Source organism: Camelus dromedarius, chromosome 19, assembly GCF_036321535.1.
Source record: "Camelus dromedarius isolate mCamDro1 chromosome 19, mCamDro1.pat, whole genome shotgun sequence".
In the NCBI taxonomy this organism is placed as follows: domain Eukaryota; kingdom Metazoa; phylum Chordata; class Mammalia; order Artiodactyla; family Camelidae; genus Camelus; species Camelus dromedarius.
The window spans coordinates 10,209,583-11,363,015 of record NC_087454.1 but is presented as its reverse complement, the minus strand read 5'-3'; the positions used below and the strand labels follow the sequence as shown (position 1 = coordinate 11,363,015).

Genomic DNA, 1,153,433 nt, shown 5'->3' with positions numbered 1-1,153,433 from the left:
AGATGCCAAAATGAAATAAAAGCAGGAATCCTAGTTGATACATCCCTGAAATTGGCTTTTATCCTAAGGGTGTTGGCTCCGTTTTGGTGAACTTTAATCTCTGTTTTGATCAACACTGAGAGCACGCAGGAGGGGATGAAGTCTAGCGTCTACTCAAGCTGGAGTGTTATAGGGAGCCGCTACGTAAAGTTCAGCTCCCAAAAGGATGAGTCTTAAGAGCACGAACAAATCAAATCACAGTGCACAAAGGGAAAGCAAGCACTCTCTTACAGTGTTGCTGGGAGCATAAAATTGTAGTGTAACAACTTTGGAAGATGGTCTGGCTGTTTCTTATAAAACTAAGCATAATCCTATCCTAGAACCCAGCAATTTCTACCCCTGAGGTCTTTACCCAAGAGAAATGAAAACATATGTCCAAAAATTGACTTGTATGGAAATGTTCATAGAAGCTTTGTTTACAACAGCCCCAAACTGGAAACAGTACAAGTGTTCATCGACCCAAGAATGGATAAACAAATTGTGGTATATGTATACAATAGAATACTAGCTAACAATAAAAGGAACAAACTAATGGTACATTTAACACCACCAATAAATCTCGAAAACATTATGTTACGTGAAAGAAGCCTCACACAAAGGAGCACAGTTGGTCCTATTTATATGAAATTCTAGAACAAGCTAAACTTACCTGAGGAGGGAAACATCTGAACAACTGATACCGCTAGGGTTGGAGATAGAGCTGAAAAAGGGCATGAGAAAATTTTCTGGTGCTGCGTTAATGTTCTATATCTTGATAGGATTAAAACTTATAAACAGCAAAATTTAAATTTGTGCATTTCATTTCCTTTAAATTTTATTCTCCAAAAAGGAAGAACTCTAAACAAATATTGACTTAATTAATGATTCATAATACGCTGAAGTGCTTAGGGGCAACATATACTTTCAGATACATAAAAAACACGATGGAGTGATGTATAGATAAAGGGGTGAATATCACATAGCTAGATATGTAATAAAACAAATATAGAGAAATGAAACTTCTTAGAACAAAATCATGGAAGGAGAAAAGAGTATGGAAATGTGACTGTCTTGACTTTAACAGTAAATGGAAAGCAAAAAATAATTCATATTATCCCAAAGGAAGAATTTAATTTAAATGGTCCTAGGTCGTTAGTGCCCATAAGGCATCTGGAAGAAACAACTGCAAGAAGAATGCTGGTTCAACCCAGGGCTGAAGGATCACTTAGATAAAGTTTTAAGGATATTGAGCCCCATAAACAAAAATCTCTCAGAATGTAAGGAAACAATAGTTCATGAGTGAGAATCAGCAGAAAAAACCAGATCACAGAAACAGGGTATTTGAATTATTACACAGAAAATATTTGATGTTAAATATATTTAAAGAAGTATGAGAGGCTTGCAATTATGAGTGAAGAACAAGAAGCTAAAAGCTTTTATCAAGTAAGTTAGATAAAAAGGCATCTAGAAATAAAAAGGATAATAGAATTTTAAAACTCAATGGATGGAGTGATGAGTAGATTAGACCAAGTTGAGGGGAGTATTTGTTACTTAGAAGACATGCAAACTTCAGCTCAGAGAGACTAAGAGATAGATAATACGTAAAGAGGTCAAGAGGTGAGGAAGATAAAGAGAGAAGGTCCAACATACATCAAATTAGAGTTTTGGAACTGGGCAGAGAGAGACTGGGAGGAGGAAATAGTTTAAGATACATGCTGAGAACTGAGAATTATTAAAAGATATCAATCCTTTGACTCAGGATTCCAAAAAAAATTACAAGTAGGATAAATAAAAAGAAACCTAACCCTCAGCATATCAAAGTAAAGTTGCAGAAAGCCAAAAGAAAAGAACTTTTTAAAGCATTCAAAGAGAAAAGGATGGATTGCCATAGAGGAGTGGCAATTAGACTTATAGGTGACTTTTCCCCAGCAACCTTAGAAGTCAGAAGACAATGGAAAACTATCCTGAATGTTTCTAGAACACAACTGTAAGCCCAGAACAAAATACATTATGAAACTATATTTCAGGAATGAGTGTGAAATAAGTACATTTTCAGATGTGTCACTTCTGCTCACATTTTCACTGACCAAATCAGTTTGACAATTATGCCTAATACAAAGGTTGTGAGTATCCAAAAGTTGAGGAGAACCAGAAATCTTCTTTTTTTTTTTTTTTTTGTGGGTTAAGTTTGAGAACCAGAAATCTTATTGAGCATTAGTTATTCTACTAGTTAGGAAGATGTACATGGGTGGTAAAAACAGTAAAAAGAAAGGCAAATTAGGAACACAAAATTCAAGAGAATGGCTACCTTTGGGAGAAGAAAAAGGGACATGACTGAGGAAGAGCATACAGGGGGCTTCAAAATAATTTATTGATAATATTCTCTCTCCTAACCTGGGCGATGGGTGTATTTGGTGTTTTTTTTATCACTATTAACATAGAATTTATATATTGTATATGAATATATATACAATGTACATATACAATATATAAATTCCATTAATAATAAATATTTAAACTATATATAATAAATATATAAATGCCTAAATATACATAATTTGATTCTTAGCATATACATACATACATATATATCCACACAGATGTATATATACATATATATATATACACACATATATATGTATATATGTGTGTATATATATATTGCTGTTTGATAATAAAAACAACCACAGATCACTCTAGCTACTTTGTGGTGAATATGAATGGACAAAAAGGGTCAAGGTGGAAGCAGGGGAACCAGCTAGGAGGCTACTGTGGTAAACCAAGTGAGGCATCATAAGATTTTCACCAAGAGTAACAGCAATGCGATCAGGGAAAGTGGTTAAATTCGTGATATATTTTGGAGCGGGAGCCAATGAGAAATTTGATATGGGTCGAAGAAAAGACAGAAAACAAGAATGGCTGCTAATATTTTAGTCTATGTGATTGGGTGGATAGAGACGTCATTAACCAAGAAGAGGAAGATTAGGAAACGAAAAATTGATGGGGACAGATGGAAATTCTCTTACTGACCATTTTAGTTTTGATACCTATTAGATATTAAAAGTGAAGACATGAAGTGGACAGTACGAGAGTCTGGAGGAGAGGTCAGGACTTGTGATGTAAATTAGGGAGTCTGAGCATACAGGTGACATCATTCATCATTTTTAACATTAAAATATATGAAATGTTTAAATGTGTATAATGGCTAGCTAATTACATAAATAGCAGTATTCATAATGGAATATCATATAGCCACTAAACATGAATGTAGATTCACATACACTGATACTAAAGATGTTTGGGATGTATTGTTAAGTTTAAGAAGCAAACGGGATGTGTATCATATGATTTGTGTAAAAACCAATTGTGTAAACTTGTGCATGGACGGAAAATTTCTGGAAGGTGCATAAGCAGGTGTCAACAGTGGTTACATGTCTGGAGGTGGGGTGGAGAAAAGGTATGGGGAGGGTGGATTTTGCTTATTTTTTTATTATTTAAATTTTCACTTTGAACATATATTGTGTAAATAAAAATCAAGTAAATATCTAGGTTGTGGCGGTATTATTTTCCTAAAAGGGGCTTCCAGTTATGACAGAAAGAGAATAAAACTAGGAAAGTGAAAACCTGGTTTTTTAACTGACTATGTGTGATGTGGGACCAGTCATCTCTTCTAAGTAGCCTTTAATTTTCTCATCAGTAAATCATCATCATTAAGCAAAGAGCTCTCTGCATTCAAAGTCCCATCTAAGTTGATTTTGTGTTATGCTATATTCAATTCAGGCTTAATTATTTACACCACAGACCAACACATGAATTCAAATATGCTGCTTTACATCAATCTGATCCAATCTATCCAAATCTATTCAGTTCATCCAATCTTAATCAATCCATTCAAAATATTTAATGCAACAGTGCAGCTACATCTATGTCCCAGGCACTGGGTAAGTGACAAGGCAGTAAAAGGCTGCACTAATCTTCACAACGAGTCCCTGGTCTGGCCGACGAGACAGCCAGGTAAACATCTATAACACCCTCTGTGATAGCAGAGACGTACAGAAGTTCTAGAGGTAAAACAGGGGAAGCAGTGATGCACTCTGTCTGGGAAGATGGGGGGAGGTTCCTTTGGTAGACTGTATCACAGTCTGCCCTTCCTGGGAGAAAATTCTACTTTCCCAACCCACTGAAATCATGCTTGGGCAAGAGACTTGCTTCTGACAATGAAGTATAAGAAGTGATGTGCATCACGTTCATGCAAAAATTTAAGAGGAGTTTGCACTTTACTGCATGCCTTTCCCTCTGTCACCAGCCACACTCCAGATAGTCTCTCCTAGGGTATCCTGGGTCCCGGAGTGAAGATGACACGAAACAGCACGACAGCCAAACACAACAGACTTGGAGCTCAAGCGAGATTCAGACTTTGTTATCACATGCCACTGAGATTTGGGGATCTATTCAGACTTCATACCTCCAAGGGCTAATCACTGATGCTGGGCTGAGTCTTCCACACAAAGAAATTCAAGGCAATAATCTACTACACTGTCAGGGGTCAGGGGCACCAAAACCATATCATTCACGAGCAAGGCAACCCAGGATAGGTCCTCGGAAGGACAGCACGTTACCTTGATGTGGTTCACCTGTGTTCCAGGGACGAACACACTTCTCTCTCAGCGAGTGATGAGAACACAATTTCTGTCATACTATCCTTATAAGTTAGTTTCCACTCTTGCAAAACTAAACTTAGGCATAAATTAGACAAGTTAGAAACAAAGCCCGTCTCTGACTTCAAGGTGGCTCCTTCCTGAAAGGGGCAAATCAAACCCTCATCTTTATACAGAGAGACCCAAAAAGCTCTAAGTAAAGGCAGCTTCTTTACGTAGTAAGTGTGGAAAGGTCTGTTCCTTGGTCCAGATTTACAAAGACAACACTCACGTCTAATAGCAGGTAGATGATGTGGAAGTGGGAAGGTAACTTGGGAACAGAGAAGTGAGCTAAGATATCAGGCTTTGGGGCTCTTGGAACACTTTCGGCAACATCATTTTGATGACAACCCAAAGCATTTCATTAGGAATTTCATGACTTTTTCTTTTTTTCCCCTTACCTCTCCTGTTTGTTCATGAAGCTGAATATTTTTTTTTCCAGGTAGAAAAACAAGATCATTCTAAATACTGGCATATTTTTTAAAAAGATACAGTGCTTTAAATTCACAACCATGATTAATCTTTGTGGGTCTTGAGAACTGCTTGTTAGTCCTACCGTGTGTCTCGTAATTCTCCCACTCTCCTAGACTTTTATCTTAGACTTTCACCTCCCTGCTCAAAACACATCCTTTTGATTCTCCTGCTGCTTAAATTCTGGGAGCATGGAAGACCAGAAATAAACAAGCAAGCAAATACACTTTTCAGATAGGTGGTAAAAGTAATGACAAAGAATAAAGAAGGAAGAGGGATAGAGTGTGATGGATAGAGGTAGGAAACAGGGTGGGGTTTTTGATTGGCTAGGCTGGGAAGCTTCTCTGATAAGATGACATTTAAACAGAGAACAAGAGTATGTAAACTTGTACATGTTCTGGCTGCTCCCTGCTACCTCCCTGACCTCATCTCCTACCACTCTCTCCCTTACTTTCTCCACTCTAGCTGCACTTTCTTCCTCTCTCTTCCTTAGACGCACCAAGCACACTCTGGCCCCAGGGCCTTTGCACTTGCAGTTCCCTGTGCCTGGAAGGATCTTCCTACATAGCTTACTCCCTTACGTCTTTTTGTTTCCTATTTAAATGTCATCTTATCGAGAGAAACTAAGATGCCACTCCCCCCTTCCCACCTCAATCACTCTCAATCCCTTTTCCTTTTTTCACCTCCTGGAACAGTATGTTCACTTGTTTGTTTATTTTTGTTCTTCTATGCTTCCAGAATGGAAGTTCCATGAGTATCAAAACTGTATGTTTTTCTACTCCTGTGCTCCCAGTGCCTAAAACAGTGAGTAGCACATATTAAACACTTAATAAATATTTTTCAGATGAATAATTAAGAAAAACAATGATGCAGTTTGGTGCAGCCACTGTGGAAAACAGTATGGAGATTCCTCAAAAGACTAGGAATAGACTTACAATATGACCCAGGAATCCCACTCCTGGGCATATATCCAGAAGGAACTCTACTTCAAAATGACACCTGCACCCCAATGTTCATAGCAGTTACTTACAATAGCCAAGACATGGAAACAGCCTAAATGTCCATCAACAGAGGACTGGATAAGGAAGATGTGGTATATTTATACAATGGAATACTATTCAGCCATAAAAACTGACAACATAGCACCATTTGCAGCAACATGGATGTTCCTGGAGAATGTCATTCTAAGTGAAGTAAGCCAGAAGAGAAAGAAAAATACCATATGAGGTCGCTCATATGTGGAATCCAAAAAAAAAAAAAAAAAAAACCAAAACAAAACCATAAATACAAAACAGAAATAGACTCATAGACATAGAATACAAACTTGTGGTTGCCGGGGGTTGCAGGGTGGGAAAGGATAGACTGGGATTTCAAAATGTAGAATAGATAAACAAGATTGTACCGTGTTGCACAGGGAAATACATACAGGATCTTGTGGTGGCTCACAGCGAAAGAGAATGTGTCAATGAATGCATGTATGCTCATGTATAACTGAAAAATTGTGCTCTACACTGGAATTTGACACAACATTGTAAAATGACTATAACTCGATAAAAAATGTTAAACTTTTTAAAAAAAAAGAAAAACAATGAAAATATCTAGCCTTTATTGAGTGCCCACACTTTACACTCTTGAACTTTCTGAGGCATCAGCCCCCTCTTACAGAGAAGGAAATAGAGACTTCGAGAGGCTGTGTAACTTGCCTAAGGTCACTCAGCTGGCAGGTGGTGGAGCCCAGTCTCAGTCCCAGATCCGTCTACCTCCAAGTCTGAGCTCCGTGCCTTCATGCGCTAATGACCTTGTCCTGCCATGATTTTGGCAAACTCCCTAGTGAGCAATCTATTAATGCACTCTTAAATTAGAAACTAAAAGTAAGGAAGGATTAATAATTAAAGGTTACCATAAAGAAGAACTAGACAGATCTAGAAGATTATGAGCTCTAAATGGAATGAAAAATAGATTTGGGAATTCTATTGATTTTCAGGCTACCATATTGGACTTAGAACCAGGCGGATGACATTTTTATACTAAATATCAGTGACCTGATATAAAGCCAAAGGCCCCAGAATAACTCAGTGCCCTTGACCCGTCTTAGAGACAAACAAACAAGCAAACCTCTGAGCAGGTTTCTTCCTTCCCTCTTTCCTTCCTCCCTTCTTTCTTTTTCTTTCTTTCTCTTCCTTTCTACTGGAGTACAATTGACAAATAGGTCAAACATGGTTTGACCAGAATTTGACCCTAACAAATTAAGTTGGCAGAAAGGACCGTGGGATGCTGTATGCATCTTCTAAAATTGCCTCTGCTCTAAGCTATCTGGTGGTGTCACTGGAAAGTTCAGAGAGTTCTGCGTCACTCGGAGCAGATTCTGTTTCCCTGGAACGAGGGCACCATTGGCTCTGTCTTCTACAAACAGCAACATTTCTTATTAATAGAGCTCTTTCTCCACAGGGCCATGGATTATTGATGGATCTCACTGTTAGGCAAGGACCCTGTTGCCCCAGACAAATGTGACACAGCTTTTCAGCCTCACTCCAGCAGGCACAGATGTCCCCTCCGGTGGTCTACGTACATACTTGCCCAAGGCAACATGAGGGTGGCGGTCATTCAAGCTACCTCTCTGAGGAAGAGCGTCTTTTCCCTGGCTGAGTGACTAGAGAAAGGGGAGGGGAGGGACATTGGCCACTGCTGTCATCACTCCAGACAGACATCATAACTAGGTTTCTCTCAAGTTGACCAGCAAGCTCTCTCTGGACCCAGAATCTTAATTATAACCTATTTGCACCAAAATACCTTCTCATCAAGCTCTTTCTCATGTCTTTCTTCTCTTAGTGTAGGCATTTTAATACACATAAAAGTGCACTGAAGCATGCAGAGTGCTAGAAGATTTATTGTAAGATCAAGCAGTTACCAAAGGAATGCTTTTTAATTATTTTTCCTATCTTTGCTTCATACATGCTTTAAGAGCCGCCCTGTTAGGAGCACAGAAGGAGGGACTTGAACTAAAATCACAGGGTTATTATAACTGGAAGAAAGGAACTCCTGAGCTTCCTTGGGCTAAACTCTTTAAAGATAAAGAAACTGAAGACAAAGAAGTAAAGGGACTTGCCCAACACATGATGGTGACCACTGGTGGGGCATGGATTGAACTTGCAGCCCTTGACCTCCCAGTCCAGTGCTCTTCCAATTGTCCTGGCTACCGGCTTCCCCTGGTTGTAGGCTCCAGCCCTTTTAGATATTAGGATGAAAAAAGGCATTAAAGGTAAATGAATTTATTGAAAAAACTTTACTAATACAGCAATTTTAAAGGTGGCGCCAAATAGTTCTCATTCCTCCCATCAAGAGGTGAGGTCTAAGTCCTCCGCCACTGAGTCTAGGTTGGCCTTAGTGACTCACTTGGAATCCACAGACTGTGGCACAAGTGATGCTACATAACTTCTCAGGCTTGGCCAGGAGAGGTCACGCAGCTCCTCCCTTGTTCACTGGAGTTCTGAGCTGTTGTCTAGGAAGTCAGGCAGCCTTGGGACTGCCATACATCTACCGTCTTTGAAGCGATCCTCCAGAGCCCAGCTGTCTGGACCACCATGCATTCCAGCCACCTTGGCCATTCTAACCATGTTTGCTGAGTCTAGAACAGACAATATACAGCAGAGAAGGGCTGTCCCCACTGTGCCCTTTCTGAATTTCAGACCCACAGGACAGCAAATATGAAAAATTACTGCTTTTGATTTTACACCCCTAGGTTTGGGGGTGGTCTGTTATACCACAATGGACACTGGAACAGTTAAATACTTTGATACCTCTCTGTGTTCAAATGTATGATTCTTCACACTATGGTACACTTTATTTAAATTTTCCCACCCTTAAAGAATACTTTGCATCATTCTTTGATGCATTTGCATGGTCCCATAGTCCTTTAATAGCTTTTATGCTTAGATTCATGTCTGCGTTAACTGACATCTCCTCTGTGTCTAAAGAATCTATAAACATATACTAGGTATATCTAATTCGACATAAACAAAATCATGAAAATGATTAAAATTTTATGGTTACCACTGCAAATAATTCCCCTGGAATAATTAAAAGAAAGATAACTGATTTATAAAACAGTGAAAATTTTAATTTTAAGAAACTGGTTCCCACCATTCTAGTTACTCCTGGTTGATTCTATCAGAGGTTTTAAAAAAGTCACTTATTCAACGAGCTCATAAAAATTAATAACGTCCAGGGAATGTTAACTGCCATCCATTGACTATCACATAGAAGCAAAACTCCAGAAAAATGTAGTATATTTAATATGTCTTATACATAGGAAATGCCCAGTAATGCTCAATAGAGATTAAATTTTAGTGTTGATACCATTGTAACAAGAAAGGAAAATGGAACACTGTTAGAACAACAACAAAAAAAGAGTAAGAATGACTCTGGAAATGAAAAATAATTGTATCTTTCATGCTTATATGCATCTTTTGTTTTTAAATTATAACTTGTAGAATCCACTGGCTGTATCTCTCGTCCGCCCCAGGACTATGAAATGCTGAGCTGATGATGTTTGGAATTGCAGGACCTCAAATATGACACCAATTCATCGTTTAGAGTTACAGAGCTTCCACCCTTCCAGCACAACCTATTTCTATCAGGATCCAAACTGTTATCTAATTAGCAATAGCTAGAAAGAGTTTTCCCTTTGTAACGTGGAGATGTATGTGTGTGTTCAACTGTTCTTCCTGGCAGATTATAATCAGTGCGGGTTTTTACAGAATACATTCAGATATGGCAAATGATCTGATTGAGCAGACAATCAAAATGAGTAAATCCAGCTTGGATGAACCCTGCTTGTTGATTTTCCCCTTATCCTAAGAACCTGGACTTAATTAACTATATAAAAAGTTCGTTCCCGTTTATTCCAAGCATAGTGGCTATGGATTTCTATACAATCAAGAGATTTACCTTCAATATTGGTTGATACCATCCTTTGGAATTATACTCTTAATAGCATACTAGCAACACAATGATAGTTTGACAAATTTGCTCAAATTTCCTAGGTTAATATAGAAGAGAACAATACTGGCCAACCCCAAAGAGAACCAGGGCATTACTCAGGACCTCTGTAATTTTGGAGGATTTCTTGAGTGGGAATGAATGAATAACAATTGCCAAGCCAGACCCTCTTATCTGTGCCTAGCAGTGTGGCATCCCCAAAAGTTTTCCTTTCGTTTTTCAGAGGTCCTCAAGCCCTTATTACATATATATATTTTTAATCTCCTCAAACTAAGATTATATTGTTTCTCTTCATCACTCAGAATCCATCATGGTAAGAAAATCTGGTAACCTCACAGAACTTAAAATTATCTTAAAAGAATTAACCCTGAGGTGTGGCAATCACATTGATTACAGAAGCTTAGCATCAACTCCAGCAGGCAAGTGAAACCAACTAGTTTCCAATACAAAATGAGATTTGTCACCAGCTTGCAGCATTTACCTTTGTGTATACAGCGGGGATGCCAGTTAACATTTTATCCAATTGAGAGGGTATTATGTAAACTCGGTAAAGCTGCTGCTGCAGAGAATCTGCATTTGAAAGGGGAGAAATCTCCTGTTTCGGACAATTAAGTGCCCTGTGGTTCTCTTTGGCATTTCTTTGTGCAAGCCTCTTCAGTGTCTCCTCCTTTCAGAAATGCGAGGGTTGCTTCATGGAGCACAGGTTGTATGAACGCGGAGATGAATTTTTTTTTGATAGATTTCAGGGCTAATTTTGCAAAGGCATTGTTATAATGGTTCTCTTCCCTCCCCACATCAGCGTGCTGAAATGTCTCATTCTGTGAGGACTGGGAGACAACCACTGTGCCAAAAGTGGCAGCTGGGAAAGATTTAAAAAAAAACATACAGATAAAGGAAGCCAGGGCTGAAAGGTAAGAAAGACAGCTGGGAGATTTAAGGGATGTGGCTTCTAAGCAGCTGAAAGAGACAGCAGACCCGAGAGAGAATGTTTGCAAGATAAGAGGCTTTGTGCAATCTGAAGAAATATGCCAAAGATGATAAGAAATGCAGCTGTTGTGGAAGTGTGAATTAATCAAGATTCCTGGTATGCCCAGGACATAAAGCCATTCCACATGCGTGCTTTAAGGGGCAAGTATGATGACTTCTTTTACCAGTCAGTCTCACTCCTCAGATTCTCTGCAAGTGAGGACCCTGTGCCTTCCTCTCACTCAGCCGTCCCCAAGCTGCTAGGGCTCCTGTTTCCGGCATTTTTCTTCTCCAGGTTTGCCTCGTCTCCTTAAGTTCCTCTTAGTTGTCACTGGGGCAGTCAAGCTATTAATGGCAGATGACTTGAACTATCAGACTTGAACACCTTTAATAGCTATGTTCTATATTTAAATCCAATGTTGTTATTATTAAAATTGGCAATGTTTATTAAAAGTCTATAATTATCCGACATTCTTTGACAAATATGCTTATTTAATTTTACAGCTGTTTATAATAATAAATCACAGTATAATACCCTTCCCCCCAAAGCACAGGTGGCTGGAGATCGGGATGACCACATAGCCATTCTAATCCTTAGTCCTATGACTAAACAAATGTTGACGAAAGAAATTAAATTAAGAAAATGAGCACTGAGGCATTTGTGCTATGCTGTCTTTATATATATCTTTATACTTTTAAAGGGTTTTAATCATACAAATAACTTGCTTCAGGGTCCTTGGATTTGGTTTTGACCCCAGAGTCCATAGAACTGAAGGCATGTGTATTAAACATCCCTTAAGAGTTCCTGAGACAATTCCTAGTGACACAGAAAGAGATTTCAAATAATCTAGTGGTAGTCTTTGGCATCATCCAGACTTGGGTTTCAGCTCACAGCTCTATCAGCTTCAGTTATGATTTTAGGCAAATTACATTAACCTCTATGTCAAATGAAGATAATAATGCCAAGCCTAGAGTGAGGCTGTGAAGACTGAAGATAATGTATACAGACAGTCGCCAAGATATGGGAGCAACCTAAGTGTCCATCAACAGGTGAATGGATAAAGATGATGTGGTATACATACACAACAGAATATTACTCAGCCATAAAAAAGAATGAAATCTTGCCATCTGCAGCAACATGGATGGACTTGGAGGGTATTATCTAAGTGAAATAAGTCAGATAGAGAAAAACAAATACTGTATAATGTACTTATATGTGGAATCGAAAAAATACAACAAAATAGTGAATATAACATAAAAGAAGCAGGCTCACAGAACAAACTAGCAGTTAGTGGGGAGAGGGAAGTGGGGAGGGGCTAGGGGAGTACGAGGTACAAACTACTAGGTATAAAATAAGCTACAAGGATATATTGTACAACATGGGAAATACAGCCAATATTTGGTAATAATTATAAAAGGCATATAATCTTTAAAAATTGTGAATTATTATACTGGACACCTGTAACCTATATAATATTGTACAGTAACCATACTTCAATTTTTAAAAAGGAAAAAAGAGAAAAAAGATAATGTATGCACTGCCTGGCATAAGTGGATGCCCAGTAAATGGTAGCCAAAAATCTGGACGTTTAAAGTAAAAATGTGAATGATGGTAATAAAAAGTGTTCAGTTTGATGTTGACTATTACCAGTATTCGTTTTCTGATAAAGATCTATGACACAGAATGACTCTTTGAAAGTGACAGCCAGAGCTGCAGGGAAAGCACCAAACAAAGACTCTGTGAGGTAAGATTTTGTACTTAAAATCCCCCATTGATTCATCCTGGGACTTCAGACACTTGCTTCAACTTCCCATTTGGCCAGTCACACAGCCCCCGTGTATTATCTTTCCATCAGACACTGGTTTATGCCAAGCATGTTGCTGAACATGGTCGCTGATGAGCACATGGAGTGTTTTTATTTTATTTACTTATTTTTCTAATTGAGGTATAGTTGATTTACATATTATATGTTTCATGTATACAACACAGTGATCCATGATTTTTAAAGATCATTCTCCATTTATAGTTATTATAAAATATTGGCTGTGTTCCCTGGGCTGTGCAAGATACCCTTGCAGCTTATGTATTTTATATACAGTAGTTTCATACCTCTTAAACCCCTCCTCCAATGTTGTCCTTCCCCCATTGCCTCTCCTCACTGGTAACCACTAGTTTGTTCTCTATATGGAGTGTTTTAAAAATATTATTGATGAGGTAGGCATCATGTGGAAAATTGGCATTAGGTATATTTTTTTAAATATGGTTCCCACTGATAAGCAGGTACAGAAAGAACAATTAGATGTCAGGCCAAAGGTTTAAAAAAAAAGAGTGGATTCAACTGTAATTGGGAATGAAGCAAGTTTGCTCAGGGCAACACTTCCTCAGCCCCCTGGAATCTTCTACCCCCACTCTTCCCAGGAATTCATACCTATATGCAGGAATTTTACCTCCACTAACTCAGTGGTCACATGCTTGTGTGTCATAGGATATGGAGGACCAGGAACCAGTGGCTCTGTCTAAGGAACCCAGGGAAAGTGCTTAGGGTTCACTAGAAACAACAGAGTCAGGAAGCAGCTGGGTGAGGTGGTGGGCACCCAGGATGTGGTTTCAGGCCACCCGACCTTGACATCCTGGTTCTGCACCATGCTGACTTGATGACTTGGGGCAGGTTACTCATCGCCCATTGGGGATACCATTTCCTACCTTATGTTTAATGAGGAGTAAATACAAGTACCTGGTACACAGCATGTGTTTAGTGGTGCAGGCCTCTTCCTTGTATCCCTTTGCTAACTTCCTGTTGTCTCTCCGAAGGTCCACCAAGAGAAGTGACCAGCATCGAGACAGAAGCAGCATAGCATGTGCAAATACCGATGCTAAGGGCCCACCTTTCTCAGCCACAAATGACCTTGTCACATGCTGGAGGAAAGTATGCTGGTTAGCAAGGTAAATACCTTTTCTTTAATATTCCTCACTCTTTCTTCTGATGCTCTTGTCTGCTTAAAATGGAAGGTGACAATAGATAATAGAATGCCACTGTTCCCTATCCCTAGACTCCAGAGCCACGATGAAGCTCTACCAAATCCTACTAGAGGCACCATAATTGTCTGTTTCTGAAAGTTTCCAGTTACAAAGAATATACTCCTTTTTTTAAAAATGTGTAAATCTATGCAAGCACAGTTCAAAAATTCAGCTGTTGCCCTAATTGTTTTTTTTTTATTTAACTAGAAAATTAGGTATCTCATTAGTGTCCTTTATTTTATTTTGGAGGGGGGGGTAATAATTAGGTTTATTTATTTTGAATGGAGGTACCGGGGATCGAAACCAGGACATCAGGCGTGCTAGGCATGTGCTCTACCCCTGAGCTTAGTAAGTGTCCTTTAAATGATCCCCCGCTCCTCGTCCTCAGATGAAGTCTCCTGCCACCCTGCAAGCCACCTCTCCCTCTCTTCCTTACGTAGCTCCCTTCGTGGCAAACCCTCAACTCACATGATCTGGTCCATGCAACTCCCACTCCTTCATCTCCCTGCCTTTCACCGATGTTCATGGGATGCTTTAGACCTCAGTGCTTTTTTCACTTCTTCATTATTTTCTTCTACTTCTTTTTCACATCACTATGTTCTCAAATTTCAAAACGTACATAAGCAAATGTAGAATGGAAGTGCATACATGCTCTAAGACTCTCCAAAGGCACCTTCTCCATCTCTACCTCACAGAGGCACCCACAGCACTGGTGGCACAGCAAAGAGTCAGCGTTTTCAGAAAGTCAACAAGTTCATACCTGGCTGGGACTGTCAGATGAACACAGTTTAAAAATAGAGCTAAAACCCAACTTCTCTACTTGGCAAAATTATGTTTTTGTATTTAGTGCTCATTTTGGAAGTCAGCCTGAGATACTTGCCCTCTTATGAACACATTATCTGAGCTATTAAATGAAATGAAATAATGATTGCTACTCACCCCCTGTTACGATATAATCAGAATTACCTCTAATAGGGGAAAACTGGAAAACATGGCACATTCTCCAACTCACTTAAAATACATTAATAGCTTAGTGGTAGCATCTTGGATTTAAAAAAGCAATGGCATTCATCGTCCAGGAGACAAGTGAGTGGAGAGAAGGGCGCTTTATAGACTCTCTCTGAAGAAGTTGGTCAAGAATGACTAAACACTGTACAGTTTTCAAGACAGAACTAATTTATGAGAGCAAAGCTAAAAATCCTTTTCCTTATCAAAATTTTTTAAAGTTCAGGGAGGGTATAGCTTAGTGGTAGAGTGCATGCTTAACATGCACGAGGTCCTGGGTTCAATCCCCAGTACCTCCATTCAAAAAAAAACCAAACAAATAAATAAATAAACTTAATTACCTCTCACCCTCCCAAAAACATAAAATAAAAATTTTAAAGTGCTTATCCATGTATTACCTGATTCCTTTCTCATTTTGATTTATGATCAGGATTTCAAAGCCTGGAATGTAAATGACTTAGCTAAAAATCATTATTGAACTTCTAAAATTCCACTCAGAACAACTACCCAAAATGAAACCTCTTCTATATGAAGTACTTGAGCAAAACCAAGTTAGAATTTCCATGGAAACAGTCTGGAACTCTTGAAGGAGAAGCGAGGACACAAGTATGAAAATGCATGAATTTATTTTTTGGTTCCTCTTCACCACTGCCCCTCCAAACCTTAGGCTGTCATCTTAATGAACACTTTCAAGCCTCAGAGGGAATTAAGAAGAACAATATTTGATGGGAGTGAGGAAAGAGCTAAATATATTTCCCCTGTGAGAGAAATATATTCCATCATCTTCTCATCTCCCCTTCCTTCTGCTATCTGGGCAATCTTTCCATCTTTCACTGTTACTTCTGTGCCACTCTGGCTGTACAGCTAGTTTAGCTGTGACTTGGGACAGAATAAAGATAACATCGTGAGATAATTTTGTCCTCTTTTGGAAGGGTCCTTTCATACAAGACAACTGAGGTCAGTTTTCAAATTAATATTCTGTATTTTCCCACCATGTAATTTTCATTTGCCAATAGTTCAGAATTCCTAAAATGCTCTTGGATCAGGTAACTCATTTGATCAGTACAATCTGAAAGGGAAACAGTGCCATTAGGTTGGGTTCTATCAACTCCCACGTTACCAGTTTAGAGGGCTTACCCTGCTGGTAAGTAAAGAAACCAGGACTCTGGCCAGCTCTTTGCATCTCAGACCATTGCTTTCTCCAACTCTACCAATACGACTAGCCTCGTGACCAGTGTAGACACAGTATCATGGCTACTCTCTCCTCTTTAGTAGGTATTAAGAACTTTTATTTATTTACTTTTAGAAATACAGTTTTAGTTTTATAAAGTAAAAATCTTGCTCTAACTGCTCATATTGATATTGGTATAAGATCAGCAAATACCTCCAAGAAAGGCATAGTCAGGGTTAGGTGGACTTTTGGCTTCCCTGAGGATGGCTATTTTTGACAAGCTTTTCCCAGAACCGTCTGACCTATTTTTAATCGATAAATCAAATAATGTTTCATTTTAAAGCTCAGCAATCAATATATGACTTATGGAGGACAAAAGTGACCTTTCATAAATCCGAAACATTGAATGTAGAACACGTCTTCCGGAATAAAATAATCATTGCTGCAATGACTGAATTAAGTAGCTTAGAAATTATTTTACTGATCCAAGATAAAACCTCGGGGCACAATAATATCTCTCCCTAGGGATAAGGTGGTATCTATTTATCTTTGGAAAATTAAAGGCAGTTAAAGTTGGAGAATGTGATGGCTCTAAATAGGATGATAGCTGTCATAAGGTAGAAAATGTGATGCAATCTGTTATAACTTTCTGCTACTTGTAATTTTTAAAAACTCTTGGAATTCAGTAGAAGAAATTATACCGTGGGTTTGGGCAATATTAAGACCAAAGGAGCAACAGACAACACATTCCATAATTAATTTACCATATACACTTTGACAATCAATATGACATATTCATTTGATGTTCTAATACACACCTTATTAGATATTGCCACATAATCATGGACCGAAATTTAAAAATGGAAACATACTAATAGGTGATTTCCTCTTTGGTTAGATTTTGCTATACAGCATTATAACTACTAGCAGGAATCATTTATCTAGAGTTTACTATACACTTGACTCTGTGCCAAGTAGTTGGTATACTTTATTTTATTTACCATTTAAATAACTAGGATAAGATTAGATATTACCGTCCCAATATTATAGGTGAGAAATCAATAAAAACCTCACCCTAAAAGTGGATTACAAAAAGCAATGTGTCCCATGCATATAGCTAGAACACGGTAGAGGTTAGCACCAAACCTCAGTTTACCTGTTAAGTTTACCTGTGAGGTTTGCCAAACCTCAGTTTCACTGTGTTACTCCAGCTTCCAACCGACTGTGCCCCTCTACAGCCCACTTCTTCCAAGCCATCTTCTGGTAACCAGTTATCCATGAATAGTCCTTTAAGGCTCACTGTTGGAGGAAGACCTCTATCATTCACTAAGCATAAGGCAGATACTGAGTTAATGAAATTTACTTAAAAGGTATAAAAACGGGGCATCTGGGGAGCTTTCTGCTCACTGAAAATGTTACCTATAAATTATGGCCATTAATTCTGGTTAAAGGGAAAACTCATTCCACCTTTATGATAAAACCAGAAACAAGCAGTGCAACAGAAGTTTTTAAAAATTATATTTAATACAAGTGAATAGATTAGAAGATTTGAAATGTTATAAAGCAATATACACAATGAATAAATAATTTGCACAGGAGAGTCATGTCTACATTACATAATACTGTCTAGTATGGGAATACTTAAATCCAGTGATAATGGAGAAAGTCCATAAAAATGCTAACCTGTCTTCCCTTGTATGAAATTGTTCAAGTATAAAAATCCAATACAGTGTAAAATAGTATTCAATTTAGTTTTAGAATAAAAATTGCAAGTATTGCAGTTTCAGAAGAAAAATGTAAAGCAGCATTTAGAAAACTACATAAACTACGTAAGAAGGGTGTTAAACTAATGAAGTACCCATAAATGAGAATTACACGAGCAAAAATCAGAGAAGGAAGCGTGAAACTAGCAATAGATCCTGTTTAAAAAAACCTAAAGCCTAAAATAAACTAAAATGTGTTAATGTAAGAGTACTCTCTTATACAGTGCACATATGAATTTAAATAAATCCAAGTCAACATCTTTAGTTGAATAGGTTAATATTTAATATGCTACATCTAGACCTACTAAATAATTTATGCCATGAGATGAATACATAATTTTACAGTGTCACATCTAAAGTTCCTTTCTTTAGAGTGCAGCATAGTAAAACTTAAAAATAAATATCTTAAATAGCATTACTATTAAGGCACAGTATAAACCACATTATCATTAACCTTTGAAGAATTGTAATCTCAGTAACCTTGTTGTCTCTTGTACTGTATTCACTAATAAATAGTCTTAAATATGACTCTGAAATAGATACTAAAAAGTGTAAAATTATTTAAAAAGGGAACAAAAAATAAATGTCCTTAAGACAGTTCTTAAGGGTTTAGAGTCTGCAAACTTTGCCTGCCTTTAATCATAAGCCACGAGTCGACACAATAAATAGAAAGAGAAGGCTGTTGTAGGAAAAGCCTGATCCTATTTCAGAATCAGAATTGCTGACACCAGCAGATACAAGTTTCCCAAAATTGAAACAGGATGGGGAGAGGGATTAGAATGTGACAAGCTCATCACACAAGCACAAGTGATGTGTTCTTTCCAGAACTGTGTGTGTTATTGATTGTCTGTACAGCTGTTGCACCCATTCATTTCCACATCACTTGTTTCACAGTCCCACTCATCCACTGCGTAGATGAGAAAATAGCTTTGGTGCCTGTCCACTGTTTCACCCACTGCCACGCTCCTAGATTGATTGTTCGATGCCCATTTTTCAAAGAGTAAGAACACTACCTTCTTACCTCAAAAAGTTCTCCAGGCCATAGTGACTGCGAAAAATGACAATCAGTGCTTTCACCATTTTTTTTTTTTAAATCTGCTTTTAAATGTAATTCAAGCTACATATTGCTCACTCTGTATTCCCTGGTTCAACTGGATTCAAATAGCATTTTCTAACTTGTAAAAGGCAGTTTGCTTCCCTGATACTATAAAAAGAGCAAAAATAAAAATCCCATTTATAAAAGTGAAGTTCCATTGTTACTCCTGCCGGCATTTCGTAGCGGCCTTTCATTTACTCAGGCTCTTTGGGTTTGATTTCCGAAACTGCGCCCACTCCCCCTCACTCTCATCTCTTTCACATCTAGAACCCTACCGGAGTATTAAAAATAATAATTCTGCTTCACAATAGCATAGCTTTTTTTTTTTTTTTAAAGCTGTTAAGTCAACGTTAACGCTCTGATTAGCTACTGAAAATTGGGGAATCGGGAGGGAAAAGAGAGAAACAATTCGACTTTGATCGGAGGGCTGGCCTATTGCATCCGGTCCGTCTGCAGCTGCTGGGGCTGGTACTGGCCGAAGGCGGCGGCCGCGGCGGCGGCGGCGGCGGCGGCGGCCGCGGTCCCAGGCGCGGCGGCGGTGATTGGCTGCTGCACGGCGTAGCCGTAGCCCCCGGCGGTGACGTAGCCCGCGGCGGCGGGGGAGGCGGCGTACGGGTACTGCTCGTAGGCGGCGGCCGCGGCGGCGGCGGCCGCGGCGGCCGAGTACTGTGCGTACGCGGCGCCGGTGTAGTCGATGTAAGGTGTGGTGGAGGCGGCGGCCGCCGTGGGCTGCACGTGTGGGATGACCACCCCCGGCTGCACGAAAGCCTGCGGATAGACATAGTGGGCAGGTATCCTGTTGAGAAACGGAAAACAGAGTCAGGCAGGAGTCGCCTCCTGTCTGGAGCGTGGCTCGTTCAGAGATAAGACAGACTCAAATTTAGTGGTTATTATGAGCATAGGGTTGCCACAATATCTCCTTGCCAGCGATCTGTGCAAGTCCTCTGGCGGTAGCCCAAACCATGGAGTGCCCCGGAAGGAGTTCAACAATGAAAATGGGATGCCCTCCCTGCCAGAATTTGTTATTTAGGATCTTTTTAGAACCAATAAATATCATCGAGAAGAAGTTTGGAAAGCTAAATCAAAGTTCATGAGGGCCTCGCACACAAGAGGTATTTAATAAATGCTTAATTGACGAAGACTTCAACAAATTTTGTAATCGGTTCGTCCACCAAAAATGGTTTAGCAAATAGAAGAATTCTTCGCCGTGAATAAAGGACTCAGAAGGGAAGCCGTTATCGTTTAATTCCGTAAGGGTGTTGGCCAGTTTCTGAAAACTAAATTTCAAGAAAATCCCTGTTTATTATCATGGCAACCCTACTTGAAATTGCTATGCAGACTCAGCACACATTAATCTCTCTGCAACCTCAGTCACCCTTATTAAAAATAATAATAAAAAAGAAGCAGGCGACAAAATAAAAAAAGGAGTTTAAAAGTTCACAAGTGTGGTAAACACAGCAGAATCACACTTCTCAAACGAACTGTAGTGCAGCTCACTCTATCACAAGAGGCTGTTGTGGGAAGCTACAGAAATGCTATTAACATTCATGGCAGTGATTCCCAAAGAGATGTGCAGCACGCTTGTCTTTCTTTCTTTCTTTCTCTCCATTAAATTCATAAGGACACAAGGGTCAATCAAACCTGTTTGACTATCAGGCAACCGAAGGTCAGCCAGCTTGTTTATCTCTATGCAAGACAGACAGAAGGGGTTTTGGGGAAATGATGAGGTTGAGGGAAAAGGCAGGGATAGGGAAACACAACTAAATATTTCTAAAATTAATATCAACTCAAAAGGATTACATAATAATAAGGTTAAGGAAACATTTTTTTGTGTGTATCTACTAAACTCTTGTTTTATCCTCTAACTCAACAGAAATAGATTTATTAAGCGTATCTGTTTTAAATCTTCCCTACTGGTAGATGTTTTATACAAATCAATTCTATTACTAGGTATTCTCCTACAAAAGTTCTAGAAAGTGAAACAAAATCGAGGACCTTTCAAAATTATACATTCAGAGGTCACATACAAGACACATTCCAATGACCTTACTTAAAAGTTAATTTTGTTAAAAAAATAAATCACAAGAGGTATTAAAAAAAAACATGCATCTCTATCCTCACTCTTGCGATTCATAGCTGCCCACTTAAAATGCTACCATTAATACCTGACTTATTTTCATCCTTCTTTAGAATAATCTCCATCAAAACCGCCTATATTTCTAAAAATATGACACTATGATGCTATCTGGTTATTACCAAAGGCAACTTACAAGAAGTACAAGCACAAGGAACAATCTTGCAAATTTTAAAACCTCAAAACAGAAAACTTCAAGTCTAGATTTCAAAACCATAAATTTTGCTTCGCCTTTCCCGAGTTTTACTGAAATCACTCATTAATGAACATCCATGGAAAAGATGAATTTATCACAGAGGGTAGTGAACTTTGACCCCAATGATAAAAATACACTCAATTTTACTAGACTTGTAGATCTTTCCCAGTGCCAGGAGAAACGACGTCATCAAGTGTTTCTGAGGACACTTAGAGATGTTCTTGACTGCTTGTCAGAAACCAGACGCGTGGTCATGCACACACTCAGAACTTCTCAGCGGGTCAGGTGACTGGCTCACTCACAGCGACAGGTGTGGCTTTATGAAACACTGTCCCTGGAGGCCTCCGTGTCCACGATGTGCAGACACGGCTGAGAGAGCCTACAGTCATGCCAGTTTGCATGTGGTGACGGACAGCAGGGGCTGCAGCCGGGCTATTTTTGATCCTGTCATGCGACAAGGGTTTCCAGCGGGTAAAATGTCTTTATAAGGCCAAAGTAAAACATCTATCAGCTGCAAAGGCCAGCCAGTATGAATCTCACTGATACTGAAACATTAACCCCTGAACTCCCGAAGCTCCAAGGACAATATGATGGCTGCTAGGCTTGTATCTTTGAATAAAGGTGGTAACTGAAAATAAGTTTAGCCCACAAAAAGGCAGGATAAAACTGTGTGTGTGTGTGTGTGTGTGTTTGAAGAATGCTTTAAATGATAGCTAAGCAGGGCTGCCTGCAGGACTCTTGCCCCTGTATTTTTTTTTTTTACATTAATAGTTTTCATTTGATAATGCCAGCCAATCAGAGTATAAAGTTCCTTGGAATATCAGAAACCTACATGAAGTCTGGCAAGAGTTAGGATGACATCTGGAAGGCAAATGAAACCCTAGAGTATTTTAAGGCTCAGAGAAAGGACGACCCAGGAGCCCATGGAAAGACGAAAATATCTCAGTCCAGGAAGGGAGGCAGTATTGGACTTAAGGGTGAGGTGGCACTGCGGAAGCAATTCCTGTATTAGGAGTTCCTTTAATAGTCTCCAGAGCCCATTACAGCAATTTGGGAATCTCCCTCCTACTAGACAGATACCAGCATCCTTCCCCTCACTGAATCACAGACTGTACATCCTAGCAGTAATAAAAACACAAGAGCAAAACAGACACCTTGGGCAATTTTCAAAGAAAATTTGCTACGTTTTCCTTTTCTTCCTACCTCTTCAAGGCCCTTCTGATGTCTCTCTATGACTTTTGACATCCTTAAGGGTTTCCTCTTCCAACCTATCACAGAAATGCTGACAAGTCTTCATCTCATTCACTGGTACAAAGTAATCTAAGTCCCTAACCTTGTACCAAACTAAGTGCACCATTTCTTAAACTTTGGCCTGCCAGGCCTTTTACACTTCTGGCTCCAAAAGACTTTTTTCCCCAGTATTTCTTCCCACCTTTCCTTGAACCTGGGTCAGCCGGACCACTGTTGACTGGACACGCCACACGTTCCTAGAGCCTCACCTTGGCTGGTGACACCCCTCCGCCAGAGCTGCCAATCCTCACTCTGTCTCTACCTGGTGAAGTCCCAGTCCCATCCAGCCTAGCTCTACCGCTACGTGTAAAGCTTCGGGAATTTGCTTCACCTTGTAGTCTCACATATTTCTCATAACTGAAATGAACGTAATATTTCTCACCCTGAATTATTGTGTATTAAATAGAATTATCTGTGTGAAGAGCCTACGATAAGGAACATACTCACTGCAAAAGTTCCCTATCCTCCCTCATGACCTTTAAAATCTAGGTCAGCTTCTACCTCCTTCATGAAGACTTCCTGGATCCCACCCACCTGATGTCACTCTGCCTCATCTGAAGCCACATGGACAGCTTTCTCGATGCTTCTCAGTTTTCTTATGAGATTACAGGAGAGAGTGGAGTGGTGTCTCTTTGGCTACAGCTTGACACAGAGGAAAGAACATGGCTTTTGAGGTCAGGCAAACCATGATTCCCAGCCTAGAACCAGACTCTATCACGTAGTAGCCCCTGTGGAAAGTTAATTAACCTCCCTGAATCTCAGTTTTTTCATCCGTGGAAAAGACACTAACAGTGCCTTCATCAAATAATTATTGATAATGAAATTATATAATTTATGTAAATCGTTTATCAGTACTAGGCATGTTGCAGGTGTCGAATTCCTGTTAGTTATGGTCCCTCCTGCCCTCCTTGGTGGACAGTATAATACCTAGAATGTGTTAACACAACCAGCATAAAACTTAGCACTTAAAGGAGTACTGAGTAAATGTTTAAGTGTATTTCAACCTGATCTGAACTAGCCTGGAATTCACCTACAGATCCAAAGTTTCTCCTCCCCAAGGTTTTGATAAGAAAATGCTTCTTTCAAATATAAAATATTTATAAGCTACTGTTTAGCAAATCCACACATTTCTATACATCTGCCCACTGTGTTACATCAGAAATTCCTTCAGGCTAAAATTTTCTCTTTAAAGGTTCAAAGTAATCTGGGGGCCATTTAAGGACTATATATAAAAAAAAAAGTTTAGTTCCTAGAATTTCAAACAAGTCAAGTAAGATTAAAAATTCTCAAGCTTCTTTCCAGGCCTAAAATAGAACATTTGGCATTCAGATAGAATTTAGGATGACCAGGTGTGATTTGTTAGGTACAGACTCTGGGAGTTGGAGCTGTGTTAAGAACCCCTTAAAAAAGAAAGAGAAGGCTTGCTTAGTCTATCTGGAGTGCTGTCTATTTCTAATGAGAATCTCAAGTTCAGACAATTTATGCAAACAGTAATAATCACCATCCTTTATAAAGACAGCTCATATGGGAAGGGATGAAAAACCAATAGTTCCTACTAAAAACATGCTTGATTTGAAATTCCTACATGACACATTTTATTCTGGTTGTTATTACCCTTGTGCTACTTTCTTTCTCAAGAAGCTATCAGACTACCACAACCAGTCCACAGTTTTATGTCTAGCTCTCAGGACACTCCATAAAAAGTCTGGTTTCTCCACGCACTGAGTCTTTTCTCCACACACTGAGTCTTTTCTCCTCTGTGCTCATGCTCTCATCCTGTACCCTTCAGACATGTTCCTTCTTCCTAGTACCTGTTCAGGACATACCCAGTGGTCCAAGTCTAGCTCCAGTCATCACGAAGCCTTGTCCAACTCCTCCAACTCTCTGATTTTCTTGCTATTCTGAATTCCTTTTGTACTTAATACCGAGTAATTTAGCAATGAACAGTTCCCAATTGGTTGGTGTTAGTCTTGCTTCCTAAACTCAAGTGCCATCTCCTTATTTTGTACTCCTGACTAGCACGGAGAAAAATAAACATGCTAAGACCAGTTGATGGATTTAGTTGTCTAACAACCGTTTGGAGATTATTAATGTGAGATCATGCCTAAGTTCACCATCACTCCTTAAGATGTCTGTTCCCCTCCCCAATCCTACCTTAAATGTAGTCTAGACCAAGGAGAGGGGATCCACAGAAGTATGTGGACCCACCAACCCACCATTGTCAGTAGCCAGAACGGTTTGAATGGGGCATTAATAAAAAGGAAATATGAAGGCCCTTTGTCATCTATTGGATAGAAGACTCTAATATGGTTTAAAAAAAAGTAAGAGTTGGTAGTAAGAGTGAAGTACCGATCTATTAAAGGGACGGTTATAAAGAAGGGATTCATGGAAAATATAACTTGACTCTTCCCAGTCAAATTATTATTACTTTCTTGGATCTAGTCTTGGAGACACATAAGGTAGACAGAGTCCAACCTTCCAGGTCACACATGTAGATGTTTAGGTGCTGAGCTAGACAAGAAATGACTGCTGAGGATGAAACACTTCCGAACAGTTAGAATATTTAAGAAGGGAGTGTAAATCTCCGGCATGAGAGTTACAGCCATGCTGATCAGGTAGAATACAGATGAAACAGACCCTAGGTGTTCAGAATAAACTGAAGCGGTTGGGGCTCTCCCATCCATATCACGTCTGAATGGAAGGGAAATGAGGGAGCTTGGATTAGGAGAGCTGGTAATCAAAAACCTCACAGAACACAAATCGACACCAGCCATTTACCTGAGTCAGGTCTGAACGGTGAAAGTTAGTGCTACTCTACTGAAAACGCTGGCTACTGTTAGTGAAATCTAATGAGAGTCGTTGATCCTTTAAATGAGAAGGTCTAAAAGTGGATACACATTGCCAAAGAAAGAACCCCATTCCCAGAAAAACTCCCCAGGAAAACAGAAACTTAGGACATGCAAGCAATGAATCTGTATTCTTACAGAGGGAAATCACACCATTTAGCACTCACTACAAAAATACGGTTAAATGGAAGTCACAGGCTACAGCTTCAAAGCAAGGAAAATAAAAGGCCCTTTGCTTCCCATGGCAAAGTCAAAAGTCAACACCCATCAACACCACCACCAAAACCCAAAACACAAAGAGCCCCTTCCCCGAGGAAAAGAAAACACTTTCACTACAGCTCTTTTCAATTAAGTAAAAAAGCACACAGTTTAGCTATCAACACCACTTCATTACTGTAATAAATAAAATAAAGCACACGGAGGTCTATTGACTATTGTGAAAAATAAAACAACACCACCAACATCCATGCATCGTTAATCACCATCTGAGCTTGTGTGTCTGAGTCTACTGGTTACAGAGTTTAACTCCAAACAGAACTATTCCACCTCTTATCATGGTATCCTTCTGATCAGTTAGCTTAACTGTATACGAGCCCTGTCAGGTTAGAAAGAGATAAATACAATTGAGTCAAGTTGAACAGCAGTCACGGTGTCGGGACACAATCGTCTTGTACACAAGTCATACCTGGTATTTTGTTTTGTTTTGTTAATCATAAGCTCAAAAATGTGTCTGTTTGGAGGCTGCATACTTGGTCAGATAACTTGACTCATCTAAAAACATTTATGTTATCGGCATTAAAAATACACAAACATATGTAAATATGTATAACCAGGAACATTCTGTGACATGATGGCCTTGACTGGATATAATGAAGAGGCAAGTTAACAAGTGGTAGACATATTGAATCAGAGGAGGGTCTGATTAATTGACTTACCCAAAAGGTCTCTGTATAAGGGCTGGATGAAGCTGTTGAACACCAAAGGCAAAACCTAACAATAAAACATATCATATTTTCTGCTTGTGCACGATTAGGCATTTATTACTGCTACATATAAAATACACCTTTTCACTTAGAAAAAGTAATTATTCTTTTAATACTTTAGAGAAAATACAATAAATATGTTTTTAAAAGCCATTTTACTAATGTTATCGTTGATCTAAATGAGAATTTTAATAAATATTATAAATATACTTTTAAAAGTCATTTTACTAACATTATCATTGATCTAAACAAAAATTTTAACAGGCTACAAGTGGAAACTAAAAATGATCTGCAAAGTTTAGTTGACAGACACAGAATAAGACCTTAGAAAATTAGACCTGTGAGAAGTTCTTGTGGAAAGAAAGCAAGAATAATAGGGCTTGATAATGAAGTTACATGTCACAAATAGTCCTACAACTCTGAATCATTATTTTAAAAAAGTCTTTTTCTTAATTTGGAAAATTCTGGAATGCTCTGGACAATGCTTTGGAAGATTATGGATTTTATAGATTATAGTATTAAAGTTCACAAAAACAAACTCTTCTTTCTTTTCTGGATAGTGTACACACACACACACCGTATTAGACAAATACGTTTTTTAATGCTCATGGATATTTGCATATGTACTCCCTTTAGTGACAACCTAGTTTCCCAGTAAATCTATTTGGATGGAAGTGTCCACCTCTTTCCAAAATCTCAGGTGGAAAGACTTAAGAGTGAAGAGCATACAACTTAAAGTTGCGTGCTGAAGCAAAAGATTTTATTTGTTCTATAGTCAACTCACAATTATATGTGCTAATACAATAGGCAGTGTTGTAAAATAATCCCAAAGGTCACGATTTCACATAGACAAAATTCTGCTCCTTTTTGGTGACTAATAGCTATGTGACTTTGGAGTAAACCATTTCTCATGTCTTAAGCATCAGTTTCTTCATCTGTAACAGACGGGCCCTAGAGTACCTGAAATCTCTCCATTTCTTTCATCGCTAATATTCTGTAATTTTATATTACATTTACCATCCAGACACCACCCCCACCCTGTGCTTCTCTCTTCGGTCAGTGTTCAAGCTGGATTGCCTGCTCGGAACACAGGGCAGCTGGTGGCAAAAGGAGAGAAAACACTAGGCAGGTAAGTATAACCAGCTGGAGTTGACAAATTTGGTCTGTATCATCCACGTGTGGATGATCTACAAGTGGCTACAAAGCGGAAAATGGGGACAGAGGACTATGGCTGTATACAGGAAACAGAGGAGTCAAACTCAAGTCTGAGTGTGCACAAACTGTCCCTCAGATCTGTTTTTTGCCCATAGGTACATTTCAAGTCCACAAAGGAGTGTGTACAGCTCTCATCTATCTTTATTGCCTTGGTAGAATAACCAGCCATGGTTTGACTTCACTAAACACACCTACAGATTCTCAGGGAACCAGTGTCTTCTGAATCAGGGATTCATTCTATTCAGAAGTGGGGGTCTCTAGTGGAGGAAGGAGGGACTCAAGCAACATTTCTCACCTGGTTGCATGATCCTTGGTTTTGCTCCCAAGTATGCCAGATTCACGTTGGCCTTCCTGCCATCAATGATGGGGTTGGGATCCTTGCAGGCTCTTTCAGCAGCAGCCCGGTCAGCCATGGTGACCTTAGCAACACACACACATAGACATACACACAAAGCTCTAAATCAGCCCCTGAAGGAAACTGAGAATCACTGGAAGAAGTCATTCGTGTTAATGAAACTGAAGGGGTTCTTAAACTTTTTTTTCTTTCTTTCTTTCTTTCTTTTTTTTTTTTTTTTCTTTTTTGGCAGGAACTTACTCCTTGATCCAAAGGAATAAGAAGAAAACAGAAACGAGGAAAGAAAGAAATACCACCCCCACCCCCCTAAGTCCTAAGGGTGCTGGTAGGGCCTAGCAGAGCTCTGGAAGCCTGAATTTCGTCTTAGAACTCCTCTAGGTCCCCCCTCCCCCGACCATTCCCCAGGTCCCTACCCGGCTTGAGAGGCACTGTTTGCTCTAAAGAAAGACCAGCTTCACATCCGCCCGGTGTTCCCAACCCCATAAACACTCCCCAACGACAATAGCTATTGTCCTACGCTACCCGCTCCTCGGCAGCTGAATTTGCACGCTTAAATCTCCAGGAAGCTTACTATGCTCTCTTTCAGTTCGGCAAAGAGCCAAAGGATCATCTTTGCAATTAAAAAAGGGGGGGGGGTGACATAAGAAGAAGAGCCCCAGACCTCCTGGGGTGTCCCCTCCCTGCCCCAGCCGGAACGCCGGGAAGACACGCATTTTTACAAAGCAACAGCGCTCTCAACCACCGGCCTCTACCCTGGGAGTGCAATTCCAAGGGTCTGCGGCCCCTCTTTTCTAGTCCCCCGCACCCCCAAATCCAGCAAGTCTTTACAGTGCTCTCCCTCCACCCCTGCTCCGCCTTTCCCCCGGCACCGCAGCGCTCTCGGTCCGCTCGGAACCCCGCGAGGCAGGCGCCGGCGCGCGCAAACTTTCAGTTCAGCTGGGAGCAAAGGGGCAACACTGCTCTCGCCCGCGGGGTTCCTCGCTCGGTCCTGCTGAGCCCCTCACTCCAAACTCCGACCCTCGGCCAAGCGCCACTCTGTCTCTCCCCGCCCCTGCGGTCCTCGGTTTCCCCGCCGGGCTCTTTGTCACCCACCCCTCCCCCCCCGCATCCACGCAACTTACAAATCCATAGCCCCGGGACTTGCCCGTCTGCCGGTCGGTGATGACCACCGCCTCCTCGATCTCGCCGAAGACCTCGAAGTACTTGCGCAGGCTGGCGTCGGTGGTGTGGTAGGGCAGCCCCCCGACGAAGATCTTGGTGTACGTCGTGTCCTTCTGGGTCGTGTGCATCTTCGCGCCCGCCCCGCGGCTCGGGCTCCGGCTGCGGCTGCGGCTGCGGCTCGGGCAGCGGCTGCGCCTCCTCCTCCGGCTTCGCGTCTCCCGCACCCTTTCGGGGCCGCCGCGGGCCAAGGGCGAGCTCGGGGGCGAGGGCGGCGGCGCGGCGGGGGCGAGCGGCTGGGGGCGGCCGAGGGCGCGGGGCGCTCGGCTGCCGAAGTCGCCGGCAGCCTCGGAGACTTGACTTCGCTCTCTCCTCCCGCCCCCCCTGCCGGTCACGGTACAAATTCTCCGGATCGTCTGGGTTAGGCTCCGGTTCTGTAGGATGTGCAAACGGTTTCCACTCACCCGGCGGGGAGGCCAAAAATGAAAACAGAGGGTGGTCCACAAGCGAAGAACGGGGTGCGTTTAGAGGTAGATTTTCCTTCCTTACGATTTAGGTAGGTGTCTCGGGTCGGCGGTGAGAGCGTCCGGGCGCGGAGGTGGGCGGGCGGGGGGCGCGGCGGCCGGGCCCGGCGTGGAGGACTCCGCGCGGCTTCGGCTCGGGTTCTGTCGCTCCCGCCGCGGAAGCTGGAAGACAAGTGGCGAGGACGGCTCGCCACCTCTCTGCTCCCTTCCCCCGCGGGCCGGGGGTCGGCGCCCGGCTGGGGAGGGGGCGGGCCGGACGCCTGCGATTGGCCGCGGCCGCACCTGGGGCGCCGGGCGCCGCCGCCCCCCAGCTGTTGGAAACAGCTGCTTCTCTCCCCGCGCGGCGCGGCGCTGGGCGGCCGGCTCGGACTCTGGAGCCGGCGCTGGGGTAGGGCTGGGGCTGGCTGCAGGCGGCCTGGCCCTCGGCGTCGCCTGCCCTAACCCGTCAAAGTCCAAGGGACTCAGTGTGCGGCCCCAGCCGGGGCCTGGGGCGCGGGGACTGCGCCCGAGGAGGGAGCTGCGTCGCTTTCCAAAACGGCGACGCGAGCTCTTTGCGCTCCGCCACAGTGACAAGGCCGGCGACCCGGTCTGAAGAGCTGGGGGCCCGGAGGCCTGGGGGCGGTTCGCTAGCAAGCCAGTTGCCTCCGGGGCGCGGAGGACCGACGAGCTCGGCCAATGGTACCAGCGTGGGATACTCCCCGGTCCCGAGAGGGAGGGCCGCCAACCTTCCTTGACCCCAAAGAGCCAGTGCTGGGGACAACCAGCGCGGGAGAGCCAGGAGGAAGGAAAAAAAAAAAAAAAAAAAAAAAAGGTCTGACCCTCGGGTGTGCTGGGGAGAACCATTAGCTTTCATTGCTCAACGCCCAGCCAAGCTAAGCAATCGTAGACACCTGTCAGGCACCGCCTTCTATTTCAGAGGACCATAAATTAGTACTTGACCTCACAGTTACCAAATTTGTGTTTCCACCCTAACTTACTCCTCCCGAACTATTTGGAAAAATTGGTAGAGATTTCTCATCATAAATCCTCTTGTTTTTTCTCCCTAGGCAAAGAATTAATCTATCTCCTGTTTGAATTGCAGGAACGTTAGGGACTCGACCTCAACTGTTTTATCAGGAATAATTGTAAAAGGTGTAATTTTGGAAATCGACTTGTTACATAACCACTGGTTTTGACCAGCAAACCTTTAAAGCATTTGTAGAAACTGCAGACTCTAGTGCCGCCCATATATATTTATTTTTATATATCAGCTTTTTGCAACTTCTTTTTATCAAGAGTACATTCAATTAGGCTGTAAAATCATGGTCATATTTGAGGTTTGGATGAAGATATTTAATGTGAACAGAATGCTTCACCCACCACTGTTGGCACACAATTTGCTTTTAAGTCATTTCCACCCGGCCTGTCCGCTGAAGTCCACAGAATAATTGCCCCAGGCCACATTTATTCCCTTTAAAGCAGTTCAGTATGTTAACCTATTAGAGGGGCACATACTTCTGTTCCTCTTTCCAGGGCACCTTTGCAGTCAGCCCGAAAGGATGAGATATATTGCATTTGCAAAAGTTAATGGGAATGCAAATATTCTTGTACAAAATGTTAAATTCAGTTTTTCCTCCTGCTGACTTCTGCATGAGGTTGGCCTTTTGAGGTCATCAGTTTCTTTAAGTTTGAACTCCCAGTGGCAGATGTGGAGAAATAAGAAATCTAAACTTTTTTTGGAAAATACTTTTAAAATCCAATTGAAAAAAACTATTTTGCAGACCTATGAGAGCCAGAAAGTGAAGCTGTAAACAACACCCTCTCCTCATTGCTTAAGTATAAGTACAGGTTTAAGAGGAACTCTGTGTACTGGTCCTATGAAAGATGATTTTTAAAAATTAGAAAAACAAAGCAGGCCCTGAAACAGAGGAGGCGTGTTCTTTAATATTCAACATCCATTTTGCAGTGTCACTTAAGAATCACTGTACTGAGATGAGGCTCAGGAAAAACCTCTTTGTGAGGGGAAGCCACTTACAGAGAAGCCTTAAAGAGCAGAGTGACTTTGGCTGTCTCCCTTCTCTTCCTGCTTGGACAGGGAGCCCATCCAGAGGGGACGTGATAACATCAGGGAAGGAGGGTGTCAGCAGCTCAGATGCTCACTAGGTAAAGTGGTGAGATCTACAGGGGAATTCTGATCCTAGTTTGGGATACCTGTGTCGTAGAACTTGGCTTCTGGAAATAAGAGGCTTCCCTACCATAGTCCCAGAGAAAATAATGCAGCCACCCTTCCCCCACCCCCTGTAACCCCTACCTGGTGTGCTTTATTCTTTCAATCCAATAATAATTTGATAGCTTTGAGTCTTCCTTCATTTTGTACTAAATGGTGCCTGGATATGCCTGATTTTGAATTCCAGGGTAATGAAAGCATTCCTAATAATCTGGTGGTGTGTGAAAACAGAGTTTAAGAGGAATGGAGATACCTTGTTTTCCAAATCAATTTAAATAGAAGCGGTAATACATACCCAGTTCTGGGTGACAAACCATCGAGCGCCCCCCACAGGCAGGCACTGTGCTAGGGTGAGGCGTTACTGACACCGGGTTTGTTTTACATCTGCACCAAGGTGAGCGCAGTGACAACAGCCAGACCCATTCTTGGTGAATTTATGAACCTGAGCCATCAGACCGTGTAGCCTCGGGGGCATAAAATCTTTCTGAATTCAAAGTTTCAAGGTTATTAAGTACCAAATATTTCTGCATAATTACCCGCTACAAATTCAGGTTTGGAAAACAACCTTCGGGTAATCCTTCTGCTTTCTCCGCTGCTTTTGGCAGAGAAGAACACTTGTATATTCACAGAGCTGGTGCAAGATGATGTGTGCTTCTTGGGAAAGAAAGAGCCATAAAATACTTTAAAAGTTATAAATAGGTTCCAAGCTTGTCATAACCAAATTCCTACATACGGGCGGCCTGGAATCCTGGGTTCCTACTCCATGGCAAGATCGATATTACTTTATTACTTACAATCAATTATTGTCCACTTTGTCCAAAATCTTTATCAGCCTATTAAAGGCCAAAACCAAATGTACAAGTTTCACATTCATTTATTTAATTTCTTCCCCCCATCGCCACCCTCTTCCTCTTAAATTAATCACGGAAATCAACTCTAGGCCCAAGGCTTATCAAGGATGTTGAGAAAAGATATATCAGGAAGGGAGGACAGTACCACCCCGATTCCAGAGGTGCCTGCTCTGCTCCAGAGATAGTGTGGCTCTGGACAGTAAGTCCCCTCCAGGTAGGGTTGGCCTCTTAGATGTTGCGGGATGTCCTGCAGGTCCATTAAGTCCTCCTCAGGGTTCTACACATATGAACACTGAAGAAATATTTACTGAAGAAAAAAGAGAATTGCTCACTTAAAGATGTCTACTTGTAAGCTTGATGAGAGAAAATACATTTTTAGAACTAACCCCTTGTAAAGTATTTATTTATTTATTTATTTTTTTTAATTTGGAAAACAAAAGTATGGCTTCCATGAAGTCTTTTGTTTTGGTTGTTTGGAAACATTTGCTTTCTCGTGAGAGTCTGTGTGAGCATTCTGATATAAAACCAACAGGTTTTCTGCCCTTTGGAGAAGTCCCATGATCAGATGTATTTCTGTTTCTCTGGGTGGGTTGGTAATTTTCTCCTAGTAACAGATAACAAATGTGTGTAATAGGTTATGCTGCTATTTTAGTGTGCAGAAGAGTTGGCAGTCAGAAAGCTAGTCAGTTCAGCTCAGATCCACCTCTGGCAGAATTCTATTCATGCTGCATTAAACTACATCTAAGCTGGTAAGTAAAACGAAATGGAAATTTGTAACTGTTATTTAATCATGAAAATCATAATGCCTCTTTTACATCAAACATCCAGAAAATAGCAGAATAGGGTCACTTTGGAGGATGAGGGGAGTGAAACGGAAAGAGAGGGAGGGACAAGAAAGCTCACTGCCAACCTCGCCCTTCTGACAGTTTCCGTTCTGCCCTGTAGAAGTGGCTTAAGGGTACTCATACTTTAAATTCTGTTATATAAATCTGAAGGGGAAGGAAGAGAATGCAAATATTTTCAACCCACTATGTGTTTCTTTGCATTTTGAATTCAGGGTGTACTTTGGTTTCAAGTCTTTAAACAGTGAGCCTTGGTGCTGCCAAGTTATTTTAAGGAGCTGATGGTCTCTCCAAATGTATTGAATGACTTTCTCCTGATGACAGATTCATTCTAATGATGTTGCTGGGAGGCAGAGGACACAGTGTGGTGGAAATAACCCTGGATCCCAAGACAGGAGACCGAGGGCCCGGTCCAAGCAGTCTTAACCAGCTCCAAAGCCTTGTTTCATTTACTCCATTAAAAAGTACGAGTGGGGTTAGAAGAACTTAGGACTGTCCTCTCTGAACAGGCCCACCATAGCCTGGAGGATGCTGGTCTGACCCTTTATTGACAGATGGTTAGAAGTCACCATGGATTTCTGAGACAGCCCAATGTTGGCACTCAAGTGTTATTTAGTTACTTTTTTAATGTAAGCTACTTGAGATTATTTCGTAAGATTGATATTTTCTCTACTAACAAAGGAAAGGCATCTTTATGACAGAAAATTAGGACAAAGCATAAAGACGTACAAAGAAGAAAATCAAGATTACCCACAGTTCTACTCAGAATAACGTAATATTTTTGAGTATCTAATATTGAGTGTTTCTTGCGCATAAATATTCACTTGTAAGTGTACAAACGAGTCATCCTCTGCACTGTTTTACTATCAGCTTTTTTCACCTAGTGAATATTTTTTCCTTGTCATTAGTTGCTACAGTTCATTTTCAATGCCTAAAGAGCATTTTGTCATGTCAGTGCCCCCAGATTGATTTAAGCAATCCTCTTTTGTTGGGCTTTTTTATTGTTTCCAATTATTCCCTATTATGAACAACTCTGAAATTAATTAATTAATTAATTAAATCCTTATAGATAAATCTTGTTACATATTCTTGATTACTTCCGAAGGCTGGTTCCATAAGGGACTTTGCTTTGTCCATGGCTGAACCCCCTGACTCCTAGAACAAGACTAAAGAAGTGCTTAAATATTTGTTGAATGAATGAATAAATTCTTACGATTTATTAGGTTGAAGGCTATGCCCGTATTTAGATCTTTTGATATATATTGCCAAGTTGCCCTTCAAAAAGTAGTAGAGATTTTACTTCTACCAGGAACATATTAATGTCAGGTTTCCAGAATCCTCATTGACATTGCTGTATAAGATGGAATAATTTTGTTCGCAAGTAAGAAAAATCTTAACTCACGTTGACTCAAGTAATAAAAAAGGAACTTTTTGTCCCTATAGTTGAGAAGTCCAGAGGCAGGGCAGGCTTCAGGTGTGCTTTGACCCCAAGGATCATGTTGTCACCAAGACTGTGACAGCACTGACTAAGAAACTCCTGCCTTCGCCCTCCTCTGCTGGTTGGCTTTGCTTTTTAGCCGATGCTTTCAAGGTAGCAAGTTCACTGCCAGCAGCCACCAGGGCCATGAGCCTCCTTGGTCACATGAAGGGGAAAACAGGACTTCTTTTTGCCCGATTATCAGACCAAAGTCCAATCTTCCTTTCGGTTGTGTCATCTTAGATTGCAAGCTCGCCTTTGAACCAATCTTAGAGGCCAAGGAATGTGATTTGCTGATTTTCTTGGGTTAGGGTTCCATTCTGTTTTCCCATCATGGGGCACACCCCTAAGGCACAAGGATAGATGACATTGATTTGCTCAGACCCATGATGGCCCAGAACTAAGGAGCCCTGCTGAACCCCATGGTTGTGAGATTCTGGGTTCTTTTGGGAAGAAGAAATAATAGAGTAAATGCTTTGGAAACAATAGCAACACTGAATATTAGCATTTAATTTTGAAAATATATGCATTTTCTGAGATAAAAATATTTTCTTGTCACTTAATTTTTTTCTATGTGTCTGTAGACCATTTGTTTTTGAGAACTATCTTTTTTTTTTAAATAGGGTTTTTGTCTTTTTTCCTTCAATTTTTAAGAACACAAAGAGCTGTTCTGACAGACCCATTCCATGTAATTCAGATCGTCCAGTCCAATCCCTCATTCTGGAGTTAAGGCAGCTGAGGTCTAGAAGGAAATGGCTTCCAAAAGTTCACATATTTAGCAAAGGACTCAATGGGGATTCAGATGAACTCTATTTTACCTTTGAGAAAAATTTGTCAAATTAAGAAATAACTTAGGTATACTCAGTTGCTCAAATCTAAACATACACATTATGTACCACATGTAACCATGACCTAGATCAAGATGCAGAACATTTTTATCAACTCAAGAGTTTCCCATCCCTTTCCCAATCAGTGACCACCCCCTTACACACACACACACACAATAATAACTACAATTCTTACTTCTATTACTAAGGTTTAGCTTTGCTTATTCTGGAATTTCACAAAAATGAAAATATAGGGTATTTATTTAGTCTTTTGTGATTGACTTCTTTTACTCAATTCACAGTCACATTTGGAGATGTTAACACTTCTTTCTCAGTAATTAAAGGAAGCAAGATTAAGCTTGCAAGAACTTAGAAGTGGAAAGTTAGCATGATGAGCTACAGCCTCCACAGCTCCAGAGGGTCTCAGGGTACATCAAATCCTCATCTTCACCTTCTACACTGGTCTAGATTCCACTCAGTCCCAGCTATCATGCTGCCATCTTGGTGGTTTGCTTAGAGCTCTCCAGAGAAATAGAACCAATAGGATACGTAAAAAATTATATACATATGGAGAGAGAGAAAGAGAGATTGACATTTAAGGAACTGGCTGGTGCAAGTTTGAAATCTGTAGGGCAGGCCAGCAGGCTGGAAACTCAGGCAGGACTTCTGGCTTACCGTGTTGAAGCAGAATTCCTTCTTCTCCAGGAAACCTCGGGTTTTGCTCTTAAAACTTTTCAACTGATTGGAGGAGGTCCTCTCATATTATTGAGAATAATCTCCTTTACTTAAAGTCAACTGATTGTAAATGTTTAAGCACATCAACAAAATATCTTCACAGCAACATTGAGACCATTGAGCTTAGACAAGTTGACACATAAAATTAACCATCACAATGTATGATCAAAGCCTTCACCCCTAGGGGTTGAGCCCCCATCACCATGCCCCTCTCATGATGTGGCTGCTGCACTTGTCCATCTGTTGTCAAAATAGGGCAGGGGAGAATCAAGAGGAATCCAGATGGATCACGCGAGTACAAAACTTACTGCCTCTGTATTACAAAGCAGCTTTTTTCCCCTCCTGATGGCTGTGGTCAGTTACCCATGTCAGGAGGGTTACTCCTCTTCTTGTCTGCTCGTCCCTGGACATAAGGAGTCTGAAGTGCCCAGGTGGCAGCTGTGGCTTGTATAGTTCTATGTGACTTGTATAGTTCTATGTGACCTGTATTTCCTGGCTTAGGAGTTGTTTTTTTGGAAGCAGGACCTCTGTACTCACAGAGCTGAGAGTTACAGGGGCAGGAAGCACAGACTTGCCAGAGAGTCTCTGGGGGGTGATGGTAAGCAGGGCTACTCTTTTTTTTTTTTTTTAATATTGTTGTTGTACAATGTTATGTTAGTTTCTGGTGTACAGCATAGTGATTCAGTTATACATTTATGTATTTTTCATTATAGGTTATTACAAGCTATTGAATATAGTTCCCTGTGCTATACAGTAGGTCCTTGTTGCTTATCTACTTTGTATATAGTAGTTTGTATCAGCTAATCCCAAACTCTTCATTTATCCTTCCCCTACTTTTCCCTTTGGTAACCGTAAGTTTGTTTTCTATCTTTCTGGCTCGTGTGGGGTGATACCTCATTGTAGTTTTGATTTGCAATTAATTGATAATTATCTGATAATTATCAATATTGACCATCTGTGTTTCTTCATTGGAGAAATGTCTGTTTAGGTCTTTGCTCACTTTTTGATTGGGTTGATTTTTGTTGTTGTTATTGAGTTGTATGTGCTGTTTGTATATTCTGGAATTTAAACCCTTGTCAGTCACATCATTTGCAAATATTTTTTTTCCAGTGTGTAGGTTATCTTTTTGTTTTGTTTATGGTTTCCTTTGCTGTGCAAAAGCATGTAAGTTTAATTAGGTCCTACTTGTTTATTTTTGCATTTATTTCTATTGCTTTGGTAAACTGCCCTAGGAAAACATTGCTAAGATTTATGTCAGAAAATGTTTTGCCTATGTTCTCTTCTAAGGTGTTTATGGTGTCCTGTCTTATGTTTGCATCTTCAAGCCATTTTGAGTTTATTTTTGTGTATGGTGTGAGGGCGTGTTCTAACTTCATTGATTTACACGCAGCTGTCCAGCTTTCCCAGCATCACTTGCTGAAGAGACTGTCTTTTCTCTATTGTATATACTTGCTTCCTTTGTGGAAGATCAATTGACCACAGATGTGTAGGAAGAAATATCTTCTTCATGCTAAATTTTTGCCTTAGCCAAAAGACAAAACAATGATCAATTTTAATGATCAGATTTTGAAATACAGAAGCAATAAAAAAAAAGTCAGGGGTCCCTCAAAGTCAGCTTCCACATCTGCATCCTTATCCATCAATTTCTGGGCAACTTGTATAAAATTGTTTAAACTATCTCAGTGTTTAGCCTAGAACATATTTGTATTAATGACAGTGCTCAAAAGCAGTGTAAATGAACTAAAATCAACATAAAGAGATAAAATTACAATACAAATATGTCTTTCAAGAGATCCGTTAGCTTAAAGTGTAAATCTTCACTGCCTCAGAATTCTTTCTCCTTTCTTCATAGATACGTAGATTTGTTTTCTGCAAATGTGGCTCTTGACCTCTAAGCACAGAAGTTTTATGCTCTCTGTTATAAGAACTTGCAACCTTTGCTTCGGTGGACATATGTGAGTTTTTAATAAGAACATGGGAAGGAGGAACCAGAAGGGTTGAGCAAAGCCACACACATCCTCCTGTTCTGTCTACACGGGACAGGGAAGGGACAGGAAAGTGGGGATATATCTGTTTCTAGACATGTGTTTTTGTTTTTGTTTTTGTTTTTGTTTTTCCAGAGGAACACAGTGCTTTACAATGGCTTGGCTTTCTCTTTCTAGGTGAAACTTTCTGGGCCTGGAAACATCATTTCAGATGTTTTCTCTGACATCTGAATATTGATCTTTCCTCATCCAGCAATATTTCTGCATAATCACTGGTCTAAGTCCTCGTTGTGAGAGGCAACTCCAGACATTTGGAGCCTAGAAGGGAGAAATGGAAGAGACGGCGTAGCAACCAGGAGATGGAGTGCAGGAGTGTCAATTAAGGAAGGCATGAAGTCTGTCTATATGCTCGTACCAGGCTCTGCCCCAGAGACCAGTGCCAGTGAACTTGCTAAAAAACACAGCGAAGAGTCAAACACAATGAGGATTTCTGTCACATTCCGGCAGTGATTCTGAGGGGATCTTGTGCAAATAAACCTTTCTGTACTATGTTTTAAATCACAAACAGTGAAAATAAAGATAAAAATTAATATGTATGTGTATATGTATAATTATGGTTAAGATATCTCTGTTTACAAAGCAAAGCAATTCATCTAATTATACCCACAAGAACAAATGGAACAGCCCAAACAATTTATAAAAATAATTTATTTTGGCTTATCTATTCTGTTTCTATTTATATCACCCTGCATGAAAGTACTCAGCCCCATTTGTATATGGAACTATGTCATTTTCAACTTGTACTGATAATCTATCTCAATATAGGATATCACAATTAAAGCAGTTTTCTTTGAACTTAAAAGGACAATTCAAAAGATAAGTCATTGATGTAAAAGTTCCTTAAGGAACTCACTGCACAGTTGGTTATTTTTCGAATCCTAGGAAGATGTTTATAAAATATTTTCCCTCATAGTTTTAAAAACAGATTTTTTTTCTAATCATATTTTTCTTCCAGTTTCAACCTACCTTTTCTTTTTCTTGCATACTTATGGGTGAAAAGCTGTCACTATTTTTTTCTTAGAAAAAAAGAGCAACAAGTAACTTTACATGAAAAAAGCAAACCAACTTTTTATTAGGATGCCTTGTACTTTATAATAAATATAGTACTATGTATCACAATAAATTAGCCTAGATCCAAATAGTGTGTGTGTATATATATATACACACATATATATATACATATATATAGGCATTAAATATTTACCTTTTCTTGAAAATATGCTTCTTAATGTGTGTGTGTGTATATATATATACACACACATATACATATATTTTTTTCCCCTGTTATATTAGGTGTCATTACCTTAGCCATGTTGGTAAGTTTGGGAAGAATAAAATATTTATGATAGGCAAATATTGCAGGGTTGGAGATTTTTTTTTTTAATGTTAGAAAACCAAAATCCACCTCTGTTTTCCTGAAACTATCCTGGATACTCTCTATCACAAAGCTCTCTAAATACCAAAATACATTAGTTAAAGATTTCCAGAATTCTCTTCAAATCCTTGATCCATAGACAAGATAGGTTAAAAAGATGAATTGCTCTATTTTATTTCTTACTGGTGTAAGGCAGAGAAGAACTTTTCTGAAAAGTGATTGGTGTGTATGATGTAAAGCCGGATCCTAAATTCTCTGCCACTTTTTTATTAATATTAATTAGGCTATCCCTGAGAAAGCCCACAAGTTGGTCTTACTAGACAAAGACTTCAAATCAGGAATTATAAATACATATAAAGAACTAAAAGAAGTCATACCTTAAAAAATAATAAAGGAAAATGCTAGAATGATGTGTCACCAAATAGAGATTATCAATAAAAAGATAGAAATTATTAAAAAGCATCAATTAGAAATCCTGGGTTTGAAAAGTACAGCTGAAATGAAAATTTTTCTAGGGCTCAACAGCAGATCTGAGCTGTCAGAAGAAAGAATCAGTGAACTTGGGGACAGAATTGAGATTATCCAGTCTGGGAAACTGAGAAAGAATAGTGAAATGAGAAAAATGAACATAGACTCAGAGACCTGTGGACATCACAAGTGTATAAATAAATTTGTAATGGGAGTCCCAGAAGGAAGAGAGAAAGAAAAGAACAGAAAGAATATTTAAAAAAAATAATGGTTGAAACTTCCCAAATTTGATGAAAAATATTAATCTACACATCACAGTAGCTCAGTAAAGTCCAAGTAGGAAAACTCAATGAGACCCACACCTACACACATTTTATAGTCAAATTGTCAAAAGCCAAAACCAATTGCAGTACAGAACAAATACAATACAAAATCAATTGTGTCTCTGTGCACTTGCAATGAACAATCCAAAAATAAAATTAAGAAAACAGTTCCATTTTTAGTAGTATCAAAAATAAAATACTCATGAATACATTTAACAAAACAAAAGCAAGAGTTGTAAATTGAAAACTACAAAGCATCATTGAAGGAAATTAGAGGAGATTTACTAAATGGGAAGACATCCTATGTTCATGAATTAGAAGACTTAACATTAAAATTGCAACTTTTCAAACCAATCTTAAAGATTCAATGCATCACTTTCAAAATCCCAGATACTTTTCTTTGCAGAAATTGGCAAACTGATTCTAAAATTCACATAGAATTACAAAAGACTCAGAATAGCCAAAACAATCTTGAAAAAGAAAACAAATTATGAGGGCTCAGAATTCCTGATTTCAAAACTTAGGACAATACTGTAGTAATCAAGACAGGGTGGTGCTGGCATAAAGTGAGATATATAGATCCATAGAATAAAAAAACCGGAGTCCAGAAGTAAGACCATACATTTATAGTCAACTGATTTTTGACAAGTGTGCCAAAAAATTTTGTGGGAAACTAAATGGGAAAAGAAATCTTTTCAACAAAAGTGCTGAGAAAGTTATATATCCACATGCAAAAACAAAAGTTGGATTTTAATCTCATACATATGCAAAAATTAATTGAAATTTGATCAGAGCCCTAAGTATAGAGGTAAAAATATGAAACTCTTAGAAGAAAACTAGAAGTAAATCTTCATAATCTTGCATTAGGCTGTAGTAGATCAATCTCAGTCCACAAACTCTGGTGTACAAGAAATGTAACTTAAAGTAGAGCATACATGTTAAGGTCACAGATGGTGCTGCCAGACTGCCTGGGTTCCAGCCCTACCTCTGTGTCTTACTGGCTGAGATTAAAACATTTGTTAATAATTCTTAAATATTACCCTGCTACAAAGAAGATCCAAAATACAAATGCCAAAAATATTTTGAGCATTGGTAGCATTACTGGGATAAGTGAATAGCTTATTAAGGTGATTACTGTGTTTATTTATTATCACATGTAACTTCTAGTATGTTTGTAAAAATAGTCTCTTTACTTTCTGGCCATAGTTTTATGTAGAATCACAGACTTTTAGAGATGGAGTGGAATTTACAAACGTTATTATAAAGGTGAAACATCTGACACTGGTGTGATGTGACCTGACATCTTTTTAAAGATCACTCTGGAGGGTGTAGCATGATAAGTATAAAAGCAGGGAGGCTATTAGGAGGTGATCGTAATTATCAAGGTGAGAGATGAAGGGATGATGGTGGTGGCAGGAGAAGTGGGGGGAAATGGTGAAATTCCAGAGAAAGACTGAAAATTGAACCAATGAGATTTCCTAAAGATTGACCATGAGAGGCAGCAGGAAAAAGGACTTATGGGTGATAGCAAAGATTTTACCCTAAGCACATGCCGTGGAAAGTCCTGACCTTCAGGTTGGGGGTATTTTAAGGAGCTGTGCATTGAAAGCTCTAAGGACTGATTGTGATTACCTTGAAGTGTCATTTAAATAATACATTAACGTACATCTATGGACACAAATTAGAGCATGACCTACTGCTTCTTTGGGGAAATGAAAGACAACCAAAGACTGTCGTGTACTCTGAGTAGATCTTTATGGAGATATTTTATTTTATTCTACCTGTCAGGATAAAGAGTGCAGCAGACAGCTTTCCAGCTTACCAAATGTTACCAAGCCCTGAATGCTTCAGCCCCGACGCAATTATATCCTTTTTATTTATTGATAAACACCATATGCCTGTCATGTCAGAGATCAGAGAATGTCAAGGAGTCATTCATTAGACTTTACTACAAAGCCGCCCTCATTATTCTCCACTTCGTCCATTCTTGCTAAGCCTTCCCGTCTAAGGAACTCTGTCTCTAGGGAACTCACAACAGGGTATTCAACTCACAGCGTGTTTTGATAGTTGAGCCAATGGTGGTGTCACTAATCTGCAACTCCGTTCTTTCAATTACTTGCCCTGATGTAGAGGAGCCATGATTCAGGCGATTTAATATGAGAGAGAAAGAAAGAGAGGATAATAAAAATTATTTATAATTAATTTGGAAATATACAAATTGCCCTTGAAACACGTCACTCTTCTTAGTTATAGTTTACGCAGACTAAATTTAAAGTTGATTAGCATCCTCTGAGCTTACATGAGCTAGAGAGGAGGAAGTCCTGTTTAGTATGACAGATGGCAGGGTGATACTGTTTTGGGATTAAAAAGAAAATACATCGTAGCATTTCCATTAAAAAGGGGCTCTCTGCTTTTGGAATAAACTTACAGGAATGCATGAGATGATAATGGTGGTGATAATCATAAGAAAAATAGAACAATAATAATAACTAATAACATACTGAGCTTTTAATACGTGCCACATACTGCTCTAGGCACTCCACTTCTATTAATCCTCTTAATCCTCATATGAGGTCTGTATTATTATTAATCATATTTTATATATAAGGAAATTTATGTTCAGAGAACATAAGTAACTTGCTCATGGTCATATGGCCAATATGTAGCAGAGCAGGGATTTGAATCCAGATGGTCTGATTTCACATTTTTTACTTCTATATGATATTAGATCATATGCAAATATCAACAGCAAAGGCTCTACAGGAATAGTTCCAACATTCAGGATTAAGGGGTACCCTTGAGGGTGGGAGGGAAACAATGTGAACTACTAGTAGAAAATTATGGACTACACAAAGAAATAAACCACTCTGAGCATGAGTCAGCAGATAAAAGTAGTACACCAGGTATTAGACATGAGGTAACTGGGAAAATGCTGTAAGTATATTTCAAATTATTACAGAGACCAAAAAAAAAAAAAAAAAAAAAAAAAGAACAAAGACTGTATTGCAAGATAGGATACTGTGAGTTAAAAGAGTGGATATATAAAAGAACCAAATAGAACTTAGGAAATGAAAAAAATTAAATAAAAACTCAATAGATAAATAAACAAGAGATCTGATACAGATGAGTGGAGAAGTAATGTTCCAGTGGATAGAGCTGAGGAATTTATCCAAAGAAAACAAGATAGGGGAGGAGGGAGGAATTATTATAAAGAGATAGAAAATGAGAGGTTAAGAAACATAGAAGACTAGTTCAGAGGGCCCAACATATGCCTAACAGGGGTTCCAAACTGAAGAAACAATATTTAAAGAGATAATAGACGGCTGTTTTCTCAAATCAAAGCAAAACATGCACATGCAAACCAAATTATGAACAGAATAAATAAAAATAAATCCACACCTAAACACATTGGAGTAAAACCACAGCTCTCCAAAGAAAAATAGAAAAGTTTGAAAATGGACAGATAAAAAAGATATGTAATGAAATGTTATAGTGGGACTCCCTCTGTCTCAATTTCTACATAGACTACTTAAGATCAATAACAAAATAATAAGGATCAAATACTGTCTCCCTATGCAGGAAGTGGGAAGGGAGTAGTGAGTAAAACTATTGATTTTCCCTCTTCATCTTGATGTCGGCCATTTAGAAACACTTCCTCTGTAGCCTAGAATGTTGATTTTTTTGCAGATCTCAATGTGTGTTTGCAATGAATATGTGTTGTCTTTTTGATGAATTCAGTGATTTTTTTTGTGGACGTATTTCTAATAAGTAGGAATGCATTTACCTAGGAGTCATAAGGTATACATACGTTCAGATTTAGTGGGAACTGCCAAGGAGTTTTCCAAAGTGGCTGCATCAATTAACACTCCTACCAACAATGAATGAGAGTTCCAGTAGCTCCACATCCTTAGCAACACTGTTATAATTAGTCCTTTAAAAATATTATCCGTATTGGTAGGTGGAGAGTGGTAGCTCTTTATGGCATTTTCTGCTTACTAATGAGGTTAGTCTTTAAAAAATTTATTTACTGGCCACTGGATATTGTCTTTTGCAAAATCTTCTGTCCACTTTTACCTTATTTTTTATTGGGTTAACTTTTTCTTACTGATGCATAGGAGTACATATCGATTACATATTGGTGCATAATAAATTTCCCCAAAACTTACTAGCTTAAAACAACATTTATTTTCTCAGTTTATGTGGATCAAGAATCTGGGTGCCATTTAGTTGGGTGCCTCTAGTGAATGATCTTCCACAAGGTTGTAGTAGAGCTGTTGGCCAGGGCTGGTTGGCCAGGGCTGCAATCATCTCAAAACTCAATTTATGTTGGAAAGTCTGCTTTCAAGCTCGCTCATGTGACTGTCGGCAGATTTCAGTTCTTCATGGGTGTTGGACTGATAGCTTTGGTGTCTCACCACATCACATGAGCTTCTCTATAGGATTGCTTGTAATATGGCAGCTGGCTTCTCTTAGAGTGAGTGAACAAACAAATGAGAGAGAGAAAACCTCAATGGAAGCCATTCTTTGTATAACCTAATTGCAGAAATGACATCCATTACTTCTGTTTTCTATTTGTCAGGAGTGAGCAGTAAGACTAGCCACTGTCAAGGACAAGGGATCACCCAAGGCTATACATACAAGAAGTCAGGGATTACTGGGAGCCATCTTGGAAATTGCCGACCTCTGGTAGCCAGTGGGTTGTTCTCTAGATCTGTGAGTCTGTTTCCTTTTTGTTATAGTCACTAGTTTGTTTTGTTTTTTTTTTTTAATTTCCACATATAAGTGATATCATACAGTATTTGTCTTTCTCTGAGTTACTTAACTTAGCATAATACCCTCCAAGTTCATTCATGTTGTTGCAAATGGCAAAACTTTATTCTTTTTAATGGTTGAGTAGTATTCTATCGTGTGTGTGTGTGTGTGTGTGTGTGTGTGTGTGTGTGTGTGTGTGTGTGTACACCACATCTTCTTTATCCATTTCATCTGTTGATGAACACTTAGATTGCTTCCACATCTTGGCTATTGTAAATAATGCTGCTATGAACATTGGGGTACATTTACCTTTTTGAATTAGTGTTTTTTGTTTTTTTTTTCAGACATGTACCCAGGAGTGGAATTGCTGGATCATATAGTTTTTTGAGAAACCTCATACTGTTTTGTACAGTGGCTGCACCAATTTACACTCCCACCAGCAGTGTACGAGGGTTCCTTTTTTAGAGAAAGGTTTTTTTGTTTGTTGTTTTTGTTTTGTTTTTTAAAGTATCATGGGTGAGTATTGAATGTTACTAAATTTTATCAAAAATTTTTTCTGCATCTATCAAGATTATATAATTTTAATCATTTTCTTTCTGTTAATGTGAATTATATTGATGGATTTTCAAGTTTTAAACAATCTTGCATTTTTAGAATAGAAATTTGTTGTTTAATTTCCAAATATTTGAGAATTTTTAAATTATATTTTTATTATTAATTCCTAGTTTAATTCTACTTTGGTCAGAAAACATATCCTGAATAATTAAAATCTCTGAGTTTTGTTGAGATCTGCTTTGTGGACCAGCATATGGCTAATTTTCATAGATGTTCCTTATACATTTGCACATGTGTTCTGTTGTTGGGTGTAGTGTCCTATATATACCAAATAATTCAAGTGTGTTAACTATGTTGTTCAGCTTTTTTTTATAGCCTTACCAATATTTTTCCTGCTTGATCTTTTATTTACTGAGGGAGATGGGTACATTCTTTCATTATGATTGTGAATTTGTCTATTTTTCCTTTATTTCAGTCAAACTTTTCTTTATATATTCTGGTACCATGTTATTAAGTGCATAGAAATTTACAACTGTTATATATCTTTGTCCCTTTTATTCCAATTAATATTTCTTACCCTAAAGACTACTTTGCCAGCTATTAATATAACTATATCATCTTTTTATTTTTATTTATACAGTATCTTTTTCCCCCATCTTTTACACTCAACTTTTCTTTGTTCTTATATTTAGAGTGTTTCTCTTATAAGTAGGTTATAGTTAGAGTTCACTTATTTTAGTCCAGTTTTAAAGCATTTTTGAGTAACTAGTCTGTTTACATTTAATGTGATCACAAATATAGATTATTTGGGTTTATAGTTACCATTTTATTATTTGTTTTCAATTTGTCCTATATCTTTTTCATGGTCCCTATTCTCTCCTTTCTTTTATTCTCCTGAACTATGTCCCACCACCCATTTATATATGAGCATACCTTGGAGATATTGCAGGTTTGATTCCAGGTCACTGCAACAAGGCAAATATTGCGATAGTTTGGTTTCCCAGTGCATGTAAAAGTTATATTACACTATGCTGTAGTATTAAGTATGCATTTGCTTTATGTCTAAAAAACAATGTACATCTCTTAATTTAAAAATATTTTATTGCTAAAAAATGTTAACCATCATCTGACAATGCAGAGTTGCCACAAAACTTCAACTTGTAAAAAATGCAGTATCTGCAAAGCACAATAAAGTAAAGAAAAATAAAATGATGTATGCCTACACTACTAATATAAAGTAGTATTTTTACATTGTCTAGTATTTATAGGCAATAATAGGACTTTAAAGCACTTTAACTCCATTTATCCCTTCTGCCTTTTGAGTTATTATTGTCATATGTTTTAATTTTGCATATATTTGAGCCCTATAAAACCTTATTACTGTTGTTTTGGACAGTCAATATTCACATAGATTTCCCAACTTTTGTTTGTGCTTCATTTCTACCCACATTTATGTTATCCATATGGGATCATTTTCCTTCCACCTGAAGAATTTTCTTCTGTATTTCTCTGATTAAGGGCTTACTGGTAACAAATTCTCTCCATTTGCATTTACCTGTTAAAGTCTTTATTTTGGCTTTTAATTTTGAAAAAATTTTTTTCAGATGTGAAACTTTGTGTTGGCAGTTATTTTTTCATTATTTGAAAAATGTCATTCTATTGTCTTCAGGTTTCCAACATTTCTGATGTTTCTCAATATTCTTTTTGAGGTTAATATTTTTCTTTTCTCTCTGAGAACAAACAGAGAATATGAGCAAAAAAATCTGTTTGAAGACATAAGATAGTTACTAAGGCATTAAGGAATTATGGGGACAAATCTGGGGGAGGGGAAGGAAGCTTAGAGAGCTAGGCTCAGTATTTGTGACTGCTTTATCTTGGATGCAGCTGTTAGTTTCAGAAAAGGCAGCTGAGAATCTAAAACCTCTCCATTGACACATAAATCTGGGAGGACAAAAAATAAGATGGCTTGTCAAGGGTGGGGAATAACCTGGGAACCCTCACCTAGGTTTTGAATAATCTCAATCTTTGATTGAATCAATGTGATTGCGGATTGCAAATGCCTTAGCCTAGCCTGTTAGAAGCAAATATAAGTCTCTGGAGGAAAATAACATTGTCTAAAACCTCAAATCGTCTTTTACCATCTTTCACATGTCATGTCCACAATCAATAAAAATTAACCAGTCACATGAGGATACAACAGAACATGGAAAAACCATAAGAGAGATCATTAAAAATAGAAACAAATCTATAGAAAATGGAATAGATGAGGTTCAGAATATTTAGAAAATTTTAAAAATTCAGATGAGAATTTTGAAAGATGAATGGAAAACATAAAAAGAACCAAATGATAATTTTAGAAGTAAAAAAAAATAATAGCTGAAGTTAAGAACTCAGTGGATGAGTTTATTAGCAGATTAGAGTCAGATAAAAAGAGAATTAATATATGGAAGATAAATCACATGAAAATATCCCTTCTGAATCCCAGAGCAACAGCAATAACAAAAAATGGAAAACACCAGTAAGAACATAAGAGACAGGGTACATAGGGAAAACATCATCACATATAATTTGTGTTCTTGTAGAAGAGGAGAGAGATAATGGGGCAAAAGAAATATATGAAAAGACAATGGCTGAGAATTTTTAAAAATAACCCCAAAACAACCACCCTGAAAGACATCCAGCCACAGATTTAAGAAAACACTAAAAACCTCATGAGAAATAATATAAAGAAAATCATGTCTAAGCACAACACAGTAAAAACTGCTAAAAAACAAGAAGAGAGGGAAAAAAAAAACTTGCAAGCAGCCAGATGGGAAACAGTAAGAGTAACAGTTGATTTTTCAACAAAGCAATGGAAGCCAGGAGTCAGTAGGATGATATCTTCAAAGTTCTCAAATAAAATAACCAAACACTGGTTTTGGCTGGACTCACCCAGACCTCTGGAGCTGACTGGGGGTGGCTTTGCTCCGTTTGTCTCTCATCCTTCTCCTGGGATTGAGAATGATCTTCTTATGGTAATAGCAGGGATGCAGGAGAGCAAGCAGGTATCTGAAGGCACCCTTTAAGCTTCTGCTCATGCCATGTATGTTAGATACCATTGACCAAAACAAGTCATATGACTAAACTCTCAATCAAAGAACAAGGAAGTATGTTCTACCGCTTCATAGGAAAGGGTGTAAAGACATGTGGAAAAGTACATGGTTATAAGAAACATAAAGAATTGGAGCCATACCAATTGCAACACACCGCAGGTAATTAGTGAAAAAGAACCATACAGATTAATGTTTGTAGCCTGTTTCTCTCAGCAGAAATGAATCAGGAATACCTACCTAAGTAATTCTAGCTGTTAGTCTGGCCAGATCTCAAGAGATTTGGTAAGGGGTGTAAAAAACATTCACTCTCGCAGCTTCTACTTTCAGAAAACAGACGCTTCATACCACAGGTGCTTGAACTAAACTCTAAGAGCAATTCCTTTTGCAGGACAGGAGGTAAACTAAATGAAGGGGAAAAATGTGTTTACTCTTTAAAACATGGGAGTGATAGTCAATTGGGATGAAGAAAAAAAGTAGATATGGATTTGAGTAACATCTTTGTTACCCAAACTAGGAAAAAACACTATGTAGAACTAATAGAGAAGATTAAAAAAAAAAAAATATATATATATATATACACACACAGGTTATCCCTTCCCAGGCTTAGTAGTGCCACATTGGACCTATAGTCCAAAAAGAATATGGCAGAGAAGCATACAAATGTTTCAAGTTTCCACATAAGACATTGAGGCTATTTCCCCGCTTCTATCCAAGAAGAAGGAAACCCAGCAGATGCTGGAACACATGGGCTTGAGTCACTCGCACTAGTGTACGGAGGGACAGAGGAGGGGAAAATGGCCACAGCAAAAAGCAATTAGCCAAAGTCGTCCTTGGATTTGCTGGGCATTAGAGGCAGTGAGAGGTAAAGCAGTGCTTGTTAAACCAGCCCATGATGTGCCCTGAGCAGTGGCAACACATACTTTCTGAGAGGTTATGCTTGGCTGCCCCAAGTGTAAACTTCCTTTGAGATTTGGGTTCCCTTTAAAAATTCATGTAAATTTTGTTTTCGCCTTTTCCCTCTTTTCTGCAAAAAAAAAAAAAAAAAAGTTTGTATTTTAATAAAACATCATTTTAACTTATTTATCCTAAGGTAATATTTAAGATTTAAAAGAACTGGCATAGTTATGCAATGGCTTTGGGTATTTCCTGGCACATGAAATTACAGCCCCCGGATTAGGTAGTTCTGTTGGAGAACCTCAGGTTACAGGGTTGGCGTGAGGGTCAGGAGGGCTGGGTTTTACTCTTGTCTCTGTTCCCAGTTCACACTAGTGTTGGAGAAGTTATTTAAACCGCCTCAACCTCAGTGTTCTTGCCTGTAGGAGGTTGGCTGGACCATCTCCATGGTTCCTTCTGGTTCTGAGCCTCTTTGGAGCTCTTCCAGGTCCTTAGCTAATTAAGTTCAACTTTGGCATTTGCCTGTGAGCGGACATTCTCGTGGGCTCCTCTACCATCACTCAGGCATGTCTGGGGCTCATTTTAATCATCCGTCCTAGAGGATGAGAGCCAACGTTCCTTTACAAGCCGATCACACAGACTGGTAGAGTCCACTTTACATACAACCAGGCATGGTTTCTCACTGTAAGATAGTACACAGTCACTGCGTAAAGAGGTATGCGTCCTAAACAAACTAGACACAACGCCAATAGAAGTTTTTTCTTTCATATACCAAATTGAGATACTTTGCATGGAGGAGATTGATAGACTTTGGCCTAATAACAGATGCAGGGTTAGTTTGGTGGGGGTTTTTTTTTGTTTGTTTTTTGTTTCTGATTCCATCAGCTTTGAAACTGAGAATGGAAATGAGACACCTGCATTAATAAAACAACAAGGTGGCGTTTGGACGCTTAAACTAAACAAAAGAAATTGGACCTGGGAGTGAATTACTTATTTATGGCCTCTCCTGTCAAGCTACCTAAAGTGGCTTGTGAGGCCTGGAATGCTCTCTTTATTAGTCCTTAAGGCAAGTGGGAAGGACTCTGTGATGGTTTGGGGTTTAGGTCAACGGTGAGCTGGTTGTGGGAGGATCATTTGGTCCAAAGCTTCTTTATAAGGAAATGTACTCCCTCTCTCTTTTCTTTTTTAGTGTTTTATTTGGGGGGGGTGCGGAATTAGATTTGTTTATTTATTTACCTACTTACTAACTAAAGTGGAGGTACTGGGGATTGAACCCAGGACCCTGTGCATGCTAAGTACACACTACCACTGAGCTCTACCCTCCCCCTTCTCCCTCGTTTCTTGAAGGCATTCCGAAGGCACTCATGATAGGGAGATATGCTCAGGTACTTCACTGTATACCCAGGAGCCAATGACAAAGCCTTTATTACAACATCATTGCAAGTTGAATCCCTGCAGAGAGAGAAAGGTCCGCCCCGTCCCTCCTCTGTTCCTTTCCCAGCAGGTGCTGTTTCTGAGCGTCCTCCCCCTTTAAACTTCCTCCAAGCAAATGTCCATCTCAGAGTCTGTTTCCTGGGGGACTTGATGTAAGCCCCGGGGGGGTTGCTATTTATTTCCCCAGAAAAGCAGATAATAGAATCAGGAATTCCTCACTCTTCATCCCAGCCTCTACCTATCAGGTAGCTTTGCGGTCACACACTGATCTCAGAAGCTTACATCGGGCTGAATCCAAAAACATAATTCTGCCCAGGCAGCATATGAAGTTGAGTCCCCCTTTCTAGGGTTCCTGTTCAATTTCTTCATCTTCTCAAATAACCTTTATTTGAGAAGGAAAATGCTGGAGCCAAGTCTCTTTTTAAATGCTTCCCTTCAGTCTCTCTCCTGCCCAAAGCCTTTCACTCCTTGCTCTTCCTCTGCCTGCCCTTCGAGGTCCTCCAGAGCTGGATCTCATAAGCCTCTTGGTAAGGACTTGGCTCACAGCTGACAAGCTGCCCCAGGGTCCCATCGAGCGCTACACCTTTCGGAGCCCTTGCTCTTGTTCTTCTACATGTGTGGAATGAAGTCCCTTTGCCCTAAAGCAGAAAGATCTAAAAGCATTTCCAAAGAGGTAATGAAGTTTAGCTTCAGGGTGCCTCACTTGCGCTGGTCCTTTCTAAGACCCTGGGAGGAACCCCAGCAATGTATTCCCATGGTCATTGCAAAATCAGTAGAAATAAAGATAATCTAACTTCCGTTGACAAGACAACACCCCTAGTGTTGGGTGGTGATGGGAGCCCGTGAGCATTTGGGGGATCCAACTTAGAGGAAGTTGAGTTGGAAAAACATTTAGTTTGGATTTAGTAGAATACATTTATGTGGTAGGCAGTCACTTGCGTATATGGCTAGGTTATTGCCAGCCATGCTGATGTAGGAATGGCTCCTAGAAACCCCTCCTATTGGCTAACTCTGCTAACACCATGGGCAAGGCCAGGGGATCAGTTAGGGTATGTATGTCTCCTTGAGTACCTGGCACCAGAAATACATGGATGGTGGAAGAGAAACAATCAAATGCACAGAGCAGGAAGGTGGTGTGTGGAAAATTCTTCCAATCACCGATTGTAGAAAAATGTCCGCCAAGTATTCTGTTCTCGTGGATGCCTAGTCAAAACAGAAGCTCTCTCTAGAACATTGTTACCTATACAATTATATGTGAACTGTAGTTTCTTCCTATTTTTCATTTTCTTCCTATTTTACAGCCATCACATGAAATAAAATTTATCCGAATTGCTGTGTTTATAAGACTGAAGCCTGTAGCAGTAACACACAAAAAACGTATATCTGGCTGTGAAGTTACATGTTTTATGCATCCCAGCCATCGATCATAAAAAGCAAATTTAAATTAACTCTGCTAGAGGAAGGACTGTGTTATCTTTGTACTTTTGCTTTGTAGAACCTGTTACAAAACCGACATCATACAAAGAGGCGATCAGAGTATGCAGTCAGTGGGGTGGGGCAGGTGGAGAATTAAGAGGTTCAAACTGTCAGGTATAAAACAAGCTACAAGGTTGTATTGTACAACATGGGGAATATAGCTAATATTTTATAATAACTATAAATGGAGTATAACCTTTAAAAATTGTGAATCACTATATTGTATACCTGTAACATACAATATTGTACATCAACTATGCTTCAATTTTAAAAATATGATATTGTAAAATAAATAAAGTTAAAAAAAGAAAAAAGAGAATATAGCTAGAAAGTATAGAAAGAAATATTATAGACATGTCAGGCAATCAAATAAGAAAATATGTTATTTTGGGGGTTTTTGTCTGCTTAAGTTTTACATTAGTAGTTCTTCCTTATACCTGATTTTATATTCATAAGTTTTTATTATGTTTTTAAAACAGGGCCTAAAAATTATGTATAAGCTTCAACCCTCCCCTGATCCCCACCCCCTGCGCCACATTAAAACCTGAATCTCCTGGGAAAAACAAAACATAATTTATTATCTCAATAAATTTTCCCAACACAAAAATAAGAATTCTTATTACTTGAGTGCTCGCTGTGGGTCTGACAGTATTTTAGGCACTTTACAGAATTCCGTTGTTTAATCCTTAAGACAACCCTAGGGGCTGATACGGTTCTCATTTCAAAGGCCACATGGGTCAGACTAGTTCTGTCTCACCCTGCCGCCTGTGCTCCACCCAGTGTGCTTTGCTTCTGTCGCCCTCTGTGTTACGTGGTATATAGCACTTGACTACATTTTTCTTGTGTTGTCTGTCTGCTGTTCTGTCTTTGTGGTCCTTGATTCCAGCTCTAAGTTCCTTGGAGATAAAGAATAGAACCCAAATTTCTTCCATATCACCCTCAACCCATCACAGAGAGTTGGGGTGGAATCTTTTTAATTCTTGACAGTTGAAATGGATTAGAAGTCACGTCTGTCTGGAAAATGCCCCAAGACAAGTACAGAATCATCTCAGGAATAAATAAATCTTTTTCTTTTTTTTTTTTTTACTTCAATACAGTAGTCTATCTCATGGCACTGGTGGAGGAAATAACTGATTTTCAATTAAAAATGTAAAAAGGAGCAAATGCGCCGTTTGAAGCTACAGGTAGGCTTTGGGGTTTGTTCTGAGCCACCACTGCTGGCTGGTGAGTACTTGTGTGAAATGCTAGTTACCATAGCAACCAGCACAGCAAGATTAACACCCCCCCACCTTTGGTTTATGAATCCGAATCAATAAATGTTTATAAATAACTCCCCAGTTGGCCAAAAGAAGTAAAAGCACAAGCCAGAACAATCCTTCTGTCCTGTGAATGTGAGTCATAAATATGTTGGCCATATCCTGGGGACAGAAAAAGGCTATCCGCAATATAAACAATTGGCCACATCATTTTCTTTGCAAGAGTGCTTAGGAAAAACCCGCTGAGTGAAAATCTATCTCACATGCTTAGTGACAACAGGAATAAAGGGGCACAGAGGCAAAACTGCAGAAATCACAGGTGCTGGGTCTGAAAGAGAACATTGTTGTAATTGGACCTGAATGATTACACCACTGTTCAAATGGAATAGGTAGAGACATTATCCTGCGTTTGTGGATAATATGTTCTCTGTGAAATGCAAGCAGAATCACACAAAAGTGGAATTCAGTATGAAGAGTCCCAGTGAAGTCGAATCAGGCCAGCAACTATTGTAAGAATTCTTTCTATAGCATTCCAAACAGATGGTCAAACAGCCTCTCCTGGGATATTTTTAGGAAAAGGGAAAGCCATTTTCCTCTAATCTCTAGCTCGTAGCTGTTAAATTTAGTTCCTGAGCCAAAATCGCCTCCCACTCTCATCTCTTAACATCTATCCATTGGTCTTGGTTTGTTCTTTGGCACAACAGAAACCTGATCCATCTGGTTCCCTGTCGGTGACAGCCCTTCAAACCTCTGAAGGGAGCCACTGAGTTTTTCTTTAACCTTCTCTTTTTTACTGGTGTGTTCCAACCTCTCCCCTCTCCAGATTTCTTTCCTCCGAATGCTCTTCACTTGCCAGTGTTCCTCATAATATGTGGGCTCTCAGAACGACCTGTACAAATCCCCACATGTGGGTTAAGATTTCAATGAAACTACTTCTTATGCTTTATCTAAGGCTAAGTTTATATTCAAGTGTGTGCGCGCGCGCATGCGTGCTTAACAGCCACACGGCACCGTGAGCACATGTTAAGCTTCTGTAGGCTAGAACCCACAGGGCACCCCATCTCAGAATAGGACTGAATTATCTAAATATTTCTCCCAGGAAGAACCAATAAGGGCTGGGATTCCTTGGCAAACCACTAGCCTGAGAAGCAAAAAGGAACAGTCCTTCTGACAGTTTGGCAAATATTTTAGCTGGCTGACATAAAGTGGAGAAGGAGTAATTGTCCACAAGATGTGGTTCTCTAAGACCCTCCTCACTCGTCGAAGTGTCACCTTGGCTGGAGTTTCACCATTTGGAAATGCTTAACATCTTCTGGCTGTTTTTCCCCCAAAGACATGTTAATCACTAACAATTTAGTGTGGATGAGATGATGCCCTGTCTTTCAGAAACAGGGCAGGGGGGCGGTTGGGAAGTACTAAGTTGGTGGGTTTGGAAGGAGGGTAGAGGTGTTAAATAGGGGAAGATATTTAAGAAGAAATAGGATGTGCTGGAGCCCTGCAGTTTTGCTTGGGGCCAGCCCTGCTCCACGGTTAATGCTCTCTGTGGTGGGGGAGGTGGCACACATTCAAATGTCCATCAGGGAAAGAAACAGGGGTGGAAGGCAGACTACAGTGCCAGCATCACAACGAGTGGACCCAAGACACCAGGCAATGGTTGGAACACGGCACCTGTGGGTTCCACTAAAGGGATGACCGTGGCTTACCTCCAGCCACATATTGCCAAGGAGGAATGCAGCCCTGTATTGGCAGATCTTTCAAATTGTCAGCAATCTGGAGGTTTATGTCAGCTCTTCTAGTTTGGGAATATTGACAAATACTCTGAGAGTCCAACGCTTGTGAAATCTAAAAAAGACAAATTCACAGAAACAGAGGGTAGAGTGGTGGTCACCAGGAGTTGAGGAGTAGGGGATGGGGAGACATCGCTCCAAGGGTGTAAACTTGGTGTTATAAGGTTAACAAGTTTGGGGGTCTAGTGGAAAGCTTGGTGATTGTAGATAATAATTCTGTATCGTATCCTTGAATGTTGCTGAGAGAGGACATCCTGAATGTTCTCAGCACAAAACAGAAATGTAACTGCACGAAGGGATGGAGGTGGTAACTAATACTATTATGGTAATCATCTTGCAACTGATAAGTGTATCAGATCAACACGGCGTATACCTTAAACTTACACAATATTATGTGTCAGTTATATCTCAATAAAGCTGGGAACATTTTTTTGAACAAAACCAAAAAAAAAAAAAAAACCCGCAAATATCTCTGCTATCAGATATGGCCAAGGCTACCAATTTATGGGCTCTAATATTAGAGACTATAGCTATACAATCTACAGCTACATTCATGTCAGTGAAGCAAGCAGCGGACTCCAAAAATAGCAGCTTAAACAAGATACAAGTTTCTGCCTTACTGCTCCTTAAACCTGAGAGGGGAGAGAAGTTGACTTGGAGATCTTGAAGTGTGTTTCCTTGAGTTGAAGGGAAAAATAGTGGATGATGCCTGGTGATTCATATTTGAACAATCTAAGGGCAGGAAGCTGTGACCATCTGCCTAGAGTGGCAGAGCAGAGAGAAAGAGAATTACACAGGAAGTAAACAGCACTTTGCAATTCTCTGTGTGTGCCTGTATGTTACCAAGTGTGTCTGAAAAAGTTATGGAAACTGTCTGAGGCAGAACTAGGTCAGAGCAGGTTTGGACAGGTAGTGGGGATGGGGGAAAAACACTTATGTCTTTAGTTCATTCAATAAAGCAGTTACACACTCACACACATCTACACACACACACAGAAGCACAGATGTATGTGGTTTTTCTTTTCTGAAACTTCTTTATAAAATTAAAATGTCTTGGAGATTTTTTTCTGGATCAGTATCAGCCTTATTCTTTTTCCTATCTGCATATTCAATTGTATGGATTGTATCTGGATTGTATGGATTTCTCTTATCTGCATATTCAATTGTGTCCGTTGCTCCTGACTTTGCCTACACACAAATACATCAGTGCGGTCACTAAAGTGGAATTGCTGTTACTCTGTGCACTTTGTATTTTGAAAGATGTTACCAAATTGCCCTCCAGATGGGTAATATAAATATACATGCCTGCCAGCAATGCATGCTGCAGAGTGTTGTCAGTGGGCCGGCAGGCATCACCAAGGAGCTTGTTAGAAATGCAAATTCTCAGGCCCCACCCCAGACTTTACCCTTCAGAATCTGCAAATTAAACATATCTCCAGGTGGTTCCTATGCATGTAAGATCTAAGAAGTCCTGTCGCCTCCTCATTGACAGCTGTCAATCTGACTGTCTCTTTAGGGTTTTATTTTGTATTTCCTTTAGTGTAAGGTTGACAATCTTTTTATGTATTTAAGAGCCACTTGTAAGTCTTTATATAGTAAGGAAATGATCTCCATGTCTGTGATACGGGTTGCAGTTCTTTTTCTGTTCGATGGTTGTCTCGGATTTTTGTTTTTACTTTGTTGTGCAGAATTTGTAGTTTTCACATAGTTAAATGTATCTTTTTTGTAGTTTTTGTGTTCTGAGTCATAGAAAGTTCTTACCACTGCATAATTACTTAAAATTATTTTGTTTTCTTTAATACTCTATGGTTTTATTGTTTACATTTAAATACATTTTCTATCTGGACTTTATTTTGGTTCAAGGACTGTGATATGGATTTATTTAACTTTTTCCAGGTAGCTATCTACCTTCTTGTTCTCATACTATATATTGAATAATTCAGAATTTCCCCATTTATTTGAAATATCGCCTTAACATATACTAAATTTCCCTATGTGAACTCTATCAGTTACTTATTGTTTCATGCCACCTTTTTTTTTTTAGAAATATAGTTGATTTACAATATTGTGTATGTTGCCTTTTGATTAACCAAGATTTTCTACTGAACTGGTGAATATGTTCTCCCCGTGCTTTGGTTCTGTCTTCCAGCACTATCTTCCAGATGATGACTGAAAAGATCAAAATGTATTTATTGCCTCGTATTCAATTCCATCAGCATTAATTCATCTGACGAGGAAATACAACATAAAGGCTTACCCAGATTTACAGGTGCATTTTTTTCTTTTTGTTTCATTTCATTTTGTTTTAAATAATGCATTTAAACAAAGAAGTAACTGATAGGGATAAGAAATTCTAGAATAGATCAGATTTTTAGAATTTATCATTTTAGACTGCAGAAGCAATGGCTACTGTGCTTTCCAAGTCTTAGTTCTAAATGAGGAAACTAGACTTAAAGTCTCCTCTGCTCCCCAATTTTCTTAAGTTTTCAGAGCTGTTCATTGACCATCTAGCATTTTTTTCTGTTGCTGTCTTATCATCTTTATTGCCTTCTTACCTCTGATTCATTCATTTTTTTTCCCTTGAATCAAAATTAAAAATACTTAAAATAAGTTTCTTGACACATTCTTTTTAGCATCTCTCCCTTTAAAGACATTTGTGCAGCAACCCTGATAACAAAACTATGAATTGGACCTCAAATATATCACTTAAAAATAGGAATATTGGTTTTGACTGCATGGTTTGATCATATTCTCTTTAATTATGAAAGAGTTTTTCCTCTGATGATATGGGATGAGGACACATTATGACCAGAACAAGTCTGGTTCCTTGTTGGTCTCAAGGTGGTCCTACGAACACACTCGTGCAAGTGTCAGCAGATGACTTTGTGTGAAATGTAGGTAGTTTTCCACTAAGAAATGAAATTCTGGGAATTAAACTGACAATTCCTTCTTAAGAGCACCACAGATTTTAGTCACATATTAGTTTGGAAGAAGAAACACCATTAAACTCAATAATAAGAGGGATTTGCTAAATTTCCTGTTCCCTAATCACGATAATTTTCCTCTTACCCATTTTGGAGCAATTTTAAATGCCCTCCTTTTGTAAGACTCGCTTGAATTTTGCAAGCCTGCAATTTGAGGACAGTTGGTTGTTACAGATACTGTTAGCAACAAGCACATAGTAGCATAATGTACAGTGAATTGAAATCCATTTTCCTCTTTAAGAGCTCTGTGTGGTAATATTGTCACAGATCGTTGAGTAAAATCCATGAAAGGCTTATACCATATGGCTCTCATGGTCATCCCTGCTGGCTTAGTCTGGAAATACATAGCCTGAGACCAGGGTCAGCGCCTTAAAATTGAGCCCAAGAAATAGAAGGTGGGAAGGGGCACTGGGGAGAGTGAAACAGAGAGAAGGAAAAGCCAGTTCAAGAAAGCATGACTGAGTTGGTTACTCCTGTCATCAGTGGTGATCTTGCCCACTGTGGCCCCTCTGAGAAACCTTCTAGAATGTTCTTTGGGATCTTCCAAAGAAAAGGAGCAGCAGTATTTATTCCTTGACCCAACTTTTTGTTCTCAAGGATTATTCTGAAAGTGCTGACTCCTTCCCATCCCAGAGCTGTACAGTATGTGGCAGATTTTTTGGCTGAGTGGTCTCTACAGACATCCCAGGTGGAGAGCTCTGGGCAGTCAGCAAGAGAAGGGCCACCCTGCTGAGGCTCCCCCGGAGGGCACCCAGCCGCCTTGGCAATAGGCAGAACAAAAGGAGGTGCTGAGAGGGTGCAAAATGGGCATTAAGATACCCCCCTCAACATCTGCACACCAGGAAACCTATTTCTAAATGTAATCAATTTCCTGACTTTATCACCTGCTTTATCACTAGCTTTATCACATGCTCCTGGCATTGAATTTTGGGAGGAATGCAAATGACATTCTAACACCAGCAAGATGGTGAGTGACAGCACTGCTCCTTGTGGCTTCCATCCACAGCTCTCAGTGACCTGGGGCAGCATTTGCAGAATCCCACAGGGAACAGCCCACCCCCACCCCCACCCTGAAACCTACCACCACCTTAGCCACTCCTTGGGCTTTGGTAACAGCACAGACCATTTCTACCTACTCACGCCTGCCAGGCCTCACTGCCACCAAAAGTAATCACGGCATGGGGAAATGAGCTCTGGGGTTTTGTGGTTACCTGCCAGTGCCGGGAACGTGGCTAACACCACAGTGGGAATCTGCACAGTCACCCAGATTCAGCAAACTCATGCCAAAACAACACATGTGTCACAAAGCTATTCTTATAGTCATCCGGTACATATTAGTCCAGCCTTTGCTAGATGATTGGCAGCATTTCACAAAACTTTCTCCAGCGGCTTCAGATCATTTCCGAAATAGAGTAGAAATGATATCCTTATGTACAAATAGGTACACACAAATATAAACACATCTATGCCAAAAGCAGTCATGGTGCAAAGACTGTGACAACTGCCTCCCAAAATCCTCTTGGGTTGCCTGTGAAGATCCAAGTCAATGGGATATTTGATGAGGGAAAAAAAAGGATCTGTGACCTTTTAGGAAGAGGTAAATTTTACTTTTCGGGGAGAATGGAAAGCAGGACCCAGACTGATTCTGATCCTCAGAGAAACGGCGGTGAGCAGTCAGGTGTGGCCAGGCACACTTGCTCAGCAGTGGGGTGCGTGGGATGTGATTCTGACTGGGCTGCCCAGCTCACTTTTCAGCCCAGGCTCTCTGCTCTTCTCTGTTCTGTGTAGCTGACAATCTCCACCTCTCAGTCTTCACAACTTGTTTGAAAGCATTTAGGAACACTGATGATATGCCAAGCACTAATTTAAGAATTTCACAAACAAGCACTCACTTAACTCTCATAAAAATAGCATGACGTCCATAATATTATCGCCCCTATTTTCTAGACGAGGGAACTGAGGCAGGAGGGGCTATGGAGCTGAATGCAACAAGTGAGGGCCGAGCTGGGACACAGTCTGTGCTCTCAACCCCCGGCTGCTCTCAGTGCTGTGTCCTTTTTTGTCTGCAGCTGAAGATGGATTCACTACTTCTCTCCTTTCCCTGATTTCCCCACGGTGTTTGATTCTAGCTCAACCTGGATGATTCTCTAATTGTTTTGCATTTTGGCCTTGTTTCCTCAACTGGATGGTGAGACAGCCATAGGGTAAAGGCAGACGCTTTGCAGGTCACTGTAACTGTCAAACAGAATCCGAAGGGTATGAACCCTCGGGGTCTCCAGGTAGTCATTCAGAGCTCATTAACTCCACTTAGAATCTTAGCCAGCTGAGGCGTCCCACCTCATGTAGAGAACAGACGATAAGCCGGAAATCAGAAGTGGGGAGGTTGTAAGAGGCAAACACACCAACGGCAGGGGGCGCAATGGAGAGTGACCAACAGTGCGGTGGCGAAAGACAGGCAGAAACGGCCGTGTTGCTGCATCAGAAATGTCACCTTGTCCCGCAAGGAAAACTTAAATGACAGTCTATCTCTTTTTAGGGGATTAAAGGAGATCCACCCTATCACGAGGCAGTCACGATACAGTAATAAATAGGCTAGGGAAATTTACTGCCTTTTACAGAAAGGCGGGTGTTTAATAACTAAGCATAAGAGTACGGTTTCAGGGGGATGGTGCGGCTTGGTGGCAGAGCGCATGCGCGTGGTCTTGGGTTCAGTCCCCAGTACCTCCATTTAAAAACCCCTGCAATTTCTCTACTCTGTTGAGAAGCAAGGTTAAAGCATAAAAGCCATACATGCTATAAGCCAGGCATTAATTGTGTTATTCCCAATCCTCCCTACAGCCCTTGGAGGTGGGTACTATTATTCCTAATTTTATGGTAAGAGAATAAAGTGCAAAGGCATCAAGTCATTTATTTGCTCAAGGTCACAGCCCCAGTAAGTTGCGGACACACGAATCTAGCGCACGTCTGATCAAGTTCAAACCCTCGCTAGCGGCTGCGCTGTAGAGTAGAAAGCGGGTGGGTAAACGACAGGCAGAGAGATGGTCGGATAAAATGATCCAGGGAAAGGCTGTGAAGGATGGTGACCAAGGGCTGTTCTTTTAGCGGAGGGAGCTGAGATTCCTTGATGGAGAGTAACACTAGACTTTATATGTCCTGCTTCTCTATTTTTTTTTTAGGGAAATTGAGAAGGCGAGAGATGATCCAGGTGTCAAAAATTCAGCAGGAGTAGGTGTACTGTGAAGAGCTGTTTGGTGCTCTCTACAGGGTTGGGAGCTCTCGCCGCTGCTCTGTGTGGAAACCTAACCGAGGCTGAGCTTAGAAATGCAGCCAGGGAGTGTCCCGGTAGCCGGAGAGGTGGGGGTGGTGGTGGGTGTTTAAAGAAGAGCCCAGAGAAGAGAGAGGGGATTTTGCATTCAGCCTTGGCTGAGAAACCAAACAAGTATTTGGAAGCAAACATGTATGACAACGAATTCACTCAGCTGCTTGATCTTTCTGGTCCATTTCAGCTGGGCCGCCGGGCAAAGCACTAAGAGGTGAGCTCTCCGGGTGCTGGAAAACGGGGATTAGAACAGCTTCAGCTCCTTAGAAATGAACATAACCAATCTCTGACTCCAAGTCTTTAGAATACAAAATCCCGCCCTTAGAAAATAAGCAGCCATTGATAAACTCGCGGTAAATCTTGTCAAGCTGGCAAGAAACACAAGGGCTCCCTGGCTGGGGGTGGGGGAGGCAATGGCTGAGTGTGTTTGGACCATATTCCTCCTTTCAAAGGCCCCTCAGCCAGCTGGAGGCTTTACAAGGGCCCCCACTCGGGCCAGCCAGCAGGGAGTTAAAGTAATCTAATTTTAATTATGTGACAAAGGCAGGAAGAATCATTTAAAGGTCTGTCAGAGGGAAAAATGGCTCCAGTCTGCCAGGACTCCTTAGATGGGATAAAGAAACCCATGCGCGAAATGCTGGGGTTTGGGGCTTAAAAAATAAAACTCACGTAGTAAGCAGATTGCACACTATTGAAACAGAAACGGGCAGTGAGGGGACATCCACAGCTCCATCAAATAAAGACAAAGGCGACTAAGAGGCAGCCGGCTGCATGATGGTAATTCTAAATGGTTATTGGGGTGAAATCGTCTTAAAAATCAGGTGAATATCCTCCCCTTTCTCTAAAGCCAAAGGAGAGGGCCTTTCTGTGGATAGTAGCAAAAATAAATGGTTCAAAAAGCGCGTTCAGTACATTACCCAATAGGGGCTTCCAAAACATTGTCTCATCAGGTCTTTAAGGAAAGTTCTTAGTATTAAGTTAAAAGGGTTGATTTTGAGATCTCATCTGTTTTAATGTACCCCTGGCTATTGTTTATGTAACAGTGAAAAGAAACGTCCTTTTGACTGGATGCTATATTCTGTAGCACTACTTTGAAATCCTGAGAGCCTAGAGCCCAGAGGTCAATTTTTCTTTGAAGCACCCAGCCTTGACAAAAAGACCCTGGAAAATTGGAGGCAGCCTAGTGCTGTGGAAAGTCTTCAGCATCTATTGAATAAATGAGAAGGCAGTGTTGAAATCATTAAGCAGATTAAGACTTGTGGCTTCATCCAAAGTATTGCCATGTCTTTCTCCAAGTCAGCACAGAATTCTGCCCAGGAACGACTCCAGAAGTGCAGTAAGGTTTACTGAGAAGTTGGTCACAAAAGGCACTAGTCTGGAAATCAGTGGGGACCTCAGAGATACAAAATTATCTTTCCTCTCCACATTCATATCTCATCTGTCTTTGCAGCTCCCATCAAGTGGGAAGGTAACCTTTCTGAGTTGATTTCTAAAGAAGTATCATAGTCTTTCCTCCCTGTGCACACTTTTCCAGTAAGAAGAATAGTAGAATCACTTCCCCATTTTCCCCAGGGACTGTGTGAGTCAGGGTAAGGCTAGGTGATGCTTCAGTAGCAAAGTTCAAATTCTCAGTAGTTTTATGTAACAAAAAATGTGTTGTTGCTTGTCACAGGCTGAGACACCCAGCTTTTCTTATGTCTACTTTTGAAAACTGGTCTTTTCCTCTTCCTGAGGCCTGGAGGTCTATCCTGAAACCAGTTCTGTTGGGTTCCAGCAAAAGCAGATTCCATCTTTTTTGAGTCAACCTAAGTCCCAGACAACTTCTTTAATGCGACTTTCCCCTCCCCATTTGGCTTGGATCTCTGAAAATTCACAGCTCTTGGATTCCCAGTCTCTGTTCTTCATCTGCTATCTGAGACTCACTAATTCTGTGGTAGAACCCTCTGATATCCACTTTGTACTGTCTGCCCAGTCTGCTTCCTGTCTCTGCCAACTCCATACCCCCTCATAGCTAGGTACATCCCTCCAGGGCCTTTTCTCACCCTACAAATGGGCAGAAACTAGCTCTCCTTTTAGGTCTCAGTCCTTCCTGGTCAGCCTTGTGCTGCTGTAGTTAAGACAGAGAATCACAGTCATCCCTGGAGGTAGGCCAGACTTCTTCGTACCTGTCTTTTCTTCTTACCACTTTCTTCATTCAAATCACAGTTTTAGAATTCTAGAGCAGGAAGGGGACTTCGAGTCAAACTAGAACACCCTCCCCTCACCAGAGTTTTACAGACAAGTAAATCTGTGTCCCTTCGCCACATTTCCACATCAGTGCCCATTTGAATTCTGGAAACAAGATTTCTCTTCCTATTGGTAAAATGACTTTCCCATGCTTCCACTCAAAACATTCTTTCTCTAAAAACAAAAAGACGATGGCAAACAACAACAACTAGTTTTACATCCCAGAAATTGGCTAGTGGGTAAAACTGGGTGGGGTGCGGTAGAAATAAGTCCCTGTGTTCCTCCTATAGTAAGAGAAAAATAAACCTATTTCCAAATTATTTGAACATAGTCATGTATTTGTATGCTCTTTGTGATTTCCACTGAGCAGCACTGACAGCTTAATAATGGCAAAACAACATAACCGTTTTCCTGTGACACTATTAGAAAGAGGGAGCGTGTTTCAGAGACAAGGATAATACAAGTGTGGGACTGTGTCTTCCAGAGCCTCATCTAGCTGTTGTAGCAATCTCAGCAAGCAGCACGTACTTGCATCCAGATTAACGGAGGTGCGTGATGGGCAAGATGGCGTCAGCGGGAGTGGGGAGAAAGGGGGTGCCAGGCCCACAACGGGGTCCTTGCCTTGAACCTTGATTTTCTAGCTCTGGAGGCCAGAGATGAACTCAATGTGTAATCAACAGGCAGGGGGTATTCTTTCGTTGATGGAGAAAAGAGTTTATTTAATTTAGCTTTTAAAATGATGATTTAAAATAGACTTATACTCTTGTCATTAACCTGTCACAGAGTCCAGGGTCTTCACTCTGCTTAAAACCTGTGTTATCTTCTCCAAGTCTCAACCCCTTGAGCAGTGTGCTGTATACAATGGGTACTCCATAAATGCAATTTTAATTACGGATGTGTATACCCAACACACTCATATCCTCTGTCACTCTTGAGACTGTCTCAATTTATTAACTTTGCACCACATGAATTGAGTGACTATTACATGTGTAGCCCTGTGTCAGGCCTTGAAGACACAAAGTCATACACACATCCTAGATCTCAAGGGTACCAATAAATAAATCTATAATCATTTTAAAATGTATTAAGTGGAGTGGTTGGTACCTCTTAAAACGTTCTGTTTCAAATTCAGAGAGAAAATAATTATACCATTCACTAAGAGTCTTTATCAGTAAACTTTTTTTTCCTTAAACGTTTTATTCTTTATTCCGGGCTTTAACTTGAGGGAGTCAAAATAATTTCCCTTAAGACAGCCTCCTCCATCGTGCCCCACGCTGGCCCCTTTTGTTATTTTTAAGCTATAGACGCAAAGAAGCACATCCATGTAGAGCTGGAAGGAAGGTTGGCTCCATATCCCTTTCCAATCTTCTCTTTGAAATGTGTGTCATGTTACTCTCCATTCTGTTATATATATTGCACAGCCATTCAAGTTCTGAACATGAGGAAGGTCACTGGCATAAACAGGGAACGTGCTCCCAAAACTTTTGGAAGTGAGGGAGCTCATGCTTTGAGTACCGGTCACCATCGCTAAGATGGAGATTTACTGTTCCCCTTGTTCCTTAGTCACTGCCGATGCAAAAGGTGAGGGAGGAAGCTGGAAGAGGACTCTAAGAAGTGAATTCCTTTGCCAAGTTATGTCCTAAAACCGGTTTGGTGTTTCCAAGGTTCAGGTCCTTGGAAATAGCTTGGAAAAAAGTTCTGAATAAGTAAATTTGTGTAATGCCCTCGGTGGTACTCAGGCCCATCTCCCAGTATGATTGACTGACTTTAGGAGAGAAGAAAAACCTAATCCAAGGTGTTCTTCACCCATATTGAGGTCTTTGACTATGTCTTAAGAGGCCTGGCATGTGGTCAGTTTGGCTAAATAAAGTTAAGGTATGTATTTATTTCACCTATATTTGTAACTACCGTATGTTTTAGAAAACTAATTAATTTTTCTTACTCCAGAATATATCTTACATTTAATGTATGAATGATAGGAATAACTTTCTAAACATTGGAGCCTGTACATAGGAAAATTCACAATGGAAAAGTGTAGCATATTTGACCACGTAATTAGAAAGAGCATTCATTTATTTATTTTTTTTCAACACATATTTAAAGAACTCCCATTTTGTGACCGGCTCCGTGCTCAGGGCTCAAGGCCCTGCTAAATAAGCTTGATCATTATGTCTCTGTATGTTGAAAAATAAAATAAAAACACAACACAAATATAGTAGGAAAAATACTCTTATGAAAATGACAAATTGCTCTTACATTTACTATGTAACATTTAGTAGAATATAATTTGTGACACTGATACTATGCCAGGCTACGTTATTAAAACATGAAAAAGCTGACAAGATAATAAATTAATGGGTTAAAAATCTAAATTGAAATAGGAACCAAGCACTTAAAACACTTGTGCCCTGAGGGCATTTGCTGAGCCAGGTAAATGCAGGCTTTCGTTTTGACACTTTTCTGATGCTAAGGGGACAGATGCCAAAGGCAGGATTCCCCTAAGGTAGGGAGACTCCTAGGAGCTTCTCATTCTGTTCTGGCTAAATTTCCTGCCCCCCCCCCCACCCCCGGATTCATATGCTGAAACCCTAGCCCCCAGCATGGTTCTCCACCTCCCTCACACTCTATTCATTCCTTGTCTCTTTTGCAAATTCCTCCTCTTCTCCTCAAAGCCTTAATGTTAGGGTTCATCGGGGGAACACTTGGATCCTCTCTTCTTGTTTTTATGTACATACACCTCCTTGGTAATCTCATCGAGACTGTTAACTTTAAATGCCATCCATATCCTGAGAACTCCTAAATTTACGTTGCTAGCCTGGACTTCTCTCCCAATGTCAAGATCCAACTACGTGGTTGACAAGGCTACTTGGCTGTCTAGTACAAACCTCAAACTCAGCATGTACCAAAATGAATGTGGGATTTTAAACGCTCATTAGCCATTCTTCCAACCACACATGCAAAAAAAAATTTGGAGATAGTTTAACTTTCCCCCACCCCAACATTTAATCCATCAGAAAATCCTGTGGTCTCAGCCTTCAGAACATGTCCAGAATCTAAACTCTTCTCACCATCTCCACTGTTATCACCCTTCCCTGAACCATCACCACCTCACACCTGGATTATTTTAATAGTCTTCCCTGTTTCCATGCTTGCTGTCTTATGGTCTACTCCCAACATAGCTGCCAGAGTGGTCCCTTTAAGGTACAAGTCAGATCATTTCAGGCCTCTGCTCAAAACCCTCAGTGCCTCCCCATTTTACCCAGAGAATCCCAAATCGATCAATAGTCTACTGAACCCTACATGGTCTAGCCCTTTAACTCTCTTGACCACCTCACCTACTGATCCTCCCATTGCTACTCCAGTTCAGCCGCACTGGCCAGTTTACCCTTATTCTTGCTCTTCCCTATTCCAGATATCCACACGGCTAATGACCCTTATCTATTTTAACTCTTTTCTTAGCTGTTATCTTTTCAACAAGCCCTGTTCTTATCATCTTATTCATTCCACTGCACCTTCCCTACCTATCCCTGGACCTCCCCTCCTCCACCCTCAGCTCCATTTTTCTTTATTCCGTAGCTCTTTTCATCTTCTAACACACTGAGTAAGACTTATCAACTATGTTTAGTTATTCTTTTCTGTCTCTCCCTGCTAAAATTTATGCTCCAGGAGGTAAGCATCCTGGTTTGTTTTGTTGATGTGGAACTGTGCCTGGCACACTGTAAGTGCTCAATAAATATTTGCTAAGAGAACGAATGAATGAAATATGTAAATTTCTACAAAAATCAAATCCATTAATATTTTAAAATGGCAGTACATTATGACCAAGTTATGTTTGTCCTAGGAATACAAGGTAATTTAACATTAGCAAAGTCAACTGCAGTAATCCACCACATTAAATTCTTACAAAAGATTCGTCGTATTTTCTTGATGGGGTAAAAAAACCCCACAGGTTTGATAAAATTCTGCATCCACTCATCATAATAATATAAAAGATATTTTTAGAAAATTATGAATAGAAAGAGACTTTCTTACATTCATCTGAGTATCTAAAAAAAATCTTAAAAAAAAAAGGAAACTTTCTCTTTGTTTAGGATCAAAGAGATCCACTATCACTACTTATATTTACCAGAGATTCAAGTCAGAATTAGACAAAAATAAATAAAGATATTAAGATTGAAAAATAAGAAATAAACTGTCATTATTTGTAAATGATATGACAGTGTCTGCATAAAATACAAAAGAATACACAGATAAAGTATTAGAGTTAATAAAAGAGCTTATCAAGGTTGCTGGATACAAAATCAACATGAAGCATTTACTTGTATTTTGTGTGCTGGCTACAAATAACCAGAAAGTGAGGTAAGAAAAAGAATACTTTTATCATGAACACTAAGCACACCTGGGACTAAATCTAACAACTGCTGTGCAAGAGATTTTTATGGAGAAAGTAATAAAACTACTTTATTGAGCATTAAGGAGATTAAATAAATGGAGAGCTATACCATGTTTATGAATTAGAAGATTTAGTATTACATAAACATGCCAGTTGTCCCTGAATTGAACTATAGTTCTTCCAATTCTAATGAAAATTGAAGCTGATACTTTATTGAAATTGATTCACTGCTTCTCAAGTGTATGGAAATGCAAATGATGAAAAAAGACCAAAACACTCTTGAAAAACACAAGGGGTGAATTTGTCCTCCCATATGGTAGAAAGGTGCAATGATCAGGTGGAGTGGTATTGATGCAGGAATGGTAAACAGACTGATGGAACAGAGACCCAAGAAACAGAGATATACTCATACAGATACTTGATATGTGACCCAGGTGGTTTTGTATATCAGAGGAGGAAATGGACCTTTCAAATGGTAATGCAGGAATGAGTAGGTATCTATATAGAAAAGTGAAAGTGGATCCCTGCCTCACATCATGCATAAAAACCAACTCCAGGTACAGAAGAGACCTAAATGTGAAAGGCAAAATTATAAAGCATGAAGAAGACAGGAGGATATCGATGATTCAAGAGTAATGAAGAATTTCTTAATCATTAAGGAAAAGGTTGATAAATTTAACTTTAATAAAATAAAGAATCCTGTTAATCAGAAGATATAAATTGAAAAGGGGGAAAAAATACCCAAAGAGAATAGAAAAAAACAAAAGCATAACTGCAACATGTATTACCAAAAAATCTAGTATCTTTAATATATTAAAAATTCCTACAAATCAATAAGGAAAGGACTGAGAACTCACAGAAAAAAATGAGGAAAATGTCCACGTAATCAGGCACCTCACAAGAAAAGGAAATTAAAAGCCAATAGACAAATGAGAAGCTGCCCAATCTAATTGGTGGTCAGCTAAACATACTTTAAAGCCACAAATAGAATCTACATTTTGAGTATTTCCTAGGAAATTTTTTATTCATTCTGAAGTTTCAGAACTATCTTGTAGCCATGAATTATTAAAATCAATGTTGCATATATGTTTTTTCCTTCTTTGGGTGAGTTACTTATCAGAAATAAGAACTGCATCAAAAGGATATCAAAGAAGAACTAAATAAATGGAGATATATTCCATGTTCATGAATAGGAAGACTCAATATATCAAGACATCAGTTCTTCCCAACTTGATCTATTGATTCAAAGCAACCCTAGGTAAAATCCCATTAAGTTATTTTGTGAATATCAACAAACTGACTCTAAAGTTTATGGGGACTCTGTTCTGATTTTTCCCATAATGTCTTAAAAAAATAAATAAAGTTTATGGGGAGAGGCAACAGACTCAGAATAGGCAGCACAGTATTTAAGGGCAAGAATAAAGTTGGAGGACTGACACTACCTGACTTCAAGATTACTGTCAAGCTACAGTAATCAAGACAGTGTGTGGAATCTAAAAAAAAAACAAAAAAAAAAAACCAAAAATACAAAACAGAAACAGACTCATAGACACAGAATACAAATTTGTGGTTGCCAGGGGGACAGGGGGTGGGAAGGGACTGGGATTTCTAAATGTAGAATAGATAAACAAGATTGTACTGTATAGCACAGGGAAATATATACAGGATCTTGTGGTGGCTCACAGCGAAAGAGAATGTGACAGTGAATGTATGTATGTTCATATATAACTGAAAAATTGTGCTCTACACTGGAATTTGACACAACATTGTAAAATGACTATAACTCAGTAAAAAAAATGTTTATATAAAAAAAAGACGGTGTGGTATTGGAGAAACAACAGGTAAATAGATCAATGGGACAGAATGGAGCCCAGAAATACACACCCATATATATAGTCAATTGATCTTTGACAAAGGAGCAAAAGACAATGTAATGGAGCAAAGGTAATCCTTGTAGCAAACAGTGCTGGAACTACTGTTCATCCACATCCAAAAAAATGAATCTAGACAAAAGCCTAATACCCTTCACAAAAATTAACTCAAAATAAATTGCAGATCTAAATGCAAAACACAAAACTGTAAAACTCCTAGAGGATAACATAGTAGGAAATTTGGATGACTTTGGGTTTGGCAATGACGTCTTAGATACAACAACAAAGACATGATCCATGAAAGAAAGAATTGATAAGCTAGATTTCATTAATATTAAACATTTCTTCTCTCAAAAGACATTGTCAAGAGAATGAAAAGACAGACTGGGAGAAAATATTTGCAAAAGACATTTTTGATAAACAACTATTATCCAAAATATACAAAGAACATTTAAAACTCAACAATTAAAAAAAAAAACACCTGATTTAAAAATAAGCCAAGACCCTAACAGACATCTCACCAAAAAAGATAATACAGATGGCAAATAAGCATATGAAAAGATGCTCCACATCATGTATCATCTGGGAAATGCAAATTAAAACAAAGAGTTACCACTACACACCTATTAGAATGGCCCAAATCCAGAACGCTGACAACACCAAATGCTGACAAGTTTGTAGAGCAATGGGGGGTGGGGATGTCTCATTTATTGCTGGTGGAACTGCAAAATGGTACAGCCACTTGGGAAGACAGTTTGACAGTTTCTTTCAAAACTAAACATACTCTTAACCTTGCAGTCCAGCAATCACACTCCTTGGTATTTACCCAAGAGTTTAGACTTATGTTCCCGTAAAAACCTATGCACAGATGTTTATAGCAGCTTTATTCACAATTGCCAAAAGTTGGAAGCAACCAAGATGTCCTTCATAGGTGAATGGGTAAATAAATTGTGGCACGTCAAAACAATGGAATTTAATTCAGCACTTAAAAGAAGGAGCTATCAAGCCATGAAAAGACATGGAGGAAAATTAAATGCATATTGCTAAGTGAAAGAAGCCAATCTGAAAAGGCTACATACTGTAGGGTTCCAAGTATATGATATTCTGAAAAAAGCAAAACTATGGAGACAGTAAAAACATCAGTGGTTGCCAGGGGTTAGCGGGCAGGAAGGGATGCCGAGGTAGAGCACAGAGGATTTCTGGGGCAGTAAAACTACTCTATATGATACTATAGTGGTGGAAACATGTGATTACACGTTTGCCCAAACCCATAGAATGCACAATACCAGTTGTGCACAGTGATGTAAACTGTAGACTTTGCGTAATGATGTGCCAGCATACGTTCATCTATTGCAACAAATGTACCGCTCTCTCTTGGGGATGTTGATATGGGGGAGGCTGTGCAAGCATAGGGGCAGGAGATATATGTGAATCTCTGTATCTTCTGCTCAGTGTTGCTATGACCCTAAAAGTGCTCTAAAAATAAAGTTTTTTTTTTAAAAAAGGGATACTGCTCAGCCATAAAAATAATAAAATAATGCCTTTGGCAGCAACATGGATGGACCTGGAGAATGTCATTCTAAGTAAGTCAGAAAGAGAAATAAAAATACCAAATGATACCACTTATTTGTGGAAACTAAAAAAAAAAAAAAAAAAAAAAAAGACAAACGAATTTGTTTACAAAACAAAAACAGACTCACCGACATACAAAACAAACTTATGGTTACCATGGGGGAAGGGGGGTGGGAAGGGATGAATTGGGAGTTTGAGATTTGCAGATACTAAATAATATATATATAATAGATAAACAACAAGTTTATACTGTGTAACACAAGGAACTATATTCAGTATCTTGTAGCAACTTATGGTGAAAAACAATATGAAAACGAATATATGAATGTTCCTATATGACTGAAACATTGTGCTGTACACCAGAAATTGACACAACATTGTAAACTGACTATACTTCAATAAAAACATATATATATAAAAGGTACATGAACTTTTAAAATACATCTTGATTCATATCCCCACATACTAGGTAAAGAGAACTATATCACAGAGACCTGACTTTCGAATGTTAGAAGGCAGTGCTGAGATGGTGGAGCATGGAGAGAGGTAACAGGGGAACGCGGAGCTAGAGGGACTGAATGATGGACCCAGGAGCATAATGTTAAGCTGGATGTGAGAGCATTTTGTGCTCTTGGGAAGAATAATGGTCCTTCTCCCTGCTGGTCCTTTGCCTCTGCTCTGGCTTGTTCCTCCTCAGACCTCTCAGATCTACATTCCGAAAGATGACTACACAAAAGGGAACTATTCCAAGAGACTTTAAACACAATAATTTAACTGTACACCCCCAGTGGGATATACTTTTAGGATAAATACAATGGGAAAAAAATCTAAACACTGATTACAGTATTCATATTGTCAGTAAGTGGTGGCATTATTTCTCTAAGACTGCTGTGAGTATACTGTTAGATAAAGCAAATGAGTGATGGTGTGATATTCTAATTCTGTCACTTTTAGTGTCTCTGACAACTAGTTTGATTGGTGCGGGAAAAAGGATATATTTAAGATAGAAAAATTTAAATAAACTCTTTACTCCTAAATTTGAATTGGAAGTATCAGTATGTTCCCATGATGTATTTTATCTTTTAAAAATTAAAAAAACTTTTTCAGAAACAAGAGGACACTAATGAACTCATCTGCAAAACAGAAACATACTCTCAGACATAATAAACAATCTATGGTTACTGGGGCTAGGGGGTAGGAAGGGATAAATTTGGGAGTTTGAGATTTGCAAATGTTAGCCATTATATATAAAAATAGATAAAAAAACAAGTTTCTTCTGTATAGCCCAGGGAACTATATTCAATATCTTATAATCATCTTTAATGAAAAAGAATGTGAAAATGAATATATGTATGTATATGCATGACTGGGACATCGTGCTGCACACCAGAAACTGACACATTGTAACTGACTATACTTCAATTAAAAAACAAAATCTTTTTCTAAGAAAGTTTTCCAGTTCTGTCTACAGAAATAGCCAAGAAAATAACGATGAACTTCATAGTAATGTATATACCGAGTGGCCAGACTATGATCTTGCAATTCCATTTCCCACTGTAAGGAAAGAGCTCCTTGGAGACATGACTGATTCCAGGTCTGGGTCAGGAAATGAACAGGAAAAACCTGGAACATATTTTCAGATCAGAAATCAAGGAAGAAAGGAAGATGGTAAAGATATCTTACTAAGGCATGTCAAAGGCCCTCGGGGCCAAACTGAAGAGGCTCTCCCTGGCTAAAGATTGAGCAATTTTAATATTATTAAGGATAATTGCAATGGATTGAAACACATAAAATATGTTAAAAGCTACAAGTTCATAATAGTACAAAAAGCAAAAAAATCAGCTCAGGCTAATTACCAGTAGATCGCCTTTGGAGAATGCTGGCGAGCCAACATGTCAATTTGAAGCCAATAAACAAAAGGAAATAATTAAGCATTTACCCTGATGTTGCTATTTGAACTGTACTGGATAACAAAACAGTAGGTGAGAGAAAGTTTCTTTTTATAGAATTATTCCTGCTAATAAATGAACAAGGATTGATAGACTATTATCACTTTACATCTCTTAATGAATTAATGGAGCTACGTATTAATCATCAGTGGCTGCCCACATCACCCAAAGAAACAACTAAATATTATATTTATTCACATGGAAGATCACACCACCCTTATAAAGCAGGCTTAAAAAATTCATCCTGAATCTTGTCAAGCCTATGGATCCAACTAGCCATTTACAGGAAGTCACAAAAGAGAAAGAAACATGTTAAAATGCCACGAAGATACAATGAGCAAATCTGAACAGGGACACAAATCACCGGGCTTTTCCCACAAGAACAATAACACATTCAAGGAAATAAAATAATGGAAGAGGACCAACAGATCACAAGAGACAGACAAGTGACATAGTAACCACCGCCTTCAATGGCCTTTATTTGGATCTTGATTCCAATAAACAACTTGTAAAAATTAACAGAAACAGACTCCCAGACATAGAAAACAAACTTACGGTTACCAGTGGGGGAAAAGGGCGGGGAGGAATAAATTAGGAGTTTGGGATTTGCAGATATTAAGTACTATATACAAAATATATAAACAACAAGGTCCTACTGTTTAGTAAAGGGAACTATATTCAATATCTTATAATGATAAAGAATATGAAAAAGAATATATATGTATAACTGAATCATTATGCTGTACACCAGAAACTAACACAATACTGTAAATCAACTATACTTCAATTTAAAAAACCCAAAATGCACACATTGATATACATAGATATAGATATCTATCTATGTATTTTTTAATACTTCACTTACTGTCAGTTTTATTCTTTTAGTACTTTATTAGGACATGCCTTCTGGGCTCCGATCCTATCACACATTAATATATTTATGAAATAATTGGAAATGTGAGTATTGGATACTAAATAGTTGATGGTATTAAGGAATTACTGTTAATTTATTGGGATTTATGCGATGTTTATGGTTATTTTTGAAGAATCCTGATCTTTTAGAAATACATACTAAACATTTTATGGATGAAATTAAAAAAGAAAGAAATCAGAAATAATAGAGAACTCACTGCAGATGTGAGAGATACAGTGAGTCTCAGGAAAGTGTCCTTCTCTCCCCGCCCCACCCCCCAGAAGCCAGCATTTCCTCTATCGGTTCCTGGAGGAACCAGCAGAGCCTACTTTTTGGGAAGGTGGAGCTTCCGCTACAGACGGAGAGGAAGCTGGATGGGGGAAGGTTCCATGTTGTTTCAGTCTTGTCCCTAAACACTTGGCTCGGACACTGTGCCCCTTGCATCAGTCAGCTTATGTTGTCGTAACAAAATACCATACACTGGATAGTTTAAACAACAAAAATTAATTTTGTCCCTGTTCCATAGGCTGGGAAGTTCAAGATCAAGGTATTGGCTGATTCAGCTTGCAGACAGCCACCTTTTGGATGTGTCCTCGTGTGGTATGGGGGGTGGGGAGAGAGAGAGATGGAGAGAGACTGAGAGAGCTCTTCCTCTTCTTACAAGGCCACAGGTCTACTGCATTAGGGCCCTACCCTCATGAACCCAGTTAACCTTAATTACTTCTTAAAAGCCCCATCTCAAAATAGTCACATTGGTGGGGGGGGTGTGTGTGTTAAGGCTTCAACATACGGATATGGGGAGGTAGAAGTCAGTCCATACCACCCCCACGCAGGGCTCTCCTGCTTAGTGCTGGGTCCAAGCCAGACCTCTGTCTTGGTAGCCAAGTACCTGAAAGGATCCAGCTACATGAATATTTGCTGGGCTTCATGACAGCCCATATGGCTTTGCAATGTCTGCCAGGGCTGAATTAATTAGATCAAATCCAAGAAGAGAGCCCAATAGGATATTGCTTTTTGCTAGTCCTTTCCCTCGTATGAACAAATACTGAATGTAATTAATCATGTGACAGAAATGGGGAAGATTGGGGTTTTTTTTTCTTTTGTTTTCATTTAGCTTAATTTTGTGAGAGCTTTTCTGCAAGGACCATACCCAAACATGCGAATCACCTGCTTTTTTAATGTAAGCATAATGAACAGGAAACAAATCTAATGAAACAACAGATTCTACCAGGAAGACTTCAATATTAGGAGCAGTTGAAAGGCAGGGAGGAACAAGAAAGACAAAAGAAATAAAGAGAAAAAGAACAATAACAAAAGAGAAGGCCCAGGGCAAGTCTGGAGGTAGACGGAAGGAGAGAAGGAGGCGGAGGAGAAGAGCTCCCTGGAGGAAGGGCAGACAGTATTCAAGACAAGAACCAACAGTCCAGAAGGGGGTGGAATTGTTCAGGAGCCCCTGCGGTTGGTTTTTCTTAAAATAAATAGCTCTTGCTTGTTTCTCTCTGAGGTTGATTTGGGCTGAAAGCATAAAAGATTAAGTCATAATCTTTTCTAATTGTAAGGTTAATTAAATATTATTCACGCACAGTTCTTCTTTAGCCTAAAATCATGGGATAATTCTGTTCTAAATGGAAAAGCTCGAAGCCCCAAGTGAATGGAATTCATTTTGGCATTTTGGAATAATGTCAACACAACTGTAGAATGAAATCAAATCGAGGACAAAATGTCTTTATCCCTCAACGTGCACTTTTTAATTAGTAGGGGAGACATCATTGGTTGCCTTCCCAGTAGCCACTCTCCCTTTTTCTTTGCTAGTGGAAGAGTGGTTTTATTTAAATGACAAGATGTCCCACTCCAAGGAACAAATAACCATCAGCTAAACCATTTTGGCAATCCCCCACATCCTTGGTAGTGGCAGGACTAGCGGGGAGCTGATATAAGGGAATATTAGCTTGCGGGGTGATGGGAAATATTTTCTACCTGGTAAAGGAGAGCAGTCCTTCCTGCTCTGGGCGCTGTCGCGTGAGAAAGAGCTGCTAGAGCCAGACTGTGAGCAGGCGTAGCAGGTCATGGTTATCACAGAGATGCTGCTCTGAAGCCCCAGTGTTGTTGAACCTCAGAACAAACTCTGAAACTCCCTACCTCTAGACTGCCTGCAATGAGGGACAATTCAATGTCTTTTCTTTTTTTTTAATTGAAGTGTAGTCAGTTACAATGTGTCAATTTCTGGTGTACAGCATAATGTTTTAGTCATACATATACATACATAGATTCATTTTCATATTCTTTTTCATCATAGGGTTATTATGAGATATTGAATAGAGTTCCCTGTGCTGCACAGTATAAACTTGTGTTTATCTATTTTATATATAGTAGTTAGTATCTGCAAATCTCGAACTCCCAATTTATCCCTTCCCACCCCCTTTCCCCTGGTAACCATAAGTTTGTTTTCTATGTCTGTGAGTCTGTTTCTGTTTTGTCAATAAGTTCATTTGTGTCTTTTTTTTTTTTTTAGATTTTTTTTTCAATTCAATGTCTTATCACTCGAATTCCAAACTCACCTGCTAATCTGTCACTTACAACTTAGCACCCTTAACTAGGAACATTAAGTACAAACAAAGCTAAACAATATTAGTGGGATTTGGCTCAACTCTGAGGTACAAACTCCAAACTAGCAGCGGTTCAAAGGAGATAGATATTTACTTCCCTTTCAAATAAGAATCTGGAAGCAAACAGTCCATGATGCCATATAATATCCTATGGCATTGGAAACTCAGGGTCCTCCGAGCTTAAGGATCAGCAATCCATGACCTCCTTTTCCAAGGTCACCTTACAGTCCATGTTGGTTGCTCCAGTTCCGGCCACCAAGTCTGTTTTTCAACCAATGGGAAGGAATAAATGGGGAGAAAGGGGGACAGACATATGGCTTATGTTCAAGACCTCAAGAAATAAAGGTAGTAACTCCAATAACCACCTACGTAAAGGCTTCTGTGTAACGCAGGAGATTCTCCCTTAAGCATCCACAGTGCGGTGCTTTTGGAGGGTGTTGACAGAGCAAGTGCCTGGCTGGCAGGGCTGGTGTCAGCCCAGCCCCCTCACTTCTCACTCCACCTGGGAGAGGGGAGCAGGAAGCCCTGGGAAGGAGGGGACTTCAGAGCCAGAGATAGAGTTTCTATCAGTGTTAGCAGACCTCGTTTTCCCTCCTGGTGAGTGTGAACTGAGAAATGTAGGCTACACAAACGGGCATCTGAGTTCTCCATCATTGAGCCAGGCTGGCAGGGGTGTGGACAGCGGCAGTGGGAGACATAAGCCAATTCTCCAGTGCCCAGAGCTCACCCCACTCCCAAAATTAACCCCTACCCCTGGGAGGCTTCCCCTGCAGAGAGGAGACAGCTAAGGAGCAGGAGCTCGGGACCAAGCTCTCAGGAGAATTATAGTTCAACTCACGGGAGAACAAATGAGTCTGAGCAGATAAAGACAGATTCGGGTTTGAAGCTGGCCCTTTGACTCCCTGGTTCTGGGTCAAGTGACTTAACCTCGCTCAACTTCAGATCCCACCCATACCAAACAGGTGTCCCCACAGTACCTGTCTGCGTGGGTGGAGTTTTCCACTGCTCTCTGTTTTCCCTCCTCCTCATCCTTGATCGTCCCCAGTCTAAGTGCTGGATGGGTCCAGAGTTAAAGGAGGAAAAATGCTGAGGTGTGTGAATAACTGGACAGGCCTGGAGTGTTACTGCCTGACACTGACTATAATACTCCATATTTTAAAGTTTTAATGTTCTCATTTATAAAATTGGGATGATAACAGCACACAGCATTGTTTCGGGTATTAAAGAAGGTCATCTGTGTAAAGTGCTTGGCACATGATGACTTGGCAAGAGTTCCACTTTGTTCCAATCATACTCTGACCTCATTCCCTTTTCTGGGTCATCCAAGTCTCTCTTCTTGGTCCGCCTCCGCTCCCCCAGCACAACGAGTGTAGGAGGGTGTTGAGGAAGACACCACATCCACGTTAGCCTTCCTTTCAGTGGCATCCCTTGTCTCTCTGTTGTTCTGACATGAACTGTAAGTCATTGTAGGTTGGCCGGCCTCAGCCGGGGAGAGCGCACACCTGACGCGGCGAGTCTGTCTGCCCTGTGTGCCCAGCTCCCCATCAAGGTGAGAGGTCTGTCCTGAGCAGAATATTGCTCTTTCAAAAGCTCTGACTTGGTGAGTGTTCCAGGGCTCCTTGCTCTCACCATCCATGTTTATTTTTGTGTTCACTCCATGTACTCCCTGTTCTCTGGAGAACATTTAGAAGGAGGAAGCAGTGTTTGTGTCCAAGCCCCAGCATAGATCAAAGGGCTCTGCTCCGTGAAGTGAGAGGCTGGCTAACCCTATCCACGGCTGACTTGGGCCCTAAGAGTGACGGGAAAGAGAATCACCTAGCAATCAGAAAGAGTGCCATGTAAACACTCAGGCACCAATATCCTCACCCAAGAAACCGCTCTGAACGTCGGGTGCCTCACACCTGCTGCAGCGGGCTCAGGGACCAGCCAGACTCTAGGCCCAGCCAGAAGGATGTGATAGTACTGTTCTTTTTTTCCTGCTCATTAATATCCAGTTCTCCTGAGGCGACACTTCTCCTAGTGCAGGAAGGAGGCAAACACGTCTTTGGCCTCCTCTGGATCTTGATGATAAGCTTAGTTTTATAACAGAAGATCCCCAACTCATTCCAATGGTCTATCCATGTCATAAATGGCGGCAGGAATCTACAGGGTTGAACCTATGGTCAGACGTGGGTGAACCCGGGATACACTGTGGCATTGGGGGCATCTGGATGGCCAAGAATCCTGCCCTTTCCAGGGTAGCTGAAGGCATGGCAGTGACCAACTGCCTCTGCAAATTCTAGTCGCGCTTCCTGAGAATTTGCACAGGTGCTGTGAGCAGCAACTCCACCCGGACTGTCTTTTGCTGAAAACTGTATATTACGAGTCTAGCAGAGGGCTCAACCACCCAGGCTCAGGGCCAAGGACGGTCCTATTTCTGTTGAGAAGAGACAGGAATGCTTTCCATTTAATCCCATCTCAGATAACATTCAGATTCTTTAACCCATAAAAATAAATTCAATTCTTTGAGGTCTAATGTGTGTTTGGATCTTTATATATAGACAATGGGGGCTATATTTCATTATTGGCTTTAACAGAAGAAGCAGGGACTGAGTGTCTGTAAGATGAAGCCTGTAAAGCCATTTTAAAGCCTATAATTGTCTTGATAATTGGGGAAAATGCAGTAGAATTCAATAACATATGGTAGATTTTTTTTTTTTTTAAATTCTGAAGACAATATTTGGATTGATAGTTAGAAATACTGTTCAAGCAGGCTTAACTTTATTTTCTCAATTAGCAAAAAGAAAACCATTTCTGATTGCTTTAGATCCAGACCGGGGATGAATAGCCATTTCTGCCACAGAATGATATTGAATTTCTCTGAAAGGGCATCGTAGGGACAGTAACTGTGGCAAAGCCGACAGCTTATGAATTTGCTCAGAGCGCCACCTAGTGAAGAGAGAAGTGTTACCGCTGCAGAAACGTCAGGGAGCGATAATGTAATGAGTTTCAATTTCTTGTTAAGAGAAATAACATGAAAACCCTTTTTAATCTCCAGTTTTGAAATGGTTTTTCTTATCCATGCTGGGGCTGGACCTATCTTGCCTCAGTAAATACAGCATAGTCAACGCAACCAACTTTTCTTAGGCAAGTTGGAATCTGATCATGCTTTAAGGTCATCCTTTTGAAATGATGCCACTGGTTGATCAAATTATAGGTTATAGTTAACTAAGTGGCATATATATGTGTGTGTATGTGCACATATATGTATATACATATGTGTATACACATATGCACACATGCGCACGCGCACACAAACACACACAAACACCACTCCCTTATAAAACATTCAGAATGTGCTTTGCTACACAGACCGCCCAGCTGTGAGCTCCTTGAGGGCTGGGGCCATTGCACATGGTCCTTTGCAGCTGGAGTGCCCAGCCTTGTAATCCTGTGACTGTGGATTGAAAGCAGTGGTTCTCAACCTTGGCTGTGCTTTGGAATCCTCAGGGGATGCTCTCAAAAACCCCGATGTCAGGTCTTACCCCAGAGACTCTGATTTAATTGGTGTGTGGAGTGGGCTGAGGACTGGGAATTTTAAAAGCTCCCCAGATGATTCTAATGTGCCATCAGTGTGGGGAACAACTGATTTCAGGAATAAATTCTCCTCCCAAGTGCAGAAATGGCAGCATCAGTCCTCTGAGATAGCAAAGGGCAGCAAGAAGTAAGAGGGTAACACAAAGGCACCTCCTGGGGATTTGCCTGGAACCACATGGCAACAACTTGGTTACCTGGTTTTACCTACTGAGCTATCTAGGGCGAGAATAGAGCATTATGGGGATTTTCCTGGCCTGCTAGTTGAAATGAGTGAAAGGAAGAGTTTGAGGACATTAGGAACGTTCCAGAAATAAACTTCACCTCTGCCACTGGTTTACAAACTATCACAAAACACAAACACTTCACAAAAAGGGAGATAAATTAAGAATATATGGAACGTGTTTAACTTCAATAGTAATTATATGAGTGCAAATGAACATTTCTTCCCTCTTAATTATAATAAAAGTTATTTTAATGATACTCAGTGTTAGGGAGAGAGTGAAACAGATCTTCAGTTGACTAAATTAATTTTGTAAAATCAATTGAGCAGCTTGGATCAAGGATGATAAAAATGCTTACCATTTGACCACCTAATTTCCCTTCTGAGAATCTAAGGAAACAGTTTACAATATGGGAAAATCTACATGGACAAAGATATTCATTATGGTTATCCCTAATAGTGCAATATCAGAAATTGCCATATATATATATCTCCACTGGGTGGAATATTATGCAGCCATTATAAAATGGATAGAAATGAAAATGTTTCAGTTAAAAACCGTTATGCTCTAAAGCTAAGTAAATCATGATATGCTATTCGTAAACTGTGATTTCAGCGGAGTTTTTTAAAAAGTCAGCTGGGACATTTTCAATTCCAAAAAAATTCTTCCCCAGGAAGGACCGCTATTCTGACACACCAAATATTTGCTGTCTCTATTGACTGGCCTGTGATGGTGCAATTTGGGCTTCAGGACTTTGATCTAAACGGTCTGTGCTTTGAGATAGCTGTTAGTCCTTTTCATCAGAGGTTACTATGGGTACAGACTCTTTTTAAAAAGCTATCTTGTACCTTCTTAGGAGAGCCAGAGATTAATAAAAGGGGAGGAACCCAAATCCAATGGAAATTCTCTTTTTGTACAGGGGAGAGGAGACAGAAGCCCATTCCATTCATCTTTTAGGGGACCTATTCCTTCAGACTAGATTTATAAATGCTCTTAAATTAAAGGGGCTTACCAATCACCTTAAAAAAGCAGTTTGGGGGCATAGTACATTACCAGCTGACCAGAGTCTCCAACCTGAGCAGTGGTAAAAATAACCAAGTAGGAAAGAGGATGAACAAGAAAGAGGATTGCTACAAAGTGAATAAGAATCATCTCGCAAATCCACGTGACATTTTCGGAATTTACATGGATATTGGTGCTTTGGAGGAGAATCAGTTACGTATGCAAAGGAGAGCTGTTGCTCAACACGGAGGCCACAGTTCATTTTTCTGCTGATGACCCCAGCCGGTGCTCTGAGGTTGTACGTCCAGCAGAAAGTGCCACAGTCAATCCACCACCAATCAGTGAGACATGTGGAGCTCAGTGCAGGTTTGGTTGCGGTGGAGTACCCGTACCCTCTTATCCACTTATTATGGAAAGTTATTAACCTCTTATTTAAGACGTGATTTAGTCCAAGTTATTTACTATATCGTGGTCCGAAGGCTAAAGTAAAAAGCAGGCTCTGATAGGATGCCTTTCTCTCTTTTGTTTTCTTCTTCAAGGAAAAAAAGGAATTTTGTTGTCTCTCCTAACTGAAAATTCCAAAGGTATACTGTTTCAGGTATAACTTGACACAGGGGTTCAAAGGGTGCTCATAAATATCAGTCTTTGTCCCCATCTTTTGACTTTCATCTCCTCTTTGTTGAACCAGGATTCCTTTCCATCAGAGAGGATGGAAACCCTACTAACCAGATAAGTAGCAACCCTCAGAGTGAGGTGAAAAATGGTGGCTATTTGGACCTTAGGACGCTATCTATCTATCTTTCTGTTTATCTATCTATCATTGTGGTAAAAGAAACAACAAAATTTACCGTGTAACCATTTTTAAGTGTACAGTGGTATTAAGTATATTCACACTGTTGTGATCTTTAGAACTTTCATCTTGCAAAACTGAAGCTCTGTCTATGCCCATCGAACAAGCACTCCCATTTCTCCCTCCCCACAGCTCTTGGCAACCATCATTCTGCTTTCCGTTTCTGTGAGTGTGACTACTTTAGGTGCCTCAACTAAGTGGAATCAGACAATATTTGTCTTTCTGTGACTGCTTTAGACAATGTCCTCAAGGTTGATCCTTGTTGCATCATGTGTCAGAATTTCCTTTTTTAAGACTCATAAGTCTCTGTATTTTTTGATTATTTGCTTCCTTTAGCCTATGAGTTTGTTCATTGCCTAAAAGCCTTGCACGTTCACAGCATAAAGCCCAACCACTGAGCAGTAACACTTGAGCTTTTCCAGCAGCCTCTCCCTCCCGTCCACATCTCTGGCTCAGGCACACCAAACATTTCCGTGTGCTGCCACGAGGCCACATTCCTTCACACTTGCAGTCTTTGCAGACACAAGTCTCTCCCTGGAGAGATTCTCCTATTTCATTGGGTAGACTCCCACTCAACAGTCAAGATTCTGCTTAAATGTCAGTGTCTCCATGAAACCATCACAGGATCCTGCAGAATTATAGTTTCTCTCTCCTCTGTGCTCTGATTTGGAATGCAGCACATTGCGTTTTGATCATCTGTTTGCATATTTAGTGCATCGTGAGCCTCTTAAATAAAGCTAAATTTTCTTCTGTTTAATCCCTTGCTCTCTGTATCCCTAAGACCTAGCACAAAAGACATGCTAGATTAACACTCACTGAATGAAAGGCTAGAAAGTTAAGGACAAACTACATAGGCAAAGAGTTGGTTGACTTTTTCTTTAAAGCATAAAAGTACTTGAAATGAAAAAGTAGGTTTAACCACCATCTAAAGAGGAATTCTATCTGTTAGCTAGATCTGGAAACTGTTTGCAAGGCTGGACACAATGGAAAACATACAGATTTCCATAAAGAATTTCCTTAGACCACTGTACTCTCTACACAGGAAGTAATATCACAGTCTCCATTCCTTACCCCAATATCCCCCAAAGAGCTTAGCATTTAAAACCTGATTGGCACAAAAGAGAATTTGGGAGTGGTCTCTCTCTGCTAAGCAATAAAATTATTTCACCTGACAAGAAAAAAAAACAAAACAGAAAAATAGCTTAATAACACCCATCACATTTGAAATATAGGACACATTGTAATTTGGAGGATAGAGACTTAATGTTCTTCCTGTTTTATTAAGATTAATGCAAGTATCTTAGGGCTTAAAGACACTTAAGTGGCCACAGGAGAAATTTAATGTGGTTCACAAAAATAAATTACAGTCATCTCTTCTCAGGTTTCTAAAATGTTGGCTAGGCTGAGGAAATCCTAAATTTATAGATGATTCTAAGGGTAAAGATGTTTTCCTGTCACTGGCTGGTATTTTATAAAACATGTCATTGTGTTCAGCCTTGTAGAATTTATGCCATTAGGAGTTGTACATTCAGATAAAAGCTGGTGAAGGAAAGGGGATTGTTGGCAGGGCATGTATCGGTAAATGATTTACAAAAGCACGTGAATCGGTTTGTTCTGAGTTTCACTCTCCCTTTCAATAAAACCTTGACCGAGGGCTTGGAGATCTGACTGTGCTTACACTTCAGAAGGTCAAAGTACCCTAAGTCACGAACAGAAATATTCTGGGATCCAAACACTAATCCCATGTAGAGTAATCATTCACGTAAGCATTCATTCAACAAGTTTTCACTCAAGTTCAGCCACTTATCAGACATTCTTGTTGGCTTGGAGGATACAGCAGTAAATAAAACAGACACAAGTCTCTGCCCACATGGATCCTACACTTGAGTTGGGGAGATTAGGTCAAAAAAACCCCCACAAAAACCCCAAATATGTATGTTATGTGTTGTGTGTGTAAATCACTCTGGAGAACAATAAACCTGGCAGCAGGCTGGGGAACCATGGGAGTTTTCAACCAGGTGGTCAGGGGAGAGCTTATTGGTGGAAGAGTGACCAATCAGGTGTCTGGGGGAGGAGCCTCCCAGGCAGCGGGAACAAGAGGTACGGAGGCTCTGCAGTGGGATCTGCTGCGCCCGAGGAGCAGCGAGGAGCTAGTGTGGCTGGAGCCCAGTGAATGAGGAGGGCAGTGTTAGAAGAGGAGATCCAAAAGAACAGCAATGGGGGTGGGGGGGAGCTGGTCTTGTAAACAACCGTCATTATTTTGGCTTGTACTCTGTGTGAGATCAGTCTGTGTAATGCTGATTAGAAGAGCGACACGAACTCTTCTGTATTTTAACAGGGTCAGTCTGGCCTCTGTCTTCACAATAGGCTGAAGGGAGGCAGGGCAGAAGCAGGGAGATGAATTAAGAGGATTGGAGGGTTATGGCAACAATCCAGGAGAGACACATGTTGACCTCTATTAACTATCCTTTAGCGCCACCTGCTGGACACTGGCCAAAGCAAATAACAGAAGGCGGAACCCTTTAAGGAAAGTCCTTGTGATTAAAAAAATTCCACAGCAGGTGGAAAATAAAAAAGTCCTTAGTGTACTGTGATTAATTAGATAGTCACTTTGCAATTTCATCAGAAGTAATTAATCAATTTCACTAAGCTTGGTTTCTGAAATATCTAGAATATCTAGGAAAAAAAATAGAAGAACAAAAGAGGTTGTATAAAGGGGGAAGCAGAATTTGGGGAAGACTGAAAAATAGGTACTCAATGGGATAAAAAAGAAGGAATGGAAATGAGATAGAAGAATTGTGTAATTATCCTGTACTTTGTCTTTTGGGGGATATAGTATCCATTTAAAATATAATTTAAATATTAAAAAAATTTTTTGATGTGTACATGTGTTTCTCCTTCCCCCATAGGTTTAAGTTTTCTGCAGTCAAGTCTCTCATCTTACACGTTACTCGTAACACTGTGTCTAGGGCAGGGCCTGAGGAGGAGTAAATTATTAATATTCACCAAAGATTTGAGTAAGAAGAAGCAATCAAATGTAAAGCTGGTTTAAACAGACTCACAGAAAGAGAACAGACTAGTGGTTGCCAGTGGGGACAGGGAAGTGGGGAGGGGCAAGGTAGGGAGTGGGGAATTAAGATACAAACTACTATGCATAAAATAGATATGCATATATTGTACAGCACAGGGAAATATGGCCTTTATTTTGTAGTAACTTTAAATGGAGTATGATCTATAAAAATACTGAATCACTATGTTGTATACCTGAAACTAATATTGTATTGTCGATCAACTATACTTCGATTAAAAAGAGTAAAGATGGTTATACAGCAATGTGAATATACGTACTACCAAACTGTACACTTAAAATGTTAAGATGGTACATTTTATCTTACATGTTTTTTTAACCCACAACTAAAACTTTTCCAAAAATTTTACAATGGCGAATGAATTGTCCTTGTGGTGATGGAAATATCCTAGATCTTGACTGAACTGATGTGAATATCCTGGTTGTGATACTGTAGTACAGTTTTGCAAGATGTTACCAAGGGGGAACGCTGGGTAAAGGGCACATAGGACCTCTCTGTATTATTTCTTACAACTACAAATAAAAAGTTTAATTACAAAGAGTATATAATAAATATGACTTGGTATTGAAAACAAACTGCTCAAAGACCAAAGCATGAAGAAATTAGACATTGGTAGAATTGAAAAGATGGTCTAAAGTTCTGGTGTAGCTTTTTCAAATTCAACCGAGTTGAAAGCTAACTATTTGAACCCCTTGGTGATGAATAGTTGGCAGGAGCAGTATCAGAAGACAATCAGAACCAAATCTAGTGGCTTGGGAGACGATGGGCTTCATAATTTCAGGTTTCTGGTAGAAAATCTTAAAATAGCTTTCTTATGTGAAATAGTCATAATAAAGAAAACCATGTAACAGTATGAAAAATTCAACATACGCTATTAGCCAAATGAATCCAGCATCACGTTAAAATAATAACACCTTGTGACTGCCGTTTACATTGTCACTTGCCTGTCCAGCACCCATCTGCCCTTCTCTCTTCTGAATGGAACCTAACTTTATTCAGGTATCAACCACTTTCCAACTTCTCTCCAGGAAAGCAATCCCATTACCAACTTCAAGGGGGGATTTGATTGTTCTAAAGGTGACTCCCATTCCCTCAACAGCGGCTGGCCCAGGGATTGGCATGGACATGATCCAGGCATATGGAATGCCAAGGGACACTTTCAGGGTTCTTTAGGAAGTTTCCTCCTTGCTTTTATGGGACAGCTTCCTGAAATGACTCTCTTGTGCCAAAGGTAAGTGAGGAAGCATGTAGTCCCAAATGCTACTGAAAAACATTCCATGACCTCAGGGAGTACCTGCTTTAGAATCATTCTGATGTTGTGGGTAGAAGAATAAGAGACAGAAAAACCTGGATCCAGGATGACTGCTGAGCACTGGACCCACACACCATGGACTTGTCTTGCCTTTTCTGTTCTGATTATATACATCAATACATTTTTAATTGTTTAAATTGGTACAAGTTGGACTAAATTGGTGCAAGTTGGACTTCTTATTATTTTTAAGTGAAAGCATCGTAAAAGATAAAGTGACTTGGTTGAGGGTTTATTTTAGGAGTGACAGTGTTGGCAAAGATGCTGGTATAATTCATCCCCTCAGTAGGTCAGAGGAGAAAAACAACATGACCATTCTGAAATATATATATGCTATAATTATATATAGAGAAGAAGCATTTGGAAAAGTTCAAAATACATTTTGGGTTAGAGATTCTGAGAATAGTAAATGCTTGCAAGCCCTCTCAGAGGACAGAGGTATTTGGGGAACGCAGGGGTCTGAATATGACCATCTCTTTCCCTTTACTCCCAACTCCAATCTAGATGGGCCTCCTGAACCAGACAATTGCTGGGCTCTACTGGAAGCTGGATGAAAGCAAGGTTTTAGGTTTAGCTGGACTGCTGCAGAGAGAACCAGAGGGACAGTAGGGCTTTCTGTCCCAAGGGTAGGATGATTGCCTGGAGACCAGTCTCAGGGAGCTCAGGGTTGACAATGGTGGATCGTGGGAAGAATGTAGCTTTCAGAGACAAAGGGAGTCCTGGTGAAAATCACCATCCTCCCTGAGAAAACGTGCCTCGTTCCTGGGCTGCCATGGTGCTCAGAAGGTGAAAGGGTGAGCTAACCCACCCTGCCCATAAGGCTGGAAAGTGCCCTGAGACCAGCGTCAGGGCACCTTCTCCGTGCACGACAGTGGGGGTGGCAGCTGGACTTCAACATGTGAAGCTCCCTGGAATGGGGACTGGCTTACCTCCCGCCTCCTGTGACTGCTGCTCTTGAGAGTATTTAAGCACCCGGGTGCTCTGATCAGACATCCAGCAACAACAAATCCCATCTAAGGAAAATCAAAGACAGGATGACAAGCTATAACAAATAAAAGACAAGCCCAAGGAAAAGAAGCTGCTGGAGAAGATGGACAATAATTCAATGAGGGGGGAAAAAAGGCCAAATACAGGGGAGTCATGGGCAGCACAGAAAGCATTTATGATGCTAGAAAACATAGTTTACCAATTAAGCAATTCCCAGGACATAGAAGTTTACTCTCAAGAGCCAATTTAGTAGCCTTGGGAAAGCAAGTCTAAGAAACAGCTCAGCGACCAGAGGGAAAAAACGTGTTTCAGTGGTGAGGATCAGACACTTGGAGAAGAGGCTTAAATGCCTGATTCTTCACTAGGGCTCCAGGAAGACAGGAAATTTTTAAAAAAATAATAAGAGAAAATTTCTGTAAGTTGAATAGATATTGGTGGCCTGCAGATTGAAAGGGGGGTACACATTTTCAGACTGCATGTCTGAGGAAGGAGACACATCAAGGAGAATCCCCATGAAATTCCCGGATTCAAAAAAGAAAGAGAAAGTCATAGAGCTGTCAGATCAAAAGAACGAATCACTTCCCAAAGACGAAGAATCACTGGGCTTCTCATATGGAACACTAGAAGCTGGAACACAGGAGACTCAAATCTACAGACTCTGGGAGAGAAAGCCACAGTTCTACACCCAGCCAAAGCGTCCCCTCTCACGTGGTGAATGAATCTGAGAGTACGTAGGAATTCAGAGAGTGTGTTACTTAAGTGTCCCCAAATGAGGGGTTCTTCTCGAGCACTCTAACCAGAACACAAACCCGAGCGGACTTCAAGACAGGGCAAGGGGAAGGCGGCAGGAAACAGGGATGAGCTTTGCAACTGGAGATATTTACAACTGTACTGTACCCACATTCACTTCCCTAAATGAATAAAAGTAGACTTTCAGGGGAATCTGTACATAAGTGCAAACGTGGACTCTCAGAACAAAAGAGCATGTTCTATGGCTGATTTAAGAGATGTTTTGTGCTGGTCTCAGGCCATCAGTAGTGATGCCATTGGCCAGGAACACCTGAGGACACTCACTTGGGCACCAGCCAATCCCTACAGACGTTTCCCCTTTTGGAACCAATGTTCTGGCTGGACTGGCCCTTGTGGTTCTTGTTCTGACTGTAAGATGCACCTCAGCAATAAGCATCAGGGAACGCTGGAAGAGCAGGGTTTATTACTCGCAAATCCTAACGGGTACACAGCACCCCTGGGGCGGAGCAGCAAGGTCGTGGGTCAAGAGAGAGCACATGAGCTCGGGGTCTGTTTTTTGGGGGTTGAGTGGAGGGTGTCTAGGATTTCACTGCTTTGCTCTTTGTTGAATTTAAAATATAAGAGCAAGAATTAAAGCAGGGGAAGGGAAAAAACAAGAGGTCACAGGGTCAGTGATCTAAGTTAACCAGAGATCTTTAAAAGAAAGGAAACTTGGGAGGAGGGCAGCCTGGCTCTTTATCTATGTCGCTGACAATCTGTCTGTTCGAAATGGATGTCTTTGAAGGAGATGCCTTGGCAATCAAAAGCTTAATGTCAGGCACTTGCAACACAATTTTAAAAAGCCGTCAGGTGCTTACAGGACACCATATTAACCAGAAGTACTAGATTGTCTCAGAAAACCTGGGAATTGGAGTGAGGTGGTAGTGACTCAAATCATTTCAAAGCTTTCAATTTAAGACCAAGGGAAGGGAAAAAAAAACACAAACAGAAGAATATCGCATGATCTCATTGATGCGATGTCGGGGGTGGGGAGAAGAGTTCGGGAAGCAGCCCCTCTCTGGGAGGGCGTGAGCAGCCTGGTTGCTGGGAAGTTGAGGGGGCGGGCACTGTGAGGGTTCCCCTCCGAGCATGTCCTCACGCTGGCCTCGGGAAGTGCTGTCTAGACAGGCCCTGAAATGCTCCTTGATCTTGTGAAACTGGAGGCTTTCATTAGACTAAGTGATGTGAAATTGTCAATGACTGCACCGTCTTTAACCTACTGTTTCTGTATTATAGCGAGTGTTCTGTACAATTTTGTCCAAGCCAAGACTCCAAGGCTGTCTGCCAAGAACATCCCTCTGCTCCTTTGCTGTGCAGTAGGTGGTGCTGGAAACATTAGTCCTTCTAGCAACTGACTGGCAGGCCAACAATTGTTCATCTTGGGCTGAGGATTTAAGGCCAAATGAATCTCTTGACCTCAGCTGCAGCTGATAATTACTCGTTTGTTTTTTCTGGTATGGATTTCTCGCATTCAGGCTGCACAGATTTTAACAAGTCTGGGAGGACAAAGGAATAAACAGTCCCTCCTTGGAGAATTAAATAAATGGTTCCAAGTATTCTGGGCTAATGGAACAATTGCTTGTTGTCACAATGTTCCTGTGGCAATGGCACTGTCCTGCACTGTCAACTTCTCTGCAATTGTAGACACAAGACCCAAAATGAAAATTTCTATGTTATAGAACTTATGAGACAAAATTGAAGACTAGTTTAATAAGCTGGCATGTTGGTGTTGACTGTGGGATTGTTTACAACAACTTATTGATAAACTGAAAATAATCAAAACCACCAAAAGACATTGCTTACATAGATAACAGCATCTTTCAACTTTTTAAAAATTACAAACCCCTTAAGCAGTTTTAAAAATACTTTCAGCAATTTTGAATGGCATGTGAGAAAAAAAAACACCCTGATTTTAAATTTAAAACATTAAAAATTTTTTGGTCAATATATTAAAAATTATGTCAGAAAATTTATTAAAAATACAACAGATAAATCATGTGTGGGAGATTATTAGTTAATAAAAAAGGCAATTAGGCAGGGAGTCTTGAGAAACAGTGCTTACATACCCTAAATATTGTTTTAACTTAAAACAGTTACATATACCTTCATTTGAAAATACTTTGATGTAACACCAAGGCACGGTCGGGATTCCTACAAAAGCCCCATCTATCATGCAGTGTCTACAACTGCAATTTTAATGTCCTTGAATTGGAGGGTGAAATTTGTACATTTTTAAGAAACCATATGAGTCTAGAACCTTCGAAGTTTTTTATACACTGTTGCCTATCTCTTTATAGATGACATTTTTTTAAAAAGCTATTCAAAATTAAATGTAATAGCTGGTTATTGGGCTGCACCCCGCAGGCCTGCAAGCCTTGTAGTTGCCCAGACTCTAGACGGAAGAAAGAGCCTTCAAACAGCAACAGAGACATCGTCGGGTTTGGGAAAAACAGGGGAAACTTACGAGTCTGAAGCAAAAGGTCCCGGAGCGACACCCCGCCAGGTACAGCAGACGGCAGGCAGGACACGGCAGCAGTCTCCGCTACTCAGGGAAGAAGGAGGCTGCCGATTACACGGGGAGCTGACGTCAGGTTGGCCCATCAGTTACCAGGGAAACCAGCAGAGGGGCTGGGGGGCAAGCACTAGGCGGTTACTGATTAAGCTCTTTACCTAAGAGGACTGTATAGTTGTGTCAGTGAAGCAGGGACTGGCCGAACAGGGGATGGACAGAGAACAAGAGAACAGCCATCTTGAATGGCCTGACCAGACACCAGTACGAAGGGCGTTAATAGTTGTAGACGGGATATAACTGACTCTTGGGAAATGTTCATCTTGACCCTTGGTGGGCAGGGGTACTTGGACCTGCTGGAACGTGGCCTTCTAGTCACGAATGGGCAGCTTACTGTGGGCACGGCTCTGTAGGCTTACAGAATGAGTGAACGTAAGCCTGAGTGTGCATGAGAACCACCTGGAGGGCTCGTTAAACCCAGACTGCCCCACCACATGATTTTATACAGAAGGTCTAGGGCAGGGCTGAGGACCTGGGTTTGTTACAAGGTCCCATGTGACACTGATACTTCTGGTTGGCGGGTGGGGGTCGGGGGTTGCGGGAGGTGGAGCAGGGCACATGCTGAGAACCAGCACAGGCCAATCCCACAAGGTGGGTTAAGTGATAACCCTCTGTACAGTCTTTCTCCCATTTAATAAACGAGCACTGCTATTTACATTAAGGAGGAAAAAGCATAAATTGTCATATACATTTTTAAGCAATATGTTTGGTTCAGGGATTGAATTGCATTACATGGAGAGGAAATGTATGTATTAATCACTAGAAATGACTAGGAATTGAATTACTGCTTTTACGACTTTGATGTTCAGAATGATTTCATCTGGTGCTTAAAACAGCTGATCGCATTATTTTGCTGACAGTAACTTCTTGTTTCCAAATGACGAAAGAAAAGGTTCCAGACCCTTAACTGCACTTTTCTGTCAATAACACTTTGCCAGTGCAGGTAGCCTTTACCCCTGATTGGTGAGAAGCCATCTCAGATATAAGGTATAATTGTCACTTTGTTTTTTCTTTAGCACATGGACTTTTGAAGCACACTTGAGATCTCAGTGTGCTGAATAGAAACCATGATGGCAGGAATGCAATTCCTGAACAGGAGAAGAGTCTGGAGGTGGATTTGCAAGACTGGTTATTTGTGCTCTGAGAGGCAGTGACCAGAAAGGAGGACAATGAAAACAAGATCACCTAGGCAAGTAAGCATGGCGGCTGCCTGCCTGCCGAGGTGTCTGGACTGTTGTTAAAGGGGGAACGTTCAAGTTATTTTACTTGCCAATTTATAAAAAACAGAAATGGAAACGTGTTACAACTGTCTTTAAGGAACAGAATCCCTAGAAACATAACAGGGAAGCTAAAAAATGTTACATCATTAAGAATGATATTGTGGGAGTAGATTTATTTACCTGAAAAGATACTGTACATTTGAATAAAGACAAGCAAGTTACAAAACAGCTTATGTTGTAGAAGAAAAGAGGAGAAAAATGTCAAGGCACCTAAAGCAAAATGTTTCTAGCAGGATTCTTGGTGGGAGAGGAAAATGTTGGACTCTTGGTATTTTTTGATTATATTTTTCAGTGCATATTTCCTATTACATATTATTAATGGAATTAAAAAAAAACAAAGGCAGGTATTATTTTTAAGAAGCAAATAGAAGTGACACAGAGAGACCATAATGGTCATCTCCCACACTTTATTTCAAAATAATGCCATTTATTGATCTTCTGAGACATAAATTTCACCATCCTACAAGAAGGCGCTGCATATACATGTTATATGTGGGTGCAAAAGTGATCTCTCAACTGACACGCCATAGCATTATACATCTTCAAAATGCAGTATTTACTGTATAATTACGCCTTCAAAGACTAACTATTTATTGATAATAAAATAAACAGAAGTAGACACAGTCATAAATTGCTGGTCGTCACTATAGCAACACTGATAAATTCTATTTTTGTCTTTGTGTTTGCAAAATTACTTTTGCTAACATAAGACTCTTACATTGTGTGTATTTGAAATATCTGCAAACTATTTTAAAATACACCTTTTAAATATTCCTTTGAACAATTACAAATCACCCATAAGTTTTTTCCCCCTTCAATTAAAATGATTATAAAGACACTTAATCTCGTCTTCCTGACTCATAACTTCCTGATGGTGGTGGTTTAGTTTTAATTGAAATACCCTGGTGATTGTTCAAAACTTTAAGAATGAGAAAAACAATTCTGTTATTTCAGTAGATAAAATAAACATTTTCTCTCTTTCCATCCTGTTAAAATGGATGGTCCTGCTAAGAAGATACGTGGCTTCTCATTTAGGGTGTGTCACTATTTGGCATGTTTATATATAGGAAGAGCCTTTCAAGCCAGGTATATGTGAGAATGCTCACATCTATATTATACATATATTTAACTCAATAAACGTGTCTTCTAAGCCTCTATAAAGAGCATAGGCAAGAGCGTAAGTTTCCAAGAAAAAGTATTATTTGGGTACTTGGCAAATTTGAGGATCAATTTACCTGACAACAATGACTATAAATTTGCACTGAATGTATTTTTTGGTCATTTAAATTTTATTATTTGCAGAGATCTGAATGATACTCCAGCTCTTCCTAACTGTCCCAGTACAATCATTTCGTACCAGTAAATCATCAGTTACTCTAATATTTTACAAGACTGGCCACAAGATCAACTCCATAGAAAAACCTATGGGCAGATGAAAACGATCATGTGACCCACAGAGGATTTTATATAAATAATATGCTATAAAGATTCTGGCGTATTCTAGTTTACACAGTGCTTTTAAACACATTATGTCATTGGGTACAATGCCGTGAGACTGGCGATCCAAAATTAACATATAAGGCAATGGAGGCCCAGGGAGCCTACAGGACTTTCCAAGGTACCGCTGTATGATGTAGACTTTGATTCTTAAAGGTTTTGGTTCTGGAATGAGTTTTGAAAGAACTCTACTACTGCCGTCATACCTCACTGGCTGCAGGAGTCCTCAGTCCTACAGGCTACAGAATACACGAGGCATTTATTTGCAGCATCACAAAGGGAACATATAACGTGTTTAGGAGGTGCCCAGCGGTCTTCAGCTCCCATCAGCCCTGCCCCTAGCCACTGGTTCCCAGAGAAACAAGCCATCTCTTGGGGCTGTCCTGCTTCTCAAGGATGGCTGGATATATAGATTCATCCACTGAAGAAATATTTACATGGCATGTATTGTGTGCCATTCACTTTCCAAGGTACAAAAATGCAACCACAGTCAAGACAGACCCATCCTCTGCCCTGTTCAAACTGACATATCGGGTGGTGAAGATAGAAATGCATCAGATGATTCCTACAGAGTGTGGTAAGTGCGACACTGAGTAATCCGGGCTGCCAAAAGCCAACTATGAGAGAGGGGCCCCTACCCAGACCAGGGGGTTTGAAGGAAGTGGTGTCTGAGTGGGGACATGAAAAACAAGAAGCCAAGTTAAATCAAGCAGTGAGAAGGGAGAAGGGAAGCAGGGAACAGCATGTGCAAAGACCCAGAGGCTAGGGAGAGTGTGCTGAGTTTGAGGACCTGGAAGTTCAGTGGGAGCAAACTATGAAAGTTGAGAGCCCTACCAGTGACAAAAAGAAGTCTGGACTCTATCTTGACCATAAAAGGGAGCCAACAAAGGGTTTTAAGCAGAAGGTTATTGAGTAAATATTGAGAAGACGGTTGTAGTAATCCAGCTGAATGATGGTCAGGTGGTCTGATGTAGGTAATACAGGAAATACTAGGGAAAGGATGAAAAGGGGTATGAGATATTTATAGAATGTCGACTCCTAAGACCTGATAATTGATTGGATGTGGGTGTAAGGGAGGGAGAAGAACCACAGTATGAGTCCAATAAGATGAGGGCCAGGAAAGTCCCCAGCCACTAGCATCATAGCCTCCTCTCAGCTTACCCGCTCCCTCCCCGGGCCTCCTCCCACCGCAGCCCCAATTAAAGTTCTTCTTTTCTCATGTGAAGAAAATTCCACACCTCACTTAATTCTGAGAAGTGGGTATTGCTTCCCTAAGCTATATGGGTAAGACTGTAATACAACCAACTTTAGGCTATTGCTTTAATCACAACACAAAGGGAATTAAAAAAAAAAAAAACAAACAAACCCACACATACAGCACAAGAAGCATACAGACCATTAAAATAAAACAAGTCCATACAATTTGTCTTAAAGGACCCTCGGATGGCAGGAACAAAAAAAGGATTTCATTTGGCACAAACACAAGCTGAAAGGTGCTCACAAATTGAAGACATTATCACAATGTTTGAGGCCACACTGAAGGAGAGTGACAACTTTATAATGGGGAGGCTAGTCATATCTTCTTTTTTTTAAAAAAACTGCACAGCCATTGAGTTTACTCAGCTAAGTGCCAGCGCACGGAGCTCACACAGTCATTTCTAAGTCCACCGCACATCCCAGTGGGCGAGGGGTGAGGCATTCAAAGAAAACATGAGACAGACTAAGAATGTCACACCTGGGGAGAACTGGGTGCCTTTTCACAAAATTCACATAAAATGTCTCATTAGAATCCATCGTCTGCTTGGTTGTAGGACATGTCTGACTCCACCACCCCAATACCTTCATAACCATACATTCTGTCATTTGAGGCTGTGTCACTTTTACTCTTTTTCCTTTTCAACAGCTTTCCTTCCTGCAGGTGGGACGGTTCAAACACAGTAGAGCTCTCAGTTTCAAGTCTTTTGGCCAATGGAACCTCCGTCTCACCCGGTTCAGCTGCATCTGAATGATGGGCTGGGGGCCGACTTCCGTCACCCCATAGCGTTTTTCTTATTTCTTCTTCTTTAGTCTGAAAAGCAGTATTAAAGAGTGAAAAAGAGTCCAAGTAACTTCCTCCAGGTTCTCATGAATACTGCCTCTAATGAACATTCCTGGCTTCTCTAGTTATTCAGTCATTTAACAAACAGATGTTGGGGAATTACTGTTGAAAGAGACAGACATCCTCCCCCACGCCCACCAGAGCTACGTCCTCGTCCTTGCCCTCCCAGAGGCCAAGCAGAGAGATGGAGGTAGAGGCTGTCAGAACAAAGCTGTGAAGGCTGGTTCCTGGAATGGCTGGCGAGGGTTACTATGGGGACCATGTGCGTGAATGCTGCAAAAGTTGTCTGAGCGTTTGCGCAGCCTGCCCTCAGCTCCCACCCTCCACCCAGGGACCTCTTGCCATCTCTGGCCCCATAGAAGTTTCTCTTTTTTCATGGGAAAAAAACTCCCTACTTAATTCTCAGAATTGGATATTGCTTCCCTAGGCTACACAGAAGAAACTGTAATTCCACCAACTTCAAGATAGTTGCTTCATTTCTTCCCCCACACAAAGAAAACTTAGAGAAATTAAACATACAGCATTGGCAGCATATAGATCACTAAAATAACTGTGACAAATCCATGCATTCTGCCTGAAAGCTGCCGACTGCAGAGGCCGGAGCACATGAGCTCATCTCCCGGGCAGCGCGCCTCACGCGAGGGCTGGTACCTTCCTGCGCTCCTCCACCGCCTGCATCTGCTCGTCTATGTCCTTCATTGAGAAATCTTTTACTTCATTTTTGAGCTTAAGTTTTTTCAGCCTGGCTGGTGGCTTTCTCAACGGCTTCTCAGTCCTGTTCACCTGGAGGAAGACACTTTTTTAAATGGAGAAACAAATGTATTCACTGGCAGAGGAGAAAGAAGAGAGAGAATAAATATTGCTTAAGATGTTAGTCCTGATAAACAATGAGTTTCTTCTGTCTAGCACAGGGAACAATATTCAATATCTTGTAGTAACCTATAATGGAAAAGAATGTATGTATGTATGTGTATGACTGAAACATTAGGCTGTACACCAGAAACTGACACAACATTGTAAACTGACTGTACTTCAATAAAATTAAAAAATGAATAAATAAATACATAAATATAGTCCTCATCTCCCCACCCACCTCAAAAACAGTAAATGAGATGTTGAGGTTGATATGATTGTAAATGTCACCTATGTCACTCCAAGTTAAAAAAAAAGATGTTAGTCCTAAAAATCTAAACAGATTTTTGGGCAGACTTTAAAACCATGGTGTGACCACTGTTCAACGACCAAACTCATTCCTAAAGAGTTAATTCCTGGTAACAACAGAACTCATTCCTAAAGAAAAAAATATCTATTGGATGTCTAGGTAAAAAGAGGCTGTTATCAAAAAACATGAAAAAAATACAGAGATGGAGGAGAGCTCATAAGAAGGAAAAATAAAAAACATGGAGAATGAATATAAGATGGGAAAAGGTGGTGAATGAATGATGAATTTGTAGTTCAAGGTAAAAAGTTAAACCTCATGATCTTATAATAGTCCACAAGCTACAAATGATTTTCATTTGGGATCAAGACTAGTTTTAGGGCTTTTGATCTCGTGGAGGAGAGAATTAACTGATGTGGCCTGGAACCAAACTTGCAGTATCTTCGATGAGGTACTCCTGTACTGTTCTAGGTAACTTCTCTAAAGACTTTTACAGACAAAGGAGGAACTGACATTCATTGTAATCTCTAAAAGACCGTTTCTTCAGATTGCAATGCAGTAGTTACTGAGAAAATAAATCACACAAAGAAAGACAGTCCAGCTTTGCAGAAAAGGGCACCAGATCTGAACTCACGCAGCCCTGGGTTTGAATCCTGGCTCAGTCACGGTGTGGCCTTGCATGAATTCTTAAACTCTGTAAGCCTCTCTTCCTCATTTGTCAAATAGGTTTAATAGCATTTATTTCACAGGATTTAAAGAAAAAAAGGAAAGTATACAGTAGCCACTCGGGAAACGGTAATTCCTTTTCATCCAGTGAAAGCAGTGACTTTTTTCAGTGATAGTGCACAGAATCATAACCAAATACAGTATTTGTCACGAAGGGGAGAAATGAGCCTCAGAATCACGGGGCCAGCAGGCAGGAGCGCTGGCCTTTATTTAATCCCGGGCCTTCCACAAATACCCGCTGTGTGACCTGACACAAAGCACTTCTCTTTGGGCTCATTTTTCTCAAAATTATACCATCACCACTGCTTTGCAATTTGCTGAGGACGACGAAGCTTCCCTCCAGCTTTAAAATCTATGATTCTTAGAAAACCTCTTAAAGGGAAAACATTTATTAAAGTTTGGGCTCAGTTACAGCCTTCAGACAGTTTTATGTGGTGAGAAGTTGTTCGCTACAGGAAAACTGGGAGATGTTTGTCAAAGCAAGTCCATCCTCCCCCATCATTCTATTATTTTTATGACAATTGGCTCTTAGGCTTTTGCTGGCAAGAGCCTCCTGTTAACAAGAGGGACGCACTTGCTACGGCTCAACTAGAGAGACTGTGAAATTAGTGCGAAACATGAAACAAGTTTTTTTTAGGGAAATTCACTCCTAGAAGCTAAAAGAGAACGGAATAGTTGTCTAAGATCCAGACAAGAAAGGCTCTACCAGGCTTACCTAGGAGTCTGAACCTTCACTAAAATGATGAGATTAACAGCTCCAAGAGAACTTGGGATTTCCGGTTTGCGTGGACGCTTCCTATGGCTTTACCCCCAAAACGATGCCTAAGAAGTCATGTACTTCCTCCCCTGGCAGAAGTTAATCCTGCATGTGCAGCCCTTGTCCTTTGTCAAGTTTGACATTTTAAGGAAAAGTATTGGAAAACCTGGGGAACAATATCTGTATTCTTTACCACTGGATTTTATAAAGTCAGGATTTATCAACTGTTGGCACTTAAAAATGATAGCAATGATCACATTATGTGCAGAGAGGTGCTACCCATAGAAACTCTAAAAAAAATAACAAAAAACCTTAAAACCTATGGAAGTTACTAGTTCAATTATTTTCTTTAAGAACACGATCAGAGGATGCCATGCCCAAAGACGCTGCGATAAGATTGGGGTCTTGTTTCTAGCCAAACTAACTTGTATACTACATTAGTTCTTTTTTTTTTTTTTTTAACTGAAGTATGGTCAGTTACAGTGTGTCAGTTTCTGGTGTACAGCACAGTGTCCCAGTCATACATATACATACATATATTCGTTTTCATATTCTTTTTCATTAAAGGTTATTATAAGATATTGAATATAGTTCCCTGTGCTATACAGAAGAAATTTTTTAATCTATTTTTATATATAGTAGTAAATATTTGCAAATCTCAAACTCCCAAATTTATCCCTCCCACCCGCTTTCCGCCTGGTAACCATAAGATTACATTCATTTTTGCATCCACTGTGTATTCCTCAGAGCTTTCCTCGTTAACCCACAGATAAACCTACCTTGGCTGTGCTCTCTTAATGGGAGTCTTGTGCATAGAATAAGCCAAAGTTTCTCACAAGAGGTCTCATTCCTGCTCTGTCACTGCTAGAGTTCCTAAGACGGTCACTCTGAGTGTTAACTGCCTTTATTCAGTTTTCACCCAGCCAATGTCTTCCTCCTTAAAAAACTCCCGTGAGGTTCAACAAATAATGTTAGAGGCTCTGATTCAATGTGAACAAACTCCCTAACTACATTAAAGGTTATCAAGTACAGAAGTCGCCTGGAGAAGGGAATAAACTTGGACCAGAGGCAGGAGGCATCGACAGAGAATTGAGAATCTTGTGGAGGGAGACCCAGGACAGGAGAAATGAGTCTGGGATAAATGACACCTAAAGTGGATAACACCTATGTGGATAAGTGAGAGCCAGTCCCATCTCTTTAAAGAGATGTGTACCAATCCATACACATAATTACGTGTATATGAAACCAACATATGTAACACAGCCACTGGAGTCTCATTACAATGTTTTCAAATATATTCGAAGATTCACTTAGTCTGATAATATATTTTTTACATATCATGATTCTTTCTGAGTGAGCATAACACCTATTAACATGAAGATGCTTTCAGGTAGGTTATCCAGAGTGGCTCTGGAATTGCTGTCATCTTTGTCAAATAACAGATAATGAAAAAATTAAGGGAAAAAAATGGTATTTTAAATTTACCACAATAAAAAAAAAAAAGAAAAAAGACCACGGTGGGGGTGGTGCTGAGGACACAGAAACTGCCGTGGATTTCTAGGAAGAGACTGGCTCACACGGGACCCTCCCCCTTTTCATCATCTTTTATTAGTTTCACTCCAAATGATAACTAAATTAAAGAAGACAACCTGGCTACAAAGGGGAAAGATCTAGGTCTAAAATTCCCTTGTATTTCAGTATACTGTTGGTCTACATTAGAAGCCTTGTTTTTAAAGTATTCTCACATTTATTGTTCTGTTTTTTCCCATCATAGTTTAAGTTTTTTTTTTGAGCAATGAAGAAATGGTCTTCCCATGTCCGACCGGACTCATCACATCATGGTACCTGCTGACATTAACATCTCTTTTTTGACCATTTCCCTTTTGTTTCTTTTGGCTCTTTGTTTCTTAGTCAAAAGTATTCACTGTCTCATAGTATTTCCATTCTTTATATGGTTCCCCTCTCAGTCCTTAAATATTCATTCTCATCTTTTCACATTGGCCTCAGAACTTTCTTTCAAATATTCAAGACACCTGGTGTCCAGCACACACGTTCACAGCTACACCTAGACTGAATGAGACTTCACATGTGATGCTGAGCAGGTATGTCTCGTCTTCATTTCCGTATGCTTCCTGGGTGTAACCTCAGCTCTCTACTGAAAATATGGGATATTTTCAGGGGTATTTTCGGACCCTATTTTGGGGGAGATTTCAGTTTCAAAAGTGTTATCCCTTCCCAGCTTTGTAATGAATCTGGGGGCTTGGTGGACATTTTTATTGAAATTTCATGGCAGTGGTTCTCACAGCCTAGGCTGCCCACAGGAATCACCTGGGAGCTTTCAGAAGCACCACATTCTGGGCCCACCTCCAGCCACTAGTGCCAGGTGAGGCGTGGGCACCAGGAGTTTTGAAAGCTTCCTGGGTGAGGCAAATGTGCAGGTTAAGGACCACTGCACTGGGCAATCCAATGCACAGCTGTGCGTTGTGGCTCAGGTCTGTTGCAAGTCTGGCTTATGTTGGACATCCTGGCCCAATTCCAAAAAAAAAAAAGAAAGAAAGAAAAGAAAAAAGAATTGTGTTATTCTTGCCTACCTCTGCAGTCCTGTCGCATTTAAATACTTTCGAGAACAGTTCAACTATGCTTCTGACAACCATTCCGTCTCTACATAATGCGGACACAGCCTTCATCTTTGGCTCTCTTAAGGATGTTACTGAGAGTCAAGCCCGTAGTTCTCATTTTTTAATAGATAAGTTCCTTTCACGATGTAGCTTATATTAATTAACCTTGCTGGTGCCCTTGTGAGATCTGAGTCTGAACTCATTCATCTCTGGCGTCTGAATTACTGAAAAAAAAATTTTAATGCTACTCCCTCTGGTGTGAGCATCAAAGTTCCATAGCATCTCCCTGAAGAAGGCCTTGCTTAGATCCGGAACGATTTCACAATCTGTCCTCCTCCAGATGGCTCTCCTGTCTTTTCTTTTTGACACACTTTTTCTTTTCTGACCCCTTGAGATTCACCTACAGCAAGAAAAAAAAAATCTCTCTCGCCCTTTCCATATTAAAGAGGCACCCTTCTTTTAGCGCTTGGAAGTAAGATAAGGTGCTCTGAACCGCCTTTTATTGTGATGGCTACCCTTGGGCAAATGCAGGTTGTCATCCTGCTGGCATCATCTGTTCCATTATAAGGTCCATTTTTAGCCTCCCCTTGTCCCCCACTTCCTTTTATTATTGGCAGCCTGGTAATATTATAAGCCTTATATAATAAGGCTTAACAATCTCCTTCTTTTTGCCAAATACTTTCTGCAGGACTTATTTTTCCTCAAAAGAAAATACCACTTTGGCTTTTATTCATGAGTTCTCAATATGTCCTACACACAGCGAAGGAAATTACCTTTATTCAAACACTAAGTTACTGGGGCTGGGTGGCAAACTTGATTTAAATAACGAATCCTTTTATACACAATTGATTGTTTTCCCTACAAAACTGGGGACTGGCTGCCACGGAGGCACCTTTGATATAATTTCTGGTCTCTATTGCCACCATTTCTTTCTTTCTTTTCTTTCCCATTCATTTTCCCTTAGCCTTCGTTTCAGTTCTTTTTTTTTTTTCTTAATTAAAAAGAATCTTTTTGTAGGGGGATGTAATTAGTTTATTTAGTTATTTATTAAATGGCGATACTGGGGATTGAACCCAGGACCTCATACATGCAAAGCACATGCTCTACCACTGAGCTATACTCTCCCCTCCTTGGTTATTTCTTCTTTTCAACTTCGTTCCTCTGTCTCTACTTTAGGACAACTGGTACTGCCGGGGAGCATTGGCTTAAAACAAACAAACAAACAAACAAAAAACAAAATGATGACAAACCCCCTGTCCTCTTCACAGGTTCACACAGAATTTATTTAAAAATTAAAACCTCAAGACTTTGGCCACAACCAGCTAAAATCAAACTAAAAATATTGCTCACACGACAGAAAAACAATGACAGATTAGTCAAGATGAATCAGTGAAGAAAAATAAGAGTCTAATAATTTCTATAATTGCATTTATCTCCTCATGGTGGACCTCGGGGTGTGTATATACATGTATAAGCATATCCGTTTTAGCTTTGGCATTTAGACCTATTTTCTTATTGGATAACTCAGAGGTCAGTTTTATATTCACATGCCTAGTACATAGGCAATTGTTTAATAAAAATTGCTGAAAGAAGGAAGGCCTTTTATTCCATGGGGATTTTTATGTCTCAGATTTAGTAAAACCCAAGATATATTTTATTGCATTCATTAATCATTAATGACCAGGCAATTCCTGAATCTGTAAGAGAAGGATGGTGTGCAGAGGGGCGGGGGAGTTTATGGGAGAAAACACTGGCTTAGATAAAGGCTGTGCTCTGTATTGTGACTCTCAGATGCATACTGCTGGAAAAAATAACTTGTGATCAGTCATACTCTATTGCTATTTTAACTATAAGCTAGTGTTAATCACAGGATTACTTGCCATGATGTCATATGATTCTCCATTTCTCAATACTTTGCTGTGGCTTTGTATTATTCCTTGAACAATTAATTCCTCCAGGATGTCTGATGACTTTTGTCGCTCTCCATTCTCTAAGGGTTGGGGTTTATGGATTAATCCATTGATCACTGGGTCTTCCAAAGGAAAAGAAGAAAAAAAGGAAGTGAAATTTAAGCGTGAAGATGTTATCAATCAAATGCTAAATACATGCCTTATCAATCATGCTCATTAATTAATTCTTAGTCTCAACACTCGCACCTAAATGTCTGTTTCTATTACAAGTCTTTATAATCCTTTGAAGTTCGAATCCTTTATGTTCTTACAGAGGATACACATCAACACAATACACTGTTTACTTAGCAGGTCAAATAGTAACACAACAAGAAGTCTTTCATATGCTGTTATGTACTACTCTTTTGTTGTAACAACACTTGTACACTTGGGTACAATTACATGGGTTCCATGGAAGAATTATGAAGCTAAACCACAGCTATGAATGAGATAGTCTTTCAGTGACTCTGATGAGTTGCAGTTTGGTTTCTATGCTTTGTATACAAAGGATAAACAGCGTGATGTTGCCAAGAGACTTCCAGTTCTGCAACCCTGAGTTTACAATTACGCCATCTGCTAAATCTATGTCAGTAAAAGTATGCCTTTTTGAAAAGACTCTTTGAACCAAATCCGAATTTGAGTCGTGATAGCTAAATTTTTGTTAGTGATTCTAAAAATGGCACTGAAACAGTTTATAGGGGAGCTTTTGTAAACGGCGCTAATGAGAGAGACCACCCCCGTTACAAATCACACAGTTACATAAATAAGCAAACAAGTGTCCATTTTTCACAACCTCATAAAATACAGGTGTAATGAGGAATCCTCAGAAATGAGCTCTCTTCTATTTTGTAATCATCTGGAAGTCCTGAGAGTAAGAAATCCATTCCATCTGGTGGATGGAGTCTTTTTATGAAAATTTCTAACCTCGCTGGTTCACAAAGACAGTTTTCATGAATTTGTAGCGGGAAGATAGGAAACGCACACACACACAAACCAGATATCTCTCACTTTAGAACATTAACCTTCCTGGCATGAGAGACTTCTCGGGGGGGAAGGTATAGCTCAAAGAGGTAGAGCGCATGCTTAGCAGGCACAGTCCTAGGTTCAATCCCCAGAACCTCCATTAAAATAAACAAACCAACCTAATTATCTCCCCTAAAGGGAAAAAAGTGGTAATAAAAATTAAAATAATTTTTAAAAGCTACTAGTAAAAAGAAAATAAGTATAAAAAGTGAAGTCATACCAAAAAATGGGTAGATTCACCTTTAACCTTGGTGTAGGGAAAGGCTTTCTAGCTATGTCTCAAAATCCAGATTCAAAAGAAAGAAAAGATTGATAAATTTTACTCCATTAAAAAAAAAAAACTTTAGAAAGGCAAAAAAACCCCAAAAAACTAAAAACCCAAACCCACAATAAAAGTCAAAAATACATATCAGATACCTCCTGATTTGATGTACTAAACAGGATGCAATATCATTTTTAGTATTCTGGGTAAAAATGCATAACCTGAACTTAATCACAAGGAAATATCAGATAAACCCAAACTGAGGAACATTCTACAAAATAAATGGCCTGTATCTCCAAATATATCAAGGTTTTAAAAGACAAAAGTCAAAGGATTGTTCCAGATTAAAAGAAACTAAAGCCACTTGCCAAGTATATTACACACGTGAACTTGCATTTGATCTTGAACCAGGAATGTATTTATAAAGGACATTTGTGAGATGACTGACATTGGAATAGGAAAGAGAACAGTACTGCATCCGTGGTAACTGCCTGATTTTTGATCAGTGGTAATTGTCGGATTTTGAGCCATTATGCTGTCCTTGTTTTTAGGAAATGCACACTGATATGTTTAGGAGTAAAGCATCATTATGTCTGTGACTTACTCTCAGAAAAAATACAGTTGTGTATGGGAGAAGTGGGGGAGAGGGGAGGGTGAAGGAGGAGGAGATGATGAGAACGCCAGTGTGGTCCAATGTTCACACTTGGGGAATCCGGGTGGAAGAATACAGGCATTCTTTGCTCTGGGTGGCTTTTCTTATCTGAAACCATTCAAAATCAGAACTTTTGTTTAAATAAAAGGAAATACTTGGGAAATGTTAGTGTGAAACGTGAAATGAGTAACAAACTCTATAGCTCTGAAGAGCAATGATACAGAGAGAAAACAGAGAGGAAACTGGGCAGAGAACAAACAGAAACTGCAGGGCATTAGTTCCTATTTATTCAATGCTAAGATGATTCCTGAAAATGTATTTGCACTACACTATGAAAACACCTGCTTCGATAGTTCAGTCCCTCCCCAGCTGGTTTCTCTTAGCTCCATCCTGCTGATCTGGGGCCCTCCCTCCCCACAGTGCTTCCAATAGCATACAGATGGCAGGACTGCCTCTCTGAGGGCGTGCAGGTCCCTGTCCGCCTGACAATCGGTAGTCTGTTAACACATGGACGTTGAGCACTCGTGTTGCAGTCCAGGAGGGCTCTTCATTAACAGAAGTATCAGAGGAAAAGACATGCGTGCTGGCCCAACCCGGGGAGGGGGGAGAGGGAGGAGCCGTCCCTGCACTGCATCCCTGAGCTCCTCCCTCATCCTCAGAGGTCATGTCTACACCCTATCAGAAGCAAGAGATGAGGGCAAATATGAAATTCGTGATGGGTCTAGAGAAGAGTGTGCTTAGGGACGTAAGTCAGACAGAGAAGGACAAATACTGTATGATATCACTTATATGTGGAATCTGAAAAACAACACGAATGTATACGCAAAGCAGAAGCAGGCTCACAGATATAGAAGACACAAGCGTGGTCACCGAAGGGGAGAGGGAAGGGTTGAGGGGCAAGATAGGGGCAGGTGTTTAAGAGCTACAAACTACTGTGTATAAAACAGATAAGCAATGAGGATGTCCTACACAGCACAGGGAATTACAGCCATTACCTTGTAATAGCTTGTAATGGAGTATAATCTGTAAAAATACTGAATCTGTACACTGTGTCCCTGAAACTAATATAATGTTGTAAATCAATTATTCTTCAACTAAAAAAATAAAATGGGCAATAAAAAAAGAACTTTGTGATAACCCAAGTTGCCATGGAAGTCCAAGAAAAAGAATCTCACCTATTAAGCCACCTGTTTTCCAACTCTAAGTTACACCTAAGGAAGAAACTATGATGAGGAATGAAATGAAAGCTTTCTCCCCAGATAGAATAGAGTACTTTTCCTTGAAGTCTGTTAAGTTCAATTTGTTTCAAACGCTGAGGAAATGCAAACAAGGGCTCTTAACAGCAGAAGGGTAACTCAGGTAAAGTGAACACACACCACGGGGAAAACCACAAATAGCTTCTAAAGAACACACCAGGACATAATTACGTCTTCCATGTTTTTGAAAGATATTTTTATTATATATTTGCTGATAAGTTTGAATGGGGAGAGACAGGAGAAACTGTTTGATGTAGGTTTTATTTTTACTTTTCGAAATGCAGAAATTTCCCTTGGAAAGATGTTAATGTGGTGAAATTTAGAGGAATTTAACTAAAGCCTCCTATCCCCAAGGCCTAGCCCAACCACCGATAAGGGCTCTTAGTTTTTTTTTAAAAAAAAGAGATGGCTTTAATTATTTCATTGACAAGAAGATTAATGGTTAGTATTATTTATTCACATAATGAAGGTCTGTGGCTAAATCCTAACGTCTCAGAGAGGGGGACCCCACCATTTAAAGCATCGCCTGACACAAAGCTGTGAAAGGAGTCACCAAACACATTATAAAATATATTTGAGAAATAGTATTTTATAGAGATCAGCGTGAATGAGGGCCATTACCTGAATTTAGTCTTTTGTTTCTTTCACTAGGAGATGGGGAACTTTCTGGAATGGTTCCAGGTAAGCTTCCCAGTTGGGCCTGCTTCTCCAGGCCTTCTGGGATTCCCACAGAGTCCCTGGGCAGTGCAGCTTCAGCCTGGGGCCTGCAGTTCTCCCAGGAATGAGCCCCACGGGCATCAGCCTGTGGAAAGGGAAAGGCTTTGTGAGAGTCAAGATTTCTTGGAAACTGAGTGTTGCAAGGTCCGCTTTGTGACTGTTTAGCCGACTAGTGTCTGTGGCAGGCTTGAAGAGTACCCAGCAGCCTGTGGATGTGACTTTGCATGGCAAAAGGGACTTTGCAGATGTGCTTAAATTAAAGACCGTGTGATGGCAAGATATCCCCCGTTATTCAGGTGGGCTCCAAATGCAAGCACAGGTGTCCTTACAAGAGGGAGGTAGAGGGAGACTGACTACAGAGAAGGAGATGGCGGTGTGATGACCGAGGCAGGGACACATCTGAAGATGCTGCAGTGCCAACGATGAAGATGCAGGAAGGACCACCAGCCAAGGAATGAAAGGAATGCAGCCTTAGCAGCTGGAAAAGGATCCTCTCCTCAGAGCCTCTGAAAGGAAGCAGCCCTGCAAACATCTTGACTTTCGCCCAGTGGAACCAATTTTAGACTTCTGACTTCCAGAACTATGAGAGAATAAAATTGTGTCATTTTAAGCCACTAAACTTATGTTTATTTGTTATAGCAACAGTAGAAAACTGACCTAGTGACTCATATGAACCCACCAGGCACAGATGACTATGCTGAGCTTTCTGAAGGGCACCAAGGTGCAGAAGTTCAACCATCAAATATGAAAAGTAAAAGGACCGCTGTGTATTAAGGTTTTTTGAATGAAACCACCTTGACTGTTTTTGCAGATGAAGTAATTAATATGGACTCATACAAATAATTAAATAAAACAGAAAAAATTTGTAATGATCAGTTTCATGGGTCAGCTGAGCTCGGTTATCATAGCCAGTTATTCAATCAAACACTAATTTAGGCTTTGCTGTGATGGTTTTTGGTAGGTGTGCTTAACATCTACCATTAGTTGATTTTAAGTAAAGGAAACGATCCTCAGTGATCTGGGTGGGCCTCATCCAATCAGTTGAAAGTCTTAGAGCAGAACTGAGGTTTCCCTGAGGGAGAAGGAATTCTGTGGATGCAGTTTAAGCTCCAGCCCATCCTTTCTGACCACCCATTCTATTGTATGGATTTTGGACTTGCTTTGCCAGCCCCCAGAATTGTATAAGCCAATTCCTTGTAAAACTTGTAAAACATCTATATATCTATCCACTCACCATCCATCCATCCATCCTTCATACTGGTTCTTGGATCCTTTGGTAAAACCCTGACTGACACAGAAACACAGTAGAAAATAAGAAATACCATTCCCTGGACAGAAGCACTACTAACATCTTAGCATATAACTTCCCAGATGTGTTTGATCATGTAAATATAATCTTTAAAAATAAACTGGAATTGGCCAGTAAGCATATAGAAAGATGTTCAGTATCATTTTTCACTAGAGAGATGCAAACCAAAACCACAGTGAGATATCACTTCACACCCCCTAGGAGGACCATCATGAAAAAGACTCATAATGAGAAGTGCTGTCAAGGACGTGGAGAATTTGGAACTCTCATACGATGCCGTGGGAACATACAGTGGTGCAGCCACTTTGGAAAACGGTTTGAGAGTTCCTCAAAAATTTCCCCTTAACATAGAGTCACCACATGACTCAGAAATTCTACTCCTAGGCATATATCTAAGCAAAATGAAAAATGTATGTTCATACAAAAGCTTGCACACAAATGCTCATCATTATTATTCATAGTATCTACAAAGTGGAAACAACCCAAATGTCCAGCAATTGATGACTAGATGAATTAAATGTGGCCTATCCACACAAAGGAATATTATCTGGCAATAAAAAGAAATGGAGTACTGATACACACTACAGTACGGATGACAGCTGACAGCACCAAGCTAAGTAAAAGCCAGTCACAAAGATTCATTCCATTTGTATCACATGTTTGAAAGAGGCAGATTAATAGAAACAGAAGGTAGATTTAGTGATTGCTTGGGAAATGTGTGTTGCCTACCAATGGAGAGTGGCTTCTTTGAGGAGGGGACAAAAGTGTACCCAAATTAGTTTGTAGTGATGGGTAAATTGTATATGTGAATTACATTTCAATAAAACTGGTTAAGACATAAAAATATATATTAAGTGATATTGTATTTCTATAACCTGTTTTTTCTATTAACGATGCATCAGAGACATTTACCTATGTCAATAAATATAGGTCTACCTCATTCTGTTTAATGGTGAGAGTGGTTGTTCATTAGATGATTGCATGGTAGGCCAACTATACCACAATTTATTTAATCAGTTCCTACAAAAGGACGTCTAGGTTGCTCCGAAGTTTTCAATACAATAAACAGTATTGGCATAACGTCTGTGCTGTAAATTATGACTCTAGGAACTAAACGGAAAATATTCCCTTTAGGAAAACTGAATACAAAAGTGGGACATTAGCATGAAACTCTTGGTACTTTCACAATAAAAGTCATACCAATTAAAAAGATCTAAGCACCTCTGACCACTTTCTGGAAGCACATCGAAGTGCTCTGCAGTCCCTCAGAGGCAGAGTAGAAATCTCCTTAACTAGGCTGTGGTGGCCCCATCACCCTCCGGCTCCCATAATTCAATTAGCAACTCTCACATGTTCAGGGAGACTCACATTCCTTATCACCCTGTTTACAGCACATGATTGCTCTGGCTAAACCAACATCAGTCCATTGTGTTGAGGGTTAATTAGTTCTGTAGCTCGGAACCTCACAGGAAAATATGAAAAACCAACCAATTGAACAGACAAACAAGTTAGCAAACAAAAATGCAATGGATCTGAAATATAAATCAGCACAAGAAGAAAGCCTTGGAACAACAACATGCTTTATATATGCAGTTATTACATATATGCTTTATACATGCTTTATGTATGTAGTTTATATGTAATAAAAGGAGGCCCTGTATGATATAATATGATTATTATTATATGACAACATAGCATGTAATATATGTAATGGCTCTTTTCCTGGGTCAGCTTACTACTGGGGGGCTGCATGGCAGTAGCTGTGTCTATGAAGAAAGAGATGGAGAAAGAAAGAGAAAAGCAAGTACTTGCTCTCACATTTTCCCCTGGTGCTGCTTCATATTTCAGATTGGTTGAGGTTTTGTTTGTTTACTTGTTTGTTCAGTTCATATATTTGTCCTCTGTGTATATATGTGTGTGTGTGTGTATATATATATATATATATATATATATATCTTTCATATAACAAAGCAGCTCCTTTGTTAAATGAGATAGAAATATGTATATTTCAGATGCTTATCTTTTAGGGGTTCACAGTTCACACTTTACTGAAGGTAAAGATTATGTTGGGCACTCTTGCCCCCCTTTCTAAGTGAACTGTTAAAAACCAGTGTCTGCAGTGATGGTAAGACAGATATTTTCACGAGTGCATTTTGTTTTGCAGATCTGTCATTTTTTGAACCTAGCAGAACATTGAGTTACACGCAGGGATTAATTTTGCCATTTAAGATTTCCCACTGGAGATCCTGAGACATGGAACTGATTTAATGACAACAACAAAAACAAACAAACAAATGCTCACATTGGGACTGAGAGCAAATCTGAAGGTTTTCAGGCTAAAAGGTGGCTTTTCACAAAGATATTCTGATAGCTACAAGTCAGAATAAATTTAAATGTCCCAGTTCTGAACAATCTCCCAATTGTTTCACCAAAGCAACTAAACCAGGCTTGAGCAAGAATCTTTCCCATCTGTGCTTATTTAGACAGTCTGCCTTCAAGCTCTGCCAGTGACCGAAACTCAAACTGTAACCGATGAAACACACTCTTCCGGCATAAAAGAACGTATACCAGCCCTCAGTCTCTGGAGCAGAAATGTAAGGTTTTTCTCTTCTGCAAACTAATAATGTCTTTCAAATACCTTATCAATGTGCAACACATTCTGGAAAATTTAACACCCAATTTCATAATCTAGACTTGAGAATAGACATAGTTCAAAGACGAGAGATATTTACAAGTTAATTAGATCTATGCCCCTCGGGGGTACAGCATAAACAGTTTTTTTGGTCTATCTATGCATGCAGAGTTTGTATTTTCACACCAATAAGAAGTCTAACTGCGATGGTACAGGGGGAGGGGTCGGGGAGGTGGGTGGAAGGTTTCATTTTTTTCCTTGAGATGAAGTTGTAGCAGAAATACAGATTCAATATTTCTACATTTTCTATCAACTTAATTTGACGCTTCATTGTTTTGGAGATAAATATTTTATGAATTTTAGACAGAATTAAAAAGCCGTGAGTTCTAAAGTAAAGCTATGCATGGGAATTATCAGCATTCCAAAAAAAGTATTACTTTTAGCTATAGAAAGGTTTTTGTTTGCTTGGTTGGTTTTTGGTCTGACAGTATCATACGTTATGTTCTAAAGCGTTGAGAAAACAAACTTGCCAAACAGCTTGGAGAGAGGAGTCATTTGTCAAGGCTCCCTGGAGCTAAAACTTTATTATATCAAATTATTGGCAGATATGCACTTTAGAAATATATTTGTCCGTAGACAAACAGGAAGAATTTTCAAATTTTGATTTTTTTCTAGTTTACTTCTAATAAATGTAATAATAAATAGCAACCCTCCAAAAAGCAATCAGAAATATGACCTTTTAAAAAGCTGGACTTTAAAAAGTAAGTTAGTCCCTTTTACTGATGATAACAATTTTCATGTCAAAGTTTAGAGGAAAACTGTGAAGGATACTTAGAGATCTATTCCAGTCTCATCTCTCCTCTTTTAGATTAAGCAAGGGACTTCAAGTTAATTGTATAGAACAGAATTTCTCCAACTAAAAAAGTTTCCCATGCTTTTCTTATTAAGCGTTATTTTACTACTGTGTCTTCTTGCCACTTTAGTCTAAGGTAAAGTGAAGAGAAAGTCTGGAGGCAGATCTCAGGAAATTTGATTCAGCATATTTTAAAGTTGTTCTGCAAAGAAACATAAGTATTTCATGCCAGCAAACATGCCTGCATTCATTTTATTTTAAAGACACAGCCGAACTACCGAACTCTCAGCCCCATGCATTGATGAAGGTAGCAAAAAGTCCTGTTCTGGTAGCTCGGGTGTTTAACAATCACATTTTCCCTAGATCAGATTCCACAGTCAAATGCTTGGGGAGGGGAAAGAGAGGTATATAGGTGAGTCAACTCTGAGTCTACTTTCACATTATTTTAAGATTGAATTTTGTCCTTGCCGACTGTCATTAGTCTAGTTATGCCACCAGGAGACAAGAAGACGCTAAGGGAGCAGAAGAACGGAGAGGGACATGCCGTCATCCCAGAAACATCTGTTAATGCCTGCTCTGCACCAAGCTCTGTATCAAGCACTCGAGATACAAAGACGAGGAACAGTTCTTTTCCTCAACAATAGCTTGGGATGGAGGCAAGCATGGAAACAGATAAATACAACAAAATGTTTTGAACGGTGATGAGAGAAGGTATAAGGTCCACTCTGCCAGCATGGTGGCAGAGGTGGGGGGTTTCGGGAAGAGCGGTCTTGAGTCATCTTGAAACTTGGGGGCGTATTTGCATGTAGTCCAGGAAGACACAGAAGGAAAGGTCTGCAGGAAAGAGAACAGCAGGTTCAAAGGCACAGAGATAGAAACAGACTGGGGCTGGAGAACACGTGGTGAGGTTTGACTAGACTCTGAGGGTCAGGAGAGATGAAACTGGAAAATTTGACAGACATCAGCTGGAGGATGGCTAGTGAGGCTAAGAACTGAGGATTTTATCTCACAGAAATAATTTTAATAATAGTGATTGTAACAACTAACCTTAAGTGCTTATTCTGTGCCAAGCATTGTTATGAGCACTTAATGTGAACTGAATTCATTCAAGTCTCACAGTAACTCCGCAGAATAACTATCACCACCCTCATTTTACAGGTAAGGAAACCAGGGCACAGAGAGCTCCCATAACTTGACCACAGCCACACAACTAACAAGTGGTGAATCCAAAAATCAAACCTGGGTAGTCACACTCTTGACCATTGGTTGGTGTGCCTCCCTTATGGGTTGGGGACTTTTTTTTACTTTTATCAGAGAACTGACAGGTTCAGATCTGATGTTAGAACGATCACGCTGCAGGTCATGTGGAAGTCTGGGGCTGGAAGGAGGTGGAGGCTGGTAGTGGAGGAGGTATCTAGGGGGGACTGGTTAGGAGTCTTGGACAAAAATCCAAGCAAGGGGCAGTGACTATCTGGATTAATGCCTTAATCTCTCTTTGGAAAAATAGAAAACAGAGCACCCCTACATGTTATTCCACAGCAATGATGCATAATAACAAAGATGACCAAACGGCTCCCAAGAAGCCCATAAATCATGAGGGATAAAGAGCTTTAAACAAACATTGACCACATGATAAGGGAACATCACAGCGTGGTGCTTGAGCTCAGCGCTGAAGGATAAGTAGGAGTTCATCAGGCGGACCAGGAATGGGCCTAGGGAGGGCATTCCAGGAAGAGGGAATGGCCTGGGGAAAGGCCCGGAGTGTGATGAAGCCTGGAAGAGCCGAGTACTGCAAGTTCGTGGTTTGGCAGCCCCGAGAGTCCACGAATGAGAGCAACTGGTGAGGGGAGGATAACATTAGAGGGACTGGTGGCTCCAAATGTAAAGACTTTAGCACACTACAGGGAATTTTTTTCTTAGGACGCTAGGTGGCAGTGTGGCGGTAGACTGGTTAGGATGGTGATGCGGGAGGCAGAAAGACCCAGTGAAGGGTAATAGGGTCCTAAATGCAGACAGTGGCAGTTGGGATGGAAAGTAGAAAGCAGTGTTGAGATGTAGGGCATCTGGGCCCAGGCGTCCCCCCCGAGCACCAGCTACTAAGCCTGAGTCTCAGCCCCTACTGGCCTCTGGTTTGTTTCTGATGTACTCCCAGAGCCCCTTAGATGCGCCTCACACACTGCAGGTGCTGTAACTGGCACCGAAAAGTGTCTTACCCTGCTGAGAGGAAGTGCGTGCTCTCTCAACTCTAATTCCAAAATGTCCTTTAGGAAGGGTGACCATAAATCCTGGTTCACTGCAGACAGTATGGGCTTAGATTCAGCAAATTTATAGTCGTCTCTTTCACTCTTTAGAGTACCCTGCTTTTTATCTGGAGAAAGCTCTAATTCGAAGAGATACATGCACCCCAATGTTCATAGCAGCACTATTTACAATAGGCAAGACATGGAAGCAACCTAAATGTCCTTTGACAGATGATTGGATAAAGAAGATGTGATACACACACACACACAGAACACACGCAATGGAAAACTACTCAGCCATAAAAAGAATGAAATAATGCCATTTGCAGCAACATGCATGGACCTAGAGATTATCATACTAAGTAAAGTAAGTTAGAGAAAGACAAATATCATATGATATCATTTATATGAGGAATCTTAAAAAATGACACAAGTGAACTTATTTACAAAACAGAAATGGGCTCACAGATATGGAAAACAAATTTATGGTAACCAAAGGGGGAATGTAGGGGGAGAGATAAATTAGGAGTTTGGGATAAGCAGATACAAACTACTATATATAATAGATAAACAACAAGGTCCTACTGTATAGCTCAGGGAATTACATTTAATATCTTATAATAACCCATTATGAAAAAGAGTACATATATGTATAACTGAATCACTATGCTGTACACTAGAAACTAACAACACTGTAAATCAACTATACTTCAATAAAATTTTTTTGAAGACTAATAATGAGTATCCCGCTTTTTTTTAAACTTTTTTTTTTATTGAGTTATAGCCATTTTACAATGTTGTGTCAGAGTATCCTGCTTTTGATGATAAATTACATGGTAACATTATCTTTGACTAACCCTTCTCCAAGAGACCCTTGTGGATTCCTAGTTCTGTCTGTGGAATCTCGATGGTGGTGAGGATGTAAAGAAATGATTTCTACCTCCACCCTCATCCCTCCATGCTCCATCCTAGAAAAAAATGCCCCTTTGTCTCTCCAGAAGAATTACTTGAGATGCCACCTTGAGCAAGAGTGGGAAGAATACTGGAATGAGACTTGAAAATTAGGTTCTATCTCCAGCTCTGCTCCCAAACAAGCTGTGCAGCCTCGGGCAAGTCGGATCTTGGGCCTCTCTGGGCCTCAGGATCCTCTTGTGAGAAGCGAGAGGACTCAGCCAGACGGCTGCTAAGTTCTCTTACAGCGCTAAATAATTCCCAAAGGGCCCGCTTTTAGGAAGCAAATAATAGATGGCCTCTCCCAGGAACCTTGAGCTTCCTCTGAAAATCACTAGTCACCCTGCTCGGGCAGAACGCACCGCTCATCCCATTATTCCTGCCTGGGCCCTGGGGTGTGACCACTTTCGCGGACTCTTGAATCACAAAAGCTAGCCCCGTAGCAGCACGAGTCCGGGTTAAGACCGCAGTTAAACGCTGGCTGAGTTAAGTCGCTCCCTCCCCGCCCACCCAACTGCCCACTCGCCAGGCGGGCTGTGAGCCCCAGCCGAACCTGCTCCAGCCAACTACAGCGCCCCCAAGCTTGGGAATCGTCAGGCCTCCGGGGCGCAAGGCCCTACACGCGTTAGTTTTCTTGTTTGTTTTTACCTTGAATCCCTCTTCCCAGCCCTTCTTGGGCGTGGGCACGCGTCTCGTCTCTTCCGCGGGCTGGGAAGGCCCGCAGCCCATGATGTGCGGCACGCGCGGAGCCTCCGGCGGGGCTGCCCCTGCGCCCGCGCCCCTGCGCCCCGCGCCTGCAGCCTCTCCCACCGCCCGCGCTTGAGGGCTCGGCAGGATGCACCCGATGCCTGGGCAGTTGCCAGGAACTGTTGCCACAATAAACCACATCACGCGCACCTGGGATCTGGGCGGCGAGGGGACTTTTGTAACCGGAAACTGGAAGATCAGAGGCGTTTGAGTCCCAACTGGGATGTCAGTCGCAGCCTTCTCTACAGCGGAGTGAGGGGCAAGCCCGCTGCCTGGCCAAGTTCGTTTTAAAAGTACCCTAGGTGTCAGCACTCTGCGGGGACCTCTTTTTTTCCCCCCTTTCTAAGGCACCGTGGGACACGCTCCCATCCCCACTGCCTGGGCCGCGCGCACTCAGCTGCTGTCTTTCGTGCTGCAGACCCCGTGGGGGTAGAAGGCGACTGCGTGGAAGGCGACAGAAGAGCCCAATGGGCGGGAGCAGCACGCGAGGACAGGTGGGCAGTGGAGGCGACCCGATGGCACCAGACGGCAGGGGCGCAGGACGACCTTGGGGAGGACGGTTACGCAAACAGAAACCCACTCAGTGAAGAAAACCAGACTTTTAGGATCATAAACAGCTCAGATGCCGCGAAATGGGTGATGCAAATCATTTTTATGGAAGATGCGTTTTGCGATGTTACCTTGTAAGGGAAGAGGGTGGAGGGGTATGTGTATTTCTCTCAGAGAACTAAAACGGTGTCATCCATCAAAAAAGGCACCAGGCGGACTGCCCAAATGTGCAACAAGTTGTTCTTTCTTCGATTTTTCTCTTTTTATCTGATTTTCAATTAATTCTTATTTTCCAGAATAATATATTTTTTAAAAGAGCTGAAAGGGACTTAGACGTCATCTCTCAGTCCCTTGTTTTACAGGCTGCACACTTAGGCTCAGAGAGGTTGAGCGATTAGATGGGAGGTGGGGGGGGGTGCGGGACCAGCCAATGAGGGATCTGGGATAACGAACCAGGTGGCCTGACTCAGTTCCACGCATCCAAAACACCAGGAAAATACTAGTAAGGATTCTCCGAAATGTAGTAAAAGCGCTGGCTCCTGCTAAGGAAATGGTCAGCTCTGTTACAGGAAGCTGATTATTTTGCTTTATAGAATTTAACCTCGTTTCACTCTCCTTTCTGTTGTCATGATGCTATCTGTCAATTTTCCTTTGACTAAAATTGAAGAAGACGGAAGATAGGATGAAACTCATGTCAAAGCATTATGATTATTGAGCAACAAGCAATAAAAATTTGTGAATGAAGAGCTGAAACAAGGCTAAAATGGTGTTTTGGGGCACATCTCTGAAAATATGAATTCATGGGTGTAATAAGTCACATGAAATGTTCCAACTGGAAACTGGAAAATTCTCAACTAGGAGAACTCAACACAGAGGATGCCTATAAAATGTTCCTGAGAACGTCTAGTGAAAGTTTGTAGGATGACCCGTAAGAGTAAAATACTGCTGACCATTTTTCCCACTAAGGCAGTTGGTGTACAGAGGTATGCTAGGACATCAGTGTGAATGAACGATACCCAGATGTGCTATGCAGGTATCTTTTGAAGCATCCTATGATTTACAGGGCAAAGTTGTGAAAGCGCCCTTTTTTCAGGGATGGGCTGAAGCCTGCTCATACTGTCTCACGAGAGCCAGTTCTCAGGAATATTTGGACCTAGTTGTTCAACACAACCATTATTAAAAAATTAAACTATATAAACTCACAATTAACTTAGTTATATTAAAAGCAAAGGTAATAAACACAACTTATTAGTTCCTAATTATTGTATTACAACTTACTGTTATTATGTTTTGAGTTTGTTTACATCTATTGTATCTGTATGGTGTGCTCCTGTGTCTCTTCGCAACTCCACCTTTAGTGACATCACACTGATAGTTGGAAATCAGCCAAGATAGGAATATGCACCCCACGAAATCTGATAAATGCTACACATCAGGGCTTTCTCCTCACCCCCACCCCCAGCCTCAGAGAACGCACCAGTATCCTATCTTTTCCCTCGTATTCCATAATGCTAAAGAATGGCACTGCCCTGTTCACTCTCCCCTGATCTCTCCCTGGAGTGAAGTGGCCTCTGTCACCCCTAGCCCGAGCCACAGGATGTGTGCTTGTAAGCTTCCTTTCACTGGAGCTGGGGCGCTACACTGAGGCTCTAAGTTCTGCACCCTTAACTCTCCTGCTCTGGTCCTGGATAACCCGTTTCCACCTTGATGACTGCTAGAGCGAAAAATCCTTTCATTCTCACGAGAGTAGGGCCATCACTTGCTCACTTGAAAGTCTGACTTTTCTCTTCAGTTCTGAATAATCTCCAGAAGGTCAACTCTCTGCTTCTCTCCAGAATCTATTTCATCCCGAGGTTTGTCTTGAGCTTTTTCCTCTGGAGCAATGAGGCCATTTAAGGACTGGTGCCCCTCAAACTTTACAGAGATCTTGTTAAAATGCAGATTATGATTCAATAGATTTGGGGTGGGGCCCCAAATCCCACATTTCTGAAAAGCTCCCGGAGGTTCTGTCACTGTTGGAAGAGGATCACACTGGAAGGGTCTAGAATGCATCAGAGTATCAAATCATTACTTCCGAAAAGAGACAGGAGAAAGGAAAATGGAAGGAAGGAGAAAGAATCGAGGAGGAAAGTGACAGGGAAGAATAAAATGAAGTCCATTAGACAATCAAGCAGAGAGGAAAAGAAACACTGGCTTCGTTTTATCACGGTACTCTCGATCTATGGAAGCACCTTTACTACGCAAAGTTAGAGCTAGGAGCCCAAATGCCTCGCCAGCTTCTTATCCTGGTAGAGAAGGGATCTTTGTGAGTTAGCAGGTCAGAGTGAAGAAGGGAAAAAAATCCTTACTAGCCATCACCCATTCTCTGGAGTTAGTTTTTCTTCTTCTGTCTATTCTGAGAAAAAGCTGATCCTCCAGGGATGGTAGGAAAACCCGAGAGCAGAGGCGTCCCCCCCCCGCACTGGGAACATCAGTGTATCAGGGCAGGGAGTCCGTACCGCGCTGCCCAGGGGTTTCAGATTTCACATGGAAAACTCTCCAATTTCAATTCAGACTCCAGGCTTTTCTAAGAGGTGGGACATCAGAGAAATCAGTTCTGATCCCACCACGAAATCCAGAGTTTACCAGCATTCCTCCTCTGGGTACAAAAATTATGTGCTGATCTGCAGTCTCAAATGTGTCCCAGCTGACTTGCTATTACAGTAACAGCTGACATTTTTGAGTGCTTGCTGAGGATTAGATAAATGAAGGAAGCTGATGGCTATGTTGGTATTTGTATTTTATCAGCCAACTGGCTTAAAGCAAGGATAGGAAAACCATGGCCCACTGGCCAAACCCAGGCCACTGCCTGTCTTTATCTGATGCATGAACTAAGAATGGATTTTAAATGGTTGAAAAGTAATAGAAAAAAAAAAAAGAACATTAATTAGTGACTCATGAAAATTACATGGCATCCAAGTTTCAGTGTCCATAATAAATAAAGTTTTATTGGAACACAGACACTCCCCTTGGTTCACTCATTATCTCTGGTTGTTTTTGTGCTGCAATGGCAGAGTTGAGTGGCTGTGACAGAGACCATATGGCCTGCAAAGCTGAAAATATTTATTATCTGGCCTTTTCCAGAAAATGTTTGCTGCTCTCAGATTTAAAATGATAAAGTAATTCCCACAAGGGTATGAAATAATTCTGTGGAACCCAAATGGCCTGGAAGAGTTTGTACAGCTTCCAGAAGGGCAAAAAACTCCCAGGAAATAATGACAACCCATAACTAACAACCCCCAGGTCCCAGGCCCATAAAACATTTTGTCAAGCAGCTTCATTCAGCTGCTAAAACCCTCCCTGCTTAGATAGAGTGCCCTGTTCAACAGGATGGCTCTGGGGTCGGGAATAAAACTTCCCTGTGTTCTCTGCTGTTTTGCATCCTGAGACGTAGCTTCTGCAAGAAGAAAATAGAGCACCAGATTGTAAGAAATGGGGTGGTATTTCGAGTGTCATCCTGAGTTTAAAGAACTGCTTTAAAAACCCCATAGCGTCCTGGTTCTCCATGTCCCTTTGTCAGACACTTCAACCCAAACATTGTATTTCTGGAAAACAGTCCTCCCCTTCACGCACACACCGTGTGGCTCAGATGTGAGCAGCCTCTGAAGTTTCTATCTCAGGAATCCGCTGGGGGCAGGTTGCCTGAGTAACAGGACCAAGCACATTTAGAAAACTCACAAATCTGTCTGGGAACAGTTGTGTGATAAAGAAAACTACTATTCGTCAAGGAAAGTTGTACCCGAATAATATTTAAAAAAAATACACAACAACACATTTGCATCATCGAGATTTTTGCAAATTCACGTGCGAAAGCTTGCAATGGCACCAGTGATGAATTAATGGCGGGGCCGTAAAACTGCAGCGCGCCAGTATATTTCAGGCCTCCCTCTCAGGAACTTGATATGACAGATTCTCGCAGAGAACACTCAGAAATAAATAAATAAGTCGGCAAACAGGGGAGCAATTGTTTGCCAAACTTTGGCATGAAGCCACCAATCTTGATGTTGGCTCCTGCAACCCAAACTGGGTAAATACAGACAGAAAACGCCAGTCTCAGAGGGAGAGCTCAGAGACGGGCAGCTTCGCAGGAAATGGAGCCGTAATAATCCCCCAGCAACATAAGCCTTCTATTTACATCTATGCTTCGGAACCAGTTCTGAACCGCAGTTAGGTGTTAAGGTGGGTCTGATCTTGAGCCAAGAACTTCGCAAGGATGTGTAAACGGGACACCAGTCCTGGCTGAATGGCAGTTGGAAAGGCAAGCTCGCTTTTTAGAAAGCTGCAACAGCTCTTAAGGTTGCACATGGCAATTTTCACACACCGATATTCTCACAATTAAAGAAAAGTAATATTGCAGCGATTCTCACTGCTTCCAATTTTGGCAGTACGTGGGCACGAAGCACTGAGACTTTTCGAATGAGTGGTGTGATTTTTTTCCAGGCTGGCCTTGAACATATTGTTTGACGCTCCAGGGGAGTTCGACTGCTTGCAGAACTGAAAGACGAGGCGAAGAACAAAGCTCTCTAAGAGACTTGAATGCTTGCTCCGCTGGAATGTGGTGGAAAGAATGCTGGGCCAGCTGGCTTGAGAGTGGACTGGCCTCCAGAAGTTACTTAACCTCTGCAGGCCAGCTCCTTGCTCTCCTAATAAAAGGACTTGACTAGGAGATGCTGAATATTTTAAGCCCCTGGAGCATCCAAAGTGAGGTAATGTAGCGTCTGTTTCAAACTAACCTGTGGCTTGTCATAAATGCAAATTCCCAGTGACCTGAACAAATGTACTGGATCAAAATCTCAGAGATTGGTGCCCCAGAATCTGCATTTTTAAGAAGCATCTGGAGTTATTCATATGCACAGGAATGCATGTCACATTGCAGAGAGCACAGGGGAGAAGAATCTGGGCTTCGGAGAAGACTGACCTGGTTTCCCCTTTGACCTGGGGAAATGATTTCTCCTTCCTAAGTCTCAGTGTACTCATCTTTAAAATGGGAGATAGCAATAATACCTACCTCCTAGGGTTATCGGGAGGATTAAAAAGAAAAAAATAAATATATAGGCATGGCAAATGCTTCACTCACCCAGTGATTATACAATTCATGGCACTTAAGATGATTAAGACTATATTTTGACATTTAGAGTTCACCTATTTTTGTTCATTAAGGAGATAAAATTCTAAATTCTGAGAGGCCATAACTTTATCAAATGAACATCACTGCAAATGAAAAAAACAATTGTTGCTGGATAATCTGGCTTTTGAAGGAGATTAGCTTTTTTGTTTGGTTTGGTTTGGTTTTAACCACAAACTTGATTGTATCTCAGTTTTGGACCCACAAGGACAGTTCAACTGCCCTCTAGCCTGATGCATCAGGTCCCAAAGTGCTAGGAAGATTGAAAAAAAAAAAAGAGTGCAAGTATCTCTTGTCATTTACCAACCGAACGCAAGCATTGCCCTTTTCACAGAGGAGGTTGCCAATTTTCTTTCTTCTGGAGAAGCCCCCTTCTGAGCGGGTGGGGTTCACGCAAGCCCCATGATTCCCTGCTTCGCCCTCTTTCCCTCGGTCTTGTCTTTGATCAGAGGCTACAATTACAGCAGCTCCAGCGAGCTGCCTGCTCTCCCTTCCTGAACAAGCTGCAGTGAGGGCCTGATAGTCAAAATTACATGGAGGGAAATTATAGCTCTTCTCCCCTAGAAAGTCTGTTGAGTCTCGCCAGGAGAATCATCACAGCGAAGCTGCTACCGATTTCTCTCCCTGTGAAGACTGAAACTCAGGTACCAATATTGCTGTTGGGGGTTATGGATGGGGGAAGGAGAGAGAGAGAGAGAGAGGGAGAGGGAAAGAGGGGGAGAGAGATTGTTCGTTAAGGGGAGCGGCTAGGACAACTTTCCCAAAGAAAGAAGTGTGTGAGTATTGAGAAGGATCTTGACTGGCTTCCACTGGGGAAGAGGAACTTGATTCCTCTACTCCTGAATGGGCTTCATCCACACACTAGGGGGCGCCAGTGCCACTGCTTGCAGAAATGGCTCCTTTCCATTGAATTCTCCAAACACCGACTGGACACCTACTAAGTATCAGGCGCTCTGCTAAGCCCACAGTGGGCCTATGACAACACCTGCTTCAGCCATACCTTTCAGCCGAGGGCTGGCGGGTGGAATTCTTTTAGGGACAACCCTTAAAAGAGTAGAGGGGGTCAGGGAGATGCTGTGGACCTAAAATGAAAAAAATGTCATTCATTCTTAAAAAAAAAAAAAGGCCTGTGTTTAAAATGCCAGCTCGAGTCATAACGCAAAACTCCAGCTCAGTTTTGTAAGCGGTCCTGAGTGGCAGCTGATGGTTAATTTGTGTATGTGTTTAGGTACATGCCACCTCACTTTCTGGTGCTAGTATTAAGCAACTGTGTAGGTTTAAAAAGGCTGTGCTGTTTCACTCTCCGTGGAGGTTACATTGGATGATCTGCAGGATCCATGATTGAGGCTGTGTCTTTCCAGAAGCTCCTTTTGCTCATTCTTTCTCGGGGAAGTGTCCCAGACCTAACTCACCTCAGTTTTTCTCATGAATCCTTCATCACCTTCCTAGACTGCTACTCAGGCATCCCAGGTGACCCCATTCCTACGGGCTCCTGTGGCATCTCCAATTGTCTGATGTATTGAATGTTACTTTATAGCCAAACATTATTTGTTACTTTCACCTAATCAAGCCAATTTTCTTATCATCCACACACATTCATATAACCTGCCATATGTTCAATGTGTTTGCTTACTTATTCATTCAACCAATATTCATTGAGCTCCTACTATGCACAAGGCACTGTCCCAGGTGCTGAGGGTACAGGAGAAACCAAAACGAAGTCCCTGCTTTCATGTAGCTTATAGTTTGGAGGGGCAACGGAATAAACAAAAGAGTAGACATATACCCTGGGAGGTGGTGGAAGGTGCTGTGCAGGAAAATAAAGCTCAGAAAAGGACAGAAGTAACTGAAGGGCTCGTGTAATTTTAGATTAGGGGGTCAAGAGAGGTGGAGGGGAAATGACCCCTGTGGATGGAGGGATGTGGGGTGGTCTAAGCAGAGAGAATGGTCAGTAAGATTGCCTTACAGCAGAGCTTGCTCAGAATATGCAAGGGAGAGCCTGGAGTCCAGTGTGGCTGCCCAGGATTTAGGAGAATATAGGGATCAGGTCAGAGAGGCAGCTAATGTTAGCATCATTGCTCGTAGGACCTGGTGAAACCACAGGAGGAGTACCAACTAGTTCCTGTTCTTGGGGAGGTCGTGCACACATTGTAAAAGGTGCCTGAGAGTCAGAAGGGGGTTCATTTATCAACCTATGGGCCCAGGATATGGTTACAGCCAATGGTCCTCAGTCCGCCTCACCTCCCCGAATCCTCCTGTTTCTTCCTCCCTTAGCAGAGTTTCTCTAGCACTCAGTAGAGGAGCATACTATATTTCATGACAAAACCACCGTGTTTTCTTGAAACATATTTTACTTTATAAGCGGGAGGTGTTAGTATCGATGGGGAACCCGAGATGGTACCCAGACAGCAATGTGCCCCAGAAGCACGGCAGTAGGTAATAGTCTCCTCCCCGACAGGGTTTATCACTAACAGCTCCATCCATGTCTTTCAGGGCAGTATCCGAAGAATTGAAACAAGTAATTGAAGAGCTGTCCATAGTGGGCAAGCCTTTTAACTTTCCTGCTGAGTTTATTCTTATTCCTCTTCCAGAGTTAATCCCAACAGACTATTAATTAGACTGATTATTTACCAGCTAAGTGCTGAAAGGGCGACAGTGATAGATCTTGGCAGTGATATCAGCAGTGATGCTCACCTAGCAGGGAGAATCTTGGTTTCAAAGGACACTGCACAATGCAGTAAAATTGTACTTTTGTTCAGAGCAGGTGTGATGTCCCTTCAAACTGCTGGAGAGAAATAGTCAGCTTGTTATCCTCTTAAACATTTAGCTTGGGTTGAATTAAATTTAGCAACCATTTAAAAATTCTTTTATTTCCCATTCTGTTAGGGGAAAAAAGCAAAGAATTCTTCAAAGTTGCCACAAGAGGAAAAAGGAGGCATCTCCCTGTCCTCTTCCCTCAATCTGTTATATATTTCAAAAAACAGAAAAATTATCTCAATGGCATGATAATTATATGTCCTGACAGCTCCAAGAAATTTAGTAAAATGATGTCCCCAACCTTTTTCCCTTTTCCCTGATGTAACATGATGCAGATAGACTTTCAGTTGAGATCGAGTAATAAGGACCAAAGTTACTCTCCCACTAGAAACAATGAAAAACAAAATATGTGAAGCAGGGCATCAGGCAGTGGAGGACAGTGGTCCCTGAGAGACGGAGACCAAACAGAGTGAGCCTACAATTACCTTTAGCTAAGTGCCTGGAGAAGGATTCCAGATGAATGATGGTGCGGGGAAGGAGAACCCCAAGAGGGAGTGCAGTCCTCGAACTGAGAAGATGCTGAGAGTTCAGGGAGAGAAAAGGTGGCTAGAGTTTGTGGGGCAAAGTACCTGAGCAGAGACAGACAGAACTCTGGACTCTGCACAGGGTCCCCTTGAGTACTCAGCAGGGTTCTGATCTGCACAGGCATACGGGAAAACTGCCCAAGGCTGGGAAAGAACCGCCCAAACAGATCACAGGGAATGGGGCTCAGAGTACTCACAGTGCCTGTTCTCACCAGTCAGACTAGAAAACCCCAGGAGGCATAGGTTAGAGTACTCAGAAGGTCCTTAGTGCTAGGGAAAAATTAGCCCTTCACTAAGCATCACTATGGTTGCCCCATCAAAGCAATGTCTGAAACTGTGTCCAAGTAATGGAATTGCATCCCAGAGTTCAGGAATATTTACAGAAACGTAAAACTATCCAGGACCCAACAAGGTAAAATCGATCACGTCAGACATCTAATAAAAAATGGACCAGACATGCAAAGAAACAGGAAAATACGATCCACAATTAGGAGAAAAATAAGCCAATCAAAACAGACCCAAAACTAACACAGATGCTGGAATTAGCAGACAAAGGCATTACAACTTATTATTACTCTAGTCTGTATGTTCAGAGCTGGAGGAAAGATTGATCATGTGAAACAGAGACAGGAAAGACCCAAACTGAACTTTTACAGGTGAAAAATGCAACGTCAGAGATTTTAAAAAATATAATGAATGGGATTAATGACAGTCTTAATCCACTCAGGATGCTAGAATGAAGTACCATAGACTGGGTAATAAGTTTATTTCTCCTAGTTCTGGAGGCTAGAAGTCTGAGATCAAGGTGCCAGCATGGTTGGATTCTGAGGAGAGCCCTCTCCTGGTTGCAGACTTCTCACTGTATTCTCACATGGTGGAAAGAGGATGGAGAGCTCTCTGCAGTCTCTCTTATAAGGACACTAATCCTATTCATTAGCTCCATCCTCATGACCCAATCACCTGCCAAGGCTCTAGCTCCTAATGCCATCACACTGGGGGTTAAGATTTCAACATATGAATTTTGGAGGTTGACACAAACATTTAGCCCATTGCAATGACCAGTTATCGGACACTGCAGAAGAAAAAATTAGTGAACTTGAAGACACGGCAATAGAAACTATTCCAAAAGAAACACAGAGAAAAAACACTAAAAGCAAAAAATGAACAGAGTGTCAGTGAACTGAGGGCCAACCTCACACAGCCTAGAATACCTCTAATTGGAGTTCCCAAAAAAGAGGAGAGAAAAGAGGGTGGTGGGATAGGCAAAAGTTTTGAAAAAAATAATGACCCTAAATTCCAAATTTGATGAAAACTATAAACCCACAGATCCAAGATGCTCAAGGAATCTGCAGCACAAGAACATAAAGAAAACAACATCAAAGGACATCATAAGCAGCCAATCAAAACCAGCGATGACGAGAACATCATAATAGCAGATGAAGAAACCCTGCTATGTGCAGAGGAACTGCAGAATGTGAAGCATCTTAAAATACCGGAAAAAAGTGGCAACTTATAACTTTATATCCTACGAACTAATCTTTCAAAAACAAAGACAAAACAAACTTTTCCAGATGCACCAAAGTTAAAAGAACTTATCACCAGCAGACTCATATTAGAAATGGAAAAGGAAGTCCTACAGGCAGAAGAATAATGGTACCAGACAGAACTAGGGATGTATATACAAAGGAGTGAGAGCACTGGAAATGGTAACTATATGCATAGAGAGAAAGGAATGTTTCCCACCATGTAAATCTCTTTAAAAGACAATTGATTGCTTAAACAAAAATAATAACAGAGCAGGTGAAAGTATGTGAGTAACACATATGTAAAAGTACAGTATATGACAGCAGTAATAATACAAAGGCCAGGAGGCAAGAAATGGAAATGTACTGTAAATATAGTTCCTTAATCATCAGGGAAATGCAAATCAAGACTACAGTAAGATATTACCCCACACCTGTCAGAATGGCTATCATCAAAAAGAACAAAAATAACAATGTTGGTGAAGATGTGGAGAATAGGGAACCCTCCTACACTGCTGGTGAGAATGTACATTGGTGCAGCCACTATGGAAAACAGTATGGAGTTTCCTCAGAAAACTAAAACTAGAGCTACCATTTGATCCAGCAATACCACTCCTGGGTATGTATCCGAAAAAAACAAAAACACTAATTCAAAAAGATACGTGCACCCCAGTGTTCACAGTAGTGCCTTTTACAATTGTCAAGATATGGAAACAACCTCAGTGTCCAACAAACGAATGGATAAAGAAGATGTGGTATAAATGCACAACGGAATACTACTCAGGCATGAAAAAGAATGAAATCTTGCCATTTGCAACAACATAGATGGACTTGGAGGGCATTGCGCTAAATGAAATAAGTCAGACAGGGAAAGACAAATACTGTATGTTATCACTTATATGTAGAATCTAAAAAATACAACAAACTAGTGAATATAACAAAGAAGAAGCAGACTCACAGATCTAGAGAACAAACTAGTGGTTACCAGTGAGGAGAGGGAAGGGGGAGGGGGAATGTAAAGGTAGGGGAGTTAAAGGTACAAACTATTAGATATAAAATAAGCTACAAGGATATATTGTACAACACAGGGAATATAGCCAATATTTTATAATAACTACAAATAGGGTATAGCCTTTCAAAATTGTGAATCACTATATTGTACACCTATAACTTATATAATATTGTACAGAAACTATACTGTAGTGGGAAAAAAACCCAATAACATGATCTCTGGATAAACTCAAAATATTTGGAAACTAAAAAACATTTTTCTATACAATCCATGAGTCAAAAAAGCCATCGCATAACTGAAGGGATCCTGACATCTGGTTTCTTTTCCCAGTTCTTTGGGAAATTAAAACACCAGTGAATATCATGGTAGTATTTCAGGGGAGTTATAAGTAATAGTAATTACTTATAACAGTAATTGGGGAGTGTTTCATTTTTCTACAATTTCGTAACAAATCCTTACAAATTTAGTAACTTAAAAAACAACATACATTTATTATCTTATGGTTTTCATGGATCAGGAGTCCAGACATGGCTTAGCTGAGTCTTCTGTTGAGGATCTCACAAGCTGTAATAAAGGTGCTGGCTGGGGTCTCATCTGGGACTCAGGATCCTTTTCCAAGCTCATGTGGTTATTGGCAGAATTCATTTCCTTGCAGCTGTGGAACTCATTGAGGCTTGCTTCTCCAAGGCTAACAGGAGAGGCTCTCTGCTGATTTTTTTCTTTTAAATCTCTGATCTCTAGATCCGCCTTTAAAAGGATCACCTGATTTGGTCAGGCCCACCCTGGATAATCTCCTTTTGATTAACTCAAAATCAACTAATGTGGAACCTTAACTATATCTGCAAATGCCTTCACCTTTGTCATATAATGTAACCTAACCATGACTGTGACGTGACACCCCATCATCATCCCAGGGTCCCCCCACATTCAAGGAGATGCGATTATACATGGGGCATACACTAGGATCCTGGCATATTTGGGGTCATCTTAGAGTTCTGTATGCCCCAGGCAGACAGGAGGAAATGAGCATAGGAAAAGATGATTTGTGAATTATTTGCTATTCATAATCTCTTCTCTAAGTGAGTAAACATTGCTCCTGGATGCAAACATTTAGCTTTGATTGGCTTTGTGTTATTTTTTCCCTCAAGATCATTCATAAGATTTTGAATAACCTTAAGAATAATTATAGTAATGATAACAGCTACTGTTTCTTGAGTGCCTAAATTGTGCCTGGTATTTTGCACAGTATTGTACAGATAATATCACATTAGAGCTCCCCAACCAGTGTGTGAGGTGGGTATTATTGAGCCCCTCTTGCAGATGATGGGAAAATCCTGAGACTTAGAAATTTTAAGTAGCTTGCCTAATGTAACACAGCCAGTAAGGAAGGAGTCAAGATTCAGAACCAGGGCTGTTTGATTCTAAATCCAGCGCTACAGAAAAAAAAAGAAGGGAATGCAGATAAAACTGTGTTTCCACTGCTAGTTCTGCTTTGTGAATAGTCAGTCATTTCTTCTTGAATTGTTTCCATTAATGATAAATGCAGCCATCCTTAGCTTTGGGGAAACGCTCTATCTGTTGGAAAGAACATTCAGCAAAGACTACTACTATATATATATTTCAACTCTGCCAAAGTATGTTTCATCAGTTAAAAACATCACTCCCCAGATCCACCTTTCCCCTACTTCACCTCAAAGTCTACAAGGATGTACAACTGTGACTAGCTGAATTGTCTCTCATGGGTAAGGTTCTGCTTTAGAGAGTGAAAAATGTGTTCGGAAACTTGAAAACACATATACAACTGGTGCTCCCATAGAATGCAATGATTATATGTAATTATTATACATAACTTTGCATGTCTGATTGTTGGTGGTGCTTCTTATTTTATACATTTGAAAATAATTTCGCTGTCTGAACATCTAAGTCCCATGGGAAAGCTAGCTCCTACTGGACTGAATATTGTTCTCTCAAATGGGGGTTCCCAATCATGTGTCTGAAACCAAATGGCTAGTTAATCTGGTGGTCCCCCTCCTCCCCCCGGGACAATGCCTCGAGAGGGCACAAACGTCTTCCGGGGGAGATACAGCAATAGTCCTTAAGGAAAAAAATGCATGTGGAGTGGACACAGAAGCTTTCATGAAGCAAATGCTGTCACGCCTTTTGTCTCTAGTTTCACACGGAGAGAGGCTAATACCATGATCTCCAGGGGGAAATCTGGGAACCTCTGCTTAAACAGCATCTTCAAACGTGCAGGGCTAAGTAATTAACATCGCCACCAGGGGGCAATAATACCACAGCAATGCTGGAATAGTAATAAGCTTGCCTTTATTGTGTCCAAATCATCTACGAAGATAATCTTAGGTGAACGGATTTTGTGCTACTCATGGTCTACAATGCAATTAAGAACCAATGCACTAATTACATTTCTCTTTTAAAGTAACAGTAATAATCAGCCTATGCAGCTGGGCAGTCCCGTTGGGCAGACCCTGTGGGGTAAACTGTTATTCCCCTCTGCTATCTTCCCCCATAGAAAGAAATCTTAGCCTTAAAAGGGATTATGATGGGAATCCTAGGATGGGGGGTGGGGTGGGCGTGGACAGGAGCACGAAAGCTCCCAGAAAAGGAAACTGAAGCCCAGAGACATGAAAAGTGGGTCCTCCAGCATCATCCTCCCAGAAACAGGACTCGGAGCCCAGAGATCTCAAGTACCATCAGGGAATCCCACAAGACTGTGCAGCCTTCTCAGTGAGGAAAGGGGCACCATCTCCTTCGTGTACCCTCAACATTTAACAGGCTGAGTTCCTAATATGTGCAAGGCACTGGGATATACTGGAGGGAATAACAACAACAACAACAGTAATAGTACAGACATGATCCCTGCCCCCCAGGGATTCAGGGTCCGGTGGGAATACAGATGATGAGTTAATGATCAGGCAAATATTTAATCACAAACTGTATTTAATGATATAAGGGAAAGTACGAGTTAGTATGAGGACGTATAATGGGTTGGGGGTGGGGGTTAGAAACTGACACTTAACCTGAGGCTTGAGGGAAGAGACAAAGAAAAAAACCTGGGGAAGAGTATTCCAGACTGACAGCAAGGTACACTGGACTAGAGAGAGAGGCTGGAGAAACGCAGGTGAATGCAAAGTGCCCTCTAGGCCATGTCAAGGGTTTGGGGTTTCATCCTCTGTGCAATAATAGTAAGTGTTGAAGGGTTTTGTGCAGAGGATTGACATGGATCCAATTACATTTTTGTGAGATCAGTCTGGTTTCTATTTGGAGAAAAAATGGAAAGGGAACTAGAGTCAAAGCAGGGAGAACCATGAGGCAGCTCTTAGAATTGCCAGGAGATAAACAATGGACGCTTAGTGATGAAGACAGAGACGTGTAAGCAGAGTCCCCATGTAATTTAAGTGAGACTAGATAAGACCTGCTGTTGTCTTGGACGTTAGGGTTAAGGGGGAATGAGGCATCAAGGATGACCCCCTCCCCACGCCCCACCCCTCCAGATATTGGGAACATGACAGGGGATGGGGGATGTTTACTGAATTGGGGATGGCAGGAAGAAAAACAGAGATCAAGCATTTGGTTTTAGACCTGACAGCCTGGGAGGTCAGGAAGACATCCTCAGAAGGAAGGTGGAGTCTAGAGATTCACTTTGGGGGGATCATCAGCATAAACCCTGAGAGCAGGTGAGATTGCCTAGGAAAACGGTAGGAAGAAAAGAGGAACAAAAAATGACCCCAGGAGGACATGAGGCAGGAGATGGTTTCATGCAAAAGAAACTCTGAAGGAGCTGCCAGGTCTATTTAAGAAAAAACCAGGAGAATGTGGTACCATGGAAGCAAGAAAAGAGGATCTTTCAAGAAGGCAGGAGTAATCCACTGTGTCAAATGCTTCCAAATGATTACTATGAGAGATAATCCTGAAAGGAGAGTTGGATTATGGAATAATCCATATGGAAAGCAATATGGAAGCCATTGGTTACCTTTTAGAGCACACTTGCATTTGAGTCGTGGAAACGGAAGCCAGATTAGAGGGTTTGAAGAGGAAATGGGTGTGCAATATTCACAACCAATCAGGGAGGGATAAAGGAGGAGTTTGGGATTAGCAGATACAAACTACTATATATAAAATAGATAAACAACAAGGTCCTACTGTAGAGCACAGGGAACTATATTCAATGTCTTATAATAACCTATAATGAAAAGAATACATATATGTGTAACGGAATCACCATGCTGTACACAAGAAACTAGCACCATGTTGAAAATCAACCATACTTCAATTACAAAATAAATTTTAAAAATTCAAACGTGGTTTAAGGGATTTAAGTGTGAAAGGAGAAACAAACTTTTAGAAGAAAATGTGGAAGAATATTTTCATGATTTTAGAAGAAGAAACAATTTTTTGAGCAATACTCAAAAAGGATAAATCATAAAAAGGCAGGACTGATAATTTTGACTATTTTGATATTAAGTTAATATTAAAAACTTCTGTTTCATAAAAAATGTTAAAAAAAAAGTTGCATGCCTGTGAACCTCCTATTTCACATCTAGAAATATAGAGAAAATCTTGCCCAAATGCCCAGAGATGAGCATAAGAATGTTCTTAGTGATGTCATTTATAATAGCAAAAACCTAGAAACAGCTCAGATGACCACTTTCAAAAGAATTGACATATAAATGGTGGTATATTTATTGAATGGAACGTTACACAACATACAATGAAAGTGACTGAACTCCGTGGGTGTTTCTCACACACATAACATTGAGCAAAAAATTTGATGTGCAGAAGATTATGTAGTGTGTCCAGTTACACAAAGTTCAAGAGTATCACTTAGAAATACGAATATGAATATCCAAAGAAAAGGTAAAGGAATTGGAAGTGTTTGCCCTTGGTCAGCCGACTTGGGCATAGAGAACAGGGCAGACTACATTTTTCAATATATTTGGTAGTAACAGTTGAATTTTTAAAACTATGTACATGTATTATTTCCATGAAAAATGTAAAAAAATCTTTTGAAGTGAGGAAACGGAGACTACAATGGGCAGCTCTGAACAGCTTTGGTTCTGAGTAGAAATAGAAGAGGGTAGTTAGCTGTCACGGGAGATGGAATCAAGGAACAGTTGTTTGTTTTGGCTACTTTTTTTCAGATCAAACTTATTTGATATCAGGTGAAGAAGCCATTCAAGTAGGAGAGGTCAAGGATGCAGATGAGTGGGGAGATAACCCAGAGTACCATCCTGAAAAGGCATGAGGAGGTAGGGACCAAATCCCTTTGATGAGATGGTAGATGCTTTGTACGTGATAACAGGAAGGATGCAGGAGAGGACTGACACAGACACGGGTAGGTTGGTGGGGGGGTGCTGGGTAGAGGGGATATGAGAAACTTCCTATTGGATGGGCTCACTTTTCTCTTTTTGGGGAAAAGAGATCATTGAGAAGGGGTCACTGGCTCAAAAAGAATTGTTAGGGAGGGGGAACAAGAATTTTGAGAGTGAGGACATTACAAAACTGTCATTGTAGAGCTGGGCCGTGTCAGGTGTCCACTTGAAGCTGGGAATCTTGAGTTTATGGTGATATCAATTCACTCATTTGTGCAACCCCTTTAGCCAGAACTTTCAAACTCAGGGAGTATGTACCCCTCCCCCCGAGACAGCCATGTGCCACCGTGGCTACTCAAGGCCATAGGATAAACATGGCACAACTATTGGAAGGTCAATTTACATGACAATAATTTAATGCATTTTTATTTAAAACCCAAGAACACCTATAAAATGGATTAGAACACAAAGTTTGCAAACAGATTTTTATAGTAAATCAGAGTTATTTTAAATGGGATATGATTACAAGAAGTTGCTCTAGGCTCTCCCTCAAATTCCTGGGTAAGTGAGGTGCTTGCTCCCCTTTGCAGATAGGGGTGCCTGTGTGAAAAAGTTTGGGAACTACTGACTTAGGCTGTAGTGGGTGTGGAGATTAGGAACGGTTATTTTTGAACTCCAAAGCATGTGATTCTTCTACCTTCCCACCTACATCTATAGATTGCTCTTCGACTGTTTATTTCTGTGTTAGAATGTTCTGTTAAACTGTGTCCCAAGTGATGCATACAGTAATCCCGTATTTCTTTTATTTAACAGACAATTGTGTATGTGGTTCTGGAATGCTGGCTATAAATAGAATTTTATTAAAACCTGTGGCAATCTCTGCCTGCCATTTGGTGGGTGGACCACTCAGCTGTTCGGGGCCTCTTGGTAAAATTCAGAGCTGTACAAACTGGGCTCAACATTGTACTAATTCTGGACTCTGTTCAGGGAAATACGTTCGCATCTACAGCATCCTCACTGTTTGACAGATGAGTAGAAGGAGTCACAGAGGTGTTGCTTGCTTGAAATCCTAAAACTCACAAGCAGAAGCTGCTAGTTTCCTATTCTGTCAGAGTAAACGGTGCTACTATTTTTGGTTTGGTGTTCTTTTCCATTTCTGGTTATCGTGATCAGAGAGAGACAAATTCTACTTTGTTTCTAAGATACTCTCTGATCTCTTTCAGGCAACTCACAGGCCATGTATTGTCACTGAAACTCTCACACAGTAAGGTCCCTGGGGGGTGGTGGCAGGTAAGGGATTATGTGATAAAGCCCATGTAACAAAATACATAGAAAATATTACCTCAAACTCTGTGCCAGGAATTACAATGAAGTCTGTGGACTTCGCCCTTCTTTAAAAACTTGTCAAAACCTGTTATCTCCTTAATGTTACGCCCTTTGCAAAGAGCCAGAGGTGAGTAAGTCTCACTGGTAATGAGTAGCATTTATTGGAAAAGCATGTAAAGAGTGTTTGAAGGGGTAAAAATTATTTTAAGCATCTAGGAAAACCCAAAATTCTATCTATATGCTAAAAAGGCTAATATGATAATGGAGTCTAATAATATAGTTGTAATCAGATTAGGGAGAAATTTGCTACTGACAGGAGATGCGAGACTGGGAGCCAGTGCCTTTGTCATCCTAGGAAGGGGCTTGGTTTTATGGGTACAAGAGAGATGCACCCATTCCCTGCAGTGACTGAGAAGCTAGAAAAAAAAAAAGCAAATTAGGAGATTGTTATAGATAGAGCCAGAATTTTCCATCGTTTATTACAACAATGGGGCAGTGGAGGGGTTTGCTTTACAATGCAGGGCATCTGGATAGAAAGTTACCAAACTCCATCCAGACATGGATCTGCCTCTTTGTGGCAGGTGGACTCTAAGATGCACCCCTCCCTCAATTCCTACCTTCTAATAGACATGCTTTTGTGTAATATTCTCTCCTTGAGTGAGGGCTAGCCTAGTAATTTGCTCTAATCAACACAATCCATCAAAATGATGGGTGTCGCTTCTGGATTAAACTATGTAAGACTGTAACTTCCAGGTTGTAGCAGACCGTCTCCATCGCTGGCTATGATGAAGCAAGCAGCTGTGTTGGAGAAGCTCACGTGGCCTCAGGAACTCAAGACAGCCTTTGGCCAACAGTCGGCAAGGAACTGAGGCCCTCAGGCCAACAGCCTGCAAGGAAATACATCCTGCCAAGAACCCCAGGAGCTTGGAAGTGGATCCTTCCCCAGTCAAGTCTTAAAATCAGACCCCACCACTGGCCAACACCCTGAATGCCGCTCTGTGAAAGACTCTGAAGCAGACAACCTGATTAAACCACGCTCAATCCTGACTCACAACAGTGAAACAAGAAATGTTTGCTGTTTAAGTTGGGGACAAAAAATACCAACTTACAAGTGCATGGATCCATCATGCTCTCTCATACTCGCCTCCTTTGGCCAGCTGTCCCTTCTGCCAGGAATTTCCTTCCTCTCCCAACCCTTCCATCTGGAAGATTCCAATTCTTCTTGCAGTGGTCAGCCATGATCCATCTTCCCTGAAACTTTCTCGAATAGTCAGGCTTTTCCCCTCTGTGCCTTTTTGGCACCTTGTTCTCCTTCTTGTCACACATGCTGCATTGTCATTGATCCAATAGGGTCTGACTGTTCACTAGACTGTGAGATCCTTGAGGGCAGTGGCTGAACATCTCCATCTATTTCTCCAGCATCTACCGGAGTGTCTACCTACTGTTGTCAGTATTACCATTTGCCAGTTGGATAAACAGTGTCCAGAAGGAAAATACGCAGACCATGCCTCTGTGAACATGCCAGGGGCCCCAAACTCACAGCAGTCATACCTCATTGTCATAGATATTTAAATAAATAAATATTTCCCAGTTTGTGCGGCCGGCCCACCAGTTTTGAAACCACACTCATTGTGGTTCACTGCCTTAGCATTCCAGCATAGTCAAAAGACCTGAGATACACTCAGATAATTTGCTGCCAGGAAATTTTACTTCAATAACAGAATGAGCCCTGGATGTCTGAGATACCGCCCAGCATTCCAGCCCTTTCCAGACTATCCCTCCACTTTGCAGCCGTTCCTGCTGTCCCACTTTCACATCACTCCTCCGACCATCATTTTTTGTTTCTCTGTTGCCCAACCCTCTCCAGCCACGGCCTCCACACTAGGCTCTGTGTAGGATCATTGGTAGGGCATCTAGATGGTAGAGGCAGCCTCCTTACCCTCCCTGGTATGTCAGTGAAATTGCAATCTGTGGCTACCTCATGTTCAATATTTCTTGCAACACTTCTGTCTAATAATAATAAGAGCTTTATGCTGGCTCTTGCTTTGCTTGGCCATACCAGCCAGTTGCAAAGCCTCACGGTGGTGCACTGGGAGATATCTTTACAGCTTGGTGGATAAGAGCATGGGCTCCAGTTAGACTATCTTGATTCAAAGTAACTGCTTCCGGTGGGAGGGTATAGCTCAAGTGGTAGAACACATGTTTAGCATACTAAAGGTCCTGGGTTCAATCGCCAGTATCTCCTCTAAAAATAAGTAAGTAAAACTAATTACCTCCCCACCAAAAAATAAATAAAACAAATGCCCAGCGGGGTTTCGTTAAATAAAAAAAAAGGAACAAGAGGAACACTTCCATTCACAACCTGTCAACCCTTGGGCAAGCTACTTCTCTGTGTTTAAGTTTCTTTATCGGTAAAATGTGGTATTAAGAACACTTACCACATAGAATTGTTTCAAGAGGATTAAGTGTATTGATATGTCTCTGAAGCTCTTGAAATAGTCCCTGGCACCAGATAACTGCTTGCTCTTGCGGAAGATTCCAAAGTTTGCCAAATAATAAGAAATGTGTGAAAATGCTAAGTTCTGGCCAGTTCTAGAGAAACACCACGTAGGAAACATTCAATATTGTGCCATTGGGCAAGTCCAGGGTATGTTAAAGGATGCAGTTTGTTCAGCCTATCTCTTATTTTCTTGCTTTTTCTACTTGGTTAACAAGGCGATGCCCTTCCTTCAGACATCTCTGTATCCTGGCACCCTCATCCCAAGAATCTTGGCCACCATTCCTTCCAACTATAAGAAAGGACAAGTGTTACCTCCATTTTTCCAGCTGTGAAAACTAAGGCACTAAAAGATGTAATATGACCTGATGAATACACTTTGGCCTACACTAACCTAAAATCCTTTTAGGTCCAAGGTTTCCTGTCAAAGCTTCATTAATGATGGTCGTCCACATTCATTTCTCCTTTTTTATAAAGCTTACAACGTGCTCATTGCTCAACTAGGCATGATTTTGTTGCTCTCTGCTTCATACATAACTAGTTTTGTTTCATAAAGGAACCTGAACACTTACTAAGGCTGGGAACTCTATCTTGCACATTTGTGTTATTATTCATTCCTCAAGGGAAACACTTCATACTGAGTTCTGAGAAATGGATTGTGAGAGAGGGCAATGGTGGTGGTGGGGGGATCCAGCCATTTGACAGTCTCTAGAAAAGGAGGGAGTGCCTATGTGTCAGTAGGGAGGTGGCTTTTCCTAAGATGCATTATCGACTAGACATATGCAGATTCAACATCTCTGGATCCCCGGGGAAATTTCAGCACAGGAATTAGTAATGATTCCACCAAGAATACACAGAGCTCCCTCCAGACCAGGCAGGTTTGTCTTTTGATTAGTCAGTCCTGGTCCTCATAATTATTGCTGATCTGAGGCCAACAGGAATCTGCTTTTTCCCTCCTTCTAAATTTTTGGTGTTCCATGCTAAAAAAACTACTTTGTTGTTCTAGATCATCCTGGCTCAGTAAAAGTTAAGCTAAATCTTAAAAAAGTTTGCACTCACATTTGGAAACTGTAATATTGACCTAATGAGCATCCCATGCAACTGGTTTGGAATGCTTGTAAGTAACGATCAGCTGATTTTTTTTCTGACTTGTGATTGGTCCACCAACAGGCATCCTTACCTACTCATGCCCACCGATTCCTACTTATCTTTATTCTCATGGACGATACTCTGTTTATTCGACTAATTATAGTGACTCTTGGTTGACCCTACCTTGGCCTTTACTTCATCTGACAGCTTCTGCTTATTTTGCAACATAAATCCAGATTTATTTCTAAACTTCCTTTCTCACACGGGTCACAATGAACTTAATAAAGCCCATGGTACATTCATGCTCAACTTCCTTTTTTCATAACTCATCTTCCTTGTTGACCCTCCCTTTAACTTTCTCTTCCCATGTGTCACAGTGTTTACAACAGATGATCTCCATACTTAACAACCTCTGATCTTTAAGCTGACCTGAAGTCCTGGGGTGTAGGGGACAAGAGTGAAATTTCAAGTGTCTGATGATGGTTTTAGATGATGGCTCCACTGCTACATGTCTTTGGTCAAGTGATTGATCTCCTTTAAGCCTCAGTTATAAAAAGATAGTAATAGTTCCTTTATAAGGTCATTGTGAGCATTAAAAGATTTAAACATTTCTGATCTTTAGCACAATGCCTGGGACATAGTAAGTGTTCAGAAAGTGTAGTTACCCATCTTTCTTCTTATCATCGGTAGCTCTATCCTCTGTAACTAAGGACTCCAACTTCTCCCCCAACAAGGTGGCCTGATATCTCACCAAGTTAGCATAGTGCCAGAATAAATGTAATGCTAATTAAAGACTCCTGGATTAATTGCTGGTAATGTTTGGGTCATAAATGACATTTGTCTACATTTATGTCAAAGGGAGGGATTATAATTGCCTTACCATGCCCCATGTCCACCTCCCCAGGATGCTCTGAACTTGATTGTTAACTCTGAGAGCAAATTCTTGACCTTGACTTCGTATCAACTTCTCTTTGCAATCAATCTTTGGCTCCTGCAGTCTCAGGCAATTCTAGACTTCCTCTTCCCAGATGCTACAACTCTGGAAATCCTCCTAGGGTTGTTCAGACATCAATACCCTGCCCCCACCTCCTTCAGGAAATATGGCCTCACTGCTGTGGCAGAGTCCACTATCTGTCCCCCAAATCCTACCTGTCCAGGGAGCCCACCAAGATTTATCAGAAAAGGCAGAGTTCCTCATTATTGTTCAGGAACTTAATGTCTTAATCCTTAAATATTTAATGAATGAACGATGTCTTATAGCTTCCAACAATCAACGGGCAGTTCAAGCATGGGGGTAGGGATATTAAAATATTAAGTGTTACATCCTATGGTAAACCTGGAGCAGAAACCCTCTGGACAAGGCATTATCTTACTTACAACTGGACCACCTCTCCTTCTGTAGTTACAAGCCACTTCTTCAAGCTCTTTTTTCTGGAATTTTTTTTTTTTTTGACCACTATTTCATTTATACCTTGGGTTCAGTACTCACTTGAAGTCTCTAACCTAGAGACCTAGACAGTCTTACTGTTCTGTCCTAATTTTTTTTTTTTTGGTTACTATCTGCTTTATTGAAATGTAATTCACATACCATTGGTTCCCACTTCTAAAGTAGATAATTCAGTAGTTTTAGCATATGCACAAAGTTGTGCATCAATCACTACTATCTAATTCCAGGACATTCTCATCATCCCCAAAGAAATCCATAACCATTTATCAGTCATTCCCCATTCCTCCTGCTCCAGACCCTGGCAACCACTAATCTACTTTGTCTCCATGGATTTGCCTTTTCTGGACATTTCCTATAAATGGGATCACATAATATACAGTTTTTTTGTGTCTGGCTTATTTCACTTAGCATAATGTTTTCAAAGTTCATCCATGTTGTAGGATTTATTAGAATTATTTAGATTTATTAGAATTTCATCCTTTTTATGGTGAAGTAATATTTTATTTTATGGATATGCCATGTTTTATTTATCCACTCATTAACTGATGTATGTTTGGATTGTCTCCACTTTTTGGATATTATGAATAATGCTGCTATGAACATTTGTGTACAAGGTTTTGTATACATCTTGGGACTTCCTAAGAATATATTTTTAACTTTTTTTTATGAGAAATTACGAACATATACATAAGTTGAGGAATAGTCTATCCATCACCTAGCGTCAGGAACAATGATTAATTCATGTCCGACCTTGTCTCATCTATACTCCCCGCCCTCTTCCCCCTGTTTCTGGGTTATTTTGTGACAGATTTCTGACAGCATTATGTTTCATGCATAAATATTTCAGGAATTAGTTATACTTTTAAAAGATAACTTTATTGAGATAAAATTAATATGCCATAAAATTAACCTGTTTAAAGTGTATTTTAGTCATTGCCTAATTCCAATGATAAGAATTTTTTCAAGTGCTTGTTGGACATGTGTACATCTTCTTTGGAGAAATGTCTAATTTAAGTCTTCTGATGCCTATTTTTAAATTGGGTCATTCATCTTTTCATTATTAAAAGTTGTTACATGTCCTTTATGTGTTCTAGATTGTTACAAGCCCCTTATCAGATTTTAAATTATTTTCTTCCATTCTGTGGGTTGTCTTCTCACTTCCTTGATGGCATCTTTTAAAATACGAAAGTTTTTAATTTTAGTGAAATCCAATTCATCTATTTTTATCTTGTTACTTGTGCTCTTAATATATCATATCTAAGAAGATGTTGTCTAACCCAAGGCCACAAAGACTTACTCCTAGATTTTCTTCAGAGTATTTTATAATTTTAACTCTTATGCTTAGGTTTATGGTTCATTTTCAGTTAACTTTCACGTATGATGAAAGTGGTCCGACTTGATTTTTTGCACATGGGTATCCAATTGTCCTACCACCATTGTTGAGAGGACTATTCTTTACCATTGAAAGGTCTTGAGACCCTTGTCTGAAATTAGTTTCTCATAAATGTAAGTTTATTTCTGGATTTGCAGTTCTATTCTATACATCTATATGTCTGTTCTTATGCCAACACCTAATTCTTGATTACTGTATCTTTGAATAAGTTTTGAAATGGGGAAGGTGTGAGTTTTTCAACCTTGGTTTTTTTATTTTTTTTCAAAGATTGTTTTGGCCATCTGGACCCCTTGAATTTCTGTATGAATTTTAGTTTGTCCATTTCTGCAAAGAAACCAGCTGGGATTTTGATAAGAATTATGTTGATTCTATAGGTCAATTTGGGAAGTATTGCCATTCTAAAAATAGTCTTCTTATCCATAAACATAGGACTTTCCCCCATTTAATTCTCTCATTTCTTTCAACAATGTTTTGTAGTTTTCAGCATACAAATTTTGCCCTTTTTTGCTAAACTTATTCCTAAGTATTTTATTCTTTTTGATGCAATTGTGAATGGAATTCTTTTCTTCATTTTATTTTCAAATTGTTCATTGTTATTTTACAGTAATACAATTGATTTTTATATGTTGATTTATATTTTGCATTCTTACTGAATTCATTTATTGTGTTGGTTTTAATCTTATCACTTTAATCTTAGACTTTATCTTGGAGTTGATCATTTTGCACAAGTCTTTTTCAAGATCTGTCTGGGAGAACCTTGTCAATCCATTCATATGTTATATGTATTTTTTAAATGATGTATAATTTATATACAACACAAACATTAACCTTAAGTGTACAGCTTGATGAATTTTTACGTAAATATGCACCAATGCAATCACTACCCAGATCAAGATATAAAAAACATTTCCATCATCTCAGTGAGTTTCTTCACGAGTGCTCCTTTACAGTTAACAATCTACTCTCCACCAAATAATTCTTCTGAGTTCCATCAACTTAAATGAGTTTTTCCTGTTTTGAACTCCATATAAATGGAATCATTCAGTTTGACTCCTTTGATCTGTCTTTATTAACTCAACAAAATATTTCTGAGAAGCATGCACCAGTAGTTCATCTTTTTTTTTTTTTTTTTGGCTGAGAACTATCCTATGTTATGAAACTACCACAGTTTATGTATTCTCTTGTGTATGGATATCTGGGTTCTTTTCAGTTTTGGGGCTGTATGATTAAAGCAACTATGAACATTCTTGTACAAGACTTTTTATGTTGCCCACTTATCTATCTTAGATACAAATATATTGCTAGGTCATGTTTACCTTTACTAGAAAGTGCCAGTTTTCAAATTTGTTGTTATCATACCTGTCTGTCATTGATGTCACTAATGTATAAGAGTTTCAGTTACTCTACATCCCTGTTAACACTTGATATTGTTAGTCTTTTTTACTTTTAGCCATTCTGATGGGTATTTAGTAGTATCTAATTTTAGTTTTAATTGGCCTTTTCTGGATGCTTAATGATAGTTCCACTATTTTTCATGTGTCTATTGTCCATATAGACAACTCTTTTTGTTAGCTACCTATTGAAGTCTTTTATATATTTTAAATTGATTTAAAAGAATTCTATAAATATCCTGGATCTGAAATATGTCCAAAATAAATGAAAATAAATGAAAACCATAGTTCTGGTCTTCCCAATGCAGAAAAGTATGGTGGCCTTGATCTTTCCTATATACAAATTGAGACTGAAATTCTTGTATGATAAATACCAATGGGCCATTGCCTTTCTTTGAAGCCAAACCTGTATCACTGGTGCATGAAGGGAAGCATATTTTCACCACAGTTCTTTCTTTCCAAATTTAAAAACTCTCAGAAAAAATATCATTTCTTCCAGTGTATTTCTTCTTCTAGATCAATGGAAAAAGAAAAGAAAAAGCAACTTTCTAATGAAAAATGATTTCTGAGTGGAAATGCAGAGAATCTCATGTTCTCTATGAGTAGTTGCGGTTAATGAAATAATTAGTACTAGTTAGAATTTTCCAGAAAGTACGAGTAGAGAGTCCAAAAAGGACTCTACTCTGTATAGACTAAATTTATAAAACCTAGATTTTTGTGTGTGTGTATATATATATACACACAATATATATACCATGTAGGTCATATAGTATTATCAATATAGAGACTGGATTTGTCCTTCAAATAAGATTTTACACGTGATTATAATGGCTGATAAAATATCACTGGCATAGTGAAATAATGTTTTTCCACTAGGCTAAGTTAAACTCTTCATTTCCTAACACTGATCTAAGCTACTTTAATATGCAAAGTCAAATGTTAATAATGACAATAATCATCGTAACAATGATAGACACTTATTGAACATTTATTGAACACTTATGATGGGTCAATATATGTCTTATGGATATTTTTTCACATTGTGTGGCTTACTTTTCATTTTATTAATGATGTTTCATAATTTCAGAATGCTTCCTAATTTTCTCTTTGACTGCTTCTTGGACTTGTGGGTTAAGTGTGAGATTTGGTTTCTAGGTATTTGAGAATTTGCAAGCTGTCTTTCCATTATTGATTTCTAATTTAATTCCACTGCCAAAAATATACTTTGGATAATTTGAATCTTTTAAAATTTATTGTGAATTGTTTTACCATCCAGAATATGATCTGTCTTGGTAAATATTCCATGTGCACTTTAAAAGAATTACATTCCACTGTTATTGAGTGGAGTTTTCTAGGCCAAGTTGGTTGATGGTGTTGTTCAAGTCATCTTTGTCCTTACTGACTTTCTCTCTAGTTGTTCCATCAATGATTGAGAGGGTGGTTGAAATCTCTGACTGTAACTGTATATTTTTGGCAATGGAATTAAATTACGCATTAATGAGATACAGGACTTCACGTAAGTTCTTGGATACGGCAGATCTAAGGTTTGGTTAATTCAGTGGTTAAATTATGTCATTCAGGCTCAGATTCTTTCTACTTTTCTGCTCTGTCTTCCTCAGAGTGTTAACCTTGTCTTTGGCTAGCTTCTTCTGGGTCAATAGACAGTTGCTTCTGTTCTAGACACTACTACAAAAATGGGCAGAAGAGGAACTGTTTCTTCCCTATTTAATGAAACATTTTCCAGAGTTCCCCCCACCCCACCAGCAGATTTATCCCATTATCTCAGCCAGAATTAAGTAACATGTACACCTTAAACAATCACTGGGGAGAGGGAATGGACCACCATGATTGTATGAGGCTCCTAGAGATTTATCTGTGGGTTACAAAGAAGAGTAATGGACACCAGATAAAAGTAAGTGTCCTCATAAGCAAAACAAAAGACAGCCTACAGAATAGGAGAAAATATTTGCATATAATGCAATTGACAAGAGCTTAATTTCCAGAATATATAAACAGCTCATCCAATTTAATAACAAAACAAACAACCCAATCCAAAAATGGGCAGAAGACCTAAACAAGCAATTCTCCAATGAAGACAAAAAAATGGCCAATAGGCAGGCACATGAAAAAATTTTCAATAATGCTCATTATCAGAGAAATGCAAATCAAAACTACAATGAGATATCACCTCACATCAGTCAGAATGGCCATAATTCAAAAGTCCACAAATGACAAATGCTGGAGAGGGTGTGGAGAAAAGGGAACCCTCCTACACTGTTGGTGGGAATGTAGTTGGTACAGCAAATATGGAAAATAATACGGAAATTCCTCAAAAAACTAAAAATAGACTTACCACATGATCCAGCAATTCCACTCTTGGGGGCATATATCCAGAAGGAACTATAATTCAAAAATACACATGCACCCCAATGTTCATAGCAGCACTATTTACAATAGCCAAGACATGGAGGCTACCTAAATGTCCATTGACAGATGACTAGATAAATAAGCTGTGGCATATTTATATCATGGAATACTTCTCCATACAAAAAGAATAAAATAATGCCATTTGCAGCAATGTGGATGGACCCAGACATTGTCATTCTAAGTGAAGCAAGCCAGAAAGAGAAAGAAAAATACCATATTTTACTTATATATGGAATCTAAAAAAAAAAAGACACAAATAAACTTATTTACAAAATAAAAACAGACTCATAGACATAGAAAACAAACTTATGGTTACCCGGGGATAAATTGGGAGTTCGAGATTTGCAGATACTAACTACTGTATATAAAATAGATAAACAACAAGTTTGTTCTGTATAGCACAGGGAACTATATTCAATATCTTGTAGTAACCTATAATGAAAAAGGATATGAAAAAGAATGTATGTATGTATATGTATGACTGAAACATTATGCTGTACACCAGAAATTGATACAACATTGTAAACTGAATATACATCAGTAAAAAAAATGTAAAGGTCCTGCCAATAAGGGAGAATTTAGGATGGAACCAGCAATGTCTGCTATAATACACTTCCATAGTGATTTATTCTTTAATCTTTTTTTGGAAGGGGGAGGTAATTGAGTTTTTATTTTTCTCTTCTGTAAGATGGCGATAATAGTAGGGTCACTGTCAAGGACAAATGTATGTAGAGCCCCTGCCTGTCACAGTGCCTGGTGTGCAGTGTGTATTTAATCAGTGGAAGCAGCTACTGTTATCACAGAAGTGCGTACAACTGAAGTCGCCACTTCCTGGTCTTGATTAGTTGGGTAAATAAGTCTTCCTTCTTTTTCGGCTTCCTCATACTCTGTTGGGTGAATCTGCCCAGGGGACAGAATTACCTAGAATGCCTCCATCAATACTTTGCCATTTTCAGATTAAGATCAGGCTTTATCATTTTGCTTTGTAGAACTTGTGAACATAGAAAAATTCCTTGCCATTTAAATGAAATCAGTAGTACCTATATTTAAAACTTCATGTCATGGGTTGAAAGTATTAGAAGTGACAGCTAGGGTCAGAGTGAGGTTTTGGTGATATCTTAATGGTGCACTAAGACAACTCCAAAATGTTTGCTTTATCTCCATCCTCAAGCCATCAGAGTGAGCACTGGAAGGATTTTTGTTAATAATACATGGGACACCCTATCAGACTGACAGCAGTGACTAGCTGTCTGAAAGTCTTTCTGGGACAAGGCAGATATAAACAAACCAACCCATAAAAACTGTCACCAGGGAGACTTTCTCCTTGGGAATATGATTTCAGGTGGAAAATTCCTATGCGTCAGTTTAATAAACTATTTTTAAGTTTGCTCCTGTGGCAGAAGGGCCATTTTTGTGTTAGCCCAACATCCAAATGGCCTGTGCTAAACGTGGACCTCCTAAAAGAAGAAGATATTTGCATCATTTCACATAACATCCAGATGAGGCACTAAGAGATGTCCTAATAATGGGGGCCGGGACGATTTTAGCTTCCCTTTGTTTGTTTTTCCATTTAAATGTGATAGGATCACACTGTGAGACAGCAAGACATCTGACAGATGATAGCCACACACATACTACATGAATTGAAATCTCAAAAACCTTCCACACGAAGACGAATGACCAGACTGTAGTCTGCTTCAGCTGCAGAGAGTAAGGCTGCAATCCGGGCGGTGGCGGTGCTTTTCTTCTCGTTCTAAAGCTGCTTGATACGTGTAAATATAATATCTTCACAATTTTAATGCAGTTAAATGCCCTCACCCATAAGGCAAATATAAATGCTGTAAAGTGGTATATCTGCTTGAATCTCATGAAACCATTGCAAATCAAGGTGACATGAATGGTTCAGAAATAAATGTAAAATGAAAAGCTTCGTGTCTGAGCAAATAATGCCATATATTGAAGCTCATGTGAATATACTTTAAGACCTATATTTTTGTGTTATGCTTTCTTCTCACAGAACTGCTCTTCAAGGTCCATCTTCAGTGGCTGTCTAAACGTCATGTGTCTGAGTTGGAGGTTTGGTGCTACTGAAATGTGACCGTAATATGGTCTTTGTTATTAAAGGGACTCTCTGGGGCATATTCATTTCTCTCAGGAACTGATGTTTACTTTGAGTAGGGACTGTGGAGGAGCTGTGATCATCATTCAGAAGACAAAACAAGTGAAGGAACAAAATAGAACAAGGCAGTAGTTGCTCAGGGTATGCTGAGGCCAGGTGTCTACAAATGGAATTAAGAGAAGAAATGATTTTGGACCAGATTGGGATAATTTAGGACTTAGAGCCAAATCCATTCCTCTCAAATTTAATCCTCTGCACAAGACAAATAACGACAGCCTATATTTTCACTTGTCCCATGGCTACCCAAACACAGTGGAATCACACAAGTGACCCCTGGTGACTTCCTTAAAGCCACAAGAGGATGAATGGCGCTTAAGCCTAGCCGAGGCCCTTGGCAACTTGTAATTTACAGAATGCAATACATGACTTCCTAAACTGCCAGGTGAAGACGTAGCAGGTGAAGGCCTGTAAGGTAGTGGGAAGTGCACAGACTTCAGAGTTACAGACCTGGCCCAAAGCCTCTGGTGCTGTTGAGCAGCCATTTGCTGTCTCCCAGGTCCAGTTAAGAGTTCCTCATATGCAAAACAGCAGTGGAGGAACTAACCTCCAAGGGCTGCTGGGATGATGGAGTGGGATCATTTATGGGAAGTGTTTTGTACACAGTAAACAGCTGTTGATGCTATTACAGTAACCCAGTGGTGTTGACATCATGGGATTTACTATCTCAGTCATCCTTCCTAAAATGTTCACCGGCAACTGGGGGAGTAGGTGCAGGTCCCTCAGGTCTTGGCCCCCAGCACCCCCCCTCATCACCTGAAAATGCTGCTTATCCTGGGCCCAGCTCTCTGCTGCTGCTTTTGATGATATCAGGCGACTCTGGCCTCCAGGGAGAAGGCGTTGCTTCCCCTGGTCGACCTTATCGTCTGCTTGGGGTAGGTCCTTTCTCTTAATCCCCATTGCAGGGAAGACAGCAGCTGTGCTTTAATGAGAGTTTGCTGGAAGTTCAGAAGTAATAGATGGGAAACACAATTCAGAAAGAAATTTACTGACACAGCACAGGCTCTGAGCCGTCCTCCAGGTTGGCTTGGCCAGGTCCCCACAAGAAGAGCTCCAAACTGCTCCGTATCTCAGATTGGGTCCTAAGCCACTCCAGGCATGGGAGAGGAGAGGGTATTTCTTCTCAGCCAGCTTAAGATCTGCCTCTGACTTCTCCATTCCTGCCCCAAACGGAACTCTTCCTAAAGTGACTCTTATAGGAAGAAACCCATTCCCTCTGGAAGAACGTGCTCTGCCCAGAGCACTATATGGCACCAATAGTAACTGGGTGGGGAGGGGAGCCTCAGCTTGGGTGTGCCATGGAGACCCAGGACTTGGGACCCTCCCTGACAGCCCTCTTCCAGGTTTTCTGGAGAGTCGCAGAGACTCACTGAGCCACCGGGATTGGCAAGCAGATGCGGCTGGGCAACTGGAACCCATGTCTGGGTCCTGGGATGCAATTCCAAGATCCACCCATTGGCAGCAATGAGATTGTGGCTAGTCTTCTCTTTCACAACTGCCTCGGGAACTGGGCCCAGTGGAGGCAGGCAGTGCATGAGTGGACAGCAGTTAAAGGAACTAGAGAAGGAGAAATAGAGGAAACAAAGTGGGGCCAAAAAGACGGGCACGTCTCCTTAGATTTCCCTACCTATCTACCTACCTACCTATGTATATACATACTGAACAGTGCAGTCAGTTGAATATATGTATTGATTATATACAAACTGGATATTTCTGTTAGAGTTCTCCACAGAAACAGAGCCAACAAAATATAGATAGGTAGGTAGGTAGATACATAGAGGAGGCTTATTATAGAAATTGGCTGACATGGTTTAAGAGGCCAAGGAGTCCCATGATCTGCTGTCTGCCAGCTGGAGAACCAGGAAAACCACTGTTATAATTCAGTCTGAGAGTCTGAAGGCCTGGGAGTCAGAAGGACTATGGTCTAAGTCCCAGTATGAGTTTGAACACATGTGAACTAAGAACACCAGTGTCTGAGAGCTGGAGAACAGCTTGAGCAGGGAGAATGAATTCATCCTTTCTACACTTTGTGTTCTATCCAGGCCCCCAGTGGGTGATGCCCATCTGCACTGAGGTTGATCTTCTTTTCTCAGTCTACTGACCCAACTGCTGATCTCTTCCAGAGACACTCCCAGAAATAATGTTTTAGCAGCTATTTGGGCATTCCTTAGCCTAGTCAAGTCAACACATAAAATTAACCGTCACATGTGATGTCACTCTTGTGGGTATGGTACATTTGCTTTAGTCTGTCTCTCTGTCTCTCTCCCTATCTCTGTTTCTTTTTCTCTTGCTAGATTTGAAGAAGTAGGTTGCCATGAATCCTACAATTTCAAGGGAATACATTTTTCCAACAACATGAGGGAGCTTGGAAACAGGTCCTCCCTGACTCAGGTCTCCAGATGAGACTCAGCCCTGGCCAACACCTTGACTGAAACCTTGCAGTGGACCCAGCTAAGCCGTCCCTGGACTCCTGACCCAAAGAAACCTTGAAATTCTTATAAGCAATTTAATTTGTGGTAATTTGTTATACACCATAGGAAATGATTCAGTTGATATTTCTACAGAGTACCTTTTCCTATCCTTTAATTTCAACCTTTCTGGAGCCTTATGTTTTAAATGCATTTCTTATAAACAGCACATAAATAGAAAACAATCAACCATCACAGTATTAAATTGAGTATGAGTGTGTGTGTGTGTACGTTGTACGTTCAATTGCACTCTTTAAATCTCTGGGTTTTACTCCATGCACCAGTATTTATTTTTAAAATTTCCAACACCATTTTCTTCCTTCCTTCTACTTGTCTCCCAACCTCTCCTTTAAAAAGAGCCAAGATATGAAACAATGATTTTTATTATTTGTTTTCTTCTAATTTGTTTTCTTATTAACAATTTTTAATACACAAAGTGGCTGAGCCTTGTATTTGATATTTACTTGCTTTTTACTTATGCAGCCTCTGAACAACTTTCTCTCAGTCTGTGACCTTCCACAGAAAAATGTCCCCACCATTGTTCTAAGTAAACACTGGAGCATAACGCCAGATAACACTGCCTGACTGTGGAATGCTGGATAGCAACCTTTGCAGCTCAGCCAGCCTGGCAGGGAAAACACTTAAGAGGGCTCTTTGTATTGGAGGAAAGCAGCAGGATAGAACTAAGGGCAAAAGAGGTAACACAAGCCAAAGCTTGCTGTCATCTGTGGGACTGATTCCTGCAGGTTTAATATAGCTCAAGTTAATAGCACACATGTGGTTGTGAAGTCAAGCATCACTAGAACTGACTATTAAGACTGGCAATGGGGACTTGCAGGCGAAACGCTTGGAACAAATGTATGTTTTTTCTCCAAGACAGGCTGGGAGAAGCCCCGTCAAGATACTACAGTTCTGATGTGTGCCTAAAACTATGAAAGCAAGGAGAACCAAAAACAGAATGAGAACGATTCAAAGCCCGGCTGTGTGTTTGCCACCTTAGCTATCCTTGGCAAGGTCATGGGGGTGATTTCAGACCTTGGGTCAGTCTGGTGAGATTTACTGGGACTGACCAAATGTTCAGCACATCACATAGACATAATCCCAACTTCCAACCAAGTAAAAATAGGACCAGTCCTATCAGAGGTGTATTACGAGGCAGTACGTTGTACCCATGAAGACTCTACTTCACTCCAGATTTCTAAGGCTAATTTACAAGGGATTTCTGACTCCAAAGCTCAAAAATCACAATACATCTTTAGAGTCCTGCTTGCATCCGATTGCATGCATGGGGACACTAGCTTGTGACAGCATCTGGTGAATGTGACCTCCTCAGCGCTATCATTCCCCTCTCCATTAAACAATGTATTCAGATTCTTAGAAACCTGAAACTATAAATGTTCCTTCATTCTTTTCTGGGGGGGTGGGGGAGGGATTCTGAATTTTGGTATTTACATTATAGCTAATATTAATTGAGATCTAATATATGGAAGGCAATATATTAAGCACTTTGCATGATCTGGTTAATCCCCTCAAATTCTGTAACTCAACATAACTTTTTTGAAATAAAGTAGTATTTTGAAACCATATATGGAAAATTGACCTACAATAACCAACACGAAGGCCTATTCCAATAAAATGACTGGATCCTAAAGAAAAGGAAAAAATTCTGTTGGGCATCTAGCCAAAAAGAACACACAATTTACACAGGAAAAAAAAATGGATTATTATCAGACTTTCTAATAACAACAGATGAAAATAAATTACAAAGAAAGAAGAACGTGAAGTAAGGATTGTATATCCAGCAAAACTGACTCTCGGGCATAACTAGGACATGCTAGTAAACATGCAGGGATGCAGGGAACATTGTATTAGCTCCTCCTGAAGCATCTACTGAAGAATGATCCTCAGACAACCAGGATAACTAGAGACACGCTGACATAAGAACAGTTGGTGAACCTTAAGCGTACTGTTACTTTTACAACTAAAAGGGCTCAAAAGGAAAAGGATATAGTACGTAATGGATATGTGCCCTGACAATGTAGATACTGGATGACAGATAAAAATGGGAGTGTGAAAACTTTTTAAAATGTTTTCAGTGACTACACCGATGGTGGCCAGATTAGCTTGCTTTTTGGAGACTGTTGTGAATGCTTTGCGGTTTAAACAAATAATTATGGTATATTTTAAATCTATTGTCCCCAGTATCCTTTGGAATCAGGATTCTTAGGGTGGGAGAAAGGAAATAAAAATGGAATATAGAAAAGTGCAAGTAAAAACTCTCTAATCTTGAATTACATAAAATGTATAAACATGAATTCATTAGGTATTTTACCTCATATGTATTTTTTCTCACTCTGTACACTAAAAATACCTTAAAAACAATGACCAACACTGTAGAAATATGTACCCCTAGCATCTACATGATGGAATTGAAACACCACTTGGTTTCCCACTGGATGATACCAAGGATTCTTGGGAAATGGCTAATTCTAGATTAGGAGGGGGAAATACACAAAAAGCTCCTGGACTATCCTGCCATCTCAGGCAAGGAAAATAAATAAAAGGCGTACATGTAGGGGAGGAAGAAATAAAACTACCTCCCTTCAGAGACAATATGATTATCTACATAGAAAATACCAAGGAGTTTACAAAACAAGCTCCTAAAACTAATAGGTCAATTTAGCAAGATTGTAGGATTCAAGGTCACCATACAAAAGTCATTTCTAGATACTAGCAATAAACAATTGGAAATTATAGTTTTTAAACAAAGTGCCATTTGTAATAGCTCCCAAAATCAAGTATTTAGGTCTCAATATGACAAAAGACTTATAGGCTTTCTATGCTAAAAGGCACAAAACATCATTTAAAGAAGTCAAAGATGCAAAGAAACGGACAAGTTTTCCTAAGGTCTTGGGAGACTCAGTATAGTTAAGATGTCAACACCTCTCAAATTAACCTACAGATTCAATGGGATTTTAATTAAAAATCTCGGCAGAATTTTTTGTAGAAATAGACAAGATGATTCTAAAATTCGCATGGAACATCAAAGGAATTACAATAACCAAAAGAATTTCATAAAAGAATAATCAGAGAACTCACATTACAGGATTTGATGACTTACAGTTATCAAGGGTCGTGTGATTCTTGCATAAGGAGACACACACAGAAAATAAATCTAGAAACAGACCCAAACAAATATGGTCAATTTATTTTTTGACAAAGGAACAAAGGTATTTCAATGGAAAAATATAGTCTTTTCAACAAATGATCCTGAAGTAATTGGACATCTATATGCCTCACATCATATACAAAATTAACTTAAAATAGACTTTATACTTAAGTCCAAAATTTTTAAAATTACAAAACTTAAGAAAAGAGGAGAAAAATCTTTATAATCTTATTTAGGTTAGGCAGAGTTCTTTCATATCACATCAAAACCATGATCCATAAAAGAAAAAATGATAAAGTAGACATCACCAAAATTTAAAAATGAGAACATTTTACTCCCAGAAAGACAATGTTAATAAGAGAATGAAAACAAGCCATAGAGAGGGATAAAAATATTTGCAAATTTCATATGCATCAAAGGACTTGTATCCAAATATACAAAGAACTCTTAAGACTCGATAATAATCCAACTTAAAAATAGGGTATGAATAGACACTTGTCTAAGATATGGGGATGTCAAATAAGCACATAAAAATATATTCAACACCATTACTCATTAAGGAAATGCAAATTAAAACAACAATGATATACTACTGTGGGTCTGTTAGAATGACTAAAATAAAAATGAAAATATAAAACTCACCCTTCCAAGTGATGACAAGGAAGCAAGGCAACTAGAACTTTTCACGCATTGCTGGTGGTAACGTGAAATGGTGCGGTCGTTCTAGGAAAGAGTAACAGTTTCTTACCAAGAAAAACATACCTTTACTTTCTGATCCAAAAATCCCATTTTTAAGTATTTAACCTAGACAAATGAAAACTTCACACAAACCTGTACATAATGTTTTATGAAAACATTCTTCATAGTCACGCAAACCAGGAAACAACCCACATAGCCTTCAGTTGGGTAAGTGGATTAACAAAACTGTGGTGGTCCAGTCAGTGGAATCCTATTTAGCAATAAATAGATACTGTAAAGGAGCAGGACCCTATGGGGACTTCCCAGCACAGACCCCTCCCCCATATCCTCTGTTGTAGCTCATCTCTGAAGGACCCAGATAATAGTGCCTTATGCCTATTTCTTGAGTTTTTCAGATGCTAAAAATTACCAGCAAATGGAATAAATTAACTACCTGATGGTCACGACCTCAGACCTTCTGGTATCTAAGGATTGATTACTATCAACCAATCAGAGAATTGTGCAGAGCTGACTGCCAACTCTAGGATGCCCTGCCCTCACTTGGCCTCAAAAAGGCTCAGCTGAGTCCTTCCTGGTCGTTGGGGGTTGTGAGCCAGAGCTGCTGGTTCTCCTTGCCTGCCCAGCAACAAACCTTTGTCCGCTCCAGACAGCACCATTTTGGTATTAGTTGGCCTCACTGTGCATTGAGCTGTCGCCCGGAAAACTGTGTCACAGCTCAGTTGTGACATCAACCTGGATCCTAAGGAGAAACCAAGCAACACTCGGAAAGTTGAAGAACTCAGATTTACTACGCTAACCGACCCAGACTAATAAACACTTCAAACTCTAGACCCCGTCTGTGGGTTTACACAGGCCTTTTATAGGCTGCCACTTTTACACTTTGCAACATCATATGCAAATAAAGTACAACAGAAGTTGACCAACTGGGAACAAGCTTTGTAGAAATAGACCAATCAGGAGTAAGCCCCATGCAAATGAAGTACTACAAATGGACCAATCAGAAGTTAGGGAAGTGGACCAATCAGAAGTAAGAGTAATAACCAATCAGGAGTGAGAGTAATAACCAATCAGAAGTGAGCTCAGGGAACCAATAGAATTCTAGGTGTAAGTTAGCCGCTTTAGAGGCAAAAAGTGAGATAAAACCTCTGGGCCAGAGAACCGGCTGTTGCTGGGAGGAGAGCAGCGGCCCTGCGTTGGGGTCCTGCCGGTCTTTTTATGGGGCTTCTCACCTCAATGCAAATTAACTTGCATTCAGTAACAATTTTGGCAAAGCCCGTGGGGGAGAAGTCGGCGCCCGTGGCCTGTCGACCCCAGCGGCCTCCCTGGGTCCCAGCCGCTGCCGGAGCACACTTCGCTCTGGGGAACCAGGAGGGAGTCTCCCTGACAGACACCGGCCGCCCTTGCACAAGGCTGTTTGGAGTTCAGAAACTTCCAGAGCTACGGTCCGCAGTCGGTGTCGCCTAGGGGTGAGTCGCTCCAGCTTCCACAGGCTGGGAATTCTCTCCACTCCATCTGGGCTCATTCCCACTGGGACATGAGCTGCTCTGGGCTCGTCACGAGCCCCTCTGGGTCTGTTTCCTTTCAAGAGCTGGGCCAGTCCATTTGGAGGCCTCCTTCTGGGAGTGGAAGTGGACATTTTAGATGATCTCTGGGTTTTTTTTGTGACTGTAGCTAATTTGTTGTTTGTGTTTTTGTGTGTGTAGTTTTGGGGTGAGCCACTGCTGCTTGCACAGGTTGGGAAAATTCTCCCTGCTTCACCTGGGCTCATTCCTTTCTGGGAAGTGAGCCATTCTGGGCTCATTGGAAGCCACTCAGGGTCCATTCTCTTTTGGGAGCCCTGCCACTTTGGGAGTGGAAGTGGAATTTGGGGGCTATATCTCATCTGACCTTTTGTTGGTGAGACCATATTTGTTATTTGTATGTGTGTGTATCAATACTTGCATTGGCCGGTTGAGAAGTTTTCGGTGAGCAAAGGGCTGGCATGTGATACACCAGGATATCCTTTCCTGTTGTGTTGGTTGGGTTTTTCCCTTTCTAGCCCTGGTCTTTCATTCAGCTTCATCTCTGGGGCATTGATTGGGGTTCACCCCTTGTGGACTGCTGGAGCGTTGGTTGGGAGTCTCCTTTTCTGGGGCTAGGGACCTGTGATCCTGAGACCATTTTGCATTGCATTGGTTTGCTTGATATTTGACAACACCAGTTGTGAATAATTATTTTGGATATTCAGAGCTCTACTCCATCTTATAGCCCCCTGGTGTATTTCTGCGAAACTGGGAGACCGTTAGCTATGCTCCCATGAATGAAAGAAAATAATCAGCTTTTATCTTGGTGGTGTATGTGAGTGTTGTCAGTGTCTTGGTACCTGAGGCCAAATCCTGTTTGCTCTTCCTGGTTTTGCTGAAAATAAGGCATGTGAATGTGAGCAAATTATATGTATAATATATAAATTAAGATGGTGGGGTTTTGTAAAAGCAGTTAAAGGAGAAGTTTGCATTTTTCTTCCTGTGCATTTGAGACGTACATGGGCTACCTGAGCTCTCAAGGGAAAACAGTTTTTTTTAAACTCATGCAGAAAAACTGCGAGATCCCTGGTTCTTTCTTTATGTAAAAATTAACTTGTGAATGAGCTCTGTTGACTTAAAAGTAAAAGTAAAAAATTTGCTTACAAATGAAATACTTCTAAGTATTAAAAAAAGTTAGAACAAATTTCAGGTTTACACGATCTAGGAGATAGTCAATATTGAATTAATATTTGATATTAAAGCTAGCTTAAGCTTGTTGGTATAATCAACACAGAAGTGTCTTTTTTTGTACCTAGGTTTACTGAAGGTCAATAAGTTCATTTCTGTTGCAGAATTTGTCAGCAGAAAGAAAAAGATTAACTTGGAATGATGAAATTCTCATAGTTAAATTAAATGCAAATGAGATAAGAGCTTTGGGGTGAACTCTTTAGAAATAATTAGGTTTTAGGAATGTCTACTTAAAATGATCTCTCCAGATATTTGGGAACCTGAAATTTTAGAGTTGTGCTAATTTAAGTTAAATGATGGAAGTATATTGAATAGTTGAATAGGTAGGTCATTCTGAAACAAAATAAGGTACTGAAACATTCACTAGAAATGAAGATCTTTTCAAGAGTTGAGGATTCTAATTCAAATATGTAATTAAAGCTACTAAAAGTAATGAGGGAAACATTTCAGCATACAGTAGGAAAGTAGGATATATGTTTTGAGTAAAGAAGGGTATGAGGAATGGAATTGCGTTTTGTGAAGGAAAAGGAGACTAATTTGGTCCTAGAGCTGGTGGTTTCTGGATGGGGAAAAAAATAAGGGCCAAACTAATGTGGATACAGAAAGTTGTGGAAAGTTTGTAGAAAGGGAGCCCCCAAAGAGGAGTTTGTGCATCGTTGGACTGAGATGAGTAAGCCTAATTAGGTAAATGGATCTTGTTATTAAAAGTAGGCTGGTGCCAGGCTAGATTTGGTTCTTTTCTGTTAAGAGAACAGGTTTACTTGAAATGCTTCTGATAACAAATTGTGTGAAACTTTGATCTTTTTGGCAAACTTCCTATCAAATTCTAATTAAACTTCTTCTGACTTCAGCTGACTTTGGGATGCTTCAGAGGGTCCCTGAGACTTCTCAGAAAAATGTTGAACTAGGATTGGTTGGCATGTTGAATTGCATGGGAAGCATTGTCAAATGAGTGATAAGCCCCCTCAGATTATATCGTATGGATAGATGCTATTAATATAGATATTCTAGAAATGACATAGATTCTGAGATTTGACTGTCTCCTGGTATAATGCTGTCAGTCGTGATCCTGGTTGTTACCTTGGGATGTTGTATGTCACAGCAACTTGATCAAACTTCTTTGTCAAAAACCTGGTAATCAGATCCTTTACCTTGCCTTTTGGGGGTTTTTTGTCATTCATAGATAGTTAACCTGATGCTTTGCAAAACTGCTTCATCTTCAAGAAGGTTCATAAAAAGGACTTTTTGACAAGCACAGGTTTCTTTTAAATTATACCGCCGATCTGGGTATAATACTTTAAAAGCCTAATAAACTGATTTCATAAAACTATTCGTAAAAAGGATTGAATGAACTTATGAATATGGTCACAACTTTTTCGTTTTGACTGAAATATTACTGGCTTTTAATCAATGTTTTCTAATTGAACCATTTACCAAATATTTGTCTCCCTATCAATATTGGCCCCAATATTTAGGATAGAAAGAGAATTCTCCAATGGAGTTGTCGCAGAGTATGACTGCTCATGATGTATGACAGTGCTTGCTTCATGTCTATTGCTAAAAGCATGCGTACTATGCTTATGTAACAACTGGTTGTAACTGATAAAATAGATGCTCTATAAAGTGTGTCCCCATTGGCATATCTCTGATCCTGTTCATGTCTGATTCGTTTTCCCCCAACATGGATAACTAGACAAGTATAAAGAAGGCCTAGCACCACGGGACATGATCTGAACCTGGGGCAGGAGCTAGCACCCCAGCATCGAGGGACAGATATTTTGATCATCAGTGCTTTCTTCTGAAGGATTTTCGGTCAGGAGGGGAGTTGATGGAATGGACCTGCATGTATTGAGGTGTGGGGAGGTCATTCTGGCTTGTACATGGTTCAGCTGGGACTTTGCCGACCAGGGCGGCCTGTTCTGTGGTGTTTGGGACACACATTGTGCATATGCTTTGCCTTGAGGAGGGGAATGCATTTGACAGTCTGGAGTGGTTGTGGTTTAGACATCCAGGGTAGAGCTGGGTGACCGTTGTGGACGTGATTTCAGGCACGTTCCTGTGTTGTTGAGAATGTGAATTTTCTGAGCTTTATCACATTCAGGACACTAGCAGCCATTCTCAAAGCAGTGTCTGCTGGCAGATGGCAGCTTCAACCTTATGCCCTCCAGGTCTCCTCTTGTAACCATTAAATTTTTAGACAATAAAATTGCTTTAGATCAGATGTTAGCAGAAAAAAGGAGACATGTAGTGACCAATAATTCTTATTATATATATGCTAATACCACATCAAAAGTTAAAATCTACTCAGATAAAAGTAGACAGCTGGCTACCTGGCTACCAGTCTCCCCCAAAGTGCCAGGTCCAGGCTGGTTTTCAGGCTTATTCTCCTGAATTCTTCAGGGAATGTGATCGTTATCATACAAGACTCAGATCCAGAACTTAGAACTCGGAAATTTTTCCAACTCGTCCATTCCCCAAATTGAGGTAAGGGTATGCCCCATTTCAGCAAGAAGTAGCCAGAAGTGGCTGTCACCTCATTCCTTGAAATATTCGGGGAAGGATAAGACAGGATTGGACATTAAAACCAAGTTCCTCCACCGAGTTTATGATCAACTTCTCTATCCAAAATATGATTCCTCTTCTTGTCCAACGCCTGTTCTCCTCAAAATTGAGGAGTATCAAAGAAAAGGGGGGAACTGTAACTGAACAGGACCCTGTGGGGCTTTCCTGGGAAAGACCGCGCCCCCATATCCTCTGCTGCAGCTCCTCTCTGAAGGACCCAGATCATAATATCTTACGCATATTCCTTGAGTTTTTCAGATGCTAAAAACCACCACCAAATGGGAGAAATTAACTACTTGATGATTATGAGCACGTAGCCCCCAGACCTTCCGATGCCCAAGAATTGATCACCATCAACCAATCAGAGAATTGTGCACAGCTGATCACAGGCCCTGGGCTGCCCAGCCCCTTAGCTGGTCTTTAAAAAGGCTCAGTTGAAACCCTTGGGGAGTTTGGGGTTTTTTGGGCATGAGCCACTCTTTCTCTGAGCCACGGTTCTCTTTGCTTGGCCCTGGAATAAACCTTTCTCTGCTCCAAACTCCGGAGTTCCGGAACTGTTTGGCCTCACTGTGTCAGGCACATGAACATGCATTTGCTAACAATACCAAGTATGTAGATGAATCTCAAGTGCATTATGCTGAGTAAAAGAAGCCAGTCTCAGGGCTGCAGGCCATGCTGTTCCATTTATATTACATTCTGGGAAAGGCAAAATTCTAGAGATAGAGATGAGATGAGTGGTTGTCAGGGGCAGAGGAAGATTTGACCAAGCATAGCATGAAGGAATTTGAGGGGAGGGTGGGGAGTGGAAGTACTCTGTATTCTGATTATGGTGGTGGTTATATAAATACATGTGTGTTATAACTCAATGAACTGTATAACCAAAAAGTTAATTTTACAGTATATAAATATTGAAAAGATAGACAAGACTACACTTGGATCAGAAAGAATCTGAAGAAGGTGATTGCTATAAAATTTAAGATAGTGGTTGCTTTTTGGGGGGGAGGGAACATGGAGGAAATTTTAGAATGGCTGGCAAATTTTTTTCTTTACCTTAAAATTATTTCTTATAAGGCTATACACACGTGTAATTTTCTGTATCTATATTTTATTTAACAATAAAAGGATATGTAGCTATTGTATCAACAAAATTCCAACAAAAATTCCAGAATGGTTTTATATGTCAAGGAAGAGAAGTTCTAAGGTATTGAAAATTCTGTCGCTTAAGCTGGACAAGTGAGCATTCATATTATGAGTACCGTTTAAATGCTACACACCTTATTAGTATAGTTTATTCTTTGCACGGATGTTTTATACACTCTTTTGTGTGTGTGATTTATTTCATAATAAAATCTTTTAACTGAACATTAACTCAGAGCATTTTCAAACATGCCAAGTGACGACACACTGTTTATTAAACTGACGTTTCCCTACCTACCTAATCTATGCCCAGCAAGGGCAGGATCTTTTGAGGAGACAAGAAAAGTACAAGCTACCGCTTGAATATTTTACATGGAGATTGTCTTCATGTTTTATTCCTGTCAAAAGACAAACAGAATTAAAAGTAAGAAAAACAACAAAGCTTATGTCCTGCTTCAAAGAATTGGAATCTTATTCAGGAGGTGAGAACACAAATGAAAGAGCCTTGGGGAGCTGTTAGACTGAACTTCTAGACCTCTTGCCATGAGCGTGCAAGTGAGCATTCGGTGTGTCAAGGACGTGCACTTCGGGGAAGGGCTGATGCACGCAGTTGCACCCCAGCCTGCATAGGTATTCGTCCCGGCCACGCTTAGGTTCAAGTTTATTAGACTTTTAAGTCCACCTCTTCCAGGAGAACGTATAAACACTGAACAACATATTTTAAGCTGAGATTCAACAGGAACATAAGCTACCGTAAACAGAAATGTATTTTACAGGCAGCTTTCCAGGGTGGCACCTATTCTAAACAGCAAATACACCTACTTATGTATTTAGCATAAAGAAGCTGAAGGAAGTCAGACTCCAATTTTTCTGTTTTCTTATAATTCATGACATTTTACTACAGTTCATCTGCCTTCTGACTTTTCCCCATAACCTCCAGTACCTTAACATTCTTCCCTTTTGCCCTCTTTTTAGAACTGGGACAGCCTAACATTATTAGCTTACTGTTGATTTAGAAGATTCACTGGATGGCCGTTTTCAGGAACTCTTTTGGGGAGCAGTAGAAATGAGGCCCAGTGGGATTTTGGCATCATCTTCTGAGCCTTAAAGATTATATAACTTAATGTCTGAATTGGACAGTTTTGAAAAGCCGGGCCACTGGTATTTACTCGAGGTTAATGTAAACTAGGGCTGTCCTAGACAAACAGGGACACAGGTCACCCTGGGTGTAACCAAGTGGTAATATACAGAGGAGACAACCAGAAGGGCGCTGGTAACTGACATGGTGATGGATGAGGCACTGTGGCCGTCTGGCCAGGTAAAGAGATGGAGGTAAAGGTGTGAGGACCACCTGGTCTGGCTTCATGCCTTGGGTGAGTAATCAAATTGGACAACCTCTGTGAGCCTGTACAGATTCCTGTCATGGATGGAAAAGCATAGAGCTGTCAAGGTTGTGTGTGTTGAATGTGAGAATCCGTGTTTCGTGGTGTGAGAGTGTGTATGTGTGAAGGAGAGTGTCTGGCAGAAGTAACTCTTTCTGCTCACTTTCTGGATCCTGCTCTATTTTTATGGGGATACTGATTTTTTTAAAAATAGAGTTGGCCCACTGCTCGCCTTTCTTGAGTAGCCATAAAATCTGCTATGATTTCTAGGGGGTTCAACATGACTTTTTCTTCCCGAGTCGTGACAGTTTATGAAGTTACACCCAGGGTCATGAGCACACATGTGGAGGTGCTGGTTGGATGAGATCTTGGCATGAATGCACAGAGAGATCAGAGGGGAACAGGGGGCTTTGGAAGGCACTGAGAGAATACATGCATGATATACAGTGAAACAGAGCAGAAAGTCCCCAGAAACTATCCTACCTAAATACGCATCAGCCCTGCCCTCGCCTCTTTCCCAGCACACCTTTGCTCACGGGTCTCCAATATACACAAACCTAACGTTCTTTCATCCATTAAAAACACGTACGCATCAGGGCCCTACATTCTAGATGCGGGGGACAGAGTGGTGAGTAAGACAGGCAGGCTCCATGCCTTCTCTGCAGTGAGGATGATGATAAACCAACACAAAGATCTGAGATAATGTCAAAGAACAAGGTGTGTCATGTAACCATAAAAGCTTAATGAACAGTAGTAGCTGAATGTTTACTCTGCCTCAGACATTGACCTACATCCTTTACATGTGTTAATTCACTTAATCCCACCAACACTTTTATGCTGCTACTGGCATTATCATCCCCATTTTATAGATGAGGAAACTGAGGCACAGAAAGACATATTACATCACTTCCCAAGGTCACCCTGCCGGTAAGGAGTAAAACTGGAATTTAAACACAGACTACCTAATTCTTCAGCCCACATTCTTAGCTACTATGTCACGTGACTCTTGCACTGCTGGGAGGACCCCAGGTGAGTGAAAAGGTAGAAAGTGCCAAGGGGGACCTAAGTCTAGCTGAGATGAGGAACCTGCATTAAATACAGTAATCAAGGAAGACTTCTCTGAGGAGGGGGCATTTAAGTTGAAACCTAAATAATGAGAAGTACTGTCAGTTACGTGAAAAACTGAGGGTAGAATTTTTTAGGCAGAGAAATCAGCTAGTATAAGGATCCAAAGGCAGAAATAAGCTTGAATTGTTTGAAGGACAAGGCGTGGGCAGTGGAATGATCATGATCTTTGTGAAAAAGGAATCCAAATTTAAAGCAAAAAATCTGGCTTACTACTGCAATCTCAGTTCCTTCATTTATAAAATGGAAATGATGAGTCAACCTTGCTCGTTACAGAATTAAAGGAGATCCGTGGTAGCCAGTATTATAATCACTTACTAATAACACGTTCACAGTAAATATAGCCTGGCTGGCTTGCCTTTTCCCATAAGAATATGTCTCTGTTGCTAGTTAAAGCTTAACTGAGCAGGTACTGTGTACCTAGCACATGGATTTTTTTTTTTAAATTGAGGTATAGTTGATTTACAATGTTGTGGTAGTTTCTGGTGTATAGCATGGTGATTCAATTATACATATATATTATTTTTCATTATAGGTTATTACAAGCTACTGGATATAGTTCTCTGTACACACATGAATTTTAAAGTCATCACGTCTATCTTGTAAGGTACCTGTTACCCTCATTTTGTAGTTAAGAAAACGGAGTTTCTCAGAGGTTAGATAATATTTCCAAAGACAGATATCCAATGCATGGCATAAGACTGCAGTTCTAACCCAGTTTTGTCTTGCTTTAAAGCACAAGGGTTTCTTTTCTACCTCGCTCCTTTGTAAATCGCAAACTCATCTGTAGCAGGCTGGGAACAGGGTCCTGTCTGGATTATAGCATTGCCTCAGATACATACAGACACTGTGATAAATCTTTTCTCGCTGGGGGTTATGATGAAGATGTTGATAATACTGGAGTGATGATGCAGTAAAACAAAGTGAGTTGGTGAAATGGATTGCTTCGGCCACGTTCCTGCCCTTAGAGGTCGAAATGCTCCTGACAAAAGCATGCTCTTCTGCAGCTCTTAAGCTGTGCGGGCTTGGCCTGAGAGAATCAAGAATAAAGCTGATTGCAAACTTGGTGCCTAACAGAGAAAATAAAGACATCATTTACTGACTGATTTGGACTAAGAAAAGATGTATTTACTTGCAGTTTATTATGTTGAATGTGACAGGCATACATTTGGGCTTTTTATTGAATGATGACTTACTACATACAGGAATTGGTGCAATTTGTAATGCAGATTATGTTTTTAAACAAAAAAGGGTGCAAATACACTGATGACTGTCACATGACTTGCTCTGCACTTCTCAGAAAGTGGCTTGAGCGTGGGCGGAACGACAAATATACCCTAGATGCACAAATGTAATTTCCAAAGAAGACGATTCTGGGCAGCTTCCAATTCAGTCGGGCAGATTTAGACAGAAGAATCCGTGGCTAAGAAAAGCGAAGGATCTTAAAATAGCCGGAATTGGAGTAGGATCATTTGAATCACTCTCATTAACTGCTGAGATGCCTCCAGACAGAGCAGGATGAGCCACAACCAAAGTCGGGGTGTGGGATGGGGGAGTAGGTGTCCCATCTTTGTAAGCTGTCATGAGTTACACTCCTGCGAATCCTGTTTTTCCTCCTAATAATGGGAGGTGGGGGCAGGAGAGACGAGGAAGAGATCTCCATTCCACGTGGAAAGCGGCAGAGAGAGAGCCCGGTCCACGGCTTATTTTTTCAGTAATGAGTTTTGTGACCTCATCGGCTTCTAGGCATTGGGCCAAACCTTGTCTTGTGATACATTCGTGCAATTCCTCGAGGTTGCAGACTTGGGTTTTCCACTTGGAGCGCCTTTGTGAAATTTCCCTGTGGGCAGGATTCAGCCTATTTTCCCCGAAAATCAGCCCCCATATTCATAACTGCACGGACCATCCCAGTTTCTTTTAGATGAAGGCAAAATTGATTCATTGCTTTTCTTCATCTGTCTATTGGGCTTTACAACTGATTTCATCCAGGACCCAGCCATTAAGAAAGCACGTTCATTCATGTTAATAACGCCCATTTAAGCTGCTGGTGAGTAGTATCAGAGGGAATGTATGACGGAAGGTGCAACCCCTGCAAAGATGTGAAAATAAGTGGAAACATTTTTACTTCAAGACTTTCATGTGTCTCCAGGGAGGGCAGTGCAGGGCAGGATATTTTCAAATCGTGGGTCACGGTTTTCTCATTTAAAATGAAAGCTTTTTTTCCATGTAGCAGAGACATGGCGTGTACAACGGGACACGTCAGATTGCTTTCTTCTTGCAAAATCTTGGCACTTCACAGTGAATTCCGCTGTGGAGACTTTGACTCCTCTCTCCCTCACTTGGTAACTTACCAAAGGCAGTTTCCATCCTGACGATGACATGATGGGTGAGCCCTGCAGCTCACTCAGGCTGGAAAGCCCTATGTCCCCACCCCCCCCACCGTTCCCCCCACCTCCGTCTACATTTCAAAGAAAAGCTCAGCTTGCCAGCTCTTGTCAAAAGGTACCACAGACAGCGGTTCAGTTTAAGGCCTGGCTGCTGCTTTGGAGGCTGGAACAATTCGGGTCTACGGTACAAATCCTTGCTCCCAACAAATGCCTGCGATTGAGGCTGACAGAGGGGGTGTACGCCTTGTTTTTCTAGGTGGTGAGGCCTCGGGTATTTAATTCTGGGCAGCCCATCAGGGACTTCCTTGCCTTGCCTTCTGCAGGTGTGCTTTTTTTCTCCTCTGATTACCCAAAGGGGGCCTGCAATTGTGCGAATGATCTGGGTGATGAGATGGTGAGAGAGCCCTGCCAGAGGACTCGGCTCCTCAGAGAAGCCAGGCCACGTGAGCACAATGCCTGGCTTAGTCTTAAAACCAGCTGTTATTTTGACACAGAGATAGTTTGAGCAATGGCCTTTGGTCTTATTTCATTCGGTTCAAATTCATGGTGGAACATGATGGAGGAAAAGGGGACCCATGATAACCATCCCCCCTCTTCCTCCCCCAACTTACCTGCCCTGACCACCCCACAACCTCACCACACCCCCCAGATACCTCCAGGGTAAACCTTAGGGGCTGACTGGGTGCAGGGCAGTGGTGAGGAGAGGGAAGAGGAGGTACCTTCTTGACCCCTTCTAGAAGTAAAGAAGTGGCAGTAAGGACAGGTTCCTTTCTCCTCCAGCACTAGTGCCAATTTGGATGAATTCTTGGAGAACCTGTATTAGTTTGCTTGGGCTGCATAACAAAGCACCACAAAGTGGATGCCTTAAACAGCAGAAACTGTTGTCTCACCGTTCTGGAGGCTGGATGTCCACGATGAGCTGCCAGTAGTGTCGGTTCCTTGTGAGGGCTTGAGGGAAACTCTTGTTCCAGGCCCCTCTCCTAGCTTTTCATGGCTAACTGGCCATCTTTGGCATTCCTTGGCTTCCAAAAGCATCAGCGCAATCTCTGCCTTCATCTTCATGTGGCATTCTCCCTATGTGCGTGTGTCTGTGTCCAAATTTCCTATTTTCAATAAGGCTACCAGCCATAAGAGCCCACCCAGATGACTTCATTTTAACATGATTACATCTGTAAAGACCCTCTTTCCAAATAAGATCAGGGGTTAAGACACCAACATATCCTTTTTGGGGAGGGACATATTTCAACCCATAACAGAACCCATGTTTAATTTCTTTTCTAATTCCACTTCCTGTACACGTGCAGCCTCTAGCACGTTGGTCATGCTCTCTTCAAATTTGCTGCTGTCCCTGAAGGACGCCTTGGGCATTCTTTGACCTTGATATTACACAGAAGAGGGAGAAGTTTTCCTTTCCCGTGGCTTTGAGTTTCCCATGCTTGTCCATGAAGAGAAGAGCCAGTCTGTGACTATTTACTTGATGTTATACTTGAGGACCAGGACTCTTAAGGAAAGGAGAGAGTTATTCAGCAAGTGCTTGCTGTGGGGGCCCATAGTGGCCGGCTGGCCCTGAAGACCAGGCCCTCCGCTCCTGCACAGACAGAAGCAAGTTGTACTGGCAGCCGCCTCCTCTCCCCACATCTGCCAGACACAGCTGTGAGCCCCTGTCCACCTGCACATGAGGAGGATGGGGGCGTCAGCCAGCCAATCAGTGTCTGCACCAGGATCAGAGCTCATTTTCCGTGTCTTAGGTTAACAGGTGGTACTCTTATTTGTGACCTGCTAGCCTCTGGACCTGGCCAGCCTGCCTTCAGGTTGAGAGGATGCTCTGGACCGGCTCACATCTATCTGGATCACCAAGGCCCACCTGACCCTTGATATGTATTTTTTTTTATCAGTAATTTGATTCCTCACCTGGCCCAACCTGGCACATGGGCTTGGCATCCAGTTCCCACCTGAATTCAGAACCCCCTTCCCCACCCCAGAGCCGTTCTAGATCTGCACGTAAATTGGGGTCCTCACAACAGCCTTACTGACAATTCCTGTTTTACAAATGAAGGGACAAAGATGAGTTTTAGTGAAGGTGCAGAGTTAGTGGTGGACACACTTGAGATGCAAAGGTAGGATTTCTGATTCCGAATCCAGTGTTCTTTCTGATATCCCAGGAGTAATGGCCCTGACACTCAGGAAGCAAAATTGACTGATGGTGGCAACTGCTGTGCTCCCAATCCACCTCTGTGCCCACGTCCAGGCCACGCTTCCCCTGGGTCTGCTCCAGGCAGCAACCTGGCTCTACAGAATCCTGGCGTGACCTACTGCTGTGAGATTGCCATCCTCCCACTGGGGAGTTCAGCTTAAGGACTGCATAGCTGCCAGACCAAGATTTTCTTAGCAGCGTGCTGCAGTCTGAGGTTCTCCCTAGCCAACCCTCCTTTCTTCCCTTCTTTCACAGAGGTCAGCCCTGCATCGTGTTCCAAAGACTGGCTTCATCTCCGCCGGCTCTCTCTTCTTTTTCTCTCACAGACTGTAAGCCCCATAAATCTCTTGCGCGTCTCATTCTGTCTTGTTATCTACTCCTCAGAGGACCTGAACGATCATGCCAGGCTTCCCTGCTCTGCCTGGGAAGTGATGAGCTCGAATGTCAATTCATTATCTGTGGAGTATCTTCCAGGGACTCAATGTTTTCAACACTTGGCTGGGGCTAGGGAAGGAGGAATTAAAAATGGCAAAGAAGGACAGAAATGAGGAGGGACACAGAACAATCAAGATGCCATGAGACTCCTGCACATGAAACATCAGGGAGATGTAAGACAGCTCTCTTGTTGAGTGCCAGCTTACATGTGAAGGATGTGACTATTGTAGGCATCAAAGGAGACAAATACTAAGAGACCTGGGGTCTTCAAGAAAGATAAGTCATCAAGGAAGAGGGATGATGCTGGAAACTGGGCTTTGAAGGATAGGTGGGGTCTTTATAACTAACAGGTAGACGGGGTGGCATTCCAGGAGAGGGAAACACTGCAGGTAAAATGCAGTGTTTTTACCTGCAGTGTTCCTGGGAGACAGGAGCTGCGTGAACCTGGGTATTCTTTGGGTTAAGGTTTTAATATTTATAAAACATTTTAAACAGTCCTGGGAAAGAGTAAGTACCATTTAAGGGTTTTTAAAATAGATTGGTGAAGATGAGTCTGTATTCAGGGAGGCAGCGGGAAGGAGTTTGCGGCAAAAAATACAACGTCTCATAGCAGGAAATGAGAGTCATTTGTTCAGTGAGGAGAAATAGCATGATTAGAGATTACTTTGGGGAATTGTGTGTGTGTGTGTGGCAGTGACAGAGGCAGACATTGGAAATGGGAACCTGGGACCGAAAAGGACACACCTCAACAATTATTGATTCTGTTCTGAGAGTATATGTACATGCATATGGGGAATGAAGGAAAGAGGAAAATCAAACATGATTCCAACCTTTACGGTACGAGTAATGGAAAGAGTGTTGGCATCTTTAATAAAGACAGAAAAGGTAGCAGCTGAAGTGTGTTTAGGGAAAAAAGTTACAATTTTTGGAAAGGATTGGGTGGGGGCCAGGAGGTCTAAAGTGAAAGCATCTAGTGAGTAATTGAAGATGTGGAACTGGAGACCCAAGGAGGTTTCAGATCCAGATTTTGGATTCGTTGGCATTAGCTGTTGAGATAAACCAAGAGGTGAAGGCCTCATGACTGAACCGCACAAGGGCGTTGCCCTGCTGGCTGGTGGGAGTTCCTCAGAGCTCGCCCTAGTTCAAGGTCTCAGGAAGGCAGAGCAGCTCAGTGGCTCCTAAGCTAGTGGTCCACGTGATAACTTCTTCAGTGTGTAAAGCAGCCAGGGAGCTCTGGAAACAACTGACAGTTTATTGAACTTTCAGAAGCTTTCTGTCTTTATTTCCCAATTTTCTTTCTCAGTCAGGGCTATATATGGAAAGTCTCCTCAAAGGAAGCTGTATTATTTAATTCATTCATATCTAGCCACACCACGGCCTGGATTGGTCTGTTATTTTAGCTCACAGTCATTTGGAAAAAAAGCAAAAAATATTTTAAACATAATGACTAATCTGGCTTCCTGTCCTATATCTCCCAGTTTCAAATCAGAAGTTTTCAAACTTCTTTTGACTGTGACGTTGAGAAATGTATTTTACATCACAGGACACATATACCTAAAACTGAAAATTACTGCATGCAAGGCATTTCATTCTTTTCCTTTCCCTTCTATTCCGTTCCAGTCTGTTTTATTTGAAAGAGTGCTCTTTGCTGCTACGGCCATGGGTGGGCCATTACCTGTAGTTTGAAAAACACTGCTCAGCCTCTAGGAGCATCCGCTGCAGGCAGAGCTCAGGTAAGCCAGCAGAGGCTTGGTGCAAGGTCAAGGCAAACTTGTGGCTCAGCTGACTTTCACCTTGAGTCCTGTTCTAGCAGTTGGGCTCTTTGTTTCTTGTACTCTTAATTCCAATCCTGGATCACTGGGGCTCTAGGCCAATTCCGTCTTTTGTATTTTATTCTTCCTACACTGAAGTCTTGCTTCTGAACTCCTAGCCACATGGCTGTGCTCTCACTGCGTGCGCTCAGACTTCCCCAGCTCTGACTTCAATTGTCCAGCAGCTGTGGTAGCACCCAGCAAAGTGGCCTTCATCGGCCATTCAGTAAATACAGGCGTGGTAATGGTTTGCGGCTGACTACTGAGTCAAAGGGGTGCTAATTTTTGCCCCCTTGGACTTCCTGCTAAGCCCGTGAAAGCCCTGTCAGGAGTGTCTCAGTGCCCTCCATAACCCACCTTGAGTTAAGTGAGCACCAGATCAGCTTCTGAGGGAAGAAATAGGTTGGAGTTGGAAGCCAATCTAAATGGTGGCTCTAGCAGAGAGGCCTTGGGTGATGGGAGAGCACAGAGCATCTGAGATGGGAAGCTGATGGGGGTGGGCAGTGGAGAAAGACTGGTTCCAAAGGGGCTTCGGAGAGGAAGGGGGACAGTATAATGAGTCCCACAGACCTGGCACTTACTGAGTCCTGGCTCTCCCCTCCAGCTTGATGTCTCACACTTTCTACACCTGTACACTTGGAATCATATTACCACCTAATAAACAAGGCTGTTGCAGGGATAGATGAGAGAGCAGTTAATACAGTCAGCAATGATTATTTAGCAGTTTTGCTTGCAGCTAAGTTTGAGAACAGTTTGAGAGCAGAGTTCTTAGACTTGGCTATGGCCAGCCTGAGGCAGATTCTGGTGTCCTCTTTTCTTCTTTTTTAGTATTCCCTCCCTTCCCACCTCCTACTCCCCTAAAAAGGAATCTGTGTAAATTATTCCTGCGAAGGTAGCTGGATGACAACTTGGAGAGCTTCCCCATCCTATGGATGGTGACATTTTAAGAGAAGAGTAAGACTAAAGGTCTTAACCAACATAATTGAACCCGTTGCTACTAAATGAATTTCAGGCATTATGATGAAAGTGAAGAGTGTTATTTTGGCTGGGAAGGTCTCAGTGGTATCTCTCAAAACATTGTAATTGGGATGGAATTCAGGTTTAGAAGTTGGCACCACAACTCATGGCTTCTATTTATACATCTAGCCTTGACCCTAATATTACATAAAACAAACAAAATATTTTTTCAGCTTTGCTCAAAGATTAGGATTTTTCATATTCTTAGTAAAAATCCATTAAAGCCAATCATTGGTCCCCCATGAAACACTGGTACATCATCATATAATTTAATTTAACTAATTCTAATTATTCATTTACTTGCCTCCAAAGAATTCTATCTCCTACCTTGAAAGCTAACTCTTAAAATAACATTTTTCAAGCAAGGTAAAGTACTATATGTGGAAAATCTGGGTAAGGCATGTGTAATTAAAAATGGATTGGGTACTCTTATATCGCACTCTTTTGTTTACACCTCTCCCAGGATGGTGTATATGTGTGTATTTGGGTGTGATGTGTGTGCATATATATATGTGTGTATCTATACATATATATATAAAATCTGTATATGTTTATAATATTCAGACATATGCTTATAAATATTCATAAGGCAGTTCATACATAACTGAATAATTTAAGTTCCTTAGCATCACCTGATCTGTTTATAGAATTCCCGTTCTGTCCCAGTTGAGCTTCATTTCATAAAGCACCTCTCAAACACCCTCTCTCAGCTAGCATCCTGAACAAGCCTAACGCGGCTGATAAAGTTGACAGAACTGTGTTCCTTTCCTATTGTTTTGTAATAATTGCCCCAAAAGTTGGTGGCTTGAAACTATGCAAATTTATTATCTTACAATTCTGGTGGTCAAAAGTCTTAAAATCAAAGTATCAGTTACCTTCTGGAAGCTTTAGGGAAGATTGTTTCCTTGATTTTTCCAGCTGCTAGCAGCTGCCTGCATTCCTTGGTCCATGTCTTCTTCCTCCATCTTCAAAACCAGCAATAGAGCAACTTCAAATCTCCCTCTGGCTTTGCTTCCATCATCACATCTCCTCTGACTTTGACCTTCCTGCCTCTCTGATAAGGATTCCTGTGATTACACTGGGCCCACTTGGAGAATCCGGGGTAATCGCTTCATCTCAAGTCCTGAAATTAATCACTTTTGCAGAATCCCTTTTGCCATATAAGAGAGTAGGTGCCGAGGATTAGGACGTGGACGTTTTTGGAGGACCCTTGTTCACTCTGCCACAAGAACAAAAGAAAAAAAGTGTAATGTGATAATTTTATGTCTGTCAAACTCATCTTGCAAATGGAGGGAGTGGAGTTGGTGCAGTATGACACGTACGCTTGCTCTAACTCTCTAGTTGTTGTGCTTTCGATGATTTTACTGTTTGAAACACCGAATATATACAGGACTCCAAAGAAATGAATACAGGCCTCCAAAGTTGTGAAGTCTTCACAACAGAACAGGAAAATCTAAAAATACTTCAAAATTATTAATAGCTTACTTCTTAATTTTTCAAAGTGTTAGACCTTACATAGTTAGGATAAAAAAAGTTGCCATCTTGATATTCTCCCTATTTAAAGAAACCACTAAAGTCAATGTATTTGAAATCACTCATTCTTTATTAAATCATTGATTTAACCAGCCAGTGTTTACTGAGCACCTGTAACATATCAGGCACTGCACTGAGCACTGAGGCCTAACGTTGACCAAGATTGACATGGTCTTTGCCCTCATAAGCATACAACCTAGTGGAGGATAGGAAAAGTAGGGAAGTGATTGCAATACTGTATAGTAAGTGTGTGATAGGAATGTTTTTCACTATTGTCCAGTTACACCCAAGTTTTAGTGCAGAAACTTATCTACCATCTCATCTCTAGGCGTCAGGGCCCCAACACTCTCTGTTGGGAGAAGAATTTATGAGTATCAAAAGGTCTTAAAAAATGGAAGGGAGCAGTAACTACCCATGCATTTCAAATGGAAAGCAACAAACAATTGAATTATTATCATGGAAGCCGCCAAGGACAAGATGAATAGCTGACGGGACTTTGCCATTTATAGAGTGCCGTATGCCCTAGAATGGTCTGCGAACACTGATTCAGCTTCAACAGGAATCCCTCGCGCTGTTCCCTATGTAGGCCGAGTTGGAAGGCCTACAGTATATGATTTAAAGACCCAGCTGTTCCCTGTGGTTAGCAATTTTTCTGATGCTGACCCCGCTTCTCTGCCTTTGTCCTGCCCCATCAGACCTCTCATTCCCAGCCCTGACCTCTTCTAAGGTCATGCCCATCCCCCACCCCATCACACACCCACTCCTCAGCCCAAAGGACCTTCTGTTTACATGTAGTGATAGAGAGGCATTACTCCGTTTTTCTTTTATCCTCTCTCTACTTCTATTTGTATGGCCTGAACTCTGTCCTCTGATTCCCTCAGGACTTCTCTTCAGATATTCAAAAGCCTGTTTAGAGGTTTGAAAAAACAAGAAATACTGAACATTGACTGTTTCCTGCTTTTTCAATGCCTGCTTTAACTATCCTACTTTTCCTCCAGGCAAAGTAAATGCCTCTGATAAACAGAAAAAGTCACGCAAGCACAAGGATGCTGGGAAAAGAAGAGCACAAAGACAGATATTTTGAGACATTACCATGCAATTAGTGTTATGACAGGGACAGGGGAAGTGCAAGATGCTGACAGGTGGGTTACACAGGGCCCATGAGAATGTTAAGAGAGTTGGACTTCATTACAGAGCTAATAGTGGTCTTAAGCAGGGGGATGTCATGATTATATTTCAGTTTGAGGACACCGGTTTGGCTGCAGTTTGGAGAATGGATTATGGAGAAGAGACCGAGCATGGGGAGGAGAGTTAAAACATAAATGTAGACTCAAAGTAAGAATTGATGGTGGAGTACACTAGGATAATACAGTGGGGTTAAAGGGCTTGGATGATTTTGTGCGATATTTAGGAAGTTTAGCTGGTAAAACAGTGACTGACTGAATGTGGGGGATTGAGGAAGAAGAGGAGTCAAGGATGACTCCCAGGATTCTGATGTGAACACTTGGACTTTCCATTCCTGTGAGATTAGGAACATGGGAGGATGAGACAGGGAGCCAATACAATGAGTTCAGCTTGGGGCGTGTTAAGTTTGGGTACTCAAGTGGAGAAATTACATAGGCAGTTGAATATAGGGTCTGGGGCTAAAGAGTGAAGTCTGGGCTGGAAATAGAGATTTGAAATTCATCAGGGTAGACATAATAATGGAAACAAAAGGAATGATTGGGAATGTCTGGAAGAATTTTTTTGAAAATGAGGGAACAAATTGAAGTCAATTTCTTTAATATAGAATAGTTTTGATTCCTCATTTCTTTTAGTTTTAGTCTTAGTAAGTTAATATTCATCAAGGAATTTGTCTATTTTATCTAGGCTGTCAAATATTGGTAGTCATAGGATTCTCTTATTACCCTTTTAATGGCTGTGAGGTCTGTAGTACGGTTCCCTCTTCTATTCTTGATATTTGTAATCTGGAGCTCTAGACAAGGCAATAAGATGAGTAAAAGAAATAAAGGAATTTAGATGGGAATTTCTTTATTTAAAATAAAGAAATAAAGGATTTAAGTAAAGGAATTTATACAAATGGTGTAGAAAAGAAGGAGTACCTAAAGGCACAACAAAACTTGAGTGCAATGGATATATTCACCATCTTAATTGTAGTGATGGTTTTATGGGTTTCTGTGTCAAAACGTATCAACTTGTAAGTTCAGTTTCTTGTATGATGATTTTTATCTTAAAAATAAAAGAAAAAAGGCATACAGATTGCAAATGAAGAAGTAAAATGGTCTTTACTTGCACATAACTTGGTGAAAGAAAGAAAAAGAAAGAAAAATGGGAGAGAGGGAAGAACTGAGTTGAAAGGCCTACAATATATCATTTAAAGACTCAGTATAAATTTCAGTGATTAAGACAATGTGACAGTGGTGTTAGGACACACAAATGAAGTGGTGGAATACAATGGGGTCTAGTCGTCATGTCACATATATATGGTCAGTTGATTTTCAACAAATGTGTCAAGAAAATGCAATCAGGAAACTAAAAGTGTTTTTTAACAAAATCGTTATGGAACAATTGAACAAGTGCATGAGGAAAATCAACTTTGAACCCTACCTTATGCCTCATAAAACTAAATTCAGAATGAATCATAGGCCTATACCTAAAAGCTAAAACTATAAACGTTCTAGATGAAAACATAGAAGAGTATCTTTGTGACCTTGCGGTAAGCAAGTATTTCTTAGAAGGGACATAAAAGTACTAAAACTATCAGGAAAAATCCCACAAATTTTATTTCATGAAAAAAATTTAAAGTCATTGTTAAGAAAATATTCCCAGTGTTGACAGTATGACAAATGTAAGTATCCAGAGTATGTAGATCAAGACCAAGGTTGAATTACTGGTGTTTCAGTAAGAGGCTGCTACATTTAGATGGAAGTAGGTGCAGTCCTCTGGTACCCTGAGCCAGCCCTAGGGCCCCCGGGTAGAGGCTTTCCCAAAGGTATCTCAGAACATGATTCACTCTCCTGGTTCCTAAAGTCTTACCACAGAATTTTTGCAAGTCAACTTGTAACACTATATTTTCATGCAATATCTAGCTTAGCTAAACCCTCTGAATTTTGCAACTACAGGAAACCCTGAAGAATTTGGAAAGCTGCGTCAAAAGATTTCTGAAAATCCTGTATGTGGTTGGGTAATCAGGGCTGTGGTCATTTTAATTCAATGAAGGATAAATATAGAAAGTTATCAGAAAGTCTAAGACTCTCAGGAGGGAACATTTAAACAGTTTTTCTTCTCAGGGAGTCACACATCAGAGAATTGGTTGGTGGGCTCAGTCAGAAGGTTTATTCAAGTGTTTGAATTTCTTTGAGTCAACAGTATTCTGAGGACAATTGTTAAAGCCATATTTGCATATTGTAGAGATTTTGAGGCTTCAAATAATCAAAGGGAAAAAAATTTCTTATAATTCCACCTTCAGGTGTTCTTATTCCTATCATCATAGTTTAGATCATTTCGTATCTTGCTCTCTTTCTCCTAACATTTGATTGTAAACATTTCTCTACATTTAAAATTATCTGCAAACAATTTTTCCTTAACTATTTCCAGATAAATGGTAGATATTCAAATTGTTTCAAATTTTTCTTTCTTTCTTTTTTCTTCCTTATTTTTATTGAAGTATAGTCAATTATAATGTGTTAATTTCTGGTGTACAGCATAATATCCCAGTGGTGCATATGTATACATATATTCATTTTCATATTTTTCATTAAGGTTATCACAGTATATTGAATATAGTTCCCTGTGCTATACAGAAAAAAATTGTTTTTTATATATTGTGGTTAATATTTGCAAATCTCAAAATCCCAAATTTATCCCTTCCCATCCCTTTTCCCCCTGGTAACCATAAGATTGTTTACTATGTCTGCGAGTCTGTTTCTGTTTTGTAGATGAGTATATTAGTGTCCTCTTTTTTCTTTTGTTTTTTTTTTTTTTGAGATTCCACACATAAATGATATATGGTATTTTTCTTTCTCTTTTTGGCTTACTTCATTTAGAATCAGAATCTCCAAGTCCATCCATGTTGCCACAAATGGCATTATTTTATTCATTTTTATTGCTGAGTAGTATTCCATTGTATAAATATACCACCAGTCATCTGTCAATGGACATTTAGGTTGCTTCCATATCTTGGCTATTGTATAAATGCTGCTATGAATATTGGGGTGCATGTATCTTTTCTATTTAGAGTTCCCTCCAGATATATGCCCAGGAGTGGGATTGCTGGATCATGTGGTAAGTCTATTTTTAGTTTTTTGAGGAATCTCCATACTGTTTTCCATAATGGCTGCACCAAACTACATTCCCACCAACAGTGTAGGAGGGTTCCCTTTTCTCCACACCCTGTCTAGCATTATTGTTTGTGGACTTTTTAATGATGGCCATCCTGACTGGTGTGAGGTGATACCTCATTGGAGTTTTGATTTGCATTTCTCTGATAATTAGTGATACTGAGCATTTTATCACATGCCTATTGGCCATTTGTATGTCTTCATTGGAGAATTGTTTGTTTAGGTCTTCTGCCCATTTTTGGATTGGGTTGTTTGTATTTTTGTTATCAAGTTGTATGTCCAATTTTTCTTTCTTTATGCAATGAAGAATAATGTTGTAATGAACATCTCTATGCATTACTTTTTTTTTGTTATGCCCACAGTATTTTTACTGTGGTTATCCAAGTGTTTGCTGATTATTTTCAAAATCTATTTCAGAATATATTCTTAGAATTCTACCCAGAATTCTGTAATACCATGTCAATGGATATGAAAAATATTAAGGATCTTGATGTTCCATCAGACTGATTTCCAAAATCTTTGTACCCTTTTCTGAGTGCCCTAAAGGTGCCTTTTCTACCACGTCTTTAAGAGCATTGAATGTTCTCAGCTTAGAACCTATGCCAATGAAATCAGTGAAAAACACACTCTTTGAATCTACTTTAGAAATGAGTAACTTTAGTTAATTTTAATTTTAATCACCCATTTCCAAACTTGGAATATATTTATATATTTTATATATATAAAAAAGCTCTTTCCTCTAGTGTTGTTGTCCACTCTGGTCATCTTTCCTATTCTTTCCTACTATCCCTCCACTTTCCTCCTCCGAATTATGAGGCTTGGTTAAGATTCACTCAGAATGTCCACTAGATGTTGGTGTGGCTGCTGGGTAGGGATGTAGGGGAAGGAGGATCCAAGGTTCTATTCGTCAGAAACTTGTAGAAGGCTGGTATGAAACATTCTTATAGCGAGGACTGAATACTACCAATTTTCTCAGATCATCAGAATAGGGGTACAGTAACATGCGAAAAGTAACATGGGAGTCGTGGAGAGATAAGGAGAGAGACAGAGTCGCAGAGACAGAAAGAGTGGGAAGTCATGAAAAAGACACAGTCACAGAGACAGTCAGACACAATGAGAGATGAAAGAAAGATTGTATCTATGTGTCTCAGTATTTGTGTGTGAGTAAGAGAGAGAGAGAGAGACAGACAGACACTAATGTGAAATGGGATTTAACTTTATGCAGCACTGATGTCCCAAAATACACCTTTACCTGCAAGGCTTCTGCAGGTTCATTTCAGCACTTGGAAAGGCTGGCTTGATTTGCATGGTCTCTCAGAGCTTCCTGGGGTCCCTGGCCTTGAGTCTGTGCCCTTGTGGGTGATGCCTCCAGGCAGAGAGCTGTTTCTGGTGGCAGTAGAGGACATGAAGCATCCAACTATTGAGCTGATGATTCCATTAGATGGTTCTAGAATAAAAGTAAGTAACCAGCAAAACAGAATTCAAAGCAAGGGAGCAAAATCCACAGGTAAAACATTAAAGACCATATTTACTTTTTTTTTAAGCTCACTAGAAAGCCTAAGGGAATCCTAGAAAACAAGGGCTAGTGAGGAATTAGGCTCTTTCAGACAATAGGAGAGACATCAGAAAGCTTGAGGGCTGTTCTTCTACAGAGTGTCTCCCTAAGGCCTCCATGGAAGACGTCCTACTTGCCAGCCTCTTCAGATTGCAAGAAAAGACATGTGCTATTTAAAAAAAAAAAAAAAGAAAAGTACCCCTAAAGAAGAAAGTGACTTCAGATATTGCCTCTGAGCACGTGGGCTGCTGCTTCTGGAAGAGCAGGTGGGCAGCAGACACTGCAAGGTGCGGACGGTCCATTCTCAAGGGAAACACTGGAAAATGTGGCAGTGGTTTTGGAGTAGAGAGAGAAAGCAAGCTCTTCTGTGATGTTATCATCAGTTATTCACAGTTGGCTCTGTCTGTCTTGTTTCTGTATAGGACTGGGAGCCAAAGGTCCCCATGTACAGCTGAAGGAAGGGAGGTGAGCTTGGGAATTGCCCTAAATTCCTCCAACTTCCTACCTAGCCCCATAGGAATAAATGATGCAAGGAACAATACAGCCTTTGATTGTTGATGTTAAATGAAGGTAGCTGAGCTCGGCTGAAGGCTGGCCTGCCCAGGGCTTCCAAACAGGAGCTCCTGCAAGACTGAGCCTGTGACTGTTTCCTCGGCATCACAGGTTTGCCCCAATCCTTTTATCACCGTTGAGATTTCCCGGCTTTGGGGTGTGCTGTCTCTGCCTTGTTCAGCAGGTGGAGCTCTGTAACTGTGCAGGGAATGACACGTCTAGGCCCAGCGATTTTTCTTTTTTGATTCAAAAGAGATCAGACTTTTTTGGAGAGCGCAGAACGCCGCAGACTCTGGTGATACCTTTGTTCTTGTGGGGTTTTCTTAAAAGAAAGTGATTCTTGACACCTTGCTTCCGAGAGAATGCAGCACTAGAAATTGTTCCTGGTAAGCGTTTTCCCTTTTACTATGAGTGGTATTCTTTGCAATTATTCCAGGTCAATTAAGTTTGGTTTGGGGGATTGGATTTATTAGTGCTATTAGCACTCTTGGCACCGGTAATGATTGCAATTTGCCAAGTGAACGTTGGGGAACTTACTGTTTCGCTTAGAACCACGAGAACCTCTCTCTCTCCAGTTGTTCATTAAGCCTTGAGGTCCTAGTTCTACTAAAATCTGAGGATTTTTTTTACCTATTTACACATGTTTACTTTCCCAAAGCCATGTAAAAAAATTATTTGGCTTCCTTCAGAAGACAGAGTTTCCCCAAACACAGCATATTTATCATAAACTCTGACAAAAGTGCTTATGGTTAGATAAATATGTCAGTAATAAGTGTGTTAAGGAGAAATTATACATCTGTGTTGTCTTCTCCTTTGCTCCTGCTTCTAATGCTGGAAATTCTATACGCAATACTGAAATACACAAGACTTTGCCTTGACACCATTCTATGACAGTTTAAGCTTAATTGACATTCATTAGTGAGTGAATAGGAGGGTAGATGGATGGGTAGATGGAAAGAGGGATACCTTCAAGATACCTTGAAGCCTGGATGATCCTTGCTGAAATTTGTCCACAGTACAGGACTGGTATAGTTGCTTTAGAGAAGTATACAGTGATTATTTTTATGGCGCTTACTAAGAAAAGTTAGCCAAAATAAATGTTCCACGTTCATCCGTAACTGTGGCATATTTTGCCACTAAAGTTTGCAGACTTCTGAAATCATCAGAAATAAGAGACAAACAGTACAATAGTATTTTTATTTTCTCTAGCACAGCAGAAATAAGGGAAATTTTTAGATCTGGTATAAACTGATTTTTATGAATTTGAGACTTACTTGTGTAATATTTGCCAAGAGTTGTGTAAGACAAGAATGATTAAACGTGGTATTTGTTCAGTGTGACAAACATTGATTAAGAACCTACCATGTGCCAGGAAGTGTATTAGGCACTGGGGACTCAAGAGTGAACACGTCCATCACTGCCTCTGAGGACCACAGCCTACGGGGGAGGTGCCATGTGAACAGATGACATTGGTACATTATGATAAAATGATACTGTTACCACAAGCGATATGGGAGGAGGGTTACACTGTGATATTCTTCAAAACAGGTAGTACCTTATTCGTCTTTATTTCTTAGTATCTAGAGAGCCTCTGGAAGACTGTAGGGGTTTAAATGTATTACTGAGTGAATGAAACCTGGAGGTTGAACAGAAATTTCTTGATGGAGATAGTGTCTGGAAGATCAGTGGCAATAAGGAAATGAGCGATGATGGCTGATACTTGCTGAAAGCTTACCGTATGCACTGTTTAAAATACTCATTGGTGTCATCTTCACAAAAACCCTCTGAGATAGATACTGTGATTATCCCTATTGTACTGAGGGTAAAATAAACACACAAAGAGAGGTTAAACATTTGCTCAAGATCACCCACTAGTAAGTGTTAGAACCAAGATTCAAACCCAGCATCCCTCCAGAAAAACACGGAGGGGCATTCCAGACACGAGGAACGGTAAGAACAAAGACAGCAGTGGAAATCAGTGTTTGCAGAGATCTGCTAAGGAGGTTGGATTTGCTGCTGTAGGGGATCAAAAGAAAAATCACTGAATTGTTTAATCAGAGAACTGACATGGTTAGATTTGTGTTTTCATTAAGGCATTCCAGTCGCTGGGTGGAAGCTGGTGGTAAACCTTGGGGGTGAGATTGAAGGGGTACTGCAGGATGAAGAAGAGTTCATCATGGGAAAGCTATGAGGAGAAAGAAGTGTGTAAGGCCCTGGGCAGAGCATGTGTAAAGGCTGTGTGATAAGAGAGTAGCACTGGAGGGTAACTAAAGTACTTCACTTTGGCTGGAACATAAATTGCCAGGGTATTAAGAGACAAGGGCAATAAAAGAAGATGTTAAAGATGTAAATGGGAACCAAATTGAGGAGCTTGAACTTATTTCTTAAAAAAAATAAAAGTAAAACCACTGAAGACTTTTTAAGGCAAGATGGTTAAATGTATATTTTAGAAAGACCTGTCCTTTAGGTTAGAAAAGAATTTGGAAACCTACAAGACTAAGAGCAAGAGACGATGGGGCACCAGAGCCTGAGAGAGACTGAGGAGATGGAATTGACAAGATTCAGTGACTGATTGATGAATCGATCATTAAGTGGCGAGGGAAAGTAAGAGGGAGAGTTGCTTTGGGTCCTGGTTTGCCCAGAACAGTCCTGGTTGTGCCAGAGTAATTACTATGAGCACCTCCTTTCACTCCCATGAATGCAGTACTTCGAATCATAAATTTTATGGTTCCTCTAGTGAAAATGGAAAGATGTCTCACAGGGTTTTGGTTTGAGCCACAGAACGGATGCCATTCACAGAGACAGGATGAAGGAGGAAGAGCAGTTACCAGGATGAGTTGGTGGGGTAACTTCTGGACATGTTGAGTCTAAGTGCCCAGGGTTAGAGGACCATGGGAGTCTTGACCATCCTGTGACACATCAGGGCGAGAGCTGGAGCTTTAGGAATCATTTGCATGAAAGGAATGATGTCAGATCCAGTGAATACAGCTGCTGACGCAGATGAAGGTGATGCTCTGACACATTTTTGTCTTTAGGACCAGATGGTTGGTAAAATTTTGGAAAAAAGGAAATAATCAAATATTTTTTTGTGGGCCTTCCATTGAGTGGTTGGATGTTTCCAGCACAGGGCTGGTTAAGTGGGAGGATTCTATGTAGGGCCATCTAGTAATTGGTGTAACTGGGATGGATTCTAATGACCCAGGGCAGAAGGTCACGCTACTTATGGAAGTGTATGAGAGTTGGTTCTTGTCACGAGGGACCTTATTGTCAAGGCAGTGAGATGCAGCCATCTCTACAGCTAACTATTGTCTAACTATTGTGTTAGTGACACAGAAGAAACAATTAAAATGAATTTATTTTTAAAGTGATACATTTATATATTCTAAGTTGGCAGTGCAAACTAAGAGCATTTTAGAATTTCCAAGCAGAGAGGGAACACTGTGGGCTGGAAAAGTGGCAACCATTTGCTACCTTGGCATTACATTTTCCCGAGATGTTTTCGGGAACAGGAGAAGAAGGACCCCAGTGAGCGGTTCTGTAGGAGTTTCTGCCAGCCCCTAAACACTGCTGTGCACTGCCTTGCCTGATGGCTGGACAGCCCAGCATTAGTATCATTTCTCCAATGGAGAGACCACGTGGAAAGCCTCAGGGTGGGGTCCTGGGCCTCGGCGTTCAGGAACGGGCATCCCAAGCTTGGCACACCCAGCAGGTAAAGGAGCAGAGCGAGCGGACTGAAAGTGAGTCTGGTGTGGCCGAGAAACATTAAGGAGACTGGAAGTCCTTGAGGGTCCACGGGGAGCAAGAGTGGAGGGCAGGTTTAGTGAGAGCCTCTTCTCGTTCCTGGAGCGCCCTTCTGCCTGTCCTGGCAAGCCCCTGCTTCTCTTTAAGGCCCGGTCCCAATGTCATCACCTCCGTGGGGGTTTCAGTGGCTCCTCGGGGCAACCAGGCCGTCCTCTCTGCGTGCTTCCAGGCGTCTGTTTTCCTCTTACCGCAGCCTCGATCATACTGCTCTGAACATGTTTGCCAGGCTGATTCCTCCATTAGGCTGAGTTATTTGAGGACATAAACCATGTCTTTTTTTCCCCTACGTCCCCAGGCCTCTAGGATAGTACTCAGCCTACAGAAGGAAGTCGGTGAATGTTAGCAGATTAAAGATTTAAATGACAGATATGGTCGGACTTAGTTCTCCTACCAAATAGGTTTGCTGACTGTCCTGGGACAAACTTCCCCCTTCTCTGTCTCTGCACATCAACCTTCCCTTCAGAGCAACTCTGAACCTCCTCTCTTACCCTCTACATCTTGTGTGGTTTCCTAGGTACTTCCCACAGCCCATAGCTTCTGTGCAGCCTTCCCTGATGTGCACTGTATGCCTTTGCATTCAATCTTTGAATCCTCTGAATTCAAAGACTCTTACTCTCCTAGACCTGAATCCCCCATTTTATAATAAGGAAATGGAAAACAGCCAGCGTGGTGGCTTCACCCTGAAGTTAAGCAGCCCACATTCTGTAAAGCGAGAGCCCTGCTCCGTGAAGTTCCTTTCCATTGTCCAGGCAAAGAGGGGCATAGCTGAACAACCCAAGGGAACCAACACAGGGGTCTTCTCTGTGCCATGGCAGCCCCCTGCTCCCTAGGCTCTGGTTGTGTTCCTACATGATTATGTGTCAGAACTCTTCCAGCCCAGCCCTGCCACTGCCTTTTCTATCTGTGACCCGCCTTCTGACTGCAGTGGGTAAGCCCCTGGCTAAGGGAAATAAACTGACATCTTTTTTCTAGATCTCACTAACCTTTTTGCCTAGACTTCTAAGCACAGCCAACTGTTAAAGAAATTCCTCTATATTAACAAGTTCTTAGCAGGGCACTGTATCAGGTAAATGCAAATAAAAGTGCCTGGACAAATCGTTGAAACACGTCTGTGTCTCCGAGTGGCTGTCTTACCTGTAGTTAAACTAAAACGAAGGATCATTGCTTTTCTCCCCACCAGAGAGCTTTCACCAGTTTCAAAGTGGGCCAGTAACTCCCCGAACAGAAGAAGCAGCAAACTATATTTAAAGCAGTGCCTGCCTGTTTCTGTTTTAGCCATTTTGGCACACCACTTGAAAAATGAAATCTTTTGGCCCAAACTCAGTTAAATCTCAGATGCCGTTACTGTGCCAAGATCATTCCAGTTTAGCATCACCTTACATTATTTAAAGCTGTGACTGGGGAAGCATCCATGGGGGCCGTTCCGAATAGAATTGGCTCGAAAGTTTGGATCTTGTTTGTTTTTTGTGTTTGCTTGCAAAGGGTGGGGGGGGTTGGATATCAAAAATATATGGCAGATGGGTTTGGGAGACAAAGGAAACTCATTGGTTTATCCATTCAACAAACATCTTTTTAAGCACATTGTGCCAGATACTACACTAGGTGCTAGAAATAAAGTGATAAATGAGATCCAGTCTCTGCCCTTGAGAGGCTCATGGAGATTCAAATATTTATAACCACACCAGGAGTCCTGAAAATATAAAGTGCTAAGTGCTTTTGGTGGGGGTACCAAGAATGTAGCACTCACACTTTTAGAGGAGGCTTTATTTGTGCTGGAACTTGAAAGACAAGGGAAGTTTGCCTGGGGAGAAGGGCATTCTAGGCAGAGGAAAGAACTGGTGAGAAGACAGAGGGGCAGGTTCTAGAAGCAAGAAGTAGTTGCAGGAAATAGAATGTTAGAGAGGTGTGAGGGACACACAGGAGGCAGATTCATAAGGGTCTGATTAACCATAGCAAGGACTTGAGATTGATTCTGTGAGCACACGGAGTTATTAGTTACGTTTAACAGGCAAGAGAGTCAGCAATGTTTGGGAAGGAAATGTCAGTAAACTCCATCATAGGCAGAGATTCACCACTGTGATCACGTTCCGTGTTTTAGAAAGAGAACGCTGACTGCAGTGTGGAAGATACTTGGCACGTGGGGACCACGGGCGAGCTTAGGGGACTAGAGATGAGCGGTGATGAAAGTCTGAACTACTGCACTTGGCACTGGCAAGGAGAGAAGAGACCAAATTAAGAGATATTTTGATGGTGAAATGAACGGGATTCAGTCTGGTTAAGTTTCATCATGACATTGATGGAGGAATCACGCCAGACTCTGGCCACTTAGATGGCTGTGAGCTGCCAGTGTCGGAATAGGATTCCAGGGGAGCTGGTTGGTCAGGCGCAGGGAAAGGACAGTGAGTGAGGGCAAGATGATGAGTCTGGCTGTGAATGTGTCAAGTCTGACGCATCTGCAGGGCACCTTGGGCAGTGGTTCACCATACGTGACGCCCAGCCTGCCCCAGACCTGAGGAATCAGAATGTCTGGCAAACAAGCAAGGCTTTAAAATAACTTGTTGGGTGATTTTGAGAAGATCCTCGCCCCACTGGCCTTGTTTCTGTTCCAGAAACTCCCAAGAGCCCTTCCTTGTCTTTACAAGCCTGTTGCCACTGATCTTCCAAATCTTCCCACTTAAAGACTCTTCTGTGTTATCAAGGTCTCAGCTTAAAATTCTCTCTTCAGGGAGACCTTCTCTGTCTACATAATCTAATGTAAAGGACCCCTCCCTCCTCGGGTCACTACATGCAACCCTTTTGGTTGTCATCAGAGAACTTCTGTTATCAAAAAGTATGTTGTTTATAATTTGGAGTGTTTTCAGGAGGCTGTACCCCACCGACCATGTCCAATCCATGAAAACACGAGTGCTGCTTTTATAGCTCTAGTGCTTAGAATGCTCACAGCACATAGTAGTAGGTAGGCAGTAAACACTTGCTGAAGGATCTAATAGGGGAGGTAAGGAGAGGGGGAGGGAAGGGGGAGGAAGAGGGCATCACAGGAGCCCAGAACATTGGCTCTACTCAGGACACAGGAACCAGGGATCTTCTGAAAGAAGTGAGGTCAGGCTGAGTCTTGAAAAATGAAGAGGTTCCAACTAGGCTGGGAGAATGGACTATTACATCAGCTGGAGTGGACGGAGATGGGGCGGAGAGATGTCCTAGGCAGAGGCTAGACTCTTCTGTAGCAGACCATGGAGCATCCCTTAGTGGCTGAAATGTGATGTCCCAGGCCTTCATTCTAGCAAGTCTGTTGACTGCGTCCTGTTTCTGTGACCTTTGTGGAATTGACCTGACACACCTCTGTGTCACCTCTTTCTCAGCCTGGCTTCTTCTATTAAATTCCTATCAACTGCAAGCATGCAATTAGAAGAGGTAGTTTGAAAACAAGAAATGGAAAGGTCCTTCAAAAAGTACCCTATTTCGGGGGTCGATACCTCCAGGAGCCTGTCTCTACTAAGAGAACTGGGCTCTGAGTGCTCCGTGTGGTCTGCCTGCTGTTCGGCTGAGCCCCTGCCGTGTGCTGTTTGGGCAAGATGTTGGCAAGAAGAATGCTGAGTGATTGCTGTTTCTCTGGGCCCCTCCAGAAACTGACCTGCTTCTTCACGAAGACCGTCACATATGCTGCATTCAAAGGACTTATTTCTTCTGGATTTCTTTAACTGGTCTTTAGTGCTTGCCTGTGAGGCTTTCCCTGTGTGCTTCCTTTCCCTCTCATCATCCCCCTTTTCTGTCCCCTTTCCTTTAACTCCACATCAGAAATAAAAACCTCACAGATTTAGAATCGTTTAGTTTCGACGTGAGGATTAAACAGGCAGAGTCAGGCTCATTCTTAACTCAGTGTTTCCCCAAACTCCAGCTTGTCGACTCCGTGTCACCCTGGTGGCCTTTTCCATGGGCATGTGATGTCAGCACCATCGCTATTTTTCTTTCAGTAGACTTCCTTTTTACTTTCTGGGTACTCATCTTAAGCATTGTAAAATCATGAGTAAGATGTTACATTTAGAAATTGTCCAAAGGCACATTAAAATAATCAACTATTAAAAGGAAAAATATCTGGGCTTCTCAATAAAATTGGGGGAAAAAATCTATTCTTTACCAACTAAATTCACCATAGGAAGGTTCTGGAACTTGGGAAACACTGGCCCAAGGCCAAGACCTGAGCAGTTTACATCTGCAATGGCTGACCTCATTGCTGCTGAGGATGCTGACCCAACCGTGGGGTTTTATGTGGCTTCTTCAGGCACGTTTGCTTCTTTTTAATTGGGATCCAGGGTTACTGAATTCTGAAGAGTGTTTTGCAGGCTGATCAATGAGTTAATATTCATAATCATGCTTCGCAAATCAAGAGAGTCAAAGGCGTGCTAAATACCATGACTTTGAAAACACTTTATAAGCAGCAGTTACCCTTTATGTCTAAAAGAAGAAAAGTTCTCTTTCAGGCCTCCAGAACTCTGGCCCTCCCACAGCGCCGTATCACCCTTCCCTTCTCCTGCTGAATGTTTTATAGTCTCCCCAGTTTTGAGGCTTTTGTCCCTGGTCTTTCTAGTTTTTCCTTTGGGGATTCACAGTGCAGCTCTTACCAGTCAAGTTTGTCATCATGCGTTGGCTCTGAAGATATTCCTGCGTGTTTTGTAACCCTTTGTGTATATCCACTTACTGAGTTTTGGAAGGCAATGAGGTGTTCCATACCAATGAGTCTTCAGATAATTAAAGCTTATCCTCTGTACGCTCCCAAATATTTTTTAAAATCTCAACCGTTTTGATAGAAATCTTTCTAAGTATATTACACACTTGGTTGCCTTCTTATATCAACATCATATAATTTCACCCTGGAAGACAGAAATATGTGTATAATAGAAGCAGCATCTCAAATCAGCCTGTGTTTGTTTATGTTTGTGGTTTTCTCTTTGACCCAATAGTGATACCATCACATGCTAATTAGGTTGATTTTTTGGGGGGGTTTGTTTTATTCTGACTTCTAGGTCCTGTCTTCAAGGAGCTCACAATTCTATGGGGGAAGTAGAGATGTGAATATGCCAAAGACATAATTAGTGATCAATAGTGTGAGAATCTAAGAACATATACAGTCAAGGACAAGTCATAGTCTTGTTGGGTCAGAGAGGATGCATGGGAGAAATAACAAAAAAAATGCCTGAATTTTAAATGATGAAAAGTCTGTCTGGAGGACCAGCTAGGTGAATGTATTCTGAGGGAGAGAAGAGAAAAGAAAACACGGAAGCTTGAATAAGTGACTTGTCCGCTGATAAAATCTGCAGAGCTGTGAATGTAAAGATGGCTGTGTTTGCCAAGTCAATTTTCAATTTTCCTTTGATTGCAATAAGGAGCCCTGAAGATTTGTAAAGAGTAAAGTGACACGAGAAGATCTCAGTTTTAGGAATTCCACTCTGGAGTGTTCTTGCATTCAACAGCTAATTACTAAGTATCCGCTCTGAACAGAAATGGACCTGTTCATGTACCTTAGACAAGTGACCACCGTGGGCGAACTCCTTGCTCTCATGGAGGTAGAGTTGGGAGTGAAATGGGAGTTAAGCCCATTAGGAGATAAACTAAATTTGTCCAAGAGATAAGTTTTGAGAGAGTTTTGCACTGATTGAACTGATAGGAATTGATGTAAATGTAGGAAATGACTCTAGGAATGTTCCCAGGATTCAGGCTAGGGTGTAGATTGATGGCGGTGGGCATTCACTGAGACAGACCAGCAGTTCTTTGTGGGAAGAGACTGTCTCATCTGTCTTTGGGAGTGTTCCCTGGCCCTGCTGACTTAATAATCTCCCTCCACTCTGAGCCACATAATCATCTTCTTTTTCATGCTGTCTCTATATCTAGTACATCCTTCTAGTTTTACTTCTGTTGTTAAACTATAAGTTACATATTCGCTTGTCTTTCTTTCCTACCATTCCCTGAGATCTCATTTATCTCTGCAAGCCCAGGACCAAGCACTTAGACACTTGGTACTTCAAGAAACCTTAGTTGAATTATCAGTAGTGAATGAAAGGTGCTTAGCGGGAGGGCAAGGTTTTTTGATTGGGGGTTGGGGTGGGTTAAGAAGTAATTGACCAAGATGACTGGTTAAACTTTGAACATGTTGAATTGGAAGAGAACATGTAAGGAGAAAGAACAGAGCGTTAGATATGGATTTCAGATGCACCAGCACGTATTAAGATATGAGTGTGAATGATATTCATTGGGCAGAGGCTTCCCAAGCATTTTGTTCTTAGAGTAAAAAAGACTCAGAATTTTAAAAAGAGGGGGCTATTGGAAGACCATGAGGTAATCCCAAAGCAAAAGGAGATCAAGGGGAGGGAATAAAAAATGAGTTTCCAGAGTAGTAGAATTAAAACAAGAAGAGAGGAGTGTCATTTAATTCACAAAATAGAATTTCAAGGAGGTATCTCCTAAGAATACAATGTGTCCATCTTCTTTGGCAATCACCTAGGCTAGGATGGTTTCAGTGTAATGGTGGGGCCAACAGTCAGACTTGCATCAGGATGGTGCAAAAATGCAACTGTTCAAGGCAGTCTGTTCTTCCAAGGAGCCTCAAGAGGGGAAGGGGTAGAAAAGGGTAATTACTGAGGTTGATGGGATCTATCCCAGAAGCCAGGGAGAAGTTTCCTAAATTGTGAAGGATTTAATATATTTTGTACCGAAGGGACATGGAAGAGGAGATAGCTGATGGAGCAAGGTCCCTCAGAAGACAAGGTGGAGGCGTTGACTTTGAACATGAGGGAGATGCCTATTCTTCTAGGATGGGAGGGAAAGACACAGAATGGATGCTTGTAGGCAAGGAGCTAGGAGGTTGAGAGAATGCATAGTAGATGGCCTGAATGTTCTGTTTGTAGTAAAAATGCAGGGATGTAAAAATGAAGAAGGGAACAGAAGGACGAGGTCTGGGGTCTCAGGGAAGGTCTTGAAGGCTTGGGATCACATTTTGAGGAATGGAAGACGCTAACTGGCCTTGGGCATGTGGAGAAATTCCTGAGAAGGTATTGCCCCGCCCATCTTCCCAGCCTGACTTCCACCGTTTATTCTAAGTCTCTGAATCTCTTACTGTACCGATTCCAACGAACCCTCTGATCTCGCCTTGCAACCTGCTAGGAGGAGCGATTTATCTTTCCCCTGCGCTTTCGAGTGGGAAGGAACAGCTTCCAGCAGACTGCAGCTAAAAACACTGCCCCTTGGAAACAAAAGACGCTTTCTTTTCTGCCCCTGCCTGCTGTTCCCTTTGCAGGATCTGGCCAATGAGGATTTGAGTGTTACTTTCATGCACATCAAAATTGTCCCGAGACTTGATTTTTAAAACGTCCTCTCACTTTTCCTTCCGTCCCCGACTGCGTGTGTGGGCTGCATCGGGTTCTTTACTCTATGGTTAAAGGGCCTGAGAGGCTGGGCTTTTACTGTCCTGGGGTCAGCTTTTTGTAGTTATGCTGACTCTTCCCTCTCTCCTTTTGTCACCTATTGTCAGTCTCCCTGCCTGTGATCGCCCTCATGTATACTAGGTTCCTAAGACTGTCATAACAAAGCACCACAAATCGGATGCTTTAAAACAACAAAACTCTATTCTCTTGCATTCCAGTGGCTAGAAGTCGAAAATCAAGGTGTCAGCAGGGCCACACTCTGTCTAAAGCCCAGGGAAGAATTCTCTCCTGCTTCTTTCTAGCTTCTGGTGGCTGTTGGCAGTCCTTGGCAGTCCTTGGCTTGACACTGCATCACTTGAATCTCTGCTCTGTCTTCATATGGTCATCTCTCCTCTGTGTGTGTGTGTCTGTCTGTCTGTATCTGGGTCTTGTAAGGACACCAGTCATTGGATTTAGGGCCCGTCCTAATTCAGTAAAACCTTGGCTTAACAAATTACATCTGTAACAACCCCTACTTCCAAATAAAGTCATATTCTGAGGTTTTGGATGGACATACATTTCCGGGGGACCCAGTACAGCCTCCTTCTAACTTCCTATTGTTAATGTGCTCTGAGCTGGGATATTTGTAGAGCCAAGCACAGCCTCTTCTTCCCCGGAGTCTGGAGTCAGCCTGCCTCCCGCATCCTCAAGCTGGCTCTAGCCCCCAGTTTTTTTAGGAAATGTTACTGTCTCTGCTGTTAAAGGTCTAGGAGGAAAGCCTAGCCATGTCTGCTGTCCTCCACATGAGGCTCACACAGAGGTGGAAGAGCAGGTGGGGACTCCTGACCTGTGGCCATGGGGCCTCTAGATGGGGGTCACAAGTAATAATTCCTAGTGCCTAGCATTTTTTTTTCTGGACTCTTTGTATCAAATGAAAGCTACCCATCAAACCAAGACCTCAAACATCTCTTAAAATGAAATATTAAAACTCGTGCTATGTTGGATTTCAGAGTCTGTGTGCTTGCTGATAAGTGTACTTGATTTCCATAGATCAGATGATTCTTTTTATTATTTTTCCCCCTTTTCACCATGCTGAGTGGAGTCATTTGCTGGTAATTTAGCCATCAGGTATAATTTTTGCCCCTTCCTGATTTTCATTTTTAATTTGCAGACTCCCACTTGACCTACTTATTAGGGAGTTAAGGCTTGAAAGCTGCAGATCTCTGGTGCCTTCCTCACCCTGCACAAAGACACATGGGAAGGGGCATGCCTTCTTCCCACTGAGTTCAGAGGAGTGTCCCTAAGGGAGCAGCAGGTGGAGATGCTCCCCTCTGCCTTCCTCTGGGACCCTGTTCTCCACAATGTGACGCTGGCCTAAATGTGTATTACCAACGTCTTGACTTATTCAGTGTGTACCTCAGAAATTTTTCAGTTACCTCTTGTTCTGATGTTGAGGGAAGCATTCTTAACAGGCAGGGTAGCCATTGCTTGAATCTTTAGTATTTTCTCCAAGGTGACTCCCCCCACCACTCCATCTTCAGATAAACCCCCTCCCCATCTTCAATCAAGAACATACGGGAGTAAACATGAGCTGAATCAAGAGACTTAAAACAGATGCTGGGCAGAAAAGTACAAATTAGGAGTATTTACAGGATGACAGAAAGGGAGCTGGGAGGGAAATGTATAGAGGAGTAAACAGGGGGGTTTGTCCAACCAAAGAATTACCTCTCCACGTTTTATTTTCAATTATCAGCTTTTAGTCAGTCCTTGATTTCTTATACTTCCACAAATTCTTTTTTTTTTTTAACTTCCACGAATTCTTACACAGTGTTTCTGTTTTTCTTACTATTGATTCTCACTTTTCATCCACCTTGGCTATCTTTTTTTTTTTTTTTGCACCCTGTTGGAATAGTTATGACTGGGTAGCTTGAAATGATTTTGGTCAGGCATTAATTTCTCTCTGAGCACTTTCTATTTCCTCCGTGGCTTTCTCTTCAACAGCTTTATCCTGTTTCATTTCCCTGGGCACTTTCCCCCTTCTTCCAAAATTAGCTCTACTAAAATTTAATGTCTTTAGTTTCCCCTTCTGCTGTGGCTTCAATTCTCCCTGGTCTAAACACAACTATTATTAGCCAATCCTTTTGCTCGTGGGCAAGTCTGTCGCTCCAGCCTCCCACACTTTCATGATGCCCTTGGTCCTGGATCCAGACAAACACTGCTGATCTCGCTCCACCTTGTGCCCGTGGTTGGCATGAAGCCCCGCCCTGTGCGAGGGACACACCTATGGTGTAAGTTTCCTCTGCTCGCAGGGCGTCCTAGTTTGTCACCGAGCCCGGGGGTGTCCAGCTGACTGCTCCTTCCTCTGATACTATGAGCACTGCCTAAACTGCTATGACGGTACATCCCATGGTTTAAACGCGAATTCCCTTTGGACTGTTAAAAGGGAACGCACTGAAGAAAACCACAGCCTGATTTTTTTCTTTTTTCCCCTAATGTGCTGCATTTTCTGACACTGCCGAAACATTCACGTGGAATGTGCAGGCTTTCGCTCTCAGCTTTCCACTTTCAAGATGTTCAGTCTGGGCTTGCTCTCCGCCGTGTTTAGGGTATTTTATTCAGCATTCAACTTGAAAGCTTAATTTGATGGACATGACTGAAAGATGGAGGCAAAAATTGTTGCTGTTTATGCTCCCAGCCTTCTGGAATAGTGGAAAAATACTCACCTCTCCTGAACATTTGCTCCGCTGTTGTTGCCAAATTATCTAACAGCCAGTCACTCTCCAATGTGACAGCATGGTATTTATTTTTAAAAAATTATGCATTGTGGTGTCTGTTTCTGACTATGACAGGTTCCTTATAATAATAATGGTAAAGCCTTTGCCATTCCATAGTGCCTTTTAATTCAAGAATCTTCCAGTGCTTTGGGCCCTCAGCGCCTCTGTGGAATTTCATAGCCAAGGAGGCAGGGACAGAGATTAAGTTACAAGAAAGGCAGAGCTGTGTGTTGGGTTCTCAGCAGCCTGGGTCTCAACCAATTGGAAGGTCTTTTGTCTCCAATTTAGGGACCCATTTTTCCTTCTCTCTTCCCAGCCCCACACTCACCATCCCCTCCTACTTTCTCTGTAGTGGTGAGCTGCTTCTCAACTCCCTCTCTTTCTCTTTGCATTTCCCCCACCATTCACAGACCCTCGAAGGTGGGCCCAGGAACGAGCAAAGTGCCTTCCACTCCCAAGGCACCGTGACAGCGGAAGTCCCACTTTTCTCTTTTGCAATTTCTTGACCTCACTGGGATTTTTATGGTGTGAAACGGTAACAGGTTAGTATGAGAACTGGATGGAAAGATAGTCTTTCTTCTCTAAAGGGAAGGAAGACAAACACTTGTCTGTGGACCCTTCTTATCTGATGGTCCTCTTCCATAGCCCCAGCTGATACCTAGAAAAGTGTCAGTAGATCCAGTAATTTATTTGCTTGTTTATAAATAAGTGGAAAATATATTGATTCAGTTCCTTCCCGCAGATATCCATTTTGACAAGGGGATGTGCTGGAGGGGTTGGTCTGAGGCACAAAGATGAGACTAGGACACGTTGGCTGCCCCCAAGGAGCTCTGTCTAACTCAGGAAGGGGGGGATTGACATGAGTGTAGACACTTCTAGGAGGAACACAGACCTTGTGAAGAGAAATGCAAAGCTCAGCTGCTACTGAAAGTGTGTGTGTGTGGGGGGGGCATGTGTAACTGAGGGACCCAGGAGAAAGTTTTGTTAAAGAGATGAGATTTGAGGTGGATTTTAGGGGACGAGAAGGATGTTAAAAGACTGAGACCGGAAAAAGAACAGCATAAAGATAGAACAGAAAGCCAGCGCCTTTGGCTCAAGTGCAGAGTGTAAGTAAGGAGATTGGTGGGACCATGGGAGTGCGAACAGCTCGACCATTGGCTGGAATTTTCTATGGGCAGGTCTCGGTTATGGATGAAAATTTCTGCATCAGTCTAAAGATGAAAGGCAGCCTCTGAACAGGGAGGGGCTGAGCAGAGCCATCCTTAGGAAAATCACTCAGGCAATATAGTGTGTAGAAAAAACAAAGGTAAAGAGACCTGTAAATGGAGAAAGTGGGGAATAATTGTACAGATGAAACGACATTGCATCCTTGGGCTCAGGAGGCCCAATAATTTATTCCCAAAGCCCTAAATTCACTTACTTCCTGCTATCTATGCAACCAAATCAGAAGCATCCATTGTGTTACTGTGAAAAACTCAGCAGTAACATCCCTGACTTCCAGCAAGGCGTTCGTACCACTGTGGGATAGATACAAAGGAGTTCTCAGCCAGAGCGTGTTGTAAGGGTATTTCCCACGTTACTAAATTAACATTAATCTCCTTTTCCCTTGTGTAGACTTAGCTCCGTGGGTTCTAAATCCATTTCCAAGAAAAGCGTCCTTACTAAGATATTAAAGCTTGCACTTTAAAAAGTGAGAAGAGAAAAGAGAAAGAATGAGAAATGACCTAACAGCCACACCTGGGCAGTGCCTCCAAACACACATCTGTAAGCACCGAGAAACAGGCCTTTTGAGCTGAGAGCATGTATTTCATTGCCTATTGGCAGTGATCCTGTTCTGTCAGAACGGCCACTCGAAATTGTTGGAGCGTTGTCTGTTGAAGGAAGGAGTGGAGCTTGCCCGCTGGTTATTGCAAAGGGAGGCCAGGGTCACACCCCTTTAACACTTTGCATGCTCAGGCAAGGATGCTGGAAGATGGACTTTCTCTGCTAAGGAACCCAGACCTTGAGCCTGCATTTTCCTGTTGGGACCCTGTCATTTAGTAACATTTCTCTTTTTGATTGTTATTGTTGAGTTAATCTTGGCAGTCGAATAGCTAACGAATGCCCCAATTGATGCCTGAATGCCGTTTGGATTATAATAACGGGTACCGAGATGTGTAGCTTCATTCCGTTTAGACTTGTAAGAAAATCTGTGTCTCTTCTTTGAGGTTCAGTGATTGTAACTTTGTATGTATGCATAGCATGTGGTGTGTGTGTGTGTGTGTGTGTGTACACAGAAATTTCTTATCTGCTTTCATAGCACTTGGCCAACCAACAAACCAAACTACTTACTCAAATAGCAGCAAACTAAGCAGGGTAACTGGCCAGAAGTGATTGTTTTCTAGGTTGGGGCATCGTGTTGAGTGAAACCTTCTCTGGGGTTTGGTGAAAGTTTATTTTTCAATTGGATCTATACCAAAAGCCTCAGATGCGTAAAGTTCTTATAACTCCGTCTTTTTAGAAAATCAAAAGCCATGTATCACCCCTCATTTATTCCAACCAGCATGCAGTCACTGTGATTTTGTGACTCTCATGTGAGCCAGGGAGAAAATTATGACCAAATATCAGTCAACGAAATTCATCTTGAAATGTCATTTTAAAAAACTACGTATTTGTCAGTATCTGACGTGACAGAGATGGCTAGAAGCAGTTATTCTGTTGGTCGGGAGTAACTGAGAGATCGTGCTGTGTTTTAATAGCCATTGAGCTACCACTAATGGTTTGGCCTGTCAGTATCACTTCAAGATCTGTTTGTTAGCATCTTCACAGTTGCTCTAAGGAGAAATAAAGTTCATTGGTCTCATATTAGTGGGCAACTGCATAGATGTTTATCATTTGAGCATTTAAATAGAGTGATGAGGTTTTAGACCTTAATAGTATTGATTCACTACTTCAGAAAACAGAATTATTTGGAGTACACCAGAAGCTGAACAACAGTTTTGTAACCCTTGTCATGAAAAGGCTACATCCAAATACCTTAACAGCATATTCGTCCATTGAGTACTTAATGGTTGAACTGTGATTTGAAGACCAAACAGGAGTTAACCAGGCAAGAGGGGAGAAAGATAACTCAAGTTAGAGGAAGCAATACGTGCAAAGTCCCTGTGGTGGGCAGGAGCACAAGTAGTATAGGAAGGAAGGAGGGCTGGTGGGGCTGGAACAGGGTCAGGAGTCAGAGAGGCTGTAGGGCCTGATGAGGGTGGGACCAGGGCAGGAACAGTCTGCGTGTCGCTCCATTAACCTTGTTAAGGAACTTTGTCAAAACAGTGGTGAGCCTTTAAATACTTTAAGGAAAGGGGTGATGAAAAAATTTTGAGTTTTTAAAAGATCATTCTGACCATGATTTGAAAAAAAAAAAAAGCTGATTGAGTGACATGGTTCTACCATCGAGCCATGGGGTACAAAACTATCAACCCAGGGTGTGGCAGGTGGGCTTTAGAACCTCCTTGGGAGTTCTGGATATTCTCAGAGATTCAGTTGCGTGGAAAAAGGCTGGGGTCAAGATGAGGAAGCCACAAAGGGGAGGGTCCTAGGCTCAACAAGCAATGGATTTGGAGCTAGAAACATGTGGGTAAATCAACACAACTGCAGATTCAGGGAGGACCCAGAGAGTGGTCCCGTCAACCAAACCAGGAGGAGAAATCCCTAAAGACTGGATAATTCCCCCAAGGAGATGTCTTGAAGCTGGGAGGGTTGACAAGCTCACGTGTTTTGTGCCATTAGCATAAATGCAGACTACAGAGCAAGATGAGACGACTAATAGAAAGTAAAGTGTGTGGTATGTAAATTCAAAACCGATACATAACCAGTTGAGTCAACAGTGTGAAATGACTCACTTAAGGTGCCTTCAAAACTGACTAATCTTATACAATCTGACTTCCTTGGAGATGTCAGCTTCCCTTGATTTCGGGAACTGCACGTTTGGAAACAACTGCTGATCTTGGTAATGACTACTCCCTACGGCTCTGAAGGAAGTGAGCTTTGTAAGATGACATGTTTGACTCAGTTCGAAAACAAGAGAATTGCAATGAGAGCATTAAAATAAATGCATGGTATGTAAGTGTGTTAATTGATTACACGTATTAATGTAACTGGATAGCTCAGAAACTTGCACTGGCCTGAGCAATGTCTTCTCCCCTTAACACAAGCGCTCCAGGAAGCCAGATCATCGTAGGGGGAACTGGGGAGTTTGGCATGAGAATTGCATTGGAATGTTTAAAGGCACAGAGTCTGATAGCTGGATACATCCCTTGCTAGGATGGGGACATAACTCCCAACAGCCTGAGAGCACCTTCTCCCCTAAGTGGTGCTTGGACAGGCATCGCCAAGGTTACCTCTACAATTTTCCCTCCTCTTTGCATCACAGTCTTTTCACTTTATGCCATTGATTTCTCATCTGCCTACACAGATGAAGACCCACTGGTCAGAGCTTGCTGTTTCTTTATATCAAGAGCTTCCTACCAAGCTTAAAATAAGTGCAAATTCTGATGCTTTTTATAATATAAGCACCAAACTCAAGCCCCCTTCAGCCTTCATTATAGCAAGTCTTGTTATTGAGAAGTCAGCCAGTTGGAAATTCATGGCACCGCAGCCTCTGATGAATGAACATCATCATTTCCACTTACCCTATCACAAATGTGTCCTTCTCCAAAGGTGAGTAATTCCAGTTTTCACGCCTCGGCTGCTGAGTCTGCAGACTTGCTCCCCTAATCACACACATGCAGGGTAAACATGGAGGCAACGTCAGGAAAGTGGGGAGCCTAGGGAATTGTTAGTGCTCCTTCCTTTGTTTCACTCCTCTTCTCATAGTTCCCTTCCTGCCACTCCAAACCCAGCTTCCACACCCCTCTACCCCAGCACATATGCATAAATTCCCACTGAGGAAGAAAAACAAACCCTGGGGAACGGGGTGAGATCACAGACTGGGCAGATAAAAGAGACTTGACCGGATTTCACCCACTGAGTCATCCATGTTCACCCATGACGAGCACTTCACATGGTTGTTGGTCCAAAGCATCTCCCTGCTGCTTCACCTTTGCCAGCCTCTTAGTCCTCTTGTTGCCTAACTCATGGCATCCACTGGCACCTCAGTTGTTCGTCCCTTTCTTCCCTGTGTGGAGATGAAGGTGCGCGTGCGTGTGTGTATGTGTGTGTGTGTTGAGAGGTTAAATTGGATTACAATGAACTGGAATGAAATAAAAGCCAGGGAGAAAGCTCTCTACCCACCTCTGCACCAACAGCCCCCTGAAAAGAAGACAGAATTGATGGGAAGCCCAGGTGGAACCCCACAGTCCAATCCGTTTGACCTTCATGTTCTTTTTCCATCTACACCTTCCACCTACATGACTTCACCCCTTGAAAAAGGAACTAAGGGTGAGAGGCCATCAGTGTGGGCCTGTCCACTCTGCTTCTTACTCCAGCAGCTGAAGAGACAGCAGCTCAGCTCTGGGCTCAAGACGTGCATTAAAGCACCACATCGCATCACCTGAACCCAGGCCCTGCCTTTTGCTTGTCTGTTGAAATAGTAGATGGCATCATGACCTGGGCCCTCCCTGGGCCACGGAGGTGGAGAAAAGAGAGAAGATTCAGCAGGGACCCTTTGGCTGAATTACACTGGTTTCAGATAAAGACACGTTTCCATTGGAGCAAGTCAATAGTGGATATTTATTGAACAAAGGCAGCCCACGATGGTAAGCTAGACACTTGATAAATAAAGATGATCAATCAAGTTGCTTGGAGGTATGTTTTCTTTTTTTAATTTATTTTTTCTTCCAGTTTTATTAAAATATAATTGACATACAGCACTGTGTGAGTTCATGGCGTGCAGCATGGTGATTTGACTGGGGTAGTTTTCTGTTGCACCTCTGGTTATGCTGAAGATCCTCAAGTATCCTTTGTGACATGGACCTTGGCCTCCCTTCCAGGACTTCGTACAGGAACATTCTGGCAGCATGTCAGTTCTCAGATATAATTGCCGACTAAAAGTAGAAAGAGGAAAAAAATTCCTGCTTTAGAAGAATGACAGGTTGACAGGTGGAAGGTGGGGTAATCGGAAAAGGAATTATCTGCTTCAGTGATACTTAGTCCACAGTCGTGGTCCCATTAACACTACAGGCAGGGCCGAGATGGAGTTTCCATTAGCACGCCATTCGAGTTCTCTCTGTTTCCTCTGTTCTCCAATACTGATCCGTTCCCTTAAAAAGTGTCCTCAGGCTGAAATTTTCCCAGTTTGACACCAATCCAAAGGTAAATTGCCTGCAGAGTTTGAGACAAATTGTGACTATGTTCATGTCTGCTTCACAAAGTGTACAACTCCCCCAGTCAATTTTCATTTTTAAGGGTTTTCTCTACAGCTCGCTTAGAGTCACTGACAGTGATTTAATAACAGACTTCGCCTGCTACCTTGCCAAAGGAGGAGTCTCTTTTACATTTTTGCTTATTTAAAAAAGGAAGAGTAAATATCATGGCATGATTGTGCCAAGTTAAGTCACATAAATAAAGTATAATTATTAGCAAAATGTATTAACTGGAACTACGTATCATGCTAGATAAATAGATCTAGACAGAAATAAAAATAGACATAGTCATGTTAGTTTAATGTTTATATCCAGACAGATCTATCCATTTCTTCGTCAGTGATGAATCTAATTTTAAGTTTGACAAAGAGATCAAAGTTTTGCTGATGGACCTTTATATATTCTTTCTTGCCCCTTGTAGATTTAAATGACCTGTATTCTTCTTTGGAGGAACATGGACTTGACCTTTAGACTGCAGGAATTGCCCAGCCTTCCTGGTTGGAGAAGGTTCCAAGCCACATGGCTTGGGCTGAAAGCAAGGATGTCTGTAACCTGGCAGTCTTGTTACCTTAAAGATGTCTCTTAAGGTCATCCCAACTTCAAACCCATCATGTCTCAGGGTGGTGGGATCCCAGTGGGCTAGAATGCCAGTGTGTAGAGCCAGGCCGAGGATGGTAGCAAAACTGACTGGAATATGGGAGCTAGTGAACAGGTCAGAGTGCCTGAGATTCTATGTGGAGTTTCACTGAAGCTTCCCAGTGGCCAGAGATGCTTCTTTGAATGATTCCAGATCACGGCGCACACCTTAGCTGCACTAACCTTGCATGGGGTTGCTTTGCCAGGATGGAAATGTTATATTGTTATTACGTCTTCATTTTCCTGAAGAACAGAAAGGCACTTTGGACTAGAGCTTGTAGGCAGAGGGCCCTTTTCTTTCTTTTCAAGAACGCGTAACTCAAATTTATAAGAAAGAAATGAGCTACTTAGTCTTCATGACTTGCCCCGTTCTAATTTACGCATCCTCTTCTTCATTTTCTTGTATATAGAAAGAGAAGGACTGTGAGAAGGCAGGATTTTTTAAAAAGATGTGTCTGTTTTCATCGGATTTGATGAATGTTATTTTATCAAACATTAGAAATGTGTTAAGGGGAAATATTTGTTTACACCTTAAGCGGCATAAAAAGCCATATTGCTTCAGTCTTGTTAAGTCAATTACTCTCTGGGCTTTCAGGAGTTGGCAAGCCATCTCCATGCCCTCAGAAAGCGCTGAAGTTGCAGAATTATTATATAAAACCTATATGATTCTTCCCCTCCGAAAAAACAAACATAATCCCTTCTGAAACCCAGATTGGACCATTTCAATAGCAAACACGCTCATTTATTATTTCTGGCACTCCTGGGTGTGAGGGACTTCTTGGGCCATTCAGTCAGGCCCGGCTTTCATTATGAAATCCATCCCTTCGATAAAGGAAAATAAACAGACTTGGTACCTTAGGCTAACGTGGTTTCTGAGTTTTGGAGGGCAGCAGATTGTTTACTTTTTTTTCCAAGCTGATAAGTTTCCAAGGCAAAATGATTTATCTCTGTCCAGTTCTTCTTGGGATATTCACTGGGCAGAAAGTGGATTAAAGGAGAGGCAGAGAAAGGGCTGAAAGAAAAAGGGGAGGAACTCTAAGGGGAAGACTGAATCTACGATGGCCTAACCCGATTACTGTGTATCCTCTAAAGGGAGCAAAAATCAAATTAAATCAGAGCAAAAGAAAGTGAAAGGAGAAGGAAATTGCAGTATTTTGGTCTATGGGAGATTGCATTGTAGGGTTAATAGAATTTAGATGGCAACATCATTTTTAAAACCAGATTGGCTTATGCCTGTAATTCCTGAATGTACTGTTCACAGGCGAGGTTTGTGTATGTCTTTTCTCTGACATGACACAAGAAAAAAAATGTTCACAAATGATAATTGCCTAGTGCCAGCAGTCACATAATTTCCTTTCAAAAGAGAGCAGGGAAAAGAGCTGTTGCCAAGGCAAGCTTGGAGGCTGTGAGGCCCCAGAGTTCTCCATTATCTGGGGTCCCACCCACAGCCTGTCACTTCCCTTCAAGGTGTCTGTTTGGCCCCTAGGGAAGTCCCGCTCTGAGCCTGACTTGGAGGAACTGCCCAGCTGGGATCCACCTAAGTCAACATGCATCCTCCATTCACCACGAGTGACCCTGTGGGCTTGAGAGGCCCGTCGCTCTCTGGAGGAGATGCCAGGTAGCGTGCCCAGGAATTCTCATCCTCCAGAGGCAGGACACAGATCGATGCGTGAGCCACTCAGGAACAGTCCAAGATGAATGTGAATAAATACCAAATGGGTATATAGACCAGCTGTTCTCAAGGTGGTCATGATCATGGAGAGAAAGGAGTGGAGGCAGGGCTGCCATTGCTATAGCACCAGATTTTACCACCTGCCTTATCATAATAACAGGCAGTGTTTATATAGTTTATTTTTTAAATTTATTTTTAGCTTTTTAATTTTTTCTTAGAAGTATACTCTTTTTTGCCATTTTTTTCTGTTTGTTTTTTTTTTTTAATGAAGGTGCTGGGGATTGAACCCAGGACCTCTTGCATGCTAAGCATGTGCTCTACCACTGAGCTAGCCCTTCCCACCCTGTTTATACAGTTTACATAGTGCTGAGGCGTGAGGCGGGGTTGAACACTTTACATGCCTCACAGCTATCCTGTGGGTGGTCAAGTGCAGGGAATGAAGAGTACTCTCTCTTAGGAGAGGTTATCCATACGATGCATTTAGTTAGCACCTGGTGCCAACCTGAGCTGTCATTTGCATCGTCTTCCCCAGTTGACAGATGGGGCAACCAAAGCTGAGTGAACGGTGGTGAGTAAGAGGCAGTTACTGGTTAAGACCTGAATTCTAACGCTGGTCTGACTCCAAAGGCCATTCTCTTCACTTTGATGTCTTACTGCTCTACACTGAGTGGGCAGGTGTGTGATCTCCACCAGTAACTTTGAACCACGGCTCCATTAAATGCCGCCGGGAGAACTGTAGGAGGAAGTTTTAAGAGAAGGTTCTGCAGAGGAAGAGAGGCTTCAGAAAATGGTTAGGGTTGAGTAAGCAAAGAGGAAGCTTTAGACACTGGAGAGGGGCTGGGAGACGGCGGGGGGAGGCAGTCCAGCAGGCACTTACGGTTAACTGGAAAATAGGACATTAGGGAAATTAGGCTGATACTCCAATCTCGCTGTCCACATGCTGCCAGGCGTGTGCCACAAAGCTTCCTCCCCTGACACCCAGTTCCCACTGAGGTCTTCTCGCCTTTTCACAAGGCAGTTCTGTCAGTCACAAAACCCCAGTGGATCATGCGACCTTGACCCGGTTCTGCCCACTGGAGCAGTGTTCTCTACAGGAGAAACATTGCCAGGGACGGGGAACTCACTCCTTCTCAAGGGAGCCCAGTTCTTTGATGGATAGTTTTCATTCCTAGAGAGCACTTTCTTTTGTAATCTCTGCTTCGTGAGCCCCTTAGGTAATTAAAGACCACTATCCCGTATTGAGTTTCTTCTTCTCCAGGCCAAGCAAACCCAGGTTCCCCATATTTAAACCTATCTCCATGCCTTTGCTTCGATGCACCAACTTCCAGTTTGTAACCTCCTGGACATGATGTGGTTTTGGGGAGCAGGGAGTGAGTTCACACTAGCACATCTCCCTACATACAGCACTGCTTTACAAAGGGAGAAAGGATTTGAGTGCAAATGGAAACTATATTACCTGCATGTGGGCACAAGTAGACAAAGTGAATCTGTAGTCAAAAGAAGCATTGCCTGTCACACGAGGGCTTCCAGAAGTCATACTGCAGCTTTAATAACCTCAGAAGTATATTTGCTAAAATCGTACAAAATCGCACCACTGGAAAGTTACATTATGTAAATTTCTATTCTACTTATTACATTTCATAGACTTTTAATAATACATTTTTAATTGTAGTATTTGTTTCAGGCAGCACCGGCCATCTTCAGAGGGTCAGGCCTTAGAGATACGTGACTCCCTCTGCTGACCTAAACATAATGGGAATTTTCCACAGCCAGTTTGTGGCTGAATTAGACCCATATTAGGAGTAAGTGACTATAACAGGAACCAGAAGGCCAAGTTTCAGACACCCAAATCTGTGCTCAAGGTCTCTCCTAGCCCCAGCACCACCCTTGTTCCATCCTCAAAGTTACTTTGTGCTCCAAGTTGGCTGCTGGAATGCCTGCCATCACAATTACGTTCCATGAAAGCAGTGGGAAGAAGCAGAACAGCAATAATGGACACACTTCTCCTCTTTTAAGGAAGCTTCCCAGACTTTCTACACAGTGCTCACTTATATCTCATTGGCCAAAACCATGTCACAGCTAGATCCTTGGCAATATTTAGCTGCAAGGAAGGCTTAAAAATCTTGTCTTTATTCCAAGCAACAATACAGCCAGCTTAGAAAATAGTGGATTCTATTACCAAGGAAAATGAGGAGAATGGACATTGGAAAACAGCTAGAGTTTTCTCCTCAACCAGGGTTATATACATGAGAGCACCTGCTCCCCTGCATTCTCACTGTAACTAAGTGTTGCCATTTCTTTCCATCTTTGCCAGTTGACATGATCTAAATGGTGTTTCTATTTATATTGCTCTGATAATTGAAAAGGGTGAACATGTATGCATGTTTATTAACTACTTGTTAGTCTCTGATTAAGTTGCTATTTATATTCATAGTTTACTTTTGATTCTTTTCATTTTTTTCTCATTGATTATTGAGTCCTTTACTTATTAGGGATATAAACCATATACCTTGCAAACATTTCCCCCAGTTTTTCATGTTTTTAAAATTTCACCTATGTTTTTAAAAAAATATTTTATGTCCCACCACCCATCAGGTTGGATATTATTGAAAAAAAAAAAACCCAGAAAATAACAAGTGTTGGCAAAGGTGTGAAAAATTTGGAATCCTTGTGGACAGTTGGTAGGAATGGAAAATGATGCAGTGCTATGGAAACAGAGCAGTTCCTCAGAAAATTACAAATAGAATGACCATATGATTCAGCAACTCCACTTGATGTATACCCCCAAAGAATTGAAAGCAAGGTCTGGAAGAGATACATGAACATTCATGTCCACTGCAGCATTATTCACAATAGCCAAAATGTGGGACTAACCCAAGTGCCCATCAGCAGATGAAATGGATAGACAAAATGTAGTACATGTGTACAATTGAATATTATTCAGCCTTTAAAAAGGAAGGAAAATCTAACACTTGCTACAGTGTGGATAAACCTTGAGCACATTGTGCCAAGTAAGATAAGCCAGTCACAAAAGGACTAATACTATGTGATTCTACTTATATGAGGCACCTAGTTTGTCACATTTACAGAGACAGAACACAGAGTGGTGGGGCTGGGAGGAGGGGGCGGCGGGAGTTGTTTAATGGGTACAGAGTTTAAGTTTTGTCAGATGGAAAGAGCTCAGGAGATTGGTTGTCAAACAATGTGAACATACTTAACACTGCCACACTGCACACTTAAAAATGGTTAAGATGGTAAATTTTATGATATGTGTATTTACAACAATTAAAAATTTTTATTTCATTAGATTTAACATCCTATTCCTTTACAGTTTTTGTCTTTAGCATCATGCTTGGGAAGTCTTTTCTTACCTCTACATGATACAAATACTTACCCGTTCTTTTTTGTGATTGCATGTGGGGGACTCAGGTGCAGCTGACTCCTTTCATAAGTTATTATCAGTGGTTGATCCTTCTTAGGCTCCTCTCATTGATTTTATTCCCTTTAATCCCCACTTCCTATTCTAACCCCATCCTTCATAAAGCCATTCGAAGGTGTTAAATATGTATCTTTTTCATTTGCATGCATTTTTGCTAAATCTGTATTGTATAATGTTCAGACATTATAATTGACATTAATGACATTGTGTTATATATCTCATTACTCTTCTGACTTGTTTCACTGCATTTTTAAGATCCATCTTTGATGTTCTGTGTGCATTTGGTCCATTGCTTCTAATTTCTGCTCAGCCCTCCTTGGTGTGCATCTGACATTTCACCAATCCATTCTCCCTACACTGGACACTCCAATTGCCTCCAGCTTTCCGTCACAAACAATACTGCATCCACTTATGGGTCCATGTGGGATGGATTTCGTTGCATCAAAACGAAGGACTTCTGTGCAACAAAGGCCAACATTAATGAAATGAATAGATGACAAAGAGGAAAGTGGTATTTGCAGTGTGTAAATTAACAAGGGATTCATATCTAGAATATACAAGCAACCTTCTCAAATCAAGAAAATACGGGAACCCCAATAGAAATTGGGCAAAGGGTATAAGCCGGCATGTTATCAAAATGGGAACCCCCAAAACTAAAAAGTATTTGAAGAGATGTTCAAATTCATTAATAAGCCGTTAAATGCATTTTAAAATAAACGTCTGTCTTATTAGAATGGCAAAACCCAGAAAATAGATGGCATCAGGTACAGGGGTGGCTTTGCAGCCCTGGAACCCCTGCACTGCCGGTGGGAGAGTACACTGTGGTCAGATTAAGTCCACACATACTCCTGACCCTGAAATTCCACTCTTCTATCGGCACTTTTATAGTTTGGGGTTTTATTTATTTTTAGCACATAAATATTTAATCCATCTGGGATTTATTTTGTTGTGGAGGATGAGTATTGAGCAATATTTATTTTCCCCAAATGTTTGGCCAGTTGACTTAACACTTTTGGATAACACTACCTTTTCTTCCACTGTCACTCTATCAGTTACTAACTTCTTATAGATTCCCGGGTCTGTTTCGAGGTGTTAGGTTTCTAAACAGTGTATCTGGGGGCTGCCAAGCAGTGACCCATTTGGAGAACGTTTAATCCCTCCTGTGCTTTGTGCTTTGATGTCAAGAGCCATGTACTAACTACAGATCCAAAGGAAACACAGTCACAGAAACCAAGGGCTGTTTTTTCCCTGATATTTGTAAATTGCTTTTGGATGGAGCTTTGGTTTCTGGCGGTTATTCTTAAATGAGCCCCTTCTCACATCCCTTCTTTACTTCCTAGTCTCCCAACCTTGTGGTGGCATCTTCTTACTTCCATTTCTTTGACTCAAAAAGTTAGATTTGAACTCCCTCTCTCTCTCTCTCTTTCTCATTGAATGCCCAAATAATCCTTTTTCAAAAAGAAAGTTTAAAGTCTTGAACAGAGTTTGGAAACCAGAAAACCTCTCTGGAGATTAGCAATTTAGCAACTTGAAGATTTCACTCAGCCCAAATTAAAAAAAAAAAAAACCTCCAGAATTGAAGTGCCTCCTTGGTTCGTACCGGCAGGGCTGGTGGCACTCGTGTGAGTTCCGTCTGTATTCCCAGGCTCGGTCCAGTTACCAGAAAGAAGATGTGTGACCACAGAGGGTTAACAGCCCGAGGAGCAACCCAGACACCTGAAAACCATCCTCACATCAGGGACATAAGTCACATTCCAAGGCTGCAGGAAAGTGTGTTCTGCTTGAAGAGTGTCAGTCACTTTAGTTTTTAAAGACCCAGACAGCACTAAAAGGCTGTCAATCATTTCCTACGAAAGCAGACAAGAAACTTTTAACATCTGAATTGCCAATATTTTCCACAGTAAAGGAAGTAGAAAAACTTTTTAAATGTAAAAACAATGATTATTTCCCAGACCAAAAGGCCCAGGTCCCTTCCATGAGATATTTGGACTGGCATGACCTGTCAGATTAAAGAGCAGTAATAATGAGATCTGTTACAGCATAAAGAAAAAGATTGGGTCTGAATTCCCTTGGCTGGAAGACTAGATGCATGGGGCTACTTAAATTTGATTAAAATTCAATAAAACTTTCGTTTTAGTCACACTAGACACAGGTCAAGTGCTCAACCACCGCATGTGGCAAAGTGGCTGCTGTACTGAGTAGCGCACAAGCACAACATTGCCATTGTCACAGTAAGTTCCACTGGACACCGCTGATTAGACCCTTGCTACGCAGAGTATGGCCCTGGGCCAGCAGTACTGTTGTCACCTGGGAGCATGGTGGGCTTCATGGGCCTGTGGCCTGTGCAGTGGCCCAGGGCCTCATGCTTAGATGAAGGACTCTGCACGTGGTTTAATACTTTGCTGTCACCATCTTGAAATCGTTCACTTTTGAACAGGAGGTGCTGTATTTTCATTGGCATTGAGCCTCACAAACCATGTGGCCAATCCCGCTTTGGGAGCTTGTTAACAAATGCAGGACTTCATGGCCCACCCCCCACCTGCCCGAATGTTAACAAGACCCTCCCAGCTGACTCTTACAGACATTAAATTTGGAGAAATAGGATCTAGAAGAGTAATTCTCAAACATTTAAAAATGTATGAAACTCTTTCTTTAAACTGATTAAAATAACATTTGCACAGATTCAAATATATAAACTAAAGTAATTATGCCCATCAGGCAATTGATACAGTCATTGTTCAGCTGTAAATAATGGGTCATTTGGGGATCCCTGGGATGTTATGGAAGAGCTTGAACATTTTTAATCTAGAACCCCCTGGTTGGAGTTTACAGTGTTGAGACAACCCCAATCCTATACCCAAGAACTGACAAGCTCCAGGTAAGCCAACTTTCTTGGAGTAAGACAATTCGGCAGTGAGGTATCACCTCATACTGGTCAGAATGGCCATCATTAAAAAGTCTACAAATGATAAGTGTTGGACAGGGTGTGGAGAAAAGGGAACCCCCTTACACTGTTGGTGGAAATGTAATTTGGTGCAGCCACTATGGAAAACAGTATGGAGATTCCTTAAAATGCTAAAAATAGAGTTACCATAGGATCCAGCAATCCCACTCATGGACATGTATCTGGAGAAAACTCCAATTCAAAAAGATACACGCATCCCAATGCTCATAGCAGCACTATTTACAATAGCCAAAAGGCATGAAAGCAACCTAAATGTCCATTGACGGATGACTGGATAAATAAGTTGTGAGATATATATAATTATTATTCCATTATATATACATATATTATATGTATATAATGGAATACTACTCAGTCATAAAAAAGAATGAAATAATGTCATTTGCAGCAACGTGGATGGACCTAGAGATTATACCAAGTGAAGTAACTCAAAGACAAATACCAAGTGATATCACTTGTATGTGGAATCTAAAAAAATGACAAAATGAACTTACTTATAAAACAGAAACAGACTTATAAACAGAAAACAAATCTGTTTATTAAAGGCATGGGGTGAAGGATAAATTAGGAATTTGAGATTAGCAGATACAAACTACACAGAATAGATTAATAACAAGGTCTTACTGTACAGCACAGGGAAATATATTCAATAGCTTGTAATAACCTACAATGGAAAAGAGTATACATATGTATAACTAAATCACTATACTGTACACCAGAAACTACACAACACTGTAAATCAATTATACTTCAATAAAAAAAAAAAAAGAAAATTGGAACCATAGTAACCACGGTCTTGTGCAACCTTTGTACGTGATATCAGCCAGCCCACATCAGTGCGTATTAGAGCGCTCCCTCCCACTTTGTGTTGGGCACTTCACCACATCATTCATTTAAACTTCACAGCATTGTTAGGGAGGCGCTGGTGTTAACTGCATCTTACACACGAGTAAGTGAGTCTTAGACTGGTTAAGAAACTCACCCAAGCAGAACCCAGGTTCAGAATTGCGAATAGGACAGAATGAGTGAAACGCTCTCCTGGGGTACAAAATTTAAAAGAGGGGGGGGTGGCTAAAACTCAGTAATCGAGGTAAATAGTATTTAAATTCAATTTTTTTTTTAAAAAGTCTGAATTAATGCAAAAATATCCCTAATGAACAGATGATCATAATTTTAAATTGACAGACTGTGAGTGGTTGGCTTTATGACCCTGCACTATTGTGTAACAGGATCCGTCATTTCCAGTCAACTCCTGGGTCCCAGGGCTGCAGGACCGTGAGTCCCCACTGGGTTGATGGCCAAGGGTGATGGACAGTGGTGCCCAAACAGACTGGACAGCACAGACTTTCCATATAGTCTTGATTTGATTGTAGAGGTTTTATTAACTTTTCCCCTTGTGTTTAAACTAGGGGAGTGTGTTTTGATGAGTATATGCAGAGGTCACAGTTTTTCCTTTTGCCTCAGTCTGCAATGTGGCTTGCCTCTGGCTGAGCTTTGTCAGATTTCAGAGCCTAGCTTGCAAGTCTACTTCTTCCTACCCCCATCGCTCTGAATCTTGGCTGCACATTAAAATCACCCAAGAAAACATCCTCATGCCTGGACCCATCCCCAGAGTCCCCTTCAATTTGTCTGAATGGGGCTTGGCATTGGGTTTGTGGCAAAACTCTCCAGTTCATGCTAATGTGTGGCCAAGGTTGACAATGGTTTTGCTTCACCTCACTGCCTCCCTTGAAGGATGGCTGGAGCCTAGCACACAGAATGAAACTCTCTGAGCTTTCTGTAGGGTGAGGCCAGCTGGAAAACACAGCCTCTTTCAGACTGGAATAGGAATCATAGAATTTTAGATCTAGGTGGTGCTTTGGGAATCATAGACTATAGAGCCAAAGGGATCTCTCATTCGATTGCCTATTTTACTGAGAAAAAAACTGAGGCTTATCACATACATGTGGAGTCTTTAAAAAATAAAAAGCTTGATCTCATAGGTATAGAAAATAGATTGGTGGTTTCCAGAGGTGGGGTTTAGGGGTTTTGCAAAATGGGTGAAGGTGGTCAAAAGGTACAAACTTCTAGTTACAACCTAAGTCACAAGGATGTAATGTATAGTACGGTGACTGTAGTGAACAGTACCACGTTATATACATTTGAAAGTTGCCAAGAGAGTAAATCTTAAAAGTTCTCATCATGAGAAAAAACGTAATTCTGCACGGTGAGGGATGTTAACTAGACCTACGGTGGTGACCACTTTGCGGTAAAAACAAATAGCGAATCTATGTTGTACACTTGAAACTAGTATGTATAATGTTATGTGTCAATTATGTGTCAATTTTTATAAGAAGAAAACAAGCTTAGAGAGGTGAACTCGACTTGGTAATGAGGGGCAGGGAGACAGGAATAAAGGGCTTCTGGAACTCAGCCCAAGCTCTTTCCAAAGCTCCCATCAGAGAAGATTCTTCACACTCACCAAAAAAAAAAAAAATTTAAAGTACCCTCCAAATCAATAGCTTTCTCCCAAATCATAAAAATTATAGTAAAACTTATCTCTTTAATTCAGTGTCTTAAAACATTTTTCAGAACAACTCTGATTAATCTGAACCCCAATTCATAAGGGGACACCGTGCAGGCCAAATACTTTGATCTGTACAGTGTTTTAAAAAGTTGACCCAGCGTTTAAACATGAAGCGACGTCACATAAAATTTCAGATACTGTGCTTCTCGAGCTGGCTTGGAATATTTGGCCCATGAGTCTGCATTCCTGACGGTAGCAACTGGCCAGGGCTGAGTCACTGCTGCCCGTGGTAGGAAGCGGCCACCTCTTCCAGCCGCCTTCATGACTCTAGGCTGGCTAAAAGTCACTGCCAAATGTAAGACGAGAGCTGACATCCCTGAAACGCCAGGATCCCCCACCCTGTCTGTTTCAGGCATTTGCCTTAACCATTTGGCCGGGGTAGTGTTTTGAGTTAGCAGCTCCTGATCACGTGGCCACAGGCTTATCATCCCCCCGACATCGGGGCAGAAAGAACAATTTTGGGGCTTCCTTCTTACTGAAAGAGCTGCCCAGGCTGGGTGGGGAGGCGGTTTTCCTCAGCGGAGACCTACGAGGGATCCTCTTCCGAGAGCCCGGGAGAGCTGGATTGGCTGCTCTTGGGCTTAGCTGTCAATTATCCCAGCACCACCGACTGTTAGATATTTTCATTAGAAATCACCGCTCTACGTCGTCAGGGTGTTTCTTCCTGCTGGCTTGCTTTTCTCCCATCCCGTCTCCCATCCCGGGATGCCCTCCCTCTTTCCATCTAAAGTCTACTCGTTCTGGTCCATGGCTCTGGTCCATGGAGCTCTCTCCCTTCTCAGAAACTCCTAGGGCACCACGTCAAGAGAGAAACCATGTGCTCTTTTGATTTCCCCGGGCCGGAGGATAAGCTCCTTAAGGTTGCCTGCTTGTAATTCCCTTGAATCCTTCCTAAAACCCAGGACGGTGCTGGACAAACAGGATCTTCACAACAGACCCCTATGCTTGTTAACTCAGAAGAATCCCCTCTGCCTCCCTCCGTCAGAGCAGGCGATGCAGCTCCCACTTTCGGGCACTAGAGGCCGCTCGGCTACACACATCCTGCCCTGCCCAGGTTCCGTACCGCGCGCAGATTACCCAGCGCCTCTGGAAGTAGGGCAGGCTCATTTATTTCCTCTCCAACACAGCCTCGGGCCATCAGAGCCTCTGATGTCAGGGTCCCTGCCGTGCACGCTGCAGAATGAAAACACTGCAAATACGAAAGGTCACTGCACCCGCTCTGCACATTGACTCTTCACCTGAAATCTCTACTTCACTAGCAGCGTCCCAGCTCAGGCTCTGAATATTTTGCCTGACTCAGTGTTCCAGCAGGAGGGAGAAGAAATCTGTGACGAGTGCGCATGTGTGTGTGTGTATCTACAGATTATCGCGTCAGGTCCGTGGTCCAGCGTTGTGTTAAGGTAGGTTTCCATCCACCCTCCTCTCCCCGGATTCCCAGGAAGTTTCTGACCAGGGTATGGATGCTTGGACTCTGTTTTGCTTTGGCAACGATTGTTCTCTGTGAATAACAAGAATGACCTTTTAAAACAGGCCCTATCAAATTGCTCAGCCTTGAAGCAAAGGCAACAGTCAGGTTTTATTTGAGAGATTTGATGAGACCAAAGCAACAATATGAAGGGAACACAGTAGGTCTGAAAATGGGACAGATGCCACAGAGGGTGGGAGGGGAGGAAGTGTAGGTACCTAAGGTGACATTAACCATGCATGCCCAACTGCCTGGCATGGTGTCACATTAGCATTGCGGACCACCGTGCTGACACCGGTTGAGTCAATGATTGTAGAGGCTTGGCAGGTAATAAATTCACCACAGAGATTCAAACAGATGTCCAGACGCTGGGAAGAAAGCTTGAAATAGGGAAGGTCTGGACCCCAAAGCCCTAAGCTCAAGCTTTCTGGGCTAGGATAACATGTTTCAAGGCCATCTCATTGTTAGCTTCTAAATAGCATTCAGACCTACTGGCAAACTTAAGACCAAATTGTGTATCTATTTCATCTATCAAAAGGATGTACTTATTAGTAGTAGAGCATCTCTGAAGCTAGACTCTCTAAGCAGGAATCACAGTTCTGATATTTATTGCCTCAATTTTCTCATCTGTAAAATGGGACTAATAGTAATATCTTCCTCATTGGGTTACCCTGAGGATTAAATGAGTTAATATATGTAAAGTTCTTTAGAATTGTGCTTGGCACATAGTAAGCACATATGGAAATATAAGCTTTTTAAAAACAGTTATCTATTTTGCACAAAGTACACAATAAAGCCCCTCTTTTACAGGCTTGGCTGTGTTTGGAATGAAGAATGCCAAAAAAACTTCTCCAATTTCTTACCTAAGCAGTGATGATGTCACTTTCAGTTCAACAAGTCTCTCCTTTCCTACACAGTCAAGTTTATAATTTTCTTAAGGGTATTAATTTTCTTTTCATCTCCCCTCCCTTTAAATAGAAGATCTAAAAAAACTTGGATAAGAGCAAAACCAAGAACTGGTTCTTCAAAAAGATCAACAAAATTGGCAAACCTTTAGCTAGATTGACTAAGGGGAGAAAAAGAGAGAGGACTCAGATAACTACAGAAATGGAAGAGGGGTCATGACTACCAATTTTACAGAAATAAAAAGGATTGTAAGAGAGTACTGTGACCATTTGTATGCTGAGAAATTGAATAACCTAGGTGAAATGGACAAATTCCTAGAAAGACAACCTATCAAGACTCAATCATGAAGGAACAGAAAATCTGAACAGACCTGTAACAAGTAAGGAGATTTAATCAGTAGTCAAAAGCCTCCCAATACAGAAAAGCCCGGGACCAGATGGCTCCTTTGGCAAATTCTACCAAACATTTAAAGAAGAATTACATCAATCCTCCTCAGACTCTTCCAAAAATTGGGGAGGAGGGAACACTCCCAAGCACATTTTAGGAGGGCAGCATTACCCTAATACTAGAGCCAGACAAAGACACTACAAGAAAAGCAAACTACAGATCCTGATGAATATTGATGAGAAAAACTCTTAATACTAAGAAACAGAATTCAACAGCAGACAATACTGTCAAGGAGTCAGTACCACCCAAAGTGGTTTACAGGTTCGGTGCAATCCCTATCAAAACCCCAATGACTTTTTTTGTGTGTGTGTGAAGAAATAGAAAAATCTATTCTAAAATACAAATGGAATCTCAAGGGACCCTAAATAACTAAATAATCTTGAAAAAGGAAAATGTTGAAGACCTCACATTTCCTGCTTCCAAAATTACTACAAAGCCAAGGTAATCAAAGCAGTGTTATACTGTCATAAAGACAGACATGCAGACTAGTGAAGTAGAATAAACTCTCATATACATGGACAAATGTTTTTTGTCAAATGTCAAGACCATTCATTGGGCAAAGGGCAGTCTTTTCCAAAAAAAATGGTGCTGGGAAAACTGGATATCCACGTGCTAAAAAATGAAACCAGATCCTTATCTTATACCATACACAAAAAGTAATTCAAAATAGATCAAAGATCTAAGCATAAGAGCTAAAACTCTAAAGCTCTTAGAAGATAATATAGGGAAAAATCTTTACAACATTGGATATAGCAATGATTTTTTGGGGATATGATACCAAAAGCTCAGGCAACAACAACAAAAAATAGATAAACTGCACCAAAATTAAAAACTCTGCATCAAAGGGTACAACCCACTGAATGAAAAGGAAATCCACAGAATGGGAGAAAATATTTGCAAATCACATATCTGGTACAGGTTTAGTATCCGGAATATATAAAGAACCCCTACAACTCAATGGCAACCCCAAGCCCAATTTAAAAATGGGCAAAGGACTTGATCAGACATTTCTCCAGAGAAGATATGTGGCCAAAAAGCACATGGGGAGATGCTTAACATCACTAATCATTAGGGAACTGCAAATCAAAACTACGATGAGATACCACCTCCCACCCATTAGGATGGCTACTATAAAATACAAAACACAACAGAAAATAACAAGTGTTGGCAAGATTGTGGAGGAATTGGAACCCTTATGCACTATTAGCAAGACTGTAAAATGATGCAGCTACTATGGAAAACAGTATAGCAATTGCTCAAAAAGTTAACAGTTGAATTATCATATGACCCCATAATTACATTTCTGGATATGTATACCCAATAGAATTGAAAGCAGTGTTTTAAAGAGATATTTGCACACACATGTTCATAGCAGCATTACTCGTAATAACCAACAGGTGGAAGCAATCCAAGTATCCATAGATGGATGAGTGGATAAGCAAAATGTGGTGTACACATACAATGGAATACTATTCAGCCTTTAAAAAGAAGGATATGGTAACACATGGATGAATCTTGAGAACATCATGCTAAGTGAAGTAAACCAGTCACAAAAGGACTGTGCCTTAGTCACATTCATAGCAAAAGAAAGCAGAATGGTGGTTACCAGGGGTTGGAGGCAGGGAAGAACAGGAAGTTATTGTTTCCATTCCAGGCAGAGAGTTTCCATTTTGCAAACTGAGAAGCCCTGGAGATGGATGGTGGTGATGATTCCACAACAGTGAATGTACTTAATGCCACTAAACAGAGCACTTAAAAATGGTTCAGATGGTAAAAATGTATGTGATACGTATTTTGCCACAATGGAATAACCTGGATAAGAACACATTCAACTATTCATCCATTCAACAACTATTTCCTGCAGACCTGCAATGTGCCAGCCTCTGTTTCAGGTGCTGAGAGGCAGCAGGGAGACAAATACATGGTCCTTCCCTAATAAGGGTTCCATTCTAGTGGAGGAGGGGAGGCAGAGGCAGTAAACAAGAAAACCAAGAAGCAAACAAGGTAGTTGAGATACCAGTGAGTGCTAAGGGAAATTAACAGGGGGATAGGATGGCGAATGACTTAGAGGTTTGCGTATGATGGGCTGATCAAGCAAAACACATCTGAAAAATGACATGTGAGCCACATTCTAAAAGAGGAAAAGAACTAGACATACAAAGAGCCATCGTAGGGATAAGATTAGCAACTGCCAAGGTCCCTAGGTAGCAAAGAGCTTGGGGAATCAGAGAACGAAAGAAGACCTGGAGCTGGAGCAGGAAGAATGAGGGAAGAAGGGGGCAGGATGAGTTTGGAGCGCTGGGCGATGGCCACATCATGTGAAGCTTCGTTCATGGGATTAAAGAGTGTTGATTTTATTCTGAAGAGATGCTATAGATCAGATCTAAAATGAGTAGGGACCTGATCCAATTTTTGTTTGAAAATGTGGGAGAAAGAGGGAAAGCAAGATGGAAGCAGCAGAGATGGAGTGAATTGGATGGATTTTAGAGCTTTTTGAGTTAGAACAGAGGACTGCTGATAGTCTGACAGGGGAGGCTGAGGGAAAGGGAGACATGAATCATTATTTCTAGTTGTTTGGGACATGAGTGGATGATGTTGGCATTTACGAAGACGCAGACCGGGTTAGGAGAAGAGTTTGGTTTTGCACATGTTACATGTAATATGAATATCAAATATCCAAGTGGAGATGTCAGATAGGCGTTTGTATATACAAGTTTGGAGTCCAGGAGCATGGCCAGGCCTGGGGACGCAAACCTGGGAGTCATAAGTGTACAGCTATCTAGAGCCAAAAGCCTGATTGATACTATCCTAGGGAGAGAGTGTGTTCTGGACATTTCACATGGCTGTTTGCCTGGAACGGGGCGTATGATTGAGCCCATTAGTAAGGAAGTCTCACAACACTTTCCCACTGGAAGCAGTTTCTCTCTTCTGAATCAGATGGGCATAACCAGGTTCTACAACACACTGAGGAAGAGGGAGAGCTGGGGTGGGGCGGTCTCTCTCTCTTTTTTTTTTTTTTCCATCCCTTCTTCCAAGATTTTATTCATTGAGCAAGTTCTCAGTGAATGCCAAACACACATTAATCGAACTGCTTTCCTAGCTCCCACTCTGAGTGAAGCACTCTGGTTAGCAATTGTGGGAGGCAGATGAGAGAAATAAAAATGTGATTCTCCCTGTAAGAAGCTGAACTACTCAGAAGGAAAGGAAGTTCGTTGAAAGAGTGAAATCATCGCAGGTAAGGCGTTACACGTGTTCAATTCAGGAAAGAGAAACCACTAATTTTATCGGGGAAAAAGATGGATGAGATGAACGAGATGCATAAAAAAATTGTGGAAGGTTTCGAGAGTTCACTCTCAGTGGCCCTTGGGACGGACTCCTTTAGCATTACAGAACTGACCACCGGTGAACTAGGCACCAGTGGATCTGTGCGGTCCAAGAGCTCACTCTGACAACTGCTGTACAGGAATCAGGAAGCTAGAATCTGGATGTGGCCAGGACTCGGCTATTATGGAGATTGTCTCTTGATTCTCGTAAAACTGGAGAATGGGATCTGGAACACAGACCAGCCATGCCTCACCCCATCCCACTCCGCCTGCATGTACACACAGCTCTCTCAGTACCCAGGAGAACAGACATGGAATATCGCTGTGCAGATATTTTGCGTCCTCACAGCCCTTTCTGCCACTTGAAAACAGCCAAAGGTAAAGGAATATGGTCCCTACCACACCGTAGCCTTTCAAATCTAGTAAAAGTTCACCTACTTGTCAGAACCAGTTTCTCGTCCTGAATCTTAAATACAAAGGCGTCTGAGAAATGTAGTTTTCAGCTTCCTTGCCTCTGAGGTTCAGGGAGGTACCCTAGCAGTGCGCCTCTAGTGGGGACGGTTTTACCGTGAGGCATTTGACAATGTCAGAGACCTCGTTGGTTGTCACAACTGAAGGGTGGGTGCTACTAGCATTGGTGGGTAGAGGCCAGGGAATGTGGCTAAACATCCAACAACACACAAGACAGTGCCCCCACGACGAAGAATTTTCCGGCTCCAAATGTCAATCGTGCTGAGGTTATAGAAATCTTGTTATAAAAAGAGGGTGAAATAGAAATTGACTAAACCCACCCATTGTCTTCAACAACGGTGAAGGACCCAGACTTGTTATACAAATAATTAGTCTCAAAGTGATTTTTATTTTTATGTGTGTATTTATTTATTTAAAGAATGTCAATTAGGCAGGAGCTGGAGTGGTTCCAGAATTTTTCACGAATGACATGTGGCTGGAATTGCATTCTGAGGAGGGCGAAGGATTGTATGTTCTGAGACAGGTAAGAAGGGAGGGAAATGAGGCTTGAAGTCAGGAATGAAGCGGCATGTTTATCAGATAAAAGGAAGATCAGCCTGATGACAGTGGGAAACTGAAGTTATGAAGTTTCAAAATAGGTGTTTAAGCAGGTGGTGTCAGATTGTGAAGTTTTGAGCATCTGGCTGAGAAGTTTGGACTGTAGCATGGTGGGGGCGGAAAGCCTTAGGAATCAGGCAAAATTCTCTTTGAGTCTGACTTCTCCACATCCTTTAGTGAGACCCTGGAAACGCTTCTTAAATTTTCCACAGCTGGTGGTACTATTACAGCTGTCTCTGGTTTTTGTAAGATCAGGATAGTACACGGCCCTATTCCTATTTTGACAGTAAGGACCTGCTGGAGATGTGTATGTTCCCCAGTTCAAGAAGAAACCAGACAATTCTACAGCCTACAAAGCCAGCCTCTCAGTGCAACCACAGGGCTGGGATAGCTAGCCTGTTAGTTGAAATCCAGGCAAGATAGTAAATGGAATCATGTTGTATATATTTTTAAAAATAATATGTCAGTTCCTTTAAATTGTTAACTAGAATCTGAGACCAAATTTGTACCTGGTACCAGAGTATGGACTTAACAGTTTGGTGTTTAGTGAGAGCAGCTTCTACAAAAGATCCCAAGAGACTTACAGAAAAAGGGGCAAAGCCCTAATGATAAGAAAATACAACCCATGTTTCTAATGGTTTATACAACAATTGATTTATACTCCATTTCCCTATTTTTGATACTTAGAAAGTGCAGATTTAACAAAAGGTAACCATATCTTCTCTATGTACAATGCCAGTTATAATTATGCCAACAACAAAAGTGTCAGTTCACCAGAAATCCTGGTGTTTAGAGTTAGGGCTAGGGTTAGAGTATTTTTATTAATTCATTAAACACACTAAGATCATCTGTGTACATAGGGTCAGACAAGTATTATATGCTAGTTGAGATTCAATGTACAAGTATGATGCAATGTTCCGGACTATATTCTTGCTATCCATGTGCAAAGTGATGCAGTGATGAGATAATTATGTCAGTCCAATTCAAAGCTCCCAACACCTGTGTCAACTTACTCATTTATTTTATTTGTGGAGACATGGCTTGACTCTGATAGCAAGCTCACTTTTTCCAAATGTGGTCAGATAGAAAATTCACAATTTTACCCATTTTAAAGTGTAAATTCAGTGACATTTAGTACACTCACAATGCTGTGCAAACATCACCACTATCAACTTCCAGAACATTTGTATCACCCGCCCCCAACCCCCCATATTCATTAATCAGTCATTTTCTGTTCCCTCCTACCCTCCAGCCCTGGGCAACCACTAATCTGCTTTCTGTCTCTGAATTTGCCTCTTCTGTACATTTCATATAAGTGGAATTAGAGAATACGTGGACTTTAGGGTCTGGCTTTTTCACTTAGCATATTTTCAAGGATCATCCGTGAAGTAGCTTGTGTCTGTATTCATTTCTTTGTATGGCTGAGTGAATTCCATCGTATGGCTAGACCACATTTTGTTTATTAACTCTTGGATTGATGGACATTTGGGTTGTGTCCACTGTGGGCCTATTGTAAATAGCATTGCTTAGAACATTGATGTACAGCATTCAAGTTTTTGTTTAAACAACTACTTTTAATTTGGAGGGGTGGGTACATACCTAGGAGTGTGGTTGCTGGGTCATAGCGTTGTTCTATGTTGAACTTACTGAAGAACCACCAAATTTTCCTTCCGCAGCAGCTGTACCATTTTATCTTCCCACCAGCAAGGAAGCAAGGGTTCCAAATTCTCACGAACGGTTGTTCTTTTCCTTTTTGGGTTTTTTTTTTGTTTTTGTGTTTTGGTTATAGCCATCTTAGTGAGGGTGAAGTGGTATTTCTTGTGGCTTTGATTTGCATTTCCCTAACGCCTAATGGCTTTGAACATCTTTTCACGTGCTTGTTGGCCTTTGGTCTGTCTTTTTTAGAGAAATGTCCGTTCAAGTCCTTTGCTCATTTTTTGAGTTGTTTTTTGTTGCCTTGTAAGAGTTCCTTCTCTCTTCTGAATACTAGACTCTTAACAGATATATGATTTGCAAATATTTTTCTCCCATTCTGTGGGTTGCCTCCTTACTCTCCCAGGGGTAACCTTTTATGCACAAAAGGTTTTCATTTCAACAACATTTTCCTTTTGTTGCTTGTGCTTGTTAAGAAAACACTGCCAAATCCAAGGTCATTAAAATTTATCCCTCTGTTTTCTTTTAAAAGTTTTATAGTTTTAGCTCTCATATTTCGGTCTTTGACCCATTGTGAGTCACATTGTCTTTTCTTCTTTTTTTTTTTTTTTATTGAAGTATAGTCAGTTTACAGTGTTGTGTCAATTTCTAGTGTACACCATAATGTTTCAGTCATACATATATTCATTTTCATGTTCTTTTTCACTATCGGTTGCTACAAGATATTGAATAAAATAGATAAACAACAAGTTTCACACTGTCTTTTGAACCACCTTGCCTTCTGTAAAACTTTAATTCACATGTTGCCCTACCAACCTCTATCTCCCAACCTCCTCAAATGAGTGTTGCCTGCTCAAAACCTTCCTACGATGATCTACTTAGGTCTTCTTTCTCTGTACAGAGCCCCGTTTCTCCAGACATATCTCTGTAAAAGGGCCCCCACCAAAATCTTCTTTCATCAATCCCCTTCAAATATGTAGCTTTTTACTGCTGGCCATGGAAAGGCACTGAATTAGCTGATAGGTTCTTAGAATTCAGAATTGCTGATCAATGGAAGGTTTTGCCCTTTCCAAGATCTATTACACTTTACTAGTGGACATTTTTTAAGAGACTTTATTTCTTAGAGCAGTGTTAGCTTCGCAGCAAAACTGAGAGGAAGGTATGGAGATTTCTTGTCTACTCCCTGCTCCACACATGCGTAGCCTCGTCCCTCATCAGCATGCATCCCCACGCCAGAGTGATGCATTTGTTGCAATTGATGAACACATGTATTAACACATAAAAATCATGCACAGTCCATCGTTTGCAGTAGAGTTCATGCTTGGCGTTGTAGATTCTGTGTTTGGACAAACATATAATGACACATAGCCACCATTATAGTATCAGGCAGAGTGGTTTCACTGCCCTGAAAACCCTCCATGGTCTACCTGTTCATCCCTTCCTCCCACTCTGGCCCCTGGAAACCACTGATCTTTTTTATTACCTCCAGAGTTTTGCCTTTTCCAGAAGGTCATATACAGAGAATCATACAGCATGTAGCCTATGGGTGGACTTCCAAAATGATTGACTTATTTCAAACACCAAACCCACAAAGTCTTTGAGGAGAGGGATTGTCATTTGTCTTCTCATGTGCCCAGGAAGCATTCGATAAATATGTGTGGAATGTGTGAGTGAATTCCTAGTAATGACATTTCAATATCTTAGCAATCAGAAATAGGCAATGCCTCTGGAAAGAAGGGCCCTCTCCCAAGCCTTGGTTTATTGTGGTCACCTCATGGAAATGAATGGTGCGAAGAGTCTGGAATCACTTTTGAGGACTGGGGTGACACTTCTCCAACAAAGTCTTGGACCATCCATGGGTCTAAGACACAATGACTCTTGTGGAGACAAGGGCACAAATAGTGACTGCAGCTGCAAATTAGTAACTGTGGTTTATTTATAGCATTTCTACATGATTTCCTGTGATCTTGTTTATTTATCCTTAGCTTATCTGGGTGGGTGAGGAACGAGAGAATAAAGGACTGTTTTAACCTTCACAGGAAAATGAACAATTCTTTCCAAGCACTTCAAAATTTTTCCTGTCCCATAATGATAAGATACATATACCATTCTTTTCTCTCAAAGAATTGCCTGTTTTCCTTCAGAAAATTGGTTTGCCAATTGTATACTCAGGATTAGGGTCGATTTATGTTTTATCTTAGAGTTGTTTGTTATCAGACTCTTGGAAGAGCTAAACATGTCTTTGGTTAGTCAAAGACATTTTGCTTTGGTGATGTAAACACAGCAAATTAGAAAAAGCCTTTAATGTTGAAATTATGGGGAGATCAAATATTTAATGTTCAACAGTCAAACAGCAAAGCAATTAATTTACCAGGGATTTTTATACAGGATAACTAACCTCCAAGAGCCATCATTTATGACTAAAAAAAAGCCTATTATTTCAGATGTCGGTCAGCCCAGCCAACAAGCTAATTACTGGATCGTGTGTGTGTGTGTGTGTGTGTGTGTGTGTAAAATTGCCAACCATTTTCCCCTGCAGAATTGAACATTGCAGAAAACCAATTACACTATTGGAAAAAAAAATTTTTAATTTTTTTGCTTATACTTGAGCAAATTTTTCTGACTTCTCCTTCGCTGGCTTCTGTGCATGTGTTTTGTTTGTTGATTTTGGAGAGGGTAAGAGGTGGGAGGACAGGGCCTGTGTCACCCTAGTTCATCTGTAAAGGAAAAGGGGGTTGTGGGTGGCTTTGGAGGGAGGGTGGGGCAAAGCCGAACTGCTGAGCAAATAAGGAAGAAATAAAGCCTTCCTGCTTCCTGTCGGCAGTAAAAGATTAATACAATGTTGAAAAGGTGAAAAATGATTATTCTCATCTTACATTTCCTTAGTCCCACTGTAAAATCTGTATGGACCGATAATCTCCAGAGGTTTTGCCCAGCAGGGGAGTGAAGCTTTGGGGCAGCAGGGTGAGGGGATGGAAGTTGCAGACAGTCATTTAATTGGGTGGTTAGGAGGTCGGCCCTTCTCTGTGCCCCTGACCTGTTCGTCTTCCTGTGCACACACATGTTTTTCTTCCTATATCCCTTCTTCCTCCTCCTTCTCTCAGCCTCTTCTTCTTCTGCATTATCTCATTTCCTTGGAAAATAGGTCCTTGAAGCATGTTTCTATTTTTGCATTTATTAATCAAAGTTGTATTGTTTTTTTCCTCCAAAATTTAAAGCAGAGTAAATATCTTCTATATCTTTCACCCTGGTCTCTCTCCCCATGCCCACCTCACCCCCAATAGGTAGATTATTGGGTGCTTCCTTTATTTGTAGCTTTGTACACTAATTTAGTGATTCTTAACAGGAAAAAAAAAATTCCCTAACCCTGTCCAAGAAATACTGGTGGAGAAAAGGAAAATGTGTGAGAAGTGTTACATTGGAATACCTCTCTTTGCTGTTTAATTTATTTGTTTATTCCCCGCCTTTATGCCAGAAATTAAGGCTCGCTCACAAAAATAGAAATAATTGGGGAAGATAAACTAAATTAAAAGCAGGTCAGGCATTGAGTACAAGGAAAAATAAAGATGGAAAGTTAAATAGAACCAGGAACAACTCATGTTTTAAACTTGCACAGATTGGCTCCTCTGCTCATTTTGGCTGACCGGATTTATTCAAAGAGATTGTTTTAGCAAAGTCTTTTTTGTGGAGGTAGTGGGGGAAGTCTTTGGAGAAAAGATTGTCTGGATTTCTCTCTGGTTTTCTGTTTAGTTGTATCACAGAAGTGAAAGAAGCGGTTATCTCTGCTGGGAGAAGGCTCATCAAACACAAAGTGAAGAATTAGGGGCAGATATGGGGTCAGAATCGGGAGAAGATGAAGAGCTCGCTGTCTTCTGATGTCCAGATAGAGTTTGCATGACTCGTTCGGTTCTAGGAGACTGTTCAGCACGTGCATTCATTTAGTCACTTATTTTTTTCATTTATCTCTATCTGGATTTCTTAACCTCAGCACTCAAGGCATTTTAGCTGAATGATTCTTTGCTGTAAGGGAATGCCTTGTGCTTTGTAGGATGTTCAGCAGCATCCCTGGCCTCTGTGGACTAGATGCCATAGCTCCCCCGAGGTGTGATGAGTAAAAATGTCTCTGGAAGTCGCCCAAAGTACCCCGGGTGGCAAAATCGCCCCTTGTTGAGAACTACTGACCTAAATGTATTCAAACATTCGTACCAGGCATCCTTGGAATTGGAGAGATGTGTTCTTCCCTCAGGGAGCTTGAAGTCTTTATCTGCGAAATGAAATGCATGAATTTGGACACTGAGTGAGCGAAGGAAAGAAAGAATTCAGTTGCTGCGAAGATCAAGTGAGAAGACTCACAAAAAGTGTTCAGGGCAGCCTTAGCACGTGATAATGTTCCATAAGTTTACCATTAAAATGTTAATTTTTATTATTACCATGGTTATTACCAGCACTTATTTAAAACATTATGGTTTTCAACATTATTTTTTTTAATCGAGGTACTGGCGATTGAACCCAGGACCTCGTGCATGCTAAGCATGCACTCTACCACTAAGCTATACCCAGCCCCCTTTTCAATGTTATTTTTAACCACTCTCTCTCTTTCTTCATCATAACTGAAAGGGTCGTTGTTTGTTTTGCTCCTATTGTATAGATGAAGAAAGGGAGGCTCAGAGAAGAGATGTAGCCCATTGATAGCTGGGTAAATAGTAGGTTCAAAACTCGGTCTAGTCAAATCCAACTTTTCTCACCTTCTCTATATTGTCTGCTGAAAAGAGAAGAACCAGCAGAACAGAGCCACAGAGTGGCACATCCACAGTGGGTGTGACTGGGACCAACTATGGACACCTGTCTCTTTCTTTCCAGACACAACTACTCCTAGACCACTACGTTATACTGTTAGAAAACCAAAACCAAAACCCAACTCGACACATTTGTGTTTTTTTCTGAAACAATCTAGTACTCACATAAGCCTGTGGATCCAATTCCAACCTCTGTTCAAAGAAGCTTCATTAGCAGAGATGCTGTGTTTTAAAATCCATCTTCCCTTTGTGTGCATGTAATAGGGGCAATTCAGAGCCAAGAGTTTCCTATCCTGCGTCACAAGCACTCAACCTTTTCCAAGAAAACTTTTGGCTTACTACAACTACGTCACTACATTTCTAAGATCCTCCATTCAAGGTATTGCCAAGTTTGCTTATGCTGGTTTCTGCATGAGAGAGAGATTTACTGGGCATACTGCTTGTATGCCCCTGTGACGACTTGTTCCCACGCAGTACAGCTTCCACCAAATGCAGTTGTAATGTGAGACTGCCAAAGCTGAATTCTCAACATTGAGAATTACCAAGGATGGCCAACAAAGAAGCAAGCGATTCTACTAGAAGGTTGAGGAATAGAAATTACGAAGTAAAGGACTCCTCCTTGTTCCATGAAGATGTGGCAGAGTTAGATTTGTTCTGAATGTCAAATTCGGATTTGGGAAAATATTGACCTTTACTATCAGAGAATCAACAGTCATTTCCCTGAGACAGTTAGCGGCTCTCCCCTGCCCTCCCCTTACTTTATTACCACCACTCCGCCTTGCTCCACCTACACATACAGACCGAGAAAACATTTACAGCCTGTGAATAGTTCAACAGTGTGGTTTTAAAAGATACATCGAATTTATTCTAGATGTTGTCCTTCTGATGTGGATAATGTTACATGATGGAATAAAGACCTCTAAAGAACTATTCTTATTAATACATTGGCAGATAAAATGTAAGAATAAGACACCACTCCTGTTCTCAGAAAGGGAATCATATTATAATGATAAGATTTCTCCTAGGAGAAGGACCTCTTCTACCTAGAAGAAAAACATTTTTTTTTCCTGTTTAAAAAATTAAGTGAAGGACTAGAAAGGAAAATTAAAATGAAAGAGAATCAAATAAACTAACATATCACTTGAAGCCTTTAATTTAGAAAACCTGGGAGATATTCCTTGCTAACTTAAAATTCACTGGATAATAGAACACTGCACATTAATTACAAATTTGTGTCATACTGTACACTCTACATGCACATGGATTGTGTGTCTAGCAATCATCTACTTGGTGCTTCTGAGCACAATCCTAAATCTGTTTGCATCCTGTTCAAGAAGTTTCAAAAAAAATTTTTTTTTCATTGTTCCTGGTCTCCAAGTGGTAGAAGGGGGTATGACAGGTCCAGGATTTGCTGATCCTCTATCACCATGCGAAAGCTTAAGCATTTGCACATATGGAAGCAAGAAGTCACTGAAGGTTTCTAGACAAAAAAAAATGCTTTCTGCTCGTGACACTGCTCACATGTTATTATAACTTGGGCTGCCTAGAAAAAGCTGCATCTTAATGATCTATCCCCATGAACATTCAGATGAATTGGACAAACTTTCAAAAAAGGCAAAACTGTATCTGAACCATTTCAATCACAACCAAGGGCCCCATCGCGTGTTTTAGGGTCTGCTTGTTATAATTTTAAAAGCACTAGAAAGAAATGTTGGGTGAGTCACTAAATCTGTCTGAATTTCAAATTTCTTGCCTGTAAATGGGAGTGGTGCTAATACCCATTGTTTATTGAATACTGGCCACATTCCAGGCTCTCTGTTCTGTGCTTTATGTTCATTTTCTCACTTAATCCTTTCAGCAACCCTTTAACGTAGGTTTTACTTTTATCCCATTTCCCGGATGCAAAACTGAGGTTTGGAAGTGAAACAGACTGTTGAAGATCACATGATTAATGAACGTCCTAGTAAGAATTCAAGACCAGGTACCACTCGTTCCAGAGTGTGAATCCTTAACCATATTCAATAAAGTTAAATAACCCTTAACATATCCAACAGAGTGTCTGGCAAAGATGGCAGTAAACCATGGCTGTGGATTTAAAGATAAAATCTGCCCTTAGGTATCTTTGCTTATGACAGAAGTTCTCAACTTTGTTGTATATCCAAATCACAAGGGCTATCTTAAAACAAACCCTTTGCTCGTATTTCATTCCATACAAACTGAAGCAGATTCTTTGGGGCGGAGACCTAGGCATGGGTTTTACTTGGTGTTTTTAAAGCTTTTGGGGTTCTGATTCCCAGTAAGATGGAGAAGCACATGCCACCCCATCTCTCCCACTGAATGCAATTATAAAACTTGAACAGATTGCATGGAGCAGCTATTTGAGGGCTCTGAAAAGTAAAAAGTAATAAGAAAAAAGAAGCAGGTGGATTGGGGGAGAACATCAGAATTCTCAGTCCCACTAAACCATCAATGAGTTTATCTTTTTTTTTTTTTTTTTTTTGGCTTGAACTCAAGGCATCCTGAAACCCAGAAGTGACCACTGGCACAGAGAGAAAGATCACTCTTTAGTTCCAGCACAAGAAGAAGAAAAGTGGTCAGATTCTGTTTTTATAGTTTTTTTCTCTTGCTCCCCTAGTCCCAGTGGCCAATAGGCATGTAGAAGTCTGAGACGAGAGGAACTGTGGTCCCAGGAGGTTGAGGGGAACCCTGCTACTTACTTCAGTCTCTCTGTCCTCTCACTTCTTGGCTCTGGGTACAGGCATATTGAATTCCATGGCAAAGTGAACAAATAAAGCCCCAGAAGATCAAAAAGAGGAGCCTCTAGGGCCTGGACTATATTGTGGAGATGGCAGAGAGGGACAAACTCGAGGAAGCAACCCACACAAGTGTTTGTGGACTTCGAGTCCCATGAACTGTTCACATATAGGTTTGATCCTAACCAGCACCTCATAGGCTTTGAGAGCTGACCTGTGGGGTGGATTCCTGCCTGGGGCCTAGAATGGCCACTGGAGGGTGCAAATGCAGGACTGATCTCAACAGCAGTGCAAGACTTTGAGAATGAAATAGACATCGAAACTCCTGAAGGCTGTCCAGGACGTGTGGCCTGAATCCAACCAGCTTGTTTGGCTGGTAAAATAAATACTTCAATTTTCTCCACAGATTTAAATAAGACCCTGAGTCTCATAACATAATAAAAAATGTCCAGGATGAAACCCCAGAGTACTCAGCATATGAAGAAACAGGAAAATCTCAACTTGTATGGAAAAAGGCAATCGACAAATGTCAACACCAAGATGATATAGATATTGGAATTATTTGACAAAGACCTGAAAGCAGCTATTACAAATAGGCTCCAAGAATAAAGAATAAATCCTCTTGAAATGGCTGGAAGGGTAGAATGATAGATTTCTTATTAAATAAATAGAAATTATAAAGAGGAACCAAATAAAAAATTTTAGACTGAAAAAATAGAATAACCAAAATAAAAGCTCGTTAGAGGAGTTCAAAAGCAGAATGAAAATGACAAAGGACAGAGTCAGGAAATTAAAGATCAATGGAAATTATTCAATCTGAACAGCTGAGTTAAAAAAAATTGAAAAAAACACAAACAGAGCCTTAGGGACCTATATGACAATACCAAAATGTCTAATATTCATGTTGTTGGAGTCCCAGAAGAAGAGGAGAAAGTGAAGAGTACAAAAAAAAAATACTTGAAGAAACAATTGCCGAAAATCTCCTGAATTTTGTGAAAGACATCAACCTACAGATTCAAGAAGCTCAGAGAACTCCAAAGGGGTGGGGGGACCCCCAGAGAAATTCGTGCCAAGACACATGATAATCAGACTGCTAAAAACTAAAGTATTAAAAGCAGCCCAAGGAATGTTTCAATTGACTGGACCTCTCATAAGAAACCACGAAAGCAGAAGGAAGTGGCATGACATTTTTAAAATGACTGTGAATTTCTCATCAAAAACCATGGAGGCCAGAAGGAAGCACGGCACAATATTTTTTTTAAGTGCTGAAAGAAAAGAACTATTGATGCAGAATTCTATGAGAAAAAAAAAAAAATCTTGAGGAATGAAGGAAAACTTAAAGTAGCCTCAGAAGGAAAACAAAGAAAATTCTTAACCAGCAGTCCTACTGGGAAAAAAAAACACACACACACACACAAAACAAAATAAACTCCTTTTTAAAAGTTCAGACAGAGATTTGTAAAATTTCAGATGCAAATTTGTAATATGAAAAATGAAGGAAGAACCATAGAAACGTTAGCTATATAGGGAAATGTAGTAGATTACTCTCCTTTCATTCTTTAAAATACGTGGAATGATTGAAAGCAAAAATTGTAACAGTGTCTGGGTTTTCAAAATATAGATAGAATACATATGACAGCTGCAACATAGAGAAGCAAAGGAATCTAAACGGCGGTAAAGCTTCTACATTTCACTTCAAGTGGTAAAATTTCGACCCTACATAGACTATAAAAAGTTAAGTATGTTTATTGTCAGCTCTAGAGAAACTGCTGGGAGAGAAAAACAAAAACAAAAAACCAAAAATCTATGCTGAAAGATATAGCCAAAAGCACAATAGAAAATTTTTAATGGAATACTAAAAAAAATTCAAATAATCCCAGAGAAGGCAGGGATGGGGAATTAGAGGGATGAAAAGAGAGGCATAAAAGAGAAAACAAACAGTAATATGTAGACTTAAATTTAAACCCAACAATAGTTACCTTAAATAAAAATAAAGTAAGCACCCCAATGAAAAGACTGAGATTGTTAGATTAAAAACAAAAAATCCACGACCCATCTGTATGCAGTCTACAAGAAGCTCACTTTGAATACAGTGAGAAAGGTAGGTTTAAAGTAAAGGATGAGAAAAGATAAATTAGGCAAAAGCTTATCAAAAGAAAGCTAAGTAGCTATATTAATAATCAGACAAAGTAGACTTCAGAGAAAAGAAAACTGTTAAGGATAAAAAGGAACTTAAAAAAAAATTTTTTTTTTTAAAAGGAGCTTTAGGTAATGATGGAAGGATCCATTCACCAAGAAGACATCGTAGTCCTGAATGTGTATGCACCTTACAACAGGTTGCAAAATACACAGAGCAAAACCTGGCAGTCCTGACAGGAGAAACAGATACATCCACAGTCACAGTTGGGGATTTCAATGTACTCGTCAGTAATTGATAAAGCCAGTAGAGGAAAAAAAAAAATTAGCAAGGGGAAGTTGGAGAAAACTCAACAGATTAATATTAAAATGAGGAATGGAGGAAGAAAGACATTTGGAAAACAGCAAACAAATATCACCTACCTCACAGTTTGTCTTATACACGTACCTCAGTTATAAAAGTGAAAATCCATGTCTTGCTTTCACAAGAGAACCTTTTACACAAACCGCAAGCGTCCCTCTAAAAGCATTTCCATTTGTTTCTCCAAAATTCGATTGACCTTAGGCAAGTCCTTTCTCCCTTCTGGGCCTCCTTTTCCTCGTCTGCAAAGTGAGGGGGTGGGGGCTGCCCCCATTCACCCCACCCTCCCTCCCACATGGTTAGACCTAATCCAAGGCTTCTTCCAGCTCTGTGATTTTCCCTGTGTTTTTATTTCCTGTGACTTTTTTTTCTCCTAGGCTGGTGTTTTCAAATCATGCTGTACTGATGGAGCCAAAATATCTTTCCATCTCCCTATTGTTTAAATTGCAAAGAAAGTATTAAAGATAAGACAGGGTGGGGACCTGACTCACTGTCACTCAACCAAAAGGCTGTGGTCTGGAAATCTCCCCTCAGACACAAACATTTTGAAACAAAGGTGGAAACCAATATGGAAAAAACAAAAGTAGAACAAGTTCCAGCCAAACATACTGCTTTATTTTCTGCTGAAATCTTTTTTTCCCCCTGTCATGCAGAAACAGCTTAGGTAATATTTCACGAAATATTACTTATGTGTAATGAGAAACATGGTTCTATTGCATTTGGAAAGTTACGTGTTCCAAACAAAACCTGACAAACAGTTCCAAGTTTGATAATATGAGAAGAAACCGAATGAATTAAAAGGTAAACCACGTTTTTCTCAGCTTCCTGATGGGTTGTGTCCAAACAGCTTGAACAATTGCAAAATATTATTCAGGTAATTTCCAGGCATTCTGCTTTTATCATTTGCATCTGAGCAAAGCTTAGTGAACATGTACTATACTGTTTTAGCTCTAGACCCTTTCCTTGGAAGGCACAGAGATGTGACAGACAGGGTCTCTATTTTCTTACTGGGAGAACTTCTTACTGGATAATGAATTCCAGGAGGGCAGAAAGTACATACATTTTATCACTGTAACCAATTCCTGGCACAGTCCTACAAATGGGATGCTCCTTACTTAGTAGGTGATACCAGAATTTGATTACAGAGCTAATCTTGTTTAACTCCTTACTGAGAGGATGCATTTCTAGACACAAATGGATTATGTGTATATATACATACACAAATATGTAAAATGTAGCAAACACACACAGTTTATTTGTTATATGTACATATGTAACAAACAACAAATAGACTTTTTAGTTGGTTTTTACCCAGAGAGACCCACCCCCCACAAAACAACAGGATTGATGACTTTTTTCATTCTCATTGGCTGTTTGTCTGAGTCTAGTGTTTCTAAAACCAATCACACAGAGATCTTAAAATGCAGAGTCCGTTTCAGCAAGTCTGGGGCAAGACCTGGGATTTGCATTTCTTACAAACTTCCACCGACTGTGGTCCCTGGGACCCACCTCAAGTGGGGAGACAGAGCGTGCAGTGCCGAATATGAGTGGTGTGAAGGTCCGTGGTGGGGGGCAGTTATAATGACTGCCTCGTGTGGCCGTAATTGGGCACTAAACACAGAATTTTTACGGGGCAATGACTGTAGAGATTATTTGAGAGAGATGGACCCTTAGATACAAAAAGATTAAAAGTGACCTTCCTCAAGCCCTGCATCCAGCTGTGGTTGTGTTCCCACTGGGGCTGGGCCTTGGAACTCCTGATTTTAAACCTCCTGCTCCTTCCACAAGTTAATGTGTCTTAATTTTGTTTAAAAAAAAAAAAGAATTTTAAGAACAGTCACTTAGGTATCTATGGGAGGAAGAGCCTTTCCAGCTGAGATCAGGGATGTGGCTAAGCTGGTAGCCTGTGTATGAATGAGTCTTGGGTCTTGTGTAGCAGAGCTGAACTCCTTTCTTTCTCTGGATCACTGCCCAGGTGGCCTATGTCTAGTTCCTGCAATAGGAGAAGGAAGGAGGGGAATCTGGGGAACAGAAGAAGCACAGTGCTCAGAGCATCCCAGAAGATAACCTCTGATTCGGGATAGTGTCTCACCCCAGCAGCCCGGCTGGTGGCTGTGAGTGTTTGCAGGGCAGGCTAGTTCATGTCCGTGCTGCTGGGCCCTGAGACTGAATTTTTAGGCTCACTTGGACAGTCTGACTTCTCTACCTCTGAATTGGAAAATGTCTGATGGCTTGTCCTGATTTCACAACACTAGGAAAGGCTACTTCCTACATAACACCTAAGAGACTCTTCTTAGCTGGCTTTGTCTTGATCAGACTGGCCCACGTGGGGGAAAGTGAACATGTATGTAGGAGAGAGGGCAGCCATTGAAAATGTAAATAAAATCCACAGTTTCTAAGTTGCCTGGAAGTCCCCAGCATTTTTCATTGTGCATTCCTTTGGAGATTGTCTCCAAGGGGAAACTCTCTTGCTAACCAAGTCCAAGGGCACCTGCAGAATCTTAAGTCTGTCTGCAACATGTCCATCGTAATCAGATGATGAGCTGGGTGTGCTGGCTCCTTGGAGTGGGGGTGGGGGAGCATTGCATAGACAAGAAACACCAGTCACAGTGAGTGCTTTACGGTGAAGGGAGCTGCTGGTCTGGCATCATTGCTAAATGCTGGAGAGTCTCAGGAGTCTCAGAGTGCCGGGAGTCTTCTTACAGTGAGAATCACAGGCCTTCTTATAATAGAAAGCTTATAATAAATTAGGATCAACACGGTCAGGCCACCCCCTTCTGAGAAACCGAGTTCTTTTCCGGGGACTTTCTCTCTTTAAACTCTCTCCACCTTCCCACACTTCACTACCTTGAACTTTTCAATGGAGAGACAAAACAAACGCAGCAAGATAAGCAGGAATCTTCCGGGTACAGTGGAAATCACAGAGGAGTAGATACAGTGTCGGAGTTTTGACTACATCAGTCATCAGCTATGTGACCTTTAGCAAGTTGCTTAACTTCTCTTACATTCCAATTTCTGGTTATAAAATAAAGACATTAGACTGGATGATTTCATAATAGTTTTTTTAGCCCCAAATATTTAGGCTTCTACACCTTCATTTCTTTCTAGAGCTCATAAACCATCCACAGGACTCTGATTTATTGAGACAAAAACTCATTTCTGAGACCAGTGTCCTATTTAGTTTGACATTAGAATTCACTTTAAAAAAAACAAGATTACCTGGGTGATTGAAACACATGTTAAATCCCTGCCAAAGTCAAGGGGAGATCATCGCTCAGCCCATTATTAATTTTAGACTAATCAGCTTGGCAGTTTGTGGTTGATAGCCCATTTCCATGTCATTTTCCAGTCTCTAAAGCAGGCTTCTCCTTTCCGTGTCTTGAGATTCATCTGAGACCACTTTGATACTCTCCGGTGAATCTTTAGTCAGTACCCACCCCTCTGATCCCTACCCCAGCTGAGGAGATTCTGACATAGAAACACAAAACCCCACCAGTTAATAACGAAACACTGAGTCTCACAGGAAGTAGATCTTGCTTTGTTTTAATAAAAACAGTCTTCGAGCACATACACATGCACCAACCACACATGGAAAAAATGTGTCATTTGTACCTTTGCCTGGAGGAAAATGTTGATATTGTACCATAGTTAATAGAAGTGAAATCAACATTAAATCTCTAAATGACTTTTCTCTGCAAGTGGGAGAGGCACAGAGTTTCGTGCTCAGAGGAGGAAGGCAGAAGAAAGCTGATCTGAAGTGACTTGGCATTTTGATTCACCAAGAACTGGAGTGCTGGGAGTCGGGTCTTAGGAAATGGAAGGGCGGGATCCCAACTGCCTGAAAGCGATTACAAGAGAGATAATGGACAATTACATCAGAGCTAACTCAGACCTGCCACGAGGCTTAGTCGCTCTTCATTAATAATTGCAAGTCTGGCAAAAAATTAAATAGATGAGTGAGAGGCCTTGACTAAGCACACACACACTTCAGCGCACACGCTGCCAAACAAGTTTGCATGTGGCATGTTGTAACTTTACTACTCAGAATCATAAAAGAGCTGGGCAGGATTCCCAGAACATTGCTAACTTTTCTTTCTTCTGTGGTCCACATATTATAATTGTATGATTTTTTTTTTTCCAAAGCCTTTTTCAACTCTAGAGATAGAATACGCAGTGCACATGTTACCCAAGTTTAGACCTGGCTGTCGCCTGCTGAGTTCTGCCCCGGCATTGAGCTCCTCTGGGGACAGTGGAGGCGACCGGCCTCCGCCAGAGAGGAAATGATCCTAGCACAGTGACTTGAATCAGGCCTCTTGGTGAGAGATTGATGAGCTAAAGGCTTCTTCCACCCAGCCCCCCTCACTCTTGGCAGGTGATCTCAGCAGGTTGTAAGATGTCAGACAACTCAGCTTTCTTTCTCTTCACCCACAAAGTTCTGGAAATCATCCATCCTTACCTCCCTTCCTCCAGCTCAGAGAAAAAAGCATCCTTCTTCTCCTCCAGGCCACACCCATTATTTCTGTCCCTGATATGACCATGCAGAGTGTGGGTTCATGTACAGAATTATGCACCTTTCTCCATGGCTCTCTCCTCTCCACACTCTGGTCCACAAATACCCCTTTACCCAGCTCTTCAGGTCAAAGAAATGGGATATTATCTGAGTTGTGGCAGCCTGCACCTCAGATCCCACCTTCCCATCTCTGTGTTTGAGGTGCTCCAGAGGTCAAAGCCATGGAAAAGAAAAAAAAAAGAAAGAAACCTGGGAAATTCATTCCCTTACAGTTCACTTCTCCAAGTTTCAACTTCGCCCACAATCTGCCTGCATGGACCTAATTTTCAGAGTCCTTTTAGCATCTTTTAGCAAAGTTTCATCTTCAACTGAGGCAGGTCATTTTTCTTATTTTACCTCCTGTGGGGGTCTCTTCTTGTACCTTTTAAGCAAGTCCCCCCTTTTTCTAAAGCATCCTTCCCTCCATCCTGACCCCCTACCACAGTTCCATCCTGCTGTCCCCTTCTTTTTTCTTTTTATCTCTCCAGACTCCTTGAAAATGTACTTTCCCATGTGAACATAGACTCCTTTTCTGCCAGAGCAGGGCAAGCCCACCACAGCTGAAAACTCTGGACAGAATACAAAATGTAACTACCTGTGATCTCTGGAAACGAACCCAAAGCAGGCTGGTTGGAGAAAGAAGTGGAAACTTGCAGTGACCAGCTAGGGAATAAATCCCCCAGGTCTTTTTTCCCCTTTTCTCCCAGCTTTGCCCTGAGGGCAACCCCAAGCACAGAACTGGGAGGAGGTCCCAGTGGCAGGTACCTACCAGTGAGCTAATATTCCCAGCATTATGGACTGAGAGCTGGAAAAGGGGGTTTTCTGGGCAGAGAGTGTGGGGAAGACAAATTCTTCCACAATTCTGTTTATGAACCTACACTAGAGCACGTGTGGATCAGACCCAAACCAACAGAGCCAAGGCTTTGCGAACTGAACTGATATTTAAACCACAGCCCAACTTGCATTCATCCCTAAGTGGCACACACCAGGGACAGATTCAAAGCAGCACACGGAAGGCTTCAAAGCTGAACTGAGATTAGAACCACTGCCCACAAAGGGCAAAACCGAACTTTCAGTCTGAATCTAACTAGGTTGATTGCCTGATAAACAAACAAACAAAAATCAACACTTTTCAGAGAATTATAACAATAACCTGACAGAATATTCATGGTGGCCAGGACACCAAAGCAAAGTTGCTCAGACATACATAGAGCACGTAGAGCTGGAAAAATGTGACCAGTTGTCAGGGAAAAAAGAGAAGCAACATAGGTCAACCCTGAGATGATCTGGACATTAACATTTTCAGGCAGAGATTTTTAAGCAGCTTTTATAACTGTGACCCATGAAATAAATACAAAAATACTTGCAATGAACAGAAAGAAAGTAGCTCTCAGCAGAGAAATAGAAACTATAAAAAGGAACTAATTCTGTAGAATTGAAAAATAAAATACCTAATTTTTTTAATGTATTGAATAAGCCCAAGATCAGAAGAGAGAGAATAGGAAAAAAAGTGAGTGAATTGGAAGATAGATCAATAAAAATGATCCAATCTGAAGAACAGAGAGAAAAAATAAATAAAAAGAGAGCCTCAGGGACCTTTAGAGCAACATCAAAAGGTCTAACATCTATATAATGGGAATTCCAGAAGGAGAAGGAAAAGAAAATGAGAGCTGAAAATGTCCAAAATTGGAAACGGACATAAACTTATAGTTTAAAGCAGCTCAGCAAACTCCAAGTATGGTAAACACAAAATCAACCACACCTGACACATCATAGTCAAACTACTGAAAACCAAAGATGAAAAAAAAAATCTTGAAAGCTGTTAGGGAAAAATGACACGTTGCACACAGGGGAGCAATGGTCTGAAGGACTATGAGCTTCTCAGAAACCACAGAGGCCAGAAGAAAGTGGATTCACATCTTAAAAGTGCTGAAAGTCCAAGAATGAGATGAGGCTTATATCTGAGAGAGACTGGGGTGTAGGCTGATCACTAAATATGGGTGCAGGTCCAGGAAATGGGACAGAAATCTGGAGAATAGTACTGGGTGGGGCTCAGAAACCAGATGAGGCCTGGTTGACAATCAAGGCTTGATTGGCAACCTGAATATCAGATACACACACACACACACACACACACGCATGTGTACACCCAGGGTCAGAGAGACCATCAGTAACCTGGGGGTAGAGGTCACACAGATGCAGCTGCAGGGGAGGGGGGTTCTTGGGGCTTGCAGACCTGGCTAGACATTTAACTCTTTTTCATGCATGTCCAAAATGTCTCACCTTTGTCCATTCCGTTCCTTGTCTTGATCTCCAACTTTCTCAACTCAGTATGACTAACTTGTTCTTGATGAGTTAGCTCACATGCTGGAGCTCATTCTACTGGAGACCTACTGTATACCAGGAGGTGAAGTTCTCCATAAAAACTTCTCAGATCTTCCTACTGAGAGCAGTTGCACCCTCCTCTGAATTTCCATATTAACTCACGGTACTCACTTGACACTTTGAGACTTAGCCACATGTGCGTACACTGTATATGACTTGTTTGTTACTTGGCACTCTCTTTGTGTTACCAACATGGTCTATCATAGTAACTCAGAAGTACTCATTGTTTAGTACTTTTAATGAAAAAGGTGAGCGAATACCTTTTTCTCCCCCTAAACCAATGAAAATGCTACCAGTCATTAAGAGTAGCATAACTTGCTTATATTTTTTAAAAAATGCTTGATAAAACAATTGTCTTTGAATTGCAAATGATACAAAAATGAGAAGACAAAAGGAACACTGGTATTTCTGAGAATTACTTCTCGTAATTCTTTGGCCTTGACCCATCCTGAGAAGAACCACAGAATGCAGATAGTGCTGGAAGGGAAACTTAAAAATGAAAGAACAAACCCTTATTTTACAAAGTAGAAAACTGAGAGGTTCAGAGGCTGCTCCAAATCCCACACTAATTGAACCAGACTAGAATCCAGGTGTTTTTGGCTCTCCATCTGAGGTTCATGCTTCCTCTAAGCCTAAGGTATAGGCTTACTGAAAGAATGGAAGACCAGAGATTGATTAACATCACTGAAGAGGTTGGTCTTCTCCTCCTATGAGATTAAGGGGCTACTGTCAAGGTTATCCTAAGGTTCAGCTATCCTTCCTGAGTGTCTGACGCTGAATAACAACAGCCACTCCTGCCCCGCCAGCTACTCACTCTTTATAACCCCATCACTTGAAGTACCCGCGAGTTCAGAGGAAGTCAGTTATGAACCGAGGGGGAAAGCATGGTTGGAAAGAAAAGTTCGGCATCTGCTGATCTCAGTTCCTTCAAAACCTGAGTTGCGGATGCTGCAAACCCCTTCTGGCCTTTGGTGCCTCAGTGTTTCTCTTTGTGAAAGGATAATGAAGTTGCTAGTAACTCTGAAATCAGAAATGGAATGCATATCAACTGGCCACCAAGTAAAACAGATTTCAGGTACAAATAGAAACAAAACGCTGGGGAAATGGAAAGAATTTTAAGAATAAAAGAAAAGAAAAAAAAAAAAACCTGAGAAGATAATCCTTTTAAGAAGCTGATTTTTTCTTTTTCCTTAGTCATTCCCAAAGTAAGAGGGCTAAGGTAATACTGCCAATGCTTAACTCCAAAATAGATAAAAGGTTAAAAAGGAAAAAAAAAAAAAAAGGAAGAAGAAGAAGAAGGCTGCTCTGTTGAGGAAAAAAGTCCTGAAATAACCTATCACTGGTGTTCAGAAGTCACAAGGTCATCATTCATCTTTATAAAAAGAGACACTGAACAAAGACAAATAAGGCAAGGCGTTTGCTTTTACATAACGCCAGGGCAGGTAAAAGACATAGCTGTCATTCCGCAGGCCTTGAGCATGACAGAGAAACCGAAAGCTTTAGGAAATATCCTATGAAATGCTATACTTCTGGTTTCAACAAATGCTTGGAGACACCATGAAAGTCCTTTTGATATGGACAGAAAATTTTGTTCGCCACTTCTTTTAAATTCTCTAAAAAAAAAAATGTTTCTTTTCCTCCAAAATCCTGCAGTCTCCTCTCTGTCTTGCCCTAAGATCAGTCAGGGTCAAACAGCCCACAACTTTAGAAGCTTACATATAATTTTACTACCTTTGACCTTCATACTTATTAACTTCAACACAGAACAATGCATTACTCTTACAGCAGTCAACATGACTGATTCTGTAAGCTCCCCATGTGGTTCTTGAATGTAATTGCCTTTGGAGTGTTCTTCTAAATCAATCGATGCACGCACGTAACCACACATATTTACAAAATGAGGAATGGAAAGAAAAATTAATGTGTTTGTCCAGTAAAATCTTGACATAAATATACCCCTAATTGCAGAAGTAAGTGTATAGGAGACCAATGCATAGACTAACCTGTAGCAAGAATAAAATTTCTTCAAAATCTGTTTATCAATTATGTAAATTTGAAATTGTACATCATGATATATACAAGCTTCTTTTAATATTAAACTAATATCTTCCTCCAAAATTTCCTAGTTGAATGACATCCATCAGTATAGTAAAACAGAAAGAAAGCCCACAGCGCTTTTGATTCAGTCTTCTGGCTATTTTCAGGCCAAATTTTTTTTGTTTGTTTGGTTTGTTTTCTCTTTTGAATTATTCACATCTCCCTGTCCAGTCATGCCCTGCACTTTGCAAAAATATAATGCTAGGAAATCTTATAATTTTTTATTAACTTGCAGATTTTTCTGGGGCAGGAATACCATTTAAATGTTCCCTAAGGAGAAACCAAATAAAAGGGGAATTTTCCTCTGAGTTTTCAATTGTAGCTTATAGTGAATGGGAAAATCAGTTCTCACTTAGATCTACATGGCTATTTGTGAGCAGAAAATAGTTTTAATTATTCTGCCTATTGCAACCAAGATTTTCTGGGACAATCCCAACTTCATTCTTTTCAATAAATGTGAATTTCCATTACACTTGCAGGAAATTGTCCAGCACACATACTCACAAAGGTGATTAAAGTCCATTGTAGAAAGCTGTTCACTGCACCCTTACGGGTAATGGTAAAACAAGTGGGAACAAGTTAAATGACCTTCAGGAGGGGATTCGTTTAAGAAATTTCCCTACATTCAAATAATATAACACCAGGCAGAATCAGGTAGACCTTCAGGTACTGGTCTAGAAAAATATTCAAGATACATTGTTGGTTGAAAAATAGCAGGTTACAGAACAGATATTTGGTATATTCCCATTTCTGTCACACTTTGAAAAAGTCTACCATGTATGTTTGTAAAGGGTTAGAAGATTTCTGGCAGGATATACCAGAAACAAACAAACCCAAAAGTGGCCTCTGTGGTTGGGATGAAGAGTTAAGGAACAATGGAGGCTTTTATCTGTTGCTCATATTTCTTGACTCCCAGTATTTCTGTCACCTTCTGTGAATTAAACTCTCCCTGGTTCCTCCAGTTCTTACCACTTTCCACCATGTTTGAGACCCTTTCTTGTCATAACTCGTACAGTACTGGCCATGAGATGAGCTTGCATGAGACTGGCATGAGATGGAAGGGAAAAAAAAAAAGAAGGTAGATGTCACTTAGCTACGGGGTTGACTGCTGAGGGCTCCAGCCAATGGGCCAGTGGGTAACATCTGGAGGGATGAGGTATTCCAGTCACCAGCAATGTCAAGAGAGTCCTGATTAGAAGTGGGAATGGGAGCTGCCAGGTGGAGGTGATACCAGAAGTCAAGGCCATGAGAGCATCATGATTCCAAATGATCCAGCTTCTTCCTTGGACTTGGTTTGTCGTGGACGTTACTAGTTGCAATGTTATACAATATCTATTCTCCTCTTCTTCCTTGTAACAGAACCCAAATTTCATCTGGGGATACAAAGTACCCAGTTAAAAATAGTCACTTCCACAGACTCTCTTAATATGACAGGTGACCAAGTTACTCAGAATTGGCCAACAGGTTGAAAGCAAAAGTCTTCTGGGTGACACTTTCTAAAAATTATTTGTTTCTTGATCAAGTAAAGACAAACGCAAGTGACTTATGCCTTTAGCCTTTCATCTTTCAACCTGCCTGGAAATAGACTTGAGGTCCGGGGCTGGAAAAGCCATCTTGTAATCACAAAGATGTAAGTCAAACAATTGGGATAGTAGAGCAGGTCACCCCTGATGACCAAGGGCACTTTCAGAGGTCCTAGGCTGGACTCATGGTCCCTCTGGAGTTCCAGTCATGAAAGAAAAATGGCCCTCAGTTTGTCTAAGCTGCAGTTACCAGGTGTCTGTGGTCGAAGTTAATCCTAACCAATTTTGGATTCTTCAACAAAGGTTCAGGATAGAGGGAACAAAGGGCTGTTAAGGTTCTGGAGGGGTCAGGAGAGCTCTGGACAAGTTGGCTGTGATTCTGCTGAGTGGGGGAGTCTGGAAAATGGACCAGGAAGCTCCAGGAGAAGCCAGGCAAGGACCAGGGAAGACATAGGGAGGCTGCGTATTGGCACGTGCTCAGGTGCCCAGGATGCACCTGAAAACCATCGGTCTGTTTGTAGCACAGGGTTCTATGGGAAACAAAGGTAGAGTGGCTTCTGGCTGGGGGATCAGAAGGAGCTGGAAGAGAGTTTCACACTCTTCCCAAGGATCAGCTGCTTTCTGGTCCTTAGCCTACAGAATCCATCCAGACCATGGTGAAATCTCTGCACCTTATCCTTCATTTCTCTGCCAGGACTCTAATGGAGCTTCAGGTACCGTTGCATCCAGCTGTCCGTGGGTGTTGTTAGCTGTTTGACTTAGCAGAGCCCACACCCTGGTGTTGGGAGTGGAGGGGAGGTAGGGGAGAGCTTTCTCCAGTGACCGCCCTCCTAGAACAGCCCACCATCTCCTGTTCACTTCTACTACTTTTACTTTTACTAACTGAAAAAAAAAAAAAAAAAAACCCCACAGTCCAGGAAAGGTGAGTAAAAAGGATAAATAAATAAGTGTCAACTGGAAGAGTTTCTTTTTAAATTTTTTAAAAAACTTACTCGGAAGAAGGCATTATCTGTTAGTAAGTAGTGTAAGTAATTATCTTTAGCGTGGAACTGGTATATTTTAGGCAATCCCACTGAAATGGTGTAAACAACATTTCCTGTGTCAAAAGCAGAGATCCAAGTCTGTTTTAGAATGGTCCTAATCTCCATCTATTATAATTTCCACCAATAACTTGTCTTTTTATATATGCTGGCATCTGTGTGAAAGACAGCATCCCACATTGACCAAGACTCCATCTGGTGACAGGCGGGGGAGCAGGAACGTAGACTGTCACTTTATGCAGATGGATTTCTATTAATACAAACAAGTGACCCTAAAAGAGAAACTGGCTAGCTCCAGCAGAACTTTAAGAAGATTGTTCTGAATTTCCTGAAAGCAGGTTATTTCTAAATACATGATGTTGCCTTTTAAACGCAGATCAGGCATTTTGTCCTTCTCAGGGCTGGTTTTCCAAAGTGGGCTTGCTGTGGAAGGAAGGGACTGCAGTGAGAGAGAGAGGTCTCTTGTGAGAAGAGCTGCAAGTTTTCCTATCACCGTTGCAGGACTCAGCTGGTATGAATCCCAGGAAGGGCAAGGCATGGGGGTGAGGAGGATGGAGGGAAAAGGAACTGATTTCATGCATCATGGCTATTGGCCGCTCCCCCTTTTTCCTCCCTCACCAGGAGAATAGATAGATCTAAAATTCCTCCCATGCATTCATCAGGTAAATTTACATTCTGTACTTACACGAGCAAACCTTTACCGAGGGAGTTTGCTTTCAAGGATTGCTCTAGAGGCTTTCACTGGCTGCTCCCTCTTCCTCTGTGAGCCACCTCTGGCCACCCAAGGCAGGAAGGGCACCCTCTGGGCCATGGAGGAGCTTAGCAGAGTAACAGCTCCTAGTTGTGAACCACCCAATGGCCCATCCAGGGAGACTGAGTGATGCTATATCCATCCGTGCAACAAAATACGACAACATGATTAAAAATGACGTTTTGGAATAGTTCTCTACAAACTACAGTTATTTTAGTACCATTTCAGGGCTTTTGCTCCACTATTACATACTTAGTGTATTTCTTTAAATTGACTTAGTGTTTAGAACATATGTTCCCTCCTATCCTGATCCTAAGCAGTTATATCTGTGACATGAGTTTGACGTGCTAACTGTATTTTTCAGTACACAATAACATAAACAGATACATATTAAAATTAAAACAATGTTCAACTAAGTATTAGCTAAAATTGTCCTGAGTAACCCAGGTGGTATTCATCCCAACTTTTGGAGAAACCCCGCTTTGCAAGAAAATTTGATGTCCCTGGGTGAAATGCTATGATGTTACCTGAAAAAGAGCAAACACAGAATGCACTGTTTGATCAAAATCTTGTGGAAACTGTGTGTGTATGAAAAAGGTACATATATTCCCTAATGTGTGACTAGTGGTTTGCTCCATTAATATGTAATATGGTCCCAGATTGAGTTACGTATTTTTTTTCACATGTGCCACCTTTATTTAAAAGTGGAAATTAACTCATTTGTAGAATTTTAATAATGGCTTTATTGAGATATACCAGAAAATTCACTCAAAGTAAAAATTCAGTGTTTTTTTTAGTGTATTCACAAAGTTGTATACCATCAACAATATCTAATATTAGAACATTTTATCACCCCAAAAAGAAACTCTGGACCCATCAGCAGTTATTACCCCGCTGTCCTCTACATCCAGCCACTGGTAATCACTGACCTACTTTCTGTCTCTGGATTTGCCTATTCTGGAAATTACATATGAGTGGAATCACACAGTACATGGCATTTCGCGATTGGCGTCTTTCATTTAACATAATGTTTACCAGGTTCATCGATGTTGTAGCATGTTTTAGTATCTCAATCCTCTTTATTGTAGAATAGCATTCCACTGCTTGGATATACCATATTTTTATTTTTCTATTCATTAGTTGATAGACATTTTTGCTATTTCTACATTTTGGTTATTGTAAATAATTCTGCTATGAACATTTGTGTACAAGTTTTATGTGGACATATGCTTTCCATTTTCTTCGGCTCATACCGAAGAGTAGAATTGCTGAGTTATATGACTCTATGTTAAACAGTTTAAGGAACCACCAAACTGTTTTCCAAAGTGGCTATAGCATTTTATAATCCGAGAAACAATGTAGTAGGAGTCCAATTTCTCTGCATCCTTGCCAACATCGTTACTGTCTGTCATTTTGATTTTAGTCATCCTAGAGGATGGGAAATGGCATATTATTACGGGTTTGATTTACATTTTCCAGATAACTGAGGATGTCGAGTACCTTTTCATGTGTTTATTAGCCATTTGTGTATCTTCTTAGGGTAAATTTCTATTCGGATCTTTTGCCTATTTTTCAGTTGGATTAATTGTCTTTTTATTATTGAGTTGTAGGAGTTCTTTATATGATCAAGTCCCGTATCAGATACATCATTGCAAATATTTTCTCCCATTCTATGAGCTGTCTTTTCATTTTCTTGATAGTGTCCTTTGAAGCACAAAGTTTTAAATTTTGTTACATCCAATTATGGTTGTTTGTGGTTTTGGTGTCATATCTAAAAATGCATTTCTTAATCTAGGGTCGCAAAGATTACGCCTATATGTTCTTCAAGGAGTTTAATAGTTTTAGCTCTTATATTTAGGTCTATGATCCATTTTGAGTTATTTTTTGGATATTACTTGAGGGGAAGGGGTCCAATTTCATTCTTTTTCATGGCTATCCAGGTGCCCAACACCATTTGTTGAGAAGACTGTTCTCTCCCCATTGAATGGTCTTGGCACCCTTGACAAAAACTGGTTAATCCTAAGTGTAAAGATTTAATTCTGGACTCTTAATTCTATTCTATTGATCTATATGTCCAACCTTATGCCAGTACCTCATTGTCTGGTTATTGTTGCTTTGTAGTAAATTTTGAAATTGGGAAGTATGAGTCCTTTAACTTTGCTCTCCTTCCTCAAGATTGTTTTGGCTATACTGGGTTCCCTGAATTTCCTTATGAATTTTAGAATTGGCTTATCAGTTTCTGCCCAACAAAAGGCAGTCAGGATTCTGATTTAGATCACATTGAATCTATAGATCATTTGGGGGAGTATTACCACCTTAACAATACTAAGTTTTCTGATCCATGAACATGGGATGTTTTTCCATTTAGTTATGTCTCCTTTCATTTCTTTCAATGTTGCTCTGTAGTTGTCCGTACATAAGTCTTCCACTTCTTTTGCTAAGTTTATTCCTAAGTGTTTTATCCTTTTTGGTGCTATTGTAAATGGATTCAAACTGAGTTTTACTTTTTTCTTTACCCTTTTCTAAAATTTAAAACTATTTACAATAATACTCTTTATTATTGTTAAAGATACTCTTGTAGTCAGAAAGAATATGAAAAACAACAATTTCAACCTTAGGAAAACTTGGGAATTCTAGACATGGATTTTCAGAGATTTTTTTTTTTTTGATGTGTGAATTTGTGTTGTAATTTGATTCAAATAATTCCTGTAGCCTCTAATGGAGCTTGAGAAGTTGGCTTTGTTCTTAACTGCATGTTTAGCCTGTTTTAAAGATGCAACATACAAATTTATTACTTGCAATATAACAGATATTAGGCATTTTTGTTTCATGAAAATGGAAGATGTTTTGTTCACAGTAAGATCAATAAACTCTCCCTTTATAACCTTGAGTCTATAAAGCAAATCAAAATAAAGCACTTTATGGTCTTATAGAGTAGAGAGGGAAGGGCAAGGGGGGTCTCAGTGAGAGGGGAAAAATGCCTCTTTGCTTTGTTCAAATTTGGTCAGCTGGCCTGACAGAGAGATTAGCTAAATCAGCTGCTAGGGCCTGACCTCACTCCAGGCCGTAACTTGCCTTTCCCTTGCAGGTTTATTGTAATTCTAGTTTTAAGTCAGATCCATCAGTTGAATCACTGGGCCCCTTGGAGATCTCTACTGAAGCCTCAGCCAAAGGCTTCAGTTTATGGCTTAAACCCTGTCCTTCATAGCTTTATTTGTTTGTTTGTTTAACTGTTGGTATTAAGTCAAACAGAACTTGCTCACATTGGTGATAGAGCCCGTCTGTCATTAGCCCTTAGCTGCTTTAGTGAAGATAGGACTTGTTTGGTTGTTGCGGCTACTCCAGAGAGTCAGGTCACTCATAACATATCTAAAAGAGCTCCCTGATCATAGAGCTAGTCTCCTGGGGAAGGCTAATACGTCCACATCTAAAATCATGGTTCCCGGCAAGAAGAATTCTAGGGCCAGAGTATCCCACAAGGAGAACAAGAGTTCAGCTTCAGTGGTCACTCAGATAAGCCCTTGTAAAAATGTTGCTTTTATAATCTAGGACCATCAGCCCTCACCTGAAAAAAAGTATGCACTAAAACTCAAAATGCTGTATAGATATGCTTTTCTGGCATCATCCATGCTTCCCAATAAGACCATGTCATGGATGGAGAAAGAAGTATATGAGAACTCACACCCAGAAAGCACTCATCAATATGAACAGTCCACAGATTTTATTTTAGAAACAGAGAAACAATAGAGGACAGTTCTGGATACCATTAGAAGCCTTTTAACAACTCCCAGCCTTTAAAGCAAAAACTGGGTAAAAGTTGAATCCTTTCTCCAAAAACCTAGGTGTCTAAAGTCTTATGTACTGACATAGCTGCCCCCTTCTCTCATTATGAAAAGCGTCAAGAAGCCAGTTAGGCGTGTGGTCAGGCCCCAGAGTGTTTTGTACCCCTCTTCACAAAAGACCCATAACCTTCTTCCCCAACAAGAACCTGACCAGGACTCTGCAGCCCTTTGGGGACTGAGGCTCTGTACACATCCAAATAATGCTTAGTTCACTTCCCAAGAGAGGATGTTGAGTCAAGGAAGCCAAGTCAAGGTCAAGATCTTCTCCATGTCTTCCGGAGGTTGAGCAAAAATGCTCTCATACTGTTTGAAAGCAAATGGAATAAAAGGGTCAAGACTTTAACTGAGATTCTCTGCATGCGGTAGAATCTTGCGTGATAACATTTTCATCAGTAGAAACTCTCAGGGAAATTGCTCTGCTTATCTCTCCCCAGGAAGCTTAACCCTAACCTTCAGCCAGTCTCTTTCTCAGCAGTCCCAGAGCAGTATCCTGCCCCAGATCTGTGTGACTTCTCTGCAAGACCACCCCCCTGCCGATGGCCTGAGAGGCCCAAGTCCTTCCCTTTACTGCTGTGCTTGGCCCTGAGAAGTCAGGCCTGGCCAGCCACAGGTCAGCAACTAAGCTTCCATTTAAGGGCAAGTCCTCAAAGAGAGAGATGGCCCTTCTTTCTGACACCCAGAATGCCTCACAAAGCATCTTCTGGTGACAATTCATCTTTTCCTTGAAAGTGGGAGAGCAGAGGCAAACCTTCTGACTTTATCATGTTTCTTTTAGACATTAATAGCACCCATTTACAGATTGCCCCCATGTTCTAGAAAATCCTTCCTTAAGTGAATCTTCGCCTCCTCCGTGTATCCTCCTCAAGCATCAAGGCAGAGGAATTTTAGAGGCAGCCAAGGAGGCTCTGGCTACGCTGACTTTTGCTGTCATTAGAGAGTCAGCTTGTGGAGTATCAGAATGGGATTCATTTTGTTCAGAGAGCAGAAACATACTCCTCCTGATTCTGGTCCAGCCTCCTGATGTGACCAGCCCACTCCATCATAGGTATCAGTCCTACCTACTATCGGGCCCACAGACTCCTTTAATGAGTGAAATCACTCTGACGGTTTTCAGCATACATTAGCTTGCTGAACCCCTGTTGGAAAATTGAATGACAGGTTTGGCAATGATTCTTTAAAATTTTACTACAGAAAATAAGACAAGTGGATTTATCCCTATCGGTCATTTCCCCAGGGATGTCTGCACGGATCAGTAAGGACTAAATGAACGTCACAATGACTCACTGATGGCATATTGGGTGAGTTTGTTATGAACTTGGCTTATATTTCTAATCAAGGGTGAATATTATTGACTATTATATAATCTTCACCTTTCAGTTTTTCCCAGATATTTTAAACTGGATTGAAAGACATTTGTTCCCCCCTTAAATTTATTCTGACTATAGTGGCAGGTGCTTATTAATCATTAAAAGTGCTAATTGAGTGAATAAAAGATGAATGAATGAATCTATGAAGCAAAAACGCTAAGTAAAATGAATAGTTTTAATTTATAGCTATAATATTGCTACAAATATACCAAAAAATCAAATATATTATATATTGGCAGCTGTAAAAGATAACAAGGACAAATGAAAATACTGATTTTGTTATGTAATCAAATTAAAGGAATTTTTCATCTTGTTATGTCTAACTCTTACTGCAACAAAACAACACTAAAAGTGAATGAATCTGCTGATACACAACACTGGAGATGTAGGATTATGAGATAAGAAAGCTAATAATATCACATGAGATGATCAAACAATTTAAAGCATGATTTTCAGATATCTACCTCCATCAACCTGACCGAAAGTTATAGGTAAGCTGAGACTGATCTTGACTGTCCTCTTTGGTTAAGCAGAACATCATATATTTTGGTTTAATAAAGAGTTTTAACAAGGAAGAGGAAAAATGGCAAGGTTAAAAAGAAAAACATCCTTTTACAAAACTGGATTATACAGATCTTGAAAGTCTGGCATTTCACTGTCAGGAGTGGATATGGAAGAGTAGCAGCCTCTGGTGTGACTCTGTAAAAAAGGGTCACTAAGTATTTCCAAAAAACCTCTAGAGTCTTCTTCATGGATTCTTTCCTGCAACTTTAAATCTCCCACAATCTCTTAACATTTTGTGGATCCCAGTTTTGACTCTGGGGAAAAATATCTGTTTTAAGCATCTGCTCCAATGTCTAAAGCTGAGAAATTTCCCAGGAGTATAGTGAGAACTGCTTTAGTTCCATCTTAATGCGATAGTCCCCAAGTCTTGGTGGCTTTGGCAGTTTTGTTGAGTGCTCTCACAATGATCTCTCTCACCCTCTTTATTATTGCTTTTGCTTTTACTGGAACTTTATTGAGATAACTGTAGGTTTGCATGCAGCGTAAGACAGGATAGAGTTTTATTGTGACTTTGCCCAGTTTCCCCCCAGTGGTAACATTTTGTAAAAGTGAAGTGTAATATCACAACGAGGATGTTGAAATTGACACATTCCACTGATCGTATTCAGATTTTGTGTTGTGTGTGTATGTGTGTTTATTAGTTCCATACTATTTTATTGATAACCTCTACTTTTTGCCAAATTATTTGCCCTAATTTTCTCCTCAGATGTTCTTCATTCAGGATATTTTCAAAGTGAAATCCACCCCACGTTGAACCTGGAATGTTCCACATCTGCCCCAAATTAGAGGCTCATTGGTTTACTATTCATCTTTTCAATGGTCTACATCAACTTTCTTCTCAACATTACAAAAGACAAATTTTCTTGGATTTAGATGAACATGAGTCATCTTTGGGTTAATCTGTTCCATCTGGGTATAGATTCCAGATTTTTCATGGTTTATTTGTTCATTCAAAAAATATTTACTGGTTGCTTACTGAGTCCTTAAAGTAGTATCCTAGGAGCTTGGTGTACAGTGGGAGACAACAAACATGATCTCTGCTCCCTGAGGGCTTATCATCTACTAGACAGCCAGGGATTGTGCCAACAAAAAACTGCCGGAATCTGTAGGTAGAGATTAGCTGAAGGGGGGTGGCCATGCTTTTAAAAAGTTCAATGAGTTTTCTCACTTGCCTCAACAAACAAATGACCTCCATCTACCCAAAGAAATAGGAGAATATGTTACAAGTAGGACTCAATGAGAAATATTGTAATAATATCCAGCTTTTGTCCTTCAAAGGGATTATGCAGCCAAGTGTTAAGCGATCCAAGCTATTATTCTAAGAGAAGATTTTCCGAATTCTTTATTTTTTGTCCTTTAGTGTGACACTGGCCAAGCTGAAGGACCTAGTTCAGAGATTTCTTGTTGTAGAAAAGATACCACTTCCATCCTCTTCAGCTGGGCCAGAAGCTTTATGGTAGGATGATTCGACAGGAGCCTTGTGGGAAAAACCAGAAAGGAACAAAGAGAAAGAGCTGAATTTTTACCACACGTCCAAATCATAGTGTGAGCGAAATTTGCTATTAGGCCACCGCACATTTACTAAACAAATTTATAATCACTGTAGATCTTAGTCTCCAATGTTCAAATAGACAACATCCTTAGCTTCAAGGTTGACTTATTCAGAATCTCAGAATATACTTTGCAACTAACCTTTAGGGTCCACCCTTCTAAAATTCATTTCTTCTACTCAGACTATGCTCAAGTTATTTTGTGGTTGAAACTGCCAGGTTAGTCCACCTGCTCTTTTCCAGTCCAAAACTTGAATTCATTCTCTGGGCAAGGGTTTTTAGCCAAATTCTTGTTCAAGTGCATGCATTGATTCAAAGTTCTTTTTTGAATAAAAATCTGGCTTTGCACAGAGACCCTGTTATCAACTGTGTGCACCAATAGGGTAGCCCTCCCATCTGGGCTAGCATACAAGTCGGGATACTAAATTTGCACAGCAGAATGTTGGCTTTGCCACCTGCACACCTGTTATCTAAAGCATATGGCTCTCTCTTTAATCAACAACAAAACCACAGGCTCTTCAGGCACTCCTAGGAGATTTCAGTCCTGCCTCTGATCCAGCCCTTGGCAAAAGCTTGCTTGAAACATCTGATATTTGAAGGAGAGGCTTTAAGACATGCTAACTACACACTCCTTTAGATACCTAAGTTAAAACATTTCCCTCTTAAGTGTAAATATTTCAAAAACAATGTATCTGGACGCTCTCTGTAAGCCTCCCACAGGAGCTCTCTCTCTAAGATGGATTATAATGGAGGTAAATACATATTGACTTGTAGTTTATTTTGGCATCATTTGCAACTTTATATCTGATGAGCATGTTTGAAAACAAAAGATGAGGGTGCAGAAAGCTGGAGGGGCCTATGTCCCTCACATATTTCTGGAGTTACCATATAGTCCTCACCTGCTTATTTCTGAAACTACTTTTATGATGGGAAATAAAGTTCTAAATTATTCAAACCACTGTCATTTTGAAATTTTTCTGTCAAATGCAGTGAGATAAAATCCTGACCAATAGCAATCCTAACAATCGTCTTGCTCATTACTTCATTTAAAAAATCATTTTTATCACCTAAAATATACTAGGTTAAGTATAGATAAAGAAACAGATAAAATACAGTCCTGCACTGAAAGGACAAGGAATCAATAAAAATATATTGAAAACCACATATATAATTTTAAACTTTTTACTGGTCATATTTAACAAAAAGCAAAAGTAACAGGTAAAATAGATTTTAATGATTTTCCTTACTTAACCTAATACATCACAAATAGTATCATTAACATTAAATCAATATAAAAATGTAGTAATGATATTGACCCCTTAACAGAGGCAGGCTTTGCAAAAATGGGAGCACCATTTTGTAGGTTGCCTTTTCATTGTGTTGATGATTTTCTTGGCTTTGTAGATGCTTTTTAATTTGATGTAGTCCCACTTGTCTATTTTTGCTTTTGTTGCCTGTGCTTTTCGTGTCATAGTTAAGAAATAATTGCCAAGATCAATGTCAAAAAACTTTCCCTCTGTTCTCTTCTAGGAAGTTTTAGGTCCCATGTTTAAGTCTTTAATCCATTTTGAGTTGATTTTGTGTATGGTATAAGATAAGGATCCAATTTCATTCATTTGCATGTGGATCCAGTTTTCCCAACACCATTTGTTGAAGAGACTGTCTTCTCATTGTGTATTTTTGGCAGCTTTGTCAAAGATCAGTTGTGTATGAATTTATTTCTAGGCTCTCTATTGTGTTCCATTGGTCTATATATCTGTCTTAATGACAGTACCATATTGTTTTAATTATTGTAGCTTTGTAATATATTTTGAAATCAGGACGTGTAATGCGTCCAGCTTTATTCTTCTTTCTCATGATTGCTTTGGTTACGTGGACTCTTTTGTGGTCCAATTTTAGGGTTATTTTTTCTATTTCTTTAAAAAAAAATACCATAGGAATTTTGATAAGGATAGCATTGAATCTGTAGTTTGCTTTAGGTAGTATGAACATTTTAACCATATTTAGTCTTCCAATCTATGAACATACGATGTCTTTCCATTTATTTGTGTCTTCTTTAATTACTTTCACCCCTGTGCACTGTTAGTGGGAATGGAAAATAGTGCAGCCATTATGGAAAATAGAATGGAGGGTCTTCAAAAAATAAAAAGTTGAATTAACGTATGGTCCAGCAATCTCACTTCTGGATATATATCCAAAAGAATCAAAATCAGAATTTCAAAGAGTTCATTGCAGCAATATTCATAATAGCCAGGGTTTGGAAACAGTGTAAATGTACATCAATAAATGAATAGATAAAGAAAATGTTACACACAAAGATATATTATTTAGACTTTAAGAAAAAGGAATCCTGCCATGTGTGACAGAAGGAATGAATCTGGAGGATATTATGCTAAATGAAACCAGTGAGTCAAAGGACAAATATTACATTATTCCACTTATGTGAGGTACCTAAAATAATCAAACTGATAGAGGCAAATAGTTGAATGTTGGTTGCTAGGGGCTGAGGGGAGAGGGAAATGAGTTGTTCAACAGTTAAAATTTCAGTTTTGCAAGATGATAACTTTCTAGAGATCTGCTGAACAATGAAGTGCCTATAGTTAACAATACTGCATTGTATACTTCATCTGTTAAAGGGGTAGATCTCATGTTAAGTAGTCTTACCAACATTTTTAAAAATGAAAAAAATAGTATTGAGGGATTTTATGTCTATTTTTCATACTAGGCCTTCAAAATCCAGTGTATATTTTAATTTACAGCACATCTCAATTTTGACTAATGTATTTAAAGTGCTCGGGAACACATGTGGTTAATGGCTTTCATATTGGACAGCACATATCTGAGTATATGTGTGTGTGTGCATACGTCTGTGTACATGTATGCTTGTACACACATAATCCAATGTGTAAACAGATAATAATACCCTGGGGTAAATGCTTCAGCAGACACATTTACCAGATGATTTGTGTTGCAAAAATGAAACATCTAACTCTGTCTGGAAGCAAAGAGGAATGGAGAGTTCATGAGGACCATAAAAAAAAAGATTAGATCGCTGACAGGTAAATGAAAAGAAGAATACAGTCAAGAGAAATACAGCCAGTTTTGAGAATTATAATTTTTATTATTTGAGAAATATAAAATCAAGACAAAAAATGGATAAAACATGACTACACAGTAAAATGAATGATTATAAAGTGAATTCTAATCCAGCTATCACCCAGGTCAAGAAATAGAATATTGTCATAGCTCAGAAACCTGCCACATACCTTTTTCTGGTCATACTTTGTCTCTCATCCCAGAAGTAGCAATTATCCTAATCTTAAGGTAGTCATTTTCTTGCTTTTCTTTATAATTTTACTATCTATCTATCTGTCTGAATAATGTAATTTATATTTACTTGTTGTTGAACTTTTATAAACAGAGTAAGAATATAACAGAACTTTTATAAACAGAAAATGTATGATCCCTTCGTGTTTTGCTTCTTTCATTCAACATTGTGTTTTTAAGATTTGTACATATTACAGTGTGTAGCCTCAGCTTATTCCTTTTCACTTGTGTGTAGTATTTTATTGTATGAATACACTGTAGTTTAGCCATTCTACTTTTGATGGACATTTGAGTTGGTTTAGGTTTAGAACAATATGAACAATGGATCTGCAAATGATATTACATATATATTCTATGGCACAGGTTTCAAAAATTTTTTTAGGGTGTTAAAATTATTAAAATTTTTTTAAGTAACTAAAGCTCTATATATCTTGTGATGATTTTCAGTCTACTCTATCTGACATGATATAGTTAATGTTTGTAACACCCTTCTTTTGGTTAATGCTTGTGTAATACCTTTTCCATATTTTTATTCTTTTTTCTACCTTTATATTTTGTATGTTTCTCATATAAATATTATAGCCTTGGATTTTGTTTTTCATCCTGACAAGTTTTAGTGCATTAATTGATGCATTTAGTCCATTTACATTTAATGTAATCACTCATATAGATCAGGTCTGATTAAATCAGGTCTGAGTCTAAATCTGTCATCTTACTATGTTCTTTCTCGCCTATTTTATGTTTTATTTTCTCTCTCCTTGCTTACTTTTGGACTGATGGGCTCTTTTATTATCCCATGTTCCTCTCTACTATTAGTTTCTAGTATTTTAATGGTTTTCCTAGAAATTATATGAAGAACCTATAATATATCAAATTCAAATATTAATTAATACAATTCACTATCCTCTAAGGAGTACAAGAATCTTGTAACACTTTAGTTTTATTTATCCCCCTCCCAATATATGTGTTATTTTTGTTGTAAATATTAATTATATACTTACATGTATAAGTGAAACTTTTACAAAACAAAATTCGCACCTACCTTTTTAGATCAGCACCTGCCTTCAGAGCTGAAGTGTCTTTGCTTCTTAGGCTTACCTTTCTCTGTCTTTGAGTTCTTGCCTTCTGGACTTGGTCTGAAGCTTTCTCAATCTCTTGTTAGATCTTCACTATCTTTAAGTATTTCCTAAATCGATAAATTAAATCCAATTAGGAGGCCATCAAATTGGTCTAAATTAAAGATGATCATGTAGAATGGGGTGACAAGGAAATATTTTAAAAAGATTACTGAATGACTGGTTTGGGGTCCCAGTTTCATGTGAAGGTTAGTGTTCCTTCTATAATGATCTATACCTTACATACTTTAAAGACTTTAATGCCAGGAAAAAAATGTCTTCCCATCCTACTTTCTGTGGTTTTTTCCCTCAAGTTAAAAAATAAATAATTACAATTCTGTGAGTAGCTAGGAGCACAATTTAATGCTCAATAGTCCTAACTTGGCTTCTGTGTCTTACTTAGCTACTTTGTATTTCAAAATGGCTTTTTTATGTTTAAAGTTTCTCAGTTACTTTTTTTTTTTAACATTTTTTATTGATTTATAATCATTTTACAATGTTGTATCAAATTCCAGTGTTCAGCACAATTTTTCAGTTATTCATGGACGTATACACACTCATTGTCACATTTTTTTCTCTGTGAGTTACCATAACATTTTGTGTATATTTCCCTGTGCTATACAGTGTAGTCTATTCTACAATTTTGAAATCCCAGTCTATCCCTTCCCACCCTCCACCCCTCTGGTAACCACAAGTCTGTATTCTCTGTCTGTGAGTCTATTTCTGTCCTTTATTTACGCTTTGTTTTTGTTTGTTTGTTTTTGTTTTTGTTTTTTAGATTCCACATATGAGCGATCTCATATGGTATTTTTCTTTCTCTTTCTGGCTTACTTCACTTAGAATGACATTCTCCAGGAGCATCCATGTTGCTGCAAATGGCATTATGTTGTCGGTTTTTATGGCTGAGTAGTATTCCATTGTATAAATATACCACCTCTTCTTTATCCAGTCACCTGTTGATGGACATTTAGGCTGTTTCCATGTTTTGGCTATTGTAAATAGTGCTGCTATGAACATTGGGGTGCAGGTGTCATCCTGAAGTAGATTTCCTTCTGGATACAAGCCCAGGAGTGGGATTCCTGGGTCATATGGTAAGTCTATTCCTAGTCTTTTGAGGAATCTCCACACTGTTTTCCATAGTGGCTGCACCAAACTGCATTCCCACCAGCAGTGTAGGAGGGTTCCCCTTTCTCCACAGCCTCTCCAGCATTTGTCATTTGTGGATTTTTGAATGACGGCCATTCTGACTGGTGTGAGGTGATACCTCATTGTAGTTTTGATTTGCATTTCTCTGATAATTAGTGATATGGAGCATTTTTTCATGTGCTTTTTGATCATTTGTATGTCTTCCTTGGAGAATTGCTTGTTTAGGTCTTCTGCCCGTTTTTGGATTGGGTTGTTTATTTTTTTCTTATTGAGTCGTATGAGCTGCTTATATATTCTGGAGATCAAGCCTTTGTCGGTTTCACTTGCAAAAATTTTCTCCCATTCCGTAGGTTTTCTTCTTGTTTTATTTCTGGTTTCCTTTGCTGTGCAGAAGCTTGTAAGTTTCATTAGGTCCCATTTGTTTATTCTTGCTTTTATTTCTTCTAGGAGAAAATTTTTTAAATCTGTGTCAGGTAATGTTTTGCCTATGTTTTCCTCTAGGAGGTTTATTGTATCTTGTCTTATGTTTAAGTCTTTAATCCATTTTGAGTTGATTTTTGTATATGGTGTAAGGGAGTGTTCTAGCTTCATTGTTTTACATGCTGCTGTCCAGTTTTCCCAACACCATTTGCTGAAGAGGCTGTCTTTATTCCATTGTATATTCTTGCCTCCTTTGTCAAAGATGAGTTGACCAAAAGTTTGTGGGTTCATTTCTGGGCTCTCTATTCTGTTCCATTGGTCTATATGTCTGTTTTGGTACCAATACCATGCTGTCTTGATGACTGTAGCTCTATAGTATTGTCTGAAGTCTGGGAGAGTTATTCCTCCAGCCTCTTTCTTTCTCTTCAGTAATGCTTTGGCAATTCTAGGTCTTTGATGGTTCCATATGAATTTTATTATGATTTTTTCTAGTTCTGTGAAATATGTCCTGGGTAATTGGATAGGGATTGCATTAAATCTGTAGATTGCCTTGGGCAGTGTGACCATTTTAACAATATTGATTCTTCCAATCCAAGAGCATGGAATATCTTTCCATTTTTTAAAGTCTTCTTTAATTTCCTTCATCAATGGTTTATAGTTTTCTGTGTATAATTCTTTCACCTCCTTGGTTAGATTTATTCCCAGATATTTTATTACTTTGGGTGCTATTTTAAAGGGGATTGTTTCTTTACTTTCTTCTTCTGTTGATTTATCGTTAGTGTAAAGAAATGCAACTGATTTTTGAACGTTAATTTTGTAACCTGCTACCTTGCTGAATTCTTCAATCAGCTCTAGTAGCTTTTGTGTGGACCTTTTAGGGTTTTCTACATATAGTAGCATGTCATCAGCATATAATGACACTTTTACCTCTTCTTTTCCAATTTGGATCCCTTTTATTTCTTTCTCTTGCCTGACTGCTGTGGCTAGGACTTCCAGGACTATGTTGAATAGGAGTGGTGATAGTGGCCATCCTTGTCTTGTCCCAGATTTTAGTGGGAAGCTTTTGAGTTTTTCATCATTGAGTACTATGCAGGCTGTAGGTTTGTCATATATAGCTTTTATTATGTTGAGATATGTTCCCTCTATACCCACTTTGGCGAGAGTTTTTATCATAAATGGGTGTTGAATTTTATCAAATGCTTTTCCTGCATCGATTGAGATGATCATGTGGTTTTTGTCCTTTCTCTTGTTGATGTGATGTATTACACTGATTGATTTGCGTATGTTGAACCAGCCTTGTGTCCCTGGGATGAACCCCACTTGGTCATGATGTATAATCTTTTTTATGTGTTGTTGGATTCTATTTGCTAAAATTTTGGTGAGGATTTTGGCGTCTACGTTCATCAGTGATATTGGCCTATAATTCTCTTTTTTTGTAGTGTCTTTGCCTGGTTTTGGTATCAGGGTGATGGTGGCTTCATAGAATGAGTTTGGGAGTATTCTCTCCTTTTCAATCGTCTGGAAGAGTTTGAGAAGGACTGGTATGAGTTCTTCTTTGTATGTTTGGTAGAATTCCCCGGTGAAGCCGTCCGGTCCTGGACTTTTATTTGTAGGGAGGTTTTTAATTGCTGTTTCTACTTCCTTTCTAGTGATCGGATTGTTCAAGTGTTCAGATTCTTCTTGATTCAGTTTTGGTGGACAGTATGTTTCCAGAAACTTGTCCATCTCCTCTAGGTTATCCAGTTTGGTTCCATATAGTTTTTCATAATATTCTCGTATGATATTCTGTATTTCTATTTTGTTTGTTGTAATTTCTCCATTTTCCTTTCTTATTTTGCTAATTTGTGCTCTCTCTTTTTTCTTCTTTGTGAGTTTGGCCAGAGGTTTGTCGATTTTATTTACTTTTTCAAAAAACCAGCTTTTGGTTTGGTTGATTTTTTCTATGGTCTTGTTAATCTCTATTGTATTTAATTCCTCTCTGATCTTTATTATTTCCTTCCTTCTGCTGCTTTTTGGGGCTTTTTGTTCTTCTTTTTCTAATTCATTCAGGTGGTGGGTTAAATTGTTTATTTGAGATTGTTCTTCTTTTTTGAGGAAGGCCTGTATCACTATAAACTTCCCTCTTAGCACTGCTTTTGCTGTGTCCCATAGGTTTTGAGTGGTTGTGCTTTCATTATCATTTGTCTCAAGGTATTTTTTAATTTCAGCTTTGATTTCCTCATTGATCCATTGTTTTTTCAATAACATATTGTTTAATCTCCATGCTTTCCTTTTTTTCTCCTTTGTTTCTCTGTTGTTGATTTCCAGTTCCATGGCATTGTGGTCAGTAAAGATGCTTGAGATAATTTCTATCTTCTTAAAATTGTTGAGGTTTCTTTTGTGCCCAAGTACATGATCGATCCTGGAAAATGTTCCATGTGCACTTGAAAAGAATGTATATCCTATTTTTTGGGGGTGTAATGCTCTGAAAATATCCACCAAATCTAGTTTTTCTATTGTAGTATTTACTTTCTCTGTTGCCTTGTTTATTTTCTGTCTGGAAGATCTGTCTAGTGATGTTAATGCGGTGTTAAAATCTCCAACTATGATTGTATTCCCATCAATATCCCCCTTTATCTCTGTTAGTAATTCTTGTATGTACTTAGGTGCTCCTATATTGGGTGCATATATATTAACGAGTGTAATATCCTCATCTTGTATCACTCCTTTAATCATTATAAAATGTCCTTCTTTATCTTTCTTTATGGCCTTTGTTTTAAAGTCTATTTTGTCTGAAATCAGTACTGCAACACCTGCTTTTTTGGCTTTTCCATTTGCATGGAATATCCTTTTCCATCCTTTCACTCTCAATCTATATGTGTCCTTCTCCCTAAAGTGGGTCTCTTGTATGCAGCATATTGAAGGTTCTTGCTTTATTATCCAGTCTGCCACTCTGTGTCTTTTGACTGGAGCATTTAGTCCATTAACATTTACAGTAATTAATGATAGATGTGTGTTTATTGCCATTTTGAACTTATCTTTGCAGTTGAATTGGTATATCCTCTTTGTTCCTTTCTTCTTCCTTTTGTGGTTTGGTAATTTTCCTTTGTATTATCATGGATTTTATTTAATTTTTGTGACTCCTTTGTAAATTTTTGGCTTGTGGTTACCCTTTTTTGTAAATCTGTCAACCCATTACTATAACTGTTTTTATTAAACTGATAGTAACATGATCTCAAACCCATCCTACTGTTAAAAAAATTTAAAAAAGAAAGAAAAAAATATTCTATATTTCCCTGCCTCCCTCTCCCACTCTCAGTGATTTGTATGTCTTCTTTTATAATTTCATGTTTACTTTATTTGTAATTCATGAGTTATCACCTTTCCAGTTGTGTGTTTCTCATTTCTGTAGCATCCTGCTGCTTTTCTATTTAGAATAGCCCTTTCAATATTTCTTTTAGCATGGGTTTAGTGTTGCTAAACTCCTGCAGCTTTTTTTTTTTTGTCTGTGAAACTCTTTATTTCTCCTTCTATCCTCAAGGATAGCCTTGCTGGATAAAGGATCCTAGGCTGCATCTTTTTTTCATTCAGAGCTTTGAATATATCTTGCCACTCCCTTCTGGCCTGTAGTGTTTGTGTAGAGAAATCAGCTGAGAGCCTTATGGGGGTTCCCTTGTAACTTACTCTTTGCTTTTCTCTTGCTGCCTTTAGAATCATTTCTTTATCCTTGACTCTGGCCATCTTGATTATGATATGTCTTGGTGTGGGTCTATTTGGGTTCTTCCTGTTTGGGACCCTCTGAGCTTCCTGTACTTGGATATCTGATTCCTTCTTTAAGTTTGGGAAGTTTTCAGTCATGATTTCTTCAAAAACCTTTTCAATCCCCTTTGATCTTTCGTCTCCTTCTGGGACCCCTATTATGCGAAGATTGGGACGCTTTATATTATCCCATAGGTCCCTTATGCTATTTTCATTATTTTTTATTTGCTTCTCTTATAGTTCTTCTGAATGGGTGCTTTCTATTGCCCTGACTTCTAGATCACTAATTCGTTCCTCTGCATTATCTAGTCGGCTTTGCACAGCTATTAGATCATTCCTCATCTCTGTCAATGAGTTTACCCATTCTACTTGGCTCTTCTTTATAGCTTCAATTTCATTTTTGACATATTTTTTATCTCTAAACACTCTTTTAATTCCTTCAGCAGTTCGATCACTCCTTTTTTGAAATCTTGATCTAGTAGGCTATCGATGTCTATTTCGTTGATCTTTCTTTCAGGGGATTTCTCTTGTTCTTTTAATTGGGAAAGGTTTTTCTGCTTCTTCATCTTGCTCATACCTCTTTGGCACTGTGGTTTATGGAGTATCAATTGTTTATTTTGGTCCTTAAGGATTTTATCTATCTGATGCCTATTTAGGAATAGAACTTAGGAAAAAAAGAAAAAAAAAATAAGAGAGAGAGAGAGAAAGAATTTTAAAAGAAGGGAGAAAGAGGGTTTGAAAACAGTGTATAATGAATAATAGAAGAGTGAGTTGAAGCAGAGTATTAATCGGGTTGAGACGTCCTTTTAAAACCTTTACAAAAAAAGGGGGGGGATAAATAGATGTATTTGAAACCTGTGTCTAATAAATAGCAGGACATCAAAACCCAAGAGAAATAGAAATGAATTAAGAAGTAAAGATTAAGAGTAATAGAAAATAGAACAGGTAAAAACAGATTTAAAAAAAAAGGGGGGGGGGTTGTCGGTGTTCTCCTGGAGTCTGTGTGCTTTTAATGTGAAGTCTTTCTGTCTTCGTCCTGTTTTGGAAGCTCAGCTTGCTGTTTTCAGAGGCCCTCCGTTGGCGCCCTCTTCTGTGCTGCTCCCAGCACCTGTCGGCAAGCAGATCGCGCCTCCTCCTAACACTGGGTCAGGTGCAGCTCTCTGCTGTGGGCGGGCGGGTCGTTGCCCCTCCGGATGCCGCAGTCAGATGTTGCAGACTGGCCAGGTAGGAGGGCGGGTCGTGCCCCCTCCCAGCACCTCGGCCAGGGGCTGTGTTCCTGCCCAAAAGGTGGGGGGGGGGCGCTCTCCCTCTACCTGCACCGCCGGTAGTTCCGCTCTCTGTGCGGCTGCGCGCTCCGCCCTGGTCGGCGCTCCATAGGTGGGCTGGGGGAAGACCGAGGGACAGCCCTGTCCCTGCTCCGAGCCAAAACCCAGCTCCTTGTTTGTCTTTGTGGAGTAAGTTCTCTGAGGGACCAGGATGGAGGATCCTATCTGCCCTGGGCTGCAGGCCAGTCTCAGTCTGGCCTTTGAGGCTGCTAAGCCCTTCAGTGCGGATGCAGGTTTCGCCCCCGCCCCCGCCTGAGTGCTCAGCGCGGAGGATATGGCGGCAGTGCCTGAGCCCCGCCTCTCTTCCACCGAAAACTTTCCGCGGGTTTTCAGAGATGGGGGTGTGCACCCTTCCCCCGAGAGCACATCAACCTTGCTGTTTTATGGAGGGGCCAGGTTGTTCTGCCCTGTGCACCCACAGCCACGGCGCGCAGCCCCTTGCGTTCCCCCGGGGCTGCCTCCATGCAGCCACTTCCGTCCTCCGCCCGGCTTGTGCAGCCTGGCCCTGCCCGCCACTGCCGGCTGCGTCTCAGGCTGGGTGTCGGGGGAACGCTCTGTGCCCGTTTAACTTAGTTCTGTCAGTCAAGGGCTGCTCTGTACAGATCCGAGCCTCGGAGGCTCCCCCTCCGTCCCGCTGGCCTCTCAGTTGGAGAGGGGAGACCCAGAGAGCGAGCGCCAGTCCTCCTTTGCCGCTCCCTCCCCACGGGACCCGTCCCGCGCTGCTTTGCCTTTTGTTCTTTCTTTTTTCCTTTTCTCCTACCAGATTTTTGGCGTCTTTATCTTTTGAAGAGGGCGATGTTCTGTCGGAGTTCCACAGGTGCTCTGGTTGGCTGAGTGGGTCTGTAGATGTGGGTCTTGGTGTATTTGTGGGAGAGGGTGACCTGCGAGCGTCCTTCTACCCCGCCATCTTCTCCGTCTTCCTCAATTACTTTTGAAAATAGGAAAGAATAATAAATAGCAAATAAATTTTAAAGTAGATTGGTTGATAGACTTAAGCTACTAGTTTCAAGGGCAGTCTACCCAGGCAATATCAATAAAAGCAAAAATAAACAAATGAGACCTAATTAAACTTACAAGCTTTTGCACAGCAAAGGAAGCCATAAGCAAAACAAAAAGACAGCCTACAGAATGGGAGAAAATATTTGCAAATGATGCGACTGACAAGGGCTTAATTTCCAGAATATGCAAACAGCTCATACAACTTAATAACAAAACAAAACAAAACAAAACAAAACAAAACAAAAAAACAAAAAAAAAACACAGTCCATAAATGGGCAGAAGACCTGAACAAGCAATTCTCCAGTGAAGACATATGAATGACCAATAGGCACATGAAAAAGTGCTCAATATCACTAATTATGAGAGAAACGCAAATCAGAACTACAATGAGGTATCTCCTCAAACCAGTCAGAATGGCCATCATTCAAAAGTCCACAGACAAAAACTGCTGGAGAGGGTGTGGAGAAACTACATTCCCACCTTTTATACTGCTGGTAGGAATGTAGTTTGGTGCAACCATTATGGAAAACAGTATGGAGATTCCTCAAAAAACTAAAAATAGATTTACCATATGATCCAGCAATCCAATGCCTGGGTATATATCCAGAGGGAACTCTAATTTGAAAAGATATATACACCTCAATGTTTATAGCAGCACTATATATAGGAGCCAAAACATGGAAAAAACCTAAATGTCCATCAACAGATAACTAGATAAAGAAGCTGTGGTATATTTATACTATGGAATACTACTCAGCCATAAAAAATAATAAAATATTGCCATTTGCATCAACATGGATGGATCTGGAGATCATCATTTTAAATGACATAAGCCAGAAAGAGAAAGAAAAATAGCATGTGATATCACTTATGTATGGAATCTAAAAAAAAAAAAAAAAGACACAGATGAACTTATTTACAAAGCAGAAACAGACTCACAGACATAGAAAGCAAACTCATAGTTAGCAGGGAGGTAAGGGGGTGGGAAGGGATAAAATGGGAGTTTGAGATTTGCAGATACTAACTACTATATATAAAATAAAAAGTTTATACTGTATAGCACAGGGAACTATTCAATATCTTGTAGTAACCTATAATAAGAAAGAGTGTGAAAAAATATATATATGTATTTTATGCTGTACACTGGAAATTGATACAACATTATAAACTGACTGTAATTCAATTAAAAAAAAGATACTAGTTTCAGATATTTCTGTTATTGAGAGTTGTAACTTAGGAGCCCATTCAAACTATCAATCTATATTATATTATTATGTTATGTTAATATAGTTGCATGAATTTGGGAAAATAATGATGCAATTTTTAACTTAACGTTTATGCTCAGCTCCACTATTCTCTGCCTGTGAGTTCTGCCCGCCTGAGAAGATAAGCACTTCAACCTCTTCTGTTTCTTTTTATATATACCTCAGTATTTTCAAGTAATAGGCTTATACTACTATTTTATGGTTTTAAAATTTTAACTACTATTTCACGTCTTTCTTTTATGAGGATAAAAGTTTAGCTCTCTTGTACTCTCTTTTATACATGCACACATACATAATTTCTCTTCCTTCATGTTCCCAACAGTAGTTATTATGATTATGTTAAAATTGTTCAAACTGAGAAACAAAATGTGGTATAAATATATTTACTTTCTTACACAAATTTGGGTTTTTTTTTCCTGGGGTTTATAATTGCCTTGGTGTTTTCACATGCTTTTCTGTATACCATGATTTTTTTTTTCTCAAAGCATTCCTATATAGATGTAAAATAAATCATCTTAGTATGAGCAAACCATAGGGAATTGTATCCATTCTATTTTTTTCTTGTCAGTATCTCTCCTGGAATTCTCTAGCCTTCTGACTTCATCTGAACTCTTGAGCCCCTGGGCCTGATATGTAGCTTTCATCCTGGACCTTCTCTTTATCACAGCACTAAAAAGTCCCTGTGATCCTGGATCTACTGTCTTCCTCTTTAATGGTTTACCCTCTTGCTTGGATGAGCACATCTTCCTGTTGCTTCATGAGAAAGGATAAGTTGAGATTTTTGAGAACTTGAATGTCCCAAAATGCTTTTATTTTCTTCTAATACTTGATTAATAATAATTTTGTTGTATAGGATTCTAGGCTGGATTAATTTCTCCACAGCATTTTCAAAAGACCACTTTGTTGTTTTACAGCTACCTGTTTTGCGGTTCAAAGCCCCAGCTCCATATGGTAACTAATCATTGGTCTTTGGTTTTCTTTTTCCCCTAGCTGTATTTGTGCTTCCTCTTTATTCCAGGTTCTGAAATTTCACAATTATGAGTTGATGTGAGTTTTTTCTTCATTCAGTTTAGCCCTCAGTGGACTCCTTAAATCTCTTTAAATTTTCTTGTACAATTTATTTGATAATAACTCCCTTTCATTTTTGTATTTTTCTCTCCCACTAGAACTGTTATTAATCTATTTGGGTCTCAGATTTTCTTTTCTCTTCTATTTTTCCACATCCATGTCTTTTTTTGTACTTTCTGAGTGATTTCCTCAAATTTACCTTTGAGTCTTCTATTGAATATTTTATCCCTATATTGCATGCTATAGTTTTCAAAAAATCATATTTATTCAATTCCACAAACATTTGTGGAGTATTTGTTATATGTCAGTTACTATATTGGGAATGGTTTGTTGGGGGGTGGAAACAAATATAAAAATATCTCTCAATTCAAAAAACATATAATATATAAGTATATACACCAGTATCTATAAAATAAAAGCTACATTAATTTGAGTCCACAAATCTGAAAGTAGAGAAGGAAGAAACACCATTGGTATTATTCTCATTTTCAAACCAGAAGTTCAGCTAATGAAATTATCAACAAGTTGATTAAAAGATATTACTAATGATCACATTAAGAAAGCTGACAAATTCTCAATTTTGATTGACACCACTCAAGGTAAAACTTTGATTGACATTAATTCAGTCATTCTAATACATGTCTCAGAGACCATGATAGATAAAATGAGCATAAAGTTAAATTCTGGAGAAAATATATTCCATCCTGTTACAGAATATTTTGAAATCAAATAATAGAGCTCTTTAAAAAGTATGTAGGATGTTCAAGTACTGGCACACCCTACGTGAAGAGATCACTCAATTGGTTTCTGCCCTGGTTAAAAAAAGAATCTTCTAACCAAGGTCACATATGGGATTATTAACGAGTCTTAAATCTAGCAATAGAATGGATAATGGGATGGCAAGCAGGGATATTTCACAGTTTTGACTTAAAATGTCTGAGCAGCACTTATGATAGAGCAACATAAGAGAATTGCTATTTGACACAAACAGCAGGGGACTCCGATCCACTTTCCCAGCGTTATGGAAGCAAGACAGAATTCTAGAAAAGGAAGTTGGAGACAGGGCTGTATTGCTGTGAGAGAACCCACTCAAGTAAACAGTGACTTTTCTTTCCCCCACTCCCAGGTTTATTGAGATATAATTTACATATAACATTGTGTAAGTTTAAGGTGTACAACATGTTGATTTAATATACTCATATATTGCAAAATGATTACCACCGTAGCTAACACTTCCATGTCACATAATTACCATTTCTTTTTTTGTGGTGAGAACATTTACAATCTCCTCTCTTAGCCACTTTCAAGTATATAATACAGTTCTGTTAACTATAATCACCATGCTGTGCATTAGATCCCCAGAACTTATTCATCTTATAACTGCAAGTTTGTACTCTGACCAATGTCTTCCCCTTTCCCCCACCCACCCAGACCCTGGTAACCAACATTCTAATCTCTGGTTCTGTGAGTTTGTCTCTTAAATTCCATATATAAGTGATATTATATGGCATTTTTCTTTCATTGCCTGACTTATTTCACTTAGCATAATGCCCTGAAGGTCCATTCATGTCACGAACAGCAAAATTTCCTTCCTTCTTATGGCTGAATAATATTCCATTTTATATACAAATGCCACAATGAACATAGGAGCACAGATAATGTCTTCAGTATCTTATGGTTATTTCCTTTGAATATATACCTGTAAGTTGATTGCTGGATCATACAGTAGTTCCATTTTTAACTTTTTGGGGACTCTTAATACTGATTTCTATAGTTACTGTACCAATTTACATTCCCACCAATAGTGCACATTTCTCCACATCCACTGACACTTACCTCTTGTGTTATTGATGGTAGTCATTCTAATAGGTATGAGGTGATATCTCAGTGTGGTTTTGATTTGCATTTCCGTCATGATTAGTCATGTTGAACACCTCTTCAAATATTAACCATCTGTATGTCTTCTTTGGAAAAATGTCTGTTCAGTTTCTCTGTCCAGTTTAAATCAGTGTTTTTTGTTTGTTTGTTTGTTTGCTATTTAGTTGTATGAGTTCGTTATATAATTTGGATATTAACCCCTTATCAGGCATATGATTTGCAGAAATTTTTTTCTATTCTGTAGATTGCCATTTGATTTTGTTGATTGTTTCTTTTGCTGTGCAGAAGCTTTTTAGTTTGATATAGTCCCATTTAAGTTTTGTTTTTGCTGTTTGTGCTTTTGGTGTCATATCCAGAAAATAATTGCCAAGACCAAGATCAAAGAGCTTTCTTCCAATATTTTCTTTTAGAAATTTTACAGTTTTAGTTCTTATTTTTAAGTCTTTCCAATGTGTGTGTGTTTTTCCACATCACCAGGCAATTCTCTGACACCAGCTGGGTGTCCTACAATTCAGCTCAGTTCAATTCTGACACTGTCTACCTGGAGAAAGTATCAGATCTCACAGGGAAAGGGCTCAGTCCTACAAGACTGCCCTGCTTCCCACTTAGATGCCAGTTGCAAGTCCGTGTTGTCACCTGAGCTTCTGACCAACTGGCTACATGTCAGAGGTTCCAACAACCCCTTCCTGGGTGTGATTAATTTGCTAGAGTTGCTCTCAGAACTCAGAGAAATATTTTACTTACTAGATTTCCAGTTTATTATATAAGGATATAACTCATTTACAGCCAGGTGGAAGAGGGCAAAGTCTGGGAAGGGGCTCAGAGCTTCCAGGCCCTCTCACAGTGTGTCACACTCCAAGCACCTCCATGTGTTCACCAACACGGAAGCTCTCTAAACCCCATCCTTTGGGAGTTTTAAGGAGGCTTCATTACTTAGGTATGATTGATTAAATCATTGGCCATTGTCCGCCTCCCCGAGGTCTGGGGGTGGGACTGAAAGTTCCAAACATCTAACCATTTGGCTGGTTCCCTAGGAAACCAGCCCCATCCTAGGTTACCTCGGGCTTTTCAGGAGTCACCAAATTAACAAACAAAAGACACTTTTATGACTCCCATCACTTAAGAAATTCCAAGGGTTTTAGAAACTCTGTGCCAGGAACAGGGCGAAGACCAAATATATATAGTTCCTATTATAATTCATAATATCACAGTCTTTAATCCATATTGAGTTAATCTTTGTGAGTTGTGTAGGCTCAAGGTCTAATTTCATTCTTCTGTATGTGGTTTTCCAGTTCTCCCAACACCATTTATTGAGGAGTCTGTCCCTCCCTCAATGAGTATTCTTGGCTCCCAAAGAGCAGCTTTTCATGCCTCAGGGTCCAGAAGGGAAAGCCAGCTGAAATTAGTGGATGGGATATTGTTTTGTCTGCAGATATAAAAGATGCTCCGCCAGGGAGGTGCTGGCATTTGATGTTATTAAAGAAAGCCTAACTGTTCTGTGACTGCTCTTCTTACTTGGATTCCTCAAATTCTAGGACCCCTCCTCACTGAGCCGAAGTCTTGGGAGTAGCTCTGAGTAAGTGGCTTAGCAGTAGCTTTTGTTAAGCTTGTGTGGTCATGATCTCTAGCACTGTGCCTGCATTATCCAAGTTCTGTCAAGGAGTAAACCTGCAGCAAGGCTGTGGACAGCAAAATGAAGGATGTTCCTACATGCCCAGGATACATGGGTCGTAACAACCATTTCATTGGCTTAACTGATACAGTCCTTTATAAGGCTGATTCAGTCAGCTGTGTGGCAATTGGCTGGTTGTGTACCATTAAAAAAAATGAGCGATTCATGTGCTTAATAGATTTCTTCCTTCAGAACATTATCTTTGTATCTTAAGAGCCTAACACAGTGTCTGGCACAGCATGGCTGCTCCATGAATATTTATGGAATGAATGAGCTCTAAGAAGTCTTAGACAAAGCAGCTTAGTTCCATTCTCACTACCTGCTGTGCTAAAAATCTCCTTGGCTGATTCCATATGACACTTAGGAGATCTTTCTTGTTTTTTTATATTACATTTCATCAGTTCCTATTAGATTCAAAGAAAAGAAGTTGAAATAGTTCTTTAGCAAATATTTATGGAAACCTACCATGTTCAAGGCACTGCTGGAAAAATAAAAGTCTAAGGCAATCTTTTCCTTACAGTGACTTATACAGCTTCAGAGATAAAGTAAGTACACACAAATACAATCTTAGAATTATAGACTGCTAACTAATGTATGTATCCACATGCAGTTGTATTCCCAAATTTATATATATAATACGAAATAAATCTTTCTTTTGTTTAATGCTTCTTATTGTTTGCTGTTGAGATTTAAATGACTCTAAGCCCTCCCTGGCTATAAGTGACAGTCTTTCCCTCACAATTTTCCTTACTAAGTGCTTCCTCAAAAGCTCTGGAGCTGCTGTGCTGGGTAATTTCCATTTGCCCCTCCTCCAGTTATTCTCTTCTGTCTCCCTGCTCTGAGCCCCCAGAAGCTGACCTCTCCCTTCCCCACCTACTGGATCACTCAGGCTCCACAGTCCATTGGCTTTGGGTTGGGTTGGGCCAACGGGCTGCGGAGAGAAAGAATGGGGTACCTACTCACCCCTCTCCCTCCCTGCCTGGGAGCTGTCAGGACAGCAGCTGCATCTCTCTGGATCACAGATCCTTTCTTGAAACTCAGTACTCCAGTTCACACAAGGCTGTCTCTGGTAACACTATTCATCCTTTGCCTCTATGACGGTTAATTTTATGTCACCTGACGGGGCCATGGGGTGCCCAAATATCTGGTTAAACATTTTCTGAGTGTGTCTGTAAGGAGGTTTCAGGAGGAGATTAACCTTTGAATCAGTAGACTGAGTGAAAGAGATTGCCCCCTCTCCCCTGTGTGGCCGGGCCTCATCCAACCCGTTGAAGGCCTGAATAAAATAAAAGTCTGTGTAAGAGAATTATTTCTCTCTCTGACTGTCTTCGGACTCAGACTTAGACTAGAACTTACACCATAGGCTCTCCTGCTTCTCAGGCTTTTAGATCTGGTCTAGGACTCGAACTGATAACCCTGTGTCTCCAGCTTGCCAAGGGCAGATGGTCGAACTTCTTAGCCTCCATATTGTGTGAGCTAAGCCTTTATGATGCATACATGCAAACATGCATGCATACATACATATCCTACTGGTTCCGTTTCTCTGGCTAATTTTTCCTTCTGACTAATTCACCCCTTTGGACCTAGAGATGGTAACAGCTTCCCAGTGTTGTCAGCCTTTGGGTGCTGCAACATGGCTTTTTGGTTCCTTTAGCAGTGCCCATACCTCTGTAAATAGTCCCTTCAAAAAAGTTTCTCAAAATCCCAGTTGCCTGTGCATCTGTTTCCTGCCAGAAGCCAGACTGACAGATGCTTATAATTATCTTCTCATTTACCCTACCAACTGGGAGGATCCTGGAGTTCAGACTCCTTGAGCTCAGAGATACCTTGAGTCCTGCTCCAAAACTGCTGGCCTCCAGACACTCCCAGCCACTCATCTAGGTTTGTTCAGCAGTGACCATCTCCCTCCCTGAAGTGAAGTCTGTGTGTCACCTAGAAAATGAAGAATTTGGATAGTTCATCTAATACAATGAAATTCTCCAATATGGAAGTGCTGGAGAAGCATCTGATGTGTAAAGATTTTATTTTATTTAAATACAGAATGATATAAAAAAAAGAATAAAAAATAAAAACAAATAAAAATAAAACTTAAAAAAAATAGAATGATAACAGGTTACTCATACTGAGGACTGCCTATCCTGTCTTACGACTTAATCTTTTGTGAAAATAAGATGGTAAGAAGAAAGACCATAAGAAGTAGCTGAAATAATCCTTTTTTTTTTTTAACTGTGTCTTAGGTACATTATGGATCAGACAGACTTTGGTTCACTGGTTTTATATTCCAGCCATTTTTAATAGCATTATTTATTGAAGACATGTATTTTCTTCCAAACAACTGACTTTCACAGTTTTGTTATGAGATTTCTCTGGCATCACAATGATTGGTTTATATATCCAGAGTAGTATACTTGTCATAGCAAAATCTTTATCTTATCAATTTATCTCCCAAACTATAACCGTGCTAGTACATAAGGCACTCTAAGTGTTTATTAAATGAATGAAAGAATGACTGCATGACAGTGAACCTTGAAATGTAACTTATTTGTAGATTGAGAACTACTGAAGCTTGAGTGGCGCAGAGTAATGGGGTAGATTCCTCTCTCCTTACTATGAAAGGTCCTGCCTCTCACCTCTTTCCAGGTTCTTTCCTACCTATTGTATGTTGCATTCCTTTGAAATTGATTAGCAGCCCATGAAGTTACCCAAAATTTCTGTGGTGAGCTGTTCTTTCCCTTCCTGTAGCTGGAAAAACTGCCTTTTACCAGTATATAAGTAAAAGTTTGCAGTTCTCATTTCCTCACCTATGAGCATATGATTCACAACGTATCCCCTCTATTCTTCAAATTTCAAACTAAGTTTTCACAGGAGAATTAACAGTTTATGTACCACAGAGAAATCTCTTTCTTTCTCATTGTGATTATTTATTGTATAGAAGCAAATTGATGACTCGGTGATGAACCTAAGAATTTTAAGCCCCTGAGCAAACTTTCAGTCCTGAGTGAGCGGCTTTCCCTGGAAGGTATAGAAAACCAGATAAGGTGAAATCATGGATTCCCTGAAAAGTCTTAAGTCCAGTGACTAAAAAGCCTGGAATGCTCTTCATGGCTATCCAGGCGTTGCTAGTGTGGCAGGCAGAAAATGGCCCCCAATGAGGTCCATGTCTTAATCCTTGAACCTGTGAATATTACTTTATTTGGCAAAAGGGACTTTGCAGATCTGATTAAGCAAAGGTTCTTGAGATGGGAGGCTATTCTGGATTATCTAGGTGAACCTGATAGAATCAGAGAAGTCCTTGTGAGAAGGAAGCAGGAGGATCAAAGGAATAAATGGGACTTAAGCCCCTTTTCAGACTTCTGACTTTGAGAAATGGAAGAGAATAAATCTGCGTTGTTTTAAGCAATGAAATTTGTGGGAATTTGTTACAGCGGTGGTAGGTAACTAATACAACTAGTAAATAGTAAATAGCAGCTTTCTAATAGCTGCTTGAATATCATTTTAGAATGAGATAAGCATTGGTATGAAAAAAAAATGAACCATATTATTCCTGGCATTTTATAGAGGAAGGAGAGGAAGCTGCTTTACCAAATGATTTTTTTCAAAATAGGGTTGGGTGATGGGGGCAATGTTTATGCAGGATAGACAAGAGGTCTCTTGCAATTCTGAAAACACTGACTTGAGGAAAAGAAGTAGATTCCATACAGATTGCTCCTTTTTTAGAGACAAGAGGGTTAAGAGGCAGACATGATCTCCTAACCAGCTGTATTATAAACAAAGCTCTACCCTTGAGCTCTTTGACCACTTTTATAGAGCATAAGTGGCTTACAGTCCTGTCTTAATCACCTGCTCTTTTTAATGGAAAAATCCCATCTCAGTACCTGGTTGTTAGTAGGGTCCCATGCCTGGAGAAGACAAGGGATAACCATCTATTATAATTTTTGGTTGGTCAACTGGAAATTTCTCAGCCTCTGGCCATCCAGGCTTTGTAAACTGAGATGATGATCTTAGCTACACTACAAATGCCTTCAAAAGAATAAAGAATACACTCAGATCAAGGACAGCTTCTTTTACAGATAACCTCTTACAGCAGACAATGCTAGCTATTGGTTTTAAACTTGCCAACAAGATTTCTTCTCTTATCCTCTTCTTCTCAGAGCCTGCCTCCTAAGCACAGGTGTAGGGGTGTGAACCAAGCTTAACTAACAGGGGTCCCTCCCTGGGACTGATATATAGACACTGGAATTGCTGATAGTGACAATAATGATCCGGAGCTATCTTCCCACCATGTTGGTTGAGACTGTTCTTAGCTGACTCCAAACAGAGACGGGTATACATGAAAGAAAAACAGAGCAGAACAACACTGTGACCTACGGCACTGAGTCCCAGGTGTTAATCTCTACATTCCTGTCCTACAGATTTCTCTTCAACCTTGTGAGCTCCACATTCTTTTCAGCTGCATAAGCCAATTCATTGCCTTTTTGCTTCAGTTAGTTTGAATTGTGTTTCTGATTCTTTTGACAACTAAATGAGCACTTCTGGTTATATTAGAAAATACGTCAGTGTATAAAGGTTAAATTCTATTTCAGTGAATTCCAGAGAATCTATTTTATCATTGGAGCACATACTTTACATAATTCCAAATCTTTTAAAATTTATTAAGACTTGTGTAATGGCCCAGGATATGGTGCATCGTGATTAATGCTCCAAGCGCACTTGAAACGAATGTGGATTCTGCTGGTGTTGCAGGATGGCTTATTCTGTAAACATCAGTTAGGTCAAACTGGTTAAGAGTGTTGTTTAAGTCTTCTAAACTCTTTAGAGATCTTCTGCCTGTTTGCCCTGTCAGTTATTAAGAAGTGGTGTTAGAATCCCTGAATATAATTGTGGATTTGCCTATTTCTTCTTATAATTCTATCAGTTTTCACTTTGTATGTTTTCCACTGTTATGAAGTGGATACACATTTAAGATTCTTACGTCTTTCTCTATGAAATTTTCCCTTTGTTATTATGAAATGTTCCCTTTTCTCTTCATAGTATTCCTTGTTCTAAAGTCTGCCGTGTTGTATATTAATATAGCCTATCAATGCAATTTTCTTTTAATTAAATTTGGATGGTCTATCTGTTCCATACTTTTACTTTTAACCTGTGTGCATCATTACGCTTAAAATGAGCTTCTTATACATAGCATATAGTTAGGTCTTGCTTTGTGATCCAGTCTGACAGTCTCTGCCTTTTCATTGGAGTATATCAAACATTTAAATTTAATGTAATATCGTATCTTACTGGATTTGAATATATCACCTTGTTATTTAGTTTCTATTTGTCCTGTATGTTCCAAGTTGCCTTTTTCTTTTCCTGCCTTCTTTTGTATTAACTGAGTATTAGTCAGGATTCCATCTTCATTATTGCTGTCCTCCTTTGTTTTACTTTTTAGTGTTTGCCCCTAGGTTTTAATACACATCTTTAACTTATCACTGTCTATTTTCAAGTACTATGTTATCACTTCGTGTATAATGCAACAGCCTCACAACAGTATATTTCCATTTCCACCCTCCTTTCCTTTAGACCACTGTTGTCATACAATTGACTTCTAGATGTTTATCAACCACAAAATATCTTTTACTTATTAATTTTGCATTAAACACTTATCTTTTAAAGGCACTTTAAAATAATAAAACATTGTCTTTTAAAATTACCCACATAGTTTTCATTTCTCACACTTTTTATTCCTTCATTTTTACATAAAAATTCAAATTTTCATCTAATATTAATTTCTTTCCACCTAGAGAAATTTCTTTCAACTTCTAGTAGTGCAGTACTACTGGCAAAAGGTTTTTCAGCTTCTATTTTTCTTAAAGGTCTTTGTTTGCCTTCATTTTTGAGAGATATTCTTCTGAGTATAGAATTCTAGGTTGACAGAATTTTTTTTTTAATGTCTTGCTCCACTGTTGTCTACAGTTGCTTTTTTCTGACAAAGTCTACTGTCATCCTTATTTTATTCTTCTGCACATATTGTGTCTTTTTTTCCCTCCATGCTGCTTTTAGAGTTTTCTCTTTACCATTGGTTTTAAGCAACCTGCTTATAATGTGCTTATAAACACCTGGTGGTGTTTCCTTCATCTTTCTTCTGCTTGCATTCATTGACCCTCTTGAACCTGTAAGTTTATACTTTTCATCACGTTTGGGAAAAAAAATCTCGCCAACATTTCTTCAAACATTCTCCTATTCCTTCTTTCTCACTTCCTCTGGGACACTGATTACACAAATATCAAACTTCTTGATATCTTCCCACAGATTACTGAGGCTATGTTCATTTTTTTCAGTTCTTAAAAATATATGTGTTTTATTTCAGGAGTTTCCATTGCTGTGTTTCCAAGTTTACCACACTGTCCAATCTGCTGTTAATTCTATTCACTATAATTTTCATTTCAATTATAGAGTTTTTCATTTCTGGAAGTTTCATTTAGTTCTTTTTTAATCTTTCCTTTCTATACTCGTCATGTTCATGTTTTTCACAATATCCTTGACCATGTTTATAAGATTTATAATAGCTGTTTTAAGGTCCTTGTCTGCTAATTCCAGCATCCCTGCTATTTCTGAGTTTGTTTCTATTGATTGATATTTTCTTCTTATGATGGGTCCTATTTCCCTGGCTGCTTTGCATGCCTGTTAGTATTTTTATTGGATACTAAACATTGTGAACTTTGCATTGTTGGGTGCTAGATTGTGTTGTATTCATTTAATGTGGGACATTGTTCTGCCTGCTGTTAAGTAACTGCAGACCAGTTTGATGCTTTCATGGCTTGCTTTTGATAAGCCTCAGAAGACTTTAGACTAGGACTAATTTATCCCCATTGCTAAGGAGAGCCCTTTCTGAACTCTGTACCTAATGCCCATTTATTACAAACTCTTTCCCTTCTAATAGATGGGAATGTGATTTTTTTTTTGCAGTCCTAATATAGGTTTGGGGATTTTTCAGCCTATCTTCTGATGGTTTTTTACCAAAATTTTTCTGCCAGAAAAAAATTGGGAGGACCTCTCTGCACATCTCTGGAGCAACTTCATCTCTGACTTTCTTAGCAAGACTGCTGGGTTGTATTCAGGTTTCCCCATCCTGTACTATGGTCTAGAAACTGCCTCCAGGTAAAAAAAACTACAGCAATCACAGGACTCACTCATCTGTTTCCTGCTCTAGAATTCATTGACTGGCATTCCCTGTTGTCCAATGTCTGAAAACAATTATTTCATATAATTTATCTGGTTTTCTAGTTGTAACAGCAAGACAGCAAATTCTGTACCAGTTAATCCTTCACAAGCAGAAGCAGTTTTTCCACTATGTTTTGGTTGTGCTGTTTATTTAATTTTGCTAGTATGGTGATGGTTTTTCTTTTGTGCGGTACATCCATTACAGTCAGATATGCAATGAAACTGCCCTCTAATTGCTCTGATCTCAAGGGCTGAAGAGCAGTGGAAGAGAGGGATGATTAGAGGCTAAGCTTTAGCTCAGTTTGGATGAATCATTCCATTGCATCAGTCTGAACTGTCTCTTTTAAGTAGCTCAATTTTTGTTTGGATGAGAAAGTAGTGTCCAGTCTTTCCGAGTTCCTGCATTCCTTATGGTAACCAACATGTAGTAGTTTGCCCCCAAAGTGCTCCAGTTTTAGTACTAGAAGTCCTGCATCCTGGGAAACCTCTCAGTTCCAGGGAAATTGAAACAGCTGGTCACTACCTCCCTCCTGCTTCTCCCCAAGATGGTATCTGAATGTTGCAGCAGTGGTGTGTTTTTCCTGTCCCTGTGGTTGCAGAGGAAATATTGCACATGGATCAAGTGAGCAGTGGATCCTTACCGGCCACTAGCCAGAACTAGTGAACAGAGATTCAACTGGTCCCATTCCTGACTATTCTGCTGGGGCTGCAGCATCGTGTCTAGGGCAGTGGCTAATCTAGTCTTGATGAGTTGGCTCTACTTGAGTTCTCACTGGCCCAAGGAACCCATGTGTTCTGTTTGGATGCGCATCCTTCTCCCAGCCTGAACCATCTGCCACACAGCCTCAAGTGTAGGACCACTGCATGAAGGCCCACACTGCCAAGCTCCCCAGATAGCACGCGTAGCTACCTTTGGCATTTCTCCATAAGGCATGCTGGGAATTCGTTATTTTATCCCCAACCTAGGAGTCCCTGTGGAGCTAACAAAAGGCCCTTTTTTCTACCTAAACACATGATGCCACTGAGTTTAGCTTGATGTGGTCACCCTCAGCTTGCTCTGGGGACAGGCAGTGGATAATCCCCCTCCACGGTCTCAAAAGGGAAGTGGGTCAAGCTGATCTGTCATCAGCATTTTTCTTAATCTATCTAACGTATCTTCCCAACCTGAAACTTGACCGTGGGAAGAGCTGGTCAGGATGCATGTCTGACCATTGGGTTTCTTCTACCCCTGGCTCCTTATTCTCTCATCATTCTGGCGGAGCTGAGAGACGTGGGATTTTGACTTTCACTTCCTGTTTATCATATACTTCTACTAAAGGCCTCAAGTAGAAACTAAAAGTGACCCACCAGGCATAATTCTTACAATATAAAAGGTTGGAGATTTTTTTTTTAATTGTAATGCATTTCCCTACCAATATAGCCTAGCTTTCTCGATTTACATCTCAGAAGTTTAATATTAACTCTTTCTTCTTATACTTAGCTGTAACATTTAAATTCTTCCCTTACTCTCTCCATGCCCAGCCAAAGGCAGATTCAAGAGAAAAGTCCTTTTGTATTTTACAATTACTTATGATTTTCAAAACGTTACCTTTAACCTTCTTTAGTTTTAAATGTATTTCTTGAGGAGAGTATTCTTTTGGATTTTCTTTTTGAAATTTCTGTCTTCCTATGAGTTTTGTCCTTTATATGTGGGCATAATTGATATCCTTGTCTTACTTCTTTTATTAATATTAAGCTTTCTGTGTTTTAGGGCTCCTTGCTATAGTCACCTTAAAAATGTTTTTATTATTATGGATATATTATTGGTTGTGATTTGAAAAGTATACATCATACTCTTAAAACTGATAGTACAGTGTTTCCCAAGGTTTCATGACGTGTAAGGGTTTTGTTTTATAAATAAGAATTCTCTCATTAAATAAGTTTGGGAAATTCAGGATAATATAAAGTTTAAAAATGCTCCTTATTGTAGTTCTTATAACTTATAGTATGTTCATGAATTTTAGGCTCCAAATGTAGAATACAGGATACGCCAAATTTATTTGACCACAGAATCTCTTTTTAAACAAACCTTTAGTGAATCAATTGTTCTATAAAAACTGCTTGAGAAATGCTATGCTAGTGATTTCCTAATATTTAAGAAATTTTGTTCCTACATTTATGTAAATATTAATAAGTTGAAAGTATCTCTTGTTGTCTCTGCTAATTTATCACTGTTTCTCCCCAGGTCCACTTTCCATCCTTCTCTGATCTGCTCAAAGGTTCAGAGGCTGTCCTCTGTGGACTTCAAGTGGGTTCCCTTATCCTCAGGCTCTCAGTTGGGTTCAGCCAATGGGAGGCTCTGGCAGCGATGGGAGGCTGTGAGGAAAGAGCTACTTTCCTGGTTCCCTTCCTGCCAGACCAGGGGTTGGCAGTACTGTGCCCTTCTCTTGAAGGCAGCAGCTCCTGATGGGAAGCCAATCCTACAATTACTGCTACAGCTCTAGCCCTCCCTACCTCTTCCAGCTTAGGTGTTGGTCCAGGCTACTGGACTGACAGAACAGCTGTAGGCTGTTACCAACCCCAGGGTGTTCCACCATTTCTTGCTGGTTCCACATAACCCTGTATAAGGTTATGATCAATCATTTCTTCATTAAACACTCCTTGATTTGAGTGAGTTATCTGTTTCCTGTCAATTCCCTGTTGAAATTAACTCATACTTTCTCATCCCCTCCCCTCTTCCAACCACAATTTTTGTTAGTTCGTATGGAATTTTAGATAGGATTTCATAGTTTTCAATTATTATTATTATCATTTATATTAAGCTGAGATTTTTGTCTGTAGGAAATATTGATACTTGCATTTCATTTCTTCAGTCATACTTATTAATATTATTTAGAATAACTTTTGTTCAAATGGTTTGAAGGCTCATTTTTAGTGCTTCTATACTGGGTCTACTCTGTTCTTGAATACTTCGGTTAATCACTCAGTTACCTAGAGTAGTTGTCAAAAAGAATATATGAGTTGTATATTTTAAAAGTCATTGCATAGCTTAAAATATCATTCTGTTCCCTTCTCAGAACAATACTTTGGCTTGGTATAAAATTCATGAATCACCATTCCTTCAAATCCTCAACATGTTTTTTTCCAATATCTACTATATTTTAAGATAGCGGGGAAGTAGTCTGGGGACAACCTAATTTTTCTTTGAGGCCCAGTATGACCACCCTCTTTCCCATTGCTGCCATCCAAAATTTCAGGGAAGAGTTCTTGTATTTCAGAGAACCCTTCTTCCTTGCCCGTCTCTCTCCACCTCCCCCCAGACACACACACACACACACACACACACACACACACACACACACACACACACACACACACACACACACACACACACACACACTTACTTTAAGACCGTGAAAATATTCTGCTCTTCAAATTTCCCTATGAGATTTATCATTCAGTAATGTTTCTTGCCCGATTCCTTCTTTACCATGATGTTTGCAAAATGACGATTTTCCAACTTTTACTTGGTCTCTGGCATTCAGCTGTAAGCAAGAGCCTTCTCTTCTCCCTGAACTATTTATGTATCTATTTGTTATCAGTATGGATGCATGATTTCCTATTTTTTCCATGGTTTACATTTCATTACTCTTTTTAATTATGTTCATGTTCAGATGTTCCCAGATCTGTCCAGTGGGAGCCCTTTCAATCTGAGACACCCTCTCTTGACATTTAATTGCTTATTTCCAACAAAATTAAGATGCAGGGAATAAGATTACTAAGCTCAAATCACCAGCCTGTCCTGGAAGCTACCATCCTTTCTTCACTGTATATTTCCCCATAGCCAGAATGGACATTAGACAGCAGTCTACTGAGTTCATCCTGTATTTCTTCAAGTCTTTTCTGATGAGGTATTCTTTTGGATACTGATCGCTACAAGCTTCTGTATATACTCACGTGTGTCTAAATTAGAGAAATCTGTAGATATGACTTTTTTTTGTTAGATCACCATAAAGCAAGATCTGACATTTTGAACATAAGTTCAAATGTGCTTATGCAAAAATCCGTCTAAAAATACAAACCTTATGGTTGCACAGTCTAATGCTGTGTGTGTGTATGTGTATGTGTGTGTATGTGTGTGTGTCTGCGAATGCATGGGCATGTCCACTATGGTTGGAAACCACTCAGGGAACAAGCTGTCCCTATTAAAAAAACACAGTGAAAGTAGCATTTGGGTGCAACTGGTTATCAAAACCAGACTAAACTTGATGCTTGCAAGTGGTTGTTGCTGGGATCAGTGAAGTCCAGCTGAACACAGACAAGGGAAGAAGCTGGAATGAATTAGAACTGAAGCCAAGTCCAGGGTAGAGGCTAGATGTCAGGTACAAAACAGAAGGATCTGGTCTTCAGGTCAGGGAGAACCAGAGGTGGAAGCAGCCCAGTACCCTGGATAGCTCCCTGAGCAAAGCGGCTTTGCTAGGCAAATTGGGGCTTTTCTTCAGATTCTTTGCTCCGTCTGGAATTCTCAGGTACTTAAAAGCTCTTATCCTCTTTGTCTTCCCCTTCTCCCTCTAACCAGTCTCGTGACCATTTCTTGTGACGGCTGATTTTTTTGTGTCAACTTGACTGGGCCATGGAACACCCAGATAATTGGTCAAACATTATTCTGGGTGTTTCTGTGAGGATGTTTCTGGATGAAATTTCCATTTGGATCAGTAGTCTGAGTAAAGCAGATTGCCCTTCCTGGTTGGGGGAGAGGCTCATCCAGTCAGTAGGGAGCCTGATAGAACCAGAAGGCAGAACAAGAGGGAACTCTTCTCAACCAAATGCCTTCAGCAAGGCATCAGTTTTTTGTTTTTTTTTTCCCCTGCCTTCAGACATGAACTGAAACATCATCTCTTCTTGGATCTGAAGCCTACCAGCTTTGGGGCTAGAATTCACACCATCAGCTCTCCTGGGTCTCCAGCTTGTTGACAGCAGATCTTGCGACTTCTCTGCCTCTATGATTGCATGAGGCAATTCCTTATAATAGATAGCTAGACAGAGAGATAGATAGATAGATAGGCAGACAGGCAGATATCCTATTGGTTCTATTTCTCTGGAGAACTCAATTTCAATCCTCTTAAGAGCTTTTGCAATTTTTACATGGAGAGAGAGGGTCTCTCATGGAATATTCATATCTTTAGAGGGATCTTCAAAACCTAGAATCAGGACCCTGGGACATAGCATCAAACAAACAAACAAGGAGAATTAACGGCGTTTCCCTCCTTACCTCCATGTGAGTATTTGCAGCTGAATATCGTCTCTCGGGACATCTTCCTGCATGCATGAGAAGCATGTGAGTGCCTGAAAGGACCATGAGCTACAGCCCACAAGCTTTGACCCTCTCCTGCCATTCAGCCTGTGACACACAGCAGGCAGCCTGAGCCGGCACCCAGAGTTCCACGGCTCTCCCTTCCCAGGGAGGCTGCCACATGTCACCAAGAGCTGCAGTTGGCTCTCACACATTTTGCATAATCAGTTTCTATTCTGTCGTGTTCTCTCACACATGGTGCTTGGAGACTTCTGGAAAATAGAGAACATTTTTCAGTTCAGATGAGTAGCATAATTTTACGTTGTGTTCAGACTGTTTGGTAAATGAAGTCAATTACTCATAAATCTGTCAGATGAAGAGAAAGACACAGAGATGAGTGGAACCGGTTTTGAGATAAAGAGACCACCCCTTTGTCTTCCTCCCCCAGAGACGAGCAGTGATCCCCACCATGGCCCTGGGAGTTGATGTTTGCTTTCAGGTTTCTGACTTAAAGAATCTGCTGCATGGGTTTCTGCAAGAGCTTTTAAATATTTCTCTCCTTTTAATACATTCCACAGACTACAAGCCTCTCCCTGATCAAACTTCTGAAAGCATCATTTACTGCTTAGCTCAGAGACCCAGTTTTATCACTGACTAGCTACCCAGTCTATTACCATCTCGCCTTCTCTGAGTCTCACTTCTCTGAAAAGTAACAATAGGATCATAATGTTGTCACTTCCTTGAAGGATTATTAGGAGGATTCGCTGAAAGATTGTATGTGAAGGGCTTTCTAAATGATCAAGTCCTAGCAGGTGCTCATTATTTCTCAAAATCTTTCTATGGCTTCTCATTACCTAAAGTTCAAACTCTACGCTGGCACTTAAACAACTTCAAGACCCAAATCCACCCACACACACTTTTGTTGTTTTGACTTTCTTTTTTTTTTTAATTGATGTATAGTTGATTTACAGTGTTGTATTAGTTTCTGGTGTGCAGCACAGTGACTTAGTTACAAATATATATATTCTTTTTCATTGTAGGTTATTACATGCTGTTGAATACGTTCCCTGTGCTGTACAGTAGGACCTTGTTGTTTATTCTGTACATAATAGTTTGTATCTGCTAATCCCAAACTCCTAACTTATGTTTTGACTTTCTATTACTACCAGATATGAACCTCATTTTCCAGCTGGACTTGTGTCTCCACAGTCTTATTTGGTGTGGCTGGTGGAGAATAATAAAGTCTCAGAGAAAGTCAAGACATTGAGGAAACATGGCAGGAGCACCAGATGAGTTGGCTCCACTTAGATTTCAATAAACAGTTTAGACACAGATTTTTTTTTTCTCACCTGACTCACAGTGGTAGAGTGCACCAGCTCAGCACCCTCATCTTGGTAAAAATGACCATGGCATGACTTCCAGCTATTACTGTTTTCCAACTATGTGACCTTAGGACACTCACTCTAACCTCCTACGATTTCCTTTCTTTCCCTGTTAAAACTTTGAATGTTACCAGATTGTTGGGAGGAGTTGATGAGGCAATGCATGTTAAAAATAAAGAAAGTTGAAGGAAAACGTTAAAGTATTATACAAATGTTGGTTTGCCCTGAATGGATCATCATGAGGACTAGAGAATTCTTCGTGCTTGACAGACACCTGCAGCACAGTTCTTTTGATCAACAAATCCTTGTGTAATCCCTAGGGTAGATGATTCTGTTATTCCCTCGATAGATCTGTCCTCAGATGTCATAAGCAGGACCATTCTAAGGGCAGAGGAGAAGTCGTTCAACAATCAAAGAACACTAATTTCCCCTAAATTTGGAGAGCAGATATTGTCCATGCAGGTGACTGCCTTGCCTCCAAGTGCTCACAGGTGCTTCGAACCTCTTTCCATCTTCAGCCGGCTTTGGATCATCCAGAGACTGTTCACTCTGGTGCTTTGTTTTTTTCCCTCTTCCTGCCATTCCCTATGCATTAGCATACCTCCCCATGGGAGGACCAGGAAAGAGGACAGTGATTAATTCAAATGAGTCAATAAGAGTACTTTTTGACAACCTAAGCTGCTGAAAGAGCAGGTCAGAGAAGGTGTGGTCTGTGAGCACTCTGTGAATTTCAGTCATCTCTCACCATCCTTCCGCCTTCAACACAACTGTGAGTGACTAGACACGGACTGTGTCAGGGCCCCTCTTGTATACAAATTCAGCTTCTTTGGCAAAGAGCCACAAAGTGCAAGGGACCCCCCACCCTTTTACAAGTAATGAAATGTTGCTCATCTACTTAGAACTGCTCTTTTGTACCTTATGAACATCAGTCCAGGGAACAGGAGCCACCCAGAATGTGGCTGTTCTGGGGCGATTGTCTTCATAACAGAAGCAAGCAGATCCCAAGAGAAAGGGCAAGTACCTTTCAGCCCAAACCAGACAGAGGTCGTGTCTTCTTCACCTGACTTGCATTCAGTACGCACACTTCCAAGGTGCATTTGCTCCCCTGAAAACGAGCCGCCCAAACATCTGCGGGGAGACAAAGGGAAACAGGGGGATGGAACCCAGAAATGAATATTTGAGCAGAAACGTGGGAAGAAGAACACTGCAACTTGCAAACGGCCTTCTGTAGCGCACGCCATGAATAACACAATGTAAATTTATACATACTTACACCACATAGTCTCTAACTATATAAATCCTCAATACTCAGACTTGTGCGGTAGGTGTAAGAGAACAGTCCATATGTTTATTCATGTTCTTTGGAGCTCTAGGGAGCTCGATGATTTTACACACACACACACACACACACACACACACATACACTATAACTGAAGGTGATTCTAAATGTTTAAATCAAATTAATGCCTGACAACAAAACTCTTACTTTAGAAGTTGTCCTCTTTTTCAACGATATTCACAGCCACAGAGAATTTTAATTTTATTTAACTGAGCATTCACCTAGTTGCCTTATGGATATCCAAACATCAGTAAATAGTTTCTGATGTACACATAAAGATTGTGTGGAGTAAGTTTTTAGTAATGGAAAAGACAATTTCAATGATTTTCCCCTAAGCTTTCCCATTGCATGAAGGAAAGCAGGATTGAAATACAAGATTTTGTCATTTCTCCTTGACGTTCCTTAGCTGATGAGGGACACTGTGATATCTGGGTAGCAGGGGAAATCACTGAAACCAGAGTCAGAATAGATGGGTTCTGCTCTGGGCTTTGCCATTTGCTGGCGGATCTCCTTGGACAAGTCCCTTCATCTCCTGGAGACTCATACCCTTGGGAAGATAGTAACATCTGCTCTGAGCACCTCAAAAAATGGCGAGAATCAATGATACAGTCGATGTGAAGGTCTTGGCAGCCGTAATGTTTTTACACGTACTGTCAAGTCATTGTTATGGGTTCTTTCATAATCTGCTGCTAAGCAAACAAAATGCATTCAGTTTCTTTAACAGCTTTCTTAGGAGAAATCTACAGCTGAGTTGCTGTTGACACTCTTTGTTTCAGAAGAATGCCATCCACAATGGTCAGGGAAGCACATCCCAGCACCAACTGCCAGCTTGCTTTGGCACACGCATGTGTGTGGGCAGGGATTGTCAATGTGTCTTGGACTTTGCCCAATACCCAGTGGGCACTCATTATATACAGAGTAACAGTAAGTATTCTAGTGGAAAATGGCTGTCTGACACAAATAAGACAGCAATTTCCCCACATGTCGCTACGTAAAGGTATAGCAGATGTAAAAGTGAGCAGCGCCTCTATGTCCTGGCAGGCACCAAAGAATCACAATAAAGCAGAATTACACTCATCTTAGCCAAAGTAACAACTGCTACACAATGAAGAGTAGAAACTTCATCTCTGCTTCGCTTTACACTGACAGTGACTGGAACCCTCTTCAGATGATGCCTCATCTCTATTTCTGTATAACTCATTTCTCCCACTTGGTGTTTGAGATTACGTTAGTGATACATTGTCTAGGGGTTGGAGAGGAGAAACTCTCTCTTCTGCTACCTCCGCGCATCCTTAAAGGTATGGGAAAGGGCTACACATCGCAGAGATGCCCTTAGACTCCATGTAACAGCCAGGACATCAACTGAGGATCATGTAGAATAATTGAGTGATGCTCTGTCCATCTGGACGCCATGGTCCACCACCACTGTCACCACCAACGCCGCCACTGTGAGTAATGGAGCAGTAAGAGGCACAGCAGAATCACCCAGCCCCAAGCTCAGTGAGATCAGTGAGGCCTCCTTTTGAGGAATAAGAGTTTGGCATGTGTAGAAAACAAGAGCCACACCAACAGAACATACAGGAACACCATTTTAGAGCAAAGCCCCACCCAGCCTCATCCCTAGGAGTGAAGGAAGGACCACATGTGAAAGAACAAAGATATTTTTAAAGTTCTCTTTCTCATACTTCTTGTTTTACTCCACCCACAGTGTTCTGGGGGTTAAACAGTGAAGTTGAGAATTCCCAATCTGGAGTAACATTTTTAATTTTGGGATCGTAGATCTCTTTGCTAATCTGATGAAATCTATGGATTCCCTTTTTTAGAAAAACACATGTGACACAAAATTACAAATACCATTTTGGAAGACTGATCACTGCTTGTAACCCTGTTTAAGAGTTTAGCTCTGAGAAGTCAAGGGAAAGACAGCAAGGAGTGATGATTTATTAGGTTTATTTTTTCTATAGGGCCAAAGTGGAGAAGGAGAGTGTATTAGTTTTCTATGGCGGCTATAACAAATTATCACAAACTCGGTACCTTAAAACAACACAAATTCATTGGCTTACAATTCTGGAGATCAGAAGCCTAAAATTGTTCATCAGGGCTATGTTCCTTCAGAAGGCTGTAAGGGAGGATCTGTTTCCTTGACTATGCCAGCTTTTAGAGGCTGCTCAAAGTCCTTGATTCAGAGCCCCGCTCAGTTCCCCCTCTGCTTTCATCATGATATCTCCTTCCTTGATTCAGACCCCCCTCCACTCCCTCTTATAAGGGCCCTGGGATTGCAGCAAACCCACCTGGATAATCCATGATAATCTTCTCATCTCAGGATCCTTAACTGAATCACATCTGCGAAATCCCTTTTGCCAGGTAAGGTAGCACATTCACAGGTCCTGGGATTTAGCAGGTAGACATCTTTGGGGGCCATTATTCAAACTACCACATGGTTCTTCAAAGGTTTTCCTTTGCAGAGGACTGCCTGATAAAGTTGACAGGGGTTCAGCGCAGAAGAGCTAGCCAGAAATTGAAAATAGGCATTTAATTATCATGTTCTCCAAGTTTCTATCCTCATGGGAGTTACCGAATGAGACCCACATCTGGGCAGTGGGAAGAAATTATGGCACTGCAGTGCCTGAGAATGCACGATTCCCTTTTCATCCCTGGCTCCAGAAGAAGACACTTGGTCTCACCATGTCTTGAATGGGACCATACAAACTAGATTATTGATAACTTTAGATGGCTCTAGCACAAAAAGAAAAGGGAGAGCCAAGGGGCTGCTCAAGCTAATTGAGATTGTACACTTAGTCAAAATAAGTTACACCACTCCTCTCAATTTTCTGGATCTTTGAAAGTCATTTTTCCTTAAATTTTCAAAATACCTAGATAATCTCCTTAGCTATCCCCTTCACTTTGTCTGGATAGATAGGATAATGTACAAGCCAGCATCTGAATGTAGAGAAAAAGAAATGAACATGGGCCATAATATGTTAGGACTTTACAATTACCTGAAGGAAATTTGCAGATTTCATATAACACTAAGAGTGCTATTCTTAGCAAAATTCACACTTGGTATGCTCAATTTCAATATGAACTCAATATTTGAGGGAAAAGGAATTAAATCAGCATTTGGGTGGTTGTTTTCTTTTCTGATCTACACCAGACTGGTATGTCTGGATCCTGTGATCAAGATAGAATGTCATTATCCTGGTTTTTGTCTGTGACCTGTCAGAGCGGACGATTGGGTTTGAACCGAAAGGCAGCACATATGCTTCTGAAATGCTTAATTGTAGCAACACAGAAACACTGAATAAGCTTCGTGTGGGAAATGTTGTCAGTTCTCTTCCTAAGCCCTTCAGTGTTAAAACTGGGCAAAAAATAGATGGTCGAGCAAAGGCTGTTGTTTCCCTGATGTTCTCAGAAGCCAGTTCCCAGTTCTTGGCTTAGTCTTACTGCTGAGTTTGAACTGAGACTGGTGAGCAGATGAATGCCATACAGTCTCCCACAATGGAAATCGAATGTAGGCTTTGCATCTTTCTAGAGCATTGCACTAAAGTGCTGTTGAGCTGGCTCTTTTGCTTTAAATGGAAAACCCTCCAGGGAAGTTTTGTGTACTCTAAACATGATCTCTGTCAGATCAGATAATAGGATCTGTGTGAATGTAATACAAAAGAGAGAGAGAGAGAGAAAGAGGGGGGTGCATGGTAATGCAGATTAGAAATTATTCGGCTGAGAATTTCATTTACTGAAGCACGTAATATAAAAATGCCACTCTTTCAACTGCCGTTTTATTGTGATTTCTCAAAGCTTTGGGGAAGATTATTTTTAAAACAAAACCAGTTTAACTCTCAAGAAGTCAGGTTGATAAGCAAAACTTAAAATGTGCTTCCCACAAATACTCATCTACACTATGTATATTTTTTAACTGCACATGTTTTGCAGATAGCACTTGAAATAAACAATAGTGCATATGAGTATCACTGATTTCACTTGGATAATCAAGGAGTAATTGATTTGAAAGGGGGTCTTTTTAAAAAAAAAAGAGATATAGAAAATATTTATATATTCTAACTTAATGATTCAAAAGAGACAATGCATAGAATGAGGATGCTAGTTTTAGAACTATGGTAACTAAAAGAGACAGTGTCATGAAATTCCATACATGCCAAGAATGTTCATCTTGACATATCTAAACATGTTAAGAATGTTAGTTCTTGTCATATTCCTTCTTGTATTAGTCAGGGTTCTCCAGAGAAACAGACCACTAGGAGACAAGTAGATAGAGGACAGATGATAGATAGGTAAGTAGGTAGGTAGGTACGTAGGTAGATAGATAGATAGATAGATAGATAGATAGATAGATAGACAGACAGACAGACAGACAGACAGACAGATAGATAGAAAGATTTATTATAAAGAACTGGCTCACACAATTATGGAGTCTGACAAATCCCAAGATCTGCAATCAGTAAGCTGAAGACCCAGGAAAGCCAACATTGTAGTTCCAGTTTGAGTCTGAAGGCAGGAAAAAAAAAACCTCAAAGGCAGTCAGGCAGAAGGAATTCCCTCTTACCACAAGGAAGGTCAGCCTTTTGTTCTCTTCAGGCCTTCAACTAATTGGATGAGGCCCACCCACATTAGGGAGGGCAATCTGCTTTACTCAATCTACTAATTCAAATGTTAATGTCATCCAGAAATTTGCTATCCATACAATGGAATATTATTCAGCAATAAAAAAGAATGAAGTACTGATACATGCGACAACATGGATGAACCTTGGAAACACTATGCTGAGTGAAAGAAGCCATTCACAGTATTATTTGATTCCATTTGTATGAAATGTCCAGAGGAAGCAAATCTATAGAGACAGAAAGTAGATTAGTGGTTCCTTAAGGCTGAAGTGAGGGTGTGGGATGGGAGGATGGGGGAATGATATCTAAAGTGCAGGGGATTTCTTTTAGAGGTGAACAATATAGTCTAAAAAAATGGTAGTGATGGTTGCATATATCCATGAATATACTGAAACCCAGTGAATTATACTTGGATATGTGCTATGCTAGAAATAAGCACAGGATGCTCTGGGAGCTGATGAGAAAGTTAGGGAAAGCTTTGTGGAGGAGGTGATACTTGAGCTGGATCCTAAAATGTAGGTAGAAAATTGGCCTGTTGGAGAGAGAGGGAGAAGAGGGAATGTAAAAAAGACAAAAGAAGGAGGGTATTAACACCAGAGGGGATCACATGAGCAAAGATGGGAGAAAGTAGTAGTAATGGAAGTTTACTCTTCTGAACATGACAGTGGTGGGACTGGAGAGTTTGGGAAAGGCTGGAATAAGAATGTGATGTAATGTATATGGACCTCGGACTCTAGGTTAGGTGCATCCTGGGACACCACAAACACTATTGCGTGTTTGATCCTTAGGTAGCATCTGTATGTGCTTTAACCAAAAACATATGCTATCATAGCAGCAACGCCTGTAGAAGACTGTTGAACTTACCAGGTCAAGAAATACAGCACAGAGCACTAATTGGCTACATTAAATCTGAAGAGGTGTAGCCACTATATCCCATATATACCTTAAATTCACGAACAAGCCATCCTCTTCCACCACTCCTTTCCAGAAGCCCTCTTCCTGTTTCTCCTCCTGTCCTTCTTATCTCACCTGGAAGCCCCAAGTCAAAAAGATAGGAGTCAATTTAGGGGGGGAAAGTGTTAAGATATATAGCATAATATGGCTGGCACAGACAAAAAGTTGCATGTTTATTAAAACATGCAAAGGTGTCCCCATTAAGTCTAGAGGAGAACCTGGCCAATAAAAAACAATTTTTTCAAGCAAGAACAGTGTTGAAGGGCATACAGAAAAGAGTGCAATAATAATAAGAGTGGATGCATTTGTAGATATTACAAGACATAATTATGCTGCTGCTATGGCTGTGCAGTAATTATTGCTGACCTGCTTTACATTTTTAAAGTCCTTTAAATGTGCTTCCAAAAAACAGTATTTTAAAATAAGTTTAAAACACATAAGAGCTGAAAATATTGCTTTCAGTTATGGCGTTTATTAGAATAATTAAAGCTAACTGCAGCAACAGACAAATTCCTGTCTCTCAGAGATTGAGTACAATAAAGGCTTGTTTCTTTCTTACATAAAATGTGATATAATTTCCTCTTGAAGCTCTGTCATCTGGAGTGTGTGTTGTCCAATGGGAGAGAGGGATAGAAGAGACATTGAGCTGTTAACAGCCTGAGCCCAGAAGTTTCATCTATCACTTTCATTCCCAGTCTGTTGGTCAGAACCAGTCATGAGGCTCCAATCTAACTCAAAGGAGGTTGGGAATACAGGGCAGTGCAGGGAGTATTTAGTGAGCACTAATTGTTCCTGTTACATATGTGTATTAAAAGACAGGAGGCTAAAGGCTGGAAGACCTCAGACTTGGGTTGGCAGCAAGCAATAACATTGGGGGAGCAGGGCACACATGAGATGGGTGAATTGGGGGTGACAAAAGGAAGACAGGAAAGAAGAAAAGCCAAGACAACTAGCTGACAATTTTAGCTCTAAACATTCATCTTAGGAATTATCCAAGACATTGAATTTCTCCTTCCTCCCCTTGGCCATCCCTTCAAGTGTACCAGGGAGTGGGCTGAGTAAGACAAAGAGAGAAAAGTGTGAAAGGATAGAGATATTTTCTGTTTGTCAAAGGCCCAGTAGAGGACATAGAAACGTTTAAAGAAATGAGGGTGTAATTTGCTTACCCACATTGCTCCTGTTTTTCACTCTTGCAAATAACAGTAAGTAAATGCATTCTGTTCAGGTATGTGCGCGTCCTTTTTGTCCCACAATTCACTGTGATTGCCCAGCAGAGAGGGGTTATCTACATAGACTCATTTTGTAGAAGTGTTAGATGACCGTGGTGACCACAGTGACATTTAATATCACTATAAGATGACTATGTTGAGGAAACTGGACCACCTCATCTTCCTGCCAGACTCCCCCAGGTCATCTCACCACCAGGTTCCTCCTTTTCTATTCAGAAAGCACAATATGTCCAAACCAGTGGTGATAACCACATTGGAAAGCCAGGCTGAGAGAGAGGAAAAGGGAACATGCAATCACGGCCAATTCTGCTGCTTTCAGAGCACAGGTTGCCTCTGATAATTCAGCAAAATGGTCCTCAGGCCATCATCTCTGCCCAGCCAGCTTAATGAGTAGGCAACAGTTTGTTTCCTATGGCTTCAATAAGACCCAAGTGAACCAATGGGTTTATCTTCCTGATCATAAACCAAGAGTTACAACAGGTGGTGGTAACGTACTTTTCCTCAAGCTTAACTGAAAATTTAGTTTCCTTTGAAAACTTTTACACACTCTGGCAATGGGCATGGAGTCATTAGCTAGAATTCAGAACAGTTCTCTGCCCAGTGGATTATAGGAGAGACTGTCAAGAGTGACAAATGGATACATGGCCTGATGGACCCTTTTTGCAACTGGGACGCATACTTCCTAAACCCTGATTTAAAGGAAACAGCTCCCTGTTTCTGGGCCTGCAGTTACCTGTTTCCCCCCCATAAGGCTGTGTGTGTCTCAGGAAAAAAGATGCCTTATGCAGTTTTGCATCTGCAGGATCTGCCACTGTCAGAAGCACAGCTGAAGGCCGGCAGACAGAGAAGGTTATACTTCTGATCCTGGGCTTTCAGATGCATAGTTAATTTTATTAAGTGCATGAATGATGTCAGAGATCAGAAGTCTAAGGCGTAGTCCCTGTGAATAAAGAATGAGAAGGAATCAGCCAGGCCAAGAGCAGGAGTACTCCTGGCAGAGGGGACAGCAAGAGTAAAGGCTCTGAACCAAGAAAGAGCGTATTAGAAGAACACACACACACACACAAAAAGGAAGCCATTGTGGTTAGAGTATAGTGAGCGGGAGAGAGAGGAATTAGATGAGTTGAAGAAGTAGACGGAGCCAGATCATTCTTACCCATCATCTCTTCTTGGAAGCCGCCATCTCAAATACCACGATCATTACCAGCTCAGTTCAGTGACCATTTCTGGAGCTTCCGTAGTAACCTGAGTTTGCATCTCTCACTACTCTTTTGTCATCTTATGACTATCTTTTTATGTGTTGGTTATCCTCTAGACAGTGAACTTTCTGGGAAAAAAAAAAAAAAGAATCCATTCATTTTTTTTTTAATCTCCAGCAGGCATGCCAACAGGTATAGGTGATTGATAAATATTTTTGGTACAAATGGATAAAAAAAACGGTGATGTTGCAGGTCTCCCTGTGATAGTGGCTGGAACTAGCATGATGATAATGGAGTTAGGGAGCAAAGCAGGAGTCTTAGAGACAGCTCATCTCCAAAAACACTTCAAGTTTTACCAGCGTGATTTGACCTCCTTTCAAGAAGTCCTTCCCTCCTCCCACCCATCCCTCCTTCAGATTCTTTCTAAGGATGACCCACTTCTCACTAAGATTTCTTCCAGATAACAGGTTGTTGAGTGCCTTCATTAAAGAAAAAGGTTTCCCCTTCAATGAAAATGACTGGAAACAGTGAAAAGGCACAGTTTGAAGTTGAAGGCCCCCTGCCAATACAATGACCCAGTTAGGAACCAAAACAAAGAACAGATAAGCCAGGGGAATAAAAGTCTCCCCACACCCCCTTCCATCTTTTACTCACTGTCATGATTTCTATAAAGTTTTCAACTTAAGGAGCTAATTTAACTCCCTAGAATTAGAAAATTCCAGCCCTTACTTCAAAAGTTCTTCCCAAAGAAGCAGAGGTAATTGTATACCCCTAATGATAGGAGGGGGTCAGTTTCTGTTCTCACCTCTCAGAGGCACATTTCCCTCCATTATTTCTCATTCTCCTCCCCTTCCCCTCCCCCATACATCTTGGAAAATTCACCTTCGTCTTGCTGCTCTCAAAAATGAGAACAGCTCAGCAACAACTTTCCACTTACTAATATTGGGAAGGTACAACAGAGTGTTGGTCTGATGGGGAAAGAAGAGTATATTCTTTAGGGACGTGGTTTTAAAATAGTTCTACTGAATTATCCCCTAGTGGCAAAGGAGAGTGAAGGAATACATCTTAGGCTGTGGGGTCAGAGCTTGAAAGAGGCACAGGCAAGTGTGAAAATTCGTTGTGTCTCGTTTTACCTTTAAAATTGCTGCAAAATTTGTATCACACACACACACACACACACACACACACTCCTCCATGTTTGTACTAAAATTAAAATAGTCTGTCTACCAAACCTTTGAGTAAAATTGACAAGGCGAGCACCGTGAAGTTTATCCTGTGCCTTCGGGTACTAGTATCTCCCCAGATCATTATTACCCCTGAGAGAATGAATACCTCAATTTTAAAGACCTGTTCCTAGAACATCCATTCTTGAGAATTCCAGACAGCCATGTGTAGGGGCTGCAGCTACCCGTCATCCGTGGAAGAGCAGATCCCCAGTCACCTGTGTTTTAACCCAATCTCAATTGAGCATCTTTAGAAGTCTGTTAGGAAAGATGCTGGAGATAGGAACAGAAAGAATTTATCATTATGCCACTTTTTATCGCCATTGATGGTTAAGCAAAAATTTACAGAGGTCTGATGGCTTACTCCCTTGTGACCCCTTGGTAGGTAAGACACAAGGGCAGAGCATTTGAAAAGGTTGCAGAGGCTGCTCACGGCAGCTTTTAGTTCACGAGGCTTCGGTTTATTGTGGGTCTCCCTCATTTCCTCTATCCTGCTGCCTGATTTATTTTCTCCTTCTTGCCCTCAGGACTCCAGAGTGGGACGTGACTAGTTTATTCTTACCTCACTTTGGTTATTCCTACCTCAGTTTTGTTCCTCTCAATTTCTGGGTGTGACAGATCATAAGATAACTGAAGCTTTGGATATTCTTTTTTCCAAATAAAATGTGATTTTGCTTTCCTGTTACTCTAGGAAATTATCATTTTCATTGCAAAAAAAATATTATTCAACAAATATTTTTGCTGTCTTGTCAATGCGTTAAGGAAACAAAAACCTTATGGCACAGTAGGAGTGCACACTATAGAAGAGTACTGTATAATTTCTATATTTCTTTGCTTTGATTTTCCTTCTAAGATTTCTCGTGAAGATCTTCCAACCTGTTGACACTCAGCCCCAAGTTAAACGCCCACAGAGTTCTGGAAAGCGAAGATCTCTGTTTCTCTCTCTCTCTCTCTTTCTCTCTCTCTCTGTCTCTCTGTCTCTGTCTCTGTCTCTGTCTCTGTCTCTGTCTCTCTCTCTCTCTCTCTCTCTCTTTCTGTGTGTGTGCACACAAATGCACACACCCAATTGGTTCTGTGTCTCTGGAGAGCTCTAATACACCACATTTAGGACAAATGGACATCCCTCAATGAAGAGAGGCTTCATTATATCTGAGGAAGCATAGTTGATGAAAGCAGTCCTTGACTGGCCTCTTGCCTCTGAATTCCTCTGTGTCCCATAGCCACACCGCTCCGCTCCAGGACCTCGCACTTCAGACTCCGCCCTATCTCCACTCCCCAAGAAAAATCACTGCTTGAGTAGAGACTTGAATTTTCTGATTAATAGCCTAGTCTCAAGCATCACATCACCTTTGCTTCATTCGACTTGCCTCTTCTCCGATGCTCGCTCCTGTTGTGGTGAACCGGCCAGCACCGTACTTTTGCCAGGGCTGTGACTCTTTGCTTCTTCTTTTTCCCTCTATAACCATGGCCATGAACCCCCTCTCAGAAGCTGTAAACCTATTCCTTTTCATCACCTGCTTCCATGTCAGCTACTAGTCTACTCTGCCCTGCTTGTTCACGTTGCCTGCTCTGAACTTTCCACACTGAGTGGCCAATTATTGGGACGCTCTGCCACCTCTTTTTGGACTCCCCATTCCCAATTACTTGCCTTGACGGTGAGCCTCAACTTCCAGCCCCGCTCCCTGCCTCCACTTGGAGATCCAGTGCTCATTCCCACTCATCCCTACCAGCTCCGTCACCAAGTTTGTAAGGGACATGTCCCACTCCTAATACGACCAGCCTGTTAGTCAATTTCTTAAGACATACCCTAGTCAGAAAAAGTAAAATTATCCTAGTCAACGCAAGGTTTTATAGCATCAGAGAGCTCAGAAATAACCTTACAAGATGGCTTAGTTCAAACTTCTAAACTCCCGCAGTGCTCACTCTTACCTCTCTGTATTCAGTTTTTGTGTCTACATTCGCTCTTTTTTAGAGTCTAGTGACTATAAGTTCCAAGAGAACGGGGGCTCCATCTTAAGTATCTTCTATCCAGAAGGGCGCCTTGAACGTCCTACCTCTGATGAACGAGCTGGATGAACAGTCTAAAGTCCAAGGTCACACAGCTGGTGGTGACCAGAACTCAGGTTTTCCGATTCCTCGGGTTTTCTGAATTACAAAAGGAAAAATAGGCTTTAAAATTGTTCTATGTATTTTATTATAACTTCTCTCAAAGCATATTCATGGGTTTTGCAGATAACTTCTCCTTTACCATTCACATTCCAGTGGGGAGAAATTGTTATTTAAAAAAAACGAAAACCACTTCCTGAAGGACTCACTGAGGTAAAGAACACTGAAGTCCTCTCATCACATAGCTGCATTCAGTTTTCTACACTCCTCTCATTTGCTTTTCAGACCCACAGTTAAATTTCCCTGTTCCCACTCCAAGGCAAAGAAAATGCTGCTAGCTTTGTCAACAGCAAATAAAACATGGGTAACTACTTTGCAGTCAGTTCGTGTATTCATCTTTCAGCATCTATTATGAATCTATTATGAATCAAGCTATACTTGGCATATCTGTGAAAGAGCGTGTGAAGCTTTCTTGCAGAACAAAAAACAATAACACTCATATTCATGGATTGTGATATTCTGGGAGAGCCATATGTGACTAGTGTGTCTTCAAAATATTTTATTCTGTTGGTACATAAAAGGTTTGAAAATGTTGTTTTCTCGGCCTCTGATGTTCAGGGAGGCTAAAGAGCTGGCAGCCTGGATCTTTTTTTCTTATTCACATGCGAAAGTTGTATCAGAAACCCTTCTGACATAACAAGTTAATCAAGTCTTCAAGAGCAAAAATGGGTGCCCTGCTTTTATAGGGCCACAAAAGCCATTGGTCTTTAAATAGTGAGTGACTGGATGTTCATAAATTATACACCAAACAGGGCTTTGCCAGTGCCCAGTTAGTGAATGTTTTTTGTTTGTTTGATTTTATCGAAGTATAGTTAATTTACAATGTTATATTAGTTTTAGGTGTACAACATAGTGGTTCAATATTTTTTATAGATTATACTCAATTTAAAGATATTATAAAATACTGGCTACATTCCCTGTGCTGTATATTACATCCTTGTATCTTATTTATTTCATGCCTAGTAGTTTGTACCTCTAATCCTCTACCTTACCCCTACCCATCCCTGCTCCCCATGAGTGTTTACAAATTAGTAAACACTTATTTGTTCTCTGTTATTTATGAGTCCATTTCTGTTTTGTTATATTGATTCATTTGTTTTATTTTTTAGGTTCTACATATAAGTGAAAACATACAGTATTTGTCTTTGTTTGTCTGACTTACTTCACTAAGTATGATGCCCTCCAGTTCCATTGATATTGTTGCAAATGGCAAGATTTCATTCTTTTTTATGGCTGAGTAATATTCCATCGTATATATACCACATCTTCTTTATCCATCAGTTAGTGAGTATTTTTAATGATACCATTGAATTGAATGGGACTTTCCTGCCTCTGAACTGGGGCTGGCATATCAACATAAGGACATGTTGAGTCACAGAAAGAAAGAAGATTTGTAGTTATATTTTATTTATTAATACCTCATCTGGTTACAGAACGGATTTAAGGCAGCTTACATAGAGACTTCTGGTATAAGAAGAAAAACAAAACAAGAAATAAGTGAGGAAAGTGAAGCCAAAGGAAAATGAGGGCAGTATATAAGGTTTCTATGAAATTTAAGATGCAAAGACTTAAGTCAATGCTAGAATTTTCCACCTAAGAAATATGCATAGGTATGTCTTACTTTGGGAGAACCAATCATACACAAATCCACACTTTTAAGCCATAGAATTTATGAGGCTAATTTTCACATTTCAAAAGTATTTTTCATTTTACAAAACAATTCACCACTATATTCCTTTAAATAGTGAGGATTTTGCATTTAAAATACATTCATGTTGCGTTAGACAAAACTTTAGTTTATCTATATATGGCATTTTAAATTCTTACTGCTAAGACAGGCATAAATAAATCATATTTATTGCATAGGATTTGACTGTATAACAAGTGTTGTAGGGTATGGTACTGACAACTACCTTGGAAATATTTAATCAAAAACATAAATGAGAAGGCGTGAAACCAGCTGGAGCGCAGCAAAGACATAGACCTCTCCAATTAGGTAAGGATTCCACATACCTGATTAACTTTAAAGGTATCAGCTGCTTTGCTAGGGAGGGAATCACACATCTGTAAGTTCGTATTCTACCTTCTTCCCCTCATCCTCTAAAAACTTCTTAGTGTGATGTTTGCTAGATCATAACCTTAATAACAGGCCTATTTCATCTGTTAGCACCTAGGTCAGTGCCTCAAATATAATAGGCACCCAAAATATTTCTTATATGTTGCACGAAGACTAGAGGGGGAAAAATTCCTCATTGATTTCTGAATCTAGAGTTCTTGCAAGTCTCAGAGTAAGAGTCAGGTTCTTTCACATATTTTAACCCAGCAGTAAATTCATTTCAGGGTCCCACTCAAATGCTGCAAGACTGAGACCCTAGGCAGCTCAGCGGTGACTTACAAGGGCAGGGGTACATAGACAGGGCAGGGAGATGGGCCAAGAGGAAGAGGCAGGTGCTGGGTGAGAAAGAGGAGACAAAATTGGTCCTGAAGTCAAAAAGATATGAGGGTCAGAGACCCACAATAAACCATAGTTACCACCATGGAGGGTCTCAAGGCAAAAGGGGGGAGCTGCCCTCTGACCTTTCCGTATTTATATCTCAAGAAGTAATACTCCGTGGGGTTTTCTTTTTCCCTTCAAGTCTGCCTTTTACATTCCTTCTAGTCGTAAATGTCAGAGTTGTTGCCAAAGAGTGATGAAGCAACCCCTCACTCGGAAGTTCCCGGGATAGCACTGGGTATTAAAGCCTCCAAAGGGCAGTCCTGATATATATTCTTTTGCTGTTATTTTCCACCATCTGATTTGCCAGTCATTTCTTTGGCTCTGTGGCTCTGTGTGTGTGTATGAGCATATATGTGCGTGTGTGTGTGTGTGTGTGTAAGGGAAATATAACCTAGTATTTCAACTAAAAGAAAACTTCCTTTTTTGAGTTTTTACAATGTCAAAATAAATTCTGAATTTAAGAGTCAGATCTTTAAGACTGCTCTGGGCTATTCTTCAAAGGTAGTTCTGATATATTGAAAATGCAGTCAAGTTAGAAGGAAAATACTGAAGTTTTGCTTTTAAAATAACCATTGTGATATTGATCCTCCTCTTAGTTTTCCCATAAAATCATTGAACAGCTGAATTTAAGAAAGAAGAATCTATGCCTTTAAATTTTGTTCTGCTTAAAATTTGTGGGGTTTTTTGTGATTTATTTTTGCATTTATTGTTGGATAATGATGTACTACAGAAATATATAAAACACAAGCTGTCTCTTATTTTGTTTGGTGCTGAAATGCTCAATTAAAAACAGGTTATGTTCCATGCCCTTAGCATCCTGAGCTGATATTGTATTGTTCAGAGTAGTACATGTCACCCTAAATAATTTCACATGCATCTGTTTTATTAGTAGGTGCTAATGAAACATGCATTTTGCACAGTGACTTCACATAAGATCATTTTGCAGTTTCCTGTATTATTTATGTAACACTTTGGGATCTGTGGGTCACAAATCCTACTATAAACTTGTCCTCTTAAAATTGTTAATGGAAAGTGAAGTCCTTCTCTAATAGTGTTTTTCCAGACATGCTTGAAAAGACATTCCAGTGAAAATTTTAAAGCAAACAAAAAAATATATTACTGTGTTACTATTTCCCAGATTTAAAAGGCACCACACATGCTCATTTTTAGAGAGTAATGCCCCCTTTTAATTGGAGGTCCACACACTCCCCACTGGAAATCTATCTTGTCCTATTCTTTTTTTTTTAATTGAAGTACAGTCGGTTACAGTGTGTCAATTTCTGGTGTACAGCACAATATCCCAGTCATGCACATATATACATATATTCTTTTTCATAATTTTTTGTCTTGTCCTATTCTTGAGGCCAGAATAGCCATGCAGATTATAGTCAACATGAAGATGGCTGCTGTGAGTTTCTCTGATGGCTGAGACCTCTGACCTTGCCTGAATACTCTGCATGACCCAGTACACACTCATCCAGTCTGGTCAGCACAGGGCTGCTTCCTCTGTTCCTGTGCCTCTTTGCCAAGTACATCTCACAACCTCAAATCTGTTGCCTATAAGTGTTTCAGAAATGGCCACCATCCTTTCTTTCTCCAATTTTTCACGCAGTGTTAGATGACCATCGTGGGCCATCATCATTCAAGGACATCACTCCATAGTGATTTCTGCATAGTTTTGTAACTTTAGGTAAAGCCCTCAGCCACTCTGGATCTTGCTTTCTTTTCTGAAAAGAAAATAGATGAGCGTTTCTTAGAACACTACGGTCCATAAAATGAAAAAAAAACAATTCTCAGTGATAGAACCTTGTGCCTCTCTTGATCCCTCATGCATATTAGTATATGAAAGGTCCTGAGAAGTCAGACAGCAGAGAAACTGGTTTGGCTTTGCTTCACTCGATGTCCCACAAATTACTTGCTCTCAGAACCTTCCTCCTGGTAATAACTTGCCATGATTCAGAACTGGCAGGAAAACAGGTTGAGAAGATTACACGAGACAATCTTTAAAAGACTGTTCTAAGTGTAATGGACACTCTGTGATTCCCCCCGTCAGTCCACTCTTTCTCGCATGAGGGATTTGAATGCTTAGATCTCAGCTCAGTTAAACTACGTCAATGACTCTATATAACCAATTGTAAAATAAATAAATAAGTAAGTTTTACAAAATGGCTTGAGCTTGAGTCTGGGAGTTGGATCTGCCCACCAGTCATATAGTTCACGGCATTTCACACGCACCCCAGAGTACAGTGTGCTAAATCCTTCAAAGAGTGACTAATACTCCACTGTGATAGGACAGACGCTTGGGGTTTTAGCCAAATCTTGTAAATTTAGCAAAGAATATCAGAGCAACTCCTTCTGCTACCCGAAATGTCAGGGACTCTTACATTTTCATGAAGAACATGCAGGTCTTGGTTTTTAAAGGTCTTACATGAGCACGTTCATTGAAAATCAGAAGGTTTGTCTACACGGAGAAGATGAATGCTATAGTTAGATGTGTGTGAAAAATGGACCCGGAAGTTCCAGCCGGCATTTGATATTCCTGGGGTGTTGATGACATCAAGTCTTGGCACTCTGAGACCTCGGCACATTTCTGGACCAAAAAGACCATTTTTGCCCACAACCAATTTTTAAATACAATATATCACATATTTTCTTGTTCTACTCTCTGGAATTGAGCTAAGGAGACTATGAGCTAGTTAAGACCCCAAAAATCACATTGAGTATGAAGATTAGCCTTTGTGTTTTGCCCCATATACTTCACCAGCATAATCCAATTACCTCCTCTCCTAAGTGATCACTCCCTACTCCAGGGTCTAACCTCTCTGGCTCTCGCCCTAGTTTTATCCCAGCACTGAAGTCCATAAGACAGTCTGTAGAGGGCAGACTTAGTTTTGAGATGGCCATTTGCCCAGTACCTTATATTTATGTGATTGCTTGATGCCCTGATTCACCTAGTTCCTGCTTATTTGCTGAGGTTTATCATCTTGTCTTTCTTTTGATTTCTGACTTTTTTGTGCTCCTGACAGCTCTGTTTTTGGTTTTGTTTTTTTTTTTCTTTTCCCCAGAGTGATGGCCTCTATGTTAACTTTTCCACTATTGTTTCTACCTCGCCTTGGTTCACCTAGACCTGATTTCCCATCCTGAATCCAACTACAGTCACAGCACAAAACCACATTAACAGGTCCATTTAGGTGTGCTAGGCATAGAGGAATAACAAAGAATGTGAGGGCACACAAAGAAACTAAGCATGTAGCAGCTGGGCTGAGTCATTTTGCGATTAAATGGCCACATTTGAGTAACACTTGTATCAAGCCACTCAGATACAGTTTCATGGACTTGACTTCTCCAGCCACCATGGATTGCTCAACTCAAATCTCATCTTCAAGAAGTTTTCCCTGATTGCTTGCGCCCAAAGAGCAATTTTCTGAATTTATATAGCTCCAATTTATATAGCTCCAATTGTCTTGTACCAAGTGCCAGAAATTTACCATTGTCTGGCATTGAATTCCCTGATTATCTCATTGGCTCTATTTTTACACAGGGATAATCTGCCTAACTAGATGAGGACTGCATCTAACAAAGTTTTGTTCTCTCCTACAATATATAGGAACATAAATTAACAAGGAGATAGTCTCATAGATTCCATCAATTAGACAATGTTTTATGGGGCAGTGAGTTATCCATTTGAGTGAGCTGGAAATTGTGATGAGCATGGCCATCGAGTGGAATTGATAGAAAGAAAAGAAGACACTTGGAGGCAGGTGAAGAGGATAAACAAGGAACTTGCCTTTCTGAAAGTCTGGCTTAAACTGAACACTACTATTTCCTTTGTCCCACAAGGTTTTCAGAATTACTTTCTTCTTTACTTAATTACCTACACTAGACAAACTAGACAAGATTCTTCAAACAAGTCCTAATGCCCCCAAAAAACAATCACAACAAAGATTCCAGGAATTAAGATCTAGAACCCCTCCTTATAAGCCTTTTTACACCTCTGTCAGCTCATAATAATGCTCAACTAAAATGAGAAAAACACTGCCAAACAATTCCATCCTCCTTCCCTAACTCAACCCAAGCCTCAGCAGTCTTTGGGAAACTGAGACTCGTGTTCCAAAGAGCATGGCGCCTTACTTGGAAAAGATGTAAAGTCAAAGGCACACCTCTCATTATCACAAACAGTAATTGTGGTTCTCTTTTGCAATAATGTATGCTTGGGGGTGATTAGCTTGCCTTCTTTACATATTCATGGCATTTTGTTAATTTATTATATACAGCTGTGTCTTTACCAGTGTAAAAGTTCATTTTCAGAAGGATAAGCAGTGGTTTCTGGATGGTAATATTTGAATAACCCCAGTAAATGATTCAGCAAATTGTTTGCTTTTTGAAGATGTACATGTAAAGATGGGAGAGGGTTTTCTTTCCAAAATAATTATAGTGGTGCCCAAAATACTCCTAAACACCTAAGCCCAGCCTCCACTTTGGGAATCTGACTGTAGGCTAATAAAGAACTCATCGTCTCACTTTTAGACTCATAGTTGTAAGTCTAATTGCAAATGAATAGTTGCAAATGTCCAACTCCTCAGAGGCTGAGACAATTTCCTTTCATCTGTAATTACAAACAAGGGCAAATGAATGTCCATCTAGTATGATTTTAAGACAGAGTCCAAAAAAAGAATTGGTAGCATGGTGAGCTCTATATTGAAAACCTATCAGGAAGGTAGACCTACAAGTGGGGAGACCCATAAGGTTTTACAGTTACCTACAGCTGCAGAAATTATACAAATCGGGACAAGAGGAAGCCAGGATGGGAAGAAACACTTATTAACGATAGATCTGCTATTTGTGTTCTCCTATCTATCTCAGCATGAAACAGTCCCCTGGAGTTGGAAGACCTCTGTTGGATGCCTGCCTCTGCCTTAGGCTTGCTGAATGGAAATTTTACATCATCTCTGAGTCCCACGTCCTCTTCTGAAAAGTGGGGATATGAGTGTGTTCACTGTCCACTGGAAAGAGTAGCATGAAGTTCACACATGATAATCTTGGAACTAGCTGGGTGTTCATAAGAGCTCTCTGTCTTCCACCGGCGAGTCAAGTCCAGGGGCGACTTCCTCAAAGGCTCCCTCCCTCTGTCCACAGAGGTTGTTGTAGACTTTTGTCCCTCCCTCCGTTCTATGAGCTGTGTGTCACCCAACCCCAGTTACAGACTTTGCTTCCGGTAAGTTCTTGCTGCTCCTCTTCCTCTCCTGTCAACACAATCTTTTCCAGAGTACTTTCGAACTTCCCAAGATGGCCTTCACCCAAAATGAAGTATGTTCAGTCATGAATAGTGTTCAGCCTTTTCTCGATCCATTTCTAGCAGCCCAAACTAGACTAGTTCAACATGTGCTTGACCCCTTCTCCTAAAACTGTGCCTGAGCCGAAGCCTCAGGCTTTGGCTTGCCTGGAAGGCACCTAAGTCAAGAGGGTGTGTTGGCGGGGCTATACTCTGTAGACTTCTTTTCTGATGTAAAGTAGCCACTGCAAGGGTCGTTTTAGTGAATTATCCATCTGGTCTTTAAATTCCCTTTACAGCTTGTCCAGTAGTAGTATATTTACTGGACACTCTGAGGCAACCCATTCCATCTTTGGGTAGCTCTGATGGTTGAACTGGAATCTGTCCCTGTTACTCTTCTCAGTGTGGTCCAAGTGCTACTTATCGAGGTATATAGAAGTTAAAATAGCCTTCCCTGTAATCGTTTTATATAGAAAGAAACAGAAAGAAAAAGACAGAATTTTTGGCCAGGAAAATATAATAATACATATTATATATATTTCTTTCTGTTTTTTTTTTTATTATTCCATACAGATCTCTTGCCCAGTTCTTCACTGCCCTGTTTTGTTCTCTCTAAACACCTCCAGTTCTTCTAGCTAGTTTGTAGTTTTAACTAACAATAATGACTAGCACTAATATTCAGCTAATAATTTGCCAACCCCTTGATGAGGTTACTTTGACTGATTTTATGACTTTCTTTTTGAATTAATTTATTTTTATCATAGGGTAGTTGATTTACAATGTTGTGTTAGTTTCAAGTGTACAGCAAAATGATTCAATAAAACATACATGTGTATATATAAACATATTCTTTTCCAGATTCTTTTCCGTTATAGGTTATTACAAGATATTGAATATAGTTCCCTGTGCTATACAGTAGTCCTTGTTTTTTATCTATTTTATGTGTAGTAGTGTGGATATGTTAATTCCAAACTCCTTATTTATCCTCCCCCTGACCTCATTCCCCTTTGGTAACTATAGTTTGTTTTCTAGGTCTGTGAGTTTATTTTCCAGTTTGTAAATAAATTCATTTGTATCATTTTTTTAGATTCCACATATAAGTGATATCATAGGGTATTTGGCTTTTTCTATCTTACTTACTTTACTTAATATGACCATCTCTAACTCTATCCATGTTGCTGCAAATAGCATTATTTGTCCTTTTTATGGCTGAGTAATATTCCATTGTATGCATCTACCACATTTTCTTTATCCATTTATCTGTCAGTGGACATTCAGTTTGCTTCCATGTCTTGGCTATGGTAAATAGTGCTGCTCTGAACGCTGGGGTGCATGTATCTTTTCAAATTAGAGTTTTCTCCAAATAAATGCCCAGGAATGGGATTGTTAGATCATATATTAACTCTATTTTTAGTTTTTTTAGAAACCTCCATACTATTCTCCATAGTGGCTGCAGTAACTTACATTCCCATCAACAGAGTAGGAGGGTTCCTTTTTCTGATTTTGTGACTTTCTTAATGAAGTTCCAAATATAGACTAAGAATGAAGGTCCAAGGTCTAGCTGACTTCCTTATCTGCAAGTCTGACATATTGTCAGTGAAAGAAAAGAGTTTTGTTTGATAGGATTTGTTCTTAGTGCATCAGTGCTAGTTCCTGGTGATCACTGCTTCTTGCAAATAATCCATTCTAACATCTTACCCAGAATTCACTTTCATTCTCTTTCTGGAAATCAGAATGATGTCTCAGTTTTTGAGCCTTCCTTGTTCTCTATAACTCCTCATAGATTAATAACAATGATTCAGCAATCTCTTTAACGATGTTTCTCATTTTTGTCTTTTCATAAGAGATGGAGGGAAGGAAAACCATTTAGGTAGAAGAATAAAGGCATCTACCTGGGTGTGTCTGGAGTGGACACTCCTTTCTGTGCAAACCTGCTATTTCTGAGGTCCCAGAAATCTTTTTAGAGGGAGGCTGATGAGTTGAGACAGCAGTCTTTACTATGTCAAAAATCCAGAATCCACAAATTCTTTGTTCATGCATGATCCAAAAGAGTAAAAATTATTCCCTCGTAGACCGGGTTCAGAGCACGCGTAGAGGAGAAACAACATGAGCACTATCAGGAGGGACAGGCAAGTAAGTAAGGAATGAAATGAATGAAAATTAGATCCTATGGTTTAAAACTTCCCAATACATCATCCCTAGTAAAAAGGGAGACCTGTGTTTGTCTCTGTATTTCTCCACTTCAATTGGGCAGCATCAGTGGTCTCTCTTCTCTAGGGGAGAAGACAAGCGTCTGCTGGTCTGGGTTAAGACACATTAATGGGGGAGCATGTGGCCATTTACACAGGGCTTGTTCCCACATTGCACCGAGGTTCACAAATTAATGAAAAGGAAATGTGCTACATAAATGTGGAAACATATTAAGCGTGAGATCATCACTCCTAGTGATCTTTATTTTACAAGAATCGAAATTAAAGAAACAACCCCACTTCCATCTGTACACACCAAAAAAATCATCCTTCTAGCAGCTGATCATACTTTGGAGGACAAACAGCAGCAATTTTTAACGGCGAGGTGGTAAGGACAGAGTCTGTTCGCAAAGAATTTTATTGAGATGGTATTGGAACAAAGTGCTATTCATTTAAGTACCGCATTGCTTTTTCCTTCGCTCTTTCAACAGGTTAGTAATTACAGAAGTAGTAATTAGCCTTGACAGAGAGTACACAAAACGACAAATGAAGCGTGTGTTCCGCGGAGGGGTTCTGCGATGCCAGGCTTATTCTTTTCCGTCGAAGCTAATTATCCTTATTATCCAGCATGACTCCTTTTTTCCTGAATTATGAGTGGAAAAGTGCTGAATAGAAATTTCTTTTTTTCCCAAAGTGCCCTAAACTGTGGAGGGAAATGAAAATCACAAACAATGGAAAGCTTGTTCTATCATCTCTAGAGGGATTCTGGAGGAAATTCCTTTTTCGTGCATAATAGAAACATAAAGTGCTTCCCTGCAAATGGTCTGGGCTGGTTTTGTTTTGCCACGTGGATGATGGGAGGGAAAGTGCTAGACTCAGCCCCAGTCTCGAGTAAAGCAGCAGGAAGAAAGATGGAGAGTCTTGAATCCTTGAGCAAGGCCAGTAAAGGATAGGGTGGGAAGCTGTGTTTAGACATTGGGGTACGACAAATTCGAGGTAACCTATACGACAATTAAGTACCCACCAGCCCAAACTCTCAGGGTGAGGCAAGGTATCTGGGATCCTGCCTGGCCCAAATGCTACCTGTGAACTGATCTGGGAAGAGAGACTTCAGCGTTAAACCCAGGTCCTGTGCAATCCTTGATCGCTCTCTGTTCCCCACTCTTGTGCCCCTCCCCATTATAGTGATGCATATGAGCAAAATTCCACAGATGGTGCATGCTTTTATGAGCTCAGTCCTGAAATTTGGTTTGAAATTTCCCCAGTGTCCTCTGAGCTTCTGTCTTTGCAACAGATGCACTTAAATGTTAGCAATTTATTTGCGGCCTGTGTTACAACCAGAGCTAAAGAGGGGAGAGAAAGGACTGTCATACCATGATCACAACTGCTGCAGGAGTGAGGGGGACAGAGCTCGGTCTCTGCGGGCACAGCCGGCGAGCCACAGCAAAATCAGTTCCGTCCTCCCCTCCAATTCAAGTCTGTTCTGTGAATAAGACGTTAAATCCAATTATTCTCGGGGAAGTTCTTGGCTTTCTTTAGCCTCTCCTGCTTAGTAATCCCACATGACAGCATCTCATTTTCGGCTGTTACCACTTAAGCAGGCCTCTCGACTTCGGAGGGACAGGATGTAGAAATTCATGAGTCCGGGGAGAGGCAGATTCTTTTTAAGGACACCGGAGCTCTGTAAGGTGACACCATCTAAGAATACAGGGTTGGTCCCAGAGTAACGTGTGAGTCAACCCTTTTGTTTAGTGTGTCAACAGTTATATGCTCATTTAGCTGTACTAAAATATTCTTGAACAGAAAGTTATGGGCTTTCTGTGTGGGTTGAGAAATGTTAGTCCAGAGAAGCAGGCAATTAACAAAAGCACAATGTTATCTTCCTCTAAAGCAGCCATCACACGTGAGATCCAGAGATGATATGTGATTTCTCAGCTAGGGGCATGTGCTAATAAAAATTAATGAAGGCTGGTACCATGTCCTGGAGAAGCCGCTTCAATCGTCTAACTAGGATAAAAATCCCGCATAGGCTTGTGGTATTATTAAGTAGGTCAGCTATGCCACTGGCCAAACTGTCCAGATGCCATCCTCCATTCAGTGGTACTGGGGAATTATTCTACCCCATGGTTCACAACCTTTCATCCTTCATACAAACCTAATGTTGTCACCTTCTTAACAGTTTTAGTTCACTTTTTCCACAAGACTCTTCATAGCAAAATGGAGATATTCCAACATCATTAAGTCTAAGTTTTCGATTTTCATTATTCCTAATTAATTTGGTTGAACTGGAAGTTCCTTTAACAGCCGGCGCTGCAATTTTTGACCTTGCCGTTTGCTTTCTGGATGATCTAAGCAAATAACTTAAATCTAATCCTCAACTCCCTCACCCATAAAATGGGAATCTAATAGAATTATTGCAAATTTCCTTAAGCCACGGCACTAGAACATGACAAATAGCCCTCCGGAAAGAGACTGGTGTCAGTTTCTATGTACACACAAACTGGGTCATGCTGCCTGCCTGATGTGTTTGGTCTCTCATGGTCTGGTTGATGAGTACAGTTTTAGAGAAATCAATCAATCCATCAATCTGGTGAAATCACTTGAAGAGATTAAGTTAGGTAATTTATGAAAAACTTAGCACTATTCCTGGCATTCTGTAAGCTCATAATAAGTCTTTGTTGTTATTTATTAAAGAACAATAACAACTGTTACTATTTTATATGCACTAGGGTCATTTAAAGCATGACCACATGCATTACATAATAATGCCAGTACCGTAGTCCCGTATTATACGAAGACAATAATGCATCCAGTTACAGTCATCATTTGTGAAATGTTAAGCGGAGAGTATCGATATGAAATAGGCTCCAGATGGAGGATGATTTTTCTAAAATTCCGATCAGATCATATCACTCATGCTTAAACCCTTCAATGGTCCCCATTGCTCTTAATATGAAGCCCAAATCACACGAGACTTTGCGAGGCTCTACGTGACGGATCGTGTCTTGCCCACTTTCCGTGTTGCTTCCTCACCAACATCTAAGCACAGGCTCCCCTCTGCCGGGAATATTCTTCCTCCCCCCAGCCAGTCCCATAGCTACCACCTACACACCCTTCAGGATCCCACTTCCATAGGACTCCCTCCTGGAAGTCCTCCCAGATTCAGCACGCCTCAGTTGGGGGCCCACCTGGTCTGATCCCACAGCGTTGTGGAGGGTTTGGGGTTTTTTTTTCTATCAAAGATTTCTTTCTCTTTTCTTCTCCTTCCCTAGCTTGGGGGGCTCTGTGGGGGATTGCAAGTGCTGAGTTCACCACTGTTGCTCTGGGCATTCATGTACTCATGATTCATTTACGTAACAAATTTTATTGAGTCTCTGAACAGGCAATGCTCAATCTTCCATCCTCCGTAATGTGAGTTGCATGGCTCAAATAGATTAGTGATTTAAAATTAGATTTAGCCTAAAACACATACATACCATACTACTCAGACGGGCTTATTCTATTACCGTATGTCATTAGGAAATTCTAGGTGGAGGTCAAGTTTTGGGACATCTGCCAATAAGTTTATACAAATCAGTTTTTTAACTATTAACCACAAAGATGTCTTTGTGGGTAGAGCTAATGAGAGACAATCCGGTGAGAGGGGGGAGGAGACTTAACCTAATGCTACATTTGCGTAGCAAGCACACTCATTTATTCATTTGGGGTGGTCTGGGGGGAGAACGGAGCCCCTCCCATGGATCAGTCCACATGCCCCTACCAAGCCGAGCTTCTGCCGTGGTCCCCTCTGCCCTGGTGAAGCCTGTGGCTGGCTTGGAGGTTTGGTAGCATTGGCTTTCAGGTTCCACGCTGGCCTCCCCAACTTCCCACCTGCACTTCTCAATGAGGTGTGGGAAGCCAGCTTCCTGGAAATTCCAGAACACAGGGACAGAGAGAGCTGGACCTCCATACATATTTTGCAAGGCTGTTCATCCTCAGAAGGCATTCTAGGCTGTCAGGCAATCCTGACAGATGGAGCAAGTCCCTAGTAAACTTCAGCACCTGAAATGCAGATTTCTGATTAAGGGAATACGGCCTTGTGTTACTTGTAGACAGTTATGAGCTATAATCATGTTTAAATCTCCCTGCAAACTGTATCTGTTATGCCAGAACCACTCTGCTTAGGTTTACAGCCTGCTCAGAGCAGTAACTCCTCAGGGTATTAGATTTTTAAACAGCTGAAAGGTAGTGCTCAGGGATTTACATCCATGGAAATTTATACACTTTGTTAAGTGTATTCCTCAGCCATAAAAATGAGAGGAGCTAATTTTGTTTATGCTCTCAGTTTATTGTTTGCTTGGCTAAAAGTCAGGTTGCCAGCAACCAAGAGGATAAAACATGAGTCAATGGCTGAGAAAACTTTAAAAGGTTTAGATACAGCTGCTTTTAGCTTTCCGAATCGCTGGTGCCCACTTAAAATAACAGATGCACTAAGATTTCCCTGGCGTTACACAAACGCCAAGGGCAGTGGAAAGCTGAACTTCTCATACTTCTTAACAGTTTTTGTTCAGTATGACCCTACCCTGCAAAACCTAAGATCTGCTGGTGGCTTTTTACTATAATAGTTTTACTACTGTGGTCGAAGCTGGCATGAAATCAGTGACTGGAAGAAGCAGGCACTGCTTTTCTAAGAATACAAGACGCCTGCTAATTTCTCCAGTAGGACAGATTAATTACAGTAATGCGTCAACATAATTATGATAAGGATAGGAATGAAATGAATGTATAGGAATAAAATGCACTTGCCTCTGTGCTGTTGAATTCTGCCCTAGGGAGAAAGAGGTCTGTTGTCTGTGTTTTCTAATTTTTCATTTCCAATCTGTCGGAAGCAATGATCCTAGTGCTGCCGTTAAAATGCTATTCACCTTCAGACAGACAAGCACAAAAGCCATGGATGTCCCAGAATACTTCCATCAAGGAGCACCCATGCTGGCAAGAAAGGTCAAGTGATAGCGTTGAGGTCATTAGCAGAGTTTCAAGACAAGCTTCTCCAGATCTTCTCTGTTATCTTACTCTTCCTCCACGGGCCCCATCAATGGCCAGTCCTGGACTTCAAGAGTGTCATCCCTGGACTGTAAAGCTGGCTGTTTCTAGGGAGTACCACAGGGTGCCCTTTCACTTGCCAAGCATTGCAAGAAAGGCAAGCAGAGGTCTGCATGCCGGAGGGGTACACCAGTCATCTGGGTGACTTGAGTCAAGTGACTCCAGCTCTCTGGGGAGTCACTGCAGACCAGGAATGGACCAGTGGTATGCACTACCTACCTTGGACCTTCTTCCTTACCTCCTTATATAAAGAGATGTTTTACATTCCTTTAATTCTCTTCCTGACAGTGTTGCTCTTTGTTCTGCTTTCCTCTTCCCTTTTTAAAATTTGAATCTTAACTTTATCATGATAAGAATCCTCCATATGAGATCTACCCTCTTAACAGGTTTTCCAGTGTACAAAACTGAATTGTTGACTATAGGCACCATGGTATACAGCAGCTCTCCAGGACTCAGTGATCCCACGTGACAGAAATGTCACACCAATTGATTGTCTCTTCCCTACTTCCTACTCCCCCTTTCACCCGGCAACCACCCTTCTGCTCTCTGTTCCTCCAAGTCTGTCTGTTTTATGTACCTCATGTAAGTGGAATTGAGCAGTATTTGTCCTTCTATGACTGGCTTTCCTCTTTCTTTTGACTCAACAGTAACCTTAAGACCACGGATAGTAGCAGACAATTAAGTTAACTCAAAAGTACAAGAAGCACTTGAACAGCAAATTGGCATGGGGAGTTGGGTTTGACATTGCACTCTGGGGACACACATCACCACCCCGAAGCCACGATGCCAGTGAGCACCCTGGTTCTCGCTGACCCGTGATCCTGCCATGACTGAAGATGCTTTGGACCTTAAAACCAAGGCTGTCTATGGAATTATTAAAAAATTCTGAGACTTTTTTTTACAGGACTGAGATTCTATTCTTTATTCTCCAAATTGCTCGGTTTTATTAAGTATAGAATAGGTCTGTGGTTGGATCAGCACAGAATTCCTGGTTCCGTTACACTCTACTTCCATTACATAGGAGTTTCATTATTTACCTGCATATTCTGGGGGAAAAAAGGATTTATTTTTGTTTGTTTTGTTTTAATTGAAGTTTCATATTTATTTTAAGATTTTGAGATCAAATAACATGAATTTGCATAAGATTTTTGATTTTGTTCTATAACTATGTTTTCCTGTGGAAATTTTTTTTTTCTAAGTGACATGGCCAGGAACTTCAGTTGCTTATGTTGTTGGCCTGTGTAGTGTGGCATGAGAGTCGATGAGGGGGTCATTTTGACTTCTACTTTATGTACATCTCAGTAAATTCATGATGAGTAAACTGTAAGTTAAGTTATAAACGTTTTAAAGTACAATATCCTAAAATGTGAAAAATTGATTTACAAAAACATACATTACAAAAATCAAATCAAGTCAAATCTTTTTTTTAATAGCACCATAGATTTATTAACTTAAAAAAAACCACTACATTTTTAAGAATTGAGGTATAATGGACATATATTAGTTTCAGGTGTACAACATAATGGTTCAATATTTGTATATATTGCAAAATGATCACAATGAGTCTAGTTAACATCTGTCACCATACATAGTGACAAAAATATTTTTGTCCATCTGATGAGGACTTTTAAGATCTACTCTCTTAGCAACTTGCAAATATGCAATACACTATTATTAACCATAATCACCATGCTGCACATTACAGCCTCATGACTTATTTTATAACTGGAACTTTGTACCTTTTGACCCCCTTCACTCATCCCACCCAAAGTATCTTTTAAAAGTGTACTTTTTCTAGAGTCTGAGTAAAATGTTTGCTATTACAAAATAATTCCAACTGAATAAATAGATTAAGTAAATGGGATACTGTTTATCTTATAACACTAGCAACATAGTACTTAGGCGTATTTTAAGCACTGAGTAAAATAATCTTCTGGTGTCTCATCATCACAGAAAATCAGCTGAGTCCCTGAGGGAAAGGTTATTATAATTTCCTCCCCCATGTAGTGAATCCTTGGACATTAGCCTGGAAGGCATCTCTAAAGGTACTTAGCACTAATTAGCACTTTCTATAAAGATCCTCATTTGTGGAATTACTTACAGGGAGTCAGGCATCTCTTAAAAGGGTGCTTAGTCTTCTTTAGTAGCTCATAGAGAAATTTTGGCAGCCTTTTAAAGATAAGTTCCATTAAAAAAAGAAAAACAAGAGTGGAGACATTGACAAAGATTTCTGAGAAATAAGTGTACATTCCAGAGAATTCACTGTGTAGGTTTGTTAATAGCAGTGGCAAGAGAACTGTACCCAGATCCAAAGACCTATACTCTGGTCTTTGTCCCACCAGGAACTAGTTGTGACACGTGGGCCCAGTCTTAGTTTTTTGAACCTCATTTTCTTTACCCGTAAAACGGGGTGACATCTTCCTTCCATCATGGGGTTATTGTGAGGATAAAATGAAATGACTAACATGAAGCGCTTTCCACGAAGCGTGGAATCACTGAGTAAATGCAACATCTTATGACAGAAATGATCCTGCAATATCTGAGATCACTGAAAAATAAATATTTGATTATTTGTAAAAATAATATGTCTAAAAGGCCAGGCAATAAATTCTGTGGCTGTACGTATTCTTTTTAAAATACAGATTCTCTATTTGTCATTTTTTTTTGATAGTTGGGCACCTCTCCAATTCCTTCATGACCTCCTGAAGAAAAATGTTCGGTGTTTCTGAGGTTAATTTTAGTCAATTCCTTAAATCATATAAGCCTAAAAATTGAAATACAGTCTTTTTCTAGAAATTCAGCTTAATGAGACACTTTCCAATCCTAGAACAGTTTTCTAGTCTTGACTTTTCTTCCTTTTAAAATTCTTTTCAAATTACATAAGCAACATATGATTATTTTAGAGATTTGAAAAATAGAGAAAAGCAGAGAAAAAGAAAATAAAATTACCCATAATCTCATCATGTCTTTAAAAAGTTACCTAAACCAACAAGTAAAAGACCCCTCTTCTTGCCACCAGCCCCAATTCCAGAGACAGTCACTGTTTTCCCCAGGAGTGTGTGTGTCTTTTCATACTTACCCAAACATTGCCAACCCCTCAACAGAACATGCATATATGGACAACAATAATTAAATCCAATTGCTTGAGAGTCTTCCAACTTTCTATCATATAAAACCATAGCTTTACACATATTTTTTCAATTTTGTCCATCTGAAGCTATATTTTAGTTAACAGCTTATTAACTTGATTTACAACTTTTATGTGTCTCCACAGATGGTAAATGGCCTCCATTTGTGCTCTGGCCCCAGGCTCCACAAATGTTCAGGGCAGGGCTGCACCAGGGAGCCTGTTACAGCATGCGTTTCCTAGTCCCCTGGCTCCAACTAGCCCTGCAGAACCCCTGCCCCCCCCCACCCACCATCTTGCACCCCATGATAACCCCCAATCCAGGTCCTTCTTGGAAATAGCTGATGTGAGGGAGGGGAGAGGCAGTAAGTGGAAGATCCAAGGGAAGTAGAGCAAAGGGGAGAAAGTGAAAAAGAGGGAAAGGGATCCAGTAGCCCATTTTAACCCTGTCCTAATAATTATGACACCATATTATAAGAGCTTTTCTATGGGGGAGGGTATAGCTTAGTGGTAGAGTGCATGCCTGGCATGCATGAGGTCCTGGGTTCAAGTCCCTGTACCCCCATTACAAAAATAAATAAGTGAATAAACCCTAACATTACCTCCTCCCATTAAAAGAAAATAAAACCCCCCAAAAAAATTTTGAATGAGCTTTTCTACTTATCCATTACTGCACGAGACTGTGAGTTTTTGAGGCTGTCAGCTCGGTCACGGTCCAAGTACAGAATGGACACTCCAACAATAGTTGCTGAAGGAACCAAATGGGTGACTGAACAAACAAATGAGAGTCTTGAAACCCTGAAGTAAAAAGTGCAGAATTACTTATGGATCTCATACACTGACAATGCTGAAAGCAGACCTCTAAAACATGACGAGTGAGATGCCTTTGGCCACCTCATTTCAGATGCATATCTTCCAGTACGATTGTGAAAATATCAGTATCCTTAGCCTATAATCAAATGATGCTTTCACCCTAAATAGGAGGACCAACAGGGAGAGCTCTAGTGGAAGTCATAACTGCTTTTTAAAATTAATACATCCATGTGTATAGCTGAGATAAAACCTAGTTTTTGGGGTGGGGGGACACTGTGACTCTATTATCAAATTCACTGTTTGCTTTTGAGTTTGATGACATATCAGCTAGAATTGTGATTTTTGACGCTGTGAAGTAATAATGCAGTAAGGAATCAAAAGATAGCAAGTTTAAGGTAAAGAAGGGTCTGGTGACGCATTTTTAAAGGCAGGTAAAACAAATTGTGTCAGCCAAAGTCAGAGTAAAGTTGCTAGTGTTGATAGAATGGCAGCGAAAATCTAGGAAAGCTTTCTGCTGGCCAAAACAGAAAGACCATTTTTATCTCTACAGTCAATGTTGACACAACATAGAGGAATCAAAACAAAAACATGAGCATCTCTGAAATACATGGGTTAATTTCTCATCTTGTCTCATCTTGGTTTGCTAACCACAGTATCAGCCATGCTGTTGGGCTTGGATTTCCATACCTACAATCCAGTAATTCTAAATCTAAGGAATTTATTGCAAAGAAATAATCAGCAAGATGCACAGATATTTATATACAAAGATGTTCATCACAGCATTGTTTATATTTAGTGAGATACTCGAGCAGTGTGTCTGTAGGACAAAACATTGTACAACCATTAAACATCACAGCGTAGAAGGACATAAAATCATGTGGAGAAAGTAATCACAGTATATTTCACAGCATATTGTTAAGTGAAAAAAATAGCTTGTAAAATAGTATACAGTATGATTCTGCTGTGGTTTTAAAATGCCTACATATGCACAGAGAAATGACTAGAACTGACTTACAGCAACATTTTACAGTATTTTTTACCAGGTGACATTAGGAGTGATTCTTACTTTTGTCTTTGTGCCTTTCTCTATTTTATTAATTTCCTACAATGCATTTGCAATCAAAAAAATTGCTTATGTGGGGGAGGGTCTAGCTCAGTGGTCGAGCACATGTTCAGCATGCATGAGGCCCAGGGTTCCATCCCCAGTACCTCCATTAAAATAAATAAGTAAATAAATAAAAACCTAATTACCTCCTCCTTAAAACAAAGCAAAACAAACAATAAATAAAATTCTTCTAAACAATAAAAAATTGTCCATAAAGGGATTATCTATACCAGCATTTTAATTGAAAACATTGAAAACTGCCACATTCTGCATTCAACTGCCAGGTTGCAAAGTTCACCACCAATGTCCTCTTACCTACTTTGTATTATTTAGATATCTGCCTTACTCAGTGGATTGCATACTCAGTTGATGACTAAGTCTGTGTCTAGTTCATTTTCCTATTCCTAACAGGAAATAAATAAAAACCCATGAAGCAATGTTAGATAGTCTCAAAGATCCAGGCAAAATTAACCCAGAGAAATTCTGAATTCCATGCCACCACTGAACACGCCCCTCCATCTTCTTACCTGGTGTGGGGCACAAAGCAGTCACGTAGGTTAAAACATTATAATAAGTACAACATGATGGGTTCTAGCTGTATCTGCCTCATTTCCATACAATTTCATAAGCATTTTACTATTCGCTGTAGTCTATCACTCAGGTTTAAATAAATAGTTGATTACAAATGGCATTGGTGGTCATTTCAACAGAACACGGAGAGTGAGTCCCTTGTTCAGAACGTAATCTTCATCATGACATTATTTCAAAGAGAACATCAAATCATTTTTATCTTTTTTTTTCCAGGAAAGTTTGTCACACAGTGAGTGAGACAATTGCTCTCAGATGGGGATTCCCGTATTCTTCACTAGGGGTGGGGGGGGGGAAGCTCACCTCTCCACCTGAGTCCTTAAGATGCCAATGACATACACCTTAGGTGATTATGAGACCCAGTTGGAGTCATGGTGACCACTGGCGTTCCCTGGAGTGTCTGCTGCAGCCTTAGACACCTGTGCACGTAGCCCTCTGGCAGGTAATTAGGGACAATACAACTAGTTTAGATTTGGGGATTTTTGTGGTTCCAGCACGCCCAGCCAGTCAATATGCCTTAATCATTAGATGCTGACTGTGAACATGAGGCAGCCAGCCTCAGTGACTCATCGGCGTCACAGAAGGGGCAGTCTGTTGTGACTCGGGATGGGCAAAAGAGATAAAGGAATTAAGAAGCGTCTTATGCCTAAAGGTGCAGAAGATGCCAGGGTGAGTGATGAGAGCTCAGTGGTGAGGTCGAGAGCAGATGCAAACTGGTAAGGAGTTTTGTGCGGTGTGTGGAAGGCTCCTTGTTAGCGTGGTCTGCGTGGCTAAGTTAGCCCTCGGCATATGCTGCTTAGCGTTGTAATTATTTTTCATTTATAGATGCCTTCTCCTTCCATCTTTGCTCTCTGCTGTAGAAGGGTAGGGGCCCCATTGCTCATGTCGGGGTCTCCAGCATCTAACACCCGGCCTCAGGGAGAAGCACCACTCAGTCAAGATGGCAGGTGACAGTTGTGTCTTGGTCATTGTGGTGATGCTCCCAGCAAAATCTGCTCTGCTGACCAAATAAAGGTAGAACTTTTAGAGGTGCTGTCAAGCTTGATTGCCCAGCGAAACTTCTTTGGCCTGCTAATCACTGAAAAACAGGCTCTCTCGCTCATATGAGATTTCCCCTCCTTCCTGTTCTCAGCTAGAAATACCATGAGAACAGACTGTCTCACAGTGTTTTCAGATTTCCACTTCTAGTCCCTGCCAAAAGCAGGAAGTGCAGAAGTGGGCGATAATTCTTTTTTTCTTTTTAGAACACTTTATTAAAGAGTTTTGGTTGTTACTTGTTTTTTCCCCCTGAACCTCATTAGAATTAATTTGAGCAATACTTTGAATTTACATAATGATTCTCTTACACGCAAAAAGTTTTATTTATCAGTGCCATTTCTCAGTAAGGTAAGGTAGAAAGAGGTACTGAGGCACAGAATAGTAGATCTTGAGGTCACCTTGGGGATTTTCGACTCCAGATTTTTTTTTTTTTTTAGACTGATGAGAAAATTGAGACCCAGAGTTATCACCTGGGGTATTTCTTGCTCTTTGCTGGCACCTACCACGTTGTTCTCATACAGTCATCCCTCTCTCCTCCCCGCCGTGGGGTAACACGGCTTCTCATTTTTCACACTAACACCACCCTGACCTCCCACCACCGCCCTCCCATCTATCCTGCCCTCTCTGCTGCCCTCCTCCTTACCCTTAAGTCAACCCTTTCACCTGGGGACAATCAAAAGCAGATAACCATCATTAACAGAGTCAAGAACCACTGTGTCTGAATGTATATTGTTAAAAATGAAGAGAGGAAGGAAGACAAGGAAAACAGGAAGGAAGGAAGGAAGGGAAAAAAAAAAGGAGTCAAATATGAGAGAGGGCGAGCAGCACAGGGAAGGAAGCACTGTCTCATCAGGGGCCAAGGAAATCATTTCTCTCCGACATGCCTGGTCTCTCCTCTCCACACCCTGTGGCATCTCAACTCCCCTGCCGGGAATGTTGCTTGGTGCAGGGGTGCCGTTGGGTCCTACTTCCTGGAGGTAATGACTCTACCTGACCCTGCTCTAATACTATCCCCAGGTCTGAGGAGTCTGTTGAAGCCTAAAGTGAGTCCTCAAATGAGAGCTGGAGAGGAAGACAGAAGTAGGTCCAGTAGGTGCTGTGGACTGAACTGTGTCCCCTGCAAAATCCATACATTGAAGCCCTCTCCCTGATGGGACAGGATTTGGAAAGAGGGTTTTAAAGGGGTAATTAAGGTTAAATGAGGGCATAGGGGTGGGGCCCTAGTCCAACAGGACTGGTGAACTTGTAGAAAAGGACCAGATTCTCTCCCTCTCCCACTTATTCCCCCTCTCCCCCTCCCCACCTCTCTCCCCGTCCCCCTCTCTCTCCCCCTATCCTGCCTCCCCCTGGGAATTCACAGAAGAAAGGACACGTGAGAACACAATGAGAAGGGGCCCATCTACAAGCCAGGAAGGCAGTTCTCACGAGGAATCAAGTTGTCCAGCACCTTGATCTTGGACTTCCCAGCTTCCAGAACTATGAGAAATCGATCTCTGTTGTTCGAACCACCCAGCTGTAGTATTTGTTATGGCAGTCCCAACAGATGGATTCATGGATTATTGATAAAAGCCATATTCTGAATTTTTCCCATGAGACGCTATGGTCTCACGGCTATCCATCTGTCCCACACCCCCTGGTCATACCTTGTGGGTACAGTGCTTTTGCATCACTAGTTTGCATCTCACGTAACAGACCTAAATTGAATTGTCATAGGACCAACACGAGGTGCCAGCATAGTACAAGGTCACAGAAAGGCAGGTGATCATTCATCAGTAATTCTTAGGTCTGTGTTTGCTTCCCCAGACAAAGCTAGATTTACTGTGATGCTCACAAAGCTTTCGCCTCGGGGTACCGCACTTGCATGGGCCCCTTCCTAAGCCCCGAGCCTGATTCTGTATCTCTATATCTTGTTCATTTAAATTAGAGCCCCCTCCCAAATCCTATGTGCCTCATACCCCCCTGACTCCCTGCTGCCTCCAACAAGTATCTATTTTGCAGGCTTTCTGCAGGGCACTGTGTGTAGCAACCAAGACGAGGTCATCATAGCACAAGTGAATGAGTTTCAGAATAAACGCATTAATTTAGGTTAAAAAAAATAATCAAAATATGTAATAGCAGAGACAGGAGAAGAGGAGGAGTTTATGTCCACTTCAAAAGGACTTCATAGATGCAATCTGGATCTAGTTTGCCCCTTCCTGGCCCCCAAATCCCTGACGATGCACACTTTTCAACTGGAGAAAAACATATGTTTGGAGAGCCTGCTGGGCTCCAGGTAAAGAACTCAATATTTTGCACGTGAATCTCAATCATTTTTTGCAACATTCATGTGGCCTAAGCATTATTACCTCCATCTAGAGGGAACCTTGAAGTTCAGAGAAATTCAACAGCCTGCCCCAGGGTGGAGCTCTCTTTATATCCAGGTCCACCTGACGCTAAAGCTTCCAAAGATTCCAGTTTGCCAAACCTTCTACAGAGACACCCCTCCTCTCCACCTGCCACCCAGCCAAGGCTGGGCTGAGAGTAAGGGAGAGGATGATGGAGAAATAGTGGGGCCAGGGATGTTGAAGCCTTCCGAATGATCGCTGCACAGTTCTCCAAGTGGCGTTCTTTTCCCATTGCTTTTACTCACGAAGGGCCCAACTTCCTAGTGCCGTGGGTAGTGGCAGCAGATCAGCAGAGGCGTCGGGCATCGCCAGGAACTTTGAGTGCCGAGTGCAGGGCTTTTTCTACCCTCCACAGGACGTTGAGCGCTGTACACTTTAGAATTTTAAATCCCCCAACCCCCCTGGCCATTGATTCAGACTTTGGACATCGAATTCTATGAGAAAAGGAAATCATTCAAATTTTGAAAATATTGGCACTGAATTAATTATCCTTGACTATAAAAGTTTCACCCTTCGTGGCCCTTATGTAAGCTCCTTTGTGGAGGTTTCCCTGTGCAGGCAAAAAAAAAAAAAGTGTCAAATGGTGATAAACTACCCTCTCCTTTGGCTAGGAGTGTCACAAGAAGTACTAGTATGCCATGTAGTTTTTCTCCTTTTATCTTCTTAAAAGACCAACCAGAAATCCAATGTGAAAAAAGCTAATGTGATACTAAGTTTGCAAATTTAAACGAAGAGTTCTGCCATCAAGACATGTAAAAGTTTCCATAGCAACATTAGCTCTCATCTTTAGGAGTTTTGGTTCTATTAAAGCCATTAAAGTCTTACTTTTGTATATACAAGGGTACGTACAACGTGGTCGGATTTCAGGTTGAGGTTTCTTTTCCATATTTTAATTATAAATGATTCCGGGTATGACTTTGCATGTCTGTTTCATGAGTGGACCTTTTGTAAACGGATGGTATTAAGCAGCAAGTTGATTTCTTTTGTTCTTCCCCCAATTTTTTCCTCTTTTATGTTTTATTCCCTCAATACCATGGATGCTGAAAGGAGGAAAGATAACAGAGCCAGACTACTATTGACTACCTAAGGGGCCCACCTTGCTGTAATCATGGTACCTCCTCTACGTGTAACGCAAAACCAACTTCCTTAAGGAGGCGAGATGGGGAAGGGCAGGGGTTAAGTATCCATTCTCCCCGATTCCCACAGACCAACCTACTCACATAAGCTGCCCCCCACGGTGGGTTTCCTTATCACTTAAAGCTCAAAAGGAAACTGGCTTTGCCAGTGGCCACAGAGTCAGCTGGCTCCAAGAGGGCGAAAAATAAATGTCTCCCGGAACTACGTCTGAGCAGAGACTCTACTAAAATCCTACGTCAGCTGAAAAGGGTAGTTGTACTCAAAATTTCATGAGCTATCCGTAGGAAGTCACACATGTAATGAACATTTCCTTGGGGGAAAAAAAAACCCTAATAATTGTAGATTCTTGCTTGCAACGTGGATGCTGTTGCAAAAATGAGTGAGGCAGATGGGGATGGCAAAGATGCCGGAAGATTCCCGTGAGCTCTCCTAATAGGAAACAGCGTTGGACAGTTGGGGACATCTGGAGTGAACATGGGGGAGGGAAAGCAAACATTTCTTCAATGCACTTTTCATCTGAAATAGTATCACGGTGTCAGAGACATGCAGAAACCCTGAATGAAACAGACAAATGGATGTGGCAGAAGGCTTAAAGTGAAACCAGCCTGCAATGATCGGGGCTATTTTTAGTTTTCTAATGAAGAAAGCAGCTGTATTCAGGAAGGCTGTCACTGGCTGCTTGTGAGACCAATTCGTTCTGTTTCGGGGTTCCAGCATTTATCACCAGCGAACCTCCCCTGGGATTCTCAGAAAGGAGCCCCCAACAGTATCGTAGATGTGGGGTTTTTAAAGGAATTTGGAGACGATTCTTAAGAATTTTAGTTTATAGATCTACTAGAACCAGAGGGTAATAAACGAAATAATAACCTATTTCTATGCTTTCCTGGTACAAACCTGGTCCCTTTCAGATCATCTGCAAACCCTTAAGGAGTGAAGGACAAAATTTCAGCTTCCTCTTTCAGTGACTTAAGTGGCTAGTCTCTGTCTCTTTCATTCTCTTTGGCTAGAGCTGCTAAACAAGAGGATAGAAGACAATAGACATTTTCCAGACACTGAAAGGCAAGCACTGAAGCTGACCCACTTTTAGAGACAAGAGCCAGTGAGAAAGCGATTTACTGCTGTCTGAAAGAGGCATTGAAGAGGTTGAGGTATCATAAGTGAGAAGGTTGTTATCTGAGCTCCTGACAAAGCCTGTTTTCAGCACCAATCCTGTATCCTCTCTGGAGGCCACAGCATCCTCTGTACTCAGTTCTCCCTACATGATGACATTTACGCATCGACTATGCACAGGATTTCATCCAACAAGCCGGACCCCCACATGACCTTCACTGAAACTGCTCTTATTTGACAGTAGAGCATGTCTTCTTATTTCTAAATATTTAGCTTGCCGGCACAAATTGCCCATTAGGTTAGCAAGAACTTGTGAAAATGCAATAGCCCTGCAAAGGTGGGTTATAAACCATATGCACAGAGCTAAACCCTTCTCTGTCTCAGAGAAATGGGGGGCAGGATGGTAACCAGGGAGTGGACAGAGATCCTCCCGCGAGCGGCTGTAAGGTGGGGGCTGGGCGGAGACCATAGTTCCTCATCCTGTGTACCCAGTGGCAGGACGTTCCTAATGCAGAGGTTCCTGGATTCAGCCCACGAGAAACCAACCGTGGTCACTCGGACCCGGGTGGGGCTTTCGGAATCATCAGCACATACCCCCAAGCTCAACCCTGACAGAAATGAGTTTGAAAAAAATCTCTTCCACGTTGAAAAAGGAAAAGGGGGGGGGGTTGAGGATATGAACAAATAAATTAGAAAACAAAATCACCAGTAAACACCAAACAGCAATAGCCAATGCTGGCCTTCCACCATTTGTAAAACAAGACAGAAGACTCCATGACACTGACGTTTCCTTCCAGTTCTCAAATTTGGGCACAAGAGATGCTGGAGCCCCCTAAAGTTTCATTTTAATGTGGAAGTGTTATGACTTTGTGGAAATTCTTCCTCTAGCCCAGTGGCTCTCAGCCTTGGCTACACATTAGAATCAGCTGGGGAGCATTTAAAAATTATTAATGCCCAGGGTCCACCCCAGGCCAGTCAATTCAGAAAAGCGGTGGTACCCAAGCCTCTATGTTTTTATAGCCTCCTTCACCTGCCCAACTTAAGTTCCTTGTTTCTTCCTCGTGGATGCTCTGAACAGTTCCTCAGGCCTCTCAGCTGTAGGCCCATTTAGGGTCTAGCCCTACACTGTCCATTACATAGTCACTTAGCCACATGTGACCAGTGAACCCAGGAAATGTGGTTTGTCCAAACTGAAATGCTTGATTGTAAACTACACACTGGGTTTCTAAGACTTAGTGTAAAGAATGTTAAAATATCTTATTAAAATAATTTGTATTGATTACACATTGAAATGAAAACAGATATGTTGAATTGAATAAAGTATATTATTCAAGTTATTTTTACCTATTTCTTTTTACATTAATATAGCTACTAGGAAATTAAAATCATTTGTGGATCTCACCTTTATTTCCACTGGACAGCACTGTGCGAGACATATTTTAAGCTACTGTTAATCTTTCCTCTCTAACATTCTCTTCCCCACCTTGGAGAGTCCTAACTCTTTTCAGTTTTTCTCCTAAATTATTTTTCCTATAAGAAGAGCTTTTTTTTTGCTCTTCCCTGAACCTCTTTCACAGTCAAGTTTAGAGTACATGATACATTTGGACTTAGAATTTGCTAAACTCATGTCTAGTATAGGGAGCTGTTGGGAGGATGTTTAGAAAAGGAGTATTAGAAAGTATTTCTAAGGCAAAAGCATCTCCTTCGATTCCATTAGATCATTACAAATACTCCTTTGGGTTAAGGCGCTGGTTCCCCAAAGCCTTCTCCAAGTGCTTCTCTAGAGATTTAGCCCACTAACACTCATCACATTTGCGAAGAGTGGCATACCGAAGGCAAGAGACACAGAACAGGGAACCTTTCCCATAAGTGTGCAGATCAGAAAGGGCCTGTCTGGGCTGACAGCAGTGGGGGTGAACAAGGCTAAAACTGGTTGGAGTCCTCACCAATAGGCAGGAAGCTCACAAGGATCTGGAATTCTTGCAGGAAGCCAGAGAAAATAGATAAGTGCTCAAGGAGGATTTTGTCCACTGAGCAATTATGCCAAAGGATTGGCCCACACTTCAAATAAAAAAAAAATTTAATTCAGTCTTTAGAAACAGGTATAATAGAAGGCGATTATTCATTTTACCGAAGAAGTCCTCCTTTTAGATAAAGATTGGCTGTCTTTTGCCTTTAAATAGCAACTCCCCTAGGTATAGTTTTGAAAGGATTCTGTTGACAAAAATTCTACTTAACCACATCACAGCATAGAAGGAAGCACTTTGAATCCCAGAGAGGGTCAGCAAATTGTGGAAAAGTAATGAAAGGATTGCTCTGTGAGTCGTTTTCTTCCCTCTGCACTAGTCTGCATGCATCTGCGGACCACTCGGAGAGCACCTGGCCCTTGGTGGTCTCAACATCCACCTTGCAGGTCACTTCTTCCCTCCGCCCTGGGCACTTGGCAGGGCTTTGTTTCTTTCTTTCTTTTTTTAAACTGAAGTAGAGTTGATTTACAATACTGTGTTAGTTTCAGGTGTACAGCAAAGTGATTTAGTTATACATGCATATATGTATATATCTATATTCTTTTTAAATTCTTTTCCATTATAGGTTATTACAGGGATTGAATATAGTTCCCTGTGCTATACGATTTGTTTTCTACATCTGTGAGTCTGTTTCCATTTTGTAAATAAGTTCATTTGTACTACTTTTTAGATCTAACATATAAGTGATATTATATAATATTTGTCTTTCTCTGTCTGACTTAACTTCACCTAGTATGATAATCTCTAGGTCCATCCGTGTTGCTGCAAATGGCATTATTTCATTCTTTTCATGGCTGAGTAATATTCCATTGTGTGTGTGTGTGTGTGTGTGTGTGTGTGTGTGTGTATCCAGTCATCAGTTTTGGGGCACTTAGTTTGCTTCCATGTCTTGGCTACTGTAAATACTGCTGCTGTGAACATTAGGGTGCATGTGTCTTTTCAAATTAGACCTTTTGTCTTTTCCAGATACATGCCCAGGAATGGGATTGCTGGATCATATGGTACTTTTAGTTTTTTAAGGAACTTCCATACTGTTTCCCATGGTTTTGTTTGTTTCTGACATCCTCTCCCACTGCCCAAGGCACTTAGATACAAGTGCCACCCTGAGGGTCATCTTCCCAGTGAGAGCCAGTGGCAGGGTTCCCAAGGACTGGCTCTGTTTCTCAAACAAGTCATCGTGGAAAATGCGGAGCAGCCTAGGATGAAATGACGTGGTGGGAACAGGCCCTCAGCAAAGTTAGGGTGATTCCAACCCACTGCTTCTAAGCTCTTCCCGTACCCAGGAGAAGCTCTCATTGTTGGTGAGCACTCCCTCCCTAATGTGCTGTCCCCTCTTCTGCTTCCTAACCTGGCTCTCTGGGTGTGCCCCTCAACTTGAGGTGCCCCCACTCATTTCACACTTAGCATCTGAAACCCCTCATTCTCACTTAACACTTTATATTCCCTTTGGTACCCCTTCTAAGGTGTGGACTTTCTGTTACCCTACCCAGCACACTGCTGGGGGACAGTGGCACTCTGGCCTCTTGTACATGCATGCTGTCATTCCTCTATAGATAAATCAACCTCCTATTGCTAAACAGTGATGCTTAGACACCCACAAGCTCAGGTCCCAGGGAAATGGAGAACTTGCCAGTCCCAGCCTGGAGTTCAGCTGCACCTTCCTGCCCCGATAAACTACTCTATCTGATGTGTGGTTCTACGTTTGCACCCGTCGCACTGAACTGGGAGTCCTACTACAAGCCTATCTCCCCACCTACTCCTTGAGGGAAGAGAGTGTGTCTCATTTCTCTCCTTGTCTATAAGTCTAAGATAGTGCTAGTCACATATTAATCTATACATGTTTGGCAAATGGGTGAAGGAATTAAGTATGTTAATCAGTTCTGCTCTGCAAATGGAAGAGGTATCTTTTTCAGTCCAAAATCAGAAAATCTAGTTCGTGAACCATTAGGGACACAGATATCTGAAGCAGAAGTGACCAGTTTCTTAGGCTGGTCTTCATGAAAAGGACACAGAAGGCAAAAAGGCCTAGCAGCTGGCCAGTGAGTATTTTCAACACATAGTGTGGAGCAGGAAGCAGCAATAGGACAGAGCTGAGAGACTGACACACCCCTGCACTGGGCGCCTGGGGACGTGAAAGGGAGGTGTGGGTAGGACAGCACGTGGCCCAAGGAAAGAAAGACTTGTTAGGGTCACAGGGAGGGCCTTGGACACACGATGCCCCAGATGTCAGAATTATGGCAGAGCCCTGGGGAAATGGGGCAGGATGGAGGGTAGCGCCAAGACCAAAGACCAGGGAGAAGGAGCCGAAGGAGACAGAATCCTCTGGTCCAGCCCACTTCCTGTCTTGTCAACTTGTGGGAGACATGAGACATGCGGTTGGTTCTTCACATTGGCTGGAGTTCCTGGGTCACTGACCAGAGACTGACTGGGCATTTTGAAGTGGGCCAGGGAGTCACTGACTCGTCCTGAGCCACTCTGTCCTTTGTTAACCCCCCATGAAGTTGTTTCCCAGTACCAGTGCTTCCCAGGGTGGGGCCCCACATGCAGCATCAGCATCACCTCACCCGGGAACTGGTTGGATGTGCAAGCTCTTGGGTCCACCTAGACCTCCTGATCAGAAACTCTGGGGAGACCTAGCAGTCTGCTTTTTAACCAACACTCCAGGGGATTCTGATACGGTTAGACTCGAGAAATACCGTCCTCAGAGATCCTAACTGAATTGCGCCGAACGCTTAGTCCCCACATAAACCTAATTCATAGCCACGGTTTATGGCTTCTATGTGTTTTTGTGCCTTGAAGCCGGTTTCTTCCTCTGACTGGGCTTGTGACCTCTTCTACAAAACAGGGATACATCCATCTTATTTATCTCAATGCAAAGGACTGAATGAGATGATTTCTTGAGGTCCCTTTCAGCTTGAGAGAAAATGAGTCCTTGAAACAGAAAAAAATGAATAAATAAAAGAAAGGAGAGAAAAAGAAAGGACCAGAAGAGGCCGGTGTGATGAAGCGGCAGCTAGCTAACACTCCAAAAGACAAAGTAAGGCTTCTCGAGGTGGCCGTGGAATATTTTTAGCAGAATCAAATATGCGGGGCAAGCAGCACTCAGTATCTCTCCATCGGTGACTGAAACAAGCTTTCTTAAGATCTCATAGGAAGATGTAAATGGATTTTGATGAAAGGACCATTTCAAAACACTTTTGTATCAGAATAAAAGACTATAGCTGTCCGCAGTTTCCATGATGAAAGTTATGTTAAGGGCCAGATCAGCACTTGACAAAGTGGACCAGAATGGGACAGGCTTGGGTCCTTGGTGGGAAAACTTTAGTTTTCTTCTTTGCTCTTCCCCCCTCCTCTACCTACTAAATAGGGGAAGATTCTGGGAATCTTTCTCCTGTTTCCAGATATACCAGGGACAAAGTGGGACTAGGCAGACAGGAAAGCCTGGGGTAGGAGGTTAAGGGCATAACTGGAAATCAAAACCTAAGCAATAGATTGTTTAATGACCCAAGAAGCAGAGTCCTGGCTGGGAGCCAGGGCTGCCCCGAGAAGTCACTAGGTGATGCCAGGAACAGAGCAGGTGTCCAAGTTTCTGTCTTCAGAATGGGGCAAATCTAGTCAAGCAGTTGATTGTGTGGGTGGACCTTCAGGAAGCAGATGGTGCCAGATGGGGACAAAAACTAGAGTGGCTGGAAAAGGACTCACTTGGAAAACTGAGTGCAGGTCAAAGCTAGGGAGGGAAGGCAGGGAGCCAGGGTTCAGTGCCAGAGAAGAAATGTCAGTCGTCAGGCCCATACACATAGATCATAACAGGAATGGTGCCCCCTTGAGTTGTGCAGTGCTCAAACTGAACAACAGTGCATGGCAGCACTGCACGACAGCTGTGATAGCAGAAGATATGACTAGGGGTGGCCCCCTATTTCTTCCAAATAATATCTTTTTTCCAGGGATTGATATAAAAAGCCTTTCATATTAAAGATACCACACAAAGGGCATGAATTTAATCTATCTTCTAATTCCCCTCTCCTTCCTGCTTTTTTTCCCTTACCTTCTTATTTACTGGTTCCTTAGGTCCTCAAAGACAGCCTAGGTAGCTGGGATCAGAAAAAAGGGGCAAGCATTAGCAAGCATCATTTGAGATTTAATTAGATAACCCTTTAAAAAATATGTTAACTTTGAATCAATTTGGCACAAAATTTCAAGTCGAGAGCTCAAATCTTTTCTACCTGGTAATTTGATTATTTTGAGCTAAAAAAAGAAAAGCAGATGACTAGATCATTATGTTTTTGCAAACTTCTTTTCAAAGAGGTTATGCAAGAACCCCAAAGCGTGTCCCAAATAAAATCCTGGAGATACATAAAATCTATATTTTTATGGTGCTAGTTACTAGTGAGCGCTGAGAGAATAAAGTCATTTCAGGAAAGAGAGAAACAGGAGCCAAAGGGTGGCTGGGAATTTGTCTTGGCATGAGATGGCCAAGATACAAAGAAAGAGAAAAATATACCTGGCATCTTGGCCACCGTCCCTCCTTAGAACAGAACTTCATTTCATGGAAGACATAATTATCTCCTAACGTCTCCAGTGCTGGCTGCCGAGCTAATTCTACAGAGACAGGCTATTTCAATGTTCTAGGAATGCCTGCTGCTAGTGTCTTCAGATGACATGCAAGGCCTCCCAGAGATTGTACAGAGCGGGCACTGCCGTATTTGTCACACCTAAAAGTAGTTACCTTTTACATTTCCGTAATTCTGTGGAGACGGTATACATTTGCGTGTTACCCTTATGATTATGTCAGGGTTAAGAGAGAACTCAGGCTGACGTCTGATATAAGGAACAATTTAGAAAATTCTTCTGGTGAGCATCCCACTGTTTGGACCTAGTGCACAGGGCCTTTAGGTACAGGAGGTATTGGGTGCAAATAGCTGTGTTTAGAAGGCACCATGGAGCTGCAGATGTATAAACTCCTGTCCATGGGAGCAGCTCTGATTTCCCACATCAGTCAAGGCTCCATCTCATTTTCCAATTGCCCCGGTGCATGGGAGACCCAGAAAAGATCATCCACGTGTTCTTAAAACAACTTACATTTCTACGAGGTCCTGTGAATGGGACCAATGATTCTTTACGGACAACCATGGCAAGAGCGAACTTCCCACACTGTCATCAACTAATGTCTTGTTGAGAAAGAAAATTTGAATAACCTGGGGGTTATGCCTTGCTGACAATTCTGAAGATACATAAGGAATATAGACTTCTCAACTCTGTTGTGAATGCTTCCTGAACTCAGTAACCTACCCTCCCCTACTCAGACATGGGAGTATGATTTTTGTGGTCCAGGTGTCAGGCGTCGAGAACCCCAGGAGAGGCCTCCATGTTTTAGAAGGAACCTTGTCGGGGAGGCGGGGCAAGGATATTCTGGGGGCGGGGAGAGGAATGCAGTGGATGTCCTCAGAAGAAAAGGAGGAACGTGCAGTTAGTTTCTGGGGAATCCCCAAGAAACTGATACAGGAATAAACTATAAAGAAGCTCCTTGCTCATGGCCGTTTCCTCTTTCTGACAAAATGAATCAATGCTTCTATTTTTTTTCCCACTGAGTTTCAAAGCATCCTCCACAGATCCGCATTAGCAGAGGCATTAGACGCATCCTCATCTGAGAAGCACTTTAATTACAGTGAAGCTCAGAGCTCGTCCTCCTCTAATCAGAGACTGTGTCTGAGTATAGAAAGCCAGGGAGAGACTCAGCCTTTCTTGGATGAGGATTTCGGGAGGCCTAAAAATAGACCCACAGTCACCAGGCCAGCACTGTCCTGCCACTTCCGGTGGGGCGGGGGTGGGGGTGGCAAGAGGGTGGACAGTGTAGGGGGAAATGGGCGTCCCTCCTCTTCTCCAACCCCCTTGGGCACGACCCCCACCCCTCTGCATCACCTCATTTAGAGTAGCAGACAACAGTATGTGCCTGGTTGCAACTGCTTAAACTCAGCCCTACTCCTTCTGGCCCTGAACTCCAGCCAGGTCACTTAACCAGCCCTCATCTGTGAAATGGGGATAATGACCATGCTTCCTGCAAGAACTAATTGAGTTAATACATGTGCGGTGCTCAGAACACTGCGTGGCAAGGAACAAAGGCTCAACAAATGTTGATAGTTACTCTATGATTATAATTTTACATTTTTCTCAGCATGGCTGAGTCCTTTAGTGATGACCATTTTTTTTTTTTGGTAGGAAGCGACTTTGCTAGTAGTAGGGAACCCTCACAGATCACCAGTTTGGCATTATATATACATTCTCTCCAAAAGAAAAAAATGGGAGGCTTGAAAAATAGATGTTTTCCTAGGACAAGGGTTGGCAAACTTATTCTGTAAAAGGACAGACGGTCAACATTTTAGACTCTGCCGGCCCTGTGGTCTCTGTCCCAGGTACTAAGCTCTGCTGTTGTAGGGCAAAAGCAGCTGCAGACAATGTGTGAAAAGGTGAGCACGAATGTGTTCCAATAAAACTTCATTTACAAAAGCAAGCAGCGGGCCAGATTTGGCCCACAGCTGGAGCTCATTAACCCTTGTCCCATGGAGGCTATAAACTCCAGGAGGGAGGGACCAAACCATTGATGTTCACCTTGACATCCTGCTGCTCAGCACCCTGCCGTGTACACACTTGCTGCTCACATTCTGATGATTTCTGAGTGAATGAATAAAACTCCAGAAAGAAGGGGTTTTCATTCCTCTAAATGCTGGACTCGGGCTCACCTATTCAGACTGTGAAGTGCACAAAGTTCTGCCAATAGACATGACAGAGAGTTTCTAGGAACGATGCCTTGTGTCCATCTAAGGAGTTCAGGCTCTTTGGCACATAAGTGTTATGTCCCTCTCCATCCCCACTACCTCCACCAGAAAAACAGATGGTGACAGGGACTGCAACAATCCATAGTGCTGCATTCACAAAACCTTGTCTGATTGTCCATCATGGACTCAGGTGTGTCAAACATGGTCAGGCATCTCCTATCGCTGGGCAACCCCAAGTCTGAGGAGCATGAAACCTGAAACTTCTGCACACCACCCCCCTGCCCAGCTCTCAGGAGAGACAATTCAGTTTTGAGTTGCCTCTCGGGTCAGAGAGGCTCAGGGATCCCCTGAGCTCAAACACGTGACTTCCTCTCTTTATGCTTTGGGTTCCTTGTCTGCAAAACGGAAGCAGCAATAGTCCTGACTTCCATGGCTGATGTAAAGATGAAGCAGGAGGTTGCTCAGCATGTTGCCTATTTAACAAGCACTCAGCAAAAATTAGCTTGATGATTCCTGGACCAGCACCTAGATCCTGATGAAGTCATTGCTGAGGACCACCTTGCCCTGGTTCTGAGTGGACAGCTGATGCCTGGGAGGGAAGGGGCCTGAGAGGCAGGGCTCCTCACTCCCCTCCCACCTTTACTGAACTTCCTTCTCTTCCCCTTCTCCGACCTGGTGGTTTCCACATCTGCCGGGGGTGGTGGTGTTCTTAATACTTTGTGAACCGGGGCATCATCTGGAAGTTAGAAAATATACCCCCAAGGGTTTAAACAAGAGAGCAGAGGCACATGCTGAGGCTTCCTGGAACAGGCAATTCAGACTGTGGGAATCTGGGGCTGGCTTTTCACAATGAGCTGGATTATGAGAGGCGAGTGTTCTATTCCTAGCTAACAAGGAGCAGATTCAGAGGCATGAAGCCAGTGAGAGGTCCTCACTGTGCCTCGGCCTCCCTACTGGAGAGCAAGAAGTAATCATTTAGGATTGTCTCCAGTATAATTAAAGTGAGGGTTAAAGCACTTTGCAAAAATAAAACATGATCGATGTAGGGTGGCATCATTCAACAGTAATGATTATACAGATACAGGATAACGGTATCTGCTACTATAGGTCTAAAATAGTTTTAGGAACAGCTCTGCCTGGAGGCTAAATGACCTCAAAGCACCTTCTAACTGATTCTCTGTGACTTCAGTACAATCTCATCAATTTCATAATCATGGGGCAGAAGCCCATCTCAATTAGAGTCGGACTTCATTGCAATCAGTCCATCAAATCCAGCTCTTTCAGAAATTAAAAGGTGGGCCTAAAATAACCCAATGTTCCTATGAGATGTTTGCTTAGAAACAGATAAAAATTACATGCAATTGCTTGTATCTGAATAGGTGTTTCTAGAGAGTTCCAGGGTGCTCAAAAACTGTTTATTCTCTTAATTAATGTAAACTTTAATCTGCAGTCTCTGACCCCCACCTGGTCTTGGGGGTGTGGTTGTTTTTAGCTGGGTGGAAAAAGAATAACATAAAGGAATTCTTTAATAGATTTGGCAAATGTAAACATCAGGCCGATCTCAATCACCACAATTTCAGATTTACGAACTCTGATTTCTTAAGGGTTGCAGGCCCCCAAACTGCAATTAAAATCCACAGGAATGCTGAGGACTAAGTTTATGGCCTTTCAGGAGGGAGGGTGGGTAAGTACTTGGGAACCTGTCACTTGTCACTTCTGCACCCTGACCACAGGGCAGTTGGCAGCTGGGCTGTGTAGAAATGTCTGCCATCTCTGACCGACTGGCTAGGAGAAAAAAACAGGCAAGTTTGCCTGGCTTCCTAGCCTGTGTGTGGGTCCAGGTTCATAAGGACTTCAGTCGAGGTCAGACCTTCCCTTTCTGGGTTGAAAGCCAGGGCCCGTGAGCAAGAGCACGTAGTCTGTTGGGTCAGGTGGGGTTGCCCCTCAGGGACTCCCGTGTTGACTGGACTGGGGTTCACAGGGAGCAAGGGCAAGTTCAGGGCAGAGGTGCAGTTCCACCCAGCAACTCCAACTGCCCCAGGGATGTGTGCCGGGGAAGAAGGGGCACTGAGGGGGTGGACCACTGTGCGCTACCAAGAAGTTCAGCCAAGAATCAGAATAGGATAGTTATCTGTCCAGTGACAGCAGAGATGACCCAGACTCTACTAGCAATTTGCTTACTATCACCATCCTGTGTCCCCAGCAGCAAGCCCAGGGCCTGCCACACAGTAGGTCCTCAGCAAAGTGAGTGAATGAATGAATGAATGAATATTTGTTTCTTGAATGAATGGAAGTTTCCAGACCACACAAGGCCATGTGTTGGCAAGCCTGGGGCAAAGTGCATTTACAAGGGAGGTAGCAGAGGGACTTAGTGTGTGTCCTTTTTAGAACTGCTTGCTTAGGAGCCCAGGTTCCAAATGTCCAGTGTCCACCCCTTGTTCAAAGGAGAGCCCACCACGTTGCCTCTTCTGAGACACAACCCTGTGATCATTATTGAGGGTCACTCATCTTGCGAGCAGAAATGATCCTTTTTTTAAAGATGACGATACACTGGGGGCAGTTCACTTTGGCTGTAAGTCTTCTGCTTTTCAGGATTAGCCAAATACTAGCGTGCATCCAGTAGATGGCACTTTGACAATGAAGGTCCCCAAACTCCTTGAGGAGTTTGATGATAGCTTTTTAAATTCATCTCAACTTTTAAACTAAGAAGAATCAAGCCGTAATCCATAATTGTGGTTGTAGATGGTCAGTGTTTGGCTATAAATAACACCATCATTCTCCAAAGGCCCCTAATTTCAGCCTGAGATTCAGGCAGAGGAAAAATTTCCTATGAAAAATCTATGGAAGGCAAATTCATTCCAAGCCCCCCCTGAAGAATCCTGAAAGAAATAAGGTCATGGGGCCTTCCCTGGTGCTACGATGTTTATGTTCAGTGATTTCTTTCTCTCCTACTAAATATACCATCTGGAAGCAAGCTTACCATCTGGAGGACTCTAAGTGGGTTCCAGATGGATCTCCCTTTGATCCAATTGATATGGACAGGAGGACACCAAGAACAAGCTCTACCCCACATTCAGAGGTGGCGGCTAGAATATAAATATTTCAGAACATGAGCTAAAAGCAAGCCCTGTACTGACAGGTTAGGAGCAGGCTCTGCAAGAAGAAAGCCACCTGCAGAGAAGGGCCAGGTGGGAGAAGGAGAATCTGAGGGCACCCAGAGGACTTGCAACATAAGAAGTCACCAGAACTGCCAGGACTGTGTCATCATTTCAGGTTTTACTGTGGTTTCACAAAAAGGCCACAGTCTAGTTCCATCATCTGGCACAGTTGAGAGGAATGGGAGCAAAAAGGTAAAGGTTACCCCAACTTTTTCACCCCAGGGCTGTGCCAAGCTGCTACGTGCACAACACTACGGAGCAGAGGCGAGAAAGTCAAGTGCAAGGCGCCCGGTGCTTATTCCCAGCAACCCAGCAGCCCCGGAGCCAAGATTTGAGGATTGGATGGGGTTATCAGGATCAGAAGGGAAAAAAAGGCTTGGGCAGTGTGAGTGACAGCTCTGTCCTCACACGTTTATAACCATGCTTAACTCCTGGGTTTGTTGTGCAAAACAAAAACACCTGGTACAATGCCTGGCACTTAGTAGATGTTCAATAAATTGTAGAGTTGATTTTCATTTTTTTAATGTTAAATAATGCCTTCCAGTCACAGTTTATAAAGGACCTGATAACACTCATATATTTAAGTCTCACAATAACACTGTGAGACAGGAGGGAACTTTTAATCCTGTGTTGCTCATGAGGAAAATGGTGCTCAGAGAGGTTTTTTAAAATAATTTTTTTAAATAACCTAGTACTTTTCTTAATTGCCTGACAGAGCTCTTCATTGCTGCTTTTCCCATACATTCTGTTTCTTTGTTTTTAATTGAAGTATAGTTGGTTTGCAGTGCTGTGTTAATTTCTGGTGTACAGCAAAGTGATTCAGAATACATATGTATACATTCCTTTTCATATTCTTTTTCATTATAAGCTATTACTAGGTATTGAATACAGCTCCCTGTGCTATACAGTAGGACCTTGTTGTTAATCTATTTTATATATAGTAGTCAGTATCTGCAAATCTCAAACTCCCAATTTATCCCTCCCCACCCCACTTTCTTCCCAAACCATAAGTTTGTTTTCTGTCTGTGAGTCTGTCTCTCTTTTGTAAATAAGTTCATTTCCCATACATTACTTTTTTACATATACATATGTATTCTTTTTCAGATTCTTTTTGACTATAGCTTATTACAAGATACTGACTGTAGTTCCCTGTGTTATACAGTAGGTCCTTGTTGTTTGTCTATTTTACATACAGTAGTGTGTATATGTTAATCCCAAACTCATAATTTATCCCTCCCCCCTGACCTCATTCCCCTTTGGTAACCATAGTTTGTTTTCTATGTCTGTGAGTCTATTTCTGGTTTGTAAATAGGTTCATTTGTGTTTGCTTTTTTTTTTAAGTTTCCACATATAAGAGAATTTTAACCAATTGTCCAAAGTCACATGTGGGATAAATGGGGACCTTGAACTTGAAGGTGACGTTGGATTCTAACTTCAGATGGTCTTTCCTCTGTGCCGGTTGCATAATCTTTTGCAGAACTTCAGTGCTTTTCATTCCTTTTCTTTTTCCCCCCTGATTTTACTATAGTTCTGCATCCAAGAGCCTAGAAAGGTGATGAAAACATGGAGCCTTTGCAGTCTTTTTTTAAGTGTGCCTCATTTCAAATTGCTCCCAATAGTTGTATATCACATTGAGTAAACATTTCTGATAATTTGGAGAGAAGGTGATCTGTGTGTGAGTGGATATGTTTGTACTCTGGGCTAAAACAGTGGAAGTAGCAGGAGGCACATAACTCGGATAGTATTAAAGAAGAGAACCATCACTATAATTCTGTGCTACACATAAAGCAGACTATACTGTACATACTGTAAATTGCATATGAAATAAAATACTTACAGCATTTAGTATAGATAGATAATGGTGATACATAATCCAAATTAGAAAGTGATAAAAAAAAATTTCCTGGAAAAAAAAAGGTATCTTTTTCATGTTTCATGATTATCCAGCGTTAGGGTATCTAGTCCTAATTTATTCCTGTACTTTCACCAAAGGCTTCTGGAAATTCTCCTCATAAGGCTCTATTTATGGAGAGCTAAAAAAAAATTTTGAAAAGCGAACCCTTTTCAAGGGAGAATTTTCTACGTGGTGGGTCATAGTCTAATTTTTGCCCCAACGATGGCTTTTTTCCAGGCCTGTTTAGTTCTTGGAATAAACCTGGGTGCCTCAGCCACAGACATTGATTCTGTCTAATAAAACATGGTGGAATTTGCATAACATATTTGAATACCCAGGAGGTTTTCATTTATTTCTATTTATTTATTTAATCCTATTTTTGCCAAAAAAAAAAAAAAAAGTAATGAAAACCCGAAGATAGCCCCAGAGAAGCCTGTGCTGGAATCATTTTGTCTAGTGGTCTTTGGTATGTGTGCCGAGGAACAAATGTGCCCAGGCCTTCTTGGCATGTGACGCACCACGAGCTCTTTTGCAAAGTTGATAGACTCAGGGATCTGTGGTTCCTGGTGGGAAAAATATGATTTGGCTCTCATAGCTTTTCCTTCCCTGGCAGTAGTGGTTTCATTAATGATGTTGGAAAACTAAGCTAAACACAGACACTCTTGCAGTAGGAGGTAGGAGCAGCATTAAGGCCCAACCTAGAGTTTCGGGCCCTGGGCCAGTAGGAATTCAAGAGAAAAATGGTACCATCTGCCCTGTTTCTTCAGGAATTGCTGCAGCCAGGCCACTAACCGTAGGGTACTGGTGCTTCCCCTTCTCTCATGTGTTAAGATTGGTTACCAGCTCTTCTCCACCTTTGGTCCTGTCACAACATATTGCAAACAATATTGTTAAGGACCCTGGGAAGCATGGATGCAGTCTATAACCAGAGGTGTTTGTTCAAAGACCTCCATGCTCTCTCTCCCTGTTCACAATGGCTAAGAATATCAGTTTTCTCTGTGCTTCTCAACTCATTCATGGTACACTTGGAATCAACTTCATATTTGGGTCCCAGGGAGGAAGGAAGAGAGAACAGCAGAATATGTTAATTTCTATCTAAAATGCAAGTAGGTATTGGGAACACTACCAATACATCTCCCACCACAATACCGCCCTTAACAGTTTTTAGTGACTCGTTTCAACTTAAAATATAGTACTCATCTATGGTTGAAGTTAGAGAGAGGAGACACGAAACTACCACTGACTACCCAGTCGGTGGAAATTTCCATCAGTAATCAAGACATTCTCAAATCTGGTCTTCAACTTTGCAGATCTGGACATTTGATTTTTTTCCAGTGTATCCAGATTCAGGAGGTCTGGTTCTCATTAACTAACCTCATAAGAGCCTGATGCATAAACTGTAAGATCAATTTAAAAGTTTGTAATAGAGGCTGCTTCTTTCTTATGGCTAAAAATTTAAAGTTTATCATCTAGATCGTATCCTTTGCAATATGAGAAAAGTCCATTTGGAACCAGAAAGTTGTTTGGGAAGCACAGAACCAAAACAAAACGGGCAACTGGATATCCTTTAGAGAACTTTACTTAGGACATGAGAAAGCCTGGTGAATGAACCATCCTTGCCTTACCCTAGAGTTCCCTTCTTTAGGGATCACGATGCCCAAGAATCCCAGATACAGTGGCTCAGGCCTCGGATAATACTAGATAAAAACAATTCTTACCCTCTAACTTTCCCTTTTAGAGACCCTAAGCAAGCCACCCTCTATGGTATAATACAACTGATCAGCTTGGTAAAATCATATTCTACTCATAAGTCCCTAAAATGATAACCAAGTTGTTTCAAATGGTCTTGATGGGTTTTTAGATCTTCCTTCCTAAGTGACTCCCATGGTTGGTCCCAGTTACATATGCATTCTTAGTGTTGTTAAGCTGATATTGTCAAGTTCGGGGGGCACCTTACTTCACCAGCATCCTCTGATTATAATAAGTGGTGAGAAAAGATAATAAGATCCATGTTCAGCTTAACATTTGTAGGTCATCCTTTTCTAATAAAAATTGCAGAAGTTAAAAAAAATTGGCTACAACTATAGCTCCTTAATTCAGCTTAACTGGGGAAAAGACTAATTTGAATTAGCAGAAATCTTAATCACAGCTTTTGTTTTTTAAAGCTCTGATTTAATGAAAAGTTCTCTGAATGGAAATGAGATCTTGATTTGATTTCCTGCCTCCATTCAGGTTGGCCAAGCTCATTAACCTCTCCAGGTCTCAGTTTCCTCATCTGTAAAATAAGAGTATTGAAGCCAACTTGCATCTGGGGACCCTTCCAGTCCAGCATTTTCTTTCTTTAATGTGCCTATCTGTAGCCTCAAGCAAAAGAATTGCCATTTGCAAGCAAGTAAGAGTAGCTGGCAATAGTTAGTTGGTCCTGCCCCAGTGAAACACAATTTTCAATCCCTGAAGCTCCCAGAAACTTAATGATAACAATAACAATAATAAGCATTAAATTCCCAAGTTAGTTCTGTGTTTACCTTCAAGAATATACAGCATCTCCCAATGGGCTCAAATGAATGCAAAATACTCAAACAGCTTTACTTAGCACATACTGTTTACTTGGGTTTGGGAGGTAAAGGGGAGTTACTAAGATAAAAACCAGTGTGGTCCCTGCCTTTAGAGCTCAAACCCAGCAGGGGATACAGCACATGCACATCTGCCCTGTAATACGGTACCAAGCAGAGTATCATATGTGAAGCCTACTGAGAAAACACAAAGGATGGAGCAATTAATTCTGTCTGAAAAGGAAAGAAGGGGAGAAGGCTTCCTGGAGGAGGTGACATCTGAACCAGGCCCTGAAGGATGAAGTAGAGAAAGACGATAGGGCTGGAGTGTGAGGCAGAGTAGTCTGGAAAGCAGGGGATTGGAAGGATGGGGAGTCAGGAAGGGGAAGAATTGCCACAAGATGTGTCTGGAAAATGTGAATAAGGTGAGTGGGCTTTGAATGATACATAAAAGCATTTGGGCTCCATCTTTTACCAGAAGAGTTCCATGATCAGATTTATTTGGGAAGGTCAAAATGTTGTGGGGAGAGGTTTTGAACAGGGAAAATCTGGAGGCCTGAAGAATAGCCTGGAGATAATTATAACAGGCCAGGTAGCAAGTGATGAGGGTCTGTGTTAGGATGGCACCAGGTGATGAGGGTCTGTGTTAGGATGGTACCAGGTGATGAGGGTCTGTGTTAGGATGGTACCAGGAGGGGTGCATCTAAGAGACATTACAGAAGAAGAAGAGCCCATACGAATTTGGCAGCTAATTAGATGTTGGAGGTGACAGAGAGGGGGGATATGAAAAAAAGATTCAGATTTTGGTTAGACTGGTGGGTCCCAAGGGACACTGGTTTCTTTTATGCTTATAGACACTGATAACCTGTGCTATACAGAAAAGTAATGCTCAGGAAAGATGAGTGAACATCAGAAAGGCCCAGTAAATAAAACCCACAAACAAAACGATTCTTCATGTCTATAGACTTTGTAAGGCAGAGAGAAATTAATGACATGAGAACATTTAAATGATCCAAAGAAACTATGAGCTTTTAAGAAAAAATAGTTTTGAGAGAGTTTGTAGTTATTGTTTATTTAGGGTTTTGCTTGCCTTGTGTATCTTTTTCTTTTGTTTTTTGTTTGTTTGTTAAGTTTAATATTTTGGGCAAGCTTGTTTGTTTGCAAAAAAAAATTATTAACCTTAAAATGGAAATGATGCAATAATAACACAACAGAGTTTGAGTTTGATCTCTGAATTAGCATTCCAGCTGTGAAAGCATTTCTCCACCACACTATTCATAGCATCAGGTACAAGGCATGTGCTTTCAGGCCTCTGATGTCTTCTGTTTAGCAAATCTTCAGGACTGAGTTTTCCCGTAAGTAGGAGACAGAGCATATCCTTGATCATAAAATGAGATGGGGAAGCAACCAAAGCTGACAAGCCAGCTAATACACCACAACAGAAAATCACTGCCCCCCGGAAAATCACTGCAGGGCAAGTGCATTGTAGCATATGTTAAAATATTTTGCATTCTTATAACCAAACAAGATGCAAAATAGATTATTTTTAAATTAATTTTTAGGGAGGAGGGTATAGCTCAGTGGTAGAGTGTATGCCTAACATGCATGAGGTCCTGAGTTCAATTCCCAGTACCTCTATTAAATACATCAATAAACCTAATTACCCCCTCTGCCATAAAAAATCCACAAAATTAATTTTGCCAATGAAATGTAATAAATCCTTGAATAAGGGGTTGTTCTAATACTTTTTATCATCCTGCCAAATCCTCACAACAATAAAGATTATTGACCCTATTTAACAGGTGAGAAAACTGAGATTTAAAGAAGATAAATATTTTGCCCATGTAGTTAGTAAGTAGAAAGACTGGGATTGGAGCCAGGCAATTTAATCCTAGGATTTATGACCTTAACCTCTCTGCTATGTTACCCCCAATTTAATAAGCGAAATAAATAATGATATGCTCATATGACCAAATATTTTGCAATATTTGCAACTAATAAACAACTAAAAGTAAGAACTGCTGCTGACATGGGGAAATATATAACATTATTTTGTTGGTAAATAAGCTTATGAAAGTAAGGATAGTATAGCGTAATTCTATGAAAAGCTATTTTACATATATTAAATACATACACATTATAGGCATAGAAATAATATACATCTATAATTTAACAGTGATTATCACTGGGTAGTGGAATTTTTGATGATTTTTATATTCTCCTTAAGAATTTTCTATATTTTTCAGATTTTCTAAAATAAACTTAGAAAGTACTTGAACTTTCAGTTTCCAGTCCATTCTCTTAAAGAGCTTGGAAGTTGTCACTTCCATCCTCACAATAAGCAAAAAGCTGAACAAACTAAAATTCAGTGACTCTTCTTAGATCCATCGGAGACTAGAGGTCACAGAGGAAACTGCTGCCTCAAAGTGGAGAGACAGATAGGCAGATACAGCAAATCACAGTTTATGTGGAACAGAAGCCCATGCCTGGAGCCAGTGTCCGTAGGAGCACTTAAAACTGTAATTGGTAAAGTACCAGAGGCTCAGTGTGTTCTAGATCAAGAGTTTAAAAATTTCTAGGAGCCTAGGCTTAGGGGTTCCCTGCACTTTTCTGAGTTTTACCTCCAGGGGTCCTACTACGTTCTCACTGTAAAAATGGGAGAAAAATCCCCCCCTCCACCCCGCTTCTAGCAGGGGTAGGGGGAAAAGTAAACATACTGAAATATGCCCAGAGTATTCTGTTTCCTCAGTAAAGCCTGCTCTCAAGGGAAACTGTTTAACCAAGTGTAACTGACTGGGGATTTACCAGAGCACAACCAAGCCGGGGAAGGGAAATACCCAACTCCAGCCTCCTCAGCCTTTGACGTGGGGGAAGGGAAATACCCGACTCCAGCTCTGAAAGCCCGAGACCTAATGACAGAGCCGTAGGACACGTTCCCTCCCCACGCACCTCACTGCCCCATCAGCCAGGGCTCCTGTACAGTCACCAGGGATTACAGTGAAGAGAACTGCAAACCTCACACGCTATTTAAGTAAAACCCAAAGACACCAAGGGAGACAAAAATAAGGGCATCAGAGGAAACTTCAGCCTCTGACACCACAACTATAAAAAAAAAAAAAAGAGAAAACACACCCTAACTCCCAGCCAGATAAACATAAAACCTCATATTAAAGTCCACCTACTGCCATTCTTTTTACTCCATACATCATGCCTAGCTTTCAGCAAAAAAGTACAAGGCAGAATAAGAGTCAAAAATAAAACCATGTTCTGAAGGGATAAAGCAAACATCAGAACCAGACTCAGATACGACAGAGATTTGAGAATGGTCAGACCAGGAATTTTAAAATAACTTTGATTAATGTGCTGAGGGTTCTAATGAAAAAAATAGATCACATGCAAGACCAGATAGGTAATGTAAGCAGAGAGATCAAAACTCTAAGAAAGAGCCCAAAGGAAATGCTAGAAATTTAAAATACCGTAACCAAAATGAAGACTGTCTTTGATGAGCTCATCAGTAAACTAGACGTGGCCGTGGAAAGAATCAGTGAGCTTGAAGACATGTCAGTAAAAACTTCCAAAGCCATGTCTTCATTTTACAGACAGACCTGTAGCTAGCTTGGCTGGTTTAAGAAGGAGAGATTCAAACCACCACCCACAGTCCTTACATAGAACAGGAGAAAGAGTACAGAGGAAAAGAAGCGGTTTCATATCTATAACAAGTGCTGTGAGTTGAATTGTGTCCCCAGAAAAAGATATGTTCAAGTCCTACCCATCCCCCCAATACCTGTGACTGTGACTTTATTTGGGAAGATGGTCTTTGCAGATGCAATCAGATTTAGATGAGGCCACACCGGATTAAGGTGGGCACTAACTCCAACGACTGGGGTCCGTTTAAGGAGAGGGATTTGGAGACACACAGATGCACCCAGAGGGAAGAAGGCCATCTGGCAACAAGGACAGACACTGGGGTGATGCAGCTACAAGCCAGGGAAGGCTGAGGATGGCCGGCAACCAGCAGAAGCTGGGAGACACAGGAAGGATTCTCCCCAGAGCCTTCAGAAGGAGCACGGCCCTGCTAACATCTTGATGTCAGATGAACAGACTTCAAAAACTGTGGAAAGAATAAATTTCTGTCTTAAGAAAAAAAAAGTCATATTTGCTTTATAGTTTTTTTAAGAGCCCCTTTCCTGACCCCCAAGTGGTCTTGCAGTGGAAGCCAGGATGCTCTGGACTTCTGGGTCCTCTCCTCTGGTTTAAATTAACTTGGAGCCTGTTTTATCAGTACTGAATTGTGCTTTTCATCCCCTTAATATGCTGTCACCTGACCCAGTGTCAGTTCACTCCAAATATATGTTTAATTTTCAGATAAATGCTTAGCCACTGTGATGTTTAGAAATTCAAATGAAAATATGAAAATGGTTGAGTATTCAATTCTCTCTATGCTTCTAGAACCACTAATTTTTCATCTGTACCACTAATTTTGTTTTATTTTAATTTTTCACCCACCTAATTCCTACCTGTATCAAAGTCCCAGCAGGAAACAAAGGACACACTATTAACAGGGTAATTTGGGGGAGGTGTGAGCAGGGCATGTAAGAAGAACCAGGGATTGAGCAGGACCCTGGGATAAGTGATCTCAGAGCCATCACTACCCCTGAGACCCAAGGTACAGATGACATGTAAGTGGAAAAATATATCTTAAAACAAATATTCGGATTCTACTGTGTGGTAGATTGCAGGTGCTAGATGCAGGAAATAGAGTAATACACACCCTCTTCCCTCCTCAGGGGACTTTACAAGCAGGTGGGAGACAGAAACACTCAACAAATGACTCCCCAAATAAATATCAAAGACAGTGGTTAAATTCCACAAAGAAAAAGAAGAGGAGGCTATGAGAGATTTCAGCAGAGGGCTGGGACCAGGTACCTCCTGTCAGGGAAGTCTTTCCTGGGAAAGTGATGTTAGAGCTAAGATTTGCAGATGCAGAGGAGTTTCTAGCTGCAGGACCGGGCAGGGAGGAGCGTGTGAGATGGTGGGAACAGTGCAGGCAGAGACCTTGACCTTGGAAAGGATGTGGTGCATTAAAGTCTCCAAGAGAAGCCCAATATGGTTGAAGCTCACTCCCACGACGGAGAGGGAGGGACCTGGGGCTGGAAAATGGGGAGGGACCAAATCAAGCCAGGTCTCCAAGGCTGGGTTGGGATTTGGATCCCATACGAAGAGAGAAAAGTCACAGAAGGATTGCATACAGAGACGCCAGGATTTGTCTTCGTTTCAAAAAGATTCTTGAAGACAAGGGCTATATTTTTGCTCATTTTCTAATCATGCATGGTAACCTTACACATAGTCTGTGCTTACCCTATTTGTTGAACTGCATTTCAGTTCTGGAAGAAAGGTGTTTTAGAAATTGTGTTTAGGTAGTGGAAACTAATGGAGGGGGTGTGCAATTAAACTGGGGATGAAGCAACGGTTGCTTTCCTTCCAGAAATCTGTTTTCTCTGATTACCATATGCCAGGGTCACATAAAATGAAAAAGATGCAATTGCTTAAAAGAACATAAAATCAGCATAAGGAAAATGTTATTTCTCATGTATTACTGGTTAAAACCATCCGCTATGAAATCAGACTGCCTGAATTTGAGTTCCAGTTTAATTACTACTTACGAGCTGTGGGTCCTTGGGTAAGTTACTTACCTCCTCTGTGCCTCAGTTTTCTTATCTGTAAAAGGGGATTATAATAGCACTTGTTTCATCTCTTTGTTGTGAAGACTAAGTGGGAATCCATGAGATGTATGTCAGAGATTGCCAGGCACAGAGTTAAGTGCTTAATAATGTCACCTACTATTAATTGCATACAAATTCCCTGACATGTATAAAAAGTGGCTTTCCTCAACTGTAAAATGATTTGCTCTTTAAAATGTTCCCAGTCCTTGATTCATCACAGTGGCTGTTGTTTATGTGTTCATAATAATATATATAATGGCAATCCGACTTTTACAGAAATGTTTACCACATCAGGTTTTGCTGGGCTTACTACACCAAGTAATAAGATCTCTCCCCAGTATTGAATTGTTTTCTTCTGATACATTCTAGATAATGCACTTTAAGAAATGTTTAAAGCTAACAACGTATAAACTCATGGCACTTAATTTTCCTGGATTTCCAGATCATTAGAGACGTTACTGAACGTATCTGGGGTCTCCATGCAGGCATGGTCTTTTTCTCCCCTCCTCTTGCTCATCTCTCAACTTGCAGAGCTGTACATTTTAATATTTTTTCTTCTCCACTCTCCCCCTCCATATATTTCTAAGTGAAAATATGCACCTCAGTGCACAAACATCACACAAATTGATTATTGAAGCTTATGAAGGTTAAAAGCGATCCCTGAGCTCAGTAGACAAGATACTCATTCTCTCTCTCCTGGCTGCAAAACAGGTCTCCTGATCTGTCAGTTTCATAAATCATTCTCCAACCAGTCCATGGCAGATAAGCAATCAAAGAACAAGTTAGCACTGAGCCGGTTACAGATTAGAAATCAGGTGACAGCCAGCCCCATTGTTTCTTCTAGAATGTACCCCAAATGGGTACACTGCTGTGCATGGGTAAGCACGCCCATACTTGTTGACAGAATTATTTTTAGAAAGTAAAGCTTTCCCATTTATAAAACCCAGGGAGAGGCAGCACGATGTGTAGGTGGCAGTTCTCAGCACTGGCTTCCGATCAGAATTACCTGTAGAGCTTTTCAAAATCTGCAGATACCATGTCCTCGCTTTGGACCAATGGTTCTCAGCCTGGGCTGCACATGTGAATTCGCCTGGGGAGTTTTTGAAAACTAGGATGCCAGCCAGGCAGCCCCACCCCAGACCAACTGCATCAGAATCTCTAGGGGCAGGACCTAGAGAGAGAGATTGCCTAATCAGCTCTCCAGGCGAATCTAATATATAGCCAGGCCCAAGAACCGTGGCTCTGAATGGACTGAGTTCACTTACTCATTTAACAAAAAAATTGCTGGTCACTACTATATGCCAGGCCTGGCTGGCAACATTGCATTTAAGGAAATAAAACACTCCCTGCTCTCCTGGATTTAGAAATCTGAGTCAAAATCTTCAGGGGTGGGGCCTAGGCATCTGAAAGTTTTAAAAGCTGATCAACCAAGATTGAGAATCAGGGAGTTAGTAGAAAGGGCAGAGAGTCTGATAGCCATGTTTGAATCTTGGTTCCTCTGCTTACTGGCTGTTTGATCTGGGGTAAGTAAGTTATGTAACTGTTCTAAGCCTCTGCTTCCTTATCTTAAAAATGATGAAAAGCAAATCTTCCACTCTAGGGCTGTTATGAGTTTTAAATGGAAAAACAAACCGATAGAAATCTTGGTACAGTGGCTGGGACCTACTAGGCATCCAATAAATGTGAGTTTTCTTTTTTCCTCCTCCCTTTCATTTCTCCCGTTGTCCTAAAAGTAATATATGTGCTAAGTACGTGTGATGTACAATTGAAATATAAGACACTGGCCCCGGCTTTCCAGGAGTTATGGTGTAATAAACAATTAAAGAGCAGCCACATCGTACCTAAGCTATTCCTAGGTGTGTGCTATCAGCCACTTTTATTGCTGCAGGGTTTCTGAATGGAGAGAAATAATCACTGAGAATCAGGAGCCAGAGGTTTCCTAAAGAGGAAGAATTTAAGAGGGGGCTTGATGGTGAGTAGGTTTTGCTAGCAGAGGAGGAGAAGGAGGACACTGCAGGCTGAAGAAACTGCACAGCTAAGGTAACTTTGAAATTATACCTAAAGGTAGCTCATGTTTAAAGATGACATTTATCTTTTAAACATTGACATGTGTCTATGCATGTCATTGATCAAGAAAGTGGAGTTCACCTTTTTATCAGTGTGTGTGTGTGTGTGTAATAAAGTATGAATTCTATGTGTTTAAGAACATGTATGAGGTTTATGTTCTTAATGAGAAATGCATTTGTTTTATCTGCATATTCCTGACTCCGTTATTTAGGAAAATGTTGCATGCATCTATCTGTCTTTCCTTGCATTCTCCTCGGGGGTACCAGCAAGCCGGCTTAGAAATAACTCACTGGCCTCATAAATAACAATGAATTTTCTGAGCACGAAGAACAAAGAACTGAATCAAGATGACATCATCCTCCTTAGAGTGAATTTTCATTCAGGTTAACATTTAAGTCCGGCTGGAGGCTTGTCCAGAATGGTTAGTCCCTGACCAATTGTAAACGGCCAAGAAAGCGGATTTGCTTAAAAGCAAGCCGGTCTGGAGAGCGAGTGGGCACCTGGCCGTAGCTGCCTCCCGCAGGGCAGCCCGGCATTCTGTTCCAGCCCCGCGCTGCAAGGCCTGGGCCTTCACGCAGGCTCTGTGGACTGTGACTGACAGCGTATCCCTCCTCTGCTGGGATTACTGGGAATGACCTACTTTGAAAATGGTGTGAACTCGGCCGAGCGCCAAGGAGTTGGGGGTGCAAACAGGCCTGCCTGGAGAGCTTCCGGCAGAAAAGAGCAAGCTCTCTCTCTGGGGCCCCTCCAGAAGCCGGGTGTATGATTTTGTTTGGGGCGGGGGGGAGGTTGCTCCCCCCCCCCTTTTATTCCCAGGGCCCTGGCTGTTACAATTCATCTTTCTGCTTTCAGAGTGCCAGCTGTTGATTGGCTGGGCCGGCTGTTACATCAGAGAAAGGCAGCCAATCAGAGCAGGACTCTGCCTGTCGCCCTGCTGCAAACAGCTGAAGTTGTAATAAACAGGAACTCGAGGTTCAGCCCGGCACTGCTCTTTACAGGGCAAAGCCGGGGGGAACACGAGAACTCAGGGCTGAATCACAGATCAGGGACCTCCTGAGGCCTGCACCCTGGCCCCCACGTGGAGCGTTGGCTAAGCTTCCCTTCCACCCAGGTTCATTTTTCTCTGAGTATCTGACTTTTAAAACCAACATGAAGTCTCTGGGGCGTGGGTAAGAGAGGAACTAGAGGAAAAGGGACAGGAATGTTGAGGACTACATGACTCCACCACTTTAAAGGATGACTCTAGATAATCTCTTTTTTCTCTACCTTCAGAACTGCCTGCTTAAAAAAAAGGAGGCCAGCTTTGAATCTAGGGAAATTATCTGCACTTGTAACTCAGCTTAAAAATGAGTTTTTTTTTTTTAATTTTCCAAAGCAGCTGCCCTAAATTCAGAATAAGTAAATTCCAAATGTTTACCATCTGATAAGACTCTTCTTAAGATGAAATATTTGTTTATACACATATGAAGAGAATGGGAACTGGGTTATCAATTTCTCTCTCAGGTTACTTACAGCATGATGATTTCTCTCTGTTGAATCAGCTTGGGCTGTTATCAAATATAAAGGAAGAGAGAAATTTTACTTTAAGTCTTATATTTGAACCTAAATGGAATATTCAGTATTTATCTGAAAACATCATTTAAAATTATATGCCTATAACAGTTCTGACCTCCTGCTTAGAGTGCTTCTCTCCTTGTTTATTTGAATCTTTTTTAAGCTGTAAAGATATTTTCTTTCCATGCTTTTCTACCCTGAAATCCTCTCAACTGCCAAGGACTCCTGTGAAATCCACCACCTTCAGTTTCACCCCAACATTCCAGTCTTTTTCAGACTTTGGTTTTTGGAATATAATCAGTGGAGGACTAGAAAGATTTTCCTGAAATAAAGACCTAGTAAAATGTTAAATATGGAATGATCAAAATGCATGCATGATCCTTTACATAAATTCACAGTTGGTAGCACTTTGGTAAATGTTGGCAAAAATACACCATAAGGGTTTTGAAATAGGGAAAGATGAGCAAATTTTTGACCTATCCTGAATGTACAGGATCTCTTCCATGCAGTATAGACTCTGTATTGTTGGTCCTGCCCTTCTCCCACTGTTCAGTGGATAAATTGCATGCAGGAAATGAGAGGAAAAAGGGGGAAAGTGATAGAATTAGAATATGAGTTTGACACACAACAGTTGCTGGCTGTGCTCATGACCCAGGACAGTCCAGATCTTTACCTCATTTCTGACAAACCATCATCTCTTACTTCAGTCTAACTCTTTGGGGCCTTCTCTCTGACAGATGTAGGAATCGAAGCTCCAGTGGAGCTGACAGTTTTATACCAGCAGGCTCAGTCACACAAGCCTCACCCTGCAGTGGGTTTTAATTTTAAAAACTGAATGAAGGTTGTTGAGGCCAAGACTTCATGGCCACTGGGCAAAAAAGACCCAGACTCGAGGTGGGACAACAGGTTGAGGGGGTGGGATCAAATCCTGGGCTGAGAATAGCCTTTTGGATTCTGGAGCCAAATGCCGAGAAAGAAAAGAATCTGCAATAGAAGACAGAGTTAGGAGGCCATGTGTCTGTCTGTATCCTAATGTGGAGAGCAGTCATAATGATGGACATAGGGCTCTGTAGGCAGCTTAACCAGGTGGGATGGAGAAGGCTAATGAGGTGGAGTAAATATGTTCATTTTTTTCCCAAAAGAATTTTAAGTGACTTCTGTTTTAATTTTACAGTCCGAATAAAATGTTGCAGGCTTTCTAGTATTATCTCTCACCATTAACTAATATTCATTAACGTATTAAGCACCTGGGTGCACGTGGTGTTGTGTGATGTGTCCCTCCAAAGAGTCTGGCAGCCCTGAAGGAATTTGCAGAAGTAAACAAAAAGAGAAAGTGGTTCACTGTAATGCCACATCTTCCTCCTCCTTTCCCCTGTGAAGTTTTGTAAATGTTTCTATTTAGAACAGCTATTTTAGCTTTCACTAGAGGAGCTACAGGAATAACGAATACAAAGAGGAAGAGAAGAAGGGTAAAGAAGGGGTGAAGGGTTGGACCCCAGGACAAGCCATGGGATGCTTGAGCACCTCATGCTGGGTACCCATCCTATGTGCCTGATGTGGGGACTACCCACCTACTGCTGAATATTCCTTAGCTTCTGTTTTCCTTCTGTCCTGAAGTTTTGCAAAATTTTGAGGAAAGATGGTGGGGCTGGAGGTTTGCAAATGACCTGATTCAGTCCCTTCTGGGGTCTGGCCTGCTCAGTAGCACTACCCCTCCTCTCGATCCTACACATCACCTACTTAAAGAACCACATTGAATTAAGTGTAGTAAAAGGAAATACTGTAAGGGTTATGAAAGAAAAAATTTGTCACTAAAGATAATGATTGCACAAGAGCAGGACTTGGGAGGGAACATCACATGAGCTCCAGGGGAAGGCTTCAATTCAGATGAAATACCATGATTAGGAAGAAACTGATTCTAACTTACTATCCGGGGTGCAAATTTGGTGAAACCCTTCAAAGAAATAGGCGAACAGACAGGAAGCGTGTTTGGGGAAACGACTATGATTGGATTTTGCTTTATCATCTTCTATATAAGGAAGTTCATTAGTAAGCAGACAATGTCAGTGTTGTCAAATTTTCCTTAGGGGTGCACAAGATCAATATCTCTTGATATCTAGCTCCCAGGAATATGCATAAGGGCAGGTACGAATCTATACCCAATGCATAGAAATAGGAAACACACAATGGTGTGAGGATTCATTCACAAAGAGAAGCAGGTATTGGGGTACAAATATCAATTCATACTTCGTAGGGACTTCATGTTTGCTGGCCACAGAGCTCTAGTTTAGCAAGGAATTCTCTTTAGTTCCATGACTGTCAGTGGGGAGAACGGGTCTATGGGTTGCAAATGTCTAAACTGCATCCTTCTGGGAAGGATGTTCATTTCATCTAGGAGAGAGTGAAAAATAAGCGAAAGCCTGGTCACCAGGTATCAGAGCTGCAGGAAAGGAATGTATTTCTTTCGATTCTGTGCTGAATTCTTCTGGCTCCCTGCATCCAGATGAAATCAACAACGCACCACTCACATAGAACTTAGCATCTAAAAAAAGCTCGCATTGTGTTTTAAGCCTTTTATTACCAAATAATAGAAGTCATGTGGTTAAAGTCTGTTCCGGCAGTTTTCTCTGAAACATCTGTATGGTTTTATGGGGTAGGATGGGTGAATGTATATTCCATGTGGATCTTTGTCGATTGAAAATGCAGTTCAATACTTAGGGCTCGTGCCCCCAGCCCCTCAATCATATATATATGCTTTCCTCCTTGCAAGCACTCCAGAAATGTTTTTTAAGAAATAAGGAATACCTTTTATGTTCACATTCAATGTCATTATTATTATTATTTGCTGTGTCTGAACAGTGTGACTCACACCCACTAAAAGCTCCACGAAGAACAGAGGAGGAAGACTAAGAAGCAAATTCCATTCAGTAAATCACTACTGCATACTAACTGTGTTTGGCACTCTGAGGACAGAATCCCTAAAGAGTGTGCAACCTCGCAGACTACGCAGGGCAGATATACAAATAACTATAAATCGGGGCAGAGTAGGGTAAGTGCCTTACCAAAGTTGGTAAAACAAAAACCTGGAGAAGTGGGTGGGTCACCATTTGAAAAGGCTCAGCAGAGCTTTCTTAGGGAAGACGGTAAAGGGGGAACAGGGTATGTAAGCCGGGTGCTTCCAGGCCCTCTGGAAAATCCAGGGCCTCCCCACCGTGTGCCCATTGTCTGCTCCACTCATGGTTTACCATTTGTTCATTCCCTCCACTGAAACCCCACGTCTTTTCTTGATTTCCACTAAAACTCACTAACACAAAGCCTTTCTGAGATGCAGTTGTTCCTGAAGGTGTTGGAGAGATGGGTTGCAGCCCAGTAATGTACACAATCTTAAAACTGAACATTAGGCATCCCTGGTTTTAAAAATCTTTTGGGAGCCCCTCCTTGTTCATTCATTTTCCTGTTTGCTGCCTGTCTTTGGGGAACCGGGGTTGGGGGGACTATGCCCCGCCTCCAGGTCCAAATTGCATTCATTTTCTTAAACGCAGAATTTCCTCCTATATTGTAGCCTGCACTCTTCCTCTATACTGGGCACTGGTGCCAACTCTTCCCAACCAATGACTCATCGATGTCTTATTTTCTTAAAGAACATTTTGCCCCCACAAAGATAAGTTCAGGCTGATATCACTTTATTTTTAACACGTGACGATGACCGTTTTGCAAGGCAGTGCTGGATGATAAGAATATTTTCGTAGGGTCATGGATTAGAAGACCTAGAAGAATTCTTAGAGCTTCTCCAAATACCTGTCTCTTGTTTTACGAATGAGAAACCTGAGGCTCAGCCGTGCTCAAGCACATGGACTTCGTGGTGGAGGGCTCTGCCCACCTAGGGCTTTTTCCACTGATGGAGAGGACTTCCGGATGAAGGCAGAAGACTGGAAAACAAGGCATTTATTGTAGCAGGTGTGATTAGGAATGAAGTCTGCGGGCAAAGGGACTCCCTTCTCACTAGATGTTCATAGTAAAAGGATTTTTTTTTTTATTACCTTGGAAGTGACCTCATAAGCCACCGAGACACCACACCAGACAATAGAACAATCTAGACTTTTCAAATAACAGTATTTCAGTCTCTTCCAGTTTTGTTGCCTTAAAGTTTAAACAGTGTCAATTCAAATTTCATCTCCGGATCAGGGCTGACTAGACTCTACAAGGTAACAGTCAATCTTAGGAAATGCATATCAGGGTCTCCTGGCAGAAGAGGGGGGTCCTTTGGACTATTGCTCGACCCCTTCAGGCACATGGTAAAACTGGGCTGCTCCACATACTGGGGACCACAAAGATGCAGCTAGTTCAGTCTGGCTTTCTGAGGTGCTGGCACCTACCCCCAAGAGCATGTGACCCTTGGTAGAAATCTTCAGCAATCATGGCCTCTTTGTCTCAAACCTCGGCCCATGAGGCCTTTGAGAGATTTAGATAATCTAGTGAATACAAAGGATTTTGGGACCAGGCACTGTTTCCCAGGAGCAGAGTGTCAAGGTTACTGCAGGTCTGGAAGAGAACTCCAGCCTTGGGCCCAGTGCCCCACACAGACTGGGTAACAGTGACAGCTGGGAGGGGGTGGTGGCAGAGGGAAGGCGGGGAGGAGAGAAGCCCAGGCAGTTCTGGCTTCACCCCGAGTCCTGCCATTGACAAAGACATGATCCACTGGAGTGACCTACCCAGTGCCGAGCTTTTACAATTATTTTTATTTTGAGAGAACCGTAGATTCACATGCAGTCATAAGAAATAATCCAGAGGCCCCACGTACTCTTTACCCAGTTCACTCCTATAGCAACATCTTGCAAAACAGGAGCACCCTGTTCCAACCAGGATATTAGCATTGCTTCCATCAAGGTACAGAGTATTCCTGCCACCACAAGGGTCTCTCATGTCGGCCTTTATAGCCACATCAGCCTCTCTCCTACCTCCATCCCCTCCTTGACCCTAGCAACCACTAGCCAGTTCTCCATTTCTATAATTTTTGTTATTTTAATTCTGTTATACAAATGGCATCTCTCAGTGCACAACCTTTTGGAATTGGCTCTTTTGACTCAGCATAACTCTCAGGACACTCATCCAGGTCGTGGCTCACATCAATAGTTTGTTCTTACTGTCGCCGAATAGTATTCCATCCTTTGGATGTACTGTGGTTTGTTTAACATTCACTCATTCAAAGGACTTTCAAGGTGTTTCCAGTTTTTGGCTATTGCACATAAAATTATTACAAACATTTATGGACAGGTTTTGGTGTGAACATAAGTCTTCCTTTCTCTGGGGTGAACACTCCAGAGGCCAACATCTGGCTCATATGGTAGTTGCACATTTATTTTTTAAAGCAACTACAAACTGTTTTCCAGAGAGGCTGTGCGGTTTGGGGTTACCAAATGTAGGAGTGATCCAGTTTCTCTACATCTTCACCGGCACTTGGTAGTGGTCACTGTTTTTTATTTTAGTCATTCCGATAGGTGCACAGTAATATCTCATGTTTTTAATTTGCATCCTCCTAACGGCTAATGATGTTGAACATATTTTCATATGCTTATTTGCCACCTGTATGTCCTCTTTGGTGAAATGTCTCTTCATGCCTTTTGCCCATTTTCTAATTGGTATTTTAACTGCTGGTTTTTCCAAGTTCTTTGTCTATTCTTTGTATATCCTCTGATAGATATCTGGTTTGCAAATATTTACTCAGAGTCATGTCTTTGTATCCTCCTAACAGGGTCTTTCACAGAGCAAAATTTTTCAATTTTGATGACATCTAATTTTCTTATTTCCTCTACACATATTTAGAACCAGACATTGGTATAATTTTTGCTTCTCCAATGAAGCATAATTCAGAAAGCTCAAGAGGAGATGGAAAATCTACTATGTTTATCCATATTTTTGCTCACTGGCCCTTTCTTTCTCCCTGATGTTTAGAGAACTTCCTTTACTCGTTCTTTAAGATTGGTCTGCTGGTGACAAATTCTCTTAGTTCTCCTTCATCTGAGAGTATCTTGATTTCACCTTCATGCTTCCCCTGGATGCTTCCCCTGAATATAGTGTTCTGGGTAGATAACTTTTTTTAGACCCTCTTCTCTTCCTTCTGTTCACACCAAGCCTGGACACTCATCCAACCCTTGGCTCCTCACTCTCCTTATGCCCCACATCTGATATATCCCTCCATCCTTCAGTCCACTTCCATTGTGCATTACTCAGCTCAAGCTGCCATGATAAAGCACCACAGACTGGGTGGCTTAACAACAGAAATTTATTTTCTCACAGTTCTGAAGGCCACAAGGCTAAAATCAAGGTGTCAGCATGGTCAGTTTCTGGTGAGGACTTTCTTCCAGGCTTGTAGAGGACTGCCTTCTTAATTTGTCCTTACATGATGGAGAGAGAATGCAAGCCTTCTGGTGTCTCTTTTATAAGGGCACTAATGCCATCGTGGGGGGGCCCACCCTCATGACCTCATCTAAACCTAATTATCTCCCAAAGTCCCCATCTCCAGACCCCATCACATTGGGCCTTAGGGGCAGAGGGGCACGCAACTCAGTCCACAGCATTTTTTTCTGAAATTCTTTTGCCTTTTCCATCTCTCCTGCCATTTCTTTCCTACCTGGATTATTTCAGTAGTTCCCCTGCTGGCCTCTTTGCCTGCATTCTCCCACTCAAAGCTACTTCCCATATTGTAGCTAGACTGATGTATCTGAGGCAGATCTCATAACTCCCTTACAAAAAAATACTTCAGTCGTTTCTAGTAGACTTTCTGTGGAGTCGACACACCTTAACATTGCATGGAAATCTCTCCATGTTTGGGTTCCTGCTTCTGTCTCTGACCCATCTCTCCTCCCACCCCCTGTAATCACTGATACCTCCACCCGTGATAGCTCCATGGTACAGTACTTAGAGTGTGCTAAACATACCCTGCTTTTTAAGCCTTCCTCATTCTCAGGTATTATGGTGTATATACATAACGTATCGCAGTCTACTGGTGTCGTCATTTCATGTCATCACGTCACCTCCTCTAACAAGCCTTTTATGACCCTTAGGCTGTGCTTTTCCTATAGAGTTCACTATAGAGCATTTGCCCACTGTGTTATAGTTGTTTTTTTTCACTTGTCTGTCTCCCCGACTTGGCTACATGCTCCCTGAGAGCAGTAGCTAGCCCTGACTCCTCACTGGCTTCCAAGTGCAGTGCTGAACACAGGTAGATGTTTCATGTTTGCTTCTTAGGTGAAGGCAATTTGGTACCACTTCTGTTTTTCATTGGTGAAAAAAGTAACAAAGAGCACATAAGCCATCATTCCAACAAAGCGAAGCTAGCAAGAAGCCTAGAAAGCAAAGAATGTCACTAGCAATGAGTCAGTGGTCAGAGTTTCCAGGTCTAGTGCTGACACTCTGGGAAAAGGTGACCTTCATCAAATTATTTCATGTCTTTAGCCCTTCATCTGTAAAATGAAGGGGTTGGACTCAGTCGCCTCTTAAGATTCCTTCTAATGCTAAAGTTTTATAATTTCATGTAAGGAGGCCATAAATATTTGGCTGGAATTGCTCAGAAATCACCAGCTTGGGATATTTCTTACTCTACCAGAAAAGAACCGGGGGATAGCCTGGGTTTATAAAGAATCCAGGCAATCAGGATTTCTCTTTACTGCCCATCCATTTCTTTATTAATTCAACAATTATTGAGCACTTAATGTGTACCAAGCATATAATGCTTTTCAGTTTAGACATTTCATAAGTGCTGATAAACAGTAAGTAAAAAGGATGAAATTCTCTGTGAGGGCAATTTGACATATAATTTTCCAAAGTTCAGACAGAAATGCAGTGACTTCACAGGGGAAATCTCTATAGAAAGCACTGAAAACTGCTCTGTTCAATTGCATTTAGAAGCTGTTATGTAACTGTTACACTGAACAAGCATGACTCATAGGATGTAATCAATCATAAAACAACACTTCAAATTTATTCCACAGAGTTAGCACTTTCTCCCTTCTTGGGTGAAATATAGAGTGAATTTTTATTCTTCTAGTCACTTCCAGGTAATATATCCTTTGGTCAGTCATGACTGTGTCTGGGTTCATGTCACAGTAAAAACGTTGGTATCTCTGGCCCCCAGCTCGGCCTCCTACAAAACGCTGAGTTAGAAGAGCAACCTGTGTTCACGTCCCTTTCCGCATCCCTGCCCCTTGCAGCTTTCTAAAGGTGATTTCACACTTGCCCCAGTTTGGAATCCTGGGAGGAAGACAAGGAGAGGGCAGCCGGAAAGTGCTTACTTGTCTGCTAGTCTTGTGAAGGTCTAGTATCTGAGTTCTGTGACCTTGACAGGGAGTCACAGTTGCCTCCCTTGCTGGCGTTGTATGAGGTTTTTGGAGATGCTCCAGGCCGGGGCTCCTCTCACCTGCATTTCCCTGCAGACGGAGGGGCACATCTTCCTATGGCTGAGCACGTGCTCTTCCCAGGGACCCCGAGAAGCTGAGTACCAACTCCAGCTTTTTTATTCATCTGGCTACCCATCCAGATGACCCTCTTGGAAAGGACACAAGATACCCCCATACTTGCTTTCTCCTGGGGGTAGCCCACATCGGATCCAAGGGAACCACTCGCATTGTCTTTGCCCCCAAAGATCTAGAAAGCTGGGGGAAACACCAGGCACACGGACTACTTGGTACAAAACCACCCTCACCTCGAATCTCTAGTTCTCATTTTTAATGTACTTTTTATTTGTGCGAGGGGTTGAAAAGGGGTTGTCATCAGAATTTGACCAGCTGCATTGCAAGTTTTGCAAAGTGGAAGTCTGATGCCTCACTTGCTGTTGTGGTATCAACACCTGAGTGCTTTCAGTGAAACGTCCGTTCTCTCCTAGTTCCCTATGCCTTGTGATGCTAGAGTGACCAACTTCTAATCCCATCTTTGGTCTGTACTTACCACGTCACCCTGACAAGTAGCCTTTTCCTCCCCTAACTTCATCATCAAAGGGAAAGCTAATGTCAAGTCTTTGGGTATTTAAAGTGCTTAATTTCATAATCTGGAGTTTGGCTATTACATTCGTCTCCTAGGGCAGCCACAACAAAATGCCACAAACCGGGTGGTTTCAACAACAGAAATGTATATCTCACATATCTCACCGTCCTGGAGGCTAGAAGTCTGACATCAGAGTGTCAGGAGAGCCACATACCCCCAAAGACTCTCGGACAGTATCTGCTCTAAGGCCCCTTCTGATGGTTACTGGCGGTCTTTGGCTTGTAGCTACATCACTCCAACTTCTGCCTCTGTCTTCACATGACGATCTTCCTGGACGTCTGTGTCTCTGCAGGACCTTCTTATAAGGGCACCCGTCACCGGATTTAGGGCCCAGTCTAATCCAGTATGACTTCTTAACCTGATTACATCCGCAAAGACCCTGTTTCCAAGTAAGGTCATGTTCACAGGTTCTGAGTGACCAGGGGTTTAGTTGGGGAGAGCAGAAGTGACACTGCAGTCCAGTGCAGGTACTGTAATGTTTCCTCTAGAAAGGTTCAATACCAGCGCACGTATGACGTTGCATTTTGTTTTTCCTCCAGATAACGTTTTTAAAACTAGAGGGATTACATCCATTTTGGAAAAGGCCTATGGAAATGGGTACCTCTGGGTTTCACCGGAGTACACTGCATGGCAGTAGTCAGATTCATAGAGGAATATGACAAAGGAAGCAAGCAAACAGCTTAATGAGCATGGGTACGTGGCGTATGAGAGAATCAAAGCAAGCTAATAATAGCTACCCTAGAGATGAGCTAGTGGATGCTTTTTCCACAGCTGAATCCTCAGAGGGATGATGTAGTATTTGTTGATTTTGCCATGTGACTTGTGAAAACAAAAGCAATACAAAGAAGACAAATGGCATTGTCATTTTGAGTGCTTTGACTGTCACCACACACACTAAAGTTATAATAGCACCCGTCTGACGTGTCGTTCTGCATACTTACCAATTTTTAAGCCTCTGCAACATTTTAAGAAATTTTTCCTGAGGGTCGTCTTCCCCCACTCCCCACCCCTCCTCCCCCACCTCCGTACCAGGTTTCCCTTTTCCTGTAAGTTTGAAGGGTTGGTTGGAACCTTGTTCAAAATCATGCATAACAGCAGGCATAACGCTGAAAACGACTGAAGGAGAACTGGCGTGACGTCCATCAAAACTGGGTTCTTTCCACCAACAGCAAATGCAGTTTCGTCATGATTTATCAACGAAGTCTATCCTGAGAAAATCTGGACCGTCAGAAAGGTGCGATGAATCGTTCGTACTTACGTTCTATTTCCTATCCATTTACTCATCCTAGTCTTAAGTAGCTTCTTCCTAGGACCTTTGCTTTTGCTCGGCCCAGAGTGCCTTTCGGAAAGTCACAGATTTATCCATCTCTGCTCATGTAATGAGACTGCCATGCCACTTTAGAAACTTGGAGTGACTTCATCAAATAGCATGTATTCCTTATTCAAGATGAGCCGAGGCGTTTCTGACGATGACTTTCACTGCCGTTCTGCGTGGAGTTTCTCTTCTGACCGGGCAGATGCCGCCACATGCCTGCCTCTGTAGATGCAGATGGAGTCCGTGCATACTTTTCCATTCTTTCGGCGCCAACGATTTATGTCAAACTTAAATCTTCCTCTGGATAATTGTTTTCTTTGTGTCTTACTGTGTTACCGCTTCTTTCCTGCAATTTGTACATTCTTTTGTAAGACATGTGGATTCTTGTGAAAGTGTTATGGATGTAAATAATGCAAACAACACCCACACCATTACTTCGAGACTGTGGGTGCTGCCACACTTTCTTTTTGTTTTCTTTCTTCTTTTTCATCTTCTTTTTAGAAGAAGTCACCAAAGAACAGTTCTTAGGAATAGAAATGATGCAACCGCCTTAAAGATACAGTCAGCGCTCTGTTTTACTAATTAATGGAGAGTCGTGCTGATCTAAAAATTGGCCTCTATAACTGACGGCCAACCTGATTGCTTTGAACTTGATGTCATTTTGTGCTGGTTTAAAACACAGCAGCAGGTCTGACACCCTTTGTATAGTGTTCCACCATGAATTGAGCATGGCAGGAGGTATACTGCCATCAGTCGAAGTGACGTGGTTGTATAGTAACCAGAGAAATGATTGAGCGTCTCTAGGGATTGGTCTGTTTTTATAAAATAAGTCAGGCCACAAAGAAGATTTTTCTCCACCTTGGAAAAAGGACTAAAAAATACACATTATGCAAAAACCTGAGCTTGTTTGTACTCAGTCGTCTTCTAGGGCTCGCAGGGTATCTTTTACCTAAAGGGTAAAAGTGTTTGGAATCCCAAGGTCTACACAGAAGCAGGGCCATGAGGTCCCAGAGTCACCGATGTTAGAGACGGGACTGTGGCCTGCTTCCCGTTGTCTCCGCTGGCCTCCTTCTCTTTCATAGGAGATTTGTGTGCAAGGGAGGCTGGGACCACATCAGCACAGGCCACGGGAAGGAAGAAGAAGCCAAGATCCAGCGGGACAGAGGGAACAGAGCCTGTCTTCAGAAGCTGGCCCACCCCAGGAGGCAGCGAGGCAGACCAGTGTGCAGTGGTCAGAGGGCGTGACAAGCTCGGACTGGGCCAGGCTATTTGGATATATGAGTGTGTCCTTTCTGCCAGCAGAACACAGTGCTGGAAGAAGTCCAGGTGACAATACTCAGAATCAGGCACAGTTCCAGGTGATCGGTCCAGTCACTGCAGGTCCCCCAGGCGGTAGCTGAGAAGGGCGTAGGAAATCACATCTTGCTTCCCAGAGGAAGGGGCAGAGCAAGAATTTGGCAGAACTGAGGACCAAAGCCAAGGAATCTGGGATCCAGGGCTAGGAGCCAACCCCTGCAGAGAACTGACATGCTTAACAGAGAAACTGAGGCCAAAGGGAGTCGCAAGGCTTTGGCCAAAGGGTAAGAGAACTCTGAAACTCAGTGTCTACACGAAGAACCAGATTTCCAGGTCTCTAGGCAACCAAACCAGTTTTGTCTATTAATAGGTCTAAAGCTGATGACACTGATCAGGACTGGCTCAGACTGGTTGGGGGCAACTAAGAGCTTCTGGAACTTTAATGTGCAAAAGAATTACCTGGGGATCTTGTTAAAATAAAGATTCTGATTGGGTAAATCTGAGTTGGGGCCAATCTGAATTTCTAACAAGATCCCAAGTGATTGATGCTGCCGGTTATCTAGAATAGTAAAACTCAGAAAATCCACACTTGCTGTCATTCCTTCCCGCCCCCCCGCCGCCACTGCTCTCCACCCAATTCACCTGCCCAATCAGCTGTCCCTCCTCCTAGTCATGTCTGACCATCTTCTTTTCCCTTTTTCTCTTTCCCAACTTCCCAACCCCTTTTACCTGCTGCATTTCTCTGTCAAGACCAACAGAAAAAGAGCCTTTGTTTAGATGCTAGAAGGGGCAAGATAGCAAAAGCTAGAAACAGTTTCCCCATTGTTAGCACACAACTAAACCCTTTTAGGTGTGATGGATACAATTTTAGGTGTGATGGATACAATTTTAGGTGTGATGAATACAATTAGTCTAGCTTAATCTCTTTGTCAGTTACTGTCTCATGAAGAGCCTAATGAACATGTGACCTCTTACCTTTCCCTCCTGATATAACCTAACAGTTAAGATATATCTTCTGAGTGCTGGCTTCGGCAGCACATATTCTAAGGTTGGAACAGTACAGAGAAGATGATCGTGGCCCCTGTGCAAAAATGACATGCAAATTTCTGAAACATTTCATATTTTTAAAAAGACATTAAAATAGACGTAGATTAATGGAGAAATATACTGTGTTTAGGGTAGAGAGGAACCAATATAGCAAAAGTTTTAATTCTACTGAAATTAATCTATAAAAAGAATGCAAATCCAATAAAAATCTCAACAGAGTTCTAGTAAAACCTGATTCTAAAATTCAAATAAAAGAGCAAATGGCCAAGAATAGCTAAGAAAACTTTGAAGATAATGTAGAGGGTGTGGGAGAAAGAAAGAGTAGAGTGTGGGAGGAGGGTTCTCACTCTAGAAAAGCTCCAGGCTTAATATATAGTCAGAGTTATTAAAATGGCATAACAATAGATACTCTATGTAATGTGATCGTAAGTGATTTTGAGTTTCTTTTTATACTCCAAATATATACTAGTTTTGTCATGAAAAATAAGGCTAAAAAAATAAATGCTTTGGGGGAAAAAATCTTCTAAAAGATAAAAAATCAGAATGGTATCACATATTTATTTGATGTCGCACCCTCCCCCGGCAAATATATCTGTAAATGGTACACGTTAAATTTGTTTCTGCTTCTAGCACTAAGGGGCCACTAGTTCCTGGCTCAAACTAAAAAATAATCATATAATGTAGAGCTAGTTACTGAAACTCTCCCAGACATTCTACATATCCTTTTCCAATATATGAAATGGTAAAATTAATAGCTTCCCATATAAAACTAATAGCTTTACCTCGGAGGACTTGTTGCTGGAATTGTACAAGATAATATGCAAAAACACTTAACAAAATACCAAACATGATACAAATGCAAACTGTTATTACTAGTTAAGTATTTGAAATTGAGCAGTTGTAGATTTTCGAATTTTGCACTACCCCGTGTTGGTTTGGCTGGACTCTTTGAGGCCATTTGTATTCAGTGGTTAAGGGAGTTGGGAAAATATAGTTTAAATCTCACCTCTTCTCCCCACAGCCCGTCTCATTTCACAACTGTTTTTCATTCATTCAATGACTGTATTTCTTGAGCACCAGTATGCACGAGGGCCTGGAGTTACAATGGGCCTGGAGACACTGCCCTTGCATGCATGAAGCTCATGGATTAGGAGTGTACTTGTAGACAGGAATATAGGCAACTTTGAAATAAAGTGATGAGGGGGAGGGTATATAGCTCAGTGGTAGGGTGCATGCTTAGCATGCACGAAGTCCTGGGTTCAATTTCCAGTACCTCCGTTAAAAAAATAAAAATATAAACCTATTTACCCCCCTAAAAATTAAAAAAAATTTTTTTAAATGCAAAAAAAAAGTGACTACTGCTGTGATGTGGTAAGTCCAGGGTGCCACAGAGCGGGTCACCCCCCAAGCTTGGATGGTCACAGAAAAGTTCTTCAACCATGTAATGACGAAGATGATGAAATGTTCAGATGATGTAAAGGGTGGAGGAGAAGAGTGGAGGATGCTTGCAGACAGGGAGAGGGGGCTGCTGCAGGTTGCAGACAAGAGGGCAGAAAGCTTGCACTGCCCCAGGGGCAAGAATACCAATGGGACTACTTTGGGGTTTTTAAAAAAGCACCCAGATCATTTTTTGATTGATTTCAGTACTTCATAAAGTTGCCCAGACCAGGCTCAGCGTAGGCTCAGCAAGACGCATATTGTAATACATTTTAGGATGACCCCCTCCTCCCCAAAGCCTCCTGACCACTCTCCTACTGGCCTTTCCCCTCACTTTTCCTGACCTTTTCCTTTTGAAGATAGCACTCTGAAGGGGTGGAAAGGGGCTTTTCTCTCCTGAAGCAGCAGCATTATTAACAGAGAAGGAAAAGTCTCCCATGAGCTATAGCAAAATCCTGCAGATTGGTTTATGAATCACTGTAGCTTAGGCTAAAGCAACCTAATTTCCCGAAAGCCACACCATGGCTTTAGGCTTTCAGAGGGACATAAAGCTTGTATGATATTTACTCTTGGTTAAAATTAAATGGAAATTGAAAAAAAAAAAACCTGAAGAGGAATTCTCCTGGGAGATCATATTATTAAAGAAAAAAATTAAAGACTATAAAGCAATGTGGATGAAATATATATATTGCATGAAAGGAGGTCTGACAATATATACATCAAGGTGTTAAATTGATAACTATCTCTGAGTAATTGGGTTTCATGTGATTTTTTATACCCTTTTTATTGTGAAATATAACATACATCAGGGAAGGTGCATGATATATAAAAGTATAATTTAATACATTTTTATTAAGTGAGCACCACATAGCCACTACTCAAATCAAGAAACAGAATATGGTCCAGAAAGCCTCCATCCATCCCTTCCCACTCATAACCCACCCACCCACCCTCTCCCCACTGCCCTTGCTTTTATGATAACCTTTTTTTTCTTTTCTTTAGTTTTACCACCTAATTATATATTGATACTTACACATACTTATCTTTTCCTATTTTTTGAACTTTAAGAAAATGGGAACATACGATTTTTTGTTTCTGGCTTCTATCTTTTCATATTAGGTTTCTCAATTTCATCCATGCTGAGGGTACTGTGATTCATTCATTTTCGATGCTGTATGGTATTCCAAGATTGGATAAAGCACACTTTATTTATCTACTCTACTGCTGATGGACAGTTTGGCTGGTTTTCCGCTTGAGGCTATGATGGATAGAGTTGTTTTCTTTCGGTGCTTACCTGCACATATCTTTATTGTGGAAATCTGGGTCACCAGATATGCAAATCTTTAATAGATAATGCCAAAGAGTGAACCAAGCACAGCCGTAGCAATTGCTGTTCTCTGTAGCAGTGCAGAAGAGTTCCCATTACCCTGCACTGAAGTTCTGTCTAGTTTTTCCTTTAGCTTAGTGATCAAGTTAATTAGGCAAAATGTTTTTTCTAATATTTCCTAAAATTTTTAAACTTTTAAATTGAAGTAAATCGTTCTTACAGAAAAAAACACACACCGGTGTATAGCTTAATGGATTATTACAAAGTGAACCCACACCATACCCACCACCCAGGTCAAGAAATAGAATTTTCTCGTGACCTGGAAGCCATCTTCATGCCCCCTTCCAGCACAATCTTTTCTCTCCTCTTCAAAGGTAAACTATGTATATAGTTCTAACACAACAGACTAGTCTTACATGGTTTTGAAATTTATACAAATGGAATACAGGATACGTTATTTTCTGTGTAGCCTCTTTTATTTTCCAACATTGTGAGATTCATCCATTGTTATGTGGAGTAGTAATTCGTTCATTTTTTTCTTTTCTTTTCTTCCCACAAGGAAGAAATATTGACCTAAGAGAGCTGACCTACTCAATACGTTTTCAGCTCATGAACTGTATTGACCAATGCCACATGTGGATTGGAACACTTTACAGCGTTTGTATTTTGGTTCCACACAAATAATAAGCTTTTGAGCTAGAGATGCTGTAGGGAGAGAGAGTATGGTCCCCCAGCTGCCCTCTGATTTCTGTAATAATGCCTCCACCTGGAATCGTCTCCCAGTGATAATGGATGTTTTCTTTCCCTTTTTCTCCACCTGAAATGCAAAACAGTATTACATCCCCAGGCTGCACACTTTTATGTAAAACAGAGCTGTCATAGGATTTTACTGGAAAGTTGATTTATTTCTGAGGATCATGGGAGTCCAAGGATAAAACTGGCATCTGGCCACAGGGAGAGCCCTTGACCTAGAAGCAGAGAGAGCTTCAAAGCTGTGTTGGTACATAATGGAACAGGGCACTTTTAACATGAATCGTAGCCTCGAAACTTTCCAGGGGGGAGAAAAATCCTAAAACTATTCTCCAAAAGGAAAGGTAAACTCAATAGCTTATATTTTTTTTACTCTTTCAGATAAGCAATGCTAAATCCTTCTACACAAAACAGTTGCTTAAATCCAGATTTTAGGGTTTTCTTCTAAGAACAAAGTATCAACTGAGCTTGAACCCTTAAAGCAGTATCTTGATATCAATCTATATTTTTTAAAGCAGCCAAACAGGCTTTCAGATGAGAACTTTCTGAAAGGTTGTGTGTGAATGTGTATAAAATGTAATTTTTCTTCTTTTTTTTTTTCCTTTAGGCCTTGAGATGTAATTATTAAAGCTTCAAATGTCCCTAGTGATATTAGCTAGATAATCAAATTTGGATCACAGGAATGAAATAACCTAAAGTGTGCCTTCATTACTGGCTCTCCTCAAAATAATTCACTTAAGATAACTCTACCTTCCCCCACCCACAAATTCATAACTAGACAATGGAGGTAACCAGGAAAATTAGCAAGAGCAGTCAAAATGGTCAAATTCATTCTCAAAACAAAGAATGCCATGTTTAAACATGACAGGGAAAAATTTCGCCACCACAAAAATAGAATAAAACCTTGCTGGAATCAAACAAAAACCAACAAATCAAAATGCTGAATAGAATTGCAAAATTTAGGAGACCTTATTGCTAAAGTAGCTGCGGAGAAGCTTACTGATTAACTTTCTTTAAAAAATAGGGAAGAATACCATTTCTTAAATAGCTGAGAATAGTTTTTATTTGTAAACATACGTACCCATTGGAGAAATTATCGATGGATGTTATAAGTCATTTGAACCAGAATATGACTAGTCTTGTAGAAGCTTTAAGCAAAATCAAGATTTCATCAAATTGAGCAGTGCTTAAGTGTTTTTGTATCCTTTCTTTTACTAAGAAGATAAAAAATCCCTTCTTGTTCCCACCCACCCACCGAGGCTAGGAGAAACTCTTAGACCAGGAAGGTTCAGGGTGGGAAGTTACTGTATAAGATTCCCCATTCTCTTTTGCCAATGCTGTTTAATCCCTGTGTACCAGCCTTCCCTGCTATTTCACGAAAAGAGGATCCCAGCTGTGCCAAATTGTGTGATAGCTACATAATCTAGACACAATCCCCAGGGGTTTAGAACAAAAATTAACAAATATATTTAAGCTTGAAACCTTAGCTATGAAGAATATCTCTTAGTTTCCCAAATATTCATAGACCAGTCTGAGATTCCATCGTCATGCTTTATAAGAACCCAAGAATGAAGATTCCTATGAGAGAGGTCTTCTAGAATCAGGTTTTGCTCTTCACAGAGATGTCCACTTTCTGTGGGTGTTGAAGTACAACTAACACTGGGCTGAGAAATAGACGTCTTGTGTTCCAGTACTGAATTTGCCACCAACTAGTTGTATAAAACCTGCCAATTTCCTGCAACTCTTTGGCGGAGATCCCTGTGTATAAAATGAAAAAAAATTGAACTAGATTCTCTAAGGATCCTTCCAGGTCTCGTAATTGTGCAAGTTATATTTCTAGACCGAGATTAAGTAATAGATCTTCCTCTCCGCGTTATTCCACATCCACCTGGACTCATCAACACGTTTTCTTTCTTGCCAATGCTCTGAGAAACAGGTTTGGGACTGGGACCCTAACTCACTTCTTGGTTCCCAGCTCAGGTCACTTCTCAGATGCCAAGTGAGCTGAATATGCTTTTAGCAAGATTATCTCCTTAGGTTCCTTTAGAGCAATCCACGGTCACATTGGGTCCTTCTTCTGGCACTGGAATTCTCATGATGCTCTATGGGAACATTATATCAAAACGGAAAGTGTGAGAAAGGCGAGGTATGAGAAAGAACTCCAGGCTGCCATATATGTTTGTGATGCCCCCTGGAAGGCTGAGAATCCACAAATAAAAGGATCGCACTCTTTTCATTTCAACACCTTTAAACCTTTGAGAATTATCTAATGGATCGTGTCAAAGTTTAATAATTGTAACTAGAGCCCGGTGGATGATTTGAAATAGTATGTTTTAGAGCACCATCAATGAGACCTGACACGTGAGAGAATTTTCCTGCACTAAGAACCACGGCGGATGCCACATCGAGGAGCTGCAAACTGGGAGCAAATCCACTCCATCCTACTAGGAGCCCTTCCTGTTTTGTCAGCCAGCATGGTTTCCTAAATCTCAGATTGCAGCCGAACTGTTCTGCAATTCTATGGCTCGCTATTTCGGGAGCCTAACACAGCAGGACAAATGTGCACAAGTCCACACAGTATGACAGAAGAATTAAAAATGTATTTACCATCTGTTGGTAGTTTCCTTGCGGGCTCTTTTCTTTTCCTCTCCTGGAGCCACGAATAAGGTCTTCTTACTTCCTCCCATCCTCAGAGAGCAGAGTTCTCTCTTCAGATCTTTGGAAAGCAGGGCTTCCCCCGCCCCCAGCCTCCTTTAAATTTCCCAGGTTGTTGAACTCTGGAAGTATTTCAGCTTCTAGGATCGCTTCCCTTACATATAAAGTAGAGCGAGCCTGCGACGAGGTGGTCGTGTTTTATACCTTTTGTGGTGGCCAGGTTACTTTCAGATCCTACGCCTGAGTTCTGGTCACAGTGGCTTCTGGGAAGCTCAAGGATGGAACAAGGGACGTCAAATACAGGTCAACTGAGAGGGATTGAAATCCTTCAATTAGGCTTGGGAACTGTGGCCCTTTACAAGCTACGTAGCCCTTACTGTGATGGGGTGTGCCAGATGCAAGTCAAAATTTCTAACAGGAATCAGTCCTCCGAATGTGGCTGAGACCGTGGACTTCAGGTGAGAGTCATTTCCAGCCATGTAGCAATGTGGATAAAAATCATAAGCTGGAGTATAGTTTTGTTAGTTGGGAAACCAGTTAGGTTGACTGGAAGCTGTTTGGTATATGTAGGAATATTCAATTCTTAATAAGAATCAGTAGGCTTAATTTCCGGGATATATGTATTATTCATTCAAAAATAAAAACCTAGTAAGTAGAGAGGAGCATTAAAATAAAAATAAAATAAAATATTACAATGCAGTGTTATGACTACAACTGGCCTGTATCATTCAGGTAATGACTTGTTAAAAACTCTCAGGCTGTGTGGGTGGATAATTTCACCTTGAAACCAGTGCTGGATGACCCTGGACTTTAGGCAGGTCCTTTAAATTCCGAGCCTCAGTTTAAACATCTAAGAAATGGGAAACATGGTGATATCTCCCAGGATTGTCATGGGGATTAGATGAAATGACATTTGCAAAACTCTTGCCATGTTGCCTGGCATAGCATAAGAGCTTAATCTCAACGATAGCTTTAAAAAATTATGATTACTGGAAGTTATAGCTGTGCCATTTTCTGTTTTTCTCAAAACTTGCTGTCAGATTCGTGCATGCTCTTCAATTGTGGTTTTGATTTTTTTTTTTTTTTGCTTTTCACAAATCTGAGCCTGAATGTAAAATCCAGCTCATTCTGACTCAGCCTTACTAGTTATACCAGGTATAACTAAGTCAAAAATCAAGTCAATAGAATATATACCATAGTGTGGAAAAGATGCATTGATTTTGGATTAGCTTATGAGGTAACTGTTGTATGGGGGGCTTCAGGCTTTGCACATAGTAGGTCCTGAAAAATATGACTGATTTGTTAATTCATTTAATGGTTGATGAATCTTAGTGGGTGCCTATCATGTGCCAAAGACAGTTCTGGGTGTTTGGGGTTTATCAGTGAATAAGACAGGAAAAATCTCTGCTCTCCTGATGATAAACAAACAGAAAGGAAGTGACTCAGAATGTTCTAAGGTAATACATTTATGGAGCAGGGTTGGGGGATCAGGAAAGTCAGGGTATATAATTTTAAGTAGGCTGCTCACAGCAGGCTTCACTGGGAGATTGTTTTGTTGTTGTTTTTTGTTTCTGCTTTGTTTTTTAAGGAAAAAAAGGCTAAACAAGGTGACTGAGTGAGCCATGTGGATATTCAGGGGAAAGCATTCCAAACAGAGGGACCAGCAAGTAGAAGGGCCCTGAGGCAAGGGAGCACCTGGCTTGTTTCAGGAACAGCAAAGAGGACAGGGAGGCTGGAGCCGTGGGAGTGAGGAGGAGGAGGGAGACAGGACATGGCATCTGAAAGGCGGAACACATCCTGATTGAGTGGGGCCTCGTAAGCCACAGGAGGATTTTGACTTTGCCTCCAAGTGGGACAGAGACAAGAGATGCTTCTGAGCAGGGTTGCGGGTGTCACCTGATGCAGATGCTCTACTAAGCGGGAGCTGAATACTGGAAGCAGAGAGATGATTTAGGGGTTCCTGCAATAATCCTGACGAAGGATGGTGGGTGGTAGTGGTGGTTTAGCTCCAGTGGGAGCAGCCCCAGAGGTGAGCAATGGTCAGATTCAGCATATATTTTGAAGGCAGAACCAATTGAATTTGGGGGGCAGATGGGATGCCGGTGTGAAAGAAAAAGAGGAGTCAAGGTGCTTTTTGGCCGGAACATTTCGAAGGATGGAGCCGCCATCTCCTGAGACGTGTGAACGAGAGCTGGATGAGACATCTCATGGGGACTCTGAGAGAACAGGTACCTCGGGATCTCCTTCTAGCTCCTGGGGAAAACCTCAAACCAAACGAGCTTCCCAGTTGTGCTTGGAAAGATGAGACTCACAAAGGCTGAGGTTTTCACAAGCACTTTTTTTTTTTTAACATTTTTTATTGATTTATAATCATTTTACAATGTTGTGTCAAATTCCAGTGTTCAGCACAATTTTTCAGTTATTCATGGACATATACACACTCATTGTCACATTTTTTTCTCTGTGAGTTATCATAACATTTTGTGTATATTTCCCTGTGCTATATACAGTGTAGTCTATTCTACAATTTTGAAATCCCAGTCTATCCCTTCCCACCCTCCACCCCTCTGGTAACCACAAGTCTGTATTCTCTGTCTGTGAGTCTATTTCTGTCCTTTATTTACGCTTTGTTTTTGTTTGTTTGTTTTTGTTTTTGTTTTTTAGATTCCACATATGAGCGATCTCATATGGTATTTTTCTTTCTCTTTCTGGCTTACTTCACTTAGAATGACATTCTCCAGGAGCATCCATGTTGCTGCAAATGGCATTATGTTGTCAGTTTTTATGGCTGAGTAGTATTCCATTGTATAAATATACCACCTCTTCTTTATCCAGTCACCTGTTGATGGACATTTAGGCTGTTTCCATGTTTTGGCTATTGTAAATAGTGCTGCTATGAACATTGGGGTGCAGGTGTCATCCTGAAGTAGATTTCCTTCTGGATACAAGCCCAGGAGTGGGATTCCTGGGTCATATGGTAAGTCTATTCCTAGTCTTTTGAGGAATCTCCACACTGTTTTCCATAGTGGCTGCACCAAACTGCATTCCCACCAGCAGTGTAGGAGGGTTCCCCTTTCTCCACAGCCTCTCCAGCATTTGTCATTTGTGGATTTTTGAATGACGGCCATTCTGACTGGTGTGAGGTGATACCTCATTGTAGTTTTGATTTGCATTTCTCTGATAATTAGTGATATGGAGCATTTTTTCATGTGCTTTTTGATCATTTGTATGTCTTCCTTGGAGAATTGCTTGTTTAGGTCTTCTGCCCGTTTTTGGATTGGGTTGTTTATTTTTTTCTTATTGAGTCGTATGAGCTGCTTATATATTCTGGAGATCAAGCCTTTGTCGGTTTCACTTGCAAAAATTTTCTCCCATTCCGTAGGTTTTCTTCTTGTTTTATTTCTGGTTTCCTTTGCTGTGCAGAATCACAAGCACTTTTATAATACTCAGATGAACAGTTAAGAAAAAAGCAGCAGCTTTTTGGTTATATTTCCTCCTCAGTGCCAAACAATGAATTTCGTTTTGTAGTCTTTTCCTCCACCCACTCCACACCCTGAAATGCCACTCTGGAAAAGGGGAGCTGCTGGTGCATGCTGGCACCAGTAGAGGGAGCTGAAGAGGCCTCCGGAAGACCTTTGAGCAGAGGTCCAGCGCAGGCCCTCCCCGAGACCTCAGGCAACCTCTGTGCTTCCGGCCAGAAGCCAGATGTTTCTGCGAGATTGGGGAGGTGGTTCTAGAACAATCTTAACCACTGTTGTATTCCATTGGACCTTTTATTTATTGGTATTGTCATGAGTAAAAGAACATGCATCCAGAAAGGATTACCTATGTGTACATACAGAGGAAAGAGAGAGGGTCATACGTGTAAATAGAAAGAAAGGAGAATGCGACAGATCTGTCACCAGGGGTCTCATAAAGAGGGTGTATGAGTGTCCTGGGCTGCTGTAACAAAGCACCACAAACTGGGTGGCTTAAAACAAGGGAAATGTATTCTCTCCCAGTTCTGGAGGCTAGCAGTCCAAAATGAAGGTGCCAGCAGGGCCTTGCTCCCCACGAGGCTCTAGGGAATAGTCCTTCCTTGCCTTTTCTGTTTTATTTATTTATTTTCTTTATCGAAGTATAGTTGATTTACAATGTTGTGTTAGTTTCTGGTGTACAGCGTAGTGAGTCAGTTATACCTATATACATATATTCTTTTTCATCATAGGTTATTACAAGATATTGAATGTAATTCCCTGTGCTATACAGTAGGACCTTGTTGTTTACCTATTTTGTGTATAGTAGTTTGTATCTGCTAATCCCAAACTCCCAATATATCCCTCCCCCACCCCTTTCCCCTTTGGTAACCGTAAGTTTGTTTTCTACGCCTGTGAGTCTATTTAGTCTGTTTCTGTTTTATAACCAGGTTCATTTGTATCACTGTTTAGATTCCACATATAAATGATATCATATGATATTTGTCTTCCCCTGTCTGACTTACTTCACTTGGTATGATCATCTCTAGGTCCATCCATGTTGCTGCAAATGGCATTATTTTATTATTTATTATGGCTGAGTAGCATTCCGGTGCATATGTATACCACATCCTCTTTATCCAGTTATTTGTTGATGGCCATTTAGGTTCTTCCTTGCCTCTTCTAGCTCCTGGTGGTTCTGACCATTCTTGGCTTTCCTTGGCTTATGGCAGCATAACTCCCATCTCTGCCTCTGTCTTCACATGGCCTTCTTCCCGTTCCCCATGTCTCCTGAGTCTCCTCTTATGAGAACCTCAGGCATATTGGACTTAAGGTCTACCCTTATCCAGTAAGGCCTCATCTTAACTAATTACATCTGCAAAGACCCTATTTCCAAATAGTCATACTCACTTTACTGGGGATTAAGACTTCAATGTATCTTTCAGGGGAAAACCATTCAACCCACAACAGAGGGTAATAGGAACTTACATGGAGGACTGACCAGTGCAGGGAGCTACATAAATGCAGCAATAAAAAGGGAAAACAGTTACATGGGAAATGGTATGTGGAGATCAAACGGGTTTGGGAGTAACAGGAAATATTAGATAAGAGACGCTCTCCTTTAGAATACTCTTTCCATCTGTGCTTACGGCCCTGGTATTTTTTTTTTTTTCTGTCAGAGTTTAAAAAAATATATTGTATAAATAAAAAGAATAAGAAAATAGCATTTCTCTGACTCACACATTGGGCAGAGCCACAAACTCTTGTGCTAATCAGGAAAGACTTCACAGAAGTGTTGGTGCTTGAGCTGATCTCCAAGGAGGAGGATTGAATCGCCACGCAAAGAGCTTCCCGTGTAGACAGAAAGTACCCGCGAAAGCACCCTGTTATTTCAGGGATCCGCCCCTTCCCACCTTAAATAGGGTGAAAAGTCTCGAAAAGCAAGGCCCAGACCGTCTACTTAATCTGTATTACTCAGAAACAGTACTAAACAAATGAAAGGGGCAAAAATGTTTCTGGTTTTAATAAGTGCACAAGCAAGCACCCAGGACGGTGGGAGAACACGAGGAGCGTCTATACGGAGGAGTTCACTCTTGGACACATTTGCCAAAGCACAAATATGGAAACCCCCATCCTCAGCCAGATCTGGAGAAATCAAAAGGCTGATGTGGTATAAATTCCTCTGCCCTGATTGCATAAGGAGATCTGCCAACATTTTTTTCTCTGATATATTCCTTTCTGCACAGAGAGCTGAACTGGGTTCTTAAAAACCTGATCGTGAACTGAGATAGGCAATTCTGAATCACCACCAGGATCTAGGAAAATTAATTCCTCACTGATCTTCCCAGATAAGCACCCAAGCTTGCTGCCGCTGAGATCTGCATCGGGATCTGGTGAGGTTTCTGTCACAGAGCAGCTCCCCATTTTTGGCATAAGAATGTACAGGATGCCAGTAAAGTTCACACTGGGTCATCGAAGTCTCTTTAAATGCACGATGATTCATTGCTGGGGGTGGGGGAGAGAGGAGAGCGAGGGGGAAGGAAGTGCTGAGCAGAGAGGCGGAGCGAAGTCATTATGAAATTGACTGCAGAAGCAGCTGGCGCTGGAGTGATGGGGGTCACATGTTCTTACTATTGGTATTTCGGCTACAACTTTGAGACCAGAGGTAGGGGGAGGGTTCAGGACACCTCACCTTGTGTAACTCGATTGGCTCGATTGGCTTTCAGAGGAGGTGCATCTGAGCCTGGTATATTAGAATTACAATGGAGTGTTAATTTCTCTTTTGATCTGACAAAGAGGAAAAGCTCTCCCATGACAGGACGGTTAGCAGGATAAAAATCTGGCTGTAGTGGTGTGAGTGAACAATTTGTCTTCTTCTACTTGATTTACTCGCATCCTAGCTGACAGGGTCTTCCATTCTGTGCATTCATTTTGTACTTAAAAAGGGATTGTTTGTAATTTACAGTTTAGGTCGGAGTGCTATTATTCTGCTCTGTCAGAAAGCCTCTGTGGCAGGAGCTATCGTTTCATGTCTGTGCCACAGCACAAAGCAAATCCGGACCTTCAGTCATCAGTCTTGAGAGCTCCCCAAAGTCTCCCAGCACTTAAACTTTGCAGAGACCTGACAGACAGGGGTTCTCTAAACATCAAACTGTCTGACAACCCCCGCTGAAATCCTGACACGGACAGTTTCCTCTAGCTATTTATGTCAAAAAGCAAAGTTTTCCAATGCATTTTCTCTGACTCTTTCCCTTTGGGGTAAACTTGGTAAATTCCTCATAAAATAATTGTCTTCAAATCTGACCCTCTTTTAGATTAGCTTTTTCTAACCGATACTGACTCAAGAAAAATAAAGTAACCCTTGAGAGAGCTTATAGCTATGTATTTTAATGTCGTGAAGTTAGAATAACAAAGAACTTCGCTTCTTCCTTCCGTAACAATTTGATGTTTATTTTTTTTAGCCTGTGATTGCCCCCTGATCTTAGTTTGAAGGCACCCTAAGCTTTAACCAGTACAACCCCACGTCCGCCAGTATCTTAGTGTACACAATGGTGGCTTTGATTTTAATTTGGAAAATGTGTTTCTTTTGAGGAAACAAAATGCCAAGTTGTTAATGAAATGCTTTTAATAGATTTCCAAATGCTCCCAGCCAAATACCAGGCAAAGTTCAACTCACTCATTCTAAGCCTTAAAATGTTCATTTTCTTTTCATGTAAGAAGAGCTATGTTCTATAGATGATTAAGACCATAAATAAATTCCGTTATTTCATACGTCATTGCATTACGTTCAATCTTGGTCATAGTTACATTGATGAAAATATATCTAGGTTTTGCTTGCAAAATAAACCATATAATAGTGGTTAAAAACATCTCATTTCCTTTTGACGTGTCCTACTGTACTAAGTATATTAGAAAGTTTTTTTTTTAAAAAAGGTTTCCTTTTGGTGGCCTTGATTTATTTTCTAGTTAAGCAGCAATTGTATACTTTTCATTATCCATGCCCAAAGCCATATGTCATTAAAAGGTATCACCCCCAACCATTCAGCCATAAACCACAAAACCAGCTATAATTCCAGAATGCTTGTGCTTTTAAAAATAGAATGTAAGTCTTCCATCAGCCTCCCAGGGTAGCAGAGTACCTGAGGAACCCCAGCCACTCAAAGACTGAGTCTAACAGATTTTTAGTCTAACAGATAATCCCAACAAATTTTTGTTTTGCTGGCACATACCAGATCTACTAGTGAGATTATGCCTTTACCAATAGGTTACTCTCAGGGATCATTTTGACCAGGGATAAGGTCCATGTTACACACTGCAAGGGGGAAACTTCAGGAAGGTAGAAAAGTAACTGATTATCTACTACACTGCTGCAGAGAGCCCCGCCAGGATTCTAAGATCTCCAGCTGTGGGTTCTTAGAACTAATTCCTGCCCCTCCTGGGCCCCCTTATCCAGGGCTGTCCATTAGAAATATAATGGACACATGCCATTTTAAATTTTATAGTAGCCACACTAAGAAATACAAAGAAACAGGTATATTAATTTTAACAATGTATTTTATTTAACCTAATATATGCAGAATAGTTTCAACATTTAATCAATATAAAAATTACTGATATATATGTATAGATATGTGCATATGTGTACATATATGTGTGTGTGTATGTTCTTTAAAATCCCAAGTATATTTTACACTTAAAACACATCTCAAAAAAAACAAACCACATCTCAAGAGCTTAACAGTCATACTGGACAGTGCAGACCTCTACTAAAGCACTTGTGTTTGTTGTTAATTGTAGACAGAATTCTATTTAAAATTGCCTAGTGTGTGTACTGTAAAGTCATAAACTGTTGGCGGATGTTTAAATACAATGATCTGAATTTAATTCTTGACTATTGGTGATGTCATTATCATTACCCAGAAGCCTATGCTGCTACAGTTTGGTGGAGGGTCAAGAAAGATGATTCAAGGGCATGTCTTTTAAGAGTCTCTGTGCCATGAAAAGAGCCCAGTGACTTCAGTTTGGGTGTGGCCAGCTGACCTCAGAGTCCATTGTGTGACTGGTTTTCACTTTTGTTTTTAGTTTGTTTTACTTTTCTGGTTTCTCCAGCTCTATTTGGGAGTGTAATCTAAGGAAAGTATATTGCTTTTGGAAGCACACTGTGATTTGCTCAGATTTTTAAATGACATGTGTGGAATAGCACCCTTCTTATAATACTGTGGTTAAAGGTCTGTCAGTGTTTCCATTAAAAATTGAACTTTCGGGGATTTATTACAAAGCCATAACAAATGGCTCCAGGTCAAAATTTGGTAAATCTTTCTTTCGTGTAGGAAGAAATTCTTTTTAACCATTTTTTAAGAAGATATAAATAAATGTTTACCACTTAAATTTACTTGTGATTTTTTGGGGGTTGGGGAAGGCATTTAGATAAAATACATGTTGTATCTGTACATTTTGTTTTACAGATTTGAAATATTAATATTAGCTTGTAAATAAATTTTGCTGAAGAGTTATACAATTATCCTCCCACCTCCCAAATTCTCAGTGATTCTAGTATTTGATTCTCATATTTGGAAGTCTGATTAGTACCATGATTCTGAGAGGTGCTGAATCTATCAACTAAGAATCTTTAAGTTTCATCATGGGAAAAATGGACAATTTTCAAAAGATAAGATTTGTTTTGCTGTGAATTCCTTGTAAACATAATTGTCTTACTCATTTTTATATTCCCAGGGCCTAGTTTTTGTTGCTGCACAATGATAAACACATTTAAAAAGTAGCTTGAGAATGAAGACCATCTCTATTCCTCAGTCTCTTATTTAAATACTCACTTATTAAATATTCACTAATAATTTGGAAAAACCTTTACAACAGTAAAGAACGTGCTGCCAATCTTAAACCTCTGTGATTTCCCTCATTTCTGATCATCTTCATGGATTACTGTTACAACGGAGTGACCCAGTGCTATGAAGGCACGAGCCAGTTTGAAAACTTTTTTGAGGCTGAGCTTGAATGCCATGTCTTAACCACCTCACAGGAGCATTTGAAGATGCAATATGGAAGGGCTGTATGAAAAGTTACATAGATATAATTGAAACCTAAATCATCCCCACTGCAAACATGAACGATAAACCCCCCCAAATTCCTGTGAAAGTGAACTTGGTGAGAAATACATCTCCTTTCACCAACATATATGACTCCAAATGAAACAAACTTCTCTGATGTAGTGTTGGGTTAACTGACCCCAAAGTTTTTAGAGAAACAGGGGTGACTCTTAGAGGTTGCCTCACTCTGCATTGTGCTGTCTTTATTTTGAACTGGAGAAAAGTGAGGGCATCTTTTTCCAAATATGGCTGCTTAGGTCCACTTTCTTTTAAGAATTCAAGCTGATTCGCTAACTAAGAATATGTATAGTCTATTTCATTTCCAATCAGTTCAATCATCTAGTTTTTACCAGCTGGTAAGCTGTCTGTGTTCGCCTGTTTTTCTTTTGTACTCTATATGAGGCTACTTCCAATGAAGACATCTACTGCAACGAAAAATCCCTTCCGTTGTGGAGGGCCTACACGCTTGCTTTATTAAGCACTCTTGTGCTCCCTCTGCTGCCGTGAAGAAAACCTTCATGTTCAAGACCCTGGCACATTCCTTACCGAGTGTTCTCTTGGCAATGATGATGCAGATTTGTGCATAAATCAGGGCCCTTCTGGAATGCCGTACTGTTGGACTAAAGCATAAAATGTAGTCATTTTTCATTAAAAAGTGCAAAAAGGGGAAGGGAATTAAAAAAGAATAAATAGAAGAATTAAGTTCTGCATCTGTGGCCAAATTCATCTAGACAGAGCCCTGTAGTACAGACAGTGTGCTTCACACGACAATGCGCTCAGGAATCACTGGGGGGCTGATAAAAGACACATTCTGATTCAATAGGTCTGGGGTGGAACTCTCTCACACTGAATGTCTAGAAAGCTTCCAGATGCTGCTGGTGCCGCTCTGAAGACTATGCTTTCAGAAGCAAGATGTGATATGTAAATATATGACATAAAAGATATTTGATAGGTCATTTTAAACCTTCAAAAGTAGATATTACCAAAACAGTGAAATAGACACAAGAGATGAAAATGATTCTCTGTGATGTTTAAGCAATGCAGAACGTAGATTGGCAGGAACGTTCCATAGGCCTCATTTCTCAGTTTCCTTTAATTTCAATGTTTGACTTATACTTGTACGAATATAGTATCAGATTTATGAACAGGACTATCGTACTACAGATTTGCTTACTGGCTTCTTGAAAGCCCCGTTCTTCTTTCATTGAGTTTTTATTTGCATGAGAAAGTATTGTTTTTTTACAGAATCAGCGCCAGTTATTTGTGATTGTACATTTAATATTTTGCCATCTGAAAAGAAAACATTTTGGTACTAAAGGTAATGAAAACTGTATCGTGGGTATGATGTTTATGTTGGACCTTGCAGGAAGAAATAGTTACAGATTTTAATGGCAGTTTATGGCTTTAATCTTAATGGCTAAGTAAGTAAATGACGCAGTTCTTATTAATTGTTCTTACTGTTTGGGTAATAAACATATTTAGTTTCCTTGAGGGAGCATTTAAATTAATTGACTAACTCTAATCTGAATTATGTGTTTTAATTTGTCTAAGGTTGTTAAAATAAATTAACTGCTTGTGTCAGTGTAATAATTAAAATATTAGCTCCTTTTAATTTTTTTTTACCCGAAATTCTCTAAATGTAAGATGTCTAAAAATAGAGTGGAGGTGCGTTGGACAGTCTGCAGATTAGGAGTTGGAACGAAAACATCTAAGTTAAGCCAAAAACATGGCAACCAATATTTTCTGTTATAAAAATATTTTAGATGAATTTATTTTTTTATGAAAGCTGTCTGAAACTGAAATGAAGAGCAGAAGTTCTCTGTTTATTCACAGGCCAGTAATAATAATACCTGCCTCACAAAGCATACGTCTTCTCCGTGCAGAGCCAACAGTTTCTGCTCCTTTCAGAAACCGGCTCTGCCAAGTCGGAGGAAGAGATATTACCCGGCTATGTTCTGAGATATTAACCTTCACCTTGATAATGCTTGTCAAGGAACACAAAACCAGGCAGAGCCTTTTCAGGAAACTGATTTTAACTGTCCACTAGAGGCTGTAATGAGACCAACAATGTCACTTTAGACCAACCCGGGGTTTAAGCCGTAACCATCATTGATTTTTAAATGAAAAAAAAAAAAAAAGTTGTAGAAACGAGTAAACAGTAGTAGTAGTTCTTTAAAAATAGCAATGTATATGTGCATGGTATTTCAAAATGTGAGAAAAAGTTATTTCCGGGGCTCTACACCTTCCTAGTTATAGGATGCTTATTTTTATTTCTGCAGGACCTTGGCTGTACGATACAGTTGTTAAAAGAGCCGACACATTTCTCTTAGTAATTCTGTATTCTGCCTCAGTTGGTGACTAACCATTAGGTCATAAGTAAATTCAAGCCAAAAGGTTTCTCACATACAGCTTACATTCAATAGCAGAGGCTTCCAGAGAGAAACTTATGTGGAGGGATCATGTTTCTAGACACTTGGTTCTAAGCACCTGAAAGAGGTCAAATGCTGCCCCGACACCTACCGGTCTTCCAGAATGATCTGCAGCCCGGAGAACGCCGCACTGAGCTCCCTTTAGCATGGATGTGCCTTCTCTTCCTCCAGGTGCCACACCTGTTGGCCAGGTACCACCCATTCAAAATTCCTTCCCTTCCAGCTAACGCCTGGCGGTGGTACCTGCGGAGGGGCCGGGTGGAGAGGCGTGGAGAACCGCACTTAAAAATTGAGTCCGGAGTAAGTTCTTCAGAGCGGATTCACCAGAACTGCCATTTGATGCTCGGTTTGCTTTCTCTATCTCCTACACTGGTTACCTCATTTCCGATTAAAATAATGATCCCGAATTAGCGGCGAGAGGAGAGCGCGGGTCGTCTACCCAGGCTAGAGCTGGGTAGTTCCACACCCAGGTCCCAAGATTTCCGGACCTGCAGAAAGAGAAAGGAGTCCAGGGAGGTCAACCAGCTTTCACAGACAGGAAAGGTGAGGGTGCACGTGCAGATGGGGCGGGGGGAACCCTGAAAACTTTCCTGAGTTGCACGCAAAGATAATTCTCGCGGCTTGGTGGTCTGGGTTCCGGAACGCCGAGGCTAAACCGGTTTGAGGGTTAACGTGCGTGAAGATCGGAGTCAGCCCTCTTAGACGCTTCTCGGCGCGCCCGGGACGAAGGGCACGTCGGGATCAGAATTGGCCCACCTCCTCTCTTCCTTGGGGTATTTCGTGGGCTCCGACTTGCAGATCGACACCCCTCGGAGACCCTCCAGGGTGCCTGAGTCGCAACCGCTGTCGCTATGCCCCTCCAACTAGATGCAGGGACCCGGGGAGGCGCGCGAGGACCGACCGGTCACCGCTAAAATTACCTCATCGTTTCAGCTCCCCGCCCCTTTCCCAAACCTGGAAGAACTGTCCCCTCCGGCCTGGGTCTCCCCTCACGCCCCGCGCTCCCCGGATCCCGAGCGGGTGTGAGGAGAACGCGCCCGCTTCCCCAGAGGCCGTGGAGCCGGGGCAGCGCGCACCGAAGGGTTAAGGGCGCGGGCCGGCCGCCGTGCCGTGCGCTCGCGGTGCTCGGAGCGGCTCGCCCCGCCGCCCGCCGGAGGGTGTCCGCCCCCACCCCCCCGAAGTCGGATCCTTGAGCTGCGGCGGCGGCAGCCAACTGCTCCATATTTGGCTTCTATTACACATTTACATACTGGAGCGAGCGAGCGAGCGCGAGAGAGCGCGAGGGAGGGCGGGCGGAGGGAGGAGGGAGGGGAGTGGGGGGAGGAGGAGGAGGAGGAGGAGAGAGCAGAGTATACCGCAGACATCATTTCTACTACAGTGGCGGAGCCGTACAGGACCTGTTTCACTGCAGGGGGATCCAAAACAAGCCCTGTGGAGCAGCAGCCAGAGCTACAGCAGCCGCAAGACAGTTTCTCTCCCTCTGCCCCCCCTTCCCCACGCAACCCCAGATCCATTTACACTTTACAGTAAGTGGCTATTTTTTTTCTCCTCTGATTCTTTCTCTCCCCCCTCCCCCCACCCCCTTCTCCCCTGATTTAGATTAAGGTCCCCCCTACCCCCGCCCCCGCTCTCCCGAGAGAGGCAAAAGCAACAACCAGCAAACAAACCCCAAACCCCAATCGGCTGCACGGAAAACAGCTGGAAGAGGAACGAAGGAAATCGACGCGTCGTGTTGTGGGGTGTGTGTGTGTGTGTGTGTGTGTGTGTGTGTGTCTGTACATACAACCGTCTCCGGCTCCAGCCTCCAGGGCCGACATCCCCGCTCTGGGCGCAGGGACGACCGGCAGGGGGTCTACCGAGGCCGGTGGGGGCCCGCCGGGCGAGGGGGCGCGCCCGGGCTGGGGGAGCGGGCAGGCGGGGAGAGCGGCGGCGGCGCCCCGCTCCGGCCGCGAGTGTCCTCCTCCCTCGAGGTGGCGTAGGGGAAGGCGGCGGCTGGGGGTCTCGCTGCCCCCTCCTCTCGTCACCCCCTCCCAACCCCTCTCCCAGAAGAGGGCGGCGAGAGCGAGTGGATCTGGAGGAGGGCTGGGCTTCCCCGCGGGGGTCCTCAGGGTCTCGGAGCCCAGGGGCGCAGGTCTCCTGGCGGAGGCCGGCCTGGATGGGCGAGTGGCTGCGGACCGGGAGGAATCTGCGCCGGCGCCCGGGCCGGGACTTTGCGCGCGCGGCCAGGCGTCAGGCGGTGGGAGCGTCGGGGGCGCCGAGGGGTGGGCGCTGGGGGGAGCCGGCGTGCGGGGCCAGGAGCGCGGCCGGAGTGGCGGTGGCGGCCCTAACTGCTGCCGCCGCCGCGGCCGCCGCCGCCACCACCGCCGCCCTGTTGGTACGGCCGCTTCCTGATCATGTGCAGCCGCCGCCGCCCGGAGCCGGGAGCCCGCGAGCGCCCCAGCCCGGGCCGGCGCCCCCGCCAGTTCCCGGGGCTGGAGCCGAGGAGCCGCGGCAGGCGCTGCCCTGCCCGCGCCGGGAGTGAACGGCTGCGCGGCTGATCAGAGGGTGAATGAAGCCAGGAGGAGGGGAAGGGGGAGGCGGCGGCGGAGGAGGCGCTGCGGGGACTGGGATGCCCCCTGGAGCCCCGCTGCTCGTTCACTCTGGGCCGGGCCGGAGACTCCGCCACTCCTGCGGCCGCTGCCGCCTCCTACGTGGTTCCAGCGCTGCACGCAGACCGGTCCCACAGCGGGCAGGGAAGGGGGCCGGCCGGGCGGAGCGAGAGGTGAGGCGGTGGCGGAGCGCGGCGTGAGTGTGAGTGAGTGCGTGCGTGTGTGTGTGTGTGTGTGTTTGTGCGCGCGCGGGGGGAGGGGGCTGCCTGAGCCGTCGCGGTGGCGAGGGGGCCCCCTCTGTGGCCACTTGGCTGACTCTGCAGCACCCCGACCCCTCCTCGGCCCCCAGCCTTCAGGCCGCCTTCCTAAACTCCTTGCCTGGTGCTTTCATTTCATTTCCGACCACGTAGCGGGCTGACTGGAAGCGATGAAACAATTCAGGTTTTCTAGGGAGATTGAGCAAGAACCTTGGTGGGGGGTGGAAGTAGGGTGGTGTTGGAGATGCTGCCAGAAAACAAAACAAAAAAAAATCAGTTTCTAAGAACTGTGGGGTTCGGTTCAATCCCGTGGCTGCTCTGTTTTGTTTTCTTTCTTAGTATATAATCCTACAGATAAGAGAGTAATATAAATACTTCGGAAGATTGGGAAATTGCTGAAGAGTAGTAAGGGCAAAAAAAAAAAAAAAAAAGCCAGTCGGAAGCTGGTTATATAATGCGAGATGTGGCTAACGAGAACGGCAAGCTATTTTTATTTTGTTTACCGTATGCTGTGCAGTAGGGACTCCTCCAAACTGGTTCTGTCCCCGAAGAGATTCTTAGCTTCCCTGTGAGATCCACAGGATACAATTAGCAAAATTAGAAGACCCTAATACACCCACAGAATAAAAACTAATGGTTTAGAGTGGCATACTCCGTGCACATCCTGTGGTCCATGCACGGGAATGTGTGTATGCAAATAAGTTCTCCTTTGGCAATCTGGTAATCACATCTCAGTGACATTTGTGTTTTATAATGCAGGCTGTTCTTAATATTTAAACATCATCGTTACATATCGCACACAGCAGTGGGTAGTTACTTGATGGTTATTTTTAGGCATAGCTTGTTACTTTTTCGACAGTGTTATTAGTTAAGCCATTTCTGTTTGGGTTTCTGAAGAACCTTGCAGTTCCTAGAAGCCTCTGTGTTGAGCCCACCGTGTGGTTTATTTGGTTGGTGAAGGTAGTTTGATGCTTGATCTTTTTTTTGGAATGAAGCATTTGCCGGAGGAAACTACCAGAGAGAAGGATGAGAAAATTCTGCACATGAACTCCTGGAAAGGGATTGCACCATAACGGCTAATGCTCCGGCATTTAATCTCCTCTGACTGCCCTCTAACTGTGCCTGCATCAGTCAATATTTTAGCAGCTCCCCAGATAAATGGGCTCGAATGCCACCTTCTACATAAAGCAGAGGTTGCAGGATTCCCCTGAACCTTGGGCCTGCCTGCCTTTCTCATCTTGTGGATACCTGTCAGCGGGTGTAGGTTTTCCGTGCACTTACTCAGGCCCTGATCACTCATGTAATTAGATCAGGCTGCCATGGCAACAGACAATGTTCCTCCGTCCATTCAGGTGGGTTTGTCTTGTGCCTGGACTACTCCCAAGTGTTTCAGTGCACAGTATTTGTGCTGCCCCAGCCAGATGAGAGGCTTTACTATTTCCATTGCATCTTCTTTCTGTCATTTTTTGGACGGGAGGCTTCTAGCTACTCAACTTTTTCATAAAGGAGACCAACAAGCTGTTCTTACTGGGTGCAGTATGTAAATGCGTCTCCCCAGACAGTGAAAGGAGCCTGACAATCCTGCTGGTGTTTATTGTGAACAGATCAACAAGTATTTGGTACTTGTTAGAAGCCTTTCAGAGCTGACTAAGGCAACATTTCTTTTGCAGTCTGTCTGGTGTCTTTGACCTTGCAGGCACTTAACCCTTGCAAGTGTGAAAGAACTCATCCTTTAGAACCAGTTGCCAGTAGTCCAGACTGGTTTTCTGAAGGACTTATTCAGCAGAAGTCATTTATTTGGGAAGAATATCCTCGCAGTCACATTTGAAAACTTTACAGCCATAACGTAATAACAAAAAAATGTGACTGACAGCAGGCAGCCATTCTGAATGTATTCATTTTTAACTTGGATTTCTTGGCAATGATCCTTACCTGTGTGGTAGTAAGTTAAAAGGTTTTTGTCTCAGGTAAGAAATGATACAGGCCTATAGCTGGTAGACTGATAATGTATGGTGCTTTTGCACAGTAAACAACTTGTGTTCTATTTGGGGATATAATTTACTGAGCATTTAATAATTTAGAGAATTCAGCTCTTTGCATTAGGAGGCCACCTAAGCCTGCTAAAGAAAGAAAAACAATACTGTTGGGGAAAAGAAAAAGTTAAGAAGAGTAGCTTTGGTTGCTGCAGCTCTGTGTTGTCAGGCAATCCAAATAAAGGGGAGTATTTTAATAACTGATATTTGAAAGAAAAAATAATTAAGACTAATAATGTCTTGCTGTAGTTGTGACGCTGTCAGTGGGTTTACAGTTTTACAGCCCCATAGCTAAATTGGTAAATCCTTGTTTTATTTCTCCGGGGTAGGATTGAGAGAGCTACTCAGCGCTCCTCACAGGGGGTTTATGACTTTCTGCTGTTTGGTGAGTTTATGCAGTTGGTAACTTGATTGTGGCCTGCTCAGATCAAGCATTGCTGTGTTTAAAATGAGCTGTTATTTCTAGGAGGTAAATAGATGGGGGAGGCAAGGCTATAAAATATAGCACGGAAGTTTAAGTTTTATACAACACCTTGGAGGTCCTGGATTATAGTTTACAACGTACTGAAACTCACTTTACTTGCAGCCAGACGTGAACGTGTATTTTTGAGTGTACAAATAAATTCATGCTGAAGTGAGTATGAAAAATGTACTTGATTGGAAACTGTGAAAGTCAGTACTTTCCCTTCTGGATTTCGTTTTAAGAGGGTTTGGTAAACTAGAGGTGGTACTCTATCAGAAATGTTATAACCAGCTTCAGGGCCTCTGAATTGTCTTTTACTTTTGGAGAGAGATTCACGAGCAACTCTTTAGCCATCAGATTATACGTGAAATGTCTGTAGCTGGCCTTAACTTTTCAACATACCTAACTCAGTTGTCTGGGAGTCCCCGGAGAGGTCAGCCTTAAGAGAGCATTAAAATATTAATAAGCGTGTTACTGTGACTCCTGGTTTTGTTGTCATTACAGAGTTTAAGGATTCTCATTCCTTTTGTTTAATGTGCCTTGATTTTTTTTCCATTCGGAAATGTCAAGTGGATTTTCTGTTTGCACCGACCATGAACGACAGGTTTTGATGACTAATGCATTGTAACACCAGCTTATTTTGTCTCCTATTAGAAGTTAGTCAATAAACATGTTTTTACTAAAAGCCTGAAATTCAGTAAAAGTAGGAGTGAATGTTAATTCCTTAAACTACAGTTGTCTGCAAGTAACACACAGTCTGGACTCTGAAAAGCTTAAGTACTTTCATATATAAGATGACATAGTGCAGCAAGACAGAATATTATTTTTATGGGGGAAATAGATGATTTGATTTCCATTGCTTTTATATTTTTTGATATGTGCAGCTTAATTGCTTCAAAGAACAGAGTTCTGGTTATACTTCTGCGGTTATCAGAAGCAGGCTCTCCTTATTTTGTGAAAAGCATTGAAAATAATAAATCATAGAAATCCCAATAGTGATAATAATTTATGTTCTAGGGCATTACACACAAGACTGCCTTTTTTTGGAGAATGAATTTTGTAGTTCTCAACTATGCCGTTCAAATTTTAGTTTCATTTAATTGCATTTAATAAAATACTCATTCAAAATTTCTTTTAAGAGATGGTATAATAAGTATATTTAGTGTTCATTTTAGAGAATATTTTAAAATGTTGACTGAAAGTTGTAATTGGATTAAGGTTTTAAAAATACATAAATGCTTAAAATTACAGGAGTAAACAAAAGGTTTAGTTAAATAATCTTTATATGTGGAAAGTTTTTAGAAATCTTTTTCTTATTTCGTAATTTATTTTTTTATCTTTGTCAGTGTAGTGATATATTTCATAATCCTTATAAATCTGAACTTTTCAGGCTGGTTTTTAGATACATATTTGTGCTATATATTACCATCTCAAATGTGCTCAAACATGTTTAGAACTATTAAAGGCAAAAAAGCAACAAGCATTATATTGTCATTGACATATCTGATGTGAGCAGAAATGTTTCATTGATTTTTTTTTTTTATAACTTTTAATGCATCCCATTTGTGGAGTAATGAAAATGTGATGGTAATGGCTGTAACATAAACAAAAATTGTATCCCAAACATGAAAATTACCTTTCAGAAAATTCACTGTAGTGTTATCAGAATTTGAGACTTAAGGGGGCAGAGGTTCCCCTGATTATGGTATTTTGATTCAGGCTAAGAGGAACTCTCCTTCCCCCTCTGTAGGAGCTCTGTAACTGACACATTTTGAATGAGTTATTTAACAGAAGTTTCTAGTGTTAATTGTCATAGCTGCTAACCTGTAAACATTGATGTTTCTAACATTCAAAGAAAACCTTTTTCTGGTGCTGTGTATGGCAGATTTTCCATACCCTTAGCTTTGCCTACTCTCCTTAAAATATTTATATTATCTCTTGTATTTGTATTATTTACATAATATCTCCCTTTTACTGCCTGTCACATCAGTGTTATTTAGGCCACAATAGTGGAATTCTTACTAACCGTCCACTATTAATAGTATTGTGTTATGCTGCACTGCAGTGCTTTTTAAATATGAAGTATTTCATTTTTAGCGAGAGTATATCGTATAAAACAGTCCATGGGCTATTTTCTTGTATATTGCTTGTATGTTTTTGCAAGGAATCCACTCTGTCTCGCTTTTATTCTTGTGTCTCCTCCCTCTGATGGAACACAGCAAGTTACATTAACTCTTTTCATTACTCTGGCATAGGGACACAAATACTTTTGAAATAACTAAGGCATACCGATGCGAGAGTAAATTAATATTTTACAGCATTTGCATCATGTTTGACTGTTCTCTGCACTCCAGCAGAATAGCAGGAGACTGTAATTTGGACTCCATAAAACCTTATCTGCCAGGTGATACGTAAATAGGATTGTGTGTGCCCACGTCAGTAGACAAGCCAGCACTCTCTCAACTGTTAGCTCATGGAGCAAGCGCTCTGCAAATCCACGGTACCTGCCCCTTGTTTGAAAATGATGATCAAGTATGTTGAGGCTTCATTTGAGATGGGACTAGATAAAATCAAGCTTCCCGACCCCCCTTAAAACAAGTACTGTGTAAGAGTAAATAGAATTTTATGAGCTTCTGTTTAACTTGGCCACCATTTGTATTTGTAACTCAACAAGCTTCTTAGTGGAGGGATCGTGTCTTCTAAGGACTTCAAAGACGTGATAGTCAAGAACAGCTTCCTTCTTTCTCTGCCCTTAAAGATTACATGTGGGGAAGCTAAGGTCTAGAAAATGTCTTTCTTTCTTTATCTGTAATTTTTCCCTTGGATAAACAAACTAGTTGATTCCTGTAACCCATATCCTTTAAAATAGCAGAGTACAAGCATATTAACTAACGCAAGAAAAGGGTCACTAAGCTGAATGGGAAAAAAGCATGTTTCAAAGTAAGTACGGTATGATTCTGTAGACACGAAAATGTCCAGAGCAGTATATACCGTCCCGGAAATCTTCCTTTGCGTATCAGTCCCAAGCGTGCAATTGATGCTTAAATAAATACTTGGTGAATGGATTGGTTAGAAGTAAGAATACTTTGGCTACTATTCATTACTTTGAAAAGTGTTGGAAAGCAAGCGAAATTATTTTCCTTTCCAGCTGGGCTGTGCTCTTAAAAATAGTGTGTATGGATGAAAATAATCCTGAGTACTGAGATGTGTTGCCATGCACCCAAGGATAATTGGCTCACTTACCTGTTTACAGATTATTCACATTGGAGATCATATTCATAGCTCCAGAATAGTTTCTTTCTGACACCCAGTATAATCCTGGGCCTTCTCCTTCCTACTGCTACCTGGCGTGGGCTTAGGAAACCCAAACTAAATTTAAAACCAGCCTAAACAAATATGCAGATCAGCTCCAGTAATCAAAGACTGAAAATCAGCCCAGCAATGACTAGCTTGGGGATTATTTTATACTCACTGTGCTACTGATTCTATTTAACGTGGACAGTTGGGAACTGCCAGTATTTAAAAATAATATTTTACTAGATAGGACTGGAAACTCCATTAGCAGATCAAGTCCTCAACTTCTTCCATTTCTATGCATAGGTCTTTACCTCACAAAAACTACTACAAGCACCAAGCTCCCTGATGGAAAGGTATATGGAAGATTCATTCATTCTCTTTCATTCATCCATTCACACTTTCACTCATTCATCATACAGTGGGTAGTTTTTACTGAACCACACGCAAGGGCTTGTGGCAGGATGAAAATCAAGTAGACCTCCATTCAATAATTAAACCATTTAAAGTTTACTGGAAAGTCTAGTGAGTATATGCATACTTAAAATTTTTTTCTGTATTCAACACTTTTTAATATCCCATTAGACTGGTATGCTAATAACTGCTCTGTTTCATGATCGTGCCTCAGGTTGCATGTTGATAGTAATATATGCCTCATGAAAATTAGACTTTGGCTCAATTACTGTTCAATCCATGCCCATTTTCACCTGATAGTCCAGCATGTGTTTATAAGGTGATTGGTTAGCATCATTAGAGAAGAGAACCACAGTAGCTCAAATGGGGAGACCAAGCTCTTAATCTGATTGAAGGGATGACCTCTTTGTGGGCTGGCCTCCCTCCGAGCCCTGTTGAAATAAAACCAGACCTGCCTTTTGAGCTGGCTGGTCGCTGTGCAATTCTCATAAAACAGAACGCAAGATTTGACGTTCTTAAAGTTTAGCTTTCAGTGCATGGACGTGTTCGGGGGGCATGATTTTTAAAAGCCATTTGTTCTGTTTTTCATTTTGGATTTCCTCTCCTGCACCCGCTGGACCATTGCAGGAAGCTCGAGCAGCCCGTCAGCAGGGTGGTCCCTTCAAGCTGCAGACTGGTCTGTGATCTCTGGCCGGCAGTCTCCTCCTCCGCGGCCGCTGCAGAGAAGTGCGTTGCACATCAGGTGAGAGTTTTGCGCTGCTCTCTCGTTTGCATCTGAGGATAGGGTCTGACCTGGGAAATCGCCTATACTGGCCATACTTCAGCACTTTATAGACTGTTTAACTGTCTTTGCAAACTCTATTGTGTGGGAAATTGAGAAATTGCCCAGAGAGTTGTTTTTTTTTTTAAACCTCGGGTTAAAGTATCTCTCTTCTTGGTTTATTTGGTTTATGAAGTAGTCTCCGTTTGACTTCGTGATGGTTGATTATGTTGGGCTCCAGCTTGATTGTTTTGTCACCTTTACTTTAAGCCAGAGAGAACGTTTTGCTGCCAAATGGTTATCTTAAGTCACGTTTTCCACGTTTTACGTTATTGTTGTAGCGTGACCCTTGTGAAGGGACACTGGCTTGTTTGTTCGGTAGCAACCAGCATTTGTTGGATCTTGAATTTCTCTGTGTGTCTGTTTGGATTTTACAACTTCCTGATTTCTTGGTGTACAGTAAATTTTTCTGACCCGGAGAGTCATGCAGACACAGGGTGTATGCAGGGTGGATGACTCATGGTTCTCTATTGACGGGAAGGCAAGAGGATACTGCCTACATGGAACCAGGAGGGAATGAAAGTTAGTTGGAAGTTGGGGCAGTCGGGGCTTGGGAACACTGGTATTCATTCGCAACTGAAGGAGATTGAGAAATAGATCCCCTCTTTCTATTTGCCTTGGGAGTTGTCCTGCTCCAGGCTGTGGAAATAGACTAGTTCAGAGGTTCTCAAGCCTGGCTGGGCACCAGAATCACCCGGAGAGGTTAAAAAAAAAAAAAAAATAGAACTGGGACTCCACCCTAGTTGTACTGAATCAAAATGAACCTTATTGTTCTCTTGGAATCATGCTGGTATTCCACGGGTTTGGAAACGGCGGGATCCGGTGGTCTCCATGTTGCTCTTCCCGAGTCATTTCTCTTTCCGTACTTGATGAGATGTATAGTCTACTTTCACCTAATCTCACCTACAAAAATCTGGATTTTCAGTTGATTTTTAAGAGGTGAATACTTGTTTTATCAAAATGTTAATTTTAAAACTGATTCATGAGGTTTCTTTAAATAAAGAGACCCCTCTCTGCACCTAAGATCCAGTTTTTAAGTTCCACCTGAATTCCATGGTATGTAAGTTAAGGGCGTGGCTCTCCGGGACCAGCCCATCTGGATTTAAAATCTGCAGCTGCCACTGTGACCTTGGGCAGTCCTGTAAGCTGTCTCTGCCTCCGTTTCTTCAAATGAAGATGGAGATAACATTAGAACTTTCTCTAGAGCTGCTATGAGGATGGAATGTCATAATATTTTGTACACTGGGCATAACAGCGCCTGGTATATGGTTTATGGTCCATGAACATAGGCTATTGCTGTGATCTTGTAACCGATCTCAACAGGGTGATGGTAATGTTCTTGTTTGGTGATGGTTGCTCCTTAACCATATGTGACTAAGAATAAGTAAATATCCCTGTACCTTGGTCTTTGGACCAACACTGTAGACATTTGCAGCTCTGCAGAGCCAATGAGCTTTTTATTTATTTTTCTGAATTTTGTGTTATTCTACCTCTCTTACCGACACAGGATGCACATACGTTGTTTTAATATCGTTGTAGGATGAACTGACAAGTTGCAAGCATAAATGAAGTTACTTGTGTTCTGAGTAAAAACACACACACACACACACCCCTGAATGGCTGAAACACTATGCCTCAGAAAGGGTGGTCAGTCAAGTTTTTTTTTGGGGGGGGCGGCAAGGCAGCAGAGGGAGGAAGTTGCCACCCACATTATATCCTTGTGAAATATAGAACTGGGTACCTTACATTTTATGGGCCGTGGGTTAGGGAGGTGTTCTTTAAAAGGAAATAGAATAACTCCAGAGCTATGAGCAGAGGTAAGCCTTGTTAAGGTCTACAAGTGTCAGCTCAATCAAAAGGGGTGCAATGTCTCACTACTAACTTCTCTTAGGGGTAATTACTCATTTTAGGCAGAGAATCGTCACATTTAAGTCTTGGGAGAAGTAGTTTAATTGCACATGTGGTTAGTACACACGCAATTTTTTCTTTAACCTATGGGGTTTAAAGAGAGTCATATGTTAAGACAGGAATATCTCAAGAATTTTATTGTGTAAAACACAGGCAGCAGAAAGTCCTGTCTCTTGTTCAATATGTGTAGCTTACCGAGAAGAGATCCAGGTTTTATAGCGTATTAAGCAAGTCTAAATGTCTTATGAATACTTGTATTACTGACAAAGTAGTGCAGAGTCACCCTGAGTTTTAAGCAGCTGACATTTTCTATGATTGCATTTATAGGAGGCTCATAAGCATTATCTAAACATTTTGCATAAATAATGGCCTTTTTACAGCCCTCACGATTGATGGCTAAATGTGGGCAGGGAAACGGTATCATTCATGTTGTACTCTGTTATAGTCATTAAGGTTTCTTTAAAAAAATAAAACCTAGATTACAGTTCTTTCTGGTTCTAGTTATTTTATAAACACAGTATAGCTCTAGCAAGTTACGACCTACTGTGTTCACAGGCACTATCTATATAAAGAAACGATCCGTTCATTTATTCGCTGTGTGTTTCTTATACTACCACACAGAGGGAGTAAGAGCTGCCAGAAGGAGGTTCTAGTCTTCGTGGTCAAGTAGGGGGAAGAAGAAATGCTCTGAAGTAACTAATGCAAAGCAGAATGGGGTGGGTCGTGCTTACTGGGGTAGGTTCTAACGCAGAAGGAATCCAGAAGAATGATGCTGAGTAGGATGATGAGGGAGGACTGAGGAGGAGGGGCCATTTGAGTTGAACTCTGAAGGCTGGTTAGTGTTTCTGGGGGAAGGGATGCCTAGACTGGGAGGATGCCCATTTCAGTGGCTGGGACATAACGAGCAAGTGCATACTGTGTAACTGATGAGGCCGTTCTGGTTGAAGCCCAGGTTCTGGGGGACGTCTGAGTTGCTGGAGTTCGGCAGACAGTAGAGAGTGTGAGAGTAAGATTGCTGAGAGGTCCGGTCTGGAGATAAATTCGGAGGAGCCGTTGACGTAGAATTGATCTTGGAGACTGGGCTTTGGGTTCTTGTGCCTGGCAGAAAGTTTGACAGGCAGGAGGGGATGAGTATATTTCACGATGACGGCGGGGGTGGAACGTGTAGAGAGAAGGTAAGAGGCAGTGGAGGCAGTAGAGGTGGAACATTTTTGTGGCGCAGGCTTTTTGTGTTTCCTGTTTAAGACCTGGGATGATGTATGAGTAGATAATTGGGTTGGGAAAGCGGGGGTCCTTCCTAGACGGTCAGGCACCTTGGAAACTCAGGGCTGAACTTGAGCTCAATGAAATCTTGTTGAAACCTTTATTCTCCAAGACCTTAAAAAAAATAGAAACTTGAGCTAATTTTAGCTAAATCTGATGCATGCGTATGAAAATGAATGCTGCTTTTGAAATTCAGTGCATGCCGTATCTCTTTTCATTTAAACAAATGATCCCTCTATTTTCCTCTAAACAATTTTATTAAGAAGATTTTCAGCGAAGCTCTGTACATATTAACAACAATTCCAGCATTGCCTTTGATCTTTTCCACCGTGGATTTATTCATCTCCTGTGATAGACGTAAATCACATTGTGCCACCTACTTGACTCTCAAGCAATTGTTCATTTGTGGCAATTCATTTACTGTGCTTTGATAAATCGCATTAATATGGGTGTGTTTCATAACTTTATTGTAGACTCTTATATGTGGTGTGTGTGTGTGCGTGTGTGTATGTACGTGTACATATGTATCCAGCTACCAGCTACAGCTTTCTGGACAGTTTGGCTTCTTATTTATACTTTATAGAAAACACAGAATTGGTGAGCCTTGGCTCTGGGAGAGAAAGATCCTAAGACTACATGGCTCAAAGTGAAGGGGAAGGCTGGAAATTATTTGGTTATATGTTATTGGGGAGTCTGTCTTAATATAATTAGAGAAAATTTGAGGATTATTTAAGGGTTTTTTTTGTTTGTTTTTCCTTTTAACCTGAGTTATTCTAATGGGCCGTCTGTATTTCCCTAAATGGTCCAGAATGAGGCTGCGACTCACTACCTTTCAGAAAAGACAAGCAGGTTAGGACAGGCGTGATGAGGATGGAGAAAACTGCCTGCCCTCAACTCCAGGGGGCAGGTCCTACTGCCTGCAGACATTTAATGCACATCTGCTGTGTGAGAAGCATTAGGCCAGCTTGGCCCTAAAGGAAATAAGGAGCTGATTCACAGTTCACACTTTCTGTGTATTAACTCTGTTAATCCTCAATGTAGTCCTTTGCATGTGGGCACTGCTATTACCCCCATTTCACAGATGAGGAAACTGAGGCACAGGGCAGGTAAGTAACTTGCCCAAGGGTGTTAAGTGGTAGAATCCTGTTGGAACGCCAGCCTGTGCTCTTAGCTGCCACGCACCGTCTCTCAAGCCCTCATCCCTGCCTCTAAGAAGCTTAGGGTCCAGAAGGCAAGGCGTGCCCAGGAGTAGCCTTAAAAGACCCACACAGAGCTACAGCACTTCTCAGAGGTCAGGACCAGGGGAGGTTCGCCGGCGACGAGCCTGCCTTTCCGATTCTGGCTGTCTTTGCGGAGTTTTCTCCCTTTCACTCTGCCTCAGACCTCCCTGAGATTCCTATGCACTCTCAATAATTATTAATTGAAGAAAATGATGACAGGGGCATATGCTTATCTGTGTTTCAGGGGATTGGCTTAAGTTGGGCTCCAAATGTTTGGCATCAAGAGTCCCAACGAGGTGATGAACTTTTGACTCTTCAAAGGGCTTCACTGGGTCAGCGCTCAGCTTTCAAGATTTGGCCGATAGGAACTATTTATCTGTGCAGTTTGCTGGGTGGTGGGGTGGTGCTGAATCCAACTCTAAGGACAAAACGTGCGTTGGAAGGAGGTCTCGCGTCTGGCAGGGCGACCATCTGGAGGCTCAGAGCACGTATTCCTCTCCCGTCCCTGCCCCTCCCAGTCTCATTCTCTCGCCTTCACTGGACCAGTGGATGCATCTTAACCGACTCGTGTCAAAAGGATAGAGATGAAAGATCATTTTCCCTTCACCTGCCTAGGGAAAACTGAGAGTCTGTCTTTCTTAGGTTGAAGGAAAATTACCTTAGGTTTTGTAATGTCTGGAAATATCGAATCACTCTGATGTACAGGTGGATTGAGCAGAGTGTTGTAAGTCAATTATACTTCAATTAAAAGAAAAAAGCTAAAATCACGAAGGATGTTTTTTAAAAAAAAATATCTTCGGCAGCAAGTCTTGCTTGATAGACACAGAGCAGGAGGACTGGGGATTTACTACGCCTGCACTAGCCTGGCAGCCCTAGCCTCCGTCCCAGCTGTAATCATATGTGATGCATTTTTATTTACAGATTAGGAGGCTCTGACTCTGACATATGACTAACCGGGAAGCTCCTCCCTTACAACAGTTGTATGTCATCTGCTTCAGAGAACTAATTGCTTGGCAATTCCCCTTTGGTGATTCCCTCCTATTTTCTGATGAGTTACTTAACAGCGATGGGCTTGTTGAACGGAGCGTTGAGTTTAATGTGTGCTTCAGAAACTCCACTGTAGGCCTGGGGGATATGTTTTTCGAATTCTGTTTAGCTTTACTGAAGGAACACTGAAACCATTATATGGCCTGTTAATATTTCACTCAATACGAGGTTAAACGCTGAGCAGTGTGCGATTTTCCAAAAAAAATCAAAACCTGGCTGCTTTTTTTTTTTTTCTTCAGTGTGCCTCTATGCCTTCGAAAATTATGAAAAAGAAATTTAATATTTCTACAACATTAAATGGTTTGTTTTTCAAAATAAGATGTTGAATGGAGTAGCTTTCTGGGGACACTGAAGCAGGAATGTGGGTGGTGGAAAGCTTTTGTTCTGATACTTGAGAGACCGAATTTCTTTTAACAGCCCTGCTGCATGGGGACCTGGGCCTCCCACTCTACCTTGCTGGGCCTCAGTTTCCCCATTTACAATAAAGAAGGTGGGTGAAAGAAATGATCACTCGGGCCCCTTACACGGCACAGTTCCACGAATAGATTTTATTGTAATTTCTTCCTCTCGGCTCCCCCCCTCCCTCCCCCCGGGGACCTTTGCTCTGTCAAACATCATATGCTGTTGTTTGACTTAGTTCAGTTTTGTATTTGATTAGAATTTACATTTTTAGCTATTATTGTGTCATTATTTATAAAGTAAGTCATTTGTGGTGCCTAAAATCATTTATCACCCCATCTCTATTGGTTTCACGCCTGACTACTTCCTCTGCTCCGTCTTCCTTTTCTTGCTACCATGCCCCAAACAACATCCATTTCTGGACTGACTGCGTTGTAACTGGAAGGAATCTTTCTGCTAATTATGGACTGAGTTTTTTGCAAGGACAGTGCAGAAGCTGTTCTTCTCTGCAGTAGTATCAAGGGTCACATTCTGCTTTTAATTTGCGAGTAGCAGTCCTTTGGATGCCATTTGGTTTTACCTGCACGTGCAGATTTGAGTCTTGAGGGGTAATTCCTTTTTTTTTGTTTTTTTCTGCATCAACTTTCCCAAGTGGTGTGCGTAGCATTACCTTGTCTTACGGGTTCATTTGTAAGCAGTTCATACTGATGTCTCATGATTCATTGAATAGTGCTTTTCAGCAGCTAGTGCAAATGGAAGAGGTGACATCTAAGAGTGTTTTGTTTTGTTGTTTTGGTTGTTTGATAGACAAAGAGGATGGGAAGAGGTAGCATGTTAGGGGAGTTTAAAGTGAGGGCTTTGAACACAGGAAAACTGGGATTTAAATTCTGGCTCTGGCTCCTGAGTTGTATGCCCTAGGCCACATTTAAATCTGTGGTTCTCAGTTTTCTCATCTGTAAAATGGGGATGGTGACAACATCTATCTCATAGGACTGTTGGAAGGATCAAATGAGCATTCACGGGGAGAGTATAGCTCAGTGGTAGAATGTGTGCTTAGCATGTACCAGATCCTGGGTTCAATCCCCAGTACCTCCATTAAACCAATAAATGAATAAATAAACCTAATTACCCCCCCCAAAAAAACCCCACAAAATGAGCAGTCACTATATATTGCATGTGGTAGAATATCAATATACAATCAAAAAAGAAAGGGGAAAGTATAGGATTTAAGGGTGGGAAAAAAACAAGAGCAAAGGCAAGAGCTGAGTTTTGGGGGGTATTTAAGGTAGGAGGAGCCCTTTAGAACCCCTCCTGGGCAGGTTTGAATCCCAAATTGAAACGTGGGACGGCCTGGGCAGTCTCTGCTGATCTGGGTGTGATGTTCTCCTGGAGAGGTCGATCTGCCGCACAGAAGAGGGTGTTCGCTTCTGCCTGCTGGATAGAAATATTACATCTTTTGCCTACACTTGCCAACAATGAGAGAAAACCAATAACAGCAAAAGTTCCCTTTGATTCCACCATCCTGGTCCATAAATCACATTCACTGTTAGGTGTCGTCTCCTAGTTCTTGACAATTTTATGTGTCTTTTTTCACTTGTGCTTTTTCCATTTAGTATAAACATTCTCATTTGCAACCTAGACTGTACGGTTATCATTTGCAAGGATTATATAATATTCCACCAAGTTGTGTTATCTTAATTTAAGTTTTGTAGTATTTGTGGACATTTGCATTGTTTCTCCGTGAATACCTTTGTACGCTGAAGTATTTTCCTAAGATACAGTCACATCAGAAGGCTCATTCCTCTGACAGCAGGGCCTTGCTCTGAACTGCTTTCTCAAAGACAACATTTACATTGTTACTGATCTATGACAGTGTCTTGCTTCAACTGGATTAATTGTGGGACTCACTCTGTTTTGGCTAATAGACTCCTTGGTTTTAAAATTTGCATGCCTTTGATCTCTCTCCAACATAGAACATTTCCGTATGTGTTTATTTACTAACTTTCCTTTACACAGTCAGCAAATGGGGAGTCTTGACATTCTTCAGTCTGTGGCCGTGAGCTCTGTGTGTTCTAGGTAGTGATCCTTTCTCGGGTTGTATGTGCTGCAGCTGTTTCCCCAGTCCGATTTGCTTTCATTTGGATTCTATGACTTTTTGTTGCATGAAAAGTTCAAGTTTTTGTGTGAGATCCCTCTTTTCTTCTGTGATTGGATCCAGGGCCAACCTGGAAGGAAGAAGTGAGATCACTGCAGCTCGGGGTCTGCACCAGGCCAGCCAGCGGCTCGGCTGGGCTGGGCTGGGCTGGGCTCATTCTCCTGCTGGCCTGCCCGTCCCCCCATCCCCCCGCCGTGGTATCCGTTCCCTGTTGAAACCCTAGCGCTTTTCTATTGCCAGGGGCCACTTTTTCTACTTCCTTTCCCACCTGCTGCTCACTCCTTGACCTTGATTCACTCTGGGCCAGTTTCCTAGGTGTTGCATCTCCTTCGCCCACCTCTGGGGTTCTCCGCCCTGTGTTACTGACCCCCGTTTTGCTCAGGGAGCCCAGCTCTGGGAACCATGCTGGAGGCCTGGCATCCTCCCTCGAGTGGGCCTGGAGAGATCAGTCAGGAGTCTCAGGCCTGGAAAAGTCCAGCCCTTCTCCCAGGGTCCTGGGCTGGGTTCTTCATGCCTTCCGCTCACTTCATCCAGTCCAGGGGGCTTTGTGGGTTTGATTTTCATACAGGTTGGGCTAGAAAGGCCCACTGCTGCCCAGCTTCCCTGGCTGTTGTAGCTCTTCCCTGGGGAGAGCTCTTCGGGCAGGAGGGCGGGAGCAGTGTCCTGGGTGTGGAGCTTTGGGGGAGTCTGATGATCTCAAGGTCTGAACTGGAGTGAGTGGCTCAGCTGGGCTGGGGTGGTTTGGGATGGCCTGTAGCTCCTAAATGATCTTTCTAGATGTGCTCTTGCTCTGGCCCAGCCCATGTTCCTCTCTGAAGCCAAAGTGAACATCTCTTCCTCTTAGACATATGTTTGCATCTATGTTTTCCTTCACTGCTCCCTGATTTTTCCTGAAGTCCAGACTTCTTAACCTGGCCCAGCAGGTTTGGGAGGCCTTGCTTATCTCTCCGGCCCTGTCACTCATCTTTTGCCCCTTATTCACTTCAGTCACTTAGCATTTCCTCCTTGTTCTTTCTTATGTTCCAGCTTTTAGTCATGCTGTTCCCTGTCCTTGACATCCAACTAACTGCCTCTATCTGTCCGGTTAACTTTGCCCTATTCTTAGCATCTTAGCTCAGAGTCCTTTCCTTGGGGTGCCCTAGGACCAGTTATGTGCTGTTCTCCTTCTGTAATACTTTGTGTCCCCCTTTCCCTGCTCAGGGAGAGTGGGGACCCCCCCCCCCATTCTTGGCATTTGGCATCCAGTAGGCTGCAGTAAACACAAGCATTTCCCTTACAATGTGGATTTTTTATGATACAAGTTGGATGTGATTCCGTCTATTCATACAAACCATGACTTACAGGATTGTGGTCTGGAGCCAGCCTGGGGCCTAGTGGACCACCATGGTGGGAAAAGCTGTGGCATCTGTTGGTTTGAGTAGTTTTGGGCATCCAGCAATGGGTGATAAAGGTGACAATAGTGTGTAAGAAGGCTGTGCTCAGGAGAAAGAAAGGAGGAAGAAAGGCCCAGTGATGAATTTTCCCGCACAAAAGCTCTACGGAATAGAATGCTGGCTTTGGTGATATTTAAATTTTATAGTACTGCACTTAGGACCACACCAAACACTATTATTATTGAAATTCAGTGCAGGGAAAAAAATGCTTTGGTTTTGAATCCGAAACTGTCTGTCTTTGTAATGAAAAAAACTCCTGTTGGATTTTGATTCCGTGAGAGGCTTCTTTGAAATGCTGCTGTCAGGTGGGATGAGAGAGTGAATTTGAGATTCACCTCCTCAACACCTCTGCCTCTATCAGTCTCCGTGCTGCGCTCCTGCGGCCCCGCCCTCCAGCTCAGGTGGAAGTTCCTGGATGGTTTTCCCAAGGAGGTCATTCTGTCTGGAAGGGAGTAGTTCTGGAGTCTTAAGCAAGAGTGGTCAAGTTGAGGTAAAATACCCTATGGGCGGGGGTGCCCTGAACCCCTCCTCTGTGTAACCCACTGGTGAAGAAAGAATGAGAGTGATGAGGGGAGACCAGGGCATCTGTGCCCCTCTGAGTTGGCACCTCCCCTCCCTTGCAGATGACTTCATCTCGAAGTTGCCCTGTTGGTGGTCGGTGAGGATACCTTTTCCAAGGAGAGGGTGTCCATTTGTGATCATCGGTGTGAGGGCTGTGTGCTTCTGATAGAGGTTCTGACAGGTTTGGAGAACAGGGTCTGACATTGGAAACTGAGGCCTTTGTCCACAGCAGCGTCCCCGTCAGGGCTGCCCCAAAGCCCTTTCCACCCTACTCTCTTCTGGCAAATTCCAGGTGAGGGCAGAAAGGACTCTGGATAAATTTGGTTTTGACCACTCTTTCCGTTTTCAAGACTCCATTTCCAGTTCACCTCTGGAGCTGCCTCGATGTCTCCGGAAAACAATTTCCTTAAAAAAAAAAAAAATTTTTTTTAAACTTTTCCATTTGAAATGTGCAGGGTCTTCAAAGACTTCGCTGGGATGAAAGTCCTATGTTTTCCTGTTTCTCTTGTAGGGCTAGTCAAAACTACCCTTTTCTCTTGGCGGTATTTTGCAGTCTGAGCCTCTGATTTAGTAAATACAGCCTTGAGAACCACAGTCATCTAGACCATGTGCAGTGGCTGGTGTGTCGTGGGTCTGCCTCAGCTGATAATAGCACAGCACGGGAGTCAGGGTGCCTCGGATGAACTGTTGCCCTGGGAAATCATAATGAATCCTTAAGCCAAGAGGATCCTCTGCATTTTCTAGAGGAGGAAACAAAACCTGAGAGGTTGACTGATTTACTAGGTTCTGGGGCTGGTGCTGTCACGGCAACCTTCCTACTTACATGAAGTTTCGACACGCTTCTCCATCATCTTGTGGAGCCAGGATACCCTAGGCCTCATGTGGTTGTGTCTCTGAATTTGTAGACTGAAAAGACAGAACTTTGCTTCATTGATGTGGCTCCAGAGAGCAGTTTTGAGGTGGAGCTGGAAAGATGGAGAAAGGCCACAGTACAGCCCTTTGAATGTACACAGTCCCCAGGTACCCCTTGACCCATTTCATCGTAAATTTCCCCTTAGGTGTTTTTGTAGTGCCTAAGCTTGAACTTGATGATAGATAGGTGGAGAATATTTTTTTCTTTTGCAGCCGCTGCACCTCAAAGTTGAGCTTCTCAAGCTGTGTTTCCTTTAATGTCAGCGAGGTCAAAAACATCAGGAAATCGAATTGATCTTGTCTCTGGAATCTTGAAATCTGATGCCATCTTCTCTGGGAAGCTCTTTCCTATGTGGATGGGAAGGCGTTACAGTCAGATCATTTCCATATTGGGAGGTCCCTCCTGTCTTTCTGCGGAAGACAGAAGAGGGCAGAGGAAGCTCATGCGACCACCTGGGAGTCAGATTTATGCCTCTTGATCTGGAGAGAACCAGTGCCCAGTGCAGGACACTAAGCCACTTCCATGGCGAGTGGCTACTGTCCTATGACATCTAGCTGTTAATCTTTTAGTGAAAATCACCATCCATCTCTTGAAGCCAGAAGCGTGTGTAAAATAAGTGTTATGAAGCCTTTTCCTTCTTTGCAGAAGTCAGTTTGGTGGCTGATGATCATGCTGTTGGCTTCAGAAAAAAGTGGAGTCTGATTCACTTTGAGACTTACACAGAAGCTAGACTTTACATGTGGAATCCTCACTGGTGATCTGCCAGTGAGACAATGGCCGTCTCTCTCTTTCAGGCGTCCTCCCCTCCATCTCTTGACAGCTTTTTCCTAGGAGTCAAGGCCCTAGAGCCTGGCGGGGGAGTTTTGCTTGGTGATGGAATAGCTAAGAATGTTTCTCTCTAACAGGTCACACAGAGTGCTGGTGGACACCTCTTCTTGCCCCACGATCTTCGTTGGAAGTCCACGGGACTTGGTGTCTGTGCCCTTCAAAGTATATATGAACTCGCCCGGAGGCGTAATGCGTCACCATTTTATTCTGGGCCACCCTAAAGGATGACACCCAGCTTCAGAGACCTCTTGGACATCAGCCCCAAGATCCAGTGCTTTAGCTCCCCATTGTCTGAAATCCGTTTCCAACCGAGTTTGAGCTGCCTCGGGCTTAGTCATTCAGTGGCCAGGACCATGCTGAAAGTTCTGCTGATCAGCTTGTAGCCACACACCGTTTGTCACTTTCAGAGCAGCAACTCCCTCTCCAGCTCTTGAGTTTTCACCCAGATATGCTAGGAAACAGGCACCAACCTATTCTTTCCATGTTGGCATTTGCCCACGAGCGTAGTCCTGGGATGACCTGGAGCAGAGGCAGTGGAGGATAAATTCATCTTGCACAGACTTGTTCCTGCTAGTTCTAGCCTGTCTCTCGCCACAGATCTAGCTTTTAAATCCTCAAGTGATTGGTTTTGTGTAGGAATGTGTGGATTGCCGGATTGGAATCATTTTCTCCCTGGATTTCTAGTGTTTACATAAGCAGATGTATTTTTAAAAGTTCTACCATTGATGTAAAGAGCAGGGCTTATTTTTAAAAGTTATAGGTGCTTAGAGATGGTGCAGAATAAAAATGTAAGTTTTTTTTTTTTTATCACAAGTTGCAACACAACTGCAAGGTCTGTATTAATGTTTTGCCAGGAAAGGGTCAAAATGGAAAATTTGCAACAAAGACAAACCAGAATAGAACCAGTGCAAACAGAAACTGACAAACATATGCCCCTCGTTGGGAGTTCAGCCCCTGGAATGTTATGTAGGACAAAAGGAATGGAAGAGATATTTCAGTAACATTTTGTTCTGTGTCAAAAACCTTCTGAAATATAAATCTGCTGTGTATTGGAGAATGGATACAGCAATTGATTCAAGTTGAATAGCTTTCATTTAACTAGACTGCCCCACAGAAAACGGTGCTTGTTCCGACGACCATATTTTTGCTTTTCTTGACTTAAAGAAAATTGAATTCATGTTTACATATTTTATGAGATTGTTTTATGGACAAAGACACAGGTCAGATCCCATCCCGGCACAGTGGCTATTGTTATAGCAAAAAGAAACATTTCTAAATGAAATAAAAACGATTTCTAAGCCATGGCCTGTGGCCACTGGTAATAATACTACATTGGTATTAGGAATCCACTTGCAACTATCAATAATTCAACCGTAGATGTGCTTTTTTTTTAAATTCTGGTTTTTTGTTTTGTTTTTTTAAATACTAGTCTCTCGCCAGCACACATATCCATGCATATACTTCACCGATTTGCATAGTAGAGAATGAAGACCGTGAATATGTACCATAGAAGTCAACTTTATTTTGGACTGTCTGGAACCTTTTTTTTTTTCCTCCACATGGTGGCTCCCTGGATTGCTTCCAATTATTGAAATTTTGTAATTGCCCACAACTCTATTATATGTGTCCTAAGGGCCTTGTCGCATCAACCAGCCCGACCAAAAGCTAGGAGCCCGTGCTAGTGGTTTAAGACGCTGAACTTAAGAATTAAGAGCCCCCTGCAAAGGGCATTCTGTCTTTAGTCTCCATTTCTACACTTTGCAGGGAGAAATTAGGTGCTTGTTGTTTTGTTTTTTCAGTTCCCAGATCATTCTGGCATTGATCCTGGACTCATTTGCAAATGTGATCTTTAGCAATAACTATTATACTCCTGAAAGATTTTGGCTCTCTCTGACCTATGGGTCAGTAGATCCTGAGGTTTTCCGGGTACATCAAAGACCTAAATACAGAATGTCTTAACATTTTAGGGGCATTGATCAAAAGAAAGCTTCTGCAGGAAAAAAGATCTTTCAAAGAAGGTTTTAATCCTGTTTTGCCTCCAAGGTTCTTAACTGGATGCCTTGTGTTTTATTTCCTTTCTGTATTTATACTAAATTTGCTACTTGGGTTTATTATTTTTCTATTTGAAACAGCTTTTGAAAAATAACACAGCTCTTAAAAATAGAAAACAGATCCACCCTGCTCCATTCTTACCTTGACTGTCTTTGCTGTCTTACTCCTAGATCATTGCTTCTCTTTCTCTTTCTCTTCTGGGACTTTCTCTTGCTCAGCAGTTCTAGTGTGTGATTCTGAATTCTATGGTTTGAGTTTCCTGACCAACTTCTCCTTGCATCTGAGTCCATTTCCTGTGCTTAAAGCTTTGGCATTCCATTCTCTGATCCCAGTCAAAACTGAAACTTCTAGTGCTAATAAGATTAGTCCTTGCAACACTATTAATTCTTTCCCCTCCATTTCTTACTCCATTGTTACTTCTCAAAGACGGTAATTTATTTTGTCATTAAGAACGTCATTAGAGATGGTAACTAGACTTATTGTGGTGATCCTTTCGTAGTGTATACAAATATTGAACCATGATGTTGTACACCTGAAACTAATGTAATGTTATATGTCAGTGACACCTCAATTAAAAAAAAAAGAGAACTTCATTTTGGTGTCACTTCCTTAAAACCTCCTGGATTTTTCTGTTTTACTGATACACTCCACAGCTTCAGACTGCTGCAGCCATCAGCAGGTCTTAGACAAATTAGTTGTCCCTACACATGGTTTACAATATTACACTCGCTGTTTAAAAATAATTAAGCTTCTCTCGGTGTTCTTTGCTGTGGGTCAGGAACTTTTCTTGCTTTGCCATCCAACACAGAAGTTAATCACAAACGGGTCCTCTGAACCAAATAATTAAAAATAGAGCAAAGTTTCTGAACCAGGCGGTTGGCAGAAAAGTCTGTACTTCCATCTGTGCACGGTTAGGAAAATATTTCATGATATTGAAATAGCATCAGCCTTGCTCTCTTTTGTGTCTGAGAGTGTGTGTGTGTGACTGTGTGTCATTCAGTGCTCTGAAGGTTTCATTGACTGTTAGCTAATTTCACATATATATAAAAAGTCACTGGTGAGGAAACAGGAAAGCAAATCCAGGTATTCTACGCATAAATTCTTTGTTTGCTGGTTTCTGTGAAGGGGGAATGGTCTTGTTCTTGCTTGTCTCTTTAATGAAAGTTTTCCCTTAGCATGTGCCTCAGAAAAGTAAAGAGCATTACATTTTGACTTGGAAATCTTTATGTCTTTTTGATTCTCTAGAAATTACCTTTGCTCATAACTTTAGGAGCTGTTCTTATGTAGGTGAGATGCTGATGGATCTATTTCAGTGTGGAATGTGGGCGATTATGAGTTTCTGCTCTCTGGAAGGAGTTTTATGCTTGGAATATAAGTCAAACCCATAAACACTTTATGACAGAGGTACAGACATACGAGTGACTGATTTTGAGAGAGATTTGATTCTTCACCTCGGATTTCCCTTTGTTCTCACCAGTAATCAGTAACTCATCAAATATGTTCACTTTTGGCCAGCTCTGAACCTATGCTATAACTTTAAAAAAATGTATTTTTTATTTGTAAGGTTCTAATTGCTATATAAAATAAAGATTATTTCCCTCTGGTATTTTTCTAATGTAACTCTCTATGCCTGGAACACTCTTCATTTTTAGGTTGGTTTTCTTTCTCCCAGGAGAGCTATTGTGTTAAATAATAACTAATGCTCAATAAATACACTAAAGGGAGGTTAGGAATTATTAAAAGAAAAAAAAGGAAATGTCTAATTTTATTTCTTTGGCTTCAAAACATAAATATTTCTGAGTCACCAGTTTCTTTATGCTTCTAGAAACTTAGAACCTAGGCATCTTCTTAATACTATGATGACAGAATAATTAAATACTGAAATCAAGACTGTGGATTGACCAAGCTCACATTAATTGAAGTTAAAAAAGGGAGAATTTCTTCAATAAGCTTCATTATTAATGTAGCAGCTAATTCTTGAGTTTAGCTATGAAGATCAACTAAAGTCAGGGATAGTTTGATCGTTTAGGCAGTTTGTCATTTATGAAATTTTAAATTTAATAGTTTGCTCACTGAGGCAGTTTGTCATTCATGAAACTCAAAATTTAATAGTTTGAGCATTTGGGCAGTTTGTCATTTATGATATTTAAGGGACCGTATACATCTTTTTTGTCCAACCTCCTCATTTGACATTCAACTTAATTTTGTTCATTTCTTGTAAACCTACTATGTGCAAGGCACATGCCACGGAGGGGACCAATAAAGCTGAATAAATTGTGGCCTGTGGCTTTAGACAAATTAATCTTTGATTTCCTTTTCAGTATCACTTGAGAGGACAGCTTTTAAAATGATCTACATGGATTTTGTTAATTATTATTCTTTGTCAGTGTAAGACACTTAGCAGGATTTAACATGTTTTGTGCACTCTGAGTATTCATAAAAGTGAATGGTAGATGTCTTTTAATTTTAAAGTTAATGCTGGATTGATCTTCTCTTATACGAGACAGCTAACATTGCTACTATTAATTAAACTCCCCGGAAAGGTTACCTGGATAGATACTCAGGTACATCACACTTTTCTTGTAGGACTGTTAAATTTGTTTCTTTCATTCATGTAAGCTTCTTCTAGACAACAACATACAGAATTTCACTTAAAAAAACAGTATTTGATTGTTGATATCTTTATTCGGTAAATTACTTGGTTGACAAATATTTATTTACCAGATTCAGGATGGAAAACACGAGAAACAGTGTACCCACTCAAGAAAAGTCATTGTGCCAAGAACCTATCCTTTTAATAATAGTAACGGCTAGCTGGCATATGGAAGATTTAGGATGTATCAGTCACTGTGCTGATCACTTAATCCTCACAGTAAACCTAGTTGGTAGTTATTATCTCCACTTTACAGATAAGATAACCAGGTTAGTAGCTTGCCCAAGGTCACACAGCTAGTAAGTGGCAGGACGGGTTCAGCTCATACCATTTTAACTTTCGACTCTGTGCTCTTAACTAATTGTACTTTAATTTCTTACCACCCATGTCATCGTGAGACCAGCAAAGTGGTTTTCGTAAATGTTGAGTATATACAAAAGCATAATCACAAAACTCAGGTAAACCACAAAGAATAGGGATTCAGTGAGCACTCAAGTCATCCTCCACCCGGATTTCCTTATTACCACAAGTCTGATGTCCTCCCACATGGGGCCCTCCCCCATCACATCACCTTTCTTCCCACCTCAGAAGTAGCCACTAAATAAAAATGATGTTTTAAAATATGTTTAACCAAAGTGCAGAAAAATGCATCCCAGCCAGATGATTCTTTTGTTTTCCTTCCTTTTTTCTCATCTCTCTTCCCTGCTCTGTCCTCTCTCTTCTTCCTCCTTTTTCTCACCCTCGCGGAGCACAAAGAGGAACTGAGTCAGACCTGCGTGAAAAGGTCGGGGAGCGTGGTCTCTGCTGTGATGTCCAGGCCTCCGTGCCATGACTCGTGTTGGGAATTTTTGGTGAGAGGACAGTTTTTTCCATGTGCTTAAGTGACACAGCTCCTCCCCAGCAAGGCGTGCTGGGGACAGACTGTAACAGACAGTCCATCCGAGGCGGGGATTTAATTTGACTGTGCTGACACTTCTCTAAAAAGTTTGTCGGGTTATAAGTCACAAATATCAGCTCTATAGACATGTGGTTTCTTAATAGTGTGACTCTTAAAATAGCAATACATTTTTGGTAACCAGTGTGAGGGCACTTCATAACACAATCCAAAGCCATTGAGTGGAACATGTTAAGATAATAGAACCTTGTTGTCCCTTAATGCCTTAATGCTGTCTTTCAGCAAGTAGTAATCCTGGGTGCAGTCTGTGAAAATCAAAATGGATTCTGGCCTGGTGGGAATAATGTAATTCTTTCATCATTTGGAAAATACATTTTAATAAATTTTTAAAAATGTAAGCAAAGCAGGCTTTTGGTTTTGGTTTGCAGGTCGTACTCTGTGGCATAAAAATTTTTCCAGGGATTGCACAATTCTGAAAGAGAAGGTGGCAGTTTAACACGGTCTTAGCCATGAAGCACTTAGAGCCAGGTTACTTTTAAGTTCCTCCCATGTAACTACAAAAACATGTAATGAATTTGAAAGGTTGAAAAAGAATCACATCTAGCTCAGCATAAAAGTGCTTAAAAAGGCATATGTATGTCTGTATGTAGTCATTTGCACATACGCATTTACATATGTATGGTATTAATATTTTTCTAGAATTGCATGTGTTTGTATATTGGATATAGTGCACACCCGTTACAACACTAGTGTTAGGGGACCCTTTTATGAACCAACTATATGATTGGGAGCTTTATCAAATGTGATTTTTCAAAGGTCATGATTTTGGCCTGTAATAAAAAGCAGTATAGTATTGAGGTTAAAGTGTGACTGTATCTGTCTGTCTGTCTGCCTCTTCTCTCTCTTACATTTTTGCTTGGGGAAAAATCTTTGTTCAAAAATACCAATATGCCTATTAATAAGCTCCGAATATGAAAAAAAGAGCTGCATGTGACACTTGGTTGTAGCTTTGTACATTGTCTCAAAAAACATGCTGTAAAAATATGGAAACTAGAAAAATCTTGGCAAATGTAGCTTAAGAGTGTAGCTGATTTAAAAGCTGCATTTGAGAATCCTAAGTACTGTTCTGTGACAGCTATTCCTATAGGAATTGGCACAGTGAAGAAAATTTACAGTTTAATATTTTAGAGCAAATAATTGCTTAGGATGCTTTAAATAGCACAGGAAATGTGTAGAGTGTTTACTTGGCATTTGTTATATTGAACACTAATACTGAAACAAGTTCTTTGACCACAGAGAATGCCAGTGTAGGTGGAGTTGGGGTAGATGGGAGAAAGAGACAAAAAAAAAAAAAAAAAAAGAAAGAAAGAGAAAAAAAACCAGCCAGCATGGTTAGATAAAAATTAAATGGCAAATGAGCTTTTTCATGGTAGAGAGATAGCAGGGAAAAAAAAAGGCCCGTTTGTTAGATCAAGTAGTCTTCGAGTGTGGTAGCAGAAAGCAAAGTAAAACAACTCCTTGGGATTTGGTTTCTCCTGTTTTTGCTTTTGTTTTGCTTAACTGAACTACAGTCAGTTACAATGTGTCAGTTTCTGGTGTACAGCATAAAGTCCCAGGCATGCATATGCATACATATATTCGTTTTCATATTCTTTTCATTAAAGGTTATTACAAGATACTGAATATAGTTCCCTGTGCTATGCAGAAGAAACTTTTTTTTTTTTTTAGTTTATCTGTCTCCTGGTTTTTAGGCCCAGAATTATGGTGAAGGCTCTCTTCAAAGCCTTCCAGCCCTGGGCTACTCTGGTTTAATTTTTAAGGTCCTGAAAGCAAGAAGAGTGACCTCCCTTTTTAGAAAACAGAAAGAAAAAAAAAAATCCCTCTGGTTATCTGTTTAATCTGCCCATGCTCGTGAAGGTTTTTTCTGACAGCTCTGGCGCCCTCATTTCTCCGTGCAGCTCAGTACTAGCCATGTTTTTCCTCCTGAATGCATCCGGCGCTCCCAGAGGCGCCTCTTCAGCCTTTCCAGGCACTGTGCACACGGGGTTTGTCTTAGGATGGGGTCTAGTGCGGTTTGGTGCTGCACAAAATGCAGAGCATTTATTTTTGCACTAACTGCTCACCATGCATTGTGATTCAGCTGTGTCTGATAGGAAAAAAAAATAGGGTCTACTTTAAAAAGCTAAACCCTCTCATTCAGATATATTGGAGTCACTTCTACAGTGTCTTAAACGTTTTTTTGTTTTTTTTTAATTTTTATTTTATTTTTCTTTTTATTTCTTTTTATTTATTTATTTTTTTGGAGGAGGAGGTAATTAGCTTATTTATTTGTTTTTTTTGGAGGGGGAGGTAATTAGCTTATTTATTTGTTTATTATTCAAACCCCAGTACCTTGTGCTTGCTAAGCACATGCTCTACTGCTGAGCTATACCCACCCCCTGCTTAAAGGGGATTTTAAATGCATATATTAAAAATGAACTGATATGTGTGATAGGTCCAAGAATGGGAAGTTGTGCAGTGCTAATGAAATTTGTTAAAAGCTTCTTCCTTCTATCTTGTCAACGCGAGCGGCTTTGAAATACACAAACAACAATCAAGAGTCAAAACTTCACCGTGCACTGTGGTCCCAGCACCCAGAACGCTGGCGTGGAGATGCTGTATTTATGACTTTTCCACTGACTTGAGAGTTGACCTTGAATAACTCACGTTTAACTTCTCTGTGCTTCAATTAGCTTTTGAAAGATACGTGTGGTTGTGGATAGCCAGTGGGAAGGCAATAACTGAAGCTCACAACAAAAGGAGAACTTGGAGGAAAATTTTATTAGAAAAGAGCAGTGGGCTTGAATGCAAGCCTGATGCAGGGTACTGTTAACAAGCCTTGGTACACATGGCTCCTAAGAAAGGTAGGGGGTTTTCTTCTAATACTCTTCCTATATTTTGTGGAGTTAAAAAATATATATTTATTGTTTTACCTTTCAACTCTAGAAAGCTTTGTGTTCATACATCTTTTTCTATAAGTTCCACCTTATATAAAGGGTTTTTTTCCTTTAGAATATAATTTAAATGGTAATCAAGCAGTAACAAATTTCATTTAATATGTAAAAATATTTAATTTAATTTTTTAATTTTAATTTTTTATTGAAGTGTAGTTGGTTTACAATGTTAGTTTCAAGTGTATAGCAAAGTGATTCAGTTATACATATACATACATATCTATATATTCTCTTTTCAGATTCTTTTCCATTATATGTTATTATAAGAAATTGAATATAGTTCTCTGTGCTGTACAGTAGGTCCTGATTTTGTTTTTTAAAGGAAATTCCACATGATTATTTATTTTAAAAAGTTTATTTCTTTTTAGTCCGTTGCTACCCTTGAGATGGTCTCAATGGTTTTTCATTCATTTGAGGAGTAAGGAAGAATTGTACTCAAGATTTAATGTGCCAGAAACGCTAGTAAGCACAAAAAGCACTTAAGTACTCATGTGATTTATGTTCAGCGGGCCTGTTTCCCCTTCCTAGTGTGTCAGGAGTCAGTTGGAGGACCAGAATCCATAGGAGAAAATAAAATATAACCACTGTGATTGATAATCAGAGGAGAGGTTTTTAGGCAGTGGTACCCAGAGCTGTGCATCACTGTGGGATCTCAGTAAACTAATTGCTGATAGCACATGCTCCCCCCGCCTCCCAGGAAATCCGAGACCTCCACGAGGCATAGAAAGCTAGATTGCAAAACGGCGCTAAACCACATGGCCCTATTCAAGCCCTTGCAGTTACTGTCTCATGTCACTTACACTGTTGTGAAAAGGACACAGGTACTACAAGTTGAGATGCCTACAATTTGAAGGAAGGATTATGAGCTTTTGATGTTACTGAGAGCCTTACTCTGGAGTCTCAGGTGGCGTTCTGGGGTATGAAAATATAAGCCAGCCGCTCCAAGGTTAGAGAAAACATTTCAAAGAAAGCCAGGGAAAAAGCCTGTAGATTTCGCACCCTAGCCATGACTCACTTTCTCTTTGCTCTCTCTGTCCGGCTGTTACTCATTTTACTGCGAGCCCCACAGGAAGGCTCCTGGTGATGTTTTTTTCCCTTTGGCTGCTGTGCAAAAAATATAAATACACATCTTGGGAGAATAAGGGTGAGAGAGAGAAAAGACAGAGGTCACCATTTTTAATCCTGGTTCTGCTGATAACAAACTCCGTGACCAGATACTCTGTACAGCAAGGGAGGCTGTTTTTAAAATCCATCCTAGGGTGCCAGATGGCAGCCATCGCCCTGTAGAAGGGCTTGTCTCACATGTCCGCTGTGTTTGGACCGCTGAGGTACCATTTGGATCAGCTCTCCTAGGCTTTTGGAAGTACCCTGGAGGTGTGACGGCAGCCTTAAGAATCCTTAGTATTAGGACTGAATTATCAGAAGGAGGACAGGCAGGAAGAAAGGCTGGGGGTCGGGGACAGGGGGTGCCAGGCTATTCTGAGTCTGCTGTTTAAACTTGAATAGTTATGCCATATGTTCAGTTAGAGTTGTGTATCCCAGAATTTTGATAGCTCCTGTGTTTTGAATACCAGCCCTGCCATTTACTAGCTTGGCCAAGTCACCTCAGTTTCTTCATCTGAAAAGTGTGGATTATAATCAGCGTGAGAATTAAATAAATCAGCGTATGTAAGACACCTACAAGAGCGCTTGGCACCTAGTAAATGCCATTTATGCTTTACTTACTCTTTTCATGTTACTGTTCTCCTTTGGGATTTTCAAATTTCTTTGTATAGTATTTAGGGCAATGTTCCAGGCATCTGGGAGGAGGGGTTGTTGAGCCCTAGGGTGGCAGAGTATGCGGACATGATCTGTTGTCTCCCCTTGGTCTCAGACTTTGCCTGTATGTATCTTGTTTATTTCTGACCACCAGGTTTTGCTCAGATTCATCCCTCACCACTCTGCCTTCACCCAGCCACATTCTGCCCCGTCGTGAATGTCTGGCATGAGCCTCCCTTTCTCCAGGATGGGAAGGTTTCCCCAGCCGTTTCAGCCCAAACCGGCCTCCTTCCGCACTTGCCTCAGTTCCTGGGTACTTGTCTGCACGACTCATGTCGTTATTGCTTCATTTTGTAACTTAGATGTCTTGCTTCCCAGTCAGCCTCCATGTGACTGGAGGCTCTCGCCGCCTCTCGGCGTCCGGGGTAGTGAGGCAGGAAGAGCAAGGGTCAGGGAGGAAAGGACCCTGCTTCTCTCTCTCTCTCTCTCTCTCTCTCTCACTCTCTCGTAAACTCAGTGTGCTCAGGGCATTTGATCTCTCGAATCCTCAGAGCCTCTCAGGCAAAATGAGTGTCTAGACTAAGTGACCTCTGAATTTTCGCCTGCAGCTTCATAATTTCAGAGCAGTACAGGTGGGAATAAATAGATGTGGAAGGAGTGCACGAGTGTCCAGTGTCCAGGTGCCCAGGGTGGCTTGAGTTATTTTTGTACCCAGTAGTGTCTCTGCTGGGTGAACGGAGGAATTGGTCTGTGTGATGAATTTTTTCACTTTCATTGGACAGAAATGTTGTTAATTTTGACCCTTTCACGGTCGGCATTTGTGTCCACATCTGAGTCTATATTAATAATTGGCCAATGACAAAGATTTTTGCTGCTAAAAAGTAATACAAAGTATTTCACAGACAGAGTGTTCAGGGTACATTAGAAAGGAAAAGAGTACATAAGAGAGCACTTTAGATTTAGAAGTCCCTCTTTGCATGCATTCTATTTTATATATTATAATGTATAATTATATTTGTGTAATAACAATATACAAGCTCTCATCGTGTATTCATTTAATAATTTATTGCTCATTTCGAAGTTTTTCTGTAAGTACTTAAGGGATTTAAGACTGTGTCTCTTTTTTATTGAAGTATAGTTGATGCACAGTATTATTTAAGTTACAGGTATTATTTAAGTTACAGGTATAGTGATTTCACAATTTTTAAAGATTGTACTCATAGGTGTTATAAAATATTGGCTGTGTCCCCCATGTTGCATAATATATCCTTGTAGCTTATTTTGTACATAATAATTTGCACCTCTTCATCCCCTACCTCTATGCTATCCCTGCCCCTTCCCTCTCCCACTGGTAACCACTAGTTTGTTCTCTGCACATCTGCCTCTTTGAAACTATACCTTTTTTAAAAAGTTTATAATTTGGGCTTATTTTCTCATTTATATTAGACGTTTTATCTGTACCCAGTTTGCTAAGCATTTATTACTGTTTTGGGTATGTTAGGAGAATTGATATGTGTGGTGGCTGAAATTTTCAGCATCGAGGCTCACATTGGAATTATTTAAGAACTTCCTTTATTCCTCTTCCTTAATATCTTCATCTGGATCCAAAATTGATTGCTTCTTTATCATATTAAGGAATCTGTTTACTTTGTGATTTTACTAAGATTTGAAAAGTTTAAACTATGACGAAAAATTTTTGAGCTTACCGATTTTAAGTTACTAGTGGAAGGAAGAGATAGAAAAAGTTGGAATAGAATTTGGCCAGTTATTTATGGCTGTAGCCATCTTTGTACACGAGAGAAATGACTTCATCATTGAGGAGGCTTTTTGGTGTAAACCACTGTTTTTTCAAACTTATTACTCTCTGGAAAAAAGAACTTGTGAAATCTTATTTGTCATACTAGTTCAGATCAAGGAGGGAGTCTGTTGACTATCTAATTAGGCTTCCTATGGCTTGAACTCTTGGGAGATCCACCTGGAATAGGACCCTGTTGAGAAATTATTCTGTGTCGTACATAATCGCGTTCAGGAGGCCTTAGTAATTTCCATTTAAAAATGGTAATTGGCATCATCCTTAAAGATGAGTTCTGTGAACTTAGATGTTTTCTGATTCAGCTTAGCCATGACACTGAGATTTATATTAAAGTCTCTTTTAATATTACTGGGACCCTCCCGCCCAGTTTTTTATAGTTCACTGAATGTAAGAAGCTCCATCCTTGTATTCCATCTGAATCCAGTGCTAGGCTTCCATGTTATAACTAAAAGGAAAATGCAGGTGTTGGAGGGGGGGAGGGTAACCTAAGAGAACACGGGGTCACCAGGGTAGAGAAATGCAAATATTTACCAGTCATTCCTGCCCATGTGCACTTGTTTCTTGTGTCCTTGGATCTGAATTGATCCAAAAGGTCTGCATTTATGGAGTCCTTCCTCTTAGAAATGCTTTGGCTTCACTTTGATGCTTTTTCCTCTGTTTTTAAAAATGGTGTAGAAACATGCTGGGATGAGTGTTTGAAGATGACTCCCTCCCTTATCTGGGCATAAATATTGTTGGAGGAGAGAGGTGGGAGCAGGTACTAGACAGATATGTACTCTGAGTGCAAGTGATAATGGACTTCACTGACTCGAGAAAGGAGGGGAAAAGAGTTTCAAACGCTTTTTCACAGGATATTTCAGGCAGGGTATTTTTCTGAACTTGATTTCTGATTTGAAAACTGGCCTGAGCTGTTTTTTATTTCATCCGAACACATTTACCGTGAATCAAGGGGCAGAGTGTTTCTTAAGCCTCCGTATCTTTAGGCTGTGAGTCATTTCCATGTTGTTGAGACATTTTCTAGCTTTTATTGCCGTGTGTAGTTCATGCTTTTCTCTGGATGTTTTGACTCCTTAAGAAACTCGCAATAACACATTAACAATCACACTCCTCTGGAAGGAAAACACGCAGTAGCGGAGTAATAAATAGTTCTGGAAACCTGAGTAAACAGAAGCGTCTGCTTCCCTGTTTAAGAAGGCTCTGGAGAAGGAGTCCAGCGTCCAGCAGATGCACACAGGATATACCATTTAAAGCAAAAAGACATGAATGTGTTTTTCATCGCAATTATCCAAGCGATTGTGGTGTAAAAACCATATAGCCACTTTCATTCTTGAAAACTTAATAAGTAAATTGTTTTCAGCCTTCTGCCCTTCTTTGCCTCGAATGCACCATAATGTGTTAACAAGTTTGACTTATTAAAATGAGTTGTATTTATTTGGGAGCTCAGGGTCGGCCTGGACTTCTCCACTTCCTGTCTTTCTCTGGTGAAACTGGGACTGGTACCCGGGCCCGGAGTTTGGTGGGAAAGACTTGAATCAGCACAGCCTTAAGACAGAGTGCATGTGCAACCCTGGTCTGTCCCACTGAGTCTTGACGGAATTTTTTAATCAGGCAAGGTGGTAAATTGTCAGGTTGGGGGCTATTTCCATCCACCCTTGTCCTGAGGTTGCTTGTTTTGGGTTGTGGTGGATGGAGTAAAAGCGTAATCTCCCAGTGATGAACGCTTGATTTGGTTAGAGACCATTGTCAAGGGAGATGTTAACAGCTCCTTCATGATCATACACGCTTGGAAGAAAACTGATGCCCACAGAAGCTGAACGCCTGGGGACTTTGAATTTCCTATTCATCAAAAAGACACCTTCAAGATCTTGCTCAGATTTCATGAATTTTCTCTAGATTCCTACTGAGAAATTGGGGCGAAGTAATATTTTTTTTCTTCCTTGCCTGTTTCAGTGTCTCAGGAACCGTGCCCAAATGTAGCCTGTCTAGTCGAAAGGCAGTGCCGTCCACTTTGTGCTGAGGACAATGAAGTTCTTCCCTCACCTGGGTGGAGGAGCTGATTTGGCTAAACTTCCAGTCTGAGGCGTGTGAGTCAGACAGAGGCAAAGATTTAAATGTTATTAACATGAGAAAAATCTTTTGAACATGAAGTCATCACGGTTGAGGTTGCTTTGAACATTCCTCATGGTCTCTTTTACGATTTGTACCAGAATCAACACGCTTTAGTTTTATGCTAAAAAAACACAGTGGAGTAAAAATGGGCATGAATTTGAAATTACACGGTAGCCAGAAACGTTCATATTATAGAAATGTTATCCTGTGATAAACATTTAGTGACGCTCCTTGGCTCACAGGCTACTTTTTCATGGCTTTGGGGTTCAGGAATTTTGAAAGTCAGATTCTTTGTAAGTTAAATTTCCTTCTAAGCAAGGAAGTACACTGTATTATTAATTTTTAAAAACTATATACTTAGGCGTTGAAATTGTGTAATTATCTTAATGCTTCTAGAGCCTCTTTTCTGACTAAACATTGGAACTTGTGTTGTTGAATGCAGGGAATTTGTCCAGAAAAGCTTAAGGAAATTTAGCCTACACAGGGAAATTTGCTAGATTTATAAATAAAAGGTTTAACTAAAGGGCTGATGCAAAACACAGTTTTATTTTATCCATAAAAGATTGCCCATTCATTTTATCTCTTAGTCCTTCTTTTAGGATTAAGTAATAATTGTAGCTCATTTTTTGTAGTTGATTTATAGCAGTAAGTTTTGTGCAAGCTGACTGTGTGTAATTGAACTCATTTTATGTGCATAAAGATAGACTGCGTTTTTTTTTTAAAGGATCACTTAAAGTATCTTTTTTATAAAGTTGAAAATGTCCCCAGAGATGGCCCACCTGAGATTGTAAAGTAGAAAAGAAAGATAATACAGTGTGGGAAGGAAAAAAAAAAGATGATACAGTATGCCACTCTGTCTCTTGAAGGAATGACCTCCTCTATTGGAAAATAACTAAAGAATTCAAAGTTTAGAATTTTTCGTTGAAATAGTTTGTAAATCATGGCACTGACTTTTAATCCTTGGTAGAATTCTCCTTTATTTCTAAGAAGCCTGCGTAAATGTTTATATGAACATAACCTTATGTAGTTAAAACGTAGCATACCAACCTTACTTAAAGACAACTGTATGCATAATAGTACACAAAGTTCTTAGATTAAAATGCTTTGTACCTTTTTTGGAAGAAAAATCTTATGTAGGCTTTTTTTTTTTTTTCCTTTTAACTCTTAACTCTCCCAGACCTTTTGAGCAGAGTAGGAAACTAGTATTGTTACTCACACTTACTTCTAGTATTACTCACACTCTGTTCAACTTTAGCAAGTTTGATGCATTAACTCACTTATGTAAAGAACTTGAGTGACAAAAACCTAAATTTTTATTGTAGAAAATATTAATAATGCTGAGTAAAGCTGGTATAGAATCAGGCTCAGTTATTATAATGACTCCGATGCTTTATAATTTGATATATTTTCTCTGTATAACCTTAGATTTTTCCCATTATTTTGGATTTTCAAAATTATTATAGACTGCTTGTTCAGCACCCACAAACACAAGGGGAGAGGAGGGCAGCAATACAGGTGGGTGGTCGGGCGAGGATGCTGGGCCAGGGCCCATTGGCTGACATTGCGATCAGGTGGTTGCAGGGCCTGTATTTCTGGTGGCTGAACTTTTTCAGAATGCCCCCCAGATCCCCCGGTAACTGTATTTACATGACATGATGTGAATGCATGATTTTCTGGGGAGAGGGTTGTAGCTTTCATCAGATCCTCAAAGAATTCTCTGTCCCTCTAAAGATCCGCTAGTGTAGACGCGAAAGGGAAGGAAGGTTATCTTCGAGGATAAGATGTTAAGTCTGAGTTACAGAAAACAAGCCAGGGGCTACCTTTTTTATAAGATTAAAAATGACCACGACACGGCCACACATGAACTCCATTAAGTTGGCATTGCAGACATACCTGGTATGCGTTTAAAACACAGTGTGTTCATTTTGAAATAATGAAAAAAATAACGGCTTGCGGTTTGAAGCATCCCCATTTTGAGATGACTTGATGCCGTATGTAGCCTTGTTCACAGCAGCTCTGAATTTTTTTCTGAGTTAGAAATCGCTCAGTGGGAGACAAACGAGGCGCATTTGGGAAACGTGCGGCTGATTGAGTGAAGAGGGTAATCACTGTCCTTACTTACAGAGACCTGACTTCTGGTTTACGTTTGTGTTGAGAAGCCGGTGGAGCAGGAAGGCTTGAATGGCTTGGAAGCGGGAGTTGGTAACTCCAGTGCGTGAGGCGCACATCGCACCCACCTTGACGTTTGCACATTTCAGTTTTCAAACGGTACACTTGGATCTCTGCTTGATAAGGGCCGATGTTCCTTGTCTGGGTTCTGGGGTTCTGGCTGTGTCATCGTGCTGGCACAACATCTGGCCTGCACAAACCGAAGAAATATTTTGTTGAATAAATGACCTCAGTTGGTTCTCAGGGCTGTCCTGTGGATACAGACACAGCCAGTTTCTGCATTTCATTTCCAGGCTCAGAGAGGGCAATTATTTACCTAAGTTCACATGGCTGGTAGCGAAAGGATCTAGACCTCTCCTTTACCCTGTGCTTTATCTTCACCCCAGTGATAAAAAGGGAAAAGCCACATTTTGACCAAGTGAGTTTTGAGAGAAGAGAGTGAGAGAGCAGTTATAACCCTCAGAGTCTCAAAAATCACAGTAGTGTGTGTGACTTGTAACAGAGAGAAAATCTTGTGATTATCCCCTTCTTTTAAATTGAAGTATAGTTGACTTACAGTGTTGTGTGAGTTTCTAGTGTACAGCATAGTGATTCAGTTATACATTTATATTCTTTTCCATTATAAGTTATTACAAGCTACTGAATATAGTTCCCTGTTCTATACAGTAGGACCTTGTTGTTTATTCTGTACATAGTAGTTTGTATCTGCTAATCCCAAATTCCTAATTTATCACTACCCACCTTTCCCCTTTGGTAACCGTAAGTTTTTTTTCTGTGTCTGTGTGTCTTTTTATGTTTTATAAATAAGTTCATTTGTGTCGTTTTTTCAAATTCCGCATATAAGTGATATCATATGATATTTATCTTTGTCTGACTTACTTCACTTCTTATGATAATCTCTAGGTCCATCCATGTTGCTGAAAATGGCATTTGATTCTTTTTTATGGCTGTGTAATATTCCCGTGTGTGTGTGTGTGTGTGTGTGTGTGTGTGTGTGTGTGTGTGTGTGTGTATTTACACTGCATCTTTATTTGATCATCTGTTGATGGGCATTTAGGTTTCTTCTATGCCTTTAATATGGTAAATAGTGCTGCTATGAACATTAAGGTGCCTGTATCTTTTCACATAAGAGTTTTCTCTAGACATATGCTCAGGAGTGGAATTGCTGGATCATATAGTAACTCTTTCTAGTTTTTAAAGGAATCTTCATACTGTTTTCTATAGTGGCTACACCAAATTTTAAGTGAGTATCTCTTGATGGTGCTATCAAGTCAGGTTTTTATAATTTAGCAGAAGAAAAGAAAAATAATTTATTTCATCTTATACAACCAGATATTTATTGACTGTCCAATCTTGGCCAGGCACAGTGTGTGTGCTGGGGATATAACTGAATAAATGCAGTGCAAGCTCTGGCCCTTGGAGAGCTTACTTTCTCAAGTAAAGTAAGTAAATCTGTAGGTGTATTTTGTATTTCCGTATCAGAGCAGGTTGTTTTGGGGGGAGAGGGTGGTGGGGGCAGCCAAAGGGATGATTTTATTTGGGGCAGGCAGGGAGAGCCTTTCATAGTCTGTGACATTTGTGCAGAGGCCTCAGTGATGTGTAGGAGTGGTGGGGGTGAGATGAGAATCAGCAAAGAGTACTGCAGGTGGAGAGAATGGCTGAGCAAAGGCCCTGAGGTCAGGAAGAGCCTGTAAGTCTGCGGTGACAGGCAACAGGCCTTTATCCTACATGTGATAGGAGACTGAATTAGTTTCCTAAGGCGGCCCTAACCCATTCTTACAAACTTGGTCATTTAAAACAACAGAATTTTGTTGTCTCATGATTCTAGAGGGTAGAAGTCTGAAATCAAGCTGTCACATTCCCTCTGAAGCCTCCAGGGGAGAATCTTTCCTTGCCTCTTCCAGCCTCTGGTGACTCCACTGGCTTGTGGAAGCATCCCTCGGCCTCTGTCTTCACATGACCTTCTCCTCTCTGTCTGTGTCTTGTCCTCCTCTGTCTCTTGTAAGGACATTGGTCATTGGATTGGAAAGGGCCCACGCAGCTAATCCAGGATGATCTCATCTCATAAGGACGTACATCTGCAAAACCCCTTTTTCCACAGAAGGTCATATTCAGAGGTTCTGGGACATGAACTCGTCTTTTGGGGGGCCCACCGTTCAACCCACAGGACCCATGGAGGCTGTTTAAGCAGAGGGAGTGATGGCATTGGGTATGTTTTAAAAAGATGGCTCTGGTGCTCTGGGAGAGTGGTTGTAGGTGGATGAAGAATCAACCAGGGAGACTGGTCGGGAGGCTATTGCAGCGAGCCTGATGGGAGCTGGTAGGGGAGGAGAGGGAATGAAATGGGTAGATTTCAGTTGTCGATCACAGGGGCTCAGATGGGACTTGTTGATGGATTAGAAGCAGTGAGGACAGGAAAGAGAACATTCAGGATGGCCGTGCCCTTCACGGAGAGAGGGAGGACTGGTTCAGGAACAGACAGGACCAGCACTGATGCCATCCGGGGTCCTGCTTTGGGTATGTGAACTGAGAAATAGAGATTGTTGGGTGTTAACTTAGACCGATGGATCTGCAGCTCAATTGTATGTAAATTTTTGGTGAGGGCAGGGAATTAGGTTTATTCTGTTATTTACTATTTTTGTTTTAGTGGAGGTACCAGGGATTGAACCAAGACCTCAACTGTGCTAAGCCTGCGCTCTACCACTTGAACTATACCCTCCCACCTCAATTGTATGTAAATCTGAGCTTTGTTGGCCTAGAGATGGATAGTATTGAAGGACACCACTTCAATACTATAGGACACCCCTATCCAGGTGGAGACCATGGAGTGGAGACAGTGATTCAGTCCATTAGTATGAAGATCACAGAGCTGATAGCATCAGGTTCAATCTCTCAGCTCAGCCTCCGGCATTTATGTCAGTGTCTGAAGAAGGGGAGGTGGGTGGGACGCAGACCGTCAGGGAAGCCTGGCTCAGGTATCCTAGGCTGTCACACAGGCCGTCGTGTGGTTAATTTTTCTTTCATCTTTGCTTTCTTTGAAATCTTTCAGTCTAAGCCCGACAAGCCTGATTGGCAGGTTCACTGTCTGATTTTTCTAGTTTTAGATTAGAAGCATTTTCTTAAAGCCATCTTCATCTGTTAACCTACATTCATTTTTAATTTTAATGCTCCAATCAAGAATTATTTCTCCCGACAGTTTTTGACAGTCTGCTGCTCCATTTAGCTGTTCAGCATGAATTCAAAAGGTGACTTCTCAGTCTGCACAAGGTGCAGTCAGCTCGCTCTCTCATCCTCTGCTTTGGGGGATATAGAGAAATATGCATGTTTGCTCTGCCCTGGGGAGTTTTTGGTGTAGAAATACTTAATAATTTTTTATACAAGAAAATAGAGGACTACAGAGCATTAACATTTTCCATCAGGTGGTATTTTGCTTGATGTCATAAGTTCACTTGAAAGGCTGGATTTTCTGGGAATTGGTCAGCCCTTTAACAAATGTTTATTGAATACTCATTGTGTGCAAGGCACTAGGTTAAATGTGATGGGAAATTAATACAGTCCCCAAGAAGTCTAGTAGTCAGGAGAACAAAGTCACTTCCAAACTTAGGATAGGTAGAAATACTGAGAAAATGACAGTGTTATCTTGCTGCATATCTGCACTTAGGATAATCCTACTTGGAAATTCCAAGTGAAAAAGTAGGAACAAAAGTACATGGTCGTCTTTGTGTGTACGTGACACACACACGTGTGAGCATGTTTGCAGTCAAGGACAAACCTAGCTGAAGACCAGACAGAAGGGGAGAAATGTTCTTTCTCACTAGCAGCTCACTAGCAATTCTTGGCAGTTCAGATCATCTCCGCTGTAGCTGTTGGTTTGCATTTTGATAATTTACCAATGAGCATATAATATCTCATTCCTAACTGAACTGTGCCGCCAAACAGTCTTTCCAACGAAACACACCGCACTTGTGAAAGGAAGTGCTTTCCTGGGGAACCAGCAGTTCACTTGCTCCATCGGGCCTTCTGTGAGTCTGTGCATGACCTGGCGGTTAGAAGTTCTGGAACAGAAGGAGGAAATTGGATCAGGTCGCAGTGGGCAGGAAAGGAGGTGCTTGATCCTCCTCCTCCTGCAGAGTGAGCTCTGCTTTTCCTTCTTGTTTTCGGGCTCAGGCCGGTTGGCCTCGGATCCTGGCATGATTTAGGGAAGCAGGCGCTGACTTTCCGGGGCCCTCTCTTTGATTTCACTCCAGGCATATTCCTGGGCAAAATTCACTGCTGTATTTTGGTGGGGAAAACTTTTCCGACTTCAATTAGGGAGACTTTGTTTTTCAGCTTAACAGGGCAAAAGAGCTAGCATTTTCTGGACATCATTGACCCTTCACCACAATTGAAGGGTTTTTTTTAGAAAAAAAAAAAAAACTTGTATAAACTTCATTGCACCTTATGATGGTGGCTGTGTCAGGCCCTAATTAGGATGATGACTATTTGGCTGTTGCACTTTTTAACTTAGCTCTGGTTTTTTTGATTATTTCCTTCAATCTGCTGCCGAGTTTCATCCTTACACAAGGATAGGGATGCAAACATAGACTCGGCTTCGTTGTCCTACAGGCACTGCGGATATCAGTTGAAAGCGAGCAGAGCTGGAAGTGGTGTGTCAGCCCTGCCATCGGAGAGGGCCGGCTGGACCTCCACGTGCTTGCCACCCTCAGCCCCTTAGCCGAGGTGGTCCAGGCCTTGCCACGCTGACCCAGAGAGCTCAGCGATGTCTAAGCCTGAGCTGGCATCGTTATACAGCGAGGTAATCTACAATGAAACATGTCACTAAGATATTCTTGGGCTCCCACGATCCACACATGCTCTGTGTCAAGCTGCCTGGGAATGTAAATCATCATGGAAGCTACTCTGTTAATTCACCTGGGGAAATCGCTGCTCTCTGGATGTAGGTAGCAGTAAGGGTCACAGCACCCACGTGTCCTCAAGAAATGTTTCATAGGGAGTTGGATAATTGCTTGGTGAGCAAGGAATCTGAACAAGGAAGTGGGTTGAGTTACTGTTCAGTAGCACCAAGCTAACCTCGCCTGCTGCACTGTTCATCTCAGGAGAAGGATGATTTTTCTAGTGGGACCCAAAACACTTCAGTCATTGGCCACAGTCATCTCACTAGGATGGTCTAGCCAAGTGAAGCCACTTTCTTTTCCCCAATGGCCTTGGCACTGCCCACATTAGCTTTCGTGACCATACTTCCCTGGCTGAGCCAGCCACTGCCCCCTTTTGAAGACACAGTCTTTTCTTAAATATATGAATGTGATTCATCAGGTGCTGGCTTGGGGCAGGGGGCGGCGGCGGTGGTGGTGGAGGTGGTGCTTTGCTTTTTTCTTTGACCCTGTGCATTTTTTAATCCATTAAGTCTTGCTCTTACCATCAGCCTCTGACTGGGCAATCTCTCCCCCCCATTTCCAAGTTCCTGGTGGAATGTAGTGGCGTGTTTTTTATAGTCTTCATTTACTCTTTACAAGATCCTTGGAGACTTTGAGATAAACATTCCATGAATTGCACCTTCAGATCAAGCACTGTGAACTGCATAGCAGTACAGAGACATTCATCCAGACCAGGAGTAGACAAACTGAGCTTGAGGGCCACATTTGGCCTGCTGCCTGTTTTTTGTAAATAAAGTTTTATTGGAACACGTCCATGTCCCTTCACCTCTCTAACGTCTGTGGGTGCTTTCCCAGTACAACCACAGACCTGAATTGAAGAGTTGCGAAAGGGATCCTAAGCCAGCAAAGCCTGAAATACTTACTGTTGGGTGCATTTCAGAAAATGTTTGCCAACCTTGGTGTATAGAATTTGCAAGTCATAGAATTGCAGCAAGTAAGGACTAGAAGTCCCCCTCCTCCTACCCAAATTCAATGAACAAATGGAGGATTAGAGAAAGAATGAGACTTGCGTAAAGGTCACAGAGCTGCTTAGTGGGAGAGCCAGAACCTGAACTCAGATTTTCCGATTCCTGGTGTGAGTACTTGCCTCCTACTTCTGGAGGCGGGACACTGTAAGCTTTACAGTTTAGGTGATCAACCATTACAACCTACGGAAATAAAGCTTCTTTAGTGGCAGGACCTATTTTCCGGACTGACTTCTCCAGGTGAACTCACCAGCCAGGCTGGCATAGATATTAATTTATTAATTGTACAAACAGCACCTACCAGATGCTAACAGTGGAGATAAGGTCTGGGGACACTGATGAGTAAATACCATCCTTACCCTCAGGAAATTTGGAGAGGGGTAGTCAGGTATTAGCATATTCTCTTATTTGCAGTGTATTGAATGTCATCATAGGGCTGTGATCCTGTAAAAGAAAAGAGAAGAAAAGGGGTGTGTTAATTCTGCCTTGGGGGGAGGGGGGAGGGGGCGTCGTCAGAAGTGGCTTCACAGAGTTGGAGATGTTTGAGCTGTGTCTCAAAAGAGAGGGAGATCTTTTGGCAGAAGATCGCAGTGGAAATGGCTTGAGGGCCTCTCGGCATGAAGTCCAGTAATTTGGGAACCCCTGTCCACCACCACCAGAGGCAGGGTGTAAAGTTCGAGGCGGGGCGGGATAGGGAACACAGTGGGAAATGTAGGTTGGGCCCAAAGTGTGGAGCCCATGGCATTCATGAGAAGGACTTTAGTTTACATTCTGGGGGCTTCTAGCCTGTGGCTTCAAAACGCATGGGAGGCCACAGTTCTTATAAAGGAGGGCCTCCCTGTCCATATTCACAGTAAGCATTATCTGTAGATTTAATCATTAATATCACTAACGGAAATTAGAGCTTTCTCCCAAATATACGTAGCTGGCTGATAAGATGATTCATCAACCAAAAATTCATTTTAAGTGTTACTAAATTAATAGTATCTTTTTAATCACTCTATATTTTCTTGATTAACAGATATTAAGAATCAAATATCTATTGCCTGAGGTCTGCAGAATTTTGGATTAAAAAATAATATTGGAAACTTCTGCTGTTGATGACAGATAAGCATGAAATTTTTTGAGTTAATAAATGGTATAGTTTCCAGAGTCAAGTCGTTCTAAATCTTATGAGCTGTGTGACTTGAACCAAATGATACAACGTCTCCAAACCTTAGAGTCCTTATCTGTAATAGTAACACGGTAACATCTGCCTCTTAAGATTGTCATAAAGATATACTAATCTGTGGAAAGCATGTAGCATGGGGCCAGTCCTGTGAGATGTGCCCAGTGATGTCAGCTATTTTTATTAGTTTGGGTGGCACATGCAAGATGTATCTTAGGTCTGACCCAGTGTGGAGGAGGAGTTCCAAGGGGAGGGTTGTAAGACCTTTTGTGATCCACATGAGTAATAATGGAGCCCAGAATGGGTGGAGGGAGGGGATGTGCAGAATATGGGAGAGTGTACAGCAGGTCGTGATGTGGAAAATGAAAGAAACCAACTTCTGTTCATGCCCAAAGCAATGGACTAGGCAGAGGTTAGAGCCGAGTGAAGCCCTGTGTCTGTGATTTCCTGGTGCTGTCTGGTGTGAATTATCCGGCAAGTTCCATGGCTCTTAATTCCTGGAATTGATCTAGATGAGAATTCACCTAGGGTAAATTTTTTCTTCTTAGTTTAATGGATTAATAACCCCTCTTTGGAACTTGGAACGTGTTCAAACGAGAATCAGAACATACGTGTTTTGTTCCGTCCTGATGTAGTATACCTCTGCAGATTTGCCTGTACTCATGACAGAGCTTTCAAAGGAATGTATACAGGACAATGTGTGACATATTCCAAATTTTAAAAAATTCAGTAGTATTTCCATATTGTTAATTATTTATATGTCTGTGTTTAGAAAAAAATCAGGATAAATATCACTTGTCAGCTGAGAGATCTGTAGTTCCTTCTTTTGTCATTTCTGCATTTTCCGAAATGAATATATGTATTTTTAAAAAATGCGAAGAAGGAAAACAACAGAAAGGAACGGATAGGAAAGGCTGACGGGAACTTGCCATCGCCCTCTCTCCGAGTAACTGTTTACAAATGCTGGTGGTAGTCGTGCCCTCCCAACTGTGTTGTATTTCAGTCAGATGGTGTTCTTCTAAATGTGGTGATATGAGGGCCAGCTCATAAAGGTGGGTGGAAGTGAGAAATTAGAGTAGCAATAGTATGTACTGATGGGGCCAGTCAGAATGTGACTATTACATTTAATGCATTATTTTGAATGTTAGAGTCCAGACTAAGATACAATTTCTCAATCTGCAGATTTCTCACAACCGTGGGGGGTTACACACGTGCAGGGGTACCCACTGTGATTTACCAGGCCCTTGCCAGAAGCAGCAAGAACAATGACCCAGAAATCAGGAAACAGGGGTTCTGGTCTCAGGTCTGTTACTTAGTTTGGTAATAGACTTGATCAAGTCATTAACCTCCCTGTGCCCAGCTTTTTTCATCTGTGAATGAGGGATAATCACAACAGGGTTATTTTGGAAATCCATTTTGAACAGATTGTAAGATGCTGTGCATATGAGGGTTGTTTGTCATTCTGGCTTGGCCACTCTTTAATGTTGTGGTCATGGGCAAGTGACCTAAGCTCTCTGGACCTGGTACTGCAAGACGAAGGCAACTGAATCTTAACTTTTTATCCATCCAGCACACCTCTGGGTGATGGGGTTCAGCAACAGTGGGTCGGAGGAGCATGCCCTGGGGCAGTGGTTCTCAAACTGAGCAGGCATCAGGATTACTTGCACAGTTTTGAAACTGCAGATTCCTGGGCCCCGGGGTTTCTGATGTCATTGCCTGGGGCCCGAGAATATGCATTTCTAACAAATTCTCCCAAGATACTGATGCTTTTGGTCCCAGGGACCACACGTTAAGGGTGAGGGTGGATAGTAGGGAGGTGAGAGAACTGTGTGTATTATGAAAAAGCATCCAACTGGAATTTAATATTTAACCCCTTCTCCTCTTACCCAGCTCCCCCCATACACACACAATGAGATCACTTGGACGAGATGTTTTCTGAGATTCTTTCCTTCTCCTGAATATTTGGTTCTCTCTTGATGCCTCCGCCGGTAGAAACAAGGAGTGACTTTGGATTAAGCAGCTCTCCCACAAGTACCCTAAGTAATGTTGACAAATCGTTATTACATGGCATCAGCTCGAATGCAGGGATGCTTATTCACATATGTATGTGCCCCAGAGGCCAGTGATGTCTTACAGCTCTGCTCTCCTTTTTGAAAAATTCAGTGAGTGAGGTAATTCTGTAGGACTGTCTCAGAAAGCTATTCCTGTAAAGCCAGCAATGGTTAACTTGAAATAGAGGAAACAGTGCTGATTAACGCAGTCTGATTGCGGCTTAATCATGTCGAGGTCTCTCTAGATTTAGAGAATTTGGACAGGAACCCTCTCCTACTCGTCCCTTATCGCCCCGATGTGTGGTAAAGTTCAGTTTGCTCACATGGTGTCTCCTTTCTCAGCCAGGGTTAATTCTTTCACTGGAGGGGATGAGTAAGAGAGAGACTTGGCATTAATTGCTTCATCAACTGTTCGTGTGAGTCATCTCCTGCTTGTCTTATTAATTCAACTGGAAGGAGGAGAAATGTTATCTCTGGTTCCCAAGGCCAGCTTGGGCTTCAGTTAACTAGGATACTCCCTCGGAGAGACGCGTGATGGTAGTTTCATTCACTTAGTGAAGGAATGAATAGATGACAAATCTCATTATCCTAGCATGTACATACATAGATCTATAAATGGCAGCATGTGACCTCATGAAGTTTATCAATGATCAGATGCCACAGGCGGGATGCTTGCCCTGGAAGGGCATTATATTGAAGGTGGTTGATTTTTTTTTTTTTAATGAAAAAAAGAAAGGGATGCTTTCAGGTTCCTACCTTCGCTCAATTCCCCTCTCCTTGTTTCCCATTTGATTAGCAGAGGTGTTGAGGGAGGAAGATAATTTCCAGATAAAACTGCCTTCAGTTCTTTTTTGGGTGTAACGTGGCAGCTAGATTATTTTGAAACACGACTGTGTGTCTTATTTTCTGCTTCTTACGTTCAGTTCACTCACGTCTTCCTGTTTGGCTTGTGCCTTCCCCTTCTGACTCAGTCTTCTCGATTTCTCTTCTCACTCGACCAGACCACTGTTCTTCCTCTGCCTTTGGTTCTTCCTCTGCCTTTGGTTCTTCTTGCTTAGTCTCCCCTGCGTGGCCTCTTCCACTGAAGCACGTCTCTGTTCACTGTTCCCTTACAAAGAACACAGGTTCTCCAGAGGCAGCTGCTCCAGATGGGAAGTACATCTTTTAACTCACAAGTTCCTTTTTATTCAGGAAGGGCTTCCATGCAGTGAAATGCGCATGTCTTAAATGTACAGTTCAGTGAGTTTTGATAACTGTATATGTCTGTGTAGCCAGCACCCTATTCTAGAAGTGGAGCATGTCCACCACCCCCAAGAGAGGCCTCCTTTCTGCTTCCGGTCACTGCCTATCCCCCCATAATCGACCACTGCCTTGATTTCTTTCACCATAGATGAGTTTGGTCTGTTCTTGAACTTCATATAAGTGAAATCATGTGTGTACTGTTTTGTATCTGCCTTCTTTTGTTTAACTTACTGTTTTTGAGATTCACCCACGCTGTTGCATGTATCAGATCACTGTATTTTTAAAAATTCTGACCAGGAGTCTGCTTGGGAAATATATATACACACACACACATACACACACACACACACACACACACAACACACACACACATACACACACACATACATGTACACACACACATACATATATATACACACTACAGTTAATTCATTCACTTGCTCATGGACTTTTGGGTTGTTTCCATGTTTTGGCTATTATGAAGAAAGCAGCTGTAAATACTCTTGTGCAAGTCTTTTTGTGGACATCTATTTTCATTTCTCTTTGGAGTGAATTACTGGGACATAGGGTAGGTGTGTAACTTTATAAGAGCCTGCCTGTGTTCTGAAGCGGCTGTAGCATTTTATGCTCCCTCCACAAGTGGATGAAAGTTCCAGTCCTCCGCTTCCTCATGAGCATTTGGCCTTCTCATTCTTTTTTCATTTCAGCTCTTCTAATGGTTAAATGAAGTACTATCCCATGGTCTTAATTGCATTTCCTGATCACTAATGCAGTTGAGCATCTTTTTATGTGCTTTTTGGCCATTTGTGTATCTTCTTTGTAGTGTCTGTTCACATTCCTTGACAGTTTTTAAAATTGGGTTGGTTGCCTTTTTTTTTTTTGATGTATAAAATTTCTTTATATATTCTGAATATGAGTCCTTCTATTCCTAGTTTTCTCAGAGAAGTTTATTTGTTTGTTTTTATCAGCATTGGATTTTGAATATTGTGGCATCCTCTTTCTGCCTCTGATAAGATAACATATGGTTTCTCTCCTCTATCTAGTAAATTACATTGATTGATTTTAAACTTTAAACCAACCTTGAGTTCCTGGGTTAAAGAAAGTTATCATTATGTATTATTCTTTTCACCTATGATTGATTTTTTTTGCTAATATTTTATTAAGTATTTTTACAACTATGCACATTAAGAGTTATCTTTAATTTTCTTCTCTTGTATAGCATATGCTAGCTTTTGGTATTAATGTTATTCTGGTCTCATAAAATATGTGGTGGAGTGTTCCTGTTTTTACTGTTTTCTGAAAGAGCTTTTGTAAGATTTTATTTCTTTTAAAAATAATTGGTGAAATTTGATAGTTGAAAATATTTGGGCCTGGAGTTTTCTTTGTGCAAAGGTTCTAAAAGTATTTAATTTAATTGAAAAACACCATACAGTAAAATGTCCTTTTTTGGTTACAGTTCTGAGTTTAAAACATGTGTAGGGTTGCATAACTGTCACCACAATCAGGATACCACAGTTATATCACAGTGTGCAGAGGATTTTGATAATGAATTCAACTTTTTTTTTTAACAGATAACAGATATCAAATTTTTTGCTTACTTTTGGCTATGTTTTGGTAAGTTATGTTTCCACTTTTCAAGAAATTGCTCATTTCATCTAAGTTGCCAAAGTTACTGGCATAACGTTGTTTATAATATTTATTATCTGTAGGATCTGTAGCAATATCTCCTTTTCCATTTTAAATACTATTCTTTCGTTTTCTCTTGTTCTTGTGATTAGTCTTGCTAGGAGTTAATCAAAGGACAAACTGTTGCTGATTTTCTGGTTCACTGATTTCTGCTCTTATGTTGATCATTTCCTTCTTTGTCCTTACTTTGGGTATAATTTGTTCTCCTTTTGTAGATTATTGATTTGAAATTTTCATTCTTTTCTTTCCCTGGGTGCACAGGTGCATACATTTCTAGGATTGTATCTTCCTAATGAATTATAGATTCCTAGTGAATATACCCTTTAATTATTACGAAATTGTTCTTTAACTCTGGTAATTCTCCTTGTCTACAAGGCTGCAGAAATGGATACGGTCATAACAGCTGTAGCCTTGTCAGACTTCAGCCAGGGATTTGGGGTGAATCCTCATGCTTTAGCTGCACCACACAAATTTTGATATATAATACTTTTATTGTTATTTAACTCAGTATTTTGTTATTTCTATTTCATTTCCTCCCCAGGTTAATAGTAGGCATTTTACTTCCCAGAAAATGGTGGATTTTTAAGCTTTCCTTTTTTTTTTCTTGATAGCCAACTACATTTTTGATTTATAGTTGATGCTTTTAATAATTTTGAGGCCATTTTGTTAGATGCTTATATGTTCATGATCATAAAATCTTCTTTATTGATTGTTCCTTTTGCTGGTGTGTGAGTCCTCTATGATCATTTGTAATGCTTTTTACCTTATATTTCATTTATCTGATATTAAAAGTACTATCCTGGATTTTGTTTTTATTTTTGTTCATATTTTCTTTTTTAACTCCTTGTTTTCAACTTTGTTTTATACTTTCATTTTAAATGGGTCATTTTTTTCCCCCTACATATTGTGTATAGTTTAAATGTAATACTAGTACTATCTGTTATTTGGTTAGTAACTTTACACCCAATTTTACTTTCTTTAATTATTTTATTAAAACTTTTTAGCCTTGTTTAATGTTTTCTACTTGTCATTTCTTTTTGCTTCTTTTTTAAAAACCACTTTCCTTCCTTCTTTTGAATTTTCTTTTGCTAATTTTAAAAGAATACATTTTATTTTATTTTATTTTATTTTATTTTATTTTATTTTATTTTATTTTATTTTATTTTATTTTATTTTATTCTTATAGTGTTTAACTTTATCTTAACATAAACTTAGATTTCTCTAAGACCTGTCAGTAACCTCACTGTTCCCCAAGTCACTCCCCACTTCATAACCGTTAGACCTTTCCAGTCTCAGTCGCTATTTTCCCCAGTTTTCCCCTTTTGAGGCTTACTTACCTTCTTTTCTCCAAGAGTTTCCCTGAATACTTACATTAGTTACTGGGTGTAACTCTGAGATGCATCAATCTCCAGCCTGTGCAACGTCTCCATCTTGTTTGCAACAACCAGAAGTGACTGGCACCTTCAGAAAGTTCATTCTTCTGGCAAAGTGGAGGACTGAATTGATTAGGGTGACACCGGAAACAGAAATAGCATCTGGGGTCTACTGCGATAGTTCAAGAGTTTCAGAGGTTCTAGGTTAGGATAGTGGCTGTCAGAGTGGGAGGAGTGGGGAACGATCAGTAGATCTTGATGAGTGTGAGAGAAAGAGAAGGTGAACAGTGCTCAGCATGAGTGGCGAATATATTAAATTTCTTTCTCTCTTTCTCTTTCTTTCTTTCTTTCTACTCTATTCCTTCTGAATTCTAGTTGCTACATGATTTCTTATCAGGGTTTATTGGCAGGGTTAAATGAGGCAAAAACATAAAATACATGGCATATGTCCTAGTATGGAAGTGATAATTTTTTTAAAAATGAAGAATTTAAAAAATGCTATCTTTCACATTTCTGTCTCAGGTGATTGTATGAATGGGCACAGGGAGGCCCAGGTGATCTAGAAGGAACTAGTGTTTTGCTGTTTGGTTTGGATTTTTTTTTTTTCCTCCTGCAGAGGGCAGGGGGAAATTATTTCTTGTCATTTTAAATTTGGGCTACCAATGGGACATCTAGGTAGCAGGTAATTGAATATATAAGTCTAGAGCTGATAGGAGAGAGGGATTTGAAAATAGTGAATAAAACCATAGGGAGAATTCTAGGAGGAGGTGACAGGCTGAGATAGAGAAGAGGTCCTTGAAAAAACATTGATAGGATTTCTCCATCAGAGAAAATCAGGAGAACTGGGTTCTTAATAACTGGTTCTGATACTAACTGGTTTACTTACCCTTGGGAAAAGCACTTAAACCTTTCAGGGGCTTCTCTTTCTTTTGAGCCCTTTTGAGCCCTTTCTCCCTTGCTCACTTCCCCTCCCCCACCAGTCTTCATTAATTCAATAAATATTTCTTGAATACCTATTATATGTTAGATTTTGCTCTAGGTCCTGAGGTTAGAGCATCAGATAAGATACAGCTTTGACCTCGGGTGCTGGGAGCAGGCAGCAGCTCCAGCCATTACTCTGTGTCAAGCATTGTGAAACAGGTATGTTACAGGACCCCAGAGAAAGATCATCGAAATCAGATTGACTGAGGGGAGGAGGGAGTCAGAGAAGGCTTTCGGGACGCAGGTCTATCAAACTTAAGTTTTTTGGAATGAAAAGTAGTTTAGACAAGCAAGTGCAAAGTCATCTAGGCAGCATGTGCAAAAAATGGCAAGAAACGGCAAAATGATACATAAACCGACTGATGGGGCAACTGAAGTGAGGCTAGCCTGACAGCACTGGGCAAGATCAAGGACTAGGTCTGGAGGGCTGTGCCAAACTCAGGAATTTGGATTTCATCCAGAATGGAATGCAGACCCACTGAAAGACTCAAAGCAGGGATGTGAAAAATCAGGTGCGTGTTTTAGAAATCCTATTATTCTTGTGCTGTGTGTTTGGCTTGATAAGGGACCAGGTGGTGAGCAGGAAGACCAGAGGGGAAACAGTTCCAGAAATGACAGAGGAATGTCTACTCAACAAGCATGAAGCACTTGCCCCATGCTAATCACTGACCTATGTGCTGGGGAGCCCACCGGGACCCTGACAGACAGGGCTCTGGTTCTTGGAGAGCTTGTGGTGACAGTGGGAGTGACGCTGGAAGGACTGGGCAGATCAGAGGCATGTAAATGAGGCAGCATCTGGAGGACTTGATGATGAATTAGACTTTGGAGGTGAGTGAGAGGGAGGAGTTTCTGGTTTGGATGACCGGGTGGATGATGACACCACTGACTGTGGTGGGGGGCCCCGCAGAACTGGGGGGCCTCAGGGTGGAGGTGTCTGGCATGTGCTTGGATAAACAGGTCCAGACCCCTGCAGGGGCTTCTGCAGCTTACTTGCTTATTAAATGAAAGAAGTGAACTAGACGTTTAACCTACTGGATTTTATTCAGTTCCCTGATTCAGTTTGAGTCTCTGTCTATTAGAGTGGCTTCAGTGAGAACCACACTTCTTTGTATATCTGTCTCCCCAGAACTTAGTATGGGGCTGGGCAGAACCATGGGTTTATTGTTTTATGTTGATCTGGGATCCAGTCCCATCGATTTCAGCACTCACCCTCTGGTCCCTTTCCCTCTCCTGGCTGGGTGTGAGCTCACTACTTCAATTTTGGCTTGTTATGTAAATGGCTGTGGCCAGTTGTCATATTCATATGAGTGCTCCAGCTTGTAGGGATTTTCGGATGATCAGGTCCAATCTGTGCGTTTTACAGATAAGAAAAGAGGCCTGGTGAAGTTGTTAGGCTTCCAAAGGACGGGTAGGGCTGAGATTAGATCTCTCAGCTCACTGGTCTGTTTGGCGCTGTCTCCTCTGTCTCCCTCACTGAGTTCACGCAGAGGGGCTTACGGAGCAAGGCAGAAATGTTCTTAGGTATATATTTGTGCAGAAGTTTGGAAATGACTAAGCCCGTGTGTGTAACTTTGCGACTTTGTGTAAGCTTGTCAAGAAGAACTGGATTACTTTAGCTCTGACGCAGGGAGACGGTATCCTTGGGTGTCACCCGGGAATCCAAGCAGCTGTCTCTGCCTGCATGCCTGGTTTGGGGTGCCCTCAGTACGCTCACCGTTAGGCGTCATTTTACCCCAGGTAGAGAATCACACTGCAGGGCCACTTCAAATAAAAAAAAAAAGTGCAGAACTACCGAACTGAGTGTGGGAAGCGCTTCTTGTTGGTAAGAGTTTCAGGTGCGAGAGAAGGGATGTGTTGAAAGGACATTTACTTTCATCAGCTCAGAGCATCTGTTTTTGTATTCTTGAAAAAGAAGCAGCACCTCAAATTATGGCAGTCTCTAGGCAAGTAAGCACTTGAGATTTTGATCTGTTCAGATTCTTAGACGGAGGGCCTCACAGGAGCTTTTAGGAGTGATTTATAGCATTTGACTGATTCTGTAGCGTGGCAGCCAGTTTTTGTGGGGAAGGGGAGAAGGAGGCAAAGATGGCTAAGGAACCGCTCTGTGAAACAACAGATAAACCGTTTCTCTCATTTGCGGGTAGAAGTGGAAGCCGGGCTCAGTGGACCCTGGAGACCAAATTAGATAGGCAATGAAAACTCAACTCCGTGTGTTTTATTTTTAACTCAGGGCCCACCTTCAAAACGTTCAGGCAGTGTGGGTTCCATCACAGTTTTTTTCCCCCTCTTTTATATAGATTTATATTTTTTTATTGTGGGAAAACATACGTAGCGTACTACTTGCCGTGTTAACCATGTTTGATGTGCAGTTCAGTGATATTAAGTGCATCCACAGTGTTGTATGTCACCACCATCCTGTAGTTGTCTTTTTATTTCAGGCCCAAGTTTCCCAAAGTAAGCAAATTGAGAAGTGGGGAAGCGTCACCCTTAACCCTATGGTGCAGCCTAACCACTGTTAAGAGTTAAGATGTAAGTCTCTGCCTCTTTTTTCTTCTGCGTATGGTTTTGTTCAAATCTGTTTGCAGTATTGTTCACAGAGGTGATAAAGAGCATTTTTGAGTTGTTAGGAAATTTAAAGATGCTTCACTCCACTCTTTTCTTTTCTTTTCTTTTCTTTTCGAGTAGGAAACAAGTGGTCAAAAGGGGCAGTAGCTGGACATTGGCTGAGCTGGGTCTGGTGTCCAGGTGCTCCATTCCCTGAACCCCCTGCTCTGGGCTGGTCTGTCTTTAGTTTCAAAATGTATTATAAAAAATTCATCTGTGGTTTATTTTTAGGGTAATCTATTTTTTTTTCTTTCTTTCTTTGTGTGGTTTCTGTGTCTGGATTTTTTTTTTTAATGGCATCTTCCAACAGGAATTTGTTTTAAACAAGAAAATCATAACATTCGTGCTATCCCCAGGGCTTATCACCCATGACGGAGACTCCCCTCTTGCCTCTGTCCAGATATTCCTACATCCAGGATGTTACTCCCTTTTTTTCCCCCATTTGTTTGGCTGATTGTAGTAAAATCAAAGTTTAAAGGTGTTAGTTATTTCCCCAAGTTGAGATTTTTAGCCAGTTTCTTCTCCTTCTTAAGATCTATTTTCCACGTGAAATGAGGTGAAAACTCAGGGAAGCAGAACCTTGTAGCAGAAAACAGAACGTCTGCTGACCGCTTTACCCCTCAGGGCTGACCTGCCTGTACTCAGCTCCCCTTCAGTCCTCTCCAGCTTCTAAATTCCTGTCAGCGAGGACTTTCACCTCCTCCTGCCCACGCTGGAGGTCTGTGGGAGGTGGTTAGGAGGCTGGAGGGGAGAAGCTGGGGGATATTGTTTAGGTCAGCCATGGCAACCACAGCAGTAAAGGGAACAGGACTAGTTTTGTGTTGCTCTAAATGGCCAGGATTCAGCTGTTATCTCGCAACTTCTGCTCAGCACCAGACAATCTGATCTCCTGGTAAGCTTAAACTTGGCCCTCCCCTCCCGCCCTTCTTTGATCACATCGTCGGCCAGGAATGGACATGGGGAGGGAGTCCAGAACACGGTGGGATGTGTACCCACCAGAAACATAATGACCACAGAGGCAGAACAGGGAGTGTTTTCTCTTCTGTACCCCAGATACAGAGAAGTGCATTCCCAGATCCTTGCCAGCACTGGTCCTTAAAGGGTTGAGCCCCTCCAAAGAGCCTTTGCAGATGACCGGCTGGACCAGCAGGAGGGAGCAGCCAGGAGAGTCAAGGAAGACCTTAGAGTGTGTACAGCTGGGGAAACTGACATGCGTGAACTGTCTGCCACATGTGTTTCATGGAAATGTAATTGATGAGGAGAGTGAAGGCTACAGAGTCAGCCTCCATCGCTAAATAATAGCTTTTTTTTTTTTTTGACTCAGAATAGCTTTGCTTTTCATTCAGCGGATCATTTTAGGTGTCATTCAGTGTATTTTAAGTAGTGTGTTTCATCCTGAGCAGATGAAGAATTTCATTTTTTTTTCCAGCCCTGTGCTGTGTTGCTTCCTCCCAGGAAGTTTACACATATTTCTATTTGAACATGGATGAGCAAAGTCTATGTGGTCAGGTCCTGAAGTTGGTAGGTTTTTCTGCTGCGAGGCAGCGCTGATTCTTATTCAAAGTCAGGCAAGTCTGACATTTCACTTGGGGAAGTCTGAGGAAGTTGGCGAGGGCTTCTGTTCATAAAAACAAGCGCGTCTTCTGCTTTTCACCTTTCTGTATCTCCTCTGCCGGCTCAGGCGGTGTGGTCTGGCTTAGCTCTCCCTGGAAGTCACATTGTGCTTTAGAACTCTCTTACTATGACTCACAAACAGTGTTCAGACTTCACTCTAAGCAGCCAAAGGTAAAACCATGAATAAACAGTGAAACAGCATCTCTACTTTTCTGACTTCAGCCCTCCCTGAAAGCCACTTGGAATTTGCCTCTGAATTCAGTTAGATGTGTTTGTTTTCCTGATCGTTTTCCGTTTCCCTACTCCTAACCTGCCATGTCCCACTCTCCTTTAAGTTTTATTTTTGTCATTTTGGTAGTCACTGACGGGGAAACAGTTACTCAATTTGTCAAAGGTTGAGTGGGTGAGGTCACAGATTCACAGATTAGCCTGTAATTTGTAACAGTTTCAGACGGGATGACAGCAAGATTTTGCTTGCTTATTTCTGAGCTGTTTTTCTTGGTCTTTAAAATGCAGTTTAACAGTGAGTAATAGAGAAGTTGCTTTCTGCTGGGGAGCTGCTGAACCCTGGAACACAGCAGATCAGCAAATACAGATGAATTCCAACAGGCATGCCACATTTCTTGTCTAGTGGTGAACTGAACATTGCACAAAAGAAAACAAAAATGGAATGTTTTCTGCCAGGAAAGATCAGATATTAATTTCTGTAGTTTGGTGTTACACGGATTAAGTGTTTAAAAATTATTTTCTGGTTGCATTTTCTTGACCTATCTGAGCTTTTCATTGAAAAGTAGGCCGTATTAAACAGTGTATTTTATTTTATTTTATTTTGTTGAATTGAAAGGATAGTCATAGAATCAGAATCTTAGAGCTGAAAGGGCTTTAATCTAACCTAATGTTCTAATTTCACAGATGAGAAATCTGAGGCATAGTGAGGTTAAATGACCAACCATACAACACACAGCTTGTTTGTGCTCAAACTGAGACTGAGAAAAACAGCTCTCCAGGGACATCTAGATGAGTGTTTTTTCTTCACTGGACACAGGGTTTTTAGCTTCAGCTTTGGATTTTTTTTTTTTAATTATTGAGTTTTTTTTCCAATGGGTTGGCATTGAAAATGTATTATTTCAACCTAATTGAAATGTATATGCATGTTATTACCCTATAATGTGGAAAGTAGATATACAGATACTGAACAGAGTTTTAATGACTGCCAGTGTGCTGTAGCTATTAGATGTTTTAATCCCTCTTTAGGAAAAGGTTTATTTGTTTAAGAAAAGCCCCAGTGTTAAGTATAGACTTAGAACAAAACGAAGCATCACCTCCTGGTATTGGCAGTGAGAGAGGGAGGGGTAGGGAGTGGCTGGTCCTGTAGGCAGCTCAAACACATTTTTGTTCTAGCCTCCTCGCATGTTAACACAGTAATGTATCAGTGAAGTTTTTCTTCAAGGAGACTCACTAATGATAGAGTGATGTGTTTAGACTTGAAGGTTTTAGACGCTGCTCAAATAATGAACGTAGTCAATTTGCAGTGCAGGTGAAAAGTTAGTAATCACTGAGAGATGGAACTGGTTGCCACTTTGTTCGCTTTTTTTTTTCCTCTCTCATCATTCTTTAAAATTTTTTAATCTAGGTACAGTTAATGTACAATATTACGTAATTTTCAGATATACCACATAGACATTTACATTTTTTAAAGGTTATACCCTAAAAGGTTACACTGCCCCCCAGTATCTCTGTGGCATTCTCTCTTGCTGGGCCTTTGGAGCGGATGATTGGAATGGGTAGATAATTGTGTCCTGGAGCTCCTAGCATTAGGAAAGCACTGTGGGTGAGCTGTGTCTGCAGAGTGGCCCTACAAATGCAAAAAAGGACCTCATTCGGTACCTTGGGCAAAGCTTCCCAGGGTCTAGTGGGGCTCTTCCTGGCAGGTGGGGCTGTTGATTGATGGCAACAGTACCCATTGACTTAGGACTTGATTATTGATTCGTACTTAGGTGTTGTGAAGAGACATTTTATGTTATTTAATCCATGTTTGGCTTTGTTAGAAGTGTGTTAAAAAAGATTCAGGAGGAAGAAATGTGTGGTCCCCTTGGGAAGGCACAGGTTGGTCATTTCTCTAAAGGGAGCAGTACCACATGAGTAAATTAAAAACATTTGAGGATTAAGCCCAATGAGAGTTTTGTCTCTTTAATGAGAGATTTGGGGAATGGAGGGAAACTCTAGGGAAAAAGTTATAGAAAAAAAGAATTTTAAAAAAGGAAAAAAAAATTAGGATTACCTCTCTAGAGATCACTGCCACTAAAAAAAAAAATAGATTTAAGTGCAAAGAAGCAGCTAATAAAAGCTTTCAAGAGCTTTTAGTACAAAAAAAGAATGGAAGAAGTGTTGTTAAAGAGATGAATAAACAGCTGTGTTCTAAATAGCATCTCAATAACTGGGATTTGAAGGCAATAGAAGGCCTGAGAAGGATCTTTAAGGAGTCCAAGGGTGAAAAGGTAAACAGGTATTTAAAGAAGTGGAGATTGTAACAATTTGGTAATAATGGACTTTGTTGTACTTAGAATCATTTTTGTCCTTAATACTTAATAATTCAGTCTAACCTTGGTATCCATGGGGGTTGGTTCCAGGACCCCTCAAGGATGCTCGGACCAAAATCCGAGGATGCTCAAATCCTGTTGACCCGCTGTTGGTTGAATCCGTGGATGCGGAACTCGCAGAAAAGGGGGCCCAACTGTATGCTAATAATATGCTAAGGAATTTTCCTGATTTGTAATCTAAAGCAAAATTACCTCATGTAATGTGCTGCAATTGAAATCCACTTAAAATAAAATGCATCAGTAAGTGTATTAGTCTCAGAGTTCCCACTCCCTCTCCCCATCCCCCACCCCATTGGGGCATTTCCACTTTAAAAGGGTAGTGTTGGCACTACTTAAGTGCCAGGGCAGTATCTTAGAGGAGTGAAGGAGCCTTGCCTGAATTTCCCTACAAGTCTTAGTGATGGAAATACCATATCCACAAAGCAAGGATGCTTAAGGGAGAGATGAGTGAGAAAATACTACACTAAAAACAGCCCTCGTCTTTTCTTATCTTAGCTTTTAGAGTCAAAACTACCTTTTTCTTGAAAATGAGAAGGGGAGAAAACCTCTCTCCCACTGTTCCTGTGAGAGAGGTTTCAAAACTCTCTCGGTCCACCTAAACCTAGGGGCTTTATGACAGCTGGACTCTGACCAATATAGATCAGAAAGTAAATTTCTTTCCTTCAGATGTTCCTCTTCACAAAAGAAGGCAAGCCCAGAGTTCTTTAGAATTCCTTAATGATTATTCACTTTTGTTCTTTGTATTTCTCTAGTAAAGATTTAAATATTTAATTTTGTGTACTCCTGGAATTAACTGCTTTCAGATGTTATATTTACTCAGAAAATTTAAATACATCAAGTGCTGACATTGTTCGAAGGAAAAAAAAAAGCTCAACATTGTCAGGCAGAAACCATTGTGAATGGCAGTATAAAGTTTCCTAAATAGAGTATAGTAGAGTGAACATAATTTAACTCCTTTTCCTTGGAGATTTATTGTCATTTCTCTAAAGTTATTACCCTGATGTAGTAGAGTCATGATGCCGAGAAGCTCATAATTCTTCTTGATGCCGTGGCCTCTGTCTTACCTGCTTTTCTTGGTTGCCATGTCTTAAAGCTCTTTTCATTTGCCTGTGTCTGATCTGTTGTAAACTTCAGGGAAGCCAGATAAGCAAGCTTATAAAATTAATGGGCTCCAATCAAAAAATGAGCAGAAGACCTAAGTAGACATTTTTCCAAAGAAGACATCCAGATGGCCAATAGGTACATGAAAAGATGCTCAGTATCACTAATTACTAGAGAAATATAAATCAAAACTACAGTGAGATACCACCTCACACCAGTCAGACTGGCCATCATTAAAAAGTCTACAAATTATATATGCTGGGAGGGTGTGGAGAATGGGGAACCCTCCTACACCGTTGGTGGGAATATAAACTGGTGCAGCCACTCTGGAGAACAGTATGGAGCTCCTTAAAAAACTAAAAGTAGAGTTACCATATGGTCCAGCAATCCCTCTCCTGGGCATATAGCCAGAGAAAACCCCAATTTGAAAAAATACATGCACCCCAATGTTCATAGTAGCACTATTGACAATAGCCAAGACATGGAAGCAACCTAAATATCCACCAACAGGTGACTAGATAAAGAAAATGTGCCATACACACACACTAGAATATTACTCAGCTATAAAAAAGAAAGAAATAATGCTATTTGCAGCAATATGGATGGACCTACAGATTATCATACTAAGTGAAGTAAGTCAGACAGAGAAAGACAAATATCGTATGATATCACCTACATGTGGAATCTGAAAGAAGAGTGATATAAATGAACTTATTTACAAAACAGAAACAGACTCACAGACATAGAAAACAAATATGGTTACCACAGGGGAAAGAGGGGGAGGGATAAATTAGGAGTTTGGAATTAATACATACACACTATTATATATAAAATAGATAAGCAACAAGGACCTACTGTATTGCACAGGGAACTGTTTTCACTATCTTGTAATTACCTACGATGGGAAAGAATTTGAAAAAGAATATATATATATGTGTGTGTGTGTGTGTGTGTGTGTGTGTGTGTGTATGTATAACTGAATCATTTTGCCATACGCCTGAAACTAACACAACATTGAAAATCAACTATGCTAAAATAAGAAAAATTTTAAAAAATACTTTAATTCTCACCCTTACTCTCCCGAGCTATTCAGTTTGGCCCACGGCAGTCACGGCCATGTTCTGGGTGATGGAGGCTGAGAGATTATAGGACAGTTCAAGGCTAAATAGGACATTAATATGTAAAGTAAGGGCTATCTGTGTGCATGACATTTAAAGAAATTAGTAACAGCCTAAATGGGCATTGGATAAAACAATAAAAACAAGTACCGTCACTTCTCTGCTTAAACCATTTACGATTTAAGATGAAGCTACCGCTGCCATTTTATAGGCCCTCACTGCCTGCCGCAGGGCATAACTGGAGGCCTGTTAGGTAGAGACCGAGAGCTGCGGAAGCGATCTCAGTGCCAGGTCCGGGGGCCCAGGGCTCTGGATCTGTCCCACGTGCCTGGCTGGCCTGTCGGGGTCCTTAGGTGGAAACAGCTGGGAGACTGGTGACTTCGAGAAACCCGTGGCCTTTCCCTTGAGCCCCTGTTACCCCAGGAAGCACAGGAGAGGTGGGTTTAGCACGGGTTTGCTGGCTCTGCCACTTCTGTTTCTAGTCAGCTTTTTGTAGCTGGGGGAGGAGGAGCTGTGGGATTTTAATGCTCACACCAAAATACTCACTTGGCTCATGAGATAGATAAGAAGACAGTGATAAATTATACCTTGTAGGTTTTTTTTTTTTTGAAACATATTTTCCCCATAAGTAGAAGCAGTAGTTTATAAATGGATTCTTTTCAGAAAGATTGTAAGTCTGACCTTTGGAACTCAGAATATATTTCTCAGAGAAAGAGTTGAATGTGATAGCTGGGTCCCCTGAAAGGCCACAAAGTCCTATAATGGCCCGAGGACCACACCCAGCCGTGTCTCCATGGAGCCTTGGTGCCCAAGGGCCCCTTCAGCTGCTGGTACGGGGTTATAAGGAATGGCCTTTGTGGTTTGCAGGCTCACAGTGAAAAATGTGAGTTAGAAGCAGGTCAGGACTGAACTGATAAAATGAGGGAAACCGGCAAAGGGCCTGATGGGAAGTGAACTCACTCACTGAAGTGGGTCCGGAGAACAGGAAGGAAGTTAGAGGTGAGGAGGGTTGGACTCCACTTGAGGAGGAACTGTTCTGACTTCAAGATGGCCTAAAAATAGAACAAGCTGATTGATGAGGGAATGAGACCTCCGTCATCCAAGATGTTCAAGCAGAGATGGGAGGGCTTCCTTCACTCTCTGGAATTCTCCAGAGGGGAGCCGTGTCTGTTGCACAGAGGGTCATAGTGGATGAATACTACTTTTTTTCCCAACACTGAAATATAGTACTTAAGACACATTGGTGTCCCTGTTTTTAATTGGAAAAGGTAATATAAGATAACAGCATTGAAGTAATTTTAACAAAGGTGAATCGTCTTGCTCCTAATATAATACAACTTTTTGTTTTATATATTATGTTCCTCATTAGCTTATGCATAATTTCTGTAAAACAGGGCAAGACGAACAAACAAAATGTTATTTTCCTGCTCTGAGGCGTGTAATATTTGGTACTGCTTACTTGTTTTTATACTTCTAAGATATTTACTGGTATATTTTTATCTTATTCCTTGTTCAGATGTTTAAATTCCTTACTAGCAAAACCAAAATTATATTCAAAACATGTTGGAATCTTACACAGTTTACATTTTCATTGTTTTAAGATTTTGACTTTAATATTTCAGCACATTAGTGGTCCTGAGGATTATGCGGGGCAAAATTCTTTTGACTTTTATCATTAGCATGTTGGATTCCCAGTTTTTCTTACCCCAGAGTGGGCTGTATTTTAGCATAAACTCCGATAAAGAGGGATTGGGGTTTGGCTGGTGAGCAGAGGCTTGCAGTGACCAGGGAACCTGTGACTTACTCTCTGTGCTTTTCCTAGGTCACCAGTTCTCAAAGAGGTTGAGTATAATTAAATACATTTCATAATAAACCAGGCTGAACATAATTTAATCTTTCCCTGAAGGGACTTCAGAGTCTTGGAGTGCTCTGGGGTCATGGTGAACATCAATTACCTTCTCACAGTGGGTGTACGGAAGGAGGTACTTAATGGAGTTCCATTTGATCGAGTCCTGAAAGACCAGACATTTGTTCTATTATTAGAGGGAGTCCAGCATTAAGACTTTGGAACCAGTGCTTAACGTTAAATTCTCAGGCAGGAGACAGTGTAATAAAGATGACCTCTTTGGTTTTGAGAGGCTGAAAGTTGATCATAACAATTCACATGGATGTGGTAAGATACATAGCACTTTTTAGTTTCCAAAGTGCTATCATATCCCTTGTCGTCCATTATTTGTTTCTCATGACAGTCCTGGGAAGAAAGTAGGGTAGCTGGCATTTCGTTTTTACAGGTGAAGCTCAGAAAATTTAAGTGACTTGGGAAAGGTCACATGGTTTAAATATGTATATGCATATTATATGTGTATATGCGAGGCCGCTTGACTCCAAATTCGGTGTTCTTTTTAGCATTCCAAAGGACGCTAAACCTTTGCACACACTGACAGTTTTGAGTGCTCACTGTGTTCTCTGTGCTGTATAGGAATTAAATCTTAGTCCTCAGAACAGCCCTGGGAGTTGGTAGATAGTGGTTCTTTTGGTGCTGTTATGATTCCCAGGTTTGGAGATGAGGACACAGAAGCACAGAGAGGTCAGGGCATATGGCTAGTGAGTGGCAGAGCTGAAACCTGAATCCCAAGGGCTTGGGCTCCAAAGCCTAGCTCTCAGCATTATACCACACGGCTACTCAGGATACAGATCCACTGCTGTTAAGTAAATCAAGAGAGATGCGTCTAGAGGTATCTTCCAGACTATAAATACCTGTGCTAGGTCTGGGGTCATTTTGACTGAGGTTTTGAACCCAGATCTGCCCATTTGAGATCTTAAGCACCTTGTAAAGCCTCTGAACCTGTTTCCTCATCTCTAAAGCAAACATGTAAAACATCTCCTGTCCTTGAAAGAATGAGGTGGGACACCTGTGAAGAACCCACCACGGTGCTTACTCCCTAGCTTACTCCCTGTTTTTTTTAAGTGGTTGTTGCTTTGGTTACTGTTATTACTATGCATTCACAATGGCCAAAAATCATATTAAACGTTTTAAAAGAATAAGCTGTTTGTGTTTACTTCCCATTGTGTGAATGTGTGTAGTAATTGGATCTAAATGTCTTTTTTGAGTCCTTAAAATCAGTAAATCTTGTAATGACTTTTTTTAATATTATTATACCTACCTATAGTTAATTTAAAAGTTTAGTTTGTTAGAGAGCTTGCTGAGGACCTAAAGTAATTGTCCAAATTACTTGTCAGATAGTTTATTTGTGGCTGTAATACAGCTGCTCAAGTAGAGGTTTGAATTAAGAAGCACAGAGAGAAATGTTGATTTCCATGGTTGCAAACAGGTCAGTTATATAAACTACATAGAGCTCATTAGAAAATACACAATGATCACTTCTATTCTGTCTGAATACCCAGTGCCTAGAGGTTCCATTTATACTCTATTCCAACTACATTTGGTTTTTTAAAAACTTCTGTTTGTTTAGGGTATCTTCCCAGTGGCTGTTTATTTACTGCCCTTTAATTAACATGTTTTCTTGACATTGTGCTTCAGGCTGTAAGCTCTGTATAACACAGGGACAGTGTTGGCTCAGTTAATGCTACCTACTTAGACCATGAAACTGATGGTAACTGCTCTGGTAGGTGGCTTTGCATTTTTGACTGACCTCATCTTTTTATTTAAAAAAAAAAAACCTATCTTTTCACATTTGTTTACATTTCAAATAGGTATTTATTTTTTGCATTTTATTTAGTTATTTCCTTGTTTATTCATTTATTGAAGTGTAATTAGTTTATAGTGTTGTGTCAATTTCTGGTGTACAGCATAATGTTTCAATCATACATATACATACATATATTCCTTTTCATGTTCTTTTACATTATAGGTTACTGTAAAATAATTGAATATAGTTCCCTGAGCTATACAGTAGAATCTTGTTGTGTATCTATTTTATATATAGTAGTTAATATCTACAAACCTCAAACTCCCAATTTATTCCTCCACCCCTCTTTTTCTCCCCTGGTAACTGAGTTTGTTTTCTATGTCTGTGAGTCTGTTTCTGTCTTGTAAATAAGTTCATTTGTGCCATTTTTTTAGATTCCACATATAAGTGATATATAGTATTTTTCTTTGTCTGACTTACTTCACTTAATATGATCATCTCTAGGTCCATCCATGTTGCTGCAAATGGCATTACTTCATTCTTTTTTATGGCTGAGTAGTATTCCATTGTATAAATATACCACAACTTCTTTAGTCATCTGTCAGTCGACATCAAATAGGTAATTTTTTCATTTTTCCTTACAGAAAATGATAATATTGCATATGCATTTCCAAATTATACATATTTCTTCTTCTTTCCTCATAGGAGTTGACAGTCATTCTTTCAGTAAATTTTAGAGTACTCGCATTGTGTGACATAGTCCTGAGGTTCTGGGAAATGAATAGTGATCAAGACAGACCAGGTTCCTACCCTCGGGGAGCTTTGCCATGATACCTAATGATGACAGTGAGGAAGGGAGCAAGGAATGACTTGAGACCTGGTTCCAAAGGACTATTTCTGTGACACCTTCCATGAGATTCCAGCCAGAAATCGTCCTCCTCACTACGGAATACCCGAAGCTCGTATCATGTTATTTCATCTTGCACTTAAATGCAAGGAAAAGCACAAGTAGTGTTTGCAAGCACTAAAATGAGTGGTCTTTTGACTCTTTCTTTATTGTCTCTCTCCTTATCTCCCCTTTTTTCCTTTGTCCCATTCTTAGTTTTCAGGCCCTGGTCATGATCTCCCAGTCCTTTCCTAAAATGTAATCCTGACCTGAGGGCAGGAAACACAGCTGTCTGAATGGCACCGGCGTGATTTATAAAGGGGACTGGATGGGACAGAGTCTTCCACGCTGTGTAGTCAGGTCTGGCTTTAGGCAGCGCTAACCCGATGTGTGTCCAGTAGAATATGTCTGGGCAAGTCACTCTTCCTCTTTGTACCTCCATTTTCTTGTTTTAGTATGAGAAGTTGCAATAGAATGATTTTCTAAGGTCCCTGCCAATGCTGCAGTTTCTGTGATTCATATATTCCTGAAAAGTTGAGTGTACTTTTTTTTTTCCAATAAGTGGAAATTTATTTTCCATTGAGCCTGGAAGTCTGTTTTGCAATTATTCTCTCCCCTGGTTTATAACTTATCATCAGTGTGTTATGGCTTCTGACATTGTGGCTGCTCTAAGCCCATGAAGAGGTTAATTACCTGTAAAGAGTGAGGAACTGCTGGAGACCCGTCAAACGTTCGGGAGAACTCTGGAGTTAATCTCTTCAGTAATGTGAATAAAGAAATGTCCCTCATGTATCTAGTTTCCAGGTGGAGGCGTAACAGTCCTGGGCTGTAGAGAGTGGGGAAAGTCAAGGTGCTGATGGTGCTGAGTACTGAGCATCATGGTCTAGCTCATCAGGATTGTCCTCTTTCTTCAAGAGGGTCTCCCATCAGAGCACAGATAATACTTAAAAAACCCAACTTACTCCTCCATGCTTCTGATTGGTGCCATTTTTGGTTGTTTATTTCCTCTCACTCTCCTAGGGGGGATTAAAAACTCCAAATGAGGAAACAAATGAGAATATTTGTCAAGAAACAATTTTAATGCCCAACACAATTCACCTTCTTTTCTGTTCTTTTTTCTTTCTGGGATGGAACAGCCCCAGGCCTTTCAACTTGCTTTCCTATGACTTAAGCAGACTCAAGCATTTTAGTCCCAGAACGCTGCCTGACTCACTGGCTCTGTCCTGAAGAGTATTGTCTTGATTTGCTCTAAAATATACCAGACAGGAAATTCCTGCTGCATATAGGAACGGTAGTGTGTTACACACACACACACACACACACACACACACACACACACACACACACACACACCCAGCATTTCCATCCTTCCTTTCGAAAAAGCACCTACAGAAAGGAAAGAGCTGTCTGACAGCTTTTGATGGTGGTCATTAGTGGGAAATCTCAAGACAGTAAATTTAATTTTATGAAGTAGCTTATTGGTAGTTTTAGAATGGCACTGCTGTTTAGGTAGCCCTGTTTGTCATCACCCAGTCTGTTTTCCTCCTGCTCATCACCAAGAATATTCTGTAGAAAGTGGACACAGAAGAAATTCCTCTTTCCCCATTACTTTTATTCATTGTATTTTTTGGTTTGGTGTATTATGTTGAGTCAGGCTGGCTCTATTCTATCCACAGCAGGTTACAACTTGTCAGAGGTTGTTCAGCCTTCAGTGTTAACCTGCTTCAGTGTTGAGCAGGTACTTACTTGACCATTTCTGAATTTCCCTGGTACTCTACGGAGAAGGCTGGAGGGAGGAGTTTTGTCTGTCACTGAGATAGAGCCCTCAACCAGGGAAGCCTTGAACCTGTGACTTAGGTTTCTAGTCCCAGCTTGCCTCTGGAGTTAAGCTTAGGATCTTCTTTCTACTTATCCTTTCTGTCACTTAAGAGCTATTTCAAGAATTACTTCTTTATTTACCAAGTGTATTTTCTCAAGTTATAGGGAGGGATGGACTCCCAGAAGATAAGAATTACGTTAGTCCACTTTTCTTTTTTTTTTTTTAAATACGAAGGTTTTTAAAGTAAGGTTGCGAAATGATAATGTCTCACATTCATGGAGATTCATCAAAATTGTTTTTGCCTTGTGTCTCCTATCTGGCTACCTTTTACTTTAGGTAATCACTGTGATAACAGTGTACATAAATCCCTGGAGTTTGAAAATAAACTTAAGAGCTAATGGTATTAGTAAGTTCTTAACTCTCAGTGATTCAGAAACCCGGTGACACGTAATCCACAAGAGGTCCCTGGAGGAACAGGGTTTTCATGGGAATGTCACATACTTTCACTATTAGAAGCATGATGGGGTTAAAGGTATCCATATGAGAGGGCAGTTTCTTTATGCCTTATATTGTGTTTGGTGAGGATTTCTGGCAGAGGATCTTTTTTTTTAGCCTCCGGGTTGCTATGGCAATACTGATTTTACAGAGCTTTGGTGACCTCTGCAATTACCAAATAAAGTTAGGTATGATGAAGGAAGCCATGTGTGTCCTAAATACAAATATATAGGTTGAATGTGTGTGCATCTGTCTTCATTCTCTCTGATGCTTGTAATATTGTGTGCACTCGTGTGCACGTGCGTGCGTGTGCATGTGTGTTTCTTCTTTTATCCAAGCTGCTTAGGAAAAAAAACAAAACAAAAACGCTGATTCATAGTATCATTGTCTTTTGTTTTCCCAGGGAAACTCTGGGTTTGTTTCTAAGTGCATTTTTTCTACAACCCTGAGTTTAATCTCTCTAGATAAATCTTTTATTATTTTTCCTCTTACAGCTACAAGGTACTTTGCTTTGTTTATGTTAACAGATGTCAGGATCCTCTTAAAGAATGAGAAGAAATGCCGGTAATTTCATAGGGCTCTTGAGTATGATTTTCCCCTTGTTTCTTAACATATTGCACTTTGTGGAGTTTACCTTTTAGGTGTCTGAAGGTGAAATGAAAAGATTCTAAGATTTTACTGGTAATATCCACATAGTCTAGTCACCACCCATATATATTAAAACATCTATGAAGTAAACCCGTGTCGATATTTTCTTATCACAAAGGTACAAAGTTTAATTTTGGAGATGAAGAAGGTTTTCAGATATATTAAATAGATTTTGCTACAGTTGAGGTGAGTGGTCCTTTCAATCGAACATTTCTCACGTACCAGCCAGTAGATGGCTTGGCTTCCTGGTTGTAATTACATGCCAAAGGCTTGGTGGTTATTATTTTAGAAGTTGAGTTCATCATGGATTCCCCAAGCATGTTGAGTAGCACACCCTGATTGTCCACATTAAGATTGTAATTCCATCCAAGGTTTATAGTGTCATCATAGAAACTAGATGGAATTACAGCCCCAGGCACATTTTGGAAGACTGCATTATTTATTGAAATACATTATAAAGTTAAATAATTTTGTAAATATCCTGAAAGGTCATGGGACTTAGAAACATAATTCTGGCCACATAGAAGGTTCTCAGTAAATATTTGTTGTTTATTTGATTGACTTCATTTACGTCTTTAAATAAACTGTATTTTTAAAAAAAGGTCTGGGGAGGTTGTACTGACGTATTTGTAGGGCTTAAAAAAAATCTTGTTTTAAAATACTTGTAAGTTTTCCTGCTTATTATTGACAGGAAAATTGGCTCCCCATATGAATATATTATTTAATCTTTTTTTTTTTGTTTCTAGCCTAGAGTATAACAGTGAGTGGTTCTAGTGGCCAAGAGTCTTTATTTTGGGCAAGTCCATCTATCCTAAGTAATTCCTCTTCCGTAAACATCCCTTCCCAGCATAATCCTTATAAACCTGTGTGTCTCGTACCTTGAGGTGGACCCCCAGAGGTGAATAATTGCACAGGCAGAAACTTTAGCTGTCTGTTGGAATATTGGATGGAGGCCTTTCTTACTGACCTTAATTAGGGCAAGAACTATGAAGGTGATTCACTAATTCGTGGTGTGTTAGCAGATTTGAAATGGCCTCTTGTTTTTCATGCCTCTAAACATACTACTTCAGAAGACTGTAAGGTTCAAGTTCAGAAGGAGACACATAGATTTCAGAATCTGATACGGTTTTTATATTTTAGACTCTGTGTTATTTACTGTAGGATGATTATATATAATCTGTGTAATGAGGTATTGCTGGAAACATTATTGCTGGTGTCCTCATCCCCTGCAAGACAGAGTATCAAGAAGCTAAAAGTCAGTATGTTTGGAGTAATTTTTCTTAATTTGCTTTTTTGTGAATTTGCATGGATATATGGAAGATTCTTCCAAAATACAGAGATTTCAGTTAAGGAAATTCAGGATTACAATATTTTTAAATTATTTGAATATCTAAAATTTATATAAAATTCTATTAATCATCTGTTACTTAATTTTTTGTCCTTGGAAATATTCCATTTTTGGAAGTTTCTGTATAGAACAGAGATAGTAAATAAATATACAGGTACAGGTAGAGCTAAAATCAATGCTTTCTGCTCTCAAAAGAGTTTATAGGAAAAAAAATCTTACTCTGTGAAATTATATTTTTGTTTGAGGGTTTGATGACACTTGGAGACTGTCTCAGCTTTGAACAGTTTAAAGATTGAGCAATGACTGGTTTCTGTTTCCTGATTTGTTTCGTTGTAGTAAATTCTCACTTCTTTTTCAATCACCTGTAAACATTCTATGTTAGCTTTGTAAATTAGACTCCGATTTCACTGTGTAGAACTCCTCCTTGATGCATTTTACTATTAACAAAAAGCAGTATTCCTCTTCTTCAGCTTCTAACAGGGAGTACCGCTGGATTTTATGTAAGAAGTTGACTTTAGCAGGGGTGGTTTTTCGGCGTGTGCTGTGGGTGCAGCAGCCATGCCGTGCATGCCTTTCAGAATGTGCAAAGATGCGTCCGGGTCTGTGGGCGGGGGAACTACCTGTGAGCCCTTACTAGTTACTCATTCAATTGTTCCTCGCCAGTAAAGGGGAAACCCAGTGCCTGGTACCCCACTCATTCTGAATAACGGGGGTGGGGGATGGTGGGCTGGAGATGCCACTGCCATTCGACAGAAACCTTCATTTTAGAACAAGTCAGCAAAATGCAGTTTTATTATTTTGCTATGAGTAGATATTACAAGCTAATATGGAAGTAGCACCAGTGATCAAAATGGAGTGCTGTCATGAACGAAATTGCCAGTGCACTTACCCGTTCACCCGACAGAACAGTGAAAGCTTTGAATTTTTTTTCCCACATAGTAAGTAATTCCTGGAGCCAGAAGCTGAAGAGGGTGTGCGTGTGTTGTTTGTAGAAGTTAACAAATATGTTAGCCCATTGACCGTGTCCTCGGTTTTCCAAAAGAAAATTTCATTCAGTGTGCTTCTGATTTGTTTCCTATGAAGTCTCTTTAGCATATGAAGGTGAATTAAGAATCCTTAATTATTTTAGGAAACACTCCTAACTGAAGAAAGGTGACACTCTTAAAACTGTGTAGGTTATATAATAAATTCAAAGAAATTGAATTATATATGCACAAAAAAGATGTTATCTGTATCGGCAGAAACTCAACGATTAAGGTTTTATAGAACACTAAATACTTAGGAAGTACAGGAAAAGAATGTCATTGGTCTGGCCCACCAGGAACTGTGTTGAAGTCTCAGGCCTGTCATTAACCGTGTGTGGCCTTTGGCAAATAACCTGACTTCTCCGGGCCTTAGGAAAATGAGGAAGTTGGATTACATCAGTGGTTTTTGAATGTGGCTTCAGAAACCCCTGGAGAGTTCTAGGTCTCCCACCAGCCTCTTACTGAATGAACCAAGGACTTGGACGGGGAAGGGGGGCAGACTGAGGCGCAGGGATCTCTGTATTATAATAGCTGTAGCTTCAGTTCATGAAACCCCTGAATCAAATGATCTTTAAGACCGCTTCCAGCTCTGTGTTTCAATCCCTGTAAAAAGTAGCCCTTGGTCATTTGAAAGCAATTCAGTAAGAAATCGAGCCTCTAGTAATGGAAACTTGAAAATGGGAAGAGGAGGATGGATGTGATCATCTCCGAGGGCCGCTGCTTGCCCGCTGTTGGACGAGTCCAGGTTCTTCCCAGAGAAACAGAGATGATTGCTGAGAACGCTGACTACTCTCTGCCTTCTTCCCAGGGAAGAGAAACCAGGAGATAAGAGAGAAATAAGTCCCTGGAGTTGAAGATAGTTCTAGATGCCTTCAGGCTGTCCACCATGGGCTCGATGTATCGGCCCTGTGGTCTGCATCTGAGTTAACAGACAAATGATGAAAAAGTTGCCATTTTCGGCCACCATGCCAGACTGAGGAGGGGCTGGGAGAAGAGCTGTGGTGTGGACCGTGCTCCAGCCGGAGGCGCTGACGGCGCCTTGGCACCCAGCTGCACAGTACCCCCCATCTCGGGGGGACGGGGACGGGGCGCAGGGACCCTGCAGGGTAATACCCAGAGTGGCGTGAGCAGCTCGCCAAGAAGAAAACTCTGGCTCGAGGTGCCAAGCATGTTTGTACTAGAATGGGGCTCAAAAATTCAAACAGAACACTGTCTGTTTTTGAGGACTCATGTGAAAGGTTGGTTTGTCCCGAGCTTAAATCCAGGAGTCTGTCTGTCATAAATGCCCGCAGGTTGTCCCCAGCCCCCTTGACTGTAATCTCCTAAATTGGGGAGACAGAGCACTCGGGTCTTCAGCTCTCTAACGAGGAGCGAGACATTTTTCTTCTGGACGTCTCTGCCTGTGAATGTTAAGGAGGGCTGTGTGTCAAAAGTTCCTGCGGGAGAGTTAACAGAGGTGGAAAGTTGAACTAACCTTAAAGGCACTGAAGCTGAGAAACTGCCTTCTTTATCCTCACAGCCGCAATTAGTTTTGGAAGGCTGTCCGTGGAGAGACTCAGGGCTGTGAATTTAGAAAGCAGCTGTGTTGGATGCCTCTGGTGTGTTGGCCCGTTGGGCACCATCGCTCTTCGCCTTGTCCTGGTCCACGGTGAAGAAAGCTGCATCTTGCTTTTGAAGCTAGACTGACACACGGACATCTAGACTTGTGCTCTGAACACATAAGGAAGTGGTTGGTGACATTACAAAAGAAGTCCTTTTTGGGTAAATAACGCTTTTTTTTTTTTTTTTAAAAAGGCCAGATGGAAGAAAGCAAAGGATGCCTTTTCTTTTTTCTAGTGTTTTGGAAACCTGGATCTATTCAACTTTCTGGTTGCTTTCAGCTGTCAAGCCTCCTTTTGCCAGAGACACTGCAAACCAGGTTTCTGAGTTCCTCCTGACCCAGGCTGGCAACCTCTTAAAAATAACTGTCACTTCAAGTTCAGCGAAAATGTATAAATCAACAAATAAATACATGTAAAGTATACGGATAGAAATAGGAAAGTGGGGATTAACTGACCAAAAAGTATCAGTCTTGCCATGAAAAATACTGTAAAACACTCTTAGGAAGGTTCTTGCTTGTTATGACTTGTCCAGCAAATGCAGAAGCGCTGACCCATTTCTCATGGTCCATCACTTCCCGTTTCCTTGCCGGGAGGTTGCGAATAGCCCATCCCTTGCAAATTCTCTTGAAAAAGACTGCACTCATGTTTGTCATTGGTTTATCCCAGGCAGTGTGTGTAGAAGAATTTCTTGCATTTTCCTGATGCAAGAAATTAAGTGCTGCTTTTCCATGGTCCTTTCTCTTTCCTCTAGGAATGTTCTTTATTCCTTCTGATGAGAAAGCCTCGAATATACAATTATATAATTTTTGCTGATTTTGAAAAGGAAAAGTGAGACCCTGTAGCAGAAAGGAAAAGGGACATGCCTCCTGTGGGACCCGATACTCACCACGTTGGGAGACAGATGAGGGCAGCTGCGGGGGGCGCTCTGAAAGGGGACTAGCTGCTCACCGGGACTGAGTTCCCACGAGTTCTGTGCCTTCAATGGCTGCAGGACGTCGAGGCTGTGACGGACATTACCGGAAAGGGGGACAGATGACTTGGAGCACTACTTGCTGAGAGTTATTTGTTGTACAGGGAGCTCTCCTTTTCAGGTCTCGGCTGTGTTCGGAAGAGCAAACATCCATAGGTTCATCGTTCCTCTTGTTTTCTCCCAGCTTCTGTTATCTGCCACGCATCTGTTTCATTTGGCATGGAAGCGCGCGGCTCTGAAAATTGCTGACAAATAATCTCCATTTCACATTTTGCTGGCACTGTGGTCTCACTGTAAATGCTCCGGGGATGTTCTTGGGAAGTTGCATAATTGCAGCTACTCCTAGTTTACTGTGCAGTATGCTCGGTGACTAATGGCCTAATCAGGACCTGAAAGATACATAAACAGTTCAACAGAAGCCATTGATTCACTGAGCTCTTTTCATCCAGACCAGGGTGAGCTAATGGGAACTGAAAAGACGGAGGTGTGCAGCGGCATCTTGGAGGTACTGAAGTCAGAGCATTCCTGCAAGTCCCGGGCAGCCCTGCTCATGCAGGGTGCATTCTCGGGCATGTGCGCGAGTCTGCAGTGCTCCAGGGTCGTCCTGATCGGCTCTTACGTGGTGGTGTTCCCTGAAGTGCACGACACATGGGTGACAACTTTTTGCCTTTCCTCTAAATGCGACTGACTGTGGCAGCTCTGGACAGGCAGCCTGTCTCCCGTGTCCTCTGTGGCGTCACCCCAGCCCTTGTTTCTTAGAATAGAATTACGGTGGCGACTGTGCAAACAGGACTGCATGGCTTACCTCGGTGCATGGTTGATGGACAAGCTCTGTCCTCCTTAGCGGTACCTTTCCTTCCAATACATCCAGCTGAGATGCGCAGAGGTAGATTTTCTGCAGGGACTGAGCTTCCCCAAAAGGACCCCCAGGTGTCTGCTTGGAGCACAGAAAAGTCCAGGGAGGGGTAACAACAATCATCACTGTCATGTCCCCTTTCCTTCAGAATTTACTAAATAACCCCCTACCTACTTTCTACACCTCTTCCTCTACCCAGCCTTTTCCCCATACATTTTCTGTCTCTGAGCTCGACCACTAATTTAATTTTTTAGGTTTCTGATGACATGACATCCCTCAGTCTCTGGAAGCTAGCCTCTCATTGATGTAATTATTCAAACCATCCCTAAAGGAATGAATAATGATGGAATATTATGTTTTCTAAAATAATGGACTGTTATCTTAGGCTCATGCTGGTTCATTCATAAAGGTTAAAAAAAAAAAAAAGAGTCCTTTCATGAATTCCATGTCTCACATTCATGGTAATACTGTTCTTTCTGGCTGTTTAAGAATTAAATGGCCAACGGGCTTCTTGACGTGTAGTAGTGAATCACACTCATCAATGTTACTGGTTTCACTTTAAGTTTTAAGCTGCTGGATCACAGGACAGTCATCGGTTTTCCGTGTCTCCTAGGACCCTGTCGTCCTTCACACTCTCTCTTGGGTGACACCCCACCCTTACCCTGGAATGCCTGGGGCCCTCTTCCCTTGAAAGATCTGATGAATGTTCTACACGTTGTGATATTTGTATCTTAATTTGTTAGTCCTCCCAGAAGAACAAAAAAGAAGCTGAAAAGTACAGTGGATGAGGATTTGGTGGATTAGGGAATGACAAAAAAGAAAGAGAGGGGTAGAATGAAGATTTCCGAGGGCTAAGGAGCCTTGTCCCAAGGCTGCCTGCAGCTCTGCCCCTGCCCCTCCTCACAGGCCAGTTTAGGGCTGCTCTCACCAGAAAGCTGGGGTACAGAGCCTGGAGGCAGGACAGCATCCCCTCCTTACTTCCTTAAGTCCCACACATCCTGTTAGAGTTTTATGATCTATATTGGATGTGGGAGACCAAAGGTAAAATACTCCAAAACATGGATTACCAAGGGGCAAAAAAAGAGACATAAAGGGCTTTGGAAAGTGCTTGGCGCTTATTTGGTTCCATGTTTAAGTTTTTTAAATAGCAACCAGATTAACTATTTTTTTAGACGAATGACTTTTGAAGTTAGTCTACATACCACTACATTCAGATCTCAAGATGGGAAGCCACAGTTTTGTTTTGTTTTGTTTTTAAACTACAACAAAAGTAAATTGATGAATAGGCATTGAAGTTAAAGACGCTTACAGTTAGAACAGAATGAGGTAAAACCTGCTGGAAAGCACACTCTAGCATTCTTCATCTAATCTTTCCACTTCACTCTGGGGATGTAATACTTGCATCAAGAGAGGAACGGTTTGAATCGTTGAGACATTATTGTGTGACTCTCCGATGTGTTCTTCCCATGGTCTCAGTGGTTCCCAAGCTTCTGTGTACATGAAAGTTGCTGTGAAGAGTTACATACACAAAATCGTGTTTGCAGTGTCTTCTGGGAAAGTTAAGAGATTTTCAAAGTGAGTTTGAATTATGTATGACCTTGGCTTAACGTTTGAACTTAACCTCCCACACAAAACCTGACTCTACTATTTTTTTCCTCCCTCTCTCCTTTCCTACCCCCTTACCTTACTTTTTTCTTCCTTTCTTTCCTCTTTCCCCTCCCTTTTTGGTGAATTAAATTCCACAGATTTTTTTGTGTGTGTGAAATGAAAATAGTGGTGTCTGTTTATATTCAAATCAGAAAATTACTGGCATACTGAATATTCAGATCTCTTAGAGAAAATAAATAATAAAAATATTCTGTAAAATTCTACCTGAATTCCCCATCCTGCGTTCCTATTCAACTTTCTGTCTTCGGTTTCTCATTTTTAGCTGGAAAAGTGTACCAGCCAAAAGACAGCCAGGTTCTCTGTGCAGCAAAGCATATAAACCATCTGTAGATTAAAAAAATAACATTTTGGCTTAAAAGCCACCGTCTGATATAAGACAGAGTGAAAATGGTAATGACTGACATAGTAGAGTAAATGGCATTGTTATTTGGAATTTGAAAATAAGATTTTCCTATAAATATCTCAAACCCTTCCATAGTTGGTTAAGACTTCTGTGATACAGACATGTGCATTTTCTCAAAAATCAAAAGAAATTTAACTAGTACCCAAGAAGTGGGATTAGGGAGTAAGAATATCCGTGAAAATCCTGAAAGTAATTTAAACATTGGCATTGCACATATTTCATTTATATATCTCTTGTCATAGAAGAGTAACTTCAGCTGCATTTTTGCCGTGTGACACCAACCCCGTAAAATTATTTCTATCATTTCTGACTGGAGGAATTAAAGTCATTTAGTCCAGTAAAGAAGCCTTTGTTTTTGCCATTGTTAAAATGAAGTGGCACAAATGAAAGCTACCTCTAAAGTTATGGCCAGAATTTTTTTGGGGGAAAAAAAAAAAAAAAAAACAACATTTTGGCTCGAGCAGAAGGTCTTAGGCAAACAGCCACGGATGAAAGTTGCAAGGGAAAAAAAATTCTTATCTCAGTTTCATCATACACCAAACACTTTCAGACAACCGTTTAATTTTTTAAAATTTCACAGACAATTTGAAGTGCACGGTATACAGAAAATAGGGTGTGATGGTTGGCTAAAACAATGAATTAAGAGCAGTAATAGAAAATTGTAGACAATTACATCTGAATTTCATCAATTGCCTTTTGCTTACATTCACAGCTATCTAGTGAAAAACAAATGTAGGAGAACAGTTAGCTGCTTAAAAAGGAATTAGCTGCTTGAAAGGACAAATGTTCATGTTGAATTTACCTGGAAGAGTAACCTTCAAAACAACGACTTTGAAAACACGTCAACCTTTACTGGTCTGAATGAAGCCGGGGACAAGTAGAATGGGTAAAATAAACAGGATTTGGAGAAAAGTCCTGGGATACACGGGTTTTAAAAGATTTCTACTATGATTTATTTGACCACCCTAATACTGTTTAGACATTTATAACAAAATGCTTCAAAAATATGTTTGTGGTATAGCATTTCTTACAATAAAATCTTTTTACACATGTTAGGATAGATTTGCTTAGAAGCTGTACTGCCCCAACTAGGGATAAACACATTTTGTGGCTTTTGCTTTTATACATTGCAAAATAATCTCCAGGTAGTAGATAACAGTTTCCCCCCCAATTTTATGTTTTTCCCATACCTAGCCCTTTGTGAAAAAACTACCAGAAACCACTCCAGACCTAATAATGAGAGTACAGAGGGAAAAAATAAGCCAAGAGCTGAAAATTAATTTCATCTCAAGTATTATAATCAAACAGAGTAGCATATATGAGTTTTAAAAACAGGCATTATGGGCCAAGCATTATGTGACTCCCTGTCCCCTTACCTAGGTGGGATTTTTCAAGCAGCACTCATTCTGGGGAGGGAGATTTAAAAATAGAAAATTTCTTACCCTCGGCCGGCACATAATTAATACCTGTGTTCCAACTTGGAACCCTTCACCTGCCAAGTTCATGGCTTGTCATCTCCCAGGACTCATCCACATTCCCCTGGTTCATGGCTTATTGTTTGTTTACGGAGTTTGTCTCCCGGACTAAGGTTGGAAAGCTTTTTTAAGGACAAGGGCAAACCCTTGTTCCTTTTTACACTTCCTGTGGTGCTGCACTCCCTGGGGCTACTCAGACATTATTCATTGATTTAAAAAAAAATTGTTTGCTTGTAAGTGAAAATAAAATAAAAGAGCTCAATGAGATAAAAGCTCAGCTCTGAAATGTTAAACAAAAAAGTATAGAGGGTGCAGCAGACACACGAGAAAGTGAACACAGTATGCCAGATCTTGTGGTGGAGTAGGAGAAAATCAATTATTGATGCTGGTGTGAAAGTTTTCTTTGTCAGCTGAACGTTCCAGCGTAGAGGCCAATGTTGTAGTTAAAATCTGTTCCAGAGATATTTCCAACCAAAAAGCAATCATGCTGAAACGCTTTGGTCCCCATGAGCCATCCACAAAAGAAAATATAATTTGTGAGTTGGGAATTAGGGTAGGAAATTCAAGTTGATATTCTTTTTTTAATAGGAAAAAAAATCCATTCTGGCACTTGTACTGCCTCCTTCTTTTCTCCTCCCCTGTTTATTATCACACCACCGCGTGGAGAGTGCAGGGGCTGTGTTTTATTCATACGTATCCTTGGGGCCTTGCACTAAGTAGGCACTCAGCAAATGCTGAATGAAGAAATAAGATGCTTCAGTTTCCCTAACAGCTAACAAGATATATAAAACCAGTGCTAAGACCGACAAGAGTTGGTTTCATATGCTGGTAATTGTGGGTTTAGAAATAAGGAGCTACTTTATACATTATTTTTATAAAAGTGTGTTGTATACCTGAATCGCTTTCAAAGTAAAAATGACAGTTACGGGATATTCCGTCTGGCAGGGACTAAAACCCTGCAGCTCAGTCAATTTAAGGCCATGTCCCTGTCCTTCTCCACCAGCCACAGGAAAATGGTGAGTGCCTGTTAGTAAATCGTCTCTTGGAAATCTTAGCTTGTATCTGTTTTCACCAGGTTGCAAACTCACCCACACTTCCTACGTTACTACTCAAGGCGGGGTCACTGACAGCTTGATGAGGGAGCCAGGTTGGAGATTCGGGCTCTGTGCTGTCTTGATGTTTTCATTTATCAAGCAACACTTTGGAATTTGGTATTTTTGCATCTTGGAGGCAATGTATGACCATGTCTAAGTTTCTTTTCTCCCCACCCTACCCTGTCATCTTCCCTGGCGGTCCCTGCACCCAATTGATGAGATTCGTCTTCACTTCCCCCTGAAAACTCTTTCCTTGTCCCTCTGTTCTTCATGTATCTTGAATGTTTTGAGTTTCAAATCTTCAAAACAAATAGAAAATGTGTGACACCTTCCCAAAAGGTAAAAGAGGAAATACGAGGCTGTGGCTACCAGTGTTGACTGCCAAAAAGGCCAGTTTCATTACATAAAAGGAGTGTGGGATTTGGTTCAGGACTTGGCCCTAAGATCTTAGGAGTAACATGCTATTATTTGCAGACTTTATAAGAATATTGTGCACTTGGAGAAAGACCCCTGAGAGGAAAAACGTAAAATCCTAAAGTCTTAGAATTAATTAATATGGCGATAGAATGGAGGATTCATGTGCAAAGGTCACAGTTAAGTTGATCTGTTAAAAAGCCATTGTTTACTTGTAGTTACCAAGGATCTGTATGCTGGCATTCCTGGAAGAACATGCTGTAAAGTCACCAGTCGCTGCAATTCAGACAGCCACCTCCATCTAGGATAGACTGATGGCGAGCCTGTGAACTTAATATCCAATCTTAGAAGCTGTAGTTTTTAAAGAGCTGTGTGTCCCATTTACTGTTTTGCTATTTTGAAATCGAAATGGAAAGTCTGAGCAGAATTAAGAAGTGCATAAAACATCTTTTAACATCTTTGCTTAAGTCATTTTCTTAGAGAGAACTTGAGGAAATTCTGGTTCTCCAGTAGGCTGATTTCTTCTTCCAGGACAGTGACTGTTTCCTGGGATGTGATTCCCAAACATCTGCTCTGTCATCAGAGTCAGGCTTTCAGTCAATCATCTGCATGCTTGATTTATGCAGTGTTAAACCTTGTGATTGAAAGGATTTTTATTGATGATATTGAGGTAATAAATTGCAGAGAGCATCAGAGTGTTCTTTGTAACAGGCGAATAGTGCGCTTTGGCCTTTATAACGACGGGATGGATCGTGAGTGTGTTGGCAGGCGTGGGTTGTGGGTCATTGTGGGACGGCCATGTTTCCGTGGCCTGTGGCTGGGAGTGAGTGCAGTGGGGCCATTTAAAAAGGCCTGTGGTTGAGTTTTGACTTAGAGTTGTTTTAAAATGCCAAGCAGGCTGAGTTCATGGGGAACTTGATTTGAATGGGACCAGCTGTAATGTAAGTGAAATACACACACAGGTTGGCGGCGTGTCTCCTCCGCGGGAGGAACTGACGGGGAGCTGGAGAGAGCGCAGAGCTCCAGGTAAACTGACACATGCCTTGGACCAGTGGCTCTCATCCTGGGCCCATTTTGAGCCCCTAGATAGGACACTTGGCAGGGTCTGTAGGTGTTTTTGATGATCGTAACTGGGAGAAAGGGTAGTTCTGCTGGCTTCTAGTGGGCAGAGGCCACAAATGTTGCTGAGTACCCTACAAACCCTACAACGCACAGAACAGAGCCCACAACTAAAGGATTATCTGGGCCCAAATGTCAATAGTACTGGAGTGGAGAAACCCTGACTTAGACCCTCTCCTTTTTGTAGTTTCCAAGGTGGTAAACCAGTCTGTCTTGGTGGAAAGTGAGCAGATAAGCTAGAGATCTGAGTGCAAATAAAAGATCAGAGAGGAAATAAATAAAATAGAGATTAAAAAAACAATAGAAAAAAATCAATCAAACCAAAAGCTGGTTTTTTGAAAGAGTAAATAAAATCGACAAACCTCTGGCCAAACTCACAAAGAAGAAAAAAGAGCACAAATAAGCAAATAAGAAAGGAAAATGGAGAAATTACAACAAATAACATAGAAACACTGAGCGTGAAGAGCAGGATCAGGAGAGAGGTGGATAAAAGAAGTGGCCATGTTGTTGGAAGCTGTCTGGGCCACATCTCATTTGTGCCCAAAGGCACCTTTGGGATTCTGTCTTTATGTGCTCGGGGAGGCTGAAAAGGATGTGGGCCCCTGGGCCGCCGTCTTTGTGTTATAGGTAACCTGTTTATTTTCTTTTCTTCAAAGAACCTGTATTAGTTTCTCGGGCTTCTGTAACTAATGGACCGCAAACTTGGTGGCTTGAAACAACACACACTTATTATCTCCCAGTTCTGTAGGTCAGACATCAACACAGGTCTCACTAGGCTGAAACCAAGGTGTCAGCAGGGAGAATCCACATCAGTGCCTTTTCCAGTTTCTAGAGGCCACTTTGTGTTCCTTGGCTTGTGGTCACCTTTCCTCCATCTTCAAAACCAGCAACACTGCATCTCCCTGTACCTTTTTCCCTGTAGTCACATCTCCCTTGACTTTCCTCTTCTGCTAGCCTCTTCCACTCTTCAGGACCCTTTGGTTACATTGGGCCCCCTTGTCTAATCTAGGATACCGTCCTCATCTCAAGGTTCTTAGTTGACTCACATCCGTGAAATCCCTCTTTCCATGGAAGGTAACATTTACTAGTTGTGGGGATTCAGATGGGGACATCTTTGGGGGTGGGGGGCATTACTCCGCCTACGTAGAACCCAGAGCATTTCCCAGTGCTACATTTTGCTGACTCGAGCTAGACGTAGAAAACGGTTTATAAAAATGGTTTGAAACAGTCCTCTTTTCAGTAGTATAATTTCAGTGTTTTCAAAAGCAACTTTTCTTTCAGTTAGAGTAACGTGACTAACGTTTGGATGATGTTGAAAGTCATTGTTTAAATTGGTAAAGACATGCCAATGGAAGAGAAACCAAGAGGGAAACAGGTAGTGGAGGAAACTTCAGACAAAGAATTTGAAAACTTGAATGTGCGATGAATACTCACTTTGGGGGAAAAGGGAAGGCTTGCTGAAAATTCAGATTCCTGAGCCCTAAGAGCCTGGCTAAGTGGACTAGGGGTGGGGCCCTGGGTTTTTATTTTTAATGATTACTCTCCTGTGATACATTTAACATCAAAGGTTATTGGGTCACAGTTTGAGAAACAAAGTGTGAATAATGATTTTAAAACAAATACACATTTTAATAATTGAGTGTAAAATGAAACCATTGCATAATACTGATGTTAGAGAACAGAATAAATAAGTATATTGAGTGTATTAAGTTCTTGACATTCTTGTCATTTCAGTGACATTTGGGGGACTGCGATTTGCTTTTGGAATACTAGATAGAATCCTTATTATATCAACCCATATTTATATTCAAAGTATATAGTGATTTTGACCCTTGGTTGTTCTTGTTAAGACTGTCATCTTCTCTGCGTGATGAATTGTTGTGTTGGGATAAATACAATTTTGGCTTACTAATGTTCAGCAAGAACTAATGACTCTTGGGAGTGTCAGTGACTTTCTGAGTCCTTTGTAAATCAGATATAACCAAGCTGTCATTATAGGCTTGTTTGGAGGCATAGAGATAACATTTATGAATTTCTTCATACATAATAGTCGCTCAATAAACGTTCACTCTAGAAACAAAATGATTAGTTTGTGCTTTTTCTGGGACTTTCATTGTAGGAACAGACACTTAAAGAGTTCAGAATTCCTATCCATCTAGTCTTTAAGGCCCACCTCTGCTATGGCATCTTTCCTGATACCCGCTTCTGCGCAAAATGGTTTTCATTTTCTGAAGTTCCAAAGCTCTTCTCTTATTCTCTTACTTTATTGCAAAGAGGTTGTGCCCTTTGTATACATGCTCTCTCCCCAGATGGAGGATGAGTGTCCCGCGGGCACGATCCATTCGATCACATACTTTGTACCACAGCCAAGCACCTGGCAGAATTTCTTTTTAAAGCACATATTCCATACGTATGTTGGTGAACTGACTACCGTTTAGACAATTACGGCCTCATCTTACAACTTTTCAGATACTGTTTCTCACTAGTTTAGAAAGGGAAAACTTTCACAATGACTTTTTAAGAATCAAATTTGAGAATAGCTGTTTACTAAGCTTTTTTATGTTAATGAGTCACAGTATCAGAAACTCGCTAGAGTAAGTCTACTGTAATGAGGAGGGTTTGTTATGTAGATGACATGTTCCACATGTCACATCCCAATGAACTATAACATTGAGTTGTTGGCATGCGGCTGTGGCGAGTGGAAGCAGTTATTATACATCACTTGGTAAAATTCATATTCATATCTTGTCAGTTTACAGTGAGCCAGAGATTAAAAATAACATTTGTTTCTGTTTCAGTAACTGCTTTAAAAAAATATCGCAAATCATTTTATTTTCTTTAGCTTGACTTCTAGTAGTGTTTTTAATGTGTAGCCTTTTAAGAAGTAATGAAATGCATCAATGCAACTTGACAATGCATAACAGGATATGCTTCTAGGATTATTTTTAATGATTAAAAGTCAAGTTGAGTTTTTGTTTTTTTTTTTTTAAGACCCAAAATACAGTTGAGCCAAGTAAACCCAGAAAGAAATCTGTGACTGAAATGTTGGTTCTTGGCCCTTTGTGTATTCTCCATGTCTATTTCCTTTAGATCGCTTCTTTCTTGCCCTGTCACAACAAAAGGGGAAGGGCGGTGGGGACCTCAGAGTGTGTTCTATTGCTGTATTTATCGCATTCCCCTTTCTCTTCAGTGACAGGTGGTTTGGGGTTTTTTTTTTTTCTTTAGTTTTTTTATTGAAGTGTAGTTGATTTACAGTGTTAGTTTCGGGTATATAGCAAAGTGATTCAGTTATACATATACATACATTTTTTTTCTTTTCAGATTCCTTTTCATTATATGTTATGACAAGAAATTGAATATAGTTCCCTGTGTTTGAAGAGTGTAGTGTAGTTGCCTTTCGTTTTTGGTTTGGGGAGGACAGCCATAAGGCCTGCATTTTCCAGAAGCAGCTTTGGTGACCATCTGGAAAGTTGACTAGAGGACCACGAGAGCGATGGGGAATCTGGGTGGGAGGGCAGGAGAGGTGGATGTGAGCAGAGGCAGAGATGCTGGAGGGACAGAAAGGGAAGGATTCAAGTAGTATCACCAGGGAGTAGAATGGTTAGAATTTGGTACAGTTCCCGTGAGGAGTCAGGGGAAAGCAGAGGTGTGGATTCTGGTGCTTCCAGTTTGGGCAACTCAGTGATGTCGGGGTACCAAGAGTAGGCTTTGTGGATCCATAAAAGTGATGGGACCCAGAGTCCCTTCTGTCACCCAATATTGCTTCCCTGCTTTCCATGATGACCCTTCAGCTCACCCCTTCTTCATTGCAGACCATAGCTAATGGCTCCTTCAGCCTGTCTTGGGGCGTCTGGGGTGTCGGGTGCTCAGGAGTGAGAACAGGGGTGTATGGGCACTGCTGATGTAAATGTGGAGGCAAAAGAACTGTTAGTCTAGAGCTGTCCCGGTATTTAACGTGAAAGGCAGTCTAATTTTACCAACCTAGATTACTCACTTCAGATTTTAAGAGCAGTGGGAGAAGTTTGGTGTTCACCAGTACAAGCATCAGCCCTTTGCTAAGGCATGCCTGATTCAGAGAACTTCCATTTGTGCTACAGCCCACTGAGGGGGTTCTACCAGGAGAGGAGAAGAGAACAGTGCTTCATAAACTATAATTACTTAAATGTCACCATAAGTAAATATTTTAAATATACGAAAATGGCAACATCAGGAAATATGACTAAGAAGTCAGTATGTGACACACCCTTTTGCCCCCACCTTTGTGGTTGTTCAAAAATTTCCACCGAGAATGATATATGCAAAGAAGGTTAAAGTCAGGCTGTTTGGTTGCAGAGGAAGGCCAAAATTTTCATGGCCTTTCATTTTCAAAATTAAAATCCAGTGATGGAGCTTACAAATGGGAATCCAATATTTAAGTTAGGTAGTCTGTCATCGTAATTAGATGTGAGCCATTACAGTGGCTTTCCTTTCTTAACTTCTGTACAGAAGTTTGGCATGGTAAAAAAACAAAACAAAACAAAACAAAACAGGTCTGCTCCTAACCGTGTAGCTTGCAAATACACAAAGCTTGAATTTACTTGGTTTGTCTGAGAGAGAGGGGAGTTTTGGAGAAGAATGAAATGCCTCATGAGTTTGACATAGTGTTGAAGGATTGTTGTTACCACTTGGTACTAGATTTTATCATTTTATACCAAGTATTTAGCACAATTTTAAAAAGTTAATTATCATGCCAAGAGAATGAGCTGGATTCTTCTGTATCCTGTAGCCTCAGTCCGCAGACTTTTTAATATTCATTAAAAAGCTCCATGACAGTTTGTGGCATTCATACTGAAAACAAGAGATGTACAGACATGGGACTGCAGGTAGTGGACGTCGTTAACAATGGCTGAACATTTAGAAAACACAGGACTTGATGGATGGCTTTCTGGGTTGTACCCCAAATCCACCTTTTTTTTTTTTTTTGCCAAAAGTTAGTATATACTATCCTACTTTCTTCTAAAATCAGTTCACGTTAGGATGGAGTTAAGTTTCTCTGCTCTGAGAGTGTCGCAGATAAACGGGCTCAGTGAATATCACTGGTTGTAGCATAGACTGTTACTCTCTTTCAAAATATCTAAAACTTCTGACTGAATCACACTGCTAATTTTGTGTAATCTTGGGAGTGAAGAGAAAGATGTTCAAAAATAAAATTGACATAAAAATACATTCCTGTGTGCTTCCATGTTTACCCAGTTGGAGAAAAATAGAAGCTAAAACGAGATTTTGTGTTCAGCACTGTGGGAAGGGTTGTGAGAGGTTCTCCAGAAGGTCTTGAGCTCACTCGCCATCTACTAATAGTTATCAGGGACGCGACTCACACAGATGAAGTGACATCACCTGCTGTCAGGTCGTGCACAAGGAGTCCCACATGGATTGGGGCGGCGGGGTCCCTGCCAGAGGCACTTGGAGGGAGGGGAGAGCTTGACTAGTTCTGGAAGGAGTGATGTCTTGAGCTGGACATTGGAGAATGATTCATTCTAATCTAGAAAGGTGTTCAGTATGTTTTTAATGACTCTTGGTTAGCAGAAGAAAAGCCATCGATGTAAGAGAAATAGTAGACCTAGGGGTCTAGTGACTCAGAGGAGCTAAGGGTTTAGAGAGCACTTGGAAAGGAGCATACTACCCCCTTGCCTTACTGTGGTGCCTTAGCGATGGCAGGCATTTCATTGCCCTTGTTTAATAAATGTGCTTCCAGAGGGATAAAGGGGGAATCAGAGCTGAGGGCACCTTGGGTTTTGTCTACAGAGCGCCATTACCAGTGCTCCATCCTTGTGATCTTTTGAGCATCAAAAGACTGGACTTCACAGCATCCTGTGTATGTGGCTTTTGAGTGAGACCTCCTTTTCCACGGGAGAGCCATTCTTCTTTGGGAGGCAAAAGCATCTTTCTTTCTGCTCGGTACATTTATTGGGGTGGGCTCTGCACCAGTTCACTGAGCACCAACTCACTTTGCAACAAGAAAGTTTTGAGGGGATTTCATGATTCGGGGGAATAACCACCAGAGGAAGAATCTGGACTACTGAAGTCCAGTCAACGGTTAATTGGAAAGGAGGCAACACGGGGAGGAGGTGAACCTTTGGTGTCCGACGGCTAGAACTTAGCGTCCTGAATCTGTCCCTTAGTCCCTCCGCCCCTGGAGTACGCTGCTTAGCCCAGTCTACCTCCATTTCTTCTTTCATTAGACAAAGGAAAGTGTCTGCCATCTAGGATGGTTGTAAGGCTTAAAGAGATAGTGTCATTTGAAGGCTTCACACAAAATATTAACTATTATTATTATTATTATTACATGTGTACATTGACACACAAAGATAAGCAATGTTGTTCAGTAGGTTTTTTTTTTTTACGTTCTTAAATAGGTAATGGTTTATAACTACATAGTTACCTCATTAACTGATTTCACAAAACAGGCCCTTGAGAATCTTTCCAGATACTTAAAAAGCTCATTGTCTTCAGTTAAATCCTTCCCAGATTATTAAGGCCTAAAGTGGAAGAAAGTGTTTGCCAAAGATGCCTAAAATGTGCACCTTTCACAGATTCTACCTGGCAGAATCCAGGTAACCAAATGCTTTCTTCACAGCTAACCGTGTCCCACTGCCCCTCATGGCAGCCTAGGTTACCAGGCCTTGTGCAGACTTACAGAAACCACAGGCGAGAAGGGATGAAAGTTCTGTGTGCTTGCTTCTGGGAGGGATCTGTAGAGGTCAGAGGGTCTGCATCGTCAGCACTTCTCACTATGAGACCCTCCAAGACCTTTTTGGGTGGGTGGGTGGGGTCCTGCAAGGTCAAAACTATTTTTATACTGGGACTAGGACTATTGCCATTCTCTCAGGAGTGTATGGTGGGTTTTTTCAGAGGCTCCACGATGTGGGATGTTGCTGTATAATGAACATTTGGAAAATCTGTACAAGTCCTTGAACTAATACTGTCTGCCAGTGACCCGTGCATGGTGTGGCAGAATCAGGCCCGGGAAGTGAACCAGCCAAAATGCAAGACAAACCAGTGAATTGTAATCCAGCAGAGTCCAAAGAGCTCATTGATAAGTTTCAGATTCCGCCGTGCTCCTACCCTTGAAGAAACTAGCACTTGTCAGGTTTCGGTATAACATGAAGGAAGGCATCCGCAGTTAGCTGAAAATGAAGGCCAGATTTTTCTCCCTCTGCCTCCACCAAACAGCACATCACAGCAAACTGAATTCAGAGGCACATCTGAAAATTTTCTATTAAGCCAGACATTAGAGGGATTTGCAGAAATTTAAATCAGTGTCACTCTTCTCACTGACTTTTTTGTTTTGAAAAATATGGTTATTTTTCATAAAGATACGCTGTTTTATGTAACATGATGAGTATATTATTCTTCAAACTAAATGAATTAATACATATTTTAAAATTCAGTTTTAATTTCTAATGCAATAAATATGGTTAAGTATCATCTATGTAATTAAAAGCACTTTGGAGTCCTCAAGACATTTTAGGGGTATGAAGGGGACTTGAGACCAAAAACTTTAAGAACCAGTGGCCTAGTGTGTAGTTTACCAGGCTGTATTCTGGTCAGTGCATGTCTACTGATTATTATTTCTTCTGGGAAAAGTGTCCTGTGGTCAAATATATTTTGGGCCGAGATGCATGCTTTTTTTTCCCCCTTTTAGAGATTTATAATACATAGTAATCACCAGAGTCCCTCAAAAGTGTTTCCCAAATTTGTTCCAACCTTTTTTTCTCCTTTTTTTTTTTTTTTTTTTTTAGGATAACAAAATGTTTACAATGGAATCGATCAACCTATTAAATACACTGGCTAATATATAATATATGTTACCCTCTCCTCGTTTTTCAAAAATAAAAAGTGGCTTTTATTAGGTACTTTCATTCAAATTCTTACTTTATTCGGAGGAAGGCCCAGGAAAGTTTACCACCTCATCTGATTGCCTCTCTTTTTAAAGACTTCATCGTATTAAACTACTTTGCTTATAATCTTTAAGGCTGTTTTAAACTTCCGTTTCCAAACTCCCATGTCTTAAAACTCTATTTTAGACATTTTTGCGTGTTCATGAGTAGAGTCTTCCTCTTGCGTCGTAAGACAAAGTAATGTCATCCCCACACCAATTGTCCAAATTACAGGTTAAGTCCCAGCAGCCTAGCTTTGCAGCTGTTACTACCGTTTGGTATTTTTAAACGGCGAAAGCTACCTTTGGTGATGATCATATGCCTTTATAAAACACAGTCGCTGTTTGTAACAGAAAGATTTATAAATGGCAGTAGGTTTTGTTGTATTTCTTTTTATGAGTCTTTCTTTCCAGTTCTTTGGCTTCCATTGGTTGTGGGCACAGTACGAACAGTTAAAACAAAAGGACTCCACAGTGTGGATGGGGACCATGTTTCTGGCTACTTGAGGGACATTTCCTTTCTAAAAAACAAGAACGATGCATTAACCAGCAGCGGTCCTTTCTGACAACAATGGCGTTCTAAATTTGTGTTGAGGTAGAAATGCCGAGGTCATTTCTTCCCCTTTCTGTAGTTCACGTGTCTGCGTCAGGGAAAGAATGGAAAAGTCTTAATTTGTTATAATAATTAAAGAAACAACAGCCATTGTAATTTATACAATGCAAGAGCTTTTGATTTTTATATTTTGGTCTTGCCAGCTCCTACTTAAGAACTTTAATATTGTTGGAATCCTTAGTGACTTTCTCTTGCCAACTGAAAATTGATTTTCCCTTATTATTTAAAAAAATTCAAGCAGAATTTACTGTGGCTCTCTTATTCAGTATCTTGTTCTTTTCCTTACTATTTAGTAAATAGATTTAGGGAGAACTCTCTGTGCAAAAGGATGACATTTGGTCTATAGAAATATATTAGGGCTTTTGCAAACTGTGCTGGAAATTCTCTGATACTAAAATCAGCCAGTTTAACCAGACTCACATTAACCAGTCCAAGATCACGATTCCAACAGCAAGAGACTGCCTTTCCATCTTGGACAGTTGAGTACAGATTGTAGTATATTTGGGATATTGGAAATTAAAGAATTCGAGAGCCATGAGGCAGGTTGAGACGTTTGGTGTAAATGCATATGCATTGAATATTGCTTGTGTAAACTATGGGATGCCAAGACTTTTTGCAGTAGCAAGTCACATTGCAGGTCTTCACATCCAAAGTAGGAGAATTAAGTTATTCTAGAGGGGTCTTTTCTTTCCTCATTTTAAAAATTGAAGTACAGTCAGTTTACAATGTTGTGTCAATTTCTGGTGGGGTCTTGACATGCAGTCATTACGAGCTGAAGCTCTGGAGTCAGATGACCTGAAGTTTGCTTCCTTCCTCTGTCACATACGTGCGGTGTTGGGCAAGTGATGAACTTCTCTGTGACTCCCAACCCCCACTGAGGTGAGATTCCACCATGAACCCATTACTCTCTTTCTATGCAATCTGTGTCTCGTTGGAGTTAGGATAAAGAAGTACCTAATAGATCATATAAGATGTAATTGTGTTTGTAGAGATTTTATTTGATATGGTATGCTCAAATTGTGTAAGAACAGCTTGAATTATCATTGGGAATTAATTATGGAGAGGATTTACTTATGTTCTTTTATTTGATAGGTAAGGAACTAATTCTACTCAGGAGATTGTTTTTATTATTTTTTTTAAGAGGAACACTTTTCTTTTGTTGAAGTGTAGTTGCTGTATGATATGTAAGTTACAGGCGTACAATATAGTGATTCGCAATTTTTGAAGGTTATACTTCCTTTATTATAAAATGTTGGCTATATTCCTTGCTACAAGGATATATTGTACAGCACGAGGAATATTGCCTTGTTTTCATTTTTATTTATTTATTTATTTTTTTAGGAGATTGTGACTTAAATGTAAAAATCCAGTTGGCTGCAAAACTAAAACTAAAAAAAAATTTCATGGCTTCTTGGCCACTGTTTTTAACTTATGTTGATATACTGTACAATGCTGCAGCTGCTTAAAGCTATTCAGAAAATTGTCACAAAAATGCTTATCAAATTTTAAAACTCTGCAAGGATATCATCTGGAGTGAAATCCTTGTTTATGTAGCTGACTTTCAGTGTTCAGGCATATCAGTGAATGCTCTCAGCCTCTGGCATTCTTTTCTCCTTTCTGGACTTTTGGTCTTATCTCTATTTATAACTTCAACTGGCAAACAAGAACAGGCAGGCAAAGGAGATTAAACTCAAGCCAGTTTGTTTTCTGGGTGATTAGCAGCACTGCTGAAAAGTTTGCTGAAGGAGGGGCGTCTATTGCAAGTCTTGCTTAAAAGGAGGTGTGTAGAATTTTCAATGGTTTTCTTTTGGTAAAAAATTGTCTCATACTTGTTGCATTATGTGTAGTTGAGTGTCAGCTATAAATCACAAGGTGAATCACTTCCACCTTATTCACATCTACAGAGACAAGAATGGAAAATCTTGCCACTTAGATGAGTTTTGTTTTTTTTTTCCCCCTCCTCTACAAGTAATCTAAGCCTTACTCCTCTGGACACCTGGCTTTGGTAGCTGGTGAAGGGTCCTGAGCTAATCATGGAGCCGTTCTGCCTCTCCCAGAAAATTTTGCTCTACTTGGTGACAAGAATATAATCCAGAAATTAATTTCTTTCTTTAGGGGCAAAAATAAAACAGAAAAAGAGAGGAAGAGTACTATGAGAAAGTATTGTGCTGCTGGTCAACGTTTCAGACCAACACATTCCATTTCATTCAGTGACATTATGTCCATTAAGATTCCTTGCGATTAATCCCCAGTCTAGTCAAAGCACAGAGTAACTTGCTGTGTGACTTTAAGAGGTCTGTCAACCTCTCTGAGCCAGCAGCTTTATTTACAGAAGAATTGTAGACTAGATGACAAAGACATCTCCAGTTCTAAACTACCAAGACATAAAGCTGGCAACAAATAAGAGAAAAGCAACAGTTCATTTTTAGTAAAGGAAGATTGATACCAGCCAATAACTCTGAGTGGGCTCGCTTAAATCCTTCTCGCTCCAAATTCTGTTTTTACCAAAACGGTAAGCTAAAAGACAAGTTGTCATGCTTTGAACTTCCTGGCTTGTGCTAATTTGTATCAATATGTTACTGTTACACATTTGAGTGGGAGCTGAGTTGCATTTCATGAAAACTGCTCAGAAAACTAATAAAATCGTTACAACCCCACTTTCAGTGGGTATTGATAGCATCAAAAAAAAGCCTTTGCCATTTTCAGACAGTTGCTCTTCCAGCCAGACTGAAAATATAATGGCCTTACACTCAACTCCCTTGTTTAAACATTACCCAAGAGTGGCTTTCACCTCCTCTTCCAGATCTTTAAGTGCCTACATGAATTTAACCAGTATACACCCCCCCAACAAAAAAAAGTCCTTTTAAAAAACATTGAGTATTCTATAAAGGAATAGCCCCAGAAGGCTTTCAAGGAATTGATTATTCACACAGCAACCTCGTGAAGCACAAAAAGTCTATCCTCTCTCTTACAAGTGGGTCATTTGATGAGAAAATCTTTGGCGATTGCCTCGGGACCTTTGGAGATTCATGGAAGGTTTAGAGTTACAAGTAGGATGCAGTCACCGTAGTCAGGGAACTGGGTGACAACCTTCCAATGGGCTTTCAAAATCAATGCTGAAGAGCTCAGAAAGGGCTCAAAAAGGATGCAGACATCTTTTGAAGACCGTTTCCAGGCTCTCAAATGGCCATTGTCAAGGAACAAACAGTGGGGTGGATTTGACTAAGCAGCAGAAGCAGCTAGAACAACACCCTGTGACAAGTGAGCCTTGGAGGCTCACAAGGCAGAAGGGAACTTCTCAGAGCGATCTTGTCACACGCAGCTGCTTGGAGTGGGGTAAAGTCAGGCACACAGATTTTACCCCTTCATTTCACGGTCAGTGTGTAAAGTAAACGCCACTTTCCAACTTGGGTGGGGAAGGTCTTTATCCAGATACATCGAGTCAGAACAGAAACCCAATTACCTATTTGTGGTGCAAAAAGGAAAATTTCCTCTCTCCCACATGTTGCCTTTTCTGTTCAATCCCGATAGCCCTTTATTTAAAAATATTAACATTAGCTCATTCAGTCTGAGTCTTTAATGGGCAGATTCAGATGAATTTTAACTTGAAACAGAACTTTCTCCACTTTCTGTTCATGATGACTGCACAGTAGTATCTCTATTTCAACGTAATGAATCCTCCTTTAGTTAGTTATTTCAGTTAGTCAATTTGAAATTTTGCAAGCACACGGCCAGTGGTATATGGCATACCATCAGAGGTAGTGCCTGTCCCAGCAGGTGCTTTGTTGTCTTTTTTCTCCCTTCCTCCCTCCTCCTCTCCAGCATTTTAGGGCACCATATGGAGATCTGTTGTGTGATAACATCGTTCTGGTAATTAACATGCTTGTTTGAGGTTATAAAATATACATCTGAGAAAGGCCGGGGATTTCCCCCTGAATATCAACTAACTGCTTGAAGTGGCATTTATTTTTCATTCTGACTTGGCATTTTGTTTTGTTTGACTGCAGCATTCTGGAACAAAATGAAAGAGTTTATTCTGAGGCCTCAAAAATAATCCTGCTGCAGACCACGAGCAAGAGAGAAGGGGCAGACCCCAGCCTGCACGAATGGTCCTGAAACACAAATGGTCTCGGGTAAGTCATCGGAAGCTCTTGGCGTTCGTTAGCTTTAAATTTCATCAGTCGTCATTTCTTTGGTGTCCTGGGACATCTTACTCAAGCACATGGCTATTTCTCTACAACCCAAGCAACAGGATGTTGAGAAAACGTTGTTCAAGTATAGAGAGCAACTAAATTTACTTGGTGTGTTCATTTCTGAAATTTGCAGAATAATTCGATGTGAGCAGAATGCATTTGTGGTTAGAAAAGACCAAAAGAGGTGGGGGAGGGGGGACCCAGACAACTAAACACACAAGCAGCAAACCAACTCTATCTTCCATATATCCTATTTTAGTTGAGAGTCCAAGGGATTAATCATACAAGGGATGGTAGATTCAATCTGACGGCAAGTTGTTACCCTAGAAATGAAGTATGGGGCTGAGCAAGGTGAGAGGTCTGGGGGAGTTTCAAATCCTGTTCATCAAGTGTTTATCGAGAACCTTTTAACGAAACACAGTGCCCAGAATGACAGTCTTATTTGGGGGGGATGGAATTCAAACACTAGAAATAAATAATAAACAAATTCCAAACTCGACACCAAAATGACGTGGACTTCCAAGGAAGGTTTTATCAGCCGCGTTCAATGTATTTCTTGGAAACAGTCCTCAGAGGAAGCTCTATTCTGCCCACATATCTTGGTGACCTCGGACAGCTTATCCAGCCTCCTGGAATGAGTCACCTGTAAAAATGCCAGGGCATGCCTTGGTGATGTCCAAGGTTGCTTGTAGATTTTAAATTCCACAGTTCACTCTTGTGAAATTACTTAAATAGGTGTACCCTTTGATCCTTGCTCGATTGAATTGTGTGCCCTCGGCAAGTCATCACTGGCACAGGGGGCTCACTGGACCAGCCGGTGTGGAGAGAAGGGGCAGGCACCTACGCTTCCTTCTTCGTGCTGGCACTGATCTTGTGGTCCAGCCCCTGGGTCAAGCAGGCCTTGCACTGTCTTGTTCACCACTTTTTCCCTTGCCGCATGAAAGAAAACATGGCACCGTGTTATATGAATATCGTATTTGAATAAACGAGATAGGTTGCTTTTGAATTACTGTCCTCTATTATCTCTGTTGCAGATCTCACGTCTTCCTTCTCTGTGTCCACGGTCCCTGTGTTTGGGTTCTCTGCCAGTCCTTTCTTTCATGCTGTGGAACCCTAACTTTGTTTTACATTGAACAGAATCTGTTATTTCTCCTTCTTACTAAATGTCCCTGTTTTGAAGCAGAGCTGTGAACACTTGAAATGATGCTCAGATGTCACTCTTGTTAGCAGCTGGCTGCCTCAGAGCGGTGCATTATTTGGGTTTCATAACAGCATTTTTTTTTCTCTTACAAATGTTAAAATTATGAAGTGCAGGAAACCACATGAATGCGGCAGAATGCAAATGCAAACATGGTGTTATCTGGAAACACCAGTTCTATGATTCTCCTGGTGACAGTCTCCTCCCTGCACTCAACATGGGAAGCCTCTTTACCTGTTTGGGGGCGGTCTGATAGTTTCTGCATCCATCTTTATTTATGCTGCCCACTGTGGCCTCCCTGTCCTGCTGAATCGGGGGTTTGGTTAAGATGATTGCATGGGGCTGGCTTTTTCTGTCCAAGTCCTGCCTGACCACCAAGCTGGGCTGACATTCACAAAGTCTACCCTGAATGCTCAGGACTTCACTGACTGGCTTCTCCTTAGGAACTCCTATAACGTGTGGAGCCTGATCGTAAAAAGCCTCTGTGGCTTTGCGTGGCTTTGTGGGTTGCAGACTGCTTGAGGGCAGGAATCAGATCACAGCCCAGTGGTTCCCAAAGGTGGTCTAGCTCTGGCACCACCTCCACCAGGATCACCGGGATGTGTCACAGTTGCAGATTCAGCACCGCCAGGCTCAGTGAATCAGAATTTCTGGGGAGGTTAAGACCGAGAAACTCACCACAGTTAGCTCTCGGGCACTGAGGCTGGTGAGCAACTGCCTGAGGCTACTTCTTCGTCCTCCGCTAAGCTGCCTCCCCCGCAGCAGAGGGCCCAGCTCTGAGCGCATGGTAGATGCCCAGGAAGTATTGGCTTGTTGATCTAGGCAGCATCCAGCAGTGATGGCTGCAATCACTCCTCAATCACCCAACCTTTCCTTTTGGGGATGTGATATCAGTGTGTTCTCTGAACTCTGAGAAACCCCTGTTTGACTAAATGTGTGAAGTGTTCTTCTAGGTCAGAGGCTCCTTTGGAAACCTTTTTAGGTCTCTCTCCCTTTAACCGTTGACTCTGACTGTCCCTAGTAATGCAGAAGCCCTGACCAAGTCTAGTAGAGCTGGAACAGCAGTTGTGGGGAGCTGGACCGGAGTGACCGAACGGGAGAAGGATCTGAGGATGGGCGCAGTGCTGTAGGAACTTCGCAGCTCTGTCCTTGGCTCTCAAAGCCACACCTGCTGCCCTTGGCAATTCCTTTTGAGTGGTATTTCTTTCAGCTGTCAGGGCTCGCAGGTTGTCAGTTTGGGTAGCAGGAGAGCAGTCCCCTTGCTGGAAGGGATAAAGTTAAGCTGCAGTGGCCACACATCAAAGCACCCACAGTGGCAGCGGAGATTCAGGATTTGAATCTGATGTTCACAGATGGCCATGGTGACGCTGGGCGCCCTCCTTCCCTCCTCCGCTTGCTCAGGCAAGGGCCAGCCTGGCCTTAGATGATCCAGAAGAGATTTGCAGGGTGGTGTTTGCTTCTGGTGCAACTCCTGGAGGCCCCTGCTGGTGGATTTAGAACTAGTAGAACATCTGACAGCTAGTTCAAGTTGGAAACCAAGCAGAAGACCTCACCGTGGCCCAGGCAGCCTATAAGGGCACCAGAAAGGTAATCAGGAAATTGATAAGCTGTTAAGATAACCACTACCAAATGCATTAAACCCTGCCCTTTTTTTTTTCACAACTTTTTTCTTTTTAAATTTTTTCTTTTTTTTATTGATGTACAGTCAGTTTACAATGTGTCAATTTCTAGTGTACCACATAATGTTTCAGTCATACATACACATACCTATATTCCTTTTCATGTTCTTTTTCGTTGTAGTTTCATTATATAGTTCCCTGTGCTATACAGTAGAAACTTGTTGTTTATCTGTTTTATATATAGTAGTTAGTATCTGCACATCTCAAACTCCCAATTTATCCCTTCCCACCCCCTTTCCCCGCTGATAATTATAAGTTTGTTTTATGTTGGTGAGTCTGTTGCTGTTTTGTAAATAAGTTCATTTGTGTCTTTTTTGTTAGATTCCACATATAAGTGATATCATCTAGTATTTTTCTTTCTCTTTCTGGCTTATTTCACTTAGAATGACAATCTCCAGGTCCATCCATGTTGCTGCAAATGGCATTATTTTATTCTTTTTTATAACTGAGTAGTATTCCATTGTATAAATACACAACTTCTTTATCCAGTCATCTGTCAATGGACATTTAAGTTGCTTCCACGTCTTAGCTGTTGTAAATTGTGCTGCTATGAACATTGGGGTGCATGTATCTCTTTGAATTAGAGTTCCCTCCAGATATATGCCCAGGAGTAGGATTACTGGGTCATATAGTAAGTTTATTTTTCATTTTTTTAAAAGGAATCTTCTTACTGTTTTCCATAATGGCTGCACCAAACTACATCCGCACCAACAGTGTAGGAGGGTTCCCTTTTCTCCACACCCTCTCCACAGCATTTAGCATTCATGGACTTTTGAAAGATGGCCATTCTGACTGGTGTGAGGTGGTACCTTATGGTAGTTTTGACTTGCATTTCTCTGATAATTAGTGATATTGAGCATTTTTTCATGTGCCTATTGACCATTTGTATGTCTTCATTGGAGAATTGCTTGTTTAGGTCTTCTGCCCATTTTTTGAATTGGGTTTTTTTTTTTTTATTAAGTTGTATGAGCTGTTTATATGTTCTGGAAGTTGTCAGTCATATCATTTGCAAATATTTTCCCCCATTCTGTAGGTTGTCTTTTTAGTTATAGTTTCCTTTGCTGTGAAAAAGCTTTAAAGTTTAATTAGATCCCATTTGTTTATTTCTTCTTTTATTTCTATAGCTTGGGTAGACTGTCCTAGGAGAACATTGCTAAGATTTATGTCAGAGAATGTTTTGCCTATGTTTTCTTCTGGGAGATTTATAGTGTCTAAATCTTTAAGCTATTTTGAGTTTATTTTTGTGTCTGGAGTGAGGGGGTTTTCTAACTTCATTGATTTACACACAGCTGTCCAGTTTTCCCAACACCACTTGCTGAAGAGGCTGTCTTTTCTCCATTGTATATTCTTGCCTCCTTTGTTGGAGATTGACCGTAGGTCTGTGGGTTTATTTCTAGGCTCTCTGTTCTGTTCCATTGATCCATAGGTCTGATTTTGTGCCCAATACCATGCTGTTTTGATGACTGTAGCTCTGTAGTATTGTCTGAAGTCTGGGAGGGTTATTCCTCCAGCTTCATTCTTACAACTTTTTTTTTCTTTTTTGACTCTTGCTCTGTCACTGTTTAGCAAAGCTGTGCCAAAGCTGAGTTAAGTTTGTGTTAACAGACAACATTCAAGCACAGTGACAGGGAACTATCTTCCTCTGGGTCTCCATCTCATTTTGACTCCCGGAGGCTTGGTAAGCAGGAAAGTGTCACAGAGTGAACTGGGACTGGGCTTTTTCTCAGATTATCAGTGAAGGGAAGGAAAAAAAAAAAAAAAGCAAGATTCTCAAGGCACTATTAAGGGCAAAAGAGGCTTTCTAATACGTGCTTTGTGGAGACCTGACTAGATTTTCCTCTGCTTAGCTTCTTCCAGATGTAGTTGATGTAAGTATCTTTGAGCCTTTGCTCAAGGCTCTAAGGTGGAAGAATAACTAGGGAGAAAATGAAAGAAACAGTAAAGCACATGACTTTAGTGAAATACGAGACGCTGGTGTTGCTGTTTTGGAGGTCTTCAGTGCTGCCTGGGGTAGCTCCTGACAGGTCACCATCCAGGGCTGCAAAAGAGAAAAACTGGTTTTAAAAAAGGCATTTGTCTAGTTAGAAACTATGTCACTTGTGTTATTTACCGTGAGGCAGTCTTGAGGATTGCACGGTTTCGAGGATTGCAGGGTTTCCAAAGGGCCATCTGAATCATGGGCCCTGCTTTTGGAAGGCAGACGGAAGAGGGGAGCCAGCCCGGTACCCTCCTTGAAGTCCATCATTGGAAAGCTCTTAAATGCTTTCGAGCTTAGAGGAGTTAGTTACCCTTCACGTCCCTAAGCCGATGTTCTGCACAGCAGTCCCAGGCCTGCCTTCAGTGAAATGTGTTATAACTCGCTCTTCTCCTGATGTTATCGCAGGCTTATGGTTACCTCCGTCCTTCAGAGCAGCTGTGTGGTTTGGTAGAGCTGTGAGCGAAGCCACACCGGCTCAGGAAACCCAGTGAATTGTCTTCTAATAGGCATCGTCAAAACAGATGTTGATTTACTTGGAAGGTACCCTTCCTCGGTGACAGTTTGAGTGCTTTGAAGGGAGGTGTTTGCCCGGCATCAAAAGAAGTTAGAATGAAACTGCCACATCTGCACGCTGTTGGAGTGAAAACTGAAACTCACCCGAGTTGGTTCCTGCACACTCTCTCCCTGAAGGCACCCTCGCCTCGTGGCATCACTACCAGCTCCTCCCTAATGACTAACGTAGCTCTCTCTTTCTCTTTGGAGTTTGAGGTCGTTGGCTTCCAGCTTCCTCCCTGATGGCTCCAATGTGAATGTTCAAAGGTATCTTCAACTTGAGTCTAAACCTGCACCTGTCACTCTCCTGTCTCCCATTATGGGTTCCTTATTGAGAGAAATGGGGTCAAGAACCAGCCAGTCATTGGCCCTCAACATCGTCCCCTCTTCCTGTACTTCGTCCCTTGACCACACGCTGCAGTTTCGTCTCTCAGATATGTTACCGTCTACCCACGCCTCTCTGTCTCCTTGCCTTTGTTCTCTTTCACTAGCATCATTGCCCTGGACCATTGCAGCCACTTCCAAAAGGGCGTGCTTGCCTTAAGTGTTTCCTTTCTGTATTCTGTCCATCCTACTATTTTGAGACTCACCTTCTTAAAGAAAGGGTCTGATTGAATTATTCTATTCCTGAAAACTGTTGACAGTATGTAGAAGTATGGCAAAGTATGGAAAAACGAATAGTGTTAAGTGTAAAATACTTGAAAATTGTAAACACATTGCTTACAAAGTAGTGAGGGAAACAAGTGTCTGTCAACAAAGACTAGAAGTAAATAAAGCAAAAATGAAGATGTTTGTTGCATGAGGGTGATTAGTATTTTTTTCTTGAAAAATTATACTTTTAGTATTTACCTTAGTAATGAATGAATATGATGATGTGAAAGGCAGAATTTAAAAGATTTTGTTAGCTTTTCCTTCCCTAGAAGATAAAATTTGAATTTTGTTGTGTGATTTTTTAAGACCCTCTAGGAATTCATTATCAGCTTACAGGTCACATCTCATCTGCTGTCCCTCCTATCTCCCCACACAGTACTTCTTTCTGTTCTAAACATACTACGTATTTAATAATCATGCCTTTCTTCATGTGGGTCCCCCTGCATGAAATGCTGCTTCTCTGCCCAGTGACCTCTTCACTCACCAGGGCCTGCTGGCAATGTCCCCTCTCCCTCTGCCGGGCACTGCAGTTCTTCGTTTCTGGAGCGCTCTCTGTGGGCGGCTCCTGAGAGTGGACCCTGGCTTATTTTAAACCTTGTATTCCAAGTATTAAGCCCATTCCTATACATAATATAGGTTAATAAATATTCATGGAAGGTAAGAAGAAATGAAGGAATTCATTTCTAAATATACAAGGAATCCTTTGCATGAGTTTTTTTTTTTTAACATTTTTCGGAGAAGCTCAGTGCTCATTACCTTGTAAACTTACAAAAAGTTGTTGTTTGGGGTTAAACAGTTTTTACAAAAGTAGTTAGATTCAGTGTCATACTGTTTTCACTCAACTACTAGAGTGGATTTTGATTGAAAATTCCCACATCAGGGAGGATCGTATTTGTGAAGTCACTAGAAATTGCTTATTTAACTGTTTCATGTCATGAAAATTCTTATCGGCCAAATCAGAAATCCAAAGAAATAACACATCCAGTGCTGGCAACATAATATGAATGTGTGGTATTTTCTTCTTAAGGGAATTTAAAAAGCCAAGACTGGATAACAGGAAAGGATTAATGTAACATTTTCAATTCTGAAAGGCTATTCTACTCTGGAAATACACTTGTTACTATTTTTTTTCCCCATTTCTAAGAATTCTACTTGGGTAAAATATCAAAGGAGAAAAAATATCTTGGCTGAAATAAAATGAAAAGGCATCTTCAAAATTAATTTGGCATCCTCGGAAGTTCCTTTTCAAAGGGAGGAGTAGGATTTTTTTTAATATCACATGTTAAAAATGCCACTAAAAAGTCAATGTTTGCACTTGTTAGCAAGGAATTCAGAATGGGATTTGATGGAGATGAATGCACGAGGCATGTCACACATCTTTTTCAACAATATTTTGACATCAGGGAAAGATTGTTTAATACTATATATTATTTTATGATACATATTACATTTTCCTATTGATGTTCACTAAGTTGGGAATAGAGAATTTCAACTTGCAGTTTGCTAGTTTTTTTGCATGATATTCTTACCCAACTTCCAGTTTTCTTGCCTATAAAATTATGCCAAAAGTCGAGCCATCGTTAGATGACCAAATTAAGAAACTGATCAGTCAGCAACATTGACTACTGACGAAATGTTTAAATACCACATCACTTCTCAGCATTTCATGTAAGCTGATCTTTGTCTGGTTAGCACAGTGAGGAACCTTTGCTGAGTTTTCTTCTTTTTCTGTCCTGAGTGTCACATTCATGTCCAAGCCTGACCTTTTGGCTGTCTAGAAGATTTGTAGAGAAACAGACCATGACTTAGGTGGGTGAATGCAGACTCGCCGTCCCCTGTTGTTTATTCTCTGGTGCACGGTCCAGGGGGCTGCAGCCTTTCCCGGTGACTGCTGCAGCGCATTTACCAGGAGGCACTGACGGCCCAGTTGCTGTTTTGTGAGAGCCGGTACTCCAGAGCACCCTAAATCCCCAGAGAGGAAAACTCCAGCGCAGCTTCAGGGGCCCCCTGGTGTGGCAGGTGCTTGTGTTGAGCTGCCCTCTGCAGACCGCGTATAGGGTCCACGTGGCGGTGCAGTGGCTGTGGCCTTCGTCGGGTTGTTTAGCGTTGTTTAGCACAAGCGGATGTGTCTGTAAGCTGTAGTCACCTATATTAAGGAGGCTGCAAAGGAGAAGAACACTCTTGCCGAGACTTTCAGGATCTAAACCCAGAACAGGATACCCTGATGGCTCTTAAGGTTTAAAATGTAGCCCTGAGAGAGCCGATCACGGTCACCATAGAGTTTTTTAATAGTGCATAATAAATTGTTACAATGCTGTTGGGAAGCAATAAAATGCAGTTTAAGAGCATATGTTCTTGAGGCAAACTTCTGGATTAGAATACAAAGCATCCCCATTGGCTGTGTAATGTTGAGCAAGTTACTTAACCTCTCTGGGTCTTGGTTTATCCATCCATGATGTAGGAAAATAGAGCAGCGTCTAGCAGAGTCGTGAGAACTAAATGAGTTGATGCACAGAAAGCTTCCGTAAAACGTCAGCTGTTATGAGCGTGCCACTTTCATGGTATTCAGCTAGACGGTCCCTGAGTTTGTAATAACATTCCTCCAGCCTTTGCTTCCCTTCAAACTGAGTTTATGAATTTATACTCAGGGAAGGGTGAGGAAATGCTGTGGGAACACGAAGGAGTGAGGGGTTGGGTCTAGTGAGGGAGCAATGAGGACACCGAGGAGGTGTTTTGGGCTAGACGTGGAAGCTTGGCTCCGATCCTGGCAGAGATGGGAGCAAGGGGTTCCGGACAGGACGGCGAGTGACAGAGGTGAGGAGGGAGGGGGCCGTGTGTGCGGGAGGAACCTGGGGACGACAGCTGGAGGTCCAGTGTGAGGTGTGTGAAGTGGAATGATGAGATTAGGAGGGAAGAGGCTGATTTAATCATGAGGGTGATGATGATGATAGTTAATGTGGATTACTAATTGAATAGCCACCTTACACCAGATTTCCGGGATCAGTGCTTTATGTAAATTAGCCTTGATCGCAACTCCGTGCAACAGTCATCCCCATTTCACAGGTGAACAGTTGAATTAACCCCATGTGAAGGGTTGGAATTTTTTTCTTAAGTGGTGGAGAGCCATTGAAGGTTTTGGAATGGAAGAGGGTCACGATCAGACTTAGCAGTAATTTACTTATCTGCTATTAGACTCTAAAAGTTCCCCCAAATTAAAGACACGTCTTACACCCGCCTTGTTTCCCACAGGGAATGGCGCTGTTGCTTCAGCAGGGTGAATGCTCCACAAACACTGGTGGGGTCTCTTTTCAAAAGCCTCCTCGGGAGGAGGGGGCTTCTTTGTGCCTGTACATGTTTCATCTCATTTGATCCTCATAAAAAATGTAAAGATACTGAGTATGACTTTTCCATTCAGACTGCATGTTACTATAATGGATGAGGTAATTGGTGCTGATGAATAGCACACGGCTTACAGGAAAAAAGCTTGGATTCAGACCCTGGAATCCCTGACCCCTTGCCTGTCCTCTGGGGTCAGCCCTGACCTCTGTTGAACCACTTCTGATTTCCAGTCTCCACTAGGGTTGTTCCACTGGTTTAAGGCCACTTGACTAGCACTCTGCTGCTTTCAGAGAAACTCAGGCCCTGGAAGGACCTGATCTAATTTGTGGAGGTTGATGGGAAAGAAATTCCTTTCAACTGTTCTCAGGACCAGCATCCTTCTCAACGACCCTGCTGGCAGGTGGCCATTTCTAGGAGCCTATCAAATTGGCCAGCTGTGTAAGAGCCTGGGGTCATGTGTTGGGTAGGCCTGCAGAGTGAACCTGCTCTTCATAGTAAAATAGAGTTTAGGAGTGAGTGCAAGAACTCCTATTGCAAGAACCTGAGATCTTTTGCTTCTTCCATCTGATTGAAACCAAAGTTATTATACTAAAAAATGCTTAGCAACTGGCACAGAGCAGCGCGAGCTTCCAAACGCTGCCTGGAATTTGGAATGACATTGAGTGAAAGGGGAAGTTCAACTCCAGCCATCCAAGGTCATGGCCAGTGACCCTACAAGCACATAGTATGTAAATTCAACCCAAATTTATTAACATGACAAATTTTGGAGCAGTCATCTGCTCTATGAAATTGATCTGCAGTAAGAGTCTCCAAACTACCAGTTTAGTGCATTTAAATCAGGCCTTGTAGGTACTTGGCACCTGTGCTGGTGCCGGCGTTCAGAGGCTTAGCTCACCTGCAGCTGTGGACATGGTGGCCTCTGTTCCTTGGTGAGCATCCACCTTGGTCTCACGCCTTCCCTCACCTGCATGACCATCCCCACGTGGGAGAGTCAGAGCCAGCAGCACTCTGTTTTTAGGAACCCTGCCATCAATCCGGCACCTCACTTTGAAAGTGCCCTAAGTTTGATTTGAAAGTGCCCTAAGTTTGATGTCTATATTTTTTAATTGCAGTGAGTATATGTAACGTAAAATTTGCCACGTTAGCCAATTTTCAGGGTACAACAGTTCAGTGGCATTAGGTGCATTCATGGTACTGTGCAGCCGTCACCACTGTCCACTTCCAGGGCTCTTTCTTCTTCCCAGACAGAAACTCTGTACCTATTAAACACTAACTCCCTGTTGCTCCCTCTCCCCCGCACCTAGTAACCTCTACTCTGCTTTCTACTTGCGTGAGTTTGCCTATTTTGGGTACGACTTATACCCGGAGTCATACAGTATTTGTCCTTTTGTGGCTGGTTCTTAATTTAATTTTTAACACTGGTTCAGAGATACTTTTCTTGTGAAGATAAAGTATTTTCAGTACTTTATTGTAACAGTAATCATCAATAAGTTACAATTCTCATTCTGATTTAAGAAACTGGGTCCGTAAGAATATGGGTAAACAAGCTATAGAAGAAATTTTTTTCTCATTCGTAACTGAAGAAAATAATATTTCTAAGACAAAAATCAGACTCCTGTCAGGTAGTTTCACGTTCCCTCTTTGGCATAGCTTCTTCCTCACTTTGGGCTTAGCCCCTATTTGGCCTGAATTCTTTGCAGAATCTCTGCAGGCAGGCTTGCGTTTCTGTAATGCCTACTGGGAAGAGTTCAGAATTTTTAGATACCGTCTTTTGACTGACTTTTCTTCTACTTTTGGTTGATTTTTAAATTAGTCCGATCTACCTGCCTCTGTCCGACAACCGGCAGAAACATGTGATGGCTGCTTTGGAAAACGGGTGAATCCTAGCCCTCCACCCGTGGTGATATTACGCAAAGCAGAAGTAGTTCCTTTCGCATAGAGGCAGAAGCAGTGTCATTTTACTGCGGCAGTGAAATTGTAGTAGAGGTGAACATAATTCTTCTTCTATTTACATCTCTAATGAGCCACAATTAAAAGTAGTGAGTTGGCGTGTCAGAGGGATGGTGTTATTTGCAGATTTCTATTCTAGCCACGCCGCGGATCTAAGCGGCACTCTCCGCTGGCAACCTGGAGCTGCAGGAGCCTGAAGGAAGGAAGCTTGGAAGGGGCTAGTCTGCTTCCTGAAAGCTGATGGAACAGTAATGACTTTATGCTGGGGGAAGGTCAGACTGGCCCCAAATCCCGGAAGCCTGTGATTCTCGAATCTTCTCTCAGTGTACGTCTTTTTGCTTCTGGTGCAAGGGCTCTGTGGATTGATTTAAAGTTGAGGTGCTCAGAGAATGTTTCTCTCTTCTCATTTTCTCCTGCCAAAATTCAGATGTACTGGAGGGCTCTCCCTGCACCGGGTTCCCGGCGTGGTTCCAGAGCACTGTTGGTTGTAAATGGCGCTTTCCCCAGCCTTGCCTGAGCACACACCTAAGCGTGCTGATTTCGGGGACCCTGCGCTGGACCACTTGGCACCGTCCCTGCCCGCGTCGTCCACATTTAATTGTAACCGCTGAGTTTTGTTGCACGGAGATGCTGATCTGAGATCCTCTGTCAGGGACCTTTAGATGGGTTTCCAGAGACTGCCTCACTGCCTAATAAATTACTGTGCACGACAGGTTTTCCTGACACCGTTGTAAAGCCACGTACTGGAATTCATTTAACAGCTCATTGAAAACATACTGTGTCAACATTTCTGCCATGGCCACCTGAACTCAGCAGAAATGTGGGTGAAAGCATTTATGAAACACTTGATGTCGAAGAGGACTGTCATGAAATCTGTGGCACTTGGCCATTTGCAGGCGTCCCCACCCTGTGATGCACACACATGAATGGTTATGGACCAGGTGCGGTTGTCTCGAACCTGATGTCACTCCAGCTTCAAAGCCTCTCACTTGTACAGTCTCCTAAGGCCAGGTATCTCATTTTATGCAGATAATTTTGTGAGCTCTTTTTAAAAGACCCTCCCCTGCCCCCATACTCACTCCTCCATACCTTGCCTGACTTTCTAAGCTTCAGACGCCACAAACTTGATCTGCCTCTGATTAGGATGATGTATAAATGTGCCTATGCATTTAATTAAATATATTCATTTCTCCTTTACACTAGTATATGAAATTCCCGCAAATCTGCCAGTCCACAAAATAGGAGAATTAAGAGGCTGTTCAGACCCTTGACTATCTTGGGTTGTTTCCAAAGAAATTTTATATCTTGGACATTTAGCAAATAATAACATGTTCAACCAACAGTGACTGTGTCCTAAATTTCCCAAACTGATGACTAAGAATTATGATTCACATGCTTTTGGGAATCCCCCTCCCCCAGCTTGCCATTTGCCTAGAGTGGCACTTGCCTGGACAGTATATCTTGAGTTTCTTTGGAGTTTAGTAAGATTGAGCTGTATAGCTTCTTCTCTTGTCCCCATGCCACCTAAAGAGAAATTGAGTGGCTATTTGGTGAAACTTTTTTTCCCCTTAACTTGACACGGTTACTTGAAGGTAAATAATTCTCCCTGCTAAGCAGTCACTTGGTCCAGATAACTTTGACTTGAGAAGCAGCTGTGGATTTCTGATGTGCTAGATTAGTTTCTTTCTTCCTTTTCCAGAGAGTGTTTTTATTGTTCCCAGTCTGTTGTTAGGTGTAAAAGCTAATTTAGTGTAGTTCTTTTTAATGCACCTGGTATTCAAAGTATAACATTTCCTGCTGATGGCCTGAAAGGAAAGGACCCTAAGAAAATATAACCCCTTGTCTAAAAAAAAAAAAAGTATTTATCTCTAAAAAAGCTTTTAAATTAATTTGTGATATGATTTAGTAGCCATTTACCTTTCTTATTAGTCAGAAATCTCAGGGAGATGTGATTAAGGGTGACTGATAGCTGGTGTGGGTGGGAGGTCCCCATGTGAGATCCAGAGCAGAGTGACCACAGAGTAGAAACAGCCAAATGTATTTTGTCCCCCTAAAACAAGGAGGCCTGTTGCAGTGGCCTGCTTGACAACACAGCTTACCTTGATGAGCTACCAGCCACAGTGAAGGGCTGGAAGAAGGGAGAAGCCAGCAGCCATGATGCTTGGGAGTTGGAAACTGGATTGCTTTGGGAGGAGGCAGGTCGTCACACAATCTAGGTCTCAGTTCCTGCCTATGCCACGAATTTTGTGACCTTTGGAAAATTACTGACCTCTCCAGAATTTTCCTTCTCTATTAGAGGAGGGCAGTAATAGCCTGGATAATCCTTGAAGGTTCCCTCTGCCTGGGACATTCTGTCACTGAAGATTAAGAGACATCAGACTTGCAGGGGAAATGAACACAGTAAGAACAGAAGTGGAACAGGTGGAAGAGAGGCAGGTGTGTAGACGGTGGTCTAGAACACAAGTGAGAAATCCCCACGGTGTAAATTCAGGTGGATGTCTCTCCCCACGAGCAGGTGACTTTTAGTGGGAGAACTGAGCACTGCCGGAGGTTAGGGTTGAGCCCTGGGGTAACTAACTTGCACCTGCAAAATACCTTCCAAGGATCTGTATTTTCCTTGCACGGCTGTGCTCCTTGCCCTTCCCCCAGCACGGAAGGTTTAGCTGCGTCTTTGTGCTCAGTGCTGAGCTGGCTTCCTGGCCACCTTCTCACCTTTTCTTCAGTCATATCTTCAAGATGCTTCTGGAGATGTTCATGACCCACCGTAGATTCTCTTTCTTGTTCTGAAGCCTCTCACAATTCATTTCTCTGCAGATTCAGACGTTTTTATTTATCTTACCATTGTCCTACTTAAAGAATCAGATACAATTGTATTTGTTCTTGCCTAAACTCACACATATGAATGAGCTTTTGTCATCAGCAGTGTATGTTGAGTCTGAAATGCCCAAGTTTTTGCCAAGTTGCCACTTAGTTGTTTAGTTAACACTTAACTGCGCTTCTGTCACGTCCTCAGTTTCTGGGTGAGTGTGTAAGAATAGCTCTTCTCAAGAGTTTAGTAATCAGGTGGTGAAGACCAGTGCAAATGTTAGCACGAGTAACAGAGTAACAGTAATGAGAGTCATGCTGTTGAAAGCAGTAGACGTGTTCTGAGTGCTTACTGTGTACCCAGGTACTCTTGCAAGTACTAAGTTTGTGTGTCCACACACATACACACATTAAAAATAAATGTTTTATTCTCACCACAGCTCTCTGATACAGGGATTATTTTTATCTGCCTTCTACAGATGAGGCAACTGAGGCCCAGAAAGAGGTAACTTGCCCAGAGTTACACATTAGGCCTGTTGGATTCGTGTTTTCACTAGAGACATGTGTGTTAGTGGGAACTCAGAGCTAAGTCTTTTGCTTGCGTGGGTATCAGAACTAGGCAGGATTGGCCTAGATGAAATGAAGGGAGAATGTGGCTCAAACTGTGTTTCATAGGAAGAAAGAGTCATGATGGCGCGAAGTGGAAGACACAGAGGCTGGAGTTGATTGCTTGTGAGGACTGAACGTACAGACGCTGGACAACAAGTAGGTTTGTTCACTTGGAGTGCAGAACATCCCTTCCTACGATGACAAGCAGGCAGTCGGAATCCGATGAGAGAGGAGTGGCTTTGTTAGCTGTAGTGTAGGCACTGCTCGAATTAGCAGCAGGTCAACACCTTATAAAATCTCTCAAGGTGTAAAGACATGTTTCTAACAGAAATGTGTTAGTCTGCAGAGCAAATAAAGTGCAAGCATTAGTGTCCTGCCCTTAGGAGATTTCTCCCTGAGTTCTCTCCACCAGATGACATGAGCTTCACACCCTGGCTTTGAGCTGTCACCGTCCTTGCTTCAGTTTCCATTAATTAGCCCTGAGCCTTGGTCTGTAATCATTGGAGGCTGTTCAGGACATACATGCTCCAACCCCTCTGGACAGCGGGGGATATCTGCCTTTTCTGACGTGTCTGACATGTCCCGGCAGCCACGTTACACACTCCAGTGCTGCCGGTGCCTCTCGGTGAGAGACACAGAACACAGTGGCAGCCCCTGGAGTCTCCAGATGGTAAGCACTGAGTAAGAGATTTAAACTTGGACAAGACCTGGAAGCAAGCTGGGGTGACCTGGATTTGTGGGTGCTTGAGGGGGAAAAGCATTAAAGTGAGGAACTGTGTGTGTAGTAGGTCATGTCTGTTTCCCAGATTTTTCCCTCCAAAACTGGAAAAAGAAAAAAAAAAAAGCACTGGGAGGGATTTCCTCAGGCTTGTCAATGGTGGGTTTGTTTGTCTAATTAATTAATTAACTAATTAGTTTGTTTATAATCCTCCTTGTTTGAAAGATTTATGGCAGTGCCTTCAATCTTTCAAACAAGAAAATCTTACGAAGTAGCCAAGTTAGCAGGGCTACTTGTATTTCTTTTAAATGTTTCTTTATAGCAAAATGACGATGTATCAGTACAAGGTGACAAAAATGAGAACTTAACGTATTGACTGTTCTCATCAATCTTCCACTTTAAAGAAAATACGTGCTTTTCCTTTAAACTTCAGATGGTCTAGCAATTTCACGTGTTCTAGTTTCTGTAGAGGTTGGTATTTGTGAAACTCTAGTGCTGACATGGTAACTCTTGGTTTTTGTTTTTCTTCACGCCCATCCTGCCTTTTGGAGCGCTGTGAACGCAGCTCTGGGGCCACCACCTCTGACTGCGGGACCCTTACCGCCTCCTTAAGCCCCCATTTGCAGGCTTCATTATCTGGTCTTGCTCTGCTTTGTTGCTTGGCTCCCTGGAAGCTTAAGTGGTTCTGGGTCATTGACGGAAATCTTGCCTGTAGGAATTCAGATCGGAGCTGTGGAGAGCAAAAACTCAGTGTCTTCCTTCTGCCCGCCAAGCTCATGGAAATCATAGTGTAACTAGCATTTACCTTCTACCTTAATTTATCAGGCTGTCACTCATGTCGCCAAGTCACATCCTCTTAATGGCTCTGTGTGTGTGTGTGTGGCTGTGTGATGGTGTGACAGGGGAGCCAGTTTTGCAGGCCACCCTTAGGGGGTGACGAGCCTGACTCAGTCCCTCTCCCGTTGCCTCAGGAGGGATACCTCCAGCCTGTGGGACACAGGCCACGGGCTGGGGGTATGTAAGGAGGCAGAGAGGGAAGAAGAGTGGATAAAGGAAATGCACTTCAGAGAAGGGAGGAGGCTAACCCTGGCCCAGGCACCCCACGAGGAGCATTACCTGTAACCTCCTATAACCACCCCAGGAGATGAGCATTATTGCCTTTGTTTTGCAGATGATACAGGACAAAGGTTAAGTAATAAGATTAATAGCTACCATGTAATATATAGAACAAGGACTGGAAGCCAGCTCTGCTGTAAACTCACACTCTACTTTCAAGTGTTAGAGCTTTTCTCTTCCTCTTTCCTTTTGATGTCAAGTTTTGATTATTTCATGGAGAATTGAAAAATTCCTCTGAGGACGTATGTGGGAGACAAGTAAAGGTATCAAAGAAAACTGTTACTGATTGGCCATTCTGTTGAAGGTTTGTGGCTAAGATAAGAGTTTTATAATCACCTTGGGATTTCAGGACTCTGATTTTAATAACTGAGAACTAAGGCAGGGAGTGTCCTGTAGAAACATGGAGCCTGAAACCAAGGATCTGGCTGTAGCGTGGTGAGGAGGGAATCCAGTTGACTTCAGAGATTGATGTTCAGTGTGACCTCCAGGATAGATGTGGGACAGATGATGTAGCTTTGGAGGGATCTGGGATTTTGACCTGTGACACCTGTGTGATTTGAGTGCTCAGCGCCACCTCATGACCCAACCAGAGTGTGGTGCCAACATCCATGGATCTCGGGGAGCAGATAGTGAGGTTCACACAAAGGGGTGATGAGGGGTGCCCATCTTTCTAGACCCATTTCTGACTACAAGGGCACTGTCTACCATCTGAAGCATCATGGTTATGATATCTCCAGAGTTTGGACCATTTGATATTCATGGCAATGGGAAGAAGCATGGCTAGAGGTCCAGGAGAGAGACAAGAATTCAAATCCAGCCTACACTTGTTAATAAGTATGAGATCCTGGGCAGGTGACTTCATTCTCTGAGTGATAAGGTGGGGATAATGATGTGCCTTGACAGACGTGCTGCATGTAAGGCACTCAGCACAGTGCCCGGCACATCAGAGGACCTCAGTATTACTATCAGCTGAGAGTTATTGATATCGAAGAACAACTAAGAGCACAAGTGGTCTTTTTTATTGTGATCATAAAAGCTGTGGTATACCAATGAAAGGGTCCCTCATAACTCAGCGAGAGAAACCCTTGACATTTCTGCTGCAGCAAAAATGCAAATTACTGCTGGGTACATGGCTGGCGGACGTATAAGCCATTTGCATAATGAGACCTCTCTCATATTATTTCTATTAATAGTCACCCTTCTAAGTATCAGTCTGACCATTTTGTATTTCGAATCATTCTATGAACAGATCCCTTTTATTGCCGTGTCTTCTTCATATCTTCTGACAAGTACCGCTAGCTCTCTCATTTCTAGTGTTTCTGATTTCAGGAACTCTTCGAATGTTGGTTTACTACCTAGGCAGCTTCTTTTTTTTTTTTACCTTAAGCAGCTCATTTTTAATAATGCATTACTTTAATGTCAGAGTTTTAGGGGTATGATCATTGCTTATTTTCTCAGGTGCAGGTTCCAGATGCGCGTCTAATGCCCTGGTAATCGTGGTGCTTGGAGAACTAGGTTCTCTGTACCTGTGTGCATTGTCGTGATTGCTTTTATCAACTTTTGTCTAACGAATGCCCTGGGGATCAGCCTACTCAGTAGTTCAGCGTACGTTTGTGGATACCTTTGGCCCACGCTGTCATCCACTCACTTAGGCCCTTGGGTTTCTTTATCTGTATGTGAGGTACACTGCTGAGTGATGAGACTGAGTCTGTAAATTGGCCTCACAACGTTAGCCTAAGGAAGATCTCCTGTTTGCTTCTGACCCCCAGCAAGAGAATCACAAAATACAGAGGTGCTTACATGCTTATTGAATGAATTAATGAATGTTAGAGAGAGCTGCAGAAATGCCCATGGTTGGAAGGAAGTTTCCCCTGTAGGAGGACCACTAAGATCCAGTCCAGCAGGGACATGGCTCATAGGACAGGAGAAACATGGCAGGCACCCTCTCAGGGAGTTCTCACCCTCACCTTGATCATATCTAATAAAGGGTTAGGATTTTTTTAAATTGCCTCTTCCACTAGGGTGTTATAAAGGCTCTCAGCAGACAACATTGACAAACATTCTTCTTAATACCAGATTTTTAAAGAAAATCTTATTGCTTTTCTGTTTGTGTTTGAAGTATGGTTATATTGATTAGTACTCTTTTTATTGCCAGGAAGGGAAACTCACCAGAGGCAGCTCAAAGAAAGGGGGATTTTGATAAGGACAAGAGGGTGTTTCATGGATTTTAAAGAAGGAGGGGGCAGCTGGGCCTTAGGTGCTGAAAGACAAAACAAAACAAACAAACCGAAAACCCAAATTGACAGTCCACGGCATATCTGGAGTTTGAGTCACGTAGTATGAACAGCACTGCTCCCACCTGTGTGGATCGGCAATTTCCAGAAAAACGGATGCTGAACGGACAGTCTAGTGCATGTCTCTACTGAGGCTGTACCAAGGGTGTGTGATTGTGTCTTTATCTTTCCTTATACTGCTGTTGAAGATTTTGTGATCATTAGTGCTAATATTGCTGGAGGAAAAAAATTAAGATCTCTGTCATTTTAGTGTGGTCATTTCTGGTTGCAGGGCTCCTTAACATCTTTCTCAGAATGATCGGTTCTTCCCTGGTTGGAATGTGCTAAAATTACCCAGTGTGTGGAGCCCTGCTTCCACTTGTTCTTGTTTCTTCTTCCCCTCTCTTTGGCCTGTTCCCACAAGTTGGTCCAGCGGAGTCGAGTCACAGTGTCTGTCCTTTTAGTGGTAGGAGATTTGCTGGGAGAGGGTCTTGTACTTGGAGTGATGTGTTGGGCGATGTTGATGAAATGATTCAAGAAGCAGATGGAAGGTGATTGAGGAGCCTCTTGTAATGGCTGGATGTAGTGAAGGAAAAGCAGATACACCTCCTCGGCATTTCTGTCATCTCCTAGTGTTGCGGCAAAGTGTGTTACAGCTTAGTGTTATAGCTCAGTTGTGACAGCAACCTGGATCTGGGTGAGAGACCAAGCAGCACTCAGAGGGTTGGAGAACTCAGGTTCATTATGCCAGCGGGCCCAGAGGAGTTAACACTGCAAGCTCTGGACCCCGTCTGTAAGTTTATACAGGCTTTTATAGGCTACCAGTGTAGACTTCGCAACATTTTGTAACATCATATGCAAATAAGGTATAACAAAGGTGACTAATTAGGAGCAAGCTTTGTAGAAGTGGACCAATCAGGAGTGAGGGAAATGGACCAATCAGGAGTGAGGGAAATGGACCAATCAGGAGTGAGCTCCGTGTAAATGAAGCACTACAAATGGACCAATCAGGAGTTAGCTCAGGGAACCAATAGAATCTTAGGGGTAAGTTCTGCTTTCCTAGAAGAAAACTGTTTCAGAGTTTAAAAAGAGAAATAATGCTGCAGGGCCAGGGAGCCGAATGGTGCTGGCAGGAGGGTAGTGGCCCTGCCTGGGGGTCCTGCTGTTTTCTTCATGGGGCTTCCCACCTCACTAGAAGTCAGCAACCTGCTCACTGCATGATATCATACAGTTCTAGGTCACCTGGTCCTTGGAGCTCGTGTGATCTAAACCTCTGTCTTAAAAGGAGGAACAAGACCTAAAGAAGGAAAAACTGACCTGAGAGTTCAGAAGGGACCCTGAAGTGGGTGGAGGGGCCCCTGGTTCCCAGTCTAGCACGCACTTTCTGCTACTTTATGTTGTCTTTCCGTCCTTAGCAGGGATCCTCGTCTGTCAGGGCTGCTGCAGCTAAGCACCACAGACTGGGTGGCTTCAACTACAGACATTTGTTTTCTCATGGTTCCAGAGGCTGGAAGTTTGGGATCAGGTTTCAGCGGGGTTATTTTTTCTGAGGCCTCTCTCCTTGGCTTCTCCCTGTGTCTTCACATGGTTTTCTCTCTGTGTCTGTGTGTCTTGATCTCCTCTTATAAGGACCCCACCCATATGACCTCATTTTATCTTAATTACCTTTCTAAAGGCCTGTCTCCGAATACAGCCCCATTCTGAGGAACTGGGAGTTAGGACTTCAACACCAGTTTGGCGGTGGGAGATTGAAGGGGTGGAGGGTCGGGGTCTGTATGGATGAAACGGCTTAGCCCATAACAGTATCTGTAAAAGGATTTGATTCATTCATTGACTTCATAATTGGTTGATTATGGATTCTATTCATTACCCAGTCTTTAAAGGACCATCTCAACAGGTTTTTCAGATGTCAATTTTACCATAATACGCAGCCAGGTAATTTCAAATGCTAATGCCATACATGTTTTTAATTGCTCACTCTGTACCAGGCCTTGTGCTAGCCACTGGGGAAAACTCTGCACCAGGACTTGCTTTCTGCCTTTTCTGAGGTTAGAGTCTGTCAGGGAAGGCAGACAGAAAAGACAAGGGAAAAAAAAAAAAAAAAAGGGATCTGTGAAGACTGTTATGAAAGAGGAAGTGTCCTCTCTAGATTCCATTCAAATCTTCCCCCAGGGTGATTGCAGTGGGTCCGCTGGTCATTTGCCTTTCAATGGTTATTGGAGCCTTGGTGAGTCTGGCATGCAGGTGAGTAAAATAATGCCCTTTGCAGCAACATGGGTGGACCTGGAGATCATCATACTAAGTGAAGTAAGTTAGAGAAAGAAAAAATACCATATGATGTCACTTATATGGGAAATCTGTTATGGGACACCATGGTGGTCGGTTCATGATGCAGTTACGCGAGTTGGTACAAGAATTTACTAGAGATGAAAGCGGGGACTAGAAAAGGAGTTTATTAGGGGTGCACTGCCATAGACAACAGTGGGCCACACAGGCAAGGGGTGCCTGTGTGAGCCCCGAGGGCCAGCTGTTGGGGTCTTTTATAGGTGGGGTCACAAGATGCCTGACTGGCTTGTGCACCAGTCTCTCACTGTAGTTAAGGTGAGAGGTTTAGGGTCTGGGAAGGGCTGTGGGCTTTATGACTCTGATAAGGTGGGCTGAAACAAGCCAGCCTGAGCTATTATGAGATTAGACATTACCTGGGGCTGTTAGTTTGTGAGGGCAAACACGCCCAGTAAAGAATGTACTTTATCCTTTGAGGGATCACAGGCAGACATCTGAGAGCCCAAGAATGGGGGTTGTTAGACTTGGAGGGATGTCATTTGGCCCCACAGAATCTGAAAAAAAAAAAAAAAAAGAGAGAGAGAGACAAATGAACTTCTTTACAAAAACAGACTCACAGACATAGAAAATAAACTTGTGGTTACCAGGGGACAAAGGCGTTGGGGGCGGGGGAGGGATAAATTTGGAATTTGGAATTTGCAGGTACTAGCTACTATATATAAAATAGATAAACAACAAGGTCCCTCTGTAGAGCACAGGGAACTATACTCAATACCTTGTAATAGCTTCTAATGGAAAAGAATACGAAAAGGAATATATATATGAACAACTGGATCACTATGCTGTACACCAGAAATTAACACAGCATTGTAAACTGACTATACTTCAATTTAAAAAAGTGAAAAAAACAAAATTGCAAAAAAAAAAAAGCAAGCATCAGAAGATATCACTGCGTTCATCCCAAATATATGCTTTCATGGCCAGAATGCTCACTCAGTAACTGTATCACTTATGTGTGCTCAGTGCATTTTTTTGGAGAGGGGAAGGCTGCTATTTTTACCCTCTAGTAGTGTTCTGATGGCTCCACGATAAAACGGTTCTACACTGAACCCCATCTGTCTCTCTCCTGGGCCCACGTCTTAGCTATATTTTTATTCCGGATGGCTGGCGTGGTGCCTGGCATTTAGTAGGTCTTCAGTAAATATTTGCTGAATCAATGTGTGTGGACTGAAAAATCGCCTACTCTTACTAGCTTTCTGCATGTGATACATGCCCTGCCTCTCCAGAAAGATTGTGGGCTTCTGAGCAGGAACATCGTGAGTCACACACTTATCTATTTGACTCAGTGCCTTGTAAGTGACAGGTAGGCTATCCTAAATCCTCCAGCCCCTTGATAGTAGCCAGTCATCCCTGCATCAGGGACCCTGCAAGATTCTTAGAGCCAAGATGGAAGAAACAGATATAGGTTATTACCCAGATATACATTAAAAATGTAATCTGTGCGGTTTACCCCCTTTAGACTTACGGACATAAATGATCACTCGCTGCTGGCCGGCGGCGGGCAGACAGAACTCTTCTCCACTTCCGCCGTAATCACAGCTGCCTTCATTATAGACTCGCAGAGAAGTGAATTAAGGTGAACTCTGGAAGAAGGAAGAGATGTAGCTCGCTTGATGGACGTGGGAGTGGGAGTGGGAAGGTTGTTCCAGGCGGAAAGATGGCATCAAAGGAGGCTGGGCTGTTTTTCCATTTCCAGCCATCACTGACAGTTTTTATTGTTTAACATTTTTTAAAAGTGTCCTCTGAACCTCAGGGCTGTTTAAAAATAAGTATTTCATGGTAGTGATGATGTCAAACGATGAGATGCATTATATGATCAGTGGCAGAAACAGAGGTTGAAGCTGTAGTGTGATGAGAATTTAAACATACAGGACGTCAAAAAATTCAGGAGCTGAAGTCAAACTGCAGGCGTGACTCAGTCCCCTCAGGCATAGGGTAGTAGCATTTTCTGAATTGTGGCATATTCTGTTAAATGTAAGCCCTTGTTTTTGCAAAGTCGTTGTGTCAAGGTTGCAATGTGAGCAGTAACTTTAGACTTTCAGGATTTTTTTTAAACCTTCTTCTCACCCACAGTATATGCTGCTGGAGCATTTGTGCACTGAGATTCCGTATTGCTTATGAAAATAAAAAAAGCAGCACTGTGTTCAATCTCTGATGCATAATGTGACTTTATGAAAAAAGAACTATGTATCTGCTTGAACATGACCTAATACTGAAGCGAAACACAGCCACCTCCACTGCTCAGATTATATAAATTTCTATGGTAAAATACACAAAGATAAAATTTACCATCCTAACCGTGTTAGAGTGTGCAGTTCAGCGGCATTAAGTACATCCACATTGTTGTGCAACCATCACCACCATCCATCTCCAGAACTCTTTCATTTTGCTGAACAGAAACTGTACCCTTTCAACAATAACTCCCTATTCCCTCCCCCCAGCCCCTGGCAACCACCCTTCTACTTTCTGTCTCTATGAATTTGATTTCTATGAATTTGATTACATTAGATACTTCATATAAGTGGAATCATACAGTATTTGTCCTTTGGCGACTGGCTTATTTTGCTTAGCTGATATACTTTTAGGAACAGCTTTATTGAGATACAATTCACGTACCATAAATTCATCCCTTTATAGTACACAATTCTATGGTAAAGTATATTCATAATTGATATATTTTGGAAGTTTTGTCTTAGTTCTCAAAAATGCATACTTTTTTTTTTATCTAGCAAGTCCATTTATAAAAATGCCATGAAATAAAGGCAGCTTTATTTAATAAAAGGTTAGGAGCAAGCATCTTGGTTATGCTTAGCTTGGTTCAGATTAATTCAGATAACTGAAATATTTTTGTAAGCATGTTTGCTTTAATTGGGACATCTTTGCTTTGAATCCTGGTGCCAGCAACGTGTGCTTATTGATTATTGCTCTTGTGTGGGGATATTGTTTGCTTGCAAAGTTGATTGTGATGAGTTAGCCAGAAATTCAACAGAACTGAAATTTCTTTCAGTCGGGGTTTGTTCAAAGGCCCCATTTTGAACTGAGTGAGGCTATAGATGGAAGTGGTACTTGAGTTATTTGAGATCTGGAATCCCCAATGGCAAAGAGGGTATTTTGGTCTAAGTTAGAAAAATGGTATTTCATGCTTATCTAATTGTGGTGGGAGTGTTAATTGATACAAACATTGAGGAAGACACTTAAGCATTATCCAGTAAAGATGAGCGTATATACCCTATGACAAGGCAGTTTTTCTCTTAAGTTTCTTTCCTAGGAAATCTTCCTTGTGTACACATGTACCGGACAACACATATGCTGTTTATCACCCTTTTCTTACATTAATAATTGTTTAAAAATAAATCCCAACCACCCAAATGTTTATCAAAGTAAAATGGATAAGCAAATTGTAATATAATCAAATGATAGAATACAGTGCAGTGATGAAAATGGAATGATCTAACACTAGGTAGAGCAATACAGATCAGTCTCGACACGGTGATATGAAGCACAAGAAAAATGTTAGGTTGCAGAAAAATTCTTACAATACAAATGAGTCAGTTTGTCAAATTTCAAAAATATCCGTAACTAAACAAGCAGAGTAGGATTTCATCCTGAGACAGGTGAGAAAAGGCTACAAGGCTAGAAAGACAGGTGTTGAAGCTCTTTCCCTCTGTCTGAGCGGTCTATGTGGAAATGAAAGCTACCAGCTATTTCTGCCACTTACACGCCTATGAAATTTCTAAGGACCCTTCCTAGTAACTCTTTCAAATACCACATACATGCTACACTAGCAGACTGAAAAGCATCAGAGAGATGGCTGGGGAGAAAACAAATCATGCATAAAGAACATTTTTATTTAAAAATTGTTACATTGCTGAAATAGAATGTTCAGAGAGAAGCTTTTCTTGAATGAAGTTAGAGGAAAGGATATAACTAAAAATAGAGCTGCAATTTTTAATAAATGAAAATTAGTCCCAATCCTAATCAGTACTTCCTGTGTTCAATACTAATTTTGTCACTCTGTGACTTCAGTTAACAAGGGCTTCTCACATCCCTTGTGCTCTGCTTGTTTGGTTATCATTCTGATCACCGTCACTGCCGCCGCCGCCGCCACCACCATCTTCATCATCAGGGACACGTGCTTTTTTGAGCCCGGAGCTAATAAGCTTTTTACAAGTACCCCGTTGAATACAAGCTGGTCCCTGCCTCCAGGTCTTTGCCTTACTAGTCCCTCTGCTTGATTTCTTCCCCCTCCTGATGACTCACTCTCTCTCTTGATTCGGTTGTCTGCTCAGATGTCACTTTAAGTGAAATAACACCCCCATCACTTTCCATCTCTTTAACTGGTTTAGTTTTTCCTCACATATATTTGCTTGACTCTCTTCTTCCACTAAAACCTAAGGAAGACTTAAAGTCTGTATGTATATTGGAAGCTCTGCCTGCCTCTCTCTTGTAGCTCCAGCACTTGGCGCGGAGCTCAGCACACCTAGAAGCCCAGTGATTATGCAATGAGTGAATGAATGACTGAATCACTTCAGTAACTCTTTGAGATAGGTATTGCTACTGCCATTCTCCAGATTTCAAGAAATGGAGGTTCAGACAACGTAAACTTCCTACCCGTATTCATTCAGCTGGTGAGTGATGGCGGCTGAAGTTTAAAGCCAGAGTGTCTGACACCAAAGCCTGTTCTAACTGCTCCACATTTCTGCCTTCTGTCATCTGTCACTGATTCTGATGTGACTTTTTTTTTTTTTTTTTTTTTTTTTGCATAGAGCATTCTCCTTTCTTTTCAGATGAATGCACTTGAATGCACCTTTATCACAAATAATTATGTCTCTTTTTAGGACTATTTTTGTTTTGCATGTGCAAAGCTTTCCCCTACATTTCAGATTCAGTCAATTTTTTTTTTTTTTTTTTTGGTCATCTTACCTTCTCCAGCTAACATCTCATGCCCTGTTTAGTGCTGTTGTCCCGTCTCGGAGACCACAGTGGGTGTGGGAGAGCAACAGACGAGACTTTGAGTGGAACGATTTATAGATAACCGACTGAGCTGCCTTATCTCCTAAATGCATGTGTCATCAGACCATTTCTGATGGCATCTAATGACCTTGTCCTGAACATGTGCTGCCTTATAATCTGCACTCATTTGTCACTCTTCTGCCCTGCTAGATTTACGGAAATAACATGGATGGGGAAAGCGAAATAAACGTTACAGATGTCTGAAATGCTTTATTTATTCTTTTAATTTGCTTTGGCTTGTTCTGGGATACAGGAGCCAGCTTTGAAGTTAAAAATAAAACAAGTGTTCAAAACTGAGGTTGTCACCCTTTTTAATAGAACCCCCAATCTTAGTGGGGACCTGGAGCACTGTTGTTCAGTCAGTGAGGAGGACGTGTGGTCCTGCAGGAGGAGGACATGCACGGCTGGTGAGCGGAGTGGTGGGGGTCCTAGAACCTGGGGGTCCCAACTCCATTTCTGGGGCTCCTTCCCTAGCACTTTGCTGTCCCAGCTGTAGAGCCATACATGCTGGGGAACAGGAAGGGCCTTTTCTTGGATCACATGTTGGCCAGTTGATTATCAGCAGCCTCTGTCCCCCTGGATCATCTCCTTCTTTACCAGAGCCATCTCTCTTTGACCCTGGCTGACTGTAGTGGACTCTTGGCAGAGCTCAACTGATCTCCATTAAGGCTACATATTAGCTGTTGACTAAACTTCTCCAGATCCTAAGACATGAGGATCTTAATCTTGGTGACTGTGTGTGTGTGTGTGTGTGTGTGTGTGTGTGTGTGTGTGTGTGTGACAGAGAGAGAGAGAGAGGAGGCAGACAGAAAGAGAGAGACAGACAGGGACAGAGAGAAGGGGAAAGGGAGTAAATATGAATATTTAACATTTTGGGGACTGTATGACCTTTGAAGACTTCTCCTTTTCCTCTGGCATAGGAATAAATTCAAAGTTTCTTCTTTTACAAAAGTTTTTTGGGGGTGTGTGTGTAATTGTTGTTTTAAAATCAAAATAGTACTAATGTTTATCAAGCACTTTGTATATTCCGGATCCTGGACTCAGTGCTTTGTGTACACTGTAAAAGTTGATTGTCACAGCAACCCGACAAGGTGGTTATGTTATTAGTCCCATTGAAGAGGTGAGGATGTTGAGGCTCAGAGAGGATAAGCAGTTTGCCTGGGGCTGCAGAGCTTAAACTGACAGCTAGGATTTGAGTCTAAGCAGTCTGACTCCAGAACCTGCTTCATCTCTTGTTCCCGTGATCACAGAAGTGACGTATATTCACTTAGGAAAACCGGACATACAGGAAAGAATCAAGGGCAAATCACCCCTAAGATAACCACAGACATCTTTAGTGTTTCTAGACATACCCATTTTTAAACGAAGGCATCACTCTGATTATCCTGTTTGTGAGCTGCCTTTATCACTGGTTCATATATTATGAACGTGTTGCCATGACATTTTCAATTCCACCTCACATGATTTTATTGCTTATGTAAGTTTCACATCTCTTATAGATACTATAATTTACATGAATAATCTAATGTGTCCAACATTTAATTCTCCAGATTTTTTGCTATTGTTAGTAACGCTGTGCTGGATTTGTCGAACGTGGACCTTTTTTGGACATTACCAATTGTTTCCGTAGGATTCATTTCTAGAACTAGAACCACTGGCTCAAAGATTAAGAGCCTTTTTAAGATTTTTGACATATATTATTAAAGTACTATATTTTAGCATTCAGCAACCATGAAAAAGAATGTCCATATGTCTGCATTCTTGGACAACACTAAATACTATAATTGAAAAACAGGAACAAAGAAAAACCTTGCCGATTTGATAAAGTAACAAATTACATCTTGTTTTAATTTGCTTCTTATTTTGGTGTGGTTTTGAATGAGGTTGGGCATTTTTTCTTATGTTTTCTGTTTTTTTATATTACTTTTTAAATTGTGCTTTTAAATTTAAATTTTTTTTTAAATTTAAAATTTTTAAATTGACTATGTGACTATTTTTGCATTAGGACATATTTTTAACTCATTATATCTATACATTTCGTATTACGGATATTAACTCTGTCAATTATAAAGAGTTACAGTTGTTTTCTCACTTTGATATTTTCCTTTGAATTTTATTTATGGTGATTTTGATTTACAAATATTCAAAATGTTTGTGTAGTCAAACTATATTAATGATCTTTTTTGGCTTTTATACTTAGAAATTCACTAGGCTCAGATAAATATTCACCTATAATTTCGTCTAGTCTTTTATTACCCCATAGTTTATATTTAGAGTTTATCTTGATGTGTGATCTCAGGCATGAGAATCAAACGAACTTTTGCCAAATAGATTATCAGTTCATCTCATGCCATTTATTTCATACTCTTTTCCCCACTGATCGGAGCTGCCACCTTTATCCTGTACTAAATATTTTTATAAACTTGAGTATATTTCTGAGCTTTGCATTCTGTTCTCTCAACCTTTGTGTTTTGGCACATTAGTTGTGGTTCTGCAGGTTTAGTAGTTTTTAACAGAAGCAATCTTAGATTCTTCCATTTAACTTCCCCTCCCAAATTTCTCAGCTGTTTTCAGCCTATTCATTTATTCCATGTGAATGTAAGATTAATTTGGTCAGATTTTAAAACATTTTTTCCAAAATAAATAGATTACATATTAATATGGGGAGAATTCAGTCTTTTCACTCTTGCAATTTCTGATTCACGTATGTGGTCTTATTCAAGACTTTTATTGTCCTTTAGTTTACATTCCTGTTTTCATAGGATTTGAGTTTCTGTTAAGTTTTCCTTAGAATTTTTACAGTGTTGGTTATAACTGTGCATTTGATCTTTATTTCCCTTATATTTTTTGCTTATTGCTGGTTTCTTGAAAAAAAAAAATATATATATATATATGCTTGTGTGTGTGTGTGTGTGTGTGTGTGTGTGTACATATCTAGCTTCTAATAACTGGCCATCTTATCGACCTTGTTGTGTTCCAGTAATCTTTCATCAAATTCCCCTAGTCTTCCAATTAGTCAATAATAGCATTTCTAATAGTGAAAATACTGTCTCCTACACTTCAATGTTTTTTAGCTTTCGTTTCTTCTGGAACATCCCAGTGCCATGTTGAATAATAACGATAGAGCAAGTATACTTGACTTCCTGAGTTTAATTGTGGACTCTTGTTTTTAACTTCTAATATGATGTTGGCTATCGGTTTGTGGCAAGTATCTTTTATTTTGGCCAATAAGTAGTATTCTATTCAAATTTCCGATACCACTTCCCAAAGAATTTTTTATAAAATGTCTTTCAACATCTTTAATAATGATACTTTTTTCCTGTTGAACTGACAATGCTATGAATTACATAATGTAATTTATCTGTCACGTCCATTCCTGGAAACTTTGAAATTACCTGTCCTCCAAATTATTTGATGCAAGTCTCTTTTTTTTTTTTTAATGAAAACCCACCTCCCCTCCCACTTACAATTTTTTTCCACGGTGACTTTACTGATCAAGATTTTTTACTTCTGAAGTTAATATTAAAGATTTTAATTTTCCTAGAAAATCTGCTGTCTATATTTAAAATATTACTAATACAGAGTCAAACATTACATCTTCTTAAAAATATCATCAATATTTTTGCTTTTATCCTACTTCTTTATAATTTGATCGAATTTTTCTTTCTTTGGAGCATTAGTTTATCTGGCAGTAAGTCCATTTTACTTTTGGGTATTTTTAGGACCACCTTTTGAAATCTTTTCTATTTAAAATTGTGAACTTGTTTCTGTTATTATTTTTTGTGTGTTTTATCTCCATTTTGCTTTTTTCCCCTAGATTAATTTCCCTTTTCTTATTTCTTGGGTTGAGGGTTCTTTTATTTTGAGTTTTGCTCAATGATGAAACTATTTCAGGTCTTGGCCTCTGAGCATCGGTTGCCTGCACTCTGATACATCATGTTCTCGTTGTGTTATCTCAATCTGCAATTGCATAATTGTCCCTCAGACTCTAAGCCTCTTTAGAGGAACATTTTAAAAATGTACAAGTTTATTTGAATTCTTTATGCTTTCGTTTATTATGCTGGTTTTACTGCCTTGTGGTCACCGAGTATCGAGGACATAGTAAACGTTTCCTTGATGTTCTGATATATGATTAGTTTTGTTAACGTCCCGTGAGTCCCTGTGCGGAAAAGGCATGCTCTGATCATCAGGTTTATCTGGTCATCAGATCAGCCTTATTTATTATTTTATCCTACTTCTCTGTATCCTTATCAAATTTTCATCTGCTTGTCTTTTTTCCAAGGACTAAACAGAAGCAATGGGGTAGAGTTCAACAACTCCACTGCGTGTCTTTCAGCCTCTGCTTATTTTCCTTTATATGTTTCCAAGCTGTATTATCTTGGAACATACAAATTAAACTTTCCTTTACAAATTAAACTTTTCTTTACAACGTACCCCTTGTCAGGAAAACTGACACTCCTGTTTAATGCTTTCAATATTTGACTCTGATTTTATATTAATATTGTAACTATCGATTTTTAATGTGCTGTTTCCGTATTCCTTTGCCCCAATCCTTTTTCTTTTAACTTGGATGGATTTCTTGCGATAACATAGAGGTCATACTGAATTTATGACTCTACCTGAGATTCTTCTGTTTCCTAAAAGAGAATTAATACCTATCTTTCATGTTGATATACTTGTTCTAATTTTTGTTATCTTTTTTTTTTTTTTGCTTTTATGATGTTTCCATGATTTTCTGTTTCGTATGATTTAATTTATTCTCTAAAAATGTTCAGGTTATACATTTTGTTTAATTTTCTAGTTGTTTTCTTAAATTTAAAAAAAAAAAGACCTGTATTTCTGTATGAACATGTCAACAAGCTTATAGCTTACTCACCATGCTGCCTCCTTGTGTAAGATGAGATTAACATATTTTCATTGTCCTTTGAAATTCTCCTTTCCTTTTCAAAGATAGATATATAGATATTTTGATCCCATTTATTATTATGCAAATTCTCTTATAAGATTTACCTAGATAACCTGTAATCTGTTTTCTAGCTATATTTAGCTGTTCATTGTCTATATGGTTTGGTTACATACTGTAAGTTTTTTTTTTTAATTGAAGTAGAGTCAGTTAGTGTGTCCGTCTCTTTGGTGTACAGCATAATGTCCTAGTCATACATGTGCATGCATATATTCATTTTCATCAAAGGTTATTATGTGATAGTGTTAGATATACTAGTTAATATTTACAAATCTCCAACTCCCAATTTATCCCTTCCTACCCTCTTTCCTCCCGGTAACCATAAGATTATTAACTATGTCTGCGAATCTGTTTCTGTTTTATAAATGAGTTTACTAGCGTCTTCTTTTTTCTTTTTTTAGATTCCACATACAAGTGATATCATATAGTATTTTTCTTTCTCTTTCTCCTTACTTCACTAGAATGACAATCTCTAGGTCCATCCATGTTGCTGCAAATGGCATTATTTTATTCTTTCGTGGCTGGATAGTATTCCATTGTATAAATATACCACAACTTCTTTATTCAGTCATCTGTCCATGGACATTTAGGTTGTTTCCATGTCTTGCCCATTGTATATACATACTATAAATTATTTTAAAACATCCTTTGCTTTATTTTTTTAAGCTAAACCTTTTGGTTGTCTAGAAACTTCTTCAAATAATATTTTTATGAAGTACATTTTATTATTGATCTCTTGCATCCAATAATGCCTTTTTCATTTTTTAACTCTCACACCTCAACAGAAAACTTAGTTTAGAATTCCTGTATCAAAACCCTTTTCCATCAGAATGATACAATTTGTTGTTTTATATGAGGAAGGAAAAAATATAAGTAACCAGGTCACTAAGAAAAATCCCACTGACCTCAGGCTTCTATTTGACAACAAAAAAAATAAAACAACAATATAAAAAACAAATTTCTTCTGTGTAGCACAGGGAAATATATTCAATATCTTGTAATAACCTTTAATGAAAAAGAATATGAAAACAACTCTGTGCATGTATATGCATGACTGGGACATTATTGTGTACACCAGAAATTGACACGTTGTAACTGACTGTACTTCAGTAAAAAAGGAAAAAAAAGAAATAAAACAACAAACTGTATTGTTCTGATGGAACCCTTCCTCATTTGATGCTTATGATCTTCTTAATTTAACCTCAAAATTCAAAGGTTTTACCAGAAGGTAACTAGAGGACAGTTTTCATTAATTTTTATACATATATGTGTGTGTGTGTGTGTGTGTGTGTGCACGTGTGCGTGCATGCTGTGTGTATGTATGTATCAGTTTTCCTTAATTTTTTTTTTTCTTGTACAGAGTGAGGATGTTTTTAATTTTTTTTTCGTCTGGGAATCAGGTATTCCTTCAGTTCAGCAGACTTTTCTTATATCCTTATTTTTATATTTTTATTTTCTACAAACTCATTTTGACGTAAAGCAAGAGGAGGTTTCTAACGATTGATCACGGTTACCTGTGTTTTGACATTTGACATGTCAGATGGAAACAGACTTGGCTTTTCCACCCCTCCCTTAGGTTTTCCACCTTGACATTCCATTTTGAAATTATACATGAATATAAGACTGACACTTTGGAACAAGCTCTCACGTATGCCTGGCCTTGGAAACACCTTTTCTCATGCAGGGACACACCCCGGGTGTTCAACGAAGGTGAGGCTTTCTCAGTGACTCCAGGCAAGGAGTCTGTAGTAAAGAAAGGCTGATTGAATGTTGAATATTGATTGAGCACATGTTCTGTGCTAGGTGTTCTTCATGTATCATTTCATATAATCTCACAGTTCTTTGAATAAGTACCATTATCATGCCCATTTTACGACTAAGGGAATACAGGCTTAAAAAGTTTCTGTAACGTGTCCCAGGCCATGAAGCTGGTAAGCTTTGAGGCTCATCCTGGGGTCTTTGACTCCATAACCTACATTTTTCCTGCTGTACTACCTTGACTTTAATATTGATTTCCTTACCGGAGAGAGAGCGATGGTAAATTCTTCTCAAGATCGTATCATCCCAAAGTCAAGGAGAGCTCCAACATCTGTACTTTGGAGCTTACCCCTCCTCCCAAGCATCCTACCCGTTTTTCCAGACCTTGAATCCTTCTGAATTGTGAGCAAATGGTGTTGCAGAACTTGGGGGAAGGGACTGAGTCCCTGCAGCCTTGTTGAAGCGCACAGCCTTTCAGGGACCGCCCTGGAGTGAGGCAGGGGTCACGAGCAGCTCTTGTATCCACTGCTCTTCTCTGAACGAGTCCTCCTGCGGCCTTGGGAAAGCCATGCCCTCTCTAAGCCCCGGCTTCTCCATCACCATTTCATGACAAATGAGAGGGTAAGGGTAAGGGATGTCCCTAAGGTCCATCCTAGCTCCTAGATTCTGCAGTCATATGCATGGCAAAATAGGAAGCCTGAACATACAAGACAGAATTTAGTGTTGTCATACAATGTAACTTATACAAGTGAAGTAATCAAACATACCGATTGTGACACATTGCGTTGATGTTGTGCTCATGGTAATTGGGCATTAGTGGAAGCAGTTCTTGTAAATGACTCTAATTTGTATCACTTTTACACAACTAAAATCATTTTTTATCATTATTCACTCCTGGATTTGCTTTCTAATGTCTATGATCAGTGCAGTTTTCTTTCTCCCAATACAGTGTACGATAGGATACATACATGTGCGTGGAGGTCACCCGCCTAGGCTAGCAGGTCGATGTCCTGGCTCCAGCCTGGAACAGCTGGGCTGCCCCATATCTGCCTCTTCCAAGGCCCAAGGGTGAAGCATTTTCTCTATCCCACTCTTCTTTGACTTTTTATTGAGGGGTTCTTGTGAAGCACAACTGCTCCCTGTTGTCTTCTCGCCAGGTTCAGACCTGGTCCAGTGGTCTCCCCTCTGCAAGGTCCTATCCTGGGAGAGGACCAGATGGGGAGACCCCTGGTTTGTGGATTCAGCATCCTTGCCCCTTCCTATCAGATGCTGCTGCTGCTCGAGGAGATGGTGCCTCTGGATGCTGAAAATCCTGGCAGAGACACAGGGACCAATGGGGACCCCGTCTGCATCCCTCATGCCTTGCAGTTGTGACTGAGAGGGATCCCCTGGGGCGCTGTTTGTGGGCATGCCCTGAATCACCATCTCTGAATCTTGCCTCGGAGTCCCCCGTCTCTCCTGTACTCCAGCCCTGTAGCTTCCTTCCCTTCGCTCTGCCGCTTCCAGACCCATCTCTGCCTGGCAGCCTGTTTGCCCTGCTCAGCATGTCTAGTGCCTCCCCTGCTTCTGGTTGAAGCCTCCCTGTTCTGTTGGGTTTTTATCCTCTCCTGCCTCTCTAAACCTCGCCAGAATGGGGATATTTGATTTGAAAATTTCGGACCTCTAAAGGAAGCCCGCGCCACAGCCAGTGCTTTGCAAGACCTGGCCCACCGTTTATGATGAGCTGGTGCCTCTCCCTCTGCTGGGTCCTCTCCTGTGGGAAATTTGTTTTATATTAGGCTCTGGCTGCCAGGGGCTCAGGGTTGTGTAAACTCAACTGTGGGGCTGTTAGAGGTTTCCCCATGAAAAATCCATTACAGGCAGACCTCAGAGATACTGTGGATTCAGTTCCAGACAAAGAAAATTAAGGGAACATCACAATAAAGTGAGTCACACAAATTTTGGGGTTTCCCAGTGCATATCAAAGTTACGTCTACACTACTTACTACAAGATGGAGCGTGGGGACTGGAGGTCAGGTAGCGCAGTGAGGAATGGCCCGGTATCTCTGGGCTTCCTGGACCAGGGGGATGGGGAGGAGAGGAGAGGAGGGGAGGAGAGGAGAGGAGAGGGGGAGGGAAGGGCCATGATGCTCTCAGGCAGGAAGAATCAGGGAAAAGAACTGTAGCAGAGAAGGACTACCCCCAAGCCTGCCTTTAGGGGGCGCCTGGCTCCATGGCCTGAGGCCACAAGCTTGGAGAACCTAAGAATCAGGCTCCTCCAGTTCCCAGTGATTCTAGGTAACTGGCCCTGAGCAGATGTGGCTGAGTCAACCCAGGGCCACATTTGGGAACCACTGTGTCCTTTCCGAGGGTAGTATGGCCTTTAAGAAAGCAATGTGCCAGCCACTTTTTATTGTCTCGTAATTATTGTTAACATTACATTCTCTGATAATAATTCTTACTTTATACACGAGTCACCGAGGCTCAGTTACAGAGTTTTGCTCATGGTCATAGTGAAGTATGAACCCAGCCTGCGATTTCAACGGATTTCCGTCTCTATGGCAGGCCTGAACACGAAACAAGATAAGCTTTTAAAAATAGGGGAGTTACTTTATCCCGTTTCCCAATTCAGAAGGTTGGCTGCTAGCCGACACTGGAATTTCAGGGCAAGAAAAGCTTTTGATTCCTCAGTTAAAAAATTAAAAGGTTTAAACGAATATTTTTAGGAGGCAGAACAATGAACGGTGCACATTCACTTTGAAACAGTGTGATGTCTCACTGGTGTTAATGTTGACAGGGTTCAGATGGAGGGGACGTTCAGAGCAGAAACCCCTGTGGCCTCGGAGGAGGCACCTTAGGGGACCAGAGGGGAGGGAGCCCGTGACAGACTTTACCTCCTTCACGATTTGGGAGGGCTCTGCTCCGCCTTCCTCTAGGATCAGAAAAAGAGCTGTTGGGGCGTGAGCTTTGCCACTTACACTTAGTTCACAAAGGACAGCTTAGCATGGGGGTTGATATTCATTCCCTTGGCAGAAATTTCAAAAACTTTAAGATTTACGATTTGAGAATCCTCGCTCTGAAACACAGGAGAATTTTCTCATAGAAACTGGTTCCGCTTGCCAAATAGATGCCGCTTGCGAAAAATCTCCTAGTTGTATTTCTCCTCTGAGTTATTGAAACAAATAGATTTTAAGTGCCTGGCTGGCTCACGTAGTGCATCCTGTTAGAAGGTCAGAACGGAAAAAGATGGGTGTTAGCAATGTTACTGGAAGAATAAACTCGCAGGCCCCCTGGGGCGGCTCTGGGTCCTTCCTCTCACCCAGTAACCTGTGGGCACGTTGGTTTTTTTCTCATTCTTGGTATAATATCAGTTATGGCACTGAGTAATTTGCTCTAGGTGCCCATCAGAGTGAGGATGTTAATAGCAACATTAAGAATTTCATTTTGTAATAACCGTTCATGAAAAAGCTGAAAATGTGTGTATATATGCATGACTGGGACATTGTGCTGTGCATCAGAGATTGACACTTTGTAACTGACTCTGGTTCAATTTTAAAAATTTTTCATTTTTAGTTTCAGCATGTTGATGGGGGTTTTCCTTTTTTTCCCCCTTTTCCTCTTTTTTTTTTTTGACTATCCATAATAATTTCAGGAACAAGCCCGGCTTTGTTACATTTCCTTCATCTTACCTCACCTGGCCTGGGTAACATGCCTTCCAAATTGTATTGAGACTTTGCCGGGAGACAGCTAAGCAGCAGGCCCTAACAGCTGGGCCATTTTCTAAGAATCAAAGGACGCGACTTCAGTTTCCAGTCCTGGCTTTGGCCCGCTTGGTGAGAACTGACATTTTACCCGGCGCAGCCTGTGCGTTTGGGGTGATTAAAGTTGCTGCCTGATTCAAAACTTAGAGGCGATTAAACTTGTGTTTTGAGGCCTTTTCTTTCACTCATTTATTCAGACAAACATTTATTATTGAATGAATTGGATTTAAAAACACTACACAGACATAAAACATTGGCAGCTTGTAGATAGCAATTTTGAAAATTTGCTCTCCTAAAGGAATTTCATTACCAAATCCTCGTGAATCTTGAACCTCAAGGAGAATAATCCTTGCCTTTGTCGGAGTGTTAAATATAGACTAATCAGACAATAGTGAAGCATTCTGTTCAAAGCATTCCTTTTAGGCTACCCATTTATTACACTCTGCTCTTAAGAGATGAATTTGATTAGCATTGAACATTCAGTCAGTGTTTTTGCATAGCTAATACCAGGGAGAAATTTTCAAAAAGTTGTGCCTGCTATTTAATAATATCCTGTAGTCAATTTTTAATTATCTGTGTTGATGGAATATAATCAGTGATGTGTAGACTCCAAAATCATTTCCTCTGGCTTTGGGAAGCATTGTTAAGTATCCTGCTTTTATTTACCTTCCATGGTGGTTTTGTCCAGACAAGGATTAAAATTATGTCAGACTCTGGGTGCCCACAACTCATCCTAGGAAGGAAGGAGGGAATGGTTTAAAGGTATCTTGGTCGTTGTGGGAAGGTCAGCTAGAATTTTAAAAATTATTACAGAGAGTCCACAGAATGGAACAACCCAAGATGATTCGCCTGGTTTATTAAAATAGAAAATAATGGCCAATCATTCACTACTGTTGCATAAGAAAAAAAGCACAATAAATAAACCACTTACAAAATTTCCATGTACGTATATTATTGTTTCCCAGTTTTGCATTTTGAAATTTTCTGAAAGTGAGTCTGCGTAAGTCACGCCCCAGGGACACTGCCGCAATCAACGCCGTCAGATTTGCGATCTCCAGAATGTTCCGCTGTGCATGTTACTAGTCCTGCGAGGAGGCCTGTTGGGGAAACAGAAGGGCTGGTGTCCTGACCTATGAATGTTTCTAAATGATGTCCCTGTTACTTGTATTAGCTGTCACTGTTTATTATTAAAAAGACCTCTCTCCTTCCTGTTCATTCTGGTTAAGCTTGTTTTTATGGGCAGCAATTACAGAAGGAAATTTTTGGAAGGTTTATCTTCTGAGTAGTGGCCTCTTGGGTTTTGGAAGTCTTCTCAGCCTGCTCTAGAGCCTGCCATCTTCAGCCCTCCTCCCATCTTTAGGCCTCTCGGTTTGGTCCATTCACCTGAGAGATTGATGGGATTGCTCGGCTCACGCCTTGGAAGTCAGTAACGGCCAGCTCTCCAGGGTGAGATGAGGGGTGACCACTAGGTGTGGAGGTGCTGATGCCTGGGGAAAGAAAACCATCTCTGGCTGCCTCCTTCGGTGTGGGGCCAGCCCTTGGTAAGTCAGGAGGAAGAGCTCCATTGACGTGGTCTGTGGGGCAGTGGGGTCTGATTGACATCACTGGGCTTCAGCAAGTTGGCAGCTGCCCTTAACCTCTCTTCCTGGCTTGCCTGCCTGCCACTCACTCAGAGCATCATCTAACCCGCTCCCTTGCAGGTGACCACGTAGGACTGCTGTTCCAGTGTACCCCAACACCTCATCTCCCCAGCTGGACACCAAGCAAGGGAGAGCCTTGGGAGGGGTGAGGCATGGCGCTTTGACAAAGGCCAGTTTCTAAATTCGGTCTTGCCAGCCAGTCAACATTGCAGACCAGTGTCAGTCTGCAGCCACCATGTGCCCTCTCGCAGAGCTGACCTCAGCACGTTTATGAAACAGATTCTGTCCCTGGGTCCTAAGTGGTCCTTTCTCCTGTCCCGTCCCCCCCTCCCCATTCTCCATCTTTGCTGATCTTCTCATCATTTCCACATCAGGAAGCCAGCCAGCCCTTGTCCCTCTGTTATGACCTGCTCTGCGGGAAAAAAAAAAAAATGGAGGGTCTGAATGTCTGCTATGCGTGTGGTCTGGGCCACGTACTTTGATGTACGTAATTGAACAGTTTCCGCCAACCTTCTGAGACAGGTGTTTGTCTCATTTCACAGCTGATGCACTTGAGAGTCAAGCCCATAAATATCTTGCCAAAGTTACAGAGCTGGAAAGTGGTAAAGCTAGGATTAACACTCAGCTTTGATTCAAAACCTGTTCTCTTTCCATATGTGTTTGCCTGTGTTTCTTTTCTTTTCCTTTTTGATATCTGGGTATTCTGCTTCCAAGATAGCATATTATTCTGAAATTTAAAGAGAAGGAATCCATAAATCAAAGGAAAGGCTCTAATTATGGAATTTCAGGTATCCCTGAGTTGTTGGAGGGCTGTGATCTCAAAACCACACCCCACTGGCAACCGGCCCCTGCAGGGTGTGACAAGCTATGTAACACGCATCAAAACACCATTCTTAATTGACTCTGCTTCTTTTACTTAATCCTAGACTGGATGCTTCTATTTCCAGCACAGTTTAGAACTCAGCTGCTTCTCTTTGCTGTCCCTGGCCAGGGATGTGTGCTTTTCTGGTTTTCTAATAAAACTTTAACCTACGTTGGGAGCCCAAATATTTTACTTTCAGCCTTCTCTCTCAGAATGAATTTGGCAGCACAACGTTTAGGAAGATGCTTTACCTTACGTTGAAAATAGCTTTGTGCTGCTTATGTGCAGGCCCGCAGTATCTTTGAACATGAGAGACGTTCTTCCCAAAGAAACACTTTCTTGCCCTGCCATGGTGACTGTGAGCAGCACGCCCGGCGGGGCTGAGGGCCGTGGGTGGGCACCTCCGTCTTCTACCTTGCAGACATCGCCACTGACGAAGTTCCCTTACAAATCCCAAAGGAATTTTCCTCCCTCCACCAGAGGTGTTTATAACCTCTAATTTGCTCACCATGCCTCTTGTAGAAAGGAGTAGCAGCTCAAGCCGCTGGCAGGCAGCCACAGAGCCTCTGTGGGCTGGTGTCCCAGAACGGTGGCGCTCCCCCCAGGGTGCGGGGACGCAGATGGGGAGCAGGAGGGATGCGGGTTGGAGCCGTGGCCCTGCTCCCTGGACGTGAGCTCTTCGGCCAGCGGGCCAGCCAATCAGGGAGCGGGGAGGCGGCCATGTGGCAGTAAGTCAAGGCGAGGAGTAGCCGGGATGAACGTGTGCTTGGGTGGGCCAGCTTGCAGCGACAGCTCCTTTGCAAGATCTTACCGTAAACGCTTAGCCCTTTGTACGCTGCCTGACTTTGGAGAACCGAGCCCTTGCTGAAGATTTGCCCTCATACCTCTTTTGCCTTGGGAAAGGGCTGACCTTTGCGGCCGCTGTAGTATTTGATGTCACCTCCACCTGGTGCTTTGGGCATGACCTCATTTCCCATAGGAGTTTAAAGGGCTAGGGGAAGGACTAATTAGTCCTCATTAAGCACTTACAACGAAGTACAGTCATTCTCCTGAAAAGATAATCTAGTCGCTGAATAGAAAGCCAGACACACTTTTAACATAACATCAGAATACAAAGTCATTTTAAATAAAAGCTTTTTGTAGTTGTGGGAAATGACTGTTTTAATAGGGTCTTTACATATCAGTGTGACAAAGGGATCCTTTAAAATGTGATGATTTTAGTATTTTTGCCGGTCTTGAAAGCTGTCTCATAATCTGGAGTTTCACCTGAGGTTACAGACGAATTTTTTTTTTTTCCTTCTCGTATTTTTGGGCATCCAGCACTAAATAGCAAAATAGGATTGTTTTGATGGGAGTCAGAGAGCTTTCTTGATCAAGAAGGAAATGCTGGTTCTCTTAACGCTGTCTGGCTAGGTTCCAGCTCACTGGCCTAAAAAGAGACGGCATCACCAGTGTGATTAAAATAAGGCCCCTTGGCCCTGCTTAATTAAAACAGTGTGAGAATCTAATAAGAAGCATAAGACCTCGCTAATAGACAACAAAAACTCTCAAACAGGTGATTAAGGCAGTGACAACATTCACTTGCTTGCTTTACTTTTTATCACATCTGGTTGTTCAGAGACACCCCTTTGGTGGGTGAAGATGTCCACCTCCCCCTCCTCCACTCACTGTCTGCTTTTCACACATCTCCCTGCTTGCTGGGGCTAACCAGTAAGACCAGAATGCAGAAAGAATGCGAGAACATGGTCAAGGTCATTTAAAATTCAGTTTGTGGTTACTGCCACGGTGGCTGTGGGGAAGAAAGCTGAAACTCTTGACAATATCGGCCCATACTGACGATGTTTCACAGACCATTGCCCTGGTCTCTGGTCCTGTTAGTAGAGGAAGGCAGACCAGTTCCTCTCCTGATCACCTTCAGGGTCTCCTATGGGTTATCTTGCCCCTTGCTACTATTTTGCCCCAAAGAGGGTCTGTTCTTTATGATTCCTTGCCTTTCCTCCTGCCCTTTATTGGCTGACTCTACACTCGGACTCAGCCTGGTTTGTAGATCCACATGGAGGGGAGATGTCGAACAGGATGATGTGGACCTCAAACTTGGAGCCAAAGGTTCAGTAGCTTCCAGCTTTGACCTTGGTCTTTTGGAGAGGAGAAAAGCCTTTTCCTCTTAGCCTGGCAAAACCCAATTACAAAGTTTTTGTGTTTTTTTTTTTTTGTTTTTTGGCTGTTCTACAATAAAAGTTATAAAAGCTTTTCTTCATCTGTTTCAATTATCTATCCCTCTGTTTCTCCTTCATATTGAAGGAAATAAAGAATTCTCTCAATTTGCCATAGTTTTGTGTAGTTTAAGTCTATACATGACTTCCTGTTCCAGGTGGGCAGTTGTGGTTCCTGGGGTCCTTAGTATTCTAGAACATTCTTTGACATCTTTGTAGCCACCTTGCTTAAGAATTGAGTGACTGGGAAATAAAGCCATGTAGCGTCTTCAAATCGTTTATCTTCAGTCCAATCTAAATGGTTAGTTACTGCCACACTTGAAGGTAGAAAAATAAACATAACTTAGGAAGTAGTTCTCATTTGTTATGCTTAGTGAGGAGCAAAGAATAAACTCATCAATGTGAGGGAGAGGTGTAGGATTTTTTTTTTTTAATGGTTATCCATGATGTGGGCCTATAAAATAAAAACACCAGCTTTAGATCACACAGATTGCCTTGATTTTAAAATGATTAAACAGTTTAAAAAATGATGGGGTGTACTGCTGGTCAGAGTATAGATTGTCACAGCCCTTTTGGAAGATACTTTGGCAGTATTATGCAATCCCCTGTGAACCAGTCAGTCCATCCCTAGGTGGTACCCTAGAGAAACTTTGCTTGTGTATTGTTTCTAGTAAAAATAAGTAAATATAAATAACACTATAAACTCAAATTTAAAAAAAAATCCTCTAAAAAAAACCCAAAACATAAATACAAAAGAGAAACAGACTCATAGAGATAGAAAACAAACTTGTGGTTGCCAAGGGGGCGGGGGGGTGGGAAGGGACAGACCGGGATTTCAAAACGTAGAATAGGTTAACAAGATTATACTGTATAGCACAGGGAAATATACACAAGATCTTATGGTAGCTCACAGCGAAAAAAATGTGACAATGAATATATATATATATGTGTTCACGTATAACTGAAAAATTGTGCTCTACACTGGTATCTGACACAACATTGTAAAATGACTATAACTCAATTAAAAAATGTTTAAAAAAAGCCCATTAGTAGAAGAACACGAAAATTTTCACACAAGGGACTATTATGCAGCAATGAAAATGAATTAACTACAGCTGCTGGCAACAACATAGTTAAATGTTAGAAGCAATATTGTGTGGAAAAAAAAACTAGCCACAGAATACTACATACAATCAGAATTATTTGTAAAGTTCAAAATCAAGCAAAATTAAGAGATATAGGGAATGATACATACAAAATTCAGGACTATGGTTACCTCTGGAGAAGAGGTAGGGGAGAGCTTAGGGAAGTAGAAAGTAGGTAGATACGTCAATATTGGTAATGTCTTAAATGAAAGATGGTAGATTTACGGGTGTTCATTTTATTGTTATGCTTCAAGGTTATATACATGTTGCATGCATTCTTTGGTAGTTTTCAAATTTTGCATAATACAAATAAAACTTTTTGGATTGAACATTTTTTCCAGTTTTATTGAGATATAATTGACATCCAGCACTATATAAGTTTAGGGTGTACAGCATAATGATTTGACTTACTTAGGTTGTGAAATGATTACCACAATAAGTTCAGTTAACATCCAGCATGTCATATACATGCAAAAAAGAAAAGGAGAAAAAAATGATCTTTTTCCTTGTGATGAGAACTCTTAGGATTTACTCTCTTAACAACTTTCATCTATGTCATACAGCAATGTTTGCTGTAGTCATCACAGTGTACATTATTACACTTGTAAAATGCAAACAATTTAAGGTGATAACATAAACCAGACTTTTCCCTTGTTGCGCCCATGTTTTACCAATTTCATATCATAGTCCCTTTTCATGGTCCCCAGTGTCATGGCATCACAGAGAAGTGCTTAAAAGATGTGGTACAGCAGGGAGAGTCCTGGGGTCGTTTGGGTGGCTGAAGATAGAGGCGAGGCTGACAGTAACCCCTCAGTGGAATCAAGCAGGAGACACAGAAGCCCTCTGTACTCCTCTTCCTACAGAATGCCTGGAAGATCTTGGGGCATGGAGAGAGGAGAGCCCATCGAGGCTTGGCATGATCTCTTGGAAAATCCATTATTTCTTGTCCTGACAGTGATGAATGGTTTCAAATGGGGACGATCAGCCTGGATAGCACACTGTGAGGAACTTGTTCCTTCGCTGCCCACTGTTCTCTTCTGAGCAGAACCTGGCCCTTTGAGGGAGGCAGGATTTGGCATGTGTGTGATGACGTCCCAGGTTACGCAGCCAGGCAAATTGTCACAGGCTCCAAGGCTCAGTCTTGAAAAATTAAAAGTGGGTATGTGAGAAATTGGTCCATGTGGGAATAAGAATGACAATGCAAGTGGGAAGTGGACGCCGGGACCGGTGTGGTGTTTCTCCAAGGAGCGAAGTTCTCTCCCGCTGAGGTGCGTCATCGCCGAAGGGCCGGCTGGTCCTGGGAGCTCGTGGGAGCGGAGGGCAGACCTCTCCAAGGAATCATCAGCTGATTCTTAAGCAACTGAAGAGAGTGACGTGTGCCATGCTGGGGTGGTGGAGGCTGAGTCTTACTCTTGATTTCCATTAAATGAGTGTGGGGAGTCAATGCCTAACTGAGCGTTTGTCCTGAGAACACCCAGGGGCCCCTGGGTCGCTTGGTCTTTTTCAGAAGAACTCTCAGACAGGAAAATGTGCAGAATGTCTATTTACTAAAATAGTTTCAACATCTTTTATGTAACGCTGATGCATCTGGAAGTGAAAATGCTAAGAGTTTCATTTCACTAAAAATGGAATTTTTTTTTTTTTTACTTTAACCTTTAACTTTAGATCACGATTAGTGACATTTTCAGTGTAAGTCTTAAGAGTATCAAAGCGTGTGTGTTCATTGAACACGTTGGACCAGTATTTGCTGAGCAGATTTACGTGCAAAGCACTGTGCAGGTTGTTATGAAAAATGACTCTCAGGATCTCACCGTCTAGAGAGGGAAACAGATCATTCATTACATGACAGGACAAATACAATAGATGTGGAAGCTTGTCACAGAGGAGGTGACATCTGAGCTGAATCTGAAAGGAAGGGTAACATTTGAGTGAGTAAGAAGGGCATTCCCAATTGAGGGACCAACGTAAAAAAAAGGCATTTTGCCCTATAAATTTCTAAAATTTCATTGGATATTATGACACAAACATCATGGTAATGAAATGACTAGGAAATTCAGATAAAAATATCTAAATAAATTAAGGCTTTTTTGGCTAAATTTGTTTGCCCTACCTTTTCATCTTAATTATATTGCAAAGAACAATACGTTTACATTATGTTAAACTGGCTAAGAGATGTAGCCAATGAATAGAATTCTAATTCAGTTTAAAAGTAGTTTAAAACCCTAGTGGAAAAACAATTAAGAGTTTAGCATTTTTATAATACTTCCCTCTGTAACTCTTGTACTTCTCAGAAAATGGTGTTAAATCCCAAATAGAAATCTGTCTTGTTTTATCATTTATCACAGAGATAAAGATGAACTGAGAATAGAAATCTCAAAATGCAATGATAGGACCTTACATTTCCATAGCGCGCAGTCTATAAAGTACTGTAGTATTTGTTATTTAAATTCAGCCGTATACCACAGAAGGAGCAATATAAGACAAAATTACAAGTTTGCTTTTCAGAATAAGCTGTTACCAGTACATCTGCTCCACTGTGTACTGGTAGCACTTGTAAACAATTCATTCCTACATTATTTTTTCCTGAAAAACCTGTTGCAAAATTGTCTTTCTTCTTTTCCACCTCTTTGCACAGTCTATTTCATTAAATTTTTTTCTGACAGGGAGGTAATTAGATTTCTTCATGGATTTCCGCTTGGAGGAGGTACTGGGGATTGAACCCAGGGACCTCTTGCATGCTGAGCATGCGCTCTACCACTTGAGCTATACCCTTCCCCCTATTTCATTAAGTTTTAGCAATTCTAACTCAGAATAGCATCGAATAGACAACACGTGGAATGTGTGTGCTATTAATTCGAACGTCTTATGGCATGTTCATTAGACAAATACATAATATTTATAAAGTCTGTCCAGTAATTAAAAGGAATGGATGAGTATGCGTCACTACTTTGCCTTTTTTTAGGAAAAGAAATAATTCGCAGTAAGCGTTTCTGATTATTTCAGCAATATTTATAGTGCTTGAATGATAATATTTGTTGTTTCTGTCGTTTAGATTTTATAGATAAGCTTTGGATGGAAGTATTTCTTTTCTCTTGAAACGTCTGCGCCCCTACACATACGTTACAGGTTACTGAAACAATAATTTGGCCTTCAGCTGCAGTGAACAAACCTCTTCTTTACCCTCAGTTTGCTGAGGGCCTCTCTGATGACTTCTCTTACGGCCTTACAGAGATGTGAATGCTAATTAATATTTTAATGGGAAAAAATGTTGGCAAATAAAACTGTTAAATTTGAAGCGTGAATTATAAATTCCCTTGGTTGCCCTGTTTTTAGAGTGCTTCCAGGGTGCTGAGCTCTGTGCTAAACATTTCACTAGTAGCTAGTATTTAATTTTCCCGACTACTATGTGAAGTGGGTGTAGTAATGCCCGTTTAACAGATGAATTTGTAACTATTATGTCTCACAACATTTAATAATAATTTAAATATACTATATTAATAGTATATCTTAAACACAGAACTTGGGAGCTTTACACATACTTCATATATACATGTAAGTCTTCTTTTGTTCATTCAACTAGTATTTATTTATTGACTATTTATGTGCCAGGCTGCTGTGCTAAACTGTGGGGATAGGGTGATGAGGTAATACCCACCCTGCTCCTGCCTTTAAGGGGCTTAAGATGTTTGATGTACTGGGAGAGATGGACTTGCCTAAGACACAAGTACTAGAAAATATGATAATTGCATTCATAGGGGTAGGTACAGAGTGTTGTAGAAAAATGGGGAGAGAGGACCTCAGCTTCCTGGAAGGTATTAGAGAGGCCTTCACAGAAGACTTGAAGAATGAGTCTGAGTTTGGAAAGATGATCAGAGGGGAGAGTGCAGAGGGAATGGAATAGATGGGGTGTGGACATGAGCCGGAGTGAGGGAGGCTTGGTCAGGGGGCTACAGGGATTCAGAGAGGGTGAGCATTAAGTGCAGCTGGAGGAGGGTCACGGCTGGCTGGGGTCAGATCACAAGGAGCATGGCCTGCTGCTCTAAGGAGGGCAGAACTTATGCTCTGTGTGTTGAAAAGTCATCAGCAAATTAACTCAACAAACACTCATTCAGTTATGATTAAGGATGTCCTTCTCGCCTTCCTCCCTCCTCTTCTCACTGGAAAACCACTGCAGTGCTTCAGCCAGCAGCTAAGGATGGGCTGTGGGAGAACAGGCTGCAAAGTGGCAGGGGCGGAAGCAGGGAGACCAACTGGGAGGCCAGCGTAATAGTCTGTTGAGTTGTGATGGTGGGCGGCCTGGAGGGGAGGAGGTGGTAGGAGGGGGTAGTGTGCTGGTGGCAGAATCAGTGGCCCGATGGTTGGGTATGGGACATAATTTAGAAAAGGAAGTTGTCAGAATGTTGTCGGTACCACTGCTGAGCTAGGGAAACATAGGAGGGGGAAGGATCCACTCTGCTTGGATTTCCAGAAAACTCCAGGGGAGGTGGAGGAAGACATCAAAAGGAATTGAGATTGGAAGTTGGTCTCAATGAGTAGGCATTTTCTAGACGGCAGGGAGGGCAAAGGCATGCTAATCAGGAGTGGTATGTTCAAAGGCACAGGAGCATAACCGAAATGGTGCAAATAAATAACTACACATGCACACAGGTACAAAAAGGAAATTAATATGTGACCCATAAATAACTTTTGTTGGATCTTTTTTTTTTTAAGTTTTTTTTTTCAGAGGGGAGGTGATTAGGTTTACTTACTTAATTATTTTTAAGTGAGGTACTGGGGATTGAACCCAGGACTTTGTGCATGCGAAGCACACTCTCAACCACTAAGCTATACCCTCCCTCAACTTGTTGGTTTCTTGACACTCTCATATCTGTTTTTGTGTTGCAGTCATTCTAAGACCCATAGTAGGAACAATTTCTAAAAAGATTAAAATGTTTAAATATTTTTTTACACCATAGACATATAATATAGAGAAATTCCTCTCTTTACTTCCATATTTTAAGTTAGAGATTCACTTACGGCTCTTGATTATGTTATCTGACTTCTTTCTAATAAAATTTAGCCATTTGGGTCAGACTTGGATTTTTAGGTTTTTTCTTAGCGGTTTGGCATCTGGATTTGGGATTAATCAGCATCTTTAATTGACTGAAATACCTATAACTTTACTCCTGATGGAAATATGAACATGTTGATTTCAGTTTAGCTTGAGAACTAAAATCAAGGGACAGTCAAATCCAGAAAAAGGTTAGTCATGCTAAAACTTAGGTGACATATCAACTCTGGAGAGAAATAGAGTGGTGTTGATTTAATATTTAACTTTTTATCATAAGTATGAGTGTTGATAATCAAATCAGCTTTGGAGAGATGGTATAGCACTGGAATTATGAGCACAGCCTCTGTGAAAGACAGTGGCTTACGTACCGCCTTTACCATCTGCTAGCCGTACAAACGCTCAGTTTCTTGTCAATAACAGAGATAATAATGACCAGCTACCTCACAGGGTGCGATGGAGTGGGGTATTGTGTGTAAAGCAGTCGGTCACACAGTGCCAGGAACACAGTCAGTGTTCAGTCAACGTCTGTGATGAGTTTGAATATCCCTGATACCGTGCTTTACCTGAGTCATCCACAGAAAGGCATGTAGAGTTTTGAAAGTGAAAGTCAGGCTGTTTTGGTAAACACATGTGCTGAACTGGCTTACCTCTGTGGCTGGGAGGAATCTTAGAGAGGAGCAGATTCAGCCATGTTGCTGACATTTTCTGGGGAAGAAACAATTGTTTTTCTTCTCTGAAGTTTGGGAATCGTTAGGCAGAGAAGAAGGGGAAGGAACAGGATTATTTTGATGATGTCATCCCTAAAGTCAGGGGTCGGGATGGGAAGCAGCCCTGGGGCAGAGCCCTCCCATCCTCAGCTGTGTCTCCTTGCTGAGTTTTTTGACATTCTGAATTAAGAACTGTGTGTGGGGCGAGGGGAGGGGAGGGGGAGAGAGAGATTATGCAAATATGTTTCTCTTTTCTGAGAATTCAACTACTGTGACTGAAGACCACAGAAAACTGCCTAACTCAGTGGGAATATTGTTTTTATAATTACAGGTCTAGGCATTTTACACTGAGTTTCTCTACTGCCACCCTTTCCTGCTCAAGCAAAATCTGTGTGAAAAGATCTGCTGGGAAGGACCTGACTGCTTCTGATTCTCCATTGTGATGAAAGCACGTGGTACAGGTAAGTGTCTCCGAAATCTTTAACCAAAAATAACTATTACTTAATTGTAAAATTCAAGATAGTGGTAGGGATGTATACATATCTGTTCTCATACACACACTCACAAAACATAAACATACATCTATAGATTCATATGTTCTCCGTCTATTTACTCTTCCTCTTTATAAAAGCAGAACCCTTGTTTTCTTGTGGGAAAGAAAGTAACTTCTGTTTATTTTGAGATCACTGATTAGGATGATGACACGGCATTGATAAGAAAGGGGTAACTCCGATGATCGTGTTTAGAAATTCAGCTAGAGAGACTGACATCAGATGGTCATAGGGAACAATACAGTATATGCTATCACTTAGCTTTTTTGTTCCTTTTAACAATGCAATAATGAACGTCTTTCGTAGCAACAGCTATTTATCTACAACGTGATTTTTAGCAGTTTCATAGTATACCATTGAATATGTACCCAAATTGATCCCCTCTGGTTGGACATCTAAGTTATTTCTAATTTCTTTGATTGATCCCCTCTAGTTGGACATCTCAGTTGTTTCTAATTTCTTTGCTTTTATGCTGCCAAGAGTGTTCTTATGGCTTCATGTGAATTGCCATTATTAGTGGCTTCCTTGGGATACTTCCTCAGCAGTAAATTGCTAAGAGTGTTCAAGTTTTAAGACTCTTGATACTTGTTGCCAAATTACTTTCCAATAAAGTCATACCATTTATATTTCCAGAGGCGCAGTGTGTGAGAGACCTACTTCCATACAGTTTTGCCAGTGCTGAGAATTTTGAAAACAAAAAGAGTCTTTGCCAGTTGATGATGAGAAATGGTGTCTCCATGTGTTATTTTTTGGTGGGGGGAGGAGGATGGTGAAAGGGAGACATTTATTTATAAATCATACTGTTTTGAAGAATCTTTCTTCTGTAGACCAGTAGCATGCTTGAAACTTACTAGTAATTGACATTTGAGAAATAATACTAAATCAAGAAGGTGTGGAAAGGTCCTTGGGAATTTTAAGTTTTTCCCTTTTTTTGGCTAGCTATTTTTAGACAACTGCGAGATCACTGGTTAGCAATGCTTTTTCAATGGAAAACAGTTTTTTTTTTAATTTTTCACTAAGAATTAAAAGGTATTTAATAAACAGCCATCATTAATGGATCTAAAGTTGTACTATTCATTAGTTAAAGTATATATGTGTGTGTGTATGGGTATGTATAAGTATACATAGATATGTGTGTGTGTGTGTATTCACATCCATATGGGGAGTCTGCTGCAACATAATTATGGTAACACCATATGATTCAGAGGCTGGAGATCCCTGTCAGTCGGACTGCAGGCTCCAGGCTGCCTGGGCTTAAATGCCAGCTCTGCTGTTTTCTTGAGGTGTGACCTTGGGCAAGTTACTTTACAGCTCCATGTCTAAGTTTATAACATTTAGATCGTACTAGTACCTATCTCATAGGGTGTTGTTGCAAGCAACTATTTGTGAAATCATTAAAAAGTCCTATTTCAAGAGAATGTTTAACGGTATGAGAAAATGGTCATGGTCAAAGTAAATAAAAGGCAAAGTATGACACTAACCGTAGTGTAATCCTAATCCTGTAAAATTAATGTTTTCCCTTCCCCCTCTTTCTTTTCCTTTTCCTCTGGGATTCCCCCCCCCCCAAAAAGGTATACTGTATTTCTGAATGTCTATAATTAGAATGAATGGTGTAACCCCAGTTCTGGAGAAACTGACCGACCGAAGTCTGCAAGTCAGAGACCCATGTGCCACAGAGCTCTGAAGTCAAAGCTGTCTGTGACACCTGGCCAGCGGGCCCCTCGGAGCAGCCCTTGTGCAAGAGCAGAGCCGCATCCTAACCCTCGGCTGCCTTGCTCCTGAGATGCAGCGAGTACCTTGGGGCAGGCAGGCTTCCTGGCCTCTCGGAGCCGCACTGAACGTCTAATCATCCAGCTCCACGTCTGAGCTGCTCTGCGGGCTCCTCTCATTCCCCCAGTGCTAAAGTAGCTTCCTTTCTTTAAATAAACGCACGAGAAGGTAGAATCAGAGATCTCCATCTCTTAGGAAATGTATATTTTATCCTGCAAAAGCCCAAAAGGGAAAACCCTGGGAGTGTGAGTCCCTCAAGCCTTGAGCCACATAATAAGCTTGAAATGTAGAAGGAGAAAAAAATCTGAGCTTAGTCTGGCGTGAAGGAGACAAGCCCACAGTGACTTGTCTGGCCTCGGCCAGTGCTTTTCACCGGAGGCTCTGCAACTCTGTGGATGTACATTTGTTTTGGCCCAAATTTCCAGTCTAATTTGAACAGCTCTCTGTTTTTTTCAGTAAAAGAGGAACATCTGAATTCCTAATTAAGACAGTTTAGCTTAAGAATTCCTCTTTAATGGGCCATAAATTATCCTCCTCGAAATGATTACAGGGATGAGTAAGAAAGTAAAATTTGCCTGTATGCCATTCATATGCTATTTCAACAGAATTAATAAGTTCATCAAGGGAGGAGGAGGGTCAAGAAATGTATCAGCAAATGGAGGTCAGGGAAAGAGTGCATCGTGTCCTGCCAGCCTCCAGTGAGTGGAGGTAGAAAGGCGTTAGGTCGCGGTCATGTGGATGGTGATAACTCTACCATATGGGGCACTTGGTATTGGGATTCCTCCTCTACTCGAAGAGAGAGGAAGAAACGAGTCTCTTGCTGTGCATCGCTGGCTGGTGGGGAGGAATGTAGACATGTTGATTAGCAAGGGCACCAAGATGAATTTCTCTAGGGAGGGAGAAGACGTGGGAATATTTAACTGCATTTAACAGCAGTTTGGGGTTGTCTCCATAATCAAACCATTTTTACAATCATGTGGGAAACTCCTCTGCAAGACCAGGCCAAATCATTGTTGAAAACTCGATTTACAGAGTCCCGCAGGGGCTTTGGGGTACCTTCAGGCTTTGCCAGTACAGGCTGAAAGCACAGCTTTTGAACTGGAAGAAACTGAGATGATGTCTTTAAATTCTGATCTCATTTAGTCATTTACCCTCGTTTATTCATTCAGCAAATAGCTCTTTGGGGGCTCCTGTGTGCTAGCACACCGTGTGCTTCCAGGCACTGGAGGTGTGGAATGGAACACGACAGACACGGGGCCTGCCCGGATAGAGTTTACGTTTCTAAGGGGGATACAGTCAACAGCATCTTAATCTGGTTTGGGTGATCCGGGGAGCTGTTCCGCGAGTGGGCCATTCCTAAAGAAGAATCAGAGTGCATCTGAAATGAGAGACTGGAGAAACCAGTGGAGGATTACCTGTTGATCTGGAAGGCACAGGCAGGAAGAACCAGAGAGTAGTCAGGGACTGGCAGTGAGGGTGTGATTATGGAGGGCAGGACCAGATTGGGAAGTGAAGAAGGTGCCAAGAGAAGACAAGTATAAATGCACAATTGTCAGGGCCGGGGAAAACCGTGCAGTTACTGAGTTCCCAATTTAGGTAATCGAAATAATGCATGTTATTGACAGTCCGCACTTAACACGTGAAATGGATGTGTTTTACTCTCTGACTATGTAAACATGTTAGACAGGAGAGTGGGTGGTACTTTGGCTTTTCTTAACCATCACCCAAAAGGAAGAACTGAGGTGGTGGCTTCACCAGAACACGTTTCCCTTACTCTCACTTTGACTAACTGCATCCCTGTCCTCATCTTATCCACCATCGTTCGTGTTAGAGAGTGAGAAGAGTTACATAATTAATTCTCCCTTCTGTGCATAAGCACAATTAACTTCACTTCGTTAACTTTGAACAGATTTAAGTTCTAGATCAAAATCGTCTCCTCACTTGTCCCTTCTGGGCCTCTTTAGTGTTCTGGTGCCCTTCCACTCAGCTTGTCTGTGGGATTGTGGTTCCTCTTACCTTCCTCCTTCCATTCCTGGGTGCTTTTAGTGGTCTCTTAAATGATGAAATCCACTTAGAGATTTATTTTATCTCCTTTGACCTTCAACATGAGTTTGGTAAAGGCTACATTTTTGGCTTTGGATTTACTATCATGGAGGGGGACCCTTTTTTCTCTGTTTTATCCCTCCCTAGTCAACTGCTTTGTTCGAGGGCTCGAAGTTGTGCCGTATGTTTTACTCAAATCCTTTTCCTTTCTTCCATAAGCCCAGTTTATTTCATTTATCTCCTTTCCCCAACCCAACCCATCCAAGCACTCAAAACACACACACACACACACACACACACACACACACACACACACACACACACAGAGTGTATTTCGGGATTTACAGTGCACCTTTCCATGATTAAAAAAACCCTACTGATACTCATTAAATCTTTAACATAGAGATCATCTCAAAAACTACCCTAAATATGTTCTTCCCTTGGCCACTCCAGTTCCTTTAGTCTGGAGGTAGCCTCCAAACCTCATAGCCAGTTTGGGGGAAGGTATTATTTCGAGACATTTGATGTTTTTCATGGCAAAATGAAAATGGTAGAGACAAAGGCTTAAGGGTACATAGTGTTTTATATGTAGGCATAGATTTCAAAACTATTTTGGAGTGTATTAAGAGGGCCTGACATACTTTACAAGACTTCTGTATAAAGCATTTTATTCTTTGACAAGTCTTACACGTTATATAATTTGCTGTGTCAGTGTGCAAACATTCACAGAGTACTTTTCCCTTTCATGAAATAAGGTAGAATATTTGTCATCTGACAGGGTCAGACACATGAGAAAATGGTTGATCCCAAAGTCTACCGCTTTGTCTCCCCATGCTGGGACGCTGGGGCAGACATGCTGCAGAAATTTCCCCCCTTCTAATACACCGAGGCTGCTCTGCATGTTGGCAAACTGTACTGTGCGAAGTGTGAGCAGTGATGACGAGAAGTGGAAATATCAAAGTGTCAGTATTCCGTGGTGCTTCTCAAATCACTCTCTTTGTTTCTCTTAGGGTTTATCGAATGAGATGAAAGCATTTAAAGATGCTTTCTAAATTCTAGAATGTTACGTATTTACAGCTTTTGGTGTCGTTGTCTTTAGAGGTGGAACAAGTGTGAAGATCATTTTGTCCCCCTTCCCGCCGCCCCCGATGCAGGACCCCTCAGGTGTCTGTCATTCGTGCTTTTCATTTCACCAGGGTTCAAATAGTGAATTAGTGACCGTTCACTGATTACTGAAAGATTACTGTCATGGTAAGATTTAGAAATGATATGCAGAACTTCCTGGGAGTAAGGTACCTTTTTTTTGAGTTAGCAAGAAACAAGACTCACACCTCTGGATGCTAAACAGCATGAAGAAAGAGTACCTCTTGAGATTAAGAGGGAAATATATGTCATTGATATTTATTTAGGTTTTCACTAAGTGAGTAAAATTTGGGAAGGTAGTTTCCATGACTTAGCAATTTATTCTATCTCCTGTTGATTCTTCCTTTTTTATCTGTCATTTTTCTTTTCTTGAGGACAGCAGGTCACTGGGAGGATTATAGACATAGAAACCTTTAGGACATTTCCTGGCCTGGCGCACAGTTAAAGCATCTATTACTACTACTTTTACTCTGTTGTTTTTCCCAGCTACTTCACACTTCCTTCTTTTTCTGCGGAGATTTTCTTGAGTGTCTAAAATAAATAAATGTAACCAAACAAAACAAGAGATTGAGTACTGAGAGCACATGCTTTAGAAGCTGGGGCTATGTTCGCTTCCACTGGCACAGGTGTGATCCTCTAAGTACATCCGTGGCTGACCCCAGGTTCAAGTGGAACACCTTGTGTCTGGGGATCAGGAGAGCTTTGAACAAGGGACTCATTCATTCTGTGCCTCCAGGTTTTACAGCTCTAACAGGAGTGCGTTACTCTCTGATGCTTGTTCCTCTTCTGAATATGGTCACCATCTTACATCCTTGATGTCTTAAGGCTTTGAAGTCCCTGTAGGAAAGAACCTGTGAGGAGTCCCAGTCACTGTTTACATTCTGTCCACACATTTGTGTATATGCGTCGAGTGTTTTTTCGGCTTGTTTCCTCCCGCATGTTCAGGGGCAGCAGGTGACCTGCCCCTCCAGTGATGATGGTGAAACAAAATGAAACAAAACAAAACACTTCTTTCCTGAACAAAAGCAACCTCTTCCAAATGCCTAACCCCTTAAGCTAGTACTCAGATGGCACAGAGAGCATCACTCCACTTGCCACTGAAATACAGCCGTCTTGGGAGTGAAATTTGGCAGCTGTGTGAGAGTCAAGCTGCAGTACTTATATGACAGTTTGGGGAAAGGAGTGAGACAGAAATAGCAGATTCCAAAATAATCCAATTAGAAGAACCGGGAAAGTAGAGTTGGGCAACAGGAAGGGAGGATGTTATGCCCCGAAGTGGGATTATCTCTCCCGATTACACAATGTGGACTTCAGTTCCAGAAGCTTGATGGTGACCACGGTCAAGAATCTCCTGAACACACCCAGAGAGGGGGCTTTCCTGATGTCCCACTGGGCTATAATCTTGTGATTTTTTTCCCCTCTCTTTTCCCCGTAGTCTAATGAGGAAGCTGTGTCGTCACATCAATTGATCTGTCTTTTAGAGCCACCTCCTTCTTTTCCCGTCACATAGGATATCATGGTTCAGTATTTATGACATCAGAACATATTATCCTAAGAAGTCGTCATGTTAAAGCGCCTTTTGAATGGCTCAGGCAGGATAAACTTCCAGATCAGAAAGGACAACCCTTCTGTTTAATTCAGAGATCTTGGAAATAACAATGACTGGGAAGAAAGATGCAAGAAATGTACCTAGTAAACAAATGCACTTGAATTAAAGTGTAGAATTCTTTAGGTTTTCTGGAATGGGAGTAACCATTGAGATAAATACTAGAATAAGAACGTGGAAGTCATAGTGGATAAAATTGAAAAATACTGAGCGATGTACACAATAGCAGTTTAAAAAAAAAAAGGTGAAGATTTGCCAACACAGTAGAAATAATCAGATCATCAGATGATGGGACGTCAAATCTCTCAAAAGGGAGATTCCAAGGAGTAAAGGAAGCAGATGCTAAAAGAACCCTGGCATTTTAATTTAACCAGAAAAGAGAGAGCTTTAAATATATAAAAAGGGAAAAAAATTTTAAATATATAGTTTCATTTAAAAGCACATAAATCTTTAGGTAATGAACAGAGTTCATAGAGTTTTCTACTATTATAAGATGGAACTGAAAATGAATTCAAGGAAAATTAAATAAAATTCATGAAAAAAATAAGATTTGGTATCAGAAATTCTAGTTTTGAATTTCAGTTATACAATTTATTTGCTTTGTGACCTTGGGGAAATCATTTAAAATCTGAGTTTTTTGAAAAAATCTAGGATATAGAGATAATCATATCTATCTACCAGGGGTGCTGTGAGGATCAAGTCTTGGAATGCATTAAAATGTTCTATGGGTTGTAAGGCCCTCTACATATGTTATTTCTGTAAATATGCAGTTTTTGTAGTACTGAGAATCACTTATGAACAGTGGTCACCTGGGAGAATAACTTAGAGGACCAGTCACATAGAGGAAAAATCTATTGTGAAGAATTTAAAAATATATCTGAATTATTTTTTCTGCTCATTATTTTTTCTGGCCCAGAAATTTTTCTCTGTTTATGGGATTTTTCTGAAAATTTTCCAGTGAGGTCTGCTAACAGTTGTCCACTCTCTGTTGAGCTAGAAACCACATGATTTTATAGTAAATATTGCCTCTGAGTAAGCCTGGAATAACAGACGAAAGAAAAAGAATGTTGTCATGTTTTATTTAATAATCCTCATTTCAGGAGATTTGGGCAGAAATAGGAGGGGGTCTGTGCAAGCAACAAGAGTCTGGTAAGCAGGATGCTAAAAGATGGAGACTTTGCAGTGGAAAAGGTGAAGCACAGTGAATCTCTCCAAAATGTGGGCGGGCGTGCTGAAATTCCCTTTATGTTGCCATCCATCTGTCTCTTAATCACAGACTCCATGAAGTGTCTACTTGGCTTTTTTTTTTTTTTTTTAGCATTTTATCTTAATCTCCTACAAAAGTGACTGAAAGGAAATCAAATGGATTAGATGCTGTTTGTGGGTATTCACGTGCATGTTGCAGGGTGGAACAAGCTATGTTTATGAGTGGATACTAACATGGGGGCGAATCTGGATGAATGTGAGTGTATTTGTGTGTTGCACTCATGAATTAATGTGCACTTGTGTGGATATCCATAGACACAGCCCATATGTGCATCTGTTATATACACCCTAACATAGAAAAGACACATTGACATTAATTAAACAGGGTGATATAAAATAGTGAAAGTAAAGTTCCTTTTGGCAGCATTTACTATTATAATTAAAGTCTGTGATGTAACGTCGTGTGCAGGAGAGTTTGCTTATTCATCCTTTAGAACAATAGTAGGAGTTAAATATTAACAGGTTTAAGTGTCAGTAAGTGTCTAAAAACACACTTTCTCTGTTGTGTGCAGGTCTTGCAACGCAGACGTGTCTCTGCTTGCTTGGAATTCAAAATGCTTTGGAGAAAAAATGTTGCAGAGTGTAATTTGTGGCAGAAAATGTGCCCCGATTGTTTGTTTATTATTCCTGGGAGTGTTTGCAGGGCAAAAGTATCACATGTGGAAAAGAACAGCTCTGTTTGGAAAATACAGTAGAAGCGGTGCAAGAAAATTGAATTAAGTAAAGAAACTTAGTCCGTCTTTGATTGATGATGCTTCTTATTTGCTCTTCATTATTCCCTGTAAAGGAATAAAAACTATGAAATTGGATTTGAAAACTGGGTTAAGACAAATGGCTTCTCAGAATTTTTTTACCTTAAGTGTTTGCAATTTTTCTAGTAAAGCGGAAAGTCACTATATAAAGAGTCTATGTTTACTTCATTAAATCTTCCCAAAAAGTGTGCCCTTGAGGTTTGATTTTAGGAATTAGTTTAGAGATACAGAGGCATGGTGTACCTGTTAACTGTGTGATAGTATTCGTCTCTAGATGTTTTATGTGCCCACACGCTTTTTATAGGGTGAGCAATAGAGTAAAAAGGGGGATAAAATACTGTTTTTCTTAAGAAAGTCTTTCCTACCTACCCATCACCCTCCCTTTTCTTCTCTAGGTAAAATTTAGTATACAAGTTTCCCCCATCTCTGAAAGTAGAGCGTTCCTAGGAAACCTTTTGTAAGCCGAAATGGCTTAAAGCAAAGAAGCAATGACCTTAGGACACATCTTGCTAATGGCTGCACAAAGTAAATCGAGACAAAGCACAGATGCTCGAGGAAACAGTTCAGAGCTCTGGCGTCTGGAGGCTGAGATGCTGAGTGCGGTTCCCAGGAAGGAGCTTGGTGGGGCCGCTCTTGCTGCTGGGGGCGCACGCGGCTCTGTAACAGCTGCTGCAAAAGCCACTGCGAAACTGTTCTCGTTTTTTGCCTGTTTTCGTAAAAGCCCTAATCCTCTTTGGATTTCTTTCCGTTAGCAAAAACAGGTGCTAATGTAGGTCTCTCGTAAAACCAAGCTGTCATAATGCGAACTGTTGAAACGTGGGGGGTACTTGTAGTCTCCAAATACGTTTATCAGAGACTCATAGATGTTCACGTGAATCTCTTAACAAGGCCATAAACCGCTTGAAAAGAGGAGCTATTTTATTTGTTGTCACTCTGGCACCTAAGACAAGGCCCTAAACATAGTTTGTTGAATGAATAAATGAATGAGTGAATCCATCTATGAATCAGACGTCTGCTGTGCACTAATCATTGTCTTAGACACAACAGACCATGTGTAAGAAGTACAAGACACGATCATGTCTGCTCTGAAGTGGTACAAAACCTAGCAGTGTTTGAACAACTTGAATAATAAAACAAATATTGGATTATAACCCAAAGAATAAAATAAATAATCATGAGTCCATACTGCTGTAAATACATAAATAAATAAGGCAAAAAAAGACAACTTCCTTACAGAAGAATTCCAATTAATACATTAGACCATCAGAACACGCATCGTTAGAACCCATAGTAATGATTGCCACAGGAAAGTTCCAGTGATGAATGCTAGAATCCATGGGCAAAAGTTTAAGCAGAAACAGGATATTTGTAGAGTTTTGAAGTATTCTCCTTCCAAAATACTTAGTAATTATTGATATTAATTACCATCATTTAGTAATTACAAATTACTTAGTAATTTAGTAAATCCTGGCAGACGTCGCCTTAACTAAGTGATCGGGGTGAACACCACCAGTAATACATATTGGCGTCATCATGTGCCCCATCATATGAAGTGCTAAGAAGGGCACACCACCTCTGTGGTCCTTCCTAGTAACGTATAATCTCACTCTCATCAAGAGAAAGTATCAATCAAGCCCTGTCAAACTAGTACTGCCCAAAAGTGTCAAGGTTCTTTAAAAAAAAGGAAGGACTGAGGAACAGCCAGTCTAGATTGGAATGGCTAGACTGGAAGAAACTGAAAAGACCTGGCAGCTAAATGCAAGGTGAAATCCGAGATGGGATCCTGAGACAGAGAAAGGACATCAGTGGAAGCACTGGTGATGCCCTGGTCCGTTCTGTGGTTTAGTTAGTATTGACCAAGGTTCATTTCCTAGTTTTGACCATTGTTCTTTATTGTATCTTGTCTTATGTTTAAGTCTTTGATCCATTTTGAGTTTATCTTTTGTGTATGGTGTAAGGGAGTGTTCTAGCTTCATTGATTTACATGCTGCTGTCCAGTTTTCCCAACACCATTTGCTGAAGAGACTGTCTTTATTCCATTGTATATTCTTGCAACTCTTTTGTTGAAGATTAGTTGACCAAAAGTTTGTGGGTTCATTTCTGGGCTCTCTATTCTATTCCATTGGTCCATATGTCTGTTTTTGTACCAATACCATGCTGTTTTGGTGACTGTAGCTCTATAGTATTGTCTGAAGTCTGGGAGAGTTATTCCTCTGCCTCCTTCTTTTTCTTCAGTAATGTTTTGGCAATTCTAAGTCTTTTGACCATTGTTCTTCAGTCATGGAAGATGTTGACTTAAGAAGAAGCCACATGGAGGGTCCAAGAGAACTCTACTATTTTTGCCACTCTCTGTAAATCTAGAATTGTCTTTATGAAGTCTAGTTGAGGATACAGTCCCAATCCACAGGAAGCCAAGTGCAGAGCCATACGTGACTGTATGGGTTAGAACTTGCAATGGAGGGGTCAGCTCTGGGCTGAGTGGGTGTTGGGGGGAATGAGAGATGCTGGGGATTGGCTCGGTCAGGAGGAGTTTCATACAGAAGGAAAACCTAATCTGCACCTTGAAAGGAGAGGTAGAGATGATGGGTGGGCACACGGACAGGTTGTTCTAGGTACAGGGACAGCAGGACAAAGGCATGAGAGAGGGATGCAGGTGGCCTGTGTTTTGGGAGGCTGGCTGAGTGATATGTGCATTTTTGCTGGGGATCAGTGTGAAAGAAAACTGGATAGCTTTGGGGAAGACAGAGCATAGAGGATCATGAAGACCTGGCAGATGAGTTTGAAGTTCGTAGGGCGAGTGATGCAGGGGTACAAGGTCTTGCTCAAGGAAGTGGCTCAGTGACAGGATATATATCAACTGGTGATGGGGTATCCAGGGTGGCTGGAGTTGGGAAAGATGGAGGTCGGTGGGTTAAGGGTTAGAAATAGGTAATGAGAGCCTATTCCTTTGAGGCCTGGGTTGGGGAGGGTGGGGAGGGATGGTTCCCGGGTCAAGCATACAGACAGGTGGTACTGGTGTCCCTAATTGAAATCACTCATTCAGCAGCTATTTGAGTGCCTACGTTGGAGAATTATTTATTCTAGGTAAATAAAGAGGATTAAAAAGACTACAAACACAATGTCTGCCTACAGTGAGACATGGAGCAGGGAAGTCCATGGCTTGAGGTGGACTGAGGTCAGACCCACCAAAGGGGTCCCTGTCCTCCAAATAAAAAGAAGGGGGGGATTTCTCTATTTTTAACAGCAGCCATGAACAGTGTTAGAGATCTGACAACTAAATGCTGGCATTTCTCTTTCTGCTTGAGAAAGATGTCAAGCCTACCATTCAGACTCAACTCACACAAAAGCCTCTCTAGTGAATCACCATTTTTTCCTTAGGAAAAGCCCACACGTGCCCCTTTAACTCTGCCAAGGTAGAGGTCCCTGGGTCCCCGAGGTCCCAAACATGAAAGCTAAAATACCATACAGGCCCAGTGAACTTGACAGGAGAAGAAGCAGGAAAAGTACGCTGTGTGCTTAGTGCACACTCCTAGTCTTCAGGCGCGATGTCTTTTTTGACGTGTTTGCTGTCATGTCGCCCATTTGAGAGAAACTCTGGGAAGTGACTCCTTGGCCCCCTTTATGGCCCCGCTGTGGAAACACGTGTGTTCAGACTGGCAGGGTAAAGAATCTTCTTACGTCCTTTTTAAATGCTGTATTGACTTCACAACATTTTTTCATAGGAAACATACTTCAAACTTGTAATTAGTCAATGGTTCCATATAAAGATTCTACAGAAAAATACTGTGTCCAGTGGGTCTTCCCACAGCCTCATATACGCCAGTCAGTTTTCCTTCCTTCCCAAGAGCACCTGAAGCTGTTGAGTGCTTTTACCACAGAGGGTGCCTGGTTTCCTTTTGGCTGCAGAAGTGGGAGTCGCATGCTGACCTCGGGGAACCATGCTGAGCTCGTTCCCCAAAAAAGTTGCAAGCTGAAGGCAGGTAGAATGCCTGCTCTGTAACCATCAGCAGGGTTCCGTAAGGACTGGGAAACCTGTCCCGCCATCCATTACACACATAATCCAACAGGTTAATTCAGTATTTCTTAAGTGCATGACTGCTTAACCCAGTGGGCCCTTCAGAGATGCAGCGTAGAGATGAGTCTGGAAAGTGCCAGAAAACTGCGGTGGAAGGAGCAAGGCTATAAAGCCAAGTTTTAGGATTAGACAAAACCTGTTTAAATTTACACTAGAGTTTTATTGTACCCTATAAGGACTCAATTATGAAATAAGGGAGGTATTTACAGAGCAAGAGGTGGGGGACGGTTACAGATTCTTTCCCTTCCTCACACTCATCTTTCCTTGGTCTCCCTCTTCCCTTTTCCCATTCAAAGTAAACTGAATGAATGGATGAGAGAATCACTGATTGGTATCAAAGAGGGGCTAAGAGCTCAGTTGTTAACGTAACTTGAAATGTTGACTGAGAGAGGGCCGGAGATCTTCAGAGACCTTAGAAGACCTCTGCTAAATCCGATGACTGCCAGCCAGGCTGCTTTTAACAAAATTCACGTGATGCCACTTCTGTAAATTTTGTCATAAAAATGATACCATCCTAGTTTTCTTGTTTTCCAGCACACATACTTCTGCGGCTCTAACCTACTTACGAAATTGGGAAATAATAGGAAAAAGCCTTCTCAGCAAAGAGAAAAATGACAGACCAGAAATCCTGCACTTGACCCTGTAGATGAGGTCCTGAGATACCTACCTAGCGCCCTATTGGCTTAGAAGGACAGGCAAAGTAAGGTTAATGATTTAACAAGTTTATTTATCCAGTTCCCCAAGTAGATTAAAAGGAGTAAGAAGGCTCTCTAGTGTTAAATGTAGGGACCACAGTGAAGGACAGAGAAAAACTAGAAAAACTCAAAGCATTATAAAATCTCAGTGGTGGGGGGGCCATTTAGTTTGGAGACAAACCAACTCAGTGGATTATGCAGGGTGGATGCAGGAGTCCTTCCATCTCATGGCTCAGCCATTCCCTGGGTCACTGGGAGACCTTAAGGATCTCCTGCAGCCATTTGGCCAGCAGTTGGGGAAAGAGAGAGAGTGACTGTCCTCATCAGAGGCTTGTTAGTGGATGCGGCATACCTGGTTCTCCTTCACGTTCCCCTGTCCGGAATTTAGTCACATGGACATACCTGGCTGCAAGGAAAGCTGGGGAATGTCAGCCTCTGTGTCAGGGAAGCTGGTTTGTTGAACACAAACAGCTAGCTTGAGAGCTGTCACTACTAGAATTTGTCTACATTATGGGCTTAATAGCTCTTGTTTGCCTTCCTACAGAATCAAGCCCTATTTATAACATCATTTCTCTGAGAAAATGAGTTTGGAGTTCCAAACAACTGACTTACAAATGAACTTTATGTACACACCTCATTCATAAATTAAGAACTGCCTGTATGAGGCATGTAACCCACAGATAACATTTATCTCTGCTCTATCAGTATGTGCCTGTCAAATTAACTTATGTTTTTTCTCTGCCTTCATTTTGATGATAGTCTCGCTCTTAAAAATTTAATACTGCCTTTATGTGTTGAGAAACATTTCCTTTGGAGGTGTCTCAAATATTCTTGTGAATTGGAATAGTGGTTTTATTTTATCTCCCAATTTATCTTCAGTAGGATTGGTGGCTATGAAAATCTTTTGTGCAAGCAGTATTTCAGTTGTAGAAAAATTTGAGAACTATTTAAAGGAAGTAGGGGGAAAAAAGAATTCTTTTCTTATATTACCCTGGGCTGTCAGATATCTTGCAATATAATTACTGTATTGGTTTGTAAAGGTTAAAGAACTCTGAAGTTTCTAATTCTCTTTCTTGTGTGCGTTCCACACATAAAGGGAAAAATCTGACAGATTGAAGCGAAGTGCCTTGTTAACATAAAAGTTCTGGGCGTCTGATAGTTTGTCAACACAGCGACACAATTGGTGGATTTTATATTTGCTTTTACAGATATCTGATGAACCAGTTACTTGCTCCATGGAGCCCATTTGCAGATTACAAACCTTCTTTATTTCAAATCTGTATGTACGTGTAACGTGTGCACAGATGTATTCTTTTAGCATCAAGTTGTCAAACAAAAAGGTAGAACCCTGGTCTTAGAATTGCTCCTTCTTAGGCAACTTAGTCTCCATATACAAGTAAAAATTTCTGCCTTTAGCAGAGCCTCTGACAATGATCACAAACGTTACTGGTGCTGTGAGGAGGGAGAAATAGAAAGCCTAGGACTGTGTAAGCTTGTCCTAGTTAGACTGTCAGGGCAAAGTGCTCCCGTATTAAAAGGAATACTTCCCTCCCCCCAACTCCGAACATGCAGGGGCACCCCTGCAATGTTAAGAAACTGTTTCAGCTGTTAATTCTGATTTGTACTTGCAGGTCCATATTTTGTTGCTTGTGTAGTTAAAATTTAGTGAATAGCAGTGATGTTTAACGATTGCTCCCTTCTGTTTAAAACAGTACTGAAGCCCCTGTAAGAAACATTTCCTTTTAGTTTTAAGTTTATATGTTTTGTTGTATCTCTTGATGGTGTTTCTTTACTGTCAAAACTATGAGACTAATTTTGATGCCATGATCTTTCTGCCATCCCCAGTCTGCAGTCAGTTTCCCCCAAATTGTCCTCATGGATTCCAGATCACCTTTATGTTAAATGCTCTGCAGTTGACTAATACCTCTGAAGGGGTTTTACAGAAACTGAACAGTAACGCTGTGGTTTAATACACAGAAGCCGACAGGACTGTGAAAGAAAGCACTTTTGGGACCGTAGAGAACTATATAAAAGTGAAGCATTTCAGTTCAGTACTCTCAGGTTCCTACTGCGCATTGACTGTCAAAACATATGAAAGACAACTTATATTTTCCCGTAAGTACCTCTGATGCTGTTATGAGAAGTCAGCTAGGTAGAAGTTAGTCCAGTACTGCAGGAGGATACTTAGGGACAGCCAAGTGTTCTAAGATGCCAACAAAAATCATTAAGGGGGAACCCTTGAAGCCACCTCTTTAAGACCCCACAAGAAACATGGTACCATCTGAATACTTTTACTCAATCCAAGCAAAAGCAGAAGAGCTTGTTGGACTTACTACATCCGGATGCAAAAGCATGAAATGCTGAGTGTAGGGTATGTCGTTAAGTGTAATGGATTTATGTTTTATGACCGGCTCAAGTTTACAGATTTCCAGATGCCTAGAGACACATGAAAGCTGTATTCTTGTTATTCAACTTAAATCTTGTGTAAACTGCTCTTAGTTTCCAATGTCATGAAAAATCCTTCTTCTCTCTTTCTAGACACCTCCCCCCAGCCCCCTGCCAGCCTAGATTCATGCACTTACCAGCTCTGATAGCGCTTGGATTCATTTGTAGATTATATACACTTAATGGGGTTGGCATCTTTTTGTGGAAATTGGGCCCAGTGGGCTAGTTTATAGTCAGCAAATGTGCTTGCCTCGGTAGAAGTTTATGCTTTATAGCTGACACGCCATTGACCAGAGTAACGTGTTATAAAACATGATGCTTTATCATTTGTTTTACCTTTTGTCCTGAGTGCTGAGGCTGACAAACGAAGAGATGTTACTAACATTTCAGAAGACTTTATTAACCCCATGAATTAAAATGGTTTACAGGGAAATTCTTTGAGTGGTGTTTTCATATTTGATTCCTGGACTGTTCACACAGCAAAGGCATTTTTTGTGTGTGTGGCTGTGGGCAAAAGCCAGCATCACCCAGAGACCCTCAGAGTCATGTGGAAATAGTAACAATAATAATCATAATTATTGTTACTGTGATGATGATTATTGTTGCAAATGAATAAATCAGCATTCTGATTTTTAACTTCAGTATTCCCTTAAAACCACTGTTGACTTTCATGAAGAAGATTGGCTTCCTGGCACCAGTATTGTGAGGTTACTTTTTAGGCAATTATTGGCTTGTTTATCAGATAAATCAAACATCAAACGGACTGTGGGGAATGGTTTTTCAATACTTTCTCCTTGCAGTTTGTTACTTAAAGAAAACAGTGTTGCCTGTTCAGTGGAGTAGTTTGGAGGAAGCATCGCTTTTAGGGACTCTGTTCTCGTGATGTGGAGAAGCGGAAATCCAATGCTTCCGAGCCCTCGCTCCGTAGTTTTCAGGAGCTTCAAACTGGGTATAAAAAGCCCATCCACCTTAAAGCGTTGGCCTGTGAAAGATCAAGCAGAGATTGATTTTTACCCACCGTGCTCCCGGGGACACAGAATGCAGTAGCTGAGACTGAAAGAAGCAGAGAGAAAGGAGAAGAGAAATAACCTGCCAGCGCCCACCTGAGGAGGTCTCCAGAGGAGGCGGATCGATACCTTCTGATATTCACAAGTGACCGAAGTGCTGGAATTCTCCGTTTCATGAGTTCTGCCCATCGGGACCTCTCAGGGGAGATGGAGAGTCTTTAGTCAGGAGATGGGAAACAGGCAGCATTAAGAACTGTACAGCTAACATTCTTTTCTTTAAAAAATGTACAATCAGTGCTTTTTACTGTATTCACAGAATTGTGCAACTGTCTGACCACAGTCCATTTTAGAACATTTTCATCACCCCCCGAAGAAACCCTGCACCCGTTAGCAGTCAGTTCCCATTTTCCTCCAATCCTTCACCCCCAGCTCCTGGAAAGCATGAGTCTGTTTGCTTTACATATAGCTTTGACTCTTCTAGACATTTCATATAAATAGAATCACACGATGCGTGGACTTCCGTGCCTCGCTTCTTTCACTTGGCGGAACCTTGTCTTCAAGGTCCGTCCACATTGTAGTTCATTATCAGTGCTCAGTCCTTGTTATGATAATGATATTCCGTTGTATGGCTAGACCGCATTTTGTTTATCCACCCATGAGTTGATGGTCACTTGAGTTGTTTCCGCTTTTTGGCCATGATGACTAATGCTGCTGTGAATGTTCCTGAACAAGCTTTTGTCTGGACGTGTTTTCATTGCTCTGGGTAGCGGATTTTTAAGCAGTTATAAATTAAGATAGTGAATGATTTTTTCTCCCTTTGTACATTTGTTTGCTTCACTGCTGTTTCTTCTCTATTCTTACCCATCTCACTCTCCTAAAAATAATTTACTTGAGTATGGAGTTGCAGAGGAGTAAGGACATCAGTTCACTTTTACTCATCGTGAACCATCAGCCTCTCTCCTGAGCATCCTGTGTGTGTCACGGTGTTTCTCAGAGGGCGCTCGCTTTACAGACGCGACGGCTGAGGTTTAAAGGGGCTCTGTCGAGCCCGAAGCCGTTCAGCTGGGCGGCCGGAGGAGCTGGGATCTGGGCCCGTATCTACTTCACTCTTAGTCATGGTGCTCCCTGTTGCCTCCCTCATGATGTATTTAAGAACTCAGGCCACGCACCTGTCCATCTCTCTGGGGATTCTCTTTTGTATGAGCCCTTCTCTGATTGGGTCATGAAAAATAAGGAATATAGTTCAAAGACTCTTCATCGCAGGCCCTTGGACCTGGAGCATCTGTATTCCCCTGACAAAATGATTGTGGGATGTTCCCTGTGTGTTTGAGTGAGGGCATCATGGAAGCTGGGTGCTAGCTGGGGGTGGGGGGGGGCAGTTCAGCCTGACTCTTCCAACTCTTGCCCTCCCGTTTCTGTCTCCTCACCTGAAGACTTCCTCTCTCCTTCATGTCAGCCACCTGCAAATACCGCTACACCTACGACCCAGGTATCAATTTGAACCAACATCCATTGGAGCGTTCCAGAATTTGAAATCTCAGACTCTGCCAGTCCCCTCTCTGGTCGCAGCCTCCTGGCCCCCTGCTCTCCCTCCCTCCCGCTGCACCCAGTCATCCCCCTCACTCTTTCAGCCTCCTTCAGGCTTTGCTGTCTCCCCACCCAGCCCGCGTCTCATGGTTTTTATGTTTCACTGTGCTTTCTCAATAGCTGAGTATCATGCAGTCCTTTCCAGGCACCAATGCTGGGTGATCCCCGCTTGCTCAGAGGTCCCCCAAACCAGTGCATTGGTCCTGATGTCAGTTCTCACCCTTTAATTTGAGACGGGTCTTCATTGCTTCTCTCGCAGATGTGCTGGCACGTTTCCCCTGGGACTTATTCTGAACTTTTCCCATTTCCAGAATTTACCGTGACTCCTACCGTCTATGGAAGAACATTTATTTATTCCTCTTGCTGTTTGAGAATCTCAGGGGACCCGGATGTGAACTCTTCACCTCTCTCCTTTCCCCTTCAGTTTTGTGCATCACCACCGTCCGGCTGTCTTAGACCTACGGTGGCTCTGAGCTCTTAATGTCAGAGGTACCACATGCCGGATAACTGAGGCCTCAAGAATTCAGAGGAATTTTTCTGAAGTCCATCTGGGTGGGAAGGCAGAGTTTTGCAGGGTGTTTCTTAAAATTCTTTTGATTTTATTTCTTCAGCAGTTTCTCTAAGCTGTGAACAAGCCACGCTCGTGGCTCACGCCCATTCTCACCTCTGTGAACAGAGGAGAAGAGGGCCTGAAAGGTGTTATTTTCTCATCTGTGAAAGAGGACACTGACATCTTTGACTGAACTAAAGTTGGGGATTAACCTGTGAATTTCAACCACCCCTGCCCTCCATCCTATCAGGTGGACCATGGAAGATCGACGGTAATGGTTTAGGAAGTTCATAAGGGGGGAAAGGAAGCCTTGCCAGCTCTTTTGCGATGATAGATGTGTGTTTTCAAGGGCATCCATAAAGTTCTGCTTAACGGGAGAGGTTAAAACCGTATAGATGTGCTGTCATCTCTGTGAGAGGGTTAAGATGAAAAGTTTTGTTTGAGCCCAGGATCCTGTACTTTTGCTGACCCATCACCACGGACCAGTCTGTCCTGCCTGAGCCCCCAGGACTCCTTCAAAGGGGAGGTGGAGAGGAGCTGGGCGGTGCCCATAAGTCTCCACTCTTTAATCCTTAGGCCTCCTCCCCTCCGGCCCGCTTAGAACAAGCATATAAGGGAATGTCTGACGAATTCACTGTAGAGTTTGTCAGGACGTTTTTACAGCTATTTTGTGCTAAATTCAACTGATGGCCAGTGGGAGACCTAACAATCCAGTAAGTACAGATAGGCAAAATTGGTCTTTTTCTCTGAGAATGAATTTAAATGAGCCTGTCTAGTTGGCACGTCTCCAGCTGCAGCAGAGGCCAAATTTAAGTGAATTACAAAGCCTGAATTATCCACTTGGTCTTGGAGGCAGCCCTACCCACTCCGAGGGGCGTGTGTTGGAGGTGGAGTCGTACCAAAGGCCCATGTATAGGAAGCATGGCTGAATGAATGCATTTAGCCGAAGTTGACTCAGTCTCCTGGTTGATCCCTTGTGAGGGATTTTTTTGTAAGTTATTAATTTCTTTCTTAAATATACCTTCATCAAAAATAACCGAATGAGCTCTCCAGCATTAGACCGCATATTTTGTCATTTTGTATTTCAGTTTTCCCTGTCATATTTGTTTCTGTTTCTTTTAACTAAAAGAATTAACTGGTTTGTTTTAAATCAAAGTACAAAAGGGTGCAAAAAGATGTACAAAGGAAAATAAGCCTCTCTCTGTATTTCTGTTTCAAGTCACCCAGATTCACTCCTAGAGGCAAGCTCCATTTGCTTGTGGGTCTGTTTAGGAATATTTTATAACTATAGGAGCAAAACTGTGCTTTTTTTTTTAGCATAATGTTTATACCATACACACTCTTCTGTGTTGTACCTTTTTCACCCAACCATGTAGTCTGGAAAACCTTTCTTGTCAGAATATAGTGGGCTGTCTTACTATTGAGTACCTAATGAGTATTCCATTGTATGGTTTTGCCATAACTTATTCAGCTCCACACGGGTGGACTTTTGCTTGTTTCCAATCATTTTATACATTGCACAATGCTTCAGCGAATTGCTTTCTATAAATAGCATTTTATAAGTCAGTGAGGAACTTGGGAGGAGAGATTGCTACAGTAGAACTGAACTGTTGGATCAGAAGGAATGTGCAGTTTTAATTTTGGTAACCCTTGCCAAATTGCCCTCCGATTTGGCATTTGTACTAACGAATGCTCCCCCCGGCACTGTGTGACTACGCCTTTTCTCCACAGTGTTATTAAACTTGATCTTTGCCAATCTAAGGGGTGCAAACTACTGTTTTTCAGTAGCTTTAATATGAGTTTTGCTTATTATAGTGATGATTGAATATCTTTTCATATGTTTAAGAGCCATTCCTATTTTCTGAGAAATGTGTAGTGACTTTCTTTGCCCATTTTTTACTGGATTTCTGGTCTTTTCCAGATAATTCATTTTTTAATGAGCACAAAGTAACTAAAAAAATCAGTCTTTTTTGTCTCTCTTTTTATTTTTCTGTTTATTTTTTGGCTTCTTATATTTCTTTCTTGCAGGATTTGTTTTTAGAATTATGAAGTCTTATTCAGACTTTTATTTTTTTGGCTTCTAATCTTTTGACGTACTTAGGCCTTGTCCGCTCAAACATTTTATTTTCAAAATTGTCTCATATTTTTCGATTGTACTTTAAAAATCTTAGCTTTATTGAGATGTAATATACATACCATAAAATTCACCATTTTCATGTGCACAGTTTGGTGGTTTTAGTCTATTTACAGAACTGTACAACCGTCACCGCAATCTAATTTCAGAACATTGTCATCACCCCGCAAAAGAAACCTTATACCCATTAAGCAGTCACTCCCTGTTTCCTCCACCCCCAGCCCCTGGTAACCACTCATCTCCTTTCCTTCTCTGTAGATTCGCCTATTCTGAACATAGTCTCATGTGACTCGTTTCTTCTACGTAGCTTCTGGTTTATTCTGGTATTTTTACACTTTCATTTTTTACATTTAAATCCTTGGTCGCTCTGGAATTTATTTTAGCATAGGACGTGAACTAGTCATCTGACTTTATTTTGTCCAGGGAGCCATCCAGTTATTGAAAGTCAGTCTTTCTCCCACTAAAATGCTCTGCCAACTTTGTCATACACTGAACTCCAGTGTGGATTTGGGTCTATTCCTTTTCTGTTGATCTTGCTTCTTACTTGTTTATCAGTGCATACTGATTTAATGTCCGGAGCATTATAATATCTTAAATATCTGGTATGCTGGTCTTTCCTTATTTCCTGTTGCATTTTTTTTTTAATGGCTGTTCCTTTCTATTTTTTTTTTTCCATTTGAACTTTAGAGGCAGCTTTTTTTCCCCCTTTATTTATTTACTTACTTACTTTAATAGCGTTATCTTTCTCGTGGTGTTTTTGGACATCGCATCACGTTTATCAGTGACTTTGGGAAGAATTAGTGATTTCCTCTTCGAGGACTAGACTTTCCAGTTAACGTACCTTGTCTGTCCCTCTGTAGTTTGGAAGTTTTTTTCTTCGCATAGATCTTCCACGTTTCTCATCAGGTTTATCTCTAGGCATTTTATGTTTTTATTGGTATTTTAAAAAATGATATATCTTCTTACTGGTCACTTAGGGAGGCTAGTGACTTTTGCACATTATTTTTGTTAATTACCTTACAGAATTCTCTAATTGTCTATAATGGTGGTTCAGCAGATTCGCTCAGATTTGCAGTCACAGCGTATGCAGACAATGATCATTTTACTGCCTCTTTCCCAATTTTTTGACCCCTTCTTTCTTTCCCTTGTGTAATTAAATTGGTTCCTTTCACCAGAACAGCGGTAAGTAACAGCGATGCTGTTGGACAGCCTTGCATGGTTCCTCGCTTTTACAGATGCTTCTCGTGTTTCCCCATTATCAGTGAGACTGCCTTTGGGGTTGGACATGTTTCATGTTCATTGGGCATTTCCAGGGCTTTCTCATGAGCAAAAAGCCTTTCTGCAATGCTAGGAGTGGCTCACTTGGCTGCAAAGGGGTAAGGCTTGGCCAGCCAGTTCTCCTGCGGGGATAAAACAGTAGGCTGATTCTCCCCACCAGCATGGACAGGAGTTTGAGTGGGAAGTTCATGCTCTAAAGGAAGAAGGCAGCAATTATACTCAAATCTCATGCTGTGTTTCTACTGCCAATCAAGTGAAAAGACTAAGAAGCTATAGGAAGAGGTAGCACCATGAAGATTAAGTAAAGGCTAAAGGAGAAGAGAAAAGTAGGGAAGGGAGAACAGACAGAAAGAAAGAAGAGGTAAAAAATATATGCCACCTTCCTGGCTGTGCCCCCAAATCAAGCCATATGATAAACCAAAATATTTCTAGGGTAGTTTTTTTCCCCCCAAAATATTATTATCTAAAGAAAGGCACCGAGTACTAATTGTCATCAAATGTGACAAAAAGTCTCAGAAAAGACTTAAAAGAAATAGTAAACTATTTTACCATTTGTAAGCAAAACAGAGTGGTAAATGGTTCCAAATATTGAGAAATCACTGTAGGGAAAAAGAATGCCTGTTGGAACATGTTTACATGTTGATTCTTTTTGATGTTGCCATTAAATAAAAGTGTTTTGATCTTTTGCAAAGAAACCAGAGAGGTATTTTATGTGCTAACCCGGAACCTGACACCGCTCGAGTAGTGAAGAATAGAAGGACAGGCTGTCCCTTACATTAGCAGAGCTAGAAAACAAAACAAAAGACAGTAACAATTGCAGCTTTGATGCAGAGTTGGTGCAGTTGTGCTAAAAACAAAGGAAGTTTAGACTGACTCCATAAATTAAACAAGCTGACGGGTAGTGTTTGGGGCTCGCTGCAGAGTCGCCTCTATGACATGTAGCAGAGAAGAAGCCCCGGGGGCACCCCTCTGGTTGATTTCGGACAGGCACACCCCGGGCTTGCTCCTGTGGGCCTCGTGTCAAAACCCCACATGTGACTTTCATATCGTGAGAACCTCTGGGCTCTGCACGGGCATCTCAGGCGAGGCTTCACGCCTGCTTGTCAGGTGGTGTGTTGAGGAGGAAAGAACAAGGGCTTGGAGCAGAAGCATGTGACTCTGCCACTTGCCGGCTGTGTGAGCCTCTCTGATCTTAGTTTCTCATCGGCCAGTCATGCCTACAATTCAAGGGTTTTATTGCGGGTTTATTAAGAGATGTTGCACCCAAAGCACCTCGCACAGGATGGGGGCTGGGAGTGGGCAATGGCTCAGCTCAGAGATGGAGCAGGGGGAGCAGGGGCGGAGGGAAGGGAGGGGCCATTCTATGCGTCCAGTGCCATGACCCTGATGTCCAGAGGGTCCTGGGGAAACTCGTAAAGAGTTAGCACCTCAGGACTGAGGCGGAAGGGGTGTTGATAGGAAGGAGTTCTCAGAAAGATGAGTTATGAAGACTAGGCAGGCTAGATATTCCAGGAAAGAGCGTCTAGGTAGAAAAGGACAGCGTTTTCAAAGGCACAGGCTGAAGGAGTCAAGGAGTCTTAAACCCAGGAAAGTGTGAGTGAGAGAGTGTGGCTGAGCCCCAGGTTATGGGTGGAGAGTTGTGAGCAGCAAGACAGGAGAGGTTGGCAGCCTTGAGATGGAGTAGGGTCCTGTTTGTCCTGTTGGATTATGGTTATGATGGTGGTGGCCGTAAACGTGGGACCCCATGACATTTGCATTTCGGAAACATGGCAGCAGTGTCAGTGGGGTGGGTTTAGAGGCCAGCGGGAGAAGATGGGCTCTGGACCATGACAGTGATTCCTTCCATATTCCCCACAGATCCTGCGTAGTGCTGAGCACATAGTAGGTTTTCAGGAAAAATGACTTGGTGGACTTCAACAGAAGCTGTTGTTTTCCCAGGATCATCTTTTTGATGATTCGTTTGTTTTACCATCCATAGATTATTCTCCTGTGGCTTCGATCATCCCCCCCCCCCCAATTATTTTTGACCCTCGATTAAATGATCATAAATGATTGTGTGTTGTGGCATAAAGTTACCCTAACCTGTTTATAATTTATTATGCAATCATCTGTCTCATAAAAGATATCTTCTTATTTAAAGGGGGCCAGCCTAGAACTGCTTGAAAATTGCCACTCACAGGAATACTCCCTCCCTCCAAAAACAGTTTATGTGCACAGGGATAATTGTTCCCTGCCCTAAGTGCTGTAGGTTTCGCCCATACTCTCTTTCGAAGCTTTCCTTGTTTTAAGATTCTTTCAAGCCTCCTGGCTCTCTTGAAGGAGAAAGCTCTATAAGCTTTTAGCTCCTGATTGACTTCGAGCAGAGCCAGCTGACTGTCTCATTTTGGGGTGATGACACCCTCCTAATTCAGGTGGCCACAAGCAGTCACTGCGGCCACAGGCCATTGAGGGCCACAGTTCGTGCTAGATGGAGTAACAGGTAATTGTAACTATCGTGGACCTGATAAATAAATAGCAGTTATGCAGAAGCATGGATTGTATTGTCCATCGGTCAAATAGTATTCTTTGAGATTCCACTGTGTGCCAAGTAAGATGCTAAGGACTGAACGCACTAAAGTAAGACAAAAGGCAAACAGTCCCTACCCCACAGCGCTACGTTAGTTATTTTATTTTAACACAGTAGCTTAAAAAGTAACTAGTCAGTTACAATCCGTTGTGATACGCAGTGTGAGGAGGAGATACAGGATGTGGTGGGGGCATCTGGCACCTGCCCTCACCTGGGAGGCCAGGGAGGACCAGGGAGATGCAGAGAGTCTCCTGAACAGGAAGGGGAGTCAGACAGACCTTAGAGAGTTCGGGGGTCATAGGCCTTATCTATAAGGAAAAAAATGGAGTATCACGGGTTTTATTATGGATGTTTAATAAGTCCTTCAAAATAGCCGTCGAGTTGTACAATGTTTGGAATGTATGCTTGGCCGTTGTAATGTGAGTCAGTAGGGTCAGGTCTCTTGTCAGACCCAAACCAGAGTTTTCTTCACTGTGTGTCTTGGCATTGCCAATTGGCCAAGAAGCACAGGCCCTGGATGTCGATGGCCTGAAAGAAAGTGGAATCTGAATAATGTCTCTGAAGAGACCTGTAAGTCATGGTCTTATGTGAGTTCCTGAAGTCGAAGCCATCTTGCTCTGTGTGGCTTTAATGAGGTAGTGTTACATCGTCTGGAACACACGGAGCAGCGACACCCTTAGGCAGACAGGCCCAGGTGAGATTATGCTCAGTGAGAATCCAGTTGGTGACCCAGGTGCTGAGCTGAGTGTGAGTGAAAGTTAGACAGATGTGGAAAAGCAGGAGTTGAGCAGCACTGGTGTGGACCTACAGGTACAGGGACATAAAGGTGACACTACCCCAGAATCCTCCGGCCAAGACTGGACAGTGGATAGCAGTGGTTTCTGTCACAGCCGAGGTGCAGGTTGGATGGGGAGCCCACGGAGGTGGGTATCTTATGAATTCAGAGTATGGAGTGACACCCCACCCACACTCTTAATTTTTGCTTTCGGAAGCTGTGTCCAGAAAAGAGAAGCGAAATGTCTCTGCCTTGTAAACTGCACCTTGTTCAAAACACGCTGTGTGAATTCATGCGCCACGTCTGCTCTTAAGTGAGGTTTTCACAATATTGTTTCTTTTGCAACAGCAGAGGGAAAGTTTAAGGGGGAAACACATTTGCTCCTAGGAAAGGGACACCTTGGGGGTTCTTCACCCGTCCTTGGGGGAGATCCCCTAGCACATAGCCTCACAGGAAATCAGGGCTACTTGCTCTTAGAAATAGCGTTGAGTCGGTTAGTGATGAGCAGGAGCTGCCTGGGGTCTAGAAGCATGGGACGCCGACAAAATTTAGCAATGAGGGATTCTTATTCTGTACTTTAATTGTTGTTTGTAGAGCCAGCCTCTCCAGATACAACGGAGCAGCTCTGAGTGGCAGGAAAGCCATTCGGACTTGTCATCGGGAGCATGTGTCCTTGGAGAAAGCTTTAGTCCCACCCCCTCAGTACCCCCGCCGAAGGTGCACACGGCGCCTTCTCATACCCGCTCAGATGCGTTTTGTAGTTAAGAGCCAGGGCTTAGCAGAGAGGGATGATGACTAACACAGACCCCCCCCCCAACTGACTCTTTTTGCTCTTTTTGCTCTGCCTCTTGACTACGACTTCTCTGTTTTTCATTTATTGGCAGTCTCCCAAGGGAAGTGTCAATTTTAACTAGAATCCCAGACCTTTAGATCTGGAAGGGGCTGTAGAGATGTAATACGCCCAGTTGGAAGTACCAGCAGGACACATGGAGAGATGCCCAGCAGGTGCTCTGAGAAACACATCGGGCTCTTGGAAGAGGAGTCAGGGCTCGCTAGACTTGTGGCTTTGAGAGTCCCTCACTTAGAGCAGTAGACAAAGTGCCTCTGATGAGATCATTCCCCTGCTGTAGACCTTCTGAAACCCCTTCAGAGTTTTAGAGAATCATCTCAATTACTCCAACAGGCCTGTGGGATCCTTCTTAATATGGTCTCCACTTTTCTTTCCCACCACGTGTCCCACTGCTGCACCCCCGCCCTCACACGCACCTCCAGCCACAATGGTCTGGTGACCATACTGGATCACATATTTGTTACCTCTCTTTTCTAAAGCTGTTTATTATTCTAGAATTAGCTCAAATTCCACTGTCTTCTGGAAGCATTCTCTCATGAATTCAGGTTGTAAGAAACCAAAGGGAATCTTGGGGCCTTTAATGAACTAGAAAGAGTGTATCTCCTCCTGTACCGGTCACAGGCCTTGTGTGACGTGCTTGGAGTAGCCTTGAACTCACTCTAAGAGACATTGCGCCTGGAATGGCCTCTCTGGTGGCACAGGGATCCATCCTAACCTCCATGACACATGTGTGTGTGCTTCTGCCTGCAGTAAGATGCATGGAAAAGTGTCCAGTTCTCTTCTTTTTATCCTTCATTGCCATTATTTTCTTCCCAGATGTTTCCTTTCCAAGGAAGTTGTATTGCATTTTCCTCTTTGTAAAGTCACACCAGTTTTTGAGTTAGAATGCAGAGATGCTTCCTCCAGCTCCACTGTCAGCTCATTGGTTCATTTAGACAAATGACATAACCTCTACCTTCATTTATTGTCTGTAAAATGGGCCCAAGAAGAACGTGCCTGGTTTTCATAAAGATAAATGAAACCTAACATTGAAATATTTTGAAAAACATTTTAAAACGTGGAATATAAACATAAGGCTTTGTGATTGCTACCATATTGCTTACAGTCAAAAACCATTTCACTCCTTCTTGATAATTTAATGTAGACTATGCCATGTTATGTATCATATAAAATTACAGAACTTGACATCAGAGGAGGTGAGTCCATATTTTGGCTCTGATTTACTGGCAGTGTGTCCATTACTGAATTACTTAACCTTTTTGAGCTTAATTTTCCTCCTCCATAAATTGGGAATAATGATGTTGTTGGTATCCTTTAGGGTTGTTGAATAATTATATTCTGCAACTGTCACACTTGAAAAGCACTTCTGAAACTGCCAAAGAGCATATTCCACAATAACCATCATGGTTTATCTTGTGACCTACTAATTATACTGACTATTGAAATAAATCAAACATATATTCTGGTTCCCTTTTCTAAGATACCTCTCTGCTTGCCCCGAATGTACAAGAGATAAAAGGGGGTGTGCAATAGAAGAGGATACAAAGTTGGCAGAAGGCTCTGATGGCCGTCTCTCCTATCCTGAGGTTGAAAGGGACCAGGCTGACATGCAGATTGCGTGGGAGCCACATGGCCAAAGCTGAGAATGGGTGCAGGAGGGAAGGCGGTGGAAGGGGCTATGATATCATGATAAAGCCAGATGTGTCCATAGGCCTATGAGGTGCCTATTCCTGAGTGTTCCCTCTAAGCAGCAGTGGGCAGCCTAGGGCACTGGTGGCATATTCAGTGGGATAGCAGGAACCTCCATGGGAGGTGCTTCAGCCTCCCCAACTTAACTCTCTGAAATTCAGTGGGGATGAAGTAGTAGTGTGTGTTGAACTGTGTCCCTCCAAAAAGATGTTCAAGTCCTAACCCACAGTATCTATGAATGTGGCCTTATTTGGAAATAGGGTCTTTGCACATGATCAAGCTAAGATGAGGTCCTTGTGATGGGCGCCAATCCAATATGACCAGCGTCCTTATAAAAAGAGGAAGTTTGGACAGCAAGGCAGAGATGCTGGGAGAATGCCTTATGAAGACTGGAGTTACGCTGTCACCAGCCAATAAACGCCCAAAATGGTTTGCAAAGTACCAGAAGCTAGGAGAGAGGGAGGCACGGGAACAGATTCCGCCCTCCCCCTGGAAGGAGCCAGCCTTCTTCACGCCTTGATCTTGGACATCTAGCCTCCAGCATGTGAGACCATAGAGTTCTGTTGTTCAGGCCCCCAGTCTGTGGTGCTTTGCATGGCAGCCCCAGCAAACTCATACGGGTGGGTGGGCCGTTTCCCCAGACCCACCTGCTTCTCTGTGACCCGTGGCCTCTGCCTCTCTCTCTCTCTCTCTCTCTCTGTGGATTTATGGCAAGGCTACACGTGGTATGTATTTGTTGCCAGCGTATATTAAAAATGACAAGCTCTCTTGTGGTTTGGCTTTTGAAAGCAAGTGCATTTAAAGTCTAATCTTAAGGTTTGAGGTTGACTTAGAATGGGATTTCTTAAAGGTTACAGCGACCTCGCTCCCATTATTTCCTCAACTGCACGACCTTTATGTGTGTTTGAGAAGGGAAAGGGGTGCAGTTGAGCTGGGTATTTCAGTCACTTACACAAAACCGTGCGTTCGATTATTGCGTTTCCAGCCTTGGGCACCTTCTTGGGATTATTTGGTGTTCTCTTCTGAGTCTCCTCCGGCTAAAGGTTTGGCAAGTCCTTGACAAAGGGAAGGTTTCTTTTTAATTTTCTCGCTCCTCGGGCTTGCTTGTTCTGTCTCTGAAAGATGTTGGAGCCTTCCTCCCCTCCCCTTTTGGGTTGGGGGAAGGGTGGGGGCCGCCACTTTCCTCTTTGTGAAATGTCGACTTATATGAAACATGTGTTTTTCATAGAAACTCTCATTTCAAAATGTTGAAGTAGTTGGTTCTAATTTACATGTGAAAAATAAATAAACTTGTCATGGAAATACTCTTGGGGCACAACCGCATGATAATTATGTGTGCCCGCCCGCCCCAACTCTTTAACATGGGAGGGACCTCCCCTCACGGGCGTTTTCTAAGCTTTCACGGCTTCTAACAACTTTTCCCAAACTCCGTGCAAACGCATTAAAAATAACTGTTGTAAGTTGAAAGTCCACTAATTTTCCAAGTATGTCATAAGTCGTTGTGTCTCATAGTGGCAATTTCATATCCCTACTTAGTAGTTGGGGCACTTAAGGTTCAGAAACTGAAATGCGAGATTTCTTGATTTGCAAACCAGTGTTAACGCTTGTTTTCCATGCTAGTGTTATTGCGGTCCAGGGTTCAGTGAGGGCGTGGGGATGGGGTTAGAAGGGCAAGAGAGATAGAGGGGCTTTGCAGGTGGGATCACTGAGATCAAGTGTGAAGGCCCGGGCTCCAGCCTGACTCTCACTGTCTGACAGCCTGGCCCTGGGGCATGTGACTTCTTAAGGACCTCAGGAAGATGAGGGAGCTTAAAAATGCTCTGCTTCATACTGGGATTATTTAGGGAAGCATTTAGGGATTAAATGATTTGGGGGGGATTTGCTTGAAGACGTAAGATGGACCATGAGTTGATTATCACTAATGCTGGGTGATGAACATCCAGTGTTCGAGGCTTTTGTACAGGTTTGAAATTTTCCATAAAAAAAGTTGAGATAAAGTTGTTTGCATCTAAAATGTATACCTCTGGCGTATACCCATCTCCTCTCCTACAGGACGCTGCTGTTCCGTTAACTCACTGCTCCTGAACACAAACTCCTCTGAAGGAACACAAGTCCTTTCCTTCGGCCTGATGCAAATAGATTAATAGAGACTTTCTGACACCTTCCCCACCCATTTAAAAATTTTTTAACGGATAATACGGTGGCTGGGCTTTCATTCTAAATTCAGAATCTCCTCCCTCTGTTCCTCACCATTCTGCATTGTAGAAAGAGTACAAAGAATTAGAGGACTTTAAAATAAATCTCGGCTAATTATACATACAACCGCATTCACTAAATGGGAATATTTTCAGGGCTTTCTTTGCTGCCGAGTGCCACCTGCTCGTGATTTAAATGGGCACAGATTTAGTTCCATTAAACAAAATGCAGCAACTCTTCTTCTAGAGCACAAACTTCTTCAGGTCCTACTTTGGAAGTGGGGAACGAATCCTAGTGTTCCCTTGTTAACTCTGGGCCTGTGTTGGTCATGCCACAGGGTGGATTACTTGAATATTCTGCAATCTTCAAAAATTTTAACAAGCAAGTAGATTGTGATGAAGTGGTTTGTGTTTTATAAGGAGCCTTATGAACTCAATGGCATTTGAATTTGTAGTGCCAGCAATTACTAGGCGGCCTCAATTGAGGAATACATGCCTTAGCTTTCACAGCTCTTTTAGGAGATATTTTACTATGTTGCCAAAAAAATAAAAAAAGAAGAAGAAGAAGAAGGGGAAGAAAGGAATCATTTTGCAACGTGTTATGTTCTTGGCCCGTCCGATGGTCTCCCCAGAAGCTGCTGGACTCCACCTTGCTATTTTAGATGTAGGAGATCATTTAAGAGGATTCATTCATCTCCCATTAATCTGGAACATTTGTGATCTCTGTAGATCCAAAGAGGGTGTTTCTTTAGGGTCTATGAAAGTTAAAGCAGCATTCAAATGCAACATGAATTACCAAACCCTTTCCCAAGAAAATCTATGAGCGGATTCATCTGCTTCTTTTGGAAAGTGAAAAATCCCACAGCATCTGGGCATGTTTGCGACACTAGTACTAGAATGATTTCCTTCCAGCAACTTTGTCTCCAGAGAGCTGGACCCGAAGCCTTTGATGCTGTAGCTGGTCCATTAAGAAAGGAGGAGGAAGCTACTTATCTCTCCTTAAAGTCCTTATTTTTCCTAATCTTCTCTTTTCCCTCCACCCTTGCCCTAAATTCCTTTCCATTTTGCCCTTTCAAAAACTCCTCCCTCCCTTACCAAAGCTAAAAATAATGGTAATGCTTTCCAGTGGTCCCCCCTTACTCATATCTCAGATGCAGGCTGCGGGCAGAAAGGAAAGCCTTCGTTGTTGGCCAGGCTTAGAAGTGCATGTCTACAAATCTTAGCTCAGCCCAAGATTTTCAGATGAAAATGTCATTGGAGATTTTTCACTCTCACTTGAATCCCCAGATCTCTTCCTTCGTGTCGGAACCTGCCAACACGTTTGGGAACTACCTGCTAATTGTCAGTGACACCGGCTCCTTAGCACCCCAGAGGTGGGTTCATAGACCCGGAAAGTGAAGAATCCTCTAGCTGTGATTGGAGGGAGTCCCAAGTAGTTGTGGCTACACTCCAGGTTTCCAGCCCTCAAATGGTGTTTAATAAAGATCACAGACCCCTTTTTGTGTGGCGACCTGCAGACCAGGGCCCTGAGGACGCGGGGAGAGTCCTCTGAGCAGAGTTCCCAGTTGTGTGCGACGCTGTGCCCTAACTTGGCCGGCCTGCGTGGACAGCTGGCTCTGGTTACTGTGGGAACAATGCAGGGAAGGCCATTGTCACATTCCTCCGAGGTCAGATGCACAACCTTCCTGACACGCTCAGTCCCTGCTGGCAGAGGGACAGCCAAGGGGCTCGGAAGCAGAGCTGGGAGCGTGCGAAGGACTTGAGAAATCCATCAACTCTCTTGTTTTACTGATTGAAACCGTGGCCCAGAGAAGTTCTGAGACTGGCTCCAGCCCATCGGCAGGTTGATGGCAGACCCAGGACCGAAATTTTCTAACTCCCTGTCCAGTGCCGTAATGTTTCTCTGAGCATCTTGAATGTTTCAGACCTGGAGTGAAAAGGTACTATTGGTAAAGACGTCGCATTTTGTGTGTTTTTACTTGCTGTAATTGAGTCAGGTTCAGGAGTGACCATCTCTGGTACTTGGGCCCGGGACATTTAAGCACCACCAGGATGCGTCTGGCCAGCAAACAGCATCCTCGGGACCTTCGGGGAAGTTGTTGGCTTCCAGTCCCAAACCTAGAAGTTAGAGTTAATTTTTAAGTGTTCATCTTTAACTCAAGCATGAAGCTCTAAAAGCACTCAAGGAGCAAGGCTTGAAAGCAGCTAAATTCCTCCGAGCTATGGCCACACTTGAACTCTTTCTTTAGAAAAATAACTGAAATCGTAGTGATTAAGACACATGAAAACAGAATGGCTGGATAAGATTTGTCACATACGCCCTGGTTGCAGGCACACTGAGGAGTTCAATTTATTGGTAATTGATGATTCTTTCTTTGTTAACATGCTTTCCTCCAGACAGGCTTACAGGACCTTCCTTTAGCATACGTGCAAGCCAATAAAAGATTTTCATTTAAGATTTTTACTATTTTCAAAATACACAAAGAGGAGGGGGGAAAAAGTCTTACCCCAAAGTGCAAAGAATTAGGAACAACGCTTTTGCATGTAAACTTCCAGATGATGATATCAATTTTTCTTTCACAGAAAAAGGCACCGTAAATTACTTTTCTTCAGGAAAAGTGATTTCGTGGGTAGACAGGCTGCTTCCTCAACAGATAGAGGGGTGGCCGTGGTGGGAAGGAATTAGCAGAAAGCCCTGTGATCCCGTGTGCTCGGCATTTTCTGAACATCATTCCCAAAGATCATTTGTGGACCTGCCATATTTTTAAAATTTTAAAATTTTGTTCTATTAAAAATTTTTTATTGAAGTATAATTGATTAACAATGCTGTGTTAGTTTCAGGTGTACAGCAAAGTGATTGTTATATATATATGTGTGTATATATGTGCATATATATATATATACACATTCTTTTTCAGAGTCTTTTCCATTATAGGTTATTACAAGCAACTGAATATAGTTCCCTGTGCTGTACTGTAGGTCATTCTTGTTCATCCATTTTATATGTAGTAGTGTGGATCTGTGACATGCCGCGTTTTCATGCCTCACTTTCCGTAAAGAATTTGTTCTCTATTTCCCAGCTAACGTTTCGAGATTCTGACAAGTGATTGTAGCCTTCTTTAAAAAAGACTAGTCTTTTTCCTCCTTGTGAGTTCCTGCGTTTGGCTGCTGGGCAGGCACCAGTGCTCACCTAGAACAGGATGTAGCTGAGGCTCCCGCAGCATTTGGGACCGTGGAGGGCCACCAGGTTTCCCGGCTGCCCAGAGCCCTGACATGAAACAGCCAGGACCGAGACATGTTTTCTGAGTCCTGGGACGAGCCAGGGAGGGGCCGGGGGTGGGGGTGGGAAAGCAGATAAAGATGCACATCCCTCTCTGTGATCATTTCTTTACCCGACTGAGGCAGAGTGCTCTCTGCTATTTGAAGAGCGCAATTTAGATTTATATTAAGGAATGAATAAATAGGATGCAGTGATGAAATCTCATCTGGAGTGAATGCAAATCGGGTATGCTAATGATTGCATGGCCGCATCTCACATTTGAGCAGAAACAGGGAGCCGGTCAGAAACCTGGGTGCTTCTCCCGTCTGTCTCCCGTTTATTCATTAGATGTTCCAGAGCAACTGAGGCCGTGGGGAAAAGGCTGTCTTTTTCCTGATGTCTCTCAGTGTTGCACCTCACACTATAGGGCCTTAAAGCACTTGACAAGCCTTCAAGAAATTCTGGGTAGTGTGGTTTTTAAAATTTTCCCAGAGGTCTTAAGAGATGGTTTACACAGATGCATACATGAATTCAGTCTGAACCTGAGCATTTTACCATCACTCATCATTTGACATGGCGAGAAAGTCCTTTTGGTTCTGAGAGTCACTTCCTACTTTCTCTCCTTAGAGAGTGTTTGGGGCAGGAGGTCAGAAGTCCCTAGTGGGAGCTGGGCCAGTGTCTAGCTTTGGCTAAGTCACCTTACATGAGTAGGAGGCAGTTGGCCTGTTTGTTTAATGGGAGGCTGGACCAAAGGCTCTGTGCAGTCCTCTCCAGCTCGGATGTTCTGCCTCAGATTCAGCATGACAGGATGCAGCAGGAGGCAGGTCCACCTGCAGTAATGTCCTTGCAAAATTGCTCCCTCTCCCTGATCAAACCCCACCACCGTGGAGCGAAGTCTGCCAGGGTTGAAGGTGTTCCATCCCAGGGAGAAGCTTACAAAACCCCTGAGCATGCTTTGCCCTCATCTGCTCTGGTTGGTGATGAAAAACTGGGTCACAAGAGGTTGCCCCCTTTCCAGTTATCAGGAGGGGAAACCCCCAGGGCTGAAAAAGGAACAGATACAGAACAGCTCCAAAGAGGGGAACAGAAAGATGCATGAGAAAGGAGGTGAAGGATGGGTGTCTCTGAGCCCCACTCTATTAAGGGAGAGAGAAACGGAACCCTGAGGGTGAGAAAGGAGAAAGAATGGACCTCCTCTGTGGCTCAGAAGATCCGTGGGGCTTGAGGGAAATGGTGGCTCACCCTCTCTCAGAGTTTAGGGGGCTTTGGGCAGAGTGCCCCCTGCTCCTGGGCTCTGCTCTCGGTTGGGCATCCTGGCAGCGCTGCGTGGAGCTGTCATGATTTTCCAGCTGCGTCCTGCAAAGCCCCGTGGGCACTGGCCTCGGCCTCTTTCCTTTATCTCCGTTATATTTTAGGGTTATGTAGATCTTATTTTCTTAAAAAGTTCCATAGTATTTAAAAATTTAAAAACCCCTGGTAAGTTGAGGAAGAGCACATACCGAAGCAGTATGGCCTTACACAAGTCACTTGATTTCCCTGAACCTCCCTTTCCTTATCTGAGAACAAGGCTAAGTTCTCCGTCTGTCTTACAGAATGAGGGAAGGATTAATTAGAGCTGGTGATTCGTACCTTCATTCCACACACATGCATTGAACACCTCTCCTGTGGAAAGCTCTACTGGGAGAGAAATTCAGAAGTGTGTGGGACAGTTATCTCAAGAAGAGGGATAAAGCATGTGCAAGAACCCCACCAAGATAACTTCTTGGAGGTGATGGTGATGGTGGTGGGGTGTTAACCAGACAGTTGAATGTAGTGATTCCAGAGTCTAAGTGTTTGGGTTTGAATCCCAATTCCAACCACTCACCAGTGTGACTTCAGGCCCCTTCCGTGACCTCCTTGTGCCTCAGTGTTCCCATCTGTAGGGTGGGGATGATAACAGACCTTATCATGCTTTGTTGTTGGAGGACTAAAATTAGAGTTAATATTTATAAACGAATTAGAACAATGACTAGGACATAGTAAGTGATCTCCTACATTTATTACCGTTAACTGTGATTATTTCACCAGTGCGCTGTGAAATTGGTGCCCTAGGGCACGTTGTTAATGGACGCGCCAGGTGTGCTGTTTCTTGGTCCTCAGCATCACGGTCCCTTGTCACTGCACTTCCATTTTTGTCTTCCCTCCTACCTTGTGAGTCCCCAGAGATGCGTCCTGCGCTCTAGAGAAACGTCCTGTCAAAGATTCTCTTCTCTCTCTTTTCTCTCTCCCTTGTTTTGAGCTTGGGTTGGTCCTCCTCTCACATCGACCAGAGGCTTTGCCTTGCAGAGGGGGTCTCTCTGTTCCGTGTGTCATCTGCCTTTAAGGGTGTGACTTGTTTCTGATGTGCGCGGGGTGCTCCCTGGAGAAGGCTTTGCTGATGGTGAGCAGAAGCCTCCTGTATTGATTGGTGATATCACGGTTCTATAGCGGGTGAATGAGGTCATTCTCATCGTGTTTCTCAAGCCAGTGACCTTGAGGCCGATCGGATGACTAAGCCACATAGGTGGATCCCTGGGTGCAGAATGTCCTTGTTTGAAGGTAAATCGGTGTGCGGGTGACTGATAGTTGTAAAGAAAGGCCGGCAAGTGAATTACTTGCCCCTTGGTGAGAGGCGGTGTATGTTAATAAGCTCTGAGGCCACCCAGGCCTTGGTGGGACTGTTGGGGCTGATTTTCAAGAGTTCCTTTATCTGTTGCTCCTCTCTTATCTTTTCTCATTAGATTCCAATTCTCTGTGAAACTGCCAGGACAGGGTATAATGCTGTCAGTGTGAAGTTCAGAGCAGAATACTTAGGCCTCTGAGCTAATTGGCTAGTCTGCTTTTTCTTTCCTTTTTTAAAATTCACCAGCAGGGTGGGACAGAGCAGAAGATGAAAAGATTTTTTTAATACAAGAAAAGAGAGGAAGTAAGCATGATGATAAAATCTGCATGCGAAAAACCCTTGTTAAAAAAAAAAAAGGAGAAGTGAACTGTATAGTTCACTATACCTCTAATCTGGATAAACATATCAGCTGTGCAATTAAGAGTTTCTATCTGCCAGCATCCCTGTGGTTGCAGACCGGGCCTTGTGACATTGGAAGAGGTGCAAGTCTTAAATGAACAGACTTTGAGCAGGTGGGCAGAAGGGCTGTCGGGGGCGGGGTGGGGGTCGGAAAGTAGTGGCGAGAGGGTAGGTTAGAGTTGTTATTTTGGAATCATTGGATAGCAGTCAGCTGTTTTGATGTTTATCCGTAATAGCAAATGCTTATATGGTACTTACTATGGGCCAGTACTGTTGTGAGTGCTTTTTAATCTATTAATCCTTTAATCCTTATAACCATTATTATGCAAATGAAGTATCTGAGAACAACGAGGTTAAGTACTCTGTCCAAGGTCATTCAGACCCCGACATTGGCTCCAGAGTTGGTGCCCAGACCACTTCTAGCCTCTCACTGTCGGGGTCTTGGAGGCGCAAAGAAGGGAATTCCTGTCCTCAGGAGGCCTGTTTCTTGTGCAGGTAGAAGGAACTGAATTCTTTCAAAGGATTTCAGCAAATGTCCTGACCTGGCAAGTTGCCATTAAACTCATCGTGATCTGATTGGGAGCATGTGGGGACTCTCAGCATCACTGCTAGGAAGTAAGACTTTCCCCCTCCCAGTCAAACATCTGTTTTTTGCCTGGACCATGATTATTTTCTGATTAGAAAGTCATCACTAATATCCAGATAGTCGTGCAGTGGACCTTTCTGTGAGGGGGAGCAGAGAGCTGGTTTTGCCCTCCATGGCATCTCTTGGCAGAACAGAAACACTTTTCTCCTGGGGTGCTTGGTGAGACCGTTGATTTGCAGGTAGGAGAGCAGGAAGGCATTCTAGACAGCTTGAACATTTACTGGCGCTAATGAATTTGTCAAGCATCTAACTCAGGACGGTGCACACTTAGAATGATCTGAAAGAGATTTTAACTTTGCTCTAAGATGATAACTATCTGGTATTAGAGTCAGAAGAGGCACAATTCCCCTAAATCCTTTAATTAGCTCCAATCTCTCAAGAAAAACTTCATATTAAGAAAAACAAACAAACAGAAAGTCCTCAAGTGGTGAAGGCCAGATAAGAATTAAAGGTACAGTGAGTCAATAACCAAGTTTATGGAAATTACCAAAGAAATAGATGTAGTGTGAATGCACTAGTTACCTAAGATGTTTATTGACCAGAGCAAAAATGATGTTTTTGATCTGTGATAAGTACAAGTGTTGAAATCCATCCAAGCCACAAACATGATCTGGAGGGTCGGTGTTGGAACATAAACTCTGCAGAGTCTAGAGCTCATACCCTATATGGCTTTTTGCTAATTAATAAACATTGGCCTCCTGACTGTTACTTAATAGGCTAATTGCAGCGCCTTGGCAAACGTGCTTTCACTGCTCATGGGAGAGGGGGATTTTCTATAAAAGAGGTTAAAAGGACAAATCAGGAAACTAACTTTATTTTTGATGAGATGCCCCAGAATAATCAGATACATGTTTATTTGGGCCAAATAAAGTTTCTGAGAAACCTTTTTATGATGACCAAGCAAAAAGTTTCACGGGAAACTTTTTTCTCACTTTTTTATTATAAACAACTTCAAACATACAGAGAAGTTGAAAGAGTTGTCTAGTTAACACCCATATACTCACCTCCTTTGCACCTCAGTGTTCCCATCTGTACAATGGGGATAATAATAGAACCAAACTCATTGGGTTGTTGGGAGGGTTAAATGAGTTAATATTTGTAAAGTAATTTGAACAGTGGCCGACATGTAGTAATCCACTCTACAATGTTTCTTACTGTCACTATTAGTGATTATTTCCCCAATGCATTGTGAGGTCGGGGCTATAAGGCAGGTTCTTAATGGAGTTGCCATTTGTTTTTGGTCCCTTGTGATTCAAATTCTGACCCCGCCACTTACCCCTGTGCAACCCTGAATAACTTACCTTGCCTCTCTGTGCTTCAGTTTCCTCACCTGAAAACGGACGTATAATAGTCCTACTCGCTTTATCGGGCTGTTGTAAAGATTAATGAGTTAAAACTTCTAAAGCTCTTAAAACAATTCAACATGAGTTTCAACTTGAATTCCAACAATTCCTACCTCTGTTATCTTGAGTAAAATAGTAATATCTTTTTTTTCCTCATTGTCTTCCTCTGTAAAATGGGAATGAAACTATTGAACAACATTATAGGGATTAAGCAAAATGATATCTGTAAATCACTTAGAGTACCTGGCAAAAATGTCTAAAATTATTATTAGCTAAAGTCCATAGTTTATTCAGATTTCCTTAGTTTTTACCTGATGTCCTTTTTCTGTTTCAAGATCCCATCCAGAACACCATGTTACATTTACTTGTGATCTCTCCTAAGGCTCCTCTCCAATGTGACAATTTCTCAGACTTGAGATGACCTTGACCATTCTGAGAAGTGCTGATCATTTTTGTGGAATGTCCCTCCATTGGGGTTTTTCCTATGTTTTTGTTATGATTAGAAAAACCCCAATGGAAGGACAATCAACAGAAAGACCATTAGTACTCCTCAGAGCTGGTAGATTGCCATTTTCATCACATCATATATATTTTGGGTTACATGCCCTTAACCTGACTTATCACTGTGGTTGTTGCCCTTTATCACCTGGCTGAGGTGATGTCTGTCCTGTTTCTCCACTTTAGAGTTACTCTTTTCACACACACATCCCCTGCCCGCCCACCTTCCACACTGTGTTCTTTGGAAGGAACCACACCTAAGGGATGGTTAGCCTCCTTAAGGGCGAGGTATCTACGTGAATTATTCCGAATTCTTCTGCGCAGATTTGCCAGTTCTCTCCCATTTATTTATTTACTCAGTCATTTCGTTGTATCAGTATGAACTCATGGGTACTTATTTTATACTTTAGGTTATAATTCAGTAGTGTGTTTTTTATTTTGTATCTTAAGTTGTTCCAGTTTTGGCCACTGGCAGCTCTTTTGGGAATATTAGGATCTTGTCTCCCGTTTCTCTTTCATATGCCCCCATCATTGTGTTTTTGATTTTTTTGTTTTTGTTTTGTTTTGAGCATTCCCTTCACACTCATCTTGAATATTTTCTGCCCTAGTCCTAGAATCTGCCATTTCTCCAAGGAGCCTGGGTTCCTTTTATTGGGAAATGGTGTTAGAAACCAAGATCTGGGCACTGGGGTTTGCAGAAATTTCCTGCTCAACAAATGTTAGTTTCCTCTCTGCCTTCTGTGGCAGTCTGGCATGTACAGCAGTGAGCACCCTTGGGCGAGCAGGTCCTCCTCAGTCACTCACCCGGTCCCAGCGGGTCAGCCTGGCTCACAGGAGCCCCTGGACGATGTCATCCCAGCCGTCCAAGTCCACGGACTTCATTCAGCTCAATCCAGGTCAGGCTCTGTGCTGGGCTAAGGCTGTGAAAACTCTTTCTGCCCTCGTGGAACTCAACCCTCTAGACCCCAAGAGGGGACAGTAATCTGTAAGTGCCGCAGGAGATCAGAACAGAGAAAAGCTAGTACAACCTAAGAGCATTTGAAGAAGGCTTCTCATACAAGACTGGCCTTGAGCTAGGTTTATTCCAGATGAGGAGACTGGAAGCAAAGATGCAGAAATGTGAGCAGGTAGCTTTCCATAGATAAGAAGAGGCCTGAAATAAAGGAAGGGCTTTAGCTTTGGTGATTTATTTCAGGTATGAAACAGGGCCTGTTGATCTTGGTGGGATGAGGGAAATGGGCTTCAGCCAGGGGTGTGCTGAAGCCAACTTTCCCCTGGGCTCAGGAGCCAGTTGTTCAGTTTTTAGGAATTTTGAGAGCAAGTTGGCATCATGTTTGTAGTTTAAAGTCAGCCACAGTGGAAGTGTTTACAGAAAGCTGCAACATTATTGTTATTAAGTGTTATTAAACATTTCCCTGCTTACCAATGGCTTTAGCTACCTGAAAATCTGGTGTATGCCCTTACCCTGAATTTAATCTTCTCTCCAGCAGTTTTTTTCCCCCATATACACATTTTCCTTCAGTCCTTTGAATTCTTTGACAAGAACCGTCAAAAAAAAAAGTTACAATAGAGATGTGTGCCCTTGAACAAAAATTGCATTTTATCACATGTTGGCTAAAACTTTGATTGCCAGAAAACGTTGTAGTCAGTTGGGATGCTTGGGACCCTCTGGTGGCCATTCCAGATAACTGAGTTGGAAATGCACGACCCAGCCTTCCTCCTTGTTTTGGCAGCGGGAGGGGATCTGTCGTCACCTGAGGGTGGTCATCGGTGTCATATACAAGCAATGTGGCCGGAGGACTTTGCCCCTTCCTCATGGTTGCGTTGGTTTGGAAGAATCTTCCTATTTCTTATCAAGAATGTGGGAAGAAGGGGTATCGTTGTCCTTCAGCTGGGAAGCCGTGACTCAGCATCCTCCCGCCTGTGGTAGGCAACACAGCACTCCACTAGCTTGACTTCTGCAAGGCTGTGAGGATATGTGAGTAATCCCCGAAATAGTGCTGTGCAAATACGGACAGTTTTCATGAGGTCACCTCTTGTGCATGGCCTGTGGTTTCGAGCGTTGTGCAGAATTACACTCAGAGGTGCTTATGTTTCGAAAGAGTCAACTAAAAGTGGTCAGACGTGTGTGTCTAGGGAGAGCAGTTTTAGAAGAGGGGAAGACTTCTTTTACCCGTAACTGGAGATTGTAAGTTTTCAGTGTCGTCCTGAAAGGTCGAGTTGCTTTGCCTCCATTATAGGGATTTGTTTTACCTTTCTTTGCTCTTCTCTGTGTCCCTCCGTCGTGGAGGTAAACTTTCCTAACTTTTCTTCTTACCTGTCGTTGACGGTACTCCTGATCTGCTGTCAAGCTGAATCTCTGAGGTTGCAGCGTTTAGAAAAGAATATTGCAGGCGTTCTGACCGTACCACGGATCTCTTAGGTGCCAAGTTTGCTCAGAGTCATATGCTCTTTTAGTCCAAATGATTCCTAGATGTGGAAGCTGTCAAATTTTACCTGATTTCCTGGAACCCTCAAGCCAGGTTGCAATTCCTCAGCTGCCTCTCGTAAACCAGCTGTTGTGAGCATGACTGACTTGGACCTCCTTGGGATAACCTGGTCCAAACAGATCACCTGCAAACCTCCCTTAAAGGGCCAAGTGATTGGAAGTCACTTTTTTTTTTAATTGTGGTAAAATATACATAAAATAAAATTGGTTATTTTTAAGTGTACAGTTCACGGTGGGACAGTAAGTACATTCACATCGTTGTGTAGCCATCCCCACCATCCATCCTCCCAAACGGAAACTCTGTCCTCATGAAGCACTGACTCCCCCTCACTCCCCCTCCCAGCCCCGGCAACCATTCTACTTTCTGTTTATGAATTTGATGACCTCATATAAGTGGAATCGTGCGGTATTTTTCCTTTTGTGACTGATGTGTTTCACTTAGCATCATGTCCTCCAGGTTCCTCCATGTCTCAGCCTGTGTGAGAGTTTCCTCCCTTTTTAAGGCCACTAAATATTCCATTGTGTGCATGTATCACATTTGGTTTATTCATACTCGAGTGCATCTACCTTTTGGCTTTTGTGAATTATGCTGCGATGACCATGGATGTTCAGATGTATGTTCAAGTCCTTGCTTTCAGTTCTTCAGGATCTACACCCGTAAGTGGGATTGCTGGATCATATGGTAATTCGGTGGTTTAATTTTTTAAGGGGCCATCATACTGTTTTCCACAGTAGCTGTATCTGCATCATTTTACATTCCCACCAGTAATGCACAAGGGTTTCTCCGCATCCTGGCCAGTGCATGTTATTTTCTGGTTTTGTTCGCTTGTTGTTGTTTTTTAATAACAGCCATCCTAAGGGGTTTGAAGTGGTATCCCATTATGGCACTGATTTGCCTTCCCCTAATGATTAGTGATGCTCAGCATTTTTTTTATATGTGCTGATTGGCCATTTGTAGATGATCTTTGGAGAAATGTCAATTCAAGTCCTTTGCCCATTTGCACTGTTTCTCTTCCAGATCTGGTTCTCTAACCCATAGTGATTTTAACTACTCTCCTTGGAAACCACTCCCAAAATACTGTCTCCCCCTTAAGTTACAGGCTGGTGGGAAGCCCTTTGCAAATGATTTTCTTCATTGGATACCAGGGTAGTATTTCCTTATTTTTATGTGTTTTTACTTCCTAAGAACAGATCTCTACTGAATTTCTTGGTATATATTTACAGTCATCTTTTCAACTGGTAGGCAGGTTTTGGAATTCAGATATTGCCATTTGAAATACTAGAGACTTCTCAGAACAACTTGAGGGTCATTCACGCACTCAGTAAATATGCCTTCTTTATGGTTGGATGAGAATTCATTCATTTCTGCATATTTTGATTGTCTACCATATATGCCAGGCACTAGGTGTTAGGAATACAGAGATAAATGATATAAATTCCATGCTCTCAGAGCTGGGCCACAACTGAGTCTGGGAGACGCACACCCATAAAAATTTACGATGGAATATGAATCGTGCTCCTTACAGAGATAGTACAACAATGCAGTATTAGGTCTGGGAAATTTGTAAGCTTAAGTCTTTAAATTGAGTTAGACTGTGGCTAAATGTATCAGATGAGAAACACATGAAGAGTTATTTATTTACTCTGAGATAGTAAATGGAAAAGTTGAACAAAATAAAATGCATCTATCATAACCAATGGCCCCCAGCAAGGCCAGCACCCTCGTGCCGCCGTGGTCCCTGCACGTTCTTTGTGTTTGGGTCATTAACACTGCGTTTAGGTCAGATGAGAGTGTGTTCCATCTGCCACGCTTTGCTAGCTGAAGTAAACTGCTGATGGAGATCATTTAAGAGCGTCTCTGTGCCGTTGATTGCATGCTTGTGGCTCATAATCAGAATGATGTGAAATAATTGTTAGGCCGACTTGCCGAGGCTACATTTTGTGTCATTGCAACTGTCAGCACTTCGGTCCTGCTGCTCTGCCTGACGAGCGCTGGCCCAGCACCTGCTGGACAGACGGCTAAAGCATGACTCGCCAGTGTCCTGGATGGCTTTTGTTCTAGCATCCTAGCTGGCTGCCGCCATATATTTTATAATCTGAAAAAGAAATAACCTGAAAAAGAAGTATCTGTGCATTTAGTGAAAGCCAGTGCTTGTTTTTCGTTCTTGGCAAAATGCTGCATCCTGGGCTTTAATGTAAAATCCACATGCACGTTGCCACGGGGCTCATCTCTTTTCTCTTTGGCCGTGAAACCCAGACAAACCTGGCTTTGAATTCTTGCTTTGTTAGTTAGCTCCCTGGTTAGGTGACCTTAGCTAGGTCACTCATCTTGAAGCTTGTTTTCCTTATTTGCGCCAGAGGGCTAAAAGGACCCGTTTTACAGAGATTTTGTGAAGATTCGGGATAACAGGTAAAAACTTGTGGACATAATGAGCCACCCAGTAAATGGTAGTAGCTGATGTTAAGGGATCTAGTTCTTACTCAGGACGACATGATACAACGGCAAGACAGAATTTTCCAAAGTCAGTAGTCCAAAAATATATTGTAAGTGTGGAATGTAGAGTATCAGCCAGTTTTCCTGGCTAGGTGATGTTCACTGGAGACACACAATTGGATGCGGACGTTAGAATCTCAGCCACCGTTTTCCATGGCTAGGTCTGCTGTACAGAATGTTCTCTAGGCCACCCCATGTACACCATCAAAGGATGCAAAGGGCCCTTTGAAAGTGAAGTTAAGAATGTGCATTATGTAGCTTTCCCTGCATAAAAGAGACGTTAGAGAGCACACAGCCCAGCCTCACCATCTGGTTTCCTCTCATGGAGAAAGCAGTGGCCATGAGAGAGTGAAGCAAAACACAGACTTTGTCCCTGGAAGAAGTTCATGGTCAGATCTGGGAACAGCTCACTGGTTCCTGAATCATACCATCAAAAGAGATCTGTTAAAAGCAGCTCAGTCCATATTCCATGATACAGTAAAGACCCCAGTGGGAGTTGCCAAAGAGATGCTCTCTCTGATTTTATCCAGTGCTAAAACTTAAGGTCTGAGTTCTTATCTTCCAATGTTAATTCTACTTCACATGAAATCTCTAAAGGTGTGACCCCCCCACCACCACAGATTGTCACTTCCCCTAAAAATTGCACAAGCTAGACAAGGCATGAACTTTTGTTGAAAGGTAGCCTACAGAGGGGTTATCACCTATGCATTCACTGTAGATTCTGGTTTTTCAAGTCCAACTCTATGTTTGTCCACTGTTGGTCTCTCCAGGATTTCCTGGCGGGTATCTGATTTGGCATTTCTCTGCTGCCATGGTATGTCCTGTCTTTCTTGGCTACTCGCTGGCAAGCCCACATCTCCTGCCGGCTTGTAGGAGCATGTTGGTGGTACTTTAAAGGGTTACACTCATAACTGGAGGATGAAGTCGCTCTACACTCTGCCAATTGTGGGGATACATTCACTTCCCCAGCCTCCCTGCAAAAGTGGTATTTTCCTGAAGTGTTGCTGGTCAGTCACATTTATAGGTATGGCATGATTTTCTTGATGGAGGACAAGGATGTGTCATGCAACTCAATTAAGCTATATCACATATGTTTTACCAAACCAACTGTTCTCTTCGAGAAGGAAATTAGATCAGAAATATTGAGACTCCACAAACATTCCAACTCTTGATATCTTGTAAATATGGCAAATTCTGATTTTTTGGTAAGTTTTCAAGTTCATATAATGTGATTATAATTTTTAGGTTCACTCAAGAGTCTACAGTTTTCAGTTTGCTTTTCTCTGTATCATTAAGTAACTCTACCGTGACCGGACTGAAAACAAGGACATTTCTTCAACCTCAGGTTTCTGATTTCATACTCGAAATAGGCATCTCTCTCCACCATTCGCCCTAGTCTTTAAAATTCTGTCCCCTTTCACCATGTTGGAAACTAACTGAGTATTGTGATTTGTGATATTATTCCCTGCGGTATATGTGCTAGTTTGTATTCTTCTCAGCTACACCCACTCAAACGCAGTTTTTTCTTGCCGAGACTTCTGATCTGTATACAAGCAGCCTTTCTCAATCTTGATGAAAGTGCGGAAAGCAAAAGGACCACACCCTACCACACGTGTAGTCATTTCTCATAACTGTGGGACACGGATTGGTTAACAGTTATGACAGAGATGGATTTATTGGCGTTAAGAGGTTTACAATATAACAAGTGAACTATTATCAGACTGCAGAACAATGTGAATGCTATCAGAGAACGTTACGAATAAATTGTCTGTATGTAATTTTACTTATGTAAGTGTCTGTCTGATTATTCTGTATACTTGATTATTCTGTATACAGGAGAGAGCCATAATGTTCACGGTGATTATTACTGGGACTTTTGCTGATTTGTATTATTTGTCCCCTCCCATCCCGTCTGTATTTTCTAATTGTTCACAGTAAATGGTGTTACTTTGTTCTCATTTCTCTGATGTAATTTTGGGAGGGTGGGGAAAGAGAGAACACAAGTACCCACATTTTGATAAGTCATAAAATTATTAAAAAAAAAAAAAAAGCTCTCCTGTGTCCTCCCTGTTGCCCCAGATCTGTAGACGTGTTCTGCCACACGGCACTCAAGCGTTTCCTTTTTATTAAGTCTCTTCTCCATGCGAAGCACTGCCCTGAGAACTTGAAACATGATGTGAAGTCGATACTATTACCGCCATCATGCAAATGAGGAAAGGGTTCTGAGAGTTTATGTCACCTGAATGGCACAGCTGGTAGGTGGCTGAGCTGAGACTGAGACTTGGTCCCACCTCTGAAATCAGGGTTTGGGGTCTTGGTGATTCTGGCTGTGGACCTCTGGTTTGCCGTGAGGATGAAAAGGTGAATGTATGTGAGTGGTTTATAAAGTGATGCTTTAAAAAGAAGGTGCTTGGAGATTTTACCAGCGTGGGCCGTCTTTGGCCGTGCGCACCCTGTAGTGTTTTCAGTTAGAGCATGACCTTCTCAGGGGTAGGAAGCACGTGGTCCCAGTAGCCTTCGCCGCCCCCAGCACAGCCTGACGGTGGGCTGCTCTCTGGGACTGTGAGGCGCATCTAGAAGGTTCTGAGAAACTTGAGTCTGGCAATGTGTCTCCAATGGACACGTTCAGAGGAAGAGACCCCCCACACAGCCCTGGTGGCCGCAGCCCTCTTTTCCTTCTCGGAAAAGGGAGGAAAAGCAGTGGCTTTCTTTCAGCTGGAGACTTAATCCCCAGCCCTCTGGGGTCGTGTGAAATTTGCCAACCTCGGGAGCTAGACTTGAGCTCCCTCCTTCCCTCCTGAACCTGCAGAGAGCCTTTAAAGCAGTCTCTGGAAATTTTTTAAAACTTGGATCTCGGGGTTAGTTCCTTATGTGATGCAGATTAAACCGTCTGCTGCTGTCGCTCCCTTATCTCCCTTTGTCTCTCAGGCTTCCTCTTCCAACATTCACATCATCTCGGTTCTTTCCCACACGTTATCTCAGTCACCGCGGCTTCCTCACGGGATTACTCAGTCCGCCTGATACGTGGCCCCCAGGGCCTCTCTGCCAGGCCCATGTTCCCGCGCTGCATTACAGGTCCCCTGGGGGGTCGTTGACTCGGGAGGAGATGAATGGAACTGTGGGCACACCATTTTGGGGAAGTGCAAAGTGCAGAAGTGGGGCGCTCTGGTTACTTATGAAGACATCTGCAGTTAGCCCCACTGTGGGGGTGCAGACACGAGATTTTAAAAGATCCACCTAAAAAATGATTTCCCAGGCACCACAACGTACGCCTGTGTTCAAGATGGCTGTCCTCTTGCTCTCTCTACATGGCCCCTGCTCGACCAGGCTCTGCCTGGCTCACATGACTATCCAATCCTCTTAATTATGGGGCCTAAGTCGTCCCTGGTAACTGAGCCCACCTGACACCAATTCCCCCTATAAATGGAAGCCTCCTCCTCCTCCTCCCCCGAGTGGTGGGGGTTGGTGTTGTCTCCTGCTCGCCGTCTGCCGCACACGGTGGGATGTCGCTCCAGGACCTTTGTGTAAGAATTCCCCCTGTCCAATAAGCCGCTGGTGTTTCTGTCGCTGTCTCTGGGCTCTTTCTTTGCCGATAACACTCCTTTGTTGTAGGGTTCACTCATCTCCAGATAAAGGAATCACTTTCTACATGGTAATTGTTCAGGGCTCTGTTTTGTAAGTTCACGTAGTCAGCAAAGCAGTCGTGCGTCCACACTCTTCACACACTAGCTGTGCACCTAGTAGGTGCCAAAGGGCCAGGAGCTGGGATTCCTTATCTCCTGGCCTGCACACCTGTGCTGACTTACAGGAGGGGTTTAATGTTTCATTTTTAACCTTTTCTCTTACAGTTTTCCAAAGAAATTAGTCCGTTTTCTGGGTGGAGAGGAGACCAATCTGCTGTTCTCACAGGGTGAGTGAGCCTTTGACTCTTCTGTGTGTATTTCTACTCACAGCAACAGCTTATCCAGTTATTGTGATGCTCCAAAAAAAGTGCTTGATAAGTGCTCATTCTCTCCAAATTTTCTCCCACCTGGAACCAGGCTGTTCTTTTTACTCATCAAACCTCCTCTTCCCTTCAGAGCTGAGTGCTTCTCTCTTGTGTTTTTTCTGCCATTTCTTTTGGCTGTTCACACGTTTCCTCTCTTCTGAGTTGTTACCACCATTGCTATTACCTTGTTCAGCTCCCAGAGTGGCTGAGAGAGGGTTTTCCTCTGTTTTTTTTTTTTTTTTTTTTTTCAGTAGCTGACGCACAGAAACCCGGCCTTGGGCAGGGAGACCCCATACGTTGTGTTCATGTGACATACTGTTTTATTTTGACACCACGGCAGAGAATAATAGGGTGTGAGCACTAGAGGGACCTTATTGCTCATCTGGCAAAGCCCCCGTGTGCAGACAGGGCAGTCAGGCCCCTTAAGCGCTTCCCGCCCCCGGTCTGAGCCTAGATTATGAGCGAGGCATTTGACTCCCAGCTTCTGGCGGCCATCCCCTACCCCCCCACCTCCCCCCGCACAGAGCTGCCTTTTGAATCTCAATGCCTTCTGAGGATACAGTTAGAGGTGGTTCAACCTGATGTTATACCAGTCAGCTAATGCTAGCACCCCTCCCGTGCAAGTGTCGGGAGTGATGTCTTCCGGCTGCTTAACTTTCTAGTAATCACCCTTGGCTACTGCCACGAGAGATTAATGGAGTGGATGTGCCCAGAACGCTCCCACGATGGACCTCATCTCAGCATATTTTTCATTTCCTTTGCGCCTTTCCCAAACCACGGCATTTGCAATACCCCGTGTCACGTGCTGAGATGCGGGGTCCACCTGTTTTGCAGCTAGAAGCCACGGTGCACCTGCGGGTGTGTGCTGGCCAGCTGCAGGCCGGCGCCCCCCCTCCCCCGCCTCGGGGCTGCCTGCACCTGCAGTGTGACGCTTAACAGGTTTCTTGCAGTGCGGTACAAATGTGACCCCGGTCACGGACACTCTCGGAGAAACACTGCTTCACAGAAACATTGATACTTTTTACACGAGAGCCTGGTTGTGGGGTATGATGGAGAATGTGCTAACATGGGGTCCCAGGAGGTTCTTCCTGTGGTTCTCCTGAGATGCTTGTGTCAGGTCTGGGTAACGTTCATTTAGGCTGATGATCTCAGTGCACGTATTTCCAAAACATTTCATCTCGTCTGGGGATTGATCTAAGTGTGGTATTGAGAGTCTGGGTCCATTATTTTATCCCACTTGTCAACTTAATCACTTTATCTTAACAAATGGAGCCTTCCTTCTGCCCTTCCTGGAGTCACTAATAAGGAACTTGATAAATCTTATCGGGGAGCAGAGATCGTCTGCTTTCTGCCAACGTACTGTATGAAATTTAAAACGTGGGTTGCTGATTGCTGAGGGACAGTCCCCCTGCTCAGTGCTCACTCAGTAGGCATGAATGTGCATCATTAGAAGTGTGACCCTGAGGATTTCCATTCCCTCAACTTCTCCAAGGAAGGCCCGAAAAGTTTATCCCCGGATAAACTTCCACACTAAAACGCTGGACCTTGCGATCTGCTGCGCGCTGGGGAATCTGAGGGTCTCTGTGGAATCAGGTTGATAAGGCCCTCAGCTGTGCCCTGTTTTAGTCTTAGGAGGAGGGGAAACGCGCCAAGGTCCATGCCTACCTCGTGCTACTCTTTTAAGTGAATAAACTGGTAGAGTGTGAGGCGAGAAGCTGTAAAGCGAGAAAACAAGGACCACCTGACCTCACGTCGACCACTCTTGGTAACTTGGGTCTCCTACGGGGTCTTAAGCAGCTGGAAGTCGACCGTCAGGAGGCATCAAATCATTACCTCAAATACTACAAGCTGATTGCTTTTACCGGTTGAGGGGTGGGGAACTAAACACACGCCAGAGCCATGTGTGTCTTATTTAAAAAGCAGCCCAGAGGCTGACCCCGTGCCTTGGGTTGGAACCGCGCAGGTCCACGTGCTGCACGCGTGAGCGCCTTGTAAAACACGAGTCGCTGGGCTCCACCTCCTGGTGTGCGGCCGGGCTGGACCCTGAAAAGATGCCTCTGCTGTCTCCAAGGTCGAATGGTGCTCGCCATCAATGGTATCCCTTTAAGGGAAATCTAGGGAAAGGCTCTTGCCAGCGCTGCGATTTTATTTGCTGGAGGCCAAGGAACAGTGGCGTGTATTGGTTCCATAGCAACATGTCTGTGCAGCCAGAAAAGAATAAAATGAGTGTGGCAGCCGGGGTATCCTGGGCAGGATGAGCACAGCCCTGATGCCCCCTTTTATTTTCCACCTTATCCTGAGCTGCCTTTGCCCTCCTGGAAAGCGTGGGCTGCGTAATTGTTACTGTTGATCTCTGCCGTGAACACTTGCCTCCTGTCCCCACCCCCAGCTGGGGACCTGATGAGGGAGAAGGCAGGGTCTGCAGTAAAATTCTGCAGGCCCCTGGGTGTGCCAGCAGGGCTGGCAGAACCTCCCTGCCCTAGCAGACCCGAGTCGGTGGATAGTCTGTTCTTTTCATCATCCCTGTGAGAATGGCACTGTGGGCAGAGCGCTTCCTGCACATCGCGGTCCGCTGCTCCTGGCTGGATATTAGGCACTGAAATGGGGCTCTGTGAGATCTCGGGAAACAGAGGACCCATTTAATGTGCTCCATACGCATTGAGGGGGCCCTTCCTGGGGCAGGAATGGTGGGGCTGCACCGAGAAATACAGTGCACATGGCATGGCTTCGAGGAGCTTCCCCCGGAGGTGCTGTTTCTAAATGCAGTTGCTCCAGGGTGTGTGGTTGGGGTTTTAACATGTCTCTGATGTTTTCTCATCTCTGAAATCCTCTGTGAAACCATTGTAATCACTCTTGATTTCAACGGATGCTTTGTCTCCCTGAACTCCTGAAACATCTTAAAAATCTTCGCCATCTATTTGACATTGGTTTTTGTGTTTTTCCTTTTTTGATACATCATGCTTTGGGGGCCTGAGGAGTCTTTCTAGGTAGAGGGTAAGACCTTTGAGGTCAGGAGCCATCTATCTTGTTCTTTATCTTTTTTAAAAAAAATTTCTCTGATGCTCAGAACTGAACCCCGTAGACAGTAACATGTCGTTAATATTTCTTGATAATAATGCTATGGTCTCATCCGATCTCATAAGGAAGCTGTGAGGCAAGTGTGTAAATGTATTGAAAATTCTTTTAAATTCTTCAGAGAAAGATAAATTCAAGAAACTCTTTTAACTGGTGTGGTTTAAAAAAAAATGTAGATGTGAAATCACAAGGTAAGTATATCTAAAGACTTTGCATTTCCTTGTCTTCCTCTTTGTGGCTACCGACCATGAACTGTGTACCCCAGGGTTTTCAGTGGCACTGAAGTCGTCCTCCGCCTCGTCACCCCCAGGGTTCACTCCTTCTATGGAATTTGCCTTATACCTTGTGGGCCAGACTTCTCAGTCAAACCCCTAGTAATGTCTTTGAGCTACTAAGGAAGAGATTGGAAGGAATTTTCATTAAGGTGACAGGTCTGATAGATTATGATAGTGGTTCCTAATTTAGTTTTGAGGTCCGTTTGGGAAGAGGAGGTTTTTATCATATAAAACTTTTATTTGAAAAGAGTACTCTTCTCTTCTCAAGTTCTGAGCCAACCAAGAAACAAGACAAGAAGGCAGATGGAGGCCAGGATGTACCTATGTGACGGATAACAGTTAACTGAGTTAGAGTTTGTGTTTTAGGATGAGAGCCAGCAAGAGCTTCCCACCTTCTCACGCCCCGACTGGGCCTGGGCACAGCCCACCTGCAGGGAAGGTTTGCGTCCCGAGGCCACTGTGGCCCTGAAGAAGGAAGGAAAAAGAGACCAAACCCCCCCGCCCCCTAGGTGCTCAATGTTTTAACTCTACCCAGTGATAGATTAATTAATCTAATTCTACCCAGTGGAGTTAACATTCCCCCAAGGAGAGGCGTGGTCCATGCCAGCTTTAGCTCCCAGCCGGGTAACTCGCCCTACATCCCTGGGAAGAAAAAAAGAATGGAGTTAGAGGCCAGGAGGGTTTAGGGAAAATCCTTCCCACAGAAAACAGAGTGGTGGGCGTGGGGTTTGCCTCTGGCTTTTTCTCCTGGCTCTCACCGTCTACACTTTGGTTCCCAGTCTCCGTCTAACCATCTTACCCACTGTGTTTTCTTCATAGCTCTTGGGTTTGTGTATCTGTCCACTGGATTATCATTTGCCACCTCTGTTAGAATGTTAGCTCACTGAAAGCAGAAACCTCATTGGTGTCATTTACCGCCGGATCCCAGTCCATAAAGTGACACAGGCGCATAGGAGGCACTCGATAAGTACTTGTTGAATGAGTACGTGCATAAATGTTGTTTTATGCCTCTTCTCACACTTCTTAATTGCCTGGGTGTCCTGTGCCCCGTCTTGCCTAGCACACACCTAGTCATGTCATAAGACTCAGTTCAGTTCATGCTATACACAGACTAGGTAAACGACAAGGTCCTACTGGGCAGCACAGGGAACTATATTCAATGCCTTGTAATAACCTATGATGAGAAAGAATATGAAAAAACCTATCTAGCTGAATCACACCAGAAACAAAACACACTGTAAATCAAATGTACTTCAATTTTAAAAATAGGTGAAAATGAGATTTTAAGACATTGTTTCACAAGTATTAAAACTGAATTAGAAGTACACGCGCGCACACACACACACACACACACGACTCAGTTCAGCTGTCACATTCTCTGTGGAGCTTTCTGGCTTCCCTTCATCCAAGGGGAAGGAGCACCTGCTCATTTGTAACCAGTTGCCAAGAGCTGTACACATGTGTGTGAGCATGCATCTCTGTGTGTGAGTGTGCATTTGCGTATTCTCCCTCTTTCTGGATCTGGCTCTGTAACACTTGCATTCACTCATTTGTTGCTATGCTTACCATCTTAAGTGGTTGTAAACTTGGAACTGGGCAACCCCTTATTCATCCTTGTTTCTCTAACATCTGCCATGTAGTAGGTGCTCAGTAAATAGTACTAGCATTAAAGTACTTTCAACATGCCATGTACTGCTGTCTTAGTGCTTGAAATAACTTTCTAAGTGCCTTCTGTATATTAGCTTGTGTAATTCTCACAACACCCTTACAAGATACACTTAACTCTCACTTTACAGATGAGGAGACTGGGGCATAGAGAGAGTCAGGGACCAGCCCACGGTCTCCCAGATAGTCTATTTCCAGGGCTGTTATTCCCTGCTGCCTCTCAGGAGGATTGTATAAATGGACAAATGGATGAATGGGAATCCTATAGAAGCCCAGGCCTATGTTATTAAATAGGGCCACAAACTTTGGGATCAACACGAATAAGTAAGAAATGGTCACGAGGCCAACCTGTGATTAGGCACGGTTGACAGAGAATCCTGAGGCCGTGGCTGACGTCAGTCCCTAGATGAGTCCCTCAGGTCTTATGGCAGCTCTCCGCTTAATCCCTAGTTATCCCGTGCCAGCAGAGTGGTATTAGTTAATGAAAGTAAATAATTGTCATTATGTTTGGGGAGATTCTTTCCTAATGGGAAAATATTAAGTCGTCAGTTCTGAGTTAACCAGTGGCTGCGTGCAGGGCTCACGGTGAGATTTGCTGAGGGCGGGGGATGGCAGACAGGAGGAAATGAGTTAGAGTGAGGAGGAGAGCGGTAAGTATACACCGCGGTTACTGTAGCCAGGTGGGGTGGGGGCATACCACGTGTCAGACCAAAGAATGGGGCCCCTCAACCACGTCTCCGTGTGTAATATTTGATCAGGAAAAACCCGAATGCCAGGGGGACCTGTGACGACAGCTCCTAACAGATTCCTAGGAGATGGAGCTTGTTGGTTTCTGGTTTGGGGCAGGGGTGCGGGTGGTGGAGCGGGAGGGGTCTGAGTGCCCTGCCTGTCCCTGTTTCAGTGTGGACAGGGCAGTGCTGTGGGACAGGGTCCTCAACCGGGGGTTGGTAATCACTGGGGAATGTTCAGCAAGCTGATGATGTAACCAACCATGTCTCCGTGAGATTAGCTTTACAGCTGTGTTCGTGGCCCAGGAGATGGGGGCGGGTGGGATACCAGAGCCTGGGGCCCTGGTCAGGAGGTGATTACAGGCAGAAGGAGATAAGATTTTGATAACTGGGAGCCTTATGAAGAGGGCAGTGTGGTCGACAAGACAAAGAGTTGATGAAAACAGGACGATTGCTTGGACATAAACAAGGGAAGGAGTTGAGATAACTGATTCTTTGAGCCCAGGAGGCTGTTGGGGGTGCCCTATTTTATATTTTTTGAGCTGATTGTAGTAACAGTGTTCTGTGAGTTGAGCCTTCTTGGGTAGAATTGGGGAATAGCCTTAGACCAAGATAAGTCCCCTTTGAGTAACTGAATGTTGTCTTAACCCCAACCTTTTCACAGCTCTTCCTTCCCTGCCTCCCCAAGGTTTGGGATCAGTTCTTAACTCAGCCGCAGAGTCATCAGGCTGAAATTTCACCCCCATCCTGGCCCTCTAGTGGAGATAAAGTGGTTTAAGTGTGGGCGAGAAAGTAGAATTAAATGTTGCCACACCTAGCCCCTGGTAAGAGAGGGCTCACCGTCCACACCGTGAGAACTGTCACTCTCTCCTGCTGGCTTGTCTCACTATCAGACACAAACTCCCCACAGCTTTGGGAACCGCATGGTAACGAACATTTTGTTGGTCAAATTTTTGCAAGCTGGCAGTTCTTCCGGCTTTACGAGGCCCCTGAGCACTGCCTTCTTTCTCTGTCTTTTTGGTCTGACAGGACAGTGGCAGTTTTGATGTGAGAAAACAGGAAAGCAGGCAGTTTGATGGGAGAGAGGAGCAATGTATTGCATTCCCATTTTTCTTTCTGGGGCTGGCTGTGTCACTTTTTATTATAGGCGCCTGTCTCTAGTGGCAGAGGACAGTCTGACGAGGGAGGCTAAATTGTGTGGAGCTCACACACCTCAACTCTCAGCTCCCGGGGACCAGAGTGAGTGCCAGGTCCCTGGGATTCAGGAGTCCATCAGCCCCAGGTCCCTCTTCCTTGAATATAGGCTGGAGCTGGGAAGATGCTAGCAGGGGAGAAAACTCCTAACCACCTGCCTTCCTCGCTTTCCGTGTGGATCTGGGAAACAGGCACCTCTGGCCAGAGATGCAGAAAGTGATAGAGGGGAAGGGCTTCAAGGCATCGTCCCTCTCCCCCAGATGCCCTTGGCCCTTCTGACGCTGCCCTTGGGTAGACCCCCCTCCCCCGCTTGCATTCATTGACGTCTGGGCTTCTGCTCTCTATGAAAGCTTTACCCCTTCTCCAAACTGAGCAAGGAGTAGGGCCCCACCTGGCATGGGAGATACTTGGCATTCCTCGTCATTTCAAGCCCTCTTACAAACCCATAAGACCACCACGATTTGTTAGATTGCCCCTTAAGTAAGACTTCTTTGAAATAGTAAGATGATGGGAAGCCTCGATCTTGCCTGGGGTCGGGAAGGAGTATACATTTAAACAGAGGCTGAGCTATTTATAGATTGTGATACACTGTGTTTCGGGGAGAAGGTGGAAGTCACCTTTGTTTTGTTCCCCATCTTGTCTGGTTTCAAGCGTAGTTTCTCCCTTGTTTCTAGAAGGCTTTAAACGTTTCGAGTCTCCCGCGATAGCTCTATTCTTTTGATGTGCTTTGCAGAGAAACTCAAGCAGAAACAGGCTTCAGAGTAAGCTAACTAGAGCATCTTGGGCTTTTGATCACTTTCCATTATCGTGAACAGTAATCTCTGTCCTGTCGGATGTCGTTTGAAAGTGCATTTGCTGTTTAATGAAGATAAACACGTTGCTGGGTATTTAATCTGTCTTCTCAACTCAGGGACTGAAAAACTCATACGTGAGATTAGCCCCATTGCCAGAGAGGGGATTCGCAGTGCCCCAAACATCTCCCTAACCATTGGCTGAACTTTTGAAATATACTTGTGCTTAAAGAAAAAAAGAAAACCCAAAACTCAAACAAACAGAAAACAGATGCTGACCAGGTACGTCACTTACAAAGCCTTCTATTTCAATGGTGAATCCCAGGGGCCTCTCAACCACATTGACGCTATGTTAACATTTGGTCAAAGGAAACCTGAGTTCAGGGAGGACACGTGACCACAGCCACTAACAAATTCCTAGAAAGTGATGCTTGTTCGTTTCTGGTTAGGTGGTGGCCGTCGTGGGCAGGGGGTCTAAGCCACTTTTCCCATCACTGTTTTAATGCATATTCCACTCGTGCTGCGGCCCCTGGCTTCGGCTCTCACTCACCCTGAGTCACAGGACTCCTGCTCTTGGTGTCTGAAAACCTGTAGGCAGAACTCTGAGAAAGCAGGTCCCAGGGCCAGCCTTAGACTTTCCTCAGCCCATCCAGTTCCTCTTGGCTTTTTGACATGTTGGGGCGGGGGAGGTTTGCATTTGAAAGTTGCTTCTGTCTTAAAAGAGTGCCTTTTCAATGTTTAGAACTTAAATACTGTTCTTCTAAATTTTAGTATTTGAAAAACGGGTGTCCATGGAGTCCAGGTTTCTCATTGAGAGAAGAGTAAACAAAGCAGCGGCTTCCCTTTTAATTTAAAATGCACCACTTTCCGTGGAGTGGAGAGGTGATCTGAGATGCTCCTGTTGTCACATCCGGCTGTGTCCTGGTTCTGTGATCGTCATACATTCCCTGGGTACACAGCATCAGAGCAGAGCGTGTCGTCAGCAGGAGGTATTTAGAGATACTCAAGCAAATGGTGCTTTCTGAGGAAGTATGAAAACTGTGGTCAGACCTTCCGTACCAGCCTGGGTGGCAGGACTTCTGAGGATAACAGCATCCCAGTCTCTCTGAGGCCATGGGGAGGGACGCCTGTGTTGTGCCGCCAGCTAACACCTGGCTGCCTCAGGGCGTCCTGTCCTGTAATTAAACCTACCCTTGAGTCTGCACAAAGATTAGAGGGACGTGGTGAGGGCTGAGGGAGCGAGGTCAGAGCCCCACCCGTAGAAGCTCAGGTGCAGAAGGAAGCCAGGCTGCCTGGGGGGCTCCTCTAGTTGTGGGCCGACCACACAGGCAGTGCTTGGGCCCGAGACTGACCATTTATTTTCACTTCTGCTGACTCTTCTCATAGTGAATGCTGTTTGCTCCAGGCCCCTCTGACCTTGCTTCTCTATCTCCTGCTCCCCAAAAGACGTTTATGCAGCAGGTATATTATCAGTTGGAACTTCTAAGATCATGAGTTAGCAGTCCAGGGAAGGTGGGCATTTCTGGCTTTGTGTGTGGCTGGGATGGTTCTGAGGGAGAAAGGAAGAGTGAATGGGCGGAGACATGTGAATAACAGAAATCGAGCAAGGGGCAGGCCACGCCCTTTGTCAAGCCCCAGTCCTGCAGTAGACTCCAGCTTACTCGCTTATTGTCTCTCGTGTTACAAGACAGAGGAGATAAAGGATAATTCCACATCACCGAAGGTGTTTGCTCCCTGTGGGTTTATGAGGGGGAGTGGAAGACTGAAGCAGTTGCCCTGTAAATTCCATGCAAGCTGTATCTTCTTTCTGAGTTACTGAAATCAGGACAATTTGGTTCCCATGTGAATGCCCCCTAGTGGCCGGCATGGTGCCCTTTAGGGAGACCAGTCCCAACTGCCACCTCTTCTCATCCCCAAGGGAACGAAACCCGTACTTTGCAGGAATTGAGTTCATGTCACATCAAGTCTGTATTTCCTTGCTATGCTTTGTCTACCACGTAGGAGGAACTCAAAAGCTTTGTTACAGAGCAGCACAGTAGGGCTCTTGGTACATCAAATGAGGATCCATCTTACATCTGTAGCACATCTGTTGCAAGTCTACTGGAGGTGGCAGAAGACTCTTTAAAGCTTTGAAGTAAATATTCTCAAGGCCAGCCAGTGCATTAAAGGAAAATTATACCATTGATAATAGTGGGCAAGTCCTCTGCGGGCTTCTTGCCCGTAAGTAGACGAGCTTTATAAAACTACAAAATCTCAGCTGACCAAGGCAAAATTGGTTTTCCTCACTTAGAAGGTTGGTAGAGTTAACCTTCTGCTAACTATCATTTTAATATAATTTTATGTGATAAAGGCATAATTCACTCACAGTTACCTTTGAATGAATTGTGTAAATTATGTTTTATTTTTGATACTTTTATTTTCCTAGTCAGTTCAACCAGTCAAGTATTAAATGAGCAGCTAGTGTGAGCTTGATTGAGAGCGTAGGGGTCACCTGGGGATCTTGTTAAATTTCAGGTTCTGACCCGATAGGGCCCAAGATTTTGAATTTCTAAGAAGCTCCCGGGTGGTGCCAGTGCTGCTTGTCCAAGGACCAGACTTTAAGAAACAAAATAGCAGTTGAGTAAGGAGATGGTAGGTGATGTAGACACTGTGTCCTCTAGAATCTTATGCTCTGAAAAGGGACTGGGAAAAAGTAGACAAGTGATTATGGCAAAAGACAGAATGTGATGAAACGTGCAGTCAAAGTAAAAGTGTGCTTCAGGGCACTGAAGATAGACGTCCCTTCTGATTGGGAAGGCATGGAGATTTTTTCATGGAGAAGGTGATTTTGAAATTGAACGTGAGGTTTGGGTTCTCTGTAACAGGAATGGGTAGGTGTGGCAAAGGCAGCTGGGTCACAGATACACATTCTGGGAAACAAAGTGTATGTCCAGGGAACAAGAAGCAGCCCATTTGCCCGTGATGGGGAAAGTGTGAGATACAGTTGAAAAGGTAAATAGAAGTGATACTGTGGACTGTCAGGCCGTGTAGGATGAAAAAACCAGCCTTAAATCAGAAAGCAAAAAGGAACCACCAGCAACAAGAGATTTTTGAAACAAAAATTGATTGAAACTATAGTTTGGGGAGATGAATCTGGCACGCATATAGGATAGACTGGAGTCGAGAGTGACAACAGCTTCCAGACAAGAAGTTGATAGGACAGATAACATTAAAATTAGCAGCAGGGAGAAGAGAGAAGAGATAGGATGTGGAGAAAGAAGGATCAGAGGGCTTCCCGAAGGATGCTGGAGTTTTAATCCTGGATGGTTAGAAGCCTAGTTGCACAATTGCCATAAATAGGAAAGTCAAAATGAGCTGTTGAGTGTGTTTGAACAGGAAGATGACCTGGATGAACAACACTCCCAGGTCACTTACGAGAGGCTGTCCTTGTGCTTTCTATTTAAAATAGCACCCCAGGCTTCTGACCCTGCTTTGCTCTTTCCATAACACTGTTTTCTCTCTGATATTATGAGGAAACAAGAAAAATCTCAAACAACCTGACCTTACAGCTGAAGCATCTAGAGAAAGAAAAACAAATTTTTTTAATTACTTAGGCCAACTATTGAAACCCTTGCCCTCAAGGAGCTTATAGTCGACTGAAAGAGACAGACAATAAACATGTAAAGAAATATAATTAGAAATGAGGGGGAAAGAACAGAGACATGAGACAAAAATAACAAGGTGGGAGGGATGGACCCACGATGGCTTGGGTGGGTAGGGAAAGCCTTGCTTAAGAGAAGACATGAAACTGCAGAGAGGCAGAGAAAATGGCACATGCAAAGGCCTTGAGGTGAGAAGTGCTGGGTGCATTCCAAGAACCTGACCTCGAACCCGTGTGGCTGCAGGCCAGGGCTAGTGAGAAGAAGAGGAGGCAGAGATGAAGTTAGTGTTGGCAAACCGCAGATAGTGAAGAGCCTTGGACTTGACAAGGAGATCGGATTTAATTTGAAGTACCTGGAAAGTCACATAAGGGTGGATTGGAGGACGGTCAGAAAGGCAGGGAAGCGGGGCAGAAAACTTGTAACTGGCTGGAGAGGAAGTGATGGTGGTTTGGACTTGAGTGGTGGCAGCAACACCGGAGAGCAGTCGACGGTTCAGGAAGCAGTATGTTCTCAAGGTCCGCTGGGCAGAACGTGTAGATATCTGAAGTGGGTGAAGGATAGGGAGGCGGTTACCAGGATCATTCCCCGATTTCTGGCTTGAGAAACCGAGGAAATGAGTGTGTCCTTCATGGAGATGGGGAGGACAGGCGCAGAACAGAGTTTTGGAAATGTTGAGTTTAAGGTGTATGTGAAACATTCTTTTTTATTTAAAAAAAAATTGTCCTAAAAGACTCATAAAATTTGCCATCTTAATCATTTTTAGATGTACAGTTCAGTAGTGTTAAGTACATACATGTTGTGCAACCAATCTCCAGAACTCTCTTCATCTTGCAAAACTGACCCTCCACATTCATCAAACAGTAACTTCCCATTCCTCCTCCCTGAGCCCCTGGCAAGCAGTGTTCTGCTTTCTGTCTCTGTGAAGTTGACTACTCTAAATACCTCAGAGAAGTGGACCCTGGAGACCTCACATAAGTTGGTCACAGAAGGACAAACAGTTACTTCACTTAGCACAATTTTCCTAAGGTTCATCCACATTGTAGCATATGTCAGAGTTCCTTCCTTTTTAAGGCTGAATAATATTCCCTTGCACCTATAGGCCACATTTTGTTCACACTTGAGTTGCTTCCACTTTTTTGGGTTTTGTGAATAATGCTGCTATGAACGTGGGTATACAAATAGCTGTTTAAGTTCCTGCTTTCAATTCTTTGAAATCCCAGCAGTGGAATTGCTGGATCATATGGTATTTCTATTTTTAATTTTTTTGAGGAACCACCATATAGTTTTCTACAAGAGCTGCACCATTTTACATTCCACTAGCAGTGCAGAAGGGTTCTCGTTTCCCTACATCCTTGCTAGTGCTTGTGATTTTCTGTGTTTTTGATGGTAGCTGTCTTAAGGGCTGTGCGTGGTGGGACATTCTCTTTAGTGGATATTTCAGGTCTACAGACCAAGAAGAGGTTTGGGTCTGAGATATATCATGTAAGTTCAAATTTAAGCTATCTTCCATCCTTCCAATGTTTGTTTGTTTTTTCCAATTTGACTGTAAACATTTTAAGAGATTTAGTTAAAAGCATCAGATTTGTACTTGAACTATTTAGCCTCACAAACCTTTTTGAAGTCATCGTTAGATTCACTTAAAAATGTTCCTTTTTTTCTACTGTAATGTTTTGTGAGAGAATTTACAACTTTTATCTACAGTACGAGCATCTTCATCATCTTTTGAACCACTTTATAAGTCATCTAATATAGTTTTCCCAGAGCACATTATCTTGACCTCAGTGTCGCTTGAGATACAATATATTTTGAATCTGTGTGTGATGCTGTCACCAGGAACTTTATCCTAAGCCACAGGCACCCATCCCTGTTATCTATTGATTACATTTTAAATACCTTCCTGGCCAAAAGAAATCACAGCGCCAAGCTCACAGTTAATGTGAACATGGATTCAGGGAGACATAATATATTGGGAACCACCACTATAACATACAGGTACTAAACAAAATTGAGAGATTTTTTTCCTCTTTTTTTCAATGAGTGTTCATGAACTATACAACTTAACTACTTACTGCGTTGCTTTAGAAAGCAATCTTTAAAATGCTTTTTTGATTTATAATGACACCCAATGTTTGCAACTGCAAAGTCATACTCACAAGAATAATTACTAGCTAAATCTGTTTCCTTCCTTGAAAAGAGAAAAAAGAAAAAAAAAGCAAACACAGTGGATTTTGTTAGGTGACTTTTGTTAAGTATGCAAAACTAGCTTTGATGGGGGTGGTTTCAAGAGAACATATTTTCCATAAAGAGTACTTTGTTGTTTAAAATAAAGTATTTAAGAGACCAACAAATGGTATGAGAAGCTTTCTGTGGACTCACGAAGTAAGGGAACTCAGTCTTTTCTGAGGAGAAACATTTGGGAAAAACCTTACCTTGTATTCAGGCATACACGGTATATTATAAACTTGGCTTTAGAGACTTAAGGAAAAGCTTCCATACAGTAAAAGTCCTTCAACACTAAAATTGTGATTGAGCCCATTTCTCGTAAATATTCGTTAAGAAAGATACTTGTCCTGCATCCTTGAAGTTCAGTCTTTCCTAAAGGGATGAGAAACCTTTCAAGGTTCCTTCTGACTTTGCAGAGCTACGATTGGGTAATTCCTCTCACCCATCTGTGCATCCATTTATTTATTCATTAATTTCAAGTACCTTCTATAGTTCAGAGAATTTCTAAGTACAATATTTAGGAACACTTTTTAAAATCACTTTAGGCAGCAGAGGAAAGAATAGCAAAAATATTAAACTTAAGATTTGTCTTACTTCAAAAATTGGACAAACATCTATCACATTCTTAACCAAAAATCTCATAGGTTTGATTCAGAAATTCCATTACATTCTGAGTCTCAAAGCATGACGATCTGTTTCTGCAGTGGTAAGCTGGGTAAGGAAAAGAGGGTTCTAAAGAAGCAGCCTTAATATATAACTTGGTAGGAGTATATGGGTTTGGTTTCTAGCTGGCCATTTGCCTGTCCATCCCTCCTTGTGTTTATTTTTAGCTGTATCAGTTTATTACATGATATTGAGTGATGTTATCAATAATCATGGACATGCCCTTTACTTTCTTAGCATAGCAGGGAATTAGGTAAAAGTAAGACCTGCAAAATTTTTATTTCTCTTACCTCCAAGTTTTGTATCCTACTTAGACCTGCTAGACCAAGTTCATCACTTAGACTCCACTAAAACAAGTAATCGTGGTCTCGCGTCTTTGACCAGGGAATTGCAAAGTGATTTACTGGCATTAACTCATCAGTCGTCCTAACATTTCTGAGCAAAACATCAAGATTCTTGAACTCAGTGTACAAACAGATTCTGTTTTCCAGAGAATCGAAATATGTTGGCTACCATTAAATTAGGAGTGAGGGGAAGAATTAAGGCTAAAACCGTCCTTTTCTGAACTCCTGCTTGGTGGCCTGACCTACACAGAAATGTCTTATTTTCTGGAAATTAAAAAGGTGGGGGAGGGGATCAGCTTTGCTCGTGTAAAAATATTAAATAAAGCCACTCTAGAGAAAAATCCTTAGAATCCCCAAATGACCATCTTCCTTAAAACACTTTCTTCATCGGACTTGGTACTTAATAAAATAATAAACTTGAAGTGATACTGCCTGCTTGCAGTCACCCAAACGATGTGAACGAATGAAAACAAATCAGCTAAAAGGCCAAACCTCTCTGTTACCCTGGAGATATTTCTCGTTTTCCCAAGGCTTCCAGTGCTCTTCCATTCCTGTGTAACTCAGCTTATAGTAAACCCCGTGCCAAGATTTTTCAGTCAGTTCCCTGCCAAAACCCTGACGCTCTCAGCCTGGGAGGAGGCACCGTCCCGCAGATGAAGTGAAAAGCAGAATCACAAAAAGAGGATGATTTCCTACGGGAGGAAACGGGACAGTGCACCCTCCTCTGGGACATCATTCACCCTGCCTGGCTACGTGGGGGCTTTTATGACAAAGCAGAGATTTTTTCCTAACTCCCTTCATCTGACCAGTGAAACAACACTAAAATTACGTAAATGTTTAAAGGATAGAAGCTCAGGAGTATATGTTCCCAATCATCTTAGCTTATCACTGAGACCCTAATTTGCTCTCTCCCTGGATGTGCTTTTGGAATAAGGGCCTCGTGACAGTGCACACAGGTCGGTTATGGTACCTTGATTCAGGAAATGTAAGTACTCTGCAAACAGTCAACCGCAGTTTTGTTGGGGAACAGAGACTGCTTTTTCAGCAAATCTGGCTTGTGTTTGTATTAAATCTGCCCCCCCCCTTTGGGAAGGGGAAATCTCCAGGTCTCATCACTGTATTTAACTTTCCACTTTAGTAGGTGGCCGATGGAGTTACCCTTCCCTACGAAGCCCTCAGGCGTTCCTTCCCTCGTTAACTTTTAAAGGTTTGGGGTGTCCAGCCTGACCTACTGATAGAAACTCAGAAACAGTACTGATACCAGCACCCAAGGAACACCCAGCAGGGACCTTTTTCACACTGTTTAGTTAATTTGGGGTAAAAATAAAGTCTGGGGGTTTATGGTGCTGGTTGGTTCAGCGTGACAATTGACAGGCATACTCTAGGCAAGAAGGCTGACATCTGGGTTACCGGTGTGGACGCGTTGCCCTCTTCCAAATGAGGGCTGGTTGCCAGCCTGATGGGCGTTGACAGGCTGACCACAGCCGAGAGGGCGAACGTGGGATTGTGCCTGGCTGAGTTTTGGCCCCTCGCTCAGTGTCTGGGTTCCCCGGAGGGAGGACGTAGGAAGCTGATACGAAGTGGAAAGCAGTAGCAGTGATCCAGGCTGGAAAACAGAGCTAGAGCTACAGGAGCTACAAAAGTGGAAGCAGGGGGGCTCTTGCTAGTAGCTGGACCCCAACCAGCCGTGCGCAGCAGGCTGCTTGGTGCTTCAGCCCTTCCCCATGCGGACTCGTGGCAAAGTCAGAGAGCTGCTGGTTGCCGGTGCAGGAAGAAGGGCAGGAATAGCTTCATCCTGTTTGAATTTTCATTTACACGATGTGATTTACACGTGATGGACCCGAGGCCAGAGCAGAGGGGACTCATATGGGGTAGCAGTTAGCATCGGATCCCAGCCTGGCATCCAGGTCACCCGCTGCCCTCTGCCAGCCTCTACCGGCCACCAGAATGACTTGTCACCCTTTTAAAGTCCTTTACTTGACTTAACTTTACAGTCCTCTGAGTGTAAGACTGAAAATGTGATCGTGATATGCAAACGTTTTAAACTAAAAGTCTTTCTGTACAAATATGGTACCAGCTTTCATTTCTCTGATCCGCTGATAAGATGCACCATTGATTTAATGATTAGTCTCCTGGGGAAATAAAAGAAATGCTATCACTTTTTTATGTGCTAATGAGATAAAAACAAGTCCTAAGTTCAGAAACATTAAAATATAGGAAAAAATCACATGGACATCACATATAAGCCATGGGTGTTAGACACAAGCTCTCTTACACACGTCTGCTCCTCAAAGGTGTGCTTTCCGTGAAGCCCCAACCAGTCCTGGGGTGAAAGCTGACTCCTAACAGTTCTTGTTGATAGAGATAAGTGAGGGCTTAAGAAAGAAATCCAGAAAATTCATTTCTAGCCGCCTAAACTGCTAGCTGGTAGCTAAGCTGGTCGCTAGGAGTTTCATTGACCATCCATCTCAACCACAGTGACCACATTTCTCACTAAGGAAGGTCCCAAGTGTGGATGAGAAGGCGTGAGATAGACAGCAGGTGGGGCGAAGGGGAAGTGAAGAAGCCAGGTATTCCACACCGAAGCTCATTGAACTACATTATTAAGATTTTTTTTTTTACAACGTATTTACCGAATTTCGGTTTTGCAAAATGAAAAGAGTTCTGGAGGTGGATGATGGTGGTGATGATTGCACAACAGTGTGAATGTACTTTTAAGTGCCACTGAACTGTGCACTTAAAAAAGGCCAATGTGGTAAATTTTATGCTCTGTATATTTTGCCACAATTTAAAAAAAATGTGTGTACCTGTGTATGTATATGTATTCTTATGTAAATATTTTCCATGGGTTTGATGAAAATGGTTCAAGCCATGTCATTCATCCAACCGTCCGTCTTCATTTATTCACTCAACAAGCCTTTATGAAGCCCTTATTATATGCCAGGACCTGCGCTAAATTGTATTGTGCCGTTGTAAATGCAGTATACTCTGTCCTTGACCTATTTACAAGCTAGTTTATATGAATGCCATGTAGACAATAACTACCACCCATCATGGTGAGGGAGAAATGAATGTGTGTATGGAGTTAAGACAGTATCCAGCTGTGCCGAGTTATGGGATGTTCTGGCACTCATGTAGGTGAGGGATGTGAAGGGCTCACCTGCTGAGGGACACGTGGACAAAGCATGGGGAATAAACATTGTGGTGCATAATGCATGCAGGAAACGGTGCGCCATTATTGATAACTTGATGTGTCGTGTGGCTGGTGGGTTGGTGAGCTCATAAGGCTGTGACATAAAGGAGCAAGGTGTAGAGAGTCCCTTACACCATGTTAAGGGGCTCAGACTTCTCAGACCACATTCTCCAGTGGCCTCAGGATTTCTCAAAGCCCCCTGAACTCCCATGGGGCTGCCTCCAGAAGTCCATAGTGGTGATGGGGGGTGGGGAGGGGATGGAGAAACCAATAATTCAATGTGAATAGCCTCAGCTTCATTTATTTTATGTTTTAGGTGTCTATATAAGATGCCATTTGAAGGCAAGGGTCTGGGTGAAAAGAAAAACACATTTGAAAATCACTGTTGTTGGTGATGAGGAATCACTAAAAATCATTAGAGTTGGTGACAATTAGTTTTGTGTTTTAAAAATCAGTATTCAGCATTCAAAGTCATGAGCGTGTTTTATCCATTTCTGGACCTCACCTCACAGCACTTGGCATGTGGTGAACATCCAATAGAATGTTCAGTGGGAATTATTTAAGGGACATGACTTGTGTACTGTTGCCATAGGGGTGAATTTAAATAACATACTTCCCAGTAACTCAAAAGGAATTCATAGAAATACGAACTACCTTTTCCCCTTATTCTCTTTTTCCTTATGTAAAATTGTACTGTGATCGTGGTTTTTTTTCTGAGTTTCCTGTCTGTTGAGATAGTAGCTTTTATAATGTGATGCCTTGGACCTGGTTGACAGCTCTGATTCTGTATGTAGGATTGAACTTTGTGGAAAATAATAGTTAATGGTACTTTTTAATGCTTAAAATGATGTTCTGAGCAAGTTTTGTTTCTTTATGGACTTTAGCCAGAATCCTACTGTTTTTCAATTTGTTTAAACGCAACAGCTTATACAACATACGTACATGTTCAGTTGAAGATAAAGGATATCATTATTTTTAGCCTATTACAAAGAAAACCACATTTTCTCTTAAATCTCTTGATATAAAGTAATTTGAACACAATTTCTGCACAGATCATTTTCAAGAGATTGGCTGTCAAGTGTTATCTTTTTTATTTTTTTTTAAGTAGCATTCTCATAAGAGCCAATGAGACTTTGCAAATTTAGATACATTCTAAGCCCAGAACGTGGTTGAAGATGTCAGTTTTTAAACAGCACTTTGAGAAGTAGTTAGCTTAAAAGTACAGCAATTCAGAGCACACCGAGAATGATTTTGAAGAGTAAAGTCTGGGCACGATGGGAAGAAAGTTGACAGGCTCTCTACAATTAAGAGACAAGCAGGAACGACTCCCACTTGTGAAAACTCTTCTCATCTAACCAGCTTCTGACACTGGCCTAAGAAAACCTCCAGCAAATTCTTATTCCTTTCCAGCTCCCGAATCTATTGTATAGAAATTCTCCAGTTTCCTTATGTGGTAACACACAGATACAGAAAAACAGCATCACAGCCCACTGCCCCTAGTTGAAAGGATGAGTAAGTTAAGCCCGTGAAAAATGACAGGACTGAAATGTATTTTTCCTTCAAGGCTGCTGTGTGTGCACATGTACACATGCATGCATACACCCACACATCTGAGTGCACCAGTTGGAAGGAAGAATTAAAAATGACTTGACACTCACTTCCCAGCTTCTTCCTCCATAACCAACCTGTTTTACCAATTCTCACTCACTTCTACTCTTCCGCTCTTGTGGAAAGGCTTGTTAATGTGCCCCGTAACTTCGGCAGGCAAGGTGATTCAAGACTCTACTGCAAGAGTCTGGCTATTTAAGTATTGGAAGTTTTGCCTGGTATCCTTGAGTCTTGCTGTTTTCAGCTGATGGGTCTTTGTAATCATATTTAGGCATCAGATTAAAATCACAGGTGAATAAATGTTAAGTGTCCTCGGTGTCTGTTACTTTTGTACTGCAATAAAGGTGTTCTGTGGCCTGTTGCTAGTCTCACCGCACACTGGAAAGAATGCCTGTTCCCCCATCTCTGAAAACCCTTAACCAGCTACATTTTTGGAGTCATGTCACACCTTCCTGAATTCAGATAGACCCTGGAGGCTCACTTCCCTTGTATGGGCACACACTCAGACACCCCCCACCCACCCACCCACACCCACACCCCCCTACACACGGCCAGGAACAGACAATAGAGAGAAAGAACAGTAAATAACCAGGGCAGTGCCCGCCATTCTTTTCAGTGAGTGTTATATTCCCCAGGCAGGGTGCTGGATGAAAGGTGGAAAGTTGTTTCCCCTGTGGGCCTGGGTACCAGATTACATGACCATATTCATAACTTTTGGCTCTTTTAAAATTACTGAGGGAGACAGTATAAGTGATACAGACTTTGGGGTTGGAACACTTGCATTGAAATCTCTTCTCTGCCACTTTCCAGATTTTCTGATCTGGAGCTGTTTCTTAGTCTCTGAATTTGAGTCCTCAGTGCTCATTGGAAATAATAAACCTCCCTTCCCAGGCTTTTGGGGGAAGATGAAAGGAGAACTCATATAGAGAACTCAGATTTTGTTAGTTTTAATCTTAAATTATAAAACTTAAAAAAAAAAGTGGATGAATGTACATCCTTAACTGCCTGCCAGGGGTGGGTGGTGGCAGGAAGAACGGGCTTTGAGCCCCGGAGGAGTTAGTAGCAAACTCTGATGCCTGACTGTAGGGAGCTGGCTCCCCGCTTGCCTGCACATTAGAATCCCGTTGCCTGGGCTGCACCCCAGACCAGTTAAGGGAGGATCTCTGTAGGTGGATCCCAGGCAGCAGTATTTTTAAAGCTCTCCAGGTGATCACAGCACAGCCAAGTTTGAGAAATGATGCTTTAGGGGGATTTGAAAGTCTCCAGTTCTTCCAGGGGCTGGAAGGGTGATACCTGGAATTCTGCAACCTGTACTTTATTCATTTTGATTAAATAAAACAAGGACTTAAGCATCTTGCTAAAAGTATATGTCTGACTTAGTATGAATTAGGTTATTAAGTTCTTTGCAAAGAGCCAATATTAATAGATGGGTCTTGGTGTGGGAACAGATCAGAGGTCTCTAGAAAGCTGAGGACAAGAGCATCTCACTAGAGTGGAAGAAACATGGAAACAAATGGAATGAAAACACAGGAAAACCCAGCAATTTCAAACTGCTTGTTGCTTTTGGAAATTAGTCCTTGCAAAAGCGTCACCCAAGAGCTGGTTGACTTCCCTGAAAGCTCAGGAGTATGGCCCCGGTGGGTGAAGATGCTTGAAAACTTGCTACGTCTTCAAAATGTGGGATGAGGGAAAAAAGTTTATTCAGTGGTATTCACTGTAACCAAAAGTCAGTTAATTTGCAAAATGATGTATTTTTTTAAAAACTTCAAAAAATGAACTAGAATCACTCCATATTCAAAATCTCTCTGACCTCTCTTCAACAAATGGTGCTGGAAGAGCTGGAAAAGACACATTGGACACATGCAGAAGAATGAAGTTGGACCCCTCATGCCTTATACAAAAAAATTAAAATGGATCAGCAACCTTAGTGGAAGGGCTAAACTAAAACTCTTAGAAGAAAACATAGGATTAAATCTTTGTGACTGTGGATTTGGCAATGGATTCTTAGATATGACATTAAAAGCACAAACAACAAAAGAAAAAATACATGAATTGGACTCCATCAAAATCAAAAACTCTTGTGAATCAAAGGACACTGTCAAGAAAGTGAAAAGACAATTCATGGAATGGGAGAAAATTTTTGCAAATCATGTAACTGATAAGTGTCTAGTTTCTGGAATATGTAAGGAACTCTTAGAACTGCACAACCAAAAGACAACTCAGTTTTTAAATGGACAAAGGACTTGAAGACATTCTTCCAAAGAAGAGATTTAAATGGTTAGTAAGCATAAAAAGATACTCAGCATCTTCAGTGGTTAGGGAAATGCAAATCAAAACCATGATGAGATACCACTTCGTGTCCATTAGGACGACCATAATAAAAAAAAACTAGGAAAATAACAACTGTTGGCAAGGCTTTGGAGAAGTCAGAACCCTCACACGTTGCTTTCAAATGATGTAGCCACTGTGGAAAATAGCTTGACAGTTCTTCAAAACTGTTAAACATGGAATTACCATATGACCCAGCAGTTCCACTCCTAGGTATATATCCAGGAGAACTGAAAGCAGGCATTGAAACAAAAACATACACAAGAATGTTCATAGCAGCATTCTTCATAATGGCCAAAAAGTGGACACAACTGGAGTATTTGTCAATTGATGAATGAATAAACAGAACATGGTATATGCATGCACTGGAGCCAATATTCAGCCAAAAAAAGGAATGAAGTACTGATCCAGCATGGATGAACCCTGGAAACATCACGCTAAGTGACAGAAGCCAGACACAAAAGGCCACGTGTTGTATGATTCCATTTATATGCATCATCCAGAATAGGTCAGTCCAGAGAGACAGAAAGCAGATGAGTGGTTGTCGGGCTGAGAGGAGGAGGGAACGGGGAGAGACTGTTTAATGGGTATGGTGTTTCTTTGGGGAAACGTGAAAATCTGGAATTAGATCATCATGATGGTTGCACAACATCATGAATGTGATTTAAGAAACCACTGAATGTGTTTAAAGATGATTAAAATGGCAAATTTTTATGTAATGTGAATTTTACCTCAATTGAAAAATAGCATGTGACCCCATCTGTTCTATAATCCTGCACTTTGGGTCTTAAACCAATCACTTAGCCATTACTAAAGGGTCTTGTTCCATCAGTTATCTTTGTAATTTCCACTCTCTTCCTATACCTTTTTTCCTCCAATGTCAACTTCTGCAAAGAGTCGTCTGCTCTGGTCTCACTTCCTCACCAGCACTTCACTCATCACTCAGGCTCCAGTCCTCAACTGAGCCAGTGTAAACATGGCAGCCACGGGAAACATCCACCTGCAGATGCCACACCTGACCCGGAAAGTTCTGCATCTGCCCACACAGCACTTGTTACTGAGTTCAGGTTCGCCTGCTCACCACTCAAAAAGCAATCATTTAAGAGGCAAGTGTCAGTAGAAAGGAAAGATGCCTCAATCAGAAAAGCCAGCTATCTGGGGAGAAGGTGGACCCATGTCCAGAGACCAGCTCTGGTGATTCTGCTCAGCCTCCGTAACAGTTTTTAAAGAGAAAAAATGGGAAGGATCTCAGTGAATCATCAAGGCAGGAGGTGGGGTTCTGCATCCTTCTCCACTGCATGCATGCAGGCTGGCTGACTCTCTTCAGATGTTTCCCTGCCGGTATGATCTGCCTGCAGGATTGCTATAGGGCTGTTGGGGTAGAAAGCTGATCATTCTTTAACTACATAATTCTTAATTCTTTTTTATCTATGTAACGAATCAACAGGTTAGGCAAGACGTGGTGTGCATTCAGGAGAGCATAAGTCAGGAGTTAATTTTAATTGCTTAGTGATCTCATTCCTATAATTAGGTTCTTTTAAGGTTAGAGGGGGACAGAAATGGGCAAAAGAGCTGCTTTCCAAGTTCAGGTGCCTCTTGCTTTATCCAGGAGGCCTTCTATAAAATTTGAAATTGGGTTTCCAGTGTGGCAGTTGGACTCATCTATTGTGGCATCACCATGGAATGTGAGCTCTTGGGGACAGATGGGAGAACCCTCACCGCCCTTCCTCCTGGGCCCAGGTGATTCCTGCAAACTCAGCACAGTGAGAGTCATCCGTACAAAAATGTAAAGTTGGGTGAGGAGGTGTAATGCTGTTACTCGCAGACCTTAAGTCCTTTTAATTCTGGATAATTGTCAACTCTGATAGCCAGATTGATCTCTAAGCCTACAGAGTGGTCCTAAAGTGGAAGGAAGCTGTGTTCATCATTCTCTTAATTTATTTCTTTTTTCCCCCTCCCTCTTTTTCTGCTGGGGTCAGCAGAAATGGGAATCTTTTTTTTTTCTTTTTAGATCAGTGTTATTATGATTATGATTATACTGAAAGACCTGTATGGGAGGAATGCTGCAATCTGAATTAAAAATAGCACTTTCTGTCCTCCCACACACAGCACTTGAGTGCTCTGAATGCCTTTTATAAATGCAGACTTTCTGCCTGGCTAGATAAAAGAAGCTGTCACTTCATTTCCATAACGAAGTCATTCCCAGGAGAATTCCATTGTTTTAGCAATAGAATTTTTGTAAGAGGTCTCTTATTTTGCCTGAAAAAGGTAACAAAAATGAACTTTAGAGAGCTTATTCGACAAAACAATTAAGGAGCGAGAGGTTTTTTTCTCTTCTTTTGATGTGTGAGGAGTTCTGAGTTTGAGAATCCCGAGCCACGATGTTAATATCGGCCCCTAACCCTGGAAGACGAAGGTGCAGGGACAAAGCCTATTCTTCTGATAGGGATGGGGGTACCTCCCTGGAATATGTGCTCCAGAGGGGTGGGAGAGACATGGTGCTAATTCTAAAGCGATGGAGGAAACTTTTAAGATGCTCTGTATGGGAGGAAATTCCTTGCAATTTTTAATGAAACATGATCATCAAGTATTTTTTTTGTAGTTTTTAAAATTTATTATTTTTTTTTTTTGGTGGGAGAGGTAATTAGGTTTACTTACTGTTTATTTCAGTGGGGGTACTGGGGATTGAACCCAGGACCTCATGCCTGCTAAGCACGTGCTCTATCAGTGACCTATACCCCCGCCCCATGCCCCGTCATCCATGCTTTAATTGAGTTTCAGGACTCTGAAGGCCAGCTGGCTCTGTAGCTTGCTGGGGTCCTTTGCTCCGAAAGTAGTAGTTGATATGACCTTTAATTTGAGCTTAAAATGCTATGGCAAGTGGAACAGGAGGTACCGCATTACTTGTATCTGGCTCGAGCAGGCATGTGCTTGTGCCTGCTCCCAGCCTCCCTCCCCGATCCCGTCTCCTCCCACCCTCCACACAACGGATCTCTGCTTCGAACACGGTATCAGCTCTTCCACTCCACCTTCATAGAAAAGGAAGAGTTGTATTTCTTGGTACTTTCCCGGCACCACGTAACTCACATCAAAGTCTCCCTGCCTTTGGTGTTTCAACAGGTAATCCCTAGACTTAATGCCAAGTGGCATTTCTATTACTTGGTGTTCACAGCTGAGACCATTGAAATCTCAGTTTTAAGCTAGGGTAGTGTTCTTAAGCCTCCTTCCAAAGAAGAGAAGTTTTCAATAGTGCCTTTGTCTTGTAATACTTTTGCTCTGATTGCATCAGAAAGTTGTGATATTTCAACAAGGGGGCAGCTACCTGGAATAGTGTTAAAAAAAAAAAAAGGTTAAAATATAGAGTTGTTATATTTTTGTGCCTTTTAATTTAACAAAACAGACAAAAAAAGAAAAGACAGATGAGGTTGATTTAATATAATTATGGAAATCCTGTTGGTCCAAATATACAAAGTTGGATAGTTACAATGGTTGCTGATTTTGAATTTTGGGACATAATTCTGTTCTTCAAAAACCACTGAGTAGCCTTTAATCACGTTAACGATAATGTAACTTTAAAGCATGGTTGGAGGTCCCGGGTGTAGCCGTGCTTTTATGTAGTAATAAATGGAAAGGAAGTTGTGGTTTTGATAGGATGGTTCCAAAGTTCTGCTTTTAATACCTTTGGTGAATTCTGGTAATTGTATCTGTCCAGGAGGATGTGGCTGGGTTTGGGGGGTGAGCGGGGTGTATGTGAATTCTGACTTGTCATTTTACTTTGACTCACCATTTGGTACTTTGTGAAGTCAGGCCAATGAAATACTTGAGAATACTATCCTGTAACTCCTAATATTCCAGCAAAAAGAGAGTGAGAGGGACATATGTAATCCTAGGAGTTTTGCTAACTCTGTTATAGAAAGGAGGGCAAACGTAAAGTCAGGGGAGTCCTGTCATGGACCATAGCAGCTCAGGACTTATAAACACTTCGTAAATGATCGAGGCATGGAGCACAGCCTCTGCCCCCGCCTCTCCCGTTTTCACCAGGCACGCATGCAGACTGATCAGTGACCTTCTCCAGCGAGCGTGACCACGGCTCTCCTCCGGGGAGAAGGTGTGTGGTGACTCCTGGCAGCCCGAAAGGGCCTTGGAACCCAGGAGATGGGTCTCCACACTTCTGCACCCTGAGTGTTCTGTCTCCTGGGCCACAGTGCCTTCTCTTGGGCTTCTGCAACCCCATTTGGAAGCTGAGTATTAAACACATGAGGCCGGGAGAAATTGTCGATAAGAACCACATGCCATCTTGGTCTTTAAAAATCACAATTTCCTGGAGACGTCATTCTGTGGCTACTCCATGCAGATGGGGTGTTTCTCATAGTATTTTTTTTTCTTGATATGCAGACGTACTTTTCTTGGGGTGCAGCATTAGATTTCTTAGCAAACTTTGCTTTATACCAGTAAGGAGGTACAGCCAGCACACAGACACCTGCAGGTCTGTACATGTGTGGATAAAGCCTTACCTTTATGTCATAAGCTGTGTTCATCCACAGGAAGCAGAGGCATGGAGCAACATGAATTATAATTGTTTTAAAGTTTGAGAGTAGGATTTTTTCCAGCATACTTCTCTCTCTGGTTATGCGTTCTTTAGGCAGACAACTAATTTTAGTTTTTAATTACCTAAGCACAGACCAGTTAATATCGGTAGAAAATGGCCCGAGTACATGCTAGACAGCCAAGAACTGCCATATTGGAAAAACGATTTTACAAGGAGTAAGTCACAGAGATCATCAGATGGCTGATGGAAGAGAAGAGGGATGGGATGAGAGGATGATCGAATCCATCGTCTTCAGAATACCTTGGGTTTGGGCTTCATTCCGCTTGCCAGGTCCCTCCAGCTCTTCTTGAAATCTGACTGGACACCCGGACTCCCAGGGGCCTTGTGCGCTGCCGCCGCCACCGCTACCGCTCCTGGGGAAGGGGAGCTCTGCTGGGTGGAGACGGAGGCTCCGGACCCGCTGGGCTGAGCTCACCCGCAGCCCTGACTGCTCCTCTCTCTCCCTCAGAAAGAAAATAGGAAGAGGCAGCTTCAGTCCTGAGTTGGAAAAAGAGGCTCTTCCAGGTCCTGGTGTCAACTGACTGAGCAGTTCCTGTATTGGCTCATGTTGTAATGATTTTTCTCCAAGTCACCAGAAAGGGAACCCTCCTGTTTTAAGAACCACAGAGTAAGAGATTTGAGAACAAGTCAGAGTGAAGGGAAAATCCCACAGTCTCAGTGAATCAGCACGTATTTATCAAAGGGTTACTATCAGCGAAAGCACAATGAGGCTCAACAAGAAGCAGATGGACGCCGACCCTGCGTTCATAGAGTTTACTGCACTCTGTCTGGGGAAAGGGTGCCTGGTTTAGGATAAGGAATAAAAGGATTAGTACCCTAAGGAAAAGGAATAAAAACCACAGGAGTTCACATCAAAAAAAAGAAAAGAAAAGAAAAAGTCCTTTTGATTGAGAAAGTTGTGGTGTAGGTTATTATAATGAAAGAGAGTGATGGAAAAAGTAGGATTTGAGCAGGGCTTGGTGCGGTTGGCTTGACTTTTAGCACGTAGAGTAGAAATGGGAGCTCTCGGAGATGAAGAGAGAAGCTTGGTTTGGCTGGTACAACGTGCATAAGGGGAGAAGTGGGAAATGAAGTTGGTAAAGCTCGTTGGGGACAAGTTGTGAGGGTCTGAAGCATCAGATTTTAGAAGATTTTACAAGCTGCAGGAACCCATGAGGGTATGGCCTGGAGAAATTGTACAATCTATTCTAGGAGCCAGCAGGGATGGCTCACATGGTTTCAGGGAGAGTGCTGAGGGCAAGAGGACCAGTTAGCAGGCTGCAGTGGGAGGAACAGAGTCTGAACTGGTGTAGCAGCATGGGGATAGAGCGCGCACCTAACAGGACGTGACAAGTGATGGACTGAGGGAGAAAGAGGAGACGACCATGGTGCTATTAACATGAGTCAGAAATAAAAGAGGAGGACTGGTTTGGTGGGGGAAATGGAAGTAGACATAATTTATTTGTATCGCATATATCCAGCAGCTTGTTGGGGGAGATGCCAGGGTCCAGGATACAGATGTAAGAACCATATAGAATTCAAGGAAATTATTATGGAAACAGAATTGAGCATGTAACCTTGGGGAGTACATATCCTAGGGTTAGAAGGAATAACAGGAAGACATAAAAGCCAAGAAAGAGGAGCAGCAGAGTGATGTAAGGAACACCTGCAGAGCACTGTCTCAGGAATCAAGACTACTAGGAGATTGTGGTTGCAAGAGGCAAAAGTTGAAGTGATTTAAGCAAAAAAAAAAAAAAAAAAAAGATGGAGTGGAAGATCGTTTGTATCACATGCGTATTCATTTTCTGTTGCTGTTGAGCAGATTATCATAACCCTGCTGGCTTAAATCATGTTGTCTCACTGTTTCTGCAGCCCAAAAGTCTAGCCTCAGCTTAGCTGGATTCTCCACTCAGGGTTTCCTAAGGCTGAAATCAAGGTGTTAGCTGGGCTGCGTTCTCATCTGCAGCTTGCAGTCCTTTTTCAAGCTCATGTGGTTATTGGTAGACTTTGTGTTCTTGTGGTTGTAGGACTGAGGCCTTTGTTCTGTTTCTGCTGATTATGGGATGGGCTCCACTCTCAGCCCCTGGTGTCCATCTCCACTTCCCCGGCACGTGGAACTCCACCCCCCACCCCAATATGTTCCTTCATGTTTTGAATCTCATTCCTGGAAAAGTCTGTCCCTTTGAAGGACTCACCTAATTAGGTCAGCCCCACCAAAGGATAAGTGTTCCATTTTAAGATCAATTCATTTAGGGCCTTAATTTTATCTGCAGCATCCCTACTCAGCAGCAGCACCAGGTGGTGTTTGATGCGATAACTAGGAGAGGGTGTGTGTGCACTAGGGGACAGGGCAATTTGGAGACCACTTTAGAATTTTGTCTGATACAACATAGCTAAAAAATTTAGGGGCGAATCTAACTTTTGGCATGGCTGGGTCCAAGGGACCTCACAGTCGTCAGGACTCAGACGTCCTGTCGTTCAGCCTTGTTCCCTGCTGTCAAGCATCATTCTTGTGTGGGCTTTCCTCACAAGGTGGTAGAAGTAGTTCTTAGTAGACCATGCTTCCATGGAGAGGACACCGCTTTCCTTAGTCCCAGCCAGTCTGAGATTTGATTGGCGTGGCTTTGGTTACATGCCTGTCCCTACGTCAGTCATTGTGGCGAGAGGGGTATGTATTCTGATTCTCTGGGCCGAGCTCATATGCCCACCTTTGGACCCAAGGCACAAATTCAGCTCAGACCAAATAACGAGGAAAATGGGGGAGAAATTGTTCCAAAAAAGATGCTGTTCAGGCAAAAATGCTGGTCCACTAAAGAAAAGAAAAAAATTGAAGGAACTACTTTATCAAATATTCTAAGAGAGTCAGTTAGGAAAGGGCCACTGCGTTTAGAAGACAGGAAGCCATTCCTGAGCTTTGAAAGAGAAGCAAGTTCACTTAAAAAGAAAGTGTTGAAATCAAACTCTAAGGGTTTAAGATGTACCCGATGAAATACTGGCGCTGAATGTATAGTACTTTTTTTTCTTTTTTAACATGTTTTATGGTGAACAGGAGAGAGGTGACAGCCATTTGGAAATGTATCTGGGTCCGAGGAAGGTCTTTCAAGGGTAGTAATGACTGAGTATGTTTGTAGGCTGAGAAGTTGTTTTTGGTGAGGGTGGGACAGAGATTGAAGGAGGGACAGAAGGCAGAGTTGACCCCAACAGGACCTGGTGCCAGTAGGAGACAAAGAGCCACAAAAAGTTTTCCCAGATTATAAAGTGGTGCGGGCTTTTTGGGTTGTTTGGTCATTTGTCACTTCTTTGGAATGAACAGGTATCATTCCTGCCAATGCATCTTACAGTAGTTAAATATACTCAAAAGACCCTTAGCCTCTGTCTGGCTGTGTAATTGACAGAACAGTGGTTCTCAGAGTCTGGTCCCTTTGAGCATCACCTAGGGACTTGATAGAAATATGAGTTCTCTGGCCCCACCCCACACCCACTGGATCAGAAATTCTGGGGGTAGGGCCCAGCAATGTGGTTTCACAAGACCCCCAGGTGTTTCTGATGGCAGTTCCAGTTCGAGAGCCAGTGCCTCAGAGCATCCATGTCTCCTCTCTGCATGCCACCAGGGTTTCCTTACTAGTGGCTTTTGTAAAGCTGGGAGAATCAAGGATGAAAGCTCCTGGTGGCAGCGGAGGGGGTTGTAAATCTTGAAAGGACATGGCAACTGTTCAAAAGCCATTAGTGACTAAAAATGTAATGGATTGGAAGAACAGAACAGAGAAGGCTAAGTTTTCACTTAATTGTTCTCGAGTTCATGCAGGGCTGTCATTTGGATGATAGGCACATAGGACCTCCAAACCCCTGGAGGACAGAGAAGAGTGGGAAGGGCTTAAATTACAGCTGCAGAGTAGTGCTTCCTTAGGAGTAAGTGTTACGTCGTAGAACTGGTTTTGGATTTGGATCATTTAAATTCAGGCTCTTCTCCTCGACACTGTTAAGAGGCTGCAAAAGAAGGCCATGGCAGGATTTCTTTCATCAAGGAGCTTATAAAATTTTGGGGCCTTCAAGACTTAAATCCAGTGGAGTATAAAAAGACAATATAACAGAGTGCTGAACTGGAAAGGACCTGGGGTCAGAATGTGTGGTAGAGACTGTAAGCGCTGTGGGCAGTCAAGGGAAGGAGAAATTGGCATTGTGTCACTTTCATCTCTGGACAGAGGATGAGACTGTCAGCCCGGTGTAATTTCCCAGGTCTGACGGCGGGGTTTTGGACAACTTGGCTTCAGAAAGTTTTCCTTCTTGCTCTTTCTCTTCTTCCCGAGCTTGCTAAAGTTTGTCAAAACTACGAAGTTGAAGGGAGGGTTTCTTTTTCATGACTTTGCACTTGGAGGATTATTAATATTTTGGGTTATATGAGAAACCAAATATGCAGGAGAGGTTACAGTTTATCCTATGTCTCAAATGGAAAGAGACTCAAAGAGAAGTTTGGCTTATTCACTTCAAACAGACTCTCAAGCTTACTTCATTCATGGGAGAACGTGAATGAGCCTGTCTGAGGATGCCTTCATTTTGTAGGTTGAAAGCAGCAAATTACTGATTTTTCTTAGTGGAAAAGTTAAGTGGTACCAGCTCTGGGATGATAGGGAACCAGAAAACACTTCAGATGAACACAGCATTTCCATTGCTTTTTATTTCTTTGTATCATTGCTGCTTACCTGGGAAAATAAATAGGTACCACACCAGGAACCAAAGGAGAAGGCTACCAGGACACTCGAAAGTGGGCAAAAAAAAAAAAAAAAATGCCATTTCGGTCCAGAAGAGAAATAATAAAAACATCATAATGATCAAAAGGAAGCCAGCAAATTTCAGACGTACTACAAGGTATTAAGTTTTTTTTTTTCCTTCTTCGGAACTTTACATGTAACATGATTTATTTTTAGCTCTTTTGAGGGAGGGTTTTCTTAACTCCAGCTGTGGCACGTGGGTGTTAAGAGGGAGCTTCGTTTTATTTCACTGTGACGATGGGGTGACATAAGCTGCATTGGGAAGCCAGGGTCTTGCTTTGCCGTCGGATCAGGTGTAAAACATGCACTGAATGACATTCCTCTAGCAGAAACTCCTAGTGTCTGTTGCTCTGATGGCCCTGCATTTGGAAAGAAGAATCATTTCTTATTTCAAGTTTCTGAGAACAGTTCTGTCACTCATTTCTTGTTCAAGGAGACCCTGTTGAAATGGTCCGGAAAGAAAAAAATGATGAAATAACAAGTTAATTGTACAGTTCTGGTCAGATCACATAATGCACAGGCTGTTTCCTCTACCTGGAAACTCGATGTCTGGCTAACTTCTGCTTATCTTTTTACTTCCCTGTTTTTAAGTGTCACTTTTTTCAAAAAAGCCCCTCTCTCTAAATGAGGTACCCCATTATGACTGCAAATCACAGTATTTAGTTTTCCTTCTTGATGCCTATTCAATTTTCACATTTTATGCATATGCTAAAAATAGTGTACTCTGATTCTTTAATGTCTGTTTCTCTTGAGGCAATGAGCTCCTTAAAGGCATCATCGTCCTTTGTCTATTGTGATCACCATTATGAACATAGGACTTGGTGGATACGAAGCACCAAACACAAATTTGTCCAGTGAATGAATTAATAAGAAAGTACTTTGTACCCTGGAGACTAATGTAATGTTATATATCAATTATACCTCAATTAAAAAGACACTTTGTAAACTGTATTCACTATAAAAGTCATGGTCAATTATATTAGTAGCAGGCACTTCCTTTCTCCCTTCTGTCCTAGTTTTTTTCCTCTCCATATTTTTCCTTCTTTGAGGTCTACTTGTCAGTGTTCTGCCAGTTCCAAATCTAAAATTTGGTATGACTCTTGGGTTTTTTTTTTTTTTTTTTTGTGAGGTAGGAGACCACATTTTTTCCCCTCGAAAATATTAGTACACCCACAATGCTAATACAAGACTTCCATTTTTGTTCAATGTGCATTTATAACTCTGAAAGGAAAACATGACTGGCACTTGTGGATGATTTATTTGATTCTAGATTCTAGCACAGCACTTAAATTCTGTGTTTCTTGTTGTCCCCAAAGCTGCTCCTGTAAGTTCTTGTACCTCAAGCATGCTTCTCAAGAATACACAAGTCAAAATACCTTAATGATACTGGCCCAGGAAAAGTTGTTCCTGGCCCTGTATTATAGGAGGGAAAAAAAAAAAACCAAGAAATCGAGGTGTGGAAAATATTAATGAGATATTGAGAGTAAATGCAATCAGGATATGAACAGATCTTTAAATGCAACCAACAGAAATCACCCAGCCCTTCTCAGCAGGGCCTCAGTGTGCCGCTGTGTGTATAAGTGCTGTCGTCGGTGGTTGGACATGGCAGGTGGCCAAGTGGAAAATTTCACAGCCCTGCAAACGGCCGGCACACTCAGCGCTGCAAATCAGCCATCCCAGGGAGCCGTGTGGCGTGGACCGAATAATCACGTCCCTGCACGCGCCTCTCACCAGCTTTCATCCCTTCTTCCCTCTTCATTTCCTGCTCCAGGCCTTTCCTTTCTTTCTCCCTGAGATTCCAGAGGCCTCCATTTTCAGTCTTCTGCTTCCTTTGATCCTCGGTGGGAGGCGAAACATTCGGCTCTTTGGGTGCCCCGAGCGGGGATGGTTGATTGTGGTTGCCTTGCCAAAGCTGGCTTTTAATTTTGGCTCCAGAGCTCAGTAACAGGCTCCTGATCACTAATAACACTTTGTGTTTACGTGGCACCTTTCTTCTCGGGAACTGTGAGTGCTTGCCAGAGAGATCTTACTGATCTTCCCAACAACCCAGTGAGGTATGAAAATGGCAAAAGGTGATCATCCCAGCCCCCTCCTTCCTGCAAGAGGGCTTATTTTGAGGCCGTGTTGCAAGTCTGCATCTCTGCTGGGATAGCATCTGAAGCCTCCCAGAACTGGCTTCAACTTTCTGGGGTGGGGGGAGTGATGGGGGAGAGGCTTGGCCTCACCAGGCTGTCTCCTGGGGCAAGAGCAAAAATACTGCATTTCCTTTTTAAGCAAAGCGTACTGGAAAATGGTCTTTGGTGAATTATCTATCAGTCTAATTGATCGTGAACTTCATCTGTTGAGATAACGAGGGATTTGACGATGCATTCACCTTTTCCTTTGTTTTCTGTTCCATTCCCACGCTAGGGATTTCTCCTGTCTCTGTGAAAGGAAGAAAGGACACGTCTGAGCCCAGGAGGGCTCCAGCTTCTCGGGGGAAGTCTCCATGGTGAAGGAGAGGCTGGGCCTACCTGTGAACAGCGCACAGTGAATGTTGTAAGTTAACAAGAGCTCTGTCCGCAGGGCTTGCCTTGCAAGGATTTGTGAATCATTGGATGCGCGGGCTGGGGTGCTGATGGGGGTATTTAGCATTAGCTCTAGGTGATCCTCGTTTTTTTATGGGAGAGGTTCTGTTTTCATTTTCTGTGAACTTGACTTTGAGTTTCCATGGGGCGCTGCTCATTATCTCCTTTGAATAAAAATCCTTTCCGTGTAGGAACGCCCTTTCTCCTGGGGCAGTTAAATGCTATCAAGTTCATAGCAGCCTCTTGAAACTGGGCTACAGCAGTTCCTTTTGGCTGGTGGGTAGGAGGGTAAAATCCTCCAGGCTGAGGATTACCCACCAGGATTTCCATCCTGCAGTTATTTTATTTATCTAGAGGTTTTGATCGGAATGCAATGTTTTTCTGGCTTTCAAAAATCGAAGGTATGCAAGGACGGTCAGCTGTTCTGGGTTTCTCTTATTCAAAATTGGCTAATGGGTCGGTTTTTTATCGGACTGCTGAGTTGGGGTTTGGAAATGAGTAGTTTTGGTGTGGCAGCTGCTGGTCATCCCTCAGGGGCAGTTTTAGGTTCCAGGATTGAATCCTAACACAGCGGGCTTCAAGATGCTTATCTTCCACGGAACTTCTGGTTTGCCTAGCTCTGCTGCTTTCTAGAGATTTCACCGCGTTGCTAGACTGTGTCATAAAAACAAAAGTTTAGAAGAGATTTGAGGAGGAAAGAGTCCAGCTTCAGGAAACCCAGGATGGCCTATGAACGTATTACCTTCAAATTTCAGGAAACTAAGCACCACAAACATGTATGTGTGTATATATATAAATAACTTTGCGTTGAGTTTTCAGTTTCTTAATTCGGTCAGGAAACTTTCCCAGGCATTTATTACTTGCTTTTTTCCAGTTGCATAAATGATTTTGAAAGAACAACATACAATATTATGAAGCAATATATCAGAGAGAAAAAGCATTTACCATTGAAAAGAAAAATTTGCACTGAATTTTTTAATTGATTTTCTAAAACTTTGTCTTAAATATGACTATTTATCCATGTTTCCTGAGGCCTGAACAGTCATACTGAAATAAGCTTATTGAATTCAAAGTGTCTCATTGCCTTGAGTAAATGGGTGATGGGAAATGTTGATATTTTCATGCGCATTCCTTTTGTGTGTATGATCCCATTGGTTTTGGTGGAAACACAGTTCCTGGAATTATCGACGTAAATTCTATTCCTGGTCCTATGGTCAAGGTCAAGTAACTTCAAAACGATGGGCAAGTCCCTGAGGCCCATGAGGTTGGTTTATAAGTCTGTGTGTTGCTCCACACTTCTTGTTTACTGATAAGTCGCCATCTTAGTTTGGGATCCCCATTAGGAGCAGAGCATCTTGTAACACACTTTAATCTTCCAAAAAAAAAAAAAAAAATCTTATTCTAAGAGTTTCTATCAGTATTAAGTCATAATTTGGGGACCCTGTTAGAGCTGTGTGCTGCAATAGCAGTGTTTTGTTTTGTCTTTTTAGAAGGTATTTCCCAATCAGGTAGCTGGTAGAATGCACTCCTGGTGATTTTTTGTTTTGGGGTTTTTTGTTTGTTTGTTTGTTTTTTTTAGCGTTTTAATCCTAGGAAACAAGTATCTTATGGAAAAATGCTTTAGGTTTCAGGTTACATTTAAAAGAACAGTGCAGTTATTATAATCAAGATGGCTTTTGCTTTGAATCTGATGATGTTTTGGTGTTTTGTTTTGTTTTTTTTTTTTTATTTAATCTTTGCTTTGAACTACTCATGTGATACCATGCCAGACCTCAAGCATTAAGTGAGGTTTTCAAAGAAGTTCTGAAGTGTAAACTTAAGATGCCACATGGCCAACTTAGTCATTTTAAAATCCTTCTGTAAATGGAGTGGGTTGAGAGAGAGGAAGAAAATGCTAAATTGTTTTGAACTCTAGAGACTTTTTCTTCCAAATTGTATTTGCTTGGGGAGGGGGCAGGTTCCAGTTTTTCTTAGTAAATTTTGAAGTTAATAACCCTTTGTAATCTTGGTGTGTTTTTGAATTCATATTTTCCCCTTACTTTGGTGTCCTGAGTGCCCCAAGGCTGTGCCATTATAGTAGGGAAGGCAGGAGATTTTCAGAGAATGTGTGCTTGCACGAGGGGATGTGGTAGTGGGTATATGACCATTCGAGTAATAATCATGGCAGCGGAATTAATGGTGTCCATTCTCAGAAGCTCTTAGAGACTGCCCCCCAAACTCACTACTTTTGTAGTTCTCCTCTGTCCTCATTAACCACCTCTCAAATCTGCCACCATCTTTCTAGCAGATGGTTTTTACTCCTGAAAGTGTCTCAAACTGTCTCTAAGGTGTTGTAACTCTTACAGGAGAGGAGTGGCAAGAAAAACTGACCTTAGGAGTCAGGAGACCTGGGTTGTACACATGATGCTGAAGTTAACTGTAGAACCTTAAGCCCCCCAAAAGCCCCGGGGACCCATTTCATGATGAGTAACATGAGAAAGTTGAGTTAAAGGAGCTCTGAAGATTCTGCTAAGTGTCTAGCATTGCTTCAAGTCCCAGCCTTGGATGAGGCAGATTGGACCTTCATTTTACCTTGTTCAGCTTCTAAAAGTCAGTGATTTGGCAGAACTTCAATTTACAAGTGCTTTTTAAACATTGAGCACAGTCTTGTGGTTAAAAAAAAAAAAGAATAATTATATGTCACCCTCACGTTGCCCTTTCTGCAGGACCCTTCCAGGTACCGGGTGACAACTGAAAGGTGTTCATTTGAGTGCTTTCCAAGAATAGAGTTAGAGTCACTTAAGTCTAGGATCCATACTCCTTGGTCTTTGTGAAAATTGGATATGAGATGCTTTTGAAATTAACTTTTTAAAAACTGTCCACCTCCATACTCACTCAAATTTATTACTTAGATCACTGCCTCCTTGCTTATGTGCTCTATTTCTTTCTAAAACTTCTCTGCTTCTGTAAGTAGGACTTCTCCAGTTGCCTCTTCAAAGCGGCCTTCCCTGACCTTTATAAAGCAGCACCCACTCCACTCCTTCTGTATCCTCCAGCCTACCTTATTTTCCCTTTAAGCGCCTTACCTATTATATATGTATTTGTTAATTGTCCATCTCCTCAACTAGACCACAAGCTCCATGAAAGCAGGGATATTATTATTACTATTGCTATTCCTGGCAAGTCCACAAAACCTAAAATGCTGCTTGGCCCGTACTGGGCACTCAGTAAATATTTGTTGAGTGACTGTCTAAGGAAAGAGTAAATGTATGTCTGGGCTTCTCAGGTGTGGGCCTAAGCCATTAGGAACAGGACCACAAACATGGTTCTGATCTGAATTGCTTGAATCTGATAGTAGGTTGGTCAGGTAGAGAGGGTGGCGCGGAGAAACGACCTTGTCTTTTCCCTAGAAGTGGGTGATAATTGTCTGTGATGTGTTTAAGTAAATGTGAGAAAGGAAACACTTCTATAAAGTGCCCCCCCTTTTTTGTACAATCCGTAGAGTTGGGGGATTTTCTGATACTTAAAAAAAAAAAACATTCTGCACCGTGTATATTTTCTCTCCTTTTCCATCTGAGTGGTTTGCTTTATGGGTCATTTGTGAGCAGCCTGCCCTGACCTTGTGAAAGGTGGTGCTGTTGTGTCTTGTAATCACATCATTTTAGCACCATCCACATTTACATTTATTTCAAAAGTGGGAGACAAACTTGAAGTGCCGAATCTGCCTGGAAACTCCCCGTTTACTGAATAGCGTCATTTTCATTTTCCTTACTTTTGGTTGATGCACAGTCTGAAATGAAAAAACAGTGTGCTGATACAAATGAAGTCCATCCAATGTCTCTGTGGTGTGATGGGGGTGACTGACCAAAGCTTTCTTAGGGAGTCATGAGCTTTGGTTGCTTTTGAGGATGGCAAGAATCAAGGTTTCTTGAATTCTCTGTGTTTATCAAACCACTTTTCAGAGTAACCGCTCTGAGAGTAGGAGTGACATTAATCCTCAGAAGAAGTGGAAAGACTGAAATAAACACCTCTGTGCCTATTTAGACAGCATTATGCTGTCTTTATAAGCTTTGAAAAATGGGAGCTGAATCTCTAGTCTCCAGAGTCAGAGAATTACCCATACGCACCCTAATAAGAGCGATTTGGGAACTTCCGTATGTGTCCGTCAATTTGTACCTCTTAGACTTGCCATCTGTGATACCATATTCTTTTAAAATAATCTCTAGTGCTATCATAAAAACAACAAAAAAACTGAAGTAGACAACAAGGTCAGAAGAGAAGGGGAGATTTTACTATTAGATAAATGAGCGGGGGGGGGGGGGGGCTCATTTTTAAAATTCCTTGCCTGTAGTGGCCCTGGCACTTGGCCTGCATGTTCTGAAGGCAAAGAGGCTCTGATAGCATGTCCCATGCAAGTGCACTGGGTGTTCTTGTGTATCTTCAAGTCTTCTAGAGTTTTCGTCCCCCTTTCCCAGACTTCCTCCTTCCCTCCTTTTTTTTTTTTTTTTTAGTTGAAATGTAGTCAGTTTACAATGTTGTGTCAATTTCTGGTGTACAACATAATATTTCAGTTATACATACACATACGTAGATTCCTTTTCATATTCATTGCTTCTTATTGATGGCCACCCTCGTTCCTGGCCATTGCCACTTTTGGGTGAGTTGGGGGAGCTTTGCATGAGCTGCCCCTTCTGAGAGTTGCTGTCAGCCCCACTTCCTGCGTCAGCTGGCAGAGGGTAGCCCATCCCAGCCACACACATCCCCTCGGTGCCGTCTTCCCCACGTGCCAAGCCTCCTCCTCTCAGCATCTCGGAGGGAAGAAGGGAAATACACAGAACACCCAGAAGTTGTGGAAGGAAGAATGTTCGTGTATCTTCTCCTGGATTCGTGTTCTGTAGCGGGGAGAAAGCAGCCACAGGCTGGTCAGACTGCTTCTTAACTGAAAAGTGCTGAAGTAGAACGTTTGTCCTATTTGAGTTTCCTCTTTAGGTTTTGAATTCCCTGAGTGAATCAGATTTGTGAAAAGATTGTGAATTTGTGAATCAGATTTGCTGTGTGTGCCAGGGTTGTGCTGACATCTGTTAGGGATGCAGGGGTGAGTAGCCTGCATTCGCTGCCCTGTGGGATTTACTCCTGCCAAGCGCTGGGAGGGGTGGAGGCAGGGGGCCAGCTACTCCGCAAGTGGTGATGTGACGGTGAGGGTCCTCAGACTTGGGTTTCCCAGGAGGGAAGGCTTCCAGGACTGCTGAGCATCTGAGTTAGTCCTTGAAACAGGTTGGATTTCAACCCCATATAAGTGTGTGTATTGAGAAGGCAAGGGAAGGAGGGAGAGAAGATAAAACTAGTCTTTTATTTAACTGCTTCTTCATCTGGGCGACTGAGACCTCAGAGCCCAGAACATCCTCCCATCAGAAATGCTGTGCTGTGACCCCTGACAAAGATGGAGAATAGAGATTTGGAGCACATGGTAACCACTCTCCTTTAGGGTCATTTCATCTATTTGTGTGCAAAAGCTGAAGCCAGAACTTGGGCTACTTAAAGAAATGGTGCCTCTCCAATCCGTGTAAAAGGTAGTGTTTTCAACTAAACTTCAGACAGAAACCACACCCGAAACTAAAAATGTATTTCTCAAGTGGTGTATCTTTGAAGTGCTCGCTGTGGAAGACTCAGTATACACAGAAGGAGGAAGGGCGAGGAGGAGGGTGGGGGTGCTGCCCTGGAAGGGGGAATCGGAAGCCACTGAAAATTCTTCCGGACAGAGATCAAGTAATTCCCATACTTCGGACACCTTAGAAGGTTGATCACGTTTCCCATCTTTATTATAAATATGAACGAATACGCCTATATAAATACATATATAATATGACCGATGTCTTTTCTTTCCAAGTATATCATCTCAGAGTATTTAAACTATTTTCATTGTTCCTGTAAAAGATTGTTTCTCCTTTTCTTTCTTGCAGAAAAAGTGAGGCACAAATAAGCACTAAATGAAATTGGTTTGTCATAAAGTCAAAACAAAACCTGATGGTTCTTATCAGCAAATAAATTGTTCTTTGGGGCTAATGTAAAAAGACAAATAGAAACGGAGGATATAGCTCAGTGGTAGAGCATGTACTTAGCATGCAGAGGTTCTGGGTTCAGTCCCCAGTACCTCCATTAAAAAAAAAAGTAAATAATCCTAATTACCCCCGCCCAAAGACTTAAAAAAAAAAGTTAAATAGAAAGATGATTTCATTTTTTTAATTCCTCACTCAAATTTTTTCACTTTTGTAAAACAACCATTTTTTCAGATCAGAAGATCGTTTAACCCCTCCCTCCACATATGTTCGTATCAGATTTCTAGTGCTAGCTATATTAATAAATTAGGCTAGGTGGAATCTTGGGTTGAAAGAGTTAATCCATCTTCTCTGTGTCCTGAGGATTCTGTTAACCTTTGCAGACACCTGAATAATAATGTTACATGATTCAGAAAAAGTCATCTTCAACAAGTTTAAAATGATGCTTTTTAGGTGAGATAGTAAAATTAGCTGTTTGAAACCCACGTTGGAGGAAGTTGATTTTTCAGTGCAATTTTTCTGTGTGTGCTTAGCTTACATTCTGAAACGGCTTAAGTAGAATCCCTTGAAGTGGAAATATTCATGGGCTACAAATGGCAATCTCCTTCAGAATCTTTTTAGTTCCAAAACTCAGCTAAGTCCTTATCGTGGTCTTTGGACCCTCAGCCATCTTTGTCTGCCTCTAAATCTCACTACTCTCCCAGTTCCTTTATCACACATGTCTTGTGACCATCTCCCTTCCAGCCACGAGTGTCTAGCAGTGCCACAGTGCCAACAGAATTCGGTTCTTAGGACCTCTGTACGGGTACTGGGCTGTGTTACTGCTTTCATTCTGCACGTAAGCCATCTTCCCAGACATCCGGATACCCTGTTTTTCTCATCTGGACATGAAAACGCACCTGCTAAAATTGTTTTCTAAAACTCTCCACGAGGTTGCTCCTCATTTCAATCTTTTTTTTTCCTACAAGCCTTTGTAGCTCACAGAGAACTGAAAACTTGTCATTTATCCAGGGCTGAAATCGAAGACTCTGACAGGCAGTCTTAATGTCTGGGGCTCCTGCGAGGTACTACCCATTAGAAGCTTTGTAAAACTTACCCTGCAGAGCAAAGAGGACTGGACACAAAGACTGTTCCCGTCTTGGACCAGGGCCGGCCCTAGTTTTCCCGTCTCCCTTTCCTTTTCTTCCTTGTTCTCCGAGGAAAGGAGATGTGAGGTTAGGATGTTGTTGTTTAGGACGGGGACAGCTATTGCTTGTACAAACAGATTTTTTTTTTCCCCTTCTCTTTGGCAACCTCAGTTGTTCTACCTGTTTCTGGCTCTCCTGCTTCTGTTTATGAACAGCCTCCCTCCCCCTACTTTCAGGAAACTAACAAACAGACACATGTCAGTTGGTTCCTGCATGTCTACCAGCTCACATTATTCGGAATAGAGTCATTCAGCCTCTCTCTTCAGCTAGTTTCTTACCCCTTCTCTTGTCACCGCCGCATCAAGTACAAGTGCGGATTAAAGGATAGTATGTCAAGGTGAGAGCTGTCCGCTGGGCAAGGTAAGTCTGTCAGTCCTTTAGCAGAGCAGATTAGCTGCCAACTGGTATCTTGTTGCTGCCATCGGAGTTTGCAGCCCAGGTTCCCTGCTCTGCTGGAGATCTATTTCTGTGCCCTGGCGATGACACCGGTTGTCCTAGCAACCTGCTGGCTGGCACTTCCCTAAAGGCGAGCAGGGGAATGGCAGTGGGAGAGGGTGGCCTCCAGAGGGGAGTTGACATTCACCCTGCTCAAAGAGGAGTTTCCATTTCCTTCATCTGGGCAGGCCTCCAGGAAGTCATGTCAGTATCATGGGCGCGTCATTTACTAAGGGTCGTGGACCACACGGTCTTCCTGGTACAGACAGCATCCCAAGGAGGGTAACAGACTGATTGATGGATAGTCCAAGCAGAGTGTGACTGCCAGGCCAGGATGTCAGGTGATCTCACAACACTAGATGGTATCAGTTTTTCTTGTGAATTGGGTTAACGTTCCTGTTGTTTATCAGCATTGGTGTTTAGAGCCTGGGGGCAGAGGTAGATGTTGGGGAAGAATCAGAGGTCGGGGGAGGAGGATGCAGAGAAACACCAGTGCAGTCGATCTTGGCTTCTTTTGCTGTTGACAGGTCTGGCCTGAAAGCAGTTCAGTGTAACTGGAGCTCTCTGACTGGGCTCCAATAATTTACCCATGTCCCCAGGATTGCAAGGGAACACTCCTCACCTTGTCCTCGCCTCTTTAATTACTCTCCTCCTCCTTTATGTCACATTGAATTGACACTAAATGACTTTTCCTCCCCACTTTGGATTTGGATCCAAAAGAACACAGAAGTCTTATGTTTTAAAGCCTCTAACTTAGTTGGCCTTGCTTAGGTTAAGTAAAATCGAGCAGTCAGTGGACAGTGGATGTCTTGGGGACTTGACTTCACAGCCACTTCATCGGAGAAGGCCCTGGCCAGTGCCTGTGGCTAACACTTTCTCCTCGGGAGTGCGTCTGTCTCTGTTGGCATGGAGATGTCAGGACGTTTTTCACAAAGAAAGAAGTAAACGTGGGTCTACCTGCAAACCTTGTTGGGAGCAGGGGAGCAGGGGAATCTGATGAGAGGAATGTCCCCAGAACATCTGAAGCCCACAAATGACATAAAACCTTCTTAGCACCTTTCATTACTAAAAGAATTCTTGTACTCTGAGGCCTTTTAGTATTTGCTCCACTGAATGACCATACTTAGCTGAGATGACAGCATACACCTGTGTCTTCAGGACGAGGAAGCCAGGTCGGGTGTAACTGAACATTTCTAGAACAGTTTATATAGTCTATATATTCATTCCCCCTTTCATACCCGGAATAAGGATAGATATTGAAGATCTGGAACTGGAATTAAGAGAAATAATATTTGGACGGAAAAGAAACTCCAAGGAAGTTGTTTGTACTTCGGGCATCCTCTGTTTTCAAGATGTTTCTTAAATGAAATAAATCAGTGTTGTTTGACAAGCATGTGCTGTGCCCAGCAGGTCCTTATGTTAAGTCACTGAAACTGTTTAAACTGTAGAAGACATTGTGTGTCTCTAGAACAATAAATACCTGTTAGGTGCATTTTAATATGGTAGAGAAGTAGGGTTGATTATTTGTTTTTAAAAGATCATTATGTAACTCTTAATTCAATATTTAATGCTAAATATTCATCATTCTTCGTGGTAAAACAGGCAATGAAGTCGGTTCTCTCATACTGATATGAATAATAGATACAGAATGTGAACTCCATTAAACTTAGATTAAAATCCTTCTCTGGGTTGGTTGCTTTTTTGAAAGAAATTTAGTAAAGCAAATGATAGCCCAGTTAGGTCTCATGAGCTTCATGCTTTATACTTTTTTTTTTTCACAACCAATCTAGATGTACAGTAATTGGAAGCACACCTAGAATAGAAAGAACCTGTTGTCTCTCCCTCTTGAATTTGTTGTTGTCAGTCACAGAGGTAGGTGTGAATCTAAATATTAATAACTAAGGAGAAGATGGAGGTGACTGGGACTTGGTCCAAGAGCAGGAGCATCAGGCTAAAAAATGGACATCTGGGTTTTCTGCCCCTTCCCACCCCTCTGAGACCATGGGCAAGCTACTTTCCGTCTCTGTGCCTCTATTTCCTTGTCTTCCAGAGGAAGGTAATTCTTGCTTCTGTTCAACAGCATCAGCTTTAAAGCCATTAGGCCAAATAAGGGCTTTTGGACTCATCTGGCTTCAGATCCCAGCCTTGTTGCACATTAGCTGTGTGTCCTTGGGGAAATTGCCCAGCCTCTCTGAGTCTCATCTCATCTGTAGAATAGGGCTGATCATACCTACCCTGCAGGATTGTTGAGAAAATTGAATGAGATAACGTGTGTTAAGTTTTAGCCCAGTGGTTGCTCCCTAGTAACCGTGGCATCTATAATGCTGTTAGGATAATAAATTTCACCAAACAAAATTGACCGTGATGTGTTGCTGAAACGAGCAGGTGAACAATTGCAACCTGCTAGTCTCTTTGTGGTAAAGATGTTCCCTCTATAATATGAATTGTCATTAACTGTCAGTGTCATTGTATTGCCAGTAAAGTCAGTTATGTATTGTCAAATCTTCTGCTTCTTTGACATACATAGTAAAGTAATTATGATGGTGAAGGTGACAACATTTGTCAGAATTATCCATGTGCATATTTTGAGGGGCCTTGGAATTTTAGGTGAATTTTTTGGTATTAGTCAAACTGAAAGGCACAGTGAGTTTGGAAGATATGATAGTCTGATCTATAAAAAGAATAGGGAGATTCCCAAAGGCTATTGATATGAGTGGAACTCGAAAAAATAAAGCATTAAAATATTTTGATGCAGTTAACTGTGTCTGTGTGGTGGTAGGTGAAAATGATCTGGTCTAATTGTTTGAAATAAAGGGTAGAAAAAACCAGGAGACGGATGAAATAAAGGGTAGAAAAAGCCAGAAGATGGGTGAAATTAAGGATAGAAAAAGCCAGAAGATGGATGTATACGTTCCTGTATCTTTCAGCAAATATTTACTGAGTGTGTGCTCTAAGGCAGGCATCCACAACAGCTAAAAAGAGCTTTCAGTCAGTGGGAAGGGAGATGAGAAAACAGGCAACTCCTTTACACCATGGCTGGTGCTCTTTTAGAGGTACCCAGGGGATGCCATGTATGCGGGCCAGTGTGGCAGCTTCTCGAGTCAGGGAAGCCTTCATCCTCAGACCTGAAGGACTGACAGATGTTAACTAGGAAACAAAGTGGGTGTATCAGGCGGCACACATATGTAACAGGCCACTTCGACCTTTAGGTGCTTAAAACAACAAACATCATTATTTCTTCTGATTTTGCAAGTCAGCCAGGCTATTCCAGTCTAGCCAGCTTGGCTGGGACTGATTGGTCTGGGATGGACTCACTCGTGTGTTGAGCTGTTGTGAGGCTGGTTGGGAGAGGGGCGCTTCAGCTGGGACAGCTTGTCCCTGCTCCACGTGGTCTCTCGTTCTCCAGTCGGCTACTCTGAGCTTTCATATTGTGATCTCAGGAGCAGCAAGAGAGGGCAGACCTCAGCACACGTGTGCTTTTCAGCCTCTGCTGCAAGATCTTTGCTAATTTCCCTGTGGCCAAAGCAAGTCACCTAGTAAGTCCAGCTTCAAGGGATGGGGGAAACGCCAGCTCTAGTCACCTGGTGGACTATGTGTGCAAAGCTCAGAGGTGAGAGAAGATGGCATGTTGGAAAATTTGCAAACAGTGCAGAGTGGCTGGAATAGAGCAGGTGAAGAGTGTCAGAGTATCTTTTCAGTAAGCTCTGCTGAGGAGTTTGGAATGTATTTTGAAAACAGGTGGAGAGTTCTTGAAAGATTTTAGGCAGGATGTTGACATAATCAACAAGATATGTAAAAACATGATTAATGGCAAAAGCCTAAAAGCATTTGTGAGCTGAGACAATTCAGGGAAGTTTCTAAAGAGACATCCCAGGGATCGCTGGAGAAGACAGAAATACGACAGCTGAGAGATGGTTCCAGGTAGATGTGTGCTTTCTAAAGTGGGACCAGAAAAGAGAATGGAGATCCTCCAAGGCGTGTTTGGAAAGACAGAGGCTCAGGTCATGAGCAGTGTCCATGTCAAGTCTGCCGGGAGAACCTGGAACACCTTAAGGGGGTTGGATCTTTTCTTTTATTGAAGTATATAGTTGATTTACAATATTGTACTCATTTCTGGTGTACAGCACAGTGATTCAGTTATATATGTATGTACGTATTCTTTTCCATTATGATTATTACAGGGTATTGAGTAGAGTTCCCTGTGCTATATGGTAAGACCTCGTTGTGTATCGATTTTATTTGTAGTTGTTTAAAGTTGGATCTTGCAGGCAGCCTTGTTCCATCACTTCCTGGTGGGATCCTGTCCAACTTCTGTGTCCCGGGGCTTCTAAACAAATACCTGCCAAGGGGCTGATTGAAAGCCCCATGAAGAGTCTTTTCCTCGTAGGTGACATTACAGCATCCCCCGAGCCGAAGACTCTTCTTTCCAGCAGGTTTCCCTGTGACCTCAAAATAGGCAGTGTGTTGCAAGGGCCCTCTAAAAAATCCTTCTCTTCCCTTGGACGGGACCAGGGCTCACCCATTAATTTCAAGAACTGACCTTTCAACTGTGCTATTAAGTGTCACTCTTTAAAACTACTAAAATAGAAGTGGCTGTTTCATTTCACTAAACTCAACTCACCGAGAACGAGAACTTGTGGTTTTCGCCGGCCCGTTTGGGAGCCGGTTTGTTGTCGCCGAAACTGCACGATACGGGATGGGAGTCACAGGTTCTGTTCAGGCCCCGGGGTTATAACTCCAGTGTGGAAAATGCTATCTTTCATAGATAAAACGTGGGGGCAGGGGACACCTAAATGTGCCTTCAGCAGATAACAAATTGCCATGTTTTCTTTCTGCTTCTTCAGTAAAAAAATAGGATGTACAGAAGAGTGTGGACAGGGCGGTGCAGGCCTCTGGGGGTGGCCTCTGACTTGTGCTCTTTGCCTTGAGGGACACCTGCCCTGACCGTGTAATTAATTCCACAGCAAGTGGAAATCAAGGGGGTAGAGGAAGACAGGGAGGTGGAGGACTAAAAACCCAGAGCATCATTCTCTGGGGGCCAGCAGGCCGTCTTAGTAGGTCAGAGTCCTACGTTTTCTCCACTTTAGAGAGTTTTAACAGCCTGTGTAAACCAGCCTCTGGTGAGGGTACATGATGGTTATTAGGCCTTCGTTTTGTGCTCACTGATACAGGTGTTAGGTCAGCACTGAAGTCAGTCATGGCGATGCTCTGCAACCCTGGGGCTAGAGGCTCAGCTCCTGTGCCTGCAGGTGTGACCGCCAGGCACCGCTCCCGGGATGGGGGACACATTTTCAGACAGAAGACGGTTTGAGAAACCCTGCTGCTGGGTCAGAGGCTAAGGGCGTCTGTTTGCTGCTGAGAAGACATTTTAGACATTTTTGATCAGAACGTCTTAATTATGTGGAAGACTGATAAATGTGCGGAAGGGGACCTCGTAATTTTAAATGCTCCGATTTGGCGAGCTCCATCAGCGTGTGAAATGGCAATGAAAACAGGGCATGTTTTGGAATTCTTGATTCTGCTTATTGGCATTAATAGCAGATCGTGGAGCAAACACTGACTCATTGCACCCAATACTGAAAGGAAGATACGGTTTGCTGTGCTCCGTCTGGTGTGGCTTCCCGCACAGAGTCCAGCAAAGTGCCTGGTGAAGGAGAGAGGCCCGCCGTGTAGGCAAAGGAACGGCCAACTCTGTTGTTCTCTCTGTACAAACCCAGGACCTTACAGGAGGTTTGCCATGAACTATTCATCAAAATAATACGTCTCTTTACATAACCCTTATTCAATCTGTCCTAGAGCATACAGAGTACAGAGGAGGAAAACAGAATTATTTTTGAAAGCGGGGTGAACATGCAGGTGTGTGTTCTGCCACCTGTGTGTTATTTCCCTGCGTTCGTTTAGCTTTTTTTTTTTTTCACCCACCTGTGCTTTCTATGGCACCTTAAGCAGTGTAGCCAGGCTAATCCACAAGGGACACGGATACACAATTAAAATGAACCCTGTCATCAAAACCACCTCCTGCTGTATACTTCTTAAGAAGCTTTAGTAACACACTGAAGTCTGAACCAGGGGAACTTTCTTTGAAGCTACCCTTGATGCCTCCTTGATTAACATACAGAGGCAGTCAGTGCAAGCTGAGGTCTGACAGATGGTGTGGATTCTGATGGAGTAATGCCTGTACGTGTCCTGAGTATCTCAGAGAGAGAGAGGCTGTCCCGTCCCGATTTGGAATATTGTTGCTTCTCCCCCTTTTTAATGTGAACTTTCCTGATATCACTGAATCTGTCTGTCTCTCTCTCTCTGAAACACACACACACACACACCCCTGGTATGTTCTAGGGAAGACAACCCACAGAGGGGCAGTGTGACTCTTTTATGTGCTTGCCAGGTACAAGTCCTTGAAGAAGACGCGCACCTACCCTCTTTGAGCCTTTTAAATGATAGAACTAGGTAGATTTTCTGCCCAAATAGTATTGTATGAGGTATCTTCTCTGCCAGTCTCTCACCTGATAACCTGAAATGCCACTACTAGTCCTCAATAGCCCTCAAGTATCCAGCAAAACCTTCCTCTTGTTTCCACTAAAATGCAAATAACCCTGGGACAGAGCCACAGATAAGGTATTAGCATCCCGGTGTGAATTACTTTCATCAGATCCTGCCTTACAAGCTTTCTCTGCCCTCCTTTCTAATTCTTAACTTGTTGACTCCTTATTACATCTGGTTTTTATTTGTATAATAAATATATAAATACATGGATAGCCTTGCATTATTATTACAAGTGTCATACTGTATTAAAATTACTCATTTGTATTTTCCTTCTTCTGGTAAAATAAAAGCTTCTTAAGGACAGGACCCTTGTATGATTTATGTTAGGTTTTTCAAGCCCTAGTAAAATATTCCACCCAGACAACTCTAAATAAACATTCATTTATTCATTCATCAGGCATTTATTGAGTGCTCACTCTGTCTGCAACTGAATCTTGAAATTCTGCCTTTCTAGAAGTTTAGAGTGACCAAAGGACCCAGGCTGTCCACTGCACAGCTTTGGAAGATTTTAGAAACCTTCAGGTCTACCTTCCTATATTTTTAGGCGCAGTGAGTTGATCCAGATGAGTCATTCAACCTCTGAGATAGTTTTTTTTTTTTTTCTTTAAATCACAAAGCTACCCAGTTTTTTCCTGCTTCTGTTCAGAAGCAGCAGCAATCTAAGTAAGTTTACATTCTTCTATTCAAAATTAAGACAATGAGACTCTGTCCCTTTTACCTTCTAGACGTGACTGCTTGTGTACTGTTTCTTCCCCTTGCTGCTGAGGAAAGATTCCGTGTACACTATCCAGCAGCTCTGAGAACTTCTGCTTGTTCTAAATCTTAGTATCTTCAGTATCAGGCACAGACGATTTATAAAGGCATTGTGTTTACTTAGCACGTTGTTAACGGCAGTCTCCTTAGAAGGGGAGCGGAGGTTCAATCCCTTTGCTTAAGATGCTCTGTGTTGAAACTGCGTACCTCACTGTATGCCAGCAACTCATAGCCCGGGGATAACGTACACTTGCTTATAGTATGTCCCTCTGGATAAGGTAATGATTATTATCTTATAAATGAATGTGTGTGTCCTAAACTAAATTATTACTTTAGGCTCTAGCCTCAGAGTCTGTTAGTTCTCAGTGATGTTACTATTAAGCCTAATAGGAGACAAAGAATAGCTCTGATTTATATGGTCACGGCTATACTGTTACCGTAAGGTTATCGCTGCAGTTCTCTGTTTGGTAGGTACGCAGAGTTAAGTATTCAGTGGTTACTAGACTGAAACAGAAATTGGGTATCTCTACCCAAGAACATAGCCATGTTTTATAAGGAACAGAAAAAGCATGAATGAGTGGAGTCTTCAGACAATCTTTTAGTCTTCTTTTAGGCAATAGTTTGGCTTTTTTCTCTACTAAACTTTTGGACAGGGTTGTTAGCAGGTAGCAAAGTTTAAAGTCACCTGTTTTAAGTTTTCCCTTCTGGCTTTCTCGCATCCCTACTTTAATGCAGTAGAAATGTAAGTTACAGGGAAGATATCTCCCTAATTACTGAACTACAGTAAATAGCTATAGTGAATTGATGCCCATAGAAAGGGAGAATTTGAAACAGATGGCTTTTGATTAAAGGTTATTTCTTGTAACAGATTTCAAGTGGAAATTCTTACTTTAGGAAAGATGATAAATATAATCTGTCTTTAAAAACACTGGTGCTGGGGTACCTGTTTTTCTGTACTGTTCCTCCCTACCCCAGGGACCACCCTCCCACCCTCCTCTGTGTGTACACCAAGAGTTCTGATGGATAAGAGCAAACCCTGAAATCCCACCGTGGTGATTGGACCACGCATCCTTCTGGTTTGTTGATGGGGAACACATCTCAGTTGTGGAGTAACTGTGATTCATGCTAATTCCTGCTCACGTTGCTACATTATCTTCATAAATAATTTGCATCATGGGGTGTTTCTGCATATCTTGTGCATTTTAATGTTATTTTTAGCCAGGGTTTTGTTTCTACAATAACAATTTTTAAAAATAGACTAATCAAGGAACCTCCTCCAGAGTCGAGGAGACACGTACTAAGAATATGTCGAGATCTGTCTCCTTTCTTCCCAGGGCATTTCCCTTTGCTGCTGTTCTCGCTGTTACTTCTTGTAACTTTAGTTTTTTGGAATTTCCATGCCTTTTTTCCCTTATGCATCAGGACGTGGCTGTTAAAGTCATTTGTGTAATGAGAGGCTGCAGCACACTTATCTAAAGCAAGCATTGGCTTCTGTGTAAGGCACTGGCTAGTCTACCCTTAACAGGGAGAACCTTATTGGAAACTTGAATTATGAGCTGGAAAGAGCGTTAAATCTTTTCATTTGAAAAAAAATTAGTCTCTTGCAAGTAATCTCTGCAGATAGCTTGAAGAGGAGTTAGGAAGCTACAGAGTAGCAACATACAAAACACTTACCGCGTGTTGTCACCCAGAGATGTTCACCGCTGTTGGCGTTTGAGTGTTTTCTTCCAGAATATTGTCTTTGCAGATGCACATAGATGTAGCTTTACCAAAATGGAATCATAATTGATAGACTTTTCTGAACCTCCTTTTCTCACTTCACAAAATATTGTGAACATCTTTCCTTGTTCATAAATATAGATCTTTGCTATTTTTTTTTTAATTTTCCAGTACATGGATATGAGGGTGAAAATTCTGACTTCACTGCTTGTAAGCACCATTTCCCCTCCCTATTTTTCTCTTTTCTCCGGTATCCAGTGCAGACCTTGTGCTCTGCTCTTAACTATGGTCCGATGAGGAGCCTGAATGAGGAGAAAATCTGGGAACCCTACTTGATGGAGAGCTACACTTTTGGGTTCCCTCCTCCTGGCCAGGACTTTTGAGAAATCATTACTCTTCCATCTTGGCCTCCTTAACACAGCTCAGCATGTCTTTTCTTGGAAATTTTACTTTCCTTTGGATTTCTGGTATCTTCTGTTTAGTGTCCCTCAGGGCTGATGACTCATAACCTCCCCTGTAGTGGGGTTCCTCTCTCCTGTGTCTCTAGCTTGGCCAGGACCTGGTAGAGACTCTTCCTTGCACCTCATCTGGACTCCATGTCCCTTCCCAGTTGTCCGGAGTGACTCCACTCACCTTTCAGATTCCATGTTGACCTCCTAACCACAGCTCAGTACCTCCACTCTTTACCTCCAGTTATCTGTCAACTTGTGATGTTTGTCTTGAGGTCAAGTGCAGTGCTCTGCTCACCACTCTTCCCGGTGTCTTCTACCTCTAAACCTTGCCCACACCATCACCTCCATCTGAGAACACTGTCCTCCCCGTTCTTGACCCATTAAAACCGGTCGCCGCTAGTCTTTCAAACCCTGGCCAGGAGTCATCTTGATGGCATCTTCTCTGATTAATTCCACTGGGCTTTAGCCAATATCTCAAAAGACATCTGGAGGGAAAACCTCAAACAGCTGACACTACAGTTTTGTTTTAGTTAACAGACTTTAATTTTTTAGAGCAATGTTAGGTTTACAGAAAAATTGATTGGAAAGTACAGAGAGTTCCCACATTTCCTGCCTCACCCCCCTCAACACAGTGTACCCCATTGTTAACCTCTTGCATTAGAGTGGTACCAGTATTGATATATATTGTTATTAACTGAAGTCCAGGGTTTACAGAAGGGTTCATTCTTCCCGTTGAGCATTCTGTGGGTTTTGACAAGTGTATAATGATAGGTGTCTGCCATTATGGTGTCATACAGAGTAGGTCCACCACCCTAAAAACCCCTAATGCTCCGTCTATTCATCCCTCCCCTCCAGCCACCAATCAATTGATCTTTTTACTGTCATCATAGTTTCGCCTTTTCCAGAATGTCACGTCGTTGGACCAATACAGCACGTAGCCTTTTTAGATTGGCTTCTTTCACTTAGTAATGTACATTTAAGGATCGTCCATATCCTTTCATGGCTTGATAGCTCATTTCTTTTTATCCCTGAATAATATTCCGTTGCCTGGGTGTACTACAGTTTATCCATTCACCTACTGAAGAACATCCTGTCTGCTTTTAAGTGTTGGAAGTTATGAATAAAGCTACTATAAACTTCCACATGCGAGTTTTTATAGGGACATAAGTTTTCACCTCCTTTGGATAAATACCACGGAGTGTGGTTGCTGGATCATGTGGTATGAGTATGTTTCACTTTCTAAGAAGCTGCCTAGCTGTCCTCCAGAAAGGCCCTGCATTTTGCATTTCCTCCCTCAGTGAATGAGAGTTCTTGTTGCTTCACATCTTCACCAGCATTTGGTGTTGTCAGTGTTCTGAATTTTGGCCATTTTGCTAGGTGTGTAGCGGTATCTTGTTGTTTTAATTTGAAATTCCCTAATGGCATATGATTTGGAGCATCTTTTCATCTGCTTGTTTGCCGTCTGTAGATGTTTTGTAGTGAGGTGTCTGTTCAAGTCTTTTGCCTGTTTTTTAAATTGGATTGTCTGTTTTCTAATAGTGTCATTTTTTCTGTAGCTCTCTTTTTGTTGTTATTTCTTTTTTACATCAAGTTGGTTCTAACTGCTCTGCTAGATTATGTGCTACCTGAAGGCACGCTCCCTCTCTTAGGAAACCCGTCTGCCTCCCAGAGTGGTGGTCACTTCAGAGGTCCTCTTTGTGTCCAGGCTGCTTCAGTGTTACAAGGTCCAAGGCAAAAGCAAGAGTCAAGGAGGTAGAAGACAGTGGTTTGCATAACATAGATCATAGCATTTAGGTCCATTTCTGAATCTGGTGTTAAGTTTGAGAAATTCCTTTCGTTAATGACTAAGTTGTATTCTCTGCTCTAATGATTTAATAGCATATTTTTGAAATGTTGTTTCTGATGCCTAAGTTTTACCTGCTGACTACAGAAATCTTGTAACTTCATCTTGCTGACACTGAAAGCAGTAAATTGATGGCCATAAGTGAGAAGGTATAAGCTGATCTGTATACAGTATGAGAAATTGCATGTTCTGTATGTGCACTAATAATGAACTTGGGAGGAAGTCGGCATTAATTAGTGAAATTCCTGAATCACTGACTTCATTATTAGATAATGCAGAGCTTCCCAGCCCATGTGTTACAAATGGGCTACAGGTCTGTCAGCCCTTGGGCATCCTTGAACACAGGCTACAGAGCCCCTGGGATGGGGGGGCTTGACCATTTATGCTGGTGAGCTGCCGCCCAGATGTTCTTTTCTCTGTAAATTGTGCCACTGGACAGAGAGAGGACAGCACACTTTGGCATAATATGGAGTGATTTAGATGATTTAGAATTCACAAGTATCCAGTTCATTGTCGGCTCTCTGGTAGCAGAGATTCTGTGTGCTTATTAGCTCACTGCTGTAGCCTCATACCTCACACAGTGCTTGGTGCACATGTGTTCAATAAATGTTTATCGGTTTGATTCATGAAATGTACTTGAATAATAAATTCACTGAGCATGTCACTTAACCCTCTCTGGTCCTCACTTGCTAGAATTGGAAATGTAATTTATTTCTATATAACAGATTGAAATTTATACATAGATAATAGGGCTCTTGTTGTGACCTGAAGTGGCCCGTCAATAGCAGGGTGCCGGGTACAGAGTAGGGGGCCCATTGGTTCTGTCTTACCCTCTCTCATCTGAATTATTTTTAAGCATGGATGATGGTGGTGGTGATGATAATGATGATGACTGTGATGACAAAAAGGATATAATTTGCATACAGTTGGTAAAGTTTATTGCCTTACACTGATGTAATCCTCAGAGAAACTCTTAGACAAGTGTTTCTTTTTATTCCTATTTTAATAAATGATGAAACTGGTGCTCAGCAGAGTTAGATGATTGTGTAAGGTGGCACACATGGTACAATCATAAACAGAACTTGAGCCCAGATATTTTAACTTTTTACTTCAAATCACCAAGAACTTTTCATCCGTACAGACCATTATTATAGATTAATTAAATCTGGATTCACTTTAAAGACTACGTCACTTTCAATTAGCATGTTATTTGATGCAAATGATGGTGACACAGTAAACTGAAGAATGCTTAAACGAGGTCAACATTCCTAACCTTTCTAGAAAAAAAAATAGCTAACAGTAAGCTTGAGCTAAACACTAGTGAGAACCTTTAAATGTAACTCTTGAGGCTCTGAATTAGTGGAGTTTTAATGTGAATTAATTGTCTGCGACATTTTCAAAAGATAAAGTGATAAAAGCATAACCCTACATGCCATTCTAGAACTCGGTGAGGTGAAATGAGAGGAGATGATGTCCTGTGAAAACAACGATGTTGAAGAGGCAAGTTCATGTGGATCCTTTAAATACATTTGATGCCATCCTTCTGACAGGAAGAAATGTCTTTAAAATCTCATACCAGTGAGAAGGGGGAAAAATCAGCAATCTCTCTTCTTTGTTTTACTCTTTGGCTTGAATGTTGTCACTTTGGTCTGCTCTGGTTTTGATTCACAAATGAGTTTTCAGAAACTACCCCCCTCCTATTTGTTTTTTTTTTAATGAAGTACTTAATTTTTCCGCTGAAGATTGACACACAATCACTGGGACATGAGGTAGCTCCCCCTAAATCTTCCCATTTTGTCAGCGGAATTTGACTTTCTACTCTTCACAAAATCTGAGAAAGATTTGCTCACAGGGTACAGTTCATTAGCATACTGGCATAATATGGACACCGCGTATTCATGCCTGCTTTGATTCATTCTCCGAATATTTAGTGAATGCCAGCAACAGGCCCTGTACCTGGAGAGGAAGGGAGAATCTTTGGCCTGAGGAAGCTCACAGTCTTGACTCTGGTTCTTGGTTCACCAAACATCTTGTTTCTCTTCTACCAAATCCCAAGCTGCTTCTCCGCAGATACAACTGAACGCTGTTTGCCGAATTCTCCTTGCTTAGTCTGCATCCATCTTGCTCATCAACCACCTTACAAGCTTGCGAGTTGGAGAAAAGAGGAAACGGGATCTGTGCATAGCTCGATGTTTGGTTTCCTGGGCAGAGGACTTGCCCCGGGGATGCTGAGAGAGACACTGCCCCCGCCACTGCCCGCGCGCACGGGCGATTCCCTACGCATCAGGGAAACTTACCCTCAGCATCTTAGACAAAGAGCAAGGCTGAAAATAGAACACAGGGGTGACCACCTTTTAACCTTTTCATCAGCCATGTTTCAGTTCAGTTTGTTCCTGTTTGCTTGGAGAAAGGGAACAAAAAAAGGGGGAGAGAGCTCTAATTACAAAGGCCCTGTTTCTCTCAGCCATACTATTTTCAACCCTGTGTAATTTGTACCGCTCAAGTGGCAAGTGCTGGCTTTTAAACATGGAGAGAGGCGCCTCCATCTATTACTTAAAAAAGACTGACTTCCACTTAAACAAAAGGAATATTCTCCGGGGCCTAGTGCTGGGTGATCGGTATCAAGGAGCCGCTGTTCCTTTCTCCTTGGCGTTGGCCCTTGGAGGAGTCTCTTCCTCTTCCCCCGCTACCCTTTTTTTTTCGGTTTGGTTTTTCTCCTCTTGGGTCAGGTGTGTTCACAGACAACCACGAACGTGGGGCTTGAAGAGGTTAGGATGAGACATGTGGCTGGATTTCTGGAAGGGTCTCACCGTGACCCTAGGAACAGGGTGGGCGACACCTGTTCTCCCGCCTGGAAAGGTCTTCCCCGAGATGGAGCTTTGATCGTTGTGGCCAGAGCAGCCTGGCCGACATTCCTCCAAGGTCCCAAGCACAGGGTGGAAGCTATTTATTGAACACTGCCTGAGGGGCTAGGTGACTTCTGTGTTATTTCTTACAAGATGTAAAGGCATCTTGACAAACACTTTGGTGGGTATCTCCAGCTCCATGAGAAGCTAGACAAGACGGAAGTGAGTCAGCTCAAGTTACCCTGCTAATAATAAGCATGCTGGTTTTGACCCTAAGTCTGAGTAATAAAATCCATGCGCTCTCTACCACGGTGCATTCCTTCCCTTGACTCAGAAAGTACTCAATGGGAGAGGTGATGGCAGGGGCCACGTTATCACAGGCGGATGAAAAACTGTTCCCCCACCCCCACCCCTCCCTTCTGTTCTCTGAGATCCTGTGCAAACATGTGCGCAAACACGTTGCATCGATGGTGGCTCCAGCCCTTTGCTTGCTTAATTAACTTCAAACATGAAAACAAAGTTTAAATGGACCATGGATACATTACTTACATCCAAGTGTTTGTTATCCTGTGGGTGGAAAGTTACACAAGAACTTTTTTTTTTTTTTTTCCCTTTTGCTGTTCTTTCCTGTATTTGGGCTTTATAGAGCTACAGCAGCCATCATCCACAGGGCACGTATCATATATTGCTTTTACTTGATGATTTACAAATACTTTCAGTATCAACTCTTTATTCTCTTTCTTTGCAGTTGAGTCCAAAATGTTTATTTTTTGGCATTGACTTGGTATTTTCCATGGTATAGTACATTACATGCTGTGATAAGTTATTTTTTAAAAACAAGTATAGAATTTAATGCACTAATAAACAGATCAGCAGACATCATTCTCTTGTTTGCTTTCCAGATTTAAAGAATCTCCCTGCCTAGGGCTCTTTCCACTTTATTGTTATTTTTCAGTATCAACTCCTTTTTCAAATACAGTCTAATGTGAAACCTCAGTATATAAAACTGATGAAGGAAGATTTTGTTCGTATAATGTTTGTTAGATTTCAATGTATAGTTCTGACTTTATAAAACCAAGAAAAAAGAACAATGAGGCTTTGTGATGAACACAGAAATTTGAAATCAGTGTTACGGATGACAGCTGCAGGCTTTTCTAACTTCAGTTTCCAATTTATTCCCTTTTGTTGTTGTTTGATTTTTTTTTTAATATTGTTGCACAGTATTGAGAAAATCTTGGTTCCCTGAAATAAGGAGTTGCAATAATAACAGGGTATCTTTTTTTTTTTTGAAAACAGCTACCTTGCAATCTCGGGATATTTTTTCACTTAAACTTAGCCACTTAAACTTATTCACTTAAAACAAAAGGAACAGTAGGAACAGCTTCTTTCAAAGTTGGAATCATTAGCAATATGAAACAATTTGCATTTTTTAATTGGTAAGGCTGCAATTTAGGGAACCAATGATGGCTTCCTCAGCTAGTCTAAATCTTCCATTAGAGGCAGAAAACACTTTTCAGATTATAACATTAATGAGATGCTCACTGATGTCCTTAAAACAACAACAACAACAACAACAAAAAGGCGACAAAACTTACCAGCCTGGGGGCCTGTCTCTGTCAATTCAATTTCAGAAGGCACAGTTTAACCTTGTTTTGAGTGAGTCCAATCTTTGAATTTCATACTGACATTTTGCTACCATAAGCATGGTTACCTGGGTCACTTCAAAGCCAGTGCCTCAATTTTGTTTCACCGTTTTATGCCACATACTTACTTATTATGCTGAAATCCACTGAGGACAAGAACTGAGGCCGTGGAGTCTGGCCTTAGTCGGTAATTGAACGCGATGCACCCACACTGCCGGTGTGCTTACCTGTGAAATTTCACGTGAATGGCCGTAGGGAGACGTTAAGTTGATACATTACAGAAGGAAAAAAAATTAAGGTAGAGCTACAACCTTGCTAATTAAAGGATGGAGTATATGCGCTGCAAAGCGTTACTTGAGATCTGCACGGATCTGCTAGCGTTTTGGCCCATTAGTAATCTCTGCCGTGTCGGGATGGAAGTTTCCTTTAATTACCAGGGTGACTAAGAATCTCACTTTTGAAGAACTCTGTCATCTCCTTCCACCCTCACAGCAGCGCCAACAACCAAACCAATTAAATACGCAAGATATGGAGACTTACTCTCAGAATGGGATTAAGGAAACACTTTATGGCGTCAGGAGCACTCCAGAATTCTCTCCACCAGGGATGTTAGAGGCACAATGGTTTGGGGTGCCCAGACACACCCCTGCTGCAAACTTTCCTTGCATGCCTTAGCCTAGCTCAGTGGTTTCCAAACTTCAGGGTTTAAGATAATTATTGCACAGGGTGGTATAAACAAACACCTTCTACACTATCCTTGATGGACCATTTAGGGACTTTCATTCATTCAGTAATGCTTCCTGAGTGCCTTCCCTGTGCCAGGACTTGTGCAGGTGCCAGGTCAGAGCAGTGAACAAAGTCCTTGCCTCTGAGAAGCTTTGTTCTGCTGTGGAAGACAAACATTAAACAAACAAGGACCATAATGCTGGCTGTGATGGATGCTCTGAGGGGAATGTAAAGTGGGCTAAGAAGAATCAGAGTGGCAGGGGAAAGAGGGAGGGCTGGGCTCTGAGAAAGGGAGAGACAACATTTGAGCAGGACTCGAGTGAAGAGAACACATTGTATGATTTGCCAGAGAGCATTCTGGGTGAGGACAGGATTGTGTCTGGCTTGTGGTACAGAACGTGGACGTCGTGGGGGCCAGAGCAAAGCAGAGGGCAGTGGGCAGGAAATAAGGGGGTGTCACACAGCTGGAGTCAGCTCGTGTATTCTAAGCCTTGACGAGAACCAGGACTGTAGATTGCACCGTGCGCGTGGTGCGATGCCCCTGAAAGGTTTTCGTGGGAGAGTGTTCACATCTGACACCTTTAAATCTCAAGGATGATTTTGACCCGCACACCCTTTGTGCTGGGTGGGAACTTCAGAACCAAGCCTGGTGGTAAATGCTGTTCCACTGCGTGATACATGGAATGCTTTTTAAAAATGACTTACTAACTAGTGAGACATTTAATTTACAAATAAAACGCAGATGCTCTGAAGCCCCTTAGTAGAATGCTTGGGTTTTTTGGTTTTTTGGTTTTGTTTTTTTTTAACAAGTATAAAAGCCACAGGCTTCAATAAAGGTTAAGTTAGAAATCGTACACAAGGGTTTCTTCGACGGCAGCTAGCACTCAGTGGTGCTTAGGCAGCGTTGATTCTGTCCGTCTCTGCTCTGTGTAATCTTTGTCCACGCCTTTGCTGCTGCTGGCTGGTGATTGTTCATCCTCCCGGTAAACTGTTTGCTTATGGAAGAATCTGAGTCCTTCAACAAACTGCTAGCTTCTAATGACAAGTACCACTGTCGGAAAGAAGTCCGTTCTTTGTGTTAAGGATAGTGGACCCTCCTTTTGGGAAGCAACTCTTGTTGACTCTGGGGACAGTTGTTGAGCTGATGTTGTAGCTGGATGGGGATCACTTTTGTTTTTTTATTTTGGATTTTGTTTATCTTTCCTGTCACCAAGTTTGTCCTCCATAAAAGAGGCACATTTCTGTGACTTCATCCACATTACATAGGCTCTTTGGTCTGGTTAATTAACCCCAAGTGCTCAGCAAGCTTTAGAAAGTACGATCTGATACCCTGGTCCCTTAGGAAATCTTTTAAATCTCTTGCTTGTTGATGTACAACATGGAGAGGAAATATTTTATTGAAATTAAACCCTAACGTGAAGGATATTTTAGGTTACTCCAGGTTTTGTTTTTTTTTTAAGTAGGGAAAAGTTTTGAGATTGAATTGTTTGAAAGTCTTTGAAAAAGGAAATAATTTATTTCATGCAGATTGGGGTGTGCAGAAGACCCACCTGCACACTGTGTTTAATATGCAAGTTTCTGAGCTTCACTCCTAGGAGTCTGTCAGAAATTAGGATTGGGTGGACTTCAAACATCATTAAGGACCCCAAGTAAACTGACATAGAGAACCCCAAGTGACAGCTGTGGGGAACCACACTTGAGAAACACTGTTGACTTCCTAAAGGAACATTCATTTTGTGTTACAGAAAATATCAAACACATCCTAAAGTAGATCATAAAATGATCTCCCATGCCTGCATCACCCCACCTCAGCAGCCATCAACACAGTTTCATCTACCTCCACCCGCCCCGCTCTGTACCCAGACTGTTTTGCAGCAAATTCGAAACATCATACCGTCTGTAAATATTTTAATATTCATATAAACAATTGAGATTCTTTTTCTCATTCAAAACCACAATACCATCATCACATCTAAAAAATAATTAACAGTAATTCCTTAAGATCATCAAATATCCAGCGTTTGTATTTCCCTAGTTGTCTTATAAATACAAAGTTGTGTTATGATGTAGAATTTTTTTAAATAGTCTACTCAAATCAGGATACAAATGGAGTCTGTGTCCCTTAAGCTTCTTTTTTTTTTAATTTTTTTATATAAACTTTTTTTATTGAGTTATAGTCATTTTACAATGTTGTGCCAAATTCCACTGTACAGCATAATTTTTCAGTTATACATGAACATACATACATTCATTGTCACATTCTCTTTCGCTGTGAGCCATCACAAGATCCTGTATATATTTCCCTGTGCTACACAGAACAATCTTGTTTATCTATTCTACATTTTGAAATCCCAGTGCCTTCCCACCCCCCATCCCCCTGGCAACCAAAAGTTTGTATTCTATGTCTATGAGTCTGTTTCTGTTTTGTATTTTTGTTTTTATTTTATTTTTTTTAGATTCCGCATATAAGCAAGCTCATATGGTATTTTTATTTCTCTTTCTGGCTTACTTCACGTAGAATGACATTCTCCAGTAACATCCATGTTGCTGCAAATGGCATTATGTTGTCGGTTTTTATGGCTGAATAGTATTCCATTGTATAAATAAACCACATCTTCTTTATCCAGTCATCTGTTGATGGACATTTAGGCTGTCTCCATGTCTTAGCTATTGTGAATAGTGCTGCTATGAACAGTGGGGTGCAGGTGTCATTTTGAAGTAGGGTTCCTTCTGGATATATGTCCAGGAGCGGGATTCCTGGGTCACATGGTAAGTCTATTCCTAGTCTTTTGAGGAATCTCCATACTGTTTTCCACAGTGGCTGCACCAAACTGCATTCCTACCAGCAGTGTAGGAGGGTCCCCTTTTCTCCACAGCCTCTCCACATTTGTCATTTGTGGATTTTTGAATGATGGCCATTATGACTGGTGTGAGGTGATACCTCATTGTAGTTTTGATTTGCATTTCTCTGATAATTAGTGATATTGAGCATTTTTTCATGTGCCTATTGATCATTTGTATGTCTTCCTTGGAGAATTGCTTGTTTAGGTCTTCTGCCCATTTTTGGATTGGGTTGTTGTTTTTTTTTTATTAAATCATGTGAGCTGCTTATATATTCTGGAGATCAAGCCTTTGTCGGTTTCATTTGCAAAAATTTTCTCCCATTCCGTAGGTTGTCGTTTTGTTTTACTTTTGGTTTCCTTTGCTGTGCAGAAGCTTGTAATTTTCATTAGGTCCCATTTGTTTATTCTTGCTTTTATTTCTATTGCTTGGGTAGACTGTTCTAGGAGAACGTTTTTGAGATGTATGTCAGATAATGTTTTGCCTATATTTTCTTCTAGGAGGTTTATTGTATCTTGTCTTATGTTTAAGTCTTTGATCCGTTTTGAGTTTATTTTTGTGTATGGTGTAAGGGAGTGTTCTAGCTTCATTGATTTACATGCTGCTGTCCAGTTTTCCCAACACCATTTGCTGAACCTTAAGCTTCTTTAAAGCTATTAGATCCATTCCTTTATTTTTTATAGGGTTTTTTTTTTCCTGTTGAAGAAATGATATTTGTCCAGTAGAATTTCCCAGCATCTGGATTTTGATGGTCGTATCTCTGGGTGGTGTTATATATATTCCTGTCTCCTGCCCTTCTAGGAAGTTCTAGGCAGTCCTAGAGGCATCATTTGATTGGCTTTGCTTTGTTCTGCCTGACAACTTCATAATTGGTCTTATGTTTTCCGTCAGGAGGTCATTTGTTAATTGTACCCCTTTTGCAATGATATCTTTGTTTAAATTCATAAATTTACAGGGGACTTCAAAATGGTACTAATCTAAATCTGTCATTCTTTGTAGTACTGTTTGGTGGGGGTTGGGCAGGTAATTAGGTTTATTTATTTATTTTTACTGGAATTACTGGAGATTGAACCCAGGGCTTCATGAATGCTAGGCATGTACTCTACCACTGAGCTATACTCCCCCCTCCTTAATTCTTTTTTTTTTTTTTAACTTTTTTTTATTGAGTTATAGTCTTACAATGCTGTGTGTCAAATTCCACTGTAGAGCACAATTTTTCAGTTATATATGAACATACATATATTCATTGTCACATTTTTTTCCACCGTGAGCTGCCACAAGATCTTGTATATTTCCCTGTGCTGTACAGTATAACTTTGTCTGTCTATCCTACATTTTGAAATCCCAGTCTGTCCCTTCCCACCCCCTGCCCCCTTGGCAACCACAAGTTTGTATCCCCCTCCTTAATTGTATTATTCTTTGTTCACTAATTTATTAGCAGGACTCATGGTCCATGAAGAGAAACTTCCCCTCATCTACTATTTGTTTACTCAATGCTTTAGGTTTTGTACAAAAAGCAGGGCAAATATTTGATTCTTTCCCTTTATTTTTATCAGTTTTCAAAATAAAACTTTTTCATAATGCCCTCCCAAGTCACCATTTCTTTAAAGTATTACTGTAAGCTCATGAATTTAAATCTAATGTATTTCAAGCCATTGTATTTTTTTTTAATCTTACTGATACTCAAATAGCCTCATTTTAGCCATTGATTAGAAACCTGTTCAGTTTGACTGCTGAGTCCTTTCAATACAATACTAGTACATTTCCAGCTGCAGACCTGGTTCCTATCAGTGAGAAGTGGTATTTGGAGGCCAGGCTTTCAACGGTCCAGGGGTACTTATTGCAACTGGGTTTGCCGCTGTTTCTCGGTCTTTTCAGTGGGCGTGGCTAGAGCTAGGAAATTAATCCTTCTCTCTCTATATATTTATAGAGAGAGGAAGTGTGTATGTGTAGTGTGTGTGTGTATGGTGTATGCATAACACATCCTGGGTTTATACTGGTGTGCTCCACAAAACTCTCCTTGACACCGTTCATCTTACATCAGCATTTCCTTTCTCTCAAGCTGAAAATAGCAGTTCTCAACCACACCAACACAGTTTACTCTTTTACTTTATTCCATACTACACTCACCATAATTTCCGAGTAAAAATGCCAGTGATATCCCAACAATATGCTTACTAAAAACTTTTAACTTTTTTGTTCGGTTTTGTTTGGGTTTTTCATCCATTGGGGTAGGAATATACAGTTAACATAGTAGTGTGTTGGGGGTCATGTGAACACTCTATGTTTATGCCAGTAACTGGATTTACATTTAAGTTCTTTTATTTTGTTTGAGGTTTTTAAAGGAGTATCTTAGAAAATTATTTTTGTTCAGTAATTACATAAAAATACTTATAAATTAAAAAAAATCTATTCTACAAACCAAAGTGAAGTTGTTGAAGTCTATTTCTGTCTCATCTGTTTTCTCCTTTTACATAAATAACCATTTTAATGTGTAGCCTTCATTTTTCAATATAAGTATATTATTTAGATAAGTTTTTATATTTTTTTGCTATAATAGATATATTTATATTAACTTCTTACTGTAATACCCTTAATACCGACATACTCTTTTTTTTAAAGCCATTTTCTGTTGGTTTCCTACTATGAGCAATATTGAAATTCCATCTTATTCAGTCATTAAAATGAAGGAAATCCTGCCATTTGTGACAACGTGGATGGACCCTGAGGGCATTATGCTAAGTGAAATAAGCCAGGCAAAGACAAATACTGTATGATCTCACATATATGTGGAATCTAAAAACAAACAAAAAACCAAACTCATAGAAAGAGATCAGATTTGTGGTTCCCAGAAGTATGAGGTAGCGGATGGGGAAGTTGGATGAAGGTGGTCAGAAGTTACAAACTTCTATTTATAAAATTTGAGTCAGTACTGGGGACACAGTGCACAATACAGTGACTTTAGTTAACACTGCTGTACGGTGTAAGATGCTGATGGTACGGTTGTAACAGTTGTAAGTGAAAGTCCTAAGATTGTTCTCATCACAAGGAAAAAGCTTTTTTTTTTTTTTTTTTTTTTTGGTGTCTATATTATGAGGTGATGGATGTTAACTAAACCAAATGTAACCATTTGACAGTGCCTATAAGTCAGGTCACGATGCTGTACACCCTAAACATACACTGTGCTCTATGTTCTATCTCAGCAAACTGGGAAAAAACACTGACATTCCAGGTAACTCTTTCTTCCTCTCGCCTCCTCTCCCCATCATTTGGTTTAAAGTAATATCCTTTTACACCTACTTTAGGTGTACAGTAGTGAGTTTACTCTTTTCTTTCATATTCTCCATGTTTTTAATTTTGGGGGAAGTAGTTAGGTTTATTTATTTAAATGGAGATACTGGGAATTGAACCCAGGACCTCGTACATGCTAAGCCCGCGCTCTACCACTGAGCTGTGCCCGCCCTGCCATGTTTTTTTATCATTGTACACAGACCTTATCAGGGCCTAAAGAGCACATCCTCGTCACTCCCCCCTCCCCCCTCCCCATCACTTGCTCTGCCCCAGACACGCAGCCTCCCCCCTCACCTGCCTTGCCCCTCCTCTGACTGCCAGGCAGTATGCCACCCCACTGTACCTTCATTTCCTTGAACCTGAAAGTCTCTTCCTTAAGTCACATTGCTTTCTCTACTTTCTTCGGACTTCTGCTCCAATGTCCCTGTGAGGCCTTTCTTGACAAACTTTAAAAAACCTGTAATGTAGACCACTTGCTCCAGTCCCCTTTTCTGGCTGCATTTTCTCCTTAAGCATTTATCGCCTTTTAACAGAAAATATTTCATTGTGAAATAATTTGCTTAATTCCATATGGAGCGAGAATTATTTATTGTTGTTGTTCTTTCCCAGAGTCTAGGACAGTGCCTGACAGATAGAGACTCAATTAATACCGACTTCATGGTTAAGAGAGTGTCAATAATAATGGAAGACTAGCATTTATTAAGCAACTAGTATGTGTCGGGCACCGTGCTGAGTGGTTTACACTTCTCAGTTCCCCAGCAACCCAAAAGGTAGGCATTATTACTCACCACCTGCAGATGAGAATATTGACCCCCAGAGAAATTAAGTAACGTACTTTAGGCCTCATGGTTAAGGGGGAGAACCAGAGCATCAGCCGTGACGGTCTGTCCCCAGAGCCTGAATCCTCCAACCACTGCCTCCAACCAACATTTCTCAGTGGTTCCAGTTTGGCCTTTGCCCCTGCCGGTCCCCACCCTTGTCTCCTGCTGAGGTCATTTGTGAGTTCCATGTCATTCTGTGTCATTGGTTCTTTTTGTGAGTTTTAAATAGTAGTTCTCATTGTACTTGATATCTCAACAGCTTTGCCAATGCTGCTCACTCCCTCCTCTCTAAAACACCTTCTTCCCTTGGCTTCCTTGGCACCATTCTCTTCTGATTTGCATCCTACCTGTCTGGTCCTTCCTTTTTAATGCTGTTTTCAGGTGTTCCTCCTCTACCTGCTCTCTGTACCTCTAAATGTTGGCAATCCTCGCAGCTTCGTCCCTGGTCCACGGCACTTCACAAGTTAAGTTTTTCCCCCTCGAAGATCTCATCCCAACTCAGTGCTGCTTGGCAGCCCCAAGACTCCAACATTTGTATCTCCTGGCCAGATTTCTCCTCTGTCTTGGACCTGTATATCCAGCTGCCTGCTCAGCAGCACCACTGGGATATCAGAGAGGCACCTTAACTCACCATGTTCAAAGCCAAAGTTATGTCTCTCCATCACCAAACCTCATCTTCCTCCAACCAAGTCAACCATTGGCATCCTCTAGTTTTTTCCCAAGACAGATGCCTAAAAGTCATCCTCAAGAGTATTTCTCTCTCTTCCTCTACATCAGTCACCAAGTTCTACTGATCCCACCTCTTGAATATTTTTTGAATCTACCCACTTCTCTCCATCTCCTCGGCCACCATTCTCGTCCCGTCTGTCCCTAGGCGCCCCAACTTCCCCTGCCTTCTTATACCACCTTCAGTTGTTCCCCATCATCCTGTACTTCTCTCTGAGAGCTATTTTCACATATAAACAGATATATTTGTGTGATTATGTCATTGCTGTCTTTTCTCCCCGAGTAGAATGTAAGCTTTGCAAGGGTAGGGGACCGTGCCTGTCTTCCTCATTCGTTCTCAGCTCCTGGCAGCCCAGTGCCTGGCATGTAGGAGATGCTACATATGCATTTGGTTTGTTGAATGAAAAATCAACTGATGGGCTGAGATCAAGGGAGAAGAAAGACTATTTGAAAGCAAATAGAAATTATTCTGTGCAGTACAGTATTGTAATGAATGGATGGTTATCGATTATACTGAGTCATCAAAGAAAGGTTATAATTTATTCTCTATTTTAAAAGGGAGGTACCTAGATGTAGAACTGTGAAAGAAATAGATCTTAGGCAAACTTTCCATTTGGTAGGTAAAGTTTTGGAAAGTGAAGAGGTTTATGTGAATACTTCATTTCCCAACAATGCAGATAAATGTTTATATCCAACTGTGAGCACAAACAGTGCCTTCTCGCTTATTTGTGCCAGTGGAGGCTGAGGGGGCACAGATCATTGGAGTTATGGTGAATAAGGAAAGGGCTTTATTGATTTACATGCCATCTCCTTCCCTTGGTCATAGAAGAATTACCAGAGAGGCTAAAAAAATGGGCAACAGGAAAAAGGAGAAAACAGTGAGAATCTTGGATAATCCTCCACTGGATAATTAAGATTTAACTGGGTCTGTTTTGATGTGTGCACATGTTTCTGTACACGGAAAAGGATGAACCCACAAATATTCTAAATGCCAATTTTTGAAGGCTGTTGGAAAATGCAGCCCGTAGCATATGGTATCAGATTAATTTGGGGTTTCACTTGTCGCCGTCTGATTTGGGCACACTGAATTGTGAGATAATGGTTTGGCATCCGTGTTTGCAGGGCTTTTCTCTAAGCTTCTCAATTTCATAAAAATTCTCTGAGGTCAAAGGATGTGTGGTGACCCTTGTTGAGCAGATGAGGAAATAGAGGCATAGTGGCAATTACCGGCTTGCCTGAGCTTTGGAAATAACTCATCTGTGGAGCCGGCGAGACCTTGGTCTGTGGACTGTGGCTCTGGCATCACTACTGCTGCCTTGACTTGGAGCACTTTTCTTGCTGCTGTTCTTTCATGCCGTTTAGTGCATCCTGTTTCATCCTGCTGCCCATCACATTTCGACGGGGGTGGAATTTCAAACAGGATGGATTGTAGTTGACAGTAAGGAGCTGTACAGCTGAATTTCATCGACACAAATGTGCCTGTAGCCCCAAAGGTATTAAATTAAAACTCTCCAATGGTGTTTTATCACGGCTTCAGCTGGGCTTCACATGGCAAGGAGTTCCTCAGCCCCCGGAAGGACTTCTTTCTTTGTCGTGGCCGGTTTCTGTTTCCTGCCCACCTCCAGAATCTCCAAGAGTGTTTCGTTTTTCTTTTCTTAAAGCCAATCATAAAATTTAATTTAGTGTTGAGCAGGTGTTTCTTCTGTAGCCCATGTGAAATTTGGGGTATCAGCTAATTGTGTTAAAGTTGCCAGTAAAGAAATATTTCAAAGCTGTCGATCACCAGTTACCTCTTGGTAGAGCTGTTGAACTAAGAACTGGTAGCAGGAGGTACTGTACTCAGCTGCCACATGAAGTGCAAAAGATTCTACACTTGTTTCCTTTGGTGTGTCTATAAGATATTGCTTCCTATTTAGATGATTACCTTATTACCTTATACCTAATATTTATAGACATTTCCAAGATTTCACCAAACCTTCACCAGTTTCTAAATCTGACACAGAAAGGAAAATAATTTGGTTTAAAACCCATCTTGTAATTGTTGCATTGATGCTGTAGATAAATGTTGCGTGGGAAAGGCCGCCTTTGCAGTTCTCTAGAGCAGAATATTATTTCTATATATTCACTCTGAACTGAGAGGTGAGAATTGAGCTCTGTAGTGCCTCAGAAAATATCCAGAGTTTTAAAACATTAGTCTTGAGGGGTCGGAATACATAGAAACTCAGAATGTTTGAATGTCAGCCCAGATGTTGGCAGACTTCCATTCAGATTTTGTCGTGAGTAAAATGTGTACTCAGCAACTAGGTTCAAGCCCTTGGTCGTTTATAAGCAAATCTCTCTGCTTCTTCTAAATCATTGTAAAAAAAAAAAAAAGAGGGTTAAGCAAATTTTGTGGTGGTGCTTATGCGTGCACAGACATGCACGAGGCCTCTGCATCTTCCAAACTTGGAAAGCATATTTTAACAGCACAAGTACAGCTCCATGTTTGATCTACATCAGAGCCTCTTTCTTTTTCTTCCTCAGATGCTTTTTAATTATATAGTTTAAATGTTTTACCTATTAAATCTGTTTGGTCTTCAAGCTGTAAACATCACAAACAGCTAATAAGCTTTAGGAAAGAAAAGGAAATTGACATTTAGTGTAGAGGTTCCACAAAACCAATGAAAGGCTATGCAAATGAGCTAGAACAGACAGATTTGCATATCCTTGTTGGTTTCACGATGATATTCTCAGCATGAGCCTGGCAGACTTGCCTTTTTACCTCTTGGGATGATGCATGTACTAGTGGTAGAGCTCCCTGCAGGGTCAAGTTAACAAGTGTAACATTGTGATTTTCCATGAGGTTTCTCAGACCACTGAGCAAAACGCGCAGCAATAAATAGTGACAGAGGAGATCGATTTTAAAGTAAATACCTTTGGAGGACAGCGGGTATGAGAGGACATTGTACCAGTCTTTAGCGTTGCCAGGGTCGGGTGAGCAAATTTTAGTACTGGTGCCATTGGCATTCCAAAATAAGTATATCCCCACCAATTCCGCCACTCCCTTGATCACCCTGCACGCCCACTACCAAAACTTGTGCCTAGAGACTGGACAAGTTTTGCAAGCCTCCTTTGGCTGCATCAACACCAGAAAAGCAAGCTAAGGAATCTGCTTTTGCCACCACCTGTTAGAATAATAGATAGTAGCCTATTGGCTGAGCTGTGTATATACTTAATTGCCAGACATTGATATATGGAAACATAATTGCATAGTGGCTGAGAAGGATTTTGATATTATCGAGACCGGGATTTGAACTCAGCTCTGTCATCCCTTCCAGCCTTGGTTTCTCACCCATAAGTGAGGATAATAAGGGAGCTGTGAGCATTCAGTGATGGAGAGGATGCAAATTGCTACCATACTGCCTGGCTTGTCACAAACACCTAATCAATGGTATCATTGTTTAGAAATGCTTTCCAAATTATAATCAAGCTGTACTTTGTAAAATGAAAAATTTTGAAAACATCAAGGTAGCTTTCTGAAGAACAAAAAGGAAATAAAACTCACCCCTGAAAATGCACTTGGAGAATTTCAGAGGGTCTCTTCCAAGTTGTTATAAAACACCTCTGAAGTAAATTTGCCCGTTTCTGCCCACACCGATCCTATAACATTCCAGGAATAAAATCTGCACTTGAATTTAAAAATAAAACGGTGGAACAAACTGAATTAGAAGTCCTTGGCAGACATCCCCCCCAGCAGAATGTTCTCTCAATTGGTGGTACCGCAATAAAAGGGAAGATGTATACTTTTCAGTCTGCCTTTCTCCCCCTTCTCTGCAGCCAGTTGTATTTCTTTATCTTAAAAACCCAGGATGCTTGGATTTCGCCTCACCCCTCCCTCTGATATCTGCGTGATAAGCCGCATCTGCCCAGACCCTCCTTCCCAAGAAAGCGTTGAGCAGAGACGTCCTCTGATACCGTATATGTGCATACTGGACTGTGCTGAGCAAGGTCAGAGAAACATGAGCGGGCTCTGCTGTTTTCAGTTGCAAAGACTGCCAAGAAAGAAGGAAAAAAAATCTCAAATGCATTCACATCTCGCCCGCCTCTTTTTTCTTCTGTAAATATTCAAACCCTTCTTAGAGAGGCTTTTGATAATGTGTTATCCCAAGCAAACACCATGAACCTAAGATGTACTGAGTACTCCCAAATCCCATTGGAATGACTCAGTAAAGAGAGTCAGATAAAGTGCGGTTGGCAGGATTGGGTAGAGAATCTTGTTACTACACACACACACACACACACACACACACACACACACACACACACACACACACACACACACACACACCAGCCACCCCCGCCCCTATCATCACCATAGAAATTATGTAAAAACTAGACATTCTTCTCTCCTTCACATAGGCAGTTGCATCTTTCCCAAAAATGGAAGGGAAGAAAGCTTTCTTTGGCTGAGCCATATGCAAAAAATTATGGAACATCTGTGTAAGTAACAACATACAACAAGACAAATTATTGGTGGTAAAAGGCAGAGCCCTTGTTTCAAAAACATGTCTGGAGATAGTGTGTATACAGAACCTTGCTTTGAGCTAATTACGCATAATAACTGTCAGCTTTGGGGACCACAGACTGGGCTCTTTAATAACTCGTGGCCTCCGTCAAGTGTGCCTTTTTTTTTCCTTCTTTTTTTGTTCTATCTTCCTTTCCTTCTTCCTTTATTCTTTTTGGTTCTTGTTGAACAAACCGTATAGCTTTGTTTCAATAGCTGCCACGATCTGAGAAATTAAATCAGAAACGGCAAATTGGTGACTCACATCTTGAAATGTACTAGCAGAGAGATTCCCCTCCCCTCTACCCCCGCCATCACCCCGATCTGACCGTTTGCATCCTGGGAGTGGGGAAATGGAGGTCGGAGCAACTCATCAGTCAGCTTCAGGAAGTCTTTGCCCTTCAGTGTTTAACTCTGTTCCCAGTCTCAACACCCCCCACCCCCGAAAATAATGTCATTCCAGGCGAATTTAGTTGCTTTACTTATTCTGAGACTCACTGTGATTTTGCCTGATTGGCAAGCCTTTCAGGCATGTGTACTTAAAAACGTGATGGGGGTAGTGCCGGTGAGAAACTTGGAGAATCCCCAGTCAGTAAAGAAAAAAGAATTTGAAAGAACTGGGGGATGTCTCTTTATGGAGAAAAAGAAGTAGTGGGGCAGGGTTTAAACGTAGTGTGTCATAGGAGACAGCTCAGAACGTGTCCCTCTTCCACTCAGAAACCCCTGTGCTCTCAGCACACAGCGAGGAGGGGACAAGGGCAGTGACTGGTAGCCAGAGTGACCTCTGTCAGCCTCCCTGGCCTGTCTCCCTCTACTCCCCATCAGACACCCACATTCCAGCCAATCCTGACTCCTGTTGTAATTCCAGCATTCCCTGCGCATTTGCTTCCAAGTGCCCCTCATTCTGGTCCAGCCCATCAGATTCCTCCCCAGGCTTCAGGAACCAGCTCCCACCGGTCTCCTCCAGAAACCCTTCCCCCTGCAAGGCCAGCTAGTCTGTCCCTTTTTGGGGGCTCTTAGATCCCTTCAGTATTTGTCCTTCGCTATTTATAATACTTAGCACAGCCTGCCGGGTAGTGTAGTTTGCTGTGTGTTTCAGCAGAAAAGGGCAGCCCAGAATGCTGGTTAGCCGTGCAGACGCTGGCCTGAGCCTGCCTGGGTTCGAATCCCCCTTTCCTAGGCCATCCACCAGCGCTGTAGCTGGGGTAAGTACTTAGCCCCTCTGTCTAGTTTCCTCATTTGCAAACGTGGCTTACTAATAGCTCCCTCCCAAAGGCGTTGTGGGGGTTATATGAAGGAACAGCTCCTGCCGCTGTGGGTCAGCCTTCAGTACTGCTATGACGGCCTCTTGTTCATGCCTTTAGCCCTCACAGCTGTACTTCACACGAAGACCCAACCCATACGTGTCAAACCAGTTCAGGTACATTTAGCCATATAAGTCCTGTTCACTTGAGTCAGCTGAATAATTCAGAGTACAGCACACCTCCCCTCCCACAGCCCCATCCCTCCAGTCACTGAAAATCTGTGAGGAATCAGAAAATTTGAGAACAGTGTCAGAGCCTCGTGGAAAACATCTCCCATCGTGTTGATGTGTCTGCTTTCTCTTTCGGGTGCAAACGCTTAGCAGAGCCCGATGATAAGGCGTGTAGACGTATGTGGCAGTATTTTGCAGGAATTGAATGAAAGAATAGAGGTTTCTCCTGCCTGAATGTTTCCATCCCAGTTTCTAGGGCTCAGTGTGCTGAACACTGGAGGAGTTGAGGGCACTTGGAAAATGGAGCCCTTGAAGGTCTACTCAGGCTTTAGAAGCATTTATAGCAAATCAGATGGATGAAAGTATGAAAAAATTCAGAAGTGAGAACCACTTTTTTTTTTTAGAGTCTTTGTAATAATACTGTGCGTGAGAGAGTGTGTTTGAGTGTGTATGTGTGTGGTTAACTTTCATGCAAAGAACAAGAGGATATCTCCACTTGGAACCAGCCAATCTTAGATAAAGTTTATCTTGGTGGTTTTGATCTTGCACCCTTGGGAGACATTGGGCAATGTCTGGAGACATTTTTGGTTGTCACAACTGGGGAGGTGATACCAGCGCGAGGGAGGAGAGACCAGGGGTGCTGTTCAACATGCATAATGCACAGAACAACCCCCACGACAAGAGGATTATCCGGTACAAAACGTCAGTAGCGCTGAGGTTGAGAAACCTGGTTCACTTTAACCTAAAAAGAACAATGAGAATTGCCGGGGAAGAATGTCTACTCCATCTGCCCTGGGAGAGAGCCCCAAGGAGCTCACTGAAGGCCACGTGGAGCTCCGCCTCCAGATCCAGACCATGCACCTCTGCAGAATCCCTCCCGCTCTTCCTCCCCAGTAAATCCAGTCCACGGGGACAGGCGCTATGGGGAGAGAAGGGCTCCTTCTGACTCTGTCCTTTGCTGGCAGGTTAGTTCTGGTCCCTTAATCTCAATCCTGCCCTGGATTTGAGTTTTTGCCTCCAGTTACTGAGTTTTAGAGTTCCATGAGACAAGATAGGGCAGGAGGATGCTGGTGGAGGGAGGGGGAAGCAAGAAAGCAAAAAAAAAAAAAAAGAGACAGAGATACACAAATGGAGACTGGCTTGGTGTAATGGTCCTGGAGTTTTCAGCTAGAGGTTTTGCTATCAATGTCTCTCCATCCTTCACGCACACGCACACGCACACACACACACACAGCACCGCCACCACATGCAGACCAGGTGGCTCCTGCTTACATACATGGCTTGGCGCTTTTACTCTTTGGCTAAGACCGCTTCACACATGAACAACACAGCCTCCTCCCAGAGATTTGTCATCCATCTGCTTGCAGAAGGGCTGTCTGTTTCCCTCTGAAAACTGGTCCAATCAACATTTTCCTTTGGCCAGAGTAGCTTACCAGCAGCTCCTCCATAAGGTCCATAATTGCAGTGTCTCATTCTCATTTGCCTGGCTGGCTTCACCCTTCTGTCCTCTCTGTGTCTCCCCCCCACCCTCAACCCTCCCCTTTCCTGTTAAGAAGCCCTGTCAGAGTGAATGACAGAATCAACTTCCTTTCCCCTAAACGGCTCATTAGTCATAACTTTCAAGCAATATTGCCTTCTGTCCTTACAAGGTTCGCAGATTCCCCCCGACACACGTGATCCCCTTTCAGAGTGAGATAGTGGATGGGTGCCTTGCGTCTTGCTCTCTCCGAGCTGTAGCAGTATTGTGGGCAAATATGCCACAGAGTCTTTCCTGGTGATCTGCTCCAGCCTGTCTTTTCCCATATGCTTGCAGCAGACCGTGGTTAATATCAGTCTGTGATCATCTTGAGGCTGGCTCTGAAGTCTGACTCCAGGGTCATCATGCCAATATGGTGCACACTGCCTCCTCATTCCGGAACACGGGGTCCTCTCTCACTGGCAAATCAGGTGTGGGATGTGGACCCCTAACTCTGCTGTTGCAGCCACGTTTGTGGTTGAGCGAGAGGAAGCTTGTGATGGGAACGGGAGGGACCTTCTCCTGAATGACTTCTCATTCCTTAATTTTGAAAAAGCAAGTAACACAAGAAGGGAGGGATATCGTGACAACCAAAAAGTAAATCTAGTAATAAACTCTTTGGTATTTACAAGGTACATGTCCAAGCAGACACCTTAGGAACCCAGATTACAATGGGAAAGGTTTATAAAAACATCTGAAATCTGCGGTTTTAAAGGGGAAAAGAAAACCTGAAGGATGATTTAAGAGATATGGAAAATCTGCAGAATCCAAGGAGTGAAAATTATGCTTTTCTGTGGCTCACTACTGGGTAACCTGGATTTATAACTGACTTTATATTCCAGATTAATATATTTGAAGCTTTTCTAGGTAATAAGTTAAGGGGTACACACAGGAAGCACTCCGATCCTCAGACTTGCGGATTAACAGGTGAAATATTATTCAGAGATTGATGTGTGATTGGAAAGGTCTTCCCCCGACCCCAAGCCCTGTCGTGAATTATCCCTTCATTAAAAATGAATTTTAGAGTTCCTTCTCCAAAATTCGCTACCCGAATCAGATCCAAGGTCATGTGACAGTGCTGTTCTTTTTATTGAGATGTAATTGACATGTAACTGTGTAAATTGAAAATACGTGTGTTGATTTGATATGTTTACATATTGCAGCATGACTGCCACCGTAGTGTTAGCTAACACGTCTGTCAGAAAGAGGAGCGAGAACAGGAGCTATGGTGACACCAGGTAGGTGTCGGGGAGAGGTGTGATCTGTGCTTTGGTGCGAACGTCGCTCGCCCCCACTCGCTCTGCACAGCCCCCTCCCGCTCACCCGCGCTGTGAGCCTGCTGAAGCTCTCTGTTGGCAGAAACATCCACTCTGCGTCGCCAGAGCGCTTGTGTGTGTGATAGTTCTTGATGCAGAGGCAACCCCCGCCTCAAACTGGGTGGCCCTCTCTGAGGACAACCGTCGGCAGCAAGTCGAGGCAGCTCTGCTCCAGCTTGGAACGAGTAGGTGTATGACATCGCTGATCTTTTTCGCACCCAGAGGCAAAAACACAAACCTGTGTATATCCTGTGTAAGCGCCGTCTTCGTGGTGGGTGCTGCGATTGGGGTATTAGAAGAAATACCTGTGCGGTGGCCACGAACTGGGCTGAAAGGTCAATCTTGGCTAAACCTTACTGCTTTCCTTGTTTATTTCCATAGAAAACTATCATCAGTTCGGGACTTAAATGTGGTGCGTTTGAATTTGTCATAGTGAGGGTGTCCTGATTCCTGCCTGGGTGCACAGGAACGTGTGCATGTGTGTGCACACTCACGCCCCGCCCCCGCATACTTCTGAAGCTTCGTGTGTGTCTGCCCTACCTACCCCCCAGGGGGCCTGGGGATGACCTTATAAAGTGGGAGGCAGCCTAGTGTGCAAAGCTTTTCACATTCAAAATATTTTTGAAAAATGCCCCTTCAGAAGAAAAGGAAAGACTCCAACCCACAAAAGTCTGAGCATTTGTACGTTCCTTTCCGTCTCCTGGTCTCAGAGCTGCACCAATGCGTTATTCAAAAATGACATATTTCAGTTATTGTTTCTCCAAGGAGGGATGGACAGATGTAACTGGGAGTGCAGTACATGGTTTTGCTTCGTACTTTCTCTTCTGTGTCCTTGCCTCTGTTGAAATGACACTGCTGATTGATGTGTGTGACGTGTGCTGTGTTCGTCTTACTTTGAATAGTCTCACCCTCAGATGCACGCAAACTTCTGTCTTCTGACACAGTATTAGAGAAAAACCTAAGGTAGGAAGGCCAGAAACAACAGTTGTGAAAAAGCTCATGCTACCCTGGCAGCTTGAGTTGGATGAACCTAGTACAAAACCAGCCCCTCTCCTAACGTGCTTCTACTGAATTCCAGCTGGGAACCTTATGGTTTCACGTGCAAATCAAAAAGAGGAACGCTGGTACCCAGCCAGAGCGTTTTTTTTTTTTTTTTAATGCCATAAGCCAGTAAATGTGCATATATCACATGTAAATCAGGGTCAGACAGGGTGCCAATCAGCTGTGCAACTAATGAGAAATTATGCAAAATTAGATGGATTATGTACACATTTTCAGTTTTTGTCTCTTTGCAGTTTAAATCTTTAATTAAGATACGCAGGAGAGAGGCACTGTCTGTAACTGTTAGATATTATATGCCCTGGTTGTGAGGTAATAGCCTTCCAAGTTATTTTTATGGGTCACTCTATACAGTGGCAACTTAGAATAGAAAACCATCTCCCAGCTTCCCAAAAGGAATGTCTGTTTTCTCACTTTCTAATAATTACTTCAGGTCTGAGGGTAAGGACTTGCCACAGCGAATACAAATTAGTCAGCATCAGGGTACTACTAAACGTGGATTGTCTGGGTCTGAGTTTCATCCGTTTGGGGCAGAGTAGCAAGATTATTTATGGATGGCCACCTCCGTGCAGGCTGTGGAGACACACTCAGAACACACGTGTAACTTCTGAGACCGTCTTCCTAATGCTCTAGATCGCCTAGTAGCTGAGCTGCTGTTAAATAAAAACATGCAAGAATTGGGAATCATGCCCCTGCCCCGCTTCCTCAACCTCTTAAGTGATGCAGACAGTAAATGTGTTTTAATATTTATTTAGCAAGCTGGCATGCTGGGACTGCTTCTCAAGATAGCGTGTTTGCTTGAAGGTCTCCAGGGACGGTGACAGCCCTACCACCGTATCTCTAGCCACCTTCACAACACAGAAGCAGAATGCAGCGTAGAACACTCCAACTCAACGTTTATGGAGAACTTGGTGCCATTGTAATTTCCATTTGAGTTGAGTTATTTAGTGAGGATTTACGTAATTTGCATTGATGTGTGACTTTGTCATTTTAAGGGTGTATTTATGTTGCAGCAATGTATTTTCGGGCTACACAGAAGTTATTATCCCTCTAAACCGTCCTCTGTGCTTGTATCTCTCTACCCCAGAATAAATGTGGCTTCGATCATGGCCAGCTGGGCCGCGGAACACAGGCTCACCCTGTAATAGCTCCATGGAGAAGAGCATGAGTGGTTCTCTGTCTGTCAGTCTGTCACCGTCTGTCAGTCTGTCACTGCCCACACACTCCCGCTGCCCTCCACTGGGAGCTGGGGTGGGCTGGGGCAGAAAGCCTTGGAAGTCCTTCAGATGTGTCACTGGCTTTTTCCCTCCCTCCCAGCTTAACATCTCTTGCTCCAGTGCCTCCATGGCAGACTTCGAAATCTGCCCGCCAGACACGTCCAGCTGTGCTTCCTGTATGCCTTTCCCCTCAAGGGCCCTCTGTGCACCCTTGGTTGTCATATTTACTGATTTCTCCAAAGAATGTGGTCCAGCTCACTCACACCTCTGAGAATGGCCTCCATGAGGTCCTCTCCTGTGCTCACCACCACATCCTGCCATGCAGGAGAATATCCCTTTTGTTGCAAGACATTTGGACATTTTGTTTCATTCATTCTAAATACTATTTAAAAAATTATAGTGGTGATCACTTTGTAATGTATAAAAATATTGAATCACTACATCTGAAACTATGTCAATTATAATTCTATTAAAAAGTAATAAGATAAAAATTTATAAAATACACTTAAAATTGGACAATTATAGGGCAAGTGAGTAGATAGTAATGGGGCGATCGTAAGAATAGGCTTGGTTATTAATTACAACAATGACTGTAACAGATAACATTTACTAAGCATTGGTTGTGTGCCAAGCACTGTGCTAAAATACCTACAAGCATCAGCTCATCAGAAGCTCGTGACAACTGCGAGATACATGTACTCCTGTGATCCTTATTCAGTAGAAAAGGAAATGGGGGCTTAGGGTGGGTGGTTACATAACTTGAACAAAGTCATAGCTACTAAACGGAGGAGCTGTTTCGTGAAGACTAACTAGGGAAGCCTGTGTGGGTGTACCAAGCGTAAAGTCCCAGGCTGGGGACCAAACATGGAGCTTCCGCGTAGATGATGTGTGATACATTCCATCCCCTGAAACATCCTGAGATAGGCACACATTGGCCAAATTCCAGACCCTGACTGATGTTCACGTCCTATGTCTAAGGAAGAAGTAGAAATTTGCAATACTATTTACACTAAGTTGTTACCTATAGTTACTAGTGTTTGGAGGACTGCGTGGTCAGACATCCCATTCTCATAAGTGATTCATGTGTCTCTGTTTCTTGGATTTGACACACCCATGCCAAGTATGCAGTGGATTTCTGCACTTGCTGCTTTATTGCAAAGACCAAGCATTTCTGAAAGTGCTCTGTGGGGGGTGATAGCAGGGGAAGTTAATGTGTCTACAGAGAGAAGTACCGCTTAGTTTGCACTCCTCCCTGTTCCAGTTTTGCACACTGCAAAAGCTTTCCACAGGGAACCAGGGATTCAACGTTCAGAGGAAGAAAATAATAGCACAGGGAATAATATCTACCTTGATAATGACGATAATTTGTGCAGTTGCATCTTCTACACTTAAACAGTTCACCAGGAAGAATTACTCATTAATGTTTTCATCTAATACACATTTTAAGCACCTGTTTTGTGCCAAATATCTTTTGCTAGCTTTAGGACAGTGTTCGCGTCTCAGCCTTTTGCTTACCAGAGTGATCTGAAACACACGTTAATCACTCTGGCTCACTACTACTCCATTGACTCATTCATTCATTCATTCACACAGTTTTTAACGTCAAGAGCCCTGAAGTTAAGGACGAATTAATGTGGAGGGCTTCTGAGAAGCTGACTTAGAACCAGGTCTTTAAAGGAAGAATTATATTCCAAACTGGAAGACTGGAGCATTGTGTTCTAAACATAGAAGTCCTGCTTGCTCCAAATTATCTCTTCTTGGTAACAAGCTAAAACTTAGAAATCCCACACCAGTTGCAGCCAGTCACCCCATGCTTACGTGGTCCTGCCCTTCTGTAATAGAGTCTGTAGGTTGTCAAAAAGTACATATTCATGTAAATTGCTGTTCCTGAATCTAATTTGACTTGAATTGATCATCATTGCTGGTCTGCTGTTCAGTGATGTGTGGAGTTTGGTTTTAGCGTTCTGCAGAGCATGCGCTTACTTCTTTGGTGGCTAGGGCTCAGTGTGCAGGGTACCACCGCACGGAATGGCAACGTCCTTTAAGTATGAGATGTTAATTTACGGTTAGCCTTCTTAAGGACAGAGTCGTGGATTTGTTCTTTGAACCCAAAAGGTGTCAGTCGTTTGGTAGCTAGATACAGTATTCACAAACTGCAGAGCAGAATAGGCCGTTACAAACCAGGTGTAACTCCCTCTGTTTGTTAAAGTAGACACGTAGTCTTAATTTCCTTCTTATTCTGATTTCCCTTAAGGACTCTGGCTTAGAAATGATCTCTGGTGTTTGCTTTGCCTTCATGACAAAAACAAAAACAAAACCTTCCAGAAATCCCAGAAGTGTAATCTATAAACCAAACAGGGGGTAGGACCACTAATATTAGTAACAATTGAATCACGATGGGATAGACCTTTTCCTTTTAACAGTTGACCTTTCTTCTTCTTCTTCTTTTAAGGTAAATTCTAGAGAATTAACAATTTGGGGCATGTGAAAGAAGCATTAAATGTTCATTTTAGAGGAAGTTGACAAGAAGATTAAAATATCAGTAGGGTAGAGCCTATTGGACCCCAGGATTTATGCCATCATATATTTAGTTATTTGCTCGTGTATTCATTTATTCACTCAATACTTATTAAAACTCTATACTGTACATGGTGCTAAGCCATATTCTGCTGAGCATACAATAAATGAAATAGGATTTTTGCTTTCCAGAAACTAAGGTCTGCTAGAAGAATTCAGATCATGTGCACACCCTAATACAAGGAGAAAGAGAGGAACTGTGGAAGGTAGAGGGCTCTGAGATAGCATATGTAGAAAAACTATTTTAAAAGTTAGGGTGTACAGGATAAGTTGGAGATTTAAACAGAAGTTTATACACTGAGAGGAATAATAATTACAGATGACATTTATGGAATATCTAATAGGTACCAAGCTCTATACTAAGTTCTTTTCGTGAATTGTCTCATTAAATCTGGACAACACCTTATAAAATAGTAGGCATTATTCTTTCTTATATTTTAAGGTGGCTCTATTGTGTGCTTCATGGATCGAGCAAAAGCTTTGCCAATGTTAAAAGGCCACAGGGATAGAGGCTACAAAGGGAAGTAGGTGTGTCATTCAGTATTAATTATTGGGCCAGTAAAATGTCTCTAATTCAGATTTTTTGGGGAGAAAGTCATTTTACATTAATGCAGTCTAAATTATGCAATCTTTTTCAGAAAATAACTTGTGTTACTTTACTCCCAGACATGTAAATTATTGACTACAGTTTTTTTTTCCAATTCATAAACACTGCTTTACAGAAACTAGATAATGACCATTTGTTCTGAACACACTGAACGCAAAAATGGATGCTCAAGAAAAGGCTGGTATTTTTTCTTATGAATAAATTAAACGTTTAACTACAGTCCTGTTTACATTACCAGCTTATGTACTGGTCCTATTTCCCTCACGGGGCGTAATTCTCCTCATTGATTTGAAGGGAAGAATAAAAATTAAAAATGTCCTCACTTTCTTTTTCCAGACTTGAGATAATTCGTGCTTCCAGAAGAGACATGAGAGAGGGGGTCTCCCAGAACCCCATATTGTTCCATCCTTGGAGCAGGGGGGGCCCTAAACAACAACAGAACAAATGAGGTCTTTATTTTGGCTGTAACTAGGGGTGCTTTTTTCTATTAATAAAAATGGAACTTCGTGGTTACCAATGGGGAGAGGGAAGTGGGGAGGAGCAAGAGAGGGGTGAGGGATTAAGGGGTACAGACTACTGGGTATAAAATAAATGAGCTGCAGGGAGATACTGTACAGTACAGGGAATACAGCCAACATTTTATAACAATAAATGGAGTGTAACCTTTAAAAGCTGTGACTCACTATGTTGTACACCTAAAACTTACATAACATTGTAAATCAACCATACCTCAATGAAAAAAAAATATAAAACTTTTTAAAAATTCAAAACCTCACTGTCACTCCCAGAATAATTTATTTTTCCCTATTTGAGCTTAATTTGTTCATCTGCTCTTTGAAACTTACTACAGTCAAGGTCAGGGTACTCCAAGGTCAAGCTATATGCTCATTCTACATAGTGCTTCTCTAATCTCAGGTGAGATTCTACGTCCAGTGATGCTATATCTGCAACTAATTGATGAAACCTTAGAGGCAGTCAGGCACTTTTATGGTATTGTAAATAAATATCTAGAAGTCAAATTGCTGGGAAACAGCTTATGGTGGCCAGTACTTTCAAACTGTATTTCAAACTCTGTGTACAGATTTATTACCTGTAATGAATTAGTTCCATTTTTCATTAAAAACAAAAACAAACAAAAAAACCCTAAATAAATAAAAATAAAAGCAGTAAACTGGGGATTAAAAAAAAAATGTTACTTAACTGACCTTGTCTTCACCAGAAAAAGGATAAATTAAAGTTGCCACATTGTGGCGTCCCGGCTCTTCCCCAGGGCTGGGGTCCTGGGAGGCAGAAACGGGCCAAGACTCAGTCCCAGATGCTTTTCTCAGCTGCTTCTGTTTCCTCCACCTGCCTCGGAGAAACTAGGACTTCGATGTTGAAATAACTCCTCTGGAACCCCCAATGTACAGTGAAAATATTTGTGTGAAAGAGGTGGAGAATATGCTTGAACTGTCACCTTTCTTAGTGAAGTTGATTTCTGTGCATGACAAAAGGTTAAAGAAACGCCTGCATGAATCCGTACATTCTGTTGGGGTACAAATCAGTGAGGCCTTCCGGATCAATATCTAACTTCTCTCGAAGTGATCTCCAAAATTTGAATGCAGTTTTTACCTTGATTAGAAATGAAGTTTTGAGCTGGATCTTGACAAAGACATAAAAAGAAGAGTGAATTTACCTATATGAAAGTTACTTATGCCTCCTTACCAGCTGTTTTGCTGCTTAAGATGAATGAATTGGCCATCTTTCAATTTCATTTAATCCTTCATATTTTACGATTCTCATTTCTGTTGGAGAAACCAAGGTGTAAGGTAACTTGCCAGAGGACTTGGTTGGTGTCCTAGGTAGGAAATTGGGTACCTCGGAGAGTTGTTATTAAGATATAATGAGGCTGCTGGTACAATGTTTGAGATGTGATGACATCTTCATTCTAAAATTCAGAGAGCCATCCTTTCAGTCCACTGTACTGAACACAAACCCACAGATTGTTAAATTGGGCAATTTTATTAATTTAATTTTAAGGAGCCAGAAAAATGGACTTACTAGGAGATGGTCCAGGCTACCAATATGTTTAGTAAAGAGGACAAAGGGCATCACGTTCAGAGGCTTCAAACTGTATACTGTTTTCAATAAGTTGCTATCAGCTTAAGAAGGCGTTGCTGTGTTCGGATAAACACAGACTTACTCAAATCAGGGAGGCCCAAGTGAAGGGGTTCTGCTGGGTTTAGCTCTTTATGGTTGTTGTTCGGTTGTGTTTTTAAACCAGGTTATGCTTTGTAAGCTGATAAAGCCGTGAGTACAAGCTTGAACTGCGAGAAGCGAGTTTGAATAAGTCTAGACATTTGGTTATCTTCTGTCTAGCATTCATTTGTGTCGTGGGCGTCACACTCTGGGGATTAGTGTTTCATTATGCAGAAGCTGTTTTATCTTTGGCTTCCTTATAATAGCTTAGCGTGAATTCTGAGTGGAGAGAGAATGAAGGCCAGGGCTTAGTAACTACAGGGATCCTACCAAAGTGGGTTGGGTGGGTTTTTAACAGTGGCTGATAAGCATCCAAACCTCACTCTCCGATAGTTCACTTGGTTAAGTGTGTCTCGCCACCTCGTTTAATGTACAATATGCCGAAGAATTGACTAGGATTCCCTGAACCGTGAAATGAGAAGGGTGGAAGTTCGTTTCTGTATCAAGTGTCTAACACCTGGTATAAATGATAGCCAGCAGTGAGATTATCTGAGCTGTGGAAATCTCAGGGCCTGGGGGACGCCTCTGAGTACATAATCACTGCCTGGTCATGTTTTAATTAGCTCCTTTAGGCTACAGAATGCAGTTCAGGGTTCATCCTCCACATTAAGCATCTCTTCTATTAAGAGTCAACATTTTATTTTCAAGACTCAGAATGGAGCAGTGTTGGATTTTCTTTACTCTCTGACTTTTTGAGAATGTGTTTCACTTTTAAAAAGCATACAGGAATGTAAATTAACTCGTTTGCCCAAATAACCACCTCTTTAGTATCTATTTTCTTAAGCTGCATCCTTCCAAAGGAAATCTTGGCTTCAGGCTGAGTTCAGTGGCTCATGGAAATGAGCGTAGTGTCAGGTGGGCTGCTGTGTCATTGAAAAAGGCCAGACCACCATCACACACACAGGCTTTTTCTCCAGACACCAAAATGTCACGTCACCAAGGTTTAAAAAAAAAAAAAAAAGGTAATGCACCAAAGACAAAGATTGCCGATTTCAGTCTCAGTATGGACTTGTCAGATCATTCATTCATTGATTCTCTCACCCACCGACTCACATTCATTCATCCATTCAGTAAACGTTTGTTGTTTATGATATAACTGCTAGATATGTTTCCATTACTAGGCTCCCATTTTATGGCGATGAGCCCCCAGTACAAGAGGGTCAAACTGAGAATAAGTAGATGTGATGCCCAAGTCTGTAGCAAAAAGGATGAGTCGGGAGTCTCACCTTCTACAAAAAGGACAAAACTATATTTTGCAGCTAAAAACCAGTTTTCCCTTTTGAAAGGCAGTGTGGTATATGATAAGAACATGAATTTAAGAACTAGGCAGGCGTGGGTTTGAATCCTGCATCTGTAATGTACTAGCTGTGTCTTTTGAGATTCAAATGGAGTAATCGTTCCTACTTTGTAGGGTTGTGTGAAGATGAAAGAGAAAACACGTAGCGTGATGATTGGCACTTTTAAACCAAGCGTCCAGCATGTGCTGTTTCCCTGCCCTTTTCTTCATTTCCAAGTTGGTTTGGGTTGGAATCAGGAGAACTCCTTTCCTCTTGTGAACAGACAGAAACCTCAACACCGCCGACACGTGAGAAATGTAGGACGTCCCTTCGCATGCATCCCCCCCCCGGGTGGCACCTTGATGCCCAAAGGTCTGGTTCAGTGCCTCCCCACCTGGGTGGCAGAGATATCACCTCAGAGTCTGAGTTTCCCCGCTGTGACCAGTGTTCATGCACTTTGATGACGCCTGAAGCTCCCAAGAGAGACAACAGCCCCACGGCGTGGCCCGGAGAGAGGCCAGCCCTCACCAGGGCTCTCCATCTCGGAATACCATTGTTCCATTGCCAAACTCATGACCTTTGGGGAATTTGGAAATCTACTACTCTGTGGGGGGAAGAGACAAAGAAATTCAAGATGAAGCTTTACATAAAGTAAAGGGCTTTTATTATAACAGTGTTGAATTGGGTTGGGATTTTGCACACCCTTCAAATTTCTTAGGGTGTGGGTGCCAGAGTCCTAGGAGATTTAATTAGTTCCTTGAGAGGTGCTAAAGTTTGTGACACTGAGGCCTATTTTCTTCCGTTGTCCATGGAGGTGGGAGATGCTGGAAATTAAATTTCTGAAAGATGGAGACTGTTGTCATGGATAGGATTGTATGGATATTTGAATACAGTTAAGTACTTAGTGGAGTCTGATTTTGTTGTTTTGTTTTTCTGAAAGGGAAAATTAAAGTCATGTAAGTCCGGGCAGAGGGGAGTGTGGGCAGTCAGGTTAATGCTCTCGTGTGGGCTTCAGAGACAAGGGAGAGTGGGTTGCATATGAGTAAACCCTCAGGAGATAAGGACACACAGGAGGCTGCCTAAGGCAGTCTGTTAATCTTAATAGTCTCTCACGATTGAGACCTGACTTATTTCAAACTAAATTTCTTACATTTGGGTGTTTGGATGCAGGGTCTGGACTGGGTACATGGGACCACGCACAGCAAAAGGCAGAGCCGTTAGAAAGTTTTCTGCTATTTGGCAGAGTTTATATTCCACAGTTTACCATTCAGGGAATCAGCATTTGCATTAACTTAATCAGATGATAACATCTCAGAATTTGCACCCAAGATCCAACAGCATTTATACTGCCTTGACTTAGCAAACCTGTATAGCCTGCATTTAGTCATTTGTTCAACTGATATTTAGTATCTCCCCAGAGCGAGATCTGGGGAGACAGAGACATGAATCGAAATGTGCAGGCTGACCTCAAGAAGGCTATGACAGTCTACTTAGGGAGGTAAGACATTTGTATGAACAACTTAGACACAAGGCCAACGTTGAATCATCTGTTGTGAATCAAGAGGTACTGGACTTTAGTGGATGGAGAAATTACTTCCTTCTGAGGAAATCAGAGAAAGGCATGAGATACGCCTGAGCCAGGACTAGAAACCCAGATCCCCTCTCTTCCCGCCCTGAACCAGCAACGCCCACCCTACGAGGACATTCATTTTCTCCCAGGTCATTTATGGGCAGAAGATGTATCAGCCCTGAACCTCCTCATGGATCTACGTCCTTACGCTCATTCTCTCCTGTTCTTTCCTTACCCTCTCCCTCGTTTCTTAGATCCTGATGCAGTCAGCATGGTTGTTTGTCTGTCTGTTTTTACCTTCAAGAAAATGACTAGAAGAATCTGGGTTTAGGGTTCCTGGATTCCTGCTTGTCTTCATGGGAAAATACCAGGTCCATGCTGATAAACTTGCTCCAGGCTGCGGCAACAACCACTGTCATCAAAGGCTTTCTACTGAGTGTTACCCATGAGGAAGACCCTGAATTGCCCATTTTTGCACATTTGTTCATTTCTTACAGATCTACCAATGACTTTAATGTAACATAAGTTGAAGTAACATGTGGTATTAGCAAGATTAATCAAGACAGCAATACCTAGAGTCAATGAGACATGAAAATTAGTTCTGTGTAGCTACTATTGATGATGCCTGGGATAAGTCATTTTCTTCAGGAGCACAGGCTGTAGCTAGTATCAGCAAGCATCCTTTCGACTTTTGTTTTCTAAGGATTTCACATCTTTAGCATCGGCCGTTCCCATTCAGAACAGGCACTGTTATGCTTGAGAGGGCACTTGAACTTGAATTCACTTTGTTCCACTGATGTTGTGTCTGACCTGAATATATGTGATTCTGATATGCTTTTCTTTCATCGGAGGTTCCCAATTTAAAGGAAGGTCATAACGAAGGCTTTAGAAAATGAGGAAAAATTTAGTAAAGCAAGGGATTGCACCATTTTATGTCTCTGAATTTTGTGCGTATCAGCTTCGCTTAAAGCAGGGGATGATGTGTTAAAAGGCATCTCCTTACACGGGTTTAGACAAACCACTGGTTAAATAGTCTTCAAAATCTTGCTACATGGAAAAAAAAAAAATCTGGACATAACCTGTGAAGTGAGCCAGTCCCAGTGCAAGGATCGGCGGGGTTGCCCTCCTGCGCTCACCGTTGTAAATCGTTTTTTTTTTTCAAAGATCATTTCAGCTTCTTTTCCTCCATGAAAGGCCTTTCAGTGCTTGTTTGGTCCTCTAATTGGCTCGTGAGAGTAGGTTTTGTATCATCAACCGGATTACAGATTCCGTCAGGGAAAAGACCTCAATTGAGTACACTGGGGAGTCATGGTATTTCAAACATTGAAAATAATAATAAGGAAAGGAAGGTGGCAAGCGGCTGTGACTTGCCCAGGGTCACAGAGAACAATACGAGAACCCAGGGCTCCCCATGCCTGCCCCTACGCCATCCTCCATCCCACAGCCGCCGTTGGGTTCAAGCTCATCATACATCCTTGGTGATTTGATACCAAGCCTCCTCAGCCACAGATCAGGAAGCCAAGCTCAGTTCTTGAAGGGTTCATTCGGAAGCACGCGCTAGAGCCCTCTGAAACCTGCTCCTGGCTTTGGTGTACCTTTCTCAGCCAGTGGCAGTGGCCGCCCCGGCCTCACTTCCACAGCAGGCCAGCAGGGGGAGTCCCACGGCGTGGAGCGTGTATAAAACCTCCCCTGTTGCTTAAAAAGCACAGACCAAGATGTGTGAGGGGAAGGGGCCAAGAAGGATCTGCCTTCTGCATGTCTAAGAGCTTTTTAAGATGGTCCTAACGCCACCCTAGACCTCCATCAACTAGCTTTTTAAATTATAGAAACTACAAGTCAGATTCTTAACTAGGTTTAAAAAGTCAGTACACAGTAACAGCTACAATTATTATCTTTCCTTATTTTTGTTTTTTTCTTTTCAATTTGCTTTTGTCACCGTTGTGCTTCACAGAGAGAAGGCAGAAGCAGAGGCCGTTCTGTGGAAGAGGCAGCTGCTCGGGGTAACCCTCTCCCGCCGATTTGTAAATGTCGGGGCAAAGCGGAGTTAGGTTTTTTTGGGGGAAAAAATGTCAAAGCACGTCAGAGTCATTTATTCCTTAGCAGGAAATATCGATCTGGTGACACTGTTCGATTGTAATGACTGTTTCTATTGTGTTAAATGATGAGGGATATTAAACTAATTTAGGCCAAGAATGACTCTCAGTGTACCACTGGATTGTCCAAGTGTTAGAAACCGTGTATTGTTTTAGCCAGTTCTTTTGTTTGGTCGCCGACATTTATTAAGCACCTACTGTGTGCCAGACATTCTGGTGGGTGCCAGGGTAAGACATAGGTTTTGGAATTAGACACACAACAGATTCGAGTTCCACTTCCGTTGTGAGAATTTGGATGAGGTAGCTGACCATATCATCCTCACTTTCCTTCCATGAAGACCACAAAGGTTATTCTGAAAATTAAATGGCAAAATACATGTCATGAGTTTCAGCTGTGCCTGTCAGAGAGCAAGGCCTGAGTTATCATTACCTTTTCTTACCACCATCACTTTCAGATCCTTTATCCTCATCACATTCCTCATTCTCACTTTTAGGGCACCTACTTGGTGAAAGAATGTTTAAGACAATGCTTAACATTAACAGGTTTAACAGTGAACTGGATTTAGAAATGGAGGGAGCAAATGTGAAAGCCAGCTTTGGCAAAGACATTATTTAGTTTTATTTCAAAGGGACACTAACTCAGATTTCCCGAGGCTGCACCTTCCCAAGGATGCATTGGAGGAGTGTGTGTGAGGCCCTGTAGGGTGATGCTTCCTTCCCCGTCCACTCCCAGCCTATTGGTCCTCCTGCCTATTTCTGGAATGTCACCAAAGTCCTCCCAAGGGCCTCCCAGCCCTTCTCCTGCCAGGCTCGTGGTGCCCCCTCTCCTCCTGACATCACGCCCTGTGCTGTCTGTGTGGTCCCCAGACTCCCTCTGGAATGTTTCATCAGTGCCTGATTCTGCCCTTTGATGTCAGAAGACTTCTTGACTGATCCCTCTTTTACTCTCGTGCCAAGTAGAAATGGGGAAATGTGTCCCCTCCCTCCTGAGTGTTACAGATTTTCTTCTCAGGCCACAGAACATGGCAGGGTCTGGTTCTCTGTGACCCCACTGTCCCCTCCCCAAGAGGCTGGGTTGGTAGGTGCTCCCACTGCTCCCTCCCTTTGTATCGGCTCTGCTCTGCCCCCGTCAGTGTTCCTCACAGTTACCCCAACCCTCTACTCAGAGTCAGTTTCCTTCTTTAAACCACAAGCCCCAGAGAGGGTCCGAGAAGCACCGGCATTCAGATACCATGTGTCAGCCGCTGTTCATTCTCTGCCACGAGCCTCAGCAAGCAGCCTCTGCACGGCTGGAACATCTCTCCACCTACCGCCCAGACTTACCCAGATTCACAGGCAGCTCACATCCTCCAGCTTCCAGCAACACATGACCCAGGATTTCAGAGCGTAGATTTCTAGCCTAAGTTGGCGACTAGCTGGCAGTATGGTGCCCTTGGGCATTTTAGTCATCTCCTTACTTCCCCGCTTCTTTAACTATAGTCCTTAATATGGTTTTAATATAAGTATTATGGTAAATAATACTTCTGTAAGTATTTTATTTGCAGTTGCTAATTGAAAATGACGTGTAAACAAACAAGATACCGTAAATGAAACCATCTTCAGCGTCCAGAGGGTGAGACAGGTACTTTTGAGGAACATGTGCCAACATCGTCTTAGGGCCAGACTGACCCTGAGAAGGTCATCCCTTCGTGACCTCCGCTTGCCCCAGGGGCAGGAATTACTGCCACTCCAGTGTCCACTTAGGCATGGGTCTGCAGGGCAGCGTCCCGCTCTAGCCATTGAATCCGTATTATTTTGAGTCATGAAGGCCTATCCTTAGGAGAGAACATTTTTTAAAAATATTTCAATAATGTGCCTCTGTCAGTAACCTGAAGTTAAAACTTTTCGATAAGGGTAATGCCCTGTAACGTGATCCTTTAAACCTGAGCCAAGTTATCCTTGCTGCTTCCTCCGTGACCTTGGGCACGTCTGTCTCCTCATCTCTCTGAGCCACAACTTCCTCTTAGATGATCTCTGATCTCCTCCTGCTGTGAACTTTCACCAGGCTGACTCCCTGCAGCAGATACGGAAGGAAGTTAGAACATCTAGGAGTGCCTTCAGAGGTTATGAATGCAGAATATGTTAGTTTGGGCTCGTTCATCTCCTCGTTACCTTGAAAACAGAGATGGCTCAACTCGGAGTTGCCTGGGAGTGAATCACAGCAGGGCTTATGGAAAGTTTCGTCTAGATTCTCGGAAAGCTGCTGCCCTTGGGTTCTTCTTGGTATGATGAATTTAGAGAGAAGAGGAATCCAAAAATTTTATCCACCTCCCCATTCCTCCAGGAGTTCCACTTCTTTAGTGTCCTGTTGTTTTAATTTAATAAAGGAAAACTTAAGAGGGAGAAAAGAGAAGACGAGGGTTTGAGGAGGAGTGGTTTCATGAGATGCATATTGAACCATCAGCTTCATCCGCATTTAAAGCGAAAGAAAGCATGGGGTAGGATATAGCTCAAGTAGTAGAGGGCATGCTTAGCATGCACAAGGTCCTGGGTTCAATCCCCAGTAGCTCCTCTAAAAGTAAATAAATACATAGACCTAATTACCTCCCTCCCCCTGCCGAAAAACAAATAAATAAATAAGAATCTTAAAGCAAAAGAAAGCATCCCAAGCACATCTTTATAATCTTTCCTTCCAAAAATGGACAGCGCAGGGTACATGCTCCCTCCCGTGCTGGTTCATACACAGCCATTCCATGAAGAAGTAGGGGGCAGGGTTAAAGCCCCAGTGCCAGGTCCTCTCCCCGTTTTTGCCTCATCTTTCACCTCCAGTAAACTTCACGTCTTCATCCGAGCACTGACTTCATGAGTGTTCTGTAAAGGACATTAGCGGGCTTTGCACATGGGATGCATAAATACTAGCCAAGACCGAGGGACAGGATGTGCTGTAAGGGAGTAGTCTGTGGGAAGAGCGCAAGGCAGGAGCTGTGGTTGAGGCCTCGGCGGCCCTGCAGTCAACCATGGCCGACAGGAACCTGGCGTGTCAGCCGCCGAAAGCAGAGCTTGGAATAGTTCACCTCTCAGATCGCTTCTAGTCCAGGGCTAACATTTTATAAAACCCAGGCTTTAGAAAGTGGGTTATTTGAGTGCTTCCTGCGTTACCAGTCTGATTTCTGTGCCCGGCTCACTGAGAGCCTTTTGGATCACAGCTCGGGTAATTTCCATCAACAAGGTGCATGACTTCATCGCGGACGCTGGGGAAACAGTGTCAAACCGGTATTAAGTGGAATTGAAAGGAGACAGGCTGGGAAATTCAAGTAAAGCTGTTTCGGGATAAAATACAGAATAACACACTGTTCTCGTCCTCACTATTTCATCATTTATAGCATACAGCTAGGGCTTTGGGCTTTTTATTACCATAATATACATAGACGGCTTCTTAAAAGTAGAGACTGTCTTTAATCAAAAGTTGACTAGTGAGTGTTGTGTGCCTGCGATATGCTTATGCACCCAGAGCAGGTTTATCTTCTGCCCTGTGCTCCGAGGAACGACTTTTATTCCCGGGCAGGGCAAGGGGTTGGAATGTGGATTCCTGTGTACAGGTTATGTTTGGTGTTCTGAGCGATCCAAATGAGAAAGGCTTTCTTTTCAAGAAATTAGACAAATACCAGGACATCTTCCAAGCCTAGTGCAGTGCGTTAACATTTTAGATGCTCAGTAAATAGCGTGAAATGAAGGAAGAAAGTTTTCTAAACGGAAAGTGGGTGACTGGGAAAACGATTATTATGAATACAAAATACAGCACGTGCTTCGCGGCTGGACACTCTTTCTAGCCCATCCCACAGCCCCTCACATGCAGACATCGCCCTGGGGCTGAACGATGAGCCACTTGACAGGGAGTGCTGGCGTTTCCTGGGAATTGGATCAGAAACCGGCCCACTTGGAGCGTGTGTTTGCATGCACACAGGTCGGGGACTGGGGACACAGCTGGAATACAACCCCAGGACATGCACCCAAGGACGAGACTGCACTCAGGGGACCGGCCCTGCTCCAGCAAGCGTACACGTTAAAGGCAAGAAGAAGGCTGAGTGTGAGGGGCCCCAAGAGCATTGAAATGGCCCCTAACCCCGCACTTTGCATGGCCTGTCAGATCAGAGCTTGTGTCTAGTTAGGTTCGGAACCCCCGGGCAGATGTGAGCCAGATGCCCCTTCATCTGGGGGCGTTGGGAGGGGGAGTGGGGGACCAGGGGACACATTCCTCCCAAAGCACCTTCTGTTGGAAAATGGAGAAGTAAAACGTGCCCACTTTCCACAAGCTTCACTTGCTCTGATCCCCCTTGTGTTACTCTCCGTCTCTTAAATACTCTTGCTTAGAAGAACTTCTCCAAGAAAAGATTTCCAGGAAATGCTTTTTAGAGGTCATATGGAAGCCAAGAATAATTGGCCTCCTTTTTTGGCCAAGGAGTGAACTTAAGGATGGTTGTATTGGCTCCCCCGCCCCCATGCTCACACTTACATTGATCTCACTAACAGTCAGCTGTTCCGGGTCCGTATTAAGAATGGACACACTGACCAGCAAAAGTCAGAATTCAGCATGTTATCCATCCCTCAAGTGTTAGCTTCTCTTCTTAATTTTAGAATCTATAATTTCAACATTTTTTTCCATCACTAGACGTTTAGAGCTCCCTCCAGTGTCACTGTGTGGTTATATTTATATTCAGCCTTTTTTTTTTTTTTTTTTTTAAAGACTGTTACTCCTTTAACCATAGCAGTGAGAGCATTTTATTTTCTTTACACTTATTTCAAGAGCAGCACATGAAGCCTGGAAACGTCCCGGGTATCCCTAGAGCCTACAGACCAGCCGTCCCTGATTTCTGTGCTGCTTTCAGGACCAGGAGAGTCTGGGGGGCAGAGGAGGATGAAGAAGGGGTCAGAGGATGACCCTGGGAAGGAAAAGCATGATAAACATGTTGTAAAAGTGGCTTTGCTTCGAGAGCCTGTCAGTTCTCCCTCTTTTGGAACTAGAAGAAGCCTGTCTTTCAGCTGGGAAGCCAGGGCCCTGGGATTCCATCCTCTTGCCTGCCGTCATGTGAAGCAGCACGGAACGCCTTATGTTTATGACTCTGCTGTGAAGGCAGTGGTGCGTGTCCACAGTTGGATGTGTGCTGCTGGGTTTGGAATCTGGTGGGGTTCTACTTAATGCTAGAGTCCCAGTCTGTCTTCTTCTTCTTTTGTGTGTGTGTGTGTGTGTGTGTGTGTGTGTTTGCAATACAGAGGATAGAGTTTAACATTTTTAATATATATTTTTATTTTTTATTTTTATACAATATTTAAAGGTTAGACTTCATTTACAGTTATTACAAAATATTGGCTATATTCCCAAGTCCCAGTCTTCCTGAGGGTTGTGTGTGCACATGTGTGTGTTTATATTTATGTGTTTATATGTACACATACATGTGCACCTACAAGGGTGTATGCATACATAATCAACAAGACGTTCAAAATCCAAAACATTGTTTTAATAGAGTTATTACAAATTCTTTTATCAATAAATCTGAATTCAGCCTGGGGTGAAACCGCCACCCTCATTTGGTTGCCATGAAACAGATTTTGGGGGTTGTAAGACCTTTCTAGAGGCGTAAGACACCGTTTGATGTAGGGGGAGCGAGGCCAGAGCTCATGTGTTGTCCCATCAAAGCTTGGAAACCCTGAGGCCACGACTTCCACGTGCGGCGGTGCCCTCTTCGTTTTCTGCAGAGCTGAGGCGGTAGTCCTGAGCCGGCCGGGGCCGGCCGTGACATCAGATGTTCTCTGCTCCTGCTTAGCGTCACTGAGAGCTGGAAGCGGAGCAAATGAGAACAGGAGAGGTCAGGGTCCGTGGAAATGGTTCCCACTTGAAAGGAGACACAGCTCCTAATTTGCTGCAGCCGAGCCCGTGTGTGCCTTGCAGACCTGATCCCGGCGGCCTGGACCGCAGAAGGGAGGCGCTCTGTCTCTCCTCTGCTGTCATTCCTGGCTCGTAGGTTGTGTGTCTGTTGTTAAAACTGCTGTATCAGTTGTCTCTCCCTTTGCGAAAAAAACCAGTTAGAAAACCCATAAAATCTTCCTGGCTGACATACAACGCCCCTGTTTTAGGAAACTATGTGAAAAGGGGAAATGAAAGGGGAACAGTCAGAAATGTGCATAGAGAATACTCTGGATTCTGGGGAAATAAATGACCAGCAAATGACTGGCCTAACAACAAGTAACGGACAGCATAGGAAGAGCTTACTTTCTGCAACCACGTGGGTCAGCTGGTGATTGAGAGAACGTAGCAGCCTGAGACTTGAGAACCAGGTGATCCCTGGGGCAAAGCTGACGGCCCTACAGGGAGAAGAATACTCGGTTACACTCATGAGACTTAAACATGATACAACTGTCCCTCAGTATCCGTGAGGGATTGGTTCTGGGACCCACCGTGGATACCAGAATCCAGGGATGCTCAAGTCCCTTGGTCAGTCCTCTGTGTCCGCAGGTTCCATATCCGCAGATTCAAGCAACCACCAATAGTGTATTGATCAGTGGAAGCCACGGCTGAGGAAGCCATGGATTCGGAGGGCCGACTGCACGTTTATTTTAAAAGTCCACGTATAAGTGACACTGCACAGTTCAACCCATGTTGTCCAAGGGTCAGCTGTACTTTTGTTGCAGCTCCTGGGAACTGAGCAGTGAAAAGTCAGGATTCATCACTTTCCTCTTCAACTAGAGCCTCAAGGGGGCTTCCACCAGTGGGCACTCCTCCTGGAGGCAGAACCTGCAGAGGTGGTTTCTGTTGCTGACCACACCTCTGTTTACACCATCTCATCTGCTCCAGCTAAGGGAGAAGTCCCGGCCACAGCTCTCCCTGCATCCACTCTGCAAAGCTTTGGGACAATACCAGTGTCATGTCCTAGAAGCAGTCTTGCTGGTGCATAAGTAGTTTATACCAGCATGTGAAGTGTTCAGCTCTTGTCAGCATAAGTCCCACATCCTCACCAGCTACTTGACTTCGGGAGATGGTGACTGTCCAGATTATGACGGCATGTGTCATGTGCCTAGTAAGAGAAACTGACCCCCTATTCACCGAAGTACAAATATTAATGAAATAAGCTTCCTGTTGAGCTAGCGAGACTTACTGTCCTGATCATGTGGTAGTTATGTTCCAGTCCTTTTTAAAGCAAGTTTTATGTTTTGATGAGAACCTGGCAAAGGAATGAGGGAGAGAATGCAGTTCACATAGTCCTTAGAACTTCTTCCAAGAATTTTCTGTCCTTTCCTGTTTGATACCTTGCCTCTAATGAAACTCAGGGATGAGTAGATTAGATTCTAGTTAGAAAGTCACGTTTCTACAAAGCTGGTGTGCATCCAGAAAGCAAGATACATTTGTGTAGCCAACATTAGACAGGTAGATGAATGTAGCTATTGAGTACCTTGACTTTTCAGATGTTTTTCAAAAATTATCTTTTGGCTCACCTGATTTCTTTTTTAAATTTAATTATTTTGCCTTTTGGTGTTTTTCTATAAATGGCATGCTCCTTGTCTGGTGGGGAAAAAAAAATCATAAAGGTATAAGAAGTGAAGAGGATGAAGCAGTCTTGGAGAGGAAGATGCTGAGTTCTGTTTTGGATGTTTCTGGGCTTTGTGGAGACAGACAGGTGAGATACAAGCTGGAAGTGTGAATCTGGAGATCAGCGATGTGGTGTCGTCAGTGCAGAGCTGAGTGGTCAAGTTCTGAATGGATAACGCCACCCAGAGAAAGGACAGAGCGAGGAATAATGTAAAAACCAAGGACAGGATTCATGTTAACAGAGAAGGAAAAGAGCAAGGGAGAGGAAGGAAGGGTGGTCAGCAAGCTGGAAAATTCAGGAGAGTCTCTCCCACCGAAACACAAGGAGACAGCTAGCAGGCGGGGGCCTGCAGGGAGCCCGGACCTAAGGCCCTCACCAAACTCGAGCCCCGCTACCCACCGCTGCCCCGGCCACAGGCTCACCCTCCTCTCTCTACCCTCAGCGTAGAACCATCTCTGTCAGGAGAACAGGTGGAAAGATAAATCCAAGGGAAAGAGTGGCCACAGGAAGTGCTCTCTAAGCCCAAGAGCAGAAGTCACGTTTGCTGACCATTCACTCTCGGGCCTTCTCAGGACAGAGACATCCTCCATCCCAGAGGCAGCCCCGAAGCTCGCATGCAAGTTCTAAGAGAAGCATCCCCTTCCAAAAAAAAAAAAAAAAAAAGAGAGAGAAAAAGAAAGAAAAAGCCATATGGTTTCAAGGGCTTTTACCTCTTAACTCGGCACATTGAAGCTGCCACCACTGTCCCCAAAGTCCTGAGCCCCACCGCCTCTAGGAGGGGGGGTAAGAGGAACTTAAACCCGTGGCTAGCTGTGCACAGTTGTTATCAGACATTTTGTTAGCGGTGCTAATAACCTCGGGCTGGTGCACAGGCACTTAAGCATTCTCATAATTTCCATCAGTTCCCCCCCTTTTTTTTCAAATTCAGAAAATTGGCGATTTCTCTGTCTTACATGAAAGGCCATGCAACTGTGGCTTCAAAGCAAGTCTGTCTAACCTGCTGTATCTGGACCATCCCCCACCGAAGCAAGCCCCTCTGTGCAGACCCTGAGAGCCACTGCTCGCTTTCAAGGATGAGTTTTGTAAAACCAGTAGGGGAACTGACATATGTATGTCAAATCTTTGTTTTAATATAAGGACACTTAAATCTTTTTAAAAAGGGAAGGGCATTTTAACATCCCCAAAGGAAGAATGATGTAATCTCAGAATGAATCACAGTAGTTTAGTGTCAAGATATATTCGCTACACTGTATTTTTGTTTCTATGAATTGACCCTGGTTCTCAGACTGACATGTGAGAACTACTGGGCTAGAGTGTTGACCAACAAAAATGGCCAAAATATCCCACCCCAAGCAAGAGTAGACCATCACCTTCTTTGATTAATCCTTGAAGCTCCTTCTAGTGCCCAATAAAAGACTTTCCCTGCCCTCTCCCTTTCCTAGACTGTAAGCTCTTTGGGGACAAGGATAATATGCTATTAATAATCTTTAGCACAGAGACGGGTATGAAAGGCAGGTGCACCATAAGTGTTTGTTGAATGGTTGAATGTTCTGCAGTTGGGGGGGTGGGGGGGAGTGGTGGTTGTCAGTGTAGAAAAGATTAAGGAATCAGGAGTTCTTGTATAAGATGTCCATCTTTGTGGTCACTGAGGAATTCCACAGTCAGGGTGACACCAAATAGGAATGCCAGTCAGCCAGGTCCACAGAGCATCTGTAAAGGCTGAAGGTGACTTAAAAACTGGTACCTTGAAGCAATAAATACATGCACTTGGCCATGTCATCTGGGCCTGGCCGTGTGATTGGAAGAGAAGGGAATTTTGATTGAGGATAGAGGTGTTGGTAGAGCCCACACGGAGCTGTGGGGGATGAGCTGCCTTCTCCTGAAAGGGCCATTGGATGAACGTTGTGGGAAAAAAAAGTTGAAGGGAGAGGAGAGCTACTTTTTACTAGATCTGCTTCATCAGAGGGCAGAGTGGAAAGAGTTAGTGCTGGGTGAGCAGGGGAAGGACCAGAGGACAGGGAGGCGGTGGGAAGACGCTCACACAGTGCTTCTTCTCCAGGTGTGAGGTGTGTGGGAGTCACCTGACGCTCTTGTTGAAATGCACGTTCTGGTTCCCTTGGCCCGGCCAAGGTGGGGGCTTGAGGGTCTGAGTCTCTAGCAAGCTCTCCAGTGGTGCCGATGCTGACGTCGCTGGTCTGTGGACCACATGCAAGTAGCAAGTATTTAGGTCATGGAAGAGAAGGGTGTCGAAGGGGTGCAGAAAGCCTGGGAACCGATTAGAATGTCAATGGAAAATTCTGTTGGAGCTGATCATTTCTGTTTCCGGTCAGAGCAGGGAATCTCAACCACAGCACTCTTGACATTTGGGGCCAGGTAGGTCTTTGCTGGAGGTGGGAGGTGGAGGGCTGAGTGGCTGCCTGTGCCTTGTAGGATTGTAGCAGCATCCCTGGCCACTACCCACTGAATGCTGGTAGCGCTCCCCCCTGACCCCTGCATTTGTGACAACAGAAACATCTCCAGACGTTACCAGATGTCCCTTGGGGGACAAAATTGCCCCTGGTTGAGATTCAGTGGGTTGGAGGAAGAATTAGAGGCCCCCTCAATACACATCCACCCCCACCCCCCACCCCCCGTCTTCTGGAACCATGAGGCAGAATGACTGAATTCTAATCTACTTAAAAGGCAACGCACTTTTCACTATTTCAGTCTTCACAAATACTGAGAAAGTGTTTGCTGTTAATTTGACAGCCTGATCACTTTCAAGTGTCCTCAGCCCAGCCCAGTGCCTCAGCCCCATTTACTTACAGTTTGAGTAGAACAGTAGGGAAATTTCTTTCCAAGAAAATGTTGGCTCAGTCACCTAACATGGTTTTAAGTCATCACCACACACCCACCAAAATTGTGAGATAAAGTGGAAACTCCATAATCTCTTCTCAGGGTCCCAGCATTAGTAATTCTCTCCTGGCCTCTAAGAATTTCTCTGGATCCATCCACGGCCACAATGAACTTTCCTTCCACCGCCTCTAAAGTGCTTTCCAGCCACAAGGTCAGTCAGTGGACAAGTCTCAAAAATCCCGACAAGGGGACAGATGCGTTTGCCATTTTCCCGTTGTTAGAGTTACTTCCGCTCAACATGTTGAGAAGACATCTCAAGGTTTTAACCCTGGCTTGGGCTGGGGACGGAGGCCCTTGAATGAACTAACACTTCTTTTGTGGGCGGTGACCACGTGGTGAAGGGCCCGAGGGCCCGTCTGGTACAATCAGTCCAACTTTCTCTTAAAGCCAAAGAAAACTTAGATCCAAACGGGATTTAGTCTCAAGCTAAAACAAAAATGTACATCATGTTGAAAAGGCTTCTCCAAGTGCTACAGTTAATAAGCGATGTTGTGTTTTTACTGGAAAAGTGTGTATCAGGCCAAGCATTCCTCACATTTTTCCCAGGATTTAGTCATAAAATCATTTGAGACATATTGCAGGGATAAAATGTGTACATATCTGATAAAGGGCAGTGCTTTTTTTAATTCTTTTCTGCTGTATAGCTCCCTGCGGATGGAGAAAAACAAACTATGGGGGAAAACACATGTATGTGTGTATATGTGCACACGTGTGTGCATAAATGTGTGTATATATACGTGTGTATATAGTTTGTTTTCCACCCCAATGGCATACGTACGCATGTGTAAAATAAACTGTATAAAACAAACACACACATGCATATATATCCATTGAGTACAAGAAGCTGGCTTTTTAATTCACTATTATAATTTGATTTAAATTGGATACCACAGACCTTTCTCCTGAATTTGAATAAGTTAGATCCAAAGTATAGAACACTTCCTAATCATGCTCACACGCCTGCAGGATCTGTAGGAATTCCAGTTGAAGTGTGTTTGGACCTGATTTATCTGTGGCACTGCAGGGTGGACATAGATTCTGCTTGTGGTCAGGAGGGGAGAAGGGCTGTGGGGGTGGTGGTCGTCATCCATCCATGTAGACACAGATGCGTCATCATTGGCTGCATTACTAACTAAAGGAAGGAGAAAAGTGAACCCATGTGTTGATCGTTTGAAAAAAAATTCGCACTTTCAAAACAGATTGACATAAAAGCAATAATCTGTGGCCGAGACTAAAGAACACTGGGCTTGGGTTTCTGGGTTTGAGTCGTGGCTGTGCAACTTACTAGACTGTGACCTTTGGCAGGCCACCTAACCTCACCCTTCTCATCTGTTAAATGGGGATAATGAAACTCAACATAGTAGTAGTTATGAGGACTCAACGAGCTAGTCCATCAAATTATGTGAATGTGGTGAAGGATTATACAAATGTCAAGTCGCCTTTTTTCCCTTGCAGATATCATTCTTATGTGAGTTCTTGCTGATGCACACACAATTACATTTCTGAGTCAGACTAATTTTGGTCACAGATAATGGAAATAGTAAGTCAGTGACAGATTAACTGGAAACTCTGGGCCGGTAATGATTTGGTGGTAGGAGGTTTGGTGGTACATGCCTGTGCCTGTCGTGATGGAAAGTCCACTGGTCCTAGTCTTCTCCTTCAGAAGTCTATTTCTAGCCCCCTTAAGAAAAAGCTGGAATGGAGGCCATAGGGCACTGTGAAAAGTTTAGCTACTGGCTCGGGGATAACAGGGGTTCTGATCTGTAACATTTGCTGATTTCTGTGATGTAAACATGACATCATCCAGTGTGAGGTTGGGAAGGGATGTGTAGTAACTCACCATTATGTAGTGTTTCCACTACTCAAGTAGTGGAATTAACCTCAGCCATACAGAGAATAGTAAAATACAGTCAAATAATTAGGGAGTGATGAGTTTTGAATATAATTTATTTAGTTGTGAGTTTATGTAATTCAGTTTTTAACAATGGTTGTGTCTGACACTCAGCTCACAAATGTAGCGATTGCCCAGGACAAGCTGGCTAGGACATGCTGCTGTTTCTCTTTGGCTACATTAAAGCAAAGGCTTGTACCATGAATCAGCAAGTTTGGGACCATCTTGGAAAGCCAGAATGGAAAAAATGCAGCCATAAATGGATTTTTATTTCTGTGGACTTTGGATGAGCCATCTGCTCTTGGTCCCACGTTTTCTACTGTATTTCCCTTTGGCTAACAAAGTGAGTCTTGCCTGGTTTATGAGAATGGTTTATGGATCGAATTATCAGGGTTTGTATTTGAAATCATTTCAACTTTTTAATTATTTGAAATATAGTGAAGACTTAGAGCCAAACTGTGTAGGATCTCTTGGTTGGTCATGAAGAGAATCTAGAAACTATTTCCAAGGAGAGAAGAGTGGTTTTTTTTTTTGTTTTTTTTTTCCTTCTTTTAGCTATCCTAAAAGGTCCAGGAGGCAATGGCACTGGGGAGACAAGGATGAAATTTTTAGCCCCCTCATAATGTACATGCTTGGGAAAGGGACCTTCAGATGACCAGATGACTTGGCCTCCTTTCTTAATCATCCTTCAGATGGAGGCCTCGTGTCTGCCCAGCCACACTGTGACTGAGGAGAATTTGAGAAGCTCAGCTGGGAGCACAGAGGAGGGACATTTATGGGCAGCCTTTATCATCAACACCATCAAAAACTGAAAAGCCAACAAAACCAGTATTTCAGATACTGATTATTAACTTACTCCTAGGTGTATTCCAGACATTGGGCTTCTTTTGAAGAAATGTAGGAGAAAACTGCAAAAAATTTATAAGCCTGTGCTATTCGGGTCAAGCATGGGTTTAATATGGGTGGCGGGGTGGGAGTTACAGGAAAAGAGATGATGGTTCCGTGTTAGAATCCCACAATGAAAATACATGACATGAAAATGTATTATACTTTATGCATATTTTAGAGTTGATTCTCATATGAAATACTGCATTTTGTTTTCCTGGGCAGGACATTAAAACATGAATGCCGTAAGCCCACAATTTTCAAACACACCGGCCACCTCATGAATTTGGTAAACATATTTGCAGGCAGATAATGTGGTGGTGGAGTCATGCGTTTTAAAATAAAACAACTCGCCCTAATTCTCCTATCTTAAGAATTTGTAAGTCATATGCTGTTTTGGGGTTGGGGAAATATGTGAGCTTTTAGTAGTTCTGAAAAAACAAGTCTTCATCAAGCAAATATGTCAATGTGTTATTATTTTGCCTGTGAATTCACTCAGATAAACTGTTTTAAGATGTTAAAGATTCTTGAAAGAAAATGGTTCTTATTTCTTTTTGGTGTGTTTACATTAAGAGGACCTCTATGGTAATGGCTCTCAAATTTCTAGTGGGTCAGCATCCCCTAGAGGGCTTGTTCAAACTCAGATTGCAGGACCGCACTGCCCCCGAGCTTCTCATCCAGTAGGTCTGAAGTGGAATCTGAGAGCTGGCGTTTCTAACAGTCGTGATCATGATCCTCCTGACCCTGAGGACCACATTTTGAGAACCACCTACTAGTGATTTTAGAGAGGAAAAAATGGGCTGGGGAAAGGTCTAGCAAGTCGGTAAGCATAAAATGACCATTAATAGCTCGTCAGGCGTTCAGAATTCTAAGGGGGAGGGGAGGGAGTTAGGCCATTTTAGAAACACTTAATTTGTAACTGGCAGTTATCCAGTTTACAGTTGCCACTCAGCTCAATTCTAAGGACTTTTAGTCTAGCCCATTTCTTCATCCTTGGGTATCAGCAGGGGAGACCGAGTTCTGTCTTTGCTCTTAGCGACGCTCCCCACGTGTCGTGTGTCCACTGGAAGCACTGGAATGTTCCCCCAGGATAGCCATCTGAAAAGAAGGCTGAGAGGTTATTGGTGATTGCTAGCTAGGATCATTTCTACTGCCAACCAGGCAGACCTAGCTTTCCAGCATGTTCTTGGTCACCCCTGGAGAGAGTTGCATGGTTCCTTTGGGATATCAGAGAGTTTTCTGCCCTTGAGCTCTGCTTCTCTGCCTCCCTGCTCCTCCCTCTAAAATCATCTCACAGGTCTGATCCTGGTAACTGGCTGCTGCGTTTTCATTCTGAGAATCAATCCCTGGACTGCTGGGCGGAGGAGGCCACCAGAGGCCAGGTGGAAGCATCTGGCTGTGATGAAGGATGCTGACTTCTCCTCTCTGCGCTCCTGGGCCTGGAGGGCAGAGAAGGAAGGACTCTGAAAGGGATGAGAGGCCTGGAGGCTGCAGTAAAGCCCCTGTGGTCATCCACTGCCATGCACACCCGCCTCCTGACATACCTGTAGGCCAAGGTCTGGTCCACAGGACATGTTGCTTTTTCCAGAGGCTTCCAGTGCCTTCCAGAGCCCGCATGCTTCCTGAAAACTCTTGCCAGGCAAGTTGTTAGACTCCAGAGTTCCAGTTAGAAAACTTACATTTAAATAGATATCCTCTGCAGGATGGAACAAATCACAAATTCATGAGTCATGGTTATATTTACGTTTCTTCTGTCACAGAGAAACCTGTTATTTTTAGACAGTGGATCCCAAACCTAGTTGATCAGAATCCTTTGGGGAATTAAAAAAATTTTTTCTTCCTTTGTACCAACCCAGAAAATTCAAGTTCCATGGGTGATTGTGGCTGTCAGAGCCTCTGGGTATCCTGCAAGCTGTGGTGGTGGTTCCAAAGGGCGGGCCGGTGTGAGAACTTCTGACTCAACAGTGCTTGGTTTTGAAGGTTATGGTGATGCCGCTGCTGCATTAAAGGAAATTCAAAGAAAAGCTTCTTTCTTTTAGAAAGACCAGAATCCGTAACTATAATAGTTTTGAACGGAGTAGTATTCTCTTGTTTTCAAAAGACCTTCATAACGGGATTTCTGTGTTCCTTACAATGCTTCCAGGAAGTAGAGGACAGGACGCGGGTTACTGGTACCGTTTATGTCTGAGATGCAGGTATGGAGCGGAGCCAGACGAGTCGGGAGGCTTCCTGCTCCCTGTCTCATGTGCTTTCCAGGATCCCAGCTTTGTTGCTTGCTTTGACAGTTACTTGTTTTTGCTACCATGAGTCTGTCGTCTTCCTTCTCATGGACAGTTGGCTGCCATTCCCACAGATGATCAGGGCATAGGTAGAGGTGGAGAAGTCAAACGGAACACAGAGCCGGAAGCTCAGGTACACCCCAAGGGTCCGACAGCCCCGGTTCTAAAGCGGGGACCAGGGCTGGAGTCCATCTACCGCACGACCGGGAGCTATGGATATAGTCCAGAATCAAGCATCAAAAGAGCGACCAGGCCACAAGAGGACGTCATTTGCATGCACACCAAACACAGAAATGTACAAGACAAACGTATGCATGCGTGCACACAGAGGTCTGGTGAGGTCCAAGATCCGGGCCACAGAGGGTAATAGAGATTGGTCGAGAAGGAGACAAGGGCAAGAGATACTGAAGATACGGTAATGAGAACCTCAGAGTTCAGAGATAAGGATTTCCATTGCCAGCACTTGGGAATTAAAACGAGAGTTTGGGGTTATGGGTCAAGGATCTCATAGTTAGAATACCAGCACAGTGGTGGCTCTGAGTCTGCTGGCTGGGACCTACTGCGAATTTAAAGTCCAGGAAGCTCAGGTTGACCAGACGGTACACATACTTTGTTACATCACCTCATAACCAGCCTCACTCGGCTCAGCTGTAAAATCTAGAGATGACAAATTAATAGACTGTATACAATCCTCGCAGGGAGGAAACCTACCTGTGGCAAATGAACAGCAGGAACGTGGCTTAATGCAGTGAGTCGGGAGAGGCTTGGCAGAAGGTGAGTGTGTACAGGACTCTTTAGCACCGATCCTGGGTCAGTGACACGGTTGCGAGTGGCACCTCCTTACATGGGGAGCAGATTGAGCAGTTAGTTACAGCACAGCGAACACACCGCCAACCCGCAAGCCCCGTGGGCTGGTCCCACTCATCTGGAATAGAGCAATGCGATGCCCACGGTAGTCGGGGGCCCCTGAGTGCTTAGTTAATGCTTCCCGTTGACCCTCTTCTCTTGCTGCTCTTTGCTTTTTCACCAGGAGAATGAACAGGAGGCGTGTCACAGGCTAGCATCTTATCTGCTGTATGGCTCTTCTAGTGAGAGGGTTACCAGTCAGCCCAGAAACCAAGACTGCTGCCTCCTCTTCATTCATTCAGTAGTTTCACAGCCTCAAGGAGACAAGAAAATTAAGGGCTCTCAAGACAACAGAAGGAAGTCAGATGAAATTGGGAGGCAGGTCTGTAGTCAGCGAGGCACTCAGTGCCTGCCTTTTAGAGTTGCTTCTGGAAATGCATGTCTAAGTGGAAATTTTCCGTATGTTTGCCACCAAGGGATGCTAATGTCTTTCTAATATGGGCTTTCCAGGCTCAGGAAAAGAGAAGGATGATGAATGGTAATTACACAAACGAAGGTAGCATTGGGCAATGAAAAACGAAGTGGAATAGAAAGTCTCTTGTCTGTTTTTTAAAAACGATGATCATAACATATTTCTTACAATCTTATATCCAGAGTGTAGGGACATATACACTGTATATTATCTTCACAACAAGTCAGTGAAGTAGCTGTAGGTACTGTGGAGTACAGGGAATCTTGGGCTAGAAAAGTTAAGAAACCCAGAAACAGAGGCGGGGGAATGCTGCACCAAGGTACATCCTTCTAGCTGGACTTGGGTGAAATCTCATGGCCTCCTGGTGTTGCATCTTTTCCTAATCCCATTGGGTCATGCCAGCTTTCTGGTATGGTCCATCACATGCCCATGAAAATCACTTGTGGAATTCCTAGTGGGAACAACAGCAGACTTCCTTTAAAAGATAAATACTAGACCTGACCTAATGCATCTCATGTGAATCGGCAGGATTTCTCTGCACCGGAGTTCAGAAGTACAACCTCCCTGTGGTCGTGGGTTTTGGGAGAGTCCATGCATCTTACAGAAGTAGCCAGAAGTAGCTATTGCCTAGTGCTACTCAAAAGAAAAACCTTTGGATCCTTCATTGTTTCCAGCAATTTTATGTGTTGTTTCTATGTGAAGAATTGCTCTCAGGCGAGTTCTATATTTTGGTAGCTGAGACCTTGGCAAGAAATGAGTCAAATGCACACAGTGAGTAGTGCACCGCTGCTGCAGGGGGCTTCTTCCCAGGGCTGCACCTGACAGCATCGCCCAGGGACCGGCAGCCACCTTCACCTTGGCTGCAGGCTCTTTGGTTAGGAGACTCCATCCGTGGTCAGGGCTCTGCCCCAGCTCCTAGGCATCACCATGCTCCCTTGTGCAGACCAGGCTTGAGGTCTTTGCCTAATCTTAAAACCAGGATTGTTGTTTAATGGTCAAGTTTATGGACTTGGGGTTAGAGGAACCTGGGTTCACACCTTGGGCTCCCCTACTTGTTAAGTTGCGTTTTTCTCTCTGAATGAGTTTACTTATCTGGGAATTAAAAATAGTATCTACCAAATTTGTTGTTGCAAAGATTCAGTTACATATGAGACGTCCACCAGCTGGCATATAGAGATTGCTCAAGAGGGGCAGCTCTCAGTATTACTATTGTACATAGCCTCAGATATGAGACCCTGACAGAGGATGTTAGATATTTCATGCAGAGAAAAGCATTGAATACAGAAGGGCCCTAGGACAGTGCCATCTATTCTAGAGAATGTGTAAACTGCCAGTGTCCCATAAGGAAGCAGACAGGACAGTCCTCAGCGGCAAGCACTGTCTCGCTCTTTACAGTAGATTTAGCACCCTGGTCTGTCCCTGCCCACTCCATTCTGTCATGTCCCCAAGTTTCTGTAACAATCCAGAATGCTCCTGTTCCTTTTTCTGGTGTCCCTGGGAGGGTAGCACCCTCCTGGTTGAGAATCACTGGCAAGCAGTCTGAGCTTGGCACCACCTCCACCCAGTGGCCGGTGGAGAGGGCGTAGTTCTGAGCTTACGAGGGAAGACGTTCTGGTCTCTTTACCTTGTGTGTTTCATTCAGCGCCCAGGTGTACCTTGTGCTTCCGGAGGGGCCGTGCCTAAGCTTCCCGGGACCCTGCAGAGAACAGGGGCAGTGTACTGCGGGAGGAGGGACCTTCCTTCTGCTTCATCTGGATGTGCAGACTCTGAGCAGGATTCTTGGTTAGTTTAAGTGCTGGTCTGTGACCATTGATCTTCCTAGTCAATCTGAAATTCAGGAATTGCCTTGATCTCTTGTTCAAGATGCGTTTATTTAACAAACTAATATTTCTTATGCATCTATTATATGTCAGGTGCTGTTAGACACATCATATTTATAATGACTAAGACATGACCTTTGTCCTTAGATAATAAGGAAACAGATCTCTGAGAAAGTGACATAAGAGGATGGTGTTCTGTCCCTATTTAGAGGCATTCAGCCTGTCAGCCTAAGGAGTTATGCTAATTGCTCTATAGGAACCTCTTTTAGTCCTGACATGCATTTCTTTCTTTTATTTTGTCTCCCACTGTACTCCTTACAAAAGCCATTTCTCCTTTGCCAGGGAGCTGTTATCCAGGTGGCCTGATACAGGTCAGGAAAGCTCAGGGAGCCCTCGCATTTGCTCTCCTGACTTTCTAGAAGAACACAGCATCTCTGCCCATGTGTTGTTTTATCATCGATTTATCCTTATTTTATGTAAAGGTTCCAAGTCGAGGGCTCAGTTGGATCTGAAAGGGAATGTTTAAGTTCTCAGCATAACTATTCTAACTCTGGTGCCTTTGCAAATATGTTAATATGTTCTCAGCCACCTCCAGTCCCGAACTCCCATTTTTCATGGTTAACGGGCTGTCAGCACTCCCCAGCAGTCTACAAAGCAGCAGCAGAAGCAACGCAAAGAACTTGCTGCAGATTCCCCTACAAGCAAGCTGACATGGTGTCATCCCTGGGAGGGGAGAATGGCAAGGAGGAGTGATGGATGGAAACTTTGAGGAGCAACCTCCGCTTAATTACTTCTGCATCGGCTCCTGCATCATGGCTTCTTTGCCAGGAAAAGAACCTAACAATCCAATAATGCAGACTGCTGTAGAGCCTGCAATGTGTCATTGCGTGTGGGGATGACTGTTCTCTTAGAACAAGCATCTGTCTCTCCCTAGAAATTTATCTTGTGGAAGATGAATAGCCTTCTATGTGAAGGAGGGGACAGGGACCCTTGCCAAGAGGAAGATAGGAATCATGGTGGGTAACGGTCAGATGAACGAGCTAGAATCCTGTATCAGAAGGGAAAACGTGTTTGAGATGAGCAGGTTATCAGAGAAATGTTTGCGCTGATTCTCGGAATAAGTTACAAAGCTATTTCTCTTCTTTCACGAAGGCAAAGCAGTCATTCAGAAAATGCTGATGGGCTGTCGGATGGAAAAAATTATTGTGGTGTGTCTGTTCAGGTCTCCAAATCAGCTGATGTACATTGAGTACCCACTGTGTGGGGGTGTTGGAGCCTTCGTTGCAAGTTAAAAAGATTTTTTAACTTGATCCTAGAACCAACATGGGAAATGAAAGCACTGGGTTACAAAGAAGGTGTTACATTATTTCTCCTGTATCCCTTGTGTGAATAACACCAGCCCAGCCAGGAGCCCCCACCCTTCCTCGTGGGCCCACATCCAACCACGGAGTAACCATGGTGTGCATTCTGCCTGCACAGCCTCTCTCCTCTCTGCCTCCTCTTCGCCATCCGCACGGCCCCTGCGCCAGCTCGGACCTCGTGATACCGCGATGGCACTGGAGCAAGCTCCTCCCAACTGTTCTCTCTGCCTGTACAACTCGGTCCCTTCCCACCATCCTCCATCTTGTGACCAGAGTGACCTTTCTAATATGAAAATGACCCTGCTTAACCCTTTGGAGACTTTCCATTGCCTTCAGGAGATGTCTTGGGTAGGGAGGGGCCCTGCTTGCTTCCTTCCTTCCTCCCCTCCTGACACGCTATACTTGTACTTCCCCCAGTGTAGCCTATTCCCCCATGTGACTCCACGTGCCTTTGCACACGCTCCTTCCTCTGTCTAGAGCTATTCTCCTTGGTTTCATATATGATAATTCTTGTGTGTTCTTCAAGCTCAACATTGCTGCCTCCTCCAGGAAGTCCAGCCTGACTTCTCCCTTATGGTCTTACTGAGCTATGCTGTGCTTCCTGCCAATGAAATCATCATGTGGGATTTCACTGTCTTCTTGAGAATAGGTACTATGAACTCGAGAACTGTCTTTTAGATCTTCTATTTCATGTGTCTGGAACAGAGTAGGCAGTCAGTGAGCAGTTATTCCATGAATGAATGAAGTCTTGAGGCTGAATAGAAGTGGGAATGGCTCTGAAGAGATGTCACACACTCATGTTCCCAGCCATCTGTGCCCTTTGTTCTGTCTCGTGTCTCACAGTCACCCCATTCCGAGGAAGGTCACACTCTGTTTCTGGAGAACCTTCTGGGGACTCATCCCACATTCAGTTCTTTTGTCACGACTCTTTATATGGGATCTGTATCCCAAACAATCAACGGAAGAGTGTTTGTGAAGGTTTTAACTGTCCTGAATACATGGAGAAAGTCAGAAAAGGCAGGTGTATCTGAAGAAGCAAAGACAACTTTCTGGTAGTGAAAGAGATGGAATCACCTTGCCGTTCAAAACGTGACATCAAAGTCTTGCTGTGTGAGGTGCATGAGTCCCTTGAATTACCTGAAAGTACAAAATAGAACTTAAGACGTACAAAAGGACTGGAGCCCATGTACTCCATGTAAGCTTGGCGTGACCAATTGAAAATTGCCGGTATGAACTGGCATTGGCTAATCTTCTGTTCGCAGATTAGAAAAGTTGCCCCGGGTTTTCTCTTTAAATGGAGACTTCCTTTATTGACCCAAGTTCATGATAGTAGAGTGAGGTGTCCTGTCATTGGCCTTGCATTCGTAACCTTTTTGAAGACAGGTTAATGTTTTCTTTCTGTGCTAGCGTGCTGGCCATTACCTCAACGGCCGAAAGAGTGTCCCAAGTCAAACTAATTTCCTGGTGTATCAGCCCATCATCCACGTGAGGCAGGAGCGATGCCTCTTAGCCATCTTTGTCTCCACGTTACTAGCTGAGTGCCCGGCACTTAGATGCTGAATGAATAAATTGTTCAGGCAGAGCTATTAGCGGAATGATCTAATGACCATAAACAAGACAGTGTGTGTGGGTGACTTATATTTTAAGAATTATGTTTTAATAAGTGGTGAATTATTGGGGTATAAATCCAATATTAATTGTCATCAATAATAGATGAAATATATTGAGCGTTTACTGTGAGTACTGAGCTCCACTGCCTCTCCCATTAAGTGAAAGACTAAATTTTATAGTTTGTAAAAAGAAAAGGAAATAGAATTTTAAAGTGCATTTAGTAAGCGTAAAGAGCTCAAGCGGAGTAAGTTTGGTGCAACAAAGTATCCCTAAGTACAAGCCCTCCCCGTTCTGCCGCAAATAAAAGAAAAAAAATTACAAACCATAAACATGTGCATCCTGTCCCCTCCTCCCCATCTCAGGAGACTAGTTCTCTGCTTGTCAAGCCGGCTCTCTTGCTGTAGGATCAGAAAGGTGAATGATGAAGCTGAGATTAGACCAAATTGCCCCTCAAGAGAAATACGGCAGCAAAGCAGGGAAGGACATGGGAACAGCCAGGGTCAGGGCCTCTGAGAGGGCGTAGGGGGAGATGGCGGACGAAGTGAGGAGTGATTGCCAGGTGAGTCAGAACTCAGGGAGGGATGAGGTGAGTGTAAAAGTCGGTTTAGGAAGTCATTCTGTGTGTGGCGCCACCTAGTAGGTGCCACACCCTCCCTGCTCCCCGGCCATCCATCCCCCCGGGCTCCCCATGCCTGCTCAGAAAACTTTGGCCAAGCCCTCCCTAAAAACTTGACACCAGCTCTTCCTGGCCTCAGATTTATGTTTCCTATAAATGGGACACGCATCATGGGAGACCAGCCCCTACCTCGACATGGGTTACAGCCACAGACCTTGAATGTCAGCATGTTCACTGTCATGGAGGAATTGGAAGACTTGCTTTAAAAGTTCTGAATTTTTAAAACTACACAGTTTAATAAGTAACAGTTTAAGCATCGCTGTCCTCTCACCTTACCCTACCCCTAGCTTCTGTGCATGATTGATTTTCTCAGCTGATCCTGTTTCCAGAAAAAGCAAAATCTTCCAAAGAGATTCTTAGTTCCTCACTGGGTAAGATCACTAATAATAGCCAATTATCAATCACTGGAGCCTCAATTCGGGCTGTGGGATCTGTTTTGAATAAACGTCCACTCTGTATAAATCAGGGTTTTTAAAGCTGTAAGCGTAGACATTTCTCAGCATAGACATGTCAGTGGCTCTTAGATTGAATATGTTGATAATGATACCCCACATTTGCCTGACAATTGGGAATTTCTCGAGCTGGTGGGAGGTTTGGTGCCTCCCTGAGAAGTAGTGGAGTGCATCGTGATGCCTGGTGTGGATAACCTGGCCGGTAGCTGTCCATCCTGGAAGAGAGACAGCTCAGGTCACTGGGGAATACAGTGCACCTGTTTTTAGTGTTCAGTTAGAGTCCTGCGGTTTGGGTACCTGGGCACAGTAGAAACTGAGAGGGGCTCAGATGGTGATATTATGGCTTGATATCTGACTCTCAGTCGCTGGGGGATGAAGTCATTCTTTCACACACAGAGAACATCGTATGCCTGTGCTGGTCTGCCAGGGACGCTGTGACAAAGCATCACCAACTGAGTGGCTTAAACAACAGAGATTTACTCTCTCTCAGCCCTGGAGACTGGAAGTCCAAAATCAAGGTGGCGTCAGGTCCCTGCTCCCTCCGAAGGTGCTAGGGAAGGGTCTGTTTCAGCCCTTCTGTTCCTTGGCTTGTGGGAGCATAACTCCAGATCTCCCCTTTTATCAGGATGCCAGCCACATTGTCTCTGACCCACCCCACTCTGGTTTGACCCCGTTTTAACTAATTACATCTGCAACAACCCTAATTCCAGATACAGTCCCGTCCTGAGATGTGAGGGGTCAGGGCTTGCAAATGTGAATTTCAGGGGGATGCAATTCGTCCCCTAACAATGCTCACAAGTGATGATTTTGAGGGGTCAGGCTGAGTCTGGCAGCCCTTCATTCAACAGAGTCCCCTTTTAGGGAGACGGGTGTCAAGCATTCATTGATTTCAGGGAACAGGGCCCTCTCGAGTCTGTGATGTAATCTCACACTCCCCTAAGAGCTATTTATGGCCTACAAGCCTGTGAGCACTGGAGTGCGCGTGTGCAGAAAAGACAATCAGCCAGACAGGCTTCTACACCCACTTAAAGAGCCGTCAGGTGCATCAGTCGCCCTCCCGGAGCCCCGCGATGCCTTTGACATCTGAAGTGTGTCTGGCATTTTCAGGTAGAGAAACTTTTTAAAAAAAAAAAAAAAATGACGTGGATGCCAGTTCCTTACTGTCCCCCTAAAAGAGCCCAAACACGGAGATCCTGCCACAGGGACCTGCAGGGATATTCGACCATAAATAATCAAGCCTCTCAGTTAACCTGGGATGAGGCTGTAATGCCTGCTACCTCGTAAAATTTAGGAATTATTAAGCTTAGTTTTTATGTTCTTAGTCCGCCTGGCGTGCAGGAGACACCCACTGAAATTCTGTGAACAGATGAGAAATGGGGTCTCAGTCCCCTGGTTTGGATCCTGCATCGGTCCCCTTTCTCCCGGCCTCTCTTCTAAGAAGGGTGGACCTGATTTGTTGTTCCCAGGGCTGCATTGCACTCTGCGCACAATCTAAGCCTATTGGGGTGCTCACAAGTCAGTGATGGGTGCCTGGATTGCATCCTGAATGAAGTCGGAGAAGCACACGTCCCAGCTTGTCGGAAATCCTGCCGCCCAACCAGCACACACCTTTGGAAAGCAGAGACCTTCCGCTCCCCACCAGGGGGACGTGCATCGCCCATGCTGGCCTTCCTGTGTTTTCTGACTTTGTTCCTTTTTCCTGTTTTCCCTTCCTCCCTCTTTCCTTACTTTCTAAGCCAGTTATTAAGTCTATCCCTGTCTCGAGGAGCTCGGCAGAAATGACCCATCTCTATCTGCCCGTGTATTTGTGGGCACAGGTACTGCTGCCTTCCCTTTGAGGATGCTCGTGTAAGTGAATGGATGACTTAATGAATTAAACAATTTTGAAATGAGATGGCTAGGTCCCTAGTCTAGAAGACAGGTATTTCTGGGTACAGTTTTCATCTTTCAAGGATGTCTACAGTTGTCTGTGCACAGTAACTTCCTTGAGTGAGCGTAGTGACAGTCTGACAGTGCTTTTAAATTGAACAATTCTAAAGACAGGTTATTTTGAGACCGAAAAGGAAAATTTGGTGTCAACATCTGGTTGAGAGAGGGGGAAAAAAAAAGAAGTGATTTCAGAGGCTGCCCACTATTAGTCAAGGGGCAGAAAACACCAAAAGGCATTCTTAAGAAATGAATTTTCGTATCCTTGATTTTTAAGAAATGAAGGGACTCACTGTCTGGAAAAAGGTATAGCTTTTTAATGAAAAGGACACTAATACTCTGGTGTGATGAATTTTTTTTCCCCTTAGAGGAAACTCGGTGTGTGTGGGTCTCCCTCTCACCTTCTCCTCCTCACCCCCAGAGGCCCCACGTTGGCTCTCTCCTTCACGTCACTGCAAAGTGCGTTTTTCTTGGAGGCGGGCCCTGTGGTCGGTTTAACCTGCAGTCTATTCAGATTCACAAAAAATTGGCCGATCAATAATGAGTTCTGCCAGATTAAGTGAAAGCCTGTGGGTAGACCGACTCGTCCAAACACAATCCCCGCCGACCCCAAGCGAATATCCCTTTCCATTTCAGATATGCTGTGGGCACAGAGGAAGGATTTAGTCCAAAGTGCCTTGGGCTTTTGTTCAGTCCAGGGTGTAATTTTTTCCTCCTTTGCCTGTAGCCATTTCCCTGACATTACTGAAAGGACTTTTTTCCCTAATGAAGCGTGAAAATTGATTGTATCTTGCCAGGAGGGTTCTTCCTAAGTCTGAGGATATTGAAGATTTCATGAGAACCACATGAAGAATCTCTTCCTGAATCATTTACATTTTCCCCTTTTGTAGACTTATGTAACCATGCAGAAAATCTAATAATAAGTGTGCTATTAGTGTACATGTGCCGTCCCGCAGACAGCCGTGCCATGGGGGCGGGAAACGCCAGTGCCCAGGTTTGTGGATGGCATTAAATTGCACAGTGTCTGAAGCAAAACCCTGTTGGAAACTCTGTAGCTAATTGGACAGAGAGTCCATTTTTATCAGGCTTTTTCTTTCTTTCTTTCTGTCCCTATTCAGTCTTTTTTTCTTGTAGCAGAAGGAAACACAGAGGCCATGGAGCAGATTCACAGTGGAGTGCATTTTCCAAAGCAAATAGCTTGAACTATTTTGATTCTCAAGTCAATGTTGGTCTGACATGGGTGATGCCAGCTCATATCAGAACAGGGTACAGATGGCTAAATTTGGGGTAGAGAGAGCCCTTAAGTTATTAACAATTATAGAAGGGCAAGAAATAGGGGGAAAAACAAAGATACAGACATCATTACCAGGGGAATTTACCCAGCATTTATGTACAAATCAGAAGGAGTTCATACTGCCCAGCCTTTTCTCACGATCTAAAATTGAATGAAGAGTTCCGTCCAGGTCCCCAGAAACTCGCGTGGTATCAGGAATGAAGAATTTGTCAATCCTGCTGTTTTTGTAAGCAGGCGCAGGAGGGACATTCTGGGGGGCTGTGGATACATGTTCACATCTGTAGTAGATAAAGGAGTTGCAGAATTGTTGACAGCTGTTTCCTCAGAGACACTTTTCCTGCAGATATTTGCTTTGGACCCTAAGCAACAGGGCTAAAAGTTTAACTATTTGTGCTTGAAAAAGAAAAGGAGTTTTCTGTTGAAGACGGCTCAGTCATGGGAATCGGTGGAGTCGAGCCTGGACGAGAACACATCCTTTCCGAATCCTTCCTGAGAGTCTGGAGCTTTCCTTAGCACGCCTCTCTCTCTGGTCTTCTTTTGATGTGGTCTTGGAGTCTGAGCACATCTGGGCTCTGTGTGCTGGGGCGGGCGACTGTTCTGGCTTGGTCTAGCTCTTCTCATCGTCTGTCCTCTGTGGCACTTCTGCCAAGCCACCAGGTACGTGGGGAACCGGGGGTGGGGTGGTGGGTGCCTTTTCTCTGCCAGCCCAAGAGGTGTTCTTCTGAAGCAGAGTTGGCAGGGGATGCCTTTTCGCATTTCTGCGAAATTCATTTTCTGCAGCTCTGGCTAATGCCATGCTCTCCTGTTTCCCTTGGAAAAACAGAAGCAAACATGCAGGTTCCACCAAAGGTATTATATGTTGAACAAATGTATCTCTCTTCTTTCACAGTTTCTCCTTCAACAGTATCCCCAGAACATTTGCGTGCTGGGGTTTCCTCCTTCTATCCCTGCCGCAGCTTATCTCCATGTTAGACAGAGGTGGGAGGCGCTGGTCTGCGGGGCACACTTACCCTCCAGCCCTCCCAGCATCCTTTCAACAGCGCTAACCCGGAGCAGCGTGCCACTGTTGATGCATCACCATTTATACCTTTTGAGACATTTTCTCTTTAATTGATGCTCAGTTGGACCTATGATATTTCATTAAGGTCCAGAGGTGCTCATTAAAGCCAGCATCGGAGAGCGTGCTATCAGGGCCTCATCGCCGTGAATCCAGGAAAGGGCTCTGTGGAACTTATTATAGATGGCATTTATAGCTTGTGAAATTAACAGATTAGTGTTGTGCTGAACCATTTTCAGGTTAATCAGTTGTGGGAAACCAAATTTAATGTTTAAGCTGACCCGAACTAGGGTTTTACAGTAAGAAAAGTTGTTAAGCTACTCTTGCTTCTGATAAACCTGTAGCTTGCTAATTGACTGTACTCTGCGATTTTGCACTTAACTGAATATGATTTTGTCCTCTAACTTTGTTACCTGTGAGCCTTATTTTTTTCCAGCTGGATTGTAAACTCCTTTTTAACAGGGATACCATCTCTTTTTTCGGTCCTGTCCCCATCCTGAAAGCTTCTGGTACAGTTCTGGGTGCAGAGCTGCTAAGGAACTTGTTTATTGAGTGATTGCTACATTGTTAGACTGTCGTTACAATGTTATCACATGGTTTATGTCATCATGATTCATGTGCAGTGTTGTGTCTATAGAAAAACACTGGTATTACATATTGACGCGTAACTAGGTTGTTATCAGCAAAAGGAAGAACACTACAAAGTTCACATGGATGTTGAGGGGATAAACAGGTCTAACCTGCGTGTGATGCCATTAACCTGATAAAGGTGTGGCTTCCAAACTGCCTCCTGGAATGGGCTGGATTCTTCTACCAAGAAATGTGGGTGGAACGGATCAAAAGGTCTATTTGCTATTTACCTTTCACTTGGCTGTTGCTAATAATTGCCTTTTGCTGGTGCACATTAACATGTCCATGAGGCAGACAGAAAATGAGATAGGTAACAATTGGATAAATGGAAAAACTAAGGCACAAACAAGAAATGTTAAATCATTTTCAAGCGGTACCCGGATCATCTGTAAGTAAAACCCTACTATCAAGCCATAGTGGATATAAGAATACAGGTGATGGATGCAGACTCCCAGCCTTAAACAGAGACATGCTCAGGTAGCAAGACCAGAACATCCCCTTGGACCTCTTGTCAAGCCTCATATCACGTGCCTCCTTTCTGCCATAGACAGCTCTCGTCCCTACCTTCTCCACTCTACGCCAGCCACATTTTTAGGCTCTTGGCTATTAATACTACCGTAAAGGAGTCAGTGGATTGTGTACATGGGCTCTCAGCATCTCAGAAATGACAATTCCTGCCAGCCATTGCCAAGTGGAAGCCACTTTCTCCATTTGACAGGTCTGGGGCTAGATGTTTGATGGGTTAGATGGAGTTGCTGCATTTCTGTGTTGGAGGGATTTACCTGTTTGCAGTTCTTCCTAGCTCACCCGTCTGTTCCACCTGTGAGGTCCTCGCCTGTTCTCTCTCAGCTTCTTTTCCATTCTCTTCTTTCTCTCCAGATCTTCTGCTTCTTTCAGTTGCCTTCTCTTCTGTCTCATTGGTCTGGCCCCGGGTCTGATGAGACCAAGGATGTGGGAGGATTCAGGCTCCATGCCAACCTTTCTTCCAAAGCAGTCTTCTTCTTGGCATCCACTGAGATGCTCAACTTTCTGTTTTCCTAATATTCCTTCCAGTTTTATAAAAGAGAAGTAGGTCGGCTTTGCAAAATGCCTTGACTGGTTGATTTTAAGAAAATGTGATTTTGGAAAAGGTCTCTCAACAACATTGCATAGGCTTATTGACTCTGGTCTGCCTAGATTTAATCAAACAGTTATTACATTACAGAAATTTTGCCATGTCACTTGGTCCAGTAGAGAAAGGAGTCAAAGAAATGTGTGAATTTCTGGGACCTTTTTAGACACCAAATTAAAACATTTTTATCAAATCAGTTTAAATATTAGTATTTCTCATAACAGATCAGCATATTGTATGACTTTTGTTATCACATTTCCTCTTATCTGACCAGCTGAAATGGGACTAGCGCTAATTAGAAATACAAACATCTGCAAAGATCGTAAGTTCTTTTGGCACAATAAGTCCTCACTTACTCACATGCTTAGAGAAAGCCAAAAACATAAAAGGAATATACCTACATCATTTTTAGTTCCTGTATTAGCTCATGTTTAGCACATATAGGTGCTTGGGTAGATACGCATTTTTAATTAAAATATTTGTGTGCAGTTGGGTATTTTTTAAGTGATTATGGTTCCTTCTTATAAATAAATAAAATGTTATTCTTAGAGTACAGTTTATACCATTCGTTTGCCTTGCAAAACTGTTCTTTCTAGGTAGTGTGAAAGCAAACTGAGCCCAGTTCATTCAAATTTATTGCCTTTCCCTGATTTCTGAGGCTCTGGGATGTCAACTCCCAGCCTCAAGGACTGTGCGTTACCGACCAGCACATCCCCAAGCCTGCCTCCTAGAATGAGTCCCGCTGCTTAGGACTCAACTGGTATTTGCTGATTGATAAAGATTTAGCTCCATTAATTTATATACCAAAACTACTTACCAAATGCTTTTGACAGTTAGTTGCAAACTTTTTCCAGTTTTATTTTGTCCTTTAACTAGTGTAAAAAAAAAAATAGTTGATTCCATCCTGTAATTCAGATCACACTAAGTGAAAGAAAAGTAGAATTTAGAATTATATATTCAGAATTGTTCTAATTCTGTAAATATACATAAATAAATGATAGCTTTAAGTATATGTTATATACAGTATGTCATATATTACACATAGATATTACGTGTTTTATATATACACACGCCAAAAAATAATCAAAATGTAGATAATGAATATAGCAGGTTGGTGGAATTATAGAATTTTTTGAAATTTCTGTATTTCCAAATGTGAGCATATTTTATTTTTATATTGGAAAAAATAAATATTTTAGTCCTACATTACAAATATTAGTTTTCATGATAACCTAGACATCTGGAAAAAAAAAAAACACTTACTTCTTCTCTCATGGTTGTCTCAACTTTTCCTAAGACCATCTTTGTTTGCTAGTTCTTTTTATTACATTACTCAGTTTTTACTGTTTGCTCTTGAAACTTTATAAAACCAAGGGGAAAGCAATTTTAGTAGCTCCTCCACTACTAACTGCTAAGCTTTTGTAGTTTAATATGACTCTGCTGCCCCATGGCTCATGCCTATTCTGTTCTGTAATAGAGCTGTACCTTTCAGAGCTCTGATTGTCATTAGGGAATAAAAGAGTGGACCCAAATGAAAAACAGTTGCATTGAAAGAAGTATGTCCAGTGTGGGCGGAGGTGCGAGTGGTTCACGTGGAAAGAACAGCTCCTGCTGAACTTGACGGTGGAAGCAGCGGTCCTGCCGTCCTCCGTCTGGGTTGCCTGGAACATATCATTTAAACTTCTGCATCCGTTCTCTTTTCTGGACCTTATAGTATTCATAAGTCCCATCTTGTGCAGGATTCCTGGGAGGAGCAAATCAGATAATGATGCATATGAAAGCGCTCTGAACATCATGGCATTATTATCACCACTAGTGTTATTCCCCCATCTAAAAAGGCAGAAGAGGTAAGATGCACATGGGCTCTTCATCTTGGCACAGGAGCCAGGGAAGTGCAGGTTTTTTCTGCTTTGCCCTCCAGCATGACGAGTCCGAAGGTAACTGTCAACATTGCTCTTCATAACTAATAGCCTCATAGTTTATGACACATGATTTCTTGGTTTACGGTAGTATTTCAGAGGCGATTATACACAGCAATCGTTCTTTGCGGAGGTAGAGAAAAATTTTCCGAGGCAAATAGTCTCAAGTCAAGGACTCAGCCCTAGTGGAATGAAATAAAGAAGGGAAGTCTATCTGTAAGGTAAGCTAGCATTTAAGCAGATGCTGGAGATATCAGAGACGCTTGTGAACAGCAGAGGGTATTGAAAACGGATGTCCTTTGGTACATCTTTAAATGTCTGTAATTGCTCAGAAGCCAAGAGTGAAACCATAGATGTTTCACTGTGCTGGTGTGAGAGGTTAACCCCACCTACAGGCATTCTCCAAGTAAATCTAATTGATCACACCACACAGGGCAAGATTATGATTCTGCTACTCCATGGCTCATGGCTTTTATTTGCAAGGATGCACACTGTCCTTCCAAATTTTGGGGTCATAACTAGAGGGCAAAAGAACCTCTGTTGGATATTGGGTTTATTTGTTCATGCGGGGGGCGGGCAGAGAAGTGACTGGAGGGGGGAACAGAATAGGGGAAAACCACATGTTGCCCATCCCCCGTTACCATTTTCATTTTGAATTGTTAGGGGGAAAAAACAGGTGTTTTAGAAGACTAGGTAGCTGATTTGAAGTTACTATAACATAAAGGGGAAAAGCTTCCTTCTATTTTTTAATGGCCATAGAGTGATTTGTGGAAGTGAGGATGGTAGGGGTGGGGGCATGGGGGTGCCTCAGGTAGAGGCAGTTAGTTTGTTTTTTCTCAGTAATTGGATGTAGTGAGTTTTGTCAGTTTAGTAAAATCCATTCGTTTCAGTCTTATTCTGTAAAAGCATCTGGGAGTGTATTTTATGGCTGGAGTATATCGATTACTTTGCATACATATTGGAAATAAAGATACTTTTTAACATTTCAGATACTGATTCATCCCCTAAATTTGAAAATCTCCATTTAGCACTCTCTAAAACATCAGTGCAAATTAGCATCATTTTATAGATTTATGGACTAAAATGCCGATTAAGACACAAGCCAGCTAATGAACATAACAGGAGAGAAAAATTTCTCAAGTCTATTCATTACTAGGCCTCTTCACATTTTTTTATTGTTTAATATCTTACTCCTTGAGTATGTGTGATTTGGGATTAAATGTGCCAGTTGGAAGACCTTGGAGGTTCAGAAATTCAAAGACATGTGAAATATAAAACTATATTCATTTAACAGATACTGATGGGCATATAAAATAGAGCTGCCATCATCTATCTTTAGAAGTAGAAGATTAAACAGAAGTGTAATTAATTCGCCGACTCTGCTTCCCTGATTGAGACATTTATCAATGTTGATCTTTACTCATTAGTTTCCTTATCTGTAAAATAAAGTCTATTATGATCTCTAAGGTCTGTTTGTAACAGGATTAGGTGTAGTTTCATGCCATCTGCTCCCCCCACTCCCCCCACTCCTACACACACAGAGGCTAAGAAAATTAGACATTTATTTTTCTCTCACATACAAGAGGTTGGGAGGTGTAGGATTCCAGGGCAGATATGGCAGCTAACCAGCTCAGGGATCCAATCCTGTCTTTGCTGTTTTGCCATCTGTAGTATATCTCAGGTACAGAATGGCTGCTTAAGGTCCAGCGTTTACATTAGCATTCCAGAAAGCAGGAAGAAGGAGGGGAGAAGGCCTAGCCATTTTTCCAAAGATACTTGCAAGAGGTACCGTACCACGTGTTTGTTTACTTCGGGTCAGCCAGGATTTAGTCTCAGGATACCTAGCTGCAAGGGGAGTTGAGGATCATGCCTTTCAGCTGGACAGCGATGTGTCCAGTTCAAAATCAAGGTCTGTACTTCTAAGGAAAAGAGGGAGAATGGATACTGGGGTAAGCAAGGATTAGTCACAAATTTTGAGCTCAAAAAAGGCATGATCTCTTATTTCTGGGAAAATTTGACCTGTGCAATCAAGTCTGAATGTATACTAAGCGTATACCAGTCAGGCAACTTGAACTATATGCCTTCATGAGCTCCGCCCCTCCTTTAGACCTGTGATTGTATTTCTAGGCCTAGATCAAACTCCTTCAGTTGATTTGTGTGTGTGCGTCAGAAATCTTTATGCATGATGTGATGAATGTAAGCACAGTCACTCGGCAGTTTATAGCCGCCCCTGTGTGTCCCTCCACCTTCCTCCCCAGGGTCAGTGTCCACAAGGTTGACCTCACACTGTCAACACTTCATGTGATTAATAGTGACTGGGAAATGTATGCTTCCCCAAAGAGTTGTATGCACCTGCTAAGGTTACTTGGGGCCACAAAGGCTACTAATAATTGCAGCACTGCTGTGTTATGCTCTGTGGCTTGTCTGTTAAGTCAGGTGTGGTGGCTGAGGAGGGAAGGAAGAGTCCCCCAGGATAACTGAGGGAGAAAGTCACGAAGAGTTACAACTCTCTGATTTGGGCTCTATGCGTTAAGATCATTCTTGAAAGTCGAAGAGAGAAAAGAAATCACACATTTGTACTTTTTAAAGTCAGTCCCCCATTTTTAGTAGCTAATTAAAGCCAGGACTCTTCTATTCTGGGCCAGAATCTCCATGGGATGTTTGTGAATATGTTATACGTGGGTTGCTTGGAGGTTTGGGTCTGTTTTATTCAATGCATGCATATTTTTTAAGTGTCCCTGAGATTTTGATCAGCCAACAAAATCCAGGAGTCTCTCTTCTAATATTCTAAGTCCTTTTCTGCTCCTGATTGTAGCGAAGAGGTCAGCTCATAGATACCAGAGCGAGAATTTAGCTGAGTGGGGGATTTAATTCATGTGGTATCGCTGTGTGATACAATGTCATTTCCTAGGAAACTGCCAGTATCCGGCTCACCTCCAGGAGGACAAGTGGTCAGGAAGGTGGAGGTGGTGCTGGAACTGTTGTTGTTTTGAGCTGGCAGACATGTCATGAAAACTCATCACAGAGGTCCCCTTTCCAAATATCAACAAGGCCTCATAGGTAATAAAAGGACACCTGAGTTGTTTTTTTTTTAGTGTTGCTATTGGCCTGAGCAAGATATAACCACAAAAATAAACGTAATCCCTGATGCTGAGAAGAGGTCAGGAAGTCAGGGGAACAAACAAGTAAGCTAAAAATAATTTTTTTTCACACTGGTATAGACGGCATGCTACATAGGGGAGACTGGCCCCACTACAGGCAGGTGTGTGCAAATAGATGTGATTAATACGTAGACACAGACAGAAGTAATTCAACATAAATATGGAGAAGCAGCAGGAGGCTTCTATGGCAGGAGGAAGGGAAGGAAAAGAAAGGGTAATTGTTAAACTTGAGGTCATTTCAGGTCATTTGGACGCAATAGGGCCCCCGTTGTCTTACCTAAATGCGGCTTATAAACAGCTTGCAAGTTTGAATGTGCTTTTGGACTCTATTCTGTGCTATGAATTGATTAGAATGGAAAACAAGATGAAAAAGTAAACTATTTTTTTCAAGAGAGTTTCGATATGATTATGTTATTTTCTGCCACTAACGGATCTGGCTAAGGCCACGGGAAGTTAAGGCCCCACTGTGTCAGTCTGATGCTCCTCTAGTATAAAGCAGAAGAAGGAGGGACACTTTGAAAGCCAGTAGTGCAGTTTGAGTCCTCCTTGTTCTACTCTTTAAAAAAAAAAAAAAATCAGTGCTGATTTACACAACACATCTCTGTTTTCCATCCACGCCGTGCACACTTCTCTCTTTAACACCGTGATGCTGGAAAGAGTCGGACTGTAATCATCAGTCGTGCCCCCTGTCCCCAGTTCTGGACTGGAGACAAGGCACCAGGTCATACGCTACTTCATATGCCACAACCCTCTTGTTCTACCTGGTCCGTACAGTGTTTGTTGAATAATTTAAATGAATGGGTCACTTTCTAATTAATAATGGGGCATAAGTAGGAGGTTACGTTCATGAACAGTGTGGCCCTTGTGCGCTGCCACAGCTTTCTACTGGGTTATTGGGGGGAAACCGTGCTTTTGTCTTATAGCCTAAAAAATATCCAGAACTTTGGCATGAAAGCATTTCAAAAATTATGCCCCACACTTCATCAAACACAAGGAATTCAGTTTGGGGAGTTATTTTTTGTCAATGAGGTATTCCTGATAGTCTGACTTCAGTTTTATCAGCTACCCAAGTGCCAGTATTGAGTGTAATTAAAATACCAGAAGGTCTTCAGTCATCATTCGAGACCCACCTTTAGTAGACGCTAGGTGGTGACTTAGTAAACTGGACACTTGTAAGCTCTAAGCTCGGAAATTAAAGCCAGTGCCTGATGCTGAAATGCATTGTCTCATAATCAAAATGATTTCTAGGGCCTGCTTAACGTGGATGCCCCAGGAAATACCCACAGATGTGGCCGTATCCGTTTGGGACTGTCTTTCAGTCACTTAACAGAAAGATTTCACGGCCCCGTATTTATCAGTTCTCTCTGGTTCTGACAGCCAGGTACATCATGTCACCCTTTACCTGGGGTGAGATGAAATGCTTCCAGACTCACTCCTGCCTCCACTCCCCACCCTAAGTCAATCCAAGAGACAAGCTAGAATTGAAAGAGGAGGGGTTACAAGGAGGGAAAAAAGTGGATCAAATTTGAGAATGCAGTGAAAACCAGCTAATTTTAAATGGTAGGGGGTGGAAACACTGCCCCTGGTTTTGCTCCACTTTACAAATCTCAGAAGGAACTCCATTCTCTGCGTGGAGGAAAAACCTTGCCTCCTCCTGTGGTTAGACCAACCCTGCTGAACAGATCAATTCATATCAAAGAGCATCAGCTTTTGCTTATTTAAACCCTGGCTTAAGTCCCACTTCATACGTTGTTTACTCTTAGCGGAACCTTGAACTGACCCCTGATTTTGGTGTGTGTCTTTCAGCGGCACCTCAGGCACCAGAAGAGCCCAGTCGGCAAATATTACTAAACGCTCAGGATTATCACGAGACACGATACTTAGCACATCATGGAATTCATCTGTGTAACAGTTAGGTAGCATGTGTGGCAGGCACTGTGCCACGGCATTAGTGTTGGGGAAAAGGAAAGACATTTGCTTACACCGTCTGGGATGTGAGGGTCTAGAGATGTTCTGTGTCCCTCCACTTGTAATTCTGAAACTGAACAGCCAACTGACATCTAGTAGGCATCCATTTTTTTTTCCAGAAAAACTCTGTTAGGGATGAGATAATGTAGTAAGGGGAAATGAGACAAACAGGCAGGGGTGGGATGGAAATGGGGGGGGGGGTATAGTTACAAAGGAGCTACTCACGTGCATGTCACACAGCTCCGTACTTGCACCTATGAATCATCTCACTTAATCAGATTTTATCATGGCGTCTAGGGGAGTGCTTACTCAAGTGAGATGTTCCTTATAAAGCACTGGCATGTAGGAAGTGCCTTACGGATATTAGCTATGATTATTCCTACTTCTTGTTGCTACATTGTAGGCTCTGCAAAAAGCCTTGTTAAATGAGTGGATAGAGAATGAAACTGAGTGCTGGAATTTAAGCCTCTACATAAACTGAGCATAATATCTGTATGAATAGAGAACCTTGTATAGTATGAATGAGAGTAAAATTTTCTCATTATATCTTAACAAAAATGATCTGAAATCTTAGCTTAACTGCGGAGGCTTCAATCGTGTTTCTCTGCCCAACATCAGCTTCTATTTACAAAGAAATGACAGCAGCATCTCCTTGGTGCTTCTAGCAGGAACAGGAGAGGGACCAGACAGGAATGAAGTGATGGTGGTGATGGAGGCCAAGGCAGTGAGAGGGAGGGTGGGGACCAGCACCAGTGTGGGAGAGTGTGAGTCTGTGAAGACAGGGCTAACAAGCAGACACTGGAGTGACTTCCCTGGAATGTCTTCCAATGCCAGCTCCTGTCTTTTTTCTAAAGTGCCCAGATGAGAACAAGCCTCTTGCTTTAGGGGCGCAGTGCTCCAGAAGATTGTAAATAGCTTCGAGAGCCGGGCCTTCAATGCGATCCACTCAGGAGAATTAGTTGGGTGGGTGTGTATGTGTCGAGGGGAAGGCAGGGGAGGCAGGAATGGCCTCCATTGTCTCTGATTCGTGCTTTGGTTTGAAGCAAACTTCAGCAGTCCCACAGGGCACTGGGTCCTGAAGTTCTGCGGATAGGACGCGACACAGGAAGGTTGACTCAGCCAGCTGATTAGCAGGAACTAAGGCCATCCACACCAGACCAGGCAATTCAGGTAAAGGAATCTGTGACATTTTCTAGAGTCACCCAAATTCACCAGGTAATCATGCAGTGTGATACGACGTTCTTGCGGCTGGGTACACAGGGCCTCAAAAAGGTGAAACTCCTTAACTTCATGATTCTCAGGGTCCACAGATATTGATCGTTTAGGATCAGAAGGTCCTCACTCAAGGTTGGCCTCACAGGAAAATCAAGTGCAAGGATTCCTTTAAGGAGTTCAAAACGGACAACTGAATTGTGGGTCCGACATAAAGACAACTAGAAGGATGTCGGGGAAAGGAGACGTTTGAGAAGACAGAGGACAGTGGAATCTTCTGGGAGTAAACTTCATCAGTGAACATTTAAAAAAAAAAAATCTGCAAGTTAAAGTTGAGAGTCATTTTGTTTATACCCTCAATGCTGCAATGTCCTTTTCGTTAATTTGTTTATACGAGTTTTAGGGGCCAGTTACATTTTTAGCATACAATCCACATTCACTCCCAGAAATTTCCTCAAGGCTCTGGAAAAGGGGATAAAAGGCATATTTTAAAAGGTGGGTGTGTATGTGCAAAATATGTTTGTTTTAAAGAGATCTTAAATGCTGTCGAAATAATTAGCCTTGCGCACGAACCAAAGTAATTAATACCAAATGGTACAATATCCTTTTTGAATCCTGTTTCATAACAGAACTTGAATGAAACATTAAGTTCTGTCTTCTCTCTTTTTTCCCCGTCTTACTCCGGATTTTGTAATAATCACAGTTGGCCTCTTGACTCTGAAGTTAATGTCCCTCGATAGAGACATCCTTCTCACTCATTCTTTTGCCTTTCAGTTGCTTCATGTGTTTGGATTTTAGGCTGCTAGCTTTCCATAAGGGCCCAGAGAAATATTAACTACTGAGCATTTTAATTACCTAAAATAAGTCAGTTGCCTATTGTAAATGTGCAACAACATTAAAGAAGCTGCTAGCTACACGCTACTTCCTGGGAGTTACTTAGAACAAGGAAAGACCTTCTCACTTGCTGGATTCAAACTTCTTACCTGGGTGGGTTGTTCCATCATAAATTGACTATAGTCAATTTTCCTGTAGTTTTCGACTATAGGAAAAGACTCGTGATCTGTTGGGGTGATGGAGACAGGGTTAAGTATTGGGAGTCGGGTGTTGGCGTGTGGTCTCCACTGTGTCTCTTCAGACATTAACCTACAAGAACACGTTACTAGTAATGCTCTGCATTACCTCACACCGAGTTGGAGTTGAGATGGGCTAAAGGGCTCCCATGAATGAGCCCTGGGCTTAAAAACCAGTTGAAAAGGGAGCAAGCCACAAGAACAGTGTTTTCCAAGAGGTTTACTTCCCTTGAATTGAAACATAGTTTTGTTCCCTGGCTCTCAGGGCACTTGTACAAAGCCCATCTGTTTATTCGAGCACTTGCTTGATGACGTGGGAGCCAGTGTCATCCCTGGCATGAGATTTCCAAACTCTGAGGACATTATTTAAGGATGTTATTGCCCATTGACATATGTAAATTTAAAATAAGATAATCAATAATGCAAATTTAGCCATACAATCTAGGGGCTAGAAAACATGTTAAGTGTCACCTAGTACGTATATTCATTCCCTTACTTTAAAGTAGGACGATAAAGCTGTTCTCTTTGAAGTCACCTGTGGTCATACAGTTTAATCCAGCCCTCATTAACCCAGATTCTGAATCAGCATCTTTTAGAAGCTACCAGTGCTTCTGATGTTCAGTGTGGATTGAGAACCAGTGGTCTAATCAATGGCTTCTTTTTGTTTTAATTGAAGTATAGTGGACTTACAATGTTGTGTTATTTTCTGGTGTACAGCAGAGTGATTCAGTTATACATATATTTTTTTCATTATAGGTTATTACAAGCTATTGAATAGAGTTCTCTGTGGTATACAGTAGGACCTTATTGTTTATCTATTCTGTATATAGTAGTTTGTATCTGCTAATCCCAAATACCTAATTTATCCCTTCCCTTCCTTTCCCCTTTGGTAACTGTAAGTTTGTTTTCTATGTCTATGAGTCTGTTTCTGTTTTGTGAAAAAGTTCATTGGTGTCATTTTTTTTTAGATTCTACATATAAGTGATATCATATGATAATTTGTCTTTCTCTGTCTGACTTGCTTCACTTAGTATGATAATCTCTAGGTCCATTCATGCTGCTGCAGATGGCATTATTTCATTCTTCTTTATGGCTGAGTAGTATTCCATTGTATAAATATACCATGTCTTTATCCAGTCATCAGTCAATGGACATTTAGGTTGCTTCCATGTCTTAGATGTTGTAAATAGTGCTGCTGTGAACACTGAGGGGCATGTATCTTTTTTAATTAGAGTTGCCTCTGGATATATAGCCATGAGTGGGATTGCTGGATCATATGGTAAGCCTATTTTTAGTTTTTAAAGAAACCTCCATACTATTTTCCATAGCGGCTGCACCAATATACATTCCCACCAGCACTGTAGGCGGGCTCCCTCTTCTCCACACCCTCTCCAGCACTTATTGCTTGTGGACTTTTTAATGATGGCCATTCTGACTGGTGTGAGGTGATACCTCATTGTAGTTTTGATTTGCATTTCTCTGATAATCAGCAATGTTCAGCACCTTTTCATGTTTCTGTTGGCTCAGTGGCCTTCCTTAGTTCGTGTCTGACTCAGTTTCTCTGCTACAGCTAACCTAGCTGTGTTGTGTTCTTCTACCTTCTTGACTACCATCCCTCTCTTTAACCATAGTTAGATGTTTGCTCTCCCTTCTTACTGTCCTCCAGTATCTCTCCCAGCCTCAATTTCCCTCCTGTGATATTAATTAGGACTGCTTCTGAAATCCTGGTCCCTGTACCTGCTCTCTATTCTCCCAGGCGAGTGCCATGTGTCCGTCTTGGAGCCATGTAAAACTGAATGAGTCTTAAACTGATTATCCTCTCCTCCTCCAGAATAGCATCCTTCCCATTCCATTCATCTGATAGCAGTGGTACCCTTCTTATTCCCACTTGAGCACTCTTGATTCCTTTGGCTTAATTCAGCTTAATTCAGTCAGTCACTAAGCCTTGCTAATTATCCTTACCTGTCTTCCACACTCAACATTCCTACTGTAGCCTAGACCCTAGAAACCTGCACGGATTTGACAGCAGCCTTGTGCACAGGGAGCTGGGCATGGAGTGAAATGCGTGATGGAGTAGGGGTTGGAGGGACTGAATTCTGGTCCTGATTCTGCATTTTGTTAAAACACACCACATGCTCTCTAACCCTGACCATCCCCATCAGGTCTCTGGGTCTCAGTTTTGCCACCTAAAGGGTAAGAAGTTATGTTTTATAAATGGAATAACTATAAATAAATATAAACCTATATGGAGTTTGTATAAATTCCATATGGCTTTGGGTTTCTTGGCTTTAGGCTGAAACCAGCATTTGAGGATGCTGATGAAAAAGATAAAAGATGGTGTTACAGTCCGTTTCACAGTCACACACAACACTTTATATTAGTCGATTCCATGATTCCTGCCTTCTCAATCTAGAACTCCAAAGCAGCCACACTTGATGCATGTATTTTTGTTTCTTTCTTAGTGTTCTTCCTGAATATGATCAAAATTTTGTTTGTTCAAGTTTATCTTCCCCAAAAATGTTTGACAGATAACCTAAATTAAAAGTGAGCTGGCTGTCTTTGAGCTACTGTTTGGAGAGAAACCTGGCTCACGTGAAGTTTGTACATAGTTAGTATGCTGGGACTTTTTTTTTTTAATCAGGTAATCTGGGGTGATCTGCATAAGTTATGTGCCTCCCTCTGAAGAATGTCAGGCAGCTCTCCCGGCGTCATCTCATTTTTTCCTGATGATTCTTTGGTTTCAGGACAGTTCACGTTGGTCTCGGTAGTTTATATGAAATGAGAAACTGAGGCATTGTAATGTCATCCACCTCCCTGCCAAGGAAAATTGTAAAGCAGTATGGGGAAAACACCAACAGTCATTTGGCCCTTGACTGTGGATTCTGAAAAATGTGTTCACTGAAGGGCAAAATACACTATTATTCCCAGAGCCCTGCCAACAGCAAAGAGATGATGCTTGGAATTAAATACAGCCCTGCTTTAGTTCACCTTAGCTGTGAAACTCGAGAGAGAAGAGTGGAAACTTTTTTCCACTGAAGGTCAAATTAGGTCAGAAAAACATTTATGTTGCAACTTCCAAGGCAAGAGGGTGAGTGGGGAAGAAGTAAAAATTCTGTGACCTGGGCCGTTGTTTCGTTCCTGATTCTTTTGTCCAAAAGTGGACACTGTGGGCAGGAAGCATAGAGGGAGGAGGGGCATCACTTCTTGGGTGTCTCCCATGTCTCCAGAGGTAAGAAATCCAGGCATTTGCTTTATGTGCTGTGTCTAAGGTGCACAGATGTAAGCACAGGAGCATATGAGGCCACATACCCTAATCAGTTATTTTGGTGGTCAGTGATGTCAGACCCCTCAGAAGGAGAAATGGAGAGTGGTCCCAAGGAAGGAATGAGCCCGTTCAGTTGCCAACCCAGAGTCAGCCCTTCATCCACTCTTTTTAGGGAGTGGTGTTTGGAGTCACGGGGGGAGGCAGGAGGGGCGGCTCCAGTCGCCAGTCTAAAGGATGGGTGATGATTCATGGAGCGGAAAGGGAAAAGGCATGTCTTTCTCGTGGAGTGAGCCTCCTCTTCCCTACCAGGCTCATCCATCAGGGCTGAAACTGCTCTATTTTGTTTCTTAACCTAGAAGAGCCAGCTAGGAATGTGGTAGACAGTCACCTGTCACTGGGAGTAGGTGTTCTCAGCACCGAGGAAAATGGCAGGTGGCAGTGAAGCATCCCCGCAGTTGTCCACACAATCGAACGACCCTTACTTGGCGCCCCTGAGTCGGGGGCTCCGTGCACAAGGTCGTGTGGAAGGACAGTAGCATCCGTGGGCGACACAGTTGGCTGGATTCTGCTGTGAGCCACAGGAAGCAAGAGCAGGCCTGGGTCAGGCCGGGGACCTTCCGTCTATTTTGCGCAGTGCGTTGGAGGCAGCCAAACAGTCTACACTGCAGGAGTCTTCGTTGAAATAAACATCCCTCCACCAACGGGAGAAAGAGGAAGGACGTGTCTGACGGGGTTTGGAGACTTGGGGTGGGCTGACGGCAGACCTCAGGACACAGGAGCACGGAGCTGTCGAGACCTGGCAGCAGAGTCCCCTGTTAGTTTCAGCCTGGCTGTCTGTGCTCCTGACCATAAGGTGTAAGGGACGTGGCCATTGCTGCACCTAGCTTCCTGCTCATAAGAGAACTGGGGGCCTGACATGAGTGGGGGAGTATTTCCTGTCCCTGTCACAGCCCAGATGGCATCAGGCTCCAGCCAGCCTTTCCTCTTGACCCAGAGGCTGGCCTCTGAGCAACTCGGGGCTCCTTTCAGAGTTCTGTGCCCCAAGATCATAGAAAATCACACTGTCCTCTAAACATCTCAAAAAAAAAAAAAAACCTAGATTTTTTTTTTTCCTGGAAAAAGCGTGGTTGAATGAAAGCAAATTCCGTATGGGCCGATGAATCAACTTGGAGCTCAGTATATTCATAGATTGTTCTGGAACTCAGCATTTCATTTGCATTTTTCTGTAGTTGGAATGTGTGTAGGCTTTGGAAACAGTGCTTCTGGCTTTATTGGGGAGTGCCTGCTTTATGTCAGGCCCCGTCCTAGGTGCTGGGGTGGGGCATACATAAATGAGTGCGTTCCTCCCTCAGGGAACCTCGAGCCTGCGTGGTGATTCCCTGCCTCAGCTAAAATTCTGGACGCCTGGTCCCACCCTAGGCTTTAGGACATGGTGGGCTGGGGTGTGGCCTGACCAGCAGGACTTTAAAAAAAAAAATCTCCCCAGATGTTTCTAACATGCTGCCGATGGGTCTGGGATAGTAGATTCCCCAACGTAGCTGCCGGTCAGAATCACCAGTGGAGTTTTTAAACACGTAGATTTCCTGGGGCCCAGCACGGATCTGCTGAGTCTGGGAAAACGACAAGGAATGGGTGTTCTTAGAGTCACAGGGTTTCTCATAACCCACCTGGGGGCTCCCCATGTAATGCACTCGGGCACAAATGTGATCTAGAAACTGTAATGCTTCTAGCAGTTTTAATTCCTTTATTCTCATGAGCAAAGCCACTTTCCCTCTTCTGGGTAGCTGCCAAGTGTGTTCGTAGTCGTTTTTAGTGAGAATTTCCCAGTGCTCGAGGGCTGCCGACCCGACCAACCGCTCCCCTGACTCTCCGAGCTCTTTTCCCGACCACGTTTCTGTCTGGGAACTTGTCTGCTGCCTTGTTAAGATAGAATGCCTTTCTTGTGGGGTATTTTCCTGGATCCCCACATCTAGAGATGCCTACTGCCGCCTCCATTGCTGCAGCCTGACGGTAACCTTCCCATTGTGCTCCTGCTGAACCACAAAGCAGGTTTTCGGGCTGTGTCTGGCTCTGGTCATTGACTCTAAAGGTCTCCCACCATCCTGAGATCCATTCAGCATGAAATGATCCAGGCAGTCAGTGGAGGGGAGCTTGTATATCCAGGCGTTGAATTAGCACATCCTCCACACTGTCCTAGAGGAAAGTTTCAAATCAGCTGTGAAGTAGGAAACAGAACCCACCCGTCTAAAGCGTTACCTGTGCCTGGCTGTTCGTGGCTGGCGTGAGCCTCCCTGGCTGGTCCCTTTCTGATCTCCTGTTGAGAGTTTTCTGTGAGGGTCTCGGGAGCTAATAGTATATTTTACTAAATAGGTTTATGATGGGTTCACCGCATTGTTTACCTTGGAAACGTTATTAATTGACTCAGTCACTGCTTTCCTGCTGGTTTTCACCATCCCATCCACCACCCCTGTGACTTACCCACAGCAGAACGGAAGCAGACTGGAGATTATTCAAACATAGAGACGGGAGAAAGATCCTGATTTTTGAGACATGTTCTTATGAAAAAAAAAATAAGAGTATATCAGAGATGGAGATCATATTGTCTCAAAACGAAGGGGTGCATTTTCCTACGTAACATTAAGTCATTTTTCTAATGGAAGCCTCTTTTTATTTGCATTTTTCTTTATTTTAGGAAAAGCCTAACTCATTTATTCTAAGACATTGTCTCATACTGAAATGAAGGCCTTTTCTCCCACATCCCAATCTAAAGTCCACTCTGGAAGAGCCGGAAGCAGGCGGCCCTCGGCACGCACCTGGGAGCGTTTGGAGCGCACATCGTGAAGTCAGGGATGAGGGTGGATGGGAGCCGAAAACCCTGAAATGGGGCCCTCTTCCCTTCACTCGGTTGGGACCACGTTATAAGGGAAACTTATTGATCCTCCATACTTCCGACTGAAGCAGAACTAAAAAAATCAATCGGGAAAAATAATAGATTTCCTAGAAGAACAGCAGCAAAGCTTAAAATGAAAATACCACGTCAGCAAAGAATGCAAATGCTGACTTTGTTGACAGAATTCTCAGCGTGTTCTGACCATCATCTTTTCGTAAATATGAGGGGAAACGAAATTAATATGGATATGGTTCCTACTGAATGCAAGAAGCCTTTTTTTTTTTTTTTTTAGCTAACATAGAGTGCATATGCTGTGCTTAACATAGGTGATCTCATTTTATGGTCATCCAAACCCAGCAGGGTGGATATTTTAAAATGAAGCAGAGGTTTGAATTAAGTAACCTGATGTGACTCAGAGTCCCTACCCTATGTACTCCTATTAGCTGTAACACAGATGCAGAAGCCAAAGGCAAAAGCTGGCCCTTTGGGGGGAAGGCGTGGCCAAATTCCTTACTCCACGGTGGGATGGGGCAAAAGGGGACAGCTGTGAGGCTTCTTCGCGGGTGGCTGAGATGTTTTGGAAGAGAGATTGACACCCGCAGGGGAGTAGCTGGATGTAGCAATTAAGTGGGAGGGAGGCATCGCATCGATGCTCTGCCTTTAGCCCTGGGAAAACAGCCCAGAACAGCGGCGCCAGTGCGGAACCAGGGTAGATGCTGGTTCGAGAAGGGTAATAAGAGGAGGCTGGAGCAGCTTCGTGAAGATTCCCGACAGGCAGTTGAAGCTGAGACTGACATTCGGGGAAGAGAACAAATCTGGATGTTTAGTGATAAACGTCACCCTTTCTCATGTACATCCTCTTACTTCATCTCATGGCAATCTCTTGAAAATGTGATCATCATCCTTCACACGTTACAAATGAGGGAACTGAGGTTCAGCCAGGTTAACTGTCTTCCAAGGCCACGGCGCTAGTAAAGAAAATGAGCTTTGCTGTCAGCTGGGCACCAACTCCCTTTCTTTGCGTTTCCGTGTGTCCATCTGACGTCTTCTTGCTGATCGATGTAGGTTAGTCAGTGAATGCTGCCAGCCTACAGCAGCAGCATTTGTTGTCTCTCACTTGCTTTTAGGGTCTTAAAGAAAATAGCTGGCCTTTTTTCTTTTTTTCTTTCTTTCTTTCTTTTCTTTTTTTTTTTTTGGTGCATTTCTAGTGTTGTGTGATTCTCATGAGGGGGCGGGGATTCTAACGAGGTTAAACAGGAAAGGGATTGATTTAATTTGTAATGAGTAATCGTGTCTAAAATGTGTGCCATGCTCTGTATTCCAATAAGCCAGAGAGCTTCTATTTATACTGCAGGAAGAAACAGCAGATAAGACAAACAACCCCAAATTTAAAACATGAGTGCATTTGAATTTTAGTTTTGAGTGTAGACGTGACGGACCGTTTGTCCCATAGACAAATCTTTAGTCCGGCCAGGGGGGAAGAGCTATCAGTGCACTGGTATGGATTATTTTCTAGAAGTTTTAGAGACTTAGTGAACTTTCTGAACTGCCTAGACTGGAAATCCCTCATTAACGGAGGAGAGTCTCTCTTGTAATTAGAGACTGTTTCAGCCGGCATCTTTGCTGCAATTGACTGGCACATGTGTTGCGTGAAGTGACCTGGGAAAGAACTCAAGGGAGGAAAAGTGTGTAATTTTAATACAGATGAAAACACGACCCAAGTGAAGGAGGTGGGGAGGAGGGCGCTTCTCAAGAGGGGATGGTAACGTCAGCCGCCGGTGTTTACAGGCGGTGCACTGGACCAGGCCCTGGTCTACTTCTCTGAATGTGTAACTCACAACAAGCCCATGTGGGCTGAGCACTGGTATAATTCCCACCTTAGAGATAAGGAACCTGAGGCACAGCCGGTGGGTGAAGGAGCCAGGGTTCCAACTCTGGCAATTAGGATCCCAAGCCTGTGCCCGCAACGGCCACGATAGGAGGTCATTTGATGCGTGGGAGTGGGTCACTGCTTGGGGAAACTTCCTTTGAGGTTCTCCAGCCTGCATGCTGGAGAATGCAATTCCCTGACAACCCCGTGAAACAGAGCTCACTGTCGCCTCCGTTTTCTTGAAGAGGAAACCAGAGCTTCGCAAGTTGAACGCCTTCCCTAAAGTCACCAGTCACCGAATGCCAAAAGCCAGAAGTCTAGCCCAGGTTGACTCTGTGACGTCAGAGTCAACCATCTGTTGACCGCCCAGCAGTAAGAGCTGTGGCAGAAAGTGCTGAATGTCTCTAAGTGCATAGGATAAGCAAGGTCCGTCTTCTCTTTAGTGTTTGACCAGCTTTTCATTGTAACCTCCCTTCCTTGCATATCCAAAAAGTCCTGCCTGGAGAGGGATTCCCTTCTTCCCAGACCCTAAATTAAATAAAAGAATAGAAAACCATCCCTGATGTCTCCTGCTGAATCCTGTCGATTTGTCAGTGTGCCTCGATCAGAGGGTGGCGGCATCCTTCCAGGGAGCGTGGAAGATGTCCTTACTGAGTGAACACCTGATTAAGTTAACGGTGCTGAGCCAGGGTGAGGAGGAGCGGTTTGGCAGCCAAATTTCTGGCAGCTCATTCAGCGTCCTTAATATTCCACCGGCTTCGTGCCGGGCCCCGTGTGAGCCCCCTGGGGGCGGCTGTGGTGATCACTCAGCGTTTTGATGGAAAACAGCTGCAGGTAGCGAGCCATTCCCATGGTCCATTTTGCTGGTGATTGGAAACGACGCAGGGGCATCTCGGATGCCACTGTGCAGCCTCACGCTGGATTAAAAAAAATAATAATAATAAAGGTAGAAAGTAGGTTTCCCACTTGCTCTGTTTTTCAAAATGAGCCATTCATCTTTGGAGGGTCAGAACTCAGCCACCCATTCAGTGAGTGTGAGTCATACCCCTAATTTTAAAACAAACATTTCAGAGCGAATTCTTACCCTGGCTGATGGTTCCAGCTCGTCTCCCTGTTCTTTCTACGCTTGATCTAGGCTGGTTTTAATAAAATTGTTGTCTTTGTAAATACATACTCCGTCCAGTAGACCTAAAGACAATCAGCAGCATTTCCTTGGGATTAAGGGGCGGACCGTCTGGACACAGTTTTGGGCAACAGGCTGTGGGTTTTTAGGGGCCTTCCCGTGCAGCACACATCCCTAACAGCGTCTCACACGGCGTACGTTTACTTCCTGCTACGGGAAGTGTCCGGGATTCATAATCTCACATGAGAATTTGTGCGAGAAATGGAATCTCCAAGCGCAAGTGCCTTTCAGATACACCATATTTCATGTCCCTCTGTCATGAGTTCCCTTTCTGATCCAACACTGAACGATGACATCCAGAAATTTAGAAGATCCAGAAACACTTTGCCTTTTAGTAGCCAACTTCCAAGGGAGACCGGACAGCAGTAGACAGGCACAGGGTAAGAACAGTAAACCAGAAAGAGGAAGGAACCCAGCCCTAGAATCCCACGGTGTTAAGAAATTCTGCCTGCATCCAGCACAGGGAGTTTGCAGTCTCATGAGAACAATGCATGAAAATAAATTTTAAAAAAATACAGCGACCACATTGTCTAAGTGCTGGCGAGCCTCGGAGAAGGAAGGGGTGGATGTGCAGTGTGGCAGTGGTCGTGAGCGGCTTTGTCAGGATTTTAGGAATGATTACAAAGGGAGGTCGCAGTCAGGGGCCCACTGCAGGCAAAGGCGTGGAGGTGGTGGCAGCGTTAGCCTGGGTGGGGGCTGCCGACAGTCCCAGGATGGTGTGTATACGTGATAAGGCACCTTGTGAATTTGCCTGTTCTGGGTACGTCATGTAAGTGGAATCGTGCAATGTTTGTCCTTTTGTGTCAGGCTTCTTCCTCTTAGCATAACATTTTGTGAAGTGATCTGATAGCCAATGTCAGAGTTTCACTCAACATGAAGGCTGAGACAGTCCATTGAATGGATAGACCCCGTTTTGTTTATCCATTTCTCTGTCCACGGACACTCAGGTTGTTCCTCCCTTTTGTGTGCTGTGAGTGATGCTGCTGTGCGCATTGCCACACAGTATCTGTTTGAGTCCCTGCTTTCAGTTCCTTGGGGTCTATCCGCAGAAGTGGGATTGCCGGGTCAGATGGTAATTCTATGTTTAACTCTTTGAGGAGCTGCCAGACTGTTTTCCAAAGCAGCTGCACCATTTTACATTCCCAGCAGGGATGCACAAGTGTTCCAGTGTCTCCACATCCTCACTGACATTTGTTATTTATCTGTATTTCTTTTAAATAATGGCCATCCTGATGGATGTGAAGTGGTATCTCATGGTGGATGTGTAATTTATTTTTAAAGTGCAGTTAAGGGAGGTGAGGACACCATTTTTATGCTGGCAGGGGTGGCGCCAAGGACTGGAGGCTGTATTTAAACATCACAGACTTCCTGCCAGGGGGTGATAGACTTCAAAGCGGACTTAACAATCTCCTATACCAGGGGTGCTTCCCCCAGCTGCACATTTTTTAATGCCAATGCTGGCCTCCACCTTCAGGGGCTCTGATTCAGGTGGTCTGGGGTGAGTCTGGACATAGGTATTATTTTTTAAAGTTCCCCCGGTGAGTCCGCTGTGCAGCCAGGATTGACTTCTTCGTCTGCAGGTGAGGAGGGCAAAGCACTGAGACCAGGGCTCCCGGGTTTCCTGTCTCTCCGCCCAGAGCGGCTGCCACTGAGACGTTCATTGTTCAGCAAGACTGTCCCAGGCCCACACGCAGCATCCGCAGGGTTGTGGGGGTGGCACTTCCTCAAAACTCTGGAGAGCCAGAGGTGAAGCCCAGCCCTCCCTTTGGTCCATTGAGACGTTCAGCATCCCCGGGGCCAGAGGAGATTCCTAGTAAGTCACTCCTCAGTCTGCTGCGGGGAAGACTGAGACACCGGCAAGTCAGCTGACCAGCTGCCCCCGCTGCTCCAACACTTGGAACTCTGCACCCAGAAAAGTGACACCCTCAGTGCTCCTTGCGTGTATGTGCCACGGGGTCACTCCCATGAGGAGGCTTTCTCTGCGAGGGCGCAGCCCAGATCAGATTACACCGGGCAGCATGTTCCCCTCCCTGTCGCTGGTCCACGCATCTGCCTGGCCACTGGCCACTGCTTTGGGGCGTATGAATTCGGATTGATCTAGTCCTTGGTTCGCGATACATTCTTATCCTTTAACCCTGATGGCCTTTATTATGCTTATTTTATTACGTGATCTATTTTAGCTTAAGCATTGAACCATCGTGAGCTGTAAGAAGGGGTTTATGATCCACTTACAAAGGTAGAGAACAGTTCCCACGAGACTGCCCTCGCTTCTGACACCAGTTACAAGTTGTGGGGGGAGGGGTTCCCCAAACCAGCCTCAGTTTCGGCAGCTCATTAGAAGGGCTCCCAGAGCTCACTGAAAGCTGTTACACTCATGGTTACAATTTACTGCAGAGAAGGATACAGATTAAAATCAACCAAGGAGGAGGCATATAGGGCAGAGGTCTGGAGGGTTCCGAACACAGGGCTTCCAGGCATCCTCCGCTCACGGGGGGCAGCCCTGAAGTACGACAGTGAATGAGGAGGCCACCAGAGGGGCTTACCTGAGCCCCCGTGTCTAGAGATTTTATTGGAGCTCAGCCACACACCGCCCACGTGCTGACATCCCCAGCTGCACCCCGAGGTTGGCTGAGTGCTTTTAGTCACTGGTTCCTCCAGACATTGCAACCGATATCGCATGGGGCCCAAAGCTCCCATCATAAATCTCATTGTAGACTGTCTGGTGGCCAAAGCCCCCAGGTGAACAGACATACTCCTATCAGACAGCACATTCCAGCCGCCTCAAGATTACCTCCCAGGAGCCAAGGGCAAAGGCCAGAACTCTTTGGATGAGGTTAACCCTGCACCACATCCCAGCAGATCCACTGCATAACCCAGGAACTGGAGCTCGGTGTTTGTATCAGATGAGCCAAGGTGTCCGTCTTCTGCCATCCATGTAACCTGAAGGGGGTCACTTAACAGGCTGAGGCTCAGTGTCCTCATCTTGACAAGGGACATCATACCCCGGTTGTTGCTTGGATGACAGCGTTGCTGCAGTCAACACAAGGAGAGCCGTGGGGGCTTCCATCACACCTGCTTTGCCTTAAGACGCTGGGTCCCAGGAGGACTCAGGGCCTTTGCCATCAAGAGGACGGAAGAGTTGTAGTGTCCCAGAGACTGGAAACGCCACTGGGGAACTTCCAAGAGGAAGGACTGGTTGGTTTATGATTATCCGGAGCCTCCCACTGTCAAGGCCAGTGGATGCCTCATGACCCTCTCAGAATACCTCGGTTCCAGAGAGGCATTTTTCTGACTTGATGGAGGTTTTCACATTGTCTGTTTGTAAACGTGGGCTATCTCACCTCCCGAAGCCCCAGCCCCCTGGTAGCTGGTGGAATGTAACTAAGCCTCCTCCAGCCGCTGCTGGCCCGCCACTTTGTGGCGTGTAGCAGAGCTGATGAGAGTGTGTGAGCGGACAGCTGGCAGCCTTTCCCGTGGGCTGTGGAGAGCAGATCCTGCATCTCCTCAGCAGGCCTTGGGGAACTCGGCATCTAAGTATTGTGAGAGAGCAGGCAGGGTGGAACCAGGGCCCGTTACCCTTAACCCTTACTGAGACGCGCTGAGCATCGCACCTTGCCATTGATTCTGTTTGTCTTTGTTGAGTGGCTTTCGTGCTTTTTGGTGTGAATGGGGGATTGTGCGTTGGGAACTGTTATAAATAGAATCCTTTCTATCAGCTGAAGAAAGAAAATAAATTCTCAAACATCCAGGACTTTCTCTTTAGTGTAAATCACAGGTGTGAGGGGAAAAAACCAAAAAACAGGTATGCTGGAAAGGATTGAGGGTTTTGAAGGTATTGTGTTGATCTGATCACGGAACCAGGACAGAATGGCCGCAAGTCAGTGCGGGTGAAAACCAGGGCATCGTGAGGAAACCTCTGCTGAATTCCAGTCAGGACGACCGCCACTCACTGAGCGCGCGCAGTACGCCGGGCACAGGCATGCGACTTCCTCCCGACTGTATAGGCAGAGGTAGTAATTAACATGGTTGAAATACCTCCCTAAACTGGATGCATGTATAATTTGGAGTAACATAAAAATCACGTTAAAAGAAAGACAAGGATTCCACAGGCAGTCGGAGTGAAGCCAGGTTTTGAACTTGTATGCCACCTAAAACCACAGCTGCCCCTTTGTGCTGCTCTGTGTCCTCCTCACTGGTACTAGTAAGACTCTTCATATGCAACCTTCCTATCAGTATTAGTAATAATAATATTTTATCCTGATGTTCCATATATGCTGATGGATGTGAATGCTTAATGACAGCTGACTGCAGTGCTAAGGACCTTAAATTGAAAGTAAAAAAAATGAGAGTCTTATCTCCTCATCCCAGGTCTAACCATGTTACTATGGCCGGTTCTTTGCCTCTTGTCCCAGTGGTCCGTCTGTCCTTCCTTAAAGCAATTCACCCAGGAGTGGGATGAGAACCCCTGAGGACGGGGTGTGGTGGAAAGTACCTTCAGCCAGAGTGGTGGATAAACAGAGATCTGGGTGCCCGGGGAGCTGACCCGACCCGGCACACAGGACACTTGAGAGCAGAAAGGTATTTGCTTATGTATTGAACCAGGGAAGGTCTTGACAGAAAGGCATTTCCAGCTTTTCTTAAAAACTCAAACTCAATGTCTCTCAGACAATTCATTTGGGAGCGGTTTTGATCCAGATGGTTCTCCCTCCAAGTGATTACTTTTCCGTCTTGAGCCTTTCCAGGAATCCCAGCACGGGCAGGCTGCCAGGGGACACTGGCTGCCCAGATGCTGCGGCCATGTCGCACGTGAGCCGGCCCCGGGGGGAGCCCCGGCCAGCTGCGGGCCTCAGCCCTCTGCCCTCCCCCTCAGGCCCGACCTCCTGCGGACGCAGACATGGGCTGTGTCCCCCATGCGGTGGATGCCACCTGCAGAACAGATCTCCCTGTGTTTTCAGAGGTGGCCAGACGCGCTAGAAACACCCCCGGTGCCGCTTCCCTCGCGTGGACCAGATAGGCTAACAGCAGTGCGTCCTGCCGAATCCCCTTCAGCATCCCGGTCAAGGCCTTTAACCAGAACAGTGGCTCTGTGTCACTCTGCTGTCCCCAGAGCTTCCCCCAGCCAGGGAGCACCCAAATGTGGCTGCGTTCTTATGGGTGGATTTAAATTTTTTAATTATCACATTACATGTAGTCATTGCATTCATGGCTCCCAGATCTACAGATGAACAGGGCTCCCCTCCAAACTGTTATTCCTGGTGCTAGTAATATACAGAAGGGGCCTGTTTGCCCCCGCCGGTCCCCGTCCCACTGAGATCCCAGCTGTCTGCGGGAGTGGCAGGTGCCCGCCTCTAAGGACAGCCCTGTGTGGTGTGCATCACGCGCTGACTGAGGGGTCCTGCACCCTGATGCAGACCTGAGCTCGCGGCTGTTGTGTGATGTTGGAGGGAGACAGAGCTTGTTCACGCCGCAGGGTGGTATCCGCGGTTCCCCATGTCTGACCCGTGCAGGATCCCCCCCTGGGTTTTCAGCTCTGCTGCGATCCGGATCACCATCAGGTGGGCGCATTGAGCTTGGTGCTGTGTGGTGCTAGGGGTCCTGGGCTCGCTTGCCTGTGAAGTCGGAAGAGCTTGATCTCGTTTCTTTAACCAGCTCAGCCTCTAACACTGAGTGCCACGCCCCCAAGCCCACGATTAGTGCCATGTGGGGCCCAGGGCCGCCCTGGGCATGGTCTGTCCCGCTCATCCCTACGGGTTCTGCCTCTTTTCCACCTGAGGCCATCAGCTGGAGTCTCCAAACTCTGCCTCAACGCTTGGGAGACACAGGGATCCCTACCTCGTGAGCCGTCCTGGCCCATTTTAACTGTTCTGATTACTTTCTCATTTCTTGCGTATACAGTCATCCCTCAGCATCCATGGGGATTGGTTCCAGGAGCTCCCGTGTGTACCACTAGATGCAGATGCTCAAGTCCCATAGCTGGCCCTCTGTGTAGATGGTTTTGTATCCATGGATTCAACCAACCACAGATTGCATAGTACTGTAGTGTATTTATTGAAAAAAATCCGCATGTGAGTAGGACCCGTGCAGTTCAAGCCCATGTTCTTCAAGCGTCAGCTGTGTATCAGTGTAATTTGGAGCTCAGTTCTTTTCTCCTGCCTTCCACGGGCGGCCCTGTAGGGATCTGAGCATTGCACCTCTGCTCCAGCTCTTTCCATCCTTCCCCAAACCACACCCTCCAGTTGCCTGAGCTGTTACTTGCCTGTCTTGAGTCCAGGCCTCCCACCAACCCCATCACCCCACCCTGGACATGCCTGCCAGTGTCCTCCTGCCTCAGTGCTTTGTGGCTTTACTGTTGCCAAATACTGTGACACTGTTTATTACCTTATTGGGAACATTGTGCTTTTTTTTTTTTAAAATGAAGTTTACAGTTAACACCAACTTGTAGGCACCATACCTGACTGTTGGTTCATATTGAATGGATAGTCAAACAGAAAATTCCTAGGCTCTTTGATCTGTCTGACTTATGCCCAATCTCTCTAACCCTGCTACTAGACTAACTGAGCTATTGAAACCCAGGGCAGGGCATTTATATTTATTCTTACTAATCTTAATTTCTTTTTTTCTTTCCTTTTTTTTTTTTTTTTTGGTTTTGTGCGCTCACTTCTAGCTTTTCAAGGTATCTTTGGATATTAATTGCAGTAATACATGGAGCTTCCATTCCAGCTTTCTGTTACCTCTAAATATGATAACCAAAATACTAATAAAATGTTGAATAGAACTAAAAATAGAGTTTTGGCATACCATTTGCTCCACACTAACATTGAACAGTTGAGGTCCACTGTATGTACTGGAAACAAAGTAAGTGTTTGATGAATGAATATGTGATCCACTTTCTTTGGGGGCATGCTTGTTCAGTCAGCCATGAAGGTAACTAATTATCCTATCATCCAGCCTGTCTTTCTCCATCCTGGAAACCCCAAGGATGTTAGGGTCAGACCTGTTTTTTAATATTCAATGTAAATGGAGTGCCTTCTGCCCTTGCACGACACAGGTCTTCCTGTTTAATAATATAGTAAAACAAGAGATTTGCATGTCAGGACTTGAAGAATCCTTCCTGTGTCCTAGTGACCTCTCCCACCAGGTCCAGGTGTTCTGTCTCCTCAGTGGTCATATGGTTTTTCCAGAATTGACCCAAGCTCACCAGGCTGCATTTCCTCCTCTTTGAAACCGAAATCATGCCTCTGCTGTGCATAGACATACATGCCACCCAGTCACGGGTTTCACTCAAGCTGAGGAACTCACAGGATGGAGGGTGCTGGTCAGAGCAACCCGGTTTATGCATTTTAAGACTTTATCATATTCTGGGCATGTCTCCCATTCAAAGCAGTTGGTTGTTATTTACACGACTCAGAGTCCGTGGGGATCACTTCTGAAACCATCTGAATCCACGGTAATGGGAGGGCGGGGGTTTCTGAATTCTAGCAAAGATAGATGTATGGGGCTTCCTTAAAGTTTGTTTTTCTTCCTAGAGGTGATTGAGTCATATATAAAAATTTATGATGATAGCCTTTTTAAAGTGTGTTTTCCCATAGTTTTTGAAGATGGAAAGGAGCATCTGCTACTTAGAACTGTGTTAGGTGGTCAAGGTGACCCCAAAGTCAGCCGCTGAGTTCTACCTGAGTATTAGCTGCGTATGTCCGAGGCTCCATCAGTGCTGTTTGCTGGCAGCATCTAGCTTGTTTCCCAGCATCTGCTCCATTAGAAAGAGGCTAGAGATGTTTGCTTTATTCAGGAGCTTCTGAGTACAAGCTGAGTGTCTCACACCTTGCTATGCATAGGAGTCATCTGGAGATTTTGTTGAAATGCAGGCTCTGAACCAGGAGGTCTGGGTGGGGCCTGAGATTCTGCATTTCTAAAGCTACTGGGGGAGCTGGTCTGAGGACCACACTTGGAAGAGCAAGGCCTTATGTCACTGAGCTAAATTTCCAAACACTGATGGAGAGAGAGAGAGAAATGTAGGTATAAAGATGCTAAAGATGAATGTATTCAGAACAGTGATGATCAGGCAAACCGTACTTAGTCAACCCTAAATAAATTTGTCTTGATGCTTTTATTAATTCCTGTTCACTTTCCTTTTCCTAATCATAATGTTTAAACATATGTTCTGCATACGGGGCTCTTTGATAACAGCATTTCTATAACCATATGTGGCCCCATGTTTCCACGAAATCTTTCTGTCGTGGCAGGTACACCCAGAGGTGAAATCTCAGCGCCCTTCTGAGCCGCTGGTGTGTTTCAGCGCTGAGATGACAATTAGGGACACAGTGGCCATTTGTCTACAGCTAGAAAGAGACCCTAAAAGCAGACATCCCGCTCCACTTTTTTCTTCTCTTCTCCCTAGTCTTCCTCTCTCCCTTCCTTCTCCCTACTGTATTTTCACCTTCATAATTTACCTCTCCATTCTTTTAATCCCGTGAATTATCATCCAGTGTACCAGAGACACGGTGGTGTACTGTGGCGCCCTCTCGTGATTCACTGAAAATACAGCAAGACAGTCCCTACCCTCACAATGATTTCCCCTGGTGGGAGATACAGCTAGTACAGAGAGCTAATGAAGCACACAGAAGAGACACATGCCCTGGAATCAAAAGAGCCCCGAATCCTCTAAGCTGCACTTGTAAATAGGAGACGTGGTCTTTCTAAATCTAAGAGGAGGGTAAGTTGAAATTTGTATCAGTCTGGTCCCGGGTCACTCCAGTTAATCTTTGTATCTTTGATTTATCATTAGTCTTAACTGGAAAAGATGTTTATCAGTGGACAGCTTTTCAGAAGAATACATTTGGATTTGTGTGTTAAGGCCAGTATATCTTAGCGGTCCATGAGCAGAAGACCAGCCACGAAGTCTATACTGAGATCTTTGGGGCCCACTAAGCCAGTGTCTCTCAAATAAAAGTGTGTACAAACCAAGGCACTATTGAAGAGCAAGCCAGCATTCTTTTTCAAATTCACTAAAGCTGAGTTCTTTTTTAAAAAGTACCTTCAGTGGGGTTTTCTAGTTTTGTGTCTCATGCATTTGGTCGTACAGACAGTTTTACATTTGCATTGCTAATAGACCTCTTTCGGAATGTGTTTGACATTTTGTTTGGCTTTGAAAGGACTTTTATGCTGCTGTTTTTTCTTCTTCCCTGGAGCTGCCGTGGGCTAATTAACCTATTCCATTACTGGCTGGGCTACTATATGCAAATACTCTCATTCCGGATTCTGACATACCCCTCTTGCCTGAACATCCCTAATGAAATCCTGTGAGGTTTTATTAGATCAGTGCTATTGTAGAGCCAGCAGGGGGCGCGTGGAGCAGTTTGTTTTGAGTACATCCCTAAATGACTTTTCTTTGCTAGTCGGTATGGAAATGTCAAAGTGTATACAGTTCTCTTTCTTAGAGTGACTTGAAATCTAGAGATAAAAGATCGTTATCAGTACTTCTTAAGCAGCCAAAATGGGCAACTGTTTTCTGTTTTTGCAGTTTAATTTTATTCTATCATTGTTTTGAAAACAGCACTGTCATCTTAATTGATTTGCACTATGGGGTGTAAATTACGTGCCGTACAAGAGATGGCTACACAGAACATAGTTATCTGGGACTTATAAAGCCCTAGGTCATGAGGGAAAATAATTGACATTACTCCTTTGACACAGATATTTCTTCAGCGTTAATATTTTAGATCTTCTTTTGTTTGTTTTTTTGTTTCCATCCCAGTCTTGAAAGTGCCTCCCTTGCCATGTAAGATGCCTTATTCTTACGGAAATGCCCTTTGGATTGAAAAACCAGATTTCTAAACCTCTATCTTCCTGAATACCTGGTCACAACTGTGAAGGATGGACAATTTTTGTATATGTCATTTGTCCTTTCATCATAATGTTCATTAATGATGTGGAACCAAACCAATAAGGGCCACTAAATCACTGGCCAAAAATAAAAAGTTTCAGATGAGAGTGGGGAAGTGTAAGCTGTCAAGCAGAGATGTGGGACGAGCTGACGCAGGGAGGGGAGCACAGGGTGGCAGAGAGAAAAGAGCTGTGTTATAAGTAAGGGGCATTGCCATCGCTTCGGTGTGGACAAGGTTCAAATGCCAGAGACTGCTGCCTGCTTGTGTTTGTTTTAACCTCAGACCATAGAGAAGAGGGGTCTGGGTAGGAGAAATGCTAAAACTCAGGGCCTGGGGTTCCCAGAGCCCCATCCCCCGCTTCCCGGGGTCACAGCACCTGACATTCATTGCCCACGGAGACAGCTGCACCCGCCTGTAGGCAGCCCTCACATCTGCTGCCTGTTAGCCTGGTTCCTGATGGTTCCACTGATGATCGCCTCTTGCCAGGTGGATGTCTGTCTGCCCGTGGTCACTTGGAGTGAGGTGGTTCCTGAAAGACTGAGACGTGTGTCCATGTGAAGTGGCTCCAGGCTCACTACTTGGATGTCCAGGTGGAAACACACAGGCCTGATTGGTTGGGCAGAGGTTTCATCTCTGGGGCTAAGAGTGGATTGGCCTTTTCCAAGGAGAAAGGGGTGGAGAGTGTAGAGAGAAAATTCAAAGACCACTTATAAAGAAAAAGAAGAGGTAGGCATGAAGCAAGCATGTCACCTTCATTCAGGGCACCCTCAGTGCATCAGCCTGATGATTCCATTTTTTAAAACCGTTACCTCATTGGTGTTTTAACTGTCTCACAGATTCCTTTTGGCTTTCTGTTACCATATGAGTAGCTGTACAGGAAATTGTTTGGAAACTTGTGGAGAACAGGGTTATTGGGGGCTGCATCTGCTGAGTTGGCCTGTGTGTGTGTTGGGGAAGAGATTATGCGTAGATTCAGGAATGGACCCAGAGTCAGAGGAATCTTTAAGTAGTGCTGGTGGCAGAGGAGGAACCATAGATAACACAGGAGTCTCCGGTTCCTAACTTTGTCCTCCCAGTGCCCGGCTCAGAGGGCAGGTCCTGCAGGCCTTCACTGGTCCTCATCCTCCTTGTGGGCTTCCTTTTAATTGTCCAGTGAGGTAGCAAAGAGATGAGGAGTGGGACCAGCATTTCTGGAAGGGAAACTAAGAAACTTCTCTATCTGCCCTCTAAAAAGAAAAGAGAGAAAAAAAAAAAAGAAGAAGAAGAAGAAGAAGAGAGGGTATTGAGAGAGATGTCTTAGGAGAGTTGCCAAATCCATCCAAAGGTTTTGACTTGCTCCGTGTCTTCATAGTCTTCCCGATGTGCTATCCAACACGGCCAGCCTTTGCCCTGCTCTGACACTGGGGCTCGTGGAGGGTGTTTGGAATTCCCACTGAAACCAGAAGCCTAGTGTTACTGTCGCGCAGGGCGGTCTTTTCCGGTGCTCATGTTCTGATTCCCTCTCCCTTCTTCCCCTTGTCCCCATCCTTTCGTTTTCCCAGATTCCAGAGAGGCTGCTGGCGGATCGCACCCGCGGGGAGATGATTCCTCATGAAGAGCCTGGATCCCCTACCGAAATCAAATGTGACTTTCCGTTTATCAGACTAAAACCAGAGCCCGCCAGACAGTGAAACAGTCACCGTGGAGGGGGGACGGCGAAAAATGAAATCCAACCAAGAGCGCAGCAACGAATGCCTGCCTCCCAAGAAGCGCGAGATCCCCGCCACCAGCCGGCCCTCGGAGGACAAGGCCACGGCCGTGCCCAGCGACAACCACCGCGCGGAGGGCGTGGCATGGCTCCCGGGCAGCGCTGGCAGCCGGGGCCACGCGGGCGGGCGGCTCGGGCCGGCGGGGCCCCCGGCGGAGCTCGGTTTACAACAGGGAATAGGTTTACACAAAGCGCTCTCCGCGGGGCTGGACTACTCCCCGCCCAGCGCGCCCCGGTCCGTCCCGGCGACCACGACGCTGCCCGCGGCGTACCCGCCCCCGCAGTCCGGGGCGCCAGTGTCGCCCGTGCAGTACGCCCACCTGCCGCACACTTTACAGTTCATCGGGTCTTCCCAGTACAGCGGGCCCTACGCCGGCTTCATCCCTTCCCAGCTGATCTCCCCCACGGCCAGCCCGGTCACCAGTGCGGTGGCCTCTGCCGCCGGGGCCGCCACTCCATCCCAGCGCTCCCAGCTGGAGGCCTATTCCACTCTGCTGGCCAACATGGGTAGTCTGAGCCAAGCCTCGGGACACAAGGCTGAGCAGCAGCAGCAGCACTTAGGCAGGACTGCGGGGCTCCTCCCCCCGGGGTCCCCACCACCCACCCAGCAGAACCAGTACGTGCACATTTCCAGCTCTCCGCAGAACGCCGCGCGCCCGGCCTCCCCGCCGGCCCTCCCCGTCCACCTCCACCCCCACCAGACGATGATCCCGCACACGCTCACCCTGGGGCCCTCCCCGCAGGTCGTCGTGCAGTACACCGACTCCGGCAGCCACTTTGTCACCCGCGAGGCCACCAAGAAAGCCGAGAGCAGCCGGCTGCAGCAGGCTGTGCAGGCCAAGGAGCTCCTGAACGGGGAGCTGGAGAAGGGCCGCCGGTACGGGCCGCCCACCTCGGCCGACCTGGGCCTGGTGAAGGCGGGCGGCAAGTCCGTGCCCCACCCCCACCCGTACGAGTCCAGGCACGTGGTGGTTCACCCCAGCCCCGCCGACTACAGCAGCCGAGACTCCTCGGGGGTGCGGGCCTCTGTGATGGTCCTGCCCAACAGCGGCACCCCTGCCTCCGACCTGGAGGTGCAGCAGGTCACGCACCGGGAGGCCTCCCCCTCCACCCTCAACGACAAAAGCGGCCTGCACTTAGGGAAGCCGGGGCACCGATCCTACGCGCTGTCACCCCAACAGGCCCTGGGCCCGGAAGGCGTGAAGGCCGCCGCCGTGGCCACGCTGTCCCCCCACACGGTCATTCAGACCACACACAGTGCTTCAGAGCCACTCCCGGTCGGACTGCCGGCCACGGCCTTCTACGCGGGGACCCAGCCGCCTGTCATCGGCTACCTGAGCAGCCAGCAGCAAGCAATCACGTACGCGGGCGGCCTGCCCCAGCACCTGGTCATCCCCGGCACCCAGCCCCTGCTCATCCCGGTCGGCAGTGCTGACATGGAGGGGTCCGGAGCGGCCTCGGCCATAGTCACTTCATCACCCCAGTTTGCTGCAGTGCCTCACACGTTCGTCACCACCGCCCTTCCCAAGAGCGAGAACTTCAGCCCAGAGGCCCTGGTCACCCAGGCCGCCTATCCGGCCATGGTGCAGGCCCAGATCCACCTGCCTGTGGTGCAGTCCGTGGCATCGCCCGCAGCAGCCCCCCCTACGCTGCCTCCCTATTTCATGAAAGGCTCCATCATCCAGTTGGCCAACGGGGAGCTGAAGAAGGTGGAGGACTTAAAAACGGAAGACTTCATCCAGAGCGCAGAGATCAGCAGCGACCTAAAGATCGACTCCAGCACCGTGGAGAGGATCGAGGACAGCCCCAGCCCGGGCGTCGCAGTGATACAGTTTGCCGTCGGGGATCACCGAGCACAGGTAACATTCATCCAGGTTGCGCAGGTAGGGGGACGCCCCACCGCACCGCCTTCAGCATTTCCTGGCCCAGTGAATTTCTTCCAAGAGGCAGACCTGTCTGTGCTGTGGGGGTGATTAAGGGATTTCACGTATACCTAGAGGTTAGACACATCACCTTTCCCGGCCAAGTTCTCTAAGAGAATTAAGCCCTAATGCACCAAGGCACCTACTGTTTGTAATGAGTTAACTTCTCTGCATCTAGAGTGGGGCTAGTCGGGTACGATCCTTGGGACAATTAAGAAAGTCACCACTGAAGTTATTTTTTTTTTGTTGTTCTGTGGTTTAGATGAGGAACCCTCATTTTAAAAAGTCATTCTGCCTTTTTTTTTTTTTAATCCAAAAGAGACAGTGCTGGATGAGAACGTTAGGTACCTAGAGTCACCACATCTTATTCCAATATCCGTGTTTTAAAATGTAGGTTTTGTTAGGTTTTGTTATTTAGGCCAACAGATGAGATAAAACTGCCATTAGAAAAGATAGTTTCTTATACTCAGATCCCAAGAGGAGGGGGCATGCCCAGCCATGCAAGACAACATGCAGAAGCACCAGGGTCCGTCAGGAGGCACAGGGAGAGAGGAGAAGCCGTGGGCAAGAGCCTTTATTGTGGTTTGTGGTTTCCTTGGGAAGGAGGCAGGGTAAACGGGATTGGTGAGTTTGAATCACTTGAGCAGTTTCTGGGCATAAGGGGCTGTCCCTTGGTGTCTGGTATGTGGCCCTGGGGTGATTAGGGCAGGTGGATAGTGGCTTAGAGAGTGAGAGCCCCTTAGAGGTAGTGGCTGGGATGTGGGTGTTTGCTTTGCATATGAAGGACACACCCCTAGGCAGGTGAGTTGTTAGTGATCTCTAGTAATTAGCTAACCCTGGGAGGGCAGTCCCTTCAGAGTTAGCAGGGCCCCAAGATATCAAAGCATCAGATACAGAGAATAAAAAGCATGGTTCATGTAATCTGGAAAGTCAGGGCTGTCCTAGGTCTTCTGGTAAATAGGAGCCCCAAGGGCAAGGGTCAGATGCAGCCCAGCCAGCTGAGTCGTGTTAAAACTGCAGCTTTGATGAACTCTCTTAATTTCCATGAGTTCCTTCAGTCCACTGTTTTCCAGTCTCTTAAATCGCTTGAATGCATTTATTCCACCTATTTGTATGAAACAGCAGTTTCACTGCCCAGCTTGCTTGGAGTCCAGCAGATTTGACTCCCGGACCAGGAACTTCCCTGGCTGTGGAGCCGCACCCACTCTGGGAATGGTTCCACGAGGACTTTGAAACACTGAGATGTGACAGCACCTCCTTCAGGTTGAAATGAGTCGAAAAATGGTCATGGCGTAGCTGGTATTTGGGACATTCCAAGAAAATAAACAACAAAGACAAACCAGTTAATGGTTTGCATTGTTCTGAGTATGTTAAAAAAAAAAACCAAGTGAGGGAGGGGAGAGCGATTTTCCAAAGTGTTCTCCAGAACTGCTTGTGACTGTCCAGACATGGGACCTTGCACAATCTCAGGGGGCCCGCGTTGCCAGGAGCTTTTAGTCCCAAAGACTTTTCTTTTTTATGGTGAGATGTCACTGTGGGCTTTGGTAAGGCCCTAGAGAGATTTCTCAAAGTTCTGATTAAAAAAAAAAAAAAGCAAAAAGCAGGATATTTGGGAAAGGGCGTCATTATTCAGAATCCACTGCCCATCTGTAGTTGCTGCTCACCACCACCTTCCTCCAGGGATGAGGGCGGGTACTAGTTGAAAGAACGGGCTGTCTTTAGCAAAGTTGTCTTTTAACACACCCCAGGTGGAGCATGGAAAATAAACAAGAAGGGAAAAGTAAATGTGTTTTTCTGTAGCCCCTTTAATCGTTCCTGTGAACAGAGGTGGGCATGGAAGGAGGGGTTACTTTGAAATGCTACTGGCCCTGCCAGGCACCTCTTTCAACTTTAAATAAAGAGCAGCTCTGAGCTGTGAGCGGCATCCGTGGGCCGCTGCAGCCTCCGCGGATGAGAACTTCACAGACCTCCAGGTTTCCAGTCGACCTGGCAGGTCTTAGAGAGGAAGCATCTCTCTATGTTTTCCCTGCTCAATGCTTTGCAGAATGAACGCTTAAACGATCGAGAAATCGGCTTCCATGTGTGAAGTCTCATTTCCTTCCCTGTAGCCAAACCACCAGTCTCTTTGCTGACAGCCAAGGTGCAAACGAGAAGGCAGCGTATTTGTCGCGGCCTGTTCGCAGGGCTGTCGGGCGGCCCCTGTGTGGTTGTGCTGCGCGCCGGGAAGGGCTTCTGCAAAGACAGGCAGGAGGGCGCCCTGGTTGGTGAAAAGGGCTGGCTGGGGCTTCAGGCTGTAGAAACAGAAGTGCGGGGCCCAGACACAACCCATGATGTATCCATTTTACCGAGCGAGAAACCTATCAGAAACGGGCTGACATCATCACAGCTAAAATACTCCCCCAGCTGTGTTTGCCACAGGTGCCAGGCGCAGTCAGTGGAGAATCAGAGACAGAAAGCGAGAGGGAGAGAGGGGAGGGCTGGGGAGAACGAACGTCTGGATTTAATTTACCCTCCGAGGGCGGAGGGCTTCCCTCCCTCCTCAGTGTCGCTTGGCTTTCACCCCCTGGCCTGGAGAACCAGTCCTAGCTTCTCAGCTCGTTAGAAAGCACTCGCATTTGCACCCACAGGGAGATTTAGAAATGTGCTAAGTATATGAGTTAATTGGCAAAAATCACACATTTCATTGGTGCAGTTGTGGAAGGAAGGGGTGGTTTTCTATAGGGCAGATGGCTTTTTGCCCCGGGCGTGAATCCTCCACAGAAGCAGGACCAGGGGGATGCATGACTAGGTAGCCTACCACAGGCATCCCGTCAGCGCACGGGCTGGTGGGCGGAGCCACGAGCCTGGGGTCTGGTTGGTGGTGAGACAAGTTGTCTGACCTCCCAGAGCTGGGGTTTTTCTCATCTCTCCAACCGGCATATGATCCCTGATAGGAGAGCCTTTCTCGGGCCACCTCTCCTTTTTGTAACCCTTCACTTTCCCGCCTTGCAGAACAGCCCTTGTAAAATGTACTAGCATCCACTAGCCAAAAACCAGAGTCAGGGATGTAAAGGGAAACTTCCCTGACTTCATGCTAATGAAGCATGAAGCACCTGGACCTCGTAGGCGGGAGCTCATCCTGTATGGAACTCACAGAGTTTTCATTGGGAGGCTTATTTTAAGGAGCCGTATTCCTAATTATTACTGTGGGAAGGCGCCTCCAGGGTGGTCTCTGGCTAAAGCTCCACAGGGGGCAGCGTAGGAGAAAAGTGCTTTTGCGTATTTGTCACCACCCTGTGGTTTTGTCATACCCAGAAATGTCCCTGCATCCCAGGTCCCCTGCCCTGTGCAGTGGGAAAGCAAAAGGTCACGGCAGGTGTTGTCAGCGCTCTGTGCACCGCACAAAGCCTCTGGGTGGACACCTGCGGTCTCCTTCCTCTTCTGGTGAAGGACAGGTAGCCTTTCCACCCCAGGTGGGCAGGAGTCACTGCTTCCATGCCGCTGTCCTCTTGAGCTTGGTGATCCTGGCGGGATCGCTTCCCTTGGGCCTCACTGCCAAATATAAACCACTTAACATTCTCCAAGTTCAAGTCCATAAGTCTGTGGCGAGACCCCGAAGGGATCCCCGGGCGTTAGCATCAATGTGGGAGCCGGTGTGACTCAGTATGAAGATAGAGCATCGTCTGCTTGGGTGGGAAGCAGGTTAGCTGGTTAGAAAATGCAGGACCTGGAGCCAAAAAGACCCACGCCTGGATCTCTCCTCCACCACTCCCCACGCCATAGCCCTGGACCTTGTGCACATCTTGGACAGGTTATTGACAAATACTTCATGGTGCAAGTGACACGTGAGCCTTCCATTCGGCTTTCGTTGTAGTGTAAAAAGTAAAGGTTATTGTAAGAATGAGAGAAAATGCATTCAAAGGAACCAGCACAGGATGGAGCACGTAGTAGGCCCTCGCCAACGCTGGTTTCCCTTCCCTGCTTCAGTGTGGGTGACTTCATCCCTAAGAAGAGAAACGTTAGTTTCTGAAAGATAAATAAAAGGCTCATGCTCTACAAAAAGAGTTTTATGGAAGGAGAGACAGCCTAGGAAAGTCTCGGAAGAAGGCTGAGCTTTTCCAGTGAGCACAATAAGCCATTTTTTCCCCGGCCTCTCTTCCGGTGATGTGTTCCCATGAGTGGCCCAGGAGCACCCCTCCTACTGTTCCTATAAGGAAGGTGAAATGACCTCACGCTAGCCTGGGTGCATATAATACCATCTGTTTTTCTGAGTGTGAGCTGGACTGGAAGGATGGTTGGATGGTCCAGCCCTGCACATCAGGAAGAGGACCATCGCTAAAACAGGGGCTCCTGCATTTCTCTCCTATAGAGAGGATCTTAGCGTCCTGCTCCCCTACCTGGGGAGCCCTTGGCTTCTGTCCGGAAAACAATGTTTTATGGGTGCCCCCCAGGTTGAGCGCTTCTGAGGAAGACACGGAATTTGCTCAGCAGAACTGTAGTACTTTTTCGTGAGGTGCTCTGGGGTGATGCTCATCATTGGCTGCTCCTTTCCAAAGTGCTGGGCTCTGTGTTATGAGGATTGTCGCTTCCCAAATTCCCGAGGTGACTGCTTCCTTTTACCTCCTTGGTAGTTCGCTTAATATTCAGTGCCATTCTCTTCTCCCGGTGGTCTGTGTGTGTGCGCGCGCACACACACACACTCAAGACTGTGTTTTAGTGACGTGCTCAGTGCAGGTCTGCCAATGGCTTTTCTTTCATTCCACTATTTTTTAATTTGATTGCTGTGTTCTGTGAGGCATCAGTGGCAGCAGTACGTGTTTAATGGATTAGCTGTTGCCTAAAAATAGCCAGAGCCTTGATGCAAGCAGCACACAGGCCTGGAGAGTCCCTTAGCAGCCAGGGCAGACCCGCTTGTCAAAGATTTTACACGCGGGGTTGGTGGAAATGAACCCTGATGAGTCAGGGAGTAGGTGGTGGCTGCCCTCGGTGCAGAGCTCATCTCTGGGCCGGGGTCCGGTGACTGGGGAAAATCCTCTCGGCTCTAACACTGGAAAGGCTCCGGCCGAGAAATGGTGTCAAACACATTTGTGTTCGTGCACCTCCCTAAAAAGAAGAATCAGGTTCCCGTCTAGCCTGTGTGTGATACAAGTGTCTCCAACTTGGGGATCCTAGTTACTGAAGCAGATTCTCTCGGACCATTGTTTTTCGTAGCTTTTGTAAAAAATAGACTGTATCATTTAAAGTAGTTTTAGGTTTACAAAAAAATGAGCAGAAAGTAGAGAGAGTTCCTAGACACCTAGAGTTTTCCAAGATTGAAATATTTTGTTTGTGTAGAACATGGGTGACAGTTGATGAGCCAATATTGACACATTAGTAGAAGTTAAAGTCCATTCTTCACACTAAGGTTTACGCCGTGCTGGGCGTTCTGTGGCTGTAACAAGTGTGTACCGTCACGTATCCAGCATTACAGAATAGCTTCAACCACCGTAAGAATCCTCCAGGCTTCACCTATGGGTCCTACTCCCCACCCCACACCCCTGGCAGCCACTGATCTGTTTACATCTGTTTTGTTCCAGAATGTCACGTGGTTGGACTCCTGTAGTGTGTAGCCATTTCGCCTGGCAATTTCACTTAAATGGGCATTTCCTTAAATGCCTCCATATCTTTTTGTGGCTTTGAGAGCTCGTTTCTTTTTAGCACTGAATAATACGTCCTTGTTCTTCGAAGCACACATGTTAAGACCCAAGAGAAGGCAAGTGGGGTAGACCTGTGTGCCCCAGAGCTGCCCCGGTCACCTGCCACGTGGGCCCCGCGGGGCCTCCCCGCCGTGGAGGCTCTGGGAGCCAAGCGACAGCGTGAGAAGAGCCCAGCTCGCGACACGGGCGGTTTGTGTTCGGAGGCGTCTACGCGCTGGGTTGTGAGTTTCATGAACAGCCTGAAACGCTCCCACCAAAGACTGAGTCAGGCTGAGCGAGAACGTGATTAAGTATTTTAAATAGAAGACTCGCAGATTCTCTTACGCTCGACTGAAGAGGTGTGACTGCTTTCATTAATGAGTTTTCAACATCTAAGTACACGGGTCCCTCTGTTAGCCCCTTAATCTTTGCTCCAGGGTTTTCAGATTTTCTGGATGTGGAGAATGTGGTGATGCAAACTGCCCTTCAGGGAAAACAGACTGGCTTTTCTCTCCAGGTGAAACAGGACCAGGAACTTCACTTGCAGACAAAGTGAGGAATTCTCAGCGTAACCATTTCACCAAAAGCAAGACGTAGTCAGAGACCCAGCTTCTGAGCCATGTCCTTGCTCCCGGAGACGGGCAGAAATTGTACATTTCGGATGGGATCGAGCAAAGATGTTTTGTAAAACAGATGCCCTTCACATTTGTGAAAACAGGGATTCTTGTGAAGGAAAAGGGAGACAAATTTAAACAACAGACGTTTTGTTTCCTTTGTATCTTGTTTTTGGTGTTATATACATATGTGTGTGTGTGTAGACATAGCACCAATCTATGGTTGAAAAGTACAACCAAACAGCATAAATATGTGTATATACACACAGTGTTTAGATAAAGCAAACCAAGTTGCTAAAGGAAATTTACTGAACTTATGGAGGAGCTAAGGATGATGGTACAAGCAGTCATTAGCCAGATCAGGAAGGCAACACTGAATAAATAATCATCAGCCCAGAAGTGAGGAGGTGTTGCCTCCCTGTCTTGGTGTCTCCATCCTGAATAGACGTCGGAGGTGACCATTTTAAAAGAGGAGTTGGTGTAGCAGGGCTGGAGGGAGGGAGGGGTGGGCAGATTTCTCTTGGGAGCAGCGGTGAGCAGTGGGTGTGGCTGCAGCTGCAGGAGGAGGGCGGGAAAGGGCACAGGAGGATGGAAGGTGATTGCCCCTCACAAAGAGGTTCTGGATACAAGGCGCCCGGAGATGAAGGACAGAGGGGTCTCAAGCTGACACCAGGACAAAGGCTATTCATGCTCCCATTTCATCCTCTGGACTGCTTAAAGTGTTTGGAAGAGGATGTATTTATGGGATGAAAAAAAAAAAAGGGCTGTGTTGAGCTGCCAGGAGTTATGTAACAACATGCTTCGATTTTATCTGGTACTGCCCCCAGGAATGTGTTTCCACTGGGGTGTAATCAGACATTGTTTGAACCCCGACAAGGTCACAGAGCGAATTAAGTATTGGGACAGCTGAAAGAGCAGGAAGAAGCCTCAGGAGTGGAGAGGGAGCAACTGAAGTGCGACTCAGTGAGATCAGGCTGAGCTGAGCACCCACCAGGAGGATGCGGAGCGAGGCAGCTACTGAGTGAGATCAGGCTGAGCTGAGCGCCCACCAGGAGGACGCGGAGCCAGGCAGCTACTGTACTCGGCCCAGAAAGCTGCCTGGGAGGGAGTGAGCAGGGCCCAGGGAGGGCGCTGCCCCTCTCCCGGGGGGGGGGGGGGAATCTGAGCCCAGCTGAGTCCTGGCTGGTGGAAGCAAGGACGGGCAGAGCCTCTCCAGCATCTAAACGTTGACCTCTGTCGGCCGGTTGTTCCACTGCGGTGGTTTTACACAGGAGAGGCAAACACAGAACTCATCTTCCAGGTGTGTGCTGAGCACCTATGACGTGCCAGGAGGTATTCTGCACCCTGGGGATAGAACAGGGAGCAAACCAGACACTGTCTCAGCCCCCATGGAACACAGAGTCCTGTGGGAGTTTATGGGAAGAAGTGAAACAGACAAATATGTAAGTAAAGAAAACAATGCATCAAAAGATAATGAGTGCTGTGGGAAAAAGTAAGGCAGCCCAGAGAGGATAAGGGAAATAGGGGTGGAGGGTCGTTGTCTTAAATAGCGTGCTCGGTGATGCTCTCTCAGAGAAGGGGAGCCGGAGGGGACAGTACGCAGGACCAAAAGGATTCCAAATGGAGGGAACAGCAGATGCACAGACCCAGAGACACAAGTGTCTTCTGGAGTGAAAGGACTGGCGAGGAGACTGGTGTCACTACGTTCAGTGCAGGGAGCAGGGGGTGGGATGCAGCCCACGCCGGGCTGGGTCCTGGTGGCTTTTCCTCCTGGTGAGACGCTGGCTTGGGCAGGACTGTGGTGTTGGAGGCAGTGAGAAATGGTTTCTTCTCGATATATGTGAAAGAGAAACCTGATAGGACATGCTTCTGATTTGGACGTGTGTGGTATGAGAGACGGCATCGAGCCAAGCATGAGGTCCAGGCCATGGACTCGGACACTGGAAGACAGGGAATGCCGTTCCTGGAGATGGGGAGGAACCCAGGATGTACCAGTGGGCAGGGGTGTAACGGTGAGGGGGTCTGTTTCGGGCACGTTAAGTTTCAGTTGCCAGTAGACATTCAGGTGGACATCACCAGGTAGCAAGGCTGCCGGTACCCAGATACATACCCTGGTGAAGTTACTTGTTCTGCATGCATGCTCTGGCTCCCCTCTGAAGGCAGGAACTAGGTCTTGGTGAGTCCCTAACAGTTAGCAGGTGCTCAGTGAACATTTTAAACTTTATTAAAACGGCAAAGCCTGGAGTGTGAACACTTAATAGTATTCTGAAGCTCTCAGCACCAAAGGGAAGACCCACGTGGGCCTCAGGTTCAAGGAATTCAGACTCATTTTTCTGGTTTATAGTGACATCATGTCTCAGGGCCTCGCCATCTCTGTTTCACACCCAGAACAGTACCCGTTAGCATCAGCAGCGTTATCAGGCAGGCAGTGTGCCTCTCCGAGGGAGTTTCGAGCAGGCAGACCCAACCACATATATCCTCACTGAAAAATCCCCGAGTGTGGTTTCTTCATTAACTGTTAATGATCAGTTAACCTTTAAGAATGTTTATGTCCTGACAAACCTAATTATGAAATAAAAATAGAATTTTTATGACTACTTCAGTGGGCACATTTGAGATACATGCAACAAGAGTTTAATTTTTATCAAAGAAAGAACTTAGTTAACATATGTGCAGACTTTAAAAAAAGTGCATTGTCTAGATAATTCAGGCTAAGTAATTAGAAAAAATATTTGTGAGGATAAATATTATTGAGGTTAAATAATTAGGAGGAAAAGAACACGCGGCCTGAGCTGTCCGGTCCATGGCTTACGGTGATCAGGTTAGCTGACTTTCTTGCTCCCAGTTTTTTGGACCCAGGCGAGGGCGTGGCGCCTTCTCCCAGTTTCTGTGCGGGGAAGACAAAGCCAGCATTTAGGAGGAAGGGACCAAAGGCCAGCTTGAAAGCAGTGGAGCAGATTTCCCCAAACCTGTCCGGGTTAAAATGAATTCCATTATCATCAGCTCTTTTTAGCACACTTCTTAAATAATCTCCTCTATCCTTGTCACTTTTCTTTCATCAATTTTTAGGTAGAGTGTTTGAAGCTATCGGCCACCTCACAGCTTTTAATTCTAAGACCTGCCTTCAGAGTTCTGAGATGAGGGGGTCATGAAGGGCTTTCACAGCACCCCCAAACATTGTGGGGTATGTAATGGGGAGCACATGCGTCAGAGCCTCCAGAATAATCAGTAATATTACTTGTCACAAAGACGTTGAAGACGTTTCTTCTCAATGAGTCTGCAGACACTTGGCAACGTGCGGAAGTCTTCAGATAGATTTGTATACACTAGATGTTATTTTCATGACATGAAATATTGGCTGCTCTGAGGAGTGTGTAGAATGTGGCGCACACAGCAAGAGGCTGTTCCTTAGGAGGTGGGGGGCCGTCTGTCAGCGAGACTCTGCCCAGGAGCAGGGGATCATCTAGGCAGTGCAGCTAGACGGCCCTCACTGGAAGCAGGGTTTGTTCCTTCTGCTCAGCTGTATGATGTTAGTGGCTCTAAGAGGTTTGGGACAGGATTTATGGAGCTAGTTCCGGGTTGGTTCTTCCACTTGGAACTCAGCGGGCATCCCCAGCTGATGCTGTAATGTGTAAGTGTATTTACACACATGTCTATGCAAACATATATGTCTGTGTGATGTCAGTGTGTTCTGTAATTGAGCATTAGCCTCGTCACACACTTACAGAGACTAGTATTGTGTAGTAGATGTAAGGCTGATGCTGTGTCACCGTTTTCTGTATCATGAGACAAAGTCGTGATCTCGTGTCATTGGATCCTGTTTATTTCAAGTAATAGTCACCACTGTTGGAGGCAGTGGGAGCGTGAAATTCTGTCTTTTGGTGGTATTACGGGGCAGAGAGCAGAAGTGTAGGAAATAGAAATGGGTTTGGGGGCCAAAGAGACTGGGATTAAATCCCAATGCCCATCAGTTTATAGCCGTGACACTAGAAGCCACATAATCTCTGTGAAACTCTAGTTCCTTAGTTATAAAATGGGAACAACAGCATATTATGAGCATTAAACAAAATACTTTTTGTAAAGTGTACCTAAATGCTTGACAGATAGTAGACCTCAAGAAATTTTAGTTCTCTTTACATTATTAAGATAGCCCAGAACAATGAGATTTTCCTCAGATAATATGCACATTTATATGGGCTCGTGTTCACACACACACACTATAATAATAGGCTTCCATATAAGTTCATTCTAGTTCTTTCCAAGAACATTCATGTCTTCCATGGAGCATATAAAGTATATCATTCAAGAAGTGTGTCTAAAACTAGATCATAGTTATCAAAAAAAGGTAAAAGTGGGTTAAATAGAAAAGCCATAATCCATGGAAATTACATGGAAATTTACTACTTTTAAGGTGGGATATTTTAATTACTTATGTGTTTCTGTATGTGTGCCTGTGTATAAATTCAACTGAATATTTTAAGTATTATTGTATTCAGTCAATACAGTCTACCCTCCACATCTGTGGATTCTGTATCTGCGGATTCAACCAACCACAGATTGAAAACATTTATGGGAAAAAATTCTAGAATGTTCCAAAAAGCAAAATATGAATTTCCCACACACTAGGCAACTATTTATATAGCATTTACATTGTAGTACAAGTAATGTGGGGATGACTTAATGTACACAGGAGGATATGCATAGGTTATATTTAAATACTATGCCATTTTATATCATGGACTTGAGCATCCTTGAATTTTGGTATCCATAAGTAGTCCTGGAACCGACCTCCTGTGGATACTGAGGCACCATCATATTATTTTAATTTACTCACATATCTATCATTTTCTTTGCTCTTCATTCCTCCCTGCATCTACAAACTTCCATCTAAGTTCATTTTTTCCCCTACCCAAAGAACACTCTTAAGGACTTTCTTTAGTGCAGATCTGTTTATGGTGAATTCTTCCAATTACTATTTGTCTGAAAAATGTCCTTACTTAGCCTTCATTCTTGAAGGGTCTCTTTGCTCGATGGAGAGTTCTTGGTTGGCAATTCTTTTTCTTCAGCACTTTAAAGATATTCCATTGTCTTCTAGATTCCTTTTTTTTTTTTTTTTTTTTTTTTAATTCTGAAGTCAGCTATGAGTTTAATCGTTGCTTATTTGGAGGTAATGTAGATTCTGTTCGGAGACAGGTTTTTTCCCCGTCTCTGATTTACAGCAGTTAATTCTCACCTCAGCAGGTCATAGTTTTCTTATTTTTCCTTCTTAGGGGTCAGGCCTTCTTGAACCTGTGGCTTATTGTCTCCCATCAGTACTGGAAAATTCTTAGCTGTTACCCTCTCAAGAATTACTTCCGTCCTGTGATCTCTCTTTCCTCCTTGTTCTGATTGTGTGTCTATTAGATCTTCTCATTGAGTCTTCCGTGTCTCTTACCCTCTCCTCTGTATATTAGCTATCCTTCTGTCTCTGCATTTGTTTCTTCTAAATCTCTAATTAAAGAATCCAGTTCACCGACTCTCTTCAACCATATTTATTCTGTTGGAAAAATCCATTGCGTTCTTGATCTTAGTGGATGTATTTTATTTTTAATCCTAGGATTTCCCTGGGTCTTTTAAAAATAGATTCTAGTTCTCTATCAAAATCCTCAAGTTTGTCTTTCATCTCCTTAAATATTGTAAACTTAGTCATTTCAGAGTTTATATCTGATGACTCTGTATCAGAAGCTTTTGTGGGTCTGTTTATATTATCTGTTGTTCCTGCTGATTTTTATTCATCTCCTCAGGTCTGCTCATGGGCCTTCTCCCCCTTTTTCAATTGAATATCTTTTATTTGAAAAATTATGGAAATAACTCAAGACCTTAATCCAATGTTAGGGACTGAGATGAAGAAAATCTGAGCTTCAGACATTGCGAGGGCCTGTCTGTTTCTGCTTCATCTCACTTCTAGGGTTCAGTGCTTTGGGGGTCACAGCCCAAAAGACTGCCGTTCACCAGAGAGCACCCTCCTGTGGTGTACCCTGAACTCCATTCGCTGCCCCCTGAAACCTACCCCCCATGCTCTCGGGCTTACCCAGAGCCCCCTTGGTTTCATAACTGCCCTACTTTGGAATATACGGATACCCTTGGGGGAAACAGCTCAAGTGCATTTCAACCTGATTTAATGGCAGTAGTAAGATTTTTCACTGGCCAGTGTGCAAATCCCTACACATACCACCTTCTTGCCTTTGTTCCTAGATCACTGCTTCCCTGAGATTCTTTCCCTTGTGACCATTCCTCGATTCCAGTTCCATTATTTTTACAAACTCAGCACAGTGTATCCTCATCCAGAAAGACTTCCTTGCTCACCTCTCCAATGCCTTTCCTCTGCCCTCCAACAACTGAGTACTGTGCAAGGTGTGACAGCCTCACTCTGTGACCACGCTCACCACACTGATGGTAGTTACTGTCCACATGCCTCTTTTGCCCATTGGATAGTGAACTCCCTGGGGACCAGGACTGTTTTCCATTTATTTCCTTATCACAGTGCATGGCACGTGGTAGCATGGAGAAAAGGGCAGCTATTGAAGGGAGAGTCCCTCATTTTTGATACTTGTTTTTCAAACAAATGAAGAGACTGATTTGAGTCCCTGGGGCTTGACCATGTAGATGGCCGAGCATCTGAGCTGTATCCATTTCACCCTCTTCCCAGCACTGTCCTCCCCTCAAACCCCTCCAAATCCTGCCCATCCTTTGGGGTCCTGGGAAAGCCCTCTCTGCTTTCTCCAGCCCTCACTGATTCTGCTCCCCCTACATTGCTAGAGTCCACATTCATTTGTCCCATAAATGTTCAGTTTCAACCACGTGCCAGGTACTCTTTTGGGGACAAGGGACACAAATGATAAGCCCACAAGTGCCTGCATTGTGGAGGTTAAATACAGTCTAACTCTGACCCATATTTTGCCTTGTCATATAGGAGAATAGCATCTATCCAGTGAGCTAATAAAGCACAAGAGCATACCTCAGGCTTGGGTCGCGTGCTGTGCCCGGCCCGGTGCTAAACATTTAGCAGATGTTCCGTCATCCTTGGGGGTCAATTGACTTGTTTTAACGGAGACCAGCCAGAGAGCTGGTACTTGGTAAAACAGTATTTTGAATACCGAATGGACTTTTCCTGGCTTCTGCCCCACATCTGTAAGTGGCACGAGCAGTACCGCAGGTACAGGTACATTCAGAGCCTCATTTGCGTGTGTTGGTGGAGGAGGTTCGTGGAACTAAGTCTTACTTTCTTCCATTCAGCTTCTATGCATACGTGTGTGTATAAAATAAAGAGAGTAAAATGTCTTCATTTCTTTCCTTCCTTTTCCCTGTCCCTGTCTCTCGCTGTTTCCACAGGTCAGCGTGGAAGTTTTGGTAGAGTACCCTTTTTTTGTGTTTGGACAGGGCTGGTCATCTTGTTGCCCGGAGAGAACCAGCCAGCTTTTTGACCTGCCGTGTTCCAAACTCTCCGTTGGGGATGTCTGCATCTCGCTCACCCTCAAAAACCTGAAGAACGGCTCTGTTAAAAAGGGCCAGCCCGTGGATCCTGCCAGCGTCCTGCTGAAGCACTCAAAGACCGACGGCCTCGCGGGCGGTAGACACAGGTATGCCCAGCAGGAAAACGGGATCAATCAGGGAAGTGCCCAGATGCTCTCCGAGAACGGCGAACTGAAGTTTCCAGAAAAAATAGGATTGCCGGCCGCGCCCTTGCTCACCAAAATAGAACCCAGCAAGCCCACGGCCACGAGGAAGAGGAGGTGGTCGGCGCCGGAGACCCGCAAACTGGAGAAGTCGGAAGACGAGCCACCTTTGACTCTTCCTAAGCCTTCTCTCATTTCTCAGGAGGTTAAGATTTGCATTGAAGGCCGCTCTAACGTAGGCAAGTAGAGGCAGCGCGGGGACAGGAAGTCCGGCCCTCCTTTGCCGTTTGTATCCAGATTACTGTACTGTAGGCTAAATAACACAGTATTTACATGTTATCCTCTTACTTTAGGTTTCTGTTATAACCTTGTCCTTAGAGTTACAGCGGGTGTCGGGCAGGAGACTGGTGCATATGCTTTTTCCACGAGAGCGGGGGGCCGGGGTGGCCCCAGTCCAGGCTCGGGTTGGGCATCCTGGTGGAAATGAATGGCTTCACGGCGCCTGCCTTTTCCAGCCGCACGGATGCACCCACTGGGCGCCGACTTCTGCGGGTTTGGGGAGGACGTTCTGCGGGAAGGGAGCTGCGGGGGAGTGCGTGCGTGTGTGCGTCTAGGGGTGCGCGGGTGCCACGGCGAGTGAGGGTCTCTTTCTCTCCGCCTCCTCCTGTCTCCCTCTCTCTTGCTCTCGGCATGGGGTCGGAGGTCCAGAGGAATGTCCTCGGGAGGTTCTCCCGTGCAAAACCAACGTCAGGAACCCAGCTGCATTCAGGGCAGCGTAGAGAGGGATCAGACAGCAGGTGGAATGCTAACCGTGTGAAAGAACATTCTTTTTCCTCCAACATTATTTTACAATAAAAGCAACTTTTAATCATAGAGATATATATTTCCCCCATGGGGCCTGACTGCACTGATATTTTTTTAAGGAGCAGCTGCCACCCGTGGGATTTCGTTTCTGCTTTACTAGTGCAGTGATGTGGGCAGGGCGTCGTGGTGGGCAGGGCAGCCCCTGCTGGCATCGCTCCACGTGGTGGGCGGCGCGGGTGGGGGAGAGTGAACACCCACTCTGGATTCTGTGCAGTGTTAGGAAAACCAATCAGGTTAATTGCATTGACTTTGCTCCCAAGAGATAGATGAAAACTGCCCTTCGAGAGAGCCACGGAAGCTCTTCGCGTTGGGTTTGCAAATCTTTTGTCTTTTAACTCTAGTACTGTTTATAGTTCATGACTATGGACAACTCGGGTGCCACTTTTTTCAGATTCCAGTGTGACGTGAGGAACTAGATTTTGAAGATGAGCATCTATATTACTATCTCTAAGCACTTAAAATGCTGTTCACACTTTATTACCAAGCATCTTGGTCTATCATTCAACAAGTACTGTATCTCACTTTAAACTCTTTGGGAAGAAAGACAAAAAAAGAAAAAAAAAAAACAAGTTGCTTTCTTTTTTTTTTTTTTTTTCCAACACTGTAACTACATTTCAGCTCTGCAGAGTTTCTCACGGAGCAAGATATTGAAAGTTTCAATGTGGTTTAAAGGGATGAATGTGAATTATGAGTATGTGACAATGAATGACCACCAAGAACAGCCTGACGGGAGGCACTCTTCACTTTGATGTTCGAGAAAGAATTAAAAGCATATGCAGAGCTGACAGAGAAACTGAGAGAAAAGGGATGGAAAAAAGAATACTCACTTTTGTCCAGTGTTTTTCTTTTTAAGATGAACTTTTAAAGAACCTTGCAATTTGCACATCTTGAGTTTATAATTTGTGTGATATTCCTGCAGTTTTTATCCAATAACATTGTGGGAAAGGTTTGGGGGACTGAACGAGCATAAATAAATGTAGCAAAATTACTTTCTAACCTGCCTAAACTCTAGGCCATTTTATAAGGTTATGTTCCTTTCAAAATTTATTTTGGTCTTTCTACCGCATCTGTCACATGAAACCAGGTCTTAGCAGGACAACTCTGAGAATTTTCTTCAGATTCATTGAGAGAGTTTTCCATAAAGACATATCTGTGAGCAAGTTTTTTTTTTTAAGGAAACAATTACTTTATTGTTGTTGTTATTAATGTTATTTTCAGAATGACTTTTTTTTCCCATCTGAAATCAAATCAAGATTTAATGTTTGGTACAAACCCAGAAAGGGTATTTCACAGTTTAAAATCTTTTATTGCCAGAGATCTGAACTATTATTTGTGGGGTTTGAGTGTGCATCTTAAAATGCTTTAAAAAAAAAAAGTTTTATAAGAAAGGAGACCTTTTTAAATATTCTTACTTGGAATGGCTACAATTAATCTGAACAAATACCTGATTTTTCTTTTAGCATTGGAAATAGTACTCTTTCCACTTCACAAGTTAAAAAAAAAAATTCTAATATCAACCCCCATTTGGGCTGTCTAGTATTCCTCCACATTTAGCTCTGACTAGAAGTAATGATTTTTATAAACCATTTTCTGGGGTGTACCAAAAACATTTGCATGGGTTTAGAACAGCTAGAACTGGTCCTGGACTCTCTTCGAATTTCCTCACCCTCTCAGTGTGCTAGCAGGGAGCTGGGTGGACCCATTCTTGCAGTCATACTGCTTATTTAGTGCTGTATCTTTTTTTTTTTAAAACGTTTCTGTTCAGAGAACTTGCTTAATCTTCCATATATTCTGCTCAGGGCACTTGCAATTACTAGGTTCTGTTTTTCTTTCTGTTTTGATGGTAAGAGGAAGACGGGGCTGCCACAGAGACTCTGTCCTCATTAGTGCCACTGATGACAGCAACTCATGTGGACTCAGAGAAACACCCACCACCTTTTGGCTTCTTTCGAGTAGTGAACTAACCGGATCACAACATCAACACTAAAATGGGGAAACATACGTGGTTTGGAGCAATAGGAACATCATCGTCACTTGTGTGCTTCTGTTTTCAGGTATAGGAATTATCCAACTAATCGGTTCTTTCTACACCTTATTCCAGTTCCCGTTTGCTTCTTTGGCATGTGCAATACTTCCTGTGCCAGTAGTCTGATCGGTGTGCTCTAGAGAAAGCTCAGACCCCTTGGGCTTTTTCCCTCTTCCGTCCGTCTTTCCTGTCCTGGCCAGAGAAGGGCTGGAAGGAAGGAGCCAGGAAGGGGACAGCTGCCCGCTGCGAGATCCCCCTGCTGCGGATGCTGAGTCCTGGGGCAGGGAGTTTTCGGGAGCCCTGGGTGTCTGTCTGTCGCCTGGTTGGAGAAAGAGCCAGCGAAGGGGATGTGGGGGAAGGACTTCCCTTCCCCTGTCACCGTGAGGAATGGTGACCGTGCAGTGTGGAGAGGAAGGAGGCGGAGTCATTTCTAAGGCACCCTCTGGAGCAATAGAGCCAGGATCAACCCTTTCCACGGTCCTTTCCGCCACTGGGCAGGCCCTTCCTCAGGTCTGTGTCCTTGAGACTTGGAGCCTCTGAGCATGGGCAGGAAGCGTGGTGGCCTGTGGTGTGAGTGACCTGAGCATCCGTTCACTGGTTGTGGAGGGGGCCACCTGTGAACACTGGTCACCACTCCTTTGTGGCAGCTTTCTCTTCAAATAGGAAGGACATCCAGAGGACAGGGGCCCTCCTCTTGTTTGCAGACGTTGGCGAGCCCCAAGGCTCCCAGGGCAGCCTTGGTCACCGCTCCTGCATAGCAGACCTAACCATGACAGGCAGAGAAATTCTTCGGTGCCGTGCAGCTTACGAGGATCAGCCATGTGCCTCTGTACTAATGTCCACTTTGCAATATTTACCGAACCTGTCTTTTGTTCTTCTTTCTTTACTGTTTCCCATTTTTCAACTAATAACAGCAGGCCTTTTGCGTTTACAGTGGAACACAATCACCAAGAAATTAGTCAGGGCGAACAGAAGAAAAAAAAAACCAATAATGAACCAACAAACAAGAACCTCTCTTTATAGGGATTTCTAAGTATATACAATGACTGTTCCTTAGAATGTTTAAGAATTCTTTTGGTTTGTCTGGGCCACATTGGGGGCGGGGGGGATACAGAGATGGATGCCACTTACCTCAAATCTTTTCAAGTGGAAATCCGAAACTGCATTTGCATTTGGACGTTCAGGATCATTTTTCTATGTCAGTCAATTTTTTGTTTTCTCAACTGACCCAGTTTGGTTTCGGATGATTTGGTTTTTCCTTTTCCTTTCCGTGGCCATCGTCAATCCCATTTCTAACTCTGAACCGTGACCCTGTGTGTTTTCTGTTAGGTGAGTGTGTTGGGTTCTCTCCCCCACCGGGAAGTGGCAGCACCCCTCCTTCTCCCCTCTAAGGAACTCTGCGGAAACTTCCACACCTCTAACTCAGGGACGGGGCTGGCGTGTGTGTGGTACACTGACGTGTCCGGAAGCAGCACTTTGACTGTTCTGGAGTAGGGTTGTACAACTTTAAGGAATGTTTGGATTTCCTGCATCTTGTGGATTCCTCCTTAGATACTGCATAGATTGCAATATAATGCTGCATGTTCAAGATGAACAGTAGCTCCTAGTAATCCTAAAATCCACTCTTTGCACATAGTTTGATCTTTACTGAAATACGTTGCCAAAATTTATTTTTGTTGTGGTGTAGCTTTGGAATTTTTTGTTTGTTTCTTTAAGGAAACAATTGACAAGACCCTTTACCACCTGTGACTACTAAGGAAACCTATTTCTTTCATAGAAAATAAAAATCTCAAATGCTTTTGAAGACACTAATGCCATGCTATTTCAGATCTGGGTGAAGCGGCAGAGCTCTGGGGCTGGAAGGCCAGGCTTTTTGAGCTGTGTTGGTTGTCATGGCTACGGTTTCAGGAACAGCAAGCAGCTCAACAAACCATGGTCTGTTTTCTCCTCAAACCCTTTGCACTTCCTGTCTCCTAGTCACCCGGGACGATCCCAGGTGAAAGAAGGGCCAGCAGTCTCTGGGGCCCCATCCAGCTTACTTGGTGGTGATGACAAAGCAAAGGGAATTACGCTTTTTGGTTTTTCAAGTGGAATGGAGGTCTTTGCTTTCCACCTTTGTTTTCAACCCAGAATTTCTGAAATAGAGACTTTTAAGAACACCTCCAGTAATAACTATACAGAGAATATATTTTTTTTTTTTTATAAAGCACATGCATATGCCATCGTGTTGGGTTGGTTTCCTCTCTTTTCCACAGTGTTGCATTTCTGTTGCTAGGGGAACTCCAAACTGTTTGCACACCTCTACTCCGGAGCTGACGCTTCTTTTACATAGATGACCTCGCTTCAAAATATGTTACCTTACCGGTAGGATCTTTTCTTGTAGCACTATACCTTGTGGGAATTTTTTCTTTTTTAATGTACACCTAATTTGAGACGCTGAAGAAAAAAAACTTTGAAGCACTCACTTTGAGGAGTACAGGTAATGTTTTTAAAAATTGCACAAGAGAAAAATGAATGTCGAAATGATTCATTCAGTGTTTGAAAGAGATGGATCTGTTGAAACAATTGAGTTTCATACCTTGTTTGTAAAAACAAAGAAGCATAAAGGTTGAAAGTTACATGTTGGTTTTTTTTTTTTGTATATAGAAATGTGTCATGTCTAAATGATCAGATTTGTATGGTTATGGCCTGGAAGAATTACTACGTAAAAGGCTCTTCAACTACACCTATGCTTCCTCTATGTTTTTGTTACATAGACCCCTCTTCGGAGGGAGAGCAACTCTGTATTCTGCAATTTGAGAATACTCTTCATTCCTGTGCTGAAACTACTTCTCCGAGCTCCCTTCTTAGTTGAAACTCTTAAGCCATTGCAACTCCTTTTTCTTCAGAGATGATGTTTGACATTTTCAGCACTTCCTGTTCCAATAAACCCAAAGAATATAATTCTGAACAAGAAGTGTTTATAGCAAGGGATCCTAGCTACCAGGACTGATCACGAGGACACACACACACACACACACACACACACACACACAAATGTTCAGCCCTCTCTCCCCCGCCCCCCACACCTCATTTCAATGGGGGGGGGGGTAAAACATGAATTTCAATTGAAATGCCTTGTTTTACTTTGGTTTTATTTGGATTTTTTTTTTCTTTAAGAGGCCAAAATAAATGTGGAGCAACTTCTCAGAAGAGTCCTATACTGTCCAAAAAAAAAAAAAAAAAATCAAGCCAGCCAGCAAACACTGGACAGCTGTGGGGATATTGAGCAAATCCCCCACCAATTCTTAAATTCAGAATCTCAGCCCCTCTTTTACCGTTAAATGCAATGTTTCTGGTAGCTGACTTCACCTGTAACTGTGGCGGGCGGGAGGGAACAGCGGCTTCAGGTTTTCATAGCCTCATGATTTGTGTACAAATGGTTCAGCTGTATTAAAATTAAGTGCATTTGGCCAACAGGTAGTATCTCTACAGTAACAATCTCGAAGAATTTCCATAACTTTTCTTATCTGAAAGGACTCCAGTCTTCCACTGCAGATCATTGGAGACTTCACTCAAGTTTTCTTTCCCTTTAGTTTGTTCGTTTGCTGTCTGGATGGCCGATGAGCCTGTCTCCTTTTCCATGGCCAGTCTGAAGGCCCCCTTTGGAAGCGCTGTTTACAGTAATCCTTGCCGAGGTAACATACTGTCCTCCGGAATCACAAGTCTGAGCGGTTACCAAGCTGGGTATGTAGGTTTCCTCTGGTTCGTACACGAACCACTTACTCTTAAATGATCTGGTCCAGGAGTGGGGTGACTTCTTTCATCAGTGAACCTTAAACTTGATACCTGTGCATTTGGTTCTGTGAATACTGCCCTTTTGGCCTTGGGGGGAGGTTTCTCCCTCCTCAACCTTCACTGCTCCCTGTAAACCCAAATTAGTGTCAGCTGAAAGGTTTCAGTAGCGCCCTGCCAGTATTCATGGTGGTCCTTAAGACAGAATCCAAATTTCTAGCCCATGGGGTCCTGGTCCCAGAGCCATCTCTGAGATTGGCACCCTTGTGTTTTAAGTATCAGATCATTACCCACCAAACTTCCAATTGTAGGCCTCCCACCGGCCAAGGGAAAAGAGACACCAGAACTTTGAGGGCACTATCAGACTGACATGGCCAGTACAGAGGAGAACTAGGGAAGGAATGATGTTTTGCACCTTATTGAAAAGAAAATTTTAAGTGCATACATAGTTAAGAGCTTTTATTGTGACAGGAGAACTTTTTTCCATATGCGTGCATATTCTCTGTAATTCCAGTGTAAAATATTGTACTTGCACTAGCTTTTTTAAAACAAATATTAAAAAAATGGAAGAATTCATATTCTATTTTCTAATCGTGGTGTGTCTATTTGTAGGATACACTCGAGTCTGTTTATTGAATTTTATGGTCCCTTTCTTTGATGGTGCTTGCAGGTTTTCTAGGTAGAAATTATTTCATTATTATAATAAAACAATGTTTGATTCAAAATTTGAACAAAATTGTTTTAAATAAATTGTCTGTATACCAGTACAAGTTTATTGTTTCAGTATACTCGTACTAATAAAATAACAGTGCCAACTGCAAACGTGTCCTCGCCTTGCGTCAGGTCCTGGGAGAAGGATGAGCCTGAAGACAGGGTGGTAATTCCTCCTCCTTACGTAGTCGGCTGTGATCACTGGGTAGGTTGTGGTGGGGGTGGGTGCCTCTCCTACTGATTTGAGGGGATGGGAGGGTTAGTCCTGCTTGAGACTCTGATAAAGGGCGTGTTTCACCGTCTGATGTCTTGGCTTGTTCTGTTCCTGTTTATTTCTCCTAGCTCAGCACGGCTGTTTCCAAGAGATGATTTTGTTCCTCAACAGTACTGGCAGCTTCGTGGACTCAGGTAGCATTATCAGTACATTTCTGTACAGTCTGGCTATACCCAGGTTAGTGGTCTGAAGGTGGAGAGTTCATTCGTGCTTTCTGTAAATTTGTGCCAGTTTAAAACTCAGAGGTTTGCACTCTGCCTGCTCTTAGACGTTGCAGTTGTCCCAGGAAGTAATGCCTCCAGGACCCAAGCAGGTGAACACCTCTGCTCCCATCTGCATGCATGGGTTTGCATTAAGGTTTCTAGCGTTAAGGTTTGCAGAGGTGGACAAGAACGCTCAGCATTAAATGCAGTTTTCACTTAGCCCAGGGACAGATGGGTAACCCCTTACTGTCTTCTTGGTTAGGTGTATGTTTGGGGACATCTCACAAGATGCTCCACTTAGGGCTTACGAGTTGAGATCCTGATGCCCTGTGACTGCTAGCGTGTGAGAGAATGCTAGTGCGTAAACCAGCAGTGATGAGCTGAGCCTCACAGCCCGGATGAGACGGCTGCCCTAGCCCTCCTTGTCCTCCAGAGCCGTCTGGGCAGATGTGGGCACGTCTGGTGAAGCAGTCTGAATCGCTGGCTTCCCTGCTGTTTTAATATTAGATGCTAATGGTCCTGACAAGTTTGGGGTCCGGTAGCTGTACAACCTGCCTGAACCAGTCAGACTGGTCAGAGACAAGCCTTTGCTTCACACTCTGCAGCAGAAGCCCACGGCAGGGCAGCCCGAGGTGAGTGGCATCCAGCCACTGGCTCTCCTCTCTACCCGCACCCACCCTGCACAGGACGCCCTGAAGTCGGCAGATCTGAGGGCCACTCCGGCACCGGCCCGCCACATCCACTGCTCCTGGAGGCACAGATGGAACTTGCAAAGGTGACGAGCCTTAGAGGTGGAAACCTCTGCTTCAAAATGATCCTGACAAGTTATTGCAAAAGCCAAAAACTAATGTTTTCACTTCCGTAAAAACTGGATGAGAGAGGGACCTGCCTTACTCCAAGAGCACATCGTCTGCTGTCTCTGCACCAGATGGACAAGCAGGCCTAGGCCACCGTGGAGAGGACTGCTCACCGGGGTGCAGAACAGGGCCTGATGCCAGGACAGGACACTGGTGACCCCAAGCTGAGACAGGAGTATGGAGGACGCTGTTCTAGGAGTTTCCTTACTACTTGCTGCTGGCCCATTGGAAAGGATTTCCTCTCCTTCACTCCTCTCCCTTATTTTGCAATGAAGAATCTCTTTAAAACAAACTCAAGGGCTCGAGTATAAAACACATCTCCCACAGGGACAGCAGGGGGCTCATACCTCAGACAAGCGAACAGGAAAGGTGGGGTGCCTCCAGCAACATCGCGCTTAACGCTCAACATCCATTCGACTCTCATCTCAAACATGAAGCCACATTCATGTTTCTACAAGAATTATTCTGAATGGATTTGGGGGAGTTCAAGTTACACTGGAGTTCAAGTTGCTGGATCTTTGAATGTACTCTTAGACTAAATGCGGACCTGTTCAGTTCCTGGAGTGTGACGCTTTGGTTGGATTCTTCGTGCGGCGGAGGTCACCGTGGACATGAGACAGTTACTCTGGCATCACACAGTGGGACCACGTGGCCCTTCACCACTCCAGGGCCATCGCTTGTCTTCTCAAAGAAAGTTGATGCCTGTTTATCTGCTTCTCTAGCCTCCTTTAGAAGTAAATGAAGTAAAACACCCTGGCCGGCATGTACTTCCCAGTCCTGTTACTCAAATTTAACCCACCTGTGTTTACTGTTTAAACAAGGGTCACAGTGGGATTCCCACCAAGTCACGGGTCCTTTCTCCGAGAAAGTACCATTGTCACCAGTCAGGGAACTGATTGACAGACAGCAGTGCCCAGTGGTCCCTCCTGGGAAAGTACTAACAGCCGTGACAAGGGCATGGCTCTGCCTCGGATTTTAAACTAATGCCTTTTAGGAAGTCACAAGTCCAGGTTTCTGGCTGCTTTTCAGTGGGATTCCACCTGCCAACTTTTTGGTGGGTCGTTCAGTGACAGACCCCATGGAACTTCAAAATAATGTATCATCTCTTTAGGAGAGAGGCCAGCCTGACAAGCTGGGACTGAGGAGGGAGAGGGAAGAGATGGAGGAAAACACACGAAACGAAAACCCAGGACCACGACCGCTTCCTCGAAGCAGCCCCAAACACAGCGCCAGAGGATCTGTTCCCAAAAGACACGTGTAAGGCAGGTGCTGGACACATGTCACCACACCCTGGGGGGCATCCTCAGAAAAACAATTCAAGTTCACTTGTCCGGTCAATTGCTTTTGTTCTTTTCCAGCAACCAGACTCTGGAGGGAGGGGATACCGGTTACTCTGCCGTGGCCTCCCCCAGCCCCCCTTACAACTGGGTTCCTGCAAATGCAAACTCCAGCACTCAAGCAAGTCTTAAGATAATAGCCTTATATTAAAGTGAAACCATTTTCTTAAAAAAAAAAAAGAAAAGAAAAAGAGAAAAAAGGAAAAGAAAAAGGCGCGAGTGTTAGTTTTAACAGTGAGGCATGCCTTCCCGGCAGCTGAGCTCTGACCGCTGCCCCAGTGCGTGCCCGGCTTCCCGGCCCCGGAAAGGCACCGGGGGAGCCCCACAGCCCCCGGGTGGCGGGAGAGGAGGCGGAGGCAGCCTGCCACCACCTGGAGCAGCTGGAAACTCTGCCATAACAGAAGGAGAGAGATGGGAAAGCAGGCGTGCGTGGAAGCTTCCACCAGCCAGACGTCACCTCATCCTCAAGGTTAGCTGAACACGGTGTTGTGCTGCTGGGTCACCCGGATGAACGTCGCCCTCCTGCTGAGCTCTTTGAGTTTGGCGGCCCCCACGTAGGTGCAGGTCGACCTCAGTCCCCCGAGAATATCCAGAATAGTGTTCTCCACATCCCCTTTGTAAGGCACTTCCACAGTCTTGCCCTCAGAGGCTCTGGAAGAAAAAGGAGGTTTCTCTTTCAATCTGGTTCTCCTCCCTCAAAAACCCAGCCAGGAGGAGTCCATCTGTAGAACTTGCAGCAGCCCCAGGGCACCAGGCAGCTGAAAGCCATCTCTGGCCCCACGGCCAGCCCAGCACCGCCACCAACGCCAGGCTGATCACGCCAGCATCTCAGGTAAACACGTTCCTCTGCCCAAAATGCACGACCTCATTGCTGGCTGCCCAGAGCACCAGGGAAAGGCAAGTCTCCATCACCAAAACGAAGAAGTCACAGACCGATGCCTGTCACCCTGCACAGTGACACACTCAGCAGCGTGCCCCACCTTCCCCTCCTGCCTTCACTTATACACCAACCTCCCACTGACCCAGAGCCCCAAATCCCTCTGGACTGGGGAAGAGACCCTTGAAGGACCCCCACCACCCCTCTCCTACTTGCCCTCCCCAATCTACAGCAGGACAAGCCCAGAGCACCCCCTGCCAGCTCTCCAATGAGACAGTGACTTCACGGGATGACCAAGACAGGGAAAGGATGGATAAAACGGACCACGGAAACCTCCACTACTAAGATAAGTAGTTCCACGTGCCCGGCCCCTTGTCGGGCACACCCCCCCAGCTCACCTCCCTGCGTCTGCACAAGTCACTACACCCATCGTCGTGGGCGTGGCGTGGGGTCCCTGCAAGGTGGAACCAGGGCAGAACTAAGGACGTTCTCCACACTGGAGGTTTCAGGGCTTTGGTAAGCATCTTTCACAGTTTCAGGGGCACATTTAGAAATTCAGAAGGCCGGGCCCACGGCAGGGGCACTAAGCCCTATCTAACTGTCCTCGCTGAGCCCTCTTCCCACTCCTCCCAAGGCCACCAAGCGCCACTGCTTGCGTCCACACCAGGTCCCCTTCCGGCAAAATGGAGGCAGGGTCTGGACTTGCTTCTGGAGGGGCACTCCAAGAAGGACATCTCCAATCGCTGGAAAACTCCAGCCCTTGTCTAAGGGCCAGGCAATCTAGAAATTCTTACAGTTAACCAAATTCTGCAGCTTTCCTGAGCTGGTCTCTTCAACTGAAAAAAACAGCATCTCTTCATCAAAAACTCATTCCCCAGCATTTCAAAAGGGTGTTAACTCTTGTGCACTGAAATCTACACCTGCCAGACTAAATTCAAGTGAAATCCAGCTACTTAGGCCATCAGCCAGACCAGCGGCTGGTTTACAGCACCCAGCTCACTGGCCACCCCCGAAGTGACTTGCATCACTGCTCTCTGTGACCAGAGACCAACACAGACCCAGGTGCCAGAAAAGATGGCCAGTTCACTGAAGACAGATGTCTGGGGCTTACTGGACATTACCCAGATCCTCATCATTGCCTCTGTGCTAAGGGGTGATGGCACCTTCTGCAAGTCATTTATCACTGATGCTCAAGTCTTCTCACCTGTAAAATGAAGGGCTCTGATCTGTCTCCCAAGGACAGCGTGAGCACCAAGCGGTTAACGACTGGGCAGGAACCAGCGAAACATACACAACTCTGCCTTACTTAAATATAAGGTCTAAGCAGGAGAACTGCTCTCAGGAGGGGATCATGGTGGTGAGGAGGAGATGGTAGGAGGGAGGCAGAATGAGACAGACAGGGAACACGGACGCAGCCTGCAGGGCTCAGGCTGGCTGTGGACTAAGGTACTGCTTCCTTCAGCACTTTCCTAAGACTCGAATCCGCACTGAGTCTTGATACTCCGTATCTTCCACTTTGTTTTGTCTAAACCTGGCGGAGATTACAGGAGATGATTTTTCCGTCAGCTCCGTGGCTTCTGTTTGGGCCACAGCCTGGTCCGGCCGTCCCTGCCTACTTTGCTTAGAACCCAGAACGGATGCAACAGCTGGTGGGCAGAAAATGGACTCTAGGCAGAGCCCCTGGCTGGCCCGATGGCCCCACTTGCATAGCAGCACGGAGGGCCCGTACACAGGCCCTTGACCGGTGACAATGGCTGCCAGTAAAGCGTTAAGCTGCTTGGCCAGGTTGGAACTGAGGCAGTAAACCCCTTCCTCTGCCCCCTGACAAACTGTACAGCCTCCTCCATCACTTTTGGGAGAAAGAGGGCCTTCAGAGGCCGCCTGGGAAGGGGGGGTCCCTCTTGTTCTGTCTGAAGTTTCCAGGATGAAGATGTGAATGCAGGGCCCTGCTCCTCTTCCCTGCAACACCATCCTCACTGAGGTTCCCCACCGAGAGAAGAAGAGGGGAGAAATGAGAGCTGCAGTCAGTTCACAGAACCCGAGAACAGAACTTTGGTGGGGGACCCCACACCTCCCTCCTGCCAGCCTGAAAATCTCCATGGAGCTGAGATTTTTACCTTTAGCCTGGTTCAAACCTTACCCAATGCATCTGAATGCCATGTCCTCAGAGTAAGCTTTTGAGTGTGGGAGGGTATCAGCTGGGGCGGGGGCTGACCATCCCAGGGCCTGAGGCTTCCTGGGGAAAGGCAACCAGCCCCCTCACAGTGGACATCCTTCTGAGGATGCAGGGCCTCCTGTCCAGTCTACTTTGCAGAGCTCGTCATCAGTGCCAGCTCTGCTGAGAAGCAACGGCAGACTCTACGGAGCCAGGCAGGGCAGTGGATGGACCCTGTCCTGACGTTCTTACACACACGTGCACCACAGTCAGAATGGAAGTGAAACAGACAAACAGATGAGAGCACCCCTTCTGTGGAGCGACATCGTTAAACGGCTAAAAATGCTGCCTGTGTCAACTGTCAGAGCCTGGAGGCAGGTGAGAGTCCTGCAGGAGCTACGGCAGGTGGAGGGTCCAGAAAGGCCTGAGCTCCATGCGGTGGTCTCGACCACACCAGTCTCAGAGGCAGTGGGAGACCCACTGTTCAACCTGACTCTTGGAGCCTGAACTGGTCCCCGGCTCCGCACAGACTGTCAGAAGGACAAGGCAGTGACGTTCCTACCCACCCCCTGGAAGTCCGGACGGTCCCCAGCAGGAGTCTACCTCCTCACCTACCACTGGGTTCCAGTCCCGTCTCATCCCCAAACACCTCTGTACCACACTGCCCTTCGAGGGCCCCACACACTGCAAAGGCTACCTGGATAAAAACCATGGCTGTTTCGAAAGAGGCAAGACATGTTTTCTAGCTCCCTCCCATAGTCTATCCTATAAACAGACTCTTATTTTTTGAGACCTGCTTCCATACCATTTCCGTAAGAAGCGAGGGGAATGGGACCCCACCAGTGACAGCCCCCGCGTACCTGTATTCTGCGACCCCGCCCGCGTGTTTCTTCATCGCTGTCTCGGAGCTCATCCCGTAGAAGAGCTTGAGCTTCTGCCCGTTCCTCTCGATCACCTCTCCAGCACACTCAGTGTGGCCCGAAAACATCCCTCCCAGCATGACAAAATCTGCTCCGGCTCCTATAGGCCAACAGTGGTGGGGGACAAAAGCAAGCAGAGAAAAGAGCTCAGAGACAATCAGCTCTGGAAAAATCCAAGTGCTGCCAACTCGGCCTCCCTCCTCCTGGCCATAGTCAGAGAAAAGCTCAACCTCCCCCTTCAGAAAAAAATTAAGACGCCTCCGTGTACAGGGAGATGGACACTGGACACTTGAGCAACAAATCTGAACACTGTGGAACAGTGCTGCTGGAAGCTGGCGGCTAACACGCTGGACAGTTGTTTTTTTTTTTCCTGTGGACAGTCCTTAGTGGTTATGGATGAGCCCTTCTGACCACCTGCCAGAGGTCTCTCTCAAAATTACAGAAACATTAAGAACTGGGCAGCATCTCAGCAGCTCATCCCAACTCATACTTGGTAACTCCTCTGCGTTGTCCCCACCGGCCATCTGGTCTACCTGAGGCTCTCAGCACTCATACTCTGTGTAAATATGAAAGGACCACAGGAGAGACAACCTCCTGCACTAGAGCTTGGGCCTGAAGGACAGCAGCTGTGTGCATATGTGTGTGTGTGTATAGATATCTATGTACAACCTGCAAAACTCTACTTACACCTCTGCTGTGATAAACATTTGACTTGCAGAGTATAAAATACCTCCTATTAATCACTGAATGACATGGAGCTGCAGGATAGGTACAGGGGAGGCTGCAATATCGAGGCTGCCTTTGTAGGCTCTGTTGGACCGGGACCAAGAACAGTGGGGACAGCAGAGCTGGCTCACGGCCGTCTCCTCAGTGTTTGTCACAGTGCATGGGTTGCGGCAGACAAGGAGTAACTGGTTGTCAGGAAAGTAAAGTGTATATTTGTGGGAGACACAGAAATCATCCTGTCTGCGGATAACTGTGCAGAAGCTCTCCACTGACTAGAAAGGAAGAAATGACCCCAACTTCTCCCCGAGTGAGACTGAGGGGGGGTTCACAGCGAGAATGCAAGGATATCAGGGTACTGCGTTAAGTGATCGGCGTGCAGGACAAAGGAGCAGACACAGGATCCCCTGGAATGCGGCCTTGACCGCTTCCTTGCAGTCACTGAAATATTTACAAGAGGACTCTGGGGTGTCCCTTCCGTTCAGCACTACAGAAAGGCGGGCTCTGCGGGGCTGGCCCTGGGCCTGGCAGTCAGGCAGGTGAGGCACGACAGGACCTCTCTACTTGGTGGCAAGCTCTGCAGACTCTTCCCCTCAGGGTCCCTCACACAAACACTGGCTCCTCGGCCTCCTGCCACGAGGGTAAGAGGGGAGGGGATGCGTGGTGTCCGGCCAGGCCTCCTGCTGCCCTCAAGCCCAGGAGCAGCTGTAAACAGCAGGAACACAGAGCCCAGAGCCACGCAAACGATGCTCTGACATGGCTTCCCATTATTTTCATTTCTGAATGCTCTCGTGTGCTTTCCTGACCAGCGTTTTCCCTGACCCGGTCCTCTCCCTCCACTGAGCCTTGGCACAGGCCTGGCTGCACTTCTGGAAGGGGAGCCGGGGAGGGAAAGCCACCAGAGCATGGGTCCAAAGGCCACTCTGTGCGGAACACAGTGTGCTCAGTGAGCAGGGAGCCTGAGGTGGAACCCCCGTCAGTCTTAAGTGCGAGCAGCTCAGAAATCAACAGCAGACATGCCCTTGGCTGATGAGCCTTCTAACAGGGCTGAGAACGCACTCACGCAGCAGCAGTCCCGTGGGGCCCTGCTCTGCCCCTGCCTGCGGGACCCTCACCTTGTCGCTTGCCTCTTGGGGCCCCAGTCCCCTGGACATTCTCCAGGGTTGCTATAAAACCCAGCTGCTAGAACACTGTCTCAGGTTTCCCTCTGTCACCATCAGTGCTTTAAAAGTAATTTCAAAAACGAACCAATGTCCAGGCCAAAGGCGTTCTCTGGCATAGACACAAACAGAAAAAGTAGTACTAAGCAGGCGTCACCTCACACAGGTAAGGGGCGGAACCACTGGCATCCCTGGGGAATGCCCAAGGCAGAAAGCTTCCCTCCACTGAAAAACAAATACACCCTCAGCAAACCTGGCTGTGGCATCAGGAAAGGAGGGCGGCGGGGGGGGGGGGGGGGAGTTTTGTTTCTGCCTTTTGCAGGTACGCACATCCCCCACCTCACAGTTGGGAGTCCCCGGCTGTGCGGCAGCACTGACAAGAGACAGGCACAGGTCAGAGCAGGCTGAGAGGCTGGACTTCCCAGTGCTTCCTCAAGAAAACACCTGGCTGGGGCCCCGCGGTCCAGCCACACCAACCACAGCCAGACGCTACTGCCCCCTGGTGGGCAATAGGCTTCTCAGCATCTGGTGAGAAACAGCCGTGGGGACTCCTGTCCCTCCCACAGGATTTCCCCAAGTTAGGCCCCCGAGACCCTGGCTGAAGTTTCCAGGCATCAGACCGGGTACAGTCCTCTTCCACGTGTGCCCTGAGCCTTCTCAGCTGTGACTTCTAGGCCATGACATCACTCCCTCCTGGGCTGCAGGATGTCACCCTCCATCTACCCTGGGGGCACTCAGTGCGCTCTGCCACCAACCCGAGCCAAACGGATGCCAGAATTTGGGCCAATGTGGGTGGAAATCCAGGGAGAGGAAACTCAGGACAGGCCCTGAACTTCCCGAAGGGTCCCACCTCCTCGGCAGCCCCGCAGGGATCCCCTTCCCCTGTGGCCACTTACCAAAGGCTTTGGCGACATCTCCTGGACACGTGCAGCCTCCGTCCTGCAGAGGAAGGAGCAGAGAGGGTGTCAGCGGGAGCTGGGCCAGGCTGTCCCCCTCCCGTGAGTCGCTGATACCCGCTCGCTGAGCCCCCAGCCAGGCACACAACCCTCAGAGCAGAGGCCCAACACTCCCCTCAACATGGCACCTTCTGTTCCCCAGGCCCCCTCCGTCCCATTTCAGGCCAGCACGCCACTGCCTGCCCTCCAGCGGGCATCAATGTGCTGTATGGGATGCAGGAAGCGGGAGCCGCCAAGCTCATCCCCCGCCAGCCCTCACACACCATGCCCAGCCACTGGATGTCCCCCTTCCAACCACGCAATAGTCACTTCCCCCACCGCCCAATGTGAGGGGAGATTTATTTAGCGCAAAAGCGGAAGTATTTTAAGAGCCAGAAAGAACACTGAATTCACTCCTTTATATTCCCAGCCATTCCATGTGTCTCCTAGTCACCTTCCTGTAAGGTACCCAGTACCTCGCAAACACGCATTCCTGACACCCACTCTGCCCAGCCAGGGGCCCCCTGGCTGGTTCAGGGCCTGGCAGGACGGCCTGTCATCTTACGCCGCCAGGCACGGTTCAGCCAGGATAGGGGTGGCGGGGGGCTGTTATACTTTCAATACCAGGGACCCAGTACAAGGTTACTGGGATGCAGACCCACTGTGCTTCTGTACTAGGGGGACAAACAACCAGGCTGCTACCTGTTACTGGCAATGGGGCCCCGATGAGGTCCGAGGAGGAAACCGTCTGCAATCTGAGACACACGTTTACTTTCATAAATGAACATGCATAGCTACAGGGAGTTTTTAAGAAAACAATGTGCAAATATTCCAAGGATTACTTTTGTTTTGCAAGAGTGTTAACATAGAAAAGGCACCATACCGTGAGTGGTGATTCGATCTGAATTGTCAGCATTACCTCCCCTTCTTAAAAATACCTGCTCATCCCTAAAGAAGGGGCCGTGACAGCAAGCGTGCAGAAGGCAGAGGGATTTCGAATCAAGCACCAACTATGGACCAGGGATTGTCACAAACTTCATTTTCCTATTCAAACACCACAAGAACCTGAAGCTGATAATTTGTATGTGGGGGAAAACAAAGAGGGAGACTCAGAAAGGTTGAGTGACTTGCCTAAGGTCACACAGCTATAATAAAGGAGGAACAAGATTAGAACCTTGGTTAAATAAACTCTAGAAATGTCCAGAAGCATACATATATTAGCAGTGGTTATCTTAATAAGGCATCTCTAGTCATCTTTATTTCCTTTATATTTCTGTCTAGGCTAACTTTATTTGGCTGGGGAATTTTTCAAGCCTCAAGCAAAATTAAGTTCTTTGAATGACTTTTTTAGATCCTTCCAACAAATGGTCTTACAATTCCTAAACTACTAAATTAAATCAACAAAATTATAGGAAATTTGCTGATCAATCCTTCCTTCCTTGCAGGGGATCAGTGGGATGAGAGCCCTAATGACTGGGTGCAGACAAGGAGGAGGGTGGGGATTACTCTGAATCCACTTGACCTCTGTGAAGCATGCTCTCTAAGTCTTTATAAAACGCACTGATTAAAATGTTGGCCTTGAGTAAACATATGGTAGTGGTCCTCACCAGAGAACTTTTTTTTCGGTTTTATGATGCACTACAAAGTCCAAGCCCTTTTTGGGTATCAGTGGACAGTGAACTCATCTGGTCGTTCAAATCCCTCCCCTTTCTCAGGGTTCTCTGGGTACTGACTCTGATCTCTCCACTGGAGGACGTGCTTGGGGACCCTGTGGGGAAAGGGATGAGCTACAGGCACAGATTAAGCTAAAGTCTGCCACAGCAATGTGGTTGGAAAGGAGCAGACCCAAGACCCTGGCCAAACCTGCACTCTTGGTGACTTCAGCAAGCCCTTCGCCCTGGAGTCTCCACGTTTTCTAAATGAGGGCAGTCAAGCAGAGGAGTGGGACCTGGAGCTGAACAGACCTCAGTTTCAGTGACGGCTCTGCCACCCATCAGCAGCGTGGGGCTGAACAAGTTACTTAAGGTCTCAAAGCTTCAGTTTCCTCACTGAGTATGGTAGTTAATTTTATTGTCATGTTGACTGGGTCACTACTAGATATTTGCTCAATTATTACCCTGAGTGTTTCTTTGAGAGTGTTTGGGGAATGAGATTAACAGGTGAACCGGCAGACCGAGTAAAGCAGATTGCTCTCCCTGATGTGGGTGGGCCTTGTCCAAGCAGTTGAAAGCTTGAACAGAACAAATAGGCCATGCCTTTCCCAAATGAGAGAATCCCTCCTGTCTGACTGGCTTTGAACTGACACTGGACACTGACTCCAACTGGAATACCAGTTCTTCTGGCTCTCAGGCTGCCAGACTCAGAGCGGAACTCCACCATCAGCTCCCCTAGGTTCCAGCTTGCCAACACCCTGCAGATCTTGAGACTTCTCAACCATCTCATCACATGAACCAATTCCTTATGATAAATCTGTCTCTCTCCACACACACATATCCTGATTCTGTTTCTCTGGAGAACCTAATACACTTATCCAACAAAGATAACAGCTATCTTGCCAGGTTGTTCCAAAGGTTAGAGATGATGTATCTACTGTCCCCAGAAGATGGTAGACACTCAATGCATGACCACCATTGCTTCCTCTAAAGCTGCTTCCACCTTTAAAATGCTCCCCTTTGTGTCATGTCCCTAGCAGATGACAAGACAAAATTAACTGGTCACACCTTAATCTTCACCTCCACAGGGGGTGTCCTGAATGTCTCAGCTCTCTGCCTTCGGAAGCCCACGTCGGCCACAATAAACAGAAACCTGGTTCCACTCTAGCCTCTTGGCAAGTACCTGCTGGAAGACCCCATAGCTCTGACCTCCTTCTGAACTTCAGTGGAACAGATGTGCTAATCCAGCAACTCGAGTGTAAAATGAGACAGCTGGAAGGAAACTGGACAAAGTGGCAGCACTAACCAGTTGATGGGTTTCCAGTGGGTTTAGGACTCTTGGCAAGTGGGAGAGGCCCGCTTGTGAAACTCCATTAGACAAAAGGACAGTGGGGCAAGCAGCTGCTGTGGGCCCCAAGACACTCAGCTGGTTAGAAGGAATGAGCTGAAGTCAAGGCTGCAGAACTTATGTAAGTCTGCGAACTTCCCTGGGTCTTCTGGCTACAAAGTGAACTTCTAACTCCATCCAGGAAATCTCTCACCATTAATGGAAAAACAACCTTAGAGCATCAGTACCAGAAGCCTGGACTGTCACTGTCTCTAAGTGACAAATTCAGAGAAGTTGTTCCCCGAGTGCCAGCAGACGGTCCCGGCTCTGGTCCACGGACCCGGCCTGTGGATGGGAGCCAGTGGTTCTCAAACTTGAAAGCACACCTGATTCACCTGGAAGGCTTGTTAAAAGATTCCTGGGCCTCATCTTCCAAGTTTGATTCAGTAGGTCTGGGATGGGGCCTGAGAACTGAAAATAACCTCCTGTATTCAATATGAGTCCATTATTATATGGCCATTAAAAATATGCCACTACTTCCGAATTTTAAAATATATATGTATGTCTGTGTCACCCACATGAGTGGAAGCCACGGCTCTGTCCAAGCCCATCCAATTCTACCTGACACGTTCTGTCCTATTCTGAGCATCTCATCTGGAAGGGGAGATGTGCTAACTATTTAAGTGAAGGTCACGATGGTAAAGGTGGAGGAGAATTAGAGATAAACTGAGGATTTTAACCTGACATTCAATCCTTAACATTCAGTGTCTGAGTGCTGTGGTGCTGCCCTTCCAGGTGCTTCCTGAAAGTGTGGTTAAGACCACTGTCTCTGCCTCTCCTCACCTCCTTCCCCTACATTCCTCAACCCACAAAAATCCACCTTCTGCCCCCAACGTGCTACTGAATCTGCGCTCACTACAGTAACCAGTGACGGGCTGGCAGCATCAGACAACCCCTGCAGGTGTGATTAGCCCCAGTGAGGTCACCCTTGAGTAGGGTGAGCCTCCAGTCCCACATGACTGATGTTCTTGTAACACGGAGAAATCTGGACACAAAGGGAGACATGTACGTGGTGAGGTGGGGGGCGCCACATGGGAACTGGAGTCCCGGGCCACAAGCCAAGGACCCACCAGAAGCGTGGGAGGCCTGAAACAGACTCTTCCCTCAAGGCCCCCTGGCCCTGGTGGCCTGGATCCTGGACTTCTGGCCTCCAGAACTGTGGGAATATATTTGCCTTTGTCAGTCACGCAGCCTAGGGTACTTCATTATGGCAGCCGCGGCAGACTAAGGTGTGGGTCCTCATTTTTGCAAAACTGCCCACCTATCTCCCATCGCGCTACCCACCACGACAAGCTGTTACTGACTAGAGTTGTAACTGACCCCTGTGCTGCCTCCCTTGCCGCAGAGTAAGCAGGGAGGAGGGTCTACGTCTCTGCTGAATGTCACCTCTGAGACCTGGGTGCCCAGCTCACTCCTGAGCCCACTAGATGCCAACCAGGTGAATGGTGGCCAGGGACCAGCAGGGGCCTCCCCGCAGTCCCAAGAGGCTCCCAGATCCCCCCGCCCCAGGCCTCCCAGGCTCGGAGACTCACGGAGATGATGTGCCCCTTCAGACCGTGGGCCGAGTCTGCGCACTCGATCACGGCGCTCAGCTGGGGGTAACCCACCCCCGTCTTGGTGCGGGTGGTGCACACGGAACCTGGATGGAGGAAGAGGCAGACCCCAAAGAGAGATGATTATGAATGAGCAGAATGTGACACAAATCGAGCCTCCATCACCGTCACATAGCCCTGCACTGACTGACTGGGGGCGAACTTTCCACGGTGGGGACGGGGGCAGGATGGGGCTGCCCTGCAGCTCAGTGGAGGTGGTTGTGACCACCACCTGGCCACGTGTCCCTTCAGGTCCTCATCACCATCCCATGCTGATGTCCAGGACACTCCACCCTACACCCTGTCACGGCCTCTCTCCCCTCTGACATCAGCTCCCACTTGCTGCCTCTGATTCTTTCCCACCTTCCTTCCCTTTTCCCCATAATAATCCCTCCCATTACCTTGAGCCTTCCTGCCCTTCAGCTTGTGTCAAATTACTAACTTCCCCAAGCCTCAGTGCCTCACCTGTAATATGGAAATAAAAGCACTGCCCTTGTAGGGCTGTGGTGGAGATTGTGACATAAGAGATGTTAGCGTGCCCCCGAGGAAGGGGAGCCGGCAGCGCGGTGTTCCCGCCCTGCCCTCTCCCTCGGCTCTGTCCTCCTGTTCCCCAGGCTCCTGCAAGTCCACCTCCCACCCCGTCCGCTTCCACTGCGGGACTCACACCAGCCACCTCGCTGCCTTCAGCCCCTCGCCCTCCGCCTTTCCCACAGTCAGCTCCAGTCCTGGCTGACCGTCTGCAGAGTACTAGCCCAGTTAGGTCCAAGCCGAGTCGTGCCAACATCTCTAGCACATGTCCCCTCGGTCCCCTTGCTCAAGCCTCTCCTCTCCCTTCCAGCAACCAGGGAGCACCCAGCCAGATCATCCGGATCAAGCTCCAGAACATCCAGCAGCTCTCCCACCTCCTCTCCTCTGGCTCCTGCTCACCTCGCTCCGGCCACCCTGACCTTTCAGCTCCCCCGGCAGGGCCAGTCCCTCCCACCCCAGGGATCCTCATACACGATGTTCTCTCTGTCCGAGCACTCCCCTCTCTACCAACCCCTGATGCAGCCAACACTTTCTCATCTTTCAGGGTTCATCTTCAATGTCACTGCCTCAGGGAAGTTGTTCCTCCCAGCACTCGTTTCAAAAAAAAAAAAAAAAAATTTAAATAATTATCTGTGTAAGAACCAAGGGTCTGTTTTCTCTGCTGGGTGGTGAGCTGTATGGAGAGTCATTGCTATAGACCCAGCATTGAGAACAGAGCCTCGTGTGTAACCGGGGCACTATCCACAGTCACTAAAGAATGAACGAACTCACTAATGAATGAGTCGCCCGTGTCCCCGTCTCCACCGCTTCACCGCTCACTCAGTCCCCCCCGGGGTGTCTGGTGGTACCGCCCACAGGGCGCCCTGGGGCCAGTGTAAAAGCTGGGTGTGAACTCCTCCACTCCCACCAGACCTGTGGGCAGGTCCGTCTCCTGCTCCCCACCAGCACCAATGGCCTCACAGCTTCCTCCAACTTTCCCCGGGGCTCTTTAGGGACAGAGAACCCTGGCTACACTCAGGCCTGATTCCAGCAGGAAAACCAGGACTAGGGGAGAGGCCTTCTCCCGCACCCAGCCACGGGGTGGAGCCCATCACTTTATGTCCATCCTTACAACGTGGTCACTCACTATCTTGGGGCCAGTGAGTTTCTCTCCTGACCAAGCCCTGCTCTGCCCCAGATGCATACTGTGGAGGCACAACTGGAGTTTTATAACCCCTGGTTCTGGTTCAGACCTGGCTTTTCCCGTTTCCCACTCAACGCTAGATCCTCAAGGGAAATCAAGGGCCTCAGAGCTCTGCACAGACACGGGGGAAGGCGTGGGCGAGGGTGTGGTTGTGACAGGTTGAAAGAAGAAACGGGGTACCCATTTCCTCCCAGCCTGGGGATCGGCAGGGGGACATTTAAATGCTTTTTCCCAGTTCCCAGGAGTTCTTCCACGATGAACCTTTTTTTTTTTTTTTAAAACACTGTCATTTAGATATGGAATACTCAGTGTTTTCGCTCTAAAGAATTCGTGAGATGTAAACATCATCTCCAGTCAATTTACAGAAGTGGCTCCAACACATCAGGCTCAGGGGAGGCCTCTCACTCCCCTTCGTCACGTCTTTTCTAAACAGACAGCCTGGGAGGCACACAGCAGAAGGGCAGTAAGTCTTCAGGGGAAGAGACTGTACACACAGAGGATGTACATGAAGGAAATGAGGCTGAATGCGCGAGATTACACCAAGAGCTCCTTCAGCGCCAAGACCGCCCGCGCCCCAGCACCACGGCAGCCAGGAGACCCTCCAGGTGTATCTGATTGAACAGGGGATGGTGCACACTCTGCTTTGGGGGGAAAAAAGAGTCTCCCTGGTCTATGATTAGCCTGTTCGACTCTGTCACAAGCCTGGTCTATTTCAGCCCATCCTCAGTGTGGGGAGAGCGCCCCGTAAGCCAGAACTGGGCCTTAAAATCCTCGTGGCTTTTCAGTAATGACGGACACTCAGTAAAGACCAAAGCTGTCTCTCCTCTTGCTCAGAATGTCACAGATTGGCTTAGGAGAGTGGCAACAGAAAAAGCCCCATCTTGAAAACCTCCGTGTGTGTTAGAAGCTTAGGCACTCTGACGAGCCTACAGGGCCCTTTTGTCATCTACGTCCTAGTCCCTCAAGGCTGACCACTGTGCCAGGTCACAACAAACGCTATCTCCTGCCTCCCAGCAGCACTTTCCCGCAGACTCTTCTCAAACGGGTTCATGGTTTGCTGCCTTTTTTGGTAGTGTCTTTTGGCCAGACGATATTTATAAAAAAATCTTTGCTGTTTCTCATTCCCAACTGAAAGTGTATTATCTTCTCCTTTCCTTTTCTCCAATTTTAGTGTTTGGTTAATAATGGATATGCACGGAAGAATTTTAAAACGTGGCAATGAAGGATTTAAAAATAGGGAAGCTCAGGCTCCCGTCTGGCCAAAGGGGAAGGCCAGCATCAATCAGCCCCAAGAGAAAACAGAGCCACCTGGTACAGGGTGGAAGGTTCCATCCCATTCCTCCGCTCGAAATGCCAGGGGCAGTCCTAGGAGCGAGTGCGCGGGAGGATGCAGCAAACTCTGAGACGGTGAGAAGCCAAAGGTGATAACTGCATGGGCCATGGGGCAAGTTCAAACGTGGCCTCACAGCTGCACGTCTGTTTGCAACGTGTGGGGTCCCTCAAACATCCACATAAACTTGAGCTATTCGTGGCCACTAACTGTCCCCACGGACTCTTCAGCCCTCTCCTTCCCCTTCAGGGTGAACAGTATCATTCAAGAAACCCCATTCTTCTCCTCCCCATTCATGTTCTGGAACCGGGACCTCGCACGTGAACCGGGTTCGAGCTCATTCAGAACATCAGAAAGCAGCTCAGTGACAGTGACGTTGTTAATCAGGAGCCTCTTCTGAGCAGGCACCCAAAGATACTTCCAACAGAGATGTGCTTTAAACTTGTGATGAATCACTCCTGGTTCCCTTTGGGCATCTCCAATCCCCCCCACCCCCAGCCCTAGACCCCAGTCCTCCCCACAACACCACCTCTGCGGTGCCCCCAGCAAGTCTTACCTGGTCCAACTCCCACTTTGATGATATCTGCTCCGGAAAGAATAAGCTCTTCCACCATCTCTCCCGTCACCACGTTCCCTGCCTGGGACAGAAAGCACACAGCCTGCAATCATGAACTGATCCCGGTGGGACAAAGATGAGTCACGGACGCACTCTACACCTGAACACAAGAGTGAGCATGTTCTGAAGCCCCCAGCCAGCCAGGGGACAAAGGAAAAAACAATGGATCAATTCCCTGAATCTACTTTAAGCCTGAAATTGGGGGGCTAGAGTATTCTCCAGGTTTTCTTTCTTCTCTATTAACAAGAGCACAGAACTGGACACCCGAGGCTACCCTGGGGGAGCTGATAGCATCAGAAGGTTCAGAACTGCATGATTTTAGAGCTCCAGGAGACTTCAGGCTGCCTAGTCAGGGATTTTTGAACATTTCAGGGGATGACAAAACAAAATCTTACAGAGAACCCAAATACATAAAAATAACCAATTAAACACTCTCTCGGCTGATTAAAAATCTTTACTGTTGTTTACAATTTGTCAGAGCCCTGAAGAACTTCTATGGAACCCCTGGGACCCAGGATTAGGGAACCACTGGTCATCTCACAGTTGAGAAGATACCTGGGTACCCAACCCTGGGCTCCGTGGTTCCCGACACATAAAAGGGCAGAAGAACCCTTATGGACCAACAGCACTGGGATGTACTTCTTTCCAGAACATAAAGCTGTGGCCCTGAGAATAAACACATAAGCCAAGAAGCGACAAAATCTAAAAACCAGAGGATGCATCTGGTTTGAAAATGGTACATGTTCTTTCACTGCAGGAGTCTGGGAATGCAAAAATAGCCCTTTTTATTACAATTCACTGCCCTGTGGATTCTTCAGCTGGTACGCAGGATACTTGGCAAGATGCCTGTCTGAATTTTCACAACTGTGCGAAGTCTTATTTTGGGAAATGCATCCCTAACTGTTGCGACTGAGTTTTAGGCATTGAAGCCCCAAGTGTCTTTCTGGTGAATTGATTCTCAGAGGGACTTTTTCTTTTTCCATCTAAGCAAAGTGACTTTTAACTTTGTATAAAAGGATCTCTCGAAAGAGTGATGAGGGCTCAGAGCTACTTTAATCCAAACAGCATCTGACACTGGAAAAGGATGGATGGCCCAGAAAAAGGACAGGAACATATGAGAGCATACAGGACATGAGAAAGGTGGCATTACCTGTCACTGAGGAAGGGAACAACATTTCAATAGACAGAGCTGGGGAAAGGGACCTTTCAGACACATACAGATTATCACTCATGCTTTTCACCAAAACAAACTTCAGATGGACGAAAGAGCTAAACTAAGAGCTATCTCCTCCCAGATTTAGAAGAAAACCTTGAATACTTGTAATATGCATCCAAGTGGAAAAAAAAGAAAAAAGATCTGTCTACACGAAAATAAAAAAATCTTGTACATCTAAACACACATGCTCATACATATAAACAGCAAAACCAATCAGCAACCCGATGGAGAAAATATTTGCAATTATGACAAACTAAGAGTACTAACATTGTAAGAGTTTTTCCAAATCTACAAGAAAAATGCTGCCACCTCACAGAATAACTGCCAGAGGACATGAACAAACTCATGGAAGAAATTAAAGTGGCCAAAAAACACAGGGAAAGTGTTCACCCTCACCAGTAATCAAATTTAAATTAAGATACCAGCGACGTAGCACTTTTCACTTAAATTATCAATGATTATAAAGACTAAAATGCTGAAGAGGAAACAGACACTCGCTCTCTGCTGTTGGAATGTCTACTCAAGTACAAGTTTTCCTAGAAAGCAATTTGTCCATTTAGAGAAACGCAAAAGTATGTAGAGCCTTTGATCCAATAACTTCCAGGATTCTCTCTCAAGGCAATAATCATAGATGAGATCAAAGATTTAACTACAAAAATGTTTTATTGATAACACTGCAAAACTGCAAATACATTCCCCAAGATGGGAATGGTTCAACAATCTATGTGATATCTTTGCATGGGAAAATGCTTAAATCCTTTCAGGGAAATTTAGGGAAACAGAAGGAAATGTAAGACCTCATTTTGTTAAAACAAAACAAGCATATATGTAGATGAAAACATGTACCAAAATGCCAACAAATTATGTGCACATGAGGGAATATTCTGACTTTTATTAATAAGTCTTTACAATTTTCTGGATTTTACAGTAGAAACTGCATTACTTTTATAATTAAATGCGATAGTTTCGGGAGGTGAGAATAGCTCACTGGTAGAGTGTATGCTTAGCATGCATGAGGTCCTGGGTTCAATCCCCAGTACCTCCATTAAGAAAAAAGAAAGGAGTAAGAAAGGATGTTAAGTGTCAAAAGATACTCTCCAGCACAGTACCTCTCAGAGCCATTGCAAAGAGTAGATTGTGGCTGAAAAACTTTTTTTTTTTTAAAGTGATAGTTTGTCTTTTTAGGGTTTTTTTGTTTTCGTTTTAAGCACAAAGACCAACATGAACTTTGAACCTGAAAAAGAACTTAGTAGGAACCCAAAAAACAAGATGCCAAGCTCTCATTCTTCCTTCCTGGTTCCTAAAAATTCAAAATAAATTTTTATAATAAAGTTATAATATAAAATTAATTAAAAATAAGTTAAAATAAAATACTTTAAGAAGCTACTCTGAGCTCCCTACAGAGTTTCATTTTCAGGGGACATTTTTTCCCCTGATCTGGTGCTGCTTACAAACCATTTTATCTTAAAACTGCTTACTTCACACCAAATAAATTAATTCAGATCAGTTCAGGATGGAAATACCAGGTACAACCACGTGAAGTCAAAGTAAGTCTAAAAGCATGGAGGAAGTAGATGCTATTTTAAGAGCCCAGAGGCTCCCCTAGGTGGCCCTGTGTCCCCTGAGCTACCTGCGTGGCTCCTGAACCAGTGGTCAGAACGCGGTCCCTGCAGAGAGTACTGAGGGTGGGAAAACCCAGTGGAATTACGAAAGCCTCCAGCATGAGGACCACTCGACGAGAAAGCCGATGACCCAAAGAGGTTGGTGAGTTTCCACTTGCAGGAACAAAAAGCTGTCTGTCCAAGTTTGAAACCAAGAAGGTCAAAAAAAAAGGGGGGGGGGGGCAAAAAGGAAATGCGAATGACAAAGGGAAGTGTGGTCGGGCTCCGAGGAAAGCCCAGCCCACAGCCCACAGCCCACGTGGCTTTGGCCTCCGGGTGGGATGTGCCAGGCGGGGGTGTCGGCCGAGGGTGATTAGTGGGGAGTCGGCTTATCTTGGCCTCATGCACCTCCTGTCCCGGGCGGATACCAGAGACTCAGAATGTGACCGCCTAGGGCAGCTCGTCTGGCCCAGTCACGACCAGGCGGCCACAGCAAAATGAAAGCTACAGACCCTCAACAGGGCCCCAACGCAGGCAGGTGGAGATATCCGCTAGGCACCCCCTCTCCCTGGGGAGGCCAAGCACTGTCCTGGCACCGCCCTAACCACATCAAGGACAGGTGCAAGGGCCCAGGGCAAAGACATAAAAAGTGACAAAACCAACATTTCAAGCACTTCGATGCCATTTTAAGAAGTCCTCTGGGCCAGAACCCAAACCAAAACCGGACCCAATTCTTCCAGCTTTCCTTTAGATCCGGACATCTCTGGCAAAATAGGTTCAGAAAGCCCTGGGGTTGAATGATGGCCCTTCCACTCACCGCGTCACATTAGGAAAGTCCCTTCGACTCTGAGTCTCCATTTATTCCACTACAGAGCGGGGCTGATCAGACCCACTTGTCATTGTCACTGGAAGGTTTACAAAGAAAGTTCCCCCACACCCATCACCAGCACTCTGGCATCATCCCTAACTGACATTTCACACTCATTAGGCAGTGACTTCTCCAGCCGCTTTCTCCTGGCTCTTCTGAGGCCCTCTGCCAAGGTGGGGGTCGGCAAACAGCAGCAGGACCTGCCCATGGGCCAGCTCGTCGTGCAGGAGGATGGACATGAATGCCAGGGCCTTCTCCCAGGCACACGAAGATGTCCCTCGACCTACCTGTGGAATCGGGAGCACGAGATGCTATCAAGGCAAAGCCATCTTTCATGTCACATTCAACTGAGTTTACCATGTGACTCTTAGGGACAAATATCAGCTGAATCTCTGAGGCCCTTCCTAGCCTCCACCAAGTTCTAGGTCACACCAGTTCCAGAAAGAGGGTGAAAACAGAAAATCCAGGTAACTGGGCTTGAGCGGGCCTACGTACTTGAGGGAGGTATGTCTGGCTGCCCACGGGCAACACCTGCACAGAATACTGGAGCATCTGCCCCCCGGGAAAAGGTATAGACAGGGAGGTGCCTCTGAGTGGCCTGGAACCTGCTCAGACCATGACTGCTGGAGAAAGAACGCAGGCACGTGACCGAGCCACTGGCCACACACGGAAATGCCAAGGACATGCCCTGGCTATCTGGAGATCAGCCAACAGTGGCTGACACGCATTCCCTTGGGGAGCAGAGCAGGGCCTCCAGCCTAATCTCAACACATGAGGGGTCACAGGCTACGTCCTAGGTACCAGGTCAGAAAAGCACTTCCCAGCCCCGACCCAGGGACCTGTGTCCCAGCACTGCCACGTGGTGTAATGAGGAGATGCCAGGCCCTGGGGACAGGCTGCCTAGAGCTAAACCTCAGGCCCACCCCTCACTGGCTGCAGGAGCCTCAAAAAGTCTCTTGACCTTCAACAATGAAGTTTCACATCAACTAAAGCCAGTGCTCTTATCCTTATTCAGAGATGAGTTGTTATTAAGAGGAGCACCTGGTCCCTGCTAGGGCCTTTTTCCACAGTACATACTCAGGACGGTACCCAGAACACACCATTCCTTTTCATCTCCGAAAGACACCAGGCAAAGGACTGTAGGACTGGTCACACTCTCCCAACAGTCGGCATCTTTTTGGATACTTTTCTGCCAATGACATTTTCTAAAATTCTCTGCTTCCTCCCTCCCAACCTGTGGCAGTGCTTGTCTTAGGTAAAAGGCAAGAAAAAAGGGTTTCCAGGTTAATCCAGGACGTTCTGGGCACCCGATGCCGACACCCTGGAGTTGTCACACTCCGCTAAAAACACGTCTAAGCCTCTCTTCTGTTCGCTGCATTGTAACCATCAGGGTAACAGCACCCGTATTAAATACCTTTCAGTTCCCCAACACTGGACAAATACATCCTCACGATGCCCCCAAAACCATAGAGAAATTACATTTCTAAAAACCAAGATGTAAGGGTACCAAAAGGTTTCCAAATGAAGCACAGATTTCAGAGGTCAGTGCAGGCAAGGAAGGGCTGTGGAAGAAACATCTGCCTCGCCAAAGCCTCCTGCTTGTGGCTGGGGAAACCGACACGGACAATGAGAACACGTTCCCTGGGCCACCCAACAGGCACTGGGGAGGCTCGGGCTGTTGGTGGCTGCCCAGAGGGCTGTGGGAACTCAGAGCCCATCTCCCCCTCCCCGCCTCACGCCCCAGAGGAAGCCCCAGGCTCTGCACTGGCCACAACGCCCACCCTTCCCCTTGTCCTGCCAGCTTGCCTCCCTCCTGCACCGCCCCCTGCCCCCTGGTCTTCCCCCAGGGGTGGAGCACAGGCCCCACAACCCGCGGCATGCTCAGCCCTGGGCAGGGCCAACCGGGACCTGAAACCCATGGCCAGCAGGCCAGCCACGAGGAGGATGCCATGGAGGCTCGGGGGCTCCAGCAAACCTCAGCTATCGCTATCCTGGTTTAAGAAAGTGCTACATGTTTGTTCTTCCTAAAGACGAATGCCTCCCACACTGCCCCATTCCTCTTCTCCATCAGCCTTCTGCCTCCGGCTCAGTTCTCAGGGCCCAGACCCTCACAACACACACTTCTGTGAACACTGAACATCGCCCACCTGATCCCCAAGATAATTCTCCAACCATTTTCATCCTTGACCTCCTTTTCACAGGGGAGGAGAATGAGATTCAGAAGGTAGGTCATATCCCCAACGTGGTTCACCTCATGGGGACACTCGGTGATGTACACAGAGTGAGGCAGGGGCCAGGGAAGTATCTGGAAAATGGTACTGAGGTTCGTTCCAGGAACAGTGGGTTACCTACTGCACAGCTTCCATGTAACAACGTAGGTGCATCTCGATGTGGGATGGAACCCCGAAAGACATGCAGTAGGATTGCCATTTATATAAGGTTCAAAAACAGAAGTGAATTGGGGTTGTTTGGGAATGCATCAGTCAGTGGCAAAACCAAGGACAATGCAAGGAAATGATCACCGGTCAGGGTGGGGCTGCCGTCCAAGGTGGGAGCGGGGGCGCTGAAGGGCTGTTCCTTTTATGACTAGTTATCGGACACCCACATTTCTTGCACTGGTCTGTACGTCACATTTTACAATTGGATACGTGCATTATTAAAGACAAAAAAGTGGGGCCACTAGGTCGCTTCATTAAATAAGTATAATTTCTGATTCCTAAGCCTTCATGACTTACTCCTATACCCTAAAATGCCAACAGATGTACAGTGCAGCTTCCCAGGTTTATCACTCCCTTGTGTCTCCAGGGCAATTTAAACACTAGAAATGAACTGGAAAGATCTGGAAAGATCTATATCCCACCACCTCAGATCAGGAGAAATGTCAACAGTAACCCCTGCCGTAACCTCCTCCTCCAGGGAAAGAGTCAGCGAGGACTCCTCTCCTGCTCCAATACTTGTCCTGCTCTTTCTACCTTCCCAGTTTCACAGAATTTACGTTTAGGGCCAAACGCCGTTTACGGCTACCAGGTCCCAGCTCGGGGCTGGGGTTTCGGCCCTCCCGGGAGGCCAGCTTTCTGTTCTCTCAGAAGAGCCAGCTGGGGCCTCGGGACTAGATATGCAGGCATCCCTGGGCCAGGACAGAGGGTAACCCCATCACCCCCAGCACAAGCCTGAAGAGCGTCAACCGCCCCACCTCAGAACTGGGGAGCAGGTCACAGACATATCACCCAGTGGAAGAAGGGAAGAAGGGGGCTTTAGCCCTAAAGTGAACAAGGACGGAGCACGTGCACCGGTCTCAGTGGGCAGAGCCTGGGCTTCGCATTCAGACCGACCTGACCTCAAATCCCAGCGTTGCTGCTCAACATGGCTTGATGTTGTGAAAATCCCAAAGTCTAGTAAGAATCAAAGCTTAGGATTCCTCCTCTGTGCTAAACTTGGGACAACAGTTCCTACCCTTCACAGAGATGTTGTAAAGAAGAGAAAGAGCAGCCATACACCTCCGGAAACACGCTAGGTGCTCAATGAACGGTGTCCCTGTTATCAGAAACATGGTGACACTGGCAGCCCGATTATGTAGGTGCAGTGAGCTCTGCTGCTGCCCACCCCACGTCCGACATGGTACAGCTGGTTGACCTTGGGACAATTCTTAATCCCTCCTTCTCATGTGATTGGAAAGCATGAAAATACTTCTCTTAAAAATCCTTGGAAATCCTCAACACAAGACTTAACTTTGTCAACAGAAATACTAATTCCTGTCTCCCAACTTCCTAACAGGGAGGAAATGGGAGGAGAAATTAAATGAAAAAGATTTTAAAGGAGAGTTAGGTAAATTATCTAGTGGTCAATCGATAACTCCCATGTTAAGACCAGCAAAGACGCACACAATTACAATGCAGATTTCCCAAAAGCCCAAATTTAACCCTAAAGCTTCTATTTCCTTTTCCTGTAAATCCATGTTTCCCAGCAATAACAGATACACATTAACTAGTGAAGGTGTTAAACATTAGGAAAATTACCCAAAAGGGGGGCAGGAAAAGGCAAAAATAAAGATCCTAGATAAAATAACACACCTACTGATGTGCAAGTAATAGGTGACCACTGCACAACGTTCATGTTGTGGATTTCACATCTCGCAGCAGCATTTTCTACTGGCCAAGCGCGCGGGGCAGAGGTGACTTAGGATAAACAGACCCAGTTATGTTGTTTTCATCTTTAAAAATATACTCTCTTAAGGAGCAAGACACAGATCGTGGTTTAAAGGTCTCACAGGGTAAGAAACAGCTGATATTTAGCAGAGACAAGGCGTTGATCTGGCTTTTATCTTTTACAGAGCAGAGCCAGTTTTCAGCTCTTCCTTAGCTGCTGCTGGCCCCTTTCCTGCTGATTTTCAAGTAGTCTTCACATAAGAAGGCACCAAAAGCTCTGAAGAGAATACAGCTCCCCCCAATCCACTGCACAACTCCCTCCTCCTTCCCCATCCGGAGAAGGTCGTCCCACCACACCTACCATGATGGTGTGTTCTGGAAATCTGGCACGGACGAGCTTCACGAATTCCACGAAATGTTCTGAGTACCCATTGGCCACATCCAGGCAGATAAACTTAACCTGCGGCACGGCTTCCAGGATGCTGCTCATCTTTTCCAGATCATTCTTCCCACTGCCCGAACTCACGGCTACATGCTGTACCAGACACACCAAGAGGCGCAAGACGGGAACAGTAAGAAGCACTCAGAAGTCAGACCCTGCCCCCAGCCACCTGCCCCTCCTGGGGACAGTGCAGTGACCCCCGGACATTTCCCCTGATCAAACAGATACACAGTGGCCTGGCTCAGTAAACACAGAGCAGCAGAGGTGAGGGAGATGCACTGGTTATCCAAATTGACTTCATCGCCTTTCCCACCATTAAATTGCACATATCCTTGGCCCTGGACCTCAGCCACAGAATCTTATCCTCGGCTTTTGTTTAATTTCCTCAAGCTCTCCGTGTGGACCTCGGAATCGTGGAGGTGCCGGTGCAGGAGGGTCAAGAAGAACCAGGGTGGCCGGTCAGCTCAGGCTTCCTGATTCCAGAGCTGTGGCCATCACCCTGAGCCATCTTGTGTGTGTGTGTGTGTGTGTGTGTGTGTGTCTGGGGTGGGGGCAGGGAGAGGGAGGAAAAGGTGTGTAAAACTCCTTTGATAAAATTCCTTCCTGCTTCCATCTTTACTCCCAATATAACACCATCACAACATGCAGATCATAATACGCACACGTTGCTGCAAGTCTCAGTGTCCCTATTAAAAGAGCAAAAGGTCCCAAAGTGCAAGAACGAATGAGCCCATAATGACCCTTCCCATCTTCACTTGGACATGTTTACACCTGAAGCCACCACACCCTCCTCCGTGACAGCCTCTGCCCCCACCCTCCACCCCAGCCCTCTGCTCCTCTCAAAATCTGCTCTCTGGTCTTTAGCAATTTACACCTTAATAAAACAAAGCCATTGGAACGTGCCTAGAGTCATCATCTCACCTTTTATGAGATATTTATATTTCATCAATTTAAACCTTATACATTTATTTAATATTTATACTTTAACTCCTATCTCTAAACTATAAACCACAGATGAGGGCCATATCAACAACCTTCTTTATTCCCCCCAAATCACAACAATGTAGCTACACTGTAGACACTAAGCATAAACGGCCTGGTGACACGACACGCACTCCGGTTTTCACTCCTCATGCCGACAGTCTGACCGGTGCCCGAATCCACCTGTTCTTTCCCTCCCTGGAGCTCTGCTACCTTCTTTATTTCCCCCCTCATTTCTGTTAAATTTTGGCAAGTGGAACTCGAGATCACTTAGTTTCTCTCAGTGCCACTGAGTTTTAAACACTTTCCCTTTTTCATTTGCTTTAATTTGGTGGGGGCGGGGGAGGAAGTGAAATGATCGCACGTGGTGATGAAAGCCAAGGTTCTGATTAACAGCGCGTTGCCAGAAACTCCTGCTCCCCAAACTCCTTCCCGAGAAGAGAAGGTGAAACAGGTGTCATTCATTAGAATAAAACATGGCGGGAAGGAAGGAATCACTATTTTTGTCTCAGAAACCACCTTCTCACCCATCAACATCCCCTTAGGCACAGCAAAATAACAAAAAGCCAATGTAACATCGAAAGCAGTACAACATGAAGTCGTTTTCCAGTCACAAACGACCTGACCACGGGGAGCATCTCTAACGCAGAGAGGGCACTGGTGTGGTGCCTCCCGAATGTGCCAGGATCCAAGTAAGGTGTGTTCTCCTGGGGCTTTTGTTATTTTCAAAGGGCCTTTTTTTTTTTAAAGTAACAGTTTTACTGAGATATAGTCACATACCCCACAATTCACTCATTTAATGTGCACAATTCAATGGCTTTTAGTATATTCAGAACTGTGCAACCATCATCACAACATTAGAACATTTCATCACCCCAAAGAAGAAGGCCACCCCCTTTAGCCCTCACCCTCACACCTCCCAGCCCTCGGCCTCAGGCAACAACTAACCTACTTTCTGTCTCTATGGGTTTGCCTTTCCTTGACATTTCATGTAACCGGAATCATATAACATGGCTGGGTTTTCACTCAACAAAATGTTCCCCAGGTTCACCCGTGTTGTGGCATAAATAACACCTCATTCCCTTCCGCAGCTGACTCTTCCACAGTACAGTCAGATCAGGCTTTGTGTATTCATTTATTGGCTGGTGGATATTTGGGTTGTTTCTACCTTTTGGCTGTTAGGAATTATGCTACTATGAACATCTGTGTACAAGGTTTTATGTGAACATATATGTAGCTGTTGGGTCCAGACTAGGGATGGAAATCCTTGGTAATACAGTAACTCTGATGTTTAACCTTCAGAGGAATTGCCAGACTGTTTTCCAGATCGGCGGCACCGTTTTACATTCCCACCAGCAATGTAGGAGGATTCCAATTTCTCCACATCCATGCCAGCATTTTTTTTATTATCTGTCTCTTTGATTGAAGCCACCCTAGTGGGCATATTGTTTATTCACCCCACAACCACTTGTTCTAATTAGGTGTTCTTCCTACAGCCAAAAGGCTTGCTCAGAATGGACCCATTCCCTGGCAGGAAACACTGCCAGGTCTTCCGCAAGCTCTCCTGATACAGCACTGCATTTTTTCAAGGGAAAAAAACAGCTAAATCCTAATATTTTCAAAATAGGATACAGGCAAATTCCTGGCAGTGATGAAGGGCTGGGTACCACTACTGCCCTTCCCTGGTCTCTCTGGGGACTTACATCTATCTGCTGCCAATTCAAATCCCTTTGACAACCCTGACAATGTTCCTCCCTCTGCAACAGATGTCACTTATAACCAGGGTGCAGTCATACCTGCAGGCATTCTGGGTGATCAGCGGCAAAGAGCTTCCAGTCATCCAGGGTGTAATGCTTATGAACTGCGGTAAACATGGAGTGCTAGGGAACAAAGCAGCACCATTAGGACGAGAAGTCAAGCGAGGCCCGCTCTCCCTTCCTCCATATGGCAGGGGTGATCCGACAATACAAAAGCATCCTGCCTTCCCACATTCACACTTAATTTGCTTTGAATAGCCTCCTAGGAGCCCAAAACAGACCAAGGTGTAACCAGGGAAATCACCACCAAACCGTGTTTTCCATTCTAATCTGCTCAGACAAGGCAGTGTTCAGGACTTGGGAGGCGATGCCAGGAGGCGAGGTGGGTTGCGGGGAGCAAGGGAGAGTCCTCAGCGTCCTGGCCCAGCCCACACCTGACTGAGGCCCAGAGCAGCACAGAGAGCTGGTCCCCTGCTGGTTCGTTAGCAGGGCAGATGGAAGGCAAAATTCTGCCTTGTCAACCCACAGGAACCTCAACTTCTACCCAAAAGTTTGTTTTTTTTTTCCGAAAAAAATTTTTTAAAATTGAAGTATAGTTAGTTATAATGTGTCACTATCTGGTGTATAGCGTGATCTCCCAGTCATGCATATACACACATATATTCCTTTTCACATTCTTCTTCATTAAAGGTTATTACAAGATATTGAAGAGTTCCCTATGCTATACAGAAAAAAAAATGCTTTTAATCTATTTTTATATATAGTGGTTAACATTTGCAAATCTCAAACTCTCAAATTTATCCCTTTCCACTCCCTTCCCTCCACACCATAACCGTAAGATTGTTTACTATGTCTTTGAGTCTTTCTTTTGTACATGAGTTCATTATCTGTGTTCGTAACCTGAATGTTTCTTGCTAAAAGCGTTAACTCATCAGGCAGTTGGTATCCTTGATGGAGGGAAGTACATAACTCATAGTCCTGAATCTCTGACTGTCAATTCAGCAAGCAAGCACTTCACACGCATTATTTCATTTACTTCCCAGAACAACTCTGTACAGCAATATTAGCTTTATGGGCAGAAATGGGGCTTAAGAAACTTAAGTTTAAGAAATTAACAACTGCTTGGCCAAAATGGGGCAAAGGCCGGAGTCAAACGCAAATCTGAATGCAGAACCCAGGCTCCTCCTCCAGGATCAGGGCCTCACTCCTAACTTCTCTCCGTCTATTTCCCCACCTACAGTTTCCTATCCTAAAATTCTATGACTTACATTAACACAAGGAATTAATTCAGTGGATCCTAGAAAGAAAATCCATAGTACCTGCACATAGTTAGCTACTTTGGTATACATTGTCTCATTCCCTGTGCACAGAGGAGAGCAGAACAAGTAGCACGTTTTTCATGGACTGGTAACCTGATATGTGAACTAATCTGGGCTATTTACTGCTTCCTGACTCCGCGAATTTTCACGCTAATACATAACCTATTAGTAGCAATGGCTGATCATCACAGGGCAGAGCGAGGAAAAGATAGGGAGAAAAAATACCAATTCCTTTAGCAATTAATGTATTAGCCTCCAGCCCAAAGCTTGGTGGGGGCTGAGGGTGGACAGATGGTACAACTGATCCTGGACTCAGACAGACCACCCCCTACTCCATTATGTGAGTTAATAATTTGTTTGAAAATCTTCCTTCTAATCACTGGCTAATAATGAATCCCAGCACCTCCTGGGGTTAGCCGTGCTGCCCACAGCAAGACACTCTTTCAACTAATTGGATTTATCTTTTCACTTGGCAGGCACCATGCACAGAAATAGATGCACAGACACCCTGCATCAGAAGCAAACACTTCACATCTATGATGAATAAGACTCACTCAACCTCAGACACAGATGTGCGAGATGAAGGTTCTGCCCACAAATAACTTGCCCTTTATTTTTCCCAAGGCCAGAATACTAGCCACTCCCTTTGCAGGAAACAAGACAGCAGCCGACTCAAGGGACCATGAGCTTGTATGATGATCTGTCAGTGTAAACTGGGGGGGAAATCCCTTATTCTGGAGTCAGTCTGACTTCAAACGTTGGCTCTGTGTCTACCTGGCTAAGTGCCTTGAGCCAAATGACTCTCCTCACTCTCTCTCTGCCTCAGTTTCCTCATCTGTATCAGGAAGCTGCCCGCTGGAGTTGTGACCACATCATACACATCATATCCAGAGTCTGGCACCTAAGTTTTCTACATAATGATGTAGATGCTATAGGACAGATGAAGCGGTTCTGTCTTAATTTTACAGGTGCTGTCACTCTCCTATTAATATGACACTCATCTAACTTTATAATACGGGACAATATCCAACTTCTTTTTGTATCTCTATCATTTCCAAAACTCTCGTGGGTGTTTTCAAGGAAGAAATGGATGCAGAATCTAGAACATCTCACTGAATGCGACGTCCAGGCTCCATCCATCTTCTGGGTGAAGAGAGAAAAAGAAGTGTCTCCAGCAACACTCAGATTCAGAACTACATAGTTCGGCCACAGCAAATGACCCAAAGGGTCTCCCTTCTCTCTCCCTCCCTGTGTCTGAACAAGTCCAAGGTGAGCTCCTGACACCCCAACCGGTGCATGAGCAGCGGACAGAAAAAGCCCACCATCCTACCTGTGACATCACCACGGCCATCTCAAACGTCCCCACGGTGTCCATGTTGGCCACGATGATGGGAATCCCTGAGTAGGTCTGCTTCGAGTTTCGAAACGTGAAGGTTCGCTCAAGATCCACCTATTGCAAAAGGGAAAAGAAGGACTTGGCTCTTGACGTGATTGGTACGGCATTTCTCCACTTTGGAGCGAATGGAAAGACACAAAGGATGTGTGTGTCCCTCGGGTCCCTGGATCCTCTTAGGGATTGGAACAGGTGTTCCAAAGACAGTGAGTCCCTGAGGAACCGGAGTCACAGGTTGTGATCCAGGTACAAAAACTGAACCGGGCTCCTTACCATCCTCAAGCAAGAACAAGGCACTGGATGTTCTGCCATCCAGTCCGGCCTCCGAGTTGAAAACTCTCTCCTTCAATAGCCTCTCCCAGCCCAGTGCCACCTTCTGTCCCCAGTCTGGTTCATTCCAGCCCTACACACCTACATCCAAGTCACCTTCCCCCACTTCCAAACACGGAGGGACTGTTCCTCTTCTGAGAAAATCCACTCCACTCGACCCTGCCAACCAAGGCCCTCCCTTTAATTCTCACCTTCCCAGAGGACCAGGCACTCCAAATTCACCCTGCGGTGAGCAGCAAACCGTTAATCCCTTACCTTTTAACCTTCTCAGCTGCTTCAGAATGATCAGCATCCTTCAGAGCTGGGAGGGAGAACACTGTAGCTCTGTCTATGCACAAAACCACTTGTTCCTCTGACCTGCAAAGACCTGGAGGGAGGGCTCTCTAATGCTGTGGTAACTCCAACTTCAGGACATTTGTAACTAACTCCACAATTAGGAACCCAGAGCATGAGCCAGGCCGGGGTGGTGGGCTCAGCAGTGCTAAGGGCCAGGCGCTCACCAAGAACTGGCAGAATCAAAATCAGATCCCGGGCCCCTGTGCTCACAGATGCAGTGCTCATCCTTCCCCTGCTCTGCTCTTATCACAAGGAAGCCACCCCTGCAGGCTCCACTTCCCAGGCTGGTTTCTGGCTAGGTTTGGCCAGCAAAGTCCCTGGGTGGGACACTGGAGGACAGTGGGGGAGATGGGCATGGATGTGGTCAGAGTAGTGCTCCCAGACCCCCTCTACCTTGACCTGCATGGTCTTGGTTCCAGCTCAGAATGGTCCCAACCCTTGGGCTCCTCCCCTTTGGAAGTGGTTTCTCCGCTGCCAGTCTCTGGGGTCATCCCTCAGTATCCTGTCTGGTATCTAAGCTGTATCACAATGCCTTGGATTAAATTTCCTGTTGTAACTATTCAGCACTGTTTGTTTCCTCAATTGGACCCTGAGGGATACAGACTCCCCTGGAACTGGGTGCTTTCCCAAGGAGAACTGGCAGGAGAAACACTGGTGTGAATCTTAAGTTTCTGAAATAATTTGGACCTGCATTCATCCTGGCTTACTGGCGACAGCAGTAATAATAATCATTCCCTACCAGTGTTTACCTAGAGCCGCCTTCTATTCTTTTTCATGGGAGACCACCTTCACTTTGCCATCAACACGTCACAACAGCAGAGAACGTTTCAGATCTTTCAGCCTTTTCACAGCGTTCCGTGTCCAGAAGGCTTCCTGGGCGACAGAGGCCATAATGTGGCGGCACTGGCCTTACCCAGCTATCAGCGAGGGGAAATGAGATGCTGCCACTGCGGGACCACACGTGGGAGGCAACTCACCCCTTTCCCGACTTCCTTCATTGTCATGCTCGGCTCTACTTCAGCGAAGCAAGTTCGATCTACATTCTGAAAGACAGCTGAAGGAGCCGCAGCGTTGCAACCTTCTGTGCTGCTAATGGCCCTCTAACATTGTGGCTCCACAGACTGAAAACAATCAGAAATCCTCGCTCTCAAATTACTTACACTCCTCCCAAGAAGCCCAGGAGAGAGCTGCTACACTCCGCACCCGGCTGAGCTCACAGCGGGTTTTCCCCAGCACTCCAAAACCTATCAGCAGTACTTGAAAATCAGAGTTCCTCGTGGAAAAGGTCAGCCTTGACAATGAACTATCCCCCTCATTTCTGGTCTACTCCACATGGCGGGGGCTACGCAAGCCTTAATTCTAGGAGTGAGAAGTAAAGTATCTTCCCCAGCCTTATCCACACGGTCAGAAAGACAAACACACGTGCCCAAAATAGACCAGCTGTTCGCTGAGAGATAAATACTTTAAATGTTCCAGCCTCCCAGGAACAGAACCTGGCATTTACTCTGCCACAGCCGGTCAATGCACCAAATATAGCGCCTCCAAATGCCTACCTCACTAAGCCTGGTTGCAAAGGGCACAGAAAGTAATGAGTCACCCCTTCCCCACCTCAGAAATACATGTTTCTGCTGCTCTTCAGACACACCTTCGCTTTCGTCAGTCCTCCAGCCCGACATGCGGGGGCCCAGAAGTACAAATGGAGGCCCACCGACCACGTGTCTAAACCCCGCCAGGTTATGAGTAACGTGTAAGAAGCTGCTACGCAAATTCTGTTCTGTCCTCCAACCTCGACAACACAGCTTCGTTAATGACCTGGAAAGCACAGCACGTAGAGTCATGGGAGCCGGCCACCGCCCCAACGCCCGCATCCTCACCCCCTTCTCTTCCCACCCACATCCTCCTGTGCACACACAGACACCCCAGTCTGCACACCAAGCTCCATGCACACACGGCCACTCCCACAAACAGTGACCACCTGGCCACTCTCAGCTCAGACGTGAGCAGCACGGCTGGCCCTGGGGAAACACACCTGGGGAAGGGGCCCCTGCAGGCCTTGGAGTCAGCTCCACGCATTTGGGCAGGAAGCCCAGGACCCTGAGTACCTAGAGCACAGCCTAGAGGGAAAGGCCCCGCCCTTGGCTCCGTCCAGTGAGGAGGGGACGGGTGCAGAAGTGGGGTCCAGGACAGGGGCCTCTTGTCTAAAGCTATGGATGGTACTGATTAAAGCAATTCTCTTATTAAATCAATTATTCATTACCCATCTCACCTGTAAGCTGTGGTCAAGTGTAGGGACAATGCCTTTCATCACTTTAGTCCTAGTGGCTCAAAAAGGGTGGAATACATTCATGTCCAGCTAAGGGATAAGAAGGAGCTTGTGTTTTGGCCCCTAGCCTTTCAGGGCAACGCTCGGCGGACCCCAGGGTGGCCCTCTGAACACGCTCGGTACCCTGGAAGCTTCGCTGTCAGTTGTCAGGATTCAGAGAAGTGCGAGCCGCTGCCCGTCACCAGAGAGCCACAGGGTCCACAAACACAGAGGCCCTGGCAGCCAGTCCACGGCATCTGCGTGCGCATCAGAATCACAGCAGGATGATCCCCAAGCTACACATGCTCAGGCCGCCCCAAACTTAATAAATTGAACCTTTGTGTGAGAGACAACGTGTGTATTCTGGAGTGTCTCCCTAGGTTATTCTGATGCATTCATGAAGAACAAGACAAGCCAAACCCCTGAATGTTAGGGAGCAAAATTTACAGAGGTTGTATGGTTTGAACTGTGTCCCCAAAAAGGCACTGAGATTACCATCAGCACCTGTGAATGTGACCTCATTTGGAAACAGGGTCTTGGTGGATAATCAAGGTAAGATGAGGTCATTAGGGGAGGTCTCCTCCCGGCATGACTGCTGTTCTTATAAAAAGAGGACATTTTAACAGAGACGCACAGAGGAGGATGCTGACTGAAGAGGAGGGCAGAGATCCCAGTGATGCACCTACAAGCCAAGGAACACCAAGGTTGTGTGTAAACAACCAGAAGGAAGGAGAGAAACATGGGAGAGCCTCCCACCCAGCCCTCAGAAGGAATCAGCCCTGCTGATGTCTTCATCTGGGACTTGCAGCCTCAGGTGCTGGGAGACAATACATTTCTGTTGTGTGAGCCACCCTGTGCAGTGCTCTGTGACAGCAGCCCCAGGACACTCATACAGAGCCCAGGTAATAAAACAATCAGCACAGCGGGAGGGTATAGCTCAGTGGTAGAGTGTATGCTTAGCACACACGAGGTCCTGGGTTCAATCGCCAGTACCTCCATTAAAAAAATAAAACTACAAAGAGGTGTCACTTCACACCAGTCAGAATGGCCATCATTCAAAAGTCCACAAATGATAAATGCTGGAGAGGGTGTGGAGAAAAGGGAACTCTCCACAATGTTGATGGGAATGTAGTTTGATGCAGCCATTATGGAAAATAGTATAAGAGTCCCTAAAAAACTAAAAATAGACTTACCATATGATCCAGAAATCCTACTCCTGGGCCTAAACCCAGAGAAAAATAAAATTCCAAAAGACACCCAATGTTCATTGCAGCACTATTTACAATAGCCAAGACATGGAAACAACCCAAATGTCCATCAACAGATGACTGGATAAAGAAGATGTGGGGTGTATATATACATATATAGATACACACACACACACAGACTACTACTCAGCCATCAAAAAGAATAATGCCATTTGCAGCAACATGGATGGACCCAGAGATTGTCATTCTAAGTGAAGTAGGTCAGAAAGAGAAAGAAAAATGCCACATGATATCACTTATATGTGGAATCAAAAAAAAAAAAAGGACACAAGTGAACTACTTATTTACAACTTAGATGACTGATCTCTTAAATATGTGTAAGCATATCTGACTGTCCTTTATGATTGGATTACCACATTCTGTTGATTCTTATTTTGTGGTTGGCTTTATTCCTTTGATAACTATATAAGTTTAAAAAGCTAAAGCTCTAAACTGTTCTTAGAAACAAAGGTCTGTACATATATGTAAACTAAAAAGAATGTGCAGTATATTGTATATATGTATTTACATGCAATATATTGTATATGTGCAGTCAAATTGTAACAATTCTACCTAATAAAACTGAAAAATGAATAAAAATGGGCAGAGGAACTGAATAGACACTTTCCTGAAGAAAACAGAGATGGCCAACAGACATGAGAAAAAGCTTAACATCACTAATCATCAGGAAAATGCAAACAACCCACAATAAGGTATCACCTCACACCCATCAGAATGGCAATCATCAAAAAAGACCACAAATAAATGTTGGAGAGGATCTGGAGAAAGGGAACGCTTGTGTACTATTGGTGGGAATGTAAATTGATGCAGCTACTATGGAAAACAGTATGGAGGTTCCTCAAAAACTTAAAAATATAATTACCATATCCAGCAATCCCATTTCTGGGTATACAGACAAAGGCAATACAAATAAGATACGGAAGAGATACCTGCACTGCCACATTCATTGCAGCACTATTCACAGTAGTCAAGACATGGAAACAGCCCAAATGTCCATCAGTAGATGAGTGGATAAAGAAGATGTGGGGTGTGGGGTGGGGGTGTGTGTGTGTATAATACATACATATATATGTATAATTAAACACTATTCAGCCATGAGAAGGAAGGAAATTCTGCCATTTGAGACAGCATGGATGGACTTGAGGGTATTATGCTAAGCGAAATAAACCAGAGAAAGCAAACACTGCACAGTGCCACTTATATGTGGAATCTAGAAAAAAAAAAGAAAAGAAAGTTGAATTCTTAAAAACAGAGCAGAAAGTGGTTGCTAGGAGGTGGAGTAGGGGATATAGGGAGAGGTTGGTAAAAGTACATAAACTTTCCACTATAAGATGAATAAGGTCTGAGGACCTAATGTAAAACACAATGACCCTAGCTGGTAGAACGGTACTGTATAATTGAAATTCACTGAGAGAGTAGAACTTACATGTTTTCATCAAATAAATAAATAAATACATGAGGAGATGAATGTGTTAATTACCTAGATGGGGAGAATCCTTTCACAGTGTACAAGTGTAGCAAATCATCACGACGTACATTTTAAACAGCTTACAATTTTATGTACCAGTTACTCCTTAATAAAACTGAAGTTTAAAAAAAGATGTATGAGATAATATACACAAAGGACTTAGTGCCTGGCATATGGTAAAGTCAATAAATGCTGCTCTTATTATTAAAAAGGTAAATAAATAAATAAACTTAACATCCCCCCCCCCAAATTTAAAAACAATTAGTGCAGAGCTTGGAACAGAACCCAGGTCTCCTTTCTCCCAGCCCAAGAGTCTCTCTTCTCTGCCATGGTCTCATCCCCCTCGGGCCAGCCTGTTGTCCACTTAAGCTGGACTAGAACTCACTGGCGCTAGTCCACTTCTCACTGGACCACTGGTGAAAAAATGACCATGGAGTCTTAAGGAGACTGATCACTCATTGGGGTCATGTCTTCTCTGTCCCTTCAAGTAAGTGGCCAATTTTCTGCTGCAAGTTCCTTCACTGTCTGACTTCCCAAGTTACGGGCTGTGTTGCTAGGCCTGTGGGTTCTTTTCGAAATCTTACTAGCTTAAGGACTAGGGTGGGACATGAGATCCAGGAACGGGTCCTAAGGAAGAAAATGCTCGGGGGGGGGGGGGGGAGTCAAGGAATGACATCACCTCTTCAGTGTGTCAAGCAAGGACAAAGGTCTTGCCAATCAACACATCATCTCCTTTGAAAAGACGACCCAAATGCTGCCACGCAGCCCTGTGGCCCCTCATCCTTGTGTCCCAGGGATGGGTGAGGACATTAATACATGTAGTGGATGGACAGCTGAGGTGGACTGTCAATCCAGTGCAACCACAGTAAGGCCACCTGGCTATCTCCACCTGTCCCTCTGCCTCTGGGAGTTGACTTCAAATTCATTTTATATGACACCTGTGGAACTACCCTTGCAGAAGAACTACACTTCTGAGTGGGAGGTCGCTCTGCCTTTCTCCCCATTTCCTGCTGACTGCCTGATGATCCGGTGCAGGCCTGGCTCTCGGCAAAACTGCTGCAGTGATAAATCTTGTCAACGATCAAAACTCTCCAGTCCCAGCCAGACTGATGTCACAGGTTATGTTTTCTCTCCAGGCTCCAATGTTTTCTCTCCTGGCTCCACTCAGATCTGCTCTCTGGTTAGGCTCAAAGTCTGGTCACTAACCATTTAGTTTCCAATTTGCATTTAGGTATCATTCCACCTAGGGGCATACATTTTAGGATTCTCTCCGGTTGCACAAGGCCAAGTTTTTATCTGCCTACGAGAAATTTCAGGTGTCCACAAGCAAACTGAGAAAACGCTGAGGGGGGACTAGAGGTCTACTGAGATCCCTCAGCATCTCTGAAGCAGGCAGTCAGATGATGGGGGGTCACAAGCCAAGGAGCTAAACCAGGACAGGAACTAACTAGAAAGGCAACACCAGTCAACTCAGATTTCCAGGCAGGGAGCTGGCAAACTCCCACAAACGTGGAAATATGAAAGCACTTCAAGGGCACAGAGATCGAACTGCTATGTGTACATGTAGACTGCAAGGTGCCCTGGGAAGCTGGGACATTAATAGTTTCAATCAGCCCAAATTATGAAGCCGAATGATGCACGATGTCATATTATTCCCTGGGAAAGAGTAACTCATTCTGTTACATAAATCCTAACTGTTTTACCTTCTCAAGAGGTTTTCTGCTTCAGACAATACATATACCTTCATTTTTAAACATACAGTTTTTCTTAAAATAAGTTTCTCTCTACTAAGTGCATTGTGAACAAATACTCAGACAACTGAGGCCACCAAATCAGTCTGCCCAGAATCCCCACATCTCATCTTGATCTGGACTTAGGTACCAGCTACCGCTTAGAGTTCAGGAGACCCAAGCCTGCAATCAAAGCTGTTTATTTTTCTTCTGAGTGTCTGCCCTGCTCTGTAGCACCTGAAAGGACACGCTGAAGGACAGGAACAGAGTTGACCAATCCAGGGTGATAAGTGTTAATCATTCTTTGCCTCGTCTAGTTCTGGCTCCACCTGCCAACCCTCCAGCTTAAGAAGGTGATTTGGTTGCTTCTGGTCATCCGCTAAAGCAGGAGGCTTCCTTAATTGAAACAAGCCCTCAGCTGGCAGCACCAGGCACTGCAGTTAGGACTTAGGCCGGGACACAGGCAGGCAGCCCAGTTCCTCTGGAGGGGATTTATTTATGGCTCTGGGAGCAGGACCGATGGAGCGGGGTGCTGGCTCAGCCTTCTCCTGTTTACTTCTGCAGCCCCTGCCTCCAGACCCAGCAGTTTCCTCACCTTCCTCTCCAGCTCTCAGCCAACCAGGCAAAACCACAGTCCCTAGCACACAGGCCTCCAGGGGACTCTGCCTTTCTGTGCAACTAGTTTACCCTTCATGGTTTGACCTTCCTCCTGCCCCCACACCCTGGATCTTTCCACTCTGGTCTCCACCTGTTTCTCAGGCTTTGACCTCATTAAGGCAGAACCAGCAAAACTGCCCATCTCAGCGGTGCCTTTGCCCCCCACCCTCAACACCCGCACCCCAGTGCTTTCAGCTCCCCAAATACTAGGCTGGACTGCAGCTGTCCAATAAGTAGGTGCCACCAGGCATATGTCCCCAGGCGCATTCCCGGAAAGCCACTGAAATGCAGAAAGTAAACCTTGAACTTTTGCCCTGGAGTTTCCCCCGTGTTTCAGAGCTTTAAAAAAAAAAATTCCATTGCAGGACCCGATACTAACGCAGCAGCAGTTCTCCGCACTAAGAGGCACTCCTCGAATTCTCCCTCTCCCTTTGTACTCTGACTCTACCGTGTCCTTTCCCCTCTATACTCACTCATCTAAACAACTCCCTCCATTCTTTCTAAATCAGTTGGCCACTTGATCTTCACTCCTCTGGCATCTAGTTCTATTGCACGCTTCCCCTTGCCCACCCAACCGGAGCCGGGCCCCATAAAGACACCTCCTGTACTGGCAGGGAACCAGCTGGCTTTCCCTTGTCTCTGGTGGTGGGGAGGGCAAAGGGGGTCAGCGCCCCATCTACCTTCAGACACACAGAAAAGTTGGCAAGGTCGGCACATCCCAGCGCCTTGCACCGATCTCCCCCGTGCCACCCAGGAAAAAAAAAAATCCCACCCCAACGCGGCTTTCGAAGGGCCCCACCTCGGCTCGGCTCTTGAGGCTGCTTCGTTTGGGTCGGAGCAGGACATCCTTGAAGTCCAGCTTGAGGTCCGCATCTATACGGGGCATGGTGCCGGGCTGCGCGCTCTGGCCCGCGCAGCGGGAGCCGGCAGCTCCTTCCAGCAGCGCCGGCGCCGGGAGGGGGCGGGAGAGGCCCGGCGTGCGGATGGGCGGGGCCCGCGGAGCGCGGGGGGGCGGGACGGGGCGGCGCGAACGCTGTGCCGCTGCGGGTGCTTACGGGCGGCCGGGCGCGCACGCTGCGCCCTTAAGGCCGCCTGGCGCCCCAGGCCGCGCCCGGCCCGCCCCCGCGCCCTGTGGGCCCCGCCCCCGCCCCGGCTCTAGGGGCCCCAGGTGGAGAGGGGAGGGGGGAATGGGCGAGTAGGGGCCAGACCAGACACCCGATAAGAAGTCCGCTTGTGTGACATTTTAAGCTGCAGCCCGCCCGTTTACGGCCTTTCTCGTGCGGCGACCGAAGTGGCGGGGGTTGGGGACGAGGTGGGGAATGCACACTGTCTAGCCTGTCACCGAGGTCCCCCATAGGGAGGAGACTTGGCATATGACTGCCTTACCCAAAGGTGAAGTCCACTCCTTGAGAGGTTTCCCTTCTCCTTTCTCCAGTTTCAAGCCTCAAGTGCTCACCCAGTGCTGAGTCACGCGTCTCACGTGCCAAAAATTAAGAAACCCTTGGGAAAATGGATAGAATTAAGGACAAGAGTGTGCGCAGGTGAATTTATTTAGCAGCAGTGGGCTTGTTGAGGCAATTTTTGGATCCCCTTTGGATTTCGGGGTTTGGTGGGTTAGTTTGTTCATTTGGGTAAAAGCAGTGGAGTCGACGGTCAGCGCAGATCCTGGGATTCCAGGGACCTGAGTCCCTCTGAGAGTTACCGCTGAGGCCAGTTTATTTTTAATTCACTTGTTGACCACACGGAGCCCTAATTACACATTAGGAATGAGCTTAAGTGCCTGCACCTTCTCGCTCATTCTCACAACAACCCAATGAAGAAGAAGCCAGTTTGCAGATAAGGAAAATGAGGACCATAGAAACGAAAAAACTTGCCCAAGGTCGCAGTAAAGTTAAATATAAATCTCTCAGTCCTTAAAACGTACTACAACCTTAACTAAAGCTGCTTTTGTCCTGGGACCTCTCTCTGCCTAGGTTCAAAACCTGACCCCCCCACTTTCTAGCGGGGTGACCTCTGGGGAGTCAATTTCTCTAAACCTCAGTTTTCTCGTAAGTTAAAAGAGAGAGGAAGAAAAAGGTTTAATGCTATCCTCTCCCAGGCTCTTGTGATAAATAAATGTGTGTCTGTGTTCCATACTTAGTAAATGGTAGCTATTTATTTGGGGTCATGTTACTCTGTGTTTTATATCCTCAGACTAGACTGCAAACTGCGCGAAGACAGGGATCATCTTTTTCAGGTGTCTACAGGCTTGAACTGTTGTCAAGAACTCATATTTGGTACAGCTGACCATAAAGATGCATCACATTAATCATTTAACACAATGTCAGCACCTGATGAAGGACTTCGCCCATCCCACTTGCTCTCTCATTCTCTTTGCCCTACAGGAAGTTCTTGAAATTTCACAGGAGGAAACGAAAGTTATCTGAGAGAAGATGAAAGTCGCCACAATTAGTTGGGCAAACGACATGTTTATGACCCTTATCAAATCGTTGTGTGAGTCAGGCAGATGGGCTGTTTATTACCAAAGTAGTGAAAGGGAACTTAACTCTGATCTTGAGTTTCTAATTAAAAACAAAATAAAAGTAAAATATAATTACTATATGGTTATTTAAAACTTACTCTCCCAAGAGGGAAAAAAAACCAACCATGTTAAGCATCTGCCTGGGGTTTAAGTACAGGGCTTTAGAGTCATTGTTACCTACAGCGTCTTAAAGAAAAAGTCTCCTTGGGTTGACCTTGCTGGGTTACCTCTAGGTTTCTTGCCCTCTCCCTCTCTGTTAGAATAGAAACAGAAGTTCACTTTGCACAGTCCATTTCCCTTCCTTCTGGAACATGTTCCAGCATACCAGCCTTCTTCCCAGGCGCAAAGTCATGTTCCAGGGATCTCAGCTAAGAACTCAGAAGGGTAGAGGGGAAATTATTTTTTCTCCCCTACGATTTGTTATTTTAAGTTACAGTCTTACCAAGTCTGTATGCAAAGTTGCAACAGTCACAAGAACATAAGGTTCAACATATTTATATTTTTTTAATTTAGTAGATTTATGAGTTATTTAAATACATGGGAAGATTTTTATTTGTTAAGTCTATAAATTGAAGCACTAAAAGGAAAAAGAATATATTAAATTTAAATATGCAGTGTAACACGTTTAAGAGAAATTTAATAACATTTATAAATAGGACTAAACATTTTCAAAGGCTTCGTGGGAAAATTTGCTAAACTTAGAATAACATGACAAGGAACCTAAATTTGAAAGCTTAAAGAATTTAAGGTTTTAAAAGTGTAAATTTTTGGGGGGGAGTGGATTTTAGCACTTATATTCGTTATAAACAAATTACAAAAAAATTAGCAGCTTTACAAACATAATTTCTATAGGTCAGACATTTGGGCATGGCTTACTTGGGTTCTTTTGCTTCAAGGTTTTATCAGGATGCAACCCAGGTGTTGCCAGAAGGATGATCTCATCAGAACCTCAACTGGGGAAAGACCTGCCTCCAAGCTTCCTCAGATGGTTGTGAGAATACATTTCCTGCAGCTGCAGAAGTGAGGGTTTCAGATTCCAGCTGGAGGCCTCTCCTAGCCCCTAAAGGCTGCTTACAGATCCCTGCTATCCAGGCTTCTCCAGCATGGCCACGTGCTTCCTGAAAGCATGCTTCTTCAGGGCTGGCAATAGAGGGAGTCTGAGCTTGCTAGCCAGATGGAGTCCTGTTTAACAGAATGTCATCCCTGGAGTAATAGTTCATCACTGTGCCGTATTCTGTTGGATAGAAGCAAGTCAGAGGTCCCACCCACACTCAGCAGGAGGGGATTATAAAAGGGCATGAACTCCAGGAGGTGGGGATGATAGGGACACCCCTAGGCCTGTCTGTCACACCAATTTTTCTACTAATTTTTTTTTTCTGTTCCAGGATTCAAACCAGGATATTGCAATTTTGATATGCAGTCATCACCAAGAGCTTCCTTAGTCTCTTTCAATTCCTTGTGTTTCATGACCTTGAGACTTTTGAACAGAGCTGGTCATGTATCTTGTCCCTTAGTTTGGGTTTACGTGATGTTTTCTTAATATAAGACTTGACTTATGGGGGGGTGTATGTGTGTGGGATACCACACAGGTGAAGCAGTCTTCTCATTGCCTTGTATCAGGGGGTTCGTAACATTAACTGACTTATTACTGGAGATGTGAGCCTTGATGATTTGGTTAAGGTGGTGTCTGCCAGGTTTCTCCACTGCAGAGTGACCATTTTCCTGTCTCCGTGCTCCGTTCACTAGAATCGAGTCTCTCGGTCCAGCCTTCATTCGAGGAGAGGGGATTTAGCTCCCCCTTGGAGGAAGGAGTATCAAAGAATTTGTGGATGTATGTTAATGCCGCCCAGTAATTAGCAAATAAATTTGGAGAGCCGTTTGGAGGCTATACAAGTATCCTCTTTCTCATTAAAGTTTCTTCTAATTTTGGCATTCATGATTGAGAATTTTTTATCATTTGCTTTCTACTTCCTTTACTAATATGAAAGTTATGTTCTCTGTTTCTGTTCTTTTATTCAGTCCCTAGAAGTCATAACATGTGTGTTTAGCTTATTAAGTTCTTAAATGATCAAAATCTTTACGCCTGTCCCCAGATAATACACGGAGTCCATTCATCCTGTTCCTGACTTACATGCTACTTTTGTGTGGCGTTTTGAGTCTCTTTGTCATTTATTTATTTTTACCCCAGCAGGTCAGTAAATAATATCATTGCCACTGTATTGTTGGTGCTCTTAAGTCACCATCTAGTTACTTTTACCCACATATTACCACTTTATCCTTCTCGAATCTCAGGCCTACTATGTGGGTAACTCTCTTACTCTGAAGATTATTCTTTAGAATTTTTTTACTGAGCGTTTGCTAGTGATAAACTCTCTTTGTCAAGAGAACGTTGTGTGATGCAGTGGATGGAAATACGAGGAATTTCACATGACATCTACTTACGACACTTGTCTGTCCAGGTACACCCACCGCACAATTTGGGAGAAACAATTCTGTAGGTGAAGGGCTCTATTATATAACTGAATAAGTATTTCTTGACTTGAGTCACTAAGCCGTTTCCATAAATGGGACAAACGCTTAACCTGTCCTCCAAGGGACAGGTTTTCATCCAGGGACCAGGGCAGAACCTGGTGATTGAGAGCCAGAGCTACTTACAGGGCTTGCAGATTCGCTTTCTCACCCAAACCTGAATTGTCTGGTTTCACTAGCACAGTGGTTTTGTTTGTCTTTTGTTTTGCTTTTCTTTTTTTCTTTCTTTCTTTTTGTAATGGAAAGTGCATGCTGTTAGCAGATGATATATATTTTTTCCAGTACAGGGCAGACCCCGCCAGGTTCTGCTGTACCACCCCCCGCCTGATTTACATGTTTATTTTGCTTGCCTGACCTCCGCAGACATTTATTTGCAACTCCCAAATGACTTCATACCTGTTAATTATTGCTGTTTGATAAACATACACCCTGCCTTTTATTATTATTACTCAGCTGGTTAATGTTATTCCCTGCTCCACCAATGTGAGCATTTCACCGAGGTTTGTGTGATACAAAAGCCAACCTAGTGAATCATGGCCTTTTTGCAAGACATTTGGGTTGAGATTCTTATTTAAGTGTTACAGACCTTAGGATCTTCTCATGTGAGATATGCTCTTCTTTTTCTCCAGACCTCACTGACCATCACTGTCAGGTTGGGCATAAATCAAAGTGTCCTGTTTTTTTCCCCTGTAGACCTCTGTCCTCATTAACCAGGCATTTATGACAATGATGACAATCTCACTCCATATCTATTGGATTCATTGATTCATAGAACACCATTCTCCAGTGCTTCCAAAAAACTTTAAACAAAAAGCAATCGAGCTTGAGTTCTAGAATGAGTCTCTGGGATTTGTAACAGAACCCAGAGCATGGGAGAGCTATTTTAGGCAGAAAATGTCTTGCAGAGAGCAAATAGAATGACAAAATTTCTGAGTGTGGGACACATGTTTGGTAAACTGTGTGAAATATTTTAGAATCTTTTCAAATACAAGGTGCTGTTAAGTCTCTTGGTGATAACCTTCGGCTGAGTTGCAGGGAGACTGGATTATCCCATTAGCTCAGTCTTCTTCCATGCGGTGTCCTGGGCTATACCCCAACTCTCCTCGTTTCTCAAGCATCGTTTAGTGTTCCGGATAGCTTTAACAAAAGGAGAAAATCACCTGTCTGCTTTCTAATGTCTGCGATCCACTGGCTGCCAGGACTGCTGCATTCTTGCCTTTAGTGACTAAGTGGCCTGGGACAGCAGTAAGAAGAGTTAAGCTTTTCATTCTGCTATTGAGAAGCCAATAACTAATTTGCTTTTTACTCCTTTGAGGTGATGAAAACTTGGAGGGGAAAAAAAGAGAGAGAGAGAGAGAGAGCAAGCAAGAGGGAGCATTTCAACACTCTTCTCATCTCCCCCCTCCATGCTTTTGATTTATTATAATATTTAAAGGCAAAGGAGTCCTCCTCTGAGAGCAGAGCATAGTAAGAAATGAAGCACTGAGCTATTCTGGGCTCCTCAAACAGCAGATTATTTTTTCTTCCAATACCAGAGGCGGCAAACTCAAATCAAATCTGGTCTCCTGGCTCTTCCCCATAACCCTTCAGGTATCTAAATAAGTAGCTTCTCAAGACCTTCCAAACCAAGAGCTGAGTTTCTTCCCCTTGTTCTTCTTGTCCTCACAGGGCTGCAGTTGTTCAATAGGGTTGCAAGAAAAACAGCCCCAAACTCAGACCAAAAACAAAAGCTAAATATCCACATAGCCTCTGGCTTCTGCAGACGTCTAACCACAATGTTCCCTCCTCCTGTATTAATGAATGAATGAAGTTCACGGGCAGGTTGTACAGAACAAGGTGACTTCCGCTCTTCTTTCTTTCCCCTTGGCTCTTGACCTTCAGCCCATTTCCCTCACGAGCTGCCTTTATTTTCCTTTCCATTGATTCATAAAATTTTCCCCCCTACCTATTCCTCCTCAAGAACTAACAATACCCCATTTGTTAAGAATCAGTAAGATCTCCAAGAAATTGACATCTCTCTTCTCCTGGACACGTTGATTATTGTGTCGTGTTGTGTGTGTTCACGTAGCTAACACAACATTGGGCATGAAGTAGTTAGGCACGGGACAGCTCTGAGCAGTGCTAACTCACGTTTTTCATTCTTCGTCAAAACTGAGTTCAATTTACACCAGGATCGCAAACACACGTGTGGAGCAGGGGCAGGCAGGAAATATGCATGAGTTAACTGGTCCTGGTGTAAGCCATCATTTCTTGGCCACTTCTCTTAAGCTTGGAGGAGAATAGAAATAAGGTTGAGGGGATTCTAGGGTCACTGTCAGTGTTTTTGGATAACTCATGCCTTTGAAGAAAGTAGAAACAGGAAGAACAACAACAAAAATATTTTACCTACAGACCAAGTTTTCGACTGGGAACAATTTTGCTTCCCCTGGGGATATCTGGCAATGTCTCGAGACATTTGTGGTTGTCGCCACTGGAAAGTGGGAAGCGAGTGGCATCTGGTAGAGAGAGGCCAAGGATGCTGCTTAACACCCTGCAGTGTGTAGGACAGCCCCCACCACAAAGAATTATCCAACGTTAAATTTCAGAAGCACTGGGGTTTAGACACCTTGTCCTACACAGGTAAGAACTGGCACTTTCAATTTTTTTCAAGTGTACCTCCAAGATTTTGTAAAGCTGCTTATTCTCTTGCATATTTTTAATTGAAATCTAAAATTTTAAATTATAAGTGTAGTTGCAAAAGATGTGATTCTTAGCTTATTCCAACTGAAAATGTTATATCATTTGTAAACATAGCACACAAAGACTAACACCAGGATTACTTAGTGTCCATCATCCTTCACTTGAAAAACACATGAAAAAACTCTACTTTTAGAGCTGAAATTTCATCTTGTTCCTTTTTGTCCTTGAATTCCAATTTCCAGTCCGTGTCCCCCTCAGGAATTTATTCTGGTGTAGTCCATTTCAAATTTTATGAAATGGATTGCACTGGGAGAAACGGCTTTTCCTGATCACCCCCTCACACTCCTCTGCCACAAAATCATAGGAATCAAAATGTCTATCTTAATATTTCCTGTGATCATGATGATCTAATCATTCACATTTTCTTTTGGGTTGCATTATAACTTTTATACGACACAATTATCCAAACAACTTAAATAAATCACATATATAAATAATTATAAAGCATCAAAGGTAAAATATTATTAAGATGTACCTTTTATGAACACGGTCAATCTGGATGGGCTGGATCGTATTCAGTTACTCAACACAGCACAAGTGTACTTCTTCCTATTACGACTGTTCCATTCAGCAAGAGGCACTGCTCCTGGTGGTGACTCGGGGACTCAGCCTTCTAGAGGCTTCATCTCAACATATGTTTCCATAATCACTGAAGCAGGAAAAAGGAAACAAGGCAAACAGTGTAAAAGCTCTGCAGCCTCTTCCTGGAAGTGATCCTTGTCCCTTCCCTTCGCACTTCATTAGCAAAGCAAGTGACGTGGGCTCATAACTTTAAAGGGAGCTGGGGAAATGTGAATCTTTCAAGTAGCCAAAAGTAAAGAGCTAGAATTCCTGTGAAGCCCTACGTAGATAACCAGGACTTCCCTCCCACTCCCCTATTAATTCGTGTACCCGTTCATGACTACAATTTTTTGCTAGAACGAGACAGAATTCAGCATCAATGCCATTCCTATTACTGTGCTTGTCTTTATAGACAGAAGTTATGAGAAACTTTGGTCACATAAGTAAATGGGAATGAAGGAGTTTTGTCTTAGCAGTGCCACTCAGTTCTCTGATGTCCTCTGAGTTATCCGCTAAAATTCCGTCAGTGATCTAACACAAACATTAACTTACAATGATCTTCCAACGGACACCTTGATTATGTCCTTTATTTTTCTTGAAAGCAAAACTTAGAAACCAAAGGATCTATTGCCTATGGTAAGAATCATCCCCACTCCCAAAACCCAAGTGAATATTTCAAAGAGCACCCAGGGGTTTTATAGGCCAGGGCAATGCCACATGTAAAGACCAGGTTGAGCAGAAGGATTTCCTTTCTTTTGGGAAGTAGGGAACTTCATTTGTGCAACTATGAAAGGGCATGGTTGAAAAGAGAACCCGCTCCCCCAGCACTGGTGGATGGAAGTTGAACATAAGGATGGAAATTGATTCCATCTTAAAACCACCCAAGCCTACGTCTGCCTTAGAATGCCTTTGTGTGACCCTGAGGTCCAAGTACCCCAGTGCTAAGTGTGCTGCTTTAAAATTCACTGCCCAAACCCGTGAGAGTATAAATTTCCTCCCACTGTTTCAGGTACTATCGTATTGCATATTTGAAGTTCTTATTTTTTCTTTATTCATTCAACACATCTTGATCCAAAGGACTAGAAATTCAGTGGTATGTGGTTTAGGGGACCTAGATTCTTATGTGGCTTTTTTCTAACATGCTTTCTAACAAACCATGTAACCCTGAGAAGAACACTTCACCTTTTGGGGACTTAAATTTTTCAGCTCTAATTAAGGGCTAGATTAGATATTTTCTAAGGTCCCTTCTTGTTTTAACATTTAATCCTTTATTCTTCTACCCTTTGTCTTAGTCAGTTCAGACTGTCATAACAAAATCAGTTGGGTGGCTTGAACAGACATTTATTTCTCACAGTTCTGCAGGCTGGGAAATCTAAGACCAAGGTGCTAGGAGATTCGGGTCCTGGTAAGGGCTCTCTTCCTGGCTTGCAGACAGCCAGCTTCTCATTGTATCCTCCCACGGCAGAAAGACAGCGAGCTCCGGACTCTTCCTCTTCTTGTAAGGGCGCTAATACCATCACCAGGGTCCCACCATCATAACCTCATCTAAATCTAATCACCTCCCACAGGCCTCACCTCCAAATACCATTATGTTGGAGGTTAGGGCTTCCACACGTGAATTTGGGAGAGAGGGGAACATAAACATTCAGTCCATTACATTCCTTAACCATTTTTCATAACTGAAACAGGAAATCCTCCAGAAACTCACATCTATTTCAAAATTCAGTAATTTCACTCCTCTCCACTCCATCACCGGGCACCTGGTGAGGAATGCCTTAACAAGGACGGCAGAGCTGCTTACAATAAGCAGAGTCTGAAAGTCTTAAGTGTCCGAGAAGGACGTCCATAATTCACAGAACAGATACTTAGCCTCTTAAGAATCAAAACTTGTATGTTTTATTTTAAATCCCTCAGCACCAAAGCAGTGAGTTTTGCACCACACACTGCTGCTTTTGGGGTGTTGCTGTCACTTCTTTGCGTGCCCATCTTCTACTTTTTTGATGGATTCTATGTTGACATGCTGTTGATATTAACCAGTACCTCATGTTCATAGTCATTGTAATAAAAGTTCAGCCAACATGAGTAATACTTAATACATTTTTAAGAGAAAAAAAAATCTTCCACAATTCTTCCATAGAAAATACAATTGTTTTTAATTTTTACGTTTTGTCATTTGTATCTTACCTAGCTGCAGAAATTTCATGTTGGTCCATTTCTACACGAATTACTTTCATCGTGTGTATGCTCTGTTAGCTGATATGCCTTGTGTATTGCACCTGTAATCTAATTTTCCCTTGTGCAGACCTTTGAACCAGGCAGTAACCCCTCTTGGAGAGTGCTATAGGTTGATTTATGTCCCCCAAGAATTCACGTGTTGCAGTCCTAACCTTCAGTATCTCAGAATGTGACCTTGTTGGGGGAAAGGGTCATTGCAGATGTAATTAGTTAAGATAAGGTCATACTGGAGAAGGGTGGGTCCTTAATCCAGTAGGGCTGGGGTCCCTATAATATGGCCATGTGAAGACAGGGACTTAGGGAAAATGCCGTGTGAAGAGGGGGGATTATAGTGATGTATCTGTGAGCCAAGGAATGCCAAGATCACCAGCAGAGCACCAGAAGCTAGGAGGAGACGAGGCAGGATTCCTCCTCCCCAGAACTGTGAGACAATACACTTTTGTTCTTTCGAGCCACCCAGTTTGTGGTACTTCGTTACGGCAACCCAGAGAACTAACACGGAGAGCTTCAGTGATTTACCCAATGGCAGTAGCGAGCAGATGGCAAGTTCAGGTGTGGATAGAGGTCACAAACTCAAAAGTCCGAGTTTTTAATTAGTACCCCTCACTGTCTCTTTGAGAATAGTGTCTGCTTTACATTATACAAAAGAACATCCCCACTTTTACAAATCCTACATAATCACCAATTTTTACTCATGTCTGGCAATAGCTGTAAAACAATTTACCAAACTATCACTTTATGGATAGTGGCCCGGAGGGAATCATACATATTTTATATAAATGTAAATTTTCTGGCACCTTTGAGAGTGTTTTGTGCACAGAGAGACTATTCAGAGATTTACTTTGGTTTTGAAAGTTAATATTTAATGTATTCAAATTGCAGATTATAAAATCTCATCTTTTCTTAAGCTTTTAAATTTAGTTGACTCTTATCATTCTAAGTATGTCAAATTGAAAAAAAGAATTTTCTTACAGAGACCGATCAAGAAAAAAAGACCTCAGCCTTGGAATTTTGAAACTTTGCCATTTCTAAAAATTCTGTATCAGAAAAGAGGAAGAGGGCTCACAGCCAGGAGCTGGGGACTCCTATGCCTCAGTTCCTTAATCATCTGAATTGCACGATTTCTCCGACATCTGAGTACCCATGAGGACCTATGAGCTTTTCCAAGGTTGGCCTGTGGTCAGCAGGGGAGGAGGATCAGAGCGGAAGACACATGGCGTCACTCAGTGGATGGGGGCGAAGTGGAACTTTGAGATGTAAGGTAGGAAATTTCAAAAAGGCTGTTTGAAAGGGGTGTTTGGTCAGTTGAATTGCGGGTCCCTGTTCATCATGATTCCTGGAAGGGCCTCAGGCCATTTAAAACAAGTTTACTTAAACGTTGCTTTGAGGTCTTAGTTTTTGCCCTTTCTACCTTGCCAGAGCTCCCAGGGCGGTATGAGTTACACGGCTGACATTTGCATACATGTTGGAAAATGTGTCTTTTAGAGTGAGAACCTTGGGCTGAGTCTGCATGAAGAGAAATTTCCTAGCAAGGAAATTCCCTGGTGAGACTATTTCTGGAGCAATTTTTGCTACAGTAATAGCATTGCCTTCTTGCAGGGGAAAGCCTTGGGCTATCCAGAGACTAGAAGTATTACAAGTGAGACATGGGAATAGCGCAGTGACCAAGGAAGGTTAGAAGAGTCAATTGCCAGGTGGGGGCAGGTATGATAACGTCACAGTTGGGTGCTATGCAGGGTGGGACGGGGTTCCCTGAATGACATCAGGCACAAACAGGGCAAAGCACATGAGGAGGTGTTAGATTGGAAAAGCCAGGCACAAAGAAGCATTTTTGATCTGATCCCTTGTCCCCCCTGCGCCCAACCTTGCCACTGAGTGTAATGCATTGCCCTGGAGAGGAAAGAGGACATAGGGGCCGTGGAAAACCCAGCTGGGTGTAGCTCACATTTGTGAACAGGTGGAGGGAGAAGCCTGCTGAAGTGCAGGCAGCCTTTTCTATCACTGGCCCCTCTTACAACTGGCGGCATGGGCTGGATCAGGAACCGCAAAGGCACCAAGGTGGTGGGAGGATGTTTTGTGGGGCAAGGGCCTTTAGCAGCTGTGTGAACCCAAGCTTTTCCCTTCTAAGACGTCGATGACCTGATTTACCAAACAAAACCTTCCTGAGCACCAAGTAATTGTTACAAATCCAATAAACTAAAGTAAACCGAAAGTTCTCTTCCATGTTTCAATACTGAGAATGACATGGAAGATTTCACCTTAAAACCGTAAATTGACTTAAATCGACTACACAAACACACATTTAAATTGACTGCACAAACACACGTTTCAAATTGTAGTGAAAAGATAAATACCAAATATGCAGACCCCTTCTTAACATAAGTGTATTGCTACTAGTGTTCTGATCCTCTTAAGCATTTCTACATTTAATTCTGAATCTCACCAGGTTGAAAAACACTTACGCAGTTAAGGAAGATGGTCACTCTACAGTTAACAGACGTTCTCTACTGAGGGAGACTCACAGCTGAAGGTTGCCTAGTTTCTCACTTGTGACCATGATGGAACACGCTGGTTCTTGCTATTCCTTTATGATTCCATAACAACAAGAGAGGATGGTCACTTACCCCTGTGCCTGGATTTAAAATTTGCACACGACCTAGTTCTTCTGTCTTCTCCAGGAGGAGTACGGAGGAGGCCCCAGCTCCCACCTCACTGAAAAACTGAAGACATATCAATGTTTTTTCATATAACCCTGAAGACCTTTAAATTTGATGGGTTTCTACTAAGTTTAAAGAGCTCCAGTTCTCATGGAAACTTCCATTCTTTCATATGTAAAAAAGAGATGATATCGAACATTATATGTAAATATATTTTTTATTTTATGTGAACTTCACTGACTGGAGGTTATAACTTACACAGCTGGTCAACTGAAGCTCTCTTTCGGTCAGATAATGCTTTTTAATTTTTAACTTTCTACTTTCTGTATCCTTCATTGATATAATAAATGAGCCAATAACAGCAGTCACAAGGCTCAATAAAAATGCATTCTTACAAATGAACTTATTTGCAAAAGAGAAACAGACTCACAGGCATGGAAAACAAACTTAGGGTTACCAAAGGGGAAGGGGGGACGGATAAATTGGGAGTATGGGGTTAGCAGATGCACGCTACCATATATAAAACAGAAAAACAATAAGGTCCTACTATACAGCACAGGGAACTATATTCAATATCTTGTAATAAACTATAATGGAAAGGAATTGGAAAAAGTACATATATATGTGTATAGAGTCTTTTTCACTGTGCCTGGAACATATAATTTAATACATGGTAGCTGTAAGAATAGGTTACTGTTAGTATTCTTTTATATAAAAATGAACTCAGATGAACTAACAAGGAATGTGAACCTGTTTATAAACACAGACTTTCACATACGTTTCACTCTTCCCCAGCCTTGGGCTCCGGCCACCTGGGCTCCCAAGAAGTGATGGCCATCCTTGGAGAAACTCTAGCATGAGATGTTCCCTCATGTCGAAATTCCACAGACTCTGTGAGAAGTAGAGAGGTTTGGTGTGTCTCTGGTCTTTTTCTGAGGTGAAATTTCATTGGAGGGAGAAGAGATTCTGGAAGCTGTGTTGGGGGGTGGGGGTGGGGATGGGTGCTGGGACCTGGGGGAGGGCAGTTTGCAGCATTAAATAGAGAAGCTGCCAAGACTTGAGTCCCATGTTTCTTATTCTCAGTTTGGCCCGGTGTCTGGTCTCTGTTTCCTCTCACCTCTTTCTTTGTATTAGTCAAATGCTGTCTCCTTCAAATCCGTAACATTTCATCCTCGCTTGTTGCCCTGGAAACAGCTCCTTTTTTTACAGCCAGGAGGGTTTTATTGATCTCTCTGCCTTCTTTCAACCCCTTTTTAAAAACAAAAACATCAGATGAAAATTCTACCTCCTAAAAACTCTTCCTGGAAAAACTCAAACATTTACAAATACACATATCTACTAACTTTCTCTTTAGTAATGAAACAAACGCCTCTTTTTTTTAGGTTTGTGCAGTTTTCTCTGTCTCTAATCAAATTCAAGACTACCTGTTTTTGTGTGTGTGGCATCTAGTATATTTGATTGAATGTGTTCTCTTAGTACATTTATATTCACGTTAAAATTAATTTGTGGCATCTGCCCCATCTCTGACTGACAGCTTCGTATAGAAACTTAATACAAAAACCCTGACTACACACAACCTGGCCATATAACAGAAAGAATCCCACATTTCAGGTGCTGAGCTGCCCATCTTGAGTAATACTTCATATAGTAAAATTCTGGTGCAATTAACCCTAATTTAAGCCACAATATATAATAGCTTGGGCTTTGAGAAGTCCTGGCATAATTATTTTTCACATCTGAATGCTGATTATCAGAGATTACGGAAGCCTTAGATTCTTGGGGGATAATTAATTTAATTAAGAGAGGAAATTAACTCTATAGCCAAAGCTACTTCCCATTTTACAAAGGAAATAGAAAAATTCCTCTAAAATATGACCTATTGATAAAAATGGATGTGCACACATCCCCCTCTCCATCACTGGTGTGATGGAGCACACCTGCATCCAGAAGCGCTGGGCCCTGCCGTGGAGATGTGCCCGACCCCACATGAGGCACCCATGCCCCACCTCTGTTCAGGACAGCGGGGCTCCCTGTGGGCCGCCACACACAAGGAGGATTACCCTTCTGAGTCCCTTCCTTTCTAGGTCCTGATTCCCAAGCTAGAAAGTTCCTGCTCCTCTTTGCTATCCCATAGCTCCACCCACTCTGGCCTTTTGTCCTCATTTGAGTAATTCACCATTTTATCTCTTTTTAACCCTTTTCCAGCCCCCATTATTTTCTAGGTTCAGGAAGAGGAAAGCGGGCTCTCCAGGCTACCATCCTAGTCTTTGTCTCCCTGAGTTCAGCTGGTTCTTTGAAGCTTGGTTTTTGCTTAGGAGTGGGACAGGAGAGGGGACCCTGGGGCCAGTGAAGGAAATACACACAAAAAACATAGCACTACGAAATTTTATAAATTTGATTAGTTTAGAGATGAAAAGCAAATCAGCTGTTAGTGCAGTTCTGTCACTTATTATTGGGGAACCTGAGGCCCAGAGATGTTAAAGGGTTTGCTCGAAGTCACCTAGTCAGTGGCAGAAGCAATGCCAATGTCCACGTCCCCATGCTTTCAGGCCAGTGTTGTTTTCGGAAGAGTGTGTTTCCCCTCATGTAAGAAATCAGTTACTATATTAAAAGTTTCTAATCAACCATAGATAATTTTTACTGGCTTTAAAAATATTAATGAGCATGGTACAGTCTTGTTACCTATACTGGAAGAACTTGAATACTCCAAATTAAACCCCATGTTGAGAAACAAAGAATTCAGAAAGGAATATTTCTTGGTCATTCTAGATAGTCGATTATTTGTCATCAAACTGAAGAAGTGGCTTAGCGGAGGTGCCCCCTCTAGGTCAATGTGTAATAAAGCAATAAATCATTAGCCAATCAAAGCATGTCACTCCTGGCTGAGAAACTGCTACCGGAACTCAATTTTTCTGAGCAGACTGGCAAGAAATTTCGCCAAGGATGCTTATGCTCAGCGTACAGTGGAAGCTGTTTCATTTTCTACAGCCTCTCCTTATTCATGATTACTCCCTGGGCTTGGATGCCAGAAGCCTCTTTTAATTGACTTAAATCTTCACGTGTCACATCCTGTCTGAACCTCAGGGTTTCTGAAAGAAACTGAAAACAGGATTCAAAAAGCCACGCTTCCAACAGTCCTGTATCTTTGCAACTTGTGTTCCCTTCGCTCTGGATAAAGGACACTGAGGGTGCGTGTGCTTGTATGCACCACTAGAGGGCACTTTGACACTTGCTTTCGAGTCCATAGTTTTTCAGACTCTCCCAACTCGCAGTTCCGTGTGTCTGTTGTGTCTACAGACTAGCTCTAATGAAATGCTCTGCCTGTACAGTGATACTCTGTGATGCTTAAATATTACTGGTGTCCCTCACTTTATTCTTCTCCAAAAGTTTTTTTAGCTATTCTAATTCCTTTGACTTTTCATATAAATTTTAGAATAATCTTGCCTGTATCTATAAAAATTCTTGCTTGTATTTTGATAGGAATTGTGTTAACTCTGTATATATATCTGGGGACAAGTGACATTGCTACCCTATTGAGTCTTCAAAGCCATGAATATGGTGTGTCTCTCCATTAGTTACATATTTCTTGATCTTTTTTTAACCAACCTTTTGTAGTTTTCAGCATACAAATCCTATACATGTGCTATTAGAGTCACATCTAAGTATTTTGGGGTTTTGGGTGATTACAAGCAGTATTGTACTTTTAATTTCGCATTTTTAGTTGAGCATTATGTTGAACAAAATTAGTAAGAGCAGAGAGCTTCCCTCATTCCCAATCTTAGGGAGAAATCAGTCTTCCCACATTAGGTACAGTGTTATCTGTAGCTTCTTGTACTGTCTGTGCTTTTGTAATCAGGGTAATAATTTTTTTCATAAAAAGAATTGGGAAATGATCTTTCCTCTTCTGTTTTCTGGAAGAGATTGTGTAGAATTGGTCCTTTGGTCCTGAGGTCCTTTGCCAGTCTGCCTTCTTTTCTCCACTGTTCAGAGTTTTCTTATGTTTGTCTTATATCTAATGTGCAGGGGTTTCAGTTGTATTCAGCAGAAGAGAGAGCGAAAAGTACTTCTCCATCTTCCCAGAGGAGGAATTCAATTTTCCCATATTTTAAATGAGCAAGTTGGTCTGTAGTGTCCTCTCAAGATCTTTTAAGCTCAAAAAATTATGTTATCCCATGACATTTAATTCTTGTTTGCCTTTTTATGGTCACTGCAGGATTACTGGGGGATTGTAACCACTATGCCATTAACATGTTTTCTAGTTCCAACTTCATGACTTTCCTACTCACCCCCACATGCTTCCTGCTCATCTAGGGAGAAACAAAGGGACGTTCTTGAGCTGGTATTGCTGTTCCCTTCAATAAAAAGACCAGCTGTTGTACCTTTTACGAGGTGGTGATTGCTTTGGTAGGAACCCCACTTCAGAATGTGGAAGGTCCAGGAACTGCCAAATGAAGCAGGGAGTAAAAGAGTTGAGAACCTCTGGTAGAGGGCAAAATATCCTTTACCCAGAAGCACAGGCTTTACTCACTAACGACATTTCTCATGACATTAAAATGCAAATTCAAACACTGCTGGTAAAAACTGACATCAGCACATGTTTTCAGAATTCTTCATCGTTCCATTTTCAAGCTCATGTTCCACACAAGATGGTTTAGTCTTTGAAACTGGCTCCATTGGCATGCACGGCACTGTTACAACTTGTTCAAATGTTAATGCAAGCAATTGCTGTTAATTTCCTGTTTACTCTAATACAAAAATGGAAAACTTTATTCAATCAGCCAGCATTTATTCTCCTCCCGGACAGATCTCCCTCCTGGCCCTCCCATCCCCTCCCTCCTCCTTCTCTTCATCCAGACTCATTCCTACAGAAACACCCTCCATTCCATTCATTTCTCCCATGTTTTCCACTCTCTTCATTCAATTATTTACCAACTGGGTTTTTTTTTAATATTAAAACAAATATCATAAAACTTTATACTGATTATCTAACATCAACATTTAATCTAGGCAGAATAATAATCATTCTGTACTTCAATCTGTTTCTTAGTTGCATTTTTTATAGGGACGATTGTTTTCAGTATAGTAGTCAAATTTAAAAAGTTGAGATATAATTCATATACTATAAGATGCGTCATCATAAAGTGTACAATTCAATGGCTTTTAGAATATTCACAGGCTGTGTGAGGTCCCTGAAGGTACTGAGGAAGCTGATGAATGAAGAGCTTGCAGGGGGTAGTTTGGGGTAGTGGGCAGCCATAAGATGTCCTAAAGGATAGAGAAATAAAGGAGAGTGTGTAGAGGTGAGAAGTCAAGTCTCGGGAGGGTGTGATGACCTCCATACCAAGATGGAAATGCAGAAGGGCAGAAGGTCCCCACAGCTGGAAGAAGAGAGTCAGTCAAAGAGTCCTTAGCCTGATAAAGGTTAAATCCAATTGGGGAGCAAAGTGTGTTCCTGCACAAAGCAACTCCACGTAACTGCTGGTGAATCTCAGGGTTAGGGACAGAGCCTGTCACTCCTCAGCTGGTCAAGTTTGCCTGAGGTCTACTCACTGTTGGCACAGTCATGGCGTCTTCTCTGAGCCACTGGTCTTACTATCTTTCCATCCTAAACACCATCCCTAGAACTCTCCCATCTTTCACTGCTCACCTCATGTCCTCGAGGAAATACCCCCAGCCATCCTGTCTGTACTGAGTCCTCTCTTCTCACTGCATTTTTAAGGAAATCTAGTGATACAGGAGTCACCGTATGTTTGCCAGCAGTCTGATCACCGGCTGCCAGGTGATCTTGCGGCCTAATTACTAACCCAGCCTCGCCTGTGAGTGTCAGCAGCTTGCATTATCACTGTTTCTTTCCAAGTGCCCATTTAAAGATCTTCGCCAGGTATGTTAGTCTGCGAGGGCTACTGAAACCAAACATCGTAGACGGACGGGCTTAAACAACAGATAACTGTTTTCTCACAATTCTGAAGGCTGAATGTCCCAGAACAAGGTGCTGCCAGGGTTGGTTTTCGGTGAGGTCTCTCTTCCTGTCTTTCAGATGGCCGCCTTCTTTCCGTGTCTTCACATGGCCTTTCCTCTGTGCATGCGTGAAGGGGGAGAAAGGTGTGGAGAGAGAGTGTGCGCTGTCTCTGACATCTCTTCCTCTTCTTATCAGTCTTTTCAGGTTAGCCCCATCCTTAAGACCTCATGTAAACTTAACTGCCTCCCTAAAAGCCCCATCTCCAAATACTATCACACTGGGGCTTCAGGCTTCAACATATGCATCTGGGGGGACACAACTCAGTCTGTAACACCAAGAAAAGACTGGGGATCCTTGCTATAGGGAAAAAAAAGATCTAAAAAATAATACTTGACTTCCTCTATATTTCCATGGACTTACTAAAGGTAGAAAGTCTCAGTGGAATCACCATGTGCGCGCACACACACACACACACACGGAATATAGAATAGGTCATCTTCAAACATTTTTCACACATACCACAGTAATTTTGACACACTATCCAATTCCTTGCATTTTTTAGACTGTCATCCAAAAGGCTTTATCATAAGTTTTATGTTGTTGCAAAAGATTAACTGCCTAGTCTGATGTACTGTGAGTATTAAAATTTTATAATAAGACTGTGAACATTACTCATTTAATCATCACCATTTAAAACTGACAAGTTCTTTCTTTAATGAGAATAAATTTTAAATTGCTCCTTTTTCTCCTTGAAATTGCAACTCAATTCCACTTCTCCATAGAATTATATCCTTTTGTAATAATACATTTTACACTCCAGAGAATTCTACTGATCACCCTATTATATTTTTCTTCAGTAGAAAAATGAAATTGGTTCTTTTAAAAGTTCCTGTGACTAAGCGTTAAACTGTTAAACATTAATCTGGATTGAGTTTATTATGAATTTATTATTCTTACACAATTGATCAAAGCAACTTATCTATTTTGTATACTTCGAAAAGGATAACAATGCGTAACAGTAAAAATTGCATGGGAGATTCATCTATTAAGGAGATGCATGTTTCCTCCATTTAGTTCATATACCTATGAATGAAAATTAGTTTTAGAGCACTGAGATATAGTTAAACATTAATTCTATTTCCATTCTTACTTTTATAACTAAGTATAAACACTGAAAAACTAGCTCGTATAAATAGCTGGATGAGAACTGATACACTTTTGTTACAGCAAATAACTCAGTTCCTTGAACTCAGGATTATATGCTAAGAATCATGTGATGATCTTCTTCCTCTTCCTCCCCCTCCTTTCTCTGTCTCTCTAGCTCTCTGTCCCTCTCTCTCCCTCCTGCCAGGTTCCCTCCAGAGCTCGGGACATGGATTATTTTTGCAGTCTCCTAGCAACTCTATGCAGTATGGCCTTTTATTATTCCCATTTTACAAACAAAGAAATTGAGGCACCAAGGAGACTGAATCACAAAGTCACAAACTGAATAGATGGCAAAGCATGAATTCAAAGCCAGACAGCCTGACCCCAGAGCCTGCACTCCCGGCCATGACCTGTCACAGTAGGGGGCACAAGCTGGTCCAATTCTGTCCCAGGGCTTGGAGCACATATTTGTCAGCTGGTTCTTTAATGAGAGCTAAACCCCAGAAATAGGAAAGTTCCAAAAACGTTGTTTAAAAGTTCACTCAACTCATCTTTGGTCTCCTGGAGACTTGCTACCCAGTTGCCAGGTCGCTGATCTTTAGAGAGCTAGCTGGAGAAATTGCCATGATGTAAGAAAGCCCTTTTTGCAGTATTTCCAGGGATTGTCAGGCAATGTTTCTCATCCTTTCCATTCCAGCAAAGTCCAGACTGGCTCTGACCCTCCATCCTGGACAGCCTCCCGTGTCCTATGTCCAGGGCTTCCAATGCCCAAAGAGTTGGTCTAACTCAGCCTCATTGCCTCCTGCTGAGGTCTGAAGGCTTCGATTTCTGTGCCAGGCGCCACTGAAATGCTGTTTGCTTAAGTCAACCCCGTGTTGGGATCTCGAGGTCCTGGGTGGGGGTCAGCAGCGTATTTCTCTGTTTATTTTCGTTAGATTCTAGCAGTTGCGACCCAGCGGTGTTGATGTACTGGGGCTGCTGTTGCCTGCTGAGCAACGAAGCAGGGATTGGAGCTGTTGGCAGAGGTCCTGTGGGCATGTGGAAGGGAGGGAGGGAGGGAGGGGGTGCAGGGTGGTGGGAGTCCTGTTTGGAAGTAAAAGGAGCCAGTGAAAAAGCTTGGTTCTTGACTTGATTGGGTAACTGGAGGCCCAGGCCTGGAGTCTGGCTAGCAACCGTCCTGTACATCTGGCTGCACTTCGGCCCGTCTCTGTGGCAGTCGGTTTTGGGCCTCACGGCTATTACCCGGAGTCAGGAGCAATGTCTTTCATTCTGAGATGTCTAAACCCCCAACCACAGGCATGTTTTCCTCCAGGGCAGAGGGCAAATGCAATTACATCTGTGACCAATTTACACAGCTGGGAGCTCAGCCTCCTGACAGAAACATTTATTTGAGATGCAAGTCTCCAGGGAGCTGGGGAACCAGACAGGAAGTGAGGTCCAGCAAGTCTTTGTTGCCTGTGCTTGCTAGCCTGAGACTTGAAAACAAAGCACAACAAGAGAAAACGTCAACTTTGGCTTTTTTTTTTTTTTTTTTTTTGACTTGAGATCATTTTCTTTACAAACCAGGAGGGTTTTCAAGGCGTAGAGGAGAATAAGAATATCCAAATAAGACAAGGCTGACGCTGACCTTGTACAGATACAACACGCACATCGCACACGGAAGTAGTGGCCGGAGCAACTGCTTGGAGGCCCAAACCCCCGATTTCTAGTTCTGATGGCGTCTGACTGCAGCATCCCGGACAAGTCACCTCACTCAGGAACCTCATTACACAAGAGAAGGGCAGCCTCCAGGCCCATGAGCTTTTGAAGGATCTACAAAATTGTTTGGGGCTGGAAAATATTGACATCACCCCCTAACAAATTTAAAAAAGAAAATGGCCAGACTGAAAGACATGGGTCTGTAAGATGTTGTTATTGTGTCCAGTTCATTCATTTTTAAATCCCTATTTTTAAAATCCGTAATTTAAAAAAGAGTTTATCAGGTTAGATTTTCTCACTTTACAGTAATTCTGAGTCGGCTGTACTGAAGTCACTGTTAATTGTAAATGATGTGTTATTCATAGACAGATGATTTTTTTGAAGCAAAATTATGAACATCTTGTCAATTTCTTGAGTTAAGAATTAAATATTTAAGGTAAGTGCATTTTAATAGGTTTGGTACACACTCAGTGAGGTCCTTTTCAGCACTGAAAATTCCATCACCCTATGTTGGCAGAGGACTCCCAGTCGGATACAATCTCAACAAGGTTGAGCTAATCTTTTGGAGGAAAGCTATGCCAGAAAAGATGGTTAGTATTACAAATGCTGCAGATCTTCCTGCTGGGAACAGAAGTGAGCAGGTGGGTGTGTATACCTGTGGCCAGCTTTCTGCAGCAAGAGGGACCAGAATCTTGCACAAGCCCCAAAAGAGTGAGCTAGAAGCATCATATGACAGGCCCCTGAATAGGGAGCTCCGGCGCAGTGGCATCACCTCTGTCCTCACCAACATAGCACGTGTTAGACTGAACCACGTGAAACTGCCGATGACGGACCATTTCCAACCTACAGAAATGGCAGCCTCACGTGGTCCAAACTACCACTTGCAGATGGGAGTGTCATTCCCATCCTCAGGCTGCTTGCAAGGACAGGCTGATTGGAGAGGATGATAAATGTGTTGTGGTGCTTTCTGCTGGAAACTTCAATTCCATCTTAAAACATGAGTGCAATCATTTGCCCAGTTACCCTTGTGAAGAGTCTGGGCTCAAAAATGATTGCCTTCCATAGTTTTGTCCCATGCCCCTGAACTCCAGGGACTCCAATCCTTTGGAATTCTGAGCTGATTGTGGGTCCTTTGCCACCACCTTGCTCAACTCCTTAGGTTTCTAGATCCCTTTTCTAGAACTTTCTAGAGGGCAAAGGAAAACCCTGCAAAAGCATTGCATAGGCAAGCCTACGAGGAACAGTCTAATCCAGTATTTAGCCATAAGGCAAAGACTGGCCTTTGTTGGTTGGTTGGTTTCTTTCTGAAAAACAGCATTGTTGAGATACAATTCACATACCACAGAATTCAGCCATTTGAAGTGTACAATTCAATGGCGTTTAGTATATTCACAGTTATGTGTCTATCATCACAATCAGTTTCAAAATATTTTTATGACCCTAAGAAGAAATCCCCTACACTCCTTAGCCATCACTCCCCATCCCGCCCCATCCCATCCCTGCTAGTCCTAGGCAATCAATAATCTACTTTCTGTCTCTATACATTAGCCTATTTTGGACATTTCATATAAACGGAGTCATATATAATGTGGTCCTTGGTTACTGGCTTCTTTCACTCAGCATATTGTTTTCAAGGATCATCCATGTTTTAGTATGTGTCAGTACCTCACTTCTTTTTATGGCTGAAAAATATTCCATTATATGGAAATACTGTATCGTGTTTATTTATTTGGCCATTGTGATGGTTAATTTTTTTGTCAACTTGACTGAGCTAAGGGATGCCAGAGAGCTGGCAAGATGTTACTTCTCTGTGTATTAGTGAAGGTGTTTCCAGGATTTGCATTTGAATCAGTAGACTTGAGTAAAGAAGATTTGTCCACACCAGTGTGGGCAGACATCATTTAATCCGTTGAAAGGCCAAACAGAGCAGAAAGGCAAAGGGAGGACAAATTTTCTCTCTCTGTTCCTGAGTTAAGACGTACTTCCTCTCTTGCCCTTGGACATCAGAGCTCCTGGTTCTCAGGCCTTCGGGTCTGGGGCTTATGCCAGCAGCCCCCTCCTTCTCAGGCCTTTGGCCCCGGCTGAATTAACTACCAGCTTTCCAGGTTCTCCAGCCTGCAGATGGCAGACTATGGGGCTTTTTGGCCTCCATAACCACGTGAGACAATTCCTATAATAAATCTCCTCTTAAATATACACTTAAATATATCCTATTGGTTCTGTTCTCTTCAAAACCCTTGTACATCTACTGATGGACGTTTAGGCGGTTTCACTTTTAACTATTATCAACAATGTTGCTTTGAATGTCAGTGTCTAAATGTTTACATGGACATACGTTTTCATTTCTCTTGGGTATATATGTAAGAATGGAATTGCTGGGTCATATGATAATTATGTTTAACATTTTATGAACTGACAGACTGTTTCCCAAAGCAGTTGCACCATTTATATTCTAACCAACAGTGTATGAGGGTTCCATTTTTTTTCTACTTTCTTGCCAAAACTTGTGATTTTCTGCTTTTTTTCTTTTTAAATTATAGCCTTCTCAGTGGGTGTTAATTGGTATCTAACTATAGCTTTGATTTGCATTTTCTGATTGCTAGTTATGTTTAGCATCATCTGCTTGTTGGCCATTTGTGTATCTTCTTTGGAGAAATGTCTGTTCGGATATTTTGTCCATTTTTAAAATGGGTTATTTGTCTTTTTGTTGTTGAGTTGCAATAGTTCTTTATATATTATAGATACAAATCTCTTACACAGACGATTTGCAAAAATTTTCTCTCATTCTATGGGTTTGTTTTTCACTTTCTTGATGGTATCCTTTGGAACACAGAAATTTCACAATTTAATTATGCCCAGTTTATCTTTTCTTTAATTGCTTATACTTTTGGTGTCATATCCAAGAAACCATTGCCTAACTCAAGGTCACAAAAAGTTACACCTATGTTTTCCTCTAAAGGTTTTACATTTTAGCTATTACATAGGTTTTGATCCATTCTAATTTGTATATGGCATGTGAGAGGGTCTAAATTCTTGTTTTAAGTTTAAAAATTTTTGCATATGTCTATCCATTGTCCCAGCACCGTATGTTGAAAAACTATTCTTTCCTCACTGAATGGTCTTGGCATCCTTGCTGAACGTCAATTGACTGTAAATGTAACAGTTTATTTCTGGACTCTCAAATCTATCTTATCGATCTATGTCTGTCCTTATGCCAGTACCACACTGTCTTGGCTACTGTAGCTTTTCAATAAATGCTGAAGCTGGGAAGTATGACTCCTCCAACTTTGTTCTTTTTCTTTTTCAAGATTATTTTGGTTGTTCTGGACCCCTTCAATCGCAATATAAATTTTGGGGATACCTTGTTGATTTCTGAAAAGAAGTCAGCTGGGATTTTGATAGAGATTGCATTGAATCCGTAGATTGGTTTGGGTAGTATAGCCATCTTAACAATACTAAGGCTTTTGATCCATGAACATGGGGTATCTTTTCACTTTTTTAGGTCTTATTTAATGTCTTTCAACAATGTGTGTAGTTTTCAAAGTATACTGGTTCTGTCCTTTTTTGGTTAAATTTTTATTCCTAAGTATTTTATTACTTTAATGTTATTAAAAATGAAATTCATTTCTTAATTTCACTTTTGGTTTGCTCATTGCTACTGCATAGAAAGACAACTGATTTTTGCATAACCTTGCAGAACTCACTTATTAATCCTAACAGTTCTTTAGTGGATTCCTTAGGATTTTCTATAATTAAGATGAGGCCGTCTGAAAATAGGCATAGTTTAATTTCTTCCTCTCTAACCTGGATTCCTTTATTTCATTCTGGCTAAGGCCATTTGTATCTCAACTGTCTAAGGAGCCGAACTTTTGTTATCAGCCATCACAGGAGGATGAATTAGGTACCCCGGTACCTTTAGCCAGCCAATTAATGCCTAATGTTCAGCCCACCACCCACATGGAGAGATACACACGTCCCTGAGTATATTTCAAAACAAGTCTCCGGCACTAATCAGGCATGTGCTTGGACAGTTTATGACAGTGTTCCCAGGTTGAGTGTTGGGATATCAGGGAAGAAAGAGAAGAGGAACAGCTTTGGATGTGGAACCCTTTCTGTGAGGGCTAATGCCCTTAGGATCTCAGCCAGAGAGGGATATGGAAGAGCTCACCGAGGAAGAGGTGGGGACCCACATATACAGAGAACCACAGCCACAGCCTGGACAAACCGCCCAGCTCCTGCCCACCTTCCACACTGCTCGCTGCAGGTTGAAATAGAAAAGAAAAGAAAAGAAATTCACTGCTTTTTCAGCCTACCAACCAAGTAAGCTCCTTTCCTCTCGGACTTGGAATTGACAAATTCTGTAAGCCGTCCTCATTAATGAGACAGCTCCAAGTCAAGCGTGTTTTTCTCATGCTTTCAAGCATTCTGTGCCTCTAGCACTTCTCTGATTGGCTGGGCTCGGGAAGCTATCCAAAGAGATCTCTGAGTTTGTGCCTATTTGTGGTGGCTCTTTGCTGTGAGGTGGAAACAGACCCTGCTCCCTTGTTGGGGGCAACATGGCGGCCCCCATGACTTCAGAAAACAAGATGAAATAAACATCTTGGTTCATGGGCCAACTGTGCAAAGCAGGCTTTGTGGGGGGGGGACTGCAAAGGTGGAAGAGCTATTCAAAGGTTGCCAGGGCTGGAGAATAAACTGGCTTTGATGAGGCTTATGGACACGATCCAGTTTTTTGCAAAATCCATGCCCAACCTCCCTGAAGTGCACCATTGAGAAAACGGCTTGAAAATAGGTTGAATGACATGGGGAGCAACATTGGTAGAATAGCTTTAATGAGCCAAAAAATGTGGTTTCAAATGCCCCTCTGAGTGCCACTGCCTCGCTTTGCCAGCAGATGTAAAATCTGTCCACTGGGCCAAACTCAGAGAGCCACGAAGCAGTACTTATGCAAACTCTAAGCCAGTGAGTTGCATTCACATTTAAGTCCAGAAAATCTACTCATCTGAGGAAAGATGTGTCTGTGCTGAAGGGGAATTGTTTACAGTCCTGAATGCCTGGTAGGGTTAGGGAGCAGGGTGTGTGCAGAAGGAACTCTCTCGGATCTCCTGCAGAGAGAGGTTTTGGCTGTGCTTGGCTGTTGGCTCCCAAAAAGGAGAGGGGGTTGTTTACTGTACAGTCAGATCCTGGTTATTCAGGGGCCAATTGTCCATTTCATGGGTTCACTGGCCTTGGGCCTCTCTTCCCTTTTAAAGTTTTCCTGACTTTTGGTGATGTTGCTGCTCAGGGGATCCCAAACAGTAGAAAGAATGAAAAAAGGATAAAAGAAGTTTTGCCAAGTGTGGGCAAGTCCTGCTAACAATCTGATCAGGAAAAGGGAGCAAACGGTGTGGTTAAAATTGAACCTGGGGCTGGTTGGGAGCATTTCCTTCTCTGTTCTCTACGTGTGGTGTCTTGTGCCCCTACTGCCGTTGGGACTCTGCAGAAGATTTACCGGGGAAAGAAAGTTCTGGAAGGCAATGCTCATGAAGTGAAGGCAGGGAGACAGAGCAGCCAGTTGGGCTCACAGTAAGGAATGTTGACAGCAGAGAGAGTCAAGCAAAAAAAAGGGGCCCGAAGAAACATCTGGGCTCTGACTAGGCTTGGCTTCCAGCTAAGGATTTGTCATCGGTAGGATGCCAGCTCCATCCAGCTCTTAGACACCAAATGATCAGACACTTGGTAATCGTGACTTGAGGGGGTCAGTAACAAATGCCCAGAGAGCAGAAGCAAAAATACAGATCTGTGAGGACATCTGGTGAGGCCAAACCCCAAGAAAGTCATGGAAATGGAAAATGAACATATTACTCGACAGGAGAAGTTGCATGAACAACTGGGAAGGAAAGTGGGGTGACCTTTCATAAAAAGAGTGGCAGAGGAGTCTTATGACATAAAAAAAAACTTTAATAAAGATTTCTTAGAAGGAACTAGCTCTTTTATGTTAATACACTGAAGGCTTAGGACTGATTAATGTCATTACTTTGAAATGTAATCTCTTCATTAACCTCTCTCACTTTCCTTTATTAGTGACCATTTATATTTTTAATTTATATGATGCATGTAATAAAATGATTGCAGTTATACTTTAAATTTGTAATTAGGATTTTTAAATAATTCAAACCGAGCTTTTCAAAGAGGGCTTCCCTGCTCTGTCACTCTTGTCCTTTCTTCTAATCTCATTGCTTAACTCACAGTGAAAGAGTTTTTATTGCAATTGAAACAGAACAAGAATTACATTTCAGTCTTAAGTCTTTAACCATGCTCATGATTTTTTTCCCCCTTGTTATCAAATTTAAGAAAGTTCAAGGCTTTTGGTTCAAAGATCAATTTTTTTATTGGTGAGATTGACAGAAGCACCCACCAAAGACAAACTTTGTTATAAACTAGAATAACTGATCCTAACAGCTTTCTCCACCCCTCACTTCTAGGATGTTGCAGGAAAAACTAGTTTGACAACAATAATGGTCCTTAAACTTCTTTCATCTCAGTTGACTTTGAGAGTCTAATAAAATTCATGAAACTTCCTCCCATGAAAAAGTCCACATGAACACAAAATCCCCAAAGCTGTTCTACTCCAGATAGTGTTCTGAAGCAAAACTGTGGTTCTATAGTTACATCCTTGGGATGTGAGCTTTAAGGAGGATTTGGAAACTTTCCCCTTTATTATCCACATAAAGAAGTGAAGGATTACCAAAAAATCAGGAAAGGAAGGCAGTGGGAGGTCCCAAAGGAAACAGAAGTGTAAAAAGTGAAAATAAGCAAACTCATAGAAGAAAATGCAGGAGAAGATTATGGGAAACCTCCAACAGTAGCACTAGGTGGGAGTTTATTCTGTCTTAACTTCAGCCCCACCCAGGGAAGGGAGGACTGAGAGTAAAGTGGTCTGCAGAACTGCTTTTTGGAAACAGTGCGACGATGCCAACAACAATTTGAAGCAAGCAAGTGAAAGGACGGCTGGGAGGAGACAGTCTGAATTTAAAAGACCCCAGCAGGAGATGCTCTGTGACAGAATCAGACTTGACAGGCAGAGGAGTTTACCTCTGCTGTCATCTCTAAACAGAAATCTCGGACAACATATTGAGTATGCTCTTGAGATGCTGCCGTGTGTCAAAGGAAGAGCAGACATATGTTTGAGCCACAAGGGAGAACCTACCCTGAGTGGTCAAGATGACTCAGATTTCTTGCCTATTCCTGATAAAACAAGAGCAGCCCTCTCTTGCTAAGGAATGGCTTGGTTAAATACAAGTTGACTGAATATGCTTTGGGAGGCTACTGTATTTAGTGTACCTTGGGGTCTTGCCACAAAGCTGGCGCTGGTCTAGCAGTAACCTATATTAAAGGGATTAGGCAAAGACATGTCTCGTCAAGCAGTTTGAAACTGATAGGTTTGTGCTGAGGAGTCTGTTACTTGATGTTTCCTAAAATAACAGCAAATGAATCAAGAGCTCCTGGCAGTTGTGCCTTGCTGCAAGTACAGTGTGTTGCTGCGAGTGGCGGAGATAAAATTCACAGAAACGTGATTATGAGCTTTCAGTGACAACACCGTTTCACATTCCTCTGTGATTGATGCTTGTCTTGATCAAGAACAGAAAATGTTATGTAGAGATTATTCAAAATGTCTGATCAGAAATGTAGCCAACATGGCCGTATAGATTTATTCCCTTTTCTTCCAAACAAACAGCATAACATATAAAATAGGAAAACAGAACATTTTAAATACATAAATATAGAAAACAAAACTAGGAAGACATTGTGCGTTGTTAATGCTCGCTGCTGTAACAGACCATCTCTGAAATCTCAGTGGTATAATAAGAGATAGTTTCTCACTCACGTAAATTTTGACCAGATGTCCAGAGGCTGCCTTCCATGCAGTGACTCAGGGGCCCAAGCTCCTTCAACTCTGTAATTCTCTCATCTCTTAAGAGTCCTTCACATCAAAAAAAGCAAGCATGGAACATGACATGGAAGTTTTTTTTTTTTTTTTGAGACAGGCCTAGAAATGTCATGTATCACTTCTGCCCACATTCCTTAACCATCACTCAGTCATATGGCCATACCTAATTGCAAAGGAGATTATAAATGTCATCTAGTTTCCTGCCCTGGAAATAGAGGAAACAGATTTTAGTAAACACAAAAATGTCTGCCTACAGAGTCAGACAACTTTATGGTCCAAACACCTCCATGGGGATACATGTCTCCATAAGCCAATGGCAAAGCAAAACCACAAAACAGTAAGCAGGAATTAAAGTCACTGGCCACTGCACTACAGAAATGCAAGCATAAAGGGTGGCAAAAAGATTCAGCTTCTGGCGAATGAACAGTGCTAACAGTGCTTCACATGAATTGAGAGTCTGGGAATAGTCTCACTGCTTGAGTCTCTGATTCAAGAAAAAAGTATGTTGAAAATGCTGCCTGATAGAACTATGCATAAAATACTGCCAGCTGGGGAGGTAGATGGACATAGACACAGCCTCTTGATCAGAAACTGAGGCAAGTTTCCATTCGTGTCTGTGATTTCACCATTATCATCAAAGGGCAGAAGAGGCCCACTCAGACTTTGTAATGTTAGAGGCAACTGCAAACCCTACAGACAGGGAGGGGTCAGCATAGAAATGATATGTGGAAATAGTCTAAGACAAAGATTATCCTACAAACCTCAATTCCAAAACACATCAAGGAATACAATCACTGAGCCAACAAAAACCATGACGACGACAAAAACAGCTTCCAAAAGTAAAAATCAGAAGACAAACTGATTCTGGATAAACTTGTAAAGAGCATTCTGAGAAGGACCTAAAAATAGTTATGCTTGGAATGCTCAGAGAGATGAGGAAATCGTATCTTGAAGCAGAACAGGAGAACTTCAGTGCTCAGTCCATCTCTGATAACTAGGGGCCTGTTCATGCTCTCTTTTCCTAGGTGGCAAAGAAGGCCAGGGAGATGACACTATACCCAGTTCAGCGTTAACAGAGTCAGAACAAGGATCAAGTTCTGAGGACTCTTCATCCGTGGTTCAGTCCATCACACCAGTGTTGGCTAAAACATGTTCTGTGGAACATTAGTCCCACAAAAGGCTATATGAAAAAGAATTCTATGGACCAAATAAGCTGGGAATCCTCACACAGTATATCCTCTTGGAGAATTACACTAACATCTTTAAAATTCTGAGTAGTGAAGAAACCTGTTTAATTTGGTGTTTTCTAATATAATCGCAGAACCTGTGACGTGAAGGACATCTATCAACATCTTCAGAACTAATGTTCTAAAGAATGTACTTTAAGAAACATTGCATTATATCATATAGCCAAATAAATAAATAAACTTCCAATTTTAGATGTATGAACCACCTTAAAAACATGCTTTTAACATGAAAGATTTCAACCATATGCAAAAGTAGTATTAATGATATAATGAATCCCATGAACTTATCACCTGACTCAATAATTGTCATTAGTTACCCTTTTTCTTTGTATCACCACCCATTTCTCCAACTGCTTGCAAGTATTTTGAATAATCGTAGATATATGTCATCTGAAAATTAGTTTCAGTGTGTGTGTCTCTGAAGACAAGGGCTCTTTTTAAACATAATTACAATATCATCATATCCTAAAAACTGCAACTATAATCCCTCAATATCAGTGTTCCTATTTTCCTAATTGTCTATAAATGTTCTAATTTTAGTTTGTTTTGCTGTATTTTGTTTTACAGTTTGTTTGAAATAGGATCCCAAAAGGTCTATACATTACCATTGGTTAATAATAATTTCTTAAATCTGTTTTAATGTAAAAATTCTCCCTCCTTACACTTCTGCTCTTGCTATTGTTTAAAAACACAGAACAAACAAACAAAAAACAACTGGGCCCTCTGTCCTGAGTTTCCTCCAGCCCAGATTACATCCCCTTGGTGTCTCTTAGTATGTTCCTCTGTCCTCTGTGTTTTCTGTAAGATACAGTGGCTTAAACAGATGCTGGTTTGGTTTCTTTGGCAAGACTATTATATAGGTAGGGTGGAATACTTCCACTATATAATGTCCCTTTCTTGGTGTTATCAGCCATGGTTGATCACTGCCTGGAAACACTAATTCAATAGGAGCTTCAAACTGTCTTATTTCTATCATTCCTACTTCATTTATTAGCTAGATTACTTCTGTAAAAGGAAACTTCCTCTATTAAATACTTGGTTACATTGAGATACAGTTCCTATAGTAAAGGCAAGGAAAACAAGCTTGATTCTTTCTACTGATTAGTTTTCCAAGTAGTGCATTAGTTCCCTTGAGGCTTTAAAGAATCAGTGTGTTACTGTTTTGTTATTATTATGAACCATTGGATTTAGCCATATTCTATGTGTTTAACTCCTTTTTAATTTATCACACTTACTGGTGTTCAAATTTGTCCCTCTTTTCCCAATGCTCCCAAATCTTTTTGACACAATCCAAATAGCTTTTGATATATTTCTGTTTTTTTGGTATGACAAGGTGTACTGAGTTCTTCTTGTACATTTCCAGTGCCAGACCTGGAATGAGTCATTTCTTCTAGGTGCCCTGGTTTTATTTTGTTTTGTTTTTTAACTGAGAGATGGTATTTAGAAAACACTATATAAATATGACCTTTAGGAGCTTAATATAAATAAAATCTCCTAGAGCTTCAATGAAATGTTTTATATAACAAAAGAGTAAGACATTTATTTAGAACTTGGTCAATTTACTCTCTGAACCCATTCCCTCATTTGTAAAATGCAGACTATAATAACCCTTACTCATAGGTTTGTGGTACAGATTAAACAAGTCAATACATGTAAAGTATTTAGAATAGTGCCAGTGACAGTGAGTACTTAGTAAATAAGTGTTAATTGTGATTTAAACACCTAGCATTCGTTTTGTACTTAGATTTCAATATATGGTGATATATTTTAAGATCAAATTATTGTCTTTGACAACTCACAGTTCCCTTTGATTGCCTATGCTGACACCCCAAATTTCCCTGACCTAATTTGAGCAGTCACACTCTTAGGCAGCAGGGTTTAATTAAAGAAGCCAGGAGAAAGAGCAACCCAGTCCAGAGATATTTTCTGCTTCTTGGAAGGCCATCTGCTGCCATGACCCATTTCACAACATGTAAATTCATCAGCTGAGTGCAATTTCCCTTCAATCAGTGCCCCAGTAAATAGAATTACATTGCTAATTTTAAATTTCAAATGGTCCACATGGGTTAAAAAAATGCCCATTCATCAGTCAGGATTCTGCAATTAATTGAGAAAACAGAGGGTCCATCACACGTCAGGATTTTGACAGAAGTGGGAGACAGGTTGGTTTTCCTTCACCTCTTAGGCCACTGGCACACAGCAAACAGATAGTTCCAAGTCTTCCCTCTAAAATAATTTGTTTTTGGCTTGATGCTTCAGTGAACGTGTAAGGGAATTTATCATCACAAACCTGGTCCTTTTAAGACTGGACTGATTTCTTTAAGGGGAATGGGTTGGTTGATTTTTGAATAAACTTTATGAAAAGCCCACATTGCAAATAAATTTGTGACAGTGAAAAGCTTTCAAAATAATGTATGGCTTTCTTAGTGCCTCTGAAGAATATCAGTGTGTTGTTGGGCTGGAAATTGACATAAGATTGTAGATTAAAGTATTATGTCAATATTAAATTTCCTGAATTTGGTAACTGCTTTGGTCTTGGAAAAGGCACAATGAACTATTAAGGGGTAAAGGGAATGATGTCTGCAGAGTGCTCCCAAACGGTTCAGAGAAAACCGACCTGTGTGTGCGCAGAGAGAGAGGGAGAGTGTGTGCGTGCACCGTGTTCAGTGTGGCAGGTGACAGAAACTGGTAAAAGCTGGTGAACTGGGGTAAAGGGTAGAGGGAAATTCTGTAAGTTTAAAATTATTTCAAAATCAAATGTTTTAAAATTAATTCATTTAAAAATTCTGTAAATGAATTCACAAGCCCAGGCCAAAAAAAGTAAGAACATGAATCAAAAGTCAACAATCAACTCAAAAATTAATAATCAACCTATAGAGAAGTGGGTTAAGCACGAATATTTGAAAGTAACTATTTGAGCTAAGCACAAAGAAAAAACCAACAATGCAAGCTTTGATTCTCTCCTGATAACAATATTGTATTTACAAATTGTTCACCATATAATTCTTCCAAGATGATCCCACAGGCAACTCGAATTCAACAATCCTGAGACATAAGACAGCTAAGGAAACATGAGCACGGCACCTGCCTTCTGGTGATTAGGGGCCCTGATGGAGGTAATTAGAAACAGGGCAGACAAGCTCCCGCAGCTTGTTAAGCAAGGCCGTGTTAAACAGACCAACATTTGAGAAAATACCGGACTAGATTACCTCTAGAATCTCTTTGAATTTCAAAGCGATTGATTTCATCAGCTGCTGTGTTAGTGATGTTATTTAACACAAAATGTGATAAGAGTCAGATAATAGAAGACTCTAAGTGACCCCGTCCACAGTTCCTCGCCCCTCTAAGGAAACACAAGAAATGTATTTTCCTCCTACCAATGAGTCTTAACTGTAATCCTCATGCAAACAAAACTACCCATGAAATTCTGAGTAGCTTAATAATCTGTAGACGAAGTATCTTTGGAATTCTGCAGTTGAGTGTTGACTGGGAGTGCTCAACAATTAACTCTCGAAAAGTTCATTCTGTAAGGAGACAAATAAATCCCCTGTTTAAACCGAATCACCAGTAAAGAGAATGAGCTTTGGAGTCACGGACGTGACTCAATCTTCACCTCGGGTCTCCTTATCTCTAAAGTGAGGACAACTACACGTCAATATCTACTTTAAGGAGATTTCCCCTCAGGATTAAACGAGACAGCATACAAAGTGCCTTGCCCAGCACTCAACACAAGGGAAACACTTAGTGACTGTTAATTCCCTTCCATTCTTTCCCTGACAGCACCAGCAAAACTCACTGTATTTTTTAAAGCAGCTCGTGCTCTTCTTTCTACAATTCAGTGAGTCAGAAAGTAAGTTGGATCCTGATACAGTAGTTTAAAAATATTACAAGCATTTCAAAATATTTGTTTCATTCTTTGATAAGTAATGAAGGTACATAGGGGTTTAGCTCTAGAGGTTGATAAACACTTCAAGGATACTTAAAGGAAAGTATTTCTATTCAAGGATGAGAAATATTTGGGCTTAATGGGAACATTTTAAAGGTCATAAAAGGAAGGCTATTTTTAGAGTATCTTCATCTGTTTCAAATGGATTGAATAAATTAGCCCATTCTTGAACTTTCAACTAGTTATTCTGGGTTTCAGGTATTTCTTTAGGTCGAATATTCAGTTAGGCTTAGGCTTAATTTTATTAAAATTTCTTCCACTAAACCAAGACACTGAAGCCACAGCCTGCCCAAGTGTCTACCAAAAGGGTAGGCTGATGGTACCTGGGCTGTATAAGAAGCAGTTACCTTTTAGTATAAGAGGAAACACCCAGAACTATTTCCCCTGGACTTGGTGAGCAAATAGGTAAGGCAGGCTCAGTTTTAACCAAGTTCTTGGAGACAGGGAATTTGTCGTATTTGCATTTAATAAAATAAATGCTTGGCACATGGTAGGTCCTCGATAAATGTATCTCACATAAATGGATGAATAAATGAAATAAGAACGAGGAACTAAGAATTGTAAACAACAAAGACTGACAGGAAAAAGCAAACAAAGCACACCATATTGATTAATCTGGTTCTTAGAATATGGAAAACCAGAAGACCCCAGACAGGCTTCTTATACCATGGTCCAAAACAATGGCACATTGGCAGGCAATGAATGGAGGAAATATTCTCAAGAAATCTTCTCATAAGACCAAAGTATAGATTGGGAAGAAATACTTCAACAAGCCCTTTGAGGTAGCAGGTGAGAATCCCAAGGGACATGGTGTGGGCATAGCTGTCTGCATGAGGCAAGGGAGGAAGGATTTATTTATAACTCGAGAATGGTGAGAGGAGGGGTGAGGGGCATGTACAGAGGAGCCTGAACTTGCCTGAACGCCCCTGTGCTGCAACCGCATGGTGTCTACAAAACCATCAGGGACGCTTGCCGGGGTTGAACTTCCTGCTGAAATGAGAGAAGAGACAGCTTGGCTAGCTGTTTAAGGTGACGCAGAATGGAGTCGGCAGGCCTGGAGGTGAGAGTTTTAAGGCTGAGGGACAGGAGGAAACAAGGTGCAAGAATTTGCAGAAATTATGAGGAAAGCTTTGCATTATCTCAGGCCATACAATTAGGGTTTCCACAAGGTTATCAGATCTCTGGGCACCAGGAGGCAGGGAGACTCTGCCGACCTCTTGATTACGTGAGTGGGTCTAAGAAATTACATCCTTAGAGGAAAGTTTAATGTGCCTTCCTGTAGCTGGGTCTTTCCCTGTGCCAGGCACGGGTGCTTGGTTTGTTGAATTAACATCCATTGCTATCTTGGTATCCATTACATTCCTGAGTCATATTATTAATATGTATTGATAAGATATATGTATACACACACACAATTGTTTTCTCCAGGAACTTATAATTTCATAGGACGGATAAGACAAGCTCACTAATAATACCAGTGCAAGGAAATACCTGAGACACAAAGATACCCTGAGATACAAAGATACGATAGAGGCTCAAAAGGAGGAGAAGTAACTTCAGACTGGAAAGGACTCATGAAGGAGGCAGTGTTAGAGTAAGCTGGGCAATGAAGCATGGGAAGAATTTCAACAGGTAGAGGTTTTAAGTGAGGGCATTTCAAGTGTCTGGGATCATGACAGTAAAGAAATGGGGACACGGAGAGTCACGATGTTTGTGGAGAAAGTGGTGCAGATCTGTTGGGCACCTAGAGCAGAGGGAACATGGATTCCTTCTGGTTCTTGACCCCAGGAGTCTAACCATCAAACCATCCCTATTTCTCAGAAGACTCTAACCACATTCGTTGCCAAACTATGGCCAACACGTAATAATGGCTGTGCTTGTTAGTCACTTTGTGACTGATCTAGACCTGGTGCTTTAATTTTTGACTCATTTCACCCATGTCCTTCAAGCTAAGCTTTGAAGACAAGTTCAACTTTAATTTGTTACCTATGGACCTTAAAAAGGAGAATGGATCAAAACACCCCCTGATTACTTGTAATATTGACTGGCTTGTACCACATAAATTTCACTACTCATTTGTTCATTCATTCATTCATTCTTTATCAAATATTTATTGAACTTATTTATTGAGTCTCAGTGTTCTTATATAGAGGGCAGTGTATTACCGATAGTTCACACTTTATATAGAGAGCCAGAATGATTGCCCAAACTAAACGCCCTTAGCCTTTGGGGCTTCATTTGTCTCTGCCTTTGAGTTTTCAGATATTCTAAGATTATTAACACAGGGACACCCTTCCCTCTTCTCCATAATATATAAGTATGTCAAGGCCACAGAAACTGACATTGCTTCCACCAAGCAAACGGAAAGTATGTTGTCTTAAGCACTGTGGAAATTTTGTTGGAGAAAATCAGCAGAGTATCAAAGCAGGTCTCCCATCCGATCTTTCCTTCTGCCATCTGCATGAAATGAGCAGTTGTCCCTTTGGGCTTTCTGATGGTGCCAGGATTCAGTAAATGTTGCCAAGGGCCCCAAATCAAGGTTGGGGGGGGTTGAGGTTAGAGAGGTACCTCATTCCTCTGCTAACAGGGGAGATGTTACAGCACACTTAATACTTCCAGCTAGAGTACCCCTTTTTTCTACCCCGGATTTCTAAGCACCAATGGTCTGTCCCTGGAAAGCTTCAAGATGCGCCAAAAGCTTTGTTTGTTTCCTTGCAAGTTTATGTTCCGGACTGAGTAATGAAATCTGCTCAAAGTCCATATGTCTGGAACCCAAGCTTTTGTTTGATGAACTCAGATGGTCTGTGTTTCTGGAAATGATTCCACCCGAAAGCCAAATGAACAGCCTACTCTGCAATACATACTCGTGCTTTCAAAAGCCTCATTATTTTTAAAGCATTTCCCCAAGTTCCCTCTGATGTGGCCCTTTTTTGAAATCCTTTGTGCAGAAACATAAGCCTCCATAAATAAAACTGAAAATTTTTCAAGTTGCTAAATTATAGATGTAGTTTTTCATTGGTTCCAATACTGTTCCCTCTCTACTGCTGTGATAAGGTTGACCCTGTCATTCTTACTTGGCAAGTTTGGGCTCTATATTTTTTGGATTTTCAAATGCTGTCTCCATCCCCATTGTACACTTGGGCTTCTTTTCTGAAAGACATTTGTTTGGCAGTGAGCTTCATGAGGGCAGAATTTTGTTGCGTAAATGAATGTTTGTTCCCCAAGCAGGAATCAGCCATCATTCTAAACATTCCAATTCAATTCATTTCAATTCAACTCAATTCAATTTTAATTTTTATAAACCAGTTATAGAATGGGAAACTGGACAAGGTGACCATACTTTTCTTTGACCTGAAGGGGTCCAGACCTGTTGGGAAGGTCCTGCTAGAGGAGCAGCTTGGGTCACTATTACTGATAAAGCATATAGACTCTGAGCTGCAGGAAAGAGAGGACAGCCTTCAAGCTGAGAATGCTTAATTCTAAATATAGGACTTGTCCTTCCTTATCAGTTTTTCAACTTAAAGAATTGTTAACTCTTCGTGCTTTCTGTGGTATGGAGGTGAAGAGGGAGGCTGATCTTCTAGAAAGTTTAGCTTAATGCTAAAATGGAAAAACCATTGGGGAATCCAGGCTTTTTGGTAATGTATGAACATGTGGACACAGACTGCAGCCTATCCAGGCACATCCCCCTACGCAGGGATGTTACTGTCTCCTGGAAGTTCAAGACCAGGCCATCTCACAAACGTGAGGTTAGCATAGGCCCAAACAAACATAACTTTAATTCCACAGGAAAGCTAGACCTCATTACACAGAACCACAAGAAGGAAGAAGGTTGGGAGAGAGAGATGTATTCAGCGGTGACTGTCACAGGACAAGAGTCAGGAGCAACGTCCCCAGTCAGAGGACACTCTGGGCTCCCCTGAATCTCTCACATAAGAATGTGTGTCATTGTTTCTGTGTGTAGTGCAGTATTTCTGATTGCATGTTTTAAAGGGGTGCCTGGGAACTGGTGCATTTTGAAGTACTAGGAGCGCATAAGATGAAAACACCACGTTCCCTAGAGCAGGCTATCCCACAGAGCCCATGAGTCCATTGCTTTATGCTGTGCCTAGCAATCTCCCAAATGGTTATAATTAATTGTAATGAGCCTGACCACCAATCACCATCATCATAGAAGAGCAAACACTCCCTTTGAAACCCTAGAGGAATGCTGGGTCTTCACAGAATAAAGTCCGAGGTACTTTTTTTTTTAAGGATATTTTTTTTACTTATTTATTTTAAGGGGGGAGGTAATCAGGTTTACCTATTTATTTATTTTTTAACTGAGGTACTGGGGATTGCACCCAGCACCTCATGCACTCTGAGCACGCACTCTACCACTGAGCTATACCCTCCCCTCCTAGTCCCAGGTACTTTTCAAGCGTTTTTATTCCTGCTTCCTCCTACCCTCAAACCTACATCCCCCCCCCCCAAAAGGAATCAAATTTCTCAAGCATTTCTGTTTGGAACCACTTTACTAGACCTAAGCTTATATAAGTTTTAGCTCAAGGGCCTCAATTTTCACAGTGTAATTTAAATAGATTCTGAATTGAAGTTTTCTTAATGACAAACACAGAGTCTGGATAGCCCTTAAAGGATGAAAAAGGGTTATTCTAATAAGGATTATTCTTGAAATTAGCACCAGGGCAATGGATGCTTTGGGACCCAACTAGCTTCTACCTTCTCCCTTCTGGCTTCCCTTAGAGGCTGCAAAGTTTCCCTTACAACAAGCAACCTGTCCTCGGTCAAACTCATTGACTTTCAGGGCTTGTCTTGGCTTACCCATGGTTGAGGAGACATCTCTGAGAATCTCTCTTTGCATAGGACTGGTCTTTCTGTTATTGTCCTAGTCTAGGCTTAGAACCACCAAGTGTCACTCAAGAGACCCTCACCTTCATATGATTCCAACACAATCAATGCCATTCTCAACCAATTGTGATTCATTTGACCCTATCTGACATCTATGTGACACTTTTTTCTCTGTTATCCAGGATTTATCAGAAACATATAACCCGCCCATACCTCTCCTGTCGCATTTATCTCGCCATTCGCACTTTGATTAATTTCAAAGAGATGCCTCCAACCTACTGTCTGTTGCTTTTCTAAATTGCTTATTTCTAAAGTATACTAATTCTTTCCAACCCTGGTTGCTTTCATCTAAGGACGTCTGAATGTTTTTCCTGTAAATGAAAGAAACATGCTGAGCTCCCATCTGAGAATCCTGGGCCCCAAGGCAGTTAATTACTAGCAGTGTCTCAGTGAACTGTATTGTCCTGGTGTTGCAAAGAAGCACATTGGGTGGAAGGCAATTTTCTTGAGTGGAAAGATGAATACCCTGTGGTCCCTGGAGCCAACTCTGCCACTAGCATTACTATAAAAGGAGAGACGTTCTAACCACAGTAGACCATTCGATACCCCACCATCGTCCCAGTCACAAAAGCCAGCAAACCTGGCTAAAGCACACACTTTCCAGTTATATGCAACGAAAACCATCTGCAGGCAGTTCATTTTGAAATCTTCCAATTGGGAAGAAAACTAGTTTTTGAAGTCTACTGGTTAATTTTGCTCACTAACCTCAAATCGCTTTGGATGTTGAGCAGTCATTCATTACACCACACACAGCTCCCAGAAGACACAGGAGGTCTGCATGCCCTCCCCTTCCTCATGCTCCAAGGAGCCCATCCATAGGCATTGCTCCATTCAGCTCCACTCACAGCAGGCTGCTGGGGCAAGAGGCTGGACCACCAGGTGGCGCTGTAATGATGTGGTCCTCTGATGGTCATTTATTTTATTATATTTTAAAATAAAACATCTTATTTTAGTAAGAGCCTGTTTAAGCTGATAATAACTTAATTTTGAACATAGACAAAGCTCTGCATTTATACACTGCCCCCTATCTTGTGATTTTGATGTCACAATTTACATCTTTTTTACACTGTATATCCATCAACAAATTATTCTAATTCTAGTTCTAGTTAAAGTTAATACTTTTGTCTTCTAACTTTCATACTAGAGTTGTAAGCAGTTTATTCACCACCAATATGACATTAAAGTGTCAGAATTTAACTATACGTTGACCTCTATCAATGAGTTATAGACTTTGATAAGTTTTCCTGTTACTAATTAGTATCTTTTTGTTTCAGCTTGAAGAATTCCCTTTAATAGTTCTCGTAAGCCCCGTCTAATGGTGATTAAACTCCTTCAGCTTTTGCTTTTCTGGAAAACTCTTTGTCTCTCCTTCAACTCTGAAGGACAAGCTTGCCTCATAGCGTATTCTTGGTTAGCAGTTTTTTCTTTTGACACTTTGAATATATCATCCCCCTCCCTTCTGGCCTGTAAAGTTTCTGCTGAAAAATCTGCTGATAGTCTAATGAGACTTATATTATGTACTATTGTATTATGAACTTGTATGTAGCAAGTTGCTTTTTTCTTGTTTTAAAAATTCTCTCCTTGTCTTTAACTTTTGAAAATTATTATGTGTCTTGATACGGGTCTAGGAGTCATCTTGTTTGGAACTTCTGAGCTTCCTGGATCTATGTTCCCTAGGTAGGGATATTTTCAGCCATTATTTCTTTGAATAAGCTTTCTGCCCCTTTCTCTTTTTCTTCACCTTCTGGGGCCCCTATAACATATATATTGGTCTGCTTGATGGTGTCCCATAGTCTCTCATGCTTTCTTCACTCTTGTTTATTCTTTTTCCTTTTTGCTCCTCTGATTGGATGAATTCCACTGCCCTGTCTTTGAGTTTGCTAATCCTTTCTTCCTCTTGATTTAGTTTGCTATTGAACATCTCTATTGAATTTTCCGGTTCAGTTATTGTATTCTTCAGCTCTGTGATTTGGTACTTTTTAATGTTTTCTGTCTCTTTGTTGAAAGTCTTACTTTGTTCATGCATTGTTTTCTTGACCATGGTGAGCATCTTTATGACCATTATTTTGAACTCTCTATCATGTAGATCAATTGATATCTGTTTAATTAAGGTCCATTTCTGGAGTTTTATCTTGGGTTTTTTTGTTTGGAACATATCCCTCTCTTTACTTTCCTTAACTCTCTGCGTTGGCTTCTATGCATTAGACAAAACAGCTACCTCTTCCAGTCTTGACAGACTGGTTTTATGTAGAAGTGAACCTCGTCAATCAGCTTCGTCCAAGCTCTTGGTTGTCTTTCAAATCTTTGTGATTATCCAAGATGCTTTCTTTGTTCTTGGTGCCTCCCACTCATTGAGGGCGTGCCAAGGCTTGTCTGTGTCCCAAAAGAGAGAATCACAGTCAGCACCAGGATACTGGTTGATTGGAACTCAGACTTTCAGACAGCAGCTTGAAAAGTATGTAATTAGACCCCTTCCAGGGAGATGGAGAGTTTTGCTTGCTCTCTTTGGGACTGGCCCAGGTGGATAGCCATGGCGAGTGGTGCTCCTGTGCTTGTTAAGAACTGCTTCTTTGTTTGCTACAGTCCTGTGGGATTCATAAATGCAAGCCCTGTTGGCTATCAGAGCCAGGCAATCCAAAGCTCATTCCTTGGGCAGCAGCCACAAAAGCCAGGGCACCCGACATGTGTATAAGCTCCTTCCAGGGAAATACTGGTGACATGGAAAGGGCAAGAGGCAGAGAGCAGGGGAGGTATCCACAGGCTTCCCTGGTCTCCTGGGAGGATCCCAGTGGTCATTGCTTAAGTAGCTATGGATTGGTGAGCTTCCTACAAAGTGGATAACAACCTGCTCCCTTGGCCACAAGTTCTAACACCCATGCAGAAATGCAGAAAGCAGTCAATTCTAGAATCTCCACCAGAAGGTCTATTTGGTTGTGGAAAGGGTCTTGGTGTCCAATGGCTCAGAACCAGCCTTTTTGCTGGAATTCCACAGAGAAGAAGCCCACCCAAACCCAGAGTAGACCTAAGATGGTCTCAGTCACTAGCAACCTTAGTCTTAATTGATTATTGTGAAGATGCAAAATGGACTGAGACCCTTACTGAGAGGCAAAGGCTGAATCACAGAAGACATATTTCTTTTAAAATATAATGTAGAGGAAAAAGAGACCCTTTCTTACTCTTTTTTCCCCCTTTTCTTTCTCTCAAATGTCTCAGATGGGAGGTTTTTGATTTGATCCTTAGACATTAAAAGAAAATGCCTCTTTTTTTCAATCGAATAAAATCATGGGAGACATATTAAATCTGCATCCTCTGATCTTGTCTAAATACATCAAGAATGAACCAGGAGTCTAGGTTCTAGGATATAAAAAATCGTGTGGTGGGATTCTACAATTGCAAAAAGGTTGGATCCCAACGTTTTTGTTTCTGTTTGCCTCTTACATCACCCTCTACCAGGAAGCAACACGATGGCATTAATGACTGCCTCTCTGGAGCAGGTGTTGAACATACGTTCTTCAAAATGTAGCTGCTGGTACAGGAAGTGGCAACTTACACTGGAGTCAGGAATATTCTTGGAATAGCCTCTTTTCCAGCTGGTCTTCCCATTCCTTGATCTATTTTATGTCTGAGAGGTTGGAAACTGTCTCTTTTCTGAGAATCATCTGTTTCTCCCAGGGATTTAATATTATATCAGTTCAATATGGTAATGGAAAAACCATAATATGCATAGGACTTTACAGTCACTTGAGCAACATTTTTTCCTTGTTTTTGCAGTTCAGCTCAATGACCTCTAGGTGGTGGTAAAGGTTCCAACCATTTTTATGACCAGCTTGAATAGCTACTCCTCAAACTGCTCTATAGGATCTTAAAGAGCTAATCGACAGGACTTGGATGAGGTTGACTGTTGTCTTGTGGTTTCAGTATCACCTTTCCCCCCCTGATTCTCAGTAAAATGTGTTGTGCATGTCAAGGAGCTCTGAAAGCCAACCATGAAACTGAGAGCAAGGTTTGGAAAATGCTTTTTTTTTTAAAGTTTAGATTTCACTTTTAGGGCAACACACTTCAAACCAAATTCAAACATCTTCAAGTTTTGATCTGTTTTGAGTGAATAAAATATATTTTCATGTTTATGATGGAAAGATTTTTGGTCATCAACTCCCATTAGCTGGGCATCAGTTTGATGAGTAAAGGAAATAAGCATATAGGTTAGACTTCTTACAGAATATACTTTTTTTTTTTTTAATTTTGGAGGGAAAAATGCTTATGAAGCATATCTTCCTAAGCGTGTTTAGGCTCCCAAAAAAATGTTTTTCAAAGAACAGTTGACAATAGTTGTTCACAAACACTTGTGTCCCCATTTCTTCTTCAACTTCAATTTAGGAAAGGAGCAGATATAATATACACGCTGTCTTTCTAGAGGTCAGCCTGTCCCAGGACACCAGTTCCAAAACACAGCCCTAGATATGCTGTGAAGAGCTTCACCTCTTTCTCTGCAGGTGTGAGCAACCAGACTCTGACTAGCACTTCTCAGTGAGTCTTAGGCTATGTACTGGGAAGGATTTGACCCTTTCAGGCTTTAGATAATGACTCCAGTTCCCCTCAGGAATTAGGACAGGGAACACCCTACATTGAGTACCAGCCTTCACTTGTTAGTCTTATTTGTTAACTAGACCAGAGCAATTGTTATTCATTTCAGCCAACTTCATTCTAAAAAACAATAGCTGTAGCCAAATTAATTGTATGCATGGCAAGCTATAACCGCTAATAAAGTAGCCAGATTGAATGTGTCATTCCACAGATGGTTCTTGATCACCTACTATGTATGTGCAAAGCCCTCTGCTGAGATTTGCTGGCCAGGCTGCTGTTTTCTGCTTATACAAGTAGCAACTCTGATCCCAAACTTCCCTCCCTTCCCCCACCCTCTAGGGATAATGGAGTAAACCATTTATGAGTCAGTAAAGTGAATCAGTCTGCTGTAGCTTTTCCAACTACAGCAGAGCTGAAATGAAATAAATAATAGGTTTTGTTAAGGGAAAAAGCAGGGGGAGAGAGAAGTGCAGGATAGGGACTCCCTGGGTTTATAGAAAATTTATAAATAGGGGAGGACAAGAAGAGACTGGAAAATATAAAAGCAGGGAGAAAGACACAGAAAATGATAGACGGGTGAATCTCAAAGGTAATGACCTCTGTGTTGGCCATTTTCTCCCACGCTAGTTCTCATTTCACACCTCATGTATGCTTTTTTAGAGACTTTAAAAATTATACATGCACGAGAAAGAAAAAAAATACACTAGTTGATATAGGATTGCCATTTTAAGGACAGTTTAAAATAGATGTTTAAAAGCTTTCAGATAATTTTCCTAGGCAAGTGAGTCTTTCATATAACACAAGGCAACATCAAAATCTTATAGGCTGAACTGGAACATCTACACCTGGTTTTCTCTAAGGAAAACAAGTTATCTCTACCAAAGGACCCAGTCAAACATCTTTGAGAATGAGTCATTCCATCCCTGAGGATATGTAAAGCTACACCCCGCAGGCAACCAGGGAAGAAGAGAATTAACCTAAATGTATTTCCATGAAAGTAGAAATATATAGGAATCCAGTTTTACTGAAGTGGTTGAAATATGCCATTTACTTCATGCAGTCTCATTGGAGCTGCAGGTTGGTTTCATAAAGCATACATATGGCGCCTACAACACAGTATCTACTTTTCCACATCAGCAAACTCTTCCACACTTTCTCTCTTCCTCCCAGTCTTCTGCCTCCAGAATCTCTCCAACTACATCTACTTACTGTTGGGGGAAGGGGGTCCATAATACTTTAATGTGGACCTGTTAGATGTCGTGGATTCCCATTTAGCCTTTAGCCCTGAATTCTGTGTGTGTTCTGTGTATCGTTTTGTGTGTGTGTGTGTGTGTGTGTGTGTGTGTGTGTGTGTGTATTCAGAAACTGGCCTGGACCTTCTTTTCCTCTGGGAAAAGACAGAAGTTCTTGGAACCTCCGGCCCTGAAATTATGATGAGGACCAGTCACTAAAAATGATGAGCTGCATACAAGTTTTGAAGAAGGAAGGGAGGATTCAGAGAAATGAATGTTTACTAAGCGCCTACGAAGAACTTTGGTATGCTGTTCATTTGTTGTCACAGCAAAGCAGAGTGTGGCAACTACAAGAAGGTGGACTTTGGAGCGGGCAGACTGAGCTGGATTCCTCGCTGAGCAGCCTTACTAACCTACTGACCTCAGGCAAGTTACTCATGGACATTAGATTCCCTGGCTGAAAAACAGGGTTCTTACAACAATCCAATTTCATACTGTTGGATGGAGAATTGAATGTTTTAGAGGCACCCCATGAAGTATATATTTCAATTTCCTGCTTTTCAATTTTTTCTGAATTTTTTCCTGATGAGAAACCTGATGCTTTGAGAGGTAAAGTTGCCCAAAGTAGGAAAGGTCATAAATGGCAGAGGTAGAATTTAATTCCAGGTTTCTAAGATTCCAGAGCACATACACCACTCACCACTGTACTGTCTGAGGTGTTCACATTTCTCCTAGAGTCAAGGCTTTGACCTCAAAGGTTGTGGAATCCCCAGCACCACAGCAGGCCGGGCTGGGGGTCACACTCCTCATTCACCCAACTCCCCTGAAACAGCAGATCTTAGTAGAAACACAAGCATCTCTTTCCATTTCTCTCCCATTCTAATTCAAGAGATGCCCTTTGTTTTAGAAGTAACACCAGGAGGGCAGGTTCCTTGACCTGCTACTGTTTTCCTTTGACTAACCAGGAATCTGTAACCCAAGTGCAGCCAGGTGGGGATAGAGCAGGTGCTGGGTGCTAAGGAAGGTGGGGAGTACCAGCAAAGTCCCCCGTGGGGCACAGAGGCCCCCAGGAGGGGCTCCTTGGAGAGACCGTAGTTAAGCCTGCTTTGCAGCAGGCATCACGAAAGGCTCTGCGGAGTGTTCTAGAAAACCTCTTCCAGCCCCTTCTGTGGGCTCTTCGTGGCCAGACCTGACCTTGCTTAAGAAGGAAGAAAAGATTAACTCCCTAGAATTTGAGAGAACTGAACTGATAATTGGTCCGTAATGGGAGAGGAAACTTAGGGTGTGTGGACAACAGTCTTAATTTTTCGAGGTCACCGCTCTATCAGGTCGGGGAGTGTGGCCCAGGGATCTGAAGCAACTCGCAAGTTGGGAACCAGTTCAGCATTTCCTTCTCAACAATGCTGGTCCTTTGCTTTTTCTTGAACCATCTGGGGACTGAGGGGCTGATGGGACAGGAAGGGAAAGGAGAGAGGGGCCTGGAGTTGGCAAGGAGCCTGCTGTGCTGTTTTAGAATCAACATTGCAGGTTGTTTGTGTTAAGCTTGTGGGAAGTAACCTAAACAGACTTTTTTTTTTTTAACTTGTGGCTGGACGGATTGCAAGCAGGAGTAGGGTGGGGCAAGTGAGTAAAATTAGGTTATTTTTAAAAACCAGATGCTGCTGTAAAGTAGAGGATGCTTTGTGTAGACAAATGCTGATTGCATGAAACTCAGGACCTCGGTGCTTCTATTTAAAACTCTGGAAAATACATAGGCGGTTCTGCTTGTATTCTGGAATTTACTGCTATCCTTTCCAGACAAATTAGGGGGGGACCTGCTAGACCGGTGGGGTCTGTGGGAAAGAAGGGAAACAGCTCCCAACATCAAGGACAGTCACCTTTTCAAAAACAAGGGGAACATAGTCCGTGTAATCTGTTGTCCTTGAGTTTCAGCTCAAAAGCTTTACTTCACTGCATCCAAGTTAAAAAAGAAAAAAAAAACGAACAAAAGATTTGTGCGTCCATTATGAGGGGATGGAGTAACATGTTCAGTGATGTCAAGAGGATATAGACAGTAAAATCTAGACTGTGGGAAAACTCCAGCTTGCCCAGACAGTGAAGAAACGACCGGGTTTCTCTTAGAAAAAGTTGTGCAATGCAAGAGAGGTGTGGAGCTCCACTCGCACTCTGGAGTCATAAAACCCCCACTCCTGTGCCCCCTGTGTGCCTGGAGCCATTGACACCTTAACCCCCACTCCCCCCTGCAGGACCCTCCACATAGCTGCATTTCTGCAGGATAAAAACATCTCTGGATGTGTGTTTACCCTGGCAGGCTCATTGCCCCAGGAGAGAGCCTGGCTCACAATACCCTAGGCCTCACCCTGCTCTTATCAAAGTCATAAAACCTGTTGTTCAGAGAAGTCCTGAAAGATTTTACAACCAATCAGGTACCTGTGCACAAACTGAGCATGCAGCCCCCACTCCTTGTGTGCACAGCCCCTCCCCCCAATAACAGACCCTGCATGCCCGCCCTCAGCGCTCACGCAGGCACCTCTCGCCTGTGTGGCCAGCTGCTGCCCATAGAAGCATCCCTGTTAAACTTTCCTAAACTCTTCTCGGCCTCTGGTAATTCTTTACCAACCCGTGTCCCTGGCCCACCCACAACAAGAGGTAGGAAGAGAGAATTTTATAAATCAAAGAGACTTAAGAGATATGTCAGACAACTGCAATGTATGGATCTTATTCTGATCCAGATTAAAACAAAATATGAAAATAAATGAGTAAATAATACAAAAAATATTTATGAGGCAATGGGCAAATTTGAACACTGGATATTTGAATGTATTAAGGAATTACTGTCCATCTGTGAGATGTGATAACAACAGTGGTTATGTTTTTAAAGAGTCCTACTCTTTTAGAGATGCAGATCTTTCTAGATGCAATTGAAGTCTTGGATTTGTTTCAGAATAAAGGGGCAGGCGGAGGGAAGGTGTTCAGGGAGTGGTTGGAAGTATGTGTCAATGAGATTGGCCTTAAGGGGATACTTGTTGAGGCTGGGGGTTCACTATACATACAATTGTCTCTATTTTTATATACTACTGAAATATTCCACAATAAAATGCTAAAGGCAAAACCCTGTTCTCTCATGCTGTGATCATTTGAACACCAGAGCTGCTCTTTCTAAAAGGCATTGCATAGTATCCCCAAAAGTCTAAGAATATCCCCCTTTTAAAACCATTTTTAATCCAAACAAACTCCCAGTCTTGTACCAGAATCAAACCACAAATGGTCCTTTTTCATTCTACTCACAGAAAATATGATAAAAAAAAAAAGAACTGAATGGAATCTGAATGCAAAAGGAATGGGAATTAAACTGCAGTTAAGGACACTCTACGCCAAAGTCAAGATACCCAGTGGACTGAAATCTACAGCTGCACCGGGCAGCCGGCGCGCCCCGGGCCCCGCAGCTGTCTGGACGACAGCCGCTGTTGACGCCATCTAAGCCTGGGTGATGTTTGTGTCTTTTGACCCGTGTACTTTGATATGTCACAAAACTCAGGATAGTTTTGCTCCCTGGTTGAAAGAATGAACTCTTTTGCAATGGATTTTGTCACAGGTTTCCTGAACGAGCACCATACCCTTAAATGATTTTCTAGAACAGAGTAAAAACAGCTTTCATGTCTTTGACATGTGTCTGAGGAACTGGGCCGGGTCCCTCCTTATGGACAGCTTGAGGAAGATTCAGTTACATCTTCTGGGTGGTGGTGACTCCAGGCTGCTTACGAAGAACAAGACAGCTTTATCTCTATGCTGGGCAAGCAGAGTAACAGGGCAATGAAAGCCGGGACTCCGGGAAACACTGACGCAGACACCAGGGTTGAGGACTGAGCCGAGATGTTTTCTGGGACAGGCTGTGGAAAACCAGAGCCAAGGATAAACCGGAACCCGAGAAGTGTGTCACGACATGGAGCCACCACAGACTGACAAGAAAGCAGCCTCTTCCATCCTCATGACTGGGAGCTCGAAAGGCCTTGAGGTGGTGGTGTTTCTGTTTACTTTGCAAGTTTGACCTGCCAAGTCGCCAGAACAAAAAAGAAAGGAGAGACAGATAAGGATCAGAGAAAAGAAAAGAGGGCTGAAGACCAGCAAATGCTCGTGAAAGGAAGGTAGTCTGTCCCCCCGGGACTCTGATTCTGCATTTTGGTTTTCTTCTAAACCACTTCCCCATTTCACTTCCTGCCACACTTCTTCACCAAAACAAGCCTAAATATACCTCTAAATGAAAAAGCAAACTGCTCCTTGAGCTGACACCAGTGAGTAGTCTGAAAAAACAGATAGGAAATTCAAGTATATAATTCTACATTTTCCCCAGTTTTACTGGATTATAATGGATATATAACTTTGTATTAGCTTCTAAGATATACCTCACGATGATTTGATATGTGTGTATATTGCAAAATGATTATCACAGTAAGTTTAGTTAATATCCACCACCTCACACAGTTGCCAATTTTCATTCCTTGTGATAAGAATTTTCATTTCTTGTGATAAGATCTACTTTCTCAGCACCTTTCAAATATACAACACAGTTTTATTAACTGTAGTCACCATGCTGTACATTACATCCCCAGAATTTATTTCTCTTATAACTGGAAGTTTGTACCTTTACCTTCATCCATTTCTCCCACCCAATCCCCTACCTCTGGAAACCACCAATCTGTTCTCTGTTTTGATAAGTTTGTTTTTTCAAGATTCCACATATAAGAGATGACATTTATTTTGCCTTTCTCTGTCTGGCTTAGTTCACATAGCAAATTGCTCTCAAGGTCCATCCATGTTGTTGCAAATGGCAGGATTTCCTTCTTTTTCATGGCTGAGTAATATTCCTCTGTGTGTGTGTGTGTGTGTGTGTGTGTGTGTGTGTGTGTGTGTGTGTATGTGTGTGTGTGTGTGTGTATACACCATATCTTCTTTATCCATTCATTCATTGAAGGACACCTAGGTTATTTCCACTTCTTGGCTAATAGCACATGAATACCATAGCAAAAATCTTAAATAAAATATTAAAACACATAATATAGTAGCTTATTAAAAATAACATATAAAAAACAAGTGGGATTTATTCTGAGAAAGCAAGGGTGATTCATTATCAGAAAATTCAATAATATAATCCTTTATATTAAGAGAGAGAACTAAAGAGAAAGATCATATACTCATCTCCACAGAGGTAGATAAGGCATTTTATAATGTTAACTTTCACTCATGTTGAAAGTATTCAAGAGAATAGAAATTGATGACCCCCTAGTTTCTACAATCGAAAACCAAACTTTTAGTTACTGTGGTAACACTAAAAACTTTTCAATAATATGAAGAACAATTCAAGGATGCACATTATCTTTACTACAATTTTACCCTGGCATAGAGGTACTAGCCAAAACAATTAGATAAGAAAAAGCAATTAGAAGGATAAAAACTGAAAAGGAAGTGGTAAAACTCTCTGCAAGCGACACAATTTTACAAATAATCAAATTCCAAAGAACCGGTGAAAACTACCTTTAACGAGAAAAATTTAATGGTTTCTGAGTACAAAATTAACATATAAGAACCAATATCTTCCAAAAAAAAAAAAAACAAAAAAACAAGCCAGTATCTATCTCATATACTACTTAAAATCAAATATAAGATATAATAGGAGAGAAGACACTGTTTTTGACAATAAAAGAACAAAAACAAAAAAACAACCCCAGGCATGAACTTAAACACTCAGAACTTATACGAGGTCAACTTGATAACACAGCTGAAGATACAAAAAAAGACGTGAGCAAGTGTAAAGGTACAACATAGTCCTGGGTAGGAAGACTCAGTGGCATGAACATGCTAGCTGTCACCAAGTTAGTTTATAAATTTAATGTATCCCAATAAAGTTACATTAGGGCTGTTCCATAGAACAGGAAAACTCAATTATAAATTCATCTAGAAGGAAAAAAAAAAAAACAAGAATAGTAGGAAAACCCCAAAATGCAGAACAGGGACGGGGGCTAGCCCTTCCAAAAGCAACATATTATGAAGCCTCTATATTAAAACAGTGTGATATTGCGATGGAAAATACAGAAATAGACCTAATTACATACATAAATGTAGGATGCAACAAAGGTGGCATCTCAAATCAGAGAAGAAAAGTTGGATTTTTATTGGTGGTGCTGGGATAATTGAATGACCATATAGAAAAACTTACATCTTTTTCACACCATATACCTAGATATAGTCCAAATGAACAAAGATCTGAATGTAAAAAATGAAACCATACAGATACTAGAAGCAAATATGAATAAATTCCTTTATAGCCTGGGGATGGGAAAATTTTCCTTTGCTATGATTTGGAATCTGGAACAATTAAAATTATTTTTTATTTCTTAAAAATACAGACTTGCATAGGAAAAAATATGCCTTCAGTAGAGTAAAATGGAAAATGACAAACCGGGGAACATATCAGCAACTGAAATCACAAAGTATTGGCAATGCCCTCCAGCCAAGCACCACCACACACACACCTGTGGATGAACACATTAGGATTAAAGCACCTTGTAACAAAGGAGACTATACACCATGTGGCTTTGGTTAGGCAACTTTGGAGAGGGTTCTAGGAACTGGAGCTTTGCTCTGGACTGGATGCTATCAAAAAAAAAAAAAAGCAAATTTACTATTAAATATATTAATAAACCTCATCTCTAGGGTGGGAGAAATGAATCAAAGCTAAAACAATAATTGGTTGAGAAGCAGCAGTCACCCATGTGAGCCAATATAGGAAGATGTGTGCGGCTTTTTGTTTTTTGTTTTGGTTTTTTGTGGCTTACACAGTAACCTTGTTTTTGTCTGTATTTAGACAAGATTCTCAAATGGTGTTTTGTCTTGTGTTGCTTTGCTTTGTCTGTCACAGTTGCACAGTGGCATTGTCTAATGCTGGTGCTCTAGGAGGTTGTTTATATCCAACAGGGGGACACTGGGTCCAGCTGTCAGTACCAGGCAAACTCCGGGCAGCACTGAGGTCTGGCTGTGGCAGGCCCCTGCTCCGTTAGGGGCTACCTTTCTTTCTCTTGGAACTAATATCTCTAATATACAAGGAACTTCTAAAAAGAAAGACTAGATTAAAAACCCAATGTACCTGTGCTGTCTAAAACAGCTGCCACTAGGCACATACGATTATTTAAATTTAAGTTAATTAAAATTAAGTAAAATAAAAACTTTAGTTCCTCAGTTACACCTGCCACATTTCAAATATTCAGCAACACACGTGATTAGTGACTACTATACCACACAGTGCAGGTATAGAATGCTTCCAGCCCTGTAATTATATTGGACAGCACCGCTATAAACAAAAGTACTCGAGAAATAGAGTTTGCCGACAAAGAAATGAAATAGGCTTTTAATCTTATGAAATATTGCCTAAACTCATTCAAATAGAAATGCACATCAAAATCCCACTGGGGACTATTTCTCCCTAAAAGACTGGCAAAAATCTAAAAGCTTGACAGTTTTCTATATTGGTAAAGCTGTGGAAAAACAAGCATCCTTATACCTTGCTGATGGGGATGCAAAATGGTACAGCCCAGATAGAGGGGAACTTGGCAACATCTCGCAAAATGACATGTGCATTTTGACACAGCAACCTCAGAGAGTCCCACTGAAGATCCCCAGGAAAACATATAAAGACACGTGTACAAGGCTTGTCATTACTGGACTACTTTCAGTATGTAAAGATTGGAAACAAATCTCGATTGTTCGGAAACTAGTTAAATAAACCAGGGTACACCCACGTAACGGAGTACTATGCAGCTGAAGAAGTATTGAGAAACATCTCTCTATGCCAGTTTGGAGTGATCTCCAGGGTATATTTGTAGATTAAAAAAAAAACAAGTAGAGAGGAGTATGTAGGGTATAACACTGTTCAGCTAATAAACAGCACACGAATGCACACGTGCACACACACGCATATTCTGTTCATATTTAAAAACAAACAATGGAAGGCTAAACATTAAAAATGTCAATCTTATTACAGAAGGGTAAAGGTGTAGAAGCAAGATTTCTCTGAATAAACATTGTCTTGTTCGTTTGACTCCAGCACGATGTAAGTATTTTACACATAATTACAAAATCTGGAATTAGCTGAACAATTTAAAATTGAAAGTAATAATCCCTAAGAACTGAAAATAAAAGGAAAACAATGAATCTGAATGTGTATCTGGATGGTGGCAAAAACCACACAGTAAAAATTATTTAGTGATTTTACATACAAGAGTTTGACAACGTGTCCTGGGCAGAAGACACTCTAAGAAAAATAAGATCTTCCAAAGCACACACACACACACAAAACTCTCTTGAACTGTTTTCAATAACCCTATTGTTGGGGATAGAGTTGATATTATTATGCTGAAACTGTTGGGCATGTTTTGTGGGATAAAGCAAATGAGTAATTATGCTATATTTCAAATTCTAGCATTTCTGCTGCTTTGAGATTCAAGATTCTCCATGAGGGAAAAAGGAGGTCCAGATGAAGATCAAAGAACTGGACTGGAATCTGAACTGGAAGCATGCATAAACTCCTGATACATTTCATCTTAAGGTAAGTATATGTTCCAACTTTGTTCACCAAAATAGCCTAGAAATAATGACCACCTAGTGGCAGTAAGCAACCTGAGCTCCCAGACTGAGGTTTCCAATAGCATCTCCCACTTAAGAGTGCGCTGATTGTTGGTGTGGGGCGGGAAATGTGTAAGAGCAGCTGGAAACTTCTTGTCTACCAGACAGTAAGGAAGGTATCAAAGAGTCACCTCAAATGATTCAGGAGCCAACCAAAGGAGGCTCCCACTGGCCAAAGATGGGACAATTTAACCATCAAAAATGACAACAGCAATGGATTGAAACACATCAAATATGTTCTTAATCCATAAGTTTATAATGATAACAAACAAACAAGAACCTAACCAATCATCATTGGAAGATACAAGGAAACAAATAATCTTATTTTGTAACCTGGTTAAGCACTAGTCCAGTCATTCCCAAGGAACCGTGCAACTGATGGTCAAAATAGTAGATGCAGGGAATATTCTCTGCATGGAAATATTCTTGCTGTAAGTGTGAGGAATGAAAGAATTGAAATAAGTGATCCTGCAGCACGCGATGAGTGAATGCATCTAGGCACTGAGCAGCAAGGCTGCTTGTGTCACAGAAAGAGATAAGCAGACATTATCTGTCTGCTGTTGGAGGAGCACCCTGCCTCCATGAAGTTGTCTAGCCCCGCAGAAATAACTAGAACCTCAAGCAGCCTCTAGACCCAACAAGCAAATTACAGGAAATACAGAAGACACAAGAACATACTGAACAACACAACGGGGATGCTTAAAGAAATCCACATTGTGCGAAATTCTACAGGAAAAATGAATGACCTAGTTTCTTAAGAAATAAATTACAAGAGACAGGGATTGGAGGAGAGAATAGAGAAAGAGACACTTAAAAGATTAAAAGAGATTTAGAAGTTGTATCAAATCAACGGCAATGTGTAGACCTTATCTGATTTCTGATTCAAGCATAAAAACTGTAAAAAAATTTTTATAAGACATTTGGAAGTTTGAACACTAACTGGATATAGGCTAATATTAGTAAATTATCATTATATTTAAGTATGCTAATGGTATTACAGATTTTTTTTAAGGTCTTGTCTTTAAGAGATACACATTGAAATATTTATAGGTAACTAATATGATGCGGGAGGGAAGTGAATCGAGGAATAGAATCTATATTCTCTATATTACAGATAAAACAAGATTGGCCATGAGTTGATTATCATCGAAGCTAGTTGATGGGTACATGGACTCATTATACTGTTCTCCCTACTTTTGTACATGACTGACGTTTTCTGCAATAAAAAGAATAAGATTTAAAACAAATAAAGCAAAATGATCTTGATGGTGGGTATTTAGAGATCCACTGATTATTTTCTATTCTTTTGTTGTACTTTTGAATTGCTCATAATTAAAATCAAAGCAAGCTGCAAAAGAAATCACAATAAGAAGAGCTGTGGGGACACTTAAACTGAGAAAAAACTTCAGCGTTATAAAATCTTATTTCTCAATGGAAAAGAGAAAAGAACTAAAATGAATAAGCCAGACGTTTCCATCTGCTTGCTCCTGGTGGTGGGCACAAGGTGCTTGCTTATTATTTTCTGTGCCTTTGTTTGTTAAATTTTTTCCCATAAGTTAAATAATAGTTGTTTATTTTTTTAAAAAGTAATACTGAGGTCACATTTGCCCTCTGGGGGAGCTGTGTGTGGCTGGTGGCAGAGATCACCAGTAGATTTTGTACCTGTAGATTCTGTATCAGTGAGAAGGGAGGAGAAAAGGGGAGGGTGTCTGGGAGAATGGACACTCCTACATGCACATCCACTGCACACTTTCCCACACGGGTTCTCCAGGAATGCTAAAGGGTCCTCCACGTTGTCAATAAATGAATAAACACAAGAAAGAGACACCTCAGGGGTTAAGCACTTCCCTCTACTCCTCTTCCATACCTGCCGCCCTCTTGGTCAGCACCCTGGGGGCCTTGACCTAAAAACTCCTCTCTCAGAGCTGCCCTCTCCCCTGGGTCAGGCAAGTTCCAGCACTGCTAGGATCATCCAGTTATTCATTGGCTGACATTCTTGCATAGTTTACATAAAACTTTCCCATTTGTTTGGCTAACTCCAGGGAGCACTTCAAAGCAAGATCTGGTCAACTGCAGAAGAGTGTGTTTCTGGAGGATACACAAAGAATGTATTAAAACACGTGGCTTCCCAAGTGGTAAGACCAAGCACACTTCCCATTTTCACAAACAGAATTAACTGAATCTGAGAAAAATCTTGGGGAATATTGAGGGCTGGGGATGAGGGTAATTTACCCTGAAGGTTGGTGACTTCAGGCTTTGCTAGACAAGTTAAGAAAGTCTGCAGGGAGCCTGGATGAGGCCACCAAAATTGTGGCCTTGCTCTGAACCCAAGACGGTTTACGAGGGGAAAAGCCATCAGACAGTCGCATCTCAGCAGCTTTTGTTCCATCCATTTCTGAAGAGCCATATCTTAGGAGCTTATTTGGGAAAATGGGGCAGCGTTTAATAAGACATATTGTTGATTACTTTCTGTTGTTAATTACTCTTCAATATTCACATGCTTTTGAAATAAACACTTCAAAAAATGATGACTAAGAGGCCGAATTTCTAAAAGGAAGAAAAAGTTGTTCTAGGATCAGACCAAGCACGTTTCTTAAGCATTCAGTCACTCATTCATTCATTGATTCATCTGCTGAGTATTTTTAAAGCACTCACTATGTTTCTGATAGTGCTACCAGGTTCTGAGTTACCTACAGGACTTGGCGGCCACTCACAAGAAGAGGCATTGGGTAAGGATGTGCTCAGTTTTACTTCCATTAAATTAAATTAAAAATCTGTTGTTATTTAAACATTTATATAATTACAGGCAGTCATTATCTGGGTTGTTTTCCAAAGGCCAAGTTTGACTCAGTGTGCCTTTGATTACTGACACAAGGCAGCGCAACAGCATGAAACATCTCTTCAGAACAAAGCACACCAAAGAAACTATTACCCAGGAGGGTTAGCTCAGGAAAAAGGAATGGAGAAATAGCTCGGAGTACAAAGCTCTTTATCTGGGTTTCCAAAGTGCGCTGGTTTAACATTTAAAAAGCCTACTTTGGGGAACATTTTCTCCTGAAGGTTTCTTTCACACATTTACAGTCAGGAAGTACAATGGAACCATGAACATCTCCCACTCTCCGGAGAGGATTTTCCTGCTTTGATTTATGGATTAGATTAAAATAGCATTTTGCTTCTCTTCAAGCCTGAAGACAGGATTACATCTGGGTCTGGGTCTTCCGTTTTAAGAAAGTGAATTGTTACCCGGGAGATCATGAGACCTGACTTTTAAGCAGGCAGCCCTAACTGCAGTGAGGAGTGACAACTTACGCCCATAAAGTTCCCTGAGGGAAATGAGCACCAGGGCTCTGTAAATATCAAAACGGTTACCTCCCCTCCTTGCACTGACAAATATTTCAGTGGTTGATTTTCCTGGTTAGATACAATTGCCTTAAGAGATCTTAATTTTTATTTCTTTACTTACTTCTCTCCTGAGTTTCCCAAACTTTTCATCCCTTAAAAGAAATGGAGAGAGAAAGCGAAATAGATGAGATTTAGACACCTCTCTGGTTTAATGTGTTGACAATCTAAACCCCAGTGGAAGATACATCCCCAGTAATTATGCTTCTTAACAAAAATGTCTGAATCATGTTCCCTAATTGGTGAAAATGCTAGGATTGTATCTACTTCTCTTTAAAGAACTTACAAAACAAAGTAAGCCCATAGACAACTCATTAAAAAAAAAGAATATTGACCACTTAGATTTCTGATAATGAAAAAAAAAGATGTTAACGGTTGGAAAAGTCAGATCATAGCTACAGGGATTTCTTATGTGTGTTTCGTAGGAACAAAGTGTTGTTATTGATGATCCAGCCTCCTAATTTTGCTGTCATGGAAAGTGAGACTAGAGAAGTAAAGGGACTTTCTTGATGTCACATCACTAGACTTCAGTCTTTCTATTCCTTGCTGCAAGATACCTCTAACAGAAAACAAAAGAAGGAACTATCTAGAGAATGTCCCAAAATATGAAGTCTTCTTTTAAAATCAGGCCTTAGTTCAAACAGTACCCCTTCAGAGAGGTCATCTCTCAACAGCTCCTTACTTAGCCTTATCTACCTAAAAAGAATGAGCGCTTCCTGAGTTTATGGATTTATTACTTTCCAGGGTCTGTCGCACTGGAATGTAAACTCCAGGAGGGCAGGAGTTCTGTCTGCTTTGTTCACTATTATATGCTCAGTACCCAGAACAGGTTTTGGCTCCCCAGGTGATCACAATAACTGTTGAATGAATGAATGAATGAATGAATGCATGAATGAATGAAATGAAATCTGGCTGCCATCAGAGGTGAGAACAGAGGACTTGTGACAGAAGGAACAAAAAGTAAGATATGAGAAGGCTGTATATGATCATACTGCTGTCAAAAATAAGAGTCAACTGGGTAGACTTTTTGAAAATCTTCATACAAATCCCATCCTGCCTCCTTCCTTATGAAGGCTAAGATCCTGAATATTGCAATTCCTCCAACACCCTCAAAACTTTACTCTTAGGGCCAAACTCCTGGCACTTAACTAATTAATTAATTGATAGATACTAGATATTTTATATATTAGAATAAAAGGTGCCAGAGGTGTCAGCAAGCAGAAGGCAAAACAATGGACTAGAACTAGATAATTCACATCATAAATATTCAGCTCTTGACTGTCCGGAGTTGCTTGAAAATAAATACCGGGATCTCAAGATGCTACCAGTGTTGAGGTCCTTTGCCATGCCTTCCAAAATAGCCAAAATTCCTGCGTGCTGCTTGTCATCTAGCAGTGACTATAAATATTCAATCTGATTGTACTAAAAAAAAAATTTAAGTTATTGAGCACCTATGCAACAAATCATTACACTCGGCATTTTAGAGGGAGAGATACGAAAGAGGTTGAGTTCTGATGAAAAACATTGGCTGCTTGATGTATTGCCTGCTTGGCGTATTGCCTGCTTGGCACATTGACTGCAAGATGCCGGTGGCAGATAATTTTTTATCTTACAATTGCAGAGCTGGAAGGATAGAGGAGTAGCCCTTTCTGTTGGATTAATAAGGAAATCATCAAATCTGAGTTAATAAAGGACAAAGATGTTGACTCTGAAAAAGTTCAATAGGAATAAAGAGACTTCCAGTGACCCAGATGATAAGCATCTTTAATCAAGAGAAAAGTATGAGAAACAAAAGTAAAACAAAGGTGACAAATAAAGTGGTTCCTTAAAAAGGCAGAAAGGATTTAAAGATTGTTTTATTCACATGAATTCTTAAAACTTTCAATGAACTACCTTGATTTGATGTAAAATCAAGAGGGAAAGGAAAAATAGGGAGTTTTTAGATAAAAATAAATGCCAAAGAAAGATGATGCTTTAGAAAAATGAAGACAACAGAACGTCATCAGAAAGCCCATTGAGAGGAAATTCAGCAAAGGAACTGGAAACAGAGTGTTCGGCATCCAGCAGGAAAGGGCCCAGAAAAAGAGGAGGAAAAGGAAATTTATCACAATAGAAACCGAGACAAGTTTTGACAGCTTTAAAGGCACTGTTGGCTTGAGTTTCTAGCATTTGCTGGTTGAATTAGGTACAAGTGGCTCCATACGTAGCAAAAGCCTACTTGCAATCAGGAGACAATTCTGTGACAGAACAAACAATGTACCTTGGCGACAGCATAACAGACACCTGCCGCGAGTTTGCTGTTGGATACAACTCTCTAAGAGGACTCCTGACCCATCCCTAACAGCATGGGGCCAGTGTATTCATCAGGATGCTTTTGACCGTAGGTGATAGGAAAACCAAATAAAGCAGCTTTAACAACAAGGAAAAAAATGCATTCCATCGCACTGCGGTTAAGTCAGGAGGTGGTCGGGGTGGGCTGGGGTGGGCTGGGTCTCCAGGATCAATGAACTCAGCAGCTCAGTGCTGTCATGACCCAGATTCTCTCCATCCATCTGATGGGCCATTGTCTGCATGTGTGCTAGCTCCCCTCCTCTCTGCAAGATTGTAGTAACAACTCCAGGCATCACATCCTCACACAATACTGAAAGCCACAAAAGAGGGCACATGAGCCCCCTGAAGTCCCTTTCTAAAGAAAAGACAGAACTCAAGCAGAAGCTTCCAGACCTTCACATCTTAGATTGGTAAGAATTATGTCAAGTGCCTCAGTGTTTTCCTTTCTCTGTCTGGCTTATTTCACTTAGCATACTGTCCTCAAGGCCCATCCACCTTGTCATAAAAGGCAGGATTATTTCTTTCTTACGGCTGACTACTATTCTGATGTATATATGTCACATCTTTATTATCCATGCATCTGTTGATGAACACTTAGGTTGTTTCCATGTCTTGGCTATCATAAATAATGCTGCAATGAATGTGGAGATGTAGATATCTCTTTGACATAAGTGTCTTCATTTTCAAATGCCATTCTTAGACCAACCCATGACAAGAGGAATTGGATTACCAGTTGGTTTAGATTAATCAAGATATATCTCCAAGAGAGGCTGGGAGGGTCCAGCCTCCCCTAAACCAACAGATACCTGAATAAGGTCAGGGTTTAATTAGTAAGGAAGAAAGGTATGGGAGGAAGGCTGCTGGGTAGGCAACAATGGTGTCTGCCACAAACTCTCTCTCTTAATTTACACACAATAAGTCATTCTTTGTGGTATACAGTTCTATGGGTTTTGACAAATGCAGAGTTGTATAATTCTACCACTACCACCATTGCAACTAAGATACAGAAAAGTGTGTTATGAAAGTGGGTGGATCAATCAGCAGAGACTTGTTATGGTATAAACAAACAAGAGACAGGAATCATGGTTCTTACATCCTTCGCCCTTTATGAACACACTTCCAGGAGGATGACCAGGCACTGTGTTAAGTGTAATATAGGAAGGCACAAATAGCATGTTATGGGGGTTTAAAGAAGGGAGAGACTCCTATCCTGGGCTATCACCTATCTTGTCCTTGTGACTATTTATGGTTCCCAGGACACCTTGCTGTGGTAAGGCCTTCTCTGATTGCTGCTCCGTGTTTGACCTGATGGTTTACTTTGCTTCCCAGCGCTCACAACCCTTGGTTCCTTTTCCCCATCTTTCTTGTCATCCCCCCGTTAGCCAGATGGCATGGTTCAGGTCCTCTGTCCAGATTCAGGATCTATTTTCAGTCTAAAGAGGGAGGCTGGGTCTGCAGAGGGCCTCATTCCAGAGAGGGATGGCTGGCTCCAGGATGGCACAATGCTCACTGGGGCCTGCCTTTTCGTCTTCATTATGGCAGGTAGATGATGCTGACAAACTATTTTCAGAGACAGGCGTGGTCTCTGTGATGACTTTGAACATAATAAATAATACAGTAAAATGAAATAATGATTATAGTAAGGACAGCAAACACAGTAGCTAACTGACAAACCAAAAGACTGCCCAGCGAGAGCAGCTTTTCAGCCCCGTTCAACAATACTTACAGTGTTCAGAGTCCCGTGAATGAGCCCAACTGTGGCTAAAACCACAGTCGTCTAGCCCGAGTTGCTTTCATCCAGAGAGCTGGCGCCAATGCTTGTCTTCACTGCCCAGGGCTAGCGCTTGCCCGTGTAGTGCCTTTGTGCAAAGTAGAAAAAGTCTCCCCTTCCCATGCGACTCTATATCCATCTATTAGGAAAACATTGTCATATGCAGTAAAACTAATCAATGCACAGATCCTTGGGGTATGAGCTTTGAGTGGTACCCCTTAGGTTACAACCAGCACGGCCATAAACAGTAGGCTTGGGACCCACTTGTTTGGAGCATAAGTCTGTTGTCTCAGAAATGTAGCAGGTCCGGATCAGTGGTTTGAAGGATACCTGGCAGTTTTTCAATGTATTCATTCGACACTGACAAAGTGGTTACTATATTCTAGATGCTAAGTGCGATATGAGCATTATCTCATTTAATCTTTGCAAAGTAACTGTGAACAGGCATGATTTTTATCCCTACTTCACAGATGAGGAAATCAAAGTTATTGCTTGCCTTAATTCACATTGTTAATAAGTGACAGAGCTTAGCCAGCATCTTGACGGAGCTGATACTAAAGTTCCCACTCTGCTTCTGAATACATATATTTACCTATAACAATTCTGTTGGAATTGATGTTGGTCATTCTTAGAGATATTCATATTATTGTATTTCTTTAATAAAGTTTTGTTGGATTTCTCAGGGTAAAAAAGGAGGGGACCCTGTGATACTTAAGGTGTGGCAGAAGATGAGGACATAAACATATTAAAACTACAACTATTAAGGGGGGAAAAATCTATCTTTTCAGACAAAATGACTGAAGACAAGTGACTGTTTCAGCAGGAGGCGTGACCTGCACGGTGCTTCTGCGCCGCCTGTTTGAGTGGGGACGGCTGTGCCTGTGCCCACTCAGGAGGATTAGTTTTCCAAACTGGAAGCTTGTTGGCAAAGATTCAAGCGTGAGAGCCCGAGCTTTCACAGCAATAATCCTTTTGATCTTAGGAGAGATGAGGTGGCAGCTTCCTCCTGAGCACATGCCAAAGAGGAATCCAGTGGCCGGAGACCAGGTTTTCCTTTCCTCTTGGTTTCTGTAGTCATGACAGCATAGCTTTGGGGCCAAGAAAACCCTCTTGCTGAAGTCCTGCTATCTTGCCTCCTTCTCTGAGGAAGCTGATCGAAGTGAATGAGGAATGAAAAATTTCGCCCAACAGCTTCTTATTTGATTTCCTTACACGAAGGATTCTTAATTTAACTTATTTCCTCTTCCTAATTAGATTTAGCAATTAGGGTTGCCCATTAACCTAGAATTTTCCTATAAGAGTTTCACCCTCCACCGTGCCTGCCTGCTTCATAGCACCACAGCTGTGTAATTGCAGTTAAATTCACATCTCCTCTTCAAAGCAGATATACATAGCCAGATCCAGGTGGCTGGCTCTCCCATCCAGTTGGATTCAAGAAACATGTGCAAAGCACTTTGCCAGCCACTCTGAGGTGATGGAAAGATGAGGAGGGCCGTCTGGGACCTCTAGGCTCCCAGGAGTCATTTGTTTATTTATTAAAAAATGTTTATTGAGTACCTACTATCTGCTAGGCACTGTTCGGGCATCGGGAATACAGCAATAAACAAAGCAGACAAAATCTCTGTACTTTCTGGTGATGGAGACAGACAATAAAGAAATAAATAAGTAAATACATAGTATGCTAGATAATGGGAAGGACAATGGAGGAACTACTGTAATCTAGGCACATGTATTTAAAAAAGCAAACAAACAAAACCTTCTGATGCTACGTGTTGGTGCCAAGTGCTCTGGAATTATAATGGAAGCAGAAATTCATTTTGACAGAGGAGGGAAGAATTTGTGCACGTGGGGAGATCTAAGCTGGACCCTGAAGAACGTTTAGGCCAGGTGAATGTAGCTACAATGCAAAGAGGCAAGAAAAAAAGCTCTCCAGGCATTACAAAACATGTCAGCAAAGGTCCAGGAGTGAGGAGAGAGGAGACACCAAACACATTCAGAAGAGCCGAACAGTTTACTCTGGTCTCAGCAGTGGTGGGATGACAGGTGGAACAGAAACCTAGTCTGGAAAGGTACACAGAGGCCAAGTGATGAAGAGTTTTGACTTCCAAGGAGTATGGGTTGAGCTCTGCTGGCAGCGGGGAGTTACTGAGTATTTTACACGGAGGGTACCCTGAGCAGACGTGTGTATAGACAGCAGTGTGTCAGACAGTGATGTGTCAGCCGGATGCCTCATCCAGGTGCAGGAGATCCCTGGGGTGATGCTGGCCCTGGTGGCTGACACCCAGTTAACACTGAGGTAACAAGAGTCTGGTTTCCCTTAAAAAACAGGTGGCTCTATCTTACGACTCAGAATAGCAAGCTAGACATTTACATTCAAACATGATCTTTCCTTCATTCCCAAGCTACTGATATTCAAGTTCAAGGGCAGTAAACTGAGGCTCTGACTGATTCACAGCTTCTTCCTTTTACTGTGTAGTTGAGCAACTCGGGAGCTGAAAAGCTGAGATCTGTTGATAACTCAATGATTTCTCGCACCAATCCTCAGTGAAGGCTTGCATTAAGAGGTGTGGCTTGAGTCTTCTCTTGACCAACTGCACATACGGTCAGTTTTCTGTATCCGCGGGTTCTGCATCCTAAGACTTGACCAAATGTGAATCAAAAATTATTCAAAGAAACAAAAATCCAGAAGGCTCCCAAAAGCAAAACTTGAATTTGTTGCATGCTGGCAACTATTTACATGGCACTTACACTGTACTAGGGATTCTAAGTAATCCAGAGATGGCTTAAAGAATACAGGAGGATGTGCCGAAGTTACATGCAAATACGATGCCATTTTCTATAAGGAACTTGAGTGTGCACGGATTTTGGAATCTGTGGAGGATCCTGGAACCAATTCCTGTGGATACTGAGGGATGACTGTAGATGGTCAGAGACATACGGAAGGGAATGAATTCCACCATCTTCACTCTCCTGGCACTGCAATTTACCCTCATGGTTCATAAGTAATAAACAGCCCAAAAGAGAAGAGGAGGAAATACTTTGAGGAGTTTCACCATCATCCCCCAGTTGACTCCCCTTTGCTAACTCAGCCAACAAAGATATTTGGTTCACCTGAGTTTAAAGAAAAATATTCCCCGTTCCCTGTTCTTCCTCTTCTTCCACATTTCCTTCCCTATTTTTATTAGGCTCATTTTCTTGCCTCCTCTCTTTGTTGCATTTATGGTGTCAGCAAAGGAAGGACAGAGATGCCTGCATGGGGATTTGACATTTTTTGCCACACTGCGTGTATAATGTCAGTCTTTCCCCATCTTTCCTCAAAGTCTTGCGTGAAGTGTCCATTTCTCAGGAACGCTTTGCGGAGGTGGCTCTAGATGTTAGCCCTAGAGTGGTGGGTGTGGACCTGGAACGGGGCAGGGAGGCGGCCCTCCAGGGACCTGCCGTCCTGCTCACAGAAGCTGGATGCAGCGCACACACATTCTCGGGTCCAGCTCGAAGGCCTGTGCAACCCCGGCTCTCGTTCTCTCCTCGGGGATTAGTGGTGGTAACATGAAGCCAGCTGAGGACGGCTGGCAAAGAAATGGGTATTAACATTGATACTTTGAAAGCTCCAGAGCTAGCCAAGATTTAAGTCCTTCAGTTGTTGTCAACAATCCTTTCAGTCGGTCAAAAACACAGCGCTGGAAACCCCGGACTCCTAATCCCATTTGTTTCTATCTGAATACCTTCCCACTGTCTGTTAAAGGGTTTGTATTTTTTTTTTCCTAGAAAACACAAAATGATTAAAAACAAAATTGCTTCATGGGGTGGAATTGGGCTGTTTCAAAGGGGAAGGGTGTGAGAGCCATGAATAGTGAGGATTCTTGCAATCCAGTTATACCCTCAAACTCAAGGAGGTGGAGAGAATTTGGACTGTTAGTCACACTCATTAAAAAACAAAAGCAAAGAAACAAAGCCATTTATTTGTCATCATGTCCCTTAGATGTTCTGTGTGAGCCCGTCTGAGGCCCAGTGCGGTTTTGCAGCAGTGCTGGGTGGGGCTTCAGAGCTCCCGTGGCCATGGTGGCATTTGTAAATTAATTCCAACGTGAGGGCTGAGGCTGGGGCTTCCCACACAACACCAAGTAATTCAGATACCAGCAGGGTGTCCGAGAATTCAACGCAATTCTGACACCGTCCACGCAGAGACAGCATCCAGTTCTACAAGGTAAGGCTTCAGTCCTACAAGACTGCCCCTGCCGCCCACTTCAGATGCAAGTTGAAAAAGCCCTGGCTGTTACAGTGCTTCTGCCTGCCTGTAAAACAGAGGTCCCCAGAACCCCCTCCTCAGGTTTGATTAATTTGCTAGAGTGACTTAGTACTCTGAGAAACATTTTACTTACTAGACTACCAGTTCATTGCTTTAAAAAGTAACTCAGGAACTGCCAGGTGGAAGAGATGCTCAGGGCAAGGTGTGTGGGAAGGGGCACAGAGCTTCCACGCCCTCTCCAGACGCCCCTCTCCCAAATCCCTACATGTTCACCAACCCAGAAACCATCCGCACCCTTTTCTTCGGGGTTTTTATGCAGGCTTCATTACGTAGGCGTGATGAACTCATTAGCTATTAGTGACTGATTCAAGCTCCAGCCCCTTCTCCCTTCCCTAGAGGCTGGGGGTTGGGACTGAAAGTTCCAACCCTCTCATCTCATAGTTGGGATCCCTGGCAACCAGTCCCATCCTTAGGTGAGATCCAGAAGTCACCTCAAAGACATCTTTACTGATCTCATCACTTAGTACAACAATTCCAAGGGTTTTAGGAGCTCTGTGCCAGGAACGGCGACCAAGGCCAAATATATATTTTTTATTATGAATCACACAATTTGACTCCTGGCTCTTCCTCTTTCTAGCTCTGTGACCTTAAGAAGTCACTTCATCTTTCTGTGCCTCAGGTTCTCGTCTATAATTGAGGCCGTAAGGGCACTTACTTCACAGGCGCATTGTGAGGATGAGACAGGTGGATTCCTATAAAGCCGTTAGACCGGTCTAGCATCTAGGGCGGGACCTCGTGGGCCCCCGTGCTAAGGATCCTCAGCAAAGACTCTTACGTAGTACTGTGTATAATTTTAGGTTACACACCAGAAGCTTGGTGGCTTCTCAAAAGGAAAAAGAACTTTCAAACAGCAGGGAGCTATGAAGTGGGAAATGCCTTCCCGAATCAATTACTGAAGTAGGGGTGGGGCTCATGGCTCCCAGACTGGAGGGTGGGGTCTACCTTCCTCTTTCCCCTGCCAAGAGGCAGAAACAGAAGAGGGGGCACTGAGAAAGACTTGTAATTCCACTTAAACGTTTGTGATGTAAGTTACACTGGCTTTTGGTAGAGCTGACATCATAACTAAAATTCAGGAAAGTCATGGCTATACACATGCAGGGACTTGGGCCTGAACAGATAACCTGAGTGCCATTTTGAAGGCACTGCCTGACCCTACGGGTGTCATACACACCTGCCATCTATGAGCACCATACCGCACCCATAGGGGTGGCCTTTGGAGAAGCCGCGAAGGTAGACATGGTAGCTCCTCTACCCCCAACTCCCTCCCACGTCCCCCTAACACTCTCCTGGCCCGTAGCAGCATCAGCCTCTGGTTGTGAACACAAAGGACATTTGTTGCATGCAATCACTGTATAAGGCTGGCCTCTTTCTATTATGAATAATCATGAAATTGGGGGTGAAGGAGAAAGGCAACTCCACATCTGAAGCTACAAAAAGGCCGTGATTCATTTTTAGTCTCTTTATTCAGCAGCCTGGTCTCAGATCATTTGCAGCAAAGTTTTACCCTAGAGCAAGTTTCCTCAGTCATGTTAAATTCATGGGGGAAATCCTCCCAGGATTTAGAACTGAAAAACAGACAGCTTTAATAACTGAAACGCTGATGTAAAGAGCGGGGAAAGGCAGTATGTTCTAACCATTTAGGGAAAAAATGGGTAAGATGTTACTAATAAGCTCTGCTATGTTTTCATCCTGCCGTTTCCTTCATCTGAAGGAATACTGAGGTGAGCTTTTAAATTCTGAATGATTATCTGACAGCTTCCATCTTTAGGGCAAATTATCAGCAAGGGTTTTATATCACTATTACCTTGACTCAAAACTCAGAGGACACACGCTTACCAGAGCCCAGACAAGGAAATAAAATCTACAGACAAGAGTGCTGTGGACGGAACTGCAGAATCCAGCTACTTCTAGGTTCCCTTACGTGACATTTGTGGATACTGTCCTTTTTATTGAGTCAGGCTGGGGTCCTACCTCCTGGATGTGGTCCCAACCTAACTTCCCGGCTTCGTCTCTCACCATTCTCCCACCAACAACCCATCCAACCACACACCCTGTATTCCAGTTATGCCTAACTGCCCACTGGTCCCAAATGTGTCACATGTTTGAACACTTTCCTTCGGCCCACATTTCCTATCTAGGTGAGGTTTAACTCATTGTTAAGACTCATCTCCATCGTGACTTTCTCCCAGAAATCTTTCCAACGTAAGCAAAGTTAGTGGCATCTTATTCTGTTCCTCCACAGTACCCAGGACCTGCTTCACTGTGGAGTTCAGTAGACTGGAATTATTAGTTTACAATGTCAGTTCCCCCTGGTGATCCTGAAAGGGCAAGGACTTTATCTGGGATATCTGAACCCTCTGGTCCAGGGCTTCTCAAGAGCAGCAGTATTGACATTTTGGGCCAGAAAATTCCGTGGTATCGGGGGCTGTCCCGTGCATTGTAGGATACAATCATCCCTGGCCTCCAACACTAAATGCCAGTAGCAACCTATCCTCATGTGACGATTAAAAATTGTCTCCAGACATTGCCCAGTGCCTCCTGGGGGAGAAAATGACCCCAGGTGAGAACCACAGTTCTAGCCCTAAAGAGAGCCTAATATATACCAGGTGCGTAATACATATTTGCTGAGGTTAATAAATCAATGTCCAAATTACCAAACAAAAACCGAGGGAACCAACAGATGAAACAAGATCTTACTGTATCTCTCACACACTCATCAAATCAAACCTAAGATCTTTCTCTTTACGGATTGGCTCTACTCTCTTCCTATCTTTTCTGTCACATCCTTGCTCCCTCACCTGCATGTGCCACATTCTCATGCTTTATTTTCCCTCCCACCAACCCAAATTCTGTACTGATTGCAAGACAAAGAACAACTTAGCCACTTCAAAAAGCCTTCCCCAATGCACCCAATCCAGTGACCTACCTACTTCACTTTCTCTAAGTATTTATGAACAGGGTCTATAGTGTACATGCGTATCTCTATACATACATGTATACACAGTATTTTGGTCTTAGAACTATTATCTTTTTGGTTCACATATGCGTATAGGAATTTTCTTCTTACCTGGAAGAATCACCCCTTGATAGACGCCTTACTTATGCCTTTGAGTTTTTTCATCCTCTTAGCTTTAGCACAAGTTTATGAACAACAGATGTTTAGCTTTTGCTTGAAGTGAATTTTTTTTCTGTATGCATTTGGCAGGTGTGTTAAATCTGTGTAATTGGTGGGGTCTTGACATAGTTTTGTTTTTAAAAGGCATAGGGCTAACTCTAACATCTTGCAGACTTTAAACAAACTCATTTCAAAGAGATTCTGCAAATATGAAAAAAGTGATTTGCAATGTTTTAGGATTTCTGTGAGAAGGCACTGAATATGATAAGTAGTGAGAAAGACCAAAATGGCTGCATTTTGTCTTGAATTCGGAGTGTGCTTGAACTCTGTCTAGGCTTTTTTTTTCCCCATTGCTTGGTAAAACTTTTAAAAACACTGGCCTTCCTGGTTTATTACGAGTCCTCTCAACACGCAAGCATCCTCTGCCACTGCTTACTTGCAGTGACTTGTCCACATACTTTCCCCCACGCTTGTTTAGAAATTTGCTCAAACTTCCATTCTATGGGGCAATCCTTTCTCACATTTTACTTGGAAGAGTTTGTGCTTTGCCCAAAAGCAGTCACTCTATGGGGCTCCTGATCCTCAGGGCTCAATGGCAGAGTTAAGGGGCCAACCCCAGAATTTTCCTGCATTGCACCTGAGCTCCACATGTGTGACAGGGTAAGTACAGGGTGGACATGTGGGAACGGGGTAGGGTGGGGGAAAACATCTCTAGCTGCACCACTAATTTTTGTAACTCTTAAGAAAAAGACCTCTCGGTGGCCCCCTCCTCTATGCCTACCCACGTCTTCCTGTTTAAAATACAAAATCAAAATGCTTCTCTTGACCCAGCCTGCTCCTACGGTCCCATTGTGACTTACTCCACCTCACTCACCACCAGTGCATGTTGACCCCCATTTATCGTTTCCACATCCTTGTCTCCCTTTTGTACTCAGCTCGCTAGAATCTGGCAACCTGGGAGTATCCCCTCAATCTCAAATGCACCTGCTCTTTCTTGGAACCTGGGGCTGCCAAATATTGCCACATTTTTATGGTCCTTTCTCAGTACTCGAATTCCTGGACTCTGCTGACCTGCACGCTTGAAGTTGTCTCCAGGACTGGCTTTCAGTCTCTTGATTTTCCCTCGTCCCCTTGTCTTTCTCAGACTCCCTCACAATCTAACCATCCACCTTAGATGTAGGATTTCTATTTTCAGCTTTATTCTTTTCCCCCTTTAATGCTCTCCTACAGACGACTTCTTATATTGTCATGTCTTCAAATACCGGTTAAATGTAATGGCCACCAAATGCTTCTCTTTACTTTTTCCATCCTCTGGAAGTTCCAACCCAAGTTTTCAATGGACCCCAGGTTTGCCAGTCACCAAGCATCTCAAATGCAGCCTGTTCAAAATCAAGTTCAATTCCCTTTCTGCTCCCATGGCCCACTCCCCTCTGTTTGTCCCTCTATTAAAGACTACCTGTTTGAAGCTAGAAGCAGGATTTGTCTATGACTTGCCTGTCTTACTCAATACTGATCATACTTCTGAAGTCTTTTGACCTGTCTCATTTTCATGTCGATAGATGTTCCCTGCCTCCGTTCTCTTCCCACTCTAGTGTATCCTTTCCTCTGTGGTAGGAATTCCCTGTGTAAGAATCACAGCTGCCACTTTCCCACCCCTGAAATTCCTGGCTCTGAAGGCAGTGGAGAATCACATCCAAATCAAACCTGGAATTCAAGGTCACCCATCACCGTAACTCTAACCACATTCCCTTCACAGCTTTATTTCTTCATTTCATTGACAGCCCCACGAAACTGCATTCTAACCCTGTATGTGCCACCTGGTAAAATCCACCTAGAATGTTAAGGCTTAGCTCAACGGGCCTTTGAGAAGCACCCTTGCCCTTGGCCCCTATGGAGAATTAACTATTACCTTCTAGGTCTTCGAGCACTTTACCTATAGTTCAATTGAGTCACCTTGTAATATAGTAGTTTTCATGTTAGTCACTGAGCTTGAGGGGTCCACAGGATGAACAATATCTTATCTGTTTGTTGACCTGTCATCCATCCACCCATCCTTCCATCCATTATTCTGGCCAGCATTTTGAGACTACCACACTTAAGATCTTGTCCAGTGCTAATATTTTATGATATTGAACATTATTTAACTTCCATATACAGAGAAACTAGTGTAAATTAGAGGTTAAGTACATGACACAGGCATCCTGTGCCATTCATGTCTTGATCATGATTAAATTTCCAGTGCTCAGTAATAACTTAGCAGGTACTCAATTAACGTGTTGAATGAACAAATGAATTAATTCCTAGAAATTGATCGGAGATTGGCTTACGTATAAGAATAGTAGAAAGCAAATATTGTCTCTCAATTTTTAAAAAATTATTTACTGGGGGGAGGGTACAGCTCAAATGGTAGAGCGTGTGCTTAACATGTACAAGGTTCTGGGTTCAATCCCCAGTACCTCCTCTCAAAAATAAATAAACCTAATTTCCTCCCCCTACCCATAATAAATTAAAAAATATTTTTTTAATTAAAAAAATTTTTTTTAAATTATTTACTTGAAATAACTGCACTTGTACCAAACTGAAATTTTGCAGCAGCTGAAATTACTCAACAGCTACAGATAGTACTGCGTTACATGTATTATGTGCACCGTTCTTTACAGAGTGTTTCCTGAGCAACACAAACGAGCACACACAGGCACACTTAGAGCAGCGAGGTCCTAGAAGTAGCAGGCTGGCCATCCTACAGAATGCAGCCCTGGCGTGTGTAGCCTGAGACCACCACTGCGGGGACCAGACCGGCACTCACCTGTCCTGACCAGGAGACGCACTAGCGGCATCCTCTGAGTTTAAATTTTTAACTTCCAACTTCGCCATTCCCTTCCTTCTCCAATACCTTCCAGTTCTTTTCCCAACTTTTACTTTTCGTCTGCTTGTGTACATTACCCCATTTTCACCTACATTCCAATCCTATAAACCAGAAAACATAGATGAGTGAATCATGGGGTAAATATTCTCCTCCATTAGAGCCAATACCCTAAACACTTTCACATTTTTCACACATGACCACATTAGACACCAACCATGATGTTATCAGCGTTCTTTTCTTCTAAATGAATAAAAACTGGCTTAAGGGAAAATAACTGTGATGATACAAACACCCGTGTTTGCTTTAAAGTCTTTATTATCCTGAATATAAAAGACAGAAGTCCTCTAGGATATAACAGAGTTCTTTATGTGGAAACATTACTTTTTACAAGTGAAAAAATAAATACCTCTTGGAATAAAGGCTTATATGCTAATATGTGCCATAAAAAAGTAGAGTTTTAATATCTGACAAAATGTCTGTGCAAAGAAACAAATGCATAAACACATTACTGCTACATTAAGGCAATATGAAAAGTATACTCAGAATTCTCAGTAAAGTGACAGTGTAGGTTTCTAGCTTTAACTTAGCTAGTATTGCACCCAGTAAGGTCACCTAGGTTTCCTGACATCCTAGAAAACCCACAAGCTGACCAGCGTCCAAAATGCCCAAGTGGGAATAGAAAACATGATTAAGAATACAGAAACAAAAAACCCCCAAACCCCTCTTAAACAGAGGGACAACAAAAAGTTAATACTTAAGCATTTACTACAAAAAAAGAAAAAAAAAAAAAAGCACACAATGCTAGGATATCTATGATAAGGCTGTAAAAGGCTGGATGGCTCAAGCAAAAGCGACCCCACTGGGTGAAGCTGGAGCAGGGTGCGTGGGAGGGCTAGGCACCGCCCCGAGCATGGACACCACCTAACTTCATCTCAGCGAGCAATGCCCTCCCTTCCCAAGGAACATGCCCTCCCCTTCCAATCTTAAAATAAAATGTTCCACCAACTCAAGAGGCCCAAGGAGTCCTGGCGACTCCACAGAAATCATCTAACCAAACTGGAAGCGCTTTATAATTGAAGGGAGGCGGCTGGGGGCAGGGAGGAGAAGGAACAGGAAACCATCCACGTGGAGTGATCTGTTTTCCACTAGCCAGACTGGTTTAAATCCGACAACTTTGTTGTCCACTTTAAAAAAGTCCCAGAATCGATTTTGAGATCTGTTTGCCTCCCAATCATTTTCGAACAAGTTAGAAAAACAGAAGTGACATTAAAACGACGACTACCTCTTTAAGAAAAATTTTCCTATGAAAAATGTCCGGAGCTCCGGGACCCGTACAAAGAGAACCGAGTAAATCCTTAAAACGAATTCTTACAAAATTGGCTGCAGGTAGGAAACTTACCTTGGGATACATTAAGGAGATATAACAGCATCATTTTCTAAAAGGTACCCACTTTTTGGCTAAACTGCCACTTAACTAACATCAACGATTTTCCAGATTCCTTTACTTGATCATAAAAAGAAGGAAAGTCCAAGGAATGTGTCTGGGTCCGAGAGCTCTTCCTGGTCGCCACCCCGGAGGTGCTGATTCCACGCATGGTATGTTTTGGTGGTGAGGAATAGTTGTTTTCTTTCTATTCTTCCTTTTTTTAAAAAAAAAACGTTGCATGGCAGATGGGTGTTGGAGTATTCATTCTCTCCACAATCTATTATTTTTATAGTTTATAATAGTGCAGTCCGGTAAGTGCACAACAGGTCAGATGACGGTCAGGTTGAGCAGACTGGTGTGGGTGGGAAGGTAGACGTGCTGCACGTGGTCCACTCGCGACCGGCAGACGGGACATGACTGCAAAAGAGAAGCCGACAGCTCAGGTTAGGACATCTTCGAGGATGCATGTCTTCAGTGTTCACTCATGGGACCTATTATATTGTGTTTTCTGAGTAAGTTGTGGTCACAATTATTTCTAGCTTTCCATTGGGAGAGCTCTTTGCTTTCCAACCAGTTTGGAAATTTGTACTTGACAAGGGGTTAAAAAGAAAGATTACAAAAAAAGTATACACTGAAGGAAATGAATTAGGTTTTCAGTCAAACTCAAAATCGGGCACAATGAACAAAGTGATTAGGAATGACTTCTTGCTGGGCAGGGAGGCTGTGGTCCCTACACGGGCTGATGAAGCCTCGGGCAGGGGTGCAGGAGACACTTCCAGAGGCCATGTGTCCTGGGCTCAGCTGACTCAGGCTAGTGTCACCAGGGCGATGCCATGTGGCCAGTGAGCATGGCTCTGCTTCTAGTCACAGGTCACAGCTCCACATCCCCAGCTGGCTTCTCAGCAAGCACATTCCTTCCTCAGCCGTAAGAGGAAAAAAAAATGCCTTGGGCATGAGGGTCAGACTGTGTGGCCAGAAAAAGGCAAATTCAGGACCACGCTTGGGAAATAACTCGTAGGGGTAGTGTGCTCTACTCTTAGGAAGGACACAGGCATCCTGTTGGCCCATATGCGGCCCTAAAAAATAATTCTGAAATTAGCAACTTCTGAAGGACTAAAAGTTATGTAGGGCTAATTTTATATAAAACCACAGTGACATTTAGCCAACAGTTCTGGGAAATGAAAACGAATTGAAAAAAATTATTGTAGAGGAAATGCAGGGTGTAAGAAAGAAAAAGATACTAGGGAAGAAGTGCTTTTGTTTTATTTTTTATACTAATTCCAAAATTAGTTTGACTTACTAAGTGACAGCCAAGGCGCCCCGAGAGGCACAGGCAGTAAAAAAAAAAAAAAAAAAGAAATGAATCACAAATAATCATAGTCAACAACTCACCCATGGATAACTGAGCGTTAACTATCACCCCAAAACCTAAGTTTTTTTTCCCAAATAATGCAAGTAAGTTATAAAGACCATCCTCTGAGTGTCAAGGAGTGGAAGCAACATGAAACAGAAGCGGAAGCCCCGACCAGCCCTCGGGAGGCCTGGATTCAGATCCCCGGCTCAGCCACTGATTAGACACGTTACCTTATGAATCTGAGTCTCGTTTCCAGGACTTAAAAAAGTCTGTGATTTAGAGCAATTCTGTTGTTGAAAAGAGTGTTGTCCAAACTGTTTCCAAAGGGACCCCCTCGGTCACCAAACACAAAGCCCCTCCCCGGGTGGAGGCGGCCCCGCCCCGCCTGCGCCCCCAGCCTGCGTGGCCGCCCCTCACCTGGAGCTGCGCGGCGCAGCCCTCACAGCACACCGTGTGGCCGCAGGGGCAGAAGGCCGAGTCGATCTCGCCCTCGCAGCACAGCATGCACAGCATGGCCTCCTTCAGCTTGCGCAGCTTCTCCTGCAGCGCCCGGGTCTGCTGGCAGCTGAGGCCCTCGCAGCTGCTGCAGTTCACGCCGCTCTCCGGCGACTTCAGGGGGGAGCTCGGGGGGCTGTGGTCGCTCCTGGGCGCGAGGTCCAGCACGCCCGCGTTGTACAGAGCCCTCCTGGCGTGGTCGTACACCTCCTTGGACGTTCTTTTAATATCGAAGACGTACTTCTTGCCCAGGTTAATGTTTTCGTTCAGAAACAGAGAAGCCAAGTGGCCCTTCAGGTCCCGGCTGTACTGCATCATGACGGCGCTGGTCACCGTGTCGCACCTGCGGGCGGGGATGGAACACCCACCTCAGCACTGAGAGCCCGGGCTCCCCACCGCCCACACCGCAAAGGCTGCCGGGGACAAGAGCCTTCGTGTTGGCAGATGTTTCACACTCTGGTCTGCGTGCTTGAAAGTAAACTCTTTCAGTTCCATATGTGTTAAGTATTTGAATGATTCTACCTCCGTGCTTCTCAAGTGTCCCCAAAGGAAGGCCCTCTGATAAGACAGCCGTAAGCCCCAGAGGACAGTGACAGTGCACCTCCACTTCCAGGGACTGGAGGAGCTACAGTCCAAAGCAGCTTACGGCAAGAAAAAAGACTTTTTTTCTTTTAAGTCTTGGCTTTATGATAAAAATTTCTACAAAATTTCCACTCTGCTCCAGAATGTGTGTCTATTTTAACATTAAAAAAAAAAGGTTCAGCCAATTAAATTTCTTAGCTTTACTTTTCCAAATATAAGAATCAAATCAGAATGCTAAAGCACCCTTGGAAATGCACGGATCAATATGGTTATCAAGAGAGCTTTACCACATACTGAGGACTCAGGACAGCAGCTCTCCCAGGAAGGAGAGCCGACCTTGGACATCCTGCGGAGAAAGGGCCAGCACGGTAGCAGAACAGGCCCGACCAGTTACCTCGGGGAGGAGGAGTTAACAGACAAGCAGTGAAACGTGTGTGTGCAGCCCACACCCACAGACATGGCCTGCGGGCAGAGCAGGACGATGTTGACAAGGACTCTGCTGCTACCGCAGAAACGAACAGTCTGAAAACAGCTGATTTCTTCAATTCTGTGCAAGGTTCACGGACACAAAAATACCAGCAACTATAGCAGCCTCGTGGCCACCTGGTAATCTCAGAGCTGAGGCAGATGCTGGGGCTCTGGGTGAACAGGGTACATGCCTGTAAAAAGCATGCGTCTCGGTGATGGCTCTGTAGAGCCCGCTGGCCGCCCGGGTGCTGATCATCTTAAACAAGAGCACAATGCTGTTCCCAGACTCCTTGGTGACGGTCAGGTACACATTCTTCCCTGACTGGGTGGCCATCTGCACCACGGGGTAAGCGATCCTGAAAGACATGAAGAGAAAAGTGAGCCAGGAGGGCTGTGTCACTCCCATCGCGTGTGCGCCTCTGCAGGGACCTCATGTGCTCCCCACCTGGCCGTAAAATCAGATGCTCAGCCTGGGTCTGTCACACAGTCACTCTGCTCCCTAGTTATAACGGCTCCTTTAAAAGCAGCTGTGGGTAAGTGGAGAAGAGCACTGGAGTGAATTTTAGGGTGGGGTGGGGTGTGTAGGTGAAACAAGATTTGAATAGCAGTGAATGACTTCCTTGAAAAATGCTAATTTCTGCCACATCAGTACACTTGAACTTGTATTTTTAAAAAAACAACTGAATGGTTATCGGGCCTAAATAAAATGAATATACATACCCAAAATAAAACATGTTATTCTTATAGGATGACTGTCTAGTAAATCCCTCTCCATTTCCTATTTTCACGATCAGAGCTACAAAAGTATATACATGCTTAGGTCTAAGCAAACACTGAAGACTTACCTATTAATCGGGCTAAAGTCGTCTTTACAAATTGAGATTCCATCAGGTCCGACCCCAATGAGGAGTTTCTGCCCTTCGCTGTCCCGCACAGAATGCCATTCAATGCCATAGTTTTCCATCGCCGACACAAGCTGCAAAACTTGGTATTCAGCTGAAGCCTGGCTGGTCCCCTCCAACTCCTTATGCTTTGCCACAATGCTGCAAGACACCAAAAAGACAGAGGTACACAGAGAGATTAACTGATGCGGTCTTTAGAGATACATCTGTATCATTTCCACTAGTGAATTATACTGGCACTGTCATTTATGAATTACAAAAACATAAAGCTATATATTATTGATATTTCATTTATTTAGCAAACTTACTGTAAAATATTTCTAAGACACTGTTCAAGTTCTTGACTATTAAATATTCAGGATGAAAACTACTGGGGATGCCAGCTGGGGATGAATGAAAAGAATTATGGAAAATCTCTAAAAAATATACATAAGAAATTTATCTGTACAAACGTCTCATGCATTTGTCTACATCTGCTTTATAAGTTTCATTATAATACAGCATTATTTGGGACTGAGTAGATCATTTGCAACTGAAAAATGCAGGATTTATTTTATCTATGGGGCGGATAGCTTCTAATAAAGTCCTTAAAGATCTCCACCTCCTGGTATTCACACCCTTGTGTAATTTCCTTCACTTGAGTATGGGCTGGATCAATGACTTGTTTCTAAAGAGCAGAACGTAGCAGAAGTGGGGGGATGCCACTCACTTCCAAGATTACGTCATAAACAGACTTTGAATCCCTTTTGGGGCTCACTCTTCTCTGACTTGCATTGCTGACTTTTCTAGCTCTGTGACGATAAACCTGAGTCTGAACTGCGGACTCACCTGTTCAAAGTGGCACTGGAGAGCTCCTTGGCACACAGCTCCTCGTAGCTGTACTTGGCCGTGTTCTGGTTGTAGTCCCCAAACTTGGTCTGGGCCAGGAGGGCACTGAGTTCCACTGCCTGCTCTGGGGAACACTGGAGGTGGCCTGCCAGGAGGGCCTCCTTGATATGCAAGAAAAAGATATGCCTGCAAAGCAACGCCAAGAATGAGGTTATGTTTGGGGACTAGCTTGGTATCAAACTCAACCTGCTTAGCAATTTCATAATTTCTTTGAAATAAGGAAAACAGAGCAAGGAAGAAAGATACCTTGAAAATGCTAACTGTTAAAGAAACTTTCCTACCGTGAATATGAAGGCAAAGTAAGTCTAAGGATTAAGTTTCTCTGGAATAAAAAGTCTAACCCAAACAAAACAAATCTAACCTAAGTTCAGTAACATTCAAGTTACAAAATGTAAAATAATTATATACATGTTTCTGCATTATGCTTTTTAAAATAAATTATCTTAATCAGAAACTTGATCTTGATGCAGAATTGATATCTTAAGATCCTCACTTATATTCAAATAATCCCCAAATCTCTAGTTTTAATCCTAACTTCTCTCCTAAGGATCATAGTCAAATGTCCAAGTGTTTACAGACTTCTCTGTTTGGAAGCCCTTTAATATCCCAATTTCACCTTGTTCAAAACCAAACTGTCTTCCTTTCCAAACCCACTTTTTCTCCCAGTGTAGACCAGAGACTGATTTGTTACTCACTTTCGACTCCTCATCTTACTTCCACCTACTTTCTGTCCCTGAAAACTCTTTAAATTCAGGTGTTTCCCTCATTTTTACCTCCTCTGTCCTACTTGCAGCTCTCAACTGTCAGAGAATTTACAATACCCACTAAGCTGATCTCTCTTCCAGACTGTGCTAATCCACCTTTCAAACTGCGTGCTTCTGGTATAAACTTGCCATTTCTCTACTCAGAATCTTTCAGAGGAGCCCCACTGTCAAGGAAGAACTCTTGGAGCGTGAACCCAGGGTTCTCTATGTCTGGCCCCAGATTTCCAGCCACATTTCCTGTCATTCCCTCCAGCCACTACGCCCCAGGGAAGGGACAATTTCTCTTCCTGGAAAAATGTTCACACCCCTATGTCTCTGGTCCTGCTGTTCCCTCTGTCCTGAAAGCCACTCTTTCTGTCCTTTCTTTTATTTTTTTTGGGGGGGGGGGGAGGAAGGTAATTAGGTTTCTTTATCTATTGTTTTTCTTTAATAGAGGTACTGGGGATTGAACTCAGGACCTTGTTCATGCTAAGCATGCACTCTGCCACTGAACTATTCCCCTCCCCCATCTCCTCATTTGGATACCATTTTGTTTATATCACAAGCAAACTATTTATTCCTCTATTATAGAATCTTGACGTGTTCTAACTTCTAGTACATTTAGCTGCAGGTAAAGTGACTTCCTAAGTTCTAACATCAGAGAGTTCTATAAATGTACGTGAAACTACATACTGTCTGCAATTGGTTTATATTCCCACCCTAGTTTCATTCCATTTCATCCTGTCCTAACTGTACACAATGCTATATTCTACATTTCCCAAAAGGTGTATGAGACTTAGAACTCCTGGAAAACTTCAGATATTTTGCCTGCCAATCCACACTGCCTAAGATTCTGAACAGAGTATCTAAACTGCCAGACGGATTGGTCTAGGTTATGAAATTTGTCCCTGGCAAATGTATAGGTCTAACCTTTCTTCGATGACGTGTTACAGCCTCTCCAATATGCGGAAATGCCACAGCACTCCTTTCACTAACAAATGAATTGTTACCACCATTGTAAAGCTCTGAACAGCAGTCCTAAATTCAGTTCCCCGCTTCAGCTGGATACCCTTACTCCAGTCCTCAACACTGCTTTTATTTACATGCTAGTCTTGTATCTGACGTCCAGGTCAAGGGGAAAATGTGAACAATGCAAGAGAAGAAGACAGGAGAACGTGAGACTAGAAATACGAGGGGCTCTGCTGAGAGTCTCAAAACTCCAGGCTGACAAGAGGCATTAATCTTCCTCTAAGAAATGTTTAAATTCAACATTCTGTGCCTTCTATAATGATAAAGAAATGTTTAAAATTATCAGACTCTGCCAAACACTGCAGTTTTTTCTTTATTCAAAGCCCCCTATGAAGAAATCACAGTGAGAATGCATAATAGCACCAAAAGAAGATAAGCATGGTTTTTATTAACCCAAACATCTGCTGGTCTTTAAAGTATTTCTGACATACTGCTAAACTGAGAAGGGGGCCCTACTGGGGCAAAGAAATAACTACACAAATAACTTGTTTTAAAATAGCTATCTGAGGACTCAGGTCTAGCAGTCCCATAAAATCTCGATATTATGACACTCTTTCAGCCTTCAGGCTTTTTAGATGACTTTTCGGTAAACTTCATCTTGGTTAACGTACTTCATCTCTGCATTCATCAGAGGACATGTCAGTAGGGAACAAAAATCTAAATATATGCTGACATTAAAGAAGAAAGTATATGCCGGTTCAGAGTATCACCTGAACTATGTCTTCCCAATTGAATCACTGCCTATGTGAAAGAATCTTTTAACTGATTTCCCAAGCATCAGTTTAGAGACTAGCAGAGCCTGCAAATGAAGGGTTTCAAAATAGACCCAATTTCTTTTTCCAAACTGTCCACGCCCACTTCTGGACAGACAGCTTCCAAAATCAAAGGCAAAGAAGTAGTAACAAGATATTAACAGGTGGTCAACAGCTTGAGAGCAATGCTGATCCTCTGTGTGTGAGTCAGAATTTTAAAAGGGGTGGGTGGGTCGGGGTAGGAGGGGGACAACAGCCTTTTCTACATACTCCACATTCTAGGCTGCACTGTAATTGATACCCTTAAGTAGAAAAATGCTCCTCCTTATGGTTTACATAAACTTTCTGGTAGGCCCCTTCCTGCATTTTGCCGTTTCATGGCTATAAAGCAACCTTTTCGTTTCAAGTCAACAAACTGGTCCGTGCATTGCCTCTGGACCGAGCCCTGCACTGGGGGATTCCAGGGTGAATATACCTGATAGTTCCTTTTTCCGTGGAACTTACAGCCTTTTGGTGTGAAGGAAGATATGCTATCAAAATAACTCTGGCCACAAACTGGCTCTTGGGTGACAAGTTGATGCCCTCCAGGAGCTGGGGTGGGCCACTTAATGTGTTCTTTCCAAGAGGGAGGGTGGCAGGGCTTGGAGAAACACTTCCAACAAGGAATCCAGTGACGGCTCAGTTGTCAGGGGTGGTTCTGAGTCAAGTATTTTCTCCTATTATTTTCCCTCTAACCATCAGCCTGTAACTAACTGTCTGGCTCATGGATTTCTACCCCCGCCCCCACAACTCCCTTTTTATAAAGTGGGTGAAAGGTTACCAATAATATCAAAACAAGGAGATGTGGTCAAAGAAATCATGCCTGCAGTGAAATGCTTTTTTTTTAAACTAAAGATCAAAAGTGGTTGGCATATCTAATTCAAAGTAGGCTACTTGCTAGAATCATCAACAGACAGAAAACCTTTGAAAAAAATGATATCTTTGTCTTAAGCAAATGTCTATTAGTATGTCCTACAGACATAAGCACATTTTCTAAACATTTTTGTGGCTGCACCTTGAAATTCATGATTCTTCAAGTTTTACCCAGCCACTAAGAAAATGGATACTTAATACATGGATCAGGTTTGGGGGCCCAAAGTGAAACATTCTAGCTGACATCATGGGTACAGACAAATTCACACTTACTGCAGTGTTAGGGAAGAGTCAAAAAATGGAGCTAAATATGTGGATATGTCATATTTTAATGAAAACAAAGTCACAGATTCTTAATATGTTTTTGTTTTCAAAGTATGTACTTCAAATTTCCTGTTTTTAAAATTAATTTCTTTCCATGGTGTTAAGGAATAAAGTGAGGTCATTTATCTTTTAAAAACTGTCATCAGAGCACTCTCCTCTAAACCCCGGTTTATCTCATAAAGAAATCATCTAATAATCAAAGCAGAACTTTCTGCAAACCAACCGGGAGTTCTCGATCTGCTCATTGTGGGCGGTTACTCTCAGCTACTGTCCTCCAGTTATCTTCCCAGTTACATAATTTTGAAGAGCTTTTCACGACACAAATATAAAACAACCACATCCACATTCCCTATTAAACTCAAATTGTAAGTAACTAACCTAAAACACCTTTAGAATGGCTAAGTAGCTATGTTTAAAAACTCTCCAGCCCCAATAACTGAACTGAATTTTTCCCCAAGAGACCTGCCTGAACCTGGCCATCCACTGTAGCCAAGGGAGCCCCCACTGAGATCACTCACGTGTCCGCCTCAGTCCAATGAGTCATTTAACCACATCGGTTTATTTTAAACCAAGCTCAAACTGCCAAGTTATATTTAAAAACTACCAAATCAAAACAGAATTGCTGTTAAGTTTGTTTTGTATTTTAAATTCCAGTTAAAAAAAATCAGTTCAAGATGGATCACAGGCCTTATATTTTTGAAGCTAAAACCCTAATGCTTTCAGGACAAAACATGGGAGAGTAACTTTATGACTTGGAGGTAGGTGAAGGTTTCTCAGGACATAGCAAAAACCATAAAAGAAAAAAACGGATATATGAGACCACCAAAATTAAAAACTTTTACTCTTCAAAAGGCATTAAAAAAAACAGGCAAACCACAAGAAAAAAAAATATTATCAGGCAAAGGATTGGTATATATAAAGAATGTGTGCAGCTCAAAAATAAAGGCAACTAACTATTCAGTAAAAATGGGTAAATGACTTGAATAGATACTTCACAAAAGACATACAAGAGGCCAATAAACACAGAAAGTGTTAAACATTATTAATCAATAGAGACGTAGAAATTAAAATCACAATGTGCCACCACTACACACACCAGGCATGTGGAGGAACTGACCCCCAGTACTTTGCTGGTAGGAGTGCAGAATGGGACAACTGCTTTGGGAAAAGGTTTGGCAGTTACTTATAAGACTAAACAATTAGGACCCGGCTATTCTGTGCTTATTTACTCAAGAGAAATGAAAACACATGTCTACAGAAAAGACTTGTACTTGAATGTTCAGAGCAACTTTTTTCATGGCAGCTGGGAAACAGGTATTCATCAACAGGAGTGTGGATAAACAGCAGGACGTTCATACAATGGAACAACTACCCAGCAATAAACAGAACAAGCCAGTGATGTATACACAACAGCACGACGGACCTCAAAAAATGTATGATGAACAGAAGCAGCCAGACACAAGAGAGTAGGTACTGCATGATTCCATCGACGTGAAGTGTAACATGCATAATTAATCTATGCTGGAAAATCATACAACCTAGTTGTGGACTGGGGTGGGCCAGGGTAGAGAAGGAGGGCGGGGACTGACTGCAGAGGGACAGGAGGGAACTTTCTGGATTGATGGTAATATTCTAAATCTTGATAAGGGTTTTGTTTCAACAGGTACATCCATTTGCCAAATCTCATTAAATGGTATAATTCGGATTTATGCATTTCATCATATGTAAATGTTATGTAAAAAGGAAAAAAAAAGAACCATAGGCAAATATTGAGGTCTAGTTAATAATATGCATAATGAAGTATTTAGGGGGATGTGTACTTAACAACCTATTTTGAAAAGCATCAAATAAATAGATTAATGGATGGGCAGAGGGATCAATAAATGGATAAATATGTGCTAAAGCAAGTATATTAAACTGTTAACAGCAGAATCTAGGTATTGGGTGTTGTTCGCTGTAAAAATCTTCAACTTACCTGTACGTTTGAAATTTTTCATTTTAAGAGATTGAGAAAATACTACTAGTAAAAATCCGTTCGGGTCAAGGAGCAGAACTCAAATGAAGAGCAGTACCTAAAAGGAACCATCACACCTACCACACTTCCTGCAAGGCTGGCGGCCGAGAAACCTGTCACAGCCCAACAATCACCAAGCCAGGTCCCTAATCAGGCTTAAGGAAATCCTTCTCAAAGCCCCAAATGCAAAATAGGAGTCACTGATAAATTTGCTTCCTCCTCAGGCTCCAAAGCAGTTAAAACATTAGGAGCATACAGGTAAGGGAAATCCCTAAGTTCAAAAGTGATGACACCTCATACCAGAAAAATTCTTGGAAGCATAAAATGTGCACTTCTAAAAAATATGATTACTTCCTCACAGTGAATAATGGTCCCAAGGCAAACAACAACCCAGGCAATGGTGGAGTTTAAAAGTGTTAACTACAATCTCTTTCTCAACAATCTAGATTAGTGGGGAGAGCTGCCAGGTCTGGGATCAGACTGCAGTGGGACACGATTCAAGAGAATAAATACACCTGGAGCCGGATCCCGTTGGTCACCTGGAGTCTGACCCTAAGTGCCAAATAAATATTCAAATTTTATTTATAACAACATTCAAAATGAAAAGTTCATTTTGGTTATATGAAAATCAATATCTCAATGTTCTCTGATATTTCCTACAAATATAACATATCAGAAATTCAAAAAGAGAGGGGAGGGTATAGCTCAAGTGGTTGAGTGCATGCTTAGCATGCAGGAGGTCCTGGGTTCAATCCCCAGTACCTCCTCTAAAAATAAATAAACCCAATTACCTTCCCCCCTGTGAAAATAAAATAATTAAATAATATAATACTAAATAAATAAAATATCTTTTTAAAAAAAGAAATTCAAAAAGTCTGAAAGTGCCCAGATGGGAGATCCGTGGCTTCAATAAACATAATGACAACACAAACTCGCCATATTCTGAGCAAAAAGAAGAACTTAACAGATAAATTAGAATTCAGAAATGCTATTAATACTCTCTTTGGAAATACTATACAAGTCTGTTTTTACCTTTTTTACTTTCTTGGAGCCTATGCTGTGTTTGGGCATACTCCCTCCCAAAAAAAAGTATCATTCCACTCTTAGGTATGTAGTTGGTATGAAGAATATAAATACTCCTGCAATAGTGTCCTATAGAATTTACCCATCCTGAATCACACAAAGGTAAATTATGCAATCAGCCTTAATCATCGCTGGCTGACAACGTTTCACACGACTTTGAACATGATTACAGGCACTGCCTAGGATCAAGGTGATTCAGCTCAGAACTGATCTGAGATTATCACCTCGTATCTGCCTATAGTTTGCATGCGGCATTTGCTTTGTGAGTTTCAGTGATGCCATCTTCCCTCGAACTGGGAGACAGGGAAAAACTGAGTTTAATGAGTACTTAGGACCTACAAAGTGGTTGAAATTAGATAAAGTGAGCCTGCAGCTTGAAAACTATCTGCACTTCATAAAAGGTCCAGACAGTGGTAGTTCATTCGAGATAAGAACAGCCACAATAAACAAATGGCCTGGCGCAGGGTGGAGGGGATGAAGGAAGGAAGCAAACAAAAGAAGGCCAAGCAATGAGCAAATCCTTAATCGAGAAAAACCATTGCAAAACATTTTTAATGGTGAGATTTCTTTTAAACAGTCTCAAGCCTTTCAGGTTACAGGAGCAAAGTGGCAAGAATTTCAGTATCGATGAGAAAAATGTATATTACCAGTAGCAGTCTACACCATTTTAATTTATTTCCAAGTTCTTAATTAGTTGATTCAACAAATGTTTACGCACCAGGCACTTGCTAGACTCTGGGGACACAAGGTTGATTAGCTCCTTGCTTAATGGAATTTAAACTATCAGACTGGCTGACAATAAACAAATAGTCACGTAAGTAAATGTAGTGTTACATACTCATTAAATGCTACAAAGGAAAGCTACACGATGTCTTGGGATAGGTTAGTCTCCTGAGCAGGCCTAGAGAAGGCTTCCCCAAGGAGGGATGAGTGAGCTGAGGTCTGAAGTTATACCCATCACTGCTTGCATCTTTACACATCCTCACACCACACACAAAAATGAATTCAAAATGGCTTACAGAATTTAACATAAGACAAGACACTATAAATCTCCTAGAAGAAAATATAGGCAAAACATTTTGATACAAATCTTAGCGGTGTTCTCCTGGGCAGTCTACCCAGGCAAAAGAAATAAAAGCAAAAATCAACAAATGGGACCTAATTAAACTTATAAGCTTTTGCATAGCAAAGGTAATCATAAGCAAAACAAAAAGACAACCTACGTAATAGGAGAAAATATTTGCAAATGATGCAACTGACAAGAGCTTAATTTCCAGAATGTATCAACAGCTTATACAGCTTAATAACAACAACAACAACAACAAAAAACCCAATCCAAAAATGGGCAGAAGACATAAATAAGCAATTCTCCAATGAAGACATACAAATGGCCAATAGGCACATGAAAAAATGCTCAATATTGCTAATTATCAGAGAAATGCAAATCAAAATTACAATGAACTATATTCAAGATCTTGTAACTTATGGTGAAAAAGAATATGAAAACGAATATATGTATGTTCATGTACGACTGAAGCATTATGTTGTACACCAGAAATTGACACATTGTAAACTGACTATACCTCAATGAAAAAATTAAACATTTTTTAAAAAATTAAAAAAAAAATCTACAATGAAGTATCACCTCACACCAGTCAGAATGGCCATCATTAAAAAGTCCATAGACTGTAAATGCTGGAGAGGGTGTACAGAAGAGGGAACCCTCCTACACTACTGGTGGGAATGTAGTTTGGTGCAGCCATTATGGAAAAGAGGGTCCTCAAAAAACTAAAGATACACTTACCATATGATCCAGCAATCCCATTCCTGGGCATATATCTGGAGGGAACTCTAATTCAAAGAGATATATGTACCCCAACGATCAAAACAGCACTACTTACAAGAGCCAAGACATGGAAACAACCTAAAAATCCATTGACAGATGACTGGATAAAGAAGTTGTGGTATATTTATATAGTGGAATATTATACAGCCATAAAAAAGAATAAAATAACGCCACTTGGAGCAGCACAGATGGACCTGGAGATAATCATTCTGAGTGAAGTAAGCCAGAAAGAGAAAGAAAAATACCATATGATATCACTCATATGTGGAATCTTAAAAAAAAAAAAGACACAAATGAACTTATTTACAAAACAGACACAGACTCACAGACATAGAAAACAAACTATGGTTACCAGGAAGGAAAGAGGGTGGGAAGGGATAAATTGGGAATTTGAGATTTGCAAATACTAACTACTATATAAAAAATAGATAAATAATGAGTTTCTTCTGTATAGCATACAGAACTATATTCAATATCTTATAGTAACCTATGATGAAAAAGAATATGTAAATGAATATATATATATATGTATATGTATGACTGAAACATTATGCTATACACCAGAGATTGACACAACATTGTAAACTGACTATACTTAAAAATTTTACACCTTAAAAAAAAACCCTAAAGAGATTCAACGTTTGAGATTACAGCATTTCTGTGAACATGTAATTGTATTGGGGTTGTTTTCCAGGATAGAGAATTCAGGTGTTGGTAAGTCTTAACTAAGTAGGGTGCCCCTAGCAAAGATCACAGAGCTCTTCTAAAACGTCAGGAGAAATGCAAAGAGTTTGTTGGCAGTGGATGGTATAATTACCACCCCTGAAGATGAAGCATGTAATTCTTTAATCTCTGGTTTTGAAAATATTGACAAAATCTGGTCTGAGTTGCTGTGAATAACTGAGAGCCTTTGAAAGGAAATGAGACTCTCCAGTTACTTCCCAGAGCCCCCCATTAAAGAGCACACATAATAATCAGGGTAAAGAATCAAATCTAAAATTAGGCCACATCAGAGACAGACTAACTCTGTCTCTCAATCTAAGCAGACACTGGATATGTTTTTTTCTATCTTCAGAGAAATGTATTTAGAAAAAGCCTTAAGAAAATAATATGGAGAGGAAGCACAAGCAAAGAAAAAAAACAGTCTACCGCCAGAAGGGATTTTAGAAACAATCTCTTCCAGGGCTTTCAGCTGAGCTCAGTCTTGGAAGTCTATCCGCTGGTGGTTGGTGGCTGGGCTGGATTTAGAATGCAGGGCTTCTGCCTCGCCCCTAGAACTCTCCTATTACAAACAGGCCTGTCAGCCTCACAGCCTCCCTAATCTGATGCAAACTAATGTATTAACTGCCCCCCAGTTGGGCCAGCTATACGGTGAGCAGGCTGCTTTAATTTTCCAGAGGACAACTTGGCCAGGATATTTCAGCACCATTTAATAAACTGTCCAGACACTTTCAGGATACTAAATGTATCCTCATGACTTGACTGAGAGATGGTAAAGCATCACCTCTCATAACTGGACTGGCAAAGCTGAATTTACTCACTACATAAACAGATCTATTTTACTTTTGTGGCATTTTATATAAATATTTTATAACAAATAAACATCAAAAAGTTTATCAGCCAGCTTTATCTTGCTAACATAACATTAGAGAAAATAAGCCTTTCTGTTCTATTGTATCATGCACATAAAAACATTAATTGTAACTAAACTGGACCCAGTACAACGTCTCATCCTGATGAAATGGTACGATGCCAATTATAAATCACTTTATCTAGCTATTAAAGCAGAATGCCATATAAACTTCAGGTGGCATTTTCTTAAAATTCTGTATTTCATACAATCCCACAAAAACAAGTAAAATTCACCAATATCTTAAAAGTCAAAAGTTTAGATCACACAAATTTTTCTATATTTCAAAAGGAATTAAAATCAATTAAAATAGCTAGTCTAACTAGGTATGTGCATTCTTTGAGTGCTATTAGGCATAAATCTCAAGAGGCAAAGTCAATTGATTCAATAAAGTAGGAAATTTAATTCCAGTTCATAAAATGTCTCTATTTCTTGCATGGATAAAATGGATTTGATAATAGTTATTAACTCAATTACAGGAAAGCACAGGTTAAGGCTATCTAGTAGTTTTATTCTGTAAACATTCATAATACAAATGTACATTTACTATTATGACTGCAGCCATTGTTTAAATGATGCATTCAGTCCTACAAACTTCTGCAGATTTAAAAAATAAATGTGTGTCATCAAAATAGATTTGCATCTGGAGGCCCTGAAATAATTGGAAAATCATGATAAAGCTACACAATGGAAATTCCAAGATGTGTTTTTATGTATATGTATATATGTTTCTTTCTCTTACCGGACTGCAAGTTATCACATGGACGTGCACAGTGGAAGCATTCAGAAATCAGCTTGAAGTTAAAATAAATAAACAAATAAAGCCCAACCTATTCTGATTGATGTGGACATCTAAAGCATCCTTAAATTTGGAATCACTTGAATATTTTTGCAAGACATTTTCAGGATCACTAAGAATTCAATACATTAGCTTCCCTCAGATACGAGATTAAACATTTCCCTCACCCTTCAAAGCTCCGTAATAAAACAAGGCAGAGATTTCAAATTCAAATGAACAGTATTTCAAAATATGTGTCTATCTGTTCTTTGGTAAACAACAACCAAAAAATGACATGTTAAAAACTCTTAAAGGCTCACTCATCATTACTCAGAATATGTCACACTTACATTTTTCATGTGCATGGCAAAGTCCCAAACCAAAGGATTATGAAAAACATTAGAACTTAGATCCAAAGTTTGCTGTGTTTTAAAAGAGTCATCCCCCCCCCCTTTTTTTAACATGCCACTATAAATTTAGGTGTCCTGCATTTCCGCAGTAAATATTAAACACTAGTTTCCTAGCTTGGCTTATCCTTGAGAAAAGTATTACAGCCTGTCCAGGGGAGAAACCATTTTCTGCTTGAAAAAGGAAACCACATTCTCCAATTATCTACCGTTACTGGTGGTTTTCTAGAAGTAAAGAGATAAATTTAACAATCTAAACTCAACCATCACGTGTAACATATCTGTGGGGTGGAGTTCGGTTACTACCGGCCCTAAAAGAGTTTTCTTACTAAGTTTTCAAGAAACTTAAAAACTTTTAAAATTCTGCGTTAAGTCGGACAGAGCTCTTTGCTACACACTGTAATCTGACACTAGGCTGAAGAAGTTGACCAAGTTTAAGAAACCCAAGAGGAACTGTTTCCTGCTTTCTGTTAGAGCAGTCTACAATGACCTATAGTAACACCGCGGAGGCAGAGGTTACTTTCGGGCAGTAAATGCTGCTATCAGGAAGTCAGTTGGGTCTTTTTTTTCTCTTTCTTTCTTTCCTTTTTAAAAATTTTTTGCGTTGTGGCACTCTTCTCAAATGTTTGTAAGAATTCAACCCTGCTCTGCCATTGTTTATAAAGACAAGAAAAACACAGGAAGAGTTGGAAAATGTATCCCAGGCCAACTATGCAGCAACTCTTTTCACCTCAACTAAAGAACTGTGCTATGGAAAACTTTTAAGTTAGGAAAACAAATTTGCCTGTGAACATCTCTGGGAAGGTGCAATGGCCCTTCTTAAGTGGAATCAGAGGTCTATTTGACATTGGTTTATTTTGCAGTCACTTTACCTAGTCTGCTCCTGTAAGATGAGATGAGGTTCCACGAAGAACTTGACTCTCAGTTTAAGCCGGTAAGGGGCTAGCCCATCCATCTGCTGGGAGATCCGATTTCTCAGATTTAGCCATAAACTTTCACCTTTGCTACCCGTAAACTGCAGTCCAAAATAATCAACTTCTATAATTCCCAATCGCCTGCACACCTAAAACAAAAATGAATGCAGTGTGGATGAGCAAGAGGTCCATGTAATCAAAGCAAACCCAGGGATTCCAACTGAGTCTAAGATTGCTGACAACTTTCTTTTTTCTTTTTTACAAAGTTCAACCACCGTGTTACAATTCCTGTTGTCACCCAGAAGAACAAAATTCTGAGCATCCAGTGATGCTAAACCGTTAGATGCAGTACAGAGGCTCAAAAGGAATTGTCAAAACGTAGCCTTCCAGAAAGGCTGAGGAGGGGGAATCCACGGGGTGTTTTCCTTCTTACTCCAATCATCGGAATTCCCTCCACCAGCACAAACTGCACAGCTGATTTGGCAGCTTATTATCTGGACAATTTTAACCATCTGGACTCCAAGAAAACAAACACAGTGAGGAAACACGCCACAAGTGTCATCTAAGCTTTAGAGGAGGTTTTCCAAACATTCAAGTCGAGGGGCTTTGAGGGCACAGCGTTTCACTTGAGATCCAATTTGCCGTCTGCCATACCACTATGCACTGCTTGGAACCGTTCTTCTTTAACTGTTAAGGAAACGCGTGCTTAAGAACAACAGAGGAGTAGATGAACCAAACCTACCATCCTCTCGTCCCCCGCAAATCGGGAGATGCAGGTAGGTGAACGGTCCCCGTCTGAGAAGCAGCAAAACCAAGGTCCCGACTTGTCTGCCAGGCAACCCGAGGGACCTGCGACCACCTCCGTCCACCTCATCCCGGGACGCAGGTGGAGCTGCCAGGCCCCGCGGGGACCGGACAGGCAGCATCACGCACACACCTGCTTCAGGTGTGCTGGGACACCTTCTTCCGGGAAAGTGCCAGGCAAGGGGGCAGGGTGGCAAGCCCGCCCCCCGCGTCCCTCACCCTCACCGCACCACGCGCACCCGGCGCGCTGGGAAGGGGGCCGCGCACCCCACCGCCTCAGGGAGGAGGGCGCACGGGCCGGGCGCCTGAGGCGCATTCCCCTCGCCGCCGACGCGCCGCCGAACCCTGGCAAGCGGCGCGTCCCAGTGCCCGGCGCCACAGCGAGGCCCCTCAGCCTCGGGGGACCGGCCAGGGCCCCCGTCTGGGCCCTCGTCCTCACCTGGTTGAGGCAGTCCTCGCCGTTGGCTTTCGCCTCCACCTCCACCTCCATCAGCACCGCGTCCGGCCTCGTCACATAGCACAGCATGGCTGGGGCCGCCGCTGCCGCCACGGCCACCTCGTCTTTGGTGTGCGTGGGGCTCAGACCCAGCTCCGGGCTCGGCGAGGCTGGCCCTCGGGAGGCTGCAGCCTTGCAGACCCCTGTCCTGCCGGCTTCCCCGCCACCCCCTCGCCAGCCCGCCCACCCACCGGCTCTCCAGGTCTCCGCCGCGGCGCCGCACTCCCGCAGCCCGACTGCCTGCGCCGCGACAGGGACTCCTCTGATATAGCGGCCCCGCCTCCTTCGGCTGGGGCCCCCGCCAATCACGGCGGCCCCGCCCATCCTCCGCCGCCCCGCCAGCCAATAGTGGCGCCCGCTCGGCCGCCGCCCGACCTCCCAGCGCTCGCTGAGTTCCCCCGGCCGCCTGGGGAGGTGGCAGCTCGCGGAACGCAGCCGCTGCCTCTGCCCGCTGGGCGACGCTGCTCGGAGCCAGCGATCGCCCGGGGCTCCCAGGAGGGGACGCCTTTCTGTCTGGCTTGAATTTACAAAGATTAAACGCCTCCAAGCTGCCTCCGTTCTTCAGAAGCCTTGGGTCGCTCCAATAGCGCACTTCGGGAGGTGAAAGCAGATAGGAACGAGAGCAACCCCAAAAGCTGAAAAGAAAACTGTTTCCTCTGGGGTTTGCCACTGTGGGTTGTTGGAAAGCGGTTTTTTGTTCCTTGTTTTACACCTAGTCATTGAAAAAACACAATCTGAGTATAAAAGTTTTTGCGGATGTTCAGTACAGGAAACTTGATTTAGCGCTTCCTCTGTGAACCCTCTCCAAGGGCTTCTATTTACCCGCTGTGCTGAGTCAAAACACCTTACAGGGCACTAAGGCCCTCTCTCAGGTTGCCCATCCCATCTTACGCCTTATCTCATTTATTCATTAAACATTAAGTAAGCACGAGCTCCAATGCCAGTCCCTTCTCTCAGGCGACCAGGTGTTAGCCCCATCTTCAGGGTAAGGGACGCATCTCAGAACCTAACAGGTGGTATAAACTCAATAGTAGCTATTAATAATTAGAGGTCTACAACTCTTCTCTCATTTGCCACTTGTGTCTTTCAGCCAACGCCATTACTCAGTCTACCTCTTTGGTTTCCTTATTGAAGAAGCCAGAGACGTGGGTTTTAGCTTTGGACCCTTGAAAACTGACTTCATTTCTCTGGAGCTCAGTGTTTCAGCAGTAAAACGAAGAACGTAGTATCTACCCCGCCTTTCCTCAGCGCTGCTGTGAAGAGCAGCAGCAGACACAGTGCTCATGAAAGCATCTGAACGACCCAGTATATACAAGGAGATTCCTAACGTCAAATCCTGCGGCTGCCTGCCTATGACCTCTCCTGCCCTTATCCCTTGCCCGGAGCTCCAATTAGCTCTGTCCCAGTGGCCTTTATTTCTGAAGAAGCAGGAAGGCTATCAGAGCAGAAGACTGATAGATAGGATCCTACCACAGTCTTTCAGTAAAGCCCACTATGGCTAAAACTAAACCAAGTCCTCACCCTCAGTGCTGCAGACAGACGTGCGCACTCACGTCTTTCTTTGTGTCTTAAGAATTCACCTCGCGATTTTGAGCTGCTGAGATTAGTCCCGTCTTATATCAACTAACTCCTCATTCACTTAATTCCAGTTTACTGATCTGGGAAATTTATCTGGGGGATAACATTTGGATAATTGTCATCTAATACATGTTTAATCTCTAGAAATTTTAGAACCCGGAGAAGAGACAAGCGGTAAGATGGAGGGCAGTTATGTTGGTTAATTTTTTTTCAGTTTTTTTTTTAAACTAAAAAAAAATTGAAGGATAGTTGATTTACAATATTGTATTAGTTTCTGGTGTACAGCATAGTGAATGCATTTGTTTATTGAGCGACTAAGCTGGCTAAACCAAAGCCAGCTAACCAAAAAGTGTCTAATTTAAGCAAAAAGGAATTTAGTGCACAAATTTGGGGAATTCGCAGAATCAGTGGGGACTAGGCATGAAAATGAATGGAAAGGGAGAAATATTAATTGGCCAAGAACAAAAATAAAAAAAACAAAACAACCAAACACCAAAACCAACTACTCATTTCATGGAGAAACTATTTTTAAAATAGCATATTCGGTGTTTGGGCAAGGATGTTTCTTAATACAAACCCAGATTGTGCTCCAACTATCGGATGGTTGGTAAGGATTCCAATTGTTTTTGAAATTGATCACGGAATAGATAAGACCGCAGAGGAAAAGGATTTCTGAAAACAAAACAAAGCTAAAAACAGGGGAAAACGGCACTTGGGGAGGGGCTAGAAATCATGAAGACCAAGAAGAAAAAGAATACTGGCTTCTCCTAACATAATACAGGAAGTATGGGACCCTGAACTCTCTCTCTCTCTGGTCTCTCTCTTACCTAATTTCTTCCTGGAGTAGGGACAGGGGGAGGCTGGTTAGTTAGGATGGAGAAGGCTGAGTTTGCTGGTGACTGGGTGAGAAAGCACGTTATGCTCAAAGACCTGCTTAGGGAATAGAAAGCCCACAGTAGAATTACTTTCTAGAGGATCCCACCATCTGGTAATGCTGCTAAACGTCTGGAGCTAGTTTCAAGCCCCAGCTGGGTCTAATTCCAAAATAAGAGCCTGCACACCCGGGCCCGGGGGTGGGAACTGGATTGGATGGAGCTGTGACTGAGGCAGTTCCGGATTAGCCAGGGAGGCGCTACATTTTATGTGTCTGCTTTCTTTTGCTTTCAGTCAGCTATCACCTTTTAAAGACAGCATTAAAATTAACCCACAAAGTAAAAGGATCAGTTACACAAAGGTAGATTTTGAAAATAGAAACCACAACTAAGTGGCTGATCAAATACACCCAAGCTCCACCCTTTTTCTCAGTGTCCCATATACAAGGACTCAAGACGGAGCAGTAGATAATATTTGTAGGACGTGATGTGATAGTCAGGCTGCAGAATTTTTCTCGTGCTTGAGCACAAGGTCTGATCTGGCTGGCTGGATACCTATCCGTGCGCATTTCTCTCTGAGCACTGCACATAATGCTCCAGAACCCCTTTGCTGGGTCAAAGGAAAGGCCCTTCTCCCTCTTTAGCTCTGAACATTCACTGGTGGGAGCATGGAGGGAAGAACACTTAGCGACTGCCTAAAAAACTGTCCGTTGGCTTTCACACATTATTCAAGCTAATTATTCTATAAGCAGTGCTTCATCGAGCACAAGTGTGTTAAAATGCGTGGAGTGAGCTGAAATCTCTCATTTGAAATATTAGACTTGTGAAATTCAGGAGTAGTTTAATTTGATCTTGGCCTACCATCAAAGCAGAGCATCTCATTTCCAAAACTGGCTGTTTAAAGAGTCAAAGAAGGAATGGGCAACACATGAATTACAAACTCTGGAATGTAAAATGGCGTTGTCTTAATTAGCAGGCAGTTTACGTAATTTTCTTCTAGTTTCTTCTAGTTGTCAGAGTAGTTCATGTTTACGGTAGTCTAGTTGGAAAAGACTGAAAAGTACAAGGGAGAAACGAAGTACCTGTATGTTGTGAGGCATTTCTAGTCAGTATTGATGTTTTTACTTTGGAACTTTGCATGCAACGTGCTCTAAATATTGATTGTGATATAAAAACTGCACATGAACTTCTGGAGAAAAAATCAAAACAGCAAAAGACACTTGTGATGGGGAGTTCCAAATCTAAACCTAGTGTTATGAATACTAGGAAAATTATAAACAGAAAGAACTGCCATGAAACAAATTCCAACTATTACTGTTTCTCAGCTCTCTTCTTTTTTTTTTAATTTTCTGAAATATTACCCTTTCCTCTGTTTATTTTCCTTCTAACTCCTAGTATGCCCTGGAATGTCATACTTTGTGATATGCTTAGTTCTTTGGTGCATGTCATTCAGTTGAGAGATGCTCGGAACTGAGCAATAACTTCCAGTTTGGCACATTTTGTGTAACAACAAAAATATTTTGTTTAATATTTTGATACCTGTCTTTGACTTATGGAGATGATTAATAATTAGGCAGTTTTTCTAAAGTCTGGTGATACGAGGTGCCAAGACGTACAGTCACTCTGATCTTGAATGAAGTTGGGCAGATACATGCTGAGGATGCGCTTGGGAGCCATGGAACAGAGGACAGACACAGTGTGCCCAAGGCTCACACTCACAAACCTCTTCTAACTGGTAGGTGTTCTAACCAACTGATCTGGAACGACACCTCTTTCCTGCCCCTCACACCATATCTGAGCATGCCTTTCTGTAAAAGAGGAGACAACATGATACACTGAGTGAGTGGGTGTGACACAGAACTTGGTGGGGGTGGCCGTTCCCAAAATCAGTGGCACATTGGGGGAGTATCAGTCTTCCAGAGATAAAGGGACAACTGTTAGAAATGCTATAGAAATAGCAAAAGGACATGAGATCAGCTGTATATGTTGGAAAAATCCACAAGCTTTTAATAAACAAGATAGAAAACTTGGCGTGCTTTAAGGTGAGGCAACTTCTCACTAAGCTTCAATCACACCACCTCTTCCCAGCTCACTTATTATGGCTGACATGTGCATAGTTTATATCACTTCATATGCAAATCTGTCCCGTATTTCAGTTATTCAATATTTTGTCCTTGCTGTGTTTCTGGAGATTGTGATGATTCAAAATTGACTTGAACACAAAGGTCTACTTTCTCCCTGGGAATCTCTCAGTCGCTATAAATTTTCAGTACCCTCTACTGGCTGCTTTTTCCTCCCTCTTCTCTCCCCTGGTTCAGAATTCCTGGGAGAGGCTGGACAGGAAGCCATCTGCCTCCCAGGGTGAGGGGAAGCAGCCTTGTCTCTACCAATTTGCCTTGGTGGATCTGAATCTCAGACCCTCGCCCTACATTTTCCTCCATCAGAGACATTTTAGCTGCTAGAGCCCAGGGACACAGCACTGATTAGGTAGGTCTTGTAGGAATTTCCCAGATTAGAACAAGCAGGAGATCCTGCCCTTCCTAGGGCCCAGACTTCCAGGAGAAGAGTCTGGGCACATAATTCTCAGTGGATGGTGCGAAACTGGTGTCAACCCAAGAGCTGGGTCCAGATTGCAAATCAGGTCTTGTGCTGACCTATTTAGTTTTTGTGTAATTGCCCTTGGTTATCCCTTAACTGTTTGTAAAACTTGCCCAAACAGCCCAGCCCTGTTTTAACTTCATACAGAATATGGTGGGGATGGCCTCAGGATCTCACTTGGATCTGAGTTTTAAAGTAAATAGAACTGCTCTCGGGACAACGTGGAGGCAACAATAATAATTACAAGGAGTGATTCTAGAGAAAGGTGAGAGTCCTCCTGCCTACACTATATGGAATGTTTACTTCTTATTTCCCACCTTAGAGGATCTGGTTTTAGTTTTGTTCAGGGTTTCAGTCAGCTCAGGCTGCTGTAACAAAATACTGTAGACTGGTGGCTTAAGCAGGAGAAACTTATTCTCTTATAGTTCTGGAGGTTAGGAGCCCAAGATCAAGGTGCCAGCATGGTCAGTTTCTGCTGAAGGCTCTCTTCCTGGCTTATAGACAGGTGCCTTCTCCCTGTGTCCTCACATTATGGAACGAGTGAAGAAGCAAGCTCTCTGGTGTCTGTTTTCATAAGGGCACTAATTCCATCATGATGGCCCCACCTTCATGACCTCATTTAACCCTAACTGCCTCCAAAGGTCCCACCTCCAAATGCCATTACAATGAGTGTTGGGACTTCAACATATGAACTGGGAGGGACACAATTTAGTCCATAGCTTTTAGGAAGGCAGCAATTCCATATACTTTCCCCTACATTTCACATCTTAATACATTTTCTATATAATGGATAAGTTCAGTATTGATCTAAGGAAAGAATTATTAATAACTCATCAATCGGGGGTTAGTTCACATTTTCATTGAACAACATAGTAACTTTTTAGCCAAAGTAAAACTCTTTCTAGCACATGCTTACAGGAGATGCAAGTGTTGACTGAGCTGAGGGTCTGCTGTGGAACTTACTTTTATTTATTCACACTAAAAATAGTAAAAAAAAAAAAAAAAAAAAAAAAAGGGAAAGCTACAGAAACAAAATTCTTCTAACTGATAGCCTTGGCAGTGCACAGTTCATAAATTTGCTCACTGCTATTCTTAGTAGTAGTAGTGCTTTTACTCATTGCTAAGCTACTATTATTGCTATTATTCATTTGGTCTTCAGTATTCACTCATTCGTTTATTCAACAGATGAATGATATGCCATGAAAGTGTTAGGCACCAATGATAGAACACATAACAAAACCACCTTCATGAAAATTACATTCCAGGAAGGGAAATAGACCATAAACAAGATAAACAAGTAAAACTGTAAATGCTAAGCAAAAAAATGACTCAGGGAAGGGGGACAGGAAGTAGGGGTGGGTTATGATTTGCAATTTCGGAGAAATTGGCCATGGAAGGTTCGTGGAGAAAGCTACAGAAGCAAGACCTAAAGGATGCAATGGATGGACAGGAGTCCTGTGAATGAATATCCGTGGGGAAAGCCTTCCCAGAAAAGGAAATAACCACTGGAAAAAGCTTTTTGACTGGGGGCAAGTATGAGCATGATAATAAAGGGGGAATTAGGCAGAGGGATGACAGCAGAGTCTAAATTATATCCATTGTTCAAAATGACTGCATTTTATTTTCTTCATGTTTGAAAATAAAGTATCTGTTTATCCTGGGGTCAGATTTAGATAGAAAGACTTGTGATACAAAGTTCTAATTACCTTCATTTTAGTAGAGTAAAGCAAATATATACTCCTGGAAATAAGATTCTACTTGGGTTGATATCACTGTTTTTGTCATGATTAAAAGATACTGTGATTTACCATAGATAGAATGCTCAAGGCACGTGTTAGCTTTCAGCATTGTGACAGATTAAGAATAAGCAACCCCTATATTTCTAGATGCTTTGAGGATAATAAAATCTTCCTCTTCCTTTTCTAGCTCCAGTCCATTAGAGGTCTTTCTCAGATTGTAGTTGTTTTTAACCAGCTTCAAACATATAGAGATTATTAAAAATCTCATCTAGCTGTGAAAATGCCTACTTGAAAAATGGCAGATCTCAGTACATGAATGCAGGGTATAAAATGAGATAATACAGGCAAAAATACTTAGAAAAGAAAAAGTGATATTCAAGTGTATAGTGGTAAAATGAGAGTACCCATTTAAATTGCTCACCTATATTCTGTGCCTTTATCATCTATTTGATGTCCTGCTATGTAAATCAGCTCTCTTAGGGGACAATTCTTGCTGGTGGATGACTGGCAGGATTTGCTGTTCCTGATGATATATAGTAAGGCCAGTTAGATCATTCATTACTATAAATGTAAAATCATGTTTTGCCATTAGAATTTTAGTGTCTGTCATGAAAAGGAAAACATATTTTATCGATAATTAAAACTATCCTAAGTATTTACAGTGGTGCCTTACAATATTTATGTAATGTTAATAAGACCATGTTAAACATTTTTAAGGTTTAAAAGCTACCTTTTACTATTTAGATTTTTCTTTTTACTTGACAAAATTTTCAACTGAGAGGAAAGAATAGTACAAAGAATTTCCATGCAATTTCACACCAGAATCCTCAAATATTGATCACACTAGCTTTATCCTTCTCTTTCTTTATGTATACAGTAAAGATTATTTTATGAACTATTGGAGAGTAAAATGCAGACATGATGCTATCTTTAACCATAAATACTGCAAAGATAAATATTAAGAAATCAATATCCACATATACAAAAATTAGGATATTATCTTACAGAATCTCATAGAATTATCATAATCAGGAAATTAACACTGATACAACACTATTATCTAATAACCAGACCTTATTCATATTTCACCAATTGTTCCATTAATGTCTTTTATAGCAAAAAAAAAAAAAAAAAAAAAAAACCAAGAACCTTTAAATTATGCTTTGCATTCAGTTGTTAGTCTTTACCCATCTTTGATCTGGAATGGCTCCTCAGTCTTTCTTTGTCTTTAATGACATTAATATTTTGAAGAGTATAGATCTCGTCTAATATCCCTCAGGTTGAGAAAAAAGGTAAAAGCAAAGATACCACAATGTAATGTTACTGAGTCCAAGCTTGTTCCGCTTGCCACAGGGCAGGCCAATAAATCCAGAGATGAGTTGTTGGGGCAAGGAATAGTGACTTTATTCAGAAAGCCAGCAGATGGAGAAGATGGTGGACTAGTGTCTCAAAGAACCATCTTACCCATTAGAATTCAGGCTCCTTCTATCCTAAAAGGGGAGGGGGTGTGGTTGGTTGTTGTAAACTTCTTGGTGTTGGAATCCTTTGTTCTTGTACTGTCCAGGTAGGTCAGGTCACGATGCTCCTGTAAACCTCCAACAAGACAAATGTTATTCTCTATTCTGCAACTTTTTATCCCCATATGAATGGAAAAGTGTTATACCTTTAAAGGTCAGAGCCTCCAGAATGGACAATCCTCTATATTTCAGGCTATAGGCAACATTCTTAACTTGTAACAAAAGCAATAGGATACAAAGGTTGAAGAAAAAGAAACAGATGCAATACTGAGTCAGATCTGATCTTCCCTGTTACAGTAACACACCTATTCCAAGGAAGTATAAAAGGTTTGTTAAAGGCCAAAGCTTCTTAATGCCCCTCACACATTTTTGCAGTTTTCTAAATCAACTGTCATAGATAAGCCTTTCAGACTTGAAATCTTATTTAGAGATCTTAGGAGAAAAGGTTAAGACACCTGCCCTCAATTGCTGTGATCAAATTCCAATTAGATCGATTGACAGTTGTTAGGGCTTGGACAGTCTTCACCAAACTAACCTTCATTTGCAGGTTTTTCAAAGCTGCAAAGCCCTCACTGGATGCTGTCATCAAAAGAAATCAAACTATGAAAAGGATTCACGGTTCACCATTCCCTCCCTCAGTGCTGGGGATGAGTGACTCGCTTACAAGTTTTGATGACCTTTCTACTATCCCCAATAATGAGACTCCGGTCACTTGATGACACTGCTTCACTGCTTCTCAGCGCTCTTGCTGGAGCTCCTGTTTTCAGCTTTCCTTCTCTTCACTGTGGCAATGGAAAATGAAGTGTCACATCCACCGAAGGAACAGAAAAAGGAGGCAAGTATTAAGTGGTACCCAGTTGTCCTGTGTGGATGGTTTATCAGACACCTCGGCCCAGTCTAACCCTTGGGTACTCACCTTCAAGGTACCTCAGCCTTTGTCTGAATAGCTCACCCAAGAGGAAGATTCTCCTGCAGACTCCAAGGATGAACAGCATCCCACATACGCAGCACGAATAACAGTAGAGAACAGAGAGCAGATAGAATCTGGGAGTAGCAGGTGGAGCTGGCAGAGCCTTCAGGATCACCTCTCCCTCCTGACTTCACTGCAGATTAAAGTTTAAGAACCAGTGAAGTAATATTACTAAAATGTAAAATACACACCAAATCTACACATGAAAATAACCTGGAAGGAAATACACCACAATATTGCACGTGATTGTTTTGGCTGGCAGGAATTCATAAAAAGCAATTTAAAAAAAAAAAACACCTAATATTTTTAATTTTAGAACTTTATATAAATGAGTCACCATTGCTTTTATTATCTAAAAAATCATACTAAAAATAGTCTTGTTATAGTTCATTACTCAAACTATTTTATGAGGTATTTTAAACCAACCAAAGAAATGGAAGTTTGATAGGAACCTCCACTATGAACAGACTGAAATTCTATTAGTTGCACTTCAAAGGATAAATATTAATGTTATTCTACCCACTCTACCAATTCAAGGTACTAATTAACTATTCAGGTTATTTCCCCAAATAATGTGTAGCAGGTATTTATATTTGGACAAGTAGGTTACTGGAAAGGTAGTAGGGAGTTCTGATAGTCTTTAAATTCTTCTAAACCCGTGTTTCTTATTTTTTAAAACACCATACATTCTAATTACCTGAAAATCCTTTGAACTTTGTTAATTATAATTTCTCATTGCCCCAGGACAAATATTAAGGCACAGAACCTTTTCAAGATTCTTCCTGTAACACCAACATGTGGTTTCAGATACAAAGGAAGGAACCAATTTAACATAAGGAACCAGCTGTATCACACCAAGGGGATTTGCATACTGAAGGATCTTTATATAGATATACACCTAGGGTAATATGACCTTATTGTCCTTGTGGGGTAATATACACCAGCATTCATATGACAATGTCTGAGATATTTCCAGAGAGAAGTCAAGTGAAGCTTACACTAAAAGCTTGTGAAACAGGTGAACCAGTAGGTCATTTGTTAACCAACCTCTGATACTGCCTGTCCCTCGACTGTAAGATCAATCTGCTCTAAGTCCTCATTCAGGGTCCTTCATGCAACATCCACATGGGCAAAAATCAAGCTGAAGGTTGATCAGTGAAGATCCACCAACCTTCAGCTTGCTAGGCTAGGAAATTGCACTCATGTGGATTTTAAGGCTGATCTTGCAAGTCTTATCCAAGTCACAACCCGAGGCTCAGTTTTCCTATAAAATGGGGGTAAGGCCTGCTCTCTGTACACACTGGGTTGTTACATGATTGAAATTAAGTTACACAGAGGCACTATCAAAATATAAAGCAAGATGTATTTTTCTTAATGTACAATGGGAGATAGACTTAATTTTTCTGTTTCTTAAAGTCCATTAACACAATGGAAATAAGATATATAAAATTGTAAGAACAATGTGCTATGCAGTGATATCATAATCCACATGTGTTCTTTTAAGAGTCATACAGAATATAGGGTGCTTTCTACCCAAGTGCTGTGTGAGTCCCATAGAAGCATCAATGGCCTTTGAAAGCAGCTCTGCCATCTCTCATCTCCCCCACTGGTTTGCACAAGGAAGAAATGAAATTTACCCTTTCGGAGGAAAGAATCACACATTGTATAAGACGTGAATAAGACTTGTTCAGATGTTTGAAATAAATTACCAAAAAACATTTTTAAAAAAAAATTTTAAAGCAAATACAAACAGACCTAATTTCCTTTTTCAGGTTGCTGGATTTGATTTTATAATATTATGGAAAATATTTTCACACCTATGCTTGTGAGGGATATTGATCTGGAGTTCTCTTTTCTTGTAATAGCTCTGTCTGGTTTCGCTGGCCTCATAGAATGAGTTGGGAAGTTTTCTCTTTTTTGTGTGTTTTCTGGAAGAGGGGTGTTAATTCTTCCCTTAATGTTTGGTAGAATACACCAGTGAAGCCTTAATTTCTTTCCTGACCAAGGCCAAAATCCCATCTTTCCACCACTTCATCACAGCCAGCCTCCCTCCTGGTCCCAGAGAGGGCTGAGTGCACAGCAGAGACTTCTTTTCAAGAATGGGGCTTCTCCAGGGCATCTCTCTCCAGGGCAGGGCACATGTCTCTAGACGCCAGGGGTCTTAGTGCCCCTCTTCCTAAGGGTGAGCAGTTAGAGCACAACTTTTCCATCTCATTCTCCACTCCCTTCCCTTAAACTTTACATTGGAGTTTGGAGAAAACTGAATTTTGAATTAACAGAATTTTAGATTATTAAAATGATTCCAGCTAAACTGAAAAAAATGTATAACTTTTTAATAAAACCAAGCTTGATGTACAGTTTTTCAGAAAATTAGCCATGCTCTTTATTCCTGTGGCTAATTCCTGCATCCCTGTCTGCCACTCTCTACATGATCATGCATAAATTGCTCACCTTGCTTAGCCTAAATTTCCTCATCTTTAAGAAATTCACTTGCTTGCTTAATTCTGGTGAGGACTGAATGAAATTATCCAGGGTCTGCAGCACCCAATAAGCTTCCAATAATTACTGGCCATTATTACAACTCTGTAGGCTAGTTTCCTCAATTAGCAAAAGAGAGTGGTTGATTAGATTACACCAAAATTGTTACTGAGATTTCCTGCTGCTACCTAAAAAGAACCTGCCGCTAATATGTTCACCTTTGGTAAACTCACTTGGTAAATGATTAATATCACTTTGGTCGAGTGTTTATATTCTGAAACTGCATTATCAAAGTTCTAATTACCAGTTGTATTTCATTTTGAGTTTAATTCTACAGGTTTCAAATTTATATTTTTTCCTTTCCTTTTTTAATTGAATATGTGAGAAAATACTTCACTTGGGCTGCATTTTGTTGTTGTTGAACTTGATTCATCATTTTATTGAACTGGGTGCATTGTCCTAAATACCCTCCTGCCTTGGGCTCAAGGAGAGTAGGTCTATCAACGCTGTCCTCCGTGGTGACCACAATTATTCAGCATACTCATAGCTACTAGTATAATCCAAGTAGGTGGTGTGACAGCTGAACAGCAGAAAAGCACTTCGAAATCACGTATAAGAGACCGTACCTTAATCTAGGTAAGCGTCGATGGCCTGGAGTGGACTCTAGTTTTAAATCAGGGTTATCTCTGTATGAACCTGTGTCTCAGTACTAAAAAAAAATCACTAAACAATTATGCTGGCAGTTTCATTATTATTTGGCTTAGCTAGACTTTCAACTTTTACAAACCGAAAAAAGGGAATTACTAGCAAAACAGGTTATGCCAAGTGGCTTTTTTAAACTAGCAATCCTGATTTCAAGATTAAATGCAGAGTTTTTAAATTATACAATTCTTTAAACTCATGCTGGCCCTGGAATTTTCTTCTCCTATTTTATCCTTCTATTTCAGTTTTTTAAAAAATGGCATTCCTTTTTTAGTCTCCACTTTCCTGGTTGTGACTTAAACTATACGTTATACAGGCTTTCTGAAAGGTGAGCTGACATACAATCTAAAGTTACACAGATGTGAGGAAGCAAAGCGTTTTGTCTTTGTTATCTTTATATATGGTTTAAAAATACTGCTTCCCACAATCTTTGTGAAAAAGAATCTAATAGCATGGGCTTTCCCCCTCAATCCGGTTATTTTCCCGATCACCAGTCCAACCTATTCATAGTTAATATTCTTCAGAACTCTCAGTTTGAGTAGACACATTACTGCTTGTTATTTTGTGTCTGTGGCTTCATTATCTGGTTTCCTCCACTTCCAACCAAAGCTTTCAAAATGTTTTCTCCTCTGGTCTTGGAAGTAGAAAATGGGATGTCACCTGGACTAACACAATCTGAGTTCTCATTGTTTAATAATGCATTCAGCAGGCTGAATTAGTCCTTTCTGAACTATCTGACAAATAGTAGGGGTACATAAACATTTTGAATTAATAAATGTTCAAACTCTCAAAGCAAGTTATATCTTAGCAAACGTATGAATAGATGTACAGGAATGGAGTCATTTTAGAATAAACGTCTTTAGGATAATTTGCAAAGATAGTATTGGGGGTTTCCATACACCCTTCACCCAGTTTCCCCTAATGTTAACATCTTGCATAACTGTGGTATGTTTGTCAAAACAAAGAAGCTGACACTGGTATGTTACTATTAATGCAACTAGAGACCTTTTTTGGGGGGATTTCATCAGTTTTTCCACTAACATTCTTTTTCTCTTCCAGGATCCTTTCCAGGACACGACATTATATTTAGTTGTCATGTACCCTTAGTCTCCCTGATCTGTGACAGTTTCTCAGACTCTCTTCATTTCTCGGGACCTTGACAGTTTTGAAGAGTACAGGTTGGGTATTCTGTAGAACGTTTCCCTCAATTTGAGTTTGACGCATAGAGGTGAAGTGCCATTCCCGTTGCATCCTATTGGGGTAGAAGATATCAACGGGATTTACGGCTGCCCTTGATCCCTTGGTTAAGGGAATGTTTACCAGGTTAAGGTAATTGTTTCTAATTAATAAGAAAAATAAAACTAACAATGCAGCCTCCAGGTATCGCAAAATGAGATATTTACAAACATGGACTTGGCACATAAAAAGTATTGAATTTTAATTACAACCATTGCATACCACTTATTCAGATAATGATTAAATATTTACCCCAATGGTATTTCCTTCTCTCCTTTAAGTGAATTATTCAATTTATTATTTATCTTAAAATATCTGTGCAGGGACTGCATTGGAATGCATATTAAGATTATTTCTGCATTTTCTTTGCCATATTAAAGTTAAACAGCTCTAAAAGTATACTACACACAAATAAAAATGTTAAATCATCTTGACAGTAATGTTGAAGAAACATATCAACAATCCCCAACTATCATTCATTGATCCTAGACTGGAAACCAGTGTCAAATGGCAATGCACAATCCTGGAACTTCTGTTCCCAATAGACAATTATCTGGGGAAAACTGGACTTTGGTTGATCACTTAGCCACCAACCATATGCTGATAAACTGCAGCTTAGTAATTACAAGAATATTTTTCTTTTATTGTATTTGTTATGTTATAATTATTTAAATGTTTATGTATTTATTATTAAAATGTGTTTATTCTTGTACCGTGAGAGTCACTTTACTTCTGAAGATTGCAAGTGTGATCTTGAAGAAGTCACTTAACCTCTCTATGCCTCAGTTTTCTCATCTACAAAATGGAAATAATTGTACCTCTTTGCTAGACTATTAGGTATCTTGAACTTAACACACCCAAAACCAAAATTTCTGATTCTGATCTACTTCCAAACTAGCTCCTTCTTTAGTTTCCCCACCTCAATAAATGGCAGCTTCATCAGTTGTTCAGGCTAAAAGCTTGGAATCATCATTGGCTCCATCCACAGATCCTGGCCTATTGCAATCTTCTCCTAATCAGTATTTCTGCTTCTGCTTTTGCTGCTCTACAGAGTATCCTTTGTAAATAGCCACAATGGTGCTTTAAAATCAACTCACTCCTCTGCTCATAACCTCCAATAGTTTCCTGTCTCACTCAGAATAAGAGCCAAAAAGCTGGTTAATGGGATCTAGCCCCCCATGTTCTCCAGCCCATCTTCTACCCCTTCTGTTGGTTGCTCACTGCCCTGAAGCCACACTGGCCCCCTTGCTATTCCTGAACTGAACATGTTTGTGCCTCAGGACCTTTGCACCAGCTGTTCCCGCTGCTTAGAAAACTCTGTCCCTGGATATTTACACAACTCATTTCCTTACTTCCTTGTGCTCTTAACTCAAAGCCTTGTGTGACTCCCCTATTTAAAATAACAAGTCCCAGACCCAACATTCCACACCTTCTTCCCTGCTTTATTGGTCTCCATAGCACCTCTTACCAACAGGCACATTCTATAATTTCCTTATTTATTTTTTATTGCCTGACTCCCTCCTCTCCTTGGCTCCCTGGAGCAGGTGTTTTTGTTTTGCTGACTGCTCTGTCCTCAGCTGCTAGAAAAGTGCTTGGCACATAGGAGATACTCAATAATTATGGGTGTGTTGAGGGCCCCGGAGACCACTCCCAGGTCTGGTGATTAGCTAGGAGGACTGGCAGAAGTCAGCATAGAGCTGTACTGCTGTGACTGCTTCCAGTGAAAGGCCACCTGGTACAATCAGCAGGAGAAAAGGCACATGGGGCGAAGTCCAGGAAACCAGACACAAGCTTCCCAGGGTCTTCCCCCAGCCGAGTTACATAGGACCCCTTAATTCATCCAGCAGTGAGCTGTAACAGGACGTGTGCAACACTGTCTACCAGGGATTTTCATTAGAGACCTGGGACCCAGGGTTTTTACTGCAAGTTGCTCACATAGGCACCCTCTGCCTGGCAGGTGCCAAAATCTCAGACTCCCCAAAGCAAAGCAGGTGTGCAGCATAAACTGTGTTGTTTGCTTAGACAGCCTGGAAACCATGAGTCATTCTTATCAGCTCTGGGACTGGGGAGAACCCTCCCCAAACCCAAATTCTCAGATTCCAGCCAAGAGCCAACCTTGCAAGCTGGCCCTTCCAAAGACAGCAGTCTCAGACCTGCTGCATTAACTCTTCCACACCACGTGTGAAAATAAGCCGTCACTTTCTAATTGACCAAAAATGGAGCACTTCTGAGCTCAGGAGCAAGATAAGATCCATTAAATAAAATAAAATTTCCTGTTTTGCACATTGGAATCCCGCTGAGTAGGTTCTGAACTTACTTACAGACATGAACACAGTTTGCATATTTTAAAAGTAGCCAGGCATGGAAAGAAGGTATGGTTAGAACCTCATGCATGGCTTGGCTTCTGTGCATGTTAGGATCTGTTTCTGAAGGGGAGGTGAAGGAGAGAGCTCTCAATGAAGCAAGTGTCTTTGATAGGGTGTCTCATGAGTGACAGCCTTTAGTATAACATCTTTGTATTTTTGATTTTTGCTCTTTGAATACTCAATGTTCAGCAAAGGACCTAGCATATATGAAGAGCTACATAAATATTTGTATAGCACATAAATGATACTACTATAAATATTAAAAATGGTTCTGTTTTATGGGCATGTAAGTAAAATCCCTCTCCTGTTTAAGATAAATATGACTTGTGCCAGATGCTGAATACAACTTGAAGACTGGTGTTACAGCCACTGTGATGAAACAGGTTAAAATATTTGTATTGAGTCTTATTTATGTTGGAATTGTAGATAAATAGTTGGCATGTACTGCTTTGTTTGCTTAAGCTAAAAGGAGAGGGGGAAACATGTGCGTGCACATGCAAATACACACACATGCACACCACACACACCCTTAAAAACTGTCTGGAGTTGTATGGGTTTGGGGGAGGAACATCTCTAGTCCTCCAAATCTAGACTTGCTTACAGCAGCCTTCTTAGATGTGAGACCGTCACAATAACATTGAGACCGTGGAGAGATTTCTCAGGATAGACTCTCCTCAGAAACTTAAGCCAAATCATTTTTCAAGCTGTAAAAACCAGTAAAAGTCAGGCTGGTTTACTGGGGCCTGAAATGAGACAGGTAGAGATTTAAGACAGGTAGAGATTTAAATGTGTTTATAGTCTTGATTTGAATATGATATCTTGTGGTTTAGGACTTTTGCCCAATAAAACTTCTTTCTTATAAATATTGTATGCTTTGCCTAATAAATATTCCTAGAGCATTTTTTAAATGGAGCCTGATAATTTGCTTTTAACTTCTGATGAAAATTAGCATGGCTTTTATATATACATATACATACATGCCTATGTGCATACATATATACATCCATATGTATGTGTTTTTTAACTTCCCGTGACTGTTTAAAAATGTTTGCTTACACCTACCTTGTCGTAAAATCCAGAATTTATGACAGGAGAGAGTAAAACTCTCTAGAAGTGTAACGTTAACCCTTTCTCACGCAGGCAAACTCAGCTCTAATTCGCAGCTGTGGCCTTGTGGCTGACATAATCATTAACAATATTTTAATGCTCAAGATAAAAGGAAGGAGAAACGATCTTGTGAAAAACACAGGGCAAACCCACAAAAATGTAACGCGGTGTAACACTTAAGAGTTCTGCATTTCTGCATAGAGTGACTGTATCTGAAATATTCTTGTGGATGTTCTCCTATGCAAATATTGATTCAACAAGAAAAGGAAACTTGGAAAGCATATTTCTAGATGTAAGACTTGAAAATGAATGCTGAACAGTTTTTCTAGGCTATAGCACAATTAGACGTTCCTAAAGTTTTAGCACTGAGTCTGACCTTAAGAGACCCAGACATAATTTTTCACTATGTAGAGGAGGAGATTGGGTCCAGAGATATAAAGGAGTTTGCCTGAGGTCACATGACAAATCTGGGGCCAGTGGAAGAATCCTTGGCTTCCACTCCTAGAATTTTCTTTCGGATAGCTTACTGCTTCCTTCAGTCTCTATGAAAAGGAATGCAGGCATTAATTATCCGCTGTGTATATAATAGTTTAGGAGGTTCGGAATTAATACAGCTTTAATCAGAAAGTGACCTTACGCCTCTTAAACTGAAGTGGGTCAGGCTTTCCTATGTGATGCAATTTTTAGGTTGTACTCAAGGAGTAAACAGTTGGGGAGACCATGCCTTCCTTGGACTCACCATGGAAACCAATACTCTCCAAATGTCCACTGAAACTCAGATGACTTTGATGTAAATGCTGCATTTTGGCAGAGGAATCCTGGAACTTTGAGGGTCTGCGTTTTCCTCAAACAAATACCACTTTGTAACAGACTTCCTTCCTTTGGTTGGCGGACTCTCTTGGGCCAGCTAGAGCGGGTGAGCCTCACACATACAGCTGGCCTGTGCAACTTGAGTGTAGGGTGGCAGTTTAAATTTAGTTGCACGTGCTATATGAAAACCTAAAGAATGTTTCTGGTGTATTGCAATATATTTTTTAAAAACTGGTTGGTTGCTTGTGCCTAGGAATTCTCCATGACGGATGACCTCGTAAATAGAAACTGGTGTGGTGGCCTCCTCTCTCTGGGGCCAACTGATGTGATGGAGTGGTCACTCAGTCTGAGCCACCGCGGAGATCTGTAGCAGGAGTGCTGCGTGTCCCGTGAGATGTGCCTGCAGACCTAGAGGATACTTCCCTCTCCCACCCCCTTGCATGCTCAGTGCCCTCCACGGAGTGGTGAGAAACAGAACCTCTATTCCACTTTCTGCCCGCAGTCTAACGGCAGGTTGGAATTCAGGTTTGCTGGTGTTTCCCTTATACCTGGTGAGTACAAGCCCACTCTCTGAGCACAACCTGAGCAGCTTAGCAGAAGGTGAACCTATTCCTGGCTCTACCTCCAAAACGAGAAAACGAGTCTTCAATTGCACAGGCACAGTCTGTTTCAAAACAAACCTCTGGTTTCATGTTAGGATCAATCCCACCCGTCCTCCTACCCACGTCAGCCCAGGCTGGTACTTTTCCAACAAATGATTGTCATAATACAATACGTCACTAACTTGATGTTCACCTAGGGGCAGCGGTAAGACAGAAATTAGTGTGAAGTTTTGCTTCTTTAAGAAGATTGAGAACAATTCAACTTTCAGGCCACAATAAGGGCTTTTTTCTCATTGGATTTCTTCACCAGGATGCGAAAGATTCAACAAAATTCTTTCTGTTGTTGCAGCTGCCACACATAACCAATGATTCCCAATTTCTTAAGGAAATGAGCGTTTGCAGATGCTGGAATAAACAGTGGCCGGGATAAGAAGGGAAGCTCCTTGTCAGCTATAATTGCATCCATCACTGTTTTCAGTTTGCTAGCAATAAAACTCAGTCCTTGTTCGGTAAGACATGCACCACCCAGTACTGCAAATCACAAAGCCTCTAGTTGGGATACTCCCAGCATCCACTGGTTCAAATAGGATTACAATGGCATTAGAGCCAGAGACCCAAGGCCACAAGCAAAAGGAAACACTGACATCAGAAAGATGCCACCCTCTAGGTAACAAATTGACCACGTGCTTTCTCAGACAGCTGGCAGAGCATCTGTGGGGACAGAGGCCAGAGAGATGACCAACTAGGCTGTTATTTTCCACTTATAATACAGAAAATATAAATAGAAGTGACCCCCCAGCACGCTTCTGTGATCTGTACCACAGTAAGTTTTGACTGCCGATCCCATTTGGCACCTGATGCCTGCCCAAAAAAGATATTCTTCCACCCTTCCCAGCACTACAATGGAAAACATTCCCACGGCGAATAAAATTAACAGACAAAAAGTTACCCTTATACATCACATGTTAGCTTGAAGCCAAAATTAAGATATTGTCTAAAACTCCCCTTGGAATGTTCTTTCCTCGCTAGCTCCGGCTCCACTCCCTAACCATTACACGGTACCTGACTCAGAAACCTCTCAGCCCCTAGATTTTGAATGCTTATTTTAAAACTCTTTATACTTTTTCTACATGCTAAATTTTAGACAGTTCTACTTTAGGATAAAGCCGTACATTTCAGTAACATGTTAGACTAAAAGAGGAAGCAATTCAGTTTTAAGACAACAGTTCCAGTCTCCTAATTCAGAACAACATTTTTAAGAGGGAAGATATTCTGTGCTTTCAGATGTTGCATTGTTTGTCCTTATAAAAGTCACGCTTTCATTTTCGGGGGGGAAGTTTTATCATACAACAACAGCAACAGCACGACTTCCAGGGTAAGTATTATACGGACTTGATATTCTTCCTTTAGACATTTTCATCTTGGCCTAACTCATAACAATACATCTAATGATCTAAGGAAAGCAGAAATTGTTATGTTCTCACATATCTTGTTATATTTTATATTTACATATTTCATATATTTGTCCTACTTTATGTATTGCCTGATAAAAAAATATCCTTGCTTGATCTAACCCATATCTAACCAACTCTACCTTTAAGTATCAGCCATATTGACATTATCTTAAAGATCTTTGAGCATTAGAAAAAACTAAGTTAAGGAACTTCTTGGAATATGCTTGGGATGTTATGGACTGAATATTTTTGTGCTCCCCCCAAATTTATATTTTGAAATCTTAACCCCCAACTTGCTGGTACTAGGAGGTGTTTAGGTCATGAGGGTTCCACTCTCATGAATGGAGTTAATGTCTATGAAAGAGACCCCAGGACCTCCCCTATGCATCCTGCCACGTGCAGATGCATGCCTATGAACCAGAATGTGGGTCCTCTTCAACACGCACCGAATCTGCTAGCACCTTGGCCTTGGACTTCCCACCCTCCAGAACGGAGAGAAATACATTTCTGTTGTTTATAAGCCAGCCAGTCTATGGTATTTTTGCTATAGCTGCCTGAACAGACTAAGAAAATACAACAACATCGAAACTCAACTTTCACCTCTTATTGTCATTGTTAACAAGTCTCAACCAAAGCTTTGGGTATTTTAATATATCTGATGTCATGCCTTTAATCTACCAGACTTTACGCACCTGTTGGTTGGTCTTTTTGCTGGACTTTGTCTCATCTTTGAAGCAAGACTGACCTGCAGCTGCACCGTGTGTCAGCTTTAATCATTTGTAGGCTGACTGCACACCTGTACTTTAGATCAGATATTGTTGTCGAACTGGGCTGAAAGGTTAGTATTGACTACACCTTCATTTGGTCAAAGTGATTTGATGTGGATGTGGCCTCTCTTGAAGGTTCTGAGCAATTGGAAGGATCCCAATAAGGTATATATGGGACACAGACGTGCACTGTTGCTGCCAAAGAATTCTGTGCTGTGTGCCTTTCATGCTTCTTTTACAATTACAAAGAAAGGCTGAACGATTATATTCAACAAGCCAGTAATGTGGACACCATGCACTACTTTCTTTGATTATCTGTAAGATAAAATCAATTCAACAACAATTAAAATAGTGCCCAAGATGACTCTGGGAAGGTGAGGCCCCTACTGTTACATTTTTTAAGACGTGTCAGCAAGGGTTACCATCACAGGCTTTTGGGTCATTGCTGCTACAGGCACCTGGTCTTCAGCCCAAGATCTTGCAATGTGCTCACAGTTCAGAATTGAAAACTTTTTTTCAAAACAATTGTGTTATCTTAAGTGATTTTTTTAAAAATTTTTAATCATGCATGCAAATAATTTGATATTTATAAATATCAAGAAGCCCTGGATGTCCTTCTTTTCAAATGTTATTTCTCATAACAGGCATAGAAAAGTTTAACAGACCAAGAAGAAAATAAAATAATTCAGATGTGGCAACGTATACAGGCAGACCTTGGAGATACTGCAGGTTCAATTCCAGACCACTGTTGTAAAATGAATATCACAATAAAGTGAGTCACACAAATCTTTTGGCTTCTCGGTGCATATAAAAGTTATGTTTGCACTACACTGTAATGTATTTAGTGTGCAATAGCATTGCCTCTAAAACATGTACATACTTTAATTAAGAAATATTGCTTAAAAAATGCCAACCATCATCTGAGCTTTCAGTGAGCTGTAATATTTTTGCAATAGTAACATCAAAGATTGCTGATCATAGATCACCATAAAAAATATAATAGTAATGAAACTTTTTGAAATATTTAACAATTGCCAAAATGTGACACAGAGACACAAAGTGAGCAAATGCTGTTGGAAAAGAGCTGATAGACTTGCTTGATATGGGGTTGTCACAAACCTTCACTTTGTTAAAAACAAAACAAAACAAAACACAAACACAACATCTGTGAAGCAAAATAAAACAAGATATGCCTGTACCAACCTTTGGGTGTTGACAAGCATAACCAAGAAGCCTTCTCCATTCTGATCCAAAGCTAGAGTGTTAACTCAGTTGAGCAGGTTTCAATAAAGACACCATATGATGAACCCCTTGAACTTCTTCCTACCTGAATGGGGCAGAGTTGGAAGGAGATAGCATATTTCACAGGGACAATTTTCTACATGCCCATGCCACTCTCCAGGACAGGAGGGATTTCAACATGCTCTTTTATTTTCATGCTGTCAATCAATATAGACGATCAAGGGAAGATGTAGAAATGGCCAGGGGGAAACCCTAGGTCCTCCTCTCTGACTGAAACTGTCAATGAGAAAGAGGGAAATAAGCTCTCATCTAGAATCCTGCCAGGCACTGCTCTGCTTACAGAGGGGCTGGCCCAAGTGTCGCTTAGTGTAGATTCAATGGCCTCAGGTTTTCTATGGGAAAAACTCTCTTTCCTGCTGTCACGTTGTCAACACAAAGGATAGAAGGTATTCCAGGGCACTGAAGAAAATCGAACACTAAACAGAAACAATGACTGTTTCTTTGCCATCCTTTGTTATGGTTTGAATGGTGTCCCTCAAAAGATATGTTGAAGTCCTAACCCCCAGAACCTGTGAATGTGACCTCATATGGGAAATGGGTCTTTGCGGATATAATATATATTGCAGGAAAAACGTAAAAGATAACAGCACCTGGAATCAGGTCTCCACATCACTTTTGTTCACACATGCTTTGGATTTATGAACACATTAAATAAGCTTTTAAAGTCTTTAAAAAATCTATGTCTGCAAACACTTCCACTACTTGTGTTTTTTTTTTTTTAATTGGCTTTTGCTTAAAAAAATCTGCATGCAGGAGGAAACGGAGGGATATCCACCAGCTAGGAACCAGGTCACGACCTCATCTGAATTCTTAACATGTTTTTTAGTGAATGTTCTGAGTGCAACCTAAGACCTCTCCTCACCATCTTTCTGGAAATTGTTTTGCAACCCACAGGGGAAGTGAGTTAGGTCTTTGTACTCACAAGTTAACAAACATATAATACAAACTCTAGCCCATGTTTTGAAACCAGATCCAAGCAACAGTTTGAAAGCAAGGGTAATAAACAAGGTGAGGTATGTACCTGAAGAGAGATATAGGTACACATTTTAAAAGAAAGGGAGTCACGGTATGTATTGAAGAACAAAAGGGCTGTGTCCTTGAGGGAGTGAAAGATCAGGAATATTTTTGTCAATTGTGTTTTAAACCTTTAGAATATATGGTATGTGTTATCAAGTTATTTTGATGATGGGCAGGCTGGTGTCCCTCATCACCCTGCCCCTGGATGTATGAAACCACATGTTGTACCTGTATAGTCATGAAGCTCTGATCATACCTTTCCAAGGGTTGTGATTATTCACCATCACAGTAAGAGACACTTGAGGGAAGCGGTCAAGATGAGAAGAAATCAGGGGGAGGGTATAGCTCAGTGGTAGAGTGCTTGCTTAGCAAGCTCGAGATGCTGGGTTCAATCCCCAGTACCTCCATTTAAAAAAAATTAATCTAATTGCTTCCCCACAAAACAAACAAACAAAAGATGAGAAGAAGGAAGGAGGATCTTCCACTTACGGAGCAGCAAACTGTAGCTGCAGGCAAGACTTGTGCAGCCCACCATTGGTATTAGCCTGGTGATCATCCATTTCATGCTGATAGCCCTGAGATTGTGTCTTCTGCCTCCCTACCCAGTTCTTCAACACTTGGTCGTCATCTTGGTTAAGTCATGTGTGTATACACTTTACCTGAAGTCTGAAGCTGCCACAAGGCTGTGGAAGTTCCTCTAGGACTTTTCTGAGGTCTTAAACGGTTTCCAACTTTGCACAAATCAGCCTCATCTCTTCTCCTATAGGAATAATGAAAAAAACCTTAACAAAATTATTTTTCCTTTGTTTCAATGTCAGTATCTGAGGTGCAGGACATTCTAGATCCAGTTGATACTGACCTCACAGATTACTGAGAAATGTTCTAAGTACATATTACATTTTTAGTACAGTCTGTCAATCCCTTAATGGTGGTGTGTATGTCTGTTTATCTCCCCAACTGAATAATAAATAAGTCTATTTAATCTAACGGCCAGATAGTTTGGTTTTTTTGAGTGTTTTGGAATACTAGTCTCATCTTGTTTACACAGCAATTTAGATGTGGTTTTCACTTGTTATCCAAGTGTCTCTGTAAGTAGCATAGGGCCAGCTCACAATGAAAGGCATGCATCTTTGAGGATGGTCAAGAGAATTTCACAGGGCACAGCTTACTGGGGCCAAGATGGTCTTTTCCCAGAATATTTGTGGCCATTATCTCCTGGCCAATATGGCTATGTTAGTGAGAGTCCAGTGTGGGCCTGGCATCCCACACTTTCACATAGAAAGGACTTGGGATGGAAGTGATCACTGATGATGGCAGCAAGTGCCCTTTCAGTGTTGGAAGACCACAGCTGGAAGAGAATTGAAACCTCCTGGGTCAAACTTGAGAGTCCTCTGAAATTAACCCTCATGATCATCATACCTGGAAGGGCCTCAGGCTGCTATTGGCCTGTTTTGTTGCAACTGATGATATTTATTAACAGAGATTTAGGTGGGGAGTTGCTTGGATTCTCTTGTGACTCCAAGGTGAGGTGCTTAACCTACTTGCAGTTGTTTCGTCAATGGTTCCCTAAGTTCAAGAGGGGAGTGATCACCCACGCCTCCCCTGGATTCAAGGTAAGCCCATGACCTGTTCTATTGTCAACCACGAGGAGCCTGCAGCTCCCACTCAGGTAGGTAAGTCCCTAAGACACATAAATGTCATTCTCGTTTTAACTCTACACCTTGAACTTGATGGCATCCTAAGAAATGCCATTGTAAATATCTTGGAACCTGATTGATTCTTTCATTCTTTTATATTTTAGGACCACACAACACTTAAAAATACTTAAAATTATACTCAGTTGAATCTTGGTTTCTTTATATGGGCTTTGTCTGACTTGAAATGACAACTTATAAGGTCATTCCACTAATAATTCCCTTGAGTCAGAAACATCCTCTTATTGATGTGTTTACGTTGACTAGTTTCTGTTTCTCCCATTAATGCAATAAATAAATCAACAATACCAATATGATTAAACAACACTCAACAGGAATATTAGTTTGAGCAACATGAATTTGTTAGGTCACAGATGACAATTTCACATGGTTTGATCAAATTCATTTATTCCACAAGGTGAAATATTTTGAGCCCTATGGTTATGGTCTTTTTTTTTTTTTCTTTCCCAGCCTCAGAATTCAAATGAGGGAGTCCACCTTTGCCCAAAAGCAGAGGAAATGCAAGCTTCTTCAGGGCCATCCACGCCCAGACCCTTTAGATCCAAGGTCAAATTGTGAAATGGACAACAATGATCCTTCCTGCTGGCCAAGGTCCCCACGAGTCCTGAACTCCTCTGGCCTTGTGTTGAGCCCCTGACCTCACCTCGCTTGGACACACAGACCTTTGGCCTGCCTTGGATTGCCTTGTTGGTGTTATCAGCATCCCCATCAGACAGAACTGTGGGTGATTTTCCATTCACATCAGCCTCCTCCCCACATCTATCCTGTTGAGTGACTCTGCTCTGTTTTAATGACATTGATTGAGACACAAATTTAGAAAATTCTGGAAGGAAGACCTTGTCCCAGGTTTTATGCAGCCATAGAAAGTAAACAATTCCTATACCAATCTGTATAATTGCTTCTGCTTGCCCGAAATATCTGGCCAGAGTTTATCTGGTCCCCCTGAGTTGCCTCACAGTGGAAGCCTCTGCCCGAGCAGGTAGGCATAGAAGCCAGTTGAAATGGGCACAGAGGGTTCTGCTAGCTCCACACGGGCCTCTACCTGCAGGTCCTTGGTCACTCTTCCGGTTCCCACTCCAACTCCACACCTGGACTGTGCCTCTCAAAGGCTCTGGAATGGCTCCCGGGCCTGTCATCAGTCATGGTGATTACGCTGTCTGCTCATGACGTTACCTTCATGGTCGGAGATGGCCTTGGATCCCAGTTCCTGACCCGAGGGGTCCAGAACTGGCCTCCGCCAATTCTCAGTATGCCAAGACCTCATATGGTTACGAAGTTGCAATGCTTTGGTCCCTTTATTGTCACTCAGGTTATCTTGAGTGGTGGCTTGCCAATGCAGAATGAACTTCAGGGTATGTATCAACGTGCATGACAGGAAAATAACATAGCAAGCCACACAAAGAGAACAGCAGTAACCCCTGCCTTCCCCCGTCATATAGGGGCTGAGTAGTTCCTGAAATCAGTGGACCCAGTTTATTCATGAGAATTACACACCACACACAGACACACACAGACACACACACACACACACACACACACATGATTCTGTTTCTTTGGTTTTGGGAAGAATTTTAAATAAAGGAAAATTTTACTCTAACAGTCTACACTTGACCCTGGAATTTTCCATTTCTCATTTTAGAAAACTTGCCATTTCCAAAAATCAGTGCAAAGGAGATTGACATTAATTTCCAAATCACATTCCATGTAAGGTAATTTTGAGCTCTTTACCAGCAACCAAGTTACTATGTACGATAAGAAGACATACTGTTTATAATATGTTTTCCACCAAAAAGCCCAAAACAGTTTACAGACATGATCTCATTTGGAATTACAACAGTCTACAAGATAAGACTGAAACAGACTCTATTTCTTTTTAAGATATTTAGGTAACAGTTAGTGAAGTTTTCAAAATGACACCCCCACACCAAATCACTGTATTGCATACATATTGGAAACAGGAATCTCCATTTTGACTCCAAACTTCATAGTTTACATTGGCTAATCAAGTTTGCAAGCGGCTGAACATCAAACTGTAACGGCAGCCAACTTAAATTACAATAATTCTATGTAAATAAAGGGGCCATGAGTAACGTACTTGATGCAGCAAACACTTGTATTCCATTTGAGAATGTCACCATATTATGTTGAGTACAAGGATATATAGTAAAACAACATTGACATTATAGAGTAATTCCTTATCTCATAAGAGGGAGGTCTACTGGCTACAGCCATGAAGGTTGAAGCTCTCTCCCTTTAGTTTCTAACCATGGCTTTGTGTTTTACTAGTACTTACTGAGCACCTGATCCAGACTACAGCCCTATCTTGGGCTGCAACCAAATATGGTGCTGATGCTAGGCACCAGGGCAGTACAGTGGAAACATGAACTCCCTCCAGGTTTACAGATTAACTAGAGAATACTCCCAGCATCCTGGCAGGGTTCAGAGGGCTTCCCCACCTGCACATGCAGCTCTTGTCTGCGTGTAGATTAAGCTCTGAATGTAGCTGACCCACTGAGTTCATAGTACCCTATGACAGTAGAGCATGGTGGATACAGGCACTGATTCTGATAAGGGTTCAAATTCCAGCTCCACTGCTTCCCAGTTCTGGGGCTTTGAGCAAGTTACTTCACCTCAGTTTTCTCATCTGCAAAATGGAGACAGTCACACCTGCCCCAGAGAGCGGATGAGTTATTAGGTGTAAGGTAGTTAGAGTAACACCCAGTGCATGCTAAGTGCTATGTGAGTGTTAGCTATACTCTTGCTGTTGTTATTATTATTACTATTTATCATTTGGGACAACGGGCAGATTCACTAGCAAGTGAGTTTTTCTCTCAGAGGACGCAATGCAAAGACGCTCTAACGCAAACAGACAGCAGAGAGAGACCAAGCAAAACTGCAGAGAAGAGAGTAAAGGTATGTGGTAATCACAGTGATAAAAGTAACAGAAGAATTTGCTGAGTTCCTCAAGGCAATGAAAATGAGGAACGAGTTCTTCCAAGTAAGGGAAATGTCAGCTGAGCTGTCTGGGGCTTCAGAGAAGAGGCTCCTGGTAAGAAAAGGTACCTCTAGATAGATAGCAGTGTTTTGCAGTGAAAAGGCATTTGAATAGCTGAATTACCTTAGATAAGTCATTTAAAGTGTTAGGTATATTTTCCCTCCTGGGTGCAACTGAAGGTTTCTGTATATTTGAAATGTGTTACAGTTGATAAGAGGAACTTGGGAAGTTTCACGTAAAAAAGTACTCAATATATTTGATGCATGCATGAATGCAGAAATTCATCTATACTCATATTTGAAAGAGAAACAACCTTCTGGTGAGTTCTACATCCTTTTTTCATTTCACTGTCGTGTACATTTATGAAACGACTATATATTGCAAGATGGTGGCTCTACAAAGATGAGCATGACAAAATCTGTGCCCTTAAGGAATTCACAGTCAAGAGGGAAAGGTAAAACCTGCACTACATAAACGCACTGACCAGAGACAGAGTATAGGATTGATAGGAAAAAAAGGGTTTCTACAAACAGAAAGCTCGCTTCTATTTAATTCTCCTCGTGGCAAGGTGTGGAGGGCTGCTTGGCACTGAAGGAACAGGATATAGATAAGCGCTATCAAATCGGCACTTACCACACACATTAGGTAAATAAACACTCTCATTCGTCTCAATACACCGACTCAGCGATCACTGGGCTTACCACCACCTACATTTTCTAGTGGAGGAACTGGCAGTTCAGAGAGGGTGGATCTGTTGGCCCTGGTCATGCAGCTAGCAAAGAGCGGGACCAGTTTCTGCTCCTCTCTGCTCGGCCCCAGAGCCCTTGGCATCCTCCCCTCTGTCTCTGTCACATCAGTGCAGAGTGTAACACTTCCCAGCTCTGCCAGGTCATCCAGACAGCCTGGATCCAACAAATTCGAGCTAAGTAATAAAACGATCACCTGACCAATAATTCGGAAAAAGAAATTTGGGGGAGAAGGAAAAGAAGACCATGAAAGGCTGGGAACTGACAATTGTGTCCCAGCTAATACCTACTTGTAGTCAATGGTTTTCTTAAACACATGTGAGCAAATAGGTAAAACCCAGTCACCCACTTATGATGATATAAAACTCTTGGTTAAAAAGAAAAAAAGTAGATAGGATGTTTGGAGCATGCAAATGTCAAGGTGATGCTTTTGTATTTTTGTCTTTGATACTCGGAGATTATCCTTGAAGTAAATGTAATATTCACATTTTTTAAATAGGAAAAGAAGAGATCAGTGAATCTGTAGGCAGTTTTGCCTGCCAGAAAATAGCCTAGTCATTCCTAACAGAAGGAGAGGACTCCTGTTTTCTGGGTCAGACACACTCTCAATACCAGGATGGTGCAATGTCCTTCTTAACCCTCCTCTCAGTTGCTAACTCTATTTTTTTTAAGTTACATTCATTTGCTTCTCTTTTCCACTGCACACCAACCAATTAAGAAAGTCGACCATCCTAATTCAGACTAAATTGTAAAAAAAGGAGTTTCAATAAAGAAAGAAATGAGCTTATCATTAGAATGGATATTTATTTATAATAAAAATTATAAGCATGCAAAGTGGGGCCATGAAGGAGGTACAGAGGAAAGGGAGCCTGCCTCTACACACAATTTGAGTTTGTGTCTGTGCAGCACTAAAATCACATAGGCTTAGTTAAACCCATGACTTGATAACGATCACTATTCAGTTGATTGATATATTAGACTGTTAAGGTGGATTATTCAGGTAAAAAACTCCTTTCTAGAATTAGGATAATTTTGATTGGCTCTTTTCATTGACTCAATCAACCGGTTAATTGACCAGACTTCTATTTCACAGGGGCTGTTGAAACACAAATGTAAACCCTCCAAAGGCATGCCTTCCAGTCTCCATCCTGATAGGTTGAGTGTGGCTGCCCTAGAGCTATTTTCTGATGCAGCCAGGCTGGGAGGAACTGGAAAGAGGTGCTCCTATCTGCAGCACACTGGACACTCAGAGGAGCAAACGAAGGCCAATATTGACTCAGATTTCTCTAACACCCTTCTTCTTAGGAGTGCAAACCAGCGTATATTAATTACACTTGCCTCTCCCAGTATGTAAGCCATGCTTTTAGAGCTCTACAAGGCACATTCAGGCTTTTAAAGTACCCAGCAACCAGCACAGTGGCAGACACATAGTTGGCACTGGGCAAATAGTTGATGAATAAACAGATAAATAAATGAATGAATTTACAAATATTTCAACCCACAGTTTTAAATATTTCATTAGAAACACAAAAGAGCGCTTATCATATTTTATTTTCTAGAGCTTTAGCACAAAAAGAATCTGAGTCCAGGACATCTGTTATTTTTTTTTTAAAGAATCCTAATGCAATATGTGGAAAAAAATATATAATCATTCTTTACATTTTTCAGACTTCCCACAAAGAAGTTAAGTGACTGGTCAGAGTAAGCCCAGAGTAAATAGTCAGAAACAGAACCTGCCTCTCAGGTCAGTATTTCACAATCTACTTCACCATGGCTTATTAATTTGCATTTTGCTAAACTAGCAATATAAAAACCTAAAGAAAATACAAAAAGAAAATGAAGGATTTTTTTTGATCTATCTCTGTTCTCTACTACACATATATCATTAATTCTTGATTGGCTGAGCTCAATTAGGCAAAAAATAAACAAGTCCTCAGTAATATTATTTTCATTTTAGTCAATCAATAAAGCTCCTCATCAATTTAAAAAAAAAAACAACAGAGTTGATAATTGTTAACTTGACTTTGAGTTTCATCTCCTAACTCCCAGGATAACAGAGCTAAAGGAAGAGAAAAGTGGAAAAGAAAAGCAAAAACCAAAGTAGTCTACACACTGGGTAATCATCCTATTAATAATTATAATAGGGGGGTCCCTGGCATTAATCATAAAAACATCTCTATGATAGACTGAAAAATGGTCCTAACAAGATATCCATGTCCTACTCAATGTGACCTGTGAATGTTACCTTATCTGGGGGAAAAAAAAAGGATTTTGCAGATGTGATTAAATTAAGGATCTTGAGATTGAGAGATCATCCTGGATTATCCAGATAGGCCCTAAAAGCAGTCATACGTATCCTTCTAAGAGGGAGGCAGAAGGAGATTTGACACATGCAGAGGAGAAGGTGATGTGAAGACAGCAGAGAGAGATTTGATGAAGTTGACCTTGAAGATTGGAGTGATGCAGACATAAGCCAAACAATGCTGAAGCCACCAAAACCAAAAGAGACCAGGAATGGATCCTAGAGCCTAGAGCCTCTGGAAGGAGTGGGTCTTACTGACACCTTGATTTTAGCCTAGTGACACTAATTTCAGACTGCTGGTACCTAAAAGCATGCGAGAACACAGTTCTATGGTTTTAAGTCACCACCTTTGTAGTAATTTGTTACAGCAGCCATGGAAAATTCATACCACCTCTATTTAGGATTCTAGTATCTGTATATCTGTGCATGCCTGTGTGAGAGAGAAGGTGATCTTTTAGATCTGCTTGGTTATAACGGTAATAAAGACATCCAGTTTACTGCTCCCCCTGGATCCCAACCGTAGCAATGTTTGGAAATGCAGCTTCATGGGCCCATGGTCTTTCTGTAATATCTGATAACGTTTCTCTTGGGTAAGTTTCCTGTGTGAAGGTCACACAGCAAATTAAAACCTTTTACAGTGATAATAAGTATGAATTTCTCCATCGTCTAACACTAAAAAGGAAATAGCTTGCAAAATAGGAAATCATCCTGTGCCTTTGAAGTCTTTGTTTATTGATGTGTCCTTTGAGGTGTGTGTGTTGGGGCAATTGTTAGGAGTGTTATATTCCTGAGAAGTCACAGACTCCTCTCCATGTAGGGCTGGCCCTTGGTACTATGCTGGGAAGTATTGGAGAATATTCATTTCTTGTCATTCAACAGATATTCATAAGTGCTTTCTCTGATTATACAACTCACCTAAGTGCCAGAGAGGATAAACAGATATAAAACCTGTTTACTGACCTTCAGGTACACACAATACAGTTGAGTTTAAAAATCAATCCAAATAAAGAATTGAGTAACAGCAAAATACAGTCATATGAGAAAAGCTATAAAATATGTGACTGCTTTCTTTCCTGAGATACCATTACCTTGAGCTTTTTCCTCTGTATTTCCACCTTTCCACCCCTGTTTCAAATAGGGAGCTGGGCCCTTTCTATTTCTTCCCGTGCAGATCCAACAGCACTCTTGCTATTTGCACAGATCTGAGTTTATTGTACACATTATTGTTATTAACTGAAGTTTTGTAGCTCCCCAAAATTCATATGTTGAAGTCCAACGCCCAGTGCCATGGTATTTGGAAGTGGGACATTTGGGAGGTGATTAGGTTTAGATTTGGTTATGAGGTCGGGACCCTTATGATGGGATTAGTGCCCTTGTAAAAAGTGGAAGAGACAGAAGAGCTCTATCACTCAAATCACATGCACTGAGGAAAGGCTGTTTGAGGACACAATGAGAAGGTGGCTGTCTGCAAGCTAGGAAGAGAGCCCCCACCAAGAAAACCAAATCTTCCAGCACCTTGATCTTGGACTCCCCAGCCTCCAGAGCTGTGAGAAAATAGATGTCTTTTGTTTAAGCCACACAGTTTACAGCATTTTGTTATAGCCACCTGAACTGACTGATACAATTCTACTAGGGGTCCCTGAGGCAGGACAAGGATATGACTGCCTCTGAAGGTAGCAAGAGGAGAGAAGGAGTAATTTCCCAGGGTGCACAGGTGATAGAAGCCCTGGGAGTAGATGCTTCTCAAGTAAGACGAGCAAGGTGAGGGCTGTTAGAAGTATGTGGCTGCATGGTGGGCCCTGAGAGGCTGCTGGGCACCCAGAGGAGGCAAAGATGTCTGCTTTCCATCTCGAAGTGAAAGTCACAAGCATTCATGTGACTTTGACACCGAAGACCTCAATGGTGACTCTGGTTGAGTAGAGCATAGACAGTCCCTGCCCCATTTTCTGGGGACCCCACAAGCACCACACACTGCTGTGTAAGGGAGAGGGAAGGCAGCTCCTCATGGCCAGGTGGGATTTCCCTCCTGCTTGGTGGCAGAGGGGCTCAGAGTCTGGGCTAAGTTGATTTCAGCAGAGTAAAGAAGTGCCATTTTGCACACCTCAGTTTGGGGATGCCGATTTCTACCTGCTTCAACAGTCCATCCCACCTCATGCTCCAACCTCTTCCATCCACCTTATGTTGTCCTAACCCTCCCCAAAACTCACCAGACTGGATCCAACCAGTGATCTAGCTTCTTCTTCAGACCCCATACATTTTTCAAGGCTTGGCTAGAATCTCATCTCCTCTAAGAAGACTTCCTAGACATTCTCAGTCCGAATTAATCTCCCCTTTCTATGTACGTTTTATATCACTATTTTGTACTTAACACTACTTACCTGATATGGTGTGACTGTCCAACAAGTGTCCTTCCACAGACTGAATTCCTGAGGACTGGGCAGGTGGGCTGTTGAATCTGCCTTTCAGCCCTCTGTCCACCTCAGATCCCACCCCCCACCCCCACCCGACCCCAGCACCCAGCAAAGGGGTCTTCTCTCTAGACGGTTTTCAGTGATTGTTGAATGTCATCTAATTGCAGGCTCTAGTCAGTCAGAAGAGGCAGAAAGATAACAGGGTGTTATTGCTATTTCAAAATCCGGGTTGCTGAAGCCCAAGTTAATGGCCTAAAAATGGTGGAGGACTTTCTTGATAAGTTTCCTTACTCACAAGGAGTGATTCACCCTGGGAAAAACCTAACTGAACAAGTTCTTTTCATACATGAAAAAAAAAAAACTCCCATTAACTTGGGCTTCAGCAGCCCGGATTTTGAAATAGCAATAACACCCAACATGTGAATAGTGCTTTTCTGTTTAAAGAGCAATTCTACATACTTGAAATCCATTTTATCCTAACACAATCTTTGAGGGTGTGGATCAGTCCCAAACAGATGAAGAAATAAAATCAAAGAGGGTTAATAATTTGTTTTCAATCCAGGTCTTTTGATTTTTTCCCTCCACTAACCCACACTTCACTAAAAGGCATCATCAAATCAGAGTTAAAGATCATTTAGCTGCAGACCCATCTTATGCTTAGAGTCCCTTTAAACCTTGACTATAAAATGGTAAGGTTGAAATCACGCTTTATTAAGCAATTAACCATGTAAAAAAAGACTCAGTGGAGAATTTTTTAATTACTTTGGTAAATAAACTTGAGAAGCTTGCTTCTTAGAGAAGCAGGATGGTTGTGAAATAAAAATAAACCAAGGGTATTGGTGAGCTAATCATAAACCAGTGGTACTGAAGAATATTAATTAGTCAATGAATTGTGATAATTACACTTCATCGTTGTTTATTTGCTAAAGCAAGCCCTCAAAGGACCTTTATCAGATACCACTTGACTAGCCTAACTTGAGCTTATATGTGCTGGAAAGCAATAAAATTGTATTTCTTTAAAGTGGTGTCTATAATAAACTTTTTATTGATTTAGTCTGCTTTCTCACCCAGTTAGTTTAAAAAAAAAAAGTGACACTTGATTGTATTTTTTTGTTAGACTTTGCTCTGAGGCAGCAGGGTATAGGTACCAAACTTAATCAAGAAAAGTCTAAATCCTCAGCTTTCATAGAAAAATAAAGACCCACTGCCCCATGCAACAGAACGGAACTGTATAATCATTTTCCTTGTCTCATGAAAATTCAAGGGCCGAAAACATCACATGCCATGAATTATAAAAGAGCCAAATCTTGGTTTTATAAGATTTCAGCGCAAAGCACAGAAGAGCAAAGAGTATTGTGAAAGCTGAAATAAAAGCCTTGCTTATGTGAAAGGGGTTTTAATAGAAGAGGAGATTTTGTTTTTTTAGAAATCTGTCTTTTCTGGAGAGTTTTTGTGAAGCATAAAAATGAAACATAATTCGCTGTGTGAACTCACAAAAGGGAGCTGAGCAGATATGAAACTCTCTGTAGTCTGTGGTTCTCTGCTGGACAGTGGCCCCTCCCTGACCACGGATTGCTCTGCCAGCTTTACAACAGGGCAACGATTAAAATCCAATTTTCTTGGAAGACTACATTTCCATGTGAGTTTTAAGCTTTGCACGCTTTGCAAGCTGGGATAACTTTTCCTTCCTTGAAAAGAGACATAAATGTACTCAACTTGCTTTGGGGAATGTTGAAGCCAGGTCTTAATTGTTATCACTTCCGTAGAAGGAAATAATCTTGCTTCTCCTTTTATGTAAGAGATGAAAGAGAAAAAGTTAAAAATCTCCTTAGTTGTTGCCTGGAGTTTACCGTGCAGTTTGCAAGGGTTTTTCCAATCATGGTAGCAGACTTTGCACAAGCAGAGGCACAAACCAGAGTAGTCCTGAACAATTAATGGGCCAACCTTGCACCAACAAAAATATGTCAAGAGCCATCTTCCATGGAGTGCTTTGTTCGTCTGGACAGCATAGACATGTTCTGGACACAGAAGCAGCTGCTACCATATGAGACCTCAGTCTGGGCTGTAACACTGTCTAGTTTCCATCACTGATTACCTGGAAGGCATCCTGTTATCTCCTAGTCCGCAGGTCTGCCCACACATCATCCTCACAGGATGCTCGGTCTCCTGCTTCCTGATCCATAGTAACCCAAGACCCCAGACGGGGTGCTACCCGTTCTAAGCAAGAACTTCTCATACTTGAATGTGCTTTCAAATCTCTTGGGGAACTGGTTTAAATTCAGATTCTGATTGCCTAGGTCTGGGGGAGGGCCTGAAATTCCTTCCTAACAAGGCCTCAGGTGACACTGATGCTCTTGGTCCATGAAATACACTTTGAGCAGCCTGCTCCCAGACAAGCTGACCCTCCTTGTCCCTTTTGTCCCTTTGCCAACATTAAACATTTACCCTAAATTTAGATGGTTTGTTTTCCTTCTTCAGAGCCTAGTGACACAAGAGCATGTGCTGTGGGATCAGTACATCTGAAGAGTTCTGGATCTCACTCTCATCATCTGCAAAATGGGTGGTAACAGTCACTGCACACAGAATAAGAGAGTGTTTGTGAGTGTAAACTGTCAAGTGCCTTGTAGACATTGGTTAACCTGTAATATCTCCCAGATATAGCGAGAGGGGGAACCTCTAATACCAGGATCTCAGTTGCCCACCCCATAATGGAGGAGAAATTGTTATTATTGGTTGTGTTTGGTTCATTCATTGAGCTATATTTTACCAATGGGTGAGATTATTGTGTCCCGAAGGTAAGTGTCCAAACTCTTCCTTCTTACTCTTGGGTTTCTTGTCTCAGATCTACTCAGGGACTAGATCTCAGGGGCAGTCCAGCCCTGTTCATTCCATTTATTTTCTATCTCATCCTTGCATGAAGCTGCGAGTAATCTTCTCTGTAAAACGGTCTTGCTGTCTTGAGCTTGCTCCCTGACCTCCTTACCCCAGGATGCTTTGCATGAGATTTAAAATCTAGAGGAAGTTGGGCGAGTAGAAGCAAAACAGTCCCGTTTCCAGGAGACTTGTCTTGGTTTGAGCTCTTCTGCATCTATTAATAAAGTAGAACTTAATTTCTGGTTCCCCAGCCATAACAACAATAGTGACCAAACTTCAAACCCTGGACTTGTTCATTTCTTGTGTGGCATTGCAAAGATACAGCCTAGACATTTGATGTAGACTTTTTGGTATTTGCAAAAAGACTAACACTAATTGGGAAAATGTGACAACCACTAACACTTCACTTAGAAATTAATGATGTTATCTAAATCTCTATTGGCACCTGTATCCTTGTGATGGACCTTGTGGTCGAAGCCTCTATTCCATCCCTGCCTTCATTTATTTAGAATTGATCTCAAAGACCCTGATCAGTTTACATCAGTCATGGTAATCCCACTCCCCTGGCTAGTTACTGATTCAGGAACCCAGACACACCCCAGGTGGCAGCTCATGGTTGAGGGATGGGCCAATCTGGCTGAAGGGAAGGACTGTTGGCACTCCCTCGCCCCAAACACAAACAGAGAATGATGTTATTTCCTCGAGGAAACCAGCCTGCAAACTTGGAGAGAACCAGCATGAAGCTGACACTACGGAGGGCAGAGTGACAGCTGAAGAGGACCCAGAGCCTTGATGCTCTCGTGGAACTGCTGGGTCGATCGGCTCTGAAGCCACTTTGAGTCGGCCCTTCCGTTACTTGTAGCCGAAGGCATCGTAAGGGAGAGATTCCCGTACCCACAGTAATCCCGTCTTTCTGTTATGGGAACCTACTCAGTCATTTAACAGAGCTTTTCAGAGCCTCTACTGTGAACCTGGCTCAGTTCTAAGTATTAAGGATACAGCAACAAATTAGGCACAATTCCTGAGCCCTAGGAATTCCCGAGCTCACGTTCTAGCAGGATAGACCAAAGTGTAAAGTGACAATGACCACCCACCGTGATAATGTAAGCAGACGATCCAGGAAGAGCATGTCAGCTCCGGTTGAACTCCTGTGACTGAGCAGATAAGCCTTCAGTTGAGGAAGGCTGGGTATTCAGAAGTGTCAGATGTGGAGTAACTGATTCTCCTCACAACAGTGCCTAGGGAAGGTCTGCCCACCACAACACCAGTCAGTACCCACTTCCTTCCAGTTATTGTGATGGGGGAGGAGGCAGAGGCCCCTGGAAAATCTACTGGACTCCAGTCTATGTAGTTAGTTCCTCAGCCCCTGCTGTCCCATAACCTGCTCCTGAGTCACATTTTGGTCCAAATTCAGCAATAGAATCCAAGTACCTATCACTTCTCATTGTCTTATGAACACACAGATTATCATTTCACAGTGAGGTTCTTTAATTCCTGCTAAGAAAACATCTTAAGCATAAATATATATATGTTTGAGGGGCCATATGCAGAGAGAAGAAACATGCTTTGAACTTCTAAAAAGCATCATAAACATAAAGAATACTTCTTTTCACTAGCACTTGTTACTAATTCTTGATCGTACCACAGGCGACATACTAGAAACTGTACTGATAAAACACAGACTAAGGCACATGGATACAGTGATTACAGTGAGAGCATCAGATATTCACACTGAACATTTTAAAAAGCCATTGTGATAAGGAGAGGCTTGTGACCAAATTATTTCTCCAACATCATGAAGACACAGAAAATAATCTCTATCTCTCTGGTTGTGAGGTGAACCCTTCCTGAACCCAGAGGACTTCGTTAACTTTCTCAGTTGCTCTCAGTATGGGAGTCCCTAGCCAATGAGAACTTTATTACCAGTTTGCTTCTCACCGTACTTGCTGCAACTTCCCACAGCTTTTGGGCAAGAAGTGAGGATAACAAAGCTTCCTGCCATAAATATCTTCGGTTCTGAAAAGACTTGTTCCAGAATTGTTGCTTTTACTGGCTTGAATTTTGACTCCCGAGAGATTTCATAATGATGTGGTTTTATCTTCTTCAAAATATTTCCATATTGCATCTTTCCATATACTCAGGATTCGTGGAAGATGAAAAGAAAATTAAAAAAAACTCCACTCTTACCCCAGTCATAACTTCATTGTTCAGCTTAAGACATTTGCTTTGTGTAGACACAGCTGGAATTATCCAACATCGTTCTTTGCCTCAAGTAAACCAGAATACATGTAAGAATATTAATTGTAAAAATATTTTTGACTCACAGCTAAATTCACATCACTGTTGATTAGAGCCTGACAAACTAAGATGACTGTAAAAGGACTAAGAATCTGTAATGTTAAGTAGTTACTTTTAATGGACCACAAAGCTTTATCCCCCTCTAATCTTTATTAATACATCCACATTTTTATTATATGTAAAAAAGAAGGAATGAATTTGGGTAAATAATTAATTAATCAAGAATATGGGGGCGCATGAATCACATGCAGGTAGTGGTACAGGGTGTTACGTGAAACAGAAAGGAGTAAGACAGTCACATTATTTATAGGCCGCCAACAGCCTGCATGAGGCCCACCCATATTGGGGAGGGCAATGTGCTTTATTTGTTCCATCAATTCAAATGCTAATCTCTTCTGAAACACCCCCACAGGCACATTCAGAGATAACGTTTAACCATAATGTTGGGCATCCTGTTATCCAGTCAAGTTAACGTACAAAATTAACAATCATACTAGGCCATTAGTTAAGGCAGAGCCTCTCAATCTTGGGGGTTTCTAAACTTCCCAATGCCTGGACCGTACCTCAGTCCAAATAATCACAATCTCTGATGATAGAATTTAGGCATCACCATGTTTTAAAAACTACACATGTAACTTCAATGTGGAATCAAGGTTGGGAAGCACTGATTCAGTCTGTTCTGTTCACTCTTGCTAGTTACTCAAATTGGGGTCCACAGACGAGCAGCATCAGCACCACCTGGACGTGTGTTAGAAACACAAAATCTCAGGCCCCCTCCCAGACCTTCTGTATCAGGATCTACAATTTGCAAAAATCTCAGGGAGCTCATTCACACATTAAAGTTAGAGAAGGCTGCTGTCCATGGTCACAGGTGAGAACCAGACGAGATGAGGTTGACCTGCAGTAGAAGGTCCACGTAGGGCTTAGATGAGTGATTTTCAGCCTGTGGAATGTTTCAAAATACAGGTGCCGGGGCTCCACTCCAGCCCTTTGACATCAGAATGTCTTGACGGAGGGGACTGAGCTTCAGCATATTTCAAAAAGCGCCCTGGTTGATGGTTATGAGCAGCCAAGGTTGAGAATTGCTGACTTAGATCAAGAAGCTGACAGACACCTCCAGGAAAGAAGCGCAGGGGAACTGTGAGAAGAGGATTTCAGTAAGTCAGAATTAACTGGGAAGTCGCTGAGGCAGACTGAGTTCACACAGAAGCCACTGGATTAAGCGTCCACATCAAACAGAATGGGGCTTAGAGATGGAACACTGCGTAGAGTTTTACAAGCATAAAGATACATTTGTGGAAGCCTGAGTCTATGGCTGTGAAATTACTCCATATATAAAGTGCTGTTACAGGGTCTGCACTCAATGAATGGTTATTATTTTATAGCAGCTAATGTATGACCACTATGCCTCCTTTGGGTTTCTGAATATGAAAATCGGTATCTTTCAACAATTTTAGAAATTCGATCTCTTTGATTCTCTCCTCTGCCTCATTCTCTCTGATAAATAAACTGCAATTAGATGTCTATCTGACCTCACTCAGTTCTCCATGATTGCTATTAATCTTTCATATTTTTCATCTCTTTGTCTCTCTATGCTGCATTTTGAGCAATTTCTTTAAATCAATTTTCCTGTTCACTTAATTCTTTCTTAAATTGGGCGAATTCTGCTGTTAGTATGTCTTTAAAGCTTTATGTTTTAATTATTTTATTTTTACTAATAAAATGAATTTTTTCCTTTCTCAACCTCCATTTTTATTGTCTCATTTATACTTTTAATCTCTCTTTTATATCTTCAAACAGTTCATAGTTAATTTTTGGTCTCTGTCCAATCTCTAAAATTTTCGTGGCTTTGATTTTGCTGTGTGTTACTCCTGATGGCTCTTGCATCTGGTGGTTTATTTCTTTGTTGTGTGACTGTGTGTGTGTGTGTGTGTGTGTATTTGTGCATGTATATGTGACTGAAGGTTCATGCTTTATTTGCAGAAATTCTTTGAGGATCAATACACAACTCCTCTGGCTTATCTGGCTTATTGTGTTGGCTTTTTCTATTCTACCGTGGGCATTACCAACCCATGACATTTTAAAATAATTTATTAGCTTGAGGTTTGTAGGACAAAATAGGCAGTGTGAATTTGGACAGCAAGTCTTCGAGAGAGTCAGCTTTTGGCTATAAATGTTTGGAGTTGAATTTTTCTCCCTTCCACAGAGTTAAGCTGGAAGCTGCCTTTTTCCTTGCTGTCCCCATCTGTAAGGCAGGTTTATTTTTGGTAGACCTTTACAATGAGAATAGTCCTTTGGCATCCCAGCTTTTTGCAGGGTCTCCTATTAGATTCCCACCTTGGTGGACCCTTGTCTTTGTCTGTGTGTCTCTGCACCCCATGCAGCTGTCAAAGCAGAGGCTTCAAGTGGCCAGGGTTGGCCCCTGCTCCCAGGGTGAACGCCGACTTACTTCCTCCCATTGTTAGAGCAGGCTGACAGCTAGATATGAGCAGAGAAAGGGGGAACGCAGGCCAAATGGCAGGAATTGAGCAAAAAGGAGGGGCACGGACCAAATACAGGAAACCATACATCACGTAAACAATAGGGGTCCCTGGGCAGAGAAAGAAAAGCAAGAACATCTGGGCTGATAAGTGGTCACAAATTTGGGGGTAACAAGTGACCTGGAGGCTGACAAGGAAAAATGGGAAAAGGCAGGAATCTCTGTGTCCGAATGTAACCTTTTCCTCATTATGCCCTCATTTGAATAAAATTACCCTTGCAGATCAGAAGTACCCATCATGCACCCATGCCATGACACTTCCAATCCAGACTAAGTAAGGACAAAACTCCCTTCTCCCTTAGGGAAGGTGGAGTTGGGACGAAAATCAGAGAATACACCCCCAAACTCTTCCCTCCCCAATGAATGTTCCACCCATTCATTTTTACACTCTAAGTAACCAACTTGCCAAGGAAACTCAGGGCAGCTGCTCACCTGAGTCTGCCCACTCCTTGAGAGTGTACCATCCATCCCTTAATAAATCCTCACTTCACTTTCTTAACTTCCCTGTCTCATCCTCTGTGGATGCCTTTCATTATTGCCATTTCAGTCATGCATTTTCAATGATTTTTAAAAACCTTATCCAGCATTTTTTAGTTGTTTCAGAAGGAAGGTTGTCTGGAGTAACTTACCTACAATATTACCAGAAATAGAAGAATCTCTTAGTCATTTCTATCCTAGCAAATTTTTTTGCAGGTTTTCCAGGCTCAGGAAGGGCCGCTACAAAACGAAGACATCTTTCAGAACAGTGAGCCTTGTTCAGAGAACTGACATTTAAACTTACACTCCTTGTCACCTTCATTCGATGTGTTAACGAGACTGAAACAGACACAATTTTTCGAAAGTTCTTGGCTTTTTGAAGAGTGTTGGTCATTTAAATTTCTGCAAAAACAGCAAATATCTCCTGGAGCCCAAGGGCCAGATGAAAGTAGAAGCACTAATCCTATCTTGATGCTGATTTAGATGTTGACAGAAAGCTGAGTGTGAAATTCAGTTGTGCATCACAAGAATGAAAAATCACTTTACTGAGGTCTCTGATGAAAATCTGAAAAACCATCTAATAGAGGACAGTCAGATCACTCATCAAAAAGAATTGCTTCAAGAGGGATCATCTTATTATAGACTGCTGCCACTGTTATTTTTTTAAGTCCCTTTGTTTCTTGGGCCCAAAGATGACAGTTTAAAGACTTTCCATCTCAGTTACTCAAATAGCCATAGAGAGGTCTATGGTAGTGCAGGAAATAGTCCATGTTCCTGCAGCAAGAGCTGAAAACTAGAGATTCCTCAAACAAGGTAAAACATGTTCTAGACCTGCATTAGGTAACAAGCTACAGTTGTCTGCATAAAATAAATGAATCATCCCACTTGAAGGCGTTCTCATTCTGACGCATGCCACTGTGAAGATGTGAAGATTTTCAGTGACTGGAGCTTTTGACAAGAGTCATTATCCAGTTTTTCCACAGTTTTAAAAAATTATCAATCCTATTTAGAAAATAGGGGTAAGGGATACTTTTGCTTTAAACCTGGTTTGACAAACGCCAACGGGACTGGCCTCTTCAAAGCAGGCTAACTGTGATCACGAAAAAGGCAGGGAAGGACTGATTAAAAGTAACAAGCCTATCCCAGAGGTGATCACCTGACAAGCCTGGACCGTGGCCCAGGTACACATTGACCCTGCCCTGGTTCTGTTCTGTTCACCTGCTCTTGGCATCCTTGACGGTGTGTTCCATGTTGGCCCAACCTCCAGCGTGGAGCCTCTGGCAGTGACTTTACCTGACTTGGCATACAGTGGGGTGCCCCTCCAAGCGTTCCATTGCTGCACTGTCCTCAGGGGAAACAGCTGATGTGGGCTCTACCAATAAAACAAACAAAAAAAATTTATCTAGATTAGCCATGAAATTATATAATTTCCTTTGATGTTCTGAATTCCTAAACATTCTTATCTGATGTTAGGATAAGATTTGATATGACAAATACTTTCTTTGAAGACTTTTCAGCCTGTAAAAATGAAGGACAAGTTAAGTTTTGACTGTAAAGAAGAGGCAAAAGCAATTTTCAGTGTAATTTTCCCCTTTGCAAATGGAATGAACCTTACTGAAGTCACCTGTTCCCCTTTGCTCCCATTTGCTCTTTTTAAAAAATTGTAGTGAAATATACACAACATAAAATGTATGAGTTTAACCATTTTAAGTGTACAATTCAGTGCCAATGAGTACATTAACATGGTTGTGCATCTATCATGGCTATCTAGTTCCAGAATCCTTTCATCATTCCAAACTTAAACTCGTTCCTCATTAAACAATACCTTCCCATTACCTGCTTCCCCAGACCCTTGGGACCATGATTCTGCCTTCTGTCTCTGTGAATTTGACAACTCCAGGTACTCCACATAATGGAATCACATAATATTTGTCCCTCAGTGCCTGGCTTCTTTCCCTTAGCATAACGTTGTCAAGGTTCATCCATGTTGTAGCATATGTCAGAATTTCATTCCTTTTTAAGGCTGAATAATATTCCATTGTGCGTCTGTACCACAGTTTGTTTATCCATTCATCTATTGATGGGCATTTGGTTGTTTCTACCTTTTTGGTTAGTGTGAATCATACCGTTATGAATATTGGTGTGCAAAGATCTGAGTCCCTTTTTTCAATTCTTGTGGGTAAATGCCTGGAAGTGGGATTAGATCATATAGAGTAGTTCTATGTTTAATTTTTTGAGGAATGTCCATATTGTTTTCCACAGCAGCTGTACCATTTTACATTCCCACTCGCAATGCATAAGGGGACCAGTTTCTCCACATCCCCACCATACTTGTGATTCTCTATTTTTTAAAAATAATAGCCATTTTAATGGGGGTAAAGTGATGTCCCATTACGATTTTGGTTTGCATTTCCCTGACAATTAGTGATGCTGTGGCTCCACCTGTTTTTGTTTATGATGTGTCTCTGTGCGTCTGTCTCGGAAAAGAGACTTACTCACAAGGAGGTGCCTTTGACCTGGGGAGCAGATAAAGCTCAATGCTCTCCTGCTTCTTTACAGGAGGATTGATGCCCTTCAATTATCCTTTGACAGGTTCACAGAGGCAACTCTGCTTGTAGACACATCATCCCATTCCTTTAATTTCCAAAGAAAATGGTGTACCAGCCATTTCCTGCCCTTTGTTCTTTATCTTTAAGCACCATAATTAGGGTGGGCCTCCACCTGGTCAGCCAGCATGAAAAACAGCCAGGAGGGCTGACCAGCTTCCCACGACAGGTAGGCAATTAACCCCAGAGCTCAGCTCTGAAGTGCACACATGTATCACTGTAGAGAAAAGAAGCCCCAGTGCGTCGCAGGCAATATCGCACAGAGGAGACCAAGCCACCTGGCAGGTTTATGACAAGAACAAATGCCTGCATCTGGACTGTGCTCAGGAAAACTGATGAGTAGCAGAACAACGGTGGAGCTGGAGAAATCATTTATTAGTAGAAGATGTGCAAAGCTGGTTAAAAATAGTTTTGGATGTCCAGGGAACCAGAATTCAGGTGGGAGCTTGACAGTTGCCACGTCAGCTTTTTAGAAGTTGGTTTCAAAGATGTGTTGCACAGAGACTTCTTTCCTGTCGCAAGTTAACTCGAGGAGAAATTTCTGAACAGAACTATGATTTGCACTAACCCGAAGACAACCCTTAGTAAGCAGTTAGATTCTCTTTTGTATGAGCCTTAGCCAGAACTAGAACCTGCCTAATACAATATAAAGTTCAGTATTTTAAAATAAAGTACGATCTGAATTACTCAACACTGTGTTTTAAAATAAGTGAAGTTTAAGCCAGTAATACACACCAACGCACTTTGCAATTTGTACTGTAATTAGTACATTGAAGGCAAATAATGCCACTAAGGAGTGTTTTGCTTTCTTGATAAGTTAAGTAGCCCCTCTAAATCCTTATTCATATTTAATTTGCTAAGCAGTCTGTTTCCTCATAGATGGTACAAAGGTAAAGTTTAGCTCAGTTCTTGCGTGCATTAGCGGGGTTTAAATTATTGAGATTTTACTGTGGAGACTGAATCACCACGCTGGGTTGGAATTTCTATTGTGAACATCTAATTATCCCAGTTACAAGGATATTGCCTTTAGAATGTTAAATAATACTTACTTCATGATTTCTTTTACTTTTGTTCAGCAAAAGATTCAAAATTGACTCCATTATATTTGAGGTTTGAAGTTATATTTTAAACAATTCATGATTGACAATTTGCCCACCGGGCATCTCTTTTATCTTAAAGTTAGAGGTTTCCCTGAGGCCACACAAAAATCATCAAGTGGTGTAAATAGTAATTCAACATTGTATGTGTTTCTTTTTTCTCTTTCCTCCCTCCCTTTCTCTCTCTCTCTTTTCTGTCTGTCTGTCTTTCTTTTTCTTTCGTCACTTAGCAATCTCAAGTAGGAATAGACCTTGTTTAGTACTGTCTATAAAGGATGTTGCTTTATAGAACAGCCAGCCTAGAAACCACAATTTTGGTGGTAATTACTCAGCTAGTAAACAGTAGACCAGAGATTGGAACCAGATATGCTTATTCAACATCTGGGTTCTTGATCACTCTTCTCTAACGACCTACAGGACTAGCTATGTAATTTGCAGGGCTCAGTGCAAAAGGAAAATTCAGGATCCGTTGTTCAAGACCTGTTAAAATTTCAAGACAGCGTGGGGCCTGCTGTGACTGCACAGGTTACCTGTTTGGGAAGTCAGCGCAGGCCTAACGAGTGTGCACCTGCCGTAGCAGCCAAGGGGCAGGCACTGCTCTTTGGCCCCTAGGTGCCCATTTCAAGATGGGTGACATTCATTCTGTTACTGACCTTTTGGAGTCAGGCTCCAACAAGGGGTGGTCATCCTGCCCAGTGTCGTTGGAGAGGATAGAACGAGACCGAGTTTGGTCCAGAAGCAAAGGAAAGCTTTGTTCTTTGATCAAAGAAGGAAGAGCTCCAGGCGGTGCCAGCTCGGGCTCTGGAGCTTGTGTTCTCGCGATAGGCTGTGAGTGGGGCTGCTTTATAGGGAAGTGGGGGAGGGGAAGGGGGGTGGGGAAGTGGGTGGGGAGGGGAAGGGGCAGGGTTCTCACGGGGCGGGCGGAGCTGCGCGGCGCAGAGCGCACGCAGTGCCCAGCGCAGCGGCTCTGCACGCAGCCCGCCGCCGCCATCTTGGCCTGAGTGTCCGGCGCGGCATGTCTGCACACGGCCGAGCTGAGGTGTCCGCTCGCCATTTGGCACCAGGAACTCCGGTCTGAAGTGCCTGAGGTGAGGCCTCTGCGCATGGCATCCTGTGAGCAAGTGAAACTAAACGAAGCACAAAGTAAAAAAAAAAACAAAAAACAAAAAACAGGTGAGACTTTATTACCCAGATTCTATTTTTATATCCCAGGAATTTTCAATGGGCTTTGCGGTGACAATTCCAGTTTTAAATTTAGAGCTGGAAGGAACATCCGAGATTGGTTCACGGGACTCATTTGACAAGTGAGGAAACTGAGCCTCAGAGAGGTGCTGTTTATAAAGAAAAGACTTTCCTCATAAGTGAGTTTAAAGGTAAAGCGTGTGCCAGACGCAGCCGCCTTGGTATTTAAACCAGAGCAACTAAAAGAGGAATTTTTACTGTTATCAAGAGAGTCAGAGTCACTGGTAAGATTTCAAAATACTGATATTTGTAAGTGACGTATTAAAAAAAAAACTAAAGAGAACTCAAGAGTACCCTTATGATGATGGCTCTCTTATTTGTATTCATACCCACTTTCTTAAGAAAAATAGTGGAGTGCATCACCCTTATATATATCATTTGCCTAGTGTGTTTGATGGGAAAAAGAATAATTGCACCTACAGATTCAGATAATTGTCCCAGTTTGAAATGTCCTCCCATACGGTCCTCCCTGTCTGAGCCCCTCGCAGTTTTCAGGGTCTGAAATTATACCTCCTCTATCAGGCCTTTGCTTCAGTTTAACTTTCCTTAAATGGTACTTTGCTCAAGGCATAATCTGCAGCTGGGGTACTGAAAACTTTTTGGCCTTGGGACCTTAAACATTATTGAGGAGCATAAAAAGGCTTTGTTTATGTGGGTGCTATCAATACTGATTATTTTGGAAAATTAAAACAGAACATCTTAAAACACAGCACCACATAAGCACACATTGCGTTAGCCACCAGAGAAATGATGTCATCACCCATCCTACTGTCCCTGGGAGACGCCACTGGACGTGCAGGAGAGTGAGAGCAAAAGAGATATTGTAAGTGATACCCTAGTATTACTATAAAACGTTACTTTTACGTTTTTATTGTGTAAAATACACACAACCAAAATTGCCATTTTAGCCATATTTGGGTGTGCAATTCAGTGCGTTAATTATATTCACAATATTGTGCAACCATCACCACTACCTAGTTCTGAAACTTTTTCACTGCCCCAAACCATGAAGCAATAACTGCCCATTCCCCATCCCCTCAGCCCCTGGTAACCTCTAATCTACTTTCTGTCTCAATACAAAGAAAGACTAATACTGTATGATATCACCTATATGTGGAATCTAAAAAATACAACAAGCTAGTGAATACAACAAGAAGAAGCAGACTCATGGATATAGAGAACAAACTAGTGGTTACCAGTTGCCAGGGGAGGGCAAAATAGGGGTGAGGAAGTGTGACAAACTATTGGGTGTAAGACAGGCTACAAGGATGTACATTGGGAATACAGCCAATATTTTGTAACAACTTTAAATGGAGTGCAACCTTTAAAAAATGTATAAAAAATAAGTAAAATAAAAAATAAAAATAGTTTCTGTCTCTAAAAATTTGTCTATTCTAGATATTTCATATAGTTGGAATCATACAGTATTTGTCCTTTTGGGCCTGGTTTATGTCACTTAGCATAATGTTTTCAAAGTGTAACCATTTATCAGAATTTCATTCCTTTTTATGGCTGAATAATATCCCATTGTACATATATACTACATTGAGTTTATCCATTTGTCTGTTGGTAAATACTTGGGTTGTTTCTACCTTTTGGCTGTTGTGAAAAATGCTGCTATGAATTTGACATGCAGATATCTCTCTGAGTCCCTGTTTTCAATCCTTGGGGATCTCTGCTTAAGAGTGGAATTTTAGGGTCATGTGGTAGTTATATGTTTAACCTTTTGAAAAACCACCAAATTGTCTCCATAGAGGCTGCACCACTTACATTCCCACCAGCAATGCATTAGGATTCCAATTTTTACACATCCTCACCAGCACTTATTTTTTGTTTTTTGATAATAGCCATCATAGTGAGTGTGAAGTGGTACCTCATTGTGGTTTTGATTTGCATTTCCCTAATGACAATGATGTTGAGCATCTTTTTGTGTGGAAATCGTTTTGACCTTGCAGATTCCTGCTGTAGCCAGTGCCAGGTCTTACAGCATTCCTGCCCCTTCCCAAACTCCCATTGTGTTGCTGCAGTAAGTAATGTGATTGTCTTACTCCTTTCTGTTTAATGTAACACCCTGTACCACTACCTGCATGTGATACATGCACCCCCATATTCTTGATTAATTAACTGCTTACTCAGATTCATTCCTTCTTTTTCACAGAGAGAAATGCAGATTTGTTTAGGATGATGATGTGCCCAGTAAAAAATACTCACCTCCTCAGGGGTCTCTTGCAGCTGGGAGTGGCCATGTGACCCAGAGCTGGTGGCATAATTGAAGTCTAAGGGAGAGACCTCTAGAAAAGCTTTTGTTTATCTGATAAGAAGGGATAGTTTCAACTGGCATATGCCCTTTCCCTTCTTTCCTTTCCTTTTCTTCCCACTTGAAATGGAGACACTATTTCTTTATATGGGGTACCCATCCTGCAACCCTTGGGATAAAAGCACACAGTAAGGACAGTGGAGGAAGAAACTGGAAGGAGCCTGGGCCCTTGATGACTTCCTCAAATCTCTACCCTGGGCTGCTGACACTTTTGATTCAACCTGTGAAGCCTGATTTGGCTAAGCCTCTGCAGTTGGCTTTTTGTTACCTATGACCCAAACAGATCCTAACTGACATGTTGTGGAAGCATAAAAGGCCCTGACAGCTGGGAATCTAGAACCAACTGCACCTAAGGAGAGAAAAGGAGGCAGAGAAGAAGAGAAACTGGGTGTGTTAGAATCAACTGCATGGCCAGACATCTCTGTAGGCAAAACGCAGGGCAGAGACTAGGCTGCCTTTCACCTCCTAATCATGCAACTGCCCCTACACCAGTGGGCACCTCCAAGACTTCCTTTAGAGGCTTGGGGCGTGCTGCTTGGATAGTCAGCCGTCCTTGGAGAATAGTTTAAAACAACGTGAATTTGAGGCTAGTTGACAAAGAAACGCAATCCCTGAATCATTAGCCTAAGCTTCTATCCATGAAGAACGTGGCTTCCCTAGCAGTGAGAAATGACCTTGGCTGTCCTTGAAGGGTAGGGGCAGAACATTGGGAATAAAAAAACTTTTTGGACATTTGTTCAAACAATGAGGTTCTTAAAATATCTAACTCCTTTAAATTTCTTGATTTATTGTGTAATAAAATAAATAGGAAATAAAAGGACTTTACCTTCATGAAAAATCTATTCTTATAAATACTTAGACTCATGTAGCAAAGTTTGGCTGTTTTGCTCATTAATTCTATGCTGTGGGTGAGTGTTGCCACATACTAGCTTTCTTTTCAGGTCATTTAAGATTATTGATTCCTCCTTCTCTAGTGTAGAACTCAGTTCTCTAAGGACTGGTTAGCAAAACATTTCCCACTCACATAGTGCCATTTAAAAATGATTATGCTCAGTGTTTTCAGCTTAAAGTTTCCCTTCTTGGCTTCCATATGCTAGCAGTTTGTATACCTCTCTTTTATGCTTTAATTTTTTAGGGCCCATTCCAAGATGTTTGGCCCTTTTGCTAACGTTCCCTCTGCCTTCTCTTGGTGGCAAAACAGCAACAGAGTCAAGGGCTATACCAGACAAGCTGCAGAGAGGTTTTTTCAATAGCCAAAAGTTTTAGGGGGAAATAAAATCACTGAAAGTAATCATGTATTGTCTTTTGGCTCAAAAGTAAAATGCTAAGTTATGCATTAGTTGTTGCATAAATTTGCATATTGATATACACAATCCTAACAACTTTAATAGCATCACAGTTTAGCAGAGACAGATGCACACAGACACACACAGGCTGACATTCAGAGACTCCCAACCAGAGTCAAACCAAGACTGAGAGGAGGGGATGGTTGCATGAGAACAAGGATGATTGGGAGGGCTTTAAAGGAAAAACAGACGGCCTGGGGAAACAGAAGGTATTCGCTGGTTCTCTCTCCCTGGCCAGCAGATCACTGTAAGTATCTAGCCCCAGAGGTCCATTCTTGTGTCTTCTCCTTTGATCTTTAGACTTGGCCTTGAGTGGAATGTAGAGGGGGCAGGAGAGATGACTTATAAAGGCTTGGAGTGAATCAGAAGTCCGGGAGTGATCTGAGGCCCAAAGGAGCCTTAAAACTTGTTTTAATAAAAGGAGATGTGAGCTCCTGAAGGGTGTTTTTTGTTTTGTTTTTGTTCTTTCTCCTAAGGCCTTGAGTAGGGCATCCAAGGGCAAGATCAAACCTTATCTTAGCTGCCTGCCCACCTAGAACTCTTTGCCACTTTGCCAGCCATGATCAGGTCTTGAATTAAGATTCCACACTGCAATAGTTTGCAGACCAAAGCACCAATTTATTAATTTTCTATGGAAAATATTTATGCCATGAAGATCTAGGTGTTTACCATTGAGTAGTACTCTCTCCTAGGAACGAGGCACCTGAGAAAACTCATTAAACATTAGGACAAAGGGCAAAGAATTCCTTAAGGAGTATCTTCCATGTGCTTCAAGAGGCAATGTGGCACCACCTCCACAATAATTATGTACTTGCCAGATGGCCTCAGCTCAGTACTGGAAATATATTCTCAAATTTTTAGTCTTGGCCTCTCGAGATAGGTTATTCCAACTATCTTTTGGGTTTTTTTTTGTGTGTGTTTACATTGGTCATTGCAAAATCTTCAACCTCTAATTGCAGTGCACATCTTTCATTCCATAAACATTTATTGAGTTCTTAATACAGGATCAGTGCTACCATAGAAGTTAGGTACTGCGGCGGAGACAAAGATCAGTAAGACACAGGGCCAGGTCCTGAAAAAGCTCACAATGACAAAAGGAGGTTTACACAAATACCCATGGCTGTACCACAGTGGAGGCAGGGAGGGATTACTTTAGAGAAATATTCAGAAAGTGCTACAATGATTCAAAGATGAGATATTGAATCTGTTTGCTGAGGTGGAGGGAGGCTGGTTCATAGGTGAGGTGGCATTTAAGCTCAAGGATAAAGAATGGTATGATTTTAACAAGCAGAAATGCTCAGATGGGGTGGTAGGGAGGGAGTAGGGGAGAGAGAAGAGGAGGGACACCTAGAGGCAGCCCATGCAGAGGACAGGAGACAGTTTGGGGGCACACGCAGCATTTTGCTCAGATACATGCCTCATGCTTAGGGCTGAAGTATAGAGAGTAGTGGGAGACAGAGCAGAGAAGCCTTTTAGGGCCAAAGGGTACACAGCCTTGGTGCCAGGAGCTTCATTCTATGGGCACTGGGCACTCCCAGGTTTTTGCAGGACAGGGGGCTGCAATGTGTGGTTCTAAAGATTACTTTGGTCTCAGTGTACACAGTGGACCTGAGAGAAAGCAGTGGATGAGGAGGCCAATGTGGAGATTGTGACAGGATTTCAGATCAGAAATAATGAGGAACAAGGAAAGCAGCAGTGGGAATTGCAAAGGTGGAGATGATGGAGGAGATCTGTGGATACAGAATCTGTACATCTTGGTAACGAGCTGGATGCAGTAGGTAGAAGAAGGATTAGTCCAAGATGACTAACAGAGGCTAACATTTGTTTATGGCTGTGCTAGGCACTTTGCACATATTAACTCATTTGATCCTCCTAACGACTCCACTAAGTAGGTACTATTAGTATCCCCATTTTACAGAGGGGAAAACTGAGGTGCAGGCATTCTGTAACTTCTCCAGGGCTGCATAGCTGGTGGAGGAGTCAGAACTCCAACCGTCATGTCACTAGAGCCCTGTCATCCTGCTTTCCATGCTCTGCTCATCCCTACCCATGCCTTTCACCATGTAGTTCCCCGGCTGGATGGTTTCTCCTCTCTCCTCTGCCCATTCAGTAAACACATGCTGATTGAATTCCCCTCTTGTCCTGATTCACAGAAGCAAAGGGAAAGTAACCACAGTCCCGGAAACAAATTTGTTTTTCTCGCTGAATCAAAGGTAGTGCTTTAAAAAAGCAGCATGAAACTGTGCCGTTGTATTCATACTCAATTTTTTTAAAAAAATTCCATAATGGCAGTTGGTATTATGATTAGGGTTTTCATTTTATTTATTACTTTGTTGTGGTAAAACAGAACAAAACAAATCGTGCCTGAATTATCTTCCATGTGTCAGTAGAAAGGCGTTTTTTGTGTCAGTATACTTCCTGCTCTGAGGATATTTTGATAATCAATCTGATCTTAACTCAGTGGCACTGGTCTCTTGGACTTTGAGCTAAGTTCAAGCTGTTCCCGAATAAAGATCAACTTCCTTTCTCTAGAATGGCCCACAGGCTCTCACTAGTTCTAGTCAGTTCTCAGGATTAGACTTTTGATTCATCCTTTCTTTTCTGTTTTCTTTTTCATACTGAAAGTACAGCACTGAAAATTCTTAATTAGAATTCAGGTACTGTGCGGATAATCATCATGGTGCTTTTTTAAACACGTGGCATGCCAGCAGCTTTCAGAGCGACAAAATGCAGGTTTGTTGTGTCATTACGTTTCTGTCCTCTGCAAGTAAGGAACTAATTTTGCCCAAAAAACAAAACACTGGCTTTTTTTTTTTTTTTAATTTAAAGAGACTTTATGGCTTGTGGGCAACTTGTTTCATTACCCTAATAATTGGAATAGTCCCTGTAGTAACAATTAACTGCTTCCATATACTATGAACAAGAGCAGCATTTGCAGAATCAGCTAAAAGAAATCACACAACTCTGTGTGTGTGTGTGTGTGTGTGTGTGTGTGTATGCTTGTGTATGTGTATAAATCTGATCCCCAAATGCTTGAACAGTGGTAATTGTCCCCTGCTACTGTGTGGTGGGTGATGGGGAGGCCTTTGTGCTGTGGAACAACAGCCTTCACGATTTTACACAGTAACAATGTGGAAAGGACCTCAGCTCTTTAAAGATAGTCTCCGTTTTCTTTTACCCCGTATCACTGCAAACCAGAGTTCCTGTCATTTACCACTTCAAACTCCTTTGAATAAGAAACGAATCTTAAAGCTCCAACTCTTTAACAAATGTTGGATGTTTTCTTTCATCCCAAACATCTTGCTCTTTTTTTTCATCCAGAGAGTAGGGTCAGTGTTGTGTAGCCTCTTACTTTTTCACTTTTTTTTTTTTTTTTTTTTAGCTAGAAATAAAATGCTGATAAATACCATTTGAGAGTGAGACCCCAAGGGCAGGGAATTTGTTACTGAGTGCCATTAGGAAGCCATCTCCATGGGTTTTTAATGGATTCATCCTGCCTTTTAGGCCCTGATACAATTTTCTTCTAGAGCCAGTGGTTCTGTAACTCATGTAGCATCAGAATCACCTGGGCATTTTTGAAAAAATTCTTAATGGCCAAAGATTCTGATTTAATTGGTCTGAGGGGTGGTGGTGGGGAAGGGGAACAGTGCATCTAGATTGCTTAAAACATGATTCTGATGATTGGAATCAGAGGAGGATTGAAACCCGCTATTCCAGACCCTAGATTATTGGTTTTAAAAATTACATTAGGTCACTGGAAAACTAAAAAAATACTTATCCTGAGGCCCCACTTGAGACCAAGCATATCTGAATATCTGGGATGGGGCCAACACTGGGTATTTATTGGAAGTTCTGCAGGCGATTATAATGTATAGGCAAAGTTGAAAACCATTAGTTTAGCCTATGGGTTTATGTCAGTCTGCATAATGTGAATTTTACTGAAGCATCAGTAAGAAAGTACCATGAAGTGTTCTATTGCATGCCACACAGCATAACTTCTTAAATGTTCCTTTTCTTTTAACACCTTTGCTTTTCTCCAAAGTTCCTTTTGCTGAAGATTAGTCCCTCTTCTTTCTCTCTCCCAGAAATCCTTTTCCTCCAGGAGCTTCTCCAGTCACTTTCCCCATAGATGGGTCTTCTTTTTTCTCTATATTCCTTCTCAGATCAAACTCAGCAAAACATCTTTTATTCCTGACTCACATATTAGGAGCCTCAGGTTATCCTTCCAAAATGAGGGATAAATTATTTATGGATTACATTTCAGAAAGCTACAAGGCTAGGAGGAAAATGGAACACCCTATACCAAGAGAGAGAGAACTTGCAGATAGAGCTAAAAATACCCAGCGATGGACGAGGATCCTTCATCCATGAAAATCCATCCATGACAAAGCACACAAGGGTGGATTGCCTGTCTAAAAGGTGCCTCTTTCCTTTCTGTTTCCACTGTCATCCCTGGATCAGGCTTTCTTAATGCTTCCCTGGACAACTCTTAACATCTTTCTAGCTGCATTCCCATTCCCACACATCTTTGGGCCCTATTCCTATCATTGTGTTAGGTAAATACAAATCCATTGGGTTTTCCTCGTGCAATTAAACTTCAGTAGTAATTCTTTAACTTTTTGTGATCATAGATCTCTTTGAGGGTTTGATGAAAACTACAGGCCCTCTCCTTGAACACAGCTTCATATAATTTTGCATAGAGTTCCAGAGACTTCTTAGAACCTCCTGCATCCTGAAGCCCATTGACAGACCCGTGGTCCATGGACTCCACACTAAGGATCTCTTCAATAAAGCCTGGTTAGGTCAACTGATTTGTAATGAGCTTTGACTGAGTTTAAATACTTGGATTAAAAAAAAAATTCACAGAAAAGGAAAGGTGGGGGGTTATCACCATCACATTGTGAGACACTGACTGGCTGTACTTTAGCTTTAAGTTGTAAGTGTCCACCAGTTTTCCAAAGTCAAGGTAATTGAAATAGCTGAGTTATTTGAGTTATTTATATCTGGGTTGATGGATTTTTCTACTTCCTTTGTGAAGAATAATGATAGTGATATAAACTTTGACACTGCATTTCACTTGCCAGTTTTCAAAGCATATATATATATTTATATTTATTTAATTTATACAAGAAAGGTGAGCATGGAAGAAATTAAACGGCATACTTGAGGTAACACAGTAAAGAGGTAGTTGAGCAGGGGCTAGAACTCTGGAATCCTAACCAGAACTCTCAGTGAAATATGGGTTCTAGTTTCAATTTTTTAAATATTTTAGGATTAATGAGGAAAGAAGTTCTCCCTTTTCTCCCCAGCCACCCCCCTCCCATTTTATTCCCCCGACACTGGCCTTCCATGCATTGACAAGGTTGCTTACTGGACAGAGGAGGAAGACCTGGCCCCTGGGACCAGTACAAAGCTAACTAGTAATCAGGAGGATTGAACCCCAGGCCGGCCTCATTAACATCTGGTTGCAACTGACTTAACTGCCCTCCCAAGAGGAAAGGTATAAAAAAAATTATTGTGGTCAGACTGTGGTTAATATTAAAGCAATTTCAGAAGAGCCCGTTAATGATATGACACAGGGAGAAAAAAAATTGTTGGTTTAAGAGCTGGCAGCAGAATTTTTTTTCTTGCAGGAGAAACATCTCTGTATTTAAAAATCCACTGATGGTCCATTTGAGTTGGGGAGGTTGCTCTTCAGATGTGCTTGGGATGGGCTTAGGTGAGATAAAGGAACAGCTCCACTTCTTTGCAGGACGGATGCCCAAGAAGCGGGAGTCTCAGGGGATGAACGTGGAGGAGAGGGAAGAAAGCTCAAATGGTGGGAAGTGTGGCCTGGATAGAAGAGAAGAAGGTAGGGGGTGGGGGATTGACGGAAGGATTTTTGAAAATAAGGCTGCACAGTGTTCAGCTTTAAGCAACCAGTTGCATAGTAACCCTGCTCACTGCTCTTACTCACTATCCCTCAATTAGTTCTGAAGCTTCAAGAAAAATTGACTACCAAATTGCCTTTTATAAATAGTGTTTTGGGGAAGTCACGTGGGCATGGAACTTTTCATGTATTTATTCCTCTGTTTTCTTCTCTCTCTGTTGAAGCAGGTAGCAGCCATTGCAATGACTTGACTCAGAGACCTGGGGAGAACAGAACATTATAAAGTCAGTGGCTCTTTCTATCTTTGGGTGAACTTTAGCCATTAGAAATGAGCAGAGGGCAGCAATGAGAGGAAGTAGGTGGGCTCAGAGTTATAGAGGACCTGGCACACTTGTGGCCGTGTCTCAGGAGGTGAGAGGACCACAGTGAGCATGTAGGAAAAGACACTTTTGTAGATTTGGGGTGGGTGGATAAAAGCATGATGAATTTAAGGTGACAGGATTTGTCCAAATTAATCAGGCAGTTGATATTTCAGGCCTTGAGCCCAGGAGAAAGATCTGGACTGGAGACCATGAAAATCATGTCTGTATTATTCAGTGTTTCTCAAACTGTGATTCAAAGGCCATCTGTGTAAAACTGTACCCTCCCCTCCCCCTAGTCCTCTGGAATTAGGACCCCAAATTGTTTTAATCCTGCTTCTCAGATGATTAGAAGGTTGTCTCACAGTGAACACAGTGGGTTCTATGTGCACACCCTTCATTTCTTTTTCTAATTCCTGAATGTATAATAACCTGGCAATTGAAGGAATTGCACATTTGTTCTCTGACTCTTGGAAAGAGGGCTACTATGGGAGGAAGGGCTACATGGGAGCCCCCCTCCAAAGCAGCACTGCCACATCCTTCGAGGAACTGCAGAATTAGTAACCATATCAAGGACCTGGAAAATATGTCCTGGAATCAACTGCAATCATAGCCCTATTTAATGTCATCTCTTTGGCTGGTGCAGAAGTGCTGGAGGTCTAGGAGAGTGGTTAGATTTTATGTAACATAACTAGGTAGTAACTCCAACTGCAGATGCTGTTACAGATGTGATCTGCTTTTATGGAGCAAATCAGCGCAATCCCAGGCATCTGATATGCAGATGTCAATCCAGCAAACACTTTTCTCCTAACCAATAAGCAGATACCACTCAATGCGGTTTGCTTTTAAGCAGCAGCGATACATCCCTTCCGACGTCTACCTTAGCCTAGTCTGTAGAGACCCTGATCAGTTCATCATCTCGGAGGACAAGGCCCTGTTCCACTATGTTGATCAGACCGTGCTAATTGAGCAGAAAGCATCAAGTGCCCCGGATATCTTGGTAAAAGCTAGCACTTACGTGCTAGAGGGTGGGTTATAAATCTCATGAGAATTCAGGAATTAGGAGATAAAGTTATCTCTTTCACCTAAGGAATGACACAAAAAATTTTTGCTTTTCATATTCATCACGTGCCATTGGTGCCTCTCCTATCCCCTTGGCCTACTGTGGAGGTTGCCTGCAGTAGCCAGAAGTGCTGGGAATTAATGCCCCAGGAGTTCTGGGGAAATAACTTGGCCTCCTCACTCCTCAGTGGGGTAATTCTGAGCTGTGTTGCGCAGTCCCTCCACCGGTTTCCAGTGGGATTTGGGTTTTGTGTCAAACCTTGAACAATCTTCATTTTGAACATATTCAAAACATACTCTCATGTTTTGCTCACATGCTATTAGTGTTTCATTTCACTTTTACATCTTTGATAGAAGTAAACTTTTTTTTAGTGTAGGATATTTTAGAAATATAATAAAAATTCCAGAGGACTATCCAGTTATCACAGTACCATTTATTAAGTAATCCATCATTTCTTCACTGATCTGAAATGCCACCTTTATCATGTTCTAAACTCCTACATAGATTCTGGACTAGTTCTGTCCTTTCTAGTCTGTCTGTTGATTTGTCTGTCAATTGATGTGGCAGGGCCTTTTAAAATTATTGTAACTTTCTAATGTGCTACAATATCTGGAAAGATCTGACTTCTCAATGCTCAGACTTCTCAGAATATTCTTGGGTATTATTATTTATTAGTTTCCCGTATTTTTTTTTTAGAGTCATTTCGACTGCTTCCCTCTCAAAAATCTAGTTGGTATTCTCTTTGGGTGTCAATTATCTCAGTAAGATTCTTCTTTTTCCTTCCTTCTTTTTCTTTTCTTTTGTCTTTTATTTGGGTATAACTTACATTTAGCTATATTTAGCATTTCATTTGGGCTTCTGAGGGGATATAAGACAAATGGGGGACAGAGTCGTCCCTTGAATAACACAAACCCAAAGAATAAGAATGAGGTTCGGTGACGTGTGGGATATAGAGAGGTATTGAGAGGGAACTAGGGAATTCAATGTGTTGGAGTCAAGTCGGTTTTGTCTGTGATATTTTGAGCATGTTCCTAAGACTTTCCTATAGGAAAAACAGAATGATAGAATAAATAACCTATTTGTTCCACTTCTAAGGTGGCTTCACAGATTATGTTGGGGCTGTGAAATGAGAATGTGACACATGAGTGCTCTATTTTGACCCTATTTTTTGGCCTTTCACTTTGGCCAACAGTTTCATGGGCCCTTACCTCGTGATGCAGGCAGGGATGTCAGAGACTCACTGTCGTGTCTGTATCTTGTGTCTTGAAAGGATTTGACAGGTGGAAGCAGTACAGTAACATTTTCTCTAACCCTGCTATGTCTACATCCACTTGGAACTCTCTAGAAGTTCTCAATTTTGTTTTTTCACCCAAGTCAAAGAAAAGTCCATTCAGTTGTTAAATTTTACCCAGCTTACTGGGCTGAATGGAGCTGACTCTGAACACAGGTCCTCAGTTTCACTGGTGCTGAGAGTGAAGATCAAGTCCTGACTCTCTCCTCCCACAGCTGCTTATTAAGAGCTGGTGCTGGTTTCTGGTCTGACCTTTAACTGTAAAGCCTGAATTACAACTCCCTAATGAATGTATTCTCAGAGCTCTCTGCCAGCTGTTATTTCTGAACATGTTCATAAGCAAAAGCAAAATCATCATGCCAGGAGTAATGCCAACTGACCCAGTGGTGGTTTGAAGGAAGAGGGGAGGGGGAATCCCAGCAGTCCGCATTGCTTCTTGCTTCCTGACACATGCATGTTAATCTTTCTCATTCATCTCCATTAGTGCCTATAAAGCTCAACTTCACATTCTAGAAAAAATAAAGAAGGTCTGTGTTTCTGGGGGAGAACAGGCGGTTTCAGGCTGGAATAATTTAAGGATTGACCAAAGGGTCTGCATTCCTGACCAGAGCCTGGATTTCATAGACTGAAGAAGTGTTTGTTCTGAAAGGAGCCTTAAAATAATCTCTTCTGGATATTTTCCAATAATTTTTGCTCAGAAATCAGACAAAAATCTTAGGTGAATGAATGAATGAATGAGTAAGTAAGTAAGTAAAACAGAGAAACAGAATTGCTCTGGTTGAAAAGCAGGGTGGTCGGTGGTAGATCTTTGGGAGGAGAAGAGCCCTTGAGTCAGTGGGGAGCAGAGTTAGGAAATGACAGATGGTACCCAAATTTCTTTTTCAAAGATACGGAAATGTGAAATGACTGGTCTGCAAAGAGATACATGTTTCCCCAACTACCCAAAAGTAGAGTGTTCCTGTGAAACCTTTCGCAAGCCGAAATGGTGTAAAGCAAAGAAGCAATTACCTTAGGATGCATCTTGCTAACGGATGCAGAGAGTAAACGGAGATAAGGCACAGATGCTCACAGACACAAGTCGAAGCTATCCTGGCTGGATGCGGAGATGTTGAGCTCTGAGGAAGGCGCTTGGTGCTGTTCCTGCTGGGGAGGGTTGAGGGGAGGTGCACACTGCCTCTGTAACAACTTCCGTTCAAAACCGAGGCTAAAACTATTTTCGTTCTTCACCTGTTTTCCTAAAAGCGAAAATCCTCTTTGGATTTCTTTCCCTTAGCCAGAGCAGATGATAAGTAGGTCTTTTGTAAAACCGAAGTGGCATAAAGCAAACTTTTGAAAAGCTAATACCTGTAGCAATGAGGTCATAATAGAACAGAAACTAGAACTTGAATGTCCTGACTTTCAGTGCAGTGCACTTTCCGGAATTTTAAATAATCAGTGGGAAATTTGGGCAAATGTGCATTATCAACAGGAACATTTGAAAGGAGATATGAATTCTAAAACATAACAGTACTATAATGGAATCTGTGTCATCTGGCACACTATTTTATAAGAAAATCCTAGAACTTTTTAATAGTATGTTAATAATGAAAGTAAATTTTTTTTTGCCAAGAAAGCAAATAATTTTATTAATGTGACTACACAATTATTCTCAGTTATTAAGTTCAGTTGATGAGCACCACAGTTACTTTGTAATATACAGGACAACCTGGGAAAGGAGATTTTTTTTTGTGGGGGAAGGGGGAAGTGGCCATAAATGACTAAAACTTGAAGGATACAGAAAGATATGGTCATTTTTTAAAAATCAGAAAAATAAATACAACATTTCAGAGTGCGTTCCAGATATAAGGATTTTGTTGGTTAACTGAAGTCTTTGGAACACATATGTGGAGTTAATAGCAATTGTCAGTCTGTTTGTTCTTTAGGATGAATAATAACATGAGTTTGGATTCCCATGCTTTTCTTTTTTCTTTTTTTTTCAAGTAATTTTTAAAATGTGACTTAGAAGTTAATAAAGTAAAAAAATAAAAATATTCCCTTGTCCCAATCCCAAGCTCTTCCCTGGAGGTCACTGCTAACGGTTGGATCATCCCCAGCATTTTTCTATGAACACACACCCACACTTACATCCACATACGTGATTCTGCTGTTTGTTGTTATTTGCAAATATGGGAATAGTGTATATATTGCCCTGGAACTTTAAAACAATAAAGCAGGTCGCATCCTTCCATGCACATACACTCTCAGTTTTCAGCTGCTTTGCCTGTGTGGTGTGGGTGTACCTTAATGTATTTATCCATTCCTCTGCTGGCCAGTGTTGATTGTTTCCAACACTTCATCATTTGAATGCTGCAATTAAGATTTTTGAACATACATGTTTGTCCACTCTTGTACATATTTATGCCAGATAGATCCCTGGAAGACTTGCTGAGTCCAAAAGACCCTTATCTTTTTGATAAACATTGGCGAATCACTCGACAGGGAAGCGAGGCTAGTTGACTCTCCCACTTGACACTGGCACTGATCTTTGCCAGCAGTAACACTAAATATTAATCTTAGTAACCTTGCCAATCTGATAAGCAGAAAGTTTGCACATCTTTGATTCTGAGATTAGGCTTCTTCTCGTGTGCTTATTCATCGTTTGTATTTTTCTCTGAGGGGTTTTTATTCTTTTCCCTGTGTAAATTAGGTTGTTTGCCCTTTGCTTATTGAGTGCAAGGAGTTTCTCATGAAGCCTGGATGCTAACCCTTTGTTTACATGTGTTGCAAGATTTTTCTCCAGGTCTGCTGTTTGTCACATCATTGTGTTTAGGGAGTCTTTTGTCATATAGAGGTTTTAAATTATGAAGTCAAGTGTACCAATCTTCCTTTATACGGAAGCTCACATTTCTAATAGTCTTTCAATATAAATTATTAGTCCCCTTGTCACTCCTAGACTAACTGCAGCAGTGATCCACTTCTCACTGGAAATAAATCACACTAAATTTAAAATGCAAATTCAAACTTGCTGCTGATGCCTTTGACTAACAAAATCAATCTTTATGGAGGAAAATAAAATTCTCCTCTTAAGTTATATACAGATCAGAGAAGTCTCTAGAAGGCCTAGATAAGTGAGTATTCCAAATTGGAAAATGTGACATGGTTGGAAATCTCATGTTAAAAAGCCCAAGCAAGGGGTAAAGAGGGTGGGAAGGGATAAATCAGGAGTTCGAAATTTGCACCTCTTGGGGAGTGATGGAAATGTTAGCTATCCTGATTGTGGCGGTGGTTTCATAGGTGTTTACATCTATCAAAACTCATCAAATTATACATCTGAAATATGTGTAGTTTACTGTACAGAAATTATGCCAAATAAGGTTGTTAAAAATAAAAAGCCCAAGCAAACAATTACACAAATTTCAGCTTCTTACCAGTATGTTCATGTCTCTCAATACCTATTGTCTTTGTCAGCTCAAGTCTTGCTCCTAGGAGTCAAGATACTACAAGTGATTGTTAACATATAAATGATTGTTAAGATTTCATAAGAATTAACACCTTTGGATGAGCCCATCAATCGTTTTGAGGAAGTAGAACTCAAGAAGATTAAGTTTTGTTATGTGAGATAAAATGGGGACAGGTTTATCTTTGCTACTCTGGAAAAACTGAGATCTTCATAGGAAATCAGACTGCGTGGCCCATGAAAGCCAGCTGTGAGTCTAAAGATACAGGGTGCATAACAGATTCAGGAGCATGGGTAGTAGATAGTAGGGGAAAGAGAAGAAAAAAGAAAAAGACTAAGAGAAAAAGTCTTTGCACTTATATATGGTGCTATATGGTATTATATGGTATTGTCTTATTTCTCTGCTATGTTGTGAGGATCAGTATTCCATCCCCAGTGATTGACAGTAAGTATTTTGAGACTATTTGCAGCTTATTTTCACATAAATTTTGTTTATGTACACCCTGTATTACCATTCAGTAACGGTGGTAAACTGGGTTCTTTGTGGCTGGAACAATGATACTCCCTGGGGTGATCAAAATTAACAACAAACTTTGGGTTTGGGCGTTACTGTGCTCTGGTACTGTAGAACTGTTTGGTCTAAAATTAGAATTGTAAGGAAGATTTGCTGTTTGTGCTTGGACCCCAGTGCTCTTTTTAAAGCCTAATTCAGAAGTTTTGAAAAGCCAGTGAGGGCTTTCTGTCCCAGTGGAGCTTATGAGTTATGACAGGAATCATCGGGAACTCTCCCTCTCCATCTCGTTGCCTCAAGACAGATGGAAAAGAAGACTGTTATCGGGCCTAAAAATGTTGTCTAAAGTCAGGGGTAATAAATTGGCAAACAAATAAGCATTCCTTTGCAGCATATTCTAGAAGGATGCAGGAATACATACATAAAGATACAAATATATATGATCAGCAAGTCTAGGCATTTAGGGTCCTTACGTGAAAAGGATCTAGAAAGCTGAAAAGGGATGCAGGAGGACATAACAGCTCAGCACGGAGCTGGAATTCATGTGGCAACTCCAGTGAGGTCATAACATTTTAGAGCATTTACTCGGGAGCCAGACCCCCAGGCGAGAACTGTGACTCTACTACTTGCCGCCTATGACTGTGGGCACATAGTTTAACCTCGGAGGCTCTCAATTTCCTGCCTTGTAACAAAGAGGTAGAGTAACATCTGTCCACAGTGATGCTCTGCGGACTAAGTGGGAGGAACTGGATTCCACACTGAGCACAGTGCTGGCTCGTTCACAGTCATTATTCCCTGCTTTCTTTGAAAACCTCAAGCCTTGCGAGGTGTGGGCTTGCATTTGGGTGCCCTGTCCCTGGTTTTCTGAAAAGACTGGGTCTGATTATAGAATGTGTGCTTTAGAGCCAAAGATGTCTTGGCCGTCAAACAATCCTTTTTCCCCACTAGAGCTCCCAATGAAGGAACGTTCTTGGGTCCCTGACCTGCAGCTCTGTAGGAGACACACCAAAAGTCCTGTATTGAACAGGACACAGGAGGGAGAGAGGAGTCAGTGATTCATGCTCAGATGGCTTTAGATTTGTGCCTCCTCACTGCATAGGGCACTGCTGTAGTACAACTGAGCCTCATACCATTAGCGCTAAGTATAAAAAAAGAGTCCCTGATCTGTGGTCATTCAGGTATGTCATCATGGCTTAAATAGCCCAGAGAGCAAGACAAAGGGGCAACCACCACAACTCAAAATTCAATGCCTTTTATCCAACAGTAGCTTGGTTTATACAACTTCCAGAAAAATCAAAATTATGAAACAATTTAGATTGCAGAGAAACATACAGGTTTTCTTGTATTACAAAAATATTCATCACAAAATTCTTTTAAGTAGGAAGTTACTTGAGCACATCAAAACAGTATTGACTTACCCCGGTTTATTATTCATAGCTTTCTTTAGTATCCCTGGGTTTATGTGAAATTTTCCTGCACTTTTATTACTATAAAATAACTCAAATTTCAGATCTTCTAACCTAGAATAAAATATGGCAAGGTTTATATATAGTATATGTTTACAGTGGTTTATACCCTCCTTTTCATGCCTGTGGACCAATTTCCAAATAAATAATGTGACATAAAGGCAAGGCTCTGGCTGCCTCTGTAACCCAGCCCATTTGTGCTCTCTGCATGACTGACAGGTTCATTGCCAAGTATCTCCAGCCCCGCGCAGACATGTCAAGAGAGACGGCTGTGATCACCTAATTAGAGCAGAATCAAGGAGGGAAGCCCATGCTGGTTATCCAGGATCCCTGTGATCAGCTATTATCAAAGTCCCAAGGCTTTCTCTTCTGATAAAAATGTCAACCTCAGGAGGAAATGTCTGCTACAGCTTCTTAAAACAGAGGACAGAGGGATTTAGAGAAAGATTTTTAAAAAAAACTTAAATCAGCATCGATTACGAGCATCAGTAAGCATCTTACAAAGGGCTCTGAACATTTACATTTGCTCTCCTTCACCTCTCACCTCTTCATTCCCAAAGGTCATGCCAGTCAGACCATCACCAGCTCTACTTCCTCTCCTGCCACATCCTCCCTGTCAAAAGTATGAACAGAATCCAGATTTCAAAGGATAGCTACCTGTTTTTCCCCATTACAGTTAACATTAGCCTTCATCAGTAAATACTATGAAACTCATTTCTATCCTTTCTTATTTAAACCATTCCCCATCTGCACCAGCAGTCAGGTAACTCACATGCTGGCATATGTCTGACTCGCCTTATGATGGAGGATGTGGCATGAAACTGCAGCATCCTTTTATCCTGGGTAGAAAAGTGTTCTGGACACACAATAGGTAAACAGAAGAGGCAATAGGGAAGTCTGGCTCCTTGGCAAACAATTTGATGAGAAAAATTTGTCTCCAAGAAATGTCTCTTCAGAGCTAAGTAAGAAAAGAGGTATCCAAGATTTGAAAGGCTCAGGCATTCGTTAATTTTTATCTGATCATATATGTTAAATATTTTCCCAAGTGGAGTCCCGCTTTGCTAGAGTGGATTCTACAGTTTATAGTAAAAGTTTCTCAATACAGATCTATCCATTCTGCACTGAAAAATAGACATCACATGTGTTGGATGGCCGTTTCATTTCATTCTTCATTGCATTCATGTCATTCACCTATTCTTTCATTCAAAAAATGTTATATTCATGGATCAGGCTTATTATAGCAATGATACAGAGCAAAAGCAGCAGGAAAGAGGTTTGCATCTTTGGTGTCCAGAGAGCCCAGGCTCAGGCTTGTGTGTCATTTCCCTTCTGAGACTGCACTGGTATCCCCTCTCTAGCAGTGAAACATAGGGTCATGTGTGGTAGGTCTCTGCCCAAGGAAGCCCCTGTGAGTCTGGGGGAGCTGATCACATAGGCATCTCCTGCTATGCATCCAGCCATGGCAACTCAGGACCCCAACAATAAAACCAGGCACATGTCATCAATCTTGATGTTTGTGAAAAGCCACCTGACTGGCTAGCATGGCATGGGTTGACACTGTAGGTGTACGAAACAGAATCATCAATCACAACAGGAAGGATATTCTGAGAGCCACATTCCCAGAGGTTTGTCAAGGGTCAGTCATGGTTCCAGATTCTTCTGGAGACAGCAGAACTAAGCAACCAGACCTGCTCTGTTAACTCTTCCTTCATACTCTCCCTAACTACAGTTGATCTGAGGAATTTTTTTAAAAAAGCATTGCAATTATTGTTGTCATTGTGTTTATTCATTTCTTTAATTCAACAACTATTCACTGACCTACCATGTATAAGACCTTGTGCCCTGAGAGAATGTTCAAGAATTGAGTTGGGTACAAGAATCATACAAATAGGCTAAAGTAAATAAGATGACATATCAATCATCACACAAGCCACCATCATGACTTATCATAAAGTTGTATTGGAGAAAGCATATTTTTAGAAAACAACATGCTAAGAAGTCAAAAGGGGAGGTCTCAGGAGGCTGCAGGCTCTGAGTGGCATTGGGTTTTGGTGAAGGACTTGGAGAGGAGGCAGACAAGCAGACGGGAGAGGGGAGCCTTCCCAGGAATGTACGCTCAGGACCCATAGCTCAGAGGTGGGGCTCTGTGAGATACATGCAGGGTCACTGAGGTAAGATTTGAGATGTATGTAAGGACCAGATTCTGGATGATTTTGAATACCAAACAAAGGAGTTTACATTCTATCATGCAGGTCAGTAATTCTTAACCCTTCTGCATGTTAAAATAAGCTGAGGAGATATGAAAAAATACTGAGATGCTGATTGTCTTACTCCATTTGGACTGCTGTAACAAAAATAGCATGTCCCAGGTGACTTCAATAATGAACAATTATTTCTCACAGTTCTGAAGGCTGGAAAGTCCAAGGTCAAGGCACTGGCAGATTAGGTGAGAGTTTCCTGGTTCATAGACAACCATCTCATCTTTCTGTGTCCTCACGTGGGCAAGAGAGCTCTTTGAGTCTCCTTCTTAAGGGCACTAATCCTGATCATTAGGGCTCCATCCTCATGACCTAATCATCCTCTGAAGGCTCTACTCTTTAATACCATCCCATTGGTGGTTAGGATATCAGCATATGAATTTGTGGAGATGACACAAGCATTCAGTCTGTATCCTTGATTCAAGTAGTCTGGCCACTGGTATTTAAAAATTCTCTCCAGGTGACTCTAAAGTGCAGTTAGAGCTGAGAACCACTGTTTTAGTCACTGAAGGGCCACTGGTAGTTTTTGAGCAGTGGAGAAACATAACAGAACTGATGCTGTAGGGAGCTGATGCTCTGGAGTGGGGGTGGCCTGGAGGAAGGAGCCAGTAAGGAGTCTCTTTCAATCCTACGGTCATGAGGATGTGATGAGGGCCTGCACTGAAATTTGTGTTCAATTAAAGCCTAAATTGTGATGAAGAACACAATTCTCTTGAGTTTGTACCCACTATGTGCCATAGAAGTGGTCCTGCACCTTGCTTCCTGAACAGTGACCTGCCTCCCTAACCTGCACAGCGTGGAAAACCAGGAGGCTGAGAAACAAGCCTTACAAACGACCCTTTCTCTACTGAGCAATGCTGATGTTATTTTTACCAACTACGAGTGATGCTTCAGGAAGAACAACTCGACGACTGCCCTGAACTTTTCCAGTACGGAGCAGCCTAAATATTAGTTTCCTCCCTCCAAATTCACTCTCAACCTGAGTGCATGGGAGGAAAATTCCCAGTTGAGTGAAACACAGTTAATTCCAAAGCCATGTCAGCCTCTACCCCACAGTTCTTTGTGCTGTTCATCAGCTCAGTGGGTGCCCCACAATCCTACAAGCACTAAAATTCTTCCAGCAGCTCTAGACAGCTCTAGAAGACTCCAGTGGGATTGAAAAGGAACAGTCCCCAGTTTAGAGAACTCATCCTTAAGATTCTGTTCCTCTGAAGCCACTTCTGGTATCAGAACTGCACATGCTGAAAACATTCCGATGTTTTTCTACCCATTGGACAGATAGTCAAACCCAAAGTTTTTATCTCAGCTTAAAAGATCTTTCAAAATCTGGCCCTCCAGCTCCTGCATTCTCTCTAACCTTATCCTGGCACACTGCCTTCTCTACACCTCCTCTGAAATGCACGCTCCTGTTGAAGTAACTGATATTGTCTCTAGGGTTCTTTGTTTTTTTTGTTGTTGTTGTTGTTTTTGCCGCTAATTTCTATTCATAGTTTATGTCTCTCTTAACTATCATTTCTTTCAGGAAGCCTTCTCTGGTTCCCTAAAATGGGATCCAGTAACCCTCCTGGTGCTCCAGTAGTACCCTGTGCTTTTCTCAACACTTGGGGCATGTGAACTTTTCTGGGTGTGACATGAGGGTGGAGACTGTGTCTGTCTTTTCCACATTGTATCCTTGGTACCTAGTACCTGGCTAATGGTAGGCAATGATAAATGTTTGTATCATGAACGAATGTAATATACTCTTGTTAGTTAAAGCTTCCCTACACGCTCTGCAGAGATCGTTGACTGAATTTCGGAGAAAGATGCTTAGGTGGTACCACATAACGTCAGTTCGAAACTTTATTCTCTATCCCAATGGAAATGGGTTGAAGAAATGGTGAAATTGTTGCTGACTGGTGAAATTACTGTCCCCCAAATAAATGGATTGGCTAAAGATTGGGGACGACTTTTTCTCTTGCATAAAGAAGGCCTGGGTGGTCACTGCGAGGGATGTAGGCAGTGCCACAGAGTTCCTTATTTGAGATTCAAGAGCAAAAGAACATTAGGCAAAACTTCATCATTACTTTTGCTATAGCAACAAACCAGAAATCTTGAGGGGGAAAAATAAGTCACACGTAATAACATGAAAAGGCAATGGGCTGGGTTTTTTTTTTTTTTTTTAAAGACATGACAGAAAAATAATAGCGATGAAAAATGACCGTGCTATACCAAATCCTTGGAGAATGGCCTTCATCGTTCATTACTACTGTTATGGGGCTCATGCACATACTTTTTCAACCTGACTAAAATATTTAGCTTTCCAGGGAGAAGGATTCTTTCATTTTTCCGCTCGACTATACCAGAAGAGCATAAGTCAGCTGAAAATTGGATTAAAATGAAACATCAGACAATGAGTTACACCCGCCTAGAACATTGTGCTCATTTGTCAATTATTAAAACATCAACTCTAACTATTTCAGAATTTTTAAGTACCTATTCCAGAATAAGTGATTCTTTCCATGCAGAGGAAGTGCCTGTTGACATGGGAAAATAAAACGATACCTTTTTTATTTATAGGAAAATGCAAAGATTTCCAATGAAATGAATTAAAAATTGATATGCAGGATTTAAGATGATTTATATGGACTTTTATTATAGCATGCACATTTCCAGGTAAAGTTACTGCTTATGTTACCTCTTTTTTCTAACATGTTTTATTGGTTTATAATCATTTTACAATGTTGTGTCAAATATGCTACCTCTTCTTGACTCTCCTAGAACATAAATAATAACATTAGACCATATGCTTAAACTGCTGGAAATGGGAATCAACCTGTAAAATGCTCCAGCAATGTGATTTGATTGGTGAACATTTCCCTTAAAATGTTTTGTTATTTAAAAATATTTTTATGAGCTAATAGTTTTAAAGGATACCCAGTCAAGCCCAAGATATCTAACCCATTAGACCAGAATACTTGCATCTTATGCATGATTCATATGTATTCCAAGTGAGGACCCGCACACGAAGCACCTCTACAGCTGCAAGGTTTTGATTACACTGGGCACACCTTCTGCACCTCTCTTTTGTGGGTAGTGTAAACATTCCCATCTGAGCTGGAAAGCAACAGCAGAATTGTGACTTGAGAGAGGACACAGGGCCGGAGGCTGGCCAGGCAATTCAAAACCATCTGTCCAAGGGGCGAGGCAGGAAATGAACAAAGTATGAGGCCAACATGGACAGAGAGTTGGGGAATGAGGAGCAGAGAGAGAACAAAGACCTGGTCTGGAAGAATTCTGGAGCCAGAGTGAGGTGGTGGCAGGGCTGTATTCCAGGGTTTGTTACATGATCTGTAATTTTCCTTAAGGCACTTCGTCACAGAAGGGCTAATGTTTTCCACTATTGTGGTATTTATGTTTGCCAGAAGAACCACCCTTGAACCAATTGGCCTATAACATGTCATTAGCATAAGTTCGTGCAGCCTGTTTGATTCACTCGAGAGGCTGGGGCAGAATCTTCAAGCAAGCTTCTTGAGAGAGAAGTCTAGAGAGATTTACTTTCTCTCTTTGTCATTTCCCATTAACTTTAAAAAAAAAAGTTTTTATTGTGAACTAGACATAAAAACAGAGGACTGTATACAAATGTACAGTTCAGTGAGTTATCATAAAACACATACCTGTGTAACCAGGAATGAACTTCTCAGCCTCCCAGAAGCCCACTTAGGCCCACCAAAGTGGTCCACTACCCTACCCTCTATGGTAACCACTTCCTTCCTTTTCTTTATGGTTTTGCCACTTGAGATGATAACCCTGATAAACGAGAGTTTTAGGCTTTTTTTTTTTTTTACCAACCTTGTTGAGATGTAATTGATTTATAAAGAACCGCACTTACTAAAGGTGTACAATTTGATGCATTTGGCCATGTCCCCTCATACCATCACCATCACTGAGGTTAGAGCCACATCCAACCCCTTTCAGTGTTCCCTTGTGTCTCTTTGTATTTTTGTTTCTGTTTTTTGATGGTAAACATACATGAAAACTCCAAGAGGTCACACGGAATAACAGATTCGAAGTAACTGAAGTTCCATTTCTTCGTATCTACTGGCTCTCACATTCTTTATTTGAATCTACTGCTTAACCTGAGGAGTAGGGAGTTTCCTAAGAGTAGGAAACACTGTGCCCAAAGTGAGCTCAAAATATTCTGAGGAGAAATGGATTTACTCTTGAAATGAAATAATGTGTAGCTGAACATTCATGCATGGTTGTTTATTTTCTTCTCATTGAACTGTGGAAATTCTGTGTGTGCTGAAGATAGCACACAGATCTACTTTTTCTTCTCAGTTGCCTTTAACTCTCTCAATTGTACCTTTTGAAGGACGTATGCTCCTATTTTTAAAGAAGTCCAACAATCCTCTTTTTTACAGTTGTCCTATTGGCATTTAGTTTAAGAGATCTCTATATTCAGCATCTTCTAAAAGCTTTACTGTTGTACTTTTACCTTAGTTAATAATCTATCTAGAATGGATTTTGGTCTACGACAGAAGTCACATTTTTTTTTTCCCATGTGGACTTCAGCTGGCATCATTTATTGAAAAGATCATCCTTTCCCCACTCTTCCGCCTTGTCAGCTTTGTGAAAAATCAAGTGACCATATACACGTGAACTGGTTGGGGATTCTTTTCTGTTCCATTGGGTCGTCTACCATAGTAACAATTCCATGCTGTCTTTTGCCATTTTGTACTAAGTTTTGGTGTCTGGTAAAGCAAGTTCTTCCACTTTGTTTTTCTTAAGGCTTTCCTTGACTACTTGTGGCCCTCAACATTTATAAATAAATTTTAGAGTCAGTGTTAGTTTTTTGTATGAAACAAAAGGAAATCAAACAGTGCCTATTGGGCTTCTGATTGGGATTGCTTTAAATCTTCTTTCTTTTCATGAAAGAAAATTCAAGTGAAATTTTATCTCTGGATTTGGGAAGAAAGACATATATTTTATTTTTCCAGAATCCTGAGAGATACAGAGCCATGATAAATAGAAACCCAATAATCCCTTATTTTAAATTTTTTTTAGCAAAATAGTTTATTTATGCAGATAATATCTCAGTTTTGAAAGGCTTCTGGTAAGCTTATTAAGTAAACTGTTTTTCTAAAACAACTATGACGCTTTATTATCTAAGCAGCTGGACATTTCCTGTTGCTTTGAACATGAGGGGAAACCAACAAATCAGGATCCATTAGGTTGAGTCTGATTCCTGGGGAGAGGAAAGAGGCTTTGTGTAATAATACATTTTTCAGTTTTTAATCCTTCTCAAAGAATATAAAGCAAATCATTTAATTGTATAAGTATTAATTATGATGTTTGTTTAAACTTGTTAAAATAATGGTTATATAATCAATTATATGATATAATTACAGTGCATAAAAATTACTGAATTGTCATGAGAACTGGATGTGATTCTGGCAAGTTATGAACACTCTCCAGGCCTCAGTTTCTCACCTGTGAAATGGGAGGGTTGAGATGAGCGCTGAAGCCCCTTCAAGAGCCAACATCCTAGTCTTCTGCCTACCCTGCATGTCCCTCCATAGTGCAAAAAACATGGCGCCATAATTATACTAGGGAAATATTTTACCTTTGACTTTCAGCCTTTTATTATGTCAAGAAAGTTTCAATGTTTTGTATGTTAAAAAAAATCTTTAAGGGAATCATCTAAAAGATCTTTATCAACATTGAAAAATCCATACTCTATAAAAATCACCAAAAAATGTAGTGTAGTTCAAACTTCCAGCTACAAGATGAGTAAGTCCTGAGGATCAAGTACAGCATGATGACTATAGTTAAATATTGTATCGTTTATCCGAAGCTTGCTAAGAGAGTAAATCTTAAAAGTTCTAACTGCACACACACACAGAAGTAACTTTGTGAGGTGATAGATATGTTAACTAACCTAATTGTGCTAAGTATTTATACATATGTTTATATATATATGTATAAATCATCACATTGTATACCTTAAAACTTACATGATGATGCATGTCGATTATATCTCAGTAAAGCTGGAGCGGGAGAAGAATGTAGCATGATGTTGAAGCTGAACAGACAGCTTTTACATAGTATCATATGTGTGTATAGTCTTGAGGACCACTAGAATAGAAATAAAGTTCGGTGAAGATAAGAGGCATAGTTAGACTCTCACTAAATTAAGTGCTTTTCAGTGAGACTGAAATATCTTCGAAACTCACTTTCCCAGCAGCTGTTTTTTCCCAACTGGGAAACATCACATATGTTTAATAAGACCCAGCCCAGTTCCCCAAATTATTTTTAATTCTGGCTTTCTCTAGGTGCTCAGACATGCTCCTATGTTCTTTTAGCTTTTCATATTTCCCGCCACTCAAGTCTGCTAATGTATTAGTTATGAATACAACAAAATGCTATATTCTCAGCTAAATTAACCCCCCATTGTTCAGGTCTCTGAGTACAAGGTCAAGAACAAGATCACTAATTCAACTGAAATGAAAATGTTAATAGAGTTACAGCTCTGCACTCGGCATAGGAAAATGGAATAAGGCCAGCCAGCCATCCCTAAACGTAGTGAAGAACAGCTTTTTGTTACAGCTGAGACACTCTGACTTCATGTAAATGTCAGCTTACTGATTAAAAGACCCACCCCACTGGCCTTCCAGATACGTGTCCTAGAAAAAGATCATAGCAACGAGGCTCATCTCTTAGCTGGCCATGGACCCAGGGTGTTTTGCTCCTAGATAAGCCAATAAGGAGGAGTGGGGTAGGGACAGCAAGAATGGAGCTGCTAAGTGTCAGTTTTCTCCTGCCCCCTAATTTTAAAGCCAGATCACTAATTCTGAGTTGAGATGTTTTCTCCTAGAGCTCTAGTTAAGTATTTACAGTTGACTCTTGTCTATTGGGGTTCAGTAGTCTCAGAACTGAGAAAAGAAATATATGCTTTGTCTATCAGATTGTAAGACCAGAGGTGACAGAAAGGGTGAACTTTACATCACTTTGATTTCACTTCCACGGGATACTCAAGAGGAAAAAACAAGAACAGATATTTGTACTCACATTTAAACTTGGGAGAAAAAAATAACTGAAATGAAATTCAAGTAATAATCTGATTACCAAAATCAAGATAACAGGTGTCCTGATCTTTTTACAATTTTTAATGTATTCAGATTATATCTATTTTAATATAATCTGTTGGTTGACATGATTAGAACAGCTTTTAGAAGCAGGAATCATGTTTAGCCATACAATTTTTCTAGTTGCATTAATTTAAGTTTTATTTTTAAACAGGGGCTTTATTATATTTAAGAACTGAATGTTCCTAGCAGCATACTCCCGAATCTCTCCTTCCAGGGCCATTTGGTTTTCAGTTATAAATAGCAAAATTTTAGTTGAAATAAAATGCTGTTTTTCATTTTGTGCCTTACAAAGTATGAACAATTATAAGACTGTGGACTTAGAACCTTAGAGAAGTCAGGGTGTGTAAAAAACTAGTCATATATTATATAAAACTAGTTTTTAAAACTATGTATTAGTCATATACATAACTAATTTTATATTATATATAACTAATATGTATAAAACTAATTTTAAAAAACTATACAGTGGCTTAGAGATGACAAAAGACTTTTATAAATGTCATCTATGTCAGGCAAGAGTTTCAAGTATATATATTCAGGTGTCTCTTCTAAACAGTCACTGAGCTGTAGTGGAGAATTATCCAGAGGGAAGAATGAGGAGCAGTAGAGGACCTTGGAGATGTCAAAAGCTCCTTTGAGACAAGGGAACATCTGTAATTCTGACTCAGTTGTACTTGCAGGTGAGGTTCCACAATGTCAGCCTTTTGCTGGCATGTCTTCCGTGAGCACCACTGATGAAACTGTATTCCAGAGCCTCACTATTCTAGGCGTGGTCCTCAGACGAACATCATCAACCATCACCTGGAAGCTTGTTCAAATGCAGACTCTCAGCCCTGTCCCAGACTCGCGGAGCCAGAATCTTCATTTTAACAAACTCCCAGGTCTCGTGCCTGCATTTTAAAGTTTGAGAAGCGTGGATCTCTTTGTCACGTGCTCTGCACAGTATTAGTTAGGGTTCAGGAAGGGAAAAACCATGGTTTTAGTGAATTACACATGAATACAATAGTCGCCATCAGAAAAGTAATCTCTCAAGTTTTGTTTAACTCAATGCTTTCCAAATGAATTTAACACAGACTCTATTTTATAAATGAAAGATGTATCAATAGCTCCTGGGACGCTGCTGTTGGTTCCTGATAAACTTCTCCTGCTAGAAGCTGATGAGGGTGGGAGAGGATGGTGAAGAACTTTACTGAATACGACTGTTGAATAGAAACATGGGAAGTTTATTAGAGCGTCCAGATGCCGTTTCAGAAGTGAATCAGAAGAAAGACGATGTAGAAAACCATTATAGCATGAAGGTTAATAACGTGACTGTGGATCTGCCACTGACCAGCTGTGGGATGTTAGCTAAGGGTTTTAATCTCCATGAACCTTAGTTTTCTCCTTGGCAAAATGGAGTTAATCAGAGACCCAACTTCAACTGTGATGTTCAATTTAGATATGCTCATAAGAAAGTAGCACACAGTAAAGGCCCAATAGATCTCAGTTATTATTATTGTTACTATTCTTATTATCCAGAGAGTAAAATGGAAAGAACAGTGTAAGATTATATAATTTAAAGCTTCCCTATGGTTTTAGGTTTCATTTTCCCTGATCTGTTTTGTAAAGGGATTGGCAATGAAACCCAAAATGTACACGGTTTGTGTGTTAGTTTTTAGATACAGCAAGAACTTGGAATATTTGTGGGAACTACTCCTCTCTTAGTAGTCAGTCTTGAAGGGAGAGCAAGGCTGCTTGCTTCTGCCAGGAAGAGAGGAAAGCCAGAGAGTCCCTGAACCCACTGCAAGGAAGAGAGAGGGACATAAGGAGAGGGCTTGAGTGGGAGAGGTGGCCCTGGCGTAATAGCAAAGGAAAGCTCTATGGAATTCCATGGTGCCTTTTACAAATTTTAGTGCATCTAAAAAAATGCTTCATTTAGGAGAGCTGAATCCATGCTGAGGCATGAATTCTTCTCTACTATGGTTTGTAGGTAGTCGTGGGGTGGTCCCAGCTTTAGCTTCAGTTTTGTAGAATTGCATGGATTAAGAAATACCTGAGCATTGATGATGGATTGCGGGGCGGGGAGTCCCCATCGTAAGCCTGTGCACGTGTGAGAATAAGGAAAGAACTCATGAACTCAATCTAACTCAATAAACTTGACCCACTTACAAAGTCTCAGTGTAACAGGGATGCCCACAGGCCAAGTTCAGCGGCGGTTTCAGAGGGATTTAGGGTGAAAACTGAAAATTCTGTCATGTGTCAGGGTTAGACGCTTTGGTAACTCTCCAAGTGTACGCCCTCTTCACCAGTTTCCTGGCCCTCGGGGATCCAGCTCTCTAGCGGTGGTGGGGGAAGGGTCCAGTCAGCATGGGCCACAGCCCTCCAAGCACAGTGGAACCCAGCAGAAGCAGTAACCATGCTCAACATTGGCAACTCTCCCCAGTGAAGGCGGGTCTACCCAGAAAAGACTAGGAGGTCCTACACATGCCACATGGTAGCAGTTTGGGAGCACATGTTCAATTCCCTTGGGAAAGTGTCCCAAATAGTTTTGGGGCAAACATTGCAGAAAGCTTGGGTCCTGCTGCAGCAGGGAGCACAGAAAGCCAGCAAAGTATGGGCTCTTACTACCAAACTAGCATTTTAAAACAAGACAAAATAGTTACCCTCAGAAAATGCAAAAGGTAAGTCATTATGCCTCATAATAACATAAAATAGCATACACAGAGGCAATACAATTCTACAAGAGGCTGGTTACAAATAAGAAGAGTCCAGAGCATAAAACACGTTACTTACCCCACTAAGTCACCTCCCAGCTCATTCAAAGGCAGCTTCAGTGTGCTCCTGACAGCCCTTTACGTTCCTCTCCCTCCATTTTTCTGTTTCTGACCGACTTCTCTCTTCCCAGTGTCCTGGCTCCGTCCTACAGGTGCCCCTTGTCATGAAGGTTGTGAACATTTCATTCCTGGCTCCTTCTGGAGGATGGTGATGGCTTCTTAGAGTCCCATAAGGTGTTTCAGATTCTTTAGAGTGGCTCATCCATGGCATTGGGACACCTGGTTTCTTGTTAAAATACAGGTTCTGATTCAGTAGGTCTGGGGTAGGGCCTGAGATTCTGCATTTCTGACAAGTACCCAAGTGATACCAGTGTTGCAGGTCTGCAGTCCGTGTTTTAAGCAAGAATATTCAAAAGGACAAGAAAATTTTATTCTTGCTGACGTTAATTGCCATTCATTGCATAATCTTAGATTGCCAGGGATGGAAAAAAACAGAGCAGATGAAGGAGACTGAGAACATTATCCTGCCATGCACAAGGAGACACATAGCAAACTTGAAATAATGTTCAGATACAACTCTTGTGTTGTCGAACTGCTGACAATCCATCCCTCCCCTTCCCCCACCAGCAGGATAATGATGGAACCCATAACTAGGGGTGGTGGGAGAAAGCCTGTCCTGGTGTTGGCCTGGGCCCTGGGCTTCTGCAGTCCCTCTAGGGCTCATTCATCTGCTGACCTACCGCTTGTCACATTGTAGCTCCCATCAGCCTAAGTGAGCTGGTACTTGTCAGCGTGCAAATTTCAAAGATTTCTCTTTCCGTGCTTGCAACTGTTGAGATGGTAATCTTTAAAGTAAAGCCTTCACCTACTGTACTTTCATTGATTTATTATTTCTGTTCATAATTGCTATGAACTGCACCATTTATTCTGTTGCTATACTCCCCTTGGTGTAAAAACACTCACAAAAAGAAAAGAGAAACCTGATATAAAATGACAGCAGCCGAAGTCGCATCAATGACCACATAAGCCCTCATGTTTTCATGCATCCTGATGGTCTCTGGCCTTTCCTTAGAAGCCTTTTACTCTGTGGTTGTTTTTATGTCTCACTGTAAAAATACCCCTCCCCAAAATATTGTAGTTTCAAAATCGGTCTTCTTCCTGCTGTATTAGGCTACTGCTGTTTAACCGTCCAGTACTTCCCTTGTTTGATTCACTCACACGTAGATTATTTCAACACGGAGCATGTGAAGCGATGAGAAGAATCGAGATCCAGGGAAATAGTATTACTGGATTTCTGTCTCTTAACTTGGGTATAATCACATGAGCATGAGCTAAAGAACAACAGATGACATTTCATTGATAATAGATATTTAGGAGCTAACAGAGTGAGAAAAGAAAATTGGCTTAACTCTGTAAAAGTGCTATTGATTGTAGTTATTTAAGCTCAGTTGCGTGCAGCTCAGTGGTAAACAGGCCTGTGCTTCTATACAAGTGCACGTATCATTAAATGTTAGCTTTTAGTGTTCATTTTATTTGATTGACATGGTCCGCTACGGACAAGTGCAAGTCATGAGCCTAAAGTGGTGGGATCCACATATAGTTGATGTGTCTGATGTCCTAGTTCTTTTGGTGGTCTTTTCAATTATTTATACCACTTGGATTAATGGTTATTGTCCTATTGCCCTTAGGAATGTGGCCCAAATGCCCACATCAGCATCCTACTTCACCACGTGACTCCACTATGGTTTTTGTTTCTTCCTATCGCCAGCCATGATCTTGGGGTGGTTTCTTTCCTGTCTTGGGAATGTTCCTGCCCCTGCTCCTGGCTTCCTGCTAACTCATCCTTTAGGACTTTGCTTTAGGTGCCTTCTTCTTCTCTCCCTTTCCTCCCTAAGACGAGACCAGATGCTCCTCTTACCGTCTCCTTATACTTGACAGTTCCTCCGTTTAAATTTTTTCACACTCGATTGACATTGATTGCTTACCTCTCTGTGTTCCTTTCTAGACGTGAGCCCCTTGGGAGGAGGGATTTTGTTTTATCCATTGTTATATCTTCTGTGCTTAGTACAGCACATGACACTTAATAAGAACCAATAAAATTTTGTTCAATAAATAAATGAATGGGTAAGCCCTTCTCTCCTTTTCAGCCCCGAGCACACTGCTTCTTCCTTCCTCAGAGGAGAATGGCAGGCTGGTTGGAATAAGTTATTTTCAAGGCTACTGTGATTAATGTCCAAGATCATGCTAAAATTTGGCCATTTTTTTTTCTTTATAAATTAACATCAGCCCGGCTGTATCCCCAGCCTTCATTTCATTGGCATAATGCAATCCCTCATTATTGTTTCATCATGAGTTTCCAAGTATAAGAACAAAGTAAAATGCCTCTGCTTTATTTTAAAATGCCTGGGTAGATTGGAATACAATGAAGATATATTAGGAATTAATTTTCATAATTAAAGAACAGAGTTAGTTAAAAGCACATGGGTCCAGAGTTTTCTTTTATTCCCCTGATGTCCTGGTAAAGCATCATCATAATATTCGGTCTATAGTAAGTTCCCAGTAAATGTGAGCTAGTATCTTTATAACCACCTCCTTAATCTTCTTCCGCTACCCATTCCTCCCCCTTTAAGCACTGACCTTAGGAAAATAGACTTCAAACTCTAAAGAGGATAGAAGACAGAGCACTGAGATTTAATTCATTTCTGAAAAAGGGTTAGACGCTCCTCCTCTCTTACATGCACTAAGCCTCAGTCCTTCTTAAGCTTCAGCTCAGTTCAACAGATGGTTCTTATCCATCGTCTGTGTGCCCAGAACGGCAGTAGGCTGATCTAGTGCAACTACCGGTGTGATTACAGCAGTCTGCGATGTTGCCAGTCCTTAAGCAGCTTCAAAGGCTGTCTGTAGCTGCTCCCTTAGGGACTGGTACTAAGTATCCCCATAAACTCATTCTTACCACTGGTCTCTGTGCCTTTAAAAAGGCTCTGACACCCCGTGTCTGATCAACTCATTCTCTCTTTGTTTCCAGAACAGAAAGCATGTTCCACTGGGAGTAGACAGTCACAGCCTATACATTAATCTCCACAGTGGAGTAAAGAAGATCCTACATTGCACGTATAGTATACATAAACACTATGAGACACAGTTTGCAAAATATAACCCAATCTCATGAGTCCACAAAAACTACAGCAGACTCCAAGAAGCCTGAGATGGCCTGTCACACCTCAGTGGAAGTTACATCCACTTTATTCTTCTGAAGCCTATTTTGCAAATCAAATCTATATCGAAAGCTAAGGCTTTTGCTTAAATTCACACAGCAAATAAATCATGAGGCATGCCTGGAATTCATTTCTCTAAGTTCTCCTGCTGTGGTTAGCTATTGTGGAGGTGGCCAGATGGGAATTAATGTTGCCAAATATTTTGCAATACTGCTGCACAGTGAGGTGAACTAAGAATACAACTTTAATTTGGGTGTCAGATTCCTTTGTGGACATTATAAGCCCTTTAAAGTTAAGTAAATATCAGCGTCCATCTGCATGGGTACAAGATAGGATCAGCTGTAGAAGGGACAAGAACATTAGGTTTCTACTTGGTAGGCTTCTGCCAGCACTTGCTGAATTTACGTGTGTCGCAGTCCCTAGTTTCTATGTACTGAAGGATGTGATGGGGAGTAGAGGGGTGGTATACATACAAGTTGGCCATTTGTATGAGACATTTATAAATCTGGGACTGCCTCTTTTGTATTTGTGAACACACAGATTATCTTTTGCATGTTGATGGAAATGTGAGTTTGATGGATGTTCCTTTATGAAAGATAAGATGATAATTAGCAAAAACAAAACAATGGGGATTGCAGGTCTCAGGAGAGGAAACAATTCATGGGGAAAGCAGGAAATGTGAACCTAAGAAAAAAAGATGGAAATGATAAATCCAACCACAAGCAAAACTGTAGTGGTATAACAATAATAGATATTAATCTGTAGACTGTTATTTGGTTAATGATAAAGCAGAGAAGTATCTTCCGGAACTTGACGCTGGAAAGGAAAATGGAGAGGCTATAACTAAAAACACAGGAGAAAAGACAGAGCAAGATTAAAGGGCAGGTATATATATGTGAGACAGTCTCATTAGATTTGGGTAAATCCTCTCAAAAAAATGTTGTCAAGAACGGGGACCAAGAAAAGGTACCCCAGCCTGGGGTGGAACCGTTTAGACCAGGATAAGCCAGACTCGTGTCTGGGATGCATGCCTGAGCTGAGTGTGTCTCATCACGGTTCCTACCAAGATGTGCACCTGGGAAGCTTGGCAAGACAGGAAATAAGTGTCAGCCTATGCTGCTTCCTGGGGACACAATGAATAGTAGTCTCCTGCCCATAATGAGCTCAGAGAGTGGTAGGGGAGATATACATCCCAATTTAAGGGCAAACATCCAACTCCCACTATTTTTCAGCCACATTCATATTTTTGTGCTTTTCATTTGAAATTGTGGGTTAACAGGCCTTGGACATTTAAAGGGGTTTTAATCACCTGCAGATGGCGGGGGGGAAGTTGCAGGAAGTAAAGGAGTATCAGGTGGGCTTTCGTGATGTCTCTAAAATCCTACTGTTGATTGCCAGGCAACATTCCACCTACTTCCTTGTTGTCAGAGCTCCAAATTTGGTTTGGAATCTATTCCTTCTTTGTGTGAATCAGGGGAAGTTGACCCCAATCCCAGCCCAACTCCAGGGGCAAATCCTAACCCACCTAAGCCAACCTCAGTGGTCCTACTTCTCTTGCCCATGGACTGTTTAGGACTGAGCTGTAGTCCATTGTGACCAATGAATTGAGAGAGAAGTTCTGGGGGTGCTTCTGGGAAATGTTTCCTTACTCTGAAAAGAGACACCCATGAGGACATGGTCTTTTCTTCCTCTGGATGTGGTTGTATCTGTGTGTGATGCACAAAGAAGCAGCAGCCGTCTTCAGCCACAGGGGAGTGAGCAGGAGACAAGGATGATCCACGCAGGCTGGCAGAATAGGGTCCGGATCCTCGATGACCTTTTTCCTAACCAATGAATTTAGCAGCCTTGGACATTTTCTTTTGTGAGATACTACTTAAATTTTCTGATAATTTAAGCCTCTTTCAGTTGGTTTTGTTTCTGTTTGTTGCAACCAAAAGCATTTTGGTTGGGATATATGCTATTGTCTCAAAATGTCTCTGAAGATTATTGTTCGTTAGTAGCATGGGTGCTTTGTCAGGTTAGGTAGGAGGCATGGCTATTTCCTCCTCTTCCCACTCTGGATCATTACTCTAGCTTCTGGGAGTGGCCAGAGGCTTATTCTTACAGCTCCTGATCCATGCCAGAGACTGTTACATAAGCACTTGCTGATAAATCCTAGAAACAAGAACCAACTTGTGTGAGCACAGTCTTTTCATCACCTACTTCTTGTTAAGACCAACCCTTCACCTTCCATCCACCTGGACTCCTACATGCTGAAGACACAGGGCTCTTTCCTACCTAAGCTACAGCACTAAGTTCTATTATTATCTTCACTGTATAGATGGATAAACTGAGGAACAGAGCAGTTTAGTAAATGTGCTCAAGGTCGTCCAGCTAGGAAGCGGTAGAGCTGGGATATAAATTCAGGCTTCATAACCACTACCCTAGGCTGCCTCTACAAATTGTACTCTGTGATTGGTGAACATGTCCACCTTCCACTTATCCATACCTCTCTCAAAAATACAGATGGGGGAGGGGTTTTGCAGACTATGATCCTTAGCCAAATCTGGTACATGGCTTGCTTTTGTAAATAAAGTTTTATTGGAACACAACCACGACCATTTGTTTACATATTGTGTAGGGCTAGTTTTGTGCTACAGGGGCAGAGCTGAGGAGCTGTGATAGAGACTGTATGGTTGGCAAAGTCTAAAATGTTTACTCTCTGCCCCTTTACCAAAAAGGTTGCCAACTCGTACTATTTCTCTTTAAGGCTGGAATCTACTTCGAAGCTATCAGTGGGACTCTCAGAATGTGGCTTGACTTTGGGTTGGGCAGCTTCAGGGGTCCGGAACTTCTAATCAGTAAGCATGTTACTTGCTGTGCTCTTCTGGACAAGCCCAGGGGTCAGTGACACATGCATGAGTCCATGGTTTACTTTTCTCCTGGCAGCCAATCAAATGGCTTGTGATTATTTCTCCTTTTCCCAGCCCTGTTGTGCTTTTAAGAGGTACAAGATACCCCTTTCCCATTAATGAGTATACAACATGGGCCAGCTTAAATAAGTGGGTTAGGCCCAAAGGAAGTTTCTGCCAGAGATGTAATCACATAGATGAGGTGCTTGACTAATTCTGTGCGGGCAAAAGAGATTGCGTCTTATTTTAGAAGGTTCAATGGGAACATTATGATTAGTTTCGTAGAGTTGTGATGCTAAATGTGTAGGAATTTTTGTGTTTATGACAATTGCTGCTGGGCCACAATATTTGCTTTACGCATTTACACACAGGTGTCAAAAGCACGTTTACACACACTCACATCGAAGGCACCCATTTCCTAAGCCAGGCAATCAAAAAGATATCTCATTATGCACCATTTATGCCAATCTGCCAATTTGGAGCTTTTTTTCCTTCTTCAGGAAATCATAGTAACACTGTGAATCATTGAGGTTGTAGATATCTTTAGCCACATTTTGATAATAATATCTGCCTTTCCAGTCAATGCTTTGAGAACATTCTAGAGCATACCTGTCTTAGTTCAGGCTGCTCCATAGACTGGGTGGTTTACAAACAACAGAAATGTATTTCTCACAGCTCTGGAGCCTGGAAGTCTGCGATCAGGGTGCCAGCATGGTTGGGTTCTGATGAGGCTCCTCTTCTGGAATGCTGACTTCTCGTGGTATCCTCACACGGCAGAGAGCAGAGAGAGGAGGCAAGCTCTCTCATGACCCTTAGAAGACGCTAATCCCATCCTTAAGGGCTCCAGCCCCTCGACTGCCTCTAATCCTAATTGCCCTCCAAACACCCTGCCTCCTAATACCATCCTATTTGGGGATAGGATTTCAACATATGAACCTGTGGGGGATGTGAACTTTCAGTCCATAACAATACCATTTTCTAACAGCAGGGAAAAATGCCACTTGGCACTGAACGAAAGTATACCAAGGAAGTAGGAAAAACCTTTCATGCTGACTTTTCTGTTTCAGCCAGATTCAGGTAGTAACTGTTTACATACTCTAGGTTCATAGACAAGGTCATCAGATAGTGTAGCAAGTACTTCTCAATCTAAACTCCTCTATCTTCTCAAGAAGGCTTTTTGCAGGTCAGATAGGTTGAGGTAGGGAACTGCATCCACATAACTCCTGCAATACCTGAGGACAAAGTTGATCCAAATATGCACCTGGCTGTCCTGCCCCAGCTCAGCTACGATTCCATCAAGGTCATTTATGAAACTCAGTGACTTCCAGTTGTCCTCCCACACCTGGCAATCGCAGGTACCTTCTCAACTTTCAACCACAATTAATAACGATGAAGAATCACCAGTTCAAACAAATGAATCTTACATTGTGAACTCCTCCCTTCAGTGCGCTAAGAGGATTATCCTGAAAGCATAAAGCAAGTAAGTGATTGCAGCTTAATAAAATATCTGGAGTTTACAAAACTTCATTCACAGTCTCAGCTTGCTGGGAATCTGTCAGAAGCAAATTGTAGAGGATTTACTGTTGATCAAAGGGCAATGACTAGTGATCCTCCCCTTGGGAGGTTTTGATGGAACCACAACTGAGGCTAAAGTCGGTCATCAAGGGACAATGATTTGAAACCATTCGCTGCTACCCTTACCAGCTGGGTCATTCAGGGAGCCACCTGGAAAGTGCAAACAATGTCCTGATTGTGTGGGGCTCCAGGGGAGCTGGTCACATAGGTGAGCCCTTGTTGGGACAGTGATTCTCGGTGGAGGGATGGAGGAGACAAGAGAAGGGAGAGGGCAGGAGTGCTTCCAGAGCTCTTCTAACTGAACAAGGCTCCTCTCCCGTCTTTGTCCCCATGGATTCTGATACACTTTTCCCCACGCCCCACCTTTGAGCTCAGCGAAGGCCTGAGGCTAGTGTTACTGAATTTCTACTGCTTTTTATAGCATTCCTGCTTAGTCCTGGACATGCTGAGCCGTGGCTGCCCTTCCCGGGAGGCTCTGGCCGTCTGTGGCTGGAGCTTGTCAATCATCTGTAAAGGCTGATCTCCCTCTGGAATTCAAGATGCTCATTGCACCGAAATTTCAAAAAGACAGGACCCGCTCGCTAGCTTTCCTTCTTCCATTGGTATTCAGACCCGCAGAGCCTCCCTGAGTGACCTCCCCTATTCTATTTCCTTGGCTTTGCTTCCTGCCCTACTTGTTCCAGCTCTTCTCCTTTTTACATTATTCATGGCTTTTATTTCTCACTTAGTCATTTATTTTAAGTTTTCTTCCTGCTTTTACACCCACTTAACCCAGGTTTTTATCTTGGAAAACAACCTGGATTGACCAAAGAAGAAGGAGCAAATTAACAGTATTTTTTAATTTTAGACAGTGTTCCTAAATTGTTGTATTTTTATTTTCAACAGCTGTCCCCGAGCTTGCCGTTAAACAGGGCTTCTCAACCTTGGATGCACGATGGCACCATCTGAGCTGCTTTAAAAAGTGCTGATGCCCGGACTCAGCTCCAGCGACTCTGTCTTAATTGGCCCAGGGTAAGGCCTGGGCCCTGAGGGTTTTAAAGGCGCTCCAGGTGATTCTTAAGTCGTAGTCAGGGTGAAGAGTCACCACCACCAGCAATGTTGTGAAGCAAGGCTTTTTGGAGGCTTAGAATCCTTCCACCTCCTCTTTCGGCATAACTATCTTCCTTTAAGATTCTCTCCTGTGTCACGAAAGCTGGGCTCGAGTTTTTGGTCCACCACTGCGTAACCCTAAGCAAGGGCCTCCATCTGCCTGAGCCTCAGTTCCTTCATCAGTGAAAACTACACGCCCCACCCTGAGGAGGCCGTGAGGTGGCACCACCCAGGCTCCTGGGTTAGAACAGTGCTGCAGATCAGGCGTCTGGGTTAGAACACCTGGTCCACACTGCCATGTGAAGAGTCAGGGGTTCAGGGAAAACCGAACGGAACTGAACCCACTCATGGTGCCTGTGGCCATGCAGGGATTTCCCCTGGCCTGTCACCGATATGCTTGTGCCATATGCACTGAGAAGAACCCAGACTCGTTCTTCCCAGCTTCCAGCTCCCCAAGACCTGGAGACAGGTCTCGGCCACGGGGCATTAGCTTCCCGCTTACTCGTAGGTTGACACAAGGAACTATAAGCTCATCAACACCTTTCTCCACACACAGTTGAGGCCACTTTAAACTCTGGGCTGCAGCACTTCTCCTATTCTTAAACCTTGGAGAATCTCAACAGCTTTGCTGCAAGTGGGGTTAGAAGCACCGACCCCAGAACAACTGCAGCTCCAGTCCCTTCCCTCTAACCCCTGCCCTCCGTCTCAGGCTCTTAGTCTCTGGGGGAAGGTCTCACGACCAGAGAAATTTATTTTCTTCTTTCAGACTCCTCCAATCTTTTCTCCCTCCTCCGGAAGCCCAGATTCTAGCAATCTCTCAGAGCCTGCAGGCAACTCTAGGCTGCTCATAATAAATGTCCTCCTTCCTCCATCCAGCAAGTTAGCATTGTATGTGTTTGCTTCATTTCCTAGTAGCCAACAGCTTACCATGTTAGCTGCAGACTTCTACAGATTCAGAGGCCTGTGGCTTAAGACAGGATTCTCCCCCTTAAACAGATCGTGGAATTAGGGTCCTAAAAGAAGGGTTTTTTTTAACACCTCCCTAAATATACTTTCTCCCCTGCTTGTCCACCCCCAATTTTTATGGGACGTGTGAGGCAATCAGGAATGTGGGTGGACATTTCTATTTTCTCAGGAGAAATCATATCTGGAGTGGAAACAGTGATGAGTGACAAGATGTTGATAGATGAAACATTCTCAGACTTAAAGAGTATTTGAGGCAAACGGACTTTCCTTATACTTCTTAAGAGGCAAATTGTGTATCTCCATCTTGCTATTTCTACTTCTTATGCCCTAGCCCATTTTCACCCTTGTATGTAGTCTCCCAGTTACAGGCTGTATGTTCAGTGGGGACATCTTTCAAAGAGATGACAATATAAATGTAAGGAAGGCTTATGTGATATCTCATAATACCTCATTTTGTTAATAGAGCTAAATTCGATGTTACTGATTTATTCATTTATTAATTTACTCATTCATTTGTTCATTCACTCACTCACTCCACACTGAGCAATGACTCTTTGCTGAGCACCATGCTTGGCAGTGGGGTTACAGCAGTGAACAAGACCCAGGTCTTGCTGTCATGGATCTTATGTGGAGATGAAAGGAGTCAGGTGGTAAACAAGTGAAGATATAAGATAATTATAGATTAGAATAAATGTTTTCACTTGGGGTGTTCTACCCTAGATAAGGGAGCTAGGGAAAGCATCTTGATTTTTGAGGTAAGACCTGGGAAATGAGGATAATCAGGCTTAAAAAGGACTGGGGTAGGGAAGTCTTCCAGGCAGCAGGCACAGCAGGTACAAAGGCCCTGAGGCATGAGAAGGCTTGGCGTGTGATTTGAAGGAGGCCAGTGTGACTGGAGCCCCGTAAGCGGGCTGCCCTGGGAGAAGGAAAGGCAGAGCCCTGCCATTGCTTTCTGGTGTCCGGGCCTCTGAGGAGCCTTCCTGTTTTCAACACAACCCTTGAGTTACTTGAATAGATGGAATATTCACTAATCCAGGAGCACCTGTACTTCAGATGTTCCAGACATCTGAACCTTTCCTGGCAAACAGGAACCTTTACTGGAAAAATCAGAAAATTTTGCTCAGGGTGTCTAAAAATCTTTGCCTCATGAAACCTCACAGCCAAAGTAACATTTTTCTCAACATGGGAGACCTGAGTTCATTGCTGATACATTATTGGGTTCTATGAATTACAAAAAAAGAATCCAAATTCATAACAAATATAGCTTCTGTCCTTGGATCATGTGAACTCTTCAAAATATACTTGGTCTTAGAGGAGCAGTGATCATGTTTGTAAGGATAATCTTGAACTTCAGATAATCACCAGGACAACAGTGATGCCACATGCATATCAAGAGATAGCCCATTTCTCTTTCTCTTGTATCTCTTGAATCTTTTATCATGCAATAATATGTTTTCAAGAAACACTAAAGCAATATAAAATTTGACTCAATAATGCCCTGAATTTCAGATTTGCAAGAGATAATTCATGTAAGTAGTTGGCACAGTCCCCAACAAATGCTCAACATTATTTGTCCTTATTGGATAGAGAGGGGAAACCCCAGCTTAAATCTAAAGAGTTTAGGTCTTCAGAAGAACAAGCCCTCCTAATTCTTATCTAAACAAAATCTCAAAGCATTTTACTTAAGAAGGAAACCACAACTTTCAAATCGTACATAAACATATTCCCTTTTGAAGCTGAAAATGTCCCTGGATTTGCAAAACAAGGCACTTAGGATGCCATCACTGGATGTGGTTTGTTTGCGTGTTTGGTTTCCTCTCATTCTTATAGGTCAAAAGTTATTATTCCTAATGGTTGGCTAAGTTTTTTGTTTTTTAAAGCCCAATTGGATCAATCTGTTCCATTCCAAACACTTCGCAACAAAAATCTCAACTTCACTCAGTGTGGAGTTTTCAAGCTTAACAAACTGTTTCAGTGGAAGGAAGAGCAAAGATAACAAGCCCACCTTGGGTGTCAGGCTCAGAGGAAGACTGCTGAACTGTGCCCTTCTTTCTCCCTGACTTCACGTCTACAGCTGCGGCGGGACAGGGACCGGGCATTAAATGTGCTCTCCTGCCTCTGCGGCAAAACGTGAGAGACACCCGGAGGCCTCCAGACACTTGGACTAGAAGGCCCGCAGGTAGGACGTCAGGATTAGCAACTGCAGGAACCCAGCATACTTCAATCATGTAACAACTCATTATACCACATGGAACTCTGACCTGGGAACTCAGACATGCCATGGGGTGTTGCTACCATGTTATGTTCATCTCCCGTTTGGGCCGTGAGATAAACGAAGGACAGGCATCCCCTATGAAGGCCAGACTTCTGTCGAGCTTTCCTCCACCACATCGCACACTGTCTCCCTCTCAAGGTCACTTGGGTAGGGGTCCAATGTCCCTCATCTTTATGTCTTCAGAGTTGGTACTAGTGTCTTTGCTCAATAAACTCATGTGGAATGAATGTGTTGTTTTAGTTTCAGATGCACAGCAAAGTGATTCAGTTCTATGTATACATATACATACTTTTCCAGATTCTTTTCCATTATAGGCTATTACAAGATACTGAATATAGTTCCCTATGCTTTACAGTAGGTTCTTGTTGTTTATCTATTTTATGTATAGTAGTGTGTATGTGTCAATCCCAAACTCCTAATTTATTCCTCCCCTCCCACCCCTTCCCCCTTTGGTAACCATAAGTTTGTTTTCTATGCCTATGAGTCCATTTCCCGTTTGTAAATAAGTTCATTTGTATCCCTTTTTTTAAATTCCACATATAAGTGATATCATATGATATTTGTCTTTCTCTGTATGACTTACTTCACTTAATATGATAATCTCTAGTTCCATTCATGGTGCTGTAAATGGCATTATTTCACTGTTTTTAATGGCTGAGTAAAATTCCATTGTATAAATATACCACGTCTTCTTTATCCATTCATCTGTCAGTGGACATTTAGGTTGTTTCCATGTCTTGGCTATTGTAGATAGTGCTGCTATGAACATTGGGGTGCATGTATCTTTTCAAGTTACAGTTTCCTCTGGAGATATGCCCAGGAGTGGGATTTCTGGATCCTATAGGTAGCTCTATTTTTAGTTTTTTAAGGAACCTCCATACTGTTCTCCATTGTGGCTGCACCAATTTACATTTCCACCAACAGTGTAAGAGTTTTCCTTTTTCTGAATGAGCTTAATTTTTAACAGTTCTCATATATTAGGACTAACTTGGTTGTCTCATAGAGGATTGAGTCAGTGGCTTGGTGACAGTGAACTCTTCAACCACCCAGTCACATGGATGACCCTGTTACTGTGACAAGAACAAAGCATTGCCAGGAGATAGCAGGTCAGGGAAGGCATAAGCCGTCCACACCCCTGAACATGGCCCCTTGCAATCCAGTTTAGCCACCTAACACCAGTACTTCTCAGCATTTTTCATACCAGGACACACATAGAAAGTGATAATATTTGTATAGAAAACTGAGATAAACCACTAAGCTGCTCGAGGCAAAAAGAGTCTGGCCAGAGGGCTCCAGGTGCCCTGGGCCCCACAACCTCCAAGGAGATTGCAGAGCTCCTCCTGGAAACACATCTCAAGCATCTGGCAGGACAGGAGTCCTGCTGGGAACAGCCTGATCCCAAGTCAGGAAGAGGTTAAATTATGTTATTCATACTCTGTTTAAGAATGTATAAAAGTGTGGTCTATTTTAGAGAGATTTCCATTTAAAGTCTTAAAAATTCATTGCTTGAAAATGTAAATTCTGAGCTATATAGAAGAGTCAGCTATCAGCTTCTTTCTAAAGGGCTCCTGATAATCAAAATCTTACAGTGTATGGTTTTATATTTTGCTGTATTTGTTGAATAGAGTTTTATGTTCTGTGTCCTTTATTTTAATAGCCAATCTAAAACTGATTTCTGTTTTTCCTCTTTGTATAAGCCCACCACATTTAGTTGCTATTTATTTAAATGGACCTTGATTGACTTTGAGTGGCCCTCAGCTAGGTTTTTTTTTTAGTCTCCTCACCCCTGCTCCAGATAATGAAATCGCAGTATCCCAGCTATTTTTAGCATCCATTGGGAAGTAAGAGGCAGCGTTCTGATCTTTGTCTAACATAATTCAATACTTACCATTGAAACAGTGGGCTCTTGGACATCAGTTAGCTTGGGCACACTTATCTGACTGATGAATCCTTTTCCCCTTGGACAAAAAACAAGGCTTTCCAATATTCCTACTAAAGAAAAGTCAAATATTCAGGTCTCTTAAAAATAAAGAATCATTTATGAATACACAGTTTTGTGGATGACCTCAAAGTAAGTCACTGGTTATAGCAGAACTTCAGCAGATTACACTCAAAAATTCCAACGGGATTTGGAGGGTAGAGGAAACTCTTAGCCATTCTCTTCCAGTTCAGAAGAGGTATCAAGAAAGGGAGGAAATAAGTGAGCACCTACTATGTGCCAGGTGTTGAAATTTATGTTAATTCCTACAACATTTCCTCGCAGAAAGCATGAATATCCCCCAAAATTAAAGATTAAGACAGGTGATATAGTGACTCCAAGGGTCTCAGCCAGCAGGTGGAATCATCCCTAATTAAGTGACCAGAACAGGAGCCCAGGGAAGACCCTCCACTGAAGGCATTCACAGATAGCCTATTTTTTCCATGGCTAGAGAATGAAATTCAGTGAGGATGTGAGGTGCTATAAGAGAACCACTGCTAAGACTCCCCACCAGGTACTATGCCCATAATCATTTGATTAGGTTTCTATCCAATTATTTATCCAAAAATATGAATAATGCCTAATTAAATAGTACTTGATTAAATTTGATTAGCAGAAAAAAGTTATTCATAAAAATTTGTAAGAAACCTCCCAATAACTCTATTCACTCACATGAGACCCTCCCAGAAATAACATTTTTCTCTTACTGTTTCATTCAGGTGATTTGAAATAAAGCCCAATTTTTTTTTTAACAAGCTGATTGATAAACAATTTTGTTGCAAGATCAAATTTCTCAGGCCACAAACTCAGAAGTGCCAAACATGGAGCATTCTTTGTTCTTTCATAACTCTACTTAGTTTTTGTCTTGAGCCTGAAGTTTCCTGATGGCAGAAATGGCTTGGTAAGTCAGAGTTCTCTGAGTCATTTCAGCTTTAAACTCTGTCAGCTCAGAACTTGCACCTCCATCTTTTCGGGGTGCCGTCTGAATTCTGAGACCGTTATGGAAAGGCGAGGCATTGAGGGGGTCAGTGGACCTTGTCGGCTGGCTTGGGTACATGCAGCATGTATTCCCTTGTCCTTAGTGCACTGGCCCCAAGTCCTCTGTCACTTGGCCACATCCTTTGTGACCTCTGAGAAAACATTGCAGCCCCTGTGCCCCATAGGTCTCCAGGGGACTTATGTGGAAGCACCTTGGGCCCATCTCCCAAGGTGTCCCATGCTGTCATCCCTCTCTCCTATGTCACAGTGAAACAGAAGACACCATGGGTGCCTACCACCACTCAGAGCCCCAAGGGAAATTCAGGGAACAAAATGCTCAAACTGATGTAGGGGATCCATGTCCCCCTGCCTTCCAAACTGGGCCAGAGTTAGCCGGGTGCAGACCCCCATCACTGCTTCTGTCTTATTCTCCCTGATGTTCCTTGTCCCCTTGTCCCCAGACAGAACTGAAACTTAAGAGCTGAGCACATTGGCTCTTATGTCATAGGATCAGGCATTTTCTCCAAATCTGTTGCTTATGGCAGAAACACTTTCTTTTAATACCCAGGAGCCAGGCACGGAGACACAAAAGCCCTTTCTGACAACCTCTTATATCTGCTGGGAGTTCGAAAATCTATTTTGAACTCAAAGGCTGAAAAATCTTATTCAAAATTATTCTGCTGTGGCCATCCCTTCTTGAAGCTGTAAACGCTGAAAATATGACCCTCTGTAATCCTGGGGAGAGAAAAGCAAGATTATCCCATAAATAACCGGGCAGAAGACGCTGTACCTGAATCCAGTCTCCATGCACCTGAGCCTCCAGGGGTCTGAGCCTCCAGGTCCTGGAGTCCCCAGCTTTCCCAGCCTCCCCTCAACAGCTGTTCCCCAAACTCAGACTCTGGGTTCAGCAGCGTGTCCATGGGGGAGGAGTGGTATCACGTTGTATCCAGGTGTGCCCCAGCCCGAGTATGCTGGTCCTCAGGATGCTGAGAGAACAGGAGCACACATCCACCTGGGGACCTGTCTGCCCATGAGTTCTAGTCATGCACTGAAGCCCCGAGGCCCCCCTGCCTGGTACCTTCATGACATCGCTGCTTCTACACACTAAGAAGTAAACCCTCCACCAATTCTCTCATCAGATCATCATTAGCTCATGATTATATGAAGACCATTTTAACCACTGGGCTTGTGGACCAGAGCTTGTGGACCAGCTGGGAGCCAAAATTGAGTTATAGTTTGTGCTGAGAGGCATCCAAGCTCTTCAAGGGACCTAGATTTCATGTTATACCAGGGATGGATGGCTCCGCTCCATCCTTCTAATAGAACCTTTGCCTTTTAAAAGGGCACAAAGGTATCAGGAATCAAGACTATATTGTCCTACCTCCCTTGTGGTTCCAGATGTAACCAAGTAATTAAGTGTTGGTCAAGGAAACGTTAATACAAAAGTTGTGTAGCAACTGCAGTGGAACCGCCTAGAAAGGTAGTTGGCACGCATTCATTACATCACCCTGCCACCTGCCACCAGAGTGAGGTAGTGGTCACTTTTGCACCACGAGGAAGAAAGTTATATGCTAGGGATGGATGGTGGAGCAGTTTACTGGAGGAAGCCTTGTTTCCCTTAAGGTTTTGCTGAGTAGCTATAGATGCATCACATTGCTTATCTCCAGACTTTTTAAGTGAAGGAGCAAAACCTTGTGTGTTTAAGCCACTGCTCATTTGGATGGTCTGTCTTATGCAGCCGAAGCAATTTCTGATAGATCTAAATTATAAGTAGGTCCAATTCTGTTTGGGCTTGGCCTAAGGGTAGTGGAGGAGAGTGTCAGAGAGCCATCTGAAATTGTCAGCTTACAAGTAGTGATATTCATGAGTGACTCTTGAACTTGGCAACAGCTTCAAGAATCAGGTGCAGAGAGGTTTTTATCCTGCAGCTGTGGAATGTGTGTTTGATGGTGTCTCCTTCCCTTCTAGCGGTGAGAGAAGTGGCTATAATACAAAGGGTCTGTCTGTTGTGCTTCAAGGTGTCAAGTGCCCTTTTCTGGTAACTTGTGGGGATTCGCTGTGGTTGCCATGGAGACCAAGTGACTCTGAGTTCAACCACGACAGCTAGGCCTTTTTATTCAAAGGGACATATTTTGAAGAGGAAGCCAGAATGTAAGATGGTAAGGTGACTCATCTTTCATTAGTGCAGCGAAGCACCCCGAAGCCTTCCTTCAGGATCATAATGGATGTTATTCCAAGAAGCCCGTATTTGTGACTGGATCCTGGAATAATTAATTAAATACATTTTCCCTACCCACCCAGCACCTGTCTTCAAAGAATTCTCTTCTTACAGAATTTTAAGGAGGAGAATTAAGTCTCAACTCACCTGCTTCACCATATCAAATAAATATGTATTTTCCAGCCTTTTTTTTCCCCTCTCTCTCTCCCATACACTTGAAAATTGTTCTCTGAACCAGCAAGTTGTGATGGAAATAGCACTGGACTTGGAGTTAAGAGACCCTTTTCCTGGCTGTTCTATTAATCAGCTGTATGGCTTTGGTTAGGACTGTTCTGGTCCTTAGTTGCTTCATTGGCTACATGAAGAGTAATGTGAAATGACCTTTAAGATCCTTTCCACACGTAAGAATCCGAAATCCCTTCTGATTTTAATTCTCTAGACCATGGCAAGTACCTTAATCAGGTTTCTCAATTTCTATCTTCCCCAACTAGCATGTAAGCTTGTGTAACAGGTACTCAATAACATGTTTATTTGATGAGTGAAGTGAATGAATGAATGAATGAATGAATGCTCAATCAATCATTCAGTCTGGCTTCAAGACTGATTTAACCAAACATTGTTTTGGGGTTTGTCTTTTCTTTTTCCCTTGTCAGTCAGACTCAGAAATTGATTGTCATACCTGAATCATTATCTACTAGAAGCAACTTGACTTTGGAACCAAGACCAGGGGCCCCTTGATTTCCATCAGCATCCCCAGCCCTTCTTGGACCCTCAATTGCACAGATCTTAACAGTCCCAGGAAATGGGAGGTTAATCTGTGTCTCTGCTTCTTCCTGAGACAAAATTATGTGAATAAACAAATAATCCCAGGTCTGGTCCCTAGTAGCATCCAAACTGTGCTCAAAGATTATCAAATCTCCTGCGGGCACTTTTCAAAGCTTATTTCTTCCCCTGTTGCAGAATTTGAATCACTTTTCTCAGTCAAAGGTCAAAAGAAAACAAAGGAATTGAAACTCCTTCACAGCAATTTCTGGATAATTTCATGAAGGAAGGGAAACCACACTGCAGAGGAAAAAGGAAGCAGACAGTGGAGGTCAGAAGTGACTGGGTTGAAATTCTGGGTCCCTGGACAAGTGTTCCTGGGGCCCCATACTCTGCAGGCCCTCCAGGAGACCTTTCTGTTTCCAGTGGGTCTGGGAGACGAGCACCTAATCAGAGGTGTGCCGTAAAGCAAAGTGCACTCCTTCCTGAGTCCATCTCCTCTGTGGGCTACAGGCTTCCTGGCCTCATGGTCACCTCTTGTCCCTAGGATTTAGAGACCTTCCACAAAGAGGGAAGATGAGACTAATATTGTGTGAGCCAGGGACTATGTTGTGCAATATTTCACTTAATCCTTACAGGACCCATGTGAAAGCTGTTATTGCAGCTCCTTTACAGATGAGGAAGAGGCTCAAAATAATGTCCCATTATATACACAACCCACAACTTCTCTATCCAGTCATCTGCTGATGGACATTTATAAATTGCTTCCTTAAACTCACCTTCCAGGAAATGCCAGATGGCAGATTCAACCCAAGTTTTCCATGACTCCAGAGCCAGCAGTCTTTGCTTCTTTCCAGGCAATCCCTGTTATGCCTGTTGTGGGGCACCTGGGCTGAGTTCTCATCCTCCATATTTATTATTATTTCCAGGGGTTGCTGTGGTGCCAGAGGGGTTGTGTGGTATTGCCATTTTATAGAGAAAATTTCAACTCAAGAATCTCTGATTTCTGATGGTTGTTTGTCTGAATTCTGATGGTTCTGATGATTGTCTAGGGACCTGTTAGTTTTTTCCCTTTTGCCTAATTTAATTTTTCACTGTATAACACATCTTCATGGTTCAAAATCAAAATCAAAACAATATAAAAAGCCTTTCTCAGAGATGTCTCATTTCCATTCCTATCCATTCCATTCCTATCCTTCCCCAGACTCCTCCTCACATCTGTTATAGGTGACCATAGTTTCTGGCTTATTCTTCTAGTATTTCTTTCTACAAAAGAACTAGAACACATATGCACACATACATGCATGAATGCGTAAGTAATATATTTGTATATGTATATTTATAATCTTATTTTCTCTGATTTTATACATAAGCATAGCTGTTTGCACAGTTTTTGACTTAGCAGTGTATCCTGGAGAACACTCCATGTCTATAGAACTCTCTCATTCTTTTTATATTCTTTTTATGTGGCTGCCAAGCACGCCATTGTGTACTAGACCCTTACTACTAGTTTATTAACCTCATTGGTTTTCACTGATGGAGATTTGTATTTCTAATCCTTTGCTATTACAAAATAATTCTGTGTTTAATGGCTTTACGCAAATATGTTTCATATTGGTGGAGGCAGGTGTATTTCAGGCAGTTTCCAAGAAGCTGGGTCACAAGGTACATACATATGTAATTTGGTTAGCTGTTGCTAAACTCCTCTCCATAGAGGCTGCACCATTGTGCACTCCCACCTGCAATATGTAAAGTGCCAGATGCTTTAAGCCCAGCCAACAGAATGTATTGTTCAGCTCTTGGAGTTTCCACCAATCTGATAGGTGAGAAATAGCTCAGTACAATTTTAATCTAAATTTCTCTTCTTGATTGAACCTTGTTTTTCATATTTTTAAAGGCCACCTCCTTTATTTTCTCATGGATTGTCTGCCTGTGCACTTTGACCATTTTTACATCAATTTTTTCTTTTGTTGTTGTTGTGAATGATGATTTCTTTAAAGAGTGTTTTAACTGTTTGGGAGCTTAGTCTCTTATTGAAGTAGGTTGCAGATAGTCCCCCAAATTTGTCATTTGTCGTGTGTTTTTGTCACACAAAATACTGTATTAATGCTTGGACAAGTTTGTCAATCTGTTCCTTTATTTCTTCTGAACAGTGAGTCATAGGAAGGCTTTCCAACTGCTAAGTGGAAATTTACCCATTTTCTTAGAAAAATAAATGGGTTTCATTTGTTACATTGAGATCTCTAACCATTTGGAGTTTTTCCTGATATTCTGTATGATGTATGGATCCAATTTCATATTTTTTCCAAATGATTTTTCAGTTGTCCCAACATCTTTTATTAAGAAGTGCAACTTCCCCCTTTATTTGAGATACCACCTTTATCATACCTTAAATGTATTCTGTCTCTTTCTGGACTTTTAATTTCATTCTATTTGTCTTTCTACTCATTCTTATTACATTTTTAATGAGAGGACAATAGTTATCTACATTTGAGGCTAAATGCCACCATTTACTGATTTTTCTCTTTGTTGTTGCCTTTCTGTACACACTCTGTTTTATTTTTGTTGAAATCAGGTTTTGTGTATTTGGCAAGAAATAAGGACCTACCACACTCCAGATACCAATGGTGGGAGGACAGGGGGTGGGAACAAAGAGTCCTTGTCCAAAGCAGGGAGACACTCAGCAGCACATCCCTCTTAGGCTTGTCTCTGCATAGTGATTATGGAACCTTCCGCCTAAGCCTCAGTGATTATTCTGAAAGATTTTGGGATGTGCCTGCAGGAAGTTGAGGTTCTCTATCCATCAGGGATTTTAAAACAGGACACGTGAGCGCACGGTTGTTCAGGATCATTCTCCTACCAAGTCCTTTCTATGGACACCCTGACAATAAGGCATTTTTCCACCAGGACTGGTTTTGCAACTTGGCCACTGGGTTCAAGTTGAACTAATATCCAATTATGTCATCAGCTATGGTAGCAGATATGGTATGTTACTCTTGCACCAAGTGACAGCTAACTTCTTTCAAATATTCTCTTTTCTACAAATTCCAGATTCTTCCTGTTTGGCTGGGACATATCTCATGAGCATTGAGGTGATGTTGTATGGTAGTCTGTGTAATGTCTCCATTCTGCTCTGTCATCACAAAGTTGTGCTAATGACAATCTTGAGTACTGCCAAACAAGTACTCTGAGCCACTTGGGAGTCCGTTCCCCCCTGCTCGCTTCCCCTCCCCTGTCTCCTTCTCGCAGCTTTTGTGCTTCATTCACTGCTTCACAGCCCCAAAGTTTTACAGAGATTTCTGAGGAAAGAACCCTTTCAGTTTCACCTGAAACTATTTTCTCCAAGGAGCCAAACACAGGTCCATGGGGGCCCCTCCAGAAGACCAGTCTATGAGGCAGATGTTAATGGGCTCTCAAACTCTCTCCCCTCCTCTTCAGCCAAAACCCTTCTCTTAGAGATCCACAATCATCCTGCTCATCCCTGTTACGCATTAACTTGTGTCCCCAGAGAAGATGTGTTGAAGCCCTAACACCCTGTGCCTCAGAGTGTGACCTTATTTGGAAATAGGGTTGCTACAGATGTAGTTAGTTAAGATGAGGTCACACTGGAGTCAGGGATGGGGGCTTTTGCCCACTACAGCTTAAAAGAAGCAAACAGAAATGTACAAGAAGAAGACTTAGCCATGCAATAGAGACTAAAGTGCTGTAGCTGAAAAATCAAGGAATGGCAAGGGTGGCCAGCAAACCACCAGAAGCTTCGAAGAGGGAGGAAGGACTCTCCCCTGCAGGTTTCAGAGGGATCTTGGCCCTGCCAATACCTTGATTTCAGACTTCTGGCCTCCAGAACTGTGAGAGGACACATTTCTGTCATTTTAAGCCAATCCAGTGTGTGGTACTTTTATATGGCAGCTCTAGGAAACTCATATAATCCCAAAGTGTTTTTTCAGGAGGATTTTGACCCACACAATTCCTGCCCCGAAATGCAGACACAAGGGAAAGCATCATATGTGGAAGCACTCTTTTCTCCCTTTTTATAAGACACTAGTTTTTATTTGTCCAAAGACTCAAGATCAGCTCATAGGGAATGAGGTGCTATTACCGGTCCTACGTTCCCACAGTGAAGTAGGGTCAGCAGAAAGCACCTCCGCTCTTGCCAGGAGGCAGTGCTGCTGGCAGACACCAGCCCTCTTCTCCAGCCAGGTGGTCCTCCTGGTTGCCTGTTTTCCTACCTGGAATTATCCTTACCTCCACTCTCTTGTGCAAAGCCCTACCTATCCCAGAGGCTCAGTTAAAGTGCCTTTCCCTCCACAAAGCCTGTCTTGACTGGACCAGAGCACAGTGACCTCTCCCACCTCTGCATTCCTACCATAATCGCTGTGCTTCTTGCTGGTGTATGTAGTGTTTGTTCCTTGCTGTCTCACACAGGTATGTCTCCCTTATTCTGACCTGATGATAAGTGCCTCAAGGCCAGGGATTATGCCTCTGGGCATTTAGTGCATTGCCTTGCACATGTGAGAGCCCAGAAAATTCAGTAAAGAACAGAATAGGTGCAAAAGTAAATCATCAACCACACACTAAACAGGACCCCAGTAGCCACGAACAGGAAAATAAGTAAGCAATGAGGGTTCTTTTTGAAAATGAGGAAACACAGCAAAGATCCTGGGGAGCGAAACATCTAAAATGACATTTCTTGTTATAATAAATTTAGGAACAGCCAACGGACTAAAGAAAGCTATTTACTTAAAAATGACTTCTCAATCTCTGCTCAAATTTTATGTTTTGTTTGTACTTATAGTTCCTTCTCTGTCAGGGTTTTGGCTCAGGGTTCATTGTTTTAATCAGTGTTTTGTACTCTTTTCTTTGAAGATATCTTGAACTTATGAAATTTTATCATTAGAAAGGAGCTTAGAGATTTTCTTGTTCATTCTGAGGCAGAAGAAAGACAGAATTTGGGGCCAGTCTTAAGTAAAAAGCCAGTCCTCTGTTTATTAACTGCAGGATGTTGTGTAAGTTATTCATGTCTTTAAACTTTGATTTCCTTACTTAATAATGGGATAATAAGTGTCTTCCAGGAGCAGTTATTAGGAGGATTAAAACTGCTGTGGACATTGATTGGGCACATAAAGAAGGCACATAAAAATGGTAGCTTTTTCATAGAAACTGGAAAACTTGTCCTTGGAATAAGTCAGATCAGTGTTTTCAAATTCTGTTTCTTAGAGCCCAAGAGGGTGAATATGTGACCCTGCAGCCACCATGTTGGCAGCAGCTGAAAAGGGCTGCCCAATGGGCAGAGTTCTCGTCCCCAGATCCTCTTCAACCAGGAAAGCACCATTTTCATCTATTTCATATACTGGAGCTCTGTGTAGGATTGGCCTATTTAAAAAAAAAAAAAAAAAGAGTTCAAAAAGTTTAAACTCTCAGGGTAGGACAGTGCCTTTTACTCTATGTTTACCAAAGCATGCCTCTCTTAGCTACTAAAACTAAGTATCTATCATTTAAAACAAAAGCCCCATTATTCAGAGAAATACGTTTGCTATCAGTGGGTCTTTTGAAAATCCTGATAATTGGGAAAACTATTACTCTCTTCCACAAAAGAAAGTTAACACCCAGAAAGTTAACTTGCTCCAAAAAAAAGTGTATCGGATAAATGTTCAATAAATACCTAAACTACATATATCATAATGTTTTGAAAGAATACATGAAATAAATGCTGGAAAATCTTTGCTACAAAAACATAGGAAACTATTATTATGTTCATGCTGTTCCATCATCTGTATTCAATTTGTACTCTTATCTTCACCATGCTCCCTGCAATTTGGAGATTAAACCCACGGCAGGGATTGAAGGTCATCCAAACAAAGCTCAAACCCAAAAAAGGTCTCATAACTCTGATCAGTTAGAACAACAGTGTCCAAGAGAAGTTAGAATAACAGGGAGAACGTCTCATAAATGGGATGTTAGTGCTATTACTGTAGCTGCTGGGTACCACCAAGACATTACTACGTGCCAGGCACTGTGCTAAGTACTTGAATTATCACAACACCCACGAAGAAGGTATCATTATCCCCATTCTATACACAAGAAAACTGAGGTCCAAAGAGTTTAAGTAATTGCACATTTTCACCTAGCTAGTAAGTGGAGTAACCAAGGTCTACTGTAGGTTGTCTGACTCATAGACCAGGCTTTTAATTACTATGATACTCTAATTATTGGGAAGGTAATAATGGACAAGATAATGCTTCTGACTTTTTGGACCTGCAGGTTTTCCATGAAAAAATTCAGTATAATTATACCCTCTCTTTCTGTTTTAGAAAAATGTAGAAATGCTTTATTGACTGAATAAAATATTTTAGGCCTATAAGTACAATCTCAGTTCAAAAAGACAGACAGAGCATGTGTATTTGCCTATCCTTTCTCCCACGATCCTATTGAAATGTCAATAAAGACATATAAAGAATGAATAAGTCTGATACAGATGGCGATAGTTACATGAAAAAAATGCTCAGCATCACTAATTATTAGAGAAATGCTAATCAAAACTACAATGAGGTACCACCTCACACTGGTCAGAATGGCCATCATTAAAAAGTCTACAAATAACAAATGCTGGAGAGGGTGTGGAGAAAAGGGAACCCTCCTACACTATTGGTAGGGATGTAAGTTGATACAGCCACTATGTAAAACAGTATGGAGGTTCCTTTAAAAACTAAAATAGAGTTGCCATATGATCCAGCAACCCCACTCCTGGACATATACTCAGAGGAAATTCTAACTTTAAAAGACACAAGCATCCTGATGTTCATAGCAGCACCATTTACAATAGCCAAGAGATGGAAGCAACCTACTCAGCCATAAAAAATGAGGTAATACCATTTGCAGCAACATGGATGGACCTAGAGATTATCATACTAAGTGAAGTAAGTCAGGAAAAGAAAGACAGATACCATATGATATCACTTATATGTGGAATCTAAAATATGTCACAGATGAATTTATTTACAAAACAGAAACAGACCCACAGATACAGAAAACAAACTTATGGTTACCAAAGGGGGAAGGGGATAGAGGAGGGATAAATTAGGAGTTTGGGATTTTCAGTTAGAAACTACTATATATAAAATAGATAAACAACAAGGTATATAGCACAGGGAACCATATTCAATATCCTGTAATAAACCATAATGGAAAAAAATACAAAAAAGAATATATATATATGTATAACTGAATCACTTTGCTGTATACCAGAAACTATCACAATATTGTAAATAAACTACACTTCAATTTAAAAAAAGAATGAATAAGTTTATTAGAATGCTGAAAACCAATAGGATGTCATCAGCAGAAATTTCAATGACTTAGATAAAGGTCTGGGAGTCAGAGAGCAGATGAGACCGTATCAATGTACTAGAGCAGAGTGATGCACAAGCCAAAACACACAAGTGATAAGTCTTCAGCTGTGATCCTCACCTAGAGGCTCCAGGCTTGGGGCCCATGGGTAGAGAGAACAAACATGGTCCTGGGGCAGTGATCAGAGGAGCTAACTACATAACAGATAAACCACAGACCAGCTGGTCCACTCAGGCCTTCCCTCCCCACTCCACATACAGAGCAGCTCTTTACCCTCACCTGGAGCATAAATGACTGCATCCTGAAGACAGTAGAAGATCTTCCTGAAGGGAATGGGAACTTGGGTGGAGGCAGAAGTACAATCCAACCTGTGGGGGCTTTACAGCCTCCTCAATAAACGTAAATCCAGCTCCACTCCAAAGTGGAGTTCCACCCCTGGATAAGCTCTTCCTCTTCCCCCTTGGGCAATTGTGATGGTCCTGAACTTGCCGGCTAAATGGAAGCTTGACTGTGGCAAATCCATCCATTTACACAGGGCTACAGTCAGCTTTCCCATTCAGAGTAAACACACTTGTTGGTGAAATCCACTCAACCAACCTATATTAATCAACATCGTTCTTCATACGTATGAACGGTCAACAAAGGATCACCAGGCACTAGAGGAAAATCAACAAGAAGCAAGATGAAGACAGATGAACACAGACTGGCTTCTGAGGAAACAGCAAAAACAGTGAGAGATACCTTACAAAATATCTAATTATCTTCACAGAGATTTAAGAGGCTATTGCATCCTTAAAGAAAGTACTGACTGCTATGGGGGTAAAGTGGATCAGTCAGAGAACAAGAAAAAAAATGCTAGAAATTTGAAATGATTATCAGAATTTTCAAGGATTATGTGAAAGAGCTAAATAGTGGAATGGAATTAGGGATATGATTCATAAAAGTGAAGACACATCCCAGGGAGCCAGATAAAAAAGAAAAAGACGTGGATAATTGAAGAGAAAAATTAAGTCAGTAAAAAGAGGTTTTTTAAAAGACTCAGCATTTAAAAGCAGTTGTAAAAAAAGAAAAGAAAAGAAAAGTAGTTCTAAAAACAATGGAAGAGATCAATTTAAAAAGTTAAAAAAATAAAAACAATGAAAGAGAGAATGTAATAAAAAAAAACATAATAAAGTGCTTTTTTTCTTTTTTTTGGTCTGGTGAGGGCTGAAAGAAATGTAATTACCACTCAGTTCTGTTTTAGTGTTTATAGGGTGAATTTTTTTTTCTTTTTTTTTTAACATTTTTTATTGATTTATAATGATTTTACAATGTTGCATAAATTCCAGTGTACAACCCAATTTTTCAATTATACATGAACATATATATATTCATTGTCACTTTTTTTCCCCTGAGAGCTACTGTAAGATCTTGTATATATTTCCCTGTGCTATGCAGTATAATTTTGTTTATCTATCATAATAAAGTGCTTTGATTTGAGAAAAGACTCAGGTCTACAAACTGAAAAAGCCCAACAAATGTCAAGAATTTGAATAAAATGACCCTCGGTTGTACATGCACATCTGTAGAAACTGTAGAATACTAGGGCTAAAGAGAAAAATCCCAAAGTTTTCCAGAGAGAAAAGTAAGATATCACCAAAGAACAAATATAAGATGGACAGCAGACCTCTAGCAACACTGAACGCTAGAAGACCACGTAATGTCTCAGCTACTGAGTGAGAAGGATTTGGAGTCTGGACAATCAAGCATGAGGGCAAAACTGAGATTACAGATACACAGTGATGCAGAAACTCTATGTTCCATGCATCCTTAACAAATTTCTTAAGTGTGTGTTCTCACAGAACATACAAGGAACCCAAGAGGAAGGACAGCATGAGATTCAAAAACATAAGGTACTAATCTAGAGAATACTGAAATGAAATCTCAGTTTGACAATTGTGCAGCAAATCCAGGAGACAGTGAGTTCAAAAAAGTCAAAGGACTCTTTGAAAAATGTCTTCAAGAAGAAAATAGATTTCAATATGAAAGATAAAGCAATCATCTCTTTTGTTAACAAGGAAAAAGAATGCCAGGGGAAAAAACAAAAAAATTTAAAAATCTGTACCAAAAAAACCTTTTCTCAGGTATGAGACAAACTAAAATATACATCATTTTGAGGAGCTACAGAGAAAAGGAGAGAACATTGATTTGATTTTAATAGTTAGAATTTGAGTGAGACAAGTTTAATGAAATAAAACTATCTTCATTTTTTCTATGCATCCAATCACCCTAACTGATTTTACAGTAAGTGATTGTTCTGGTTATCTTATTGCTGCATAACAAATCACTCCAGAACTTATGGCTTAAAACAACAACAATCATGATCTCTCATCCTTTCTGTGGGCAGGGAATTTGGAAGTGGCTCAGCCAGGTGGTTCTGGCTTATTGCATCTTGTGAGGTTGCAGTCAGATGGCAGCTGGGCCTGGGGTCATCCTGGAGGCTCCCTCCCTCACATGTCTGGTCCCTGAGCTGGAAAGATGAGAGGGCTGACAGATGAGGACTGCGAATTCTTTGGTGTCTCTCTCTATGTAGAGGTAGCCCTACCCACGTGGTTTCTTCAGCATGGCAGCTTCAAGGTAGTCAGACTTCTTTCATAATGGCTCAAGGTTCCAAAGGCATATGTTCCAAGAAAGAACCAGGCAGAAGCTCGGAAGCTTTGTTGCCTTTATGACTTAGACTGCTAAGTAGTAGATGCCACAGAGCGTCGCTTCCCCTGGACTCTGTTAGGCAAGACAGCCAACAGAGGCTACTGAAGTTCCAGGGCAGTGGGGACAGACTCCACCTCTTGATGGGAGAGTGATTCTAAAGGAACATGTGGGGCTGGAAATACTGTTGCAGCCATTTTGGGGAAATGGAATCCATCATAGTGATGGTTGTGATCATAATGATAGTATTGCTTTTCATTAGTCTTGAATTTTTAAAAATCAACCTATGGATACAGTGTGGAAGGCAACCATAATGTAGAACTCAATGTAAACATTATAAACCCTGAAAATGTAAACAAAATGATATTACTGGCATCAGTGTATAGAAGACTGGGAGAGAAATATGGATGTAATTATCTTCTCTAGCCTCTTAATCCCCCTCTCCTTTTTTTTAGCAAGTGTTAGCTGAATGTCTAATGTGAGCGAAGGACCTTTCTAGGTGACTTATTTTACATAGGAATCAGTAGATTCTAAATTTGATCACAAAATAGAAGTTTTAAGTGTATGTAAAATTTTAAGACAAAAACTAGAACAATTATAATGCAAATTGTGAGGTAGAGGAAGAGCATTTGAGACAGCACAGGTGGGCTAAAATTTTCATCTTTCATTATGAGTCAAAAATACTACCTTTAACTAAAGTGAACACTGAAACAACTTTGAGCAAAGGTGGTCAATACGTGGGTGTAAAAACTTCATCATACTTATCAAGGAAAAAGACGACCAAAGAGAAAAATAGATGAGAGATTTGAACAGACACTTCACAAAAGGGAATAACTAAATGTCCAATAAATACATGAAAAGGAGCTCAACCGCATTAGTTATCAACGAAATGCAGGTTAAACCCAAAGTGCAATACCTGACACAGCCAACAGAATTGCTAAAATTTGGAAGACTGACAACCCCAAGACCAACCCCAAAGTTGGCCTGAGTGTGGAACCAGGGGAGTTCTTATGCTCGACTGGTGGAGAGCTAGCATGATCACTTTTGGAAAACTGTTGGCCAGTATCTACTAAAGGTGAATACATGCTTACCTTTTAACCTAGCAGTTCTCTTCCTAGACATGTAGCTAAGAGAAATGAATGCACATGTGCACCAAAAGACACGTTCAAAAATGTTCAGTGATATTATGAATAAGAGCTCTGGATTAGTCAGGGTTCCCCAGAGAACCAACAGGCTGTATCTATAAAGAGATTTTACTGTAAAGAATTAGCTCACATGGCTATGGGGGTTGGCAAGTCCCAAGATCTGCAGGCTGGAGACCCAGGACAGCTGATGATGTAATTCTGGTCCAAACGCTGACAGGCTTGAGATCCAGGAAGAGCTGACGTTTCAGTTTGAGTCTGAAGGCAGGAAAAAGCTGATGTCCCAGTTTGAAGGTAGTCAGGCAGGAGAAATTCTCTCTTACTCAGGGGAGGGTCAGCCTTTTTGTTCTATTCAGGCCTTAAATTGTTTGGACTGGGTCCATACATGTTAGTAGGGCAATCTGTAGACTCAGTCGACAGCTTTAAATCTTAATTTCATCCAAAAACATCCTCACAGAAATATCCAAAATGTTTGGCCAAATATCTGGGCCTCTTGAAGCCCAGTCAAAAATGACATACAAAATTAACCATCCCAAGCCCGAAACTGGAAACAACCAAACTATCTATCAGTAGTAGGACGGCTTACTTGTGAGATGAACACACAAATAGTGGATGTCATTAGCCGTACACGATGATACAAATGCATCTCAAGAACATTGATGTTGAATGAAGAAGTCAGAAAGACAGGAATTCATATAGTGTGGCTCCATTTACATAAAGTACAACGTAGAAAAAAATCATCTCTAGTGTTAGAAGTCAGAGCATGGTTGTGTTTGAGGAGGAAGAGGGGGCAGCAATTGGGAGGGGTGATTTCTGGGTTGCTGTAATGTTTTTCACCTTGATCTTCATGGTTGTTCAGTGGGGTGTTTGCTTTGTTATTAATTCACTGAGTTGTACACTTAGGACATTTTTCTGTATGGGTTATACTTCCAAAAAGAAACATTAGAAAAAACTTTAATAGAAGAGAATGAATGGGGAGCTGTTTGAATCTTCCAAAACACAGGAGCAAATATTACTTTCCTAATTTAAAAAATAATCAGAAAAGGAAATCTCATCAAGTCAGTATCATGGCAATTTTGCAACATGCAACTCAAAATAAGCAAAGCTATTCTTTGGTTAAATTTGTTTTCAATAAAATAAAGATTTTATTTTAAAAGATTTTAAAGATTCATTATGATAAACACTAAGAAAGCACGAAAATTTTTAAGTGAATAATGAATCATTTACGAAAGTCTTACTGCTTTGCATAAACTCATTAACGAGTGATAGTAAAAAGATTACAAGTAACGAGGAATTTGCTGAAACACTTATTATAAAATAAAGTGGCACTTATTATAAAATAAAGCTTTACTAAAATATGATCTTTCATTGTTGTTCTATCTATGGCGAATATTCTTTCTCCAAATTAAACCGAATTAGAAACTACAAAAGGAAACTTTGGGGTAATAATATTTGACAGAATTAACTGTTGTCAGCAGATGCATTCAGGCAGTAAAACTATTGGAAAATGCAGTTAAACCAGTTATGTAGATTACAATGAACACCACTTCAATTTTTAAAAAGTAGGATGTGTTTATTTGAACTAAATATCATCTTTGCTTCTTGTGTTATTGTATTTTGTTTTGGGCCTTTAAAGTTTTAAAGATATTTAGTGTTAGAAATATGTTTTTAGCTTATCAAAATATTTTTTAAAAGACTGGAAGGAAAAAGGAAATGAACAAAACAAGCTTGTGAATATATGTGATTCATTTAAAAACCTTTGAAATGAAAGGAAAGGCACTATGCAGACAAAATTAATTTTTGTTTTTGTTACTTACTATAAATATTTTATATCAGAATTAATGGACAGGAAAGCATGTAAAAAGAAATTTAAAAACAGGAATAGGGTATTACAACCTTCTTTTTTTTTTTTTTACTTTTTTTTATTGAGTAATAGTTATTTTACAATGTTGTGTCAAATTCTAGTGTAGAGCACAATTTTTCAGTCATACATGAACATGTATATATTCATTGTCACATTTTTTTTTCGCTATGAGCTACCACAAGATCTTGTATGTTTTTCCCTGTGCTATACAGTATAATCTTGTTTATTCTGCATTTTAAAATCCCAGTCTGTTCCTTCCCACCCCCCGCCCCCTTGGCAACCACAAGTTTGTATTCTATGTCTATGAGTCTACTTCTGTTTTGTATTTACGCTTTTGTTTGTTTTTTAGATTCCTCATATAAGCAATCTCATATGGTATCTTTCTTTCTCTTTCTGGCTTACTTCACTTTGAATGACATTCTCCAGGAACATCCATGTTGCTGCAAATGGTATTATGTTGTCGGTTTTTGTGGCTGAATAGTATTCCATCGTATAAATATACCACCTCTTCTTTACTCAGTCATCTGTTGATGGACATCTAGGCTGCTTCCATGTCTTGGCTATTGTAAATAGTGCTGCTATGAACACTGGGATGCAGGTGTCATTTTGAAGTAGGGTTCCTTCTGGATATATGCCCAGGAGCGGGATTCCTAGGTCCTATGGTAAGTCTATTCCTAGTCTTTTGAGGAATCTCCATACTGTTTTCCACAGTGGCTTTCCTTGCTTCCCTCTCCCACTCTTAATGATTTAGATGTCTTCTTTTACAATTTTGTGTTTATTCTTTTTGTAATTCATGGCAGTTACCTCCTTTCCAGTTATAAGTTTCTTATTTTTGTACCATCCTGCTTCTTTTCTATTTAGAGTAGACCTGTCAATATTTCTTTTAGCATGGGTTTAGTGTTGCTAAACTCTTTTAGTTTTTGCTTGTCTGTGAAGTTCTTTATCTCTCCTTCTATTCTAAAGGATAGCCTTGCTGGATAGAGTATCCTAGGCTACATCTTTTTTTCATTCAGGACTTTGAATGTATCTTGCCACTCCCTTCTGGCCTGTAGTGTTTGTGTAGAGAAATCAGCTGAGAGCCTTATGGGGGTTCCTTTGTAACTCACTCTTTGTTTTTCTCTTGCTGCCTTTAGGATCCTTTATTCTTGACTCTGGCCATCTTGATTATGATATGTCTTAGTGTGAGTCTGTTTGGGTTCTTCCTGTTTGGGACCCTCTGAACCTTCTGTACTTGGGTATCTGATTCCTTCTTTAGGTTTGGGAAGTTTTCAGTCATGATTTCTTCAAAGACCTTTTCAATCCCCTTTGTTCTTTCTTCCCCTTCTGGAATCCCTATTATGCATAGATTGGCACGCTTTATATTATCCCATAGGTCCCTTATATTGTTTTCATTGTTTTTTATTTGTTTTTCTCTCAGCTGTTCTGATTGGGTGCTTTCTGTTGTCCTCTCTTCTAGGTCACTTATTCGTTCCTCTGCATTATCTAGCCTGCTTTGTACAGCCTTTAGGTCAGCTCTCATCTCAGCAAATGAGTTTACTAATTCTACTTGGTTCTTCTTTATAGCTTCTATTTCATTTTTGACAAATTTTATATCTCTAAACACTATTTCTTTTAGTTCCTTCATTACTTTGATCAGTCCTTTTTTGAAATCTTGATCTAGTAGTCCATCAATGTCTATTTCCTTGATCGTGCTTTCAGGGGATTTCTCTTGATCTTTTAATTGGGAGTGGTTCCTCTGCTTCTTCATATTGCTCATATCTCTCTGGCACTGTGGCTTAAGGAGTATCAGTTATCTAGTTCTCCTGGAGACGGTGTACTTTTAATGATTTTGTCGAGAGGTCTTTGTGTCTCTGCCCTGTTTCATGAACTCAGCTTGCTGTTTCCAGAGGCCTTCTGTTGGCGCCCTCGTCTGTGCTGCTCCCAGTGGCTATTGGCTAGCAGATCGAGCCCCCTCCTAACACTGAGTCAGGAGCTGAGCTCTTTCCCAGTGGGTGGGCTGGTCACTCCCCCTCCTGATGCTGCAGTCAGATGCTGCGCTCAGGAGGAGGCAGGTGGGCAGATCGCGCCACCTCCCAGCACCATGGTCAGGTGCTGCGTTCCTGCCAGGAAGGGGGGTGGCCGCCTGCTCTCTCCTGGCACTGCCCGCTCCGTCTCTGGTGGACACACCGAAGGCAGGGTCGGGGAAGACCGTGGAATGGCCCACCCCTGCTCCATACCAAATCTCAGCTCCTTGTTTGTCTTGGTGGCGCAAGTTCTCTGAGATGCCAGGTCAGAAAGATCCTGTCTGCCTCAGGTTGTAAACAAGTCTCACTCCTGCACAGGAGGTTGCGGAGCCTCAGGTGCGGATTCAGGTCTTGGCCCCGCCCCCACCTGGGCGCTGTGCACAGGAGGAGACAGTGGCTGTGGCTGAGCCCCGCCTCTCTTCTCGCGAGATGCACCAGTAATGGCGGCGCATCTTTGTCTGAGGAGACAAAGGCTACAGTGCCCCTCCCCTCCAGGGCACACCAGCCTGTGTTGCTTTGCTTTTTTTTTTTTGCAATTTATGGGGAACCGAGGTTGTTCTGCTCCGTATCCCCTCCCAGCCACAGCGCGCAGCCCCCTGCAGTCTCCTGGGGCTGCCTCAGTGCAGCCGCCCCAGTCCTCTGCCCAGCTCGGGTGCCCTGTCCCGGCCCCAGCTGCTGGCTTGCATCTCGGGCTGGGTGTCGCAGGGACCCTTTGTGCCCATTTAACTCAGTTCTGTTGGTCAAGGGGTGCTCGGGGCAGATCTGAGCCTCGGAGGCTCCCCCTCCATCCCGCTGGCCTCTCCATTGGAGAGGGGAGACCCAGCAAACGAGCACCAGTCCTCCTTTGCTGCTCCCTCCCCACGGTACCAGTCCTGCACTGTTTTGCTTTTTCTTCTTTCTTTTTTCTTTTTCTCCTACCAGATTTTTGGCGTCTTTGTCTTTCAAAGAGGGCGATGTTCTGTCGGAGTTCAGCAGGTGCTCTGGTTGGCTGAGTAGGTCCGTAGATGTGAGTTTTGGTGTATTTGTGGGAGAGGGTGAGCTACAAGCATCTTTCTATTCTGCCATCTTGCTGAGTTCTAGAACCTTCTTTCTAAAACAACGACTATCTTTCCTCCGGTCCTAGCTTGTGAAAGTGGCAACAGGTGGGTTGATTCGTGTGGCAGAGTGATAGAGAGGTTTCCTGTAAATACTCTCTGAATAACAAACAATAAACAAAAACAAAGTTCTCCCTCTTTTAACAACTTAGTTTCTGACGGAATGGATTTCATAACAGTCTAACCCAAAAGGTTAGATCAACATTTGCTCAAGGAAGTAACCCTGGAGCTGCCTGTGGATTCTTGGCCAGATGCAAAGTCAAGAGGTCAAAACAATTGACCAGTAATGGAGGAAGATAAACCTGGGCAGGTCTGTGCTTTGGCTCCCAAGGTCCAGGTTAAAAAAATGAAAGACCTGGGCTCTGAACCTCTTTATCCTCGTGTCATGCTGGCGAAGGGAACAGGCGGAATCTTCTTTGGATTCAGCCTTGATTCTGTTACAGGGTGAAGGTGGGGCTTGGATATGTTCCCCAGAGGCGATAACTTCAGGAAAGCATCAGAAGGTCACAAATCATAATCTTAGGGGTAAAACCTGGAGCAAATTAATTCAAGATGGAGTAACCGCCATCTTGCTTCCTTCTCAAAGTCCCACCTGTTGTCCCCCTCTGCTAACATTAGGGCAGAAAAGAGCTAAAACCTCTGGTTTTGTTTCTCAGGGACCTCAGTCCTCCTGTTACTCTAAGCAAGCCAAGAGCACAGAGAATCATATTTCTTTCTTTTCCCTCCATAGCATCTCCTTTTAGTTCTCTAGTTAAACAGAGATGAGGGAGGAATCAACAGGGCTAATATTCGACCCATGCCACTGACTGATTATCTACCTCCACCAATTGGCCAGTGTGCCTGCTTGCTTTTAAATATTATCCCTGAGAATAAACAACCCTTTTCCTGCCTTCTGCTCTTGAGTAGCTGTGAGACAAAACTGTTTGCCAAAAAAAAAAAAAAAAAGAGAGAGAAGGAAAAAGAAAACCTTTATTAAAGTTTTTGAAATGCAAAATTACCTAGTTTTTAAAGTAGGAGTAAAAGGTGGAACTGTGGTGAGTGGGACAGGTAGGAACTACCTATAACATAGATCACATCCAAGGGAGAGTAGCACATGGGGGTGGTTCTCAACCTGGGCTGCCCATTGGATCACCTGGGAGCTGGGTGGAGCCTGGGCAATAGGTTTGCAAAACCTTCCCAGGTGATTCCATATGCAGTCAAGGTGGATAACTTGAGACATTTGGAAGAGAGAAAGTTGCAGAAGGCTGGATTAGATGCACAAAGACATGTCTCGTGAGGGAATCTCAAATATGTAGGTAGCACTAACTTAAAGATAGAGACTAGTGACAAAGACATGGTATCACCATTAGACTTTAGTGTATGGCTAAGGATATGCTCAAAAGAGTCAAAGTCCAGTGAAAGTAAAGGTAAACCTTTCAACACAGGATTGACTTTTCAGTACTTAGAGAACATAATCAAAGGATGGTACTCCCCCTCCTCCCAGTTTTATTGAGATATAATTAATATACATCACTATATAAGTTTAAGGAGTAAAACATCACGATTTGACTTGCATATATTGTGAAATGGTTACCACAATAAGTTTAGTTACCATCCATCATCTCATATAGATATAGTAAAAAGGAAAAAAAGAAAAAAATTTTTCCTTGTGATGAGAACTTTCAGGATTTATTCTCTAAACAGTTTTCATATACCATGGACAGCAGCATTAACTGTAGTCATTATGTTGTGCACTATATCCCTAGTACTTACTCACCTTCGACTGGAAGTTTAGGATGGTACTGTTTAAATTCAGTTTTTAAAAAGTTTTTATTTTAGAAGATTTAGAAGTTTTCTTTAGAGTTTTTACAGAAGAGTTGTGAAAATGGAGTCTGTATATACCCCTTACCCAGTTTCTCTATTATGAACCTCTTAGATTAGTATGGTACATTTTTGTAATTAATTAACCAATATTGATACATTAATAGTAACTAAAACCCATAATTATTCATATTTCCTTAGTTTTTGCCTACTGTCCTCTTTCTGTTCCAGGATCCCATCTAGGATACCATTAACACTTCATCATCATCTTGCCTGAGGCTTCTTCTGTTGGCTGTAAGTTTCCCAGACTTTTCCTGTTTTTGATGATCTTGACAGTTTTGAGGCATATTGGTCAGGTATTCTGTAGACTGTCCCTCGGTTGCGGGATGTCTGATGTTTTTCTCATGATGAGACTGGTGTTATGTGTTTTGGGGAGAAAGGACACGGAGGTGAAGTCCCATTTTCATCACATCATGTCGTGGTACCTACGATCAACATGACTTATCACCACATTGGTCACCTGCTGAAGTGGTGTTTGTCAGGTTTCTCTACTGTAAAGTTATTCTTTCCTCTTTCTGCACAGTAGACGCCAGCAGGAAATCACTATGTGCAGCTCCCACTTAAGGAGTGAGGAGTTACACTCCTCTCCTTAAAGGTGGAGTACCTGCATCGGTTAAAGGATGGTACATCTTTCATGTGCTTGCGTCCAAAAACCAAGTGCATGAAAACTGTTCCCAACCCAGCCAGGCCCTGGTGGCTAAGATGAGGCTTTTCAGAGATCTCACTCCTCTGCTTACTAAAACCCAACTCCCTCTGACTCAGACCCCACTGCTGCAAGTTACATTTTCTCTCCCCCAGTCCCTCTGCAGCCCCAGCATTTCTAACACAGGGACTGGTGGAAAATCTGAGATTCCAGATCCAAAAAAAATAGAACTTCCGTAGAAGATAATTGACTTGTGTCCCCCCCAAATCCATAGGCTGAAGTCCTAATTTGAGCTTGTTTGGAAATAGGGTCATTGAAGATATGATTAGTCAAGGTGAGGTCATATTGGGGTAGAATGGGCCCCTAATTCAATATCCAGCGTCCTTATAAATGGGAAATTTGGACGTGTAGACACACACATAGGGGGAACACCATGGGGACATGAAGGCAAAGATGAGGGTTATGTGTCTAGAAGCCAACAAATCCCAAGGATTGCCAGCAAACCACCAGAAGCTAGAGGAGAGCCATGGAACCCATCCTTTCCGAAAGCCTTCAGAGGAAGCAGGTCCTGCTGACACCTTGATTTCAGACTTCCGACCTCCAGAATTATGAGACAATGAATTTCCAGTGTTTAAGCCATTGGGTTTGTGTCCTTTTATTATAGCACTGGTAGGAAATTAATACGCCCTCTGAAGATGACTCTTCTCATCACACAGAGGAAAAGAAAACTCTTTGAAAGACCTATTTAGCTCATCCCAGGACCAAGCTGAATTCCAGGAACATTCTTTCATTACCCTATTCAGTGAATACTTACTGAGCAGCTGCACTGTGCTGGGAACTCGTAAGCCCCCTGAGGAGCGGTAGAACCTTAAAGACCCAGCCACTAGGATGAGGGCAGAGACGATGCAGAGACAGGCTAGAATTTTGTTTTCCTGCCTTTGACTACATGCATTTCAGATTCTATATCGATACCTGTAAGTGTGGTCAATATTCTCCCCTACATATTATCAAGTTGAAAGCTGTCATAGACCAGGTTCCCTGGAAAACAGACTAAGATTTGTGTGCGAGGGGTATTCACTGGGGAGTGCTCTCAGGAGCCAGACCTGCATGAAGATGAGGGAAGCGAGAGTGGACAGAAGGAGAAGTCGAACAGTGGTGCAGCTGCATCAAAGGCCTCAGCCCATCCCGCGGGGAGCTCTGAAGGGATGACCCTTCCGAGATGACTTCCTGACCTGAGGCCCGGGTCGCGAGCCTTTGTACTCCTGCACTGACTACTCTTTAAATAACTTTGAGCAAGGCAGCTTGCTGCAGGCAAGGTGATCCCTGGAGAGGGACCCCCGTGAGCTCTCAGCAGCCAGCATTCCCAGCAGCTGGAAGAATAAGTGCCTTGGTCCTTAGAGGGATTCTGGAGAATGCACTACAGCGTTCACTTCAAAGGACATCCATTTCTGCATGAAAAATAAAAATCTCTGAACTAACGTTTATTTGGCACCTAGTAAAATTAGTAGACAAAAGATACCTGAGTTGGCTTCCTGAACCATATTCCTGGCAGGCCATCAACAGAGAGGTAGGTACCTCTGGAGATGGGAAAATCAGAGTGGAGAATGTGAGTTAACCTAAGGAGAGTAGTGCAAGATCAAACAGGCCAGGATCTGGCATTGGGTCAATTAACTCCTAGATTTTGCAAAAAAAAAAAAAAAAAAAAGAGCTGACCTGTTGTCTTCTGTTAGGGAAATGGCCCTGAGCACAGTTGTGCAATAGATCAAGTTGGGCCACCTCCTCTTTCTTTAGGCTCCCGTCCAAGCACCTGGTCCTTTGTAAACTGGGTGGCCCTGCTCAGAGATCTCAGGCTCTTCCTGAAGCTGAAGCCCGGAGCCTGAGCAGAACTCTGGCTGGTTTGCAGGAGCGTCTCCCTGGAGGAATGAACCCCAGCCCTGAAAACTTACCCACATGGAGCTGTTGGTGGCTCCTGCCTTTGACCTACAGCCATCAAGGATGATGGCACCCTGCTTTCTAGTTCCGTGGAAACTCTCTACCCCTGCATCAAGGCCAGCCTCTCCTTACAGTCTGTATTCATTTCCTAGGCTAACCTTAAATTACCGCAACCTGGTGGAGTCACACAACAGAAATTGTTAGAGGGGCAAGATGAGCCAAAGTGATACAAAAGGAAAGGTATTTTGAGGCCTCTGGGGCCTCAGTGGAGTCTATAAAATAGAAAGTACCAACTTCACCTGCTCTTGGACAAATTCCACTAACCACTTACATTGGTGGAACAGGTTATATTGCTAATGAGGCCAAGATTTGATCTTGATCCAGAACTACTTTATCCAAATTACAAGCCTAACCCCCACTGAACTTGTCACAAAAATAACAAGAACAATGGTCCAGAGAAGACTTGTCAGAGAGGCCAGTGCAAAAGCCATCCCATTCTCTGGATAAAGCAAGCCAAGTATCTACCTATGAATTGGGTCGCAGAGGCCTCCATATTGGTAAAGGATCCCATCCTATTCCAAGCTGTGTAGCTTTAAGACTGCTGCATTCTTAGTATGTTCTTAAACAGGAAGGATGATGAGATACTGTAGAACTCCAGCTTTCCAGGTGTTAAGAGGAGTCACTGTGAAGCTGGTACCAGAGGTTGATGAGAGGGAGGTTGATGAGAGGGTGCTGTAAATTTCAGGAAATGTAAAATTTCACATTTACATTTTGTTGCTAAAAGAGAGAGAAAAGAAAAACAGGGCTTTTTTTTTTTTTTTTAAATCATCCGATTTCGCATGTAATTTCAGGCCTGCTTAACTACTTCCTAAAAAGGTCTTTGAAGGGATAAAAAGAAAAGATATCTTATCCTAAATCCCAATAATGACTGGAAATTCCAGGAACCAACCCATCAGCCCTATCAGACCTCATAAATGGTGAGATGCTTTCCAGCAATGGTGAGGCTCATGACTGTCTTGGGGATGGGGGGTGGGGGAAGACCAGGGAAAGATGTATGGCAGCTGAGCAAGCTATGAACATCCTGTTCAGAAACCTCCCACAGGTTAACTAGCTGCAGAGCCTAATTCCTTCTCCCATAAAATGGAGATAATCAGACTTTTCCTAGGAGCAGTGGAATGTAATGGCCAGACTATAAATCCCAGTTCTAATACTGCCAAGACCTTGGGCCAAAACCTTAATGAATGTCTCAGAACCCCAGTTCAAATGCAGCCCAGCTACAGAGCAATAAACTCCATTCCAGAAATCAATGGGGTACAACATGACGTGGTAAGAGCAATAGCACTCAACGTGGGTAAATGTCATTACACAAGTTAAATAAATGAAGGAAGGTGAGATCATTATCATTGGTTCTTGTTTTCCCTTTAGTGTCTCAGTTCAAAATTTCTCTTTGAGGGCCTTCTGACTCTGGCGCCTCAGAGCAGGAGAGGGGACTCAGAGAGCTCCAAGGAGAGGTGGAATAGAAGCCTTATCCCCTGGGAGGCACTATCTACTAAAATAGGAAGTGCAACTCAGCGCTTTTAGGAGAAACAGAGGCTTATGCCAGAAGAAAGCAGAAGAGATCTGTATTGATCCGGAGGCCGGCACCGATGATTTGGGTAGCCTTCTTGAATTATCAAGGTTTGGAATTACCCAGTCAGAACTTTACCTCTCACCTAACTAAAAGGACACATTCCACAGCCTGGTTCTGAAGATTCTTTAACCTTTCATCACAAAGAGGGCAGGACCTCTGTAGCAGATCAGAACTTCTGCAAGAAATTAACCTGACCATTTCTGGTTCCTTTTCTGACTCTGTAGAGAAGGGTTTTGTTCCCGTGTCCTGCCCTGCTGTTGCCAGTCCCTTCACATGCCCACACACACATAGAGATAGCTCTTCCCTTTCCCCCGACAGAGAGTGGAGGCTGACCTTAACCTCTTTCTTACCCCTAAAATGTTTGCTTGAAGCAGTGGCTCTCAATCTTAGAATGAATCAGTTGGAGAACTTTAAAAAAAATCCTCATACCCAGGCCACCCACCAGACCAATTAAATCAGCATCCTAGGGGGTGGGACCCAGGCATGGGCACTTTTTTAAAGCTCTCGGATTATTCCAATGGGAGGCTAAGGTTGATAGACACTGACTAATGAAACTGTGAATTGAAGCATAACAGTGTGGTAAAGTGTAGTACAGGAGCAGCCAGCCTGTCTGGGCTTAGAGACTGTCCCTTGTCAGGTCTGAGAGCACAGGAATCTCTGGTTCTCCAGAACTCCTAAATTTCATGGGGCCAGAACATCTGGGGCTGTATCCGTCTACATGGACTGCCATAGCAACATACCACAAGCCGAGGGGCTCAAGCAACATGCTTTCATTCCCTCGCAGTTCTGGAGGCAGGAAGTTCAAGATCAGGGTGCTGGCATAGTTGGGATTTGGCGAGAGCTCTCTTCCTGTCTTGTCGATGGCTGTCTTCCTGCCATGTCGTCACATGGCCTTTCCTCTGGGATTGGGTTGGTGAGGGGGAATGGTGGGAGGGAGAGAGAGAAAGAGAGAACTCTGGTATCTCTTCTTACAAGGACACTAAGCCTATTGTATCAGGGCCCCTTATGACTCATTAAATCTTAATTACTTCTTTAGTGACCCCATCTCCAAATACAGCCATTCCTGTGGTTAGGACTTCAACATATGAATTTAGGGGAGGGGGACACATTTAGTCCATAACACTGGCCATGGCCCTAACAGAGGCTCCAGCAATTACAGCTTTCTCAGATAGCTTATGTCCTTGCTACTCATAGTGTGGTTCATGGACCAGCAGCATCCATGTCCATTGGAATCTTGTTGGAATTGCAAAATATTGGGTCTTAACCCAGCCAGACCCACTGAACCAAAATCTGCATTTTTAACGAGATCCCCTGTGATTGGTGTGCACTATAACGCATGAGAAGTGCTGTAATAGACTTTCCTTAATTCTAGCAACCCTTCTAGTTCTCAGAAATTTTAGCAGATTAGTTTACAAAACAGCTAGCCATGCCTCCCCCACACCTTATTCCTCCATCTCAGAGAAGGCCCCAAACTTTCTCACCCTGTGGGAGATGGGGAATGAATCTCCTGGCTGTCAACTTTGAGGAGTTAAGGTGAAAAGTCCAGAGTTACTATATTCCCACCAACTCAGCCCTCTTCTTCCTTTAGCATGCTCCCACCCTCCTCTTTTCCCTTTGCCTCCGAGGATTTTTCCTAAGAAAACAATCGAGATCAGTTTTGAGCCAGTTGTGATAAGCACTCGTAAGAAATCTTACCCAACTGTCCAGTGCAATCCCACTGGTTGAGCAAGAATCTGGTGCTCAGGGGTTCACTCAGCACCTAAGAGGACCTGAAAAGGGTGGAGTTGAGATGAGGGTAGGGCTGGTTCGGAAAACATTTGCCACGTTGAGTGGAAAGTGGCCTAAATGAGTAAAGTCACTTTCGAGCTGTGGTTCAGGGACACTGGAATTTCAATTTGGTGCACATGTGAGAGCCTCATGTCTTTCTGAAGTTAACATCTGCCAAAGCTAGCTTCCGAATTCCCACCTGTCAGTTCTAGTCACTGCTTAGATTCAGTAATCACACAAGACAGATGGAGAAGCAAGAGAATGGTGAGAAGGTTCCACCAGGTGAGCTCCGTGAGCTGGCTGCACCTGCTCCTTACTGAGGGGTGGGACGGAGCAGGATGCTCTGGTATATATATAAGCTCAGGTGTGAGAGTCAGTGCTCTGAGACTCTTCCCTGCTTGCAAGCTAAGTTGGCCTGCCATGGTTTCATGGATGCTGGCAGAAGGCACAAGACTCCTGGGTCAGACACAAAGAACTTTTTTTTCTTAACTTTTTTTTTATTGATTTATAATTATTTTACAATGTTGTGTCAAATTCCAGTGTAGAGCACAATTTTTCAGTTATACATGAACATATATATATTCATTGTCACATTTTTTTCTCTGAGCTACCATAAGATCTTGTGTATATTTCCCTGTGCTATACAGTATAATCTTGTTTATCTATTCTACAATTTTGAAATCCCAGTCTCTCTCTTTCCACCCCCCGCCCCATTGGCAACCACAAGTTTGTATTCTATGTCTATGAGTCTTTCTGTTTTGTATTTATGCTTTGTTTGTTTGTTTGTTTTTTTAGATTCCACATATGAGTGATCTCATATGGTATTTTTCTTTCTCTTTCTGGCTTACTTCACTTAGAATGACATTCTCCAGGAACATCCATGTTGATGCAAATGGCGTTATGTTGTCAGTTTTTATGGCTGAGTAGTATTCCATTGTATAAATATACCACATCTTCTTTATCCAGTCATCTATTGATGGACATTTAGGCTGTTTCCATGTCTTGGCTATTGTAAGTAGTGTTGCTATGAACATTGGGGTGCAGGTGTCATTTTGAAGTAGGGTTCCTTCTGGATACATGCCCAGGAGCGGGATTCCTGGGTCCTATGGTAAGTCTATTCCTAGTATTTTGAGGAATCTCCATACTGTTTTCCACAGTGGCTGCACCAAACTGTACTCCCACCAGCAGTGTAGGAGGGTTCCCTTTTCTCCACAGCCTGTCCAGCATTTGTCATGTGTGGACTTTTGAATGATGTATACCTCAGTTTTCTAATCTGAAAACAGGATGATCATTCTACCCACCTTGTGGGGTAGTGGTGAGGAGTAAATGAGAGGATGCCTAGAAACTGCTCACAGCAGAGCTCAGCACATAGACGTGTCCCGTAAGTGTCAATAAGAGGGAGTTGGCTTATTCAGAACAATATAGAGAAGGATCTAGATCATGGAAAATCTCGAAGGCTGTGGAAAGAATAATGAGGAATATTGAAAGTAGTTGTAGGAAGCAAGGTTTTTCCTAGCAAGGAATGGTGCAGAAATGTCACCCATAGGTCCTCCTGGCTAGCACACAGAATGTCATCTATGCACAGCAAACCCATAATCTTTCTCCTTCTTTGGACATCCCTATTTCCACTGATCACACTACTTGTAATGCATGTAAAACTGCCTGGTACACAGAAAGTCGTCGATACAAGTCAGCAGCTATTGTGGTGGTGGTGGTTGCTTTTATTAATATAATCCCTATTCAGGATATGAAATAACACTTGACAGCAAAGAGGGGATTAGATGATGGGGTGAAAGTGCTTTGCAAACTAGAACACATTTTACAAAACTAAGGTATTATTATCCCCGTGCCCTCAGTGAAAGTGATTAATTACACAGATGTTTGTGAGGTGCAAACCGCAGGCTCTATTTTGTATAGAAGGAACTGGTGATGTTACCTTACCTGAACTTTGATTCTAACAGACTCTCCTGCCAGCTACCCAAGAATGACTGGCAGCAGCCTTCCTCAAGGCTGAGAGAGTTTAACCTGCATGGGGTTCCTGACAACAGTAGAGATCCCAACAATTAACCATTGTAATGTTCACTGAATCAGGCAGTTGACATGGCCCTGTTCTCAACAGCCTATTTAAATATTTGGAAAGGAGAACAATGAAGCCTGAACAGTGCGAGGACAGTCTTGTTTCCCATCAGTGCGATGTAATGAAAGCCTGGTGCAGGGGGGCCCTAGCAGGCCGGCCTCCGTGAGCCCCCAGCCCGGGCCCTTCCCCCAGGCACGGGCCGCCTCCAGCTCAGCTTTGTGCCAAGCAGACACTTGACACTGTGCCAGATGCTATCTAGGCAGCTCCTTAAGCTGAGTAATGAGACTCGGTTTATTGGGAGCCTTTAATTACCAGCCTCACGTACAAACACATTTCTCTCTTGAGACGTTCACGCAGGCTCAGCCTTTGTTCACCCGGCAAAGCCAGCTGCCCCTCCTCCTAGTGGAGAAGACGTGGCTTCAGGCTGAGATTTCTCTCTGGTGAAACTGGTCCTGCTCCAGCCGTGATCCACCCTCATTCTTGCTCCCTGTCTTCCTCTGTTAAAGCCGTCTCTCCCCCTGCTCCCCTTCCCCTGTCTAAAACCATCCTGCCATCAGGATCCCATCCCCTTCTATGTTCTCACAGCTATTAAAGCACAGAAGTATCTCCTCTCTTTTGTCTTCCCTCTCCCCCAACTCTCTCCTGACTTCATCTTATCACCATCAAACATGTGCTTCTTTCTCCAACATGAAAGATTTATTGTTTAGACAAAATACGTATCACAGTTTCACACCACATCTCACTAATGCTTCATCATGGAAGGCGATGTGTCTGAGCTTGACTAAGGATTCAAACAAAACAAAACAGAACTCTCCCTCCTTTGATCCTGCACTACCTCTAGGGATGGTCAACCCTCCTTAAAAGTCTGCCTACTCCCACAGAATCTATTTCTTTCTCTCTCTCATTCCGAAATCCTTTTAATTTGAACCCTATTCCCAACACTGCAATCAAACTCTTGCCAGGGTTACCAAAGACCAGATTCAATAGGCGTGTCCAGCCCTCATCTTTCCTGACCTCCTGGCAGCATCTGTGATACTAACACCTCCTGGTTTTCTTCCTACCTTTTGCCCGTCTTCCTCCATTGGCCAATTACATTTCTAACCTTCTCTTAAAAATGGGTATTTCCAAAGGTTCTATCCTAAGCCATCCTTTATTCTCACCTTTCAAGTTCTTTCTTGGCAGTATCTCCCTAGGTGATTTCACCTATTACAATCCGCATGCCAACAGCTCACAAACACCAGTCCAGTCCTCTCTCTTAAACTCCAGGCCCGTGTGTCAGAGTTCATCCACGCATTTACATCTGGATGTCCTGCAGGTTCTTCAGACTCACTGCTTCTATAACTATTAAGTTTTTGTTGCTGATAACAGGAGTCATTCTAGACATTTTAAGCAGAAAGGGGTTTCCACAGGGAACTGCATGCTTAAAAATTGGTGGAAAGACTGGGGAAAGCTCTAGGCGGGGTGTCCAGGAATGACACCCAGAATAACACTGCAGAATTAACCCTCTAGGAGAAGTCCTATCTTTGCCATAGCAATAAGCTAAAGAATTAGAAGCCTGCTGTCCCAAATACAAGCTTAGCTCTGACGCATCTGTCAGGCAGCTGTGGCCAAAATCACTTGATTCAGAGGCTCTTACAGCTGTTAGATTTGAATCAGCCAGATGGATGCTTCAGGCTCTGTAGCCTCTGTTCTGAATTCAAGACTCACGTGAGTGTAACTGATTGATGGACCTAAACCACATTCAAAGCCTTAATCATAAGGGAGTGTGGAGAATGTCTAGACTCTGGAGCACAGCACAGGCCACTAGAAGGAGCACAGAAAAGAGATCAAGTGACTGCATACCTCATGACAAAGAGCTTTCTCTCCTGAGGCCCTGTATTTCTGTAAATTTCACTCCCTCGACCCAGTTGGTCAAGTCTGAAACTGGGAGTAATACCCCTGCCCCATTCTCCCCTGATCCCTACCCAATTCATGCCAGTTGTAGCCCCCAAATAACTTTTAATTCCATCTACTGCTCCCTCTCCCAGGCATCCGTCATCTCTCACCTGAACTACTGCCACAGCATCTAACCCCTGACCAGTCTCTCTTGGCATCCATCTCTGTCATTTTCTAATGCGTTCTCCACAACACAGCCAGAGAGGTCTTAGTGAAATATAAATACGAGCATGACGCTTTTCTATTTAAAACCTCAGTGGCTCATTTAATGTGTGTCGTCTGCTGTAGTTGGTCATCACCATGAAGGCAAGTACTGGGTCTCACTCACTGCCAATGAACCCCAAAACCTTGCCCCGTGCTCAGCTCATGTGATGATGGCAAAAGATTTTGCTCTTCCTCCAGGCCCACAATCCCATCCTCTCGTGGTAATTAGCAAGGTTTCTTTCTGCCTAGCCATAAGCGAGAACTCAGCTAGAAAAGCACAGCGTTGAACAATACAAGTCAATTAGTAATTAGTCAATTGGCAATGCTAGCAATAGGAGCATCCTTGCTGTTTGAAGTCAGTCTCTCAAGAAAATGTTGCCTCTTAGTGATGCAAGGCCATGCAGAAATGCCTTGCCAGTGCCCACAGAGTGGCAGTGACAGAACTGGGTTAGAACCCAGACCAGCTCTAAATTTCACCCTTCAAATCCCCTCTCTCAAACCTCCTTGCCTTGGCCCGGCCTTGGCTCCTGTTTGCAGCTGACATCTTCCCCCAAATGAGACTTTCCTAAGCATGGAAAGACCCGTGAGGCCCTGCATTCGAGAGTCCTTGGGGACCTGTTCTAACTTTCTGCAGCTCAGCTTTGATGTTTTTAAATTACCAATGGTTTTGAGCATTATCATATGCAAAAGATAGTATTAACTATTTTTTTCATATAAAGAGAAATGAGAAGAACTTGCTCCCAAAGGAGTTTGTGAGCTAGTGGAGGAGACAGGCAGGCACACAAATAGCACAGAGGCATGAACGAGGTTAGAAGGACAACAGGAAGGGCCACTGCTGTGGAAGGAGCCCAGCCCGACACTGGCTCTCTCGTGCCAGAATGGAGGGTGTCACAGAGCCTCCCAGGCAGGGGGTTTGGGGACGGGCTGCTTTTCAGTCCACCCTGTGCACCGAGGAGCCAGAGCATTCTGGGATCACTGGGGACCTCCGTCTATGGCTTCTGAGCTTCAAGGACACCAGGGTCGCAGAGCAGTGCCATTTGGCAGATGGCAGAAGCTGCCTCGGGGAAAGAGAAAGGCTGGCTCTGCTGCCAGGCCAGAGAGAGAAAATATTTTCTCAGAGTTAGAGACAGGGAGGAGAGCCCTTTTCTGGTTAGAGGCAGCAGACTGACCCAATAGTCTAGTACTACCTGATCATTTTGTAGGTCACACACCCTTTCAACACAGAATGAGTGCTGGGAACCCATGCCTCAGAAAAAAGAAATTGAGCTCATATGATATGTTGCACAGCTTCTGTGGTTTCTTAGAATCTTTGGAAGCCATCTGTGGATTCCCAATGAGTTCCTAAACCCTTGGTTAAAAATCTCTTGTGGTGGTTTTTTAGAAATGGCTGCAAATTCTTCACTACTCCTCCCATCTGGAGATAAGGTCTATGTCCTTCTCTTAAATCTGGGAAAGCTTTGACTGCTTCTACCAATAAAGCATGGCTTCCAAAGCTAGTTCATAAAAGGCCGTGCAGTTTCTACCTGGTTCACTGAGGATGCTCAGTTTGGGGATGCACCCTGTCAGAACCCCACTCCACACCACGTGGTCAGGCCATGTGCAGGTGCTGTGGTGGACAGTCCCAGGTGAGCCTGGCTATTAAGGGTTGAATTGTCTCCTCCAAAGAATGTCGAAGTCCTAATCCCCCAGTACTGGTGAGTGTGCCTTTATTTGGAAATAGGGTCTTGGTGGGTGATCCAGTTAAGACAAGGTCAGTGGCGGGGTGGTGGTAACCCAGTATGGCCCATGTTCATGTAAACAGTGGGAATTTGGACATGGAGATAGACAGGTGAGCAGGAGTGAATATGAAAGCTTGTAAATATGAAAGCAGAGGTCGATGCAATACACATACAATCCAAGAAAGGCCAAAGATGGCCGGGGAACCACCAGAAATGGGGAAAGAGGCATGAAACAGATAATCCCTCACAGCCTCAGAAGGAACCACCCCTGCCAACACCTTGATGTTGGATTTCCAGCTTCCAGGACCATGAGACAATAAATTTCTGTTGTTTAAATCGCCCAATTTGTGGAGCCTTTTAATGGGAGCCTCAGGAAACTAATACAGCATCCTTGGAGTCATCCCTCCCGATGCTCCAGGTAGGAAGGAAAGGAGCCACCTCAAAAATGGGTCCTCCAGCCCTCAGTTATTCAAGTCGCCTGCAGCCATTCTGGGCTCCCCAGCTGAGGCCACAGACGTTGGAGGATAGAGACATGCTATTGCTACTGTGTTCTGATTGAGTTTCTAACCCACAGAATTCATGAGCATAACAAAACAGTTGTTGTTTGAGGCCACTAAGGGGATGTTTGTAATGAGGTTGTTTGCAATGAGGAAATGACTAACTGGAACGCTGCCTAAAACTCTGCTGACCTCGGACCACTCTAAATCGTGTCCTCTCCCTTCTTTGTCTTCAAAGGGAGCTCGCTTGATGAACTAATTGAGCTAAATGTCCATGGTAATGGCATCATAGAACCTGAGAATTAGAAGGAAGCTTGATATTCACATTTAGGGAAAAACAAATTACCCACAGTCCCAACTTCATACAAACCAAACAGCTTTCGTTTCCCCTTGCAATCCTTTGTGCATACGTAATTTGCAGATAGTTTATTCAAGATTCATTCAACATCATTATAATCAGGGTAGACACAATTTTCCAGCCTGCTTTATTCAGCTCGCAATTTGTATAGCACTTTCCATGTTGCTAAATAGTCTTTATTATTTTAATTGGTTGCAAAGAATTTCGTAAGTGATTGTACCATAATTTACTCAATCATTGTCCTTTGGACCAGCATAAAAACTTTGATGTGAATCTTCTTTAATTGCAATACTTTAATTATTGTTCTAAATTGGGGTTGGCAAACTATGGCCTGGGAGCCTAATCCACCCACCCCGTGTTTGTACTGACTGCAGATAATGATAGCTTTTAAAGGTTTAAATGGCTGGAAAAAATGTTTTAAAAGGATAGTATTTCATGACACTTGAAAATGACATGAAGTTCAAAATTCAGTGTCCATCAGTAAAGTTTACTGGAACACAACCACACCCATCCATCGACACATGGCCTGTGGCTGCTTTCATAATACAACAGCAGAGTTGAGTAGTTGAGTCAGACTGTATGGCACACAAAGCCTAAAATTTTACTATCTGGCCTTTACAGAAAACATCTGCAGACCCCTGTTCCAAACATACATCAAGTCATCCCCTTCACCTCCCTCAGCATTCACATCTATCATTTTTTTTTTTTTACTCTGTCAAGGGTCTCTTTTGCTCAACTTTCCAACTATCATTATTTATTTATTCAAAAATGGTTTGTTAAACACCTGCTCTTTGCTAAGTACCTGCCCTTGCCAGACGTTGTGGGGAACATAAAGCTAAATAAGGCAAAATCCTTGCTTTCAAGGAGTTTACAGTCTAAGGAGACATTCAAGACGGAGATGCACATAGCAGTATTACAGCTTTGAAAGTCTTGTGAGGCACTAGAGAGGCACACAAGAAATGCTATGGGGTCCAGATGTGGGATAATTTCTAACAGCTGGGAATGTGACATTTGAGCTTTGGAGAAGCAAAGGGAATGGCAGCCTCGGGAGAAAAACAACTGCAGCATGGGAGTCTGTTAGCATATGTGTGGGGGGCAACGTGACTGCAGGAGAGATGATTTAAGAAGCCACAGTGCGGGATCAGATGGAAGGAGGGAGATGTGGAAGAAGAGGAGGGGGTTGAGGTAGAGAAGAAAAGGGAGGAGGAGGACAGGAAGGACGAGGTTGGGGACAAACTAAGACACTTGTGGGGGGAAACAGCAGGCTACAAATCCAACAAAAAAGAAAGCCTCTCTAAATCTTCAAGTTTGCAGTCACCAATACTTTTATTTCCCTTTGGCCAAGGGCAGGGAAGACAGATAAATTTTTAAACTTATTCTACCAAACCAAAGAACCCATGCTCTATAGAACTTCAGGGGATAGAGATGCCAGTTAGGTACCCAGGAGAGGTACTTATCCTGCACGTCTTTGAGGTGAGCTATTACATTCCATAAGAAACAAGATTAAATGTAAGAAGTCCGGATGTTTCCAAGAAGGCTTCTTATACACATCCTAGCATGAATACTGCTGGGGTGACCAAACGCAGAACAGGATGATTACAAATAGATGTTTTCTCACAAGGATCTACATTCAGAAGAGTGGGCAGGGTTTTATTCTTGTGTTTTCAGTCTTCGTATCTAGCTAACTAGCTGTTCCAAGTGACCTTACTCTTTGGAATGTCATCTTCTTTCTGCATGAATATCCCTTTCCCCCTCTTTATCCTCTTTTTTTCCCCCCTCTTTTTACTAATCAGAAGGGCTTTTGACATCAAGGCTACAGAGAGGATTCCTAATGCTAAGCCTGAAATGGAAATATTAGGCCTAAAGAAATCTAACACCAATAAATATTAAGCTTCAGCAAATCTTACCCATTCTTTAAAGCTCAGCTCTTGAATCAACTCTCTAGTTTGCTTCTCAGTCTTTAAAGCATGTACAAGGGACTGAGGATCTCATTAAAATGTATCTTCTGATCCAGCAGGTCTGGAGTAGTGCCTTAGATTCTGCATTTCATGCACATGCACTGGTCCATGGACCATGCTTTGAGCAGCAAGGGTCTAGATTATTCCAGCCCCCAATTCAACATCATCTTCTAAATTCCAATGGCACTTAACACTCTGTTGTCTAGTATTTCAGTCTTGTGTTGTTTCCTATTTTGTGAAAGTTAGTCTTAACTTCCCAGATTGTGAACTCCGGAAGGAAAGAATCTTATCTAATATGCATCTGTCCCTCAACATGCTGCACATGTTGCTAAGCAAAGTAGGCACTCGACTAGCTTTGAAAATCAGTGAACAAGTCATCTGAGACAGCTCAGAGCAATCTCCAGTAAGAGAACCAGGGCCTCAGGCAAAAATACCCGTTCAAGGTATCATCCTCACCACCACCCACCGGTCGTGCCCGTGAGAAGTGGTAATTGTTCCCATGCACAGAGCAGGTACAGATTTGCAAGACTTACACTTGGGGTGAGCAAGAAATGGAAGCTGTTTTTCATTCCTGTAACTGAATTTAATCGTAATGTCAAGCTTCACCTTCTGCCTGATTGCAGAAAACATTTTCTTGACCAAATTTAGATAAACCCAACTACACCCGGGTTTCTCTGCTATTTTAGAATTTCCCTTCTCCCTCTGTCTCCCTTTGTCAGCCTTCCCCATAGGCATTCATTGCCACTGTCACCACTGGTCTTCAGTTGTCAGTCCCACACTGCTTCCTCCTTTCAGCCCCTCTATGCCCAGGGGTCCTTTTGGAGCCATCTCATAGCCCTCTTACTAGGTTCAAGGATTTCTACATTTTTTTTTTTTAAGTTTTTCCTGGGAAAATTATATCCCACAGATGGTTTAAAGATTTTCTTTTTGCCTCAACTGGCCCTTGAGAAACTTCAATAATAATGAAAAATGGTGCAGATATTCAAATGTATGTAAAAGTGTTTTTCTATTATATGTTATGCCATAACACTTTAAAAATATATTTTAGTACATTAGAAAGTTTTTAATAAAAATAAACAATAAAAATATAGTTTATAATTCTATGCCAGGTCTGATTTTAGGCAGGGATGGTTACAGCAAGACATCAGCCAGGAACGTGCCACGTGGCACAGAGAGGAAGCATCCTCCTTGCTTTTCAGGAGCTTCTCATTAGGAGGAAAACAGAGAGTTCTCCAAATAAACCTGAGTTTAGGTGAGTGAACATGTTTAACAGTTGGCATGATGTTCAGAGGAGGCGCACCATGATATGAATAATATAAATAAGAAACCCAAGCTTCAGGGCGCCTCACTTCCACAGCCCCCTTCCAAGACCCTGTTTCTAATTTGGGTTCTTTTTTTTTTTTTTTCTCTCAAAGAGTCCCTCAAGTTGTACAAGCTTCAATCTGCACAAAATCTAGATCTGCCCTGGTGCATCATGGAAGGGCTGAGTGTGATGGTTGGTAGTGATGATACTGGTGAAGAAAGAACCGAGGTAGAGGGAGGGAGGGTGAAGCTCAGTGCGACATGCCAGGTGGACACGGGTCAGAATGCACTGTGTTCCCTTCGGAACCTGATATTTCTCTTCTCCAATGTGCATGTCTGTGATCGGCACCATTATTGGCTCAATCTGGTCTTAGAACCCCAGGGTCGTGCTGGCTCCTCCTTTAGCCACCAGTGGAGTAGACTCTATCCCAGCCATGTTTTCAGCCTACGTCTCCTCCTTTCCAGTCCCACCACTGTCACCATAGCTCAGGCTGCCATTAGAGCTAATCGCAAACCCCACCGTCGACAGCCAGCCATCTCCCGACTGCCTCCAACTCCACCCTTCCTGGACTCTATGACCTGACCTCCTCCTGGTTCCCCGGAAAAGCCTGGTGAATGCAGCATCTAATACACACGTGAAGGATTAATAAAGCTGCAGTGAACAAGAGAGAACCTGTGCGCTCAGGAACGCCGCTGGGCTGTAGGAGATTTGTCTAGAAGGCCTCTAACACACTGTACCTACAGGAAAGAGCTTGGGCTTGGAGGCTGATTCGGTGGGCAGTCGTCTGGTTGCAGGGAAGGCAAATCCATGCAATCTAGGCAGAGTAAAGGGGTCTTGTTGCAAGGATACAGAGACCCTCCTGGGATCCAAGGGCAGGAAGCCAGGCAGGGCCTCACAGAAAACGGACATCACAGGGCAGCTTATCTTTTATCTTTTACCTCCCTGATCGGGAGCCGCACTGTCACTCTCTCTTCCAGCGTGACTTTTCTGCTGTCCCGTGGAAGGCCAAGTGCCTCTGCAAACTGTACCTCCAAATACCGTCACACTGTAAAGTACTGGGGTTTAGGACCTTAACATGAATTTGGGGGGAACACAATTCCGTGCATAACACACCCCTTCTGACAGAATCTAAGCAACCTACTTAATGAGAAGTTCCTCTTGAGGAAAACGGGGACACTATTGCCTCATGTGGTTTATGTGAAGACGGAATAAGGGGGTGCACGTGGATTGTTAAAAGATAGCTATAATCACTATTATTTTCTCCCAGACGGGCAGGCAGGGCACCCACTTCCTGCGCTTCAGAACTGTCCTTGTTTCCCGTCGGATGGCTTCGCTCCCGCCCTCTTCTTCTGTCTTGGTTAATCGTGGTCACTGCATATTCCTCACCTTACGTGGGATAAGTAGGGTATTTTAAACACCAATTTTATTATCCAGCTATGTTAACGGTGCGTGAAATAACATGTGAAGAGCCCATTAAACATTGTGAAAGAGTTTCCATTTCTTAAAAATGAGGGAATAATAAGAGAGGCCAACATAATTCACTGCTCAGGGGGAGAGAAGCTGACTTTCATCTTCAGATGCCCTTCTAGGAGACACAACTTTCCGAACTTGAAACTCAGCATTTCAAACGAATTTGGGAAACAGCTGACCCTCGTAGGCACTATCCAGAAACATGTTTTTGACCAAGAAATAATTAAGTGTGGGTGAAAAATCACGGGAATAAAAATTAAAGACCTTGTAGTGGAGATGAATTTTGATTCAAAGTGTAATTTTTTTTCCTTTCCTGAAATTCTATTCTGCTGTCTGACTCACACCTCACCGTGGGACCACACTGTCATCAGTCCCAGGTATAAGCTGCTGAAAAAAGGCTGAAGGATAAATCCACAAACAAGTTCTGCCCAGACCCTCCGCTCCACCTGAGACTAACACCAGCCCTGCCCTAGGCCCTCAGGAACTTCAGGCGACCATGGATTCTAATAGCCTGTGCATGGACCTCTGGTGACCCTTCACTCACTTCTGCAGACTGTTTTATGTCCTAGAATTACAGACTCCTTAGAATACTTTGTCCACCTGGCTCCTGGGACACCATACTCCCCCTGGATATTTTTCTACCACATGGGTCTCCTTTTTTGGGAGCCTTTGCTGGTTTCTCATCTCCCTGACCCTTTACCATCAGAGGTTCCACCATTTGGACTTGGGCTTCTTTTCTGCTGCATCTACAGTCATTCCCTTGATGCTTACATCCAGTCTCACGGCTATAAATACCAGGTGTCAGGTGACAACTTCAAGATTTAGCGCTCTCCTGGACTCCAGACTCATATGTCAAGCTGCTTACTGGGGTGCCTAATAGGCATCAAATGTAACTTTCCCCAAATCAGACTCCTGATCTTCTCTCACAGATCTGCTCCGTCTACAGAATTCCCTGTCTCACTCAGCGTCAACTACATCCTTCCTGTTGCTCAGGCCAAAGCCCAGAACTCTTGATCTGTCCTTGACTCATCTCTTTGTTTTCACACTCAGCTCCCACCCCAAAAGCAAATCCTCCCAGCTCTACCTTCAAAATATATCCTGAGATTTATCTCTTCTCACCACCTCCACAGCCTGTTCCCTGGTCCAAGCCACCACCATGCGCCATCTTGACTATTGCTGTGTCTTTGCTTCCCCATAGACTATTCTGTACATGGAAGGATTCTTTTAGAACACAAGGCGACCATAGCACTCCACTGCTCAACCCACCAGTGGCTGCCGTTTCCCCGAGAGCGAGACCCAGGATCTATACAGTGACCTCAGGGTCCTGTGATCTGACCTCCCCCGTCACTTCTCTGATTCCTCTCCTCTTCCTTCACTTTGCTCCAGTGACACTAACCTTCTCTCTATTCTTCCGCCCATGCCAAGTGTGCTCCTCCTGCAACATCTCCCTTCCTCATCTGCCTGGAAGGCATGTCCCACATGTAGCCGCCCGGCTGGATTCCTTTCAGTCTTGTATGGACTTGATGAAATGTTAACTTCTCTTTGAGGCCCTCGCTATTCAAAATTACAGCCAACTTCCCAACCTGTACCAGACTTTCTCTCCCCCATCCCCGCTGTGTTTTCTCCATGGCCTTTGTCACCGTTTGACATACCAGATGCTTTCTTACAGGTTATGTTACCTTCCTTCTCTTAACACCGTAATATAACCCCCATGAGGTCAGGGCTTTATCTACTTTGTATACTTTTTGTTTACCAAGCACCCAAAACAGATCAATCTATTGTATGGATCTATGAATGATTGTTGATGCTGGAAAATTATTTAGAGAATATCTCATTCAACCACCTCTATTATAGCTGAGAAAACTGAAGCAAATCCAATAACAATTTGCTGAATATCACACAATTTGTTAATGACAGAGCCAAGATTAGAACTCAGGTTTCCTGACTGCGAGCCCAGCCTTTCATCAAGTAAACCATCATCTGTCTTCTGTCCAAGTAGATTACAATGTTTGCGGACAGAGAGCATGGTCTCAAATTTCTCTCTAATCCTGGTATCCAGCACAGTTCAAAATAATGGCAGATTAAACCAGTGGAAACTTTAAATCCTTAAGAGTATTAAGGATGGATTTTTTTTTCTGAGCTTTAGAGTACACTTGACTTATGAGTCAGCTTCTAACAGAGACATAAGAATACCAATGATAGCCACCACTGCCGAGTACCCACCAAATAGCAGGCCTATGTACAGTATCTCATTTAATTCTCCCAACAACCTCTAAGGAAGATATTGTTGTATTCTCATTTTGCAGATGAGTAGATGAGTACCGAGAGGTTAAACAACTTGTCCAACTCCATACAGCCAGTAAGAAGCAGAGCTGAGGCTCAAGGTCATGTCTGTTTGACTTGGAGCCCATGTTCTGATCCACCGCACCGTACTGCCTCTCGCATGTAGGTCCAAATGGCTTCAAAGCCTATTCAGCAAGGAGCATTTGATTCCAGATTTCCTAATAAAACCCAGAGCCTACTACTTCATAAAGTACAACAGGGGAAACTTCCTTTGCCCCCTAAGGGGTAGCCATTCGCTAATCAGTGTGCCATCTGGAATGCTGACCCCAAAGCAAGAACTTTCACCACTGGTTTAAGCAATTAAATGTTAGGAAGCCCATATAAAATAGTAAGAAGAGCATAGAACCCTCTTCATTGTGCATGTGGGAGGGGATGCACGCAGGACGGGAGAGGACTGGTAGAAAGTGAGTAAGTTCCCATCTGTTGAGGCACCAGGAGTCATACAGGCACGTTAGAGGTGTTATTCCGTTTATCCCTCTTAACATCATAACGTTCTGAAGTAACTATCAGGATAATATTCTCTTACTACAGATGACAAACAGAGGTTTAAAGAGAGAGCTTGCCCAAGGTCATCCAGCTGTCAGGAGAAGAGCCAGGCTTTGGGCACAGAGGACCAGGATTCTGAAACCATCAGACCTTTCCTAATCGCCACTGAGCAAGCTCAGAAAATGTTAAGTTCTAGAGTGAGATTTGCCATTGATGCAACCAAGCCTCAGTCTCTCTGTGTGAGAATGAGACAGTTATATTAGGTGTTCTCGAAGCATTAACATTCTTCTGTTCTGGATTTCACCCAGCCTGCACAAAGACCCTTAAGGGCCTTTGCGTGATGGAAAAAGTCTGAAATCATTGACATTCCCTAACAGGGAGTGAGAATGAGTAATTTAGTTCAGTTGTGATGGTTAAGGTGATTAAAAAAAAAACATGTGTGAAACACGGAAGGAAGGAGTGATTCATACCCTGTTAGTGCACAACAAAAATTCTGCCAGACCTTTCAGGGCATGAAAGAAATGAAGTCACACAGAGAGAGCACCTCCTCTGCGGGCTGCCAAGCCTCTGCTGGTGGTACTTCCTCCTCTTTCTCAGAGCTACCAAAGAGCACGTGTCCACAGAAGTGGGTCATGGGATCGGAGAGTTTAGAAGGTAGGGGAAAGAAGAATAAGAACATATTATGAAGTGCCATTAATGATGCCTAAGAGGAGTGGACATCAGGGGAGCTGCTAGTGAACCCGGACAGAACTGAGGGACACAGAAAGTGTTATTGGAGAGTGTGAGGGGGGCAGTTCCACGTATTTTCCAGTTAGGTCTTGAGATGGGCGGGTGTCAGAGCCAGAGAGCTTAGTGAAACCAGGAGGGGAAGCTGGGAAAACTGATGAAGTCAGATGAGATTGAGGCTGTGATGCTGAAAGTGGAGCAGAACGTCCTTTTACAGAGATCCTAGTGGACTGTGCTGGGATGAGGTGACATATGAAAGGATTAATGCCAGGCATCTGTTGAGCTATTGGCCTCTTTTACAATTGGCAATGTAAGCATTGGCAAACCCATCCTTTTACGCCATACCCTCTGGACTGCTTACAAAATGACGATGGGAGCAGTAAGGTCTATACTGGAAGTTTAGTCAACACTTGTGGAATAGAAGACAGACAGTGGTGCTCCTGACGTGCCCATCCAGAGAGCCGTCTGTGTTCTTTTGGAACAGTCATTGGTGTTTGAAAGTCTGGTGGCTGCCAGGAAATTGTCCAGCGAGTCTCAAAGAGAGAGCAGAGTTTTGCCCTTGAAGGGTGTATCCTGGGTATATGTTTTAAGGAAGGATAAATCTGAGCAAATCTGGGCAGAAAGCTCATATGAAGAACACATGCTTAGAGCTGAGAGAGACCAAAAATCTGTTTGGTTTTAAAAATAGATTCAATTGTATGACTCACATTTAAGTTCACCCCACCACCATTTTGGACTGCTTCTGTGTATCTTAGTATCAGCAGGAATTAGGATTTTTTTAAACAATAAAAAAATAATAATACCTTAAGAGCCAAAGAAGAAAGCCCAAGCCAGCATGGAAGAGGAACTAATGGAAACCAGGTGACCAGGGCACATGAGGGAGAGACCCCAGCAGCCCTGCAGCCCAGTGCTCTCCCAGGGAGACAGGGCTATCTCACCTGTGTGGCCAGCAAAGCCTTCCAAGTGCCCTGGCCTCTGGCCTTGTGCTCCTTCCCAACGAGGCCCAAGCAACATCCCTCATAAAGCTGGATCTGCCCAGGAAGACGTCAACAGTTCTTTTTAAACCTATCATCCCGGGTCACACTCTCTAGAAATGCCCACCTTCCATCTTGTTGTTACTGACATGTCCATTGTGAGAAGTGAGATCCGTGACTGGTCCACACTGGGTCACCAGGGCTGCCGTAACAATCCATGCATCTGTCGATGGACACTTAGGTTGTTTCCATATCTTGGCAATTGTAAATAATGCTGCTGTGAACATTGGGGTGCACGTATCTTTTCGAATTAGTGTTTTTGGGCTTTTTGGATATATATCCAGGAGTGGAATTGATGGGTCATATGGCAGTTCTATTTTAGTTTTTTGAGAAATCTCCATATTGTTTTCCACTGTGACTGCACCAATTTACAGTCCTACCAACAGTGTACAAGTGTTCCCTTCAATCCACATCCTTGCCAATATTTGTTATTCGTGTTCTTTTTGATGATAGCCATTCTGACAGGTGTGAGGTGATATCTCATTGTAGTTTTGATTATATTTCCCTGATGATTAGCAATATTGAGCATCTTTTCATGTGCCTGTTGACCATCTGCATTTCCTCTTTGGAAAAATGTCTATTTAGTACTTCTGCCCATTTTTAATTGTTTTTTTTTTTATGTTGAGTTGTATGAGCTGTTTATATATATGTTGGATATTAATCCCTTATCAGCCATATCATTTGCAAATAAGTTCATAAGATAAGCCCACATAAAGAAAAGATTTGGGTTCAGTTTTACAGAGAATAAATGTGGCATAAGTTCCTAGTAATAAGACGCAAGGGAAGTCCAGATTCTAGGGTATTAGTAAGAGTACAGCAACTAGCCCAGCTCCCTCTACCCCTGGGTAAAGGCAGCTTGGCTTCCTTTCATGTGGTCACACTGTCTGCTTATAAGTCACAGAAATCCAACTGGAGTTAGCTTAAGCAAAAGAAGGAAAATGCCGGCTCACAAAATCCAGCTGCTGAAGGGACAAGAGGGGGTTGGCCTCAGGGCTCACAGGAACCAAAGTCTCCAGCCCACTGGGACCAAGTTCTCCACTGATTGCCCCTCTGTCTTTGTACTTCATACTCATTATTTTTCTCATGAACTAGGAGGCTTTAGCAGTTCCAGGCTTCTCTCTCTACAGCTTTGGAAGCAGAGGAAAAATGGTAGGTTTTGGTCAATTTTGGCTGAAAAATCCTAGCAACAGACCTTGGATTAGCCAACCTTGGATTACATGCCTGTCCCCACCCAAGGTCCCAGATAGTCTCGTGGCATCCTCCATCACTCCCTAAGGGATTTAGTCAAATGTGCCCTTGTCAGTAAGGCTAACCCTGGCTACTCCATCTAAACCTGTACTTCTCACCTGCCCCCTATTCTAGAAAGAATTTTCTAGAGAAAATTTCTATTTCTCTTTATACTGCTTTATTTTTTCCTTTAGCATGTATTATCTCCTAATATATAATCTACTCATTTGTTTGTTGTCTGGCTCCTCCCACTATCATGTAATCTCCATGAAACAGGGATCATTGTCTGTTTTGTTTGTTACTGTATCCCAGTGTCTACAACAGTGCCTGGTGCACAGGGGCTCAATGAATATTTGCTTATGGAACAAAGGATGGCTTGATTATTAATCTCCCTTTAACTAGACTATAATCCTCCTATTAGGGTGGGAATTTTAAATCTGTCTTGTTTAACTGACAAATGTGCCTAGAATAGTGCCTGACACCTAGAGGACCCTCACTAAGTATTTGTTGACTTGAATCAATGAGTCCCTGTGACTGTGGAGATGGCCCGATAATAGCACTCCCCCTACGGCTACCTGGCTTCATCGATTCACTTCGCAGAAGTGGAGTTCTATTGTGCTTAATAAATATCTACTGTGCTTTCCTAACGTGGAGTGGGGTGAACTTGAATTTGAAGTTCTAGTGCTGCATAAGGTTATAGCTGGGTACAAAGCAATAAAACATGGCTGTCTGCGTGAATCATAGAATAGTGAGGATGGGTACTATTGAGCCAGAGTTGACAACCGCACTTGACACAAAGCACCAGGATTTAAAACGGTTCTCCAATTTTAAGAACTTAAATAAGATTTAAGTTCTCCAATCTTACGGGCACTTCTTATAGCCTGCCAGGATCCTTCTGAACTTTTCTTGACCTTGCCTTTCAAGAAAAATGCAGTTTTCAGTTGATAAGCACTACTAAAGCCATGCTCTACTACTCTGGATATTAGCTCTCATACCTTATGTTATAGACATTACAGTTCTGTTCGATCTTTTAATATCTCCACATGCAAACCTTCTATTAAACAAAACCTTTGATCTCCCCCTACTCTGAATGTCTCCCAATAACCTGTTACCATGGAGATGATCACATACACTTCATTTAATTATGTAAACAGCGTCTAGTTCTGTCCATCTTAATCTCACAAATAGGCAGTTTCATTTTTCCCTTTTCTGCTGTAAGTTTTGATCTTAGCTTAGGTGTATTTAGAGCGCCATGATTAAGGACCCAGGTGTTTCAAGTCAACAACGAAATTAAATTTCTCTTGATGAATTAACTAGACTCCCCCTAATTCAATATACAATTAATTCCAACATAGAAGAGACCATCTTTAACAAGCTGGAGCCCAAATTCACAAGGAGATCAGAGTTTCTATTTCAGTTTAATTATCGGAAACTTATGACTGGCTTATTAAAGATGACAAAAACATATTTTAAAAATAAGAGATATTCCTTGGAAATAGAATCTGAAGAATATTAGATGGCTGCCATAACAGCTCCTAAGTGCAGCCAAACAACCCAAAATGTCTATTGTCCTTATTTATTTTCGAGTAGGTTTGCCACATAAAGTACAATATTAAGGACATATTCTTACTAAAAAAATTAATTGTAGTTTATCTGAAATTAAAATTTAACTGAACACTCTGTTATTTATTTGCAAAATGTGGTAGCCCTATTTACGAGACACAGTTGACTGTCAAATACTCATAAACTATTCAAATTTGTCCCAGTTACCAGGAAAAACTAAGGAGTTTCCATTGGAAGAAAAAGAAGACGTGTCACTCAGGGACCAATAGGTCTGCTGAGGGATCCAGGCCCAGCTCAGATCTTGGGTGCTGGTTCTCCAATACAACATACAACCCCTAAAACTTGGTATAGCCACTAAAGACTTTCTGTCCAGCTTTATGCAGGATGGGAGCAGGGAAAAAGGTTGTAATTAAGGCCAAGTGGCCAGGTGGTCCTTTCATGTTATGGAGCTGTCTTCTAACATACTGTCACTCTCTTTTTATGTTGGTAAAGAAAATGCAGCAAAATCCTCTTGGGCTTCTGCTTCTGATTAGCTTTGGAGTAGAGTCCAGAGAGCAGAGTTCTAGCCCCTTCACCGTAACTAACTCACAAAGTGGGCTTGGGGACATCCCTGGCATTTCGTGGCTCTCTTGGAGCCTGCTTTTACAGTTTTTATTCATAAAATGGGAATGACACCAACCCTGTCAAACTTGTGTTGCTGTTGCTTGCAAATAAGTTTGCATGTGATGGTGTAAACGATGTGACTATTATACAAGGCGTGCAGACATGCCATGAACACCTGGTGTTACTGTTAATATTGCCCCTTTGTGATTTCCAAAGGTTGTTCAGTCCTGTGAATGACAGGAAAGGCCAGTTGGGGAGGGAGGGCTGCCTGTCAGAACTGAAGGACCTCGTGTCTTTAACATTTGACTCTTCCCGGTGGGAGCCAGGCCACAGAGGTCCTGGGCATTATTGAGACAAGCCCCACCTCACAGGAGCAACAGCTCAGCCTGCTCTGGGGCAGCCGTCTGGGGTGACCGTGGGACTAACGGCTGCCCCTCTCCCCAGCAAGCCTGTCTGAGAAGTCTCCGGTTGTACCTCAGCAGGGCCTGTCTGAGTAATTACAGTCGCTGCCGTGAAACCAGATCTCTTTTCTCTGATGGGGTTGCTGCTTCCCACTCGGAAGCCTGGAAACAACAGGTGATAGTCATATACCCAGTATCCTAGCCAGTACCCTGGCCCACAGCACTTAAAAAAGGAGGTGGGGCAAGGGAGAGAAACGTTCTTGTTTCAAGGTTTTATAAGGTAATTGCTCTGTGTGCCCAGAGGACCTGAAGGGAGGCCGAGAAAGAGGAGTTTCCAGTTGAAACTTGAATCAGAAGTCTTTGTGGTGTTGCCATCTGGGGCTAGGGTACTGGCTAGGGTCCTCATTATATTCTGAGCATTAATAAGAGGTAAGGAGGGCACTCAGCTAGCCTCCAGAACCCTCTGCTCCATGCCATCTGCCTTCTGGAGGGCTTCCCTGCGTCCCTTCCTTATAGTCTCTGTCTTTATCCATCTTTAGTCACAGCGGGGAGCCTGAGAAAGTGTGTATTTATCAATTAGCACACGTTGTGTGAAATCTTGTTTCTTAGTCTTCACTTAAACATAAGATGTAACACGCTGTTTGAGGAAAGCATCCCAGGAACTTGTTTGGAAAACAAGGGGATTTTTGAAGAAAGCACTATTTTGTCTCTAGACAGTTGCTTTTATCTGCAGATCTGGACTTGAGCTGCAACATCTCCTGCCTCCAGCCAGCCCTGCTCACTTCATACTGGCGCCCACAACCCCAGCTGGCAGAGCCAATTCCTTAATATCTGTCCTGTTGCTGCTTTTCTAAATTCAGTGGGTTTTTTTTTTGTAACTGACAGATTCTTTGGTTTGTCTCAAGTCTGAAGTCAAGGGGAGAGTCTGTCAGCAACCAAGGACCTCTCTGTCCTGAACGGGTCTTTCTTCAAATTGCAGGACTTGTCTGCATACTTGTGCTACTAAATGTATAAAGGTATATAGAGTTTTACCACCCCCTAGATTTTCTCTCTGTCCATTTATCTTTCAAAAATCTGAGCACAGGGTCAGCATATACTTGAGCTTGGTGTTTAATAGTGACATTTAAATGTGAATAAAAAAAAATACCCATGTAGTGTGAAATAAAAGACACAACTTTAAATAGCACTCCTTAAAAAAAACCTCTACCTAAGAAAATTAAGTTGATTTTATTTCTGCATAGTCCTTATCTGTTCATATTTTCCCTTATGGCTCTGTAGCTCTCAATAAAATGATTCCCATTGTCCTAAATAGTTTATTTTTTATGATTCAAGTTCAAAATATTCCCATTTCCCTTTCTATTAAAATTATTTTAAAACTTCTGCTTTGGTAGTCACTAACAATATGTAAAGTAGTCCTTTCTATGACATTAGATATTTGTTTCTAGATATATATGTGTATATTCTGAAAAACTGACATTAGTTTTAACTCATGATAATGTGTATCTTGAGTTATGTATTCCTTTTAAAATTTTTTAAACTTTTAATGTGGTAAAATACATATAAAATTTACCATCTTTACCTTTAAGTGAACACATCAATAGTGTTAAGTACATTCACATTGTTGTTCAATCTCCAGAACTTTTTTCACCTTGAAAACCTGAAACTCTATACCCATAAAATAACTACCCATTCACCCCTCCCCCAGCCCCTAGAAACAACCGTTCTATGAATTTAACTATTCTGAGTACCTCATATAGGTGGAATCATACAGTAATTGTCTTTTTTCACTTAGCCTAACGTCTTCATCTGTTGTAAGTCAGAATTTCCTTCCTTCTTAAACTGAATAATATTCTATTGTACGTATATGACATAATTTGTTTATTCATTCATCTGTCTATACACTTGGGTTGCTTCCACCTTCTGGCTATTGTAAACAATGCTGCTATAAATATGGGTATAGAAATATCTCTTTGAGATCTTGCTTTCAATTCTTTTGGGTATATACCCAAAAATAAAATTGCTGGATCTTATGGTAATTCTACTTTTAATATTTTGAGGAGATGCCACCCTGTTTTCCACAGCAACTACATCGTTTCACATTCCCACCAGCAGGGCACAAGAGTTCCAATTTTTCTACATCCCTGCCAACACTTGCTATTTCCTGTTGTAGTTTTTTTTTTTATAGTGGCCATCCTAATGGATGTGAGGTGGTATCTCATCTTGGCTTTGATTTGAATTTCCTTAATGATCAATGATGCTGAGCATCTTTTCAGGTATTTGTTGGCCATTTCTGTATCTTCTTTGGTGAAGTGTCAGTCAAGTCCTTTGCTCATTTTTTAATCAGGGATTTGTTGTTGTTGTTGTTGTTGTTGTTGAGTTGTAGGAGTTGTAGTAGTTCTGTGTATATTCTGGATGTTAACCCCTTATCAGAAATACGATTTACATTTTTCTCACATTCTGTAGGTGGCCTTTTCACTCTGCTGATGGTGTCCTTGATGCACAGATGTTATTAATTTTGATGTACATGTGTTCCTTTTAAAGAGGAAAAAATTAATATATATGTCATAAATTACTATATATGTTATACACACACACACATTTCCAGTTGAAGATACATTGACTACACACACACACACACACACGACTCTAGTTCAAGGTATGCTGACATAAAAACCAGTGTTAGTCTTTCTAAGACATTTCTGAAATATCTTTTAACAGTAACTTACCAGTTCCTAGAGCTATATTCATCATAGGGTATATATCAATATGTGTTATGCTTTCAAAGAGGAAATTCCAGGAAACTAGGAAAAGCCCAGCCACCTCTTCAAACTACTTCCCCTGTACACGGTTGGCAGCTTCACCTCTAAGCTCGAGACATTATTCCCAGTTAATATGAAAACATGCCCAGAAGGTGTTATCAATCTTAAATTGTTATCAGTCTTAAATACTGTTATCAATCAGTACAAATGAGACATGGCAAAGCAAAGTAAGTTCTTTTGCAAGGGAGAAGGAGAGAAGCAGGGCGTGGGCAACCAAGGAGTTGAGGCAGAACTACAACGTAAGGCCATCAGGACGGAGACTGATGGGAAGAGCTCCCGCTCACATGGTACTCACAACCTGCCAGGCCTTGTTCTGGGTGCCTTGCATACATTAAGTTGAGATGGGGACACATATTTCTGTTTTATAAATGAGAAAATGGAGACACAAGGAGTTTAAGGAACTTGCCTAAGGTCACACAGGGAATACATAAGTGGCTGAGCCAGGCTTCCAGGGGACCTGGCAGGAGTAAGTGTAATCAGTGTGCTCCTGGATGCATGCTCTTGTGGTCTGTGAGGCCAGTAGAACACAGCAGAAGTGATGGTGTGTCACTTCCAAGATGAGATTATACAGGACACGGTGGCTACTGTCTTGGTGTCTCTACCTCAGATCACTTACTCTGGGGGAAACCAGCTACCAGGTCATGAGCAGTCCTAGTATGGGGCCATGTGGTGAGGTAGTGAGTTTGGAAGTGGATCTTCCAGCCCTGGGCAAAGTCTTTAGATGATTGCAGCCCTGGCTTATGTCAACATCCTGACCACAGTCTCATGAGAGGCACTGGTCCAGAACCACCCAGCTTAGCCACTCCCAGATTCCTGACCGTCAGAAATGATGTGAAATAATAAATGTTTGTTGTTTTAAACTGCTACATTGGGGGATAATTTTGTAACTGATACACCTTCTTGACATTCTTGGCCTAATACATAACTTCGTCCAGGGCAGGCTGAATTGTCACACTATTAGCCAGACCGCAGTCTGAGCCCCTATTAAGTCATTCGTCATGCCCATTCTCTCGTAAAGCAATGCAGCTCTTCTAAAGCAAGAATGACCTTTGCAGTTATACTGGGTCCAAGCTACAGTTCATCTAAGATTCCCCAAACTCTTCCTTCTTTGGAAATACAAGCCTTTCATCTTCAAGCTGGCCTTTTAAAAAATACCAAAATGCCCACAATATTTTCCAATTTCAGTCTTATCCCAGAAAACATAGCTTCCTGCCTTCTTCAAAGGAACTAGTCAGTGAGGTGGTTAGAGAAATGCCATTTTTCTTGGGAAATCTGTAATAAATATCTCTGGAGCCGAGTGAGTGGTGTTCTCATTCATGTTCTGCAAAAAAATACCTCAAATCTCATTACTTAAAACTACAGAATAGTGATTCCTAAACTTACATTTTTAAAGCCCCAGGGAGGGGGACATGGTGAGCCTTGACTACTTTTAAAAATGTATTAAAATTTAGAATGTGCCACTGGCCTCTTACCCGTCCCTCGAAACTTCTATAAAGTTAATTAGACTTCATTTCTTTGGAGGATTTGTAACACCCACTGAGATCCCTGGAGACCTCCATGGGGCCGCTCGGGTTGAGGTTTTAGTTCTCTCTGAAGTGGTCTTTTATACACAATCAGGAAACATTCAAACCAAGACATTTAGGCTCTCTTTTAAGTATCAGTTAATTCATCTACTGTCTTCATTTCCCAGGGCCAGATTTCCTTTGTATCATTTTCCCTCTGTTTGATTATATCAGGGAAGGTAATCCACCACGGCCCTGATTTAAGTGCCTGAAGGAAGCTGACTGTCCCAAGTGCCTACAAGTTCCTAGGTGGCCCCACCCTTTCAGAGAGGAAAAATAACCCTATCTCATGGACGTGTGTTTCACATGAAGGTTGGCATCGCAAGACGGCCTGCTTCTCGGTGGTCCAGCCCCTGCTCACCCCCTCGCCTCTCCTCACCCTCTGACTCTGCAGGTGGACCTGCTTGTAGACCTCCTCCACTGCTACATACACGCACACGCACGCACCACATATATGTAGGATAGGAAAAGGTTTTGTCCCTATCCTCTTAGGTTCTGAGGCTGTGATCTATGAATTAAGTTGATAAAAGACAGGTTAAGAGAGAAATGGTTCATTACATATGCATACAGAGGCCTTCATAGAAAAATGGTGAAGCAGTTAGACCCAAGGTCTCCATATATCACTGTAACAAAGAACAGTACCTTTGTGTAGAAGTGATGGGACCAAGGCAAAGGGGTTTAGACTTTAGGGGCAGTCAACGGCAGGAAGGTAAATAAATGTGGGAAACTAATGGGCGATAAAGGTTAGTTAGTAAGGTCCTGTTTATGAGACTCATCTCAGTGCTGTCTCCGTGGTAAGATTCATTCTCCCCTTCCTGGGATTGGAGAGGGGAAGGGAGATGCCTTCACAAAGGGAATTTTATGCTCTCCTTTCAGGTAGAGAGGAGGAGGGCAGTGAGTTTTCCTTGTGGCTGTTTCTTCTGCAGTTGCCTTTAGCTCAAAATAACCCTTACACCACAAGAGCGTATTTTGGGGTAATATATTCTGATCCCCTTTATATACATCTCAAAGACACACACATATTCCTCACAAACTGCACACACAATCAGCTCTTCATATCAGTGAGTTCCACATCCACGGGCTCAACCAACCACAGATCAAAAATATTTGGAAAGAAAAGAATTCCAGAAAGTTCCAAAAAGCAAAACTTAAATTTGCCTCACACTGACAACTACTTACATAGTATTTACATTGTATTTACAACTATTTAAATAGCATTTACATTGTGTTAGGTGTTGTAAGTAATCTAGAGATCACTTAAAGTATATGGGAGGATGTATGTAGGTTGTATGCAAATGCTATGCCTTTTATGCAAGGGAGCTGAACATCGTAGAATTTTGGTATCCATGGCGGGGGGCTGGGGGGATTTCTAGAATCAATCCCCTGAGGATACTGAGGGGGTAACAGTACATACACACCTCACACACTCACACATCTCACATCACACACCTCTCACATACTCAGACACACACCTACCTACACTTCACCTGTTACACACACACACCCCACATACACACCTCAGAGACACACATACATAAAAATATACATATACGGCACATACTAAACACACACACACCCTCACACAGCTCACACATCTCCACCTCACACGCTGTGCACACACCACACACATCTCATCCACCACATGCGTACTCTTCCCCAGTGCTCTGCCCACTAACTCCCCCTTCATCCTTTGAAGTCCACCTCCATCGGGAAGCCTTTCCTGATACCACCATACTGCCCAGCTAAATCAGGAGACTTCTAGGTCCCATACGGCTCTCTGTGCCCATGCCCTCATTCCCTCATTGTTTGTGTCTGTCTTCTCCACCAGAGGATGGGCTCCCAGTGGCTCAAGCCTGCATTTGATTCACATTTCTACCCCCAACCCCTGCACCAGGCACAGTACCCAGCACTCAGTCTCAGCAAATATTTCTGGAATGAAAATTTGCTGTTTCTGTGATAAAGAGACCCCTTGATTAGTAAACCAGCACAGCCAACTAATTCCAGACCGTCTGAGTCCAAATCAGAAGAAAATGACTGCATGGAGACTAAACAACATGCTACTAAGAAACCAATGGGTCAGTGATGAAATCAAAGAAGAACTTAAAAAAACACCTTGAGACAAATGACAGTGAAAACACAACCGCACGAAATCTATGGGATGCAGCAAAAGCAGTCCTAAGAGGGAAGTTTGTTAGAGATACAGGCCTTCCTCAAAAAATAAGAACAATTTCAAATAAAACAACATAACCTACCATCTAAAAGAATTAGAAAAAGGAGAACCAACAAAACCCAAAGTCAGCAGAAGGAAAGAAATAATGAAGATCAGGGAGGAAATAAATAAAATAGAGATTTAAAAAAACAATAGAAAAAATCAATCAAACTAAGTGCTGGTTTTTTGAAAGAGTAGATAAAATCAACAGATTGTCTGGGTCCAAAATGAATCATTATAAGCTGAAGCTTCATCACAGGAACAGTCTGCTGGTCTGTGAAGTGGAGATGTCAACAGCAACTGGCTCCTGGCTGGCCAGGAAGACTCAGCGAGGCTTTACACATGTGTAGTACTATGTATTTTAGTTGTGAACAAATGACATCATCAATCGTTGCACTGGGGATGTAAAGCCACACAGCTCTGCTAGAAAAAGCCAACCCCCACATCTGGTCTAACCAGGCAAAATGCTGCTTCTGCCACCTTCCTGGGCCCCTCTCTTATCTCAAGCAGCCAGGTATCCCAAACACAGTGGATCTGAGAAGAGCAACTCTCCATCCATTCTAACCAGGCTGGGCACCCCTGCTCCCAGGTGCATTTATAAACAGACCTGCTGTCTAGCTCAGATCCACCAAAACGGGCTTGTTTCTGTTTTTAACTGTAGTCTTTGTTCTAAATCTACACCAGTGCCCGGTTAGTATTTCTGACAGATTGGTTCTTTCTAATAGGTGACTCTTTGAATAAATGAAAAGCATTTCCCTGTGGTCTGCCTGTCACACTGTTTTTTTTTTCCTGTACTTTAATTGGGAACACTTTCCAACCTCTCCAACGCTTGTTTGCTTCCTAGTGAGGTGAAGATTTGATTTCTTCGCTATTAAAATTTCCTTTTGAGTCAAAATGGATATATTGGGAAAAAAATTCTAGCTAAGGGAAAAGATGGGAGCAGAAACCTATACAAGTCTGTGAGTTAAAATAAGGCTAGTGGTTCAATTCCGTTGAGATGTCAGCGTGAGGGAGATCCTGGCAGGAGCCTGCTGGGTCGTAGATCCTGATAGCCCTCCCTGTGGGTCTGCATGGACCTCCTCCTGGGACATCTGCCTCCTCAGAGACCAGCGTCCCAAATCCCCACATGGCAATGTTATCCACTGCAAATGCTGTCCGTTACAGTACCTCAGAGAGACGGAGAGCTGTCATGATTTTCTTGCTGAGAGACTAAGTGGGAGAGGGGGTGGGGAGGCCAGAGTGAGTATAGTTCCACTTTAACTCGCTGGAAATAGATATCTTGCCTCCTTCCTGTTCCTGAACATGCTGCCTTCAGCGTTTCAGGCCCCCTGTGGACACAACTCATCCTTGAATCAATTACATTGCTTGCTACTTCACAGACCCTAAAGGATGGGCCTGAGAAAGACTGGGGGTGGGTGTGTGGGACCATTGCTGGGCGTCGCTCTCCCCACATGCTGATGTTCCCTCTGGGGTTACAAGGCCCAGGTGGAGAAGCTGCCTGGGGCTCAGGCCCCCCACGCTGATGCTTCTAGGGGCTCTCTGTGCATGTCAAACGCTTTGTGAAGTGCTCTAACAAACAACAAAGTGTGCCGAGTGTCAAGAATGGTGCTGTGGCAGAAGAGTTATCCTGTTGGATTCTTGTAGCAGCCGGCACCACCCAGCTCTCTCAGACGAGGGAGCTGAGTATAGGCTGGTTTAGTCGCTGCCCAGGTCAGTGAGGTCAACCACGTGTCTGTTAGACTCCTATGGGACTGTGCAGTCTGCACAGGCTGCTGGAACAAGTTACCACAAACAGGAACTCTTAAAACAGCAGACATATTCTCTCAGAGTTCTGGAGGCCAGAGGTCCAAAATCAAGATGTCAGCAGGATTGGTTCCTGCTGGGGGCTCCAAGAGAAAGATCTGTTCCAGGGCCCTCTCTTGGCTTCCGGCAGTCACCAGCAGTCCCTGCCGGTCCCCAGCTTTGGCAGCAGAACTCCAACCACTGTTTCCGTCTTCACAAGGCAGTCTTCCCTGGGGGTACTCTCTGTGCGTGTCCAAATCTCCCTCCTTTTGTGAGGACACCAACATTTAGGGCTCACCCTAAAGCTTTTCTGGTCATCTTCCCGTAACTGGCCTCCTCCAGACTCTTCTCTTTCATCTTTAGCCAAAAGTGGTATTTAAGCCTAAATTCTAAGCCGCCTCTGAGCAGCTCCCATGTACACAGAAGGCATACATGTTAATAAACCTCCGTTGGTTTATTCCCTGGTGAACCAGTCTTTTGTCACAGTAGTCCCAGCTGAGAACTTAGAAGGGTTGAGGGAAAACTATTTTTCCCTCCCCTACAACCTTATTCTAACTGAATTAAAGAATTGCACAAAGACCCTATTTCCAAAGAAGGTCACATTCACAGGTTCCAGGCAGACATGAATTTTCAAGGACACTACACAACTCAGGACAGTAACCTTGACCAGCCGTTTATCCTTTTCCAGCCTCAGTTTCTTATCTGTATCTCAAAGGGTTCCTGGGAGAATGAAGTGACGAGACCCATGAAAAGGGCTCCATCCCAGCTTCCCCTGTCAATAGATGTTAGTTACAAGCCAGAACACTGAGACACCAAGGTTTGCAGCAAAGAGAGGGCTTATCTGCAAGGCAGCCAAGCAAAGAGAGGACAGAACAAACCTCAAATCTGCCTCCCCAAAGGTGAGAGGCTTGGGGTATTGATGGTTAAAGAATAAAGAAGCAGGGCAGTCAGAGGTGTGGGGGGCATGGGGAATGTGGGGGGTGTGGGGAAGGACGATTGGAAAAAGGTGCAGTAATGGTCCTCCTGTGCAGGTGCAGCTCAGCTTCAGGCCTCCACATGTTCGAAAGGTCGCTGGGCGGACACTCATGCATGCCCAGTTGAAGGGTCGTGGTCGTCTCTAAAACTAACCAGCTCAGGTCGAATTAGACACAGCTGACCCCAAGCTACTGGAAAACATCTCGGGCAGACATCTTGCTGTTTAGGCTGTGCACTGCTTGGAGGACCTACAAGTCTTCTGTGGCAACAATTAAAACGACCTTGATGAGTGAAGGCTGGTTACAGGTGAAGTGGATTTAAGTAATGATGACCTGCACTTTCATCATCCTCAGCATCGTCCCTTCATCTTCCCCAGGTGCGGGGTTTACAGCAGCTGTGAGAGACACAAAGACGAACAGCAAACAGCCTCCGCTCCCGATGCGACCACGGTACTAGCTGTGGGTGCTACCCTGCCTCAAATACTGAAGTGCTAAACTCTCTGGTAGCAGTTAGAATGGTGGAGGCCAGTGTGGAGGTGGTCTGAGCAGACCACACAGAAAACGCCCCATTCAAGTGATCTTTTAAAGGCGTCTCAGGAGCACCCTGGGCCCCCACAGAGAGGCGACCCACTGCCTGGAAGGGAGCAGCTCTTCAGCCCCACACCATGGAACCCAGTCGAGGGCACACAGTCACATACATTGCTTGTGACATCCATGTGTCTTATTACCGATGGAGTCTGAACTCCTGATTCTGCGGGGCAGTCGCTTCTCCCTTGGAAGAGTACATCTCTGGCTGAAATAAATGGCCATTTTGGTGAAAAGTCTTTGAGATTTGGAGTTCACGGGAGCTCTTTGAACTAAAGGTTCAAAGAACATCAATCCCACATCGGGTGGGATTCATCCTTCTGTTGACTGGGGGAAAAAAAAAAGTACAACCTAAAAGCTGAGAATTCTGTTTTACTCGGTGAACTTGCTGAGGACTTGCGTCCAGGAGGCAGCCTCTCGGATAGCCCTAAGAGACACCTCTGAAGAGGTAAGGGAGGAGCCAGATTATATAGGAGTTTCTGTAACAAAAACCAGGTAGTTGGAACATCAAAGGATCACTGTTAGTTAAAGAAAACCAGAACTCTCATGTTGATGAATTTAGTGCTTTTCTTTATATGGAAAGATGCAAAGTTTGGGCTTATTGAAATCATTCCTTTGATACGCACTTTATCTAGAGCCAGTATCCTATTTTTTTCCCCATTGTGAATCCTCTTGGGGTGCACAGTTAGGGGTTGGCTGATGGCCTGATGGGTGCAGCATCCTTTCTTTACTGATGTGGTAGCCGACCCTTGTCCACACCTTCTAAATCTGCAATGCCTGTGCAAATATTAGCTGTGACCTGAAGTCTGTAAAGCTTGTTACCAGGATGCTTCTCCCACCCTGAGCTGTTGGTGAGGATCTCAGCAATGCAAAACACCAAGGGTGAGAAAATATTGCTAAAACCACACTTTGGAGTATTCGGTGGTTCTTGAATTAACAGTACAATTGACCCTTCCTCTGCTCTAGGCCTTCTCTATCTGGAGAGACCCTCAAAAACCAGCCCTGTTGTCAGCCTATGAGTTCTGCCGAGGCAATTGGCTTGCTTTCATCTATCGAGGGTCTTGCCTTTCATGTGACGATTATAAATAAGATGAATCCTGTTCATCAGTAAGGGCTAGAAGGCAAAATTATTCCTCTAATAATAGATTCCCTGGGCTGAAATAATCTGATTGGCTTTCTTTGATATGAAATGAAAGATAAATTGATTCATGTAAATGCATTTCTCTTTGAAGAGTACTCCAATGCACTGAGTTGGGGCAAAATATGATACATTCAGTGGTTGTGTAGCAGCAAGTTTTATCCTTAAAATTCAGATGTGAATTGGCCGTTGGGGCTTCACAATACAAAAGGGGGCTGGGTTCATAGCTCAGGCCACCAAAGCTTTCATACATACGTGATATCTTTACTGAACCTAATAATCTTGGCCCCAATTCTTCGTTCTCTAAGAAGGGGTCATATGTATAGGGACAATACAGCCAGAGTTTTCTAGAAGGGTTTGGTTATTAACTCCTTCCCACTGAAAGGCCAGATCATAGATCCTGTTGTTCACTTTGAAAATATGGCTGCTGTAGTTTTCTGTGTGATGAGGAGGAGGAAGAGACGCAGAGGAGGGACAGTGTGTCTTTAAAACTCCAAGGTGCACAGGAAGCTCTTGACAATTCTTTAAAATAAAAAGGACCTCCTCCTACCTTCTCTTTTGTGCCTTTCTCCTACTTCCTGGTGCAAATGATCATTGCAGCAACAATGATGGTGATAGCATTAATAATAATAATAACATTGAGGATGATAGCTAACATTCATGGAGAGTTTGATATATGCCAGGCACTGTGCTAAATGCTTTACAGATGTTCTCATTTAACCCCGCCAACAGAATAGCGAAGTCATTACGTTACTGATATTGCCCCCATTTTACAGATAAAGAACTGAGGCCCAAGGTCACACAGCTGGAATTCAATCTCAGCAGTCAGTTCAGGGGTTCACATCCTTCAAAAGTATCCCCTGCCTTTTGCAGTCTTCTCATGCTATTGAATCTCTTAAAACATCTGGACAGAAAAGAGTTAAACCATCTGTGGGAGAAACTGGAAAAGGCCAGGACCTGTGGAGATTCTCATGGAGGGGGAGGGGAGCCGCCCCTGCAGGTAGAGGTGGGATGATGCCCCATGGCAGTTAAGCTACAGAGGATGATGACAGGCAAGGGGTGACCTTCTTGGCAAGCAGGTGATGTCAGAGTGCAGAGACAGGAGACAGCATCTCCCAGAACAAGCTATTTAAAAGATTCAGGAAGGCAGGATGCACCAGAGACCTCTGTCCGCAGGCAGAAAAGGTCAGCCTCTGGACAAAGATTCAGAGATAGTCCCTGATCTTTGTGAGTGCAGAGCCTTCTGGAAACCCAGCTGCTAGCAGTGGGCCAGGGTTAAGTCAGATCACAGGATGTGGGGATCCCTGCTGAGTCTCCTGATTATTGGACGAGAGGTCCTTGTACGGCCCCAGAATACGAACTACCCAGTGCTTGCTGCCCAAACTTCCCCCTGGAGTTCTGGGTGAACTTACAGATTTCCAAGACCTGCCCTACGCCTTTGAATGAGAATCGCTGGGAGGGCAACCTGGGAATCTGTGTTTTTACCAGAATCCAGGTGATTCTAGTGCTCAAGGAAGTTTAGAAAACACTGAAGGAAGTTATTTAGAGCCTGGGGGCCACAGCTGCATGGAGAGGTGAAGCAGGCTTGGCTGTGGGGACAGGAGAGCTGTGGGACTGGAGAGCTAGACAGGAAATCACGCACAGCGTCCAATTATTTTAGGGTCACCAAGTGTTCCAGTTTGCCTGGGACTGAGAGGATTCCTGGGATATGGGGCTTTCAGTTTTAAAATTGGGACAATGTTTTTATCATGAAGCCATATCCCTTCTTGCCATAAGCCTCACATGACCCCAGAATTCAAAAACTATTTCCCTTTCCCAGTAGATTCCAGCTTCCCTGGGCTTCAGAATGAAAGCTTTGCTGAAAAAAGTATTGCATATTAAATTATGCAATGATATGTATGACTGATAGCTCCACTGGCATCCCAGAGGTATTTGCATTTTTTAAGGGGGACTGTAATTTGTTTTGCCGCCTGCATTTCCTTTGCAGCTGAAATTACTTTGCAGAGTATCTTCAAAAATCAACAGCAAAACTTACAGCTGCATTTCAGAAAAGTGATACAAGTGCCGAATTTGCCATTTTTTTAAAGTTTGCTAGAAAAAATAAAAATTTACACTTCTCTCTGAAAACTGATATGCTTTCCTCTCATCAAAGTTAGATATGAATTCTCACTGTCCTTCCAAAACAATGTTCATCTCTTTTCTGTCCCTAAGTTCAGTACTATGACTTTAAGAAAAAATCTTTCCACATGTATCTGAAATCATTTGCTTGGGGCTTACTAGGACAAATTAGAAAAGCAAGGTGGATAATTAAACCAAATATTGTGTGTAGAGTTAATCCAAATTCCAGAGTAGAGTGGGGCTTTACACAAAATAATTATAATAAAATGCAGACGGAAGTAATGGAATGACCCCAGCCTCTGAGTTGACATTTGCTGAGGAAGGCATCTCAGACGTGACTTTTCCCTAGAGCCCCAAGTCCACAGTAGAACAGAAAGATAAGGTGACTGGGAAGGGACCTTGAGCCGAGTCCAGTTAGAAGAGAGAGCAAGGGTCTTTCTGTCTCCTTCTATTTCTGTGGCTGAAGCTTAGTGCCGAGTGAGAAGTGGGCAGTGGCCCCAGGAGGGAGGCTGGAAGAGCACAGTGGTTTCCGTGCACAGACGCTGCTTTCATGTGGCCTTGGTTCAAATCCCAGCTCTGCCACAGGTTAGCTGTGTGACCTTGAGCAAGTTACTCAACCTGTCTTTGCCTGAGGTGAAATGGTAATAGCATCCACCTTACAAGGTGGTTGTGAGGAGACTTCATAAGCTTATATATATAAAGCACTTAGAACAAGGCCTGCCACTTGATCAGTGCTATAAGAGTCTGCTTATATTAAGAAGGATAATGGTAACAGGTAATAAATAAGCCATAGAGATCTAATGCACAGTGTAATGAATACTGACAGTAATATAGCACCATCATTATGTAATACAATAAATATTGCTACCTCGGCGATCATAAACAATATACAAGTGTGTCAGAGTAACACCTTGTACACTTTAAGCTGACACAATGTTACTTGTCAGATTTATTAAATTAAAACAAACAAAAAGAAGGATGATGGTAGAAATCTCCACATCTGTGTCTTGAGCATATTGGTTAATTTTTTAAATTACTCAGCAGCAGAAGCTGCACAACGGGACTGCATGCAGTTTGCCAGTTTTTTCTGCTGGGTACCCAAGGTGGTGGTTGTGTGAATTAATTGCCATTTTTTAAAATTGGAAACTCACATAAAAATATCTAAATTTCCAGCATTTTTGAAAAATAGAAAGTTCTGGCCACACTGGGCTCACATCTGTGTGGCCACTGTCAGCTGGAGCTGAGTGGGGTCAGCTTTTAAGTGGAAGATGTGCTCCTTGATTCATCAGGGGCCCCACTCAACCTGCTTCACTGTAGGCAATCACATCTGCCGGACTTATTTTAAGACAGAAATCAGCAAACCATGGGCCAAATCCAGCCCACCAACTGTTTTTGTAAATAAAGTTTTATTGGAATGTATCTTCACTCATTCATTTACATATTGCCTATGGCTACTTTCCTGTTATAAGGGCAGAGTTTGAGTAGTTGGAACAGCTACCTCATGGTTCACAAAGCCTAAAATATTTACTCTCTAGCGCTTTATGGAAAAAGTTTGCTAAATCCCATTTCTAAGGTATTATCTTTCAGTAGAGGGTTTGTTTAAAGATGGCTTATTTTTATATTTTAGAAAATATATAGTTTACTCAAAATTTGAAAATGTATTCTTTAGTGGGGGAGTGAGTTAATCAGAAAGCCACTATCTTTTTTAATCTCAATTTATTTATTTATTTTTTAAACTTTTTTTTAGTTATAGTCTTTTTTTTTTAATTGAAGTATACTCAGTTTACAATGTTGTATCAATTTTTGGTGTACAGCATAATAGTTCAGCCATACATATACATACATATATTCATTTTCATTATAGATTACTACAAGGTTTTGAATATAGTTCCCTGTTCTATACAGTATAAACTTGTTGTTTATCTATTTTATATATAGTAGTTAGTATCTGCAAATCTCAAACTCCCAATTTATCCCTTCCCACCCCCTTCCCTACCCTCTACCCTGGTAACAATGTTTGTTTTCTATGTCTGTGAGTCTATTTCTGTTTTGTAAATAAGTTCATTGGTCTTTTTTTTTTGGATTCCACATGTAAGTGATATCATATGGTATTTTTCTTTCTCTTTCTGGACTACTTCACTTAGAATGACCACCTCCAGGTCCATCCATGTTTCGGTAGATGGCATTATTTTATTATTTTTTATGGAGAGCCATTATCCTGAATCACAGAAAAACTGAAATACATGGGAGCTTGATCCAAGTGACTTTTGTTCCTTATCTCCCCCTGGTGGCACTGTACCTCAATTGCAGGAACAATTCTTTACAAGATAAAGAGGCAGAATAGCCTTTGTGACACCATATTTAAGCACATATACTTAAATTTTGTTACCAATTATAGAAATATTTCCCTCGAGCATCAAATGAAATGGCCATTTCCTCTTGCTTCATCTGAATAACTTGAATCTCAAGCAGACCCCAAATACTGAATTCCTGTCTTGTTACAGTTTTATTTTTTTTAAGAAACAAAATGGGTCTCACTAATGATTTCTAAAGTCTTCCAGCTCTGACATTCTATGAGTCTATGATCCAGAAAAAGGAGCTACCACTGTTGAGTGTTTGTCATTTTCCAGCTAAGGTGCCATGCACCTAGTACACATTAGCTCATTTGATCTCCTCAGATTCCTCGCCAGGAAAATGGAGGTAATCATCACATCTCCCTCATAAGTGAGGGCTAAATGAAGTAACAGGTAAAGCCCTTAGGGTACAGCCTGGAGGTAGGAAGTGCTCAGTAAAGTCCAGCTATTATTATTTTTACTTTATCCCCAACTACTCAGAACTCACTATATGGTCTCCCTATGGTCTACTCTTTCTTCAGAGTTCTAGCTCCAAAAATTTCTTGACTTCATCCCATCTTTTTATTTATTATTTTAATCTTTTAAAATTTTCTATTTCTTTTTCTTTTCTTGTGGGAGGGAGGTAATTAGGTTTATTCATTTATTTTTATATTTTATTATTATTTTTTTAACGGAGGTGCTGGGCGTGCATGCTAAGCACATGCTCTACAGCTGAGCTACACCCTCCCCTTTCCAACCCATCTTAAGTGTCTCCTCTTTCCTCATGGCTTTTCTGAGTGATTAAAATAACCTGAATTTTAGCTCTCAACCACTGTTAGTATGTATTCATGATGTGTATATTTATACAAGCAGTTTTTGAAGGGAAGTATTCCCGCAGATCATTCAGCATTCTGAATTCAGTAGTGGGTTCAGAAGCCAACTGTGCTGTGTATCCCCCAAAACCCATTTTCTGAGCCAGCTGTTCAGGCTCTTTCATCATAACCTGTATTTGTCCATCTTGAACTAAATTGCCACGTGATGTGATAATTAAAACTTCACATCTGCAGCTTTCTGCAGTATACATAAGCCAAACTTATTTGTGTATAATTAAACCAATCATAGGCATATTAGGAACACATGTTTACCAATTAGACCTGTAAAATGATAAGCCAAGTCACTAGTGTTTGTCTTATTCTTGACAGGAGGGGAGCTATTTCACAAACTCATGGATAATTTTTAAGTGGCCCAAATAAGTTACCAGAAGTTCTCCTCAGTCTCTCATATGCTCTTTGCTTTAGGGTAATCGCTTACACTTTTGGTTTCTGACTTTGCATATATATTGAAATCACCTGGAGAACTTTGCAACTACTGATGCCTTGGTTACACCCCCCCCCCCCCCCAGTTTCTGATTTAATAGATTTGGGCGCAACCTGGGTGTCAAAGTTTTTAAAGCTCCTCCAGTGATTCTAATTGCAACAAAATTTGAGAACCACTGATCTATACCATTATCAAACACTGTTGTTTAATTGGTTATAGCTTCATTCTTTCACATACGTAGTACATCTTGACCCCTAAAGATTTACAAAATACCTTAAGATTTTCAACAATCGTAGGCTGTATACCAAGTCATGTACAAGGAGCTATGCATTTCCAGGACATTCTGTGTTCTGTAATATTTTGGAGTGTTGCATAATTATACCACTCCGTACTTGGTAGAGAAATATTTCACTAGACATTAATAGGGGTTATAGGAAAGAGAGAGGTTCAGAACCATAGAAATAAATAAAATTAAACAGTTCTTTACTGTGGCATTTCCCAGAAACTTTAATATACTAATGTGCATATAAATCTTCAAGAGCATTTCCCAAGCTCATTTGATCACAGAATCCTCCCATCACCCCCTCCACCATCCCAGGGCCTCAGGACATCTTCCCAAGCATTCTGATGAACACTTTGACAAACACCGGTTCAAAGGGCTTGTGTTCTGGCAACAGGCAAAGAAGGGGGCTGCTGAAGGAAGCACAGGACACAGAGCTGGTGCCCACAGGGACCTAACTCTGCACTGGAAACAAGGGCCCCAGCTCCTGGGAAGCTGACCTTAGAAGTCCATGGATCCTTTTCACTCTTGCCTAATGAGGCTGGCCGCAAGGCCCTTGGTTGCTCAGCTCTGCCTGTAACTGGGTGAGTCTCCAACCCCTTGGGTCATAAAGAGGTTCCCACATGTGAGAACTCTAAGTTACTGGCACTCTGCACTGAGAGTGAAGTTCAATGCCAATGTCTGGTGGGCTTCCTCCACCAAGGCAGAGAGGAAAGCAGAGGGAAATTAGAGTTATAGTCCTGCGTAAACCTAGCTTTCTGCTCTTCTGACCTCTACCATCTACCAAGTTCTGGCAGCATAAGCCTGGGCCAACGTTCTTATCTATAAAATGGGGGTATGTAACGCCTGAGTGTTCTTGTGGAGATGAAACCTGACCATGTAAGTGGAAGAGCTGTATGAACCACAACGACCTATGCAAATGATGGAAATTACTTTTATTATCACGTTCATTATCAGCAATAGGATCTCTCACTAAGTCTCTCTGAATAATAACCCAGGGGAAACTTGATTGGAGAATCTTATAATCATGCAAAAATTTTTCATTGGTTTTTCATAAATGTTGCAAAGCGGGAAGAGAGAGGACTCCTAAGTCTTTAGAAGTATTCTGTTTCACTTGTTCTCCTCTGAGACTTTGAAAGTGAGCTGAAAGTTCACATCATTCCGCTGTTTAATAGTCGGCTGTCTCCTACCATCCTTTCAAATGCATCTTATTGGCAGATTGTTCCTTTGGGAGAGCAGCTGAATGATTAATTGAGTGGAAAACGCCCCTGTCTTTCTACAGGTTGGCGCTGGTTTAGTAAGGCTGAATTGAAGCAGCATGCAAGGAGTGAACAGAATAGGAATGGTTTATCTCCCTTCAGGTTTTTTTCATCGTCCCGGTTCTATTTTTGCACTATGACTGTAACAATAACTGAGGGGCAGTTTCCACCCACTTTAACCAGAGCTCGAGGGCCCTAGTCACACTGAAGCTGGAGTCCAGCTACACTCTAAGTTGTGGTCCTTTTCACTGATGACCCTTCTCGATCATCCTGTTCCACATGCCGATTTGCCAGTCCACACACTTTACTAATTCTCTAACTGGCACAGTAAGCTCTCTGTTCTTCCTTTTATTGTGCAGTCTTGTCCTGGACGTGTTTGTTTTGTTTCCTACCAAGCGCTTCCCTCCCTTCCCCTCCACCCATCCTGTGTGGACATCCTCCCTTTCTTCCTCTTTCAGGCCACTTGATGCCAGGCCCTGGACATCCTTTGTCTCTGATGAGCTACCCCTACAGGGACAACTCTTCGAGCTCTTCTTTCTGCTGAGACCATCCCACATGGTGTTTGGCTTAATGTGTCCCAGCTCGCTTGGAGGGACAGAGATACACACATACTTTGAATTGCTCAATGCCTAATACACAAAAGAGTTACATCTTTTTGCTTGAATACAACCGTGCTGAGTACCCCTGACTTTCACACTCATAGTAGTAACCAAAATAGCAATAAACTGCTACGCAAGCACACGTACTGGGGTTTCATAGCTGTCGTCTCATTAGTCCTCTCTCTACTTCATCTCTGTGGAGCCTCGCTAAGCAGAAGTAGGTGGCTGAGCAATCCTCTCATTCTGAGTCAACAGGAAGCACTTTTCACTTTTTAGTGAAGTGCCTGGAGCCATCCTGAGCCTTGAAGTAAAGAGAAACTCATTGCTTTGAGGCTTTAAGGTAATTTTTTCAACCCATGAACTCTGTTAATGTAAACGGATCTATTATAAGATGTCAACAGCAACATTAGAGCTTGGGAAATTCTATAAAGTAGGCATGAATGTGCGCAGGCAGGGGAGAGTGTCTGCAGACAGGAGGGACACAGAGAGGCCTGAGCAGAAGAGAGGGGAGTGGGGCCTGGCTGAGGAAGGCAGACTAGCCTAGCACGGCTGAAGCATGGAGGATGATGACGGCCCTGAGCAAGGGCCCAAACACTAAGGACCTGGTGAGCCAGTCAAGGAAACAGAACTTTATCCCAAGGACAATGAGGAGTCACAGAAGACTTCAGTACAGCTGAGTTACAGGATCAGATTCACGTTTGAGAAATAGCAGGGTGGTTAGTGAATCGAAGGGAGTAAGACTGGAAGCAAGAAAATCACTCGAGACACACTTCTTTACTTACACATTTTGCAAAGATCAGAAAGTTTGAAAATGTACAACCCTGGTAAGAGTGCAGAGAGGCAGGGAATTTAAATCAACATGTTCTCCTTAGAGGGCAATTTGTCAATATCTATCAAAATAAAAAATTCATATACCTTTGATCTAACAGTCCCACTGCTAGGAATACATCTGGCAAGTAAACTTGCACACCTGATGAGAGATACACGTATGAAATGTTCACTGCAGTACCCATAGTATAAAGATTTAAAAATGAGTTAGCTGGTTCTATGTAAGCGTGAGAAGAACTCTTAGATACGTTGTCAAGTGAATAAAGTAAGATCCCGAATACTGGGCGTGGCATTCTCCCATGAGTGTAAAAACAGCACATACGTGCCCACCTACACATGTGCAATTTTGTCAAGGCATAGAGACATATTTGCAGGATATAGTCCTTGCCTCTGATGAGAAAACCTGAAGTGGAGTGGAGAAAACCTGGGAGTGGAGAAAGCTTACTTTTCATTATATATACTTTCTATTTTATTTTAGTGTGGTAAGAACACTTAACATGAGATCTACCCTATTAACAAATATTTAAGTGTACAATACAGTACTATTAACTATGGGTACAATGAAGTATAGTTGATGTACAATATCGTATGTTACAGGTGTGCAATATAGTAATTCACCATTTTTAAAGGTTATACTCCACTTCCAGTTATTATAAAATATTGGCTGTATTCCCCATGTTGTACAATCTATCCTTGCAGCTTAGTTTATACACAGTAGTTTTTACCTCATAATGTGCTATACCTATATTGTCCCTCCCCCTTTTCCTCTCCCCACTGGTAACCACTAGTCTGTTCTCTATATCTGTGAGTCTGTTTCTTTTTTGTTATGTTCACTAGCTTGCTGTATTTTTCAGATTCCACATATAAGTGATATCATACAGTATTTGTCTTTCTCTGTCTGACTTATTTCACTTAGCATAATGCCCTCCAAGTCCATCCATGTTGCTGCAAATGGCAAAATTCCAATCTTTTTTATGGCTGAGTAGCATTCCATTGTGTGTGTGTGTGTGTGTGTGTGTGTGTGTGTGTGTGTGTGTGTGTGTGTATACCACATTGTCTTTATCCATTCATCTGTTGATGGACACTTAGGTTGCTTCCATACCTTGACAGTTGTAAATAATGCTGCTGTGGATATTGGGGTGCATGTATCTTTTCAAATTAGTGTTTTTATTTTTTTCCAATATATACCCAAGAGTGGAATTATTGGGTCATATGGTAGCTCTATTTTTCGTTTTTTTGAGAAACCTCCATACTGTTTTCCATAGTGGCTGCACCAATTTACATTCCTACCAACAGCGTAAGAGGGTTCCCTTTTCTCCACACCCTCACCAATATTTGTTATCTGTGTTCTTTTTGATGAGGGCCATTCTGACCAGCAGATCTTTAAAGCTTAACTTGCTTAACTGTAACTTTGTGCCCACTGATTAGTGTTTAATTAAAACATAATGCTTGTGATGAAAAGATCGCATCCTCTGTAAAAGTATATAGGCATCACACGTGGATGTATTATATTTTATTTAAGCATTATGGGGATTTTGTGCATGTGTGTTCAAGGTGAATTTTCTAGTACTTGGCAAAAGATGACATAAGCTGTCATTCCTCAGCCAAGGCCCAGGCAATCCTTTCCACTCCCAGAGGTACAGTAAGAGGACATTTCCAAGGTGGCCTGCATGCTTCACTGTTTCCTGTGGAGAGAAGAGGAGAGAGCAAACTGGCCTATGGCCCCTAGGAGGGCCCTCTGGAGGCCTGATCCATGGGCACTGCCTGGCCTGTTTTGGAAACTCAGAGTAATAAGGAATCTAATTATAAACCTTGTACTGTTCATCCTTCCATTCCAAAAAATTCTTGGGTCAAGCTTTCACCCCCGGTCAGACTGTCTCCTGCTAATCTAAACCTTGCTCCAGGCAGCTGCTGTTGCCCTCTGCCCCAGGTGGGCCGTGGGAGGGCTGGAAGTTAGGCCTTGGGAAAGCGGCCTGGAGAGGGCTTCCTGTGAGCCAGAGGCCATCCAGCCCACTTTGCCCACCTGCGCTGGGCCCACCCTCCCCTCCCCTCTCTGCAGCCTCAGCAGAGGAGGCAGCATGTCTTCATTACTGGCCAATGATGCTCAGAGGGAGGAACCAGGCCTGGAGAAGAGGATTCTTTCCTAACACACACACACACACACACACACACACACACACACACACACACACACACACACACACACACACACACACACACACGTGCACGCACACACATACACACGCAGTGTGCATCAGAGAACCTTTGCACTAGACTCAGAGGCAGGGGCATTACCCCCAAGGATTCCCGAGAGCTTTCCCGGCAGGCAGACTCAGGCTCATGCTGGGGAAGAAGTGTTCCTGAAGGTTAGGCAGGGGTTGGAATCTAGCCCATCCACTTAGGTCCCTGTTCCCAACTCCTTCGACCTATTTAGAAAGAGCTCTTCATTCGTAATTTGATGTTTACTTCAAAATACTCCAGGGAACTTCTGCTGCATCTCCCAGCCTCCAAGATCCTGAATAATTGATTTTAGAAGTAGCTCACGGCATTCTGGCTCTGTGAAGGGAACAGAGGTTGTCATGTAGAAAGGCAGATTAAATAGGCAGAAGGACCGGCGGACAATCTTTTTTATGTTCTAAAGACCTCACGCCAGTGTACGTGTACGTGTAATAGCTAATGACGAGCCGGCAAACTCGGCGCCGCATCCAGTGAGACCCAGCTCGGGATCAGAATGGGCAAGTGGTCAGATCACAGAGCGCCACGTCCCCTCAGCTGGTTCATCTCTGACCATTCGTTGTATTTTTAGCAGTGTTTCTTCATTTCGAGAAGTAAACAGCCTCTTCTTAAAGGAAACAAAGTGTCTTAAAAACTTCATTTTGTGAAAAAAGTGATTTAAAACATACTATCCTCTCACCCAACAAAGGTAACTAAGGTGAATATACAGTAAGATATCTTAATTGTGGGCAATCGTGTCACAATGTATCCAACATCAAAGCACCACAGGGCCTGTGCTAAATATGTGCAGTTATTATTTATCAATCAGACCTCAGTAAAGGTGGAAAAAATAAATAAAAATAAAAACATAATCTCTTTCTATAATAATTGCATTTAATTGTAACAACCATGGCAAAATAGAAGTTTTGATTTTATACCTCGAAAATCGATACTTTTTTTGGAGCTTGTCTTGTGAATGCAACCACAGGATAAAAAATTCTCAAAGAAACTTCAGACTCCAGTTTGAGACACATCAGTGTAAGCTATTCTTACTAAGAGACCCCTGGGAAACGTTATATACAGCCTGGGAACTGTACCAGTAATCTGTCAGCCCACCTGCCTTCCTGCTTTACTGAGCATTCGCTCCTGGGTAGTCACTTCATTATTACTTAATCATCACAGAAGCCAAGGCCATGGGGAGGGGGGACATGAGACTGACAAGTTTGGGTGACTAGAGGGCAAAGGCAGGAAGAACTGCCACTTGGGATGCTGCCAGAGTGGTAGATAACGATGGGGGACCCTGGCCTCTGCCGTGGTTGTTTCAGGTCCTGGGAAGGGAGGAGTATTCATTTTCAAGGGCTGCTGTAATGAAGCATCAAAAAATAGGTGGCCTAACACAGCAGAAATTTATTGTCTCAGTTCTGGAGACTCAAAGTCCAAAAGCAACGTGTCAGCAGGGCCGTGGTCTCTCTGATGTCTCTAGGGGAGGGTCCTTCCCAGCTTCTTCTGTCTGCTAGTGTTTGCAGGCTGTCCTTGGCGTTCCTTGTTTAAAGCCTCATCACCTCAGTCACACATCCGTCTTCTCCCTATGTGTTTTCATGTCATCTTCCCTCTGTGCGGCTCTGTCTCTGTGTCCAGATTTCCCCTTTTTATAAGGACACTAGTCATTCTGGATTAAGGCCCACCCCCAATGACTTCACCTTAACTTGATTACCTCCATAAAGACCCTGTCTCCAAATAAGGTCACATTCTGAGGTTCTGGGGGTGACAACCTCACCATGTCTTCTTTCAGAGGACACAGTTCCATTCATAGCCAGAGGGGCTCAGCAGAGCTCTGGATGGGTGAGGAGACAGCCCCAAACAGAAGAGGGACTGGGGAGGTTATCAGCTCTAACTTGAATCCACTTCACAGTGGTTGGTGCACAGAGGGGCCTGGGTCACTTCTGTCAGGAGAGAAAACAGAAACATGACTTTCTGTGCAGCACAGAGCACTGCCAGGCCCCAGCCTCTGCCCCTAGACTGCTGTGCAGATGTGGCTCCAGCATGTGGGGCAGACAGTTTAAAGCACAAAGCAAGACAAATTTTTTTTTCCTGTTGTTAAGAGAACTCTCTGGAAAGAGCTACCCTCCATGTGATAAAGTCACAGAGGTGAAAACGCTCAGCAGGGCTGGCTGGCCGTCAGTACATCTGCTGGTGCTCGGCGGGGGCCCCGGGCGGGTGATGGTTAAAGTAATCCAGCAGCAATAATGAAGTTTCCACAGCAGTTATTTGATAAATTGGTGATTCCGACAAGGTGAGGAGAAAGACGGGGTGGGGGCAGGGTGAGACTGAGAAAAAGGACATTTCGGTTAATGTAAAAAGAGGAAGTTGTGGGCTTGCCAGTCTGAGCACTCATGATTTAAGGCAGAAAACTGTTTTGATTTAAGCTGGACTCCAACTCTTGGGGCATGGGAAGACCTGCCCTTATAATCCCATAAATTTGAAAGTGATTACAGACATTCTCTGTACAGATGGCTTAAAAGCATAGCCTCTGCTTTCAAGGGGCCTGTGATGCTTTAAAGGACATTGTATGGGTCTAAAACTGACAAGTGACTTTTAGGACACATGCATCTTTTATTGATAGTCCAGCTAGATATGTGGTTGTGATAGGATGTTAAAAACCATCATTTGACCATGTGTTCTTCCCTTGTAAATGGTTGTCCCATTGTGGGTGGGGGGTGTGCTTTGGCTAAACCATACAAGTGCCACACCCAATTCCTTTGCTAAAGGGCTGATGGTTTCTGGTTTGCTCATATAAGTGGCAGTAAAACCAGCTGACCCTTCAGAGTTCAAAAGAGCCATCCTTCAATCTGTAGGGTATTTTAGGGGGAAAAGCCTAATTCTAGCGTTCAGTTACTCTAAATGTTGGGCACCACTAATAAAGAAATAAAGCACATATAATTAGCCTCTTAAGGACCAGTTCCAATAATCATCATGCTGAAAGGGGATTCACTGAGTCACTGAGTTTAAGCTCTGTTCAAGGAACAGTGCTAAGTATCAGGGATACAGGAGGTATAACCCAAGCCCCACCCTCAAGGGAACTGCAGTTTTATGTATCCATTCATCCCTTCACCCAGCCATTTAAGCAGCAAATGTTTGAAGGTCTAGCATATGCCAGACCTATCCCATTCACCAGGGAGATAGAAGTTATAAGGAAAAGTTGCCCCTCCGTCCAGGAGGGTCAGAGTCTGTTGGGAAGAGAAATGGATAACAATTACACTGCAGCACATACATGCAGGTCCCAGGGCTGTGGGGCATCACAGAGGAAGGAAGCAGCACGGGTAGGAAGTAAACCTCAGTCCAAGTCAGACTTCGCTGAGGGCCAGGTCAACAGGCGGGACCACAAGTGCTCTAAGAGTCAGAAGAAGCGGGCACTACACGCATCTGGAAGAGAATATATTGAGTTTTCAAGTGCATTGGAGAATAAAGTGGAAAAATTTAAAGAATTTCATAACTATGTTTTTATGTAAATATTCCATTCATCTTGTTTTTGCCCCACAATCACCACTTTGTCAAATATAGCTCGGTAACAAAACCTGGAGCACTTCAGTGATTTTTTTTTTTTTTTTTTTTTTTTTTTTAGCAATTTTGGGTAGGGCGAGGGGTTGGGCCTTGGATGCTGGGAATGGAGAAGCATGGACCTAGACGACAATGTACATGAAAAGAGGCTCACGGAGATGATTCCTCTTAAATCCACATCGGAGCCCCAGAATCCTTTCCTCTCCACTACTTTCCTGACAACTGACCCTCTTTCCAGCTGCCTCCTTGTCTGTCCTCCTTCCTGGACAGTGATGAAGGTGGCCTGGATTTATTGGCATTCATAGTGAATTCTTCATCTGAAAACTACTGATGAACCATCAGCCCCTCCTCCCCTAAAAAACCAACAGCTCTCTCTTGGTTATCATCAGCCAATATCTTCTTCACTTGAGCCTCTTGTTCTAATAGATATTCTCAGTCTACTGCGTTTTCTATGATGAGAAATGGATGAGAGCCCTTTAAAATAAATGTATCTATATACACTAAGTGTATTCACTAAAATTGAATGGTAGTCTATGAGAAGAAATTATGGAAGAAAATGTCTTCAAAGGGACTGCCATGGCAAGATTAAAATACTCACAGATGGACAGAAGAGGGGAGAATGCCAGGTAAAGCTCCCCTGATAGACTGGGAAGACTATGTCGTGTAGAATACAAAGAGTGCTAGCAATAGTGAGTGTTTATTTGCACATCTTATATAGGGAGAAAACAGGGGAACTGTCATGAGAGTGTGATATGCCAGGAGGTAAGAAGAGAAGTTACAATCTTGATGATTAGTTGATCAGCCTAGAGCCTTGCTTTTGGAAGAATGATGCACAACTAGGTCTTATTTGTCCTTATGTCACTGGATGACTCTAAAGATGCACCTCTTTGTCCTTCCCTATTTCTCCCGTCTTCTCTACCTCTTAGAATTCTCTGTGCCCTGCAAAGCTTAGCTCACCTCTGCCGCCTGATGTGAACACTTCGCTAACTGCATCATGCTGCATGCTAGCTCCCTCCTCTTACCTATCGCTGCACCTGTTTTCCGTACACACCGCTGTCACTTTCCGTACACTACCTGTGTATAAGTCTTGTCTCCCCAGTTTGATGGGGAGTACTTCAAGAAGAAGGACCCATCTTAGTGACGAATCTATTCATAGCACCTTACACTTGCATTTATTTAACTTACTGCATGAAAGACGGAAAAAGTACAAAGATAAATAGCATACATGCCTTGCCTTTGAGGAACTAGGAGCTCGGTAGGGCCATAAACAAATAATTTTTGTTGAGTTAGTCAGTTGAAGATTTAAGGAATAGCCTCAACAACAGACAATCAAGCATCTGGCCAGGGGGAGAGAGTAGGTGAGGAGAAGAGAAAAAGTTTGGCAGTTTTTAACCAAGGTAGCTTAATTGTTAAAACAAACTATGATAATACAATAACATTTCTCAGTCAAGTCACCTTCCAGTGTTGGCAGTGGGAGCTCTGCTCCATGTAATCATTCAGGGACCCAGGTTCCCACTAACATGTGACTCTGCCTGGGTTCTGTCCATTCACGAGATGCATAAGGAAAAGACTGACAGGGTGTCGAAGACCCCCCTGGGCCTGAAGGGACATACTTTCCCTCTATGGGAGGGTTCATATTGGCAGAAACCGGTCACGTGGCTTCACATAGACGCTACAGGATGGATGTTGGTCTAATTGTGTGCCCTGAAGAGGAGAACTCAGATATTGGTAGTCTGCCCACAGCAGGCAAGGTTGGACGAAAATAAAAAGAAGGAAAGGACTTTGATAGAAACACACCCTCAAATTCCAGGCTTCACTTCTCTTTTCCTCCAAAGAGACAGACACCAATATAATAGGCCCTCATTTAGAGAAAGACCTCCCTGAAGTGTATGGAGCGGGGGGCATTGCAGAGGGAACATGTCCTTTTTCCCTTCAGAGTAGTCTCTGCCCTGTGACTGATTAGACATGAGGGGAAATGGAAAAACCAACAAAGAATGTTATTTGAACCATGTAAATATCTGTATATTCTCATCTATTTATCTATCTATCATTTGGACTGCTATGTAAACGTAACTAGGTGCCTTTCCTTCTGTGTCCTCAAAGACTTGGGTAGTGATGTGGGCTTCCCTAGACAGTATGAAGACAGCTTGTGCAGGCCCTGAGGAAACAATCTGTGTAACTGTCTCTTCAAGGGTTTCTGACCGTTCTGCGAATATTCTGATAATGAGCTGACAAGCTGTAAGGCCAGAAGCATTTGAGGCCACGCGGGGAGCGCAGAGACAGGAATACCCTGTTCAGCTGAGAATAACAGGCACCAAGAGGTCAAGCAAATCCAATTTTAAGGAGCATTAGTGGGATCCTCCCCCTTAAAAGGAGGGGACATTGGAGGAGGCATAACAGGAGGAAGCAGTAATTGGAGGGAATAAGGGAGGAGCTTGGCTGCCTTGTTTAACCCTTTCTAAGCCTGCATTTATCAGAGGCTCTCCTAAGTCCCAGAAGCTTGGTCTGCCTAAAAGAAGCCAGGAAAGGAGGGGAAATGCTCAGACACTTTCCACCCCACTTTTTGCACACCTTTCTGTCCCCCAGACTTTCTCCTCTGCCTCCTAGATGCCCTGTGTCCTCTTGCTGCCAACTGAGTCCTCAGGAAGTCACCCTCTTCCCCTTATGCTTACGCGGTGAGCTGGGATTTTGCTACTCATTCTGACTTGTGAATGACTGAGAGCAGTGTTAGCTGCTACTATGCTAACCCTCCCCCTATATTCTGCATTTTAGAAGGATCCTCTATAGACAAAGGAATCAACTCTTAGTCTTAGGCTTTGAGGGATAGAGATGTGAAGAGATTCTTGCTCTGCTTGTTATGTTATGGGGTGGCCTTCATCAGCTGTGTAACAGTCCTCTGAAATAACTGATCGCGTAACAATGTGATCTAGTTAAAGGCCTAGGTTTTCCTCAACACCGTAATACTGGGTTTAAAGCAATCATGGGATTACGTGTTGAATTTGCCAGTGCAGAGTGTCACATTTTCATGTCCTCATATAATTTGAGCCTAGAATAACAGAGCCATGAAGTTTTGTTTTGTTTTGTTTTCCCCATTTGATTTAGTTTTGAACCATGACCTATGAAGTAAACAGTTTCTTTCCAAAGCACCATATGACTTGAGGGGTGAGAACAGGCCAGATACGTAGTACTAATGGGTATATCTGGGGGGAAATTACATGTGAAGTGCAAAGCTCTTTGCCAGGCTGTTTATGGCTGTTCCACTGCGCCAAGTACGACATTGTTGCTGTCTTCTGCTGCTTGTGACTTAAAACAACAATTTCATTTTGCTCACCATTATTTGGGTCAGGAGTTTGGGAAGGCCCTGCTGGGACAGAGCATCTCTGGTCCACATACATCAGCTGGGGTGGCTTGCCTGGGGCTGGAGGGTCCACTCCAGGATGACTTAGTCATGTGACTGGCAAGTCAGCCCTGACTGTACACTGGGACCTCGGCTATGGCTCTCAGGAGGGTTGGCTCCCTTCCATGTTGGCCTCTCTGCAGGATGGCTTAGCCTTCCTCATAGCATGGTGGTTGGGTTCTAAGAGTGAGTGCTCCCAGAGGCGCAGGCAGAAGCCAAAAGACTCCTCCTCAGCTAGACATGGAAGCCATATAGCATTGCTTCCACTGCATTCGACTGGTCGGGCAATTCAGTGAGTCCAGCCCAGAATCAGGTGGAGGGAAATTAGCCTCCACTGCTGAGTGACCAAGTAGCAAAGAGTGTGTGGCCAGCTTTCATCTACCACAGACGTTCTCAGATAAGAACTATCCTAAAGGTTGTAAAATATTGTTGATTGTGTTGTTAAAACCACCACAGAGGAAACTATCTTCTAACACTGTATTTCATCCTTCTCCCTAAGTGCAACCTGTTATCCGTGGGCTGCTGCACCCCTGAAAAGTGGCCTCATATGTTAAGATTGCTTAGTCTCCAGGTTCAAGGGCTCTCTGGGTGCTCCTCTGGGCCATGTTCCCATATGTTTGTTTACTTTCCCTATTATCCATCTCAGAAGGGACAGATGAGTTTTAGCGGTTTTAACTCTAATGAGCAGTTTGGCTTAAAACAAAAGAACAAGAGAGTCTCTCTAAACATATTTATTTCCTTAACAAATACATATGAAATGCCTACTATGTGCAGAGCTCTGTATCATGTTCTGGAACGTGGAGTGATGGAGGGGAGATGAGATTTGTTGTCCTCGCAGTTGCTTCCAGTCTTGTCGGGGAGACAGATGTGCTCAAAAGTAGCAGGAAGGAGTAGGAGAAAGCCGAAGCCTTAGAAATTGAAAGTGGCCAACTTTGAACTTTTGAATCTTAGGACCAGTATTTGTGTGTAGAAGGAGTAACAGTCCAGGATACTGAAGGTGGTCCCCATCAGCAGAGCAGGTGGCCTGCACAGTGCAGCTCGGGAGAGACGAGAGGAAAGTCATCTCTACTCCCAGAAAAGAGGTCAATCTAAACGGCCCGAGCCAGAACAGTAAGCCCCAGAGCTCCCTACAAATGGGGGATGTGGAGTGCATGGGCACTAGTTGACAGTCCAGGCTGCAGGTGAGACGGGTGGGGTCAGGCAGAGAGCACAGCAAGTTGCAGTTTCACGTAACTTTCTGATTTCAAGAGCTGTCAGGCATTAAAACAAGGCCAGAGAATGTAGTAAACTTTTCTTCCCTGAAAAAATTTAAGAGTAAAATAAAGCATCACATTTTAGGAATGAATTAGGAAAAAAATGTTAAAAAAAAAAAAAAACTCCTGAAGAACTTCAGTCCCTTCCAGGACTCTGATTTGATATGCCTGTGAAATGTTGTATGTTTATTAGCTACTTTTCTGGGCCTGGGTGGATCTGTAATTCTAAATATAATGACTGGGTTTTCTTTCATGCACTCAAGGCTCACATGAGCCCTGACACGGGCAGAGGGCGGCACAAACCATGCAGGGTTGGTGACAGAACCAAACGCTTCCACCTCTCAGGTTCTGGGAAACACGGGGAGAAATGGCCTGAGGAAGAAACTTCCCAAATCAGTAAAGACAAGAATTTAAAAAACAGCCGATGTTCTCAAATTGGAAAACTGAATAAATCATCATAGTTACCCCAGATGCAAGTAAATTGGACTAAAATGGGGACTGGAACGTCTTTAGAAGACAGAGCAGAAAGCAGAAGGGACGGAGAATAGCAGGAAGAGTGAGTAATCCCAGCTTCACACTGTGAGAAGCCAGCGGCCGCCCGGATCGACATCTCCTGACTCAACCACTTTCACAACAGGACCCTCTTCTCTGCCCAAAGGGCTGCAAATTCGGGTGGATATTTGGAAGCTCTTCCAAAGCTGCTTAATAAAACAATGCCCTTTTAAATTTTTCCATAGAAAACCTATCTGGGCCTTGGTGTGTAGCCCCCTACTTCTTACCTTATGAACCAGAGTAGGAATAATAAAAAATTTTGCCTTGGAGGTCTCTGAATCCAGCTTACGCCCAAATCCAGGGTGGAATTCAGTACTGCACATGGACGTTAGAAATTCAGTACTTCAACCTGTGAGCAAGACAGGTTGGTTTCTCAATTCCTTTTCTGACACCAAAGAAAATGAATGGACCCTTTTGACCTTTTGACACTAAACAGCAGCCTCTGTCCTCTTTGGGAGACCTGTATTCTAATGACCAAGTCAGGCATTTAAATCATAGTCTGACATCTCAAATGGCAGAATTCTGATTGGAATTTTGTGCTTAGCTGTGGGGAAAATGTTAATCAGCCACCGTCAAAACTTGTCTGTCAATTAGACCCATTTTAATCTAAAAGCTATTTACTGTGCACATACTGTATATGAAACTTCGGAGAACATATTCTACTCCAGCCTCTAAGAAGCTTGTGGATCAACTGAGCAGCTAAGAAATGTGCACATGAGAAGTGAAATAACAATGAAAGGTGGCCCACGGTTAAGAGTCACCTGGGTGATTTAGATAAGTATGTATGAAAGGCATTCTTAAGGAGCAAGAGGTCATGCTGTGTTCATGCAGCCCTGGCAAGTGAGATTGGAATTGGGTCTTGAAGTATGAGTAGGAGTCGGCCAAGTAGTGGGGACAGCGAAAAGAAAGCTCTCCTGGCAGGAACATAGGCTCAGCGGTGACAGTAGCAGGAAGGTAACTGGGTCAACCTAGTCACTTCTTTTTGAAAATCTCCATACTCATCCTACATGGCAGTGTGGATTTGTAAAACCCTTGATATTCAATTCATCTATACTATTATACTAAATTCATCCTGGTTCCACTTCATGTCATTTTTGTACCCTCCTAGGAAGAGGCCAGAATTTTCTACCACGGTCACTTGAAAACACCTTAAACATTAGCAACCAGAATTCTTGGCATTAATTCAATAATAAGTTTTTGCTTCCTGGACTAACACATTGTTTTTTGCCAGACAAAAGGAGAGGAAGGAACAGTGAGGCTGACAGACACCTTATAAAAATCTCATGAGATGACTTTTTGTGTTTCCTTAGGGAAGAGTTAAAAGAAGTTGGATTTAAAAAAAAGTTGGATCAAGACTTAGAGTTCTGTTTGTGTCAAAACTGAATGCAGTTATTGTACAAAACTTGTAAACCTTTAGATGCTTTGTCCAGAACTGCATTTTCGCTTTTAGGTATTTCTAGGACTCCCCCCAAGCTACTCATCTGAGCTTGGAGAAGACCTAAGAGCTGCATTCAAAAAATGGAAACCATAGCAATCTCCATACCTTGTCCTTAGGGTATCCTGAGCCATGAAAGGCTGACACTGACAGCACAAGGGGAAGGGACTTTGTGTGGCTGCCATCTAATGTACCTCCTGTGCCCCTGCCTTTGTATTTCCACAACTCATTTTTATAGTCCTTTGGTTTTATGGCATTTTTATATACCTTATTTCATCTAATTGTCATAATAACCATAGAAGGCAGATATTATTAACCTTCATTTTATAGCTATGAAGAAACTGAAGCTCAGAGAATTTATAAGTTATTCAGAGTTATTACCAATCTCTGGCTGGTCTTTCTGAGTACAATAAAAAAAGTTGTGATCATGGTGATGATATGATTAGATATTTTCAAATGTTGTATATGTCATAGCAGTATGTGATAAGACGACTGGCTAGCATTAATAATGCCTTATAACCATACCGTATTGGTTACAACATGGGAAAGAAGACAGAAGTTCAAAACAGGAAAAAAAAATCACTTCTGATATAGCCACAACGATGGATTTGAGAGTATGGCCAATACTACTGATGTGGCTGAGACCGCAAGCATTAAAGAATGCAAATTCAAAAGTGAACCACCAACTATTCTCAAGTTAGATGATTAAAAGAGAGTTTCCGTCAATGTTCCCTAAGCACCTACAATTTGGCTATGATACAAGGAATTACATTAACATTTGTATTTATGGTCAATCCTTGGATTAACTATCTCAAAAATGCATTTTGGAACATTTTGATTAATTTTAGTGGATTGGCTACTAAAGTAAATCCCTTATGTATTGACACATCCTCTGCATACACAAACAGATTGTGGGAAAGTTACTAATTACGCATTCTGAGATTGTATCCCACGCTCAAATCTAGCTCAAGAGTTTGAATACCCTTGATAGTCAAGGTTAAGTTCAAGGACAGCCATTTCTAAGATACCTTTCTTTTCATCTTGATGTTATGTATTGTCAGGTAAATATTTTTGAAGCCCCCCTTTTTTTTTTCATTTTAATCAGACTCAATTAATGCTATGTATCTGAACTTAACGACAAAATCGTTGACACTGGAAATCCTTCCTTCTAACTGTCCTCTACCCTCAACCAGATACCTCCCAAATGTCCTTTTGATCTACTGTTTTCAGGAGGGGCTGATGGGCTTGAGGTTCCAGAAGACACTAAGCATCTTCCCTAAACTAATCTCGTCATTAATCATTAATTGCTTTAATATTTTAAAATGTATGCAGACAGTTCATCCATAATTATGCATGCATTGTACCTTTGGGCATATGAAATGTGAGACAATCTTCTGTAACTTCTAAGGGCAAGATAATAGACGATTTTTCAGACGTTTTTCCAGAGGCTACAAACAGATTTTTTTTCCTTCAAAGAAATAGTTTTCAAACTACTCCCCTTGGAGTTCTAAAGGGTTCCTGGGAGGTACCCCAGGGGACTTAGAGGGGTTTATGGATGGCAAAAGCAGGTATTGTGTTTAATCCTTCAACTCACCTCACACAAAGTACAGTGGAACTGTTTCTAATATTGATATTCCTCATAAAGTCTGGCTAATGCCTACCAAGTGTGAAACACTGAGAACTATTGCTTCAAGTCTGCCTGGACACTGTCTCCAGATACCTAGTAAGGTACTGAAATTCTCAGAAGCCACGTCAAAACAAGTTTGAGTCACTTCAACTTTAAAAAAAAAAAATCATGATATTCTACTATTTTAGGAGGAATATGATGATGCCGAAAATAAGAAGCAAGAGGAGTTCATATTATTTGGGCTTGGTTATAATGAAGAACTCACTTTACAAAACTGCTTTTCTATGTTTGTGTCCGTTTGTGTTTGGCTGCCTGAATACCCATTACTAATCCTTTGGCCTCAAAGTTACAGGAATGCTGATAATGGCTCATTTCTTCCTTTTTGCTACTTCAAAGAATTCCTCTGCTCCTCCTCTTCCTTTCCGTTTTGAACCAGTTGGCCCAGTTTTGCCTGACTTCCTTGGCAGTTCACTGGCTTCTGGGAGCATCCCAGCCTCCCTGCCTGTCTGCTCTGGATTTGCTATTTCAGACAGTGATTGGATTCCCAGGTAGCCTTCAGCCAACACTGCGCATCTAAATCCCTTTTATCAACCTCTCCTCACAACCAGCCTCAACTTGCAAAACCTTGTCCTTTATGAGTTCTTCAAGAAAAAAGCTCAGAGTTGACTTACTACACCAAAATGGAAGCACTTTTCACCCTAGATTTTAATCTTGAATATAACATTATGGAATATTAGAACAATAAGTCTTTAAAGGGACACAAAACAGCTGGTGATCCAATTCCATGACTATTCCTACCCTCTCCCCAAATCTTGGCCTGAAAAAAAATGACCTCCAGAGAAGAATTCACCACTTTCATAAGATTCAGTAATCATTCTTCATTTCCAAGTAGGAAATTCATCAAATTAGCTTATATTTTTAAATTAGCTTTTAAAGTAGAGAACAAATCTTTTTGTCACATCCTTGGAGACTAGTTGTTAAGACTGTATGAAATAAACGACTGAGTCAACTATAAACAAATAAATCATAGGCCAGCTGCATCAGAAAATGAAATCATAGGCCAGTTCTAAGACTCAGCCGTCTCCGCTATAGAATGAAGAAAATAGAATTAGCTCCCTGATGGTGTTGTTCTGGAGTCTTAAATGGGTTCCCCCGTGTAGAGTGGTTGGCACATCCTGGCGTATAGGAAGCACTAAGTAAAGTACTTTGTTCTGAGCAGTTCTTGGTCGGAAGTGTTATTAAGACCAGGGCTCTGAGTTTTCTGCTCACCCAGTGTGATAGTACATTTCAAATTACTTTCGTCCAGGTTGCTGAAAAACCACTAGCTAGTAAAGTGATGAGTCATTTCCAATTACAGTGCAAACCAGCAGTTTTCCTCTGTACCTGGGACATTGTTTCCTAGCACCTCTCCTAACGCCAGCAGCTCTTGTTTCTTTGCAAGGAACAAGCTAAAAAGAATTAACAAATGCTCTTCTATTTCACCATTCCTCCTCCTTCTCATGAGAGCCCAAACAAAATACATCACATGTCCGTGACATGGAAACTTTATTTTCCAAGAACAATTTTGGCTGAATTTTGACATTTCATGCTGACTTACTAGAGCAAGACAGAGTCTCTCTTACTTACTTAACGTGTCCTTAAAAATATTACCAAAGCTTATTTGGCTGTGAGGACTAATCAAATGCTCTCCTTTTTTGGATTTAATTTATTTCATTTAATTCCGATTTATAAAGAACTCTTCAGATCTTTTTATTACATACTTTAAATGACAATATCTAGAGTCTCTTACTATTATTTAGCAACAGAGGAAGATATTTATCCTTATAAAATGAAGTATGCCACGCATCCACCATTAATTTCTGTGCATTTAACCCACGGATTTTTTTAAAATTTAGAACTTGGGAAGAAACTTGGTGGATAGGAGTCAATGTGATGAAGTAGAAAGAATACAGCATTTGTAGTTAGAAGATTGCGTTTTCAATCCCAGCTCTGTGAGATGTCAGCTGTGTGGCCTTGGGCATATAAATCCTTTGACCTTTCTGAGTTTTTTCTTACCCATTAAATGGAAAGAACAATTCCTGCTTTTCACTTCCTCACAGGGCCATGGTATGTAGCACTGTGACAATTCAAACTTGCCCCATAGGCCTTTTTTGCAACCCTCCTGACTTTTCCAGCTAGGTATCCACTGGCCCCCAGCAGCTCAGAAGTTCAACAGCACACTCACCCACGGGTCACCCTCCTGTCTCAGGAGAGAAATACTCAGGCCGTTCATGGAATTACCCTTTATTCGTATTCATTGATGATTCCAGACAAGTAATTCTGAGAGATCCCCCCACAGGGCTTAATAAAATTTGAAAACAGGAAAGTCTTCCAAACATAATTATCTTCTAAATGTAACTCACTTGTAAAGAACCCCCCACGTTCTCACTAAGTCCTATTATCGGTCAGGTAACGCTGTCATTCAACAGAATGTCACTGCTGAAGTCATTGTGTGGAATGTCACACTCACACAAAGGCTTCCCACATCCTGTTGGTAACTACTAATGGCTGGATAAGGAATTCCTTTTAAAATTCTTAACCATACCTGGTAGATAAGCTCTGGCAAAACCAAATTTTAATAACACTTTTGCTCAGTCAGCTCATACCCACTTTGTGTTGTAAGGCTTCATGAAGAAGGCAGGAATTATTGGGGTAGTCTGAGAAATGCAAGATACATAGATAAAGTGATAGCTCTGGATACATACACATGTACGATTTAGTAATTCGAAATGATTTATCTAAGTTTATTATATGAAACAATTATCACAACTCTCCACCATCACTTTATGAACCCAAACTAAGTCACTGAGACCAAGCACATTTAAAAATTTTTTGGTTGAATTTTTACTGTCTGTAAAACTGAAAAGACCCATGAGATGTGCTATTTTTCAGCAAATTTAGTTTCAGCCTGTTGTGATCACTGAGAGACGGACTTGGCTGTTTCTCTGCTCCTAACCAAAGGCAGTCAGTCACACGGCTGCCTAAGCCACTGCATTTTCCCATGTGTTCTCTTGGCCCCCACAGTGGCTTTTTCTATTTATTTAAATTTTGAAAATGCATTTCCATTTAGAACATATCTTGACGGCACAGTAACACAGCTTTGAGCACTCCTGGGGAGCAGAAACAGCCTCTGGGGACCTGGGCCTCAATCCACACCCCAAAGTGTGAGGGGTCCTGCAAACCCTAGGAAATGTGAGGACCCGGTAGGAGCCCCCACCTTGCCCACTCCCTCTCCCTCTAGCATTGCCATCCAGGTTGAAAATGGGTTAAGACAAATGTCAAGGAAAGCCTACAAATGGGCTACGTGTGGAGCGGTCTCATGTTGCCATGGTAATAGGAACGCAGGGAGGGGGTGTTATAAGCTACTATTTTTGATTCTTAGACCATTTTAGTACTGACTGTCAGAGCCATCTCTGTGCCCCCCTCCACCTCCCTTACAGCCATCCCAGGGTGCAGGGGCCTATTTGACTGTTGCCAAAGGTTAGCTGATCGATTCTCCATCAGCTGTCTGAAAACTTAAAGATCGACCCACTGTTCCTTCCACCTGACCCCTAGCAACCAACCTGATTTCTTCCCTGACTTGGCTGATTTGATTGATTTGGGAGTTGAGGGCAATGACAATACCCAGGGTGGGACCTACTCACTTATCCTATCAGGAATGAAATTAATTGTTTGGTAAGCAGTTAGTTAAATGTAAGGCTTGGCTGCACAATTCTGCCCAAGCAGAGCATTCCTGTTGTCTATTCCATCATCCATGTAAGCCAGGTTCTACAAATCTCAGCATTTGTACATTAGCATTAGCACAAAGGCTACTTCCTTTGGCATGTGAGGTGGGCGGGACTGCTGGTTCTCTCTCCCTTCCTATCTTCTCACTACTTTTGGAAGATGCTCTCTATCACCATAAGTGAGCCAGTTATCAATGCGCCTCTTCATTCCAACCGCATCCTTCAGTACCTGCTCTGCCATAAATGGACTGGACTCTTTTTAAGTTTTTCTCCTTTACATTGAATGTGATATAAGCTTTGTCAGTAGAGGGCGCTGCAAGGACACTGCAGGAGGAAGGAGGTTTCTCTTCTGGGCTCTTGTTACTGCTCTTTGCTTTTTTGTTCCTATTGTGTGGTCTGTTAGTGGGGCACATGTGAGGGGACAACTGGTGGTGTTCTGCCCAGCTGCATATCTGCAGTCCCTCAATGACTTTGCAGTCCTGCCTGGTCCTAGCGACCACCTTCCCATGGCCCTCCCAATGTGGACACCAGGGAATCCAGGCCTTGTGCTCACAGTGCACCTGCCCACCAGGTTGTGCACCTGCCCAACTTACCCGCACCCCAGAGGGTTGTTTCCTGCTTGCCTGGCGCCTTTGGACAAGTTCTAGAACCGGCATCCCAGCAAAATTCCTTGCTACTCGGGGGGCTTCAAGTCTACCTCCTCCCATGAGGTCTGAACCTCAGGCTTGTGGACAGAACCCTCCCAAGTTTGTCCTTCCTTGGATGCTCTCCCTCAGCCCTATGGTACCCTTTAGAGTTATCTTTACATTTTTATGGTTACGCTATCACAGCTTAATTAATAATTCTTTACATTAAATTTCCCCGGCTTAAATTACTGTATGCTTTCTCTCTCCTGATTGGAACCCAACTGGTCCACCACCCTTCCCATCTGGGACGTTCAGCATCTTCCCAACAGGGCATCAATTTCATCACCAACCACAACCTCACTCCTTTCCTGGACTCATTCTGTGCCTGCCAAGGCTCCAGGGAACTGGTCAGAAAGAGTTTGGTCAACTAATGAATGTTCCTGCTTAATGGTTTTGCAACCATTCATAACAACACTCCTTGAAAGAGACACTGTTTCAGCCCCTAAGAAACACTTCTTTTCCTAGAAGAAGATATAGAGCCAAGTTATGGTATGGTTTTTGCCATTATTAATGTTCATGAACTCCAGCTGAACACATAGACTCTATCAGTCTAAAGTAACTAATTTTTTTTTAACGAGAAGGTTGTGTAGAGTGTCAGGTGAATAATTTCGGCCTCCATGAACTGAAGACGCTGAGTGCAGAGGCTGAAAGATGTCATCTTGCTAATTGTGATCCTTTCCATAAAATCGGTTAGTATCACAGCCCCCACTTCCTGACTGATTATCATACATTCGTGGATTGATGCACAGAAGGTATTGATCAGCTTTCCAGGTAGCAAGCTCTTTCCAAAGCAACTCCCAATTTGAAGAATCCGTTTTCTTTTGTGACCCTGAAAACTATTTCATTTTCAGACCATTTTCCTACCTAACTATTTCACAAAGAGTGAAACTGAATTTTTTTTCAATAATGAACTTTAACTAGAAGAAACTTTTAAATAAAATGAATGGTAAGTGCTTTTTACAGAAAAGAAAAATCAATTTGAAAATAATTTGTTCCCATCAGGTCTTGTTGCGAATGGCATGTTGCTATTGGGAACAGAGTAAGATTATTCAGGGCAAAATCACCCTGGAATCATTAAGGACATATTAGGAACAACATTCCATTAGCAGCAGTTGTCTTGGAAGATGCAGAGTCGATGAGTTTTTGCCTTGTAAAATAGATAACTTTTCTAAAAATTTGAAAATTAACAAAAAAATGTTTATTAGATTTGGATTTTGAACTCTCCCTAGGGAAGTAGTTTGTATGTAATGGAGTCAATGATCACTTATGTAGATAGCAAAATGCCAGGGGTAAAAAAAAACCTTATACACTTTAGGGGTTTGGGATGTTTAAGTGTTGCTTATTAAAAATGCAGGCATTCCTAACAGATAAGACCCTTTAAGTCTTTGTGAACCAGCTTTATCAGAGAGATGTCTATGGAGTTGCTTTGCAATCATGACGGGTCCACAAGTATGGACACAAGCTAGATTTCTGGTGCATGTTAGAGGCACCAGAAGGATGACTAAGCGTAGTTCTACAGCACTTTGCTGTTACCGGCTCGCTGCCATACGTTGTCTTGTCTAGGAAGAGTGGCTTGAAAGATACATAGTTCATCCATTCTCCCAGGACACTTAAAAACACATTCCAGGCAACTTCTACATATTTTGTTAAGTTTTTCTGGTTGTATTTACTTTGGTGTAATGCCATCAAAAATCAATATAACACACAGCACTTACCATAAAATCATTGTCGAAGATTTTGCCATTACCTCATACACTGTCTTCTTTACATGGAAAAATTTCCTTCTTGGTCTTGGAACAAATGATATTTGGTAGTTCTTTTGCACAACTGGTTCTTTTTTCATATTATGGATGCTGTGAGGTATTCTGTAGACCAGATTTCCTTTTCAGTTTTTTGTTTTTTGCTAGATACTTTAAGGATTAGAACCAAATTTTATCCCACTCATACTTTTATTCTCACTCTGTCTTCATTCTATACTTCCACCTTTGTTGTCCTTTCATCTTTTATCTGTGTTTTTAATTTATGCCACATTTGTGAATAGTACATGTTTAAGTCATGTGCATCTGTGTGAGACATGTATGGTTATGTGTATGTGTGTGTTTAATAGAGCCTTGTCTATAAGATACCTAAAATAATTTCTAGAGCAAAGTAAACTCAGAACATGTAAATAACTGGCTTCATTTAATTCTCATGCAGCCCTATAAGATGAATATAATTATGCTTCTGGTTTTAAAAAATAAATCAACCTCAAAGCTGTGAAATATCTTATCAATGTCATGAAACTAGTAAGTAACAGAGCTAGTCTGAAGCACGTTTTCTTTTTGTTTTTAATTCAAAACTCCATGCTTTCTCTCCCATACTTAATCTTACACAGAAGGAGTAAAAGATAGTAAAGAAGAAACTAGAAAGTCACTGTTTTCTCTGTAAAGAGTCACTTCCCATTTTCACTGTACAAACAGAAGGCTTAAGTAAATGCAATTAAACTATCTTGGCTCTTAGTGTAAAATATTCCAAAATCAGTCATGCCACTGGGACCCATCCTAAATGGGCTGGTAAGCGGAGTGGAGCGACGTGGGTGGTCAGCCTGTATTCAGTAGAACCCAGCTTTACCCAAGCATTCCAGGAACCTCCCTCAGTACTTGTTAATGAGTTGGTTTTGTAATCTCTTCTTTAAACTCTGTATTCAGAGACTTGGGAATTGAATGTATATATGTTGAAGTAGATTAGTTGATATGACCTCTTTCTTTTCAACAAATAAAACACGAAACCTCAATCTCCAGAGCTCTTTTGTACATTTATTTTTAATGAACAGTGCTCCCGGATCAGACAGGCAAATCATGAGCTCAACCAGAGAAGCCTGGAATCCAAACAAGAGGCCAAATAAAACCTGTAAGAAAAAAAATATTCTGAACGAATAGTTCTCTGTCAAGATCAGTGAAAGGTACTTGTTATCTTAAGAAATACACAGATACATGAAGGATACCAAACACATTTCTTATTTCATCTTTATCTCTGTGAATATGGGGTTTGGTTGCAGGGAAGAGGAGAAGCTTGATAAAAGAATGAGTTTGGCCTTGTGATTGCTTGGCCCTTAATTTCAAGGCTCATAAATGCCCATATGCTAGACATGTAATTAGTGTTATAATCCAAGTTAATAGGACAGGTTATTAACTGATGACAAAATTGCTCCTAGAGGGTGGGGATGGGTAGAGTTTAAAATGCTATTCAGTCAAATAAAGGGTGCTCTGCTGTGACTGCTCTCTGGAAGAGGATTGAACTTGGACTCATACCCTGAGAGAGAAGGTGCCTTAAAGGTCGTTTAGTTCAAATCTTCTCAGTTACATCCCTCAAATACTTCTCTTAATTCTGCTTGAATACCTCCAGTATTGGAAAACTCCCCACCTCCCAAAGCCCCGTGTCCACCGCCCACGACTTCTCATCACAGCCCAGGTGGGTCTACAACCTAGAATTAAACAGTTGGCAGCAGAGCCCTCTCCCATAAAACCTCTAAAGGGCCTTTCCATTGCTGTTGCAAAGTAACTGGGAATAATTAAAACGCAGTCACACGTCTCCATCTGGAAGATGGCTAAAATATCACTCAGGCAGGTCACTTATTGCAGGACATTAGGCTAATTTGAAGAGTAGAAGGATAAGTACCATCAGTTGTCTTTAGGGTCCTGGGGTCTCCACCTGGGGGAAGGGAATGACTACAAAGTTCAGTCAGCAGCCCCTTCCATTTCTGTGTGGTTTCTAAAGGGAATTACGAGCACCCCCCCCCCCCCGACAAATGGGACCTGTGGCCTCTCCTTGAACCACTCTAACAACAGTTGAAGAGTTTTTCCCCCTCCTGTTTCTCCTGCTCCACTTCCTTTTCTGGACCTCAGATACACAATTTAAATTAATCATAACCCCTGGTTCACGACACACTCTCATCACTGGTTCAAATATGGTTCTCTTTTAAATTTTTTAAATTTATTTATTCAATAATTTATTTTTCAACTTATTAATAATATAATAAACACTCATGAGCCTACCGTCCAACACAAGCTAGAGATTTGACATTAATTTGATGTATGTTACCTTTTTGCTCCTTATTCTTCCCAACCCCCAGCTTTCCCTCATCCAGGATAACCCCTACATTGTTTACCTTTTTCCTGTACTTACGTATCTCCAGTTTATCACATATATATGTGTGTCCCAAAAATGTATTGTTTAGTTTTAGTTTTTAGCTTTATAAAAAGGACATCATACTGTAGTTAATATTCTAGGTTTACTTTTTTCAGTGACTATTAAATTGCTCAGACTCATCCATACTGCTGCTTGTAGTTCATTTGTTTTCACGGCTGTGCAATATTCCACTGTGTACGTACACCTTATTTTATTTATTCTCCCATCAGTGGACATGTGTGTTGTTTCCAGGATTTTGCTGTCACAAATAGCACTTCTATGTCTATTCTTGTACATGTGCAAGAGTGTACCTATGAGCAGAATCCCTGGATTATATGGTATGTGACTATGTGAATATTCAATTTTCCCAGGCAATACCAACCTGTTTTCCAAAGCAGTCATAACAGTTTACACTCCTACCAACAAATGTGTAAGAAATTCTATTGACCCACATGCCCTCCAGTACTTGTATCATCAGACTTCTTAATTTTTACCAATCGAATGTGTATAAAATTTTATCTCATTGTGGACCTAACTTGCACGTCTCTAATCACTAATAAAATTAGACATCTTTTCATGTGTTTATTGGCCACACATTTTTTTCCTTATGTAAAATGCCAGTTTATGACTTTTGTCCTTTTTCTTTCTGTATTGTTTATTCTCACATTAATGATATGTAAGCACTCTTTATATATTATTAATACTTTCTCAGCTGTTTGTGTTAAAATCTTCTCCCAGATTATAAGTAACTTCTTCATGGCATATTTTGATAAACAGATGTTATCATTTTTAATATAGTCAAATCAGTTGTTTCTCTTATATTTATAGGTTTTTATGTCTTGTTTAAAACTGCTACCTTCTCCCAAGTCATGATGAATGCTGTAATGAGCCACTCAGATCCCCATTCAAACATGAAGGACTCCTTAGCTGAAGAGATCTCTCTCCCAAGGTCATGCTGCCTTCCTGGGGCAGCCTGGGTCCTTTGACTGCAGTGGAGGTCTTAGGAAAGCTGAGCTCTTTCACTCAAACTCAGGATAGCTCTCAAAGACCAACCTATGTCAGAATCTCTCTGTAGCATCAGTTGAGGCATCGAATGAGAGAGCACCCTGGCTCACCTCCCTCTGCACAATCCTGCTTCCTTCCCTTCCACAGTTATTGATCCCAAGAACACTCCCCAATAACCTCCTGCAGCTAATCTCTGAGTCTGCCTCCCAGGAAGCCCACCTGCAATAAGGGATCAAAAATAAACACCTAGATTTTACTCCTTCTCACAAATCCTCTTGTTGGGCAATTATGCCTATTACAATTTTCTTATTCTGAAACACAACCAACCTCCTCGTAGCCTCTGGTCCTCGTTTCTACTCTTTGAAACCAAACAGAGCGAATCTATTCCATCTTCCTCGTAGCATCTTAAATTAGAAGAGGACAACTATCTTGTGCTCACTAAAGCTTCTTTCTTCCAGGCAAAAATCCCAGTTTTCTTCCATTATCCCTTACAGGACAGGATTTCCAGACTTGCCTCATCTCTGTTGACCTCTTCAGTTTGCTCATATCTCTTTGCTTACTACTTGACATATTGAAAGAGATCTTCAATGTACACCATATGTAATATCAGAAATCCAGGTCTGGTCAAGCCTGGGTACTTACCTTGTACATGACCTTCATACAGAATGAATTTGGAGCATTGAGAAGTTGAAGCCCAGGAAAGCAAATCACCCCAGGGCTGAAAAGGACCCTGTCAGGTCAACTTATCCACTCCACTTGCTGGCAACTCAATCTGCTGTAGCAGAGACAAGGAATTGTCTTTTCTATTGGTTCCATTTGGTTTCCAACCAAAATGATTTACTGTCACTTCTCCTCATTATTCCCAATTCCTAATAAATCTTTTCTAAAACTGAAGAGAAAGACAAAAGCACATCTTCCATCCAGTAGTAGCCCAAGGTAAGACCTATTCTTTATGGATACCTTTAAGAAAAAAAAAAAAGAGCTAAAACATCGCCTATTTCCCAAATGGGCACTAGGAAGTTAATAGAGGCTTTAAAAGCTGGACTTTGAGGGTAAAGCATTGGGATCAAATGCAGGCAAATTTGTCTTTGGCCTTTCCCACAATCTTGTCTAGATTTCTTTCTCCCTCTGTCACTTTATAGCCCTGGTCCCCTGGAGCTCCTGGCCTGTTTCCTCCCAAATTGCTCCAAGATGCAAAATGACTTCTTTCATTTTCTTCGCTTTCTTTCTAAACTCTCAAGCAGATTCCCACTTAGGGGTTAGCAAGAAGCAAGCCAGCCAAGCTAGTGAAAGTGCCTTTCCACCTAAACTCATGTTTAAAAAAAAAAAAAGAGATTTTTTTCTCTGATTATTAAAAAAAATACACATCTCCTATTGGAAACACTGAAAAATACGGAAAATCATAACACACAAAGAGAAATCCCATCACACTAAAGTAATAACTACTAACATTTTGGTGTGTATCCTTTCGATGTGTTTTCTGTGTAAATAAACTTCTTTTTAATTTTCTAAATTGGGGCAGTATTGTTTTGCAACTCGCCATTTTCACCTAATGTGTCAGTAACATTTTGCATGTCGTTAAGTACCCTAGAACATCACTTTTAATGGCTACACTGCCTTCTATCACACAGATGCTACATAATTTATTTTACCAAGTCCCCATTGTTAGATTTTTGGTTATTTTTCCAGTTCTATTATTTTAAGTAATTCTGCAATAAATATCCCTTAGATAAATAGTCACATACATTCATATTTATCTCCTTAGAATAAATTCCTAGAAGTGAAATTTAAGATCTTGAGTAAATATTTTCAAATAGTCTTCCAATTTACTCCACTCCGTGGCCAGCAGGATTTGAAAAATGCCTGCTTCCTACACCCTCAATATCACTAGGTGTTAGTGTAAAAAATAAAATACTTTCCAATTTGGTTACAGGCAAGGGGCTATTTCTCTTCATGGCACTTATATTATATCTCATTTATTTTCCTTACTTATTGGTAAAATTTTGTTTAATAGAATATATTCATTGACCATTGGTATTTCATATTTTTATGTCCCTCTTTTTTTTTTTTTTTTTTTTTGTCTTTCAACTGGCCTACTGTTTTTTTTCTCCTTGATTTGTAGATTCTCTGTATGGGTTAAGGATAGACCCTTTGTCTTCATCTGTGTTGCAGTTTATCCAGTTTTTTGTTTGTTTGTTTGTTGAGTAAAGATAGATTTATTTAGAGAGATACATACTATATAGAGTGTAGGCTGTTTCAGAAGGCAAGAGAAAGGCCACAGCCACAAGGTGTGGGGTTGGGTGCTCAGGTCAAAGTAGAAGTAGATACGCACTCCACAGACAGAGTGCAGGCCGGCTCCGGAGGCGAGGGATGGAGAGAGGCCTTGGGGCACGGTGTTGCCAGTCCTTACGGGCTCAGTAGCTTCACACGCCAACAAATGGGAGGACCATTCCAACTACTCTGAGGAAGGGGCTGGGTTCCCAGGAATTGGGCCACCGCCCAGTTTATCCCATTTTTGAAGAAGCGATTACCTGGTCTTCTTCATCCAAATGTCTCTCTAATGGGTGAAATTGGAGGCAGGGTAATAAAGTGATATGAAACTTCATAAAATGTAAAGGAGAGGGGTATTTCCAGTGCTCCAGAAGGTCCCCATTCACAGAATAAAGCCAAGTGAAAGAAGGAAGCTCTTTGCTGCGAGCACGTAAACCATCAGAGCACGGCGGCGGAACCACGCTCCCCAGGGATGCCATGAAATGAGAGTGGCCTGGCTTCAGCCCTGATGTGACAGGTCCTGTAATGGCTCTCGCCACAGTCGCCAGTGTGACAAAGGCCTCAGGGCTTTCCTGTCTCCTAAAAAGCTGACTTCATATCAATTAGTATGTTTAGTGTGTCACCAGGGACAAGAGGCAGAAACAAGACTTCCTCCTGAGATAAACACTTCCATTTAGTGCTCATTAACAAAATGTAGCTCGGAAAGGTGTAATCGTAATTCAAGCAACAAAGACATACTTCCAGGTTAATGCCTTGGGAAGTGGGTTCATTTCTGTTGTTTGTTAAGGACCTTATTAGAGCTTTAAGACACATTTAAAGTCTTTGCCTCAGCAAGACTTCCGGGCTCGTTAAAACTCCCAGCGTACCATTAGGGCTGGTGTGAACTTTTCCATGGTTAGTGTTTATTTGTGACAAGAAAGAAGTAAATGCATCATACTTTGTGAATGGGTCCTCTGGGAACCAACAAAGAACAGTCACAGGAATGGGGAGGGAGACACCCAGGGGGCAGGATGTGCACAGTCGTCCTGAAGCCTGGAAGAAGGAAAGAAGTTACCTTATTGGTGTCATTGTTTTTAAATTCTTATATGTAAATATTTTTATATTCTTGACCTCTGCTGCTCAATTTTGATACATCCTTTGAACAAAGATTGTTCACGGACACATACATCAACCTAGTATCTCCTTCCTCCCTGTACCACCCAACTTCAACCAGAAGCTATGAGGCCAGTCAATCACACATGTGGGACAAATCCTGGTGCCAGTGAAGTGATGTCATGTTAAACTAGTTGTTGACTCTGACATAGGGGAAAAACGGCACAGTGGAGTCTCCGTTGTCATTCCTTTGGCTTTTTATAGTAGTCAGAGTAATCAGTGCTAGTAGGTATAATAATCAATCCCTAAATCTCTCCCGCATCACAGTCCAAGGCAGGCGAGGCAGCTCTCCTGGGAGTCTGTCCTGCAAGCAATAACGTAGGTGTTCCAAGCCCCTTCCATCTTGTGGTGCTGCCATCTTAAACATGGCAGGTAGCTGTCCTGGAAGGTAGCTCTGGGAGGGGAAGAAAGAACACGATAGAGGTGGAAGAAGACACAGAGGGTCTTATGGCAGTTGTCTAAAACACAGTCACATGGCCCTAACCTAAGTATAAAGGGGGCTGGGAGGAGACACTCCTATGTGCTCAGGAAGAAGAGAAAGAAATGAGACTTGGTAACTAGTGTTCTCTCTACCACATCCCAGTTGGCCAACTAATTGGTGATACAACCAGCTAAGAGACCCCTCTAGCCCAAAACTTTCTACATCTCCAGTCTTATTGGATACATGAAATGTCCACGTTGATACTCCCTAAGATTTTAAAGAGTAGATTGAGGGAGTCTAAGTGCATACCAGGGACTAAGTCAGCTTTTAAGGAATACAACCCTTTTTCCTGTCTTCGTTGTTCGCAGCATCTTGGGGAGGCAGAGTCAGCTACTCACCAGAGGTGGTAAGATCAGACCCCCTGCAGATTAGACCAGTGGACCTCACACAGTTGAGAGAAACGTTACACAGACCAGGCATGAGGCAACTCGGACACCTCAGAGCTGGCTGGTGCAAACAATTCGAAGAGAGATGGTTCATACTAAATTGCTCCAAAACAATCTGATCTAATGCTCTCTTCTGTGAATCATAGGTGTAAAAGGAACAAAGAGGAGTCAGGCCCTCAGCTCCAGGTTGCTGTCTTGAGAAACACCTGACGAGTTTCCCTACTGCTGCACAGGGAAAGCTAGGGCCCTGGGTAACTGTTTGCCGCTGAAATAAGCCCCACTTTGTAGTCTCTCTGGGCCTATCATTAGTTCATAAGAGGTCCCTGGGGAAGTTCCAAATGGTGCCTGAACATTTTATGGCACAGAGTGTGAAACGAATGAAACCACTGCTCTTAACCAAGATGGGTCAGGGAAGGATGGCAGCAGTCAGGGGCTCACGGCAATTCTGAAATCCATCAGGGCTCCCTACCGTAAGGGACAGGAAACAGTCCTTAATTAAGCCTTGGTTCTGCTCCCTGGAAGTAAGTCCCAAGCTGCCTGTTCTCCATGACTTCTGACTATCCTGTCTGGGGATCCTTCGTCAGACAGCATTGTAGAATGTGCCCTCCTGGAAGGGTGACCAGTCATCCCAGTTTGCCCACGACTGAGGGTTTTCCTGGCCTGCAAGACTTCCAGTACCAAAACCAAGAAAGTTCCAGGCAAACTGGAATGAGCTGGTCACCCTACCTTCCTGGCAGCTGGGCAGCTTTCTCAGCCTGCTTCCTGCCTGTAGAAAGTCCTTTTACATCTTAAAAAGTCAGTCTCTTTTAAGCCGGCTTAAGGTGCTTTGACTCACTCAAACCTTTGTTGGCTTTCGTATTTGAGTCTAGACAACTCTGTGTGACAAAAGTCATACCCACAATTTGTTTTGAGATTTCCAATTTACTCTTTAACAGTTATTTTGACATATCAGGCGTCTGTGGGTCCATTGTGTCCCACTGCGGGGGAGAAAATCTATTAGGCACCTCTTTAATCCTTTCAATGATTTTTTAAAGCTTGATTTGGTCTCTCCCTGGAGGCTGTCTTACTAGGTTTTTCAAACTCAGAGTTTTCCGTTTTCTCTTTTACTGGCTGGAGATGAGAAATAGTTTTATTGTTCAGCCCTGAAAGTTCCAAAATTCTTGAGCTCTATATATTTTCTTTCTGCTTGCAAATCAGCCAGTTCTTTTCTGATCTCATCTCTTTCTTTTTGTATTTTATGGCATACAACTTATAACAGCCAGCTCACACCATCAACATTTCTGCCTCAAACCCCCTTATCCCTCTTCACAAGTTCTTTTGGTCCTTTTTTTTTTTTTTTTGCCTTTCACGTTTTGACAGGTGACAATTTTGGCAAATACTTTGCCACCACATAACATGGGTCATCGTTTTTCCAACCTCTGTTATTGTTTCCTTACTATATGCTGGCTGTTCCCAAAGCCACTGCCACATATATTTTAGGCAATGCCCTACTTTCAGTGCCAATTTCCACACTGGACAGGTTCACACTGTAATAATTCTGCGTAACAAACAACTCCAAGATCTCAGTGGCTAAAACAATAAACATTTAATTCCACACTCACATATCTGTAGGTAATCTGCAGCACAACTGGTATCAGCGGAACTTAACAGAGTGAGGCGGGACTACATGTGTAGAGTCAGTTCTCCGTCATTTCTGGGACCATCTTTGATCTGAACATCCCGAACTAGCTAAGAGTGTCACCAAATCTTGCCACCATTCCTGACGACCTTCAAGGTAATAGGTCACATGTGGGTGTGGGCACTGACCTATGGCTGTTGACAGAGCCATTTTATTGAAAGATTGCAAACAGTTTTCTCTCTTTCACAGGAAAAAAAAAATCCCAGTCATTAATTTCATAATATCATGCTTTTATTATTGCAAAAATTATTATTCTTTTACAAATTTAACTGTCTGTAAGGAGTTTGTGGTGTAGTATTATTTGGGGCAAATACTATTTTAATCTAGTGATACTGGTAATGAAGAAAACCAATGAGACTGGGCCCAACATGTGTTCGTTGAGTGCCTACTATGTATTCAAGAGCTGTGGTGCGTACAAAACTTGTCACCGTTTTCAACAATGATGCTGATGTAACGTTTACATTGGGCTGGGCGGTGTTCTGAGTGCCTTCTGTGTAGTAACAACATGCATGACAACCCCACAACACAGGTGCTATATTATTCCCATTCTATGGAAGAAGAAGCAGTTGCACAGAAAGATGAAGTATCTGGCAAATGCTAACACTTCCAGTAAGCAGCAGAGCAAGGATTTAAACCAAGGCAGTTTACTGTCAAAGCCCATGCTGTTGTTTTTTTTTTTTTAACTAAAATATTTATTTATTTATTGTTTCTTAAAACTCTCTTTTTTTCAAATTTTTCATTTACAGTGTTGTGTTAGTTTCTGGTGTACCACACAGTGATTCAGTTATACATATATATACATATTCTTCTTCATTACAGGTGACTACAAGCCATTAAAGCCCATACTCTCAACACTGCACGAGACTAGCTCCGTGTCAAATGTAATGCAGTGAGGAAGACGGTGACAATAAGGCAACAAGGAAAGCACTATGGACTGAAGAAATTGAGGGACAAGTAACTATCAGGTAAGGTCTGGAGATGATCATTATCAGAGCTAGCTACTCACTCAGTGCATCCACAAGGTAACAGGACACAGGACAGATAAGTGTTAAAGGCAGGGACGCACCTAGAAATGGTCAGAGCATAGGCAGACTAGGAGAGGGCAGGCCTAAGGAAAATAAGGAAAATGATCCGGGTTGGTCGACAACAGTGTAATGATGGGAGTGCTCTGTGAACACAAGGAGAGAAATGTACAAAGCTGAAGGTGTTTTTTTTAAAACACCATTATTTAATAAATTTGGCTCTACCTGGCCCTGCTATATCTAACTCCTCCTACCTTTCTTTCCCCACTCATAACTGGACATTCTCAGTAAGCTCTAACTCTGCCAACTCAAAATTAGTCTTACTAATTCAGATAAATGTTCCCTAGGGACCTTGCTGACACAGGCAAATGCATAGCACGGGGTTGCTCTCGTCTGAATTTGACTGCAGGTGAAAAGCTATTACGTTAACCCTCTGTGCTAATAAGAATGACTGCTTCAGTCTTGTCTCATCTCCTGAAGGGGTTTGGAATGGTGTTTTTTATTTTTTTTAACTGCTATTAATGAGAAGATGCCTGTGGAAAGCACTGTAGAAATTATACATCACCACGTGAATGTTAGTTGTCATTGTACAGATTTCAGGCAGATGATAGCTTTTGTTTCAAACATTACTCTGGCTGTAGCTGACACTGAAATATTTCGGAAAGTGTTAACTAGTCCAGTTCTTGAATAAATACCAAGGGTCTAAGGATCAGGCAGATAATGGGGATTTACCCGGGACAAGCTCATGGAGATCCAGTGTCAGGGTTTCCATGGAAACCAGGAAGTCTTTCAGTCATTCAACAAATATTTATTGAATGCCTACCTGAGCCACGCACCGTTCTATGTGATGGGCATTTACGGTTAAACATGATGACAAGACTCCCTTCCAAGAGCAAAGACTCTCAAACCAAACTGCTTTGCCACCGACGAGCTGGGTGAACTTAAGGAAATTTCTGTGCCTCCATTTCCTCATTTGAGAAGCACAAATAAATGTCACTATGAGGGTTAAATGAGTTAATATTCCTAAAACACTTAGCATAATGCCAGACTCGCAGTAATTAATAGAATGCTTATTAAATAAATGGGACTGTATTTAGCTAATCAAGATAGACAATAAACCAATAAACAAAGTCAGTGCGGTGATGAGCTACAAAGGGCAATGTGACAAAGTGTGATGGGGTCTCCTCTGGATAAGGTGCTGCTCAGAGAGGGATTCTCTAAAGAACAGACCATCCAGGGGAGACATGGATGATGAGAAAGAGCCAGAGGAAGAAGTGGGGCCAGAGCGCTTCGGGTTGCGAAACAGGAGTGAGCTTGGTATGTTCTAGTAACCGAGAAAGCTAAGCGTGGCTGGGGCACACGGAGCAGACGGGAGATGATGACAGACAGAGGGAGATGGGGGACGTGGGGGGCTATCGGAATGGAGGTGAGGGAGGAGGAGGGAGATGGGGGAGGAGGTGGAAGATGGGAAAGACAAAGGGAGATGGAGAAGGTGAGGGATGGGGGTGGGAAAAAGGTCAGAGACAGACAGAGATCAGGTCGTGTGCGGCTTTGTGTGTATGCGTGGCCAGGGTAAAGAGTGGCCAGAGTTTTTTCAGAGGGCAATGTAAGGTTTTTGAGCAGGGAAGGAATAGAATTTGATGTCTGTTTTAGGTAAGTCACTTGACTGCCATGTGGTGAACAGACCATGGGATGTAGAAGTGGAAGCAGAGTCCAGCTGGGCAGCTGTTGCCCTCATCCGGGTGAGCGGTGCTGCTGGCTTGGACAGGGATGCATGCGGTGGAGGTGGAGAGAATAAAATAGATTTGGGATGTGTTTTGGCAGTAGAATGGGCAGGATATGATGATACATAGGCCGTGAGGGGTGATTTTTAAAAAAGAAAAAAGAAAGAGTCTGTTGAAAAACTGGGTGGGTGGAAGCACCAGGTGGAAAGAGGAGGGTGGGGCAGCCTGTGGGGTGGGAGCACTGGGCACCCAGGAACCTTGGGCCAATGGTGAGAAATCCTAAGCTGCAGTCCCAGCTCTGCTTCTTCCTGTCATTGTGATTTTGAGCACAAGTTCAACTCCCATTCTCACTTCCTTGATCAATGACATGAGGATGTTCATATGATCACCCCTTGGGGCATTTGCAAGGATCAGATTAGACAATAAAAGTAAAAGGCTTTGAAACCCATAAGCCACCATATAAGCGTTGGGTATCATTGTCGGCTCTTCTGGGACCCAACATCTCAGGGTGCTTGATAGAATTCTACTAAAACATTAAACGATATATTTTAAAATACTTGGCCAATCAGCATACTTCCCTTTAATGCCTTGAATACCCACATCTATCATCACTTCTGTCTCCTCATTATAACCCAGTGGCGCTGGCAACGTTCTGATCATGAACCCGATGGCTGTATTCTGGATCTAATGCACTCTGACACTGTTGAAAGGAATTTTGTTTTCAAAAGCGGGAGAAAACTCACAACGCCGAGATGTCACTTCCAAGGGTAGTGAGCTAGTCAGAAAGAACTCTGAAGAGGGGAAAAATCAATTCTTTCTGGCTTTCATGGAGTAATAGTCCATAACTGACAATAAGCTAAGAGCCTCCTTACAGTTCAGCAGAGAAACCAGACCCCTGAATTTCATTATGCGCAACAATGGTATCTTTGTCCAAATCTATTTTTTCATTGTAGCACAATTTATTATATTAAAAGAATATAAATGATCTAAAAGTACAAGAAGAGAAGCTTGGTTAGTTAAATTATGGTATCTACTTACAAGGAACTGCAGGTGCTTTACAAACGATTATACATATCGCATATATTAATATAGTGTCACTAATAAACTATAAAGTAAAAAAGTCAGGTTATAGGCTTTGCATATGACATATAGCCTCATTATGTTTTTAGAATATTTATTTATGCGTGTATTGTATCTAACATGATTATTTTAAAGTTTTGGAATAATTTCAAATGTACAGAAAAATGACCAGTATAATATAAAAACTTTTCCCCTGAGTCATTTGAGTGTAAATTGCTGATATGAGAGGGCTCCAGTGAACCTCTGTGCGAGCGCCTTTCAGTCCTGGAACTGGAGAAACACAGGGTCTAGTGCTTGGCGCCTGCCTACGAGAGGAGGTGGCTGGCGGTAAGTGGCCTGCATTTCCAAACTGAGCCCAGGACGTCTGAGATCCTACGCGGCAGAGATGGACGCCACAGAAGGAAGCCAGGCTGGGTCACCTGGAGAGGACCTCCTCCCAGGAGGGTGCCTGGAGTGGCCAGGTGACCACCGGAGAGTGTGGACCGGCAGAAAGCAGGCACCGAGGGCAGCTCATCAGCCGCCAGTGGAGGAGGCAAAGATGAGAGGTTCCTGGCGAGAAAAACGCCTCCAAAAGAACCGCTCAGGCGCCAGCAGGAGGGAAATCAGGAGGGTGGATTCCGTGCCACCCAGGAGCCCAGCATGGTACTGCAACCATAGGAGGCAAGCGGCCGGGAGGAGCCGAGGCTGCCCCGTGATGGGGCATGAGCAGGAGGGAGTGGAAGTGGAGCAGCTGACCCCGCCCCCGCCCCGCCCCTTCCAGCTCTAGGCAGGTCGGGCTGGAACAGGAGATTGACTGCATGGGACTTTGCAGACACTGGACTCCTTTCCTAAATGTGACCAGTGCACTTTTTATGATATGAAAAATGACTGGAAAAGTTCTAGGACCCACCCAAGATTGTATTCAGGAGCGAGGAGGAGCCAGTCCCGTTGGAAGAGGCAGAGGTGGAAAACAATAAAGCAATTTTCTGCTTGTGCTCTGCTGAGCTTGTCCCGTAACCTCGACACATATAAAAGAAAATACTTAGTTTGCGCGTGAAACTTATTTCTAGATGTGAGAAAGAATTCCGTTCATTTTTAATGGACCGCTACTTTTTTCCAGCTTTATTGAGATATAAGGTATAATGTCATGCAAGTGTGAAGTGTACAGTGTGGTGATCTGATACTCATTATCCTTTTTTTGCCTGATGTCAACTATTGATAAGTTACTAGTTTTCAAAAATCAACTCCAGAACCATCGACTACATATCCCACTTAATTATTGTGTTTATGTGTTTTAAGAATCCTGCTAGCAAAATAACATTAATAATGCTTCTCTCATGAAATACTTCAGGAAGGACATTTTAAGGGTTACACACATGGTAATTCTCTAACACACTCTGTAGCCTATGCATAAACTGTGACACGACCTGCTATTTCAGGAGACACTGAATTAAACTTGAAAAAGAGGATATTACATTCTTTTTCTATAGCATTCCATTTTATGCTTGGACGACACCCGTCAACACCGAACTGGCAACAATAAGTTGCCAAGGGCACTTATCTAAATATGATCTGAATTATTGAGATCTCAACTGCCAAATACCAGTTTTTAATCTGTAATTTTTAAAGTTACTGGTTCTTTCAAGAATTGCACAAACTCCATTGTCCCCACTGCTGTTTTATGATTTTATTTTATCCTTCTGGTTGTCCTAGAAACAGTACCGGGATTATTCGTTTTCAGAAAACGTTTTTTATTGCTTGCATGGCAAGTTCCTCCCATTATTTTGGAAAATAAATGAGTTGAATGTTCTTTGAAGATAAAATACTTTCAAGCATATAGGGAAAAAAATTACAAGAAAATTATGGAAACTCAAGTTCGAAAAGAAAACCAGAGGTTTGTAAGTCAGCTAAGGTCTATACCAACATGGGTTTTTCTGACATTCTCCTCTGGTAGACCACGTAGCTTGCAGAGCTGGTTTGCTTTTTGTAGCCAGTACTTAGCTACGGAGGTCACAAAGTCAACTCACTGGCACATGTGTCTGGGAGGGCCACAGTGTACCTGGAGAGAGGTGATGTTTGGACAGACAAAGGTGACTGCTGGGAGGTGAAGGGATATCTCTCCTTGGTCTCGTGGTGGTCCAGCCCCTAGTACCGACAAGAGGACAGGCTCCAGTTTGTGACTCACTGTTTTCAGAGGACAATGGCAAGGGAAATAGAACTCCTCCTGGGATGAGTACAAGAGAAACATTTTCCCCAAGCACTTAGGAAGGAGAGCTCTGGGGGCTGTTGGGAGCAGGAGCCTCCCTGTAGAAGTTCTAATGAGCAGCTTCACAGGGCCGCTTCACATCATGTCCTTCCATGTGGGCAAACAGCAAAATCCAAGTGCCACACAGTAAATGCAGCCACTCAGGAAGCAAAGCACCAGCCCAGATACACAGCTCTCCTAAGGTCTCTCTTAATCCCAAAGGTAATTTCTAGACTAATCTAGAGCAAAATTCTTACTGGGGCATTTTGGAAATTTTGCTGGAGTTATGGTTGGCCGCAAGGTGAGGGTGGCTCCCAGCAGTTATCCTGGACATCCTGCAGTGGGCTGGAGGCAACAAAAAAACTGTCCCAGGTCCTCTGTGACTTTTTAAATATAATGTTGGATGTTTGTGTAGATGAAAAACTTGTTATGACGTGTTCTCATAACTGGTGGGAAGGCAAAATGGTGAAACTTCTATGGAGGAAAATTTGGCAATATCTAAAATTCTAAATGTTTGACCCTACTTCTAGGAATCCACTCTCAAGTTATACCTCCACAAATATGAAACAACATGTGCACAAGGTTATTTACTGCAGCATTAACTGTAATAATAATAATAATAAAAAGATTGGAAATAATACAAATGCCTGTAAATAGGGCATTAGTTGAATCAGCTAAGGGACATCTATATGACAGTGTTGATACAACCGTAAGAAAAGAATGAGGAAGAGTGACATGGAGTGTCAAAAGAAAAAAATTAAAATTAAATGCAAACAGAAACAAATGAACCTAACTATCACCATAACATAAAGATAATGCCAAAGAGAATTATTTCCAATAACTTTTGAACACGATTCTCTGACAGTTCATTCTTAAGGGGATACACTGTAAGGACAAAATTAACGGTAAAGAAATCTTAAACTTCAAAAGGTTTATTGTCAGTGGTACTATTGGTACTGTATTTTTAAAGTATTTTTATACATTGTAGAAGAAAGCAAATAAGTGAATAAAGTTATTAGAAACCAAAATGTTAAGTCTAAGAAAAGAGATACAAATATATAAAGAGGAAATCCCTGTAATGTTTCTTTTGGATTAGAAATAGCATAGGAACTCAATTACAAAAAAAATACCTATCCAGCCCTAACTCTGTCCCCTGAAAGAGACACCCTCATAATAATGAGCACACCTAGTTCCCAGACTTTGGTTTTTGAATACATCCCCCACTAAAAGAAATTAGCCTTGGATAAATAGATAATTCCAATTCTAAGGCAGGAAAAGCATTCAAAGATGAATGACAGATATGTCAAGAAGCTACAGGAGTCAGAATGTGGTACAAGACAACTGGCTTGGATTCTTCCCCAAAAAAAGCAATGTCAGGGGGAAAAAGAAGGATGGAAGGATTGTTCTGGATTAAGAGAAACTAGTAAAACATAGTAAACAAAAACAATAGATGAATCTTGACTGAATCCTGATTTTTAAAGATCACAATTATGAAAGTAATGGTTGGGTCAATTGGAGAATTTTGCACATGGACTAGATGTTAGGTAATGTTATGAAATTATTGTCAGTTTTCTTGGGCATGATAGCAGTATTGTGCCTATGTAAGAAAATGTTCTTATTCTTAGAAGCTGCATAATGAAGTAAAGTGTAATATCTGCAAACACTTTCCAATGATTCTGAAAAAAAAAAAAAAAAAAAAAGGTTGGATTTTGGTGGAGGGCATATACCAGTATCCATTTTGCTATTCTTTCAACTCTTATATGTTTGAAATTTTTCATAATAAAAAGTTGGGGGGAAAGTTTCTAATATTTTTAGTGCAGTCCCTTACTCCATTTGCGTATAAGCCCAAAATAATTTCTGGTGCCATTTTTAATCAGTAAATTTTCCAGGAATGCACCTTCTATATGCATCAAGAGAAGCTCTCAGCTTTTCTTGCAATTTAACCAAAAGTTATTCACCATATACAACACACCTCTACCAACCTGCACGGATAGCTACCACAGGTGAAGCATCTGACTGCTGCCTTTTGCCTTCTAGAGTGGTTGTGCCAGCATTTAATACTTCTTGTTGAAATATACCATGTTGTATTATAACTTGATCTCCTCTGATGTCTTCTTTATATTCTAGTTAAAATAGCATAGTGACATTCTTAACAATTGTATGCATAGATAGCATATGTTTCACAAGAAATTCACTTTAGAATAGCAAAAGGAGTCTGTTTGAAGCTTTGTTCTAAAAAGATGGTCTGATAGGGTGAAAATTGTCTGGCTGCAGGATGGCCAGAGTACACATCCTTCAGGACAAAGCACACAGGCATGATTTTTCTCAACTCAGCTTTTGGCAGAAATTGAATGGCAGCCCCATAAAAGGATGCCCACTGGGGAAACTGCCCGACAGTCAGCAGAGAAGCCGGACCCCAATAGTGAACCTGGCCTCAGCATAAGCTAAAATCTTTACCCCACTCCTTGCATTTGTGTTTGAAAATAGAAAAGTTGCAAAGAGACAGATACGTAAGACTCCAGAAATTTTCATTTGAGGGTTGATTTTGATCTTTGTGAGAAGAAATTTCACTGAGATGCCTTTCTTCTTTTTTATAGCATTTCAAGAATTGTATCACAGCATGGATAGTAAGTACAGGGACAGTTCTGTTTTCCTGAACCAAAATTGGGATGTGGCTTGACAAAGAATCATCTGTGATTTCAGAAGGTATTGTAAAGAAAGTTTTACAGTGGTACAAAAATGAATCATATCTAGTTAGTTTAACGAGTATTCTTAACTGAAAAGAAAAAAATTGCCCTCCTGATCAGTCTGGAAAATATGGGGTATATGTCTATCTTAAAACATCGTACAAAAGATACAGAGGGAACTGACATTCATTCATTCATCTGGCATTTATTAAATGCATTATATGTGTGAGGATAAAGACATTGAGAGACAGTATCCATCCTTAAGGAGGTTATAGTTTAATGGGAAAACAATAACATTCAGTTGACTGTTAAAATAGTTAACATGCGTGCTGTGTGATGTGCGTGTTGGCATTGTGGGGAGGAAAGGGCCAGGGGACATAGTTGTTGAAGAACCAGGCTTGGAGAAGCCATTGTAGAAAGAGCTGCTTTTGTGGAGAAATATAAAATCAAAACGCTCTGTGAAGCAAGGTCAACACAATAAGGAGAAGGTGAGAGATATCATCTTATCTATAATACAATACCAGAGCTAGAGAATTGCTCATGAAGAGGCAGAGAGTGCTGCAGAAGCGAATTCTGCTGGAAAGAAGTTGTCTACCGGAGAGTAACAGTATAAAGTCAGAGCATAGGTCTTATGTCTGAGGATTCTAAGAGGTGCAGAGGACACCGGTTCTGTCTACTAATTTACTTTCTGCCCAGGAGCTGAACTTTCTTCCTATGCAGGGGACGCCACCCCACCCCAGCCTTTGTATAGTCTTGGCAACCACATCTCCCACCTTTCTCCCCACTTACAGCAGTGAGGGTGTGGACACCTGACCTCGGGGCAGCTCTTCCGATGCTCCAGCCCCAGACTGTGGTTCTCAGCTGAGCACATAAAACGCAGGGGCAGTGTGAATTCCGCTTTCAGTGACAGTGTTCAGCCGTGACATTAGGTGCTGCACCAGTGGTGGTGTCCTAACCAGGCTGTTTCTATGGCATGACCTTGAAGCTGTTCAGCTTCCGTTGGTCCTTGCGTCCTGAACTTGCTCTTTGCTTTCTAACCTTGTTCTTCAGTTTTCCCATCCATCTGAGCTTGTCTCGATATTCTTGCAAACGGTGTGTGGAGATGAGTCATTTTTTAGACAGGAGGAGAACAGGTGAAGATAAGCCAAGTAATTAATGAACAGAAAGCCCTTCTCAGCCTTTAAGATGGGCGTGATTGATGGGCCATTGTGGGAAGAAAGACATGAAGAAAGTGGTGAGAAGTAGAATCAATGCGAGACAATTTAAAAGACAAAACAGGTATGGAAAACCAGTGAAAAGCCTACAGAAAATATTGACAGAGGAATGTCGGGGGAGGGAAAACTACATGAACAACATGAGGCCAGTGTGCATAAAGAAAACTAGTGAGAGAGGGGAATGGTAGAAGAACACTTTCCTTAAAAAAAAAAAAAGAAAATATATCAACTAATGCAGAAAAGCTGTTAACAAAGCTCAATCTTGAATAAATCTAGACCAGACCATCAAAAAAAGGTGGAAGACTTTTACTCAGATGTGTTCATAGAAAAGAATAAGGAAGAAGGAAATATAAAAGAGTTATTCAGTTAAACTCTGTTTATAGGTTTGCATTTAGAAAAAGTTATTCCACTATAAGTGGAATACGGGAATGCAGAAAAAAATGAGCAAAAATTATCCATCATCCTATTAAGCCTAACATAACCCTATTAGCATGTTGGCACGTGTTTTTTTTAAATACATAGAATTTTTTGAATTGGTAGTCATTTTGTATCCTAATTTTCTATTTTCTATTATTATATAAACAAATTTCTCTGCTGGCTGAAAGGCTTAATTAATATAAATTTTAATGGCTGCATAAGTCTACAAAGGCGATAACTTTGATTTCTTTGGTTTTAGATGGTATGTGTGTGCACACCATTTATTGTGTGGCTACTATGTAAATAGGGCTTTATATGCATTTTCTTTAATCCTCAAACAATCCACACATCAAATACATGATCACTATCACAAGTTCAGAGTGCAGTCATCTTCCCCACGTAGGTGATAAAGAAAGGTCTATATTCAAGTTTGCCCAGTTCCAAGTCAGTGCCTTTTTCATGGCTCCATGGCACCTCCCAGTTAGTTGCTGCCAATTTTTTTTTAACTGTGAATAATATTGTAATTAATATCTTCATGTTGACAGTTTTTCCTTGGTTTGGATTGATTCCTTAGTAGAGCTACCCAGAATCAGAATTACTGGGTCACAGAAATATTTTTGCATCTCAATGCATATTACCAAGTGGATTTCCAAAAGCTTGAATGTCCTTGATGGTGTTGTCAATAATGAGTAAGAGTGTTTCACTAGACTTCTGCCAGCACTGATCGTTTTCTTAATTTAATAGTATAATTTTCTTAATTTTCTGGCAGAGGATTTTGATATAATTGAGTAAAGACAAATGACAAATTACATAACGCAGAGACACTTGACTTTTTAGTTTAAAAATGATTTCAGTATGATAGCACGTCAGGAGGCCTAATGAGTCACCATTGCCCGTTCTTCCTTGCTGTCAGAGCCCCGATGTTCACCAAGAATCCACGTTCCTCTATGTAAGACTTCTAGGAAGGCTGGCCCCATCCCATCTCTATGGGAATAAATCTTAATTAGATTAAACCAATCATGGTAATTTTATTCCCTTACTAGGGGTGGTCTTAGGAAATGACATATGACCCTTTTCTGGCCAGTAAGCAGGGAGTGATTCCTGGGAACAGCTTCTTTACCGCTGCTCCCATTTCTGCCTCTGGACATGGATCAAAGTGAGGATGAGCGGCTTGGAGCTAAGCAGCTATCTGAAACCATGAAGGGAACTAAGTGACATACTGAAATTGGCAGGTCAGAAAAGCAGAAAGAACACAGGTCCTTGCTCATATCATGGAGCCACTTAACTGATCATCACCATGATGTGCTTCTGTCCAGGCCTCTTGATTTATTTGATTTAAAAAATCCCTTATTGTTCAGGCCCATTGGAGCTGGGCTTTCTGATCCTTTGCTTCTCCTTGAAGCAGGTGGTATCCCATCTGATACATGGATTCATGAGTCAGAGGCCTTGATGTATTGGACTGTGGTGTCTCCAGTGTCAGTTTGGTCCCATCACGAAGGCTGGAGTGGAAACTGGCAGAGTGACCCAAGAGTCCCGACAGGGCCATATAAGGAGACAACGTGCAGTGAGTTTGTTCTCTTTGGGAAACTGTAACTTATAAAACTGGGATGGAAGTCACCCTCCCTGTGAACCTGAGCCAAAAGAAGACCTCGACAAGAGTAGGCATGAGTTCCTTCTTTAACCATGTGAGCCCAGGGCCTCCAGCCAAGGTTTGAAATCTGTGATCCCTGAAAGAGGAAGACACAACAAATGAGAAGAGGCCAGGAGACGGAGCTCAGGCACAGTCAGGGTCATTTGAGTTCAGGTTGCCAGCTCTGGGATTGCCTGTCAGCTTCAGAAAGGCACGCCCTTTCTTGCTGCTTCAGTTTCCCCAGTTTATACCTGAGTGATTGTATTCATTTTAGCTCCAGAGTTAAATGGTTGGTCCTACGAAACTTGAGAAGGACAAAGAAGATGATCATGCAGCATTTACCTGAACGTGTTACTCTTCTTCTTACTATGTTATCACTAGTACTAGAAAAAATGTGAGGGACAGCGGTAAAGCGTGGGTGCTCTCTGAGATCATGCAACTCTGGGTTCTAACACCACTAAGAGGTGTGATGTTGGGTGTCACGTAACCTTTCTAAACCCTAGTTTCCTGTCCTGTTATGTGAGGAGAATAACAATTCCCTTAAAGGGCTGTTGTGGGGATTAAATGAGCTAATGCATGTGAAAAAAGCTTAACCTACAAAGAAGAGGGTGTAGTTCAGTGGTAAGGTCCTGGGTTCAATCCCCAGTACCTCCATTAAGTAAGTAAACCTAATTACCCTTCTCCGAAAAAGCTAATAGTAACAATAACAATTAGCATTTATGTGACATTTATATTTCATGAGCCAGGATTAGTACCAGGGTCTCCTAACTCAGTTTTGTGTTCTTTCTAGCACAGTTTATAGCTTCTGAAGATAAGGTTGAGTATTAGACCCCTAAAACAGAGAGAAAAAGAAAATATGAATTTGTGTTCTGGCCTTTTCCGATTCCTAGAGGCCGATTGTATACCTTGCCTGTGACCCTCAGTGAGCAACTGCATCCCTCCGACCTCTCCTCCTGTCCTCACTTATTTTTCTGACTCTCCTACCTCCCTCTTTCCTCGTGAACCCTTATGATTCCATTGGGCCTACCCAGGTGATTCGGGATAATCTCCCCACCTCAAGGTCTTCAACCTAAATTAAAGTTTGCAAAATCTCCTTTGCCCTGTAAGGTAACGTGGTCACAGGTCCAGGGGATTAGGACTTGGACCTCTATGCGGGGTGGTGGGGTGGGAGGAGGCGGCATTATTCTCTGCTCCCATGGGAAACAATGGGTAATCCCCTAAGGACTGCAAAAAGGACCAAACCCTCAAAATACCCATGAAAATCATAAGTCAGCTCCAGAGGGCTGCTTACATGCTAAATGTTTTAAAACAGGAGGGAGTCGAGCTGGCAGACAGGCAAAGCTCTGTCTCATAGGGGTGTGCTCAAGAGGGGAGCGTCCTCCAGATTCTCAGAGCTGGTTTTGTTGTCTTACGCAAGCACAGGGCTTCCTGGGAGTGGGGGCTTAATTTCAAATGCAAGGTGAGAGTCAAGCCCTCACCCCCTCTGAAGCCAAGTCTGATTAGCATTGTGATGAATAGGCAAAGCAGCCCATGAGTGTGTGGAAGAGATTGGCATAGACCCACCTTGGATGATGGTCCCTCCTCATTACAGAAATTTATTTAGTTACATTTCACTGAGAAGAGCCTGTTGACAGCCCAGATGCACGCTGCTGGGTAATTACAGGGCTCTAAGAAATGACATGATGGCAAGAGAGGCGAATAAACGATAAGAAAATAATGCCTGGCAACAGCTTTGACTGACAGTGCAGAGCCGAACCGTCATGCCTGGGCATGACACAGGGAGAAAGGAAAGAGAGAGACACCAGCCCCTGCCCCCTTCTAGCTGTTTCCCTTCAATCCCTTGTTCAGGCTTCTTGTCTGTTGTGGAAGTAACCTCAGGTGCCTTCTTTAGCGTTTAGCTGGAAAGGAGCCTTGAAGGCCTGGGGTTTCATGGAAACCAGGTGTTCAGTTTAAGAAGCAGAGATGCCTACCCAAAAATCCTTTGTCGGATTCAGTTTTTCAAAAAACACACAGGCCCCGAGAAACTGAGCGTAGCATCTCTGGAAGCCAGTGACTGATTATTCAAATGCCTCCAGGGGTAGTCAGGTACCACCCCCATTCCTGGGTGTAGAAACCTCAGATAGATTGTGAGGCAAGGATTCCCACACCAGTTTGTAAAGAAAATTAAATCAGCAGGGCTCACACATGTTAATTTTTTTAATTTGATGCCAAGTAATGTTTCAGACATGGCCTGAGGGCTGTGTGGCTTCCTCTAACACGTTCAGTCGCAAAATGGATCTACAGTTGGCAAAATATAGATCACTTAAGGATCCAGGATTTTTAGTCTGAGTTCTGAGGTCAGAGTTCATTGAGATTTCTATCTGGACATTTTTATGTTGCTGGGACCCAAATAACACTGAACCAGTCAAAAATAGGGAAATAACGTGCATCTTTTATGTTTCCCGGATCACTGATAACCTACAGAGGCCAAGTGCAAGGCATGTGAGTGACAGGCCAACTGTGCACAGATCCCATCTGTTTTCTGGCTTTTTACGAGCTCTCTGCTGCCCTGCTGCCCCACCTGTGAGCACTCTGTCTTCCTTGTAGTGGTTAGTTTGGATTATGGAACGATGAGAAAGCATGTTGAATAACAAATGAGATTAGGAAGAAGAGGGAAAAAAGAGTGAAAGGTTATCACTTCTTACCAGTTGAAATAACCTGCCCTGCAGCAATTTCTAATATAAAGGACAGCTCATTTGACCTGCCAGAGCCTGGAGCAGGGCTAACTCCTTCCCAAGATGTGTTTCCCACAGATTCGTGAAGAAGGAAGTCAAAAAGGGAGTAAAGTAAGCACATTCTCTGCTCCAAGATGGACTTATCCCGACAAGGAGGCCATACGAAAGAGGGATGCACACCCACAGGACCACCTGAAACAGGAGCCCAGAGGACGGAGATCCTGTAAAGGACAGCTGGATCGAGAGATCGATTCTTAGGAGCAGAGAGGCTTAGAAAGCCTGGAAGAAGAGAGATTTCTGCTCTTCGATCTGATTTCAAATTTTGTGTCTTCAGCAAGAAGCCAGAAGCACGGACCTTATGGGCCGAGAGGGAGAACAATGAAATGGCCTCTAGAAAAACAAAGCAGGACTATTCTGAGGCCAGAAGGACCTCTACTACTACACTCTGAGAACTACACATACCACAGCAACACTGAGTAAGGATTAGAGAGGAGGGAAGAAAAAGGAGGCAGAACGATTCCCACCTGCTAAGCCCCATAACCTATGACTACCTTAGGTTACGTGGCAAAGGGGAAATAAGGTTACAGGTGGGACTGATTGCTCATCAGGTGACCTTGAGATGGGGGAGATCATCTCGGATCATCTAGGTGGGCCCCATGTAATCACAATGTTCCCAAAAGTGGAAGAGGGAGAGAGAAGGGAAGGTCAGAATGACACATGATGAGAAGGACTCAAGCCGCCAGAGCTTGTTCTGTTGATTGATGAAGGGGCCACGAGCCGAGGGATGTGAGCAGCCTCTAGAAGATGGAAAAGGCAAGGAAACAGATTCTTCTTAGAGCCTCCAGAAGGAAGGCAGCCCTACAAACACTTTGATCTCAACCCAGTGAGGCCGACTTCAGATGGACTTCGGACATCCAGAACTATAAAATGATAAATTTGTGTTGTCTTAAGCCATTGAGTCTATGGTCATTTGTTTCAGCAGCCACGGGAGATGTATACACCTGCCAAGCAAGTAGGGGAGCATGCTGGATGTCTGAACTGGTTTTGATGAGGACTAGATCTGTACCTCACACTCCCCTCAAGGAAATGAAGTCCTTGAGAACTCCAAGCAGTTGTTAGGAGAAAAGGAAATATTTTCAGACTCTTTGATCTTAACGCCTCTGACGGTTAAGCTGGGGGAGTCTGAGCTATGCAGAGGGACCACTTTAATTAAGCTAAGGAATCGATCTTCTGACCCCCCACCCACCCCACCCAGGGAGATGCAGGCACCTCTGCTAAGGATTGTGTGTTAGCAACGAAAAGACTTCCCTGACATCATGGCCTCTGCTCTGAGAAAGATCTCAGATGTGCTACTATTTTTGTTTCAAAACTAGAATCTTCATATGAAAGTCCTAAGGTGTGGCAGAAACTATTGGAAGCAAATTCAAAGGTCAGTCCCCATCCTTCCTGGCTGAGAGAGCCCTGTTTTGTTTAGGTATCCATCCACTCCTCCCTCATGGGATTCAGGGTCGAGTGGTGACTGATCTGAGCCAATCACAGTGGTCTCCTTTGCCTGTGACTGTGCCATCGTGAGCATGTGACGCAGTTCTTCTCGAAGAGCTGTGAAGTCTGCATGAGGGCTTCTGGGAAAGGTTCTCCTCAAACTTGAGAAGAGACTCAGGAGAGAGAAGAGTCTCTTTCTGCCTCTGGATATTGTTGTGAGGAGGAGGTGATTTCTCCAGTTACAAGCCACCATCTCCAGACCGTGAAGGTGTGAGGCTGAGAGCAAGGCCATGTGTCAAGCTTAGCAGAGTGGAAGGACCAGAAAGAACCTGGGTCCCTGGTGAGGCCATAAAGCACCCAAATTAACCAATTTCAGAGCTGTGCTACTTGGGTCTTCTTATTTATAAATTATTTATACATTTTAATTATAAATTATAAATCCATTCAATTTTCTGTTGCTTGCAACTAAAAGTATCCCACCTGATGAACAGATGGTTAATTAACATCCCTAAAACTTAAAAGTTAATGAGAAAAAGATGTCTATTTCAAGATTTTTCAAATTAAGCAAAAGAACAGAACAGATAATTGCCAGATGAAGAAAAACAAATAATAAACGTTTAAAGAAGCATTCAAATTCACTAATAACTAGTGAATTGCCAATAAAAAGAACCAGATACTATTTTTTTACCTCTAAATTGACAAAATCCTTTTTTTTTTTTTTAACGATGTGTCTAATATTGTTGATGGCTTAAGAAAGTAGGCATTTCTCTTGGAAACGAAATGGACACATCATTTCTTAAGAACAATTTAGTCACATGTATTACAGAGACATTCCCCAGTGGCTAGATCAGAGATGGGAATATTTCTGGCAATACCCTTCTACCTTAATATCTATTTAAAATCACTGATTTACTGGGGAGCCCAGAAGCTGCCTTGGAACTATCTAGAAATACGTCTTCATCTGAAGTTCAGGTGTGTTTAGTAAACTTAGTTGGGGCCATCTGAATTTAAGTTTTAAGAGGAAAACTGGTGTTCTTAGGAGGAAATCTTCCATGGGGAAGAGAAATCAGGCAGACCTGAAAGGCAACAGAGTCTCCAAATGGACAAGGTAGCAATTCCAAGCACACTGACAAGTGCACAAATTCTTGGACACAAGCACAGATCCAGCCACCAGGGATGTTCTAGGAAGAAAAAGGCTATATTTGAAACCAGGAATTCTTAGTACAGAGGCTGTAACAGCTCACAGTGTAAGAATCTATTAATGGGGTCCCTCCGTCACTATAGATTAGAAAGGAGGGAAGGTACCAGCATCCCAGAGCAGTAAAGGGCATCCCAGAGCATCTCCAAGGCATATGGACAGTAAGGGTGCCCATGTGTCTGAGGGACCGTCAACCAAAGTGAGTCACCCTCTAGAAAGTCCCTGAGAGGCTGGAGAGGAAAAGGAAGCTACAAGGCTCAAGTAACTGCAGCCGCTCAAGTAAGAGGAGGGGTTCTCAGGATAGTAAAAGCTGTGTCTTTTCTTTCTTTCTTTCTTTCTTTCTTTCTTTCTTTCTTTCTTTCTTTCTTTCTTTCTTTCTTTCTTTCTTTCTTTCTTTCTTTCTTTCTTTCTTTCTTTCTTTCTTTCTTTCTTTCTTTCTTCCTTCCTTCCTTCCTTCCTTCCTTCCTTTCTTTCTTCCTTTCTTTCTCTCTTTCTCTCTTTCTCTTTCTCTCTCTCTCTCTCTCTCTTTCTCTCTCTCTTTCTTTCTTTCTTTCTTTCTTTCTTTCTTTCTTTCTTTCTTTCTTTCTTTCTTTTCTTTCTTTTCTTTCTTTTCTTTCTTTTCTTTCTTTTCTTTCTTTCTTTCTCCCTTCCTTCCTTCCTTCCTTCCTTCCTTTCTCTGTTTTTTGGAAAGTTGACTGTTCTTTATTACCACCCATTCCCCCCTTTTTAATTGAAGTACCATCAGTTACAATGTGTCGATTTCTGGTGTGCAGCACAATGTCCCAGTCATGCATATACATACATATATTCGTTTTCATATTCTTTTTCATTAAAGATTATTACAAGATACTGATCATAGTTCCCTGTGCTATATACAGCAGAAACTTTTTAAAATCCATTTTTATATATAGTGGCTAACATTTGTAAATCTCAGACTCCCGAATTTATCCCTTCCCACTCCACCTCTTATTTTGAAAATGCACATCAGTACAAGTCTTCGGGACTTTGGGGGTTTGGCAAAAGACAAGTCACATCTCAGTTTACAGCCCTATGCCTACTGAGCCAGCCTCCTCCGGGTTGTGAATTCTGGCCTTTTCTTGAAAAGGCACAAATGCTTAGGTCTGATCAGCAACAAGTGAGTCTCCTGATGATCCTGGGAGGACTTGCTGCTGGAGAGTTTCAAGACAGCCCTCTGTTCAAACTGTAGGCACTGTTCTGCTTTTGAGCTAAGTAAGGGATGTTGATCTCCATCCCACCTCTACATTAGATGGTCCTTTTGCCAGTTGAGTTGAATACCTTATTTAAGCCATTTAGCTCTTAAAGCATACCAAGGATTGTGGGTCTGTGACTTCACTTGTGTCCAAATGCTAAAACTCTCAGTTTATCCCTACCCACCCTCATTCCCTCCTGATAACCATAAGTTTGTTTTCTATGTATGTGAGTTTCTTTCTGTTTTGTAAATAAGTTCACTTGTGTTACTTTCTAGATCCCACATATAAGTGATATCGTATGATATTTGTCTTTCTCTCTCTGACTTACTTCACTTAATGTGATAATCTCTAGGTCCATCCATGTTGCTGCAAATGGCATTATTTTATTATTTTTATGTCTGAGTAGTATTCCATTGTGAATATATACTACATCTTCTTTATCCAGTCATCTGTTGGACATTTGGGTGGCTTCCATGTCTTATCTATTGTACATAGTGCTGCTGTGAATACTGGGGTGCATGTGTCTTTTTGAATTAGAGTTTTCTTGGGATATATGCCCAGAAGTGAGATTGCTGCATCATATGGTTACTCTGTTTTCAGTTGTTTAAGGAATCTCCATACTGTTTTCCATAGTGGCTGCACCAACTTACATTCCCACCTACAGGCTTCCCTTTTCTTCACACCCTCTCCAGCATTTATTGTTTGTGGACTTTTTAATGATGGCCATTCTGACTGGTGTGAGGTGATACCTCATTGTAGTTTTGATTTGCATTTCTCTGATTATTAGCGATATTGACCGTTTTTTCTCATGTGCCTATTGGCCATTTGTATGTCTTCACTGGAGAAATGCCTGTTTAGGTCTTCTGCCCATTTTTTGATTAGGTTGTTTGTTTTTTTGTTACTGAGTTGTAATAAGATGTTTATATATTCTGGAAGTTAAGCCCTTGTCAGTCAAATCCCTGCAAATATTTTCTCCCAGTCTATAGGTTGTCTTTTCGTTTTGTTTATGGTTTCCTTTGCTGTGCAGAAGCTTATAAGTTTAATTAGGTTTAAGGAAGGATTTACTTTTCATTTTTTATTTCTTACAGTTGTTTTACTGTGAATGTGAATTGTTTTCGTGACTAACAATGAGTTATAATAAAGTTATGAGAACTCTATACTAATGAACTTGAAAACTCCTATCTAAAATATATTTCAAAACTTACCATTTTAAGAGAAAGGAAAAGAGTAGAATAGTGATGAATGAGTGTCCCGTTCAAGAAAGAGAGCAGATTCACGACCAAGTTCTTTTGAGTTAATCAATGTGCAAGACAATACTTAAGATGATTGCATTCTGAAGAAGGCTATTGTAAAGCCATATTTTTTTTCTGTAGGCATTTGGTACATTTCTCTATGATTTAAAAGAGATGATTAGTTCCATGCCCAATGTCCTCATTTGTCGTAAAAACTTCCTCAGAATTAGAATATTCAGTTTTCATGTAAAATTGAAATATTTTTCTTCTAATCTTTCATTTGTCTTCATTCATATAAATACAGGGTTTAAATATACTGCTCTTCACATAGTGAATTAAAAACTAGAATTTTAGAAATCCTTTTTAAAATACTAAAAAGAAGTAAATAAATAGAAATAGTTAAGCATTTCTCTTCCAGCTTTTACATTCATGACAATCCCACCTTACAAGAAGAACAAATGAAATGTTTAGGTAAAACGTCCATGTGATAGGGCAACGGAGAAGAGCTGTTTGGAAGAGCACAGTCATTTGAACTTGGCAGTGGGTCCTCTGACCCATCCCCGTGGGGAGCAGGCCCAGCAGACTCTGTGGGGTGACAGCCCGGGGGACGTGGGAGTGAGTGCTGCAGAAGGTGCCCTGCTCCCCGCTTTCTGCCCCAGGCAGCCTGCTCCTGAGCTCGGCCCACGCCTCCCCAGCAGGGAAGGAGTGAAGCCAGCCAGGTGCTGAGCAGCTCGTGACTGCCCCTTTAGCCCAACTGACTGTGAAGAAGGCGCTCAACCCCAGAGCCTTCTCCATTCTCTTCTCTTTCCTGGACGTCAGAACCTGATAGGAATTCCTGGTGGTCCCTAATGAGCTGGGCCCTTTTGGAACCAGAAGCCTGTTGAGAAATATAAGAACCTTGGGGAAAAGCCAACAGTTCCTCAGACCTTGCATTGAATTCTCTGATTCGTCTCTCATCTCAGCCCATATCACTGTCTCCATCTGGCTCTGTCCCTACCGTCTCACCAACAGTCAGCTCCTGCTTGGCTTTCCATGGAGCCCCATGGCCATGACCTACTTCACTTTCCTCTCTGCCTCTCCCTTCCCTCCTTCTCTCCCCTTTCACACAGGGACACACAAGCACACAGCACACCACACATACATATGTATACATGCGTGCATACACATACGTTGAGGTACATGTGCACATGCACACACATACATAGAGTTGCATGCATATGCACACACTTATATAGATACATACACATCATATAGATACATGTATGCACTTATGCACACACATACAGATACATATATACATATACATGCATATAGACACATGCATACACACATGTATGCATACGCATGCACCAGTGTTTTGGGGAAAGGTTTTAGGTTGCCCATTCTCACTAATGAAAATAATTTGCTTTTAAATTATTTGCTTGTTTCCATTGTTACCTTCCCGTTTCGATTCTCCTCTTTTGGAGTGTAAAATGCTTTTTTTTTTTTTTCAAATATCAGTAAAATGTCCACAGGAGAGTAGTTTGAGGAGCTGCTGAATGAGAACACATACATAACAGAGGGATTCCCGGAATCCTTGCAACGCTCCCAAGCACCGCCCCCACCACCACCACGGTACAGGGTTGGGACCTCTGGTTATCGGCCAAGACAGTGTTGCTCTGTCTCAGCTCTACACAGAACCACGCAGGGCACAAGGAATCTCCAGATGCACAATGACTATATTGTGGTGGCGATTTGATCAGCTGAGGGTGCCCAAGGCTAATTGCTTTTTTATTAAATTACCAGCTCAGTTCCTAAGGGACCTTGGAGCTGATGTTTATCTGTATTGCTCTGATCATTCTTTTTGTTCAATAACAGTTCCCTTAAAATAGCCTCCACAAATTGGGAGAGAGGGTCAGGTAATCATGTGGTGGTCACTGTGTAATCTTTACTTAGGGGACAAACCCGTCTGTCACCCGTCAGGCTCCCTGCTCTCACATCCCTGAAATACCCTCCTGCAGTCCAGCCTGGAACTCTGCCCTGGACCCCACTCTTTCCAGCTGTACTTTTGACCCTGTGCCTCCATCTGGATGGCCCCCTCCCTTTTATGGCCATATCCAGCTCCCTAAACCCCAATCTGTGGGGTTCACGTCTTTGCTGCAGATGGGCTCGGTGCCCAGAAACTAACTTGACTAGCATCTGACTTCGAGTGTCACCAATGGCCTCAGATGCTGGCCCCAAGCCAAACCCCATGAATTAGGACTCTGGGATTGTGACAGCCTCTGGAATCTAGTCTGCCTTTGACACAAGCTTAGGACACTGCTTTGCAGGAAAGAAAGTCCTGTAGGTAGTGGGTTAGTTTGTCCAACCTCTTACTGCCCACATCTCCCCCTCAATGCCCAGATCTCCCCTGATTCCCAGCTCAATTGTAGGAAGTGACTCTGGAGTCAGAGACACCCAGATTCCAATCCTAGCATTCGATACTTACCAGCAATGTCAGGCAAGTACTTAACCCCTCTTCACCTTACCTGCCTCATCTAAGAAGTGCAAATAACAGACAAGTTTTGCAAAGTTGTCAGGAAGATTTAAAGAAACATACACAAGTATGGTATTTGGCACACAGAAGACCATCAAAAAATTAAATTAAATTAAATTAAATTAAATTAAATTAAAAAGTCACCACTATTTTATCCAGTCCTCTCCTGGTTTTTCCCAGTTCTGGAGACTCTAGCCATATGTCCACTCACCTGCCAGATGCAAAAAAAACTAGCAGCAACCACAGCACATTCCTGAAGGTCATTGCAAAACTGGTAAATTGTGGGTCAGTCTCCCAGACACACATGCCCCCAGACAAGCTCCGGCTTTAGACCTGCCTGCAGTCTATTCCTGTAATTTCTCAATTTGGACTTCTGCCTATCATGCATTCCCCCTGGTGCCTGCCTTTTGCAACAGGCTGCCATCCAACGGTGTGCTGGAGCTGGTTTGTGCTGGCTAACAAGAGCTAGTCATGAAGTTTTCAAGAATTTTGCTAGTGAATTGAAATAAGCCATGACAGGAATATTTATACCCTGGAAATCAGCAACCATTACAAAAAAAATCCACGTGGTGCCTCCCCATCTGCAGCTGGTTTCCGAGCCCACGCTGTACCCACCACTCATTCTGAGCATGATTTGTCTGTGGCATGCTCCCCTAAATCACACTTCTCCCACCAGCCCATTTCTTGTTCTGGGAGTGTGTCTGGTCTCCAGAACCTTGTGACCCCAGTGTGACATGGACCAAACCCCAGATGTGGCTCCATCCAGTAGAATAACAAGCTCTGGGCATCCCAGAGGACTCACTACTTGTTTACCACCAAGTTCTCGTGCATTCTAGGCAGCTCCTGTCAAAATAGAAGCAATAGACCATTTCATACATTAATTATCTCAGACTGCAAACCTAATGGGAAGATTTCAGAGGTTCTCCTATTGAATAAACAAGCCCTGTCAATGTTCTATATAAAAGATTCTGAAAAGAGTCTAAATGACAGTCCCCCAGAAGTATTTTAATTGAAATGATGCCGTGTGACAGAACGAATTCCATGCATGACTTTCCGTTGGCTCTCCTGTGACCTTTCCCCCCATTTCTTGACAGATTCATCTTGCTGAACATCTTGTGGAGAATGTGAAAAACATCCCTTTTTTTCCTCTGTCATGCTGAAATCTAAATCTCATGCATTAATTTTCCTTAAAATAACAGGTGCTGCATATTCTGATCACTTCTTTAATTATATTTGGTTTAACGTGCCTCTTCTAAATAGCTCTGCACATTTTCTCTTTCCTCCTACCTCTCTCTCTAGTCTTGATACTTAGGGGAAGATTGTTGCCTTGGCCTTTAAGTTGACCATAGCCAGGGAAATATCAAAGGGATCATGATGTGTCATTTCCATGGGGATACATTCAGAATATAGGTTTTAAAAAAATTTATTCTTGACATCATCTTTAATGCTTTTAAGCCACAGAGGGTAGCTTAGGATGGTCCTATAAGATAGTCACAGACCTAAGATGGCTCAGGAGAGTAACAGGCACACTCCTGTCCCTCCACATGTTAATCAGGTCACCCACAGGGACGTAGCCTGCTATATTCTCAATCCTCTGATGGGCTCTGAGGCTCCTGAGGTTCCTTCTCTCAAGGACTTTGTCTTTTCTAGTAGGAGAGATAGATGAGCAAGAGAACACAATGGGATCTGATATTATCTGAGCAGTAATAGAGGCATGAACCAAGTAAAGAGATAAAAGGAGTAGAGAAGGCATGACTAAGTTAGCCGGGAAGAGTATTAGTCTCCTGTGGTGGCTGGGACAAAGGCCACAAATGTAGTGGCTTAAAACAACACAGATTTATTCTGTTATAGTTCCAGAGATCACAAGTCCAAAATGAGTCTACTGGAGCTAAAATCAAGGTGTTGGCAGAGCTGTTTTCTTCTGAGGGCTCCAGGAAGCGAAACCCTCCCTTCACCTCTTCCGCTTCCTGAAGGCTGTCTGCACTTCTTGCCTTTTGGCCCCATCACTCCAGTCTCTGGTTCCATCACCACATTGCCTTCTCCTCCTCTGATCTCTACTTCCTCTTGAAAGGAGATTTGTGATTACATTACCTACCCCCCGCCACCCAACCCCAGATAATCTGAAACTATCTCCTCAAGATCCTTAACTTGATCACATCAGCAAGTCCCTTTAGCCATGTGAGGTAATAAACTCACAAATTCTGGAAATTTTGACACCAACGTTCAGCCTACCCCAGGCAGGATGTTGGGGATTGGGGATGGAATTCAGTGAAACATCTTTCCAGGTGTCAAGCAAAAGATGGTGGAGCCATGTCCTGTGTCTTGACCGGGTCATGCCCCTCTGTGTCTTCCAAATCTGACCTGCCGCAGATACCCACCCTTCAGCTGCTGCTGCTCCCACTGCTGCCCTTCCTGCCTCTGCAGGTGGCTTCCCCCTCCAGCTCCTCCAAGATCATGGGGGCCTGTGGAGCTACTCAATGCACCAAAACTTGGCTAACAGTCTCACTTAGAAGTGGACCACTCACCACCACCTTTCTCAGGTTCTGCAACTGAAACAACAAAGGATTTCCTGATTTTACTCTGGAAAATAATGAGGACAACTTTTTAAATAGCTATCTGTTATTATCACTTGTGTGCAACAAATGATACTAACTGATTTATATGAATTAGCTCATTTAATCCTTAAAAATCACTTCTATGGCAAATACTAGCTTTACCCCCATGTTCAAGATGAGGGAACTAAGGCTTAGTAAGGTTGATTCATTTGTCCATTGCCACTCTTACCATGTAGCAAGAACCACAGCTTAAACTTAAAAGCAGCTTCCTCTGGCTCTAAAGCACCCGTCCTCACCACGACCCTGGCCTAGGGCCTAAGCCAGCTGAGCCCCGTTCTAGAGATCTGGTCACTAAGTGATTAGATGCAATGAAGTAGAAAAGATACGAGCACAGGGAGGTCCCAGGACTTAGCCACATATAAATGTATAAAATTGGGTCAATTGCTTAATTCCTATGTGCCTCAGTTTCTTATCCATAAGTTGGAGATAAAAGTATTACACACCTGAGTGAGCTTGTTTGTTTTTCAGAATGTCTGGTTCAGCACCCTCTAGAACAAGCCCTCTAGATGGTTCTGGTACATGCGGTCTGGGGAATCACTCTGAAAAACTCCGAACTACGTGTCCTCTCTCCAGGTAGTTCTCATAGTTACACTGGGGTCAACCAATAATAAACAGAATAGTTAAGTCTTCGAGAACAAAGAAAAGCAGTATTAGTTTAAATGGCTCTGATAGGAATCTGAATGATAATAAGGCTTATTGCCTTTTTTATTAAAAATTTTTATTGAGATACGATGGACACATAACATTGTATTAGTTTCAGGTGTACAGCATAATGATTTGCTATTTGTGTATATTGTGAAATGATCACCACAATAAGCCTAATTAGTAACACTGTAGTGTATATTTAAAAGTTGCTAAGAGAGTAGATCTTAAGAGTTCTCATCACAAAGAAAAAAATGTGTGGTGATGGATGTTAACCAGTTTAATGAAGATGATAAATGAAGATTTGTAAATGTGACGTACCTGGAAGACAGAGATCAATACACGTTAGCTATGTTATTTAACTAAGAGTTATCATATTTTTGAGAGCAGTGAATAGACAGACACATCTTCATGAGGACTGAAGCAGGGGAAGCTATTCTTTGATGCAGAACCTTCGAGAGAGGTTGGTGATAAGCATTTATTTGAACTTAGGTCCATATAAGTGTTAACTCTCCTGCAGAGGGTACGCAGGGTAATGGCCATGGGAAAAGACCTTTGTCTCTCTGTTCCTGAGTGTTCTTGCTCAGCACTAAACTCCCTTCCACAATTTGCTCAGTGATACTGGGGTGAGACTGTTTGTCCTTTACCTCCCTATTTGGCGTCAGCAGTCAGAGGCACAGGGTGAAGATCAGAAGCAGGGGGAGGAAGAAGGGACCTGCTGCTGTTCCTCCATGCACCCCCCCCCAGGAACCCCCAGGAACCCACTATCAGGGCACCCACAGGTCAGTTCTGGTCATAGTTCCAATTGCCAACTTCTTTTCACTGTGGAACCTGGCTCACAGAACCCACACCCCCCTACCATCTCCCTGCTCCAGGGGCTCCTCCTCCAAGCTCCTGGGGTACCAGTAGCAGTCAGTCAGTGCTCTCCTCAGATGTCTGTCACCCATGTGGGTCCCCAAACAAGCTTCTGGGTTCGGAGACCCCAATCTCGCCCCTTCCTTCTCCCAACCCTAGAGGCTCCAGCTGCTTCCTGCAGTGACTCTCTTTGTGCTAATTTTGTTACATCAGTGCTCCCTTTTGGGTTTTTGTTTTTTTTGTTTTTTTGTGTTTTTTTTTGGTCCTTCAACAGCTGTTTAATCAATTCCCTATAGTAAATTCTCTCTGTTAAAGTAACTCATATGGATTCTGTTTCCTGACTAGGCCTGAGTAATAGTACACACACACAACACACACTTATGTATCAACACTGTTCACAGGCATTTTTGTACACACACACACACACATTTGCACATGCTGTATCTAGGCAAATGCATGCAATTTTCTCAGTTTGTTCCAGCCCTGCATCTGCTCCACTGGCCCTCATTAATGCTCTGTCCTTTCCAGATTCTAAAATGTATTAGAAAGAACAAAGCAAAAGAGTTCTAGATAACAGAATGTCTTTCCCTTCTTATAAACACAAGCACCTGTTCAGTGCTTCTCTAGTCAAAAACTTACAGGCCCGCTCTTTAACATCAGGCATTCATGGTAACAACATTTGTTAAAGACTTACTGGCTCAAACTGGAAATTTAAAACAATTCGATGATAGAAAAAAATCCCTATTGAAATTTTCACTGCTTCCTTCATTTATTCAAACTCCATCACTTTTCACTCAGTGCCTGACACTCTTCTAGATCCTTCAGCTACAAGGAAGGAGAAGACAAAGTCTCAGCCCTCACGGGGAAGGACAGGGAATGAGGGATGGGGAAATTGTGTGTGCACAGGCCTGTGGTGGGGAAGCCAGTGTGGTGGGGGGCGGTGACTGCAGCAGGCGGAACAGAGGGCGTGTGTGAGGGCTCTGGAGTCCAACCGCCTGGTTTCAAGTTCCTCCTCCACCATTTACTGGCCAAATGACCTTGGAAAAGTTCCTAAACTTGTCTATGCTTCCTGTTTCCTCTTTTTCCAAAATGGGAATAATGATAAGTACCCCTTCACAGGGTCACTAGGAAGGTTAAACAAGAAAATAAACAGTGCTTGACACAGTGCACGCACTTGGTGAGGGCTAGTTGTTATTCCTGCCAATGCCATTGTTAGACATGTGCTGGGAGGGCTCACTTGCCCTGAAAATCTGACTCATTAATCTGTCAGGGGACCCCAGAAGGGCCGAAGGGTAGGTCCCTCTTGCCCATTTCCCAATGGCATCGTCCTGGAAAGGTTACGTAGCCTCTCTGAGCTTCCATTTCTTTGAGTGTAAAATGGTGCCTGCCTTGCAGAGCTGTGGCTCGTACAGATGAGCCAACACGCACACAACCACGAGCCCCCCCCTACCAGGTGCCTGATAAATAGCACCCACTCCTCCAGCAGATTCTCTGGGGTACCTACTATGTGCCAGGCATTATGCTCATATGTGCTACAGCCATGAACGAGACATAGTGGCTGCCCTCAAAGAGCTTACATTCTAAGAGGGAAACAGACAGGAAATACACCAGCAGGCCAGTGTTCAAAACCCCATAGGAGAACATAGAGGTGCGGAAAGGGCAGAGAGTTCAGGGGTGGTGGTCAGTGGGATGGTCGGGGAAGTTCTCTCTGTAGAGGTGACATCTGGCAGAGACATGAAAGAAATGAGGGAGTAGGCCGTACAAAGATTTGGGAAAGAAGAATCCCGTTCAAGGGAGAAAACAAGTGCCAAGTCTCTGGGATGGAAACAGGGGTGTTCAAGGAGCAGGAAGCGACAGTGTCACCACAGCAGGGTGAGTCCGGGACAGAGAAGAGCTGGGCAGGGGCCGGCGCGGGGAGGGCCTGAGAGGTGTAAGAACACTGGATTTCGGGGCCAATTTTTAGGGGAAGGCCTTGGAGGGTTGAGGTGAGAGAAAGCAGCATAATCTGATTTTTTCCAAACAGTTACTCCAGCTGCTCTGTGCACAGCTGCCTGAAGGGAAAGTAAATTTAAGTAGAGAGTCCAGTGGGGAGGCTGCCATATTTGAAACAAGAGATGTTAGTGGCCCAGGCTGAGGTGTAAACGTGGAGGTGAGAGGTGAGAGGTGGTTGAATTAAGGATGGCTTCACTGAAGGTAGACTTAGGGGATTTGCCAATAGACTGCAGTGGAGAAGACTAAAAGAGGAACATATTGCAGTGAGGGAAGTTCAGATTTAGCCTTATGTAAAGCGAGGTGCTCTATGCAGAAGGGCTGAGTGGACAGTCGGACACCTGTGCCTGGCACTACCTTCTCCCCCTCGCTGCTTCCCTTCCAGTGTGACAAGGTTACTCATTAGAGTTAAGCCATTGACCTAAGTAGATGCATGAAATCACCATTTGGTCATTTGGTATGAATCTAGTTCATTTACTTTACAGTAGTTTGCTGAAGGAATGAGAATTTTTATGGTGCACGGGAGCGTCTACCTGGCCCCGGAAAGAGGTCAGGGTGTCCAGAATAGCAGGAGTGCAGAGAGGGGAGGCGAAGCGGCACTAGGAATGATTCTCTCCTGCACGGCAGCTGGCCCTGTGTATATAACCTGTGCTGCCAGAAAATTTCACACAAGGCTTATGAATCATGCTGAGCACCTCTTTTGGGTCATTTACTTCCCTCTATCAATTACTAGTCCAGCCAGACACAGTCTGAATTTAAACCAAATCACAATCGCTTTTTCCACCCACCACCCATTGAAATTCTCATCAATACCGTTATTGGTGACTGATGGAGCTTCCATCCTTCCAGGGAGGGAGACAAAGAAACACCCACGTCTTGAAAATAACCTTTCCAATTACCTTTCTTCCCTGTCCTGATGAGCCTGGCAGAATCATGAACCCCATCTCTGTATCTCATAAGCAGTCTCTGCAGAGCAATAGGAGGCAGTAGCTCTCCTCCTCGACACCTTAGTGCCCCCAGGTTGCTGCTCAGCCCTGCCTCTTGGGGTACTTTATCATCTTAATTGCATCTTGCATGCCCACCTTTCTGCCCGAGGAGCTGTGGGTATTAATCACTTCCCAGTCACTTTGGGTAATGCTGAGTGCTTTATCTTTTGGTCTGTCACCAGCATAGGGATATAGGAGGTTGCAGGCAGGCAAATGGCTTCCTTCTTGATCATAACCTTCCTCAAAATCTTCACTGCTCACCGTCTTGGCAGACAATTTCAGACCCTTTCTTCTGGGTAGCCATTCTTCACTATACAAGTTGCCTCCAAGGTCAAATTCATCAACGTGTTCATTGTAAAATTACCAGCCATCTGATGTTTCATTAACCCTTTGCAAGCACCATCCACAGAGGTGAATGAGACCATGCTGCAGAGTGGTGGTTTCAAAGGACCCAGCGGCATTAGCATCCCTGGGAACCTCGTTAAAAATGCACATACTCAGGACAACTGAACAATCTGGACCTGTAGGGGTGGTACCCCGCAATCTGTTTTATCAAGCTCTCCACGTGCTGATGCACACTCAAGTTTGAGAACCACTGCAGAGGCGCCCAGGATGGGAAACAGGATGCCAAGCACTCTGATGATGAGCAAATCTAGTGCATTTGGCTGGTCACTTCACCTTGCACCTGACAACAAGGAGATCAGACCTGATCATCTCTCCACCCCTTCCAGATCCAAAATTCTAAGAATGTACATGGAGGAGGTGGGGCAGCATGATGTGAGACGATGATGATGGTCATTCTTAATATTTCTTGAGTGCTTCCTATGAGTCCGGCACTGGGACAGGTGTTCTCATTATCTGTGAGGCACACGTGTCTTGAAAATGGAAAGATAAGGGGTGGGGGGTATAGCTCAGTGGTGGAGCATGTGCTTGGCGTGCTTGAGGTCCTGGATTCGACCCCCAGTGCCTCTGTTAAGGGGAGGAAAAAAAAAGAAAAATTGTTCTAGTCTCCCTCCAAGACTCAGCGTGGGATTTCCTGACACACGGGCAGAGTTAGGTGCGTGCCTCGTGCTTTTTTTTTCCTTCCTTCTTCTACCTCAGGGTGGTTTTAGAGGAACTAGATTAACCCTCCTGCCTGAAACAACTTAAAAAGCCAGACAAAATGTATGAAACAACAATTCTCAGGGCACCGGGCAACACGGATGTAGGAGTTTTCAAGAGAGATGATGAGTTTATTTGAAGACGTTGAGCTTGAAATAAGAGACTGGAGCGGGGAGACTGCCTGGCACATTCTCTGTTGTCATGAGGCTTGGTTGAGTTTCTGTGCTTATTTCTAGAAAACTCTTCTGTACCCTTCCAGTAGATCTCCTTCACAGAAGTTAACTCCCGTGTGTACCCTCATGGCTTTTACCCCTGGACGTCAAGTCTACCAGCCCTTGTCCTGGCTTCTCCCAGTAACGTGAGTTCCTTGAGGGGAGGGAGTACATTCAACCCCAGCATCTAGTCAAGTGGCCAGCGTTTAATAAATATGCTTGTAGGGGGAGGGTATAGCTCAGTGGTAGAGTGCATGCCTAGTGTGCACAAGGTCCTGGGTTCAATCCCCAGTACCTCCATTAAAGAAATAAATAAGTAAACCTAATTACCTCCCCCTGAAAAAAAATAAGTTAAATAAATGAACAACAACAACAACAAAAATAAATATGCTTGTACCAATAATCTTCACTCTGTGCTCAGAATTTCCACATTGGGTATGTCTTGGAGCCCCTTCTATTCTCTTCTCCTCTTTCCTCCTCTTTCCAATCACCCATTTTTGTCTTTATACCTCTTCCCCACAAAACTCTGATGTGGCCTTTAACATCACTCACATCACATTCTGCGTCAAAGTCCACACTCCACATCTCTCAGTCAACTCTATCTTTGTCTCATCTCAGAAAGCTCTTCTCCCTCACTAATTGTCCTGCAGTAAATTGGTTGGAAAGTTCAGCCTTAGATCTCCTTAATGAGCTAAGGTGAACATTTCCATAAGCCATGCAGAAAATAAATATATACTGTGTGAAGATTTTATTGCCAATTCCAAGACCATCCCCATAGACCAAGCATTGTAATGGCCAAGGATCATGGAGGAGGAAGCCTCAGGGATGTGGCTGTGCTGAGAACTGGCCCAGCTATTGGGCCCTCATTCAGCTTGTGCTCACTAGCATGCTTTCAGAACTTGACCTGAGAAATGCTGTTGTAGGCAGAATTCTAAGATGGCCTCCAAGAGTCCCCTGTGGCCTGGGGTACACACTCCTTCTCCCAGTTATTCAATCAAACACTAATCTAAGTGCTGCTGTGAAGGGATTTTGCAGATGTAAATAAAATCCCAAGTCAGCTGAGCCTAGGAAAGGAAAATTATCTTTGGTGGGCCTGACCTAATCAGGCAAACCCTTCAACATGATAGGACTATTCTTGGCAAGAGAGATTTTAATCATGAAGAACATTCTCCATGCCTGGCTTTGGAGATGGAGGAGACCACAAGGCAAGAAATGCAGGTGGCCACTGACTGAGAGCCAGCAAGGAAACAGGACCTCAGTCCTACAAATACAAGGGACAGAACTCTGCCAACAACCTGAATGAGCTTTGGAAGCAGATTCTTCCTCAGTCAAGCCTCCTGATGAGACCACAGCCCAACCAACATCTTGATTTCAGCCTTATTGAGACCCTGAACAAAGAACCCAGACATGCTACGCCCAAACTTCTGACCTACAGAACTAGGAGTTAATGAATGGTTATTGTTTTAAGCTGCTAAATATGTGGTAGTTTCTTCCACAGCAATAGGAAGCTAACAGAGATGCTAATAGGTAAACCCCCTCCTTTACCCTAAAAGGCAGGTCTGCCCTACCACATAGATACCCCTTATACTCCACACCTACCCCTCATCCTGGTTTCCATTCTTAACCCTGCCAGAGAAGGTTCTAGAAACATGAAATGTAACCACTGCCCCAGTATAACAGCAGGCAAATACAATGTACGAGGACAGGAAGAGATCAGGCTGTTCTATGACAGGCAGAATCACCTCTACAGTCCCTGCCTTGCCCTTGAGTTTGGACATCATGTGCTTTCTGCAAACAATCCATTATTTTTATGCCCTAGATCATCTAGCATGTAACCTCTCACCCTCACTCCAAAGCCATTCTTTACTCAGAGCCCTGAAATACTGCAGGTGGTGCCAACTGCCTTGTGGCTTCCACACCCCTCGAGCTGTCTGCTGCATTTTATTGGCTATAATCGATGGCCCAGCCTTGCTGCACCACAAACTCAAGACAGGCCCTATTCTTCAAATTCCTCCACGTGCACACAGTTGGAAAGAGGGAGTCATTTATGGTCTCTGTCGCTGGACTCTCTGTAAATGACAAGGCTGAATTTATAGGCTAAATGTTCAGCAGGAATATCCAGCTCCAGGCTGAGGAATTTCCCTGCAGGGGAGATTACAGGGAACGTGTGGGTGGTGTCTTTTTTTTTTTTTTTTTTTAACTTTCTGGTCTTGGCAGTTAATATTTAATGTAATGCATCACCATGAATCACTGGGGGAGGCTCTCCTCCAATACTCATTAGCTTATTAAAATGAACACAACTGTTCTGGCTGATCTAAATTGTAGAATAATGACAAAAATAACAATAATAATATGTCTTACATCAATTTCATCCTGTCTTCTGTAATATTTCAGCTCGCCCTCCCCTGAGTCCATGGGGTAGGGATGAGAACTTGAATCTCAAAGGGAAACCTGTCACCCTAGCCTCCGGAATGCCATCCTCTCCACCCAGGATGGCTCCCACCTGGGATGATGCTCTGCTGTACCTGGGGGAGCAGGAAGGGGTGAACGTTCTCCCCTATACTTGATGGCCCAGCACTTGGTCTCTTCAACCTACTTCTGAGAGTCAATATAGCCTAGTAAATGATTCTCAAACTTCGCTGCACAGCAGAAGCAGTTGGGGATCTTTTAACAGTATGGATGCCTGGTTATCATCAAGATACCCTAATTTCATTGAATTGGAATATAACCTAGGAATTTGGGGGTGTTTTCAAAGCTCCCTAGGTGATTCCAGTGTGCAGACAAATGTGGGAACCACTGGCCCAGTAGTCAAGGCACACTTCATGTCAGAGCTCTACCACCAGAGTAGGACAACTTTGAGCAAGTCACTTATTCTTTCAATACATCAGTTTCCTAACCTGTAAAATGGACATACTCAGAGCACCTACATCATAGGTATTATTAAATGAAAGAACACAGGCTGATGGTTTACCCCAGTGCCCAGCTCACAGTCAGGCTGTACATGTTATTATTGACATTCTAATGATTACCACCATCATTATTTCTCTTGGCCTCTCTGGAGACCATGGAACCAGAGATTCTTATGTTGGCAAGGACTTGAGGAGTCATCTCTGCTCAGGAATTACTTCTCAAAAGTCCCCAGCAGGCGACCATCCAGTGCAGCTTGGTAGCACTTTCCCCACCCATTAGAAATCATCCTGTTAGTTAGATTCACACATAGACAAGCTAAGCACATGGCTGGGGGGGGTGGGAATTGGGGGTTCAGATTAGACAGAGTAGGTAGTATCATAAAGCTTCATTCATCAACATGCATTTATTGAATAGCCACTCCAGGCCAAGCACTGTGCTGGGAATACTAAGAGAAAGACATAGACTCACGGCCCACCTGGTACAAATCGCCAGCTCTTGGTCACCCCACAGCCAGTTAAAGCTGAGAAGCCCAGATGACCATTGGCAAATTGATTCTTTTGCTGAGGCTTTTCTGTTTGCTTGGAGTTCCTCAGAGCCACGGTGGTAGCGCAGCATTTCCACCATCCTGACCTCCTCCCCCCACCCCCTCACTCCCTACCCTCTGCTTTGATCTGTTCCTTCCTACTCCTTTCCCCTGCTCTGTGCCTCTACTTTCTGTGTTCTCAGATCACCTGTGCCATTCAAATACACCACCTCCTGGGCCTCTTCCAATATTACTTCTCTGCTTTTCCTCATGGGTTACTATCTTTCCTTATGACTTGTGCATCAGGACCACACAATACATACCTGCTCTTCCAAAACAACTCTTATGGATGCTTGTCTAGAATTTTATCCCTTTATAAAGCAAGAATGAACATTTAGAGGAGTTCAGTATGCTTCAGCCATCCCATTTTTCTGTTCCCCTTCCCAACAAAATACCCTAAAGCAGTTGTTTATACTTGCGCCTTCACTTACTTCTTGATATTTTCTTCTAAGCTCCCGATTCTCAAGTTCCCACCCTTAGCGCACCTAGAATTCCCACTCATCCCTGCTGTTGGCGGATCCTTGCCATACGGCAGTTCTGATGCTGACCACCTGGAGTTAGACCAGGCCCCACAAGTTAAGGGCTCAGTCTCCACAGGACTGCTGCAAGTTCAGGGGTCCCCAGGTCACCTGCACTTCTGACCAGTTGGCTACACATGTAGGGGGTTCCCCAAACCCTCATGTTTGATAATTCACTAAAAGGACCACGGGACTCTGGAAAGCACTATATTTATGATTATAGTTTTATTATGAAGGATACAGATCTAACAAGCCTAATGAAGAAACACATAGAGGGAGATCTAGAGGGTCCTGAACACAGAGCATGTGTGCCCTCTCCCCATGAAATGCAGACATGTCATCTTCCCAGCACATTGACGTGTACACCAGCCAGAAAGTTCCACCAAGCTTCAGTAGTAGACATGATTGATTGAATCATTGGCCACATGATTAAACTCCAGTCTACAGACCCTTTTCCCCTCCCAAGGTCAGGAGATTAGGCTGATATCACAGGGCTCCAAGCTCCAACCCTCTAATCACATGGTTGATCTTTCTGGCCTGGGTGGCCCCCATCCTGAGTCACCTCATTAGCATAAGCTATCTAGGAGCCCACTATGAGTCACCTCTTTAGCATAATTATCAGTGCACACCGTGAATAACAAGGACACTCCTATCAGATGGATAATTCCAAGGAACCCAGGACAAAGGCAAGCCAAATTCTTTATTATATAGCAACCTCCACGTTGCAGATCCAAGATCAATGCTGCACTTCTCAGCATCACTTGACAGTTGATCATCTTTCTTTCTTTTATTGCAGTAGAGTTGATTTACAATATTGTGTTTGTTTCAGGTATATAGCAAAGTGACTCAGTTATACATATATATGTATATATCTATATTCTTTTTTTCGGTTCTTTTCCATTATAGTTTATTACAAGACATTGAATATAGTTCCCTGTGCTATTCAGTAAATCCTTATTGTTTATTTTATATATAGTAGTGTTCGTCTGTTAATCCCATACTCCCAATTTATCCCTTTTGCCTTTTCCTTTTGGTAACCGTAAGTTTGTTTTTATGACTGTGAGTTTGGTTCTGTTTTGTATGTAAGTTCATTTGTACTGTTTTTTAGATTCTACACATAGGGGTTATATGATACCATATTTGCCTTCTCTGTCTGACTTACTTCACTAGGCATGATCGTCTCTAGGTCCACCACCTCTTTCTTAAAAGTGTTCTCACTGAGCTCTCTGGGTGTCCTCCTACTTCGCTGGCCGTGCCTTCTCCTTTGCCAGATGCTACTCCGCATATTGGCCTCCAAGTACCCAGAACTCTTCTCTATCTGTACCTTCTTTCACCCAATCCCAGTCCTTTAGTTAAAAAGTACATTGAAGAGGGGAGGATATAGCTCAGTGGTAGAGTGCCTCCTTAGCATGCATGAGGTCCTGGGTTCAATCCCCAGTACCTCCGTTAAAAAATAAATAAGTACACCTAATTACCACCCCCCCAAAAAGAACCAAAAAATGTAAAAAGAAGAAAAACTATATATTAAAAAACAAAAGTACACTGAGCCACAGCTGCACCTTGTCATCCCAGGGCCTGTGTCATGGCAGCGCAGTGAGCCCCAGAAACCAGACCCCTGCTCCACAAGAGACATGCACAGGCCGGCACCTCAGACCCAGGTGTCACCACTGCAGCAAGCACACCTGCGCCCCAGGACCGGGCGTGCGGTAGCTCTGCGGGCAACTCCATCCCAGCACCCTGACCCCACTGCTGCTCTGAGTGCCCGCATGACTGACCTGGTGCAAAGGAGAAGCCCCTTAGCTAGAACTCACCCTCACAGACAGAAAAAAAAAAAAAAAAAAAAAAAAGGAACAAGAAGATCCCAGCAGCCTTTGCCTCCAAGGTCCCTAATAGCCCCCAAGATCACTACCACCTACAGGACCCTCCCAGACCTGGCTGAGACGAAGACCATGCAGACTTTGCTGATGCTGATTTCAGCCTGGAGCCCACACCACTGTGCCCCCCAGGGGTCCCTGACGCTGCACCTCACCTACGTGGTGCCTTCATGGCCACCTTCAAGTGAGATTCTTTCCCCAGTGAAGAAAGGCTGAAAAGGCTGGGAGAGGTGACTGCTCCCTCGCCTTACCACTCTGTGATGTGGTCTTCATATAACAGGCTGTGCTCTGTAAGTCAGCCCCATATTTTTACCCTAAAAGTTTGAAGCAGTAACCAAACACAGAACTGCATCAGCGGTCAACCCACTAGACAGGTCCCATTCAGTGCATCTGTACCTCTTTTCAGTTCCTTCCAAGTATCTGTACAACCACAGGCCCCTAGCAGCCGTAGGCAAAATCTGAGAGGCCACCCAGGGCCCAGACAGAGATAAAATTCAGCATGGCTTGTTTAAAAACAGTACAACAGTAAATAAAAACTTGTGACTTCCATTTCTGTGACATATCCAAATTGTTTTGGAGTTTATCAAAAACACTTGGAAGATGTAAACACTGGGAAAGTGAAAGCTATGGATTTGCCCAGCTGGCCAGAGTCTCCTGTAGACCAAAATAAGCTATTTGAATGCTTGTGCCTGGCTGCAATTTGGGCATTCTGTTCCTTTGGCTGGGGGGGCTGAATCAGAACTAAAATTACGCTTTGACCTTGACTCAAAGGTGTGCATTCCTAGTTCAGCGCCTTGGTCCTTGAGCTTATCCGGATGGTGAGATTTCTGAGAGCGGGGAGCTTGTCTTCAATATCTTGAATCTCTTGCAACCATTACTCCTGAGGCTCATTTATAATTGGAGCCCAGTAAACGTGGACTGGTTCGTTGCCATGTGTTACTAAAATGGAATTGGACTTCTGAGAGCTTGATATGTTGTCGAATGGAAGTAGTATTTTGTTTAATAATATGAGTAGCTTATGGGTTATAAAAAGGGAGTCTGTAACAGGCAGAAAAAAAATTCTGGAAAAAAATTTTAAATTATAGCACCAAAGAAGAGAAGAAACGGCACAGAAAATTTCAAATACTAAGAAAAAACAGGTGTCTTGCTGCTGTTAGTAGAGCTGTCCAGACTGATCCCAACGTCAGTCTCTTTCACATGGTGGGGGAGAGAGTCCAGTCACAGTAAAATCAGGCACAGACACCCAGGGGTTCAGCAGTTAGGACGATGACCCAGAGGACTGACCAGGCTGCAGAAGAAGCTGGCAGACACTGTGCGTGCTGGCAATGAGAAGTTACCGTAAACTGTGCCATGAGCCACATACAGAAGCAACTTGTGAACGGTTCCTTACAAAGCTGAGCTCTTCCATCCCAAATGCAGTGGGTCCTCTCTTTCTACTTCTTCTCCTTCTCTCCAGGTATCTGCTACATTCTTTCACGGCAGTCAGGCTTCCTCCAAAGGGCAACAAGAATACCCACCACACCTGCCACTGGAGCTACTGTTGCGGACTGAGTTGTGTTCCCCTCAAATTCATATGTTGAAGCCCTAACCCCCAGCAGACCCCAGAAAGTCACTATATTTGGAGATAGGGCTGTTAAAAAAAGAGGTGGTTAAAATGAGGCCCTTAGGGTGGGGACCTAATCCCACAGGACTAGTGTCCTTATGAGAAGAGGAAGAGACACCAGGGATGCACGCACAGAGGGAAGGTCACATGAAGACACAGCAAGGCGTTCATCTGCAAACCAAGGAGAGAGGCCTCAAGAGAAACCAGACCTGCTGACACCTTGGTCTTGGACTTGCAGCCTCCAGGGTGTAAGAGAATACATTTCTATTGTTTAGGTCCTCCAACCCTTCTGGTCTTCTTGTCAGACTAATACTTCCCAGCTTTACTGAGAAGTAGATACTTTTCTTGTCAGCTTTACTTCCCACAGCTTCCGCACCTCTAGAGAGTGACTCTCAGTTCCGGTTTTTCAGCTACCCTGGGAGGACCGGCCTGGCTTAGAGTCAGGCTCAATCTTGGACCTGGCGGGACCCTGCACTGCAAGTGCAGAGCAAGGGTGCTGGCCCTTTATGCCGCATCCCCCTCTATGCATTCCTGCGGATTCAGCTAGGGTTCATTCAATCAGAGAAGCAGGATATTAGGATATTTGCACATGAATACATGCACACACACATGAATTCATTACAGGGACTTGATGTTATGTAATTGTGGGTGTTAGTGAAACAGTCCCCACGAGGCTGTTTCTCTGCAGCTGATGCTGGCAGTTGAAGTTTTGGGGTCAGAGAGCCTGCAGGGGAAGATGGATGCAAAGTGAGCGCTATGGACTGAATGTCTGTGTCCCCTCAAGATCCCTGTGTTGAAGTCCTAATCCTCAAGACGATGGTATATGGAGGTGGGCCTTTAGGAGGGGATTAGGTTGTGAGGATGGAGCCCTCATGAATGAGATTAGTGCACCGAAGAGGAGACGAGAGAGATGATCTCTCTCCGCCATGTGAGGACACAGTGAGAAGACGGCTGTCCACAAGCCGGGAAGAGAGCCCTCATTAAAACCCAGCCGCACTGGCACCCTGATCTCGGACTTCCAGCCTCCAGAGCTGTGAGAAGGAAACGTTTGTTGTTGCTGCTATGTAGCCTGGACTGAGACAGTGGGGGACCTTGCGGGTAAGCTGGAACCCATAGCACAGACAGAAACCCATGCCCTTCTCCCAGTGCCTCCAACCTTGATGATGGGGTGTCCCGCAGGACTCAGAAGTTAGAACCCTTTGTCACAGAGCTAGACAGCCACCTGGCCCAGGGGTTTGAAAAGCTGAGGGAGGGTCCCCGAGAAGGTGGAGTAGCTGCAGGCCAGCTGCCATTCCCACCCTGACAACATGTGCCAGCAGATACGTGATCACGTGCACGGGTGGCTAAGTGCAGAGTCTTGTGTAAGATGTCCCTGTGGCCCACCCAACTGAAAATATGCAGGGAGGGGAAATCTGAGGTGCACAGTACAGGCTAGCCACGTTGACACATGGCAAAGCCACCACACTTTCTGAGAGCAGCTCCTCTCTGCAGGGCCACGTGGGTCTTTGGCTGCAGTGACCTGCCCCTGCCCTTTACCTTCCTGTCCCACGTTCCCCTTCCCACCTGGTTCCCTCCCTTGCTTCCTCTCCATTTTCCCCCATTATCCATGAAGGTCAAAGGCCCCATGATTGGCTGTTTCAGAAATTGTTAGGATCAAGAAGGGCCCAAAAAGGCCTTGCCAATACCTAGGCAGGCTGTGGGGGCCACCACTTCTCAGTGTGATGGAAACCTGGGGTGCAGACCCCCAACACAGGATTTCTAACACTCTCAACACCAGTCTGAAACAGATTTGAACTGGTGTTTGGTTTTATTCTCTGGAGCCCAAAAAATGAGAGTGAGGCAGATTATAATGGTAATTTTACTTCCTCATATTTGGAAACATATCTACCCAGCATTGAACAATGTTCTGGAAATGTAGTGGGTTTTTTTTCCCCTTTTCTTCCCAGAGAGGGAATAAGTATCTTATTATCACAAATGAAACCTTAACAGGTTCAGAGAAAAGGCTCTGTCACCCTTAAGAGTCTAAATCCAGATCCTTTACACACTCTCCACAGATAACAGATCTCAGTTGTTCACCACCTCTTACTGATCATAATCAAAAGATAGGAGAGACACATCTCCAAGTGGGAGGATCAGTCCTCAAGTAGAAGTGCCTGTTTCCATGGTGACATCCTGTTAAGTTACAGTTGGGAACAAGGAACTGAAAAAAGTAGTTGACTAGAGATTCTGAATTTTAAATCCGTATCATCAGAGTATTGAGGGATTTGAATGCCTCCAGAATTATTTCACATGATGGAAAGGATGAGCCACTAGTCATCTCATAAGGGCCATTCCTAGCTCAGGCAGGTAGCTTTGTATCTAGGCCTACCAGGAATTGCCCAGGAGACAGACTTGAGATTAGTTACCGACTCTGAACTGGGAAAGCAGATCTGTCTTTGCCCACAGAACTCAAACTTCTCTGAAGCACGGCTTAAGAATTGGTAATTCAACACGTGGATTTTCCTCTCCTGGGGTCAATTAAATACTCATCAGAACGATAGTTCTGTCTTGGTTGTAAGTTAGAATAAACTGGAGAGCTTCTTTATACTGATGCCAGAGTCCCACCCCTAGAGATTCCAATTCAGTCCATTTGGACTGGGGCCCAGGCAATGGTATGTTTTCAAAGCTCCCCAATGAGTTCAAAGTGCATGTAGGGCCTAGGGTCTCTCTCCTGGTTAAATAGTTTCCACGGGTGGCTTAGGAGGCAGGTCTCCACTGCTCATACCTCCATTTCTCGAGTGTTCCTCATGGAGCAGACTGAAGAATGAATTAACCTATCTGCCTTCACCTGTAAGCAACCCTCTGGGGTAGATAGTATTATGATCTCCATTTTGTAGATGAGAAAACTGAAATATAGAGAGGCTAAATCATTGCCCAAGTTGGCACAGCTACAAAGTGTGGCTTCAAGTTCCAAGGCCATACTGTTAGCCACTGTTATAGCGCCCTTCCCATCACTGGGTAGGCCAGTGGCCACTGAGAAAATGCCCAGTTGTCCACTTTTCACCATGTCACAAAAGAGGCACGTTGGTTACTCACAGCAGGAAGGGGGGGGGGGGCGCAAGGCAGTCCAGGTGGTGCAATTCTTAGGGACCAGCCTTCCCAGGTGCAGAGCCAGGCAGAGAAGGGATTTGGGGGAAGAGCCAGTGGAGAACTAGCACACCCAGCAAGCAAGAGACTTTGGCATTGAGTCCGTCAAGAGCCCATTGTGTGACAGACACTGCTCTTCTCTCCAGGCTGGTGAGGGACTGGCCAAGCTTGCTGGGGGAGGAGGGAGCTCCTGGCTCTGCACAGCTTTGCGGCTGCAACTCACCAGCTTTTTTCCCCCAGATGTCTGACACCTGGCATCTTTGGAATCTGGCGTGAGTGCTTTGAGTTCTAAAACCTGCAAGTAGAAGAGCATGAACCTTTCCTGTGAAGGCAAATCCTGCCCTCTTACGCCCATGTTTTCCGTAAACTGACATGGATTATGCAATCTGCCAAACTGTTTTTGTCCTGAGTGTGAGAGAAAGCTTGGGAGATGTGGTTTGGCAGGTGAGCAGTGGAAATTCCCTGATAAATTTGGTTTTTGGAGATAAGAGAAAGATTATTGCCTCACTCATAAAGCCTTTCCCTGCACCCAATGCCAGAAAAATTTTAAATGTGCAGTTTTGGGAGCAGGAGAAAGGAAATACAGAGAATGACTAGTGATCAAAATGTAAAGTCGTGCAGAATTAGAAGAGATACATACAAATGAGGTGACTTGTTGCAAAACCTGGGGAAGATGTGAATTGTTTGCATAATAACAGATGCCTTCCCTCACCACCTTGATCCCGCCCCCAACGCTCCCCGCCTCACCGCCCACGCCCAGCCCCGGGAGATCAGTGCCCTCCTGAAAGCCTTGAGTCTCTCGGCACTTCTGACAACAGCACAGCAACCCCCAGGCCTGCTCGCCCTTCATCCTGGTTTGACAGGGTGCTAAGACTCCATCAAATCAAAAGTGCATCGTCAATTTAAAAGCAGCTTTTTTTTTTTGAGGAGAAAAAGGCATCACCAAATCATATGTTCACATTGATTTTCAGAAACACAAAATTAGAAAAAAATCTGTCAAACTTCAAATTTTCCAACTTCTAGGGTGCCAGTTAGAAATGGTTTTCTTAATTACAGTAATTCTCATGAAAGTACCAATGAGTCGGGGTTTGCTTAAGGAGAATTTTTCTCTTCCAGAGAGTATCCTGCCAACCTAAATGACTCTTCCATTTGTGGCACAGGGTGAAGGAGATCCTATTCTCCAGAATGAGCGTCACTCATGTTCCATGAGCCTGTGAGTTGTAAAATTTCAGATTCTCCAATCTAGCCATTTGACGAAGAAACTGAGGCCCAGAGTGGACGGGTGGGTGACCTGTTACATGGCAGATCTAGAATCCAATCCTCTAACTTCCAGTCTCCAGCAGGCTACCTCTGGCTCCCTTTCCTCGAGGATGTGGTCTCTAGCAATGGGAAGAGTTGGGAGAGTAAGAATAAAAGCCTTAGGAAGATATTAGCACATTACTGATGTTTGAGTAAATGGGGCAAGATGTGGTTTTGCTAGAAGGGAGTGGGAAGGACAATGGGGGCCGGACAAGAAGACAGCGTTTAGAAGCACTAACCAGAAAGAAGACAGCAAACTTTACCCAACTAGTTGGCATCAAGGTGACCCCTATCAAGAGATCATGCTTGATTGTTTGATGATAGTGACCCAAACTTGGCTACTTTTTTCCAAAGGTGCACAAGTCTAGCTACTATGATGATTACTAAGATATGAGGCAGGCACCCTGATGTGGAAACAGCAGCCCCTAATGAAATGAGGTGCTGGCACCAGTCTTCCCAGGCTATCAGATAAGCCTCTTTGGTACCTAGGGCACAGGCAATAGCAGGCTCCCCCAACTTCATCATACCTGTGGTTCTGCAGGGCTCCGGCTCACAGCTCGGGGCTGCCTCTGTAATTCAGGCTTGTGCGTTATGATGGTTCTCCCCTTGGTAAACCATGCTGGTAATGTGAAATCACTTGGTAAGCCGGGAAGGAATGGAATGCGTAATGGAAAAGCTGTACCCAATTTGCTCAGCCCAAGAATCTGACGGTTCAAAAGGTAGAAAGTGCTTTTTGCCAAAAATGGATTGTGAAGTAGATTAGAAAATAAAGGATGTTTTGCAGTCGCCACTTTGCAGCTCCCAGGTAGCCCTGAAGGCTGCAGCAACATCCCATCATTTTGCCCACGGGGGAGCTGTGATGACCATTTCAAGTTATTTTAACTGTATATTTCTTACCCTAAACTGTAGAAAAGAATAGGATTCAGACTTAATTCCCTTCTCCTTACTAATCTATGAAGAAAAATGAGCCTGTTTATTGGGTCCTCAGGAAGTTGGGGATTTAGCTAGATCTAGCAACACCCTCTGACAAAGACACAGTATTTCCCAGAATAAGAGAAGCAATGTAAAATGTGGTATTCTAAAAAGTGTGTTCAATTGTGCATTAGACTAAACTGAAAAAATAAATTGTAGGTGAAATTGCACGTAACAAAGATTTCTGAGCTCTGTCTCTGATCCACTTATTAAGAACCATATTTAATGGGTCAGAATTTCACTAAACAAAAAGAAGTTAGTGATCTCTTGAAGCTTGTCAAAATGGGTTTGACATATAGTAAGAAAATCATAATAATAATAACAATAGTAGTGGCTTATGTAAATGCTTATCTTGTGTCAAGGGAGAAATCAGTCACTTCCATGAGTCCTATAGTTGACACAAAACTGAGCATTCAGTGGACATTAGGTACTGTCACAGTTTTCACATATAACCATGACAGGCCTATGAGTTATGTACTCTTATTGTTCCCACTTTGTACACGAGCGAAATGAGGTCCCAAGGCATTAGGTAATTCATGCAAGCTTTCACAGCTGTATGTGTTGGACGTGAGGTATTGGTTCATTTCTGTCTAACTGGGAGGCCATGCTTTGGATCACTATGCTCCTGTACCTCCCTGCTGTCCACCTTGCCCTTGCTCAAGGCCTTTGCCCTTGTGGCAAAATCAGTTATGCAACTAAAGGTAAGAATCACACAGATTATATATGTGAATTTTTAGCATTACATACGGATAAGAATGTGGGCTTTGAAACCAGCCCTATTATTTACCAAATGTGTGACCGTCCCCAAGCTACTTAACCTCTCTGTGTCTTGGTTTCCTTATCTGTAACATGAGGGTAACAATACCTCCCACATAGGATTGTTGGAAGAAAAATTAACACCAGATAACTCCTCTGTAAATGTTACCTATTATTATTACTAAGAGAGCCTGCTAGCTTAGATGTGAATACCCTCTCAATGATAATACTTGTGTGTACAATTTTTGTTATGCAATTTTAACACAATATTTATTAACAGTGTGGTAAAGACTGAGATACTTTTCCAATGTGGGAAGACACCATCATCCCAGGTGACAGCTGTAAATTCTGGGAGACTGGGCTTGCCTCAGCCCTGTGAGTGATGGCCCAGAGTACCTTAACCCACAAGGAATGGAAAGTCAATTATATCAAGTCCTTTTTCCCTTTGGGAGTTGTGGACACTGATGATTACACGTTGTGTGAGGATGACTAAAATGATTAGAGTCCTTTTCACACGGAGCAGGTGTGAAGCTGTCATTTCCGTCATGGCCACAGCTAGTGTTTTCAGAACAATCAGGTCAGGCAGCCTCTAGTTAGAGCAGGAGGTTCCTGCCTTCACTGGAGAGGTATGAGACTCCCCAGGCAGGCTCTCTTGCCAGGAAGTATGAACCCCACATCTGTCATTCCACCAGTATAGCTTCATCTCTAGCCCTCAAAGGCCCTTTCTCCTGCAGAATCCACTAATAGGGCTTAAATATGCCTGGAGGGTTCCAAGCTTTAGCAGCACCCACCCTGACTGCCTAATCACTTGACACCTTCAGCATCCAGATGAAAAGTGAAAGACTTTTAAGGACTGGACCCAGGAGGGTGAGGGAGCCGGCAATGAAGCCAAGCTGTGAGTCTCTGTCCTGGTGTGGGTCTCCAAGCCCCTCAAGGTATTAACAGTATATCTTGCCCATAAAGAAACATTCAGTAATTGAATTAGCTATTTGTGCCTTTGTCTGCAAGATTATAAGGAAAGCTTCTGGGATCCCTAACTCCCGCAGTCTTTGTATACCTTCATTGAGGGTCCCAGGACTAGTCTAAGGCTTTCCAAAACAAATGAAGGGCTTGATTATTCAATTATGTTTGCCATTAAACTATTGGTGATTTACTCATTTAAGTTTAATTAAAAATGGGCTACTCTGCTTAACGATTGCTTCCAAGGAGACAAATGCTCAGTAATTCCAAATATTTAACCCACATCTTGCAGGGAATGTGGCTTTTATCAGGACTGGGCCCTTGCGGGCTTTCTCAGTAAGTGCAGGTCTCGCTCAGGCAGGTTGAGCTGTCCTTCTGTTAAGGATACTGTCCTCAAAGGCTAGGTGCTGATGTGATTCAATTACCTTTAAGGTGAGGCAGCAAAGGGGAAATGAAGTCGGTACATACAACCATAGGAGACATTCTCTCTCCATTTCTTTGCAGTTCTAACGAACAAGTTTCCTTACTCAACAAAGAGGCATTCAAGATTCATACTTAAGTGATAATTTTGAAAAACAAAATTGTTTTATCTTTTAGTGTATTTGCTTTTTTTCCCCTCTAAAGTATGTTTACCCATTTTAAAGTCCAAAGTGTCGTAATCAGTTTTCACAAAAAACTTACTGTCTTTTGGGCTTTTTTTTGGGGGGGGGAGTTATTGAAGAAAAAAAAACTAAATACAAAATTGTTACGCTGATACCTTCATCCATCCTTGCTCAGTCTCCCAGCCTGGAAAATCACATATGGATTTTTCAGTCCTGTCCTACCTATTCAGTTCTCTAAGTGTGGAGACACAATGGTAGTAATAATGCATAAAGGTGAGTGGCAGAGAGGACCACCATTCATAACCATCTCCTTCCTCTCCTGTCCTAATATAGAATCCAGGAAATACTAGCCAAGACCACAGACTCCACTTTTGCAAAAGCCCTAAGTCCCCTACCCTCTTCTCCCCACTGCGGACCCCAGCAGAGGGAGGACACAGGCATATGCCAGTGACAGGTGGCTCAGAGGTCCTAAATGCACCTGGAGGTCCCCTCTCCTGCCTCAGAATAAGCACTCTTGGTGAGACAAAAGCCAGAGTTTGGTCTTGAATCTTGGCTCAGCCCTTAGTAGTTGGTGGGACTTGGGAATGTTACCCAGCTTCTTGAGCCTCTATTTCCCTTTTTTCTTTTTTTTGGGCATGGATTTATTTATTTATTTTTTAACATTTTGTATTGAGTTATAATCGTTTTACAATGTTGTGTCAAATTCCAGTGTAGAGCACGATTTTTCAGTTATACTTGAACATATATATATTCACTGTCACATTTTTTCCTCTGTGAGCTACCATAAAATTTTGTGTATATTTCCCTGTGCTATACAGTATAATCTTGTTCATCTATTCTACGATTTTGAAATCCTGTCTATCCCTTCCCACCCTCCGCCCCCTTGGCAACCACATGTTTGTATTCTATATCTATGAGTCTGTTTCTGTTTTGTATTTATGTTTTGTATTTTTTTGTTATTTTTTTAAGATTCCACATGTGAGCAATCTCAAATGGTATTTTTCTTTCTCTTTCTGGCTTACTTCACTTAGAATAACATTCTCTGGGAACATCCATGTTGCTGCAAATGCTGTTATGTTGTCTCTTTTTATGGCTAAATAGTATTCCATTGTATAAATATACCACATCTTCTTTATCCAGTCATCTGTTGATGGACATTTAGGCTGTCTCCGTGTCTTGGCTATTGTAAATAGTGCTGCTATGAACAGTGGGGTGCAGGTGTCATTTTGAAGTAGGATTCCTTCTGGATATATGCCCAGGAGTGGGATTCCTGGGTCCTATGGTAAGTCTATTCCTAGTCTTTTGAGGAATCTCCATACTGTTTTCCACAGTGGCTTATACCATACTGCATTTCCATCAGCAGTGTAGGAGGGTTCCCTTTTCCCCACAGCCTCTCCAGCATTTGTCATTTGTGGATTTTTGAAGGATGGCCTTTCTGACTGGTTTTGATTCACATTTCTCTGATAATTAGTGATATTGAGCATTTTTTCATGTGCCTATTGATCATTTCTATGTCTTCTGTGGAGAATTGCTTGTTTGGGTCTTCTGCCCATTTTTGGATTTGGTTGTTTGTTTCTTATTAAGCCGTATGAGCTGCTTATATATTCTGGAGATCAAGCCTTTGTCGGTTTCATTGGCAAAAAATTTCTCCCATTCCATAGGTTGTCTTTTTATTTTACTTATGATTTCCTTTGCTGTGCAGAAGTTTGTAAGTTTAATTAGGTCCCATTTGTTTATTCTGGCTTTTATTTCTGTTGCCTGGGTAGACTTTCCTAGGAGAACATTTTTGAGATGTGTGTCAGATAATGTTTTGCCTATATTTTCTTCTAGAAGGCTTATTGTATCTTGTCTTATGTTTAACTCTTTGATCCATTTTGAGTTTATTTTTGTGTATGGTATAAGGGAGTGTTCTAGCTTCACTGATTTACATGCTGCTGTCCAGTTTTCCCAACACCATTTTCTGAAGAGATTGTCTTTATTCCATTGTATATTCTTGCCTCCTTTGTCGAAGATTAGTTGACCAGAAGTTTATGGGTTCATTTCTGGGTTCTGTATTCTGTTCCATTGGTTTATATGTCTGTTTTTGTACCAATACCATGCTGTCTTGATGACTGTAGCTCTACAGTATTGTCTGAAGTCTGAGAGAGTTATTCCTCCAGCCTCTTTCTTTCTCTTCAGTAGTGCTTTGGCAATTCTAGGTCTTTGGTGGTTCCATATAAATTTTATTATGATTTGTTCTAGTTCTGTGAAATATGTCCTGGGTAATTTGATAGGATTGCATTAAATCTGTAGATTGCCTTGGGTGGTGTGACCATTTTAACAATATTGATTCTTCCAATCCAAGAGCATGGAATATCTTTCCATTTTTTAAAGTCTTCTTTAATTTCCTTCATCAATGGTTTATAGTTTTCTGTGTATAATTGTTTCACCTCCTTGGTTAGATTTATTCCTAGGTATTTTATTACTTTGGGTGCTATTTTAAATGGGATTGTTTCTTTACTTTGTTTTTCTGTTGATTCATCATTAGTGTAAAGAAATGCAACTGATTTTTGAACGTTAATATTGTAACCTGCTACCTTGCTGAATTGTTTGATCAGCTTTAGTAGTTTTTGTGTGGACCTTTTACAGTTTTCTATATATAGTAACATGTCATCAGCATATAGTGACACTTTTACCTTTTCTTTTCCAATTTGGATCCCTTTTATTTATCTCTCTTGCCTGATTGCTGTAGCTAGGACTTCCAAGACTATGTTGAATAGGAGTGGTGATAGTGGGCATCCTTGTCCCAGATTTTACTGGGAAGCTTTTGAGTTTTTCACCATTGAGTACTATGCTGGCTGTAGGTTTGTCATATATAGCTTTTATTATGTTGAGATAAGTTCCCTCTATACCCACTTTGGTGAGAGTTTTTATCATAAAGGGGTATTGAATTTTATCAAATGCTTTTTCTGCATCTATTGAGATGATCATGTGGTTTTTGTCCTTTCTCTTGTTGATGTGATGTATTACATTGATTGATTTGCGTATGTTGAACCACCCTTGTGTCCCTGGGATGAACCCCACTTGGCCATGATGTATAATCTTTTTTATGTGTTGTTGGATTCTATTTGCTAATATTTTGGTGAGGATTTTTGCATCTATGTTCATCAGTGATATTGGCCTATAATTCTCTTTTTTGGTAGTGTCTTTGCCTGGTTTTGGTGTTATTTCCCCATTTTTAGAAGCATGGTTTAAAATAGGTACAACATAGGTCTGTAATGAGACCTGAATAAGACCACATTTCAAAGCTAATGGCAGAAGATATTTAACCAATGTTAATTTCCTTTCTCTGATCTAACTATTGATTATGACTCTCTAATTCCCTCTATAAACCATTCTCTGTTTCAGAATTTTAATCTAGTCTGGTCTTTGGCAGCTGTCCCCAAAGGAGTTATGATACATGAAAGTTCAGGACAGAATGCTAATTTAAAAATCTTTGTAACTGCTAGCAAGATTGACTTAAGGAATACACAAAGAACAATAAATATTTAATGCGTAGTAGGTTGAATGGTAGCCCTCCACTAAGATATGTATTTGCCTTTATCCCAAGCATCTTTGAATGTGACCTTATTTGAGGGAAAAGTCTTTGCAGATGCAATGAAATTAAGGATCTTATGATGAGATCTCCCTGGATTATCCATGTGGACCCTCGATACAGTGATAAGTGTCCTTATAAGGGTGAGGCTTAAGAAGATAACACGGACAGAAGAGAAGAAGGCGATGTGACCATGGAGGCAGAGACTGGAGTGTTGTGGCCACAAGTCATGGAACGCTGACAGTCACCAGAAACTGGTAGAGGCAAAGAATGGATTTTCCCCTAGAGTTTCCAAAGGAAGCACAGCCCTGCTGGATTTGGAACTTCTAGCCTGCAAACTAGAAGTGAGAGAATATATTTCTGTTGTTTTATATCATCAAATTTGTGGTACTTTGTTAGAGTAGCCACGGGAACCTAATGCAAGGTGCTACTATTATTAATAAATATAGATTTCCTTCCTCTCAATTTTGTTGTAAATCTACAACTACTCTAAAAATAGTCATTTATAGGTTTTGTTTTATTTTAAACCATTATTTTCAGCTTTGATATAGGAAAGGTAGAAAAGTCCCTACTCTTGGCATTTTTTCTAACAAAAACCTTTACTAAAACAGTGGCAGTCAAGGGTAGAAGGAAAAGTTTCTCAGAGCACTGAAGTCATATTAAGTCATCCTGCTTCTAATCAGCAAAAATGTGCTGTGAGTGCCTTGGATAAACAAGAAGAGAAACTGCTTTTTAAAAAGTGTTTGCCTTTATACTCTTGTGTGTCAACACTGATGGTGCTGGAGAGACATGAATACCAATACACTTGACGTTATTACCAGCAGGGGACTTTGCATCCCCACCTGCAACCACCCCAATTCCAGTAAGCAAGCGTAATGAAGACATTTTATGACTCCACCACCCCTCCTGTAACACTTGCAGTGCTGATCATCTCCAACGCTTTATTGACAAGAGTAAAACATTGGCTCAGTTCTCTGTTCTTTAAAAAGCCCATGTATCACCGTTTGGCATCTCCAGGTTTGACTCACTCAGGATATTGTGTTCTTTTCATGAGTACACCGTGAGCTAAGGTTCTCTCAAGGGTATAGGTGTGTGTTCAGGAAGAACAGTTTATACGATTTTCCTCTTAACTCTAATCTTTGAAAATTAGCTTTCTCATAAAAAAATAATTTCCCTTTTTCCTAGGGGTGTAGTACAACTGGAAGATCAGAGCACATCATGAACAAAATACCAAATTGAAAGTAAAAGTGTATTAGAGGTGATTTAGAACTTTGAGCAGCAGCAGGGAAGCTGTGGTACCTGTGCGATTATTAAGATTAGAGTTTGAGGTGATGATCTTACATCTCAATTCAAATGAGGTTAATGGGCTTTCAAATCACCATGGGGCGGGGAAAGGGGGGGAGTGGGGGGGGTGCAGGGTGGGCAGGCAGAACCAGTATCTCCATGTGATGAGTATGAATTTCTTGGCTTGTTTTGTAATTCTTTTAGTAAGTATGCACCCTTTTACTTAAGTCAATACTCTCTCTCTCTTTTTTTTTTTTTTTTCCATTTCTTCCACTTACTTGGTAGATTCTTTTGCTCTCTTCTACAAGAGTCAAGAAAGCATTGCATAGGACAGAATTTTGACCTATTTTTTACTTTCTACAGAAAAAAAATTTATATAGGCATTTCCCAGTTTTAAATACAAGCTACCCCTGGAGACTAAGTGGCTCTTTATGGGACCAAATAGTAACTTCACGTATTCCTGTATCTTTGTTCCCATCACATAGTAGGTACTCGATATGTACTAACTGGCTACTGAATGAATGTGTTTAAATGTACATATTGAGAGTCAAAAGTAAAAGGTATCACATGAGTAAGGCATGAAGCAAAGAGTAAGTCTTCATTAGGCAGCATAGCAAGAGGACCAGAAACTGATCACCATTTAATCAGCACCTACTATACATCAGGCACTTTTTAGGTACTGGAAGGCAGTGAACAAGACAAAGTCCCATCCCTCATGGGACTATCTTTCTAGCTGGGGGAACAGACAATAAGCAAACAAGTATAAAGCAAAGTTTTGGTTTCTACTTGAGATCCACGCAGACATTCACCCAAAACCAAACCTAAGTGTTGGTTAACTTCCAGGTCAACTGACTCTGGTCCTTTTTGACTCCTTATTTCACACACCCCTCCCCCAATTTTAATTTCTCCCAGTGTAGCATATTTTAAATGGAAGAGACTCAAATCTGTGTCTGCAAATCTGTGTTTAGAGCTGCCATTTTCTCAAGGCCATTTCCAACTCTGTATCACATCCCAGAAGCAGATACCAAAAGTCTACACCAGTTTCCCATGGTGTGTCCTGTAGATTTAAGAATGGGAGTTATTCATTTATTTAGTTCTTCAACAAAACATGTACTGCATGCCACACACTCCCCTAAATTACTAACATTGGGGATACAACAGCGAATAAATCAAAATCCTCTCTTCTCATGAAGCTTATGTGCTGGGGGCAACAGTACAGAAATACTTACACACACACACACACACACACACACACACACACACACACACACACACATTGACATACTGAAAAGTGCTCTGGAGAAACACAAAGCAGATATATTTTAAATAAGATGGTCAGAAATTGCCTCTCTAATGAGTGGTCATCTGAGCAGAGACCCTGAAGAAGTGAGGGAGTGAGCCATGCTGATGTCTGAGGAAGAACATTTCAGGCAGAGGCAAGTACAAAGGCCCTGAGGCAGGAGATCAGTGTGACTTGAAACACTGTGATTGAAGGAGTTTTTAAGTAGCAGGAGATGAGATCAGAGAGGTAATGGAGGGCCGGATCAGGTAGCATCCCATAGGCCACTGTAAGGACTTTGGCTTTTACCATGACTGAGATGGGAAGACATTGGAAGATTTTGAGCAGAGGACTGGCATGACTTGACTTGACTTGAGTTTTTAGAAGCTGCTATATCGAGGGTAGACTATGGGGAGCAAAGGTGGAAGCAGAGAAATGAGTTAAGTGGCTAATGTAGCAATCCAGGAAGAAGATGGTGGCAGTTTGGACTAGGATGGTTGATGTGGAATTGGTGAGAAGCATGAATCTGGGATGTTTTCATGGAGCTAATAGGATTTGCTGATTTTTGCATATGAAGTATTCTGAGATTTGGGGACCTAGAAACTGAAGTTACCATTTACTTAGATGGGGAAGATGAGAAACAGGCTTGGAGAGGCAGGCGTCAAGAGTCTGTTTCTGAACCTATTAAGTTTGAGATGTCCGCTACATAATCAAGAGGAGCTATCGATCAGGCAGATAGACCAGGCCAGGCCGGAAATGAGGGCTGGTGTCATAGGTGAGCGAGCTCCGTGGACAAAGGACTTAGGGATGACGGGTGAGGGATAACAGGTTGCTGTACTCGAGAACTCCCAAGTGTACTTTGTGAACATCCAAGAGAAGGATTTAAGTTTTACCAAGCTTATTTAACTTATTTACTAAGTTTTACCGCACTGATTTTAGGGAGCTTCCAGTCACACTGCTACTCTATAGAACGCTTTTAGAATGCTGTTGAAAACAGCAAACACGAGTTTTGTAACAGAAACGTCTCCAAGATAGCTCACAAAGCAATAAGAGTTTGGAATTTATATCCTTTAATCAGTACCTGATTACTTTTGTGCTTCTTTGCATTTTCCCTTGTAAATTAATAGAATCCCGTTCTAGCTTGGAAAGCAGATTCTTTTGAGTTTGGTTAAATGAATTAAACCCTAAGATCTGGATCAGTTTGCCCCTTGGGTGAATTAATAAAGTCAAAGGACAAAGGGCTCAACCTCACGAAGTCCAGGTTGAAATAGGTTCAACTTGCCTTTATCCATGACTTTCCTTCATCTCAGTGGGTCTTATAGATTCAGGCCACCACCTCTTATACTCATCTTGATCAGTTTTGGCCTTGACCCTCTTGTCCTGTCACCATCACAGTACTCATCCCTGATGATCTTGTGTTTACCCATAACTTAAACCACATACAGAACAATGACTCCCAAATCCACATCTCCTGTGTCCAGCTTTCTCCTGAATCCTAGGATGGGATTTCCAACTGCTGTCAGTGTTTCTCTGTTGTGGCATTCTAGAAGCATCTCCAACTCTTTTCTGAGCTGAGAGCAACATTTCCCTCAAAACGTGTCCTTCCTCCTTCAATGTTTGTTTCCACTGACCGCACCCCTGTGCCTCTGCTGCCCTACAGAGGAGCCTGCAGTCATCCTTACCTAGTTGCCTCCATCTGCTTCCTGCTCCTCCACCCACATCCCCAACATGCAGTCACTCCTCAGGTTATATCATTACCTGCTTCCTAAATGTCTTCCAGTCTTCATGCTTTACATGCATTATATTATTTAATCTTCATGCTCACCCTTTGAGAAGGGAATAATTATCTCTACCTTACACATAAGGAAATAACTCAGAGAAGTGACATGTCCTGTCACATGATTGCACGACTGATGAGGGCCAGAGGGGGGTTCATACCCAGTCAGTGTGACTGGCGTGGAGTTCGCCCCTCTCCACCAGGCTGCTCATGTTTATTTATATGTCTGCCTCCCCGTCTCCCGCCCCCATCTACTGTGAGCTCCTCCTTGGCAGTGAATGTCCGTAATTCATCATTGTATCTCCACTGCATCTGTCACACTCCAACTAGGAGCTCAAACAATATTTTTCCAAGGAAAGAAGAAAGGGAAGGAGGGAGGGAAAGTAAAGGCCCTTGGATTTCACCTTGCACTTAGTAAGCACTTAATAAATGTTTATGAATGAATACCAAGGTTTGAGAGAGGCCCTCGAGGTTTTCCCCTGAGGCAATTGGGTGATCTGATAGGCAGGACTCAATTTATCAGCCTCCTCCTGGCAAGCCTGTGAAACAGAGCAAGAATGATGGGGGCTGGATCTAATGTAATTTCAGATGAATCCATTAGAGTCCCTGTACTGCTGGAAACTGGGACACAGAATTAAAGTGCCCTTTATAATTTATACTCAAACACAAATGGGATGCGGAAAGTGGAACCTTTGCTTTATATTCAGATGCCTTTCCTCTGGCCGTGGAATTGCTTATCAAATGAAGGGAGCTTCAAGAAGGGCAGAATGCTGGGGTGATTTAGGAGCGATCCTCACCCCAGCCTGAGAGCAAGATGAGCTGACTTATGGAGCTGTCATCCAGTCTTTCAATTTTATGATTTTATTATTTGGGAAACAGGAGGCAGGAGAGAAGAGACAGTCAGACTGGGAGAGCGCCTGTCTGATGAGAAGCTGTCAGGTCCAAGGGAGCAGGGAGAGAGGCTGCGAGTCTATTTCATAGTGGCCCTGCAGCCTGTCACTGAGACAGTGTAATAGATAAACAAACTGTTGGCTATGGATGTGCTGGTGTTTCCACAGCCTAGGTGCGTAAGAGGGGTCAGCTGGAAAAGTATGAAGTCCATGCCCACGGGGCTCTGCTTATTTGTCATTCAGAAAGAGGTAGAGAGGACAGCCCAGGGATTTCTGCCTGGAGCAGACGTGGAGGGAGCACGAAAGAGGGCATATTTTGAATGTATACTGTTATCTCATCTCTGGGAAGAAATCAGGGGAATCAGAAAGTTAAAGACTGCAAGGCAATTCTGCATCTCTCAAAACCTCAAGGGTTTTAGGATCATTGGATTTTAGAGCCAGAAAAGATTATCCATGCATCTGCATTACATTGTAGATGAGGGGGCCAGGGCCTGCTGGGTGGAAGGCAGTGGGAGGCAGTGCCCAGGTCACACTCAGGCCACCTGTGGCCTGCTGGTTCTGCCCTGTCCCTAGTGAAGGAAAGCCTGCATGTTCCATAGTCCTCAGTCCCATCCTGTTCTATTGTTGGTCCTGCCAGCATCCCAGGCTACAGCATCCTCCATAGAATAAGTGTAACGATGCCTACTCTTTACAGACTTGTTTTAATTTATCAAGTGAGATAATGCATGTGGGATGGAAAGAATCGAATAAGATCATAGACATTGGATGAGAATGTTTTGCAAATTGTAAGCCCTAGAAGGTGTTATCAATCTCTGGGAATTTAAGCATTATTAACATAGTTGGCATTAAAAAGTATTTACCCCATTATGCATCATCAGTATAAATAATAACAGATTTCCAGGCTCTGAACAGGACTTCAACTGACATCTTTTGAACCCTCTAAACAATTCCTCTAACTTTTAAAATAAACTCTTTTTTCTCATTAGAAAAAGTAATATATGCTGATTATCATTTTTAAATACCAAAAGACATAAAGAAAAGGGTCACCCATTAGTCCCCAAACCTAAAGAGAATCACTTTTAGTCTTTTGATATATTTCCTTCCAGTTTTTCCCTGTGCATAATTTAGCGAGTTATGATCATATTGAATTAAATATTTTCTTTCCTGATTTTTTTTCATTTAACATTATAACTTAGGTATTTTTCCATGTTACTAAAAGTCATTAAAATGTCTTACTAGCTGTATAACATTTTATCCTATGGATATACCATAATCTACTTAATCATTCCTTCTTATTAGCTATTAGGTTGTTTCCTTTGAAAAATATTATACATCATGCAACAATTAATTGTCAATAAATTTTTTATGTATCTCAACCTATAAACAATATTTGAGGATAATTTAGTAGAAATAGGAATCCCAAGAATAGGAATTTTTAAGGCATTGATTCATTTGTTGAATTGCTTTCAAGAAGATTTTATCAATTCACTTCTGCCCATCAGGGATGCAGTCACAAATTACCACAGTTTGGGTGGCTTAAAACAACAGAGACTTATTCTCTCAACGTTCTGGAAGCTGGAGTCTGAAATCAAGGTTTGGGTAGTGCCATCTTCTCTCTGAAGGCTCCAGGGAAGGATACTGCCTTGCCTCTTCCAGTTTCTGATGTTTGCCAGCAGTTCCTGGCATTTCTTGGTTTAAAGCAGCATAATTCCAGTCTCAGCCTCCATCTTCACATGGCCTCTGTTCCTATGTGTTTCCAAATCTCTTTCCTCATCAGGACACCAGGCTTTGGACTTCAGGCCCATTCTAATTCAATATAACTTCATCTTATCTTAATTACATCTGCAAAGACCCTATTCCAAATCAGATCACATTCACAGGTTATTAGATATTAGGACCTCAGCAGGTCTTTTGAGAAGACACAGTTCAACCCACAGCAAGTGGTGTTGAGAGTCCCCATCCCATCCTGTGGTCCCCAGCGAGATCACTTCACACTTTTATTGCTCTATGTATGTCCTCAAAACAGAAGTCGATTTCCATAAAGATCTTCACCAGTGCTGAGCATGGGGGAGTGATTACTTTTCAGGGCTTTTTTGGGTTAGTCTTTTTTATGTATCCAAGCTTGATATTTATTTATGTTAATCTGGGAGGCAGCGCTGATCCGCTTTTGATCTCTCCCTCAAAGCCATCTCTGCTGGCTCCCCGAGAACCGCAGGGAGGGGGCTCTCACCAGGAGCCGTCCTGAGGAAGGGGAAGCGCGCGAGTTTGGGAACGAGACAAATCTGGGTTCAAATCCCAGCTCTGGCACTTCACGCTGCAGCACCTTGAACATGTACTTCATCTCTCTAGACTTCCATTTTCTCCTCTGCTAAATAAGGATAGAAAAAAAGGGAGGGTCCAGCACTTAGCCCAGGATATGGCAGTTACTCAGCACGTGTTGTTAGCGCTGGTGTTCCGTGTTGATTGATGCTGTTGTTTTTGGTACTATGATCATCTTGCTGTGATCCTTCTCATTTTTTATGTAATAGAGTTCAGTCCCCATGCTTGGGTATCCACATCTGGGCACTGTTCCTGGAACTCAAGAATTTTTGTCTGACTCTGACTCTCTGCTCCTCAATCATGTGTTGTCTGGGTTCCTAATATGCACCTCGCAAGCCTGGATTCTACCCAGATGTCTTTAGGTCCCTTGAGGTCCTTGCTTTCTGCCACAAGATTGTCCCCTCATGTCAGGGGTGTTCTCTGCTACAGAACCAAGCCCAGGCTGTTTGATATTCCCCTTGTGCCCAGTAGTATTTCAGTTCTCCAAACCTGACCTGCACGTCCAGAACTTGCTTGGCATATGAGCCCTCCTGCCCAGCCTGACATCAGATACTGCATAGCATATCCCATTAGCCAGGCTCGTCTTCAAGCAGCGTGGTAAATTGTGACACCTCAATACTTGATGACCTTTTCTGGACCACCCCAGTCCCAGCTCCTTTCTCTTAGCCTGTCCAATCTCTGTTCAAGTCCTGATTTCAAGAATTAAACTGACTAGAATCGTCCACATTCCCAACCTTGAAATTCCCATATACAATGATTCTTCGACTAAAAAGCCATATGACATTTCCCCCAAATTCATCAGTTTTCTGTTCCTCAAGTATCTTATACTCAACAGGATCAATCATGGGGAATAGAATGGGAAGAAAGTGAACAGCAGATGCTAAAGTTGTCTGGGGCCACGGGATAATGCACGCGTTCTCTTCCACTTCTAATTGGCGGCAAATTATTTATTCCACTTAATAAGGTAAGGGAATTATAAAACTCATCTATACATATTTTATCCTGTGTATTTATGCTACTTCAGGGTGCCTGCTTATAGTAACTACAGTCAAATCCATCAAAGATGACTTTTTTTTTTAACATTTTCCTTTTTTTAACTAAAAAAAAAAATTTTGGAGGGGATAACTAGGTTTACTTGCTTTATTTATCTTTAGAGGAGTTACTGGGGATTGAACTCATGTATGCTAAGCATGTGCTCTGCAACTTGAGCTATACCCTCCTCCCCATCAAAGATGACTTTTATCTCTTAATGTCAGAGCCATCTGCTTGACCTCCCTTGATGCATATTCATGGTGTCATTAACAGCTAGGTCATGCCCCTCAAGATAGTAGGCATAGAACAAGGGGTCCTCCATGACCTAGAATTGCATGGTAAAACATCACACTTTAAATGATGTTCCACACAAACCTGATTTAGACCTATGAGTCAGAAATAGCCTCTCTGCCCTATAGCACTATTTAACAATATGTTCTCTTAAATACTGCCCAACATCTTCAAGCTGGCAGACACCAGTGCCTTCCTTGTTGTCCTCTCCAACAGTAAGAACCAAATCTCTTAATTTAAGAAAACAGCCAGAGAGTTTCAATATATGGTTTAAAATCCCAAGACTTTGGTTCCATTCAAGGCAAATCTCTAGGCGCAAGATATAAGATGCTATGCTAGGTCCAATCCAGATTCTCTAATTGTATAGTTCATTTCCATCATCCGTAGCTCATAGCTATCAGTATTTATTATATGCGCATAAATTGGCCTGCATACATGTGTACGCCTGTTGAAAACCACAAGTGTGGCGTTCCCATAGTCAAATTCACTAACTGGCAATGGTGCTGCTCAAGCACTTGACCTCATCATACTTCATCAGGTAGAGCAGTGATACAGCTCTAGGAATGAGAGAGCTTTCCCTTTGGGCCCTTGAAGTCATTCAACCTTTTTAATCATGAGAGAGAGACTCGGGGTAGCAATCACTGTCTAAGAGTTTGCATCCAAAATGCTGAGCTCAAGTTCAGGGTAAGAAAATGACTCCGGGGTGGAATTCTAGAAAACTGGGAGCTTCACTTATGTTATTGCTGTTGCTTAATTCTTAAAGAATAGCCTTTCGTGGGAAATCAGATGCCGTGGGAGATTTACGTCACTGAAAAAGTGGTAAGCAGATGAAGTAACATAAGGCAGTTGGGAAGGAGGTTAGAATCGCCTGAAGTCAGACTGAGGGTAACAGCTAGGATCTGATCATTTAAGGATTATTGACTTTTATTGCCCTAAAGACAATGGGTTTGTGCTAAAGGACACACAGCCAAGCAAAATCTTATTCACAGCACCTACAGCACTGCTTGACATATGTGAATTAATTGTCCAATCATCAAAGAGCAGGGAGAGATTGGCGATGAAGTGAAGGACACTGAGCTCTTCCCTCTCCAGAGGACGAGGACCTCACAGCTGAGCTCCATGGCAAAGTTCAGCTATGAATTGGTTTTAGAGAAGGTTTGAGACTGGGCATGAGGGCATTTTACATCAAAGGGCATTTTATTCCCTCCCCAATTTGCTGATGGCCTCATAAGTCAGTCACCCACCATCCCCTCTCTTGGGGCAGTCTGTCTGGACCGAATCCCAGGGCTCTCACCGGCCTCTTGGCTCCATCAAGTGCTGGGATGTTGCTATTCTAAATAGCGGGGCGCAACTTATTGTCACTTACTGGAAAGTGGGAAAAATTATCTTCTCATGCTCTGGGCCTCTCAGCAAGGGTAACAAAATGAAACATGAGTTTCACTCTGCTTCTGAATAAATAAAAGCCTATTAGCCTACAATTCTTAATTAAATTTTTTTCTGCATCCTATTTTCCCTACCGGGAATCAAGACCTATTTTAATCTCCCCTTTCCCTGAAACCAATGTCCATTCCTTCATTCTTGAGTGTGTTCTTTATATCAGAGAACAATCATCAGGGTTTATCTTTATCTTCATATTGTTTAATAACTACTGTGCATTGACTTAGCTACACTGTGCATGAGATTTTGAAAAATGTGTGGCCAACCCTAATGTTTAGCCCCTATTTGTTCATTTGATCTTTTAGCCAGCATTTCTTCAACTCCCCCTCACTGTTCTGTGGATTACAGACTCAGTGCTACAAATACACAATGGACACCCTCAAAAAGTTCAGATTCATACAGAAAGGGCAGGGGCAGCAAAGTTTACCATAAGTCAGAAAGATTAGCTACCAGATATACAGTATGATCTCAGGAGTCTCAGAAACCATATGAGAGCCTTAATTAAAGGTCTCAAATTCCTATGTCTTCAAAAATACTTTATATTCCCTATAGGAATTCAGAAGGAAGAAGAAAGAAAGAAAGCTTACCCAAAGAGGAACAAAAATCAGACTCCCCAGTCACGGAAGATAATGGTGCATCATACATAGAGTTTTGACAGGAAAAGCCTATAACCCAAGAATTCTATACTCAGTTAAAAAAAAAAAAAAGTAGAGTTGCCAGATTTAACAAATAATAACACTGGACACTCAAATTAAATTTGAGTTTCAGCTAAACAATCTGTTTTTAGTCTAAGTATGATCTATGCAATATTTGGGACATACTTACACTAGAAACATATTTATTATTTATCTGAAATTTCAGTTTAACCGGGTGTTCTGTGTTTTATGTGTCAACCCCAATATAAAAAACATTTATATTTCAGACATTTCAGACATTGATAAGCTAGAAGCCTTAGCAGGCCTTGTATTTTCTAGAGACATTCACAAAGAATTTTTTTAAATTTGAATAAGAAAATCATGATTTAAGGGGGCTAAGGACTAGCAGTGAGCACCAATGACTAAAGATTTAAAAATTGGTGTCGGGGGCTGGGTATAGCTCAAAGTGGTAGAGCACATGCTTAGCATGTATGAGGTCCTAGGCTCAATCCTCAGTACCTCCTCTTAAAAAAAAAAAAAAGCAAATAAATAAATAAATCTAATTACCTCCCTCCCCCCCTAAAAACTATCTTGTGTCAATATGATTAAAATTCTATGAGGAGCTACATATTATTAAAAATTAAAGATTTAAAACTAATACAAATTGTAGTCATTTGGAGTCTATAGTCTTAGTGTTACCAAGAAGCAGATGCAATCCACCGGGGCTGGGGACAGATTTTCAGCGTATTCAGAGTGCATTTCACACAGTGTAGCAAGGTTAGAAAGAGGGATGATGACACACTTCCTTATGTTGTAGGCTGCTGTATGTATTATGTCACTCGAATATGACCTCATTTGGTTCTCACATGACCCTGGGAGAGTTGAAAGAATAAGTTAAGCACATGCTTCTCATCTATACAGCTGGAAAAAGAAGGCTGGGAGAGCTTTCATGAATCACCCCAAATTTGGCCACTGGTAAGAAGCAAGATCTTGTCTCCAAGTTCAGAGCATAATTCCAGACTAAAGTGAGGTGTTCTGTTGGGTGTGTCCAACTCTCAAATCCAGTTTATTGTTAACGAAGAGATCAGAGAAGCCACTCCCAATCATTACATATTTATTAATTAACTTTTTCTCAGTTAATTCAAGTATTTATTGAGTGAGTTTTGTGTGCTCAATCGTATTTTCTGAGGTGTGTAGAAAAGGTATGAAACATGACCTCTGTCTTCTAGGTTTAAAATCTACTTAGAGAGGAGATGAACCCAACATTCAAGAGAAAACCTGAGAACTTCAGGGAAGGGCTAGGTTTCTGAGCCACAACATTACAAAATACTACTAACAGAACGCTTCTAATTTTTAAATGCTATATTTTTTTAGTTATGCTTAGGAAAAAACCTTGGAAGTTTGGGATACTGGGGAGTTTTATCTTCTTTGTAATTTTCTGTAGTTTCCAAGCTTTCTACAGTGAATAGAACATACTTTAGACATCAAGGAAAAACATTTCGTTTTGTTGTCTTTAAATTAGATACTTTACAGAAGAGCAGAACTTGAAAACATGGCCTTCTAAAAAAGTTGTAATTCACTACCTGGATTATCTGATATGTGGCTGTTGAACACCTGAAATTCAGCTAGTCCAAGCTTCCATTTGGTATAATTATAAATTTCACCCCATATTTTTGAAGGCAATACCAAAAAGAGATGTATCAATAATTTCTATATTGATTACATGTTGAAATGATAATATTTCAGATATACTGAGTTAAGCAAGACACATTATTGGCTTAAATAAAATAAAATGAATTTCACTTCTTTCTTTTTAATTTTTAAAATATGGTCACTTTAGAAAACTTCAAAATGACATGAGTGGCTTGCATTTGTTACTCAGAATGAGTTTTTATTGGACAGACAGCACTGCTCTAGGCAGATAAAACATCTATGTAGAGGCTACATGGGAATCAGATTTTCTAGATAATGCCAGACATGTGCTGTTGGGGTACCTGTACAGCCCAGTGGAATTTCTAATTAGACACATTACTGCCCCCAGCAAATGACTTAATTCTTTCTAAAACTGGAGGAAAATCTCAGTAACAACAATCAGTGCATCCTCAGAGTCAGGAATCAATGAGTAGGGTACTTTGGGTTTGTTTTTTTAAATCTTCCTCTACATGATATATTCCTTTCCAATAACATGTCTTGAATCTAATTTCTACAGTTTGTGAAACATATTCTACCTACAGTGTGTAAGAAATTCAGAGGCAGGTGACAGATGGGTATTCAAGAGAGATTTATGCAGACGGTGGTACACACACTGAATCTGGAAGGATGGGGAGTTTTAGACAAGCAGATGAGAGAGCAACTCTCTCAGACAGTCCTGCTAGTGTCCTGGGCAGGGGACACACACTGAGCACTAAAGCAGGTGGCTGAGGGGGCTAGGTATAGCTCAAGCGGTAGAGTGCATGCTTAGCATGCACGAGGTCCTGGGTCCAGTCCCCAGTACCAACGTTTCAAAAAATAATTAAATAAATAAACCTAATTACCCTCCCCCAAAACAAACAAACAAACAAAAGGTTAAGCAGGAGGCTGAGAGCATAAATGTGCTGCTCAGACAGGCAGCTGTTTAACTTCTTTGGGCCTCAGTCTCCTCATCTGAAAAGTCAGGCTAATAATGTCAACCTCAGTGTGGTTGTTGCAATGTATTGTAATACTCTCTATAAAAGGCTCAGTATGAGAAAAGCCCCCAATCGAGTGATTATTATCATTACTGTTACTGTTACTAATGGAAACTAAAGCTGTGCTGGTAAGAGAGAGGATAAGATTATAGAAAGTTTTGAAATCCATGCAGAGGAACTGAGGAAAATTAAGTGTGCAGGGTGGACTAGAGAGGCAAGGACTAGACTCCAAGAAGTCAGTTGGGAGGCTGATGTGATGCAGGTGAGAGGTGGTGTGTTGGATTTCCTACAGCTGCTGTAACCGATGGCCACAAATCTGGTGGCTTAAAAGAACAGGAATGTGCTCTCAGTTCTGGAAGCTACAAGTCTGGAATCAAGGTATCAGCAGGGCCACACTCCCTCCAGGGGCTTTAGAGACGATGGTTCCTTGCCTCTTGCAGCTTCTGGTGGCTCCAGCATGCTTTGGCTTGTGGCCACATCATTCACATGTCAAAACCAGCATCTTCAGATCTCCCTCTGTTGTCTTCCCATCGCCTCCTCCTCTATCACCTGTCAGATCTCCGCCTGTCTCCCTTTTACAGGGTTGCATGTGACTGCACTGAGTGCCCACCCAGATAATCTAACATAACCTCCCCATCTCAAGAGCCTTACCATGATCACGTCCTTTGCCATATAACGTCATATTTACAGGTCTGCCTTTTAAAGTAAGCTATCTATCACAGGCCTGATAACTTTGGGGGCCATTTTTCAGCCCACCACAGGTGGTAAGGACTTAGGCAGGGCAGGTTATCAAACAGTCCCAACAGCCCAGGTATTAGCCCCTGGGGTGCCAGGTCCCAGGAGAATGAATGACCAAGGCCTGGCATGAGGTGAGGGGGGGAAATACTCCACTATAGCTATTGGCCAAGTGAGGTGGCTTTACCAGCAATGTAAGCCCTGAGCGTGGGACAGAAAAGGACACAAAGAGACTCTGAGAGGCTTCCTACAGGCAAAACTGATGGGTGTGGTGATGAAAGATAAAGTTCAACAGATACTGTGTAAAGAGAGAGACCACTATCAGCCAGCAAGACATGAGGGCTGGTTTTCCAAGTAATCCAAGCTTGAGGCTCTCAGAAGGTTTTTCAGTACTTTCTGCATCCCAATCCCAGATACCGCTAGACCAGCACAGATCCCCGCCTGGGAGACGTTAATGAATTCACTTCTCAGTCATCAGACCTGGTGAGGATCCTGGTGCGAGGCTGCCAGCAATTGCAATGTGTCAGAACAGACTGTTTACCAAACTCCCTCAAACATCTCTAAACCCAGGGGACTGCTCTAAATTAGGAGAAAACAGGTTCTTTCAAGACAGTGCCCTCACCAGAAACTACTAATAGAGGGTTGCTTTTCGGTACCTCCTTCTGAGCTGATTAGGAGGTCGATGGGTCCTAATTAGCATGTGAGGTTTATTCATCTGTTAACTTGTAAAAGGAATGCTCTCTAGGGAATGTGAGTCAGCAAGAATTTCTGTTCCCATTGCCCTGGTTTAACAAGAAATGAAGACAATTCGCCTGTTTTTCCTGTTAGGCAGGTAGGATGGAAAGGAGATTATTTCTTGATGATCTTTCCCCAACATTTATTAGATATCAGTACAAGCGTCAGTAGTCTAGCAAATCAGCTGCTAGTATTTTCAGTGAGAAAATTATATGAATGCTCATTTAACATGCATAATGTCACCCAAAGGCCAGGAAATTGAGAGCTAAAGTCAGCAGAGCATCCTAGACTGCATTCTTTGCACAGATGAGTAATCATGGTGAGGACTAAGCTTGATCAGAAACTCCTCTGGTGAGTAGTACAGAAAAAGAATCACGGGTGATTTACACTTATTGCAAAGTGGCATTTGTTTGCTATAAACATGATCACTGTGAATTTATTTATTTACTTCTGCCGTTATGCAACAATGGAAAGAAAGCTCAAAGGTCAATGAACTCACCACCACAGAGAAACCAGTTCCTGTTCTGTCCGACACCCACTAAATATGCAGCTTCAGAAAAAGAACTCTTGCCTTCCAGGAGTTAACAATTTAACAATCCTCAACTTTTCATTGCCTAAGCAAAAATTATTTCCATTTCATTACATTCATTTTTTACAGATGCTTACATTTGATTTCTCAAGAGAATAGGAATAAAAGATTGCAGAAAATGCTTTGACCTATATTTTTCCGAACCGTCTCTCTAACAAATCCCAGACTTCCACCCTCACAGCCAAACACTTCATTAATTTTGTTTTGTTTTGTTTCTTCTTAAGAAATATGTAATAAATCCCAGGAATCAGGACTATTTAATACTCAGCCAAACACTTTTACGAAATGCCCTAAGGTTAGGCCAATTGCCCGGGCAAACAGCAACTCCATGAATTTGCCTTTAGATACCCCGGAACTGCCTTTGCCATCAAGTATCCCCACCATCTACTCCTGGTAAAGCTGGTCCCAACTGGACAGAAATAAGTCCTTGAACAAAAGAGGTGCCAGCAAGAAGACTCCTGGCCTTAGTGACTTTCCACACACCAAAAGAGGGGGCGGGTTGAGTCTGGGTCCTGACCAGAGGGAGGAATGATGCAGCCATGAGAATGGGCCCTCAAATCTCCTACGGCCGGGAGGGCCCTGTCGGTGGTGCTCTGAAGTCCATCTCCGCGCCCCCCTGCAGGCACGCCTCCCGGGGCTGCTCCTGCAGTACGCAGGCCCCGCGGGGACACTCAGGCCCGTCTGTCTGTGGGAAATGCGGGACTCTTCTGATAGGAAGCTCTGTCCAACTTTCCGCAGAATTGCATTAGTGTCTAAGTCACTTCTACCCAACCTTCATTTCTTCCTTCTCTGGGGTCAGACTTGCATCACGGTCGAGCCCCGATTGGCTTCCTCTTCTTTTTCTTTAAAGGGCATTTCCCCTTATCAATGTCTTGCACGTTGAGCGGATCTTGGTATCTTCTCGTCAGAGGACTTGGACTAATGTAAGCGGGGATCCGCCAGGAGAAGCAGAATGCGGCTAAAGGGAGGAGATGAGGGGGAGCATGGTATTGGTGTAAAGACCAAGCTCACTTCCCAAGATGTGGGCCACAGCCCGAAGCCTCAGAGGAACTTCACTCAACGCTCATAATGATGGCTTTGTTATACACCTACTTGCCCAGGTTGGACTACATTTCCCAGAATTCCCTTCCCTCCTATGGTTCACGTTAGGACGGACTACAAGGGATATGCTCTCGCGAGAGTTGGAAGGAGCCACCGTGGCGGCCGCCATCTTGTAGTGTGGCCAAAACTCGCTGCTGATCTGTTGCCTGCTTCATTCCGTGGAGATGAAGCGGGGCTATACCTGCACTTGCTTCCCCAGGATCTTCTTTAAGCTTCTCTGCATCCTGGGCCAGGTGTATACAGCATGACCCAGGGCCTTAACTTCCGCAGAAATGCTCACCAGCAAGGTCAGAGGGAACAGAGAAGGACGTGGGTTTGCGTTTGCCCACGTGGACTTCCAGCTCCCTCCTCTCGAGTTCTACCCTGGACTCACAAGCCCCTTTCCTGTCCGCACGCGGACTCTGGGCTCCGGCATTTGTCGAGAAGACAGCCTCTGGAGACCGCCTAGCTGGCTCCCATAATTGTGTAAGCCAATGCCTAATAACGTGTTTTCAGTCACACGTCCCGTGGTTAAACTCCGAGTGATACACTCATTATGTGCCCTCTCCCCGGTTTACTTCACGGCAGTGGTACAGAGTAGGAGCTAGAGTAGGTGCTGGAGCTGCAGAGAACACACAGTGCCAGCCCTCTGCTGCTTCAGGTCGGAGTTGGACGTCTGCAACATAAAGGAAGGTAACACTGCAGCGTGAGGACAGGTGTGCGCCCGCAGCCTACCTGGCAGAGGGGGAAGATGGATGATTTGGTTTCTTTGTTTAAGCTAAATTATATCCAGCTTTGTGCCCCCACCTCCCTGGCTGGGAAACCTTCCTAAAGCACTTATTATCGGGACACCTGCCGCCGCCACTACCTCCCCATTGTATAGAACAGGAATCCTGAGGGTTCGCAGAGGTGGGGTGGGGCCTGGTCCTCACTCCAGGGTGGTTGCTATCCCTTCTCTTCCTAATTTCCCAGTGCTGAGCCTGGTCCTGTCATCTGTGGAGCACAGCTGCCGCAGAGAAGCCTGTCAACGTTTCCAGTCTGCCTCAGCCTGGGTGACAAGGCTCCAAAGCCAAGAAGTCCAAGATGAGTTCCAGGGAGCCATGTACTGCATCATTGGAAGTCCTAACCCCTTGAGGAGTGCTCACGGGCAAGTACCATCTCCTCCATTCTCGGAACTTTCCATCCTGTAAGTCTCAGACAGCCCAGTTCTCCGTGGGTCTAGCTCCTTCTCTACCCACTCTTTGCCTCCTGTAGGTTTCAATTATTCAAAATAACAGCCTATTTATTCCCCCCTGGGTTTAGAGAAACCACCAGGGGATACTGTCTAGTACTTCCCTCATAATAAGTCTGTAAATATTTATTTATTTTTAATTTTTTTTTGAGTAAAGGTAGATTTATTTAGAGAGATACATAGTGCACAGAGTGTAGGCTCTTTCAAAAGGCAAGAGAAAGGCAAGGAAAGAGGTGTGGGGGTTGGGTGCTCAGGTTAAAGTTAAAGTAGGTACACACTTCATAGACAGAGTGCAGGCCGTCTCCAAAGAGGAGGGAGCAAAAAAGGGCCTGCTTTTAATTTTTAATCCATGGGGTTAAGAATCAGCATAACTTTGGAAGGAAAGATGGAGGTAGGAATTAGAGGGGTCACGAGGTGGGCTTCTGGGGTGCAGACAATGTTTTTTCTTGATCCAGGTGATAATTATACAACAAATGAGTTCACTTTATGATAATTCATTGAACTGTACTTTTATGATCTGTGTACTTATATCTGTGTCACATTTCAGTCTTTAAAAGTTTAAGATAATCCAAATGCTATCCAAATGGTGTAAGTGAAAAAAAAAAAAAAAAAAAAAGAAACCCTTTCCCACGCTTATCTCGTACCCCTGCCCCGCTACTCCTCCTCAGGTGAGTAGCCCTATTTGGGAGCTCCAACAGCTTGTAGGCTTCTGTAGTCATTAGTGCTGTTCCACTTCTCCTCCTCTGGGCACGTGGTCCCATTGCCCTCCCAGCATTTCCCAGCCTTCCTCTGGTTGGACAGGGTTGTGTGACTACTTCTGGCCAGTGAGTTTTAAGTAGAAATGATGTGTGTCACTTTTGGGCCAGATCATTCAGTCGCCAGTGTGAGATCCTCTGCACTTCTCTTTTTCTCCTGTCGCAGTGACATGCTGTTTTTTGGTTAGTGTTCTCCTTCAGCCTTTGTCTCAGGGGGATTGTGACAAAGAGCCAGTTCACAGTGGACACGGGCAAGAGGCATAGGCAAGAAATACATGTGTGATGTTTTAAGCCACTGAGATTTGGAGATTGTTTAGTACTGTACTGATTGGTAGTGAGACCTCCTGTGTGTGTGTGCACGTGTGTGTGTTCCGCATGTGTATATCTCTAAAGAGTACACTAAGACAAGAAAGCTGAAATAGAAACAAATAGTTAATATATCTGTATCGTTAAGATATTTTCAGCTCCAAGTATAGAAACTTAAAGTAGAAGTTTCTTACACAATAAGACTATTGCTTATGTAAGAGAGGGGTGGTGTTTCCAGGATTGGTTAGTTCAGCTGCTGAACTATGTCGTCAGAAACCCAGATTCTTTCTCTTCTGCCATCCTCAGTGTTTTGACCAACTCCCCACTTGGTGCAAGATAGACGGCTACAGATTTTCACTCTTTCTGTCTCTCTCCATCTCTCTCTCTCTCTCTCACACACACACACACACACACACACACTCAAATAGGAAGAAGGAAACAGATCAAGCCTATGCAGGATATTATGATCAATTTAGCAATTCCGTGATAAAGAATTCAAGGCTCTTTTAATGGTTTGGTATATTTATTATTAGAGCTTTTAATACAAGATGAAGTGTTCTTTTGTTAGGAGACCACAAAATCAAGTAGGACCTGTAACAGCCAAGAATAAAGAAAAGTGGTAGAGCGACATTCACTGTTTCCTGGTACCTTGACTTTGATTCCGAGCTTTGTAGCCTTGAGCAAGTTTAACATCTCTCAAGCCCTCTTTTCTTCTCCCTATAAAGGGGTTAATAATTGTACCTTCATCGCAGATCTGCTGTGGGACTTAAGTGGATTAATACATGTAGAGCGTTTAACAGTTTTTAGCACATAGTAAATGCTGTGGAACCAGTAGCTATTACTGTTATAATTGGGTTTGGGGAGCAATAAGTGAGTTAATTGTACGTAAAGGACTTACGAATAATACCTAACATGTGGTAAGCATTCAATAAATCTTTGCTGCTGCTACTACTGTTAATATTAAGAGTTAAGTAAGAAGATTGAACAAGTTAAGGAGGGTAAAACGTTCAGAGTTAACCCTTTAAAAATGAATTTATCAGTATGGAATACTGTTGTCATTTTCTTGATTATCATGATCAATAATAAATTTTCACGGACCACCTCTGTTGGCTACAGAGTAACTGATTAATAAGAAAAGTAGCTGTCATCCCAAATATGCTCTAACAATTTTCCAAGAGAGCTGAATCGTGCAAACCATCCCTTTAAAAACTTCCTATAAAAGACAAAACTGCCCAGGAAATAGTTAATTGATGCTTATTGCCATTAGTATTTTCCTATTGATTAGATTTATAATACTGGATGTTTGTATTTTTATGTGTATGTATGTGAGTTTATAGTTCATTAGGGTACTTTATAATCTTACTTTTTAAAATAGATCTTGGAATAGTACCATTTGGGTTGAACATCTGTTTGAGGTTATGTCAAGCATTATTTAGTGTCAAGCTGTGGTATCTGTTGTTAATGGATTAAGAAGGCTCTGTGGCCCAGAAGAAACTGAAGGAAACGAAGGAAATGAGCTTAAGTGCTTCTCTGTGTTTTTGTGTGATGGTTATTCTTACATTGTCCTGCTAATGCGCACCACAACTCTGCTTTGTGGTGTTATCATCTCCATCTTCCCAGGTGAGGACACTGAGACGTAGAAGTTATCTGACTTAAGAAGAGCAGGGGCTAGGAAGTGGACAGTGGAAGACCAGAGATCAGAGAGTAAACAGGGCAGGCCAGGCGACTCAGGGATGAATGCTGTACCCAGCTGCCCTTTAGGGGACCACAACTTCCTGCTGTGCTTGAAAGGCCTGACGCATAGAAAATAGTTTTTCCGTAACCCCACACTTTGTAAGACAGTGTCTAAAAATGCACCTATAGGAACAAACGTGCATTTCCTGTTTTTAAGTGTGATTCCGAGTGGACATATAACAGATGCTAACTGGCATTGCTTACAGGGGAAAAATTAATAATGAAGTTGGATCTGATTAGGAAAGTAAAATCAGAGCCTCTCAGTGACCTGAGGCTAACAGTCCAAGAAGCCCAGCCTAGGAGTCCCACACTGACGTAGGCCAGCTTAAAAACAGAGATGGTCTCGTCACCAAAGAAGCATTCGTTAACCAAGTGAAGTAACTTAACATAGTACCTTGTCGTCTAGTGGATAAACGTTTCTTGAGTGTGCCCGCCGTTGTGCTGGGCACCCAGCCACTAAGGCTAAGGTGCAGCAGCGAGCAGGTAACAGCTATGAAACGGCCTCCTGCGGCGGCGAAGCCTGGGACTTTGTTTTTCTTCTTCTTGTTGTTTTATCTTTTGATTTTGAAATAATTTGAGACTTTAAGAAAAGTCTTGCAAAAATAGTATAGAGAGCCTTGCCCTTGCTTGCTCTTGACTGCATTTCCTCTAATGTTAACAAATTACAAAACTATGGTTCACTGTCAAAACCAGGAAGTTAACAGGAGTATGATACTACTAACTAAACAATAAACCTTATTCCAGTTTCGTGTACTTTTCCATAAAGAATAAAAATGCGCAGGGACAAAAACTTGAAGAGAATGGTCAAAAGTGAAAATTGTGTGTGTGTTTGAAATGGTTAGTACTATGCACTGATTATTTTTCCATGAAAAATTGTCTTTAATATTTTTATTTTATTGTTCAGTTTTTTTTTTAAAAAATTAAATTACCAGGATTCTCTTTTCTATTCACTAGGCTCAAGTAGGCACTTTCCAAGGAAAATAAGGTTGTCAAATTTAGCAAAACTTAATACAGCATACATAATTAAATTTGAATTTCTGATACACAATGAATATTTTTTTCAGTATTACTATGTCCCATGCAATACTTGGGATATGCTTCTATTAAAAATTATTTTTGTTTCTCTGAAATTCAAGTTTAACTAGGCTTCCTGTGTTTTATCTGGCAACCCTAAAGGGAAAGAACACAAATATGGAGAGTGGAGCTTAGTGTCATGCCGCTGGGGCCCTGTGTCCTGGGAAGGGAGATGGCAGGATGTCTTTCGGTAAGAAGATGCAAAAATTATTTTTCCAGCGTTCTTACCATGTTCTTCTAGAGGGAAATTTTCCCTATCAGAGGATAGGAAGAGGTTGCAGGGAAAGGAAGCCATTAAACTCTTTCAGAAGGTATTTAATGTAGCTGTTACAGAGGCCTGACCCACCTCAGCCAGACCTAGGTGGGAGGAGGGCATGAAAGGGTAAGAGGGAGATGAGTGGTTGGGGGCAGAGGTTGAGCATCGGAGCCTGGGAGTACGAGGGGAGAAGCAAATGCCCTCAGTATCAAAAGCAGGGTAAAGAGACCTTCCTTTCCCCCGCATTGGCCTTAAAACACATAAAATTGTGGCCCCATTTGTGTTCTAATAAAATTGCAAATATGCCTGTCCAGGCCAGTGCCAGTTTTCTGTTACTGCCTCGAGGACCAAGCTGTAGTTCTAAACAGACTACTCAAGATCTATTTCCAGAGATCTTGCTGCAGTGCATAGTTCCAATATAAAATTTCTGAAATCCAAAGCAGTAATTTAGGAAACACCATAAAAAGGATCCTGAGGCTTTAACCAATGAAAATCCCATAATCTGACAAGTTTACTCTGCATGGGAGATGCTGGATGCTTCCTTGCTTAAACTCTCTCACCAGCAATGCACGAGTCTCTGTGCTCTGGCTGGGAAGGGTCTCTCCCCCTCTCCCACCTCTGGCCCAGGAGTTCCATAGAGCCTTTGTGAGGCTCCGTGGGGGTCAGAGGAGGCCAGCTCCTCCATTTCAACCAAAGCAGCTCTGTCTGCTTTCCTGGGAACATCCTGCCGATTTAAGAAATGCTTCCACTGCTGACGACTGGAAGAGTTGATATTTAAGAGCACTTCTTGCTGTAAGACCCACATGTCTGCAGCTCCAGTGGTCAGGGTAGATAGAAAAGTCTTTACGGTGTGCTTTTATTTTAGAAAAGAAACTATTCAGTGGATGCAGAGGGCTGGAGCAAGGAGGTGTCGTCCCTCTCAGAGGCAGCACCTCACTGCTTCTGCCTCTGGGCTCACTGCTTTGGTGGGCTCGGTTTTACCAGGCACCTCTCCTGCACCTCTGCATTTCACCAAGACTGAAGCATGCAGTAGCAGTTCTAGAAAGAAAAGCCTGCCTCGAGAGAGATGCCAAGTTCAGCCAGCCTGTTTCAGCCTCACTTAAGTTCTTCAGGCTTATTTTGCAGCAAATGATGGTGGCGTTACATTCCCAGAAATGCTCTCTAAAAGGCGTTTAGTCTCTGAGTGCAGTCCCCCCCGTCTAAAACTGGTCTTAGGCCTTTCACTGCCCATGTGTTTATTCAGTGGAGAAAGAGGCTGTCACATTCAGGGGTGCACGCAGCAGAGAAGCTAGAAGTGACACAATAATGCAAGAATTTGGGAGCCTCCCCTGAAAATGTGTGAGGGAGTTTTTGCCGCGTTCGACAGTTGAGAGGATGTAAGGGGTTGACAGTCCCGGCAGCCCCAACAGATAAAAACCGCCGCTTGGATATGGCAGGGAACCAGTGTAAGTGTGTGTGTGTGTGTGTGTGTGTGTGTGTGTGTGTGTGTGTGTATGTTACACTGATAATTCAAGTGGCTCAACAATTATTTTACCATGTTATCAAACCCCTAACCTAATGGGGGTAGATTATTTAGAGTTGTCTAAGGAAACCAAAGGGAATGTAAGAGAATAAAAAGAAATTAAAAATACGAAGGTGTGAACAGAAAAAATCTCTAGAACACTGCAGTGTGATTAGCTTAATAAATTTGTCAAAGAGAAAGAGCTGGGAGGTCCAAGTGTAAAGAATGGTATATAACTGAGATCGACCTGTCCCCTGGCATTTCATTTAAAAAGGCTTTCTGTTGAGAGAGTGAGAGAAGAAAGGAAAGGAGAATGTGATGTCTCCCTGACCTGCACATGCCTCCAACCCTCAGCCCTGCAAATCTGGAAACTTCAGTCAGTGAGATTTGCAGGATTCACTTCACATCTCACAGCAACTCTTGAGAGGAAAGCTGTGACGACTCCCTGCGTCATCTTTCAGTTTGATCCAGTTTGCCCCGTGTCTGGCGTGAGGTGGACTCTGTTGCCACACTGGGCTAGTGTTCTTCTCTGCTTCAGTGCCTGCTTGGCTAAGTGAAGTCCACAAGCCTGTGGTGGCCCAGGTATCTCCAACTTTCCTGGAGGTCAGGCTAGATCGTGTTCTTTTTTCAAAAGAGCTCCTATGGATTTGGTAATAGAAACATTACAGTAACGCTTCTGATAATTTTCTGTGCAAAAATCCTCTCCCACAATGTGGCAGGCTTTTCATTCTCAAAGGTTTTGAGACTCTGTTGTGCTCCTAAATGAGATCAGTGGCATGACCTTTCTTTGCTTTTGACGTAAACTCGTAATTATAGGCAGTCTACAAGCAGGAGGTGCACCTCTCTTTTCTGTCCTGTTTGTGATAAGTGTACTATTATTGTGTCATGCACTGGAGCTCAAGTGTGAGGAAGCATCCGTGGCAGCTCTAACTTAACCCTCGTCTCTTCCGAGTTCCTTGACGTGTGTATTTTAAGTGTAAACCTAAGCAAAGAAGTTGCTGAGAAAAGCACTATTACTTAGATGTTCATTGACAGGCCCTGTATATTAGATGTTCTTTTGCCGTTTCACACAAATTGGTGTTTTGACAGGTGCCATTTTGTTTAGTTGGCAGGACTTACTCTACTGTTTTTCTCTTCAGCCCTCTTTGAATTTCCTCTGCCAGGTACAGATACCAAGCTGGTGTAGTAGGTAGATTTGTTGGCCAGAAGTGATCATCAAGAGACAAAATTAACAAGTTCTAAAAAAGACCCCAGCCATTCTTGTATAAGGTATTTCATGGTATTTTATTTTATAAGGTGGTTTAAATTTACTTTAATTTTTTTTATTTCCTCTGGTGAATTATTGATTCCTTAGCCTTGAAATGGAGATTCACACAAATACTTGACAAAGAAGATGTGATGACTGTTTGTTTTACTAGGAGGGAGACAGCCATCCTTTCTCTGATAGCTCCCTGGGCTCCGCTGAAGTGTTGTTCGGTGGCCTCTCTGGAGAATCACAGCACTCACTCTCTCCTCAGCTACAATACCCGGAGGAGAATTCTGTTTCCTTCTTTCTTTTCATATAAGGAATTGAGTGTCTTAGAAGAAGATAGTTATTTGTACAATTCTTGGCCCCTTCAACTGGTTTAAGACAAAGAGAGTAGGTACATTTCATCAGTCATATCTCTGGAGTCTAACATTTTCTGAGTTTCTTTTCTAGGGGAAGAGTTTAGAACACCTCGTGACCCCTCCCCCCACTTTCCTAAGCTTTCCTTTCCCTGGAAGGTGCTGCTGTTTGCATTCTGCCGCGCGGTACTTCATACTTTTTATTTCTGAAGCTGGACCTTAAATTCCTAAGTGTGAATGCACCGCCTGTGTCCTCATTTGCTCTCGTGATCTTGAAGACTGGGGTACGGTCAGGCCTGCGGGACTTGAAGGACTTCAGATCTCTCAGAGCTTGTGCTTTTTATGCATTTTCCCCTAACAGCCAACCTTAGCCTTTGCTCAGGTTCTTCTGTCAGGGTTGTGGGAAGCCTGTCTGCTTTCTGGCCTTCTCCCCTGATTAGTTCACTCAGAAGTGGAAGGTGCTCTTCAATTGAGAATACAGATAACGCCTTTTCCCTTGGAAAGCATCGTGTGCCTTCCCTACAGATCTCTCTCGGTCTTCCCTAGGGGCTGCTAATAAAAGCATTAGAAGGAACTTGGTAATGGAACAGTCTTTGTGTCTGGAAGCCACCAGAGAAAGCTCATCTTCATAGGATGCATTGCATGGACGATGGTGCCCTGCCCAGACCCCCGTCCACGAAGGAAGCAGGGGTTCCTCAGCTGTGAAGAACCCCTTGACTAAGATCACTCTCCTTCACACATGCCTTGACTGATTGATGCGGGAGTGTGAAGCCAGGCCATCTCAGCCCAGCTTGGGTTGATTCTGAAGGGCCATTCACGCTCCAGGACTCCCAGTGGGCTGAGGCTGCTGTGAGGCCTGCAGTACGGTCAGCCTCTCCCTCAGCCCCCAGCAGCTTCCTTCCACAGACACTGACCCACACACTGAGGTCGGGGAACCCGATCTGTGATACAGAGTGATGTTGTTATTTGGACAAAGGAAAGTACATCATCACGGACTTTGCCATCTTCGTCATCATCAGATGCTAGTCTGTTACAACTAACAGTGATTCTAACTAGACTCTGCTGAGATAACCCTGAGGTGAAACTGGACTAGGAATAAGCTAATTGTGAAGGAGGGAAATCTGTAGTTTTTACTCCATTAACAACAGTGTCAGTGGAATTAAATTGCTGGGCATTTCATTTCTATTTTGTTTAACCCTCACAAAAATTCTATGAAGTAGACATTATCCATTGTTAGCATTTTGTGCATAAGGAAATACACTCAAGAGATGTGAAATAACTTGACAAGATCACAAGGCCAAAATGAATCTAAAACTCCAGTCTGCCTGACTCCAGACCCTCTACTCTGCCATCCTTTTCCTTGCCTGGAACATCCCTCCTTCAGCCACTCCTGCTCCTTTGCTGCCCAGCGAAAATGCTGCTGTTCTCACTGTAGTTAACTCAGATAATGCCTTACAAGTGTACATTGTGAAACCTGAGCCTTGCCTTGGAGAGATGCTGCTCTCAAATAAAGCTGCATTCCACTGTACTGGTGTCAAGTTTATCTCATGGTTTAAGATGGTGTCTAATTATGGTACTGAGATGAGCCTCTCTGTATAATGTGGAGGTCTACTTCAGTTGAATCGTTTAAAAGCCATTGAGTAGAGAGGATGAAACTCTAATAGCTTATTATACTTTCTCTATGCTACTGCTGTTTTCTAGTGTTAACCAGCAACCTAAAAGTAGGGCTAGATCAGCATACTTATTCTCAGAACTATTTTGTGAAAATATAGCTCAGTTTTTTGACCCCTTACTTCTGGCTCCCCCTTTATACCTTTATTGTTGCTTTGTTGATTGTCTTTCATTATTTAAGTTTGTGTTTCATCTTACAACATGCTGTGTATTGTTCCTCTCAGCTGTTTTAAATCCTTTTTGGAAAGTTGGTTCCATCTTCGTTATTTAACTCTACCTTTTCCCTGGTCTCCTCTCCTGTCATAATCGTACCAGAGTAATAACTTCTTAATCTCTAGAAACCATACAGATACCTGAGAGTCAGCATAGTAGAGGAATAATACATATGCTTTTACTACACAGTTGCTAATATTAAGGAGACAGTGTTATACAGCAGAACAAGTGTAGGAGTCAGACATGAGTTCAAATCCCAGCCCTACCAGTAATGTGGCTTTGGGCATATTAACCTTTGTACCTGCTAATCTTTCTGCACCTGTAATCACACTTAACTTAAAATGCTGAGCAGACTAGAAATAATGCCTGTAGAGCACACAAGTTATTCAATAAATGTATCTATCGTAATTTTCACTGAATTGTAAGACTCTTGAGGGCAGAGATTGAACTAATTCAGTTCCGGCCTCTTGAATAGTGCCTGGCAGTATGGAGCGCACTTTAAGGTAATAACAGTGCCTGACTGAACAGATGGGAATTCCGAAGCCTGATGGATTCTGAGCTGTACCCTTGGCCAACTACATGACTTGGAAGCTCTGTTGGGTCTCTGTTTCCTCAGGGGCAAAATGAGGAAGTTTATTTGCATCATCTCTACAATCCCTTCTACCTTTGAAGTTTGGTGATTTTGTGGATTTGACAAATGCTTAGTCCCAGAGATGGACAGAACAGATCAGAGACACCTCTATCATGTGTGTGTGTCTCTCTCCCCCCTTCACAGAATGACAGCTGTCTCTTGAACTTGACTGTCCCAGTACTGGCTCTCACTCAGCTCTGCAGGAGGAAGGGAGACTCCCAGAGTCAACAGCAGAGCTTCATCCTGTATCACAGCACCTTTCAACACGATACCCGATTCCAAGATGACCATCTTGGAGGCACAAAGGGGCAGAAGCCCTAATACCAGTAACACGTAAAAACTTCACTTATTTGTTATTCTGGCCAAATTTACTGGCCCAAAGGAAACCTGAAAAACACTGGAAGTTTGGGAAACTTCGAAGAGATGCTCCTTTCATTTGAGTAAAGATGACAAACTTTGAAAATGAGATTTTTGTCCAATAGTCTAGAATCACAGTTATTTTCCAATTTTAGTTTTGCCTGGCTAAATTCCTATGCTAGTAAATCTAGTAACTTCTGGTTGGGTAATAGATAAAAAACTTAAGAGTTAGGCAGACTTTGAGTATACAGATATTCATTCTCTAATTCCTTCCAACTTCTCTGTATTTTGAAATTTTTTTTATTGAAGTATAGTTGATTTACAATATTGTACTAATTTCAGGTGTACAGCATAGTGATTCAGTATTTTTATAGATTATACTCTATTTAAATTTATTACAAGATATTGGCTATAATTCCCTATGCTATACAATATATCCTTGTTGCTTATCTATTTATACATAGTAGTTTGTATCTCTTAATCCCATACCCCGAATTTGCCCCTCTCCCTTTTCCCTCCTCTTTAGTTACTACTAGTTTGTTTTCTGTATCTGTGGGTTTCTGTTTTGCATATACACTCATTTGCATTATTTTTTAGATTCCACATATAAGTGATATCATACAATGTTTGTATTTCTCTATCTGACTTATTTCAGTAAGCATACTATTCTCTACATCTATCCACGTTGCTGCAAATGGGAGCATTTCATTATTTTATGGCTAAGTAATATTCCATTATATATGTATACCACATTTTATTTATCCATTTGTCTATTGATGGGTATTTGGGTTGTTTCCATATCCTGACTATTGTAAATAGTGCTGCTGTGAACACTAGAGTGCATGTATCTTTTCAAATTAGTGTTTTTGTTTTTTTCCCAGATGTATAGCCAGGAGTGGACTTGCTGGATCATAGAGTAGTTCTATGTATTTTGAAATTTTTGAATCCTAGCTCTATCTCTTGCAATCTGTGTGACTTCAGATAGGTTAATCACCTTCTCTAAGAATTTACTTTCTCACTTGTCAAAGAGGAGGATGGGGGTAATAGTATATCTATCTTACAGTATTGTGAGGAATATGTAAAATGTCTAGCGTATAAACATGTAAGGAAGAATAGAATAGAAATTACCCTACTCATAGCAGGCTAAGCTGCATGAAATGACCGACAAAGTAGAAGCCTTCTGTCTCTGGCAATGTCATAAGATATCCCTAATATAATGAAGACTAAGAAAAAATAAATAACTATTTCCACTAAAGTCAGAAACTAGACTGTTACATCACCATTGACATTTTTATTTAATATTGTCTTGGAAATTTTAGCAATTGAAATAAGATTAGAAAATGAAATAATCCTAGAGAACCTGTTGGAAAAATGATTAAAGTTAATGAGAGATCTAGGTAAAGTGACTGGATAAAAGATAGATCTACAAACAAAAACAAAAACCTTTATAATAGAAATAAGCCTAAAAATGGATATGAAAGAAATTATCCCATTCACAATAGAAATAATAACTATAAAATGCTGAAGAATAAATTTTAAAAAGCAGAGTATAGGAAATTATAAAAATCTTAAGGGTATAAGGTAAAATATGCACAAATGGAAAGGTAAACCATGACTTTGGATGGAAAAATTTTTAGTATAATAAGAATCTCAATTCTTCTAAATTAACTTATAAATTTAATGAAATTCTAATTGTAATGCCAACAGGAGTTCTTTCTTTGCAAAAGAAAGAGAGGATAGAAGAATTACGTAAATAATCTTAGAGTTTATACCAATAGGTAAGTATCCAAGAAAAACCAAGAAAAGTATGAAAAATAACATTAGTGAAGGGAGCAGGGGGAAGGACAAGCTTCAATAGTTACAAAAGCACAAGATAATCTGCTCTAATAAAATAAATGTGTTACTGGCATAGAATAGACAAGTTAAAATACAACAATGCAAATTCATAATTTAAACCCAATTACATCTATGTGAGAATCTAATATATGATAAAGATGGCATTTCATTTAAATAGGAAAGAGTGAATTATTTAATAAATAGTGGTATAAATAGTTATCCAACTGAAACAAAATAAAATTGGACTGTTGTCTTATACAGTATATAGGAATACATTCAGATGGCTAAAAGACTTTTTTTTTTTCTAAAAGACTTAAATGTAGAAAAAAAATTCCACAAGAAAATCTTAGAGACAACGTGTAGACGAGACTGGAAAAATTCACACACACACCAAAAAATAGACATTTAAAAATTTTTTTGAGGGGGGAGCTAATTAGGTTTATTTGTTTACTTATGTTTAGAGGAGGTACTGGGGATTGAACCCAGGACCTCTTGCATGCTAAGCATGCACTCTACCACTTGAGCTATACCCTCCCCCTTAGACATTTTATTATGTATAAATTTAAAACTATTTTATAGCTAAAAAACTAAGTCAACAGCAAATAATAAGCTTGGGAAACTACTTGCAGTGCAGAGAACATATGGGAGTTAATTATACTACACAAAACTCTCTTTCAAATTGGAAGAAAGGAATCAACAACAAGAAAAACTAGGCAAAAGGATGGATACAAAGAGACCATTCATCTTAGAGGGCAGATTCAAATAGTCAACAACATACGGAAAGATCAGACTCACCAACTATTGAGAAAATGCAAATTAAAGTAATGATAAGATGTCATTTTATACCAAACAGAATGGCAAATATTTTCAATTATTATAACACCTATTGCTTGCAAAAATGCTGATAGAATTTGGGAATACAAGCTTGTCTTTCTTTGTATTTAAGCTATTAGTTATCATTCAAAAAAGCCAACTCACCCCATAGTTCTTAAGTTCCTTGTGACCTTCATACTCAATAGCATTGATTTCTCAGTTCCCCAAAGCTTTCCTTCCATGACAATTCAAGTTTAGGTGCACACAGGTGATGATTTCCTTAACCACTTCACCAGATGATGACAAGAACCCTTAAGAACACCAGATGGATTTTCATTGCCTTCAGTTTCAACCAAGCCAGCTAACACTACCATATTTCTATGTACATCCTGTATTTCTCTGAGTCATTCACAGTTCTTAGTTTCAAAGACTAGAATCCAGCTCTGTCTGACTGATAATTGGCTTACTGAAGACTGTTGGGCGGCTCACAGAATCTCTAGGAGGCTGAAGGGTCATGTCTATGGCAAGGCCGTCAGAAAGTGTACTCCTGAGGGGGGATGTGACAGCTTGTGTAGTCAGTAGGCTAACTGGGCCGCGGGAGTTACTAGCCCCTCTGGCAGTGCTACCCCAGAACTCGACCCTTCTGCCACCTCTGACCCTGAGAGACAATGGAGAGTTTCTTAGGTTCCCCCGACTTCCTGACTTCATCTCGTAAGGGGGTGCTATGACTCATACCTGACTCTGGGGCCTGGGAAAGCAAGTGTCTGACACTTCATTTTCTATAGTGGAAGATATGTTCTGTCTTTCACTGACACAAGACGGGAAAATCCAAACATGGGAAAGGGTTACAGATACTGAACAGCCAAAAGGGAAGAAAGATGTTCACTTCACCTTTTAATAAATCAGAAGAAAGAGGAATGTGCAGACCTCTTTCCCTTCTTCTCCAGTAGGGAGACAAGATCACATCCAGCAGAAGACAGATACAGCACACGTCCTGGACGTCACTGGAACACTTTCAGAACTATGCCTGTTTCCTGGGTCTCATGTTGAATTACAACATTTTGAAGTCCCCCCATTAGTGTCAATAACCAAGCCACCTCTTCTCTTCACTGGGGATTTGTCATAACACAAGATCGACTTGGCTGCTTTCCTCCCTTTGGGTCCATCCAGTGCTCACCTATTAACTACTAGTATTTCACACGGAATTTTACCACACCCTTGCCTTTCCCTGTACTCATTCACTTTTTTATATAGTCGACACTTACAGAATATCTTCATAGGCTAGGCAGTGTACTGGGTTCTGAGGATGCAAAGCTTCACATTCTACAAGGAGGGAAGAGATCTAACAAATAAGGACAATTTTTGATTATAAAAATGAATGTGCTCAGATCCTTGACAAAAACATCGAACATTTAAAGTATCAATGTCTGAAAACAAACAAAAATAAATGAAAACTAAAACCCCAACAGCTCCAATGAACTCCCCTTGCACTTAGAACAAGCCCAAACTCCTAACTGTGCTGGGCCTTAAGGCCCTGAAGAGTGGGCCCGGGCTTTCATCTCCCAGTACATTTCTGTGCTCACTCTGATCTAGCCCCTTGGCCTTCTTCCTCTCCCTTTAATAGGCCTGGTTCATTCCCACCTAAGTATCTGCACTTGATGTTCCCTGTTCCCCATAGTCTTCTCCATGGCTGGCTTCTCAGAGGGTCATTCCTAACCACTCTCTTCTCAGTCACTGTCTGATCACTCATACACCCATCATGTTATATATGAACCACCTGCCCAACAAGAGCCTGTACTGACAGAGAGCAGGGACCTTGCCAGTCATGTTCATTGCTGTCCCCTGTACCTGTACATAGTAAGCCGTCAAGAAAGGTTTAGTATATGAATTAAAGTATAAGTGAAGGGACGGCAAAGCCCAAACTGATAGCAAGGGCAGCCGTGGGCCTGACAGTGGATCAGGATACTTAATGGTACAAATCTCCGAGGTATGTTAGGGCATCTTGGATTTTCACATTTTCTGCAGATCTTTCTCCCACTTTATAAATTTTGCCAGAAGGTAAAAAGGGAAAATGGAAGTACCTTTGGCCCAACACGAGAGGATCACATGGACATGGTGGCATTAAAAGCTGGGGAGACCTGGATTTGGTCGTCATTTAGAAAGACAGTTTTTTCCAGTAGAAGGAAAATACTTGCCCACTAAGTAAATCTCACCAAAAGGGCAGGTAAATTGGGAAGGCCCATTCTGGCCTTTTCTGTGCATTCAGATGTGGCAGCATCTGCCCTCTTATCTGGTGGAGTGGGAACAGCAATGTACTCAGTCTATTTAAATTTCAGGACTAGCAGCAAATAGCAGTAACGACTCCAAGTCGGCTGCCTCTCTCGTCAGTGTAGCAACACCCTTGGCAACTTTCTTTTTATCTCTGTACTCTCGAGCTATTTATACACTGGCATAGGAAAACATATTATTTGCAGAAATGCCTCCGGATCCTATGTCATTTATACAGGAACAGAAGATGTTTTCAAAGAACCATATTTCTGTAGTATTTTTTTTTGCCACAAAAACTGTTCAGCAATGATCTGCCAGGTTGTGTGGGTGTAAAAACAGCCTCCATTAACTAATCTTCAGTTCTACTTTGGCTGCTTAAATATCTATTCAAGTGTTTCGGTCTGCCCATATTTAGATTTTGGAATTTAGTCATGATTAGTTTGCAGGCTTTAAGAATACAATGGAGTGCCTTGGAGTTCCTTTCTCAAACCTCTCCCCCTCTCTGTTGGGTTTCACTGGCATCAAGCCAGGATCGGTGTACTTCGGAGCTCTTACATCAGCTAATCTGGAAACACGGCGATTCTAGGGAGAATGCGCGTCTCTTGTTTCATTTCCAAACTCCTGTGTTAGTTTGGGTCCTTCTAGAAGCAGGTGCCAAGACAAGATTAGACATGCAAGAAGTTTATCAAGGGAAATGCCAATGAGGGGAACAGGGAGGGAGCTGAAGGAGGTGGGGGGAAGCTAGGAAGGATGAGAGGGAAGTAGCAAGGGGGGCTGGATAGACAGTCCCAGATCGCCCCACGGTTTTAAGAGTGTGTCAGCCAGATTGATGAAAAGTCTCCACTGAAGTTGCCCATCGGAGGAGTCCCCCATCTTGCAGGAACAGGCGTCCATAAGCAGCCCTGTGTCACATTCAGTCGCTGACCAGGAGCAGCCCACTGAGAGCGGGGATTCATGCACGGGCCTGGGGATTCCCATCTGTCACCGTGCTCCCTGCAGCAGGAGACCTGAGCATCTCACTTTCACAGCCGCCACGGCTCCCGCCCAGTTTCCTTGAAGAGAGTAAAAGGCAGTAGCTTCTAAATCATTGTCCTTAAAGCTCTGGTGTCCTGACGTGGGCCGTTAGTCTGCACAGGGAGGGCCCAAGAGGCCAGGAGCCGCTGCAGAGACCCATAGGCCGTTTCACCCAGTGAGGCTTTTTACTCTGGTCTACATTGGGGGTCCCACAAAAGACTTCCTTAGGAGGAAAACGAGTCCACTGCTTTCTAAATAGTTACAAAACAGTTAAAGGAATAGCACTGGTGGGGAGGTTCTCCTTAGAACCCAAACCCTCGATTTATGGCTCATTGGAAGGAAAAAAGATGTTTTATACATAATACTTATTTCCCCAGAGCATGTTCTTCTACACATTTGTGGCTTTCTCTGTACCTACAGTGCCTTTCTCCCTCTTTCCTACCTAGAAAATTCCCCATCCTTCATGACCCATTTGAGCTGCCATCTCCTCTCTGAAGTTCTCCCTGTCTTCCTCAGGCACAGAAAGCAGTGCCTGCCGCCGTGTTCCCGTGTTGCTTTGTATCTTGATGACAGCATTTGTTACATTTTATAATAATTTGTTTATATATTTGTGTCCTCCAGATTGTAAAGTTTTTATATTTTATTCTTTTCCTCTTTCTCTAAAGAGGGAAACATTGGCATTATTCCATAAATATACTGGTAAATTCTCTTATTTTACAACTATGACTAATACCTCTAGCTGGTTAAGAAAAAGCCATCTCTTTTCTAAGTAATTTTGAATTTCCACTGAGTGTTTTTAGAAGGATTAAAACCCCAACCAAAGCAAAAACAACAAAACGTGACATTCAAAAGGTGTCTCTAAACTGATCATCAATATTGGATCATTTGTATTACAACTTTATGAGAATCATAAAAAGCAAACATGAAAAGAAAACTTAACCTATAACTGATTTATCCATTTATCCCACAAATACTTATTGAGAACCTCCTGTGTGGCAGACAGTGTTACAGGTGCTACCATAGCTAAATAAGGACTATGATGAAAATAAAACAGAGTGAAGTGATGGGAGTGACAGAGAGGCTACTCTAGGTTGAGTGATCAGGAAGGGAGCTTCCTGTGATCTGTTAGGACCTAAAGGACATGTAAAGCTTCAGGGGGAATCATGTCCCTTGCAGAGGCAACAGCTAGTGCAGAGGGCCTGAGATGGAAGCACCCCAAAGCCAAGGTGATGAGACTTTGGTGAGGAAGATAATTTGTGATGAGAGAAGTGGTCAGAGAGGCAGGCAGGAGTCAGGTCGGTAGGGCTTTGAGGAACAACATGAGTATTTTGAATTTTTTCTTATGTGGAACAGGAGGTCATTGGAGGATTGTAAGCAGGCAAATAATATGATCTGATTTATATTTTTAAAAGACCACTGTGGGTGTTGTGTATAAAATGGATCATAGTGGGTTAAGACTAGAGATAAGACTAGCGAGGAGTTATGGACAAGTCAAGAAGAGCTCCTAGAGATTTGGATTTGGGGTAGCAGTGGAGTACAGTGTTACAATGTGCAAATTCTGTATATGGACATGAGCACACGTGTGTGCAAGTGCATACACATGGAAACATGCACATCATAATGAAAGCAAAAAGATTGATTCTGTGACCTCGGATCTCTGTAGTATCAGCCCAATTATGCTCATGCGAGAAACAATTAAACATAGCTTGTAAATCCACTTCTTCCCCTGCTTTTTGCTCTCCATTCCCTGATTATTATAGGAAGTGATTAAACTGAGCAGAGAGGGTAGGAAATTCCATTCTGGGTTCTGAAAGGGCACAGGTAATAGAAACATGAAGTCTGATCTGTAAGGCTGCTTTGCTTTTTTTATTGTCTAAGTCTGCATCCATGAATTAGAGGTAGTATCGAGTTGTGTCCCCTGAGCACATGCACTAGTTAGAATATTCTGACTGAATTAATGAGGAGGTAGGGGGTTGAGTGTTTAATTAGTTGACCATCTGTTCTATTAAATCATCTTTTACCTTGTCAAGGCACAGGTCCTTAAGTGAGCTCCCTCTCTCCAGTGTAAACCTCCCAGATCCATTCACCATATTGCTGCCAGAGTGCTGGAGCTAGCAGACAACCCTAACTGTGCTTTGAAACCTCCAAGAGCTCTGTCAAGTGAAGGATGGTTTCAGCTCCTTTCTTGCATGTGAGACTCTCTTGCCATCTTAGCTCTGGCTCCTGCCCTCGTTGTACTTTTTGTTTGACCAAAACTGAGGAAAGGAGACCTGCTGCTCACACCTTGTGTCTCTGCTCCTTCTGTTCCCTTTGGACAGCCGGCCAGTTCTTACACACGTATCCATGGGGCCTCAGCGTGGGCCTCACCCTCAGCAAAGCCTCCCGGCATCCTTCTAGGTGGTATTAAATGCCCTTTTGTGCCCTTAAAGCAGTGGTTCTTAAAGTGTGGCCCATGGAACCCCGGGGACAGGGGAGTTCCTTAAATTTCCTTGGGGGGTGGTCCACAAGGTCAAAACTCTTTTTTTCATACTAATACTAGGATGTTAATTGCTTTTTCCACAGTGTTGACATTGGTGACAATAGTACAAAAGGAATGGTGAGTAAAACTGCTGGCCCCCTAACACAACCCAAGGCAGCAGCACCAAGTTTCACTGTCTCACACTAGTCACTGAATTCCTCACCACCGCACACTCGCCAAAAGGGGGTGGTGGGGTGGTCCAGTTGCACATAACAATGTCTTTGATGAGGCAGTAAAAAAAATACTGATTTTATTAAATCTCAACTTTGAATACACAACTTTTTAATATTCTACGTGATGAAATGAGAAGTACAACTAAAGCTCTTCGGCTGCAAACAAAGTAACAAGTGTTGTCAAGAGAAAAAGTACCTGTGTTTGAGCTGCCAGCTGAGTTAGCCGTTGTTTTTGTTTTTTTCATAGAACACCATTTTTATTTGAAAGAACGACTGACAGACAAAATTAGGATTATTCAGACTTGGGTATTTGACAGACATTTTCTGAAAAAGGAACCAGTGAGCCTGTCACTTCAAGGAGAACAACTGAAAGTATTTGTTGCCAATGATAAAATTTGTGCTTTCCAGCAAAATTCTGAGTTTTTGGAAAGCATGTATCTGCCACTGTGAGCTTGACAGCTTCCCAGTATTTATAGACTTTTCTGATGAAATTGGTGGAAATATTGAGGGATATATTTTTATTAATATATTGTATAATAAAATGTGTAAGACATTTGGAAGATCTGCATGACCCACTGAACCAGTATTTTCCAGGTGACTGATGCATGATGTTACAAAGTCATGTGTGGGTGAAATCCATTCACACTACAAGATGACCAATGTATTTTAACGTGACAAAGTATAGAATGTTTATTGCTATCACCCATATGGACTTATAATAGAATCAGTGTGGTATCAGTCAAAATCCCAATAGGCTTTATTTTTTATAAAACTTGACAAACTAATTCTAAAATTTATATGGAAATGCAAAGAAACTAGAGTAGCCAAAGCACTTTGAAAAAGAAGCTGAAGAACTTTCCAGCCAACTTCAAGACTTAAGATTGCGCTGTAGTAATCAGGATAGTGTGCTGTTGGTATAGAGACAGACAGATCAATGGAACAGAACAGAGGCTCTGGAAATAATTCTACACATACATGGCCAAAATATTTTTAACAAAGATGACAAACCAATTCAAAATTTAAAGATACTCTTTTTAGTAAATGATTTTGGAACAATTGGATAGTCTTTCAAAAAAAAAGGAACCTCAATCTTTATCTCATAATGTATACAAAAATTAACTCAAACTTAATTTGAGTATCGTTGTCTTAAATGTAAGAGTCAAAACTACAAAAGTTCTAAAGAAATACATAGGAGAATTTAGTGACCTTGAATTTGGCTAAGATTTCTTAAATACGACATAGAAAAACACAAGCTATTTTTTGAAAGTCAATAAATTAATCAAAATTCAAAGCTTTTGCTCTTCAAAATGCCAAGAAAATGAAAAGGCAAGTCATAGATTGGAGGAAAATTTGTAAAACATATATTTTGGAAAAGACTGATATCTAGAATATGTAAATAGCTCTTACAGCGATCAGAAGACAAGTTACCTGATAAAAAATGGACAAATGGTTTGCACAGACATGCCACTGAAAAAGATCTACAAAAGGCAAATAATACATGAAAAGGTGCTCAACATAATTAGTCATTATGGAGACGAAAATTGAAACCACAATGAGATATCACTACACATCCAGTAAAATGGCTAAAATTAAAAAGACTGGCAATACCAAGTATTAGAGGGGATATAAAACATTGGAACTTCCAAAAATTGCTTATGGGAATGGTAAATGGTACAGCCACTGTGAGAAAACAGTTTGACAGTTTTATAAAAAGCTAAGCGTATACTGTATGACCCAGCCATCCCACTTTGGGATATTTTCGCAAAAGAAATGAAAGTATATATCCACACAAAGACTTGAACTTTAAAATTCATAGCAGAGTTATTTGTAAAAGCTAGAACCTTGAGGGGCTGGGGGAATAAATGCCCATCAGCAAGAGACAGGATAACCAAATGTCATGTCCAAACAAAAGAATACTACTCAGCAATGAAAAGAAACAAAACAACTGATACATGCCAAAGCATGGATATATTTCAGCATAATTATGCTGAATAAAGAAGCTGGCCAGAAAAGACTACATAGTTTATAATCCCACTTAGATACAGTTCTAGACCTTTACTGTCAAATGTGGTATCTACTAACCACATATGGCTGTTGAGCTCTTGAAATGTTACTAGTTCAAATTGAGAGATGCCACAGACTGGATGGCTTGTAAACAACAAATTTATTTCTCGCAGTTCTGAAGACTGGAAAGTCCAGAATCAAGGTGCCGGCAGGTTCCTTGTCTTGTGAAGTCCTGCCTCCTGCTTCATAGATGGCCATCTTCTCTCTGTATTCTCACTGTGGGGTCTCTTTTAAAGGCAACTAATCCCACTCATGAGGGCTCCACTCTCATGACATAATTACCTCCCAAAAACCCCACCTTCAAACACCACCACACTGGGGATTGGGTTTCAACATACGAATTTTGGAGGGGACACAAACATTCAGTCTGTGGCAGTATCTCAATAATTTTACTTTGATTACATGGCAAAATAATATTTTGATATATTGTGTTAAATGAAATATGCTACTAGAAAATTTACAGTTGTATATGTGGCTCACATTTGTAGCTCATGTTACATTTCTTTTGAGTAGTGTTTTTATTTAAAAATGCAAAGTAATCCATTGTGACAGAAAAACATCAGTAATTGGGAATGATTTGGGAGATTTAGAAAGGAGGAATGGACTACATACACAGGCACAGGGACACTTTAAGGGGTAATAATTTTTTAGTATCTTAACTTTAGTAATGTATATACATGAATGTATCCATATGTCAAAACTCATTAAATTGTACATTTTAAATATGTGTAACTTATTGTATGTTGGTTATATCTCAAGTCTGCAAAAAATTTAAGTTTATTGATGTTTTCAGATTGAACATTGCAACTAACCTTTAAGAAACTATTACTTAAAGAAACTATGACTTTTCAAGTTTTTGTGTAATAGTAAAAAAGAATATTCACAGTTATTTGAAAAGACTATTGAAGTACATTCCCATTTCAAACTATATATTGATGTGTGGCTATTTTTTTCAAGCATATCACAAAAACAATGTATTTCAACAGATCGAATGTGAGTCATATATGAGAAAACAGCTGACTTAATTTTTCTGTTTAACTCATTGTATTTTAAAGATGGAGCCAATGAGACTGTGTTTGTGCACATAAACATTGTATTTGTAACACATTATTGGAATCTCATAGATGCCTGGATTCATCACATGATTTACAGGATTAGGAATTTCTACAAAAAGCTTTTATGAAAGCAAGGAGAAAATTTTACATGTATGTTTTTAAAATCAGCTATATATCTGTTTAAATATGTGTGTTTTAATTAGTTTCTATGTGGCCCAGTCAGTTGAGCTTTAGGAAAAGTCTTCTGAGCTAGAAACAAAAGCAGTAATTTTTTTTCTCTTATCTGCAGGAAGCAATGAGCAACCAGCCCTATGTATTTCATGAGGATAACTTTTCCCCCAGTCTTTATTGTTTTAGGAAGCTGTATCAGACTGGATCCAGGAAGAAGACAGAAATCACACCAGTTATTTTAACAGAGAAAATGTAACATAAAGGATTGCTAACCAGATACTGGGGAACCAAAAAGGCAAAAAAGGAACAGTCAGGTATCACAGAGATGGCGTCCACGGGATGCAGCTCCTACCCCTAGGACTGAGGAATGAAACAAAAAGGTCAGAACTGTTTAAACTCAGGAGCTTGGAGCATGGGCCCACAGACTGGAATTCAGACCTCGGAGGAGGGGCAGCTGTTCAGATAACACAGGTGCCTCAGAAACTCAGGAGAGGGTCCCCAGGGAACTGGGATCCAGACCTATAAGGAAGGGAGAGGGGCTCCCTGTTCATGGAGGTCATGTCTCTAAAAGTTCATGATAAGGCTAGTTCTCCAAGGTTTAGAAAATCAGTAAACTGGAATCCCCTGGAATCAATTGCTGCTTCTAGAGTGAAGTAGTGTTGCTAAGGCGACACTGGCAAAAGCAGGAAGCAAACAGGAAAGAGAGCATCTCTTCTTCCTCCTCCAGCCTCACAATCTCCCTCTGGTGCCCAATTGGCAGAGCCTAAAGGAGCCAGCCAGTAAAGGAGAAAGTGGTTTGCAGAGTCACAGCATCACAAAGTAGAATAAACAAACAAAACTGAAACAAACAGATACAGAGAGCAAACTCGTGGTTGCCAGAAGGGAGGGGGTTGGGAGGTTGGATGAAATAGGTAGAGGGGATTAGGAGTTGCAAACTACCAATTATAAAATAAGCCATAGGGATATATATACACATATACAGTGTAAGGAATATAGTCAATAATAGTGTCATAATTTTGGTGACAGATGGTTACTGGACTTCTCATTGTGATCATTTTGTGATGTATTTGATTGTATCACTGTGTTATACTGTTGTACACCCCAAACTAATATTGTACATCAACTATACTTCAGTTTAAAAAAAAATAATAAATGTGGGTTTGAAGCTAAAAGACACTAGCTTAATAACACAGTGTCAGCACTTAAATTCCAACTGTTCTTCTGAAAATAATTCCTACTTGAGTGAAGTTTATATATATATACACATATACACACACACACACATAAACACACACACACACACACACACACATACATGAATTATAGTAACAGATTTCTTGGCTGTATCCCTTCCTCCTTTTATGCTTATCTCCATAAAAATGACCCTTGTTTTATGTTTGTCCCCCAAATCCTTTGGAATGTCACTCAGTGGAGCATATTGGTCAAGTAAGCTATTAATTTAAAAACAGCAAAGAGTTACTACTGTTACATTCACACTTTAAAGCTTAACAAGGTGAATTCATGTCTGAGGAATTGACGCAAGTGTGGGTTATTTATTTAGAATTAAGTTTGAAATGTTCAACTCTTTGGGTCCAAATTTAATGGTAGCCAAAAATGATGACTGTTGTGGGCCATGATGTAAGAAATAATGGATTAATTCTGAAATGATTTTTTTACCAATATTTGGGAAGAGATGCCATGAAATCCAGTATTGCATGTGAGTTCTATGTAAAGAAATAAGGAATAAGAAACTCATAAAAGGTCTACACATAGTTGATTTGATTGTTTTCAAAACAAAAAGCTCCAAAGGACTGGGGGGAAGGTATAGCTCAGTGGTAGAGTGCGTGTTTAGCATGCATGAGGTCTTGGGTTCAGTGCCCACTACCTCCATTAAAATAAACGAATAAACGTAACTACCCCCACCCCAAAATAAAAAAGGAATCATCTCAGTCCCTTTAAAATTAAAAAAAAAAAAAAAAAGCTCCAAAGGATTAAGAATACAAGATAGGGCCTTTTCCTTTTTTTTGATACTCAAAAAGAATATTAGATTGCATTTCAAATCGTAATGCATATATATAGCAAAACCTAATTAAGTCATCATTTACTTAATGTGAGGGAGTCATACTCAGCAAAAAAACTCCCTAAAAGTCAAACAGCCCCGCATGTAAAGGGTTCTGTAGGGAGGCATGGTTTAGGGGTCGCCAAACCTCAGCCCTTTGAGTCCAGCCTCACACTTTTATTCTAGGCTATGGATTCCTGCTTCACCCTATTCCCATCTTGAAGTTCTGAACAGTGGGGGATGGCGGGAAGGGAAGGAGATGGAAAGAGAGAGAGGGAGAGAGACCCAAATTCAGAAATGTGAAGCTCTTAAGCAATATAAGCTCATCAGTTAATGCTCTGTAAACATACTCCTTTCTCAGGAAAATTACTGTAAAATAACAGTGCTCTAGTGAATGGCTATCACCAGAAAATGTCAAAGGGTTTGAAACACTTGGCTTCTCCTGCCTTTGTAATCAGCCAACTTCATTATGCTTTCTGCTTAATAATTATAGAGCTTATTAACAGAGATGGGTTAATAATGTAAAAATAATAGGCATTACAAATTACATATTCTCCCAAGGGACTGGAGATTTGTGTCATTTCATATACCAATATGAAAACATGACTTTTGTTTAACCCACGTATTGGAGTTCTCTAAATATAGTGAAATGATACAATTTAATAGTAATGTAAGCTGCACAAATCCTTTCTGAGAAAATGCCATTTTATCCCTGCTTTCAGGAACTGAAAATGGTATATCATACTTGTGCCCTTAGGTTTCTCTCTCCCTGCACAAGAGTCAGCTCATAACCCATGTAGAAATATACCACCGTCTTGGCAGTTTTAAAAATGTATCTTTTATTTTATCATTTTATTTTATTATTAAATATATTTTATTATAATGGTAATACTACTCATTGTAGAAAATTTGGAAAATAGACAAAAATATAAATAAGAAAATAAAAATCATATACAATCCCACAATCTAAAACTTATCACTTGTTAGTATTTTGGTTTATTTTATTCCTATATTTTTATAAATGTATATTTTGCATAGGTGAGAGAATTTTGTACACTTGATACTGCTTTTTTCATTTAACATAAAGTTAACAAGCATATGTAAAAACATTTTCCCTTTTCATAAAAATCTTGGTAAATGGGTTTATCCTCCACAATGTGAGTGCACAATAACTTACTTCATTCCCCTATTGACGAACATTTAGATGGCTACTTTTTCACCTTTATCAGAAATACTTGATAAGAATGCATGCACATTTAATCTATGAACCGGAACCCAGACCTTTGAGAAGGGAGGGGTGTTCCCTGTTGACTGAGGCCATGACTGGGAGTTTTTAAGGAAAAAGTCCTGGTAGAATTATAAGGTCAAAGAATATAAACACATTTAGAGCTTTTAATATATACTAGCAAATTGCTTTCCAGAAGAGTTTCCCAACTTACTCTTCACTAGCAAAGTACAGGAATGCCTACTTCGCTGTATATTCAGCAGCATTGAGTATTAATATTTTTAAGGTGAAATGACTTCTTAGTGGATTAGTAGTGAATTTGAACATTTTACTCCCAAGGCATTTTAATTCTTAACACAAGATGCGTAAAAATAAATTTTGTAGAATATTTACTGCTAAATTGGTAATTCCCTCTTTCAGCCAATTCTGGATACTTAAAAGTGCTTCATTTATCATTTTAAGTTTGAAGATTCTCTGATTTTAAAAGGGGCACTGTTTATTTATCATTAAATCATGACTTAAAGAGAAATCTTTGGTTAAGGACAGTTGGTCCTTTTTTTAAGCCAAAAATATTTCAGTATATTAGGAAATATAAAAGTATATACTTGGAAATGCCAAAAAAAAAAAAACCCAAAAACCAAAAAATCATGATTCAGAATTTTGCCAAAAATGTACTTACTGGGAAGAATAATTTTAATATCAGAGGAAAGACTTTGAAGAATATACAGTCAAGGAAAATAATCTGCTTTTTGCATGTCCATGGGAAATGATTGCCTGTACCAATCAGACTTTTTCTCATTGAGCTTTGAAGGTACACCTTAACATCAACAGAAAATTGACTTTTTTTTTTAACTCTTCTAGTTACAGACATCATCTCGTTAGCTCACAGACCTACTCCTTAAAGGGCTTAGGTTCATTTTTAAGAAGTACTCCAACATTCAAACTTACGTAAGTTTTGAGAATTTCAATATACACTAAGAGGGAGAGAGTTTAGATAGAAGGCAACAGGAACAGAAGCTAAGACGATTCTGACAAAGTTTACCCAGTAGAATGCAGAAGTTCTGGCAGAGTCCACTGCACCCCACAGAGACTTGACTGATGATAACCTCTCCTAAGGACATACTCTGGGTATACTCTGTACTGTTCGCTACATACATTATTTCTATTTTTTTAAATTGAAGTATAGTCAGTTACAATTTGTCAATTTCTGGTGTATAGCATAATGCTTCATACATATACAAACATATATTTTCATATTCTTTTTCATTATAGGTTACTAGAAATACTGAATATAGTTTCTGTGCTATACAGAAGAAATTTGTTTCTTTAAACTATTTTATGTGTAGTAGTAAGTATTTGCAAATCTTGAACTCCCAATTTATCCCGTCCCACCCCTTTTCCCTCCAGTAACCATGAATTTGTTTCCTATGTCTGTGAATCTGTTTCTGTTTTGTAGATAAGTTCATTAGTGCCTTCTTTTTTCTTTCTTCCTTTTATTTTTTTAGATTCCACATATGAGTGATATCATATGGTATTTTTCTTTCTGGCTTACTTCACTTAGAATGACGATCTCCAGATCCATCCATGTTGCTGCAAATGGCATTCTTTTATTCTTTTTTATGACTGAGTAGTACTCCATTGTATAAATACACCACTGCTTCTTTATCTGGTCATCTGTTGTTGGACATTTAGGTTGTTTCCATGTCTTGGCTGTTGTAAATAGTGCTGCTATGAACACTGAGGTGTATGTGTCTATTCAAATTTGAGATCCCTCCAGATATATGCCCAAGAGTGAGATTGCTGGATAGTATGGTAAGCCTATTTTTAGTTTTTTGAGGAATCTCCATACTGTCTTCCATAATGGCTGCACCAAACTACATTCCCACCAGTAGTATAGGAGGGTTCCCTTTTCTCCACACCCTATCCAGCATTTATTGTTTGTGGACTTTTTAATAATGGCCATTCTGACTAGTGTCAGGTCATACCTTATTGTAGTTTTGATTTGCATTTCTCTGATAATTAGCAATATTGAGCATTTTTTCATGTGCCTATCGGCCATTTGTATGTCTTCATTGGAGAATTGCTTGTTTAGGTCTTCTGCCCACTTTTGGATTGGGTTGTTTGTTTTTTGTTATTAAGTTGTATGAGCTGTTTACATATTCTGGAAATTAAAACTTTGTCGGTCACATCATTTGCAAATATTTTCTCCCATTCTGTAGGTTGTAGTTTTGTTTCTATTATGGTTTCCTTTGCTGTGCAAAAGCTTATAAAGTTTAATTAGGTCCCATTTGTTTATTTTTGCTTTTATTTCCATTGCCTGGGTAGATTGCCCTAGGAGAACATTGCTAAGATTTATGTCAGAAAATGTTTTGCCTATGTTTTCTTCTAGGAGGTTTATAGTGTCTTGTCTTAGAAGTCTTTAAGCCACTTTGAGTTTATTTTTGTGTATAGTGTGAGGGAGTGTTCTAATTTCATTGATTTACATGTGGCTGTCCCGTTTTCCCAACACCACTTGCTGAAGAGACTGTCTTTTCTCCATTGTATATTCTTCCCTCTGTCAAAGATTAATTGACTGTAAGTCTGTGGGTTTATTTCTGGGCTCGCTATTCTGTTCTGTTGAGCCAGATGTCTGTTTTTATGCCAATACCATGCTGTTCTGATGACTGTAGCTCTCTAGTATTGTCTGACGTCTGGGAGGGTTATTCCTCTGGCTTCATTCTTTTTCTTCAGTATTGCTTTGCAATTCTGGGCCTTTTGTGATTCCATATAAATTTATTCTAGTTCTGTGGAAAATGTCCTGGGTAATTTGATAGGGATTGTGTTAAATCTGTAGATTGCTTTAGTACATACATTATTTCTAAACCATGTGACAATTTGCTAATTAGGTATTATTATTCCCATTTTATAGATGAAGAAACTAAAGCTCAGAGAGGCTAAAGCTGGGATTAGAACCTGTCTGGCTCATTCCAGAATCTAAATATGCTTTTATTTTCTTTTAGTTTTAATAAAAATATGACTTACATACAGTGCATAGAAATATATTACATCAGAAAATAAACACCATCGCACTAGCAGTTTACCTACACCTTAGAAGCCCCCATGTGCTACTCCGTATAACGTCTCTCCCACCTCCCAGATAGCCACTCTTCTGAATTTTGTGTTACTAATTGCTTTCTTTTTAAAAAATTTTTTATTTCATATGTCTGTATCCCTAAACAATGTATTTTCCTGTTTTATATTTTATCTGTTTGGAAATCATGAATAATATCTGTCTTTCTCAGAAAAATTCCTTTGTCATGGGTAAGTCACAGACCTCTTACTATATCTATGGTTCTAGAGTTTTAAAACCAGAGTAAGTAGAAGGCCTAGATTTATAGTTTTAAGGTAGGACTGCTGGATTTAGCAAATAAAAACAAATAACAGTTCACCATGTGTAGCCCATGCAATATTTAGGACACACTTGTACTTTAAGAAGTATTTATTTTTTATCTGAAACTCAAATTTAACTAGGCATCTTGTATTTCATCTGGCAACTCTCTTTTAAGGGGACTTACTACATGGATCCTGATAGCTGAATACCGGGTGCTGACAACCCTGGAGGGTGATCAGCATTTTTCCAGTGGCCCCCGCAATGTGGTGGTGGAAATTACATAGAGTCTAAACTTAGAAGATGCAGGTCCTAATTTCCTAGGTCCTACCAGTTCTAGGATATGTGAACTTGAACAAGTAGCTTAAACTTCCTGAGCTGTGCTTCTCTCATCTTCAAAACCAGGATCATGAGAGGCTTCCTCAAGAAATCTAAATTCTCATCTATTATAAGAGAAATTCAATTGCTAACATCTAGACTTGATAAACCAAGAAATAATAGCATAAGCACATTACTTGGAGATAGGCAGGGGACCCCAACAAATCGTGAAAACACTGACAGCTCAGAATTCCAAATGGTCGCCTCTGAGTTGCAGAACCAGGGGTGGAGTGTGGGAAGGGGGAGAGCAGGAGGGCTGCTTCTGGTTTTCAGGTTTCTAGTGGCATTTCATGTTTGTAACATCAACTTTACTTTGGAAAAATTTCAATTGTCAAGGTAGAAAATGAATGGAAAAAACAGATTGAATTTTAAAATAATAATAAAATAGTGATAAGAATCCTAAGAAAATTCAAAAGCTGATATCATGCCTGTCTTTTTACAAAAAGGGAAGGAATGGTATGACCCTGCTATCCCTGAAGAAATTGACTGATAGCACAAGAATTTCCCCCAGCATCTTTTGATAGGTCACTCAACCTTGATCGGCCAGCATCTGGTTAGTCTTTCTAGTCCAATGCTCAGAAGAATACAACACTTCTGTAGGACTTTATAAATCTTTTTTATGCCAGCGATGAATTCAAGTTACAGAACTTAATTCCGAAGAAGAAAATTCTTTCTGGACTTCTGATTCAGGGCAGTGTCTTGAAGAAGATAAGGTGCCCCTCGCAACTTTATCTCTGAAATAAGGTAGACTTTCCTTACCAGCTCAAGTGAGGAACTAACTGCCAGGAGCTGTGGAGCTGGCGACAGGAATGGTCGGGTGTTAGGCAACTTAAGGGAGCAGCGGCCCCTTCTGGGGACACACAGGCAAGATGCAATGAGGTGGCTGGTACTACATCCTAGGAAACTGCATCCTCAGACTGAGATCTGCCCTCTAGTGGCTACAAATGCTGGTTTCTCTCCAAAAATGTTTCTCTCCCACAGGAGTGAGAACTTTGAGTTCCAAGTAAATAAAGAAGTAATGAGGGAGACAAAGGAGAAACAGTTCAGAGAGCACATGTTGTTGCGATGTGGCTGAGACATTGGACTTCCACCTCTGTGGGCGCCTCTTCTCTGAGCTAGTTCTCTAGAAATTAGAAA

General features: G+C 42.2%; 5 protein-coding genes, 2 long non-coding RNA genes and 3 other non-coding genes across 18 annotated transcripts; 4 read left to right on the top strand and 6 right to left on the bottom strand.

Moving 5' to 3' along the window:
* Positions 1-15,400: 15,400 nt before the first annotated feature.
* On the top strand, positions 15,401-15,473 carry TRNAV-AAC (transfer RNA valine (anticodon AAC)). The gene has a single exon. It is a non-coding gene; the product is annotated as a tRNA-Val (tRNA).
* A 2,411-nt stretch (positions 15,474-17,884) lies between these two features.
* On the bottom strand, positions 17,885-29,634 carry RBM24 (RNA binding motif protein 24). Its single transcript, XM_064476227.1, has 4 exons — positions 29,345-29,634; positions 28,164-28,287; positions 26,606-26,660; positions 17,885-20,000 (listed from the first exon to the last, which is right to left on the bottom strand). Exons 1-4 carry the CDS (start codon positions 29,510-29,512, stop codon positions 19,637-19,639), a joined length of 711 nt encoding a protein of 236 aa, XP_064332297.1. The 5' UTR covers positions 29,513-29,634; the 3' UTR covers positions 17,885-19,636.
* Positions 29,635-29,756: 122 nt separating this feature from the next.
* LOC116147690 (uncharacterized) lies at positions 29,757-46,305 on the top strand. Its single transcript, XR_010376816.1, has 3 exons — positions 29,757-29,937; positions 45,634-45,767; positions 46,151-46,305. It is a non-coding gene; the product is annotated as an uncharacterized LOC116147690 (long non-coding RNA).
* A 50,127-nt stretch (positions 46,306-96,432) lies between these two features.
* STMND1 (stathmin domain containing 1) lies at positions 96,433-117,254 on the bottom strand. The gene is made up of 5 exons (XM_031435166.2): positions 117,153-117,254; positions 108,424-108,604; positions 104,541-104,692; positions 98,052-98,183; positions 96,433-97,370 (listed from the first exon to the last, which is right to left on the bottom strand). The coding sequence occupies exons 1-5, from the start codon at positions 117,231-117,233 to the stop codon at positions 97,086-97,088; spliced, it is 831 nt and encodes a 276-aa protein (XP_031291026.2). The 5' UTR covers positions 117,234-117,254; the 3' UTR covers positions 96,433-97,085.
* Positions 103,713-103,785, bottom strand: TRNAA-UGC (transfer RNA alanine (anticodon UGC)). Its single transcript has one exon. It is a non-coding gene; the product is annotated as a tRNA-Ala (tRNA).
* A 131,647-nt stretch (positions 117,255-248,901) lies between the features above and the next one.
* On the bottom strand, positions 248,902-268,369 carry LOC116147813 (uncharacterized). The gene is made up of 4 exons (XR_004131425.2): positions 268,107-268,369; positions 261,022-261,189; positions 253,616-253,703; positions 248,902-249,117 (listed from the first exon to the last, which is right to left on the bottom strand). It is a non-coding gene; the product is annotated as an uncharacterized LOC116147813 (long non-coding RNA).
* A 90,122-nt stretch (positions 268,370-358,491) lies between these two features.
* LOC116147853 (U6 spliceosomal RNA) lies at positions 358,492-358,598 on the top strand. The gene has a single exon (XR_004131445.1). It is a non-coding gene; the product is annotated as a U6 spliceosomal RNA (small nuclear RNA).
* Positions 358,599-378,015: 19,417 nt separating this feature from the next.
* On the top strand, positions 378,016-734,676 carry ATXN1 (ataxin 1). Of its 5 annotated transcripts, none has more exons than XM_064476225.1 (8): positions 378,016-378,202; positions 386,353-386,467; positions 470,161-470,286; positions 518,980-519,109; positions 567,242-567,303; positions 600,876-601,004; positions 713,116-715,180; positions 728,931-734,676. In XM_064476225.1, the coding sequence occupies exons 7-8, from the start codon at positions 713,276-713,278 to the stop codon at positions 729,411-729,413; spliced, it is 2,388 nt and encodes a 795-aa protein (XP_064332295.1). In that variant the 5' UTR covers positions 378,016-378,202; positions 386,353-386,467; positions 470,161-470,286; positions 518,980-519,109; positions 567,242-567,303; positions 600,876-601,004; positions 713,116-713,275; the 3' UTR covers positions 729,414-734,676. The 5 variants fall into 5 exon arrangements, with proteins under 5 accessions (XP_064332295.1, XP_064332291.1, XP_064332293.1 ...); XM_064476221.1 differs by having other exon boundaries at positions 728,883-734,676; XM_031435167.2 differs by lacking the exon at positions 378,016-378,202 and adding an exon at positions 378,938-379,437 and having other exon boundaries at positions 728,883-734,676.
* Positions 734,677-735,169: 493 nt separating this feature from the next.
* Positions 735,170-777,039, bottom strand: GMPR (guanosine monophosphate reductase). Of its 2 annotated transcripts, XM_064476226.1 has the most exons (12): positions 776,883-777,031; positions 769,636-769,701; positions 769,408-769,531; positions 768,578-768,623; positions 767,930-768,049; positions 765,320-765,403; positions 762,462-762,635; positions 754,211-754,292; positions 750,554-750,660; positions 745,944-745,986; positions 743,105-743,264; positions 735,170-739,863 (listed from the first exon to the last, which is right to left on the bottom strand). In XM_064476226.1, the coding sequence occupies exons 5-12, from the start codon at positions 767,972-767,974 to the stop codon at positions 739,683-739,685; spliced, it is 876 nt and encodes a 291-aa protein (XP_064332296.1). In that variant the 5' UTR covers positions 767,975-768,049; positions 768,578-768,623; positions 769,408-769,531; positions 769,636-769,701; positions 776,883-777,031; the 3' UTR covers positions 735,170-739,682. The 2 variants fall into 2 exon arrangements, with proteins under 2 accessions (XP_064332296.1, XP_010978399.1); XM_010980097.3 differs by lacking the exons at positions 768,578-768,623; positions 769,408-769,531; positions 769,636-769,701 and having other exon boundaries at positions 776,883-777,039.
* Positions 777,040-777,254: 215 nt separating this feature from the next.
* MYLIP (myosin regulatory light chain interacting protein) lies at positions 777,255-868,521 on the bottom strand. 4 transcript variants are annotated; one of them, XR_010376814.1, is made up of 13 exons: positions 868,230-868,521; positions 866,945-867,135; positions 854,495-854,680; positions 853,610-853,807; positions 852,956-853,120; positions 851,637-852,057; positions 849,839-850,282; positions 848,380-848,540; positions 790,443-790,574; positions 790,104-790,216; positions 789,293-789,388; positions 784,348-784,521; positions 777,255-777,583 (listed from the first exon to the last, which is right to left on the bottom strand). XR_010376814.1 is itself a non-coding variant. In XM_064476220.1 (8 exons), the coding sequence occupies exons 3-8, from the start codon at positions 867,025-867,027 to the stop codon at positions 850,193-850,195; spliced, it is 1,143 nt and encodes a 380-aa protein (XP_064332290.1). In that variant the 5' UTR covers positions 867,028-867,135; positions 867,613-867,673; positions 868,230-868,521; the 3' UTR covers positions 848,737-850,192. The 4 variants fall into 4 exon arrangements, 2 of the variants coding, with proteins under 2 accessions (XP_064332290.1, XP_031291028.1); XR_010376815.1 differs by lacking the exons at positions 777,255-777,583; positions 784,348-784,521; positions 789,293-789,388; positions 790,104-790,216; positions 790,443-790,574 and adding an exon at positions 825,674-826,024; XM_064476220.1 differs by lacking the exons at positions 777,255-777,583; positions 784,348-784,521; positions 789,293-789,388; ... (1 more) ...; positions 790,443-790,574; positions 848,380-848,540 and adding an exon at positions 867,613-867,673 and having other exon boundaries at positions 848,737-850,282.
* Positions 868,522-1,153,433: the final 284,912 nt, after the last annotated feature.

What these genes read in the sequence shown, in the direction of transcription:
- RBM24 (XM_064476227.1), bottom strand. Translation starts at nt 29,512, where the DNA reads ATGCACACGACCCAGAAGGACACGACGTACACCAAGATCTTCGTCGGG. An exon ending in ACCAAGGATCATGCAACCAG is followed by an intron (nt 26,661 to 28,163) that starts GTGAGAAATGTT and finishes TTTTATTGTTAG; the next exon opens with GTTTTGCCTTTGGTGTTCAA. An exon ending in CTTATACAGAGACCTTTTGG is followed by an intron (nt 20,001 to 26,605) that starts GTAAGTCAATTA and finishes GTTTCTCAACAG; the next exon opens with GATACCTGCCCACTATGTCT.
- GMPR (XM_010980097.3), bottom strand. Translation starts at nt 776,969, where the DNA reads ATGCCCCGTATAGATGCGGACCTCAAGCTGGACTTCAAGGATGTCCTG. An exon ending in GCCTCAAGAGCCGAGCCGAG is followed by an intron (nt 768,050 to 776,882) that starts GTGGGGCCCTTC and finishes CTTTTGCAATAG; the next exon opens with GTGGATCTTGAGCGAACCTT. An exon ending in TGGCCGTGGTGATGTCACAG is followed by an intron (nt 765,404 to 767,929) that starts GTAGGATGGTGG and finishes TTTGTTCCCTAG; the next exon opens with CACTCCATGTTTACCGCAGT.
- ATXN1 (XM_064476223.1), top strand. Translation starts at nt 713,276, where the DNA reads ATGAAATCCAACCAAGAGCGCAGCAACGAATGCCTGCCTCCCAAGAAG. An exon ending in TCGGGGATCACCGAGCACAG is followed by an intron (nt 715,181 to 728,882) that starts GTAACATTCATC and finishes CTGTTTCCACAG; the next exon opens with GTCAGCGTGGAAGTTTTGGT.
- STMND1 (XM_031435166.2), bottom strand. Translation starts at nt 117,233, where the DNA reads ATGGGCTGCGGGCCTTCCCAGCCCGCGGAAGAGACGAGACGCGTGCCC. An exon ending in AAACAAAAGACTAAATTCAG is followed by an intron (nt 104,693 to 108,423) that starts GTAATGGCCCTC and finishes TTCCTTTGGAAG; the next exon opens with ACCCAGTGATCAATGGATTA. An exon ending in CGGTGGAGGAGCGCAGGAAG is followed by an intron (nt 97,371 to 98,051) that starts GTACCAGCCCTC and finishes ACTGCTTTTCAG; the next exon opens with ACTAAAGAAGAAGAAATAAG.
- MYLIP (XM_031435168.2), bottom strand. Translation starts at nt 868,316, where the DNA reads ATGCTGTGCTATGTGACGAGGCCGGACGCGGTGCTGATGGAGGTGGAG. An exon ending in GACTTTAGCCCGATTAATAG is followed by an intron (nt 853,121 to 853,609) that starts GTAAGTCTTCAG and finishes CATGTCTTTCAG; the next exon opens with GATCGCTTACCCCGTGGTGC. An exon ending in GCTGCGCCGCGCAGCTCCAG is followed by an intron (nt 850,283 to 851,636) that starts GTGAGGGGCGGC and finishes TCTCTTTTGCAG; the next exon opens with TCATGTCCCGTCTGCCGGTC.